This window comes from Pan troglodytes, chromosome 13 (assembly GCF_028858775.2).
Source record: "Pan troglodytes isolate AG18354 chromosome 13, NHGRI_mPanTro3-v2.0_pri, whole genome shotgun sequence".
In the NCBI taxonomy this organism is placed as follows: domain Eukaryota; kingdom Metazoa; phylum Chordata; class Mammalia; order Primates; family Hominidae; genus Pan; species Pan troglodytes.
The window spans coordinates 119,081,579-120,058,451 of NC_072411.2; the positions used below are offsets into that span (position 1 = coordinate 119,081,579).

The 976,873-nt window shown below is 42.2% G+C and overlaps 2 protein-coding genes, 4 long non-coding RNA genes and 1 pseudogene across 16 annotated transcripts; 3 read left to right on the top strand and 4 right to left on the bottom strand.

Annotated features, from left to right (window-relative positions):
• Positions 1–1,671: 1,671 nt before the first annotated feature.
• On the top strand, positions 1,672–151,379 carry LOC107973921 (uncharacterized). 4 transcript variants are annotated; one of them, XR_010150241.1, is made up of 6 exons: positions 1,672–1,881; positions 4,874–4,981; positions 11,428–11,615; positions 12,020–12,164; positions 96,918–97,034; positions 99,042–99,660. It is a non-coding gene; the product is annotated as an uncharacterized LOC107973921 (long non-coding RNA). The 4 variants fall into 4 exon arrangements; XR_008546865.2 differs by lacking the exons at positions 96,918–97,034; positions 99,042–99,660 and adding exons at positions 27,394–27,530; positions 29,750–32,017; XR_010150242.1 differs by lacking the exons at positions 96,918–97,034; positions 99,042–99,660 and adding an exon at positions 150,653–151,379.
• On the bottom strand, positions 40,168–43,463 carry TNP1 (transition protein 1). 2 transcript variants are annotated; one of them, XM_063790274.1, is made up of 3 exons: positions 43,146–43,463; positions 40,606–43,006; positions 40,168–40,405 (listed from the first exon to the last, which is right to left on the bottom strand). In XM_063790274.1, the coding sequence occupies exons 2-3, from the start codon at positions 40,835–40,837 to the stop codon at positions 40,377–40,379; spliced, it is 261 nt and encodes an 86-aa protein (XP_063646344.1). In that variant the 5' UTR covers positions 40,838–43,006; positions 43,146–43,463; the 3' UTR covers positions 40,168–40,376.
• Positions 46,585–52,442, top strand: LOC134808070 (uncharacterized). The gene is made up of 3 exons (XR_010150240.1): positions 46,585–49,112; positions 51,475–51,779; positions 52,255–52,442. It is a non-coding gene; the product is annotated as an uncharacterized LOC134808070 (long non-coding RNA).
• Positions 151,380–438,152: 286,773 nt separating the features above from the next.
• On the top strand, positions 438,153–481,661 carry LOC104005378 (uncharacterized). The gene is made up of 9 exons (XR_678651.5): positions 438,153–438,274; positions 440,502–440,643; positions 441,777–441,916; positions 442,203–442,425; positions 442,622–442,687; positions 456,400–457,075; positions 461,524–461,618; positions 475,480–475,618; positions 481,573–481,661. It is a non-coding gene; the product is annotated as an uncharacterized LOC104005378 (long non-coding RNA).
• On the bottom strand, positions 440,146–967,996 carry LOC101058385 (uncharacterized). 7 transcript variants are annotated; one of them, XR_008546867.2, is made up of 15 exons: positions 967,432–967,550; positions 960,054–960,173; positions 890,732–890,803; positions 671,193–671,396; positions 656,695–656,871; positions 612,318–612,486; positions 611,289–611,387; positions 605,767–605,849; positions 604,973–605,163; positions 603,687–603,907; positions 506,366–506,521; positions 504,212–504,336; positions 497,331–497,586; positions 496,376–496,611; positions 462,829–463,673 (listed from the first exon to the last, which is right to left on the bottom strand). It is a non-coding gene; the product is annotated as an uncharacterized LOC101058385 (long non-coding RNA). The 7 variants fall into 7 exon arrangements; XR_010150244.1 differs by lacking the exons at positions 462,829–463,673; positions 671,193–671,396; positions 960,054–960,173; positions 967,432–967,550 and adding exons at positions 440,146–440,582; positions 447,113–447,257; positions 934,052–934,153; XR_010150248.1 differs by lacking the exons at positions 462,829–463,673; positions 671,193–671,396; positions 890,732–890,803 and adding an exon at positions 447,113–447,257.
• LOC129143281 (platelet binding protein GspB) lies at positions 929,505–930,209 on the bottom strand. Its single transcript, XM_054678850.2, has one exon. The coding sequence runs from the start codon at positions 930,122–930,124 to the stop codon at positions 929,606–929,608; it is 519 nt and encodes a 172-aa protein (XP_054534825.2). The 5' UTR covers positions 930,125–930,209; the 3' UTR covers positions 929,505–929,605.
• Positions 938,018–938,968, bottom strand: LOC134808071 (ribosomal protein uL30-like; annotated as a pseudogene).
• Positions 967,997–976,873: the final 8,877 nt, after the last annotated feature.

Below are 976,873 nucleotides of genomic sequence, written 5' to 3' on the forward strand. Positions count from 1 at the left end.
GGCATGAGAGAGTCAGTGGCCCAGTGCTGTGAGCAAGGAGTGTGCCAGGAGCTTCTCGGGTGTGTTTCTTAGTGGAAATTGATGGTACTGGTTGAATCTGTGAGGCAGTTAGAGGAGGTGGGTTAAGAGAGATTTTCTATCTTACCTCCCTTCTTTCCTGGAATGGGTAAGAACAGAAGAGATTCTGTTAAACACAAATTTGTATCGTTTATTAAGTACTTCCTCCATACCTATCACTGAAAACTAGATGTGTAAGGAGAAAAACAGGAAGTACCTCAAACCTCTTGGATTTTACATTCAAGGTGGGGAGATAGTTCCATAGATGACACAGAATAATAAAAAGTAGAAAGAATTGAAATGTGAAAGTGTGGGATCCAGATGAATCATAAGGAATTTGGCCAAGCCAAGAAGCATCACCTCCAAGTCTGTGGTTTCTACAGGGTGCTCCAGGGGCTCCCACCTGGGTGGGACTAGGTTGCATGAATTTGGAGACAAGGGTGTGTCTAATCGAAATTGGGCAATGGAACTAAAGAGAACGTATCATATTTGGCCTTGTAATTTCTTCTTTTTGGGTGGGGTCCTCTTGGATCTCCCTGTCTTAACTGAGTTTTGCAGACTCACACAGGGCTTCCCAGGGCCCAGACTGATGACGGATGATAGGCTGAACAGACACTTGGGAATGTCTTGCTCTTTGCAGATACTGTGTGTGTCCTGGGCGGAGGAGGAGAGCCATATGCAAGCCTGTGTGAGTGGCGTTCCTTTCCAGGAGTGGGGGTGTGGGGTGGGCAGGATGATGGATAAGAGGTGTGGTGTCCTCACTCTCTCTGCTCTCTCCACATACCCAAGGGGAAGAGGAAGTGTTAGACTCATCTGTTCTCCCTCATGGGGTAGCTCAGGGTTTCACAAAGTGTGTTCTGTGAGGCATAAAGGATCAAGAAGTGATAAAAAAAAATTCCATGAAAAAATCATTATTTTGATAAATAAATTAAGGAAAGACTAGATTAAACAAAGTTAAATGGTTCCTCACTGCAGGGTCTCTCTGAGTCTTTAGTTTGATGCTGTGTATTATGCACTCACTTGAGGGGCTATGGCATGAAGCAATTTTCAAACTTATTGGACCTAAAAACCCATTTTTTATGAACAACCAAGAATATGTCTTAGAACACTAGGATTCCCAGGAATCATTTTGTAAACTGTTAATATGTGGGGGATTTGCCTTTTCAAAGAGGACTCCCCACAAGAAGGGAGTAATGTTTACTGCTACAGGATTTATGCCATGCTATGGTTTCAGTGTTTGTGTCCCCCCAGTTTCTATGTTGAAATCCTAATCCTCAAAGTGATGGTATTAGAAGGTGGGGCCTTTGGGAGGTGATTAAGTCATGGGTCTGGAGCTCTCATGAATATTAGTGCCTTTATAAAAGAGGCCACAGAGAGCTAGCTAGCCCCTTCCACCATGTGAAGATACATGAGAAGGGGCTATACATGAGCCAGAAAGAGGCCCTCACTAGACACCAAGCCTGCGGGTGCCATGATCTTAGGTTTCCCAGACTCTAGAACTATGAAGAAATCAATTTCTGTCTGTAAGCCACCCAGACTAAGACATTTTGTTATAGCAGCCTCAATGGACTGAGACACGCTACCATACAGAATTTCAGTTATCAGTGGGCAGTTGGGGGAATTCTTCCAACAGCCTCAGAATGTCCGTTTTTCCCCATTGGGCTTAAGAGGGAAGTTGAGAGAGGGCTTCCGGTAAGAGGCAGGTAGTAGGGTTAGTTCCTGCTGATCAACAGAGCAAAATAAACAAGAAGCAGGGGATTTGGGAACTTCTTTCACAAAGGGCTGAAAGAACACATGGAGGAAAAACATGAAACTTCCAAGGTGGTGAGACATGGGTGATTCTGAGGGGAGGTCCCCCTTCCTTAAAAAGGCTTCCACTTCCCAAGCCACAGACCAGCAATGCATATTTTATAATTTTTTCCCATAAGGAGCAGGAAAGAAACTGAAGAGACAAGAATCTGTTTCATCCTGAATGTAACTTTTTACTAGGGTTTCTAGTTCACAGAGTTGGCTGGCAACTGTAGCTCAGGTCTGGGAGGGAGGAAACCCCCTGCCATATTTGAAATGCTGAAGCGTTTTTCTCAGGGCTACCGTGCAATCATCACAAAAAATGGACAAGACAACTGGCTGTGGCCTAACATGGGAAGAGGTGGAGATCACAGAAACCCCAAGGCTGGGCCACTGGAGTAAATGTATCAAGTTGAACCACAAAAAGTTGCCATTTTTTAAACATCGGAAATTGTTAAACACTGGTAATTTCATATGGTCCAACCTATAGCTGGCAAAACATTTATGGGAGCGTCAGAAGGGAGGATATGTATATATATATATACAGAGAGAGAGAGAGAGAGAGAGAGAGGTGAGGGTGTTGCTGTTAAGTTAGGCTTATATGTGACAAAAATAGTCTCCCTGCTGATAAAAAGGTGGAAGACGAAAGCTCTCTTTGGCATATTTCCAGGGGGTGAATACCCAGATTAGGAGTCCATGAGGGGCCTGGATTCAAGGACATAGGGAGGAGGCAGTGACTGGCTCTCAGGATGCAGAGTGGAGACACTGGGTACAGTGACAGTGAATTAAGTCACAAGGGTGTAGTGACTTAGAAATGAGAAAGAGTGAAATAAAGGAGTCAATATTAGTAGAAAAAATGGAACCCAACCTTGAGTGTTGTGGCTTCTTCTTTACTCTTCAGCCTGTTCCTTCATTTGTCTTCCCATTCAACCCTGAAATCCAAAGTGGTAGATGAGAGGGGAGGGCTGGGAAAGGGGTGTATATAGAGAGAGCCATGGCTGATGCAGGGAAGTGTAGTGAGCTCAAGAGCTTGGCATTAGGAATCTCCATCACTATCACCACAGTGGATACTTTTAAGGGATGAATGCAACTGCAACAATGAAAAGTGTTCACATTTCCATAATACTTTACAATTTATAAAGCAGCCCACAGATACTGTCTTGTTCATTTTGATTGTCAAACAACCTGTGAAGAAGGTATTGCCATCCCCATTTTCCAGATTAGGAGAATTGGCTCAGAAAGCAAATTTCCCAAGGACGGCAATTGGCAGAATCAGGCTCAAACCTGTGTCTTTGGACTCTAGGTGGAATATTGTTTTTGTTTAACTCATGGAGGGTGACTGAGGCCATCACACAGCCAGAAAACCCTGAGATGGAAACAGTTGTTCAGATGCTGATGGGGGCTGGGCAAATCACCAGTATGAAGCTGTTTGGATATAGGACAACAGGGAGTGGTGGGGACTGTGGTTCAGGACTGGTAGGCCAACACCCTGCTAAAGGGAGTAATCACTACTCAGCTCCAGGCAATTACTGCCAGGAAGAAATGCCAGCTTGAATTTTTTTTTTTTGGAGAGAAGCTAGAAATTCAATTGAACAAATATTTATTGGGTGCCTACTGTGTATCAGACACTGGGGATAAAGCAGTGAATGAAATTGATAAAAATCTCTAGATTTTCATGTGAACTTTTCCAATTTTTAAGTATTGGGAACTAACAGAAAGTTTAGAAAACATTGTTCAGGTCCAACAAAACACATCTGTGGGCCACATTTGACCTGTAGGTTGTCAGTTTGTGGCATCCAAAAGTTCTGATGGACTAAATTTTTTGTTGTTTGTTTGAGATAGAGTCTTGCTCTGTTGCCCAGGCTGGAATGCAGTGGTGCAATCTTGGCTCACTGCCACCTCCGCCTCCTGGGTTCAAGTGATTCTCCTGCCTCAGCCTCCCGAGTAGCTGGGATTATAGGTGCCCACCACCATGCTTGGCTAATTTTTGTATTTTTAGTAGAGATGGGGTTTCATCAGGTTGGCTAGGCTGGTCTTAAACTCCTGACCTCAAGTGATCCACTCACCTCAGCCTCCCAAAGTGCCAGGATTCAGGCACCTGCCACCATGCCCAGCTAATTTTTAAATTTTTTTGTATTACTAGTAGACATAGGGTTTCACCATGTTGGCCAGGTTGGTCTTGAACTACTGACCTTAGGTTATCGGCCTGCCTTGGCCTCCCAAAGTGCTAGAATTACAGGCATGAGCCACCGTGCCCAGCCTGGACCAAATGTTTTCTGAAGAGGGGAGTAGAATGTTCCAGCAGGGCCAGGGAAAAAATTGTTGACACTTCTAATCCCATTTGTTTTTTAATCCCATCCTTTAAAAAATTTCATTTTTGTGAATGCTACATAACTGACTCATATATAGCACAGGCATATCACTTAAATATTTAAAGACATTACTTATATATATTGGGGATAAGTGATCAAAGTACTTTTATCGATAAGGGTGTGGAGCAGAAGGGTTCAAGAACCCTGGAATAGGCCAGGCATGGTAGCTCACTCCTGTAATTTCAGCACTTCAGGAGGCTGAGGTGAGCGGATTGTTTGAGCCCAGGAGTTTGAGACCGGCCTGAACAATATAGTGAAACCCAGTCTCTAATAAAAGAAATATAAAAATTAGCCGGGCATGGTGGCATGCACCTGTACTCCCAGCTACTAAGGAGGCTGAGGTGGGAAGATCACTTGAGCCCAGCAGAGTGAGACTGCAGTAAGCTGTGGTCACACCACTGCACTCCAGCCTGGGTGACAGAGCTAGACCCTGTCTCAAAAAAAAAAAAAAAAAAAAAGAAAGAAAGAAAGGAAAGACCCCTAGACCCCTGGAATGGTCTTTGAAAAGCATATATTTGCACATCCCCTACCTGAGACAGGGCTAAAGCTGTAGTCTCCAGCTTGGTGCTCAAGGGACCTCAGAAAGTGTGAGACTGGGCAGTGTGTCTATAAAAAACATTGGCTCAACCCAAACCATCCCCTTTTTCTTCCATCAGAGTACAGTCCTATGAGCAAAAACTGCAGACATCTTTGAGCGATAGAAGAGACAACTGGGCCTGGGGGCCAGTTCAGTGCGGACCTACATTTCAACCACCATGATGAAGGTTTGGGGCTGTTATGATCACATTTGCCTTTTACTTCTCATAATACTGAGATATACTTGTGAGAATACAGCTGTGCTAGAGAAGCCAGGACTGAGAAGTAATTTAATATTCATCCTTAAGTGTCAGGAAGGTTATTATAGGAAGGAAGGTGACAAGCTACTCCTCCCTGAGCTCAGAGCACGAAGAGATGGATGTGAACCTCTACAAATGAGACTCAGGTTACAGTCATGGAAGACATAGTGAGCTTCATCTGAGTCCTGTTCTCCAGCCTGTCTTGGACACTGTACCCCCCATCTGTTAGTAGAGTGGCAATGTGGTCTAGAAAGAGCACTGGGCAAGGAACCCCAGAGTCCTGTAGAGACCTTTTAGCTGCCATGACCTTAGGCATGCCAGATGTGTCCATTTATGGATCTCATTTTCTTCTCTTTTTTAAATAAGGAAGGTCATGCTTTATGGTCTCTGAGCTTCTTCCTTCTACTTCAACCACTGGTTCTGTGCTAAGTCTAAGTGTTGGAATGTAGATACTCTTGAGTGTCTTCCTAAGCTGGAATCAGTTGTTTCTAACCCAGGTAGATATACTAGCTGCTGTAGCAAACAAATCTCAAAACATACAATGGCCCATGCATGGTAGAAATTTACTTCTTGTTCACAAAAGGTCTAAAATGTGTTTCCCTAATGAGCAGGCCATTTTCCTCCAAGTGGTGATACAGGGAAGCAGGATCTTTCCTGTTTGAGGTTCTGACATCTTAGGTACTTGGCTCCAAGGGAGCCATGCTCATTTACATCGAGCTGGTGGAAGAGGAAAAAGCATAGGCCATTGAGCCTGAGAGATTTTTAAGGACTGACTAGGAAGGGTGTGCATTATTTCCGGTCAAATTCCACTGGTGAGAAATCACTCACATAGAAACATCTAAATACAGGAGAGCCTGGGAAAGGTAGTTCAGCTCCGTGCCCAGGAAAAAGAGGAACTGGATTTAGCCAATAGGAATCAATCTGTGCCATAGAGAGGAGAGTTTAAAGGAGAAAGTATTATGTGAATTGAAGAAGAGTAAGATTGAGGTAATGTTAATTATCTTCCTCTTTCTGAAGAGCTAGAAGTCCTCAGCTGCTGAAGGATGGCAGGGCCTGGGCTTAAAAATGTTTTCTGGCCCAAAAGGAAGAGCCATGAGCAAAGACTCAAGATGCACTAGATTCTAGTTTGGTTGTCTCAAACTAGCTATGGGACTGAATATAATTTATCTGACCATTATGCTTACAGTTTCCTCATCTGTCAATGGTAACCAAAATGCATACTCTAACTACCTAACAGAATTGTTTTAAAAGTCAGGTATAGCAACATCATGCACATTTTGTAAAAAACAAAACAATGATTAAAATAGAGAATGAGTTTAAATTGCAGATGGAGAAAATTAAATTGGGTAAGGAAAAAAGAAACAACTTTCCCCATAGTGAAACAGGGAAAATTTTTAGAGAATAGGCAAATAACTTCAAGAAATCAGTGGGAAACAATTTTGACAAGAGTGGAAAGAAAACTCCAACTGGAAAGATAGCTTGTGGGGGTCAGCACAGGAGACGTGGACTGTGGTTCTGGCACTACACGCAGATTGCTGTTTGACCTTGACTGAGTCTCTTCCCCTCTTGGGGCTTCAGTTTCCCCTTTGTGAAACAAAAGCATTGAACTAAATAATCTTGCTAGGGTCTCATTCTCAAATGTTATACTTCTGATTGTGCGCTCAATCCTGTCTGGATTCAAGGATCCAAAAGGCTTTAAGACACAGTCAATTGCCAGGCTGGCATTTCAACGTGGATGTCCAAAAGGCATCTCCAGCCTCTCATGTGCATCCAAAGCCTTAGGCTGTTTTCCTTTCCCAGAAGGTTCCTCCTGCGGCACAGCCTTCCACACTTCAGGAAAAGGGCGGCTACTCTGGGGGTCCGCCTTTATCCTCAGTGCCGCACACAGCCTGCAACCCATCGACCAGCATGTCCCGTCACTCCGCCTTCAAATCTCACCTCCTTCCTGCCATCACCTCGCACCTGTGCTGTGCACCTGCCTCACAAGGGCTCTCCTTGAGCCCACTCTCACCGCTCACCATCTGTTCCTCACTCAGTCGTCAGGGTGAGCTCTTTATCCTTTCCTTCATTCAAAATCTCCCAATGGCTTCTCATCGCATTGGGAATAAAATCAAAATCCTTGCCTTGGCCTGCGCAGGTTCTTGACCTCACCTGTAGCTCTCTCCTGCTTCTCCTGACCACCCCTGCTTTGGCCGTAGCCAGTTTGGCTGCTTTTCAGCATGTGGGGCTCAGTTTGGTCTCACGGCCATTGCACTTGCTGTGTTTGGGGCACTTTCCTTCCAGATCTTCTTCCGGTTCCTTCCTTTGCTCCATTCCCATCTCAATTCAGAGGTCCCTTCTTTCAGGAGGCTTCCTTCTCTAGCTCCTAATCCATTGACCTCTAGTTCTCCATCCTTCTCTAGCTCCTAATCTATTGATCTCTCTCTCTCACCCTCACCCTGACTTATTTCTCCTTAAGGCACTTATCACTCCCTGACATTATTTTATTTCTTTATTTGCGTATTTTCTGTCTCTCTCCACTAAGATGTGAACTCCATCAGTGCAGAAACTTTTCCTGTCTTGTGTACAACTGTATCCCTTGTGACGTCTTGTAAGCATTCAATAAATGTTAACTAAATGAGTGAATGAATCAAGGAGGAGAAACTGACCATAGGGCCTCTGCAGAGCAGCAAACATTCTTCCACAAATGGAGGAGAGCTGGGGACTTGGTTTTCTGGCCAGAGGTGAAGCTGGCCCATCCCCCTCCAGCCTAGAGTGGAGGCATTTGTGCAGGGCATGGGTCTCTGACACTGCGAGCCAGTTGTCTCTGCCCCATGGCTCTGATCAGATCCAGGCACTTGGGGTTCTGTGCTTCTCTGCTTTTCTCTTTTTAGGCGGTACTTGGCTGACCTCCCAGGGGGTATAGCTGGCTTCTTCTCTAAGCCACTCGTTCTTGCTGTTAAGAAATGACTAAGCAGATTCTCCATCTCCTGGTAGCCAGCTGCCAGCCTGCGAGACTTGATGCTTTTCTGAAAGAGTGCCCTTCTTTTGCTCTGTGTTCAGAGAAAGCACGAAGCAGACATCACCATCATTGCCTCCTTTGCAATGGCCTGACTCACCTCCTCTTGGTGTGTGGCTCTAGGCTGACCCCCACAAGGAAGAGGGAGGCAGAAATTGGTATGATTACTACCCTCAGGACTCAGCGTCCAAGTCCTGCTGGATATTAGAGAATGACTGGTTGAGAATATTCAGATGGTGACCTAATCATACTGGCACCATTTTAACTGACAGATTGCTAAGTGCCAGGCAGCATGCTAACCTCCCTAGGTACCTTAGCTCATTTGATTCTTGCAATCACCTTGTGAGGTTAAGTACTGTGACTTTATAGGTGAGGAAATGGAGGCAAAGGAAAGTTGAGGAACTTGCCCAAGGTCATATGGCTCAGCAGCGGCGGCTGCATAGAAGCACAGGACCCTGTTTTCAATATGCTTGCCTGTCTTGTCCAGGGTGCTTCTACACAGTGCTGCACAGGCAGCTCCTAAAGCTGCGTGCAGGAGCACAAAGAAAACCCCAAGTAATTCTTCCGAGGGTCTCTGCCGCCACCTCCTTAGTTTACTTCAGGAAGACCTCTGCCAAGTTCAGTGTGAAATTAACAAATTTAATGTGAAAAACTGGTTTAGAAGTGAACTGGATTGTGGACTACTGGGTATAAATAAAACTAGAAAGAACTTTGCAGAATAATTTATACGTTGACATTTATTGCAAATCATCAAGAGAGTGATGTATCAAACTGTCATTCCTAAGTTTAATTGACCAGGGAATATGGTTTTTTTCCCCCTTAGAGTATCTTAGGGGCTAGAGTTCCAAGAACACTCTTCAGAAATTGCTGAACTGTGCAGATATACCCACTCATCTATAAAGATGCCTTGGGCATTCGTCTTTCTATTCCTTTGCCCACCCCACTTTCTCCATCTGGAATCCATCCTCTGTCTGTCCATAGATCCGTCCATCCATCCACTAAACATCTACTGTGTTCCAGGCACTATACAAGGTGCTTTCTCCTAAGTCATCTTGTTAATTTTTGCCACAGCCCCATTCCATAGATAAAGAGGTGATAGAGACAGGAGGCAGACAAGGGTCCCTGGCGAAAACCCACCTAAAACCTAAAACAATCCTGAAGGCTGAAAAACCGGACTGCTGGTCCTGGATGAAGTCCACCCTTTCCTGATTGGTTCTGTCTGAATAATGCGCACCAAGGGAAGCAGGTGGAGCAGGGAGGAGGAGTCTGGCCTCTTCAGTTCCTATGTAGTGGCCTGGGATTCAGTCTGCAAGGTGCGGGCCTGCTAGCAGGACTCTCTCGCTTTGCTGAGAGTTCCTCTTTCCTTTTTCCCTTTTCACCCAATAAACCCTTCCTCGCATCTCACCCTACAATGTGTCCGTGAGCCTAAATTTTCCGAGTAGTGTGAAAAGAACCTGTTTTTTTTTCCTGCAACAGAGGCAACATATCAGCAGACCACAAAGCTGGACAGTGAAAGGGCTGGGATTAGAATCCAAATTTCCCAATCCGGATTCCAGATTTTTTTTTCTTCTATTCTTCAGTTTTTTGTCCTGTAGTTGCTTATTCATATTTCTCAATTTGTCAAAATCCTAACTCAAACTTCGTTTCCTTCAGAAATTCATGTTTCCCTTTCTTCCTACGTGCTATGCACAGAGAAACTTCTCCATCTTCTAAACCCCCTCCAGACCATCTCTATCCAGATTTGGCACCCACTTCATCAGGTTCCCGGTTAAGAAGTGAGTGTGTGTGTGTGGGTGTCTTGGATCTCCAGTGGTGTGTAAGCCAAGCACTTGGCACACATCATCTTTACTTGACACATCAGCCTTGTGGGAGAGGTACCATTACACTCATTCTGTAGGTGACAGAACTGATGCACGACGAGGTTGAGGCACTTGCCCAACATCACCAAGCAAGTCAGTGATGAAGCTAGGATTTGAGCCTCAGTCTTCTGGCCCCAGAATCCACATTCCTTCCACTATTCTATGCTGAACCCCTTGTTGAGCCCCTAGTTTCATAGCTGAGAAACTGAGGCCCATGGAAGGACAGTGGCTAGCCCCGAATCCCACAGCTGTGAATAGCCGTGCTAATACCACGTGCAAAGGCTCACATCCGGGAACCTTTCTTCTCCAGCAGGCTGCCTCCCCAGGTCTAATGCAGGTCCCAGCTATTGCTGCCAGTTGGTTCCTGTTACCTGGATGCCATGGAAATTGTACCTTGTAGCTCTTGATACAGCAGGAGCCTGGTGGCTGCTCCCTGGGGGAGAGCCAAGGAAGGTCAGAGTACTAGCCTGCAGACCCAGCACCTAAAATATACCAGGCAGCAACCCCAGTGGAAACCAGGCAGCAAGCCAAGAGCATGACATAACCTTCCCACAGCTCAGGGCTGGAGTCGGCTTCCAGCTCCAAGGTTCCCTGGGTACAGTGCCTAACAGAGCACACGTGCACTTCAGGGCTGCGACTTCTTCCTTTTATTTTAAAGAAAATGAGTTTCTTTTACTCTGGTTCTAGAATTGAGGGCTGGCAGGAATTGAGGGAGCTAAGAGCCAGGAGACCCTTGGACCGTGGTGGGGAAGGGGCAAGGAATAGGCTTCAGATTGCTGGTTTCCCAATTTGAATGTTCATCAGAATCACTGGAAGAGCTTTCAAAAGTGTTCCAGGTTTCATTCCAGACCTACAGAATCAGAATCTCTGGGGACAGGGCCTGGGAATCGGTATTTGAACATGTTCTCCAGGTGAGTCTCTTCTGGTTCAGGTTTGTGAACTACCTTCCCAAATATGCCTCTTCATGGCTATCTCCATTTGCTGGTAGTCCACCACATCTCCATCTCCCATCCTCAACTCACACTTAGTACACTTTTTTTTTCACCTGTGAAATTTAAATTCTATATTGTCCATTTCCATAGCTTTGAGGGTTGGTGTGATAACAGCACTTAATGGGGGGTTTCTGTTATTTTTTTTAAAACAGCAGATTTTAGGTTTTCTCTTTAAATGGAAGTTTAGGAGGGGTCTGTTCTGATAGAGGAATAAGTTCCCTGAGAATTCACTTTTGAAAAATTTGGTTGTTTTAGAAGTCTGTCTCTGAGGCCCTTAGTATCCAAAGCAGTCCGTGAAAGTCAGAGGTTGCCATGGGAATGGCAGCTGCCAGGAGACAGGCTATTGTGTTTAGATTCTTGTATTAATAACACCCTCCCCAGCAGCCAGAAATACCTGTTGAAAGAGGAGAGGTTCTTTTCTTCTTATTCAAGAAGAGTTTGGAAAGTTACTTTCCTCTGCCTTGAAGAGGGTCAGGGGTTTGTGGTTAGGTGTACAAGTGACTGTTTTTTCTCCTCTTGCCCAAGGTGAAGCAAGATAACTCAGTTGGAACTTCGGATCCTCCTAGCCGATCAGAAGACTAGAGAGGAAAAACAAACTTAGATGACTCCTCCTCCAGCATATCTAAGGGGGACAAAAGCCATACTGGCCATGGGGAGACCCTGGATGAGTGTTGATACCAAGCTGACCTGAATTCCAGGCTCAAGTTGTAGATGTGTGTTCTCCCCTGGGGAGGAGTTACTTACAAGGATTCTGGGGAGGTTGTTAGCAGCCCACTTTCCACTTCAGTGGAAAGAGCATTGGATTCCATGCATCTCCTAGCTGCATGACAGGGCAAGAAAAGGAAAAAGAGGAGAGGACTAGTTTTAGTTGAATATTATACATACCACAAGTTAGATGTTGTGTTAGGTGCAGGGAAATAAAAATCACTAAGGCAGAATTTGTACTTGCAAGGAGTTCTCTGTCTCGAGGCAAGCATGGAATCAGAAATGGCAAGTGGTGGTCATTTTGTTTGCTGACTGGATTGCTGTGATGAGTGTTTTCTGCGGGGAGGAAGGGATGGATGTCATTTGCTATGTCTGGATCTAAATAAACAATACCATGATTTCCACTGCTCAGGAGAGCTGTATGTGGTGCCCTGTGGATGGTGCAGGTGAGACGTCCAAAGACAGCATCGCTCACACTGCTCAGGATGGATGAGGTACTGAAGGAGGCCAGATTGGAGGAGCCAGCCTGGGCAGGGCTGTGGCTGCTTCAGGGCAAGGTAAGGGGTCCTTCTGTGAACTCAGAGAAGTTTCCTGTTTTGTGTCCTTTCCCAAAGCCCTGGTATAGTGCCGGCCATTAGGAACATTATAAAGTGCACCCAGTTTTTCTTGGGGGAAGTTCCCCTTTTTGTGTCCTTTACCCTTTTAAAAATATGTCTTCCCTTGTTTCTCCTTACCCTTGATCACGTCCCTTTTTTCAGGGAGAGAAATTGTCAAACAATTTATACTACTAAGAGTAATTTAAACCACTCTAGAAAGGCTTCTATTTAAAAGAAAGAGCCATGAGGTGATGGATATGTTAATTAGCTTGATTTAATGACTCCACATTGTATTAATAAATCATAACACTACTTTGTGCCCATAAATAGATACAATTACAAATTGTCAATTTGCAATAAAATAAAAATAAATAAAAATGAAAAAAGGAAGAGCTGAGAGAACAATGCTTAACTCCAAACAGTTAACGCTGGGGATCTAGACCACATGTACCTAACTGGGGAGATTCTTTAGGCCAGGGGTTGGAAAACTTTTACTGTAAATGGCTAGATAACAAATACATTCAGCTTTGTGGGTGATGCAGTCTCTATTGCAACTAGTCAGCTCTGTTGCTGTTCTTCAAAAGCAGCCACAGAAAATACCAATAAGTGAATGGGAGTGGTTGTGTTCCAATAAACCTTTATTTATAGATACCAAAATTAGAATTTCATGTATTTCATGTGTCATAAAATATTATTTTTCTTTGCATTTTTTCCAGCCATTAAAAATGTGAAAAGGATTCTTAGCTCACGGACTGTACGAAAACAGAATTCTATGGGCCAGTTTGCTAACCTTTGCCTTCCTATCACCTCTCCTATCACATTCTAAGATGAGCGGTGCTGTGGGATGAGGTCACCCTGCCTAGAGATTCTTTTGTATGGCCTGGTAGTTTATCTACTTTTTTTTTTTGAGATAGAGTCTTGCTCTGTCATCCAGGCTGGAGTGCCATGAGTGGTGTGATCTTGGTTCAGTGCAGCCTCTTCTTCCCAGGTTCAAGTGATTCTCCCACCTTAGCCTCCCTAGTAGCTGGGATTACAGGCACCCAGCATCATGCCCAGCGACTTTTTTTTTTTTTTTTTTTTTTTTGTATTTTTGTAGAGACAGGGTTTCACCACATTGGCCAGGCTGGTCTTGAACCCCTGACCTCAGGTGATCCACCTCCCTCGGCCTCCCAAACTGCTGAGATTACAGGCATGAGCCACCGTGCCTGGCCTATCCATTTCTTTAGTCAAATGCTTACTGAGGACCTACTGTGTGTTAGGGGCTGCTCCCGGTACTGGGAATTCAGAAATGAATGAGGCAAGTGCCTGCCCTCAAATGACTTATGTTCCCCTGGCCATGGCAGGAAGATTTAAGGAGTGGAGACAAGATTTGGGTTTTGGTCTCAGTCTTTGCTTCCTTGGACTTGGGTCTCTTTTAGAGACTGGTTGTTCTTGGTGGCTAGGCTGATTTGCATCATTTGCTGTGGATCCTGAACACAGGTCCCGTAGTTATCAGCTGCAGGAGAGCTATGTGACGTGCTTGGAACCAATGCCCTGGGATAACTTTAGTGTTCTGAATTTCCAACTAAAACTGCAGCCAAAAAATAAAAATGAGTAAAATAGCATAAAACCCAAGACCTTTAGGGCTCAGTGTATTCTGGCACAGCGTTCCAGTGGGATTCTGGGATGGTTTTCAAGAGCCGTGGCTTCTCTTGACTTTCCCATGGCCTATTCCAAGACAACCACTGATCTGCAGATGTTCCCCCAGGACTGGGGCATGGCAGAGACCCATTGCAATAGCAGCTACTGCTGCTGCCAGGGCCAGAGGTCAGTGCTCATGTGGTCTCTGGCAACGGCAGTCCTCCTCCAGCTCCCACCCATTCCCAGGCAGGTGATAGAGAAGCCCTGTGAATTCCTCCTTTGAGACCAACAGGTCCCTCTGTGATGTAGGGAAACAGATGTGGCTGCATTGAGGTAGAAGAGGGGCTCTCCAGTGAGTAGGAAATTGCTCCCAGCCCATGGGCCTCATGATTTACAGGGCATCTGCTCCACATTTGGTCCCTTTGTTGTGTGCTACGGAGATGTGGGGCTGAGGGTGGGGTGGGGAATGGAGCCTGGAGGAAAGAGGACAGAAAGATGAGGGAGGTGGTATGGTTCCTGCTTCCAGGTTCTGGAAAGTCTGGCGAGGTGGAAATTACATGAAGTAGTTAGGACATCCTACGGAGCAACACTTTTGTTCTCCTTTAAAATTCAAACTTGCCTAATCACCAATGAACCAGGTGATCTTGTTGTCCTCCAAGTTCCTTGTGTACACAATGAGAAATTTCATTACCTGATCACCTGATTGCAAAGGTTTTTTCTGCTGTCAGAGTCTAAAGTTTGAAGCATCCTGCCTTCTTTTCCTAGGGTCTCCCATCTTTTCCATATCCATCTCATCTCTCTTATTCTACTTCTGCCTCTTCCACTGTGATCTGGCTTAGAGATGCTCAGCATCTGCCCAGAGCTCATGTAGGGGCGGCAACCCAGGCCAGGTTCTCAGGGAATGTGGACAGACAGTGTGGAGATGTAGAGGGAGAGGGGGATGTCCCCTTGGCCAGCTGGGTTTCATTGGAAGCCTCCTCTATGTGGCACCTTGCTCCTAGCCAGACTTCCTTCAGCCACTCTTAACATGTATTTTTAGGGCTTATTCATAAATATCACGTTACACATGCATTCATTCAGCAAACATTTGTTGAGTGCCTACCACACACCAAACACAATGGTGGGGATAAAAAAGTGGGTGAAATAGACCCAGAATATTGGTCCTATTTCATGCCTCCAAGGTCACTCCACTCTCTTATTTTGTGGTTGAAGATTCTGAGGCTCAAAGTGGGACAGTGACTTATTTAAGGTGACATCATTAAGGGCAGAGCCAAGACAGGAACACAGGACCTTTCAAGCTAGGTGAGACCAGACAGCCGAAAGTGTATTTCCATACATAGATTTAGCATTTAAAATATACATAGTATGTCTATGTCCATCTCCATGGTAACAGGAGGCAGGCATGGTTATTATTATTCACATAATTATGAAGAGCCTCCACGTGATTATTCATTTTTCAGATGGAGAAACTGAGGTTCACAAGGTTAAGCATTTGAATAAAAGTCACATGGCTGGAGGCAGCAAAACTGGGAGAAGGACTTTGGTCTTCTGACTCCCAATCACCTGTAACACGGATCTCCTCACCTGTACCAGTCACTTCTCATAGAAGAGGCTTCTCTCTCCTCTATGGCTCCCTTGTGGCCTGTGGTCAAAGATGACTGAGAAGATACCCCAGGCCATCTCGGTAGTATGCTGCAGTACCATCAGGATACAGGAAAGAGGCAGAAACTCAGAGACCATTAGGAGAGGGCCAAAAGAAACAAATCAGGAAAGATTGGCTGACATAGAAAGAGGTGAGGGGTACTGGAGAAATGGGAGAAGAAAGCAGCATAAGACTGGTCTGGTAAGAAAGAATGGAGCTTTGTAATAATTTTGACACCCTTCAACATAAAAATGGACACACCTAGTGTGGACCCAAACTAGCTGTTATGGTAAGGGAGGTGTTGATACACACAACGTGACTTGGACCACTAATGGGCAAGGGAGTTATAAATCCCATCTGTGATTTGATTAGGGCTGGCGATCCACAGTGTTTGACTGCCTGACATCATCCTTGAATTCCTTAAATTCCAATCAGACTTCTGATTGGATTCCTCCTCACTAACCCCTGGGCCACTGGAAATAAGAAATAGTAGCCTTGTGGCCGGCTCCTAGAATTTCCTAGAATTCCCTGAGGTTCCCCCATGAACCTCAGTTTCTTCATCTGATAATTGAATAACCACGTGGAGGCTCTTTATAATTATGTGAAGAATAATAATCATGCCTGCCTCCTGTTACCATGGAGATGGAGATGGACATACTCTGTACATTTCTCTGCATTGAGGAGAGTTGGTAAAAGAGAAGAAAACAACCTCAGTCTCTCTTGATTGTCTTTTAAATGATCTCTTTCAGCCTTAGGGGGATCCCTTTGGTGTCAGACCTCCTAGAATTGACTCTACTATTATAACCCATCCATTAAATCATTGGGTTTTTTTGATCAATTTTATTCCTTTTTTTTTTTTTTTTTTTTTTTTTTTTTGAGACAGGGTCTCACTCTGTTGCCTAGGCTGGAGTGGAGTGGCACAATCACCGCTCACTGTAGCCTTGACCTCCTGGGTTTAAGCCATCCTCTGCCTCAACATCCTGAGTGGCTGAGACTACAGGCACATGCCACCATGCCAGCTAATTTATTTTTAATTTTTTGTAGAGATGGGATCTTGCTCTGTTGACCAGACTTGCTTTTTGATTCAATTTTCTATCAATAAATCAGTGACTATGTAATGAACAGCTTCTATGCAGCCCTTCTTAGATGAGCTGCTTTGGGGGATACAGAAGGAACATACTTTAAAGACTTTTAAAGTAGCTTATGAACCCCTTGGAGCAAGACTAATGTCACAGCTAAATGTAATTACTCACTTATTTGCTTGTTAGACCACTGGGGCTCTGGAAATTTATCATCATCCTGTTGGTGGCTCTGTGCTATGTAGAGAGATTATGACTTATTCACCCATTTGACAAATATTTATTGAACACATACTGTCTGCTAGGTATGGTAATGAAATAGTGGTTCAAGTATTCATGGCTTCTAACCTCAGAGGGCCCATGTTTAGTGAAGGGAGAGAGGTAGCAGTCACTAACAGAATAAGTCATTTATGAGACACATCAGTAAGGGTGCAAGGAGTATGAGTAACACAATGACATTCAGGGTGGTGGGGACCCGGGGTATGTAGGTAGGGTGGGAAAGGAAGGCCCTAAAGTGGGCTGGGGCCTGAAGTTTGACAATGACCAGCCATGGGGGATGTCAGCTTATGGGTGAGGGAGACAGAATATTCTAGAGAGAAGACAAAACTACCCCAAAATTTAGTGGCTTAGAACAAAAAGGTATTATTATTATTTCCCACAGACCTGTGGATTGATTGGCCTCTGCTGGGTGTCAGTTCCCACCGGAGTCTCTCACGCAGCGGTAGTCAGACAGCTGCTGGGGCTGGAGTCATCAGAAGGCTGGACTTGGCTGAATGGATATTCAAGATAGTCCCTTCACTCCCTTGCCTGGCCTTTGGGTTAGGCTGGCTGGAATAGGTGGAGGTTGCTATCAATGCTCTCTCTCCATGTAGCTTCTCCACATGGCTAGTTTGGGCTTTCTAATGGCATGGAGGGCTCAGGATGGTTGAATTTCTTCTGTGGAGCCTGGCTTTGTCCAGAGTGAGCAAGGAAGAGGAAACCACTTGTCTTTTTAAAGACTAGACCTAGGCTGGGCTAGTGTCACTTCTGCAGTATCCTGTTGATCAAGGAAGTCACAGTCCAGACTGTAGGACATGGAGAATTAGACTCTACTTCTCAAAGGGAAAATGGCTGGTGTCGTCAAGGAGGGAAGGGATGGTGACCATCTTGGAGACAAGCTAAGGCTTTGAGATCAAAAAGGCTTGGTGTGTCAGAGGACCAGAAAGCCAGCCAGTGCTGCTGGAGCACAGGAAGGTGGCATAAGATGAGGCAGGAAGGATGGGCAGAGTGGTGTCCTCATAGGTAAATTGTGGTAGGGAATTTTGATTATTTATTTATTATTATTATTACTTTGAAATGGGGTCTCTCTCTGTCACCCAGGCTGGAGTGCAGTGACACAATCATGGCTCACGGCAGCCTCGACCTCCCTGGGTTCAAGTGATCCTCTCACCTCAGCCTCCCGAGTAGCTGGGACTACCAGTGCACGCCACCACACGTGGCTAATTTTTCTAGTTTTTGTAGAGATGGGGTCTTCCTATGTTGCCCAGGCTCATCTCAAACTCTTGGCCTCAAGCAATCAGCCTCCCTTGGCCTCCAAAAGTGCTGGGATTACAGGTGTGAGTCACCATACCTGGCTAGATTTTTTTTGTTTTTTAAGTCACACAAAAGCCTTAGGTTTCCTTCTTTCCAAGGGCTGACAGCCATAAGGAGTCTTCTTTCTTTCTGTTCCAGTCCATCTTCACTTGCTGCCCATAAGTTATCCTAGAGCCTGGGCTCCAGTGCTGGTCACATGCTCTCTAGCCTCCCACCCCTTCAGTGAGTTTCCATTGCTTCCAGAACCAGGCACAGATTGCCCAGCCTGGTTTCAAGAGCACTCTACCAAGTTGTGCACTTACACATTTTTTGTCACATTTTTGCCCAACCTGTCAAATTGGATCCCTTGCTCCTCCTCATCCCCCCACCAAAAGGTGCCATTTTCTCCCTGCCTCCATACCGGGTCACATCAGTCACTTGCCCTTCTATGGCCCCGTCTCCCCCTGTCTAAATCCTGCCCTTCCTTCACAAGTTCTCCAATGTCACTTCCTTAAACTGAGCGAGCCCCCTGCGGCTCAGAAACCTAGTTCTTCCTGATTCAAAGCAGAGCTGATGCTTCGGAAGGTGCAGTCACATCTGTATGTGTCTTACTCTCACTTTCACAGGTCTCCTCCCCATTGACTCTAGGTCTTCAAGGACAGAAAGCATGCCAGCCTTGCTTATTCTGCCCCATGGCTCCATGCCTCACACACAGCAATCTTTCAGTCGATGTCTCTCAAATTCAGCAGTGGTTTCTCTGGGCCACCAGCCTCCAATTGTCTCTTTCTTTTCCCATGGCAAATTGCAGCATTCAGCTCCCAGCAACTCCTGATTTGTGGCCCCAAGGTTCCTGGCAGGTCTCTCCCGCAGGACCATGGAGCTGCTGTTCCCAGACGGCCAAGCCTGCACAGGCCAGAGCCAGGTCCCAGGGAGATGGAGTGCTTCTGGTTCTGCAGACTTCCGTGGCTCCTCTCTCTCCAGCTGCCTTGCACTTGTTTTCCTTGGCAGGAGGAAGCCCTCAGTCACCACTTCATCTTCCATTTATAGGCATATATGCATCTTTGTTATTCTTTTCATAAAATGACAGTGTTCTCAGCTCAGAAAAGAAGAAAAGAGGGTTGAGGACCATGCAAAGCAAAGAATGCATTTTATACAAGGCCTCCAGCTTCCTGCAATACTTCTGTCCATATTGGAGAATGGAGGGCATTTTTCCTCCCTCTACTGCCTTCTCATCTGTGACTTAGCCTGTCCCACTAACTTCTCGCACTTCGCTGATGGGCTACTATGGGCTCCCTGGCATGAGTCATTGTCTATACCATCCTTCAGTCCTTCATCTGATGCTAGAATATTCTGAGGTCCAGAGTTAAGTTTTGTGAGCTCAGATGTGTTGTTTTTGTTGTTGTTCGGTTTGTTTGTTTGTTTGGTTTTTCGTGCTTTTTTCTTTTCTTTTCTTTTTTTTTTGGTTGTTGTTGGAGACAGGGTCTCTCAGTCACAGGCTGGAGTGCAGTGGCAGGGTCTTGGCTCAATGCAACCTCAACTTCCCAAGCTCAAGGATCCTCTCACCTCAGCCTCCCAAGTAGCTAGGACTATAGGCATGCACCACTATGCCTGGCTAATTTTTATTTTTTTGTATTTTTGTACAGATAAGGGTCTCATTATGTCTGGCCTTGAACTCTTGGGCTCAAGTGATCCTCCTGCCTCCGCCTCCCAAAGTGCTGGGATTACAGGCGTGAGCCAGCACGCTTGGCTGAGAGCTCTAATTTGTCCATTGGTCAAGCTATACCTGAATGCAAAAAGGAAGAATAACAACAGTAAACATATTTGTGGTGCTCTTTATATTAGCCAGTGTTTTAAGGAGTCTATAAATAGTAAGTCGTGTAATCCTCACAGTAACTCTATGAAGTTGTACAATGTTTATCCCCATTTTACAGATGCAGGAACTGAGGTAAAGAGAGGTTACCTCATCTTCCCTTGGTCACACCAATAGTCAGTGGCAGAGCTGGGATGTGAGTCCAGGAAGGCTTGCTTCAGAATCTGCATCCCTGACTTCTGGCCATGCTGCCTTAATTGGTCATCAAACTGAGACGTTTAACCTAGCAGGGTCACTTAGTCCTTCTTATATACCCAAGTGTGCTGGAAAAGAGTGTGTCTGAGGGTTGTAGGCAAGAGCCTGCACAGGTTTGAACTAATTCTTGGCACAGGTAAATCAATTTGATTCATATTCTGACTTTCCCACAGATTTATGATTCTTAATTTAGCATTTTGCGCCTATTTGGAAGGATAGATCAGCAAAGGGATTTATTGGTGTATCCAAGAGCAACCTGCTTCTTTTGGCTCCAGTCCATATCCTGGGAATTCACTAACTAATGAATTCATTTTCTTCTCTCCTTCCTTCATTCATCAAACTGTGATCCCATGCCTTGCGTGTGCAAAGCACCATATGGCACAAGGACAGGTGGAGAAAAAGAACACTAAATGAAACAGACATCATCTCTGCCTTCAGGCTGTGGGTGTGTGTGCACATGCATATACTCACAAGGAAACCTGAGACTCTAACTGTAACTGTCTGCATATTCCTTCAGGTCATCTTTTAGTATTCTCTGGAGTGCCATATGTGCTGCATTTCACTGGTTTCCCGGAGTCTAGAATGCCCACATACACACATTTTCATAAGGAAGCCCATCGGAGCACAGATGCTCATACAGGCCAGTGGCTCTTCCAGCTGTCCAAACTGGATAGCCTAGTGACGGTAGAGTCCTGCCCCAGACTCTGCATGGGACTCTGTTCAGCTGAGTTAAGGTGCAGACTGGATTAGTTTCCCAGGGCTGCTGGGCAAATTATCACAGACTTGCTGGTTTAAAACAACAGAAATTTATTCTCTTAGTTCTGAAGGCCAGTGGCCAGTGGTTTGAAATCAAGATGTTTGCAGGATTGGTTCCTTCGGGAAGACTCCGAGGGCAACTCTCTTCCATGCCTCTTTCCTAGCTTCTGGGGCTGCTGGGAGCCTTTGACTGGTAGATGAATCACTCCAATCTGTGCTTCATCTTCACACGAACTTCTCTCTGTGTCTCAAATCTCTGTCGGCCTTTCTCTCAATGATCAGTCATTGGGTTTAGGGTACACCCTAAATCCTATCATCTTTATCCTTAATTATCTGCAAATACCCTATTTTCAAATAAGGTCACATTCAGAGGTTCTGGGCTTTAGGATGTGGGCATATCATTTTTAGGGCCACTATTCAGCCTACTCCACAGACAGAATCCTTCTCAACTCAGTGTTCCTGACAGGTGCTACCAATTTGGCAGTATTGTCATAGAAATTAAAATCTATTTGTATCCCTAGGGTAGTACCCATTTATTTCCATGTCCATGTGTGTGCGCCTATGTGTAAGAATAAGGAATCCTCAGTATTTATTTATTTTTTTGTTTGTTTGTTTTTGCCTGGAAGCATGTTTGAAGAGGAATGCAAGAATGTTTCACTGACTGATAAAATATGTATCAGTCAGGTTCCAGAATTCAACTCAAATGGTTCAAATTAAAAAAAAAAGAATGAAAGAAACAACAAAGCACTACTTTCAAAGGTGTGGACAGGTTTAAAGAAACCAATAAGAAATGCCAAGGCACCTAGAGACTAGCAACAGTGGAACATCATGGACACACTTTGGCCTTAGAGGGGAAGGGGAGGGATCAGTGTTACAAGAATCCCAGTGAGAGGTGGAATAGTAGAGGAGGTGCTGCCTGGCTTTAGAGGAACAGACACTATTGAAATGAGGCCCAAAGTAGGAATGGAGCAAGAAAGACACCCCAAATGTCTTTCCTCCCAACTCCTCATCTCAAGCCGATGTCTTCTGTTGGCCAAACCGAACCAGAGCCAGTTGGCAAGAGTGCCCTCATACAGAGTTCATAGAGATAGGTTCTAGGAGCACCCCTGGGCCCAAGAAGAGCAGAGATAGGTCTGTAGTAAGGACTAACCAGCATAGGTCTGTATGTGGATTCAGAGAGCCCAGGGACACATCTGCTTCATATATAGTCATGGAATCTTGGAAGTGGACCACCACTTAGAGATGATCTACTCTAACATTTCATTTTCCAGATGAGGAATTGGGTTCCAAAGAGGATAAGTGTCTACGTGTGTGCATGGGCACACTTGTCTGGGTGGGACGTGACATTCTGTCATCATCCAGAGGTCCAAGAAGGGTGGGTAGTATGGCTATTATTCACTTTAAAACCCTGTGGCTCTGAACTAGAAAAACCTCTTTGTATCTATAGCAGATTCTTGTTGGTTATCTTACCAGTATCCATTTTGCCTTTCTTTTCCCCAGAGGCCTCCAATTTTATTTGGGAATTCAAGTGGTTCAGGGAAGCTGCTTTTGCTGTTGGCTCAGTGGGGAGCTCAGTCAGATAGCATATCTAGTCTCCAATAATGATGACCTCTGGGTGGCTTCAGCTAGTCATGTCCCAGTGAACTTCATGACTTTTGTTGTGAATGCTGGAGCAAAGAAGCTCCTACATTCCTTCTCCATGTGAACGAGGAAGCTCGTGACCTTGGGGGCTGCTGGCAGCTATCTGAAGAACAGTAGGGGAACCAGTGTTAAGATGAAGTTGAAGTTAGAACAGAGATAAAGGAAGAGAAAAAATTCTAAGTGAAACTATTGAAGCCAGCATACCTTTCATCTTTTAAAATTAGGTGAGCTAATAAGCCCCTTTTAAAGTTTAAGCTATTTGAGTCAGATGTTTTTTCTTTTTTACACGCCGTAGAAAGAGACAGCAGGTAGGTGCATTGCCTCTCTGGCACGCACTCTTCTGAACTTGAATGAATCACCCAGCCTTTTAGATTCCTTTCGCAGATGCAGGTGTAGTAAAAAAATAATTAAAATGTATTTAAAAAGTTAATTCTTTTTCTGTACCTCATTTTCCCCTTCTAGAGAACACAAGGGCCATTATCACAGCTGCCAGGACCTGCTCATTATTACGCTGGGCTGCACGGATGGTTGTTCTCAAGAGAACAGAACCAGAAGGCAATAGAGGGAGAGATTCTGTATTTAAATTTCACTAGTGGCTTTACTTTGCCATGCTTTCTGTCTTTAAGGAAACAGGCACTCTCCCCTAGTACTGTCTCTTGGAAGTTGGGGGCCCTCTAAGGAAGGATTGGGGGGTGTTGAAGAGAAGTCTATGAGGAGAGGTTTGTAAAGTGTGTGTGCAGATGTGTTAGGAGAGGTAGAAATCTTTCAGGGATTTCTCTCTATTTTATAGAAATATAAACTGAGGCTTAACGCTGGGAACCTGTTCCTTGTCAACCAGGCAATCCGGTGGCATTACAGAGAGTTGAACTCCAGAGCGCTTGCTCCCAAACCAGGCCCCACCCTCCAGATGGCCGGTTTGCCTCCTCCTCAGGCCTGTGAATTGCTTCCCCTGGAACCAGACCAGATGTTCTGGAGAAAGCACCAGGTCAGCATTCTCCGCGGAAGGCGCCGGTCTCCGGAGATGCCATTTGCTGAACTTACTATGCTGGGCTGACTTGAGGCCCAGGTGTTGTCCGAAGTCAGGTGACAGGCTTTGAGAGCCTCTTGGAGCTTCCTTTGGGGGAACATGGAAGGACATGTGACATGCGTCTCCTAAAAGTTGAAGAGGGGACTGAGGGCTGAGGGCTGAGGGCTGAGGTGTGCAGTTAGCAGCAGCCTGTGAATGTCTGAGTTGCCAAGAAATTCACAGAGTAGAGTGGCATCCCTTCCTTTTGTCTTTAGCTTCTGAAGTTCCATTAAAGTCCTGGGCTGGGCCACGGGGGCTGGGCCTCTTCCCCCGGGAAGATCTTCTCTTTTTCACTGCAGGATTGAAAAGAGCAGGGATGACAGAGCCCAAGTAGAGGCCAGAGGGCCTAGAAGGAAGGGGGCACATGAAAAAGGAGAAAAAGAGTGGGAGGGGACATAGGAAAAGATTTAGGATGTTGTGTCAAGAGGCTTATAAAGTTTGAAAGCTGGAAGAGATTTTTAGAGCTATCTCTCACATTCCTCATTTCACAGGAGAGGAGCTGTCAGATTCTGAGAGAGAGAAAAGTACTAGCCTAAGGGTTCATCGTAAACAATTGGTGGAGGTGAGACTGGAATCCAGGTCTTTTCACTTCCAGACTGAACTTATTCATTATCTATTGCGGTGCAAGCAATTAACCCCAAAATTAGTGGTTTTAAAACTATAAACACATATTATTTCACAGTTTCTATGGGATAGAAAAATGAGTGTGTCTTAGCTGGGTCCTCACAAACTCTCAGGATGCTGCACTCAAGGTGTTAGGAGGGGCTGTGTGCTCATTTGAAGGCCTAATTGGGAGAGGGTCTGCTTCAAAGTCCACTCAACCAGCTCACTTGTTGTCAGAATGCTGTTCCTTGCAGGCTGTTGGAATGGGTTTTCTGTTCTCCATTGGCTGTTGGCCAGAGGCCTCTCTAAGTCCCCTGCCATGCATCACTCTCCATGTGGCCCCTCACATTGTGGCAGCTGGCTTCCATCAGTGTGATAAGTCAGGGTGCAAAAGAGAGTGAGCAAGATTGAAGCCAATCTTTTTCTAACCTTACCTTGGAAATGACATATCATCACTTTTGCTGTATCTCATTCACTGAAGTAAGCCACTGTCTATAGCCCACACTCCTGAACAGTAGAGGCAGGAGCCATCTTCTTAGAAGCTGCCACCATACCAAATACTTCCTGCTAATATTTGCTGCCTCTCTGAGCCATATAGCAGAGAGGGCTGGGAAGGCAGCCCTAAGAAGTGCGTGTTTTGTTCTACAGCTATTCGGCCCCATCTTTCCTTTGGAGAAAACACTCTTCGCATGAGGAAGGGGAAGCAAGAATTAGTGGCAGCAAAGACAATTTAAGCCCTTGAAAGAAGCAATCATCACATTGATTAATAAATACTTAAAATTTCTTTTTTTCATTGCTGGTCAATTGTTTGGTGATAAGATAGAGTAAGCAAGGAATTCAATTTAGAAACTAGAGAAAGCTGGAGTCTGAATTTCAACCAAAACAAGTCACTTACCCTTATGAAACCTCAATCCGCTGATCTACTCACCAGGATGACAGTGTCAACTTTTTAGGATTAATTGAATAACATTAACGCCTTTTAAAGTTAGCTCTTTCATATTGAGTGACTTAGTTAATAAAAACAGGCCTACTGGGATGTCAAATGAGGACTTCCCCTCTTGCACTGCATCCTAAACTTGAAAAGAATGGATATGGTAGCCAATAGGATAAGGCAGGAAACAGAAATAAGTGGCAGAACTATGGGGAAGAGCAGCCAAAATTCTGAGTATTTTCTGATTGTATGATGGTGTATTGGTTTGCTAGGGCTGTCATAACAAAATACCACATAATGGGTCGCTTAAGCAACAACTGGTTTTCTTACAGTTCTGGAGGCTGGAAGTCCAAGATCAAGGAGACAGCAGGTTGAGTTTGTTCTGAGGTTTTTCTTGTTGGCTTGCAGATGTCCACCTCTTGTTGCCTCTGCATATGATTGTCCCCATGTGCCCAAATTTCCTCTTCTTATAACAGCATCAGTCAGATTGGATTAAGGCCAACTCTAACAGCCTCGTTTGAATTTAATACCCTCTTTCAAGGTCCTAACTCTAAATACAGTCACATTCTGAAGTACTGGGGGTTACAGCTCCAACATATACCTTTTAGAGAACACAATTCAACCATAACAGATGGCATACCGAAAAAAAAATGGAGAGAATGAGCTGAAAATACAGGAGAACTAATAAGAGATTATTAAGGTAGCCAGATACAAAATAAATATTTAAAAAGGCTTAGTGCTTTATTGCATATCAGTAATGGCCTACTGAAAAATACAATGGAAACAATGCCATTCACAATAACCACCAATGCTTGGTCTGCAGGAGTGTTTCCACACAGGGCAGACAGAGAGAGGGTGTCTTGTGACTTGGGGCTTTACTTGGTCATCTGGGCACAGAAGGAGCACAGCTTGCAGCCAGAGTTGCATGAAAGATAGAAAGAAAATATTTCAAGCCTCTCATCCTCAAACTTCTAACCACAAGGGCCCCAACTCCCAGCATGCTGCTGTTGAGTGAGACATAAGTGACCTGCCATCCCTCTGGGTCTTCGTTCCTTTCTCAGCTAGGGCACATGTCCTTATAAACCTCCTAGTCCAGTCTGCCCTGCTCCAACTCAGGGACATGTTAACACAGGGAATATTAATCCCCCAAAATAACCTTTTCTTCTGGAAACCACATCTTGAGCATGGAAGAAAGTCCTTTTATATCATCAAAAGCCTCATTTGGGAAATTTCTGCAGAACAAAGAGACTCTCTATGCTAAAAGACTGGTGGTGTTCCCATTTATTGTCAGATAAAAATTGCTTGCAGCTTGAAGAAATTAAAAAAGTTAATTATAGAAGTAATGTGTAATAAAACTCAAACAATACAGACAGATCAAAAGTCTTCTTTGTTCACCACTTAATTTCACTCTTCCCCCCCCAGAAATGATCACTGTCAACAGCTTGGTGCAAACATAAAAAAAGTACAAAATTGTGTGTATGTATGTGTGTTTGTAAATATATGTACACACATACACATATAGATATACACACCACATAGACACACACTCATTCACTTTATTTTTAAACATAAAAAGTTTTATCCTCTTAAATTTAAGCAAGATCATACTATATGTATTGTTTTGCTTCTTACTTTTTTTGCTCACCTAGTAATATGACTCAGAAGTCTATCCATATCAGAGCATATGTATATGTGTGTGTGTATGCATACACACACACATACACATATCTACTTTTAAACTGCTATAGAATGTATCATGGTACAGATGTAATTTAATTGATTTGACTAGTCCCTTAGGGTGTACTTCAGTGGAGAAGTCCATATTAGACTTTGCAGCAGGCATATTTTTATTAGTTAAATAACTATGTTAAGAGTCTTGTTAACATTAAATCCTGCCATGACTATTATGGAACACTTTTTGTGCAGAGATGTAACAATTTCTCTAGAATACATGCTGTCTTAGCCAGGTGTGGTGACGGGCGCCTGTAATCCCATCTACTCGAGGGGGTGAGGCACGAGAATCACTTGAACCCAGGTGGTGGAGGTTGCAGTGAGCTGAGATTGTGCCACTGCCTTCCAGTCTGGATGACAAAGTGAGACTCTGTCTCAAAAAATAAATAAATAAACAAAACAAAACAAAAGCAAACAAGCAAAACATTGGGCTTAGAACAAATATTACTATAAAAAAAATCTGACATTGGTCAATATATAAATAACAGAAATTTATTTCTCACAGTTCTGGAGACTGTGAAGTCCAAGATCAAGGCCCCAGAAGATTTGGTGTCTAGCAGATCCGGTCTCTGCTTCCAAAATGGTGTCTTGAATGCTGTGTCCTCTGGATGAGATGAACACTGAGTCATCATATGGGAGAAGGTAGAAGGGCAAAAAGGGACCTATCTAGTTCCCTCCAGCCCTTTTATAAGGCACTAATTCTATCCATAAGGGTGGATTCCTAATGGCCTAATCACCTCCTGAAAGCCTTGCCTCTTAATACTGTTGCATTGGGGATTGAGTTCCAACATGAATTTTGGAGGAGCCACAAATGTTCAAACCATAGCAGATGCCTAGAGGTGAAATTTCTGAGCCCGATGTTTTGCTTGTTTGCTTTTTTTGTTTGTTTGTTTGTTTGTTTTGAGACAGAGTCTCACTCTGTCATCCAGGCTGGAGGGCAGTGGCACGATCTCTGCTCACTGCAACCTCCACTTCTTGGGTTCAAGTGATTCTCATGCCTCAGCCTCTGGAGTAGCTGGGATTACAGGCACCCATCACCACACCTGGCTAATTTTTTTTGTATTTTTAGAAGATACAGGGTTTTATCCTGTTGGCCAGGCTGATTTTGAATTCCTGACCTCAAGTGACCCACCCACCTTGGCCTCCCAAAGTGTTAGGATTACAGGCGTGAGCCACCACACCCAGCCTTGTTTGTATTTTTAATAGATCTGCTCTTGAACTTAAAAAAAAAATTTTTTTTTAATTTCAACTTCTACACACCAAGGTTTCAAAAATCTTAGAGCTGAAATTTCTTCCTGGACACCCCAGACATAGCCCCAGGTTTCCTCTCTCACAGTTTATGGGACTTGTTGGCTGCCTCATTTAGTTTGCCACATTTTTCTTGCTCAGACCAGACATTAGAACCATGATCTACCTTGTCACTCATGTTCTAAATCTAAAGTCTTTCTGGATGATAAACCAGCTTCATGAAATGGAGCTCAACATCTTAATACACAGTTTATATATGGAAGGATAGTTTATAGGCACATAACTGGGTCAACTTAACACAGAACAGAATAAAAAATGATAGGCGTATGCATCAGTCTTTGGCTAACTCTTCTACCTCTCTTGGTCCTGAGTTTGGAGGATACCCAGTTCTTGCCAACAGTGTTGTAGGTACGAACCTTCTCAAATTGAGGTCCAAACTTCTCTCCCAGCTGCCACTTGGCTACTCCTGCTGGTTGCTTATTCTCTCAGTTCCATTAGCATAATCTTCTGCATTCCCATCTTCCCCAGACCTACCTACCACCCTGGAGCAAGTCTCTCAAGCCCAGCTCAGATTAGCGATAGTCTGAGTTTTGAAAGACACCCCATCCATCTTGAAGGCAGAATCGATTTTGCTCCAATAGCCATACATTTTTCTGTTTTTTTACCAGCTCTCTAGGGCCGAATTCAACCTGCTTCTGTTCTCATCAGCTTTCTCAAATGCAACTTTACAGTTACGAGGGTGGCTACATTTGCAATGAGAGCCACTCTAGACTGCATGAAAAATTTAGCATGCAATTGAGAAGGAATGTATAATTAATAACTTCTTGTGTTTAACAAATATTTAATATGTAATTCAGTTGTGGTGGTGGATGATAGGGATACCATGGCCAGTGAGAAAAGAACAAACCAAAACCATGACCCCCACCCCAAGCTTCATGGAGCTTAGAATTAGAGAATACATAGGAACAGAATTGAGAATGTGAAATGTGATTTTGGAGAGCATAAACATACATGTGTTAAGAGCACATGACCTGGTCAGTGGAGGGGTGGTGGTGGTAATATGGCAAGGACTGCTTCCCCAGCAGCACCCCTGCTGACTATTCTTTTTTCTGAGTTGTTTTTTGTTTTGCTTTGTTTTTTTTTGTCAGAGTTGAGGCTTCCAGGTCTCCCAAACTCTGGTTCAGTGCTCTTTCTACTCCATCATGTGACCTTGGCCCCCATTTCCTAATCTAAACATAAGAGGCTGGTCTTGCAATACTTCACAGTCCCTTCTAACTGCAATGTTCTTCATTCTTATCCTCCTCCTAAGATGTATGTGGTCGCTTGTCAGCAGCATCACCTCCATCTGTCCATCTATTCAACACATATTTGTTGAGCAACTATCATGTTCCAGGCACTTTACCAGAGGCTAGAGACAGTAGAGTACAAAATGTCACGCTACCTGTCCTCATGGGATGTCCAGGCCTGGAGTAGCAGTTTGGGTTAATGGAGCCCTCCTCTACCCTATTTGGCCAAATAATTACATTTAGAATTGAGGCGTTGTGGAATGGACAAAATTGGGAACTCCTGGTGTGTACTCTGAGGGACCCAGGACAATATTTTTCATCTTTCAGATACTCAGCACAGCCATGGTAAAACCTGTCTCTTTCGTGTGGATCTTGATGCCCTGCTCACCTTAGAGGCATATAACTTGAAGGGTGAAATTGGTACCTGGACCACTCATTCTACACAATCACCAGTCTACGGTGTAAGGGGCTTTTACTCCACAGACATTTACAGAACAGTGGCTGTCATCCTGGATGAATGTGGGAAACTATAAATACAGTCTGGGTATAGGGTAGACATTCAATAAATCCTGAGTTAGTAGGGAGGATACTATCCCAGCCTGAGAAGCCCTGTTGTGAGCCATGTGGTTGAGACAGAGCTGTTAATGGTTCTGTCTTCAGGGAAATTATGCTCCATTAGGAACTGAGACCCTAGCAGCTATAATATCATTGCATTCTTAGAAAGTGAGGACTTCTGGAAGGGCATGCACAGTGAGCCAGGAATTGAGAGGTGATAAAGCCTATTAATTTCTGCCTGGGTTAATTAGGAAAAGATCCTTGGAGCTGGGTTTTAACATTTGGGAGGAATTTCAAAGAGAAAGGTGATAGTGAGAAACAGAAGAGGCCTCTTTCCAGAAGGGAGCCTCCTTTTGGTCTTTGGCCTAGTTCCCTTCCAACCAAAACCATGGTAGGTCAAGTTGGCCTAGAAAGAGAAGGTGCTTTCTAGTCTCTGGGAGTCTTGGGGGTCTCACCCATTTGTTTTCCATCTGCTCAGTAGGGGCGAGAGTCGTCTGTGGTGTGTACTGGGAGATAGAAAAGATGGGCCTGGGAGTGTCCTCTGAGCTCCACAATGTTTTGAGTTCCTATGTTTTTGTTGAGGAAACTGGGGCATGGAAAATGGGCTCCTTTTAAGCACAAAAAGTCTTAAAAATGGAATTTACTTAGTTAAAATGCAATCTAAAAGAAATAAGAATGAGGCATCTCCTTTTTCCAAGTCATTGCTTTTCCCCCACACCTGTCTCCACCTCACAGGGCACCTCCACCCTTGGCCTTGCAACGCGCCAGGCTGGGCATCAAGCCAGCCTTTCTTCGATGAAATCGAGGCTGCCAGATCACCCCGCCCACTACTGTTCCGTTAGCCTGAGGTCCCACCCTCCCCTCTCCGGGGAGACACAAAAGGCTTCTGTGACTCAAGCAAAAGCTCACAATCCTTCTCTTTCTTTCTAGCAACACAGAGTGAGGCTGTGGGGTGGATTTCTCGGTGGTAACCCTTGCCCGACTTGCTATGCAGTGACCGGTGTGTAGGTTGCTCCTTCTCTGCTCCTGGGGCAACTCTGTAGACCTACACACTTACTGTCCTCCATGATAGACCCATTTGCAGAGATTTCAAGGGTCCCCGTTTGGTTCCAGCTAAACTTGAGAAGGGTCAGGGTGGTCTGGGGAGGAACTGATGTTTATCAAGTACCCAGGATATACTGGATATGATGTGAATTGTTTTGTACGTGGATTCCATGTAAATCTGCATGTTGATCCTAGAAGGTGTTCTTAACTCAATTTTACAGAGCAAATGACAGCAATCGGAGAAGCTAGATAACTTGTTCAAGGTTATGTAACTGCTAAGTTATTGTTGTAAGATTTGAGTCTAGAACAGGCTGTTGGGAAAGCCTGAGTTTTTCTGATATGGTTTGTTACTTAGGGTTTGAATCAGGCTGTTGGGTTTTTCTGTTATAGTTTGTTACTTAGGGTTTGAATCAACTGACCCTGTCTCTATCAGATCAAGAGGTATGAGAAACATCGTCTGTCTTCTCCTCCTTGTCTTCTACCCCTAAGCATCCTAGGTCTGCTATCAAAACTCCCGTTCACTTCAGACAATGACGTAGTCTGGTTTTGTGGGTAGCGAGATGGGGGAGGTGGGGGAGCAGCATTTGTGGGGGTGGAGGGAGGGCAATAGAGTACAGAAGAACAGATTTCTAGTTTTGCCTCTGTCACTAACTGAGCCATGTTGAGTGCATCTTTCCCAATCTCCAGGCTTCATTTTTTCTGCCTGTAAAACACAGATGCATAACTTAGTTGTTAAGCACACAGACAAAAGACAGACTGGCTCTACCCAAACTCTGCTGCTCACTAGCCCTGTGACCTTGGAAACATTTCTCATCTCTAAAATAGAGATCATCACTTCATGGGACTGTGATGAGAGTGAAAGAAGTTAATACACGTAACACTCTTAGGAGAGTATCTGGTGTAGGTGTTTTACGAGTATTGCTGTCGTTATTCTTCTTAAACGTGTAATTAATGAAATTCTAGTAATTTCAAATAAATATATGGGAAATAACACAGAATTTAAAGCTGAGTGCCACTCCCTTGATATTTTCTTCTCTACTTTTTGCCTGTGTGTGTGTGTGTGTTTGTGTGTGTGTGTGAGAGAGAGAGTTAGCAGGCAGAGGTGTGAGTAGATCATGGTGAAAATTAGATGTCAAGTTATCCTTTCCTCCGTGTGTGACATAGAAAACTTCCTCATATATCAAAAAGAATACATTTTCTGTTTTCACTTTATATGCTTATAAACCAATCAACTTTGAGCCCATTCATAAGGAGCTAAGTGTTGTCTGGGTAGAAAAGATACAGATATACAGTGGTGAACAATTTTGCCTCCAGACTTCCAGATAAGGTGATCATATAGGTCCATTGAAGGCAACAAGGATGAGCATGAGAGCAACAAGAACATCACAACAGTGCCTCAGCAATCACCTCTACACCTCTAGACCTATAGGATTAAACTAAGACAGAAGGAGACAGAGAGAGAAGAAAGGTGCGGGGGAGATAATGGGCTCTGTGTAGCACAGGGCCTGGCTAGTAGGCATTGCTCTAAGTGCGAAGTGCAGAAAGTATGAGGAATGAGGAGTTAACACCCAGGGCAGCCTAGGCCAACTCTATCCAAACATGGAAATAGATATAATGCAAGTCATATTTGTAATTTCATTTTTTCTAGCAGGCACATTTTAAAAAGCAAAGAGGAAACATGTAAATATTAATTTTCATTATTTGATTTAACTTAATACAGTTAAAATATTATTTTAACATGTAATCAATGTAAAAAATCATGAATGAGATATTTTACACTCTTTTTCTCGCATGATGTCTTTGGTGGCTGGTGTGTCTGTGATCATAGGAGCACGTCGACATTCAAATGCGCCCTCTTTCCAGTGCTTGGTAGCTGCATGAGCCCAGTGGATCCCAGGCTGGAGAGCCACAGACCGCAACCCCAAGGAGCTTCTGTCTGCTGAATCAGCCAGAGCATGTCTTGCTTCCTGGCTGTTTGGAGTAAAAGGAGAGGAAGAGGGGTCTATTCTTGCTAGGAGTTAGGCAGGGGCAGATGGAGTGCCCTGAGGCCAGGGTCCCCTCCAACCACCACACCTTTATGTCATTGTACTCTTGGCTTTCAAGGACATCACCGCCTTTATCCTGGACTCTTTCAGAGAGTCTATGACTCCCAGGCACATTTCCTTTTGCTGTGGCATGAATATAAAACATGCTCACTAGCAAATGAGCCTGGCCGTCCTTCCAGCATGTAGACCTGCAGTGCAGTGTTCTATGACTCCCTCCTTCCTACCCCATTTTCTAATACCTCTCCTAATGTGGTAAAACTTTCTAGGCAGGGAAAGTAATGGAGTTGAGAATGAAGCTACCTTCTGGTTCTGCTGGTGAAAAGTGAAATATATGTTGTGTATTCTTAACAAATTATTTGTGCTAAGATAGCCATTTTACAGAAAAAAACTGCATAAGTGTGTTCACAGATTTAGGGGTTCAAGAAAGTGGCTGTTGTGTGCTGTTTTTATGCTATGCTGCTGGTACCTTGGAATTCTTTGCATTGCAGGGAAGTAGTTTCTTACATCTGTAGAGGATATCATCGTGTCTGGCTGATCAGCATGCATATAACCATCTTTGGTATTAGTCTCTCAATTTTCCTTTTAGGACCAGCCCTTGTTGTCCCCACAGCAACACAAGCGTGGTCATCATTTTCTCTCTCCTGGGACTCTGAATTTTTAGCGTTAAGTGATGTAAGAATGAGAAACAATCAGTCATTTCAATCAAAGCAGGGTGCCCTTGAGGCCCCATCTGATGCCTGCCTGGTTCCCATTGTGAGGCCCAGTTGTTCAGCTTTTCCTCCTATTCCCTAAGCTCTTCCACATTCTACTAATAGATTTCATCCTCTCCCCACCCCACCCCACTTCTAAGTGACCTGGAATCTGTTTCTGCTGATCTCAACCAAATGCAAACGAATGCACATTTCGGGCAGCAGGTTGGGCGTGATATGGCTCATGATCTGCAGCATAGGGGAGCACATAAAAGAAAAAAAAAGAAAGGGTTACGTGGTCAAAACAGAGATCCCGACTGGATGCGGTGGTTTATGCCTGTAATCCCAGCACTTTGTGAGGCCAAGTTGGGTGGATCACCTGAGTCAGGAGTTTGAGACCAGCCTGGTTAACATAGCAAAACCCTGTCTGTATTAAAAATACAAACATTAGCTGGGGGTGGTGGCATGCACCTGTAGTCCCAGCTACTCAGGAGGCTGAGGCATGAGAATTACTTGAACCTGGGAGGCGGAGGTTACAGTGAGGCAAGATCGCGCCACTGCACTCCAGTCTGGGTGATAGAGCAATACTCCGACTCGAAACAAACAAACAAACAAACAGACAACCCAGACATCCCCTTTCAAGAGTCCAATGGTGGCCATGGTGGGAGAAGCCTAACGGTTTCACAGCACTCTCTTATCTCTTCTTTCATTTTTTTGTCTGATATCCCTGGGAAGTAAGCTCAGATTCAGATAGGGGTAATGAATAGTTGTAGAAGTTTGGAGAGAGCTTCCAATTGAGTATTCTTATGTCCTTGCTACTCACTCTGGTCTTTGGACCAGCAACATCAGCCCCAGCTGGGAGCTTCTCAGAAATGCAGAATCTTGGGCCCACCCTGGACCTACAGAATCAGAGTGTGTATCTTATCAGGATCTCCTGGTGATTCTATCACATACAGTTGCAGAAGTATTATTGTATAGCTGGTGTAGTGTTGCTCCTCTGTGTTCCTGAAGGGAACTTCAACAAATAAAGGTCCAGTTTCTAGGACTGTTGAAGGCTGTATCCTTCCTTCAACTTTTAGAAAAGTTTTTGTTCTAAAGCATTTTTGAGGATGATCCCTGCTGATTGTGAAATTCAAGCTCTTTACATCTTTTTAGTAAAAACCTCCTGTGTGTTAGACCCAGGGACGTCATACCTAATTAATTTTAAAGATACTTGCCAGTGCTAATGGAAAAAAATAAGTATGGTGCTAATTGGTGAGTTTATTGATCCATCCTTGGTCTTTTTCACCAACATTCGTACTCAGATTTTATTTTTTACAATATTTTAAGAGGTGGACTCATTGATCTGTTCCCAAGATTCCATGGCTGTTTGTGTCTTGATGTCACTCTGATGCCCTTGCTTGTGAGTGCCTTGCCTCCCGCTCCCAGGAGTCTACAGTCTAGGTAGAGGGATAAGATCATCCCCAACTCCTAAATTTTATGGGAGAGGAAAGCAAGCCCCAGGGAGATGTATGTACTCTCCGATCTCAGGATCTGGCCTAGGCAAAAGGGTCAGGAGAGGTTGAGGTGCTAGGTCACAATGGGAGCCTGGGACTAGCTCTTTGCAGAGCAGGCAGGCACCGCCAGGGACATCTGTCTTCAAATGTGGGGTCCACCTCTTCCGGTGTGGCATCCTGAGACTAAGGTCTGGGAAGCAGTCATGAGTCAAGATCATACAGGCACAATGATCCCTAAAAGACCAGTCCAGACAGAGAAATGAGGGGTTATGCAATGTACTCAGGGCCTATAATTTACAGCATTTTAGATTCTTACAAGCCACCTGAGAGGTAGATTTTATGACTGGCATCCTACAGATAAGGAAGATGAAGTTAATGGAGGTTATAAAATTCACCTAAGATCACACAGCTAGAGAGTGGGCATTCAGACGCCGGCCCACTCACCCCAGTGCCTTTCTGCTTCATCCTATGTCATGCTGCCTCACTCCCTTCTGCCTGAGGTCAGGCCTGCATACAGCGATGATGATGCCGGGCCATTGAAAGAGATGAAATGGCCCCAGTTGCAGGAGAGGAGGTGTGCAAAGCTTAAAATGAGTCAGGACTAATAGGTCAATTGAGGTCACAAAGCAAGAGGAGTTGGCTCAGAAGGAGTCAGGCCCCTGGGTTTTGATTCTCAACCCTCTTGTATTATGATGCTAACTACTTCTGGAACACTGAGTTTAGGAATGGCTGGAGGGCTCAGCTGCAGGAGAAAGCTCGTGTTTGGAGTGCCGTGGGAGGGATTGGGGAGAGAATGGAGAGAGGCTTGGTGAGGCCAGCCATGAGGAGAGGCAGGCTTTGTTGAAATAGCCAGCTTCCTCATGTACAGCCCAGTGAGGCAGATCAACCTGGAACCAAGGCCCACTGCTCCTAGAGGTCAGGGATTAAGACCGTTCCCTGTTTGGGTTCTTCTCCCAGCATAGGCCTGGAAGCGAGTGCTCAGATTGCAAAGCCAGAAAGTGAGAGAGTTTTCAGGCTGCTGCTGTTCTCTTGTTTCAAAGGACAGAACCTTTGGGTGACCCCAACAGCCAAGCCCCAGGCCATGTCTGGCTTGCACCAGCTACCCCCAGAGCACAAAGTCTCCTCCCTGCTGCCATTTCTGGGCCTTCACCTCCTAAACATAGCCCTGAGCGTTTCTCCAGAACTTCCTGTTTGCCTGCAGCTGCACAGATGCAGGTCCCACCCAAGGGTCATCTGGAGGAGGCTGGGTGAAAGGTGGGAGTTGGCTGTGTTCTCCATAGCTCCTTGGGGTTTTCTCCACCCACACGTGGGTCCCCTGGGCTTCGCCACTCCCATTGGGCTCTGAGGCCAGTGGAGCAGAGGCCCCATATCCAAGTCAGCTCACATGAAGGTCAAGGTGACCCAAAAGGGCTTGTGGCCAAGATCCTTCATTTTTTTTTTTTTTGATTTTTCACTTTTCCAAAAGTCTAAACAAGTGATGACTTTAGGACATAGCGTTCTGGAGAAAACTGGGGAGGGAAACAAAGTCCTCCTTGGTTAGGGAGATGGAGAAAAAGCACACAGGGGGTGAGGCCTTTGGGTTTTCTGAAAGAGAGTCCCCATGGTCAAAGACCCCTACACGTGCCTTGTAGGTGCTGGGCCTACAGGAACTGTAAACAGAGGGACAGAATGAATATTCCTGGGGTACAGAGACTACATCAATGCCAGTGTTGAAAAACTTCCAATATGTGGGTCTGGAAAAAGTTCCCAGTGCAAAGCAGAGTTTTCCGGGCGGCTACCATTCCTTCACAACCTGTCTAAGAGGGAAGAGGCTGAAGTCACCAGGCGAGGATCTGTCTGCCGTGGCTAGTCTTGGGCTGTTCACCACATGCCTGTCCTGATGATTAATTAGATTGTTTCAGTGTTTAGAGTATTGTGAAGATATAGCACTGCATTGGAACATTGCGTTGTATTGGTTTGGGGATAATACTGTCATGCAAATAACATGAAAACAAGCTTTTTAAGGTGAGGGTTCAGGAGCCCTGTGTAACTCTCTCCTCACTCTATCTCTCTACAATTTGCTTCTGAAGGGACTTTGGTCCATGACAACATAAGGGAGGAGATAAGCAGGTTGATAAAGTGGCAAACTTCTAAGGAGTCCAGGGAAAGAAGAATTTTGTCTACAAAGTTGTGTCAGATATCACTGTTGGATTTTGGAGATTTTATCCAACATTCTCTGCTCTTTGATGCCCCAGGGGGCTGGCCCTTATGCTCTGTGTCACCTGGGGTCTCTTGTCTGCTGACTTCTGAATTTCGCCAATGAGAGCAGCAGCAGGAGATTAGATAAATGATGGAATGTTTCTTCCCTGTGTCTGAGCCTGACAACAGCTGCAATCCTCCTAGTACAGATTTTACCAGGAGGTCCATTCACAACCATTCCTTCCCACACACAGTTTTGGCTGTCAATGGGCTCCTGTTGTGCTATTTTGCCCTTTTGCCTTCTCAGTCCTAAGGGTCTGAAGACCTCATTGGTAGGCTCTAGGTGTCTCTCCTCTGTAAATAATCCCTTTGACAAAGTCTTCATTTGGACCATCTGCAGGGATCTGTGGCTCCCTAATCATAACAAGTTTCCTGAGGGAAGTAAATGTTGCACACTCAGCATCACGGTATTCTAGTTTGTTCCTGACTGTTGACTTTGTCCTATGGGAGAGGTCATCTTTGTGCAAATTGGCAATCCACAAGAAGTGAGCTGTGCACAAGAGCATTTGAAGACTCATGACACACAGTCACAGCAGGAAGTGGCAAGGCAGCAAGCTGTGAAGAGACTTAAGGGGAAGATGGGGACCAGAGGCTGAGAAAAGATACAGATCATCCAGAGAGCAATTGTAATAGACACCGAGGTGAGCTGCTCAGATTGTGGGTGTGTGGTCCACCAAGGAACCTCCAGCTGATGCTCCCTTCTGAGTCTGCCTCAGCAGGGAAATGCCATGTCTTACTGGCGCAGCCCAGCCAGGTGGGGTATAAATGGTATAAAGGCCTGGCTATACTGCCTGATGGTTTGTGCAGCTCCTTCTTCTGTACGACCCTGCAGCCTCCCTCTTCAAGTACTGACCTCTAATAAACATCTTGCATTCAAACTCCATCTCCACTCCCTGAGAACCCAACCTATGAGGCTAAGTTTAAAAGAATTTACAGCAAGAGCAGCAAAAGCACATTAAAATAATTAAACAATTTTTACTTTTTGGATTTATTTTCTAGATTTCATGTGTTGCAAAGTGTGTTTATATTTTATACAGAGGCAGAGGAAGTCCCAGGAGGCATGAGAGCAGGGTGAGAGCCATGGCTGATGAGTTCTTTCAGAGATTTGAAGGAGGGAATCCAGATCAGATATGTGTGCAAACTTCTAAGAAGTTAGAGCTTCGTTCAGTGACACTACGGACACATATAGGATTATTTGAGACTAATCTGAGTTTGGTTAGAGAAGCAAAGACAAACAAAAGTCACATTTAGGAGGTAAAATAGACACAACCATGGAGGATGAGGGTTATGAAGCATTTTCCCTATCCCTATCCTCCATTTAACAAAAAGGGAAACTGACAATGGAAAACTTTGAAGTATCTGTGTGCCTGATGGTAAGGAGAGTATCTGTGTGCCTGATGGTAAGGAGAGATGTTTTTCACATGAACTTGAAAACAGCTCTGAATCAGCATGCTCATTCTTAGGGTTATGGAAGAGTGAGGACTTGAAATATTTTACCCCAACAAGTGAAATAACTTATCTGAAAAATGAACATGCTTTTTTATTGCATTTCTAGATTCTGACCCACAGGAACACCCCTTGCCACCCCTTAATAGGACCAACATCCTGGTACCCACACATTTGCATGAAGCTCAGACTTAATAGTGTCCTCTTCCCATGTCTCACACCCCTGACTGCTGGAAACTTCGTGTCTAACCTCATGCCCCTTCATTCCTTCCTGCTTATACCCTTTCCTGGTTACTTCCCCAGAAACCACGTGGGTGGTTGGTTCTTGAGTTTAAATATGAGTCTCATTTCTACCCTGGAGCTACCTCTGAGGCAACAGGAAACACAAGAAAAATACGATCCACCTCTGAGTGGGTGAATGTCATATCCTTGACCAGAGACATCATAAATTGTGTTACAACTCAGGGACAAGGTAAAGTGAGGGCTTAGGAATTTCCTAAATGAGCAGAACCAGCTCTATCCCTAAAGTCAGTTCTCTCTCTCTCTCTCTCTCTCTGTCAAATGATCAATACTCAGATTGAGACAATTCCTACTTCTAGGCACACTGGACTAAGGCTTATGGCATGCTACGAGGCAATATCCCACTCTTCAGTCTTGCCCACCTCAAGCCCAACATAGCTACCAAAATAACCTAAAGAAATCTAAACTCTCATCACTTCCACTGTTACTAATAGGATCCTTTACAAAGAACATGTTGGTCTCTGTTCAGAAGGTGTTCCCATCTCTTAGCCTGCTAATCCTGCCCATATGATCAATGAATTAAGAGTTTCTAAGAGCTCCTCCAGGTGATCTCTATCTCCGGGCCAAGTCTTTAGATTTAGTTTAGCTTTCAACACCTCTATGCTATAAGCTCTGACAAAAACAGCTTGCATCCTTTGGTTTAAGCTCTAACGAAAACAGCTTGAATCCTTTGGTTAATGCTAATGAATGAATTTCTCCCATTTTTATCTCTTCTCCCTTTCCATGTTGAGGAGAGAGACAGCACACTGGGATGAAGACAAATACGGCAATAGTGTGTGGCCAGAGTAGGACCACCGTGGGAGGGAATTGGAGGACAAATTACTTTTGATATTTTCCAAGTCACATTTAATGGTTTCATACTGGCCAATTCTTCCCCAAACCCACCTAGCTCAGGAACTCAAGTCTTTCCAACCAAAAGATCAAAGTAAACATTTCTGCTTTCAAAGTTTTATTGAGATGTTGGGGAAAAACAGCCAACATATACATTCCTCATTTCGTCACAACTGGCATTTGATCCACATTCCATAGGCTCCTCTCTGGCTTTGATCTAACATCAGGTCTCCTTGGCAGTTCCCCTTCTGCTGTTCTTATTGCTGCTTGGTGCTGTGTGAAGCGCACCAGGGCAGAGCCCGCTGGGGGCTCACAAGTGGGAGTGGTAATTGCGATTGGCTGTGGGAAAGGACAGGTTTGCAACAGAGACACAAATTAGAACATTCCCATCAAGACTCTTATTGCTCAAATCTGCATTTAGTTATTGGAAATAATCTCAGGCCAAGATTTCAGGGTCCTGTGAGGGCTGCCTCCAAGAGGGAGGGCCTGGCAGCAATGTGTGCCTAAGTTTGGCAATCTCCTCCCCATCCCTCACTCACCGTCATCGCCCCGTTTCCTACTTTTCAGGTTGCCCTTACGGTATTTTCTTTTGCTGCCACCTCTCTTGACTCCCTTGTGAGGAGATCGGCTCTTGCTCCTCCTCATGCCATGACTCTTTAATTTGCGGCTGGTCGACATGGTAAGTTCTGCCAAAATGAGGGGCTTTGCAAGGCCTGGGGGCCAGGAGTCTGGGTATTTAAGGCCTTGGCCATTGTGACAGGGAAGGGGCATGGCTCAGCAGGTGGGCGGGGCTCTACTATGCTGTCACTCACCTTTGCTGCACTTTGGTCATATTTGTGAAATAAGGTGGTCCTTTTCGTGCAGCTCAAGGGCTGCCCTCAGTTTTGAGGTCCTTTTTATGTTAAGTGAGGCTTTCCCAGAGAGGTGTTATTGAGAAACTGAATCCCAGCCCTGTGCCAGGCATCGGATGAGTATAAGAGACCATTCAAATATGCTTCTCCTGCCTGTAGGAAATATAACAGTCATTGAGTGTGTGTGTATGCATGACTGTTTAAGTCTCTCACAGCATCCGGAGATAATAAATTTGTTTCTGTAAGGACTTGACTCTACAGAACCCAATTCAATATGATCAAAATAGAAATATTCCTTCTTTTTCATCTAGGTCAGGATTTCTCAGTCTTGGCACTGTTGACACAATGGGCAGGGTAACTTTCAGTGGGCTGTCTTGTGCACCCTAGGATGTTTGGCAACATCCCTGGCCATTACCCACCGGACACCAGAGAAGCCTGGCAGCTGTGACAACCCAAAATATTCCCAAACATTGCCACCTGTTTCTTTGGGAGGCTGGGGAAGTGAGGGAAAAAATGGCTCTGGTTCAGAACAATTAACCTAATCATTTTTAAAAATTCAGTCACAGATATTGATCACATAGCATATGCCATACATTTAGGTGGTAGAAAATTAGTGGAGGATAAACACACGTAGATACTGTGCTCATGGAACTCTCAGCCCACTGGGGAGAAAGCCATTCATCAGATGTCTACATAAATCAGTGAATAAGTACTTAGGGAGTCATTTTGGCTGGAGAAGGGCAGAGGGAAACTCCCTACATGGTACAGGATGAGGCTGGAGGGAGAGACAGAGATCAAACCATGATCAAGTACATTGGGAAGCCTTTAAAAATGTTAAGAGGATGGCATGTGAGATTAGAGGGTGCCAAGTGGGTGATGTATTGACTGGAGGAGCTGTGTAAAGGGAGATGCTACTGCCAACATCAATGGTTCAGCAGAGAGAAAGATTTGATGATGGTTTAGGTCTGGCCAGGAAAGGTGTTGATTGAGATCTAAAGTAGACAAGAGACCAAGGCTTGGTGATGGATTGAATTTGGGAGGTGAAAGCAGATGGTGTCAAGGGTGTGGCTTTTGTTTCTGTATAATGCAGTTATCTGGATGCTGGTGCCATTCATGGGGATAAAGGCCAGACATGGGGAGAGTGATGATCATGTACTTGGTATAAGACATACCGGCTTTGAAGTGCCTTTGACATTTACAAATAGATATATTGAATGATTATTGGTGTATAAGTCATCCAGCCTTTCCTTTTTCCTCCATTACACCTCATAGTAAATGCTTTGCTTTTGAAAATATTTCTTTCTTTTTTTTTTTTTTGAGACCGAGTCTTGCTCTTTTGCTCAGGCTGGAGTGCAGTGGCACAATCTTGGCTCACTGCAACATCCGCCTCCTGTGTTCCAGCAATTCTCCTGCCTCAGCCTTCTGAATAGCTGGGATTACAGGCGTGTGCCACCATGCCCAGCTAATTTTTGTATTTTTAGTACAGACAGCGTTTCGCCATGTTGGCCAGGCTAGTCTTGAACTCCTGATCTCAGGAGATCTGCCCACCTTGGCCTCCCAGAGTGCTGGGATTACAGACGTGAGCCACTGTGCCCACCTCATTCGGATTTCTATAGAACTTGTTTGCTATTTCTTCCATTTGTCCCTCCTTCTCTCTCCATTGCCATTATCCTCATTCAAGAACTGAGCATCTTGTATGCAGGAGATCCTTAGCAAAATTTGGTTGAATAGAAGAGCGAAAGTAGTTCAAGCCCCACTCCCTGGTTTTCTGATATCTACAGATGGCAAATTGAGTTTTGAAACCCAGATTCCTTGTATAGCCACCATATGTGACACTTTCCATTTTCCTGCTTCTGGGCAGGTCTCTCTGGAGACCTTCTATTGGTGACTTGTTGGTGACTTTTATTCACACGAAGAAGTTCTATAAAACAGGCTGCTTGCTTGCTTGTTGGTACTCCAGACCTTCTGCGTCCACTCAAGGCTGGTTGTTTCTCCTACAAACATGCACCCATGAAAGCAGGGACCTCTGTGAAAGCAGGAATTGAGAAATTGGGCTCACTACTGAATATTCCCTGGGAGTTCATCAGTCCTGCCACAGAATAGAAGCTCAGTAAGTATTTGTGAAATACATTTGGTCAATGAATAAAAAAAGTCCTTCTTTTATTTTTCTAACTATCCTCTTCCTTCCCATTTTGCCCCACATCTCTAAGGAAGACTTCCCAACTTACCAAATTTTCGCTGTCCTTTGAAACTTCTTCAAAGTTTATTGTCTGTATAATATTGGCTTTAAAGTCTAGACAACCAACCCTAATTGTGTGAAATCGTGTTTTATGCCTGCATTGCCAGCCATGTGTGTTAGACTGGTTTCAGTAGGAGGTGGTGTGTCTTCGTTCTGGTCCTGACTGGACTTCTGTGGTCATTAGCTCCCTTATTCTAAAAATAAGCAGATTGGGCTAGGTGATCTCTGAAATGATCTGACTTTGGCAATAGCCTCCTTCTCGTTAGGGACTGTACCTTTTATTTCTACTGCATTTTCCGCAGGTACTAGCATGGCCCACACTAGGTGGTCAGTAAATATTTGTTCAGTCTAGCTGCTTTGGTATATTATGAGGACAGACAGTTCAACACAATCACAGTGACTTTGCACAAGTGGGGCCATTTCAAGGCAGGGAAGAGAGAAGACATTGTCCTCACAACAGGTCCTCTGGTGCTCTGTGTCCACCTCTCATGCCTGAAACCATTGGCTAAAATGTTTACAGAGGAACTGGCCTCTTTGGTTTGAGAGACATTTTTCTGGATGGTCCTGAAGGCTGGATACTATTTCTCTCCCCAATCCCTCCCACCCCCAAAAGACCTGCTCTGCCAAGGAGAAGCTGAGATCACAGGGAAGAAGGCAGCCAGACTTGGGAACTGATGAAGAAACAAACAAAAAAGTCCCCTTTGCCTAGAGTTGAGGAGCAGTTCTGGTTCCAGACACCCATGCTGAGAAACTTAAGCAGCAGAAAACCCAGTGGGGGACGGGGAGGGCGATTCACAGGCCACTCAAGGGTGGGGTGTGGGGGGTGTTTGGGTTGGCTCCTGTATCGGACCTCCTGGAGTGAGGATGGAGCAGGGCTGAGCGTTGGTCTCTGCTGCCTGTCTCTGTTTCTCTTCCCATTTCTGCCCCAGTGTTGCTCAAGCTAGCAGCAATTTAGATAGAGCCTAGTGAGCTACTTCTAACCTTTAGCAGGTCCAGGATGAGGCCCTTCCTTGAGAATCATCTGTTAATCCAGTCTGCTCCCTGTCTCACCATTTTGTTTTTTTCTGCTATCTTTGCACAGAGAGGACATATGAGTGACTTCAAATAACTCAGCATAGGACTAACAGGGACAGCCCCATAAACCTGTTTTCTTTACACCTTAGCTTCCCTGGTGGGACTCAGCTTTTTTTTCCCTTAATGAAAGGAAACGACTATGTTCTGAACATTTTTGGCACAGAAAGAGAGAGAGCTAAATTCCTGGCCTTTTGAGAAGAGACACTATCAGCCTTTTCTTTTCTTGGGGCTCAGTGAGTTCTTGCCTGGAGAAAGGTAAATGGACAGGATGGTGTCTGTATCTCCTAGACGGGTAGCTAGGGTTACAGTGCAGGAAAGGGCTTGGAGGCCAGTGCTCTCACTGGTCCCTTTCCTAGGCTAGGAAGGGTAGCCTTAGGGTGTCACTGTTTTGGAAGTCAGATCTCTAGTTAGATTCCATGTCACTTCTCCAATTCAAACTCACTCCATTAATTTTCCCAGGGAGTCCAGTGGATGCCTTCATAGGGCTGGATCTTCCCAGCAGGCTGAGACTTGGGGCTTATGAAGAGGGAACATGGAAAAGTTGCTGACAGTCCTTATACATGTCGATGACTCAGTCTGAATCCCTCTCTGAAATCTAAGTCTCTCCAGATGTTGACCTCGGCTGGGAAGTGGGGACCTTTTACCCTGTTCACATGCACACTCTGTCTTCTCTACTGTTGTTGCTGCTGCTGTTCAAACAGGCCAAAGGGGCTTGGGGACAGGCTGGAGGAGGGGAAAGTGGCTGAGAGAGGTGCCTCACCAAGGGGCAGAGCTCTCTGAACTCAGAACACATTCACTGTCTTCAGTAGGGAATAAGAAGAGGCCGGAGACCAAGGCCAAGGGGTGGTTTGCAGAGCAAAAGGGAGGAAGGATCTTAACTCCGTTCGTCTTTTTTCATCCAGTTCTGGAGGTACAGGGAGCATCCTGGTTCTGAGGATGGCCTGGAGTCTGCCTGAAGATTTGGTGGTGTTCTTTCCCATTTTTCCGTCAGGCTTCTCTCTTATTCCTTCTGCTGCATTCTCAAATTGTTTTTCAGTAAACAGTTTCTGTTTTTTTCAGGGGGAGAGAGATTGGGGTGCTTAAAGTGGGAGATTTATCACAAGAGCAGTGGTCATGGGAGGCTCTTAAGGTGTACCTTGTCCTGCTCCTTTGGGAGCCAAGAGGCTTATCTCGGGGGCCACACCTGGGCAGTGGAAGAGCCAGGATAGCGACAAGTTTGCCGACCCCAGGCCAAGGACTGCCTGCTGCACCACAGTGCCTTCCCTACTCAACTTAAAAACAAACCTGTCCTTGAGTCTCCACTCTATTAGCCTTTTATTTCATGCATGCCTGCTATGATCACAGTGAAGGAACCTAATATTAAAGAGGGAGAACTGGAAAAAAGTAGTCCTTCTTAGAGGCAGGGCATGAATTTGGAGGACCTCTGGACAACTTTCAAGTTCTCATTCTGAGAGCACTCAAACTTTTCGTTTGCTTTTAATTATTTTTGGACTTCTGAAAATTGACTATTTCTGTTCCTTTTGTCTCTCCAAGTCTCACTAACAATAAAACTACATGGTATAATGGTGCATAAAGAAAATTCAAATTGTGTGCTTCAGAGGGTTCTAAATAAAGTTTTCACATTGACCACTAGCCACTTTTCTGCCTTCCTTTGTCCCCATCTATAACATAGTAACAAAAAAGATGTCCTTTTCCAGAATACACTGGAAATATAGTTCCATTCAGCTGTTAAGATAAAAGTAGGGCTGCATCCCAGGGTGTTAGAAAAGGGTGTTATGGTACAAAAATATCACACATATTAAAATCATTTGGCCTCATGTGGTCAAGAATAATATGTTTTAATCCATCCACCAACGGGAGTAAGGAACTTTGAGTTGGAGCATTGCTAGAGAACAATTTTATAATAAATAGGCCTTGAGATGAAGGGTAACAGACAAAGTCACAAATCATAGGCAAAGTGAGATCTCAAACCTAGATCTCTTAATCTCCAGTCCAGGCTTCATGCCACTATACAATGATGCACCACAATTATAATTTCTGGCCTCTTTTTATTTTCTGTGCATTTGGTCTGCTTTTCTTTTTTCCTCTTGTGTGCTAAGAGCCATGTGCAGGGGCCTTGGCCCTCTTAAAATCATCCCACCTGCCAAGGGCCATCAGTTCACTGAGTTTTAGGGCACCTGACCCTTTGAAAGGGGGGAAAGAGTTGCCATGAAGGGTGGAAAAGGACCACAGAGACAGCCTGAGGTTGCCACACGTGAAGGTCAATGGCTTCATAATTGATGATTTCATAGCATTGTGACCATCAGGCTGGTAGAGTGCATTGGATACAGGAGATCTGACTAACTCTACTGACCAAGGCTGGGCCAAGAGAGAGCATCACAATCAGCCCTGCCTCTTTGACTTGGCTTGCCAAGCCTCTACTTCCTAGTCTTAGTGGCGATTGAGGGAGAAGAACAGGCAGATTCAAAACATAATTTTACTACATGTCCTGAAACTCTAGAGAGACAGAGCTGGCAATGAAGGCTTGCTTGACAGTGTCACTGTCAGTTTTCCGCATTGTTCTTTGGGGCAGAATACTCATATTTGGGGATCTCAAAAAGTAGATTTAGTTGTATTTATACTAAATGAAAAGAAAAAAGTAGATCTTTTGCTGCTTTTTCTAATTCTAAAGTTCTGTGGTCCAAAGCACAAAGGTTTAGTAACACTTCCTTCTTCATTAAATTCTTGTTCTGCGGGAGCAGATGGGACTTGCCTGGAGAAATGTTCAAAGCAAAGCCTTTGTTTTTAGTAAGGACCAAAGAAAGACCCAGATGCTTTTGAGTGTGGTAGTAATCAGATTTTAATGAGCAAGAAATTCCAGATACTTGGTAGCCTTATTATTATTATTATTATTATTTTGGTGGGGAGGAAATGTGGTAGGTCATACCATGGAGATGTTCTGGGGTTCCAGTAAGAACCGTGTCACCATGCAGAAATATTTGTTTTCTAAGACTACTGCAACAGTGAAAGTGCACTTTCTTCATGCTGCAAGAGAGGAAAGAAAAAACTGAGGTTTAAAAGTCCCTGGTTAGAGCAGGAGAGCCTCAGGAAGTTCTTCAGATGGGCACACAAGGCTAACGTGACATTTTCCAAATTTTCCCTTATGATTTTGTTACCTCTTTAGCTCTGGTTTGGCCTAGCTTACTTGCTACTTCCTGTGACATCTGCTTTCTTGTGGGTGTGACTAGCTGGGGCTGGTGTTGTGGGCAGTAAAGGAATTTACCAAGACAATCATAGGTAAAGAAAGGCAGATTTATTAGACAAAGTATGAAGGTATGTTGCAAGAAAGCAATGGGCAGCCCAGCAGAGAAGGGGCTGTCTGCAAAGAGGCAGGTGCTAGAGGGGAGTTTTATGGGATTTATGTGCAGAATGAGGTTGTGCTGCTGGGTCTATCTGGGGAAGGAGGTCATTATGCCCACAGGTTTTTTGTGTTTAGCCATTTCTCAGAACAATTGTTTACTGTTCTCCTCCAACTTGGGGCCGGCCCTCCCCCCATCTTGCACCCTTTCCTTGTTGTTGCTTATTAGGACTCCACATGCTCCAGATAAAAAAAATTATGTCTCCCCAGAACCAGCTACATAATTTGTGAAGTCCAATGCAAAATGAATATGCTAGCCTCTTGCTAAAAAATTATTAAGAATTTCAAGATGGTGACAGAAGAGCATAAATCTGGGATCAGTGTGGGTAAGTGGGCACAAGACCGTTTGTGATGCACAGGTCCCGTGACTATGAAGCCCACTCTGTCTCTTCTGCCTCACTTAAGACACTACTTATGGCAAATAGCAGATAACTAAATTGAAAAATCCCTATCTTGTTTACCTTTATAGTCTAGGAAAGCTGGTCAGATCTCCTATTCATAATGGGAGATTCATGAATACTTGCAAATGACTTACTTCATACTGAGGCTGTGCCGTTTGCCTGAGAATGGACTTAGTCTCTTCATTACTGGCTCCATGACCATCTCCCCTCTCCCCTCCTCACATACGTCCTCCATCCATAGCTGGTACTACTCCTGTCTTCACTCCTCCTACTCTTACCCTCAAGCCTTGCCAATTGCTGCCCTCTTCCTCTTCCTTCTCCTTGCTCTCCTTTAGTGGTACTTTCTTCTATGCTCCTGTAGGAAACTGGCTGAGTCCTGGGGTACATGCAGCTCTGCTGTATCCTAGTGTGGCTGAATGCACACACTTAGTGCTCATACTTACTGCTGGGAGATATTAGGGGCCTGAAGGGGGCTTTCCAGTCATTTGCCTGAAGATTGTATTCCCAGCTCTGAGACAGAAGGAGCCCAGCTGCAGAGAATCTAGGCCACTGTGACTTGGTCTTCCCCTCTCTGGGATATCACAAAGGCCATATGAGGTCAGTGAACCAATCTACAAGAGAAGGGCTGAGCAGGGGACCTGAGATGATTTTCTCCGATATTTAGTCAGACTGATTTTCTGGATCCAAGTTTCTCAACTTACCAAATGTGGGCAAATCATTATATTGCTCCCAGCCTTAAAAATCTTCAATAAGTTAAAGAGAGGACTCAGGCTTAATGGCAATCCTGTTATCTTACCAATGAGGAGACTAAACACCTAGTTGGAGATCACCTCCTTACTGGCTCAGAGCTTCAGGAAATCGCTCAAGGGTGTGCAAATACTAAACAGTAGAGCTGGGATTTAGATCCACATCTACTTAATTTTAGTGCGTATGCTCTAACTGCTGCCACAGAAGGGATGCAGAGGAAGATGGTCAGTTACCCAGAGGGTGATATCTTTGACTTAATGTTCACCATAAAGACAGCTATCAACAAAAGACTTGAATTCTAACTTGTTATCTATTGCAGGAAAGTGCCTGCAATATGGTAAGTTCTTTAGTGATATTAAGCCATTTAACCCAAGCCAGCAATGGAGTTGAAGAAGGGGTAAGTTATAAAATACTGACATGATTTATGTGGAGGGGTAAAGTTTTAATCCTAGTCTTCTGTCCTTAGTGAATAGTGAATGACTGCTGAGTAGATGCAGGAGCAGGAAATAGATGTGAACAGAAAAAAACTGGTTTTAGTTTTGCATAGGTTGAATGTCTACCAGACAGGTCCCCAAGGATGCCCTGTAGACAAATTGGATAGAGGCATCTGTAGCTCAGAAGAGCAATTGAGGCTGGGGATGTAGTTTTGGGCACTGGCAAGTTAGAGTTTTGTGTGGTTGAATCTCCAGGGGCAGGTAAGATGCTCTAGAGACAAAGTTATGGGATTTATCAGCCACTGGGTGTTTCAGAGGAGAGAGCAGGGCAAGGAGACCGAGAGAACAGAAGAAAACTCAGGAAAGAATGGGGTTGAAAGTAAGATATGCAAAACTGGAAGCTGCGACACTTGAGGTGGTCAGAGCACTTTTAGGGGACCTACTAAGCACCAGGCACTGTGTGACTACTTGAGGAACCTCATCTCATTTCTCTGTCCTTACCTTAGGTGACTCCTGCAGAGCATCTGACAATCAGAGAAGAGTTAGAATACATTAAGCTCAGCATCACATATGTAGTTTAAATACAACTCCACCTCCTTCTCTTTCTTTCTCTTCTTTTCTGCCTTTGTTGCCCTACCCAGGATTAAAACCTTAGGTCTTATGTTAAAAGAATGACAACAGAACTGTAGCATTCTCTGCCTCTTGGGCATCTGCAAGAGGTGGGATATTAGAGGGACACTGGGGGATGCTTGGATGATCACCTCCACCCCTCCACCCACTATGGCCTCAACATGAAGTTGGCCTTCTTGAAGTGGGTGAATCACTACAGCCCTTGTTCAGGAAGTGTGTTTGAAACCAGGCTTTTAAGGAAGAGAGGAGACGACATTTCTTGGGACCTTCCTGCCAACCTGACCCTTCTGGTTGGCACCACCCAGAGCTTCATTACTTAGGCCTGAAGCCCAGGTGTGTTGTTGGGCTCCTCCCCCTTTATGAGGCCCATGTTTCCATGATGCCAGGTGGCAGCCCTTCATCAGCCTTTGGACTACATCACTGTGGAGGTGGCTGGAGTCTCTTTTTTCATGCAAACTGCTGCCCAGTGAAACAAGATGTAGACATTTTGACTACAGCATTTCAATTTCCATATCCCCATCCCCAACCCCAACCTGGCTTTTTAGCCATATCCTTCATTATTTCCTTCAGGCAACCTCTGTTCTAACCAAACTGGGTTATTTAAAAAGTAGAAAAAGTACAAGTCTTCATAGGAAATTCAGTGATTTGTACTATTTTTTTTCATCTTCACCTATTAAACTTCCAAATGTGCTTCAAGACTCAAAACAGAGGCCCTATACTCTATGGTTACTTCTTCATTTGGTCACATTTTATATCTACCAGTAGAAGATGGCTTCTCTGGCCAGATATCAAGCTTCTTGAAGTTGAAGCTATATTTCTGTGGGGCTCTAGGGGATAGGGCAGGGGTAGTAGATTTGAAAAATGAACTGGACTAGAGCTTTAAATTCTACATTTTGGGTACTTAGAGTAGAACTTGGGGGAGGGGCAGGGGGAAAGATTACAAAGGGAGCACAGTAGAAAGTACTTATTATCTTGATTTGTAGTAATGGTTTATGGGTGTATACCTAGGTCAAAACTTATCAAATTGTACACTTAAAATATGTGAAGTTTATTGTTTATCAATTATACTTCAATAAATTCACTTAAAAAGTGTACATTGTTCAAATCCTCCCTCAAGATCTCTTTCTAGAAATAAGGCAATGAAACCAGGAATGTATGCCTAAATGTGTCAGGAGACAAAGGCTTTAAAAATGCTAGACTTGGAGATCAAAATATGCTACATGTACAATAAGAACTTCTATAATTGTATATATGCCTTTCATGTATTTTCCCCTCAAGATTATCAACTGTGTGTTTGACAGTGAATATTAAATCTGTTACCAGTTGAAATTTTTGGTTATAAATGTAATACGAATTGTTTCACAAACAAAACATGTAAAGCAGTATTAAAATTTGGCCAAACAAGTGTTCTGTATCTACTTTAATAAACGGTTATTCTTTAAAAACAAAAATGCTAGACTTGGGTTTGAAAGGCATAGAGAATTTTGCTTGGTTTCTGTAATTCATGGGGGTTCCTATGGGCTGGCTGATAGGCAGCCAGCTGATTTAAGGAGTCCTACTAGGCATTTTCTTAATTTTATCCAACATTTCAGTACTGCCCCAACCACTCAACCAAGCTCTCATGTTGACTTTCAGCCATTGTGACAAGGCACCATCAATCATCATGTCCCTTTACCAGGAGGGCCCGTGTCATAAGCCACTATGTAAAGGGAATGATGGGTGGACTGCTTTGGACAAATGGACCTGGGGTAGGAGAGAGGGACAACAGTAGGAGCAGGCAGATCTTGCTGTTTCAACCAAAACCTCATGCTGACCAGAGATGAGGAACAGAAGAAGATGGTGAAGGCCTGCAGGTATAGGTGTTCAGCATGTCATCTGAAATATTCCCCACAGAGGCAAAAAGAAAGGAAATTATCTCTGAAAAGGAATGGGAAGACAAGGTATTGATGACATTTTCTGATTACAGAGGGGACTCTCAGGACTGAGGAATTGTCACCCATGCTTGGCCAATCTCCCAAACTGTCATGCCTCTGTCAAAAGCAAAGATCACCTCTCACCTTCTAAAGACTGGCCCCAGTACTTCTCTAACAATCCCTTCCCTCACCGACACCCACCCACCAATAAAAAACAACCACCCAACTCTCTCCCTGCTTCCGCACAAGTCCTGTGAAGAGCCAGGCTTTCTGTGCTCATGGCTTGTCTTCTTTGTGCTGTAGAGCCTCCCTCTAATCTTGTCCATGCAGTAAAGAGAGATCACACAAACCCTGGACCTACCTCTTTGAGGTGGGACTCTCAAACTCTTTGAAGGTCTGTATTTGATGGAATCTCTGGGAAACTGAGTTGGGAAGGTCCCTATATGAAAAACACATGGGTTCTTGGAGTGTACATCTTTAATTTTCTTATTTGTCTCTTTAGTCAGCAGAATATGTCAATGTTTTGGTTGAAGAAGCTGCTTGAATCTGGGCTTTTCTGTGCCATGTGTTCTCCCAGGGCCAGCACAAAGAAGGGCTTTTGGTGCAGGCCCAAGACCACCATAATCATCATTGATTATTCCTCTCCACGCCAGTGTCTCTAAATAAACTTTCTCTTCTTTCTCTGACAAAGGTGTTTTTGAGTGTTACTGTTTAGCTGAAGAGTGACGTTGAGTGACCTTAGTACCCTAGCCCTTCATGTAATCAGATGGGTGTTGTAAGCAGAGGGAGAACCATGTGAGTCAGGAGGAAATATGTAGTTTACCCTTTTTTTCCTGTTTGAAAGATTTACTATGATGTTCATGGTTGGGCTTTTGTTTGGGATAAATTGAGATGCTTTCTGGGTATGATAAGGGCTTATTTGGTTTGATAGACCGTCTAAACAAGGCCAGTGCAGGCTGAGCCAGGTGAACCACCAGATCACCATCAGCTCACACTTCTCATTCATTTGTTAGCAGAAATGAAGATGCTTGTTTTCCTAGAAACAAGCCCAGGTCATCCATCATGAAGTCCAGGAATTGTAAATGTGAGGAAGTGCAAAGACACAACATACACTTACAAAGGCATATGTGCATTTGGAATTCTTTAAAGGACAACATCCTCGAGCTTCTCCTGGTAGTATACTCTAGATATAACGTAGTGTTTGGGCAATTTGGGATCAAATAATTCTTATAGCTTTATAGAATCCCTTGTGTAATTAAACTTGAACCTTGTATAACTTATGTAAACGTACCAAATCATCTCTTACTCACAGCTTGCCTCCCCCTGAGAATCATAAATGCAATCTTTAAAAACCATTTACCAGCAAGACCAAAGCTAATCTGTAAGGTTGGGGCCTCAAAACTCAATTCTCTATTTCCTTTGGAACATGAAAGATGCAGAAACTGCCTTTTTATTGTTCATCTGACTTAGGTGGGCCCCAGGGTTTTGTCCTATTTCCTAGATGTTGATGAGCTTCTTGAGTTTCTTTGATGATTGCTTTTGCTCTTCAGTGGTCACGTTTGGTCTTACTCAGTGTAGGGGTGTGGAGAGGTGGCAATTTATTGCTTAAAGATGTTATGGCAGGTGTTCCTGGGCGCAAGAGCAGAGTGTCCTGAGGTAGTGTATGTAGTAATAATACAAGTCACTCTTGTGGTAGCAGGCTGTAGTAATATAGCTATATCATTGGATATAAGCATGTATTATAGTAGTAGGCCGTGGTAACAGGTTACAGGCACCTCTGGTAGTAACAGGCTACAGTTAATGGGTTATAAGTGTGTCTGGCAGTAGTAGGCTGTAATAATGTTGTGCATACACTGGCATAATCTCAGGGAGAAGGCAAAGGCAAAGAGGTCAATAGCCTTCCCTTTGTCATTCTGGTGCAGTCCTCCACGACACCCTCACTATATTTGCTACATTTACATAGGAAATGTTTTACTATTGAATAATGCCCATGTGCCAGGTCCGGTTCACCTGTCCATGTACTCCAAGAAATGTACATATAGTAAATATAGTCTAAGACATATAGTCCAGGAGAAAACCAGAATAAATTTAACAGTGCCAGGAGATCCATCACATGTTCAAACTTGAAACTTAGAAGAAAATTTTGAAATTGATAATTGTGGAGAACTTCAGGATGTGAAATATATGAATCTTCTGTCTAGGGCGTTCAATATTTATTGATGAAAGTCTTGTATGAGGTAAGTAAACATGACCCAACTTATACCTTACAGCAGCTTTTGTGAGTTATGCGAGGTGATAGGTCCACTTGAGAGAGCCCCTACAGAGTTATAGGGCCAGATAGCAGATGTTTTATTCTTTGCAGGTGAAAGCAGCCATAGTAAGTGAATGGCTCTGGCTTGTTAACTTTGCTGGATTTGGCCTGCAGACTGCAGTTTGTCAGGCCCTGCACTAGAGATTGTGGAATCATTATTTCATTTATCTCAGTTGTAGCATCGAGGTAATCAGGGTCCCGATTTCATAATTGAAACAGGTGGAATGATTAACCTGCTTAAGATCATACAGCTTAGGATGTGCTTGAGTTAAGACCCAAGTCAGAGTGGTGCTATTATACCTTCAAAAAAGTCACACAAAGGAAGAGGTAGGTAGAGCTGGCCGGCAGGGTTCTATCTACCCTCATATTCCTCCAGCCCCTGGGAGGTTAAATCCTCCTTCTTTTGGTCTCATCTAAGTGTCAGCATTATGCTTCCTTTTCCTAAGAGGTTCATTCACCCTTTGTGGTACCTTGTTCCTTCTACTCAGGGCCTTCTTCCTCTTTCTGGATGCCTTTCTGCAGTAAGCTATCTTTATACTTGTCTTGATGGGACTGGTAATTTTAGATTTCTGGTAAAAGGGTCTTTTAAGGAGCATAGGGAAGTAGGGCTAGGGGACAGAACCACTAGTCCTAAGCCAGATGCTACTCAGGCAGTTAAGTCAGTGACAGGAGGAGGCAGCTATTGGGTCAGGGCTTTGTATGATGCAGTAAGGGTCATAATGTTACAGCCACCATTATCCTTTATACCTCATCATATCAAGTGCTGAAACTGGTCCCAAATTAGAGAGCATAAGTTTGTGAATTTGAGTACAGTCCCTCTTGCTCACTTACAGCTCATGACCTAACACTTTTCTCTAGTCTTTCTGCTTTTCAAAATTTTATAGTTGCCCATTATGGTGCACTTTCAATACATTCTCCAGTAATAGAAGATAACTCTCATAACTTACGTCCAAACTGGTGGCTCAAGAGCCAAAACAGCCCACAAATTTGTTTTCTTTGACATCCTATGCAGGCCAATATGGAGTGAGCAGAAAACATTTGGATTAGTTGCCACCATGGAAAAGAGCTTTCATGTAAAATCTAGATATTTGACTTCTTGGTTGCTCTTAAAAATGTGCAATGTCTATCAATACTGGATTTTAACTGGCTTGAGCTCAGAAGCATCTTTCGGAAGAGGCACGTACACGTCAATTTGTCTATCTCCACAAATCCTTACTTTATACTACCTGCCTGAGCTCTGAAGACATTTGATTTTGTAACCTCTGTCCTAAACTTTTGGTAGCTAGCACTACCAACTCTGTTGGTTCCATTGCTTTCTTGCCCACAGTTATCAAACAGTAAAGAGGACAGTTTGATATTCTAGGCAGGGGATCCAAGGACAAGCATCTGGAATTGTATACAGGGCAACCTTCTTTTTGGATCTTTATTCAGATCACTGGGACCACACATTATCAAGCCTACCTCGTTGCTAGCCTCAGAATCCCTTCTTTTTCCTGAAGAATAATTTGAAATCCATGAGGAAATTAAAGGAATTATAACCACAGAGAAGAGAATCAGTTGTCTGTCTGGATGTGACTTGGGCTCCAAATTGGGACAGAAGACTCATAACACATTATCTCCTGCCCCTGACACTCATTATTATTTTTTGGTGCGTATAACACTGTGTTCTCTAAAGCTTTCTTGATAGCTGGGACAGCAAGAACATTGTGTTAGGCAGAGGAATTGCCTTAAACAGGTCCTAGGCCTGTGACTCTTTTTCCAGTTTTGTGATTCCCTGAAGGGTGGGGACCCTGACTGACCTCTACCTGTATTGTTGGTGTATGACAATAACAATGGCAGTGATGAGATGATAATGTTGGAGCAGGATAACTCATTGGATTATTAGTTTGTGTATATTCTCAATATATTTCCCCTCCCTTCTTTGAAGCAGAGAGCCACATTTTCATTTTGTGTTTTCTTGCTTTGGGTGGGGGATGAAATGAGCTCTTTGTACATAATTCCCTTCCTGATTTTTGGTATCCAAAATCCATAATTCCCTTGCTGAGTTTTTGATATTATTGGTATTATGTTTTGGGGGCAACTTAATTTTATCTCACCTTCCAATACAGCCTGAGATAAGAACTTGTGTCTGGGCTTTGTAATGGGAGGTAGATTATAGGAAGCAGAAGGGAGGGGACAGGCCACGTGGGACAGGGAAGGAAGAAAATAAAGAGTATGTTACTGAGCTGAGTATTGTCATCAGCAACTGGGGTTCAATCCTGCTGGAGACCCTCTAAGAAACTGTGGAATGCACCTTGGAATTATCTCTCCCGATGCTGGGAGGCTGGGACATGTAATGGATTTCCATCCTCTACTAGTTGAAGGTTTCCTCTAGGAATGTTAACTGCCCCCTTCCTGGGCTGCCTAGCACCTTTGATAGGTAGGAATACTTGGTCCCTGATATATTATTCTCTGCTTTTTTAGGGCCTCAGCCAAAACGGAGACACAAAATGCAACATGCTAACATTGTTGTATGTATGTGTATGACTCCATAATAGTCTATCATTTTGTTTTATATAATCTATGAACCAACATCTTATATTTACTGCAGTTCTATTTTTATTAAAATGTATATGAAAGTTTACATTTTTATTCAGTATTGTTTGTATTTTTTATATTTTCTTAGGATACAGCTTATAAAAGTGGATTTATAGGGTCAAAGGGGTTAGGTTTTTTCTAAATTGCTTTTCAGAGAGGTTTCATTGACCTGTAGTCCCATCAGCAGTGTGAGAGAGCATTAAAGGTGAACTTAGGCAATGACCTGGCATGGGTGACTAAGAGAGGTTGTAAACTCTTATTGCTTAGAGGACTTTTAGCACAGTGGAGGCCTCTATTTATTTGGGGTAGGTTAGAGCACTATTCTATGTGAATAGAAAATGTATGAAGGACATTCATTCTGGATTCCTTGTCTTCCCTGGATTCTAAAAGTACTTCTTTATAGTATCAGCTGAAATAAGCATATACAAAACACAAAAAATAGATTCTTCAAAGATAATTCCAGTTTGAGATATTTAATAGAGTTTTCAAAGGTTCTGAATTTACCATCCCATCATTACACCCTTATTTTCTGTGTATCCATGTACTAAATGGGTTACCAGGTGCTCCATGTTCAAATTTCTAAGATTATGTGGGAAATGATAACCCAGATACATATTAGAACTCTTGGAATTTTAATTTACATGACCAAGCACCTTGTAGAAGTTCTGACAGTTGATTGACAGAATTGGAGCCCAGTTTCCCTTTGTCCCTTTTGTTTCCCAGGAGTTAAACTAGAAAATCACAGGAAAAGATTAAAAAATGGAGATCAAGAGAAAGAGGGAAAAACAAAGACCAGAATAAACATAATTTCAATTCATCCCCTGGATTAGTGAGCACAAACCATGCTTCTTGATTCGAGCTCAGGTGAAGGGTGAAATGCAGCCACATCTATATTTTCCAATGCCTTATCTGTCTTCCTTTTTGGTCTCTTTGCTTCTTTTATTTTATAGGCTCAACGCACCTTCATATCTATTATCAACAATAAATGGGCCTGGTATCATTGGAAATGTGAAAAATAGAATGTAAGAACTTTCAACCCCCCAAGTAAACCCTGGCTCCTCCATTATCTCTGAGGTTTCCCATAAGATCTCTTAAAAGTTTGTTGTTTTCCAATGCGAACACATCACACGCTGGGGCCAGTTGTAGGGTGGGGAGCAAGGGGAGGGAGATCATTAGGACAAATACCTAAGGCATGTGGGGCTTGAAACCTAGATGACAGGTTGATAGGTGCAGCAAACCACTATGCACATGTATACCCATGTAATAAACCTATACGTTCTGCACATGCATCTCAGAACTTAAAGCAAAAAGATAAAATAAAAGTTTGTTGTTTCCATGGAAGAGTTAGGTGAACTAATTTCCAAACCAGTTGATTCCCACCAGTGTCTAAGACAGGCCATTCCTCCAGAGCACCAGGTGGGGCTGTTGTGCTACTCAGTCCTGGCACCTGTCTCTTTCCAAGAAGAATATGAATATGGACATATATACCCAACCATCCAGAAACAAGGTTCTTAGTTCGTACCAGTCACAAGAGCAGGATGTTTGAAATTGGTATGGTCTTAGGGTTTCCAGAACTATGGGGGCCAGTGGAGCATGGGGGAAAAATGCAGTGTCCATTGCACTGTGTTCCGTTGCCTCCCCAAGCTTCTCCTTTTAAGCACAACAACTCACTGAAAGTGTTTTGTTTCATGGTGAGGTCTGCAGATAAAATAAGTGAAAAATGAAGCCCTCCTAAAGTAATAAAGAGGGAGCACCTTAGGAAGAAGAGACACAGACAAAACCTCTTTGCCGCAGTATGGCTTACATTTCAGGTTCCCAATCTCCTGGGAGTTTTATTCACTGATATTTTCCAAGAACCTAGACCCGTGGCCAGAACAATAGATGATCAATAAATACGTGTTGAATAAAAGAATGACTCCAGTTCCAGGGCTAGTCCTGGCCACTCTTTGATCACTTGGTCCCTCTGTGATTTCGTTTCCTCATCTGTTAATGTCTGATAGTGGGTGAGAGGAGAGGGGAAGGTTGTAATAGCCAGTCCCTGAGATCCTCTCTACTTGGGATGGTGCGTGGTTTCCATTTTCAAGGTCCTAGTTGGTTAAGCGACTTAAGTAGGCATCTTCTTTACTGTTTCCCAGAATAAACTAACCCATATAGGAAAGAGAACAGTTCCATTCCTGAGTATGGGCATCAGAGTATGAGCAAGTTGAATCAAAATAGATCTCTTTCAATTTTGGCTTTGCCCTCTGTTAATTTCAAGCTGTCCCTGAAATTCATATACATGGCGGTAATATGGTTCTAGTGTTTCTGTAGGTGAATAAACTTAATCCCATCTCTGTAAGGCAGCCTCTAGTTTGGCCTGGCCGGTGTTCCTTTCTGTTTGCTTTCTGTTCCTCGTTATGCTTTCCACTCCTATCAGTATCACTTAGCAATGCTTCCTCACCTTGGCAGTGGCAGTTCCTTCCAGTAACAGCCAGGGATACCAGTTTGCAATTTTGTCAACACTTGTAGAACTAGGTCCATTGTTCTCCCCCAGAAACACCATTGGCCATCATCTGGTTCAGGGGTTTGGGTCCCAGCATGGTGAGCCCTCCCCTTCAGCACCAGCAGAGAAGCAGCTCCTTTTCTAAGGGCTGCAGGTCAGCTCTGTGAGTGTCTGCCTTCAAGCTTTTAAGTTTTATAATTCTAATGCTTCCTTATAATTGCTACCTTATAATAGCTCCCTTATAATTGCTACCTCTTCAATACCTTAATAATATCCCCTTTAGCCTTTTCTGTTCCTAATACTGTTAATAATTCTTTATATTAAATTCTCTCTGTTAAAATAACTGGTGTGGTTTGTTGCCTAAGACTAGATCCTGACTGATATATGCCCTGGAACAAGGGAGCCAGGGGTTACCCCATGAGGTCATAGGTTCCTGGGCATATCAGGTTTTCTGCTTATATGCAAGTGAAGTGGCTCTAGCAGGCCAAAGTTAGCCCTCCAAAGAAGAGTCACCCATAGGGGTCGCTTGGGAAGAGAAAGTGCAACAAAACTGGAGGAGTGTGCAAAGAGCCTCCTGGGGGATCTGCACAGAGATGGTGGTTTCAGCTATGTGAACATATAAAAAGCCAACTTACCAACCGACAGGCTGCAAGGGCCAGATGGGTGATTCAGGCATGGTGCTTTGGGAGTTCCAGGAAGGGAAATGTCAATAAAATTAAGGAAAATCAGAAAGTTGCTCAGAGGAGGTTATGCTGGAAAGATAGACAGGGCTTTTCAGGCTGGAAAACTAGTCACAAGCATGGTCAAGGCAATTCCAGGGGCACAGATCACTTTAGGGAGCCTCATACACAAGGCCAAGGAACTTGGCTTTGCTTCTGTGTGGGCATCTTATCATGATATTGCCCTCAAAAATCATACTATATATATGATTCAGTCACTGTGTACACCACCCAGAAGGCCCCAGGAATAAGTCAGGGTTGAGACAAAAAGATTTGTTTGCTAAAGAAAGGGACTCGCCTTTCCCGCACTAGCTTTAGATGATCCTGAGATGGCACCCTGTCTGTGGGCTTTTCCGAGAAGAGACATCTGACTTGGTTTAATTTTTACCGAAATCTGCAATTGATAATAGGATGTCAGACAGTAGGAGGAGTGTTGATGGGTGATCTGCAGAGTGCTGGTCATGACATTTGGCTTTCCATCCCCTTTGGCTTTCCACCCATGCTGTCTTGATTTCTTTAGTGAAACAACTAAGCAATTGGACACACCTTGTCTGAATGCCTACTCCATATCTCTCCCAGACCCAGCTGGGGATAGTATGCATCATCTCCTTTACATAATAGATTTTCCAGGATGGTCCCAATTGAAAATATGTTGGTTTCAGAGTATCCAAGTATGCAAGAGCTGCTAATTCATGCCTCAGTATTAACAATATGGCTCTCTCAACTTTTAAATAATAGAAGTAATACATTGGCCTTAAAAGCCAAGAAAATTGGTGCAGCTCCAAATAAAAGTAGTAAATATATTCAGCCACAAAGTCACAGTGGCTTTGTTGCACAACATCAAAAGGCACAGGTTCTTCCCTCAAGGAGCCTGTGGTTTAGTGGGTGAAGCTTCCTTGTCTTGCCTTATGATTTGGTGTTTTGCACGCCAGTGTAGGCAGCTATCATAGAGGTAGGAACAGGTGAGCGATCCCCATCCTTCCTTTGGTCCTGTGGGTAAAGGGGAAAGGAAGGGAAGAGGGCAAATAAAGTGTGTGATGATGGGGGGACTGATTGGAAAAGTAGGAGGTTTGCTGGTTTCCCCCTGTTGGTGATTGGACCTAGCAGGCATGGCCCTCCTGGCAGGAATGAGGCTTAGAGAGTGAAAGCAGGTGTGCAGGAGGCTGCTGAATCACTTGGGAGAAGTGAAGTCCCCACTGTGACTCTTATCTCCAAACCCCACTTGCTCAGCGTGGACAAGGGTTCAGGATGAGATTCTGCATCTGTCCTCAACTGGGCATTACGGAATGTGTAACTACCAAAGGGGTAGAGGAAGGTGGAGGTGGAGAAGTTCTACAGAAAGGAGAACGTGAAGGCAGAAGCAGAGGGACAGCAGGAAGAGAAGAGAGGGTTCAGGAGGCAAGAGGAAAGGGGCAGGAGGCCTGGAAGACAAGGCCAGCACCAGAGGGCCTTGGTTCCCTGCCTCCCGGGGCAAAGACACCCGGGGTGGACCAGGAACCTTTGCTCCCTTTTGTCCTTACCAGCCCTGGAGAAGCACATCAACCCCCCAGGCTGTCCAGGCCCAGAGTGGGCTTTGGGAAGAAGGCTTGGAAGGAGATTTATTGGAAGGCCTGGGGGCTTTCCCTAGGCTGCAGAAATCATTTGAGGGCTGGGGAAAGATAGGTCTCAGGCCCCTTCCTGCCTCCAGGAGCCTGGCCTGCCTGGCTGCTGGCCACAAGAGCAGGGCCCATTTCTCCTCCCCACTGCACACCCCACAAGCCAGTCATCTGCCTTTTTTTCCCTCCCCCTTCTGCTTCCCCACCCCTTCAAGTTCTCAGAACTGGCTCCCATTAGATTCCAGGAAATGGCTGGTGCAACTTTGTAACCAAATCCGCTCAAATCCCTTTGTATATCTTTTCTGCTCCCTCGCCCCCTCCTTGGTGTCCTTCATGGCTGTGTCCGGTTACAGAGTAGGGACCGGCCAGGGCAGGCTGGCCCTGGCACATGCAGTCAGATCTGAGTCAGGCAACAGCACCCAGGGCCAAATTGTGGCAAAGCAAAGTGAGCCCTTCAAGTCTGGGGGACCCTGGACCTTTTCCCGCTCCACCAAGAATTTATCTGTGCAATGCTGGGCATGTTATTTTTCCTCTGGGGATCTCAGCTTTTCTCACCTGCAATGTTAGGAGAACCTGCCTTTGGCCAGCTCCAAGATTTATTGGTGACGGTCAAGTGGGAGAAAGCACATGTGTCTGGCAGGACACCTGGAGGACAGAGGGGGGTTCTGACTGAGCAACTTCTGTGTGGAGACCCAAGACCCCGAGAATTCTAGCCCAGGCAGGCGTCTGCCCATCTCTCACTTGTGGGACCCTGAGGCTGTCATTTGACAGCAGAAATAGTGATGCAGTGTAGGCCTTCTGCTTGTAGGGACACTTCTTTCTCAGAAAAATTTGTGGAGTTTTACAAAGCCTTGGTGTGGGTGCCAGAGATCTTGCTAGCAATTCAGAGGGCAGGCACTGAGCCTCTAGCCAGGGCTCCCCACTATGATTTAGGCCAAGGCTGGGATCAGGCAACAGGTGGCTTCCGGTGCAGCCTGGGTGACTGATTCTGGCCAGGGCAGCATCTAGAAACCTGTCGGGGAGATGGTTGTGGACAAGATTCTATTCTGGGAGGACACCAGAGTATCCCAGGCGAAAGGTGGCCAGCTGAGGTATTAAAAAAATGGATCAAACATCTACAGAAATAAAATTCTGCTTAAATCTTAAGTCTGGGGAAGAGGCAAAGAGAAGAAAGCAGACAGGAGGAAAATGAGGGAAAGTTGACAACTAAAAAGTCTTCAGACATGTATTTAGGGGTTTAGATGTAAGTGGATGTTCAAAATGAAGTCATCTGTGTAATCCAGTGTCCAGATGAATGGGAAGAACAGAGCTGGCACCAGCTAGGTTCCCAGGTAAAGCCTGGTGTTCTTTTCCCTTCCATGGATTCAGGGAACTTCACCGAGAAAACGGGCTTGCTGAAAAATTGCTTAGGGCGGGTGTGGCGGCTCACGCCTGTAATCCCAGCACTTTGGGAGGCTGAGGTGGGTGGATCATTTGAGGCCAGAAGTTTGAGACCAGCCTGGCCAACATGGTGAAACCCTATCTCTACTAAAAATGCAAAAAGTCAGCCGAGTGTGGTGGCGCACACCTGTAATCCCAGCTACTCGAGAGGCTGAAGCAGAATTGCTTGAACCTGGGAGGTGGAGATTGTAGTGAGTTGAGATCGTACCACTGAACTCCAACCTGGGCGACAGAGTGAGACTCCATCTCAAAATAAAAAGAAAAAAAGAAAAAGAGATATCACTTAGTCCACCCTAAAATGAGGAAAGTGGAGCCCAGGAGGTCCCATACCTCAGTGCCTATACCCCCCTAGACTGTGGGGAGAGAGGTGGCCATCACTCCTCATTAGGGGATTTCTTGGAAGTAGGTTCTCTGGAGTAATGAAGGAGATGGATTTGAGGAATAGCCTAAGGATGAGGCTGGGGAGGGGCTGGACAGGTAGGTTTCATCAAGGGCCTACGGCAGCAGTTCTCAAAGTGTGGTGCTCGAACCAGTGGCATCAACATCACCAGGAAATTTGTTAGACATACAAATTCTTAGTCCCTTCCTGACCTGCTAAAGCAGGACCTGGGGTGGGGGCCCGCCACCTGGGTTTTAGAATCACCCCCAGGTGATTCTGATGCTCTCTAGAGTTGGAGAACTGCCAGCCTCGGGTACTCAGGTGGGGCATGTCAGGAGGCTCAGTGCCGTCTTGACTGGAGACCATTTGAAACCCACAAAGGAGGCTCCTGAGTGAACTCTTTCTGTTCTTCCCTTCCCTCTCCATCAGCTACAGTGTTCTTGGGTCTCCTTCCAGCTGGGCACATCCCATAGCCACCCCTCTTGGGCCACAGCCTTATCTGCTTGTCCCAGATAAACAGTGAATTGGCCTAATCAGTCTGGCTGGACTGGCTGGCTCCAGGGAGGTCTGCTGGTGGTGCCACTAACAGGAATGGAGCCACTCACACGGCTGACCCCCTTCCCCACCCCATAGGCCCTGTCGCCACCGCCATCTCTCGTCTAGGGAATGCCAGGCCTCGGTTGCACTTTCCCTCCTTTGCTAATCAACCCTCAGCAACTTTATTCCCAAGACAGATAAGGGGTGACTATCTAGGGCTTCTGTAAAAATCACCATGGTCAAAGCCTCTGTCAAGATCAGGCTGTCTTCTGGGTGGCTGCTGAAGGAAAGAAAGAGGAATCGAGCCTGCCCCCAAACTTAACAATATGCATTTGCACCTCTCAACAATCTTGCAAGAGAACAGACACTTGGAATTGCTGCAGATGATCTGCCTTCACTAAGGATTTTGACTGGCTTTTGGCTACTGCCTTGCTTGTTATAATGGATGGTTAAGTGAGTTAACAGGGTGCGTTTTCCCCACATTGCAAAGAAGCAGAAACGGGCTCAGAGACGTTTGCTGACTTTCTCCAGGCACTAGAATTACCCAGTGGAGTAAGCTTCTTGGCTGGGGCTGGGACCCAAAGCCACATTCCTGGTGGTGTGGCAGGAACCAGGGCTCATGCCCATGAAGGCCCATCTGTGAGGGAGGTCGGCTGGTGGACCAGACGTGCCTCCCGGATGTTTTTCCCAGGCTCAGCCTGTGTGGCATGAAGGATGGGTTAAAGGGATTTTTAATCCTGGGGAAAATGACTGTCATTCAGGGCTGGCTCAAAAACTGGTAAAGTGTGCTGTGTGTGGAACTAAGCCACAGGGCCAAAAAGCACAGAGGGGTTTTCATGAGCTCTTGGGCAGCAGCTCTGAGGTGAGGTGGAATTGTGGGCTGGGAGCAAGGGATGGCAGGGGCTGTCAGAGGGGATGTTCAGATTGCGTAGCCACTGACACAGTGCTTGTTCTGGGCCACCCCTGCTCTGCTACCAGCTGTGGTTCCTTCTCCTTGCTGGGTCTGAGTTTTCTCCTTCATGTGCCTCCCTTCTCCAGAACTGGGAGGCAGGCAGACCTGAGTGTGTGAAGAGTATCTGGCAACTGCCAAGTTCATGGAGAAGCCAGAGGACTATTATTAGGGAAGAGTAGTTTAGGAGATGGTTGTACGTCTGGAGGGGCCAGAGGCAAGGGCTGGAGCCCTCTGTGTGTGGCAAATATGTTTTTCTTCTTATGGATCAGATGAACCTTTCTGGGCAGAGCCTCAGTAGAGAGCAGAGGGGCCTTCTGTGGCTGAGGCCAGCAGTTGCTGAAGCCCTATCCCTCAGCTGCTTGTCACCTCTCTCAGTACCTCCCAAGGCACCTTGGAGGATCCCTGGTGGCCCAGTGGGACAGTTTAGAAGTCCCTGGAGAAGCCTAATTAATCTGCCAGTTCTTAGGTCATCTGGAGTCCAGGAGCTGTGTCTCATTGTGAGCTCTCTGGAGGCTCCAACCGCTCTCTCAGGAGCCTGGCCAGAAACAAGTTGTCCAGGGCCTGCTTGTTTGCGGAGCCTGGGCTATTGCTCCACAGCACTGGGCTTGGCCCCTGTGACAAGAGAAACCCAGGCAGGAGCTCTTACCCCATGCAAGTGCCACTGGGGGATTAATTTCTCTTTGGGACTTGGGGGTTGTGGCCAATGCAGAGAAGCAGCAGCTGGGCTGACAGGAGTAGCTACATTTCTGGATCAGCCTTCCCCCTCCTCTGATTTCCCCTATTCAGGTCTCAGGAACCCAGACGTTGAAGTAATATTCTTGTGAGCAGTGGCGAATTCATACCAGTTTGGAGCAACTCGATTCTTGCCTTTCCAGAGGAAATAACTCGACTGAGGGGCATAAGGCAGAGGGAGAGACTGAGGCAAGTTTTAGAGCAGGAGTGAAAGTTTATTAAAAAGTTTTAGAGCAGGAACGAAAAGAAGTAAAGTACACTTGTTAGAGGGCCAGACAAGCAACTTGAGAGGTCCAAGTGCCCTGTTCTGTCCTTGACTTGGGGTTTTATACCTTGGAAGGTTCCAGAGTTTGCACTTCTTCTCCCCTGATTCTTCCCTTGGGGTGGGCTGTTAGTGAGAGGTGACAGCCTACTGGCAGCCGTCGCAGCCCTTGGCACCTCCTCGGCCTTGGCGCCCACTCTGGCCGTGCTTGAGGAGCCCTTCAGCCTGCGGCTGCACTGTGGGAGCCCCTTTCTGGACTGGCCAAGGCCGGAGCCGGCTCCCTCAGCTTGCTGGGAGGTGTGGAGGGAGAGGCGCAGGCGGGAACGGGGGCTGCGTGCGGTACTTGCGGGCCAGTGCGAGTTCCGGGTGGGCGTGGGCTTGGGGGGCCCGAACTCGGAGCTGCCGGCTGGCCCAGCGGGCCCTGGGCAGTGAGGAGCTTAGCACGTGGGCCAGCAGCTGTTGTGCTCAATTTCTCGCCGGGCCTTAGCTGCCTCCCTGCCGGGCAGGGATCAGGACCTACAGCAGGCCATGTCTAAGCCTCCCCGACCCCACCTGCGCCCGCGCCCCCGCCCCCGCCCCCACCATGGGCTCCTGCGCGCCTGAGCCTCCCCTAGGGCCGCTGCTCCCTGCTCCAGGGTGCCCAGTCCCATTGACAGCCCAAGGGCTGAGGAGTGCGGGTACATGGTGCAGGACTAGCAGGCAGCTCCACCTGCAGCCCCAGTGTGGTATCCACTGGGTGAAGCCAGCTGGGCTCCTGAGTATGGTGGGGACTTGGAGAATCTTTATGTCTAGCTAAGGGATTGTGAATACACCAATCGGCACTCTGTAGCTAGCTGAAGGTTTGTAAATGCACCAATCAGCACTCTCTGTCTAGCTCAAGGTTTGTAAATACACCAATCAGCACTCTGTATCAAGCTAATCTAGTGGGGAAGTGGAGAACTTCTGTGTCTAGCTCAGGGATTGTAAACGCACCAATCAGCACCCTGTCAAAACGGACCAATCAGCTCTCTGTAAAACAGACCAATCGGCTCTCTGTAAAATGGACCAATCAGCAGGATGTGGGTGGGGCCAGATAAGAGCATAAAAGCAGGCTGCCCAGCCAGCAGTGGTAACCTGCTCGGGTTTTCTTCCACATGGTGGAGGGTTATGTTCTTTCTCTCTTTGCAATAACTCGTTGCTGCTGGCTGTTTGGGTCCATACTTCCTTTATGAGCTGTAAGAACTCACCGTGAAGGTCTGAAGCTTCACTCCTGAAGCTATCAAGACCAATTGGGAGGAACAAACAACTCCAGTACGCGTGGCATTAAGAGCTGTAACACTCACTGCGAAGATCTGTAGCTTCACTCCTGAAGCCAACAAGGCTGCTAAACCCACCAGAAGGAAGAAAGTCCGGACACGCTGCCTTTTAAGAATTGTAACACTCACCGCGAGGGTCCTTGGCTTCATTCTCGAAGTCAGTGAGACTAAGAACCCACCAATTCCGGACGTATTAGGATGCACAGTGGCCTGCCAGCACCTAAGAGGGGTCGTATGTGCAGTGAGTTTACTGAAGTTGTGTACTTGCTCATTTGAGGCATTTTTCCCTTACCAGGCAAGTGTTCCTAGAGGAGTGTCATAGATCAGTTAAAGTTGGCCATTTTGCCTCTGAGAGCTCATGCGTGGGCCCACTCGCTTAACTCCTGAGATCTTATGAGGAAGCTGCTGCTGATCACCAGCTTCAGGTGTTTTCTATCTATTGGGAGACTGCCTTTTCTTGGCACCAGCTGTGACCAGTTATTATCTTAGAGAGACAGTGTAGCAACTGCCTGACAATCACTTGATGGTCACTGGACGTTGCTGGTGGGAGGGACCCCTCTCCAGCCCTGCTTGTATCTGCCTGACTACTTGCTCTAACATCCCTTACACTGGCTGCCCAGGATGTCAGACGTTCTGGCTCTCCACCTGGGAGCCCAACTCATGTTTTTGTTTTCTTCCATCCGTGAAGCAAGTTTGACAAGCACTACAGCCCATCAGCTCCTGCTGGTGACTCCTGACGGCCATGAGCACCAGGACCCTGAGAAGCCGTGTTTGAAAGGTACCTGGTTTTCTTTGCTTAGCCATATTTGACTTTTCTTTGAGAAGCACCTGTTTAACATTCCTGGCGATTAGGCTCCACATCAAGTTCTTCCTTATATTGAAATAAAAGCTGTTGTCTCGTAGTATTCTCCACCATGGAGGGTTCTTGTTTGCTGTATGTTGGGTCTCTTCCCTGGTAGAATTTAATCTCCATGAGAGCAGAGAGTTTGCTTAATTTAGAACAGTGCTTTGCACACAGTGGACGATAAACATTGGTTTAGTGACGGTATCTAAGAGTGATCTGCGTGCTGGGAAAGGCAGCCGTTTGTCCCGTGCCTTTCCTCGTGCCATCCCTCTCACCAGGAATGCCCTCCCTGGCTCCTGCTCTCCCCATTCCATGCCTGCTGCTTCTCTCCAAACTCTGAACCAGTCAGTCTATGGAGTCTTATTGGCTACCCACCACCTGCCACCATCAGTCCCTGGCCCTGCTCCCTGTGGACACCTGCTCTTACTTTATGAGATCCTGCTTGCTTGGCTTTCTTCTTTGGGTGATTTAAGGCGAGCAGGTCCAATTCAGGGAACAGCTTGAATGCTGAACTGTGACTGGCTGACTGTGTTGTTCTGTGATGAGTGCTGCAGACACAGATAGACAAGCACAGCCCCTACCCTTGTGGGTCCACTCAAGGTACTGCCTCAGTGGGATACGGGACCCAGCTTCTACTGGGTCCCAATTTTTAAATTGTCTAAAGTTTCACAAGCTGTTGCCAAACACAGCCGTTTGTCAAATCATAGTTGAACTGCAATGATAAACTCACTATAGACACAAGAGTTTGGCAAAAATTCACAAAAGCGTTCTGTGAGAATCCATTGGTCATACGGAACTTACAATAGAGTGTTGCTTACTTTATTATTAATAAATTGTACATGCCCTTGTATCAGCAACATTTATTTTATGTGTACAATCACAGGCTAGAGCCAGGGTCACCGCCATTTGCTGCACCAGCACGCCTGCCTCCTTAGTGCTCTGTGGCCCCCAAGATGCCCTGTTAACTTTCCTGGTTCTCATGGGTCATGCAGATGTTCTCAACCCCTTTCCAACCCTTTCCCAGGAGGGCAAAAGGAGAACAAGTGGAACGGGCAGGTAAAATCCATATGAGCCTCACCTCGCAGGGCATTCTGAGACAACATCTGCTGCAGCTGGGCTGCTAGCTGGCAGGACACTCTTCAGTCACGCTCTGACAGATGGATCCAAATAAATCAGTTCACAGCAGGAAAGGGCTTGGAGAGTTCCAAGTTTGTTGAAACCAGATCTGGTCTGGAGGGACAGAGAGAAGCCATTTCAGAGAGAGCCAGGAGGGACAGGTCTCAGGCCAGATAGGTGCTCCTGCTCAGAAAGGAGCCCAAGAGGCAGTTTCCCGGTGGGACCTTCTACCCTTTCCCCAGGAGCCCCTCTTAGCCTCTCCTTGACTGGACTTTTGAGACATTGATGGGCTACATGTGTGTAAGAGCGTGCAGCTGTCTAATTCTTGTGCACATTCCTAGACCTGTAGTGCCCAGGATCAACATGGCAGTTAAGGGAGGTTTGGAGGGCAGCATGAGCCACTGGGTCAAGTGTGCATGAAATTGACAGGCCTGGGTGCAACTCACCTGCTACTGGCTGGAGAAACTTGAGGCCCACTGTTGTCCTATCACCAGAGATGAGCATGGAGAAGAACTTCTGTGTTTAAAGATGTTTCTGTGGATGTCGTGTGTTCCAAGCAGACATTCAGTTGTGCTCTAGCTTATTTCATAGTGCAAAGAATCACAATTTTCCATTTCTGGAGTTTTCTTTCTGGGCCTGCCACAGTCCCCTGTTTCTGGATCAGAAAACATGAGAGTAGGGTTGTCTGTAACCCCCTTTGGTAACATGTCCCACTACCTCCAATCTGTGTTCTCATGCTGCAGTGGCAGTGTACAAAATCCTTTTGTCTAGTTCAAGCATCTCTAGCTGTGACTACAACACATTCCCTCTTATAACTAAAGAGCCTCTGAGCCCAGGGGAGCTTCCTGCTGCTCATGCAAATTTTCTTTTTCAGATTCATGGGAAATACCTAACGCCTCTTTCTTCTGAACGTGGGGACTGCTGTGGATGTTGGCAAGGGAGAGACAGCAGGGGAGGGGTGGATCTGGCCTTGCAGGCAGGTCATTTAGGCTCATGAGGCATCTAAAACGGGGCAGTTGAGCCTTGGATTCAGAGTCTGGAGTCTCAAGAGATGGCAGAGCAGCCCTGGAGTACCAGGTTGAGAGTACTAATTCCAGGCCAGTGCCAGCTTGCTGTCTGTCCTCTTATTGATGTATGGAATCCAGGCCACTGCTCCCTTGCCAGGAGCCACGTGAAATAAACCTGTCTTATTACTCATGCCTAAGCCAGTTTTGCTGGGTGCTGATCGTCGCCAGAGAGAGGCCAGAAGCCAGCAGGCGAATGGTGTCCCTGACGGAGACTTACTTCCCCGGCTGTCATTGGAGTTGGCTCAGAGGACAGGGTCTCATATCACTGTGCCCTCCCACGATCTCCTTGGCAGTTTCTCCTTTGAGAATTGACCAGGCCAAGCTCAGCCACACTGACATCACAGAGCCTGGTGGTGCCTGGGGTACTCATGATGGCAATGTCCAAAAATAAATGCTGTTGACCAATAATGGTTTGAAATGCAATTTGTCAGGGTGGAAGTGGGCAGGTCTGATGACAGCAGGTGTTGCTAATGGCAGTGAGGGGCAAGATAGATGGGCAAAGGCCACCTGAGGACTTTCCTTCCCTTACCCAGCACCCTCTGCCTGGCGGCTCAGTCTTTTTCTCATTTCTTCCCATAAGGAACAATAATACCATTGCCAGATGGGCATGTCTTCCTATATGGTTTTCAAATTATGTTTCCTTGGAGAGCTGTGCTGAGGATCACCTGAGAGCTTGGGAGAGGGGACTAAGTGGGACTGTAATTGTCATTTTATGCGCTAGGAAGGTGAGACACAGAATTTCAGTGAGGTGCCCAATTTGTAAGAGGCAGAGCTGGTTCTAGAACAGGATGTTCTGATCCTGGACTCAAGAGTTTTTCTCCTCTGTGGCAGGTTTCCTCCTGCCACTCCTCCATGTTATGCCCCATGCTTCACCAAGTGCCCATGGCTTAGGTTAATGCCTGGTAGACCTGAAAAACCAATCCATTGTTTTATTAGGAATAGGTAATGTGGATGGTCAAAAAGGAGAGACTTTTGAGTGGATTGCATGGTGACTTTTAATGTAGAGTTAGCAGATTTAGCAAATGAAAATATGGATGCCCGGTTCAATTTGAATTTCAGGTAATCAGTGAATACTTTTTTAGTATAAGTATGTCCCAAATATTGCATAAGACATGCTTTAGATTAAAAATATGAAATTCAAATTGAACTGGATGTTCTGTATTTTATCTGGCAATCCTATTTTAATGACCCCCAAACTATGCCATGAGAACATCATTTTCATCACTGCTAAGACCATCTCTATATTAGAATATTAGAATTTGCTAGCCGAGGAAGATGACTGAGAAATTAAGGTTGGGAGCTGACTTTCAGGGTGACTTTGAAGTTAATGCTGTATAACTAGGGGTTAGGTGGGGACAGGTTGAACTAATAACCCTAGGACCCTTCCAGTTTATGTGATGACTGCATGTCCAGCCATTAGCTTTTTATCATCCCATAGCTCTTGGATGCTGTATTCTGTTTTTGTTTCACTTCGTTATGTTTTCTACCCTTTTTTGCCTTTGCGCTTCAGTTTGTTTAATTTCTATTGACCCATCTTCAAGTTCACCAATTTTTTCCTCAGCTGTGTTGAGTCTGTGAAGAGTCAGCCACTGGTTTTAGCAGCAAGAACCAGCTCCATACATGGAATAAAGTTGTAGCTGGAGGAACTGGTCATGAGAAAGAACTTCCTATGGTGGAGGATGTGATGTCCTAGAAGAGAAGACTGAGGGAATCTGTGCTCTAAGTCCGCTACAAGGAGTCTTTTGGGGAGTGGGGAGAGAGGGGAAGGTGGTTCCCGTTTTTTCTAGCTCAAACATTTACTGCGGTTCGGAAGTGAAGGGAGGGGTTTTTCTGCAGTTACTCCTAAGGTGCCAAAGCAGGACCCACCTGGAAACTGGGCAAAGCCTTGAACCCAGTAAAAGATAAATGGGAGATGAAAAATGTTAGAAGGAGTCAAGGTTAGAAAATTTCTAGCCTAAAAAAAAAAAATCTTTGTGCCCAGATATGGGGGTAAGGGCTGGATCTGCTGGCTCAAAGCCTCTAAGCACAGCTTTGTAGTGATTACGGTACTGGTTTAGGGAGGCTTGCAAAGTGTCAAGAGGTTAGGTAGGTCCTGGAGGTGATTATATATATTTTAAAGACCGTAAATACCTGCTCCTTTTTGAGTACCCAGCGCTAACACTCTGTGGTAGTAACTCCAGTGACTGTAATGTTAAACAGGGCTCAGTCCCTGTTTTATGTAGTTTTTAGTCAAGAAATATTTGGGATCTTCCCCCAAATTTTTGTATTATGCCACCGCTTTTTTCCTATTATTCATATTTTAGCTTAAATATTAACTATGGTGACAGGCGTTTCCTAAAAGTACAGTCTGCAGTACCTCTTCATTTCACGCAGTCCTACTGCAATCATGAAGACTTAGTATGTTTTTGTTTATCTATTGCTGATTGACTATCTCCTCCTCCTTGAATGTGAGTCCCACAGGGAACTGGAGCAGACTCTTCCCTGCTGTATTCCCTTGCCTGGCAAATAACAGATATTCAATAAAGTTTATTTGGTGAATGAAGAAAAGGAAAATTATCTGACTAGAGTTTTGTTGTGATAGAATGAGCTAACATTTGATCTAAAGAGAACCCCAGAACTCTTTTTAACATTTTGCTGTGTTTTTGTTCAGTTTCTTGTTTAACCGTCTAACAAGCATGGTGCAAAAGCAAAAGGCAGAAAATAGTCTCAGCCCACAAGCTTTTAAAGCACCATGTCTGTAATTCTTTTTTTTACAGTGATGAATACAGAGAGCTTAATGGCTGCTTTTCTGAGTGATTGATTAATTAAGGTGTAAGCTCAGGGAGGCTCTGACCCAGTGGACCATTCCTTTGTGAGCAGTTGTTTCCCTACTGCAGTTCTGTGTGGTGAATGAGCGTAGAGTTCCTGGAAACTTTAAAGGACAAAGAACATGAATTCACAAAATAATATATACATGGGAATATATTTATCTGATTGAAAAAGCTACAATTTTATATTTAAATGAATCAATTTATAGCAATGCTTTATGAAACATATCTCTTATGGGAAATAACTATGATTTTAGACACCCAAACAAATAATAAAATCCAGCAATCGTTATCAGTTTTGTTAAGTTTCTCTCTGAGTATCTGGCTGAGCTGCTTAAAGAAACAGAGCCCTTTGCAGTTTTAAGGTCAAAGGTCCTGTGGCTACAGGTGCTAGGGTCAAAACACAGTTTGACCCCAGATCTTTGTAAACTAAACAGACCTGACTTTTTGCCCAAAAGAAACAGAATAAGAGAGTGTGGTGCAGGGAGTAGGGCAGAGGGACCCAGAGAAAGAGACCTAGAGGTAATTGATTAATTCATTGGTTTAATCAGTTATTTATTCTACTATGTTTATTATGAGAGTCCACACACATTGCTGCACTGTATGGAGCCTGGTAAGATAAGTCAGATAAGACTTCTGACCTTGTAGGATGGCGCCTTAACAGGGAAAAGGATGCAGGTGTCGAAATTGGTTTGCGGGAAGGTAACAGATTTGGGCTGAGATATATTGGTTTTGAGATAGCCAGACACAGAGCTGGAATTATCCAACAGTCACTGTAGCAACCATGAATAAGGCCTTTCCTCTGGGCTCTGGACTCACAGATCCACCAGCCTAGCTGGAATTTCCTTTTGGACATTTCAAATTTAATGCATTCAAAGCCAATTTCCCCCCACCTCTATGAGCTCCTCCTCAACTGTTCTCATTCTCTGTGGCACCACTGGTTACCCAAGCCCAGGAGCCTCCCTGACTTCTCCCTGTCTCTCATTCTCCATTTCCTACTCACCCAAACCAAAGTTATATTGATTTCATCTCTGAAACACCTCTCGAATCTTCATCTTCCCATCTCTCTCCATCTTAAATTCCATTCTAGACTGCCATCACTTCCCATCTGCACCCTCTCCCCTCTACAACGTGTCTGCCTGCCCCACTCTGGTCTCTTTCTCTACTCTCTCCTTGTTACACACCTACTGTAGAGGTGTCAGAATGCTAATCCAATCACACCAATGCCGTGGTTAACACGCTTCAGAGCTAACCCTTGCTCTCAGGAAGAAGACCACATTTCTAATGTCGCTTCCAAGGTCCATCATGTCTGGCCCTGTGACCTAACCTCCTGTCCACTTCTCCCTACCTTTCCGCTGTTTCAACCACGTGGACCTTCCTCCACCTCTCATACTTGTCTCTTTTCTTCTTCTACAAGGCTTTTGACATGCTGTCTGAATAGGCGGAATAATGACCTCCCAAAGATGTCCACAGCTTAATCCTCAGAACCTGTGAATATGTTTCATCGCATGGCAAAGGGGAAATAAGGTTGCAGATGGAATTAAGGTTGTCAATCAACTGACCTTAACATAGAGAGGTCATTCTGGATTATCCGGGTGGGCCCAGTGTAATCACAAGGGCCCTTAAGAGTAGCAGAGGGAGCAGAATAAAAGGTTGAAATGATTTGATGAGAGATGGACTCAATCAGACATTGCTGGCTCTGAAGATGGAATGGAGCCGAAAGCCAAAGAATGCAGGCAGCCCCTAGAAGCTGGAAAAGGCAAGGAAACAGATTCCCCCTAGAGCCTTCAGAAAGCAATGCACTTCTGCCAATATCTTGATTTTAGCTCAGTGAGACTAGCATCATGTGTCTAAACTATAGAACTGTAAGAGAATAAATGTGTGTTGTCTTAAGCCACTATGTTTGTGGTGATTTGTTACAGCAACAACAGAAAACAAATACACATGCTGTCCCTCTGCCTGGAAGACCCTTCTTTGTCTTAGTTGTCAACTCCTCAGATCTTAGCCCAAGTGCCATTTCCTCAAGGAGTTCTCTTCAGAGCCTCCTGACTGTATTATACTTTCTTTTATAATAGCCATTCAAAGCTTCATTTTCCTCTCCTTTTAAAATAATTTGCTATCATTCCAGCTATGTGTTTGTTTATATGACAGGCAGCATGGCATGCTGGTTAAAAGCATAGATGGGCCCCGTAGCCCGGTGGCTTATGCCTGAATCCTGTCTCCACTACCTGTTGTCTGTGTGATCTTGTGCAAGTTACTTAACCTCTCTACATATTGCCTCAGTGATCTCACTGATGACCCAGGAATAATAGTACCTTCCCATAGGACTATTGTAAGAATTAAATGAATATTGCCTCAGTGATCTCACTGATGACCCACCCAGGAATAATAATAGTACCTATCCCATAGGACTATTGTAAGAATTAAATGAATAAACAAAGTGCTTAGAACGGTTTCTGCTGTCAAGTATATACTCTTAATGTTGATCTCTCTCCCTGTATGATTGCATTCTCTTTAAGGACAGGGATCATGGCTACTTCCTCTTGCCACTTTATTCAGCACCTACACAGGGTTTGGTATACAGTAGTAGGAGTTCAATATATACATATAGAATGAATGAATGAATAAATGAATGAGAGAATGAATGAATGCATTCAGAATTGGAGCTTGGGAGATGGTAGATCTGAAAATACATAGGAGAAACGACTCTTTTCCCAAATTGGTTACTCTAAAGGTAGCGTTTCTTAATCTCGGCACAATTGACATCTTGGGCTGGACAATACCTTGGGATGGGAGCTGTTTTGGGCACTGTAGAAAGTGTAGCAGCATCCTTGGCTTCTACCCTCTAGATGCTAATAACAACCCGCCATGTCCCACCCCACCCACATACCAGTTGTGATAACTGAAAATTGTCTCAGACGTTGCGGCATGTCCCAGGGAGGGAAAAATCATCCCTATGTTGAGAATGGCTGCTCAGTGGGTACAGCTGTCACACCAAACAGCGACCTCAGTGTGGGTGAGCATGTGTGTGCAAGGCTGTACTCTGCCATGTCTGCCTGGCAGGACTCCAGGAGTTACCTGCTGCACAGCATCCTCAGCACTTACTTGCCCCAGCTTAGCTGCTCTAGGCCTCTGAATGTGGAGTGCAATTTGGTGTGAGAACAAGGATAGGGTTGCCCTTCTTAAAGCTACGACACAATCATTTCCCGAATGCAGGAAGGGTTTATGTCAAAGCATATAATTCTTGAACTTTTCAGAAAATAGATTTTCATGCTAATCTGAGTTCTACAAAGATTTTAATAAATGGGATAAAATTTTGGATATGCAGATGACTTTCCTCTCTGGCCTCCTTCTTTCATTATCAGCTTGAAAATACAAGAAACCCATTGTTTTCCCGCCCCCGTCCCCCATAAGTAGTTCTCTTTAAATGCTGCTTATCCTCAGAAAAGGGCTACTTGGGTAAATTCTAGCAGGTAAACATATTAATTCCCAGTACTGGGTGCAGAGATGGGAGGTTGAAGGAGGTGGTAAAAGCCCTCTCTCCAGAGAGTGGTATAAACAGATTGAAGTGCAATCTCCATGGATTGGACTTTATGGATATGGAGACAGGGGGATAAACCCACAGCATCCATCCAATGGGCCACTGCTTAGAGAATGAGAACCCGCATTCTTTTCCGTACCACTCTTTATACTGTGACCTGCAGGTCCTTCCTCAGTAGAAAAACCTGAAAATGGAGAGTTTAAGTGGAAAGCAAGATAACCCTGACCTCTAAAGGGGATCCTGAGGAAGGAAAGAACCAAGAGCAAAGTCAAAGGTGCCTCAAAGAACCTCAGGAAAAACCAGTTGCACCACTCTCCATGGCCACTGGAAAGGTGGAGGAGATAAGCTGAATCTCCCCAGGCAAGCTTGGGAAAAAAAGGAGCCCAGAAATAGGGCTGAGTCTATTTGTAAAGTGGAGGTGGAGCCAAGTTAACACTGCAGGTCTCCTGCCCCCAAGAGAGGTCTAGTGACAGGTCACTTTCCTCAGGGACTATTCCCATGGACTGTATTTATTACAGTCAGCAATACAAAAACTAATCTCATCCCCAATTACATATCTGTGTTTTAGATGCACTGTAATGTGACAAATCTCTTAGGGTTTGTGAATGCAGTTTCTTTTTCCTTGCACATTGGTGCATTGTTGCAGGGGTGGTTTGTGCAAGCCGTGGGACTGGTGCCCAGAAGATCAAATGGAGGAGAGATGAGGATCTCGTAGGAGAATGAATTTGATTTCAGGAGGTAGGGCTAAAGAGACAAAGGTGATTGTAGAAGCCATGGGACGTTTTGAGCAGAAAAGATGGAATGTGGCCAGGTGGATCAGCCCAGGCAAAATAGAAATCCAACAGGCCCATTTTAAAGGAGGACAAGTAGGGAAATGATTTTCTCAAGGCCAAATATCAGAGTCAGTAACAGAGATGGATGCCGTAAGCAATCAATTGCTTACCGTAGTGTCATCAACTGCATTTGCTAGCTTCATTAATATTCAAGCCACTTAATGATTTCAGAATCAACTATACAAGATAGGGAATAATTTATAACGGTTTTAGTTTTTACTTTAATGGGACAGTAATTTATTAACAAGTTGCCAAGAAATTATAAGATTCTTTGCAAACAATAACATATTATTTTCCTATATAGCCAGTGTTTTGTTTTCAGAAAAGGGAAACACTTGTTGAAAAAAAATTATTATAAATTGTATATATTTTATTATTAATGAGACATTTTATTTCCATCCTGTATTGGATAGGTTTGGCTTTTGGAAAGGAAACTTAGATCCATTTGTCTGAAGAACTTAAAGGAGGCAGTCTACAAGATCAACATTAGGGTGGCCACTGTGACACTCTTCTTTTTAGCTCTTGCACTTCTTTCTTAGAAAAGTCAACAGGAAAAATAGGAAGATTTCTGTTGTACTCTCCCTTGGTCAAACCTCATATGAAAAATATATTTTACCTCTGGGAACCACATTTTAAGAGAGACACATTCAGACACTAAAAAACTGGTTAGAAGAGGAGCCAAAGGAGGAGTCTAACCTGTTATCAGGGATGTGGGAAGAAACCCTGAGCTGGTGAACCAGTCCCTTCCTCCTCAAAGCCTATGTATTTGTCTGGTTTTTTTTTTTAATGTATGTATGATTTATTTATTTATTGTTTTGATTATACTAGTGGCAGATGCTGCCAAATGTTCTGTTGGAAATACTGAGAAATGTTCTTTAGATTTTGAAACTAAGAGGTCACAGGTGAACTTAGAACTTTTGGTAGAAAGGACATAAGGGGGGTAGAGAGAGCAGAAGCCATATTGAGGAGTGTATCAGAAGCGTAGAAGTAGTTCAAGTAATCTCTATAATCCTTTCTAAATCTGTAACTTTATCCTCTCTTCTCACAATAATTTATATCCCCCTTAAGTCCACCTGTTGAGGGTCTTCAGAATTTGCTTTTGCCAAAGGGATGGCAAAGCATCTGGGCCTGCAGTGCTTCCTTTCCCCCCCTACAGGCTGGTCTTGAACTCCGACCTGCTTGTTCTGGCTTTTGGTTACTATTAGACAATCAAGATTTTCTCCCAAAACACTCTCCCAAGAATTAAGGCTGCTGGATAGGACTTGGCTCTCTGCCACCTCTCCTTCATAGAGGTCCCATCACAAGATTTCCTTCAGTAGCCATAAAAGCTGAAAGTGAACAATTAAAGCCTGTTGCCTAGACCCCTATTTCAAAATATTCCTTATAGTGTAATCATAAGTCTTAAAATGGTCTGAATGAGTCATAAAAGTAAAATCTTGATTGTTTAAATCTTTATAAGTTTTACTTTCTGTATAACTTTGATTCATGACCTCAAAGACAGAGTAATGTTTTCCTGTATTCTAACTCATTACTTCCTGTCTTAGTCCAGTTTGTGCTGCTATAACAGAATGCTTGAGACTGGGTAAGTTATGAAGAACAGAAATTTATTGGCTCACAGCTCTGGAGGCTGGGAAGTCCAATATCAAGGTGCTGGCACCTTGCTAGGGCTTTTTTGCTGCATCATAGCATGGCAGAAGGCATCACATGGTGGCCAAAGAGAAGGCAGAGAGATAGTGAAAGAGAGCAAAAGATGGAGTGAGCCCACTCCTGAGATAAGAAATCTACTTCTGTGATAATAGTGTTAGTCCATCATGAGTGTGGTGACCTCATGACCCAAACACCTCTTAAAGATCTTACCTCCCAAAATTGTCACAATGGGGCAATTAAATTTCAACATGAGTTCTGACAAAAAGAAATATTCATATCATAGCACCTCCTCTCTTCATTCCTTATTCTCTTCTTTCTTTCTCCTTCCCTTCCTCTATTCTTCCTTTTTTTCTTTTCTTTTTTTCTTACCGTTTAGATAGTCTTATTTCTGTTTGCCCTAAAATATTTTTAAAAAAAAGTTCACCAGTAGTATATGAATGCATTATCATTGCAGGGAAGGGAAAACTGTCAGTAATACAGATCTTAGGTTTCTTTCTTAGATGCAGTGACAGTTATTGGGGTTTGAAATACATCTTCTACACCCTTGCCACTCAAAGTGAGGTCTGAGGAAGGCCAGCATCCAAATCCGTGGGGTTCTCTTTTGAAGTGCAGAATTTCAGCTCCATCTTAAGCTCAGTGATCCAAAATCTGCATTGTAACAATGTCTCCAGGTGATTCCTATGCACAATGAAATTTGAGAAGTGTTCTACTCTAGATAAGTAGCTTTTAAACAGTTTGGATCACTTGCTCCCACCTTTAAAAAAAGATTTTGAGTATATAGCCTAATATGTGTACTTATGAATTGTATAGTTGCTTTTCTATTAATATTGCATATCATTAAAGCTTCTTGTAGACAATATATAGTTGGGACTTCTTTTTTATTCGTTCTGACAGTCTCTTACACTTAAAGTGATTAACATAGTTGTATTAACATCTATCATATTTACAACAATTTTCCACTCATTTTCCTCATTCTTTGTTTCTTTTTTGTCTTCTACTTTTTTTCTGCCTTCTCTTATTTTAATTGAATATTTAATATAATTCCATTTTCTCCCCTTAGTGTATCAATTACACTTTTTAAAAAGTGGCTGCCCTAGAGTTTGTGGTGTATATTTACAACAAATTCAAGCCTACTATCAAATGACACTATACCATTTTATGGGTGGTGCAAATACCTTTTAACAACAAAGTATTCTTAATTCTTCCTCTTGTCCCTTACAACATTGCTGTCACTTATTTCACTTATCCATAAGCTATAATTATCAAATACATTTTTGGTAACATTATTTTGAACAAATTGTTATCTGTTAGATTAAGATAAGAAAAATAAAGCATTTTATTTTACCTTCATTTAATCCTCTCTAACACTCTTTCTTTATGTAGATCCACGTTTCTGACCTATATAATTTTCCTTTTCTCTGAAGAACTTAACATTAATTGCAGGTCTATTGATGACAAATTCCCTCCATTTTCATTTGTCTAAGAAAGCCCAGTCTTTATTTTACCTTTGTTTTGAAGGATATTTTTGCTGAATATAAAATTTTAGGTTGGTGGTATAAATGGAAAATAAAATTTCAGAACCCTGAACTCACTATGCCATAGGGAAAAGTTAAGCTTGGAACTGAGTGGTGCAAACTGCCTCCTATTTTGTTCCTAAATATAGATAGCCGCAAAAATAGAAAGGCCACATACACCCCTGGGGTCAGGGGGCTCCCTCACAATTTGCTCACAAGAAAACTTTTTTGGGGGCTGAAGATCTTTACCCTAAAACAGAGTTCTGTTGAATTTCACCCTGACAATGTAAATCAACAGCTTATCCTCACAGGTACAGGACAGACAGGACTAGAAGTCATTCCTCCATTCACCTGAGATGAATGTGTATTTCACTACTTCCTCTACTCTATGTTTGATTCTTTGATGTGAAAATTCAGATTCACTGAATGACAGATGAATGCATAGTTTTCTGTTCCTCTAACCCTCTGTTAGGCTATTTTTGCACTGCTATAAAGAAATACCTGAGACTGGGTAATTTATAAAGAAAAGAGGTTTAACTGGCTCAAGTCTGCAGGCTGGACAGGAAACATGGTGCTGGCAACTTCCAGTCTTCTGGGAAGGCTTAGGGAGCTTTTACTCATGGCAGAAGGTGAAGCAGGAGCAGGCATGTTACATGGAAGCAGTGGGAGCAAGAGAGAGAGTGAGGGGCAAGATGCCACACACTTTTAAACAACCAGATCTTGCAAGAGCTCACTCTCATGAGGACAGCATCAAACCATGAAGGATCTGCCATTACTACCGGAATCCTTCCCACTAGGCCCCAACTCCAACTTTGGGGACCACATTTCAAAATGAGATTTGGTCAGGACAAATATCTATACCATCTTCTGCTCTTAGCCCCACAAATCTCATGTCCTTCTCGCATTTCAAAATACAATCTCAATAGTCCTCCAAAGTCTTAACTCATTCCAGCATTAAGTCCAAAGTCCCAAGTCCTAAGTCCAAAGTCTCATCAGGAAATGATTTCCTTAAATCTATGTGCCTGTAAAATCAAAACAAGTCATTTACTTCTAAGATACAATGAGGGTACTGACACTGGGTAAACATTCCCATTCCAAAGGGGAGAAATTGGCCAAAAGAAAGGGGCTACAGGCCCCATGCAAGTCTTAAACCTAGCAGGGCAGTCATTAAATCTTAAAGTTCCAAAATCTCCTTTGATTCCATGTCCCACATCCAGGGCACACTGCTGCAAGAAATGGGCTCCCAAAGCCTTGGCAGCTCTGCCTCTGTGTCTTTGTAGGGCAAAGTCCCCATAGCTGCCTCACGGATTGGAGTTGAGTGCTTGTGCTTTTTCCACATGCATGATGTGAGCTGTGTGGAGGATCTATCATTCCAGGGTCTGGAGAACAGTTGCCCCTTCCCTCAGTTCCACGAGGAAGTGCCCCAGTGGGAACTCTGGGTGGAGCCTCCAACCCCATATTTACCCTCAGAACTGCCCTAGTAGAGGTTCTCTGTGAGGGTTGCAGCAGGCTTCTGCCTGGACACCCAGGCTTTTCCATACATCCTCTGAAATATAGGATGAGGCTGCCAAGCCTCCTTTACTCTTACACCCTGCGAACTTGCAAATTTAACACCACGTGGAAGCCACAAAGGCTTATGGCTTGCAACCTCTGAAGCAGTGGCTAGAGGTGTACCTGGAGCCCTTTGAGCTGAGGCTGGATCTAGAGCAGCCTGGCCATGTGGCAGACACAAAAAAGCATTATCAGGAGAGAAATTCAAGCAGGCTGCAAAGCAGCCACTTGTTAGAGATATTCGCATGATTGAAAGAAAGCCAGATGCTGGTAGCCAAGGCAATGGGGAAAAGACCGTGAAGGCATTTTAGAAGTCTTCCAGTCTGACCCTCCCATCACAGACCTGCAGGCCTATGAGGAAAGAATGGTTTTGTAGGCCAGGCCCAGAGCCCTGCTGCCATTTACAGCCTTAGAATACTGCTCCCTGCATCCAGGATGCTCCAGCTCCAGCCTCAGCTAAAAGGGCTTCGGGTATACCTCCAGCCACTGCTTCAGAGGTTGCAAGCCATAAGCCTTTGTGGCTTCCACGCGATGTTAAATTTGCAGGCTTGCAGGGTACAAAGGTAAAGGAGGCTTGGCAGCCTCAACCTAAATTTCAGAGGATGTATGGAAAAGCCTGGGTGTCCAGGCAGAAGCCTGCTGTAGCCCTCACAGAGAACCTCTACTAGGACAGTTCTGAGAGTAAATATGGGGTTGGAGGCTCCACAGGGAGCCCACACAATTCCTCATGGAGCTAGGGGGAGGGGCCACTGTCCTCCAGACCCCAGAATGATAGATCTACCAAGCAGCTCACATCATGCACATGGAAAAAGCACAACTTTTTCAACTCCAACCCATGAGGCATCTACAGGGACTGTGCCCTACAAAGACACAGGCAGAGCTGCCAAGGCTTTGGGAGCCCATTTCTTGCAGTAGTGTGCCCTGGATATGGGACATGGAATCAAAAGAGATTATTTTGGAGCTCTAAGATTTAATGGGCCAGGTGCGGTGGCTCATGCCTGTAATCCCAGCACTTTGGGAGGCCGAGACAGGTGGATCATGAGGTCAAGGGATCGAGACCATGCTGGCCAACAAGGTGAAACCCCATCTCTACTAAAAATATAAAAATCAGCTGGGTGTGGTGGCACACGCCTGTAGTCCCAGCTACTTGGGAGGCTGAGGCAGGAAAATACCTTGAACCTGAACCCAGGAGGTGGCGGTTGCAGATAGCCTAGATCATGCCACTGCACTCCAGCCTGGCAACAGAACGAGACTCCATCTCAAAAAAAAAAAAAAAATTTACTGACTACCCTGCTAGGTTTTGGAATAGCATGGGACCTATAGCCCCTTTCTTTTGGTCAATTTCTCCCTTTCAAAATGGGAATATTTACCCAGTGTCAGTACCCTCATTGTATCTTGAAAGTAAATAGCTTGTATTGATTTTATGGGCACATAGATTTAAGAAACTCATTTCCTGATGAGACTTTGGACTTAGGACTTGGGACTTTTGACTTAATGCTGAATGAGTTAAGACTTTGGGGGACTATTGAGAAGGGATGATTGTATTTTGAAATGCAAGAAGGACATGAGATTGTGGGGCTAAGAGCAGAATATGGTATGGATATTTGTCCTGATCAATTTTTCAAACTTTTACACTCTTTCTCTGTAAATATAACTTCCAACTTTAAGTCATTTCTTTGCTCCTGCATCTGAGATAGGCTGTTAGAAGCAGCCAGGCCATATCTTGAGTGCTTTGCTGTTGAGCAATTTCTTCCATCAGATACCTTAAGTCATTACTCTTAAGTTCAAACTTCCACAGATCCCTAGGACATGAACACAGTACAGCCATGTTCTTTGCTAAGACATAACATGGGTGACCTTTGCTCCAGTTCCCAATAAGTTCCTCATTTCCATCTGAGACCTCAGCAACCTGGATTTCACTGTTCATATCAGTATCAGAAATTTGGTCACCACCATCTAACCTGTCCCTAAGAGTTTCCGAACTTTCCCTTATCTTCCTGTCTTCTTCTGAGTCCTCCGAACTTGTTAAGCCTCTGTTTACCAAGTTCCAAAGTTGCTTCCACATTTTCAGGTATCTTTATACCAATGTCCCACTCTCACGACCAATTTTATGTGTTAGGCTGTTCTTGCAGCCTAACTTCAAGAACAATGCTATAAAGCAATACTTGAGACTAGGTAATTTATAAAGAAAAGAGGTTTAATTTGCTCATGGTTCTGCAGGCTATATAGAAAGCATGGCACTGGCATCTGCTAGGCTCCTGGGAAGGCCTCAGGGAGCTTTACTCATGGCAGAAGGCAAAGTGGGAACAGGAACATTACATGGCAAGGGTGGGAGCAAGCGAGAGAGTGAGGGGCAAGATGTCACACACTGTTAAACAACCAAATCTTGAAAGAACTCACTATCACAAGGACAGCAGTAAGCCACGAAGGATCTGCCCCCATGACCCAAACCCCTCCCACTAGGCTCCACCTCCAGTAGTGGGGACCACATTACAGCATAAGATTTGGAGAGAGCAAACCCCCAAACCACATCAACCCCCTCTTTTCACATGTAAAATGTAAATTCAGTGAACACTGATCAAAGCCTCAAAAGAATGCAATCACTTGCCTCCTCTATCTACCCTCCCTGTTTTTCCCTTTCCTTTCCTCCCTACTGCTCATTCTTTCTACTAGAAATATTGAAGTCCCCAAACCCTCTTTGGACAAAGCACAGATCACAGATGTTCATGTGATTTTGTGTTCTTTTTTCCCAGGCACGTCTTCAACCTTGACAATATAAATCTCTAAATTGACTGAGATTTGCTTCAGTCATTTTCTTTGGTTTTACAGTGGTTTCTTATTTCAACACTTTAAATATTTCACTCCATTACCTTCTTGCTTGCATAGCTTCTGAAGAGAAGTCCAATCTAATTCCTATTCTGTTCCCCTGTAGGTTAAGATTGTATTGCCCCCTCTGGCTTCTTTCAAGATTTTCTCTTTGTCTTTGATTTTTTGCAGTTCACATATGATATGCCTATTGTATATATTTTTTTGTATTTATTTTGCTTAGTGTTTTTTTTGCGGGGGGGGGGGGGGGGGCGGGTGCTTCCTGGGTCTGTGGCTTGCTGTCTGTCATTAATTTTGAAAAATTCTCAGCCATTATTACGTGAAATATTTCATTTCTTCCTTTTTTTCTTTTTTCCTTACTGGTATTCTCATTGTGTATATATCTTTTATAATTGTCCCACAGTCCCTGAATATATTGTTGTATTTTTTTGTTCTTTTTTTACCTGCATTTCAATTTTAAAAGTTTTTATTGACATTTGTTCAAGTTCACTGATTCTTTCCTGGGTGTCAAAGGCCAAAATTTTCTCTAGTGTTCTTATTTTTGTCTTTCCTGTTGTCTTTAGGCTTTCCTAGAAATCCCTTAAGTAGGGTTTGAAACGTACATTTCTTTGAACTGCAATACTCTGTTATTATAACATGCATTATTGATATGGTAAAATGTGGGAGGAAGGGAAACAGTCTGTAGCACTCTGGCTGGGTCTCAGTCTTTTCATGAGTCAAAGTCAGATATATATTGTTTTCCTCTGGTTGGTCAGACTTTGGTAAAGCCCCAGTTGGTTAGGCTTAAGTAACACTGTTTCCCTTGAGGGTGAGGGTAAGCTTTGTTAAGGAGAATAGAAAGTTCTGCCTATTAATATATTTCATAATGGTTACTGCCCCGTCCCGCTCTCTCCCAGGGGATATTTTTGTCTGACCTTTACAATGAAAACCTGGTGGTGTGAGGTAAAACTCAGGAAAAGCATGGGGCCCTTTCTAAGACTGGGCCCCCTCAGAGATGTTAACTCTCAAGCAAATCTACACAGAGCCTCCAGCAAATCATTGATTATAATTTAAAGCATTCCTATTGATATTGGCTGCAGCTGACAGCTTTGACGTCTCCTTCTGGGCTTCTGCTTCCAGTAAGCCATGACTTTATGTATACACCTGTCTCTTCAGAGCTGGAGCAGTGGTTTTCCCTGTGACTCAATTCCTTGGGGAATCTAAAACAAGTTGTTGATATTCAGTTTGTTCTGCTTTGCTCTTGTTGTGAGGATGGGAGTGATGACTTTCAAGCTCTTTATGTGTCAGACTAGAAAGCAGAAGTCTAAAGTATTTTTCTCTTTTATTTTTAAACCTAAAAATACATTTTTTCTAGAAATTTGAAGATTTCATTCTCACATCCCAGGAGACTGTCTTGTACATACTCTTGGAATAAACACATCCCACCTTGGCCATCACTGCTCCAGATATTCTCAATTTGACTGCACATTAGGGACTCAGGAAGTTAAAAGCAAAAGCAACAAAAGATGCTCAGGCACCACCCCACACCAACTAAATCAGGATCTCTGAGGGAGCATGCTTATGTTTCAAAACCTCCCCCACGTGATTCTAATAGCAGCCAGGGTTGACAGCCTCTGTTCTTACAGACCAAATTCTAGACTATTTTATTGCTGCTGACATTAAGGACAAACTAGCATTTTAGCATTGGACTAAGCACAATTCCACAGGAAACTGTCAAGGCAGAACAGAACTGGCAATTCCCTTTCTACTTCAGGTTTGTGTTCTTTGTGATTGCATCTCCTGCAACCACAACTTAAGGGAGACAATGTGGCAGGCAGAATTCTCAGGTTGCCCTGATGATTCCTATCCCCTGGTGGTCACATACTGCATAATTCCCTCCCGTGAGCGTAGGTGGGACATGAAAGTTTCTTCTAGCCAATATAATCATAGCAGATATAAGGAAGGTCCTGAAGTCAGTTAATTTTAAGTTAATCTAAAGGGAAATTATCCTATGTGGGTATTACTTAATCAGGTAAAAGCTCTTCAAAGAGAGACTAGGCCCCAGCTAAGGTAAGAGATTCTCCTTGCTGGGTTGATAAAATCCTCTAGACAAGCCTCAGATGAGAATGCAGCCTGGCCAATATCTTTCCTGCAGTCTGGTGAGACCTTGAGCAGGGGACCCAGATAAGCTGTGCCCAGAATCCTGACCCACAGAAGCCATGAGATAATAAATATGTGTTTTCTTAAGCTGCATAGTTTGTTGTAATTGTTTATGGAGCAAATGGAAAACCAATACAGGTGTTTGGCATAATTAGAAAAAAAAAAAAACTTTGGACTTAAATACATCGAGGCCAAATTCCTAGCTCTACTACTAGCTGTGTCACCACTGATGAATTATTTAAGATGGCTGAACAGTTTTCTCATCTGTAAACAGAAAAACATAACTCTTGCCTTGCATGGGTGGGATGGGGATTGTGAGGAATACAGCTAAGTACATATAAGCTTGCTGTTGGTATGTTCAATGCAGTAAGTTCTCAATAGCTGAAAGCTATTACTCTAATGATCATTAAGATCACCATAGGTATTGAAGTAGATAATAAATAAGACCAGTGGTGTTTCTGAAGGTGCCCTTAATTGAAAAGTTTCCACTTCGTCAACCTTCTTTCCAAATAGAAGGAACCTAAGTGTCCAACAGCTGATGAATGGATCAAGAAAATGTGGTATATAGAGACAGTGGAATACTATTCAGCCATAAAAAAGAATAAAAACATGTCTTTTGCAGCAACGTGGATGGAACTGGAGGCCACTATCTTAAGTGGAACAACACAGAAACAGGAAGTCAAATACTGCATGTTCCCACTTATAAGTGGAAGCTGAATAATGTGTACACATGGACATAGAGTACAGAATGACAGACATTGGAGACTCAAAAGGGTGGGAAGGTGGGGGGCTTAGGGATGCGAAATTACTTCATGGGTACAACGCACATTATTCAGGCACTGAGTACACTAAAACCTCAGGCTTCACCACTATGCAATATATCCATGTAACAGAATGGCCCTTGGACCCCTTGAATTTATACAAATTTTTTAAATGCAAAGAACAAAGCCAAAAAAAAAAAAAAGGAAGAAATAGCATTCTTTACCCTCCTTAGAAGTGGAACAACCTCGTGCAAAGAAAACTCTCCTCAGAAGGACTCTTGATTAACTTCTATCAGCTTGTTTCTAGTTTTCAGCAGGACTCATGGGGGTAGTTTGGGCTTTCTGGTTCAATTTGAATTCTCTTGTGTTCTTTTATTGTTTTGAGAAAGAGTCTCCCTCTGTCACCCAGGCAGGAGCACAGTGGCGTGATCATAGATTGCCATAGCCTCTAACTCCTGGGCCCAAGCTACTCTCCCGCCTCAGCCTCCTGAATACCCGGGACTACAGGTGCATGCCACTACATCCAACTAGTTAATTTTTTTTTTTTTTGTAGAGACGGGGTCTTACTGTGTTGCCCAGGCTGGTCTCAAATTCCTGGCCTCAAGCTATCCTCTCACCTTGGCCTCACAAAGTATTGGGATTATAGGCATGAGCCGCTGCACACATCCTCTTGTTTTCTAATAGAAAGTTTTTTTTTTAAATCACTTTTCAGATTCCAAACTGACATAGATTTGGAGTTTTAGCCATTGCAATTATAAATTGCAAAGCAATTTATAGCACACAAGCTGCTTTCTATAAACATCACTTCATGTAATCCTCACCACAGTGCTGTGAAGTAGGCATTATTTTCTTAGCTTTATAAGTGAAGGAATGAAAGCTCACAGAATGTAAATAGCTTATCCAAAGTTCCAAAGCTGAGGAGGTGTAGAAAGGAGAATCAATTTCAGGTCTGTATCTCCAGTGTGCTGTCTTTCAAACCAGAGAGCTAGTTAAAACAATTACCAGCCCTTAGACCAGCTGCCTGGTCACCACGTCACCCAGACATCTCCCTTTGCACTGTGGGCATATGTGAACCCCCACATGAAGGCTTTGTCATTCCCTAGTTATCCAGGTTTGTTACTGATCAGTCATACTCCTGATTTTTCCTAATTGTGTGTGTGTGTGTATGTGTGTTTGTTTCCCTTAAGAGGAAGGCAAGTTTTCTTAAAAAAACAAAAACAAAAAAAACACGTACAGAGTAAGAAAATTTACTAGTTTACTATTAACAAACTTAAAAATTCAAAAAAAAGGGGATTCTGAGGGAACATGAAAATTCATATGGGACTAGATAATGAATAAATATATTCACTAAAAATATGGCACCCTTACTTAGTGCTCTGCCTTTTTAAAAGACATGATACACATCTTCTTGGTACAGTATATCCACTGTTATCCATTTAATTTCCATTTATTTCCCCGTTTGCTAGAACTTTTCAAGCTTTCACTCCCCTGCTGTTTTAATGACAGGCTAGATGGTCATTTTGCTTTGCTTCCTATAATGAGCGAGTTAAAAGGCATGTTTTCTGCATCTGCTTGCCACACAATGGCCAATGTGATTTTACAACTGGGATGCTAAGGCAGTCTGTGGAAATACAGTGGGCCCTGGTAAGTTGGAATGTTTGAATGCTTCGGTTAACTTTTATTGAACTTGCTTGGAGAACTGCATGGGCCTTTCTCAAGCCTCCTCAACACATGTGATTTCAAAGGCTTAGCCCTCTGGAAGTCTTAGCCAGTACCCCCGCACCCATCAATTCCCTTCCTCCTATAATAGTGATTACTGGTGCTCTTCTCTCTTTCATGACTTCTTTGCAAAACTTTCAACTTTTTCTTAACAATTTTACCTCTTTTACCTATTTCTTGCAAAGACTTACCACCTTTTCTGATTATTCTCAACAGAAGAGCTCACTGGAACACAAGACATCTTGAATGAGGAATATGTAAACCACAAATAGACCCATGTTCTCTAAATTCAAATGTTTCATTAAGGGGAACTGGAGGGTCAGAAACAATTAGTATGTCTTGGCTAGTTATAAAGAAAATTCAGCATTTGATAAAATGCTACAGTTCCCTTAAAATTTAAGTTTTTAAACGGACTTCTAAACTTTCTTTAGCTATTAAAAAATTGTTATTGGAATAGCCCACTTTACAAAATTTAGTACTGTTACTTGCAAAAATGTGATATTTTGAGATCTGTAAAGATTCAAAACCAAAGAATTATGATACTTTGAATAGAGAGTAAATGAATAAATCCATAGTTGATCCCATTATGATGTTTATATTATCTTATTGGTAAGGAGTAGGGATGAGAACATAGTACAAAGCAAAATGCTGGGCTGGATGACTCAGGCTCTGCTAGCTGAACCACACGGGATGGGTCCTTGGAACCTACATAAGTGTGGGTGCTCATCTGCAGAATGAGAGCGTCAGATACTATGATCCCTCTGAATCTGTAACTCGAAGATCTGGGATTTTCGGGAAAAGTTGAACAAAGCTTAGCAGTTGGTTCCAAATTATCTGGCCCTTCCTGCTTTTCTGTTGCTCACCACATCTGAAAGGTGGCATCCTTAACACTGAGGTCCAAGCCAGCTAAAGGCAGGAGGTCAACTTTGTATGCACCGTCCGTTTCCCCTTCACCTGTTGTTTGGTTGTTTTTGTGCCACGGGTCCTGTGCTCCTTCCTCTGTCCGGCCTCGGAGCTGGGCCTCCCTCACATCAGCACCATTTTGGCTGTAAGCTGCTGGAGCAGCTGCTGCCCGGGAGGGCTCTGCTCATGTCCTGAGCTGACACATGACAACTTCTATTAGGCTGAGGTGCTCCGAGGGAAGCCAGTGGGCCCTACCAGCCATCTCCCTTCTGTTTCCCCATCTGCTGGCTCCCAGGGAGGTGGTGGCAGAGCTTAGGTAAAAGAGCACATCCAAAGTGAGGACATGGTGAAGACCTGGAGGGATTGCACTCTCCCTCTTTGTCAGATGTTGCCTGGCAGGGGTGGAACCTGTCCCTTAGGAGAAAATGGGGTGACTCAGACTAGCCTGGCTCATGCTGAGGACGTCCAGTCTGCCTCCCACCATCCCTGCTGGGAGTCCCCACTTGGAAATCATATTTGCAACTTGGGTTAAACATGACCAGGTGCTCCACAGAGGCAGTGCCAGAGGATTCTTGGCATGGCCTCTGCACTTGTTTGAATGTTGTGGCTTTTAATATTTATCCCAGTTCTTATGTGTGTTTGTGAATGCCCGTGCACATGTGTTGCAGTTCCTTCCCAGGGTCCCCCAGCATAGGGATGTTCCCATCCATCAAACAGGAAGAGCAACAACAGGTTGTAGGGGGGAGCTGGGGCAGACTGGGTGAGGGCAGGGCCTGGGGAGCCTGAGGGGCCAGACCATGTGTTCTGCTGTTAGTGCATTGGGCTGACAAAGTGGGAGGCTGCTGTGCTGGGACCCCCTCTCTCAGCCAGGGGTCCTATAGATTCCCAGACGCTACAGCTTGAAGGGAGGGGCCTGAGAGGTGATGTGGTTCAATGCTTTTATTTTCTGAAGATGAAAATGAGGCCCAGAGAGGGGCAATGGCTTGTGAAAGACACATCTAATTGTAACAGGAGCTGAACCACCAAAATCTAGGCTGAGTGTGTGCAGGCCCTTAGCTGTCTCATTGGTGCTCTGGGGTCCAGGAAGAGTCTATTGACGAATAAGCCAGCTCAGGCCTCTGCATCCTAAGTCAATGCTTATACAATGCTTCCTTCTCCACCAAGAAGGACTCTAAGATTTCTTATGGTTTTGGGACTGTACGTCCCCGTTTCTTTTGATTTGCCCTACTCTAACCCTCTGAAAAGCATGCCAGTTTGGATAATAAATCATATGGTCTCATTATTTAGGATTGTCTCATTTTCTAGAATGCTGCTTCTTTGAACATAGATATTCCTGGGCCAAAGAGTTACTCCTGTGACTGCCGGCTCAAAGCTTCACAGAAGTTCTGATGAGTTCCTGGATGCAGGTGGTGGGAGCTCTAGTGAACACATGTGAACTCAGTTACTCATGACTGGATTTATCCTAACAAAGGAATTCAAAAGCAATTGTCTAGAATTCATTTGCCTCACCTGTAAAATGGAAGAGCTGTAGTGGGTGATTCCTAAGGCCCCTGACAACTTAAAAATCTGCATCCACAAATTAATTTCAGGGATCATTCTGCCCCTTGCTATGTTGGTGGTGGTTATCTAGCTTCTGCAGTGAGGTGATCGGGCACATCTGGATAGTGCCTTAGAGGTTGTGCGTACCAGACGCCTAATATGAGAGATAGTAGCTTTACAGCCAAGATGACAGATGCCTGTCCCTGCCCTTCCTTCTGGTTCCCAAATCACAATCTCTAAGCACCGGGTCTGAGGAGAGCCCAAGGACACATGGGGAGGCCGGACTCCCATTTCCTAGTCCTTACCCTTTGTCCTTCATGTTACCCTGCCTAGTGTGTAAAACCTGGGGCTCCCAGAAGGTAGGGCATGGGCTGTGGGGGAGGATTCCTGACTTCTCAGTATAAGGCTGTTCTCTAGCAGTGCTACCCAAAAAGAGGGGTGACAAAGAGGCCCCCATCTCCTAGGCCCTCAGACCAATTAGATCTGATCTTGGGAAAACACAATCTCCCTAGGGAGAGCTTGTTCTTAAAAACGTATGATGTGTAAATCATGGTTTTGTCTTTCCAAACAGACAAAAGCTACCTCCAGCTACATTTATTGAGAGCTGTGAAATATCATGGGGCCTCATGGAGTGGCAGTTAAGTCAGGTTGCCTAGGTCCAAATTCTAGCTCAACCATTCTAGCCGTGTGACCTTTGGTAACGTTCTTTCTTAATCTCCCTCATGCTCATTTGCAAACATCCTTATGGGGCTATTTTGAGGATTAAATGCGATGATTCTTATCACAAGCAGAATACACTGCCCACAGTGGTGAGTGCTTTGTGATCGTAGTGAACACATTGGACTTTTGGTACTTACAGTCCTTTGATCACTGAAAGGGGCCACGGCTTCAGGGATGATGCATAAACCCATTCTGTGCACTTCAGCAGGCAGGCAGGGTTTGGGCATTGGGTCAATGTAGAAGGAGGAGGAAGAATTCTGCAGTCATTCTGGGGCTGCTGCTCTCATCAGTGAGTCACTAATGGGCATCAGGAGATCCCCTTAGAAGGAGGTGCATGTGCCTGAGCCTCAGGCAAAATTGGCCCTGGTCATGGTTCTCAGGCTCTCTTCTCAATGCCAAGGGGGAGACATCTGGGGAGGTTGTGAAGGGCTATCAAGTTCTTATGATTCTGATGTGTTTATGGCAGTGAGTAAAATTCATAGGTCATTTATGAGCTTTGCCTCCCATTTCACACAGCTGGTCCTTTTTAGTCAGGCTGTACATGCTCCAGAAAGAACTCAGCATCAGCACCTGGAGGGGCACCTTCTCCTCCCAGTCCTGGGAGGCTCTGAGAGGGAGGCCAGGAGAGAAGTGGAGGGTGAGGCTGATAGCCTACCTGTGCAGCACTTGGGCCTACCTCCAATGGCCTGAACCACATTCTTCTCCAGCACATGGTCCTGGGTGAAGAGGGCTAGGGCTAGAATTCATCCACTCTCTGGATGGGGTCCTGAGTCCCAGCACTCTTTGGGACCTAGAGGTTCACCTGTGATATTTTCCTGATGATATCCACAGTTTTAATATAGTCTGGCTCCCTAAAGAGAACCAGTGGTACACACAAGACATTGGGAAGGTAACTGTCCATGGGCTAGGATAAAGAAAGTCAATTCTGGTGGCTCTTGTTCATTGAAGTCTAATAGGATTTAATCCTAGGTTACAGAAAGGATTTGCTTTACTCAAAACTACTCTAAGGTACTGTGAAACAAAGTTTAAGAATGGTTCACAGCTTAATGTGAAACAGATATGGGCCTGATCTTGACAAACTGGCTGTGGACACAAAGCTCAAGTCTCTTCCTCCTGACCACAAAGATAATGACCTTCACAAATATCTTGTGGGAAGAGACAATGAGATTCCCAGTCAAGTGCTAAGTCTTGGTAAGTTCAATTTCAGATAACCTCTTCTTCTTCCTTTCTTTCCTTGATTCATGTAGTTTTCTCTGTCTCTTCAGTGTTTTTCTGACTTGATGGTGCCTGGTCAAGAAAGGGCCATAGAACAAGTCAATACCAGAATGAGCCATGTGGAAAAGGGCAGCTGAACACAATCTCCTCCTGTCTGAATTAGTGCCTACACTGGTGATCTGGCTTATTGGTGGGAAGTCATCTGTCATCCAGACACCCAGGGGGCCAGGTGCTCCATGTTTAAATTATGTAAAGATTATTAGAGAGATAAACCTGCAAAAGTGTCTCTGGCACCAATAAGAACAGGCACGGATGAGAAGGGGCAAGGTGGCCGGGTGCGGTGGCTCATGCCTGTAATCCCAGCACTTTGGGAGGCGGAGGTGGGCGGATCACGAGGTCAGGAGTTCGAGACCAGTGTGGCCAACATGGTGCAACCCCGTCTCTACTAAAAATACAAAATTAGTCGGGTATGGTGGCACACACCTGCAGTTCCAGCTACTCAGGAGGCTCAGGCAGAAGAATCGCTTGTACCTAGGAGGCGGAGATTGCAGTGAGCTGAGATCATGCCACTGCACTGCAGCCTGTGTGATGGAGCAAGACTCCATCTCAAAAAAAAAAAAAAAAAAAAAAAAAAGGCGGGGGGCGGGCAAAGCTTCGGTGGAACAAATGGAAGCTTAGACACCAGGAAGCATTCCCAATAGGAAAGAGGTGTCCTCCCCGGGAGGGCTATGACAATAAAAGGCTCATGTGTATGGCCCAGGAAGAAGGTTTTCTGTAAAAAAGGCAGGGATGGTTGACTTTTCAAGGCATTTAGCCACCTGAGGGGTCTGCCACTTACTCTCCAAGGGCACTATGTCATGGCTCTTAACAACAGAAAAAAAATCTTAACTCATTTGCTTTGCTGATAGAATGGAAATCCCAGAGGCATGAGGCTTATGCCCAGAAAGTGGCAAAGACTGAGCCAGGTTGAATGCACATCTTCTGACTTCCACCCTGGTTGTATGTGGAAGGCAGCCTCTGAGATGGCCCCCAGTGATCCCTGCCTCCAGGTAGTCACACCCTTGTGGAACCCCTTCACGTTGAGCATGAGCTGGACTTAGAGTAAGTCAGTCTTACTTACACTAGACTTGCTTCTAGTGGAGAGAATACAGCAGAAGCAATAGAATATCACCTCTAAGGTTAGGTTGTAAAAAGACTGAGGCTTCTGTCTTTGGTGCCTCCTCTCACTCTCACTCTCTCTCTCTCTCCCTCTGTCCCAGGTATTTAATAAAGGTATGTTGATTGACACAGGAATTATTCCATCCATAAGTTGTAACCTTAGTATCGGAGGAAAAAGCAATGTAGGACTAGATGTCATCTCTGCAGTGGGCATAACTGGACTGAGGTATTCAGTAAGCAACATTCTCTGCATCTGGGATTCTATGGACATCAACACTCACTTGCACACAGATGGTTTCTCTTTCCCACCCCCATTCTCAGTGTGTGAAATCATTCCAGCATCTAAACTGCCATCTTCATGCATGGTACCTCAACTCTGTGCTCAGGAGCCAGAATAATCCATGCAGCCAAGTCTCTGCCCTGGCTGAATGACAGAGGATGACTGGAGGCTAGATTCACCAGCTGGGAGAGCCCATGGTTACTTTTCTGGCTTTGTCCTCACCCAGCATGACAAAGCACTAGCAACTATGGGCTGCCCCAGAGGGCACTGGAGGCATCTGACCTTTTCATCCCTAGGAGTCCATGGTCTTAAGAGAAGAATGACATAATGGCCCTCTGTTCTTAGTGGGCTCTGCTGAGTTAAGCTGGGCTGATGGAGAGAATGGTAAAAGCCCTGGGGGAGCAAGGGTCCCCGAAGGTCATCTTACCCATTCTTCTGCCTCTGGGAAGGGTAGCTAATTAGCAACTTAGTAGGTCAAAGATGCAATGAGAAGGTGAGTCTGATCACCCTTTAATTTGGGATGTACAGAAAGGAAGATTCTACAGTTTCCTTAGTTAATAATCTGGTACCTCATGTCCTGGATGCTCAGTTCTTCCTGCTTCTCTTTTCATCCAACGGTTCCCTGTTTTTGTCCAAGCAACCTTATTCTGTCTGAGGTTCAGCTGATTCTGGAGACTAAACCTTCATAGCCATTAAAGAATTGCTTTTGGCCCCTGCCACACTCATACTTCCTCAGACTTCATCTTGAAGGTTTTCATTAAGAACAGAATTTATGTAACTAAAGTCTGGGCAAGGCATAGATGATGAGGAGGTGACAACGATAAACAGATAAGTTAGGGACTTCAGGAACTTCGATGCCATGTGAATCCTTTGGCTGTAAGCATCTTTCTGTGTCACTTGAGGAGTTTGGATGTGTGCAGAAGCTCAAGAAGATAAGTGGTCAAGAGAAGATCACCTCAGTCAAGGCAGATCCAAGTCCAATACATGGACTTTTGCCTTTTTGTCTTGTAGTCTTTCCAAAGATGTCAGTTTCATAGGCCTGAATCACTGTACAGGATATGACTGCTTGCTTTTCTGGAGAGAAAAGAGGAAAATAAAAATCCCATCCTTTCTCAAAAAATAAAAGAGTAATAAAGCTCTTTAGTCTCATTAAACAGGCGTGTTGGACTTCAAATAACTCTCATCACATAACATGTTGATGAGTTAAGTGTTAATGAATCAGAAACATATGGATACAATTTCCCTGAAAATACACAAGGGTTTTGGAATCAAGGGGAGTCACCCCTACCGCCAGCCCTGCCCACCTCCTTGGCTCTGGGCTCAGGAGTTAGGATCTTGCCTCCCCTCCTGGGCTCACTGATGGGGCTGCTCCCTTTCTGGCCACCCAGACTGCTCTCAGCTTCTCCCTGGAATTCCTCCTCTCCTGTGGTTTAGTGGCCAAGTGGCAGGGGTGGGCTGAGAGATGAAAGGTCAACTACTGAGAGAGAAATGAATGACACAGGGAAGAGAGGCCCGGGAGTTGTCGGCCCAAGTGCTCAGGAGATGGGCCACGTGCTGTGTGCGGGAGGGACCCGTGCTGGTGGCTACATGCTGGCTTCAGGTCTGGGGCTCTTCGGAAAGTAGTTTAAGATGTTTTCTTTCTTTCCAAGCAATATGAAATTCTCTTGATCCGTACTCACTGATTTGTGTTTTCCGGGTTGCCAGGGTTTCCTGGAGATTGCGCCTGCATCTTTGCAGGGGCTGGGACAGACAATTCGGAACTCACCAGGACGGGCACTTCTGAGCAGAAATCATGCCTTGGGGTCACCTCAACTTTTCAGAGTATGTCTCACTTGCCTCACACAAAATCCCACTGCCTTCCATGCCAGGTTAAAGTGGCTTAAAGTAGATGAAAGGACTTGCCTGTGGACCTGGGAGTTCTGCAGCCCGACCCAGCTTCCAGTGAACAGTTTCAGAGCTGGGCAGTGTCTGTGGAGTGAGGGGCCCAGTTCCTTCTTCTTGCCTGCAGTTCTCAGATGGTTGACTGTCACCCAGGCAGACCCAATAGTGGCGCATAGGGACACACTCCATGCAGGAGTGTGGATGATCCCCATATTAGATTCCTTAAGCCCCATCCTAAATTCATTTTGGGTTCCCTCAGAGTGTACCTTGAAGAGAGATTTTCGGTGCAATGATTTATTCATGAGGTGATTCCAGGAAGCATGGTAGAAAATAGGGAATATTGGGCCTGATGTGGTGGCTCATGCCTGTAATCCCAGCACTCTGGGAGGCTGAGATGGGTAGATCACCTGAGGTCAGGAATTCGAGACCAGCCTGGCCAATATGGTGAAACCCTGTCTCTACTAAAAGTATAAAAATTAGCTGGGCATGGTGGCGTGCGCCTGTACTCTCAGCTACTCAGGAGGCTGGGATGGGAGAATTGCCTGAACCTGGGAAGTGGAGGTTGCAGTGAGCTGAGATTGCACCACTGCACTCCAGCCTGCGTGACAGAGTGATATTCCATCTTAAAAAAAAAAAATAGGGAAAGTGGGATGTGGGAAGCAGATGTGTTAATGAGTGGGTTGTTTGTATGGGCACCGGGGCTCAGTCTGGATGGGGATATTTGGAGAGGCACTCCCTCTAGGAGGAAACTGGGTGTTTATTTACCAACTCCCATTCCTCATGGGTTGCTTCTGAGACACTGACCTCTGTGCTCTCAACCTGCCCCATGTGTAAGTAGATCATATTCCTGAGGCCAGAGAAAGCCCCAGGGCAGAGAGATGATGGTGGCTGAGGTAGGAAGCTGTTGGAGTGGCTGTGGGTGACCTTCAGGGAGGAAGAAGGGAAGAGGGGCTGGCACAGACATCATCTCCTGCCAGGGTCTGGATGTGCTCCCACTCCCCTTCTTTCTGCTTTTTGAGACTGATTCACTTCTCAATCAAGTCTTGGATGCAGAAGGAAAGAGGGGAGCAAAATAAATTAGGTACCCCCAAATGCGCTTGTTTGTGGGGACTAGAGAGTTGAAGGTATAAATGTGTGTTTGCATCGCTTGCCAAGCTGTGGCTCAGAGTGTCTGGCCTAAGAGTGGCAATGCCCACAGGCCCCCAGGGCCCACTGCAAACTGCATAGGGGGCTGAGCTCTCCTACCTGTCCTGGCTTTTGGCATTTCTGGCCTGGCACAGTCATTTAAAACCTTGGTTTGGGGTCTTTTTATTTTTCTTTTCATACTTCCTGGAATCACTGGTCAGCTTCAGAGCCAGGCTATTGCTCTGAAAGTCCTGGGAGAGGGGAAGAGAGCAAGATGGACGAGTGCAATGAAACTGTGACCCTCCTTCCTATGACGGGGCGAGCGTTATCATGCTAAGGCCAGGAATTAGGTATTCTTCATGCCCAGAGAAGACAGACGAGGGGGAAGATGGGACAGCCAGATGGAAGCTGGGAGACTGAAAGATTATAGCTTTTAAGAGGATCCTGTCCAGATTTGATGGCCTCTGAGGGGCCTCCTTGTTTTCTACATACAAAGTTGCTCTACCATGCAATATTGAAATCGTGCTTTAAGGCATTCATGTTAATCCATTCTTTATTTCTTAATTTCACATCATGTTCATTAGCCTTAAAAAAAAATAAGGTCAAAGGCAGTTTTGCCACTGTTCTCGAAGATGATTGAGTTGGGGGGTGGACTGGCAGTCAGCCTTCAGGAGGATCCTGCCAGGTAAGGGGAGGAGCCACCCTTGGCTCTGAGCCACTGAGACAGAGTAGAGAGAGGTACAGGAATGGAGATGAGCAGGGGTGGAGTGGAAGAAGAAAGGATCATGCCTTGGTCATCTTCTCCTCTCTGTCCTTCCCCAGTGATTCATGCCGTCATCACTTCCCATCTCGGATCCTGGGCTCACAGCCATCCCAAAGCCTTTCCTGCTCTGCTTGGCTGGAAACAGATGCAGACTGACAGATGTCTCCTTCAGGAACTGTGACATCTTCACACCCATCCTGGGGCAGCCACTCCCTTCCAGGCCTCTTCAGAGAACAGCTCTTCTTAGGGCTCTCCCAAGGCTACCAGGCCTGGTCCTGACACCCTCCAATACCGGGCGTCTTCTCTCCCAGCTCTTTCCCCCTCCACCAGCCTCCAAGCACCCTCCTCTCCTTGCATGCACCCCACTCAGTCCTATTGGCTTCCAGTGCCTTAATGTGACTTTCCCCTCCCCTCTTGCTGGGTGCAGTTCCACCCCTCTTAAGATCTTCTCACTCTTTCTTCCTCTTGCTGCAATGATTTGGTTGTGGGGTTGGGTGGGGGGTACATGCTCTTAGGAGTCCCCTTCAGCCAGTCAAGTGCCCACATCCTCTGACTGCCTCTCCTACCCCACTTGCTGCCCCACCCCCTTTCCTTGGCTTGGCCTGCCTTTCCTGACAGTGACAGTCCCTTTCCACATCCTAGGGTGCTGTGAGAACCAAACAAGACCATATACATGAAGTGCGTTGTAAACCGTAAAATCTCCAAAAGTAGGCCGCGCACAGTGGCTCACGCCTGTAATCCCAGCACTTTGGGAGGCTGAGGCTGGCGGATCACGAGGTCAGGAGATTGAGACCATCCTGGCTAACATGGTGAAACCCCGTCTCTACTAAAAATACAAAAAAAAAAAAAATTAGCTGGGCGTGGCGGCAGGCACCTGTAGTCCCAGCTACTGGGGAGGCTGAGGCAGGAGAATGGCGTGAACCCGAGAGGCGGAGCTTGCAGTGAGCCCAGATGACGCCACTGCACTCAAGCCTGGGCGACAGAGCAAGACTCTGTCTCAAAAAAAAAAAAAAAAAAAAAAAAAAAATCTCCCAAAGTAAAAGAAATTCTGCAATCCATTTATATAGAAAACCAAGGTCCCCAGAAGCTTGCCAGTCCTATGGTGGACACAAGACCAGGCTCTATCTGGTCAGTGGTTCTCATGGCTCACGATGCTCAGAGCAATCCAAGAAGTGGAGTCAAGTGTGGTCTCTCCAGACCTCCTAATGTGCTCCCCTTCAGACCTCCTAATGTGCTCCTCTTCAGACCTCCTAATGTGCTCCCCTTCAGTGGGGTGGCCTCTCTAGACCTCCTTATGTGCTCCCCTTCAGTGGGGCGGCCTCTCCAGACCTCCTAATGTGCTCCCCTTCAGTGGGCCTGATGAACCTAGACCTTAAACACACGGCCAAGGGGTTCTGAGGAGGAAGGCCTGGTGAAAAGACACTCACCTAGATTGTTTGACTCTTGACCCTCTTTCACCAAACTCTAGATCTTCCTCTTGCTGAATCCTACTAAGGGGGTGCTTAGCTCCCTGTGTTTACCTTTGTAAATTCACTTTGTATTTTCCAAAGGACTCAGTTTGGGGCTCAGGCTCCTCAAACAGCAGCTTCTGAAGCTTTCTGGAGGATAAAGCCAGAGTTCTCAAAGTGGGTGGGAGCAGGAGACCATGTCCCAACGTGGAGCCCCCAACATGGCTTGGAGGCCCCTCTGGGCACAGATGAGAGCCATCAGCACCTCTCCTCGAGGCCAGTAGAGAGGTTCTAGGGACGTTGAGGGCCACTCTCACTTCCTATGTAAACTCATCCCTCTGGGCAGCATCTCCCTTTCTAGCAGACACTGCGCTTGCACAGCTGCTCTCTCTGGATGCTGTGTGCTGCCATGCTTGTCCCCCTCAGGGCTTTCCAGGGCAGTGGTGGGTGTGGAGAAGCTCCCCCTGTTTTGATGTGTACAGGGAAGCATGTGGATGAAGGCATTGCTAGGTGATGCTAAGATGGCAACAGCCTGCTGCAGATTGTGGGAGACATGGCATTGCCAGTGTGCAGAAGGCCAGCTGGGCTCAGGGTGGAGGGGAGCTGGCACCCAGCACCGAGTCCATGGGGGAGCCAAGCAGCTGGGAGGACCAGCCATGGGATGGGTGTGACACCAAGTGGACAGCGATAAAGAAAACAGGACCGAAGGGGCCAGGACTGGGGCTGTCCTCCTGGCCTGCAGGAGCTGGCTGTGTGTCCTTCCGCATGGTACCTCCCTTCCATGGGCCTCTGCTTGCCTGGGGGACATATCAGAGACTGGAGTCTAACAGGCACTGGTTACACAAAACATCACGTATTTTCAACAAGATGACTGGCTTAAATTGAGGGTTCCCAAATGGTTTTCTGTGAACAGAGGTTTCCACTGCTGGGCCATCCCCCAGAGGAGCCCGTTCTGAGGAGGAGTCCTGGCCACACTTACTCGCTGTCTCACTTCCAGGCATTCCTGGGGTCCTCAGGGGAATTTCCAGGGTGTCTTCTGAGCTGACCTGGTCCAGTGGTTTTCGGTGAGTAACTGAATCACAGCTTTCTCCCCCTTTCTCTGGTGGCTCACTGTGCTGGGGACTGAACAGTCCTGGGTGGTACAATAGGCTGAACCATAAGTCACTTCAGGAAGTGGGCGTCTATTTCATGCTCTGCAAGGAGCACTGTAAAATAGTCATAACCCCCAATCTAGCAGAGTGTCAGATCCCCCCTGAGTTTTTCACTGCGATGCATAGTAATACGACTCATCATTTCTTATTAGATGCGTGAATGAATAAATTTGCTTATTTATTAGGTCCTGATGGCTTCCCGTCTTTGAGTCCTCAGAGAAAAAACTTGCGCAGTAAGTTGTTCCAGCTGACGCCTTAGCGAGGCTTCACTTTTCAGGTCATTTTCAAACCCTTCTGGGCAGCTGGCTATGAGGTTCTGGGGAAGAATGGGAGAGGTGTTCAGGGCACAACAGCAGGGCCTTTCCTCTATGTGGACGACCGGCAGGCGTGCTGCCCAGACCCCCGTTCAGGGCAGGACTTCTTGCCCAGCTATGGGGGTGTGGTCAGCAGATGGTTTCCAGCTGTCAGGTCCCTTGGGGTTGACCTCAGCTTCAGAGAACAAACTTGCTCAAGGTCACACCCTTCTCAGGGCAGCCCACCTCCAGTGACTGGGCAAGATGGAGTACACAGGCCTGGCCATTTCTGCTTGACCCAGGATGGGATGACCAGCAATATTCACTTCAGAGCTTCCCACCAGCTTGGCCAAGACCTTGTCAGGCTGCATCGCATTTAATCTCTCCCTCCCTGAATCCTCATTCTATCCCCTCCCACAAGTAGTGATCCCTAATAAACATCATGCATTCAAAGTCCATCTCAGCATCTGCTTTCAGAGAATGCTTACTTCACAGTTCTCCTCAGGGGTGGTTCAGAATCTTGCTATAGGTCCAGTCCTTCCCCAAAACCAGTAAAGCCGACGTGCGGCCCTCCAAAAACCCATTCTGACCAAGTCAAATCCATAGCCACCAGAGTGTGTGGGGGACGACATCAGAGATGGCTGCTATGGCATCCAGTTGCCTAGAAAAAGAAATCTATCAAGCCCATACTAGCCTCAGGCCTCAGGGCCTTTGCACTTCATGTTCTCTTTTAGGAATGCTAGAGTTTGTGCCCAGTTCACCTTCTCAGGCAAGTCTTCCTAGACCGCCAATCAAAATGATCCTCTCCTCAACACACAGTCACCCTACTACGCGCTGTGTTGTTGGTGATTTTCTGTTGCAATGAAAATTAAAGGTAACCTTGGATACTTAGGTTTTCAGTCTCTGTCTCTTCCCACTGGAACATGAATCCTGTGAAAGCAGGGGTCTTTCTACTTTGTTCATCTCCTCATCCCAGGACCTTGCAGCGTGTCCTAAGTAAGTACCAGATAGAGAATGACAGAATGAATAGGATGGACAAATATTTTTTGAGTGGAAATAAGAGAATCTAAGAATTGAATATTTTAAATATTTTTAATTTTTAAAATATTTGAAATATTTTGTTTACTGAATATTTTCGCTTTTTCTTTCTAGTTAAGATAAGTGGCACTGGTTTGCACATAGAGAAGGGACAAACTCTTCTTCAGAGAGCCACTTAGTAAATACTTTTGGCTTTGCAAGTCTCAAGGGCTTGGTTGCAACTGCTTAGCTCTGGTTGTAGCACAAAGGCAGCCATTGACAATACAAAACGAATGGGCGTGGCTGTGTTACAATAAAACTTTCTTTGAAAAAACAGGTGGATGTCTGAATTTGGCTGGCAGGTTGTTACTTAGAGTAATAACATAAAATTTCCTATAAACTTTATTGAAGGAAAAAAGGAAGTCCATTTAAATAAAAGTATTAACTAAATAGCTGTATAGAAACCATATGCAAATTCCTAATGTTGGTTAGTTCTAATGTTTCTTGTAACATCTGTGGCCACAGCTGTGAGGGTGAGGGAGGTGGAAGGGAGAAAACCTTTAATTTAACGTTACCAAACACGGTGGGAGGCTCACTTAGATATTCCCGAGAGCTTGTTCTGCTTTTTCTCCCCTTGCTATTCCTTTGTCCTATATTCTTTTCACTGCCAACTCTGTACCTAGAACTAGTGGTTGTCATAAAATGCTCTTGCTTGGTAAGCAATCCTTCTATGGGGTTTAAATACCCCCAGGTTGGTTGTGGCCCGACTTACCTACCTCATAAATATACCCTGAGCTTAAACATAAACATGGCAGGGCACTCAGGAGTTAGATGTGGCAGAAGGTGACAAAGTTAGACTGAGATTCCTAAACTTTAAGGAATGAGAATGGCTCAGGTCTACTGGGCACTTAACACAAACCAGGCCTGCTCGCATGTATTAGTTGATTCAGTTCTCACAGTCATCTTATAATAATAGTATTATTTCCATTTGCAAATGAGACAACTGAGGCACAGGAGCTAAGTCAGTTACCCAAGATTATTCAGCTAGCAAGAGGCAGAGTTAGGTTACCAACCCAGGTCGTCGGCACCAGAGCCATGCTGCTAACATGTACACCTGTGATGACATGCTACAGCGTTCCATGAGATAGCAATATCAGTGTTTCCTAGGAGTCCGAATCAATTCACTACTCTTTCTCTCTTACCTTTTTTACAAAAATCATGTATTTATTTATTTATTTATTTACTCATTATTTTTATTGAGGTGAAACTCACATCATATAAAATCAAACATTTAAAAGAATACAATTCAGGCTAGGTGCATTGGTTCATGCCTGTAATCTGAGCATTTTGGGAGGCTGAGGCAGGAGGGTAACTTGAGGTCAGGAGTTAGAGACTAGCCTGGGCAAATAGTGAGACTCTCTCTCTACAGAAAAATTAAAACAAAAAGTATACAATTCAGTGCCACGTAGTGCATTCACAGTGTTGTACAAGCACCACTTCTCTTGAGTTTCAATCTTTTTTTTTTTTTAATAACCCCAGGAGAATATTCCATATCCATTAAGTAATCCCTCCCTAGTCCCTTCTTCCCCCTACTGGCAATGTAATCTGCTTCGTCTCTAGTGATTTGGCTTCTCTGAATATTTTATATAAAAAGAATCATATAATATGTGACCTTTTGTGTCTGGCTTCTTTCATTTAAATTGTTTTAAAGGTTCATCTAAGTTGTAGAATGAATCAATACTTTGTTCTTTTTTGTGACTGAATAATGTTCCATTGTGTGGGTATACTACATTTCATTTATCCATTTATCTGTTGATGAATATTTGGGTTGTTTCCACCTTTTGGCTGTTGCGAATAGGGCTGATATAAACATGCATGAACAAATACTTGTTTGAGTATCTATTTTCAGTTCTTTTGAGTACATACCTAGGAGTGGAATTGCTGGGTCACAAAGTACTCAATGTTTAACTTTTTGAGGAACTGCCGAACTGTTTTCCATAGTGGCTGCACCATTTTACATTCCCAATGAGGTAGGAGGTAGGATTTGACTCTGGACTGGACTGAAGACTGACTTAAACAGGGAAGAGGCACCAGCACCATGACAGTTTAGCATTTCCATGGCAACACTTGGAAATTACTGCCCCTTTCCATGGCAATGGCCTGGAGGTTACCACTCCTTTTCTAAAATTATCTGAATAACCTGCCCCTTAGTTTGCATATAATTAGAAGTGGGTAATTAAATATGACTGCAGAACTGCCCCTGAGCTGCTACTTTCAGCACATTGCCTGTGGGGTAGCTTGCTCTGCAGGAGCAGTCATGGAGTTGTCACACTGCCGCCTCAGTAAAGCTGTTTTCTTCTGCCACCGTCTCACTCTTGAATTCTTTCCTAAGTGAAGTCAAGAAACTTCTCAGGCTAAGCCCCAGTTTTGGGGTTCACCTGCCTAGCTCATATTTCTCCGCATCATTACCAACACTTGTTATTTTTTGTTTTTTGATGTTGTTTTTGTCTTTTAGTATGTTAATAGATATCCCTGTGGATTTGAAGTGTTATCTCATTGTAGTTTTGATTTCCATCCCATTAATGACCAGTTATGTTAAACCTCTCTTCATTGGCTGGGCATAGTGGCTCATGCCTGTAATCCTTGGGAGGCCAAGGCATAGGATTGCTTGAGCCCTTGAGTTTGAGGCTGTATTGAGCCATGATTGTGCCACTGCACTCCAGTCTGGTGACACAGCAAGACTCCGGCTCTAAAAAGAGACAAACAAACAAACAAAAAAATCTCAAAACATCTCTTCATTAGCTTTTTGCTCATTTTGTATATCTTTTTTGGAGAAATATCCATTTAAGTACTCTAAATGGGTTGTGTATCTTTTTATTGCTCTGTTGGAAGAATTCTTTGAATATTCTGGATGTTAGAGCCTTATCAGATATATAATTTGCAAATATTTTTTCCCATTCTATAGGTAGTCTTTTTATTTTCTTGCTAATGCCCTTGTAACTGCATCAGATGAATGTGGTTTAACTTTTATGTAGCAAAGTTGTGAATTGTTTCTCAGTTGCCATGGACCCCCCAGGTTGAAGGTCACGTAACCTGAGCATGCCCAGATGAACCAAGTGTGCAACCGCAAGGGGAATCTAAGTGCTTGGACCAAGGAATGGGAATAGAATTAAGAAACGGAAACCATACATAGCAGGATCTAGTCAGATCCTGCTTCCCGGCATCACTTCATTCCAAGATCCAATCAGATCCTGCCACCTTACCCTATCCTTATAAAACCTGACTCAGATCCCAGCTAAGGGGGACACTGCTTCGAGAGCTACCCGCTATGTTCTCCTTACTTGTTGCAAGTAATAAAATTCCCTCCTAAATCCTCCCTGGCTGTGGCCATTGGGCTGTCACCTGCTAAACAACGAAACCTCCCCCGTTGTGTGGGTAACATCTTTTGTTGCACCAAAATTTTTATTTTTCTGAAGTCCAATTTATATTTTTTTTGTTTCATTGCTTGTACTTTTGGTGTTAAATCTAAGAATCCCCTGTCAAATTCAAGATCATGAAGATTTACCCTTATGTTTTCTTCTGACAGCTTTTGTTTCAGCTTTCATATTTAGGTCATTGCTCCATCTCTGTTGATTTTAAGAGGACCTAATACAGACCTGGTTAGGGGAGGATGGGAAGACTTCAGCAGAGCCACACCGTCTCAAGTGAATAAACATCAGTTTGGATTTCAGGCCCTCCCTACTGTAGTGTGACCTCATTTCATTAATGACATCTACAAAGACCCTGTTTCCAAATACGGTCACATTCTGATGTTCTGAATGGACATGAATTTTGGTGGGGACACTATTCATACCAGCATGCCCCCCTAGTTAACTTGAGACAGAGGATAGTGGCTGCCTCCCAGACAGCAGGAGAAGGCAAAATCCCTGCAGAAGCAGCAGCTTAAACTCTCAGCCGGGAGCATGGTGGTTGGGGTGGGGAGAAAACAATGTGAGTACCAAGGGTAGCAGTATGATGTGACAGTGGCAATCCCCAAACCACAGCTCCTTTCAAAGGAGCTTATGAGTGATAAATGCCGCTAAAGACTCTGGGCAGTGTGCAGAGTTGGAGGAAGGGGGGACAGGCTAACCAGGCCGTGCGTGAGAGCAGCCTTTGGTTTCTTGTCCTGCTTTTAATTTTTGTATGTGTTAGCCTTTTTCCTTGAGGCAAAGCATACATACAGTAGAAGTGCATAAAGTGCACTAATCTTAACTGTACAGCTTGGAGGATATTTACATAGGCATGTGCTCATGAAACCATCACCCAGTTGAAAAAGCAGCATGCTTCCAGCACCCTGACAGGTACCCCAGTGTTAGGGCCTGGTTCATGGCAGTGTGACCTCTCTGATGCTCAAAAGGGCTTGCATTTGGTTTAATGCTCTGCTGTCACTGTCCTGGCATTTTTGAACAAGGGGCCTTGCATTTCCATTGTTCACTGGGCCCAGGTAACCCCTATTCTCTCCTTTCCATGAGTACAAATATTTCAAGGTTCAGCTGAAGTCCTACCTGCTTCAGAAAGCTTTCCTTGACTCCTCTCTGCTCTCTGGGTAACTGCCTGTCCTCAATTTCTATAGGGGCTATGCCTGACCAATACCACTCAGTACTTGATCACATGAATTACACTCAGCCCTTGCTAGTCTCTGTTTTCTCTGTGCACGAAAGTTTTGTCTCTCCCATCTGGTTATGAACTGACTGAAGCATTGGGAAAAGCTCCTACTCCTGGGCGCTCTGATGTGGAACACTGAGAATTATTGGGATCCATGTTTCATCTCTTCTTTTAACCTGCAAAATTCCTTTATTTATCTTGATGTCCCACAGCACACCCAGCCTAGTGTCTCTGTCAAGTTTAATAAACTGTGGCTGGCCTTTTACTGCTCTTTCTTCCTGTCTTATTTCTGACCAGGTGGCTTTGCTGCACCCCAGGATTCTAGAATGTTAAGGCAGGAAGGGATCTGAGACTCATCTGGTGAAATCCATGTGTGAATGGAGGAGACTCCTCTAGGTCTAGTGTCTTGCCCAAGGTTACACAGCTAGTGGGGGGCACTGCAGGAGGGACAGAACATTTTCCTCTGTAACTGCCTCCACCCCTTTGTCCCTTCCTCTTTACAGATGTAGACCCCTCCTGTGAGTGCAGGTGGGAGGTAGCCCTCTCTCTGCCTGGAGCATCTGACCTGATTCTCCCTGAGACCGTCAGTCCATCACCGGATTGGCTTCCGGCTTCCTCTGCGGAATGGCTCCCTGGAGCCTCCCTGAGAAGTTCAGGAACCAGCTGCCTGTCAGCCACCTTATTAAACCGGTTTCCAGATGTCTCCACCTCAAAATGAGGAAGCAGGAGGAGGGTGAGGGGCTGGGAGTTTTGTCCCTTAAATGAAGTCAGCCAGATCCCTAATAAATAATGTCATGTACCGATGGAGCAGGTGGTCATGGGAGATGATGTGATGCAGAGGAGGTCCTCATGAAGCCATGTGTGAGGGTGGGAGAGGCCGACAGACAGACAAGCAGGTAGAACATTTGGGGACAAGGACAAGAGGAAGAGATAGATGTGCAATTAGGGACTGAGAGGGGGCAGGGAGAACCCATGAAAATGTGAATGTATGAGAGAGAAAAAGGACAGAGAAAGAAGGAAACCGAGAGAGAGAGATGGGGAATGAGGGCCCAGACGAGGCTATTTTGCCTAAGATTTTCCATTGTGCTGATCTGCCAGGGTCTGTCTCCATTGAAATTGCTAATCACAGCCAACCCTTGAGGCCTTTCTGTATGCCAGTCCTGTGTTGTGTGCCTTATAGGTATCGGATCATTTACTCTTTGCCATAACCTCAGGAGGTGGCCCTTACAATTATGCCCATTTCACAGGCAAGGAAAGTGAGGCTCAGAGAACTTACAGAACTTGCTCAAGGTCACACAGTAGAGAAGTCTGGTTCTCACACTTGTACCCTTAACCACTCCACTCTCCTTAGTGGTAAAATTTGGGGGAGCAGTCTTTCCAGGCTTGGCTCATTCCACTGCTGGGCACAGGGCTATAGTAGGTTGGCACAGCCTAAACTTAATATCATCCTTAGAGAGTAATTCTGAATCTGTCTGCATATGGGCACAGGCAGAGAGACACAGAACAAGAAATAAGAACATATCCTTTCTTCCAAGCACTTGTTTTGGAATATGCTGCATTTAGCCAGTTGGGTGGACTTATTTTCTTTTAGCTCATGAATGAACTGACTGCTTCATGTGCCTCTTTTCTGTTTGCATTTATGCATTGTGTTAGTCTGTTCTCATGTCGCTATAAAGAACTAACTGCCGAGACTGGGTAATTTATAAAGGAAAGAGGTTTAATTGACTCACAGTTCCACATGGCCAGGGACCCCTCAGGAAACTTATATGGTGGAAGATACCACTTCACAGGGCAGCAGGAGACAAAATGGGAACCAGCAGGGGAAATGCCAGAAGCTTCTAAAACCGTCAGATCTCGTGAGACTCACTCATTATCAAGAGAACAGCATGGGGGAAACTGCCCCCATGATTCAAAAACTTCTACCTGGTCCCACCCTTGACACATGGGGATTATTACAATTCAAGGTGAGATTTGGGTGGGGACACAGAGCCAAACCATATCATGCATATATGAGAAACATGGTTGTATTAGTTTCCTGGGCTGCCATAACAAGTTATCACAAAATTAGTTGTTTAAGAGAACAAACAACATGAATATATTCTCTCACAGTCCTGGAGGCCAAAAATCTGAAATCCAAAGTGTTGGCGGGACCACACTACCTGTGAGGGCTCTAGGGAAGAGTCCTTACTTGCTTCTTCCTGGCTTTCAATGGCTTTTTGAGCATCTTTGACATCCCTTGGTTTGAAGCTGCATCACTCCAATCTCTGCCTTTGTCGTAACATGGACTACTTCCTTGTGTCTTCTCTCTGTCTCTGTATTCCAATTTTCTTCTCTTTTTTTTAACCAGTCATTGGATTTAGGGCCTACCCTAATCCAGAATGACTTTATTTTAACTAGATTACATCTGCAAAAACCCTATTTCTTTTATTTATTTATTTATTTTAACTTTTATTTTAAGTTCTGGGATACGTGTGGAGGACGTGCAGGTTTGTTACGTAGGTAAACATGTGCCACGTTGGTTTGCTGCACCTATCAACCCATCACCTAGGTATTAAGCCCTGCATGCATCAGCTATTTATCCTCATGCTTTCCCTCCCCCCACAACCCCTGACAGGCCCCAGTGTGTGTTGTTCCCCTCCCTGTGTCCATGTGTTCTCATTGTTCAGGTCCCACTTGTAAGTGAGAAAACATGGTGTTTGGTTTTCTGTTCCTGTGCTAGTTTGCTGAGGATAATGGCTTCCAGCTCCATCCATGTCCCTGCAAAGGACATGATCTCGTTCCTTTTTATGGCTGCATAGTATTCCATAGTGTGTATGTACCATATTTTCTTTATCCAGTCCATCATTGATGGCCATTTGCAAAAACCCTATTTCTAAATAAAATCACGTTTATAAGTATTGGGGGTTAGGAGTTGAACATGTATTTTGGGGGGACACAATTCAAACCACTACTATGGGAATATATGCAAAGTATAGGTGATAAAAAGATGTGAATAAAAGCAAATGCAAAGGATGAGTGTGTGGCAGATCAATGCTCAGGCATTTCCCTTAAACGTGAAATGTTAAACTATTATTTATACCTTCTGTCTAGTCCTTGATGCCTCCTCTTTGCCCCACCATGTGTTTCTATCTGCCTCCTTCCACCTCCCAGACACCATCCCTAAGTTTTTACATATGACCATGCTTTGGAATTGAGATACTTCCAAAATTATTCAAAATTCTTAAAAGGACACCATTTTTGGGGCAAATATTCTGTTTTACCCAGGGGCAGAGCTGATTCTTGTCTCTAATCCTGGATTCATTTCCTAGATCAGAGCTACCAGCCTAGCTGGTGTGTAAGGAATACAGTAAAATGGCCTTAATGTAAAATACAAGCACCCACTGACTTACCAGCAGGACCTTGTGTGATAGGGTGCTCTGAGTGCCTCATTCACCATCGATGATGAACTTAGGATGTACTGGGCTCCAAGGACTCTTCTTAAATCCAAAATAATCCTCTAGTGTTGGTTAGATCCCTTTCTATAGGAAGAATATAAATACACTGGCAATGACTTTTTGCCCAGAGGAGATCTGATGACTCATGCTACTGGGGATTCCAAGGAGTGGTCTAGCTTCAGGTATAGCTGGACCCAGGAGTTCATTGGTGTCATTCAAACTCCCTCTCCCTTTCTTTGTGGAAGCAACATGCCCCCATGGGTTCTAGAGAAAGACAGTACATAGCACATTTCAGGAAGTGACTCTGTCAGTCCAGCCTGGGTCTCATATCCATCACAGGCACAATCTCAGTGGCCAGGGAGAGGGGATTTTCTGATTGCCAAGGGCAGAGTCACTAGCCACAGGGACTAGCAAAGTAGTTCTAGCTGCTGTAACAACAATCCCTGACAATCTCAGTAACTTAATAGAATGGAAGTTTACCTTTTAGTTATTTACATAGTCATATTGGGAGAACCTTCTTAAGAACACAGGGTGAGGGAGGTCCTGCCATCTTTAACATGTGGCTTCCAAGGTCACCAAAAGCATCAGTATCCAGCCCCCTAATAGGGGAAGAGAAACTGGACCATCATGCATGGGGTTCTTTCAGGGACTAGGTCTAACATTTCCACTGGCCAGAACTCAGTCACACGAACAGATTGTAATGCTGTCTGGGAATGCAGTCTAACTGTGAGCTTGGCAGGAAAGGACACAGGTTTGTTAAATGGCTAGCCATTTCTGCCACAAGTCATAATGCTGGGCAATGTTATCAGAGAATGAAGATGAGTCCCAAAGAAAAAGGTTCAGAGCAGATTAAAAAAAAAAAGTCCTCTGAACTAACTCATGAGATGTTTTAGTCTCATCTGACTTTGCTGCTCTTAGTTCTAATTACATCTAGTACAGATACTATTATCCATTGCTGTATGACCAACTATCCCAAAACTTAATGGTTTACAACAAGTATTTTGTTATATTTTATCATATTTCTTATATATTATGATTTCATGGTTGGGAATTTGAGCAGGGCTCAGCTGGATGGTTCTTTAACTCTTCATGGTGGCAACTAGAGTCACTCATTGGCACACAGCTGGCAGATGGGTTGGTTTGGCAGGTCCAAGATAGCTCTACTCACAAGTCTGGTGCCTTGGTGGGACTGGCTGGATGTCTGGGCTCACCTGGGCCCCTCTTCCTCTCCATGTAGTCTCAGGCCTTGCCGTGTGGTGTCTGCAGCAGGCTAGTCAGATTTCTTATATGGTGGCTTATGGCTTTAAGAGTGTTTCAGGTGACGCAGGAAGAAGCTGCATGGCTTCTAAGGACCTGGTCTCCAAAGCCCTGGAGTGTCACTTAGCCACATTCTATTGGCCAAGTAAGTCTTTAAGGCCAGTCCAGATTCAAGGGAGGAGAACTAGACCTTCCTGCTCAATTGTGGCAGTTTTAATCAATGACAGATCCTTTCCAGTCAAGTGACTTTTTCACATGGCAGATGTGAATTTGGGGGTCTTTTCTTCTCTATGAGAGGCTGCAGGATATGAGCCTCAACTGTTCCACCTACTGCTAGATGTTATGGCCATTTAGCTCCTGGTGTTGCAGTTCTTGTCTTGAGCTGGGCCTCCAGAAACAGGATGCCATATTCTGGAACATGAGACAGGTGTTCTGGTTTAGAGACATGGGACAGAATGTCAGGGACCACGGACCACATGGATGTAACAAAGAACAGGGACCCACCCCCAGAAGTGGTATCTAACTAAGCTCAACAGCAAATATGATAGCCGCTACTTATGTACTAGGCCTTATTCTAAAGTTACATGTACTAACTTGCTAAATATTTTCAGCAGCCCTATATTTAAGTACCACATTTGTGCCCATTTTATAAAAGAAGAAACTCAGACACAAAGAGGTTAAGCAACTTGCCTGGGCTCATACTGCTGCAAAATGAAGAACCAGTATTCAGACTCAAGCAGCCTGGGTCCTGATGCCATGGGGCCGGAATAAACTGCTAAAACTAGTAATTGTCCCTGTAACACTCAAGAGCCCTGAGGTTTACTGCTATTAGCTGGGGGCTCTCAAGTCTATCATCGGCACTACTGAGTTAACTGACTTTCTGTAGGAAACCAAATGTTCTTTTTGTGAATTTGTAGGTTTCTGAGCTAACAAAAAATCCTTTTCTTCAGCTACCTATTAAAGTCAGGGTGACTGGGCATACCTATTCATTTCCCATGGTGTCCTAGGACTCATATGCAAATTAAGCAAAAAGAATTCTGAGTTACATTGTAGCTTTGTTACTGCAAACCTGGGTTGTTGTAAAGTCAAACAGTTTTGTTGAGGATCCAGTGGGTGTGTGTGGCAGTGCTAAGCACCTTAATGTGGAAATCAGAGATCTGAGTTTTCTTCTCTGAGTCAGCAGGGTCAAGAAGCCATGCAAAGTCCAGACTTTCATAAGAAAAAGCTGATGTGGGATTCCTGTCTAGGCCTCCCATCTCTCCTAATCCCATATCCTGACCCCTCCTCCTAGCTGCGTGCACTTTGCATTTGCCCTTCTAAACTCATTTCCTTCTGAGAAAAACACAGAAAGCCCCTTTGGGAAGAAATAGTCTGACTCTTCCAGGCATTTTCTGGGATTGGATAGTTGAGGCTGCTTGGCAGAGGTGAGCATTATGGGCCTGGCATCACGTAGGATCTGTTTTTGGCCCTCCAGCCGTCTCCTTCCTCCTACGTGGATGGCAGATGGCCTATATTTTTAATAATTAAAAAAAAAAAGTAGGAGGGAAATCAGGCTCAGCAGGAGGAATTTGGAACCATCCAGGCAGTGCAATTGAGCTGTGAATTCATTTGTTTGGAAATTGGAAATGGTGTCTTCCCATTAAGCAGGCCTGCGGCCTCAGCCATTTCCAGGAAACTTCGAGGGCCCTGCGTAATGATTTTCATCAGCAGGTCTCTGCTGGGGGTGGTGAATGAATGGGAGCCACTGGCAGTCCCTGGACCTTGTACTCATAGGACTGTACCTCCCAGGGGCCATGACGGATAGTCCGTGAAACCTTCACCCCCTAATCTATCCTTAGCTTCTCAATAGCCCTGGGAGGCAGGGATCTAATCAGCCGGCAAGACCCGCTTTGGGTCATTTAGAGATAAAGAGGAAATGTCCAGCTGTAACAGAAAAGATAAAGGCATCTAAGAAGAGATGGTGGAGGTCTGAGACCCTGTTGGGTTACACGGTAGAGTGTGGGACTGTTAACTTCATTTGTTTCTCATTTAGTGGGGAATGGGAGGCATGGAGGAGGAAGTGCCAGACTGGAATGCAGACTCCCAGGTTCCCTGGCCTGGTACCCCAAGCTTTGTGTTCCTCACCTGGTCATCTTCCTTTTCTGGGTCTCAGCCTTTTTTTTTTTTTTTAATTAAATTTGTAAAAGAACAAAACTGAATTCTGCGAGAGGTCGAGAGAGCTGAGAAAGGTTGGAGAAGCAGCCTTCCTGTACATAACCTGACTGTCTGCTGAGGCACAGAAAGATCTCAGCAGCCAAGAAGGCTGTGAGGCATTGGCAAGGTGACCAGAGAAGCGACTGCGTTTTGTTTTGGAAAAACCACCAGTAAACACAGGCAGCATGAAAGAGGTTGGGTAGGCTCAGATACATGGGTTCCAAGGTCATCTTTTCATCCTCAATAGGCTACGAAAGAGCTGGGACCCCAGAGCACATTTCTCCAATTCTCTGTCCAACTGCTCCCCTCTCTGCCAGCATCCCCCTTCCCTGCTTGCTTGACGCTGTGTTGGGATTTCTAGAAAGTGTGTTGAGCAGCTCTGATGGTGCGAGGGGCTGGCTGAGCAGAGCACCAGTCCTCCCGGCACTCGTTCTGTCTGGTCTGGGAGACCACTGCATCTCAGAACCTCAAGTCCTGGCAGGAAGGGATGGGATGAACATTCCAAGAGCACAGGGAGGAAGGAAAGCTACCCCCTCGGCCTCTTCCCCCAGCTTTCTCGGTAAGTCCATGCTGGGTCCCACTGACCAGCTGCCACCAGGGGCGAGTCAGCCCAGCAGATGGTGTGAGGCTGGGCTGGGAGGGGCGTGTCAGCCAGCCATGTTACCCTCTGCAATTTGGGACGTTCTGTTCCCAAAGTTCCCTGCTCTCCCTCTCCTCCCCCTGTCCCTTCATCATCCAGCCTGCTTCCCTTTCTTTCTTTCTTTCTTTCCTTCGTCTTCCTGGCTCCCTTCCCCCTTTCCCTCCCCATGTTCTCTCTGCCACTCCCTTTTCTTTATTTTGTTTTAGCCATTGCAGAGTTTGAAAAAGAAAGTCCTTCTGGCTATCCCTAGGAAAGGGAGGGGCCCAAGTTAGAGGTAGGACCCTTAAGGTAGCCACAGTGTTAATATGTGGGCCAAAGGGGTCTGTTTCTTGGCACAACGTATCCCTAGCCAGAGAGCCACGGGTTTAAGGAGTCCCTTTCTGCACCTAGTGAAAACCTCAGCTTAACACCCATTGGCCTTGCTGTGTTGAAAACAATACTGTTAGCTTGGAGCAGAGGCCAAGGTCTGCCAGTGGATCAATTTCTGCCTAGAGAAGGCCAAGGTGAAAGCTCCAGTGCCCCAGGGCTACTTTCCAGGTCACAGATGGTTCTTCCCCCTGCACTCTCCCATCCCCCTTACTATTTGGAAGGGAGTGGGAGTGTGGCAATTCCTGGGTCCTCGCCCATTCCTTTACTGCTGCTGAAAACGCCAGAATGCTGTCTGGGCAGATTGGTTGAATGTGCTAGGTTGTTTATCTTCTCTCCTCTTTAGAAGCCTTGCTTCTCTAGGAGACTGGCCAGGGTGATGACAGCAGTAAGGGTGGTCCCAGACCCTCTTACTGAGACTCAAGCCTCTCCTGCTCTGTCTGTCCTCCTTCCTAGAGCCCCATCCCACAGGAGCAGGTGCAGCCAGCACAGTCTCCAGGCCTTTCCTCCAGGAACGTACATGTTTTCAATCCAAATCAAGAAGCCAGAGGCAGCCCTGAAGAGAAGGAAAAGAAAAGGGTTTGTTTAAAGGAGCCCAAAGATAAGCTTCTTCTACTTTTCCAGGACTCCTCCAGACTCCTAGATTCTAAACCTGTACTATCCAACAGGAGGCTCTGCAGTGGTGGAAAATGTCCTGTATCTGCATTGTCCAATAAGAAGCCACTAGCTGCAGGCAGCTACTGGATGCTTATAATGGGGTTAGTGCCACTGAAGAACTCAGTTGTTCATTTAATTCTGAGTCATTTAAATTTAAATAGCCACACGTGGCTGGTGGGTGCCATATTGGGCAATTCTAAAACATTAGGGGAACTTGGGGAATAGTAGTAACCCATTAATTGAAATAACATTTTACAAAACTCTTTACTCAGTTCCTTCCTTCCTTCCTTCCTTTCTTTTCTTCCTCTTCTTCCTCTTCTTTCTTTCTCTCTCCCTCTCTTTCTTTTCTTTCTTTGTTTTTGTTTTTTTTTTTTGGAGTACAGTGGTGCGATCTTGGCTCACTGCAACCTCTACCTCCCAGGTTCAAGTGATTCTCATATCTCAGCATCCCAAGTAACTGGGATTACAGGTTGTGCCACCATGGCTGGCTAATTTTTGTATTTTTAGTAGAGACAAGGGTTCACCATGTTGACCAAGCTGGTCTTGAACTCCTGACCTCAAGTGATCTTCCCACCTCAGCCTCCCAAAGTGCTGGGATTACAGCTGTGAGCCACTGTGCCCAGCCTACTCAGTTCTCTTTACAGAGAGCTCGGTTTTCTGGCACAGGTAAAGAACTCCATAAATAGATTCTTTCTTTTAATCAACAACAACAACAACAAAAAAAAAAACCCTGAATGGAGATACTGTTATCATCCACATTCTACAGAAAAGAAGAGGAAGGGGAGACACAGGGAGACTAAATTGTTTGCCCAAAGTTGCTCAGCTAGTTGGTGCTGGGACAGGATTTGTGAATGGCCCGCCTGACTCCAGAGCTGAGCTTTAACAAGCACACCACATATCACCCAAACTCCCAAGACCAGATTCCAATTCTGCCTCTACCACCGGTCAGCTCTGTGGCCTTGGTCGTCATGTCTCCACTTTTGGCCTCACGTGGCTCATGTATGAAAGTAGAGTGTGGAAGTGATGTGTCCTATGTCCTCTTTGGCTCTGAGAATGGATGCTTCTGCTTGCCTGAGCTCAACTGGGGTCACATGGCTGTGTCCAAACACACTCTTAGAAGGACATTCCATGGTTTGAAACACCGTGGCCTTCTGTGAGGATGGTAGCATGAAAAGAAGGGCTGCTTTCGGCTGAGGGCATGGAGGAGGGCTCCAGGGGCAGGCAGGATTTGAGATGGGTCTGGAGGATAGGGAAGGCTATGGATGGGCAGACATGGGGAGACAGCCGGGGGGCAGAGACACAATGAAGACAGATAGGAGAAGAGGCCCATTTCAGGGAGGGGCACATCATGTTATGTGACTCTTCTGAAACCTCTTCTAGAAACCCACTTAAGAAATTTTCCTCCAAGAACAAGGGAGGTAGCAGGAAACTCAAAAGTAACCAAAGGTGAGGGTGAGAGATGTCTAATATCTAATATCTGTTTCGCTTCCATCAAGTGTACACTGTACGTCTCTTCTGAGCTGGCTGTAATATAAATAGTTAGATCCATCTCCCTTCCTTCCACCAGCCAGCAGAGTAGTCCCTGGGGGCTGATGGTGCATTAGGCATTTTCTGCTAAGCCTGTGTGACTTTCAACATGTCCTAGGGCACAACGACACATCCACACTGCCCTGTCTCCAGGCACCCAAGCTGTTGTCTGAAATTGCCCAGACAGCATTCTTGGCCCCGACACACCCACTCTTCTCTCACTCCCAGACTGTATTATTTATTTCTGTGGAGCAGCCTCCACTCCCTTCTTTCTGGCAGATACTGGCACTGCCTGCCACTAGAGAAGTCAGGTTGTGACCTCAGCTAGGTCCTGTGATCTAGCTGAATCCTGCGCTTCACTCATGTAGGAGATTCCCTTGAGAGTTTTCTGTGTGCTGGTCACTGTGCAGAGCCCTGCAGGGAATCCCCAGGTGAATAAGCAAGGTCTGCCTTCCAGAAGCTCCAGGGCAGCATAGCTGAAGGGGTTCCACCTCAGATACCTAGATACGCAGTAGATGATGGAAGTGCCTGCTGTGAGATCATAGGGAACAGTGGAGATCGGCAGAATTTAAGCCCTGCTTCATCTCCTTATCTCCAGCTCCTTACTACACTATACCACACAAAAACGCAGGCAGAATGGTTTGGTGCTCTTTTTTGCAAAGAGAAGCTAGAATCTGGATTTTAAGTAGAAATTTCCCAAGTTTTAAAAAGGGCATGCTGGCCAAATAAAACTCATCTCTTGGTGAAAAACATTCCTGTTTCTTTCTTATACATTGGCAAATTCCTGAAGATGTGTTTGTTGACTGGTTGAAGAAAGGAAGGAATGAGATGAGCCAATCTCTGGAAGTTGCCCCTCCCTGTTTGTGCCCACATTGACACCGTTTTCCTGCTTCAGTGTAGACAGAGACTTGTTTGCACCAGAGCAATTAACCGGATAATTATCTCCTTGGAAAATTAGTCACAAAGACCAAGTCAACACAAGAGCAGTGGGCGCATGTGCATTGGCTGCTCCTGGGTTTTCGAGGGGGTGGATTTCTTCTGCCCTCTCTCTCCCTTGCACACAGGGTCAGAAAAGGACACTGGTAACTGGGTTTCTTAGATTATGAAACCTGAAGTTTCTAGGTAAAGGCAAGGTTGAGAAGAGGGCTTAGGGCTCCCCCAAAGCCCTCCACTCACAAACACATTAACATTTATGTCAAAAAAATTGCACTTTTAAAAAATAGTATTGGTCGTGCAGTTAGTACCCTCATGGGATTGTAGAATATGTATTGTGCTGTGTTCTTGACAGGTGTATTAGTCAGGGTTCTCCAAAGAAACAGAACCAACAGGATGTGTCTGTGTGTTTATATGTGCGTATGGAGAGAGAGAGAGAGGGAGAAGTTTATTTTAAAAAATTGGTTCATGCAATTGTGATGGCTGGCAAGTCCAAAATCTGCAGGGAAGGCCAAGAGACTAGAGACTCAGGGAAGAGTTGATGCTGCAGCCTTGAGTTCAAATGCAGTATAAGGGTAGAATTCTTTCCTCTTTCCTCTTAAGACCTTTAACTGATTACATGAGATCTACCCACACATGGAGGGTAATTTACTTCAAAAGTCTACTGATTTAAATATTACATCTAAAAATACTTCTCTAGTAACATCTAGAATAGTGTTTGAACAAACACTGGGCACCAAAACTTACCCAAGCTGATACATAAAAACTAACCATGACAGTAGGGTAGCCCTCTTGGATTAAATTCCGTCAAAGTGTTTTAAACAATACAACAAACAACCTAATGCCTGTAAAATGTTGTTGGATAGATGTGGCCAGTGCTCATCAAGATGATTGTCCAGGTAATGTTCTTTCCAGTGTTAGTTCATTCTTTCGATTTTTTTTTGTCATCTAACTTATCAAACAATCACAAGTTAATTTAGTGATTAGCTCAAACTGAGGTAGCAAAGACATTTTGTTTCCTATGACAGTTCTTTTCAATTGTTGATGACTACTTTGTGTACTATATGTGAAGGAGCTGTGGGTGAACTCAGCTCAGAGGGGAGGAGTGTTGTATTTGAATACTCATGTCTGTGATGGGAACAGGCATGGAAGTGGTGGTATGTGTGCTGTGTATATGCCATCTACCATCAAGATCAAATCTTCATTAGAGAAGAGAGGGAAGATCAGAAAGAAGAAATCATTTGAGTGAGCTCCCCCAACAAGTAAATATCAGGTGAGGAGGAGAAACTAGAAGTCAGGTCTTCTAACTCATGGTGCAGAGTTTCCCTATCAGACAAGGAATATCTAATGTACACACTTATCAAGGGACTAATTAGCCAAGTAATGTTCTCATTTCCTCCATGTCTTATTTGTTTCATTAGAAAAAAATTTTTTGTCTCCTCAAAGAAGCCTATGTATCGTGTAACTAGTAAACTACATCCCAAATTTGGATCTCTCAAATTTTCCTTTTAAGACTGGGCAGGGTGAGTCACATCTATAATCCCAACCCTTTGGGAAGCTGAGGCAAGAGGATTGCTTGAATCCAGGGGTTCAAGACCAGCCTGGGCAACATAGTGAGATTGCCCTCTACAAAAAATATGAAAATTATCTGGGTGTTGGGGGCATTCCTGTAGTTCAAGTCACTTGGGAGGGTGAGGTGGGAGGATTGCATTTCAAGACTGCAATGAGCTATGATTGTGCTACTGCTCTCCAGCCTGGGCAACAGAACAAGAACTTGTCTCAAAACAAAATATTTCCTTCTATGTATTTCAATTATACTATACCTCAACAAAATTTTGTAATCTAGAATGGTGATGTCCAATACTTGTGGACTGAGAACTTGAAATGTAGCTTGCTGAGGAAATACCTCCACTTCCATGCCTGTTCCACACATACCACACATACCACCACCTCCATGCCTGTTCCCATCACAGACATAAGTATTCAAATACAACACTCCTCCCCTCTGAGCTGAGTTCACCCACAGCTCCTTCACATTTAGTACACAAAGTAGTCATCAACAATTGAAAAGAACTGTCATAGGAAACAAAATGTCTTTGCTACCTCAGGAAATAATTTGAAACGTTCTTTAATTTTAAAAAATTGAATTTCAGTAGCCACATGTGACTAGTAGATATTGTATTGGATAGCCCAGAACATTTTGATTATTTCAGATAATTCTATTGAGAAGTACCAACCTAAAGAAATGTCTAATTCATTTTTTCTTTCTTTGCTTTTTCTGTTCCTAGTAGCCTAAATTTTCAAGGCTTGACCTAAATAAGACTTTTTTTGTAGCCCCAATGCCCAATTTCTTTTGACCGTCTCCTCCTTTATTTTAATTTATTTTACAGCCTCCCCTTAGTTTGGGTCCTAAACAAGGCTGGGCTTGAGGTAGGGTCTGAAGAGTCATGTGGCAAGCAGCCCTTTCTTTTTAAGGCAGAAATTGAAAGGCAGAGATGTAGGTGTTGGTAGGGAGAGACCTTTTGGAGAGAAAGGCAAGGCCAGTACATTTTGTCTGGTAATATGGTTTGGCTGTGTCCCCATCCAAATCTCATCCTGAATTGTAGTTCCCATAATCTCCATGTGTTGTGGAAGGTAATTGAATCATGGGGGCAGTTACCTTCATGCTGTTCTCGTGATAGTGAGTGAGTTATCATGAGATCTTATGGTTTTACAAGGGCTTTTTCCCCTTTTGCTCATTCTTCTCTCTCCTGCCACCTTGTAAAGAAGGATGTGTTTGCTTCTCCTTCCACCGTGATTGTAAGTTTCCTGAGGCCACCCCAGCCCCGCAGAACTGTGAGTCAATTAAACCTCTTTATTTTATAAATTGCCCAGTCTTGGGTATGACCTTATAGCAGCATGAGAACGGATTAATACATCTGGTCAAGCTGAATTTTTGCATCTTCCTGATTTTGAAGTGCCAAATCCTAACTCCTAATCCATTTCTATACTTCTTAGTTTAAATTTCTTGATTCTTTTTCTCTCTCCCTTAGTCAGCTCAAGCCTTAATAGTTTTCTTTCATGCTTTGTCCACTATCCTTCAGAGCTTTGTTTGATATGAGGAAAGGGTTTCTGAGCCTCCTCCTCTGTCATCTTCCCACCCAGTCCTTGCTTTTCCTTTCTCCTGTGAACTTGTCCTCTGTTTTCAAGGTCAATACTGCCTCTTAGCACAATATGTTAAGAGCACAGGCTTTTCACCCCAGCTCTGCCACTTATACCTGGATAATATACGGCATGTCACTTAACCACCTGGTGCTTTAGTTGCATCATTTGTAAAATGAGAGTGATACTAATGATAGGATCTACCTCCTAGGTTGTTTGGAGGATTAAATATATAGTGCTTTGTATTAATCTGTTCACACACAGCAATAAAGGACTGCCCGAGACTGGGTACTTTTTAAAGAAGAGAGGTTTAATTGCCTCACAGTTCTGCATGGTTGGGGAAGCCTCAGGAAACTTACAATCATGGCAGAAGGGGAAGCAGGTACGTCTTACATGGCGGCAGGTGACAGAAAGGTGAGCAGGGGGAAACGGCCACTTATAAAACCATCAAATCATGTGAGAACTCATTCACTATCATGAGAATAGCATGGGGGAAACCACTCTTATGATCCAATCACCTCCCACCAGGTCCCTCCCTCTACACTTGGGGATTACAGTTTGAGATGAGATTTGGGTGGGGACACAGAGCCAAACCATATTATGCTTAGAAAGCATGCCTGGCACTGGCAGATCCTACCTAAACATTAGATAGAATTGCAGGTGTCTATGTACTTGTTTCTCTCCCCCAGTAGATGGTAAACTCCTTGAGGGCAGGGGCTCAGCATGATTCCTGGCAGGTAGGAAGACTTCCATAAATATTTGCTTAATGAGTAAGTAAGTTAATCACTTGGATCAGATAATCACTTTCCACTTCTTTCAAATGTCTCTGCATGAACTTTCAGATCAGATCCAACCCTCGACTCCTGGCTTCTGCTACTCAGTGCCTCTTGTTTCTGTGGCCTCCTTTGTCTCTGTTTATTCTCTTTTCTGAGTTCTTCTGCTGATGAGGTCTTGTAGGGGTCATTTAATCCATTCCCCAATTTCCAGCAAGTTCTAACATTCATTCACTGTGTGCTCCAGCTTGGAAGCTGGGCCTGGGGAAGACATCCAACACAAAGATGTTTTAGAATTCCCTAAACAGGAATTCTTTCTCCCTTTAGGAAAGTCCCAGGGATGCAGACATGAGGGCATTGGTCTGTCTTCCATGATGCCATTTCCTGGGCACTGAGGCAAGGAAGTGGGTGGGGTAAGAGGAGATGGTGTCACTGGTCCCGTCATTGAAGGATGGGTGGGGGGCACACCTTCCTGCCATATTGGCTGTGATTATGTTAACCTAAAAACAGCCTCGCCTTCTGGTTTTTATCACGTGGCCTGCCTACCCTTCCTCCCATCTTCATTCCTGGCACAGAGGTGGTTTTGTCCTGTCTTTGGCCCTTTCTGAAATATCAAACCCCATTGCGTCATGGTGCCAACCAACAGCTTGTTCAAGCCAGGAACAAAGAAACCATAACTGCTTCTTAAATTCTCCAGAATTTTCTGTTCCAGAGACACACTCCTAACTGTGTAGTGCCGACGTGACCTTTCATATGCAGTACAAATGAGGGATCCCTTCAACCCACAGCCCTCTGGGCTCAATGTCTAAACCATTGCCTGTCCTGACTGGTAGCTCTAATGAATTATAACTTTCTTCAGACCACCTCCTGTGAGATCTTCTTCAGCAACTTCTCTTCCCCCAGCCTTCTGCTGCCCCTGTTTTCCTCCTGGAAGCCACAGTTCTGACATAAGTTCATCTCTAGAGAGTGAGCAGCCAGAGAAAAGCCATGCTTGATATCTGATGGAGGTTGACAGTGCGCAGTTGACTTGGTTCCAGGTGTGGCTTCCTTAGCTGGTTGAGGTTGTTTGGCTCAGGTCGTTGACTCTAAGGGTCCCTTTCCCTTCTAAGAAAGCCAGACATATCTGGATATTAGGCGTATCTTGTCTGTGGCAAAATTCAGTTTCTTTTTCCACCCCTCCCTCCCTTCCTCCTTTCCATTTTCCCTCCCTCCCTTCCTCCCTCCCTCCCTTCCTTCCTTCCTTTCCTCCCTCTTTCCACAATTATTTATTGCCTAGCTCTCGTATGCCAGATAGATGCTGAAGAAACAAAATAAAATATTCCATTAGTCTCAATTCTTGCTCTTAGAACTTAGATCAGAGTGTGAAAAACATACTTAAAAGCAGAAACTATAAATGAATATAAAATTGCAATTATTGAAATATACACAAGATGCTCTAGGAGCCCATGAGGGGTGGCCTAAGCCAGACTGTGCAGAAGGCAGTTGTGCATAGAGGAAAAGTGATTCCCAAACATTGGTGTCTTATATAAAATCATGGTGATATGAGGTGGTAAGGACAATAATGGTAAAAGTTGCTGTCTTTGTATCCATATCTTCATTTGATAAGATCTAAGAGGGGGAAATCATGCATCAGTCCTCTAAAATTGTTAGAAATGTTACTGATCCATGAAACCTCAAAAGTTTGGGAACCTCTGGCTTAAAGCATGAATCAGAAGTAGGCTGGCAAAGGATAGAGCATTTCTGGCTGAAGACACCAGAACTGGGTCACTGGTGTGATGTTCTCTTGGCTTACTCGGGTTATACTGGGTTACCCCTGGCTTACATTGTTCTACTTTCGGGACATGCACCATGTGGCTCTTCCTATACAAAGATGGTGTCACAGAACCAACACCTGGGGTATGCTTTGTATTATTTCCCAGTAGAAGCAATGGAATTTTTACTAAGCCTTCCATAATTTCACATCTATTCTTCCTGTTGACCAAGGGAATGCCTTTGCAGGAGGGAATGCCTTTGTGAGATGCGATGGAAAATGAAAACAGTTTCCAATGGGGATCAAATTCATGACCTTGGTTCGTTAATATCCTTCACTAAGGAATTGGCCCAACCAATTACATAAAAGCTGGTTGTTCTAGGCACAGCTGCCATCATGGCAGATGTGGAAGTAAACACTGACCTGGGACTCACAAAATTGTGCTGTACTTATGGAACTCACTGTTTCCCAGCTGTGTAGCCTTGACTGTGTTGCTCCTCTTTTCTGCCTTTGGGTTTCTCATCTGAAAGAAAGAGAGCAGAATAGCTTTAGATTAGTGGTTCTCAAATTTTAATATGTAATATAATCACTTGGAAGGCTTGTTAAAACTCTGATTACTGTGTTCTACCCCTAGAATTTCTGGTTCAGTAAATCTGGGTGGGCCTAGGATTCTGTACTTCTGAAGATTTCCACATGATGCTCATGCTGCTGGTCCAAACACTACACTTTGGGAAACCCTAGATTAGACATTCATTCAGATCCTTCATCCCTAAGGTGATATTAGTAATTCCTATCTTTGAAAAGTTTATAATCTGATTATCATTTTACCTGTGGGAGGAAAGAGATTGATGATGTAATTCTCTCAGGCACCTTCTGTGCACTCAGGCTGCAAAACAGAGAAAGGAAGGCTACCATAGTCTTCCCATCCATGCATCCCTGAGAACCTTTTTGCTGTGCAAGAGCTTTGATTCCTATCAGTCACCCTGTGTGGCCAAATCTACTGTATGTGGTTCCAGGGACAGGGACAGTCTAGGAAATTCAGAGCAACAGATGGTAGTAAGTCTCCTCCCTCCAAACACTTTTTCGGGGATGACTGGTGAAAATGATGACGCAGAGCGAAGCCTGTTTGTATATACACATCAGGATGGATGAAGCAGTGCCAAAGATGATTAAATTAGATCAGATTAGATTGGATTAGATTAGAATAACCTGCAGATTAGTGTGCTCCCGTCTAGGTCACCATTACCTCCTCCATGTTCCCAGCATAAATGTTTTGTTGTGTAATTCTCATCCCATCCTCCGGTGGATGCTTGACCAGAAAGCAAAGGCAGATGTGGGTCCTAATATCTTCAGTACAGCCCAGATCCAGATGGTGTTAGAGATGGGTGGACATCTAAGGACAGGGTTTAATGGGCCATGGTAGAATGTAAAAGCGTTTATATTCATGAAGGGCTTTTTTAGGTTTGGGGAGTATAGGAGAGAGTGGGACTGTGGTACCAATCTGGGGGGCAAACAAGCAGTGGCTTGGAATAGATGCGTGTTGGTCAGCTTTTATTCTCCAGCTCACATCCTCTTAGCCTATGTTTCTGCTTTGGCCATTGCTTCAGCGAACAGCTGTGTGCAGATGTGGCCTGACCATGATTCCCCCCAGTACCTCACTTATCTCCCGCCTTCTGCCCCAAGCTTCCGTCCTGTGGTATGGGAATCCTGGGGTGAGCCTGCTAAGACAGTCTAAAGTGCTCAGAAGGTAACATTTTCTGGGGCAATCTTGACCAGTGAAGGACCAGAGCTAGGGGATAAATACTCATCTTTTGTGGTTTCAGGCAATCCTGAAGCACATAGTTCTCCAGGGGATCTTCAGGAGGGCTTAGCTGTAGTTGCCCACAGAAACCTAAACCTAAACAGAAACCCATCCTTGGATTAGCTTTTCTTCTTTTCCAGTTTTATCCTCCCAGGTTCTTCTCTTCTGTACTCTGGGGTCACTTCCTCAAAATAAACCACTTGCATGCAAGTTCTTGTTTTAGGCTCTGCATTTTGGAGGATTCAAAGTTAGGGTAATTAACATGTTTCAGATGTATGGCAACATTTTAAGATGAGTATGAGTAGACAGCTTAGTTTTTTTTGTGTGTTTTTTTTTTGAGATGGAGTCTCGCTCTTGTCACCCAGGCTGGAGTGCAATGGCACAATCTCAGCTCACTGCAACCTCCGCCTCCAGGGTTCAAGCGATTCTCCTGCCTCAGCCTCCCAAGTAGCTGGGATGATAGGCATGCGCCACCACACCTGGCTAATTTTGTATTTTTAGTAGAGACGGGGTTTCTCCATGTTGGTCAGGCTCGTCACGAACGACAGCTTAGATTTTTTGAGCACTATTGATGTTCCAGTCTATATCCTTGCTTTTTAAAAATTAATATTAATATTTATTTCTATTAAAGCAACACAGATATAGTTTATGAAGGCAAATAGCACAACATGATATATAATAAAATGACCGTCCCCTATCTTGCCCCAGCTCAGTATCATCCCACTTACCAAAGGCAAGCAAGTTTAATTCTTAGCAATGTCTCTCTGTTGCTGTAAATACCATCAATGTATCAATTTTAGGCATTCATTTTTAAATGCCTGTTATGTTGGGTGAGATCTTAGCTCTTTTATACGCACCATCCCTCCCCATTCCACCACTTTAATTATAATTATTTTTTATTAAATTCTGAGCAGTGTTACATTATTATAACTACATGAATATTGTTCATCGATGATCCAAGTAGTGGACTGTGATTGTGGCTCCTTTCTTGTATACCTTTTTGCGTTCTAGAGTATATAGCCATTTCTCATGTCTTTTTTTCTGCGCCTTGAGTTTTTAGATATTTATTATTTTTTCCGCTCTCTAAAACATCTCTTAATACTATCTTCCATGTGAGCAAATGCGTCTGATAATCTGCCAATTCCATTTTTATTCTGGAGTCCTGGGTCCTGCCCCAGGCTCAGCAGGGCCTGCTGTAGAGTTCTCTTTCTGGGACTTCCTTCTCCCATCTTCCTCTGTTTCCCTTCACCACTCTCTTGTATTGGGTCCCACATTTCTTAGATATAGATTTATCAGTTGACTCCCTAATTTTTGTGATCATGTATTCAGTAACAGCTTTTTTTTTTTTTTTTTTGAGGCAGAGTCTCGCTCTGTCGCCCCGGCTGGAGTGCAGTGGTGCAATCTCAGCTCACTGCAACCTCCGCCTCCTGGGTCCAAGTGATTCACCTGCCTCAGCCTCCCAAATAGCTGGGATTACAGGTGCCCACCACCACTGCCCAGCTAATTTTTGTATTTTTAGTAGAGACGGGGTTCACCAGGTTGCCCAGGCTGGCCTCAAACTCCTGACCTCAGGTGATCCACCTGCCTCAGCCTCCCAAAGTGCTGGGATTACAGGCGTGAGCCACCGTGCCCGGCCAGTAACATCTTAAGAAAGAATAAATAAAGGGTAAAATTTGAAACCTTTGTTGATCTGGACATGTCAGTTAGGTCTATAATTCTAGGTTGGAAATAATTTTTATTGCAACATATTGTTGTCAATAAGATAGTGTCAACAATATACTATCTTAATTACTTAAATAAATTTATTGAGCCCCAAAATAAACCCCACTGACATTAAAATCTGAGAGCAGTAGTATAAAGAACTGACCTTCTAGAAATGTGATATAAGCCACATATGTAATTTGAAACTTTTTAGTAATCACATTAACAAAACTTTAAAAAGCAGATGAACTTAAATTTTAATGATATGTTTTATTTAACTTACTATAACAAGAATATTATTATGCTATTTATATAGAATTATTAATGAGAAATTTTACATTATTTTAGGACAAACTTTTTGAAATCTAGTATATATTTTACACTGATAGCACATTTCATTCCAGCCCCTCTGTCATGCTGGTCACATTTCAAGGGCTCGATGACCACATGTGGCTAGCAGCCACTGTACTGGGTAGTGCACATTTAGAGGGAATAAAGGTTAAGAGTGTCTGTTCTCCGGCCAGGATCACTGCGTTCTAGGTGTGTAACCTTTGCAAAATTACTTAACCTTGCTGTGCCTCGGTTTCTTCATCTGTAAAATGAGAACAATAACAACACCTACCTCAAAAAAATGATACAAGGATTAAATGAATGGATAAATGTCTCTTACGGTGTTCTCCACATGTACCAAGAACTCTTCTAAATGCCTTACATGCATGATTTTTAGCAATGTAGAGCCAGGACAGGGCATTGAAGAAGGATAAACTTCTCAAAGAGTGGTTCTAAACATCATCTTTTAATGTGGTAATAATAAAAGATTAAAAACAACTTCAAAACATGTCACAAAATAAATTCTAATAGATGCGGAACTTAAATGTGAAATCCAAAGCTTTAAAACTTTAACAAATTATTATCTACTAGTAGGTCACGAAGATATTCTCCTGTATCATTTTTTTTCTGTAAAAGACAAAAACGCCATCCATAAAAAATAAAATAAAATTGACCACAGAAGTTGTACTTCGTGAAATACACCAGAAAGATAAGTAAAAGGGAGAAGATATTTTCAACTCATATATTCAAGAAAAGCTTAGTATTTCGAATATGTAAGAATTACAAGAAAATGACTAGCAATCCACTTTAAAAAAATGGACAAATGATTAAGCATTTTACTACCCAGGATGGCTTATAAATATTTGAAATAATGTGCAACCTTTGTGTGCATTATTTCAAACAATCACATATTATTTTACGTCCTCTATACCAGCAGAAATTAAACTACTCAATAATATCAGGTACTGGTGAAACTACAAAGCTTGGGGAATTCTCATAGAGCTGGTGGAGTGTAAACTGGCAAAGCCTATGATGGGAATTATTTTGCATTATCTACTAAAGTTGAGCATGAGTAAAATATATGGCCAGCAAGTCTGCCTTTAAGTATCTAAGCTACAGGATCCATGGTGCAGCTTTAGCAGGAGACACATATGAAGTCAGCCAACCTGTCATTGTTCACAACACACAATCTGAGAATCAACCAGAAATCCACCCAAAAAAGAATGGGTAAATAAATTACAGGATTTTCATATAATGCAATTCCCTATATCAATGAAAAAAGTAGATTTTCATACACATTTCAATGTGGATAAGCCTTAAAAGCCTAACATTAGTAAAAACAATGCAAGTCATAGAATAAATATAGTATGGCACCATTTATGTAAAGTTCAAAAGCTGATAAAACTAAACAATGTATTGTTTACAAATATATACATGTGTGGTAAAATTACAAAGAAGAGCAAAAAAATTTGATTAAAATGAAATTCAGCATAATGGTTCCTTTGAGTTAGGTAAGAAGGGAAGAATGTAATGTAGGAACACATATGGGGTTTAAAGTTATTGGTGAGGTTCCATTTCCTAAGTCAAACAGGAGGCACAGGTGTTTTTAATATTATTTTAGCTATGTATGTATATTATATATTCTGTTTTTATGTATATTATACTTTACAGTATAAGAACAACGGATTGGAATTTGTGTTTAGTAGCATGGGTTTTTTTTTCTTCTTCTTCTCTGAGACAGGGCCTCACTCTGTTGCCCAGGCTGGAGCTCAGTGGCATGATCATGGCTTGCTGCAGCCTTGACTTCCTGGGCTCAAACTATCCTCCCACCTCAGCTTCCTGAGTAGATGGACTACAGGCATATGCCACCATGCCCAGCTAATTTTTGTATTTTTTTTTTTGTAGAGACAGGGTCTTGCTATGTTGTCCAGGGCAGTCTCGAACTCCTGGGCACAAGCAATGTGCGCCCCTCAGCCTCCCAAAGTGCTGGCATTACAGGGGTGAGCTCACGGCTGGCAGTAGCAGAGCTTTAAGACTAGGCTTTACTTGACTGGGCCCTGGAATTTAGGGTGATGAGACTGTGAGCTGGAGTTTTCACTGGGAGACCTCCAAATTCCAATACCTGTAAGTCTCTTCTCTGGGTCCATTCAATTTTCTAGAGAATTGTCCAACTTCTTGCCTGAGAGGTGGATACTGGCTTTCAGTAATCTGACGCTCTAGAGAAAAAGTGCTAGAAGGGGTGGGGACTGGTGGGGTGTATGAAGAATTCCACTCAATCTGTGGCTGCTGCTTCCATTCTCTTTTCTCTTTGACTGTAATTTTAATGAGTGTTGAGGACAAACACACACATTCAACCTGTTGCATTTAACCACAGCTACTGCTTCCAGCAACCCTTTAGACATAGGATGATGATCCCTATTTTGCAGTTAAAAACAACTGAGACTATGAAGGGGACACATGATGGCAAGTGTGAAAGACTCCAAGTGTGAAAGACTCCTACTCTGTCTCCCTCCCAGCAAGAAGGCTCCAGGTCCTTGTAACCATTTTGTCTCCAGCTGCATCTTGATGTCTAATCCAGAACCTTCCCGCTGCAAGTTCCCACAACTGTTCTCTGCTGGATATAAAGAACAACTGGTAGCAGGACCCTGAGGTCTGTAGTGAGGCAGCCTGCAAAGCCATGCGCTTCCAGCCAGGTGTGTGAAAGTAGCGGCGCCTCTCTTGTGTGCAGACAGAGTGACTCTGATTCCCCCTGCTCGTGGCTTCACAGATGCATGGTGTTGCCTTTGGGAGTGGCAGCTATTCACTGTGGCTGCCAGCCTGGTGCATACTGTGAAGCACTGGCAGTGAAACTTTATCTGGCAGTGTTGGGGGAGAGAGACGAGAGAAAGAAAGATGGGAAAGTTACTTTATTTTTTTTTTCTTTGATAACCGCAAGTTTCCTGCACTCCCTTGGAACCAAATTTCTGTTTTGACTAAATGGAAAGTCTCTAGGGAATGAGGGCTGATGGGGGAGATTTTTCTCAAAAGCACCCTTTGTTGTCTTCCATCCATGTCTGTTTCCCCCACTGCTCTCGCCTCACTTATACTCCTTTCTTTCTGCCCTCTCTGACCCATCTCCACTATCTCCATCAGCTGCGAACTGAAAAGACTCTGCATCTATTATAGGCATCCCTGTGGGGTCATGGGGAGGCCAGTCCCCTGAGAGATCAGTGGGCTGGGCCTATGCGGTCAGGTGCTGACAATAGCAGACTGGAGGGGGGCAGGCTGGAGAGGGGCATGGACCCAACCTGAATGTCCTGGATGCTCTGGCTGGATGCTCTACGTGTCAGCTCCCAAGTCCCAGGGTGTTCCCAGGCAGAGTTTCATCCAGAGCTTCATAGGTCTAGAGACTCCTGTAATCAGTCATACAGGCAGGCATAGGATGTGATCACTCTTGGAGTTTGAGTCAAGATCTACTAAAATTTGGGCCAGGAGAGAAGTCAGGCAAAGGGAAGTTGTTACAGGAAACTACAAATAGGAGCTGAACCTACTTTTCCCTCTAAAATAAAACCCACTTGCTCTGCACCCAGTTCTCAGCAATCCTGTGGTCACAGACTGGGTTGCCACAGCCTCGTTCTTATCCTCCAGTGGTCAGAGGTCAGAGGTGTCCCTTCGTGCTGTCTCCATCATCATGGTTTAGAGCCTCCATTGGCCAGCCAATGGCCAGCACTGGAACAATGACAGTTGGAACCTATTATCTTCTTCTATTTTGTTTTTAGTGTACCTCTGTCAGTTACCAGGAAACACAAGCAATCACACAGAAGTAGACTCTACATTCCTTCAGGACAAGAAACTTGTTATTTTTAACTTTTAATAAAGAGCTTAGAGTTAAAAGAAACAGCATATTGGCATAAAATGAAGCAGTAGCATTGCTATTTTTTTTTAACTTTTATCTTAGGTTCAGGAGTAAATGTGCAGGTTGGTAAACTCATGTAATGGCAGTTTATTGTACAGACTATTTCATCACCCAGGTACTAAGCCTAATACCCAACAGTTATTTTTTTCTGTTTCTTTCCCTCCTCCCACCCTCCACTATCAAATGGACCCCAATGTCCGTTGTTCCCCTCTTTGTGTCCATGTGTTCTCATCATTTAGCTTCCACTTATAAGTGAGAACACGTAATATTTGGTTTTCTATTCTTCTGTTAGTTTGCTAAGGATGATGGCTCTATCCACGTTCCTGCAAAGGACATGATCTCATTCTTTTTTATGGCTGCATAGAATTCCATTGTGTTTATGTACCACATTTTCTTTATCCAGTCAACCATTCATGGACATTTAGGTTAATTTCCTGCCTTTGTTATTGTGAATATTGCTGCAATGAACATATCCATGCATGTGTCTTTATGGTAGAATTATTTATATTCCTTTGGGTAGATATCCAGTAATGGAATTGTTAGGTTGAAGGGTGGTTCTGTCTGTAGCTCTTTGAGGAATTGCCACACTGCTTTCCACAACAATTGAACTAATTTACACTCCCACCAACAGTGTATGAGAGTTCCCTTTTCTCCACAACCTTGCCAACATCTGTTATTTTTTTCTTTTTAATAATAGCTATTCTGACTGTTATGAGATAGTACATCATTGTGGTTTTGATTTGCATTGCTCCAGTGATCAGTGATGTTGAGCTTTTTTTTCATAAGCTTGTTGGCTGCATGTGTGTCTTCTTTTGAGAAGTGTCTGTTCATGTCCTTTGCTCATTTTTCAATGGGGTTGTTTGTTTTTTCCTGTAAATTTGTTTAATTTCCTTATAGATGCTGGATATAAGATTTTTGTCACATGCAAAATTGCTGCATAAAATTTTGTTACTGTAGCCCTGTAACATAGTTTGAAGTCATTACTTGATACCTCCAGCTTTGTCTTTTTGTTTAGGATTGCCTTGGCTATTTGCACTCTTTTTGATTCCACATGAATTTTAAAGTAGTTTTGCTTTTTACTAGTTACATGAAGAATGTTGTTGGTAGTTTGATAGAAATAGCACTGAATCTGTAAATTGCTTTAGTCAGTATGGCCATTTTAATAATACTGATTCTTCCTATTTATGAGCATGGAATGTTTTTCCCTTTGTGTCATCTCTGAATTCTTTGGGCAGTGTTTTATACTTCACATTGTAGAAATCTTTTGCCTCCCTGGTTAGCTGTATTCCTAGATATTTTGTTCTTTTTGTGGCAGTTGTGAATGGGATTGTGTTCTTGATTTGGCTCCTGGCTTGGCTGTTGTTTGTGTATACGAATGCTAGTGATTTTTGTAATTTGATTTTGTATCCTGAAACTTTGCTGAATTTTTTTATTAGCTGATGGAGAATTTGGGTCAAGACTATGAGGTTTTCTGGATATAGAATCATGTCATCTGCAAACAGGAGTGGTTTGACTTACTCTCTTCCTATTTGGATGCCTTGTATTTCTTCCTCTTGCCTGAATGCTCTGGCAGAACTTCCAAAGCTATTTTGAAGAGGAGTAGTGAAAGAGGGCATTCTTGTCCTGTGCCAGTTTTCTAAGGGAATTCCAGCTTTTGCTCATTCAGTAGGATGTTGACTATGGGTTTGTCATAGGTGGCTCTTATTATTTTGAGGTATGGTTCTTCAATACCTAGTTTATTGAGAGTTTTTAATATGAAGCGATGTTGAATTTTATCAAAAGCCTCTTCGGCACCTATTGAGTTAATTGTGTGGTTTTCATCTTTAGTTCTTTTTATGTGATGAATCCCATTTATTAATTTGCATATGTTGAACCAACCTTGCATGTCAAGTATAAAGTCTACTTGATCGTGGTGGATTAACTTTTTGATGTGCTGCTGGATTCAGTTTGCCGGTATGTTGAGGATTTTTGCATCAATGTTAATCAAGAATATTGGCCTGAAGTTTTCTTTTTTTGTTGTGTTTCTGCCAGGTTTTGGTGTCAGGATGATGTTGGCCTCATAGAAAGACTTGGAGAGGAGTTCCTCCTCCTCAGTTTTTTGGAATAGTTCCAGTAGGAGTGGTACCAGCTCTTCTTTGTACATCTGGTAGAATTTGGCTGTGAGGCTAGGCACAGTCACGCCTGTAATCCCAGAACTTTGGGAGGCCAAAGATCCCAGAACTTTGGGAGGCCAAGATGGGTGGATCACTTGAGGTCAGGAGTTCAAGACCAGCCTGGACAAAATGGTGAAATCCCATGTCTACTAAAAATACCAAAAATTAGCCAGGTGTGGTGGTACATGTCTGTAATCACAGCTACTCAGGCTGAGGCAGGAGAATCACTTGAACCTGGGAGGCAGAGGTTGCAGTGAGCTGAGATTGTGTCATTGCCCTCCAGCCTGGGTGACAGAGCAAGACTCTGTCTCAAAAAAAAAAAAAAAAAAAAATTTGGCTGTGAATCTGCCTGGTCCTGGGCCTTTTTTGATTGGTAGGCTATTTCTAACTGATTCAATTTTGGAACTCATAATTTGTCTTTTCAGGCAATCAATTTCTTTTTGGTTCAGTCTTGGGAGGGCATATGTGTCCAGGAATTTATCCATCTTTTCTAGGTTTTCTGGTTTGTGTCCATAGAGGTGTTTGTAGTAGTCTCTGATGGTTATTTTTATTTCTGTGGGGTCAGTGGTCACATCCTTGTTATCATTTCTGATTGTGTTTATTTGAATCTTCTCTCTTTCTTCTTTATTGATGTAGCTAGTGGACTAACTAATTTTTTCAAAAACATAGCTAGTGGATTCATTGATCTTTTGTATGGTTTTCTGTGTCTCCATCTCCTTCAATTCAACTCTGATTTTGGTTATCTCGTCTTCTGCTAGCTCTGAGGTTGATTTGCTCTTGCTTCTCTAGTTCATTTAGTTATAATGTTATGTTGCTAATTTGAGATCTTTATAACTTTTGACATGGGCATTTAGTGCTGTAAGTTTCCCTTTTAACACTGCCATAACTGTGTCCCAGTAATTCTGGTATGTTGTATGTTTGCTCTCATTAGTTTCAAAGAACTTCTTCATTTCTGCCTTAATTTCATTATTTACCCAAAAGTCATTAAGAGGCTGGTTGTTTAATTTCCATGTAATTGCATGGTTTTGAGCAATTTTTTAAGTCTTGATTTCTATTTTTATTGTGCTGTGGTCCAAGAGTGTGTTTGATATAATTTTGGTTCTTTTGCATTTGCTGAGGATTGTTTGATGTCTGATTGTGTGTTCAATTTTAAAGTACATGCCATATGTTGATAAGAAGAATGTAAATTCTTTTGTTTTTGGATGGAGAGTTCTGTAGAGATCTATCCAATTCAGTTGGTCTGATGTTGAGTTCAAGTCCTGAATAGCTTTGTTGATTTTCTGCCTCAATGATCTGTCTAATACTGTAAGTGGAGTGTTGAAATCTCCCACTATTATTGTGCGGGAGTCTAAGTCTCTTTGTAGGTCTCTAAGAACTTGCTTTACGAATCTAGGTGCTCCTGTATTGGGTGCATATATATTTAGGATAGTTAGGTCTTCTTGTTGAATTGAGCCCTTTACCATTATGTCATGCCCTTCTTTGTCTTTTTTAATATTTGTTGGTTTAAAGTATGTTTTGTCCGAAATTAGAATTGCAATTCCTTCTTTTTTCTGATTTCTATTTGCTTGGTAGATTTTCCTCCATTCCTTTATTTTGAGCCTATGGGTGTCATTGCTTGTGAGGTGGGTCTCTTGAAGACAGCATACCACTGAGTCTTGCTTTTTCATCCAGCTTGACACTTTTTTGCGCCCTTTAAATCGGACATTTAACCTGTTTACATTTAAGGTTAGGATTGATATGTGTGGATTTGATCCTGTTATTGTTAGCTCAGTATTGTACCGGCTTGTTTGTGTGGTTGCTTTATAGTGTCACTGGTCTGTGTACTTAAGTATATTTTTGTATTGGCTTTTAGTGGACTTTCCTTCCCATATTTAGTGCTCCTCTCAAAATCTCTTCGAAGGTGGGTCTAGGGTAATGAACTTCCTCAGCATTTGCTTATTGAAAAGGATCGTATTTCTCCTTTGTTGAGGAAGCTTAGTTTGGCTAGATATGAAATTCTTTGTTTAAGACTTTTTTCTTTAAGAATGTTGAATATAGGCCCCCACTCACTTCTGGCTTGTAAGGCTTCTTTCTGCTGAAAGTTCTGCTGTTAACCTGATGGGATTCTCTTTGGAGGTGACGTGCCCTTTCTCTGTAGCAGCCTTTAACATTCTTTCATTTCAACCTTGGAAAATCCAATGATTATGTGTCTTGGGGTGATCTTCTTGTGTAGAATCTTGCAAGGGTTCTCTGCATTTCCTGAATTTGACTGTTGGCCTCTCTAGTGAGGTTCAGGATGTTTTCATGGACAATATCCTGAAATATGTTTTTTGAGTTGTTTACTTTCTCCCCATCCCTTTCAGGTGTGCAAGTGATTCATAGGTTTGGCTTTTTTATATAATCTCATATTTCTCAAAGGTTTTGCTTGTTCCTTTTCATTCTTTTTTATTTTTTTCTGACTTTCTTATTTCAGAGAGAGAAAAGAAAGATAGCCTAGGCAGAGGGAAGGCCATGAACAAAGCTGGGAGGTATAGAAGGACAGAATAACACTTGTGTCTTTAATCCTAATCTCCTTAGTTGTAATTGGGGGCATAAGCTCCATGCTAACAGTTATTTCAGGTGACTGATTTCTTGTACTACCTTGATATTACAAGCAGGCATAAGATGTGATCACTTTTGGGTTTTTTTGTTGGATAGATGGAAATGTGAGTAAATGAAAATTACTGGAATATCTAGATGGGGAACACAAACCATGTAAAAATGAGATCTCCTTTGGTGACCAGATGTGCAGATGGCCTCCATCAGCTACTATATGCTAATTGCCTAGGAGACACATGTTAAGAGTGGCTGGTTAAAAGAGAAGCTTGCATAGTGTATTAGTCTGTTCTCACACTGCTAATAAGGACATACCTGAGACTGGTAATTTATAAAGGAAAGAGGTTTAATGGACTCACAGTTCCACATGGCTGGGGAGGCCTCACAATCATGGTGGAAGGCAATGGAGAAGCAAAGGCACATCTTACATGGCAGCAGGGAAGAGAGCATGTGCAGAGGAGCTCTCCTTTATAAAACCATCAGAACTCATGGGACTTATTCACTATCATGAGAACAGCATAGGAAAGACCCACACCCATCATTCAGTTACCTGCCACTGGATCCCTTCCACAAAATGTGGGAATTATGGGAGCTACAATTCAAGATGAGATTTGGGTAGGGACACAAGGCCTAACCATATCACATAGACATAGATAACCAGAGGGGATATATTGCTGTGTTGGTGTATTTGGAGTACTATTCTAGCAACTTGTCACCCTTTCAGGGGTCTGTATCTCAGCCCAAGGTACATTGCAGCTAGGCAACTTTCTTGGTTATGGCTGACAGTAAGCATGACTTCTAAGCATGACTTTAGGTTGGGGCATTAGGTCAAAATTCAGAGTGACCCTGTGGAAGGGCACTGGGGAAATGAGAGGACAAAGATTGACAGTAGAAAGGACAGTAATAACACACTACCTAGACCAAACACAAGTTGATAGTGAAGAGGAGAGTGTCTCTGTGATAGCTGGAGGCTGACATTGCTCCTGGGGTATCTGGGGTATTCCTGTTAAACAGGCACAGGCCTGCAGTTCTATGGCTTTTTAATTTTTTATTTTCTTTTCTTTTCGAGTGAAGTGGGTAGGAGGAAAGGGGGTTGGAAGAAGGGAAGTGACCAAAAGGAATCTGCAGACTTGAAGTAGTCAAGAGATTTGAGAATAATTTGCTTTGGACTACAGGGAAAAGCAGAAGGAAACCGAGACATGTCAACAGATTTCTTAATTGGCAAGGCACAAACCCAGAAAGCTTTAGAAGGTGGAGATTTTGTGGTGAGAATTGGGATATAGAGTGATTTCCAAGGAGACTCACATCTTATGCTGACTATTCTGTGTGCCTGTGGCTTTAGTTTAGGTACAGTTTGTACCCCGTTGATCTCTGTCTGTAGTAAAAGTCATTTGGTGGCACTTGCAGTGACTGGGGGGGCTTGACTGGGAGCCATGAAGAGCAGTACCCAGGGCTGAACACTCAGGCAGCATACTCCCAAGTTTTCAGGCAGCACAAGTGACCTCACTGCTGACAGCAGGAGGCTTGTGATTCATCTACAACCTGTTCCAAGGGTCCTCTTGCAGTATCCCTGCACTGACCAGCAATCCATTACACTCACTCACATGACTTTGCATCTCTTTTCCATGCAGGAGGGGAGCAGGATGACTTCTTAAGGGCACACATTTCTTGCTGTTAATACAGAACCCAGGGATACTCAGGATGACTAATGTGGAGTGTTTGAGCATTAACTTTCCATCTGAGTCTATACAAGAGTCACCAAATTGGGTGAGACCATAGTTATGCCATCTCTGCTATTCTGAGTTCAACACCCATAGACTTAAACTCTAAGAAACTGTATTTCGACCTATACTTCTTGTGAGTAATGAGTTCTTCTTGGTGTTTACTTAACACCATTGGCACACGCATATCCTGTTAATGCTAGTAAGATGTTATAAAATAATCTGAAGTGTTTATGCAAGTTATAACAAAATTTTCTTTCCATTACTTCTAATTCTTGTGTTTTGATACCATCTTCTTTATAAAATTTGATAACATTACCATTTTCTATTTTCCCATTTTACCACTGTCTTTATTTCCTATGTTGCTGTAAAAAATGAACACAAATATAGTTTATAACAACACAAATTTGTTTTGTTATAATTCTAGAGGTTAGAAGTCCTAAAATCAAGGTGTCAGTAGGGCTGTGCTCCTCTTGGAGGCTCTAGGAGAGAATTTCTTTCCTTGCCTTTTTATAACTTCTTTAGAAGCTGTCTTCATTCCTTGGCTCATGGCCCTATCTTCAATCTTGAAACTGCAATGTCTACCAATGTCTCTGTGCCTCTCCTGTATCGTCACGTAGCCTTCTGACTCTGATCATCCTGTTCTCTCTTATAAAGACCCTTGTCATTACATTGGGTGCATGTGGATAATCCAGGATGATCTCCTGATCTCAAGATCTTTAATTTACAAAGTCTCTTTTACCATGTAAAATAACATATTCAATTGGCTCATGCCTATAATCCCAGAACATTTGGAAGCTGAGGTAGGTGGATCACTTAAGGTCAGGAGTTTGAGACCAGACTGACCAACATGGTGAAACCCTGTCTCTACTAAAAATACAGAAAATTAGCTGGGCGGTGGTGGTGTGTGTCTGTAGTTCTAGCTACTCAGGAGGTGGAGGCAGGAAAATTGCTTGAATCCGGGAGGTGGAGGTTACAGTGAGCTGAGATTGTGCCTCTGCACTCCAGCCTGGGGGATAGAGTGAGACTTTGTCTCAAAAATAAATTAAAAAAATAATAAAGTAACATATTCACAGGTTCTAGGGATTAGGATGTGGACATGTTTGAGGAGCTATTATTTCATCTGCCATGACCATTACTTAATCATATTGTGATTACTGGTTAATAATTGTTCACTACAAGTGATTTTCTACAATAATTATCACTTAGTGTTGAGGAACAAGTTTCAGTGAATTCTAACTCATCTTCCTGTGGAGCTTCTGAAACTTGATAAAAAGCAGTAAAAGAGATGTAAATAATGCTTGTACACAATTTTTCTACTTCTCCAACATAATTCTGGACCATAGCACATAACAAATATTTATTGAAAAATGATAAGAAAAATCAGTACATGGTTAATTGAAGTTTTGACACTTTTCTTTCAAGTAAATAATTAATATTACTTCCACTTCAGAACAAATAGTTCTAGATGGATTTATTTTTGTTCCTAATGGCAATTAGAAAGAACAGTCCAACCGAAAACATATTATTAGTAAATGCTAAAGAATATTAGACCTTAGTTCCTATGTGCTAGGCGCTATGCTGATGATTCATATTATTTCATTTAATCTTCATCACAAACCCTATGAGCTTGATACAGTAATATTCCCTTGTTGTAGGTGAAAAGAGTGAAACTTGAAGAAGCTTTATAATTGTCTTATTGGAGCTATTAACCTAGGGCTATATTGGGTCCTCATGGAGTTGACCAGTTTATGACTATGCCTACCTTTCTCTGTATTGTTAGCTTCGGTGGCTATTTCTGGCATCAGCCTGGTGGCCCTGTTGATGCACGGAGTGGGATCATCCTATACCACCCACCTCAACCTTTCCCTATTCTTGGGCTCAGGAATAAGAAAGGGCCTCATCTCCTTAGCATGCGCAGTGGGTCCTAGCAGCTCTCCTGAAAAGCTAGAATTGAGAGCCACACCAAAAGGATTCTGCTTTATTTATCTCTTAGATTTTCCTGCTACAAAGCCCCTACACCTGGGGTTTTAAAAGTTCCACGAGTGAGTGAATGAGTGGAATCTGCAAGGGGAGTGGGAGCAGGGGCAGGCAGCCAGAGTTTTCTTTGCTGGCAGCTGCAGCCAGCTTTAAAAACGTTCCTTCTCCGTAGATGAGAGGCTTCTTGACTCATACCCTGATTAGCAGAGTAAGAGATGGGGTGGAGAGGACTGAGGCTGGAGCCAGCAGGATTTGATGGGCCAGGCAGGTAGGGAAGGGGCATTGTGTTTACCGGGGAGTCTTGGGAGCTGAGGATACTGGGAGAGAGCAAGGGTGTGTGGGCTTCCTGGATGCCTATCCTGACTCCACCACTGAGGAGCTGTGTTTGCTTGACCTTTTCTTCAACAACATCATTATCATCATCATTATTATTATTGAGGGATTTTTTTTTTGGCCCCATTTTCCTTATCAGTACAATGTTTATAAAAGGTCATGCCTGGCTGGGCACGCCTGTGGTTCATGCCTGTAATCCCAGCACTTTGGGAGGCCGAGGTGGGCAGATCACGAGGTCAAGAGATTGAGACCATCCTGGCCAACATGGTGAAACACTGTCTCTACTAAGAATACAAAAATCAGCTGGGCATGGTGGCACACGCCTGTAGTCCTAGCTACTTGGGAGGCTGAGGCAGGAGAATTGCTTGAAACCTGCAGGCAGAGGTTACAGTGAGCCAAGATCACGCCATTGTACTCCAGCCTGGGCAACAGAGTGAAACTTAGTTTCAGAAAAAAAAAATTAGTCATACTTTACAATATTGTTGTGAGTATAAGTGCATTATTAAATGTATAGATATTAATAAATATAAGTATATGTAAGTTAATATCAAACACATAGAACAATGCCCAGTTATGTGCTCAGTAAATGTGAGCTATTGTTAGAAATACTTTTATTAAGACCTTTCTGGAAGAAAATGGAATTGAAGAAAATGTCTTCTGTGCCAGAGAAGTGAAATATATACAGTGAAAGAGGGGTATAGGATTGACAGATTTAGCAAAACAACAACAACAACAATCCAAAAAACACAACAGGGCTCTGAGTTAATTTGAATTTCAGATAAACAACAAATTATAAGTATGTCTCATGCATTATTTGTTATTTATCTGCAATACCAATTTAACTGGTACTGTGTTTTGTCTGGCGATTCTATGGGGAGTAGGAGGAGAAGAGAGAAAGGAAAATGAAATCTCTACTTATACCTAGAGGAAAAATGTTGATGCATTCACAGCGGTATTCCAGCCAGCCTCCTTTCTCGTGTTATGTTTCATGTTATGTTTTGAGGGCACTAAGGCCAGATAAGGAAATCTCTCTCCACAGCCTCTATGTGTCTCCAGCAGCTGAGACTAGGCAGCCATTTCCCTGCGTTAATCCACTCCATGAAACTGGAGCCTGTGTTGGCTGGTTATGAAGCTACACTGTCTTCCATCCCCTACTCTTCCCCAGCACACAAACACAGAGGCTTTGGTGTAGAGGTGGAGAGGTTAAGCCGGGGAAGGGGTAGAAAAGGGATTAGAGTTTTATCAAAATAGCATCTGCAAAGATCCTTCCAGAATAGGCATCACTGGAAGCATGTCTGTGGCCAGGGGCCAGGGCTGGGGTGGGGATGGAAAACACCAGCTGTTAAGGGAAGGAGGAGTCCCTTGAGGGTGGAGGCCAGGTGTAGTCCTTGTAGAGGGAGGGGTAGGCTCTCCCTCCCTCCCTTCTCATGGCCTTGCGCCCCACCCAATTTCTTTCTCTTTCTTTTTTTCTGTCAAACTGTCTCTTTCTAAGCATCAGGTAGTCAGCTCCTGTTGTCTGAATATTAACCTGGTAGGACTCTTGCATTCTGCTTGAGGATCTGCGTCTGAGAGATTCTGAGGGCCTCCTGGGGTAGGTAAGCTTGCGGGTCTGGGGACAGAACCCTGCTGCTTTGTGGAGCTCATCCCTTGGAAACCATCTTATCCTGTTTCCTGTCTATACCTCAGGCTTGCTCTAAACCAATTCAGATAGGACAGTAGAAAGAGAACATTTTATTTCTCAAGATCACAATTTCTCCTGGCTCTCAATGCTAACAGCAAAGTTATATCTAAAGTTTACCTACATCTGGCTTCACTGAGCGTCTCCTCCTTATCCCTGTTGTTGGTCCCTGTTCTCTGAGGTATTTTCTATTTCCTTTCTGCATCTTATGTCTACTTATTAGTAAAGAACAAAGAAGTCTGAGTGGTTCATTGAAGAATACTCTATCCTGAGGTGTTGAACTTTCTAAGAATGGCATCAAGGGAAGGAATCCACGAAGAAATCACAGGCTTTCTTAATTTTATTGTGCTTTGCTTTAGTGTGCTTTGCAGAAATTGTGTTATTTACAAATTGAAAGTTTGTGAAAAACTTGCCTGCAGCAAGTCACTTGGTGCCATTTTTCTCAAAAGCATGTGCTCACTTCATGTCTCTGTTAGATTTTGGTAATCCTTATAATATTTCAAACTTTCTCATTATTAGATCTGTTATGGTAATCTGTGATCTTTGATGTTACTATCATAATTGTTTTGGGGTGTCATGAACTGCATGCATATAAGATGGCAGACAATCAACAAATATTGTATGCGTTCTGACTCTTCCACCCGTAGGCTGTTCCCTATATCTTTCCTCCTTGGGCCTCCCTATTCCATGAGACACAATATTGAAATTAGACCAGTTAATAACCCTACAATGGCCTCTACATACGCAAGTGAAAGGAAGAGTTGCACATCTCTAAATCCAAAGCTAGAAATGCTAAGAAAGAAAGGTGTATTGAAAGCTGAGATAGGCCAAAGCTAGGCCGCTTGTGCCAAACAGCTAAGCTGTCAATACAAAAGAAAAGTCCTTAAAGGAAATGAAAAGTGCTACTGCAGTGAACAGATGAATGAGAAGAAGGAGAAATGGACTTCTTGTTGATATGGAGAAAGTTTTAGCCATCTTAGAGAAGAGCAAAGCAGCCACAACATTCCCTTAAGTCAAAACCTAATCCAGAGCAAGGTTCTCTCTTCAATTCTGTGAAGGCTTAGAGATGTGAGGAAGCTGCAAAAGAAAAGTTTGAAGCTCGCAGAGATTGGTTTATGAGGTTGGTTTCATGAGGAAAAGAAGCTCTCTCCATAACATGAAAGTTCAACGTGAAGCAGCAAGTGCTGATGGAGAATCTGCAGCAAGTTATCCAAAAGAACTAGCTAAGATCATTGATGAAGGTTGCTACACTAGACAACAGATTTTCAGTGTAGATAAAACAGCCTTCTATTGAAAGAAGATGCTATCTAGAGATTTCATATCTGGTGAGGAGAAGTCAATGCCTGACTTGGAAGCTTCAAAGGCTAATTCTTTTGTTAGAAGCTAATGCAGCTGGTGACTTGAAGTTGAATCCAATGCTTTATTGACCATTCAGAAAATTCCAGGGCCCTTAAGAATTATGCTAAATCTACTCTGCCTGTGTTCTATAAACGGAAAACCAAAACCTGGATGATAGCATACCTGTTTACAGCATGGTTTAATGAATATTTTAAGCCCACTGTTGGGACCTACTGCTCAAAAAAAATTTCTTTTGAAATATTACTGTTTATTAATAATGCACCTGGTCACCAAGAACTCTGATGGAGATGTACGAAGAAATTAATGTTGTTTTCATGCCTGCTAACACAACATCCATCTGCGGCCAGTGGATCAAGGAGTCTGATATGGTTTGGCTGTGTTCTCACCCAAATCTCATCTTGAATTTTAACTCCCACGATTTCCACATGTCTTTGGAGGAACCTGGTGGGAGATGATTGAATTATAGGGATGGGTCTTTCCTGCACTGTTCTCATGATAGTGAATGAGTCTCACAAGATCTGATGGTTTTAAAAAAGGGGAGTTTCCCTGCACAAACTCTTTTGTCTGTCGCCATGTGAGACATGCGTTTCACCTTCTGCCATGATTGTGAGGCCTCCCCAGCCACATGGAACTGTAAGTCCAACAAACCTCTTTCTTTTGTAAATTGCCCAGTCTTGGGTATATCTATCGGCAGCATGAAAACAGACTAATACAGAATCATTTCGACTTTCACGTCATGATTTAACATATACATCTTGTAAGGCTATATATTTCATAGGTAGTGATTCCTCTGATGGTTATAGGCAAACTAAATTGAAAACCTTCTGGAAAAAATTTCACCATTCTAGATGCCATTAAAAACATCTGTGATTTATGGAAGGAGATCAAAATAGCAACACTAGCAGGAGTTTGGAAGATGTTGATTCCAACCCTCATGGATGACTTTGAGGGGTTCAAGACTTCAGTAAAGAAAGTAACTGCAGATGTGGTAGTAGCACGAGAACTAGAATTAGAAGTGGAGCCTGAAGATGTGACTGAATTGCTGCAATCTCACAATCAAACTTTAATGGATGAGAAGTTGCTTCTTGTGGATGAGCAGAAAAAGTGGTTTCTTAAGGTGGAATCTACTCCTGGTGAAGATGCTGTCAATGTTGTTGAAATAACAATAAAGGATTTGGAACATTCAATGAACATAGTTGATAAAGCAGCAGCAGGATTTGAAAGGATTGATTTCAATTTTGAAAGAAGTTCTACTGTGGATAAAATGATATCAAACAATATCACATGCTCCAAAATCTTTCTTGAAAGAGTCATTCCACATGGCAAACTTCACTGTTGTATCATTTTAAGAAATTGCCACAGCTGCCCCAATCCTTAGCAACCAACAGCCTGACCAGTCAGTAGCCATCAGCACCAATGCACGACTCTCCAGCAGCAAAAATATTACAACTTGTTGAAGGCTTAAATGACCCTTAACTTTTTATTAACGATACTGTATATTTTAATTAAGGTATGTACATTGTGTTTTTAGACATAATGCTATTCCACACTTAGTAGACTACCGTATAATGTAAACACAACTTTTATTTGCACTGAGAAGGCAAAGTATTTGTGTGACTTTCTTTATTACGGTATTAACTTTATTGTGGTGGTCTGGAACCAAATGTGCACTATCTCTGAGGTGTGCTTGTATTGATAGATGTGTTTCCATAAACACTGAAGACTTTCATGTGTCTAAAAATATTACTTAAAAATAGTATACAGGAAATATTTGTTATATATATCCTTTATATAAAGAGCTCTTACAAATCAGTAACAGAGGAACATACATAACTCATGAAGGATTTTAAATTGCCAATCTATGTATACATATAGAAAAAAGGTCGATCTGAATGATAACAAAAGAAATTCAAATTAAAATAACAGAGCAGGTGCAGTGGCTCATGCCTGTAATCCCAGGCTTTGGGATGCTGAGGTGGGAGGATTGCTTGAGGCCAGTAGTTTGAGATCAGTCTGGGCAACATAGTGAGACCCTGTCTCTACAAAAAATTAAAAAATTAGCCAGTCATAGCAGCACACACCTGAAGTCCCTGCTACTCTGGGGGCTGAGGTGGGAGGATCGCTTGAGCCCAGGAGTTTGCAGTTACAGTGAGCTGTGATGGCGCCACTGTACTCCAGCCTGAGTGACTGAGCAAGACCCTGACTCAAAAAGAAAATAACAATGATATTATTTTTGTGTGTCTAAAAAATGACAAAAATATTAAAAACCATTAATACCACAATTTGGCAAGAATGTAGAAAAACAAAGACTCTTCAAGCACTATAAATTGTTTTAAAATGTACAGTATTTTGGAGGGGTAATTAGGCAACACAAATCAAGAAACAAGAGTGTCCCTACTTTTCAAGCCAGTTTTTCTACTTTCAGAAATCTTTCTCAGATAGTAATTAATGTTTTATCACAACACTGCTTATGTTGAGAAAAGCTTTGCATTTATTCTGATTGTTTTCATAAATAATGGTACATTAATCATTAGAATTCTATGTAGCCATTTAAACTCACGTTGCAGGACAGTGCTTTTTAAGCATTTCTAAGCCTTTCTCAGTGGAGTTCCCTGGTTGGAATTTTGGGTTCTAGGTCTCTCATTCCTGATAGGTGGTTTTTTGTTTTACATACTTGGCTTCCTTGTAAGATTTAACTCAAGCCAAGGATTCATAGTTAAAAAAAAAAAATCATTTAAAAGCCACACCTGGAGAACATTTAGTGAATGACCTGGTATCTTCTGTTTAACCTTCCAGACCTGCTCTTCCCCATTTCTCCACTCTGCTCTCTGCCCTGGGCAGCTGACCTTTATGGGTCACATCAGTGGATCCTTGTGCCCTTCTTGCAGCTGGGTTCAATCAGTGGGAATCTCCAGCTACAATCAGAGAGAGAGGAAGGAGAGAGAGAGAGAAGAGGGTTGATTCTTCTGGGTCCCTCCTCTGTGAGATCATCAGGAGCTGATGTCCTTTGAACAAAAAGTCCTTTCAAGAAGCCATTTCCACGCGATTCTTCCCGGGTTTCCATGCCACTTTTTCCTCTCGCTCTTTTAGGCTTGGAGGTAACAGCAGCTCCGGTTACGATGCTTTTTCTTTTCTTTTTTTTGAGATGAAGTTTCATTCTTTTGCTGAGGCTGGAGTGAAGTGGCACGATCTCGGCTCACTGCGACCTCTCTCCCCTGGGTTCAAGCAATTCTCCTGCTTCAGCCTCCCGAGTAGCTAGGATTATAGGCACCTGCCACCATGCCCCACTAATTTTTGTATTTTTAGTAGAGATGGGGTTTCACTGTGTTGGCCAGGCTGATCTCGAACCGCTGACCTCAGATGATCCACCCACTTGGCCTCCCAAAGTTTTGGGATTACAGGCATGGGCCACTGCACCCAGCTGATACTTTTTCTTGTGTTCCTCTACACTCAGAGTTGCCGTAGAACTTATTGTCATCCTTAAGAGTCAAAGAGGATTATAAAATAATTATTTTTAATTTGTTTGTTGACCAAAAATTAGTTTTGTTATATTGTGGAGCTTATAAAATAGTTAAAATAGTTCTATTCAAAACTGCTCTCAAAAGTAAAGCTCTTTCTGTTTTTTTTTTTTTTTTTTTTTTTAGACAGAGTCTCACTCTGTCGCCCACGCTGGAGTGCAATGGTGCGATCTTGGCTCCCTGCAGCCTCCACCTCCCGGGTTCAAGCAATTCTCCTGCCTCAGCCTCCAGAGTAGCTGGGATTACAGGCGTGCACCACCATGCCCAGCTAATTTTTTGTATTTTTAGTAGAGACGGGGTTTCACCATGTTGGTCAGGCTGGTCTCGAACCCCTGACCTCAGGTGATCCACCCACCTCAGCCTTCCAAAGTGCTGGGATTACAGGTGTGAGCCACCATGGCCCGGGCAAAAGTAAAACTCTTTCTAAAAAGCTAAAATAATATATGTGTATATACTCCTTAAATCAAAATTATAAAAAGCTTCTTTAAATTTATTATTTATTAAAATTACATAAACAAAATAATAATTATTCTTGATGTATAGTCATGTATTTTAGTTTCTCTAATGCTTTGTCACTGCAGGTTTTCTGAAAATTTTTTTACAATGTTCTCTGAAATATTCCTCTATCTCAATCTCAGGAAGACTAAATACTGCAGATTGAGGAGTGAATAGAGGCAAGATTATATATATGTGTGTGTATACATACATACACACGTATGTTATATATGTGTGCATGTGTGTGTACACATACATGTACATATATGTACACATATACATATATTTGCAGTTGTAAATGTGGGCTAAGTCTTTTTAAAAGTAAAGAGAGCCAATAGAAATCATTTTTGGAATGCAAAATTGTTTTGGGTATTCACCAATGTAAGGAAAGATATTTTCAGGATTCTTAGAAGTGGAGCTTTGAGAGATTGAAGGGGCCAGGTGTAGGCAGCATGGAGTGCAGGAGAGAGCCCAATCGAATAGAGGGCCCAAGATGAAAGAAATGACATTCCCAGGTTTAGAAAAAGAGGGCTCTGTCCCAGGTTAAAGAATCACCCAAAGACAGAAACAAGACAGTAGCCCTTAGTGACTAGTACCTTTGGAAAGTTTTAGCACCTAATAATCTGTGTGAATGTTAACTACAGTAGTGGAATTTGAGAGTATACTCCTCCTACCTGGGTATGGGCAGAGGAAGAGAGTGGGGAATGAAAGTCAGTGAAAGAGTGGATGGAGGAGGCTATGGAACCAGGGTTCTGTCCAGCACAGACAGGAATTATCCCTCTTTCTCCCTGTGTGGCAGGGACATCCTGAGAGGACTTGAGGACCTCTTCCAGGCACAGGAGGTAGTGACAAAGCCCTCCTTTCATCAAAGCTCTGTGTTTCTATGGCAGGATTGGGGAGGATGGTAAGGAGGACTCCATTAGGAACAAAGAACACAGTTGCAAACTGTAGCTCCCCATCTTCCATCCTGGATATGCTTATTAGGGGCCAGAGAAATGCAAGGGGGGTTGGAGAAGCAAGCCACTTAGCCAAAGAGAGGGCAATGGAAATAATCTAGAAATAGAGTTGGAAGACCCAGTTCCAGCAGGAGGAGCATGAAGGAGACAGATGAGGTGGAGAGTGAAAACCCCTTGGGGGGTTGGCTGGACAGAGGCCAGCAGGGTGGTGGAAAATGGCTGTTGGTGCCAGGAGAAGAATGAACTGAGTGAGAGGCCATGGGAGGGTGGGGGAAGAGGGCATGGGGCAGGCCCTGCAGGAATCAGAGACATAGTGAGAGCTGATGGTGATTCCAGCTGTCCAACATTCCAGCTGTCCAACATCCATTCTGCTGATTTGTGCTGGCAGGATGAAGGTCTGGATGGGAGTTGAGAGCAGTAGGCGGCGGAGGAAGCAGGTGCTGCAGGGGGCTGCTGAGGGTCAGGGTGTTGTCTCTTGGGACCAGCATGAGTCACAGCACTGCTTCTCCCACCATGTGCTCCCCAAAAGTGGGATTCTTTTTTTATTCTTATAGTTTGCAGAGTGCTGATTCTAGACCAACTTGTGTTCTGAGAAAGGCTGAGACACCCTAAAAGAGCATGTCAGCTTGGGTCCTGCGGCAGGGCCTCCTTAAGGAGTGCTCCATCTTTGTCCTGGCCCTGGAAAGCTCTAGGCTGGGGCAGGAGAGGGTCAGTGGCTCTGCAGCCAGGGTATGGGGTGGGAGACCTGGGGGCTCCCTTGATACCTGGAGGTCTTTCTGGTCTCCTGAACTTGCTCCTTCTTGCCCATTTTCCATGGTGGTTGCTTGGATGGGAAGGTGTCAGAGAAGGTTCTCTGTAGAACAAGGCAGATCTAGGGAAGCAGGCAGGGGAAACTGGGTCAAGCTGTGAGCTGTGTTCTCAAAGCTCTTTCTTCCTCTTCTCCAGCATTTCTAGGAGATGAAAAAGAGGCAAGTAAGGAGGAGAGAGTGCCTTTAAAGTAAAGATGAAGAGGGACTTACTGCCTCTCATCTCCAATCCCTGTAAGCCAGTTGTAAGAGCTATAGTCCTTCATTAACTGAATATCTTTTTTAGGTTCCATTTCACACACCTATTCTAGAGACTGTAACCCACCCCATACTGTCACATCCCAGACTCTAACCACCCATTTTGTCTTATCTAAGTTTGTTGTTCACTTGACATTAGTCCATTTCTTCTCTTGTTCTCTACTCTTAGTAGAGGACAAGCTCTCTTTATGGAGAGAACCCAGTACAAAAATGGGCCTAGTGTTAGAGACAGGACACAAAGCCCCTGGGCTCCCCAGAGGCATAGGGCTGATGGGGCTCAGGGAATGACAAGTGACAGAAGTTCTTGAGAAGAAAGACGAATGTCAGGGCCAGAAAGACTAGTAAAGAGATGGAGTCTTTGAAGTTCTTCCCTTCCTCCTCCCTCCCTCCTTCCTTTCTCTCTCTCTCTCCTTCCTTCTGTCCTACCTTCCCCTTCCCTTCACTTCCCTTCCTTTCCTTTCCCTTCCCTTCCCTTTTCTTTCATTTTCTTTTCTCTTCTCTTTCATAGACTTATTAAGCTATAATTCATATAGCATATAATCTCCCATTTAAAGTGTACAATTCAGTGTTTTTTAAATCATATTCACAGAGTTGTATATCATTACAAGTTTAGAACATTCTCACTGCCCCAGAAAGGAGCTCTACATGCCTTAGCCAACCCCACTGCAACACTCCCATCGCCCCCTTGCCCCAGCCCTAGTTAACAACCAATATGCTTTCTTTGTGAGATTTTTTAATCCAACAGCCAACTCAACCCAGGATGCTATGTATGCATGGTATGCTATAGAGCCTAGAAACTGCTTTCCTACGTTCATTTTAGTTTTGTTCTTTTTATCAACTCATTCAAGTAAGCAGGGCAGATGGTTGCTTGTATCTTGCATTTTTCAGGTTGGTAAACTGGGGCATCTCTAAATGACAACATTTCAGCTTCAGTAGAGGGATGGAGTGATGTGGCCCTTCGCGTCTATGAAAGAAAAGTAAAGAAGAGTTTGTGAGTAACATTTCCTTCAGCACTCCTCAAAATTTAGAAAAATGAAGGCAAGAAACAAGATGAAGAAGAAAGAAGAAAAGGGTGAGACTGCATTTGGAGGGATTGAGGTGAAACACCTGTTAGAATACTCTAATTGAGATTTATGGGCTGCTGAAATGCACTGTCAGAGGTAGCTGCAAGATCTCCCTTTCTTGGAATTAAAAAGAAAACAAAGCACGGTAGAGAGCTCTCTGGCAGGATTTATTTTAAGGAGAAGTAGTATCGAGAGGCAAGCAAATGGATTAGGTGACTCTTCAGTCTCTCTTGGTACTAGGATACCACGTAGGCAGGTGGCAGAGGCATCCCATCCATGCTTACGTGAAGTTATTCATAGCCCCTATAAAGAGGAGGTCCTATTTATTTTTCATCCTTCTGTCTGTAAAGTGAGAAGCTGTCTGCTTCCTCAGCTGTGGAAAAAGCACTCTATGAGGCATTGTAGAAACTGTAGAGAAAAGGCCAGCATAATTCTTGCCCTTCGGTTCAACTTTTATTTGCGTATCAGTGCGTTCTGGTTATCTGCTGCTGTGTAATACACTACCGCAAAACTCAGTGGCTTAAAACAATAAATGATCATTGTAGCTCCCAGTTCTGTGTGTTGACTGGGCTCAATGAGGCAGTTCTTGCTTGGGCTCTCTTGCAGTCAGATATTGGCTGGGCTGCAGTTTTTTGAAGGCTCTAGCAAGTTAGTCATCTGCAATGGCACACTCACAAGGCCGACAGTTGCTGCTCAGTGGGGGCTGTAAAGTGGTCCATCCTCATAGAGCTTCCCCACATGGCTTGGGCTTTTCACAGCATGGTGACTGTGTTGTCTGGAGGATCCAGGTTGGCTTCACTCACATGCCTAGTACCTTGATGGGAACAGTTAGAGGGCTCATCTGGCCTGCCTTTTCTCTCCATGCAGTCTTGGCACTTCCTCACATGGTCTCTCCAAAACAGTAGTCACAGTGTCAGTTCACAGCTCCAAGAGACCAAGACAAAAGCTATCAGTCCTTTCAAAATTAGGCCTAAACTGGCACAGTGTCACTTCTGCTATACTCTGTGGGTCAAAGCAGTACTGCCCATCTCAGATTTAAAAGGAGAGAAAACAGATCCCACCTTTTAATGGAAATTGTGACAAAGAATTAGTGACCATCTTTAATCTGCTAGGCAGTGGAGGGGAGTCAGTGACGTACTAAAGAGCCATAGGAAAAGAATGCATAGTGCCTCAAAACAAAAATAGACAAAAGGTTTTATTTGACTAAATCTATGAACATAAGAATTGGGCTAGGGTGGTATATATTGAAGTTGAAAAGTCCTGGAATAATTAGAACAACTGAGTTAAATGAGCTACATCTTGGAATAATTCATTCATTAATTCATTTATTTAATAGACATTTTTGGGACCATAATTAATATAAAGCACTCATACTACTAAGATAAATAAGACACAGCCCCTGCCTTCTAGGTGCTCAAAGTTAGGTAGTTCATGCATAAATGATCCCCCAAGTTCCCCCTAAAATAGTTCTTTGTATATACGCTATGCTCAACACAAAGTATTATAGTTTACGTCCAAAGACTACACAGAAATAATGCTGCAAAGATACAATGATGTTGTTGGCACAGATCTCCTGCTTTAACATGGTATCAGATAAAAAAAGAAAGAAATATTAATCATTTTTAACAAAAATAGAAGAAAGATATTGGGCAGAGTGGCCAAAGTAAATAGATTTTGCTGGAGATTCCTTCTGGTGGGTATGAGTGCCTTCATAGAACATTATTTGGAAGTAATGGAGTATGTTCAAGATTCTTGGGTTCCACTAAAATTGCTCAAAGGCCTTGAGAAAACAGGGGTTATAATTCATGTTTCTGGACCAGAATTTTTTGACTGTGTTGGGAGTCCAAAAGGACTCCCAGGAGGAATGTGAGATTGCTGGATTAAGGAACATAGCCTTGCTGTTGCACAACATGCATATCACAGCCCTATTCTAAAAACAAGGCATAATTTTGAGCAAAAGAGAGGAGATAGGGAGGTGTACAGCAACAGAGGGAAGCAAGCAAAGATGGAAGCAGAGCTGGACAATGGCACTGGAGGCAGAAGGAGTGATGAAGAGGCAGTGGGGACAGTTTATACAAACTAGCATTAGCCAGGGCCAATTGTTGGAGCTGATTTGATTGGAAGGCAAGGCAAGTCAGTTGAAAAAAACCTAGCATTTTTAGCTAATTTGGCTGTTTTAAAAATTGAATTGATCAGTTTTAGTGGGAAGATCTAGCCACTGTATCATACTGAACCATACAGGAAACACAGGGAAAAGGAAGATGGTCCATGGACAGGTGGTAGAGAAAGAGGACATGGCTTTAAGCACTGCACTTCTTGGCTTACCTTGGACCTTGGACTAGAGTCAGCCTGAAGACCAGGGAGAAAACACTGTAGTGGAGGGAGAGGATTTATAAGGAAGAAGATGCATCATCTCTTCCTCCCTTCTCTAGTGTACTCTTCACATCACTGCCCTCTTCACATCACTGCCCTCACCTTCCCTAAAACACTGCTGTTGTTGTACGTTTCTCTTGTTTACTGACTTGTAGTAATTTAGGTTTGCAGGAAAAAACATGCTTCTAAATTTTTCATTTCAGACTACCAATCTGGCCCTACTATTTAACTTTCAAATCTACTAGCACCCAACAATAGCAGAGTAGTTCTCTTGTTCCATAACCTTCTGCCTCTGTTCTTTTTCACCACCTGAAACATGTTCTCTTCTTTTCTTCTGATCTTAGACATACTTTAAAGCCTTTCTGTACAATGAAGTTTCCTGGATCACTCAAGATGAGCTCCCTTCTCTTCCCACTGATATGTTCATTTGTTTAACAGCCCATTTATTCATTTATTTATTTGCTGAATTAATACTCATTGGATGAACATACTTATTAAGCATCCACTATTTGCCAAGCACTAGGTAGATAGATTTAAGACGCATTTTCTACGCTCGAGGAGTTTGATGTGAAGGAGAGAATTCTCAACTCCTATAGCACTCACTCATTAATAATATCATGCTCTACATTGCTAGTTATATTTTTCATGTTCTCTTTCTGCTGCTATTGTTTGTTTTATTTTAATCTGTAAAATACATTTTTTTAAAGGCAGATAACCTGTTTTCCAGTTCTTTTTATTCCCCCTAAAGCCTTGCTGTTATGAAACTCCCTGGAAGCATAAAGGGTTTGGAAGTGCTTGAGAGCAGCGGGCTGGTAGCAACAAGTGCATGACAGGCCAGAGAGTGGGAGAAGGAATCAACGTATGTGATTTGATGGCTGTAAAAGGAAACAAATTACTTCGTGTGACTACTGGAGCCTAAAATCAGAAAGGCGAGGGCTATTTTCCCTGTTTAAAATGAGCATATCAATGAGGAAGACCTCTGAGGAGTTACTGATTTGTGTCCCCTCATATCCCAGGAATCCAGGAACATGAGACCCAGCCTCACCTGTGAGAAACAATGTAGAATGGCATAGGGATTGACTGAGTGGTCCAGACTGTTAGCATGGGCGTTGAGCACAGGGCACCATGTTGCCTTATCTCTCAGGAGGTGTCTTCGGCAGGCAGCAAGATTACATTTGAACAGTCATAGAGGCCAAGGCCCCCTTTTGGGATTCCAGATTGTTGCTGGAAGAGAGACTCCACCTCACTCATCCCCTTTCCCTCTGATTTATTCAGGTTATGTATGGACACTCAAACAGGGTGCATGCTGTGAAGAACACATGATTCAGTCAGAAAACAATGAATGAGGAGTCAGGAAAGGTGGTTGTAGACTTAGTCTTGGCTCTAATGACTTGTGTGACTTGGGGCAATCCCTTTTCCTCTGGGCCTTCGTTTTCCCATCTGAAAAGTAAGGGAGCTGAAACAGTTCAGTCATTTTGTTCAACTTTTTAAACAGTAGAACCATTTCATCAAACAAATCATAATGGAGAAGTTCAGGATACAGGACATATAGAGGCAGAGCTGAATTGACTGATAAGGCCCAGAAGGGAATAAATAGACTACTCACTTACTCAAGACTTCCTCTCCCTTCCGCTGCCCAGCACACCTTTTGAAAACCTCTGGACTAGAAGGGTGGACTCTACAAGTTTTAACAATTAGGATGCAAAATTAACCAAAATTAATATTAAGAGGCTCATACCTAATACAAGCATTTTGATAGATCATGTAGACTTACTACTCTCTATCCTTGTGTTAACTATTAGTAAAACTTATTTTTACCTTTAAGAACAAAATAAATATAGCTGGAAGTTTTAATGTTTCCTTCCCACACCCCAGTGGCTTGTCTTGCTCAATTCCTAAAGTGCACATGCCCTGGTTTGGAGACCACTGGCCCTCAGGGATCCCCAGGTTCTTTCCAGCCCTGCTGCTTGCCTGGAGTGCCAGCATTTCCCAGCCTTATTTATTACTTATAGAAGAAGCAATTTTATGGGTTCCTGGGAGAGTGAGAGCATAGCAGCCATTGTGGGGAGATTAAAAATACTCCACTAAGAACTAGAGACTCTGTCAATATCTCAGTTGGCCATGCCTGCTCTGCTGGTTCAGGCATCTGCCTGGGACCCTCCCCTGCATTCACCTGTAGTCTCTCAAGTCTCCTGGGAAAATTTCTCAGCACGTGTCTGGCATGTGCCTCTCTTCTAGCCATGAACCAGTAGCCCCAAACCAGGCTGTGCCAGGAGATTTCTCAGAACTCTTCTGATGAACAAAGAACAGCAGCTTGAACACTCTGCACCACCATCTAAGAAATATTTTGTGAGGAGTAGGGAGCTTAGGGGGATGTGTGTGACAACCTCTCCTTCCTCATGCTCTGGCCAAGTGGCTGTCTGTTCCTGGAAAAGAAAGGAAGATGGGGGAATTGTTGGGTCGCTTTCTTTGGGAGGACCGTGGGGGCTCAGGGGAGCGGTGGCTGAGGCCCAGACCCCAGTTCCCAGTCCCCATCCACTCATAACTCATTTGAGAGATATGCAGAGCTGTCAGAACTGCCAAAAGCCTCCTTGCCAAGGCAGGCTTCTCTCCAAATGGGCTTCTATATTTATGTGAAACCAAAATAAAACACAGCGCTAAAAGGCAACAGACATAAAATCAAGCAATTGCTCACAAGGGCATGTTTAATGAAAGGCAAGACAGTAGGGGGTGAGGCCATGAGGGGCGACCCAGAGCAGAACGATGGCTCGGTGGGCCTCAGGGATCTTGACTTAGGTGCTGCCAGGATGCTGTCCACAGACAACGGCCAGGCAAGTCTCAATGCCCCCTGTCTTAGTACAGCCCACACAGAGACATCAGAAGCTGTATTAGTTTTCTGGGGCTGCCATAACAAAGTACCACAAACTGAGTGGCTTAAAACAACAGAAGTTATGCTCTCCCAATTCTGGAGGTCAGAACTGTAAAATCAAAAGGTGTTGCCAGAGCCATCCTCTGTCTGAAGGCTCCAGGGGAGGATCCTTCCTTGTCTCTTCCAGCTTCTCATGGCTGCTGGCATCCTCAGTCAGCTTGGCTCATAGCTGCATCACTCCAGTCTCTGCCTCTGTCTTCACATGGATGTCTCTCCTGTGTGTCTGCATCTCTCTGTCTGAAGTTCCCTCTTATAAGGATACCAGTCATATTGGATTTAACGCCCAACTTAATACAGTATGGCCTCATCCTGACTTGATTACATCTATAAAACCCCTGTTTCTCCATAAGGTCACAGTTACAGGTTCTAGGTGGATATACATTTTGGGGGATAATATTCAATCTGGTCTAGACCCCAAATGCACCCTGTGCCATGGAAAAGTGGGGGCTTTTTTTTAAAAAAGAAAATCTGCTTTCTTAAACTCAGAATATTACACCCCTTCTCCAGTTTAGCAAAGGCTCTAGGCAGATGGGAAGGGTGGTGGTCTTGCATTCTCCCTTCAGGCTCCTCACACAGGCAGGTCTCTCAGAAGTCCAGATGCTTAATCCCCCTCTCAGCATAACCCAGGAAACTAGAGGTCTCACCACTTTTGAAAGACTTCCAGGAAAGATGATACACAACTTACATTCTTGGTGGACAGGAGAAGGTCCAAATTTCAAATAGGATTGATCAAATCAAACCTCTGTCTGAGCTGTGTCAGCTGAGTAGGGCATAGAAACATCTACCCTGAATTTTGAAGATAACTTTAAAGCTTGGACAGATGACGCCTCTTTTCCACTGTTTTTTTTTTTGTTTGTTTGTCTTTTGTTTTTTGTTTTTTGTTTTAAATAGATGGATTTTCCCTCTTGTTGCCCAGGCTGGAGTGCTCACGGCACTCTCGGCTCGTGGCAGCCTCCGCCTCCCGGGTTCAAGTGATTCAGCCTCCCGAGTAGCTGGGGTTACAGGCATGTGCCACCTTGCCCGGTTAATTCTGTATTTTTAGTAGAGACAGAGTTTCTCCATGTTGGTCAGGCTGGTCTCAAACTCCTCACCTCAGGTGATCCACCCACCTCAGCCTCCCAAAGTGCTGGAATTACAGGCGTGAGCCACCACGCCCAGCCTCCCAACCCCTTTTTCTTTTTTTAAAATTACACTTTAAGTTCTGGTACACATGTGCAGAACGTGCAGTTTTGTTACACAGGTATACATGTGCCATTGTGGTTTGCTGCACCCATCAACCCATAATCTACATTAGGTATTTCTCCTAATGCTATCCCCTCCCTTGCCCCAAACCCCCAACAGGCCCTGGAGTGTGATGTCCCCCTCCCTGTGTGAACTCCCATTTATGAGTGAGAACACGCAGTGTTTGCTTTTCTGTTCCTGTGTTAGTTTGCTGAGAAAGATGGTTTCCAGCTTCATCCATGTCCCTGCAAAGGACATGAACTCATTCTTTTTTATGGCTGTGTAGAATTCCTTGGTGTATATGTGCCACATTTTTTTATCCAGTCTAACATTGATGGGCATTTGGGTTGGCTCCATGTCTTTGCTATTGTAAATAGTGCTGCAATAAACATATGTGTTTGTGTCTTTATAGTAGAATGATTTATAATCCTTTGGGTATATACCCAGTAATGGGATGGCTGGGTCAAATGCTATTTCTAGTTCTAAGTCCTTGAGGAATCACCACACTGTCTCCCACAATGGTTGAACTAATTTACATTCCCACCAACAGTGTAAAAGCGTTCCTATTTCTCCACATCTTCTCCAGCATCTGCTGTTCCCTGACTTTTTAATGGTCGCCATTCTAACTGGCATGAGATGGTATCTCCATGTGGTTTTGATCTGCATTTCTCTAATGACAAGTGATGATGAGCTTTTTTTCATATGTTTGTTGGTCGCATAAATGTCTTCTTTTGAAAAGTGTGTGTTCATATCCATCGCCCACTATTTGATGGGGTTGTTTGTTTTTTTCTTGTAAATTTATTTAAGTTCCTTGTAGATTCTGGATATTAGCCCTTTGTCAGATGAATAGATTGCAAAATATTTCTCCCATTCTGTAGGTTGCCTGTTCACTCTGATGGTAGTTTCTTTTGCTGTGCAGAAGCTCTTTAGTTTAATTACATCCCATTTGTCAATTTTAGCTTTTGTTGCAATTGCTTTTTTTTTTTTTTTTGAGAGAGTTTCGCTCTTGTTGCCTAGGCTGGAGTGCAATGGTGCGATCTTGGCTCACCACAACCTCCACCTCCTGGGTTCAAGTGATTTTCCTGCCTCAGCCTCCTGAGTAGCTGGGATTGCCAGCATGCACCGTCATGCCTGGCTAATTTTTTGTATTTTTAGTAGAGACGAGGTTTCAAAATGTTGGTCAGGCTGGTCTTGAACTCCTGACCTTGTGATCTGCCTGCCTCGGCCTCCCAAAGTGCTAGGATTACAGGCGTGAGCCACTGTGCCCAGCCTTGCTTTTGGTGTTTTAGTCATGAATTCTTTGCCCATGCCTGTGTCCTGAATGGTATTGCCTAGGTTTTCTTCTAGGGTTTTTATGGTTTTAGGTCTTCAGTTTAAATCTTTAATCCATCTCGAGTTGATTTTTGTATAAGGTGTAAGGAAGGGGTCCAGTTTCAGTTTTCTGCGTATGGCTAGCCAGTTTTCTCAACACCACTTATTAAGTAGGGAATCCTTTCTCCATTGCTTGTTTTTGTCAGCTTTATCAAAGATCAGATGGTTGTAGATGTGTAGTGTTATTTCTGAGGCCTCTGTTCTGTTCCATTGGTCTATACATCTGTTTTGGTACCAGCACCATGCTGTTTTGGTTACTATAGCCTTGTAATACAGTTTGAAGTCAGGTAGCGTGATGCCTCCAACTTTGTTCTTTTTGCTTAAAATTCTCTTGGCTATATGAGCTCTTTTTTTGTTCTATATGAAATTTAAAGTCGTTTTTTTCTAATTCTCTGAAGAAAGTCAGTGGTAGCTTGATGGGAATAGCATTGAATCTATAAATTACTTTGGGCAGTATGGCCATTTTCACGATATTGATTCTTCCTATCTATGAGCATGGAATGTTTTTCCATTTGTTTGTGTCCTCTCTTATTTCCTTGAGCAGTGGTTTGTAGTTCTCCTTGAAGAGGTCCTTCACATCCTTTGTAAGTTGTATTCCTAGGTATTTTATTCTCTTTGTAGCAATTATGAAAGGGAATTCATTCACGATTTGGCTCTCTGTTTGTCTATTATTGGTGTATAGGAATGCTTGTGATTTTTGCACATTGTTTTTGTATCCTGAGACTTTGCTGAAGTTGCTTATCAGCTTAAGGAGTTTTTGGGCTGAGATGATGGGGTTTTCTAAATATACAATCATGTCATCTGCAAACAGAGACAATTTGACTTCCTCTCTTCCTATTTGAATACGCTTTATTTCTTTCTCTTGCCTGATTGCCCTGGCCAGAACTTCCAATACTATGTTGAATATGAATGGTGAGAGAGGGCATCCTTGTCTTGTGCCAGTTTTCAAAGGGAATGCTTCCAGCTTTTGCCCATTCAGTGTGATACTGGCTGTGGGTTTGTCATAAATAGCTCTTATTATTTTGAGATACGTTCCCCCAATGCCTAGTTTATTGAGTGTTTTTAGCATGAAGGGCTGTTGAATTTTATCAAAGGCCTTTTCTGTACCTATTGAGATAATCACGTGGTTTTTGTCATTGGTTCTGTTTATGTGATAGATTACATGTATTGATTTGCATATGTTGAACCAGGCTTGCATCCCACGGATGAAGCCGACTTGATTGTGGTGGATAAGCTTTTTGATGTGCTGCTGGATTCGGTTTGCCAGTATTTTATTGAGGATTTCCCCACTGATGTTCATCAGGGATATTGGCCTGAAATTTTTTGTTGTTGTTGTGTCTCTGCCAGGTTTTGGTATAAGGATGATGCTGGCTTCATAAAATGAGCTAGGAAGGAGTCCCTCTTTTTCTATTGTTTGGAATATTTTCAGAAGGAATGGTACCAGCTCCTTTTTATACCTCTGGTAGAATTAGGCTGTGAATCTGTCTGGTCCTGGGCTTTTTTGGTTGGTAGGCTATTAATTACTGCCTCAATTTCAGAACTTGTTATTGGTCTATTTAGGGATTCAACTTCTTCCTGGTTTAGTCTTGGGAGGGTATACTTGTCTAGGAATTTATCCATTTCTTCTAGATTTTCTAGTTTATTTGTGTAGAGGTGTTTATAGTATTCTCTGATGGTAGTTTGTATTTCTGTGGGATCAGTGGTGATCTCCCCTTTATCATTTTTTTTTTTTTGTGGTCTATTTGATTCTTCTCTCTTTTCTTTATTATTCTGGCTGGTGGTCTACTTTGTTAGTCTTTTCAAAAAACCAGCTCCTGGATTTATTGAATTTTTGAAGGGTTTTTCATGTCTCTATCTCCATCAGTGCTGCTCTGATTTTAGTTATTTCTTGTCTCTGCTAGCTTTTGAATTTGTTCGCTCTTGCTTCTGTAGTTCTTTTAATTGTGTTGTTAGGGTGTCGATTTTAGATCTTTCCCACTTTCTCCTGTGGGCATTTAGTGCTATAAATTTCCCTCTAAACACTGTTTTAGCTGTGTCCCAGAGACTGTGGTACGTTGTGTCTTTGTTCTCATTGGTTTCAAAGAATTTATTTATTTCTGCCTTAATTTTGTTATTTACCCAGTAGTCAGTCAGGAGCAGGTTGTTTAGTTTTCAGGTGGTTGTGTGGTTTTGAGTGAGTTTCTTAATCCTGAGTTCCAATTTGATTGCACTGTGGTCTGAGAGACTGTTTGTTATGATTTCCTTTCTTTTGCATTTGCTGAGGAGTGTTTTACTTCCAATTATGTGGTCAATTTTAGAGTAAGTGTTATGTGGTGCTGAGAAGAATGTACATTCTGTTGATTTGGGATGGAGGGTTCTGTAGATGTCTATTAGGTCTGCTTGTTCCAGAGCTGGATTCAAGTCCTGAATATCCTTAATTTTCTGTCTCATTGATCAGTCTAATATTGACAGTTGGGTGTTAAAGTCTCCCACTATTATTTTGTGGGAGTGTAAGTCTCTTTGTAGGTCTCCAAGAACTTGCTTTATGAATCTGTGTGCTCCTGTATTGGGTGCATATATATTTAGCATAGTTAGCTCTTCTTGTTGCATTGATCCCTTTACCATTATGTAATGCCCTTCTTTGTCTTTTTTTATCTTTGTTGCTTTAAAGTCTGTTTTATCAGAGACTAGGATTGCAACCCCTGCTTTTTCCATTTGCTTGGTAAATCTTCCTCCATCCCTTTATTTTGAGCATATGTGTCTTTGCACATGAGATGGATCTTCTGAATACAGCACACTGATGGGTCTTGACTCTTTATCCAATTTTCCAGTCTGTGCCTTTTAATTGGGGCATTTAGCCCATTTACATTTAAGGTTAATATTGTTATGTGTGAATTTGATCCTGTCATTATGATGCTAGCTAGTTATTTTGCCCATTAGTTGAGGCAGTTTCTTCGTAGTATCAATGGTCTTTACATTTGAGTTTGTTTTTGCAGTGGCTGGTACTGGTTTTTCCTTTCCATAGTTAGTGCTTCCTTCAGGAGCTCTTGTAAGGTAGGCCTGGTGGTGACAAAATCCCTCAGCATTTTCTTGTCTCTAAAGGATTTTATTTCTCCTTCACTTATGAAGCTTAGTTTGGCTGGATATGAAATTCTGGGTTGAAAATTATTTTCTTTAACAATGTTGAATACTGGCCTCCACTCCCTTCTGGCTTGTATGGTTTCTGCAGAGAGATCCAATGTTAGTCTGATGGGCTTCCCTTTGTGGGTAACCCGACCTTTCTCTGGCTGCCCTTAACATTTTTTCCTTTATTTCAACCTGGGTGAATCTGACGATTATGTGTCTTGGGGTTGCTCTTCCCAAGGAGTATCTTTGTGGTGTTCTCTGTATTTCCTGAATTTGAATGTTGGCCTGTCTTGCTAGGTTGTGGAAGTTCTGGATAATATCCTGATGTGTGTTTTCCAACTTGGTTCCATTTTCCCTGTCACTTTCAGGTACACCAATCAAACATAGGTTTGGTCTTTTAACATAGTCCCATATTTCTTGGAGGCTTTGTTCGTTCATTTTCATTCCTTTTTCTCTAATCTTGTCTTTATGCTTTATTTCATTAAGTTGATCTTCAATCTCTGATATCTTTTCTTCCACTTGATTGATTTGGCTATTGATGTATGTGTATGCTTCACAAAGTTCTTGTGCTGTGTTTTCCAGCTCCATCAGGTCATTTATATTCTTCTCTAAGCTGGTTATTCTAGTTAGCAATTCCTCTAACCTTTTATCAAGGTTCTTCGCTTCCTTTCATTGGGTTAGAACATGCTGCTTTAGCTTGAAGGAGTTTGTTATTACCCACCTTCTGAAGCCTACTTATGTCAATTCATCAAACTCATTCTCCATCCAGTTTTGTTCCCTTGCTGGAGAGGAGCTGTGATCCTTTGGAGTAGAAGAGGCATTCTGGTTTTTTGAATTTTCAGCCTTTTTGCACTGGTTTTTCCTCATCTTGCTGGATTTATCTACCTTTGGTCTTTGCTGTTGGTGACCTTCAGATGGAGTTTTTCATCCTTATTGTTGATATTGATGCTATTGCTTTTTGTTTGTTAGTTTTCCTTCTAACAGTCAGACCCCTCTTCTACAGGTCTGCTGGAGTTTGCGGGGGGTCTACTGCAGACCCTGTTGGCCTGGATATCACCAACGGATGCTGCAGAACAGCAAAGATTGCTGCCTGCTCCTTCCTCTGGAAGCTTTGTCCCAGAAGGGCTCCTGCCAAATGCCAGCCGGAGCTCTCCTGTATGAGGTGTCTGTCGACCCCTGCTGGGAGGTGTCTCCCCATCAGGAGGCACAGAGATCAGGGACCCACTGGAGGAAGCAGTCTGCCCCTTAGCAGAGCTTGAGTGCTGTGTTGAGAGATCTGCTGCTCTCTTCAGAGCTGCCAGGCAGGAACACTTACATCTGCTGAAGCTGTGCCCACAGCCGCCCCTTCCCCAAGGTGCTCTGTCACAGGGATATGGGAGTTTTATCTATAAGCCCCTGACTGGGGCTTCTGCCTTTCTTTCAGAGATGCCCTGCCCAGAGACGAGGAATCTAGAGAGGCAGTCTGACTACAGTGGCTTTGCAGTGCTGTGGTGGGCTCCACCCAGTCTGAACTTCCCAGTGACTTTGTTTACACTGTGAGGGGAAAACTGCCTACTCAAGCCTCAGTAATGGTGGACGCCCCTCTCCCCAGCAAGCTGTAGCATCCCAGGTCCACTTCAGACTGCTGTGCTGGCATTTCAAGCCAGTGGATCTTAGCTTGCTGGGCTCCCTGGGAGTGAGATCCACTGAGCCAGACCCTTTGGTTTCCTGGCTTCAGCCCTCTTTCCAGGGGAGTGAACAGTTCTGTCTCACTGGCATTCCAGGCACCACTGGGGTATGAAAAAAATCTCCTGCAGCTAGCTTGGTGTCTGCCCAAACGGCCACCCAGTTTTGTGCTTGAAATCCAGGGCCCTGGTGGCATAGGCACCCTAGGGAATCTCCTGGTCTGTGGGTTGTGAAGACCATGGGAAAAGCATAGTATCTGGGCTGGATAGTACCATCCCTCATGGCAGGGTCCCTCATGGCTTCCCTTGGCTAAGGGAGGGAGTTCCCTGATCCCTTGCACTTCCCAAGTGAGGCAATGCCCGATCTTGCTTCTGCCCGCCCTCCATGGGCTGCACCCACTGTCTAACCAGTCCCAATAAGATGAACTGGGTACTTCAGTTGGAAATGCAGAAATCACCCACCTTCTGCATTGATCTCTCTGGGAGCTGCAGACTGGAGCTGTTCCTATTTGGCCATCTTGCCTGGGAATCCCATCTTTTATTATTATTATTATTATTATTATTATTATTATTATTATTTTTAAGAGAACTTTTGACTGCTGGATCTATAGGTTCATAAGTTCTTTTGATTTCTCCCTTTACTAGCCTCTTCATTCTCCTGTTACTCTTACCTCATCTGTCTTTTGTTTTTTCTTTAATGTTTCTAAAAATTAAAAAATTTTTTTTCTATTTCTCCTCTTGGGCAATCTGCTAAATTGCCAGCTTAAAGGAACTCAGCTTCTCCCATGGGTGCTGATGCTTACTCTCACCCTGGTCACTCCTTTGTAGCCTAACTTGCTCATGCAGTTCAAATTGATGGAGCTAGAGTTGAGAAAGAGATTTGAAAAAGGGAGAGGGCATGCAGGGAAAATGACACCTTGAAGGAAACACTGGAAAATGCCGTGAAGTTTCTGAAACTCTACGACTGGCCCTGGCCAAGACCAACAGCAGAAAGGGTGGGAATGAGAAGGGGAAGAACGGGAAAATCCAAGCAGGTAGCCTTGGGCCACGTAGAGTAAAAGCACAGAGATGACAACCCAGAAAAATTGGGGAAAAAAAAACCAGGACACACAAAAAGACCTGACAAACTGGGACAGGGAATTGAAATGTGGGGGAGAACTAGGCAGACATTGTGGTATTTGGTTAAGTTCTTTATCTATGATATTGGCTCAGTGAACTTTTCTGAAGCTTATAGTGTTGGGTTTCTGGATGTGTCCTACTGAGCAAGTCCCGAAAAATTCTCATAATCAAGTCCACCAAGCCCTTGGCTTTCAGCTCCATATTTCTAGAATGGAGGATTTTGATTCATTGCATCTTTTAAGTTTCCCAAAGAAGAATGCTTAGTTCAGGGGTCTTACTGTTTCACTGAAGTCTCCAGAAAATGGTAGACTTCCCCATGTGGCCTAGATTAGAGCTGACTGGGTTCCCCAGGAGGCATAGCTGATCTGGAATGAGAAATGATGAGAGCAAAATTCTAAAGGCCATGTTTTTCTGCTGAAATTCCCTCCATCCTTTTCAGCACTTCATCTTCTCCTGTTCAGTATCAACAGGCCTACTCTCCTTCATTACTCCAAAAACTTGGGACCTCACTCTCCCTCTTCACTCTGATTAAGTATATTTCCATTAACACCAAGTGGAAACCATTTTCCAGCTAATATAAACTCTCCGAAGGATTCACATCAGTTGTCTCCACCCCTATGTGGTCTATAGATAATAATAATTTACCTAGGAACTCCTGGATACCAAGAGGATCCAGGGTCCAGATCCTCTAGATAAATGGATCTGGTAAATGAATTTGTAGTGGAGAGCAAATCTAGCCAAGGGTCAGCTGCACAGAGAGACACATTTAGGTGAAGACATTTAGGCTTGATAGTATGTCATCAAAATTGTTCTTGAAAATTCCTTACAAAGACAGCATTTTTGAAGACCATTACTTTGAGAGTTTCAACTAAAGGAACAGTGAGCTGCTTCAATTTTAGAGAAAAGCTAGTCATCTGAACTTACTGAAACATGTTATGTCAGTCTGAGTTTGGGATCACATGGAGCAAAACAAAATCTTGGCCAAAAATACTCAGTTTGAAAGGCAAGCAGTTTTGAGCTGACTGAAGGAAATGCAGATTCCCACCTCACGTACCCCAAGCTGCACGTTACTTCCTCAAACAATGGGCAGTTAATTCTCCTTGCTAAAAATATATACCAATATATATATAAGTTAAAAGTGAGCTTGAGGCTAGGTGTGGTGTCTAACATCTATAATCCTAGCACTTTGAGAGGCTGAGGCAGGAGAATCACTTGAGGCTGGGAGTTGGAGACCAGCCTGGGCAACACGGTGAGACTCTGTCTCTACAAAAATAAAAATAATTAGCTTGGCATAGTGGCATGTAGTCCTAGCTAGTCAGGAGGCATTGGTAGAGGATTGCTTGTGCCCAGGAGTTCAAGGCTGCAGTGAACTATGATTGCACCATGCAGTGAACTATGATTGCACCACTGCACTCCAGCCTGGGAGATGGAGTGAGACCCAGTCTCAAAAAAAAAAAAACAAACAAAAAATGAGCTTGAGAAACTCTTCTCTGTTGACGTGAGCTCCTTGGCTGGTATGCAGTTGGAAGAAAAGGTTAGAATCACTCTTTCCTAAGCACCACCGAAAAAGTCAGAGCCAGCCCAGAATTGGGAGGACCAATATTTACCCCAGGCCCTCTCCTCTTCCAGGGAAGCACACAAGCTTAAGATGAAGAGAGTGGTCTTGGAGATTCAAAAAAAAAAAAAAAAAAAAAACAACTTTGTGTTTTCGAGGAATTTATTTTTAAAATTTTTTTAATTTTTAATTTTTTTACTATTCACCTGAATTTTACTCAAATTAGAGTTTCCAAAGTGAGTCACTGCTGCTTTCTACTATGACCCTAGTCCTTGGCCTGGGCCCCCCAACAGAAAAAACTGGGTGGGCCAGAGAATGGTGTGGCAGAGGGGAAGGTGGGAGCTGCAGCTGGAGAAACAGAGCCCGCATCATCCCCCTGCAGCTTCAGGGCTGCAGCCTGGGACTGACGCCTTCCGTAGAATGTATTCGCCAGGCACATCATGCCTTGCTGCTCTGTTTACACAGGTGCTTTCCCTCCCCAGGGGTGCCAGGGATCTGCAAACATGCGTGACCGCATGCTTCCATAAGTTGGATGCTCACATCTGCACGTTGCCAAGGGGAGAAACTGAGGCCCAGAGTGGGGAAGGGAGGCTTTCAGAAGCCGGAAGGGCAGGCAGGTGTTCCAGCTCCCCACTGGCTCTCTGGTTACCAGGCTGCCTTTGTCTTGTCAGATCTGCTCTTGACAGGGATAAAGCCTTTGGGCTTTTCACTCCGGGAGACTATAGCAGCTTTCCCATCCACCACTCCAAGCTAAAGCCCAAGCTCAGCGACTGTCGGGGGCGGGGAGCTGGGCTGGTGACCCTCAGCCACACCTGTGAGCCTGGAAACCACGGTCACATGCTTATCAAATGCCCTGTTGACTCTCCTAATACCTACTCCACTCCATTCACATAATTTTCCTCTCCCCTGCCCCAGTAGCTCCTGGAAAATAAACTCTGAGGGAAGTCAAAGTGGAAACCCAGCCTGTTCATTTATTTGTCTGTCTTTTTGTTCAATTGCCCAATTTCAAATCCTCAGCCCAAATGTCCCAGATTCCTCAATAGAGAAGTTGTAAGGAAACAAAAAGTTGTAAAGGAAACAACAAAGGCAGATAAAAAGAGATTAAAAAAAAACAATATCCCGTGTTTTAAAAGGGTCAAGGCTACACTGTGCATCCAGAAGTGCCCACCTGGTGCCAAAGCTATAAGGAGATGCAAAGAAGGGACGATTCTATAAGTCAGGAGAGTGTCCACTTTCAGGGAGTGAGGAAGCATTGAGATTGAGATGGGACACCAGAGGGATCTATTTCATTGCCCCAGAGTTGACTATAATACAGTGCATCTTATAATAATCCATTAAGTTATATGTTTATTTTGTGTGGCTTTCTATAAGTGTGTTTTATTTTGCAATAAAAGGGGTAAATACTTTGGGAGGCTGAGGCAGGAGGATTACTTGGGGCCAGGAGTTTGAGATCAGCCTGGACAACAAAGCAAGACTCCTTTTCTACTATATATCTGAATCTTTTAGGATATAGATCCATGTCATGGGGCCCTCCCGGTTGACAGAGACATGTCAGAGTAGCAGCCTCTGCTGGGGCCACCAGTTTCTCCACCCTAAATTCAGAGAGTAGCTCTTCAAGGAGCAGCTGCAAGAGGCATGGTATTAGGTTGGTGCAAAAGTAATTACTTTTGCACCAACCAAATAGAACGTTAAGGGAATCCAAGGGAAGCGAGGCTTGCCCTTTATATGTTTGAACAGGAAAATGACCCTAGTGAGTTTTTTTCCAGCTTTGTCTGAGGCAAATCAGAGCCTTCAGAACATTCTCGGGTAGCTGACAGGCCACTGATCCAAAAGACTTATCTGCCTGAGGGATCTTGTGAGATTCTCCACCCGAGCAATGCTGGTGCCCTCCTCTCATGAAACCCTCTGGGGCTGTCACTACCAGCCCACCATTAGGCGGAGAGGTGCCCGTCTCCCACGGGGCTAATGACAGTCACGGGGACTGTCTAAGATGCAGCTCTGACTAACCCAAATTCTAGGAACCAGCTCTTCCAAGTAAATGATGTGTTGGTCCTAGCAAGGCCATCGGAGACACTCAAATATTATCCCAGTGTCTCTAAGTGCGTGTGTACAGTTGTGTGCATGGCTGTTTAGAACAAGACAGCAGGTTGCTAGGCAATGTGTTTCCAAAAAGGAGAGTGTGAAGAAAAAAAATAATAAATAAACAGATGACAGGGATGAGATCCAAAGCCTGTTATGACAAGAGCATTTGGGTCCAGTTCACTTGGGTTTGATGGGAGTGTCACGGGGATGTCAGAGCTTGTTCTGCTGCGGCATGAGTTTCCAATCTTGCCTTCCAGCTCCTCATCCTCTGTCTTATGTGGTGGGGAAAGCAGAGATGAAATATGGCTCTCTGGAGGGCCATGCCTTTGTGAAAGGCTGTTACAGCTGTAACAAAACTTTTGTAATCTGTGCCGTATCCCATTACATCTCAAGGCTCCTTGGGTCCCTTCCCAGCCTTAAGGAAAACACACACACCCTTTCTCTTTCTTTCTTTCTTTTGTTCTCGTTTGCTCTCTCCCTAGTTTCCACTTCCTAAAAGGTCATCACAGTTGTTCTTTTCACACAGGTTTTCTTCTAGCCTTTGGTGGAAATTGGCCTGAGATGTGCAAAATGGCTGGGTGGTATCTACTCTGGGGCTCGTCAAATCGTGGAAGAAGATGGGACAGACGGCAGGATGCGAGGTCACTACACTTCGTCATCATGAGGCCTCTTAGAGGCTACTGGGAGCCTTCTCAAACTTGCTGTCTACTGCCTCTCCTAACAATGACAGCCAGCCTTTCTTGAGCCTAGGTTTTCCCAGCCCCCACACTCCCATCATCTTTATGCTTACTTTTGGGATATCGTCTGGTTTGGCAGTAAAGGAAACAACTTAAAATCAGACCACTTGGGTTCCTGTCTCAACTCTACTAGTTACTATCTATGTGACCTTAGGAAATAGTATTTGTTTTCCTATCAATTTCTTATGAAAATAGTATCAATTTTCTCATATGCAAAATGGGATTACTAATACCTTGCAGCATTAGGGTTCAAGGAGATGGGCCATGTCAAGTGCTGTAGACGGTGCGTGGCACATGGCACACACTCAGTGGTCATTTCATCTTATTGATTCTGGCATCCTCTGAATGCTTTGGTGAAAGGGCAGGCCCTAGGGGGTAGAGTCTTTCTTTCCACATGATTACAGGGACAAAGTTGGGCTCAGGGTGTGGTTTGAGAGAGATGGGAATGGATTCTGGGTTGAGGAGGTTGGAAAAGTAGGAGGAGAGAGGAAGGAAACAGGGAATTCTTTCAGTTTCCCGCATTTAAAGAGGACAGAGAACTCAAGTGACTGGGTAATCTTGGAGGGCCAGGACAGACACCTGTTCCTGATAATAATCCTTGAGGTTGGAATCACTGACCAGGTAGTCCTGCATAGTCCTAATAACAGAATGTCTCAGATGCAATATGTTCAGGCCTTGAGGGCAAGTGTCTTAGTAATTAGAATCTAAAGCTACCTTAGTCATGGGGGTGGGGGGATCAAGAGTCACTTGTTTATATCAGGAAGAGATTAACAAATCTGGATTTGTCACTGTTTCATTATCCTGAGATTTTAAAAATATTTGGTAAATAGAATGATTGGCATGGAAGTTCTGTGACACAAAACCCAAAGTAGTGAAGCTGGGCAGATCTGGGTCTCAATACCTGCTCCATTACCTGTAGCTGTATTAACTAGGCTCACTTTTTAAACTCTCTGGATCTCAGTTTAATCACCTGTGAAAGGGGAATCATGTCTAGCTCATGGGATTGTTATGAGAATTAAATGGGATAAGGTGTCTCAAAGTCTCTAACAGAATACATTGTCCGTAGCAGCACTCAGCACGCTTGTTGATGAATGATGGAATGAATGAATGAATAGTAGGCTTTCTATTGATGATTGCATTATTCACTTCTTAACTTATTTCCCTTTTTTTCTTTCTATCCATTTTCTTTATTTTTTCTCATTTTCTTTTCTTTCTATTCTTCTACCTCCTTTCCCCCTCCTTGCCATTTCTTTTTTCCCTCTTCCTACATTTTTTAATCCCCAGGATCATCCTTCCTGTATTAAGGGACCTCCTGGTCCATTTTTAACACCTCATCCTTTGGGGAGTATCTTTAGGTATTGCCCACAGAGGGCCATAGAGGAGCTTACATCTGTATGAAAAACATCATTACACACAGGCCAGTAGAGGCTGCTCTGATCCACACAGGATGGGCTTCTTGCGGCTGCTCAGACTCTTGGTGTAATTCCATGACTCTTTTGTTAGTTCTTGTGTGCAATGCTCATATGATGGAGGGTAGAGCGAGTGTGTGGAGAATAAATAGAGCTGTAGAAAGAGAAAAAAATGGACTCATCCACTCAAGGCCATGGGCACTTTAGAGGAAGAACAGAAATGGTTACAGAGTAATATTGCACAACTTTTTACTCATAGCTAAGTCTCCATCTGACAAACCATACCTGTTGGAGAACTTGAAGGTGGACGAGATAATTGAGGGGAAGAGAGGAAAGTGGGACATGAGATCCTGTTGTACAATGTCAGAGAGACCATGGGAGGAAAGGAGAGAGTGGGTCTGGAGCCAAGGAATGCAAAAAGGGAAAAGCTCCATGCATTCCAGAGATGCTCACTAGAATCACAAGCTCTCATCCACCCTGTCAATCAAAGTGATAGTTGGGCTGGGGAGCAGGGTACAACCTGATGCATGGAGAATTCAAAAAGCTTTTTCTTTTGGATTTGTAATAAAATCTCCTTTTATGTCTCCAACAAATATACTTTACTCATGTTTGATTGCAATTTAACTAAAACTTTATTAGCCTGAGGGTTGAGGAATCTCCCAGGCAGATAGGATTTTTCATGACATCAGAGAATGCTGAGAAGGCCCTTCCAAGGTTATTTCCCCATTTTCCTATTTTCAGGAAGTACCGTGCAAATATGAGGCTGGAACACCCATTGCTATGATCTCTAGAGAAAGTAATGGTTCGTTTTCAAATCAACTCTTGGTTTCTTTGAAAAATTATCAGGGCAAGAATAATATAATCTGTAACAAAACAGAGGCATTAAAGCACCCAGCCCAGCAAGAGAGGTTCTCCATTTTATCCCACGTTTGAGGGAAATCTTCCAGGCATACCCATGGGCAATTCAGGGAAATGGTCTTTCTCTCAGGCATCTTCTTGTCTGTCTGGTAGCATTTGTATCCCCCATCTTGTCTGATACAATCACACACACATACACACACACACACACACACACACACACACACACACACGTTATTTGTGTCCAGCTCAAACTGATTGTTGATTATTGAAGTTTAGAAAATTTGGGGGTTAGAATAGGTACAATAGTGAAATAGCATCCATGTTCTTGTTTTCTTATTGACTCTCTGGTGAAAGCAAAACCCCTCTCCACTCTATTAAGAATTAGATGTATAAAACACTCCCTAAACTGCCTGACTTCCCTGTGTTTTCTCCACTCTTCTTCGTCTGTCAGCCCTAAATTGGTCTGTCTTCAAATGTTTTGGATTCTGGATAGTTTTGTTTTCCCAATTTGCCTCAGAATCCACTTTTTTTTGGTTTTTGATTGAGCTGGCACTATTTTGGGGAGTCACCCAGTATGCATCCGGTATACTTTGGGTTTCAGCCCTACAAAATCTTGGATTTATTATGTCTTTTTCTTTGGTCCTTGATATAGTTTGGATGTTTGTCCTCTCCAAATCTCATGTTGAAATGATCTCCAGTGTTGGAGGTGGAGCCTGGTGGGAGGTGTTTGGGTCATGGGGGTGGATTTCTCATGAATGGCTTGGTGGGTGCTGTCTTCCTCGTAATGACTGAGTTCTTGCTTTATTAGTTTATATAAGAGATGGTTGTTTAAAAGAGTGTAGCACCTTCCCCCTTTGCTCCTTTCCTCTCCATGTGACACTTGGGCCCCCCTTCCCCTTCTGCAATGATTGGATGCTTTCTGAAGCCCTCATCAGAAGCAGATGCTGCTGCCATGCTTCTTGTACAGTCTGCAGAACTGTGAGCCAAATAAACCTCTCTTCTTTATAAATGATCCTGCCTCATACATTCCTTTGTAGTAACACAAAACAGACTGCGAGGGTCCTCAACAGCAAAGATGTGGTAAGAAGGGATGGCACTGGCTGGCTATGCCTCCACATTTTGCCTGCCTTTGGCTCCTCCATCACGTTTCTTCCCAGCCCTCACATTCTGAACCAATCACTTTGGAAACTCAGAGCCTGGGCTTTGCTCACCTTGAACTGCCCATCTGTTTCCATTTTGAGAGCTTCTCTCTGTTCCACTATTCCCTATTTCTTGCTCTGCCATGATCCCACAGATACTATATCTCTGTCTCCTCCTTTGCCCAGCTGTAAGTGTCTATCTCCTGTATTTAAGCATCTGGAAATTGTCACATTTCCTTGCTGCATCTCCTTTGTGATCATGTGACATGCAGCTGCTTTTTCAGATCAGTTCCTCCTAGATTTCTTCATATTTGAGAGTTTTTAGTGCCTCTGATTTTGCCTTGGATGCAAGCCAGGCTGGCCCCTGGTCAGGAGCCTCTTCTATACTGACAATTATGTTTTGAAGAATGAGCTATTTTGTCACCATAAAAGCACATAGTAACAACAACAACATTAATAGTGATAACTATTAATAATATCTGAGTGTTAACTATGTATCAAACACTGTGCTATGGGCTTTCTTTTACTATCTCACTTATCTCTCACAATAACCCTGTGAGGCAGGTACTATTACAGAAGGGGAAACGGAGGCTAATAAAGATTAAATGAGTTTCTTAGGGTTGCCCACCAAGTGGAAGATCCTGAATATGAATCTCACAGTCTTTCTCAGCCTGCATTCTTTACCACAAGGCTGGGACTCCCAGAGGGACAGCATCCCCTCATGCCTGGGTGGCAAGCAGCCAGCCACAGACATGCTGAAGAACTAGGGGCAGCTACAGTTAGAAAACATTCATTGCTTTTTCAAGGAAGAGCTAAGGAGACCCAGGACGCAGATGTGAGTTAGCAGAGAACACCAGCAAATTACTTAACTTGACAGAATTATTTTCTCTCCTGGGTCAGTTAGCTTCTACTTGACCCTGGTGCTTGATGGAGTTTGTGTCACCCCCATGGCTCTGCCTTCTGCTCTGAAGCACGAGGTTACCATTAGCATACATCAGGCTGTGGTTAATTTGGCTGCCCCCTCTTTAAGCTAAGGAGACATGGTCAGAGCCTCAGACCCTGTGTGTGGCCATTCAGCTTTGCCCTGTTCTGTGGCCACAGTCCATGCTCTAAGTCCTGACCAGATGTCTTACAATGCACACGGCACACAGTTATGGTCTCTGTGGGGATGGGGGAATAAGGTGTGGACAAATCTGTTCAGCTCTAAATCCTTGACCAGAGGAGCAGCTCAGAGCACACATCCACAGGGCAGTGGAGCCATGTGCAGGATCAAGCACAGCGGCATCACTGACTTGGAGGACATGGGAGTGCTGGGGCGTGGTTCTAGAGAAATGCCCTCAAGTCCTCGATAGATCCTAAATGTGGTTAGTTCTCTTCATTTCAAAGACAGTGGAAGCTGAGGTCCATGCCGATTAAAAGGCTAAGCTGTACAGTAATTATGAGGTCCTTTTGATTAGCAGAACTCCATCTATTCCAAAACAGATTCATAGAAAGACATCTTTTCTATGCCTAATTGCCTTTCCATCTTTGTTGAAAATCAACAGACCATAAACGTGGAGTCTTGTTTTGGGACTTGACATTCTGTTCTGCTAATCTATGTGCCACTCTTTGCGCCAATACTCTACTCTCTTGATTACTGTAGCTTTATAGTAAATCTTGACATCAGGTATTTTAAGTCCTCCACCTTTATTTTTGCTTCTAAGTTGTTTTGTGTTTACATACAAAATTTAGAATCAATTTGTTCAGTTTCTACCAAAAAAGTCTGCTTGGGTTTTGGTTGGGACTGCATTGAATCCATAGATCAACTATTGGGGATTAATTTTTTTCTCTACATTTTGACTGGTTTGTATACCACAGATTAGAGGATTCTGGGATGGAGCTTCAGAATCCATAGCACAAACATGAAGATATTCAGAACAATTAACTTTTATGCTGATTTAAAGCTAATAAGAATAAGTCTTTACATCAAATATAAGCCACCTGGAGCCAGTATTATTGGGACTTCATTGATAATAAGATTATTTACCCAAAGGGGAATGATTGTCAAAGTACCTACTGTGAGCCATATTTATAAAACGTAAGCCATATTTGAAAAATACTTAATTTTCACAAGAAGCTGATGAGGTAGGCATTACCTGCTGTACTTTACAAATGGGGAAACTAAAGTACAAAGAGATGTAGCAGTTAAGCTGAGGTCACACAGGTAATTAAATGGTAGCATTGTCACTTAAACCCAGGCTTGTCTGATTCCAGTCTGTGGTACTTGCTGTACCTCAATGGTTTTCAGACTGTGTCCAGAGTGCCCCAGGACCTGAGAGAGAAAGAGAGAAAGAAAGAGAAAAAAGAGAGAGAGAAAGAGAAGAGAGTGAGAGAGAGTGAGTGTGTTTGAGGGAAGGAGGAAGAAAGTGGTCTGGGGTTCAGAATCCCAGACTTGGTCTCAGTGAGTTTTCCTTTGTCCTATTTTGCAGATGGGGCCTCCACGTGAAAAGTAACTACAAAACAGAACCAGAAAATAGTCATGCTGTTCAAGTGAATTGGCATATCACTTCATGCTACTTTGAAATAAAATTTCCTCTTATTTTCTTATGGATAAAGGTCTCGAAAGGTTTGAGATGATCACAGCCTGTGTTAAGGCTGACCAGGGTCCAGGGCAGTACAGTGGAGCTGCTTTTCTTCTGGATTCTGAACCACCTTCAGCCTGCAGGGCCTGTTGTCTGGGCTCATGGAGTCACCAGTGAAAGTGAAAGCCACTGCTCCTCTGGTGTCCATGTCTATTCTGACAGGTGGATCTCAGCCCCAGGTTGACTGATTGCTTGCAGGTGAGGCTACTGCCTCCGCAGTGCTCACCAAATGCTCCGGCCGCTCCAGTCTGCACGTTCCTGAGCTTGGGCCACCTCCTGCTTTTCACAGGCAGCTTCTCCTCGATCTCCTCTTCTCTTTTTTCTTCATGAGCCTCACTCTTGGCAGCCACCCCAAGAAATTCAGCCTTCTTCATCTCCTTTCTCTCTCAGAAACTGGAAAGATTTTTACTGAATTCCTGATATTTTTGTCTTTGCCAAAACCCAAAGGCCCCAATCTGCCATGGGCCAAGAAGTGCCCAGAGAGGTTGTTTGGACAAATCCAGAAATGACCTTGAATCTTTACTCAGCACTTAGATGACAGGTTCTCTCCTTCTCCACCACACCCTAGCACACGTGCTTCTTGTCGGATCAGGAAATGTTTTATTGCTTTTTTTCCTTTTCACTTTCTCTACCCACCCTTCTTTGTGAGCCCTTCCCGGTTATGCTGTCCGTATTGCCTCTCTTCTGCAAAAGTAATCAGAGAGTGAAAATCCCAGGACAGGAAGGGACCTTGGGAAGGCATTAACCAGACCTTTTCCTCCAGGCAGCAGCCACAGTCGCCGGGGTAAAGAACCCTCTTTTCCATCTTTAAACTTTCATCGGTTTCTGCATCTTCTCATTGAAGCATCTCTGGGTTTTGCTTTTTGTTGTCTTATTTGTTACTTTCATTTTTAAAAAGTTTCCTTTCTTTCATTCAGAGGTTTCTTGAGACTGCCTGGTGCACATCATGCGTATCCACTGATAGTTGCTGTTGTGACTTTGTGAAACATGTTGCGTGCTCTTCAGGCAGATGTATGTCAACAAACCCTTTTCCTGGCTCAGCCAGGATTTCTGGGAGTCAGATTTGATTATGGGGTGTCATAGGTAAAAACTGGAGGCTGTCTGTGGTGGCCCAGCTGTGCAGTTAACTGACCTGGAGGAATCTTTGGCTATAATTGGGTGCCAAGAGTGGAGGCGGCACGAGAGATGGTACAAGCCTATGATGATGTCTACCCAGGTGAAAAATGATCTAGGTGCTTGTAACCATCACCCTGAGCATTCAGTTCTATATCCAGCTATTGTGGAACAAAATGATTTATATTGATTAATTGACTAGTTGGTTCATTTTAGCTTGAAGAGTACTGATTAGCTGTGTGCATTAGAAAGTTTCTTGACACGCTGCTGTGCTGAGGACAGATTTCCCAGAGCCTGGATGTGTATAATTCCCATGCTCCTTTTTCCAAGGACTTAAGCAAACAGAGTCAACTCCTCTGTTTTCCTTGATTGGGTATATTTTTGAAAATGTCTCTTCTTTCCTTTCATTTACATTTTACCGTTGTTTATCCACCTTTTCCTCTTCCTTCAAAGCTCTAGACCTGCCTCCCTGCCTGTTCTTAGCCCACTTTTGAGAAAGGACTTTCCAACCCCATCCTCTGAAGGGTAGGGTCTCTCTCCAGGGCTCCAACAGAGTTCTGAAAGAACACGGCTTCCACCATTGTGTCTTCTCTGTTTTGTCAACTGCTGAAAGACTGACACAGTAGACAATGCTGCAGACCCCTTGGGAGATAGTCCAAGTTTAGGATGGGGAGGGAATGGTGCATTCTGGGTGTCCACATATTTGTTGTTGCTTTAGGAAGAGGAGCTGGGAGGTTGGAGTCGCCACACATGATGAAAGAAAGATGTGGCAAAAAACAAACAAACAAAACACCTCATAGAGAGAAATCCTGACCTTGTGCATAAGAAAAGGGAGTGAAGTGGGTGGGGTTTTTAAAGTGGTGGGAGGGGGGCATTAGGAGATATCCAGAAGCTCTCAAGATTCCAAACAGTCTGCTTTTCTTTTCAGACATTACACTCCAAGAAAAGAAACTCTAGTGTATAACAGAAGGGCTCTGTCAAAATTTAACAACATAAATATTGGGCAAATGAAGTTGTTTCTCTGGTGCTATCTCAACCTGCCAATGGAGAAATATCTCAAAAAGTCAAAAATTGAAGCCATTACTCAGAGACAGCATCCTATGGCACGGTGATCCAAAACAAGTACACCTCTACCTTTTCCCTTTCAGCCCCAAACCCCAAAACACTGGAGAATATTGGGGCAGGCAAGGCCCGTGAATAGGTGAGCAGAGCTGGAAGAAGAGACTCCTGCCCCTGGTGGGCCTCAGGCTATTTGTGGAATGATGTTTGTGAGATGAACACGTTCGCTCCCTCACCCGGATGTTTTGGACACAGGGGCCTGGAGTAAAGAGTGTATTTCTTGGGCTGTCATTTTCCCGTGTGAAAGGTGTTTTGTTTTCTCCCTGTTTGCACAACTTGTTTCCCTTAAACTGTGCTGTGCATGGCTAGGAAGCTCAACAATAGACTAAACAGTTTGCGATCCCACAGTTTTGCTTTCTGTTTCTCAGGCCTGACCCAACAATCCACGGGTTCCCTAGCCCTTCATAGGTGCTTTGAAACACTCATGGGGTCCTTGACCTGATCCCAGTGGGGGTTTGTGTGTGGAGGTTAGGGAACCTCTCTTTGAGAGTTCTGGTGCCCCTAACTCTGTAGGGTCTGACTTCACTTCTGCCCCAATAAGAATGAAAGGCTTTGCCAGTAGTGCAGCCCTCTCCTCCCAAAGTCCTAGAGGCAATTACTCTGAAACATGGAAGAAAGAGGCACATCTGAAAGCCCAGTGCTGTCTTCTTGTCCTCACATCCCTCAGGATCTCAAGGTAAGCCTAGTAGAGGCATTGATTTACCATAGTAGCAACTCAGGGAATATCTGTGGAACTGGATTCCTCCGAAGTTGGACAGTTGCTTTATCCCTGCTAGAGGCTCTCACTACTTAGACCCACACAGTCCTATAGATGGAAGAAACCTAGAGAGAACCACCTCTCACACTTTTATTTTATACATGGAGAACCAAAGGCCTCAAATGGTAGAGTGATTTGCTGGGGTGCTACAGTCATTGTCACAACTTACATTGTGACATGGGCTTCATATCCAGTTAAAACAAAAGCCTCTATTCACTGCCCCAAGGTGTGAAGCCTTGTCTCCAGGAGATGGAGAGTCAATGACTCCAAGGAGATAAGACTTCAAACAGACTCTTCCTGCTGCAATTTTTTTTTTTTTTTTTTTTTTTTTTTTTTTTTTTTTTTTTTTTTTTTTTTTTTTTTAGTAAGTGCCAACCAATAACTCCTGGGGAAAGTAAAATAATCTGGGGGAGGAAAATTGTTCTCTCCTGGAGTTGGGACTCCTCTGATTTGGAACTCCTCTGTCTGCTTTCACTTCTTGGATAGGATTTTAAATCCAACACCCAGCCTGCTGCTGTGAAGTTCACAATAACTTTATCACCTGAGTTCCCTTGGTGCTGCAGCAGATGTGAGTTACACACCTGGTCCTCCGAGAGTGGTTTAATCCACACCAGAGTCCTGACTTACTAGTTTCTTCCTATTTCAGAGCCTATGCAGACTGCTTCTCTGAGCACCAGCATCGTTATGCACTGTCCTTTCTATTCCCAAGACTTCCTAGTTGCTGCAAGTCAAGTTTGACACTCAACTATTTCCTCGGGGTCCTTTTTTGGGAGAAGCAAGGCTTTGAGTTCACTCTTTGACTTCAAATGAAGTCCATTTTCCTCTTAGACACTACCCCAGTGGTTCTCACACTCAAGGAAGCACCAAAGTCCCTGGAGGACCCGTCTAAATGAAGGATGCTAAGCCCCACCTCACAGAGAGTGATTCAGTATGTCCCAGGAATCTGCGTGTTAAAGGAGCTCTGCAGGTGATTCTGATGGATGTGGCCCTTGCAGGATGCTTTGAGAAACTCTATGTTCTATCCCTTGAACTCTGCCTGCAGAACAGCCTGAGATGGCTCTTCCATGCTTTGACCATTTGGCCCTCCACAGTAGTCCCTGAGCTGCGTCTTCTTCGGAGCGTGAGCAGAATGTGTGTCCCCTAACTGACTGTCCTTTTCCTTGAGAACCAGGCATAGTGGTGCACTGGTAAGAGCATGGACTCTGGAGCCACACTGGGTTTGAATTACGTCTCTGCCACTTACTAGCTGAGTGACCCTAGGCAACTTTCTAAATCTCTGTGCTTTTGTTTCTTCAACTGTAAAATGGGGATAATACTACTACTTGCCCCATAGGGTTGTTATGAAGATGAACCAAGTTAATATCTCTAATAAATGTCTCTAAAATCCCATGATTGCAAAAAGTAGAAAATATGTCATGTAGCCTATTATATCATTATATTATAGGGTGAGGCTATTGAAGGCAAGAGGGGAAATGACTTGCTGAAGGCAACAGAGCTGGTCTGTAGCATGGCCAAGACCAAAACAGCTCTTTTCACTCCCAGATAAATTGTCTTTTTTATTTTTTCCCAAACTGCCTGTCTAACCCCCTTTTCTTCTGGTTATAATGAATGCCATTGCTTGTGTATAGTTGCCTACATTAATAGACAACAATGCAATATTCTCCTTATGGAAACCCTACCTAGATTGGGAGGCACCATGAAGCCACTTTTTCCTCTTTCTCCATCTCTACCCTGATTAGCAACCATCTCTAATTATTGTGACTCCCAATCCCAGTCTGATCATTTTATTCTTTTTCCAGTATCTATGCAGGGAAGCCTGGCAAAGGCTTAAGGGATGGGGTGGGGTGTAGCATGTCAGCAGGATTTGGAACTATGGGCCCCATACTTTTGGCACCTGCTGCATTTTCTCCCCACCTGCTGCACCATCATTTATCTGCTTGTATGAGTTTAGCAGAAAGAGTCTCCAGTTCCCTGTAAGAAACACATATGGCTTTTCCAGGTTACACTGTGGGGATTGAGAAAATGCACAGTATCCATGTCTGGAAATCAATGGACAACTCACTGCCTGAATCGTTTGTGTCTTGTAACTTGCCTCAAGCAACATCTGTCTGAAAAATCTGGTGCTTTGGGCTAAATGACTGGATATTCTCCGAAGGAATGGCAGTGAGTGGGTTAATTTCACCTCTCATCTTACTTCCTGCCTGGCCCCTCTACCTTGCCCACCATGCCTGGCTTTGCTGCTGATCTTCGGCTGACCTGAAATTGAACACCTTAACTTAAGGACAACTAAGGGTGTAGGTAGATTGGGAAGTATGTGTTCTTCTTGCTTTGCCAATAATTGTCTTCTGGATTCATTGGCCTTTCTTCTGGTTTCCTTCTTCAACTTCTTTAACAAATGACTTCAGCCATGCCAAGCCTCCTTTTAAGCACTTTCCCTCTCACTCTCCTGTCCTATAAAGATATCTTTCTTGAAGCCCCTCCGTGCCAGGCGTCCAAAGTGAGGCACATCAACTCGGTCCTTGAACATCTCATGTTTATCCCAATAGATGGTCTAGATGTGGATGAATGTAAAGGAAATGTGCAAATAAGATACTTTTAAAATTCAGACAGAATTATACAGGGTGGGAAATTTCAGTATACATAGAAGGCTTAATTCAAAATGATATAATGTCAACATTTGGTATAAGAAATTATTTATCTGGCAGAATATGTACTCACAGTTGTCAAAATGGGTCGAGAGAGTAGAGAATGGAGGCAATTATCCAGACACTGAGGCCCAAGGCACAATACTTTTAAGTAATCATGCCCTCAACTGGCATTTCCATAGTCTTAAGCCCAAAAGCATTGGGTGGAACCATTCTATAAGCAAAGCCTCAGCTATGAAAACAACTTTTGAAATTGACATTCAAAAGATAAGATCAACAACAGGTGCCCTTTGCTTTCGGCAGTAGGTGTGTTCTTGAAAAGTTGGTTGTCAATATTTCCTTTTCCCATTAATCTAATCACATTCTAAATATAACAGGGGGCTGGATGTTTGAAGAAATCCTGTAGTTGATCTCATTGCAAAGTCCTTTTAGTGTGGTAAAAATAGTTTGTTTGTTTTTTTTTTACAAAAATTAGGTTTTCTTAGACTAAAACTTCTTGAAAGTGGGGGCATATCATGTTCCTGTATATTGCCTACAGGTAAAGAATGTAAGAATGTATGGCTTAGTCACAGAGAGCTAGGGCTTCAGAAATGCTATATGTATCAAATATTTTATATCTATATTTACTCTGAAGATGTGACAATAGCTTTTAATGTGGGTCGAGAGATATCTAATCTTTCGCTTCTCTTTCAACCTTCCAAAACCAGGCAATCCTCATTCCTTCTTTTCAATAACCTCCACATGCCCCCTTCATCCGTCCCACCCAAAGGAAACTCTTTTAACTTACCATTTAATTGATTAACTCTGATGACCTTTCCCTAAGCTCTCTGTGCTAAAATAATGTGGTACTTTGGGCTGAAGAAGTATTCTCCTAACGATGGAGGTAGGTGGCAGTCAAATGACGCAGAGATTATGATAGGGCCCTGTCTAGGCTGTCACATAAGGTAACATTAGCCACATGTGGCTACTGTGTACTTGAAATGTGATGAATGCCATTGAGAACTGAATTTTTACTTTAATTTAAAAATGGAGACGCATTTCTGTTTTTGGAGAACTTCTAAGTATGTCTGAAACAACTTGATCATGTTTCAAGTGTAAGTTTTATTAGATCTAAATCTAAATCAAGTATTTCTAAAAAGTATTTTAGCATTTGAATGGAGATGTGCTCTAAGTATAAAACACACAGCAGATTTTGAAAATTAGTAAGAAAAAATGAACGTAAACTATTTCATTAATAAATTTTTATATTGGTTACATGCTGAAATGATAATATTTTGAATATATTGGGTGAAATTAAATATATTATTTAAATTAGCTTTCCTTTTTTTTTTTAAACTTTGTGTGGCTACAAGGACACTGAAATTAGAAACACGGCTCGAATTATGCTTGCACTGAACAAGGCTAGTCTAAGGTATGCAATTGCCCTGCTTCTTCACTACTTTCAAGTGTAAACAAATATGTCAGCATTATCCCTAGAGGAGGGTTTAGGGGTTTTAAGTTGAACCCTCTTCAGCTGAAGAAAATTCATTAATCTCCAGTTTTATTCTTGAGTTAGCTTTCAAATCTACATTTCGACAATAATTACTTTGGGATCTTTGAATTTTCTTTCATGCCTTTCTGTTCTATGAAGCCCACATGCATAGTTTATGCATTTTCCAATTTAGGCTAGAAGTCCAATGTGCTGTCCATTGCACCAGAGCCTGTTTGCTATGCATTTTTAAGAGTAAAATTTTCAGAAAATACTTAAATTAAAAAGATAGATTTGGAAAGAATATCCAAAATGTTGCTTTGAACTTCTTATTCTGGACAATTCCTGGACTGGGGAGAAGGCATGCCCAAGTACACATTGCTTGCAGTGGCACCTCCAAACCAATGCTGGTCAGGACTCTTCCTATTACCTCGCAACAGCAATGACTAGGCACCATAATACAGCCACGGTCATTATAAAAGATCATTACAAAGCATAAAATTAACTGCTATTAATGAAAGCCAGAAACACGTCATTCAGGAGGTCGAATGGCTGGGATGGAACATACAGGGTTGAATAATGGTAGGAGCCTGGGTTTGGAGTTAGAAAACTGGGACAGGAATCCTACTTCTGCTATGAACCCATTGCAAGTGACTGGGCAAGTTATTCCTCACTCCCTACTGCCTTGCTCATCTATCAGCTGAGAATGTCAAGGCAGAAGGTCTGGCTCCTGCAGGCTCCTACAAGCCAGATCTCAATCCGTCTTATCCTACCCTCTTCCTGACCTCTAGCTACAAGAACAGCAAGGCACAGCCCCCTGGTTTTGAGAATGCTAATGCTTGCCAGCATTCTTGTCCTGCAGGGCATGAAGTATAGTCCTGCACAACCAGCAGGCTCTGTGACTGCCTAACCTCATCCCTGGTCACTGACCTCTGTCTTAGTAGCAGTACATGCCATCCTACCTAGCTTTGCTGGGTCAAGTGCGTTCACATCTTAAAACCGTTTGAAGCGTTTGTCTAATTAACATGCAGAAAGCATATACTGATTTTTATTTTCACCACCATGTATGTGAGGGCCTATTTTATGGCATACAAAGCATCTCATTTTTATTTCAGTTTGCTGTCTTGTAACTTTAAATGAGGCTGAAATTTCCCTCCATATGTTTATTAGCATCTTCCATTTTATCTCTTATACACTGACTGTTTGCATCTTTTGCCCCATTTCCCTGAATGGTTTTTTCTCAATGATTTGTAAGCACTCTTTATATTTAAATATGTTAACTCTTTCTTGTCACATATTTTAAACCCTTTCTTACAAACGTTTTTTCCGGTTTGTGACTTACCTTTTAATTTTGCTCATGAATTACTTTTAACTTATAGATAGTAATATTTTTGAAAGGTTACATTCATCAGTCTTTGTATTGTTAAAAAGAGTCTTTATTTTTATACTTTTAAAGTAGCTTTTCCACTCCTAGTCAGATAATTTCACATATAGTAGTTGTCTACTTTCCTCCTGAATTAATAGGGATTTATTTTGGCGTATGGTGTGAAGTAAGAAGCTAAATTCTTTTTCTTTTCTCTGTATCATCAATTATCTCTTACACTGTTAAATAAACTAGTCTTTTCCTTCTGCTTTCCACACCCATTTAATCTAGCCCACTGTTGACATCATCAGAGAAAACTTTTCATCAGAAAGTCTGAACAGCACAATTACACTGTATCAATCCAGCTTAAATTACACATGATTGTTAGGATGGGTAGAAGGTATGATAAAATGGGGTGAAAGTAAAATGAATTATCATCGATATACATAATGTCAAAAATTTGGGTATAACAAGAATTTTAGTAATTTAAAGATTTCAGAATTTAAATAATGAAATATCTGATACATTCAATTGGAAATTTGGTTGAGATCAGCTGACTTGTTAATTGGACTTCACTGATAAACATTTGCCTTAAAATCTGTAGAATCTAAAGCAGGGTATACCTAGTAGGCGAGTAAGACATCATTTCTGGAATCAAGGGGGCTTTTCAGTGTTGACCAGATGTTTATCACTGCATGGGCAAATGGCCCAAGGAGTATGGTTGTGGCTTTGGTTATTTCTTCTTAACGCAGATGCAGTTGCTTTCTTTCTGGGTGGCAGTGTGGAGGATAACTGGGGTCAGTGGGGACATAAAGTCTCACAAGGGGAGGAAAGCCCCTCTGTGGGCTCTCTGGGCCAGCCACCCTCCTTACAAGTGGGACGTCAGCTTCTGCTCTGACCAGAGTCAAAGTAGGCATCAGCTATTGCCATTACTGTTGTTGTATAATATGGTGAATAAAGGAAATGTGTTATATATATATTTTTATTATTATTATACTTTAAGTTTTAGGGTACATGTGCACAATGTGCAGGTTAGTTACATATGTATACATGTGCCATGCTGGTGTGCTGCACCCATTAACCTGTCATTTAGCATTAGGTATATCTCCTAAAGCTATCCCTCCCCCCCTCCCCCCACCCCACAACAGTCCCCAGAGTGTGATGTTCCCCTTCCTGTGTCCATGTGTTCTCATTGTTCAATTCCCACCTATGAGTGAGAATATGTGGTGTTTGGTTTTTTGTCCTTGCGATAGTTTACTGAGAATGATGATTTCCAGTTTCATCCATGTCCCTACAAAGGACATGAACTCATCATTTTTTATGGCTGCATAGTATTCCATGGTGTATATGTGCCACATTTTCTTAATCCAGTCTATCATTGCTGGACATTTGGGTTGGTTCCAAGTCTTTGCTATTGTGAATAGTGCCACAATAAACATATGTGTGCATGTGTCTTTATAGCAGCATGATTTATAGTCCTTTGGGTATATACCCAGTAATGGGATGGCTGGGTCAAATGGTATTTCTAGTTCTAGATCCCTGAGGAATCGCCACACTGACTTCCACAATGGTTGAACTAGTTTACAGTCTCACCAACAGTGTCAAAGTGTTCCTATTTCTCCACATCCTCTCCAGCACCTGTTGTTTCCTGACTTTTTAATGATTGCCATTCTAACTGGTGTGAGATGGTATCTCATTGTGGTTTTGATTTGCATTCCTCTGATGGCCAGTGATGGTGAGCATTTTTTTCATGTGTTTTTTGGCTGCATAAATGTCTTCTTTTGAGAAGTGTCTGTTCATGTCCTTCGCCCACTTTTTGATGGGGTTGTTTGTTTTTTTCTTGTAACTTTGTTTGAGTTCATTGTAGATTCTGGATATTAGCCCTTTGTCAGATGAGTAGGTTGCGAAAATTTTCTCCCATTTTGTAGGTTGCCTGTTCACTCTGATGGTAGTTTCTTTTGCTGTGCAGAAGCTCTTTAGTTAATGTGTTATATTTTAAGAGCTCAGTTATCTGTTACCTATTTGCCAGTGACAGGAACTCATGTCTTCTGAGGCAGTTGGTCTCATTTATGGTAGATATAATTATTATCTAATTATTATTGCCCTTGAATTATTTGAAGATATCATGAGGCCCTCTCTTAAACACTTCCGTTCATGTGCTTTAGCTTCTTTATATGGCCAGCCACTCTCTGTGGATATGTCCAGGTTTGTTGATGTCCCCTTGACATCAGCCAACCATAACTTAACACTGGATGAGAACTAAGCAGTGCTAAACTTATCACTTCCCTCAAATGTGTCATTATACTTTTATTAGTGCTGCTTGGGACTAGATTTCCTTTCTAGCAGCCAAGTCATGTTTTGGGCTCATATGCAGCTTGTAGCTAAGAAAGCCTTGAGTTGTTTTCCTATAAACCGTCCGAAACTATTTTTAGAATTCAAGTTACAACTCTGAAGTCCTGGGTCTTACTTAATCAATGTTACCTTCTGAGATAAATACTGAAAATCCCTCAAGTATAGAACAAGGACATCCTAACTCTGGGCATTTGATGTCTGTTAAATGTATCACATTTTATTTATTTGTGTTTTTTAAAGGAAGTGAGAAGGAGAAGTGAGATGCTGAGCATCAAGCTGGGCAGAGTTGTCATGTTGTGATCTGAGATTCTGTCCTGTTCTTCAGGATTTAAGGAGTCGCTAACCAATGCCAAGCATGGGCTCATCGGGTGCAGCTGGGGAGGCAATTACTTCAACTCAGGAGTTTTCGAAAACTTTCCTTATGCCTGTTCACAGGATTTCATGGTGTTTTTCTTCTTTGTTCACTGGTAACTTTCCTTTTCCACAAAAGTAACAACAATCTCTGTGACCTTCCTTTCAATCCCAAAAATATGCTTGCGATAAATCAGCAGTTTATTTTAATGCCTCATTTGGAGGCATTGCTTTTCCAAGAATGAATCTTTGCATATTATCTGAGACATCATTTTGGTGTAAGGTAGAATTGTACCAGGTACTGTATCTTTGTGGCCAACTATACTGTCAAAACTGAGTTTCAGTCATCCAATAAAAAGGAAGCTGTCTCTGAATTCAGATATTCCTCCATTCTAAGGGAACTGAAGTATAACATAAAATACTTAACATTCTTTTTGTATATGTGAAAAAACCATACCTAAGGAATTTTATTATTCAGCCCATGTTTCTTTATTGTATCCAGTATAACATACTGGAAGATGTATATATACACATATATAGATATACAAAGCATCTATACATCTAGACATATGTATATATACATATATATACACACACACGTATATACTGTACTTCAATCATCTATATTAAATTGTGATAATATCACATTACCACATGTTGATGGCATTCTTGTAATCTACCTGAAATTCATGAAAACACATGCAGTGGTCTGGCTCATGTTTTCTCAGGGAGTGCATTCTGGCTCCCAGTGATCATCAATTACTTTCATAAAAGTTCACCAATCACTTGTTGGTTTCTGGAAAACAAATTTAAAGCAAACATTATTAATGTCAAACTTACACATTTTGCTTTCTGGAATCAACTTTTTTATTTTAAAAATTGAGAATATAATTTCTGTCTTTTGTTTCTTTGGGCATTTTTCTTATTCTCCACAATTATTCAAAGATCCTTAGCCATGGGTCTGAAAGTGTTTGTTTCAGCTCTCATCCCCCTTCCTTGCAGGTAAAGCTGGCATTCCACAGCCCTGGATAACTCCTCTGTGCTAGGTCTGTGCCTGCTTCTGGGACACTGAACACTCCTGGGTTTGCAGGGTCCACGGTGTGCTTTGTGTCCCTCCCTGCCCAGCCTCAGCAGGAGCCCCCTGCTCCTAGACCACTCCCTTACTGAGTCCTGTAGATGTTCCAGCACACACAGTGCCTCCCTTCTCAAGGCCCCAGCCCCAGCCCCTTCTCAGGTCATTTGGGGGCTTACATCACCTGCTACCTGTGTGGAGATGGAGGTCTGTTTCCCAGCACTGCCTTGCTTTTCCTCCTGCCCCACTGCATTTAATCATTGTGATAAGAGGAAACAAAGAGGGAATGTCATTGGTCCCATTCCTCTGAATCTTGACCACGAAAATATCTTGAATTGCCTCCGTGTCTCCACCCAACATCGCCTCTTGCGCTGCTACCTCTCCCTGAGTGCACATCAGCCAAGAGCCAGGAACCACTGCCCAACCACGACCCAGGCACAGACCCTTATCTCTAGCCTAGAGAAGAGGTGTGTTTCTTTCTAATCATCTGGTTTGTATCCAAGGAAACATAAATTGATCATTATTTTTGTATGTGGAATTAGAAATATTCATATAGACATACATTCTTTGGTTTTTATTTTTTTATCATCCCTAAAATAAATAGCAGATGTTCTCAAAGTGGTTTATTAATTTCAGTCCTAAGATTGTATAATTGATTGAAACCATAAATGGCAGACAGAAGAACAGCAACAGTGAAAACCAAGATTAATTCTAATAAATGCATTACAGTGGCAGGAATCAAGTGTACTTTAAGCTCACTGTAAAGTTTTCAGTGTGTTGTGGATTCAGAGGCAGTAGGTGATGACTTTTATTATATATTCTTAAGTACCTGGTTTTGGGGGGTGATGGCTTGTTGGAGGGAATGATGCTGAAGGAACATAATAAAACAATATGATAAATACAGGGAGAGAAGAAAGACAAAGGAAAAGAGAAAACAAATGTCGAGAATAAGATGAATAGGTAGGGGAGAAGAAAAAATAAGTGGTCATAATTTTATATTCCAAGGACTACGCTAGTCCTTGGACTACGCTGGTAAAAAGAAATCTAATCATGAGGCAGAGAATTTTATTTTTTTCCCTATTCCTTTTGGCTCGTGGCTTGAGTTTGCTCTGGCTTTCATTGAATACATAGGCCAAGGCAGGATGAGCTTCTGCCTGAACTGCTGGAATGTTATTCCTGATCTCATGGAAAGACATGTCTTGGCTTCTGACCCTGTGCCTCTGTATCACTGTGTCCCTGTATTCCTGTGCCCCTCGTATTAGTCAGTTTTCACATTGCTAATGAAGACATACCAGAGACTGGGTGATTTATAAAGGAAAGAGGTTTAATGGACTCACAGTTCCACATGGCTGGTGAGGCCTTACAATCATGGCAGAAGACGAAGGAAGAGCAAAGGGACTTCTTACATGGTGGCAGGCAAGAAAGAGCATGTACAGGGGAATTCCCCTTTATAAAACCATCAGTTCTCATGAGACTTATTCATTACCAGGAGAACAGTATGGGGGAAACCGCTCCCCATGATTCAATTATCTCCACTTGGCCCTACCCTTGACACATGGGGATTATTGCAAAATCAAGGTGAGATTTGGGTGGGGACACAGTGAGACTATATCACCCCTGTATCCCTGTGTCTCTATATTCCTGTATCCCTGGCTGAATGGGTCAAAGTAATGATCAACCCACAGATATGCATTTGCCTCTGCTGAGAATAGAAAGGAATATAAATGAAGTCTTTTTTTCATGGAGCTCATTAACTAGATGAAGAGAGAAAGCCTGTGGGAAAAGACAAATAGAACCTTCAGGTTCTATGCAGTGAGTGCCCAAGTGGTGATTGTGAAAATGACAGTGCAGCCCTGCAGATGAGCAGAAGCTCATGGTGGGACCTTTCATGCAAGCTATGCAGAGGAGAGAGCATAGGATTTGGGGTTGGGACACACAGGTTCAAATCATGGTCCTGCCACTTTCCTGCTATATGACCTTGACCATGTTATTTTACCCCCATGAAGTCTGAGTTTTCAGATGTGTAAAATAATACCACTAATGCATACTTTTTTAAAATTTAAATTTAAATTTTTTTTGAGACTGAGTCTCACTCTGTCACCAGGCTGGAGTACAGTGGCACGATCTTGGCTCACTGCAACCTCCGCCTCCTGGGTTCAAGCAATTCTCCTGCCTCAGCCTCCTGAGTAGCTGGAACTACAGGTGTGTACCACCATGTCCAGCCAATTTTTGTATTTTCAGTAGAGACGGGGTTTCACCGTGTTGGCCAGGGTGGTCTCGATCTCTTGACCTTGTGATCCGCCTGCCTCGGCCTCCCAAAGTGCTGGGATTACAGATGTGAGCCACCGCGCCCAGCCTAATGCGTACTTTTAAAAGCACTTTTCAAATACTTTATCTTGTTTAATCTTCTTGGCAGTTCTGTAAAGTGTGAAGCATTGTACAAAGCTAACTCTCATTATTATATTGGAACCCAGGGTTTTCAGAGGAGAATCCTCAAGGAGATAGGGCTTTCCTGCCTTGTGCCCATATAAAGTTGTGGATCCCAAGGGAGGAAAGCATTTTCATCAGACTGGGAGAGGCAAGAAAAGGTCACTGGCAGTATAGATTCTTCTGGAGTTCACTGGCAACTTGTCCCACTTCAGTTCTCCCCTAATCTTTCTAGATGTGCAGATGTATAGCCTGGGTGGATGAGCCAAAATGAATTCAAGGCTAAACAGGTCAGCTGGCTCAGCCCATGGGAAGCATGCTCATCCCAAAGCAAAGGTCTCTGGCAGAAATTTCTCTGCACTTATTTACCCTGCTGTCTTCACATTGGGGTGCGGAGTCTAATTCAAAAACTCCAAGGCATGAGTCCAAGCCAGGGAGCTGTTAGAGGTGCACATGGGAGATCTTAGCAAGAGAAAATATATGTTTTAAACCCTAGAAAGAAGAAAGTAAATGCCTCTCATTTACTTTAAACAAATAATATGGCCAAGGTCACATAGCAGGAAAGTGGCAAGGGGTCTGTCCTCTTTTCGCCATTCAATCATGACCATATTGTCCTGGAGGCCTAGGGGCAGGATATAATGAAGAAACGTCCAATTTTGACAGAATGGGTAAATGGGATTGTGGGATTTGTAGTGAGCTGATCTGTCTTCATTCATGTAATTATCAATATCATTTCAATGACCATGATGTTGATATGGAAAATGATGAGGATGATAGTACAGAAAGAACATGAATATTAGCTGATGTCTATTGAGTGTTTCCTGGGTGCCAGACACCACTGTTAAGTGCTGAACAAGGATTATAGAATTTAATTCTCTAGTGACCTTTTGAGATAGGTTATATGATTGTCAGCTTTCCACAAATGAGGAAGCCAATATTCAGAAAGATACAGTGCTGAAGCTTATGCAGTAAGAAATAGTAGAAGCAGAATTCAAACTCAGGCAATGGAACACCAAAGTTCAAGCTCTTAATTACTATTTCTAGAACCCTCTGACTGACTGATTCCTCCCTCACCACAGCCAACTTTTGCATCCCCCATTTCTGGAGAGCATCTCCCCACATGGTATATACTCAAAGGTCCCATAGTGATCCTCTTCCCAAAGAGCGTGAATGAGGGGTTTGAAACTGCCAGAACTCTGGTCCAGAGCTTGGACTTTTGATGCGAATGATGGAGAAACCAAGAGGTTGATTTCCTCAGCCTTCAAGAGAGCTCATTCTCAGCTCTCTAAAGCTGACCAGAAAGAGGAGAGTGGGACCTATGAAAACAGCAGGAGGTGGGAGGGCCTGAATTCCTAATGCTATACCCATAGGTCATTGTGCTATGGTCCTCTGCACCCCCAACACCCTCAACACTGATCCTCAAGGTCTCCACAATCTTCATCCGCTTCTCTCCTTTCACCTTCTCTACACTCTCATTGATAGCCTTGGTTTTTTCTATACCTCCAGTATTCCCATGATAGCCATTTAAGGACAGGGCACTTCCTGGTCACCATAAGGAATATTGTGGGAATGTTCTGCTCATGGATATTGCATCAGAATAGGTCTGGAAATGAAACACACCAACAAAGTCAACAGAGGAGAGTCCAAGCAAAGCATCTGTTTACAAAGTTGTGGAAGGTTTAGGGGAACTCATTATGAGATAGTGAAGCAACCCAGAGCTAGGAACAGTGGGGCACTCTTACCACACCAAGGTTTGAAGGAGCTCGGGTTTCTGGAACCCAGACATTGCAGCAGCAGTTGTGATAGAGGAGTTCCTGGCAGAAGCCATAGCTTTCAGTTGAGAAGGTGGTCACTGCCAACCCATGGCTCAGCTGGAAGGTAACTAGAGAATAAATTCCCCAAACTCTTTCTCTTCCTTTCCTGTGCTCTCTTATTGGTGCCTCCCATTGAGAGAACCCAACCAAAGCCAGATGTAAGGGAAACTAATGAGGCATTTCCATATAGCTCAGCCTGCTGGGAAACATGTACTATAGGAAAGGGTGGAGAGCGGGTCTAGAGAGGCAAAAAAATTAAACAACGGCACCGATGTTTACATTTCTTTCTGATGTAGAGACCTCATACCACTTTTCTGTACATCTTACTTTAATGTGTAAAAAGGCCTATAGGCTCTTTCTCTAGGTTCAGTAAAAGATGAACTAGGAAACATATGCCACATTTGAGCTTCCTCACAGCTTGGCCCCTGCAAAGCTGTTCCCTTCTAAGAACTAAGTGCCCTGGGTATTCAGTGCCGTGTTGTCTGGTGACTTCGCAGCCCTGTCAACGTTGTTTTTCTGTTTGTTTGTTTGTTTAATTATACTTTAAGTTCTAGTGTACATGTGCACAACGTGCAGGTTTGTTACATATGAATACATGTGCCATGTTGGTGTGCCGCACCCGTTAACTCGTCATTTACATTAGGTATGTCTCCTAATGGTATCCCTCCCCCATCCCCCTACCCCACTACAGGCCCCAGTGTGTGATGTTCCCCACCCTGTGTCCAAGTGTTCTCATTGTTCAATTCCCACCTATGAGTGAGAACATGCGGTGTTTGGTTTTCTGTCTTTGCGATAGTTTGCTCAGAATGATGGTTTCCAGCTTCATCCATGTCACTACAAAGGACATGAACTCATCCATTGGCTCCTCCTCAGAAAGGTAGAAAAGCAGAACCTCTTAAACTGCTCCAGGTTTCCTGGAGAGCCTTGCCTTAAAAAAGGCCCTTTTGTTGGGGTGGGGGGGACACCAATGCCGTGACTCCTTCAAGAATGTGATTCTAGCAAGAGACTGAGCTCTATTCTTTTTCTTCCTCCACCCTCTCTTAAGGCAAATTGAGTCAAACCATCTCAATCTACCCACACCATCCTTCTTTAATTTCTCTAGTTAAGAGCATAAATCCCTTCCCTATTCTGAGTGTGGTTCATCGACCTACAGCATCAGCATCACCTGGGAGTCTGTCAGAAATGCAAAAATCTTAGGCTCCAGCCCACATCTCTGAGCCAAATCTGCCTTTTGCAAGATCCCCAGGTGATATACATGTACATTAATTTTAGGAGGATTGATGTAGTCTGTATGCCATGGTAAGAGGCATGCAATGTAATGTTGAGTTTCTTTCTTTAGAATATATAGTAGCAGCCGGGACCGGTGGCTCACGCCTGTAATCCCAGCATTCTAGGAGGCTGAAGCTGGTGCATCACTTGAGGTCAGGAGTTGGAGATCAGCCTGGCCTGGCCAACATGGCAAAACCCTGCCTTTACCAAAAAATACAAAAATTAGCCAGGTGTGGTGGTATGCCCCTGTAGTTCCAGCTACTCAGGAGGCTGAGATGGAAGAGTAGCTTGAACCTGGGAGGCAGAGGTTGCAGTGAGCCAAGATCACACCACTGCACTCCAGCCTGGGTGACAGAGTGACATAGTGAGTCCCTGTCTAAAAAAAAAAAAAAAAAAAAAAAAAAGAATTTATAGTAGCCACAAAAGCCTTTTTGAGTAATTGAAGAAATTCTGAAGTTATTGTATGCTTTGAAATTTAGTATTTATTGAATAGTTTATATCTTTCAAAAAGCTTTTATAACTCATTGGAGTCTCATCATAACTCCATGAAATACGTAAGGTAGATAATAGGAGCCACATTTTCCACATGAGGATCTGAGGCATGATTAAGTAAAATCAGTCCTCTGCTAGGTGGAATGGTTTTAAGACCAGATACTAGGGCTCAGAACTCATTTTAAAGCTGTTGTGGCAGCTATCAATTCTGAAGAAAGTCAACATGGCATAGCATGCCTCTTACCATGGCATACAGGCTGTATCAATCCTCCTAAAACGAATGTACATGCAAACCACCTGAGGGTCTTGCAAAAGGCAGATTTGGCTCAGGGATGTGGGCTGGAACCTAAGATTTTGCATTTCCAATAGACTCCCAGGTGATGCTGGTGCTGTAGCTCCCTCCCTCCCCCAGCTTTCCCCCATCAGTATTTCTGAACACTTGATCCACACCCAATCTGCCTCAAAATCACTTGTGGTGGAAAATGCTTGTTAAACAAGTAGATTGTTGTGCCCCATACCAAGACATAATGGATTTCTTATGGTCTCTAAATGTGAGAATCACTTTTTTGTATTGGTTTGAATGTTCTGATTTAAAAGTATGGGATGAGGGAATTTTAGGTTCATTGTGTTCACATCAGTAGGACTTAAACCTATGGAAGACTTTGCAGCAGAATAGGAAGATTTTTCTCCCAGCCTACCCAACAGTTGAAAAACGATCAGAAGGACTTGGAAGGGAGCAATGGAGGATTGATGACAACAGCAAAGACTGAGCAGTCCCCAGGCATGACAACAAAAAGGAAAGCAATCAGCTGTGGAGAGAGAAATGGTGTTGATGATATTATGAAAGTCGGGATATAAACAAGAATGAGAAAGGGAGGAATGGGGAAACCGAATGAGACAGAAGCACAGAAAAAAGAAGAAAGGAAAAAAGAAGGAAAAAAGGAAGAGTGGGAGAAGAGACAGATGGAGAGTGAGAGAAGGGAGGCAGGTAGGTAGGCAGGAGAAGAATGAGGAAGAAAGCAAAGGAGTTGAGACTGGGAGTGGACAGAAGGAAACCTGTACATACTGTGATCTGGGCTTTCTATGTTCCCTGATCCAGGGTCCTGAGATCTTGGGGTACTCGCCACTGCATTGTAAGTTTCTGTGGATGAAGCTGGCACATAAATACATCTGTAAAGCTGTAACTCCTGGGCATTGTCCCTGAAATTTTACTGATGTCTAGATTCTAGGTATGGGATTAAATGGGTCCACATTTTGAGTTTTTCTGAGTCACCAATTACAACAAAACTTGCTCATATACTTATGCCTATCTTAAAAAATAATTTATTTTAATAAAATAATAATAAGGCAAGAAAAAAAGAGACCCAGATTTGAAAAAGCAAAAATGTCTTTATTTGCAGACAAAATCATGTATGTAGAAAATCCTAAGGAATCTACAAATTAGCTACTAGAACTAATAAGAAAATTTAATGATGTCTCAGGATACAGGGTCAATATTTAAAAATTATTGTATTTCAACTTATAAGTGATGAATGTTTGGATAATGGGGTTTAAATAATCCATTTACAACAACATCCAAAATATAAAATAACTAGCAACAGACTTTATAAAAACATACAATGAAAATTAAAGCACGTTGCTGGGAAAAAGAAAAAACAAAACAAAATTCATAAAAAGACATTATATTCATTGAACAGAACACTTAGTATTTTTAAGACGTCAGTTCTTATCAAATTTATGTGTAGACTCAATTCAATCCCAATCAACATTCCAACATCAACATTTGGCTAGAGAGCAAAGTTGGGGTCAGATTGTGTAGGGCTGTGTTAAAAAGTTGAGCATTACATGAGATAATGGATGTGAAGAAAGTGCTTAATAGGGGGTCGTGCAGAGGAAGTGCTCAAGAAATAGTATCATTGTCATTATTACCATTACTGTATTGTTGTTACTATTTAACAAATGTTTTCAAGCCCACTTTGGCTTGTGTATGGGTTGAGGAAAACGCTACCCAGGCAGAAAGATAAAACTTATTCTCCATGCCTCTTGAGAAAAGAAGCAGCAATCCCCAGATGTAGGGAGGAGGGGAGCCCTGCTGGCTTTTAGTCAGCCTCACACAGGACAGGAGAGGTAGAGATTCTGCAGCGAACAAGAATCATGTCCGGGACTTCACAGACAGGGACACTCAAAGGTTGGATGATGCTCAATTGCAGCATCCACCTGCAGGGGCCTCACCCCACTTCTCACTTAACGATTGTCTCTGCTGTTAGGGAGCCCTTGAAAGCCAGGTGTTTTGTCTCCTTCCCAAAGCCTCAGAAGATAGACGGGGGCCATGAGGGAGGTGGGGGCAGGGAAGGGGGAGTTCCTGTCTGTTCTTTTCCCCCCTTCCCTGTGCTCTCCACCTCTCTCCCCTCTTCCTTCCCAAACAGGTGGCAGGAATGTTAAGACTATGAATTCCATCAAGAGCAAGCAGGTTCCTTAGGGCACCAGTTGGTAAGTGTAAGAGGCCTCATCCGCTTGCACCAGCAGCAGAAAGAAGCTGCAGGAAGAGTCTCTTTTGGGCATGAGAAGCTAAAGGAGGCTGGTGGTTTTCTGGTTAACTGCACAAGGCCTGCAAGTTCTACAGATGTCCTTTGAGGACCAGAGCAGCCTCCTTTCCTCCCACACTCTCCAGACATGGGAGGCAGTAGGAGCTCAAAGTCACTTCTCAGAAATTGAGCCTTTGGTTCTGCTGCCAGCAAAAGGCTGTGAAGCTCAGTCCCCCACACTGGGTAGGAGAAGGGTGAATGAAGACTAGGGGGTCTGGTGAAGGAAGGGGGGAAACAAACTCTTCACTTTTAAAGAGAGTGACCTGGCAAAACACAGAGAAGATACTTTGGGTTCGGAGGAACGTGCAAGAGGTCGAGAGTCACTGCCGAGGGGTTTTGATGCGGCACTGTACTCCGGCAATGGGAAGGGCTGTGGTCAGGAAACAAAGCAGCAGGTGTGGCCCATGTGGAACTGTCAGGCAGGATTTACCTGTGGTGGCCTGTGCCGCACAGCCTGGCCCACCTTCTGTCCACCTCTGCTTTCCTTCTTACGACCTCCTAGAAAGAAAGCTGGGCCTTCCGAAAAGTAGCTTGGGAGGCAAATAACATTTATCGAATGCATCAATGTCTTAGGCCCCAAGCAAGAGTTTAACATGAGAATCTCTTTGAGTTCCCCTAGCATCCTATGAGGTGGAAACTATTAATATCCCCCAAGGCTCAGAGAAGTTAAGTCACTTACCAGGAAACACAACTATTAAATCAGGCCTGCGTTTGATCCCAGGGATGTTAAATTTGAGGCCTGAGCTCTTTCCATCATACTGCGAAGTCTCAATTGTGGCATCACTGCAAAAGAAAAACCAACTGAGCGTTGCTGTCACATGCAGAGAGAGAGACAAAGAAGAGAAAGGGGGTGCAGCTAAATGCTGGGCTTTTTGCTCTTGCAGGACCATGCCACAGAGTCCACTGTCTGGGGAGCAGGGCCTGTGAGCTACAGATTCTCGAACAATACAATCATGGGTCAATGCCTGGGCAGAGAATAGGTTCTCTTTGAAGTTCATTATCTCCAGAAAGCTTTTCCAGCTTCCAGTCACTGCTTCACTCCAGTTTTCTTTCTTCTTTTTTCATCTTGGCTTATTTTAGTTGGCTTCTATGCCCATGACTATCACCCTCAACCAAAGACAGAGAGGCTCCAATGCAGGAGGCAGACAGATTTGGGCTTGAACCCAATGCCGCTTCCTTGCTGTGTGAGCTTTGGCAAGTTATTCTATTGCCTAATTTTTGGGGATTGTATTATGTTATGTTACATGTTATGTTTTGTTACATGATACTGTGTTATATTACTATCTTCATGGTGTTATTATATTATTAAGATTGATGAGATAATGTGTGTCAGATTTCTAGCAGGTTTCTTGGCATATTGCAACCACCAATACACTGAACATATACTGTCTATGTAACTTTCTCAGACTCAGAGATTTTTGTCTCTTTTATCTCCCACAATTCTTTTCTTTTCAAAATGTCACTTCCAGAATTTTTTCCCAGAAGAATCCAGTCCATTAAATAAGAATGTTTTTTCACTAAAATTTTCTTTCTGCATACTCTTAGGATTGTATGATGTTTGTCTGTCTCCCCCACCTACAACCTCCAGCAGAGAGAAGAGGGCTGAGCCAGTAGTGACAAGGGTGGGACTTTCACATCCCTTTTATTCCCCCTGTAGCTTTTTGCTAAGGGCTAACTGATTTTACTTAAAAAAAAATTTTTTTTTAAGCTGCCTTCCATCCTGGTCAGACTTCACCTTTTTGCACCTTAGTATTCTCGGCTAGAAAATGGAAATAATAAGTCCTCCCCCACTCACTTTACAGGGTCATTATAAAAACTCGATAAGATATATTGTTTAAAATATTTAAAAACCTTGGAATGCTTCATGAATATAAGGCATTGTTATTCAAATACAGAGCTTCTTAAGAGCTTTACTTTTTAGCTCTGTGATCAGTTAACTTTTGATGTGGAGCAGGCAACCACGAATTCTCAGAGGCATGCAACAATAAACATTTATTTCTCACACATCTGTGGAGCTGAGCTGATGTAGGCTGGGCTTGCTTCTCCATCTGGGGGTGGCGTAGTTTGGCTGACCGTGTTGGGCCTGGCTGGGTTAGTATGGCTCCACATGTTTCTCATCCTCCTCCCAGGATTAGTGGGCAGCCCAAGCATATCTTTCTTCAAAATGATGCTGGATACATAAGAGAGCAAGCAAAAACATACATGGCTTCTTGAAGCCCAGGCTTGGAATTGGTATGCCATTGCTTTTACTGGCCAAGCAAGTCACATGGGTGACATCAGGGATGGGCTTATGCATCATCTACTGTGGAAGGAGTTTTCTAAGTATGATGAGGGCACAGATACAGGGAGCGGTGACCATTACGAACATTAATGCAAATCCTCCACACTGTGTTTCTTGATCTGCCAGGACAGGGTTCTCTGAAGGCCAGTAGAGGTTCAGTGCTTCCAAAAAAGGATGCTGGGCTCAGGTAGGGAGACAGAGTTCATCACCTCTATCATGACTGATTGGCTCTAAGGCCCAATGACAAAACTCTTTACTTCCGTAAAGTGTTAGACAGTGAAGAAGATGAAAAGGCCATCATGAAATTCAGTCTCTGCTTTTAGTTTTTGTTTGAAATTCAGTCTCGTTTTTGTTTGTTTGTTTGTTTTGTTTTTCCATATTTTCTCCCAAGGGTTATTACTTTCACAACAGTGGAAAAATATTCCTTATGTTCTCTCCCCTCTCCTTCCCAGGATTCCTTTAGATTCCTGTGTGTGCCTGAGGGAGCTAGAAGAGAAATACATACAACATATAACTGTGGGACTCTTGTCTGAGCCCATCTCCATTCTCAAGTCCCATTCACCCCCACAAAAGCTTTCCTTAGAGCCAATTATGTTCCTTAGGCTACCATATCCCCATAAACAGACTTGAGCCACTGTGGGTTCCTGGTAATGAGATTTTGTTTGGCAGTTTTATTTGCAAATGACTCCAAAGATCTGAGTAAAATATCTTAGAGCAAGAAATTCTGGGTTAGAAATTTTCAAACCAGAACACTTCTTCAAAGGAAGATGAGGTTGAGAGAGGGGGTGGCGGTGAGGCGGGGATTGATTTTAACGGGCCAGCATCCAGGGCTCCAGATGTTTCTTCAAAAGGAATCTCCCAAAGTATTGAACCCAGGTTACAGAATAAGCGAGAAAGAAAATGGTCTACAGAATCTTTGATTGGGTCCACATGAATTCATTAAAAGTGGTTGTCAGGGAGATGTGAGGGGTGGGGAGGCTTGCACATATGTATATTAACACACACAGACACACACACACACACATACATACATGTACACAAAGAGCTTGGTACTGGTCTTGTCAAATGCTTTCCTGCCTCTGTCCCTCCCCCCGAAATTAAATCCAAGGTCTGGAGTTTTACCCTTTAGGTTAAAAACAAACAAACAAAAAAACCAAAAAACCAAACTGCTGCTTTTCCAAAAAGCATTAAAGAGAGAAAAAATATAACAGCAGCTACTGACTTGAATTGAACTTAAAATTTCCCAGGAAGAATCTGCTCAGAGCTGAACTCAGAAACTTGTCACAAGCTCCCCAGACATGAGAAAATAAACTTCTATTAAGCTGGCACTGAAGTGCCTGGAAGGGTGTGCAACCCTTAGAACAACTCTTAGCTTTCCAAGGAGTTTCAGGGTTGGAAGAACAACTTTGCCAATTCTACCATCAACTTGGGACAAAGCATTATACATCTGGAGGAGTCTGGTGGTTTAATGCTTTCTTTTCCATCCAAGATTATTCATTCATTCAATAAATATTTAGTGAGAACATACTACCTACTGGGCATGGTGCTAGGTGTTGAGATGTGGTGATCAGGGTGAACAAAACAGACATAGTCATTGTCCTCCTGGAATTTGCACTTTAATGGAGGTAGGGGAGCACAATTAACTAATCACATTTATTTGAGATAAGTGTAGTTAAAGAAACAAACAAGATCCAGAGACAGAAAGTAGCAAGGACTTACAGGATGATCAGGGAAGTCTTCTCCATGAAGGTAACATTTAAACTACATAATGCTGATATTTTGAATCTGAACCTGAGGATCTCAGAATTTTCCACTTCTCCCTCTGAAACAGAGGAGGTTTTGGTCCACAGGAGAGGCTAAGGGTTGATTCAGTCAAAGTCTTTGGAGTTCAGATTAGCCCTCGCAATTAGCTAGAAGTGGGGATGGAAACTTAATACACTTGAATTCACACACCTCCAGAAGTATTTATGGCTACTTCTGGTTCTGACGGCAAGGTCAGGTGAATCAACTTGGTCTTATGAATATAGTTGTTTTCCATATCCCTTGTTGAAAATAGAAGCAGGTTTGAATCAACGTAAAGAGGAAGTTGTTAAACACCATGAGAAACTTCCAAATCAGGTGTGTCATGGACTCTTTCTCTACCTGAGATAAAGATGAGACTGAATAAAATAATTGAGAAGTGGACTTAGGTGAAAATGAGAAGATAGTAAAGATGATTTGTCATAAATTGTAGGGAACAAAATCCAACACCATACTGAGAAAATAATATACTATGACAAGGTGGGACCTATTACAAGAATGCCAATTTTGTTCAGTTTTAGAAAATACATTAGAATAATATACTACGTTAGTATAACTCAGGAAAAATATTGTGATTATCTCCAGAGATGATGAAAAAGCCTTTGAGCAAACTGAACACCTACTCCTAACAAAAGCACTCAAGAATATACAAATTAATGGCTGTTTCTTTGACAAGATAAGAAATATATAGTTTGGTCTTAACACCAGTATCTGTGCTAATGAGAAAATATTAGGGGCATATTAAGATCAGAAATAAAGAATATCCTCTCTCCCCTTTATTTGACATTGTACTGGAGATATTAGCCAATGCAATTAAACAAGGTAAATTAATTAAAGGTATAAAAATTAGAAACAAGTTAAACTGTCAGTATTTGCAGATGATATGATAGTATACATGGAAAATTCAATCAATTATAAAATGAACTCAAACAATAAAATATTTTGCTAAGTTTAGAAAAGATAAGAGAATTTAAAATTAATACTCAGAAATCAATAGTTCTTATATACCAAACCAAACACCAGTTAGAGGATATGATAGGGAAAACCTCATTTAAAATCCAAAGGGGAGAACTTTAAAGCTTCCTTAATGAAACAAAAGTAGACTTGAACAAACAGAAAGACAACTTTTTGCTTTTTTTTTTTTTTTGCTTAGGATGTTTTAATATCATAAGGTTGCCATTGTTCTCTTAGCTAACTTATAAATTGACTACAATCCTAATAATCACATTAAAATTTTTTATAGTGAAATTGATACTGAAGTTATATGGAAAAAATAAGAATAACTAGGGAAATATTAGGAAATTAAAAGAGAGCTACAATGAAAGATTAACTCTGCCTAAATTTAAAAGGCATTCTAAAGTTTCTGTGATTGAACTAGTAAGAACCTTGTGCATAAGTGGAAAGACCAACTAATGAAATAAAATATGATCTGAAAGAAACCCATATGCATATGAAAATTTAGTATATAATAAAAATGCAAGTTCTAATCACTTGATAGTCATTCCTTTAAAGAGATACAATGAAATCCATACCTTAAACCATATAAAAGAATAAACCTCAAATGTATGAAAGATAGTATATATAGAAAATAAAACCTTATAAGTCCACAATTCTAGTTAGAAGAAAATATCAATTTCTGACTTGATCTGACCTGGGTCTAACTATAATTTGGAATCCTGTAATAATAAATGATAATAGTAATCAAAATGATGATAAAGAATAAAATTTGACTATGTAAAGTTTAGAAATGACAAATTTGAATGTTCAAAAACATTATCAGCAGTAAAGTCAAAAGCCAAGTGACGAACTGGTAGAAAATGTTTCTATATATATCAGAGATAAAAAATTAATGTCCCCAAAGTATAAAGAATTTTTGAAATTGAGAATAAGCGGAAAACCAAAAACCAATATAAATGGGCAAAAGATATGTTCATATAATTTAAGTGGTCCCTAAATATATAAAAATATTTTCAACTTTCAAATATCCTTAAACATATAAATGTACATTCAAATATGTTTCTTGTAATAAGAGGAATGAAAATTAAATCTAATGAGATACCATTTTTCACCTATCAGAATGGTAAAACAATTTTTTTTAAACTCTTAACACACTGTTGACAAAGCTGTGAGAAAAAATGCTCTCAGTGTTAGGAGGAATGAAAAATAATGCAACTCTTTGGAGAGGAAGTTGCAATCTCTAACACAAATACATATGTGTTTCTCTCTTGAGGTGGCAATCCCTATTCTAGGAATTTACTCTGAAGCTATACCTCTAACAATATGAATATGAAAGTACATGTACACAAAGTTATTCACTGCAGCAATGTTTATAATTGCAAAATATTAGAAACAACCTAAAATTTCCATATGTACTAGACTGAATGCGCAATGATACATCCACTCAATGGAGTAGTATGGAGTTGCGAAACAAATGAGGAAGATCTTTATGCTTGACACAGAGTGATTTTCAGGATATTTTATTGAGTGGAAAAAGCAAAGAGCAAAAGAGTATTTCTGCAATGTATACTATACTACATTTTGTGTAAAAAAGAATATATACAATGTATGCTATGCTACGTTTTGTAGAAGAGGAAGACAGATGAAAATAGACATATTTATAATATCTGTCTAATTTTGCTGGCAGAAACACAGGAAGAATAAACCAGAAATGGATACAATTTGTGATCTATAGAGGATGTGGGGAAATGGGATGGAAAGGACGAGTGGTGGGCGTAGGGGACGGCACTTCTTTGAATATACCTTTTGTATCATTTTTAGTTTTGGAACCATGCTGACATTTTACCTTCCAAGAAAAATCACTAACTATATCATAAATGAAAAACATTACCACACTGAACTAGGGAAAAAATTTAAAAACTAATACAAGTAACATTTGAACTCAATTCTTTGACTATAGACCATCAGACTAAATACAAAAGGAAACATAAACATTAAAATGTAGTTAACAGTTTTTGTCTTCTAACACATAGTGTTAGCAATTCAGAAACCACTTTATGTAAAATGTAGAAATGAGTGAGTGAGCAAATGCATAACTATATTAAGGATAAAGGAAAGCAGGTTTCTGACTGTTGAAGAAGACACTTAAAAATATGTACAGAGGGCCGGGCACAGTGACTCATGCCTGTAATCCCTGCACTTTGGGAGGCTGAGGCGGGTGGATCTCTTGAGGTCAGGAGTTCGAGACCAGCCTTGCCACCATGGTGAAACTCCATCTCTACTAACAATATAAAAATTTAGCTGGCCGTAGTGGCATGTGTCTGTAATCCCAGCTATTCGGGAGGCTGAGGAAGGAGAATCACTTGAACCCAGGAAGTGGAGGTTACAGTGAGCTGAGATTGTGCCATTGCACTTCAGCCTGGGCAACAGAGTGAGACTTAGTCTCAAAAAAATAAATAAATAAAGAACGTACAGAGGAAAATCTCGAATGTACCAATAGTAATAATCTTGGGTCAAAATTGTTGGCATCAGCAAAAACTCATGGTTTTATTAAATATAGTAACATGTAATAAATATGTATTAATATATAATTTCATATATATGTACATCTATATGTATCTTATATGTTTTTCTTTTTTATATGTAACATCTGTGTGTGTGTGTGTGTACACTCCTCCTGTCCTATGAATAGCTGTGTTCACTGAAGGAAGCAATGGCACTTCAATAAAAACGAGCAAATCTAGTCCCAAGACCTTGTTTCTAAATACTATTCCTCAACAAAAAGAATCAATGTTTCTTGAAGAAATGTCTGATGCCATAGGCTGGTTGGAGCAAAGAAGGCCTAACATGATCGTGAATTACCTTACTGTACCAGAAAAAAAAAACTATGAAAAAATGATGGCGATATATCAAAAAGACTCAGGATCCAGTGTGAGCAGCTCTTATTGGGCAAGTCTTGGAAATTTGAACAACAAAATCAACAACGGTTAGTTACACATTAACATGTTTAGCAAAATAAGAATCCATGAGTCCAGACTGATATAAATTAATGAGTGAATAAATGAATAGGTGATTGAGAAGAAAGGAAAGCTTCTCTTCACAATAGAATGCCAATTAACAAATACAAAAGGAACAATGGAGTCAGAAAAGAGTTAGAAAACTACCATTTTGCAGCAATTACAATAATAATTAGTTTAGGTAAGAATCATGAATGGGTGATACATTTACGGAGACTGTTTGATGAGGAACTGGATATTACATAGCCTCACAGTGTTTCTCATAAGCTATTTACTAATTCTAGAGGAAAGATAGTAACTTCACAGTAAGAAGCATGGTGGACACCACCTTAACCAAATGATTCAAGTTATCATCAATTACAATGGGACAATCTGACATGATGTGTTTCCCAATATACAGATGCAAAAGAGCATAGCATCACAATTTTACAACATAAATCTAATCAAAAGGAAAGAAAAGACAAACCCAATTGAAGGAGAGTCACATTAAGTAATTGGCTTGAACTCTTCAAAATGCGAAGGTTATAGAAGTCAAAGGAAAGACTGGGTTAATATTCTTCTAACACTGTAAGTCTCAGCCTAAATCCAAAGGCCTGAGAACCAGGAGTGCAGACATCCAAGAGCAGGAGAAGAGAGGTGGCCTGGCTCAAGCAGAGAGTCAATTTGCCCTTCCTTCACCTTTTTGTTCTATTCAGGCCCTGGAGGGATTAAATGATACCCAGCCTTCATTGGGGAAGGTAATCTTCATTACTCAGTCTGCTGATTCAAATGTTAATCTCTTCCAGAAACACCCTCACAGTCACACCCAGAAATAATGTTTTAACAGCTACCTGGTCATCCCTTACCTCAGTCAAGTCGATATATAATTAACCATCATAGAGCCAGAACATGCAATAACTTGGAAAGAATTCAGTCATTGTGCAAGGAGTTACCTAGACTCTGTTTTAGGCTGGAAGGTGGGAGTGAGATATAAAATGCATACAGTGATCAGGAGGCTATGAGTACTAGAAAGAACTAGAAAGCTTTAACTCTTTCATGGCAGTAATAAAATTCAAGATTGTTACTAGGAATAAACTGTACAAGAGTTATGTGAGACTCAAAAACAGTCAGAATTAGACTTTGGAGGTATTTGTTGAATTGAACTGAACCCTATAGTTCCCCATTGTTCATAGAGTGCCTACAACGTGTGGCCACTGCACTAGGCATTCAGGATTCAGAATGCTGAGAGGACTATGAGAAGTAACGTGGCTAAGCATGGAACCAGAGAGAGTTGGCCCAACACTTTCATTTACAAATGAGGAAACTGATGCCCACAGTGAGACTGGCCTGGCCCAACATTACACAACCAGTTTATGGCAAAGCAAAGAGAAACACCTGTTTGGGTAGTGAGGGTTGCCTTTTAGGTGCCCTGACCCCATTTTTACCACCAAGGATTGAGGAGGAATTGCAGTACAAAGAGACAAGAGATAGAAAAAATTTGAGCATTGCTGCTGCTATAGACCCTCCATCCAGCAAAGCCTTGAGAGAGATATTCTACCACCGGGCTGGGACTGTAAACTAGTTCAACCATTGTGGAAGACAGTGTAGTGATTCCTCAAGGATCTAGAACTAGAAATACCGTTTGACCCAGCCATCCCATTACTGGGTATATACCCAAAGGATTATAAATCATGCTGCTATAAAGACACATGCACACGTATGTTTATTGTGGCACTATTCATAATAGCAGACTTGGAACCAATCCAAATGTCCATCAGTGATAGACTGGATTAAGAAAATGTGGCACATATACACCATGGAATACCATGCAGCCATAAAAAAGGATGAGTTCATGTCCTTTGTAGGGACATGGATGAAGCTGGAAAAACCATCATTCTGAGCAAACTATTGTAAGGACAGAAAACCAAAGACCACATGTTCCCTCTCATAGGTGGGAATTGAACATTGAGAACACCTGGACACAGGGTGGGAAACATCACACACTGGGGTCTGTCGTGGGGTGGGGGAAGGAGTGAGGGATAGCATTAGGAGATATACCTAATGTAAATGACGAGTTAATGGGTGCAGCACACCAACATGGCACATGTATACATATGTAACAAACCTGCACATGTACCCTAGAACTTAAAGTATAATAATAAAAATAATATATATTCTACCACCGGGCTGCTAACTTGGCAAGGACTGAAAGAATCCAACCGAGAAGAAAATAGGCCATCATTGTGCCCCTCTCCACATCAAAATGCAATTACTGAGCTTTTCTTAAGAGCTCAGCACTGTGCTAGATGTTGTCCATGTTGATCTTCACAACTGCAGAGGCTGAATTACTATATGTTTATGTGATAGCTAAATATTCTATTATGCTTGCATTTGTCTTTGGTGAATATTGTTGAAGTCGTTTACTGCTAGGGTTTCCTCTGCAGTTTTTCTACTAGTCCATCACACTCTTCTTTTTGGCCCTATTTTTACCCATACTCAGTTTCTTGTGGCAGGCTATGTGTGTGTGAGGTTCTGTGTGTATGTGTGTTTGCGCAAACATGGTTTTGTGTCAGTATACCTCATAGATATGAAAACAGTTTCTGTTCAAACAGTACCCACACTTAGACTCCATATTAATCTTGGCTCAATTCTGTGAAAACTGGCCCTGAAGTCTGTGACCCCCCTTACTCACCTCTTTACCTCATCTCAACCAAAAGAATCCACTTCAAGAACACCTTCCGCACAAGCTCTTCAAATATCTCAAGTTCTCTTTTCCAGTATGGTGTTGCAGGGTGTAGTGAAAAATGCATGAGTTTGGAGTCAAACAGATTCCCGTTCCATTTCTGGTTGTATCCTATATTACCACTTGGAGTTGTTGGCAGTCTTAGGTGAACACAGGAGGCAATTCTTTTTACAGTGACTGACAGAGAGGTGAGCAAGAAATGTGAGTCTCTTATTTATTCCCAGCCCCTCTATCTTAACTTGTTGAAGGTAAAGACCAGTGGATCTGAATTTAGATTATTTACCCTCCCATGTGTGGGGAACACACACACGTGCACACACACACCAGGCTGGAATTTCTTCAGTTTGTTCCTCCGGGTCTACTCTATACTTCATGGAAGCTGATCTTATGACTTACATCAATGGTCTCCCTTGTCCTCTGGCTTCTATTAGATTTGGCAAATGGGGAGCCCTGGCAGATCACTGAAGGGAGGACAGAAGTTGTAGTATTTATTCCTGTGATATTCTCTCCTGGTGTGTCACCTTGGGCTGTCTGCGTCCCTTGACAGAAGGTCACCCTCTTGTCAGGCATCACTTTTCTCACAGCTCTCTCTGTCTCTGGGTTCCAACACCACTCCCTCTTCTTGACCCTTAACGCCTAGGGGTGATTATAGCTCCAGCTGTTATTAGCATGGAGGACTGCATGATCCCTTATGATTTCACTACACCCAGTAAATAGAACCTTTATTAAGCTTTTCCCAAATAACCCAATTTCAGTGCACTGTCTGTTTTCTGCTTGGACTTTCACTCACGTACGTGCATGCACACACACACACACACACACACACACATGCATGCACACTCATACCCACGTACTCTCTATATACGTGTACATTGAGTGCTATGGAATTTTTAGGGTTCTTTGAGGACAACTTCCTGGAAGAAGAATAATGGGAGATGTGCTCAGAGGCTGGTGAGCGTTTAATTGACCTGGTTGTGAGCACAATGGGAATGCTTTTCTGAACCTTCCATTTGCCTCCAATTTAGAATAACTGCTTAGTCAGCAACATGTCTCCAATTAACATGACAGATTTTTTGGACCACAGATCTCTTTGGGAATCTTATGTAAGCTGTGAAACTTCTCCCTTAAAAAACCTACATGTTTAATTCTGTCTGTAATTTTAGGACTTCACATATCCCCAAAGGCCATTCATGATCCACCAGGGTTAAAGACTTGTTTTAAGTAAAGAAAATATTCACAGCCTCTGGAGTAGTAGACATCTCCAGGGAAAGTCTGGCATCCTTTGGTAACTCATGGCATTTATTACATTAGCTTTGGATGGAACAACCCCCAACCCCCAAGTCTGAGCATGTGGTTTGATGCTGCTTCCTTTCCATTTTCACTCTGCTCTCTTGGATTCTATGTAGCAAAAAGGTACCTTTTCTAGGGTCACATGTCCACTTCTCAAACTCTGTCTTGCACTGGGGATTTGAGGGTGGACTATCAGAGCATAATGGAAGAGGCAGGAAAGGATAGCACTAATTAGAGAACTTGATAGGCCTTTTGCTACTGATAAAGATTCTGTCCTGTATCATCCATGAGGTTTGGATTTGCACTTCTAAAAAATAGCTGTGTGTTTTTGACAATAGCCACTCCCTTTTTGCTCCTTTCTGGTCTCTTTCCTAAATGACTTTCCAGGATAGTACAAAATAAGCAATCTATTTAGAGGAACAAAGCAAAGAACTACACCATTAGCATTAAAATATTTCTAGGGTAGTTTAGGTAACATAGAACTTTGTAACTCAGCAGTCTTGGAATCACTAGACTCTAAGCCCCATGTAGTCAGAGACTGCCTGCTTTTATAATTCATCCCCAACAGCAGGCTATTGCATAACACATTGTTACCACCCACACCATTTTGTTGAGTAAATGAATGAATGCATGAACGAATCAGAGGATTCTATTGTCTAAATAAACTTTGGAGGTGACTTAGTCTTCTCTTCCCTCTGATGCTTAGATCTTCTTTATCTCTCAGTTCAACATATATTGCTCAAATGGTTCCTAGGTGCAAGGGATCTGGAAGTTATTAAAATGAAATAGATTTTGGACCATGACCTTGACAAATTATGATCTACTAGGAGTGATAATATGGAAATCGGTATAATACTACAGAGACAGTAAAAAGGAAAAAGAAATGTTTGCACTTAATAATTATTCCACCATTGTTCCAAAAGTTTCAATTATAGCGAACTAAGTTCCACTACTAATAAAAGTCAATATGCATTGTATGCTTACTGCATGCTAAATATATTATGTCATTATAATATTTATGTTCAGGTGTATACTATGATTGTATGTATTTTACAACAAGGAAATTGAGGCTCAGAGAGGTTAAAGAACTTGCTCAAGGTGACAGAGCCAGTAGGTGGTAGAACAAAGACTCCTACATTCTGACCTAGTCCATATGTAAGCAGATTTATTGCTAGAAATATCTTGATGTTGCATTGAAATTTGCCTCTCCTTATTTTCCATTTGGAACTAATTCCACTCTCCCGAGCCAGAAAAACCAAGCCTCTCATTACTTGAAAAACCAATTAATGAGTTAAATTACATCAAGTTAGTTTAACAGTCAGCAATTCCCTGTTGTAATCATAGTTAGGCTGCTACCATTTTTGTCCCAATCATTGGCCCACACTGAATTTTGTCTCTAATTCATTGCTTTCTGTCTCCTTAATTTCATCCTCTGCCCCCAGAGATACTATGCTGAGTATTGATGCTGCAGCAACATATTAATTTTTATGTTTTCTGACTCATTTACCCCAAAGCCATAGTGCATCAAATGCTTTTGGGTTTGTGACCATTTTATCTTTGGTTTCAGTCACTGTTTATCTGGTTGCATCTTTGTTCATTTATCAATATTTGCTATGAAGTGCAAGTCTAGTGGGTAGCAAACACTGCTCTGGCAAGGGGTATATGAAGAAAGACATCATTCCTTCCTCCAAGACTAGTCTTGTTTGGAAGCTGGACAAACAAACAGTTACAATGCAATTAAAATAGGGTTAATTAAGAAATGTGCCAACTATCAAGGGTAATCAAAGGGGACCCTTTCAGTCTGTCCCAAGGATGCTAGGTAAGTCTTCACAGAGAAACTGGTATTAGGGCTAAGATCTAGCAGAGGACTAGGGGCTTTCTAGATAGACAATGGAGGCAGGACACTTCTGAGAGAGGAATGAAGCCTTGAGGTGTGAGACAGCATGTGGTAGAGCATGGAGGGTTCAGGCACTTGGAGGAGTTGGGTATGGGGAGAAATACAGAGCGCCTGTGAGAGCCTGGGGCATGGCTGGAGAGGTAGGCAGGGGCCAGCTTGCAAAGGGCTTTACCTGTCATGCTGAAGGGCTAACTGCTGTTCTGGAGAATTTGCAGAGCCACTGAAGGTTTTGAAGCATCCTAATGTTAGGATTCACTTCAAGTTTTAGAAAGTTTAGTCTTTTGGCCCAAGGGTGGGGAGGGAATAAAAGAAGCGAGAGTGAAGGCATGGGACCAGTTTAGAGACTAGTGAAGTCTGATGAAAAAGAGATGAGAGAATCCTAAAGTGGACAAGCAGCTGGACACGGTGGCTCATGCCTGTAATCCCAGCACTTTGGGACGACGAGGTGGGCGGATCACCTGTAGTCGTGAGTTCAAGGCCACCCTGGCCAACATGGTGAAACCCCGTCTCTACTAAAAATACAAAATTAGCTGGGTGTGGTGGCAGACACGTGTAATCCCACCTACTCAGGAGGCTGAAGCAGGAGAATCACTTGAACCTGGGAGGCGGAGGTTGCAGTAAGCTGAGTTGGCACCACTGCACCCCAGCCTGGGCAAAAAGAGTGAAACTCTGTCTCATAATAAATAAATAGAGTGGACAAGGAAATACTGATGGGGGTGAGAAAACAATTTGAGAGACATTTGAGAAGTAGTGAGATAAGATTTGGTTACTGATTGAATATGGAGTGTTAGGAGGGAAATTTAGGATAACCCTGGGATCCTCATTTTGGACAATCACAAAGCTACTGGCCACAGCAAAAGGAGGGGAAGAAAAGTGGTGGTGGGAGGGAGGCACGAGAAATTTGGTGCTGGCCATGTTAAGCTCCACCTCCTGTCACCAAGTGGTGATGCTCAGGAGATGTTTGTGTCCACAGGAGGAGAGTGATCTGGGTGGGAGGTTTACATGTCCCTCCTTCCATCTCCCAGTCCTTCTTTCCCTCCTCCCTCTTTCTTTGTTTGGTACTTCCTTTCTTCTCTCTCTTCTTTTTCTGCCTTCTTTTGAGAATGAAACCTAAGAATGTTTATATGTAGAGGGAAAAAGTGGAGCTAGAAGTTTAAGACACAGGAAAGGGAGGAAAAATGTCCTAGTGTGAGATTCCAAGGAGGAAGAAGGGCCAGGATAAGGTGGGGAGAGGGATGCCTCTTTTGCTCATTGCCTTTATCTGTCTTTGTCTGTCCTGGATTGATTGTCCTATCCTTTTCTTCGACTTCGTGTCTTCTCCCGTATTTCTACACAAGGCACAGTCAAATAAGGGCTGGCACATGCGCATCTTTGCCTGTGCACACACGTGTGTGCACAAGCATTGAGGGATGCACAGATGCACACACCTTGTAGAACCTCTAGTAGCTCAAGTCACATTTTTTCCCATTTCCAGATTGTAAGCCTTACTGAGGGACAGATGGGACGTTCTCACAGGAAAAAGGCTGACCTCAGGGAGAAAGATGTGGCCCCCACCTACAAACCAATGATGTCTACTCCCAACAGGGGACGTCTTTCCCCTGCGTGAAGCAACAGGACAGATTTGGTTAGGTGTGGCATTGATGTCCTAATCTCCTATGAGCACACAATGAATGAAGGTGGGGGACTCTGTTAACTGGAGGGAATCAGGGGCTGCCCTGCAAAGCATGTGCAAAGAAAATAAATGCAATTGGAGTGTTGTCTACACATCGTCCTCAGTGGGCACAAAAGAGGCACAGTGGCATGGGGCTCTGACCCAGTTTCCATTTGGCCAGCCGACTGGAAACAGCTACTCACTGGGCCACTGGGTTCTTTCCAAAGAACAGTGAAGAACAGTGGTTTGGGGTAGGTGGGGGCAGGGGCTGGTGGGGCAAGGATGTCAGAAGCAAATGCAGGCGTGGCTGGTCCAGTAGTTCCAATACCAAAGAAGCCGCTATGTGGAAGAGTGGGACAACCCATCCTAAACATGGGAAGAAGAAACAGGAAATTTCAAAAGATACAACTGCTAATTAAATGAAAGCACTCCTTAACCACCCCTTTGATAATTAGATCATCTTCTCCTAGAATGGGAAGGAATATTAGTCTGACTTTGCCCTCCATATGGAGAAACATGGCAGGCAGGCTCTCTGTGCCTGGAGGGTCTGGCCATACTTTGTCTGGCATGGGTATTTTTACTCCAGCCTATTTTTTAGGGATCCTCCTGCAGCTGGTCCTCAAGAGGTCTGAACTCTGCCATCTCATTTCTAAAGCCTCTTTCAGCAGGTACTGGGGTTCCCAGGTCCAGGGAAGCCTGGTCATTGCTAGAGCACATGGCAACATCCTTCAGGAAACTCAGCTCAGACTGTCTGGAAAGATGCTGGAAAGGCTGAATCCATGCGGCAAGTATTATCTAACCAGCCCCAAGTCATGTTTTCACACTTAGACTTCTACAGGATATTCATAAATTCTGGAAACAAAGATATTGCCACTTTATTTTATTTTTACACATTGAGAAGTTTCCTTGGCAACATAACATGTATTTGCCTATATTTCCAAGGTTTATGGATGAATGTGGGTGGTCAATGGGATTCATTCATTTTGCCAAGCAAACGATAGGTTTGAAGCCATATTAAGTGCCAGGTACCATAGAGGATACAGATGTTCATAATGTTGTAAACTGCCCTCTAACAGCTTACAGTGTACTACCTAGGAATAATGCTTACACTGCAGTAAACAACATAAGGCAGAATATATATATGTCTTTGTACTCATAACAAAGTGTGGTAAAAGTCAAGGTCAGGGCTCTTTTAACCTTCTTAGTAGCAGAAACCCAAAATGAACTTAAGCAGAAGGGGAATTATTTATTTAAAACACAAAGAAATTATTTATTGAAAGCAAACAGGAAATTGATTATTGCTTCTTACAACTCATGAGCTAAAAGACAGAGCTGGGTTCAGATACAGATATATCCAGAGTTGTGATGCTATCAGGACGCTGTCTGGTAATGAAACCAACCACAGCACAGAGCCTGGAGTGGAGGGACAGACCAGCTCTCTTCAGATGCCACATCCTCACCCAGCAGACCTCCTCCTCTCCAGCACCCATTCATCAAACCTCCGAGAAGACCCTGGTTGCTACTGGAAGGCTTTCAGCACCAAATGGGAACCAACTCCTCCTCCTTGGACATGGAATACTTGAACTGGCCATTCTGGGACAGGGGCCTGCCCATGTGAATGGAGGGAGGAAGAAGTGAAATCCTTAAACAAAGAGTTGCTGGGTCAGCATATCACACATTTCCCTTGCCGTGAGCCAGATCTGATGGGATGGTATTAGTCAATAGGTAGATAGTAGGGGGAAGAGGGGGTGAAGAATGAGATGGTTCTACAAAAAGAAAGGCAGGGTGCCAGAAGGTGGAATTTGGGCAATCGTGAGTCACAGAATTGATTGTGTCTTGGAGCCCATGGAAGGGAGCTGAGGCACCTACGGTTGGAGGGGGAGGTGGGGACCCTTGGGCACAGCTAAAGAGTCTGCTCTTGGGTAGGATGTACAGAGCAATTAGAATTATTTAGCAATAACTTAAAGCCAAGAGAACAAGTCTGGCTTCAGAGTGTTGACATGGAAGAAATGAAGAGGCAAATGGAAGAGGCTATTCCAAAGGGAGAAGGTCTGAGCTTGGTGGTGCCTGGGAAGAAAGGACACCGCAGCCAAGCTGAGCCTGTGTCCAGCTGAACACGGACATTTACTTCTGCTTCTGAGGGGAAATATTGTCATGTCTTATGGGTGTACCCAGCAAAAGATGTTTCCATTAAAAGAATATAGAGAATTGCTTATTTCTAAGGACTGAATTCCGAATGTTTTTGGTCAGGTTCTCTCTGAACAGAGAGCCATTGTCCCTGAGTAGAAGCGGTCTTCACACAACTAGCAACCACGTAGTGTTTTCTCATTCAAATGGCATTTGGTATTCACCTGCCTGTCCTGGAACAAATGCAAAGTCAGGGTTGTTTCTAGCTCTCCCCCAATATTGGAAAAATGCTGATGAACTGAGCCTGGTTCCATTTTACACCTGACAAAAGGAACTCAGATGAGAGTGTTGGTAACTGGGTTTAAGGAGGAGTCAGAGGTGACTGCTGAAATTTCTGCCAGACTACAACTAAATTAAAAAAGGAATTCAGTTTAAGAAGCCAATCTTCAACTAATTTGAACATGAGGATGCTCAACTTAGAAGCCTCCCATGGGGCCCTAGAGCCCAGAAGGGACTACATACTCTTTGCTCCTGCAGGTAACTCAGGGCTTTGTTCTGGTGTCTCTGACAGGCTTCTAACCTTCTGCAATTCTGTTGCCACAATTTCTGTGGCACCAGGAGAAAATTCATGCATCTAGGCTAGGGTGGTGCTCTCATGTGTCTCCAGGAGAGTGTGGCCTGGGTTAGCTTAAGACCAGGAATGTGCTGACAGCTGGGAAGAAAGTCAAAAGAAGGCATGGCATGTGGTTATGGGGCCAGAGGGACCGCTTGGGGGGAGAGGTGGAAGCGCTGACATGAGCTTGCTCTGCATCGCTGGTTCCCAGAGGTGGCCTGATAGGAGAGTGCCAGCTGGTGGTATGCTGTGGGCTCTGGGGAAGGGGCTAGAATGTTGTTGCAGCCCAGAGGGGCTGGGCTAGTGAGGAGCAAAAGAAAACATAAGCTGGGAGGAAACTGCCTAATAGACCAATTAGGAGACAGGGTTGTGCCCTAAGGGATGGGTGGGAGCAGGGGGTGCTAGAAGTAGACAGAGAGTAACTGTCAGCTCTGAACAGCGTCCCACATAGGAGGAAGAACACTGATGTGAGGCCAAGTGGCTTGGAAGGGTGTTGGCACCCCATTCCCTACAACAAAGGGTTTGGCAAACTCATCTCATTTGCTACTTGTCCTATAGGTAAGGATGGACACCAAACCCAAAGAGACTTTTGGGATGTGGATAAAAATTGGAAACTTTGCCTCTCATTAATCCCTTGGAGAATATAGCATCTCCTTCAAACTGGACTGCTCTCCTTGATCCCTTGTCTTTACCTGAAAACATCTTTCAAGCCCTAGCTCATGCCACCTTGGCCATAGGAACTTTCCTTATCACCTCCATCAATGCTGTTTGTCCCTCCACTAGAATCTTCTGTTTTGGTACTCCTCTTACTCAGCCTCAAGTTAAATTTATGTGTACTGGTTTTAACCCCAGTACCCAGTAAAGGTTCTGAATACACGTGATGAAATAAGTCTCTCCTATCCCATGGCACCTAGTATAGCATTTAGTTGCTACACTAATTATTATAATTAGCATTTATTAAGGGCTTACTATGTGCAAAGTGCCACTATTCCATTTATTATTCACAAAAATATTTAGTTTCTACTATTCTCTAATTTATTAGATAACCTAATGTAAATCTTTTTTGTTTTGATTGTTGCTAGCTGATTGAAGGAAATAAAATTGTGATGTGGTAGTAGGGGATGTTGAGTGAGTCTTCCTCATTCTTAACGTTTCCTTCCACTAGGATAACGCCCCTGGGCTCTCTTCATCAGGGGAGGAGGAGTGACTTCATCTGATAGATTCGGAAGGGAAAATGTTACCCAGTCGCCTCTCAGTCCTCTTTCTCTCGGAGCGAGCCCATCTCTGGAGCACGTACACTCTGCCCTGCTCCTGTAGGTCTCGAGTTCTCAGGGGAAGGGTTTGCCCTGTAAGAGAGCTTGTCCTTCTCCAGTGAGGCCTGTCACTGGGAAGATAATTCTGTACAGTGCTGGGATTCAAATTTAGAAAGCCCACTTGCCCCATAATTAAGCCACATTCACCAGCTTTAACAATGACAGAGGTGATATTGAGTTCTCCAGTGATATTGAGTTCTCCATCTGCCTTACGCTTTTCTGCTTATTTCCCCATTGGTTCAGAATTCTGGTGGGAAAAGGGGTGCTGTTTGTGGGATGCCTTCCCACCCTCATGTGGCCCTCCATAAGTTCTTCATCCCTCATTGCATTCAATAACTTGGGTGTGGTGTGGGTGGAGTGCATGTGCCATATGACCCTCTCCCTTGAGTCTTTGAAACCTATTTCTTACTTTATGACTTTGGACTTCCTTTTCTTTGGGAGTATAAAAGTGGATACCACCATTCCACCCCTTACCCGTCATCAGGAGAAGTTAGTTGGGAAGCAAAGGCAGAGAGAGGTGGAGGGAAGAGTCTAAAAACAGCTCTACACTTAGCTTTGTCCTTGCATTGATGACAAGCAATGTTGGATCCTGAAAGGTGGGGATGGGAGGTAGGAAGACCCAGGAAGTTGCTGTGAAGGCTAAATCCTAAAGACAGTCACTAAAAGTTTCCAGAAGGGTCGTCTATCACTCCACAGGCAAGCAAGATGAGACCATGTTGAAAAGGTCTTAAAGAAGCCAGGGAAGAGGTGAAACATCTCTCTGTGTGCTGAGGACCATACCAGGTCCTTCATTATCATATTCTACACATTGAAAATGAAGGTAAGAGAGCAAGCAACTTGCCCTAGGCTACCCAGGGAATAGGGAGGAAAGTCTGGATTTGAACCTACTGCTGCCTGACTCCGAAGCCCTGTTCTTTCTCTCACCCTGGAGGATGGATGAGGGTGGGATGGGGCAGTTAAAAGTTGAGGGGTATCTCCAGGAGAAAGATGAGACACATGACCATTGGGTCTAAGGAGCCAGAGAGAGGCCATTGTGTCTGAGCCTGGACAGCCAAGCTTCCTAGAGACAGAGGACGGGGTGAGATGACTTCTGGCTGACTCTGCCTCCTTGAGCTCTTTAGGATCCCCTGCAGAATCTCCCAAAATGATGCTCATTGGAAACAGAGAGAGCACATTCAAGTAAGTATTTGTGCCACACTATGATTGTTCCAATGACGTCAAGTCTGGGATGGCAACAGCAGCGGTTCCATTTCTTTTCTTCAGGACCTGGATTCTTGCTCCAAGGTCTTCCACCTCCCTCCTCATTTTCTTCCACTCCCACTGCAGGCTCCTTCCTTGGAGGAGCTGGGGCAGGGAGTAGGGGTGGAGGTTGTGTGTGCACTTGTGCACATGCATGCCTGTCTCTTATGTGTTGCTGAGTCAGGAATGGGCAGGAAGGAGAGGCTTGGACAGCAAGGCAGCCCTGGGCAATCTGGTGATGAACTTGAAACGGGAGAGGGTCTATTGTGCATTCGCACTGACTCTGTGCAGGAAGGGTGGGGGCAGGCCAAGGAGAACTGGCTTGGCTGAGACATGAGATGTCTCAGGGGAGGGTTTGGCTGAGGCAGTGGAAGAATGCTTGTCGGGAACTGGCCTGCCTGGAATTGTAACCTCCCCTGCTGTCTCTGCACCACACTCAGAGTACAGCTGTATGCCTCTTAGCTGGTAGATTCCTTTTCTAGCTGGGGACACAGTGGACAGGGACAGTGGGGAAGAGCATTGGACTCAGAGACAACTTGACATCAAGTCCTGCTTGGAATCCTATTTGGGTTTGTAATTCGTTGAAGGCAGACACAGACATAAACTAATCCTTAGTTTTCCCATCCCTTCAATAAGGAGTACAACACCTATCGCACAAGGCTACAAGAATAAAAGAGAGAACTTGTACAAAGGCAGGGCCTCCACTTGGCACATCTTAGATCCTAGACAAATGCTGAACAAGGCAGCATGGTGTGATGGTGAAGGGTTACAGCCAGACTGACTGACTGGTCCTGTCTTCATTTGAAGTTTTGATATTTTGTTCATCGTGGGTTTTTTGCATTGATTTTTACTATTTATTTATTTATTTATTTATTTATTTATTTATTTATTTATTGAGAGACAGAGTTTTACTCTTGTTTCCCAGGCTGGAGTGCGATGGCATGATCTCGGCTCACTGCAACCTCCGCCTCCCAGGTTCAAGCGATTCTCCTGCCTCAGCCTCCTGAGTAGCTGGGGTTACAGGCATGTGCCACCAAGCCCGGCTAATTTTGTGTTTTTAGTAGAGATGGGGTTTCTCCATGTTAGTCAGCCTGTTCTCAAACTCCCGACCTCAGATGATCCACCTGCCTCAGCATCCCAAAGTGCTGGGATTACAGGTGTGAGCCACCACGCCCGGCCAATTTTTTTTTTAAAATATGGCATTAAAATGGTATTTATCTTGACAACTGAGTTTTTGGTTAACCCCTTACATTTTGTGCCCAAGACATCTCACTCATGTTATCCTAGGCCCAGCATGGCTGGCCTTGTCTCTTAAACTCAAATTTTTAAATTTTTCATTCCTCAGGCTTCTCACTTGTAAAATGGGAATAATAATAGCATCTCCCCCACAGGCTTGTGCTGAAAGTGAAATGTGTTACTACACGTGCCTCACCTTCATTTTCAACAGGACCTAGTGCCAGTAAGTGCTCGTTAACGTTAGCCATTATTCTTGGCATTGCTGCTGTTATTAGTGTCAGCCATCATTCTCTCAGCCAAGAGATCCTTCCAGAAGAGAAGTTCTTCATGGAGGGGGATGGGAGATGAGCTGAACCCTGGAAACAGAAATGGATCAGATCAGGGAGCCTCAGTGCCCTGAAGCCAGGGCAGGGGTGCATGGGGCTTCTACAAAACCCAGGGCCAAGCATGCAGGCAAGAGGCAGCCTTGCCAAGCCCTTGCAGAAAATGCTTGCAGTGCAGCTCCTCTCTGGAGACGCCACAAGTTGCCCCGACAGCTTTTCCTTTTGGGGCTTGTTTAACATTTCAAACAAAAATAAAATAAATAACTGCAGTGTTTATGGAAACCTAAGACAGAAATGAAGACGACTTAGAAGAAAGTTAAGTGGAAGTGGGCCAGGAGGGGGTTTAGTAGATGCCCCTTTCCTTGGTGTTAGCAGTTTTGTGCTTCAGTTTGTCAGCTCTTCCTACTGCTCTCCCCTAGCAACTCCTCTGCCAGTGTGCACAAATGCATGTGTGCACACATGTGCTTGCATGTACACACACGACACACACACACTCATCCCAACGAGAGGCGCACATTTCAGCCACCATCTCACACACATTTCTCTCTTTCTGGAAATGTGTCCACCCACTTTCTCCTTTATCTTCTTCACTGTGTTTTTTGTTTTTGTTTTTTTTCTTTTTAGACAAAGAATCTAATTAACTCATTCTGGCCAGATGGTGTACATTACTTTAACTCCTTCACTCCTGTGAAAATTTTTGGCCTCAACCTTCACTCTGAATAGACCAAGCCAAACTCGTTTTATGTGGATAAGCCATTTCCAAGTCAAAGTTCCGTGGCAGGAAGTGGGAGAGTGGGCAGAGGGAGCAGGTCCTTACAAGCAAAGACTTGTATAATGCTTTGCCTAGATTTGCCTATCAGTATGTTAAATATATGCGGACTATTTTATTCTTCCACCTTTTATTTTGGTATCTTCTTTGTCTATCCAGTCTCACTTTGCCAGACTCCATTATGCAAGAGAGGCTTTGCCAGAAGCAAGGATGCTGTAGAGGAAAGTAATGAAAATGTGAGGATTTCTCAGAAGGCCACATGCAATCTCTAGGTCTTTCCAGCACACACAGCTTCAAAAGCCAGGTGCTGTGTTCCCCAAGCAGGTCAGGGCATTTCCAGGAGCCCTGGATTCCAGAAGCTCAGGACACCTCAGTGGTAAAGAGACCCTAATGCCAGTGACAGCACAGACCCTGGAAACCCTAGATTGCCTCTGTGTGTTCCTCTTGGCCTCAGCAGGGCTGGTTTCCCCCTCCTGTAGGAGCAGAGGAGGCTCTCCTCTCTTGAGCCCAGGGCCTAGCATAGTGACCATAAGGAAGCATAGAAGATCCAGCTGCAGATTTGGAAAACAGAGCCCTCATCTCTGGAAGAGCCAAAAGTGATCCTCCACATGTGCCATGCACATCAGATATCAAACGCTTCATTCATTTTGCCTTCGCTGGGTAACCAGTGACCTTGAGAAGTCACCTCTCTTGAGTCTCAATTTCTTCAAGTTGGGAACATTACATGACAGGACAGGACTGTGAGGATTAAATGTAAACAACATTTTTTTTTTTTTCTATAGAACATACTGTGGGGCCAGCACCATGCAAGGTGCTTTTATCTACAATTTATTTCTTTCCCTTCCCATGCCTTCTGCCTCTTTGAATAACTGCTGCAATGGCTGTAGAGAGATAAATGCAGTAGACCAAGACTTTTAGTGATTTTTAAACAATGTTCTAGGGCAAATACATGGGTATGTTTACATACTCCACAAAGTGAAAAAATTATGCTAGTCAGTGTGCAAAGTGTGTTTTTCCAGACCTGCAAAAACTGAGATCAACTTCCATATTTCCAACTTCCATATTCCCTCCATCCCTTAAGCTACCAGGCAGAAGATGGGAGATAAAATTTGGCCATAAATTTGTCATGGGTCCATCTTGGTCCTAATTAGAATTATCTACTTCCTAATCCATTAACTACATGGATAGATAGTCTGAGGGCCTCAAGGGCAAGAGATGACTTCTACCCCTCCACCCATCCAGCCCTGACCCACCCTTCTCATATACATTGGAGAAAGCTCTGCTCTGTGTAAAACACATCAAGTGCAGGACATGGTTCTTTTCTTCAACTATCTACAGAAATGAATAGCGGCCCTAGAGAAATGCAAAAGATGCCTGCAATCCAAGGCCAAATTGGAGAACATTTCAAGGAGAACTGGGCCTTTATTGTAGAGTTTGGGAAATGAGTAACATGTAGATCTGTGAATAGATATGCCTGAGGAAGCACCAGGCAGCGGAAATAGCTGGTTGCAGGAGCAGTTTGTCCTGCCCACCTGAATCTTCAGGTTCCTTCAGCTAAGCCTTAGGAGAGGAGGCTGGAGATCTGCTTTGCTGGATCATCTCCTTTGGCCCCCCTCAGACTAGAACTCCACCTCCTCCCTACCTAGCTCTGTGCTCCATAGGCTGCCTCTGGGCTGCACTGATGGGCTCCCTTGACTGCTGGCTCCTGTTCAGGGTTGGAGGAGGAGGATGAAGTCATGGAATAGTGTCCCCATGCTGGGCTGCAGGTACAGTTGCTGCCTCTCTACTGAAGACCCCTGACAGCAACCCTGTCTTACAGCCAGGGTGTTTGTAGTTGCCCCTTCCTCCCTGTCCCTTTAGAGTGGTGATGGCGCTATATGTTAGATATGGTCAGAGCAGGAGACATCATTTTCCCTTAATTCTATTCTGCCTTGTAACCCCTTTCTTAGACTCTCTGCTGAGTCTCTGCTTATGTGTTGGGATTGCATTGATGCAGATGCTTTAGGGCCACGTTGTGGAGGATACAAGATGATGAGACAGGAGGCAGCGTATGGTGAATCACTTCTCACAGCCCTAGCTAAGTTCTGGGCACATGAATGGGTACTCAGCACATACCTACTGACCAAGCCTATGGAGAGCTGAAAACTCATAGGCTGACTTTGAAGAGAGTCCTTTGAAACCATCGTCCCAGGGGAAATAATCTAGGTCAAAGAGACGGCTGTGGCAAGGGTGCGAGCTGGCAAGCATGAGGGCTGACAAAGCAGGCAGCACTCCTCCTGAGCAGATGACCAGCCCCGCAGTGCTGGATGGGTACGACTATTCCAAACCCTGGTGTAATTCTGTCCTCTAAAGTGGCTGGTTTGACTCAGCACTGCTGGGGAGCCACAGAGCCTTCTTCTTTAGCATTTATGAGCTCATTATAAGCATCCAAGAAAACATCAACAAAGGGTGCTAAGTCCCTCTAGAACTGCCTTTTAAATTTTTCTTTTGTAAAAAGAATGATGCTTTAAATAAAACCCCAACTTACAGAATTCGGACAAAACCAGGCAGCCCCCAATGTTGTTATCCCAGCTCCTCTTGGAATAAATTTGGGAATGAACAAAAAGTCACAGAAGAGAAAACCCCAGCCCACACCCACACCTTTTCTGACATAGCCGCCTGTGCAGGTTTTTGGGACCAGGTCTGCCATCTGTATTCCCAGGCTGGGCTGGAGCACCTGAGGCTGCTATGGTTACAGAAAGGAACCTGGCATCGGAAGGTATAGGCTCAAATCCCAGCTCTCATGCTCGCTGGCTTTGAGGTTTCAGGTTCATTTCTTAAGTGCTCTGAGCTTTGGTGCCCTCCTCTTCAAAATGGGAATGAGGAGCATGTCTAGCTCCCTGTTTTGTTGCAATGAATAGCTACATAAAGAACAGCTAAACCAGAACAGAAAGAAGGTAAATGGAGGCTACAGAAACCAAGGATTTCCTTGTTGAATCGAATCTTCCTTCAATCTTCCTTCACCACACTAGTGGATCTCCCTGTGGGAGGGATGTTGAGAGTGCTCCGTGTATTTTTTTTTTTTTTTTTTTTGTGATGGAGTCTCACTCTGTCACCCAGACTGGAATGCAGTGGTGCGATCTTGGCTCACTGCAACCTCTGCCTCCCAGGTTCAAGTGATTCTCCCGCCTCAGCTTCCCGAGTAGCCAGGACTACAGGCATATGCCATCACACCCAGCTAATTTTTGTATTTTAAGTAGAGACGGGGTTTCACCATGTTGGCCAGGATGGTCTCGATTTCTTGACCTTGTGATCTGCGCACCTCTGCCTCCCAAAGTGCTGGGATTACAGGTGTTAGCCACCACACCAGCCTGCTCTGTGTGTTTTTAATCAATAGCAATATGTACCATATTTAGTAGGGACTATAAAGAAATTGTGCTAGAAACACCTGGTTATTTTACAGAACTTTGCCAGTGAGTACAAAAATATGCCTAGCCCACAATCTCTCTCCCCTAGAAAATACCTCCTGTGGGTAGAATGAAGAGGGTAGGTGTTCTTACCATTCGTTAGCATTTCAACCTGGCTATCTTCTTCCTAGAATTCCACTACTCCCAATTGCCCATGTATTTCCAATAAAACCAATTCAATTGTGTACCAACTTGGTGACAAAACCTTTATGTAGTTCTTCTATCATTTTGTGGGGTTTTCAAAGAGGGTTGCTCTTTGATATGGTTTGATGCTGTGTCCCCACCCAAATCTCATCTCTAATTGTAATCTCCATGTGTCAGGGGAGGGGCCTGGTGGGAGGTGATTGAATCATGGAGGGGGACTGTTCTTGTGATAGTGAGTGAGTACTCACGAGATCTGGTTGTTTGAAAGTCTGTGGCAATTCCCCCTTTGCTCTGTCTCCCTCTTTCTCTCCTGCCACCATGTAAGACGTGCCTTGCTTCCCCTTCACCTTCTGCCACGATTATAAGTTTCCTGAGGCCTCCCCAGCCATGCAGAACAGTGTCAATTAAACCCCTTCCTTATACATCACCCAGTCTCAGCTAGTTCTTTATAGCAGTGTGAAAACAGACTAACACACTCTTAAAAGTAAATGTTATTACCCAACTTTTACAGATTAAGAAACTTAATATTACATCAAGGAATTAGTTTATAGCACTGGATGATCTGGCCTCAAATATCCAGTGTGATCAGTATCAAGCTTTTCTCACTGTATCAACAGAGTTTTCCTAACAAATCATAAGACACAAGTAGTTTCTCCAACTTAATCTATTATACCCATAATTCACTTGCCTCCAGGGAAAAAAATTAGATGAAACAGACTATAGTGGCTTTGTGTAAAACGACAGCTCCATTCTTTTAGCCCTATTCTAAAACAATAGACCATGTGCTGATAGCTAGCTAACCTCCATTCAGTGCTTCACTATGTGTCAGGCATTTGTTCCAAACACATTTTACATGGATTGTCCCATTTAATCTTCACATTAAAGTATAATACTCTTATTACCCCATTTTAAAGAAGAGAAAACTGAGGCACAGTGAGATTAAGGAATTTATCCAGTTTCTGCTGCAAGTAGGGTGGCTAGCATTGTAATCTGGGCATTTGCCATGAAGCTGTGCCCTTAACCACTCCACTATGTGCTATAAGGTGGAGCTGACTTCATGGGGTCTAATTCAACCAGGGGAGTGTGCTCATATTAACAGATCTGTGAACTCCCTGGTTTGTTTGTGAGACAATTATCTATTTGCTTACCTGAATCACAGCAATAATAGTTATACCTCCCACTTACTGCATGCCTACTTGGTAGCATGTACCTGGACAGAAGGTTTTCATTTTTATGACAAACCTGTAAAAAATGGCTTCTTAGCCTGGTTTTTCAGATGAGGAGTTTGATTCTCCATCCAAAGTCATATGATAAAGAAGTGGTGAAACAGGAATTCCAACCCAAGTTTGTTTTGTTTTGTTTCTGAAATCCATAGACTGGAGTAGAATCTCAAATTATATGACATTTGTCTATGCTTGCTTTTTAGTTTCCAAGGTGATGGATTATTTAAAAACCAAGCGATTTTGAATGTAAAACAAGCTTAATTCAATTTACTTATAAACAATGAGCACTGACTCTTGTATACATTTAAGTTATGAGACACTCCAATATTAATTCGACCCACACTTTTCTTTCTATAATCTATTGCTCCCAAATATTCTATACTATCTGCATGTCTGCCTTAGATACATAAGGATCCAGCCCTTTCCCATGTGTCTCTCAGGATGGCACCTTTGCTCTGGGCCGGATGCCATGGGGTTCTCAGTGATGCACACTGAATAATGCTAATATGAGGACATAATCACAGAAGGAAGCCCTTGAAATTCTAAAGATAAGGCCCACAGACCAGGGTACTTTGAATAAGTCAGTCATCCTTTTCCAAGGTTATACTTTTTCCCCCTAAAATAATAACTGCAGACACAGTTCTCAAAGCAAACAGGTCTGGTATAGTAGAGGCATTTTTAGACAATTTTTTTCTATCTACTTGTTAAGCACATTTTAAAATACTGATTGCCAATAAAGGGCTTTCCATAGAACTCAAAATTCCGAGTCTCTATCCCAAGCTTCTGGGAGCATTCCTCCATTTTTCTGTTTTTATTTTTTGAGATGGAACCTCGCTTTTGCTCAGGCTGGACTGCAGTGGAGCGATCTCGGCTCACTGCAACCTCTGCCTCCTAGGTTCAAGAGATTCTCCCACCTCAGCCTCCTGAGTAGCTGGGATTACAGGTGCATGCCACCATGCTCGGCTAATTTTTGTATTTTTAGTAGAGATGGGGTTTCACTATGTAGGTCAGCCTGGTCTAGAACTCCTGACCTCAAGTGATCTACTCGCCTTGGCCTCCCAAAGTGCTGGGATTACAGGCGTGAGCCACCCCGCCTGGTCGCATTCCTCTATTTAGTGTTAATACCCTAAGACTCCCCAGCTGACCACCAAATGTAGGCAGGTGGAGGGACTGACCTCCAGGGGGCACGTGTCTCAGGTTGACAAACACATTTTCTCTTGATCCTTTTTTTCAGTATGATGAAGTATTCTACAAGACTCTCATTGAACCTTCTGATATCACATTCTAACCATTTATATAAAAGTCAAAAGCTCCTTGTCTTCAGGATTCCAAAGTTCTTAGCACAAAGGTCCAGGAAGTGTCTGAATTCTTTGGTGTCTGGCTCAGTATGGATGTTCGGGTCCCTCTTAGACTTGAGATAGAACAGGAAAGAGATGAATAGACAATGACAGAGGTAGAGAAAGTACCAACCCTTCCCAGGCTGTCGGCTTATTTGACTGTGGGAATCAATAAAAAGTATTTAGTGACTAAAATAGAATTTGAACCCAGTTCAGATCTGTAAGCTAACATTTTTTAGGCAACACCATACAGCCTCTTCATCATTCCCTGGCCTCTTTCATCCTATCCCTTTTTCTCCCCCTTCCTCTTTCTCTCCTTTATTTCTCCTTAATCATCTTGCTTCTCTTTCTTATATCTTCTCAGTAAGTAAATAATCCACAACCTCACAGGTAAATTAAAGTTGCCATTCACACATCTATTGGCTCCCAGGTATGGTTCCAGGATACTGGGAATGTTAGGTAGTGAGAAAGATTCAGATGATATTAATTTCCTGCAAATGGAATATTCATGGCAGGCACAGTCTGGCCAATTGCTCACAGCCTGGCGAGTATGACTAGCCTCGATTGTACCTGATCTTTGTGAATGTGGTGGCATGTTCACTGGCATCACATACTCCCTCTCATCTCCTGAATGGCTGACCAGTGCTTGCTTCAAGTTAGATTAGAGTTTGAGCTTTGTAACATAAGTCCCCTTCTGTCTGATCAATGAAATGAGGGATAGGTACTTGCCCGAGAGTTATGGGACCTGGCATTTAACGTGAGAACATGCATCTTCAGAAGCACTGGTGAGACTTCAGAATTCCTGAAAGCACTAGTCTTGCAAGGCTTGAATGTACCTTCTCCACTCCACCATGTCCTATCCCAACCCTACTGGCATGATATCAAGCTTGGGTGGAGAGCTCGCTTGCAACTTTGTCAGATACCCATGAGCCACTCTTTGAATTTCTGACAATGAACAAGTATGTGGGAGGCCAACCCCATCCAACCTGACCCAACTGAACCCAATCACATGTTTTCTATTTTGAAATAAACAGGCAGGGTCTCAGGAATTTTAAGTGAGTCCTCTATATCTTTCTCTATCTTCCTTTTCTTCCACTAATTATTACAGAATTGATCTGCCAGTAATTACTACTAAATTGAATTTCAGGGGCAGTGCTGTGTCTGGCCCAATACCCTAAGTCCAGTAACAGCCTGGAATGTTGCTGAGTTGTTACCGTCCTTAAAGGGTGAAGCCACAATGATACTTTCTATAACTTCTATTTGGTCTTTTTAAGCCCAGCACTTAGAAGGATTCACCTGTGGAGAACTTTTCATTTCTTTCAACTCTACAACTTAGTGCCTGAAAGGCACATATTGGTCTCTGTGAATCTCTACGTTAAGAATCTGATTTGCAGCACTGGAAACCTCGCTAGTCTTAGCTCTGGGCTGAATCCCATGAAGCCACGCCATGCCTAGGGCTTTCATGCTGTAGTCCATACCTCTGAAGAAAACGGAGAGAAACATCTTCCCCCCTTCTTCCCCCCAAGTGTGTGTCTGTTCTCGTCAGATTCTTGGCAGGGTTACCAACTCTCTTCTAAGCAACTTGGATTCACAACAGAATGATTCCTTTTCAATGCCAATCTAAACAAATGCCATCAACTCTTATCCCAGGGAGTATGAAAAACAGAAGAGTCCTTTGTGACTCTGATTGGCTTTGTGACTTCCTTGGGGCTGGTGTTGGTCTCAGGCTTGTGTCTCCCGGTCATCCAAAATGTGGGTGGGCCATGTCCCACCTTAACTGTGGTTGTGAATGCAGAGGATTCACTCAACTTTCATCATGCAACAATAATCAAATGCAGTTTTATGGTTCACAGAGGGCTCCACCATCATGATTTCATTTGATCCTCCTAACAACCCTGGGAGCTCAGAGAAACTAAGGAACTTGTCTGATATCACATACCCAGGAGTTGACTGCATGGCATCTGATGCCAGCTTCTATACCACGTGTCCTCCTGGTGATACTAGAGTAAATAAAACGTAACTAGGCAAGTAAATATTTTGTACAAAGTCATCTGCTAAAAATGTGGATGGCATTTTAGGTTATTTGTTGGTTTGGGTTATGCCTCTTTTTATTTTGTAGATAACTGAAAGCTAAGAGCATTGTCTTATTTATTTATTTATCTATTTAGGCAGAGTCTCGTTCCCTCACCCAGGCTGGAGCGCAGTGGCGCCATCTCAGCTCACTGAACCTCCACCTCCCAGGTTCAAGGATTCTCCTGTCTCAGCCTCCCAGGTAGCTGGGATTACAGGCACCTGCCACCACACCCCGGCTAATTTTTCTATTTTTAGTAGAGACAGGGTTTCCCCATGTTGGCCAGGCTGGTCTCGAACTCCTGACTTCAGGTAATCCACCTGCTTCGGCCTCCCAAAGTGCTGGGATTACAGCACTTTGCAATCCCATGCGTGAGCCACCGCACCCAGCCCATTGTCTGTCTTCATAAGCAGAAGGATGTGGCACAGGGTAGGAGAAGAACATGAAGACAAAGTTGAGGGGAGTTGCTTATCTCATGCTTCTTGCTGCTCTGCCTGAAGCAAAAATGCTTTATGGATACTTCACTTATGATTTAAAATAATAGCTCACATTGTGTACTTAATGTGTGCCAGGAACTGTGCTAATTCTTTATATTACGCCCATAAAACCTGCTTCTGAAGCATTGGGGGGTTTGCACTTCCCGTTCCCTCTGTCTGGAACGCCTCCCTATGCCTACCTTCATGAACCTCTTCCCTTTACTTTCCCCATCTCTGTTCAGGTGTCACATTTTTAGTTATTCTTTCCTGACCGCTCAGTATAAAGTAGCTCACACCTCTATGTTATCACACTCCCTCTTACCTGCTCTATTTGTCTTTATGGCCCTGCTCACAATTATAGTGTACATGGATTTCTTAATGTGTGCTTTATCTTCCCCCTCCCATCGGAATATAAACTCCTTGAGAGCAAGGATGATATTTTCCCCTGCTGTTTTCTCAGTACCAAGAAGAGTGCCTGGCACGTAGTAGCTGTTCAACAAATATTTGCTGTGTAAATTATCTCATTTTATAGATAAGGAATCTGAGGTTCTAAGGGAGTAAATCATTGACTTCAGGGGACACAACAGGCAAGAGGTGGAACAGAGTCATGAGCTAAGGCAGTCCCAGATCCTGCCTGACCCTTCACTCTCTTCCTCATTCGGTGAATCATAAGGCACTTGGGCTGTTTGAGCAGTGCCCTTATCCATACCCTGCCCAGTCAGGGCCTCCCAGAACCAGGTAGAAAGATCTGCCCCCCTCTGCCATCCTCCCACTGGTGCCCTTCCCTCCCACCCACTGCAACCCCCATCTAGGGAGAGGAAACTCTTTTTCCACCCAAATTCACCCTCTGTCTAGTTCCCTTCCCACCACACTGTTTACACTTGTGGGTCTGTGTTGATGCATATCACAGCCCCCTTAGTCATTGTTTAGCCATTATACTTTGCAGGGGTAATTTTCCATCCCTCTGTTTATATTTTTGCTTCTCCTTCATGTGCTCCCCCTCCCACTTCTTAAGGGCAAAGGAAGACATGTTCAGTCATACAAGCAATAATAGAGTTATAATTAAGATGGGAACATTTTGCCAAAAGGAGGATTTAGTTGTGATTTGTTGAATGCCATCCTGAGTGCATTATTTAAGAGCAAATTCAAGCTCTTTCACGAGACTTCCTGAACAGTGCAGTCCTCTGAGCCTGCTGTCTCTATAGTCTTTGTGTCAGCTTTGTGGGGTCAGGATTGCGCATGAAGGATACATGTTTAGCAAGGCCTGGTTGCTGAAAAAGCTTAACAGGAAATTTCAGGGACTATCTAGGAAGATCTTCTGTGATCTGTTCTCTGATTTTGTGTCCTCTTTTGTGGTTAGCCATTGCTCTTGGTACCGTGTGGGACTTAGTACCCTGTGCCTCAAGGTAAGAACACACTTCCAGCCCAGCTTCAGTTTAATGTTCACTATGAGAGTCTCCAGTAACATCCCACACTCTGCCTGGGATTCACTGCCTTTCCCATGTCCTGGTGTTGGACATACAAACTGGACAGAGTTACTGCCTTTTCCCCTAGTAATTAGGGGAAAAGGACCACATTTTCCCCTAGTAATAGGGGAAAAGGTGTCCAGTATCAGAGCTAGGTAGAGCTGAATTTGGATATGAACTTGAGCTGTACCCCATGGTGTCTTTTCTTGCAGTCTTAGCCTCCAGCGCCTTTAGAATTTGCATTCTGTTTGGTGGGATGAGGACGCTGGCAGTGGAGACAGGGTGAGAGGAGCATGGATGGGTCCTAAGCCTTTCTGTCTTCAGCAGCATCTCGTGCTCTGCGGCTCTGCTGTGTGCCTCAGGGGCTGTCCATTTTCAGGTTGCATTTATTAGTTTCCTGGATGCTCTGGCTTCCAGTAGGGTTCAGCCTGTGGGAGGCACTGGATGGAGATGGGAGGGAGGGAGAGAGGACAAGAGAAGTCATGTTATTTCTCCTTTGCCTTCCCAGCCTGGGAGATTTCTCCAGTAGCAGCTGCCTCTCTTCTTGGATTCCAGACCCCACTAGACAGGTGTGCTGTGGCTCCAGCTTCTGTCTGGTGTTGCTGGCCCCTGGTTCACCTGACTCCAGCTCCTCCTCCTCCATGCAGCTGGGTCCTGCTGCTGCCTCCCTCTGCTCTGCCTTGCTGTCCCCTGTCAGGCCTCTCAGCTCCTCCATCCCCTGGGTTACCAACTCGCTATACTGAAATCCTTCTGTTTTAGAAACTCATATGTGATTTTCATTCTTCTTGGTTGGACACTGACTGATATTGAGGGATTTGTCTTAGAAGTAAAGCTGTGTGAGCATTTTCTCTGGATAAGTTCTCATTTTCCCTTAATCATTAGAAGACATGGCACAGTAAACGCGAGCTCATCAGCAGAAGGCTACGTAGTTGTATACGTGTGTGCTTTTTTTCACACCAGAGTTTGATGAAGCAAAATACCCAAAGGTCTTTTAAAAGTAAAGAGGTTTTAAGAGTAAAGAAATTTAAGAAAAAAAACAAAAAGAAGTAAAGATGGCTAGGTCTCTTGTTTGCTCTCCTTCTTTTGCAATCAGTCTGTCTCGCTCTGTGAGCTGACTATGCTGCAGACTTTTCTTTTACCTCCAGCCTTTCGCTTGTAGGGTTTGAGGCTAGGGGCGGGGAGAGAGAGTTCAGCCCAGCAGGCAGCAAACCCTATGTGCAAACATGATGTGTGAACATTGTGTGCTTGGGGGAACTGGGATTATTTAGCTGAGAAGACATGAAATCTCCTCCCCTTATTTGGGCTTTGGGATCTGACTTCATTGGAAGCTGAAATGTATGAGAAAGAAGAAAGGGGGAAGGAGTGGGACAACGGAGAAGGGGAGTGGGAGATCAGACTGGGCACATTCTCCCTCACAGAGGGAAGCGATTTCTTTGTTAGGAAAGCAGTTCTGTTTTGAGACCTGGATGCCTTGTTTATGCTCAGGTGTGAAGTTGGCTTAGGAATTGAGTTTAGCTTGCCTCTGTGCTTTTACGAATGTGTTGGCTGCTCAGCAAATTTAGTACAGAAACATTTTATGTAAGCAGAAGAGAAAATTATATTTTAAAAGTTGTTTTAACAGAAGGTCAGAGTATGGGATTGAGAATTAAAAAAAAAAAAAAAAAAAAGGAAATTCTGTGTTCTAGGCTTTAAGACAGAGAGTCACACACACTAATTTAGACCAGCTGGGGTGATCTCACAGGGACTCCATGGGCCAGAGCTGCCGTTCCTCCGTGGAGAGCACATTTCCCCTAGAAATGTGTACTCAGGTGCAGCTGAAGGGTCTGAGGTCATGGCTGCAGCCCTGGCCAGGGTCCTCCCAGGCTGCAGCCTCTGCTTCCTCTGTTGTCCATTGGTCTAGAGCCATCCTTCGAGACCAGAGCCAGACCATGAGCGAGCCAAATGTGCATGAGGACAGCATGAATTATCCTTGGAGACCAGGGGGCCCTGTTCATCCAGACATTGTCTTTCTTTTTAAAGAAGCTAAATGCCTCTTTTTCCCTCTTTCTTCTTGCATGACCTCTGGGAGCTTGGGCAGTAAATTCCTCTGGGACAGGTTGTGAGGAACCTCTTCAAAGAAGCAGAGATGAGACAAACTGTTTATCAGTTCACTCTCTACCCCTGCTGCCCTCCCAATGCTCAGGTGGGCCCTAGATTCATCCAGAAGCCAGGGTGTTGTGCTTCATGAAAGGGCCAATACCCCTAATGTGGGACCCATACAATAAAAGGCAAGGGCAGAAAGAGAGAAGAAATAAAAGGAAAAGCGGTGTCTTGAGGGGAGTACATGATAGACTCCTGTGCCTGGAAGAGACTAGGAAACTTATACTGACTGGTTCACTGCATTTGCTCAAAGAGTATTCATCTTCTTGAGTTTGTCAGGTGACTGTAAGAGCTGGGTTCAAGTTCTTTGGTTCACTATTATATGCCTAGCTGAGCACAATGCCTGGGACTTAGAGGGAAGGTCTGGGACTTCAGGATTCCCAAAATAGAACAAAGCATTTGTTATTTGCAAAAGGTTCACAAAGCCTGAAAGAATATGTGTTGTCTCTGGTGGAAAAGTAAGGGAATATAGCTTAAGTACCTACTACGCTCTGACTCTTTGGATTTCACCTGCAGGGCTTTTAGAGGTGGATAATTAGGGCCATCTTTTTTGGGGGTGGGGGACCAAAACAACCACTGAAGAGGTGAAGAATCTTGTAGTTCTAAAAGGATCAGAGAGAGGCTTAAAACAACCTTTGCAAACTGAAATATGCCAGCCAGCTTAAATTAGCAAAGCTGGAACTGTGGCAGAATGAATAGCCCATGTCTGAGTGAGAGGGAAGGAAAGGGTCTACTGTGTGATAGGCAATGGTTCCAAAGTAGGAGTAGGGGCCTAGTGTGGTCATGCCTTCTGATATGTCAAGAAAAGGCAAAAAGTTGATATTTATTTGAAATATTCTGATTTTATAGGTTGGTGATCAATTAAAAAACTAACAAATACAGTTAACAAACATGTTTTAATGCTTGCAGACAGGATCCTTCCTGCCGATGTTTGGCCTTTGTCTTTAATGGAATTTGGGCTGCCCCATAACAGCCCACCCTAAGCAAAACTTCTTTTCTGCCTTTCTTTTATATTGTTTTTTATGGAATGTAGAGGGATTTTTCTGGAATTTTTGGAACGGGGAAATTAGCGACAATGGTGGTGCTGAGATTCCTGTTTATTTCTTGGCTTTTCCCCAATTCCCTGAGGGAACTCATTTCTTTTGGATCTTCCATAACATCGGTCACATAGTTGGGCACAGAGAGGGCCCACACTTGGTACATGTTGATGAAATAAATGTGACTTCCTCTAAGTCTAGCTGAATGGAGAACTGAAATATTAGGGTGGGTGAAAGTTACCTAAATTGTTTGCTGCCAAATTTTGCTGTGTTCTTTGTCTCCAGTTCTGTGAGGTGTGTGTTAGATACCTATTGCTGTATAACAAATTACCCCCAAAACATATCTGTTTAAAGTAACAAACATTTATTATAGCACACATCTGTGGGTCAGGAATTCAAGTGCCTCTTAGCTGGTACTCTCATGAGGCTGTAAAGGAAATATCAGTTGGTGCTGCAGTCTCATCTGAAGGATCCACTCCAAATTCACTCATGTGGTTATTGGCAGGATTCAGTTCCTCACCCTATATTGGACTGAGGGCCTCAGTTCTTCACTGATTGTTTGACCGGAGCTCTCCTTCCATTCTTTGCCATAGGGCCTCTCCATAGGGCAGCTCCAAACATGGGATCTGGTTTCCATTAGAGCAAACAAGCAAAGGAAAGCAGTGCAAGACAGAAGCTGCAATGTTTTGGTAACCTAATCTCAGGAGTGACCCTCCTGTCACTGCTTCTATGCTGTATTCTAGTCATTAAAGGAGACCATCTCACACTCAAGGGGAGAGACTACACAAGCCATAGTGCTGCCATGACAACACAACCATTAGGATGATGCCTTGAGCCTTCCTTCTTCATATTTCTTAGACTTCCTTTCTGACCTAGAGGAGCCACAGGACTTGGGACTTGTCATACTGTCCAATCCCAAGAAATGACACGAATGAAGGAATTTTTAAAAATTCAACTCATTTCAACACACACACAAAAAATGAGAGAAGTGAGTCAATTTGAGAACTGAAATTCTGGTAGACTTTTGGGGAGACACTAGAAGGGCCAAGTTCATGAGTAGGAACCGTAGATTCTGAGTCAGTTGGGCATGAAAGTTTTTCTCCTGGTGTCCCGATCTTGGTCGTGTAGTGACCAAGCATCCAAGAAGGGGATAACACAATGTTCTTACAGTGGTTTCTCTTGTATTAATAACAGGCATCAGCCAATGGAATGGGCAAAGCTAAGTGAAGGTTTGAACGCCAGACAGATTCTCCATTGGCTAAACCCAATAGACATGAATAAGGAATAAGGCCAGGAATCAGCATCCAGATATATTAATTTAGGAATCTGAGGTTATTCCAAAAAGCAAGAGAACAGGAGCACCATTGGCTGAGACGGACACCAATACCAAGCTCTAGAGAGTAATTTCAGGCAGAAAGGAAACCTTAATTACCAGAGGTTCAAGAGATAGGCACACAGTAAGTCCAAATAGGCAGAAAGAAGGCATCAGGGATAATCTGGCAGAGACTGCATTCAAGGTCAAGGGCAGGGCATCCCAGCTGCTATTGAGACTGGGCTCCAAGGAAGTCTCCCTGGAGAGACTGAAAAACAATCCTGGGCCTTAATCACTGAGGACTGAAACACAACATAGGAGAAAACTAGGGCTTAAGAGAGGCTTAGTCAAGAAATAGGCAAGAGCCTGATTATTGGGGAACAAGAGATCCACAGTCAGGCTGGACCAGTAGCAAGACAGCAAGAGTAGACAAAAAGTTGACCACTGCCAGAAACCAAGATTGGTCTCTGAGTCTGGCATGGGGCTGAAACTACTTGTTGAGATCAGGCTGTCTCCCTTGCCAGGGGTAGAGTCATGCTGGAAGTGGAGCCAGGACAGACATTGAACCCTGGCTACCCTGTGATCAATTGCACTCCATACCCTCTGATACCTCATGGGAAAATCAGACAAGTGCTGTTCTGAAAGGCAATTAGGTTTCATGATTTCCTCCCCCATCCGGACATCAGCATGAAATTGGGGGCTTGGCTTCCAAGCCCATGTTCTTCCTCTTTGTGAAGGGCAGGGTGAGACAAAGGACACCACAGGCCAGAGCAACCCTCTGCTTCCATACAGGCCCTAGAAGAGAAGTGAGGATGCGGGTGACCCACATGGCCTTCTGTGCCTCTTCAACAGCTACTCTCCCAGCCTCCCATTTCTGCCAAGCCACATTCTCCACAGGACTCAAATATTTAGCTTTACTTTAGACTTTTCCAGGAATCTTCCCAAATCTCCTTTCCTCATCCCCCCTCACCTCTTCCTCACCACCCACAGCCCCCTCCTCCACCCCCACGTACAACATCCGGCTTTTACTCATGCTTGTTTCTAATTATGCATACTAATTTATTTTCTTTCCTTTTTTCCTGACCTGCCTATATTTTCCTACTCATTCTTTGGCCTCCACTACCAAAAAATGGAATACTCCTCCTGTACAGGGTCAGGGTTTTTCCTTCCCCAGTGCCTAAAGCTGGACTCAGTCCACAGTGACTTCTCTAATAACAGAGTGTAAGGGACTCCTTGGTTGAAAAGAAGGAAAAACCCCAACTTGCCTTTCAGGGTCTCTTCAATGAGCTTGATTTGTGTTAAATTTAGGGGCTCAGGAATTTCTGCCGATTTGCAGCACTTACTACTCCTACCCTTCCCAACATTTGTGCTTTATCGAAACAACTAAATTAGGAGCAGCTTGAGGGTAGAGGTCAGAACACAGACATTTTCTGTATTGCCTGTAGAAACTAGCACAGTACAGGCACCCCCCTAAGTGCAAAAGAAGTCCTTGCTGACCCAGATGGAATTTTCCTGAAGTGAGTGCTTTGTGTCTATCTTTAGAACTAGACTTTCCTGATAAAATAATCAGGAGATTTGGCTGAATTTTCCAGTATTCAACTGGCTGTGTTGGGGTCATGTAGATACAACCTTTAAGAACATAATGACCTTTAAAATATCTATTCCTGAAGTCAGGTTTGGTCACTAGTCTGTGGGCAGATGACTGTTTTCATGGTATGCTTTGTTCGTGTCCTTCCTGGGTGGGGGAGGATTTGGGGGGACAGTTTGACTCTAGTTATCTACAAAGTTGAGTTATGAGACCTGCCCTTTTCAACTTTACCTCTTGCAAATTGATCCTATAATAAATTGACATGACGAAAACACCAAAGCAACCAGAGAAATCTCACAAAGGCAAGAACACCATCACACAAGTCCTCAAAATCTTTCCCAAGATCCACTAGGGGTTAATGCCACTGATCTGATACTGGGGCACAGCCTAGGAGGTTTTGCTGTCTCTGAACGCACATGTCTCCAGCTTACAGCTCACAGGCCAGCTTTGTTTTTGAACAGATTGTGCTGGGGAAAGGGAGGCTTCTGAGACAGAGCTGAGAGTCCCCAGCAATGCCATCCCTGGCTTCTGGCCCATCTGAATGCCTTACTCTTTCATGTAAGCAAGACATGAGGTCCTGCTGTTTGAGTTGGCTTTGCCCTGCTCGGTGATTTCAGTTCCTTGTCTCTCCAGTGTGTGGGCTCATTTCCGTCCTCTGAGCACTATTGTTTTTCTGACTTGAACAGTCATCCAGAAAACCTCAGTAATAAGGCCTTTGTATCATTATTTACTTTGCTAATTATATATGTCTTTCCCATCCCCAATGCTTGAAGACATCAAATTGCAGTTGAAGTAACGGCAGAGGGAAAAGCAAGGGCAACAACAACAAACCACTTCACTCCTCTGGGTGGAAACATGCAATTGTACCAAGAGGGATAAGGAAAAAACTGCTCATGTTTGCAGAAAGAAGTTGGAATAAGGGCGTGAAAGCAGGCGGGCTACTTTAGCATCTGATGCCAGGGATATGAGAGAGTAGCCCAGTGTGTTCATTCAAAAAGTAAGGCTCTGAGGCCAGGACCAGGAAAGATCCTGGAGTCCCCAGTCACAATGGCATGAAGCAGGATGATGCAGAGAGGCTAAGGGGGTGATTCAGTGGGCTCTTTACCTATAAAAATGATGGAAACCCCAACATCAGCTGGGCAAGTGGCCCTGTTCAGAGCTCCTGGACTTACCATGACTAAAACACTCTGTTTTATTTCGTAGTTGATATCTATTGTTCTTGCCTCCCAGCAAGCAATGGAACAGCACCTTTACTTTCCTTTGAGAAACTATTCCTTTCCCATTCTCAGGGCTTGTGAGGATCAAGTGAGGTCACATAATCCAGATCTGGCCAATCAGCCCATCTCATGCTACTGGCTACACTAATTGGTTTAGGGATAGTAAATTACTCAAATTTGTTTATTGAACATTTAGCCCTGGAATTTTGGTGATGGGAGGTGTAGAGGGTAAACTCTTGATGATATCATTTGTGTACCTGGGTCCAGCCATGCCTGAACTTTTCAATTACTTGACCCAGTAAATTTCCTTATTCATTTAAATGTTAGAGTTGAGTTTTGTCTCTTATAACTGAAAGAGTGACATGTGTTTATATTAAGTGCAGGTCACTAATATAGTCTATTTGTTTCCCCAGGCTTGTTCTCCTTTTCTCAAATAGGACTGATCAGATAGTAAGTGCTCCAAACCTGTAGGATACATAAAAGAGCAAATGAACAAGGAGCAGGAGATATGGTGGCTGACGGTTGGACTATAATTTTTTCTTGATTTTTCTGACTTTATTTTGGCTGTGATCTAGGAAGTGAAATCCAGGTCCTTCTAAACCCCAATTTAACTGTGGCTCCTGAGGGAGATTTTCAGATCTCAAATGATCTGTAAGTTTAAGGGAGGATGATTGGTCCCTGTACACTCTCTGTGAGAGTTCCTTTGGAATACTGGTTTCAGAATGTACAGCCACACAGGTAACTGGATTAGGGAGGGCCAATGGTTTTTTGTGAATGCTATTGAAGACACTGAATGGAAGCAATTCTCACCAAAACTCTTTCTGCTATCTTTCAGGGGCTAAGTTGACACTAGAACCAATCAATGATCCCTGAACTGGGAGAAATGGGTGGCCTTGGCTGTGATTTTTGGTTGTGCTGCACATTTCAAGATGACAATATTGTTTTAAATTAACCTGTTAGAGTGCACCTTTCCTAAAGAACATTACCTTGATGTCTGAGTAAGGGCAGTGCAGGAGGTCCCCCAACTTAAGGGACTGATCATGTTCCAAAGGTCATTTCTCAGTCTGGATGTTTTCGTGAGATAATGAATTCCAAGATATTGTAAGGTTCAATATTATAAATGGTTCTTAGTTTACTAAGATAATGCATTGCCTCTTTGTGAAGCCTTCTCTGGTTACCCTAATCAAAAGTAACTTTTCTTTCCTCTTATATGTCACACAGTATTAAATGAGTTGTTTTTTAAAAACATTTTAAAATCTTATACTTAAGCAATTATGTAGATTATCTTGGAGTGTTGAGCTTATTGCTCTCATTAGATGTTAGTAAATGGAAACTGAGTCCACAATTTTCACACTGTTCTAGCTCTTTTTCATTCTGCTTCATTTTCTGTTGTCTCCTGCCAGGTGTCTGTGCTAACTCATCTTGCCTGAGGCCCCCTACCCCATGTCTCACTGGTCTGCTTGGCTTGCTTCTGAAGCCCAGCACCACCTTCCCTCAGTGGCTCTTAGCAATAATCCCTGATACAGAAGTTCTGGCTGGTCCACCTATTCCTTTGAGTCAGGTCACAAGTTTCCCTCCAGCTAACTGATGGATGGACTGTCCTTGGCTCAGGGGTCCACTCTTGTTCAATTAGATACATTTTGGGGTCAGGGTCAGAAGTCATAAAATGCAGGCATTTGATGAACAGGGAATCAAGGTAGAGAGTTCCTAGAAGACAGAGCAGGGAGGTAAAATGAAATATTCTAGTAAAGTATTAATATTTGTGGCAGGATATGGTCTTTTTTCTTTCTTTTCTCTTGAGATGGAGTCTTACTCTGTCACCCAGGCTGGAATGCACTGGCATAATCTTGGCTCACTGCAGCCTCCGCCTCCCGGGTTCAAGCGATTCTCATGCCTCAGCCTCCCTAGTAGCTGGTATTACAGATGTCCGCCACTACACCCTGCTAATTTTTGTATTTTTAGTAGAGATGGGGTTTCACCATATAGGCCAGGCTGGTCTCGAACTCCTGACCTCAAGTGATCCCCCCTCCTTGGATATGGTCTTAACTAGAAATGAAGAGATCTGAGTTCAAATTCAGCATTTGTCACATGTAGCCTCTCTGGTCCCAAGGAAATCAAGTAATATCTCCAATCTTCAAATCTTTCACATGAAGAATAAAGAGTATTGATCACCATATCTCTACACCTCCTTCCAGCTCTAAGACCTCCAGGACTCACCTAGAACCAAATTCATCCCCACACAGTGGCGGCAGGGTCGTGTTGTCAAGCTGATGGCCTCTTTCGGTGAAGAGAGGTTGTCAGACACCTGGAGCAATGCCAGAGACATTATCCTTCCCTAGGAGAGCTACTGATAAGAAACCACTGGCAGCTCCTCATTCACTTCTCCATCATTCACTCTTTTCTCCTTTCTTTTTCCTTAGAGGCATAAACAAGGTGTAGATCATCCTGTTATCCATAATGAAGGAAGATTTTAGGATATTCCAGCTTAGATCCAGGTGTCCCCAGCTTCTATACTCACTCTGAAGAAGTGTACTTTTTATCTACTCTTTTTACACCATTTATCCCATTTTGGCCATTTCTGAAAGGAAGATCCTAGAAGCCAGGCCTCTTGGAAGAAGTTGGAGCTACAGCATTGATAGGAAAACCTGACACCTAGAAAGGCAAGTCAGTTCTTCCCATGCAGTGGCTTTGGGGACTGTAATTTAACAAAGCTCTTTTTTTGCTTGTATAAAGTGATCTCCATTCCACTTTTTTCTTGCACTGATTCTAATTAAGTGGAAGTAATTGTTAACATCATTTAGGATTATAGTTAAAATATCCCTCAAATTGTTTCCATTTGGAATGGGACCTTGTCCCATTCTGCTCTTGCTGAAGGAAGTCTTCATGGAATCACAGGACTCAACAAACATTTCTCATTAAAAATTCTCTCCTTTAGGCAACAGTGGCATAGAAATCCTTATGTTCTACTGTCTGACCCGTATGAGAACAGTGCACCTCTCAATTTATAAAAGAGGCATTTTCCCTCCTCTTGGGAAAAATATTTCTCTTGGTCACTTGAGTCTAGCATCTAAGTCATATAATGCTCTTATAGCCTTGTTTTGCTTTTGATTTAGGTCATATCTTCTTTTTCTGATCTTTCTTAAGGTGAAGGGACCATTTGCTATGCTCACAAAAATTCTCAAGGCTGGAACTACAGCATGCTCTGGTTTCTAAGCCATACACATCCAGGTAGAAGGGTCAATTTAATTGCCAATTATCTCAGCCTTTTCTAACACTGTTCCTTAAGTTTCTTTGGCACTGCATGGCAAGCAACTGAGTCATGCATGAAAATTTCTTTTCTAGACAACCCATACCTACAGAGGGAGGATTTGGTTTACTGCAGATGCTGAGTGCTTCTGATGGCACACATTCCTTCTTGTTAATATCCACCTGGCCCATAATGGTGTGTGTGGACAACAGCTACTTCCTTCAAGGGTCCTTTGCTTGGTAAATGTATGCCTCCAGGAGCTTTCTGGGTAGAAGCAGTCACAAATCACAGGGGTATCTATGAATGGCATGGCCCATGGAAGGGCTCACACTGTCCTGATTTTTCTACCATAAGAGCTAAAATAAGGGAATAGGCTTCCAGGAAATAAGTCAGATGGGTTGTCTGACTAAGCATAGGGGCAGGGATTGGGGGTGAGATGACAGAGAACAGTCAGCATTGTCTCCGCTTCCGCTCCACCCTGCAGTTCTGAGCTGAACAGATAATTTATCTCTGGCACAACAAAGTATATGACTTGGGAGAATGTTAAAGATCAAGTCCACCTTCTCCTTGTACTTATATGGCTCTGAGAGCCAGAGAGGGGAGGTGACCTTCCCAGAATGTGAATGTGGTAGAGCCTAGCTTACAGTTCATGTCCAACTTGGGTGTGAAGTTCTATGAGACTGTGCTGCCCTCTGCCTCACAATGCTTTCTCCCATGGGAGAGGAGGCTCAGAGGTACAAAGCAGCTGCAGAAAGACTCTTTCAAGCTATTGACTCCTGGATGACAACAATTAATGTTCAACTTGGCTTTACCCCCAACATGCACTGCACAGATGCCTGCAGGTCTACAATGCCGAGACCAAGTTTGGGGGGCATTTTCGCAGCTCTGTCTATTGTCCTCCTTTCCTCTTCTGTGGTCATTCTTCCCAAGGGATAGGCCTAGTCCAGGGTGGAGAAAAACAATTCTTGGTGGTAGGGGCATTGGAATTATATGGGCAGGGTTCTAGGCCACCTTTGACTCTTTCACAATTCTGCTAAGCATTGAACAGAATTTTCACCCTAATTTCACCTTCCCTTCCATCCCTTCCCTAATTTTGCTAGTGTGTATGGAGTTGATTTGATGAGACCTCATCTTTTTTTTTCTCCCTTGTCATGTGGGCCCTATCTTCAAGCCTATCTTCGTAGCCTTTCTTTTCCAGACCTTGCCAAAAAGCAGTAGAAGAGAGGTTACGAAATATAAGAGGAAACCTTAAAACAAACAGGGTAGAACTGGAGGGAATCTTAAATAATGCCTAACCGAACTCCATATTCCACTGATAGGAAACTGAGATCCCGAGACACCATCCAAATTCTGATGTAATCAGCAGAACTTAATATGCCACTTTGAGCACAGAACCAAGTACTTTAGAGGTAAGAGAGGCTATTTATTTCCAGCACAGGCTGAGATGAAGAGGTACTACCCACATGAGAAAGTTGGACTTTAAGTGACCATAGTCACATTCTGATAAATTCTAAAATGTCTCTCTCATTTTCTCTGACATCATATTGTCATTTTTTCATACCACAAATGTGTTACAGTGAAAACCAGGTATAGGTCAATAGATAGTACCAAGAAAAAGAAAAGTTATCATTCTTAATGCTCTTTAGTTTGAAAACTTTATTTATTTCTTTATTTTGATGGAGGAGTAGTGTGGGCCAAGCTAAGAGTTGCCTTATAAACCTGTTGTTCTCAGCAAATGAGTCAGCTGAGATAGAAACATTAGTTTCCTTGGCATGTCAGCATCTCTCCCAAAGGAGGGTATTAGTTCATGGGTTGGCATTGCTATCACAAAGAAGCCTCTGGCAGCACCTGATTGGCTTGGCCAAGCTTTTCCCAGTTAGCATCTGGGCATCTTCCTAGCAGTGGGTCACTCACCCAGCAGTGATTTGGCCTCCTGTTGACATAAATATGCCTAATTCAAAGCAGAAAGTCAATTTGTTATTTTGCCTAAAGAAATGTAACTACCAAGCAGGCTAGATTTCTGTCTTGGCATAACCAGGAAATCTTTACCAATAATTTATGATGTGGTCACCCTTGTTGTAGGCATTATGGAAGATGGAAAGATATACAAGGAATGGCGTCTTGCAAAAAGAACTGGACATTTTTTTTTTTTTTGTAGCAATGTGGAGAGTAAAAGCCCAGGGGTCAAATGGTAATTATAGAAGGAGATTCATTTAAAGAATGTCATAAGGAAATAGAAAATAAAGGAAACATTGCAGGAAACCATAGGGGGCTAGCTGATTCATGGAAAATGTGAGGTTACGGCTGGGTCTTTAAGAATAAGTAAATCATTGGTGACTGTGGTTGTAGAGGTTAGGACAGAGAAAGCTGGAGCAACAAGCAATCATCTGCCAGATAAGACCCTGGGCTGGGTGAATGCAAGGAGGGAGCGGACAATTTTGTCTTCCAACTCTGTGGAGCTGGAGCCTTATCTTAGGAGTCCAGTGGGCCTGGAGGCCCGATCACTAACCAGTGTAATGTTAGAATAAGACTTCCCTAAGCAAATCAATGTGATGATTGATACAAACAGCCATCACTGGGGCCTCCTCTATTTCCAGTCTCTTCCTCAGTTTCCCAGTTCTTTCAGAACCTCACTGGGAAGTTCAGGGATCTATGCCTGCAGGCTGGCCTGGCGCAGATGGATGATGAAGGGTCCTGCCTTGAGTGTAGGGTAGAGTGGTTTTGAGTGCTTTCCAACAGACTGTAAATTAAAGACACTCCAAAAAGCCCCTGGTGGGGATAGATGGGGAGAAGGGGTATCACTAATTCTTCATCTTTTCTTCTAGGGCCAGGGTCAGTGGCTCAAATAAACATGGTGCCCCACAGAGATGGCTTGTGGCCAAGTAGCTCTCAGTGGGTTGACTCAAAGTCACCTGGACAGGCCTGGCGGAAACGCAGGATGGCCCAGCCCTTTCCTAATAGGTTTTCCAGAGTTGATCCATCATTCTGCCCAGAAAAGGGGAGAAGAAAAAATAGATCACGAGCCCCTATGACTGTGACTTGTGCTTCCTTGGAAATGCAAACAGGTGAAGGAGAAAATGACACAGCTAGGGTGGTAGGGGGCACTGGAAGTCAACACGTTTCTGGGTTCAAATGAGAAGGGTGAGATGCTGGCATGGAGGAAACTGGCACTGGCCGTCTCCAGGCAGGACTTTCTGGGCACTGGGCAAGGCCATGGCTTTGGGAGCTGCCCCAAGCTGCTGGTCGTGCCAGTGCTTCATTCACCCTGTGAAATGTATTAATTAGTGAGTGGTTTTGGCTCAGAGAGAGTTGCCGTGGCTTCAGATGGATATAGCAGAAAAAAAGGCAAATCCGTCTACAGGCGCCTCTGAGAAATCTCAGCTCTTGTGAGCCTGAGAAGAGCTTCCACTAGAGAGAAGGCGAGACCCCAGCAAAGTTGGACGGAGAAAATTGAGACACCCACACCAATTAGTATGAGTCTATCAATCCAGTGCCACCGAAACACAAGTCTAAGCCTAACAGAATCTGTGCTGCGAATAAGTAAGATTGTTGGAAACAGAACAGAAAAAAACTTTGCAAATGGTGCTTCTTTAAGCTTCTGCAGTTCTCTTCTCTCACTCCCTTTTCAAAAATGGCTGCAAAAAACTTTTTGGTCTGGTTTAGCCAGAGCGCGTCAGAGCTGGTAGATGCCTTCAAAACTGTGATCTCCCTTTAATTGTCAGAGGGTTAGGCTGAGGTCCAGGGAGGTAAACAGACTTTTCCTAAGCCCTGTAGCTGGCTACTGGCAGGATTGAGGGAAGGTGGAACAAGTCTCTTCATTCCCAATTCAGGTTTCTTTCTTCCATCCCACATCTGATGCAATAAACATTTATAAATCTACCTGCCCAGCGGGGCTAAGAGCAGAGTGGTCTCCAGAGTAAGTGGAATAGCATCTCAGGGACTGCTGGTCTGAACACGTACTCTGAACATCACAGCTGCTGCCAAGCAGGCAGACGCCTTAGCCCCAGCCCCTCTCCCTGGGCTTTCCTGGGTCTTGTCGACACTTCTCACATCACTCTGCCTTAAATTTTTCTCCCCCTAGAAAGAGATAACTTGCCTTGCATTCATGCCTACCTAACTCAGTTCAATTCAAGTACATAAATCCTGCTGACAACCCTGGCAGAAGCTTTATGAGTAGGGAGTAAAGATTGTGAGAAAGGCAGGGAATTAATTTATAAGGAAGGAAAAATGGGAGAGGAGAGAAACAAAGAGAAGGATGCAAAGCAATTAATGTTAATTGATGCTTAATATATGCCAGGCCCAGTCATCCTAGTTATTTCATTTAATCTTTAAAATAATCCTTGCGTTGTCATCCATGCGTTTTCAGTTGCAGTTCCATGATTTAAGAAAAGCACACAGCCAGAAAGTGGCAGAGAAAAAATAATATCCTGAGTGACAGCTTTACCGGCCCAGTGCTTTCCATTCTAACAAATAGTAGAAAGAGGGAAAGAGAGAAGAATCCCTTGGTGATAGGAATAAGGTAGAGAGAGGCTGTGAAAGAGAGAAACAGGGCTTTGGGGGATCCTGGGTTCTGATGCTGACCTCTGTGTCATTTCTGTATCCATTGTATGAATGTTTATGGAAAAGTCAGCTACGAAGCAAATTGTTCTAGGCAGGGGGGTCTCAGCAGAGCTTGGGAGAGCAGATGGTGGGAGGAGTGCATCCATAGGATAGCCTGGGCTGTGGGAATAAGAGAACAGCAAGTCAGGGTGAGTGCTGCAAAGACAATATAAGAGAGCGACAGGCCTCAGAGAGCCTGGGAAAAGGAATGAATGGGGTCACCTTAGGAAGTTCATTAGGAGGGGCCTCTCTGAAGAGGTGACCTTTGAGTCGAGACCTGAGGCACTGGAGTTACAGGAAATGTGATGTTGCATGTGGAGAATTTCTTGGAAATGGAGCAGCAATGTAGTCTGACCCTATTGTTGGGCCCATTAACGTGGGCAGTGTCTTACCAAGGTGGAGGATGGTGACAGGTCCTCCTGGGATATGGGCCATGGCAGGGTGAGGGGACAGTGTCTGTAAAGGATTTAAAAAGAGTCATTAATTCTAATGATGTCAATGATAAAATACTTCTCCGTATGCAGCGGGCCATTTCCATGACCCAGCTCATAAGGAGTGGAGAGAGTGCTATCTTCCTCTAGAGGCAGCTCCAGGAAGCAGGAGCTGGTAACCTGGGGGTTGCTCTGAAACCTTCAAAAGGGCAAATCATGTAGGAGTCTCTGGCCACTTTCTTTTCTGTAAGAGAAGATTCACTCAAGGTCAGGGGACCCTAAGGACCCCAGGGAATCACCCAAAAACTCCAGCCAGCCCCTAGAGGAAGACAATCCACAGAGCTGGCCCCATCCCTTCGGCCTGTGGCTAAGGCCCATCTGCCCATGGTTTCTTCTTGAAGTAATTGCTATAAGAATTTGTCATTCACAAAAGGAAGTCTCTATTGTCTCTTTTCGGATGTCATGTAACCAATGCGTGTTAAAGGTCAGTTGCATCAGTTCTCTTAAATGGCAATTAAGCTATTGTCTGAGCAAACCAGAGGCATCCGGAGTGCAAGCTTCGCTCAAACCTAGGGACCTGGGAAAGGCTGGGAAAAGAGGAGCAAGTAGGACACCACAGGGGAGGGCCGTGGCTTCAGGAAACGTGAGGAACACCCTGAACTGTAAAAGCAGATGCGTCAGCAGACAAAGGGGGTCATTTCACTAAAGCCTCAGTGAAGCACAGAAATTCTAGACTTTGCCCATCACCTACTGGCAGGCTCTCCCTCCCTCTGTCCCCTCCCCACCCTCTCCTCACCCTTGTCTTTCTCTGCGTCATTATCTCATGCTCTCTCTTTCTCTCCCGCAGTTTCTCTGTCTCTCAATCTCGATTTCTCACATCCTGTTTCTCTTTCTTCTTTACTCTTTCTCCCTCTCCTTCACCTCTCCTGGCTTCACTCCACTCCCCCCACCCACTCTGTTCCCTCTCACATTCTCATTAGGGGATGGGGGGGCGGCTGACAAACCGGACTGGGGGGGTCTGACAAACTGGATTTAAATTTCAGCTCCACGGCGTTCTCAGCTCTTGGTCTTGGAAATGTTCCCTGAGCTTCGGTTTTTCTCATCTGAAAATGAAAAAAATAATACCTAGTCCAAGTATTGAGCTTGTTGTGAGGAATCAAACAGATAACATTTCTAAAATTCCAAACACAGTGCCTGGTCCACGGCAGATGCTTGACTGGTGACAGCTTCCTTTCCCAGTGAGGCCCAGGGAAGTAGGCACAGTGCTTGGCACGCTGCAAGCATGCGACATGGCTTCACAAAATACCCACAGGGAGCCAGGAGCACCGCCTGAATTTTATGGATGACAAAACTGTGGTTCAAGGAAGGTAAAAGCACCCTGGTAGGACACGTAATTTTTAAAAAGTCTATAGCTCTTGAGATTACTATATATGAATTCCCATTCTGTCCCTCCGATTTCTCCCCTGAACACTAATTTCCAAATCCCCAACACTCTATGGTTTAAATGATAAACTATTCACCCAAATACTGTATAATTTTTTTTTTCCTTTTGGGTCAGGGCCATGCTCTGTCACCCAGGCTGGAGGGCAGTGGTACAATCGCAGCTCACTGCAGCCTCAACCTCCCAGGCTTAAGTGATCCTCCCACTTCACAGCCTCCCAAGTAGTTGGGACTACAGGCATGCACAACCACAACCAGCTAATTTTTAAAATTTTTGGCGAAGACAGATCTCACTACGTTGCCCTGGCTGGTCTCGAACTCATGGACTCAAATGATCCTTTCTCCTCAGCCTCCCAAAGTGCTTGGATTACAGATGTGAGCCACCGCACATGGCCATGTACAATTCTTGAAGAAGCTGAAACTCATCTTTCTTCCTCGGTATAAGAAAACTCAGGATATGTTTGGACATCCCCTCCCATCTGCCCTCCCAGCCTCCTCTTCTCCAGGCTGAACCAGATCCTGCTGCATCTTTCTCAAAGACTCTCTTACATCCTCATTATGGTTTCTGCCCCGGTCCTCCATGCTTCTCTGAAGTTTAGAGTCAAAATGCCCTTTTTTGCTTTAGGGGTGAGGCCTTCTCTAGCACCGTGTGTCTACAACACAGAGAGGGCAAACAGAGATAGTGCTTGGTATTTTATTTTTAAAATTTTTAATCTTGATTATATTTTGCAATGTTTATACCATTGCACAACACACGGAAGCATTAGTCACAATTTATATAGCTGATTTCACGGAGCTGAATTCTATGGTGTTTATAGCCGTTGAGTGTCTTCTCCCAGAAATTGGAAAGATGCCCCATTTGCTGTAACACACACGACCTCCACCCCATTCTTTTCCTTTGTAACCCAAACCACAATGTGTAATTGTGTGTTTATTTTGTGTTTAATGTTTATCTCTTCGCCCAGGCTCTAAGGCTCTATGAGGGCAGGGATCACATCTGTTTAGTTCACCCAGATTTCATTATATATCCAGCATTCTACACTCTGTAACTGCTTAGTCTCAACTCTGACCACACATTAAGTCATCAAGGGAGTTAACAGAAAAAAAAAAAAAAAACAATAAACAAGCAAAATGTTTACTAATGCTCTACAAGCTCTTTTGAATCAACTGGTCCCTGTGGCACCTGGGGATCTGTAGTCATGAAAATTCTGCCAGGGATTCTTGATCCAGGATCTGGTGATCCTCGGCAGGACAACTCACCCTTCTGTTCGGTTGCCCGCTTGCCTCCTCCCGCTGGCTCCAGCTTCTGTGCCTACAATGAAGGCTGTGCCCGTTCCCTCACGTGCCCGCTGTGGCCTGACACCTTCCTGGGCCCACCCTAACACATTCCTCCGTTGCTTTTAACGACTGTTTACAGCTCGCTACCTCCAGGACGTGGCTTCTGATGAAAACTGTCCAGACGCTCTGCCTCCGGTGTATTTCAGAGCCCAGCTCTCCTCCTTAAAATTCTTTTACGCTATTTTCCACAAGCATGTGCTTCTGTTGGCAGTGCCATAAGTGTGATTGATCTTCACCATAAGTTCCTTGAACTTTGCTGTGACCTGGATGCTAAGGTGGCGGGAGCTGCCTCCGTCCCCACAATTTGACTGGTACAACCCGAAAGTAGGATGAGAGTCGGTTCTGGTCAAACATTAACGTGGGGCAGGGACAATGGAGAGAGGGTTTGGTCATCTGGCATGCTGCAGACTGCCAGAGGAGCTGGAAAGGCTGAGTATGGGAAAGGGGAGGGATTTCATGGCCTCTTCGGGCTTTGAGTATTTGAAGAAACTGCCTATGGAAGACCAGACCTGTGCCCTGCCTCCCAAGAAACACACAGAGCTTAGACAGTGGAAGCTATCTGGGGCAAATTCAGCTCCCTGTGAGGAAGGTCTTCTAGTTGTTAGGGGTGTCTTGGTAGGTCAGGGAGGGTTTTCCAGCATCAGTCATTTTCATACCAATCTCTTGATTTTTGCCATATTCCTGTACCACCTGTGCTGTTATTTACCTAATCTTTTTTATTTACCTAATTTTTAACCTAATATTTCCTTTAAAACAACTTTAAATTGATATACTTTGTTTCATTCCTGTTTTTAAAAAGTACCTATGACAAAAGATATGAATAGACACTTCTCAAAAGAAGACATGCAAGCCGCCAACAAACATATGGAAAAATGTTCATCATCACTAATCATCAGAAAAATGCAAACCAAAATCACAGTGAGATATCATCTCACACCAGTTAGAATGGCCATTATTAAAAAGTCAAAACCAACAGATGTTGGTGAGGCTGCAGAGAAAAGAGAACACTTATATATTCTTGAGAATTTAAATTAGTTCAGCCACTGTGGAAAGAAGTTTGGAGATTTCTCAAAGAACTTAAACAGAACTACCATTTGACCCAGCAATCTCATGACTGGGTATGTACCTAAAAGAAAACAATTGTTCAACCAAAAAGACATATGCACTCACATGTTCATCATAGCACTATTCACAATAGCAAGGTTCATGGAATCAACGTAGGTGCCCACCAACAATAGATTGGATAAAGAAAATGTGGTACATATATACCATGGAATACTATGCAGCCATGAAAAAGAAGGAAATCACATCCTGTACAGCAACATGGATGCAGAGGGAGGCCATTATCCAAAGCAAATTAACACAGGAACAGAAAACCACATACCACATGTTCTCACTTATAAGTGGGAACTAAACGTCAGGTACTCATGGACATAAAGATGGCAACAATGGGCCAGGCACAGTGCTGATGCCTGTAATCCCAGCACTTTGGGAGGCTGAGGCGGGTGGATCATATGAGGTCAGGAGTTTGACACCAGCCTAGCCAACATGGTGAAAGCCCATCTCTACTAAAAATATAAAAATTAGCTGGGTGTGGTGGCACACACCTGAAATCCCAGCTACTCAGGAGGCTGAGGTGGGAGAATTTCTTGAACCTGGGAGGCAGAGATTGCAGTAAGCCAAGAATGTGCCACTGCATTCCAGCCTGGGCAACAGAGTGAGACTCTGTCTCCAAAAAAAAAAAAAAAAAAAAAAAAAGATAGCAACAATAGACACTGGTCACTGGTAACATACCCAGGTAACAACATACCCAATATATGCATGATATACCCACACAATATACCCAGGTAACAAACCTGCATTTGTACTGCCTGGTGGGTGTGGTTTGTGAACCGGTATGTGTGGTGTGTGGTATGTATTGGATGTGTGTAGTTTGTGAACTGGTGTGTGTGGCATATGGTGTGTATGTGGGTAACTGGCATAACTGGGGTATGGTATGTATGGGTATGTGTGGTATGTGAACTGGTAAGTGATATGTATGAGTGTGTATGGTGTGTGTTGTGGGTGGTGTGTGAACTGGTGTGTGGTGTGTGGTATGCATCGGTGCATGTGATGTGTGAACTGGTGTGTGTGGTATGGTATGCATGGGTGTGTGTTGTGTGTGAACTGATATGTGTGGTTTGTGAACTGGTATGAACTGGTGTGGTGTGTGATGTGTGGTATGTATGGGTGTGTGTGGTTTGTAAACTGGTGCATGTGGTGTGAACTGGTGTGTGGTATGCATGGAGATGTGTGGTTTGTGAACTGGTGTGAATTGGTGTGTGGTGTGTGGTATATATGGATGTGTGGTATGTGAACTTGTATGTGTGGTGTGGTTTGGATGTGGTGCATGTGGTATGTGCAGTATGTGGTGAGAGTGTGGCGTGTGGTGTATGTGGTGCATGTGGTGTGTTTGGTATGTGGTATGCGTGTGGTGTGTGGTGTGTGTGGTGTATGGGGCATATGTGGTTTGTGTGTGGTGTGTTTGTAGAGTGTCGTGCGCATGGTGTGTGCGGTATGTGGTGTGTGTGTGGCATGTGGTGTATGGGGTGTATGTGATTTGTGTGGGGTGTGTGGCATATATGTGGTGGGGTGTGTGGTGTCTGTGGTGTGGTATGTATGGGGGTATGTGGTGTGTGAATTGGTGTGTGTGGTTTGTAAACTGGTGCATGTGGTGTGAATTGGTATGTGGTGTGCATGGAAGTGTGTGGTTTTTGAACTGGTGTGAACTGCTGTGTGGTGTGTGGTATATATGGATGTGTGGTATGTGAACTTGTATGTGTGGTGTGGTTTGGATGTGGTATATGTGGTGTGTGCAGTATGTGGTGTGTTTGTGGCGTGTGGTGTATGTGGTGCATGTGTGTGGTATGTAGTGTGTGTGTGGCATGTGGTGGGTGTGGTGTAGGGGTATATGTGGTTTGTGTGGGGTGTATGGGGTGCGTGAGGTGTGTGTGGTGTGGTATGTGGTGTCTGTGGTGTGTGGTATGTATGGGGGTATGTGGTGTGTGAATTGGTGTGTGCACCATGGTATGTATGGGTATGTGTGGTGTGTGAACTGGTAGGGGTGCTGTGGTGGGGAGTGGTGTGTGTGGTGTGTGGCATATATGGATGTGTGTGGTGTGTGTCTTGGGAGTGAGGGTGCTTATCATGAGCAGGTGCTGCAGAAGCCCTCAGGGAAGATGACTTCACTGGGAGCTGAGATGACCTCACTGGGCGCCCTCCTTCAGCAGATGCGAGGACAGGCCCACAGGCCTAAAGTCAATTAGAGGCAGATTTCCAAGCAGAATCTACTTCTCCTGACCTCTGATTCAGTGCCTTTTCCTGATAATTTTATCCCTGCGACCCCAGCCTTGAGAATGCAAAAAACTACCCCCAACTTCAGCCTGAGGTCATGAAACCAACCAGGAGTGCAGGCCGTCTAGGGGAGGTGCGAGTGCCCACCCACTGGGCAGCCACTCTGAGGGCAGAGTCCATGGGAGACACAGCTTCAGCCACCACCGGGGCTGCGGCCTGTCCTCAGGATCCTCCTCAGCCCCCTCCAGGAGTCCTCAGCTTTCTGCGTTTAGCCCCAAACCCAGATTCACTTTCCCGGGCCGTTCACTGTCTGAGGCAGCCCAGTCCGCTTTGTCCTCCCTCCTTCCCGAAGGCTCTCAGCCCCTGGGCAGCATCAGAATTTCATTTTGATCTCCTCTTCCCTGGGAGCCAGAATAGCTTAGTCTCTTCAAAAGGAGAGTTAGAAAGTGTGCCGTTCATCTAACAAAAATTAACTCCTGAGAGTTATCCAATCCCAATACGGGTCATTTCGCTGGAGGCTACCCCGACTAGGAAACACATTTTAGGACATCAGCAGAGGTAAAGATGAGAGCAATTTGCTCAGGCTTTTACTTGGGGTTAAGGATCACTAGGCCACCAGGACCAGGGATGCCAGACAACCTCAGGTTTCTTTCCAAGCTTTCTCCAAACTAGGCCTCACTTTTATCATTTTCCTACCCCTGGGCTCTGTGATTTTGTGGTGTTGCTTTTGTGTTTTCAAAAACTGCATTCATTCATTAGCTCTGCACTTTCCCTCATGCAACGCACACAGAACTGTAAAGACAAATGATAAAGCCCTTTCCCGCTTGGATCTTGTGTTGTTGGCCAGGTTCATTCAAAAGGCCATTGTTTGATGGTGATTAAGTGTGTTTGTTTTGAATATTCACCTAAACAAAAATGATCAATTTACACAATTCTTGGACTTCATGGGTGTCTTGGGAAAACTTGAAGCCACAAAAAATGTTCAATACATAAATGCCAAGGACCTCCTGCTGTCAATTAAGACCCTCATGATAGTCTTTTGCTTATTTGCTCATTAATTCATGTAAAAGTGGTTTGTGAGCAAATTAAGCATCAGTTGGCATGCCGGACATGGACACATAGATACAGTTTGTGGTCTGGAGGGGAGGTGGAAATGAGAGTCTCACAGGCTGCCCTCGGCCCAGAACTTCTGTGTGGAGGTTTTGCATAAAAATCAGAATTTCTGGCTTCTTGTAAAAACCCTAAAGTTCTAGCCCCATTAGGGCCACCGTTCCACTCACAGCCCTGAGTAAGCCTCCCCCATCAGCCCAGGCATGGACCCTTTGTCCTGCCTCTGTTCTCACTCTCCCGACTGTCTCAGACCTAACCAGCTCGTCTCCTGTTTGTGACTTGCCCTTATGGGAGCCTGAGGTCTCCTGCCTACTAGATGAAGCTGATGGGGACATTCTCCCAAATGAGAAAGCGATGGAAAGTTGTGACCATCAGAGGAAGATCAGAGATCAAGCCTTGTTGATGTAAAAGGAATTAAAGTTGAGAAACCATTTCCTGCAACCAGAATTGTGAAAGCATACAACGTAGTGACAAAGGAAAATTACCGAAGCCTCCTTCCCTGAAGAACCTTCAGGAAGGGGAGGCCAGCCGTCTGACGTGATCACAGTGATGTCTTGCCCTGAAACAAGAAGCATTCTTCCCAGGTCCTTTCTGACGGAGGATTCTTATTCTGTGATCAATGCTGAGCTATGTGGATGAGTGTTTGCGTGGATTTCTTTTAAAACTATATTGCTAAATAATCTTGCCCCCTGGCCCCATGCACATTCTTTTTTTTTTTTTTGCACCCAGATAAGAAAATGACTTGAATGTATTTTTTTTCTATAAAATGCAGTCAATATTGTTCTGTGAGGAGGAAAGAAGTAGTGGAGGATGAAGATGGAACAGGGGATGAGGTGGTGACCAGCATGCCCTCATGGATACACACTGAGCAGGGAGAGGCAGGGATCTGCATGGAGTAAGCCCTCTCTCTCTCTAGGACAAAGCAAGTTATGTCTTCATGCCAGTGGACTCTGCATATTCACTGAAAAAAATAAGATTTAATTAATTTAGGGAAGCAATATGGGCTGACCAGACAGCCACGTTCTTCAAGATAGGACAGTAAAACATTTTATGTGAGAGCTGGCCAATGTCTGGATGGAAGAGGGAGGGCCAGGGAGACCAGAGAGATATTGAGGGGGTGAGGAGGCTTGAGGAATCCACAGTGGGGTGAGCTTCATGACCAGTGGAATGAAATAAGGGCTATTCTGGATGGACGACCAATGTTAGTGCAAGGCCCTCAATCTCTTGGGATAACACTGGAGTTGGAATATATATGAAAAAAAATCCACAAGTATAAAAGAAGTAAGCAGAGGCTGGGCATGGTGACTCAACGCCTGTAATCCCAGCACTTTGGGAGGCCAAGACGGGCAGATTGCCTGAGGTCAGGAGTTCGTGACCAGTCTGGCCAACATGGTGAAACCCCGTCTCTACTAAAAATACAAAAAAATTAGCCAGGTATGGTGGTGTGCACCTGTAATCCCAGCTACTCAGGAGGCTGAAGCAGGAGAATTGCTTGACCCAGGGAGGTCGAGGTTGCAGTGAGCCGAGGTCGCACCACTGCACTCTAGCCTGGGCGACAGAGTGAGGCTCCATCTCAAAAAAAGACTGGAATAGAGTGCATTTGTCATAGGCCAACTGCCTCCATGCTCTTGTCTCACAGAGATGTTTATAACAAGCTTGAGTAGCTACAACTGGATACTTTGGTCTATATATGCTTTCCTCATGATTCTTTTTTTCCCCCTTCTTAGCTTAAACAAATGCACACAGAGGGAAGTGGATAAACTATTAGCAGAGTAAGCACTTGCCAAGAATACCAGGGGTCACCAAATACACATATAAAAGAGGCTTGGTTGGGAGCCCGATGTGGGCGGATCACAAGGTCAAGAGATCGAGACCATCTTGGCCAACATGATGAAACCCTGTCTCTAGGAAACATACAAAAATTAGCTGGGTGTGGTGACGCACGCCTGTAGTCCCAGCTACTCGGAAGGTTGAGGCAGGAGAATCACTGAAACCCAGGAGCTGCAGGTTGCAGTGAGCTGAGATTGTGCCACTGCACTCCAGCCTGGCGACAGAGCGAGACTCTGTCTCAAAAAAAAAAAAAAAGGGCGGGGGGATCTTGGGGAACCTAGGAAGAAGTTACTTAAATTTCAGCACATGCTATATAGTTTTCAGGATTAGTCCGTCTCTAAGTATTCATCTGGGGCTGGCGCCTCCTTGGCTAGCGCCTCCTTGGCTGGCAGGGGCTGGTGATTGGGACTCCCCAGCGAGACAGATTGCACCCAGAGCAGTGAGGCCCCGAGCACTTTCTGGAGCCTGGGGAAGATGGCATTCATTTTCAAAGTCCATTTATTGTGCAGTTGTTGAAAGTGGGACACAGAAATTTGGACTGATATGCCTAGGCCACATGACTACTGATGGGCCAGGGTAAATGCAGTCTTTTTGTTGATGGAGAAGGTCTTTTCTGGGCCCAGCACAAAGCAATGGATCTTCAGTCTTAAGAAATGCATTGAAAACCATCCTTGTGAAGTTTGGGGTCCCTGGTAGGCCAAGAGCTGGAAAGGCCCTTAGACTCTGAGTGCTGTAGCCCCTCTTCTAGGTGATGGTCAAAACTTGAAAACTGCTCTAGACTCTGGACAGAAATGCATGAGAATTGAGTGTTCAAAGCTTGGTGCTTTGACTTCTTTTAACTTTCTGTAGGCTGGAATATGAATAAGAGGAAGGCATGAGGCCCCTCTCAGTTTATAGAGCCATAGCTCCAAACCTCCCACTTTCCAACCCAGCAACCCTGTGTGTCCTAGGAATTGTAGCAGGTGTCCCAGAATGCAAAAATCACTCTGCTAGAACTGGAAAAGGAGACGCCTGCCTTTTCTAGCACGATCTTTAGTAAATAGATTCAGGAAATGTGGGTCCTGGTCAGAGCTGGTGCCACAAGCTGAGTGCCTTCAGGCAGCAGACTTAGCCTCTTCAAGTCCAGTCTCATCAGTAATATCAGGGGGCTGAGATGGATGATCTCTAAGCAACCTTCCAACCACAGTATTTTATAATTCTGTGTTCTGTGACCCATGTCTTCCTTGGAGGGCTCTTCAATCATGATCCCTATTACTATTGCCTTTGTTCATATTAATAATAGCTTTCAATTATTATTCCTCAGGTCATTCTTGGAGCACACATATCATAACTGGAGCACACAATAATGACAAGGACAGAAGCCAAGCGTGTCATAAGCAGCCATTGTTGAAACAGATATGCTGCAGGGGCTGGAGTGACAATCGCTAAATGTCCCCCCACCCCCACCACACACACACACACACACACACACACACACACACACACACCTGCCCCTGGCAGGCCCAGCCTCAGGGCTCAGCCAGGTGACTTTTTCTTCTGGGTCATTAGGAGTCTGGGGTGAGCCCAGGCTACAGGAGGAAGGCATTACTTTGTCATTTTGGGAAAAAGGGTCACGTGTCCTACTTTTGCAGATGACAGCTCATTTTAACTTTACACTTGCATGCTGGTTTGGGAGGACTTTGAAGAGGCAGCATTGAGTAGTGGTTAAGAAAAACACAAGCTCTAGAGGAATGTAGGATTTTTTGTGTCCCAGCTCTTCCACTTGATAAGCTTTGCATCATGGGAGAAGTTACTTAATTCTCTGTATCTCAGTTTTCTCATCTGTAAAATGGGGATAATCCCAGGTCCTCCTCCTCAGTGGTTTAAGGATGGAGTGAGTGAACGTATGTTAGAGCAAGGCCTGGCTCGCTGTGAGAACATAAGTCATATTAGCTATTGTGATGGTCTTCTTAACCGCCTTCTTACAGAAATAATAGAACTGAGGCCCAGAAAGACAGAGAGAGAAAAAATAGCTTGACTGAGCACATGGCCAGTGGTGACAAAGTTGGAAACACTTCAGCTTCCTGATTCAGTGCTGGCCTTGAGGGCAGTGCTCTCTCCCTGAGCTTCCCACAGTATATTCCAAAGGCCCCTTCTAAGCACATGTCTTCTACATCAGCACTCACCACTATCAGCAGGACTGACCTCCCCAGTGTTTCCCACACACACCCAGCATTCTTCCATCCCATCTCTACCTTGGGATTTCCTTCCTGCTTTTCTCTACCCTGTTCAGGGAACATGTCCAACCAGCCTTCCTCCGTGGACACTGCCCAGAATTCTCCATGGGCACTTCCTAGCCCCCTCTGATATGCAGCCCTCTCTGAATCCCTTTGTTCCTTAGTGTCTGTGCTGTGGAAATCCTCCTATTTGACCTTGTAGTGTGAGTCATCTTTGCATGGTAAGTACCACGTAGTCCCTGCTGTCAGGACCTTTGTGGGGCCCAGCCAAGTGCTAAGGCTCATTTGGGCCTTAGCACATGTTGACTTGCACCTTCTCTTGCTGGCAGCCCCCGTCCTGGACTCCAAAGGACTCAGCAGTCCTGATTCTAATTCTGTCCTAATTCTCCCCTCCCTCTCCTGCAAATCGAGTTGAGTGGTGGTGGAGTCTACTTCTCTGCTCTCTTTCTTACACTGAAAGCCACCACAGCTCACTGCCTTTGGTGTGTTCAGATAGGGATTACAGCCCCAAATACAGCAGCTTGTTTCCTGATGAAAACCCAGCCAAGCAGCTGGATTGAGTGCCTGAATAAAAAAGACTCAACCCCAATTAAGGAAGAGCTGGGAATCGCTGCAATTCTGAGACAGTGCAGTTATCATAAGCCCTTCTAAGAGAAACCATTTAAGATAGGGTCGGAATTAAAATAGTTTCCCCGGCACACAATTATGTGCTGACTCTTTCTGAGGGAGTCGTTTAGGGAGCAAAGAACGGAGTTTTCATTTTAACTGCTCTTTCTCAATTGCACAAGACAGTTTTCGAACTCTTCTCCTTAAAATTGTGTTTCTATCATGGCCTCTCTCACGACGGTTCACAACATCTAGTTTGTTTCCCACTCATAGAAATATTGCACATACATTTTAGTTTTGTGAGAAATTATATTCTTAGGGAAAGGCAGGTTGTGTGAGTAGATTTATTTCAGTATATCAAAAATATGATGCTTTTTTTTTAAGTGGTGAATTTGTGAGCAGACCTCAGAGCAGATGCTGGAGGTCCCCTGATGGTCATTCCACATTCTACTACCCAGTGTTCCCGGCTGCTCAGTGCCCTTAGTGAGTCCCTTAATCGCTTTAGGATCTCATTCCCTCATCAGTAAATGAGGTGCTGACACCTGCTCTTCTGATTTCCCAAAGCAACTATAAAAATAAAATGAAATAAAGCATAAAACACTAGGCAGAATATAAATCACAATTGCGACTTCAAACTCTTATGTCTAGAATGCCCTGCCTTCACCTTGCAGGACCACTCTGCAGAGGAAATCTGAGACATTGGTTCTATTGCCCTGTTTCTCTTCAGTCCTTGGACCTGCCCACCTGCATAGCTTTCTTCTGATCTCTCCCTACCATTGCTGATACAGGTTTGTGACCTGCCACCATTGGGTGAAATCATTTATTTCTCCCCACATTCTTTGCCATGCATTTGCAATGTTTTTCCATTTGATTTTGGGGGCTTTGAGTCTCACTATTTTGCCCTCTCATTCCTCGCCCCCCCCCCCCCCACTTTCAGAAAGACTTTTCCTAGGAACTTTTTCATTTATGGGCTGGTTGGTTTCATTTCCTTTGACATGCTTCTTTCCTCAATAGGTTCTTGTTATCTCAGCTGCTTGGGATATTTGTGTTACATCCCTGTCCCAGCTCCGGCTCCACCTGCCTCCTTTCCTCTCCCACGCTGAGAAGAGCCCACATTTTATGCTGTTGGTGACAGGTCCCAGCCAAGGCTCGGCAGTCTCAGCCTCTTCCTCCCTGGGCCTCAATCCTGGGGACGCCACCAGGAAGGAAGGGGTTAATCTTTGGCCTTCCCTCCATCTTCTTTCTAGTTCAACCTGTCAGTGTGCTGGGAGAGAAACCAGGCCATTGCCAGCATAACACGTAAAATAAAACACCAGCCTGCTCCTTTCTCTGTGGATGATCAGGAGAGCTTTGGGGAACACCTATTCAGTGCCCTCATTTTCCAGTTGAGGAAGCAAAGACAAGAGGTGAAATGACCTGCCTGAGGTCACTGTGACTTTGAGCATCCTACTGTGCCAGTCCTGTGCTGGGTACCAGCTATCAAAGATGATTAAGATATTGCTCCTGTCCTAAGCTGTTCAAGTCAGAAGATAAAGAAGCATGTATTGATTGTATTTACTGGAAAAGCATCTATCTGCTAATTGATTAGACCCCTCCCATGTTTTCCTTTTAATTAAAATTTCCTTCTTTCCAAAAGCAATCCACCACCTCCTTGGAGGTCTAGCTCCCAACCAATTCATGTCCTTCCCACCTCCAGACTGCTCTATTCCCTTGTTCCCCACTTCCCTTTAAGGTTTGTGAATATCCCCGGCTGGGACGTGTAGCTGGAAAAGACACCCTCTTCTCGGCTCACTTCAAGGCCTGAAGGCCCTTTCTCCGCTTAGGATGATCAAGGGCAGTTCTCAACATGTTTGATTAGCTCAGAACCTCTGGCAGTGAAAAGGAGCCTTTTCTTTCAAAAAAGATTTGGCCTCCTTGTTTTATAATGTCTACCCTGTTATCATGAATTGCTTGGAAGGACCAAGGGGTACCATGAGTTACTGGGGAAGCCCCTCTTTGTTCTGCTTTTTCATTTCCTGAGCCCTCATTCTCCAGGAGACAGTGGCACGGAGGGATGAAGAGAGGCAGGAGCACAGCTGTCCCTAGGGAGGTGGGGAAATGAGTAGGAAAATACCTAATGAGCAATCATTCAGCACATATCTTGGGAAAGTCATATCAATGATCTGTTTTCACTGCCTAGTAAACCACTCCAAAACTTAGTGACTTGAAACAATGACTTTATTACTTATTGTTTCATGGGTCAGGAATTTGGGCAAGGTTCAGTGGGATGGCTTATCTCTGTCCCACATGGTGCTCCTTGGGATGGCCCATCTGGGACTAGAAGATAAAATGGGTCAATTACATGTTTGGGGCTTTGGTGTTGGCTATGGGCTTAGGTATCTCAGTTCTCCATGTGGCCTCTTTTCCCAACAGCACAGACTGAGCTTCTTTATCTGATGGTTGAGTTTAGAAGGAAAAGCTTCAATGTGCAAGTGCTTACTATGCCTCTGCTTGGGTCACATTTGATGAGGTCTCTTGACCAAAGCAAGTGACATATGGCCAAGCCCAGAGTCAGTGTGAAAGGAACTGCATGAGGGCGTGAGTACCAGGAGGCATGATTCACTGGGGGGCCTGGTAGCAGACTTAGCATACACAGATGATTAACAAATACTTCTTTTGGCAGAGGTTGGAGCTTTGTAGATCATATACCTTCTCCCCCAGCTAGCAAGACTCCTTTAATTTCATCCTTTCCATTAATACCCCCTTTTTTCTTTATCTGTTCACATTTCAGGTGACTTTTCTCTACTCTGAACTAGAGCAGGTTACTTAGTTCTTACCACATATTAGCAATCATGAATACAGAGAAGCTTTCACCCTTTAGGGTGGATTTAATACACACCTTGTTTCTCGAAATAAAGTAGTTTCTAGGTTTACTATTGGTGGCTGTGATCTGTCCATAAGCTCAGTGTGAGGCAGAGGTCTGGGCCTCCTGGCTAGGCCCTGGATCCAAGGATCTCAGGGAAATGATATTGAAGCCCCCTAGCCAAATGAAGAGGGAAATTGGCCTTGGATCATATCATGGCAACATGGTTCAGAGTGATCCTAGAGTTGGTACTCCTGGGACATGTGATTAAACCACGTTTGCTAATTTTGAGGAAATTACTTACCCTCCCTAAGCTTCATCATAAGGAAAACATGAGCAATACTCTTATCAGTCAATCAATCAATGAAGATTGTTTTGAAGATCAAATGGTAATACATGCTAAGTGCTTGGCATGTGGCAAAGGCTCACAGGTTTAACTATTTTTATTGGCATTAACACATATTCATTTCACCTCTCTACCATTCCCCTTAAAAATGAAATTCATAAATATTTATATTCATAATCACTGACTCCCTCCAAAAGGGAAGAAAAAGTAAAGAAGAGAGATGAGAGAAAGAGATAGAAGAGAGATGAGAGAAAGAGATAGAAGAGACTGAAATACAGGAGAGAAGATGAAAAGATACAAAAAGGAGAAGAAGGAGGGAAAGGGAAAGAGACAGAGTCAAAAAAAACAGATGGCAAGGCTGAGAGCACATGTACTTTAAGACCAGAGATCATTTTCCAAGGAGCCGTCACATCTCTGGGGTTACCCAAAGCTCACTTGGCTCCTGGCAAACCTGAAGTTCTTGCCAATGGGAGAGGCTGAGTGGTGTGTGTTAGACAGCAAATGGATTTTGCCACCCAGGGTGTCTGTACCAACTTGGACAAGATCACATGGAGAAAAGAAAGGAGTGGGGCAGAGTGGGAAATATTTCTCAGAGTGAGGCTGAGTGGTTGGCTGGGAATGTCACCATGGGCCTGGCCTACTATTAAGTCTGCAAATAATCCATATAGCTGCCCCCTGCATTTGTAGCTCCTCCTGAAGGAAAAAGGGCAGCACAGCTAGATGTGCTTTTCCAGACTAAGTTTCTTCCAGGTGAACACTCCCCCTCTGCAGCTCTCTGGACCCTCTTCTCCACCTGGGACGTAGGACTGGTTGCTGGCACAGGTTGGGAAGGAAACTTCTTGCTAAGGATGAGTACGAGTAGAGTGGATGGAGGGTCATAACCTTGGTCCAAGCTTTATTCTCTGCCATAGAGGTGATTCCAGGGCTGGGGTTGCAGACTTCCATTGGTGCATTGGTGGAAGAATTAGGTAAAGACATGACTCAAAACCAGGTTGTGTGCAGAGGGAAAAATCTCTTTTCCAATTCATGAAGCCCAAGGAATTGGGGTGATAAAAGGTGCTCCCTTTGGTAGTAGGGGTCGTGAGAAATCTCTCTAGACACTAGCAGCTCCAGACCTCCCATCCTGACCAATATCACTAGCTACAATGCAGGCTCAACTGAGAAGGAATCTTCCTCCTTTAGAATTGTTTGGGATGATGTATTTCTTTCTTATAATTAAGAATAGAAAATTTATATAACAAGTTTATATTATTATTTTATATTTAGAAATCTGTTTAATTTTTGGTGTTTATGTTCTTACCATGTTTAAGAGAATTCAGTCTATTATAACTGCAGATCAATCTTGAAACTCCAATTTATAGTGAGTAGTTGATTGATTAATTTAGACATAAATTTAGGTTGAAATCTTTTTTGTATTGTGTTCAAATAATTACAAAAGCTTAAGAATTGCTATTTTAAGAGGTTAATTTATTAAATTTATAGGAATCATTTAAGTACTAGAGAAAATTTATCAGATCACAATTTTTTTCTATGAAATCAAATATATTAAATTTATTAAAGCAGTTCAGATTTGTTTTTAATAAGTTTTGTTTTGTTTTGTTTTTTCGAGACGGGGTCTTATACTGTCACCTGGGCTGGAGTGCAATGGTGAGATCTTGGCTCACTGCAACCTCCACTTCCTGGGTTCAAGTGATTCTCTTGCCTCAGCCTCCCTAGTAGGTGGGATTACAGGTACCCGCCAGCATGCCCAGCTAATTTTTTGTATTTTTAGTAGAGATGGGGTTTCACTACATTGGCCAGGCTGGTCTCAAACTCCTGACTTCGTGACCTGCCCACCTCAGCCTCCCAAAGTGTTGGGATTACAGGCATGAGTCACCACGCTGGGCCTTAAAATAAGTTTTTAATGGAGGCCAGACATTAATCAAAGTTCTTTAAAAACTCACTAGTTAAACTCACTAGTTAAACTCACTAGGTCCATATCAGAAATATAAGACTTATAGGTGATAAGTAAAAGATTAAAGGAGAACTATAGTTTTGGATGTAAAACCTTTATTAATAGAATACTTATTCAAAATTAATCATAAAATGACCTCTGATAATATTTCTGCTCATAAAATCCACCTAAAAAACTAAAGACATCACATTGGAAATACTTTTGATTAGGATCATTGTTGACCTATTGGCTTTCTGTTGTTGTGTAAAAAGTTACCTATATGACATTCAATCTTATAACACTTTGCTGCACATATGTAAATCAATTTTTTCGTGATTTCCATCTTTATCCTAGATATCAAGACTCTTAGAGGAGGAAACAATTTTTCACTTATTTTGGTAGTCACAGTAACTGGTACAGTATTGAGGAAATAATAGATAATTCGTGCTTTTTAACGAAGGAAGGAAACAAGAAGTGAATGAGAACTTCAATTCTCAGAACTTCAGTTTTCTTAATGAAGGTGATATTATCTATTATTCAGAGATAACATAGGACCAAGATTGCCATTAACTCTAGCTTTTGTTGCTGTATAGCTCCAGGGAAATGAGGATGTTAGGAAAACTGACTTTGACGGTGTGCACTGAAACGTTCAGAATGACAAAGTTGCAGACCTGTAACAGTGTGACAGTAGTCCCACCTCATGATGACAGAATGCAGCTGTGGTGGTCATAAGAATGTGGCTTGAAGATCAAACCTAAGCAAGCCTGTGTTCCTCAACCAACCGCTACACACACACACACACACACACGCACACACACACACACACACACGTACACACGTACACATATAACTCTTGAATCGTTCATGGTCCAAGTAAGAGAGTATAATAAAAGCAGAATTTAAGAAAGAAGCTATTTACGGAGACTTGGGCACAGTTTAAGAAAAGCACAACAAGGGATGGTGCAGGATCCTCCAGGCCAGTCACACCCATGAATCAAGAAGGAGCAAGAGACGGGAGTGATTACTGGAAAACAGAGGAAAAACAGTTTGATGGGAGTTGTCGTCTCTAATGGAGAAACACAGTAGTATACAACATTAAACATTCCAGTATCACTCTTTTTCCTCCCTCCCATCTCCTGTTGCTCCCATTGGTCAAATCCAACTGGAGGTCAGCCAGTATGAGATGACGGATAAAGTTCGTTGAGAGTGCATGCAGTCTGTTGTACAGGGTAGAAAAGAATGGGATGTGTATGTGGACGGCAAATGGCAGATATATCTCACATACCCCAAATAAACATGTAAAGTTTTACAGAGCATGAACAGAAGGCACAAAAAGAAGCAAAGAACAGGAATTTGTCCTAGGTTGCTGTTATCTCCACTTTACTTTCTCAGGTGTTTAACCTCAATTGTTTGATAACTTCTGTCCAAAGACTTTAATATGAAACTTTTGCAGTGAGGTAAAAAATACATTGATTTGGTCCCACTCTCTGGGTTAACCCTCTACCCTGTCAATTGACCCTCCCTCTCTAGGCTGACTCTACTTTTTAAGTCAACCCCCACTCTGGGATGACCCCACTATCTGGGTTAGTTCCCATCCTCTGACCAGTGACAGCTGCTTGGCACCACACACACTTCCAGTCCCAGAGCAGAGTTAGCTGTTCTGACCCTTGACTGAGAAAGGGCACAGCTCATTGTATCCGGAAGGTGAGGCCTTGGTCAAAAGCTCTCCCTAGAATGTTTCTAAGACCAGTCTCCTGGCTTCTCTAGTACTGCTCAACACTTCACTTGGGACAGTGTAGGAGGGAAAAGTTACCTGACCTGATAGATACCTGGCCTTTTCACCTACATGGGATGTCAGCAAGGCTAAAAATAAGTAGGCTTTCAAGGTGAGCTGGGAAGACACAGCTTGCTGAGACCTGAGTCCACATCAGGGTTGATGATATCAACATTGGCACCTCAGGTAGAACCTACAGCGCCACTCAGGCCTGCAGACAGTGGAGCTGGAGGCACCAGGTCTTCACGAATTAGTAATAAGAATGAGGTCAGTCCTCTCACATGGAGACTTCTCTGAGTAAATCTAATTGAGTTGGCCCTAAGAGGTGGGTGTCCTAGGAAAATATTCAGCATTTGCTGGGAGAGTTGTAGGTCCTATGGTGTTTTGCTGCATTGTTTGTCTCCTCTGGCCAGTTCCCCTGAACTCTGATGCAGACAACATCTCCTTTTTATAAAAGTCATGTCATTTTCCCTGCATGCCTGTCTTTCATTTAGGGTTGTGCTTTCAAACTGCAGAACATTAGAATCATCTAAGGAGCTTTTAAAGATCCCAATGAGTACAGCATGCTATAGACTATTTAAATCAGAATCTCTGGAAAGTGGGGTCCAGGCTTCAGAATTTTATAAAGTTCCCCAGGTGATTTCAATGTGTCCCCAATGTATCAGGCACTGACTTGGGACCTCTAACTTTGAAGTTTTTCAAGATCTTCCCTTTTTGTCCTAGTTCCCCTGCAGCTAAGTCCCCATTTTCTAAGCTTCTCTCTAAGTAATCTCCCCCCTGCTTCGTCTTTCCATCCCACATAGAGTTCAGGTCTAGGTTTATGCTCCTTCCACTCCTTCAGAATTTCAGAGCCGAAGGGACCTCAGAGTCCCATGGATGAGCCTACATCTTCACTGTGCAGGTGCAAAAGTGTAGGGAAGGAAGATCAGGATGTTAGGTATGGTAGGGCAGGGGCCGGAGCCACTCTCTGCTCTCACTGATTTGCAGAGCCTGAAAATCCCCCAGTGGTCACTGATCCGCTCTGGAGAAAGCAACATTCAGATTGATTCACTGTCTGGAAAGGTAAGCTGTGGTCAGATGATAGAGATCCTTGAAATCTGCATAATGATGTATTACAATTAAGACTGTAGACAATGGGAGCCACTGAAGATTTCAGAGCATCAGTGTGTCATGTCTGCTCTGACAGTGGTGGTTAGGGTGGAGAAAAGAAGAAAGACTCTTGGCAGTCAAACAAGTGAAGACAGAAAACCAAGCAAGAAGAGGCAAGCAATTCCGAAGGAGGTGAGAAGTGGAGGGGAAGATAGACATTAAGAGCACTGGTGGGGGGTACTTGGACCTCTCCTCCATCTCATCAACTGACTCACAACCAAGAGTCAAGTTTTCAAGGCTTGACAGCTAGAAGGACAATGTTGGCCCAAACACTATCAGCCTCAACAGACTGATAGGATGTTGAGGACGGAGAATATGAGCTTTTGCACAAACATGTGAGCCTTAAACTCTCTCTCTGGTGTTTCACTGAAGGCAGGGCCCCACTTCAAATTCCAGCAGAGAATTTTGCAGCTCGTAGCTGCCAGTTTGGGGGCACCTGCAGAGAGGCAGTGCATTGAGGTGGCTCCCTGGGTTTGAAACCTGACTTGGTATTTTTCTAGTTTAACAGAGATGTTAAGCATCCTTAATATCTCTGTGCCTAAGTTTTCTCACTTCTAAGATGGAAATAAAACTGATACCCACATCACAGGGTTGTGATAGATGAAATGCTTTGAAACATAAAAATACTCAGAAGCATTCATGAGGCACAATAAATACTTAATACATAGTCGCTATTCTATTATTTTACTGTTTATGGATAGCTCATTCCTCATTGCCTAGGTCATAGTTCATAGCAAAACATCACTGGACTGGGAGTCTGGAAATCTTGGTTCTAGTCTTTTTTTTCTGCCAATGACAAGTTCTCTGAACTTGATTAAATCATATTTAACTTCTGCAAGCCTCCATTTCTTTTTCTATAAAATAGGAATAAATTTAGTCTACTTTGTCATGTGAATGTGAAGACCAAATGTCTTCCCCACATCATCCCCCTGCTTCCAGCTGCATCTAGAGATGACAGACCAGAGGAGAACCACCTGGAGTGCTGTTCTCCCCCAGAGGGGCTGGACAGGAGCACACAGATTTATCCTTCAAAACTTCCATCACCTGCTTATCCATTCCACCTCCTGGTGCCCATCTTGGGATTTTTATTGAAGCTTTTTGCTTTTCTTTGGAAAATACCTGACATTTAACCAGAGCAATAGTTAGGAACCAACTTAAAGTCATGTCTGCCACACACTGGGGCTTTAAGACTCAAAGGACTACAATTACTATGGTGGAATTTTGTCCCAGGAGAAGGAGGAACTGCTGGTGTGGTGTTCTGGTCACCTGGAACTGATCAGAAGCTTGGACTCGAGTCTTGCCCATATCACTGACTTATTGCTATGATGTCAGTCAAGAATTGGTTGCATAGGACTCCTTAGAAAATGAGGGGGCTAAATTAGATTTCCTCTACATTCCATTCCAGGTCTTCTATGTGTGCCATGATTCTAAAACTCCAGTCAACTTGTTACAAAAATACAGGCATTTGGTATGAATTAAAAAGAAGAGCCATTCTAACAGAGTTGACCAAAGATGAAATGAGAAATTGTGAATTTCCCATATCTAGAAGGTTTTGAGTAGAGACTGAATGATTTTCTGTGGGTAGAATCCTGCAGAAAGAGAGGATGGCTAGGTTTCAGGGTACCTGCCAACTTAGGGATTAAGGGATTCTGTGCATTTTAGAGAATTGAGGGACCACTAAGGAATGTAATGAGAAATCTTAAGAAATGGAGCATCCCAGTCCTACTCAGATTTTGTCCTGCTGGGGACCACATACCATGTATCTTTGAAAGGACAGTTTTGATGAACAGACTCCCAAGAAGGTGAGCCTGCTTTCATTGGCCTTGAATGGACCTCACGGCAGGAGGGGAGTGGGTGGTGGAGGCCGGGCTTCACCTTGTCAGAGCAGAGTCCTCAGTGCCAAGAGGAGGCAGTCTTCCCCCACTTAGCCTGGGACGAGGAGCTCAGGACAGAAGGCATAGGCTGATGGGAGGAAAAATTGAGTCACTCTTTGATGTTATTTTCCTGGTTCATGGACCTCTGAGAACACTTTTTACTCATTAGCCTGTCTAGACATAAGAACTCACCATCTGGACTGGCCTTTTCCTCTTCTAATTTTCCTTGCTCTGTCACTTTTGCTGAAGATGGGGATGAGGTTGACAGCTGACACCAGCAAGTATGCTAGGACAGCATCGAAGCTGTCCTGTGGATCCCTGATTGGAGGCTGAGATGGATCCAGCATCCTATTTTTGAAGATTTCTGACTCTAGGCAGAGGGAGCCGTCAAGCTGAATAAAAATTGAAAATTTGGGAAGATGTGTGGTTCTGCTTTGAAGACTCTCTGACACATGCTCCACTTAACCACTAAAATGAGTAATCTGCTTGTGTTATAAATAGGATGGCTTGAATGTGTTGCAAGGCAGCACTGTGGGTGGCCCAGGGCAGGTGTCGCCTGTGAAGGGAACTGACTGATAGAGGGGACTTGGTCAACAAATTCCCAGAGTCTTTCTGGCCAGTGGATCCCCCATTACATGAACTCATCCAGTGCTGCTGCAGTGACTAAGCCCCTCCTTACCACTTATCCCCAGGGTCCTATGCAGCCCAGAACCCTGAGGGCCTTAGAGAACGAGCTCAAAGGGAGGACTTAGGAACCAAGAGTTCTGGCTACTTTGTGGTTGTGCAGTCATCAGCTTGGAAAAAAGACAGAGAAATGTAAAGGGGAAACCCTGGCCTCTCTATCTCACAAGGGTTAGTGGTTTGGAGGGGAAGAAGATTGGAGCTCTTTAACAGAGCCAGGTTCTACGCAAGTAGTTACTCACATATCTCTTTCTCCACCAATTTGGATCAACAAAAGAACTAAAACTGCCAAGCAGAAGCAGTGAGGTGCGGCTTGGACTTTCTGTACAGGCCAGCTGCTAAGAACTAAACTGGGGAAGGAGTAATAAGTATTCATTAAACACTCACATATATGATAGGCCCTTGAGGGCTAAAAAAAATCATGGAACCTGCCCTTAACTCTAATTTGGGTATTGAAGAGAAGATTGTCTTGCCTTATACTGAATAGATATTCAGTAATTGTTGAACTGACAAATATAATTTAATGGCGATTCAGCTGCAGTAAAGTCTGCATGGAGGAAGGGGGACCCTGAAACCCTCCCAATCTTAGAATTGGACAGCAAGTCAGGATATTACGTGCAAGTGTGAAACCACAGCTTTCAAAGACAATTCAAATGCTACAAGGTTAGGCATAAGGGAAAAGAACCAGGCTCTCCTAATCCTTAAATATTTACCTCCTTAATAGAGTAAGTTTAACTAGCAGTATGGAGCTCTGGATGGGGAGTTAGGAGAACTTTTCATTCATTCATTCATCCATCTGTCACATAATATAAAGCACATATCATATGCTTGGCTTAGCACTGAGAGTAGAGCAGTAAATAAGATAAACATAGTTTCTTGTCTTCAAGAAGCCGTTAGTCCAGGGAGGCAGTCAAACATTGAAAATTGATGTTTCAAATGTGATGAACATAATGATAGGGGAAATGCAAGGTGCCGTGAGTTAAATTTTTGATATAATCCAATTTTTATGAGCCAGAAACATATTCAAACAGAGCTTAAAAATTGTCATGTATGCATTGTGACTATAGTTTTGCAAATTAACTGTTAATAAACATATATGATTGACACATGTAAATGAGTGTTTTATCCAACAAAGACTCACTCTGGAAGCCCATGTTTATATTTTGATGATATTTTTCTCACTACTGGTATATATTTCTTCTTTCTATTTGCATTAAAAACTGTTCTTCTAACTATTTCTGCTGTTTATCCTTTGATGACAAGTCTGGCTTCTAGAGTTGCTACGAGTTGACCATGACTTTGTCTCTACCCTGCTTCATGAGCTTGGCAAGTTATGTGACCTCTCTGGCCCTTACTTTCCATAACTGCAGAATGTTCTCTGTGATTTGGTCCTGCTTAGACTGTTGTCAATCTGCTATCTTATTTTGGGGCCTCCAGCATGTGAACCTGCAGGCTGTTGTTTGGGAGGGGCTGTCTCAGTGGACAGTCGATGCCACTAACCTCTTCTAGAATAAAAGATCATGCAGGTGCCAAACACCTGCATTCACTAATAGAGGGAGTGGGTATTTTCCACCATTAGTGTTCAGATAATTACAGGTACAGACTTTATCATGTTTGGAGTTTGGCCAGTATTCTGTAAGTGATGCTTAGAGTGATTTCTCCCCACCAGTGCTGGGATCCTCCCTAGACACACAAAACAGGTAAGACAACTACCATTTGTGATTATCTTGGCCCTAGAGCCATGCCATTCCTCACCAGGCCCCTGAGAAAATGCAGACTGAGATTCACTTTGCTGAGGTTCCTAGGATCCCTGGGCCACAATGGGAAATGAGGTGCTGAGAAGCTCTGGGACCAGCTGGGTGTGCCTTCTCCATGATCAGGCAACACTGTGGCCATTGCGTTGATCAGGTCAGTCACAGAGGGCCTTAGAATGAATGTCCAAGTTGGTGGCTAGAGTAATCCATCTGCTTTCATCTCCTCATGTGCAGGTGAGGAAATTGAGCTTAAGAGATGAGTTTGAGATCACACAACTTATCAGCAGCTGGCAGTGTCAGATCCACGTTCTCTTGAATCAGTGTTCCTCGTGATTTTCTCTCCACCACAGCACTAATTTCAGGCTGAGGTTCCTCAGGCCCTCAGCCTGAAATTAGTCCCAAATGCATTCAATGCAGTAGCCTAAAGGATGAATATTTATTGTTTACTTCTGAGATAGATGGCCTCCTAGTTAATTTGTTGGCTCAATGATGTCACCAAGAACACAGGCTCATTGATTTAGGTTCCCCAACTTGACACATGTATTTGCAGAATGCATGTTGTATAATTGCACATCATGTCTTCAAAGGTTGGAAATAAAAAGTGGTACCAAACAGGAAATTTTCCTTCTTCTGCTTCTCTTTTCTTTTGCAAGGGAGTAATTTTTTTTTTTTTTTTTTGAGGTGGAGTCTCGCTCTGTTCCCCAGGCTGGAGTGCAGTGGCACAATCTCAGCTCACTGCAAGCTCCGCCTCCTGGGTTCACGCCATTCTCCTGCCTCAGCTTCCCAAGTAGCTGAGACTACAGGCACCTCCCACCATGCCTGGCTAATTTTTTGTATTTTTAGTAGAGACGGGGTTTCACCATGTTAGCCAGGATGGTCTCGATCTCCTGACCTCGTGATCCGCCTGCCTCGGCCTCCCGAACTGCTGGGATTACAGGCATGAGACACCGTGCCCGGCCGGGAATAATTTTTTTACAAAGCTCTTCAATAGACTTCCCTAATGGCCAGAACTGAGTTCCATAGATACCTCAACTTCAAGGGAAGCTAGAAACTGTGAGTTGTACATTTCAGTCTCTATTGTATGACGTGGGCAGAGGAAGAGGTGATGTAAATAGCTAAAGCATGGCCAAACGACAGTATCTGCCACAGCTGTTGAGCTCCCTCTGGATGTGTTAGTCCACAGGAGAATTAGGACCTGGGTTAGGTATCAACAATAACAGTAGCTTCATCAGTAGTCTGGGCTCTTAATTCCCACGTTTCTCCTTGGAATTTGCTCCATCAGGAATTAATGACTTAAAATATCTGCTTACATTGTCACCTCAGCCACTAGATTGTGAGTTCCTTTAGGAAAGGACTATGATTTATTTAACACCAGTGCCTGACTCATGGAAGACATTTTTTTTAATGTGAGAAGGAATTGCTAATTTAGTGACAAATTTTTATTAGTTGGATGGATTAGCTAATTAATTAATGCAGCATTCAATTTACAGATGCACAATATTACAAAAACAAAACCTGATTCTTAGGAGTGACAAATCTGGAAAAGTAACAAAAAGGCATCTTAAAAAAATACATGGATATGCTTACCAGTTTCAGAGGTATAATTATTTAAAGTTATTTTAGAAAGAAACTCTTCCCTTCCTGTGCCCATATTTTTGACTTGGCATCCAAGAAAGGGAAATTATGCCCATCCTTTTACCATAGATTCATATAAAAATACTGTACATGATTATAGTGATGTATGATTTCCTAAAGGAATGTGCAACATTTTATTTGATCTATACAACAAACTGGTGATGTAAGCAAGGAGAGATTAGAGGATCACATTTCCTGTTATGGGACAAAAATTAATAATATAGGAATAAATAATTTAGAAATGCTTATAGACTTATTCCTTTTCCAACCTCACCAAAAAGAATCCTGTAAATGCTAGTCCAATTTTCACCTCCTATGGTCTTCCAAGAGGAAAGATTCTTTTTGATGATAGAAGAGATAAATCTACGTATAACAGTACTGGAGGGTAGGGAGGGAGGACGGAAGTGGCAGAAAACTGTATGAGTAAGGAGTGAAAGAGGAAGCCTTTTATTTTCTCCCTGGAGATCAGAACCAGAGCAGCTACGATAAGAAAGTAGGTTGGAGACGCAAGAGAATTTGCATAAGTGTTTCTGAGAACCATATATTTTCATCCCCTTTAGTGTCTTCAGAGCGTCATGAATAATAAATAGAATTCCATCTTTGTTACTTTCAGTTTGGGGACATTGCTGCTTAAATCTGAAACTGATCTGAGACTGAAGCACATGGGTCTCTGAGTTTATTAGGGTTACACATAGACAATGAAACACATGGTCAGAGAGGTTAAGAGAATGATCTATTAATAGTAGAACCTAACTACTGCTTAAAGCCCTATGCCGTGCCTTATCCTTCCACTTCACCCTACAAAACTAAAGTGTATGCATTTGTTTCAGTTGTTGTTGCTTGCTTGTTTGCTTTTCTGTTTTGAGCTTTTCTTTTGTGGAGGGTAAGAAAGGTAAGCTTGTGTGCTCTTCCCAGTTCATGGAAGCTCGTCAAGTTTTCAGTTTGCATTATCAAGCAAATGCTTTGCAGGATCAGGAGTTTTTAAATTTCTTTATATTTTTTATTTTCCTTATTTTTGGCACCTTATCCAAGACCTGTGAGTCCCTCTGGGCTGTGTGTCTGAGAAGTGATAATTGAATTTCTCAGGGTGCAAGTCGCTGGGAAGCTGAGTTTGTGGCATGTTAGCTTGGTATCTCTCTTTATTTCTGAGCACCCCCACCCTCTCTCAGGCCAAGTCACAGCTGAATGCTTCACATTAAAATGCACAAAAACATGAATCCGTAGGGCAATACACCAATGGAATCTTTAGGATTCAGACTCATAATAGTTCATCTCTTGCTTGGTCTGCCCTGAGGTTCTGAGTGAGATTATCCTGCTTGCTCACACCTTATTAATTTTGATTTATCTAAGGGAGAGATGTAGAAATGTCCTCACCTATGTTTGTGCTTCAGGTAAGTCAAAGATGTTTGTTTCTATCTACTTAAGAGAGTAAACAACTGAGACTTGGTATAGTCAGGCATAGGCTTTGGTGGAGAGATTTGGATGCTTAGGCTCCTATTTGACAGAAAGCAAGGCCTGGAGCTGAGAACCCCAAACAGGTAATCCTCGGGAAGGTATGTCTGGGTGTCACGGTAGTCAGCTGAGAATGTAAAGTGCTGCCTAATGCTAAGGGTATGGGATAGACTGTTGCCTACTTGACCCTCTCTGCAGTGTCTACAGTGAGTTTTGTTTGTTTGTTTTTTAATGTAAGTGGTTGGGAAGAGGAGATCGATGGGAAAGTTACAAAAGAAACAGGAATTTCCAAAGAATCTGAGAACTTAGAGAGGTGAGAGAAGAGAGAAAGGAAAAGCACTGCCCAGAGAGGAGAGGCCAAGTTGGAGCATCCAGAAAGGCCTGCCAGGTTCCCCTGTGACAGCCCTGCTCTGACAGGGTGAGGGCCTGGGACAGGAGGAGATAGAAGGAAGGGAGAATGGAAGGGAGGAAATGCAAGGGTTCGAGCCTCCTCCACAGATAGGAAAAATTTAGACCAGGGATGCTGATGTCACTTACTATGATTTATTGTCATTGTGTGGGTGTTCACACAGGGTGTATTCTCCCAGGTCCATGTGATCTGGACTCTAATCTGAGGGATGATCTGACAACAACAACAACAGCTGCAAGAATGTAGAAGGAACCCCAGAAGCTGAGGGAGTTGAACACCTGCTCTAATGGAGGCAGAACATGGGAAAGTAGATTGAAAATTACCAAAAAGAAAAAATTTACCTTTAGTTTCACAAATCCCCTGGGCTGCATGGGGCCATGATCTGCATCTGGGGGTAAAATATCAGACATGATTATGTTTTGTTTTCCTTCTAATTGAAAGACTAGAATATAAAACGGAAATGAATGGTGAGAGGCTGGCATATCCAGAAAACAGAGAATAGATCTTCACAGATATACTGAAAATCCATGGGGAGAGATGTGGCTTGATGGTGGAGACAGGTGAAGCCATGAAGGGCTGACAAGTCATGACAAGAGTGATGTGTTTTACCCTGTAAGTCATAGGGACTCACTGATGACTTTTGAGCAGGGGAGAAACGTGATCAGGTTTGGGTTTGAGAACAATCATTCTGGTTTCAGGGTGGCAAGTGCAGCAGAGGATGGCAGGAGGGCATGGAAAAAGGGATACATCTCCATTCCATAACATTGAACACTGAACTGTCCTCAAGTTCTAGGACTGCAGTGCCTCTGGTCCTTCCCCAGTGGCCAGACTTCCTAAATGGTCAGAACTGAGCTCCATAGACAGGTCTTTTTTGCGGCTAACGTCCAACCTCTTTCTGACTTAGATGGATCCCTCAGAAATGGGAGCAAAAGCTCTTCTAAGTTCCTTGTACATACATATCAGGCATGAAGGTGGGATATTCTCAGAATCCCAGGAGGGAATAGTGATTGAGGAAACAAGGGCTCCAGGAAAAACATGCCTGGGATTTTATGGAAGAGTTCTGGATTCTGGAAGAAACTGGAAAAGAAGGAAGTGATCTGTCACTGGGGAAAAAAAATCAACATTTCTGGTTCTACCTTCTTAAATATAAAAGATTTTATCTCATCATAAAGGTCACAGTGACCTGGAAAATGAGGACTTCCATCACATTTGTACAGCTTCCCAGGTTTTACAGCTTATTTTCACAAGTGTACTTTATTCCATCCTCATAACTTCCTTGTGTGTTTGGTCAGCTAGATAAACTCTCAAAAGCCTCAGTGTCCTTGTTTGTTCAAAAATGGGATTAGTATGTGGCCTGCTCACAGTCAGATGGCTAATCAGCCCAGAGCCAGAAGCTGCTTGCAGGCTAATGGCCAAGCCTATCTCTCAGCACTGCCTCTGCAGCAGGCAAGGCTTGGCCATGTGTGGCGGTGTGGCTGTGTGGCCGTGTGGCCGTGTGGCCGTGTGGCCGTGCGGCTGTATGGCCGTGTGGTTGTGTGGCCGTGTGGTTGTGTGGCTGTGCGGCTGTGTGGCTGTGTGGCTGTGTGCTTGCTTGCATGTGAGTTTGCAAGTGATGAAGGGGAAGCGGGTAGCTGTTAGGGGCTGAATTGTGTTGTCTCCTAAAAATATGTTCAAGTTCTAATCCCCGGTAACTGTGAGTGTGACATTATTTGAAAATAGGGTCTTTGCAAATAAAATCAAGTAAAGATGAAATCATTAGGGTGGGCCCTAATCCAACATTACTGATGGCCTTCTAAGAAGACAGAACCGTATATAGTCATCCCTTAGTATCCACAAAAATTGATCCCAGGACCCCTGTGGATACCAAAATTTCCAGATGTTCAAGTCCCTTATATAAAATGGAATAGTATTTACATTAACTTACACATGTCCTCCTGTATGCTTTAAATCATCTCTAGATTACTTTTAATACCTAATACAATGTAAATGCTATATAAGTTGTTGTTATACTGTATTATTTAGAGAATAATGACAAGAAAAAAGTCTGTACATGTTCATTACAGATGCAACAATGTTGTTTTTCTGAATATTTTTTCCAAGGTTGGTTGAAACCATAGATCTGGAACCCAAGGATATGGAGGGTTGACAGAGTTCATATCCAAAATAGATAAGAAACTCATACAATTCAACAGGAAATAAATAACCTGCTTAAAAAATAGGCAAAAAGGTACTTACAAAGACATAGATATTTTTCCAAAAAAGACATACAGATGGCCAATAGGTATAGAAAAGATGTTCAACATCCCTAATCATCATGGAAATGCAAATCAAAACCACAATGAGATATCACCTCACACCTGTTAGAATAGCTGTCATCAGAAGGACAAAAGACAACAAGTGTTGGTGAGGATGTGGAGAAAAGGGGATACTTATACACGGTTGGTGGGAATGGAGCTTGATATAGCCATTATAGAAAAGAGTATGGAGGTTCCATAAAAATAGAGCTACCATATGATCCAGCAACTTCATTTCTGGGTATATATCTGAAGGAAATTAAATCAGTTTTTAAGGAGATATCTGCCCTCCCAAGTTCATTGTATTGTTATTTACAATAGCCAAATTATGAACACAGCCTATGTCTGTTGGTAGACAAATACAATAAATTGTGGTATATATATGCCACAATGTCTTTATTCATATATATAGGAAAATTATTCAGCCTTAAAAAGGAAGGAAATCCTACCATTAGTGACAACCTGGAGGACATTATGCCAAGTAAAATAAGCCATGGACAGAAAGAAAAACACTACATGATCTGACTTATATGTGGAATCTAAAAGAGTTAAATTTATAGAAGCAGAGAGTAGAATGGTGGTTACCAGGGGTGGAGGCATAGGGGAATTGGGTAGAGGTTGGTGAAAGAATACAAAGTTTCACTTACGCAGGATGTGTAAATTCTGGAGAGCTAATGTACAGTGTGGGGACTAGAGTGAATAATAATGTATTGCAGTGGTCCCAATGTTTTTGACACCGGGGACTGGTTCTGTGGAAGACAACTTTTCCATGGACCAGGATGGGGGGATGGTTTCAGGATAATTCAAGCACATTACATTTATTGTGTACTTTATTTCTATTCTTATTTCATTGTAATATACAATGAAATAATTATACAACTCACCATAATGTAGAATCAGTGGGAGCCCTGAGCTTGTTTTCCTGCAACTAGATAGTCCCATCTGGAGGTGACAAGAGACAGTGACAGATCATCAGGCATTAGATTCTCATGAGGAGTGTGCAACCTAGATCCCTCAAATGTGTAGTTCACAATAGGGTTTGTGCTCCTGTGAGAATCTGATGCCACCACTGATCTTACAGGAGGTGAAGCTCAGGCGGTAATGTGAGTGATCGGGAGCTGCTGTAAATACAGATGAAGCTTTGCTCTTGCCTACCCGCCACCCACTTCATTACCACGAGAGCTAGGAAGAAGTAAGGGAGGAGCCTCTGCAATGCGGCCCAGGTCCTAACAGGCCACAGACCCGTACTGGTCCATGGTCCAGGGATTGGGGATCCCTGCTGTATCATATACTTGACATTTGCTAAGAGAGTAGATCTTGTGTTCTTAACACACACACACACACCCACACCCACACACACACACACATGGTACCTATGGGAAGACATGGATATGTTACTTAGCCTGATTGTAGTATTCAGTTGTACATCTTAGATATATACAATTATGATTTAAGAAAGAAAAAGGAAACAGAGACACACAGGAAGAATGTCATGTGATAATGACAGCGAGTGTCATCTGCAAACCAAGGAACTCCATGCAGCTGCAAGTCAAGGAACACCAGGGCTCCACAGCCACCTCCAGGGCTAGGAAGAAGTAGGGAAGGAGTCTCAGAGGGAACATGGCTCTGCTGACACCTTGATTTCAGACTTCATGCCTCCAAAACTGGGAGAATAAACTTTTGTTGTTTTAAGTCACCTAATTGGTGTCACTGTGTTGCAGCAGCCACAGGAAATTAAGTGCACTTGGACCCATGGAAGTCGCTGCTGTGCTCTCCAGCTATCAGCTCATGAAGGCAGGACTTACAAAGAAACTCCTCTGCCCATCAAAGTGCATGTCAGAGCGTCATTGAATCTTAGGGGGACGAGTTAGCAAACAAAAACCTGCCTTCCTAACCAGGCAAAATGATAAAAGTTGATTTTATTCCTTACATCTCCTTTCGGGTTTGGTGTTATCTTTCAACACTGATATGCCAAAAGGTTCTATGGGGCATGAGAGAGGTGGGGATAGTCAAGTGACTAAACCATTAGCAATGTGCCCACATTTCCTGAAAGACTGTGGGAGGACACAATATATGAAGTACCTTACCACTTATGCACGTCATTCTAGTCAGAATACTAATTTGTTAACTGATTGATTTCTTGCCATATTATATAAAAAGTTAGGGTCAAAATTATCAGACAGCTCTACTCTTATGCTAATGGAAAAGGAATACTTTAGACATAGATGTTGTGAGCAAAGTGAAATAACACACCAGGGCAATTATGTGGAGATCTTGAGGCAAGGAGCACTCCTACGTTCTGATACAGAAAGAAAAGGGAAGCTCTGTCTGCTCTGAAAATACCCAATCTGGAAAGCTATGGATTCAATTATTTCCTTTATGATCCCCCAACAGAAGATAGATTTTCAGAGGTCCTACCTGGATACCTGGAGATGGGATGGTGGGTCTTGCTGAGCACCTGTAAGGTCTGGTAAGGATGACATAATTCAGGACTGGGCTGTTTTGGGCTTTCATTCAGTGAACCTGAATCCCATACTTCAAACCATTAGGAAGAGTCCTATGCCTCCCCAGATAACTATTCAACTAGATTATGGGTCAGTTGACTTCAGCTTAATGGATTTAGTGGAGAGTAGAAGTTATCTGCCCTCACTCTTCTCATAGAAGTCATGCAATCTGGGGTTTCTCTAACTTGCTGGGGTGAAGAAAAGAAGGGGAAGAGGAGGTCAAAAGGGGGGTTGTTGAAGAGAAGAGGTACAGAAGAAAGAGATAAGGAAGTAAAAACCAGTCACATTTAAATTCTATCCAGAGAGAGCATGCATTTATGAGCATATGTGTGTCACATAAGCACGTATTCTAAGGCAAACCTAACAGGGAGAAGATTCTCAATGTAAGCACAGAACTTTCATCTGTGGTTGACCTCCTAGTGCCCCAAGTTACACGAGACCCTAGGGACAAGGGGGGCTTTGCTCCCTCAGGAAAAAAAGCCATTCTCTCATTCTGTGTCAAGACCCTGGAGGCTCTTTGACGTCAGAACTGCTCACCCCACCTCCCTTTGGCCTTTGGTGGATGCTGCTCCCAGACCCCCTTGGAAGTCCCATCCTTCACAGAGACGTTTTTACTGCTCTTATCTTCCCACAAACTACCCCTCTCCCAGACCCTAGGAAATCAAAGTGCTAGGAATGACATGGTGCCTTTGTGGAGAAATGAAGACGGTTTTGTCCCCGCAGGCTCCCAGAAGCCTGCAGTGATTGAGGGAGTTTGCGCGTGGCAAAGAGCTAGGGAGGAGCAGGGCCTTCAGCCAGTCCCATGGCCAACAAGAAGGTACCAGGGCAGCCCCTGCCCACATGGGGAAGGACAAAGACCCTCATCACAGAATTCTCATTCACTGTCTGGTTCACTGTTGGGTCAGTGTTGCCAGATCCCAGTTTTCTCCATGAGGTAGGTCTATTTCCCAAGCCATAGAAATGTTGAGGGAAGGAGATTCTATTGAGAAAGTGTGCTAGAAACTCAGAATTTGAAAATTTGAAGGAAATGGAAAGTTCATACAAAAAGACCCTTTGCTTCTCTCCCTTCCCCCAACAAATGGACTCCTCCTGCAAAACTCTTTTTCTATCACTGACGTCCACATGCCTCCAGTTATCCAGGCTCATAAAACATTCTCTGTTTCCTCCCTTAACCCTGCCTGTTCCAAATCCTTTGAATGTACCTTGGAAATGCCTCTCCAACTCATGCTTTTACTTAGCAGCTGTAAGTCTCAGTTTCCAAACTTGAAAATAATAATAATAGACCTACTTCACAGGATTGTTATAATGATTAAATGTGCTGATGAAAGTAAAACCCTTAGTGCAATGGTTAGCACATAGTAAGAGCTAAGTTAAAATGACCTATATCATTATTTTTATTATTATCCCCTTTGCCAGCCTTCTCTCCAAGTCCTCATCACTTCAAGCCAGGATCCTTGCAATATTCTTCTACTGGTGTTTCTGTCTGCAGTCACTCTTCTGTCCTGTAAATGAAGCCTGCATACTCCTGACATATTAATAGTCCTCAAATACAATTTTTGCCATAGTATCCCTTTGCTTGAGCTTCCAATGATTCCAAATTGCCAGTTATACTGAGTCAATGTTCCTCAGACTAGTATCCCAGGCTCTCCTTTTCTAATACTACAACCCAACATAGAACTTCAACTCCAGCATTGTTGGTATGTCTCTGGCTTCAGCAAAGCTGAGGGAGCTTATGCCGCCTTGTCCATCCTGTATCAAGCCTTTTTCTTTTTTCTTTTTATTTTTTTGAGATGGAGTCTCGCTCTGTCACCCAGGCTGGAGTCACTGGCATGATCTCAGCTCACTGCAACCTCCGCCTCCCGGATTCAAGCAATTCTCCTACCTCAGCCTCACGAGTAGCTGGGACTACAGGCATACACCACTACGTCCAGCTAATTTTTGTATTTTTGCTAGAGACGGGGTTTCACCATGTTGGCCAGTCTGGCCTCAAACTCCTGACTTCGGATGATCCACCAGCCTCGGCCTCCCAAAGTGGCATGAGCCACTGCACCAGGCCCAGCCTTTCTTACTACTGAGATAATGCTACCTCTTTCTTTTCTCCACTCCCAATCCATTTGACCCATCCCAGCTGCAGTCCTAGAGCCTCGACTCTATCTTTTTCACCTTCTGATGGTCAGTGGGGGTATTACAGTACAGATAAAACAGCATGCTGCCCTGACCAGAGTAATGGGATTTTACAAATGGAGCAGGTGGTGTCTGAGAGGGAGACTGTATACTTTATTCTTGGAGACTGATTAGTTCATCCTGATTCGATCTCACTTTCGTCTCTCTTATTATCTGCATTAGTAAAATTCCAGATCTTGAGTTTCAGTGTGTTTAGTATGAAAAAAAAGAAATCCACTGGATCTCAAATGGGAGATGTGAAGTGGAAAATTTTTTGATGTTTTTCTTCCTATGAAGATTTTTTTGTTTGATTAGAGAGGAAAAAAAAAACATGGGAGAGGACTATAAATCCATGAGAAATGTTCCCAACTCTAAGTGAGGAAATATTTCAGTAGGGTCTACAATTTGGGGTCATCTATGTGGAAGGGAAATGTTGGAGCATAGGAAGAGATATTCCAATCTTCTTTCTTTGTCATGTATATCTTTGGTCACACATTTGTAAACAATCTAGGAAAAAAGAAAGTTGGGTTTTTTTTTCTAATTCCATCATCAAGGCATACTTATCAAATGACTATCCCAATATAATTTATACCACTGAGAGTTTGAATTTCTTTCTTTCCCTACCACCTTATCTTGGTTGGTCCACTTGAAAAAGAATGAAAGAAATAATCTCTAGAGTGACACCTTAATTACACACACCTAAAATGAACAGGTGTTTGCCATGTATGGGAAAGTGAGTGAGACTAGACTTGTACATACACAGAACAATAGATCTCGAGCAAAGCAGTAAGCAAGTATCATGAACTGTCACCTGGAGATACTTACACTAAACACAAGTAATCACTTCCTATCTCTATCACTGTCTCTGTGGTCTGGAAACACAGAGTACTTTTACAACTGAGATGATATGGGTTCCGGCAGTAGAGGCAGGAGAGCGGATGCAATGTCCCCTCTAGATCCCTTTCACCATGGGTATTCAGATCCTAGAGGACTAATCTGTCTACAGCAGAACATATTTACAGCCTGCTTTCTTTTTCCTCCCTTTCTGTCTCCACCCAATTTCTATTCCCAAGGGATAGAGGCTTTGATAGAGGATAGCAACCCAAGATGATGCAGTGCATTTGTTTTGGCCTCCACTCAAGTCTGTGTCTGTTATTAGAGGGTGGTGCTGGGTCTGGCCTTCCCACTGGCTTAGTCCCAGGATCAGGACCCATTCTTCCAGGACCATGACTCACCTCTGTGTTAGAGGGCTTCTTGAAATCATGGGTTGAGGTTGGGTACCCCGGCCCTTGGGGCCCCAGTGATGCTCCAGGTTGCCCACTCAGAGCCAGAAGGGGTGTGGGCTCTCTGCCTCCACCCTTCTTTATGTCTGCGTGTCACACATCCAAATCCCTTTGTGTCTCTCTATCTTCCTACTACTGTGCAAATTTATATATATTTCTAGGCAAGGGGAGGAAACTCAATTACATGATAGTATATCAATTAAATGCAATAAAAACTTTTTACAAACACTGTGCTTGGAGATGGGGTGGAGTTTGTGGACAAATATGAGAATCACTTAAAAATTTTATAATAAATTGTCTATTTTAGAGATAATTGAAAATACAGAAGAATAAAAAGCCATAAAAATCCTAGCAAAAACAAAACAAGACTATAATTCCATTCCAGAAATACATATTACTAATATTTTGAACCTATCTTTTCAGATGTATTCTACTCATGTGCACATTTTAAAGGTATATAACAATAGAATCTGACTTTTTTGATAATCTGTTCTTAATTATTTCTGCCCTTAACAATATAGAATGAGTAAATATTAAACTTCTACAGTTCTAAACTTAGACATGCTTGCCCTGTATTCTGCACTGTTCAGTGTAGTAGCCAATAGCCATATGTGGCTATCTAAAGTTAAATTAATGAAAATTTAAATAAAATTTTAAAATTTAATTCTTCAGACTAAATTTTAGACTTAAAACTAGACACTAGACATGTGGCTAGTGTCTACAGTACAGATAAAGAATATTTTCAGCATCACAGAAAGTACTATTGGACAGTTCTGTTCTAGGAAGATACGTTTTTATAAGAACTATCTTGAAGTTGAAGGTCTTAGTCGCACCTATATGCCATATTTACACTTAATTTATAATTACTGATGGAGAAGAAACTGCCTGATCTAATTTCTAAATATTCACAACATTTATTTATTTATTTTTTTACAAATGTCCACAAGACCTAATGGGACTGGAATACAAAGATAAAAATGTGTGTTGCCTGCCTTCCAAGCCCCTAAGTCTAGGTACTATTTAAATAAATAAATAAATATATATATATTTTTTAATTGACACACTGTAATCATGCATTTTTATGGGGTACAATTTGTAATTTGTGTTTTGTACTAGGTGTTTTGAAGCACTGTTGACTAACTCATTACTTGGAAGTCACCTTTCTTTACCATGTTCCAACAGACAGCCCTTGCTGCCTTGTCCTTAGGCTCTCAGTGCCTTTTAACTGAGAGCTGCAAACTCCAGTGGCTACAGGGAACAGGTAAACCATGTAAAGTAACGGAGCCACCTGCGTTAATTCAGAAAGGAGTAGAACAGGGACCATGGTGAGCTGGGAGCACCCATGGAGAGAGAGACCACAGTGGTGTTTGCTCTGGGAGAGGGAAGATTCTGCTCTGCCTTATCTTCTGATTTTTCAAAAAGAAGCCAGAACTCCACAGTTTGCTGTGCTGTGAATTCTTCCTATTATTAATCGTTAAAAACAAACTATAGTTGTTTTTGTTTGTTTGTTTTACAAAAGAGGGGTTAACCATAGCAGCAAATTCAGCTCAGTCTATGAGCCACCAGTTTGCCATCTCCATTATAACTCCATGTCCTTCCAACCTATCCGTTAGCAAGCCCTGGACCAGTAGGTTTTTTCCAGTGTCTCCAAACCTAATCCTTTTTACAAGTAGTTTTTGCCTCTCAAGCTTCAGCTGCTTTCTTTTTTTTTTTTTTTTTTTTTTTAGATGGAGTTTTGCTCTTCTTGCCCAGGCCAGAGTGCAATGATGCCATCTCAGCTCACTGCAACCTCCACCTGCCGGGTTCAAGCGATTCTCCTGCCTCAGCCTCCTGAGTAGTTGAGATTACAGGCATGCACCACCACGCCTAGCTAATTTTTGAATTTTCAGTAGTGACGGGGTTTCTCCATGTTGGTCAGGCTGGTCTCAAACTCCCGACCTCAGATGATCTGCCTGCCTCGGCTTCCCAAAGTGCTGGGATTACAGGCTTGAGCCACTGCACCCAGTCTCTTTTCTTACTTCTCTCTACACATGCCAGTCAGCCACCCTGATTTTTAAGAACAATTATAACTTGGTTTTTTATGTCTTAGCAGATGAAAATTTCAAGTTAGGTTGATATGGTTTGCCTCCGTGTCCTCATCGAAATCTCCTGTTGAATTGTAATCCCCAGTGTTGGGGAAAGCACCTGGTGCGAGGTAATGGAATCAAGGAGGCAGATTTCCCCCTTGCTGTTCTCCTGAAAGTGAATGAGTTCTCATGAGATCTGGTTGTTTGAAAGTGTGTAGCACTTCCCCTTTCTTTCTCTCTCTCCTGCTCCACCATGGTAAGATGTGTCTGCTTCCCCTTCACTTTCTGCCATGATTGTAAGTCTCCTGAGGCCTCCCCAGCCATGCTTCATGTACAGCCTGCAGAACTGTGAGTCAAGTAAGCCTCTTTTCTTCATAAATTACCCAGTGTTGGGTAATTCTTTATAGCAATGTGAAAACAGACTAATACATAGGCTTTCCTCCTCCTTTTCTACTACCCCTTTGCTTTTCTTTGAGGTTTTGTTTTTTCATATTGAATGACCAAAATCATGTCCCTAGGATGGAGAAAAAATCTAATGAATTAATTCACAGACTGTCAATATCTGACAACATCCAAACTACCAGTTCTTTAAGTCAATAAAATCTGTTTAATTTTCATAGACTGGTGATGACTAGCTCTGCCGTAGGGAAAATTTGGGTTCTTGATTTTTCTCACAAAGTTTTTATTCAAGGTTCCAGAAAGTGGAATTGGCTGTGAGAAAGGTCCTCAGGTACTCATTGTAAACACATTTCTGCCTCCTATCCCCTGCCCTCACCTCTTCTGCCAAAATATTCCCTGTTCAAGGGGTATACTGGATGGTTTTATCTTCACCATTATGATTATTAAAAGCTAATATAAACAGAATACATCTATGTGGTAGATATCATGTCAAGAATTTTACATACACTATACTCATTGGTTCATCACCAAATGAGACTTTGTACTCCATTATCAGCTCCATTTATAATAAGAACAGTTCTACCTCTTGTCTTAGTTCCTTTGGGTTGCTTTAGCAAAATACTACACGCTGGGTGGCTCATAAACAACAGAAATTTATTTCTCACTGTTCTAGAGGCTGGAATTCTGAGGTCATGATGCCAGTATGGTCAGATTCTGGTGAGGGCTCTCTTCCTGGCATGCAGAAAACCACCTTCTTACTGTGTCCTCATATGACAGGGAAAAAGGGTGAGAGAACTCTTCAGGGTCTCTTATAAGGAAACTCATCCCATTCATAAGGGCTCTATCCTCAGGACCTGACCTAATCACCTCTTAAATTCCCCTCCTTTTAATACCGTCACCTTGGGGGTTAGGATTTCAACAAAGGAATTTTAGAGGGACACAATTATTCAGCCCATAACACCTTGTTTTGATGCTTACAGTAACACAGGGAAACTCAGTTCAAGTTTAAGAGACCTTGAAAGTTGACATCATCCATCCCTCAGCTTCCAGGCAGAATGAAATCCTCATTACAGAACTGTAAAGGGGGAAAAGAACTTATGTTTAAAATTCATTAAAAAATACTCTCTAATAAATGATCCTCAGCCTCCTTCAGTGAGTCATTTTGGTATATAATAATCATCACAATCAGGAATTCTTTTATTCAATGTACAGCCCACAAATCATAAGACTTCCCTGGAAATTTTACTGCAATTTCATCTGACACCTAATTTTTTCCAACTGGGGTTTTAAAATAGGTTATTTATTTACCCTTAGACCCTCCTTTTGTGGTACCCATACCTCTCTTGAACACTTTAGATTATCATTTGAAATGAGAAGTAGTATATGTGCATATATTCATGTACATGTGGTTCAGACAGACATTGAAACAAAAGCAAAATAAAATATCTGCCTATTGTCTTTTATAAGCCAGTATTGTTATTCACGGCTGGGGTTTGAATCTTGCTTAATTATTTGCAATTGCCAGACCATGTCCTAAGTAGTTGGAGTAAAGAATACCAAGGGCTCTTTTCCTGTAGACAGGATCAGCAGCTTGGTATGTCAAGCCCTAAAGCATCCTGCCTTCACACAGCTCTTTACTAAGTCATCTGTCTTCACATCCTCACCTTTATAATGGGCTGCTTACTTAATAGCTGCTGGGCATGAATAGCAATCATAAAACATAAAGTGCTGTACAAGTATTGATTAGTAATTAATTTCTCATTTTATTCATCAAAGCTACTTAATTGAGAAACTTTTTCCCCACTTGTCTAAGCTTACACACCCAGAAAATGAGGGAAGCGTGTGCGTGTGTGTGTGCGTGTGTGTGTGTGTGTGAGAGATCTAAGTGTGTATATGGCAGTAGGGGCTGGATTTGGGGCCTCTGGTTTTTTTCTCTCTTTCATCCACTCACCTGATGGCCGTCTATCTCTATGAGTCATGCAAATGGCTTTGGGCCAGTGATGTCAAGGACATCAATAACATTGTTATAAGAAGGACTGATGACTCTGCATACTTGCAACTGTCTAGTTGGTTCATCTAGAAACCAAAAGACTGGGTCCCAAATAACAACAGTTCCAAAAAAAAAAAAAAAAAAAAAAAATCCAAGGATCCTGAAGCAAGGAGAAGATACTGGGAGAAAGAGGAAAGGAAGTTATTATAGACAGAGCCTAGGGAAGACACACCATTTCAGTAGCCGGAAATCTGAAATAAGAATTGTTTCCTGCTGGCTCAGGCTTTGGACTAGATCTTAGGGAGGTTGGCTGTGAATTTGGTCTTCCTGGAAGGAACAGCAGAGCAGAACATGAAGGAAAGTGTCAACTTATCCCGCTCCCTGTAGCTATCATGGAAGTCTAAGCCAGAGAGATACCTGGCTGGGTTGGCTCAAGCTTAGGAGAGAGCCTTAACTTCTAAAGGGTTGACACAGGGACAGACTTATCCCCTGTCTGGATAATGTTGTCTGCCTGTGTGGGGTTGCATGAGGGTATGGAGTTATTTTTATTTCACTTTTTCTTCTCTTAACCACACAATGCTAGGTCTCTTGATATTTTTCCCCTCAATTTTACTTTTAGAAATTGCATTACTATCTGCTAATCTAAACATATTAATTTCAGCCTGAGGTCTAAGGGTTTAAAGAAAAAATCTCTCTTCTTTGTCTTCAGTTTCTTTGTTCGGATTCTTTATTACAAAGACATAATAGTAGAAAGACATCTGTCTGCTGGATCACAATTAATATTTACCCATGGGCACATGTAGCTGTCTATTTTCAGGCCTCCTTCACCTAGAACTGAAAAGATGTCCAGGTTACTCTACAGTGTAGGGCCTACACAACTTATTTGAAAAGGGAAAGATGATTTTCTTCAGTTCATTTAACAAAACACTTTATAAACATTCGTTATGTGCCAAGAGCTATTTTGAAGTACTTTACGAGTATTAACTCATTTAATTCTTTCAGCAACCCAGTGAGATAGGGACTATTATTATTCCCATTGTACAGATGGGGAAATCAAGGCATGGAGAGATGATATGACTTCCCCCCAGTTGCACACCTCATTAGTGGTGGAATCAGGATTCTAACCAAGGCAGTCTGGCCTGGGATCCTTCATTCTTGATCATCACTTCAAGATGAAGCTCACCCTTACTGATATTTACTTCCTGGTCTTATCTTTTAATTATTCAGGTATTCAATTTTCTTACTCATATAGGGAGATTGTATAAGGAGATCTCCTCATTTATTCAAGTAAAGCCTGTGGTGTTTAGCTCCCCCTTGGTTCTCCTTGCTTTGTATTGTAAATACCTTGACTATGCCTTTAGCTCAGGCCTTTAGGCTTAGAGTTACAGGGTTACAGGGAGCTCATGGGGCCCTGTACAACTATTCTACAGAGTTTGAGGATGGATATAACCAAACCTGACACCCTCTTCTAGGCCAAAGCCACAGAAGGAAAGAAGAGAACAGCTTAGTAGTCAAGGGTGCTCCGTCAAACCACATAGTTTAGATTCTTAGAATCTGGTATCATCTGTGCCACCCTTGCTGAGTCACTTCCCGGCAGTCCCTGCCTTCTTATGGGCTGGAGCTTGGTCTTAACCATGAGGAATTTCAGCAGGAATGGATGTCACCAGCTCCTTATACAGTCACAAGACCACTTCTGTTGGATTCACAGCCATGGAGCATCCACACAGCATTCCTTCCTGCCTGTCAAGCTTCAGAAGTTTCCATGGCTTCCCCAACACCTAAAGGAAGAGGAGAGTAAAGGAAAACGGAAGAAAGGGAAGACAGAAGAAGAGAGAGAGGGGACAGAAAAAGAGGGGGAAGGGAGAAGAGAGGCAAGGGTGGGAGGAAGGAAGGAAGGAGGGAGGGAGGAGGGAGGGAGGAAGGAAGGGAGGGAGGAAGGGAGGGAAGAAAGGCTTTTCATTAAGCCTCAGATCAACCAACCTCTGGCCTGCTCTTCCTGATTCCTCTGCAATAGGTGTTCCACGTGTTGTACTGTAAAACTCACTTCCAACTTCAGCATTCTTCTGTTGTTTAAGGCCTTCTGCGACCTCTGATTTCCCCAAGTTCAAGTCCAAACTCCTAAGCATGGGTCACAAAGTTCTTTATAATCTGGTCCCCATTTTTCCTTTCTATTTTGCCTCTCTATCCTTTCCATATTCCCATTTTCTCCCTTCCCTCCTCTTCCCTTCCTTCCTCTCCTCTCCCCTCCCTTTCCTCTCTCATTCTGCCCATCTACCCTGCACCCCCTTTCCTTCCCTGCATTCCTCTTCCCTACCTCTACCTTCAATAATATTAACCTGGTTGTAATTCTCTAAAACACAAATCTTCCCTCTTGCCTCCTGATCTTTGCTCAGATCTTCCCTTTGCTTGGAATCTTTTCCCCTGTTCCCGCAATCCGATGACTAACTGCCACTTAATCTCTAAAACCCAACCTAGTTTTGCTCCAAGGATACTATTCCCTGGCCCTACCACAGCGCCTCCTGTCTACCCTACAATGCAACAGCAGGCCTCGTAGTATTTTACTCTCCACCTTAATGTTCTTCTCTCCCACAGGACCATAATCTTCATAAAGGGGTCATGTCCTTGACAAATTATCTCTGCAAAGCACACTATGTGGTACATGGAAGATACTAGCAAAGATTTGTTGACAGATGACATCAATAGTGTATGGCAGTGTAAACCGGGGCCCATTCCTAACAAAGAGTCTTAATATAATTTCCTCAGGTATCACATTGCGGGTGAGAGCCAGAAAAGAGGTCAAGTCATTTGAAGTCTCCTGTACAGAACATGTAGCTATTCAGATTACAGCCGGGACTAGAACCCAGCCCATTAAGCTGCAAGCTTCTCAAGGATGAGAAACACATCTTATTAATCCTGCAATTCCAGTGCCTACCATCATGTCTAGAAAGTAGAAGGTGCCTAATGAATGAATGCATGAGTAAGCTGGCACCCCGTTCTTTCCACTGCCTCGGACAATGTGGAAAAGCAACTGTGGCATTACATTGGGGTTGATCACTCTAGACAACTAAACTAAATAATTAGAGCTCTACCATCCAGATTAGGATGTGAATTATCTGCCATCGAAATTTACTGGTTAAGCTGAAAATTATCAAATTGCTTTGACTTTGTGCAGTATCAATGTAAACTGCATTTACTTCCTGAATTGATGGGTTGCATACAAAAGTGGCCCAGATATAGTATTACCACCATGTCCACAGAAAGAGGCTGCTGCTATTTTTAAAGTTCCCCTGGAAAGTAGATGATATGATCCCCCTTGCTTATTCATTCTGATGTCACTCAGACCTCTAGGGAGGAAAGTTCCTCTTTTCATTCTACTAAAATTGCTCCTACCTTGTATTTGGAATGTCTCTCCCTACAGGTCAGATTACAGATGATAGGAAGGCTTCTGATATTGAGCCATCACCCCAGTGTTTGCCCGTGTTCCTGGCTTAGTAGACAGTATAGATGAGAGACAATGAATGTCTGTGTGATGTTAATTTAACACAGACTCCAGCATGATAAGCCTGGACTGGTTAGCACTGCCACTGAGGCAGCATTTGACGGGTTGCAGAGGAGCTGCATAATGTAATATTTTTTAGTACAAACTTCAAAAAGTGACTCTGAAGTAGTCGGACTGCAAGGGCTTCCAATTTTAGCTTTCTACCTAAGTAACTTGCTCTAAGCTCACACAGCTATTACCTTCTCTGAACCTTTTTGCCCCTATCTGTAAAATAGGCCTGATAATAATATAACTTCCTTAGATACAATTCATATAACATGCTTTATACAGTGCCTAAAATATGGTGCATAATAAATGTTACACACACAGACACATGCACCCCTCCCAGCACTGTGGGTAGTTGCTCTAATGGGTAAATCAGCACCTGGGCTGTGACTTTTCTTTGGTGACTCACATTTTAAAGCATTGTTTTCTCTGTTTATATCCTCTTAATTTCTCTATGAATTCATAGCCCTTGGAACCTGCTCTGAAGATGACTGCACAGTATCTCCCAATTCCCCAGGGCCTCCCAAAGCAAACTTCATGTTATTAACATAGCTTGTATTTTAGCAGACTATCCCAAATATCCACCCAAATTTGATGTGAATCAGTCGAGTTATTTTCTTTTGAAATGATGATGAGAGAGAGAGGTAAGAGAGAGTTAATTTTGTTTGGCTACATGGAAAGTGAAAAGGCAGAAAGCAGGCAGAGGATAACCCACTTGCCTTGTCCTGCTTCTCATGCACAGAGCACAGATGTAGCACAGAGATCTGAGGATGGGGGGACCTGTGAGACCCAGGCATCCAACAGAAGCCATTCCTGTTAACAGAGTAAGCATTTTAGTAAGTATCTCAAGTGAAGAAAACCTTATAGCGAAGTCAACTGAAACATATCTTGGTCTCTAGTGAGCTGTGAGCAATTGCATCAGCAAGGCCTGAGCAGATAAGGGCCCACAAGGAAGAAAGTCACATCCTACAGCACACAGCAGGGGATGGGAGTGAGAGTGTGACACAGAGGTCCCACTGCAGCAGGGTCTGGAAGTAGAGAAGTCCCTCGTGGTTGTGGCAGTGACCTCCCATGGCTACCCTAAGAGAGCTAAACATTGGGTACACATGGGCACAAAGATGGGAACAATAAACACTGGGGATTCCAAAAAAGGGGAGGGGTTAAGCGTTGGAAAACTATCTTGGGTACTATGATAACTACTTGGATGACAGGATCATTAGAAGCATAATACTAAGCACTACGCAATGTACCCATGTAACAAACCTGCACATGTATCCCCTGAATCTAAAATAAAATAAATGCAAATTTAAAAAATTTCCAAACACTGATAAATTGGGCTTTCTATTCATTGAATTCTTTAATAAAAAATTTCCAATCTATTTTGAGTCATCAACAAACAAAATTTAGAGAACTTGTTTAAAAAATATTAAATACTCTTAATTTAATGGCCCTTAAGTTGACTTAAAAAGTAATTCTTCAACAAATCCGACCCATGAGAAGCAGAAAAGAGCAAGTGTGTATCCTGCCATGGTGAATTACTGTTCTGTAGTAAATATAACTTTATTACCAAAATGTGCAGTTGAATTTTTTGTGTTCATTAAAATGTGTATTAAAATATTTCTGAATTTTTTCTGCTACAGATACTACAGATATTTAATAACTACAGATATAAAAAATGTTCAATGACCTTATTTTATACTAATTTTAGATTTGAAAAAAGTTACAAAGATAGTACATGAGGTATTCCCATATATCCCTCACTGTTTACCCATTATTAATATCTTAACATTACCATGGTACACATGTCCACAACTCAGAAACCAACATTACTATTAACTGAACTCTATGCTTTATTAGGAGTCCATATTCTTTTATTTAGATTTGACTATTTTTTCTACTAATGTCTACCTTCCATTATAGGATACTAGTTACATTCAGTTGTCATGTTTTCTTAGCTTCCCCTAGACTATGACAGTTTCTCAATCTTTCCTTATTTTTCATGACCCTGAAAGTTTTGGGAATACTGGTCAAATATTGTGTAGAATGTCCCTCAATTTGAGTTTGTCTGATATATTTCTGATGGTGAGACTGGGGTTGTAAATTTGGGGGAAGAATTCCATAGAAGTGAAGTGCCTTTTCAGCATGTCAAATCTGGGGTATATGCTATCAACATGACATCACTGGTGATGTTCACCTTGGTCACTTGATTAGTGTTTGCCATGATCGTCTGCTATAAAGTTATCCTTCTCCCCGACCCCCTTCCCATACTCTATTTTTGGGGGACAGACACTAAGTGCAGCCCACACTTAAAGGCAGAACTAGGCTCTTTCCTCCAAATGCCTCATATATACATAGTCTAAAATTTCCCACATTTCTTATTGGCCCCCAGCAGCTGGTTGCCTGGCAGCCTCCTATAGTACATGACCCAGATCACAGAAAATTGATGGCACTCCAAGCAACGGGCATGGATACCACCATTGAATCCTTCTGCCACCACTACCTGAGACCTGAGGAAGTTACCTGCCCTCTCCTGCTTACATCCAAGCCTTTTATTTTATCAGAGGGCACTCTGTGTATTCTTGTTGAAAGGGAGATACTTGCTATGTTGCATGTGGAAAGTTGGGAAAATAGAAATGAGCTATTGCTGGTCACTTTCAAACGTAATCACGTATTAAAAGTGTCTCACACTATTCGATGACCATGAAGGAAGCTGGAGTACACAATGGAATTCAACACTTCTGGCTTAATTTTTTATAACTATGGAGGTTGGTACTTTGTTAAAAAATGGGAAATCCCAAACAAATGCTAAACAGGATAATACATCAGGACAATAAGTAGAAACTGGAATGGTCCCAAGAAGACTGGGACAATGATCATCTTATTTAAAAAGTCTTCTTCCCACTGTGTATTAGCACCTGTGAATGCCAAGGTTTTCATAAGACTCACAGCACTTCTTTCCTTCAAAATGCTGGGAATACCTGTGTGAGTTTCATACACTCACTTACACTCTGATAGAGTTTCTCTCTCAACTGTCTTGCACCTGGTACTGTGTCCTCTTACCTCCTGCAATGCTGGGCTCCTGAGATGAGACACCTAGGGGACTTTCCAGCAAAATGCCACCCCTCGATGAGCAGAATTATGTCCCAAATCATGTAGACTGGGCTGGACAGCACTGAGGTCTTGAAGGTTTCTCACTTCTCTTTGATCCTTTTATTTTAGGATAGGTTCTGCTCTAGCTCTTAATCTGCCACACCTGTGTCTCTTTCTCCTGGCCCTCACTTAACCTCTTGGGGCTAAGGATACCTCCTAATGAGAATATTCCCAGAGTCCAAGTTTTACCTAGAAGAAAGACCAAGTGGGAAATGAGATTAGTTTTACAAAGCCTTTTCTCCCTTTACCAGAGGATGAAGCTCCTGTTCCTGGGAAAGGTGGGTGGGCAGGGGGTTATACTACAGTTGTTTTACTGTGTGTTCTTGTGTGGTGCTGCCATTTTGTGCTTTGCTCTTAATACAAATCAGAGCCAGTCCTAAGTAAGATGGAGGGCAGTGTGTGTGTGTGTGTGTGTGTGTGTGTCGGGAGACATATGTAACCAATGATACTTGTGTATTCACGTCACAAGTCATAGAGCATCTATTCCATGGCAGCTACCAGGCTACTTCCCAGAGATTTAAAAAACTGTCTAACATACAACCCCAGACCTCTGATCTAAATCAGAACCTTCCTCATTACAGCAGAAAACTGAAAATTAGACTTGCTGAGTCCAATCACAACGACGTGCATACTTTTGGGAGGAGCTCATGGCGTTGAATCTGAATGGGAGCCAAACAAACCAACCAGCTGCCCACTTACCACACTCAGACTCCTGGTCCAGACCCAAATACACCCCTGGGAGCAGTGGCCCACTCTGCAGAGCAGTCATGCTGAACTGGGTGCCTTGGTTTGCAGCTGGCGCTTGGTGGTTGACAGAAATCATGGATTTTGGCTCTTGTGGTATTTGCTCTCTGGAGCACATAGGATAAGTCATGACAATCAACTGAATATGACAGGCATCAATAGTAGTTGAAAAATATATTTTTGACTGTATAATTTCCTCTCGTTTTGATGGCTGGGCATCTTTTGGTTTGGGCCTTATGAGGGCTTGCTGCTGGGCCTAGATTGTGTTTCATGAAGGGTTTGCTCTGGGAATTAGGGATTGTTCCTTCCCTCCACTAGGAAAATTAAACCCTTCTCACAGGAAGCGTGGGTCTGGAAAATCTATTCCACAAGGGTGATTGACCATGCCCTCCCTAAGAAGTATTGTTCTTAATCTGTCTAAGTGGACTGCTGCCTGGCTATGGGTCCCTTTTTTTTGGTTCTTCTGTATCCCTTAGTGTGGGCAGGAGTTTGGGAAGGGTGCGGGATGTCTTAACACAAGGCCAGGCTTGGTCACAAGAATGGTGCTGTGTGCAACTGTGGAATCACTGAATATCAGAGGTGGACTTCTGACCTCTCACTTCACCATGCAGGGATTAGCATAGTGGCAGAGCAGACTCCAGAATCCAGGCATTTTTCCTAGCACTTCTTCCGCCCAACCAAAGACCACGGGGTGATTCTTATTTTGTTCTCCTTTGGACCCAGATCAGTGCTGGCCTTCAATGGATTAAAGGAAAAGAATAGTAACACAACTTCAGTGAAAGGGAATTTGGGATTTTGAGAATGAAGAAGGAATTGACTATTTCAATGATAATTTAATAGCTTCACTAGTGACAAAGGAATGCATGCTGGTGCTTAGTTTCTAAAGAACACTGTGGGCTACCCTACCTGTGAAATCACCCATCAAATTCCAAGCCACCCTCCATGAAGGGAGTGGGGGATGAGCATGCTTTATTCTCCTTAACTTTCTTCAGGGGCCAGGGTGGGATCCACTTGAATTACCAGAAAAATAAGGTTTCTGGAAAATATAGAGTAAGTCAAATACTCAAATAATCCCCTACAAAGGCTGTCCTCACTGCATTCCTTGACAAATTTGTGTTTTCTGTACAAAAATTTTTATTGCTGTCACCCTTCTCTTTCTAAAAATCAGCCCCATATCTAATTTCTTCATATACTGAATGAAGTGATTACATGATTCCAGGGGAGTAGATGAATTTACAGACCATTAAAGTTAGACGTTGCCAGTTGCTCAAAATTCCCTCTTCCCTTCCTTAAGGATAGCAGAGACTGCATTTCTCTTCATTTAGCTACAAAGCAAAGGATAAAACAAAGGTTAGGTTATGAATCCATGATTCCTTAAAGCTTATTTCACACCTGTGTATTCAGTAAAGCTGGTGTCCGTGAAATATGTCCAATACATACCATCCAGAGGCACAGTGCTCATTCCTATATTCTACCCCTTCAGAACAGACTTTCCTAGCCTCCTTGTGAGAGCTCTCGTCACCCTGATCAGCAGTTCCCAAATAAAATGAAATGAAGTTTCTGTTGCTGACTCCATATAGTAAAACATGGGTTTGATGAAGAGGGTCCTCGGCCTCGCCCTAGTGGAGAAAGGTGTCCACAGTCTTAAGGGCTCACAGGGAATCAAGGGACTGCAGCTGGCCTGGCTCAGGTAGGCAGGTTTCAAAGGGCACAAAGATGGTGTTGAATAGTCTCTGTGGTGCCTGGCACCCTCTCTCCATGACACAGGATGGTCTTTCTGCAATATCCAAGTAAACTATGCTCCTCGTGATCAAGCATGGTTCCAAATGGAAGTTTCCACTGGCTGCAAATCTGGACTCATTACTCTCTTTTGTGGGTTTCACCCTCCACGTACAGGCTCATGTATGAAAGAAATATTGCATCTCTAGTTTCCACAAATTAAACCAGCTTCAGTTCTGATCCTGAGATGCCAGGATATCTAATCTTATTGTTTACCACCAACCTGCACTCTAGGACTGAGCTAAATTTTCAGAGTCTCACAGATGACCAGCTGCTTAAAGAGGTGCCCGTGGGCCTTGGTGGGCTGCCCATCCTCTCATGGCAGAGGTGGTCCCTTCAGCCTCTCCTCTCTGCTTTTAGGACCCCCAGATCCCACTCTTCCCCTACCCTCCTGCCCTAGAGAATACCACTTCAGGCAACACAATCCCTTCGCCTCTCTCCACGTTTCTGCATATGACCTTACCTACTCTATCCTCAAACCACTTCGGTTGGTTTAACTTCCAGAAACAAGAGCATGGACATTCTGCCAAGAAATTCTCCTAAAATAGCCACACATTATATACCTCAATGTTTGGAGGATAAACAAGCAAGCATGGGGAAGAAAAAAAACAAACAAACAAATCAAAAGCAAAGAACTGCCCTAAACCAGAATAATCAGAGATTGGGACTCAGCATAATCTCTTCATTCCCCTCCTTCCCTCCCTCCCATCCACCCTTCCTTTTTTTCTGTTTTCCTGAGGCCCCTCTGGACTTCCTGACTACCCCCATCTGATATTGTCTTGGTCCCAATAGCACAGCCTGTTAGGGGTTTTTAGCACAGCTCTGGATCCTGTGCAGGGCTCTTGCTTCAGTCAGACAGCCTGACCCCCAGGCCAATTCAGGGGCTGAATTTGTCTCCCCCAGTGTTTGTTTCTTTGTTTATTCCATCATCAACACATCCAGATGGCCTGTTCTCTCCAGGCCACAAGCCATCCTGCTTACCTCCCTCCCTAACATTCTTTGCTGGACTCCTTAAGGCATTTGAGTTAAAATCTCTAGCTCAGATCCTTCCATTGGCAGAAGGACAACCAGGTGAGGCAGTGAGCTCCCTGTGATTGGGATTAGACAGCCATCTTCCCAGGACCCAACAGAGGCTATTCTTATTCCTAACTGGACACAAAACTGGATTGGGAAGCTTCTAAATCCCCCAGTCTCTGAACTTGTAATAATCATTCAGAGACTGCCTGGGGTCAAATCCTGATTCTATGACTTATTAGCTGAGTGACCTCATGCAAGTTACATAGCTTCTTTGAGACAACTTCTTCATCTGTAAAGTAGGGCTATTAATCATTCCCACCACAGGAGTTACTGGGGGGATTCGATGGGATATTACGTGTGAAGCACTCAGAACAGCTCTCAGTGTTCTGGCATACAATAATTTCTCCGTGAATGTTATTTCTATCTACCCTTGTCTTTCCTTTCCTAATTTGCTGAGCAGGGGCTAGCCCATCAGCAGTACAGGTTTTATGGGGAATTTCAGGGTTCATAAAACACAGAATGGCCTGAGTGTGTTGCTGAGGATGGACATTCCAGAAGGTTTTTTCCTCCCAGCCTATGCTCCATTCCTTCTTCATCACATTCACCTGCAGGCTTCTGTGGTGCTTCTCCCGGGAGGGTGCCAGCATCAGCCCCATTTTCTGGGAGATTTCCACAAGCAGCACGGGAAGAAGGGTTTGTGTTGGTTTCCAAGGGCTGCCCCAGATTTAGACTGGGAGGTCTAAATACAGAAATGTATTAATTTATAGTTCTGAACTCTGCGAATTCAAAATCAAGGTGTTGTCAGGGCCATGCTCTCTCTCAACACTCTAGGGGAGGATCCTGCCTTGTCTCTTCCTAGGGTTGTGGGAAATCCTTGGCATTCCTTGGCTGAATAGTGTTAGTTACTATTTTTTCTTTGATTCTCACCTCTTTGTGGACAACAATGAAAACTAAAATCTTCCAAGTTTGTTTAGGTTGGAATAATGCTCTGTGTTATCCCAATACCAATTGTGCATTTGCTCAACAGAAAGGGTGCTCAAAGAATTGTAGGTTTTATGTTCTAGGGAACTGATGATGGAATTGGCATGAAGTGGCTGCAAAACTGACCTCTTGCTTTGGGGATGGCTGCCTTATTACCAAGTGTGGTGGATTCTCCCAAATTACTTTTCAGTGTAATCTATTCCTTTGCTCACTGCATGGCATCACCTGACCACTGAGATTTGCCACATGAATTCCTGTCTTTGTATCTTCATGTTTTTTCCTCTTGCCTCTCCCAGTTAGGTATTCATCTTACTCTAATGCTGCATTGTAGTCACTGCAAGCTGCAGGCCATGGCAGCTTCTCTTTAATCTACCAGGAGTGTGGTGTTCACTGGATGCAACAGTGGCCAGATGTTCAAAATCTGATGAGAAAAGGTATGAACTAACTACCACCGTCCAACTGGCCAAGTGAGAATGGCTTTCAATGCCCCCAAGGCTTTCCGTTCAGGGATTCTGACAGAGAGCTCACCACCAATAGGATGCAGGAAGGCTGATAGACAAATGGCCGTCAGCCACAGAAGTGGAGAGGGACAGGAGAAACACTGCATTGATTCTGGCAGTCACTGTGTCTTCCTAGCCTAAGCTTCAGTTTCCTCTCCTTTTATCCTGCTAGATATTTCAGCAGGACATTTGGAGTTCCATTCCACTACATTCTTCTGCTTCTTTTTTCTATGATGTTTTTTCTTAACCTTGTACTCCTTTTTAGAATGTGTATTTTTTTTTCAACAGTAAGAGTTATCAGGCTTCATCCACACATATGAGTGGTGTTTATGTGTGACTGTTTCCCTTAAACTAACTCTTTTCTCTTTTCTCATTAACACTCTGCCTGCCAGTTTAGGATGCTTTCCTTTCGACAGTCTCGTCGAGCTGGGTGGCTTGTCCTTAGCTTTAACCTGGTGGCATCAGCTGAAGATTGTCCTTGTCTGATCTTTCTGAATATTTTCGGTCTAACCAATCATATTAGGTATGGAGTTATAATCCCTCATCCCCATGGTCAATCCTCTGCTTTGAAGGGAAAGCCCTTGGCATTAATCCTTCAATTATAAGAAAAAAGTTCCTCCCTTTCCACCATTTACTCAGTAGGACTGAGGGGACCTATGGGCTACATGGCCCAGGAAGCATCTGTGCTATGAAGTCCGGGCTAGGACAGTGAGTCTCTTCACCTCCATGTCAACCAGCTCTCTTGTCATAGCTTGTCCAGAGGGTGACAGCTGCTGGTGCTGCTGTCATTGCCAGCAGCCTGGGCCCTGCTGCCACCACGGCACATAAGGATGCTCCATGTCAGCCTGCCAGCATCTTCTCATTGGGCTGGTTCAAAGTGATGAGTAAGCTACAATGTGACAACCTTTTCCTCTTGTTACTACCCTTTTATCACACTGCTGCTTCCTCTAGTTTTTGCCAATGAACTACTTAGGCTGAATTAAGGCTCATTTTTATTCCTTCATCCATGACAAGTTCCGCTATATCTGGATTGAAAATGCAGTACGTTACTGGTTAGAGAAGATAGGACTGAATGTATTTTATGATCAATTGCACTCTGGGGAACCATCAGAAATATTTCTCTGTCCTTCCGCCTGGCAGATTAGGAGTTATGATACAGTGCCCCCTAAAAGAGTGTGCATGATATTACCCAGGATGCAGGCGAAAGACAGAAACGTGGCAGGCACAGAGGTCCAGAGAGGAGAAACTGGTTGAATTACAAAACTTGTAAGACCTGTAAAACCTCTACGTTGTCTGTAATCACTCTCACAACTCTTTAATTCCTCAAATCTTTAAGGAAGGTCATTCTAACTCACATAGGTTGATGGGCTCTTGGTGTTTCTGACACCTTGGATTCATCTCAGCTGGGATGAGATTCACAGTCAAGTGCTGATTGACTCTTTGGGAAGCTGTGTGACAATTCTACTGGTGGTACTTCCTGGTTTTCTTTTAGTACCATTTGTGCATGTGGAAATTGGGAGACCAGGTACTTCTGCCACAACTCCACACCCCTCACCACAGCCAGCCTGGCTTCTGTGCTTTCCAGCTGGGGTGAATATACTGCCTCAACTTGTTCTTCAGTAGAAAGCCTGTGCTCACCAGAGTCCAAAGACATGTGCCTGCATACATCCAGGGGCAGATGCACAGAAACAAGCATAATTGCCCATTGGTGGTCTCAGCTGGGTCTCACCCTCACTTTTGAATCAACAGAGTTATTATATAATTCCATGTCTCTATTTCTACTTCACTGCCTGGAAACCAACTGATACCTATGCTGATTGGATTCCCTTGCTTGTGGAGAGGGGAGTCAGGCAGAAGGGATTTCAGAATTCTCACCCAACTCTATGAGCAATTCCCAGTCATCCTAGTCCTCCAGCTGCAGGTCTCTTGGCTTCCTCTAATTACCCACAGCATTGTGTCTACTCTCTTGATTATCTTATATTATACTCAATTTTGAGGTCTGCCAGAGAAAATTATGGAGTAAGGGGGTTTGATGAAGTCTGGATATGAAAAATTTTTAAATTAGAAAGCTGCAATTTGGGGGGTTGTAAGCAGAATTTGGATTCTAGAATGGATAATGGAATTTGGTTGTGGGTCCATAATGCCTTTCCTCATTTGTTTTAGCAGAAACACATTTTGTAAGACTTAATTTATCAGACATTGGGAGAGTACCTACCTCCTATTCCAGAATAGCTACCTCCTAAGCCAGCAAAGTGTCACAATGCTGATGCTTCCAACCAATGTTAAAAATTTTTGTTCAGTAATTTAAGTTGGATATATTGTTAAATAGTAGCTTTCTGGATATTGGACATTAGGAAATTCATTTGTCCCAACTTCAATATCCAGAAAGTTGCTGTTCATTTTGGGGGAAAGGTAGATCCTTCTTTCTAAGCAGTTTCTCACAGGAGGCTAAACAACTGCAGTAGTGATACGAACTACTAGTAGGGAGATGAAGATGAGATGAACATCTTCATCTCATGCTGGAGAAAATACCATGATAGGAAGGTGGTAAGAGAGGCCTTCAACCTGGCCCAGAGCTGGTATTATTTAAGACCGAATAAGCCAGAGTTTGACAAATGTACTGTGGACCATTGTTATCGTGCTCAGATCTGAGCTTAGGGAGCGGAGGAGGCACAGTTGTGGGAGAGCCATGGAGTTTCCTTTGAAGGAAATCAACATTTGTACAGAATGACTTATCATATTTGCTTTACTTGTGCCACTAGTTCCTTGGGAAAACACTTCCTGTAGCCCATTTAGGGAGACTGAGGTTCCTCAAGGAAAGTTAGACATTCAAGAATCAGGACCATGGCAGCCACGGTGAAGACAGGCCAGGCTCAAATCAATGGGTAAGTGATTTTATGAGCTGAAGTCCATTTGTGCCATAACCTCACTCCATGTTGCTAATATATATAATATATATTATATATGCTAATATATATAATATATATTATATATGCTAATATATATAATATATATTATATATGCTAATATATATAATATATATTATATTATACATAAATATATAATATATAATATATAAATATATATAATATATAATATATAAATATATATAATATATACTATATTATATATTATATTATATATAATATATAATACATATTATATGTTATATATTATATATATTATATATTATATATAATATAACATAATATATATTATATATTATATATTACATATATTAGCAATATTATATATAAAATATATATAATATATATAAAATATATATCAAAATATAAAATATATATCAAAATATAAAATATATAATATATAAAATATATATTATATATAATATATAAAAAATATATAATATATAAAATATATTATATATAAAATATAAAAAATATATTATATATAAAATATATATAATATATAATACATAATAATATAATATATAATATATATAATTATACATTATATATATTAGCAACATGGAGTGTATATATAATATATATATACACACACACATATAACATCACCCCCAAGCCTGTGACAGAGGAGCAATATGTATGTACAAATTCCACATTGAAATGTAAGTGGGCTGTTCTGGCTAAGATTTGCTTAACACAGAAGTTTTAAGCATGTACCAGAAAGCTGTTCTCTAGCAAGCCCTTCATGTGCATGACAGGACTCCAGTGTAAAGCTGTGAGAACATAACTGCTACAGGTGCTATTCTTTTGTTGAAAACTATCCCATCACCATTCGTGCTGTTTTTTTGGAGAAGGAGAGAATTGATTAGTGAGGCCATATTCTACTTAGTGTCTTCTGGAAATATCTGATTATCCCTACCTAAGGAATGGAATAAAAATGTAACACACCCAAATTTTAGAAAGATGTGCATTTCCCACTACCTGTTGTCTCACTGTAGGTACCTATCATGTCCTGTTGACAGAGATTTATGTGTATGTTTTATATCCCATGAAATGAGGGAAACCCATCCCATCGTTTCTCAGCCTGCAAGTAAGAGAGGGTGAGTGAGTGAGAGAGAAAGGGAGAAGAGAAGAGAGAAAGGGAGAAGAGAAGAGAGAGAGAGAGAGAGAGAGAGAGAGAGATAATGAACAGGCCTAGAAAAGCATTTATCAACAGGAATCAACCCAGCGCAGGTTTCCAGAGCAGGTCTGGGCTATAAGCTGATGTCATTTTAGGGCATCTCTTAGTGGCCCTACTTAAAAGCCATCTAATTTTCTCATTATCTCATTCCCAGAAGTGTCTTTGCTTCTGTCATTAACACTTCCCACGGCTGCTCCTAATCATGTTCACAATATATTTTCGAAGGCCAGTTGAACGTGCCTTCCTATTGCCCCCTTGTTGTCACCTCTACTCTTTGGACAACATTCTATCATGGCACCAGAAATCAGGAGCTACTGGTGATGGAAACTGATGTCTTCAATTCTTGCTGAAGTAATGAAAACATGACGCGGACAATCACTTACTATCAAGATGCTTCTGCCCCGCCTAATCTCACCCCACCTATCCAACCTTACTTCTCCCAGCTCTTCTGCTCAGACTCCACATTGCAGCCAGCCTCTCCCTCCTCCCGCATGCCCGACTGTAAATCAGACCTTAAGTAACTCTCCTGATCTTCAATGCCCTTTTTATTTCCCCACCAAAAGCTCTCACATGAGTTTGGGCCCAAATCAATTATCTGCTCCTTGAAACTTTCCGGATTGGTCTGTCCTCAAAGAGCTCTCTTTTCTCCTTGCTATACCCTTGGAGTTGCTAGTACCCAATCAGCAGTTAATCAACCACAGCCTTGCCTTATTACACGGCTTATGCTTGTAATTAGCCCTTTCCTTCCTAACCTAGTCACAAACTTCCTGGAGGCAAAGAATAAAGGTTTAATTCACATCTAAAACACACAGCAGCTAGCACCACCCCAAGCCCTTGACAGAGGAGCAAGAAATCCACCTCAAATAAATTGCTATTTGCTTGTCCAGAGAATGGCTCAACAGGCTCATGGAAGTTAATGTCAATTTGGACCAACTAGTTAAACACAGGTGGGAGGCCATTGACTGCCTTTGTCTCAGGATGGCTTTCTGAAATAGACTGAGTAGGTAGGGTCACGCATGAACACCATCCCCTCCTGGGCTGTCCCGATAGCATGTCAGTCAGTAAATGTCTGGTGAATTAGTGGAACCAAATAACAGACGCCACATGAGAGGAGAGTCATAACCAGTGGCTCCTGCCAGTTCAGAATTTGGGAAACCTGATCCAGCGAGAAACAACTGACAGGTTGTGGGGATTGAGCACCTTCCTAACAGGAGAGGACACATTCGAAATTGGTGCAGAAATTTGGGAAGACATTCCACAATATCAATGAAAATTTAAAATATGGATATCTTCTCACCCCATTTCATGTCTCAGTGTCTTTCTCAAGATAAACTCATATGAGCACACAGGAGCCATGTGTCAGTACATTTACACCAGTCAAAATTTGAAACAACGTAAAAGCCATCCATAGGGCCAATGCCAAATAAATAACGGAACATCCATATGATAGAGTGTAATGTAGCTTTTTCTTTTTAATGAGGCAGAGCTTTACAAAGAGATGGAGAAGATAAATTCTTAAAAAAAAGTATAGAGCAATACATACAGTATTGTATAACTTATTTAAAACACAAAATTATCCACCTCCCTGACACACATGTTCTCTGTATACATTTTCATAAATGTAAGGCACAGAAATGTCTCCAGAAAAATTCAAAGCACATATTCACAGCAGTTGTGTCTAGAGCCAAGTGTGGAGAGGGATGGACCACAGAGAACTGTAGCTTCATCTGCAGGATCTTCATTTCTTAGAAGAAAATGTCTTCACATATCTACAATGTTAATTAAGTAACTGAATAAAACAGCCGAGGCAGGATTCAAATTTGGCTTCAGTCTGGCATCAGAGCTCATGATTTAGTTACGAAGTTATCATGTTTTAATTACATAGGTCAAATCAAGTGATAGAGTCATTTAAGGAAAATAGAAAATAGAGAGATGGGAAAGATCAGGTGTGATGAGGGAAGAAGCTGCAGAATGGGTGGTGTCTTGATTGGGTTTTGGAGGATGAATAGGAGTTTTACAGGAGGAAACAATGAAGAGGTGTATAGCTTACACTGGAAGTGGGAAGTCAGAAAATGCCCAGAGACTGAGTGTTGGAGGAGCCACAGGAGATACATATAAGTGATTGAGCATGTGAGAGAGAGTGGGAGGTGAGTGCTGGGAAGCACTGGGGCTGGGGAGCAGGAATGGTGGGATCACAGGATGGAGGGTCTGTGCTCTGAGTAAGTGGTTGGGATTTGAGCTTAGACAATAGGAAACTGAGAAAAGTTTTAAGCAGGGGAGTGGGTGATCTTATTTGCCTTTATTTGCTTAATGAAGTAGAGGACTGATTAGCTCAGGAAAAGACTAGAGACAGGAGGACTATTTGGTGTTGGGTATTCTAAGCCTGTATCTATGCAGGCCAAAGCAAGCAGAATTCTGGTGAATTAGCAGAACCAAATAACAAATTTTTCTCATTTTTCAGTTTCTCAGGAATTATACCATTTTATGCTTAAATGCTCCCTTTACATAGTCATTGTAGACATAGCTTGTGGGATGACCTGTAGAAATTCCCAAAGTAAATGAACTCACTCATCAGAGAGGACTCATGTGAAGGCTTGCTGTTCTCATCCTTAGTGACACCTAATGCCTTTACAGGAGCAGGGGGCAAATCTTTACATTTTACAATAGGCAGTGATCAGGAAATAGTCATGTCTGTCTTTGTATCCTGAACTCTTATATTCAATTCACTCCACTGGAGACAGATGTAGGAAATGGGAATCTTGTCAAACAGACCGCGCTGTGGGCAGGAGAAGTGATCCTTTCCAATGGCATGCATGCTGTGCACATGGGGCACTGAGATTCAGAGTTGTAAAGCAGCCACCTCTTGGATTTGTCTAATCTTGGTTCAATAATTTGCAAAGAGCATTCCCATGCGTGATCTCATCTGAGTTAGGTGAGAGCTGCCATTTGCACCTCTGTCATTGGGACCAAAATACTTTGTGACTTCACTCAGCAGCTGGCAGAGGGTTGTGAGGAGCTCAGCTATACATGTGGCTAGAAGAGTGAGGAGGGGACTCTGGAACTGTCTGTTTACTCAGAGGGAGGAAGGGCAGCTATTGCTGGTGAGTGAGAAAGATGAGCCAAGTGTGGAAAACTGTCAAATGGAAAACTCCAGGGGCTCCTTATGCCATTCTGTGGTGCATCTCTTTAACCATAACTCACTGAGATGGAAGGGGAGGGGAAGGCGCTCTGGTTCTTGGGGAGAAAGGTGATTCTGCTTCCATATGAAGTTTTGATGTTTAACAAATTCAGCGTTGTTGTTGTTATTTTCAACCAGATCTGATTCTCTCTGCTGTAATTATTCTGGTTTGATTTCTTCTTCAAGATAATATCCTTTGGAAAACAGAAGCTAAATTATTAGGTTCTCCCAGATCCCTTTTCTAGGTAAATGTTTATATCTGATTCCTCATGGCATGTGTAGTACAAATAGAAATCGGGGATGCAAGTCGAAGCCAAAAAGAGAGACTAGAGCCTGGGCCCCTTGAGGGTAGGGAGGGTCCATTCTCATCTTGGTATTCCTTTCACAGAGCCCAGTACACAGTACGTTTTTGCTTAATGCCTTTATTCTATATGGAAAATGAATGAATGCAGAGAGAGACAGAGAAGAGAGAGAGAGATAGAAAGAGAAGTTAATCAGAGGTTAGAGAACAAAGATACCACATGTTTAAGCTTGCAATGCCTTTTTTCCTACAAATTCCCACTCTCTAAAAGGATTATCTCATTTATCGCTATTGTCTGGATTCTCCAAATGCAATCCATGCAATGGAGGAAAACAAGCCCAACATAACACAGTCCCTCCTCTGAACACTTGAGCCAGGACTAGGAATCTGCACATATCACAATTTTTGGCCTTCAGAAGTGGAATGTCCAGTCTGCTCATATGCCTTCCTAGTGTGGAGGATGTATTGCTGTCAAGAGCCAACGCTGCATACCTCTCTATGAAGAGGAGGAGTCAGGAGACCCATTTGTCCTCATTGACTCGAAGGTGGAATCAGAATGATGGGTTCTTTGGGAGGTACAGGTTGCAGTGAGCCGAAACTGTGTCACTGCACTCCAGCCTGGGTGACAGAGCAGTACTCCATCTCAAAAAAAAAAAAAAAAAAAAAAGAATGATGGGTTCTTTCCAGGGCAAGTCAGGACAGGACTGAGAGAATGTAGGGAATTTCCTTGAGGAAGTGACCACTGCATAAAGATGGACTCTACAAGATCCTTGCGACTTCTTCCATGTCTAAATTCTGATTTGGAATTCTTGGAGCTCTTTCCCCAGAGAACATAAACAAAGCTTAAAACATCTCTAGATACTCTTATTTTGCAAAGAGCCTTCAAAATCTGAAGCTAATTCCTTTGAATTTCTTTATTGGTGAAATATCTTCCTCTCCTTTGGGTGAGATTTGATTTTGGAGCGGAAAAAGTCATGAAGAACCAAAGTTGATGAGTAACATTAATGACCGAGCTGTGAGTGGCACTTTTGAGAAAAACAAAGTGTGTCTGTGTGTGTGTGCATGTGTGCACACACATACTCATTTTTTAACTCTAGTGGAAGGTTTCGAAAAATAGTTTGAGCCATAGCCCCCAAGGAAGTATATATGTGTATAGTACATATATATATATAGAGAGAGAGAGAGCTTTCCATATGAGATTGAAATTTGGCATTTATTTGGGTGAATGCATGATTTAAAGAAAAATTTGTCTCATGACCCAGGTAGAAGCACCAGGCCACAGGGGTGACCACAGGATCAATGATTCTGCACACTTAATGGAGACATATCCACTTACATTACATGTTCATGCATGGAAATTGACAACCATGAATTTTTTTTTTTTTTTTTTTTGAAACTGAGTCTCACTCTGTCGCCCAGGCTAGAGTGTAGTGGTTTGATCTCGGCTCACTGAAACCTCTGCCTCCCAGGCACAAGCAGTTCTTGTGCTTCAGCCTCCCAAGTAGCTGGGATTACAGGTGCGTGCCACCGCACCCTGCTAATTTTTGTATTTTTAGTAGAGACGGGGTTTCACCATGTTGGCCAGGCTGGTATGGGAACTCCTGGCCTCAAGTGATTTGCCCGCCTCACCCTCCAAAAGTGCTAGGATTACAGGCATGAGCCACTGCACCCAGTGCCGTCCTTCTTTTGAATGGGACCAAGACACTCTTTCTCTGACACCACCAAATTTGCTGTGTAAGCCTACCTCATTGAACCTTCCTTTTCTGTGAGTTTCAAATATATATATATATATGTATATATATACACACACACATACACATACACACACACACACATATATATATGTACACACAAATTGTGAAAGCCCTAAAGAAAATCTTAATAATGAGGAGAGGAACGAGTACAATTTAATAGCTTCTTCTCTTTGCCTTTTTCACATCCCATTTTCTTTTCATCAATGAATGCCAAAATAGGTTAGATTATTATTACATTTAATATTAATTCCTGACTTTCAGTTCTTGCATTCTATATTGGATATAGAACTGTGTTTGCTCAGGGAAAATGGGTCACAGATTGCTAAACTAGCTCCTCACCATGCAGTGGTTAAGAGCTGTTTGTTTTTCAAATACCTTAATTGTATGGTCTACCAGAAAAGAGCAGCACTGAAAATTATACCTCTGGACTAAATGCAACCAGATGGACAAAAACAACAAGGCGTTTGAAAAAGATAAATGCCCCACAATCCCCCTGTGGTTGATTTTATCACCAGTTAATTTCATAATGGCTTCTACTGGAGCAGGGGGATATTCCCCGGGGGTAGGAGTAGTCCCTCAGCAAAAACCAGGCAGTTTCCAGAGGGAGGGTCCTCTTTGCTTCTACTTGGATAGAATTGGAATAAATGTTGGTTTGGGGCTGGGGTGATGGGTGGAGCTGCTGGGAGAGTGGAATTCTAAGCCCAAGAGCAGTAACACATCCCTCTTCGTTTTGTGCTTCTTGTTGGTTTGCATTTTGCAGTGCCTTTTGCTAGCTACAAAGCAAGGATTTTAGTCTGGTGTTGGTGACTAGAGGTGGCGAGGTAAGAAAAATAGAATTAGGTGATCTGTTTGGTCATTGACAGGTTAAAGTTCCAGAAGCCACAGTTGTTATTAGAAGAATATTCCATGTTGGGTGGAGGTACTGTGGACTCATCAATGGACTTAGGGCAAGGCTGACCTTGGGATCTTTGTTCCTCTTCCCAGGACAATAGTGTCTAAGCTAAAACTCAGGCCTGTGGGTAAGCCTTGAGATCTGGGCAACCAGGCTGCTGGACTGTTTTCAGGCCATAAGTGGTTATTATACATGATTTCATGTAGGGTATAATAAACATATTGGATTCAGAGTTGGACAATGAAGGAGATGTGGGGAGAAAGTCCAGAAAGAAATGTAGATTGAAGACCTCATTGACCCTCTTTGTATCAAACAGCTTTGATTGTCTAGGGTTGGTTGAAAAATCTCATCATTTGGGAAAAAAGTTATGCCTCTCCCAACTCACCCTTAACTCTGCCACCATTGCCACCAACAGAAAGTCTGAACATGGAAGACAAGGAAATTAAGTTGTTCTAAGCATCTGTGTTAAAGATAAGAAAATCAATGAGTTGAGACTGTGAGGCCTGAGCTGTCTCGCAGCTTAAGAGTTCGGGAGAGTTAAAATAAAATGTTCATGTCATTAACATTTATTTCTCTTTCCTTCTAGAACAGTCTTGCAGAGTAGCCTTTGGTCTCTATGCTTATGCAATTTAATAGTCACAAGTCTCCAGTGATGACCCCATGTAAACTCCTCTTTTCCTTCAGGTCTTTTCCTTTCTCTGAAATCCCCCTCGATGTCCTTGCTCACGAGTTCTCCTCCACCGAAAACTTATCAAACTGTACACTTTAAATATGTTGACTTTATTGCATGTCAATTATATCTCAATAGTTTTTTTAAAAACCTCTGACTATTTAGTCTGGTCTTGTGTGGGTCACAGTCTTCCAAGAGACTTATAAAAATAATATAAAATTTACATCCATTGAGATTCGTTGAGATGAATGTATGCGTCCACGTAGCTACTATCCCAATTCATACAGAACATTTCAACTACAGTAAACGTTTTATTCATGCCTCTTCCAATGAAACTCCACATCCTATAAGAAAACACTTCTGATTTATATCACCATGTGTATTAATTTTGCCTGTTTCTTAAACTTCATAAAAATAGAAGTATACATTAACTACTTGTGAGCCTGTCCTCTCTCATTCAGCTTACTGGTTTTGAGATTTATTTGTGCTGCTGTGATTAATTCTCTTTATTGCTGCATGGTATACTGTGTATAAATAACCTATGATATATTTATTCATTCCTCTCTTTATGAACATTTGGACTGCTTCTAGTTTTTAGATGACAGGAACACAGCTTACCTGAACATTCTTGTTCACATCTTTTTGTGATGTATATTGTATTTTCTCTTGGGTAAACATATGAGAGTGGAATTGCAGAGTCATAGAAAAAAATGAATGTCTAACTTTTGAGATACAATTCACATACTAAAGAAAAATAACCCTCCTTTTCTTATACTTGACTTCTGACACTAGATGTGTGGATTTTTTCCATACCAACTAATTCTTCAACACCAGCTGGGTGTCCTGCAATTCAATGATGACACTCTCTGAAATTAGTGTAAGCCTCACAGGTTAAGGGTTCAGTCCCAAAGACTACCCTCCAGTTCAGATACCGATCTCAAGTAGTGGATCTCCAGGTTACTCACACTTCTGTGCTACTGTGTTAAAAACTGGGGCTTCCTATGACCCTCTTCTTAGTTTCATAATTTGCTATGACAGCTCATACAACTTAAGGAAACATTTATTCATGTTCATCAGTTTATTATAAAGCATATGATGAAGGATACAGATGAACAGCCAGATGGAGACATGCATAGGATGAGGTCTGGAGGGGTCCCAAGTACAGATATTTCTGTCCCTTGGGGTTAGAATATCCCCCCTCTGGCACGTGAATGTGTTCAACCAAGTGGAGGCTCCTAAAACCTTGTACTTTAGAGATTTTTATGGAGGTTTCATTGCATAGACAAGATCGGTTATTAACTCCATTTCCAGAGGATGGAGGGTCCTTTTCTCCTCCTGGAGGACGGAGGGTGGGGCCGAAAGTTCCAAGATTTTCACTGTGGCTTGGTCTTTCTGGTGATCAGCCCCCATCCTGGAGCCATCCAGGAGTTCAGCAAGAGTCGCCTCATCAGAACAAAAGATGCTCCTTGGAATCCCAGGAAATTCCAAGGGATTTAGGAGCTCTGTGCTACACATAAACATCAAAGGCCAAATATTAGAACAAAAGATGCTCCAGCGACTGTATCATTCAGGAGATTTCTTTTTGAGGAAATGAGGACAGAGACCAATATACATATATTTCTTATTATTTCATATACGTCACCCTTTTCAAGTGGACAATTGTAGTTTTTACTATATTCATAAAGTTATCTAATGATCATCCCCAATTCCAGACTACTTTCATCATCCCCCAAGGAAGCTACATACCCATTATCCGTCAGTCACTCCCCAGTTCCCTTTAACTTCAGTCCCTGGCAACTACTAATCTACCTCTATGTATTTTCTTTCCTGGGCATTTTATATAAATGGAATCATTCAATATGTGGTCTTTTGTATCTGTACTCTTACCATAATATTTTCATGAGTCATCCATGTTGAAGCATATTATCGGTACTTCATTCCTTTTTATTGCCAAATAATCTATTATATGGATACATCACATTCTATCTATTCTTCAGTTGATTGACATTGGGTTGTTTCCAATTTCTGGCTATTACAGAGAATGCTGCAGTCAACTTTCACATACAAGTTTTTGTGTGAACGTATTTTCAGTTTTCTTGGATATGCAACTAGAAGTAGAATTAGAATTGCTGGGTAATATGACTTCACATTTAACTTTTTGAGAAAATGCCAAACTTTTCCAAAGCAGCTGTACCATTTTAGATCCCCATCAGCAATGTATGAGGGCTCCAATTTCTCCCAATACTTGCTATTGTTCTACTCTTTGGTCACATACAACATTGTAGGTGTGAAGTGATATCTCATTGTGGTTTTGATTTGTATGTCTCTAATGATTAATGATAAACATCCTTTCATGTGCTTACTGGCCATTTGGATAAATATTCAAATACTTTGCCCATTTTCAATTGGGTTATTTAACTACATAACGTTTGAGTTACTCTAAGTGTTCTTTATATATTCTGGATGATGGACCTTTATCAAATATATGATTTGCAACAATTTTCTCCCAATATCTAGATTGCATTTACAGTTTTTAAATAATAATATTTGAAGTACAAAAGTTTTAAATTTTGATTTAAGTCCAGTGTATCTATTTTAAATTTTGTTCCTTGTGCTTTTGGTGTCATATATATGAAATCATTGCCTAGTTTAAGGTCATGAATATTTACTCCTGTGTTTTCATTTGATAATTTTTTTCATTTTTAGTCTTACACTTAAGTTTTAGTTCATGTTGGGTACATTTTTGTGTATGCTGTGAGGAAGTGGTTCAACTTTATTCTTTTCATCTGGATATCTAGTTACTCCAGCATTCTTTGTTGAAAACATTATTTCCTGCATTAAACTGCCTTGGTACCATTATCAAAAATCACTTGACGATAATGAATAACTTTATTTCTGGACTGTCAATTTTATTTCATGATCAATATAATATGTCTATCCTATGCCAATACCACACAGTCTTGATTAGTGTAGCTTTGTACTAATTTTTGAAATTAATCAGTCCCTCAACTTTATTCTTTTTCAAGATTGTTTTGGCTATTCTGGGTCCTTTTATTTCCATATGAATTTAGTATCAACTTATCAATTTCAGCAAAAAGACAGTTGGGATTTTGATAGGGATTACATCAAATCTTTAAATCAATTTGGGGAATATTGCCATCCTAACAATATTACATCTTCCATTTCACGAGCATAGATGTCTTTGCATTTAGTTCTTCTTTAAGTAGCTTTATGGGTTTTTTTTTTTTTCAGTGTAAAAGCCTTGCAATTTTTGTTAAATTTACTCTTAAGAATTTTGTTTTTTCTCAAATTTTATGTTAAGTTCCGGAATACATGTGCTGAACGTGCAGGTTTATTACAGAGGTATACATGTGGCATGGTGGTATGCTGCACCTATCAACCCGTCATCTAGGTTTTAAGCTCCACATGTGTTAGTTATTTGTCCTGATGCTTTCCCTTCCCTCCCTGCAGCCCCCGACAGGCCCCCGTGTGTGTTGTTCCCCTCCCTGTGTCCATGTGTTCTCATTGTTCATCTCCCACTTATGATTGAGAACATGTGGTGTTTTATTTTCTGTTCCTGTGTTAGTTTGCTGGGGATGATGGCTTCCAGCTTCATTCATGTCCCTGCAAATGACATAATCTCATTCCTTTTTATGGCTACATAGTATTCTGTGGTGTATATGTACCACATTTTCTTTATCCAGTCTATCATTGATGGGCATTTGGGTTGGTTCCAAGTCTTTGCTTGTAAATAGTGCTGCAATAAACATACTTGTGCATATGTCTTTATAGTAGAATGATTTATAATCCTTTGGGTATATATCCAGTAATGGGATTGCTGGGTCAAATGGTATTTCTGGTTCTAGATCCTTGAGGAATCGCCACACTGTCTTCCACAATGGTCGAACTAATTTACATTCCCACCAACAGAATAAAAGTGTTCCTATTTCTGCACAGCCTCACCAGCATCTATTGTTTTTGGACTTTTTAATAATTGCCATTCTGACTGGTGTGAGATGGTATTTCATTGTGGTTTTGATTTGCATTTCTTTAATCATCAGTGATGTTGAGCTTTTTTTCATGTGTTTGTTGGCCATGTAAATGTCTTCCTTTGAGAAGTATCTGTTCATATCCTTTGCCCACTTTTTGATGAGGTTGTTTTCTTTTTTCTTGTACATTTGTTTAAGTTCCTTGTAGATTCTGGATATTAGACTGTTGTCAGATGGGTAGATTGCAAAATTTTTCTCCCATTCTGTAGGTTACCTGTTCTCTCTGATGATAGTTTTTTTGGTTTATTTTTGTTTGTTTGCTTGTTTTTTGCTGTGCAGAAGCTCTTTGGTTTAATTAGATCCCATTTGTCAATTTTAGCTTTTGTTACAGTTGCTTGTGGTGTTTTTGTCATGAAATCTTTGCCCATGCCTGTGTCCTGAATGGTATTGCCTAGGTTTTCTTCTAGGGTTTTTATGGTTTGGGGTTTTACATGTAAGTCTTTAATCCATCCTAAGTTAATTTTTGTATAAGGTGTAAGGAAGAGATCCAGTTCCAGTTTCCTGCATATGGCTAGCCAGTTTTTACAGTGCTGTTCGTTAAATAGGGAATCCTTTCCCCATTGCTTGTTTTTGTCAGTTTTGTTGAAGATCAGATAGTTGTAGATATGTGGTGTAATTTTTGAGGTCACTATTTTGTTCCATTGGTCTGTATGTCTGCTTTGGTACCCATACAATGCTGTTTTGGTTACCATAGCGTTGTAGTATAGTTTCAAGTCAGGTAGCATGATGCCTCCAGCTTTGTTCTTTTTGCTTAGTATTGTCTTGGCTATACGGGCTCTTTTTTGGTTCCATATGAAATTTAAAGTGGTTTTTCCTATTTCTTTGAAGAATGTTAATGGTAGCTTGATGGGAATAGCATAGAAACTGTAAATTACCTTGGGCCGTATGGCCATTTTCACAATATTGATTCTTCCTATCCATGAGGATGGAATGTTTTTCCATTTGTTTATGTCTTCTCTTATTTTCTTGAGCAGTGGTTTGTAGTTCTCCTTGAAGAGGTCCTTCAACTCCCTTGTTAGCTGTATTCCTAGGTATTTTATTCCCTTTGTAGCAATTGTGAAAGGAAATTCATTCATGATTTGGCTCTCTGCCTGTCTATTGTTGATGTATAGGAATGCTTGTGATTTTTGCACATTGATTTCGTATCCTGAGACTTTGCTGAAGGTACTTATCAGCTTAAGGAGTTTTGGGGCTGAGATGATGGGGTTTTCTAAATACAGAATCATGTCATCTACACACAGAAACATTTTTACTTCCTCTCTTCCTATTTGAATTTATTTCTTTCTCTTGCCTGATTTTCCTGGCCAGAACTCCCAATGCTATGTTGAATAGGAGTGGTGAGAGAAGGCATCCTTGTCTTGTGTCAGTTTTCAAAGGGAATGATGTCAGCTTTTGTCCTTTCAGTCTGATATTGGCTACGGGTTTGTTGTAAATAGCTTTCATTATTTTGAGATATGTTCCATCAATACCTAGTTCATTGAGAGATTTTAGCATGAAGAGGTGTTGAATTTTATTGAAGGTCTTTTCTGCATCTATTGAGATAATCGTGTGGTTTTTGTCATTGGTTCTGTTTATGTGATGGATTATGTTTATTGATTTGCGTATGTTGAACCAGCCTTGTATCCCAGGGATGAAGCCGGCTTGATTGTGGTGAATATGCTTTTTGATGTGCTGCTGGATTCAGTTTGCCAGTATTTTATTGAGGAATTTTCCATCAATGTTCATCAGGGATATTGGCCTGAAGTTTTCTTTTTTTTCTTGTGTCTCTGCCAGATTTTGGTATCAGGATGATGCTGGCCTCATAAAATGAGTTAGGGAGGAGTCCCTTCTTTTCAGTTGTTTGGAATAGTTTCAGAAGGAATGGTACCAGCTCCTCTTTGTACCTCTGGTAGAATTTGGCTGTGAATCCGTCTGGTCCTGGGCTTTTTTTGGTTGGTAGGCTAGTAATTGCTGCCGCAATTTCAGAACTTATTGGTCTATTCAGGGATTTGACTTCTTCCTGGTTTAGTCTTGGGAGGGTGTATGTGTCCAGGAATTTATCCATTTCTTCTAGATTTTCTAGCTTATTTGTGTAGAGGTGTTTATAGTATTCTCTGATGGTAGTTTGTATTTCTATGGGGTCCGTGGTGATATCTCCTTTATCATTTTTTATTGTGTCTATTGTCCATTTGATTCTTCTCTCTTTTCTTCTTTGTTATTCTAGCTAGTGGTCTATCTATTTTGTTAATTTTTTCCAAAAAACTCCTCCTGGATTCATTGGTATTTTTGAAGGCTTTTTCATGTCTCTGTCTCCTTCACTTCTGCTCTGATCTTAGTTATTTCTTTCCTTCTGCTAGCTTTTGGATTTGTTTGCTCTTGCTTATCTAGTTCTTTCAATTGTGCTGTTAGGGTGTCAATTTGGAATCTTTGTAGCTTTCTGATGTGGGCATTTAGTGCTATAAATTTCCCTCTTAACGCGGCTTTAGCTGTGTCCCAGAGATTCTGGTATGTTGTCTCTTTATTCTCATTGGTTTCAAAGAACTTCTTGATTTCTGCCTTAATTTCATTATTTACCATTCTTAAGAATTTTTTTGATGCTATCATAAATTGCATTTTTAATTTAATTTAATTTTCAGGTTATTTAGTGTTACTGTATGGGAATGCAATTGATTTTTGTATATTGGTCTTATATCCTGTTTGAATTCATTAATTATATCTAATTGTTTTAGTGTGTATGTGTGTGCATTCATGTGTGAATTCCTTAGGAGTTTCTAGGTACAAGATTATATGAGCTCCAAATACACATTGCTTTATTTGTTCCTTTCCGATATGGATATCTTCTTTTTTCTGCCTAATTTCTTCATCTGGAACCTACAATACAATGCTAAACAGCAAAAGGGGACATCCTTGTCTTGTTACTCATCTGAGAAGGGAAGCTTTCAGTGTTTCACTAAATATGATGTTAGCACTGAGTTCTCATAGATGTCCTTGGTCAGGGTAACTTTTCTTCAATTAGTTTAAATGTTGGATTTTGTTAAATGATTTTCTGCATCTGTTAATATAGGTTGGTGCAAAAGTAATTGCGGTTTTGCCATTACGGTAATGGCAAGACCGCAATTACTTTTGCACTAACCTAATATGTGGTTCTTGTCCTTTTTTCTGTTACTATTGTGTTTTACATTGATTGATTTTGTATGAATCAAAATCAAGCTTGAATGCTTGCGATAAATCCTATTTGGTCATATTGCGTAATCCTTTTCGATATTTCTAGATTTAGTTTTATAGTACTTTGTATTCATAAGAAGTAGTGGTGTGTATGTCTCTTTCCTTATGACGAATATCAAGTTTACACTGACCTCATAGGCTATGCTGGAAAATATTTTATCCTTTTCTAGTTTTTGGATGAATTTCGAAATATTAATGTTAATACTTACACATTTGGGAGAATTCACCAGTGAAGCAATCTGGTCCTGGGCTGGAAGTTTTTTGATTAGTCATTATCTTTACTTGCTGTAAGTCTATTTGGGTTTTATATTTCTTCTTGAGTCAGTTTTGGTAGCTTAAATGCTTTTAGTATATTCATTTTATCTAAGTTATCTAACTTGTTGGCATAAAAGTATTCATATTATTCCCTTATAATTTTTATTTCTGTAATATAACTTCTTTCATTCCTGATTTTAGTAATTTGAGCCTTCTTTTTTTTTTTCCTTTGTCAGTCTATGGCTTTATCAATTCTGTTGACCATTTTTAAAAATCTAAATTTTGCTTTTGTTGATTTTCTACATTATTTTCTATTCTCCATTTTATTTCTATGCAAATGTTCATTATTTCCTTTCTTCTGTTTAAGTTTAGTTTGCACTTCTTTTGTTAGTTTTATGAAGTGGAAGATTAAATGTATAAATTTAAGGTCTTCCATTTAATGTAGACATGTATAGTTATAAATTTCCTTTTGAACACTTTTCCTGGATCCCATAAGTTTTGGCATATTGTGTGGCAGTCTCATTCACCTTAAACTATTATCTAATGTTTTTGTGTTTTATTGCTTTACCCGTTGATTATATAGATTGTGTTGTTTAATTTCTATGTATTTTTGTATTTTTAAATTTATTTCTGTTATTGATTTCTAATTTCACTGTATTGTGGTTGAAGAACATATTTTGAATAATTTTGATCCTCTTAACAATACTTAAATTTAAAAAAATTTTAAATGGCCTAACATGGTATATCTAGAGAATATTCCATGTGTACTTGAGAAGAATGTGCATTCTGCTGTTGTTGGTTGGAGTGTTTTATAGATATCTTTTAGTTCCTATTAGTTTATAATTTTGTTTAAGTCTTTGATTTACTTTTGATCTCCTATCTATACATTTTTCTATCTGCTAATGAAAGTGAGGTATTAAAATCTCCGGTTATTACTGTTGAATTGTCTATTTCTCCCTTCAATTCTGAAAGTTTTTATGTATTTTGGGACTTTGTTGTTAGGTTCAAATGTAGTTATAATTGTTATATCTTCTTGATGAATTGATCCTTTCCTTTTTTCTTTACCATTTCTGTTTCATTTATTTATTTTTATAATTTCAACTTTTATTTTAGATTCAGGGGGTACGTGTGCAGATTCATTACCTGGATGTATTGTGTGATGCTGAGGTTTGGGATACAATTGATCCCATCACCCAGGTAGTGAGCAGAGTACCCAACAGTTAATTTTTCAAACCTTGCCCCACTGCCTCCCTCACACTTCTCACAGTCTCCAGTTTATTATTGTCATCTTTATGTCCATGTTTGTCTAATGTTTTGCTCCCACTTACAGGTGAGAACATGTGGTATTCGGTTTCCTGCTCCTGTGTTAATTTACTTAGGATAATGGCCTACAGCTGCATTCATATTGCTGCAAAGGACATGATTTTGTTCTTTTTTATGGCTGTATAGTATTCCATGGTGTGTATGCACCACATTTTCTTTATCCAATCCACCACTGATAGACACCCAGATTGATTCCATGTCTTTGCCATTGTTAATAGTGCTGCAATGAACACATGGCTGCATGTGTCTTTTTGGTAGAACAATTTGTTTTCTTTAGGATATATACCCAGTAATCGGATTGCTGGGTTGAATGATAGTTGTTTTAAGTTCTTTGAGAAATCTGCAACCTGCTTTTTACAGTGACTAAACTAATTCACATTCCCACCAATGGTGTATAAGCACCCCCTTTTCTCTGCAGCCTCACTAGCATCTGTTGCTGCTGTTGTTGTTGTTTGACTTTTTAGTAACTGCCATTCTGACTGGTGTGAGATGGTATCTCACTGTGGTTTTGATTTTTATTTCTCTCATAATTGGTGATGATAAGCATTTTTTACATTTTTGTTGGCTGCTCGTATGTCTCCTTTTGTAAAGCGTCTGTTCACGTATTTTGCCCACTTTTAAATAGGGTTATCTGTTTTTTGTTTGTGGAATTCTGAAGTTCCTTATATATTCTGTATATTAGACCTTTGTTAGATGCATAGTTTGTGAATATTTTCTCGATTCTGTAGGTTGCCTGCTTACTTTGTTTATATTTTCGTTTTCTGTGCACAGGCTCTTTAGTGTAATTAGGTCTTACTTGTCAATTTTTTTTTTTTTTTTTTTTTTTGAGATGGAGTCTCACTCTGTCACCCAGACTGGAGTGCAGCGGCACGATCTCAGCTCACTGCAACCTCTGCCTCCCAGGTTCAAGCAATTCTTCTGCCTCAGTCCCCTGAGTAGCTGGGACTACAGGTGCACACCACCATGCCCAGTTAATTTTTGTATTTTTAGTAGAGACAGGGTTTCACCATATTGGCCAGGCTGTTCTCAAAGTCTTGACCTCATGATTTGCCCACCTCGGCCTCCCAAAATGCTGGCATTACAGGCATGAGCCACCGCACCTGGCCCAATTTTTGTTTTTGTTGCAATTGCTTCTGAGGACTTAATCATAAATTCTTTCCCAAGGTTGAGGTCCAGCATGGTGTTTCTTACGTTTTCTTTTAGGATTCTTATTGTTTGAGGTCTTATATTTAAATCTTTACTCTATCTTAAATTAATTTTTGTATATGGTGACAGGTAGAAGTTCAGTTTCATTCTTCTGTATATGGCTAGCTAGCTATACCAGCACCATTTATTAAATAGGGCCTCCTTTCTTCATTGCTTATTTTTGTCAGCTTTGTTGAAGATCAGATGGTTGTAGGTATGTGGCTTTATTTCTGGGTTTTCTATCATGCTCCATTGGTCTATGTGTCTGTTTCTGGACCAATACCATGCTGTTTTGGATACTGTAGTGTTATAGTATAGTTTGAAGTTAGGCAATATGATGCCTCTAGCTTTGCTGTTTCTGCATAGGAATGCTTTGACTATTCTGGCTCTTCTTCGGCTCCATATACATTTTAGAACAGTTTGTTCTAATTCTGTGAAAAACAACATTGGCTGTTTGACGAGAATAGCATTGAATCTATAGATTGCTTTGGGCAGTGTGGCCATTTTAACAATATTGATTCTTCCGATCCATGAGCATGGAATGTTTTTCCATTTGTTTGTGTCATCTGTGATTTCTTTCAGCAATGTTTTGTAGTTCTTCTTGTACAGATCTTTTACCTCCTTGGTTATATGTATTCCTAGGTATTTTATTTCATTTTGTTGTGGCTATTGTAAATGCAATCGAGTTCTTGATTTGGCTGTCAGCCTGAACGTTGATGTATAGAAATATTACTGAGTTTTGTACATTAATTTTGTATTCTGAAACTTTACTGAAGTTGTTTATCAATTCCAGGAGCCTTTTGGTAGAGTCTTTAGGGTTTTCTAGGTATGGAATTATACTGTCAGCAAAGACAGATAGTTTGACTTCTTCTTTTCCTATTTGGAATGTCTTTTATTTCTTTATCTTGCCTGATTGCTCTGATTAGGACTTCTGATGCTTTTCTTACTATAAAATATCCTTTGTGTCGTCAGGAACAATTTTTACCCTTAAGTCTATTTTGTGTGATATTAGCCTCACCACTTAAGTTTTCTTTCAGGCACTATTTGCATGTTATATCTTTTTCCTTTCCCTTACTATTAACCAATTTGTGTATTTGAATCTAAAGTCTTCTCTTAAAGACAGCATACAGTTTAATCATTTTTTAAAAATTCGTCTGCTGGTCTTTACCTTTTTTCTGGAGTGTTTAATCTATTTACAATTAATTTAATTACTGATAAGGTAGAATTTATGACTGACATTTTGCTACATGTTTTACATATTTTCTATATCTATGTCTTTATCCTCCTTCTATTCCTCCATTATTGTTTTGTGTCTCTGTGTGTTATACATATATTTTCTAGTGTACTAATTTAATTTTTTCCTTGTCATTCCTTTTATTATATATTTTTGTGTTTGCTTTGGGGATTACAATAAATAATTATTATTAATGGCCAGGTGCAGTAGCTCACGCCTGTAATCCCAGCACTTTGGGAGGCTGAGGCAGATGGATCACTGAGGTCAGGAGTTCGAGACCAGCCTGGCCAACATGGTGAAACCCTGTCTCTACTAAAAATACAGGAATTAGCAGGCATGGTGGCAGGCACCTGCAGTCCCAGTTACTCAGGAGGCTGAGGCAGGAGAATGGCCTGAACCTGGGAGGCAGAGGTTGCAGTGAGCAGAGATCATGCCATTGCACTCCAGCCTGGGTGACACAGCGAGACTCTGTCTCAAAAATAATAATAATTATTACTATTTATTAATGTTATTGATTAGTAACAATATAGTTCAGATCAATGTCATCTCAATTTCAGTGGTATATAAAAACTTTGTTCCTATATAGCCTTGTTCTGCCCACCTTTCCCTGTGCTGTTATATTTATACAAACTAAATCTTACACATTGTGTGCCAATCAACACAGGTGTGTAACTATTGGTTTGTGCAGTTGTCTTTTAAATCAGATAGAAAAACAAAAGCATTATACACAAAAAATACATTTAGACTGTCTTTTGTATCTACCTATTAGTTGTCTTTTTCTGTGCTCTTAATTTATTTATGTAGATTCACGTTACTTTGTACTGCTCTTTTATTTTAGCCTGAAGGACCCACTTGAATATATCTTGTAGGTCAGTTCTCCTAGCAATAAATTCTCTCAGTTTTTGTTTATTTTGAGTCTCCTAATTTTGCCTTTATTTTTGAAGAAATGTTTTGCTGAATATATAATTTTTGGTTGTCATTTTTTTAACTTTTAGTGCTTTGAACGTGTCAACATGTCATCCTATTGTATTCTGGCCTCTATAATTTCTGATGGGAAACCAGTTGATAATTACATTGAAGGTCACTTTTACAAGATGAGCCACTTCTCTCTTTCTGTTGACTTTGGCTTTTAATCATTTAATTACATGTCTAGGTATAGATCTTTCTTGTTTTATCTAGCTTGGAGTTTGTTAAGCTTTCTGAATGTTTACAGCAATGGTTTTTATTAGATTTAGATATTTTGGCCATTATTTTTTCAATTTTTTTTTCCCTTTTCTTCCTCCTCTCCTCCTGGGGTTTCCATTATATATAGTTGTTATTGGTGCCCCACAGATCTTTAAGGTTCTGCTCCGTTTTCTTTATTTTTGTTTCTTTTTTGTTTCTGTTTCACAGACTGGATAATCTCAGTTGACCTATCTTTAAATTTGCTGAGTCCATCCTCTGCCTGCTCAAATGTTATGTTTAGGTCCTATAGTGAAATTCTTATTTCAGTTATTGTATTTTTCAACCTCCAAATTTTTATTTGGTTCTTTTAAATATTTCTCTTTTTATTGATATTCTCTATTTAGCGAGACATCCTCTGGGTTTTTAGACTTTTTTTTAGTTTTTTAAAAAAACACATTTCAAATACTTGATTAAAAGTCTTTTTCTAGTAATATCTGGGTTTCTTTTGGAACAGATTTTATTAATCACTTTCTTTCTGTGTATGAACAATACTTTCTCATTTCTTTGCATGCTTCATAATTTTTTGTTGAAAATTAAATATTTTAAATAATATAATTTGGAAATTCTGAAAATCAGATACTTCTCTCCAGGATTTGTTATTTTTGCTCATGTCACTGTTTTTGGTTTCTTCAGTGACTTTTGTAAACTAACTCTGTAAGACATGTATTCTTGCTGTGTGTGGCCACTAAAATCTCTGCTCAGTTATATTAGGGGTCAACTAATGATTTGACAGACATTTCTTTAAATGCTGGGTAGCAATAAGCCTTTCAGTGTTTTCCAGCTGTGTGTATGTTTGGATAGCCCTTAAGCACTCAGCCAGGCAGCTTACAATTCTGCATTATCTTCATTTCCTGCTTTCCAGAATCTTAAGACTAGCTGGAGGTGAGAGTTTAGGGTCTTCTTTGGTCGTTCGTGAACATGTACACAGCTTTGAGCATATCCATAGTTTTATACGTGCATGTGACTTTCTAGGTTCCCCAAAATTGGTCAGAGCTTTTCAAAGCCCCCATGTAAACTTATTCCCACCTTTTCCTTTTAATTTTAAAGTTTTATTGTTGTTGTTGTTCTTAGCCATTGTTTGCCCCAACTGTTATCCACTGTCTTAGGCAGCCTCAGAAATAAATAATTGTCCATAATTGTTTTCAACAAACACCCCTAAAAGGAAAAGCTTTTTATACTGGGCCAGTGCCAAGTCCGTTCAAATACTCTCAGCTTTGCAAGTGGAATCTTCCAGAGAATCACCAGACAGGTCAAATTATGATAATCTCTGGGAATTAGGTTTTGAAAGAATGCCAACCCTCTTCTGCACCCTCTGGTGGCCTCCAGCCTGCTGATTTTTACTCAGAAAGCAAGGTATTGATTTTCAAGGCTTTCATGGAGTGGGAGAGATAAGAATTAAAATAGGGTAAATTTAAAACACCAGAAATTCACTGTTCTTACCAAGATTTAGCTGTTTTTCTTGACTAAATCTTCCCTGATTGATGCAAACTTTTAGTTAATTTCCAGAGTTCAAAAAAAGTTGATTCTGACTTTTTTTGTAGGTTTTAAAAATTGCTTTTATGAAAGGGAAAATTTTCAGAGGTCCTTACATTGCCATGTCACTGACATCACTCTCTGTATAGTTTATTTAAAAAGGAATGTGCAACTATTTTTTCAAGTGATTGTACTATTTTACACTCTCACAAGCAATGCATGAATGTTGCAATTGCTGCACCAATATTCGGTGTTGTTAATCAGTTTTATTTTGGTCTGTTTGATTTTTTTGCCCATTTTTTTAATTGGGCAGTGTGCACTTCTATTTGTTGTAATATTCTTGACAGACATGTAGTGCAAATATTTTCTTTCACATTTATTTTCTTAATGATGAAGTGTGAAGGTTTTTTGTTTTTTATCATTTTTTGGTGGTGTTTTATGAATTCCAATGGATTAATTTGTTTTATATTTAGATATTTTTGTATTCCATCTAAAAAATAATTTCCTACCTTAAAATACCAAAGATAGTCTACTATGTTTCCTGCTAGAAGCTTTACAGTTTATGGTTTTACATTTAGGTCTATGATCTAGCTCAAATAATTTTATATATGTTGTGAAGTAGGGGTAAAGGTTTATTGTTTTCCATATATATTTTATATATATATTATATATATTTATTTGTTTCATTACTCTGTCCTAAAAAATATTATCCATTCTTCACTAAATTTTCCTGATGTTTTATGTTAATATCAATTAACATATGTTTGTTGGTCTTTATTTCTGGAATCTCAATGATCAGTTTTGTTAATCTAATTTTCTATCCTTGATACCAATATTACATTAGATAAATTACCAAGGCTATGTAGTCAACCTTGGGATAAGGTTATTTGAGCTACCTAACTTTGTTGTTTATTTCAAGAATTTTTGGTCTAGATTATTTGTATGTTTATATATTTTAGAATTTACCATCACTTTCTTGAAAAGGACAAAGGGAATTTTTAATCTATAGGTCAATTTGGGAAGAATTGACATCAAACAATGTTAACTCTTTCAATCCGTGAACACAGCATATCTTTCTATTTAGGTCTCCATTAATTTTTCTCAGCCTTATTATACAGTTTCTACTATAGTATTCTTACATGCCTTTTGTCAAGCTTATCTCCAAATTCTTTATGCTTTTATATGCTGCTGAAACAGTATTTTAAAATTACATTTTAAAATTTATTTTCATAATTGATTTTTTTGTATTGGTCACACCTCCTGAAAACTTGCTAAATTTACTTGTTAGTTCCAGTAGTTGTTTTATAGATTACTTAGGGTTTTTTATGTAAACAATTCTGTCATCTACAAATAAAGACAGTTTTACTTTTTACTTTTCCATCTGTATATTTTTAACATTTTGTCTTGCCTTATCGCACTGGCTAGGACCTCTAATACGATGTTGAATAAATATGGCTATAGCAAATATTTTTGATTAGTTCTCAATCTTAGGGAGAAGGTGTATAATATTTAATAATTGATATGGTATTAATGGTAGAGTTTTGGTTTTGCTTATTTGGATTTGGCAGAAAGAGCTGCTTTTTTCAGTTTGAGGAAATTCCCTCTGTTAGTTTTCTCAGAGTTTTTAAAATAATCATAAATGAGTGATAATTTTTTCAAATGTCTTTTTTTCCCATCTATTGAGATGATTATATAGTTGGGTTCTTTTTTATTAGTTAAGTTATTGTAGGAATGCAATCTTGCATTCCTAGATATCCTAGGTTGCATTACTAGGATAAACCTTACTTGGTCTTTTAATATACAGCTTAATTTGATTTGCTAATTATTTATTTATTTATTTATTTTTATTTATTTTGAGATGGAGTATCACTCTGTTGCCCAGGCTGGAGTGCAGTGGCACAATCTCGGCTCACTGAAACCTCTGCCTCCCGGGTTCAAGCGATTCTCCTGCCTCAGCCTCCTGAGTAGCTGAGACTACAGGCATGTGCCACCATGCCTAGCTAATTTTTGTATTTTTAATAGAGACAGGGTTTCACCATGTTGGCCAGGGTGGTCTTGATCTCTTGACCTTGTGATCCACCCGCCTAGGCTTCCCAAAGTGCTGGGATTACAGGCATGAGCCACCGCACCCAGCCATTAATCTATTTTTAAGAATTTTTCTGTCTATGGTTTGAGGAGATGTTGGTTAGTAACTTTCTTTTCTTACAAGGTCTTTGGAACTTTTGATAGCTTGTTATTAGAGTTACACTGCCTTCATAGCATAAATTAAGGAGTGTTTCCTTCTTTTCTATTTTCTAAAATAGTTTCCATGTGATTGATTTTGTTTCTTATTTAAATGTTTGATAGAATTCGCCAGTAAAACCATCTGGGGCTAGGATGTTCTTTGTGGAAAGATTTTGTATTGTGAATTTAATTTTTTTAATAGACAAAGAGTTATTAAAATTTTCTAATTTTTGTCAATTTTAGCAAGCTGTATTTTTAAAGAAAGTTGTACATTTGTTTTAAATTGGGGAATTAGTGGAATAAATTTTTTTGTAGTATTCTTATTGTCCTTTTAAAATCTGAAACATCTGTATGATATCTTTTCTTCCATTCTTGATATGAGTAATTTGTGTTTCTTTCTTTCTTCATCTGTTTTGCCAGACATTTATTATTTTATCAATATCTTCAAAGAATAAACTTTTTGCTTTATTAGCTTTCTCTATTGTTTGTTCATTACTTATTTCATTTATTTTTGCTCTCCTACTGAATGGAGGATTCCTTTGTCTTAATTTATTATGCATACCACACTGAATGAGTTTACTAAATCACTGTGCAAATCACACCTGAGTTTGGCATACTAAATTCTTTTTTTTTTTTTTTTTTTTTTTTTTTGAAACGGAGTCTCTCTCTGTCACCAGGCTGGAGTGCAGTGGCATGATCTTGGCTCACTGCAACCTCTACCTTCTCTGTTCAAGCGATTCTCCTGCCTCAGCCTCCCAAGTAGTTGGGACTACAGGTGCTCATCACCACGCCCAGGTAATTTTTGTATTTTTCGTAGAGACAGGGTTTCACCATGTTGGCCAGGATGCTCTTGATTGCTTGGCCTTGTGATCCGCTCCCTTGGCCTCCCAAAGTGCTGGGATTACAGGCATGAGCCACCATGCCTGGCCTTTTTTTTTTTTTTTCCTTTGGTTTAGGACATAAGGAAGCACTGTGGTATAGCAGAAAGTCCTCTGATCTTGGATTCAGCATTTCAAAACTATCACTCAACTTCTTTATCCTCAATTTTCTTGTGTGTAAAATAGTGATAATAATAATTGCATATAACTTGTGTGAAGTGTTTGGAACATAGTAATCATTCTCTGATGGTTAACCTCAGGAGTCATAGCAGCTCCTCACTGTCTATGTAGCTCATTGACCAGTATCTATTATTTAACACATAACCTGATTATAAATATTTCAGGTATGTATCATCTGTGATGGGAATAATTCCAAAGAGGGAACATTTCCCAAAGGTATTTATAAATAGCCTCTAGTGCTTACCCTTTTCTAAATGTTATCTGAAGGACACTAAAGGAAATCAGATTGAGTTCAAATAAATATCAGTCTATAGTTCAAAATTAAATTGTCTTTTAGTTTAATTTTTGTGAAAATCTGTTGTCTCAGGAAAACTCTGCTGTAAGCCAAGTCAGTTAACATTTCGTCCCCAAATTGCATGACATGAAACAATAACACTAGTTTAACTCAATTGTGGTTCAGCACTTTAGGTTAAGCTCAGCTAGGTGTTCTGTTGATCTAAGTTGGTTCACTCTTGGTTTTCAACCAGCAGTTGATCAACTAAGTAGATCTGCTTCTGAGTTTGGATGGCTATTGATTAGAAAAATGAGGGAAACTGTGTTACTTGTCTCTCACCTTCTAACAGGATAACTCAGGCTTGTTCATGTGGTGGCTCCAGGTTCCAAGAGTAGCAAGAGAGCAAGCTCCAATATGGAAGTTCTTTCCAAGCCTCTGCTTGTGTCACATTTGCTCATGTCCCACTGGTGAAAGTGAGTCACTGGGACAATCCTGATTTAAAGGGGGTGGAGAATAGGTCCCACCATTTGATAGGAGTCAGCAGCAAAGAATTATGGTCATTTTGGTCATCTGCCACACTGGCTCTGGGCTCTGGATGTAGTGGGAGAAATATGAGGCCAAGAGGGATGTGTTTCTCGTCAGTATCTCCAGGATGTTAACAAAGGCATGCCTTGCATCCGAAGGACGGTTGGGACAACTCCTGTGTCGCCATCCAGCTAGTGCTTTAATCTGTGAAGAGCTTTCTTGGCAAATCAACAAATACATTCTGCTTAGAGATTGCTAGAGAAATATTTGATTCTCCAGATAGCCGAAATATAAACTTTTCTTTGTTATCTTTACCCTGTTCTTCTTCCTCTTTCCCCCAATCATCCTACTTCCTAACTCATTTGATGTCTTTTACAAAAGCCTGCCACTGACTTTCCTAGCTTTCATCCCTGTGAATGATGAGGAAATGTGCCAAATACCTGCTGATTTATCTGAAATGGGGCGTAAGGCTCATAAACTCAAAAATAAGATAAAAGAGAGCTGACAGTCCAGGCTAAATTCTAAAATCCAATTTCAGATTCTTCCCAGTTGATCTCACAGAATATATGCAAGTGCACATACTTGAATACACACCACACCTCTGCCCATGATCACCTTTGAACAGTCATAAACAAAAATATACACAGATTGACTTCAGTAAACATGCTGTATAGGATGGGAGGACTTGCAGGACGGATGTAAAGAGAGAAGATATGTTCTCTAGTACTCCAGCATCTCACAGAGACACTGTGATAGCTCTCTTGTTAGCTTACATGCTTGCTCTCCCAGTATTTCTCTTCAATATTATCTCATCAGAAGCAGTTGTATCAGTTAGCTATTGATATGTCACAAACCACCACAAAACCCAATCACTTGAAACAAAAACCATTTGCTATGTATCATGAGTCTACGTGTTGGATAGGCAGTTCTATTTATCTGATCCAGACTCAGCTAAGCTTCTTTGGGCTCACTCATGAATTTGCTATCAGCTGCAGAACAGAAGTGGACTGACTAGTCTAGGATGGTCTTAGCTGTGGAAACTTGGCCTTCCTCTGTGTCTCTCACATTCCTACAGCAAGTTAGCTCAGGGCTATCTCGTGTTTATGGCAAAGAAACAAGAATGGCAAGAAAGCAAACAGCAATTCACAAGTGCAAGTGTTTCTTAAGATTCTGCTTGCACCTTGTTTGCTAAGCCCCATTGGCCAAAGCGAGTCACACAGCTGAGCACAGAGAGAAAGGGCCAGTCAGAACCTCTTACCCAAAATGGTTGTAGTAAAAACTGGAAAATCAATCCAATTAATTTACCATTCCAGTTGTGCAACATTATGGAAATTTTAAAAATATTCATATAATTGTTTGTCACATTATTATTATTATAAGACAGGGTCTTGCTCAGTTTCCCAGGCTGGAGTGCAGCGGCACCGTCATAGCTCACTGTAACCTCAAACACCTAGGCTTAAGTGATCCTCCCACCACAGCCTCCCCAGTAGCTAGGTTGTTTGTCACATTATTGAATGATCCACAGTCTAATTCTTACCCTTGATGGTGTAATGCATTCCTAGCGATAATTTCTTTTAATCTTTTATGTCAGTGTGTCTTCCTGAGACTCCAGTCAGCCTGGATTTGTCTGCAGGCCCAGGAAGGGGGGTAGTGCAGTGGCCAGTTTTTAGTATTCCCTTGTGGGTATATGCGTCCTGGCTTGGGGTTAGCCCTGTGTCTTTTCTCCTTTAACTTTATGCCAGGATACAACTCAGAAGATTTACTCATTGAAGAGACTCTCACTTTTGAGCAGCAGAACTGGGCCTCCTTACTCACAGACTCTCCCAGGCAGCCTAGGACTCCCGCTCTCGGGCCTCCAGGTTTTTTATGTGGATAATAGAAAGAATCAGCTCTCACTAGGAGCTTGAGGTATATGTATATGTAGCAGGGGAGGACTGGGGAACATTAGCTTGAATATAGGACACTGTGCTAAATGTCTAAGAGTGAGACACTGGCTAGAATCCACCCTCTTAGCCATTTCTCCAACTTATTGCTGTCTAAAAGATATAACCTTGTCATCAAGAATGGATAAAACAAGAAGGAATTAGATTAAATGGTAAAAATTATCTTGCAGTAAAAACTAAACAGCACTTACTGCTAAAATGTATCATATTAGAATAGTGGAGGTCTCTTTTTGAATAGTTTGAGGATCTAGAGACCTAGCCCTCTGTCTAGGTTGAGCTTGCTACAAGGGGTCGTTAGACAAAGGGGAAGTTCTGCTCAGACCTTCTGAATTATGTATGCTGAGAATGACCTTTTACCATCCCTAGCAGCTTCCACCTCCAGTAGCTGTTCTGCTCACCAGCCACTGCTTCTGACCTTTCCTAGACTCTGAGACAACGCTAGAGTGACTTTCCCTCCTTGTTCCAGAGCACACAGAGGCTCCAGGGTGCATGTCCAGCCCTCACACCAACCGCGCAGCAGCTGAGAGCCTCACACCCATCAGCTTGCCTGTGGAGTGAGGTCACAAGATATTTCAGTCCTTTGAAAAAGGTGTGAACCCCAGCTAAAGGGGAGGAAGTGTTTTGAGAGCACAGGTCCCAAGGTGAGATAGGACTGCAAGGTTGTTTTTTTTTTTTTTTTTTTTTTTTTTTTTTTTTGAGACGGAGTCTTATTCTGTAGCCCAGGCTGGAGTGCAGTGCCGCGATCTCGGCTCACTGCAAGCTCCGCCTCCCGGGTTCACACTATTCTCCTGCCTCAGCCTCCGGAGTAGCTGGGACTACAGGCGCCCGCCACCACGCCCGGCTAATTTTTTTGTATTTTTAGTAGAGACGAGGTTTACACTCTGTTAGCCTCATGATCCGCCCGCCTTGGCCTCCCAAAGTGCTAGGATTACAGGCGTGAGCCACCGCGCCCGGCCGATTTTTTTTCTCTTCCTTTAACATTAAGAGCATAAAAAAGGCCGGGCGCGGTGGCTCAAGCCTGTAATCCTAGCACTTTGGGAGGCCGAGGCGGGCGGATCAAGAGGTCAGGAGATCGAGACCACGGTGAAACCCCGTCTCTACTAAAAATACAAAAAATTAGCTGGGTGCGGTGGCGGGCGCCTGTAGTCCCAGCTACTCAGGAGGCTGAGGCAGGAGAATGGCATGAACCCGGGAGGCGGAGCTTGCAGTGAGCCGAGATTGCGCCATTGCACTCCAGCCTGGGCAACAGAGCGAGACTCCATCTCAAGAAAAAGAAAAAAAAAAGCATAAAAAAGTTGTCCTATTACTTCAAGAAAACCATTTCCTTTGGAAAATATTAAAGTCTTTAACTTATCTTCACTTTAAAAATAAATGCATTTCGAAATACGCTGAGAATCCAAACATATCTTTTTCATCTTCTTACGTCATGGGCATTGGGAAATACTTAACAGCAGATGGAATAGTATTTTTAAATGCCAAAAGAAAATAACCATCAGCCTGGAATTCAATATTAAGTAAAAATATCTTTCAAAAGTGAGGGAGTAATAACAACTGCAGTCAGTAAACCTCCGTCAATGAGACAGACACCTGGAGAATCTTCCCTACATTGCCAGCACATTGACTTGGAATGGAGCAGGAAAGGGACAGCTGTGGCATTGCTTCCTAGCACTAAGGAAACCAGGGGGTACTTTCTCACCGGGTCATTATCTCTGAAACTGAGGGCAGCTCTGAAGTCCAAATCCAGAGTGGCCCAGGTGTGGAAGAAGGAAAGGGAAGTCTTCAAATGGCTAGGGCCATCTTTCTATGGAGCGGTAGGCTGGAAGCTAATGATCGCTCCTGAAATGATGATGTTTGAGTTGAGCCAGGACAGCCTTGTACAGCCAGGACTACTGTACAGGTGATGGAAACATTTATCAGGAGGCTAGAAAATAAGCTTCTAGCACTCCTTTACCTCAAGGTTCTTGCATTCTGCTTTTGGCTTCGAAAGATAAGAGGTGGGAGTTGAATGGGAAACTGGCCTGCAGGCGATCTGGTTCCCATGCTCAGCCTTTGCTTTGAAAACCTCAAGTAGAACTAACAAAGTTTCACTCCTACACAGCCTTGAATAAACTCACTCCTCGTCATTCTCCTAGTCTCTTCTTCTCTTGTTCTTTTCAGGCTCCTCTGCTTGGTTCTCCAACTAAATTACCACTCCTTGCCCCTCCCTAAACTTTTCCCAGGCAGAATACCATCCTTGAGAAATGGCTATTCTACCTTTTTCTTCAAGGATCTGGCCTCTCATTTTTTTCAGAAGCTTTTAAGAAGAGCCCTTTTCCATAAAGTCTTTTTCCTAAGCCAATAAGACAATAAAAGGTAATAATTTCTCCCTGTTCTTCCCTGTCTAAATGTATCATAATACTCCTCCCTTACTGCTTCATCCCATCAAAACGTACACCATTGATTTCAACAAAATGTAAAAAATTCACTTTGCCTATTTGTGTATATATTTCACTTGAGTTACACCAATGTCTGTCCTTTACATGCTGATATTTTAGGACCCTAGAGGCTTTTGGGATCATCTGACCTCAAGAGAAAATTATTCATCAGAACAATCTAGATGAATCTACCCTGGACAGCTTTGGGGGCTGCCACAGTGAGATATTTTTTTTGTTCTCATGTGAACCCTGCTTACGAATTCATTCACATAATTGCTGCTGCCATCTACCTGGCACTTTGCTGGTCTTAACTATATAGTCACCTGTTGTCTCACAGGTAATCAGACTTAGATTAGAAACAATGATAACCAAGGCCCATTTGCCCCAGGCAAAAGGCTGGCGGCAGGAGGCCTTAAAGAGATTTAACAGGCTCTGTGTTTTATTTCATCATGTATTCTATCTAGTATTTTAATGGGAATTTATGTGGTGTGGATATGGGATGGGGATGGAGGAGGTTATTAAGACGAGTGATGATGGACAGAAGGAAGTAACTGACTAGCTTCGTCTAAAGATTCGTCTGCTTCCCCATGCTCCGCCCTGCAGAAGATAATAGCCATCTGTTCTGCAAGGCCACTGGGGAATGAGCACGGCAACACTGGTTAATAATGTGGCAAAGGAGAGTCAGGGTACACAATGAATTTCACAACTGACAAGTTCCTCGGACACTGGGACCATTGACCGAGTGCTCTGAGAGTGGGGTGACATGCCCTTCTCTGGAGGCCATCAGACACATCTGTCTGGCAGGATATAAATGTGGTGCTACCCAGAGGGAGAAGAATGGACAAATGGATGCTGGGTTCATGCATTCCAGCCTGGAGATGTTTATTTTAAACGTCATTCCTATCCTGAGAAGGAGGTCTAGAAGTTGCTCCACCAAGGTTTTGAAGATGTCTTTCTCTTTTCTCTTAATTCTCCTGAAAAGAGAAAAGTAAAAGAACTTCTCAGGGAAGAAAGTATGATTTCTTTACACACAAGTTCATGTGGCTCCTACCGCAGCTATTCACACACGCACACACACACACACACACCCCGTGGACCTAAAGACTTAAACATTTACACTGGAAAGAAACAAGTCATGGCCCTTTCCTCTCACAAAATGTGTGTAGCATGGGGACTTTTTATTTTTCTCTTGACACACTTTAATGATAATCTAATAAAATAAGTCTAAAGAGATTTAAATCAGAATCGTAAACTAGAATGACTTGAAAGCATCTTGAAAATCATGTGGTGGATAAGGAAACTGAGTCACAGAGAAGTAGGATAAACTCAGGGTTACCAGAATGACCCAAGGCAGATGAGAAGGCATTAATAATAAATAAAACATGGAGAGGAGTAGAGAACTCTTCAATCCCCTAGGAGGAGGGTTAAAATGCTGCCTTTAAGGCAATAAAAAGGAGAAATTTTTCCAATGGCTGGCAGTGATGTGCAAAAATCTGGAACATAGTTTTCCAAGCAAAGATACAAGTGGGACACAGAAGGGGCGAGGAAGCAATTGAGTTATATGCCCCTTAAAATTCACAGGTATCCTCTCCCTGGTCAATACACGCTCAAGCATCTGTGTTCCTTTAGAAACTCCTTCAGTTCACAGACTTGTAGATATTTAAACAGTTCATTTGCATCATATGCACATTTAACTCTAAAGCTGGGAGTTAAAGTAACTGTGCTGGATTTACTGAGCAATGGTACACTGTTCTCCAATGAAGAAACTTTCCAAAGGAGTTTCTATGCTAGTTTTACTTTCCACAATTGGGGGACTTTTTTTTTTTTTTAACTTTAGGAAAGCAAAAGTTTTATAAGTAAATTTCTGAAACCCTGTGCAAGATGTAACTCTACTTTAATAGCTAAGTTCTCCAACTGGACTGATTGCCAAATAGCCAACACCAATCTGTTCAATATGAAATTAAGACAGTTATTTTGCACTTAAGGAATCTTCTTTGCCAAGCATATTCAAAGGGCTACATGACAAAATTAGTCATTGCAGACTGGTTTTCTGATTTGTATTAGACAAGAATAATCCCTCTGCCTGATGAGGACATCAACCCATTCTTGGGGGTCAGCTGCAGTATGGACAGCTGTGTTACCTGCATACATCCTAGTGTTCTGTCCATGGCACCATGGCTGAAGAGTCCAGAGATCCGGCTTCTAGGCCAGAATCAATCATCAACCTTCTGGGTTATTCAGATAAACACTTTACCCAAGTACGCACTTTTCACTATCTAACAAAAATTTCAAAGCATTTTGAAAAAAGTCCTAGCTGATGATTGGACACCCTCTATCAGAGGACTCTTTTATCAAGGTCCATTCAACTTTTGTTTTCTAAGAATCTGGATGATTTCAACTTTGAAAGGCAAAGCAAAACCACTGGTGGGAGAGGCTTCTGGTTAGAGAATAGACTTTGAAATCAGACCTGCCTTTTATCACTTACTAGCAGTGCAACTATGGGTAAGTTTTTTATACCTGCTAAGCATGTTCCTCAAATGTAACTTGGAGTAACTGCATTTTCTCTTCAAAGCTTTGGGGTATGTTTTTACTGAGACCTTCTCTAAAAAGTGCTTGGATAAAGCCTGGCATATTGGAAATGTTCAAAAAATGCCCAATATTTTCCTGATACTTTATTGATTTTCAAACAGATGAGGTATATCATTTCACATGCCCCCAGCTGTTGATTCTCAATATAGCAATCATCTAAAATATGAATTGGATCATCTAAAATATGAATATGAGTCATCTAAAATATGAATTGGATCTTATTGGTCCTTGGCTCAGATCTCTACAGTGATTCTTCATGTCACTCAGAGTAGGAGCCAGACTCTTTACACAGGTTCTTCACCCCATCTCACTCCTTTTACCCCATCCCACACCACCTCCTCTGGTTGAGCATGGCACAGAAGCCAGATCTCCACACTACATCTCCCACTACCCTTCCCTTGGGTTCCCTGCATTCCAGCCACCTTGACCTTGTTGCCTCAAGTCCTTCTCCTGCTGCCTGCAACACTTTCCCCAGGTATCCCCAAGGCCAAGGTCTCCTCAATCTTTTCAGGAATCAATTTAGAAGTTTCATTAACAGCAAGGATATCAACCAGCCCATATAAAGTATTAATAATAAGACCTACCTATCCTAGCACCTTTATCCCTTGCACCCTGCTGTATCTTTCTCCAAATCACTTATCACCATCAAACATATCTTCACTACTTTGTTTTTAGTATCTCCTCAACTTGAAAGTTACTCTATAAGGGTAGTCAGGCCCTTCATTTATTCACTGCAGCATTCCAGCACCTTGAACAATATTCCAGTGTTCTAGGCACTCCGTATCTATTTTTTGAAAGACGTCATGCATGATTTATTTTTAATAGAAGTGTGGTTCATCCTTGCCTCAAATCTTATATAGGCTCACGTCCGACTAACTCTGAGTCGAAAGCTTCCACCTCACCACCACCAGCACTGCTGCCCAGCACTTGCAGTCACTCAAAGTACTAGAATCCCAAGAAAAAGAAGGTGGGAGCATGCATACCTGATCTGGCAGCCATGATAGGGAGAGGAAGGTGGTCTTATAGCTGTCACCTAGCCTCACGCTCCTCCATCTCCGTCACCTGTGACTTTGTCATTATTTGCCTAGTTCACTACACCAGACTCTTCATTGCCCTACTAAGCCATGTGTCCTTGCTGCAGTCGACACTGGGTGTGGCTTTCTGATTGTTTTCATCATCTCTTTCCTCCATCTGAGACAGCTCCTCCCGGATGCTTGCAGCTTCAGTCCAGGACTTCAAGCTGTGTTCATGAACTCCTCTATCTCGTTTCTCTTTCCCGTGCAGAGTCTGCTCCCGCGTGCTACAGCCTCAGTCCTGATTCAGGCCCCTTCCTGCCTTCTACGTGTGCTCAGTGCATCCTTGCCTCCATGACTTTGTTCCTTCTGTTCTTCCAGAATGTTTTCTCTCTTCCTTCTGCCAATCCAAATCCACTCTAGATCTCAAGGCCAAACTCAAATCACACATCATCCAGAGAGAGTCTGCCCAGCAATTACTTCATGCTGTATTTATATGTTCTTGCTGTTAACAACTTCTCTACTCAAAGTTACCTACATAGTTCAGCCTGTAGCTAGTCTCTAATCCTATCATACAGTAACAGTAATAACTGAACAACAACTGCCATTTATTCAGCTCTTATTGTGTTCCAAACATATATATTTTTATTTCAGTACCCATATTAATCTTGCAAGGTAAGAATCATCATCCCCATTTTGTAGTTTTAAAAAAACTAAAGCTCATATAGGTTAAGTAGCTTGTCCCAAAACAGTAAATAATAGAGCCAAGATTCAGTTCCAATGTACCAGACTATGCCATGCACTCTTTTTTCTCTCTCATATACATGGTAAACTCCCTGGACGTTTAGCATAGCATAGCATAGCATTCAGCAGGTACTCAATAAATACTGGCTGGCTGTTTGGGCAACAAGGAGGATACACCTTAATTCAAATGTGCCTTGATGAAACCTTATCTTGCAGGAATGGTGAATAAGGGAATAAAATGCTTGCCCTGCCCTCTTCTTCCCTTTTCCTCTCTTCAGTGGAGATAATGAGAGCTGAACAATGAGCTCAGGGCCTTAAAGAAGGCGGTATGTTCTCCAGGCTCAACTGTGTCCTTTCAAAGAGCTAGGCTCTGCACCTGCCCTGCTCTCACCATCCCCAGCAGCCAAGCTGCATCACTGCCACTTTAGGTAGCCCTCTCACTGAAGGTACCAGTAACATACTCTGGGCTCCAGGATGAGAGGCCCAAGACATATATATGACTAAAAGGAAAGCAGGACAGACCATGCCAGAGCTTCCCTTCCCTGGTAGGCTTTAACCCCATGTCTGAGGCTGGGCACATGTTGCTCCTTTTCCTCTATCTACTGTATGCAAGAGACTTCACACACGCCATCTCTTTTCAAAATCCTCACAGCCCCACCTGAGCCCAGGGGCTCATCTTCAAAATGCCAATATTATGTAGTGTCCCACCCAAAGTCACTAGACATTAGGGAAAATTCTAACGTGGGGCTGTCTCCACAGTCCATGGGCTTTCTATGAAGCCAGACCATCTGCTTATAGCAGAAGCCACGAGAGCCGGGTTCTTTATTCTAGCTCAGGACTCTCTTCATCCTGGGAGTCCTCAGTGTTTCCCTCTATAAAATGCCTATGCAAACCCACTCCCTTGCACCTCCAGTCCCTTCCTGCTTCATAGGTTACTTCTGGAACTTGTATATCATAATATGCAAATGCACCAAGCACCTGATGAGAACAAGAGAGGAGAAAATGGTTGCTAACTTTCTGTTTGTGTATCTACATGTTTGCGTCTTACTCCCTCAACTACCCTAGGATTGTTGATGTAGGGACCATCATGCACCCACTTTTCATAACTACTCCCCCATCCTCACCCCAAGTCCCAGGCAGCTTGAGGAATACAGAAAGTGTTCAAGGGATATTGACAGTATAGATGCTCCAAATATGGTGGTATGGTAGATCTTTTAGACCAACCCTTTTTCCATGGAAAGCAAAGCTCAGACAGGCACAGGGCTGTGAGGCTGGCATCAGAGCCCTTGGCTGCTGTTTCATAGCACAGGAGTCTGTGTGCCATCAGATTGGTCTGTACAGAGTTTTCCAGACAACAAAAGCCAAGGGGTACAGGGGTGCAGCCAGTTTTAGCTGTGGGCTGGTTTCTTGCTCTGGGCTAGCAGATCTTTCATTTTGTAGACTTTTATAATTTTTCCTACTATGTTTACGTTTTGTGAAATAGTACCAGGTAAGATGTGGAAGGAATATTGATAAGGAAGCCTAGTAAAACAAGATACCCTGATCTTTTCAGTGTTAAATCCCAATGTATCTTGGCAGGAGAGAGAACTTGAAAGTTAAGACAAATTAGGGTCTGACATGATGATAATCATGCTTCAAACACAGAGTATAAGGCATTTTTACATGACTTTGTTGTTGCTCCTTTCCATAACCCTGTAAGCCAGGTAAGGCATAGATTATCTCCATTTTACAGATAAATATCCAAGGGCCTAAACAATCATACATTCACCTAACCATGGCAAAACCTCTGCCCTGATCTCCAGCCCGGGCAGTCAGGCAGGGGATGGGGAGGAGAAGCCCCTACTTCCCCGGGAGAAGGAGATCAGGCTGCAGGGTGGAAGACAGGTCAGGGAAGGTGAGTGGGATGGAGCTGCAGTTTCAGAGCTGCTGGCCAGGCAGGACCCCTCCTCCTTCTCTTCCATGCCCGTACCCCAGGACCTCTTTGTCCCATTGCACTTGCTTGCTTTGAGCTCAGCACGGAAGGCCCTGCCTGCTTCCAAGTTGGCTGTTTACTGGTGGGAACTGGGTGCCAGAGTTTTCTGCTGGTGGCTGCTCTTTCCCGGATTCTCCTGTGGTATCATATTTTCTCAGCTTGTTCTTAAACTCATCTTACTGACCCTCCCCGTACTCGCTGACCCTTTCTCAGGTCACCAAAAGTGAGTTCGCTGAGGACTCTAAAATCGCCATGCCTGTGTATCTCTCTAGAGAGGAAAGCTTTTCCTCCCCTGGAAAAGAGACTCAGCTCAGTCCCTCCAGCCCCTTTTCTAACCCCTCTCTCTACTCCAATGCTTAGATATGGAATCTTACTGAAATTCACCATACCTTGAGATCCCAGTTCCATAATCACATGAGCTTTGTAGGTTAGGTCTACATCCCACACCTACCTCCATTTTACAGCTCAAGGATATAGAGGGATTCCTGCCCAAGCTCTAATGGCCAGTTAATGGTACATCTAGTTGAGAACTCCACATTTACAGGTTCATCTCATTCCATTTGCCAGTTACCATGCTTTTGCGCTCCCCATGCCACCCTCTTCCTGAAGACCCCCAGTGTGTCCTGGGCGTAATATTCCAATGCGTTTCCAGGTTTCCTGCTCTGCCTGGATTACCCTTCCCCCATCTTTCTCATATAAAATTTCTGTTTAAAAATTAGTCTTGAGTCACAGCTTCTCTGAAGCCTCCATCTACAGAGTGAATTAGATAAACTTCTCTCATTTTTTAGTGTATTTTTTGTTGTTGTTACAGATACAACAGTTTACCATACTGCAGTTTGGGGAGCCTTGCCTTGTTTTTCTCAGTAGATTGTAAGCACCTTGAAGGCAGAGTTTGCATCTCATCTATTCCTCTCTTATATCCCTTGACTCTGTCTAGGTCAAGGTTGTGCTCCTGTTAGGACCTCCATATATGATGCTACCTGAGCAGCTGGCAGGGGATAGCAGGGAGACTGCACATCAGAGAATTCAGGAGACTATCCATCGAAGGAAGTAAAGTCCCTCATACCAAAGACTCACCACTATCCCATGAAGAATACCCTATTAACCACCAGCCTTAGAAGTTAACACACAAAAACTGCAAATGACATACAGGGATATTATTCTAGTATGGTTTCTATCAATTAAGATATTTAGTAATGCCTGTTTGTCATAGTATAAATATGTTAATTTTGTATAATAACAAGAGCTAATATTTATTGGGCTCATTTTGAGCAATTTGTAGGTGTTATTTTATTGAATTCTTGCAACTACTTTGCAAGGCGAAAATTACCATTGTTATTTTACAGATGAAGAGACTGTGGCTCAGAAAATACAAGCAACTTATAAAAGAGAAATATCTGGACCACAAAGAGTCAACTCATAGCTTTATCTAAGGCTCCAGGGCTCTGAGTGAGTAGATCAGGTTAACAGCTCCCTTTACCATCTGCTGCCTAAGTAAGGCTGATTTCCGTTTTCAATGTAATGTTCTTCTATGTGCAGCATGCTTATAGCATTTTGTTTAATTATGTATTATTCCCAAATTGAGATGAAATTTATGGATTATAAAAGTAGCACATGTTCACTGTAAAATATTCAACAATATGGAAAAGAATAAAGTAGACTGCTGTACAATTATTTCAGCACCTCGAGATATCCATTGTGAATATTGTGGTAGGTGTCCATTCAGAAGTTTTTCTGTGCATATACATACATATATACATACATTTTCCTTAACTGGAGATATGGCATACGTGTTTTGTAACTTTCTCTTTATGTCCTTAATATATGGTAGCCATATTTCCATTGTTAAGGCATTTAGATTCATATCTTTTTTTTTTTTTTTTTTTTTTTTTGACAGAGTCTCACTCTGTCGCCCAGGCTGGAGTGCAGCGGCATGATCTCGGCTCACTGCAACCTCCGCCTCCCGGGTTCAAGTGATTCTCCTCCCTCAGCCTCCTGAGTAGCTGGGACTACAGGCGCATGCCACCATGCCCGGCTAATTTTTTGTATTTTTAATAGGGATGGGGTTTCACCGTGTTAGCCAGGATTGTCTCGATCTCCTGACATCGTGATCCACCCACCTCAGCCTCTCAAAGTGTTAGGATTACAGGCATGAGCCACCGCACCCGGCCCTAGACTCATATCATTTTTAATAGGTGGTAGGATTCCAATAAATGGATATACCATAACGAGACATATGTGTTGTTTCCCATGTGTTGTTATTATAAACAATGCTATGATGGAAAATTATGAAAGTTCATCTTTTCCATTTTGGCCAGGCTATGAGGTAACCACGAAAGCCTATGTTTTAATTTGTATTTATTTGATCACTAGCAAGGATGAACATTTGTTTGTGAGGTTCACTGACGTAATATAGTATTTCTTTCATGAATTACCTCTTTTAATTTCTGTAATTTTTTCTTATTTGGGTGTCTCCCATTTTCTTCTTTGTTTCTAGGAGCTACTTAAATAATACAGTTGGCTCCGTCCTCTCATATATGTTGCAAAACATGGATACAAGTAACCTCAGAGATTGTCTAGTTTAATCCTCCCATTTTATGAGTTATTAAACTGTCTAGAGAAAGGAGGTGACTCACCAAGGTGTCTTGGTTATATCCCCGATTTCTTCAGTGACTCATTAAGATTTATTGACCACTGCTATTTCTAATATACTACCCTCCTTCTTCTCATAAAGCAAAATATACTTTGAATTGACCAGGAATTGCTATTATAGAGACCATCCTGTGGAGAATGAAAAATAACACTTTACGTATTTTTGTCTTCTCTGTCTTATGGCTTTTTCCACCCAAGGATTCTTTTTACTAGCCGGCAGAGGAAGGAAGCTCTGGGGAGGAGATAGCTTTACAAACAGTGCTATAGATGTTCTTCTATTTAGAGAAAGGGAACTAGACATGTAGCAACCCTCAGTGGTCTTTGCAAGCCTGATGAAAACTTCTTGGGCTTCACAATTATTTTAATTAACTAAATTATTTTAATTAACTAAAATTTGTTATAACATTTTTCGTATGGTTGTGTGGAGGGTTTCTTGGGTGCTCTTTTTTGTATTGATTGAGAGCTACTCTATAAAGTTGCTAATAGGCCAGGCGAGGTGGCTCACGCCTGTAATCCCAACACTTTGGGAGGCTGAGGCAGGTCACGAGATCGAGACCATCCTAGCTAACACGGTGAAACCCCGTCTCTACTAAAAATACAAAAAATTAGTCAGGTGTGGTGGTACACGCCTGTAGTCTCAGCTACTCCTGAGGCTGAGGCAGGAGAATCTCTTGAACCCGGGAGGCAGAGGTTGCAGTGAGCCAAGATCATGCCACTGCACTTCAGCCTGGGCAACAGAGAGAGTCTTTGTCTCAAAAAAAAAAAAAAAAGAAGAAGAAGAAGAAGAAAAAAAAAAGAAAGTTGCTAATAGCTCAGTGCCTCTCCACTGGGAGGATATTTGAAGGCTGCTATCTTGATCTGATGCATACTGCAACTGTCTGTCATGCCTTTCCAAACTGGAATTGCATTTGCTTCCCCGTTTGTTGCAGGGAGGCGAATGGCAAAACCCAAAATAAGGAATCATGACAAACAGTATGTACACTTGCCTCTCAGTTTTTTTGGGTAGACTTCTTATGCTTCATTTATTCTGGAGAAAAATATTATTAGTACAAGAGCTGGGAAGCAGAACTGGGTTGAGGAAGCTATAATAAAGGTCAATTGGAAGAGAAAATAAGGAAGTGGGGGTAAGGAAGCCATCAAAGTGCATCAGTCGCTAATAGATGATTCCGTACTTCCTTTCTTAGGAAAGATTGGGGCATGTGGAAAACTGCTTGTCCATTTGTGCACTGCAGAAAGGGAGGGGGAGGAGACCCAGACTCCCTAAAAGGGGAAAAAACATCAGGGGAGAAGTGAAGCAGGTGTTTCCTGCTGCCTGTGCCTCAGAGGAAAGCTTGAAGTCCTGGGAGGGGGTTTTCCACAGCGGCACAAATCAGGGGAAGCCATATTTTTCCAGCAGCCTAATTCAGAGGTCAGACACGTCAGCCATCACCTCTCATGTTCATCTCTCTTTCTCTTGCTCTCTCTCTCTCTCTCTTTCTCTCTGTCTTTTCTCTCTGTCTCTTTTCTCTCTCTTTCTCTCTCTCCCCTCCTAGGCTCAAAGATCTGAAAAACTAGTAAAAAGTTTATACAGAGGTAGCGTATAGACAATTTCTTTCAGTTTCTCTCTACCCTCCTTTTTCAGGTTATCTGCTTTTTTTGTTTACTTGTCCATGTCAATCAATCTTTATTTTATTTTTCTCGTTGTACTTAATGGGAGTGTTCATATTAATGCCTAGCATGTGCCTTTCTTCATTTAAAATAAAAAGGAAAACAAAAGATAAAGTGAAATATCCAGCAGTATATTATCTTGAACTTGCACAATGTGACACTAAAAGGTACTGGGTCATTTAGCTCTGCTCCTCTACAGAATTAGTTATGAAACCAAGACATTTATGGAAAGCAATTTTTAATGATACATTGATATGTTAGCTATGTCTTTTAAAATTACTCTCTCTCTGTCACCCCTTCTCCTTTTTCTCTCCCTCTAACAGTAAAGTATCCAGGAAAATAACAGTAAAATTGGTGTGTGTATGTACGTGTGTGTATGTGTGTGCTCACATGCACATCATGTGAAAACATTTGAAAACAACTCAATGATTTAAAAATATATACTTGTCTATTTTAGATTAAGTCAGAGTAAAAAGAGAAAAAAGGGAAGCAGGAGGATGAAGGGAATGAGGAAAAGAGAAAACGAGAGGTAGAAAAGAGAGAGGAGAAAGGAAGGAGATGAGTTGGGGCACTCAAATACAAAGAGAAATCGCCATATATCATCCAGATGTTTTGTCTACAGCAGACCAAACATCAGGCTTTCGGGAAACATTTGGAAGACACAATGCTCCTTTCACTACACAGACAACTGTTGACAGTCCTATCGCCTCCTTCCCTGCGTGTATGTGTCTATCCCTTTCAAGCCTTTTTGTGGTCAAATTATAAAGGCCTGTTTAGTGGGTGGGGTGACGTCACACTGACCACAAAAGCTTATATTTCCTGCTACTAAATACACAGCCCCTGCTGACGAAGTGATCATTACAGAGAGAGCTTGTTCTGCCGAGGTCACCCCAAGTGGGGATGAAGGCACTGGGGCGGGGGCTTGGTTGAGAGAGCAGAGCCATTATTCCCAAGTGTGTCTGCCTGCCTGCTGATCCTCATCTTGCTAGAACCAAAAGATGAAAATAGAAGTCTCTTTGTGCTTCCTCCAGGCCTTTGTCTCTAAGGATGCTGGGGCACACTGGGACACAACATGGTGGGGAAAAAGGAAAAGACAAAAATTCAGGTCTTTGATTCCAGTCTCCTCATTTATAAGCTCAGTGATTTTACCTCTCCGGGTTGAATCCTGAAAATCTCCGTTTTACTAAAGAGAAAAGAACCTCATCCAGGGATCACACGTGAGCATGTATTTTAAAGTGACTGGTTTTAGTTTTGAGGGCAGCTGCTATCTTACAGTGATTTCTTTAGTGTTCCCACTTTCCTTGTGCTGATTACAAACGGTGGTTCTCTCTTCTGAGAGGAGAGAGTAAAGGGTAGGTTTTGTTTTTACGCATTTCTTTCTATTTTATTTATTTATTTTTGCAGAGGTCATGGGTGAACAATTTTTTTAATGAAGGAAAATAAATGAATTAAAGTGGTGACTTGTCCAGTTAAGCCAAAGAAGCCACACCAAGTGTTAGAGGACCACAGAGGAACCAGAGAGGATCTGGGTAAGATCTCACAGGAAGAGTAGCATCTGGGTTGGGTGTAGTGCATAGGAGTTTGGCAGGCAGAGGGTTATGATCATAATTACCATCCCCAGGAACCCCTAAGTATCCCCTGGCATTAAACCAGAGTGGTCTGAGGCCTTATGTTGTAAGTCCTTGGCACTCCAAACCTCAGAGGAAACAAAAATTGATGGATGTGCTTTTTGAATAGTTCACTCAATCAGGTTAATTTTGACATTGAAAGAAGCAGAAAACCACTGCTCAGCCAAGATCCTGCAGAACTTTCCTATTCTCCATCCTAAGCCCTTGGCGAAGTAGAACTCAAATTCCCTACATTTTTCTTTCTTTTATTTTTCCCCCCTCTTGTGAGGGATGATTACAAGTAAGGCCTCAAACCCAAAAAGGACTTGGAAACAAGTCCACGTGGTATTCAGTGAAGGAAATCTTTTGCTTTTATCCATGTAATTTAGGTGGTCTGGACAGCCAGTCTGGATACTCTAACTGCTGGCAAGATTCTGAAGGCCAAGGTTGTGTAGGTTGGTTCTCTATATAAACCAAAGAATTGAAAAACTGCCCCGTTCCTTTGGGCCATGTGTGTCCACCAGGCACTTATTGTGTGTGCACTTTCTGCCAGGCCACTGGCTAACTTTAAGGGCCTCCAGTGGGCCTAACGCCATGTGCAGTTCACCTGATCTGAGGCTGTGGCGGGCTGGTGTGGCTCAGTTATTCCCCACGAGCTGCCATCCCCTGGCTTAGACATAAAGCCTTAGCTCCATTAATCATCCTTTTCCTGGAGCATGCTAGACGAGCTCCTGGCTGGGAGTAGAACTATCATGTTCATTTCCTAATTTTAAAAAGTGTGTGTTTGCTAACAGCTGGAAGGCAGGCTAGAAAGGCAGCTTCAAAGTCCCACTCTGGGGAAAATAATGCTAAGAAGATCCTGGGGCACTTTCTCTTGAACTCACCTCCCCTGTAGCACTGGGGACTGTCCTAGAAGATGAAGTCTGTGCTGGGGGTAGTGAGGGAGGGCCCAAGGCTTGCAAAGAGGATGGACATTGTCAATTTGGGCTGGGCTTAGCCATTAAAAGTAGATCTCTGAAAACAGAACTGGGGGAGTGAAGATGGAAGTTAAAGTATGCTGTTAAGCTAATGAAAGAGTCAAGAAATAGAGAATATGGAGAAATCGGTGGCCAGAGCCCAGAAAAATAACAATTAAGAGAAAAAAAATGTCATTTAAAAGGTAGAAGCCAAGGAACTTGATGAAAGCCAAGTCAAATAGCCAAGATATCTTTAACAGACTCAACATAGCTGACACTGAGAAGAACCTAAAAACTGAGGCAATGTTATAAATAGATCAATTCCAGAAAAAGCAAGACTCCTGGGGAGAAGGGTTGGGATGGAACCGGAACCAAAAGGTGAGAGCTCTCATTGTTCCACGAGGGAAGGACAGAGTCTCAGAGCAATGGCTGGTTACAAGGATAATGGAAGTAAAATGATCAAAGTTAGAAAGGTTCTGACATAGTACAATAACAGAGGCCATGCAATGTAAACATATATCAAAACATCACATTTCAAGCTGGGTGCAGTGGTGCACTCCTGTATTCCCAATTACTCAGGAGGCTGAAGCAGGAGGATTGCTTGAGCCCAGAAATGAAAGTTCAGCCTGGGCAACATAGTGAGATCCCATCGAGAGAGAGAGAGAGAATCACTTTATACCTCATGAATATATAATATATATTTTATTTTTAAAAAGAAAATTAAAAAAAAAATGCAGGTCATGGATCCAGAACTCAGAATGTAGGTAAATTAATAAGAAACTAGAAAGAAAAGACCATCTTTCTTAATGATTTCAACTGGCTCTGTAGGAAACCACCCAGGTGTTCATTGTCTCCAAAGAGCTAAACCTTGCCTCAGAAAAATGACCTTCTCCTATCTTTCCTGCTGCAGCAAGAACCTCTGGTTTAACCAATTAGGTAAGTCATTTATATGACACTCAATCTGAATTATTCTGTCTGTCTGTCTGTCTATCAATTTCTCTATCTATCTTGTCTATCATCTTTAGGGAAAAAGTATATCCCATGCACAGTTATGATAACAAAGGAGTCATCTTCTATACAATATTAAACATAACTATTGAAAAGTTAAAAACTCAAGCCTTCAGTTTAGGGTTTGATTTTCATGATCCAAAGCAGCATTCTTGACTGATTGTTTTTCCTTGTGTTGATTCATATTTGTCTGAGTGAATTTGATTGGCTGTTTTGGAATTGCGTAAGACACTTCTTCATTGACCCAAATAATCTGTTTGTTGATTTTATTCAGACTAACATATAACTTAATTGACTAAATTTTTGCCTTTCTCCAATGGTGTGGTGATTACATAGACTCAATCTGTATTTGTGAGAAGTTTTTAAGTATGCTTTCATTAGCCTGAGACTAGTGTTCCTGAAACCTTGTAAAGTATGGAGCACTTCAGGAGCAGAGAGAATAAATACCTTGGGTGATGCCCAGTGTAAATCTCACGGTCTGGAGGGAATCTTGTGGCCAATATGAGCCTCGTCAGATGTCAGGCTTTCCAAAAGTAGAAGTGGAAGGCTCCTGTTTTTCTAACTCCTGCTGTTCCCCTGACTATCACTATGTTGTCCATATTGTTTTCAGAACTCACAGCTTAAAGAACCACCTTGCTTTTCTTAGAACTTTGGGGGTGGACCTTACTGCTTTTTACTTTTTTTTTTTCAAATTGCATGTGGATTCTACTGTATTTAGCATAACTCAAGCTTAGCATTTGAACATGTTTCATAGACAATAGCTTTGCACATCCTCTGTGATTGCATACTGTGTTTCAGACACAGATGTAGGACATGCAACTGATGTGGCCATCACTAATGTCAATACTGACCCTTGCTCTGTGCTTTGGGCCCTAAGTAGAGCTAGGTCCATGTAGTAGTCTAGTGCCCTCTTGTGGCTTTCAAACTAAGAGTCTTGAGCTACTTTGTAGAATTAGAGCTATTTGTAGAATCACGAGTTTGAGAAGACCACTGTGAAGTTACGTCCTGCCTTCTCTCCCTTAGTAACACTACCCACCTCCTGCAAAGCACAGTCAGTGATGGGAGACATGTTCTACTCTGAGCTAAGAAAAACACTTTGGAATGTGGAGATCAGGGTATTGGAGTTTAATAGAGACCTTTAGAACTTACTATACTGTGGATACATAGCATATGACAAATAAATGTTAATTGAAATTCCTTTGCCAAATTGGCGATACCTCCCAGTTTTTCCATTCACTCTTAAACTTATTCATTCAACCATTTCTCCAATGGCATGATTTCAAATAATTTGATATGTTTAATTTGAAGGCAAGAGAATTATAAGGAATATATCAAGTGATCTCAAAAGTTTGAAGATCTGTAATGTGACCAAATCAAGTATCCTATATGGCTCCAGAGAGACACACATTAAGGTTGTAGATGTTGGTTAGATATAAGGAAGAACTTTTTAGTGACTGCAATTGTAGAACCCTGAAACATGTCTAGGAATAAACTTCTCATTGCACTGAAACAGTTTAGCAGGGATGTATTAATTTTTGAAATAGACATTTTAAAGAGAAGTTTCTCCCATGGATAATTGATCTTTGATAAAAATCTTAGATTTTTAGAATCTAAGATTTTGGTTTTTATTAAAAATCTAAGATTTTAATAAAGATGTTTTAGATTTTTAGTCTACAAATGTATTTAAGAAAAAGCACAGCTTCCTTTGACTAGTCAATTAAGTCCCACAGCTAAGCAGTCGTAAGGAGCAGAAAAAAATAACTAAAATAACTATTGGGTACTAGGCATAGTACCTGGGTGACAAAATAATCTGTACAACAAATCCTTATGACATGAGTTTACCTATATAACAAACCTGCACATGTATCCCCAAATCTAAAAGTTTAAAGAAGTCTTCTCTAATGTTTAATATGAAACTTTCCCATATGAACATTGCAAGTTCACAACTACCATCTCCATTTCTAGGAAATCAAATTGTGTGTGTGTGTGTGTGTGTGTGTGTGTACAGGTGTATGTTTACCCAAACCCATTTTTATAACCTATCTGGTTTTGATTTTCTAGATTGTAATAGGACTTTTGACATTTTCTTCAAAACCTGACATTTTGTCACTTAACTGCTTTTCATTTTCAGCAAGCCTTTTACATTGATGTCTAATTGTGTATAATGGCCAATTACACACTGGAAAAATATGCATATTTGCTTGATTCTGGTTATATGACATATGATGAGTATGTTCATACATATTTATTAAAGCAGTTTTTCATTCATAGCACAGCAAAAAAAAAAAAAGAGTCAAAGACTGAATTTCAGGAGGTTATTAATGAAACATAAGAACTTAGTTTTGTCACCCCAAGTTGCAGGGACAATGAAAGCCACTGTCTCTTAGTTCACATCAGCCTAAGCTGCAGGACAGAGGAGATGACTTATGCTTCTGTCCAGGATAATTTCTTGCTCTTTTAAAGAGGTAGAATGATGTTACAGGTATGGGTTGATTGGATTTCAATTGCTGCTATTGTTTTGGTTATTTTTCATATTTAGTCAATACAATCTTCTCTATGCTTTTTGAAAAATCTGTACCGAAAACCTTAGAGGGGAAATAGCGAATCCACCATGTCTTGCAGGGTCCAAAACCAAGTTAAAACCAGAAGCCATTTGGTCTTCAGCCTTTGGACCTGAAGGTGGAAGGTGGGTTAGAGAACTGCCTCCCCCATGTTCTCCCTTTCTTCCAGTGGCTTCATCACTCCTATTACATTGAGACTGAGGTGGAGAGTGGTTTGAGAGTTTTCCAGAGAGAAAGCTGATTTGTCCTTATGAGGCTAAAACTTTAAAGGTCTTGGGGTTCAAGAAAAGTTCAGGTCCAGGATCCAAAGTGGTTTGAGATTTCCTGCTGTTCTTTCTCACAGTAGTTCCACAACCCTTCATCTTGGCAGAAGGGCCAATGGCCTATGTCACAGCCTTGCTGACAGCCCTGGGCTACAACAGAAGAATTCTTGCCCCTTCCCATCTCTGTGGGAGAGACACACTGGATTGTCACCAGCCTGTGAAATAAACCACCCACCTGGTCCATGGAACCATTTCAAGGCCAGAAAAGCCAGCCTTACTCAGCTGTGCCATATGGGAAAGAAGAAACAGTGTTTTTCCCCATATGGATTTGTCACACATTAATAAGAGGCATTTGCTCTCAGTCTCAGCCAAATGCCTTGGTTCTTAAAACACATGAGAAGACGTGCTTGACTTAGCTTGCCAGGGAATTAGATATGTACTTCATAAAGTGAATCTAAACTAAAACTGTGTTGGGCTATTATGTCCCTACCTCATTGGAGAGACATCCCTGCAAATGGACAGCTAATCTCTTTAATGAGCAAAATACCCAAAGGCTCTTCTGGGGAAAGAGTCCAGCGTTTAACTGCTTCTTGCTGCACAGCTCTGGAACACAAAATTTTAGAGCAGAAAAGGACCTTAGAGATCATGAATTGCCCCCTCTCCCTTTCCACCTCATTTACCATGTAAAAACTGAGGCCTCAAGAGGAAAGTGACTTGTTCAAGAGCACTCGTCTGTGTTGTGGCCTATAGGACTCTTACCCAGGTCTTTTCACTCTTAACCCTCTTTTCTTTTCTTTCTTTTTTTAAGGGTTTTCTTTACATATATGTATACTTTACCTTCTGAGGTACATGTGTAGAATGTGCAGGTTTGTTACATAGGTATACATGTGCCATGGTGGTTTGCTGCACCCACCAACCTGTCACCTATATTAGGTATTTCTCCTAATGCTATCCCTCCCCCAGCCCCCCAGCCCCTGACAGGCCCTGGTGTGTGATGTTCTCCTCCCTGTGTCCATGTGTTCTCATTGTTCATCTCCTACTTATGAGTGAGAACACGCAGTGTTTGGTTTTCTGTTCTTGTGTTAGTTTGCTGAGAATGATGGTTTCCAGCTTCATCCATGTCCCTGCAAAAGACATGAACTCATCCTTTTTTATGGCTGCATAGTATTCCATGGTGTATATGTGCCACATTTTCTTTATCCAGTCTATCATTGATGGGCATTTGGGTTGGTTCCAAGTCTTTGCTATTGTGAATAGTGCTGCAGTAAACATACGTGTGCATGTGTCTTGATAGTAGAATGATTTATAATCCTTTGGGTATATACCCAGTAATGGGATGGCTGGGTCAAATGGTATTTCTAGTTCTAGATCCTTGAGGAATCGCCACACTGTCTTCCACAATGATTGAACTAGTTTACACTCCCACCAACAGTGTAAAAGCGTTCCTATTTCCCCACATCTTCTCCAGCATCTGTTGTTTCCTGACATTTTAATGATTGCCATTCTAACTGGTGTGAGATGGTATCTCATTGGGGTTTTGATTTGCATTTCTCTAATGACCAGTGATGATCAGCTTTTTTTCATATGTTTGTTGGCTGCATAAATGTCTTCTTTTGAGATGTGTCTGTTCATACCTTTGACCACTTTTTGATGGGGTTGTTTTTTTCTTGTAAATTTGTTTGAGTTCTTTGTAGATTCTGGATATTATCCCTTTGTCAGATGGATAAATTGCAAAAATTTTTTCCCATTCTGTAGGTTACCTGTTCACTCTGATGATAGTGTCTTTTTGCTGTGCAGAAGCTCTTTAGTTTAATTAGATCCCGTTTGTCAATTTTGGCTTTTGTTGCCATTGCTTTTGATGTTTTAGTCATGAAGTCTTTGCCCATGCCTATGACCTGAATGGTATCACCTAGGTTTTCTTCTAGGGTTTTTATGGTTTTAGGTCTTACGTTTAAGTCTTTAATCCATCTTGAGTTAATTTCTGTATAAGGTGTAAGGAAGGGATCCAGTTTCAGCTTTCTGCATGTGGCTAGCCAGTTTTCCCAACACCATTTATTAAATAGGGAATCCTTTACCCATTGTTTGTTTTTGTCAGGTTTGTCAAAGATCGGATGGTTGTAGATGTGTGGTGTTATTTCTGAGGACTCTGTTCTGTTCCATTGGTCTATATATCTGTTTTGGTACGAGTGCCATGCTGTTTTGGTTACTGTACCCTTGTAGTATAGTTTGAAGTCAGGTAGCATGATGCCTCCAGCTTTGTTCTTTTTGCTTAGGATTGTCTTGGCTATACAGGCTCTTTTTTGGTTCCATATGAAATTTAAAGTAGTTTTCTCCAATTCTATGAGAAAGTCAATGGTAGCTTGATGGGAATAGCATTGAATCTATAAATTACCTTGGGCAGTATAGCCATTTTCACAATATTGATTCTTCCTATCTATGAGCATGGAATGCTTTTCCATTTGTTTGTGTCTTCTCTTTTTCCTTGAGCAGTGGTTTGTAGTTCTCCTTGAAGAGGTCCTTCACATGCCTTGTAAGTTGTATTCCTAGGTATTTTATTCTCTTTGTAGCAATTGTGAATGAGAGTTCACTCATGATTTGGCTCTGTTTGTCTGTTATTGGTGTATAGGAATGGTTGTGATTTTTGCACATTGATTTTGTATCCTGAGACTTTGCTGAAGTTGCTTATCAGTTTAAGGAGATTTGGGGCTGAGATGATGGGATTTTCTAAATATACAATCATGTCATCTGCAAACAGAGACAATTTGACTTCCTCTTTTCTGTGGGATCGGTGGTGATATCCCCTTTATCATTTTTTATTACATCTATTTGATTCTTCTCTGTTTTCTTCTTTATTAGTCTGGCTTTCACTAAATCAGGGTTAGTGGCCAGATTCAGCTCCTCAAGAGAGTAGGTTGGGTTAGATGATTAAATATAAATGTGAAGTCTTAGATGCTCAGCCAATTAAAAACCTATGAAGGCAAAGGATGCAGAACAGTACACAAAACCAAAGTTGAACCCTTGAGATGCAGGAGTGGATGTCATCACCTCTGTACCTTATTCAGAGTTGCTTAGGCTTGTGATCTCATAGAACCCCACCACCTGGGCTCCTCCCCACTCCTCCTTCCACCAGATGTGTGTGGTCACTGGGAGAGAAAAATGGGTTCCTGGATCAAGCTTTGAGGGTATAGAATCTCTAGTTACGTAAAATCGATCTATCCTGAAGGAGACAGCACTTTCTGCTACCTGTCTTCGTGATAGGGAAGACAGAGTCAAAGTAGAGAGTAGGTAAGAGAGGAATTAAGTCCATCCTCTGAGGTGGCACTTCTGGTTTTTTTGCCTTTATTTGGTGTCTTCCTTGGGAGCTCATTAATTGCTGAGGTATAGTTGATGTTGTATGAACTCGCTCACCTATTGATACAATTGGAAGATGAAGGTAAACAGCTAGTGTACCAAGGAGCTGGTGTCCATCTATGGCAGCCTTATTAGGAGGATGTAGCTGTGCTGATAATTGAGCCCTCACTCAAGTGATGCTTTGATATGTGAAATAATGACAGCTTCTTATTGGAATTTTGTCTTGGGAGCAAAAGAATGATAAAATTATAGCACCTCATTTTTTCAAGTTCCCTCTGCTTCTCTCACTTCTAAAAATGTAGCTTGAGGAGGTTAAGTAAGTAACTTGTACCAAGGCCACGCACTTAGTTCAGAGCTGCAATGTGCATCCAGGGCTCTCTGTCCCTGCTGCTTACAAAGAAGATGAGTTGGCAATCAGTGTAAAAATAGAGACACTAATTGAATCAAGATGATATGTCATTTAGGGGTCAAGTAGAATGGAAAGAGAGTTGGTCTAAAATTTAATTTTGAAACATGCTTTACTCCCTGCAAAAATTCATGGATTTGAAGAAACCTGGTCTAAGGTTGTATTTATCAAATATTAAGGTGCATAGGAATCACCTGTAGATTCTAATTTAGTAGGTCTAAGTTGAGGCCTAAAGTTTGCCTTTCCAACAAGCTTCCAAGTTATGATGAATCTACTAGTCTACACTGTACACTTTGGGTAGCAAGGTCTTAAGATACAGCTAAGAGAGCATAAAAGAGACAGCACATAGTCACTGGAGAGCAAATCATTCCTAGACTGTTGGCAACAACCTCAACACATTCAGCTGGTTGTGTGACTACATAGGCCCATGGAGAGGGTGCCATGTTGTCTCTCTCAGCTACTGCTTTCTTTGCCTGAGCTCCAAGGCCCTGTGCCTGGTATATAGAAAGGATCAGTCAGTCGAAGCTGAAAAAGGGGCATATTTCTACTTCATGAAACTCAGCTTTGATCAGGCATTTCTAAAGGTGATGGGGGAAAAGGATTTGGGAAAAGTAAGTGAAAATACACTTGGCTTGATCATCTGTTTTTCAATGGTGAGAAACAGCAGCAACCGTGATTAGACATGGTCATTGGCTTCATGAAATCAGACATCAACAAAGAGCTTTGTTCACAGTACCTAAAAGACAGGATTGTGAGCACACCTGAAATTTTGCAACACTCTTAAGACTTGAGTCAAGAAGTAGGAGCTGTGGCTCATGGGCTAATAGGATCCAATGCATTTCAGGTGGCATACTGAAAAGTAGAAAGAAAAAAGATTGGTGAAACACATCAAAAGGCTAATTATGATTGTCTTTGAGTGGATGCACTTTGTATGTCTTTATTTTTTGACATGAGCTTTTATTTAGTTGTCATCATTCCTCATATATAATGATTATACTTTTTTCCCACTTAGAAATGTAATTTGGGAATTCCTGTAAGCATAGTTCTAAATGGTGCATACTATTTTATTGAATGAATATAGCCAAGATGTCTGGCAAAGGGAAATGTATTAAACGATTATTTGTCTCCAATTCTTTGCTCTTTAAATTGACATTCTAATTAACATCTTTGTGTAAGACACTTTGGAAGTTCCACAGGGGGAACTGATGGGGTTTAAGAAAATGAGCCTAGTGTTTACTAAAGTTCTAAGAGGTTGTCTTGTTCAGTGCCTTACTGTACTCCTCATGAAAATGGTGGCAGAGCTGCAATTTTGAGCCTGCATGAGCCTATGCCCCTGTTCTTGGAAGATACAGATCATCAGCTGTCCTTGGTTGAAGGTCCTCCAGGTTCTGGAATCCTAAGAGTAATACAATGCTCACCTTTTTTTCCTTTTCCTCACCTCTAGTGCCTCTTATTAGCTAGCATGCAGGTAAAAGGATGCGGCGAAATGTACAAATTCAGAAACATGTTAACTATCATGCCAGCTCCACCTCATTCTACCTGAAAGAACTTGAACATGAAACATAACCTCTCAGCTCATTTTATTTATTCATTAAAAAATTATCTTATTCATCTTGCAGGATACTTGTGAAGAATAAATAAAAGAGAATTTGGCTGCATCTGGAATGGTTCCCAGCTGCATAAAGTGTACCTAACATAGCATCTATCTTAGATCTTAGAGGATGTTGTTGAAGATTAGAGGGCAGTGCGCTTAAAGAGCTGACCCTTATCCCTTTCTTCCACTTTCTTACACTGCAGATTTCTTCTCATTTGTTCACACACATCTTCATTATAAACAAACCAACACAAAGTAGCTGAATGAAACAGCAAAATCACTAAAATCCATGTTTCATTGAACATTGTAGGACACTGACTTGTTCTCTCAAGAGGTTATTCAACATGTCTTTTTACAATATTTAATAGTGTTATTTGATAACAACAGTTTTTCCAACTTAGATACTTCTTTCTCCATTCCAAATAGATTCTGACCTACCACAGTGTAGAATGTCACTACATTTTTCTTATTATTTGAGCTTTTCTGAGCAAGGTGATTCTGCAACAGATCTTTAAACAGCTTTCCAACAGTGCAATTATACAATCTCACCAAAAAAAAAAAAAAGGTAAGTGTATAAGATAATGGACAGGTTAATTTGCTTGGTTTACCCTCCCACAATATATGCATATTTTAAAACATGTTGTACACCATAAATATATACAGCTTTTAATATATACAGCTTTTATTTATCAGTTAAAAAACCCCAAAAACAATAAAAGTAATAATAATCACTTCAAGTGATTTTATTTTCTTTTCTTTCTTTCTTTTTTTTTTTTTTTTTTTGCAGCCCCTGGATAGAATATCAAGGTGATTTCCTTTTCTGTAAAATAAAGAAAATAATAGTATGTAACTTATAAGATTGTTTTTAGCTTTAAAAGATGTAATTTGTGTAAAGTACTCCACACAGGGCTTAATACATAAAAAGTACTATCAAAAATACTCATTATTAATACTGTTTTGTCCCTATGTCTTCTCCTCTATCAGATATCAAAAACTTCAGACATTTTAATTCACTATTGCATGCTTTTTTAAAAAGTGTCACTTCAAAGCTTATAGGTTCATGTACTGGCAGGTATACCTCAGAGATATTGTGGGCTCAGTTCCAGACCACCACAATAAAGTGAATATCACAATAAAGTGAGTCACATAATTTTTTGGTTTCCTAGTGCATATAAAAGTTAGGTTGACACCGTACTGTAGTCTATTAGGTGTGGAATAGCATTATGTCTAAAAGACAATGTACATAACTTCATTAAACATAGTTTATTGCTATTATATGCTGCATAATTTTATTACAACATATTTTATGGCTAAAAATGCTTATGATCATCTGATTATCTATTATGACCTTCAGCAAGTCATAATCTTAAACTTTTTGCTGGTGAAGGGTCTTGCTTCAATGTTGAGGCTGCTGGCTGCTAAGTAAGGGTAGTGGTTGCTAAAGGTTGAGGTGGCTATGGTAATTTCCTAAAAAAGAGGCAACAATGATGTTTACCACATTAATTGACTCATGCTTTTATGAAAGATTTCTCTGTGATATGTAATGCTGTTTGATAGCATTTTGTCCTCTGTAGGACTTCTTTCAAAGTTTCAAATCCACTGGTTGAGTGTTGAAAAAGAAAAGAAAAGAAAAGAAAGTTTCAAAGAGTCAATTCTCTTAAACCCTGCTACTGCTTTACAAACTAATGTTATGTAATATTCTAAATCCTTTGATGTCATTTCAACAACATTCATAGTGTTTTCACCAGGAGTATATTCCATCTCAAGAAACAACTTTCTTTGGTCATCCATAAAAAGCAACTCCTCATTCATTCAAATTTGATCCTGAGATTGCAACAATTCTGTCACATCTTCAGGTTCTACCTCTAATTCTAATTCTCTTGCTATTTCCACCACACCTTCAGTTACTTCCTCCACTGAAGTCTCAAACCACTCAAGGTTGTCTATGAAGGTTGGAATCAGCTTCTTTTGAACTCCTGTTAAGGTTGCTATTTTGACATTTTCCCATGAATCATGAATTTATTAAGTTCACATTTATTAACAATTCACCATCTAGAATGGTGAATTTTTGCCAGGGAGTTTTCAATTTCTTTTTCCCAGATTCATCACAGGAATCACTATCTGTGGCAGCTATAGCCTTATGAAATGTATTTCTTAAATAATAAGACTTGAAAATCAAAATGACTCCTTAGACCATGGCTGCAGAATGCATCTTGTGTTAGCAGTCTCTGTCAGAGCTCTTGAATGACCAGGTGCATTGGCAATGAGCACGAATAATTTGAAAGGTTGTTTGTTTTTTTCTGAGCAGTAGGTCTCAACAGTGGGCTTAAAATATGCAGTAAACCATGCTGTAAACCATGCTATCATCCACGCTTTGTTGTTTCATTTATAGAGCATAGACACAGTAGATTTTAAGGACCCTAGGCTTTTCAGAAAGGTCAGTGAGCACTGGCTTCAACTTCAAGTCACCAGCTGCATTAGTCCCTAATAAGCTAGAGTCTTTTGAAGTTTTGAAGCCAGGTATGGACTACTCTTCTCTAGTTAAGGAAGTCTTGGATGGGATCTTCTTCCAATATAAGGCTGTTTTGTCTGTATTGAAAATGTCTTGTTTAGTTTTGCTACCTTCAATTATCTTAGCTAGATCTTCTGGATAACTTGCTGTAGCTTCACCTTGCTCTTTTATATCATGGAGATGGCTTCTTTCCTCATAAACCTTATGAGCCAACCTCTTATTACTTCCAATTTCCATCTACAGCTTCCTCAACTCTCTCAGCCTTCATAGATTGAAGAGAGTTAGGCCTTGCTCTGGATTAGGCTTTGGCTTAAGGGGGTGTTGTGGCTGGTTTGATCTTCTATTCAGACCACTGAAACTTTCTCCATATCAGCAATAAGGGTGTTTCACTGTTATGATTTTGTGTTCACTGGAGTAGCACTTTCAATTTTCTTCAAGAATTTTGTCTTCGCATTCACAACTTGGGTAATTGTTTGGTACAAGAGGCCTAATTTTACCCTTATGTCAGCTTTTGACATGCCTTCTCATTAAGCTTAATCATTTCTAACTTTTGATTTGAACTGAGAGATGTGCAACTCTTCCTTTCACTGGAACCCTTAGAGGTCATTGTAGGGTTATTAGTTGGCCTAATTTCAATATTGCTGGGTCTCAGGGAATAGGAAGTCCAAGGAGAGGGAGAGAGATAAGGGAATGGCATTTAGATGAAGCAGTTGGTACACACATAACATTTATTAAGTTCACTGTCCTATATGGGTATGGTTCATGGTACCCCAAAACAATTCCAGTGGTAGTACCAAAGACCAGAGATCACCCATAACAGATATAGTAATAATGAAAAAGTTTGAGATATTATGAGAATTACCAAAATGTGACACAAAGATATGAAGCGAGTTCATAGTCCTGGAAAAAAACAGGGTATACAGATTTGCTGGTTGTGGGGTTGCCACAAACCTTCAATTTGTAAAATATTCAAGATCTGTCAAGTGCAATAAAGTGAAGCACCATAAAATGAGCTATGCCTTTTGTTATTTTTGCGAAAGAAGTGCCAGGTTTAGGCTTATTTGAATTGCCACAACAATAAAACCCAAAACACAATTATGTCTGTGTTTGCTTAGACTGATGATCAATGGTTATTCCCAGTTTACTGTTCTCACAGGGGAAGTGCTGTCAACTTTGCTATCAAGTTCAACATTATGTTCTCAGCAACAATACTGTGCCTATCAAAACCTTTGGGGGGTGCTATGGTTTGAATGTGTCCTCCCGAAAGCATGTGTTGACAACTTAATCCCCAATGAAACAGTGTTGAGAGATGGGGCCTAATAGGAGGTAGTTTGGGTCATGAGGGTTCTGCCCTCATTAATAAATTAATGTGGATTATAAAAGGGTCCAAGGCTGTGCATTTGGCCCACCCCCACAACCATCTCTATCTCTACCTCTTTCTCTCCTTTCCGCCTTCGGCCATGGCATGATGCAGCAAGAAGGCCCTTACCAGATGCTGGTGCTCCTCAATCTTGGACTTCTCAGCCTTCAGAACTATGAGAAATGGATCTCAAATCTTTATAAATTACCCACTCTCAGGTAGTCTATTGTAGCAGCATAAAACTGACTAAGGCAAGGGGTTTCTTATTCCCATGCTTCTCTTTCACTGTCTTGTGTATTTTTGCTTGTTTCAAGCATATCCTTTAAGCCATCTGTTTTTAATTACTGATCTATGTTCCAGTTCAAATCTACTTTAATTTTTTTTCATTTTTAAAGGTAGATAAATCATGACAGTAACATAACTAACAGTTTTCCACACATTTGAGTTATCAAGGAAATTGCTAGGCTAAGAAAAAATATATACATATGCATACATCTATAAGCAACACATTAAATCAAGTACAATCCTGGCAGGAAGCTAAAAGGATTCATGAAAGCCAGTGGTATTTTTGTTTTTGTTTGTTTTTCAGTCAAATGTAAAGAAAAACAAATGCTGGTTTGCACAATGAGAAACTCAAAATGTGTTTAGACATGGTACAAACACACACATACAATCAGCTGATCAGGTGTATCAGTTAGCTATTGGTACATAACATTCCTATCACCCCAAAACCTAGTGGCTTAAAACAACAACCATTATTTAGCTCTTTATTCTGTGCATTGGTAATTTGTGTTGGGCTTAGTTGAATAGTACTGCTGGTCTTGCTTGGGGTCTCTCACAATGTTGCAGTCAAATGGAGGCCCAACTGGGACGCTGAGAATTTTCTCCTTTCCATATATTCTTAAGTCCTCTCCTCTCCATCTGGCCTCTCCACATGGTCTTTCCACATGGTCTCCCCAGCAGGGTAGTTGGACTTCTGACATGATGGCTCACAGTTTGCAAAAGTGTGAGAATAGAAGCTGCCAGGGCTTCTTAATGGCTAGATTCAGAAGTCCTACATTGTCACTTCTGCTGTATTTCACTGGCTAAAGCAAGTCATAGACCAGCCCAGGTTCAGTGTGGAAGTGGAACACATAAGAGCATGAATACCAAAAGGCATGGTTCACTGGGGCCATTTTTGGAAACTAAAAATCACATTATCTATATTGAGCTAAAATTTGTCTTTGTTTTCTCTTGATTCTCTCTGCATTCTGTGTAACATGGAATAGATCCATTTTATGTGACAGGCTTTCAGATGATTTGAAATAGCTCTGATGCTTCCCTTACCACCAAATATCTACGTTAAATGTTCCCAGTTTTATCAAACACACCTTACATGACACAGTTTTAAATTTTCTAATCACTATGGTCATTCTCATATGGAGTCTGCCCCAGTTGATCAGTGTCCAAATAAAAGAGTGGCACTGGGCACTGAGCAGAACTGTTTAAGATGAAAGGACAGTATGTAGTAGACAGAATAATGCCCCCCACCCAAGATGTCCAAGCCCTAATCTCTGGAACCTATAACTATTTGGCCTTATACAGCAACAGAACTTTGCATATGCCATTAAGGTTATAGACTACAAGAGGAGGCAGGTTATCCTGGATAGTCTAGGCAGACACAGTCTAATCACATGAGTTCTTAAAAGCAGAAAATCTTTCCTAGTGACAAAAAGAGAGATGTGGTGATGGAAGAAGGGTCAGAGAGACATGGTGTGAGAAAGACTCCACCTTCCATTGGTGGCTTTGAAGATGGAAGAAGATGGCCTTGAGCCAAGGAATGCGGCTTCCTTTAGAAGCCTGAAATGGTCCTTATCATATAGCCAGCAAGAAAATGGCGACTTTGGTGCTTTAAACCCAAAGAATGGAATTCCACCAACAACCAGAACTAGCAGGAAATGAATTCTCCCATAGAGCCTCCAGAAAATAATGCAGTCTGCCAACACCTGGATTTTAGTTCAGTGAGACCTATACTGGACTTCTGACCTTCAGAACTATAAAAAAAATAATTTTGTGTTGTTTTAAACCACTAAATTTGTGGTCTTTTGTTAAGGCAGCAACAGAAAACTAATACCGTACTCCATGATCTCTTTCGAGCAGGAAGATAATTAAGGCATCCTATATTTTGGAGAGGAATCTGACCTAGGCGTGCCTTAGCTTTGCTGGCAATAACATTGTTGATTCATGCGGAGCTTACATTCAACAAAAACACAAAGTCTTTTTCACATAAGCAGCTGTGATTGGGAATGTTTTACCCTTTAATAATCAAATGCAAAATGGTACATTTAGCTCAGTTCATTTTCATCATGTTAGATTCAGTCTATCATTCTAGCCTGTCAAGATATTTTGGAATCTGGTTTCTGTCATCCAAATATTTCAGCCATCCCCTCCCAGTTCTGGATCATTTCAACATCTGACCTGCCCCATCACTGAACATGACCTGCAGGTTCCTTCCGACATCCTGGGGCGACGCTGTTCCCTCCACTCTAGTGCTCATGTGTTGAACTCCTACTTCCTATGGAAAGCCTGTGTATTTTCAAAGTGCAGCTCAAATTCCATGTCTTTCATAGAACCTTGCCTGATAACACCAACGGGAAGTGCTTTGTCCCCACTTCTACTCCATATGAGTTTCTCATTTGCACCATTGATATGGTAAAAATTGACTTATATGGTAACTATCTGTTTACATATCTTTTCAATTGTAGGCCTTTTGAAGACAAGGCTTGTCTTTTTCAATTTTTATATCCCCTAAAGCCACTGGCATCATGCCTAGTACATAACAGGTGCTTTATGGAAAACAATAATCCATTTAGCAAGTCCTAATTGAGCCAAGATGTAGTACTCTAAAGCATTCATGTTTACTTTAAATGGGTTGAGAAAAATACATATGTAAGCAAGTACATCATTGCAAATAAGGAATTTGATGCACAAGCAGAGGTTCTTTTTGGGAAAAATTATGACTTAGAGCAATATGTGTGTACTTCATTGCTTGTGAGAATGCAATGTCATATGCCTGAAATTATAAGGCTACTGTATCTTGGGCTGTCTAAACTGGGCTTTAACTCAAGCACCTAGCATGACACCTAAGACGGAGAACACATTTAATCCATTTGGCAATTTGTTTAACTGTGATTTGTTAAAGGACCAACTCGGCCATTTGTCTCACATTCATTCAGCATCATTTCAATGCCATTGGCAATGTCAGCACCAAGCTTTAAGCATAGATGGATAATGAATCAGTTAGGATAACATCATCTGTCAACTATAGAAACCCCCAAGTCAAATTGACCGAAGTTGAAGGATGTTTGTAGATAATACAAAAAGAAATCCAGAAGGAGGCCAATTTTAGGGTTGGCTCTTCTATCACTAAATAATATCATAAAGACCTCTTTACTTCTATCGTAAGAGTCTTTGTATTTTCTGACCTGCTGTGTTCCAGCTAACTCCTCTCAGGGTCCCAAGAAGGCTGCCTCATTTCAGCCACGGCACCTTTTGGCAGAACAAGAGGCTGCATCATGAAGTAAATGGAGGGATCTTTTCCACAAACCTCCCAAGAGACTTCCTTCCATTTATTAGTGCTAACCAAAAGTGGGGGCACATCCCCACTCAAAACCAATCGCTGGCCAGGCAAAGGAATCGCCATGCTTGTGATGTGAAACATATGGTTTCGTGGAGAAGGGTATAATTCCCAATCTACCACGGGTTCTGTTAGAAAGAAACAAGGGGGTGAAATGCTGAAAAGGCAACCAACAAAATCTACAGTCACCAGTGCCAGTAACTGAACCCAAACTATATAGATTCCTTTTTTTTTTTTTATAATTTCTATTTTTCTTGCTGTCCCCTTCTCTGAGTCAGCCATGCTTTTGTTAAACTATGTTGAGAAGTTAAAACTTACTGGTATCATATCAATATTAATTACTTTTATCCTGAAGTGGAAAAACACACAAGTACACACAGACATACACAATTGTTGTTTGCCAATCTCATTCTTGCCATAGTTTTTGAAAATGAAAAAATCTTTGTCAGTTGCCAACCTCTTGAGTTTCCATCCTGTGTCAGAATTTATTCCTCTGGCTTCCAAGTAGAGAATGATGGCTTATGGCTCAGATGAAGCCCTTGAAATTGGGATCACTTAATGGAAACAGACATTTACCCTTCCAGATAGAGTCAAAATGTTTAGCCCACAACTGAAATTTAACTTCTTTTTGTAATTTTCAGAGTCTGCAAAATGGAATGTAAGTTTAAGGAAATGCCCTTGAAGCGTTTTTTTTTTTTTTTTTGGCAAAGAAAGAAATGCAAGAGATTCCTTTACTATTTTTAAATTTCTAAAAATGTGTCTCTTTTATTTTAACGATTAAATCAATAAGCCAATCTTTACCATCCTTAAATCACTGCACAAGCTTGCATTTGCAAACACATTGTACACTTTTTAAATAACTTTTATATTATTTGATATTTGGTTCTCAAAATAGCTACATAAGGTAGGTGGAACCAGTCTTGTTATCATTGTAAATGGGAAAAGTGAGTTTCAGAGATGTTAACTGACTTGACTTGAAGTCACACAACATGGTAGTGGCAAAGCATGGCCTGGTGGTGAGCTATTATAATTCTTAAACTACATTTCCCTAATCACAAGTACTTATATGATAATGTGTTCTCCTTTTTTTTTTTCCAATCATTTGAGTGAACAGATCAAATATCAAAAAGAACCTCCAACTTGTGGGAATTAGGAAATTCCACAGAGGATTATCAAAGTTATAGTAACTACCTTTCCTATTGGTAGGTTTGAGTATTGAAAATAGTCACTTGAGGCCAGGTGCAGTTCCTCACACCTGTAATCCCAGCACTTTGGGAGGCCAAGGTGGGTAGATCACCTGAGGTTTGGAGTTCGAGAGCAGCCTGGCCAACATGGTGAAACCCTGTGTCTACTAAAAATACAAAAATTAGCCGGGCATGGTTGCACATGCCTGTAATCCCAGCTACTCGGGAGGCTGAGACGGGAGAATCGCTGGAACCCAGGAGGCGGAGGTTGCAGTGAGCCGAGATCTTGCCATTGCACTCCAGCCTGGGCCAAAAGAGTGAAACTCTGTCTCAAAAATAAAATAAAGAAAATAATCACTTGAAAAAGAGAGGGTCATTTCACTCTTGTTTAGAGGGAAAGGATAATTTTAAGGGTCCCATTTGAATCTAAGTTTTGCATGTTGAGTCTTTGAATGAAATGAATGCATATTATAGGGGAAAGTCTGCAGTCTCACTTCCTATGAGACTATATGTGTTGGATCTTTGACTTGTGCACATTAAGGTGGGCGTTTCCTTTCTTTCTTCCTTCCATCTAATCATTTCCTGGCTATGTGTGCAATTCTGGAGCCACTTTCGCACTGCAGAAGTTCAACCTGCAGATCTTTGGAAAGGGGCCTTGATTCTCCTTTGCTATTTTAGCAGCTTGTGCCTTCATCTCCAGGAGTCCTTATTCATTCACTCTAAGTTATAGTTTCCGCATGAAGTCACCTGATTTGCAATGAGTGTCTTTCTGCAGTAATTAGCTCCCCACTCGGGGAGAGCACAGCTGCACATTAAGTCCAGTTGATCCAACATCAACACATGGCTCACTGCTGCACGGCAGACATGAGCTTCCTACTGCACCTACAAGCAAATACACGGATCCATTTTCTTCCCCAGAAACCAGCCTGAATACAGCCTCCTGTTTTTCAAGACACGGAATGTGCTGGCAGCACCAAAGCCGAGGTTATTCTTGGTTTCTGATCTATTTCCCCTCCCCTCTTTTCCCATCTACGTTTGCTTAGAAGACATATCATGTCATGAGCAGTGCCTGCTCTTTGCAGACTTTCCTTTGGGGTTATTATTATTATTAATATTAATATTTTAAATCTCTGGTAGCAGTTGGCTCTGGTGCCTTTTGTGCATTTGGAGAAGTGTATAGAGAGGCAGGCAGATTGGCCCCACCTCATGGAGGTGTCAGGGGAAGAAGGACTCAGGGGGCACAGGACACTCTGAATTTCACCTGCTGTGCTCTGGTCTGGAGATGGTCCAGGGCCAAGCGCTCAAGACATGCTGACCTGATTTTGTGCAGAGCAGCTCATTGAAAAAGAGACTAAAGGCTGCATGTCAGTGTGCCAGATCAAGAGCATATGGAACTGAGCTCAAATCAAAAATGACAAGAAGATAAGATGCCAAGTTCTGATGGAAGCATGTATGCATGTGGTGTAGGGGCATCAGAGTTTGTATATAAGGCACCGTGTAAAGAACTAACATTGAATATTAAAATATCACTGTTTCATGTATTTAGCTATATATTTTTAAATGACACAATAGTGATTATAACCTCCATCTTCCTCACCAAAACATATTGTTTGGCTCTCCTGTTCAACCAAACAGTTTTAACCAAATAATAAAAACATACCCAAGTTCTCTGGAGCAGGCTGGAGTCATCTAGCAGATAGTTACACAGTCGTGCATTGCTTAAAGACAGGGACCTGGTTTGAGAAATGTGATGTTAGGCGATTTGTTATTGTGCAAACTTCATAGAGCACACAAACACAAACCTAAATGGTGTAGCCTACGACACACCAAGGCTATATGGTATAGCCTATTGCTCCTAGACTACAAACCCGTACAGCATGTTACTGTACTGAAAACTAGGGAATTGTAACACAATGGTATTTGTGTCTCTAAGCAGATCTAAACATAGAAAAGATACAGTAAAAATACAGTATAAAAGATAAAAACTGGTACACCTACATGCCATGAATGGATCTTCCAGGACTGGAAGTTGCTCTGGGTGAGGCAGGAGTGAGTAATGAGTGATTGTGAAGGCCTAGGACCTGACTATATACTACCGTAGATTTTATAAACACTGGACACTCAGGCTACACTACAAGTATAAAAACTATTTTTTCTTCAATAATAAATTAACTTTAGCTTGCTGTAAATTTTTTACTTTATAACTTTTTTAAACTTTTTAACTCCTGTAATAACATTTAGCTTAAAACACAAACACATTGTACAACAGAATAAAAATATTTTCTTTATATCCTTATTCTATAAGCTTTTTTACCATGTTAATTTTTTATTTTTTTATTTTTTATTTTTTTACTTTTTAAGCTTCTTTGTTAAAAATGAAGACACAAATACACACATTAGCTGAGGCCTACCTAAGATCAGGATTGTCAAAATCACTGTCTTCCACCTCCACATCTTCTCCCACAGGAAGGTCTTCAAGGGCAATAGCATGCATGGAGCTGTCATTTCCTATGATAACAATGCCTTCTTCATGTCTTCCTGAAGGACCCATCTGAACTTGTTTTACAATTCACTTTTTTTTTTTTTTTTTTTTTGAGATGGAGTTTCGCTCTTTATTGCCCAGGCTGGAGTGCAGTGGCGCAATCTCGGCTCGCTGCAACCTCTGCCTTCCGGGTTCAAGTGATTCTCCTGTCTCAGCCTCCTGAGTAGCTGGGATTACAGGTGCCCACCTCCATGCCTGGCTAGCATTTTTAGTAGAGACGGGGTTTCACCATGTTGGCCAGGCTGGTCTTGAACTCCTGACTTCAGGTGATCCGCCCACCTTGGCCTGGTGGGCTAAGTGTGAGCCACCGCGCCTGGCCAACATTCTTTTTAATAAGTAGAAAGACCATACTCTAATGATAAAAAGTAACATATAGTAAATATAAAACCAGTGACATCATTGTTTATTATCATTATCAATTATTATGTACTGTACATAATAGTGTGTGCTAGACTTTTATACAATTGACAGCATCATGGGTTTGTTTATACCAGCATCACCACAAACACGTAATGTATTGCACTATGATGCTATGATGGTGACGTCATGATGGGTACAATATTACCATGGCTACGATGTCACTAGGCAATAGGAACTTTTCAGCTCCATTATAATCTTATGAGACCACCATCATATATGCAGTCCATCATGGACTGAAACATTATTATGTGTTGTGAACCGAGTCTTCTCTTTGCTTTTTTCAGGGCATTTTCTATGTTTTGCTGGCCATTTTGGACTGGGATAGATTTCTCTAACTTCGGGATTTCTCCCTTTAGCAGTTTCTGATGAACCATTCATGCCTGAATTACGATGTGTAAAATGCCACATTGGATTCTCCAAGAACCTGCCATTTGTCATGCTTTTCCTTCTTGGGCCATGCATTCATTTGTTATCCCAGAGCACTCTGGAATGTTCTGGGCTCTAAATTAAGGGATCTAAATGACTCCTCTGGAAAGAAATGTGGGGAATAATAAAAGTTAATCGGCCTCCACTAATAGAGGCAGGGCAGGGCAGTTTCTCTATCACTTCTTTCTGATCTCAAAAGTGTTCCTCCCAGTACAAATGAAGAGAAGGAATTTAAGACTCCCTGGGCTTAAGAAAAGGAGGAGAGAAGGAAGACAGAAACGTGAGGGATAACTGCATGCCCTTGGGGATGTATGTCTGCAATAGATACCATTGCCTCAGAGGAACCTTCCAAGGAACAATTCCAAATTACCTTCTACTGAAACTAGGGTGACTATAAAATGGATCATCCAAATAGGACACTTTTAAAGGAAAGTGGACACTACTAGTAGTTATGTTAGACAATAGGCATAAACTGAGACTGTGCCTGCTCACCCCATCCCTGGTCACCCATATCAGTGACCGAGTGGATGAACTTTACCCGAGAACCCACTCTGTGTCAGTGGCGGTGTCCAGCTGTGTTCATGTTCGGCACTCACCCAAGACATGTGAGTCCAAGACAGGGACATCCCTCATGTTGCAATATAAGAAATTGACACAGTTGGGACTTCAAGCTCTACTACCAAAAGTTCAAAGTTTGGTTTTGAAATTTCAACAGTTATTAGTAGACCAACTAAGGGTAAAGGCAGACTCCTTCCTGATTCTGGAACAGAATATGAAGTACGTATGTAAAGAGAACTAATGTATGCATTGGAAGGGGAGATGGCAAGGTCACATTACCATCTGAGTTTGGGTTTTTCTTACATGTGTCACTTGGCCCAGTTTTTATTAGTAAGTGGCAACAGAGTGAGAAGCAGGAAAATTTGATTCGTGGACTGCATTTGGTTGGGTTCCTCCCACACTCAGCAGGTCCAAGACCTACCCTGTTTTACTAAAGGATGCAGCCAGCTTCCTTTCCCCGGGGAATGCTTTCAGCAGAGAGAAGCTCAGTTATGGCTTATGTCTCATGACTTTTCCCTAATCTGCTTCATCCTAATCTGTTCTCAGGATATTAAAAAATAATAATCAGGGAGCATCCAGAGGCCAAGAATATCAAATCCTGCTTCCTCCAGCTTCCCCAGTCTCTGCTTTTCCACTAGAACTGGCTCAGAAGCTGCAGGACTCAATATCCCCCCTGCAATCAAGGCCAGGGATGAGCTGGACAGATTGGGACAGGTTTTTGGAAGCAGCAGAGGGGCTGATCTTTGAAAACAGAATGTACTAAAAGCAGTTCTTGGAAAGTCAAAGGAGGTTAAAACTGTAGTCAGCATCATTTTCTCCCTCGTGTAGTTAATGACCTTTTTCACTGACGATTCATGGGTTAGATGTGAACATCTGTCCCACAGTGGGAAAAAGATGAATAAATATCTGAATTAAATTAGGACCAGAAGCAATGATCATCAGTCGTTTACTGTTTCTTCATTGGTTTATATTACATTTGTTCATCCATTAATTCATTAGTTCAAGTGTCAATTTTTTATTCTCTGTCATGTGTTCCTGCTTTTTCCAAGTTTATAGCCTGGTGCTGGGGTGGGGGGTGGTGAGTGGGAGACGCAGACAATTAAATGGACAAATACATAAAATGATCCATAGGCTTTGATAGGAGTACAAAATAGTATGAGAGTACCTAACGTGGACTTCCAACCTAAGCCAAGGGGTCAAGGGAAGAAGTTTCTCAGAGAAAGTGACACACAAACTGATACCCATAGAATCTCATAGAAATCAGTCAGTCTGAGAGAAAATGAACTTAGAAAAAGTGCTCAAGGTCTGGGTGCAAGAGGACATGGCTCATCCAAGGAACTATAAGATGGTCAGTAAGACTGTAAGACAAGAGGGCAGGAGAATAGGAAAGGACAGATGGATAAGCTTTATTTCCTCTTTTGTTTTCTTACAATCATAGACTGTTAGGACTGAAAGGGATTTGTGGTCATTAACCCCTCCTCTTAGAAACTGGGAAATCAGGCCGGGCGCAGTGGCTCATGTCTTCCATCCCAGCACTTTGGGAAGTTGAGGTGGGAAGATCACTTGAGGTCAGGAGTTCAAGACCAGCCTGGCCAACATAATGAAACTCTGTCTCTACTAAAAATACAAAAATTAGTCTGGCATGGTGGTGCGTGCCTGTAGTCCCAGCTATTCGGGAGGCTGAGGCATGAGAATTGCTTGAACCCGAGAGGTGGAGGTTGCAGTGAGCTGAGATTGCACCATTTCACTCCAGCCTGGGCAACAGAGTGAGACTCCATCACAAATTAAAAAAAAAGAAGAAGAAGAAAAAAGAAAGAAATTGGGAAATCCAAGACCAGAGGGTGAAGTTGACTTGTTCAAAGTCGTACATTTTCAAACTGGGATGCTACATAAACATGGATTCAATTACCTGCTCCAAGTCTGATTTTCTTGTCATGATCTGGTAATTTGTAATTTTCCCTTTAAAAAAAAAAAAAAAAAGAATCGTTGAAGCCATAAAAAGTGTGACTTAGCATTCTTAGACTAGAGATCTGTTTAAAATGGTGGGGTGTGAGCTTACTGGAAATCAAGCTGAAAGACCTAAAGTTTTGTATCTGCAACCTTTTGATTGTTTTCACAGGATTTTGACTTAGCAAGTAATTTGGAAGTGTTTATCCTTTAAGTAAATGCATCTTTTGCTGTTTTAGCAATTTGTTAGAGCTTTGTCATATGCTAGCACCTCTGGCCAAGATACTTCATGCACAAAATAGAGGAAAATGTGTGTGTGTGTGAGAGAGAAGTTGAGAATTAAGCATATATATATATATATATATATATATGCACATACATATATATACACATATATGTATACACACACGTATATAAATATACACATATATATTTTTTTTGATCAGAAGAGAAGATCAAGATGTAAACAGTCAAAAATGTTTAAATTACCCACTGCGTGTACCTTATAGGATGGTGAGAAATTAATGAGAAAGACAGCGAGGGCTTAACTGATCTAAGTTGCAGGGGAAAGTGTAGGTCAGTCATAGGAAAAGGGCAGCAGCTCAGTTTGGTTGGAACGAAAGGAATATATAAGGAAGCAGTGGAAAATCAGCCTAGTAGAATAGTCCAGATGGACATAGTCCTGAATGTTGAATGTCAACATATTTGGTGGATAATGGAGGAACTACAGAGGTTTCTGAATGACAAAAAGGAGTTGTTGGTCCCTGAGAGCAACCAGCTGACCTCTGATAATTCATTGTCTGAGGCCAGGTCCCCTTCCCAGTGCCTGGTACCCTTGCCTCAATGTGGGGCACGTCTAGGTCAGAGCTCCACGTGGGGTCCTAGGCTGCGACTGCACCATGGCTCAAATTCCTCCTCTGTCCCATGCTGAATCCTTCACTCCCCACACATGTTGATCCTGAGCATGCTCCACAATAAACTCCTTCCTCACTACCTTCGTCTGTTCCTGGGAATCCAGATCTGCAACAGAGTGATAAACGGGTGGGCAGAGAGAGACCGTAAACCAGGATTCCAACCGATAAGCATGAAATGATGAGGGCTTTACCCCGGAGCTTCTGCTGAGTATCTAAAGAGAAGGAAAGGAAAGGGGTAATGGGAATCTTCATCTCATCACTTTCATCTCTAAACCTTCTAGGAATGAACTTCTACCATTTTTTTTTAAACTTCTTGACAACAGTGTTACAAATTCCTTTCTTTTTTTCCTAAAGACTTGGAGGTACAGTTTTCAAAACTGGCAGCATATCAGAACAATCCCAGGACTTTCAAAAAATGTAGCTTTGTGACTCTACTCCCAGAAACTGTGATTCAGTAGTTGTCTGTGGAAGGGCCCCAGAAAAATGAAATATACACCACTGCTTTCATTTCTAAAATACACACTTCAAGTGCATTTTCTCATTTGATTCACATACACAGTCACACACACACTATCAAGATGTAGATATTATCATTATTATTGCCATTTAACAAATGAGAAAACTGGGGGGCTGATGAAAGTTGATAAACTTGCTGTAGGGCACCCAGATAAAAGAGAGACAAAGTCAAGATTAAAGACACTAGAGGCCTCTTGATGTTCTTCCCTCTACACCATGCAGCCCCTTCCAGCTCTCAGGAAGCCAAGGTTCTCAACCTTGCTATGTGCTTACTCATTGCTCTCTGCCTTGCTGAAGCTGTCCCTCAGGCTACCCTGCTCTGCTCCACAATACAAACCCTGAGAAATCTTCAGAACAAATCCAAGGTATGTATAAAGCCATTCAAAATGTTCTATAAGGCACTTCCAAAGTGGTCCTATTCAAGTGATGCTCGACCAGGTGTTCACACAGTATTCTCAGCTAACTCTGAACCCCAGGGAAAACTGGTTCACATGCATCCTTTGCCAGACCCCTCAGTCCATGATCAGGCTCATTTTCTTAGTTCAATTTTTCCTTTTATTTTTTTTTTGTGCCTTTTATTTACCTAACCCAGCTGGAAGCTCTGAGAGGAAAGGTATAGGACAACAACACAGTTTAACAAATTTTTCTGGCCCCTTTTATGTACCAAGTACAGTTTTCTCTTGGTATCCGTGGGGCTTTGGTTCCAGGACCCCATTGAATACCAAAATCCATGGATGCTAAAATCCCTTTTATAAAATGATGTAGTATTTGCATATCATTTACATATGTCCTGTTGTATACATTCAATCATCTCAATTATAATACCTAACACAATGTAAATACTGTGTCAATAGTTGTTATACTGTATTTTAAAGTTTGTGTTGAATTTATATTTATGTTGCTATTTTTTATTGTTTTATTTTTCCAAATATTTTTGATCCGTGGTTGCTTGAATCTGCAGATGCATGACCTACAGGTACGGAAGGCCGACTACAGTGCTAGCAACACATGGAGGAATAAAACTGAGCCATAGCCCTCCAAGTACTCATAATCTCTCTCTCTTTCTACAACCAGTCACCCATTTTATAGATACTGGTTTGGTTTTGTGAACAAAGGGTTATATGAATACAGAGGAGGGAGTGGGTGAAATTATGAGAGTTGTTCAGAAGATAAGTTACTCTAGCAAAGTCTTGACAGGAAGTTGGTAAGATGATCAGTGAGCACTAGGTTCATATTCAAAAAAGGGAGACATTTTAAGAGATGTTTTTGTATTCAGACTTAGGAGCAGAGATTCATTGATTGATTCAACACACAGTTTTGGGCACCAATAATCCTATGGGTTATTATTTATGCCTCTCTCTTTCTTGCTCTCTATATTCAATCCATCAGCCAATCAAACCTCTTTTACCCTTTGCATGTCTTTCAAATTCATCTACTTTTCTTCAGTCCCATTACCACCTCTTCTCATCAAGACTTTGGTGATAGCTTGCTCACCATTCTCTTCATGCAGTATCCATGCCTGCAACCCTCCAATCCATTTTCTTCTTTATAATTGTAGATCTAACTTTGACTTGTGAATCTGAATTACATCTCCCCACTCTGCTTCCCAAGACTCTTAAGATAAAAAGCAGAATTTTAACCCAGCCCTACATGGTCTTAGACATTTTGGCCATTCTCATTTCCCAGCCTCACCTAGCCCTTGGTTTCATGTCATCTTCGCTTTCTTCTATATTCCCTCCTGAGACACAGCCTTTGCACATGCTGCCCCCTCTGCTGAGGATGCGCTTTCCCATGATTCCCTTCCCTCTTCTCCTTAACTCTTACTCTTCCTTCTGGACTCAGCAAAGGCATCATTTCCTTAGGAAATCCTTCCCTGAGCTTCTCTTACCAGATGTACAACTCCTGTTACTTGTACATGTAATGAATCCCTCTCCTGCTACTGTGCAGCATTTATGACATTATAATTTTACATTAATTTAATTGCTTAAATTAAAGTTCATCTTACCCCCTCATTTATTAAGTTATACAAAGGCAAGGATTTTGTCTGTTTTTGCTCACCAGTGGACTTCCCAGAGTTCAGCAAAATGCCTGGTAGAGAGAAGGCTCTCACATACTTGTTAAGTGAATGAATGCGTGAACCAATGACTGAATTAATGGACTGATACATGTCTGACACAGTCTGGGTCCTGGCATTATAAGGGTGAGCAAAGGGGACCCAGTTTCTACTTTTGTGGAGCTTCTACTCTACTGTTGGTTCATGGAGATTGAAAAGTCAGTGTGGCTATTTGCAATTTGGACAGGTTCTCCACAACTCTTCCCTGACCCCCTTTCATTCATCTTGTGCTGGAGATTTCAGGATTTAGGGTAGTTGAAATTACAATTGTGTTTGTTTTCCAACACTTTCTACAATGCTCTGTTGCCAGGCTTCAGAAAGAACATATCTCTTTATGTGCAGAAAAATTCTGTAATGAGCATGTATTGCTTTCCAGTGACTGCACATCCATTTTCCCTTCTTGCCAGAGTTCCTCAATTTTCACATGGGGTGTCACCTCTCCTATATGCTGTGTTCTCATGATGGGACTGTCTGTCAAAGGGTGGGCATGTGGCCCAGTTAGGCAAATGGGCCTTCCTCTTATTAATAACACTTACTGATTTTTCCTAGTTGGGGCGCTGTGTGGATCCAAGGGCCTTTCCTTTCTGAGTCATTCTGTAAGCCCTTGAATCACTTCTCTTCTTCAGTCAATGTAAGTATATTTCTGTTGCTTGCACCCAGCCCTCTTCAATCAGGGTTCCACTGGAGGAGGACTACTGCCTGCAGTCCAAATTTAGTCACCGCCTGTTTTAGTATGTAAAGTTTTATTGAAGCAAAGCCACGCTTATTCATTTACATAATGTCTACTGCTGTTTTTGTGCTACAAAGACAAAGTTGAGTAGTTGCAACAGAGACCATATGGTCTGCAAAGCTGAAAAGATTTACAGAGAAAGTTTCCCAACCCCTGCAGTAGAGGGTGAACCCCCAATCCCTAAGACATTCATTGTAAGTAATCAATTAACTTCTCTTCTATGTATCTGGAATGGCACTAGATATATACTACCCTTGGGAGAATTGAGAGCATCATTAAATCATTTTCTGTAGGATTAAATTTTTGCATAAAACATTGCTTAAGAAAGAATGCTTGTACCTGAGAAATCCTAAATGTTCCACCAATTGTTTTCTGTCTAAGTTTCTAGAAACCTCTGATTCTCTATGCTGGCTCTTGGTTAAACTTATGTAGGGAATGTTGTTGGAAGTTGACTGAAGAACTGATTCTAGGACCCAGGTATTCTAAATCTCTCTGGGAATCGGAAAAGTTCTTTATTCTCTCTGTGCCTCAGCTTCATCTTCTACACAATAATGAGATTTAGCTAGGATTTCTGAATTCTCTTCCAACATTCTGTAATTCATCTAAACAAAGATAAAGGCAATCAGATATACAAATAACAGTAAAATATCCAATTGTGAAATGAACCTAAAAAGAAAAGGGGCATCTAGCGTTGTGTATGTTGGAGAATAGCATGAAGTAGTGTGGAAAGCTGTGTGCAAAGGCAGGGGTGTGTGTGTGTGTGTGTGTTTTAAAAAGCAGTAAACGTCTGCATTAGTTTGAATACTGTCTTCTCTGGGTCCAAGAGGAGAAACCAGAGTGCCTGAAATGTCTCATTTAAGTCCTAAATGTAAATCCATGGTAAATAGCCTATTGTCAGAAAATTTAGGGATAGTCCCTAAGCAAAGTTTATTTTACTTTTTACTCTCAGACTTGTTCCTAAAGCTCAGTTAAAATTTCACCCTGGAAAGTGCCTACTTAAATTCCTTTCACAAGCAATCTCCTCTCAGTAGACACGAGTTTGGACCTGTCCACTCTCCTCAAATAGACCATCCATTTGAATTGTTTGCAAGGCCCCAGGCTACAGGTAGTTTAAAACGCCACTATCAGATTGCTTCTCAATCTTCTCCTCCAGACTAAATAGTCCTGATTTTTGTCAGCAGCTTTTCATACTCTGGGCTCTTTTGTTAACTATTTTTGCACTTAGGTGCATTGTCAACCTACTCCATAGTGTGGTTTTGCTCCTTCTAGGAGCTTAGAGGCCAAACCTGGGATTGGCTGGCTCCAGGCCCTCTTTAAAAACATTTTGATGATCATGTGTTAAGAACGAATGACAATTGTCCGCCCAGAATGCTCAAGCATCAACTTGTATGAGTCAGGGGAATTGGTGAAATAAACCGCAAAATCCAGTCTATCTATCCTATAATTAAGCCCCTCTAATGTATGGACAAAACAGATTGGTGAGGACTACTTCTGATCTCCACAAATTAAAAGCCTCCAAAGGAAAAATTCCTTTCCTTTAGAGGGTCATTTTTCATGTAGTACATTAAATATTTATTGACCATCTGTGCTATGTCAGGCATTATGCTAGCTACTAGGATATAGAAATGAGCATGAGAGATCGGGTCCCTGCCCTCCTAGTGCTTATGGGCTGGTGAGGGTGCATTGAAAAGGGAGCATGTGACACAAAAATAAACACGTAATTATGGTAAAGTAAGTGTGTGCTACGGCAGGAAGCATATGGAGGCCCTAACTCAGAATTGAGGAGGAGGCTAAGAGGACAGCAGTGTTGGAAGAAGGGATATGATACTCCAGCCAGATAGAAGAGAGAGTAAAAGAGCCATGTGTAGCAACCTGAAATAATTTTTACTTGCCTGCCTCACAGAGCAGAGGGATGGTGTTGAGAGAAATCTGTTAGTGTGGATTGAACCAGGTGGAGCCCTATAAACCAGTTAAGAAGATGAAAGCTTAACCAGGGGCGATTTTGCCCTCCAGGGGACATTCAACAGTGTCTAGGGACATTTTTGGTTGTCATAAATTAGAGTTGCTACAGGCATCAAATGGGTGGAGGCCAGGGACACTCCTTAACATCCTGCAATGCACGAGACAGCATCCCCACAACAGACTCCTTTGGCCCATAATGTAAATAATTCCGAGGTCGAGAAACCCTGCTCTAGCACAGTGGGAATCACTAAAGGAGGAGAGCTGGCAAGATCGGATTTATTTATAACTCTCCCTCTGGACACAAAGAGGTGGGGCCGAGTGAATTAGAAGGAGCCCAAGCTAGGTGAAATAATTGATTGCAGCCATACAGGTAAGGGATGAGATATAAACCTCAAAAACCTCCTCAGCCAGTGGCCCTGCCACAGAAACACATCCTGATTTAGGAAGTCAGAATAAAAAGGCCACCACCAGAGTGGGCGATGGAAAGCTGAAAAGCAAATGAAATACAATCACTGTTTTCATCTGCACCTTGTGTCTGGCTCACTGTTCTGTTACACTCAAGCTGAAGGCATATTAAGTAAAAGATTCAGGATTAAAGTGTTACTTAACTTTAGCAGAAGATGGTAGGGTCTGGATATTTTAAACACATACCCCCCCACCCGCTACACACACACACAGGACATGATCCCATGTATTTGTGGAGCATGTTTTGCATTCTTTGTGACAGGTGGGGCCCTATAAATGAAGCAAGGGACAGCTGCTTAGCATGATAATGTGTTCCATATTGTCAGACCAATTTGGAAAAACTAGTAGTATCTATTATTAAGAATAGTATTATATATATGGAAAGTCTCTTTATATCGGACTTTAGTGCACAGGAAAACATGGTGATCCCCACCCACCTCCTCCATGATCACTTCCCAGTGGCCTGAATGAAGCATCCAACAATAGCTACTATTTCTTGAGCAGTCGCCATACACCAGGCCCTGTGCTAAGCATGTTAAATATGTTTTTCTCACACAGTCTTCACAATGCTGTAAAGTATTTTTCTTCCAATTTTACATTTAAGAAAACTGAGATTTAGGAAGTTAGTGAGGGAGTCCCAACATTGCAAAGCTTGTAGAAGGCAGAATCTAAATTTCAAGCTAGGAATGAAAGCCTCTCCCAAGACTCTTGAACTTGACCCCAAGAGCGTGGCTTTTCTGGTCAACAGCAATGAGTAATTTCAAGAGGCCACCTGGATCACACTTTCTCTCTGAGCATCCTGCCCCTCGGAGGTAAGGCTAAGCACCCACTGAACTCTGGCTGTTCTCATGTTGTTCGAGGAATATTCCGGCCCAGCAGGGTCCAGCTGTCTGAGCCTTGGCCACCTCACATCTGCACATACTACCACCCCACAGCACCACAACTACTGTCCTCTCTATGGCATTCTAGTAAAGTGAGCAGCTTGGCATCTCTCTCTGGAAATTACTGTAACAGAGATGACTGCAGATCTCCCAGTACCAAGTTGGTAGTGCCCATCAATCACATTTCCATGGGTTGTTTTGAAAAACATCCAAGTCTCAGATTTGACTGAGACAGGCAAGAGAAGAGTTGGGATGATGTCCAGAGGTGCAGACCTAGAACAAATCATGAAGTCTCTGTTTGTTTGTTCCCCTGTAATAATCACGGGATGTTTTCTAGTTACTCAACAGATAAGAACTCCTTATCACTCTTGGCGTTTTCACATGCTTTCCTCTTTTTTATTTGGAAGTTTGTACTTTTCCTGCTGTTGGCCACCCATCCTGAGAGCACAGCCAAATGTCCAGGGGCTTTCAAAGAAATTGCAACAATCCCCTGGGACTCAATATCTTCACAAGATATTTTCAAAGGACTCAAAATGACTGGCCTTCCAGAAAACACAAACACCACATGAAATAAGATATTTTCCACTCTGAACCCAAAATTCATTTTTCCCAATCCCGTGGCCTAAGCCCTAATGGGACCACATGGTACTCTTCTGTCCCCCAAGAACCAGCTCCAGCTGAGTTGATTCTCAGCTACTGAGAGGCAGGCACACCTAACCCTCCATTTAGGCAACTTTCTTCCAAAGTTCTAGACGTGGGCTTCACAGTGTTGGAAACACACATGTGTTTCCTATTAAAATCATAGATCAAAGGGGTTGCTTATTTTTCAACTACAGGCCATGAGCAAGCTCAAAACCCATCACTAGAAATATCCAGCATCAAGACATGAAGGTGAATTGCCAACAAAAGCCATGCTGCTTCTGAGATTCCCACTCTTGGAGCCTCAGGAGGTTGCGTTTGTTCCATCCCTGGTACACACTCTCCTGCAAAGTCTGTTGCCTGAATTTGCTTCTCCGAAGAACACTGCATTGGTTTCCTGTGGGTGCTGTAATAAATTACCCTGAACTTGGTGGCTTAAAACAATAGTAATTAATTCCCTCACAATTCTGGAAGCCAGAAGTCCACAGTCAGCTTCACTGAGCTAAAATCAAGGTGTCATCAGGGTGGCACTCCCTCCAGGGTCTCTATGGGAGGCTCCATTCCTTGCCAGTTGTGGTGTTTGGTGGCTGCTGGCATTCCTTGGCTTGTGGCTGCATCACTCCAACACTAAGGCCAGCATCCCTGTATCTCTTTCTGCTACCATTACATCTTCTTCTCCTCTGTGTGTGTCAAATCTCTGTGCCTCATCTTATAAGGACACTAGTGATAGCATTTAGGACCCACCAGATAATCCAAACTAATCTCTCCATTTCAAGGTCCTTAATCACTTTGGCCAAAGCTTCTTCACCAAATAAGATGACATTTACAGGTTCCAGGAATAAGGATGTTATATTTCTGAGAACCATTTTTCAGCCTACTACAACAGCCTCCCAGCTCATTCTGTAGAGAGATGAGTGAGAATAGGCTCACTACACTCCTCCCGAAAAATCTCAAGTTAGGGTTGAAAACATTTATACACACAAATATATATTAATGACTCTATGTATTAATAAGAGATGCATATTCATTTGGCATGTGTCATATTCAGTATATGTGTTCAGAATTTAAAATCATCTACTCTCTAGCATCTGAACTGTGCTATTACTATCATCTACTGAAGTAGATCATTGGCCCCTGTATTCTTGATATTTTTGGCTGAATAATTCTTTGTTGGGGTTGAGTGGGGAGCTATTCTGTGCATTGTAGGATGTTTAGCGTCATCCAGCAAGTAGAAACCTAGGAAGCCCAGGCCAGGCGCATGGCCCACACCTGTAATCCCAGCACTTTGGGAGGCTAAGGTGGGTGAATCATTTGAGGTCAGGAGTTCAAGACCAGCCTGGCCAACATGGTGAAACCCCACCTCTACTAAAAATACAAAATGTAGCCGGGTGTGGTGGCACATGCCTGTAGTCTGAGCTACTCAAAGGGCTGAGGCAGGAGAATCGCTTGAACCCAGAAGGTGGAGGTTGCAGTGAGCCAAGATTGCACCACTGCACTCCAGCCTGGGCAACAGAATGAGACTCTGTCTCAAAAAGGGAAAGAAACAAACAAAACATAGGAAACCCAGTTGTAATTGAATTTCAGTAAAACAATGGATACTTTTTTAGTATAAGTATGATCTCTATAATATTTGGGACCTTCTAATGCTAAAAAAAGTATTCTTTGTTTACCTGAATTTAAATAAAACTGAGTGTCCTGTATTTTGTGTGTCAATCTTACACCAGATGCCAGTATGCCAGTAGCACACACCTACCCTCACCCCTGATTGCAACAAACCAAAACGTCTTCAGACTTTGCAAAATGCTCCTTGGGAGGCAAAATTACTCCCAGTTGAGAACCATATATATACCTAAAAAAATAAATAGAAACCCTTGGAAAATAGAAAAGACTGAGAAAAATATGTAGAATTGTTTAAAATATGTGCAGGTTGGCAGTTGTTGCTACTAACCCACTAAGCTATCAGGTTCAAGGGCCACAGGCCACACGGGCACTAGTGTGGCTCTGGGGGGATGTGACAGCGTCGCTGTTGGTGGGGGACATGGTTTGGAGAAGGCAGTCGGCTTGGAATAATTCTGCCTATCCCTTTCCTTTCAAGCCTCGGAGCCTCAGGCTGAGCAGCAGGACCAGACATGATCTCCCACCCCCCACATTCACCTTCTAATTTATTTTAATTATTCTCTTTTTCTCCCTTAGTCCTCAGGCTTCATTTAGGTGCATGTGGCTCACTCAGGCAGCTAAGTTTGAAGGCGCCAGCAGACAACTGTCTGGCAGAGCTATGCTGTGAGGTCCCTCCACTGAGACTTCTGATTTTGAACATGTCCCTACTGGTAGAAAAAGCTAAACAAAAGAGGGAATGAATGGGTGTGTGCCCCCTGCCCCTCTCTCCACCCCCAGGACCCCACTTGTCTCTCTCTCTCCCCTCTCTCTCTCTCAAACACACACACACACACACACACACACACACACACACACACACACACACACACACACAGCTTCCCCCTTTTCTTTCCTGCATCTTCAGCTTTTTGTCCAGAGGGAACATTTGCCATTCAAAGTATCCATGGCTCACCCAGGCTTTGGTATAATGGTAACTCATTACTCTTTCTCCCCACCACCAGCTGCCTCTGTACTGTAGCAAATATAAACTTGATGTTCACACACACAGATAGCAATCGGGTGCACATATTGTATGTCTATATAAACAAAGCCGTGTGTATTTATAGACCCATATCAATGACAGATCTATATGGAAAGATAATGGGGGTTTTACAGACCAAAAAAGAAAAAAAAAAAGAGGCAAGGCTTTGAAGCCTCTGACGCAAAATAAAATAAAATACCAAATAATGCTCAGCAACAAATCCGTTAATAAGGAGGGGGAGGCTGATCTCTGTCCCACAGCTGGTGAAGTCTACAGGGGAGATTTGTTTGGGAGGAGTCAGACTCTCACAATATGGAAGCAGGATTTAGGTTCTGTTCCTGAATCATCTGGTGAAGGATGAGCATTTCATTGTTTGCTGTAAGCTCTTAGTTTCTTGGAGTCACTAACACCATCTTCAAAGGGTTTGCATTAACTAACTGCACATGGCCTCATACAGCAGTTCAAAAACAAAGTTGACATTTAGCAAAAGTTTTAAGAATTAGTAAATTAATTTGGCTAAACATAACTTGATGCTCCTGAAAGTCAGAGACTAAGACAAAAATACCTAGATAGAAAAAGTAATTTAAAAAACCCCAGAGAACAGAAAGAAGATGTAATAATACCAGAAGGAAGAATTGGAGGAAGTGGTCCCAGGATAATGGCCTCTAATTATGGGCCTGCCTGGAAAAGCTCAGGCTTCAACTCAGACTCTTTATCCAGCAGGAAGATGGGACAGACTTCATTTTTAGGATGGGTTGTTTTATGTACATAATCAGGCCAACTGTAGGGAGAGCAGCAGGGAGTTATAAACAGGATAGCCACCAAGTGGAAGCTGCCACCTCTGATGCCAACCCAACTCATACATTCTAATTTCATCACCTCCCTCTATCACCGCTCTTATGCATGTCATTTTACAGAGAGGGCTATTTCATTGGTTTGAGGACATTTTACTCTCTTAAATACCTGTATTCTGGAGATAGTGCCTTGTCTTTTCTTTCTTACTGAGACAAAATTTATATACAGTGAAATACGCAACCCATAATTATTCAGTGCAATGAGTTTTGACAAATATGTATACCAATGAGACTACCACCCCAGCCAAGGTACAGAATATTCTCATCACCCCAGAAAAGTCCCTTGGGGCCAATGATGTGCTAGAACCAATTTCTACCAAGGCAATTCTGCTAATCTCTTCCCAAATTTGCATTCATTGATGTCATATTGGTGCTTAAAAACTGTCATGCTAGGAAATCAGCAAACACTACAACAAATCGGGGACATTTTTTTTTTTCAGCGAGCCAGCTGACCAGCACACACCTGCTCATACCTCTTTTTAGCCAGTCCCCCACCCCCTACAGAGGGAAATCATCATAGATTTAGTTTTACCTGTCCTTGAACTCCATGAAAATGGAATTGCATATTGTATTTTGCTTCTTTTCATCAACATGATGTCTGTGAGATCAATTCATTTATCAGTAGTTTGTTCCTTTTTTATTGCTGAGTAGTATTCCATTGTATTAATATACAGTACCATATTTTATCTAATTTCCTACTAAAAGACATTTGTATTTTTCCCCAGTTTGGGCCTATTAATATTTTATAAAACTTCTATGTACCTATGTACCTTTTTGTACCAGTATTTTCATGATCATATGTTTTCTTTTCACTTGGATAAATACCTAAGAGTGATATTGATGGGTCATAGAGTAAGTTTATGTTTAACTTCATAAGAAAGCACCAGAACATTTTCCAAAAAGGTAGGACACAAGCAACATATGAACTTTCCAGTTTTTACAGCATTTGGTGTTGTCACTGGGTCTTTTGAATTTTAACCTTGCAAATATTTATGATGTAGTACACATTGTGGGATTTTGATTTGCACTTCCCTGAAGACTAATTATGTTAACCATCTTTTCAAGGGCTTTTTAGTTATTCCTGTATCTTCTTTCCAGTTGTGTCTGATAGAATTTTGTGTGGAGCATTTGATAGAATTCACCAGCACAATAATCCAGCTCTTAGTTGTCTTTTTTGGAAAGGATTTTGACAATGAATTAAATTTTTGTATAGACCTAGGGACATTCAGATTTTTCTAATTCATTTTATGTTTTGGTAAGTTGTGTTTTTCAATGAATTCATTCATTTTTTTCTAGATTTTTGAATATATTGGCCTAATATTTTCCATAATATTCCCTTATTATCCTTTTAATGTCTATAGGATTTTTAGTGATCTCTTTTCTTGCATTCCTGATATTAGTAACTTGTTATTTCTCTCTCTTGATCAGTTTTGCTAAAGGTAAACCAGTTTAATTGATCTTTTCAAAGAAATTTCATTTCCTCTATTTAACTGAGGTTGACTTTTTCCAGCTTCTTAAAGATAAAAAGTTAAATCATTGATTTTAAACCTCTCTTCTAAGCACTGCTTTAGCATTTAATAAATTTTTGTATATTATATTTTTAATATTGATCCACCCAAAATATTTTAATTATCCTTATTATTTCTCTTTTATTCCTGGATTATTCAGAAATATGTTGCTTAATTTCCATGATACTTGGGAATTTATAGATATAATATGATTTCTAATTTAATTATATTGTGCCCAGAGAATATATACTATAAAATTTAAATCCTTTAAAATTAATTGATACTTACTGTCCAGTATTTGGTCTACCTTGGTTAATGTTTCATTTGCACTAGAAAATAATGTGTTCTATTGTTCTTTGGTGGCATGTTTATATGCTTCAATTAAGGTCATGTTGGTTGATAGTATGGTTTATTTCTCCTATATCCATGCTGATTTTATACATTGATCAATCAATTAATGAGAGAGAACTGTTAAAAATCTTGAATTTGAATTTCTCTGTTTCTCCCTTTAATTCTGTCACTTTTGGTCCTTGTATTTTAAAGCTCCATTATTGGGTGCACATACATTTAGGATTGTTTTACCTTTCTGGAGAAGTGACTCTTTTATCATTTTCAAATTTATAACTTGCCGCTTTATCTTTGGCAACTCTCCCATGTTAAAGTGTATGTTCTGTCGTATTAATATAGCCGTACGATTGCTATGTGCTTATTCTTTGCATGATAAATATTTCCTCCATCATTTTACTTTCAACCTATCTTTGTCTTTATATTTAAAGTGCATCTCTTTAGAGAATAGAGGGATGGTTACCAGAGGCTGGGAAGGGTAGTGAGCCGGGAGGGGAAAGTAGAGGCATGGTTAGGGTACAAGAAAAAATACTTGGAAAGAATGAATAAGACCTAGTATTTGATAGCGCAACAGGTAGACTATAGTCAGTAATAATTTAATTGTACAATTAAAAATAACTAAAAGACTATAACTGGATTTTGTAACAGAAAGGAAAAATGCTTGAGAGGATGGACACCCAATTTTCCATACTGTGATTATTACGCATTACATGCCTGTACCAAAATATCTCATGTAGCCCATAAATATATATGCCTACTATGTACACACAAAAATTAAAACTTAAAATTAAAAATTAAAAAAGTAATAAAATGCATCTTTTGCTTTTCTAACCAGTCTGGCAATCTTTCCTTTTAATTGAAGTAAATTATAATCTAATTAAACATAACTCAATTATTTATACTTATAAATTTAATTTAACATTTAATATAATTATTGATATACTGGGATTTAATGTTACCATCCTGGTATTTATTTACTATTTCTCCTGTCATCTTTTTGTTCCTCCATTCTTCCTTTCATTCCTTCTTTTGAGTTCATTAAATATTTTTAGTATTCCTTTTCTGTCCTCTGTTGGCTTTTTAGCTATCCTTATTTGTATTTTTTAAATGGTTCCCACAAAGATTAAAATATGACACTTTAACTGATCACAGTGATTAGAGTTGACATTGTACCACCACCCATAAAATATTTAAGTCTTACAGTTGCAAAATTACATGTATTTTGTTCCTCCTATTTTTGCCACCTTTGACATATATTTCACAAGAAGAACCTCTTTTCATATTTCTTGTATTACAGATGGATTCTTTTAACTTTCATTTAGCTCATACGTTTCCTTTCCTCTCAAGAATCACAGCCCCGTACCGCATGTTGTCCAAATACCTAAAGACAGTTTCCTCATATATTTTGGCAGTTTTATGGTTGTTTTTAGTAAGAAGGTGTATTAATTTGCTAGGCCTGCCATAACAAGGTACCACAAACTGAGTTGCTTAAACAACAGAAGTTTATTGTCTCACAGTTCTGGAAGCTGGAAGTTCAAACGTAAGATGTCAGCAGGGTTGTTTGCTTTTAAGGGCTGTGAGGCAGACTCTGTTCCTTGCCTCTCTCTTGGCTTCTGGTAGCTCAGGCATTCCTTGGCTTGTAGATGAAAATCTGTCCATGCCTTCACATCAGCTCCTCTCTCTGCATGTCTCTATGTACAAATTTCCCCTTTTTGTAAGAAAATAAAACCGTATTAGATTAGGACCTGCCCTGATCACCTTATCTTAACTTGACCATCTGTAAAGACTCCATTTCCAATAAGGTCACAGTCACAAGTCCTGGGGGTGAGGACTTCAGCATCTTTTTAAGGGACACAATTCAACTTATAACAGAGGGTAGTTCTAGTGGGATATACTCCATTATAGCTAGAAGCAGATGACATTCAGGTTTCTTTTGTCAGTGTCACTTTTCTGTAAATCTGCTTATCACGTTCAGTGGGGGAGTTGGGTGGATTGAGGAAAGATGGAGGATGGAGAGGGGTGCTGGAAACATTAGGACTAATGAAAGCACTTTTTAGTAAAGAAAATTGAGATTCTCCAGAATAAAATGTTTCCACTTTCCTAATTTTCTCTTTGGCCTGTGCTGTGGTTCATACCTATTACAGTTGTCTTAAGAGGGAAATAGGAGCTTTTATGTTCACTCATTCATTATAAAAACAAAACAAAACATATATTGAGCACTTGCCTGTGCCAGATATGTGCCTAGTAGCTGAAGATACATCAGTGCAGGAGATGAATATGGCTCCTGCCTATATGGAGTCTTCCTTCTAGTACAAACTCGGTGTCCATCTAGTTGCTTAATTTTTCTTTGAATTGTGGCTTTAAAAAACTAATCAGTATAGAGATTTTAATGTATCTTTGGCCAAAAAAATACAGTGCAGGAAAAAATTGAAAAGAGGTAATTTTTTGATTCCTTCTTTTGTTCAGCACATATTCTTGAACACACATTGGACCTAGAGATTAAACTTTCCCCCTGGAGCTGTCTGAATGTGTGGAATAATGTAGAGGAAAGTCTTCCATTATGGAGTGTGGCAGACTCTATTGTTTATCTTGATAATATGCATTATTTCCTTTCTAACCCCCAAATGCCTAGATAAATGAGTGATTTTGGGTATCCAGCCCCACTGCAAGATCATGTGCTTTAAGAGGAGGCTCTTAATTGGTCTAAGTTGGTCATGATGGTTTCATGTAATAGAAATGTGATCAAACTCTGGTCTATGAGTCAGGAAGAAAGTATGTTAGAGACTGCTGGAAAACAAGGTTTTCTTGCTTCTTCTTTTTTTTATTTTTATTTTTGAGATGAAGTCTCACTCTATAGCCCAGGCTAAAGTGCAATGGCACGATCTCGGCTCACTGCAACCTCTGCCTCCTGGGTTCAAGTGATTCTCCTGCCTCAGCCTCCTGAGTAGCTGGGATTACAGGCGCCCACCACCTTGTCCAGCTAATTTTTGTATTTTTAGTAGAGACAGGGTTTTGCCATGTTGGCCAGGCTGATCTTGAACTCCTGACCTCAAGTGATCCGCCCACCTTGGCCTCCCAAAGTGCTAGGATTACAGGCATGAGCCACCACACCCAGCCAGTTTTCTTGCTTTTAAAATAGATACATAGAAAGAGAAAGCCTTTTCTTTTTCTGGAACTTGTGACATCTGTATGTGATGTCTGGAACTTCAGCAGCCATCCTGTGACCATGAGAGGGATGAGCCTAAGGATAATGTTGATAGATTGAGGATAGTAAAGCAGAAAGAGGGGGAAAAAAAACTTGGATCCTTGATGATATATCTGAGTCACTGAAGGAACCAATTTTGAAACCATGTTAACTTTGAGCTTCTTGTTCAATAAGAAGGGAACTTGATAAATTGTTCTTCTTATTTAAGCAATTTAGAATTAGGGTTATACTTATAATTGTGTCAAAGAAAGAAAAAACAAGAAGCCCTGAGAGTTTTATTTTTTGACTCATTCCCCACCCTCCCAATAGAGGAGGAACTTTCTGCTATCAGAATATCTTCATCCTCTGCTTGTTAAATCCAGTGCTATATATTTTGGGAGGGGAAAACCAGACACGTACTTCTTTAAAAGATCTAAGGCCTGTAATAAATGTCTAAATTTCTCTTCAGCATATTTTTGTGTTTGCAGATTCAGAGACAAGAGACTTTAATCACGGCTGCTAAATCCCCCTTTTAAAATTGAATTTAAAGTGACATTTGAGGCTGTGTATATTGGCTGCAGATTCCTTCCCATATTCTTCCTGGGAGTTACCCACCAATGACATGAGAGTCCCTCTCTATAATAAAGTAGCTTTAAAAAAATGGCTGCTTATTAAGGCAGAGATTCTAATATTAACCTACTATTCCACTGAATAAAGGAATTGGGTGTCTTTTATACAAACTTGAGGGTCTGGATGTATTTCCGCACTTTTCTTCAATGCTTTACAGAATCTTAAAATAGCATTCCCCCTCCTTTCCCTCCAACTCCATGCAACCACAACAGAATGTGAGGTACTGGTTTGGGGCTTTGGAACCAGTGAATGTTATGTTCAATTTTATTTTCCATGCTTAAATGAAGTTAGTTCCTTCCTCTTTCATTTGGGATGTAAGAGGGGAAATGAATATTATTTTTATAAATATGACTCGGTGTTCTGCCCAAGTCTGCCTGTGGCCATCAGGAAAGTGGGATGTTGGGGGTAAAAAAATATGGAAAAGGAGTGTCCAGGGAAAGTATTTCAGAGATCACGGATTTGTCTATAGCCTGCTGGGAGTTACAAAAGAAAGGAAGAGGCTTTTTCTGTCTGTAACATTATACAGCCTTGGTCTACACCAAACACCAGGGGCAGGGGGAAATGGATGGGTGGAGTGGGTTGACAACTTGTAGGAAAAGTTCTGATTTTGTGGTAGTCTGAGAATGCCAATGAATGTTTATATACTTAATTTTGAGAGTGGAATTTCACTAACTCTCCTGGGAATTGAAAATAGGGCTTTATTTAATCTTCTCCCTTTGCATTGGAAAAGAGCTGAAGGAACTATAAAGAAGTGAAGGAAGAAGGAAATGTAGAGAATATTTCATTCACCCTTTCATGCTATGGAGAAGGAAAGTGAGACCCAGAGCCAGGAAGTGAGTCCTCCAGGGTCACACAGTGACTGACAGCAGAAGAGGCATTGTGGTGAGTGGTAAGAGTGGGAGCCTGACTCCAGGTTCCAGCCTGTCACTGCCTGGCTGTGTGACTGTGGGTTATTCTCATAACCTGGCCGAGCCCTACGTTCCTCACCTCTACAATGGAGATAGCCACAGTGCCTTTCTCATGAGCTTGCTATGAAGATTAGATGAGTTAATACTTTTAAAGAGCTGAGCACCTGGCAAATAATACATGCGCAATAGATTCAGCTTGAAGGAAGCCCCCACTCAGAAGGAAGCCGTGGAAAGCATGATGCTGACCTTGCCGTACTCTTCTTCCCCTCTATTCTCATCCTCCCACGTGCCCCATTCATAGGTGGCTGAGACAGCAGAGACTCCCCTAAGGAGGAAGAATGAACTTGAGCTTTCAGCCTGGGAACCTCAGACCCGACAGAAATAGTAACAAATCACTTTGTCTAGTAAGCACCTGGGGAGCACCCTGACATATTCCCTATCTTGTATTTTGCTAGATTTGAGTTTCCCAGGGGACATTCTGTTCTCCGTTTCTTTTTCTCTCATCTTAGTTCCTTTCTTTACAAGAAGAATCTAACTTGCCAGACACGGCTTAAGTGACGTGTGACTGGAGAAGGCCCATGCTCAGGGGGATAGATTTTAAGATGCAGCTGCCTGTTAATGGACTTGGTGAAAAGACTGGGTAAGATATCATTCATTTTTCGTAGAGGAGACAAAGATCAGATTGTGGGGAGGTGATGAGAGATTCCTCTATAAGCAGAGCTGGAGACTCCTGTGTATCAGGTATCTTGTGCCTGGCAGTCTCCACAAATCCACAAGTATTTGCTTCTCTCTCTATCGCAGCCTCTAAAAGGTTAGATAATAACAAAGGCAAGAGTCATGTCGCAGAAGGGGATCATGGCAAGAAAGCACAGCTGTTACCTGACTCTCCTATTAAGCCAGACCTCAGGTTTAGCTTGAGGCATAAGCAAAGGGAGGTGGAGGAATTATTAGGGAGCAAGGCCTGGTGGAAATGAAATACTGTGAAGAGCTGATGTGGGGCAGCCAGTGCACCACGCGCCAGTTCATCGGCTCTCCACGCTTCCCTGTGAGCCGTCATCCTCGTGCTCATTTTGCAGATGGCCAAGAGGCCATGGCGTGTCCAGCATGCTCTGGCAACTTACCCTGTTGGTCTCTGAAGCTCCCCACCCTCTCTGCCTTTGGGGCAAATCCAGGCATTTGCACAAATTTGCACGGCTCAGGGTCTGTCTGCCTCCCCTCCAGGGCCTTGCTTCTCACAGCCCGCTTTTCTCTGCAAGCTTCAGTGGAACGGAAAAGGAGCTATCCCCGGGTTGCTGGGCAGAAAAGAAGAAACAGGTTTAGGCAGATGAAGTGCTCAGGATAGTCCAGGAAGGGCCACAGGGCTTGAGAGGGAGACAGGCCTGGAACCAAAGGCAAACAACCCCTTCATCATTGTGCCTGGGCTAGTACTGACTCAGCTGCTTCTGTGTGCGGTGGAGGAAATTGCGGCTTTGGGTAGCTGGGAAGTTGTTCAAGATCCCATGTTGAAGGAAAAGCTCAGCCCCCAGCCTCAAACCACCAGGGAAGTCTGTTCTGCAGCAGTCCAGGAGCTGGTGTGAAGGGGTTGAGGCCCTACTATGCCTTGTATTCGGGGATTCTCAGCCGGAAAGGAACATTTCCTGTTATCTGTGGGTTTTAGTTCTTCCCCGCTCTGGAAGTGGAGGGGAAAAAAAAATTACCAGTAATCTGTGGGTTTGGACGTATACATGGTCTTGTGGGGCCAGAGTAAGCAGAATAAAATTAAGTTGCAGTGATGCTAATGGTTCCACTTTGTTTGAGCAAAATGACCAGAAAGGAGACGAGAGAGGTGAGCCCAGAGGGTGGAAGCCAAGATGGCCGATTAGAGAACCAATTTGTTTAACAAATAGTTATGGTGTCTCTCTGGGCAGGTTACTATGGCAAGATACATAGAACTTTCTTTTCCTTTGTATTTTTTTCTTCTCCTTATTTTTCTTGTCCTTTCTTTCCCTTTACTGACTTTACTAATAATAAAAGTAGAACATTACATACCTGAGACAACAAGTCAGATTATATGCAGGTATATAAAGAAAAAATGATACCCCCACCCCCACCATTCTATCATTCTGAGGAAAGTGAAGTTAACGGAAGGACAGGCACCCTTCAATATCTTTCTGTTATCTAGAATGTTAAGACTTATCCCTATTTTTTTAGGAGCCGACTCATCTTAGAGGCAAGAACATGCATGTAAAGAATTATAGCATAAAGGTTTTATACTTATAAGGGCTTTATAAGTGACTGAGATGGCAGGACCTCTGTGGAGTGAGGCTGTGAAAAAGCTGGAAATCTGGGGAGAACTGAGAAAGACTGAATAAGATATACAAGTTTTGAGAAGAGGTGCAAGTCAGGTTACCAAGATGCTGTTATTTAAATGCCTTCTTTCTCACAGAAGCTCAGAACAGAAAGGTCCTTAGAGACCAGTGGTCCAGACCTTTAGAGATGCATTCACCCTAATGGCTCTCCAGACTCCCTGTGGTTGCCTCCAGGGCCAGAGACTTTGCTCAGAACTTGCTCATGAACAGCCACTACTCTCCCTGCTCCCTATCAACAGGCACACCAGACTCTTTCTAATACTCTTTATATTTTATGCTTCTATGTTACAAAATTTTTATGCATTTGTTCTCTTCCTCTTCTGTATAGTTTAAGCAACCTGAGGGCAGGGGATGTCTTTTGTTTATTTTTGTTGACTGAGTGACAGAATGAATTACTTAATTATTCGAGAAAAGAACAACCAACATATCCTAGGCCCTCTTACTTGAATACATGGAGTCAGCCATGGGAAAGGATTAAAACCTGAACTTCTTCCTGGACTTCACAATTTCCTCTGGACGTGCTGATTCCTACATTTTTCCTGAGATCCTTCCAGTTGAGGAAGAGATTCTCCATTCTCCCCTTTGGTTATATCTAAGGGTCTATGCAGTGTGAGCCAAAAATAAAATTCTAAGCGCCACAACTGACTGAATGGACCCTCTGTTGGCTCAGGGGATACCAAACAAACCTGAAAAACTAGTTCAGGCCATGATAGAAAGAGGGGCTTGGACATGCCTAGTTATACTCTTCTCCCTCAGGCACAACTAACCAGCATTAACATTAAAATAGAGCTCATAAGACTGACAAAACAGACTCTTTGTAACAATAATATGACAAATTCCAACCTAACTGTGGTATAGCATCACATGACAGATAGCAGGACATGAAGTATTTGTATTACCCCAAAATATATTTATTTGGCATATTTGGAAGAGGCCCTGCAAAGCTATCTTTTGTGGAGGAAATTTGCATTCTGTAGAGAATCCCCTTCCTTCACTAGGTCGTTTCTGGAGAGTCTGACAACTTTTAAGTACTGATAAGAGACATTTACCATCTATTCTCTCTGAAGCCTGCTACCTGGAGGCTTCATGTGTATAATAAGAACCTTGGTGGGCCAGGCGGGGTTGCTCAAGCCTGTAATCCCAGCACTTTGGGAGGCCGAGGTGGGTGGATCACGAGATCAGGACTTCAATATCAACCTGGACAAGAGGTGAAACCCCGTCTCTACTAAAAATACAAAAAAATTAGCTGGGTGTCGTGGCGGGCGCCTGCAATCCCAGCTATTCAGGAGGCTGAGGCAGAGAATTGCTTGAACCCAAGAGGCAGAGGTTGCAGCGAGCCGAGATCACGCCACTGCACTCCAGCCTGGACAGAGTGAGACTGTGTCTCAAAAACAAACAAATAAACAACAATAACAAACCTTGGTGGCCAGGCACAGTGACTCACTTTGGGAGGCGGATCACTTGAGGTCAGGGGTTCAAGACCAGCTTGGCCAACATGGTGAAACCCCATCTCTACTAAAAATACAAAAATTAGTCATGCATGGTGGCACATGCCTATAATTCCAGCTGCTCGGGAGGCTGAGACAGGAGAATCGCTTAAACCCAGGAGGCAGAGGTTGCAATGAACCGAGATCACACCACTGCACTCCAGACTGAGCAACAGAGCGAGACTCTGTCTAAAAAAAAAAAAAAAAAGAAAAGAAAAGAAAAAAAAGAAACTTGGCTTGCACAATCTTTATCTTAACTAATGCATTTCTTTTTTTTAAATTTTCATTTTCATTTTAAGTTCTGGGATACATGTGCAGGATGTGCAGGTTTGTCATATACGTAAACATGTACCAAGGTAGTTTGCTGCACCTATCAACCCATCACCTAGGTGTTAAGCCCAGCATGCATTAGCTATTTTTCCTGATGCTCTCCCTCTCCCAACCCCACCCCCCGACAGGCCCCAGTGTGTGTTGTTCCCCTCCCTGTGTTCATGTGTTCTCATTGTTCAGCTTCCACTTATAAGTGAGAACATTCAGTGTTTGGTTTTCTTTTCCTGCATTAGTTTGTCAAGGATAATGGCTTCGTTCCTTTTTATGGCTGCATAGTTTTCCATGGTGTATAAATACCACATTTTCTTTATCCAGTCTATCATTGATGGGCATTTGGATTGATTCCATGTCTTTGTTATTGTGAATAGTGCTGCAGTGAACATACATGTGTATGTATCTTTATAGTAGAATCATTTATATTCCTTTGGATATATACCTAATAATGGGATTGCTGGGTCAGATGGTATTTCTGGTTCTAGATCTTTAAGGAATTGCCACATTGTCTTCCACAATTGTTGAACTAATTTACATTCCCACCAACAGTGTAAAAGCGTTTTTATTTCTCTGGAACCTTGCCAGCACCTGTAGTTTCTTGCCATTTTAATAATCACCATTCTGACTGGCATGAGATGATATCTCATTTCTTTATTCTAACTTCAAACTCTTCAGGCAAAGCTTAACTCTTTCAACCAATTGCCAATTAGGAAATCTTTGAATCTCCCTGTGACCTGGGAGGCCTCCCCACTCCCCATCTTTGAGATATCTCACCTTTCTGAGCCAAACAAAGGTATAGTTTCCATGTATTGATTTCTGTTTTTACCTGTAACTTCTGTCTCCCTAAAATGATTAAAACCAAGCTGTAACCCAACCACCTTGGGCACATGTTCTCAGGACCTCCTGAGACTGTGTCATGGGCCATGTTCCTTAATCTTGGCAAAATAAACCTCTAAATTGATTGAGACCTGTCTCAGATACTTTTTGGTTTACAGTAGAAACTGGTATATCATTACATACATTCCACTCAGGTGAAATACAACTGGTATAAAAAGTAAAGGTTTAGCTGAATTTCTATAGCAAGGCCCCTTTCTGCTGAAATGATAGAAGGAAAAACTCAACTTTAGTCCCTCTTGTGGGTTCTTACCCCTCACTCCTGTGTTGGTGTGATAGGGTGGGGGAGGCAGGCGAGGCATCTGATCCCTATTAATGCACAAAACAAAACATAAGGCTTTATTGATGTCCACAGCAAAATTATCTTTAATGCTATAAAGCTAGATCACACTAGGGCTAAGTCCAGAGTTTGGACAAAACGGTTGAAGTGTGAGGATGTCATACACAATCTGTTGTTTTTTTCAGATACATCAGGGATTTAAAAATACACATCATTTACATTTTCATCTTGAGAAATTTTCTTCATGGCACACTCTAGAAAACTGAGAAATGAATGGAAAAGGAAAACTTAAAACTTAGGAAAAAATGGTATATTAGTACTGGTGGTTGGTATGAAGTCTGTTAAACACAGAATTATCTCCAGGTAACAAATATGGTTACAAAACAAGCAAATGTTACCTTTTATGTAGAAAATAAACTTTATACAAATACTAATTTATTATAAAGGAATTGTCACTGAAAATCCCAGATTATATGAATCAAAATTGAAAGGGAAAAAGAGGGTAGCAAGTAAGATATTCTAAATTATATATTGCATCGGAAAAGTGGTTTTTGACTTTGATAATCACAGAAAAATAATTAAAGTAACATCTTTGGAAAACATAAAGTTTACCACCAACAAACCAAAAACAAATGTTTTGCCTTTCAAATCATTAGTGCACAGAAAATCAAACACAACCTAATCCATATATCAAAAGAGAAATTTAAAATGCAGTATAAGAAATGACAAACAGAAAGCCTAAAAACTGGGATATATGTATAGAATTATACATTTATACTAATCGTTATATATAAAATTCTGGCCAACCTTAATTGCATAGCTACTATGGGTCAAGCTAATGTTAGATGCTTTGTGCCCATTACTTTTTTTTATTGACTCTTTATGGCAACCATAGTAATACTATATTATTGTTTCAATTATACAAATGAATCAACAGTGAACAAAGCACTTTCCTGACGTCACATAGATGTAAAAGGAAGATTCAAGATCTAAACCCTGACCTCTCTGACTCACAAACTTATTCTTGGTTACTGCACTCTCCCACCTGCACACAACACAGTGAGAGGCAAGATACCAAATCTATCCATTGTGTACTCCCCAATTTAAAGTCAAAGACCTAAATCGTATCATAGTACAAAATATAACATGTTGCTTATAAAATAAATGCCTTGAAGATGGCATAAAAAATACATACACACCATCTGTGTGTGTGTGTATGTGACTGTGTATGTGTGTGTATGTGTGTGTGTGTGTATTGGGTAAATATAAAAGAACAGAAGCAACAGTGTCAATATAAATTTCAAACAAGATGTAGGATTAAAAGACATTAACATGATTGAAAAAATTTCATATTGATCAATGATATCATCCATGAGGAAATTACCTTTACAGACTGAAAATTTCACGACAAACTATAAAAATCAAAATCGGGAGTTTGAGACCAGTCTGACCAACATGGAGAAACCCTGTCTCTACTAAAAATACAAAATTAGCCAGGCTTGGTGGCGCATGCCTGTAATCCACTACTCAGGAGGCTGAGGCAGGAGAATTGCTTGAACCTGGGAGGCGGAGGTTGCAGTGAGCCAAGATCGTGCCATTGCGCTCCAGCTTAGGCAACAACAGTGAAACTCTTGTCTCAAAAAAAAAAAAAAAATCAAAATCGCTAAAATGATTAGAAATACAATATGAGAAAAATATATAAGAAAAAGTGAACACAAAGGTATTGTGAGACACTCTAACACAAATATCAGTTTTTGATAGATAATATAGATCATTTATATTGATTATGGTGTATATGTATACCATTTATAAGTGAGAATATGCAGTATTTGGTTTTCCGTTCCTGTGTTAGTTTGCTAAGGATAATGGCCTCCAGCTTCATCCATGTTCCCACAAAAGACTTGTCCTTGAGGACGGAGGGTGGAAGGAGGGAGAGGAGCAGAAAAAATAATGAATGGGTACCAGGTGTAGTACCTGGGTGACAAAATAATCTGTACAACAAGCCCCCATGACACGAGTTTACCTATATAACAAACTTGTTTATGTGCCCCGAACCTAAAAGTTAAAATAAAATGTAAAAGAAAAAAAGATAACATAGATCAAAAATAAAGTCAGTGAAACTGTAAACAACAATATTAGTTATATTAGCATGTATGCATAAGTATATAATGTGTATATGAACATATATTTATGTATCTAATATAATTCCCCCTCCTTGGGGGAAGGAGGTTGAGGGTATCTGAAAAACAGACTCCATAGCTTCTTTCCACTTGCCCATAGAATGCTCTGAAAATCCTATTAATATACTGCATTAGAAAGAAAATCTTAATAAATTTATAAAAGCTAATATTTAGGCAACATTTTTGCACTAACATATCGGTGACCTATCAATTAAAAATGACATCAAAATTAAAAATATATAAAACAGACAACAACTAGCAATTTAAAAAAGTCATGCGAAGCTTGGATGTAAGAGGAAATCAAAATTGCAATGAACATTTGTTAGAAAATATTGCATTCCTACACTACTACAAAACATGAAATTACTAAATCTATGCAATGTAGCCAAGCCTTACCTAGAAGCAAATTCATAATCTTAAATGTTTTCCTTATTGATAAAAGAGAATAAAAATAACAGAACCAAGCATTCACCTTAATTATTTGGAAAAAGAAACAGAAAAAAACAGGAGGAAATACATAATGGGAAATATAGAAATCCAAGAACAAGGAAACCAAAATATAAGTCCAATAAAGTCAATGATTAAACCCAATATTTAATCTTTTGATTAAAACAAATCTAACACATACAATTTGAAAAAAAATCTTTTAAAATCTTGGTTCCCAACTATCCTAATTATTATTCTCATACTCTCAACTCATGTAAGTTCTCAGTGTCTCTACTTCAGTATAATTCAAGGAACTCTGGTCTTCCCACTTTGATCCAATTCACCAGAGCATTTCAAGTTGGCCCCATGGTTTGACTACCAGAGGGCCTCCAAGGGAAATAGGCTGCCGAGGAAATGAGCTTCAGTAAAAGCTTTTACCGAAAAGCTTTTACCATGAGCTCCATCTTCATGGTAGGGCTGGTCTCAGACAAGAGATATGCACCATCAGGTCTTTCCCCAAGACCAACGTCTGGGTGAATGCAGCCCAATTACAGGGGAGGGGGCTTTCCCTTGGTACAGAAGAGTATATTCTGTATGTTACCGTCCCGATTTGCCCTACACAAAATGGGTGCTCAATTTTTGAAAGATTGAGTCTTGGCAGAAAGTTGCTTATTCTTGCCTACACCACACCGTCTCAACAGATTTGGGTTTTCTATCCTTGTGTCATCACCGAAGCACAGAAGCATGGGTGTGAAGCAGGAAACTTAAAGACAAAAGCAGAAATCAGAAAGCAGAAAGAAGGAAGAAGAAAGAAGGCTCCTCACAAACCCCAACCCTTTGAATATGTCCAAATTCATCAAATTGTACAGTAGTAGGTGCAGTTTTTTTGTTTACCAACCCTACCTTAATAAAGCTGTTTAGAAAAAAAAAAAAAAAGACTATGGAGTATATCCAAAATACCGGGATATTTCAGAAATGAAAGCTGATTAAACATAATGATTGGTCTATTAAAAAAACATAATAATTAAAGTAAAAAAAAATAAAAATAAAAAATAAAAAAAATTTTAAAAAGACCATCCCTTCTGTCCCAAGTAATCAAATAACTCAGAATAGTGAATATATAGTTAGCCCTCTCTGCTGCTCATGTATTGTGCTGAAGACTTCAACTCATTGTTTCTTTAAGCAATAGTATGAAAAAAAAACCACACTTTTTTTTAAAAGCTCTATTATTATTCCTTTTTAAATTACTTACTTTTTTAAATTTTTACTTTTTGAGCCGGATTCTTCCTCTATTGCCCATGCTGGAGTGCAGTGGTGCAATCATAGCTCACTGCAGCCTGAGCTTCTGGGCTCAGGCCATCCTCCCATTTCAGCCTCGCGAGTTGCTGAGACTACAGGCATGTGCCACTATGCCCAGCTGACTTAAAAAAATTTTTTTTTTTTTTTTTTTTTTTTAGAGACGAGGTCTCATTTTGTTGCCCAGGCTGGTCTCAAACTCCCGCACTCAAGCCGTCCTCCCGCCTAAGCCTCCCAAAGTGCTGGGATTATAGGTGTGAGCCTCTGCACCTGGCCCTTTTCTACTTTGAAGAAACTGAGGTTTAGAGAGGTTATAAGAACCTTTCCAAAGTGATCCAATCAATGACCCAAGGAGAATTGAAACCCAGGCAGCTAGTGTCCAGCATTCAGCATCCATCCGTGCTCTCTCTTACCCCTGGTCTGTATCATGTTTCCAAAGAAAGCAACTTCTACCCTGACAGGATCACTCTTGAGAACTCTGACCTTCCTTCCACCCCAGTTAACTTCTCCACACGGGAGGGGGAGATTTATTTGATTGATGAGACATAGAAGAATCATCATCCACTCATCCATGTTCCTGCGTGACTGCAGTCAGCAAAGTTAAAAGTCAGAATACATGGGGCCTCACTCTCCACCCTGCCCCCAGCCCCAAGAGCCTCTCTGTCCCTGGACAAGGAGAAGGCACAGTTTCCCTCGTGTCTGAGTAAGCATCAGCTCTGCAAATGCAACTCAGCCTTCGGTCCCAACGTTTCAACTTAACAGGAAATATAAGGTTGCCACCTACTTTGGCTTCAGATTTTAATGTGCTCTCTTGTTCAGTTTCCCAAGCAATTAAGCTGATGATCTCTAGTGAATTCTTGGGTCTAGGTATCAATTAGTTCAGAGCTTTGAAGAGCAGGGATGTGAGTATTATCAGCCTGAAACTCATCCATTCACACCCCACAGTGGGCTTCTGCCCATGCTTCTGGCTCTAAGAAACTAAATCTTGAGCCTGTTACATGACAGTTTAAAGTGCTGTGAACACATGCCTAGATAAATGTCGGAGAACCCACTAAATAAAGCAATGCTCTATCAATGCACAGGACAGCTACATTCCAGAGACTTCCTCTCTGAAGATTTTTGTAGGATCGCACAGAAGATAACTCTCAAGTAAAGGGGAAATGCTTTCCTTAAGTTATTCCTATGTACATAAGGTTCCATGTCAGCTCATTAGTGCAGTGCCACATAACTCTTCCCTCCCTTTGGGGCAGATGAGCTCCAAACATCTCTCCAGCCAGGCAGACTTCCTGGAATTATGGGCAAAATATCCAGGTCGCATATGAGGCAAATTCCCTAGCAGGGGAATAAGACAAAATTTGTCTTAGGATCCTTTCTTATAAACACAGGAAGCATCATAAAAGAATAACTTCAACCCATTTTTACTCAAGGAGATGGGTGAGTTGATGAATTAAATTAGGTTTTGACGTTTTCTTAACAAGAAACAGATCACTGCAATTAGAAGAGTTTGCAGAGTAATTATTTCACATTGCTAGTTCAGACTGCTTTCACAGAGAGATGGGCGTTTCCCTTAATATGTGGCCATGACATAGGACAAAATGGGTGTATTTTGGATAGAAACACGGAAACATGAAGAGGTATATCCTTTGTATACAGTGACTAAAGTGCCTGGTCAGCTGTTTCTACCAGCAGGGGTGCAAATAGGTCTTGACAACTTCATGTTCTGTTTCAGATTTGTAACCCACTGAAAATATTTAGAGTTTTAAAACTCTAGGGCCATGATTGTGTCACAGGCTGTTCATCTGAGGCAGCACATTGGAACTCGTTTACTGTGTGTGATTTTTATTTTCTAAAGATTCCTCTTCTCTTCTTTCTTCTGTTGTCTCCCTCCTTCCCTCTCTTTCATTTTCTCTTTTCTTTTTTAAACAAGGAACTTTGCTCTTTGTCAGAAGGTGATAAAGAAGGCAACAATGACCTTGAATTCCTGTTCACATCCAAATTGTATTGGAATGTAGAACTCAATTCCATCTGGGAGTAGTTCTCTGGTAATGAGAAAATTCATACCAGGCCCTATTTTCAGCCTGAGAGTCCCCTTCCGGCCCCTTGGGAACATCACAGTGGAGAGAGGCCCCCTTAGTGGCACAATCAGCCTCTCATTTCTCCGGAGGGGTTATTTTTGCATATTTCTGGCAGCTGGCCTCTGACCTATAGCCTGATGTAATAGGGTTCAAGTTAAATAAAGTCAACAGTTGCCTGACCTATTGTTATGTTTGCCTTTGGTCCTTCTGCAAGCAGAAAACTTGCTTCTCTAGTAATTCTCAGCAGGTTAAACCTCTCTTTGGATCTGCTTCTTCTCTGATTTCTGAATTGGTGAGAATGAACTATGTTAATGGGAAAAGTAGGGAAGGATTGAGATGATAAAGAGAAATTAGGAAATATACTGCAAAAAAACCCAGCGGAATTAAAGAACTATGGATGAAGAGCCACAGATGTTCACGGAGGCTTCAGGTTCTGAATATGGACGAATATGATGCCGCAATGTGTCAGTTTCAGACACCTCTGCACTGAGAAAGGCTAGAGAATGCTAACATCTCATCTTTGGGAAGGATCTTAGAAATAATTTAACCTGGCAGTTTCAGAACGTTTTTAGCAACTTGGTCTTTTCTTTGAGTCTAACTCAGATTTCCAGTTTATAAAACAGATACAATCAACGCTGCCCTAGATAATACCCCAAAAAGGAGGCTGAGGGCCTATGTCACCTCTGCCCTCCTTCCCTCACCAAACAGCCTCTGAGATGCCTTCTCAGAGCCCCTGTCTAATCAGCATGGAGCAGAGCCTGAAAACCACTGAGAACACAGCATGTCCCAAGACAGGAGTCACCTCTGCAGGATCCCTGACTCAGCCCCACTCATGGGAATTCACAGCAGCTTGCCAGCAGCTGAAACTGCCCTGACTTTCACCACCAGAGTGGCTCTTCACCTCCAGAGCCTGTGAAACAAACTTACCCCTCTGTCCATGTGACAGCCTTCAAATATAGGACCACAGCCAGTATGTCTCCTTGTGGTCTCCACACCCCATTGTTTGCATTCGATTATTTGCTCCTTGAGGTCAGGAGTTGTGTCTGTTATGTCTTCAAAGTCTCAGTGCCTAATCCAATAGTGAGTAGTAAGCGCTTAAAAAATGTCCTAGAGAAAGTGGTGAGAGCTACGAGATGACACCTGGATGATTAATCATAAAGTAATTATAAAGACTCCAATTATTAAACTAGGCATTGGGTTCAACACTTTATATACAAAATGTATTTCAATTTTTTGGAAACACTTAATAAGCATTATTAACACTGTTTAATAGAAGAGGAACTGAGGCTTAGTGTTAACTGACATAGCAGGGCCACACAGCTAGCAAGCAAGAGGAGGGAGTAGGACTTGAGTCCAGGCTTATCTCAGCTTTTAACCACAATGATAGAATCTAGTGGTTGAGGCCAGTGTTGACAGATGTTCAGTAGAGACAAGGGCTGGGGAGGGAAGGAAAGGAAGGAGACACCGTGTAAGCAAGTGGAGGAATCCAGAGTTGCTGCTTGGGAAATTGTCCTAATAGATGCACTTCTACCATCACCACTACCCTGAGCTCCATTTGTCTTCTTTCCTCCCTTTTCTCTGTCAGTTCTCATCTTGACCCAGATTTTTTTTTTCTTCCAATAGTCAATGGGTGGGTACTGTCTGAATTCCTGAAGGGTTTCTGCTACTAGAACATGACCACCCAGAGCTGTCTGCTCTCCAATGGCTTAGCATATCAGCAGCAAAGGAGGCAGGATGCAGGCTGGAGAACATGAGATCACAGATGTATGAAACATGTATAAGACAGCCTCTGGCACATGTCAGGTCATCAAATGATTCGGTGTTCTCCCCTCCTTTTAAAATTTCTTCTTGCCAGTTTCCCACAGTCTCTCCTAATTTCCTTCTCTAGAGGCTCTAATTTTGTCTAGGACTGATTTGGCATTCCTGACCATCTGTGGAAAATGATGCCTCCCAGAAGACACCATTCTTTAAGACCTTCATGTCGCAATCAGGACAATAAGCTCTCTCTTAAGGCCAACTCCCACCTTCACCCTGCACTTGTACCTTTCCTCATCATCACTGATGCTTCCTCCTTCTTCATTGAGCCCAATGTTAGGATGTGAGGCTTTTGAGCCTCCTTGTTTCATTATTAATGGAGCTTGAGATTTTGTTTCTTGCTTTGGAAGCTACATTGCAAATAAAGGCAGGGGCAGGAAGTGAGATCTGATTTTCTGTCTGGTGCCAAGGCTATGGTTAGATATTTGAGGCCAATTTCCAAGTGACTTTGGATTGGAGTCAGAATACGTGTTTGAGGTAAATAGAGAAGAGAGCTATCTCTCAAGTGGGGCAATCTCAGAGACTAGTGTCTTGGAGAGATGTTTATTGGCTAAATAATAATTCCTTGCATATGTTCAGCATTTCACAGCTCACCAAATACTTCTTTGAGTATTATCCCATTTGATTCTTGAAACAATGTTCTAGGGTAGCTGGGAAAATACCATTATTCCCATTTTATACACACTCTGCACTCCTCAGTGAGGAAAGCAGAACTTATGGGACTTGTTCACAGTCGTTCAACCCTTTAGTGTAAGAACCAGGACTGAAACTGAAGTTTTCTGACTGACTTGTGAAGATCATATGAATAAGGCAGGTATATAACTCACCTGAGAAGATGTCTTCTGCCTTTATGTATTTAGACAGTGTTAGTCTCTGTCCTCATTTCCTTTCTGAATCCTGGGTCTGTGTCCTTTTTCTCATTCGCCATGCTGGAAAAATAGATAAAAGGAAGTGATTTGGAGAGAAGGAAGAGAAGAACGTGGTTCTTGATCTCTGGGGACTGGTTCTAAGACATGCTTCTGAGGCTGAGGTTGATGCTATTGTGAAACCCAGCATGAAGCATAACCTTGTTAGGTCTAACCAGCAGAGAGTGGGAGAACAGTGTCTCTCTTCACTTCTGCTTCCTTTCCTCCCTCCTTTCCCACCCTGCCTTTGTGGTTTGTTAATTATTTGAGGCAAGGGTATTGGAGGTGTCTAGGCTCTGTCTTCTGACTCAGTCTCATCCCTCCCTGGCCCATAAAAATGTCTCAGAGGCCTTGTTGATCTGAGAATATGAGGCAAACCAACCATCTCGCCCTTTCTAGGCTTGTACATGGGTTTCGGAACTGTCCCCCCATAAACCCTCCCTATGATCCCACCCACCCAGCCACTATTGCCAGCCCAACTTACTGGAAATCTCTGTTCCTCTAAAGCAGACATTGGCTTTGTTCCCAGAGCCAGGCAAAATGGAAATGCTTTCTAAGAAAAACACAAACAAGAGAATTACATCCTGATCTGACCAGTTGGAAATTTCTTCACAGTATAATTTTATTTGTTCCTCATCAAGGATGCTTTATCCCTCTTTCTGCAAAGACTGGCCTGGTAGGTCAAGAAAGTAACTGATACTTATTTTTTTCTCTAGTCACTAAAAAAAAATCAAACCCATATAAATTGCTGTCAATTCTGGTGACTTAGAATACAGTTATAGTTCTGGTATCATAAATAAGCTGATATGATGGTACTGAAAGAGCTATAGGGTCCCCCTTCTTGAAACATATTTAAAGATTTGAGAAACTCCGAAAGGCCTCTGGTCTGTGGCCCTCACTCCCCTACTTCACCCATAGCTCAGATTATGTTCTTTCGTAGCGTGGTTATTGGATTCCACTCACTGCCACCGTCTTTGGATAATGCCATCCAAGAGCATGACTATTCTCCAATGTCTAAGTTCTCCAAAAACCTCTTTGTTTTCCCTTGCCCACTGCAGTCCAGTAAATGCTACATTATTTTAAAGGTGACCTCATTTGACCTTCAAATCATCTTTAAAACTGGCTTTCCCACAGTAAAAGAATTTCAGACCATAGACTGCAACCATTGTGTTTATCTCACACAATATTGTTTTGAAGGCTTCTGTCAATGTAACTCAAGTTTGAAGCACTAAGCTGGCACTTGATATATGCTGCTGAACAGTCTAACTACAGGATATACTATCTATTATTTTAGTAGCAATGGGAGGTATATGCCAAGCCTTGTTTTAGATGCTGCAAATGCCAACGTGCCTATGAACAGTCCAGCCTTAGACTCTAAAGAAGCTCTTACTACATATTCATATTCCAGTTCATAGATCTTTCTCCTAGACTTAGATTTTCAGATTATTTAATTGTTGTATTATTACTCAATTTTGTATCCATTTTTGCTTCATCTCTTTCCTTTGTCCTAATACTTTGGAGGGAACAGCAACAGCAATGGTGAGGAGAAAGACCCCAAGAAAGGTAGACTTGAATTCTGCTCTTAATTCATTCACTCTGTGATCACTGACTTATCTCTTTACTTCTCTTATCTCAGCGAATTTATATGTAATATTAGGAGAATAGAAATGCAAGGGACCCTAGGAATAAAATAATTACTTGTTGAAAATAAATAGTCAAAGATTACTATTGTCCAGGTGTTAGAGATGGAAAGGTAAATCAGATTTGGTCTCTGACCCTTAGGGGCCAAACAGTCTAGCAGGAAAACAATCTTGGAGCCTAGAGCTCTTTCCTTGTACCCAGCACATGCCTTAAACTTTGTAAGTGCTGGAGAACCAGATGTTAATTTGGGCGTGGGATTTTGAGCTAGTTCTTTTACCATAATTGCTATTTCCAAGTGGAGCTGATCGTCTTTCTACTTTCTCTTTCTAGGGCAGAAAGACATATTCTAGTATAGATCCTAGGTATTCCCATCTGGCCTATAAATTGACTTTGTGATACAGCAGAAAAGGCATAAATTAAAATATTATCTTCTGTTACAAATTCCATAGTTTTGGATAAGTCATGTCCCTTTTTGTGCCTCATTTTATCCCACTGATAATAAGTGGTTTGAATTAGATGAGTTCTGGGGTCCCTCCTACTTGAACATTCTTTGAGTTGAAGATCATGGCCACATCACTCAGCCCTGCTACTGGTGCCCAGGCTCTGGCCTTAGGAGTATGTGTCTAAGCTATTTGGTTGTCTCTTTTTCTGCCCCTTTCTCCCTTCAATCCATCTCTAATATCTGTACACCAGATCCACTGCCTTGGGCCTACTATATGTATTACGTTGGTGCAAAAGTAATTGCGATTTTTGTCACTAAAAGTAACCGCAAAAACCGCAGTTACTTTTGCATCAACATAATACTTCTGCTTCTGAGTTTCTCAGTTCCTTTTTTCTGTCTAGTGCTTTTCTTCTTGAAATTAGAATCGTTCTCTCCCTAGATTTTACCAATCCCCCTCAATTGGCAGAGGACTCTCAGCTTGAACCATATCTTCCTCCTGCGAACCTGTTTTCTTCAAGGCTTTGTAGTCTCTATTTTATAAGCAACACCTATGGACTTCTGAAAAAACGACTTGAGAATGCTGTTTTTTATGTTTTACACTCAGCTCCCTATAAATTACCATGCCTTTGTATTCTGATCATTTCTATTACTGTTCAAGGTTACATAACCTCATTATATGCTACAGACTGAATGCGTTTTTGAAATAAAAGGCAGGGGAAAACTGTCATTAGAGGTAGTAAAATATAAAGCTTTTTTATTTCTTTCACAGTCTCCCTTGACTTGTCATGGTCATGTTGTTTTTCAATTTGCTATTTCATGTTCTAAATAAAGAAAAATTGAAATGATAAATTACTAGCATAGATTTACCATTCATCTTGATATTGTGCAATGACACTTTTAAATGCAAAATAAGAGTATTTCCCTCCTATGAGAGATTACCGAAATCACACAATTTATACTTCATAGCTTGTACACGCATATATATTTTGCTCTTATCAGAACACTGTAAACACTGCACGAAACCAATTCAAGTATTTGTACTTTTCTTCTTAATAATATGCACATTCTATCAACACTCTCTACCTTTGACTTACTGATGAGTAAGAGGACTGAAAAGAAAAGGCACTATGGTTTGCCCTGTCTTTCTCTTTCCTTCTATAGTATCATTTTCAGTGCAAGTGGTTGACTAATAGAGGAAGTAACATGAGTAATAAAGGATATGACAGAGTCCCTTGCTAATTCTTGTTTCTTAGAATGTCCTTGCCCTCTTTCTGGCTTGAATGAAAAATGTGGCCTCCTGGGACTGTCAGTGGTGTGGTGCACATCCTTAGTCATACACATAACATGCTTACCGTGTACTTGCTTTGAGTCCCCACTGAGCTCCCATGCAATGTAGACTCATCGGAATCCCGTGCTCATGGGATTTTATGAACACTGTATGCAAATAGGACAGCAAGAAATGGCAGTAAACGCTTTTATTGTTCCTATCTCCTCTGCTCCTGCACATGCTCCATGGTATCGTTGGACTTCACTTACAAAACACAGATACAAAGACAAAATTACTAAGAATTACCAAGAATTTTAATTTCAAGATGGCAACAGAGTATTAAACCAAAGATGAAGTCGTTCTGAGTGTGGGGTTTGCGAGATGGCACAGGTGACACTCCCAAGAGCTTTTCTTGGCCAGGTCGCACCCTTGAGTCCATTGGAACCTGACTCTCACCCTGCTCTGCTATGCTATACTGTCTCCAGCTGAATTCAAGGAGTTACAGTTTGAGACTCTCCAGACTCTAGTGGCCATCCCACTTGTGGTGAGTAGCTTTAAATAAAATATGCTCACAAATTATTTAATATACTTTCCTTTAAAAAATGGAGCTTAATTCCTTTCAAGTGTGGACTATTTTTAGTGACTTACCTCTAAAAAATATTATACGGCAAAAGTGATGAAGTATGACTTACAAAAATTGATCCTGGAAGATACTGCATCTTCCATCTTGCTGTCTCTCCTAGATCACTTGCTCTGAGGGAGGACATCTGCCGTATCATGAGGACGCAGAACTATCCCATGGAGGGTGCTAAATGCAGAGCAGCTGAGGCCTCCTGCTAGTTGTCAGTAAGGAACCGAGGCTTCTTGCCAATGGCCATGTGAGTGAGCCATCTTGCAAACAGATCCCCTAACCCCAGTTAAGCCCTTCAGGCAACTGCAACGTTGTCAAGTCTTAACTGCAACCTCATGAGAGACCCTAGGCCATAGCCACCAGCTAAGCTGCTCTTGAATTCCTGACTCAGAAACTTTGAGATCGTGAATCTTTGTTGTATTAGGCCTCCAACCTTAGGGGTAATTGGTTATGCAGCAATAGATAACTAATATACCATTATTTTTAAGCAGGACTATAAGCTTGGTACAACCCAAACACCAAAGTATATCCAAGAGTTTTCTTGGCCATGTTAGGAAGTCTCAGAAGACCTCAAAATGAAAAGCAGACAAGCCTCTACTCATAGAGTGCACATTAGGCCGATATAATATTTAGCTTTTCTAGATGCTTTATTTTTTAGGCACTGTACAGTAAAACCAGGGCTTCTTTCCTTGCCTTGATAAATGGTGAATGACATTGGATGCCACTCTCACCCCCATATGCTCACCAAAGGGAGAAGAATTGCTCACCTGATTGGTGGGAGTCATAGCAAATGAAATAGGTCCCTGTGCCACAATTCTGCCAGACTCAGACCTCACTTGTCATTTGGAGGAGCAATTTTGAATCACATTCTCCACTGTTCCTTGCAGGCCCCCAGCAGTAGTAACCCGCTGCTATGCGCAGTGAAAATCAGCTCAATTAGACAGCCTTGCGCATGCTTTCCCCCATCTCTACTTCACTCCCCTTTCTTTTCCCACTAACTTCCTGTGATCACCTCTTGAGGACCTTGGTGAGAGCATTGGACCAAACCAAGACAGTTGCTCGGTCTGGTGTTTTGGGGTAGGGCATGCTTTACAAGTTGGTGAGATTACCATCCCCTAAAAAGGGAGGAAGCAGAGATATCTCTCCCAACTCTTACTTCTCTTATTTGGCAGTCTGACCTATCAGGCAGGCTAAATGGCCTAGACTAGTTCAGGCCCTAAGGCAAAAATATGTTTTTTTCTTGTTGTCCATGACATTATTTTTTTCTTGTCACTTAGGAGAATGCTTTAGGCTGGCTTTTTCTTACAATACCAATGCTAAGTCTCCACCCTGAGTTTGGAAGTTAATTAGAAGGAAGAGAAGCAGAGGCGTATGAAGGAACTAGCAACATAGAGGTGCCTAAAATGGGGCTGGGGTGAACTGTAACTACACAAAGGCTGGCATTAAAAAGTACAGCCCCACATGAAAGACTGGCCCCATTGTCCTTAGCAGGTGGTCTGGGCTGCTAGTTTGGCTCTTCAGGGATAGTTTGTGCCCCTAGGCAAGAGGCAAATGGTATTGTGGTTAAGGATGAAATTGGATTATAAGTAAAGGAGATTTATTTCGGAAACAGCTGGAATTGACAGGGCAGGTTATTGGGGCTGGCTTTAGCAGCTTTGGGGCCCAGCAATTTTGAAGTAGCTATTTTATCTGTTGATTTTAGCAGTATTGACAGTGACCATTGGGTTTATCAAGAATGGAGTCATCTAGGGAAGAGGCACTTGAGAAAGCAGGTATCTGATATTGATGAGGATGGAGGTCAAAGGGGTGTTTTTTGTCTACCTGAGAGTACTGAGGAAGCTTCCCTTCTCCGGAGTCTTCTGGTTGTGTGCAGAGAGGGTGTCACTGTTAACTGAGCCAGCAAAGGCTCATCCCCAGACAGGCTATTTCTCAAGTATGGCTATAGGCCTGAGGCTTGAAGCTCCTTCAGGTCTCTATAGTGTGACATTTTTGATGGTGAGGCACTGGCCCGAGTTTTCTCCTCCATCCTGCCCTGAAGCAGGGGTGAAGAACTGTCAGGTTTTTTATGGTGTAGGGAGGAACCTTTCATGTCGTGCCCATGTAAGTCCAGAGAAGTAGAACTTTCTCCCAACATATTTAAAAGGGAAATTCTTACCCTCCATCTTTTTGGTATGTGTGGGAGCCTGCAACTCAGACGACTGTATTTCCTGGTTGCTTAGTACTAAGGCACTGGAGATCACTGACTGCTCAGCCATGGCACAACTTCTTGTCTCTTTTGCTCCCTAGCCCCACCCCACCCTGTGATCAGGTACAGGGGTGATGTGCTTGAGCTTCATGTAGTATCTCCCAGGTCACTAAGGTGGGGAACTTGACATTTGCCATGTCTTCACCTCTAGCTGACCCTTCTGTGCAGATTAGCTACATTTAGCAAGAAAGGAGTAGGAAGCCCCTACTTTGGATATGGGCCTTGGTTCTCCAGTCTAACCATTTCTAGAAATGGATGCTGAGAAGTGAAATTTGAGTCTATTATATAAATACAAACATATGTAACATACTGCATGTATATCCATATACATATATAATTTTTTCTGATCAATTTGAAAGTTGCTGACAGGATGCTACTTTATTCCTAAACACTATAATGCTACATACATATTTATTAAAAAGAAGCACATTCTTTTTCATAACCACAAGATAATTATCAAAATCAGGAAAGTAATATTGATGCATTATAGCTATATTCAAATCCTCAGGGCTTATTCATATTTTTTCCACATGTATTAATAATATTTTAATGGCAACAGAAAATTCTGCTTTGCTTTCAGTTGCTGTCCCTGTTTAGGGTGCTTTAATTTAGTACAGTCCCTCAGTCTTTTTTGTCTATCATGACATTGACAACTGTGAAGAATGCAAGCCCTGGTTATTTGATAGATGGTCACCCAAGTTGGGTTTGTTTGATGTTTCCTCTTGATTAGATTTAGGTTCTGAGATTTTGGCAAGAATATCACAGAAGTGATATGTTCTTCTCAGTGCATGATATCAGGGGACATATGGTATCTTATTTGTCTCATTTCTGGTGATGGGAATTTTGATCACTTGATTAAGGTGGTGTCTACCCAGTTTCTTCAATAATAAAATTACTAGTTAGTTAGCTAATAGTAATAATTAATGAGAATCTTGTGGAAGGGTACCTTAAGATTACGTAAGTATCTTGTTACTCCTTAAACTTCCAGCTGCTAGTTTTAGCATCTATTGAAGATTTTTGCCTAAATCAATTGTTATTATAATGGTTACCAAAGAGTGACATTTTAATTGAACCCTGGAATTATTTCTATGATTATTGGTTGGCTTTCTACTGTAAGAAAGAACATTTCCTTATCACCTGTTTTCTTATTTATTCATTCATTTATCCATTTATATCATGAATTTTATTATTTTCTGTGAATTGTATTTCTTTTTCTGTGAATTGTATTTCTTTACTATGCTTATTTATTTTGATTTGCAAATTGTCCAGGTTTGTTCAGTCTAAGCCCTTTCAAGCTGGTTCCTGTGTCTGTTTGACATATCTACATTATTCTTTTAACACGTTCTCACTTTTCTGGCACAACACCATATTCTCAATTCATCTTGCATTTTTCCAGAATCAGCCATTTCTCAAAAGGGCTTGATTCCTTTTAGTGGCAAGTGGCATTTTGATTGATTGCTACAGGGTGCCATTGTTTCTAGGGCCTGTCAGCAGAGATAGACAGCAGATGTATATACACACATACACTCATATATGCAAATTTATGTGTATACGTATGTAATATCCATGTCTATATCTGCAGATATACCTCAAAGATATTGTACAATAAAGCGAATATTACTGTAAAGCAAGTCACATAAATTTTTTGGTTTTCTAATGCATATAAAAATTTTTTACACTATACTATAGTCTCTTGAGTGTGTGATAGCATTATGTCTAAAAAAAGTATATACCTTAATTAAACCATACTTTATTGCTAAAAAATCCTGACAATCATCTGAGTCTTCAGTGAATTGCAATCTTTTTGCTGATGGGGATTCTTGCCTCATTGTTGATGGCCGTTTACTGATAAGGGTGATTTGTTGCAAGAATAGGGTGGCTATGGCAATTTCTTCAAATAAGGTAACAATGGAGTTTGCCACATTGACTGACTCTTCCTTTCACAAAAGATTTCTCTGTAGCACACAATGCTGTTTGATAGCATTTTACCCACAAAAGAACTTCTTTCAAAATTGGAGTCACGCTTCTCAAACCCTGACACTGCTTTATCAACTAAGATTATGTAATATTCTAAATTCTTTGTTTGATTTCAACAATGTTCACAGCATCTCATCAGGAGTAAATGTCATATCAATAAACCACTTTATTTGTTTATCCATAAGAAGCAACTCCTCATCCATTCAAGCTTGATCCATTCAAGTTTGAGATTGCAGCAATTCAAATCTTCAGGTTCTACATCTAACTCTAGTTCTCTTGCTGTTTCCACCGAATCTTCAATTACTTCCTCCACCTAAGTCTGAAACTCCTCCTCAAAGTCATCCATGAGGGTTTGGAATCAGTTCTTCCAAACTCCTGTTGTGAGGTTGCTATTTTGACCTTTTCCCATGAACCACAAATGTTGTTCATGGCATCTGGAACGGCGACTTTTTGCCAGAAGGTTTTTGATTTACTTTGCCCAGATTCATCACAGGAATCACTATCTATGACTCAGCTATCTCCTTACAAAATTATTTCTTAAATAATAAAACTTTAAATTTAAAATGACTCCTTAAGCCATGGGCTGCAGAATGCACATTGTGTAGGCAGGCATGAAAACAGCATTCATCTTTTCTTACATCTCCATCAGAGCTCTTGCGTGACCAGGTACATTGTCAGTGTGCATTAATATTGAGAAAGGAATCTTTCTTTTCTGAGCAGGAAGTCTCAACAGTGGGCTTAAAATATACAGTAAACCATGCTGTAAACAGACTTGTTGTCATCCAGGTGGTGGTGTTACATTTATAGAGCACAGGGAGAGCAGATTAACATAATTTTTAAGGGACCTGGAATTTTCAGAATGGTCAATGAGCATTGGCTTCAACTTTAAGTCACCAGCTGCATTAGCCCCTAACAAGAGAGTCAGCCTGTCTTTTTCTTTTTCTTTTTCTTTTTTTTTTTTTTTTTGAGATGGAGTCTCACTCTGTTGCCCAGGCTGGAATGCGGTGGCACAACCGCATTCCACTCACTCAGCTCACTGCAACCTCCGCCTCCTGGGTTTAAGCAATTGTCTGCCTCAGCCTCCCGAGTAGCTGGGATTACGGGCACCCGCCACCCACACCCGGCTAATTTTTATATTTTTAGTACAGATGGGGTTTCACCATCTTGGGCAGGCTGGTCTTGAACTCCTGACCTCGTGATCCACCCACCAAAGTGCTGGGATTACAGGCATGAGCTACCATGCCTGACCAACTTTTGAAGATTTGAAGCATTTACTTCTCTCTGGCTATAAAAGCCTTAGATGGATGGCATCTTCTAATATAAGGCTGTTTCGTCTACACTGAAAATCTGTTGTTTAGTGTAGCCACCTTTATCAATGATCTTAGCTAGATCTTCTTAAAATAAGACAGGAATGAAGATCTTCCAGATAACTGGGTGTAGCTTCTCTGTCGGCACTTGCTGCTTCACCTTGTACTTTTATGTTATGGAGACGTTCTTTCTTAAACTTCAGGAACCAACCTCTGCTAGCTTCTTTTGTAGCTTCTTCACTTCTCTCAGCCCTCATAGAATAGAAGAGAGTTAGGGCCTTGCTCTGCATTAGGCTTTGACTTAATGAAGTGCTGTGGCTGGTTCTGTCTTCTATCCAAAACACTAAAACTTTCTCCATATCAGCAATAGGTTGTTTCACTTTGTTATTATTCGTGTGCTCAGTGAAGTAGCACTTTTAATTTCCTTCAAGAACTTTTCTTTTGCATGTGTATCTTAACTTTTTGGCATAAGAAGCCTAGCTTTTAGCCTATCTGGGCTTTGGACATGCCTTCCTCACTAAACGTTATCACTTGTAGCTTTTGATTTAAAGTGAGAGACCTTGACTATTCCTTGCATTTGAACACTTACAGGCCATTGTTGGGTTATTCACTGTCCTGATTTCAATATCATGGTGTCTCAAGAAACAGGAGGCCCTGGGAGAGGGAGAGAGGTGGGGGAACGGCCAGTTAGTGGAGCAATATGCAACATTTGCATATACAAATGCTTATTGCATATGCAAATATTTATTGATTATCGATTATTAAAGAACATATGCAACGTTTATTGATTAAGTTCACCTTCTTAAATGGGCACAATTAGTGGTGGCTCAAAACAATTACAATAGTAACATCAAAGATCACTGATCGCAGATCACTGTAACAGATATAATGACAATAAAGTTTGAAATATTGTGAGAATTACCAAAGTGTGACACAGAGACATGAAGTGAGTTCGAAATACTGTGAGAGTTACCAAAGTGTGACACAGAGACATGAAGTGAGTTCGAAATAGTGTGAGAATTACCAAAGTGTGACACAGAGACATGAAGTGAGTTCAGAGTATTGAAAAAAATGGGGCCAATAGACTTGCTGGATGCAGGGTTGCCACAAACCCCAAATTTATAAAACACACAGTGTCTGTGAAGTGCAATAAAGCAAAAGGCAATAAAATCAGATGTGCCTGTACATAATCTATATCTATATAGATATAGATTTCTATATTTCTAAATCTATAGATATAGATTTCTATGTATTATTTCATTATATTATATAGATTTCTATATATTATTTCATTACCACCCAGGTATAGTAAAAACTACTTACTTCCACTGATACCTTCAGTTCTAATTCAGTGGCATGGGATTCATGCTACCCTTCCCCTTTTCCATAGTTGGAGCTCCCTTATCCAACAGAAAGAAACACAACAGCCATTTTCTACAGTACATTTACTTATTTGCTCAACACACAAAAAGTATTTTCAAAATGTCTAACCCATGCCTCTTTGAATAAAAGAAGCCTACTAACTCTAGAGGTCAATATGTTTTAGAGGTTGTGTTTTTCCCTTTAGCCTAAGGACATATAGTTTAAATACTATGCTCAGAAATTATTCAGGTTAGGTTTCTTTCCCAATTTAGTATAGTTATATCATTCATTTGGTATTTCACTTAGCTCATTTGCTTTTGTTTGATTTACATTTTTGGAATTTCTTCCTCGTTCTTGAGTTTTTTTTTTAATTGGTGAAATGTTACGAAAAATTCCAAAAGTCACAACAGTACAATAGACATATGCCAAAAGTGTCATTCTCCCTGTTCCATCTATTCTTCACACTTCCTCTCACTCACACTTTATTGGTAATGGTGGTGGGTAGAATTCTAAGAATGGTCCCCAGTGACCTTGACCCTCCCCTTCAAGGGTGAGTAGAAGCTGTGAATATGATGAGATATTATATATTACATATCCCTTATATGACAAAAGGGAGATTAGTTTTTAAAAGCAGAGAGTTTTCTCTGGCTGGTAGCAGAAGGGGAAATCAGAGAGCTTGAATGCACCACTGCTGGCTTGGAGATGGAGAAGGTCATGTGGCAAGGAACGCAGACCTGAGAAGCTGAGAACAGTCCTAGCTGACAGCCAGCGAGGAAACGGGAACCTCAGTCCTACCACTGAAAGAGTCTGATTTCTGCCAAAAATCCAATAAGCTTGGAAGTGAATTCTTCCCCCAGAGTCCTACAGAGAGGGACCCAGGCCAGCTGACTCCTTCATTTCAACCTTATGAGACTCTTGGCAGAGAACCCAGTTGAGCCTACCTGGACTCTGACCTATAAAATCATTAGCTAATAGATGGGCTTTATTTTAAGCCACTAAATTGTGGTCATGGAAGACTAAAATGGTAACCAATCTTATTAGTCTCTGGTTAATTCTCACTGCATTTATTTTTGCACTAATTTTGCAGAAATGAGCAGATGCCTGTTTATTTTGTTTTTTACTTTTCTTTCTTAAACAAAGGGTAGCAAACTATTTGTACTCTTTTATATTTTGCTCTTCTTTCACTTAACAATATATCCTGGAAATCCTTCAACACCCATTGATAGAGTTCTTTCTCCATTCTTCTTTATCAGCTACACAGACTCCATTATGTTTATAACATAACATATTTTATTCAACATCTCTTCCATGTATGGGCATATAGGTTATTTCCAATAGTTTGCAATGATAAATAATGCTACTAGGTATAACCTTTTGAATTCTCAAGGAAACTTCTAGAAGTGATATTGCCAGGCAAAAAGGTAAACATAAACATAGTTTTATTTGATCTTACCAAATTCCTCTCATGAGGGCGTATCAAATGACATCCTCTCTAATGAGCCAGTGCTGATTATGGAGACTTTATTAATTATTGAGGCTTTATTATATGTTTTAATATCTAGGAAAATTAGTATCTCCCCATTGCCTTCTTTTTCAAGGTTTTTCATGTATTCTGGTGTGCTTACATTTTCAAATGAAGATGAGCTTCATAAAAAATTTTTTATGGTGTTATAATTGGGATTGCATTAAATGTATAAAGTAACTTTGAAAGAACTGACCTTTATTCCTGACGTGGTGTCATCTTATCCAAGGGCATGGTATGTCTTTCAATTTGTTCAAGTCCACTTTTGTGCCTTTAAAACATGTCTAAAGGTTTTTCTCATAAAGATTTTGCATTGTTACATATTTCTTGTTAAATTAATTTTCTTTGTTGCTACTGTAAATAAATTATTTCTACCATTATCAACTTCTGGCTGATTTTTCTGTGTGTATATAAAGGTTATTGATTTTTATATGCAAATTCATATAATGAATACTTTTATAGTTTAGTTTTGTTGTTGATTCTCTTGGGTTTTACAGGTACATAATTATATAATATGCAAGCAGAGATAGGTTTACTTCTTGTATTCTATTTTTTTGGAGGGAAGGGACTCAAATTTATTTATCTTGTGTAATTGCCCTAGCTAATACATCCAGTACAATGATGAATAGTAGTAGAGACAGTGTACATTCTTGCCTTATTCTGGACATAAATGGAGATACCTCTAATGTTTCTTCATTAAGATGCTGACTTTAGGACCAAGTTACATCTACCTTTAATACATTAAGAAACTCTCTATCAATTCTTGTTTTTTTGGATTTCTTTAAATTAGGCAAGGGTAATAAATTTTATTGAAGGCTTTTTCACCACCCATAGAGATTATAATATGATTGTTTTTCTTAGAAGTTTTAATATACATATTTTTGGGTTTTCTAACTTCTAATTCCCTAATTTCTTTTATGTTTGAAACATACACTTGATTAAAGTATACGTTTCCTTATGTGGTGTTAGATTCTGTTAGTGAAAATTTTATTTCAAACTTTTATATTGATAGTTTTAAGTGATACTCACCTGTAAATTTCTTTATTTGTACCATATTCGTCAGGTTTAGTTGTAAATGTTATATTTGATTTATAAAAATAATTAAGATGTTTTCCTGTATTTTGAAAACTCTGGAACAATTTATGGAGCATTTTAAGTATCTGGTCTGTGAAGGCATGGTAAAATCCACCCTCCTCCGCTACCATTCCCCAATCAACTATCTGAGCCTGGTGCTCTATTGTATGATTTATTCCATTTTATCTGTAAAAATTAGTGTGTTTAAGCCTTCTATCTCCAACAGGCTCAGTTGTTGTTGTAAACTGTGTAATTGTGTAGGCCTACAAAATTACATATTTTACCTAGATTTTCAAATTTATTTTCATAAAGATCTACAAAGTCATCCCTTAATTTTTAAAAATTTCTTTCATTTCAGTAGTAGTTTTTCCCCCACTTCTTATTTTATTGATTTCTGCTTTCTCCATTTTTCTTGAATTAGTTGACTAGTGGTTTGTCTATGCTATTAATTTCTCCAAAAAACAGAAAAGAATTTTGGATTTCATCAGATTTGTGGTTTTTCTATTCTGTGCCTCTTTTACAACTGTTTTACTATTTCTTTCCTTCTGCTTTCTTTTGCTTTACTTTGTTGTTCTTTCTAATCTTCTAGGTAAAATTTACTTAATTAATTTTTAACTTTTATTTTAGGTTTGGCGGTACCTGTGAAGGTTTGTTATATAGGTTACCTCATGTCTTGGGGGTTTGTTATACAGATTATTTCATTACTTAGGTATTAAGACTAGTACCCAATAGTTATTTTTTCTGTCCCTCTCCCTCTTTCCACCCTCCACACTCAAATAGACCCCATTGTCTGCCCTTCTTTGTGTTCATGAGTTCTCATCATCAACTCCCACTTATAAGTGAGAAGATGCTGTATTTGCTTTTCTGTTCCTGTGTTAGTTTGCTACGGATAATAGCCACCAACTCCATCCATGTTCCTGCAAAAGACATGATCTCATTCTTTTTTATGGTTTCATAGCATTGCATGGTGCATATATACCACATTTTCTTTATCCAATCTGTCACTGATGGGCATTTAGGTTGATTCCATGTCTTCACTATTATGAATAGTGCCGCAGTAAACATACACGTGCATATGTCTTTATGATAGAATGACTTACATTCCTCTGGGCATATACTCAGTAATTGGGTTGCTGCATCAAATGGAAGTTCTTCTTTTAGGTCTTTGAGGGATCACCGTGCTGCTTTCCACAATGATTGAACTAATTTATACTCCCACCAACACTGTGTAAGTGTTCCCTTTACTCCACCGCCTCACCAGCCTCTGTCATCTGCCATTCTTACTGGTGTGAGATTCTCACTGGTGTGGTTGTAGGTGTGTAGCCTTATTTCCTGGCTCTCTATTTTGTGCCTTTGGTCTATGTGCTTGTTTTTGTACCAGTACCATGTGGTTTTGGTTACTGTAGCATTGTAGTATAGTTTGAAGTTGGGTAGCATGATGCTTCCAGTTTTGTTCTTTTTGTTTAGGATTGCCTTGGCTATTTGAGCTCTTTTTTGTTCATATGAATTTTAAAATATTTTTTCTAGTTCTGTGAAGAATGTCATTGGTAGCTTAATAGGAATAGCACTGAATTTGTAAATTGCTTTGGGCTGTATGGCCATTTTAATGGTATTGATTCTTCCTATCCATGAGCATGAGATGATTTTCCGTTTGTTTGTGACTTCTCTGATTTCTTTGAGCAGTGTTTCATACTTTGCATTGTAGAAATATTTTGCCTCCCTGGTTAGCTGTATTCCTCGGTATTTTATTCTTTTTGTGGCAATTGTGAATAAGATTACCTTCCTGCTTTGGCTCTCAGCTTAGCTGCTGTTGGTGTATAGGAATACTAGTGGTTTTTGAAAATTGATTTTGTATCCTGAAACTTTGTTGAAGTTGTTTAACAGCTTAAGAAGTTTTTGGGCCAAGACTGTGGATCATGTTTTCTGCAAACAGGATTAGTTTGGTTTTCTCTTTTCCTATTTGGATCCTATTTATTTCTTTCTCTTGCCTGATTGCTCTGGCTAGGACTTCCAATACTGTGTTGAATGGGAGTGGTGAGAGGGGCATCCTTGTCTTGTGCTGGTTTTTAAGAAGAATGCTTCCGGCTTTTGCCCATTTAGTATGATGTTGGCTATGGGCTTGTCATAGATGTCTCAATTATTTTGAGGTATGTTCCTTCAGTACCTATTTTATTGAGAGTTTTTAACATGAAGAGGTGTTGAATTTTATCAAAAACCTTTTCTGCATCTATTGAAATAATTATGTGGTTTTTGTCTTTAGTTATGTTTATTTAATGAACGACATTTATTGATTTGCATATGTTGAACCAACCTTGCATCCTGGGGATGAAGCCTACTTGATCATGGTGGATTAATTTTTTGATGTGCTGCTGGATTCAATGCAAGTATTTTGCTGAGGATTTTTGCACTGATGTTCATTAAGGATACTGGCCTGATGTTTACTCTGCCAGGTGTAAGTGTCTCTGTCAGGTTTTGGTATCAGGATGATGCTGGCCTCACAGAATGAGTTGGGGGAGGAGTCTCTCCTCCTCAGTTTTTGAAATAGTTTGAGTAGAAATTCCACCAGCTCTTCTCTGGAAACTGGTAGAATTTTGGCTATGAGTCTATCAGATCCTGGGCTTTTTTTGGTTGGTAGGCTATTTATTACCGATTCTATTTCAGAGCTCATTATTGGTCTGTTGAGGGAATCAGTTTCTTCCTGGTTCAGTCTTAGGAGGGTATATGTGTCCAGGAACTTATTTATCTCTTCCAGGTTTTCTAGTTTGTGTGTATAGAGGTGTTTGTAGTAGTTTTTGATGGTTACTTTTCTTTCTGTGGGGTCAGTGGTAACATCCTCCTTGTTATTTCTGTGTTTATTTGGATCTTCTCTCTTTTCTTATTAATCTAGCTGGTGGCCTATCTTATTAATTTTTTCAAATAACTGACTCCTGGATTTATTAATCTTTTGAATGACTTCTCATGTCTCAATTTCTTTGGGTTCAGCTCTGATTTTGGTTATTTCTTGTCTTCTGCTACCTTTGGGGTTAATTTGTTCTTGCTTCTCTCATTCTCTCAGGCATGATGTTAGATTGCTAATTTGAGATCTTTCTAGCTTTTTGATGTGGGCATTTAGTGCTATGAATTTCCCTTTTAACACTGCTTTAGCTGTGTCCCAGAGATTCTGGTATGTTGTGTCTTTGTTCTCATTATTTTCAAAGAACCTCTTGATTTCTGCCTTACTTTCATTATTTACCCAAAAGTCATTCAGGAGCATGTTGTTTAATTTCCATGTAATTGGATGGTTTTGAGCAATTTTCTTAGTTTTGACTTCTATTTATATTGCACCAAGGTCCAAGAGTGTGTTGGGATTTTGATTCTTTTTAATTTTCTGAGGATTGTTTTTTGTCCAATTACATAGTCGATTTTAGAGTATGTGCCATGTTGTGAAAAGAAGAATGTATATTTTGTTGTTTTGGGGTAGAGAGTTCTGTAGAGATCTATCAGAACAATTTGGTCCAATGTTGAGTTCAGATCCTGAATGTATTTGTTAATTTTCTGCCTCAATGATCTGTCTAATACTGTTAGTGGAGTGTTGAGGTATCCTACTATTATTGTGTAGGAGCCGATGTCTCTTTGCAGGTCTCTAAGAATTTGCTTTATGAATCTGGGTGCTCCTGTGTTAGGTGCATATGTATTTAGGATAGTTAAGTCTTCTTGTTGAATTGAACCCTTTATCATTAGGTAATGCCCTTCTTTGTCTTTTTTGATCTTTGTTGGCTTAAAGCCTGTTTTGTCTGAAATTAAGATTACAATTCTTACTTATTTCTGTTTTGCATTTGCTTGGTAAATTTTCCTCCATTTCTTTATTTTGAGTCTATGGGTGTCATTACATGTGAGATGGGTCTCTTGAAGACAGTACACAATTGGGTCTAACTTTTTTATCCTTAGCTGAAATTTAATTCACTTATTTTTAGGCTAAGAATTTTTTCTGACCAATGCTTAAATGCATCCTCAAAATTCTGCATTATTCTTTTGTTGCATCAGTGCAGGGTATCTACATAACTTATCATCATTGTTTGTATATCCCTTTTATTGAAGAGTTGTTTAATATTTTTAAATTCTAGATGAAATAATCTTTTTCTTACTTTATTAATATTTTTAGTGTTTTTACACTGTAATCAGAGAGTGTTCTTTATAATATTTCTATAACATTGATATTTTCTTTGTTACTTAGCATATCCTAAATTATGATTAATTTTCTAAATCCCCCATGCACACTTGAGAATATATGTTCTCTAGTATCAGGTTTGATATATATCCATGAGATCTATGTTAGTAATTATGTTATTTAAGTTGTCTTGTATCCTAACTTATCTTGCCTGTTTAATTTATCTTTTTTTAATTTTAATTTTTTTTTTTTTAGCAGATTCTCACTCTGTTGCCCAGGCTGGAGTGCAATGGTGCAATCTTGGCTCACTGCAACCTCTGAGCCATTTTGTTGGGATTACAGGCATGCACAACCACCCCCAGCTGATTTTTGTATTTTTAGTAGAGATGGGATTTTGCCATGTTGGCCAGGCTGGTCTTGAACTCCTAACCTCTTGTGATCCCCCCTGCCTCTGCCTTTCAAAGTGCTGGGATTACAGATGTGAGTCTCCATGCCTGGTCTCCATTTATCTTATACTGAGAGCAACTCATTGAATGTTCTTTATTATTATTTATGTGTTTCCATTTATGTGTCCTTACATTTCTGCAATTTTTACTTCAAAATATGTTGCTGTGTTATTTGGTGCATAGATAACTGTGACTATTATACCTTTATTGTGAATTGTGGCACTTATCATTAAAATGTGATCTTTCATTTATTTGCACAGCAAGTATTATCTCCTGAGAAGATGTAGGTGAATGCAGAGGAGTGAGACTCAGTGCTCATCTTTGCATATGAAGTCTATTAGTGAAGAATCAGTACCCTTATATTCCCTTAGATGTGGTAGTAGCATAGCTTTTTCATGTTAAATGTCCTGAAAACCTGGCATGAAGATTTCAGCAAACATATCTTACAACATGAGAAAGAGGAGTCTAATCAGACTGGGGATACAAGTATAGAATCAATGACAACACATACTCAGTTTTAGTTCTTAGGAGGATTTTGTTTTTGCTTTTTTTTTTTTTTTTTAGCTTGAAGATTTTCTTTTAATATTCCGGGGTTTTTTTTGTTTTTTTTTTTTTATGGATTTACATTGTTAACTGATTGAGACTCCACTGTGATTCTCTCATTTACTTTAAAACTTTGCAGGGATGCCTGTAACTTTTAGTGTCATCAAAAAAAGTGGTGTTGGTTGATGTAAGGAGGGAACAGAAATAATTTGAACTATTCCAAATACTGAATGAAAAAATAATAACTGATTTATGCTGTCTTAAAAATAAAAAGTACTGATAAGCCCTCCATGACATTTAACCTTAAAAATTATTTTAAATATATTCTTTTATTTGTATAAAGGAAATACAAATGACTGATAAATGCCAAAAAGATTCCAAAGCAGCTTAATTTAAAAAGCACAAAGAGATCATGACTTGCAATGCTGAAATCTCAATGCTTTTATAGTTACTGAGCTAACTAATATGATTATTGAGTTTACAGATTTAAAAATAGTCACTGAAAAGTTAAAGTATCTACTGTTTTTATGAATCCAAACTTATGCTGCCTCAGAAATCCCTGGGTGGTAACACTGAAGTAAAGAGTGCAGTTTGAAACATTGGTGAGTCACAATGACTAGAGAAAAGGGATCAGTTTGCAAACAGTCATAAAAAGAAAAGGTCATTGAAATAATTACTCATTAGCATACTTACTCTCCAAAAAGTAATTTTATATGGGTTGAATTTTTCAGCTTTACCTTACTTACAGCCAGATTTAATATCATGTGGCTTTGTATTTACTATAGATATGTAGAACTGTAACCAAATATTTTATTCTCTAAAACTTTCTCTTGTTGATTGCAAAATACAGATCTATAAACAAAACCCGTAAAAAAGTCACCTTATTTGCCTCATTTAATTTGCCTACTTTGTTTGACATCAATATCACTACACCTGCTTTCTAATTGTTTCCATTTGCTGCTTTTTTGTTGTTTTTGAAATGGAGTCTCGCTCTGTCGCCGAGGCTAGAGTGCAATGGCAGTGCAATCTCGGCTCACTGCAACCTCAAGTAATTCTCCTGCCTCAGCCTCCAGAGTAGCTGGGATTACAGGCATGCACCACCACGCCCGGCTAATTTTTGTATTTTTAGTAGAGGTGGGGTTTCACCATGTTAGCCAGGATGGTCTTGATCTCCTGACCTCGTGATCCGCCAGCCTTGGCCTCCCAAAGTGGTGGGATTACAGGCATGAGCCACCGCACCCAGCCCTCTCCACATTTTTTTCCAAATTGTTTTGTTTTCAAATTATTTTGTTTTAGGTTTTTAAAAAATAATCAGTGTACCGTTGAGCCTCATATTTTCAGCCATGATGGAAGTATTTTTTAATAGGTGAATTAAGTCTATTCACATTTTTAATAAGACTAATATGTTTGGTGTAAACTTTGCATTATTTTTACATTGTCAAAACTTACAACACATGATATATTGAATATATTATATAATATCTTATTCTTTCACTCTTGTTTCCTCTTTTGTCTTATATCTATAATTAAAATAGATTTAAAATTCACCACTGATAAAGTTTCCTCATTAATTTCTTGTTGGATGAATTTTATCTTCAAGCAGGTTTCTCTAAAGGGGCTCATGGGTACAAAATTTTCTGAGCTCCTCCATGTTTAAAACTGTTTTTTCTATAGCTTTGATACTTGACAGGTATTTTGCTTTTGGGGTTTTTTGTTTTGTTTTGTTTTGTTTGCTGTATTCACCAGCTCTAGAAAACAAGAAACGGACAACTACATTTAGAGAAGACATTTTTCTTTCTGATAGTGGTTTTGGGTGTCAATTTTAGTCTGGATACTAGCTCTCTTATCTCATTCAGTCTTTCAAAATAGTAAATCAGACATGCACTGAATGAACATTTGGCCAGATAACAAATGGGAAAATAGTATTTTCCCAAAATTTTATTTGTCTAAAATAAAATATGAAGCCAAATATCATCATCATAAAATAAAATTAGGACATATGAAAACTATCCTGAAATTTTGTTTAAAAGTTTAATTATATAATCCCAGCACTTTGGGAGGCCGAGGCGGGTGGATCATGAGGTCAGGAGATTGAGACCATCCTGGTTAACATGGTGAAACCCCGTCTCTACTAAAAATACAAACAATTAGCTGGGCGTGGTGGCGGGCGCCTGTAGTCCCAGCTACTCGGGAGGCTGAAGCAGGAGAATGGCGTGAACCCGGGAGGCAGAGCTTGCAGTGAGCAGAGATCGCACCACTGCACTCCAGCCTGGGTGATAGAGTGAGATTCCATGTCAAAAAAAAAAAAAAAAGTTTAATTATAATTATGAATGTTGCTGTTAAAATATCTAAGTTAAATGTTTAAAGTTTGAATTACAGTGCAAGAATAGTATTTTCTCAGAATAGTGTGCTATTTTATTGCTCTTCCAGTCATTATCTGAGCATTTGTGATATTAAGTAGAACTTTTCATTTGTGATCAGTGGGGAAATAAGATATTTTTGAAGTACTTAATTTTTTTCTAACATTCTTCCTTTATTTGCATTTAATATTCTTTATTTTGTCAATATAGAATGTATAAAGGATGTTGTTCTTTTCTCCATAATACAGCTTGAGATGACAAAGTTAACATTGTGCTTTTAATCTGCTCTCATAACATAGAAAAAATTAATAAAGTATATATTTTTCTTTAGTGAACCATGATCTACATGGGATTAAATAACTAAATATTAAATATAGTGTTTAAAGGTTATTTTGCTTCATGTTAATTTTATTTTATAAATGCTTATACCTAAAAAAATTCTCAAAAGATTAAAATTTTGATCTATTATATGCTTATCTAGGAAGATGTATATTATGCTAACTTATCATTGAAACTTTTATAAATGTGTTGCCTTAAAAAGCATATAATGGGCTCAGCATAGTGGGTCCCACCAGTAATCACAGCACTTTGGGAGGCCAAGGTGGGTGGATTGCTTGAGGTCAGGAGTTTGAGACCAGACTGGCCATCATGGTGAGACCCCATCTCTACTAAAATAAAAAAATTAGCCGGGCATGGTGGCAGACACCTATAATCCCAGCTACTCAGGAGGCTGAGACTGGAGAATTGCTTAAACCCAGGAGGTGGAGGTTGCAGTGAGCCAAGATCGTGCCACTGCACTCCAGCCTGGGCAACAGAGCAAAACTCTATCTTGAAAAAAAAAAAAAACAACAGCATATTATGCTCTAAGTTTATCTAACTAATATATTATTTTAATATTAGTATTAAAAACTGGAAATATATTTTCTTATTTATTTAGCTAATTGGAAATTCTTAGCAATTGTGTGTGTTCATGAAATTAATAGCTTTCATAATCATTACAATTATTAAAACATTTTACTCTTTCAATCAGTCACATATATATCTGTTTCAAACAGAATAGAATTTCAACATATAAAGCACACAAGAAGATCATTAAAGGTTATACTTAGAGTTCTTACCCAATTTTGCATGTGAATATGCATTGTTCATATTACTAATATTGTTGTGCTGACTTCATATGATAAGATCCTGTGAGATCACATGATTTTAAATATACCAAAGTTTGGGAATTGCTGGACTGATGTTGAAGAAGAAAAAAGCTGAAACTGAATAGCTGATTAGGTTGAGAACACCAAGGCTAGACCCAGCATTATGCATCTTTAAAATGTATTATTTCAACTTCACTAGTTTCTTTGAGTACTGATAACTTTGGGATTTTTTTATATATTTATACTTTTTATTTCTTTTTCTCTAAATTATATATTCATGTCTTATTTTTTGAGTGACAGCACTCAAGATACACATAGAGATCTTTGGAGACTGGAGTAAGCATCTGTCTTTCAATCTCTCTCATAACTCTGTAGACAGTGCTAATTGAATCTGGTAAAGAGGGCTGTGATGGAAAAAGCAATTCTGCTAATGGATTAGACATTAGAAAGCTCCAGATCAAAGAATTCTTGTATCATTAAAATGCCAGGGAAAAAGTACTGTGGTTTCTTGAGACAAGTGCCCAGGCTAATTTCTTAAGGATTTGCATTTTGGGGTGGATTGACAAGTTAGCTATTTGAGGTTAAGGTTATCCCGGAACCATTAAAAGAAAAGAACAAGACCTTGTCTGATAAACCTGAAAACTTGAATTTGGTGAATAGAGATGCATGAGATGTTATGCTCTTTGGGATTCTGAAAACCCGATGTAAGTCAATGTCCATCTGATCACCAGCAACCAGTGACGGGCAGTGGAAATGCCCTGGGTATAGGGTATTCCTAACCCCCTCTCCCCAACACACACACACACCACACACCACACCACACCACACACAAAAAAACACACACACACAACAAACACAAAAAAATACACACACACAACACACAAACACACACACAAAAAAAACACACAACACACAAAACTCACACACACCACACACACACCATACAACACACACCACACACATAACATACAACACGCACACACACAACACACAGCTATACCACTGTGTGTTGAAGATAATAACAGGACGAACACACATACAACACATACACACACACAACACACAACACCCACCCACACAACACACACACAACGCACAGACACACACACACAACACACAGCTATACCACTTGCCATGATTCCAGCACTGTGGTGCATATAGGTATATAAAAAAACAGTGGAGCATATTCCTTGTTAAATACCATAAATTCTTTCAGAGCTAAGACTAAAATAGGTAGCTTTGCCTGCCATAGTTAGTAATGTGCTTATTTGGGACATTTAAGAATGTTGTCTTTTCTCCAGTCTGGTGTTTGAAAAACACCTTAGAGAAGGAATTCAAATTCAAGAAACTAAGAACTTATTTGGAAGGGAACTAGGTTGAGAAGATGAGAGACAGGAAGGTGGATCTACTTTCATAATTACTGTACTGGCAGGAGGAATTAGAAGCACCTCTCTACCACATCCCAGTTGGGAACCACTGATGGGAATAATTCCGTTGGAGGTAGCGCTTTCCTGAGGTGTAGAGAAAAGCAGTCATGCAAGACCACAGCAGTTCACTTGTATTAATGACAGCCCAAACAGGCTTGCAGGGTTTGATTTAAAAAAAGAGTCCAGTAAAATTTGGATTTCAGATAAACAGTGAATAATTTTTTAGCATAAATATGTATGCACTTTGACATCCTGCTAGCAAGGATAAAAAATCAATAAAATAAATAAATATGTATGTTCCAAGCAAATATTTAGGTTATCCCTGGATCATTCAAAGGAAATATGGCATGGGGCATGCTTATGTTAAGAAATTAATCATTGCTTCTATAAAATTCAAATTTAACTGTGCATCCTGTATTTTATCTGGCAACCCTAAGCCCAAAATCCCTTTCCCAACTCTTCCTCCATGTAAAAAAGAAAGAATAAAAAAGACAGAAGACTCTTTCATTCAATAAGAGAAACACGTTGACTCTACAGTAGGTTTAGGTTTCCATAGCTGAAGGAAATATTATTTTATCAATAAGGATTCAGCCTGCATACTTTCTGAAAAAAAAATACACGTGCTTGAAAATTATTGTCCTTTAGAATATTTTAAAAATAAATACAGATTTTGACAACTCAAAACTATATAGATACATACGTAGACAATTTTAATACTCTGCTGCTCACTGTCCTCCTATTCCATATCCTCAAGGTGATCAATATTCATTGTTAATGTGTGTTCATGCATATTTTTGCTATGCTCATACGTTTATGTACTTATGTATAGTTCCTTTTTCATGGAATCATGTTACTCTGCAACCTGAGTAATGTGCTTATTTTAAGGCCATCTGGTTAAAGGAACTGGAAGATTACAGTTCCAGTGCTGGCAATGGTGCATTAGGCATCCTTATTCTAACGTTCTCAGCCTTGACCACAAACAGAAATTCAGTGTCCCCTAGGATTCCCATTCCTCCTGGTGTCATAGTCCTTCAACCCCATACCATCTAATATAATAGACACTAGCCACATGTAGTTGACAAACCCTTGAAATGTGGGCTATCCAAATGAAGATGTGACATAAGTTTACAATACACACCAAATTTAGAGGCCTTTGTTGCAAAATAAAGAACTTTAAATCTCTCGTTAATAATTTTATATTGATTACCCATTGAGATAATGGTGCTTGGGATATATTGGGTTAGATTAAAATGTATTATTAGAATGAATTTCATTTATTTCTTCTTACATTTTAAAATGAGACTACTAGAACAATGTAAATTACATATGCAATTTGCATTATATTTCTATTGGCAGCACTGTTCTAACACAAAGGCCTGCAGAACGATGTGAGTTCACCTCAGAGGTACATGAGATGATTCCTTGGCAGTGTGGAAAGAAAATATAACTTCTTTTCTTACTTATTTTTATCTTATCAATTTTTAATTTATATTTTTGTGTCTGTTTCATAATGTACATAGTATATCGTCATGGTACTAAATGTGTATATTATTCAAATATTAACATCCATTTATTTGCAGATGTATTAAAAACATTTTTACAGACAGAAGTGTGCGACACAAAATTAAAGCATATGGTGACCTTGCTTTGCAGGGGTGAGCAGAGGGTGTGTTTTCCGTCCTCTGTTACATATTGTTCCCCTTAGTATCTGACCCACCTTTCACACCTTTGTGCCGACTTTATTCCTTCTCTTTCCTGAATCATGTCCAAAGGCATCCCAGGGAAGATAAATGAAGCTCTAAGCTTTGCCTTCCTGCTTTCTGGATCTTAGGGTTTGGTGTCCTTGCTCCTTGGGTGCCTCGAACATCCCATCTGGCAAGGTTGGGCTGCACCTGCCTTCCCGATGCGCCTTCCTCCCAGAGAGCCTAGTGCCCACCCCAAGGCTCCTCGTTCTCCCTCACGCTCTTCTCCAGCACCTCCGGCCTCCCCTCCCTACCAGGTCCCCTGAGCTGTGGAGATTACAAAGGAGAATCAGGTTTACACTACTTTCATCCTAACAGATAATGAGAAGAAAGAGAAAGCAAAAGTGAGATGAGAGGACAGATTGATTCCGGGGGCTCTGACCACGGGATGATTCGCTCTCAAATCAATTCCCATTGAATTGAAACCAACACCCTGTCAACCTAGGTTACTGGTATTAGAAAGGAGTTATGGGAGTTGGCTAAGCCTATAACAGTTTCTTCAAAAGAATGTCTATTCGATTATTTCTTTTGAAGGTACTATGTTGTGGCAGCCATGAGAAATATAGGATGGATGGAAACGTGAGTAGTCACATCACTCCACAGGGAAGATAATAACAGAGTGTAGCTTTTAAAGGGGCTTGCACCCACCCACCACTGGCACAGGTCCTTGGACACACATGCACACACGCACATGCCCACACCCTTTGCTGTGCCCCCTGAAACTCATTCCCCCTGCAACTGAAACTTGCCTTTGCTTGTGATCATTCACACCCCTCTCTGTCATTCCTGCACCCACTCAATTCCTCACTCTTATGCTCAGAAAACATTGACTGACTGAGGGCCTGTTCTAGGAAAGGCACCAAAGTCTAAGGATAATCAAGTCTGGTGGCCACATTCAGAAAATTCTGGCTGAAGTGTTTTAGGTTGAATCATGAAACTGCTGATATTGAACAGTTTCTGACCTTTGAAATGACCACTTTATATAGTGAAGCTTAATTTTGTACATGCGTACACATGCATATTTGGGGTTCATATCACTATAGAAAAGTGGTCAAAAACACAAATTCTGGCACCAGATTTATTATTTATTAGTTTTGGAAACTTAAGTAAGTTGCAACTTAACTCATCTGAATCTCATTTTCTTCTTACGAAAATGGAGAAAATAATGGGCTCTACTTCATGGAGTTATTGTGAGGATCAAATACTTAATCTTTATAAAGCATTTAATACACACTGCCCAGCACATAGTAAGTGCTCAATAAACGTTAGCTGTAGCAGTGGCTGCTGTAGCAGTGGCTGCAGTAGCAGCTAACATTTATTATCATTATTAGTGGGTGGTAGCATCACTATCATCTATGGAAGTCCATGTACAGTATTCCTATTTGCAAGATGATAAGATAGACCTGCTCAAGTGAGAGAAAAAGCTCTTACTGACTCTCCCAGCCAGGAAAGCCATCATCTTATCAATAATGGAAACAGAATACTTTATTAAAACTGTAGAAATTCAGCAAAAGTTATTAAAACAACTAGGAACTTTAGTGTTTGACATTTGAATAGAGAATAACAAAATGGCAGTGGGGAGGGACCCAGAAAGTGTGAGGAGTGCAAGAGGGGAGGGAGCAGGTGGCCGTGCTGGCTGCGTTTCACTTTGGGCAGGGTGTTTGCATCTAGAGACCTGCCTGTTTATTTCGAGTGAAAGCCAAGGGCTGAGTGCCCTTGTGAGGAGTTCGTGTTAAGTTTCATGTTTGTGCAGGAAAGATCTGAAGGGCAGTGTGGCCACAAGGACTGATGGACAGATAGATAGACATGTCTGGATTTATGACTGAGCAGCTGACCCGCGCCAACATGCTAGTGAGGACACACAGTTGACTTAACACAGGCTGCTGGTATCCACAGCCAGAAGTCGAAGAAATTGTTGGTGTTATTAACAATCTTCTGGCAGGAGGATGGCACTTATGTCCTGGCTGTGCCGACACAGCTAAGATTCTCTGGTGTGGATTCCAGGAGCACATCGATCCTGGCCCCACAGACAAGCTGGAGGCCAAGAGTCCCTTCCCTTGTCCTCACAGGGGGCCACCACAGTCAGCCTGGACAGCCCCTTCAACAACCAAGGGACCTGTTTACAAAACGGTGAAACAAACTAAAATCAGACAAATAAGTGTCACACTAGATTGGCTGGTGGAGCCAAAGGGTTTGATGTAGAGGTGCCAAAAAGGAGCATAAAACCAAGGGGAGATCAGGGCCTCGGGTGCAGAAAGGGTGAAATCAAATCTCACCTTTAGCCATTAATATTAGTGTGGCACAGGCCAATCCTCTTACCTGTGGGGCCTCAGTTTCCCCATTTGAGAAATGGTGATGAAAATCTGCCTCATAGCCCTATTGTGAGATTGGAGGGAAATCCTGGCTGTGACTTGCCCAGTGCACCTTAGTTCATTTTCCTCCTCTCTGTATGTAGTAAGTCACTCCAGAAGAGAGCCGACAATTCTGGCCCTGACAGGCGCAGCGGCCAGCCCAACCCTGAGAAGCAGTTCCCCCACCCCTTCTCCCTCACTCTGTCCTCCCCTCCTGGCTTTTTCCCAGAAGGCTCCAGGGCTCCCAGGCCAACTGCCAAGCCACAGGGCTCTGCCATTGGCTTTCATAGACCCCCTCCCCTTCCCCTCTTCAACTGCATCTCTGCGTGGCAGTCCTGCTCCGGGCTCCCTCCCTGGAGGGTAAGACCCGTGGCTGCCCCAGCCTGCTCTGCCAGCATTTGCAGGGGGATTCATCTGAAACCACTACTGACAATCTGTGTTTATTTGGGGCGTGCAGAGGAGCCAAGGGCTATGAAAGGAGCTGCGTTCCAGAACTCTCTGATTCCCATCAGGCTGCACAGATCAGGCCCTGTAACTGAAAGGAGAGCTAGGCTTTCTCTTTCCGTGTCTTCAAATAGGGGACCGCACACTAGTTGCAGTTCCAACAGTTGCAGTCTGCAGTTCCTCTTTTTGCTCACTGACAACACAACCCAATCCTGTGCCTTATCAAAGACAAGAACTATTCGAGAAATGATGATGAGAATTGAGGATGTCAAATTTTATACATTTGTAATTGCAGGAGATAACAAGACTTCTTTATTTTGCACTGTTTAATATTTCAACTTTTTATGGAAATATAGAGAGAAAAGTGCACAAATTGTCAACTGATAGCTGGGATTGGATGGCAGGAAGAAATTGACACTAGAACTGGCTTCCAGCACCTTTAGCTGGACCATGTAGCCTCTTAGGGCACGAGAATTGAGAACATTCTTTAGGAACCCTGTTAGCATATTTATTACAACCAGGGGTGAGCTGGAGCCAGCTTGCACCAGCTCAGAAGAGCCTATTTTTCCCATCTCTTCCCAACTCCACATTCAGTGACCTCACATTGGTGCTTGAAATCAGGGTCAAAGGGAGTATTTACACCACAGAAATCAGCAGATGATAAGTAGAACAGCCGCCCCACCACGCACCCCACCCCCCCGACAGTTTTTAACCATTTACTAACAAACCACTGTTTAAAACTTTCCTAAAATGGGTGAACAAAATTTGAGTACGTTTCTAACTCCAGTTTAATCAATCCCTACCCCCTTTCTCAGAAAAACTCCGTTCCCATTATCTTGCCCTGAGAGTGCAGAGCCTTTGCAATCTTCCTTCTGGAAACTCTCATGCATTTGACAACTGTTGCACCTCAGCCTTTTTCCCTCTCTTCTGCTTTTTGTTAAGTGATTGCTGTTCTTGAGTGTGTCTAAGTGATTCCCCAGAGACATATCCAGGTGGTTGATGTGCAAAGCCCGGCACTTCCTGGAAAGAAACCTCTGCTCCAGGGCTGACAGTGAGGCCTCCCAGAGCCTCCATGACTCCCTTGGATTGCAGACACTGTCCAAATGTCCTTCTGTCAGATGGCTTCCCCTAACGCCATGCCTTTCTCAATTTATTGCATTTTCAGCCTTACTGAAGTCTGCCCTGGGGATAAATTGGAAACCTATAACCTTAGGACAGCAAGGTAAGGAGAGCCAATGCACAGCCCCTTCACTTCTCTGGCCCCTCAGTCCCCTCCTGTCTTAATTGGGCAGTGTGGGTCAAACGCTGCACACGTCCCTTCTGACTCTGCACGCAGTGTTCTTTCTACAGCTTGGCTGTACAGAGAGTTCCATTTTTCACCCCCATGAGAGGGGGTGGGGCAAAACACTGAAGGAATCTTTCAAAGACCCTCCACCTGACCCCTGTCTGAACAAATAATTAATCTCCTGAAAAAGCAGCTCGCTGATGGGTCCAGGCTGTGCCTGTGGATTTATGAGGTGACGTCAGTTTGAAGACTGGGATGCAGAGCCTGAGCTGTGTTTCACACACTCCTCAATTGTTTTAACGGGCCTGCTCCTGAAGGCCTCCAAATCTTTCCCCAAGCTAAGCTTTATTAAAATGGCAAAGATGGAGAGGAGTGCTTTTCCAGATAAATCAGCTTACTTAGGCTCTGCTCCCTCCCCTCGCCCTGTCTACTGGAAAGCACTCCCAGAGGGAAGGAAATGAAGAACTGCAAAGTACTTGCAGGTACATGCTTAATGCCTTAAACTCTAGCATTGTGTTAACAGCTATTCATGGACTGGGCTTTAAAGAAATAGATGGATTCTCAATCTGCCCAATTTAAATAATCCTTAAGAGAGAACTAAGGAGGAAGATTAATGTCCTTAGTAACTAAATGACACACCAGAGTTTAGCCTGGAGGCTGGGTCTCTGCACTGACTATCACAGTGCAATTCCTTGAGAGGATCCAGATAAAACTGGGTTTAAAATGAAGGTGGGGGGCGTTAATGGGGAGAAAAACGGTTAGAAGTCAGAGTGAAAGAAGGGAGGGGTGGATGTGAGCAAGCGGGGATGGAGGCAAAGCTTTTGTCCCAGAGACAAAAGTGGAGGGAGAGTGAAGGAGTAGAAGAAAATATATTTCTACTCTTGACTGATCATATGTGTCATTGTCTCTCAATACATACATGTATATAATATGCATACACACGTGTAGTCTCTCTGACGCATACACACACATAGTCTGTTTATAGACTGCATGCATACTTGTCTAAGACTTGAGAAATGTAAAGTCAGAGGCCACTTATATTTAGAATTTCAGGAATATGTATTATTGATTGAAATGAAAGACCTTAGAGACCTGAACTGTTAATATCTCATTTATGGGAACAAAATAAAAACAATTGTTGCAACTTAGCATGATTTTTGAGAGATGGTGATGGTAGAGAATCACTTCAGGGAAAGGGAGAAGGTTTAGTTGACAAGTGGGAGAAAGAAAGGGTATCCCCTGTGTGGTGTCTATGCATGTATGTTGGGCAAATCTGCAGTGAGGAAGCAGCCAGTGAGGGAATGGAGAAAGCCAAGGAAATGATCAGGGCAACACAATCCCCTGATCCAAACAAGTCTCCTGTATTTATATTAGGACTATATGAGACTGGTCAACCTTGCAAAATTAGTGACTACATTTCATTAGCTATATTTAGGCCGAATTAAATTTGAATTCAATCACTTTTGATTCTGAGGTCCATCTCTTTTTACTATTTCCCATTCTTGTGGCAGTTACTATGTAGTCAAAACCAAGTATGACAGATGAAGAGAGCTCCAGGGCTAGAAAACTAAAAGGTTGTGAGGATAATTTGAATGGGACTTGTGTCACCTTGTTGATTGCAAGGTGGATTCCCTGATGGCCTGGCCAGCTGCTATGACTGCCCTCTTTGTCCTCACCATGCCATAGGCCGTCTCTGGAGCTTCCCTCAAGGTCAAAAAGGACAATCTTCCAAGACGGAGAAGGGCCAGTCTCTGTAAAGTCCTTTAGCGCAGAGGCCATAATATCTACCACTTTCCACAGTGTTTGGCTCAGTATGACCTTTAAGAAATCATTTACAGAATTAGAAGTATTTCCACTATGTGGAATACAGAGCATATAAGGCCTGCCTTCTAGAATCTTGTAACCTAAATAAGATTGGATTTATACTAAAAGAGAAGCAACTAAAATAGCATATAATAAATGCATTTTTTACATTGTGTCCTAATACCACATACCAGCCCTGGTCAGAGATGTGGAGAAAGTGGCTTCCTGTAGATAACTGAGAGTCCACTGTGGTAGAATAGGGAGGGTGTACATTGAGTCAGGGTAGGTACAGGCCTTTTAGAACTGGCTGAAATTGAGGAGTCAGTATCAGATGTTGAGAAGAAGATATTTCAAATAGAAAGAACCTTGGTGGATAAAATCGGATTTTGTCTCTTCAGCCCAAAGTCTACATCAACACAGACTTAAGGCATCTCTTGAAAACAAAGTTTCACATGGTATCTGGTTATGTTATTGGTCCAGGCTCTAGATTTGTACTTCAACAGCCCTTTCCCTCCACCTCTGAGTGTGGGATTACAAAGGAAAGCACCGTAGATGGCTTCAAAGAACTTACGGCTTAGAGTGAAGACAGACGCACTAGTGTCTTGAGAAGTGACTCAGTAAGATAATTGAATTGTATGTACCAGAGGAATATGGTGGAAGAAATAAGTCATTCTGCCTGCACACATTAGGAAAGGCTTTACAGAGATATCTTGCCTAAACAAAGACTTGAAGGAATTTTTTGTAGATTAGGTAGGGAAGTGCTGTCCTGGTAGAAGAAACTGTTTGTGAAGACAGAGCGGTGGGGGTGTCTGATACGTTGGGACAATTGCAAGTGTCGAAAATAAGAAGTAAAAAACAGCATGAGGGGAAAAGGTGCTTGATTACAAATGCCTTATCAGTTATGCAAAGAGTATATATTTTTATGCTACAGTGTAGGGAATAAGGAGTCATTGGGAATTCTTCACCAAGACAGAAGGGATGCGTGTATCTCACTCCAGCAGCTTCCTTCCTAGTCTTCTTTCCAGTGGTTGTTTCTGCCTTTCTTACCAATGTGGCTGGTGGTGAATGCCTTCTACAAATGCTACCTCTTGACCCCTTGGGGAGAAGGGATTCATATCAGTTGCCTGATTTGGAGAGACCAAGTCCCAGCTTATTTTTTTCCAACAGAGTTTTCCTTGCTTCATGGTGTCACAACCTATTGTTACTGGATGCTAGGATACATTGGCTATACCTCTTGGGTGGAGAGCAGGGAAGACAAAATCTTCCAAAACAGCATAAACTCAGCTTCATTCTGTAGTGTCCATTCGACCCAAAGAAATCCCATGTCTCCATGCAAAGATAAAAGGAGGGAATGTTACCCTTTTCTATCAAGTTGTCTTTTTTCCTGCTGGAAGTGAGAAGGGGTGGAGGCTGTTGAGGGGAAAATGCATGCAGGAAAGCTCATCAGGTTCATCAAGTGTGCAACTCAAGCAAACCTCTTAATAAGGGAATGGGATTCCAGCGTTCACTTCTTGGAGCATCTGCAGTCTCTAAAAGAGATTATCTTGGTTGACCCTTTCTTGATGTAGGCAAGAGAAATATACTTCATTCCCCACTTGACCTGCAAGTCATCAGTCTGATGATTGTCCCCACCACTCTTCCTTTATCTTCTGTTTTATAGAACTGGGCTCAGGCAGGAGAGAAGGACCCCTCCTAGAGTATTGATGGTGAGGACGCTAGTTGTGAGACCACAAGAAAAGTTCCACTGAGCATCCTGTCTCAGAATAGCCACTTTAGAGGCAGTGTAGAAAATTGATGGAATGCTGTTAGGAGGCTATAACCATAGTCCACTGAGACATGATGAGAACAAGGCTAAGAAGGAGAGGAAAGAAAGTTAGGAAGTAGATTTGAAAGTGAAAATGATAGAGAAATACAGGAGGGTGAGAAAAATAGGTATATGTAAGATATTTAAACTTCTATTTCAGGAAGAGATTTCATGATGGTGTTAATCACTCAGATGAGAAATCTGAGGCTGGGAGTGTTAGGGGCAGAGTGGAGGAAGAGGCAAGGGAATGAAGAGAAGAGAGTTCAGTTTGGGGCATATTACAGTGGAGCTGCATGAGATAAAGTCTAGGCAGAAAGAGCTGCATACTCCAAAATATAGAAATATGAAAACATAGAAAATATAAGAAAGGAAAAGAGGTGTGACAGAGGACATCCACATCTTCAATGAAAATGCAATGAGAACAGTTAACTGATTCTAGAGCAAAAGAACTCTATGTCGTGAGATGGGAAAAACTTCTTTATCCTGAGGTGCTAGAGGAGGGTTGTGTGGCAAAGAATGTAACAGATGTTAAGAGTAGAGCTTTGGGTAGCTGCCAGATCAGAAAGTGTATAAAAGAAGGGTATAATGGGAGCAACAAAATGGAGCATGCATTCACTGTATCAGCAAATGCACTGGGAGAGGGAGTGTACTAGGATTAGGACGTGGCATCTATCTGGTAAAATAAGAATAGGAGCTATGCATTTACTTGTTTGAAGATTGTGTAATCAGCCAGTTACGAACAGCACAAGACTCTTCTAGAGGATTTAGGAACACCTGAGCTGCACTAAAGGGGAATTGAGCTAAGGATGTCATTTTTCCAGAATCATGATCTTCAAAACTCAACACTAATGCCCGATTCCTTGGCCTGCTGTCTATGGGAAGGCCATGTTTAATAACATAAAGTCATTAACAAATGCTTTGGTACCTCAAGACCAGAGTGTGCCTGCATCTACCTTTCCCAAAGCCTATACTTTCTTGGGAAGGGTCCTTTTTGGATCTAAAAATATGTAGGGAAGGGATGTAATTATGCAAAATAGATAGCAGCATTTTCTTTCACTCAAGTATTTACTTTCACCTCCCATGTTTGCAGAATATTGCCACCCGCTCTTTGTTTTTAAATTTATTGTTCAATTTTTGTAAATTTTTATTTTTTATTTTTAAATAACAATAACTGTATGTGTTCATGGTGTACAATATATGTTGATATATGTATACATTGTGCAATGGCTAAATCAAGCTAATCAATATATGCATTACCTCATATAGTTATACTTTTTTGTTATGAGAACACTTAAAACCTATTCTCTTAGTAATTTTCAAGAATATAGAACATTGTTATTAACTATAGTCATCATGTTGTATAATAAACCTCTTGAACTTATTTCTCCTGTCTAACTGAAATTTTTTATCCTTTGGCTAACATCTCCCTGATCCCACCACCTTACCCCACCCCTGCCCAAGCCTCTGGTAACCACCATTCTACTCTCTGTTTCTGTGTGTTTGTCTTTTTTATTTATTTAATTTTTATTTATTTATTTATTTATTTATTTATTTATTTATTTATTTTTAAGAAAAGGGATCTCACTGTGTTGATCAGGCTGGAGTGCAGCAGCACAATCATAGCTCACTGCAGCCTCAGATTCCTAGGCTCCAGTGATCTCCCTGCCTCAGCCTCCCAAGTAGCTGGGACTACAGGTATGCACCACCACATCCAGCTAATTTTTAAATTTTTTTGTAGAGACAGAGTCTTGCTATGTTGCTCAGGCTGGTCTCTAATTCCTGGCCTCAAGGAATTCTCTCAGCTTGGCCTCCCAAAGTGCTGGAATTATAGATGTGAGCCACCATACCTGGCCAGTTTGTCTTTTTTAGATTCCACATATAAATGAGATCATGCGGTATTTGTCTTTCTGTGCTTGGTTTATTTCTCTTAGCATAATGTCCTTCAGGTTTATCTGTGTTGTTGCAAATGACAGGATTTCCTTCTTTGTTAAGGCTGAATAGTATTCCATTGTTTATATAACCACATTTTCTTTATCTATTCGTCCATCTGTTGGTAAACACTTTGGTTGATTCTGTATCTTGGCTATTATGAACAGTGCTGCAATGAACATGGGAGTGCAGATATTTCTTCAACATACAGACCTCATTTCCTTTGGATATGTACCCAGGATTGCTGGATCTTATAGCAGTTCTATTTTAAGTTTTTGAGAAACCTTCATACTATTTTCCATAATGGTTGTACTAATTTACGTTTTCACCAATACCCCTTTAGAATGAATGTTCATGTTTTCTCTTCATAGGAGGCCAATTGTTTCTAGTCTTATTGTCAAGATGGTGACCAAACTGTCATTTGATAATCCCTCAGCACGGAACCTGGCACCACTGTGGGTGAAGCAAGCTACAGAGGCCGGATCCTCTAATGCTGTCTATTATTGTTAGACCAGACTTCTGCAGCTGGCTTCACCCAAAGGGCTGCAGAGTCTCCCTCCTTCCCACTCTGCCTCTGCTAAACTCAATGTCTGAGTCCTTGAGCACTTCAGTGAAGGGGCTTGATGGAAGGTCTCAGATAATATGTTTATTATTTCCCAGACACCCTCCCCTATCCTCAGCTCCAAATCCATTTATCTCTCCCATAAAGTGCTTATTGACAGAGAACTTGAGTGCTCAGAATGATGCCAACTGAAGACAAGCCTCTCCAAATACAGCAGTCGTGTCTCCCCTTGATCTCCCCAGGCTGAATCCAAAACAGCTGTGTTTCTGCCTCAACCTCAAGGATTAGCTCAGGGACTCTCCCTCCTCCTACCACCAACTGCTTTCTTGGGCCGTTGATTTTTCAGAGAGAAAATGCCTGTGGTAGCGGCATGAAATAGCACTGCTCAGCCTCTAGAAGAGGTTTGCAAGCTCATTCAGCCAAAAAGTAATTATATTGAGCCTCCCAGAGAGCCTCTGCTCCACCCATATTTGCAAATACTCTTTTACTACATACTCTGTGTTTCTAAGTCTGTAATTCAGATTCTTCTTTTGTTAGTTAAGAAGAGTGTGGGTTTTCAGGTATGCAGCAAAAGAAAAAGAGTCCATAAATAATAGAACTTAAGGGAGAGGCAGAGCTTAACACACGTATTTGAGCCCAATGTCTGATTTCATGTAGGTTGCAGCCTGATTTCTCTTGGGTCATTTCTACTCTAGCTGGGCCTACTTGAATGATCTGATCTGGTTAAAGTTTATCATCCAGAATGAATTAGCTACAGTCTCACTTCTACAGGAATAGCAGGATCAAATGACTTCCAGCTTGATGTTTCCCTGAATTCTACCATCAAGCAAAACTGTCATTCATTCACGCTACAATTAGTAAGGCACTGTGCAAGAGTCACTTGGTTATAAAGAGAAATCCTCATCTTAAGGAGTTTACAGTCTGGAAAAGAAGACAAGAGGTTCAATGTGGCACTTTGTTATTAGGAGATGCAGAGGCCTGGATTCAAATTCTGCTCCTGCCCTGGGAAAGTCCACTTAACCTTTCTGTGCCTCAGTTTTCTCATGTGTAAAATGTGGCTCACAATTGTATTATCCCAAACGGTTTCTGTGAAGATTAAAAGAGATAATATATGTAAAGCATGTATGACAATGCCTGGCACCTAGTATTGCTTTTAGCTATTACTATCATAAGAGAGCTACAAATAGAAATGATATGTAGCAAAATACTGTGAGATGCTGTGTTAGTCCATTCTCATATTGCTATAAACAACTATCTAAGACTGGATAATTTATTTTAAAAAAAGATTTTATTGGTTCACAATTCCATAGGCTATACAGGAAGCATAACTGGGGAGACCTCAGGAAACTTACAATCATGGCAGAAGGCAAAGAATAAGCTGGGACATCTTCACATGGTCAGAGCAGGACAGAGAGAAGAAGGAGGTGCTACACACTTTTAAACAACCAGATCTTGGGAGAACTCACTCACTACACAAGAACAGCAAGGGAGAAATTTGCCCCCATGATCCAATCACCTCCTACCATGTCCCTCCTCTAACACTGGGGATTATTCAACATGCGATTTGGGTGGGGACACAAATCCAAACCATGTCAGACCCAGAGGAGGATGAGGTGCTATTTATTTGGAGGAGGGCAGTATAAGGAGTGTGGGTATATTCCAAGTAAAAAGCTAAGCAACAGACAATAAAAACCTGAACTAGACTATACTATACCATACTATACTATATACTGTTATTAAACAAGGTTTATGGGAGGCCATTGTTTTGGATTAGCCCCTTTCACTAGGCCCCAGCAGACCAGACCAAACCAGAATGGAGTCACTCATGTTAAGTGCCACATAATCAATGTTCAGGTGCCACTGAACTCTAAAATGTGAGAGTTTTCCAAAAAAACAGGAAATTCACAGCAACCAATCAAAAGGGGTTCAATTTACCTGAGCCTGCATGATAAAGAAGTTCCCTCTGCTTTAACTCTATGAGGAAAGCAATTTGAAACCATCAATTCAAGTTTTGTTCTGTTTCTGCTTTCTCCAGCCCTTTTCTGCCTATAAAGCCAACTCTTTCTACTCAGCTTCTTGGAACATTTATTCTATTTTATAGAATAAGGCGTTGCCCTATGCTAGAATCACAAATAAAAGCCCACTAGACCTTTAAACTAGATTTGTTGTAAATTTCACTCTTGACAATACACTATACTAGAATAAAGATAAAGGGGCTGGCCAACTTTAAGAGATGTGGTGGTAGAATAAACAAGGGTTTGGCGTGCATTAATTAGGGTGGACAGTTGATAAGAGCAAGTCAGAGGCTGTTCCAAGGGTCAAGTATCAGCAAGTTGAGGAATGATGGGGTCATGAATCAACTGGGAAGTCAGAAAGAAACAAACTTGTTTGTGGAAGCATGTGACCGGCTTGTTTTTGGTCATGTTGAGTTTGAGGCATTAGTGGAATATCCTGGTAGTAACATCTTGGATCTCTGAGACAAGTGTCCTCAAACTCCCGAATTATTGCCATACCTGTTACCTGCTTTTCCATCTTTCCCTCTTTTTTGATCAATCCAGCAGTTGGAAACTATATTCAAAGGAAAGGATGAATTCTGGAGATACTGAAATGTCATCAGCAAAAAGACATAGTTGAGGGTTATGATGAAATGTCCAGAGAGAAGGTAAATATGGAATCTTGGACTAGGTGTGCATTTAAGGTTCCAGAATAGAAAGAACCACCTAGCAAAAGAAGAAAAAGAACTGTCTCTTTCCAGGAAAACAATACACCAACCAGCCATCAATGTAAGTATTTCAGGCTCATCAGCAATATGAATGTCACTAATGCATTGCTCTACATAAAAGAGAGTGGAGAGTAAGTTAGGGAAGGCAAAGGAGGCTGGGTGTGGTGGCTCATGCCTGTAATCTCAGCACTTTGGGAGGCACAAGGTCAGGAGATCAAGACCATCCTGGCCAATGTGGTGAAACTCCATCTCTACTAAAAATACAAAAATTACCTGGTCGTGGTGGGACGTGCCTGTAATCCCAGCTACTCGGGAGGCTGAGGCCGGAGAATCGCTTGAACCAGGGAGTCAGATGTTGCAGTGAGCTGAGATTACACCACTGCACTCCAGCCTGGTGACAAAGCGAGATTCCATCTCAAAGAAAAAAAAAAGGTATCTGTCAAGCCACCTTTGATTGAGTCATCAAACTATCATTCACTTTTTTTTTTTTTTGAGATGGCGTCTCGCCCTGTCACCCAGACTGGAGTGCAATGGCATGATCTCGGCTAACTACAACCTCTGCCTCCCGGGATCAAGTGATTCTCCTGCCTCAGCCTCCCAAGTAGCTAGGATTACAGGTATGCAGCATGACGCCCAACTAATTTTTTGTATCTTCAGTAGAGATGGGGTTTCACCATGTTGGCCAGGCTGGTTTTGAACTCCTGGCCTTGTGATCCACCTGCCTTGGCCTCCCAAAGTGCTGGGATTACAGGCATGATCCACGGTGTCCAGCCTTTTTTTTTTTTTTTAGTGAAAGGAATTCCATCAGTTCATCTGGAGTCTGATCAATGCTGGGCGAACAGATTAAATTCTCTTTAGAGTAGCAAATCTTAGGACTATAAGCTGAAGTAGAACTAGAAAGTCCAGCCATACCTAAGTCCAAGCTAGCCACTCTGGTCCTTTTCTCTGTTGTATTCCATTAAAGACCCTGATATCTGGGACTAGAGTTCCTGAGCACTCTGTACCCATGACCTGGTCTGGAAGCAGCTCTTCTTAGCTGTCCTGTCATGCCACAGTAACTCTGGATCTCTGAGACAAGTGTCCTGAAACTCTTGAATTCTCACATGCTCTTTCATCTCTCCCTCTTTTTTGATCAATCCAACCAATTCATGGCTTCCTGTTGAATGTTATTTTATAATAATATGGTTTATGTTTTTAACACTCTTTAATGTTATTCAAGCCCATCTTCTATCATGTCATTGCTTAAAAAGCCTCAACAGTTCCTTAGAGTCAAGCCCACTGTGTGTGAGCTTCTTAACTGGGCATTTAGAATCCTCTCCAATATCCTCCACTACCTATGATTTATATTTTAGCCAAAATGGACCCTTTATAATCTTGAACTTCATTGCATGTCTGCACTTCTGTACCAGTGCTGAATCCCAAACTGAAATCTGGTTCATATTTCATGAAACAGCTGGTTTTTACACCCACATCTTGAAATCTCTTTCTATTCCCTCACCTAGATACAAACTCTTCAAGGGGCCAGTAGAGTATAGTGGCTAAAATCTTGGATTCTAAAACCCAGCTGTCAAGGTTCAAATCCCAGCCACACCATGTGCTGACTGTGAGATCATATACAAGTCTCTCTTCACTTCACATCTGTTTCCTTATCTGGGAAATCAAGAATATTAATCAGATATTAAATGAGATAATATACATTTAATCTAGTCCGTGGAACCCTGTAAGCATGCAGCAACTGCGAGCTATTATGGCAGATGCTGTTGCTAGCCCACCCACATCCTCTTGGTATTTGTCTCTACATTCTCAACCTGTTTATAGAAAACATTCGTGACTCTATGTAGTCAAGATAGCATGCTCAGCTCTCATACAGGGCAGAGCAGAAGTTTCTGAGATGTAATCAGTCTCCCAAGAAGCGACACTCAGACAATGACCAATGGAGAGTCAGTGGATGAATACCCCTTGTTAGGAATAACTCTGAACCCTATTCTAGAGTGTGGACAGCATAGAATCTCTTATTGTCTCCCAGACTTCCCCAGCAGGCTGTAACATCAGTTGCCCGCAATGGTAATTGGCTTGGCAGATACCTTCTATCAGCTCCTTTGCCTTCCCTAACTTACTCTCCACTCTCTTTTATGTATTTCCTGGGATCGTTTCCCAAAACTACTTGGATTCTTGTCTCCGGGTTGGCTTCTGGAGGACTCTAAAACCATAACTGCTCTTATCACTACAGCTGACTTCTTTGAAACCATGAAAATGCTGCTTTATTTGCATTCGTCTTCTGCTAGTTAGAGTCTACCTTCATAAAACCTAAAATCCAACAAAAAATTAAGACCAAAATACAAATATTTCTCACAGTACCTCTCACATAGAAGTTACTCAATCTGTATTTAGAGAACAAAGAATAATGGGAGATCAAAAGATTACTCTGTGAATATAAAAATAGAGCGAGGACTATTGATTGGTTACTAAGAATATTTTACAAACTTTTATGGTTCGACACACCCTTTTAATGGTGATATGTCTACCTAATATATCTGCACCTTCTCAAAATCCCCTCCCCTCGATGTCAGCATCAGGACTCCCCTCCTCCTCTAGCTAGATTTGAGAGACACTTGCCATTATCTCATCATTATTTTATCACGTTAATGTACTTGTGTAACCTTTTATATTTTCTAAATATGAAAAATATTTTACAGAGATTACATTTGACGCAGCTGCTTCCTGAAGACCTAGAGGTCACTTTAATCTTATAAGCACATTCTTCAGATTGTCGTGTGGGTGGGTAACTTCCACCAGACTTTTCTGGAGGCTAATCCAGCCGTGGGATGTGGTTTCTTCTAACAGCCAGTCAGGAACATCTTGCTTCTCAAACTCCTGTCTTGACCCCTTCCTGAACTTTGCCTCCTGGATCTTGAGGTCTGCCTTCTGTGGAAGAGAAATACTAGAATCAATGAACTGTGAACTAGAGCCCTGGGATTATCAACAGGTAATGGTGATACTGCAGCAGTTGGCTGCATGAGATTTGTGATTACAGACTTGAGAGTGGCTGTCACCTTTGGTGCTACCAGAAGTAGCTTTCAAAACTGTCCTTCTGTAACAGAGAATTCTAGAAGGGTGGTCCATGGACCATCTATATTAGAAGGACTTCTGGCTCTGCTTCGCCTGCAGATTACTGGTCCTGCTCAGGCAAACTGAATCAGAATCACTTGTGAGGATGCTTCAATTTGCATTTGTAGACAAACTCCTCAGGTGATAAGGTGACCAAATTATCCAAGTTTTAGCATTGAAAGTCCCACATTCAGGAAAGCCTTTAGTCCTGAGACACTTGGTCACCAAGTGGATATGTCTTATGTACATTGAATTCTTAGAGCTGTCTTACAGACCCCAAGGTATGCCACACTAACACGGATGCTACTTTTACTTGGTAAGAATCTCTGAGACTTTGAGATGACTTTAATCCAGTGTGACATTGGGTGGGGAGCTCCCTCAGACATCGATCTTGATAAGATCCTTCCATGGGAACTTGAGTGTTTGAGAGACCCAGAGTATGTGTTTTGTTACTTTACTTTTCCTTTCTTTTGAACCTCATGTGCAAGGAGTTGAACTTGGTCTTGAGTTTATAGTACACAATTTAATTCTGTATCTACAAGGCCCTTCTCTGGATTTATGTGGTTATTTATTCTCATTTCCCCACCAGCTCTCCATGCCCAGCAGGCAAACATTAGAATGTGATTGTTTTATACTCTGAATTTGTTTGTATCTTTTTGTAAAGCATATAACATTGTTCCTGTGTATTTTAATTTAAACAAATTGTATTCTGCTGCAGACTTCACTCTAACTCTTGCCTTTTTCTGTTAAAGTATTGTGTTTAATGCTGCATGGTCCTTTGACCTGTTGTTTCTTGTGGTAGGCAGCTCTTAAGGTGGCTCCCAATAATGGTGCCCTGTTGGTACCCATGTCCCTGTACAATCACCTTACCTTGATTGTGGACTATACCTAGTGACCTGCACTTAGTGAACAGAATGTGGCAAAAAGTGACAGTATGTTACTTTTGCGACTAAGTTATAAAAAGCCTTTGTCTTTTTCTCTTGTACCCTCCCTTGCTCGCTCTGGTGGAAGCCAGCTGAAATTTTGAGAGCCACCTTATAGAAAGCCTAACAGCAAAGACTGGAGAGAGGCTTCCAGCCAACAGCCAGCAAGGAATTGAAGCCCTCAGTCCAATAGCAGTGAGGAATTGAATCCTGCCAACAGCCTCGTGGGTGAGCTTGGAAGCAAATCCTATTCTAGTCTAGTAGAGACTTGAGAGGACCCATAGCTCTTGCCAACACTTGATTGCAGCATTGTAAGAGACCCTGAGCCAAAGGACTCAGCTACGCCATGCTGGCTCCTAGCCCATAGAGACCATGATATAATAAATGTTTGTTATTTTAAGATGTTAAACTTGGAGTAATTTGTTACACAGCAATAGATAACTGATATGCTTCTAATCATTGCATGGTGTCCATAGCATATTTTTACCACATTTTACTTGTCCACTTCCTGCAGATGGGTTGCTTGCTGCCTGACTCTAACTCCTGCTACTACTGCAAACACCACTGCCATGAATATCCTCAGCAAGACCCCCTTCCAGACCTGCATGAACAGTTGTGTGAAATGTATATGCACAAAGGGACTGCAAGGGAAGACCCAGAGACTAGGGAAGAACTTGGAACAATAATCTCAGTTTCTTCAATTCCTAAACTGAGAGTATTGCTGTTTTTAAATGAAGGTATTTTTTCCCCCTAAGCATTTTGTTCTAAAGTTGAGCTGCCTTTGAGGGGAAATAAAGAGACTACCAGATTAATGGGTTTTTTTCAAATGGGATGGTGGGGTAAGGAATAATCGGGGTGGTCTGTGGAACAACTTGGAGGATTGGTGTTATGTCTCAAGAAGATATTCAGGTATGTTCCTCCTTTTTTACCCAGACCGACTGCTTCATGCTGGGCTTCAGACATGAGAGGCTAGGAGTAGGAGGCATGCCTTGTTCAAAGGTGAGTGGACACATCTATCACCATTAAAACAATGTTTATCTGTTTGGATTTAGTAAATGGCCTCAAGTTCCTGGAAATGTGTGCAGAGACCCCGTGGCCATGAGAAGATCTGTCATTTTATTTTTTACAGTAGGATGAAATATATTTGGAAGTCATTGGGCTGTAGCTGTCCTACATCAAAAGACGTTTCATAACAAAACACTATCATGCCCCATTTATAGTAATAGCATGCTGTGCTCTGGCTGCTGTGGGCAAATAAAATATGTTCCTGTAATATAAACAGCCTCACCTTCCCTCTAAAGACTAAAAGGCCATGAAAGATTTATTTAAATAGGCTTTTGAAACATAGAGACACATGCAAAAACATGTTAAGCATATAGATATAGAGATAGATAGATAGATAGATGGATTAGATAGATAGATGATAGATAGACAGATGATAAATGATAGATAGATAGATAGATAGATAGATAGATAGAGATTGTCAGAAATGGACTATAAACTCTAAAATTGAATAAATAATGTTAGAAGAGAGAATATCAGAGCCAGAAGGGACATTAAAAATTTTTCAGTCCAGGCACCTTTATTTTGTTGGCTTTTTTCCCAATTATTTTTATTGTGGTAAAATATACATAAAATTTCCCATCATAATCATTTTTAAGTGTACAGTTCTGTGGCATTACATACATTCACAATGTTATGCAACCATTACCACTATCCATCTTTATAACCCCTTTTCATCTTGTAAAGCTGAAACACTATACCCATTAAACAGTAACTACCCATTCCCCACTAATCCCAGCCCCAATCAATCACCATTTTACTTTCCATCTCTATGATTTTGACTACTCTAAGTACCTTATATAAATGGAATCTTGTTTTGTTTTTCTTTTTGTGACTGGCTTATTTTTCTGAGCATACTGTCCTCAAGGTTCATCCGTGTTGCAGCACATGTCAGAATTTTCTTCCTTTTTAAGGCAATAATATTCCGTTATATGTATACACCACATTTTGCTTATCCATTCATCTGTCCATGGACACTTGGGTTGGTATTGTGAATAATGCTGCTATGAACAAGGGTGTGCAAATATCTCTTCAAGACTCCACTTTCATTTTTATTTTTATATTTTATTTTATTTTGTTTTTGAGACTGAGTCTTGCTGTGTCACCCAGGCTGGAGAGCAGTGGTGCAGTCTCGGCTCACTGCAACCTTCGCCTCCTGGGTTCAAGTGATTCTCCTGCCTCAGCCTCCCGAGTAGCTGGGATTACAGGCACGTACCACCATGCCCGGCTAAATTTTGTGTTTTTTATAGAGAGGGGGTTTCACCATGTTGGCCAGGCTGCTTTCGAACTGCTGACCTCAAGTGATCCACCCACCTTGGCTTCCCATAGTGCTGGGATTACAGGTGTGAGCCACGGTGCCTGGCCAAGACCCCATTTTTAGTTCTTTTGGTATACATCCAGAAGTGGAAATGCTGGATCATATGGTAATTCTATCTTTAATTGTTTGTAGAATTGCCACACTGTTTTCTACAGCATCTCTACAACTTTACATTCCCACCAACAATGCACAAGGGTTCCAATTTCTCCACATCCTGGCTAATGCTTATTATTTTCTGGGTTTTGTTTTGTTTTGTTTTTATAGTAGCCACTCTAATAAATGTAAGGTGGTACCTCATGGTGGATTTGATTTGCATTTCCCTAATGACTTGTGCTGTTGAGCATCTTTCCATGTGCTTATTAACCATTTGTATATCTTATTTAAAGATATGTTTATTCAGGTTCTTTGCCCACTTTGGAATCAGGATGTTTTTTGTTGTTGAGATTTAGAAGCTCTCTAAATATTCTGGATATTAATCCCTTATCAGACATATGACTTGCAAACATTTTCTCTCATTCTTTTAGTTGACATTTTACTTTGCTGATATTATCTTTTGATGAATAATTTAAAATTTTTTTCATGAAGTTCCATTTGTCTATTTTTCTTTTGTTGCCTGTGACCTTAGTGTCATATCCAAGAAATCACTGCCAAATCCAGTGTCATGAAGCTTTTACCCTGTGTTGTCTTCTAAGAGTTGTATAGCTTTGGTCTTATATTTAGGTTTTGATCCATTTGAGTTAATTTTTTGTACATGGTGCAGGTAAGGGTCCAACTTCATTCTTTTGCATGTAGATATCCAGTTCTCCCAGGACCATTTGTTGAAAAGGCAGGCACCTCATTTTACAGAAGAGGAAACTGAGGCCCAGAAGGAGAAGTGGCATGCCCAAGGCTGTGCCAGAAGCAAAGTGTAAAATAGATCCTGAGCCTCTGACTCCTGGTCAGTGCTATACATACATTTACATTTAACATAAATTTAAATTTAAATTTAAATTGGTTGAATATGAAAATAAGTTATTTTGTTAGCTCTGGGGTTCACTAATGATGTAATTTCTAACAAATGAATAAAGGTTAGGTTGATAGAGCAGGTGATAATTTTAATATGTTGTTCACAAATTCTTTGGTATTTCTTTTCTCAAGAGGTGGAACTTAATTCTCCTTTAAGTGTGAACTGAACTTAGTAACTTGCTCCTAAAGATTAGAACGTGGCAGAAATGACAGTGAGTGGCTTCTGAGACAAGGTCATAAAAGGCATTACAGTTTCCTCCTCGATTTCTCTCTCAGTAACTCCTCCAGGGAACAGCAGCATCTCTTCTGACTCTTTGCTTCCATGTCTTGAGGAAGCAGCCTCCTGCCTATGGCCATCTGAGGAAGCCATCTTGGAAGCAGACCCCTCAGCCCCAGTCAAGCCTTCAGATGACTGAAGTCTCAGCTGACATCTTGACTTTAATTAAAAAAAAAAAAAAAAAAAAAAAAAAAAACTCCAAGCCAGAACTACCCAACTGGAATTTGAGAGCTGCTTTCAAATCCTGACCCATAGAAACTTAGATAATAAATGTTTGTTGTTTTAAGCCACTCGTTTTTAGAGAAATTTGTTATGCAGCAATAGCTAGCTAATACAGAGAATTAACCAGCCTCTCTTAAATTACCACCACAAAATCAACTACCTATTTTATTAAAAGGTAAAACCAGCTGCTGAAGAACGTTTTTCCTCTCAAGGCTTTGGCACTTAAGATTCAACAGTAAGAAGGATTGAAGAGTGAAGGCTTCCTGGCTACCCTGTGGCATCCTGTGTTTGGTTTGAAGCGTGATAAGCCTGGGTTGCTCTTCCAGTCCACCTTGTAAGAGACTGATGTGGAAAAATGTGTCTCTTCTCAAGGGCTAACTCTGGAAGCTTGGGAAAATATTCTAGATTTGGATCACATTAAAATGGGTATTAGACCTAGGTTCTACTTCCATCTCTAAGATCTGGACATGTCAAAACCCTTTTCCCTTTGTAGGTTTTAAGTTTGGCCTCTTTAAATAAAGAAACAATCACCCCCATGCTTTGTCTTTTAACTTGCTACTTAAAACAAGGAGCTGAAGACACTGGCCATCATCAAATAACTAATGGACAATTCCCACTGCGTCACTGAAACTTGCAGTCTGACTCTCATCATCTCTTGCCTTTTTTTTTTTTTCTTTGGCTGTGTTTGTGAAACTGCCTTTGCAAAGATTATGAGAGGGAGTCTAGCATGGCCAACTCCATCTTGCTTCTAGCCTCATGGGCTGGCTTCCCTTGCTCATTCCTAGCCATAGGCCAAGCTAACCATGGGAGGAATTTAGTTTATAGTTTAACTTTGAAGCAAAGATGATACTATTTTATCCCTAAAACAGATCCCTTCCTTGTTCGGGTTCTGAAACCACCTTTGTAAGACTAATGAAAGGCCACAACATTAGGATTATGGAAAGGGCCTGAATCCTGCTCAAATGGAGGCATCATTTCTATACTTCCTTACTGCTCAGGAGTTATGTGGCCAAATGTCACAGAGTTGTGACTTCCTCAATTGCTCCTGTGGATAACATCACTATTGTAGAACCTAAGGCTGGTCTTTTGAGCTGTTTTTCAGATTTTTGCATTCTGGCAACTGACTGATGCCTCCCAGACTCATGACTCAACCAGTCCTATGGCCTCCACCCAGAGGTGGACTCAGCACACGAGGACTGTTTTCCTCGCACTTCTGTGATCTCATCCCTAACCAATCAGTAGCACTCATTCCCTAGCTCCCTGCCCACCAAATTTTCCATAAAAAGCCTAGCCTCTGAGCTCTTGGGGAGACTGACTTGAGTAATAAACTCCAGTTCTTCTCTATGGCCAGTCTTGTGTTAATTAAACTCTTTCTTTACTGCAATACCATGGTCTCAGTGAATGGTTTGATCTGTGCAGCATGCAGGAAAAACTCATCAATCAATTACATTTGTCACTAAGTCCTCTCAGCTGGAGACTCATCAATGATATTAAATTTTAAAAAAACTACCAAGCAAATACAATTCAAGTGGAAGCTCACCTGTGGGGCAATGGGAACACACTGTTATTCAACAGGGCTGAAGTATGAATCAGATGCCTGGAGATACGTTGTCTTGGCTTTGCCACTCACTGGCTATGTGATCTTGGATAAGTCACCTCACTCCTCTTGATCTCAGCTCCCTCTTCTTTAAGAAAAAAAATAAAGTAGTGATAATTTTAATAGTCAACATTTACTGACTGTAATCTAAAAATGGGGTTAAGTAAATTGCATGCATTACCTTTAACACAACTCTGTGACATAGGAATTATTGTAACATAAACAGCCTCATAAAATCTGTATTTTACAGATAAGGAAACTAAGTTTCAGAGATAATAAGTGGTGGAGCTGGATTCAAACCCAAGTTCTTAACCACCAAGGTCATAGCAATTATAAATCAGTTTCAGCTTGAATTTGAACTCTCTGGATGCTAGGATTCAGAAGAGATGTGACATCTGTGAAGAACTGATGGTGTCAGTCTGCCAGGCATTTAGTTATATGAGGAACCCAGAGTGAGGTTAGCATCAGGGAGTCACTGGTTCTAGAGCAGAGGGAAGATTCTATTTACTTTTGATGTTGGTCACTACAAAGTTATGGTGCCAGCAAGAGAGCAAAGTAAAAACAAAAAGGCCTGGGATATTAGTATGCAGGTCATCTGGAGAATTGGTGCCAGCATCTTCTGTAGTAATTGATGAGGATGCCCCATCATTGACATCAACAACGTTGACAGTGGACACTGGCAGGAATTGAATGCCTTGAGCAGACACTAGTCACAGTGTCGGCAGTGGCTGGGAGTCATTACCCCCAATGTGCCAGGGCAGGAGGGGATAAATGCAGCAGATGTCACATGGCAGCCCAGAGGAGCAGTTTGCAGAGCACATGTGAGAAACCCTCTGAGGATACCCAGGAGACACCACGGGAGACAGAAACCCAGGACTGTACTTGAATGAAATTCGAGAGAGAGCTTACATTTCTATAGAACAGAAGTGTATCTTCCTGAAGAAATTTTGTGTTTGCTCTTGAGATCCTATTTTTACCCTCAGACTTGGGTGGTCTGAAAAATGTAGGTTACTGATGAGATGGAAGGGTGCGACTCCACAGTGCTCTGCAAGGGTCTTTCACTTTGCCTCATGATTCCCAGAATTACAGCATTTCAAACTCCATTGACAGAAACACCAGGGCTGGCAAATGCAGTGCAGATCCATTGGTGAGTCTTGAAAGGATTTCTGATGCTAATTTGTTGCCCTTGGGACTAACTGGAGTTAAATTATGATTATTCCTAATGTGGTGGTCCCAGTACTGTTTGGCGAGGAACGTGAATACTTTCTCTAACTGGCCACAGTGCTCTCCAGGGAAAGATGTTTGATCTGGGGCACTGAGGCATTCTTCCCTGCTGATTGTTGGGAAATACAGCTCCTCTGTGGAAAGGGGCTTTGCTGCCATTGTATTGAGGTAAGTGCCTGTAGGGAAGAGAGGTGAAGTGGGGGAGATGTAGACCACATTCCCCCTACCAGGAAAAAGGGGCTGGGTTCTTTCTGAGAACTGCTTTCTGCTGGGAAGGGGCTGGATGAGCCATGTAACCCCACCTTTTGCTTGGAAATGAAGAGCTTTCCCACTCCAGAGGAAGGAGAGGGGAGGAGAGGAGGGAAAGGGCTGCAGAGCATGTTCCTCCCGTTCCCTCTCAAGCAGAAAGGAAAGCTGTCTTCAATTAGGAAGGGGAAGGAGATTCAAAACATCTGGCGGGAAAAGTGCTGGTTCTGGAGGGTCTTTGGGAGGAGGTTGGAGGCTTGTGGACAGCGCGCCTGCCTTGCTGGACCTGACACAGCCCTCTGAGAGTCTGTCACCACCTCTTCCTCTTCAGCTCTGTCTGGTCTCCTTGTGAGGCTGAGGCCTTTGGCCGCCTCCTGCCCTGGACTAAAGGAAGCAGTAACAGCAGCCGCAACCTGGGCAGCACAGCCCACAGCTTTCTCCTCGGGGTCAATGGGTAATTTGCACAACAGAGAGACCACCCACGGAGGCAGTACAGAGTTCACAACCTCTAGCACTTAGGCATCTAATCAGTTTGGTTTTGCCTGTGGAGATCCTCCCCTTGAATCTCAAAGCTACCAAGCTGCCTTCCTCCCCATCCTTTAAAATACTTCCAGGCTCCCATCTCCTGTTAGGAGCCTTCTTGAAATATTTGCAGAAACTTCATATTCCTCCTCCCCAACCACATACACAATGTCACAGCTGCCTCTTCCATTTGCTTGCATCTCCTGTGGACTGCTCACCTTCTCCACCCCAGGCGAAGCAGATGGCTGAGGGACATTAAGGTTGCTTACAGAGCTGTGGAAAATTCTCTGGAAACCACCCTCCTGTCCTAGAGACCCCAGGTTTCCCAGGAGTCACAAGGCACCAAAGCCTGGAGGTTCCTTAAAGATCACCTGCTGGGTGGGATTTACTACATTCCCCAGGAGGTCACGGCCCAGGGCCTCTGATCAGGATTTCCTTTGGGGTGGGCAGATTGGGTGTGGAAAGGAGGCCAGGAAAGGCCTTTTGGTTTTCTCAATGACTGACAGAGCAGAGGGGTGATCTGAGAAGGAGCTGGGCATTCCAGGATTGTGCAAATGTGGGCCCAGCATCTGTTTTCCATTAGCCTCTTTCATTGAAACATGGTGGTCTCTTATGAGTTTAAAGTTTGTATTAAGCATCCAGGCCCTAGAAAGTTCTTTGTTTCATGGAAGGTGAACTCCCCATCCCACTTAAAAGCCATGGAATTGTGTGCCATATCCCAAAGGAGCACCCATTCAAAGGCACATGCCAAAGCTTTATCCCTGCCCTATGGGCCTTGATGGCTTCTGAGACTTCCAGCCATGATGGCAGGAAGCAGTTGACTATCACTCCTAAACCTCAGCTGGTTCATGTATAGGAATGCATATTGCTGCAAAATTATAGCATCATGGACTTTAGAGTTGAAAGGAATTTTAAACGTTGAGACTGATTTTTATTTGACACAAAAAGAAATGAAGTTCCAGAGAAGTTACATGATGTAACCAAGGTCACACAACCAACTGAAACACCTAGGTATTAGTCCATGTTTTGCAAGGACCTTTGACACTGCTGTTTTCGTGATATACTGCATTGAAGTAAGACACTAAGAGACCCTAGGTATGAAAAAAAAGATGTAACATTAAAAATAAATACAACATTAAACTTAAAAAGATTAGACTTACAAATTTTACTAAAGGGAAAATAAATTGTTGCCCCCTAGATGTTTTGATTGCAAAATTCTGCAAAAGTTCATTAGAGATGAGGTTTTCTATTTTTTGTTTATATCCTGCTCAGCCTGGTGCTTTGTAGCACGTAGTCAGTCTTGCCAACTGGGTAGATAACCAACAATGATACATGCCATATATTTTGAGAGTAAGCACATTTAAAGAACAGGAGTCCCACACTCTCTTTTTCCCTTTGGTTCTTCCATGAGGGCTCTGTGAGGGGGAGGAATTTCAGGAGTTAAACGTTTAAGGGCTCGAAAGGGACACCGGGCCAGAATCCCCCAGCTAAGCTGGTTCTGGCATTATCTTGCTAGCAGTCATTTCTAGTCACTTGGTATTTGTGCCATGCCTGGCCTCCTTAGGAATCTGAGGAAGCACTAAAGCCTGTTTGGTGTGATCACTTTTTCTGCCCCAAAGGCTTCCTGCATCACCAGCCAAGAACCCAACCCAATGAGTGAGTGAAGAGCCAGAAAGACCAGACTGGTGCACACAGGGACATTGGCTAATTTTAGATCCAGGGACTGGGTGGGGACCAGATATGAGGGTGGGGATCTTGGATGGAGGCCACTTGAAGATTGAAGGCTAAATGTTGGGGCCTAAGACTCTCCAAGAATGTGCAGGAGAAAGACTTTGTGGGTCCCATGAAGAAGGCATAAATAGGGGGTGCAGTGATGGGCACAGGAGTGTGAAAATCTCCTGAGAAAAGTGGAAAAGGCCTTTTCAGTCTAGTAAGTTGATATATTAACTCACACCAATCTTTTCCTCCATTTCAGAAGCAGAATTTCCTTCATTTGCATAGCCCTTTTTACACTGATCCTTTTAAGACTGGAAGGCGATTGTTACTTAATAAACTCAAAGAATTGAGGACAACAGACAGATGACAGACAGAATAAAAATGAACACAAGTGATGACCACACCATTCAGAATCATAGGTTGCCACTCATCCTTCCAGGCAAAGTTGGCTGTAAAATATAAGATTGACTCTTCTTTTAGTATTTTGAATTTTTTTCCGTATCATTTTAATTGGGAGATTTGCTTGATTAAAATTTTCAAAGAGGATTTCAAAGCAGTATCCAGAACCTCAGAAAGCTGGTCTCATGGTTGAGGTGTGAGTGGAACATATTATTCTTCCGTTCCCTCACTTGGAAGCAGCAGTTGAAAATATTTAGGTTTTTTACTTCTAATTTCCATGAAAACCCAGAGGCATGTTCTGATAGATGGCCAACTGGCACTTTTATAATTTTTAAAAGAGCTGACAATTAAAAAGATGTGGGATGGGGGAAAATAAAGAGAATTCCTCCCTAAAAAAGTAAACAAGTACTAATTTTTTATTATTTGGGTGATCAATGCTAATCAGATTGACTTTATTTGGAGGCCCTGAGAACCACATGATACCAAAAATCCAGACTCAGAATAATGCCATGTGTGAGATACTGAGCTCAGCTTGAGAAACTAGATCCACTTCTGTTTGGAGAGGAGGTGAAGAGGGGGATGAGGAGGAGGAAAGCCCGATTTTTGCTTTGTTTCCTTTTGAAATAAAGCAAGAAAGTGCTGAAACACCCTTCTTAGGCTGGTGGGAAATCAAGGCTAACTGATCCCAGGTGGATTAAGTAGCCAGCGAGTCCAGGAAATGTCTAGTCCAGTGACTTTCTGACAGGTAGGGGGTTGGGAGCTGGCTATGCCCACCTCAGGACCTTCAGGAATCCCACACCTGCCCTCTGAGGTGCTGCTGCCTTGACCGACATTTTCACACCCAGAGCCAAAAATTACAGCCTGTCTGAGCTCACCTCTCTGTGACCTCCCAGTCCTACTCTTTTACCCGGAGACACATCTGGGGCCCAGCTGAGCTCAGATGTTGGAAGGGCTTATCACACCCATCCTCCTCCGATTGCCCCAGGTGCCCAGGGAGAGGTGATCACCAAGGAAACAAAGGGACCTCCTGTGACCGTGGGTCACCCTCTGAGATGAACATTTGGAGAATGAGGTTAAGGGATCCTGGACCAGCACGCTTTTCCAAAAGGACACTGCTCATCCACCTCTGTAGGGCTTACTGGGCCGTCCTGACCGCACCACCCAGTGAATCCCACTAGAAAGCAGGTCCATACAGAGCAGAGGCCTTTTCTATTAGGTTGGTGCAAAGGTAATTTCGGTTCTTGCCATTTTTTTTTTAACAGCAACCTAATACTTCAAACTGCATTTCCACTGCCCTGCACAATGCCTGGCACAAGTGGGAATGTAGCACATGCTTGTTAAATGAATGCAGGAATGAATGAAGGAGGCTCCATGGGCCCCAGTCTTCCTGACAATGTACTGTGCTCCAGAACCTATGGCCTTTTTTCTTTACCTCTCACCCTTCTTTTCTTGATCTATGCCTTCCTTTTCAAGGGCCCTTTCTCTCAGTTTCATAACCCTTGGAAGGCACTCAGAGCCCATTTAAAATCAACGTGACTATGCACAGGACCATACTCATTCCCAGTTGCATTAATTTCCTTAGGCAGCCATAACAAAACACCACACACAAGGGACCTTAAACAACAGAAATGTGTTTTCTCAGAGTTCTGAAGGCTGGAAGGAAGCCCAGGATCAAGGTATCAGCAGGGTTAGGTTCTGCTGACCTCTCTCCTTGGTTCATAAATAGCCACCTCTGGCTATGTCCTAACATGGTCTTTTCTCTGTACATGTGTAGAGAGAGAAAAAAAGGAGAGAGAGGGAGTACGAATCTCTGGTATCTTTTCCTCTTGCTGTAAGGACTTCAGTCCTGTGGGATTAGGGCTCCATTCTTATGACCTCATTTAACTTTTTTTAATTACCCCATTAAAGGCCCTATTTTTGATTATAATCCCTTTGAGGATTTTGGGGGGATACCACTAAGTTCATAACATCAGGCAAAAGGAGTTCTCTGATGGGTCCCACAATCTGGAGGTGCCACTCTGGCCCTCCTCTGGTCATGCCCTTCCCCAGAGCATGAGAAACCTACCAGATTATAGGGTCATGTCCATCCAGAGCTGGCGCTCCACCTTCTAGACTATATTCTGGGTACATGGTACCCCAAAATTCCTTTCCCAAGGAAGGACCCTGCCTCCCACTCAGTGGGTGGCCATGGAGCAGCTATTTCAGGGGAGCCAAAACAGAGCTTGGAATGTGAGCCAGTTTGTCTACACATGAGCCTGCCAGGCCCTCCATGACGTGGGAAGATGCCTGGGGAGGAAAAAGAGAGGGGGTAACCCAGGATCATGGGGCCGGAGGCTGGGACTACAGCCAGCTTACCACAAGCCACCATATTGTGGCAGGAGGACAGTACATATTTATTTAATACTTCCTTAGCTTCCTGTAGAGCTTTTACATATTTAGACGTGATAGATGGGCCTCCTTTTGTACTCCTCCCCTGGGCACAGTAAATGTTACACATGGGCTCGACCTTACATTCTGGTTTGTCCTAGGACAATCCGAGTTTATGCCTGATGTCCTACAGTATTATTAATACCATCACACTTTCATTTTCAATTATGTCCTGTTTGGGGACAATAAATTGTGTGCTCTGCTCAGCTATGAGATACAACATTAACACAGAAGTTGGGGAACCAACCGAGAAGAGGTTGATCTAGAATAATGAAATAGTTGTTAACCCACCCCTGAGCTGGCTGCAGGATGTACGAGATGTACAAAACACGCTTCCTCCCCAAGGAGTTTGTTGATTATGTCTAGGGCACCAGACTCACACTTTGCTTTCTCTAGAGAACAATGCAGGAAAGTGCACACATGTAGTTGAGTACTTAATTAATCAGGGCCCAAATATACAGTGTGGATAGTGAAAGGAATATGACTGTCTGCAGAATTCTCCAAACTAAGGCTTCTTAGGCTGGAGCACATAAAATGGAAAACTAGTTCAACAGAAAGAATAGTAATACAAAAGGAATAGAAATCTTTCTGTATATATAAAACAAACAATAAACAAAAGAAGCCCATGAAACTCCCTTAATGCCTCTCACAGCCCCCTGGGTTAAGGACTGAGCAAAGGTTTGAGGCATTTTCTTTTTCTGCATCCAAGTCCTTATTTTCAATTAACACTCTCATCACATCCCTTCCTGGGGACAGGAGCCTGAGGAAGCTTGAACAGGCAGGGACCATCTGGACCAGCTGCACTGGCTGTAGTCTGGTTGTTTTAAATCTCACCTTGCTCCTTCCCTCTGGTCCCTCAACTCCCTTCTCCAGATGCTCAGGCCTATATGTCTTGATCTCATGAAAGCTCCGAAGCTCTGTGACCTTTTCTGACAACTTACTCTCTGTGCTGATTTTCTTTTGCGTAAAGCACCTGCCATATGGACACATCTTCCTAGTTACCCACTCATCTGTGAGAGTCCACTGGATTGGAGTACCACAGTTAGGTTCACAACCCTGAGTCTGTACGGAGTCTCTGAGGTCATTACCTCTCTCTTTGGGCCAGTATAAGGGATGGTTTTTTAATTGAGATCTTTATTAATTTTCACATGTAACTTTTACACAATAGATAACATATCCCCACAGAATAATATTCAGAATATACAAAAGGGAATACTGTAGAAAGCCTTATGTATTCAGTTCCTTTCTAGTTTTGTGCATTTTTTCCAGAGAGGTTTATTTTCTGTCTCTTATTATTCCTTTTAAAAAATACAAGAGCGAATATGCAAAGCATATTGCTCTACACTGGCTTTTGTTTTAAATAAACCTTCTGTTTTAGAATAGCTTTAAATTTATAAAAAATTGCAAAAGTAGAATAGAGAGTTCCTATTAACCCCCTACACACACACACACACACACACACACACACACACACACACACACAAACACGTTCCTCTAATAATAATAGCTTAACGTTAGTAAGGTGCATTTGTTGCAATTAATAAGCCAATATTGACACATTATATTTAATGAAAGTTTGTACTTTACTCAGATGTTCTTTGTATTTACCTCATGTCATTTTCCTGTTGCAAGATTACTTCCACAACACTACAGTTCATTTAGTTGTTGCGTCTCCTTAGGAGTCTCTCGGCTCTAACAGTTTATCAGATTTTCCTTGTTTTTGATGACCTTGACAAATTTGAGGAATGCTGCCAGGTATTTTGTAGAATGCTCCTTGGCTGGAATTGTCCTGAGGTTTTCACACCGTTAGACTAAGGTTATGGGTTCACACAGAGGTAAACTGCCATTTTTCGTATCAAAGGTACATGCTGTCAATATGACTTACCACTGGATATTAACCTTGATCACCTGACTGAAGATGTTTGCTAGGTTTCTTCACTATGAAGTTACTTTTTTTTCTCTCTTTGCACAGTCTTTGGAAGGAAGGCACTAGGTACAGTCTACACTTCAGAAGTGGGATTTATGCTCTATCTCCTTAAGAAAAACTGCACAAATTATTTGAAAACTTTTTGCATAAGAGATTTGTCTTTTCTCCCCCATTTATTTATTTATCCAGTCATTTATTTGAGTGACATAATTTGTATGTTGGTATAATGTCAGATAATTTCCGGGATGAGTGTCTTAATCCATTAGGGCTGATGTAACAAAATATCATAAACTGAGTGGCTTGTAAACAATAGAAATGTATTCCTCAGAATTCCAGAGGCTGGGAAGTTCAAGATCAATGCACCAGCATATTCAGGGTTTGGTAAACCTTATTGCTGTATCCTCAGGTGGTGGAGGGGTGACACTCTCCCTGGGGCCTCTTTTATTAAGGGCACTAATCCAAATCACTAGGGCTCCTCGCTCAGAGCCCCCAGTCACCTCCCAGAGTCCCTAGCTCCTAACACCATCACCCTGGGGGTTAGGATTTTAACACATGAGTTATGAAGCAATGTAAACATTTAGTCCATCGTAATGAGGAATTGCGGAGTCAGAGGAATATGTGCTTGTCCTTTTGATGGATGTTGACAATTGCCCTCCAATGAGATGGCTCCAGCATACATTTCCATAAGTGGTGGGTGGGCAGCGCCTATTTTCACCCAGCTTTTCCCACATGGTGTATACATAAATTATTTTATTTTATTTTTTCACAGGTCTTAAATGTGGGAAATAGTCTATAGTTTGGAAGACACCAGAGAAAAATGCTCCACAGCTCGCCCTGGTGACTCACTACAACTTATGGGAAGATGTGAGATTATTCTGTATTCTAATGTATGTTAGAAGGCACACTCCACCCAAAGCCTTCCTGTGTGTTCCTCCCTGTGAGCTCACATCCCGTTCACCAGCTGACTGGGAAGGGAAGTCAGGACCAGCCCTGACCCCATCACACCATCATAACCTCGGGATGGCAGGGCTGGAAGGCACCTCAGACGTCATCCTTTGCAGACTCTTCATTTTACAGTGAGAAGCATGACGTGTCCACAGCTGGTTAGTGCCAAAGCCTGGGACAGGCTTCACATTGTCCAGCTCTTAGTCAGAGCACTGTTGACAATGTCTGCCTTCACTTGGAATTCAGCACCTGCTTTCAGTATAAACCCCTGCATTTCACTAAAACTGAGCAGACTGCTGGTTTAAAAAAGAGAGGTCCATCCAGCAGGGATGACGCTTTTCCTCGTTGAAAGAGGACATTCACCTAATGGGAGACCTGGAGTCAGAATCTTTCTGATGTGTGACTTGGCACAGTAACACAATGCAGGATGCTGGTGTGTTAATAAAAATAAAAATTGCATCTGCCTACCTCAGAGTCGACAACAATGTCAAGGAGTGAATGTGAGTACATCTGAAAATGTTACTAATCATGATGATGATATCAATGTCTTTTATTTGCAAGTTCCATTTGTTTTTACTGAAATAATTACTCCTGAGTGGGGCTAGAAGCCAAGCACTTGACAAGTTTGCTCTTTGAACCAGTATGGTTGTGATGTGATTTGGAGTTCCTGCTACTCCTCTCCTCTAAATTTCTTGGATTGGAAACTGTCACTCTTCAGTTAGGAATGCTGAACGGATCCCAATGCTTTAGCGGTGGCCTGGACAGAATGAACTAGGGAGGCTACCACATTTCTTTAAAAGTGCACTGTTCTAGACATCTCTATAAGGAATAAATTACTGGGCTCTGTGCTAATCTGTTTGTATTGCTATAAAGGGATACCTGAGGCTGGGTGATTTATAAAGAAAAGAGATTTAATTGGCTCATGGTTCCGCAGGCTGTATAGGAAGCATGGTGCCAGCATCTTTTTCTGGTGAGGGCCCCCAGAAGTTTAAACTCATGGTGGAAGGTGAAGGGGGTGCAGGTGCATCACATGGCAAAAGCAGGGGTGGAGTCAGTGGGGAGGTGTTCCATGCTCTTTTAAACAACCAGATCTTGCATGAACTCTGAGCCACAACTCAGTTATCACCAAAGGGATGGTACTAAGCCATTCAGAAGGGATCCACCCTGATGAATGATCTAATCACATCACAACCATACTGGTTCAAATACAGATGTGCTGATTGTTAAAAGACTGAACTACTTCTTTACTGGTTGGTAAATAGTCACTGCTTCAAAAATCCAGGGTGACACCCCATTTTGATCACTTCTTGTTCACCCCATTTGTGAGGGAGAGATTCCCCACCCTACACAGAATGAGATGGCTGAACATGATACCCAACAATGGACAGATGAGATTAACAGCCGTTTAGTAGTCACATTTACTCACAGCTCACAGGAGGAGGATGCCAAATGCCTTGCAGGGCCACATGGAGATTGCACTTGGGAATAGAGTGAGCAAGCAGAGGCTGTGGAAGGCAGACTCTGCCGTAACAAGAGAGTGAGGTGCCCCCTGATTCCCACTGGAGGAAGTAGTTGGTTTGTCTGAATACTTTTGTAGGCTTGCAGGGAACTAAAACTCACTAGGTTGAAGGCCACGTGGTGTGCAGCTGGTCTACATGAGAGGTGAGTGAAGGGGTATATGTTACAAGACCAGGAGAATTCACAGTTAGGCCTTTTTGGGTCCTGTGAAGCTAAAACATGTCAAGGCAGCACATGAAATTTTAGGCCTTGTAATAAACACGACCACTCACTTTCCAGCCCTGTACCCAGCTTGCATCTGGATTGCCCCAAGATCCAGCAACAAAAGCATTAATGTGTGGTACAGCAGAAACCTCCAGTCCCTGATCCAGCACAAAAGCTACTTGCTGTCCTTCTGATTTGGTCATGCACATGCTTTACCAGCTGTTAAATATTTTGAATATCATCCTGGCCACAGCCATTAACACATGGTAGAGCACTGTGACTCAGACCCTTTTTCTCTCCTCCTCCTTGTCCAAAGCTCCCAGGATTTTTATTCTTCCTGTTGACTGTACAATTGGAATGGCCTGAAAAATCCTTATCTCCCCCATCCCTTCTTTAAAACCTTGTTCCATCCAGTTGGAACTAGAAAGGAGAATGAATTAATTCATACTGAGTTGCTGGTTATTCACTATTTCCAGGAATATTTGTGTTTTAAGAATAGACTCTGCTTTACTTTAAAGGAATTGTGTTTTAAAGAATAGACTCTGCTTTAAAGACAAGCCATGAGCCTGCAAGCCAAACCTAGCCCACACCTGCTTATGCACAATTCTCAAGCAGAGAATGATGTTTATATTTTAAATGTTAAAAAAGAAAACAAGAAAGAACATGCGATGAAGACTATATGTGGCCTGTTAAGACTAAAATATTTACTATTTGGATCTTTATAGAAAAAGTTTTCTGGCTCCTCACTTAAAGCAAAGATTATCTAATGGTAGAAATGAGGACATTAATAATAGGCTAGGACACTGATTTTGGAGCAGGAGTTCTCATCTGGCTCAAGTGGAAATGCTAAAATCAGAGAGATAAACAGAGAATAAAACCAGATTAGAAAGCTGAAGTCGATAATGCCCAAAGGGCCATTGGCAGGAGAGTGTTCAGGACCAAAGAGCTGAAAACAAATGTAAAGAGGCATAAGTATATTAGGGCAGAAAAGGTGGTTCTGGAAGGGTTGCCAAACCCATCCTGATATATATTGTTTTCTTAAGGGCCCAGGAGCTGGGGAGTCTTCAAAAAACAAAGGTAGACATAGATGGAATGTGCAACAGTGAATCAAAACCATGTAAAACTGACCTACCTGAGGACATAATTTTTTGTTCTCTTCTTACCCTCATATGCTGTTACAAAGAAGAGGACTGGAGGGTTTGAATGGTGTCTTCCAAACAAGACATCCTTGTCTTTGAAATATTAAATGCTAATAAAATTGGCACTTGATGTGGCCTGGAATTGAGATAAAGAAAATGGGTAGGCCAGGCATGGTGGCTCATGCCTGTAATCCCAGCACTTTGGGAGGCCAAGGCAGGGAGATCTTGAGGACAGGAGATCGAGACCATCCTGACCAACATGGTGAAACCCTGTCTCTACTAAAAATACAAAAATTAGCTGGGCGTGGTGGCGCATGCCTGTAATTCCAGCTACTCAGGAGGCTGAGGCAGGAGAATCACTTGAACCAGGGAGTCAGAGGTTGCAGTGAGCTGAGATCGTGCCACTGTACTCCAGTCTGGGGACAGAGCGAGACTCTATCTCAAAAAAAAAAAAAAAAAAAAAAAAGAAAATAGGTTAAAGTAACATGAATAAGAACCTTTTTCATAGAAAGGATTGGAAAGGTGAGAATGAGTTTCTGAAGGACTACGTGGAGTTTCTCTTCCTGGAGCCACCTTATGGCAGCCTGTTGTGCCCAGGAGTAAGGCCTTCCTGGCACCTGTGAATCCAACTTGGCATTTCTGCCTCCTGGAACCCCAACAGAGTCTTGGAGGCAGGCTTCTGCCAAGTGTCATGGCCCGGGATTTCCACTACGTGCTTGCATGCATCTTTGTTTCGAAGGGAGGATTGGTGGGTGGGGTGCTCTAGTCTGGGAGACAGTGGGTGGTAAGAGTTTCCAGGAGGACAGAGACAGACTGATTGGCCCAGCTAGTTAGGGTGCATGGTGTTAATGAGGCCAGGTCATATCCCGGTCTCCCACCACACCCAGCCAGCAGTCTCCTTTCAGGGGTCACAAATTTCACTCTTCCCCAGAAAGGAAGCGCCAAGGGAGAGGGTGGGGATAACTCCATGCAAAACCATCTTCTCTGCTGAAAGAAGAATCCTGCTGGTGGATGGTTCTTGGCCTCTTCCTTACATATATCATCTCTCATTCATTCAGGACATGAACACATAGGACACTGCATCCATTAGTTTTGGCTGGTTAACAACCCTCCCCAAAAACTGATGGGTTAAATCAATAACTGTTTATTTAATTGACAATCCTTTGGGTCAGCTGAGCAGTTCTTCTGGTTTAGGACATCTCAACTGATCATTCCCCCACTTGCTTATGCGTTTGCAGACAGCTGGAGAGTCTGCAGGGGGCTGGATGACTTAGGATGGTCCCACTCACATAGTCTAGCAATTGCTTAGTTGTCAGGGCAATGTGGGACATAGGACTTTGTGTCTCTTATTCTCCAGTAAGCCAGCTTACCTTTCTTCCCATGCTTTGGTGGCAGAGGACCTAAGGGCAGCAAGAGAAGGCAAACTCCCATGCATATTGGCCTCTCAAAGTTACAAAAATAGGCCAGCTGCGGTGGCTCATGCCTGTAATCCCAGCACTTTGGGAGGCCGAGGCAGGCGGATCATGAGGTCAAGAGATGGAGACCACCCTGGCCAACATGGTGAAACCCCATCTCTACTAAAAATACAAAAACTAGCTGGGCCTGGTGGCAGGCACCTGTAGTCCCAGCTACTCGGGAGGCTGAGGCAGGAGAATCACTTGAACCTCAGAGTTGGAGGTTGCAGTGAGCTGAGTTTGCACCACTGCACTCCAGCCTGGCAACAGAGTGAGACTCCATGTCAAACAAAACAAAACAAAACAAACTTACAAAAATATTGGCTTAGACTTATTCTAGAAACAGGAGTGATAAGACGGTATTAATACATTTTACACAAATGGTGGTTATTTTAATGTAGATGCTATACTCAATGCTTTACACATATTATCTCATTTAATCTCATGAGGTAGGCTGTAAGCATCTGGTCCAAATTCACTCTGCTATAAAGTGGAAGAGCCAATATTCAAACTCCAAACTTAAACCACTGTCACACACAATCACAACTCATAAATTTTAGGAATTGCATGCCTGTTCCAACCATGACACCATTGTTCAAAACTCCACCTAAATTCCTGTTGTCAAATCCACAGAGTCTTGGCAACACAGAGGCCACTGGACAGAGGCATAACCTTGCGTGGCAGCTGCACGGGAATTGGATTTGGCTCAGGTGTTTCAGATGACTAAGGTGAGTGATCAAGCTGTATATTTTTGGATGACAACCAAAGTGTAATGAGAAAGAAAGATGATTCAGTTGTCTGGATTGTAAAGTTTTGTGTACCATTTCATCTTTGTAGTATTGGAATTGGGATTTTTAGCTCTTGTTCATAGAGCCAATGCTGCTTAGTCTTTCTGAGACATCAGGCAAATTCTCTTTTTCCATGTTTCAGATTTCTCCTCTGTATAATAAGGGGCTTAGGTTCTACGGTTTCTAAAAGATCCTTCCAGTCCTAGAAATCTCTGATCCTACAATATATTACCCCTTAGAAATGATTATTTTAATGAAAAAGAATGTAAATTTCTCATCTTCAAAATAAAGACATGCCTTTTCCACTACCCCCACTCTCCCACTTTATGACATGGAGGAGATTGAGAAGATGCTGTTTAGTGACAGACCAGATTCCTCTGGAGACCAGGGAGTTGGGGGGAGTACAAATATCATATTCAGGACAGGAATTCAGACTTGAATGCTGCAAGTCTTGCCTCTCAACTCTCCATGCACTATCAATTTTATTATTTGTCTACTGACTTTCCTGAGTAGGAAAGAGATCAGGTCAAGTAGCATACAGTATCCTTCTTATTCCCCTGCAGATGTCTGAGGCTTCTTTCCCCTTTGGTCCAATCTGATTTGTATGTCTTCTGGGTTAATACCCCCAGAGTGCTCTAGGCTGCTTTCTGCCTCAATGTCACATAAATCAAAGTGTGTAATCTTGCAAGGGTGAGGAGTGGTGGAGAGTCAGCCAGGATCGAGATGCTAAGGACAGACTGAGCCATCCCATTTCCCCACTTCCCAGACCTTGTTCTTGCCCTCCTGCAAAGCCTTAGGAAGGCCTCATGGGGGGAGCTTGAACTCATTCCCACGCACTCCTGATGGTTCCAGCTACTCAACCTTTTACTAAATGGCTCTGCACAGCTGTTTCTAGTTACGTGTCTATTTACGTTGTTGGTGTACGTGTGCTTGTGTACCATGTGTGCATCTTATCCCCTCAGTTCCCCAGCTACCCGAGGCCTCCAGTGAATCCACATGATGTCATTTGGAATCCCAAGTGGAGGCAATCACAAAGCAACATAATGTTCAAATTCAGCAAGCATTTACAAAGGTTGTATGCATCTTCTTTGTCATTCATAAAGGCAAGGGAAGTTAGAATTCAGGAAATAAGATGCAAAGACTCATGAATGTCTTCAGATTCCAAAAGAGTAAATTTTACTATTGGAGTACAGTTAGATTGTAATCCTCTTGAAACAGATACTTCTTCCTTTCTTAATCACCTAGATGACAAATGTAAGACTTATCCCTGACTTGGTCCATTGATTTGTTCATTCATTAATTCAACAAACATTTACTAAGTTTCTCCATGTGCACTGGACTGCTCAAAGCTCTCTAGGAGATACAGTAATGTGCTTTGCTGCCTCTGAATGGAGCAGTGTCCCTCCCAGCCTATGGGCATGGCTAAATTTTAGAAGGATTCTTCTGCTTGTCTTCAACTTCAAAGATCAGCCTGAACACGGAGTGAAATCACCAGTGTTCCTGGCAGGAAGAGACCCTGTTCCACACCCAACACATCATCCTAATAGTAGGCTTTTGACACAGTCCTATTAAATAATGAAGCATGTCTCTGCCTAAGTTTATATAATCAGTAGTTCAAAATTCAGAAACTTTGCCTCTCAGAGGTTGATCAGCAAGCTCAGTGAGTTCCTATAAACCAGTTTGAAAGGAATTACTGTCTGGAGGCATACTCCCCATTCTGCCTGCCATGGTTGCCAAATGGTGGCCTTTCTAATTTTTTCATTCCTTTCCGCATTTATTAATTGACTTTCTAATATAAGGAAGAGCTTTCTTTTCCTCCTACTCATTTAGTTAAATCAGAAAAATCTGATTTAACTAATAGGCTATAATCCTTTATTATTACAAATTTATTTTGATGTCCACGATGTCCCAGAGTTGGCCAGTAGAAGCGCCCACAATCTGGCTTCTGTATCCTTTTGAAATGTCTCCATCATTCTTTGGGAACATTCTTAATTTCTGAAAAAAAAATATATTTCAGGTTCATCTTTTACTTTCTCTCCCTTAGCTACAGAATCAGTCATTTTTTTTTTCAAAGAGCCCTAATTCCTTTTAGTAGAGAATAATATTTAAAAACCAAGATCGGGAAGCCAGGTGGTCTCGCTGCACTGCAATTCCTTGGTTTTAGGCCCTCCAAGAATACACAGCTAGGAAATAGATGTATGTACACACACACACACCCACACACACACCTGCATCCACATACATCTCAATGTTTATATCCACATAGGTCGATCTCTTTTTGTAGCTATCTAGATAGTATATGCCATGAGTTCTCACTGAAAGCTCCAATTCCAATCCAACACCACTGAAATGTTGCTAACATTTCCCCTCACCATGTTTGTAACTACCTTCTCTTATAAGGTGAACACTGGCTGCCATCTTCTATAATATATTTACTTATTTTCTCAATACTAGAATTCACACAGAATAGTTTCAGAATTGCTATCCTGTGCCTCTATGAAAAGCAAGCCTCCCTCCACAGAACCAATGATTGTTTAGAATTTTATTCTTTGGCCCGAGCACATCTTGTCAAAGAATACATGGGTTCGTTCTTTCTTTAGCATCAGGTTAGTTTTTCTTTAGCACCAGCCTTATTTCCCCTCTTCAACATCGCTTTGAGACATGCCCTGAATCTTTGTTTTAGCCATCTCCAAAATAAGCTAAAGCCTCATTTTTGGTGCTCTGGTGCTGCTGCTGGAGCCAACACATGTCTCTCTGGAACACCAAGTAAATATTCAATGCATGTTTGCTCACTCCGCCTTCCTGTGAAGCTAATCCAACAAATAGATGACAGAAATATCTTCATTTCCACAAATGCACCTGTGAGCTTATAATAAGAGTCTTATCTCCCAGGGTTATCCACATTCCCATGGCTTCCCCATTCCCCATGTTTAGATACCAAAATCTTTCTTCACTTTTAGACAAGTCTTAATTCATCTTCCCTATAAAGGCTTCGTAATACCTCTTTACCTAAACATAGAGCCTAGCCCCACAAATGCCGTGTTCATAGATTTAGAAGCTCGTTTCATATTTATCAAGTTCTCACATTCTCCATCTTTCATATTTTAAAATATTTATTTAATTAAATTTATGAGCCAGAAATTGAAAAACATATGGAGTGAAGGGAAGGAAAGAAGGAAAAAAATAGCTCATTCATTCAACTTTTCCCAGCTGCCATTCCTGACTCGGGAGATTTGGCTGAGTTCTTGGTTAATGCCATGCAATAAAACTTCCATAGGGTGCCAAATTTAGGTCCAGCATGAAAAGAAAACAAAATCCCTCCTATAAGACAAACTATTCAATTTGGAAATGGGATTTTTTTTTTAAGTCCTGCATTAAATCTTCATAGTGGTTGTTTCCACGAGGGCGAGAATCAGCCCACCCCTTGGAAAGCTTCTGAATGGGGCAGTATAGAAAATTTTAAGAAACACTTATTTCTCTGAATGGAGAACTGTTACTCTTGGGGGCTCTGCTTTCTCCTTTTTGGACAGAATCCACTCTGCCCTATCCCGGCTAGAAGAAGAAAAGGTGTAGCGTGCAGGCAGGGAGGACGATTCCAGGTGCTGGACACTGCACAATGGGTCCTATTCTTTGTTATTTGCAATCCATCTTTCTCAAAGTTGGCTCACAAGAAGTACATCTCCTTGTGCAGTTAACCCGCTGGACTACCCTACCTGAGAACATGGGTGGGTTACTTTCTCAACACATATAAGGTCCAACACATGACAAGTGACAGAGTGAGATGAAGCTTTCCAAACTGGCATGAGTTTTGTACAGTTTCATATATGGTCTGGTTACCTGGTTACCTACGGTCTGGTCACCTGGTGACTTTTATTGTCCTGTCTCTACCTATGTATGTATGCATCTCCACCTATATACTTTTATTGTCGTATCTCTACCTATGTTTTACACACACACACACACACACACACACACATTATATATATGTTATGTTGCAGTTATATTTTATTATCACTTTTAAGATGGGAAGTTTTGCATTCCAGGAAACCCTCAGTCCTGAGAAGACTGGGGCATTAGATCACCCTGTGTTGCAGACTTTTTCAAATGGCAAGTATTAATTATTATTTAGATTGCACATGTATTTACGCCCCAAACTAAAATGCTCTGAAACCACATCTTTAATAGTTGGAATTCCAGGCCCTTTCTGTGGTTCCTTTGACCTGCTATTGCAGAGAATATTCTGTGGCTGTGAATAAATCTTGGCCAATCTTCTATAACAAGAAAGGAGCCCAGATGCTCCCCTCAAGATGAGACCCAGAAAGAGAAGTCTGGTTGTCACCACATGATCTGCCAGGGTTTCCTAATGGATCTGCTATTTCAAATGACGAACCTGATTTGGCAAAGCCAGAGGCCCCTCTCATGACCTATGTGTAGTGAGAAGCTCCTCTGTGTGTCACTTGAATGTTGAAGGGTCACGGCATTTATATTGAAATAATGATAACGCTTTGCTCAGAGGACATACATGCCCATTTGGATCCAGGCAAGTTTTAGCTCAGGCAGCACACTGTTTTCATTACTTCTTTCTCATGGTGATGTACAGTCTAGTTTGTAAATCCAGACTTTCCCTTTCCTTGGAGTGAGTTCCTTCTCAGGAGTCTTGTTCTGCTGTCCTATGGCTTATCATCAGTTGGGAACACCCTAGTTTATTAGACACTGGGTGTGCAATACTCATACTGCCCATCTCTTCCTGTACCTATGGCTGCATGGATAAAAAGGGAAGGTGGGTCACCCATGTTTACTGGCCAGAAGCACTTGAACCCCAGAGGAAAACTCATCTATCACAGAGGGTGGGAAAGGAAGAGTTGAGGAGAGGGACTCTGCCATGGTAACTGGGCTGCAGGCCCTACGACCAGCCAAAATATTTTACTGCATGGCATTTTATAGCACATAATCATTGTCTTAGTCAGTCTAGGTGACTATAACAAATTACCGTAGACTGGGTAGCTTATTTCACAGTTCTGGAGAGAGACTAAAAGGCCAAGATCAAGGTGTTGGTAAATCCAATGTCTGTTGAGGGCCCACTTCCTGCTTTGTAGATGTCCATCTTCTTGTTGTATCTTCACATGGCAGAGAACAGAGGGAGGAAGCAAGGTCTCTCACGTCTCTTTTAATAGGGCATGAATCCCATCATGAGGGCTCTATCTTCATGACTGAGTTACCACTTAAAGGTCCCATCTACAAATACCGTCATCACATTGGGGATTAGAGTTTCAACATAATTGGATTCATGGAATCCAATTCCATGAATTTGAAGAGGGACACGAACATTCAGTACATAGCAACCATTCATGCACTGGGGCTATGTACGGGATAGACACTTTATTCAGCTGCAGATTCGTCTTGTACAAAGTTTCTCTTCTACGATGTCATCAAGGTCTCTCATCTGTTTATCTTTTTCTTCCCCAAACACTATAATCTGAATGGGTTGAAACCATTTTCTGATGGAAATGTATACCTTAGACCAGTGGTCCCCAACCTTTTTGGCACCAGGGACTAGTTTCACGGAAGACAATTTTTCCACACACAGTGGGGTGGGGGATGGTTTCAGGATGATTGGAGCACATTGCATTTGTTGTGCACTTTGTTTCTAGTATTACATTGTAATATATAATGAAATAATGATACAATTCGTCATCATGTAGAATCAGCAGGAGCCCTGAGCGTGTTTTCCTGCAACTAGATAGTCTTATCTGGGGGTGATGGGAGACAATGACAGATCATCAGGCATTAGATTCTCATAAGGAGCGTGTGACCTGGATCCCTCACATGCACTGTTCACAATAGGGTTTGTGCTCCTTTGAGAATCTAATGCCATCACTGATCTGACAGGAGCCAGAGCTCAGGCAGTAAGGCAAGTAATGGGGAGTGGCTGTAAATTCAGATGACGCTTGTTTGCTGCTCACCTCCTGCTGTGCTGCCCAGTTTCTAGCACACCACAGACCATTAGCAGTCTGTGGTCTGGGGGCTGGGGACCCCTGCCTAAGACTATTGCTCATTGTCCTGTGCAATTTTGATAAGTTCCGCAATGCTGGCAAATTCACCACTATTATTCTCATTATTATCAGCGTTAGTAGTAGCCGTAGTATTCGCAATAGCTAACATCTGTTTACTAATTTGACATTACTAATATTCTTTGACAATCCTGAAAAAATGGGTAATTGAGATAATTTACATTTGTTAACTTGAGATAATAATGCATTTCTGAACGAGAACATGGAGCCTCAGGAGGTTCAGTAACTTCTTTAAGGTCACACTGCTAGCAAGTGGCTATCTCTACTTTTATTAAATTCAAGAGAACCAGAAACCTCCCTGAAGTATGCTATCTCTAGGTCATTTAAACAGAGAGACACCAACTGGAGGCATCCCAAGTAAGGAGGAGTTTTGAATCCATGATAACTTTGCAGAGGCTGTTGTTATAGGAAAGGTCAAAACAGATCTGTCTGAAAGCTGTCCCCACCCACTACAGAAGCAAGAAGGCCTCCAGGCTGAAAAGACACTGGAGGCAATTTAATACAGCTGCCCTTAGCAGGATAGCACTTTGGTATTCTCCTTTAAATATTTATTTTCTAATTTATTGAAAGGTGATAGTCACTGCTACATGGGGAAAGGGTGGAGGACGGTGACCCTTGCTGGATGCCTTCTACTTCCCTCCTTGCAAAATAATTTGCTGCACTTTTTCTTTGGAAAGTGAATTATAGCATCAACAGATTCACCCTCCTCAGAAAGGAATTTTAGCAGTCATCAGTCCTCTCACAGGCCCCCTGGGGGTCTCGCATTGTCTGTTTGCACCTGCAGCCCTTCCCCCAGGGTGGCATGTCCTCATAATCTTTGACAACTTCATGGAATGCCCTCCTGGGAAATCCAATTTTATCCATTTTGCTGCATTTCTGGGTGCATTTTAGCATTTCTTATGGATTAGCACTTCAAGCAGCCATTTCATAAGCTTATTCTCCATCTATCTTGGCATTTATACACAGACATCAAATTGTATTAGAATTGAAAATGGAAGGGGGAAGGAGGGAGAGGTGGAGAGTATCTGAGTAATCAATTTGGTTCTCTCCTGCCCTTAGGCTGTGTTGACACAGCTTAGCTCTCGCCTGCTCCTCCCAGACAAGCTTATCTGCTGCACACTGAACTCCATTAATCTTCTTGAAAGGCAAATGTGTTCAGGACAGTGTTAACACTTAGCTCTCCTGAAAAGAAGACAGATTCTATGAGGTACAGAGTCAGGGCTCCAGGGCCTGCACTGGCAGTTCAGACAGGCCTCAGCCAGAAGGATTCCGTGTGGAAAGAGTGGACAGCAGAGCAATGGGCTTTGTGAACCCAAATACCAGCATCAAACCAGGTCCAACTAAACCAAACCAAACTAAGGGAAACCAAATATCAACAGAAAACAAAGCCATCCCAAAGACAACAACGACCGAATAAATGCCTGGCCCATTTTGAGGCAGCATTAGCCAGATTTACCTTTGGGTTTCAAGTGGACAAAACAACTAAATGATCATTATTATTTAAATTTTAACAAGTGATTGGCATTGTGTGAGGAGTCCACACAATAATAGTAAATGACTTAAGAGAAAGAAGTATTGTGGAGTATGTATTTTTGGCCATAAAGACACCTAAAGCATTTCCCTTTGATCACCATTGCAATATCTGCCTTGTGGAGCTCAGAGCTGCCCTCACACAGGCAAGAGGATGATCTACCTGGCCCTGTCCAGGAGGCCCTGCTCCAAGATCTCCCCTGATACCACATAGTCTCTGGGATCCAGTCATTGCACTGGAAAGAGGAATGAATTGATATCTGTTTTGTGGGCCCCTTTGTGCTGACCCTCCTATGTCATGTCACCGCTGTCCCCCTGCCTCCTTATTTTCTTTCAATAAGGAGATTTGATAGACCATTCTTACCACTCATAGATCTGTAATCCCTGGCTGCATCCATTTGCTAGCAACCCTGAAAGACACAGGGTAATTTATTTTTAATGTTTCTAGGGCAGGAATTTGAATGGCCATACAGCTCTCTCCCGCACCCCAGTATCACAGTATTCATTTATTATATATGAACCGAATCTGGGAGGAGGGGGTTGCTTCTCAGTAGGGCTTTATTACAAGAGCTATGGAAACAATTTAATGCAACTTCATTGACTTACATTGAGTGATTTTTTTTTAAACCTGCCATATATCTGTCACAGACATCCAGAACCTATTGTATTGTACGTGTAGCCCCCATCCCCATGCTTACTTTGGGTAGGAAAGTGTCTGGGTAGGGAAGCAGGGGAGACATGTCACACTGGGGGCCAATTGGTTCACTTCTAAGGGTAAGTAATAGGAATCCCAATTTTGGCCACTTGATGTATGTCCCCAAAGCAGTTTTCCAGGATTGTTTATGGCTCCATGCTTTGCACTTATAGGGTGGCCTCAGAAGGCTTTTCTCCATTAACAATCCCATCAGGTGACTTTGAGAGCCACTTCCATGAGATGGCTGTGTTGACAACTCAGAGAGTTCCACCACAAGGGCTGACTCAGTCCGAAAAAATGACAGCACATAGATGGAAGGCAACAGGTGAAAAGCAGAGGTCAGACTTTCCAACGTTGACCACTCTGGCTTTGATTACACCAGGTAGATATGTGGCACTGAAACGGGAAAGTTCCCTGATGCCCCTCACCAGATGTTTGACAAGGATGTGGCCCACCTGTTCAGTCACCCTGCTGCTGAAACCCCTTGTGGGAGGGAGAGCAGGCAGGCAGGTGCAGAGGCTGGGGTGAGTGCTTTGGGCTTCAGCCCCATGGTAGTGTCTAGGGATGGGTGCTGCAATCCCACTGTTACAAAGCTCTTTCAGCTTTGCTGTCCACAGAGAGCTTGAGTGTTAACCAGCTCAGTGGACCCTCTGCCTTTTTACAAGGGCAGAAGGCCAGTGTGACAGCTTTCTGTAGCCCAAGCTCTTGCCCAGTGTCCCAGAAAAATTGGGTGACACACAGTCTTGAAGGATGAATGTGAGGTTTTATAGAGTGGTGGAGCTGGCTTTCAGTCAGATGGATGGGAACCCAGAAGCTGGGGATGGAATGGGATGATGATCTTCCCCTGGAGTTGGGCTGCCCAGTGGCTGGACTCCTCTCCAACCACCCCCAGCTGAACTCCTCTCGGTGTTCAGATGTGCCTCCTCTTCCTTCTTTCTCTGCCGCATCGTTTGGCTGTCCACCTGCTGGTCTGCTGGTTTGCTGGTCTGCTTCTGGAGCCTGGGCTTCGGGGTTTATATGGGTGCATAATAGGGGACATGGCAGGCCAAAAGCCAACTTTTTGGGCACGAAAACAGGAATGCCTGTCTCATTTAGTGCCACGGGTCTTCAGGCTTGAGGGTGGGGCCTTTGCTGGGAACCACCCTCTTCTACCCAGTATTTCGGTCTCCTGTCCGTATCAGCACCCTTGTGCAATTGCTCATGGTTAGGCTAGCTACTGCCCTCTTGACTTAGTAAATACCCTACAGCCACTGTCCCCATAGACATGGCCTGTAAATACTTTGTGTAAAAGACTTGCCTTTCTCTAATTATATGCCAGATGTTATGAGGGCCCACCAGCCAATGGCTCATATACAAAGGAAGCTTTCTCTTTTTCTAACCAGGTGACTGCCTTGGCCCATAGAGAAATGAACTCTTGTCACCTGTTAACACCTTCTTTCTGCTCCTTACTAGCTGTCCAAAAAAAAAAAAAAAATAGATACAGTGTGTATCTAATTAGTGAGGGTGGGCCTGGTTACCATTAGACAGTATTGTCTGTGCTACTAAGTAAGATTACTTTGCTTCAAAAGCAAAACATTCATTCTCTAGTGTGCTTTCCTGATTTGTGGAGGACTCACTTTACTCTGGCAGTGTCTACATGTTAAGTGAACAAGCCAGGAAATCCTCCCTCTTTCTGTTTTTGCTTTTCCACCAGTGTCTGAGTAAGAAAGTGGGGTAGACATGTCATACTGGGGGCCAATTAGTTCAGTTCTAAGGGTAAGTAATTAGGAATCCCAATTTTGACCTCCCATTTGATGTATGTCCCCAAATCAGTTTTCCAGGAAGATTTATCATCTGGATAACAAAGCTGGTGTTTTCATCCCATTTGACTCAAGTATTTCTGTGTATATTTGATTGGCAAAAACCCTGGAAGGAAAGAAGATGCCTTCAACCTAATCTTTACCAATGACATTAGTAACATCACTCTGACTGACTTCACACCTGCTGCTGATGCCACAGCACAGCCTCTTCTCAGAGCAATCCCACGTAGTATCCTGTGAGACACAGGTGGTGTTTCACTTGTGCTCAGAAACCAGTCCCTTTCTGCTTCAGTCTCCTCATGGCAAAGTGTTGCCCACAAGTCTTTCAAGGGAGGAGTTTCCCCGTATCTGCTGCTGCAGGTGCCTCCCCTGATCCTCTGCGAGGCCACTGTGGTTCTCTCTTCCTTACACTGCTGTTGGTTCTTGCACAGAAATGGGAAGTTTGTCCTTATGTTTATTCCGGGTAAACTTGGCATCTGGTTTCCAAGGATCACTCCTTATGGTCCAGATTTCATTATGGAAGATGCTTCAATCAAAAGCATCTTTAATTTCTGCTGAAATCCTCTCCTATATCTGGTCAATCTCGTCTTTTAGATTCTTAGGAGATTAGCATCTAACAGATTCTAGACTATTACCTTTATTTCCCATTCCCCTTCTGCGGCTATTGAAAGAGATCTTCCTGCAAATTGAGCCCTATTTGTAATTAATCCCCTAATCATGATAACCCCGAATCTCTGTTTCAGTTCACCAGATCTATCATGGCCACAGATTTGATTTGTATAAATTTGGTCGCTGTATTAAATAGGATTAGGCCAAGTATGCTGTAGTTATAAACAACCCCAAACCACAGTTCCCATAACAACTAATTCTGGCAGAAATAGAGAAAGAAGAATTAGGAGAGCTAGAAGCTCACAAAATTGTAGAACCTCTTCTTGATCATTCAGAGGGGAATTTTCAGGCATTTTTTACTAGAGTTCAGATTAGGATAAATAGATACTTGTACCATTTGAATAACATTCAAAACATACTGGGATCACAGAGATACAGAGACACCATAGATTCAAGAAAATTTACATTTAGCTTATGTATGTATTTATATGCTATCTGATGCTCAGAAGAACTTGAGGTAGCTTACAGCACAAATATAAACAATAAAATAAAGACCAAATAAGAACAAAGACAAATAGAAAAGTAGAAAATCTAGACCATGACAAAGAAGAAAACTGACGTATAAAGGCCAACATAAATATAATAAAAGAGTTCAAATTTACTCCTGGGTTTCTTGGCGTTACAAAGCAAAAGTGACACAATTATTATTAACTAAACAAATAAAAAAGACAGCTTCAGAATGCCCATTCTTTCAGCTAAGCAAACTTGAACGAAACATAGAATTTAGAATCTCCCTTGTCAGCCAAGCTTTTGTTAGATTTTGAATAGCAAACAGTTCAAAGTTGCATTCATTGGTGAATAGTTGGTGTTTGCAAAAGTTTTTGAGAGCAGACGTATAAGCTCCAAATCCTGATAGAAAGATAAAGTTGAGTAGCTTCCCCCAGGTCTTTTGCCTGCCATCTGCAAACCAGAGGTTTCTATACTAGGGACTTTGGGACAGATTCCAGCACAGAAAAGGTCTCAACTGATTTACCAAGTGCTTCTTAGGAAGCTTTTGCACAAGATTATTTAGAATTGAAAAATATTCCCACCAGTTGCTCAACCTGTCTGCTAAAAGAAAAAACATAATGAAAGCTTTAATAATACTACTGTTTAATGATCGATGCGGGGTGTCCCAGTTCCTAGGGAATCTATCAGGTTGAAATAGTGCCAAAATATACTCCCTCAAATCTCAAAATCAACTAATTTACTCTTCACTTGAAAGTAAGTTGACAGAAGTGAGTGGAAACTTGGAACTTGTAGCCAATTATGATCATTTCGGTTTTGAACTTGTTTTCCATATTAACCGAGGGCTAGATCTAACTGTTGAGGTCACCTCTGATTTGTAAAAACTAAACAATATTATCAATGTATACAATTTATCAATGTATACCTTCTTTTCTTTATTGCATCATCATCTGCAACGTGTTCATCTAAGGATGGTTTTACTTAGTAAAGTTATAAGCTAAAAATAAGACAGACCAGAATACAATCTCAAAAGTATTCTATAATTTGTCAGATAGTTTTACTCAACGCTCATTTTTCTGAAGTATCAAGGTGCAGGGATGCAGATTCAATATGGAAAACACTACATAAGAGTTTATGTTATATAGTTTACCCCATATACGGTATCTGTTACAGGTCTAATATAGATTAAAAGTCCAAAAGAGTTGGAAGTCAACATATGTATGTTAAAGTCAACATATGAATGTTTAATTATAGTAAGAATTATTGGCTGGGCGTGACGGCTCACCCTTGTATTTCCAGCACTTTGGGAGGTTGAAACAGGTGGATCACTTGAGGCCAGGAGTTCGAGACCAGCCTCACCAACATGGCAAAACCCTGTCTCTACCAAAAAAATACAAAAATCAGCCAGGCTTAGTGACGCATGCCTGTAGTCCCAGCTACTGGGGAGGCTGAGGCCAGAGAATTGCTTGATCCTGGGAGGTGGAGGTTGCAGTGAGCCAAGACTGCACCACTGCACTCCAGCCTGGGTGACAGAGCGAGAGAGACTCTATCATCTAAAAAAAAAAAAAAAAAAAAAAAAAAAAAAAAAAAAAAAAAAAAAAAAATTTATACTGACCAGAGTCAACCAATCAGAACATTTTTCAAAAAATTATGGTTTCACCTTTTGGGTAGGATGTAATAGATTATTGTTCCCACAGCCACAGTCAGACAAGCCCATACAAATTACTCAAAAAAGTCACAATTTTGAAGAATCAGAGATCTTTGGAAGCAATGAGAACTGGAAAAATTAAAGCTATAGAAAGAAAACCATTTCAAGGTGATCTGATGAACATGTCATTTTTTTTTTCCAATTGGGAGCATTTGACAATTTTAGATGTGGGATGAAAATTGCCTTATCTAAGACATAGGGCACCTGCAGAAGTAAAGAGAAACAGGTAAAGCTTTTGGCAGTCACACAGACTTAAAGTTACCCATTAGAAAACTTACAAGACTTCAAAGGCATGGCCATATGGGACACTTACCTAGTTTTGGGTGTGTAAGAAAGCCGAACGAACTAGATAGAAATCTTTAAAGCATAAAATTTTACACATGGTGCTAAGAAAAACCCATAAGAGCAGGGTTCTACCTCAAGACATTTCCCAAATTTAGAATTTGTGTGGAAAGTAAGGCTAAAGAGCTAAACTGAAAGTCTGTGAAGGTAAGGACTGAATCTCCCACCATTTTCAGGACTAATGCTCTCAATCACAAACTTAAGAGCCATACCTGGCAAACAGAAGAAAATCGAAGGAATGAAATCATGTTATCAATGTATACAATCATGTTACCTTCTTTTCTTTATTGCATCAGCATCTGTAACTTGTTCACCTAAGGATGGTTTTATTTAGTAAAATTATAAGCTAAAAATAAGAGAGACCTCATGCAATCTAGTTTAGAACCTTCAAAAGTATTCTATAATTTTTCAGATAGTTTTACCCAACCCTTATTTTTATGGTAGGACTGGGTTTTACAACTGAAACCCAGGCCAGGTTTAGTTCAATTCCTGATTATATTGAAGTAATTAATGACTGACCCTTTCCCTTTCTGCCTAACAGAACAAAGGGGACCACTCTTGGTATAGAAGTTCATCTCATCGGGAGCATCTGTGGTTCTTTCATATGCAATGTACATTCTACAATAGAGGCAGACCCAGAAATAATTCAGATATTGGAGTTAGAAGATCAGGATTCTAAGGTAAGTACAATTAATATTTTCAAGAAAACAAAGGAAAAGGTGGACAGAAGAGATTAAAGTATGGATAAATTTAGTTAGCAATTTGAATATTTTTAAAAACAGCATTAAACATATATTCTGGAAAGAAAATGTACAATGTTTGAAATTAGGAACTCATTAAATGGACTTAGCAACAGTTAAGGTGTTTTTGATCCAAGTATTTTGCTGTCGCCAAACTGAGGTACAGAGAGGGGAAAAAAGTAAAAAGGAACAAAAAGCTGTAAGAGGCATGCAGAACATGTCAAAAAGCCTAATGCATATATGATTGGCATTTTAGAAAAAGCAGAAAGAGGAAATGGCCTAGAAGCAATATTGGAAGACATAATGACTAAGAATTTTCAAAAGCTGGTGATGATCACATAGATTTACAAAGCTTAATGAAACCCAAGCAAGATAAATACAAACCAAAGCGTATCCAAGCACATGATGGCCAAACAGCTGAAAAAACAGGAGCAGAGAGAGCGTCTCAATAGCATCCAGAGAAAAAAAGACAAGTATTCTCAAAACAGCAACAATAAGAATTATAACTGACTTCTCAATAGAAATGATGGAAGCCAGGAGAAAATGGAACTAGGAGACAGAGGACATAGTTAAAGTACTGAAAGAAGGAAATACCAAACATAATTCTATACCCAGGGAAAAGACACTTTAAACTGAAAGAAAAATATTTTTCAGGAAAAGAAATAGTAGAATTTGTCATGACCAAGCATGCTCTACAGGAAAGACCACAAAACGTTCTTTAGGAAAAAAAAAAATCATTCCAGAAGAGAACATGAAAATGCAGGAAAGAATAAAAAACACTGGAAAAGATAACTATGTGGGCAAATATAAATTAATATTGATTCTTCAAAACAATAATTGCAATATTTTGTCATTTCAAATACAGTTGACCCTTAAACAACACAGGTTTGAACTGTGAAAATTCACTTATACATGGATTTTCTTCTGCCTCTGCCACTCTAGAGACAGCAAGACCAACCCTTTCTCTTCCTCCTCTTCCTTAGCCTATTCAGTGCAAAGATGATGAGGATGAAGAACTTCATGATGATCCACTTCCACTTAATGAATAGTAAATATCTTTTCTTTTCCTTAGATTTTTTTTTTTTTTTTTGAGACAGAGTTTCACTCTGTCGCCCAGGCTGGAGTGCAGTGGCGCGATCTCGGTTCACTGCAAGCTCCACCTCCTGGGTTCATGCCATTCTCCTGCCTCAGCCGCCCGAGTAGCTGGGACTACAGGCACCCACTACTGTGCCCGGCTAATTTTTCGTATTTTTAGTAGACATGGGGTTTCACCATGTTAGCCAGGATGGTCTCAATCTCCTGACCTCGTGATCCACCCGCCTCAGCCTCCCAAAGTGCTGGGATTACAGGCATGAGCCACCGTGCCCGGCCAGAATTTTCTTAATAACATTTCCTTTTCCCTAGCTTACTCTATTGGAATAACACAGTATATAACACATAGCATACAAAATATGTGTTAATGAACTGTTTATATTGTTGGTAATGCTTCCAGTCAACAATGAGCTATTAGTAGTTAAGTTTCTGGGAAGTCAAAAATCATACACAGATTTTTGGCTGTACAAGGTATCAGTGTCTCTAGTCCCTGCATTGTCCAAGGTTCAACTATATATGTAAAACTAAAACTGATGATAAATGTAATGCATTGCAAAGGGAAGTAAGTAGAATTAAAAGGTTCTAGCACTGTGGAGAAAGTGGTAAAAGTGATAGTCTGTTTTGACCATAATAAATCAAGGCTACATGTCATAATCTCCCTGATAATCACTAAAATATAGTTTTAAAAATATTCATAGAAGAAAAAATGGAATAATAAAAATATGTTATTAATCCACTATAAGTCAAAAAAGGATTAAAAAAAAGATAGAGGAAAACAGGTGAGCCAAAGAGCAAACAAATAATACAAGGTCAGATATATACATGATTGCAATGTGATACATGATTATATTAGTAATTACATTAAATGTTGGCTATATTCTCCAAGTAAAAGATTAAGATTGTCAGACTAGATAACACAGTATGGATTTGCAAGTTGTTTATTTTTAGCTACAAGAACTACAAGGAATGATATTGTTGAGTCCCAACCTTAGAAGGTCTAAGTTCTATCATATTTGACTTAGCTGATCTAGAATTACAAAGTTGGGAGGTGAACTATAACTATTCAAGTCCAGGAAAATGATATTGATCTAAGTCAGATTTAGTAAATATGTAAAAGTTCTGAGATGCCTGATTATATCTAGTTTGTATTGCTTTAAAATTTAATCTAATATATTATAATGTTTTATAAACAGAGGAATTGATTAAGAATTCAAAACTTTTAGGTAAATCGTGCTATCTTCTGGGAAATTAGACTCAATGCATGTTTATTAAAGGAAGGTATGTCCATATCAATCCCCCAAAATGAAAAACTGCAGTGAGAAAAGCATTTTCTCTCTCCCTCCGTGTCTAGGAAGACTTGAGAGTAAGGATGAAGCCACTGAGTGCCTCACTGGCCGTCTGGTCGGAAACCTCTGCAGCCAGGGACAAAAATCCTCTCAAGACATTCCTTTAATTATGACTTTAAATGAGAGGCTGGAGAATGAAGGCTACAAACATTGTTGGGTGTTAAACTCAACGAAAAGCCCAGTTTCTGTCTCAGAGAAAACTAAACAATTGTGTCATGTCTCATTCAATACCCTCTAGGTAGTAAAATGACTAGGGTAGAGAATGAGGGAAGAAGCCTATCCCTTCTAAAAATGTTCAGAATCTTGATGAATATGAGCCTAAGGAATTAAAGAGGACTGAAAAGGGCATTTCTTTTCCCCCTGGCAGCTCCTCAACACTAGAGTTCCACAAAAAAGTCACAAAGGAGCTGTTTTTCTGAGTTTGTCAGGTGTGGCTCCTTACATGGAAATGATTGTGTCAGTAAGACTGGATTATTCTGGTTTCAATGGCTGCATTTGTTATCTGAAATCTGAGCATTGCATCACATGAAAATTATTTTATTGTATGCTAATTTATTGAAACTCAGTAATCCCCGTAACATAAAAAACCATATGGTTTTATCTTTATTTGGTTATTCAGGGAACACACCAAAATCTTGCAATGCCTCACAGATGTCATTCTGAACAGTAGTTATCAAACAGCACCAAGAAGGAAAATATGATTAGTTAGGCTTTCAAAACCTCCAGATTAATGAACTCTGGACAAGCACAGATTAATCAAAGTTTATTCAAATGTTACTGAGTATCTATATATGCCATATATATTTACCTCTATTATTTCTTTTAAACCTTATAGCCTTTAGGTACATTCTGTTATTCCTGTTTTACCAAAGAGGTAATTGAAATTCTAAGAGGTTACACTATCTCTTTGAGGCCACAGAGCTAGTAATAAGGGTTTGGACCAGGACTTCTGAATCTAAGTCTAATATTCTTTCTACCACTCCTCTTGTTTGTCCACAATCTTTATATTTGTCATCACTGATAACCATAAATAATAGCAATGATAATCCAGAGAGTGGTACTTCTACACGTCTTTCTAATCTCTGCCACGTGATTTCATTCTATAAATGGATTCCTCTGAAATTCTTGAAAAATAAAATCTGAAATGCCAAAATGAGCTTACAAGATGTAAACTCATTACAACACTGTAATGAGCTTACAAGATGTAAACTCATTACAACACTGTAATGAGTTTACAAGATAATAGTAATAATGATAAAGTTGGGTGAAGATGGGGCTTTGAATGCCGAGCGCGGTGGTGGCTCATGCCTGTAATCCCAGCAATTTGAGAGCCTGAGGCGGGTGGATCACATGAGGTCGGGAGTTCAAGACCAGCCTAAACAACATGGAGAAAACCCGTCTCTACTAAAAATACAAAAATTTAGCCAGGCATGGTGGCATATGCCTGTAATCTCAGCTACTCAGGAGGCTGAGGCAGGAGAATTGTTGAACCCGGGAGGTGGAGGTTGCGGTGAGTCAAGATAGCACCATTGCACTCCAGCCTGGGCAACAAAAGTGAAACTCTGTCTCAAAAAAAAAAAAGAAAAAAAAAAAAAAAGATGGGGCTTGAATTTAGGCATTCATACGGCAAGAAAGGCTGCATTAGTTTTCTTGGTTCTTTCTAAATTTCAATGACCAGAAATTTATTTAGGGGGCAAGGCCAGGAAGTACACAAATGTGTTTTGGCCTATGGGGGAGTGTGGGTGATGATCATGTGACTTCACTCGTGTGTAGGTGTGAGTGTGAGTCTCTGGATATTTAACAAGATAATCAATTTAGACCCACATGCCCAAGGGCAGATGGTCCTGATGGCTAAGGAAAAAGGCAACTGGAAAAACAAATAGGAACTGCTGAAGGAAAGATGGCTCAAGGCTCAGCGTTTCCTGTAAAGTGGCAAGTGAATTTAGCATTCGTGAAAATTTCCAGTGCTGTTTGGCATCCAGAGGGACCCAGGGAGTGCATTCTGCTTGCCTGTGCCACCTCCTTGCTCTGGCTGGGGCATAAATTGCCCTCTGACTCTGGCCTGGCACAGCACTGCCTCATGTTGAGGTCCATGCCCCTTTGTCCTCATCTGCTCTGCTCAGAGGTGCTCCTAAGGGTGCCTGCCAACTATGCTGCCAGGAAATGTGGGCACTGAGCAGAGCTGGTTCAGAAAGACGGGGAAAGCAGAAAGCAGAGAAAGAGCCCATGCCCTTGAGGGCAGAGAGCAAGGGAAGAGCATGGGCAGGATGGAGTTGATAGATGGGAGCCCAGCAAAGGTACCACGCCCTCCTTCTTACCTCCTCAAGCCACTGGCAACATCCATATTGGGTACTGGTCTTTTCTGGCTTTTCCTCAACTCTATCTAATCACATAACTCAAAGGTTCTCAGGGACCAACTAATTCAGTCTTATTTAATTGAAGAGAAAAACAGAGAAGTGAGATTCCTGTGGTCATCCTGAATTAGCCAAGGCCTGGGAATCAGGATGTGAGAGTCTAGTCCTTCCATATGCCAGTAGTTTTGCTGCATTATTCTGACTAGGCTGAACTGTTTTGCCAAGAACATCCCAACTCCTAGCTACTCACTGTCCCTTACACCCTCTCTACTTATTCTTAATTCTGTTTAGTTGCTGAGTCCAAGCCTTACTCAGTTTACCCCTTCCTTCCACAAACATTGTCCTTGAGCACCTTGATGGGACAGGCACACAGTGAACCAAGTCCCTGCCCACCTTCTAGTAGTGGAATTTATGTTCTCCTAGAGCCAGCATGTCAGAGGGTTTCTTCAACATCTAACTCCATTCATTCACTTACTTTATAGTTTCTGAAAACCATCTGCATTTTTTACTTTTTAACCTGAACACTTTAATTTCCTTCTCTTCCCATTCAAATCTCCCAAAACTAAATGATTTAAATATTATTTGAAATAACAATTCTATTCACTCTGATAAGACTTTGAGTGCTTTGGTGAAAACCCCAAAATGACCTCAGGCCTTATGAGCATGTCTAAGGAAAGGAGGTTACTGCCTTTTCCCAGTTTTTAAGCCCAAAACAGCAGGGGTGGGGGGTACATGTTGAACCAGCTGTATGAGAAGCAAGTATGAATGGAACATGTACACGCAGGACAGAAAATGTGTAATGGTTGGGCTGGGTGGCTGTGGCCAGCTTCTAGAGACATTCCCACTGACAGCTAGATATGCAGAAATCAGGCTGAGGTCCACAGATGGACAGAACCACCAGGGAAGGAAGCACAGCCCCAAAAGGCATACACCAAGGCTCGTTCTGGCAAATGAGAACTCATGAGGCACCCAGGCTTCTTTCAACAAATCTCAAGCAGTGGAATATGTGTGTTCATTTGTTCTACTTAATAGTGGGTTATCTAAATCTGTTATCTCTTTCCTTCTTTGAAAAATTATTTGTTTTGTGTTCTTTTCTTCTCAGAAAACCAAAAGATATGGCCCTTCAAAGGCGAGGGTAGAATCTGCTATGATTTAGAAGCAAACAAGAAAAAGTACACATCAGGTGAGTGGCTGCTAGCTAAGACCTTGGGCTTTGGGGTCAGACAGGCCTGGGTTTAAATCCCGGCCCTGTCATTCTGGGGAAACATGTTTCTGCTTTCTCCTATATGAAATAGAGGCAGTGGGTATCCTCAACGTGTCACCTTTACTTGTCCAGCTTGTCAGTTAGGGTTTGGTTAGGGAAACAGAGCTGCTGTAAACATTATGGGAATAAGGGATTTTATTCAGAATTGGAGCCTGCACAGATGTAGAAGGAGGCATGAAGAGGGTATTGGAGGATTGCCCACTATGCAGTCTGCATCCTGAGTCTGTGGTGAGGCTGGACACGTTCAAGCTTACAGGAGAATTGGAGAAAGCAAGCAACACAGCGGTGGAAGTGAGACCATTGAAGGTAAGCTTGGGAGGGGGTCCCGACACCACCCCATCAGTGGATCCACAGCTAAGTGATTGGTGGTGGCCTGGGGTTCTGCTGTTTAGCAGGGACAAGAGTGGAGGAGACAAACTGGACTCGGAACAAACTGGGAGCCTCTGCATCCTTCCGTAACTGTCTGGCCGTGACAGTGGTTAGAGAGGAGTAGCTTCTGTGAAACTCTCACAATCTCAAATCTCCCACAAGTGCCTCTTTCAGCTAACTCTAAACTGGTACCATAGAGGAAATGGATTCTGAAAACTTGGTCTCCAACCTTAGACAAATTGAATAATTAATATGTCCTCTCCTGCTTCTTCTGTAACTGAATTTGCATTGGGAAGCAGGCCTGTCACTCTCAGACTTTGTGGTTTGAGTAGGGCTCACTTCAGCACCACCTTTTCCTCTTCTCAGCCCCACGGACTGGCATGAGACTCAGGCCTGGCCAACTGAATGTCACACACCTATGACCATCAGTTGGCTCAGAGATGGACTCAGGACACCATCACAGCCAATGAAACTCTGTTAGGGAAATTTGTCAGAACCATACAAAGAAATAGCTCCACTTTTCCATAGAGATGAGACATAAGCCTGGACTAACTGGTGTCCAATTTGCCATCAAGAGAGCATCTGAGAAGACAGAGGAAAACTGGGGAAAGCGAAGTCTAAGGAAGATGAGTAAGGACAAGTCCGGTTGATATTACATGAATCACCTGGACCTGGAAATCAAGGCATTGCTGGATTCAAGGCCAAGAAAAATTGGAAGCTGGCTTGAATCAGGTTCTATGGAATCAGGTTCTATCACTTGCAGTTGAAAAGGTCCAGACTAATACGACAACAAAGGAGCAAGTAAGCAAGATTCTGCCCTATAGTAAGTGCTCAATGCATGTCAGCTGGTATTATTATTATACAGACTTCTATTTCTAGCCCTTTTATTTCTACCACCTCTCTTCTGTGTTTTATGTAAAGTGCATAAGGATTGTTCTGTTTGGAAACATCAAACCATATAAAATGACACCAGCAGGTCCCTTTCTGTCTGTCAGTGTCCACAAGCTCAACAACCAGGATCAGCAGACAAAAACAGCTAAGCTGGAGTCAGTGTTTTTATGAAGAAACAGGAAAAGAACTTACTTGGGAACTGTAGCTCATCCTCCAATATTCTCCTTCCTATCACTCTTTTCATGACAGTTTCTTCTTGGCCCTGAAGTTGCCTTGTCATGGCTCCCTGCCTCTGTCCTTTCTCTGTCTCACTTACATCTTCCAATGAGGAATACAGCAAGACCTTTGGATGAGGACCTCCAAAGGTCCTCAGTATCCTTAGGACACTCGGTGCAGAAATAGAGGGACTGAGAGGAGGAGCTTTTGCAGGTTAAATGACTAGTGAATGGCCTTTCCTTATATTTCCATTAGAAATGGGATTAGCTACACCTGAGAAGGAATGACTTTGGAACAACTGATCCCCAGCTTTCCAAAATATGAGAAATTGAGATGCAGGGAGTAGTAAGCACCTAGTTAATGAGTCAAAGCATATTTATAAAGTTCACAGGGTAAATAGCATATAGCAGCTGTTCTCTATCTCAATTGAGTTTTGACTAGGAAATGGGCTTAGGATAAAACACATAGGCTTTCGAGTAATCATTTGTAAGAAATTTTAGATAGTGACCACAGTTTAATAGCATTAGATAAATTATGAAAAGTCACTGAAATACCTCCTCTGGAAAATGTTAGAAGCTCAAGTACAATGGCTTAGTTAAAGGCAGGTGGGGGAGAAACTTGAAGAATGTGGTCCAGTACAAGAATACCCCATTTTTCCCCCAAGGCAATGAAAATGACATGAAGTAATCATAGTTATTTATACAGGAACAATTTAGGAGACTTAGAATATTCACTTCTTTTGCCTTCTAGCTGAGCATCAAAATTCTCTCTCTGTCTCTGCCTCTCTCTCTATTTTCCACTTCTAGCTCCAACTATTTTAAATCCCTCCCCCAATAGAACTCATAACAAACATAAAACAACATTTGTTGTATGTATGTTTACAATAGATGTTCAAGCTAATATTTATGTAGGTTTAGCCCTGGCATTAAATTAAGGTTTGGTTCACCAACAGGGTGCCTAGAGACTTCACCTCTATTTCCATAAGGGACTGAACAGCCTCTTGAGAAGGGACTCATCAAAATGGAAGAGTTGGCAATAAGAAGTTTGGCTAAATAACCAAGCACTGAAGTTGCAGAGGAGAAAGGATTTGAAAGGCAGTACAGTGTCCAGGGGCAAGTTGGCAATTTTTAGCAGGAGGTGAAGTGATGCCAGCAGAGGTAACAGTGCTCAGAGGGACCAGTAGTCCCCAGGAGGAGCAGGGGAATCCCCAGTGGATCTGATTTGTTCAAGAGCACATGTGAGATTATCAGTTGGCGTTACAATTTTGGAGTGGCAGTGAGAAGCAGTGAATTTGAGGTCACTCAATTTGCAGACCCCAAAGGGTGAAATGTTGAGAAACATGAGTTACACATGTATTTAACAACTCTTGTGTATTATCACAAATCCTATTTCACCTCTCATGCCCCCGAGGCTTTGGTGTCCAGTTCTCTGAAGACTTCATCAATCCTCAGCCACAAATCACCTGAGAGCAACTCACCTTGCTTCATACTATGAAGCTCCCTGATGTCACAGCATGGCAGGCCTGTGGCAACCCCTCAACACTTATGCATGATCCCAAACAGCTAGAGGATTAACACCTACGGTGTAACCCTTGACCAGCAGGAAATGGAAATTACTGTCTTTTTGTCCCCGCAGGCGAACGGTTCTAAAATGCATTTTATAAGCCTTCTGAAATAGTCCCACAGGTCAAGCACCTACTTGCTCCAGTGGTGACCAACTCAATGATGCATCCTTGGGTTGACTCTCCCTCCTTTCCAGTTCACTTTCCCCGCCCCTCACTCCTGCACCTCAGCATCACATTCCTGAATAAACCACTCACACATCTGTCTTATTTCAGACTCTGTTTGGGGGAATCCACAATAAAAATTTGTCATTTTGAGTTAAACATTGCTCTCACCTTGAAGACATATTTCCATACCTAGAGAGAGATTTCTGAAGTTCTCTCCCTTTTCCTATCATCTCCTTTGTGCTTTGTCTGACCTCCATGTTACAGAGCCCCATGATATTTAGAGCCAGTACTGCTAGGGAAGTAGTTCAGTTGTGTTTTAAATGGTTCAGCAACTTGTAACATCAATTGAGAACCAGAGGAATACACTTGGAGGCCAAGAAAAAAATGTTAGCTAATATGTACCATACAGTATGATTCCTTGGGTAAGGGAAAGTATGTGCAAGTGACAGAGGAAAATTGAAAGTTGTAGCCCTTTTTTTTGGACTTCAGATTTGGAATTAAAGTTTCTCTTCTCTTGAAAGACCTTCTTTTTGTGGATAATGAATCTGAAGACCAGAACAGTTGGCCAATTTGCCCTAGTTGAGAGTGGCAAATAAATGAAGAACTGAAGAATGTGTCTCTTTAACTAGTGCTCCTTTGTTGAGAAGATACAAAACAATTGAAGGGTATGGATGAAGCTATTGGCTTATTCATGTCTCTGTTGATCATAATGAGATTAATATATATAGGGCATTCACACAGAGAGGATATTGACTCGATGGCTTACAGATTATTAGAGTTAGAAATGTTACCTACGACTAAAGGAAGAATGTTTCAGGTGTGGATCTCTGATTTAAAAAATACACCACACTTGCCTCAGTGAAGCAAGTCAACTTAGGTGCTGATACAATGCCACTGCAGCTGTGCTGAGTTCACGAAATCAGATCCCACTCTCTTCACCTACCCCTACTGTATTCATCCTACTTTCTGTCTGCTCTGCCCTTCCCATTTGGTAACCTATTCATGAAACACCTGGTTCTGGGTCCTTCAGCATCACTCCATGTTTTACTGCTGGCATCACTTTTCTTGGCACAGAACCTCTTAGGGCTGCTATCCTAGGAGTAGGTGCTACTCAGGCTGGCTTAGTCCCAGGCTTCACTCACTTCTCGGCCCATGCCCAGGAGGACCGGAAAGAACAAACTCTCTGCACATCTCTACAGATGGCCACAGAGCCCCCATCTGAGCCTTGCTGATGGAGAAGAGCATGCTGCCTCACAAGGTAACTGTGTGGCTCTGTTCAAAAACCTTGTTTAGAAGTTATTGTTTCTTTTATTGCATTAGAATTTGTCTCACTGTAGCTTTTGTGCTGCTGTCCTGGTTCAGCCTTAGATAGCAGTGCAGCCTGGTCCATGTGAAAGCTCTTGCAATAGGCCTTTCTGCTAGTCAGGAGTTCTCAGACCCATCTCTACTCTTCACTTTTCTCAAGACTAATATCAGACTCCTGGGCTCTTCAAGGTTTCCTCATATGATAAAAGTTCTAAGCCCTCCATTGTCCTAGTCACTGTCCTCTCTGTTCCATCCCTGTCTGCCCTTCCAAGATGCTGCACCCGGAGATGAATTTGTCCTTCCTGGGGCAAGTCACCATGAGATGATTACTTTTGGATCATACTGAATTTGTGGGTTAAATAAACTCATAGGTCTTTATCTCATGCGCTAAATCCAAATTTGATCTCTTGCCATAAATCATTTTTTTGAATAGCTGAACAATAAGTAAATAATACACAAATGAATACTAATCAATATTTGAACATCCTCAGTATTTTCAGCCCTAGTTTGAGCCAGACATAGCTCATCTTGTATACTTCACTAAGGACACTTTATATGATCAAGCAATTAATATTATGATGTCATGTCTCACAAGCCCCACAGTGTCACTTCCAGTCTCTTCACCACAAAGAACGTTGAAGCCTTCCTATTTTTTTGAAAATCATATTTCTAGCTGCAGGATGGGATGTAAGAAAAGTTCAGATTAGGATTATTCTAGGCTCCTGACTATAACTAATATCCTGATTTTTTATGGAAAGGAATGAGGATCATTCCTTCAAATTAGATTTTTGTGATAAAAAGAAAAAAGTTGGTAATCTATTCAAAATTTTAACAAAAAGAACTGCATTTTCTTTGGAAAATAATAGTTGATTCCTTTTTGCTTTTTTTACTTATGAATTGGGGTGCAATAGAGTTTAATAAAAATGATGTGAAACACTCTTATAAGGCTAATTTATCACATTTGCTTCAAGGAATTGTCCTTTCTAACAAAATTGTGAAATGCAACTGAACAGTAGCATGATGAGGCCTCTACCAGGAGGAGGTACAGAACAAGGCAGGAGGTCAGTGGTTAAAGGACTCCTTGCTTATGCTCAAGAAATGTGGACCTTATTAGAGGTGACACAGTGAAATCAGTCACCTGATTTCGCAGGTGACTGTGGAGCAAGAATGCAAATCCACAATATTAGGATGAATGTGAGAGGAGAAGGGAAGGAGGCCATGAGGGAAAAAAGGACATCTAATTGGGTCTGAAAGGAAGGGTAGAATTTAAGTAAAGAACACTGTGTACATATGGGAATACCATGTACTTTCTCATGGAGAGAGGCCTTCTGAGAGTCCTGCATTGATCCCGCTTCTTTGACCATCCCTTGTTAGCCAGCAGGTCATTTGGCCTCACTAGTTGCCTCAGTGCTGAGTGATAGACTCAGCAGTCCCCAACCTCTTTGGCACCAGGGACTGGTTTTGTGGAGGATAATTTTTCCATGGATCAGGGAGGGGATGGTTTCGGGAGGATTTAAGTGCATTACATTTACTGCGCACTTTATTTCTAATATTATTACATTGTAATATATAATGAAATAATTATACAATTCACCATAATGTAGAATCAGTGGGTGCCCTGAGCTTGTTTTCCTGCAACTAGATGGTCCCATCTGGGGGTGATGGGAGACAGAGACAGTGACAGATCATCAGGCATTAGATTCTCATAAGGAATGCACAACCTAGATTCTTCACATGTGCAATTCACCATGAGGTTCACGCTCCTATGAGAATCTAATGCCTCCACTTAAACGACACAGGAGATGGAGCTCAGGTAGTAATGAGTGAAATGGGGAGCAGCTGTCAATACAGATGAAGCTTTGCTTGCTTGCTTGCCGCTCACCACCCGCTGTGCAGCCTGGTTCCTAACTGGTACTGGTCAGTGGCCTGTGGTTGGGAACTCCTGGTAGACTAACAACAGAACAAAGCCAAGTCTCAAGGAGAGACAGTTGTATAGATGCCTGCCTGCCCAGTCTCTGTTGTGGGGGCCAAATCACACAAGACCTGCATTTAATTCTTTATGGGCTTAGGCTGTGAATTAATGTAAAATCTCAAGAAACCAAGATGACAGGCCAGGGACTAAAGAGCAAAAGACCATAGTTATGGTGGGCGAGGAGACAAAGTCAATCCCACCGGGACAGATGGTGATGACCCTTATCAGTTCTATTCTGTCATCTCATAAAGGTAAAGACTTGTGTTCTTTTTCTTAGGACAGTCCAGATGGTATTGGCTGTGCTTAAAGAAAATTGAGACATGTGTGAGTGTGGCTGGAATTGACATTCATGAGGTCTTCCGTTTTTATTTGAAAGGGGCAGAGTAAGTATTTGTGAACATTGGATGGTGATGAAGAAAAAGAAATGGTGTCTAGTATCCTACCTGGCCTCATGGACCAAGACTAGAAGGATTAGAGGCAAAGTCGAAGGAAGCTGCCACCATAAAGGGTTCTGTGAATGCTGTTTGGCTGAAATGTGTGACAAAGCACTGGGAAGTGTTTCATTGCATTGGCTCAGGCCATAGCACGACCCTTAACCAACACCTTAAGGTGATGGTCCCCTTGGCATAAATATTGGTGTTAAAATCGAGGTTAACCTTAGTGATAGTATGGTTAAGATTCCCCTGCATGACTTTGGAAGTTGAAGACACTGATCAGGAGAACTAGAGCAGGAAAGAGAAAATATGACTGAGGCTAAGTGGTGACTTGGTATTGACTGATAGGTGAACACAGGAATGAATTTCAGCGAGAACCCCAATAACTGTGTGGGGAGTGGAGACTGTGTATGAGCAGGACAGAAAAAAAAGCAGAAGATTCGGGTAGTGCCCTGTCGTGTGTCTCTTTTACAGTCCTGAAATGAAGGACTTTCAGTGTTTTCATTGAGCACCAATCAATTCCCTCTTTACAAAAGACCATATTGGAACAGCATCAAGGTTTAGGGATATTAAAGCAATACAATGACACTGGAATGACCACTGAGAACCAGCGAACTTCTTCAGCCCTTATATCCTCAGGCACTCTGGAAGCCATGAATCTGGTTTTCTTGCTAAACTGTGTGTACTGCACAGAGTACAATGGTAAAGGAACAAAGATTGGCTCTAAAATCTCTTGTAAAGGGAAGGGTGGTCATCCCTTTGGATGGCAAATTGAGTTTCTGTAATGGGGTTTGCTCTGATGTTGCATTTCCACTCAGGCATCAAGACATTCTGTTGTTTAAAGCCCTAGATGGGTGATATTTCTTTCATGTGCAAGGCCTGAATGCTTCACTGAGCTCTCTTTTACCCACACACACTCATTTAAACCTTGGTCAAAATTATCCTTTAGCATCTGCATCTTCTGAGAAGGCGGAAGGGTCAATGGGGATAATCAGGAGAGATGAGGTGCACTTTCAGAAGTTGGAGCTGAGAAGGTGATGGAAGTATCTGTAAAGTCGTTGAACAGCTGCACGAACTATAGGGGAAGCATTTCTGGAGGCAAAAGGGGAATAGCCCTTTCCTCTTAAACCAAAGCGGAGCACAGCTCCAAAGGCACTTAGATGGAGAGTTCATCGGAATGTGAGCTCTAAGAGTGGCTGAGAATCTGACAAAAACAGCCATCTGCCAACTCAAAATTAAAACTCCTCTGTTTAGCACCCAGTAGAGAAAGTCAACCAGATTGACTTCGCAAACAAACGACCTTAAAAGCATCACCTAAGAAAGTGTGTCAGGATCCACAGACATCCAGAGCATTCTCTATGGTTCATTACTTACATTATTCTTGTCTATTTACACATAATGTTTAGATGTAAAATCCTTACAATGAAAAGGGTGTATATGCTTTAAAAAAGGCACAACAGAGAAGAGTTGAGCAGGTGGTGTGCTGGCTCACAGATGGCCTTGAAAAAGAAAGAGAGTAATCCTAAGAATTAGAATGAGTTGGTGGTAGTTAAATAGAAAAGAACACAGCAAACTGCGTCCCAGAGGCCTGCCAGTAGTTGAACTGTTTGTTTTGACCAACAACAGACAAGTGTGTGTGCTTTCTAATATAAAGTTCTGCCATAGTCCAGGCCAGAGGTAATAAGCAATGGAATAAGGCAGTAGGAACAAAAAGTAAAAGGCAGTGAGATGCAAAACCAACTTGGTCTAGGAACCAGACCTTATCCATTTCAGAATCCATGGTGCCTCGATGGCACCTGGCACAGAGTAGAGGCTCTGTATGAAATTTTCTATGGCAATGGGCTCTAGAGACTTTGGGGAAATGCTAATGTGGAAAAACATGTTTTCATTCTTTATAGGTGGGAGCCTCTATTTTTCCTGCTTGCTTGCATATGGTAATGAAGAATAATAATAGGAACTGAAATTCGCTCATTTGAGTTTCTCCCTACAGAGTAGGTAGATTCCCAACAGGGTACCTAGTATATGTTTGCTAAATTAATGAATGAATACGTGAATGAATAGATAGGTGAATCAATGAACACATTAAAGAATGAATCAGTGACTCAATGAATGAATCCATCATTCAGTCAATGAATCTTATTCACCTTCTTCTAGATAGGCTTATATCTAATGGAGTGAAACAGCCCTGGACTTGGAATAAGAACCAGGGTTTATGCTTAATGTATTCCTTGCACAAATATTTACTGAGCACTTGAGCTGTACGCTAGGCTCTCTGCTACTACCATGACGTGAAAGAATGCTAGAGCTATAGTGCAAAGAAGACAAACTTCCTCTTTTGTGAAGAAGAGGGAAGACACATAATAAATAATAATAATAATAAATATTAGTCCAGATAGCCCAAGGGTATGCAGAATTGGATAGGTAGGTAGGGATTCTTTTATAGAGGGAGGTCAGGAAAGGACTCTCTGAAAGTGACATTGGAACGGAAATCTGCACAACGAGGAGGAGCAAAATAAAAGCCTGGGGTAAGAGCACTCTAGGCAGAAGGTACAGGAAGCGCAAAGGTCCTGAGGCAAGAATTGGCCCAAATTGCCAAGGTAGAGAAACAAGAATGTGCCACTCTACCTGGGACAGGCAAGGAAGGGGAGTGGGGTGCCATATAAGGTCAAAGCAGTAGGTGGGACTTCCTTATTTTACCTGATTATGAATTGGGACAATAAGAACAATAGCTCATAGCTGTTGAGAGTTTACAATATGCCAAGCATAATTGGACTGTCTTACTTAATCATCACAACAACCCAACAAGACAGGCAGGGTGATATTCAAAGTATTTCACCGCTGGCATGTCACAGGCACCAACCAATCAGATAATGCCAGCCTCAACTATCCTCTAGCCATATAAGTATAGACAGGCTTGATCTCGGGTACCACTATTTCTCCCACTTAACTGGGTTAGAAAGCTGAGTTTAGAGATGGGGTCAACACCTCAGAATTATACAGCTGTCCATTTTACCACAAACTATATGTTGAAAACGGCAAGTAACCTACCTCTTATAAATGCTGCTTAGGCAGCTCAGGGAATTCTTTATGTAATGTGAAAATAAGTGAGGTGGGGATTTACTATCCATACTATAGAAGAAAGGGCACTATGCCAGGAGTATGAAATCATAGAACTACTCCCAGTACGAGACTTTGAGGAAATTGCTTTACCTCTCTGGTTGTCAGAAAACTTCTAGCCATGGGCAGTAAGTGCGGGTGCTACTGGCACCTTGTGGGTAGAAGCCAGGGATGTGGCTAAACATCCCACAGTGCACCGGACAAGCAGCACTACAAAGAATCATCAGCACTGGGTTGAGAAATCCTGCTATCGATCCCAGAGAGGTAACAGACATTGTGAGGTATGACGTTAGGGAGTGGTGGGGACTACAGCAAACTTCAGAGTATGCACAGTACACTTGCTTTCTAAAGGCATTTCGTATAAAAAATAATTTGTAAACTCTGTGGACTGAAGAGAACACATCTTCAGGCCAATTTCAGTCTTTTATGGCCTTAACCAGATTATGTTGCCCATAATTTTCTTTAAACAAACAGATGAGGATAAAAGTCTCTTAGTCATGCAGGCATGTGTTTGTGTGTTTGGGAGGGGAGGAGGGTGTAAACATATATACATGCACACACATATATGCTCTTATACACAAACACATTGGCAAGAAGATTTGATTTTAAAGTGTTTTCAGAAAGTGAGGCCCTCATCCCCCTTAGAATCCAGTCCAGGTTTTTTCAATTCTGTAACTTTTCCCTCCTTCAGTTATACCAGCCCCCTTCCTCTTGTTCTGACTTTGGCAAAGATGAAGCCCAGCTGCTCTACTCCACCCATAAGAGGAGCTTCTGGTTTTAGTTTTGGTCCCTTCCTGTTGCCTAAAGCCCCTGGGAAGGAGGCACCCTCACTCACGTTACTCCTTTAGCCTGTAGAGACAGATAGGCTAGAAGAGACAGGTCGGCCCCACGTTTACGATGTGTCCACAGAATTATTTATGGTTTGTTTATCCACTCAATGTGGAGCAATTGTGGCCTCTGACTTTCAGCTCCAGGGTGCATTAACAGATTTGGGGGTAAATTGGCAGTGTCAAGCTGCACAGTTGTACTGGGCTTTTCAGCCTCTCCCCATAAAGCAAATACAGCAATAATCCCAGACACTCAGGCACAGTGGCATTTCTAGAGAGACACCAATGACCCCATTAGTCGAGAAGCTGTGGGAAAGCCTGAAACAGGTGAGAAAGCAATGAAATTAGGAAAATGAAGTTCTCTGATCATCAGGCTCAGTGGATGGGTGCAAGTGTGGCAGACATGGTACAAAAGATGTGGACCATGAATTGGCACCATGATTTCAAGGTACTAGAAAACCAAAGTTTGGTGGGGCACCAAGGCAAAGTTTCTAAGGTCCTGTGGGCATCAGTGCATACTTCTGGAGGGTCAGTTCTGCATCAAGGAGATACATTTCTGCAATGATATAGGCATTTGAAAACCCTTGTACACTACAAACAACAGGATTGATGGAAAAGTAGGATAGGAGATTCTATCCAAAGCCTACCTAGGGACCAGAGCACAAACAAAAGCAATCACTGGAAGCTCAGTGTCACTGGACATTAAAAATACACAATGACAGTTGGTGGACATGTTGGCAGCCCTTCATTCAGAGCAGGTCTGATGGGTGCTGGGCAGTGCTGATGATAATGGAGATCTGAGCTGTTGGGTCTGCTCTTAAGGTGGCCAAAGAGCCACTGCAATTTGCCAGCAAGCGTCTGGGGTGAACTTCTTGAGGAAGAAGGCCTGAGTGCAGTGAAAACTTTTTAATTTTCTTAAAATATAGCTTAAAAGATCCTTGTACAAATACAGCAACCACAATGGGGACTTTTCTTCCTTCTTCCCACTGTTCCATGTTATACTGATATTATTCACCCATATGTCAATGGTATACATTAATTCACATTACAGAAATGCTAGCAGTAGCAGAAGAAAGAGTCCATATGAGACAAGTGTATGGCCTGAGGCCCTGGGAACTAAAGCCCGAGTGCCTACAAGATATGCTCATAAGTTTCTAGGGCCCTGAGTGGTTGGTTTCCAACAAAGAGCCTGGATTTGACTTTGAGGCTGACAGGTAGAAGTTAAGCATGCAAAGCCTTAAGTAAGTAGTCTGTGCAGTGACCCAAAAGCTCAAAGGAATGGTGGGGTAGTGATATGGACAGGAGGCAGGGAAAGACTGGGAGGAAGAGGGCGGGGTCCTTAACAAGGGCTCCACTCTCAAGCCTAGACCTGTGGGTCTAAATGACAACATACCTTCCTGTTTTCCTACCCAAATGTTGTCTTTTCCAAAACCACCCTGGCCCACTGTGCCCCCTACCCTGTACGCACAAAAAGTCCAAGCTCCACTGGCAGAGGAACAGAGTGGCATGACAGAGAAGGAGAGAAAAGAAGAAGCATCTGAACGTCGAGAGAAGTTCAGCCAGGGACAGTTGGAGAGGAGTTCAGCTGGGGATGGTTGAACTCCAGGGAAAGATTACCTTCCCACTCCATCCCCTTTCCAGCTCCCTATCCTGCTGAAGCCACTCCCATCACTCAGTAAAATCCTCTGCATACACCACCCTTCAATCCTTTCATGTGACCTGATTCTTCCTGGGCACAGGACAAGAAAAGAATTCAAGATGCACTGGGTGCAGGAACCCAGAAAGGCTGTCACACTGACTCTTCAGTGAGTTGTTTAACACTGAAGCCACCCAGGAATGGCAAAGCTAAAAGAAAGAGCCTTGTTTGTAACATATGCTTTCTGGGGCTCCAGAGGTCTCAGGCAAACCCTAGATGCTACCACAGGCTGGTATGGGGTTTGTTTATGCCAAATGCCCAAAGGTACTCACCCCAGCTGCTGCACCCACTCACGTGTGTACTCCTGCTCCCACAAGGGGTTGGAGGGTGGCAGCCGAGTAAACGAGCCACACCCTTGTCACAAGTCCCACTGAGGGGTCAAGGAACTCTCCCGTCTCAGCAGGGGATCAGAGATTCTGGGAGATACTGAAGAAAATGGAGCTCACTTTCCAGACATTAAGGTTTTAATGACACTTTTAGACATGAGAAAGCAGGAAGGACTTGGTGGGCAAGAAAGTCAAAACAGAGATTCGACCAAGATCCGTCTTTTTTCTGGTGCTGACAGATTGAAGGAGAAGGTAGAGGAAATGATAGCTGGATGATTTTTATGGAATCAACATTATTTAAATGCTTTCATTAAATTATTGTCAAGGAGGTATGGCTGTAATTGTGTATCACCTCCAAGAGAAGAGATAGATAGTTATAAAGACCACCAAAAGAATTTCCACACACTAGGATTCAAAGGACTAGCAAAAGCATACAAAATCAATAGCTAGCAAGTCAAAGACAAGAAGGGAAGAAACCCACCAAGAGTAACATGGACCTCCACTATGACTGATATTTCTGTCTGTTTTTCATGGCTCAGGCTTCTCCTCTGGCTTTTACTTGAACTTGTTCTAGATCATCAAATGATACCAACAGGACTAGAAGAGATATTGCACCTCCACAAAACAATTTATTCCCTGAAAATATTGGCTAGAGTAATCATAAGATCCTGAATCTCGATGGGACCTCAGTAGATGACACAGTCTAAGTCTCTGCCTCTGTGCTATATCCCCAAAGGAATTAGCCAGTAACCACAAAACGGAAGTGAAACAGGAAACCTTGAGTATTTCACATAGCATAATTGATATAGGGGGCTTAACCACACACACAAAAATGCACAAGTCAACAAGTAAAAATTATACACTGTGACAAGTTATAAATGATTGTTCACAACCAATAATTCTACTTTTAAGTATTAATTAACAAATCTTTAGATCTGAAATATTTTTTAAGAGAAACCCTCAGGAATCCAGCAATCTAATTTAAGTACTTATTTAACACCTCTATTTGCAAACATCATACTAGATGCTCTGCAGGCCCGAAGGAGAATCCTTAGACTCCTTGTTCCCTATAATTTATCAGAGGCACATGGACCCAGGGTTTATGGAGTCTTCAGCTTATGGAGTCTTATGAGGGCCCTCTCAAGGAAATTAATACAAAATTACACATAGAAAATTGCTAGGTCGTATCCCAGAGCACTGGAAGAAACAGCTGTAAGTGAATGCTCTGAAGCTTAAATTCATTCACTTCCTGATAAATCTATGCCTGTTGTTTAGAATATGTTTCTTCAGGTGTTAAGGGCTTGAGAAAACAACCCAGGTCCAGACCCTTTCTTCTTCCATGCCTCGCAATTCATAGCATGACGTGGATCTAGCTTCGTCCTTACCCACCTCCCAAGACAGGAGTCTCCCTCTGTTATCAGGAACATTAGGTCGGCATCCTGGTGGGATGGGTTTGAAGAGGTGAGGGCTAGTTTTACTTTTTCCATTCATCCATCTAGCCACACACAACCACACAAAATTCATTTACACTGTGGTATGAGTCAAGCACTGTGTTGTGTTGTAGGAAAATGGACACATCCATGTATTAGTTATCCATTGCAGTGTAACAAATTACCCCAGTCTAGCGACTTCAAAACAACTCACACTTATACTATCTGACAGTTACTGTGTGTTAGGAGTTCCAGCACGGTTTACCTGGATCCTCTGCTCAGGCTCCAACCAGGCTGCAAACAAGGTTTTGGCCAGGCGGCTTTCTCACCTGAAGACTGGACTAGGGAAGAATCCACTTCCAAGCTCATTCAAGTTGTTGGTTGAATTCATGTCCTCGAGTCTGCATGAGTGAGGTCCCAGCTCTTACTGACTTTAATCCTCAGGTCCTAGAGGCGGCTCCCACTTTCCTGCCACTTGGCACTATCCACAGGGGCTTAACCAGGTGACTGTTTGCTTCTTCAAGGCCATCAGGAGAATTTCTCTCCTGGTTTGCTAAGATAGAGCCTTATATAATAAAACATAATCACAAGAGTGACATTTCAGCACCTTTACATAACTACATAACTTTACATAACATAAACCAACCTAATCAAGGGAGTGTCATTCCAACAACTTTGCCACACTGCGTTGGTTGCAAGTAAGTCACAAACCCACACTCAACGGGATTACACAAGAGTGGATTATTGGGGTCTCCTTAAAGCATGTCCTCCACTATCTACTTTGAAACTTCTTTACAAAGCTTTCATTTTGATGATTTGTTTCAGATGACTGAAGCCCACTCTCATTAAAACTATTTGGAAACTGCTGTCTAGTGACATTATATTAAAGCCAATCTATTTAATTTAAACAAGAAAGAGCAGTGCTCCCACTTGGTAGGAGATGAGACTCCTTACAGCCTCAGCTATCAATAACATGGCTTATGCTATTTCTTTATGTACATATCTATATATGTCCAGTGCATGCCAAATAAGGTCTGTAAGCGTTGAAACATAATAATAAAATGAACTCAGGTACCCTCATTCCAATTTAAGAGCTAAACCATTATGAACTCCATTCTATCTACCTATGTATTTCTTCTTATGCCATTCCCCTACCTCCCAGAGGTAACCAACCATTCAGTTGCTATAATTCATTTGCCTTTTTGATAATTTTGTGACACACATATTTAACAATAAAAGAGTGGTGTGCTATTGCTAACTTCTGAACTATAATGCATCACATACCGCAAAGTGTTCTGAGGTTAGCTTTTTCCACACAACATTATTTTTTGAGATTGAGCTCTGCTGCTTCTCCTAGCTGTAGATCACTCATTTCCACTCGCACAATTCCACTGTGCAAAGATGACACAAATAAGTAGACGTTTTTATCAATGGGCATTTCAGTTCTTTTCATTTTTCACTGCCATGAATACTGCTGCCGTGAACATTGTTATGCAGCTCCTAGTACTCATATGCAAGTATTTTTTTCTGGGGTATGCACCTAAAAGTAAAATCACTGAGTCTTAGGGTATGCAAATATTCAACTTTACAAGGAATGACAAATTGTTTTCCAAAGCAAACTCTTATCAGCAACTTATGAGTTCCTTTAACCTATTTTCTCCTCAACCAGACTTCTTCATATGGCCAATTTAGAAGCTATAAAAGGGTATTTTATTTTTATCTTACTTTGTATTTTTTGAATATTAGTAAGTCTAAACATTTTATGTGCTTATTTTCCATTTGTATTTTCTCTTCTGTGAGATGCTGGTTTATTTCTCTGTTGTTTACATTTTCCTTCATATATTTGTAGAAGTTCTTCATATATTCAATGGTTAAACTTTTGTTAATTCTCATATCAATAAAATAGCTTCTTATAATACATGGCTGGCTTTTCACTTTCTTTATATCTTTTAATAAAGAGACATTTTATTTTTATTATAGCGAAGTGTATCAATCATTTCTTTTCTGGTTAACCTTTCTGTGTCTTATTTAAGAAATTCTTACTTTGGGAGACTGAGGCGGGAGGATTGTTTGAGCCCAGGAGTTAGAGGCTGCAATGAGCTATCATTGCACCACTGCACTTCAGTCTGGGTGACAGATTGAGATCCTGTCTCTTACCAAAAAAAAAAAAAAAAGGAAAGAAAATGTTTCTTTCATATCTCAAGGATAGGAAAAATAAAGATATTTTATGTTTTCAATTTTTTTAACTGAAAAACAATCTAAATGAATAAAGAACCTAAATATCATAAGGATGCAATTTTTCCTCAAGGAGATTTACACATTTAGTATAATTCTCATAGAAGAGTCCTAAATGATTTTTTAAAAACTTATCAAGTTTATTCTAAAATTTGTTTGGAAGAACAAAATGCCAGGAATAGCCAAGACACTCCCCAAATAAAAGCATACAGTAATTGAACTTGCCCTACCATATATCCTTATGTATATTTATATATAATTAAAATCATACATAGCTATGTCCATATATAAGTATATAATGTATATTTGTATACATATATGCGTGTATATATAATTTATACCTAACTCCATGTATTTATGTAAGTAAATATTATATACATAAATTATATACACTTAAAATATACTTATAAAATTATATAAGGATATTCTCATAACATGATTATATATATACACATAAGTGTATATATAAGATATGTACATGTATAATTATATTTAAACCCATGAAATATGTGTTAATCTTATCAAATGCTTTTTGGCCTCTATTGAGATGGTTATATATAATTTTCTGATGTTCAGTTCATGTGATGAATTAGATTTCTAAATTTCTAGTGTGAAACTACTTTTGTTTTCTGAAGTAAACTTAATTTTATTATACTATACCATAGTTTATATACCATTCACTTTATTTTGTTAATGTTTTGTGTAGACAATTTTATATGAATGTTTGCATGATTGATCTATAATTTTTTCTTTTTCTTCTGTCTGGTCTGATTTTGGAATCAAGATTATAGAGTGAATTAAGGCAAATTTTCTCTTTTATAATCCCTACAAGAGACCATTTTCTTGGAAGTTTTGAAATGCTGGAACTGATACTCAGTACACATAAGCCTACCTGTACCCACTGTTTAAAATTTACATCTGTTCAGATTAGGTAGGGTGCACACTGTACTCATTGAGGATTATTTTAAATTATGCCTTGCAAAACTTGCTTAGAAAGTAACTTGGGCTTGTGTTTTCTTCCCAGAATTATTGTTAGCAATGGATTGCATTTTAAAAATTTTTATAGAAATGTTCAGGCTTTCTATTTCTTCTTGAGTCCATTGTAATAAATTTTTTTGAGGATTTTTTTCATTACATCTAAGTTTCCAAATGTATTGCCACAAACTTTTTCATGTTCTTATCTATTTTTTATACCTCTGCTATGTCTCTAGTTATGTTCCTTTTTCATTTCTAATATTTTTATTTCTGCCATCTCTTTCATTCTCAATCTTGGCAGAAGTTGTTTCTCTGAAAACATTAATAGAAGAGAAGTTGTACTTTGTTGGTTTATTTATTTGTGTGATTAAATTTTCTTTCATAAATTTTACTCTTACATTTATTATTTTCTTTCTTCTACTACCGGAGATTTATTCTGTTTTATTTGATAATGACTTGTTTTGGATTCTTACTTCTTTATATTTCAGTTACTTAAGTGGCTAAAACTTTATACCTTTTTTCCTAATATAACTTTCCTAAGGTAACTTTATACCTTTTTTCCTAATATAATTATATTAAGCTATAATTTTTCTTCTTAGCACTGTTTTCACTAGATGCTAAAAGTTGTATATGTAGTATTTTCATTCTACATTATCTCCATCTTCTCTTTTCAGAAATTCTATTGGATGTATTTTAGATATTGTCATTATGTCTTGATATTCTTTAACATACTTCCCTGCTTTCTTATGATTTAATCGTAAGAATTTTTTAAATGCTATTATTACTCTTTTTTGACTCATGTTATTTAGAAGTTTTAAAATTAATAAATATATGTATATATTTTAATTTATTTTTTTGTTAATCATTTCTATCTTTTTTTTTTTTTTTTTTGAGACAGGATCTCCCTCTGTTGCCCAGGCTGGAGGACAGTGGCACAATCTTGGCTCACTGCAACCTCCACCTCCTGGGCTCAAGCGATTCTCCTGCCTCAGCCTACCAAGTAGCTGGGATTACAGGCACCTGCCACCATGTCCAGCTAATTTTTTTTTGTATTTTTAGTAGAGATGGGGTTTCACCATGTTTGCCAGGCTGGTCTTGAACTCCTGACCTCACTGCTCACCTCGGCCTCCCAAAGTGCTGGGATTACAGGTGTGAGCCACCATGCCCAGCCCCAATCATTTCTATCTTAATTGCACTTGGATCCGAGAAGATGAACTATAGATATCTACGTGTTAAACATTTGTTGAGACTTCTTAATATGGCCTGCAATATGGTCCATTTTCATAAATTTTTCACATGTGCTTCAAATGAATGTTTATTATTACTTTTTAGATACAATTTTCTTTAATGTCTATTAAATCAACCTTGTTTTAATATTCTATACTTCTTGTTATGATAACCATCATAAAAAATACAGAGACTTTCATTACTAGAGTTTCAAAAATGTACAATATACTATTTACAAGAAAAGAAACACATCAGAAACCTAAGGATGTGAAATGTCTGAAAATAAAAGAAGGAAAAATGAAATAATGGAAAAAGACATGGCAGAAAAACTAATAACCAAAAGAAAACTCTGGTATACATTGAAAATACAAGTAATTATTTATTAATATTATTTTACTTCTTGACCAATTAATAATTGAGATATATGAAGTATCTCATGATGACACATTTGTATCAATTTTATTTATTTTAAGCACAGTTTATTAAATATAAGATCATAATTATTAAATCTTCTTATGGAATTAATCCTTTTATTGTTATGTAGTAACTCTTTCTATTGCTAATAATTACTTTTATTTTGGATATATACCAAAATTTTATTGTGGTTATTAGTTTTTCTGCTATGTCTTTTTCCATTACATCATTTTTCACTCTTTGATTTTCACACATTTCATGTCCTTATGTTTCTGATGAGTTTCTTGTAAAGAGTATCATTGTACATTTTTAAAGCTCTAGTATTGAAAGTCTCTGTCTTATTTATTTATTTATTTTGCAGAGACAGGGTCTTGTTCTGTCACCCAGGCTGGAGTGCAGTGGTACAATTACAGCTCACTGCAGCCTTGATCTCTCAGGCTCAGGCAATACTCCCATCTCAGCCTCCCAAGTAGCTGGGACCACAGGTGCCCACTACCATGCCTGGATAATATTTTTTATTGTTTTTGTAGTGACAGGATCTCCCTATGCTGCCGAGGCTGCTCTCGAATTCCTGGGCTCAGGTGATTCCCCCACCTTGGCCTCCCAAAGTACACAGGTGTGTGACTCACTGCGCCTGGCCATCTCTGTCTTTTAAATGATGGATTTAGTCCAGCCACATTGGCAAGATTGCTGACATACTATATTTGGAATTGTTTCTACCGTCTTCTTTTTACTTCTCATTTGTTTCCTTTTTTATACCTTTGTTTTTTCCCCAGTCTTTTTTTTAGATTGAATATTAGTCTTAGCTATGTCGTCTGTTTTTCCAATTTTACCTTTATATTTATAACTTAATATTTTTAAAGCAGATACCTTTAACATGTACCATGCCCGGTTAGCTTTAAAATGCTTATTTATACTTTAGATACCCTTGTGAACAAAGTAAGGGTCTTTGAATATTTTAACTTCCATAACCCCTTCCTGACTTATATGCTTGATATTCACTATTTTGGATATGTCCTTTTAAAACCCCACACATCAGTAATTATTACCATTGTATATGTATTTATATGTTACATATATACTATATATATAATTTAATTCAGACAAGGTTTATTAATATCAATGATTTTCATCCTAGATTGCACTTACCTGGAAAGCTTTTAAAAAATATTGATGTTTGAGATCCACCCAGGCTGTTTAAATCAGAATCATACTCAGGTGATTGTATCTAATAGGCAGGAATGATTCGCAATCAACTGTTTAAATACCTCTACATCTTTGCCAATTTCTTTGTTCACTATTTCTTTTTGCTTCTCAGATATTCCTTCTGAAAAATATTTTTCTGTTTCCTGCAATACCTCTTTCATAAGTTTTTAAATGAAGTTCTATTGTGGCAAATTCTGCTTCTGCTTGTATAAAATGCATTTATTGCGCCCTAATTTCTGAAAGACAGTATTGATGGGGACACTATTTTTGGTTGACAATTTTTTTTTCTGTCTTAGCTCTTTGGAGATATTTTTGTGCTGAGTATTGTTTTCCATTGTTGCTGTGAGAAGTCTTCTGACGTCTAAATTTCCCACATTTTTAGTTTAGTTTAGTGTCTTCTCTCTGGCTGATTTTATCTTGGAGTTCTAGATTTTCAATACAATGTATCTCATTTATGTATGCTTTAAATTTGTCTTTCTTGTGTTTCCTTTGTCTATCAATGTTGTTTGCTGATTGTATTAGTCAGGGTTCTCCAGAGGGACAGAACTAATAAGATATCAGATGGAGATAATTGAATCATGGGAGCAGTTTCCCTAATCCTGTTCTCCTGACAGTGAGCTAGTTCTCATAAGAACTGATGGTTTTATAAGGGGTTTCCCCCTTCACTGGGCACTCATTCTTCTCCTTTCTGCTGCCATGTGAAGAAGGACATATTTGCTTCACCTTTCATCATGATTCTAAGTTTCCTGAGGCCTCCGCAGCCATGCTGATCCATGAGTCAATTAAGCCTCTTTCCTTTATAAATTATGCAGTCTTGCGTATGTCTTTATAGCAGCGTGAGAACAGACTAATACACTAATCAGTTCTGGAAAATTCTTAGTTATTATCTCTTCAAAGACTGAATCTCTTCCATTCTCTCCATCTTCTCCTTTCAGAAATTATATTGAATGTATATTATATATTCTCATTATGTCTTCATATTCCTTAACACACTTGCCTGCTTTCCTTGTCTCTTTGTGTTGCATTGTGGGTAATTTATTCATACATATCTTTCAGATAAATAATAATCTCTTCATCTGTGTCTAAAATACACTGAGTGTTTAACTTTGACCATTGCAGTTTTTATTTTTATTTGGATGTTTTTCAAATCTGCCTGGCCATCATATAGTCTCTTTGTGTTTTTTTGTTTTGTTTTGTTTTGTTTGAGAGGTCCAAATGAAGTAAACTGGATTTTTGCATGAGATATGGAAGTGTAATTTGGCTCTGCATTGGAACCTGTTTCTAGAGTCTCCTTTTAAGTACTTTAGATGTTTTCTGATTATTTTCACCACCCCACAGTTTTTACATATCTCAAACAAAAAGAAAGGCATGACAATCTGTGAATTATGATGAGCATTAACAATAATCCCTTGGCAAAAATAAAATTCCAGAGTTTATCCTATCCATCTTGTGCTTTGATACAGAGTAGGTGTTATTAGTCAAGTGTTACCAGACAAGTATTACCAGACAAGTGTTATGTACTCCTGATGTCATTTATCCACAAAATTGTCCTTTAATTTGCCTATAATTGCCCTTGGGCAAGCCTAAACCCCAGGACAGATTGAGTGCCCACAGCTTTTCACCCTGACCAATTAGGCACATTTACATGACTGCCCTACTCTGCAGCTCAGATCTTGTCCAGAAGCCCAAGAGAAACATTACTCAGCGTCAATCAGTAACAGGATCATGGTTCCAGAGGTTTAACTGACAAGTGATTTTTGCTGATTGAACAAAATATTTTTCCATAACAACACCATGTTGACTCTATTACTAAGCAAATCTCCCACTCTGGATTTTTGAGTATCATTAGAATACGGGAATGTGGGTGTGCTGCTGGTGATAGGAATGGAAAAAGGAATTATTTTCTCCATGTTCTACCTTTTTCCTCAGCCCTTTAAAATATTACTGTACTGATGTGGCTCTCACCTGACTAAATCTCCCTTTTCTAGAGATGACGCATCCTCACTGTGTTGGACATAGGAGGCAAGTCCATACAATGACACCCACAGGTGATCACTGAGTGCCCCCTGACCAGGCTGTACTTTTCACCTAATGAGCAATCACCATACCTTATTTTTCTTTCTGATCCCATATAGCAGCTCTTCCAGGCATACAAACTAGTACAGTTGATTGAAGGTTCACTCGGTGCAAAAGCACTCTTCATATACTATCTCAGTTAATGCTTACAAGACTCCTGTGAAATAGATAATATTAGTATTTCCATCCTATAGATGCAGCACTTGAGCATCGAAAAGGTTAAAATACTTGCCCAGGGTCACATGACTAGAAAGTTGCAGAACCAGACTTGCCAAAGACAGCTGCTGCCTTGTTTCATATCACCTAGCTTTACAGTAACACAACTCTATTATTTAAGATAATGATGTTAGTGTAGAGTGAGAATAAATAAGTAGTGGTCAAGTCTGGAAATAAAATAGAAAGGCAGATGAATACATTTACTAGGGAATTTTCTTTTGATGTATAGTTGTGACTTGTTTCGTCTTCCTTTGTGTATTGAAGATAAAAGTGTCAATTTTGTATTACTTAGAGCAGAGTTTCTCAACCCCAACACTATTGACATTTTGGATCAGACAATTCCTTGTTGTCTAGGGATGGGCTGTGCATTGTAGGATATTGAGCAATATCTCTGGCTCTCCACACTAGATGCCAGTAGCATTTCACCAACCCCAGCTGTGGCATCAAAAATATCTCCAGACATTGCCAAATGTCCCCTGAGGGGACAAAATCATTACCACATTGAGAATCACTAATCTAGGGGATCTCTGAGAGCAAACAAAATAATTGCTCTGCCTTGAAAATTAGACACTGCTGGCACTCAGTTGGGTGGCCCAAGTGAGAGACCCCAGGGAGCCTTCTTTAGTTGGAATGAGAGATTGTTCTGAACCAGAGCTGAGTCAGGACCCGGTGTGCCCATGCCCTCTTCTTAGTAAGAAAAGGAAGATGTAGGAACTTACTTAGGGCACAGCCAGAGATCACTGGTTTGTTTTCCAGATTCAACTTCAGGGAACTTAAAATAAGTGTTCTGGAACAAATGCTTAGTGATGTAGAAGGAGGAAATAACACCTCTCATTTACTGGAATATCAGATCACTTACATCACTTAATTCTTAAGATAATCCAAGAAGTCAGGTAGAATTTATCATTTCCATTTTACAGAATCAAAAAGGAATGCCTAAGAAGTTGAAAGACTAGCTCACGGTTAGAAAGTGAGGTAACTGGAAGAAGGACATTGCTCTTTTTTTGAGATGGAGTCTCACTCTGTCACCCAGGCTGGAGTGCAGTGGTGCAATCTCAGCTCACTGCAACCTCCACCTCCCAGGTTCAAGTGATTCTCCTGTCTCAGCCTCCCAAGTAGCTCAGACTACAGGCATGTGCCACCACGTCTGGCTAATTTATATATATATTTTTAGTAGAGATGGGATTTTGCCATGTTGTCCAGGCTGGTCTCCAACTCCTTTCTATCTGACTTAAATGTTTATGCTCTTTCCAATCCATCCCAGGATTTTAGAGAGAATCTTCTAGAGATTACATGGAAACATTAATAGAAAACCTTCCTTTCATTCACTCTAGGCAGATGCTATGCTATCCACCAAGGATACAAACATAAAATCTAATCCCAGCCTTAAAGAGCTCAGATTAGTGAAAGAAAAAGACATACATAAAATATTTATAATACAGCATGCTAAACACAGTGATAAGGACATCCATGTAGACGGTACTATGGGAACATAGAAGAGGGAAACCCAATGCAGCCTTAGGAAAGTGATGGGGAGGGTTCTCAGGGAAGGCTTCATGGAAGAGGTGGTATGGGAACAGAGTTCAAAGATGTCAGGATTTGTCCTAGGAAATGACAAAAAATCTCACAATTTCCCACTGAAAATCAACTGCTACAAATTGCAGTTTAGATATGACAACAGAAAAGTACACCAAACATTTTCATTAAAAGGAAAGACAGTATGTTGAGGGGAGAGACCCCAGCCTTCTTTGCTGGCACAAGGTGTATCATTTCTCAGTGGGTGCTGAGCAGGAAGACTGACTGCCATTTGTATTAGTCAAGGTTCTCCATAGAAACAGAACAAAAGGAGGGATGGGAAAAGGTAGGGAGAGAGGGATTTTAAGGAAATCCTCATGCAACTGTGCCAGTTGGAAGTCTGAAATCTGTAGAATAAGTCAGCAGGCTGAACATGCAGGCAAGAGTTACATTACCTTCTTGACTCCGAATTCCACAGGGCAGGCCAGCAGGCAGGAAACTCAAGCAGAATTTCTACATTGCAGGCTTGAGGTAAAATTTTCTTCTTCCAGAAACCTCACTCTTTGTTCTTCAGGCCTTCAAAGGATTGGATGAGACTTACCCACATTAACCTGCATAATTTGAGTAAAGGAATCTGCTTTAGTCAAAGTCTACTGATTTAAATGTTAATCACACCCACAAATACATTCATAGCCACATCTACAGTGGGGTTTGACCAAACAACTAGGCATCATAACCTAACCAGGTTGACACATAAAATTAACCATGACACCATTGTTGTTCACTCATTAATCTCTCCCAGAAAGAAATATAATTTTCTATCTGGAAACCTATTAGAACTGGGAAGTTAAAATCTCTACAGCCCAATGTGCTACAGGCTTCAGATCCCCTGGGAAAGTTGCGGCCTGGGGTGGGGAAGGAAACATATCAGCTAACATTCAGTTGAATATTTTAATACCACTCTTAGAGTCATAAATCCCAATATGCCTTAGCCCTAAAGCAGATCCCTGAAAGAGACAGAGTAATTCTTAAGGTTTTGGTAATTCAAAATCCATTTTAAATATACAAAAGGAGCTCTTTAATGGGCCCCAAGGTGAATCTTTTCATAAAATAATAAATTAAGTGGGGTTTTTTCCAGTTTGAGGAAACACTCATGTATTTCTAACATCCTACACTAAAATGCCTTGACTTGAATAGCTGTGTGTGTGCATGGACATGCATTTATTCATTTCTGTTTTTTCTTAACAGACAAAGAGATGGAATAATTTTATTCAGGTCTGATACACCAGTGTATGCCTGAGCATGTATATGTATATATAACCAGTAACATCTCAGTTATTGGCATGACGGGAAACATTTCTTTCCATGAACATAATTTGTTGGTTATATCAAGACGATCATTCCCACATTTAAATAGTGAAATTGTCCAGGAAAGAAGACTCCATGGTACACAACAGATTCTTAACCAGAAATCTTTAATTTAATAACCAGTTAATTTGTTGCAGAATCCACATGCTTTGACAAGGAGTCCATACAAATAAACCTCTGACAAATCTAAGCTGAATTAATCAGCAGGAAGAAAAAAAATGCTTTCCTGTAAACTTCGCCCTGATGAAAAAGAGAGGGTGTCAGAAGTCCATGACAAAACCCAGGCACATCCAAAATAAGTTTGATTATAAAAGCAAGAACTCCTTTCTGGTTTTGTACGATGACTGGGGGAGGGCTGGCAAGAACATGATAAATTATTCAGGTTTAAGAGACAGTGATAAAAATGTAAATGCAATCCTGTCACAGAATCTTTGCACCAGCTGAATAAATTCAAACTAGAAGCTGAATCAGCATCTCGCCTCTGATTAAAACCAATTGAAAGCACAAAGACAGGAAGAAGAAAACCTCGTAAGTTCTTTGGAAATAGCAGATAAAGTGATCAAGCATAACTGCAACATTAAGATGAAACAGTTTTACTAATATTGACCCCAGGCTAAGGGGCCCTGCCAGCTCTCTTCAAATGGTAGCACTTGTAATCAAAGAACTAGGTCTTATTTAAGCTCAAAAGTGATTATTACTTCATTAATTATGGTCATGTCCCTATTCTTTCATTGTGACCACATTTCGTCTTTTCCCAAAAGCAGTCCATTAGCCTCATTTCATCTTTAATGGGTAATATGTTCCTTTCTGAGCATGCTTTCTGTGTGCATAGATTCAAGCTGCTGAACAACAGCTCTACATCCCAAGCCGGTGCCCAACATTGGCCCTATACTTGCTTGACACTATGGTCAGAGAGCACAACAAAATAAAAAAAAAAGTTTTTTTCATATCTATTCGAGACAGATCAAGAGATAACATACGAACATGAGCAAATGTATTTTTCTTCTACAGCTCAGGGATTAAAAGCTGGGGCTCGGTATTCAGGCTCCCTGGGTTCAAAGACAGGCATGCACCTCACAAGAAGTCAGGGGCTGGGCAGCCTTTCTTATCTCTAACACAGGGATAACAACAGGGTTTGTGGCAAGGATTTAATTAATGGAAAGAGCCTGGGATGTGTCTGGCACATAATAAGTGCTCAATAAATGTTAGTTCTTATTAACATTGTGTTTACATTAAACATATGCCACTGTCACCGGTAGAGGGTTGTGGCTTCAAGTTGTCCAGGTTCTTGGCATTTTAAACAAAGAACTGGACAAAATGCCCAGCAAAGCAAAGAAAGAATGAAGCAACAAAAGAACGAAAGCAGGGATTTATCGAAAACGAAAGTACACTCCACAGTGTGGAAGCGGACCCATGCAGTAGCTCAAGGGCCCGGACACAGAAATCTTCTTGGGTCCAAATACCCCCTAGAAGTTTCCCATTGGCCACTTCATGCTCACCTCAAGTAAATGAAGCGGTAGCCGGCAATCACTCTGATTGGCTGCAGAAAGCAGCCAACCAGAGACTGAAATGAAGTTACAAAGGTCACACTCCCGTGCAAACATCCGATTGGTTGCAAAAAACAACCAATCAGAGGCTAAGGTGAAGTTACAAAGTTATATTTCTATGCGAAAAAAGACTAGACCTGCAATCAGTCTGATTTGTGGTGGACAGCCAATTTCTCATCTGCCCGGCAGAAAAGGTCAAAGGGAGTAGCCTCTGGTCCTTTTGTTGCTTAGGCGTGGAAAGTTAGGGTTTTCCTTTCAAGTTAGTTCTAGGAAGTCAGCGTGAAACAGCCTTAGGTTCCCTGCCTCCAGACACTATTCTCCTGCCTCATCACCCACTTAGGAGTTAGACAATTCGGTTGAGTGCTTAAGGAAAAAGTCAGCAGGCAGTCCATCCAGCCACTCCTGCGCATCTACTCAACAGCACAGCCTGGCGTGTCCACTTATACGCACACACAGAATGCCATAAGAAGTGGGCTGCTGTGCACAGTCTCTCCCGATTTGGCTATAAGCCCTTAGGATTCATTTCAACCTCATAGTGTAGTGAAAATTATAGAATTCTATCAATATCAGGTAATAAAGATGCTTAATGAGCCTATTCACAAATATCCGCTGAGTAGTCCCCATATGCCCAGAACTATGCCATGCATGAAAGGGCACAAAAGATCTGGAAAAGGCTGTAAAGCCTTCCAGATGTTAACAACTATTTAGGGAGAAAAAGGCTTATCCTGAATTACTAAAAGATTAAGCTAGTATGTGAATTATGTCATTATAGACAGTGAATGTGCTATTCACAGGTCTAGAACTTTCTGAAAAGGAGAATGAGAGGTGAGGAAGCTCTCGAGGGGCCCATGTGTTGGGGGTGGTGGATACGTACACACACACACACACACACACACACACACACACACACACTCACCCTGTCCTGCCACCATTAGGTAAAGTTTCCTGCCACTCCTTGCACATCCGTCATTACCAAAGAGATATTAAACTAGACAACTGTAAAAAAGTAACACCTTCAGTGGCAAAACTGCCTTATGCAGAGATGTGGATGATTTTTTACCTACTTCATCTTTGCATGTGGCTCAGGGGAGTTTTCTCAGCGATTAGCAGGGGCACTGGCAGAAGACAACAGGCCTAGGAACTTCCCTGGCTGCCCTCACCATTGCACCAACCCCAAACCCCCCTGAGGACATCTTGCAGACCAGTAACCTGCTAACTCTCATTCCTCTCATTCCTTTCTTGCTGTTTTTCCTGGCTAGCTCCAGAGCCAGCAGAAGAAGGTCAACGTCACTCTTAAACTATGTCAAACAGTGTTGTAGTTCAGGAGTGGAGGTGAACTGTTTACACATGGTCTTTGTTTCCTCTAGCCAGGATTTCATTGCTGATCCTGCCCTACAAGGTCATACCAGAGGGCACAGAATGGGCCTCCCGGCCTACATGCTGCTGTGACTGTCTGTCTGAGGGAAGGATCAGATTTAGGCCTGGACATGTTGCTTTTGTTGTTGTTGTTATTGTTGTTTAACCCAATTTATTGGCAAGTCAGTGACATAAGGGCTTCAGGGAAGTTCCTACATATCTTCCTCCTCCATCACTCCTCAGCAGTCCTCTTTGCCTCTTCAATCAGCTTGTCCTGTTTGCCTCTTTAATCAGCTTGTCCTCTTTGCCTAAACATTTCTGCTTTAGAAGGGCAAACTGTCCAGCTGATTCTTGAGCCACAGTTTTCAATTACAATGTGTGATGGGGTGCTTCCTTCTTTTGTGTGAAATTCCTATTGTGAGTGACCTCCCCTTTGAATGAATTAGGTCACAAACTGTAATGGCCCTTTTTTTCCTGGTACTGCAAGCCCATTTATTTTTATTTTAAGAGACAGGGACTTGCTCTGTTACCCAGGCTGGAATTCAGTGATGTGATCATAGCTCACTGCAGCCTCCAACTCCTGGGCTCAATCAATCCTCCTTTCTCAGGCTCCCAAGTATATAAAACTACAGGTGTGTGGGTATTTTTTAAAAAAATTATTTGTAGAGACAGGGTCTTGCTATGTTGCCCAGGTGGGTCTCAAACTCCTGGCCTCAAGAGATCTTCTCACCTCAGCCTCCCAAAGTGCCAGGATTACAGACATGAGACACCGTGCCCCGCCCTGAAAGCCCATTTTGAACCCAAGGCACTGTGTTGGAAATTGGATGAAGATTTTTAAAAAATAAGTCACATGTAGTTCTTGCTTTCATATTGATAACAATTTAGTATTGCTATGAAGTTGAGCAGGAAGTGAAGGCAAAAATATTGATATTCTTGTCAAGCGCATCCATGTGAAGAGACCACCAACAGGCTTTGTGTGAGCAACAAGGCTGTTTATTTCACTCGGGTGCAAGTGGGCTGAGTCCGAAAAGAGAGTCCGTGAAGGGAGATGGGGAAGGGATTGCTTTATAGGAGTTGGGTGAGTAATGGAAAATTACAGTAAAAGGTGGTTATCTATTGCTGGCAGAGGAGGGGGGTCACAAGGCACATGGTGTGGAGATCATAAAAGACTCATCGTCCAGAAGAAGAATGTCATGAGGTCGATCGATTGATCAGTTGGGGCAGGGCAGGAACAAGTCATAATGGAATGTCTTAAGGTTGGTCATTCAGTTAAGACAGGAGCTGGCTGTTTCACTTCTTTTGTTGTTTTCGATTGCCTCAGGCCATTTGGATGTATACGTGCAGGCTTGGGCTCAGAGGCCTGACAATTCTAATATAAGGCAGAAGCCCAGATGAATAATACAGGAAAAGTTCTGGAAAGTTGTAGGCACAGGGAATAGCAGGAGCTAAATATTGAGGATGGAGAGGCCAGGTTGTTTGCAGGCCAGTGAGCAGATCATCTGGTGGAATTGTATGGTCACAGGCCATCCAAAAGCCCTTTCTGAGATGAAGCAGAGAACTTCAGAGAACAGCTGCCAACTGTCTTGCTCTTAGAACTTCAAAACTTGCCCTCTCTTGCCTACCACATCCAATTTGGAGCCTACTTCCTATTAGTTTATTGAAATGCAAAATGCATACTAAAACCCTTAGCAGTAGTCTCAGACATTGAGCCCTTGTGGTTTTTAAAATCAGAGAAACATTACTTGGGAGTGGGAGATGCATGAACTATTTGCTCCTGGAAAGTGACATACTGAGGTTACTTGGCAGATGAGTCTCACACAGAATAGCCTGCTTGCTTTTGCCAATTTGCTAATATTAAAAACTGGAAAACTATGTAACTACTAAAAATATCAAGTAGAATGGGCTCCTTTAAAAACCTAGGAGCACTGGACTCTTCAAACAAAGGCCAAATAATTGTTTGTAAAAAGAATCCTGTGAAAGAGACACTGTGCTAGGTGGGCAAGTGGATCACCCTCCCATGTTTCAAATCATGCTGTGGCCCAGAAAACTATATTCCATAATATGAATGACAGGAATGAAGAGAAGAAGCAAGGCAAGAAAGGGAAGAGGTGAATAGTTACTGGAGAACAGAGGGAGGAAGCAAGGAAGAATGCAAAAGAAAGAAGAAATTGCACTTGCAGCATGTGGATCAGTATTTGGAAACTGTTGAATCAGATTAATTCCAAATTCTAGGACTGTATCATGAATCTCTTTTTTTTTTTTTTTTTTGAGACAGATTCTTGCTATGTTGCCCAGGCTAGAGTGCAGTGGTGCTACCTCAGCTCCCTGCAAATTCTGCCTCCCAGGTTCAAGCGATTCTCCTATCTCAGCCTCCCAAGTAGCTGGGATTACAGGCATGTTCCACCACCATCCCCAGCTAATTTTTGCATTTTTAGTAGAGACGAGGTTTCACCATGTTGGCCAGGCTGTTCTCAAACTCCTGACCTCAGGTGATCTGCCTGCCTCGGCATCCCAAATTGCTGGGATTACAGGCGTGAGCCACCGCACCCGGCCTGTGTTATGAATCTCTTAAGTGAGCTCTTTAGCTTAGGGACAAAAGTACATACATTTTCATTTTGATCATGAATGTTATGAGAGATTAAATTGGACTACCTACCTGGTTAGAAGGAGGAGGTTGGGGTCAGGTTTGGGATGAGTGTATATCACCAGTGATTTCCAAATACTACAACATAATGATCCCTTGCTGGGGCTCTGGGTTGCAGTGTCTGGTATCATTACTCCACCCTGCATTTAAGCATGGGCTTGGAACCAGGTGGAGGGGACAAAAGATCTAGAAGGATTCTGCCTTTTTACACCAAATGGCTTTGTGATCTTTCCCTTTGTAATGAAAACCAAACCAGTCAGATTAAAACTATCAGCCCATTGAATGAGATAATCTATGTGAAGTAAACAGAAGTCACTGTGTCCTAGCAAGGTATCATTATGCAAATGGAGGTATAATGCAAGGTTCCTAACACCAGTGGTCTGAATGTGCTCCAGGGTCTCTGTCATCTTTAAACACATGTTCCCTTACATGTGGATATGCAGGGTAGATACAAACTGAGAATGGAAAATTTCCCAGACTCTCTAATATCTAGGCAACTACAGTGTGGTCAGTGGAAATTAGATGTAGATGCAAGAGTGAAAAATAAAAGATTCTGAATTCTGCTTTACAGAATTTGGAGCTGTTCTGGGGCTTTCACTGAAAGGAGAGAGGTGGCTGGGTTGTAATTCCTAGCATGCATCATTCAGTACGAGGGAGGTTGTGCTTCGGTGACAGTCCTGTCCTCCCAAATATCAGTGGCCTAAAACAAAGATTTATTTCTCACTTGTACTATACATCCCTTGTGGCTTGGCTGTAGGTTTTGTGCTGTATCACCCTCACTGAAGGATCTAGCCCAGTGAGGCAGTCCCTGCCTGGTCATTATCGGCAAAAGGAAAGAGATCTTTGAATGGTTTTGTACCAGCAATTTAATATGATAGTATGGTAGTAACACGCATCACTTTTACTCACAACTCATTGGCCAACACTAGTTATCTGGTACCAGCTCAGTCTGAAGAAGGCGAGCAAGAAATGCAGTCCCACCGTGAACCCAGAAGGCAGAAAGCCAGAAATATCTAATCAACTGCATTCATAACAACCACATGACACATCATTGTATTTGAATAAAATTGCACTGGTCTACCTGGGTAAAAGGTATGTGAATGCTCAGATGCTATGGCTGAGTCTGCCATGGCCTTTGTTATTTATTTTAATGACATTGATAATTACTCTCTTTATTGATAGTATGATCATTAATTTTAATGACATTAGGTAGTCATTAACTTTTTCTAAAGCCAGTCAGGAACACTGTAACAACTAGAGGCCACAGGGCAACTTCTTTAGTACAGGAGTGAACGTGAGTCGCAGTGTTGTCACTGAGGTCATCTTTGCACTGAAGGTTAGAAACTCAAAACAAAGCTCAATGTGAAGTGACACTCAGAGTATACACTTGCCTCCTTGCTTAGCATAAATCACTTAACATTTCTAAATACGTGTTTTTTGCCATGTGCTTGATAGGCAGTGGAAATAATGAACAAAATTCTCTCAAGCAAGATTGGCCCTATGAACAAGTGAAGATGGTGGGCGATTTCAGCTGCTTCAGAATCACTCTACCCGTCTCAAGGACAAAGGGAAGAAACCCAAAATACTAGATGTATTATATATTTTCTAGAGTCCAAAAGTGGTGTGGCTCAGTACATAATGTCTGTGGATCTGATACTTGAAACAACTTACATCCCACGGCACTGTTGTTCACCTCAGTGGATGCGGGACCTCTCACTGCTGGCCGGCCTCCTGAATTGTTCTGAGTTTCCAGGGTGTCTTCTGCAAGGCCTTTCCCCACAGGTTGCTGGAGACTTTATCACTGTTGCAGGAGGCCCAGCAGCTTCGCCCCAGAGGCCACCAGTGCCGCCCAGGCGAGGCAGTGCTACTTCTGAAGTGCTGGACATTGCTGCTTCCGCTGGGCATTGCAGCTCCACTGCTGCGGCCGTCCATCTGTACACATCTGTCTGTCCAGCTGCGCCATGGAGCCCAAGACGTCATTCAAAGATGGCAACACCAAGAGTGCTCTTCCTGGGAGCTGCTACTCCTCAGCCACTGCTCACCATCCCTCTCCATTTGAGCTTTCCGAGAAGTTTGATGAGGTAAAGGAGAATATGATTCCATACCCTTTGTGTGGGGGCAGGAGAGGGGTCCATGGCAGTGAAAGTTGGGTGACAAATAATATAGTGTTTAGTTAAACTGTTCTATAAGCATTTAGTCACAGTCCTCTCACTCCTAACAACCCACGCCTGAGTGAGTAGAAGCTGTGACCACTGTTGACTGAATATAAATTACCAAAATATCAGAATCACTCCTCACTCTCCAGCCATTGTTTTGTTATGAGTTACTTTAATTTATGTAATGTATACAATGTGCTGAGAGCGTTGGTAGGTACATAGTAGTCCCTACACAAATATTTTGTTGTGGTTGTTGCTAAGCATTCAAGTCCTTCCTTGAGAAGCAGGTATCTCTTAAAAACTCCTAAGGGTCATTGCAACCAACTTCTCAAAGATCGTCAAACAATCCCAACTATGTCTGAATCTCTTCTAAAACTCATACCCACCCAACGATTCTGCTAGCCAGAAACTGTTCATTTCACGTTATTCATAAGAAAACTAAAGCTCAGAGAGGTTAAGCAACTTCCTCAAGGTCACAGAGTAACAAGTGATGGAGCCAGGATTCAAACTCAGGACTGCCTGATTTTGAACCCATTTATACTATGGATAGAATAGAGGGTTAGAGCAGTGAATCTCAACCAAGGGTGATTTTACCCCATCAGGGGACATTTGGCAATCTCTGGAGACATTTTCATTCGTCACGGCTTCGGGAGAGGGAAGTAGTACTGGCATCTAATGGGTAGAGGCCAGAAATGCCGCTAAATGTCCTGCAATGCACAGGACAGGCCTCTCCCTCTCTCCCTACAACGCCCCCCAACAAAAGGTATCAGGTTCAAATGTCAACTGTGCTGAGGTTAAGAAACCCAGGATTGGAGGAACATATTAATACATTAAATTGCTAGGAAAGAAAAATCCAGGGACAGCAGGAAGAACATATTGAAAAAATACATTCATGATTACGGGTTGAAGTAGGATTTTGGTAAGCAGAGGTAGAAGGCAAGAATAGTAGAGAGAACAGCATGAACAAAGAAGGAGAAGAAATATAAGAGATATTTGCAGGAAAGTAAAAGTCCAGGAGCAGGGAAGAAGTGGAAGTAGAAATTGAAAAGCTACATTGAGACTTAATTTGGGGAGGCCTGGAATGCAAAGAATTTAAGGGTAAAGAGCCTGGAACAAAATTTCTCAAAGTATTTGTCTTGAGCTCACCACGCTCACCAAGTAACATGAGGGTCTGTAAAAAAAAAAAAAAAAAAAAAAAAAATTCTTTTTTTTAATCCAAGCATTCTGCATCAATGCAATGGTATGGCCTTAGACAATTTCAGTCCTCTCCCATCACTTGAAGAAGGAAAAACTGGGGCCCAGGGTATGAGGTCACTTCCCCATGGTCACTGGTGACTTAGTGACTGGGCTGGAACTGAAACCAAATCTTGGGATTAGATCCAGTGTTTATGATATATAGCTTGGTCCCTGGGATCTCAAAAGCACGGCCAGTTTTTTCTCCCTTTTATGATTCTTCCTGTATTTGTATAGAGAAGATTATCGGTGAATCGTCTTCATTATTTCCCTATTCCTACTTGAAGTGCCCAAAATGTGCAAGGCCAAATATTGTGGCACAAGCCAAATAGCATTTTTCTACTAAAAAAGAAAAATGTTGTTGAGGAAAGAGGGTCGGAATAAATGGAAGGGCTATTATTTTGCCCTTGGAGGCATTTTCTGAGAATCGAGGTTGAGGCCCGACAGGTATTTCCCATTTCAGCTTTGCATGTGGGCTCAACTTGAATGAAGAATTGAGACTTGGCTAAAGAGGCAAGTAACATAATCCTAAAAAGAATCCCAGGGATGGATCCAGGCGAGGCAGCTTGTACACAGAGCCAGGCGTCTTTGACCCACAGAACATTTCACAACCTGAGAGCTTCGTTTTGGAATTTTTGTATTTATTCCTCTCAATTGGGCAAAAAAAAAAAAAAAAGAAAAGAAAAATTACATTCCCACTGCAACATAAAGGTTATTTATTTCCAAACAAAAGAATTAGGAAATGTGAACTTTAAGGCTTTGAGACTAACATTAACTCATTGGCAAGAGACAGATGGTATTTTGTGTCTTCAATGAAGAGGCTGTTAAATGTGAACTTAATACATCTGGGATGAGTCATCAGGGTGAGCTAATTTGCTAAAACCTTAGCTTTTGCATTTCCTGATTAGATTTTTTTCTCTTTTCATCTTTCAATCTGGCATCTTCATCCCTAACAATTTTCCATTTAACACAAGGGAAATACTTTGAATTTTCCTTTATTTGTAGTTTCACCAGGGTTATTCTAGGGCATTTTCCTCAGGCTTAGTTTAAAATTGTGATGAAACAATTTAGAAAAAAGACTTTAATATGGAGATGTCATTTAATATGAAGGTATCAAGTTATTTAAGAGGGACATTATATATAATATTATGTATATATTTATATACTACATATACATGAATATATTTTATATATTTATTTATTTTCCCCCTTTCCAATGATCTTCTATTGGTAGTACTTCTTCCACATTTGCTTATTTCTGCTAAGTGCTTATGTGACTCCCATGTATAATTTTTTCAGATTGACGAGATAGGATTTTGGTTTTGCCCTTTTTTCCTCAAAGTGTCCCTTTAGTGTGCTGGATCTCTTATTAAGTCTATGAGATAGAAATCCTCGCTGTCATGTATGTATTCAATAGATGTTTCCTAAATGTCTCATATGTATGCCTCCCCTTAATAATTCCCATGATGTTTAGGAAGCTGTGATGCTGCAGTACATCACCAGGAAGAAAATGTTATTATTAGACACCTACAGAAAACACGTTGCTCCAGACTGTGGTCCAAAGTGTTTGTTGGCTTTTCTTATTGAGTTATCTATTAGTCTGTACAGAATCCACCCCCAGGGGACATGGTAAAATCCATCTTTCTTTCTCTAAGGATCCCTCACTCTCTTCTGCAACTCTGTTCTTCCCCAACAGTCCTGGCTGTGCCCTGGAAGGGGGGTTTGTCAGATCCTTCCGGGGAAACTTTTACTGCATCAGTGAGTGTTTCTTTTGCTAATACTTGTTGAGAATTTAGAGGTGATAATTCATCTCATCTCTCTCATTACCACCACCACTTCAACTTTGGAATCAAGGAGTCAGATAATAGGAAAATCAAAATATCAGCATGATGGCAAATAAAGCCATTTTTGAAACTATTGGTGTGGGCCCATGGCCAGAAAGGAACTCTCAATTCCCAGATTTAGACATTGGGGCCTCTTCTCAAGGGAGTGAGAGAGTCTGCAGACAAGCCTCTCTAACCCAGAGTCCCTCTCTCATATCCATTAGGCTCCAGGAGTCAGGAAAGAAGAAGTCAGTGCTCTAAAGAGCCTCCAGGAAGTACATAAAACTGACCCCTAACCTCCATGAGCTCAGTAGGGAAGAAAGGACAAGGGCAGATGCAGGAAAACAACTCAGATGGGACTAAGCCACAGGTTTCTAAACCTTGAAACCCATAAACACGATGGGGTGGGCAAAGAGAGGTGCGTTCTTCCCAACTTTTTCTTGCTGGGTAGAGTAGCGGAAATCTTCTCCCTTTCTGAAAACTTGAAGAATACAGAAGGTCTCCTCTAACACTCTCAAGATTCTGTTTTCTTAAACTATTAGGTTGTAATTAGACTAGTGGTCTACCAGGGCTTAGGCTGTTCCCTTGGGTAATCTCAGGACAGTCCTACTCCTGCCTTTGTGAGGTTTCTCTCTCCATATCAACCCCCTCTTCCTTGTGTATACTGTCTGGATCATGGTGTACAGTTTAATCTTTGCCCTGGTAAACTCTAATACTTAAAACTCTTAATACTTAGACAAGTATTTACCTACGTATTAAGTAAATACTCTAGGCTTGAAATGTATTCCTTATTCTATATATTATCTCAGATTGTCACTGGCCAAGATGCCCAATAGAATTCATCAGAAGTTATACACCACGCCCAAATAATACCAATACAACCTAAAATACAATGTCAGTGCAATAAGAATAACTCAAGTTTGAATTTGAACTATCTCCTAATATTAAACTCCCAGAGAGCAATCAAGTCCAAAATTCAAATCCCTTTTAATATTATAATCTAAAGAAATTAAAGGCCAACATTCTTAAAGACTACAAAAATTAAAGCCATATCTTCTCCATTTGTAAAAAAATATTGCTTAGTCTCACACATAAGGATCTTTAGATTCCTTAATAGAGTGTGGCTTCTGCATTTATAGCCTCTCACTGAAATAAGGGTGGTTCCTTTAGAATCTCCACAGTTGGATTAATCAAAGCCATGTTCATTGCACCTCTAATCACAATAGCTAAGATAAGGAAACTACCTAAGTGTTTGTTGATAGATGAATGGATAGTTATACACACACACACACATATATATACACACACACACAATGGAATAATAGTCTTTTTCAAAAATTTTTAATTATTTTTAAAATTTAATTAATTAATTTATTTATTTATTTATATTTTGTAGCCCAGGCTGAAGTGCAGTGTTGTGATCATAGCTCACTGCAGCCTCGAACTCCTTGGCTCAAGCAATCCCCAGCTTAGCCTCCCAAAATGCTGGGATTACATGTGTGGGCCACCTCACCCAACCCTATTTAATCTTAAGAAGGAAGAAAATCCTACCATTGGCAAAAATATAAATAAACCTGGAGGACATTATGCTATGTAAAATCAGCCAGACATGGAAGGAAAAATACTACATGATCTCACTTATCTGTGGAAGTAGAAAAGTTGAAATCACAGAAACAGAGAGTGGAATGGTGGTTACCAGGAATGTTAGTCAAAGGGTAGAAAATTTCAGATGTGCAGGATGAGTAACTTCTGGAGATCTAATGTCAGCATGGGGGCTATAGTTAATAATACTGTATTGTATACTTGAAATTTGCTAAGAGAGTAGATCCTAAGTATTCTCACCACACACACAAAAGAAAGTAATTATGGGAAGAGATGGACATGTTAATTAGCTTGACTGTAGTATTTGGTATATTATGTGTATGTATACCAAAAATATCACATTGCACACCTTAAATATATAACATTTTCATAAAAATAAAAATTAAATTAAACATTTTAAAAAGCCAAGTTTTCAAGTATCCCAATTTCTAAAGTGTAAGCAAAGTTAGTAGAGGCCAGGCAAAGTGGCTCACACCTGTAATACCAGCATTTTGGGAGGCCAAGGCAGGAGGATCACTTGAGGTGAGGAGTTTGGGGCCAGCCTGGACAACATAGCAAGACCCCATCTCTACAAAAATTTTTTAAAAAATTAACCAGGCATGGTGGCAGGTGCCTGTAGTCCTAGATACTAGGAAGGTTATGGCAGGAGAATCACTTGAGCCCAGGAGTTGGAGGCTGCAGTGAGCTATCATCACACCACTGCACTCCAACCTGGGCAACAAAGTGAGACCGTGTCTCTTAGAAAAGAAAGAAAAAAAAGAGAAAAAGAGAGAAGGAAAGAAAAAAGAAAGAAAGAAAGAAAGAAAGAAAGAAAGAAAGAAAGAAAGAAAGAAAGAAAGGAAGGAAGGAAGGAAGGGAGAGAGAGAGAGAAAGAGAGAGAAAGAAAGAGAAAGAGAGAGAGAAAGAGAGGGAGGGAGGGAGGGAGGACGGAAGGAAGGAAGGAAGGGAAAGAAGAATAGAAATGGAATTATCACAGCATATATCAAGGGACTCACAACACAAGGAAAACCCCTAGCTCTAGAGCAGGTATGCAAATGCGTACATAAGTACATACACGCAGATGTACATATAATTCTCAGAACCCAGTTTTTACTAAAATCTAGATGTATGTTATTCTTTCTGAAGATCAGAATAATGACAGACAAAGTCCAGAGGGTAGAGTAGCCAAAACAACTTGATTTACCTAAAAATCATTTGTAACTAACTTCTCACTTGCCTTCCTCTGTAAAAGAAGCTAGATAGCTAACTACTGGATTCTCCAGCCTGTATCGTCCACATGACACGAACCTGGCCAACACAGTGTTAAGTAAAAGTCAAATAGTCAAAGCCTCAAGGATAAGATTTTGACCCTCAGGCTTTTTGAGGCTTAGAATCTAGATGTGGAGCCTGGAGATGCAGCAGCCACCCTGTGACTAGAAAGGCAAAACCATATGCTGAAAATGAAGGAGCTGAAAATAAGAGAAAGAGCCTAGATTCCTGATGGAGCCCAGAGTTATTGCCCTAGTGTGCCCACTTCTGGATTCCTTGCTTATGTGAGGAAAGTAAATCTATATATCATTAAGAAATAAATGAGGCCGGGCGCAGTGGCGCACACCTGTAATCCCAGCACTTTGGGAGGCTGAGGTGGGTGGATCACCTGAGGTCAGAAGTTCTCGACCAGCCTGGCTAACATAGTGAAACCCTGTCTCTACTAAATACAAAAAAATTAGCCGGGCTTGGTGGCACATGCCTGTAATCTGAGCTACTTGGGAGGCTGAGACAGGAGAATCACTTGTACCTGGGAGGCAGAGGTTGCAGTGAGCCAAGATCGGGCCATTGCACTCCAGCCTGGGCAACAAGAGTGAAACTCCATCTCAAAAAAAAAAAAAAAAAAAAAGATTTCTGTGATTTCTGTGATGTGTAGGTAAACATACTTCTAAATGATTCAAAGAAAATTCCAGTTCCAGCTTTACCACCATACAGGTCAGTCTGTGATGGTTGCCCAATGCCAGCAATCCATAACAATTAGGAGAAATATCCCATCGGTAGGTGATTTTTCCCATCCATAGGGGAACCATCCACCAGTGAATATAATTAAACTGATGACATTACACTCACCAGACCTCACTTGAAATGTCCTTGTTTCCCACAGAGCCCCTTAATTTTTTTTTTTTTTTTTTTGAGCTTCATGATCCTGCCTCCCTTCTCCCTGCCCCTCCCTGGAAGTACTGAACTATCAGAGCTATTCCCCAGGCTTGATCAATCCTGACTCTACGAATAATTTTGATGCATGATTATGCAAACAACAACTAAGTCTGACCAAAGACCACCTTCAGGAAATAGCAAAGCCAGAAAAAAAGAGAAGGCAAGGTAAAAACTAATATCCTCTCACAAGTGCCAGGTACTGCATCTGGGCCTTTGGTGCCACTGCAACCTTTGCCAGGTGCAGATGGTAAGGGGCTCACAGCTAATCGTCTGGACACAGCACATTCACCTATAATGATGATGCATCTTTGGCTGTGGCAAGAGACACCTGAGAAATATGGAGTGTTATGGGGCTCAGAGAGTAGAAAGTAACTCCTGCTCTGGGTATTTGGGGAGGCATCATGGTGGGAGTATTTGCATATTCTACCCACCTTTTCTATCCCAGCTCAAAAATTGCAGGAGGAAAGAGAGCAAAAAGGAAGCACCTGGGCAGAGAGAACAACATGAGCAGAAAAAGCACAGAGGCAGAGAAGAGTTGGGCATGTTCAAAAGCTTTGGTATGTTCACAAGCATTGATTCCGTTGTCTGAAGGCAAATTGGGAGAGATTAGTAAAAAGTTAGCTCAGGTCAGATAATGAGAGTCTTGAATACAGGCTACGGTGCTCTATTTTCTAGGCTATGTGAAGCCATGGATGGTGGAGAGAGGTGGATGGAGCTGAGCTTCGAGGCAATTGATCTGGCAACAGTGTAGAAAATAAAGGTGATTGCCGTAGTCTCGGAATGAGACAGAGACTGAAATGGGAAGGTACAGTTCCTAAGATCTGATGCCTAATTGGATGAGCTGAGCCAAGGAGAGAAAAAAGACACTAATGATAGAGGGCTCTAGATGATATGCCTAGGAAGATAGTGAGGACTTTAACTGGAACAGGCATACCAGAAGAGGAGAAGATGATTGTTCTACTTCTAATTAGCAAAAAAATTATCAAGGCAGAAATGTCCAGCACCCTGTTGAAAATGGTGAACCAGAACACTGAAGAAAAGATGAGACTAAAATTGGAGACTTAAGAGTCCTCCCTATATAGAATGTAATGGAAATCATGACAATAAATGAATCTTCCAATGGAAAAAATACAGAGAGAGATGATGGTAAGCGTCATAAATTCAGGGGCGATTTATCCAGAATCATGTAAATACTAACAACACAGAAACTTAAGAGGGGAGAGATGTTCTACATTGAAAAAAATGAATATACTATTATCTCTGAGGTAGGCAGTGAGTGTAATTTTTAATACTTTTAAACCAATTTTTATTACTTCTAGGAATATTGAAAGAATACAAGTGTTATTTTTAAAGAAAACGAGGTTACTTAGCACAACATGCTAATGGAGACAAACTAGCAATGTAAATGCCTTTTGTGATTTTTAAAAGTTAAAAAGAACATTTCAATCCGCTTGTTGCTGTGTTTAATATTCATTTGTTTATTCATCCATCATCATTTAGTAAATATTTATGGACGGCCTGTTATGTGCTAGGTAGGCACTGTTCTAGCTGGACAGGGCTTCACTGTGGACAGACCATCAATAATCCCTGACCCCTGTTGCTCTCATTCTCCCTTCCCTTGCTAGAATGCAAGGTTGCACAGACTCTTTTTAGGTGAGTTGTACACCGAACCTCTTCAACTCATGGAAGACACATACCATTATGACCTTCCAGGCTCCAGTTCACTTCTCAAGTTCCCAGTTCCTTGGTTGCAGAATGAAATAACCATTCCCACATTTCAGGGTGAGGAATAGAAATGGCATATACAGAGCAGCCTTCATTGTGTGCCTTAAAAGTTCACTGTGAACTGTAAACAGCAATGGATAAGAGAACAGAAATTCTGGGTTCTAGGTTTGGATTCTGGCTAGACTTCAGTCTTATTATCTAAGTCATGTAGATAGATAGATGATAGATAGAGAGATGATAGATAATAGAGTATTTGACACAAGGCTGCCTAGATCCATGTCTTCCTTTAATATTTCTTTTTTTTTTTTTACTTTTATTTTAACTTCGGGGATGCATGTGCAGGTTTATTAGGTAAACTCGTGTCATGAGTGTTTGTTGTACAGATAATTTTGTCACCCACGTATTAAGCCTAGTACACACTAGTTATTTTTCCTGATCCTGATCCTCTCCCTCCTCCCACCCTCCACCTTCCAGTAGGCCCCAGTGTCTGTTTTTGTCCTCTATGTGTCCATATGTTTTCATCATTTCACTCCTACTTATAAGTGAGAACATGTGGTATTTGATTTTCTGTTCCTGTGTTAGTTTGCTAAGGATAAGGGCCTCCAGCTCCATCCATGTTCCTGCAAAGGACATGATCTTATTATTTTTTATGACTGCATAGTATTCCATGATGTATATATACTACATTTTCTTTATCCAGTCTACCATTGATTGGCATTTAGGTTGACTTCATGTCTTTGCTATTGTGAATAGTGCTGCAGTGAACATACCTGTGCATGTATCTTTATGATACAACAATTTATAACCCTTTGGGTATGTGCCCAGTAATAGAATTGCTGGGTCAGATGGTAGTTCTGTTTTTAACTCTTTGAGGAATTGCCACACTGCTTTCCACAAGGGTTGAACTAATTTATACTCCCACCAACAGTGTATAAAATGTTCTCTTTTCGCCACAACCTTGCCAGCATCTGTTAATTTTTGACTTTTTAATGGCCATTCTCACTGGTTTGAGATGGTATCTTACTGTGGTTTTGATCTGCATTTCTCTAATGATCAGTGATGACCTGTTTTTGTATGCTTGTTGGCCACATGTATGTCTTCTTTTGAAAAGTGTCTGTTCCTGTCCTTTGACCACTTTTTAATGGAGTTGTTTGTTTTTCACTTGGAAATTTAAGTTCCTTATAGATGCTGGATATTAGACCTTTGTCAGATGCATAGTTTACAAATATTTCTCCCATTCTGTAGGTTGTTTACTTGGTTGATAGTTTCTTTTACTGTGCAGAAACTCTTTAGTTTAATTAGGTCTTATTGCCAATTTTTGCTTTTTTGCAGTTGTTTTTGGCATCTTGATCATGAAATCATTTCCTGTTCCTATGTCCAGGATGGTATAGCCTAGGCTGTCTTCTAGGGATTTTACAGTTTTGGGTTTTACATTTAAGTCTTTAATTCATCCTGAGTTAATTTTTGTTTATGGTGTAAACAAGGGGTCCAGTTTCAATCTTCTGAATATGGCTAGCCAGTTATCTCAGCACAATTTATTGAATAAAGAGTCCTTTCCTTATTGGTTGTTTTTATCAGCTTTATTAAAGATCAGATGGTTGTAGGTGTGTGGCCTTATTTCTTGGCTCTCTTCTGTTCCATTGGTCTCTGTGTCTATCTTTGTACCAGTACCATGCTGTTCTGGCTACTGTAGCTCTGTAGTATAGTTTGAAGTTGGATAGCATGATGCCTCCAGCTTTGTTATTTTTGGTTAGGATTGCCTTTGCTCCTAAAATTGGATCCATATTAATTTTAAAACAGCTTTTTCTAGTTCTGTGAAGAATGTCATTGGTTTTTTGATAGTAATAGCATTGAATCTATAAATTGCTTTTGGTGGTATGGCCATTTTAACAATATTGATTCTTTCTATCCTTGAGCATAGAATGTTTTGCCATTTGTTTGTGTCATCTCTGATTTCTTTAAGCTGTGTTTTGTAGTTCTGTAGAGATCTTTCACCTCCCTGGTTAGCTATATTCCTAGGTATTTTATTCTTTTTGTGGCCATTGTGAATGTGATTGCATTTCTGATTTGGTTCTCAGCTTGACTGTTGTTGATGTATAAGAATGGTAGTAATTTTGTATGTTGATCTTGTATCCTGAGACTTGACTGAATTTGTTTATCAGCTTAAGGAGCTTTTGGGCTGAGACTATGGGGTTTTCCAGATATAGAATCATGCCATCTGCAAATAGGGATAGTTTGACTTCCTCTCTTCCAATTTGGGTGCCCTTTGTTTCTTTCTCTTGCCTAATTACTCTGGCCAGGACTTCCAATACTATGTTTAATGGGAGTGGTGAAAGAGGGCATTTTTGTCTTGTGCTAGTTTTCAAGGGGAATGCTTCCAGCTTTTGCCCATTTAGTATAGTGTTGGCTGTGGGTTTGTCATAGATGGCTCTTATTATTTTGAGGTATGTTTCTTCAATATCTAGTTTCTTGAGAGTTTTTAACCTGAAGGGGTGTTGAATTTTATTGAAAGCCTTTTCTGCATCGATTGAGATAATTATGTGGCTTTTGTCTCAGTGCTGTTTATGTGATGAATCACCTTTATTGATTTGTGTTTGTTGAACCAACATTGCATCCCAGAGATAAATGCCTTGATCTAGTGGACAAGCTTTTTGATGTGCTGCTGGATTCAGTTTGTCAGTATTTTGTTAAGTATTTTTGCATTGATGTTCATCAAGGATATTTGCCTGAAGTTTTCTTTTTTTGCTGTGTCTCTGCCAGGTTTTGGTATCAGGATGATGCTGGCTTTATGGAATTAGCTAGGGAGAAGACCTTCCTCCTCAATTTTTTGGAATAGTTTCAGTAGGAGCAGTATCGGCTCTTTTTTGTACATCCTGTCGAAGCTGGCAGTGAGTCCATCAGGTCCTGTGCTTTTTTTTTTTTTTTTTTTTTTTTTTTTTTTTTTTTGGTTGGTAGGCTATTTATCACTGATTCAATTTTGGAGTTCATTATTGGTGTGTTCAGGGATTCAATTTCTTCCTTGTTCAGTCTTGGGAGGGTGTATGTGTCCAGGAATTTCTTCATATCTTCTACATTTTCTGGTTTGTGTGCATAGACGTGTTCATAATACTCTCTGACAGTTCTTTGTATTTCTGTGGAGTCACTGGTAATATCCCTTTTGTCATTTCTAATTGTGTTTGTTTGGATCTTCTCACTTTTCTTCTTTATTAGTCTACCTAGTGATGTATTTTTCTTTCATTTTTTTCCAAAAACCAACTCCTATATTTATTGATCTTTTGATTGGTTGTTTGTGTCTCAATCTCCTTCAGTTCTGCTCTGATTTTGGTTATTTTTTTGTCTTCTGCTAGCTTTGGGGTTGTTTTACTCTTGGTTCTCTAGTTCTTTTAGTTGTGATATTATGTTATTAAATTGAGATCTTTCTAGCTTTTGGATGCAGGTGTTTGCGCTATAAATTTCTCTCTTAACACTGCCTTAGCTGTGTCCCAGAGATTCTGGCATGTTGTATCTTTCTTCCCTCAGTTTCAAAAAACTTCTTGATTTCTGACTTAATTTCAGTATTTACCAAAAAGTCATTCAGGAGCAGGTTATCTAATTTCCATGTAATTGTCTGGTTTTGAGTGATTTTCTTAGTCTTGATTTCTAATTTTATTGTGCCATGATCTGAGAGAATGGTTGTTAAGATTTCATTTCTTTTGCATTTGCTGATAGTTGTTTTAAGCCCCATTGTGTGGTTGATTTTAGAGTATGTGCCATGTGGCAATGAGAAGTATATATATTCTGTTGTTTTGAGGTGGAGAGTTCTGTCCTTTAGATGTTTATGAGGTCCATAGACCTGATCAAATGTTGAGTTCAGACCCTGAGTATCTTTCTTAATTTTTTACCTGAATGATCTGTCTAATATTGTCAATGGAGTGTTGAAGTCTCCCACTATTATTGTGTGGAAGTATATGTCTCTTTGAAGGTCTCTAAAAACTTGCTTTACAAATCTGGGTGCTCCTGTGTTGGGTGCATATATATTTAGGATAGTTAGGTCTTCTTGTTGAATTGAACCCTTTACCATTATATAATGCCTTTCTTTGTCTTTTTTGATTTTTGTTGGCATAAAGTATGTTTCATCTGAAATTAGAATTGCAACCCCTGCTTTTTTATGTTTTCCATTTGCTTGGTAGCTTTTTCTCCATCACTTTATTTTGAGCCTATGGGTGTCATTACATGTGAGATGGATCTCTTGAAGACAGCATATCATTGGGTCTTGGTTCTTCAGTTTGCCACTCTGTGCCTTTTAACTGGGGGCATTTAACTCATTTACATTCAAGGTTAATTTTGATATATGTGTATTTGATCCTATCATCATGATGTTAGCTGGTTGTTATGCAGACTTGTTTGTGTGGTTGCTTTATAGTGCCACTGGTCTGTAAGTGTGCTTTTGTAGTGCCTGGTAATGGTCTTTCCTTTTCAGATTTAGTGCTTCCTTCAGGAGCTCTTGTAAGGCATGTCTGGTGGTAACAAATTTCCTCAGCATTTGGTCGTCTGAAAAATATCTTATTTCTCCTTCACTTATGAAGCTTAGTTTGGCCAGATATAAAATTCTGGGTTGGAATTTCTTTTTCTGAATATTGGCCATCAGTCTCTTCTAGCTTCTAGGTTTTTTTCTGAGGCTGTTAGTCTGATGGGCTTCCCTTTGTAGGTGACCTGACCTTTCTTTATAGTTACATTTAACATTTTTTTCTTTTATTTTGACCTTGGAGAATCTGATAATGATGTGTTTTGGGGATGATCTTCTTGTGAAGTATCTTACTGGCATTCTCTGAATTTCCTGAATTTGAATGTGGGCCTCTCTAGCCAGGTCAGAGAAGTTCTCCTGAATGATATCCTGAAATATGTTTTCCAAGTTGCTTCCATTCTCTTCATCTCTTTCAGGGACACCAGTGAGTCATAGATTTGGTCTCTTTCTATAATCCCATATTTCTTGGGGGGTTTGTTCATTCCTTTTCATTCTTTTTTCTCTATTCTTGGCTGACTGTCTTATTTTACAAAGCCAGTCTTCAAGCTCTGAGATTCTTTCCTCAGCTTGGTCTATTCTGCTATTAATACTTGTGATTGCATTATAAAATTCTCACATTTTTCAGCTCTATAAGATCAGTTATGTTCTTTTTTAAACTGTCTATTTTGTCTGTCAGCTCCTATATCTTTTAATTGTAATTCTTAGCTTCCTTGGATTGGGTTTCAACATACTCCTGCATCTTGATGATCTTCCTTCCTATCCATATTCTAAATTTTATTTCTGTCATTTCAGTCATCTCAGCCCAGTTGAGATTCCTTGCTGGAGAGCTAGTGCAGTTGTTTGGAGAAAGGAAGACACTCTGACTTTTTGTGTTGTCAAGAGTTCTTGCACTGGTTCTTTCTCATCTTTGTGAACTGATGTTACTTCAATCTTTGAAATTGCTGTCCTTTGGATGTTATTTTTTTTCTTCTATCCTATTTGATGACCTTGAGGGTTTGATTGTGGTATAAGGTGGATTGAGTCTATTGGTTTCATTTCTGCAAGATTTTAAGTGGCTAAGGCTCAGCTCCTAACTCCTGGACTATGTGCTCAAACTCTGAGGGACTAGTACTGAGGTCCAACTTTGTTCTTTGGCTCTTCAAGGTTAGGAACCCACTGTGCTGGTGGGGGTGTCAAGGTACTTCTAGACTTCTGGTCAGCACACTCCAACAGGTGGTGTCAGCCAACGTGTTTTCTATGACAGTGGCAGCAGGATCCATCATCATTTGCACATGCCAGCAGCAGCAGCAGTGTGGCAAGGTGCATGCTAGTCTGCTGCAGCAAGGTGCTAGCAGACACTGGAGTGTCAGCCTTTTTGCAGGTGTTCACAGCAGCAGCAGAGGCAGCATGACTTGGTGGTATGCATGGTGACTGTGCATACAGTCACACTGGTGGTATTGTTAGCATAGATGTGGGATTCTGGCAGCTGCAGGTCTGTGTGTGCCTTCTTTGCATGTTCATGCAGGCAAAGGGGGCCACTCAGGGCAGCAGAGAGTCCTCTGTTCTGAGTGCCTAGTTTCACTTGTCAGCAGCATTGATGCAGGGGCGGGGCTCTGTAGGGGCAGGGCTGATGGGTTCTGTGCCCACCAAGGCTCAGACTGCAATGGCAGTATGGTGGTGGGGGTTAGGGTGTTGGGGGGGCATTCACATTGGCAGCAGCGGCAGGGCAGGATGCACGCTCACATGCATGCTGGCAGGTCAGGGAAGGCAAAATCTGCCCAGGCACACATGTGCTGGCAAAGATATGTGGGGGGTGGCCATGGCCCAGGGGAAGCTACAGTGGGCAGAGGGAGTGAGCAAGCTGGTGCATGTCCATGGGGGCTGCTCTGCTGGAGCTCTCTGCTGGTCAGGTGTGGTCCACCAGTGCAGGAGCTGTGATGTAGGCCCCCAGGGCACCCGAGGCTGCACTGCAAGCAGGTGTGGTTCAGCTGGGGCTCTGGGAGAGGCCAGCAGACCAAGGGGTGCACAACAGCCCTGTCGGATGGGCAAAACCTCCCCTCACAGTTCAGGTCTGACAGTTTCCCTAGGGCTAAAATCTTCTATGGGAAGAAGGCAAGCCTAAGGGGATGGGCATCTACAGCCAAGCTCTGCTACAGATGCTCCTGCACCAAACCCTCTGGGCTCCACAGGGACTAGAGTACTGTCCCTACCATTTCTCTAGGCAGCTCTCTCTGCCAACTCAAGTGTCCATGGTTGTAGAGGGGTCTCCCTCTGCCAGGATTCAGGAGATCCATGGTGAGAGCAGGTTGCTCCTTGCCAGATCAACTCACACGTTCTCCCAGTCACTGGGGGCCAAGAACAAGTTCTGGTGCACAGCAGCCCCATGTGGGATTTCCAGCTTCTTTCTCCTTCAGCCCAGCTTCTGTGTCTTCCCTCTGTCCACTCTCAGTGCCTTTCCTCTGAAGATCTGTTAGGAGCATGCCAGTCATCCAGGTACCTCGGTGGCAGCTGTTCCACTTAGCTGAGTCTAGTTGGCCATCTTGCCTCAAATCCCTCCTTTAATATTTCTGTGGATGTCTTCCTATTTAGTTTTACTTAACTATGCTACTTGGTAAAACAATTTATGGAGAATTAATAGTAATAATAACAATACAGTTAATAGTAATAATAACAATAACAACCAGATAGTTTCTACTGAGGATTTTTCAGGTACTATGCTTTGTGCTAAGTCCTGTTCTTGAATAAGCTTATTTAATATTTCTAATTACCCTTGACTTAGGTATCATTATTATTATTTTTTGTTTGTTTGTTTGTTTTTGAAGCGGAGTCTCACTCTCTTGCCCAGGCTGGAGTACAGTGGCACAATCTTGGCTCACTGCAACCCCCACCTCCAGGGTTCAAGCAGTTCTCCTGTCTCAGCCTCCCCAGTAGCTGGGACTACAGGCACCAGCCACCATAACTGGCTAATTTTTGTACGTTTAGTAGAGACAGGGTTTCACCATGTTGGCCAGGCTGGTCCGAACTCCAGACCTCAAGTGATCTGCCTGTCTCAGCCTCTCAAAATGTTGGGATTGTACAGGCATGAGCCACCACTCCTGGCCAACTTGAGTATAATTATTATCCCTATTTTACAGGGAAAACAGAGGTGACTAGGGGTAAAGAAACTTTCCCCAAATCACATTGCTAGACTGTAGTTCAGTTGGGATTTAAACTTTGGCAGTCTGGCTCGAGATTTACTTTTAGGATTTTGAGGCATGCTTGAATTTGCTTGTGGCTCCTTTCCTTCCCCTGGGCTTCCAAACACAATGGTCTGTTTTGGGAATATTCAAGGGTGCCATTTGAAAGCAACAATGTAAGATTCCTCCAACTCTATATGCTGCCCACTCAAGGTGTGGTCATCCCCCTTGCCCAGGGCTGGGAGATGAAGGAACAGGTTCTTTCCTAGCATGTATTGTCCAGATGCTGAGTTTTTCCAAAGGATACTAAAGTCTTTATCTCACCCTACTTTTGACAAAGGGAGTGGTTGAGGTGGTTATGGATGAGGTGTTTCTCCTGCCATGCTACTTCAGCTGGGATGACTTATTGGATGTCTTCCTAATAGTTTGTAGAGCAAAAGAAGTGGAGGGGTTGGGGTTTGTGGGTGATAGGTGTAGAATAAATGGGGGTGGGGCAAGAAGGCAAGATTTGTATTCACACAGGGGACTGCCTTCAGGGTGCCTCATAGTGGAGGCTATTCATCAAAACCACTAGGGCCCCAGGGACATGAAGCCTAGGGATTTAGAGCATATTCCATCAGTTTAATTACTGGTGAGATCTGAGGTTACAAAGGAGAAGCTGATCAAATAGCTGCTGACCTTCTTCTAGCTACACTGACCCCACATATAAGGTTCTCCTAAGTTTATGGGCTCCTCACCTCACCTCTCCTTATTCCCCCTCCCCACTTTTTGCAGTTGGTAAAATGACAAGCTTCTTCCAGTTCAATGCTCTTAACCCAAGGTGATAGTAGCTGCCATGGCAGAAATAAAGGCAGCAGATAAATCCAGTTGACAAAAAAGCCCTTACACTCACAGAGGCCTTGTTCCTCATTTCTGCCAGAGTGTTGAGCAGGAAACGAGCAGATATTCCTCCGGTCAGTATTTACTGAACATATGTTTTGTCTCAGGAATAGGAGACATAGCATTGAAAAAGTCACATGGGGCTCCTACCTTCCTAGAGTTTAGGGTACGAGAAGTCTTAAAGAAGCACCACGAGTTAGAATATGAAATGCTATTCATATGAAACAGACATGATAGGGGAAGTATAGGGTATATGGGATCCCAGAACAGGAAGGTACAGCTAATTTCACCCAGGAGGGTGACTTCATAGGAGGGTGACTTTCCTATTCCCTAGAAAAATCACCCCCCTTTTTAGGATTTTGTCCTAGGAAAAGGTCATCTTATAATGAGACTTTTTCTGGTCACCAGAACTATTCCTAAATCAACAGAAACTATGGCCTTCAATTATAAGCAAGATAGCAAGATGATGTATCTCAGTTGAAATGCAGTTGCTTGAACTTATGCCAAAATACTAAGTTTGAATTTGTGAGTGCGATCAACTTTTAGTAACATAATATTTTAGAACATTCGTAGTTACCTGTCAATGACAACTTAGTTCATAAATCTTATCTGCTCTGGAAGAGCTCAGCATCTGAGAAGGATGCCTGCTCCTGTCTGAGGTGGATATGCACTGCTTCATGACACTGTACTCAGAGCTGATAGGAGCTGTCAGTGAACCTGTTGAACTTTTCCCAGCCAGACAAGGTGGACCCATGACTCCTCTGAGGACCTGCCAGGTACCCTTCCCTCTGAGCAATTGCAACCTGCTGGGAGTCAGAAGTAAGAGATGACATTCAAGCTTGCTGCTGCTTTGTTCTGAACTGGTGAGTCTGTTCCCTTCTGTATAAAAGACACCTAGATAGAAGAAAAGAACCTGCTATTACTTCTACTTTTGGAATCAGGAAATGGCTCTTTATCTGGAGTTAAAGAGTGGGAATCCAGGCAGAATTCCTGTGGGAAGTAAGGGTTAACTGAGATCTGAAGGATGGGTAACAGCCTGGTTGAAGTACACAGGAATCGTTCTAAGAAGAAACATCTTATGGGAAGACTCAGCTCTCTGAAGCACAGAGACCACAAGACATATAAGGCATTTGACAGTGTTGGGGCAGGCTGAGGAGGTGAGGCTTGTCAGTCACGTAAGTCACGTTAAAGAATTTAAAGTTTATCCTGAGGTCAAGCGGAAGTCACTGAAGGGTGTGAAGCAGAAAAGAGACATGTTTGGGTTTGCTTTTTGAAGAAATATTATTCTGGCTACAGCATGGAGAAGGAATGGAAAACGGACAAAACCAGAGGAAAGAAGACCAGTTTGACAGCTGTGGCTATAGCCTGGGAAAAGAGGGCAGCAATTTGAGGTAGGGTGGGAGCAGGAGGATACAGAAAATTAGACACATTCAAGAGATTTGAGAAGCCAGAGTGATGATAATGGATTTAAAGTAGATGGTAAAGGGCCAGGCCTGATGGCTCATGCCTGTCATCCCAGCACTTTGGGAGGCCAAGGCGGGTGGATCACCTGAGGTCATAAGTTCAAGACCAGCCTGGCCAACATGGTGAAACCCCATGTCTACTAGAAATACAAAATTAGCCAGGTATGGTGGTGCATGCCTGTAATCCCAGCTACTCGGGAGGCTGCAGCAGGAGAATCACTTGAACCTGGGAGGTGGAGGCTGCAGCAGGAGAATCACTTGAACCTGGGAGGCAGAGACTGCAGTGAGCTGAGATCGCACCACTGCACTCCAGCCTGGGCAACATGAGTGAAACTCCATCTCAAAAAAAAAAAAGTAGATGGTAAAGGAGAGAAAATCAGGGATGACTCCTAGGTGCCTGGCTTGAGCACCTACAGGAAGGAAGGGGTCATGCATTGTGTGGCATGGACTGGATGTTTGTGTCCCCCAAATTCCTGGGTTGAAGCCCTAGTTCCGATTGTGATGGTATTAGAAGGTGGGACCTTAGATAAGGTCATGAGAGTGGAGCCCCTGTGATGGGATTAGTGCCCTTATAAGAAGAGGAGTAAACAGAGCTTGTTCTCTCCACCATGGGAGGATATAGCAAGAAGGTAGCTGTCTCCACACCAGAAAGAGGGTTCTTGCCAGATGCTGAATCTGCCAGCACCCTGATCATGGATTTTGTAGACTCCAGAACTGTGAGAATTAAATGTCTGTTGTTCAAGCCACTCACTTTATGCTATTTTGTTATGCAGCCTGAGCTAAGGCACTATGGCAGGGAAGTGGAGGTAGAACAATCCAATTTCAGATAGGAGCAGGTGCAACTGGGGGGCTGCCAGATGTCCCAGTGGTTGAACAGACAGCAGAGGTCATGTGAGAAGTCCAGGCTAAAGATATAGACTCAGGGGCCATAGCCCTATGAAGGAATGTACAGCCATAGGCATGTATGATATGGCCAGGGTGATGGGCAAGGGTGAGAAGAGAAGAGGCTTGGGGGCATCAACATTGAAAGCAGCAGAGACTTAGCTTTGTCCACAGTGATGTTCACAGTTCCTGTGGTCCAGAGTGGGGAGGAGTCCAGAGGTCATATACTGAGTCATGGGCAGGTGATCCTAGTACATAATTCTGCCCCGGACAATAGCTTTTGTTTCTAGCCTAGTAACAGTGGGGCTAGAAGGAGTTGACATCTATGAAAGAACCTGAGTTAGATAAGTGAAGTCTCCTGTCTACATCACATAGATTTAAAAATTCTCTGTAACTATAAAACATTATACTCATAATAATTCTCACTGTGATTCTAGCTATTATTCTCTCCCATTTTAAAGATGAAAGAATTTAAGTTCAGAAAACTTACTTGGCTCATCCCAAGTAATTCACGGACAATGGCAGAGCCTGAAATTCTTCCTAGTCCTCCAATTCAGGTTCACTCCTCTGTTCCTGTTTTCTTACACTCCTATTTATTGCAGCTATATGTTTATGTTAATTTATTCTCTTCTTAACCTGTGGATCCTCTCCATGAAAACAAATAAGAAAAAGACACTTTGGCTGAAGAGGTGGAAAAATACAGCAGGAGAGAATTCCTCTGAGACCTAAGATACCGTGCCCTTCCCCCTTGGCCTCTCAGCTGCTGCCGAGTCCTGGAGAAAATCGGGCATCTGAACACAGGCCGTGTTTGTCCCTGCTCCGGCCTTGTGTTCTCATTCCTGCCACGCCATCATGGATAATGAAAGTTGACTGGCTGCCGGGGTTTCCTTTCTCTCTGCCACTGTCATTTCCATTTGCCAGGTCTCATGCCTTTTTTGCACAGAGTTGTTGTGCTTGGGCTCTAATTTGCCAGGCAGTGATAAATTCCAAGAAAAACCCATTCTTATTGAATTATTTTTGGAATGTTATGCAAACAACTCTAAATTGTGTGGCAGCCAACTCCACTCTAAGATCTAGTTTTGACTTCATGTTAATTCAAGTAGAGGAGAGAAAGAAAGAAACAAAAACTCAAAATGCTGAGATACCATCTTTCATTCTCAAGGAGAATTTTTTGAAGTCTACTCCTTTGATACAAGGGTCTAAGCTCCCTTTCAGGACTTAGGCAGTGAAGATCACACTCCTGTACCAGGAGTCCCTCACAGAATACACAGAGGGAAAACCTCCCTCTTCAGTTCTCTAGAAGAAGAAAGGCTGGGCCACTTAGCCAGGTGTGGTGGTGGGCACCTGTAGTCCCAGCTACTCGGGAGGCTGAGGCAGAAGAATGGCGTGAACCCAGGAGGCAGAGCTTGCAGTGAGCTGAGATCGTGCCACTGCACTCTAGCCTGGGTGACAGAAGAAGACTCCATCTCAAAAAAAGAAAAGGAAAGACTGGGCCAAATTGAAATCCCACTGAAGCACGCAGCGTAAAGCTATGATCTCCTCTTTGGGAAAGGATTAAACAAGACTTCTATCCTTGAGTTCAGGCCTTAATAGAAGATGTCTTGTCCCAGGAGACTTTTTAAAACAAGAAAAGCAAGTAGCAATAGCTATTTTCCACCCCCGTGCCCTCTACCACCACCTCCAAGAAATAGTTTAGAATGAAGCTCTAATTCCACTAGAGCCAATACATTTCTGATTCCAGGAGTGAACAACTGTCATTTCTCTATTTCCACATTTTCTAGTCAAAGTCCTTCTTTTTGTTTTGTTTTGTTGATAGAACATTCCATTCTCCACTTGCTGTCCATTTTAGAACTTGCTAAGCTAATAAGATGGATACCTGGAGGCGCTGAGAACTCTTGTCCCTGCCATAAGGGCACTTGCAAGAGACTGAAGCCAGGACAGGAGTGGGGAGAGTTGAGAGGTGGAGTGGACAGAGTCCTGGGCACATCATCGAGCACCTGCTTCAGCCCTTGCCTGAGCCAGATCTGCCTCCAGGCTCTGTAAATACAAGAACGAGTAAAAGCCAGAATCTTCACTACTAAGCTTTCCCAGTCTCCATTTCTTCATCTGAAAAATGGAAAGGACAGCATGCAGAGCTTTTAACTGTGTTCTGTAGACTCTGGAATTCCAAAAGTCTTGTTAAAAATGTCATTGTGTGCACAAGTATCTGACTATACACAACAGAATTTGTGAAGAAGAGGGACTGAAATTCCTGAGTTCAAATGTTTATCACGACAGCACCGGTGGCCCCCTGTTGTCTGAAGATTCCAATCAAAATTCCTCCCCCTGGCTCCCCAGCTGTCCCTGTTTACATTTTCAGCCTTATCCCTTAACATACCTTTCCATTCCCTATCCTCTGGCCAAACCGAGACCTGCACTATTGTCTACTTGTCCTCAGTGCTGTCCTCTGGGTCCTTGCAATCATAGAGTCTCCTTTTCATGGAATGCCCCCTCCACCCAACCCCACCTCGCCTAGTTATATCTCCCCATCCTGCAAAGTCCCATTCAAGATCCGCCTTCTCCAAAAGTCCTCCCTCAAGACCCCGTCCCGTTCTGCTTCTAAGAAAAAGCTCCCGTCTCTGAATCCCCAAAGCATTTTATCTGAACCTGACTTATGTTACTGAATCAAGGTCCCTTTATGCATCACTTCAGATTCCCTTGCCTCAGGTGATTCAGGGGGTCCATGTCCCCTTGTTCTGTCCCAGTTGCCGCTGAGGCCAGCAGAACTGTGTGGACTCTGGCCAACTGCACAGGGACACAACTGGGCGGTGCCTTGCTTCGTTCTCATGCTCTAAACCTCTTGTCTCCTATCTTAGCATATTCCTGCTGTTACTGAGACATTAGAGCCAGAGGAATATACATGGGTGCTCAGTGGGCATGCATGTGCCCCCCTCACACACACCACCCACACATGCACACACACACATGCACACACACATACACACATTCACACGCACACACATATGTACAAGTAGTTAAGGGAAGTTAATGCTCCCTAGATTGAAGCTTTTGTCAGTGGGACACAGGAGCCAGGGAAAATTTTCTTCTCTGTTCTCTTTCCCCTGCCCACCCTCTAGGAAGAGGGTGTGTAAGAGTGATCAATTATTTACACTTATTACCAAGTGGTATCCAGCTCAGGAAACCTTTCCTTCCTTTTCTCTTCATTTCTCCTTTCCTGGGTTTGCATTCCCCAATAAAGAAGTAGCATGATAGTTTTTGTATCCAGTTCTGATTTCCGGGGCACCCAAACCTATCACTTTTTACTTGACAACACAGTTGCTTATGCATATATCTTGTTCCACCTGACTAGACTACATAATTATTGTGAGATTCTTTATCTGCATTATAATCTAGCATAATGTTAGTGCTCAATATGGTCTGTGACATGAATGAATGACAAGAGGTTTTGGAAAATGTAGTGTCAACAGGGACCTGAAGACCCTAAACTGACACACACAATATGGAGGGATGGGAGGGGAATGTGTTCTTACATTATGACTTCTGTTCTCAAGCCAATAACTGGTTAGTCTGTTGGATGTACCAGAGCACAATTCAAACCAAAGGATAGCTTCCTTCTTATGCCAGTACAATAGTGTGCACAATGAGGCAGAAAATAGAAAATTATTAGGTCAGACTCCTTATATACAACCGCAGGCAGCCAGACACCAGGGAGCAGAACATAGGGAAAATAAGAGGAGAGAATTCCCTTAGAGGTAAAGAAACTGATGGCCTGTTACTTTTCACAATATTTGCAAAGGAGAAAGGCAAATTCACAATGGGGCTAAAGAACCATCTCAAGAGAGACCTTATTAGAACTGTAGGAGGACTGGGATGGTCCCAACCGAAGTCTGCTGGAAGGAAAGGAGACCATTGTCCCAGGGGCAGGCAGAACTCACCCCGAATGACTGCAAGTTCCTTTTATCACTACCCCACCAACTCTGATTCAGTCTTTTTTGCATCTTGTTTCATTAGGGTTGGAACCTTGATACCTATGTGCAGCTTTGAAACCACTGTGGTCTGTGCCTGTATCCAGGCCAACAAGGACATGACCATGGCAGTGGAGAGGCATCCATCAGTCTGCTTTAGGGCAGTTTTTAACAAAGGCACCTGCAGAAGGAACTGAAACAATACTCACCCATAATTGGGCAGCTCAGAAGCTCTTGTTCCCTCTCAGCCCTGTATTTGGAAGCAGGACTGTGCACTTTGGACTGTGTCCCGGCAGTTCTTGGACCTCAAAAGAGTAACACTAGTCCTCCTGCTAATGAGGACTCGATCAGCTAATTGCAAATGAAAAGATGAGACCACATTCATAAGGGGATGAAGTGGTTCCTCCTGGTCATTCCAGGACTTGCTGAGTCTGTCTGCACTAGGTACACTTTGTTGACTAAAACCTTTCTAGGGTACCAGGTGTAGCCATGGCTTATTGGAAAGTATGACCCATGCAGAGAAAAACAAAACAGGAGATGGGCAGAGGACAGGAGATGAGTAATTGCACCTGTCAGAAAATGAGGATAATGGTTAAGGATACTAGCATGGAAGCTCTGAGTTTTGTGGAGAAAAACACCGGGGCAAATACGAGGAATTATTTGTCCTCAATGTCCCCTGGAGAAGGCGGAGTTGATCATTGGGGCCTGGTGGCCTGTATGACCTTCCAGCCAACAATATTTAAAGTGCCTGCTTACACGCAGTGGTTAGCACAGGCATTACACAACCCCATCCCTGCTGCCCACCCTGCAGATACAGGCAGCTCTGATTTTGCGACATGCTATTTTTAAAACAACCAAATCATTTCTACATTGCCCCCTTCACAGCCTAGAGGAAGGAACTGGTTGCCTCACCAATCTTTGGCACCAAAGTGCTTCACTGCGGATGTCTTTTTTTCTGCTGTCATACCGTCCTGATTAAGATTAATTGTCCCAGTCGAAGTGACTCACTTAGAAAGGATGGGAAGGGTGGAGGGAAGAGAGCAGTTTGCTTCTTTTTCTTTTCTTTTCTTTTTTTTTTTTTTTTTTGCCTACTTCAATGTTTGTTCTGAAAGATCCAGAAGAATACAGGAGTGTAGCAAAGGAATTTAAAGTGTGGAACATGTAATAAAGGAGATCAAGTGAAAAAGCTATTATGGGCTCCATGTTTATCTTCAGCTCAGTGACTTTCAGAGGAGCATGCACTTGGCTGGGGAGCCTGGAGGGTGTGACTGCTCCCTGCCAGTTGGAGGGCCTTGACCTGAACTCTCAAAAATTCAGCTGACCTCGTCCAGCCCCAGCTACTCTAAAAACAAGGCTACAACATCTCCCCTCACTGACACAGATACACCCCTATGTATATATTAAAACCTCAAAAGTTCATTTTGGGTGCAGAAATCATATACAACCAAGGGAACAACTGAGTAAGAAAAAGAAAATATATAACGACTAAACTCAAAGCTGTACCAAAGAGGAAAGAGATATTATTTATAGAACAGCTTTCACTTGCCAGGCATTAGTGCAAAAGTTGATTCTTTCTGAGCTACTTCTCCAGAACTCAGATTTGCACATCCTCTCTGAGTCTATCCCTCCAGCTCTGAGAGGCTCCCACTCCCTGGCAAGCACCTCAGACTCCTTTGTTGATGGAGTGGGCCTGGCTGAAGCAACTCCGGCTATTTTGGGGATAGTTATAGAATACTTATAGAGGCCTTATTCAAAAACTCATGACCAATACTCTCATTTCAAATTAAAAACGTCTATCCTCTATGCTTTTTTCCCCCACCTTATTACCTTAACAAAAAGAAGAAAGGTTTGGCAAGGAAAGAAGTGTATGGCTTTGCTGATTCTGTGCATTCAATAGAAATCAAATTGTCATGACTTGTGAGGAAGAGAATTGGGCAGGGTGTCAGTAGACTGAAGCACACAACATCCAGCCCAGAACAGGCCACATTTGGTAGCCATTGGCTAATGAATGAATGGATGAATGAGTGAACTTAGGTATGAATCCCAGCCCATCAACTAACCAGTCGTGTGCCCTTAGATAAACTACTTCTATTTTCTGGACCTCAGAGATTATCTAGTTCAACAGAGGAAACCAGCCTTAGCATCTAGCTCAGATACTCCTCTTACTGTCCCATCAGCCTGGAGTCTGTATATTCCTGGGGGGCTGTCTTGACATTTCCTTTTTCTGAAAAGACCATTTGGAACCATTCCTGTTCTACATCTACATCTTGGGCTGGATGAACCTTGAACATGCATCTCTCAATTCCAACTGAGCCCACCCAACAGCTTAACTGAAATTTTCTCTGGGTTCCAGTGCTCCAAGTCCAGAGGCTTCCATATCTGCTCTTGCCAAATACAAGTGGTTGGCAGATAACCCTGCAGTAACTCATCACCCCAACAGTAACTCATCTGTATTCACTCCACCCCAGCTCTACACAGACAAGTCACCACAAATGGATTGATGGCAATTTGAATTCACTGCCTACATGGGAAATTTCTTTGAGGGGAGTATCTAGCTACATCCTTAAGTTACAGATAAGATACTTCTTATTCTCAAACAAGTAGCCAAGGAATATTATCATAATCCTGTCTGTCCTAGTATTTGATACCTTCATAATAGTTATTCCTCTAACTTAATCAAGGTTTAGTTATTTTCAGCCTCTCCCTCTCTCTCTCTCTTTCTCTTTCTCAAAGAGTTGGAGGGATTGTCAGCCATACGAACATAAGTCAATGCAATCTTGGCCAAATTTGGGTAAACGGACAGGATGCAGATAACGCTGGGGACTCAGAAGGTTGAGCCGAAGGTGCAGAGTCTAGATAGCTTCAGCCTTCCATTGTCCCGTGATGCTTGCTCTGATAGTCCCTCTATCTCTTCCCTGCATTCCAGACTTGCTTAAGAATTAGAGAATATCAGACCAAGAAATCTCAAGCTCCATTCCAGCTCTACTCTCCTCCTTTCAGGGATGAGAAAGCTGAGGCTCAGAGAGGTTAAGGTTGCCTTCCAAAGTCACAAAGCCAGCCATGCCCCATGTCTCTTCCACTACCACTCAGGACACACCCAGTCACCTCAATTCCCACAGGACCATTAGGCTTATATTTGCAGTTGAAACAATGTTAGCAACAATGTTTGTTACTGATCAACCCAAGCTTCCCTGAAATGGAAAACGAGGAAATGCTAGGGCAAGAAAGATAGCCAAGGGATTTACAGAGAAATAAAAGCCCCAGAAGAGAGGACTTCATGACCTAATTGTGGCCCTATAAGCCCAGAGCATGCTGGATATTTTGCTTTGTTTTATTGCTTTTTTTTTTTTGTTTTTTTTACTTGCCCTTCCCATTCTTATCCCCACTTAGTTTTGCATGGGAAAGAGAAGGTCAAGGATCTGGAAAGACAAGGAAGGTATTTTATTGGCCAGAAATTTGCAAGACGTCATATTCCTGCTTTATCAGTATGCCTGACCCATTGATTGGAGACGGTTCTTTACCTCCTGGCTCCGTTTAGGCCCTGTAAATTCACGTTTTTTAATTTTTACAGAACAGTTTACGGGCTTCAAAAAGGGGAAGCTGGGGGAATCTGTTGTCAGGGGCTGCATTGAGCAATGAACCATCTTCTCAGTGTTCTTTTTCTTTCCTCCCACAGGAAGTCTTGTAAATGAGCACTTGGACTTTCTGAGGGAGATTGAAAAAGGCTTTTGGGGGGCAAGGCATGAAACAGCAGACAGATTATGAAGGGGCCTTCAGGAAAATCTGAGACACCGTCTACCTCTGGTCAACTTGGTTATTTGTGGGACAGGAGAAGATTCCAGCAGATCATTCTCAAAATCTACTCTGAACTATTCAGCCTGTGAGGAAAAGAGGAATGTGTGACCTGATGATTTAAGCTAGAACTGATCAACTTTTTTAGGAGTTGACATTTTGAAAGGAGTGATCTGGGGACAATGTGGAAGGATCTAAAGAACTCAGTAATTTAGAATTCTCTAACTCTCTAAAACTTCTCTAGAGCACCATGATCTACACTCAGCATCTCCATAGCAGCCACACAGTCACTTAAAGATGGTAACTGACAGAGACCAACCAAGACATGAGAGGCAAAGAGTCAAAGCTAAACTTGAGAAAAATATTATCTGTAAGACAGTTGATTAAGGGGCAAAGTAAGTTGCTATAATTTTATTTATCAATTGAGCAAAGCTTGAAAGATGAATTAGATTTTTAAAAATGCCCTTACATTTTTAAAGCTTGAGAATCCAACCAAAAAGTAGAGTTAGGAAAATTGAGGAATCATTATCACCATCACCAACATCATCATCATCATCACCACCATCATCATCACCATTGTCATCATCATCATCACCATCACCATCATCACCACCATCATCATCTTCACCATCAACACCATCTTCATCATCACCCACCTCTTAGTGAACATTTATTAAAAGCTTGTTGGATACTTGGCATCTTTTGAGTGCTTTACATACATCATTTCAGTCCTCACATCATCTTTCATGAGACAGGACTGTTATTAGCCATATCCTACAGGTCAGGAGAATGGGAGGAATTTCTCCTCACACTCTAAAAAGGGGTGGTAAAGAGAAGAAAACTAACCTTTTCCAAGGTCTAATTTTAGCCTCTACGAGTTAGAAAGCAAATGCTCAGAAGATTTCAGCTTCCATTTAGACTTCCCAATTTTTCCTTCCTCTCAAAGAATAAATGAATTAATGCTAATATATGGAAATTCCAAAGGAAGAGAGAAGAGGAAAGTGGCTTTTAGGAAAAAACAAAATTAGACTGGTTTCTGCAGTAAATTTGGGAAGATCCCGACTACAGTGATTTGAACCCTTGCTTGTGCTCCTGTCTTGGGATGTCTTTGCTTGTCTAGCTTCAGAAGACTTCTGGAAAACCCCCACCTATTCATGAAATGCTCTACTCTATCCCACCTTCATATACCTGAGACCCCTTAGGAAGGTATTCTCCTGAGTGAAACTCAGTGCACTTGAACCCTCTATGGGTGGTAGAGTGGGAGGGAAGGGGGCCTTGCAGGCAAGGCTTTGGGTCAATTTCTGCAAAGTGCTGCCAACAGCAACTATCCACTTAGCCTAACAGGGCCCAGGAGGGGTGATATTGAATCTCTGCTCTTTCCTGTACCTTGAGTTGTATTACAATAGGTCTGTTGAGCTTTCCTAGTAAGTATCCCACACCAGAGGGGTGGTAGTTATGTCGTTTGATGCTGGAGGAAGGTGAGAAGGGAGAAAAAATATTACTGTAAAAGCAAACTAGAAAAATTAGAACTGGGAAATTTCTACAAGGGAAACATAAAATATCATTAAATCAATTTAGATTCTTCTGGGAAGAGGTGTATTTGAGGGGGTGGATCGGGATGCTAATAAACAGTGCATACTGGAAGTTTCCAAAGGAGCAGAAACCAGACTCCTTCCAAGGACTGGGGTGATGCATTTAGAGAAATAACACCCTGGGATTGTCATAGCCAGCCCTGCCATATTCACAGCGAGACACAGTGCCAGAATCCATGTATTTTCAAATCAATTCTCAAATCCTCTGAATTATCAAGCATTTTATTTGCCTTTAGAGTAGACTCGCTTTATACACCATAAACATTTCATTCAGGCATTAAGTTCTGGGCTCTGCCTCTCGTTTACTTAGCCCTACTCCTGCAAAGGCAGCTGACTTTCTGTCCACTTTCTTTGACTGAGCCTAGTGCAGTTAAGATAGGATCTCCAGTTGCTTGGAGCTAACAACATCTTTTTATATATTACTTACCCTTTAATTCCTGCTGAGGTTTCAATGCAGATGCCCTGATGCTATAGGCACAATAATGTCCTCAGAGATGGCTTCATCCCCGAACCTGTGACTGTTACCTTACACATCAAAAGGACTTTGTAGCTGTGTTTAAGGATCTTGAGATGAAGAGGATTACCCTAGATTATCCAGATGGGCCCAGTGTAATCACAACAATCCCTAAAAGATGGAAGAGTAAAGCAGAAGAGACAGAGAAGGTAATGTGATGATTTTTTTCACAGAGGTCAAGCTTCACCTCCTCGGAGAAGCCTATTTTGTCTTTCCTTGTGAAATCAGTTGTCTTATTTGTAGCCTCTCTTTGCATTATCTACCACAATCACCACCACAACTGTGGGATGAGTGTGTGATTATTCTATTAATGTCTGTGTCCTTCACTAACTCGTGAAGGCAGGGACTGAGCCAGATTTTGCTTCCTTCTGAATTCCCAGCACACAGCAGGTACTCAATAAATATTTGTTGAATAAATGAGCAAATGAAAGGGTGAGCAGAATCTAACCCCCCTACGGTTCTGAGTATTCTTTAGTGTGGGTGGAAACACAGCAGTCCATGAGGCACCCCACTGACCGGTTCTTTGCTTCTTGTTTTTGTATCTTGCTCAGACCAGAATATTTATCTTTACATATGGTCTTAATACATTTCTGCTGAGAGAACAGCAGTATCTGTGACTCCAATCAATGGCTCAAGGAGTTTGCAAGGATGGAAATTTTCCTTTTTCTATGTTATGATTTGTATTCAGATTATTCTGATTTAACTCTTGACCCAGCAGCCCCACCGGTGTACAATGATCTCTGTTGTTAGACTGGAGATCTCCCGCAGCTTTTCTCTTCTCTGAGTGTGAAAGACCATCCACTTATTCAAAGACCAAGATCCAGAGCCCAGTTTTGCAATACCCCAGGGGGATCCCATTTTCAAATAATCAGAACAAACTCTATTGAAAATCACTTCAACCTTAGTGCACCCCTGCATTTATTTTTAAAGGAAGTTGTGAGTGAAGTTACAAAAAATAAACAAGAGCAGTAAATACTAAAACGGCAGCTACACTTGATCCAGACAGTTATTGCATACCAACTACGAGTGAAGCCCTGAAATAAGGTTGGGAGGCACTGTCTTTTGTTGGCACACTCTTATTTCCCTTACGTCTCTGAGCACAAGTTCACTTTGACCCTCACAACTTGCCTGGGAGAGCGACAAGGTATTAATCTCTTTAAGTGCTGAAGTCACAGGTAATTACTCACTCTGTTTATCTGGGTGCTTCATCTTTGTCTTCCTGTGCTCCTCATGCTGTCTGACACATAGTAGGCCTGGAGGCGTATTTTTGAAGGAACAAATGAATGCCTGGCTTCTTTCTAAAGGGAGATTTTTAAATTGATTTGCTCAACATTACTCAGTTAGTAAGCAAAGGGCCTTCGATGTGCAGCCTGCTGACCTAATTCCAAGTCCAGCATTCCTTCCTCTCTGCTGTCCATGAAAGAACTCCTAGGCAGGAAGGATGAGGGACAGTGGGGACACACACCATATGAATGTCAGGTATATGACGGGAAGTTTAAGTATAATCAGACAAGGAAAAGTAGCACAGAAGAAAGCAAGCTTTGAGTTTACCCAGTCAAACAGCAGGAAGAATGTAGCTGGACAATAAAGACAAATAATCCAGCAGTGATGCCTGGAACCTTCCCCTTTCCCCAGCTGTAGGCCCCAAAACCAAGTGAGTCAGGCACACCGCTGACATGGCAGCCAGTCCAACCGGGGCATTTCATAGCCCTCGGGATGTTTAAAGAAGCAAAACACTCGGAGGATATGAATTCCTGCCCCATTAAAGAAAGTTTATTTTACAATATTTAACATTTCTTTATTAAAGGCGAACAGGCAGGATATAAGCTCTATAAACTTTCCAAGGAGAAGACATTGCTGGCATTCCAAGTGAAGAAATCATTGCCCTGTAGGAGAACCAAGGCTTGCCTATTTCACTTTACAGGTGCCACACCTGGCATATTTTTCTTACAGGATTGTAATGCAGATGGATGAGCTTTTGGACATTAAAATTGTAACTGGATTTTTCTTGCTACCTCATTACTGTGCCATTTAAGGAAGAAGCTCATGGTTAATTCTCAGGGTAGCCTTGCCCAAAGCATCCCTTGTATTATGGGCAGGGCCTTGTCCTCAAATTGTACTACATAAGATGTCAGCTGGGGCCTCCCTGCCCTTCAGAGATAAGCCTTCCTCCAAGATTTCAGGGCCTGGGGTATGAGTGCCAATGGAGGTTGCTGATCAAGCCCCCTTCTCTTCCCACCTGACTCTATCAGCACCAGGACCAGCTCACAAGTAGGAATGTGGACATATGAGGGTCCGGACACTCAATTTCTATCCACATCCCCACAAACAAAGCTCCTCGGTGGAGTGGTCCACTATCCGGAGGAAGAACCTAGGTGAGAGTCCTGCACAGGCCTAGAAAGCCAGATTGGAACCATCTGGACAGGGGATGCCAATGGCCCATGAACCCGGCAGGGCATGAGTTCCAGATGCACACACCACCAGACTGAGCACATTCCTAACCCCATGGAAAGGGACATCCTGAGGACAGCCAGAGAGAAGCCCTCTGAGGTACTTGGCCCAAGTTGCCTGGATCTGGGCTTGTGCTAATCATGTTTAGGTAAAGTTGATTTAAACTCCCCACAAAGCCCAAAGCTCCTGTGTAACATCTGTCATTGTCTTGGGGCTTGCATCCTAACAGTCTTCTCCCCTGGTTCACCTCTGGCTGCGTCCTACTTGCTTCACTCCACACCAACCCAAACTTGAAATGTCACTGCTTCACAATTTCTTAGAAAAAAAAAATTCTCATACCTAGCATTTTATTTTTAGTTCACTCTACTGAAGACTTGGATGTTGAAAATCTCCTTTTATCTCTGCATCCTTCTCTCTCCAAGGAATGAAGAAAATCCCATTTCTATTGTCATAGAAAGAGTCTAGAGACCATCTTTTAGGGTCTGAATTTTTTGTTGGGATCTTACTCTCCAAATAGAATGGTTTATCAAGGCTTAAGAAAGATTTTGGGAAGCAAAATGTTCTCCTTATTCACATATGTCCGATTGTGCACAAACACATACATCACTTCCACTCTCTTCTTGGTGGAAGAGAAACTAATACAAGGAGTCAGCTGATGCATACTAATGGTGGAACAATAGGCTAAAGTTCCCTGGGCTACATATTCCTTTGTCCTAAGTCCTGGTTGTTGAGTCTTCTTCATTTTGAGATCTGGGCTGGAGGAGAAATCCCTCCCTGGAACACACTGCCCTTGCAAAAGATGGAAATGAGCTGTGTAACCTGATGATGTTTTTGAAAGTTTCTGCTCAGATGTAGCCCACATAACTTTTGCTCACTTTCCATTGGCAAATGCAAGTCATATAGCAAAAGCCGATCTATGGGATGTGTGTGTATAATTCTCTTAAATACATGGAGATTAACTGAGTGGGGACAGTAATGGTACAATACCCATCGAATAGTAACCTCCTTATCATCCTTCAAGAAGCAGCTAAAAATGTCATCTCTTCAGTATCATTCCATGGAAACATCTATCTCCCTGTTCTGTTCTACAGCATTACAACATTGAGACTTTCAGGACAATGTGCTGATTCCCCTACTACTTAGTGAGCCCTTTGAGGGCAGTGATAGTCTCTTATTTTGTTCTATCTTCCCGTTACTTAGAACAGTCCCTGGAGCCTAGTACATTGTGCTATTATTGCTTACTTAGGGGAAAAAAAGGTGGTGCAATAATGCATGGAATCAGTCTTGAAATCCAAGGAATATTAAGAGAAAGTTATAAAGGAGGAGATGGAGAAAGACCAAAAACTGACTTTTGCACTTTTAAGTTGAGATGTGTGTGTATATATATATAATAGATATACAAGAAATATAGATCAGGCAGCTGCATTTATAAGCCTAAAGTTTTGGAGACATTTTCAGGGTGGATATATAAATTTGGCATACATTGGCAGTCATCAGCACATAGACAGTGTTATCACCTAAGAAAAGAATGGAGAAAGAGATGTTTATGATGTGTTTCCCATTTCCCACTTCCCACTTCCTGACTTGCCCAGAGACTGTAAGTCAGAACCTCTCCTTGGACAGACTCTTTTTTTTTTTTCTTTGAGAGGGAGTCTCACTCTGTCACCTAGGCTGGAGTGCAGTGGCGCAATCTCGGCTCACTGCAACCTCCGCCTCCTGGGTTCAAGCAATTCTCCTGCCTCAGCCTCCTGAGTAGCTGGGACCACAGGCGTGGGCCACCATACCCAGCTAATTTTGTGTATTTTTAGTAGAGACGGGGTTTCACCGTGTGAGACAGGATGGTCTCGATCTCCTGACCTCGTGATCTACCTGCCTTGGCCTCCCAAAGTGCTGGACAGGCTCTTAAAGTGTCTTCTAAAAGGTCAATCTTGGTTGACCGTAGGTTTTTCATTAGAATGGAGGCATATACTCAGCCTCAAAACTCTAATTTGACCCTCTGTTCCTTTGGGGTTACTTCTGCATGGAGCTGGGTTATATTACTATAGGGACCTTCAAAGTGCATTACCCGTCACCCCCGGACGCCTGTTGCATGAGCCATCCAAACCACATGTCTGTCACTCTCTTCCCTCCTCTTCCCCCATTTGTCATGTTGGTAGGATGACAGCTTTGTATTGAGTGAGTAATGAGGGCCAGGCATGATGACAAATGCCTTACATGTGCTATCTCATTCCATCCTCACCACAACCTGGTAAGGGAGGCATTGACTCAATTTACGAATGCAGTATTCAAAGCTCAGAGAGGTTAGGTAATGTGCCTCAAGTCAGCACGAGTAAGAAGCAGGTCTTTTGAATGGAAGTATCTCTCAGTGCAGATTCCATGCTCTCCATAAGCCACCAAGCTGCCTCAAACACAAACAAATCATTGAGAGCTGAGTCTTCTGGAAAGAGATATTTACACTTTGCAGGTAAAGAAACATACGCACATACACACGATACGTCTATATCTGTGTGTAGATATAAGTATACTTGGATTTTTTTAAAAAACAATATGTTACATAATTTCCTGCATTCTTAAATAGATAATGAATAATATTTAATAATTCCTCCATACTTTTATTTCATGTCTGCTCTGTGCCTCGCATTGTGTCAAGAGCAGTGTTTTGAACTTATTTTGAATTAACTGTTGTCCTCCAAAACTCTTAAGGGTTTGCAGTTTAACTGAAGAGAGATAAGCTACATGCTGCTCTATGATCACCCTGACCCCCAGTGTGATGGTATTTGGAGACAGGGCCTTTGAGAGGTAATTAGGTCATGAGAGTGGAGTGCTCCTGATGGGATTAGTGTCCTTCTAAGAGACAGGAGAGAGCTTGCTTCTTTTCTGTCTGCTCTCAGCTATGCCAGGACATAGCCAGGAAGAGGGCCTTCACCAGAACCCGAACAGCCTGGTACCTTGATCCCAGACTTCCATCTTACAGAACTGTGAGAAATACATGTCTGTTGCTTAAGCCAACCAGTCAATGGTCTCCTGTTACAGCAGCCTGATTAGTTCAGACACATACACATGTATGTATAAAAGAAGAACAGATCATATTAAGAGGAATAAGATACTTCTTTTTAAATGTTGCAAGTCTTTTTCCTGTGTATAATTTCATTTGATCTTGAAATAATTACCGCTATTTAGCAGACCAAAAAAATTGAGGCTGGGAAAATTTCAGTATTTGTTGAAGATTACACGACTAGTAGATGCCAAAGCTGGGAAATAAAACCCAGGTTCAAATCCAAGATTCCCTCTGGTAAAGTGAGGCTGACTCTTTACGGGAACAAGCTTCTCTCCTGTTCTCCAGGACCTCTGAGGAAGGAGATCTCACTCCCTTCTTCCAGCACCCAGGAACCTCGCTCCTTTATAGGAATGAAGTTCTGGTGTTCATTTTTGCTAAACTGCACTCGTGGGTTTGGCTGAGTGAGGCCTGAGGCTGGGGGTGGCGGGCAAGAGAATGTGTGTGCCGTGCAGCTCCTGCCAGCCCTGCAGAGCTGGCATTTTCTACAAGAATGCTTGCTTCTCAGAAACACTGTTGATAATGAGGTTGCTCATTTTTAAAATGCTGTAACTGATATTCTGGGAAAACAAACCTGGTTCCAGAAGTGCAGCTGTGGTGTTTGGATTTAAGCTTGGAGGTAGTTGTTTAAGATGAGCTTTTAGCTGGCCTGACGACCTGTCAATGGACTGCGACGGGGCGGCACAATCAGGCCATTGTACTAACAGAGAAATCTCAGGGCTCTTCAGAGCCTAAGAGGATTGTGAGAATTCCTGAACCTGGCACCTACTAAAGTGGACTTTTCACCTCTTGGGACCCTGGTAAAGATGAAGAGAGAGAGAGAGTTTCAAATCAAAAGAAATGTGCCACGGATTACAAGAAATCCCCTCTAGCCTCAGTCAGACTTGGAGGACATGCAAATGCATTTGAATGGAGGAAGACTATTTGGGGCCCCTGGGAAACAGGGTGGCACAGAGCAGTTTCCTGGCCTCGAAGAGGATGCAGTTTTCCAAGATGTGGGGTTTGCTTGTGCATCTCCATGCGCAGGGCAGGGGGCTCAGCACAATAATAACCAGAGTCACACACCATAGGCAGATCCCTGGCTCTGCTTGGAGGGACAAAGATTCAGAGCTGGGCGGATCATCAATAGACCATCTGCACCAAGCCCCTGACTCCTGAACTACATTCTTTCCATCATACCTGTCACCCCATGTCTATTTTCTCAGTATTGAATGAGAAAGGAAATGAATGTTTACTGCATCTAATTATGTGCCAGGTGCCTCATTAAATTTATAATGGAAATCACACAGTATGATAACAGCCAATATTTAAGAAGAATCTAGTAGGTGCAGGCATGAGTCTAATTGTTGGATACACATTAACTTATATTTAATTCTCACAATAGCCCCAAGTGGTAGGCTGTGGTGAGTATCTGAGACAGAGGCACAGAGAAATGTTCTTAGCCAGCAAGCGAAAGAGCTGAGATTCCCCGCCAATGGCTGTCTGACTCCAGAGACCTGCTCTTTGCCTCATGTCAAGGCTACAGCCTGAATCAGATAAGGTTCTCTGTCCCCAGTCTGGACACATGGCCCCTTTTGAAATTGTTCCAGAACAAGTTTCTTCCTCTTTTCCTACCTGACAATTCCTCCAAGAGGCAGAGCCAAAGGAACCTTCCACTCCAGGATTCATCTGAAAGTCCTCAAAGACAGCATCTCTTAGCATTACATTGCTAAAGGTTTTAAAAACCTGCCAGTCCTTAAAAGTTTACCAACCCTACTGAACCAATAGGTATCTAGTGGTGACAACACTGGCTATATTTTTAAAAATTGGCATACATTGCCAACAAACACTTCTGTTTGTTCTGTGTTCTGCTTTTAATTGGTGCTTCATATTCTACATAATCTAATTTAGTAAGTCTTTTCTTTGTGAACTATGTATGTCAACTGATAGAAAGTAGATCCATTCTCAAGGAGATAATCATAGGCCGGAGCTAAAGAAGAAACACCTTTACAAAACACAAACATGAACATGGTAACCTTTGGTTTGCAAATTACCTGGAGATTTTTTAACCCTTTGGGATCTTGTTTCTCACTCACTATCTCATCAGTCTGGCTTCTTCCCACAGTCTTGCCCTGGAGGCTCCAGGCACAGAATTACAGTGGCACAAGCCCTTCTAGGGTGATTGTGCCTTGCACACACAGCTCCCTGAACACATTCAGACCGAGCACCACATTCCTTCTACCTGGCTAACGCCTGTGAATCTGCCAAAGCACCATCACCCCCTCCAGGAAAAATACCTTCACCAGAGAGCATCTGGGAAGTCAAGTCCACTTCCTAGAGGTTCCCCTGTACTCTGTGTCTACCACCTGCACTCCCGACACCTATCACCTCCAAATGTTATCGGCCGAGTCCTGATGACATTGTGAATTCTTTGAGGCAAAGACTATATTCCTTTGACTCTATATCCTCAGAGTCTTGATACCATCCTGGCACACAGCAGAAGCTCAAAAATGCTTGATGAGTGAAGGATACACATTTATAAATCCACTGTTTAAATAGAGTTTAGGGTTTTAAAAGGGCCCAGGCATATGAACCTCCTTTGTAAATCACCCCAAATCAAATACAATGTTCACAATAACATACAAGGATGGGCTCCATCAAACTAATTCAAATGCATAGCTGCAGCCTGTTCTTTGCTTTTATTTTAGTTTTTCGTATTGGGTAGATTTTTTTATGGGGGCGATGTTTTGGAGTACTGTGGTACAATGTTCTGCACCATAAAGAAATTTTAGTGTTTAGAAGTCAGAAATTGAGTCTGACTGTGAACTACACCGAAGTGCATGCATGTAGGCTGTGCATTGACCACAGAATGCAAATGCTGAGCCATTATAATATATCTAGATCTACACAGGTAGGCAGATAGCTAGATATAGATACAGGTATACACAGATAGAGATATAGACACAGATACAGATATTGTTATGTAGATAAATAGCTGGATATAGTTTCTTGTTATATACAGAGGAAGGTCTTGATCTTAGTTTTAATACTAAAGACACAGGCAATAATTAGCAAACTCATAAATTCGAGTAATGTTTATTTAATTTCTGGCAAATAAAATCATGATATATTTGTTTGAATTCAGTTCTCTCAGTATATTACATTTATTAGTCTCCCCTCCCCCACATGCCCCAGAGTGTGAATTTAGGTTTCAAAAGCCTTTGTTAAGTTTTGGAGATCACTCTAGTCTATCCATTGTTTTTATTAGTTTGGTTCCATACAGACCATTCTCTAATTTTACTTTCATATGTGTTGAGTTAGTGCATCCATGGGCAGGGGGACCAAGAGAGGAGGCCTGACTCCAGATAGGAGAGGGCCAGAATAGAAACAGGAAATTAAAAGTAGAAAAGGGTAGTGTGTGTGTGTGTGTGTGTGTGCACGTGTGTGTGTGTGTGTGTGTGTAGAAAAGGGAGGAAAAGCCACAATCAGGAAACCCAGATCTTTCCTCCCTCTGCCTCTCCAGCCTTGGAAATTCTGTCTGAAATACAGCTGGCATTCACTCCTTATATACTGAGCCTCGTGACCTTGGCTGGTACCCATGTCCACACGACATTTATGGCATCCAAATTGCTAATTTGGTGTTAAGGTGGATGGAGGGAGGGAGGGAGGAATTAAAGGATGGGAAGGAAAAAAAATACCCCAAACTGCAAAAGTTAAATTTCCGGCCAGGTGGCTTCCAAACCATCCAGCAGCTTTATTCAAGGCTTTGAAGTCTTGAGCCAAACAGTTCCAGATCTTCAATATTTACCCTACAGTCTCCAAAAACAAAAGTTGACTGTGTTCCTTGAAGTCAATCTTACCAGCATTTCAGGATGACAGATGGGAGAGGCTGAAAAGAATTATTGGATGACCTGGAACTTCTTGGTAAGCATTTGTTATGCTTGGCTCTCTCTCTCTCTCTCTCTCTCAGTCACTCAACACACACACAGACACACATGGACACACACACACATTTTCATTGTTTTCCTTTTATTTTTAATTTTTATTTTTATTTGAGACAGAGTCTTGCTCTGTCGCCCAAGCTGGAGTGCACTGGTGTGATCTCAGCTCACTGCAACCTCCACCTCCCGGGTTCAAGCGATTCTCCTGCCTCAGCCTCCTGAGTAGCTGGGATTACAGGTGCGCACCACCATGCCCAGCTAATTTTTGTATTCTTAGTAGAGAGGAGGTTTCACCATGTTGGTCAGGCTGCTCTCAAATTCCTGACCTCATGATCTGCCTGTCTCGGACTCCCAAAGTGCTGGGATTACTGGCGTGAGCCACCGCGCCCGGTCTCTTGTTTTCCTTTTAAGGTTACTCTGCCTCCCACCATCAGTTCCTACTCTGCCCCCAACCCAGTCATCTGCTGCATTATTCATCCTGTATATCAAGAACTCACCCTGGAACAGCAATGGCTAACCCAGCTCCCTAGTCTAAATTCCCTTAACCCAGCCACTTACATCCATGGACTAAGCACAAAGAAATAATGGTAGAGCCAATTCTGTAGATGTGGCAGAATCTCTATGTAGCTATGGACTTATGCAGGGCAGACCTTTGGGAAGGGGAAATGGGTGATGGGTGAACATAAAATTCTGAAACTGAAACATATTCAGGAGGCAAAGACTCCATCCCAGTCCAGCCTTGATGAGTGCTTGTCACTTGCTTTTCTCCTCACTATCAGCCATCCTTCTTTGCTTCTCCAAACCCCATTCATTGTTCAATGTTCTCAATGGTAGGTATCGCCATCAGAGTCACTCAGTGAATATGTACTGAGAACCTACCATGTGCCAGGCACTGTTCCAGGCTTGAAGCTAACAAAGTGCTGGCCCTGCTAGAGCTCATGTTCTAGGAGTAGGGGACAGACAATAAACAAATAAATAAGTAAATCTTCAATGTATTGGATGTGGTTCATGGTATGGCTAAAAACACTGCAGGGTACATAGGAAAGAGAGAGGGGGAGCAGGTGCAATATTTGTCATATGGGCAGAGCACAGAAAAAGATGAAGGAACAAATAAGAGGCTATGTGAAAGAAGAGCCTTCCAGCAGAGTGAACAGCCAGAGCAAAGGCCCTGAGATGGGAGGGTGTGGCTTGGCTAACAAGCAGCAAGGCAGGTTGGCAGGGCCAGAGGGGACAGGTGGGAAATGATGCAAAGCAGAGAGTTTTGGGAGGACTCTGACTTTACTTCTATGTGAGATTGGAGCCTCTGGTGAGTTTTGAGCAAATGAGTAGTGTGATCAGGCTCATGTCAGACTTTGAGCTGCAATGTTGAGAACAGACCATAACTATTAAGGGGAAGAGCTAAAGCAGCCAGAACAGAGTCTTCTTCATCCATCCACACTTAGAAGGAAAGAAATGATGGTGACTTGGACCAAGATGAAGTTAGTAGACATTGAACTCTGGAAGTTCTTTGAGGGTAGAGCCAACTGATATACTTGCTGATGAGTTAGATGTGAAGAATAAGAGGTGTCAGGGATGACTCCCAAGCTTTTGGCTTTAACAACTGAAATGAGCAACTAATTTCTTCATCTGTGCTCCCAGTTACTTTTATTAATGTTAATATCATAACATGTTAGTAACAATTGTGCATGTGGGCATCTCTCCACTAGATGCACTGTCTCTTAACTTTCAAAGGTCTTTTGATAGGCTGGGACTCTACTGAAAGCTATGGACTCTTGCCAATGAGGAGATAAGTATACATACACAAATTCATGCACACATTTACATCCTGAAAAGGTTTACTTCTCTCCCCAAGTTCATCCATAGAACCCCTGAGTTGTTCATGGATCCAGGATTAAAAGATTCAGGCACTAGATTTATTTGTTCTTTTAATACGTTATTACAGAGCACCTGGGACATGACAGATATAATGGGTGACCAAAAATAGCTAGACTATTTTCTCATGGAGACTGTCATCCGATGCAGGAAATAGACAAGATGTTAGTAAACAAATAAACAAGTAAATAATTATAATTTATAAAAGGAGCCATGGAGAAAAAAACAAAGCAGGGTGACATAACCTACTATAATATAGTATCAAAGAAAACAGAAACCATCCGGGTCTTATAAACAGAGGAGATTAATACAAGGAGTTAGTTGAACACACAATGGAAAGATTAGAGGGTAATGAGACCAGAGATGAGCAACATAAGAAGCCCACTATCGCTCCCAAGGATGGAGGAGAAGTCAGAAGAAAGGGTACAACTAGAACTCAGACACCTAGACTCTCTGGAAGCTAGAATCGAAGAAGAGGTGCTGCTTCACAGCAGTGAGGACTAGAAGCGAGGGCTTGTCTACTGGAGATGCAACCAAGACAGAGCACGAAAGAGTAAAGTACTCTGGCTCCTCCCCTCCTCCCACTCTCCAGTTTTCTAGTAGTGCCTCCCCTTGACCAAATCTAGCCAGAGCTAGTTCTCTGTGATTCAGAGCAGAACAGGAGAGGAACAGAAATGGATCAGAGAGCAATCAGGTGAGCAGCTGACACACAGGGGAACCTACTTAGAAAAAGTGGTCACCTAACTGCTCAACGAAATAAAAGAGGACACAAACAAATGGAAGAACATTCCATGCTCATGGATAGGAAGGATCAATATTGTGAAAATGGCCATACTGCCCAAGGTAATTTATAGATTCAATGCCATCCCCATCAAGCTACCAATGACTTTCTTCACAGAATTGGAAAAAAACTACTTTAAAGTTCATATGGAACCAAAAAAGAGCCTGCATTGCCAAGTCGATCCTAAGCCAAAAGAACAAAGCTGGAGCCATCACGCTACCTGACTTCAAACTATACTACAAGGCTACAGTAACCAAAACAGCATGGTACTGGTACCAAAACAAAGATATAGACAAATGGTACAGAACAGAGCCCTCAGAAATAATACCACACATCTACAACCATCTGATCTGTGACAAACCTGACAAAAACAAGAAATGGGGAAAGGATTCCCTATTTAATAAATGGTGCTGGGAAAACTGGCTAGCCATATGTACAAAGCTGAAACTGGATCCCTTCCTTACACTTATATAAAAATTAATTCAAGATGGATTAAAGACTTAAATGTTACACCTAAAACTGTAAAAACCCTAGAAGAAGACCTAGGCAATACCATTCAGGACATAGGCATGGGCAAGGCCTTCACGTCTAAAACACCAAAAGCAATGGCAACAAAAGCCAAAATTGAGAAATGGGATCTAATTAAACTAAAGAGCTTCTGCACAGCAAAAGAAACTACCATCAGAGTGAACAGGCAACCTGCACAATGGGAGAAAATTTTTGCAATCTACCCATCAGACAAAGGGCTAATATCCAGAATCTACAAAAAACTTAAACAAATTTACAAGACAAAATCAAACAACCCCATCAAAAAATGGGCAAAGGATATGAACAGACACTTATCAAAAGAAGACATTTATGCAGCCAACAGACATATGAAAAAATGCTCATCATCACTGGCCGTCAGAGAAATGCAAACCAAAATCACAATGAGATACCATCTCACACCAGTTAGAATGGCGATCATTAAAAAGTCAGGAAACAACAGGTGCTGGAGAGCATGTGGAGAAATAGGAACACTTTTACACTGTTGGTGGGACTGTAAACTAGTTCAACCATTGTGGAAGACAGTGTGGCAATTCCTCAAGGATCTGGAACTAGAAATACCATTCGACCCAGCCATCCCAATACTGGGTATATACCCAAAGGATTATAAATCATGCTGCTATAAAGACACACGCAAATGTATGTTTATTGTGGCACTATTCACAATAGCAAAGACTTGGAACCAACCCAAATGTCCATCAATGATAGACTGGATTAAGAAAATGTGGCACATATAGACCATGGAATACTATACAGCCACAAAAAAGGATGAATTCATGTCCTTTGTAGGGACATGGATGAAGCTGGAAACCATCATTCTGAGCAAACTATCGCAAGGACAGAAAACCAAACACTGCATGTTCTGACTCATTGGTGGGAACTGAACAATGAGAACACTTGGACACAGGTTGGGAAACACCACACACCGGGGCCTGTCATGGGGGTGAGGGGAGCAGGGAGGGATAGCCTGAGGAGAAATACCTAACGTAAATGATGAGTTAATGGGTGCAGCACACCAACATGGCACTTGTATGCATATGTAACAAACCTGCATGTTGGCACGTGTACCCTAAAACTTAAAGTATAATTTAAAAAAAAAAGAAAAAGTGGTCACCTAGTGCCACTCTGAGAAACTGAAATTTAAGTTGACATTGGCTAAATCAGAAGATGAATATCAAGGGAGAGAACATTCCAGGTGGAGGGAATTGTAACAGAACATTCCCAAGATGTTAAAAAGCTCTGTCTCTTTGGGAGTACAAGGCCTCACTTAAGGCCAATCTGGCTGAACAGCTATCCCATTCTTTACACAATCAGAGGAGGAGGTTAGGCATATGGCTATTCTTCCATAACCACCTGCCAGGTGGCATATTGCCATGGAAGCAAGCTTCGGACCAAATTCCACTAGATGCCCACACATTTATCAGTGAGCCTACAGAAAGACCGTCCTACCACCTGCTCTGTCCTTTGGCGCACCCCGCAAGTACCTTGCCTGAAATGTGAACTTTGAGGTAAAGGCAAAAATATTCCAACACCAAGATTTATTATCGGGGTCCTCTGCTTAGCAAAGGCACGCAAGGCCAAATGGAGTCATAGGCTAAGGAGGCAACTCAGAAAGTCCTGGATTGCTGGGCTTGCCAGGTTCTTGTACTTTATTTATGCAAAGGCGGAGGGGTTACACAACCTTTCAGCTATATATCTTTTATTTCATCAATGAAAAGTTATTTGTAACATCACTTATACTAATTAATATACCTTCTAAAGCATATTCAGAAATTGATATTTAAAGTACATGCTGAGGCCATTTCTGAAGCATGGATTCTTTATTAGGGCAACTTAAGTATAACCCAGCTGCCCCTAGATTGTACACGGAAACTAACCTGCACACTCAGATAACATCACACCGTTTAAACGAAAGCACAGTAAAGTTAATTACAGACAATGAAACAGAGGGGATGAAAGATGCCAGTGCTGCTGGAGTTTCACTGGTAAAGATGAGAGTAGACTGACACGAGGCTGCAGAAGTGAGAAGGGGGTGAGTCTCACAGGCCATCTTGAGGGATGTGCGTCTCATTCAAACTGCATTGCAGGACTTTGAACAGGAGGTAACATAATCTGATCATGCTCACTGCTTTGTGAAGAATGGATGATAGAGGAGGGAACGTGACGCTAGGTCATTGAAAGTGTTGGAGTTACTGGCATCAACCCATCATGGTGGTAATACAGATGGAGAGAAATGGAGACAGATGAGCTGTGTTTTGAAGATAGACACTGAGGAATTGTGTCAGTCTGTTTTGTGTCACTATAAAGGAATATGTGAGGCTGAGTAATTTATAAAGACAAAAGGTTTATTTTGTCTCACAGTTCTGCAGACTGTACAAGCTTGGCACCTGAATCTGCTTGGCTTCTGATGAGGCCTCAGGGAGCTTCCAATCATGGCCAAAGGTGAGGAGGAAGCCGGCGCATCACATGGTGAGAGACGGAGCCAGGAGGGAGGAGGTGGTGCCAGGTTCCTTCCAAACAACCAGCTCTCACGTGAACTAACAGAGCAAGTACTCACTCATCACTAAGGGGATGACAACAAGCCATTCATGAGGGATTCACCCCCATGATCCAACACCTCCCACCAGACCCCACCTCCAGTGCTGGAGATCACATGTCAACATGAAATTTGTTGGGGACATATATCCAAACCATATCAGGAATGAAACTGGATGATTCTGGAATGGTGGCAAGGGAGAGGTTAAAATCAAGGATGCCTCCCTGGTTTGTAGCTGATGTAGCTTGCCAGAGAATGGTTTATTTTACTAAGATGGGAGAGGCATAAGCAAGAAAAAGATTTGGTGGTGAAGTGGAAAAAGTGAAGTCAAAAAGGTTTCGTTTTATACTTTTTAATTTTGTGACACAAAAGCAAGGAACACATGCTTGTCTTATTTATCTATATATCCACCTGCATGGCCTTGACTGGTGCTTAGTACATGTCTGAGTAATTAGAATAGGCATGCTATTCTTTTGTCACTTATATTAATGTTTAACACCTCTCCCTGTGCCTTCCTCTTTTTCTCCCTCTCCCTACTCCCCTTTCTCTTAACATATATAAAATAGCAGTTCATTTTCAGATGGTGGTTCAAATCATCAAAGATAAGGTAAACCAACAATATAATACATTTTAGACAGAATTAAACGTTCTGTAAGGCTTGAGTTGCAAGGGTGTCACCAACAAGAAATTAGAAATCAAACGAGCTCAAGTAAATGCAGTTTGGAGTCTGGATGAAAGAATGCATCCCAAGAAATCCCATGTCTCCGAGATGGATAAATAGCCTTCCATTCCAATTGAAGATCTATTAATGCATTTCCTTCTCGCAATGCAAGTGATGCCATTGCAAATGCTATCATTCCTGTGGGTAGATGTGGCTATAATTTTCTCATCTGTAAAAGGAAGGAATTACAGTGGATTATCCCAAAGACTTGAAAGTTCCCTGTCAGATCCTTCTCATCTTCTAGAGTTATATGGAAATGCCTTTTGGGGATCAGGAACACAACAGCTCCAGCTGTGGCAATCTCTCTGGTAGAGCCCCCATAGAATACACTGAAGGGCACCATCTGTGTAAATATAACATAAGTTGGGGGGAAGCATTAAAATATCTCTATCTATCTATCTATCTATCTATCTATCAATCTATCAATCTATCTATCTATCTATCTATCTATCTATCTATCTATCTATCTATCTATCATTCCTACAGAGAAAGGAAAGCCCTTCTTGCTATCATCTGGAAAAATATTATTCTCCCTTTTCTTTATTTCTTTATATCACACAAGGAAAGAGATAATAGTACTCTGTGGCTTACTACATTTTGGAAGCACAGTTTAAGAATTTTCAAGCAAGAAAGTTCTACTGAAAGGCTCAAAAGTAAATTAAAATTTAAAAAGTATTCATGCTATGTCTCATAACTTACCAACAAACCTTCCAGGACTGTTCACATATTAAATTGTATATAGTACCTTTTTCCTAGGAAGGGAAATAGATATAGTCCATAACCAGACAAAAAACTTTACTGTGAACACAGGATGCATATTTATGAAGTCCAGAACATTTTACAAAACATGTCATTATAGTCTCCTATTCAATCATGAATCTATCCATGGTTATAATTGAGTCCAATTTGGCCCTGAGCCTCCTGGTAGCCAAAGCAAAACAAAGCACAAAATCAGCTACAAAATACTCATTATGATGAAGAAGGATGCATACCATTTTGAAAGGACAACAATAAAATATTTTGTTTAAATAGCATGAGGCTGCAGGGAGCAGAGAATGATCTGGTAACAGTAACTAACTCCTCCGCAGCAGAGGCAGTGACATTTCATGTGGCTTGTTCTTCACTGAAAGTCAAGGGCATCACGTTAAAGTACAATTCAGTGAACGACTAGAGCAAAACAGACCTTGAGAGGTGCAGCTGGAACCAAAGATAAAAGCAAATCTAGAATGCACTGTCTGATATGAGGCCATGAACCACATAAAACTGGAAACGTTAGTCATCCAAATTGAGATAGACTGTGGACATAAAACGCTCACCAGATTTTAAAGTTTTTGTGCCATAACAATGAAAATAAGGGGAGAATATCTCAACATGTTTTATATTAATTATGTGTTGAAATGATAATATTTTGGATGTTGGGCTAAATAAAATATATTACTAAAATGAATTCCACTTGATTATTTCCCATTTTTAAATGTGGCTCTTAAAAATTTTTTAATTACATATGTGGCTCCCAGTTGTGTCTTGCATTATATTACCGTTGGATAGTGCCAGCTGTGGAGGAGTGAGCACTTGCCACTTCACATTGGACTTGCTGCTTTCTCTCCTTGCCCATCATTCTCCCCATCTATGAACTGAAGGACCCTAATACCCATCTCCAAGAGTTAAGTGGGCTGGCTTGTGGAAATTGCCAAATACAGCCGTCTTCCTTTGCTACTTCTCTGCCCCGAAGCCTACCTTTGGGGCTGAAAGTGGGAAAATATTCTGACTCCTGCAACAGTCCTGCCATGAGATTTCCCTGTGACCCTCCACTCCCTGAGGTCCACGACTGTTTCTCTGCCTTGAGGAAGTGCAGTATTATGTGATTTCAGTGTCTCAAGACAGATAACCCTGACCCCCTGGAATAACCAGCAGGATGACGGGGGTTGGGAGGGAGGCTGTTTATAGAAGACAGGGGTCAAACACTGCTCAAGGACTTTGTTTAAAATTCTTTTTTAACCACATAGCTCTATGTTTGGGTTTGCTTCTCTCATTAAATAAATATCTGGAGAGTCTTCATGGATCACCCCAGATACGTATGGCCAAGGTTTTTAAGATAATGAGTCACACTCTTGGGTTACGCTTAGTGGATTCCCAAGTTGGGGCATCTAAGGATGGTCAAGAGGGGTCAGTGAGGGATGGGGTGAAGTTCTTCCCAACAAGGCCAAGAGAAGGAGACCCTTTTGGAGTTATGTGCAAGATCCCTGCTCACCAGCAAATTGGATAAATTTCTTATGGAGTCAGTTCAGGTCAGCGAGAAGGCACAGGGAAGAGAATGACCAAGACCTTATGATATGAGAGAAGAGAATTTAAGGGAACAAGAACATCTTGTTAACTTGAAGTTTGCCCAAGACTCAACTTCGTGTTTGAATGAACATGTGCCAATTATTTCAGATTAGCACAAAAACAATAAATTTGTGTTTTGTTTTAACAAAATATTTTGAAAAGCTGAGGACATATTTGGAGTTCTAAATTTGGTATTTGTAGTTCTAAATTTGGTCCTTGGCAAATTTAAGTCACTTTCAACTCAAACTTTCCTTAAGGGAGAATCAGAGATAGAGGAAACAGTAAAGAAAAAAAAAATACTTGGGGTAAAAGAACTTTTTTAAGTTAATAAACTTTATTTTTTGAGTAGTTATAAGTTTACATAGAAGTTGAGCAGAAAGTACAGAGTTCCCATATACTCCCTCCCTTCCACACACATACAGTTTACCCTATTTTTAACATCTTTGCATTAGTGAGATCGATACATTTGTTACAACTGATGTACTAATATTGATACATTATTATTAGCTAATGTCCATAGATTACATTAGACTTCACTTTATTGTGCAGTTCTATGGGTTTTGATAAAGGTATGATGTGATGTATCTACCATTACAATAGCATGCAGAATAGTTTCACTGCCCTAAAAATCCTCTGTGCTCTAACTATTCATCCCTCCCTCCCACCAGCCTCTGGCAACCATTGATCTTTTTCCAGAATGTCATATATTGGAATCAGTCAGGATGTAGCTTTTCAGACATGTTTAACAATACACATTTAGGGTTTCTCCATGAGGATTTTAAAAAATTAGGAAAATAACACCTTTCTGTAGAGATGGGGAGAATAAGAACAAATAAAAGGCAAATTTTAGGCTGAGCTATTGTCTCTGGCTCGTAGTATCTGAGAAACGGAAAGGACAAACTCACCCTGGAGGAGAAGAGCCTAGGACAAGAGGAATGATGCTGTGTAAAGTGGAAGGGCAGGCACAATCACACAGGCACCTTGGGAGGATGGGGCTGGTGGCAAGGGAGGAGGAACCTTGAGTTTATTCACAAAAACTGACTTGATGACTGAACCATAAAATAAAGTGAAGTTTTGCCCATTTTCTCTACAGAAGACAATATAACCCAGTTTTCCAAAAGGAGTGTAAGTGAGATTTCTCCTGGAAACAGGAATATAATATAATACCATTTGGATCTATTACTCTATTGTTTTTTTCTTTAGTTTAATTCAATTCCTAATTCTTGACTCAAGAGTATAACTTTTCCCTTCAATGGGTCAAGCTTGCTTTTTTTTTTTTCTAGATAGCTTTTTTCTCCATTCCCATCTTTTTTTTTTTCTAGAACCACATATTCCAGTTCACTTCATTACGGGATCCTTACTGCAATACAGGGGAGTTTGTGCTTAAGAAAAAAAAGACCCCAAAAAAGCACCATTCTGGAGAAAGCCTCACACTCTATGTGGTATTTGACTATGTGCTCTAATGACATATGCTCATATCTCCTCTGAAAAATACTCAGGGAGCCATGGAGAAGAGGGGCAAAGCATTTTTCCAGCTTGAACCCTTTGGAGTGGTGTCCGACTTGGAGGAAAAGGCCAGCCATCCTGCTAAATGCACCAGTGAAAGAAAATATTCTGGCAATGTGAGATGGAAAAAATAGAACCTACCAGAATGACTCTTAGGAAGAGTACTATAAATGCTTAGAGGGAAAATGAAGTCACTTAGGGACAAGGAGGTGAGACCCTCCTTCCTGCAAAGGTTAAGCTTAACTAACCCTGGATATTTGATAACCAAGGAAGATGAGTCCATTTGACTCAAGGTCTTTTGATTCTTGAATGCAGTAGGCAAATTTGGGGCCAGGAATTACCAAGGACAATAGAAAACGGACTGAGTGTCCCACCCAAGGGTCTTTCTCCTTTTCTTTTTCTCCTATATCACTCAGCTTTCTCTACAAATTCACTCTGAACAAGCATTTGAAGGAGCGTTCAGAGTATCAGATTATTTATTTTCCTGGCATTCTCTAGTGTTTCTCTGGCCCCTGGTAAAGTCAAGTGTCCATATCAAGATGCATCTCTCTGAAAGGCAATGCTGCCCAGTGTGGGTGGCAGCAGCCTGAAGTCAACAGGTTTGCTTATTCTAGTTCCTCTGTTTGGAATTTTTCTCTTTCTTCCCTCTATAGCTGCCTATCTAAACTCTTTCTGTAAGGTCCAGCCCAAAGGCATCTCCTTCATAAGCCTTACCTGGGATTAATTTATTCTTCCTTTGTAGATTCATAATTACTAAGAGGTAGAAATAAGGAAAGTATCATGAGACTCTATAACAAGGCACAATGTGATGCCTCTCACTAGAATGTTAGTTCTGGACATCAGCCATGTCTTCTTTCCTATCTTTGTGTAGGACTCATACTGGGTATCGCAGTTCACACAGAAAAGGTACTAGATAATTTTGTTTGTTTGTTTTGTTTTTACTATCTTTACTGTTAATTCAGGCGCTAACTAAATTGCCATCCATTGTCCAAAATCACCCTCTGGGACCAAAACCATGGGATGTGACCCACATCAGCTGCTAAGCAGCCAATGTGTGATGTGAATTGCTCCAGGGGGCCTGGCCCTAAGAGGATATTTACCATTTAACCATAGAGTCAATGTCTGACTAGCATCCATCTGTCTTCTCCCAGTAACATCACTCTGGGTTTCCTTTGGGAAACACTCCTCCCCAGTCTTCATTCAAGTGGTTTGGATGGGGCTAAATCTACGCCCTATTTGTAGAGGTAGATGTATGGTGCAGACCTACCTTGCATTTCATCTCCTTGGACAGAGTGTTTGCTTCCAAGGTGGCCACAGGACCCAAGCTGGATCAATGAGATACAACCTTAGGATTTTTGCTGGAACTGTTGGGAAAGAGAGGCTCTTCTTCAATGGTTCCTAAGCCTTGAAATGTATGTCTAGGGATACCATTCTGTCACCTCATGCCCAGAGCCTGCCAGAGAGTAATCTCAACACAGGAAGGAGAGAGCTGACATATGGTAGCAGGTAGAGTTGTCCAATAAAATAGAGAAAGCAGTACAGGGACATGTTTATACTACAAAAAAGTTGTTCATTATTTCTATGAAATGTGAATTTCACTGGGTATGCTCTGTTTTTATTTGCTAAATCTGGCAACTTGAGCAGCAGGCAGCCTCCATCTTGGGTACTGCATTTCTGAACCCTTGCATTAATCTACACTCTTGGGCTTCTCAGTTATATGAAGAAGTGGCTACCAGTTTTTTTGTTTGTTTGTTTTTGTTTTTTCTTAAGCCAGTTTGACCTGGCTTTCTATTAATTCTGTTAACTTGCAACACAGAAGTTACTCAGTCACACAGAAGTTCTGCCATCTTTAAGAACAATAGGTGTTCTCTTCTAAAAGAAAATATCCTCAGGAAAATATCTTGCAGGCACCAGTGGGTCATGTCATTGGGGCATGGGCCAGAGAGGTAGAGAGCAAGACCAGGAATCTCTGCCAGCTGTTGGGGGCATGGAAGGTACTCAAAGAGATAATATTTTATACCTGAGGCAAATGGAAAATAAGCCAGTGACAAGGCCACCTGGAGCAGGATGGAAACACTAGGGCACCACAAGCTGCATGGGCTAGGATCAAAGGAAGTCATCATCACCAGTGCAGGCAGCTCCATGCATTCCCTTGTGTCCCCAAGAGTAGCCTACCTTTAAAGACTGCACTCCCACCCTAACTTCTGGGCTATTTACAATGAACAAGAACAGACTCAAATCTACAATACAAACCCTAAGTGATGGAAAAAAGCCAAAATATTCTTGTGGTTTGAGGGGGTAGAGGAAAGAAAGGCAGGGGAGGAAGGAGAGCAATTCATTTCATAACAGCCTCTGTCACTTGCCATCCCCACCTGGGGGAAGGACAAACTGAGGGCAGTCTGGGTGGGAGAGCAAACAGAAAAGTGTCTCTCTGGCACCTGAAAGCAAGCAATCTGATCCCAGGGCCCCAGAGACAGGGCTGGAGGACAAAGCTTTGCTGGGGTGAGGGAAGGCAATGAGCTCTGTGGATTCCAAAGCTTTCTCTGCCCTGCCCTGTCTCTGGGCACCAGCGGGTCATGTCACTGCAAACAAATAACATGGGGAAGCCTGCCAGGAGAAATGAAAAGGGTATTTGCCAGTTGAGAAGGCTTCTACCAGTCAGTCTGGACTGGGACATCAAAGAATTCCCTCTTCTTGACTTGGATTTCTAACACATTAGCCAGAGCCTTTTTTTTTTTTTTTTTCTTTTTAGACGGAGTGTCACTCTGTCACCCAAGCTGTAGTGCAGTGGCAAGATCTTGGCTCACTGCAACCTCCACCTCCCAGGTTCAGTGATTCCCCCACCTCAGCCTCCCAAGTAGCTGGGATTACAGGTGCATGCCACCATGCCTGGCTAATTTTTATTTTTATTTTTAATTTTTTTTTTGTATTTTAGTAGAGAAGTTTCGCCATGTTGCCCAGGGTGGTTTCAAACTCCTGAGCTCAGGCAATCCGCCTGCCTCAGCCTCCCAAAGTGCTGTGATTACAGGCATGAGCCACCACACCCGGCTGCCAGAGCCTTAATTAAGCAACTTCTGTGTGCTGGGGTGCTGGGCTTGGTGGTCATTTACATTCACTACAGTTATTTTTCTGGTTTTCTAGCAAAATCTTTTGAAAATATAAGTCAAAACTAGTATTATCCCTATTTGGGGAAACAAGAAACTGAGGTGTGGACCTCCTTAGATCATGAATGCAGAGGAAGAAAGGCTTACAGCCATTATTAATCCCTGAATCTGTCATCATTCTTCTTTCCAGAAATCGGCACGGTGGCTTGCAGGCCAATACTGGCAAATCCTCTTTGTAGCAAGTCCCTACAACTAACTACAATGGAATCAAGTTTTTATTATTGCTTTCAAAAACTCAATGTTGTATTGGTGGAGATAATACCAACCCCACAGTCATGGCAACTGAAGGCTCTTATTGAAAGGATGCTCCAAGCTTTCTTATTGAAAGCTTGGAGGAAGGTTCAATGTTATCACTTATTACTGATCTTTGGTATTCTTTGTTTAAAAGGTATCATTCCAGTCTTGTATATATATATACAGATACATGTATACATTTGCTATTATTACACATATTTTATGTTGTTTTTTTCATATTCATATTCACGTAAGATTTTTAAAGCCCTGAAGGCAAAACAAGCTGTTACCTTTCTATTGTGATCAAAATTCATAGCTACAAATTAGATTGCATGTTCACCATAATCATCTTCACCATCCTCATAATCAATACAAAAAGCCTCTCTCAATTCAGCAAACATTATGGAATGCATACTGTGTGTTGAATACCAGGTATAAAGTAGCAGATAAACATAGTCTTTAGCTTACATATTAGTGATGAACTCAGATACTTAAATGGAATATTTAATTAAAATATAATAAAGGAAATGATGAAGACAGGCAAAGCTTACTAGAGATACCAGAGTGGTTGGAGAGACCTGAAAAGACCCCAAGCTGGGGATTTCCAGGAACACTTCTCGGAAGCAGTGGCAAGTCTTTTTAATTTTTAATTTTATTTTATTGTGTTAAGAAAATTTAACATGGGAATCTAACTGCTTAACACATTTCTAAGTGGGCAATACAGTATTATTGACAAGCATTTTGTACAGCAGATCTCTCGAACTTACTCATCATGCTTAACTGAAACTTTATGCCAGCTGACCAGTAATTCCCCACTTCCCCTGTCCCAGCCCCTGGTAACCACTATTCCATTCTTTTATTCTAGGAATTTGACTATTTTACATACTTCATGTGTATTAGTCCATTTTCACACTGCTGATAAAGATATACCCAAGACTGGGCAATTTACAAAAGAAAGAGGTTTGCCAGACTTACAGTTCCACATGGCTGGGGAGGCCTCACAATCATGGTAGAAGGTGAAAGGCACATCTCCCATGGCAGTGGCAAGAGAGAGAACTTGTGCAGGGATGCTCCCCCTTATAGAACCATCAGATCTCATAAGACTTATTCACTATCACAAGAATAGCACAGGAAAGACCTGTGCCCATGATTCAATTACCTCCCACTGGGTCCCTCCCACAACACGTGGGAATTCAAGATGAGATTTGGGTGGGACACAGTCAAACCATATTATTCCTCCCCAGCCCCACCCAAATCTTATTTCTTCACATTTCAAAACCAATCATGCCTTCCCAACAGTCCCCCCAAGGTCTTAACTCATTTCATCATTAACTCAAAAGTCCACAGTCCAACGTCTCACCTGAGACAAAGCAAGTCCCTTCTGCCTATGAACCTGTAAAATCAAAAGCAAGTTAGTGACTTCCTAGATACAATGGGGGCACAGGTATTGGGTAAATACAGCCATTCCAAATGGGAGAATTTGACCAAAACAGAGGGACTACAGGCCCCATGCAAGTCCAAAATCCCTCCTTTGACTCCGTGTCTCACATCCAGGTCAGGCTGATGCAAGAGGTGGGTTCCTATGGTCTTGGGCAGCTTTATATCTGTGACTTTGCAGGATTTAGCCCTGCTCCTGGCTGCTTTCACAGGCTGGTGTTGAGTGTCTGTGGCTTTTCCAGGCACACAGTGCAAGCTGTCAGTAGATCTGCCATTCTGAGGTCCAGAGGATGGTGGCCGTCTTCTCACAGCTCCACTAGGCAGTACCACAGCAGGGACTCTGTGTGGGGGCTCCGACCTCACATTTCCCTTCCGTAATGTCCTAGCAGAGGTTCTCCATGAGGGCCCCACCCCTGCAGCAAACTTCTGCCTGGGCATCCATGCATTTCTATACATCCTCTGAAATCTAGCTGGAGGTTTCCAAACCCCAATTCTTGACTTCTGTGCACTCTCAGGCTCAATACCACATGGAAGCTGCCAAGGCTTGGGGCTTGCACCCTCTTAAGCCATGGCCCGAGCTGTACATTGGCTCTTTCAGCCATGGCTAGAGCTGCTGGGATTCAGGGCACCAAGTCCCTAGGCTGCACACAGCAGGGAGACCTTGGACCCAGCCCACTAAACCACTTTCTCCTAGGCCTCCAGGCCTATAATGGGAGGGGCTGCCGTGAAGACCTCTGACATGCCCTGGAGACATTTTCCCTATTGTCTTTGGGAATAACATTCAGCTCCTCGTTACTTATGTAAATTTATGCAGCCAGCTTGAGTTTCTCTCCAGAAAATGGGTTTTTCTTTTCTATCACATAGTCAGGCTGAAAATTTTCCAAACTTTTATGCTCTGCTTCTCTTATGAAACTGAACGCCTTTAACAGCATCCAAGTCACATCTTGAATGCTTTGTTGCTTAGCAATTTCTTCTACAAGATACCCTAAATCATCTCTCTCAAGTTCAAAGTTCCACAAATCTCTAGGGCAGGGGCAAAATGCCACCAGTCTCTTTTCTAAAACATAACAAGAGTCACCTTTGCTCCAGTTCCCAACGAGTTCCTCATCTCCATCTGAGACCACCTCAGGCTGGACCTTATTGTCCATATCGCTATCAGGCTTTTGGTCAAAACCATTCGACAAGTCTCTAGAAAGTTCCACACTTTCCCACATTTTCCTGTTTTCTCCTGAGACCTCCAAACTGTTCCAACCTCTGCCTGTTACCCAGTTCCAAAGCCACTTCCACATTTTTGGGTATCTTTTCAGCAACACCTCACTCTACTGGTACCAATTTACTGTATTAGTCCATTTTCACACTGCTGATAAAGACAAACCTGAGACTGGGCAATTTACAAAAGAAAGAGGTTTATTGGACTTACAGTTCCATGTGGCTGGGGATGCCTCACAATCATGGCAGAAAGTGAAAGGCACGTCTCACATGGTGGCAGCAAGAGAGAGAACTTGTGCAGGGAAACTCCCTCTTATAGAACCATCAGATCTCATGAGATTTATTCACTATCACAAGAACAGCACAGATAAGACCTGTCCCCACGATTCAATTACCTCCCACTGGGTCCCTCCCACAACGAATGGGAATTCAAGATGAGATTTTGGTGGGGACACAGTCAAATCATATTATCATATAAGCAGGATCTAACTTTAGCATATGCAAACACTGTATATGTGTGATTCTTTGAATTGCCCTGCAAGCCAATTCTAACATCTTGATGGTTCCCTTATTAATTATTGAGCAATATAAAATCTTTGACATGTGCTCATCTTACAATATCTAGGTGTTTTGGTTTTACCTTTTAAGAATAGATTAGCTAAAGAGAACACACTGCATGTCAGTTTTCCCAGAGCCTCACCATAAGCACAGCTTTTCCTCAACATTATGAAAAAATGAAACTTTTCCTTAGCAACATTGCATAGTTATTTTTTACATTCCTGTCCTCTTAAAGGGAGCCCCATTTCCTTTCCCTCTCATCTCCCCTTTTATTCCCCTTTCTGCCACCCCAGCCAAGTGGTCTTCATCCATTCCCTTGCAAAATTAGTTATCTCTTTTTTTGCCACCCCCACCCCAAAATTAATTTTCTATAAAAGCCGATACTCATCATCATTACAGTGTAGCTGAGATATAAACATTAATGTGCACCCTTTCCTACAGCACTTCTCTAGCGTTTTGCCAGGGAACAAAGGTTTCAGCTAGAGAAAAAAAATTCTAAAGGTTGAGATTTCTGGGAGAAAATCACAGATCATTTTGTAGTAAAGTATAAAGGCTTTTCAGATACTCTGAAATCAGACTTTGTCACCTTGTGTCCCCCCACAAAAAATAATATTTTTGAGTGATAACCAGTACCAAATAGACAAATCAGGCTGTTTACCAGTGGAACAGCTCCAGGTTATGAAAAATAATGCTGAAGGACAGGGTCCTTTGCTAGAAGAATGTCACTTGAGGTACAATACTCTGTCCTAAACAGTCAAACAACAGACACACAGTAGAATAAACATGTTGAGCACACAAAATGAAGAATAACAATGCATTGGGTGTGTGTGTGTACAGTGTGAGAGGGAGGCAGTGTCAACTCTCTGCTGCCACCTGCTCTGGAATGGAAGACGCTGGGTGTTCAGAAGACAACCACATTGACTTTCCTACCCTGGTTCTTCGTGATCTGCCATCTCCAAACTTTTTAAGTTTTCACACAGGGCACATGGAAAAGAAGACAAGCAGCACTTTCTGAAAACATGAGTAATGGGAAGGCTTGATCAAATGAGCAGGCAAGGCCATCCCAGGGGCTTCTCCTGATATTACTTCTCTTCCTGATGTAACCTGCCCACTCTCTATGATCCGTAGTTAAATTGCTAAGATAGGTTTTTGGGTTGGACCCAGAAACCGTCAGAGTCTCGTGGTCTTAGGGATCAGGATTGCTACCACCTCACCCCCCCACTCAGTTTAAATGGGGACAACTGATGTCTAGGGACACTTCCAGAGGTCTCAGGCTATAATTAGCTGATGAGTATCCAATCTGAGGTCTTAGATATAATGAGCTGTAGCCGACAAGGAGAATTCAGGCACCAGCACTTACCAGATATGGCAAGCTCCACCTCTCTCTTTATTCCCTTCATCTTGCTTCTGCCAGCACTCCCACAGACCTCGTGCAGGGCAGTGAGCCCATGGGAAAGAGCCAAGAATTCCTTCATCTGGGGCTGTGCCTCTGCAACCCTGAAGATTTAGGGCCAGAGATGATCCGCTTTTCAGAACTCAACAGCCAATCTTTGGAAAGAACCTATGACTCAATAGCAGCCATGCGATTCAGCCTGCACCCCTCCACCCCTCTGCCCTCACACCCCCAACTTCCAAATATGGATAGAGTTAATGTCCCACTTCTGAAACACATGTGATTGTACAGTCATTCTTCAGTCACACCACCTGAAGATGATTTAGTCCATGGACTTCATCAGAGAACAAAGAGCAAACCAACTGCTGATTGATTGGGGTGGTGTCAGAATCAGAACTAGAACACAGAGTGGGAAATATTAGGGCCAGGAATGCATCAGCTCATTTAATTAATTGTCTGAGAATCTTTGGTTCTAGTTTCTCTTCCGCTCTTCTGTTTTATCTCACTACCAAATGAGATAATTTAAAATAATGTATATAAAAGTGGTTTGAAAATAATAATATGGAATATAATTGAAATAATAATTGGAAAAACAATGAAATGAACATAATATGGAATATCTATTATGCACTGGCCAAGTGTTTTATATAAATTATTATATCTAATCCTTAAAGCTGAAGCTCAGAGAAGTTAAGAAATTTGCCTATAAACACAGAGATCTGTCTGATTCAGAAGTTCCTCTTTTGACAGTGCAGCTATACATCTCCCAAGCTGTTTACTTGGGGTATAGACCCTGATGGCTGTTCTAATGCTCTTCAGCTTTTGGGCTGGCCCCTCTAGCTGTCTTAATGAAATACAAAACAGATCTCTACAGTGTCCCAAACAAACTCCTTCATATGCCTCCACACTCCAGAACAACTAATTGCCAACGAGGAGTTAGTGATGCAATGGCAAGGTGGGTGGCTTTGTATGAACAAGAACAAACAAGGATCTTGCCTGAAGGACACATACATTCCACCAACTCCTATGCCAGGAGACTCATTTCCTTTCAAATACCACCCATTTTACAGAACGTGTCAGTGCCCTGAGTAAGCCCCACCAGCTCTGTGTCTTTAGTTTCCAAACCGGGCTGAAACAGTGGGTGTTTAATCATTGTTTTTATGAGCTCCTGTATGTCAGCATTTTGACAGATGTTTTAAATAGATCAACTCATTTAATGCACTAGTACAAACATGTGAAATATCCCCATTCTACTGGTGTGAAAACTGAGGCCAGGAGAGGTCAAATTGGAAATTCTACATCCCTGATCAGAGCCACTAACCAAGATGCAAAAAGCAACGAAGAACCTGCACAGCTAGTAACTGACAACACGTAGGTCTTTGTTAGTGGCCAACTTATTTGACCGGAGCATCCTTATGGTTATTGAAGGAAGGTTGCACATTATTGTGGTTCCCTAAGCAGGTTGTACAACATTTCTCTCCCTCTCTAAAAAGGCTGATGTCACTTCTCTAGGTGATGTTTTGTGGTATGTGATAGGGCTGGATCACATATCTTTTAGACATCTATTATTTCATTACGTAAGTCTTAGGCTCAAAGGAATTTTTAGGAGTCATTTAATAAAATAACATGCGTTGAATCCTCCCATCTTTTTAATACTTTATAATTTCTTTTTTTGTTGTTGTTTTTTGTTTGTTTGTTTGTTTTTGAGACAGAGTCTCGCTCTGTTGCCCAGGCTGGAGTGCAGTGGCATGATCTCAGCTCACTGCAACCTCCACCTCCTGGGTTCAAGTGATTCTCCTGCCTCAGCCTCCTGAGTAGCTGGGACTACAGGTGCCCACCACCATGCCCAGCTAATTTTTAAATTTTTTAGTAGAGATGGGGTTTCACCATGTTGACCAGGCTGGTCTCGAACTCCTGACCTCAGGTGATGCGCCCGCCTCGGCCTCCCAAAGTGCTGAGATTACAGGCTTGAGCCACTGCACCCAGCCAACACTTTATAATTTCTAAGCACTTTTACGTGCATTAGTTCATTTGATCCTCACCACTCTTAGAAATTGTTTCTACCTTGAAGAGTTTTGTAAGGATTCAATGGAAAGTGTTAAATGAGAAAATGTACATTTAGCACAATGCCTGAGGCACATAATATATGCCTGCTAAATGTCAACTATTATAAATGCTAATTCTTTGGAAGTGGTAGGCAATGTGGTCTATTTCCTACCACACTCCCAAGGATCTTCAGAGGATAGAGAACTGTGGGTTTTTTTGATGACCACATCTTTCCCTCAATTTTGCCATCTTATGTTTGTTTCATTTGCTTGTTTTCTGATGATAGGTAAAACTCATGTTGTCATGTACCAGCATTCTCCAGTTAGATTGCATTATAATAAGGTGATAACTCTCTCTGACTCTGGAAACTGGGGAAGATCTAGTGTTTTCATGGCTGGCAGATCTGAGAGGCTGACATCAAGGACTGACTTGTTGCTCATGATGGCCTTTGGAATTCTCAACCAACAGCTTTGTAGAGCTGGGTCAGGTCAGGCAGTGGATTAATCTGCTGGACTGAGCTCTCCACTTGGGAGCCAAGAGACAGGAGTTAAAGTCTTCTTCTTAACCACTGAGTCACTAAGACTTGAATCAGGCTCCTAGCCTTCCCTGCGTGAATCCTTGCTCCTCAAAACCGCTGGCTTCTGCTTCCCTCATTTGTGCTTCATAAAGCCCCACTACATGAAGCTGGAGGAACTGCTTCAGGGGATGTAGACTTGAGGTATTTATTTCTAGTCAGCTTAAATATTTAGCCAGCCACAGAGTAAACAAGATCCTGGATTATCCTTGGCAGTTAACCCCAAAAGAAAGTCAAAAATAAACTGGGAGCATGGGCTTAGAAGTCATTCCCTGGTGATACTCTGGCCTGTGGGGACTTCATTAGGCACTGTCTCCATCCTGAGAACGACCCAGCCCAGTGGCCCCAGCCTTCATGGATTCACAGCATACAGCAGCAGACCCACCCTCAGCACTCTACCTTCTTCCTTCCTCCATGGGGTTCCAGGATGAACTCAGCTGCAAAGTGGGTCATTTGAGCCCACAGTGGAGATGACGGCTATCATGGTAGGGTGTTGGGACCCAGCCCAACATAAATGCCTGGTGGGGTAATTACTGAGATGAGACTGGATTTATACCAAGCCATTTTCCTGTTGGTGTGGATGTGAGGCTACTGCTTCACTCTGGGAAATCATAGTATTCCTATTCATGTATCAAGACTGTCCTCAGGAAAGCCCTGAGACAAAAGCTCAAGGCTAGCTGTCTGTATAGAAAATGGGCTCACATACAATCTACCAGGAAATACCCCACTTCTCTACTGAGCAGAAGCTCTGGGAGGAGAAGCTTTGTGCAAATCCCCCCTCACCTCCTCTCTCTTTCTCACACACACAAGCACACATACATATATGCCACCCACCAAATCTAAGGGAATATTAATATTAGAAACAAATATTACTTTAAAGATCTGGGAAGAAATGGAGCCAAATAAGATGGACGAACCTAAAAGACCACATGGCAATTCTCAGGACTTACTAGCAAATATCCATCCTGCTGAATGTGACAGGACTCAGTGGGGTAGGTGCAATGGTATGGGTAGTGTGTATGAGTTCAGTTGTGTCTCTGTAAAATTCATATGTTGACATTGTAACCCCTAGTACTTCAGAATATGACCTTACTTGGAAATGGGCTCTTTCCAGATATAATCACATTAAAATGATGTCATTAGGGTGGGCCCTAATCTGATATGACCGATATCCTTATTAAAAGGGAGACTTTTGATACAGGACATGCACAGAAGAAAGACAATGTAAAGAGAAATTATAAGAGGGCCATCTACAAGCCAAGGAGAGAGACTTGGAATAGACCCTCCCCTCACAGTCCTCAGAAGCAGCCAATCCTGGAGATACCTTGATCTTGGACTTCTAGGCTCTGGAACTGTAAGATAATTAATTTCTGTTGTTTAAGCTGCACAGTCTATGATACTTTGTATGGCAGCCCCTGCATGGGTGGAGGCAGAAGCATTTTCCTAGCCTGCAGAAGAAAGCACTCTGGGGGATTTAAAACATGGACTCTCTCTTTATTTTGGTCTGAGGCACACACTGTAAACACGGGAGCAATACTTAGTAAGAAGGTTTCAGGCCTCCATAACCATGTTACGTAGTATTGATGGAGAAGGTTTCAAGAACTCTCCTCCTAATCCAGTCCCCCAACATGCTCTTTTCTTAGCCAGGAACTTAAGTAAACAATGGCACAGTCCTGGAAAGTCCTATGGGTTTTATTTCTTCACTGTGGATCTGCCATATGTTCATCTGTATTCAGATGCTTGAACATAATTTTCTGACTAACTATGAGCTCCCAACTAAAATTTCCAACATAAGGAGACTAAGAGATTATCTGACCCCATGCTCTCATGTGATCGGTGAAAGAACATGGACTTATCAGAAGCAACTAGCAGGATAGCCACTCAGCTGATTGATACATTCTGTCTAGTGTCTTAACTCCAAATCCAAGGCTTTGTCCTACACACCACATTGGTTTCCCGCCACATAAACAACTTTCGGTGTGGGAAATCTGATTTCATTCTCCCTTGCTGTATCTAAGGTTCCCTGCACTTAACCGCCTCTTCGGTGAGTAAGGAATAACATAGACCCTTGCCATAGAGTGAGGGCCTTTGAGATCATCTAACTCCAGTACAAAGTTGATGTTATGTGGTTTGTCAGTCTCTGATTAGACACTTTCAAATATGGGAAACTTACTACTTCGTTTCAGACAGCTCTAGAAATTCCTTGAGATGAATTAGAAATTCATCTCAGATTAGAGATTCCTTGAAATGAACCCCAAAACATGCCAGGCTTTTGAGGGCAGAGGTTGTTTTGTTTGTTTGTTTTTTTAAGTCACTCAGCTTGAGCCAGTGCTGAGGGCCTTTGATCCTCCAAAGTCTCTGTAATGATTAAGGTGGTTACATTGGTTCAGATGGCACCTCCTTTCTCCTGGGGATCACACCAGAGCAGAACTGGCTTCTGGATGGTGGAGCTTGGTTCCCCACTCAGAGGATGCTAAAATTGCCCGGTCTTTTGGGCAGCAGGACTTGAGAGTGACAAGGGGCAGTAACTCCAGTTTCAAAGAATCTACACAGCATTTGAATTGAAGAGCCCAGATTCTAGCAGTAAGAAAGAGCATCTGCTTCTTTGCAAGGAGCAGGTAAGGTGGCAGCTAGGCCACAGTCGGGGCCTGCTCAGGGCTGCTCCATCCTGCATGCTAAAAGCTGCCCCTGCTGCTGGCTGCTGGCCCCTAAGGGAGCACTGCCGCAGGAGAGGAAGTGGAAGCGCACCAGAGGAGAGGAAGTGCACGGCCAGAGAGGAAGCGCAAGGCGGGAGAGGAAACGCAAGGCAGGAGAGGAAGCGCAAGGCAGGAGAGGAAGCGCAAGGCAGGAGAGGAAGCGCAAGGCAGGAGAGGAAGCACATGGCAGGAGAGGAAGCCACAGCAGGAGAAGAAGCGCACGGCAGGGCTGTGAGTCATATGGCCTTTTACAGCCCTTCCACCCAGAGGATTCCTTTTGGGTACCACTCTCCCACTCCTTAAAAAAACTCCACTGGCGGCCATGCATAGATGAGATTCTAAATACTTTCAGGCTACCTTTCTGGAGGTCAGAAAACATGGTCATATAGCCCAAGCCTTGTAAGTCTGCATGGGCTACTGAATTTCCATGGACATTTTGTTTTTGTAGGCCTAAACAAGAAGGCTAAAGTTAGAAAGATAGTTGAGCTCAGGGGGCTCAGCATTCTACAGGCTTGTATGACTAAAGAAACCACTTCCACCCACTCCATCCCCTTCCCAGTCAGGAGAAATTCCTGGTCGATGAGTTAGAGAGACTGGATTGGAATAAAACAAAATTCTTCACTGGACATAGCTGTTTGGACTGTGATTATTATTATTTTTTATTTATTTATTTTTGAGATGGAGTCTCACCCTGTTGCCCAGGCTGGAGTGCAGTGGCACGATCTCAGCTCACTCCAACCTCCGCCTCCTGGGTTCAAGCGATTCTCCTGCCTCAGCCTCCTAAGTAGCTGGGACTACAGGTGCATGCCACCACGCCCAGCTAATTTTTTGTATTTTTAGTAGAGACAGGATTTCACCGTGTTAGCCAGGATGGTCTCAATCTCCTGACCTTGTGATCCGCCTGCCTCGGCCTCCCAATGTTATTTTTAACAATAAGTAACTGCTACCAAATATTGAGTGATTACTGTAACACCAGGCATGCCTATTTCATTTAATCCTCCAAAGTGCCCGTGAAATAGGTAGCAATTGTCATGTTAGAAGTGACAAAGACAAGATTTAGAGACGTCAGTAATTTGCCTACAATTACTAGCTGATGAGTGTGGGGCCAGAATTATAATCTAGGCATTGTGACAGTGGAGTCCAGTGTCTTACTGTTTATAGTATGCTTATGACATGTTGTGAAAAATACACGTATATTTGCATAGATTCATAAAATTCACATTACACATCCATAAAATCACAGAGAAGCAATTCTATCTTGATATCTGTTTCTCTCCCTCTCCCTGTACTTGTATCATTAATATCAATACCTATATGTATACCAACCTATATCTAAATTGATTTGCATCTTCCCATCCAGCAAGATCTTGCTTTGCAAATGAAGTTGCCTTCTTACTGTTTAAGACTGGTGGAAGTCATTGGTTCCAGAACTAAGAAAGGGAGGAAGTGTGTGGGGCCAAGGTAGCATGGCAGTAGTAAAGAGTGAGCACATCACCTTAGAGTCTCAAAAATACCATTTGAGGCCAATTTTGATACTTAGAATATACTATGCTTCTAAATAACATACTGCCTTCTTAAATTAACAAATACTGTAAAAATTTCAGAGAATAATAGAGTCATGTTCTATGAATCCACCACCCAGGTAGCACTTGTTGTTATTTTCAGCAAGAAAAATCAAAAGAATGCATGCACAAGGTTAAAAAGTAAAAACATTAGAGCAGAGGGAAGAAAATAAAAAGTAAAAGCTCCTTCTCACCCATTTCATCTTCAGATCCTCTCTCCAAAGACAACTGCCAATAAAGCATTTCTTCTGTCTTTTGTACAAACAAGTTTACACTCCGAGAACTATGTCACTTGTGTCTCCCTTTGTTATTGGTATATACTATTTCATGGATACCTAAACCCCTATAGTGCATCTGGACCTGATTCAAAGGTTTTGATGGATAACCAGTGCTATTATTAATGAAATATTGATAATAAAAACTCACGTTTATTAGGCATTAATTATGTGCCACTCACTCATCTAAGCACTTTATATGTATTTATTCATTTAATTCTCACAAAGTTCACATTTGGTATTTGGTTGGGTACCTCGCTTTGCCCACCATCTCCCCAATCCACTGTGCACCTGACCTGCAGGAAGAGCAGCAGCAGCAGCTCTATTGTCTCTGGCTTCCATGTGGGGTGAGCCCATGGGTGGCACGGAGGGTGGAGAGCAAAGTTGGGTGTTTGGCCTCTCACCTGCTGTTGCTCCCTTTGTGGGCCAGCTCCTGTCAGATGGTCCATCACACACAGCTCTCTCCCTGCATTTCAGAAACTGTCCCCTTCTCTCACTAATACCAGGCTGAGGAGTGGCAATGACCCTCCACTCCCACCAGCCAGGAGCACGGCATTGTCCCTTCTGGCCTCTTTCACCCTGTCTGTGTCATTGTAAATAGGCCTTTTTTCTTAAACTCTCTCTAAATCACTCAATTCAAGAGTGTACCTTGTTTTCTGCTAGGATGCTGATTGATAGAAATATGTGCAATTGACCCCCATGACATCACTGAGAAAATGGAGGCACATAGCCCATGGTGGGCATAGGACCCAACCCATGAATTTGCTCCCCAGAGACTGTGCTCTCATCCCTGCACTCCCTCATCTCTACAAGGTCACCCATCTTAGGGATACACCTCTAGGTCTATTCATATGACACCTCAGTGGCTCTTAGGGCTTTGCCAATACAAATAGTGTTTCTGTAAATATATTTATATGTCCGTCTTGGTAAATATATGGAATTATATCTATCGAGCATATTCTTAGCAATGCCTAGTCAATGTGTATATACAATTTTTAATTTGAGGGGATATTGTCAAATTGCTATAGTAGTTAGTCAAATTAAATGTACTTGTATACCATGACCTGGTAATTCTACTCTAAGTAGATAGATTTAGATATAGTGATAAGCATATAGACATATCAAAGAAATGCTCACACATATCCATAAAGGGATATGTACAAGAATGTTCATTATAGTTTTGTTTTGTTATTTTATTTTATTTGTACTGTCTTTGTTTGGAGCAGCGGTGAGAAGTTGGTGTTGGTGATAGTTCCTCATTGGGAGGGTTCTTAGGTAAACCGTGGTGGATGTTCACCATGGGATTTTGTGCAGCAGTTTGAAGTAAATGTATGCATAATGATATTGTAAATATAGTGCTGAGTGAAAAAAATAAGATGTATGCCATAATGCTACTTTTGTACATTAAAAAAAAAATCCACAAGAAACACTATCTCACATTTTGCAAAAATACATGCAAAATGACACCCATTAAACAAACAGGGAGGGATTGCCTAGGAGAGGTGGGTAGATGCGTATAAAGAGGAATGACTCAATCAATCAAGCAGCGGAGGGGAGGAGGGGGACATGATAGAGAATATTGTCACATTTCCTTCCAGAAAGGTCATGCCATTTACATTACTCCCTACAATGTAAGAGAGTGGCCATTTTTTCCATAATATTTCCAATGGTGAATATTATGAAACTTGCAAAAAAATTTCCACAAGCTAATGGCTGGTATCAGACTGAATATTTTTTCCAGTCTGATGATTTGATTTGTGTTTTTCCATTATGAGTGGAGTCAAACCATTTGAATGTCTTTTTCTGTAACTCAGAATACTTTGCATTATTGGAAATGTCCCATGCACTTCAAGGGGTTGGCAGATCCACCAGGGCAGTCAGACAAACAGGTCTTCCACCATCCTCAGGCACAAAGGGGGCCACGTGTCCAGTGGACACACAATCCATGAGTATGAGTGCCATGGTTATCCCCAAACCTCTCTTTAGTTCTGACAGCACCAGTGTCTTGGTGACTTCATGACCTCTCCAGACCAGAAGGCCATCTGTGCTTGGTTGGCAACCCCAGCTGCATGATCAGATTATTTCAAACTCTGTTTCAAATTCACTCACACTAAATGCACCAAAAAAAGCACTGCTCTCTCTGTGCTGAGCTATTTAATGTTGTGGGGCTGTTTCCATGAGCCCTTTTTGTTTAGCTGGACTTTTTTTTTTTTTTTAACCCTCCTCCCTTCCACCCCTCCTTTTTCTTTTCCTTTTTTTTTTTTTTTTTTCTTTCTTAAATGTTCTTTTCTTGGAAGAAGTTGTTCCTTTGCCAAACATAAATGAAACTTTGGCTCCAAGTTCAGCTCAAAATTTACTAGCTGATAAATTGGAAGTAGGGAGTGCGTTGTGAAGGTGGGAGGAGAAGGGAGAGGGGGAGGGAGGTTTTCATTTGGGGGGCAAGTTCAAACTTGGAATCAGAAGCTATTAAAGTGTCTGATGTGTGCTGAGTCATATGGAGGTGGGGGCAGGGGATGACGCTGGCTCCTTGCCAGACACACGTACTGCCCAGGTTGATGAACGAGCCTCCAAAGGCACTACAACAGGATTATAATTTCACTAGCATTTTAAACATAATATTAGAAGCCACGTGCATGACACCGAGCAAGCAATCAGCATGGGCCTCTTGTGTTTATGAGACTGGTCTTGGAGTATACATCTTTCTTAAACTCCATATTCCCACTCAGCTCTACCCCTTTCCCCTACTCTCCCCTCCCTCCTCCAGCTGAGTCTCTCTAGAAGCTCCCTGGCTCCCCATTCAACCAGGGGTTCTATGGAGCCATGGAGAAGACACCAGCGCTGAGAGGAGAAGCTTTCCTATAAAGATAATGATGATGGTGATATTCACTCATCTAATATTGAAAGGAATCCTATAAAGTAGATAATGTTATCCCCATTTTTACAGATAAGGAAAATAAAGCACAAAGACAAAGCTAGTAAGTGCAGAGCTGGGATGTGAATCTAGGATTTCTGCATTCCTAGCCTCTCTAACCTCTGCCCCTCATTCAAGTGCCTTCGTCTCACCATCCTGCATTTCCCACAGGATGGTTTCTGACCTTGGCACATGCTGTTCTCTTATAAGATAGAGAAAGGCAGTAAAGGGTAGAGACTTCCAGGTCTTCAGCCCCTTCCATTACACTTCCTTGCTCAAATCTTAGTGCAAAATCCGTCCTAACATTCATCACTCCTTTTTTCTTCCAAAGTTTTATTATGGAAAATTTCAACCACACAGAAAGTTGAAAGAATAGCACAGTGAACATCCATGTACTCACCATCTCTTTACCTTCTTCCCTCCCTCCCCTCCCTCCTCCAGTTGAGTCTCTCCAGAAGCCCCCGATTCAACAAGGGGTTACAAGGAGCCATGGAGAAGACAATTAAGGGTTCTACAATTAAGATTTTGCTCTATTTTTTCCATCATATCTATGCATCTCTCCATACCTTTATTCCTCTACCCAATCCATCTTATTTTTTGATGCATTTCAAAGTACATTGCAGACATTAGTACATGACACCTCTAATCACTTTTATGTTCCTTTCCTTTTTACTTTATACGAAATAAAAATCACAGTTAACAATTATCAAGTGCTTACTGTCAGGCACTGTGCCAAGCACTTTCCTTGCATTACATAATTTGAATCTCATGGTAACCCTATAAGTACAGTTACCACCTTCATTTTACAAACGAGAACTGAAACAGAGAACAATGGTGTCAATTAACATTTTAAAAGTCTTTCTATGGGCCATTCACAGTGCAAGTACTTTTCATGCATTATCTCAGTTAATCCCTTATAGCAATTTCATAAAGGCAATACTATTACAGATGACAAAATTGAGACTTTGAGAAAAAGATCCTGCAACCTAATAAGCATCAGAACCTGGGTTTGAATTGAGGGAGTCTGACTCCACTATGCTTGGCTTCGCCCATTGGTTAGCCACCCTATTGTAGCATTTTTCTTTGCTATTGTGTTTTAGCTTTTTGGCTCCACTTATGTTTCTCACCAGACTGTGGTCTCTCAAGTTCGAGTCATGTTTTAGTCTTCTTAGTTCCAGGCCATCATTCAGATACAACTAGGCACTTCATAGATGTTTCCTGAATGGATTCATAAATAATGAATAGTAATAGCTGAAAGCCTTACATCTTAGAATGAAGTAAAACAGTGACCATTCTAGAAAATGCAATGAAAATCTTGAAAACTGATGATAGGTCCTGCTGAGAATTTCCTGAGGTTTTCTTTACACCAACAGGATGTACAACTAATCAAAGGCCCTCCACATCATGCAGTCTGAGTAACCTGGAGATGCGGGAGACAGCCTGGGGGAGTTCAGTGCTCTTGCCAGCCCAGGCAGGAGTACACCCCCATACCCTTTGGCTCACCAGGCATCTTTTATAAGCCCACTGTGTGGCAAACACCAGGCTAAGGGATGGGGAGAACACAGAGGCTAAACCTGCAAGGCCCCATCTTACAGAGCACATAGGCTAACAGGGCATAGGAAGAGACTAGCACATTCATAACCATGACAAAAGTCATGATGGGCACTTCACAAGAAAGAGACAAACCCATTTTTTAAAGCAATTCCAAGGAAGGAGAAATTAGATTATGGTGTAGAGAAGAGTCTCAGCGACACCCTGTTGGAGAAATTTTATTTGGGATAGGCACAATTTTCAATAATAGAAATGTGGCAGGGAGTAAATGAGCAAAGATGGGAAAATGCAGTCCCATGATGCTCCAGTTGTCAAGAACATCGAAAACAGACCCACAAGGCCAAGTTACCCGCTGTGGAGTAAGAAAACAGACAACACTAAGGCCAAATTCATGCACTATGTATGTTTTTACCCAGAGCAGCACTATGGAAGAAGCAGTGACTATAACCTCACTCACAGGTTGAAGCTCATTCAAGGTGCCTGCAGCAATGGATACCAAGGCTCTCCTGGGTGGTGCCACAGTGCAGCAAAAGGCACACTATGGGAGAAGAGCTTGAAGGACCACACAGATGGAGTGTCCCAGGCACCTAGACACATGCTATGCAGTGCTCACAGTTCTTTATATTATCTCATTTGACCCCTATAACAACAGATCCCAGAGCTGTTATTGGCCCCAGTGTTTCAAATGAGAAAACTGAGGCAATGAAAGCTATGAAAGCTTAATGACTCAGTCAAGGTCACATGGCCTGGAAGAAGAGAAATCATTGCCTCCAAATCTAACTTTCTTGGTGTTGTCTCATTAATGGATAGGAAGATCAGGGCTTTGGAAATGAGTGTCATGCTACAGAGATAATGCTTTCCCCCCACCCGCCCCCAAAATCTGGGTACTTCACAGTGAGTCTAAGAGTTATTAACTGCCTCTACTAGAGTTAATGAATAAAAAAAAAAAAAAACTATGACTTTTGAGAAATTAGTCAAGTCTGCCATTGGGATAAACTAGATGCTTATTTCATTTACTCAGGAGCACCTTTCGCTACAGCTTTGTGATTGTGAGCTCAGCCTCTGGAATCAAACTGCCTGGGTTTGAATCCCAGCTTACACTTACTGGCTGTGTGCCTTTGGGTATGTAACTTAGCTTCTCTGTGCTTCAGTTTCCTTATTTGCAAAATAAAGAGAATAATCGTATCTACATATGCAATTAGTAAACTTTCAATCGTGTTTGGTACATATTAACTGTCTGACAAAAATAGCTTGATTTGTCATTTGTATCCCATTATATCACTTTTTTGTTGGGTGCCTTTGGGTTTCAGAGAATGGAGACCTGCTTGGATGACCTCAGATGCTGGGGGCTTATTACAAAGATACATGGCATAAAAGAAGACCAGGGGCCGGGCGCGGTGGCTCACGCCTGTAATCCCAGCACTTTGGGAGGCCGAGGCGGGCGGATCACCAGGTCAGGAGATCAAGCCCATCCTGGCTAATATGTTGAAACTCCGTCTCTACTAAAAATACAAAAAATTAGCCGGGCGTGGTAGTGGGCACCTGTAGTCCCAGCTACTCGGAAGGCTGAGGCAGAAGAATGGCGTGAACCCGGGAGGCGGAGCTTGCAGTGAGCCGAGATTGCGCCACGGCACTCCAGCCTGGGCGACAGAGAGAGACTCTGTCTCAAAAAAAAAAAAAAAAAAAAAAGACCAGGAACTTCACAACTGCATGACTGGCCACATAGATCTGGAAAATCATTATTTATCTTTTCAGCTATTGCATGCATAAATTGCCATATTGCCAAACTAGTGTTTGTCTGCTTGTCTGCAAAGTAAGAATCCTTTACTCCTGTTACTCATTTTTCCTCCCTCTCTTCTTTTCTTCCTTTTGTTTGTTGCAGAAGGTTGAGTAAATTGCACTCCTCAGTCCATGGCCCATTATTTATCTCGTTTGCTTATTTATTTCATCTCCATTCCTTCATTCTAGTTTTTCTTCCTCCCTCCCTTAGGCAAACACTCTTATTTGTGTTTAATTTAGATCCTTTGGTTTGTATGTATTCTTAGAAAACATTCATTTTTTTATCCATGTATTTTTAATTTAAAAAAATGGTACTTTGCTATATATCTCTTTTTGTTCCTTACTTTTTTCACCCAGCACTGTTTATCAATTCATCTGTGTTATTAGATGCTCAGCCAGGCTGTTCATGCTCACTGTTGCTTCATTCTCCATGATGTATACTCACCATATGCTGCCTACCTAATCTGCATTGATGGATTTCCAGATTGCCGCCAACTTCCTGTCACCACAAACAACACTATAATGAACATCTTCAAAGATATCTCCTTATGGATCCAGGTGAGATATCCTTGGAAATACATGTAGGGTCCATTTTAATTTGACTAAGTTGTGTCAGATTGCTCACCAGAAAGCCTGTTCCTGGAGACACTCCCAGCAGCAGTACACAAGTTCCCACACCCACACCAACCCTCTGGCATGCTGCAATTCTCCAACCTCGCAGCCATTGCTTCCCCATCGTTCTCCTCTTTCCACAATCTTGCTGCTTCCTCGGGCTGTTTCTGCTCTCACTGCCCACCTACCCCATCCTGCTGCTACCTGTCCTCACTTTTTTCTCTGGCCTCCCCTACACCCCATGTGGTTCCTTCATATTCATGGCTTCTGCTTTTTGAATAAACATGTTTGAATATTTTCTAGTATTCTTTTTTCCTCCTTGTCTTTCTCTTTGACCTTCAAACACTCTAATTGGACTCCTTAGTTGCTACCCAGTCTAGCAACATCTGTGAGGTGAAATTCCGTTTTTTGGGGTTTTTTTTTTTTTTTTTTTTTTTGAGATGGAGTCTCACTCTGTTGCCCAGGCTGGAGTGCAGTGGCACCATCTTGGCTCACTGCAAGCTCCGCCTCCCAGGTTCACGCCATTCTCCTGCTTCAGCCTCCCGAGTAGCTGGGACTACAGGTGCCCACCACCATGCCTGGCTAATTTTTTGTATTTTTAGTAGAGACGGAGTTTCACCATGTTAGCCAGGATGGTCTCGATCTCCTGACCTCATGATCCACCCATCTCAGCCTCCCAAAGTGCTGGGATTACAGGCATGAGAGGTGAAGTTCTTTTTTTGGGCCACTTCTTATGACTGCTGTGGATCAGCTCAGATGTCTACCCCTGGCCCAACAGATGTCTCCAGGGTGTTGAAGGTCACCGGTCTAAACCCTATTGACCCCTGGGGAAGGAGTATCTGTTACAGGCTCTTTCCATAGAAGGGGGCTATGGCTATGGCAGGCATTCAGAGTTCTATGAACTGCTCAGTATACACATTCATTTGGTATTTTGTTAAATTCACCATTTACCAATTTTGATGTGAAGTGGCCACAGTTACACAAGAAAAACACCAACCTTGAAAATTATTTTATACATAAATGTTACCAGAAAGGGGTCCCAATCCATACCCCAAGAGAGGCTTCTTGGATCTCATGCAAGAAAGAATTCAGGGCGAGTCCATAAAGTGAAAGTGAGTTTATTGGGAAAGTAAAGGAATAAAGAATGGCTACTCCATAAACAAAGCAGCCCCAAGGGTGGCTGGTTGCCCATTTTTATTGTTATTTCTTGATGATATGCTAAACAGGGGTGGATTATTCATGCCTCCCCTTTTTAGACCATATAGGATAACTTCCTGACGTTGCCATGGCATTTGTAAACTGTCATGGCGCTGGTGGGAGTGTAGCAGTGAGGACTACCAGAGGTCATTATCGTGGCCATCTTGATTTTGGTGGGCTTTAGCCAGCCTCTTTACTGGAAGCTGTTTTATTAGCAAGGTCTTTATGACTTGTATCTTGTGCCAACCTCCTATCTCATCCTGAGACTTAGAATGCCGTAACTGTCTGGGAATGCATCCCAGTAGGTCTCAGCCTCATTTTACCCAGCTCCTATTCAAGATGGAGTTGCTCTGGTTCAAAAGCCTCTGATATAAACACAGTGGGAAATCACCTATTCCTTGCCCATTGTTAATCTTGAGCCCCTGTTTTCCTCCTTACAGTACTTCCTCCACACAGTATTGGGGAAATTATGTCTTAATCCAGAGAATATGTTGTTCCCCTTGCCTGGAATATTCTTTCCTAACTCCCTTTTGCTCTGACTAAAGTGACCCCATTCTTCTGACATTAAATTTCACTTCTGGTAAGATCTTCACTGACCTCTACTCTAGGATAGGTTCTCCTACTGAATGTCCCCATCTCCTATCCTCACACACACTACACTTTATTATAATTAAATGTCATCCTGCCCTGCAAGATATGAGTTACCTAAGTATATAATTGCACCTGTTCCTTTCACTACTGCATTTCTACTGTTCAGCAAAGTACTTTGCATCTAGTATGTGCCCAAAAAATCTGTGGCTGTCTTTGTTGAATGACAGAGAGGGATATCTCTGGGAGATTGAGTTTAAATCCCTGTCCTGTTATGACATCTGAGACAAGTCATAGTTCCTGTATTATCTACCTCACAGGGTTTTTATATATGAAAATGTTTTTTCAAATTGTGAAGGTCTACAAAAATAAGACAAAAGCACTTGATGGGAAAAGACACTCAGATAATTTTGTGCCTCTTCAGAGAAATTTAAATGATTTAAATGCCAATTGCTTCAGTAAGTGGATAAAATAATACTCTCATCCTAACATAATTTCATAAATCAAAGATTATCATCAAAGGAGTGTTAGAGACGGAGAGACTCTGGAGCTTATCCTTTGTTCTACCTGGAAACGAATTGACTTGGAATCTATGTGACTTGCCCAAGTCAAAAGCTGTAAACAAACAGGGCTCAGAAAAAGGGTCTTCTCTAGGCCTGCCCTTCACATACTCAGAAGCATGTGCACTTGTAGGAGGAAGCCTGTCCAGCCGCACTTGGTCTCGGAGTGCTTACAGCAGCCAAGCAGCCTCCTCTTTGGCTGCTACCAAGCCGACCTTTGATTCGAGCTTCCCACAAGCCATTATTTCTTAAAATCATGGAATCATCAAATTCTCTAGTGCTTTTTTTTTCATTTTTTTCTTTTCTCTGTGCTTCACACTGACCCATTTCTTCTCATTGACCCATGAAGAAGTAGCAAAAAGAGAGATGTGCACATTGAGTCAGAGCCTTTATGTGCTATGATCCAATATGTACCACACTCCCATTAGTTGGCTGGAAAGCTATCTGGGGTTTTGAGAATCTAGACCGCTGATTTCCAAGCAAGTTGAAGTTATTCCCAACACACATGGCTTCCCAGTAAGAAGAATTCTCTATATTTCTGTGTGTGTGTGTGTATGTGTGTGTGTGTGTGTTTCTGGTTGCTACAGGAATTAGAAGCAGTGGCAAAAAAAATAATCCTAATAAGGAGTCCTTTGTGCCCAGCTGTTATAAAACAGGATTTTTCACAAGCATTTACTCTCTCCCCACAACGAAGCCTTAAAGTGCAAAAGTTCACCCTGAGCATTGCCCACTGCTTTTCTTTAAACCTTCCAAGAGACACACAAGGCTCTTATTTTTCAGGGCCCATCTGGCCATAAATTGCAATAGACATTAATTTATGAAAACAAATGACACCAGCCTACTCCACGACATTTTCAAATGGGAGTATTAGGCAGGGCAATAAAGCAGGAATAAAATAAAAACACTCAGACCCTGTAGCTGCCCTGGCAATGCCCCAAGCCACACAGGGACCCTCAATATCCCTGTTCCAACACACTCTGCTCTTGCAAAGTTACGGTTATTTGATCATAAGACATGAAATTTGCTTTTTTGGCCAGAGTGTGGCAGGAAATTAAACACATCCAAGCCTTTCTCCATGTGACCAGAATCACCATTCTACCTGCAGAGTTTACATCAATGGTGATAACCACAGATAGAGCAAAGGAGCTGGATTATCAATACTGGCAGATGATTTAGCTGGTGGTTAATCCATTCTCCCCAGAGTCTAGAGGAGTTACTTCATTCTTGGGACTCTTGTCTAAAATTTGGTGTGTGGAACTTCTAGTAGAGTCAAGGGGATGGTTTACAGGCATGCAGAGGAAAGGTAATTTTAACCTCCTTATTATATACCTGCAATCGCCAGCATTAAGCAGACAATCAGTGCCAACTCAAATACCATAGGAAAGATGCAAAAAGAAAGGGCTGAGTAATATGTCTGTGACTCTAGGCAAGACAGCTGGCCTTTCTAGTTTTCTGTTTTTCTGGATGCTTGAACCTAATGTATCTTAGTTTTTCAGACATGCATACTGAGGGCAGTAAGATGCACATATACATACAAGAAATCTTTGTGCTCTGAGAGACAATAGGTATAACTTTAAAACTCATTTTCATTTTATTTATTTGTTTATTTTTTGAGACAGAATCTCGCTGTCACTCAGGCTGGAGTGCAGTGGTTCAATCTTGGCTCACTGCAACCTTCTCCTGAGTTCAAGCAATCCTCGTGCTTCAGCCTCCCAAGTAGCTGGGATTACAGGCATGTGCCACTCATTTTCATTTTAAAAGGCTACACTTAGCATTAAAAATTAAATGGAGGCTGGAAGAGGGGTTACAGTCTTCTCCCGCCAGTCTCTCTTTCAACAAATGAAAAGATACAAGACTCATCAGACCCAAATGGGGGTTAAAAGATCAGCCTCTTTATTGCTGAAGGATATACCTAATCATTCTCTAAAAGTAGAACTTCTAGAAAATTTTTAGAGAGTAGGACTTAAACCTTGAGCTCAGTGGAACTTCCTTCTCCTCCTACTCAAATCTTGGTCTCAGGACTCACCTATTTGGACAGCTGAGTTGAGAGTCTGACATAAATTCACCTGCCTAGCCACCAGCAAGGTACCTACAAGGAAGCACAGGGCTGCCCCATATCCTCTCCAGGATATCCTTTCTGGGCCCTCCATACTAGGGGACCTTGCCTAGAGAAGTTTATCTCATAGAATTTCCTATGAGGAGGAGATTAAAGACTATGATCCTGCAATTCCCCCGAGAGAACACAGAGCCAAGAAACTAAGAAACGATGTGATGTGTGAACTGCATATGGCATTTAACACTGTCCCCCATCCACTATTAAATGTGGTTCCATGAAAGTCAGGTCCTCAACAGTCAGGTTAGCTAGTCCTCCCACTTTGGGGAGGGGCAAATAAGCAAGTGGAGAGAGAAGATGGAAGTATTGTATTCTTTCTTTACTAGTCAAAGTGCAAACATGAGAAGGAGAGTGTAACTGTTCCTCCTCTCAGTTGGAATTTCCTTACTGGGGGAATTCAGGAAACAGGAACATAACCAGTAAAAGAAACTTTGGCAAGACCTTCCTCAGAATGTTTCAAGACTGGGAGAGAACAACATCCCAAGTGGGGCAGAATTTTAATTTTTCTCTCTTGAAATGTTTCCAACCTTGGAACTGCATTCATGGTAAGATATCTGATTGATCCCATCCTGCAGCCTTCTTGGTTGGTCCTGGGGGTGGGTGGGCAAAAAATAACACCCCTCCATATAGAAGGCCATGTTTTCCCTGATCTGCTGGAAGGTGAAGTGATGGCCCAAGGCCTAACAGCAGGGTCCTCACCACTGAGGAAAAGAGAGAATGTTCTGTAGATTTTCCCGAGACTGACATATATAAACTGTGAATCATTCACTTGAGGACAGGATGGGAAGAGCTGATGGAAGCCAAGGGGGAGAGAAAGTACAAAGGAAGATTTCCAGAGATAAAGAGAACAACTCCTCAGTGAGCGGGCTTGGAGAGAACAAGTGGAGGGAGGCACGTCTTCAGCCTGTCGTTAGCAGATGTTTACTAACTCACTGTGGTACTGGAGCCAGCTGGGGCTAACTGAGGAACATTTTCCATCCCAGATCCTTTGTGGTGAAAAAGAATAAAGTAGAAAATGAATGGCACCAGATTGTGTCCATGATTTATCATTTTAATCTTGTCACCAAGAATTGAAGAGACCCAGGCTAGGGCAAAGGAAAAGGCAAAAATATATGTATTTGACATGAATCAGTTATTTGAGGTCAATCTGGGAAGTTTTTCTAGCACATAAAAAACATCTAAAAGAAAGAATAGTAATCTAGTAATCTCTCATGGCAAACTTTCAAGGGTGAAGAATTTAATTTACTAAGGATGTACAGCAGCATAGTGTAAGGATGAACACTAGCTCAACAAGTTAATAGGGATAGAATTCCTGCGATGGCAGAGTTTCTCCAGAGGTCACTTGACTGTTACTCAGACTCTAAGAAGAGCTGTTGTCAGCCCAAATATGGCCATGCTCTGTTCTTATGACTATGACTTGTTCCTGCAATTTGTAATATTTGGAATCAGCATCCTTTGAGAATTAGAACTTACGACAAATTTTCTTTCACCTTTTTCTTCTTCTCAGACTCTTTCCTATTCGTTCCTGCTTCAAGACTTTTGTACTTGCTGCCCTTGTGCCTAAAATGCTCTTGTATCAGCTCTTTACCTGGCTGATTTCCCTTCACCCTTCTGGTCATGGATTAAATATCATCTCCTCCAACAGGCCTTCTCTTATGGCCGCATCTAAAGCAAAGACAATTCCCTATGAGATTCTATCCCATTACTCTGTTTGTTTACATAATAGCAATTAACACATTATCAAATTTTAATAATTATCAGATTATCAAAGAGGAACTCAAAAGGGAAATTAGAAAATATTTTGAACTAAATGAAAATAAAAATTTGTGGTATGGCACTAAAGTAGTACTTTGGGAAAAATACATTGCCAAATGCTTAGATTAGAAAAAGATACAAGTCTCAAATCAATTACTTCAGCTTCTGCCTAAAGAAAATGAAAAAAAAGATGCTTACCAGGGGAGATACCATAATCATCAAGAAAGTGAAAAAAGAAGAGTAAATTAAATCCAAAGTAAACAAAAAAGAAATGATAAAAATCAAAACAAAAATCTATGAAATATAAGAGTAAAACAATGTAAAAAATTAATTAAACAATGAAATAATAGTTGTTTCTTTAAAAACATCAATAATCAACCTCTAATCAGACTGATCAGGAAAAATCAGAGAGCAAGAAAGGACACAAATTACTAGTATCAGGAATGAGAGGTGGCATCACTACAGATTCTACCATATGAAAAGGACAATAGGAAAATATTATAAATAACTTTATGCCAATAAATTGACAACCTAAGTGACAGGCAAATTTTTTGAAAGACATTGTGTTAGTCTGTTCTTTGTGTTGCTATACAAAGAAATCTCCGAAACTAGGAATTTATAAAGAAAAGAGATTTGATTGGCTAATGGTGCTTCAGGCTGTACAAGCATGGCACCAGCATTTGCTCAGCTTCTGGGAAGCCTCATGGAGCTTTTACTCAGGGAAGAAGGCAAAGCAGCAGCAAGCACATCATATGGTGAAAGTAGAGCAAGAGAGAGAGTGTGTGTGGGTTGTGGGAGAGGTTCCAGACACTTTTAAAAAACCAGGTCTCAGGAGAACTCACTCACTGTCGTGAAGACACAACCAAGCCACGAGGGATTCACTCCCATTGCTCAAACACCTCCCACTAAGACCCACCTCCAACACTGGGGATTACATTTCAACATGAGATTTTGCAGGAACATATGTTCAAACTCTATCAGGCACAAACTACCAAAGCTCATTCAAGGAGAAATAGGTAACATTAGCACAAATAACTTTATATCTAAGAAAAAAATTAAATTTGTAGTTAAAAATCTTCCCACAAAGAAAACTTCAGGCTTAGATGTCTTCACTGGTGAATTACATTTTAGAAAGAATTAATACCAATTCTACATAAACAACTCTAAAAGTTGAAAAGGACAAAATATTTTCCAACTCTTTTTATGAAATCAGGCTTACTCTGATACAAAAGTCATACAAATACATTATAGGAAAAGAAAATTACATACTAACTGTCATCAAACATAGATGTAAAATGTCTATACAAAGTTTTAGCAAATCAAGTTCAACAATATGTACAAGGAATTTTACAAATGACCAAATAGGGTTTATCCCAGAACTGCAAGGTTGGCTTAATATTTGACGACAAATCAATGCAATTCACCACTATTAGCATACTTTAAAAAATAAAACTCATATGATATTTCTGATAGATACCAAAAAAGTATTTGACAAAATTCAGTGTTCATTCCTTACCAAGAAATTAAAATTAAAATAAAAAACCCACAAACCTTCAGCCAACCAGGAATAGAAGAGAACTGCCTCAATCTTACTTAATGGTTAAAAAGCCAAATGTCTTTCTCCTAAGACAAGGTACAAGAAAATCATGTCTGCTCTAACAGTTTCTATTTACTGTACTATGGGTTTGAGTCAGGGCAGTCGGACGAGAGCAAGAAATAAAAACCATCCAGATTGGAAAAGAAGAAGTGAAACTTTCTTTATTTGCAGGCTACATGACTGAATAGTAGAAAATCAGATCGAATCTACAAAACATCAGTTGGATTTCTATATGGTAACAATGATAAAATAGAAATTGATGTTAAACATAATATTATTTATAGTAACATCAAAAATATGAAATATTTAAAGACAATTCTGACAAAATATATGAAAGGGCTATGCCCTGAAAATTACAGAACATTGTTAAAGAAATCTTTAAAAACCCAAATAAATGGAGAGATTACATCATGTTCACGGGTCAGAACATTCATGTTGTTAAGATGTCAGTTCTCTCAAGATTGAGCTATAGATTCGGTGCAATCCTAATCAAAATTCCAGCAGATTTTTGGCATATTTAACAAACTGTTTCTAAAGTTCATGTGACAATTTAAAAGATCTAAAACAAATTTCAAGCAAAATTGAAAAAGAAAAACAAAGTTGGATGACTAACACTATCTGAGCTCAAGATTTATTGTAAAAGCTGAAGAAATCAGGACAGTGTGCTATTGGCATCAAGACCAACAAACAAACCAATGGAGCAGAAGACATGGTCCAAAAATAGATCCACGCAGAGATGGACAACTTGGTTTTTTACCAAGGTACAAAGATGATTTAGAGTAGGAAAGGTAGGCTGCAAAAAATTGTGCTGTAACATTTGGATATCCGCATGCCAAAGAATGACCTTCAATCCATATTTCACCTCATAATAAAAAATTAACCCAAAATACATCCCACTATGTAAAATCTAAACTATAAAACCTTCACAAGACAGCACAGGATAAAAACATGGCACATGTATACATATGTAACTAACCTGCACATTGTGCACATGTACCCTAAAACTTAAAGTATAATAATAATAAAGAAAAAAAAACATTTGTGAACTTGAATTAGGCAAAGATTTCTTAGGTCTTACACCTAAAGCATAATCCATAAAAGGAAAATAAATCATATATTGGCTTTCAAAGTTAAAAACTTCTCCTCTTCAAAAGACAGAATTTTGTAAATTCTGTAAAGAGAATTAAAAGATAAAAGGCAGCATAGGAGAACATATTTGTAAATAATATATCTGACAAAGAAGCTGTATTTAGAATTCATAAAGAACTCTCAAAATTCAATAATAAGAAAGCAAGTAATCAAATACAAATGGTCAAAAGATTTGAACAGACAGTCACTAAAGAAAAAGTATGGTTGGCAAATAAATAGACGGAAAGATGCTCAACATCAGCAGTTGTTAGGGAACTGCAAATCAAACTAAAATTAGATACCACTATGGAGTTATTGGAATGGCTAACATTGAACACACTGACCCATTTCATGTGTTGTCAAAGATATGGAGTGACTGGGACACACACATCACTGTTGGGCATAGCCACTTTGGAAAACAGTTTGGCAGATTTTTAAAAAGTTAAACATATACTTACTGTATAATCCACAATCCCACCCCTAGGTAAAATAATCACTTATCTTCACACACAGAAAACCTACACATGGATGTTTACTGCAGCTTGATTTATAATTGCACAAAACTGTAAATGACCCAGATGTCTTTCGTCAGGTAAATGGTCATACCAGATTTGGCATATCTTGTACATATTATGGTACTCTATTCAGTAATAAAAAAGACACATTCTTTTTTCTATTCATGCAATCCATAACACAGGTGAATCTCAAAATAATTATGCTGAGTTAAAGAAGCCAGACGCCAAGAAAAAGATGCATCGACCAGGCAAAATAACCAGTGCTCTGCCCCTACTAACCAGTGGGTTTCAAAAATGATTTTTTTTTGTCAGTTGTACCCATGGCATGAAACACTTGCTCAGAATCCATACCTCTTGATTATGCCGTTAGACAATAGCTTATATTCTGTGTGCATTTTGGGATCATATACTTTTATTTCATTGGACACTTCTCATCCCTATTACCACCATCGCCACAAAGCAATCTTCAGAGTTATGATTTAGAACTCAAGAGCTGCTAGACCTATGAATTGGGCAACTCAAGAATTCCATGGTTCAACCCTGAAGTTGCAACTTTGATGCTTCTAGCTGGAAGTGGGACAAACTTGGTCATCTATAGATGACCCCCAAATAAATAAAATTCCTGATCTCTGCTTAGATTACTCCTGCCAGAAACCTCCAAAGCCAGGTTCTCCAGAAACAGTCTAGTCCTGGATTCTGACTCATTCAAGTCTTTCCCCTTACTTTCTCCTGAAAATGTGGAGCACAGGGAGCTGCTCCTGTCCAGAGTGTGGACAACTGGAGTGAGATACTTGGCAGGTGAAGCATTTGCCACCACCTTCACATATAGGTCTCTACTTTGTTTTTGCCTTACCCTTCCAATTTGAGCTGAGTTGTTTTCTTCAGAGCCTTTAAAACCAGGTTTGATTTCTAATTACTTTTTAAAATCATCTCATCAAGTCAATGATTTCATGACTGTTTTTCTGGTTAAAACCCCCAGTTTAATTAATCTCAGAGGAATCTTTTTGTGTGGTCTCTCCTTACAGTCATCTCCCATCCCATCTGTCCCATCCTTATGAGGGGGATACAGCTGCTCAGCAATCGTGATTCTTCCATGCTGCTATCCACCCTTTCTGTCTGGTTTTCCCGAGTTGCAGGGATTGCACACCCATTTGGATTGTGAGACTTCTCAGAACCAGCTTCTTCACAGAAATTCTTTCTAACTCTTCCAGCCCATGGAGCTGCATGTCAAGTTACACATTCTTAAAAGGTTCATCACTGACTAGGATCTATCTCCCAGTTCCTCCACAGTACTCTCCAACCCTACCACTCCCCTCCAACTCAACCTACTGGCATCATTGCCTGCTCCAAACTGTGAGTGGGAAAGTGAGAGTAGAAATTTCTGCATCAGGATCCATAAGCTGAAGTGAGTGGGAGAAGGACTTGAATACAGTCTGTTAACACCTCAGGGATAGTTAATTAAAACCTGAGGAACCAGAGATACCAGATAGTCCTAGCATATCTCAACAATGGCAACTTAGCAGTTTTTATTAGTGCCACAATCATACTAAAGAAGGAAATGAGTGGAGAGGTGCAAAGAAAACAAAAAGAACAGAGAAGATGATGGGGAGGACAGAAGCCTAGCTTTTGCTGACTTCTTGGACTGTTTAGTTGAAATCCAGGAGTTCTGAGAAAGTTTAGTCATGCCTGTCCAGCTTTGCCCATCGCTGGACTTTTTCTGGATTGCCAGTGCCAAATATTTGAAAATTTTTGAGAGATTATTTTTTGTGGAAATATAGCCAAAAGTTTCAGGGAAATAGACAAGTTTCTAAGAAGCTGGACTCCAAGAATGGGTTCCGTGTGAGTAGAAAGGAATATTTTAAACAAATCTAGTATTAAGACTATGGCTATATTCAAAAGTGATTAAAAGTATTTGAGGATTAGTGAGAAAGATACCAAGTGGTATCAAAGTGTTTATTTTAAAGATGAAACAAAGAGATTAAGCTTCTGATGTGTTGATAGAAGGCTAGCCTGTTTTAATAAAACTATTCTTCTTCTTTTGCTTTTTGTCCCTCTTTTTATTTTCATTTTACTTATAATCCACTCCCATTAGCCTTATTCACAGCAGTGGCCCCAAGCCGTCTCAACCATGCATCTAAGATTCTATTCAATTCACTACTTGGTGTCAGTACAGCCCAAACAAAGTGTCACCTCTTGGGGTGATGGCCAATGGTCCTGAAAACTGATACAAACTTACAAAAATAACTCACCACCTGCATTTCATATCCTCATTTTCTTCTTGTCCATCTATGCTTCAACTTGTACCTCTCTTCCCTTGGCAACCAGAACCTCTGCATTAGCACGCAGTGAGCACACAAATAAGATGATCATTTTTCCCGAGTTCTCTCATCTCCAGCCCATGATGTTTTACTGTTGCATAAGATTTCACTCCAGAACGTCCTTTGGGCCTGACATTCTTAGACGTCAAACATCCCATCCCTACTTGATTTCAAAACTGTTAGTATTCCATAAGTAAAATTAAGTAGGACCCCTAAGGTAACGTTTTCTTTATCTGCTAATTAGTGGCTTTCTAACTTTGCTAGACCAAGCCCTTCAAAACACCAATACAGAGGGAGTACAAGAAGGGGACATAGAAAAAGAAAGCAAACATCTAAGTATATTCAGGGATCTCTGTAACATTCAGACACAGAATGTTAGAACTTGGAAGGATCTTAGGCAATATGGTTCAATTCTTGCCAGCTTCACAAGTTGTAGCATTAGCTAGGTGAGCTTGGACATACCATTTACACTCTCTGTTTCATTCAGTGACAGAGCCAGGTTTGGGACCCAGATATTCTGATACTTTTCTTCCATGAAGCCTTTCCTATTACATAACCTACAAGTGTGCTCACTCTTTAGTGCAAATGTAGAAAAACAAGCTTTGTGTCCATCGGGGATGAGCAGTGTACCCCCTATTGACAGTATTTTTGCCAGACTTGGTTGCTCATGCCTGTAATCCTAGTGACTCAGAGGCTGAGGCAGGAGGATCTCTTGAGGCCAAGAGTTCAGGAAGAGCCTGGGCAACATAGAAAGACCCAAAATCTAAAATCAATAAATCAGTAAACAATAGTCAGGTGTGGTGGGGTGCACCTGGAGTTCCAACTACTTGGGAGGCTAAGGCAGGAGGACTGCTTGAACCCAAGAGTTTGAGGCTGCAGTGAGCTATGATTATCACTGTACTCCAGCCCAGGTGATGAAACAAACCCTCATCTCTAAAACTAAAATAAAACTAAAGATAGATAGATAGATAGATAAATAAATAAATAAATAAGTGTTCTCAGCACCCACAGCTGCAGCTGTGAATGGTCAGATCAGCTCCAGAGGGCCACTGCGGGAGAGGCTCTAAAGCAATAATACAGAGTCCACCATCAGCTCTGAAACCACCAAGAAGCAGCAGACCTTTTGGGAGAGATCAGCACTGACCGTAAGTTTTCCTTTTCTAGAGAACTATTTTCTCTCGCAAGCCCTCATCCCTTATCAGGTCCCCAGACCCAACTCCCAGCCTCAGCTCTAGAGAAGTGAATCTTTAAAGACCCAACACTTGACCTGGCTGGCTAAGGGGTAGAGTGCTGTTCATTCGTCATGGAAAATTTCCTAAGGAAAAGAAATGCATTTATCTTAATTCTGCCCTTATGTTTATACGATTCTTTTCCTGAGGACTTCTACTCTTAATAGAAAGGAGAGAAAGAGGAAGAAAAGAAAATCTTTAAAGAACATACTTTATAGCCCTATGTACTGGGTCACGGCTGATAAACTAAGCCCCTTCAAAAGGCTCGAGAGCAGAGTAATTTAGATTTCCATTACCTCAAATAACCAGGGCGGTGTGCTCAGACCATTCCCTGGGTGTATTCTCCTTCTTTGGAGGCCACCTATTTCAGCCCATTAGACTTGCCTGAGAGGTTGTCTTGGGGTTACCGTTGCTTCCCAGGACTTTAGCTGAACTCTGGGAAAGGCAAGCTGAGGGACTATTGAAAAACACAGACATGAAAAACGGAGCTAGTATAAACAACAAAAATTTACGTTATGCAACTGGCAGACGTTTGCCAGGGAGGATTTTGAGTGCTGGAATATATTTTTAAATCTCCATGAATAACTTAAGATCTAGGTCAAGCCAGGGGCAGAATGAAATAAAAATAAAGAAAATAAAATGAGAGAGATACTGATTTGATTCATTTTCCCATCTGTGAATACCCTGAGATGTAGGCTAAGGAGAAATGCTTGTTAATTTGTGCAAGGGAATTTTTTCTCTGGTTTACTGTGTTATCCTTCCTTTTGGCCTTTGTCGCTCAGTTCCAAACATCACAGTACACTGATGCCTTAAACCTGCTTTGCAAATGCTCATGTCTAGTATTTTGCTTTCTTCTTTAAGCTCAAACCTTTGAGTTCTCAGGCCTTCCATCAGCTTCACGAAATGCACCCCAGCATTGCTCTCTTGATCTGTGTGTCCTCTCCTGAACCCTACCCCGCTAACACCTTAGCCTTCTAGCCACCTAGAGTCAGTCCCATGTGGAGTTCTGAAGACACAGGTCAAATCTGCCTTTTGAGCTTTCAGACTTCTCCAGCCCTATCTCCTTTTCTTCCAGGGACCTAATGACCATACTGTATCCCATATCCATGCACAAATCACCAGCATTTTCTTGGACAAAATTACCTTTCTCAGAATCCAGGGCTTAGCCTTCTGGAATTCTCTGTATCTGCTTCCCTCAGAAATCCTAGTAATAGGTAAGAATTTGAAAACAATAAATTTAGGCCAAGTTGTTTGTACCTGAAAACTGACCTCATAGGTGAGCCAATTGGGCACTAACAATAACAATGTAATTTTTGATTTCATTCTGTCTCATTCTATTTTCACAGTCACCCTGTGAGGAGGCATAGAGACATATTACAGATAGCTGAGGTCTCAGTTAGGGGCAAGACTTGTCTAAGGGGATGACAAAAGCTTCTCATCCCACTCAGAGTGAAACTAATCTTCTTAGCATGGCCTTCAAGGCCTGTCATGGTCTGCCCTGTCTTTCCCTCTCATCTCATTTTCCATGACTCTCTGACTCTTATTTTCATATTTTCTTTTGCTAAAGTACAATTTTCAAAAGTTTAAAAACATCACTTTCATAAAAGTATAAATTCAACTTATTAATTAATGAGAGAATTAGTAACCTGTTAATATTGTTACAAAAAAAGAATTTGAAGAACAAAGTATATAGGGTGACAGAAATGTTGGCGTGAATTTACTAATAGATGCAAAACTGGCTAAAATCCAATAGGAAAACTAAGTATAATGTTTGGAGCAATAAAATTGACAAGACTTTTAGCTAGAATAATAAAAAAAATAATAAAGAAGGCTCAAATTATAAAGTCAGAATGGAAGAAGAGACATCATTACCAATCTTACATAAATAAAAAAAAATTTATAAGGGAATGTTATGAACAACTACATACCAATGAATTAGATAATATACCTGAATTAGATAAATTTTTAGAAGACACAAATTACAGAAAATTCCTCAAGAAATATAGAAATAATGAATAAATCTTTAACAAGTAAAACAATTGCATTAGTAAGTTTAAAACTCAACAAACATTCAAAGAAAAATTGATACAAATACTTCAGAAACCCTTCCAAAAAACACAAGAGCAAGGAACACTTCTCACCTCATTATCTGAAGTCAGCATTACTGGGTCATCATACAAAGAGACACCACAAGAAAACAAAACGTCAGATCATTACCCCTTATTAATATAGACCCAAAAGTACTCCACAAAGCATAAGTAAATTCAATAAAACAACATATAAATACATATATACACTAAAACAAAGTGAGACTTATCCTAGAAATGCAAGGTTTGTTTAACATCAAAAAATTACTTAATGTAATATACCATACTAATAGAAGAAAGAACAAAGCATTTTCTTATACCCTTTCTCAATGGACGCAGAAAAAAACTGACAAAAGCCCAATGCCCATTTAAGATAAAAATGCCCAACAAACTAGAACTAGAAAAGGACTTTCTCAGCCTGATAAAGATCATTATGGAAAGCCCACAGCTAATATCATACTTAATAGTAAAAGACTGAATGCTCTCTCCATAAGATCAGGATTAAGATGAGAATGTACATTCTTGCAACTCCTATTCAACATTGTAAGGGAGGGTCTAGCCAGGGCAATTATTTAAGAAAAAGAAGTGAAAATGAAAGTCAAAGGTTAAAAAGGAAAAAGTAAAACTATTCCATTTGCAGATGGCAAGATTTTGTATATACAAACTATTTACAATTTCATTAAAAAACTATTAAAACTGGTAAATGAGTTGAGCAAGTTTGCAGAATACAAGATCAATATGCTAAAATAACCTGTGTTTCTATGCATCTGCAGTAAAATTTCCAAAATGAAATTAAGAAATCAATTCTGTTTATAATAATATTAAAGAGAACAAAATACTTAGGAATACATTTAATAAAATATACACCAACATCATTGAAGGAAATTAAAGATTTAATGAATAGAAAGATAGTCCATGTTCATGAATCAGATGACTTCATATTTTTTAAGATGAGTATGCTTCCCAATTTAACCCACAAGTACAAAACTATCCCAATGAAGTTAGCGGCTGCTTCTTTGTAGAAATCACTAATTGGTCCTTAAATTCATTTAGAAATGCAAAGGACCCCAAAAATCTAAAACAATCTTGAAAACAACAATAAAATTAGATAACTCAAACTTCCCAATTTCAAAATTTACTACAAATCTATAGTAACCAAGAAAGTGTGGTACCGACACAAGGCTAGATGTATAGATCAATGAAACAAAATTGAGAGTGCATAAATAAACCATATTTTTATGATCAGTTGATGTTCAACAAAAGAGTGCAGTGGCAATTTCATGAAGAAAGAATACTCTTTTTAACAAATTGTGGAGGGACATCTGGACATCCACATACAAAAGAATAAATTTGGATCTCTACCACATAATATATACAGACATAAACTCAAAATGAATCATAAACCTAAATGTAAGAGCTAAAACACTAAAACTCTTAGAAGAAAACAAAAAATAAATCTTTGTGGCTTTATGTCAAGCAATGGTGTCTTTGATATAACATCAAAAGCACAGGTAACAAAAGAAATAATATAAATTGGATTTAAAATTAAAAACTCTTATGTTGCAAATAATACCATCAAGAAGTGAAAAAGACAAACCTCATAATGGGAGAAAATAGTTACCTATACAAAAAAACAAAAATATAGCTATCTATACAATTGAATATTATTTGGCAATAAAGAATGAAGTATTGATACATGTTATAGCATAAATGAACTTTGAAACCATTATGCTAAGTGACAGAAGTCAGTTTTGAAAGACTGTACACTGTATGTTTACATTTACATAAAATTTTCAGAATAAGCAAATCTATAGAAACAGAAAGTAGATTAGTGGTTGTCTAGGGCTTGGGAGATGGGGAAAGCAAAACATGAAAAAGAATGAGAAGGAGCTGCTAATAGGGATGGGGTTTCTTTGTAGGGATGAGGAGGAGCAATAAAATGGTCTAAAATTAGATTGCTGTGCTGTTTGTACAAGCTTGTGCACATACGGAACAAAACTGAACTGTAAGCTTTCAATGGATGAATTGTATGGTATAAGAATCATATTTCAATAGAGCTGCTTAAAATGTATTGTTTGGGACTATCTTTTCTACAGGGTAGAATTCAGTCACATCTCTATTAGACAAAATTCATTGTATTTCTTTAAGGAGGATCATTTGCATTACTGTCAGTTTTCCACAAGTAAAATAACTTAGAAAATGGAAATTCAGTTAAAGAGAAACATCTCAATATAATCAGATATCCCCAGAGGATACCCTAGACAATGCTCAGCTTTCTACTGAATGGATACTTAGGTATCTCTTGCCCATTTCCAAGTCCTGCAATTTCCCTTGAAAAATATGAAGCTTGTTCTAACCACAGGACCTATACCAGTTCTATCGCCTCCACTTCAAGCATTCTTCATACATATATTTACCTGGCTCATTCCCCTTTTTCATTCCCGTCTCTGCTCAACTGTTAGCCTCTTATTAAGAGCTTCCCTAATCACATGTATTAGTTATGTTTAACACATTGTCCCACAAAGCTGTGGCTTTAAACAACAAATATTATCTCAGAGTTTCTCTAAGTCAGGAATCTAGGATTATCTTACCTGGGTGGTTCTGGTTCCGGAACTTTCCTTCCACCGCAGTCAGAAGGTTGGTAGGGGCTGTAATCATCTGAAGGTCTGACTGGGGCTGGAGAATCTGTTTCCTAGATGGCTCCTTTACATGGCTGTTGGCAGGAGGCCTCCATTCCTTGTGACATGAACCTCTTTATAAACTGCTTGAGTATCCTCACAACATGACAGCTAACTTCCCCAGAGAAGACAGTCTAAAAACAGGAGGAGGAAGACACAGTGGCTTTATTATACAGCCTGAAAGCCATACATCATCACTTCTACTTTATTCTATTTGCTAGAAGAAGTCACTAAGCCAAGCCCATACTCAAGGGGAGGTAGCTTAGGCTGCACCTTTTGAAGAGAGGGTAAAAGAGTTTGTGGACCTATTTTAAAGCACTATAACACACCCCTATGCAAACACATCTCCTTGCCTGGTACTTTCTACTGCCTTATTTGATTTTTGCTTCCTTCACAACATTGGTATTATTATATTATATATGTATGTGTGAATTATTGCTTTCCCCACAATATAAGATCAATAAAAATATTGCATTATTTCACACTGAATACTCAGCACATATAATAGTACAAGACATATATTAATTCAATGACTGTTTTGTTTCCTAATTAAATGAACATATGGATGAAGTTATAAATTACAGGAGCAGAACCAGGCTTGGAAACTAGGTACAATGACTCCTAACCTATGCTATTTCCCCGTATTTTACCTTAGCGGAATTGTAATGGTTGAATGCACCTCAACAGTGATTCTGCATGAGGAAAGGGATCCTCCCAGTCCTCCATGACATCACTCAATTGAGACCTCTTCCACACTTCACAGATCTAAAACAAACCCTGCTGACCAAAATTCAAGAAAGTCTTTCTTTGATCCATATGCACAAACAAAAACCCCCTCATCTTTTAAGAGTCTGCATGGGGCCTTGGAAGGGTGGGATATGTCTGATACCCCCACATTTTCTCTTCTCTTTGTAAAGAGAAAGTTAAATAGCACTGAAGCAGCCTGGAGCCCAGGGTTTAATACAAGTATTGCAACTGGGTTTAGGAGTAAGAGACCTTGAATGCTACCTTGCTTGTTCACTCCCATTTATTCAGGATTTAGCAGCATTTCTGAAGCCAAATATTGATGCTCCTTGGCTCTGGAGAGCAAGGAAATCCACACACAATTAGGAAACAGATGGTAATGGAAAGTACACAGGATTGGGCATCCAGATACTTTGTATCTATCACTAATTTGCTGAAAATTTTATTTTTCATACCTGTAAAATGGCAGGGTGTGGCTGAGTATAGACAACTTCAAATTCCTATTCAGGTTCTACTGTTTTGTAAGTTCGGACATGTCTTAGCATCCCTTGGATAGTCTTTGCCAGTTTCTTTCCAGGTATTTCAACAACAATCAGCATGGGACTCACTTTCATGTTTCTCTCTCTTCTCTAGCAGCCTTCAGATTCTAGGAAGATGATGTGTATAAAAGAAAAAAAAAGCCATTTCTCAATGATCTTTTTAGTACAAAGAAAAGCAATGGGAGACATTTAAGACAAACTGCCCACTTCCCGCACAATATGAGGCAAAACACCAACTTCAGGGGACTGGAGAATGGAAGTCTTAGCTCTTCCCTATCACCTCCCAGCCAGTGGGAAGTCAGAAAGAATGGTGACTCCTCACGCTTACAGAGGGCAGTGTTATTTCAAAGACTATGGTGAGTTCCCCAGCTCTCAGCAAGGGTACCATCTCACCACTCCCCTTGGTGCCCTCGATGGAGCTTCTCAATCAACACCAAAGGAGATGCGATCTTTAGGGAAACTCCAAGCCTCAGGAACTACCTCATTAAACTGGTGTCTTAGCTGAAGAGACAGTGGTGGGGGTGAAGTGGCAACAAGATGTTCATATGTGCCCTCTGATTAATTTACAGGGGGAAATTGTCTTATAACTTTCCACCTCAGTGTCTGCCTCTGCATAGCCATGGAGCAGTGCCCTGGAAACAGTAACAGTGATGATAACAAGAGAACAACAACCACTCTGTTTAAGCCCTAGCCCCAGGCAACCTCCTTACCTGATGTGACACCAGAAGGAAAGGACATGGCATTTTCTCCCTCGGGAATGTCTGGGAAATCCTATCCTTGCTTGGGTCTTGGGCTGCCATATTTCAATCAAAAGCAAAATGGAGAAAGAAGAATTTAAAAAGTTATTGGGAAGCAAGGAATAAGTGAAAGGAGAGAAAACTCAGTTTTTTTTGCTTTACGGCCTGTGATATATGCAAGCTAACCCATTAAAGAATGTCAGAGCTAGAAACGTTCTCAGAGATTTAGTTCAATGTCCTTCTGTTTTAGATGAAGAAATACCACAGACAGGTGAAGGAATTCATTCACAATCTCATGGTGTGAGGATCACTTGATGGTTAGGAGTTATGGTTGCAGACAGAAATGAACGGGCCTGAAGAATGGAAGAAACAGGTGAGAAAGCCAAGATGCTGATTTCTACTGAGTTTTAGAAACCATGATCAATATTATTAGTGACTCTTAAGGAAGGCGATAAAAGGGACAGAGTCCAGGATGTTCCCAGATTTCTAGCATGGGAGACTGGTTACATCTCGGTGACATGTATTAAGATGGGAGATACCAGAGAGGAAACAGGTCAAGAGTTTGAGACTATGTGTCTTATTTGAGAAGGAAATTCAGTTGCAACACCCAATAATCAATTAGGGTTGGAACCCAGGAGAGAGGTTCCGATTTGAGAGACAACATGTACTGTGGGTGACAATCAAAGCCATGGGAATGGATGAGGTCTTTGAGAAAGAATTTGTAAAAGGGAGTGGAGAACAGAGCATCTGAAAGAGATGGGTGCTTGAGAGGCAGAGAGAGAAAAAAGAAATGGGGAAACTGAAGAGTGGCCACTTGGGTTGGGGGTAGAACCTGGAATAGAGTGTTGGAGTCAAGAATAGCTCACTGCAGAATCTAGGGTCCATGGAGCCCACATGTGCTTAGCCAGGCTCTCAGACCTTTTGCTCTTTCCTGGTCAGGATGAGGTAGGAAAGTCTCCAACATATTTGCTCTGATTTGCTCTCCTGCATGTCCCAATATGAAGTTTGTAGGCTCCTGAAGCAAAGTCAGTGTTCTCAGATACAACCCAGAGTGAATGCCTCTAGAATCAGCCTCTGCTAAGAGATTTCCCAAATGCTCCATATAGCCCATTTGTAGTGTCCCGCATTGAAGGTCTGGTGTGCAGATGTGTCTCTTTAGATAAGGGTGCTGCTCTTTCGATATCTGTTAAATCACAATGACTTGGACTGTCTCTTGTTTAGAAGACTCAGAACTTTGCAGAAAAGATGAGAGGAAAAGCGAAGAGAGGGAAAAGAGTAAGGAAGAGCACGGAAAAAGAAAAGCAGTTAAAACAAACATCTAAATAGAAGTCTCTGTGCTTTCAAAGCTTTGATTTCTCAAGCAAAACATTTCTTAAGTGAAAAAGCCACCACTTATTCATTCTTTATTTTTACCTTTCTAGTGTTTGGTGTAAAGTAGGAGCATAAATCATGTCCCATGAATTCATTCAAGAGTCCTAATGCTAATTTTATCACAAAAACCCAGCACAAAATGCCCAAGCATTCATTATAACAGGGTTTGAGACCCAACGTGCTGCTCCTTCATGCTTCTCCTGAGAGCGATTTTCCTTGGTTACCCTCATCCTCCCTTTCATTGGCTTCCCCAAGCTCTGGCTTCTCCAAAGCATTTGAAGAATGAGTAGTCATTCTTCATGCTACCTGTTCATTTTTTTCAAAATGAAAAGTTGTATAAACTATGCAGAAAAGCACAAAAATATGCATTTGTCTTAAGAAGCCAGGGCTGTCCCAACATATTACTCCCATAATTTTCCACTGTGGGTTCCCAGATGGGTTGGATGGTGCTCATGATTCTTCAGCTTATTTCATGCCTTATGCAGCCAGCTCCTAGGGAGGTATGGAAAATGAGAGAGCCCAGTCTGGAACCTCAGACCTTCGGACTGCCAAGGGCTGGTAGGATTTCCCCAGCATCCAATCTTCATCCTTATAAGGGTCTGCTCTGCCAAGGACCCATTCTCTTGATTTCAGCTCAATGATCTTGTCTGCCTTGGCAGGGCCTGCTCACCACAAGCTTGGATGTCATGGAATTTTGGGGAAGAAAGAGGATTAAATACTTCTCCATGTTACTTCTTGCCCTCCCTGAAACAGTTGACTGGACTCTAACACTTGGTTTGGGGAAGAATTTTACCCTGAAGCTATCTGGCAAGGCTGAAGACATGTCTTTTTATATTCTGCTTTCCTTGGGAGTAATAGGCCAAGAGAGATTCATGTTTGTCTCACAAAGAGGAGGTGACCGTGGTTTCTGGCGACACCTTGCTTTAAGGCAGTGGAGTCAAGAGTAAAGAGGCTGGAAAAGCAGAATACTTACTCTACCTCCACCCCTCACTCCCCTGGGGACTTGTCTATGGTCAAATCCCTAAAGACTCTCTTTTCACATTGATAAATCAGGGGCAAGAACCACATAGCTCACCCCAATTTAGTAAGGCCAAAACAAGAGAGGAGTAGTGAGCATTTGAGAAGCACTGACATGGAAATTATAAACAATGAAGCCCTCTATAAACAGGCTCTTGGCTGAGTTTTAGAGGTGGATTTCTTCATCTGGTTTGGGGCATGTCAGTTCATCCATATAACTCCTGCACGAATCTGATCCAAAGTGTGCAACTCAATTCCTTCTGCATCTCCTTCCCTCACCTTGCTCATTTCTATAGGACACAGTATATTTCAGCACATAACTGCACATCAAGTAAAATTTACTTGGGAGGGGTGGCAGCTAACTAGAATTTGAGTTCTTGTTCAGCGACATGGAATGTATGAAGCAAGGGCCTGGCTAAACAGCTTTATATAATACGACCGAGTAAAGTAGGGTAGTACCAACAAAGAATTTGACTAAGCCTTTGGAGCTTCTTGTCCTGACCAAGTTCACCTGTAGTGAGGAGAGAACACCCATTCATGGATCACTCAGGTGGTGACAAGGAAACGAGGTAATGCCTTTACTTTCACAGCATATGAGTGGCCTCTCTGGGCTGTGGGCAGAAGCTGCCATGGCCTGGAGGCAGGTCCTGCCATTTTGAAAGTGCCTCCATATCACCCTTCCACATTCCTTTTGTGTTTGTAAATGTATGTCTGTCTATATAATCTCCCCCTCTATTCTGGCAGGAAACTCATTTTGTAATGGAACAAAATCAGTCAGCTAGAGTGTCCACTAAATCGCTGTTGCGATATACAAAGGGGCTGGGTTGATATTTGATGTCGAAGAAAGAAAGAGAAAGTGGCCCTGAAGATGAGCCTGGGCCGAGAGGAAAACAGATCAGGCACCCTGAGACCTGGGAGGCACAAGCATGACGAATTTCTACCTACTGTCTTGGTACAATGTCGACTAAATGTGTCTTTCCACTTTACATCTCAAAACTTAGGTAATGGGGTAGGAAAGCTTAGTGTAACTGAGACAGAATTGAGGACAATGAAGTCTGCTGGCCTGGCTTCCCGCTGTAATAACATGCTGGATATTCATCTCAGCTAAGCCACTTCAGACAATAAAGGAAAGGTCTTAGGATGTCAAATAATTAGTACTAGGCCTATGTCGCTGCTGTACATTGTATTTATGTCTCACTGTGTAACACAGAGCAAGTCACTGCTGTCTGGAATTTTTCATCTGTAAAATTATATTACAGCTAAGAACTGACCTACCAGAGGGCCAGAGAGTTCCAGCCCTTTAACACCCTGGTATTGCATTAGGGTTGCTCAACCCAAGGGTCATGATGCCTAACTCTCTGGCCATGGAGAATCGTTTGTGTGGCTAGAATTTCCTGCTGTGCCCCCAGCCCAATGCCAGGAAATCTCTCCTCTGTTTTTTTTAATTGATCTTTTGTTCGTATGTGTTGTTTCTTCTTTTCTTTGTAGGCTATGAGAAACTGAAGTAAAAGAGGATGGCTAGTGATCTAGTAGGAACTGGATTTCAGTTTTGAATCTGAGTACTTGGTGACATGAGATAGGGTGTTGATAGGTTCACCCATCACCTAACAGCAGAGCAAGGAGAAGATAAGATGGGATGCCAAGCACAAGAATAGATTTCTGAAGGGTCCCAGGGCCCATGCAGAGGGGCCAGACCCACACAGATCCCTACAGTAACTTAGGAGCTGGCACAAGGCAGTGAATTTAAGGGCAGTTGGTCCTTCACTCTAGGTATGTCCCTTTATGGTTTGGCAGCCAGGTGTATGCCAGCTTTTCAGGGGCAGGCATTGAAAGCTGCTTTGGGAAGCACAGCTGGCAGACCCTCCAGATTCTCGAAATTTCACCACTGTCCCTGGTATGTTGGCTAGGCCTGCCTCACTCCTTTCCCTCTTACTGACTCTCAAGAAAGGGATGCCAACCTGTCTGCTTTGTCTGGGAGACTTCCGCTGTTTCTGAGAAATACTGGCTATTGAGAATACCTTCCGGTCTCTGGTCCTCCCCAGTTCAATCAGCCACAGACAGGGCACTTGTTCCCTCCTTGCACCTTGAGGGACAATCCACCCACCTGCCTCCTCACTCCTCACTCTCAATGCTTACCCAGCCTAGGCTGGAGCCCACCTGAAATGGGGAGGGCCAGGACAACTCTCTTCAGAAGTAAGGGGTGTGGGCGACTTTGTAATGTCTGAGGCTTTGGGTTTCTGAAAATGTCACTGTGTTTTTGCTGAGTCATGGCCAGTTTTCCTGATCTCCATTTTTCCTCTTACTGCTTTTGCCCCTTTTGTCTGGTCCTCATTCCTTGGAACTCAGAGATCACAAAATGTCTCCTGGGAATAGATGTACTGAGGCACTGCTACCCTCTTTCTCTCTCTCTCACACACACCCACACATACACACACACACACAGAGGAAACCTCATGAAATCTACAGGAAAAAGTATTAGTTTGGTGCAAAAGTAATTTGCGATTTTTGCCATTCCTTTCAATGCCAAAAAACACCATTACTTTTGCACCAACCTAATATTTGGCATTCAATTACTTCTCAAGCAACTGATTGCCTAATCTCTTTTCCTTTAAAAAAATTTATGTTCTACCTGTAGAAAACAATATATACTTTTGTTTTTTAAATTATTCAAACTGGAAAGTACAAAAAAGTTTTAAAAATCACTCCAGTATTCCATCATTAAGACCACCCTTGTTCCTTTTACGTAAGAATTGTTCCTGTGATCTCTCAATGTATACTGATAGGCATAACTTTCTAAAAATGAGATCTTACTGCTGTTTACTTTTTAAAATCAAAAGTATTAAGTTTGCCTGAATTTAGACTAAGAAAAAGATTATTAGGAACCTTTAAAAATTCCTAATATAAAAAATATCACTTTAACACATGAAATATTCATTCCTAAAAGGATTCTTTTTGTTTGGGGTAGGGGGAGGAGTTGCAAAACTTTAAGATATGGGAACCACGACATTTTTTAACTCATTTATTTTAGACCCTGGCTTTTAGGGCCATGGCTTGTATTTTACACTTGTTTAGAAGCTATGTTCTTCAAAAATAAAATTAGAACTCACCAGGTGTTTTAATTATTCTTTACACTCCTGCTTCAACACTTTTGCATCGTGCTTGCTATCTACGTAACACGAAGAATCCCCCTCCACTGGGACAACCATCTAGAAAGGGGGAAGAGAAGGAGAGGTTAAGGAAGAGACTGAGAGGATCAGATATCTAGAGAAAATCCATTTGAAGCAAGGTAGACTGGCTTTCTGCCTAATTCCCCCTTTCTCTTAGCAATAACAGTTTCATAATTAGCTTTAGCCAGATTTCTAGACAATTAATCCTCCCACCACAACCTGCCCTACACCATTGTGACTTGGAAAAAAAATTAACCCCATTTTAATGGTACTGATCTACTTACATATGTTCTTATAAAACTGCTTTAAAAATGCAGTATAAGTAAGTGTAATGCTTAGAAAGCTGTGGGGCATGTCTCAGTATCAAAGCATTACTGAATTCAAAACAGCATGGGTATACCGGTATTCCAACCTGTACTCACATTTCTTCTAACATTTTAGGATGTGCCATAGCATAGGTCAAGGTTGCTTATTAAACTTTCAATCTTCTCCTGTTCTTTGGCATCCCAAACTCCCTGACCCCTCATACTTCCTACCCCAGGAGAACTTGCCCTTCCATCCACAGCATTTTATCCTGCCATCTTGGTCCCTCAATCTTCCCCCCTCCTTTTCTCCCCTTCCAGTGTGCTCCTCAGTAGTCATGAGCCTGGGCGCTTGCAGCTCCCGCTCAGGAATGCGCTTGCCTTGCTTTCGTCCTTTCTCTTTTCAGAGAGGAGTGGGGAAGAGAGAAGATGAGCAAATATGCCATAAGAGGGGAAAGGCAGGGTCTGTCACCTCCACTTTGCTGATGATTTATGTCATGTTGCACTGGCTTTGTGGCTGGGCCCTTGTGAAAGGTGTGAATAGTGGTGGGGTGGGGGACAGATTGTTTGAAACTTACCATCTCTCTCTAGTTGGTTTTGTTGGTTTCTCTACTCCTAGAAGCAGAGGGAAAAGAGGGGGAAGTTAAATATGTGGTGATGGTACTACCTTTTAATCAGTGTCTCCAAATATCCTCCAGAGCAGATTTTCTCAGCATTGGCCAGCATGAAACGAGGGTCTTTTTAAAGATCATTTTCTTTCTTGGATCAAAGTTTGTTTGTTTGTGATTCTGAGTTCCATTCCTGTGTGTCTCTGTGGTAGGGCCTTGAATAGAGGACTAGAAGGAGAAGAATAAAAAGAAAAGTGTATATCAGGTGCTTTTAAAAAAATCAATTCAAACGAAAATTGCAAAAGGGTGCCTGGACAGCCAGGCTGACAGTGACCAGAGCTGGAGAGAGAGGCTCTGCCTGGTAACAGAGCTCTGATTGGCCAGACCTGTGCAAGGACTAGGCCTATAGGGACGGCTCTGAGCTGAGCTTCTGCAGGCAGCTGAACTTGGCAGGCACAAGCAAGCCCTGCAAAGACACGCTCAAAACAATCCAGAGTACAGACAGCTGCTGGCGAGAAGAAGCTGTGAGTACTGACAGCACTTGGGGTTGTGAGCCTGCCACTTAACTCTACAGCCTACTGCCTCTGCCTCTTGTGGTTAGATTTCTGTCTTCCAGATGATTAACTCTTTGAGACATGGTCTTATCAACAGTGGTAACACAGGCAGGGAGTGTCTTTGAAAAACAATTGGCCAGGGAGTCAGGGGTCTAGGTCTATACCAGGCATTAAATACTGTATGTATTAGCATGAACAGGGGTGTCTGCTTGACACTGTGGTACATGCTCCACACCACCAATCCCTCATACAGCCCAAGAAGATAGAAACAGTAACGATCCCATTTTCCAGAGAAGAGAACAGAATCAGGCCCTGCACACACAGTCTGCAACTATTTGGGGGCACATGTGGACTCTCAACTATCTGCCGGTCGACAGCAGTTCAGTGTCAACTGGAAGACAGGCTGCTCTAAGGCAACGATGTCTTCTGGCCAATTTTGGGCTAAAACTGAAGTATTAGGTAGAGCCAATTGTTCCTATTATTAAAAATAAAACACTGGGAGAAAAGATTGAAAAACGAATATTTTTTAGTGAGGAATTAATAGATATTTGTATTCACAAACTGAGTACTTAAATGCAGTTTAAAATGAAGGGACTGGCCAGTTGTGGTGGCTCATAGCTGTAATCCCGGCACTCTGGGACACCAAGGCGGGAGGATCACCTGAGGCCAGAAGTTCAAGACCAGCCTGGCCAACATGGTGAAACCCCGTCTCTACTAAAAATACAAAAATTAGCCTGGCATGGTGACATGTGCCTGTAGTCCCAGCTACTCAGGAGGTTGAGGCAGGAGAATTGCTTGAACCTGGGAGGCAGATGTTGCAGTGAGCTGAGATCACGCCACTGCACTCCAGCCTGGGCGACAGAGCGAGGCTCCATCTCAGAAAAAAAAAAAAAAGGAAGGGATTGTATCTATATGCAAGAAAATATACAGTTCAAAAACATATTGTTTACTGGAAACAAATTGCAAAACAATTCATGCAGTATATTATTCAGCCAAAATTTTACAACTACAAAGCAATACCATCTATTATCTGATATATAAAATCTGTAATGAGCTAACAAAAACATGGACTGGAATAGTATATATCAAATTATTGACAGTGGTCATCACTGGAGAGAAAGAAGCAAGACTAGGATGGAGAGGAGGAACAAAATGGTTTTCAATTTTAACTGTGAGATATACTATCTGAAGCCTAAGTGACAAAAAGTGAACATTTTAAATATGAGCAGGGGATATGTCTATCATATTATTCTTCTGCTTTTTCTGAATTAGAAAAAAATAGGAGGGTCTTTCCCGGGGGCATCTTCATTGTGCCATCCTGCTCATGTGATGGGAAGAAATTCATCCCTGGTGTTATTGCTCCTAGGAACATCCTGCGGGAGATGAAAGTGTGCGTGCTGTTTTGAAATTAAAAGCAAAGCAGGAAAAGTCAAGACTCCTCTTTTTCCGAGAGAAAAACTTGCAGAACCTGTGGAGTTGTTACCCCCATACTGTTGAGAATCCTCACTCTTCCCTTCCCTTCTCAGCCAGAAAGCAGCCTTTATTATTTTTTATTTTTATTTTTTGTACAGGGCTCCCAGCCAGCCTCAAGGGTCTATGTATGCTAATGTGATTGCGTGTTTTTCTAACCACTTCGAAGGTCATGTTCACTTATCTGTGAAAACAAGTTCTCATTCCTTGCACCCTATTTGCCTTCATGTCTCAGGAAATAGGGACGGGCAAATCACTTGCCAGGTGGGAAGAAAATAAAGGAATGTTGTACACACACCCAACTCTGAAGACCAGAGCGGAAAGGGAACCTGTCTGTGTATCCCAAGGGGGCTGTGAGCAGGAGAGAAAGACAGAAATACAGCAGAGAGATGTGACTTACATGTCCTAATCTCCCCACTCCTGAGGTGAACCCCAAGATCAGAAGGAGGCATAGTGAACATTTCCAACTAGATATGGAAGGAACCTGAGAATATTTGGAGGAGGTGACCAGCGACACTGTTTCCCAAACACAGCTTAGGGGAGACTGGGAGCATCTTGGAAGAGCCCCACACAGAGCCATGTTCAGCATGGCCTGAGTGAGGGCAGAAACTTTAGCAGTGGAGCAGGAAAGTGACCAGCTAGGCAAGCCTCCAGCAGCACTGCTTGCACTCCATGGCCTGCCCGGGCTGAACAGTGGACCTAAGAATTCATAAGTGCTCCAGAGAGGGACAAGGAGGGACTAAGAGGGCCCTGAGTTAAGAAAAAGACATCACATTGCCCCCAAATGCCACTGGGGACCAGTGGTGCAGAGTGAATCAATCGGTGACTGTGATACACAGTTTAGTTTGTCCTCTGTCATAAGAATAAATATCAGATATCATAATCAGGGAAAGCACAAAGAAGAGAGCTTTTGAGAGCTGTTTACCTAGAATTTAAATTCTTCATGTTCACTTTAGTACCTCTTTAAATGCTCAATTCCTGCGAAAACATGTATTGTAACCCAGTGCTATCACTCTAAAAGCTGTGGTAGAAGGTGTGGAGTTTTAAGTATGGAAGAGGGTATGTGCTAAATAGAAAAGGTAAGTAGAAAGCTTTTTAAAAATCTGGGTAAATGCACACACATATCCACATGCAGGATGCACAAATGAACCCTATGAGGGCTCTGACACCAAGAAACTGGCAGTACCTGGACTACAGATTCAGCAGGAACAAGTCCACAAACTGAGCAGGCAGTTAATGAGCTTAGCACCCATCATCCCTGGCTCAGAGTATGGCCCTGGAATTCTTTGTTGCAATAAAATATAAAATAGAACCTGAAAAGAAGCTTGGCTATGAGCAAGTAAGGCTTCCTTCATTTGCCTGGTCCCGCAGGCTCTCTGTTGCAGTGGCGGCAAACCCACCCAGATGGGTTGTGCTCTGCAACTTCAAGCAGCCCTGTCACCAGTGAGGGTGGTGGCAATGCTCCAGGCCCCTTGGGGCAGGGGAGGTAAGAAAGCATGCCATCTGGTGCTGTCCCCCTTGCTGACCTGGGCAGTGGGCACATTCCTCAGTTCCCTCTGACCCATGGGCTGTCCTGAACTGAACTCTGCTCAGCTCCATCCCCTCTGCTCGCCTGCTCCCTGCAGAGTGAGCCCGCCCCTTGCTGGCTAGGCTTTCCCTGCCTTATTTGGTTTAAATTACTTTTTTGAACTTTGGTCTCATTATTTTTGGACCATCATTTGGTCTGGAAGATTTTCTTTCCACGGGTTCCTTCTGTTCTTCCTTTTCACCCTCTTGAATGCGCTTCCCAAGGCCTCTTTTTGCAGTTTCTTTTGGGTGGTTTTTATTACCTTCATGCATCTAATCTGAGTAGGGAGAAGCTCCAAGATCATTGTTATCTTCCCGCTTGGAATCCTGCTTGTTTGGTTGTTATGGGAGCTCCTCCATTTAAAGGGCTGGGGAACCCTGCTTCTCCAGGAGCTCGTGACCCAGCTCCCAGAATGGCCTTTTCCAACACAACATGAGAAACCAGCTTCAGCGGCAACCCTGCAGGGCCACAACCCATCCTCACTCTCAGAAACAAACCCATAGATCTGGGGCCACCCCTCTAGGCACACACCTAAAGATACCATAGCACTATTTCTTTCTCTCCTCTTATAGCAAGAGTTTGATTTTATAGTTGAACTGGTTTGGATGGTTCAGGCTGCAAGTAACAGAATATATCTCAACTGGCTTGAGCAATGAAGAAAACATTATCTCCTATAACAAAAGTCTATGGGTAGGACAATTCTGAGGCTGGTGAGTTCAAAGCTCACAGACATCAACAAGGCCCTGGTTCTTTCTGTCCTCCTGCTCTAGCACCCTCATGTATGGGCTCATCCTTGGGTTAGCTAATCTACTAGTGAAACGTGACTACCATAGTCTTACCCATTGCTATGGTCTGAGTGTTCGTGTCCCCTGCAAGTTTCTATGTTGAAACCTAACCACTAATGTGATAATATTAAAAGGTGGGGCCTTTGGGAAGTGATTTGGTCATGAGGGTGGAGCCTTCATGGTTGGGATTAGTGCCTTTAAAAAAGAGGTCCCAGAGACCTGTCTTGCCCCTTCCACCATGTGAGGACACAGCACCATCTATGAACCGGGAAGCAGGCTCTCACCAGACATTGAATCTGCCAGTGCCTTGATCGTGGACTTCCTAGATTCCAGAACTGTGAGAAATAAATTTCTGTTTTTTATAAGCTTCTTAGTTTATGGTATTTTGTTATAGAAGCCCAAAAGACCAAGACACCCAGACACCACAACATCCAACAGAAAAGAGAGGTCATCTATTCTCACATGAATACACCTTTCATGGAAACCCCTCCATGGGATAAGGCCTTTTCTCACATCTTATTGCCCGTGCCCAAACCAATTCCTATCAAGAAGAACAGGACCACTATTGACTCGGATCAACCATAAATAAAGTTCTGGAGTTGAAGAGGGGCTCCATCTTTCCAGAAGTTCATAACTTCACAGAGGAAGGCAAAGGCCTGAACCCACCAGTAGGCCTTTTAAAAGAGAGGAAAGGGGGAGTGTGTTGATGGGTAGACTCACAGCTCTCTCTGCTACCCTGTAAGAGAAAATCCAGATTTCTGTCACAAAGTTTTTGTTCCTGTATTTCTGATTCACCCTACTTCTCTCCAGTAACTCTGATGTTTTTTGTTTTCTAATGTCTCTATATTTTTTATGTCTCCTGGGGAGGCAGAATATTATAACAATTAAGTACTTGAATTTAGAGTTAATTAATCCTGGATTTGAGGCCTAGCTCTACCATTTACTAGCTGGGAACTTTTTCAAGTTACCTTATCTCTCTGGATTTTTGTTTTCTCATTCAGAATAGCAAATAATAATAGCAACCACTTATATAGAGATTACTATATACCAATCAGTCTCCTAAGTCTTTGCATATATCAACAGATTTAAGCTGCACAACAATGCAGTGAGATAAATACTCCTACTCCCCACTTTTAAAATGAGAGAGGCTGGGTGCAGTAGCTCATGTCTGTAATCCTAGCACTTCAAGAGATCGGGGTGGGAGAATCCCTTGAGCCCAGGAGTTCAAGACCAGCCTGGGCAATGTAGCGAGACCCAGTCTCTACAAAAAACAAAAAACTTAGCCAGGAGTGGTGGTGCACACCTGTGGTTCCAGCTACATGGGAGGCTGAGACAGGAGGACTGCTTGAACACAGGAGGTTGAGGCTGTAGTGAGCCATGTTAGTGCCACTGCACTCCAGCCTGGGTTAAAGAGCATGACCTAGTCTCAAAAAAATAAATAAATAAATAAACAAACCAAGGCACAGAGAAGTTAAGTAAGCTGCCATAATCACACAGCTTGTAAGGAGCAAAGCTGTGATCTAACACTATAGAGTCTATGACCCCAATCACTTCATCATACTGCCTCTTTCCCCTGCCCCCCACCCCACCACCCAGGAGTTTAAGAGTGGAGATTTAATAGGCAGAAGAAAGAGAAAGGAAAACGGCTCTCTATCTAGTGTGAGAGAGAGGACTTCTGAGAGGAAAGGCCCTCATACTGTCTCTTAATGAAATACAAAGGCAATCAAAACAGTGCTCATAGGCTGAAGATTATTAAGAAGATAACACAGGTCAAACATTTAGCAGAGAGGCTTGAACACAGCATATACTCTAAATATTAGGTAAGAAATTCTACACAATCACTTCACATGTATACAAGTCAGCCTGGCATACAGTGAGAGAATTAAACACCCCCTTTCTGGTCCTCCTTGGGCCAAACCTCTGTCAGTTTCACAACTTGTTCTAGAACCTAGTCCGTGGTTTACTTACAAAGTATTTCTTTTACTTTCTTAGCTATTAATAGAACAAAGCAAAACCTCTGTGAGTACAAAATTATGTGATCCAGAGCCCAGCCTGTGTCTACCTGACTGTGACCTAGAGAGTCCTGTCCAAATCCTTCTCCAGATCTAAAGAAATCCCCCATTGCCATAAACTCATACTGGTCCTAATTCTGTTTCCACAGTCATACAGTTCTACTTCTCATTTTATTCTCCTTCAAAAATTGTGAAGTATTTCTAATACAGGATATAAAAAATTCTAGAGAACAACTTAAAACACACATATGTGCCACAACCAAAATTTTGAAAAATATTAATGTTATCATATATGTTTCATGCCTTTTAAAAATAAATAAAACACTAAAATACAACTGAAGCCCCATCCCCTCATTTTCTTCCCCTTTTTGGTAACCCCACACCTAAAGATATGTATCCCACTTCCATGAGTTTTTATATTTTTAGTACATTTTTATACAAAAACATTTATTATCGTTTTGTGTACCTGGTAACTTTAAAAATAAATGATGCCATACTGTTTATAAGATTCTGCTCCTTGCTTTTTAGTAAATCAATGTTTATTTTCACTTCTTTTGTGTTTTCTCCTTTTATGCTTCTTTTTTAAATCTTTTTTTTCTCCTTCCGTCTTGTGTTAGATTAACAGGGCTTTAGCTATTCTCTCCACATCAACACCTTTTCACCAATCAGCTTCTGACTTAGACGTTACATTGTATTTCTTTCTTTCTTTCTTTCTTTTTTTTATTTTTTTGAGACGGAGTCTTACTCTGTCGCCCAGGCTGGAGTGCAGTGGCGCAATCTTGGCTCACTGCAAACTCCACCTCCTGGGTTCACACCATTCTCCTGCCTCAGCCTCCCAAGTAGCTGGGACTACAGGTGCCCACCACCATGCCTGGCTAATTTTTTTGTATTTTTTTTTTTTTAGTAGAGACAGGGTTTCACTGTGTTAGCCAGGATGGTCTCAATCTCCCGATCTCATGATCCACCTGCCTTGGCCTCCCAAAGTGCTGGGATTACAGGTGTGAGCCACCATGCCCGGCCTGTATTTCTTATATTTTAATGGTTACTGATAAATTGTTAAATATACATATATATACAGTCTTGCATCACTTAACAACAGGAATATGTTTGAGAAATGTCTCATCAGGCAATTCTGTCATTGTGCAAACATCATAGAGTGTACTTATACAACCCTAGATGGTATAGCTGATTACACATCTAGGCTATATGGTATAGCCCATTGCTGCTAGGCTACAAACCTGTACAGCATGTTTTGGTAATGAATACTGTAGAAAATTGTAAGTATTTGTGTATCTAAACATATTTAAATATAGAAAAGGTATGGTAAAAATATGATATTATAATCTTCTGGGACCACCATCATATATGTGGTCCATCATTGACCAAAATACTGTGCAGTGCCTGATCTCACAGAAATTTTTGCTAAGTTCTAAGTTTATTCATAATTTCTAGAATCCTCTTAAACAAAACAGAAATCTTAGTATGTTTTAACTAGTTTATTGAGCACTCCCTACCACCAACATTCTTTGATGCTATTGTCTAGACTTTTGGCCCCATTTTTTAATACAAAATTTATTTTTATGTAGTTAATAGTTAATGCACTTTTACTGAACTACTTTGCAAATTTTTCTCTCTTGCTCCCAATTGTTCTCTCTGATTTCTCTTTTCTCTTTCTTGAACTAAATGCAAGGGTCTGGGAGCAGTAAATTTTCTTAGTCTTTTTGTAACTTAATGTATCCTTATTTTGCCCTCACAATTGATTAATTTAGCTGGGATGAAATTCTAGGTTGACTTTTTTCTTACTGCTATGAAGATATCAACTCATCTGCAATGGGGGGTCTAACCTAGCTGAAGATCATTCTTTTGTGAATATAATCATTAATCCTTTGTGAGTAAGCTGTCTTTTCCTTCTGGTAGCTTCTAATATGCATTTATTTTTATTATTCATGTTCTACAGTTTCACTACAGTGTAAATAGATGTGGTTTTATTTTCATTTGTTCTGTTTGCATTTTATATGAACTTTCACCAAAAGATTCACGACTTCAATTCTGGAAACTTACATCATTCTCTATTTCTTTTCCCTGGAACTCCTAATCAGATGCATACTGGAGTCTCTCAATCCATTTCTATTCCCCTTAACTTCCCATACAAACATTAATATGTTTGTATGCATATATATGCATAATTTTTCTTTTTGTCTATATTTTGTTTATATTTCTGAGTTCTATTTTCCCATTGTAATAGATTATCCAGAGAAACAGAACCAATATGGTGTGTATATATATAGAGAGAGATTTGTTATAAGGAATTGTCTGACACAATTATGGAGACTTTCAAGTTTAAATCTGCAGTGTGGGCCAGCAGGCTTGAGATGCAGGACAGCTGATGGTGCAGATGAAGTCCTATTAAGTGATCTGCTGGAGAATCTCCTCTTACTTGAGAGAAGATTGGCTTTTGTTCTATTCAGTCCTACTCATCTGATTTGAAGAGACCCGCTCATGTTATGGAGGGCAATCTGCTTTACTCTGCCAATTGAAATGTTAAATTCACCCAAAAATATCCACACAGAAACACCCAGAATAATGTCTGACCAAATATCTGGGCAACCCATAGCCCAGTCAAATTGCCACATAAAATTAATTATCACTGCCATTTAAATACTCTCTTTTTATTGTTTGCTCTAAACTCTACTTCAGAATTTATTCCATTTATTGAGTATTTTTTAAAATAGCAATTTTTTAGTACACAATTTACTATTGTTACTATATTCTCTTATATAGGTTTAATTTTTGCTTTTTTGTTTCATCATTTCTTATTTTATCTTTTAATTTTTTATTATACTTTATCTCTGACAATCCTAAAGACTTCATTTTAAATCATTTTCAAATTGTCCTATCATTTTCATTTCATCTGACGTGAATTTATTTTCCCACATTTTATTTTGTTAAGTGCTTGTCTTATGGTTAATATTCCTCATGTGTCTCGGATTTTGGTTTTATAGGTTCATGTTCTATGAGTCCACTTCAGGTTATATATGGGCAGTTTGGGATTTCTATCTTGGTGTGATATTAGGAATATCAGATGTAATCTCTGTATCAGTCCATTTTCACACTGCTGATAAAGACATACCTGAGACTGGGTAATTTATAGAGAAAAAGAGGTTTAATGGACTCACAGTTCCCCGTGGCTGGGCAGGCCTCACAATTATGGTGAAAGATGAAGGAAGAACAAAGGGACTTCTTACATGGCGGCCGGTAAGAGAGAAATGAGAACCAAGCAAAAAGGGATTCCCATTATAAAACCACCAGATCTCCTCAAACTTATTCACTAGCACTAACAATATGGGGGAAACCACACCCAAGATTCAATTATCTCCCTCCAGGTCCCTTGTGCAACATGTGGGAATTATGGGAGCTACAATTCAAGATGAGATTTGGGTGGGGAAACAGAGAAACCATATCAATCTCTAAGCTAGCCGGTGCCTTGACCCAGGCCTTCCCTTAGGGGCTGTGCTCCACCTTCTTCTGCCCTCCTAGACATGCAGTTTTATGTAAGCCATAGATTCATGTTGCAGCATTTTTCCCCAGCCTCTTCATGACTTGACAGCAAAAGCAGAAATATGGGGATTTCTATACCCAATTTTAAACTAACAGAATTGCATATGCAGCTTCCTCTGCCTACTTTTTTGACCCGTGGCCCCACAGGGCTGGAGATTCAACTACATTGACATGGCTTGTATTTTACCGATCACTGTGATGGGTCAAAAGCAGAGTAAAGGCCTCAAAACGTGAAGTGATAACATGGTTTTGACTAAAGTTCTCCCACTTCTATTCTCCCTCTATTGTTACAGCTTCTCTAATGGTTCTCTTTGTATTCCTGGCATTCTCTGGAGGCTTCTGATAAAAACAGGGTCTTTAATTGCCCCCCTTTTCCAGTCAGGTCCCCAATAAGAAACAGATGTTGTACTCAAATGGGGTAATTGAGGAGAGTTTACTAAAGGGACTGCTTGCAAAGATGTAGTCCAAGCTAAGATAAATTGGAAAGGATTGGTGAAGCTCCCAAGCCAACAACAACAGGCCTAGTAGAGAACTATCATTGTGCTATAGGAGAGAGCTGCCTGGCAGGAGTGCTAGCCTTTGATAGAGGAACATGGTCCACTACTGAACCTTAAGTTGGTAAAGAGAGAGACAAAGGAGTAAATACTCCCAACTCCTTCTCCTGCCCTTTGATCCTCTGCTTCCCATGGGCCAAACTCAACAGGAAATCAGACTGCAAGGGACCCCTTAACATAGTCAAGAAAGGTCAGCCTCTCAGGGCACAGAGTAGGGCAAGGAGTGGATCTGGATGTGGTAAAGAAAGAACACGCAGAATACAGAATAGCCCAAGACTACATTTCTCAGGTCACTTCCATCTTCACATTACAGAAATAAATCATCTTCCTTTTCCACTTCCCCCTCTTTAGCTAATGCCTTTTTTACTTTTTTTTTTTTATTTCATAGGTCATTTCTTGAAAGAGTTGTCTAAAGGCACTGTCTGCACTTTATTCTTATTTGCTACTCAACCTCCTGTTGTTCAGTTTCTGACTTTATAGCCCCCTGAAATTTCTCTCCAGGAAGTTACTGATTTCTTGCTGAATTATAAACCCAATCCAAACTTTTGGATGCTTATCAACTGCATTGAGGCACTCCTTGCCTAAAGCCTCCTCACCTCTTGATCTCTGTGTGACCACTTTCTCTCAGTTCCCCTCCTTTGAAACTGCAGAGGCAGCATGTAAGAGGAGCAACTACCTGAGCTGAATTAAGACCTGAAGGCCCCAAGGGAATGAGGCTAGTGATAGCCAGAGGTGTGGTGCAGGGTGCAGGGTGGGGAGCATGTCCTAACAGAGGAAACCGCACATGTGGTATCCATTGCTTCTTATTTGCCATCAGTGGCTGCATGGTTGACCACCAAACTCTATAGGGTCACTCTGAAGAATAGAAAAAGCCGAAGTGGTCTAGAAGAAATTAGATTTTCTATAGGGAAGACATAAAGAAAACTTGACAGAGGTATCTGTTTTTAAAAATACATAAATCTCGGCCTCGACCAACACTTATTTGATGTGACCCTTTCACCCAAGACCACTTCTTCATCCCACTAGAACCTCAGTTCTCAGCACTGAGCAACATCAGCTGACAGCCTTTCATCCAGCAGGACAACAGAACTGTGGGACCCCAGCAGAGACAAGGCTGTCAGTGAGGCCTGTCCTGGTGGGCTGTCATCCCACGTGGAGAGGTGAGAAAAGTAGGGTGGAAGAGGAAGCGATGCTGAAGACTGAGGAGGCAGGTGGAATTCAAAGTTGGTCTTTTTTTTCTTTTCCAAATTAAAGAGATGTTTTCTCTGCCACAGCTTCTGGGCCCTGATACAGCAATAAGTCAAACACTAGCATTCATCCCCTTGCAAATGGGAACCACCTCCCCACCTTGGAGCACAGACAGATTGTAGTTGAGAGGCCCAGTGGAAAAAGCTGAGTATGGCTGGGCAGCCTCACACAGGCCTTTGCCTCTAGATCCCCTTGAGCTCCCTTCCCAAGAGTCCTTGACAAATATGCAGGGCTAAGAGGCTGTCCAAGGAATGCAGCCGTCTCAGCCATTCATTACCAAGGCTCAAAACCACAGGTGCAGGAAGAGCAGACAGAGCTGGGTAGGATCCGTCTCCGGTGAGGTTTGGAAACGGGAGATACCCCTGACTGGGCAGGCTGAATTGATGTGGTCTGGCCTAGGGGCAAGGGGAGGGACAGAATGACCATCACCACTCTCAGCCAGCCTGGTGGGTCTATGAAAAGAGACATTTGATTCATTCTCAGGCTCTACCCAAGTGACTCTGAAATATTCCTAGACGGTTGCCAGGACAGTCAATAGTGGGTGAAACAAAGACCCAGAAGCCAAAATTCTGGGCTTCCAAGCTGCTTTCTTCAATCTTCTTTAAGTGTTTTCCTTTATGTTTGTTCCTTTATGGCTTGTTCCCCTTCTCTGATAAACTGTAAGACCCCTGAGGTCAGAGGTGCTTTCCTCTCCTGCCCACTCCTTCCCCCTTCTGCTTTCTTTCTCCTGCAAACCTGTGCTAGGACACCTTAAAAAGAAGGATTCCTGATGGACTCAAGATGATTTATCTAATTTGCAACTGGTCAGCCACAGGGCTATGGAGAGGGTGAGCAGGATTGGGGCTGGCAAGAATGATAAGAAGGAACAAACCTGGAACCATGATTACTCATTCATGGTCTTCCAGTTTACACTCTACTGTGATGACCATGAAAGAGAAAAAGAATTAGTAAAAAAGAAAAAAATACATAGACAGACTGCCCTCCCAGACACAGAAAAATGATTTTCTTACCCGTAAGAAAATTCCATCAAACATGAAGATTAAATGGGGACCTAAAATCTGATACCTACCAGTATCTGGACACACCTGGATCCTGTGGAGGTAGCTCTGTGCAGACAGACAAGTTGGAGGGGCAGATGGAATTAGTCAAGTAGGGAGAGTCAGAGAGAACAAGTCAGGAAAGCCCTCCCACAGGAAGAATTTTGAGTAAGGATTTGTGAATGAGAAATCCAGAATAAAAAGAGGCAGGTACAGTTCTCTACAGAGAACTATGGCCAGCAGGGGATATTCACATGAGAGCTGGGCATGCAGACCAGGACCAGGAAACATTCTAGGAGAGCCCAAACATAAGGGGAAGTGGGCACATAGTGAAATGGGGCTGGGGGAGTGAGGTGATGGAGAGACGCTGTCCTAAAAGCTCAAGCTGAGGAGACTGGATTGAGTACAAGGGGACATTGGGAGCCAAGTCAGAGATCCATCCCAGCATCTCTGGAGGTCTGTAAGAAGCTGTGGTCTCTCTCTTCTCTCAAGGAGAATCGCAGGAGCTCTGATGCCTCAGAATTTCCCATGCAGGCAGACCAAGGGGAGAAGGAGAGATGCTTTCTCCAAAGAGCTCAAGAGGAGTCAGGAGAAGGTGGGATTAGCAGCCAGCAGGAAAAGGCATGGACCTCTGGTAAAGCCTTTAGAGATATCTTCCTTTCTCCTGCAGTGGGTGGGGAGAGGTTGTGATGGATATAAAGAGGCCTGATGGAAAGTCTGGATTTACATCAAGTGTGAGGGGAAGGACTCTGGGAAGGACGGCAGTACAGGAAAGTCAACACGTCACTGGCCTTCATTGTATCGGCCACCCAGGACTGAGTTCCGGCATGAGGCTTGTCCATGTTGTTTTTTGTTTGCCCTACACCCACAGCACAGATGGCCCATGGTGTGGAGGAGGCTCATTTCAAATCCATCATCAGTCATCTAAAGTGCACTAAAGTTCAACAAATGATTTCAAGTCCATCTTCAGTCAACTTCAGTGGACTTTTAAAGTTCAACAAATGATTTTTCAATGTCTATCTCAAGCCAGGCACAGGTTTGTTACTGGAAAGCAACACAGGATGTTAACAGAATGGATGTTTCTGTCCTAGAAGAAATGTCTGCATTCTACAAAGAAAAATGGCAGCCAGGCACCATGGCTCATGCCTGTAATCCCAACACTTTAGGAGGCAAAGTCAGGAGGATCATTTAAGGCCAGGAGTTCAAGACCATCCTGGGCAACATAGCAAAACCTGACTTCTACAAAAAAAATTTAAAACATAGCCAGGCATGGTGGCTTGCACCTGTCATCCTAGCTACTCACGAGGCTGAGGCAGGACGATTGCTTAAGCCCAGGAGTTGGAGGTTACCATGAGCTATGATTACACCACTGCACTCCAGCCTAAAGCTAGGCAACAGAGTGAGACTCTGTCTTTAAAAAAATAATAATAATTTTTTAAAAAAGGAAAAATGGAAACTAAACAAGTAAACAAACCGGCATAATCATTTAGTTGCTGCTAAATACTCTGAAGAAGATAAAATATCCAGGCCAGGTCAGGCGTGGTGGCTCATGCCTGTAATCCCAGCACTTTGGGAGGCCAAGGATGGTGGATCACAAGGTCAGGAGTTCGAGACCATCCTGGCCAACATGGTGAAACCCCATCTCTACTAAAAATACAAAAATTAGCTGGGCATGGTGGCGGGCGCCTGTAGTCCTAGCTACTCAGGAGGCTGAGGCAGCAGAATCGCTTGAACCCAGGAGGCAGAGGTTGCAATGAGCCGAGATGGCGCCACTGCACTCCAGCCTGGCAACAGAACGAGATTCCATCTAAAAAAAAAAAAAATCCAGGCCAAAGAGGGAAGGAAGTGGCATGCTAGAGAGTGACTGGCAGTGCCAGGAGGTGAGCAAAGGCCCCTAGGAGGACTGGATGTCAGTGCTGGGACAAGAATGGCAGCAAGGGGCAGCCCAGGGGAGAGGTAGGGGGAGTGCCTCCCCCAGCAGAAGGGAGAAGCACGCTCAATGACCAAATCTGCTGCTGGTGTTTCAGGAAAGGGGTCCTGATCCAGACCCCAAGAAAAGGTTCCTGGATCTCAAGGAAGAAAGAATTCAGGGCAAGTCCATACAGTAAAGGGAAAGCAAGTTTATTAAGTAAGTAGAAGAATCAAAGAATGGCTACTCCATACACAGAGCAGCCCTGAAGGCTGCTAGCTGCCATTTTATGGTTATTTATTGATTATATGCTAAACAGAAGGTGGATTATTCTTGCCTCCCATTTTTAGACCATATAGGGTGACTTCCCGACGTTGCCATGGCATCTGTGAAGTGTCATGGTGCTGGTGGGAGTGTAGCAATGAGGATGACCAGCAGTCACTCTCGTCACCATATTGATTTTAGTGGGTTTTAGCCGGCTCCTTTACTGCAGCCTGTTTTATTTATTTATTTATGACCCGTATTTTGTGCCGACCTCCTATACATCCTGTGACTTAGAATGCCTAACCCTCTGGCAATGCAGCCCAGTGGTCTTAGCCTTATTTTACCCAGTTCCTATTTAAGATGGAGTTGCTGTGGTTCAAATGCCTCTAACACTGGGGCTTATAAAAAGAAAATTAATAAGATATTCAATGTTCAGAGTGAGGGCTGTGGCTAAAATGTCACACCCACAGACAGAAGTGAGGAAAGAAAAGTAAGCTATTGAATGTTTAAGTGGGACTTAACAGAGGCCAAGATAGAGAGAGAGAGACAAAAAGAAATGGGCAGCGGGAGAGCAGCATGTCTCCTATGTGTGTGTGTGTCTGTGTGTCTGTGTGCGTGTGTGTGTCTGTGTGTCTGTGTGTATGTGTGTGTGCATGCATGCAACTCTCATAGTTAATTGGCTTGTGCCCATGGAGTCGGTAAGAGTGCGGCCACTAAGCTCACGCCTGAACACTGCTATAGGGGGCTGGGCAGAGGCTGAATCTGTCTCCAGGAAAGTAATTTACAGGAGTGGAGAGAAAAGCTCTGTGAGCCAGTGCCTGGGGCCTCTCCACTCTCTGGGACAGATCGCTGCCCATATTTTCAGGGTCTGTCTTCCCACAAGATGGTCAAAGCCTCAGGCACAGGGCTGTGCTCAGTACGTCTAGAACAGCCACATCAAGCAAAAGCACAGATTTTCTTTGCACCCTCAACCTTTATTATTGTTTCAAGTCAAGGAAATAGGGAGATGGCTGACACTGAACACTGGACTAATTTCCAAGATTTGTGGGTTCCAGGCCTGGCTGTCCCACTAACTCCCGTATTACTTTCCCTCTGTGGGTTTTACTTTCCCTATATAAAAATTAGGAGACTGGATGTTGATTTCTAAGGGATTTTCCAGCTCTGATAGCTTCATAAATATAGGAAGTTCATAATAAGAAGAGATACATGGGAACTCTAAGCAGCTACAGCATAGCAACATCAAAAATCAAATGGACCACGGAGATGAGATATATTGGTTCAGAAAGTATCTGGCTGCAAGTAGCAGAAAAAGTAACAAAGAATGGCTTAAGCTAAAAGGGTGTTATTTTCTCTTAGAATAACAACTGAATAGGTATAACCTCGAGTCTGTGCTAGGTAGGAAGGAAGTGAAGTTTGGTTAGGGGTGATTGGTATTCAGCTAATGCACTTGGCGGATAAGAAAAACATGATGACTTCAGAGGCATCTGGCAAGCAAGGGAGAGAGGGCCAAAGAAGACCAGTGTGGTCTGTGCAGGGATTCAGTGGTTACCATATCAGAGGAAGAGTTTTGGGAGACAAAATCACCTGCAGGTGGCCTTGAGACAGGGTTGCTAAAGTGCAATGAGGAAAAAGAGAAAACCAATCTCATCTGGACTTTGTTCCTTTCTTAGCATCCCTTACAGATCACAAACTCTTATTTTTATTTTATTTTATTTTATTTTTGGGAGAGATGAGGTCCCGCTATGCTGACCAGGCTGGTCTCCAATTCCTGGCCTCAAGCAATCCTCCTGCCTTGGCCTCCCAAAGTGCTGGGATTATGGGTGTTCCAAGCCAACCACAAACTCAATCATCCCCACTCCACCCTCTTCTGCCTTTCCCGACAGAAACATCTAGAACATTAATAGAAGAGGTAGCAGAGGTGAGAACACATCAGCACAGATACCAATACCAGCCTGCCCTGAGTGGACAGTAACCGGCCTGCAAATGGCAAAGCTAGGAAGGAAAGGAGGCTGGTGGCATTGCAAGTCTGTACCTCAAAAGAGGAGGCATTGGGGTGGCAACGTTGCCAATGGGCTAGAAGTAAGAGTGAGAGCCAGAAGAATCTACCCCACTGTCTGCCAGGTATACCACAGAAGCCAAGCAAACTGCTTCTTTCCTGGGGAGGGTCTCTGTGCTCCAAGAACCATGCTCATCCTAGCAACAGGAAGCTATTTAGTGCCAGCCTGTTGCAATGGACTTCAATGGCTATTTCTCCTGTTAATGCCTTTTCTGTTTTGCTCTCTCAAGATCTTAACTGCAACTGCCCCTATTACTCCAACTGAGATTACAATTTTTGAGAAACCTGCAAACAGGACAGCTTTAGAGTGTACCCCAAATACAAGGACATAGAATCAAATTCCATGAACCCCTATAAATCATGAATCCACTGGAATGGAAACCCCATGGTGGCTAGACTTTGCTGTTTGCTCACTGATGATTCTTGAGTGATAAGAACCAGGCCTGGCACATAGTAGGTACCTTCTATGTGTGCTGAATAAGAGCAGCTGTGTCAGAGAGCTGCTCCAGCACTGCACCCAGTAACATCCCTCCCTGCCAGTAATCAATCATCTTGCCAAAGACCAGGTCCTTTGACTCTTCCTTGCCTCTGGTGAAGTTTCTGTGCACCTGAGGTTAGGAAGTGAGCTCTCTTCCTCTTCACAGCCTGGCGTCCTAGGTACCTTGCCTCTCATAGAACTCCTTCCTATTTCTCACGAGGTCTTAACACTCAGACACCCAGCCTGCCAGCATTCAAACACGATGCTTTTCTCTGCGGCCTGGAAGACAACCATACTTGCCTTCTCGGGGTCAAAACAGCCTCAGAGCCTCCCAGAAGCCAGCTCTTGGGTTTCTGTCCCGCCCCCTCCCCTCTGCCACTTGCTAGGAGTTTCCACAAATGCTGCGGCCATGACTCATTTGATGAGGCACAAAGGGGTCAAGGGGTGGAGTGAGCAAAGAGTCCCAGGTTGCCAGAGACTGGACAGCTCAGGAGGAAGCAAAGTCTAGGCAAACAATCACTCTTGTTTCCCCACTGCCCCACCAGCCCACCCATTCCTCATGGTAACAAAGTGGATCTGAGGTGAAACATCTGTTTTGCTTTGAGCAGATTTCATTTGTCTTTTCTTTTTCTCCTTTGTTTTAACCTCTCTCTGCCACTAGGAAGCTTGCCAGATCAACCTCACTTAATCCATCTCCTCAGGGACAGTCAGCCTTCTAGAGGGACATTTTCCAGTTGACAGACTTTAAGGGATGATTTGTCCCTTTTCCTCCCTTGGACTACCATGTATCTGAACTGAGATCAGAGCATTAAACAATGTCTGCCCATTTCATTCACCCAACAGTTTTCTATTGAGAGGGAAGTACAAGCCCAACACTGTGCTAGTTGCTGCAGACACAATGATCAGAAAGACAGACATGGTCCTTTGGAAGCTTGCACTTGTATTCCAGTGCAGGAGACAGAAAAAGGAGCAAACCAATAAATAAATAAGTCACCACAACTTGTGATACATGCTTAAGAGGTTAATAACCAGGGCGTTTGGAAAGCTAATCATGGGGGCAGAGTCACAGAAGGTCATAGAAGATCAAGAACTTCATTTCATGGAGACGACATTTAAATGGAGAGGACGACATTTAAACTGAGGATGACAAAGAGATAGCTATGGAAAGAAATGACTGAAGAGGATTTTGAGAAAAAAAAAGAGTAATGACTATAAGGGACAGAAAAGAGCTTAATGTTTTGTTATAGAATTCTCAGAATTGTATAACAAAATTTTTATAAAAACTCTACTGACTTAAAACAGAGCTTAGTGAGGCAGAAGATAGTGGCACAATGAGATCAGAAAGGAAAACAGAGGCTAGTGTGGCAAACCTTGCAGCCCGAAAGGAAGCTTAGATTTTATTCAAGGTGCACTGGGAAGAACGTCACTAAAGAACTCTGAAGAAGGTCATGGGTTCCCTGAGAGAAATCCCTGGGGGCCTTACTAGAGTGACGCAGACTCACCCCTGCCTCATCCCCCAACTTTTGTCCTCACCTCCTACCCCCATGCCCAGTCCCAGCAACCGGGGGGTGGGTGGGCTAAGATCATGTTTAATTATTTCACAGATTCTTCCCTCCTCTGATAGAGGCCATGAAAAGACATACAGTTCAAATCAGTCCATTTGGCAACCTCTGAGCAACTGGAAATTTTGGTCAATAGTCAACACTCAGCAAAAATGAGATTTTTGAATTATTGGAAGTTTCAATGATCCAGCCTCTACCTGTGTCCCATGACTGTGAATAATCCCAAATTTGTTATAGGACAGCACAGGCTTTCTTCAGCCAGAGGATGTTAGCCAGATATTTCTACTCTGGATGGCTACAAAAAATGATATCTAATAACTGCCCAGACTTCTTGTGGTTAGAGACTCATGATACACCCAGATGTGCAGAGAAATTGTGCTTCTTTAAATTTTTATAATGGATATGACACTCCCCAGATCAGTGCTTTTAGATAAAATGTTCACATTCTCAGACTTCATTGCTCTCCCACCCTTTCTTTTCCCAATATGGTTTCTGGGCATAGGGGAATGGCTTCTTGTGTCCTAAAAGCAGTGAGGAGAGAAGAGGCCCTTGCATCCACAGGTGCCCTCTGGATTCTTGGTGATCAATGCTGTAGAATGGGACCATTTAGGAAGATGGTTCTATACTGGCCAATCTCTTGACATTGGCTATGGAGGGGCTTGGATGACGCAATTCAATTGTCTAATTTCTCTTTTGGTTTGGCTGCAGCCCAGTAGCCCTAGCTGGTGGACCTGGCCCACCTTGGCTCCTGCTTTCATTATGGCTGGTGCTGAGAGCTGGCTGGGACTTCCTGTGGTTCTAGTCCAGGTAAACCATTCCATACCTACAAGGCCTCTGTAGCCCTGCTCCAGAAACCCAGTCCCACTGCCCTCAGTGAGCTCATTTTTAGCATCTCAACTAGCTTCCCATCCCCAAGTCTAAATCTCGTCCATAACTCCCAGGACCCAGGACAGCTTGAGAGAACAAATCCCTTGTTCTTTCTCTTCCAAATCATGGGGACTCAATCAATTTTACTTTGATGTGGCCACTGCCAGCTTGGTGCTTTCCAGGTGAGCCTCTCCAAGAGGTGGGGAGATGTTTCCTAGTCTTCAAATTTTATTAAATCTAGATATTTTGGATCTTTCTTAAGTGATTGCTCTCACCTGTCATTCCATGTCCTACTCAACATCTTCCTTTTCCTTTTCCTCTTTCCTCATTTCTTTTCCCACAACCCCTTGAAGAACAAGCCTGGGTGGCCAGCCTTTGGGCTGGTAATTTTTCTATGTAATACATTCCTTCTTCCCGAGTTATCCATCTTAGTGATAATACAAGACTGTATATTTATGTCCCTCCCCTTTTTGTCATCATCTGTGGCATAATTCTGAATAATTAATGGAATCTAAAAGGAGCATCTACTTGATCTTGATCTTTGAAGCATTTTCTTTTAGGTGGCAACATATAACCTCTATTCTTTCTCTCTAGATCCAAATACACTATCAGGTTTGGAGTAAATAGAACTTTGCAAATACTGTTTATTGGTTTTCAATATTCATATAAATGTTCAAAAAGTTAAAAAGACCTTATGGTTACAAAATGGCATGTAAATATTATAAACTTGTAAATTTCAAAAGGATGGGATGCTTGACAAATACTGGAAGGTGAGTGGGTCAGAGAAAAGAATGAGGGAAGTGATTGGACACTGACTTTATTCATAAATAATGGAAAAACAAAAATATTTTCTAAATTTTTCAGTGTATAGTGCTTTTAATATATTATTTATTGTAATAAACACATTTAATGGAGGGAATACTGGTAATAGGATAAATTTCTCAACTATAATACTATCAAAAGATGTGATTGAAGTATTAAAAGATGCTATTAAACAATTTTTGATGGAGGTAAAAACATGATATTTACATTTTTGGAGACAACCAACAGAAGGTCTAAAACTAGAAATCACTCTATGTTTTCCTCTGAGGAGTGAGGCTGGTACAAAGAGAATCATTTTACTTTTCACTTTATACATTTCTAAGCAAGGATTTATTTCCCCATGAGAAAGCCCTCATGGGGAAGACCATATTTGACATGGGTGTCAAAGACTGAAGAGTGTTTCATAGGAGACAGGAAGTGGGATTTGGGAGGTGGTGCAGGGAGGAAGCCTCAAACACAATAGTCCAGTTTTGAAGACTGCCTGCATAGTGGTGGCAGGAGCAGGGAGGAAACAGATTGGGCACAGGAACTGCCAATCTCAGAACTGATTCTTGGGGCACATTCTGACGAGACAGACCCTACAAAGAGGCTCAGCCGGTTAGGCGTGGCCCTGCCAAGATGCCCTGTTACCTGGAAATAAGACACAGCAGTGTGAGAAGGGTGCAGATAGACATCAGTATTCAGGTGTAAGAGAGCTCTCCACCCCAGCCCCATGATGAGGAAGAACCCGGGCCATGGCTGTGGGTTGGGAGTTGCAGGCAGGGACACCAAGAAATCCATCCAAGCAAAATGACCTCAGAGATCAAATGAAACAAATATAAGCAAAATTCCAATCTAATAATCTGGATCCCAAAGAGTATAACCTAAGCACTCCATGGATCCTCAGCACTCAATCTTAGGTATAGAAAGGAGGAGGAGGAGCAAAGGAAATTTCAGAAAAGACATATCAGAGCTTGGAGGAAAAGACATCAAAGGCCAAGAAAACAGCAAAAGCAAAGGCACAAAGAAGAGGATAGCACCAAAATGAAGGAGCTGATTAGCAGTGTAAACATGAGTAAAGTCCTAGGAGAACAAAGACCATTGTGAGAAAAGCTATTAAATCCTAGGGCTCATAAGAATTCTAATTTCTTCTCTACAATAGTACTATTCACCCCCTTTTTTCTTCCTCAAATCCCATAAGGAATAAGGCAGATGACAAAGGAGACACATCCTGGTGGTGATTCGATGATTATTAATAAAGGGAGGGAGGGGCTATTAGAATAGGGAGGGAAAGAGCACAATCCGAAGTCTTCCCCAGTTGACTCTGAAGCACTTTCTCCATGTCTATAATCACTGCTCTATGAGCAGCAATACTATATTCTGCTCACATGACCTCTGGGCAGTTTACTCTCTCAAGTCTATGTTGGGCATGTTAGGTCCACAGTGGTTGAGATTAGTTGTGTCCTAGCTAAGACCTCTTTGCAAGTTGTTTCACCATCAAAATTATGTTTCAACTATTTTCATTCCTCCCTATCTCAAATCTCCTAACCACCCAAAGAAACTCACACAAATCCAAACCACTTTGCACGACTCAACATGCAAATATTTCCATGAACTGAGACAGAGAAAGAGGTAAGTCTATATGTGTTAGCTGCCTTTCTTTCCCTACTGTGCCCAAAGCACTTGTTTTCACTTGCTCAGTGAGACTCAAAAGACTAGGTGGCCATTCTTTTTCTCTCTGCAGATTAGAAATCTTACTTTTAGCAAGGTTTTGATTCTGTTAAAATTTCATTTCAAGAAATCATTTATAAGAACCCTGTGGTTTGTTGTAAAATTTGCTTGTGCAGAAAACTGAAAGTTTTGGTTAACTAGTATCAGGAATAGAGAGGTTCAGCTCTTTAAACACTATCAGTGACACTCAATGATCAGCCCAAACTAGTGGTCTTGTAATGCCTACTTGTTTGTAAACCTGCAAACCTGTGCTGCTGGTTTTGGGGAGACAAAAAGAAAGAATAAACCAAGGCCTGGCCCCCAGCAAGTTATACACAGGGACTAGAGCAAGGATTGTTTTTGTAATTTACTGCAATTGAAACATGGAAACAACCTGAAAATTCAGCAATAGGGAACAAGTTAAATAAAAATTAAAATATAATTTAAGTATAATTAAACGTATATATAATTTTAAAATACAATTAAAAGTGTAATCATTATAAGACTGAAATACCTAAAACTATGCTGATAACAAATAATCTCCAAAATATATGGCTCAATAAAAAAGGAAGCTAAGATATAAAACAGTAAATATAGTACGCTACCACTTGTGCACAAGAGAACTTATACTCGTTCCCTCATCCTCACCCCCACACACTCTCTGTGTCTCTATGTCTCTGTACATATTTATGTTGTCACAGAATAGCCCTGGAAGGATTCTCACTACACACATACACACATACACACACACACACACACACACACACACACACACACACAATATTGGTTATCTCATTCAATAACTTTCAGAGTTTTAATTAATTAAATAGAAAATACATTCCCATCGTTCAAAAATCAAAAGGAATGGAATATATATATATATATATACATCTCCATCTCCTGTTCATAGCTTCCAACCAGCATCCCTCCAAGGAGGCAACCAATGTGACCAGTTTCTTGTGTATCCTTCTAGAGATATTTGATTCATTTCTATGTGTGTGTGTGTGTGTGTGTGTGTGTGTGTGTGTGTGTGTGTGTGTGTGTCTGATATGGTTTGGCTGTGTCCCACCTAAATCTCATCTTGAATTGTAGTTCCCATAATCCCCATGTGTCATGGAAAGGACCAGGTGACAGGTAATTGAATCATGGGGACGGTTACCATCATGCTGTTCTCATGATAGTGAGTGAGTTCTCATGTAATTGGATGGTTTTATAAGGGGCTTCTCCACCTCCTTTGCTCTCATTCTTCTTCTTCCTGCTGCCATGTGAAGAAGGACATGTTTGCCTCCCCTTCCACCATGATTGTAAGTTTCCTGAGGCCTCCCAAGCCCTATGGAACTGTGTATCAATTAAACCTCCTTCCTTTATAAATTACACAGTCTAGGGTATGTCTTTATTAGCAGCATGAGAACAAACTAATACAATATTTTTTGTACCTTTCTTAAACCATGGGCATGTGTTGACTCTGTTATTTATTTATTCTTTCTATTAAAGTCTAGATAATTTTTAAATGACCCATGGGAAGCAGACATGCAGAGAACAATGGCATGTTAGAAGACCCTGAGGAACTCAGATGCTTTCGTGAGTTGAAGCACCAGGAAAGGCCCCAGAGAGAAGATAAGGTAGACCTTATCACACCTTATCAAGTGTGTCTATGCAGAGAAAGACCTGGCAAGAGTGTCTATGCAGAGAAAAACCTGGAGATCAAGCTTCTCAATAGAAGAAGTGTCTAAGATGAACTAAGAATCTGGCATTTGAGTGCTAGGTATTTAAGACCAGACACAGCTTTCAGTGTCATTTCTGTGAGGGAAAGACCCTAGATTCAAGGTGAGGCCCAGTCAGCACCTTTAGATAATCCTTCACCTGGGCAAACTGAGATAGAGGGGGAGAGTGTGGTTAACATTAATGCTCAGGACTAAACTGTTTATGAAGCTATGTAACCAAATCCCACAATTTTCAGAATTACCGTTGTTGGTTTGGGATTTTATAAGAGTTCCAACCCTTTTTATGACTTTTTCTCCAGCCTCTTTCTTATTCTCCTTTTGCTTTTGGTTTCACAGCATACTTTGGCCTGCTCCCCTTCTCTTTGATTTGAGCCAATTCATTGTTTCTCAGGAGAAACTGACTAAGAAGCAATTGCTCTTTGGACACAAATTCTTTTCATGGGGTGTTCTCACTTAATATCAAGTTCTCTCCAGCTTCTAAAGGAAAGAGAGAAATACCACTCAGGTCCCCACTTTGAGTGAGACCAGGAAGAGAGTCAGAGTTCTGAGAAACTTCAGAAATCCATGCTGTCTCAGAATGGAGGACCATAATCCACCTTTCAGGCCCTCATAGGTCATTCCCAGTCCAGAGATGTCAGGAGCATCTGCCTTCCATGGTGAGGCAGGGATCCCTTTGATTCACTTACGTCAGGCCACATGTAAGGAAGAGGGGAGTCACTATCTATTTTAGTGCCAAATATCTGGCAGAAGTTGGATCAGAGTTAACCCTTCTCTTCCAGTACAGACATAGCTATTCCCTGAGCCTGCTGCAGTGTCCAAACCACCCCCAACACTCATTCCATCGGAAGAAAACACTGAAGACCAGCAACAACCAGTTACATGACCGGCAATTCTTGCAAAGAAAAGTCACAAAGCCATCATCAGACATTTGCAACTGAACTTCTAGAAAGCAAACTCACCCTTTGAGCCAAACTCAAACTTATATTTAAGCTCCAGCACTCACATCTAATGGACTGACATCTTGGCTTTGTCAAGATGTCAGTCCATTAGATGTGAGGGCTGAAACTCAAATATAGGGGGAGGTGGTGAGAAGATGTGAGAGAGATATTACAGCAGACCTATAGAGAAGAGCCACAAACTGAACTGGAACAGACCTCAGGAATTACCTAGCTCAACCCCATGATTTTACATTCAAGGAAACTGATTCCCAGGACTACCAATGTAATTGCAAAGCTAATTACTGATGGGAACAGGTAAATTCACTTTCATACCAGGGCTTATTCCATGGGATTGATTCATGGAAGCATGCCACTTAAGAACTGAAGTGCACAGGAATGAAGGTCTGAGATAAGAGTCAAGAATTTCAGAAGAATTGAAGGTACTTACACCTGTTACAAAAGATAAGGCAAAAAAGTCAGGTGTTCCAGTTATTGGTGTGTGACACACCACTCCAAAACTTAGCAGCTTTAAAATAAGAACAACATTTCTTTTGCTTGTGCATCTGAAATGTGGACAGATCTCTGTGGGGACAGCTCTTTTCTTCTTCACTCAGCATCAGCTGGGGCAGCTGAAAGGCTGGGATCACCTGAAGACTTGTTCACTTGCGTGTCTAGCTGTTGATGCTGGGACACAAGATGGAGCTGTGGCCAGAGCCCTGCATGTGTCATCTTCATGTGCTACTCGGAACATGGTGTCTGGGTTCCCAGTGGGGTGTCCTGAGAGAAAGGCAGGCACAAGCCAAATAGTTTTTACGACCTAGCCCTGAAAGTCACACAGCATAACATATGCCACATTTTATGTGTCACGGCAGTCACAAAGCCTGGCCCATCTTCAAGGGGAGGGAAATTAGGCTCCAACTTTTGATGGAGGAATGCCAAATAATTTGCAGGCGGATTATAAAACCACCACAGTAGGCTACTTTTCAAAGCTAATTTAGGGGCTTCTTCCCAACTCATTACTGGGCCAGCCCTGAGTCAAGATGTAAATGTAGGGGCTTCCTTGGGCCAACAAAAACTCCACAATGGTGGAATATCATTTCTCATTATCCTGGCTTCTGGAATTCCTGAATCATCCAGCTCACCCCAGATTCTGTAGCTTAAGACTTAGGAATCTCAAGAATAGAATACAGAAAGTGAGTCAGCTCATTTTCCAGGTTCCTAAAGCTGAGAATTAAATTAAGTCCATCAGAATAATAAGTCAAGTGGCTAGTGAGAGTTCCAATGAGGGAAGAATAGAGAAGGCACCCACCAACCTATTACAAACAAGAAGAGAGCAATAATTTTAAAGTTCTAAAAAGGAAAAAAGAAAAAACCCCACAAAACTATGGTTTCAGATCTCCTAGGAATTCACTGGGAGAAGCTGGATCGGTCTCACCTTTTCTGGCTACTGATTACAGATCCATGGACACAAGGATGACCTCTCCCTCTCAGGTTTAATAAGGCCAGGCAAGATGCTCTCCAAGTTTCGCAGGCAAGGTGCAACTTGAGGGGACTAGAGTGCTCCCTAAACATTCATGTTTTCTTGGTGAGCTTTCTAAGTGCCTCGATCTCTCACCCTATAGCATTCTTCTTCAGAGCCCAAGTAGAACACCTTCTGTCTGCCTATAATAAAATGTGAAAATTCATCACATTAATCTCTTAGTCTTTCAATCCCATCACCAAAGCAGGGGACCCAAGATCCTTGGGGGGCGGGGACCCAAGATCCTAAGGACAGTATGATGAAGCCACACAGAATGGACAAACTTTGACAAATGAGGATGTTGAAGTCAGGTTACGGGCTAGAGAAATTGTAAAAGTGGAGGGAAAGAGGAGAGAAAGGTACAGAATACCTGGGCAGATGAGTTAGAATGAAGAGGAAGAATTACTTAAAAAGTGGACTATCAGCAGAACAGATAAAAGGAGAAGGAGCTCTAACACTCAATACAGATGATGAAAATTTGCTTCCAGGAGGGGTTAAGAAGTTGAATTCTCTACCTCTGTGAAAATCCACTGAGACCCACCATTTGTGGGCATTTATCTTCCATGGGTCTGATGTGTTGGATAGATGAGTACAAAGGGCCAAGGGAAGTGCGACCTACCACCTGATCTCATGAATTCTGCTCTCTCTCAAGCACACGTTTTAGGTATTTTATTATGCAACTATTGTGCAAAAATCATAGCCTTTAGATTGCCCTGACTCTGGCCCCTAAGGAGTTAAAGTACATCTTCACCCTCCAGAAGACTCAGGGTCAGGCCTTTATGAATCACAATCTTAGAGTTCAAGGGGACTTTTAAGACCACTGTGAGGATCCCCAATATGACTCTCCCATCAGAAGCAACTCCCTCGTCTCCCAGCAAGCAGTCTCCTGTGGGCATTGTGCTCTCAGGGGATCTTGGAGGAGTGAATTGGGCTGGAGGACAAAGCCAAGATGTCAGTCCATTAGATGTGAGCACTGAAACTCAAATATAAGGGGAGGTGGAAAGAAGATGTAACAGTGACAAAAACAGAGGAGGGGGCAGACAGAGAGAAGAGACAGGAGACAGAGAAAGAAAGGAGATGGAGGAAAGAGAAAGAGTTCAGGCACACATTTGTATGTGTGTGTGTGAGTGCTCATGAGTGTTTAGAGAAACGTCAGGGAGATGAAGAGAGACAGAGAGGAAGTGAAAGGAGGCAAAGCAGGGGAGAGGAAAAGAGGGAGAAGAGACAGGAGAGAGAGAAAGAGAGAAGACGGAGGACAGAGAAATTGTGCAGGCACATGTGTATGTTTGTTTCTATATGCTCATGTGTGTTTAGAGGGACAACAGAGAGGAGAGAGACAGCAAGTGAGAGAGAGAGAGAGGGCAAAGAGGAAGGGAAAGACGAAAAAAAAAAGTTGACACCTGAAAAGTCTTTCCTTATGTTGAGGCCACAGCAAATCAGATGATAATGAAATTCTGCATAGATTAAACGCCCATCAACAGAAAACTTGGAAGCAAATGAGGAATTATATCACAGAAACTCAGTGTCATGTAAATCTCACTGAACAGGGAAATCAAAATGTTAGCAACAATTACATTCTTCTTATAACAAAATGGGTTCCCAAAATGGAAAAAAAGAAGAATGGAAACACTTCTGGAAATAATTAAAGGGGGAGCAGGGATCATGGGTCGGGGGAGCTGGAGACAGAGGGAGGGGTGTGCTGGCAGTGATAAATATAGAACCATAATTTAAGAGACAGTAGGAAACGCTTTGTGTGTGTTAATTGGAAATGCATTCTGGAGGCTGCAGTTTGTTCACCATGAATGTCATGACCTTGGGTTCCTTGAGGGAATATGGTCTCCACCCTGTCCCCATGGTGAAGGGAAGAAGTGAGAAAACATGTCATTCAATGGATGAAAGAAGTTCCAGTTTATATGGTGGAAGGAACCATTTTTTTTTTTGCCTTGCTTTTTGTTTTTCTGTATTTCATTCTTTGGATTAAAGAGAGAAACACTGTGGGATTACAGCAAAGTCATCTTATTTGCCAAGGAAAGAGACTCAGAAATGAGACAGGTTGAGAACACTCTTTATCCCATGCTGTAGTGGCAAGATGGAGTCTCCTCTCTGCTTTGGCCTCCTGAGATTCTGGTTAATCAAATGAGCATTTGGCCCAATGTAAATGGAGGTGCTGGGAACTGACTTTGGAAAGAGCATTTATACCACTTCTCTGGGACAGTTCTTTTCCCAGAGACCTGGCTGTGCGTCTCAGGATAGAGAAGAATGGGTCAGACCGGCTCACTGGAAAGCTCTAGTGAACGGCAAGTTGAAGTCTGTTATATATTTGGAAGAAAACTCTTGGTTTCTGAATGAGCAAAATGATCAAAGATAATTCTTCACTAAATTCCTGGCAACTCACTTCTACTCCTTTACTTATTTTTAAAATTGTTTCCTCCTTCTATGCTTAGTTCTAAAATGCTCTTGTTGTGTTCAATTCTCACAACTGAACACAACATTCAGTTGTCACAACTGAACACAACATTCAGTTGTCACAACTGAACACAACATTCAGTTGTCACAACTGAACACAACATTCAGTTGTCACAATTGAACACAAAAAGAGCATTTTAGAACTAAGACCTCAAAGATGACCTGAGGCAGTGATGCACGGGCTGTAGTTGTATCCCAGATGTAAGCACATGAAGAGAAAAGCATGAACTTGATAAAAACACAGGCTCCCAAACCACCCCAGACACACCTAATCAAGATTTCTTGGGCTGGGAGGGTGGGGGTGAGGAGGGCAGGAAATCTACATTTATAACAAGCTCCCAGGTATGTTTATGTGGCCATCCCAGCTCTGGTCTCCAGACATTTGGAAGCCGCTAAAAACCAAACTCCTCAAACTCCTTATTTTGTAACTATGTAAACTAAGACTTGGATATGGAAGTACTGCCAAAGGCCACACACAGCTGGACTAGAACTCAAGTATGTCACTTCTCAGTCCAGAATTTTTTTTACTATACCTGAATCTCCTTCAAAGCATGACAGAGGCCTAAATTCTGTCTACCACCTCAGTCATTCCTGAGCCTACATCTAGAAATTCCATGGTCATGATGATTGATGATGATGATGATAATGATGATGGTGGTGGTGGTGGCAGTGGCAGCAGTGGTAAGCTAATGCTCACCTAATGCCTACTATGTGCTTACCATTATATAATAACTTATTTAATCTTCAAAACAATTCTAGGGGATAGGCTCTATAATTGAATTGAGGCACAGAGAAGTCAAGGAAGTCATGCAAGATCACATAGCTAGCAGAAGGTGGGACTGGGATTCAAGCCCAGGACAGGCAGAAGACAGAAGTGAGCCACTTCCTCTAAACACATCTCTGTGCATTTTGGTACTTTTTCTTTTTGTCACACATGATGTTCTCATTGTCAGTTACCTCTCTTGACCTTAACTTTTCTCCTTACTTCCCCCGCCTCCCCCGCCCACCTGCTTGTAGATACAACAGAATATGGCAGAATGATCCTGGAATGAAGGAGAAACACTCAGCAGGAACCCCAAAGATGACTAGAGATATAGGCAAGGACTGTGGCTTATTAAGGTAAGTGCTAAAAGGGCTTTTTAGGAGTGAGCATAACAGGCAGAGCCAGGCATAGAGCCAACTAATGTCATGCTTTATTTTCCCCCAAACCCACCCCAGGTTCCTGCAAAATTGAAAGCAGGATCCAAATAAGAATCAAAGTCAGCATTAGCTTTATTTCTTTGCCCCCAAATACATGGATTCTGCTTTACTGTGTTGGAGGACATGATTTGAGCCTTCTTTGGTTCAGAAAGATGTATAGGGAACCTCCTTTCTACCATCTTCCTGGCCTCCCTCACACCCATAATCGAGATATGAGGACCCATCTTGGAATAAGTAGAGAAGGAAGAGAAAATTCCAAGCTAGTTACTATAAGAGAAAGGCCACCAAAGCAGTGACCTTGAACACAAGCTCAGCAATCAGATGAGTTCTTCTTCCTCCTTGCTTGGTGGGGCTGGGCAGGGGTCAGGAGCTGGGGGCATATGGGGGGAGTAGGCGGGAGGAGTCAGAAGTCTTTCTCTAATTGTATTCTCTCCTGGGGGATGAAGCAGAAGTCCCTTCTCCTCTACAGAAGTATGAAGAGTAGGGTAATGGGTGTTATCTACTAACACCAGGGCTTGTCTCTGACATGCTCCGTGGCTGTCTCTATGCACTAACTACTCTGTAAGTGCTGCAAGCTCTTTGGCCTCTATTTCCTCAGTGCAGCTAATTTTCCTTGAGTCATTCATACTCTCTTCCATTCTCCTCTTGTGACCAAAGAAACCCTGAATGTTGAATAGAAGAAACCCAGCTCCATGATCATGCAAGCAATGTCTTTGAACACATATGAATAGGTTAATTCACCTCTGGTCCATGCTTCCAATAACAATGAAAAGTCAGTACAAAGCATTAACCCATTATGACATAACATTATCTTGGTTTTCCTTGCTTGCTGAAAAATAAGAGCAAGTATCCTTGACTGGGAAGAGAAGTGGGGCAGAAAGATAATAAAAGAATCTTAGGGAGTACTGAGGATCATCACTACCACTGGATACCAGAGCTGAATCCATGGAAGGTGCTGCTTAACTCCAGGGAGGCCCTATCTGCCTTGCCTGCAGCGTCTCCAGCAGGAAGCTCTCAGTGTATGATCCACCTCCGCAGCCCCCTGGGAAAGCTGTATCATGAACATTTGGGATCATTTCATATTTCATAAATGGGCTTAACTCACACTCATGAGGTCAACTGGAAGGCCTACTGGATTTAATTATGCTAGAAAGGGAGTCAACCAGAAACATCATGCATGAAGCAGGAGAGAGGCGGCTGGGAGAAAGTGAGCAAGCAGAAGGGAGATTTGATGTGATATGAATCATCCCACCAGGATGAGGGGCTGAACCATGCAGCACCCCATGGGGGGGAAAAAAACAAAAAAAACAACCAGCAGTCCCTGAGCCCAACAGAATCCAAAGGAGATTCTCATCCCGCTCTATTTCCAGGAAGGCTTTAGGAAGCTGGTTGAGTTTATGTCACATTGGTGAGTGCAAAATAAGCCATGTAAAATGCTACACACTGTTGTGTCCAGATCCTTAAAAAAAAATGCGATAAAGCTATCGAAGGTGTTAATACATGCAAACTCTTTCTTTCCATATTAGTTAGTTCTAAGTTCTGAGTCTAGGGTATGAAGTCTACAGGTTTGTATAACTTGACTCGGGGCTGACTTTGACGGGACAAAGAACAAGAATACATGTGAAATCAGGGAGGAGAGACACTGACAGAAAGTCACAGAGATGAAAGAAGAATGAGGAACTGGTGAGCACAGACTTCCTATAGTGACATGGATTCATGGAACAACAGAAGGAACACACTGACTATACCAACACAGGCCAGTAAGATAGGTCAGGGCCAGGCTCCTAGGAATTGCTGTGGCAGAGTCTGCTCAATTTCTTCCAAATCATTTCTCTTTTTCTTCCCTAATAATACACTTTTTAGCTGAGCATATTGCTACTCATAAAAAAGATAGGATTTTCCAGCCTTCTTTGCAATAAGTGTGGCCAAGGAACTGACTTCTTGCCTATGGGATATAAATGTGTGTGTCATATGGCAGCTCCATGTAATCTCCCTTAGGAGACAGATGGCATGCTCTCTTGGCCTCTTCTTTATCGTCCCTTTCTCCACCTGCTGCCTTAAATATAGATGGCACCATCTTGGGCCATGATGATAAGGGCCACATTCCAGAGATGGTAGAGCGATGAGCTCCATGGAGACTTAGTTTGCAAGAATGTTGTAGGGCAGAATTATCACATCGGTCCTGGAAGGCTTATCTCCAAACCTTGTGTTCCATCTCTGAGAGAGACAGCCTACACCCTGGAATGAATGACTGTCTATTTGGGACCAGGTTTAGCTGCAAGTGACAAAAACAACTGAAATAACTGTCATTTAAATGAGATAAAAGTGTTTTTATTTTTCTCATATAAACAAAGATCCACCTCCTCTGTTTAAAATCTTCTCTCATCTCTAGGACTAAAGACTATTACCAGGTAACAGTTAATCCTCTCTTCTCAGAAGTAAATTATTCAATTGGGCCACCTCTCTTTGAATGTAGGCCTTCTTTCCCCACCATGTCTCTTCATTGTCCTCTGATATCTGCCCTTCCATTCTTCCCTTTATTCCTTTTGAGTTTGGGAGAAAATCCAGTTAGGGGCTAAAAATGCCTTAAGTCAAAGCAAAGCTCCAGGAAGTCTGCAGAATCAGCCATATGACTTGAATGTTGGGCCAGCAAGCCAGCAGAAGGGCAGATTGGCTTAAAACCAACTCAACGTCCAGCTCCCTGAACATGACCCCCGAGGCAGTGCAGCCCCAAGAAGAGAGAGGGAGGAAGTGGGCTTCCAGTACGGGTAAGCCTACACACTTGAGTGGTTCTGCAGGCCCAAGGCCAAGATGCACAACACCCCCCCAGCTGCCTCCCAACCCCGATCATTTGGGATTGCCTCACCCCTGCGCTTTTTCATTACCTGACCTAAGGACCTCCTGAGGCAAATAAAGTTCTCCATGTAGGGTGAAGTTAGTGAAGTGAAAATAATAAACTTTCATGAGTGTGTTTCAATTTTCACTTGTGTTTATGGCCAAAGGTGTTTTTTATTTTAATAATCGCTGCTGGAACAAGGGCAAGCCACATGCTGCTAACTTGTTAAAGAGAAGAGGAAAGAGGAGAGAGAAAGAAAGAAAGAGTGAATGAGAGTGAGAGTCTGTGTTCAGCTGTAAATTTCCCAACAGCCTGCTCTAATCCTTCCAGTTTTGAATCCCACCCTTAAAACCTTAATGACAGAGAAAGGGATAAAATATTATCTGGACCATGTTCTGTTGACGGTTTGTCCTGGGCTCATTTTAGCCATGATAATTCAGTGATTTTTGCGTGTGTGTGTGTGTGTGTGTGTGTGTGTGTTTTAAGGGAGAGCCATCAGCATTCTGTGGTACCATTTCATAATGTAGAGTGTGTAAAAGGGAAGGAATTTGGAAGAATCAGGCTCCTTCCAGTTGGACATCAACTTGACCGTTGTTTTCAGCTCACTTTTATCTGGCAGAGTTTCTGTTTGCTTTTAAATGTCAGAAAAGGTTAAGAAACGTTTGAAATCTGCAAAAGATTTTCTAGACGTATGAAGAGGATGTCCACCCTATAAAAGCATAAATTAATCACCCCTCTCCACTTTTGAAATTGCCTTTTAAAGGGAATATATCTGAGGAATCAAATTAAAGACAAAAGAATTCAAATAAATGCTGATTTGTGGGTCTGAGTATTTGACTTCAGAATGAGAGCACCTAGAAGTATCCAAATGTTATATTTCTCTCTGTCTTTATCATCCGTCCTAACTCACATTTTCCCAAATCATGAAGATTCAAGAGAAAATATTGTGGCTCAGAGAGCATTAACATATCCCTTGGCCCTACCTCTAAAGCTGGCTGCAGTAGTGAGGGACTTAAGGCCCCCAAGTGACTAATGAGCCCCCTGTATGTCTAGAAGGTGCTTTTTTTTTTTTTTCACTATCACTGGTGTCTAGTACAAATGCATGGGGTGAATGAGCAGACACAAGCTCTCCAAGTCTCAGTAGACTTTCCTATACATTATGTGCCAGTCTGCAGACCACCACCAGGGTGCACAGAAAATATACCTCTCTGAGGTCAGGGGGAAGTGTTAATAACTAACTTTATAGTTTAAGATGCTATTCTGATGTACTTAAGCTCAATACTTTCAAGAACCCATCACCTTCCAAAGGCAGATGCTAAGTCTGGGTGCTCACAGAGGACAAAAGCCTGTGGGCTCTCAGGCCACCTGTTCACCTGAGTGCCCACAGAGACATTCTTCAAGCATCTGGTTCTCAGTGGCTATCAATCCAAGCAGATTGCTGCTGAATTGTCCTTTGCTCCTGTCACCTGCCTGTTTAGGCCCAAGGGCTTTTCTTACTGCATTTGCAGATACAGGTTCCATTATGTTGTTCTGTGCCCTGCAAAGGCATGGAAATCTCAGTAAGGGACCATATGCTGAGACTCACTGCACAGATATTTCCTGCCTGGGATTCTGTATAAGAAGCAGGGCCTCTCTTTACATGACCTACGAAAAGTATGATCTTACCACTTTCCCTTTCATTATCTTCCCCACTTCTGCCTGTGGGAACATTTTCTAGGATGGATCTTTCCAGGCATTTTTTTTTTTCTGTGTTTTGAGTTCTCCCCATCTCCCTGAGGTTGTGGACTTTAAAGACAAAAGCTACAAATAGCCTTTTATTTCTATTCTCTAGCACTATCTTAGCCCTTCTTTGCCCTGAGAACATAACACTGAATTGAAAAGTGTGTGTGTATATGTGCCCATGCAGCTACACGCGTGTGTACTCAGGCACATACAGGGGCTAGGGAGTGGATGTAGTAAAGTATTGGAGGGGAGAAAGTCAGTTTATATCTTTAAACTCTTCTTCTATGTTTATAAATACACAAAAGTAGGGTGAGGAGCTTTTGATACTCCCAGCATTGAAATAGTGACTGTGGAACATTGTCATTTTTAGTTCTTAGAAAGCTATTAGATAATTAATCTAAGCAGCGTATATGGTTTACTTCCCTGAAATTGCTTCTGCTTAATCTATGTGTTCAATAAACTGGAGTAGAAATAGAGTTGAAAGGGCTCTGATTTTCTCATGCAAGCCCTGGAGGACAGGACTGAAGACACTTACCCTGAAGTAACCATAGAAGGACAGCCCACAAGGACTTTCCAGTCCTCTGTTCCAGAGATCAGGCCAAATTACTGCGCAAGTAGTTGAAGGTAGTATGTACAGGCTGGGTGGTCAATATCAACAGCAAAGGGAGGAGGGCATGATGTGCTGTGACACTAAGGAATCACTAGTTTTCTAAAGAGCAAGTCCCACCCCAAAGAAACAGAGCTAATCTCGCAACTTGGCACCCAGAAGGGGAAAGGCACAAGTCAGAGTAGCCTCACAAAGCAATGAGGTGCCAATTTCCACCTCATCCTTAAGTCATAACTCTCCAAGCCTCAGATCAGTCAAGCTAACCACTCCTGCCAGCCGAGGCTTTCTCCCATCCTATTCATTACAGCACAACCCAGAACTCTTACCATAACATGCAGAACAACAGGCCAAACCATGAGGTGAGGGCTGCAGCCAGGTAAAATGTATTTTATATCCATAAGGAGAGCAAGCCTTTATAAAATATTTGGGCACCTTAAATCTCAATGTCTCCAGCTCAGTCGTCCTACTTCTGGAGTCCTTTCCCTACTCACTTTCCTGGCATCCCTCCTCCTCAAAAAGTCAGAACATTTCTGCTGTCATTTCTTCCAGAGGATAATTGTAGATAGGAAGAAGTTAAACGTGGGGGTCTTCAGACCTGTGTTGGAGCCCAGCCCCTATCAATAGCTGAATAATTCTGAGCTTAGTAATCAGCATATGGGAGGCCTCCACTAAGTGTCTGTCAAGCTGAATCCATCCACAATCTCATGAAGATGCTACCAGTAATTTGCACCTTCAGCACGTATTTGTTCTAAAGCATGGCTACCAACTTTTTCTGTGCGCGTATTATTTTTAAAAACCAAGAAATTTTATAAACCACTGTCTTATGATTAATATCTATTGATTAATAGAATACATCAGAACCCAAAGCTATATGAATTCAGCACCCCCTGAAATATGACTCATATTTTTTAATCAGAATATCTACTGTGTTTAAAAAGTCATAGTACATATATGTGCACAGTATATCATCTATTCAATCTATTATAATACTTTGTTTAAAATGCAAATTTCTGAGACCCAACCCTAGAATCTCTGATCCAGTGGATTTGGAAGTAGAGTCACAGAATCAACATTTTACCCACTGGTGTGTGTGAGTGTTCTTGTTCTTGTTTTCGTTTGAGATGGAGTCTCACTCTGTCGCCCAGGGTAGAGTGCAGTGGTTCAATCTCGGCTCACTGCACCCTTCACCTCCTGGGTTAAAGTGATTCTCCTACCTCAGCCTCCTGAGTAGCAGGGATTACAGGAGCCCACCAGCATGCCCAGCTAATTTTTGTATTTTTAGTAGAGACGGGGTTTCACGATGTTGGCCAGGCTGGTCTTGAACTCCTGACATAAGGTGATCCTCCTGCCTTGGCCTCCCAAAGTGCTAGGATTATAGGTGTGAGCCACCACACCTGGCCTGGTGTGTTTTCTATAATAGTGGTAAAAAAAAAAAAAAAAACACTGTCCCAAGGGGGCTTACTTGAATTAAATGTCTATTTACTATGAAAGCTTTCATAATTTAAGTAAATAGGGCTTTAGCTTTTAGGTTGTTAATACTTTGTATTAGCTTTGCTCATCATCTGTCCTTAATGTTTTGTGAGGTACATGAAGGTAACTATTATGAAGATTCGTGGGAAATACTGGTTCAATGGCTAGGTCATCAGATTGCAGAGGTGATAAAAATGGAATTTAGTACCTTGTGAGTGTCCATTAAAGAACACTCTTTCCAATTTTCTTTGTCTTTCACAGTATAGGCTTAAAGCCTGCAAGTGTCATTTCTAGCCCTGCAAAGAGAAGTGAAGATTGTGTTACTTCTCATTGGCTCTACACCAGTTTTACAAACTCAGTTTTGGCCAGAGTTATTCCTTAGTTGTGTGTCTTCCAAATCACACAATCCAGAGATCCATAATTGAACAACTCATGTAGTGCTAGAAGTTTAGCTCCCCTTCTCCAATAAACATGGGGATGACCATGGCATCACTGTTGCTGGTCTGGGCATGGCCTGTGGCTTGTCCATTTGGGAGTCCAATTAGAGAATATGGATGGTTTCAGAATCCATTTTGCCTAAAAAGAAAGGAACTTGCCCCTTTCAATAATGCTGTGGAATTTCCAACCTGATTATTAAGAGCTCTGATGAGTCAAACTTAGGCTGGGTTTCTGGCTTCGCATAACTCCCACATTCTTTGAGTTTTGGATCCTCTAGAATCCATCACATCTAAGACCCACAATGACTTCAGTTCCTATGTTATATTAGAGATCTGAGGAGCATAGCAAGAATCTGCTTCCCTAGCCCTAGTTTCCATTTAATTCAGAGAACAGAACTCTTAATTTATATTTCCCTTGACAAACAATGGCTTGACTTACAGAGAAAAGGCGTCTCAGGAACTTGGACAAACTTCAGAGGAGAACTAAATTAGAGGTTAAATAAAATTCAGCCTTCCCACTTCAGCCAGGTTCTGCCATCTCTAGTTACTATAAACAATTGGGATTCTGAAAGTGTTGAAAAAAATACATTGACAATCTCCCCCAAAGGAGAAAGGAATTATAAGACCATTTTGAGCCTCTCTGCTTCTCAGCAGTAATATGGTTATACAGGACAAATTTAGCCCAGAGAAAGACACCTAGCTACTGTTCCACTAAACCCTTGGAAAGGGGAGTAAATGGTCCCAACCTTTGTCATTTGTCTGCAAAGTCCTCTTCTAAGACATGCATGGAATCCATAAAATAATAGGCAATGCCTCCTGGCTCTCTCTCTCTCCCTCACTCCCTACCACCTCACGCCCCACAAAAGAAAGGGTGGATTTTCATCCTACTTTGCTAACATTTGGGGAGTATCAACCTTGTGCTAGGATTTCTATAAGCCAAAATGTTGAAGATAAGGGCCACAGAAGATGTGTAACATAAGATATGCCAGCCAGAGATAGAAATTCAAGCATCATTTTGTGTTGTCCTATGCTTCCTATGAACAAGAAAATTACTATGTATTTTTTTCAAAATATACAAACCAGAGAAGGGGCACTGATTAACTTTGACTTGGCTTCAGTGGTTGAGGTATAGTTCTGTAATGCTGTCTTCCTTTCTGCAAAACTGTGGCAGCCATCATCTATCCTAATTTTCCAACTTGAGGAAACCTATCTCCACCTTGGGAAAGACTCTTATACAGAAACATTTAGGGACTCCTAAAGGCAAACTGAGCAAAGACAAGATGTGTGCTTTTCTCACTGTGGCTTTGGTTAAGTCTGTTCCCCTCTTGTGGCCATGGTTTCCCCCCATTGTATGAGACAGCCAGACTAGACCTCCAAGGCTCTTTTGAACTGAAATAGTCTACCGGTCTGTGGAACTCTGCCTCCCCTTCACCTCCACCTCCCCACATACACACACAACTCCCTTCTCTGCCTTGTGGTAAAACCCTGGCTCCCTCCTTTTTCTTCTTGGCTTCTATACCCAGGGCCCCATACTGTCAGAGGAAAAGGAGTAGAATAGATATTCCATACTAAACAATTAGAGTCTGGCTGTTATTTGTGTTACTGTCTCCAGGTTGGGGGTGGGATAGTATTTCCATTTTAGTAAGACCCTGTGGGACTTCCGCATCAGTACAGTTGATAGAAAAAAGAAAGAGGAAAGGAAATAACAGACTTTCCAAAGACCTTTACTGGCCACTCAAGTCTCAATGTGCCATTTTTATGAATAACATGGTCCTAGAAAAGTCTGTCTCATAGAAGAAGAGGGAGCCATATTTCAGAACCATTAGGAGAGAGTGAAAGGAAACAAAGGCTTTTGGGAATCTCGGCAAGAGGAAGGATTAAAGCAAAAAGGTTGCTGTTTAGGATATGCAGGGAGAAAAAGACTTGAGATGATCAGGGATAGTGAGTCCATATGCAAAGGCTGCTAGCCTGGAAGACATGGCTAAACGACCATAGCTTCCCATGCAGTCTCAAATTGCCTCTCAATGCAGCCTCCAGGAGCTGCCACCATTGATCTATTGTTAGGGGAGGTTGAGCCTCCTGGGCATCCATTAGGTTATACTGAAATAGGCCATTGCAGACCTGGCAGATAGGAGTCAGAAAAGAGCAGGGGAGGTCCTCTGACATTTTGAGGGTGATGGCATGAGCAGCTAACCTGGTGCCTAATGAGCAGGGCCACATCGGAGATCGAAATGCTTGAACCATGGTTGACCTCAAATTCTAAGGGGTCATGGCAGTACACTGTTCTCTCTGCTACTCAGAGTAGAAGCCACCTCTACAGCCCATCAAGTTCCCTGTCCAGTCTCTCCTTGAGAACTTCCAGGAGCAGGGAGCTCACTACTTTTTGAGTCTGCTTCATTGCCAGGCAGCTCTATTAGGAAGTTTTTCCTTGAGTTGAGGAAAAAACTTACCTGTCTGTAACATGCACCCACAGAGTCTAATTCAGTCTTCTGAGACCACACAGTGGGAAAGAAATAACTAGGGAATTGATTAAAATCCTGTTGTCGGATAGAAGAGCTGACAGGGATACCCAGTTTACTAACTAGCCTGCAGCTATTCAGCTCCTGTGGAAGTCCAACAAGGTAAGTCTCAACACCTAGGGCAGGCTTTGCACATGGAAAAGTGGCCACAAATGTGGGAATTATAGGACCAGAGAACCTAAGCATGATCAGAAGTTCTCAACAGCCAGGAATATAAAGAGTGGAAAAAAGAAGTTATCGCTAGGGTCATTCCTATTATTTATGTATAATTTGTTCTCAATATCTTCTCAACACCTGTAACAGGGCTTGGCATATATGAGATGCTCAATAAATACATGTGGAAAGAAGGAATCTCTAATCAGAACCTTGTTAATGGCTCTAAGTTTTCATCATCTGATCATTTATGCAAACAACATTTAATAACCACTGCATGTGTATTAGGCACTGGAGAGTTTATAGATAAATGTGACATGAGCTCAGGACTGAAAATCTGATGGGGAAGGAAAAATATTTACCCAAGTAGCCATAAGTGCACTAAGAAAGGGTCAAGATAAGACATGGTGAGCCCCCTAAACACAGGGACATATTGTAAAGAGAGTTAACAAAAAGCCTTGATGTAAAAACTCTTCAACTAATGTCACTCTGTTAAACTTGAAGCTCAATATTCCCTCTTCAATTGACAAGAACACAGACTAATGATTCAAACTAAAATTCTAAGATGTGAATTTCCCAATGGAGCTGGAGGGAGAAAGTTTCCCATGGAGGGTCCTTGTTTCTGGCTCTCTCTTTGCTTCCTGGCAAGACCTCAATTGGCACTCCTCCGAACGACCCACCCTACTGTAAACTTCTCCCTGGCAGCTCACCTTCTCCCTGGGCTTGCAACTGCGAGTCGCATACCTGGCTGCAGCCAAGATAATTTCAGGAAATGGTACTTTGGAAACTTGTCTTTAAAATGAAAACAGATAAAACAGCTGGCAGTGGAGCCAAGGAAAACTCCACTTTTTCTGAAAAGCAAGCAGCTTGTTGGCACCGGAAACCTACCTGCCCAATGCCATCACTACCACATCCTCTAATAAATGCACCAGCACACATAGGATACACAATGTTCCTCAGCAGGGCTGCAGAACACACCCTCAAAACCTGAGGAACCTTTTTCCCACCGCCCTTTGGAGGATCCTACAGCCCCTGGAGCCCTTGGAGGCTCAAACCTACAGGCCTGCATTGTATACTTCCTCCTAGAGAAACCCTGATGGCTTCTTCCTCCACACTGGAGACAATGTAAAGCAAATTGAGTGAAATTTTTGTAGGCATTTCTAAGTTAGATGAACCTTCTAGCAATTTTCACTGATAAGCAATGAGGGTTTTGTTCCCAATTTAGTAAAAGGAAAAATAAAAGATGCGAGTTGGGACCATTTCTGCTATGAGGGTGGCATTAGTAAGCTGACCTTCACTCTGTGGGAGGCAGCTGAACCCTGCTGAGAAATGTCATTTAAACAATATTCCCTTGCACAGTTGTAACACTTTCCAACTTACAAAATGTTTTCACTTGCCTGCTCTCATGAGAGCCTCACAGCAAAGTTGTGTCATTGCCAGGATTATGGTCATCAGTGCATGCAGATGAGGAAACTGAGGCTGACAGACAATAAGCGGTTTGCTCCAGCACATGCAGAAAGGAAACGACAAATCCAGGACTGGAGCACAGACCTCCCCTGCTGCATTCGGCCTGCTTCTTCAGGGGCTCGTGGCTGCTTCTAATCTGAACATCAGATCATTCAACAAATCTGAGATTCCCCGTGAACAAAAGCTAATAGAACATCTATCTTTCTATAAATCATGATAGTTCCTGGTTCTTGGGATCAATTTCATGAAGCTATAGCAAAATTGTCAGCATTTTAAGTTTTTAGAACTTAATCCTCTTCCCTGTAGAATGGACTTGGGAGCCAGACTCAGGGAATTATTTGGGTTCATAGAGTAAGGCTCGACTCTGGGGCTCTAGGAAATCAGCGTAACTGGTGGTAACCTGAAAGGTATTGAGGGTCCCTCCAGGAATAATATTAGTTATTAAAATGGTGACTTATCTGTCTGTCGTCAGATTCATCGCCAAGCCTTGCTCTGCCCTGTTCTGCATCACAGGGGCTGGCCTCCTCCTGGCACATTTCCCAAGCTCCTGTTCCATCTGGCTCCTGATTAAGTTTAGCCAATGGGAGGCCTCAGAAGAACATTAGAGGAAGGAAAAAGCCAAGGTATTTCCCCTGTTTCATCTGCTTATTAGAGACATTGCAGCAGTGGTCTGGTCTCTTCTGGGGTTCCACTTCCACCAGGAAGCCTCTCCCTTTGCAGTCCCAGTTCCTAAACTCTGCTAACATCACTTACCGTCTCAGTCACTTTAGCCCTAGCTAGAAATATCTTCCTGATAGTCTAAGGCTTGCCTCACCCATTTGCCCATTTTGCTCTGTCAACACCTTTGGAGCAAGTTTCTCATATTAAGGTTCATCTCTTGAACTGCCTGGCATAGATTCTGTTTTCCTGCCTGAAACTTAAACAATATAGCTACCATTTTATATGCACCTTTCTTAGTTTCTGCTACTCTGGTTAACAATGTTTGATGTTAAAGAATCTTTTGGTTCAACCAACTTCCTAAACAAGGAAGAGCTTGGACAGTGGTGTACTGGTAACTCATATTTAACAATTAGTTCTCCAAGAAAGAAAAACTTTGATGTATAGCATTTGCCAATTTCCATGGTGCAACTACTCCCATCATGGCTGATTTCAAGCTACCAGCATAATGTCACTGAATATGGATTTGGAAAGAGACACACAATAAACTTGAGCTGCTGCAGCTGGCTCATGGGATATCTGAGCAAGGACAACTGTATACCCTGAGGCAGCTGAACAGAGAAGGGTTTTGGGCACAGTGCTGAGCTGCTCTAAATAAATTACAAAAGTTTTTGAGGCTTCAGAGAGTAATGAGAGGCCCAGAAGAAAGAGGAAGCTGCAGAGAGCCAAAAAGGAAAACAAGGGGAAAAAAAAATGTCTAATAGGAATTCGGGGAGTGAAGTGTTAAGAGCTGTGAGCTGTAGCTTCCCTCGAGAGAACTATAGAATCAACAGTAAAAGATCTCCTTATCATTAATGCATTGAAGAGCTGAAATTATTTGGGAGGTTGAATTGAAGAGCCAAGGGAACTGCCAAAGAAAAACAGAACCATAAGTGGGTTACAATGGATTGTAGAGTGGCATCGTCAGAAGGGGCCTCAGAGATCCTGCATTCAAACAGTGTTATTTAACAGATGAGAAAACTGAGCCTCAGAAAGGCCAAGACCATCCTGGCATATAATGGCAGAACCCCAGTCTAGAATGGGTTTCCTGACAAGGGCATTCATTCATTCAATAAATATTGCTTGGTGCTAGACATCTATTGTGAGCACCACAGACATGGTCCTTATCTTCAAGGACTTTAACATCCACTGGAAGAAAGAAGGATTAAATAGCTTATCATAGTATGTAACTATTTTTTCATGTGATGAGTACTATGAAGAAAAAACAGAGGACACTTTAATAGACCTTACACAAAGACCTAATTTAGCCCAAGGGGTACAGAAAAGCATCTCTGGGGAAGTCTGACCCTGAACTGAGAAGGGAATGAAGAACATGAATCTATCAGGTAAAGATGAGGGGAAAGAGGGCTCTAGGTAAAGGGACTTCAGACACAGTGGCTCTGCTTCAGGGTTTGGTCCCAAACAAATGCCTCTTATGTAGTATATCTTCTCTTTCATCACTAAACACTCTGAAATTTGTTATATCCTCTAAGCCCTGAGTTATAAGCAAGATGATTAAACTTTGTCATAAGGTAGTATCTTGAATTTAGGTGCAAATATAAGTGTGTGACTAGCTGTTATCCTATACTTTGGAATGAAAACTGGTGGGTGCCTTGGGCCTGGGCAGTGCTCAACTCCTGTCAATGGGAGCCAGCAATGCGCCCTGTAGATCCCAGGCCAAAGTGAAGCCCTTGCTTCTCTCTGTGGGCAAAACTGAGATAAAGGAACACATTCTCCAGGCCATGTCATTGTATTTTTACCTGCCAAAACCCATTGCTGATGTCCCCATGCCTTCCCTAACAGGTGGAGGTGGACAGCATACCCTGGGGAACCTAAAAATTCCTGAGCTATGGCCCATTACCCTCTCCACCTGTGGGGTTGAGTCTGAGCCATTTCTTTTCCCCAGGCTTCAGAACCTCTTCTCCCAGCTACGTTCCTCCCATCTTGATCTACGGAGGCTGGGAAGAGACATGAAAGCTTGCTTTTGCTCTCACGTCAAGTAAGTCCATCAATTATGCTTTCTAATGTTTAATTCCATTATTTTATCATCAAATAACTGAAGCCAGATTTATCTTCAATTCGTTATGACCTCTCCAGCCCTTAACTTTAGACAAAGCAAACACTACCAAAAACACCCCGAATGGATTTGCTACAAAAATTTGGGTAAATTTTATTTTTCTCATCTCTAAATTAGATGCATAAAGCCAACCTTTGCAGAGAAGTGACTGTAAGGAAGAACAAATAACTTACTTGTCAAATTTCTGGAGGTCTTCCTGTAGCACCATCTGGAGAGCCCAGTGCTATAGTTCCACGGATATGATTGTGAGGTCTTTTGTGAGGAATGTCTTCTTTCAGGCAGCTAGAATTCCAGCCCACTAATATTTCATGGACTTGACATGTTGACATCCCTCGGACTCAGTTTCTCTCCTTTGCAAAATAAGATAAATAATATGGTCTAGTCAGCTGGCACCATAAGAACAATTCTCAAAATAATTTTGTGCACTTTAGAAGGAAAGACATCAGTAACATTCAAGTTTTTTGGCATTTTTTTTCCATATTGAATCACTCCAAGGTAAGGGTTTTAAAAAATCTAAGTGGGGAAATCAGCAAATATATCCACACAAATCAGTATGTTTCTTTTTGGCATATGGCATTACTATGCATTTTGATTTTAAGGATAAGCAGTTTTCATCAGTATTTTTTAAATGTGCTGAGTCTTTTCTCTCAGACTCCTGGATTCGAGGGGCTGAATAGATGGGAATTCCTGCTGTCTCTGGAGAAGAGCTTACTTCCTTTCCCAGACTTCCCAACCCCACCCAGGATCACTTGTCATTGAGATTAACCTTTGTGGAGAGGCACCCAGGAGCACAACTCTCTGGAAGTGTGACAGCTTTTTCAGGATATCAGGAAGTGGAGAGTGTGTGTGACCCAGGAGGGGCACACATCCATGTTACAGAAGAAGGCTAAGGCTGCAAAACATGCCCCAGAAAGGAAGCGGATGTTACACCTTCGCTACCTCGCTGTTCTGAAACAGGAAGACATTCATTTGTCCTTCTGGGCATTCAACATTCCACTCACAAACTCCCCTCCTGGAGTCTCTCTGTGGTTCAGTGAATCGTATGTTCCAGAAACCAGCCCTTCCCCCACCTCAACCCAGAGGATTTACTAGTTCTGATGTGAAAGGTACTGATTCAGGAGCTCTTGATGGCTGATGGCTCCCTGCTAATGCCCTTCCCCCTAGTGCGTTTATTAAACGCCCTCCCCTCTAGTGCATTTGGCAGGTCCCAGAATTCTGCTTTCTTGTGTTCCCTTCCATTTTCTTCATTGTAAGCCCCTCTTCCATCAAATAAACCCTAACTTGGGTTTAAGACCTTCTTGGAAGATGATTCTATACCCTCCCTTTCTAGACCTCCACAACCCTCACTCTCATTCAAATGAGAGAATCACTAAAGGGCTCCTTGTCCTTGCCCCCCAGCAGACCCTCATAAATCCACAGTGAGGTTTTTTTTTTAATTAAAGCGTCCAAATAATTAATGATCAACTCCATTTGTGCCATTGAAAACCAAAATGTCACACGGTTGAAAAGACCCAACCAAATAATTCAGTGTACCCTATAAAGCTTTAAAAAAGCGGAGCCCAAGAGGCCTGCATGACTGGTTTCTGTGCTGTCTGAAAAGCTTGGTTGGGTTTTGGGCACTTGATCGGATTCCAGGAATAATGTGCCCTGAGCACAAAGGGCTCTTTTGATGTGTGTGTGCCATAGCTCCTCCCCTTTTCCTCCTCACTTTACCTGGGATACACATTCTCCTTGTCTCCTAAGTTGGAAAAAATAACCCATGGAAAAGAGGAAAAAACAGCAGAGGGAAAATCTAGGCTGGAAGTGGGGAAAAATGCTGCAGTTCTTAGTCTGAGTTTGGTTACTAAAGACTAGTTATTCCAGAAGGAATAGAAGAAGTGACGTTTATACAACGTCTGTGACCAAACAATGGGAAATCATAATGATAAGATGTCTCTTGTTTGAATGTGGTCCCTTGAGCTAAAGGTAATGAGTGAGTCTTCGAGCAAGGACTTGCCACTTTCAAACAGTCAGAGGTATGGCAGGTTACTAACCCTAGAAATCAACATGAATTTAGATGCCTAATCCAGCCAGAGAATCTTATAGATAGTGAGTCCAGCCCGTTGGTTTTCCATGGGTACCAGAATATTCAGGAAAGATGGAAAGAAAGAAGACAGAACTTCCATTGCTAGAATGTCCTTAAAAAGTGGCAGAGCAAACTAGAGGCCAGGACTGTATAAGCAATGGCCCTGAGAGATAAGGATTGTGGGTCTAGCCCCAGCATACAGATGTCCAGATTGGCAGCAAACTGCAGTAAGCTGGTGCTAATACAGGGCTATTTTTGTCTGTCTGGGCTAACTTGAAGAGGATGTTTTTTCCTTCTAGCCTCATTCTCCTTAGCTACGTAAAGATGGACTTGTACTGCACCACCATCAGCTCTGAGATTCTATTTCAGAAATCTATTGCTGCCCCAAAATTTGATGGCTGACAACAAGAATCTACTTATTTAGGTCTTTCTGGTTTTATCTCAACAGTGTTTTATGGATATCTGTGTAGAGATTTGTACATATATAGATTCATTGGTAGATTTACCCCAACTGTATGTTTTTGATATTACTGTAAATGGTATGCTTTTTAAATTTTATTTTTAAATTATTTGTTAAATATATTTATTTACATATGTATATAGAAATATTGATTTATATATACCAGCAACAAATCATCAGCTCTGAGATTCTGTTTCAGGACTCTATTGCTGCCCCCAAATTTAATTGATTTTTATAGATTGAATTTGTATCTAGTAACCTCACCAAACTCACTTACTAATAATATTTTATAGATTCTCAGTCTGTCTTCTCACCATCAACTCTCAGCTGGTGAGATCACAAGGAAGATGCTTGATATATCTTTTAGGTTTCTTAGGTTGTAAGCAACAGAAGTGACTCTGACTAGCTTAGATATAAGGTAGAATCTATTTTAAAGCTATGGGATAGTTCTGTGAATCACAGAAAAAAAAATGAACTGTTAGACCTCAGAAAATGAGAGGGCCTAGGATAGCATTCAGGCACAAATCAACTATCTCCATCAGGACGATCTCTGGACTTACCCTTGTGTAACTTCTCTTAAGATTCAAATTCCTCAGAGAGCAGGTCTTGTTGGCCCTACTTATCTCCGGCCCTTGGCCACATTGCCAGTCAATTGAGAGGCCCACCAAAACTGCATGCAATGCCAGAAGAGTGTTACCCCAAAGGAAATTCAAGGTGCTGTTACGCAAAGGGAAAACTCATGCTGCAGACGTAAAACAACACATGACTGCCATGTATGATATCTAATTAGAACTTTCTGCCCATCACTCATCAAGTGTACAGACTAGCACTTAAAGTTTCGGTGATAATAGTGGTGACGGAAAAGATTACAATCTCAGACAGCCCTATCTTCCTATCTAGCCATCAAAAGCACTTGGGTTCACTGTCAATGATCCATGTTATTCATTTATACATGAAAGTAGATCCTTCGCCTAGCTTGGCCTGCCTGGGCTTCAATCTACCTCCCTCTTTCCCATTAATATGTTTTGCACTGTTGAAACAGGCTTGATTAGTAATCAAATACATCTGTGTTCTATCTTGCTTTCTTGCCTCTATCTTCTGTCTCTTTTTAAGGGTGGTGGTGTGTTTACTTTGCTGCAGTTACTTTGGAATCAGAGACCTAGTATTTATCCTGATACAATCAGTAACGACATTGAATTCTCTCTGCTTGCTGAACTTTTTATACACTATGTGGGCTTGAGCACACGTAGTGCATAAAAGATGTTTGTGGGTTTCCTAGGTGTTCTTAATCCATCAGAAAATGGATTGGGGTAATCATGATCAATTTTCCTAAGGAGGGAATTATAGTGAAAAAAAGTGAGGTTAAAAGGCTCTTATCTTTGCCATCACTCATCCCCACCTTTATTTATTGCTTTCTCTGGTTTTCATTAGCATGCTGATGACCAAAGCTACAGACATTTTCATCCATACTCTGACTGCTGCCCTGATTTCAGTTCCAAGTTATGAAACCTAATCTAAACCTTAGAGGGGAAACTACAAACTGTAACTTTAAATTTCAGTTTACAGAGTCTCCCAGGATGATTCCAGGAATTGAGTTGGGAGGGGTCCTGGGAATCAGAAACCAAACTACCATCTCCTTCCTCCTCTGAAAGGACCCGAGGACATTTGAAACAAAACTCATAAAAGACCATTTTCACAACATCCCAGCTGAGAAAAATTGCAAGAGAACATCTCACTCAACCTCCTCCCTGCAATTGCTCCTAACTAATTCCAGATAGAAGGAGGTGTCTCTTAGTCTTCAAGATCACTTGAAGGGCATTTCACAATTCCCCATGGTCACCTGTTTCAAAATATAAGAACTGGACGCCAGGAAAATATTCCTCATATTCAAATACCAATTCTTTCTTCAATTCAGACCATTTGGATAATTAAAGTATAACATTTCAGAACTGGAAGAGGCTTTAAATACCATTTAGTCTAGAGGTTACGACTGGTAACCAAGGATTGAGACATATTTTACTAGGGCCACAGAAAGTTTAATTTTTGAATTTTTGTATTTGTTGCCAATGCTTAGATATTGAGATAGATCCTTTCAAAAAAAAATCCAGATAGCTGGGATCTCTAGAAAACATAAAAGATCTGGAAACACAGTGGTCCTCATTCCCATGGCAGCAATTGGAGTTGGGTGCTTCTCTTTGGATTGGGGTTGTATGGAGAAAATAAACTCTAGTTTATCATAGAACACACCAGATTTGCTTGTCTCATGTACCCTAAATGATTAACTCTTATCAGCATCTAAGTTTGTGATCCCTGATTTTTGTGGACATGAAAACTGAGAACCAGAAAAATGATCTAACTGAGGTGACCAGCTGTGCAGGTGTGACAAGAGCTAGAACCCAGGGCTCATGCCTCCTAGGCCAATGATCTTCCACTATAGAGCACTGCTTTCAGGCTCTTACTATGCCAACCTGGGGCAACTGAAGAAGAAAATTAAATAGGGCAGGGAGTTGACATAATAAAAGTTAAAACCTACAATTTCCATATGCCCTGTGATCTTCTGTAATCCTTGGGTCAGCTCAGCAGTAAGGTGATAAAGATGTTCCCTATGGAACCTTAAAGAAGACAATTGGTTCATACCAAGTTTATTGTGAAGGAAAGGTTCAGTGGGAAGACTAGAAGACACAAGTCCATTTTTATGATGGGGTGTATGTGAGTGGTTTGTTTGAGGAGTAGTTCTCAGTACTTTAATCAAGAAGGTACTATGCCCATTTTCAACTCCAAGATGTAGTCCGAAGACAAAAAAAAAAAAAAAAGGAAGTCTTACAGAGAATATGAAGGGCACAGGGGGAATTTTGTCTATCAAAAAAATTTAAAAATAATGATTTCAATCTAAGCGTCTGTTTACAAAAGCTACTAAAATCAAAGGTCAGTTTGGTAAAAATGAAAGTTTAATAGTATATTTCTCAGGAAATTATCCAAACTAGTTAATTATTCCTATGTAGACACAATATAAAACAGTCTTTTAGTCTCTGAAGAGGGAGTGATCAGTGAGCAGAGTACAAATTCTATGTTAATTCTCTCTTGCCACAAGAAAGAAAAAAAATAGGTTAAACATTTAGGCAACATTTACAGCCCCAAAGTACCTAATCACTTTGGTGAGTTCAGGCTCTGAATGGGCTAGTTATCATGTGGTCCAAACAACTGAAGAATTAAGTACATCACTAACAACCACTAGTTGTTTCAGCCAAGTACAGAAATCTTTGAAATGGTTTCTGGCTGTGAATGTGGCTCAATATAGAAAAAAAGTGGCCAAAAGAGCCTTTCAGATTTCTTTCCTGTAGCCCTTCACTCATAACCAAGGAGGGCTGGAGAAATAGCACTTCTTTCTAAGAGCAGAGACATAATTTGAGTTTGAGATATTCATGTTTAGTTGGAGTTTGAAGGAATTTAAATGGTTTATTACCACCAAGGAGACACTTGCAATTGGCATTCACATGGACAGCAGATTTTGCTAGTTGGAAAATTTGTGAGAAAAGACTTAGCCAAGAGATACTTCTCATGGCCAACTTATTCTTAATAAGCTTGATGGCATTTGAGGGTTATAAAAAATTGATTAATATCCTTTCCCTCCCAGAGCTCACTAGCCAGGAGGGGCTGCCTTTACCAATAGACCATTTCTTCTTCTCTCCCAAAACTTCCTCCTTTAGAATATCAGAACTAAATTAAAAGAGCATCTGAAAGGGCCAATCCAAAATCCAGTGGTTTGAATAAAATCATATATTGTAGACACCCTCCCTTTTGCTATCGGTTAGATCCCAGAAAGGCTTTCTAGGTGGAGAATTTCTTTCCCCTAATGATGGTGAAGACTTTTCTAAAGAAAGAAGAGGAATCCCATATTAGAAAACACAACATAAAATGGGAACGACATTGCAGATCCATGGGGAAAATGATACATGTTGAGATAACTGGTTATTAATAAGCAAAAAGTATTCTAATTAGATCCCTACATCTAATTAATACAAAATTGTATTTAATGTTGATTAAATGCATAGATATGAAAGAAAACTTAAAACCTTTTAGAAGAAATCTTAGAATATCTTTGAAACCTTTGAGTAGAAAATAATTTTTAATCTATGACAAACAAAAACATTTAAAAAGCAACAACTTTAAAGAGGCTTGATAAATTTACCTACATTAAAATAAATACAAAACTTACATACAACAAAAGATACTATGAACAAGTGAAAAAGATAAGCAATATAGTAGCAGAGGAAATTTGCAAACATATAAGCTATGAAGATTAGTATTTAGAATACATACAGGACTCCAAGAATTAACAAGAGGAAAACAACCATCAAAAGCTCTAACATGCATGTAACTGGAATTCCAGAAGGAAAAAAGAAAGATGTTAGGGCAAAAAAATTTTTTTTGAAGAAATGATGACCAAAAATGTTTCCAAATTTGGCAAAAGACATATTCAAGCAGCTCAGCAACCCCCAATCATAAATTTTATAAATTCAAAGAAACCCCTGCCTAGAAACATTGTAATCAAACTGCTGGAGACTATGAATAAAGAACAAATCTTAAAGCAGTTAAGAAAAGTAATATATTACATACAGAAGAGCAAATATTTAAATGACAGTGGATTCTCATCAGGAACCATGGAGGCGAGAAGACAGTGGAACAATATCTTTAAAGTGCTGAAGATAAATAAATAAATAGATAAATAAAACTATCAACGAAGATAAATAAATAAATAGATAAATAAAACTATCAACCTGAAATTTTGTATCTAGCTAAAATATTCTCAGGAATGAAGATAAAATAAAAATATTTTCAGATAAAGAAATTCTAAGAATTCATTGCTAGCAGACCTGTGCTACAAAAAATTGCTGAAGGAATTTCTTTAGACTGTAAGAACACGACACTAGAGTAAAACTTGCATCTTCAGGAAAGAATAAAGTATCAAAAATGGTAAATACCTGGTGTATAAGTCATGGTTCAACCAGAGGAGTATTTATGCAGTCATGCATTGTATAATGACGTTTTGCTCAATGACAGACACATACATGATGGTGCTCCCACAAAATTATGATGGAGCATATATAGAAATCTGATATATGGCACTTGATATTGGCATTGTAGATCAAGTAGAGGAAATTATGGTACTCAGTAATCATGCTGGGATATTTGGTTTTCCATATGGAAAACTACATGTACATTTTTATATATTATATATTTATATTTATATAAATACATATTATATTTTTATTATATTTATAATATAATTATTATATGTAGATATACCATCTAGGTATATATATAATATATACCATCTAGGTTTGTGTAAGTATGCTTTATGATATTTGTACAATGGCAAAATCACCTAAGGATATGTTTGCCAAGACTATCCCCATCCTGAAACGGCAAATGACTGTATGTATGTGTGTGTTAGAGATAGAAAAGTGTATATAGAGATGCATACACAGAAGGGCAGGGGAGTTGTGGGGAGAAGATTATTACAGAGAATTGGCTTATACAATTATGAAGTCTGTCTAGGGCAAGTGGCCCAAGAGAGAAGATGAATAGACTGAACCCCACAGGTAGGAGTCTCTGGGCTCAGGGAAAGCCTAGACCCTCTTTTAAAGGTTTCACACAAGATAATATCCTTTTTGACTAATTTAAAGTCAAATAGTAATGATTGGGGGCTTTAATTGCATCTACAAAATTTCTTCACATCAGCACCTAAATCAATGTTTGACTGAATAACTGGAATGGTAGTTTAGCCTAGCCAAGTTTACATATCAAAAAGCTATTACATCTGAGTAAATATAAAACACTACTTTCTTTCCTTTTAAGCTCTTTAAAATACCTATATTTGCTTACACTAAAATGTCAATGTTGGTGGAGTTTTTATGAGACATATGTAATATAAAATATGTTGACTATAGACTAAAGGGACCAATAGTGTTGTTGGGTTTACATCATTGGTAATATTAACTTTTAGTTGATGATGACAGGTGATAGATAGATAGAACCATTAAGATATTTATAATAATGCATAGCTTTAAGCCAATATAAATTAAAATAGATTACTGAACATATTCAAATAATCTAAAATAAAGCAGGAAAAGGGGAACAGAGGAACAAAAAAGAAATCGTAACATAATAAGATAGTAGATCTAAATTTAACCATATCAGTAATTACATTAAATGTTAACGGTCTAAGCATTAAAAGGAAGATATTGTGAGAGTAGATTTAAAAAAGCAAGACTCAAGCACGTTGCCAACAAGAGACACACTTTAAACACAAAGATACATGTAGTTTGAAAGTAAGTGGATAATGGTAAAGATACACCATGCAAACAGTAAGCTTAAGAAGACTAGAGTGACTATATCAATGACAAATTAAAAGAGTAGACTTCATGACAAAGAGCATAATCAGGAATAAAAATTTCAAAAAGGACAATTCACCGAGAAGACAGTAATTATAAATATGTTTGTATCTAATAGCAGAACCTGATACTCAACGGAATTAGAAAAAAAAACCTCTATAATCTTAGCAGATTTTAACACTTCTCTCTCAGCAATTGATAGAATAACCAGACAAAATATCAGTAGAGACACGGAAGATCTGAACATCACTGTCAACCACCCTGATCTGATTGACATTATAATAGAACTCTACATTCAGCTGTAAAATATCCATTCTTTTCAAGCAGGCATAGTACATTCACCAAGATAGACCATATACCTGTACTGCAAAACACTTGTCAATAAGTTCAAAGGAACAGAAATCATGTAAAGTGTTTTCTATAATCATAAGAGAATTAATCAGTAATAACATATCTAGGAAAATCCATATCTAGGAAAATTATTTAAAAGTATGTCATTTGGAAGGTCATTTCCAATTATTTGGAAATTAAATGACATACTTTTAAATAACTTATGGATCACAGTCAAAATCACAAGGAAAATTTAAAAATGTTTTGAACTGAATAAGGGAGAAAATACAGTATCAAAATTTGTAAGATGCAACTTAAGTACTGCTTAAAGGGAAACTTGCAGCTTTAAATGCAAAAGAAGAAAGGCCTAAAAACAACAGCCTATGATTCCGCCTTAAGAAGTTCAAAAAAGATCAAAGTAAGCCCAAAGTAAGTAGAAGGAAGAAAATGAAGATAAGAGTAGAAAGAAGTCAATGAAATTGAAAATAGATACCTAATAGTGAAAATTAGCAAAGCCAAAAGCTGGCTCCTTGAAAAAAAAAATTGACAAACTCTTAGTTATACTGACAAAAAAAAAAAAAAAAGAAAGAAAAGAAAGAAAAAAAGAATACATCACCAATATCAGGAATAAAAAATATGTTATCACCACAAATCCTACAGATTTTAAAAGGATAATAAGTAAGTATTGGAGCAACTTTAGATTATCATATTTTATAGCTTAGATGAAAGGGATAAATTTCTTGAAAAATGCAACTTACTAAAGTTGGCATGAAAAGAAACAAAATCTGAACTGTCATTTTTGAAATGAGAAAATTTACTGCATTATCAAAAAGCTTCCCTGAAAGAAAAACAATAGACAAGTGGCAAAATATATGAACGTGCAATTCACAAAAGAAGAAACTTGAATGGTTCCTAATTCTATGCAAAGATGCTTGACCTCAGTGATCAGAAAAATGTAAATAAAACCACACAGAAAACATTTCACACTAAGCAGCTAAAAAATAAAAGCCTGATAATAAGAAGTAATAGCAAGAATGTAAGAAAAACAAAACTCATAAACTTCTGGTAGACATGTAAATTGGTACAAACACTATAGAGGACAAATTGGCAACATCTAGTAAAGTTTACAAGGCAAATATCCCGTAACCCAGAAACTCCACTCCCCACGCATGTGCAGAGGAAACGTGTATAAGGATGTGCATGGAAGCATTGTTTGTAATCGAAAATGCTGGAAACAAACTAAACATCCATCAAGAGGAAAACTGATAAAAATATGTTTTCATCTATTCATACATGGAATTTTAAACATAAGACTAGAGATACATGTTCAATTTAAATACAAAACATTAAAAAAAAACCAAGTTGCAGAACGATACACAATTATACCATTTATTTAACCACTTAATATATGAAAACAATGCTACATAATTTTAAGGATACATAGAGAGAGAGTAGAAAGACAGACAAGAGAATGATAAAACTCAAAATCAATTACTGTTGTCCCTACTTAGAAATAGGGGAATGGGATGACAGATGGATACAGGGGATTTAAACCATATTTGTAATGTTTACTTTTAGGCTGGTTGGTGCATACAAAGGTATTCATTAGCGTACTCATTGCACCTTTATGTATGCCTGAAATATTCTGTAGTTTAAAAAATTAGAAAGGAACTGGAGTCTGAAATATGGCTGCTTGGCAAAAGATGGAGGCTTCAGTCATAATGAGGAATCAGACGCCCTTGCTGAATGCCCTCAACTGTTTTGACTTTTGGAGGGGCGGGCCGTGATTACAGCTGCGATTAGGTGACTCACCATAATTATGTTTTGTTGAAATTGAATTTATTGAAGCATGAATCATTCTGCCCAAGTCCTACCTAATTGCTCCAACACTGTGGATGGGAAGGATGGCAGAGGAGTTTTCCTTGGAAGTCATTATAGAATGAATGTGCTTGTGCACGTGCGTGCATCCCCGCACACAGTCGGCCACACTCACCTTACAGAAAGCCAGCAGCTCGGCCCCATCCTTTGTGATGACATGAGGTTGCCAGACAATCTTTACTTGTTTAGCTGTGATTTCTTCGTCTCCTACCCCCTACTCTTCTTTGTGAGCAACTCACTATTTGGCCGTTTGGCTCCCCGGGGGTCTCTGTGCCTCAGACCGCAGGCCTCTCTGAGAGTTGTTGATGCCTCAGAGCGGCTGACTTGCAGATTGTATCCATATTCCCCCAGCTCAGACCTCCCACCACCACTCAGCGGACAACTTAGGGATGCCCTCAAAGCTGCGTGCCTGCTGCAGAGCTGTAATTTAAATCAACGTGGGAGCTGTGACGAGGCAAAGAGCAACCTCAGAGGGTGGTGGGAACCGCTGGGACTCCTGCTCTGTGGCTCATGTACAAGGAGGAGAGGGTGGTGGACTGTTAGAGACTGTGACTCACTTGCAATCTCATACGGGGAAAGAGTTCCAAGCCTTTCTCCTCTCCTTTCCCTAGCATGTGAAGATGGGGAGACCCATTGTTTATCTTCGTGTGATACAAATTGAACAAACAAAATGGACTGTTCCTTTAACAGGTTGACTGTAAGCTAATCATGATTTAAAAAAAACTAACTGACTGTTTTCCTACCCCAAGATGGGTAGCAGAGGCAAACTCCATGGTCATAATAGCAATGACAGCAAACACTTTTACACCATTTACCATTTGCAGGCACTGTTCTAACTAACCACTTTACACATTTTAACACATTTAATCTTGACAACTTCATGGGTTAGTGTCTTTACTCGCCATATTTTCAGGTGAGGAAACTGAGGCACAGGGAGTTTAAGCAACTTACTAATAAATGAGGAGGTTTTCTGGCCCCAGACTCTGCTTTTAACCACTCCCCTATATGCTTTGCACATGGCAAACATGATGCTGAGTGCTTTATAAAATCATCTGACTCACTCCCACTTGACAGATGAGAAAACTAAGGCTGAGAGTTGCAAAGTAACTCGAAAAGATTACACAAATAGTAAGTAGCACAACCAGGATCTGGAGCTAATTGGCCTGACTGCACATCTATCCCATCTACCCCTTTCATTTCCAATGACCTGCTAGGTGTGGAAGCCCCAGCAGATGAGGAATACACAAGGCAGAGTAGTCATGAGCCACAGCTGATAGCATGGTAAAGCTGTATTCCAACCAGTAGCCCTTTAGCAGGTGCTCCCAGCAGGCTCCGGGGCTTCCTCATCTGCCTCCAGTTCAGACTAAGATTTGGTCTTTTTCCAATGACTCCATCTTCTTCTGAAGTTCCAATTCCATTGTTAAACACAGTAGTGGAACTGGCATTTAAAAAATCCATTGACTTTTTTTTTTAATTTTTTAATCTCTACTCATTAAAGTCAACTGTTAAAGAGTAAATGCTCCAGGGAAAAGGTAACATTTTAAACTCATGTTGACAAACTTTTGGGGGAATGAACTGAGTGGTAACTGACAAGGACCCCTGGGTATGGATGCACAATAGGGACTTGAAGAGTCAAAGAGGAAATGAGGAATAAAGCTTCACTAACTCACTCACTGCCCAGTTGTCCCAGGGACAAGTCTGGGCTCCTGTCCGTCCTTTGTCTTCTGATTTCTTCCCTCTAAAACACCACAGACTCAAAGGTGGCAGATCAGAGCAACTCTAGAGACCCTTGCAGTTATGTCAGAGTGTCAAGGGCTCAAGGGCCAGTTCAATCCTTTCATTTTATAGACCAAGAAACAGAGACCTCAATTGCTACATGATTTGTCTATGGTTATACAGTTAAACAGTATGAAAACCAATAATAAAACTCAGAAATAATGGTCTTGAGAAAAATAAGCAGCCCTAAGCCACTGTAGGAATTTTCATATGTCCAGTCCTCTGATTTTCTCTCTTCCTGAAAAGCTCATTATTCTTTAGTAGCACCACAGAAATGTCCTTTACACAAAAGAGTAGAAGTGTCATGTGGTTGAGAAACAGGGTTTGGACTCATACACCACATTCCAGCTCCAGCTCTGACATTCATAGCCTGTGTTATCTTGGGGAAGTCACAAGTTTCAGATGCTCAACTTCCTCAACTGTCAAACAGAAAAATCATAAAACCTTTCTTATAGACTTGTTTCAATCATGAGTTAAATTATCATATTTGACAGCACCTAATACAGCTTCTGGTACATTTTTGGGGCTTAATGAATGCTTTGTCATTGCACTTTGATCAGAGGAGGAATATTTGGGATGTTTGAGGAACTTAGTTTGATTTTCTATCCCAATGGACCACCAAGCCCTTGCCTTATTTTTTTTTAATCCCAAACATTTTTATAATTGAGTCATCTATTCCTGTTACCTTTTCCTTTTTCCAGCCTTTCAGTTTGGCATCATTTCCCAGCCTAACAAATTTATTGCCTATTTTATCATTCAGAATGGAGGTGATGGTAGCAATCACTTTTCACCTCTGAGTTTTATGGACACTCACCTATCACACTCCAGCTTTGGCCTCTCCCAGATGGACACCTATTCATTGGAAAGCAACATGTGGAATGAGCTGCACGGACACTGGTATATCTACCAAAGACCTCTGGGATTCTATTTCTCTCATGCTATTAGTCACAGTACCTGATGCCCTGGTGCTCACCTCCTTCTTGAAAGTTATGCCATCCTAACCTCCACCATTAGTCTTTTCCAATTATCCTCTCTTTTCACTAATGTCCTCTGACTTCTTCAGTTCTTGTTCTTTCCTCGCCCCTTAGCCACAGCATCACTTGAGTTTAATACATATCCATCTGCATTGATTTCTGTGACTAGAACAGTGGCAATCCCACCCCCTTTTCCCCTATTTGGAGAGAGACATGGGAAGAAAACAGCTTCTCATTAAGGAACTTAATCAGGTCTTATTTAAGTAGTCATCTTAAAGCTATGGCTGAGCCTTTGGCCTACAAAGTAAAGCTTAGACCTTAATATTAACAGCAAAGAAATATCCTCAAATACCCTCTATATGTAGAAGATTTTATGAAAATCTGAGGGAGAAGCAGGCCTCATATAAATGTTTTGTCATTAAATTTTAAAAGAAGCATACTTTTTTATTAAAATTTTTTAAAGAAGTATAATTCATGTTTCAGTGAATAGATGGAAGTTAAAGGAAATCACAAGAAACAGAAGGGAGTAACATTCCAAGGGAGGCAGAAACGTAGAGATAAAGGTAGCCATAAAAATGTGATTTTCTGAGATTTTATCTACACTACCCTAATTATAGCAAGAGACTTGTACTATTCTTAAAAAGCAAAATATAGATTTAGGCTACTTCATCTATTTATGTGACTTAAATTACAACAATTTTTAAACTAGTACCAATATTTATACAACTCCAAAATAAATCTGTGGAGTTGATAGTATTCTTCAAGACATCCTCTTTGTCTATCATAATCTCACCTCCTTTCTCCATCTCTTGCAATGACACCTCAATTTGCCCAGTTGCCAGCATCAACTTAAAAGCATCTTCTCCCTCCTTTAGTCCCATATTCTTCATAGCTAAACTCTGCCAACACCACAGGGAGTGGGCAAGAATGACCACAGTAGATTCAGATGTAATCAGTTTGTTGCTTGGGATACACCATACTTAGCCTGTCAATCCACCTGAAAAAGGAACAATAAATTCCCATCCTTACTTTTCCTCACCCAAATTAGCCCAAACAAATTAGATTGGTAGAACCATTTGTTCCCATCTGGTTTCCACAGGACACGTAGACTCAGAAAAGTTTTCTTTTTTTGTTGTTGTTGTTTGTTTGTTTTTGTTTTTAACTTTTATTTTAGGTTCGGGGGTATATGTACAGGTTTATTACATAGGTAAACTTATGTCATAGGGGTTTGTTGTACAGATTATTTCATCACCCCAGTATAAAACCTAGTACCCATTAGTTATTTTTCCTGATCCTCTCCCTCCTCCCACCCTCCATTCACCCTCAATCCGACAAGGTGGGAACCATTGGATGCCCATAAGCCTTCTGAACCTTGTATAATAAGCTACTTGGGGCTGTCTTTTCTTTAGATCTCAGAAACCACAATGAGGAACTATTATCAGTGACTTTAGTCAGGGGAGCAAGATGGGAGTTTGATAGACCCCAATATGTGTTGTTCCTCTCTGTGTCTATGTGTTCTTCTTATCATTTGGTTCTCACTTATAAGTGAGAACATGTGGTATTTGGTTTTCTGTTCCTGCATTAATTTGCTAAGGATAATAGCTTCCAGCTCCATCCATGTCCCTGCAAAGGACATGATCTGGTTCTTTTCTATGGCTGCATAATATTCCATGGTGTATTAATATATGTACCACAATTTCTTCATCCAGTTTATCATTGATGGGCATTTAGGTTGATTCCATGTTGCAAAGGTTCCTTAAGATTCCATCTTTCCTTTAGTTTCATAGCCTATTTTGCCCATTTCTCCCATTCCTCCTTTCTTCCATTTCTTTACCCCCAGATGTCCAAAGCAGCCTCCTGACTTATATTCTTGTTCCCCTTTCTTCCCCTCTCTTTAGCCTAATTCATTTAGATTCCAGAGAAACTGAGCCACATTTTCACCATTTGTTGGTCTCGACTAAAATCAAAAATTTGTCATTAATATGCTACCACATGTAAACAGGCAACAAAGTAAATGATTTTGACCTAAATATTTGAGACATTGGCTCTTGGTAAATACAAAATCTCCTTCATGTCATGAGGACATGTATTTGACCAGACATTGGGTAAGGGGTTGAGGAAGCTTTGTGTCATATTTTTGGGGAAAGACCACTATACCTCCATCGCTACACCATCTGAGAATTTAGAATAATCTGTATCAGAGACTAGATGGTCAAAAACTTAAATTGCAGAAGATATAACATCACTTTCTGTGCACCTATCAGAGTGCATATGTAGACAATCACTTCCAGAAAGAGGGGAGACTGGGCAGCTGGCTGGATGTACTGGGACATATTGAACCATTTTTTGAATGTTTGGGGCTTGGCAAATAAATGCATTGTGCCCGAAGCACCTTTTTCCCTTCACTTAAAACCCATGTGTATTGGAAAGGAAATTTAATTCTTATGTTTCTGATTTGCCCACATTTAACCCATCAAAATCCAACTTGGTGGGAACCATTGGACGCCCATAAGCCTTCTGAACCTTGTGTAATAAACCACTTGGAGCTGTCTTTTCTTTGGATCTCAGAAACCACAATGAGGAACTATTTTCAGTGGCTTTAGTCAGGGGAACAAGATGGGAGCTTGATTTTGCCCTCAGATTTCACCACAGCCAACAAATTCTAACTTTGTTCAGATGCATTGTCACGCCTTGTATTTACTTCTTGCCAATAACCTGAGGTCTAGTAAACACTGTTTTTGTGAAAGTCAAACAATATGGACTGATATTCAACTCCAAAACGGGCTGAGCACTGTGCGGGTCTCTCGCACTGGGTCTCAATGTCCTCACCGGTGTTAGGCAACTCACTTACCTGAACCTTTGAGTAACTCTTCTTCCCTCTGCACAGTCTAATTATACAGGAGATACTGTTCACTCATAAAGGATAATGGATTAGGATGAAAATATTAAAAAAAAAAAAAAAGGAAATAAGATCCTGTAAATGGGCTGAATGTGGTGGCTCATGCCTGTAATCTCAGCACTTTGGGAGGCTGAGGTGGGCAGATCACTTGAGTCTAGGAGTTTGAGACTAGCCTGGGCAACATAGTAAGACCCCCCATCTCTAAATAAATGAATAAAATTTTCAGCTGAAAATAAATTTGCAATAAATAAATAAATAAATAAATATAAAAGGTCCTATAAATGCAAAAAGATCATTATAACCTATACACTGACAACATGGATTATGGGAACATTTGCAGAATATGACTGAAGTTCACATAATCTCTATACCCACCCAGATGTGTGTCTTTAGACTACTTCAAACCTAATGTGGAAATTGAGATTGTGTTTGGCCAACTTAATCACCTACATCAGTCAGAGGAAGATGAAAGAAAAGTCATAACTAATATGCAAGCAATTATTATCCAAATTTGGCTTTTTATTTCTAAGAATCATAGAATTAAATTCAAACATTTAATCCCTCTCTGCTTGGGCCTGTTTCACCAACATGTGGGACAAAGAGGCAGAAAACAATTTATTTCTAGGCCACCTGCCACTGTTTTCTTGCTGAACTGGATACGTGGTAGGAGAAGAAGCCAGGTGGTCTGACCTGTTCACAAGTAATCAGGAGCTAGCTGTTCTTCCTGCAGCAGAAGCCAGAGCTCAGAATTTCCTGACCCATGCCCACTACATTCTCAATGTGGTGTTTCCTTAAGATCTGAGTGCTCATACACATCATTCCCGGAGCTCACATGCCTCCCTTTCAAGGCACATCGTGTCTTTCTTCCTGAGTCCCACAACAACATATGAAGGGGAAAATATGGGTATAACAGTCTTTTCCCACCTTTCCATTGAGACCATGGTGATATTTATGCCCCTTCATTTCATCCAGAACCCAGCTCTGGGACATGTGGCTATGAAACCTTCCATCATTTTAAGACTTTTGAAAGTACAATTTCCAGCAGAACAGTGGTTTTTATTGTTTCTCTCTGGTTTCTGAGCAATTTAGGCCATCTAAAGAGAAAGACCTGAAGTTTCTCATGTCAGTTCAGCCCAAAAATGGGGGGAAATGATCATTTGAAATCCAGAAAGAGAAAAAAAAATTAAAGAAAGAAATTCTTGACTTGGAAGAGATTACGTATCTGACTAGAAATAAAATGGGATACAGTGAAGTTAAAAACATGAATTCCTACCACATTATCACTAACATGAGCTGTTCATCCTGAATTGCCTCCAGCTAGGGAGCTGTGGTAGGAAGGGTACTTAAGGCTTTGAAATCAGGTCTACCCAGGTTCAAATCACAGCTCTGCCTTTTCTTGCCTCTATCCCCTCATCCTTATAAGTGTCAGCTGAAGAATGATGAAGTCATAATTTTGGAAAGGAGATCTTTATTTCTCATAAACGGTTGTAGCCTGCAAGGTAGCCATTCGGACAGGCTGGGAAGTGTAGCCTCCAGCCAGAAGCTGGAAAATGGCACTTTGGTGGTGGTCGGGGTAGGCATAAGACAGGAATTTATGCTGACCAGCTTGGCTAAGCATACATATTTAATAAACTATAGGAGAAATCATGAATATTTATGAAAGGAGTAATATGCACATGCACAATTGAGCTCCATGCCTCTTCATGGGTGGCATGTTCAAAAAATGATGGCATTACTATTTAAAATAGTAAGGACTTGGAACTAACCCAAATGCCCATCAATGATAGACTTGATAAAGAAAACGTGTCACATGTACACCATGCAATACTACGCAGCTATAAAAAAGAATGATTTCATGTCTTTTGCAGGGACATGGATGAAGCTGGAAGCCATCATTCTTAGAAAACTAACACAGGAACATAAAACCAAACACTGAATATTCTCACTCATAAGTGGGAGTTGAACAATGAGAACACATGGACACAGGGAGGGGAACATCACACACCGGGGCCTGTTGGGGGGTGAGGGGCAAGGGGAGGGAGAGCATTAGGACAAATACCTAATGCATGCTGAGATTAAAACCTAGATGATGGGTCGATAGATACAGCAAACCACCAAGGCACATGCATACCTATGTAATAAACCTACATGTTCTGCATATGTATCCCAGAACTTAAAGTAAAATTTAAAAAAAAAAGATGGCATTAGAATGATCCAAAGGTGCAGTTTTTGACTTTCTAATGTCAAAAGGTAAAGCACAGAACATGTAAACCCTCACTGTGCACCCTCTGTTGATGCCAGAACCACTCCATGGTTGGTGGTCTCTTATTAGGAAGGAATACATTGTAAAACTGGTGAGTTATCATGTCAAAACTGCAAAGAGAGGGAGAGAGTCCTGTCACGGCCTCAGATAATTGGCTAAAGGTAATAAAGGAAGGAGTCATCCCTTTCTTGTTTTCTAGAGCTGATTTCTGCTTACTCTAGGAAAGAATTCTGGTTAAAGGTTAATAATGAAGGGGCATACTGGGATGTGTCTGACCTCCCATCTTGTCATGGCTAGGAGCTCAGTTTTTAAGGTTTATCTGGGGTACCCTTGGCCAAGAGTCTATTCAGTTTTTTGAAGGACTTAGAATTTTATTTTTATTTCTCAAGAGCAACAAGGCTTATGATCTATAAAAACAGGGAAAATAATACCTTCTTCATAGGGTTGTCATGAAGATTGAATGGACTATGAATTTAAAGTATCTGTTACAGAGTTGAAAGGTCACAAATGATAGCTATAAAGTATCTAGCCCACAAACCTTGCTGTTTTTCCTGGAATTTTCATTGGTTACACCTTCAAGTTAAAGATTGAAAGTTACTATTAAAAGTCAAATATGTGACCTAGAAGAAATAACAGCAATCTCTTTCAGTGATTATCATCTTGGTATATGTTAGCACCTAGCCTAGTTATCTGATATGATAGGGGAATGAGATAGATAGATTTTAATGGCTAGAAGGAAAGGGAAAAAAGCTTAGAACATGGTATGCTGAGAAAGCAAATTCAAGTGGGCAAGAATCGTTGACACTCCAGGAAGTGGGATGCCAAATGAGGGTGGGAAGCCAGAGGAGAGGAGAAGAGACGTTCTGCATGAGAAGACATTTCATAATTTTGCCTAGGAGCCCAGGAAATGTGATTGCCACCACCAATTTATGCTTGCCTCACTAATATACCACCTCACCCAGGCAAGTAACTTTGCCTTCATCTGCAAGTCTGCCTGGAGCCTCATTTCTTCATGAAGCTCCTCACAACAATGTACATGGTAGTGAGGCAGGAGAATAGGGTCTGGAGGCAGAGAACCTAAGGCTGTTTCACGTCGACTTCCTAGAACTAAATAGGAAGGAAACCCCTAACTTTCCATGCCTAAGTAACAAAAGGACCAGAGGTTACTACTCCCTTTGGCCTTTTCTGCCCGGCAGATGGGAAACTGGCTGTCGGCAGCAAATCATACTGAGTGTGGGTAGAGTCTTTGTTTGCAGCTTTGTAACTTCACTCCAGTCTCTGAGTGGTTGCTGTCCACAACCAGTCAGACTGATTGCAGGTGGAGTCTTCATTTGTGTAGAAGTATATAACTTTGTAACTTCACCCTAGCCTCTGATTGGCTGCTCTTTGCAACCAATCAGATGTTTGGACAGGAGTGTGACCTTCGTAACTTCATTTCAGTCCCTGGTTGGCTGCTTTCTGCAACCAAACAGACTGATCGCTGGCTACCACTTCATTTACATAAGGTGAGCATAAAGTGGTCAATGGGAAACTTCTAGGGGGTGTTTGGACCCAAGAAGATTCTGTCTCCGGGCCCTTGAACAGCTGCTTGGGTCCGCTCCCACACTGTGGAGTGTACTTTCATTTTCAATAAATCCCTGCTTTCATTCTTTTTTTACTTCGTTCTTTCTTTCCTTTGCTGGGCATGTTGTCCAATTCTTTGTTCAAAACGCCAAGAACCTGGACAACTTGCAGTCACAACCCTCTACCGGTGACAGTAGGAGTAGAATGAATGAGGTCGGATGATCCAGGAACTCAGTGGGAGTTCTAGACATCCATGCCCAACAGACATCATTCTTAGCCCTCATGAACCAGAGTCTTTGTATTACTCTTTTGTGACAAATACAGAGCAATCGAGTTTTACTCAGAAACCTTAGACCAGTCACAAAATATAAAATGACTGGTTAAACCTCACTGCCTAAATGACGAACATTGTCATTGCACCTGCTTCAGCAGGACGGGGAGAGGAGGCAACGGGATTCTAGCAGCACAGGGAGATTAACGGGCTGGGATAAGTGATACCTTAGTGATTGTTTTCTGGAAACTGATAAATTTGCAGACCACATGGAAGTTTCACCTGCCTCAAAACTTGCACAGTGCTCAATGCCTCTGAGGGTGGGAGCACTCGTTAAAGACATTTACCTGCAGGTGTTTTAATACAGACACTGCCTTAAGTGATGTATAAAAGTTGATAAAAACAATAGACTAACCAAAAAGCTTAAAAGGAAAAGCTAGACAATGAGATGTCTGCAGGGCTTGGAAAACTCTAACTTATTCTTGGAAGTCTAGAAGGCCACACCTATGCATAGGGCTGTGCCTATGCTCAGGAAAGATCTGAGAAGACCCTAGTTAACCTTGAGGCTCTGTGCAAGCAACAAATAAATGGAATCAATACCAATATCTATCAGTTGATGAGTGGGCAAACAAATTTGTAGTATACCCACACAATGGAATAATATTCATCCTTAAAAGTAATGAAGTACTGACACATACTACAGCATGGATACACTTGAAAATATTATGCTAATTAAAAGGAGAAAGAGGCCACACACACACTGTGTGATCCACTTATATGAACTGTTCAGAATAGGCAAATCCATAGAGACAGAAAGTATATTAGTTTATGGGGCTATGGAAAAGGGACAATTAGCAGTGACTGCTAAAAGGTATGGGGTTCCTTTTGGGGATGATGAAAATGTTCTGGAATTGGATGATGGTGTTGGTTGTACAATTTTGTAAGTAGACTAAAAGCCCCCGAATTGTATACTTTAAAATGGTGGGTTTTGTATTATGGGAAATTTTATGTTATATAAATTACATCTCGAGTCTGAGTTTCTGTAAAAAAAAAAAAAAAAAACGCCAGATGTGGTGGCTCATGCCTGTAATCCCAGTACTTTGGGAGGCCGAAGTGGGTGGATCTCCTGAGGCCAGGAGTTCAAAACCAGCCTGGCCAACATGGTGAAACCCCATCTCTACTAAAAAATACAAAAATTAGCTGAGTGCAGTGGCAGGCACCTGTAATCCCAACTACTTGGGAGGCTGAGACAGGAGAATCACTTGAACCCGGGAGGCAGAGGTTGCAGTGAGGCGAGATTGCGCCACTGCATTCCAGCCTGGGAGACAGAGCAAGACTTCGTCTTAAAAAAAAAAAGGGGGGGGGGTGGTGGTGGGGAGTAATGGAGGTTGGAGTATTTCTTCTCCTGGCTCTTCCTTTCCATTTAGCCCACTCTGGCAGCAGGCATATATTTTTTTCTAAATGTCCCACTAGGCAATTTCTCCTCCATAGCTTCCATTTTCACTAGACTCCAGTAACATTGTTTCCTCTCCTTGCCGCTTGGTCTAGAAGTGGCAAGGTTTTCCACCATTGTTATTCTCTGGTGGCCTCAACTTCTTTCTTTCCTTAACCCTTTTGACACCACTGGGAATAATGTGACTTCATTAAAGTCACAAACTATTCAGTGAATTGTTTCTTGATGGGCCTCTGACTGCTACACAAGTGTTCCCAGCTGTTAGTGAAGCCATGTTCTTTGAGGCTCTGATGCTCTGGAATGAGAGCTCCTATGCAGGATGACAATATGGCAATAGAATTTTTGAGGAATACTGGTGTTTTCTAATATACTACTCTCAACCCCACTGTCATCTCATTCTCTATTCTCTTGGGAAATTGCTTCTCCCACAATGGCTTCAGCTATCACCTGTGTACCTATGACTATTCAACTTGAGGTTTTTGTCTCTATGTGGATTAATAAGTTCTAGACACACCTTTTCAATGTGTGCTTAAGTTTTCCCCATGAGTGGCTAATTTCAACTCAGCAGGAATACTTTTCTCTGTTTTAGTGAATAGCACTATCATCCAACCCTTCATTCAAATTAGACACCTCAACATTATCTTTAAGTCCACTCCTCTCTCATTGTCCAAATGGGCTTCAAATCTCACACTTCAGAGATATTTATAAGGAGTATCAATTCCCCTGCTCCTTTCACTGTATATCCTTCGCACCTCTAAATGTCCTCACTACTACTAGTTTCTTCTTTGTTCAAGACATTCCTTCTTCTTCTGTCATCTTTTTAAGAAATCAATTTAATCATATTGCTCCCCTGCACAAACCTTTCCTTGACTCCTCACTGCCTACAGAATAAATTCCAGACTCTTTAATAAGTTACCCAAAGCCTTCCCAAGCTGACTACAGCTCATCTTTCTAGCTCTTCATTGAACTTCACACACCATACATACAATTCTTCATTTCCTAAATATTTCCTGCTTTTCCATGCCTTTGTGCATTTGTACATCTCATTGCTTCTGAGTACAAAAGCTCCAATGTTGTTGATTAATCTGATAAAATATTCTTTCCACAGGTCTAAAACAATTCATTTACTCATTCAACAAATCATTATCGATAGTACAATATATGCTGAGTACTATGTTGGGTGTATAGTGGGGAACAAGATTGTTCCTCGCTATAGTCCTGTGGGTCTCTTCTCCCATAGTACCCAATGTCTACTGGGGACATAAATGTTAACTTGGTAGTCTCTGAACTCACTCCATAATCATAATCATGAATAAGTGCCATGAAGGAAAATTATAGGGTGCTATATCAAGTCCTTTCTGAAGCCCCCAGGCTAAAGTTACTCGTTCTCCTCTGAGTTCCCATAGTGGTATATTTAACTGCTGTTTGATCATGTCTGCCCCAATAAGATTTGAAGTAGAAATTGGGTCATGTTTTAATCTACAGTGGCAGGCAACATTTTTGGCCTGAAGTGTATGCATAGGGGATGACTAAGTGAATAAATAAATTAAATAAACAGTTTTAAGCAAAAGATTGACTTTGAAATTGTCCTGAAAATAATGAGAGCAATAGTCCTAAGAGTGTTTATGGATCCCAAAGCTTCCCTTACTAGCAGACAAATCTTCAAAGTTTTCTAAGGAAATATATCTTACAAGAAAGTATGCTGATGAATTCAATGTTTCATTGACTCACTAATTTAGGACATTCTCCTTTGAAAAACTCTCTCAGGATTTTCATTTTCATCTGGAATGAAATGCGGACACCCATGAATCTGGACAAGGCTACTGTATTTGTGGGGTACTTGTCTGTTGATTGCTACCATCACAGGCATTGGCCACCCCACATCTGGTTTATTGACTAAACCTTTATACCTCTCTTATTCATCCATTTTTAACATTTCACCCTTTGTGTGCTTGGGTTAATTTTTCATCTGAACCATTGAAATGAAAGTTTTAGACATTATGACACTTCATCTCTAAATATTTCATTTTGTATCTCCTAAGAACAAGGATATTTTCCTACACACCCACAACATCATCACTCTCAAGAAATTTAGCATTGATGTGACAATATTATCTAGTATATAGTAAATATTCATATTTTCCCAATTATCATAATAGTGTCTTTTATGGCTGTTTTTCTAAATCAAAGATCGAATCTAGTATCATAGGTTACAGTTATTTGTTGTATCCCTTTATTCTTCATTAACAATTCCCTCACTTATTTTTTTTTTTTTAACTTTTGTAAGAGTGAGATTTTTGCAGCACTCAGGCCAACTTTTTTGTAGCCAGCTCTACAAATTTGGATTTTTCTGATTGTTTCCTCATATTTATTTATTTTTTAAATTGACAAATTAAAACTGTGTATGTTTATTATGTACACTTGTTGAAGTATGTATACATTGTGGAATGTCTAAACTGAGATAATTAACATATGAATTATCTCACGTACTTATCACTTTTGTGGTGAGAACCCTTAAAATCTACTCTCTTAGCCATTTTCAAGAATACAATACATTATTATGAACTATAGTCACCATGTTGTACAATAGATCTCCTGAACTTAGTCCTCCTATCTGGCTGAAATGTTGTATCCTTTGACCAACATCTCCCAACTCCTCAGCCCCAGCCCCTGGTAACCACCAATCTACTCTCTATTTCTATTCGTTCAACTTTTTTAGATGCTACATGTAAGTGAGACAATGAAGTTTGTCTCTTCCTATGCCTGGCTTATTTCACTTAACATAATGTTGTCTAGGTTCATCTATGTCGTTACACATGACAGGATTTCATTCATATTTAAGGCTATTCCTTTGTGCATCTATACATATTTTCTTTATCCAATCACCTGTCGATGGGCACTTAGGTTGATTCCATAACTTGGCTATTGTGAACAGTGTTGCAATGAACATTGGAGTGCAGATATCTCTTCAAATAATGATCTTGTTTCCTTTGGATGTATACTCAGTAGTGAGATTGCTGGATCATATGATAGTTCTATTTTTAAGTTTTTGAGGAAGTTCTACACTGTTTTCCATAATAACTGTATTGTTTTCTCGTATTTAAATTCTAATTACGCATATTGGCAAGAATATGACAAGTTTTGTTGTGTCTTTCTCAGTGCATCACATCAGGAAACAGATAGATCATCCCAATCTATCTGATGACTGCTTAAAATGGTGTTTACTAGATTATTCTAATGTAAATATATCTTTCTCTTTTGCAATTAGTAAGTCACTTGTGAGGTTAAACTTTATATGACTATCTTGTGACCCAACAACCTTTCACCAGATAATTTTTAAACTCCGTCATCTGCAACATTCGGCTAGCATTCTCTGTAAAGAACTCTTCTTCACCCTCCCACCTAGTCTTGTTTTGCTTGTCGGTTTGTTTTTGAAGTCATTAGTTTTTAATTCGGTGCATTAAAAGGCATTACGATCATTATTCTTTTTGATTCTCAATTTGTCCCTAATTTGACTAGTGAGAATTTCTTCAAGCTGGCTCCTGTGTTTACTTGATATGTTCTCGTTAGTTATTGAACATTTTCTTGGGACAATAAAATATTCTCCCAAAATTGCACTTTTCCTTCCTCAGAGACCTGGAATATCTTTTATGGAATGAACTAAGAAACCTAAGTGTTTAAACCACGAGTTTATTCTGAAACCTTCAAATTGAATACAGCGAACTCGTCATCTCCTTCCCTTCCATATTCACAATTCCCTTCCCTCATGGCGGTTAACAACATCTAATATTGACTTAATTCTCTTTCCTATAATTTGCAAAAAGTAGTGTGGGAATTACTACACCAGTACCATAACCAACAACAAACATATAGAGTAAAATTTAAATTTCTTTTCAGTTCTTTTTTGCACTTAGACTATATCCCACGAAACATATTCGGTCAGGGTATTGCGTTGAAAATCAGTTTCTGGGTGGGCTGTGCTGTCAGTTGTATAGTTGGGTTCATTTGTTTCTCTTTGTGTTCAGATTAGAGTATTTTGTCCTTTTTAGTTTTTTTTTTAATATGTATGACTTTACCATGGCTTAAAAGTCAAAACTATATAAAAAGTTATATAAAAGTTCACTCCTTTCTCATCCCCTCTACCCTATTCTCATTCCTATCCTATATCCATTGTGCAGACAATCACTTTATTAGTTTCTGGTTTATTCTTCCCATGGTTCTTTTTGTAAATATAAATGTGTGGGGGGGGAGGGGGGGTGTTCTTTCTTGTTTTCTTTCTCTTTTTTTACATAAAAGCCTATTATATGTACTCTTTTGCACTTTGCATTTTTTTTACTTAAAACATATCAGTGTAAGTAACCCTAAGCAATTAAGCAATTAATAAAAATCTTTATCATTGAGACGGAGTCTTGCTCTGTCGCCAGGCTGGAGTGCAGTGGCGTGATCTCGGCTCACTGCAACCTCCGTCTCCCAGGTTCAAGCAGTTCTCCCGCCTCAGCCCCCCGAGTAGCTGGGACTACAGGCGTGCACTACCATGCCCAGCTAATTTTTGTATTTTTAGTAGAGACAGGGTTTCACCATATTGGCCAGAATGGTCTCGATCTCTTGACCTCATGATCCGCCCACCTCGGCCTCCCAAAGTGCTGGGATTACAGGTGTGAGCCACCACGCCCAGCCCTTCATCATTCTTTTCTATAGTTAAATAATTGCCCCAATGTGTGGATGTGCCAGGGTTTATTCAACCAATATTTTATATATTGGTATTCAGGTTATTTGTTATTTTACTCCTACAAATTATGATTTGATGAATAACCCTGTGCATATGTTTCTTTTGTTCACTTTGGTTTTGTTTGTTTGTTTGTTTGTTTTGGAAGTTTTCAGAATAAAGTTATAGGAGTCAGTTGCAGAGTCAGCAGATAAATGTTACTCTGCCATATCTCCCTCCAAGCTGATTACACCACATGAACTTCCAAAGGCAATGTATGTGACTGTGTTATGAGCCAAATCATGTCCTCTGAAAATTCATCTGTTCAAGCCCTAGCCCCCAGTGCCTCAGAATGTGACTGTATTTGGAGAGAGGACCTTTAAGGAGATAAGTTGTTCTTGGCCTCCCAGCCTCCAGAACTGTGAGAAAATAAATGCGTGTTGTTTAAGCCCCTCAGTCTATGGTATCCTGTTATGGCAGCTGAGGCGCACTAATGCAGCCTATTTTCCCACAGCTTCAGCAGCAGAATGAGTTGTTAAACTTGTGAATTTTTGCCAACTCAATCGGTTATAAAAGTATAGTTTTGGTCTGTGTAACCGTTTTAAGAGTGCAGCTGAGCATCTTTTCATGTGTTTAAGGGTCAAGTTCCTATAATTTTTGTGGAAATTCATGATTTTTGCTTTTTTCTCAATTTTTAAAAATGTTTTATATATTAAGGAGAGGGCATTTATCTCTGATGCATGTTGCAAATATTTTTGCTTTTTTAGCCACACAATTCTTTATTAATTTTATGTAGTACAACTCCTCAATCTTTTCTTTCATTGTATATGGATCTTTAGTCACATTCAGAAAGCCTGTCCTATATTCAAGTTACAAAATATTCATTCATGTTTTCTTCTAGTATTTGTATGGATTGTTTATTATGTATTTTTCCATTTAGATTTCTCGTGCCTTCAGAGTTTATTATGGTATATGGTGTAAGGTGTGGATCCAGTTCTGTCTTTATCCAAATAGTTGTCCAACTGTCCCAATACCATTTATTCAGAAGTCCATACTTGCCCAATGATTTGAAATGCCATCTATATCAAATAATACATTTTTATGCTAGCTTAAATCTATTTCTGGACTTTCTATCTTGTTCCTCTGGTCTCTCCATTCATGTGCCACTACCATACTGTGTTAACCACCAAGCAGTTACAGTACCTTTTAGTATCCAAGAAGACCAATCTCCCCTTATTGCTTCCCTAATCCCCCCTGTGTAGGGTCTCCCAGCCATTCTCGCATGTTCACTTTTCTATGTAATTTTAGAATCAACTTGTTTAGGTCCAGAAAACAAAACAAAACAAAAGCTTGTTGACATTTTTCTTGCATTTAAGTTAAATTCACATGTTAACTTGAGAAGAGCTGACATCTGTATGATGTTGAGTAGTTTCTCTCCAAGAACAACAGATGCCTTTTACTTGCTCAAGTCTACTTGAATGTCTTTCTGAAGGGTTTTAGAATTTTCCTCATTTAGATTTTGCATATTTCTTTTCAAGTTTCACCTCTTTTTGTTGTAATTATAAATGGATGTTTTCTCTTCCATTACATCTTGTAATTGGTTATTTTTGTATATATGAAAGCTATTGATTTTTATAAGTTAATTTATATCCTACTGTCTCATTGAATTCCTTATTTAATTTCAATTAGTTTAATCATGAATTCTCATGGGTTTTCAAGCTTTACTATCATTTCATCTGCATAGAGAGTTTTTTCTTCTCAAATTTTTACACCTATATCTAATTGTATTGATTAACACCGACAAGACAATGTTAAATAGTAAGGAAGATAGCATCCTTATCTTATTTCTGGCCTTAGCAGGAATGCCTCCCAGGCTTCTCAATTAAATAAGATGCTAAGTTTAGGACAGAGGTACACGGATATGCATAAAGCACATATACACATGTACACATATGTAAACTGCGTGAAGTCTTTCTTTTTAATTGAGTGCATTTTTTCTATTTCTATTTAATTGAGTGCATTTTTCAGGAATGAGTGTTGAATATTACTGAAGGTCATTTCAGCACCTATGGGGATAATTGTTTGATTTTTCTCCTTAAATCTATTAATAAGGTGAATTATATAAATTAATTTCTGCATATTTAAAGTCTGCATTCCTGGAATTTGATATTGATGTTTTATTAATATGGTGTTGGAAACTTTTGGCTAGTTTTTTAATCTGATTTTAGCATCTATATTTATAAAGGTAATTGGCTTGTAGATTCCTACAATAATAATGATCATTGTTATCACCATTAATATTAATCTTTATTAGGATTCGATAGCAACATTATATGGAGAATTTCGAAGTTCTCCATTTTATATACCTTGGAACAATTTATTTGAGATTATGTGATCTTTGAAGACTCATAGAATTCCCTTATGAAACCATATTGGTCCAGTGTTTCCATGTGGAATAATTTTTGACAACTTTCTTCACTTTTTTTCTACTCTGGAGAATGGTCTGCTTAAGCTTTCTATATCAAATGGGACCTGTTTTGGTAAATTACATTTTCATATGGTATAATCAATTTCATAGTTTCCAAATGTATTTACATAGAGTTTTGCAAAGTAGTCAACCTGTGATTTATTTTCCTTTTTATAATGATTATTTCCTTCTAGTCTTTTCTTATTTTGTATATTTGCTCTTTGCCTTTTTTTCTTGATTAGGTTAGTTATCAGTATATTGTTTTTCCTTTTTTCCCCAAAGAACCCATGTGTTAGTCCATTCTCGTAGTGCTATAAGGACATACCAGAGACTGGGTAATTTATAAATGAAAAGAGGTTTCATTGACTCACAGTTCCATAGGGCTGGGGAGGCCTCAGGAAATTTACAATCATGATGCAAGGGGAAGCAAACACATCCTTCTTCACATGATGGCAGCAAGGAGAAGTACAGAACGAAGAGGGAGAAAAAAGCCACTTACACAACCATCAGATCTCGTGAGAACTCACTCACTACTATGAGAACAGCATAGAGGTAACTGCCCCTATGTGAGAACTCACTCACTACTATGAGAACAGCATAGAGGTAACTGCCCCTATGATTCAATTACCTTCTACCAGCTCCCTCCCACAACACAAGGGGATTATGGGAACTACAATTCAAGATGAGATTTGGGTGGGGACACAGCCAAACCATATCAACCAGCATTTTGAATCATTAATTAGTTCTTTTTTTACTCTTTTGTATTACATTAATTTCCTCTTTTATCCTTATTATTTCCTACTTTATACTTTCTTTTTATTTACTTTGTAATTTTTCTCGGTTTTTAAGTTGGGAATAAAATTTATTTATTGTAATTATTTTTTATTGATTCAAATATTTAATCCCACAGATTATCCTCAGATCACTGCTTTATTTATTTCTCATTAAATCAGATGTGCATATTTTCATTCTATTATTGTTTTTTGAAATTCTGCAATTTTAGTTTGTATATCCTTTTTCACCCAATAGTCATCTAATAGATGTTAATTTCCAAGTAGAAGAACGTTTTCAAATTTTCTCATTAATTTCTACTTCATGGAACTCACTCAAAAACTTTCTTTGTGACTACAATGGGCTGAATGCTTATGACCCCCTAAAATTCACATGTTGAAATCCTAATTCCCAAGGTGGTGGCATTAGGAGGTGAGGCCTTTGGGAGGTGATCAGGCCATCAGATATCTACCCTTATAAATGGGATTAGTGCCCTTATAAAAGAGACCCCAGAGAGCTAGCTAGTCCCTGTCACTATGTGAGGACACAGCAAGAAGGTGCTGTCTATGAATGAGGAGGTAGGTCTTCAACAGACACCAAATCTGCTGGCACCTTGATCTTAGACTTCTTAGTCTCTAAAACTGTGAGAAGTAAACTTTTGTTGTTTCTAAGCCACCCAGTCTCTGATATTCTGCTATAGCAGCCTAGAGGAAGACAGTTACTCAACATGAGGTCAATTTCTGTGAACATTCTATTTGTGCTTAAGAAGAGAGTATATTCCCAATATTAGCAAGACTGGAGGTTTCATATAGATCTATAATGTCTACCTTATGAATTATGTTGATTAGATTTGAGTGTCTTTATTTTATGGTTTCCATTTGTCTGGAATACCTCTTTATTCTTAGTCTTTCTGAATCACTTTATTGTAGGTGTGTCTCAAATGTATCTCATAGAATTGAGTTTTTGCTGTATAAGTCAATTTGAAAATATTTTTAATTGGGGAGTTATGTAATTTATTAATAAGCTTATCAATAAATTATAATAAATATAATTTAGTAATATGACTGATGTACATGGTCTCAACTTGTATTCTGTGTAAAATTATGTATATAATTTTTCTTTCTCAGTGTGGTTTATTTCCTGTGCTATTTATTTTTTGATATCTAGGAAGATTAATATCTTTGTTGCAGTGCTTATCTTTTTGCCACTACCTATTATAATGCCCTTAGTCTCTTTTCTCACATTTACTCTGCTACTTAGTGTTTTATTTGCTTCAAATTATATTCTTCATTCCCACCTATTGTCTATGCAACAATAGGTCACTTCAGTTTTGTCACCACATATAACAGTTGAACTGTTCTTCCCCCCATGACTCTGTCCTTGTTTAAGTTACAGATTTACATTGAAATATATTCAATGCTCACACAGTCCATTTTCCAGAGTTCTTCTATCAATTATTTTCTCTCTGATCTCTTTTGCTTTGTTCCTTATTTTATTTTTATTCCCTTTTTTCATGGCTTTCCTCACTGTTTCATATTTTCAGTCAAATCTCTTTTTCCATGGGTACTTTATAACTTGGCCTTTATTTTTAAGATGATTTATTTTGTCTTTTCCTTCCATATCTTTCCTGAGTTCACTCAATTCTTATTTCGCATTTTCCTGAAAAATAGGGTTTTTCACAAAATAATAGGGTTTTTTTGGTCGTATTTCTTTTATAAAGCTTAAAACTTCTGATTTAAGGTTTTTGTTTTCCATCTTCACATGCTTGTTTTAGGACATTTAATTCAGTGTGGGTGTTCTGTTACAGTTTTCTTCCACCTCATATTTGATTTTGGTAGAAGCATTTTCATCTGCTGAAGTGTTTTAATTCCTGTTTTTTTTTTTTTAAGTTATTGGCCTTGTATGAGTGTCGTCTGCCATTTTCTATTCATTTTTAGATGTTTAAATATACATTTGTAGATAGGCGCAGTCATGGCGTTTGATGACTGACCATGTTTCTTAGTTCAAGAGCACCCTCTTCTGTCGGCATGGGAAAGTGTAGTTTCTTCACTGACAGCAGCTTTTGTGGGGGAGGGGTTGGTGTGCCTTCTGAGCTTTGAGATCCACTTTTGCTTGGTAGGACACTCTTTCTTCGTTCTTCCCCTCCACTCAGACGCCTCTGAAGCCCTGCTGCCACGCGGCCCCCTCTCCTCCAGAAATAGTGCACTTTCCACAGGCCAGCCCAGCCCCATGGGCAGTCAAACCCTCCCTTTCATTAGCATCCTGAAGCAGCGCCCTCAGGCTACCTGGCCTCTGAGTTGTTCAAGCTATTTCTCAGTCAGGTGCGAACTTCTCTTTCTGGAGGTTATTTTCTCTGTGGTTTTGGACACTAATGCCCCCAGGCACCGTTCTCCTTTTCCAAACAATCTTCAGGCTGATTCTTTGCTCCAGCACTTGCTCTGGAGACCACCTTGAGCCTAGGAGTTTACTCCCTTATCTGTAGGTAATTTGAAGTTTGGAGTATTCTATCTCAGTTATATTGTATGTGTGTGTATATTGTATGTTTTATTGTATGTGTGTATATGTATGTGTGTGTGTGCATATATGTATATACAGACAGAGAGAGGGAGAATCTGGAATCTGGAAGTTAAGTTATAGACTCAGGAAATTCTTAAAGCTGTTTTGAATATAAGATAAACTACAGTTTAGGATTACCAATAAAGCTTCACTAGACTCAGGTCTCCCAGCTTCCAGGCCAGTTTTCCTACTAACACCCCATATGCTCTTGGACAAGTCGTTTAACTTCTCTGGATGCCAGTTTTCTCTCTTGATGGAAAGCTATCTGTAAGTGTCTTTCCAGTAATATTCCATGTGTTTTAGACTGTTCCTCTAGCATGATGACTCTCTTCTCCATAGAATACACACAAAAGAAATTAACCTGCATCTTACAACTCAGGCCTCAGCATCACAAAGAAATTAAGTTCTGTGTTAACTGAGTCTTGGTGTCATGTAAATAAATATAAACTTGTTTCTCTCGCTGTTTCAAAGAGAACTGGGGTCTCTGTTCATTCGATTGGTAGCCCTCTAAGGGATGGGCGCTTAGTTGGGAGCTGCCACATGTCTGTGTTGGGTTTTATTTTTTCACAAGGCCAAAATGTTCCCTCTAGAACACACAGTCCTCACCAAGTTCAGAAAGAAGCCAACTGCCCTTACCTCCTCCCCTCTTCTCCATGCTCCTCTGGGCTCAGGGTCCTGCCTCTAGACCACTCCCCACAACATAAAACATCTCCATTCCTAGAGAAGACCATAATTTTAAATAAATAAAAACAGGGAAGGAACAGGGAAATTGCAAGGGTAAATGTGAAAATATTCAAGGTCACCATAACCACTCTTGCTCAATAATGTGAATTTATGTAGCATTCTCAGTTTTCATGTGCCTAAAATAATGATACATACTCCCCACCCATAGTGGCTGAAGAGGCAATATCACAGATGATTCATCCCAAAAGGGCCCTCCAAAGGTCATCCTGGCAATGCCCTTGCCTTGCTTTGAAATGACTCTTGCCTGTTATAAATAGATGCAAATATTGAGTGGGTAGGGAGATTCTCCTATTCTTAAAGCTGCCAAGGTCAGGAGATAAATCTGCCCCCTCAGTCACCTGCTCACAGGTTCCCACGACTCTGACATTCAGGAAGCCAAGAAGAGATAAACTTCCTTTATCAGGATCCAATCTTCAACACTAGTCATTTGAAAACTATATCCAACTGTCACTTGTAGATCCTCTATCTCTCTGCATCTGCATCCGGAATACTGGCAGCAATGATGACAACAATAGCAGATCAGCATAAAACCAAAAACACACACATTCATAAACACACACACATACACACTACACACACAGACACATGCATACACACATACACACATGCATACACACAAACACAGACACGCACACATGCATACATACATGTACACACACATGCATACACACATACACATGCATACGCCATACAAATGCATACACATACACATGCATACACACACATACACATACATACACACATCCATGTATATACACACATACACACATGCATATACATATACACATACACACTACACACATACACACATGTGCATACACACATACATGCATGCATACACATACATACATGCATACACACCTCCATACATACACACAAACACACATGCATATACACACACACACACACAATTAGGTAGAGTCTCAGAGGAAAGAGGAAGATCTGTTGAACTGAAAAGTATCCTTAGAGAAAGAATTGGGAAACCAGAGGCAGAAAAGAATAGACTTTCATAGCCCCTGAGCACTCCAAAATATTGCAGAGTTTCCTCATATACTTTCATTTTCTCCACCAGCCCAGCTTCACCCCTAGAGGTCAAGAAGGTTCTTTTTGATTCTGTCAAAGTCTCCCTGGCCAACCTCTTTGTATAAGAAAACAGAAAAACATTCAGACACGAACCTGACCCTTTATTCTCCTGCTTAGACTCCTTCACTGGCATCCCCTATCTAAGCCCAGCTAAGCTAAGTCACATAGATAAATAGCTACTTTACCAAGTGGAATGTATCAAGTGTGATAAGAAATGCAGGGAGGAACTCAGTGAAAGGAGAAATTAATTCCAACTGGAGAGATCCAGTTCCACTGAGAAGGTGGTATTATACAGAGACCCAGAGCAGGCATGGAGGTAGAAAGACTCCGAGGTGCAATGTTCTAAGAAACAGTGAGTGTGCTGGGCTGTAATGAAGAATGCGTATCTTGAGGCGGCAGGATATATTGTCATCAGAGAGTAGGCTGGGGCCATGTCAGGGAACACCTGAAATGTAAAATTTCCTGTATCCTTGAATCACTTTTTTGGCTTCACTTTTCTTTTTCTTTTTCTTTTTTTTGAGACGGAGTCTCGCTTTGTCGCCCAGGCTGGAGTACAGTGGCGCGATCTCAGCTCACTGCAACCTCCGCCTCCCAGGTTCAAGCAATTCTCCTGTCTCAGCCTCCTGAGTAGCTGGGGATTACAGGCGCCCACCACCACACCTGGCTAATTTTTGTATTTTTTAAGTAGAGACAGGGTTTCACCAGGTTGGCCAGGCTGGTTCCGAACTCCTGACCTCGTGATCTGCCTGCCTCGGCCTCCCAAAGTGCTGGGATTACAGGCGTGAGCCACCGTGCTCAGCCTTGGCTTCACTTTTCTAATGTCTCCACATTTGGGATCCAGAATGGTCATCATACACCACAAGTCTGGTCATGTTTGATGCATCAAGATTTATAGCTTTTAAAGTGCTTTGAATTATAGACTAATAGATTAATAGATATTAATTAATAGATAAATTAATAGATAAAATAACAAAAATAGTCCACCTTTGGAAGTAATATGCTTAATGTGCTCTATGTAACCTTGGAGTGAACTATTTCTGATAACTCCTTGTGGCCCAAAATGTTATCCTGCCCTAAAGAAATACTAACTGGCTCAGTTGAAGATGGGCATGGTAGATTCCATGTGAGGATTAGAACAGCAGGAAGGTCTTTGCAGAAAGAGAGATAATATAGCCATTGTAAAACATTGTATCCAGTCTGCAAATGATCATCTTAGAGAAGTCCTTAAGCCCATTTATGACCTTAGAGCTAATTTTAACTCAAGTAGGAGAGCTAGTACAACATAATCATCAAATCAAGTACCAGGCAAAGAAATGGCAGAAATAAGACTCAAATCCAGGTTTAACTTGGGTGCAACTTGGGCAGTTAGAGCACTTCTCCAAGTGTCCTTGTCTGTAAATTAGAGATACAAAGAGTAGCTACACCTTAGAGTGACTTTGAGGATGAAATGTGGTAATAGACATTGAGCTTTTAGCACCATCCCTAGCACATAAAAGATGCTCAATAAATATTCAGTGATTACTGTTGAGTGAATAAATTAATAAATATAATTCAATACATGTTAATAATTCAACAATGAATTACTAACCATTAATAATGAATAATTCAGTAAATGTTATTAAAGGAAAAGGGGAAAATATAGATATTACTATTCTCCATGGCTCATTATCACCATCATGGATAAAGATAGCTGTTTAGAAGAGGGAAAAAAAGTGAAAACTGCAAAAGCAATTAAACATCCCCAGCAAACACAGGTTTGGTAGAACTAGAGAGAATGACAGGAGTCTCTGAAATGGCTTGGGACTAGGAGGAAAGACTTCTGGATCATGGTCCCGACCCTGACACTAATTGATGTGTAGTTTTAGGCAAGTCACGTCACTTCTCCAGTCCTCAGGGTTTCTAACTTCAGAATGACCACATTGGGCTGACTGATCTCCAAGTTCCTTTGGCTCTCTGACTTAATCTGAGGTTATGAGATACAGGCCTGCAAAGTCTAAAGACCCTTGAAACCCAATGGCTCTTGAGGAGAAGTTTCTTAACAGTATTGCAGTTTAGTCAGGAGACTGAACTAGAGAACCCAGGTGGACATTCTTTCCAGCCAAAGACTCAATACTTCTGGAAAGATTAAGGTCACATTTGTTTCAAGAGTGTCCAGTACAACAAAGACCTTCTACAGGGAGTAGTAACTATTCCTGATAGGGAACCTCCAAACTGCAATAGGCTTTACCCTTTTTTATCTTTCCTCTTTCTTCGTGCCTCAAGTCAGATCATAGCAAGAAGAAACCTTGGAAAATCCCCTCTTCTCCTCCACAACTCCCAGAGATGCCCAAAAAGCAGTTTAATGCTTTTTTGTAGACTTACAAAACAGTTCTGTTCTTCCCTGGGCTCAGAGAAGCCTCCCATTTTGGAGCTCTTATCTTCAAAACCTTGCCAGGGACAGGCACTGGTGATTCACAACGGTACTTAATGTGATTTAGACTTATAAATCAAGAGACCGCCTAAGAGTAGATTCCAGGGAGCCTTAGGCCAGACTCAGGGTCCCTGTGTGTAAACAATCAAGTCTAACCCCCTTGGCTGGCAGGCTCTCCTGTCTCAGGGGACAGGAGGTAGGACCGCCTCTTGTACAAGTCTTAACATCGTCCATGACCTCAGTCTGCTTCTAGTGGGACTTTGGGAGACCATCCTCTCAAACTTGAGCCATTTCAACCCAATTTCTCCTCCGTGATCCAAGGAGAAATAAGGCCTGCCATCTCTGCTGGGGGATCTTTCTGGCACCAGCTAGATGGATCCCTGGCACTTTGACTCACAATTCCTCCCCTTACACAAGACAACAGTTCCTGAGGCCTGCATATTCCAGGCATGAAATTGACAAGAGCAATTCAGCTGTATCCAGCTTTCATATGGGAGCATATGAGGTCAGCTCAGCTTTTGGCCTCTGCAAGGAGGGATGTAGAAAGTCTCCCCACAGGAATATCTGGTGGCATCCTGACACCAAGCCTCCTTTTATGTTTTCAAAATTTTTTTAAGTTTTATTTTGTTTTTAATTGACATATAATAGTCATCTATATGTATGGGGTACAGTATGTTTTGATACATGTATACATTGTGTAATGATAAAATCAGAGTAATTAGCATATCTGTCACCTCAAAGACTTATCAAAGTTTCAGGATACAAAGTCAACATACAAAAATCAACAGTGTTTCTAAACCCCAACAGCAAACTATCCAAAAAAAAAAATTAAGAAAACAATCTTATTTGCAATAGCTACCAAAAAAAAAAGTAGGAATAAATTTAACCAAGGAAGTGAAAGACCTCTACAATGAAACTATAAAATACTGATGAAAAAAAAGGACACGGCCAGGCACGGTGGCTCACACCTGTAATCCCAGCACTTTGGGAGGCCAGGCAGGCAGATCATGAGGTCAGGAGATCAAGATCATCCTGGCTAACACAGTGAAAACCCGTCTCTACTAAAAATACAAAAAAATTAGCCAGGCGTGGTGGCAGGCACCTGTAGTCCCAGCTACTCGGGAGGCTGAGGCAGGAGAATGGCGTGAACCTGGGAGGTGGAGCTTGCAGTGAGCTGAGATTGCGCCACTGCACTCCAGCCTGGGCGACAGAGCGAGGCTCCATCTCCAAAAAAAAAAAAAAGAAAAAAAGGACACAAATAAATAGAAAGATATCCTGTGTTCATGCATTGGAAAAATTAATAGGGTTAAAATGTCTGTACTACTCAAAGCGAGCTACAAATTCAATTCACTCCCTATCAAAATACCAATGATTTCTTCATAGAAATAGAAAAAAAATCCTAAGATTAGTGTGGAACCACAAAAGACCCTGAATAGCCAATGTAACCTTAAGCAAAAAGAATAAAGCTGGAGGCATCACACCACTTGACTTCAATATCTACTAAAAAAACTATAGAAACCAAACCAGCATGGTACTGGCATAAAAACAGATACAAAGACCAATGGAATAGAATACAGAACCCAGAAATATATCCAGGCATTTACAGCCAACTGATTTTTGACAAAGGCACCAAGAACAAACATTGGGGAAAGAATCATCTCTTTTATTCTAGTAAAACTGAATATCTACATGTAGAAGAATGAAACAAGATCCCTATCTCTCACCACATACAAAAATCAACTCAAAATGGGTTAAAGACTTAAATGTAAGACCCAGTGCTTTTTTAAAACTACTCAGCAAACGCTGGCTGTTCTGAGGGTTCAGGTGGCTTCTCAAATCTCTGTGTTCAAGGGCTCATGACTCATTTATACTTCCTGGAAAGTGTCAGGAACTATTTCCAAATGGGCAACTGGTGAGAGTGAGATGTCAAGGGCAGTGTGGCCTCAGTCTCCTAGCCTGCCCCTCATGGGGCGCCAGATTAGGGTGTCATTGCAGAAACGTATGTTCTTGGAGTTTGGTTTCTTTTTAGCATCCAGCCTCTCTGCAGTGATTGTTGCAACCTCTGAAGGAGCAGTTCTTTCTAGCAAGGCCTTTTTAGGAGTTCCCTCTCCCCCATCGAGGTGTTAACCTTAAAATCTCATTTCTTCCCAGCTCCACGCTAACTCAGCGATCAATCTCCTCTTAAATTGAAAAGTGTTGTCTCTGAACTGAAAAGGAATCGAGGTTTATGGAGCCTGGTCTGCTGAGAAGAAATGAGGATGGGATAGCTGCCTTCAATGGCTGAATTCAAAGCTGTCAGGAGATCCAAAGAGCACACAGTCTGCATGGCACTCAGGTGTTAGACAAAGGAGGAAAAGTTAAAGATGGGGGATTTGGGATCAATATAATGAATACAGTTATCAAGCACAACAAACAGCCAGACATTTTATACACATGGCTATTTTGTTCTCCTGAAACATCTATGAAATGGGGATTAGAATATATCAGGAAACAGGCTGGAAAGGAGGAGGTGCGTTGTCAGGCCCCTGCAGCAGTCAGAGCACATATGGTGGATAAGCTAAAGGAAAATTCTAGATTGGATGGGAGAGTGGGTCAGTGATTCTCAACCAGGGGTGGTTTTGTGTCCCAGGGACATATGGCAACATCTGGAGACATGTTTGATTGTTATGAATTGGGGAGTGATACTGTATCTAGTGGGTACAGCCAGGGGTGCAGCTAAACACCCTCACAATGCACAAGACAGCCCCTCACAATAAAAAGTCCAACAGGCCCAAAATGTCAACCGTACTGAGGTCGAGAAACCATGCATTAAATGATCTTAAGTTATCTTCAAACTCCAGAACTAAATTAGGGGCCTTAATTTTTCCTCTGCATAGATGGGATTCCATTTAGCCATCCAGTGTTTCTCAAAGTAGAGCAGGGAGAGGACAAGGATGTCAAAACTATCTCACTGGGACCCTTTTAAAACACTTAGTCTCTAGCCAAAGAAGACCCAAAAAGCTATAAAAGAAGCCCAAAAAACAAACAAGTCCCCAAAAGCCTTTGGCCTCAAAGAAATGACATAAATTTTTCCTCTATTTCCTAAAGACTTCGCCATTAAATGTTCTGAATATAAATCTGCACCCCTGGGGAAACCAAGTTAGCTAAAGATTCACAAGGACTTCGTGGGAATATAGGAGATTCCAGAGAACTCAAAGGAGAGGATGAAATGGATGGAATCTGCCAATTCAGTGAAAATCATTTTGATGAATGCCCAATTGGTACAAAAGCTAATACCCTGAAAAGTCAATTTACTGAAAGCTAATGCCCAGGGAGTCAGTTCTTAGAAAGATCAATTTGCCAAATGACCAGTACACTCACATTACCAAATTCATATGTCATAATGTTTAATGAAAATATTTATCCACTTGATGTTCTGCATTGAATGAAAATCTTTTTGGAGCATTCTAATTTTTTACTGGAAATTTTCTTCTAGCTAATTCTGATTTCTATCTTGAGTCTAGAATTAAATTTTAACTTATATTTAAAATTAATGTTATTTACAATTCTGCTTTATTTGAGTGCTTTTAAAGTTAATTTATTTTAGTTTCAAAGTTTATTGAAAATTTACTTTGCAGAAATTTGCTTTCTTCAGTTTATAGAAAGGATCAAAAAGAAAGGATATAACCAAGGCCGGGAAGGGGTGTGAGGATGCCCAAAAAAGATTTCCCACACTAGTCCTGGTCCACTATAGTCAAGGAAGAATCAACTTAGAAACAGCAGGAGCAACCATATCACTTTTTTTTTTTTTTCAAGATAGAGTCTCACTCTGTCGCCAGGCTGGAGTGCAGTGGCATGATCTCAGCTCACTGCAACCTCTGCCTCCTGGGTTCAAGCAATTCTCGTGCCTCAGCCTCCCAAGTAGCTGGGATTACAAGCACACACCACCACACTCAGCTAATTTTTGTATTTTTAGTAGAGACTGGGTTTCACCATGTTGACCAGGATGGTCTCGATCTCCTGACTTCATGATCCACCCACCTCAGCCTCCCAAAGTGCTGGGATTAAAGGCATGAGCCACAGTGCCCAGCCCCATATCACATTTTTAAATGTGGCTATCAATGACTAGAAATAATAAACCAAGGTAGATTGACTATATGAGAAATTGACAGCAGAATGCTAGAAATGCAAAGAAAAAAATGGCTGAAAAACACAAAATTGAGTTTTTTAAAAGGATCTCTAGTTGCTTAGCTGATTTACCAAAAAGGAATAATTTCACCTTTGTTGCAAACTATGACTTATTTCTGATAATATCAATAAAGTCTGCAGATTCCAATCACTACATATAAATGCTATGTATCAACACATTTCTGCAGGTGTATTTTGCAGGTAACAGAGTTTTTTTTAAGCTACTTCTGCTTTTTATTGTATTTAAATGTTATTGCCCATTTTTTCAACCATTAAGCCCTTTTTAGTAGTGTACATCAACTCCTTATACAGGTTTTCTTCCTTAATTATGTATTTCTGACAATTCAACATTTAAATATAATTTTATATTTAAATCCAAAATCATTGGAAGCATATTAGAATTTTAAATTAAATCTAAATTTAAAGTAATTATTTAATATACAGAAAATCAAAAGTTTACATTTAAATTTGAAAACTAAGTAAATCAGTTTTAAATTAAATTATATTAAAATCAGTATTTCAAAACCTACAAAGAAAATCAGAAATAGCCATCAGCCAAAACAGTTCCTCATACATATTGTCATAATATGAAAAATTACCATGTGAAATGTTGAAATGTTGTTAATAATGATAAAATATGTTTCTTTGTGTCACATTATTAGCAACAAAAATAAGACATTCCTGTTAAATTCGTCAAAAGATTCCTGGCAAAATGACTAAGCACTCTAGTCAAATCTTATAAAGGATTCAATTTGGTCAACTTGCACATTAGTAAATAGGTAAATTGATCATTTGGCAAATTTGCTTTCTAATACTTGCTTTTCAGGGAATTGACTCAGTCCCAAGGGTATTGAAATCTGGAAAAAGGGAGTAAATTCTAGAAGGAGGGTTTGAGGGGAGCTGGGTACGCTGTTGTTTTTCCTGTAACATCCTTCTTAGAGACTGCAGTCTGCCCTAGGGGCAGAGGCAAGAAGACTGAGTCAACGAGGTAACCAGCGGCTCTTCAGTTTGTCATCATATGTGGACCATATTCTCAGTGGCTGTGTGGAGATACAGAGGCACAAGTTCCTGACTCCAAGCCCCTTCCTTGTGAAGAAAATCAAACGCTTCAATTAACCAAAACTACTAAGCTTTATCAATGGAATCTATCCTTTTGGTGTGTATGCGTGCGTACATCCATGTGTGTGTGTGTGGGCACAAATGATCAATGCAGATTACAAATGCTGGAAAGCTCAACAGACCTCCATACAGATGAGTAACTACAAGGTCATGCCATTGGATCTCCTGGTGAGAGTCAGTTAAGATCTCATTTCACTTCTAGGTTGAATGAACTGGCTTTCTGCTCATCTGGGGACTAAGTAAAATATCCACTAACTGGTAAATTTTTTATGGTGTTTAATCTGGCATATCCAGATTAGTTGATGAATTGGCTCAGCTGGGAACTCAGGAAGCCCTGAGTGGCAACAGCGATTGGAGGCTCAGGTACAGAGGCTGACTTGCCTCTGCAGGCCAACATGAGGTTTTGGTTCACCACTCCACAAGGAAAGGGGACAGAAGGAGGCAGCCATATGCTGAGCCCCTCAGAAATGTGGAGCCCCTCAGAGATGTGCTGTGCCTCACCCTTTGCAAACGTTATCTCCTGTAATCTTGAACAACTCTATGAGTAGACAACTTACAAATGTATAGCCCCCAGTCTAGACTCTTCTATGTCTGTTGCTTTCCAACATTGTTTTAGTCTGTTTTCTGTGGCTTGTAACAGAATACCTAAAACTGGGTTACACATAAAGAAAAGGAATGTATTTCTTACAGTTATGAAGGCTGAAAAGTACAAAGTCAAGGGTTCATATCTGGTGAGAGCCTTCTTGATGGTGGGGACTCTATACAGAGTCCCAGGGTGGCACAGGGCATCATGTGGTGAGGGGGGGCTGAGCTCAGATCTCTGTCCTGCTTATAAAGCCACCAGTCCCATTCTCATGATAAACCTCTAATCCATTAACCCACGAATGGGTTAATCTATTCTTAGGAGCAGAGCTCTCATGACCCAATCACTTCTTAAAAGCTCCACCTCTCAATACTGCCACATTGGGGATTATGTTTCAACATCAGTTTTGGAGGAAACGAATATTCAAACCATAGCAAACGTCCAGTTGGCAAATGAGAGTTGATTCCTGTGCAATGTCTTTTCCCAAAGGTGGCTTTCTCTGGCCTTCCAGTTACAGGATCCTGCAGCATCACAGATGCTCTGCTTCATGTAATGTTTGATTTAGCACATAGCAGATTATACAAATCATAAAACCATGGACAACTTTTACTTGCCATTGTATCTTCAGTACCTACCACAAAATATGTAAAAAGAGAGCTCAAATAACATTTGTTGACGCAAAATTAATGAATAATTTAACTTTCTACAGTATTATTGTCTTTCTTTTGAAGCTAATAAAACTGAAGCAAAGAGAGATTAAATGACGACTCCAAGGACACACAGCTAGTAAGTGCTAGATCCAGGATTTAAACCCCAACCACTGACGATGGCTCCACTGCGCCATCTTAACATTAATTGACACCCCTCTTAGGCACTGTACTGGTTGCTACTTAACATTTAACCCATTTTATTCTCTCAAGGGTCTTATGAAAGTGTTCATGTCATACAATTTAGAGATGAGAAATCAGGCCCAGAGAAAACCAAAAACAGAGCTAGAAACTGCTGGAAATGCAGTTTGAACCCAAACTGTCTGACTCCAATTTTCTTTTCAATATATAGAGGCAGTATTATATAATGTATATTAATTAATATATAATGTTAGTAATAATATCATTACTATATAATATATGTCTATACAGTCCACAACTTATTTTAAAACTTATCACCACACCTCACACCCACCAAAAACTCTGTTAGACAGGAAGAGTTACTTCTTTTCATCAGTAGGAAAGCTAAAGTTCTGAGAAATTAAATGCCCTGTTCAAATTCACAGGGCTGGTCAGTGGCAAATCTTAGAGATTTTTTATCCCATGCTGTCCTACATGTTAACCACCTGCCACACACTAAAATTTTAATGAATTAAAATGAAATAAAATGTAAGAGTCAGTTCCTGTTGATTCAACAGTTGCATTTCAAATGCTCAATAGCCACTGTGGCTAGTAGGTACCATATTGGAGAGTATAGGACATTTCTGTCACTGCAGAAAGTTCTATAGACCAGCACTGAATTCTTGCTACTACAGGGCAACAGCAGAAGCATCACCTGGGAGCTTATTAGAAATGCAGAATCTTTGGCCCCACCCCAGACCCATGGAATCACAACCTGCACTTTAGCCAGATCCATGGAAGATTTGTGTGCATATTAAAGCACTGACTTAACCACTCCACCTTAATTTTGCAGATGAGAAACTAAAATCCAAAGAGATGAACCAACTCGGCTAAAGTCACATCCAGGGTTAGGGGTGAAGCTGGGGCCAGAAGTCGGGACTCCGGCCTCTGCTACTCCGCCTGTGAGGAGGCACCAAGCCAGAGGGGCCTTGGTGGCGCCTGGCAATGGAACAGGGAGGGTGCTGATGGCTCCCTCCCTGCAGAAGCAGATAAGAGAGCAGCGGTGCTTGCCCAAAGAGGAGGGATGATGCCGGTGTCCGGCAAGTCTAAGAGGCCTGGGAAGGGAGGGAAGCTGGCTTTGGTCCCTCCCACCTCCCATCCAAGCTGAGAAGCAACAATAGAGAGCTGCCAGGCTAAGGGGGACAGGGTCCACTGACAGGCCAGGACTGTAGCCAAGAGAGTGTTGATTACGAAGTTCTCTCTGCCACAATGAGGGTGAGGGAGACTTCAGTCTGAATCCCTTTGGTGGGCTGCGTCCAGCTGCTCTTCTGTCCTGGGCTGCTGCCCAATCTTCCCACTGCATCAACATGAAGAGGATGCCTTCAGCCAAATGAGAACCCAAACTGTCTCCATCTCAATGCTTTCAATTTAGTTAATTTAAAAAGAAGAAAGAAACAATACGCCCTTAGCATATATCAGGATCTGAAATTCTCAATCCACTTGCTACTGACACAGAATTTTAACTCATATAATGGTTTTAAAACATTCCCACAAATTCTTTGACAGTCCTCTATTGAGAGGTAGGGTCCACCTCCCCACCCCTTAAATAGGAGCAGGCTTATAATATTTTGTTCAATAGTGCATAGCAGAATGAGGCTAGGCGATGACTAAAGCTAGGTTCTAAAGAGCTTCGCAATTCCACCTTGTTCACTGGGACGCTCACTCCTGGAGCAGCAGGTATCCATGTAAGAATTCCCAGTATGCCATGACCATGATGCCAAAGAGGCTGCAAGTACATGCTCCAGATGACACCATCCTAACCATGGCACCAGATATATGAGTAAAGAAATCGGCTGGGTGCGGTGGCTCACACCTGTAATCCCAGCACTTTGGGAGGCCGAGGAGGGTGGATCACAAGGACAGGAGATCAAGACCATCCTGACTAACACGGTGAAACGCTGTCTCTACTAAAAAAAAAAATACAAAAAAATTAGCTGGGCGTGGTGGTGGGTGCCTGTAGTCCCAGCTACTTGGGAGGCTGAGGCAGGAGAATGGGGTGAACCCAGGAGGTGGAGCTTGCAGTGAGCAGAGATTGAGCCACTGCACTCCAGCCTGGGCGACTGAGTGAGACTGTGTCTCACAAAAAAAAAAAAAAAAAAAAAGAAATCACTGCATGTTCTCACTCATAAGTGGGAGTTGACCAATGAGAACACATGGATACAGGGAGGGGAACAACACACACCAGGGCCTGTCGGGGGTTGGGGGCAGGGGGAGGGAGAGCATTAGGACAAATACCTAATGCATGCAGGGTTTAAAACCTAGATGACAGGTTGATAGGTGCAGCAAACCACCATGGCACATGTATACCTATGTAACAAATCTGCACATTCTGCACATGTATCCCAGAACTTAAAGTAAAATTTAAAAAAAGATTTTTTAATAAATGTTAACATAGAAATTATAAAAGACAAAGCCCAATTTTCTGATTAAATTCTTCCAGAAAAAAAAAAAAAAAGAAGTCACCTTGGAAGTGGATCCTCCAGCTCCAGCGATTCCAACTTCCCATGCTTTGAGTCATCGAAGCTGAGGACCAGCACATTGTGGAGCAGAGAATGACTCCACTGAGCCCATTCTGAATTTCTAACCCTCAGAATTTGAAGGTCATGATAAAAATGGTTGGCATTCTACACCACTATGTTTTGGGGTGATTTTGCAGCAATAAATAAGAAGACAGGATATAAGAGAGGTATAATGCGCTATGAAATGGGTGGGTTCTCAAGAGAAAGGTCTCTCTCCAACCGTCAGGTTAAAAGCAAGTTTCTTAGAGCTGGTATGCTCAGATTTGCACTCCAGATCTGCTTCTCAGTGATTCTCCACACTTGGGTGGGTTGCTTAACCTCTCTAGCTGCTTCTGCAAAATGGGATTCTTGTGGTGATGATTAAATGGGAGAATGCTCCCTTCAGGGAGTGGATCACAATGAAAAACAGTTCCTGTATGTGCCATCGGCTTTGCAGTTCTCAGTTCATGGCCATGAACACAGAGTGTTTATAAGAATGTGTTTTGATGAAATAATGGCTAAGTGGTCTGGATTTTGGAGATTAGAAATGATGTAAATTTAGGGGGCTAGAAAAGTATTTTAGCCAGTAGCTCTGCTCAGGAAGTAGCCATGTAGTATATCAATTTGCCTCCATGGTCTGGGAGTTGTGACATGTCATCTATTTAGATGACATTGACAATATTGTAATCAGAAAGGAAGAAATGCCAAGTCTAGAATGTACTATGCTTCAGATGATGCCTTTGAGGTCTGGAGTCCTGGCTGTGGTCCTGTACCTTGTTTGACTTCACAATGGGCCACCTGGTCTAGAAACTGACTTCTGTGATCTTGCATTGTCTTCTTGTGACCTTATGATCTAGTTCTCTCCCGAACTAAGACCTCTATTAGAAATGACCCTCCATCACATCACTAACACTAGCATGTCATACCTCCCAGGCTGGAAGTTCTTCTTGGGGTCTAACTTTAGTGATCTCTCTCTCTCAATCTCTCCACTCCCACGTTTTCTTCCCTCACTCCCTCTTACACACACACATACATATCTCACATTTCTCATTCCAGTTCAGTCCTCACAGAAGCTGGAATAGAGATAATCAACTTCTTAGAATTAAAGCATCCTCTTTTTGTTCAGTACTGGCTCTTTAGTTACTGTTTCTCTTGTCACAGTCCAGGCGAGAAAATGTCAAGAATGTCGGATAAAGAGAGAGAGAGACAGAGTAAGAGGTGTTTTCCAGAACTGAGCACCACAAGTGTGGCTGCTGGGGTGTCCTGCAGAGAACACAGAAGCAGTATCCACAGCCCTGCCATCCTGAAGTCTCCTTCCTCTCTTCCAAAGACTGACGTCAGCAGGCTCCGTCAGAAAGGAGAGCCAATGGTGGAGAGAGGGAAGGAACTTTATCTTTGGAATTCTGTCTTCTCAGTGGTCCAGAAAATTCAAACAGGGCCAGGCACTCCATGTATCTTCCCAGATGGGCATCAGGTACCTGACACAACCTGGCACCCCACATTCTTTCTCCGATTTCCCTGTCATCAGGGGCTTGACAACTCTAGCAGCCAGGGAGAGGCTCTGGGTGGGGCAGTGGCAGGGAGGTTGGAGGAATGTGTTCCAGCCCTGGAGCAGGGAGGAGAGCAGGTGTCTCTTCTAGCAGCAGCTGGAGGGTTGGAGGTGAGGGAAAGGTGATATTGCAATCAAGAATGCAGGCTGGGATTGAGAAGGTCAGACCTGCCATTTTGCCATTTCTGATCTCTCAAGATAGACACAATTTCAGGGTTAGAATGAAAGAGGAGTAGAGTGAGACAGAAAGAAAGAACAGAGATAAACAGTCTGGCTTCATTCTTTTCCTGGCTTTGGACATGCTCTTCCCTTATTTTTCTACCTAAGAAGAGGTCTTGCAGTGTGGACAGAATCCTCTGGATTCCGCTGCCATTGGGTTTTGCTTCATTTCTCTTAAGTTAACTTTTTGAAGCTTCATTTTCTCCATCTGTAAAATGAATTGCACAACCTCAGAGCTGTAGTAAGGATTAAATAAGATAACACAGATGAAATACCCTAGCAAAATACTTGACCAACTCAACATTCTCTAAGTGTTAGTTCCCTCCCCTCCCCTTCTCACTGTGCACCTTCAAGAGAGAAAACAACCTCTCTGTCAAAAATTGGCCAGAGAACAAGGTGCGGGCAGAGGTTCTGAGACGTTAAATCGCAAGTTGCCGCAACTCTGATTCAAAGCATGTAATCATTGTGAAGTCAACCTTCATAGCTGATATTTTGCACCTGTTCTTAAAGAGCTCTATGCCTTTCAATTGGATGAGCTTAGTCATCTTCATGAACTGAAGATGCTCTGGGTGAAGTCAAGAGCAAAAGTACCTTTTATGCCCAACTCAGGTTGGAGAGTTGCAACCTAGGAAGTGAAATGCTTTTCCCAATGCTGGTCAGGAAGGACAGAGACAGAAGGGAGACTGGCATATTATGGATTATTCTTCAATAACTTCTCTATTATTGAAGAATAATCCATAATATGCTGGTTGCATAATATGCCAGTTGCATATAAGTCTCAGGTTGCAGAGATCTTAGCAATCCAGAGATATTCTTTTATGATTGGTTAATACTCAGGGCTTCCACAAAAGAACCTTGCAAAAAATTGTGGAGGCTTTACAAGACTAGATAGAGACAGAATTCTCACAGTGTTCTGTCTCCTGAGAAGGAACTGGGTGGTGTCCACTGGTTCTCACTCCCTTAGACAATCCTGCATGTGTGGGTTCAGGATTCCACAGGCCCCGCTGAGACACCTAGCTTCCAAAGCTCCATACAGCTGATGAGTCACGGAATCTTGAGGAGAATGTGCCCTAAGTCAGAAGCTCTCCAGGGATGCAATTTTCATCCACCCAAAAACCACTTCCCTCCAGCCTAAATATTAGGTAACAGCATGCATCTGGAATGCCCAAGTGCCTATAAAAGATTATTACTAAGTAAGAGTAGATGATGATAATTAATTACCCTCCATTAAAGACAAAGTCCCTAGAGCAAATGCATCAAAGGCAATATTTTACTGAGTTGGCGATTTCTTTGGCTCTGCAACAAGGTGACTCGTTAGCCTGCATCTTGAGTCCATTTCTCTCTCTTGCATTCTGGCTTGTGGAATATTCCTTTTGACTTTGGACAATTTCATTTAATTTCCACCTTTCACCCCAACTCCCATCCAATAATCATTATTACTAAAACTTCACACTAGGCCACAGATCTATTTTATAGCACCCCTTTGATGGATTAATTTATGGTAACTCTCCTTCATTACTAAAGCCCAAATCAAAGAAAATGCTCTTAGAATGGTGACCTGCCATTTTGCCATTTCTGATCTCTCAAGATGGACACAATTTCAGGGTTAGATGAAAGAGGAGTAGAGTGAGGCAGAAAGAAAGTATAGGGATAAACGGTCTGGCGTCATTCTTTTCCTGGCTTTGGACATGCTCTTCCCCTTATTTTTTTTTTTTTTTTTTTGAGACGGAGTCTCGCTCTGTCACCCAGGCTGGAGTGCAGTGGTGCGATCTCAGCTCCCTGCAAGCTCCACCTCCTGGGTTCACGCCATTCTCCTGCCTCAGCCTCCCAAGTAGCTGGGACTACAGGCACCTGCCACCACACCCGGCTAAATTTTGTATTTTTTTTTTTGGTAGAGACAGGGTTTCACCGTGTTAGCCAGGATGATCTTGATCTCCTGACCTTGTGATCCGCCCACCTCAGCCTCCCAAAGTGCTGGGATTACAGGCGTGAGCCACCACACCCGGCCCCCTTATTTTCTACCTAAGAAGAGGTCTTGCAGTGTGGACAGAGCCTTCTGGATTCCACTGGCATTGGGTTTCTGCTTAACTTCTCTTAAGTTAACTTTTTGGAACTGCCAAAAAGTTAACAAGAGAAGTTAAGTTAAACAAAATCTACCTGCCAGCCAACACAAGAAAGACTACAGAAAATAGACATCCAAAGAGATCATAGGATTGATCTCCTCCTCAACAAATCCACTTAATGGGTAAAAGTGGTCAGAACAAAGTGTGCTATGATTCCAGAAGAAGTCAACGGACTGGGCCAGATTTCCTCCAATCTACGACAGAATATATGAGTAGCACGTTACTTTGTGATTCTTAGGAAACATCTTCTCTTGTCCTATAGTTCTTAATCAGCAGACCTGTGACCAGTGGGAGAGGTCTGTGATTACTGAGCAAAGTTGACCACAGAAAGAATATCTATATTCTCAGAACCTCATCATGACTAATCTGGGAAGCAATCTTGGAATATTCATGTTTCCTGAAAAGAGTACAGAAGCCGCGGAATCAGGACCTGAGAAGGCTGTGTAGTTCCTGGCTTTGTGACCAGGAGACTCTCTGGAAGTCAGTCTCCTTATCTGTAAGAAAAGACAAGGAAATAATTCTTATCTAATGAGTTCTTGGGAAATTGGGAGGAGATAATTGATATGTGTCAGCATGTTGCTCAGCTCCTGGCTATGGTGCCTTCTATCACGTCAGATAATCACCATCTTGCAAGAACAAGGGCAGGGCCATGAAGCAGGCCAAATGCCAGAAGACCGTCTGGACCTTTGCAGGTACCAAACACATCCTTGTTGAATGAATCAATGCAATCATATCTATGGTTTGTGGCTAGGGCAGCCAGAAGATTGGTAGATTGGCATCAGTAAGAGCTATCTGGACATATAGGAAGTGCTTTCCAATTGTTGAGTCGCAGAGATCTTAACAATCCAGAGATATTCTTTTGGGATTGGATAATACTCACAGGTTCCACAAAAGAACCTTGCAAAAAGTTGTGGAGGCTTTACAAGACTAGATGGAGCCAGGCCTCCATCAGCCAGTTCTGGAGAAACACTTGCATGCTGGAAAACTGTCCCTGGGACAAAACAACAAAAACAACAACAACAAAACAGCATGACACTGATACCAACATTTTAATCATGATAATTATTGTTAGTGCTTGGCACAGGCAAACTCCTAATCTCTGTAACCTGGTAAGGGTTCTTTTCTAACCAAGGACTCAAGGATCAAGTTGTCTCTTCATCTCAGCATATGCCTTTTGTGGTTGCCCCAGCAAGGTAAAGAAAGATCGAGGTAGCACAATGCCTCTTTACTGCTTTGGCCCCAGTATGGCACAGATCATTGCTGATCACAGCTATCAGCCAGAACTAATCAAATGGGCCTAATCCAACTGCAAAGGGAGCACCTGAATAATAAGTGAGCGCTAAATGTCTCTACCACTGCTGAGGACTCAACAGATGGGCAGTCTGATGTCTCACCATGCTGATAGCCAGGAAGCTCTGGATTTCCTCCCTCTATGTTTTAATGACTTCACCAGGGGTGGTAAGGGAGGCCTTTAGAAAAGATTCTCAAACACAGGGGCCCAGGGATCCCTGGGAATCATTTCTTACTTTGCCATCATCTTTTCTTCCTTTTTTTTTTCTAATAGATAGCTCTCAGAGGGGATTACCAAAGCAATTTTATGGTCTTTATAGCTGGTTCTCTCCCCAGTAATTCAGCTGAGAGTCAAAGATCACAGAAAACCTGGCACCTCCCTCATCTCACTATCTCTCTGGAGAATGTGGGCCCTCCTCCCTCTCTGGAATACATGGAGGCCGCCAATTACAACATAGATTCTCCTGCCAGCTTCAGTGCTGTCTGCCAGGAGTAGGGCTACTCCCAAGAGGTTGACAACCTAAAAGGCCTTCATCACTATTCAGAGAGCCATAGCCCTGGTCCCCACAAGACTTTAAAAATGGCTCCCTTTGGGTAATTTCTAGTGCTGCTTTGCTGAAGCTCCTTGCATACCAAAGTTTATAGCAAGAACCAAAGCACCTGCCATGCCCCACTCCCACCCACCCCCTTCATACCCTTCTCCCTTGCTCTACCATCCTCACCTGGGCTTCTGACTCAGCCTGCAGATAGCCTACAGGTCAAAGTCCACTTCTACCTGACCAGCCTGTGACTCTCTGAAAAACAGACCAAAGCTAGCCTGAGGCTTTTAGGGGAAGGAAACATAGGCAGTTTGAAGTCCTAGGGGCTGAAAACTTAGGCCGACGTTTCTGGCTATACTTTGCCAAGTTTTTTCCATGAGCCTGAGACTGTGGCAATTCTGAATTGTCCAATCCCTGGCTGTGGTTCAAGCCACACTTCTAGTCACCTTCGCAATACACCCCTTACCATCTCCAGCTCCCCGACTGCCCTCCATCTCCTGGACCTCTCAGAGCCCCAGAATTTTCCTACAGCCAACACATTGAGAGTCTTGTAAAAGCTGAATACAAGAAGAAGAAAAAGAGAGGCCAAGCTTATTAAACTCCTCTTCAGCTGGCTGCGTGGATTCTTTTAAGTCCACTGTTGGATTTCTTTGAGGTCTCAGTACGTGCTGACTTGCATGGCTGGTTTGGGGGATAGGGAAAGGAGGTAAGAAAAGCTTTGCACTGGATAAATAAAAATCCCTCTGTTAATTAAGGAGACATTAACAAGACCATGGCCTATATCAGGCAGCCTACACAGAAGGTTTGATTCTTCAGGAATTAAAAACAAGGAAATAGAGAAACTCCCCCACCACACTGCATAACTTTGTTCTAGGGCTGCTAAGTTATTCCCTGCTACTACATCAGCTGTGAGAGCCCTGTGAAATATGCTGTGGTTAAAATAAACTCAAGCACCTAAGCATATTTTTTTAGATGTGTTAGGTTATCTAAAACAGTTCATCTCCTCTATCTTCTCTTTGAAAAAAAGCCTAAATTATTAATTTTCTATCCAGTCGTTTTATCTTTTCCTGCCCTGTCTGTCCTCTTCATAGCAGCCCAATCTGAATGAGAGACATGAACAAAGTGATTTAAGAATTGTTGACTGGAAAAGGAGTAAGGTGATACACCAATAGCCCTGGTCCACACAAAACCTTACAAATGGCTTCCTTTGGGTGATTTCTAGTGCTGCTTTGCAAAAGCTCTTTGCATGCCAAAGCTTATAGCAAGGACCAAAGTGCCTGCCATGCCTCCTGCTCCCCACCCCCTTCATAGCCTTCTCCCTTGCTGTACTAGCCTCACCTGGGCTTCTGAATCAGACAGGTTAGGATCAGAGTTCCAGGTCTTCCTCTCTCATGGACAGGTTGCATAGCCTGTTTGAGATTGGATTTCTTCATTTATTCAGTGTGAGCAGACTATGAAATGTTGGAGATTATATGTGATTGTTTATAATGTTCCTAATACACTCTAGGTGTTCAATCAATTACACATTGAAGAATGGCATTATGAAATCACATTGTTATTATTAACACCACCTTCCACTCTTTCTTTACTTCCCTTGAACAGATCCAGTCTACCCCAAAAGGACCTTAGCCATTTCCACATAACCTAATCAGTAAACTGGGCTCATTAAACTTTTCTAAAAGATGTGAATAGGGCAGACAGAAATTGATATGGTTTGGCTGTGTCCCCACCCAAGTCTCTTCTTGAACTGTAGCTCCCACAGTTCTCAAATGTCATGGGAGGGACCTGGTGGAAGGTAATTGAACCATGGGGGCAGGTCTTTCCTGTGCTGTTCTCATGACAGTGAATAAGTCTCAGGAGATCTGATGGTTTCATAAGGGGGAGTTTCCCTGCACAAGCTCTCATTCTGTCTTTGCCTGCTGCCATGTAAGACATGCCTTTTGCCCTCTGCCATGATTGTGAGGCCTCCCCAGCCTCACATGGAACTGTGAGTTCAATAAACCTCTTTTTCTTTATAAATTACCCAGTCTTGGGTATGTCTTTATCAGCAGCATGAAAATGGACTAATACAGGAATACAACAGCCTCAGGTCACTACAAGCTCAAATTAATACCCTGCCTTCTGAAAAATTTACACATCTCCCTCCTCTTTCCACTTATTGAACACTTTTATATGGCTGACCCTTTGCTAAGCTCTTTGCGTGCATGGTTTCAACTGGACATCACAACTCTGCTGTTTACAGGAACCCTGGGATCCTGGCTGCTGAGTTGCTTAGAGTCTCTCCAAATTTAACCACCAGCCTGCTATAAAAACCTCTTGTAGCATCCCCAAACCCCAAACAGATCATAGAAACTCTTAACTTTGGGCAGACATCATGCTTTTTATGTCACAGAAGCCAGTCTCATGAGTTTCTGGTTAACAGTCACAGGTATGTAATCCTCCCAAAATCCTCTCCCATAGGACATTACTTGATTGCTCCCTCTGGGTATGAGGTGTCCTAGAACGAGCCCGGCAAGGACACCAAAATTGTTTTCACAAAACCCTTGTATTACTGCTTCCTCTTCCTATATCTGGTAGTTCCCCAGTGGCTATTCTAAAGTTAACCTTGTAGTCCTCCTTTCCCATATTGCACCTGTAGGGAAATGAGACACAGATACACAAGCAGCTGGGAATTCTTGTGAGGCTGAAAAGATGAGAGTTGAAGGTTCATGGATTTTGAGCAATCACTAGCGAGTAAATCACATCCGATCTTTCTAGTGCAAGGAGCAATATGCTCATTAACTCATAACTACAGAAGAGTATGCCAAGGCCAAGATGCCAGACTGTCTGGTCTCCTGCTTTGGGCATTTGGATGTCTAAAGCAATCAGGACATATGTCCCTGTGTCCTCTCATTGAGTATCTTGAAGGGGGAGACACTCTGACATTACTTCCCCTGACACTGGCCCAGGAAACTTGATCACTGAGTAAGCCCAATATAAGCTGGAGGACTCAAGTTGTAGACTTTTGTTTCTGTTCTGACTGGTCCACCTCCAAACTGCTTTCAAGATTGAGGTCTACTGGCTCCTAAGAACTTCAGTCTTAGTATTATCAAGTAAGGCAGAGAGAAAAGGGAAGGTTTAGGAGTCAGACAAATTTTGGTGTGAATCCTAATTCAGCTACAGCCATGCATTGTTTAATGATGGATAAACGTTCTCAGAAGTGTGTTGTCAGGTGATTTTGTTATAGTGTGAACATCATAGAGTGTACTCACACAAACCTAAATGGTATAGCTTAGGACACACCTAGGCTATATGGTATAGTCTATTGCTCTGAGGCTACAAACCTGTACAGCATGGTACTATAGCAAACACTGTAGACAGCTATAACACAATGGTAACAATTTGTATATCTAAGCAGTAAAAATACAGTATTATAATCTTATAAGACCACCATCTTATATGCAGTCTGTCATTGACCAAAACAGCGTTATGTGGCACATGACCATACTTATTAGTGATGATTTGCCACTAATCTTTATCTATACAGTTCCTACAACTAGAAACTGGAAACAATGTCACAGTGTATCTAAATACTACCTAACAGCAGAAAGCAGTAACAGCTGTATTTATTTAGGGTCACTGCTCACTACCATTCAATTTTCACCTTTACCTTTTTAATGGTCAAAAATATTCTCTTGAGTTTATAGCTCCCAATTTTCCTATGAAGAAGTCAAAATTCAAAGAGATTATTGAACTTTCCCAATTCACAGTAAGTGGCACATCTCGGATTGAAACACAAATCAACCTGACTTCAGTGTCCGTGCTCTCTCCCCAAATCCTTGCCCTCTCAGAGACTCCTGTTCTCATGTGTGGCTTCCAACAGTTTGGACTTTGGTCTGCAAGGCCCTCCACAGCCCAGCCTCTGGCTCTCTCCCATCCTATCTCCTACCAATCCCATCTCTGACAGTATTCCTGGTCCATTGTCCTCCTGGCTTTTCCTTGAATACACCAAGAACTCAGGGCCTTTTCCCTTGTTCCCTCTGGCACTCTCCAGTTGTAAGAGGATATTATTCCATTCCTAGCTTCTTCAAAGACTGGGCTGCCTATCATTCTTTGGGGGGGGGGGGTTTGTTTGTTGTACTTTTTCTATTTTCTTTGAATGAATTTACATGAGTGTTTCTATCTTGGTCTAAAAGTTCTTAAGCAGCAGGGATTGTGACTAAGAAGATTTGTTTGTGGGAACTTGATATTCACTTTAAGGAGATAATAATAATGATGACTTACTTGTCATTACTGTAGCCTTGGTGCCTAGGACAGTGCCTGGGACATAGTATGCACTCAATAAATCATTGTGAGATGATTGAATTTGGAAGTTACAAGAACACAAATACAAATTATGAAGCCTCCATCTTCATTTGCTCTCCTCACTGTAATTTCTTCATATCTACATCTATTTCCCTTTAGAGTTAATTATTTGAGAGTAAACATAAATAGTGCCAATACCTTGCCATCGACTAACAGTCCTAACTGTATTGATTGGAATAAAACACTACCTAGTTAAAAAAAAAAAAAAAGCATGGCTGTCCCACCAGCCTGCACCCTTCCAGATAAGTTCTGCCTTTGAATTTTATGGTCCTGATGATGCTTTGGTTCCAAGAAAGGTCATCTCCTATCTAGTGGCTTGACGCCAGCTTATGGATATTTTATTAAAAGCTGCATCCGGAGGGCTCTCCAAAATGTCTGGCAAAAAATTTCTTTCACTAAAGGTAAGGAAATGAATAGCAGTATTCAAATCTCAGAGGAGTAATTACATGCAGAGAGGAGGCCAGCTGTTCTCTGTCTTTTCTGAAGATGTAACGTTAGGAAAAACGCTGAAATCACAGCAGGCAAGATGGAAGTTGGACAGGTAAGCATGCCTAGGATAAAGGAGTGGGAGGTAACAGAAGAAAAAAAGTAGAAGTATTTCTTTCGTCTGGAAAATCTGAAGTTGCACAAGGCTATGCATCAGTCTGGGTTGATTCAGCCATAGACCACTTTAAGAATAGAACATATACTAAAGGACAAATCCTTTGCACATGAAAGGATGTCCATCAAAACATAAGCATCATTTTGCACATGAAGACAAATTTTATCTTTTTTTGCAATACAGTATACATTTTGCTTCAGGAAGAGAAGTCTAAGAGATGCAGGGATTGAAACTCAATGTTTGTGGTAATCTTGGATTCAAAACTTGATTTTTCTTATACAAGTGATACCCATAAGCAACAATAAAAGAAATCCTTGAATGAAAAAACTCAGACTTGTGCCAAAATTTGATTTTCCAAATATTAAAGATCTTTTACAGCTGTCCTTGTAAATGGGTCAATAGTTTCACAACCTAACTGTGTATTGCTCCCTAAAGAATGGGAGTTTTAGAGGAATATTCTTTTAGTCAATTTTGTAGCAATGTCAGACAGACCCATAATGATGTGAGGAAATAAACCTTGGCCTCAGAGTCGAGAGACCCATGGTGACTCTAGCATTGGCAAGTAACTTCACTTTTCTGTACTTATTTTTTTAATTAGGCAAGTTCCTTATCCTTTCTCAGTCTCTGTTTCTTTTCCTGTAATTGTAAAATCTGGAGGTTACTGTCTTCCTCTAGATGTGTTAGATGATTAAATACAGTAACAGTCCAAGCCCTGGTATATTGTAAATTTTCAACGTCAATATTTTTTCCTAAGGAAGCAGTCAAAAAAAGAAATTATTTTCCCTCCTCTCTAATTCCAAACAAATGCCCAAAACCTTAATATTTCTTCCCTCAGTGACGTATACAACAGATAAAAGAAGTTGGCTCTCAGTTTCAGCTTAACTTCAAACAAAGCCTAACCTATTCAAACAGACGGTTCTGGCATCCACCATGAGGAATGGCCCATGTCCTGCTTTTTGGAAGCAGTGTTTGGGGTACTATGAAACAACTCAGAGGGGATAGCTGGGTGTGCACACCAGGGGGATTTACTGCACATGCAATGGGTGCCGATTCTCCTCTAAAGTTCCCATGTTCTTAGTGCAGCACAAATAAGCAGAGTCACCGAACTTGAAGAAATGACATGAAAGAATGACTGGCAGCCCTACCAGAGTGGGTCATTTTTCATGATCGGAAGGGTCACCCCAAAGTTCTGGTGTTCATAAGAACTTGGAACCCTGAAATCTGGGGAGCACCCAGATGTTAGCCTGAATTTCCCACCAACTTGAAGGGATGAAGAATCAGAGTTGTATTTCTAGTTATTTAAGGAAAATAGATGCAATATTTCTTGTACACTGAGGTTTGTGGGCTAAGAGCCGTATCTATAATCAATAGCATATCTAGGAGCACAGGGTCAGCCCTATACACAAAAGGCCTGAGAATTTCCTGAGATGATTTGAATAGGAAAAGTTATTTCTGGAAGTCTGCAAAGGCTCTAGGGAGACAGAATTCTGAGAGGCATCTGATCAGAGAAGAGAGAAACAGTTCAGAACAGAACACAGAGGAAATGGTGCATGAGGTAGGTCTTAGACAAAATAAACTAAGCAGGAGGCACCTAGATAGTCCCTAGATACTTCAACTCTTTGCCTGTAGACATGAAGCAGTGGCTTGTGAGAAAGTCTCAGGCAGAGCCTGTCACTGTCACTCAGCCGAGCACTGGAAATGGGGTCTTTTGCTTTCCCCCACCACTCACGACTCTCACCTTGTGTTTTATGCTGCTGTGGCCTCACCATTTCTGTCAAGGATCAATGCAGCTGATGTAATTCTCATTAAGGTGTTAAATCATGTGATACTTTTTTAAAAATTAAGAAATGGATGGATAAATCTCTCTGCAATAATATTTCATACACTAGAATATCAGTAAAAAATAAATGTGACCACTTTGGACTAGACCAGTTGTCAAAGTGGTTTGAAGATCCCCTCCATTAGAATAACTTGGGGCATTCTTTAAAATGCAGATCCTTGGATCCCCCCTAAAACTACTGAATCAGAATCTCTAAACCTGAATCCCAGGGATCAACGCTTCAAACAAACTTCCCAGGTAATCTTTATGCACGATAAAATTTGAAGACCCTTACCTGCCTGGATGGTGAACACAGACTCTTTTCCAACCTTTAGCATCTTGACTATATCTCTATTTAGCATATATTTCACTGCATGATATTTGGTTACATATCTGCCTCATCCATGTAAACTTTGTTATAATAAAGAGACTGAGAAAGGAAACAGATGGGAAAACTAGAAGGCCTTGAGAAGAAGACATAATAGTATCAATAATGCTGATTAATTATCAATAATCTGATGATTGTGAGAATTTAATTACATTTAAATACTGACGATTGTGAGAGTTTATTATATCCTACAAAGCACTCAACACAAGGGTTAGCATTCTTCCCCCTTTATTCCTTTACACTTTCTATGAGTAAACTAGAATGTGAGTTCTTTTTTTTTGAGACTGAGTCTCACTTTATCGCCCAGACTGGAGAGCAGTGGCGTGATCTCAGCTCACTACAACCTCCGCCTCCCAGGTTCAAGCGATTCTCTTGCCTCAGCCTCCTGAGTAGCTGAGATTACAGGTGCCCACCACCACACCCAGCTAATTTTTGTATTTTTAGTTGAGGTGATATTTCACCATGTTGGCCAGGCTGGTCTCGAACTCCTGACCTCAAGCAATCTGCTCACCTCAGCCTCCCAAAATGCTGGGATTACAGGCATGAGCCAAGATGCCCAGCCTAAAATGTGAGTTCTTAAGGGGAAGGATTTTGTCCTTTCCTGTGTATCCTTTCCATCCTGGAACACAAAATAGAGATTAGCCCACAACTGATGTTCAGTCAGTGCTTGTTAAGTGGTTGAATTCATTCAAGAGTTTATGGTAGTGGCCTCATGGCCACAATACTGGCTATCTAGAGAAGCTAGTTGCCCTGAAAATGGCTTTTGAATGAACAAGTGATTTATTTAGGATTATCTGGGCATGATACATGCTTCTCTGGTTTGTCAATGAAAAACAAGTGTAGATAGATTGGTATGCATACATAGAAATGTATATGTTTTTTAAAATACTCATAATGGTTGTTTTAATGGGTCACTCATCAGCTGTAACTACCTCTTTGATGTGAGTCAAAGCAAATCAAGGAATGTGAACACATAGCTCACACATAAGTTGAAATTTATGAGCCACAAGAGGTCAGAAAAAGCATTTGAACCTCACTTGAGATTCAATGGGCTGTCTGGGAGAGGTCCAAAGGATATAAACTGCTCAGGTAAATGACCCAGAAATTCCATTCCACCATATCCAGTTCCACGGTTTACCCAAGATCAACAGAATGGAGCAGGAGAGCTCTCAAAGCTAAGGCAGGTGGCTGCCCCAGGAGCGGAAGAGGGCCTATTTTTTTTTCTGTTTGAGTCCAAATGCTGTCAATTGTGGAAAAAAGGTAGCTGTTGAGGAAAGAATGCTGGATGCCTTGAAAAACCCAACATACACATGTGTATGAAGAAAGAGACTGTGCCTAAATAAACTTGGATTGGATATAGCCCACATGGCAGGAGGATGGAAGGCTGAAGTTGCAGAGCTGTGGGGAACCAGGGAGGAAATGGAAATGGATGTGGGAAGGCTGTCAGGCAGGAGGTTATGCCTCCATGGAATGAATGGAACCATTCAGAAGCCCAGATTGCCCTGGTTGTTTCCCTTCTGCTCTGTACACGTACATCCACTAAGGACATCCAGTGGGGGATAGTCAATGCCAAATGCACTGTTCATTCAGTTCATACAGGCTAGTGAAAAAGTCAACTCACTAAGGAATCTCAGCCCAAGTAGTTACATGAATTCAAGTAGGCAATACCACCACATGATGAACTATGGTTTCTATTTTCTTATAAGATCTGAAAGATATAGCTGGAACAGAAGCTGGTTATCTTGGAGAACTTGCCCATAGTCCAGTTCAGAGAAAGCCCAGCCATGAAACATCTTGCTGTAAAGTAGGGAGATAGAGAGGTATCAAATAGTAGGAGGCTTTATATATCAGATTGAATAACTCCTTCTATTTTTTTTCTCTGCTTGACTTTACTTCTCTGGAAACACAGTGAGAGTTCTGACCCAGTCAAAAAAACTATCCACTACTTTCTTTGTTTTTTTTGGTTTTTGTTTGTTTGTTTGTTTGTTTGTTTTTGGTTTTTTTGAGATGAACTCCTACTCTGTCACCCAGGCTGGAGTACAGCGGCACGATCTTGGCTCACTGCAACCTCTGCCTCCCAGGTTCAAGTGATTCTCCTGCCTCAGCCTCCCAAGTAGCTGGGACTACAAGTGTGAGCCACCACGCCTGGCTAATTTTTGTATTTTTAGTAGAGATGGGGTTTCACTATGTTAGCCAGGCTGGTCTCAAACTCCTGACCTTGTGATCCACCCGCCTCGGCCTCCCAAAGTGCTGGGATTACAGGCGTGAGCCACTTCGCCCGGCCCATCCATTACTTTCAATTGCATGTGTGCAGATTGCAGAGCAGTTGATCCGTTGTGCTGGGCAAGATAAATCCTCTTTCTCTATCTCCTGCTTTCAAATTTCACTACCACCTACACTTCCCAAAAAGCACAGTGAAGTCCAGTTGTCTTCATAGCTGTGTGTCAACATGCAACAGAGAAAGGATTATATTCAGCCTGTGGAAGTTGTTGAGATAAAAGCACAAGAGTCAGTCTTGAGAATTTGAAGCAAAAGTCATAGTAAAAAGAGAAAAATGGAGTCTATGTTCACTTATGTGTGTAAGTAAAATCTGGACAGCCAAATCATTTTCTTAGCATCATTCATTTTCAAGGTCCTGTCTCTCATGGCAATCTACTTCAGAGATGTTGAGTGGGTGAGCCACATTGTCTGGTGTATAAAGTGTCTAAGATGTCCTACAGAAAGTGTGGGCTCTTTGAATGTTGTACAAGGCACTCAAAGATCAACCAACACAGGGTGTATCTAAAGGGACACAGGAGTCAACATGGAAAAGCTCTCAATGGCCAAAACTGGAATAAAATAGATAATTATAGCATTGGATTAAAACATAAAGAATAAAATAAATATCCATGAGTTCCTACTGATATAAATAAATTATTGAACAAATAAATGAGGGAGAGGGGACAATTTTTCTAATAAAAAATTCCAAATATTAACTGTAGAAGAAATCAGAGAAATAGAAATTCACCACTAGAAAACCACAGTAGTGGGTGCTGCAGGCAACCATAGGTGAATGGCAAAATTAGTAGAGAAAGTTTAAGGAGAAACTATGATATTTACATAGCTTCAAATTATATCCTCCAAATTATTTGTAAATTGTTGTTGTGGTTTAACATATGTGTAGAGTTCTTTGCTACTTCTCTCTCTAGGAGGTAGAATTTAATTCCCTTCCCCATGGGTGTTCATAGACTCAGTGATTTATTTATTTCTAACAAATAGGCTATGATAAAGGAAAAAAAGTAACCTGACAGATACTACCCTAACCAATTAATTAAGGTGAATATCACCAGTAACAAGTCATTTTGATACCATGTAGATGCTAATGTGATGTGATGAAGAAGACACTTAATCTCTGTGGTATTCTTCCCCCAAATTCATAGCCCCTAATGATGAGGAAACACTAGACAAACCCAAATCGAAGAACACTTTACCAAGACACCTGATCAATCCTCTTCAAAGTGTCAGTCATACAAAACAAGGAAAGACTAAGAAACTGTCACAGATTACAAGAGATTAAAGAGACATAATGACTAAATGCAATTTGGTACCCTGTATTGGATCACGAAACAGATAAAGGGCATTAGTGAAAAAAAAATGATGAAATTCAAATAAAGTCTGTGGTCTAGCTAATATTGTTATGCCAATATTAATTTCTTAGTTTTAATAACTGTACCATGGTTATGTGAAACGTTAACATTAAGAGAAGCTGAGAGAAGAGTATACGATAACTCTCTGTGCTATCTTTATACCTTTATTTCCAAATAAAAATGTAGAAGATACTAATAATAAATTGACATGCAGAAACATAATATCTTGCCAGTGAGGGGGAATTCTAAGGCTTTGCTCTCCCCTGTAGCAAAAAAGATTAACCTGAAGCAAAAAGGAAAATGAAAAAGGTAAACCCTAAACCACCAATCTAAGTCATCCACACTGAGTTTCATAAGCTATATAACTTTGTGAAGAGGAACTTTGATTTTTTGAAATGTCTTAATAAAGTATATCCTGTCTATAAGACAAATGTGTTTCTATATAGTAATAGCACTTAATTTTCAATGTTGAAATATTCATTTAATTCACCATGATACGTGAAGATACAGAGGTAAGCAAACCAATTTGAACTTTGCCCTCATGAATCTTAGTCTGACAAAGAAGACAGATAAAACACAAAAAATTATTAAAGTAATGCCAGATTGGAAATATATGAAAATGCAATTTAACAAAACCATGTTCATGCATCATCTAACATCTACGAACTCCCTCTGTAACCCTACAAAGCAGCAAGCATTAGAAATCTCATCTAAAAGATGAAAAAAACACAGTCTAGTGATGATCAAGTGACTTGCTCAAACTCACATAGCTGGTCTGTGGATAAGTGACACCTAGGACTCAGGATTATTAACCCTATAACCTTTAAAACATTCACTATAATATAAGACACATTAAAATATCTTCTTGAGAAACAAATTTCATAGTAAAATTCACCCTTTACTAATGTACTTTGTTATTCTGTTTTCACACTGCTACAAAGAACTACCTGAGATTGGGTAATTTATAAAGGAAAGAGGTTTAATTGACTCACAGTTCTACATGACTGGAGAGGCCTCAGGAAACTTACAATCATGGCAGAAGGTGAAGGGGAAGTAAGGTACCTCTTACGTGGCAGCCGGAGAAAGAGAGAGAGAGAGAGAGAAACTTCCAAATACTTTTAAACCATCAGATCTCACGAGAACTCACTCACTATCACAAGAACAGTATGGGGGAAACTACCCCCATGATCCAGTCATCTCTCACCAGCTCCCTCCCTCAACACATTGGGATTACAATTCGAGATGAGATTTGGGTGGGGACACAGAGCCAAACTATATCATTTCACTCCTGGCCTCTCCCAAATCTCATGTCCTTTTCACATTTCAAAATGAATCATGCCTTCCCAACAGTCCTCCAAAGTCTTTTCTTTTTCTTTTTTTTTTTTGAGATGAAGTCTCGCTCTGATGCCCAGGATGGAGTGCAGTGGTGCAACCTCAGCTCACTGCAACCTTCACCTCCCAGGTTCAAGCAATTCTCCTGCCTCAGCCTTCAGAGTAGCTGAGACTACAGGTGTGCACCCACCATGCCCTGCTAATTTTTGTATTTTTAGTAGAGATGGAGTTTCACCATGTTGATCAGGCTGGTCTCGAACTCCTGACCTCAGAAGATCTACCTGTCTTACCCAAAATCTTAACTCATTCTAGCATTAACTCAAAAGTCTAAGTCCAAAATCTCATCTGAGACAAGTCCCTTCAATCTATGAGCCTGTAAAATCAAAAAGAAGCTAGTTACTTTCAAGATACAATGACGGTGCAGACATTGCAAATTTTCCAAACTTTTATGCTCTGCTTCCCTTTTATACATAAGTTCCAATTTCAAACAATCTCTTTGTGAATGTATATGACTGTATGCTTTTAGAAAAAGCCAAGTCACATCTTGAATGCGTTGCTTCTTAGAAATTTCTTCAGCCAAATACCCTAAATCTTCTCTCTCAAGCTCAAAGTTCCACAGATATCTAGGGCAGGAGCAAAATCCCACCAGTCTCTTTGCTAAAGCATAGCAAGAGTCACATTTACTCCAGTTCCCAACAAGTTCCTCATCTCCATCTGAGACCACCTCAGCCAGGACTTCATTGTCCATGTCACTATCAGCATTTTGGTCACAGCCATTCAACAAATATCTAGGAAGTTTCAAGCTTTCCCTCATCTCCCTGTCTTCTTCTGGTCCCTCCAAACTGTTTCAACCTCCGTCAGTTACCCAGTTACAAAGTCGCTTCTATATTCTCTGGTATCTTTACAGCAATGCCCCACTACCTCGATACCAATTTTCTGTATTAGTCCATTTTCACACTGCTATAAAGAACTACCTGAGACTGGGTAATTTACAAAGAAAAGAGGTTTAATTGACTCACAGTGCTGCATGGCTAGTGAGGTCTCTGGAAACTTACAATCATGGCAGAAGGTGAAGGGGAAGCAAGGCATGTCTTACATGGCGGCAGTAGAGAGAACGAGGGGAGAACTGCCAAACACTTTTAAACCATCAGATCTCATGAGAACTCACTATCACAAGAGCAGCATGGGGGTGGGACCAACCCCATGATCCAATCACCTCCCGCTAGATCCCTCCCTTGACATGTGGGGATTACAATTTGAGATGAGATTTGGGTGGGGACACAGAGCCAAATCATATCATGTACCATTCTATGAGTATTGACAAATGTGTGCAGTCATGAAAACCATGACAGTCAAGATACAGAATAGTCAGATGTCTGCTTCTGACTAAGGGGAAGTAACAATTAATGGATTTAGTGTCTTATCTGAAATAACCAAAAAACAGTGACAAAATATGTGAAACAACAGTTGTCAAGACACTGGACACTGGGCAAAAATGTTAGTGACCTCTGAGAGATGGGAACAAATGAAGTGAACTCTGATTGCCCCAGCTTACTGACTTAAGGTCTGTAGGTCTTGGCACAGGGCAGAAAAGCACAGGTAGTGCCCATAAGACTTCCTGACTTGAGGAGATGCATCTGAGAGTCCAGGTAGACCAAGGTCGTGAGAGTTCATACGGGAGAGTACAAGGGAAGAGAGGCTGGCAAACAGAGACAATCCAGGAGATCAACAGAGAGTCCCTTCTAATATACTACAGAGTCAGGATCAGTGCCTGTATGTGAGGGAACTAATCAAAGCCAGTTAAAGAATCACCTGAAAGGATTAGAAAGAACAGTGTCTGAGGTTTGCACAGTGCTGGGAATAGTGCCTATTCTTATTAGCCAGACTGGAAACCTCATAATTCACATTGAGTAGAGTATTAGGAGGATCTTGCCCCAGGAGTGAGGCATAATCAGACCTAGAATAAATGCAAATCTGATTCTAACAAATCTTAACAGAAGAATTCAAACATAACAAACTGTTGACAAATAATTTAGTGGTATGCCAGAACAATATTCAAGAATATTTATAAGATTACAAAAATATTCAGCACCTAATAAGATGAAATTCAAAATCTCTGGCATCCAAAGATTACATATATGCCAAGAAACAAAAAATTATGACTCATAATGCAAGGAAAATATCAATAAATTGACACCAACCCAGAATTGACACATATATTAGAAGTAGCAAACAAGGTTATTGAAAGAGTTATAATTTTATTTCATATTTCAAAATTTAAGTAGGGACATGGATGATAAATACACCCAAATAAAACTTGTGAATATAAAAAGCATATCTGAGATGAAAAAATTACTGGATGAGGTAAATGGGTGATGGGATACTAAAAAAGATAAGATTAATTAATTTGAAGGTACCATGTTAAACATCATCCAAAATGAAATATACGGAGAAAAAGAATTTTTAAAAAATGGAAAGAGCATCAGTGAGCTGTGCGATAAAGTTAAGTGGCCTAACATATGGGTAATATAATTGGAGTGCCCAAAAAAGAGAAGGAAGGCAGAAAAAAACCTGAAAAAAAATAATATTCAAAATTTTCACAAATTGATGAAAAATCTAAACCCACATAGCCAAGAATCTCAACCAACACCAAACATGAGAAACAAAAAGGAAACTACAGCAAGGCCCCACATAATCAAGTTGCTCAAAACTAGTAATGAAGAAAAAAATATTTTAAAAAGACAGAGAGAAAAGATGCTTTATATGGGGGAATGAAGGTTGACAGCAGACTTCTTATCAGAAACAATGCAAATGAGAAGAAAGCAGAGCAACATCTTTAAAGAAGTATTAAAAAAAAAACTAAAATTGTATACCTAGTGAAAACATCTTTCAAAAACACAACTGAAATGAAGATTATTTTTTTACAAAATGCAAATGCTGAAAGAATTTATTTCAAGCAGACCCATATTACACAAAATATGAAGACCTTCAAGCAAAAGGGAAAGTGTACCAGATGGAAATATAGATCTACATAAAGATGAAAAGCATCAAAAATGGTAACTGCATAATTATGTATATAAGATTTTTAAATTAATGCTTAATTCTACATAAAGGATAACTGACTTTAAACAAAAATAATAAAAAATATAGCATGGGCTTATAATATTGTAAAAGTAAAATGTATGACAATAGCAAAAAACTTATGAAGGGGAAATGAGAATATACTGTAGTAAAGGTTTTACACTGAGTCAGGATTTCTCAACATAACATTACTGACATTTGGGATGAAGGATTCTTTGTTCTGTGGGAATAGTCCTGTGGTTTGTAGGCTGTTGGAACCATCCCTGACCCCTGCCCCCTGCCCCCTGCCCCCAATAGATACCAGTAACAACACCCAAGATGCAGCAACCAAAAATTTCTCCAGACATTACCAACCAAACTTCTCCCTGAGGCAAAGTTTTTTACCCTTGGCAACTACTACTATAAGTGAATGGGAATTATATCACTTGAATGTAGACTGTGATAAGTTAAAGACATATATTATAAGTCATATCGCAACCACTAAAATAAAGGAACAAAGAGTTATATGTATAAGCCAACAAAAGAAGTAAGACAGAATCATAAAATCTACTCCATTGACCCAAAAGAAGACAGGAAAAAAGGTAAAGGAAAGGACAAAAATAATGGTAATACAAGATAATTAATCTAACCATCTCAATTATCATATTAAATGTAAATGACTGAAATACCCCAATTAAAGCCAGATATTTCCAAATTGTATAGAAAAGCAAGGCTAAACTATTTGCTGCCAACAAGAAACACATTATGTATAAAGATGCAAATGGATTAAAAGTAAAAGTGGGAAGAGTTATGTCACACTAACACTTGTCATAAGAAAGCTGGAGGGGTTATTTTAATATCTTAGAGAAATTTTAATATCCTAATCTCAATAATTAATAGAACAAGAACATAAAAAATCATCAAGGATATAAGAGGCTTGAACAACACTGTCAAACTGACCTGACATTTATAGAACATTCCACTAAAGAACAGCAGAATACACATTCTTTTAAAATGCACATAGATCATTTACAAAATAGCCATATTCTGGGCTACAAAACAAATCACAATAAATTTAAAAGGAAGCAAGTCATAAAAAGTATGTTACCTAAACACAATAGAATTAAATAAATCATCAAACAATCCAAAAATTTGCCAAATATTTGAAAACTAAATAAAACACTTCTAAATAATCTACAGATCAAAGAATAAACCAAAAGAGAAATCAGAAAGTGTCTTGAACTGAATGAAAATTAAAACACATGTCAAAATTTGTGAGGTTTAGAGCACTAAAAGCCCATATTGAGGGGGGAAAAGGTAAAAAATCAATGACCTCAGATTTCACATTAGGAAACTAAAAAAAAAAAAAAAAAAGAGAGAGCAGATAAAGCCCAAAATAACTAAAGAAAAGAAATGACAAATAACAGAAGAAAAAACAATATAATACAAAATAGAAAAACAACAGGGAAAAAAAAGGAACCAAAAGCTGTTTTTTGGGAACCATCAATAAAATATATAAACATCTAGCCAGATTGATCTAGAATCAAAGATGTACACAATTATCTATATCAAGAATAGGGTGAGGAAGGTAACATTATTTGGGATTCTAAGGACAATGGAAGGAAAATAAAGGGAAAACTTTAGTCCTATGATTTTGACAAGTTAGATAAAATAGATAAATTCCCTGAAAGACAAAAACTATCAAAATTCACTAAAGAAGAAATAGATAACTTGAATGGCTCCATATCAAAAAGAAAATGTATTTGTGATTAAAAGCTTCCCATAAAGAAAATTCCAAGCACAGCTTCACTAGTGAAATTTACCAAACATTGAAGTAAGGAACAATATAAATTCTACTTAATCTTTTGGCAAAAATTTGAAGAAGAGAGAATATTTTGAAATTTATTTTATGAGGCTAGTATCACCCTAATATCAACACCAGATTACAATATTACTTAATGGTGAAAGAATGAAACTTTGCCCCTAAGATCAGAAACAAAATTAAATGTCTGCTCTCAGTATTTCAACATTTTACTGAAGGTTCTAGCCAGCATGGTAAAGTAAGAGAAAAAAATTAAAAGCATCTAAATTGTATCTGTATTGTAAATGAAGCAAAAAGAAACTGTCTTTATTTACAGATAAAGTGATTATCTGTGTAGAGAATCCCTTGGAATCTACAAAAAAAAGGTAGTAGACCTAATAAGTGACCTTAATAAGGCTGCAGTATACAAGTTCAATATGCAAAATTGTATTTCTATATACCAGGAATGTACAATCAAAAGTGAAATTAAGATACAATACCATTTACAATAGCATCCAAATATAAAATACTTAAGAATAAATCTGACAAAATATGTGTCATACCTACACACTGAAAACTACAAAACATTACAGAAAGAAATTAAAGAAAACCTAAATAAATGAAACTATGCACCTTGTCCAAGGGATGGAAAACTGAATACTCTTAAGATATTGTGATGGTTAATTTTATGTCAACTCAACTGGGTGCCCAGATATTTGGTAAAATATTATTCTGGGTGTATCTGTGAGGATGTTTTTGGATAAGATGAACACTTGAATTGGGAGACTGAGTAAAACAGATTGTCCTCCCTAATATGGGAGCCCCTTGTCAAGTCAGTTGAAGGCCTGAATAGAACAAAAAGACCAACCTTCCAGTAAGAGGGAACTCCTGCCTGACTGCTTGAATGGGACATTGGCCTGCTCTCACTTTCAGACTGAAACTCACACAATTGGCTCTCCTGATTCTCAGGCCTCTGGATTTAGATCTTAGACTTGTCAGCCTCCAGAATCACACAAGCCAACTCCTCATAATATATCTATCTATCTATCTATCTATCTATCTATCTATATTATATATAATATATACACACATATATACACACACATTATATATATACACATTATATATTATATATACATATCTGAACATATATATGTATATATAATATATATCATGTGTATATATATAATGTGTGTATATATAATGTGTATATATATAATGTATGTATATACGCGCACACACACACACACAGACATCCTATTGGTTCCGTTCTCTGGAGAACCCTGATTAAAACAGATTTCAATTCTCCCCAAAATTAGCTTATAGATTCAATGCACTCCCAATCAAAAATCCCAGCAGGTTTTTTTGTAGAAATTGGCAAGATTATTCTAAACTTCAAATGGAAATGCAAAAAAAAAATGTTTTGGCTATTTTAGAAAAATATAAAAACAAAAAGTTGGAGGTCTAACACTACCTGACTTCAAAACTTATGAAGTTACAATAATCAACACGCTACGGTGTTGGCATAAAGATAAGACACATAGATCAATGAAACATTAAGAGAGATTCTAGAAATAGACCCACACCTATACGTACAAGTGATTTTTGCCAAGGTACAAAGGCAATTTGGAAGGGAAAATACAATCTTTCAATAAATGCTGCTGAAACAAATGGATATCCACATGCAAAAAAAAGGAGCTTTCATTTATACCTCATGCCATGTACAAAAATTAACTAAAAGTGGTTCACGGACGTAAAGTAAAATGATAAGACTTTCAGAAGAAAATAAATGGTAAAACCTTTTTGAGTTACACAAAGGTTTCTTAGGTACAACACCAAAACAATCATCCATAAAAGAAAACAATAGACTTCAGCAAAATTAAAAACTGCCACACTTTAAAAGACACTGTTAAGGTAATGACAAAGGCAAGCCATAGTCTGGGAGGAAATATTTTCAAATCACATATCTGATAAAATAACTTTATATAGTCTATATTTAGAACTCTCGAAACCCAATAATAAAAAAGGCAAATAAAAATTTAAAATGACAAAAGATACGAGACACACTTCATCAAAGAAGCTATACTGATGGCAAATAGGTACATGATAAGATGTTCAACATCAATAGTCATTAGGGAATGCAAATTAAAACCACAAGGAGACACTACTACACATCCATTGGAATGTTTAAAATTAAAGTCAGTCCATACAACGTGTTGTCACGGATGTAGAGCAACCGGAATTCTCACACACTGCTAGTGGGAATGTAAAATGGCACAATCACTTTGGAAAGCAGATTGGCAGTTTCTTAAGAAACTAAACATATGATCCAGCCATTCCACTTTTAGATATTTACCAAAGATAAATTAAAGCATATATCCATATATTTGTACTCAGATGTTCATAGCTGCTTTATTTGTAGTAGTCAAAAACTGGAAACAATCTAAATGTCCATCTGCAGATGAATAAATAAACAAATCATGTTTTACCATACAATGGACTACTGCTTAACCACAGAAAGAAATCAGTTATTGATATACACAGTACTATGAATGAATCTAAAAAAATGCTAAGTAGAAGAAGCCAGATAACAAAGAGCACATACTATAAGATTCCATTTATCGACTGGCAGTAGTGGCTCACGCCTGTAATCTCAACACTTTGGGAAGCTGAGATGGGTGGATCACCTGAGGTCGGGAGTTCAAGACCAGCCTGGTCAACGTGGTGAAACCCTGTCTCTACTAAAAAATACAAAAATTAGCCGGGCGTGGCGGCAGGCGCCTGTAGTCCCAGCTACTCAGGAGGCTGAGGAGGAGAATGGTGTGAATCCGGGAGGAGGAGCTTGCAGTGAGCAGAGATCACGCCACGGCACTCCAGCCTGGGTGACAGAGAGAGACTCTGTCTCAAAAAAAAAAATAAAAATAAATTAGCCGGGCATGGTGGTGCGTGCCTGTAGTCCCAGCTATTCGGGACGCGGAGAGAGGAGAATCGCTTGAACCCGGGAAGTGGAGGTTGCAGTGAGCCGAGATCACACCACTGCACTCCAGCCTGGGCAACAGAGTGAGACTCCATCTCAAAAAAAAAAAAAAAAAAAAAAGATTCCATTTATACAAAATTCTAGGAAATGCAAATTTATCTACAGTGACAGAAAGCAGCTCATGGCTGCCTGAGAATGGGGTGGCCTTGGGAGCAGAGGGCTGGGGCTACAAGGGCAAATGAGAAAACGTGAGGGTAAAGGATGTGTTAATTATCTTGATTGTGGTGATGGTTTCGTGAATAAATACACATGTGAAATTTACCAATGTGTAACTTTAAATGTGTGATTTGTTGTATGTCAATTATACCTCGATTTTAAAAGGAAGAAAAGAATATATAGAACAGTCACTATGCCCGTTTTCATAAGGCTCAGAAGTAGTTAGCAACACAAAGATTTATTATTCATAGTTTATGGTGAAATAGCACTAACACACACATTAAGCATATGATGATAACAAAGAGATCTTTTAGAATTTCTCAGATGTTCTGCCTCCCATTTTTGGATGGTCTTTACTGCAGACAGGGGTCATATCTGCTCTTCCACTGATATTTCCCTGACCCCTATTGGTCCTGTCCTACTCACTATAGGCAGCAATGCTCATAGCTCACCACCCAGTACCTGCCCTAATGTGAAGTATCTGCAGTGAGATGGAAAGTACTGAAGGGGGTGATCCCCTGAGCATTATACATTATTCCAGAAGGATGATGTTGCTCATATGGCATGTCAACTGCTAGCTGTCTGCTGTAAGTTAGTAAGAGGATTAACACCATCCTGGAAGTATGGCCCTGAGAATATACTATAAAATAGCTATTGGAACATGTACTATGACCTAGCCATGATAAGAGGTCAGCAAATTCTGGCCAATATACCACAGCATCTGCCATTTGATAAACTTAGCATGACAAGGGCAGTGCTGACTCATGTTGGTATTCTAGCCCATAAAAACATCCTAGGAATCTGGGCAGAGCTGTCTGTAGATTTAAACCCTGATGTTTCGGAATGTGAGAAGAATGAAGGGGCCCACACAGGCTTACGATCTACAGCCAGGAAGCCTTGCTGATTTACAGTGGCCGCCACATCTCTGAACCTTCAGCATTCATCCTCTATTCCAGTGGTCACACAATGCACCAGGTATTGCGTGGTGCCTGGTATTGTGGTCTAAAGTGATAACCTGGCTCTTGCAGTGAAACTCAACCTTTCATATTCATTCATTCATATAATAAATATCCATTAGGTACCTGCAATGGCAGAGTACTTTGTTGTCTACTGGGGTTACCAGGATGACTAAGACAAGCACTACCCTGTTGGAGGTGAAGTTCACGAAGGGGAGATGGACATTAAATAACTGGTTACATGGTAAGTGATCTGGTGATAATAGTGGTGAGAGCTAAATGTATAGTTGGAAACAAGAGCCTGGAACAGAACAACCTGTTTGGTCTGGAGGATTGGGGAAGACTTTCTGGAGAAAAGGACATCAGAGATGACACCTGACGGATGAATAAGTTCTTCAGTGATCTCATTGTTCAATTCCCACCTATGAGTGAGAATATGCGGTGTTTGGTTTTTTGTTCTTGCGATAGTTTACTGAGAATGATGATTTCCAATTTCATCCATGTCCCTACAAAGGACGTGAACTCATCATTTTTTATGGCTGCATAGTATTCCATGGTGTATATGTGCCACATTTTCTCATGGACACAGGAAGGGGAATATCACACTCTGGGGACTGTGGTGGGGTGGGGGGAGGGGGGAGGGATAGCATTGGGAGATATACCTAATGCTAGATGACGAGTTAGTGGGTGCAGCGCACCAGCATGGCACATGTATACATATGTAACTAACCTGCACAATGTGCACATGTACCCTAAAACTTAAAGTATAATAAAAATAAATAAATAAATAAATAAAGAGTTCTTCAGGGTAATCAGAGGTGGGAATTTCAGGCTCTGGGAAAGGAGAGAAGAGTACTTCTTGAGGAATGAGAAGCATGCAGCGGAGAGAGGGAAGCAGGACAGAAGACAGATAACAAGGCTCTGCAGACTGTGTTAAAGGTTTGGGGAGAATGGAAAGCCATTAAGGAAGTCGCATTTTACCATCTTTATTACACTGTAAATTCCCTAGAGCACAGGGATTATGTCAAACTAAAAGAAAATAGCCTATCACCCACAAAATTCTACCTGCAAGTAATAATTCTAAAACTTTGCCCAAGGTTCTCTAGGATGCCTAACTGGGGTTCTCTATTTATAAATCTTTTCTAAAATGCCTGATCTCACTTTGCAATTTTGTTCAGGACAATAGATCAAATTCCACCAAACCTCTTATTTGCAGATGAAGTAGCTTACAGAGGAACGCTGTGTCAGTTAGGGTCTAGAAGTTAGAGAGAGGGAATAGCAGAGCTGGAGGGGAGAGGAGAGATCATCCAGGCCCACACATTAGAAGAAGCTTTCCCGGGGCAAAGGAGAGGGCCTGGGGCAGACCCAGGCATCCCAAGCCCTAACCCAAGTTCTTTTGACTCTAGGATGTTCCTTAAAGATTGTCATCTGGTTTTGCTTTTTCCTTATCACCCTCCTAAAAGTCAAACACAAAAGAACACAGTAACTAGAGGGTTCAAGATTGTTGGATTTCAGCTAATCCAGGTTGTTTTCTGAGGTAGAAGAGCTGAAGTGGAATTGGGAGCAAGTGAAGCATTAAGGCGACGGAAATTTCCTGGACACCTGCTTGGGGCAAGCGTAATGCCAAACACTCAGGACCCCCAGTGTTGCTCTCAATAGCCCTGTGAGACCAGCATTATTACCCCATCTTACAGATGAGGAAACTCGGCCTTGTTATACCTTGCCCAAGACCACAAAGATAGTAAGTGGTTATAAGAAAGAAATCTGGAATTTCAATGTAGGTCAGTCTGGCTCAAAAGCCATGTTTTTCCTAGTCAGCTCCACGGCTGATTAGGTTGGGTCCCCACACAATGATGAATTTCACCTTATCTTTTGGAGAATTTGCCTGCTTGCTGCTTGTTACTCTCAAATGCGGGACTCTGAAAAGCTTGCCACGTTCCCAGGAGATACTGATCTCCACTTTCCCAGGAGATACTAAGACCTTCCTCCCCAGGGAATTTAGCACCTGGAGTAAAATGGCCTACAGTGGGTTAGGCCCAAAGCATGACAAGACAAAGACACAAGAAATCCCCAAACCAATCTTTTCCTCTTATTTCATTGGAGCCTTTTACCATGTTGGAAAATTATCTCTACCCTGTCCAAAGAGCCACTAAAAGTTAATTCTCTACACTGGCCTCCTGTGTCCTCAGGCAATGAGGGACATGCTCTCTCTCGCTCTCTCTGTCTCTCTCGCTCCCGCTCTCTCTCTCTCTCTCTCTCTCTCTCCCTCCCTCCTTCTTTCCTTCTCTCTGTCATCTTCAGTTTCCCCAGAGGGAGCAGCAATCCTGCTGCCCAGCAATACCCAGAACTTTGATGTTGTTTCTTGAGAAGAAAGAAGGAGGAACCAGACATGTGTCATTTCCAGAGAGAAAATGAGTCACAACTCCTCTAGTTACTTGGAAATCTCTGAGGTGCTACCCTCACCCCATCTCCTCACCCATTCCAAGAGAAAGGGTTCCAGTTCATTGTTCCTTGGGGGCTCAGAAAAAAACAAAATGTCTTTTTTCTCCTTTATCCAGAAAATATTTCTCAACATTCACTCCATCCAGCAGATAAGGCTATTTTAACACTGTTTGGCTTTCCAGATGTGTAAGGCAGCCCAGGACTCATACCTGTGGTATCTCATATCAGAAATGAAACTTGGCTTTGGAACTAAGCTCCAAAGTTGATAATCAAGACTCTCATCCTTCAATTTCTCCTATTCTCTCCCACGTCAGGATTGGGACACAGGTAGAAGCTGAAGAAGGCTAAGACAGAAGTTTGAGCAAAAAGCAATGATTAGAATTCATATTCCTGAAAGCAAAAGGAAAAGAGAAGAAATGTGCCCTTATAAAAAGAGCATTGATTAGGGAGTAACAGTTGCAGATTTTATTTGTAGCTTTGGCATCTACGACCTGGATTAAATAGGCAAGACACTCCACCCTGCCGACCTCGGATTCTTCTCCTGTGACATGAGAGTCTCTGGCTTCACCTTGAAAGTAACTCTGATACAGGCTGAATATCCCTTGTCTCAAATGCTCCAGATCAGAAGTGTTTCAGGCTTTAGATTCTTTCAGATTTAGGAATATCTGCATATACATAATATGCAAAGATAGGACCCAAGTATAAATACAAAATTTACTTAGGTTTCATATACACCCTATACACATAGCATGAAGGTAATGTCAAACAATGTTTTTAATAATTTTGTGCATGAAAGAAAGTTTGTGTTAAAGTCCTTATGTGTGGAATTTTCTACTTATGGTACCGTACTGGCACTCAAAAATTTTGAATTTTGGAGCATTTTGGATTTTAGATTTTCAGATTGGGAATGCTCAACCTCCAATAACATTCTACTATTCCTGTAGTCTTGTGAGATGGAGAGATTGTAAGGAAGGGAAGAGATGGGCAGGAAGAACATAGGGAGGGAGGTGGGGCTTCAGAATAAATAGAGTAATTGACAGGCAGCACAATGAACACTTGAAAAAGAGAGACCAAAAGAGCATCCAAAGGATAAAATAGTTCAGAATCAGAGAAATAGTTTGTGTTAGTTGAACTCGCATCTAGATAAGACCAGAGCCAACCTCAAAGGGAGCCCAGTGCTGGCAGAAGAAGAGAGAGTAGAAAGAGAAGACAGGGCGGCTTGTCTGTCCTCCCACCTGCTCTGGGCCCCAGAACTCCTCCCATCTCTCTGCAAGGCAGGCAGGCAGGCAGGCTGAGACCTCCGGCTAGTTGTGGAGGAAAGATCTACCCAAGTCTCATGGCTTTCTAAGACAAGCTTTGATCTATAAAAAGTTAAGTACTATGATTTGAATGAGGCATGCGCCAAGCCTTCTGAATCAGTGACTAGAAAGAGCTTGCATTTAATGTAAATTTAGAATAACAAAGCAGGGTGGAATGCTGGGTGGGGTGGGGACAGGCAGAGAGAGAATGAAAATAAATTATCTCTGGAGGTAGGAGTTGATTGTGGGAAAGCTGAGACTCTAAGTTCAGAGGGCAGGAAGGACGAGGAGACAGAAACTCCCAAGGGTGCAGAGTGGCCTCCTGATGTCCGTGGGCTGGACCGTCAGTGATCCTGCCTGCCCCAGGCCTGGCAGGACTGGCTATGACTTGCTGCTGGAGGGAAGCTTGGTAGGATTTATGAGATGAGCTAGTGAGATGTTCTTGGCAAGCCGAAACTATAAATGTACAATACTTTATCTCCTGCAGGAATGTTTTATGAAAAGGAAAGATGGGAAATGTCTACATAAAATAGAGCTCCAGCCACTGGTCAAGGAGAGTGGCCTCTCTCTGGAGCCACATCAAAGGCACAGCTCTGTCTGCACCCTGTGGCCTCTGCAGAGCCTTCTCTGGGAGCTCAGAAGTTTACTGAGAGCCAAGGAGAGAAGGGAGCACACCCACTGCCAGTGCTCTTCTAGGATTGTCAAGAGGAAGAGCAGCAGGGTCTGCTGGGGAAACTGCTGTTGCCCCTTCCAGCTCCCTGGAAACTTCTTCACCATCCAGAGTGCTTCAGTGGGGCTGAAGCCTGGTAGAGCTTTGTAGTAGGAGCTCTAAACAAGAAGTCAGGCAATTGACCTAGAGTCTGTAACTAGATAGCCACAGGGCTTGGAGAATGTCACTTTCCTCCCCCAAGTTCATTTTCTTAGAAAATGAGACAATTAAAGATGAATGAATGGTATTCTAACAGTCTTCTCCAGGAACCATGAAAAGGCAGAACTGGCTTTTGAATTTCAAGGGAAGAAAAAGTAATCTCTTGAGCAGGAGGATAATATTTAGAATTAGATGCAAGTCCCATCCCTACTAAGTTACCCCTAACTGCCCACACTCCAGTGAATAAGACCAGCCAAGATGAAATAAGAAACATAAGCAAAACACTTTGGGGCTGATAGAGGAGGTTTGTTTCACGTGAACTTCAATGCCATCTTCTTGGAGTCTCTGAGAAGCTGCAACCTAATCTTAACTTTCCTGAAGATGCTGCAACTTCATCCCAGGCATTTTGGTTTTTCTTTCTGCTTCTTCCTTGGGGACACTTCACTGAAAATAAAGTGCCCACAGCAGGGCTGATGAGCTCATGCAGAGACTTTGTGTAAATTAGAAAAAAGGTAACCCCATGCCAGGGCAAACAGCTTCGGCAGTGTTGTGCAGAACGGATTTCAGCCCTCATTTGATTTATTTAGCTAGATGCTCCCATACAACCTGCACGAACTACACATCTGTAGCTGAAGTGCAAGGGGGCATAGGGTAGTTGCTCAAAATCTACATGTCAATAATAATAGTGTGTTACTACATGCCATAGGTCAGTTTTCCGGGGAAGCAGACTGAGAGTTGAACATGTGAATTGACAGGAACACTCCCAACCTCAACACCTACAGGAGAGGAAAAGAAGCAACACTGAACAGAGGGAGAAGCTGAACCACAATGCAGCTGCAGCAAAGGCCTCAACCCTCCCTGTAGGGAGCTCTACAAGCAAGATGGTCCTTCTGAGTTGTTTAGAATTTGATAAGGCTGGGCTTTTATACGTCCTGTGTAGACCAGTTGCAGATACTTACCGTAGTTAATTCTTACCATTTTATGTTGCCTTGGCATACATTTTGAATATAGGTTTGACTTTCTCATACCAGCAACAGGGCTTTGTCACCCTTGACTCGGTTTCTAATTCTCCACCTCCTCTCAGTTCGTTCTTCAGTGTAATCGAACCAGATATCTGCCTTATACAACTGCCTCCTGGTGACCACTGCCCCATAGGACAGCTAGATACAACCTACTTGACTCACCCCCATATTGCGTATGGAATGTGCAGATATGCCACAGTGACCTTCTCTCAGTCACAGTGTGAATCTACAGAACTCATGCCTGCTTGCTATAAACTCACCAGTTAGAGCTTCCCCCCGGAAACCTACTTGGGTAACACCCTGCACCCCAGTGAAAGCTTTGGCCTACAGGTCCTTTTGTCCCTCTTGCTCCCCCCTGACTGGTTAAGTGCAGGTGTCCTGGATGCCTCCAACATCCTGTTGGCTTTGCAGCATGCTGTCTTCTCTCTGGGATCTGTGAGTAATTAACTGCTTCTGCTATGCCATGGGTTTTGTTGTGCTGCCTCCTCTGTGTCTCACCTGGACCTAACTCTCCTCCTGGGCAAGGCTCTCCTAGAGAGGGGCTGTCTTGGTAGAAATAAACTGGACATAGGTCAGACAAGAGCCACAAGGGCATCTGCCAGTATAAACAAGTTTCCTGGGAGAGGAAACTTCAGGGTTAGACACTTAGGCATTAGGTTGTCATCCAGGATGAAAAAGTATTCCATGAAAGGCACATTGTCAACATCCACAGCCACCTCCTTTGGAGTTCCATCAAAGCAGGGCTAGAATTTACAGTCACTCTCCAGAGAGAGACCTCAAGTCCAAAATAAGGAAAATAAAACATGGGCTATCCTTGGGAGGGAGGCATGGCTTTGGGGGAAAAAAGGCCTAAAAGGCAAGGGCAAGTGCTGAAGAGTAGTCAGCAAACATTTGTAGCATCTAGGGGAACACAAGCTTTGATTAAGGTGGCTCTGATGCATCCACTGCACTGTGTTAATTCCTTCGCAGTTTAACAAGCATGCCCTGTGCAGATATCTTCATTTGCCCTTCCAGATAGACTCTCTACCTTTCTCCACTCTGCTTCCTTCTCTGGGAGGCTAACTTGTGTGGATTACATCAGCAGGCTCTCATGCCCTTCAACTCCCACTTGTGTTTGGTCAATAGAGCCCTGGGAGAAGATGAGAGGGAGAGAAGAAGAGTGAGGGTCAGGGTGCTTAATTCCTTCACTCCCTCTCTGCAAAGTCGCCTTGGTTTGGATGCCTCCTCCAGTTGAAAGTCAAGGGCTTTTACCCAAAATTCTCTCTGTAGACCACTGAATCTCTTCTTCCAAGTGCTGGTGACTGCTCCCTCTCCTCACCCTTCTAGCCTCAGCGCTGTAACAGGCTTCCCTCACCTCCACCCCTCCATGTTACTAATACTGGGCTGCTGCTTTATCTGTGTGATTTCTCCAAACTCTGCCCACACCTTTGTAAAGAGTCCTTTAGTAAGCCCTCTTCGAGTTATCCTAATTTGGTTTCTCTGAGTACCCAGATAAATACTTTCAGACATACTTTGTCTCATGTTTTCCTCTCTACCACCCTGAGAATCAGATATTCTTATCCCCACTTTAGAGATAAAGAAACAGAGGCTCAGAGATGTTATGTGACTTGCCCAAGGTCCTTGTTAGGGAGATGGTCCTCGTCAGCTGACTTAGGTCCATCGTCTACCTCACCGTAACACCCGAGTGTTTCCCTCAGATTATTCCCTTTTCCCACCACAGCTCAGAGAGGGGCCAGCAGAAGAAGGGGCCGTTGTGGTATTCGAGACCACAGAACATTCTAAAATTTCACATGAGGATGAAGGTGGTACATAGAACACCGAGGAGTGTGTATTTCATTTCAGTCCTGGAGCTGGGAGAAAAGGATGGGAGAGTCCACTTTCTGATTCATACCCTATTCAGCCTTCTGGAAAACTTAAGTTTCTTTTCCAAATTCCCTTTCTCAATTAGAAAATTAAGCTATTTCAGAATCCAGGTCTGTCCCAATCTGCTGCCTGACCCTAAGGAGGTCACATGACCTTTAGGTCTTTGGTTTCTTAGTCTGCATAAAGTAATATGAATTAACCATATGAACCCCAAGCCTCCTTCCATTCTGTGTGTCTATAAGCTCCTTGTTCTCTTTGCTTCCTTTATCCTAAAAACAGACAACAGTCATGTGGTTAAACCCTCATACCAACGATTGTTAGTCTCATCTCTGGGAAAAAGAGGAAGGAGCTCAGATGATGCTGTATACAAAGACTCACTTGTTAGCTGTAAAGAGCCCTTCTCAAGGTCTTTTTCCGCCCTTGCTTTTAACCAGGGTAGCAGTTAAGTCCAATGAGAAAGTAAAGGTCAGGCTTTAATACCTAGGTGAAGAGTTGCTAAGTGATGGGTTTACAGGCGCAGCAAGCCACCATGGTACACGTTTACCTATGTAACAAACCTGCACATCCTGCACATGGACCCTAGAACTTTAAAATAAAATAAAATAATAATAATTTCTAAAAAGAGAAAGTAAACATACTGGTTTAGTTTGCATTGCTCCTGAAGCCCCTATGTATGGCAAATTCCTTGACTCTCAATCCCATTTGGGGTGGAGTCTCTATTTTCTTGGTCAAAAGCAGATAGATCCTCCTTGTATGAAATATCTTTTGTCCTGGTTTACTTACATTTCCCTACATTATTGACAAATCATGGGGCCCAGGAACCAGCTAAGAATGAGACATTCCACTCTGGTGCTGCCACCAATCCAAAGAGCTTTCACTCAGGGAAGCGCCTGCACAAGACAGGAAGAAGAAAATGCTTCTGCATCCCTTTCTGTGCTCCTACTCCTCAACTTTGGATTAAGAATTAGGGACCCTAAATTCTAGTCCTAATACACCCATTAACTTTGGGCAAGTCACTTCCATTCTCTAGACCTCTTTTCATTATCCATTAAAACGAGTAATTGAATAGCATTATCCTTTCTAGCTCTAACTTCCTATGAACCTATAAGGATGAGTATGTTTGGGGTAGATTGATTTGGATAGATGGCATCTTTACATGGGTTCCCCGGAAAACAGGATCTGAGGAGAGACTCAAGTGTTAATAGTTTACTTATAGGTGCAATCCTAGGGCAGCAAGAGTAAGGGATAAAGGACATAGGACAAGAAAGATTGAGAAGCAGCAGTGGTGTCTTATCAAGCTGACCACAGCTTTACACACTTCAAAGAAGCCCAAAGTGTCACTCAATCCCACTGGACATCTTTGCACAAGTTGTACAGAAAAAAAAAATACCATTGGAGAGAAGAAGAATCAGGAATTTATTTGCAGACACCTTCCCATTTCCTCTCTCCCATTGGTCAAAGTTTGATCATTGGGGAGTTATTTTTTCTGTTGTTCTGGGCTGTATCATCTGAACCCTTCAAAAGTAACTGGGAAAGTGAGATTCTTCAACCAGATATGTAAGGCTATGTAAACCAAAAATAAAATTCTAAGGCCCCCCAACCAACTGAATGGACTTCCTCATCAGCCAGGGCACCCTTAAAATTTAACCTGAAAGACAGGTGCAGGTCATGATGGGAAGAGGGTGCCAGACATGTCTCCTTATACCTCTCCAGCATAATATCAACACAGATTTTAAGTCTGATAAGAAACATTTACAAGCTATTCTCTCTGAAGCCTGCTACCTGAAGGCTTCCTCTGCACAATAAGAACCTTGGTCTCCACAATCTTTTATCTTAACCCAGACATTTCCTTTCTATTGATCCCAAGTCTTCAGATAAACTTTACCAATTGTCAATCAGAACATTTTAAAATCTACCTATAACCTGAAAGCACCTCCCCCACCCCCCCCCCCACCCCCCCACCCTCTCACCATGCTTCAAGTTGTCCTGCCTTTCTGGACCAAACCAATGTATTTCTTAAATGTATTTTGTTGTGGGAAGTCAGGGACCCTGAACGGAGGGACCAGCTGGAGCCAAGGGAGAAGAACATAAATTGTGAAGATTTCATGGACATTTATCAGTTCCCAAAATTAATACTTTTATAATTTCTTACGCCTGTCTTTACTGCAGTCTCTGAACATAAATTGTGAAGATTTCATGGACATTTATCACTTCCCCAATTAATACTCTTATAATTTCTTATGCCTGTCTTTACTTTAATCTCTTAATCCTGTTATCTTCGTAAACTGAGAATGTACGTCACCTCAGGACCACTATTGTACAAACTGTAAAATAAAAGTGACTGTAAAACTGATTGTAAACTGATTGTGTGTTTGAACAATATGAAATCAGTGCACCCTGAAAAAGAACAGAGTAACAGCGATTTTCAGGGAATGAGGGAAGATAACCATAAGGTCTGACTGCCTGCGGGGTCAGGCACAATACAGCCATATTTTTCTTCTTGCAGGGAGCCTATAAACAGACATGTGAGTAGGAGAAATATTGCTGAATTCTTTTCCCAGCAAGGAATATTAATAATTGAGACCCTGGGGAAGGAATGCATTCCTGGGGGTAGGTCTATAGACAGCCACTCTGGGAGTGTCTGTCTTATGCAGTTGAGGTAAGGACTGAAATACACCCTGGTCTCCTGCAGTACCCTCAGGCTTACTAGGATTGGGAAATTCCAGCCTGGTAAATTCTAGTCAGACCAGTTGTCTGCTCTCAAATCCTGTTTCCTGTTAAGATGTTTATCAAGACAACGCATGCACAGCGTGACACAGACCCTCATCAGTAATTCTAATTTTGCCTTGTCTTGTGATCTTTATTGCCCTTTGAAGCATGTGATTTTTGTGACTTACTCCCTGTTTGTACACCCCGTCCCCTTTTAAAATCCCTAATAAAAACTTGCTGGTTTTGCGGCTTGGGGTCACCATCATGGTCCTACCAATATGTGATGACACCCCTGGAGGCCCAGCTGTAAAATTTCTCTCTTTGTACTCCTTCTCTTTATTTCTCAGACCGGCCGACACTTAGGGAAAATAGAAAGAACCTATGTTGAAATATTGGGGGCTGGTTCCCCCAATAGTATTTGATTGAACTCTCATGTCTTCCTAAACTGTATAAAACCAAGCTGCACCCCAACCACCTTGGGTACATGTTCTCAGGATCTCCTGAGGCTGTGGCTGTGTCACGGGCCATGGTCACTCATATTTGGCTCAGAATAAATCTCTTCAAATATTTTACAGAGTTTGACTCTTTTTGTCAAAAGCTACATCCAACCTGGAAGAGGTGGGAAGAGCCAGGGAGCTCAGCAATTGATTGATCTGCCTCCTAGAGTGGAATTGTGCCAAATCACCCAGAGCCTGTCCTCCTAGCAGAGGGAGGCTGCTAAGTGTTGGGGAGATGCTGAAGCTGAACAAAGCTAAGGAGACACAGACATTGTGCATGGCTAGACCTGGATAGAATGGAAAGGTGTACCAGAGGACAGCTCAGGCTCCTTCATTCATCAAATGTCTCCTGAGAAATTTGGATACAGAGATCCAACAACTTTTCCTGCCCTCAGGCAGCACACCCTCTACTAGGGAGACAGGCTTAGAAAAAGGCAATTACAGCAAGATAACCATGACACAGATCATTGTGGATGATTCTACTTAGCTCCCTGATTTACTTATAGGAAAATGAAACTCAGACCTGACCAGTTTCATTCAGGAGATCTATGGGGAACAAGACCTAGAAAGCCCAGGCTGTTAATTTGCAAGTCAAGGCTTCCTTTACTGCCCCTCTTCTAAAGGCACAAAAGTGCTTTAGAGCCAGCTGTTCTAAAACAAGAGTAGATTTAAAAGATCCAACAGCATCAGGCCACATTGCTCAACTCTGCATAAATTTGCCTGCAGATCAAAATGATGCAACATTAACTGGAAGGGTAGGGTGGTGGTGGGGGTGGTTAAGATGGAGAGAGTGGTGTCAGGGAACTCTTTTTGAAGACAACCTATTTGCTAAATGGAGCCAAGAAAGATCAGTTTAATTGAAGTTAAAGATATTTTAAGGAAGGTAAGAGCCTACCTGGGGGTTCAGCCAAGGGGCTTCCTTCTGCCTTTGAAAATGAGAAGAGTTGAACAAGATCTGTATGGATGAGCTGATAAAAAGCCCTTTGAAGTGGACAGGGATCTTTTTATAGCCTCAGAATAACTTAGCCCCGGGTGAGGGAAGAGAGCTGCTCTCATTTACAGGCATGAAGGGTGGTGAGCTGTCTCCCTCCAATTGGATTTCTTCTGGCTTGGCCGCGAAGAAAGTGAGATTGGCCTGGTGTCCTGGTCTATCAGAGAGAAGATAAATCTGGCAGTCCTTCACACAAGAAATGACCCAAGGGAAGGCCCTAGAATGCTGGTTAACAGACATTAGGAAGAAAGGCACAGAACATAGACTCACAGCCCCCCCACACCACCCCCAGCTCATGTGCCATCAAGCCTACTAAATAAGTCATGGGTTAATCCTTAAAAAAAAAATTAAGGAGAGTTCTTGCAGACTTGTTGTCAAGAAACAAGTGCAATAAAAATTATTCTTGTAGATTGTTTACTGTATGTGTCAGATGCTGTGCAGGCAATAGTTCATTTATTCCTCTTAACAACCCTAGGACGTAGGTATTATTTTTATTTTCATTCTACATTCCAGAAGACTGCAGTTTATTTATGTGTGAGCAAGTTGAAGCAACTTGTTCAAGCTGAGTACATCACAGGCCAGAAGCTAGATAGATAAAACTGTTAGATAAATGTTGAGGTAGCATGAAGTTACCTTCGATTACAAACCTCATGAAGTAAAGTCCCACTCCCACATTGTCAGTGCTCACTTCTTTTGGCTGAACGACTGAAAAACATGTTCTAACCTTCCACTCACCAAACAGTTAAGCATCTCCTTTTGGACATGGGAACATTTGGCCATAGTTTAAGACTCAGCTTTCCTCAGACTCTTGTACAAGAGCTCTGTGCAAGACCCTGAATTGCCTTACATTTGAAGAGAAAGGGAAAACTTAAAGAAAAGGAACTGGCTGGACACAGTGGCTCACACCTGTATTCCCAGCACTCTGGGAGGCTGAGGCAGGTGGATTGCCTGAGGTCAGGAGTTCGAGACCAGCCTGACCAACAAGGTGAAAGCCCTGCTCTACTAAAAATACAAAAATTAGCTGGGCATGGTGTCAGGCACCTGTAATCCCAGCTACTCGGGAGGCTGACACAGGAGAATTGCTTGAACCCGGGAGGCAGAGGTTGCAGTGAGCTGAGATCGTGCCACTGCACTCAAGCCCAGGTGACAGAGCAACACTCTGTCCCAAAAAACAAAACAAAACCGTATGCCCCTGAAGAAGAGATGCCTCGGGTTGTAGCCTAACTGAAAAGTTGCTCACCACCACTCTTCATTTCTGTAGAAGATATAAATAGGGAATTTGGACCCAAATTATGGTAGAATTTAAATTTGCCTTTAATTTAAGTGCTTTTTCATGATCACAGGCTTTATAACTTCCCAAACCTGCACATATTTCTGTGAATATATCAAAATCTTGATATCCAAAGCTATGAAAAAGAAAAGGCAAAAAATTCAGGATACTTTGAGTTTAATATCAATTCAATTCAATTCCACCAAAATCTATCTGTATAACCTCTTACAGGTACTCTACCTGCTCTCTGAACTTCAGTTTTTCCATCCATAAAATTAAAGGGTTAGACACAGCTGATCTCTAACATGTCTTCTGTTACTCTCATTCTAAGTCTTTGATGACAATCCCTGCTTTACATTCCTCATAGAAGTTTCAGTGAAAAAAAAACAAAAAACAAAAAAAAATTGGTAAAAGAACAAGAAAAGAAATGGACAAGAAGTACGGGCACTAAAATCATCTCTGAAAGGGAAAATCAATGAAGTTTTGTGCTATACACACACAAGAAACTGTGTCATCAGTAAGCTATTCTTCCTAGCATCCTTGAGACATCATAAAGGCAAATGAAACACTAAAATTCCATGATAAAGAAACTTCTTCCATTCTCTTTGTGGATGGAGGCTTGACTCTCAGGGCCTACAAAGATTTCTTCCTGTCTGCTAGACAGACAAGAGTTCAAAGCACCCTAGACCTCCAAGCTTCTGCCTGCAGGGTCTCTACCTCTGATTCCTCCCACCTGACCCCTTTCCCTACTATGGAAACCCCAAACAAAGAGCATTGGAAGAAAAAACCTTGGTAATAGAATTTCAGGACACATTAGAGCTGAACAAGACTTTAGAGATCTTTTTTACAAATAAAGTTCTGGGCATAGGGCATGTACTAATTGGCCTGGCTCTAGCTAGGAAATAAATTGCTATCATCATTTTATTCTCTGAAGGAGACAAACCCAGGTTAGTATTTCAAAGAAGAAAGAAGTCACTGGAGAGGTTTAAAAGTACAAGCTAACTATTGCTTTCAAGAAAAACCTTAACTCTAGGAGAAAGAAGTTATATGCAGCATCATTAAGATGAAAGGGCCGAGTTACCTGGGCAGCCTCAGGAAGCCCAGGAATAACAAGAGTGCCCCTTGTCTTGCTGAGCAGATATCCCTACCGAGGCTCCTCCACAGATGTTATCTCACTGACCTGAATCCCTTTCTTCCTACCTTGCCACAATGTGAGGAGGAGGCCAAGAGAAGATGGTGTATTAGTCCATTCTAGCATTGCCGTAAAGAAATATCTGAGATTGGCTGGGCACGGTGGCTCACACCTGTAATCCCATCACTTTGGGAGGCCGAGGCCGGCAGATCACGAGGTCAAGAGATGGAGAACACCCTGGCCAACGTGGTGAAACCCTGTCTCTACTAAAAAAAAATACAAAAATTAGCTGGGCATGGTGGCACGTACCTATAGTCCCAGCTACTCGGGAGGCTGAGGTAGGAGAATAGCTTGAACCCAGGAAGTGGAGGTTGCAGTGAGTCGAGATTGCTCCACCGCACTCCAGCCTGGTGACACAGCGAGATTCTGTCTCAAAAATAGTAATAATAATAATAATAATAATAATAAAAGAGATATCTGAGATTGGGTAATTTATAAAGAAAAGGGGAGAAAGAGGTTTAATTGGCTCACAGTTCTGCAGGTTGTACAGGAAGCATGATGACGGCATCTGCTCGGCTTCTGGGGAGGCCTTGGGAAACTTTCAATCATAGCGGAAGGTGAAGGGGAAGCAGGCACATCTTGCATGGCTGGAGCAGGAGGAAGTGGGGGGAGGGGCTACACACTTTTACACAACCAGATCTCAGGAGAACTCACTCATTAGACAGAACAAAGAGGGGATGAGTACTAAACCATCCATGAGAACTTCACCCCTATGATCCAATCACCTCCCACCAAGTCCTACTTCCAACATTGGAGATTACAATTCAACATAAGATTTAGGTGGGGACACAGATCCAAACCATATCAATAAGTCAGTGTTAAGAAGAGATGTGGGTCTTTTCATTTGTGAGTCAACATTTGGAGAGCTGCTTAGAATCCTAGAATCAGAGCTGTCCAAGCTGGGAGCTATCCGCCACCTTCTCCAGTCTCTGTGTTTGTAAGTTTGGGGTGGGGTTAAAAACTTTCCTGTGTGTTTCATGATGAAGAAGAGAATGAAAAAGGAGGAGGAAGAGATGGAGGAAAGAGAAGGAAGAAACAAGAGGAAGAGTTGATAGAGGAGGTGGAGGAGGAGGTATGAGGATAAAGGGGAAAAGGAGGAGGAACAGGAGACAGAAAAGAGAAGTTTTCAGATTTCTGAAAGTCACCCAAAACAGGTTTTGTTTTTGAAGGTCCAGGTTAACTGAAACATTTCCAGACTATTTGTGGAAGACGAGGAGATGGGATCAGCTGTCCAGGAGGAAGAGAACACTGGCCCAGTTACAGAGAGGAAACAATGGGATTTTCCATAACTGGGATGAAAAATTAGGGGCAAGTTCTAGGAGGGCATGAACCTGTGCCTTTACTCAAAGGCTGCGTCCCAAATGAACCTCAGATAGGGATCCTGCATGATTGGCCAGGGACTAAGTATTACATACTGCGTCTTTGAGGCTGGGACAAGGTCCTACAGCCAAATTTGGTATCTGAAAAATTAAATTTAAATTTACCATGCAGACCTGTCTAGGGGGTATCTTCAGAATAATTCCTAAAAGATGGTTGATCAGAGAACTTTCCCATATTTTCTGGCATAATGTAAGAGAAAATGCAACCTTTAAAATAAAAGGGAAGACAGGCACAAAAAAATGGACTTTATCTATCCTGGGAGATGGGATGTGGATTTTGTTGGAGGTACAAGAATGGTATTATAAGAATAAATTTAGCAAAAGAATAAATGCAATTCCCACTCCATACCTCAAGTACTGTAGAGCAACTCACACCTGTTATATCAGCATCCTCTGTCTCAGGCACCTCCTCCACTCCAAGTTCAGTCCCTTTTCTTTGAGCTCATCTGTCCTCCTTCTGGGTTTGCATCCACTGTCTTCTCTTCTAGGTCTTACTTTCTCCCAAACATTTTGCTTCCTGACAAAGGACACCACTGGATAGAAATGTGGTTCATTGGCAGTGGTACTTCTTCAGCATCAGTGCTGAGCACTTGCTGGGTGGTAGATTATTTTCACTGGGAGCTTGCCATCTTGAGGATGCCTCACCCCCACTTTAATGACCACTGGCTTCTCAGCTGATTGGTAAGGCTAGCTTAGACTGTTTGGCCACTTTTATTTCCATGATTCTGGTCTCTTCAACAAAACCATGAGTTCCCCTGGGACACAGGCTGTGCCTTTGGCTTGTTTTGCCCCTGAAGGAGCTTAGGCAGGTGAAGCCAACTGGCCCAAGGACGCCGTGACCCTGGATGCTGCCCAAACCCAAAGGAGGAGCAGCTTTCTTCCTAGGGTCCCCTCGTTCCTTTCCATGTGTAAGAACACAGGCTACTGGTGAATCCTTGAGTAGTCCAGAATATCTGAATGGGAACCAATGGTTTAAATTTTCTGCTAAAGGGCTAATGTCCTAAAAGCTTGACCTTGCATATGGTTCTCTTACACTTATTTCCCACCATTTTATCCTTGTCTGGTTATACCCCTGGGGGTGAGGGGGAAACACCATGCCAGGGTTGGAATGCCTGTATTCTAACTCTGCTGATTAACTGGATGTATGGCCCTGAGTAGGCCTCTTCACCAGGGAGGACCTCCCTTTCCTCCCCTCTAAGCCAAAGAAACTGGACCCAAGCTATCTACACATCACCTAACTCTTCTGGGATGTTCTCAGGCCCTCGCCCGTGTGCACAGGAATCAGAAGAGTCCAGAATCACACAGCCATCAATCGGCCCTGGAGGGACACAAAAGGAGAAGCCAAAAGAAACAAGTGGGACTTTCAGCTGAGCTTCAAATAGGAAGACTGTCGGCTCACCCAGGCTGAGGATGAAAAGCATTCCACAGAGCTGAGGCAGTGCAGGGACAGGGTTCACACTCCCCAAGGGCTCTGAGCAATGAGGAAAAGGGACTGAGAAGACAGAGAGACCTCCATTCCAGGTCAGGCCCAAAATCTGGCCTGGTAGGAGCTGGAGACAAATGGGAGGAGGGAGTGCTTCCCCTTGAAGAACATGACCAGGAGGGCAAGCCACCCAGGCCTCCTCCTATCAGGAGAGAGAATGAATGCAGGATGCGGTGAGGAACAAGGCTGACCTCTTCAATAAATCTTGAGATGCCTAGAAACTGAAATCCCACCCTGACTTCTATGGTTACTAAAGTCTGAGAGTAATCAAGGTCTGCATAGCAACAGCAAGCAGTTCTCTCATTAACACACTTTCCCTCTAGCACACACACTGCCACCACCTCCACCACCACAGCTAACTCTACAAATGTTTTGACTCCCTCCTGCTTGCAAACTCAGCTGAGAAATTTGGAGTAGAAAGCAAGAAAACAGATGTGGCATCCAAGCTGAGTTTCTCATGAGTAAATAGATTCCATATGGTAGAGGAATGTCAAGGAGAAAGAAATTTTTATGAGGACCAAAAAGAAAGGAATAGGTGTGGAGTGCCTCTCATCTTACCAAGATGGAGTATTCTGGTTCTGAAGTGGAGCTCCGTACCTGGTCCTGAAGAAGTGAAAAATCCCAGGTCATGGCTAAAGTGACCACAGCCCTCCACAAAGAGCAAGGAGTCCCAGTCTTGGTCCTGCCAGTGTGGCTGCCTCACTGTGGAAAAGTCTTTCCTTTGACTCTGAGTCTCAACATTTTCATCTGTAAGGTGGAAATAAGAATTCTCTGATGAAAATTAGATTCAATAAAAAATAGATGCTGTATTTGAAGGTGTTTTATAGATCTGGGAAGGCAGGAATTATAATGTCTGGACCAAGGTCAGAGATATGGGAGTCTTCAGTGTGGAGATGCAAATGGAAGCCATGGGAGTCAACAGAGAAGCAAGAAGAGCAAGTCATGGGAACACCAATGGTCCAGTGGTGGGCAGACAATGAGGTGCTGGAAATGAAGGCCAAGAAGAAAGGACTGAGAAATGGGAGAGTGGTCAAAAACTGAAGAAAGATGATTTGAGAAAGTAATCATTGTGTCAAGTAGATTTCTTAAGAAGTCAAGGTGTGGTCTTCTGCTTCCTATGTCTCCCCAAAAGCAGAGTGAGGATCAGGCAGAGGAGAGAAAATGACCATTCAAGGAGGGAAGATGTATGATTTGGAAAATCAATGTTTATTTTTTGACATTTGCTGTGAGTCTGGAGCGAACCAAGGGGCTTATTCATTCCTCCCTGTTGATGAGCTTTGTGATACTAGGCATCTTGTACAACTTCTCTGTGCTATCAGCCAATATTCAACCAAGTCCTTAGTGACTTCAGTTCAGCAGGTGTGGACTGTGGATCTAGTTAGTCTTGGGCAACTGACTCCAGAAGGGAATATGAGCCTGATGTAGGGGTGGCACACACCACAGTTAACTAGAGATAGGATCTCTTTTTCTCAAAGCCTGGCCTGCCTTGGAACCAGATGAGGATCTAGAAGTTCTTTTTAAAAGAACCACACCTGCCACCCAAAAATCTTTCAGTCCAATGACACCCAACACAAATGCACTTCAACAGCAAACATTTGTAGAAAATTATATGTGTGTACATTACTGGGCTGAGCCCTGAGTGAATGAGGAGGATAAAGACTCAAAGACAACTAAGGCACTGAGACATGGAACCCTGCTCTCCACCTTGTAGAGATGACAAAGTCTTACACAGTAACCACCAGCCAGACTGTGCTAAGTGTCACAACAGAAATATAAACAAAACACAATAAGAACCCAGGTGGAAGTCATTAATCCTGCACCTAGGTGATCAGGAAAGTTTTACAGAGAAGGCGTCATCTGAATTGGGTCCTGACCGCTAAGAAGGATTTGATATTCTGAGGAGGGGAAAACGTATTCCAAGCTCTGTGAACAGCACGAGCAAAGTTTTGGCACCAGGAAAATGGCATTTCGTTCAGAGATGAAATTGATGGTTTGGGCCTCCAGTCTGTATACCATGCAGAGTCAAGAAATGTTTTTGAGAAAGGGAGCAGTACAATTGGTTCTTCTCTTTAGATAGAGCTTTCTAGCCAGGACATGGAGGAACTGGGGGAGGAGATTTCTTGGAAAACTATTATCCAAGTCCAGAAGAGAAATCCCCAGGGTCCTAAAGAGTAAGGAAGCATTGAGATTGAAAAGATCCAAAGATGACTTTGAGGTTTTTCAGAATGTGCCAATAAAGGACACAGAAAGCACAGGATTGGGAGAGTAACATGAAGATAAAATTATTTTTAGACAAGTTGAGTATGTCACAGCTGGTGTAAGGGTCTGGAGCCTAGAAGAAAAGACTCACCAAGGAAGAGTCAGGAATCCATGTTGATTGGTGCAGCATGACTCGTCCTGGGCTTAGGCTCCAAAGGCAGTGCCTAGGGTCAATGTTAAGCAGAGTCAAAGTGATCCCTGGAAGTCTCTTCAAGAGGGGCCATATTTGAAACAGAGATCCTGTTCCACCATAAGTTCAGTAGGGCCTATGATTCCTGCAGAGGTAGAGGGGCCACCTGAGCACCAAAAGAAGTAGTAGGCTTGTGTTTGGGGCCTGTTGTAAGAATAACACCAGAAGTCCATTTCCCATTACCTGTTCACTGGGTAGGATGGTGGCCAGAACCACTTGCATCATCTAAATTGTGTTTCTCTCTCTGAGTATCTCTCTGTCTGTCTCTGTCTCTTTATCTCTCTGCCTGTCTTTCACACACACAAACATACACACACACACATATACACTAATTAACCTGTTAAACATGCAGTCAATACTGCATAGAGTTGGGTACCATGGGTCTATCTGTGCAGTGACCCTTGCTTCAGGTGCTGGGTGTGAAATACCCACAGAAAGAGAAGGAATTAAGAAGTGCACAATGCTAAGAGCAGTGCCCTGGGATGCTCCAAGAGCTGACTGGAGGAATTCGGTCAAAGGAGAAGAAGCCAACAAAGAATCAAAGAATGAGAAAGGGGAAGTATTAAGAGTCATGTAAGTTGAAGAATGACAAGGAAAGGGAGAACATCAATAAAGGAAAAACTTCAACAATGCCCAATTCTCTAAGTGGAGAGAGGCCTGAGGAAAGGCCTCTGATGAATTTGAGACTGGAATGTTATCAAATATGTTAAAATATGAAGCCTTCATCAATGATAAAAATGGGAGCCCAGTTATAAAGGTAAGGATTCGGGGATAAGAAAATGAAGTCATTGAGGTTCACACTGTCAAAAGTGTTGTCATGGAAAGGAGGAGGAAAAATGAGGGACAGTCTTAGGCAGAAACAGAGATAAGGAAATACTTTTAAGGGCACAGACTTGTTTATAGAGTAAGAAAAGTTATTCAGTAATTCTAATTATAGTTAACATTTACTGAGCATTTATTGTGTGCACTATGTAGTTAAGATTAGTTAACCTTTAAGATAAATACTATTATCATTCAAAAGAAACTGAGGCTTAGAGAGATCAAGTAAATATCCCCAAATCCCACTGCTGTTAAGCGGCAGAGATATTATTGGAAAATAATCAATCTGACTACAGGGCCCCACTCTCCTGTGTAGAGGAAGATTCCAGATGTCACATGTCAGAGAAGAGAGAGAGCATTGGTCTTGGTTCAGAGCCTTCCTATAGCCTGCCCCCCTTTTATTCCCCAGGAGTTCACACATTGCACCTACATAAAATATTATATAGATGAACTCTGCATAGTGAATGACTCATAAATCAACATCCCCATACCCTTCTGCCCAGCCACCACTGGATTTCAGAGACTCTTCTAGGATATCCAAGCTATTATACCCTGACTTCTTCCAATTACACTAAATACTAGAAACTGCATGTGCAAGACAACTCCCAGGCATCTGAACACATAGCAGGTAGAAGGCCAAGAAGCAGAATGAGGAGGAGGAGAAAGCATCTCCCCTCAAGTATGCCTGAGATGAGCTAAGGGTCTGGAGGGCACAGGGGAGGCAGTTAGAGATGACTACCAAAGAACTTCCCTGTCTACAGCAGGGTGGAAAATTGCCTGTCAGAATAGGAAAATCATTTGATAAAGAGCCTGTGCCAAATCATGTGGAAGAAGTCAGAGCCCTATAGGTTTGTGATTGCATTCCAAACAACACATTTTTATTGGGCAGTGCTATACATCTAGCATGGTGCTAGGCAATTGGACCACATAGTTCTGTTGGAGAGATAATGCTAATATGTGATCAATAGAAGACAACAGCATGGAACAGGGGTTGCATTCCAGAGGAGAGGGATTCTTTAAGGATTGAAATGGTCATGGTTATGTTCAAGGTGAGAATGTGGGCTCTGAAACATGAGTAGGGTTGTTCTAGGGGAAAGCCAAGGGGACAGAGCTTTCCAAGGGAGAGGGTACAGGAACATCCTAGTGGGGTTGGTAAAAGGACAGATTCCTTGGGGTGGCGTGGGGTATAACTGAGTTCTGGGGAGAAGTAGCCGATGAGATGGAATTAAGAAGGAGATGAAGCTAGGGGATTAGTCCTAAAAACAGATATAATTCTAAAGGTTGTGGTAGAGGAAGGGTATGGGAGTGACTTGTACCATGAGCAGTGAATAAAGAAGACCACTCAGAGCAATTACATAGGAACAAGCACAGAACATGTGAGAGAAGGTAGAACAATATTATCTACTATCTAATTTCCAGTCTAACCAATTCTATAACATGTTGGCCTAACAGCTCATAGTTTACAAAATGCTTTCATAGTCATTTTATCATTTAATTTTTTGCACAAATCCTTTGAACTCCATTTTTTTGAGAAAAAGAAAAAATCAAAAAGGATGTATGACTTTCCCAAGATCCTTGATCCAGGTGAATGGCTAACCTGTCTGCCAAGCCCAAGTTTTCTCCCAAATGTACTATGGTAGCCATCTTGACCTTTGGAAAGTAAGATCACAATGCCCTCTCACACCTGTGAAGTATCAGCTGTTTATAGTTTTTCCTTCACCTCTCCCACATTCAAAAGCACAATGCAGCATATAGAGGAGAGGTAATTCTCCAATTCATATAGGCAAAAATAAGGTCCTCTTACTTCACATTTGGATTGCATAGGTGAAAGTGATTTGAAGAGAACCTGAAATTACTCAGATAGCTGCTGAGTCTCCATATGGTTTTCTTTGTAGACATAAACTTTCACCACTAGGAAATGAATTGGCAGACAGTTTCAAGGTTTCCCAGGACCTAGTAACTGTTCCCTCCTCTGGGTGACTCAGCCATGAGATAGGGTCTAGCCGGAGCATCTAATTACACAGGCCAGGTCAGGCTCTGGAATCAAAGCTCCGCTCACTGCCAAGCAGGCTACTGCACTCAGAGGTGTCAGAGAAGACAGCTGCAGGCAAGGGGCTGGAGACCCATGTTGGAACCTCCTTCAGCAGTCCTTGATTCAAGGCAAGTCTGCTCCACAGATGGGTAATGTAATAGAAGTTTTTAATGGAGGTTTTATTATGGGCTGGGAGGATGATCCTTGGTTATCCAATTGGCAATCTTCTCTGAGAAACAACCAGCTTTCTTTCATGTGGCAACTCCAACATGCTTAGATCATGCCGAAGGTGGGGGAGAGCTGACTTACTTGCAACTCAGCACAGCCTTTGTTGGAGATGTCCAGGCAGCTCAAAGCTGGAGCCGCTGAGGCAAGCCTGCAGAAGGGCTAGGCTGGTGATGAGGAGCAAGGCGTGGTTGAGTCCTCAGGCCAGCCTAGGGAGAAGCTCATACTTCTCCTCATCATCCAGATGGGACAATCAGCACTGCTGGCGGGTCCCAGAGGACCACTGCACCTGCCATGATGCTTGAAATGCAGCTGCAGATCCCAGATCCCAGGATCTCCCAGTTGCATATTTTATTTTCTTAAAAGAAAAACTCCATTAGGATAGTCAGTGGCTGCCAATCCCCTGGAAAATCTGTTAAAACTACAGATTCTTCGTTCATACTACAAAGATTTTGACTTTGATAATCAGCCAGGTTTAGAAATGAATTCATTGGGATATCTGCAGGAAGATGAAACAATACTTTTTGTTGTGATAAAATATTGATAATATGAAATTTGCCATTTTAATTTTTTTAATTATATCATTTACTGTCATTAAGTATATTCACATTAAAACACTATTGTTAAGAAAAAGCAATCAGAAGTCTAACATTGGGTGAAACAGTTCTTAGGGGAGAAAAAAATCTTTTTGGTGGATTAAAGACCTAACTATAAAACTACTAGAAGAAAACATAGGGGGAATACTTCAGGACATTGGTCTGCGAAAGATTTTATGAATAAGGAAGTCAGGGGTGGAGGCCAAGTTGGGCCGATTTTCCTGCTGCTGCTAAAAGGAAACCGATCAATGGGAGTGACTTGTACCATGAGCAGTGAATAAGGAAGACCACTCAGAGCAATTACATAGGAACAAGCACAGAACATGCAAGAGAAGGTAGAACAATATTATGCTCAAAAGCATAAGCAACAAAAGCAAAAATAAACAAGTAGGATTATATCAAACTAAAAAGCTTCTGCATAGCCAAGAAAACAATCAACAGAGTGAAAAAACAATCTACAGGATGAGACAAAATATTTGCAAGCTATTCATCCAACAGGGGATTAGTATCCGGACTGTACAAGGAACTTAAACATCTCAACAGCAAATAAAAAATCTAATTAAATATATATGGCTGATAAATATATTTTAAAATGCTCAACATCACTACTCATCAGGAAAATGCAAATCAAACCACAATGAGGTACCATCTCATCGCAGTTAGGATGGCTATTATCCAAAAGATAAAAAATAATGTAGGTTTGGTGAGAATGTGGAGAAAAGGGAACTCTTACACACTTTTGGTGGGAATGTAAACTAGTACAGCCACCATGAAGAACAGTATGAAGGCTCCTCAAAAAAACTAAAAATAGGAGTAGTATATGATCCCACTACTGGGTATTTATCCAAAGGAAAGGAAATCAATGTACAAAGAGATGTCCACACCTGCATGCTTACTGCAACACTACTCACAATAGCCAAGATATGGAATCAAAGTAAGTGTCCAATAGCAGATGAATAAAGAAAATGTGGTATATATTCACAATGGAGTACTATTCAGCCATAAAAAAGGATAAAATCTTGTCATTCACAACAACACGGATAAAACTGGAGGATAATGAGTGAAGAAAAATAAGCCAGGAAAAGAAACTACATGGTGTCACTCATATGTGGAAGCTAAAACAAAGTTCTCATGTAAGTAAAAAGTAAAACAGAAGATATTATAGGCTAGGAAGGGGAGGGGGAAGGGAGGGACACAGAGAGATTTGCTAAAGGACAGAAAATTACAGCTAGATAGGAGGAATAATTTCTAGTGTTCTATGGCACTGCAGGATGATTATAGTTAACAATAATATATTATATAGTTTTAAATCGCTAGAAGGAGGATATTGAATGTTCCCAAAACATAGAAATGATAAATGTGTGAGATAGATATGTTAATTACCATGATGTGATCACTGTATATGTATTGCAATATCACTATATATCCCATCAATATGTAAAATTATTGTCTATTAATTTTCTTAATTAAAAAATTATAAAACATTAAAAAACTTGTTGACATTAAAATATATAGTATGTATAATAAAACTGTACATAAGCACTGTATTATACTCTAGGTGGTAAACTTGTTTCTCATGGCAGTATGGGTTAAGAATTTTGAAATTGCGTACCCTGAGATTGAACAAGTAAGTAAATGGTTGGAGGGTGGTGGAGCCAGGTTTCTCCCCATTACAGATAAGGAATGGGATAAAGCTAAAATGAACCATATGGTACTTGGATTAGAGTCAGAGATTATCAATGGGAACTTAAGTTTTGCTTAATATAGACATTGATGGCTATATATGAAAATAATCATAGATATGTTTATATATATGAGCTAGTATATACATGTATATTTCCTTGCTTGCAGCACTGAAAAGGCCTAGAAGACACTCTAGGAGCAAAAAGCACACCCAGCACCCAGACCTTGATTTCTAATACCATTATCCAACAGAAGAAACCAGGGCCCCTTGGAGAAATAGCTGATTCCGGGGATGGGGCAGGGCAAATACAAGATAAGTTTGGAGCATGTAATACAAGAAAATAAGGAAGTTCCCAAAACACAAAACAGTAGAGATAATGTCCAAACAAAAACAAACAACAACAACAAAAAACAAGGGAGCCAACAGAACTCCCAATAGCCCAAAGTGGAACAATGTAAGCAAAAAAATAAATAGCATAGTATTGGATTATATAGCCCAAAGTATAAAATAAATATCGATGAATTTATACCGATTCAAATGAATTACTGAATAAATAAATAAATGGAAGAGAGTAGATAAATCTCCCACACGGAAGAATGCCAAATAATTTATGTATTAATAGATACTCCCCCCTCAAATAGTGGCACATAACTCCCCACTCCTTAAGTGTGGCTGTGCTAAGTGACTTGTTTTACAAAGATTACAACATGGAAAAGGGGAAATTTTAAAACTAACTTTTCAGTGGAAAAGCCTGGAAAATACTACCTGAGCCAGATGAGGTGAGCAAGGTCAACATTATCTGTGATAAGTCAAGTTGGCAGCACACGTTCTTTACACGTTTTGAGAATGGCACTTCTCTGTAGTCCTCTCAAAAACCCATAACTCTAGTCTAACCATGACAAAAACAAAAGCCAAACTCCTAGCCACTATTCCTTAGTATTGTCAAGGTCATCGAAACCAAGCAGGGACAAAGGCTGAGAAATTGGCACATCCAAGGGGAGCCTAAGGAGACATAATGACTGAGTGTAATATGGCACAAATGGGATTAGAACAGAAAAAAAGACACTAGGGAAAAAACTGATAAAATCCCAATTAAGTGTGGAGTTTAATTAATAAAAATGTATCAATATTGATTCATTAGTGGGGACAGTTTGACAGATGTACCATAGTACTATGTATGCTGTCAACAATAGAGGAAACTGGGAGATATACAGGAACTATCTGTACTATCGGCTACTTCTTCTGTACATCTAAAACAATATTAAAATCAGTTTATTTTAAAATACATATAATGCATTAATTAATTGATTTTAATTCTTTAGCCATCAAATATGAGCCAGAGACCATTCCAGGTTTCATAAAGCACACTCCAGTAGGAAAAACAAGGTATCTCCAAATAGTAGTATAAAAGGCAAAGGAGGATGAATACATAGCAGAGATACAAAGCAGATGCTCTGCTAGTTCAAGACAATGATTACATTCTGCTGAGAAAGAACTAGTGTCAAGTTTATTTCTTCTGTGTGCCCCAGTACCTCAACCATGCCCAAACTTCTAAGGGCAAAGAATCCCTTCATTACCTCTGTCCCCGGGCCTATGTTCGAATAAATTTGGTGGCATCTATAGGGCATATGGTGGTATCAATAATCCCCCATCCCAGATTACGGATACACACAGATGCTTCTCTGCAGGCCTATGGGACAGTGAGGGCATCTACAGGGTCCCTGCTTCTTACACTTGTCACAGCCAAATATAGGTACTTGGGGTCATGTTTCTGAGCCTGGGCCTGGGTCCTGATTAGTTCAGCAGAACAGGGTCCAGGACCCTGGACACCCCATTTAAAGACCTGAGTCCCCGGATGAGCCACTTAGTTTCATTCCACTCTCCAATTTATTTAAGCAAATACTGAACCTCTGCACAACTGCCAGTTCTGCGCCAGGCTCTCTAGCATAGTAGCTTGAGCTCAAGCTCTCTACTCAAAGTTACTGAGTTCAAATCTGGCCCTACCACCTACCAGGTACACAATCTAGAGTAGGTAACAACCCATGTAAGCCTCAGGCTCCTCACCTAAATGGTGGAATTAAACATTGAACATACCTTACAGAGTTGTGGAGGGGATTAAGTAAAATAACACATACGAAGTGTTTAGCAAGGGACCCAGCATATACTATGTACTCAATAAAAATTAGCTGTTATCATTATCAGACGGTGGGAATACAGAAAGCAACAAAGCAGACATACTTGCTTGCCTCACTGGAAAATAAAATCTAGTGAATTCCATCTGTTAACCACAAATCATTCTCCTAGCCCCATAGACAATGGGAGATTGGAAGAGAAAATCCAATCTGACTACGGAATAACATTGTTGATGAACAATTTTGATGATATGTCAAGTGTATCATTACATAGTATGTTCTTTGGCCATCTTCTCCCACCAAAATCAAACTTAAGATGTGAAATGACAAAGGACTTGATGTAACATATTTTCATTATAATGCTTAAGTAAAACATGCAGTCAGTTACATTTAACAAGATAACAATTTCTTCACTAGCTTGACAATTTAGAGGTATTCAGGATAGAATACTGAAAATTAGTCCTGTTATAAAAAATTTCAACATGCATTTCTACTTTATACAGGTGTTATTTTTTTTAAAAATGCTATTTTTTATAGGTAGTTAAAAGGCCTTTTCAGTTTGGCTCCCAAATGAAAGACTGTCCTTTGATTTCCAGTTCTAGCTAGTAAACCCACAGTCTCCTGATACTCCACCCCACCCCACCCAACACTGGCCCTGGTGAGATTAGGGAGCAGGGGACTTTGCTAATGGAGTAGCCTTCATGGAGTAGCCTAGGCTTCTAGAGTTGGATTCTCCCCACTGCTAGAGGCTGGGCTTCCATGAGCCCACCTCCGCTGTGTATCCTGAGAATGCTCCCCACTTCTGGCTGGCAACAATTTATCACCTGGTTAGGAAGTAGCTTCTTGTTAATTAGACTAGGTTCTTAGAGAAAAAACTGCAAATGTCTTTAGTCCTATAACATCTAACTTATATTTTTATAAGGCAGACTCTTCAAAGATACAGTCTATCCCTTCTGTCTCTCTATATAGCACTTTGGAATGTAATAAAGGAGGAAATTGTGTCTGTCTTTTCCTCTGGTATATTACAGTCACTAGGAACAGTGTCTTGTGCCAAGTAGATGCTTAACAAATATAAATAAAGTGGTTATTTATTTAGAAGATGCAACTCAATTGTATTATTCGGTTGTTGATTTTTATTCCACTAATAATTCTGGGTATTACCATATACCCAGTACCAAGTACCTTCTGGGTACTTACCATGTACCCAGAATTATTTCATGTGCTTTACAAATATTAACTCTTTAAATCCTTATAATAATTCTGTGAGGTACTATTGTTATTTCCATTTTACAGATGAGGAAACAAACACAGAAAAATTTAATAACTTGCTAAAGATCACTTAGTAAGAGGTAGAGCTGGGATTTGAACCCGGGTGATCTAGGTTCAAGTTTGTGCTCCTAACCCTAGGCTGTGCTAACTCTGTCTTACCTACCTTCCTCCTGGCCCCAGGTGTGGGTAATGGTTTGGACACTGTCAATCAAAGGACATCTCTTTGGCCAAAGTGATGGTTCCAGTTGTGGATATGTGACTCAAGTAAGTCAAATGAAATCTACTCTTCCAGCTTCAAATGACAATCTACTTGTCATTTGAAGCTGGAAGAGTTCTTTACCTTTGGAGGAATGGAATAAGAGGGATGTGAATCCTGGAAGAATTGAAGGAGGAGAAACCTTTCTCTTGCAAGAGAGAATAAAGGTCAATCAATGCAAGAAGAGAAGTGGCATTAAGAAATGCATAAAATGAAAGGAGAGATGACAACTTTGCTTCAATCCCTGGATCTAGATGTGGCTGAAACCCCTCCCAACCATAGACTTTGATACCCTCCAGATATGCCCTCACTTTTAAAAACTTTAAACTAGTAGAGTTAGGTTTATATTTCTTTCTAATAAAACTACCATTCCTTTGTTGGGGGGGATGAATTAATTAATAAATAAATTAATGATGGCCATGATTAATGCAACTCATTCACTCCTTAAGTAAATTCTATATTAGTCTGTTCTCACACTGCTGAGACTGGGTAATTTATAAAGGAAATTACTGAGACTGGGTAGTTTATAAAAGAAAGAGGTTTAATTGACTCACAGTTCAGCATGGCTGGGGAAGCTTCAGTAAACTTACAATCGTGGTGGAATGTGAAGAGGAAGCAAGTCACCTTCCTTACAAGGTGGCAGAAAGGAGAAGTGCTGAGCAAAGGGGGAAAAACCCCTTATAAACCATCAGATCTCATGAGATCTCACTCACTATCATGAGAACAACATGAGGGTAACTGCCCCCATAATTTAATTACCTCCCACCGGTTCCTCCCACAACATGTGGGGATTATGGGGACTACAATTCAAGATGAGATGTGGTTGGGGACACAGCCAAACCATGTCAAATACTAATTGTGACATGTGTTATGATAAACATGGGAAATATGGCAGTGAGCACAAGACATCCTGTCCTTTGGGGAAGATAGGAGTTTAAAACAATGAATTACAATAGGCAAGCAGAGTCTATCAGGAACTAAAACAATTTTAGAATGGCTGAAACACAGATTGTGAAGTTTGGAGGGGCCTAAGATGAGGCAAGGAAGATAGACAGGGGCCATGTCATGCAGAGCATGGAAGGTCATGTTAGACATTTAAATTGCACCCTAAGGTCATGGCAGGGGTGAGGTCTGGGCATTGAAAGGTTTTAAGAGGGAGCGACATGCTCAGATTTGTGTTTTCAACAATTCTAGCTGCAGTGGGGAGAATGTAAGGCCTTAGTAGTCCAGTAGAAAATAATACCACCTTGACCTAAGGTGATAGAGGGAGGTCTAGCAATATCCAGGAGGTTGAAGTTTAGGTCATAAAACCTTAGGGTACCAACAATGGATGAGAAATTAGGGATTATCTTGAGGCCAGTTCCCTTATTCTACAGATAAGTACACTGAAACTCCAGGGAGGATGTGTCCTTTCAAAGTCACCAGCTAGCTGATGACAGAGTGCAAACTGGAACCTGGGTCTTCTGACCCCTGCCCCCAAACAGTTTCCATTCCACCAATCCATATTCTTGCCTCTTTTTCTGCATCATACAACTCTTAGTCGAAAGGAACTGATCCAACCTGGTTCCCTTCTGTTGTGGGTTCAGCTTATAAACAAACATTTATAATGCATAAAATAGCCACGTCATATCTTGAGACATAATTACCTATGACCTAGTCATGTGGTACAAAGCAGACCAGAGGACCAAAAACTGGAAACTAGACTCTTCCATGGATAAGGAAAGGGCCAGCCAGAACTGTGTGTGAATTAAGTCCAATTTGGCAGGAAGAATTTGGTCTGCAATGGACACAGCACCAGAAAAGAGGTGATAGTTCAGGGAGGCATGAAGAATGAAGGCTGAGCACCAATCAGCAGGCTGGGTAATGGAGACCAGGAATTCAGGAGCAGGCAAGATTGAGGCAGGCAGGCTAGTAGGCAGGCTTGCTGGAACCAGTATGCTCTCAGCATCCCTCAAGCCTGGGGATAGAATCAGGACTCTAGACTGATAAAGAATAGCACAAGCACAACCCTAGAGATACTTGGACACACAAAAAAATAGCTAAACTGTGACCAGACACTAGAAACCTGCTTATCAAGAATGGAGTTCAGCATGAGTACTGGCTTACACCAAAGACAAAATCTGTCATCAGAACTAGGGCACAAAATCCAAGTGAGGTGGACAGAACCAGGGACAGTCTTCTGAATTCCAAGCTTGTAGGCTAGATTGAAATCTGTTTCAGCTGGGGATTGGTTCTAAAGCCTGGGATAGGCTTGCAATAGACTAAATGCTTATCTTCCCCCCAAATTCATAGGTTAAAATCCTAACCCCCAAGGTGATTGTATTAGGAGGTGGGGGCTTTGGTGGTGATTAGATCATAACAGCAGAGCCCTCAGGAATGGAACTGTGCCCTTATAAAAGAGGCACCATACAGCTAGCTAGTCCCTTCCACCTGTGAGGACACAGCAAGTAGAAGTTGTCTGTGAACTCAAAAGCAGGTCCTCACCAGACACTGAATCTTCTGGTGCCTTGATCTTGGACTTTCCAGCCTCCAGAACTGTGAGGAATAAAATTCTATTGTTTATAAGCCACCCAGTTTATGGTATTTTATTGGAGGGGCCTGAATGAACTAAGACAGGCTAATCCTGTGGGTGGAATCAGGGATCCCAGACAGGGGAAGAGAAAGGAGCAAAAACTAAAGCCCAGGCCAAACCTAAAATCCCCTTGCTGAAAGAATTAATGGTTTTCTAACTTGTAGACACTACTCTGAAAACCTTACCAAACAACACACATGACACAGCCACTGTTGCAAGGAAACAATTCATTTTTGTCTACTACCGAGTTACAAGCACATCATGGTTCCCCAATAAATGTGTTGAGTGAATGTCCATTTGTTTAAAGTTGGTAGGTAGACATTTTATTTTCTAAGATGGTTATTTATATAATTTTGTTCACATGAAAAAAAATTTAAAAATCAACTAAAATACAGAGAAATTAAAAGGCTATATATTTTATGATTCCACATATACAACATTTTCAAAAAACAAAATTGTAGAGATGCATAACAGATCAGTGGTTTCCAGGAGTTATGGAACAGAAGGGATGATGTGACTAGTGAAGGGTGTGACTAGCATGAGAGAATTCCTTCGAGGTGACAGTAGTCCTGTATCTTGTCTGGGACAGTGGTTATATGAGCTATATATAGGATAGAACATCATAGAATTATACACAAAGACGTACAAGAAAAATGAGTGCATGTAAAAACTGGTAAAATGGGAATAAATTCTGTAGTCTAATTAATTATATTATGTCAATATCAATTTCTTGGTTTTGATCACATATGATGTCACCATTAGACTAAGAAGGGTGATGGGTTCACAGGACCTCTCTGTGCTATTATTGCAAGTTTTTGTGAGCATATAATTGTTTCACATTTAAAAGTTAGGGATAAAAGCTCTATGCACAATCAATTTCAACGTGTAAACTTAATTGGGCTCTGATTAAAATAAAGAAAATGTATTCATGAGACAATTGAAGATCTGAACACTGAATATTTGACGATATGAAGAATTTAATTTTAGTTTTTATATAATAATAGTATTGAGGGCTTTCTGAGGAGTCCTTAAATGTTTTTAGTTACATATGAAATATTTATGGCTGAAATGATATGATGTCTGAGGTTGATTCGGTTAATATGGGGAGGGAGAAGAAGTGACATAGAAGATACAACAGTGGCTATGAATTGGTAACTATGGAAACTAGGTATATGAAAGCTCTTTGAACTACTCTTTCTTTTTTTTCTGTTTTCTTGAGATGGAATCTCACCCTGTTGCCCAGGCTGGAGTGCAATGGCACGATCTTGGCTTACTGCAACCTTCGCCTCCAGGGTTCAAACAATTCTCCTGCCTCAGCCTCCCGAGTAGCTGGGATTACAGGTGCCTGCCACCACGCCCAGCTAATTTTTGTATTTTTAGTAGAGATGGTGTTTCACCATGTTGGCCAGGCTGGTCTCAAACTCCTGACCTTGTGATCTGCCCGCCTTGGCATCCCAAAATGTTGGGATTACAGGTGTGAGCCACTGCACCCGGCCTGAACTATTCTTTCTACTTCAACATATGTTTGGAAAATTTTAAAGTAAAAAATTTTAAGTAATAAAACTTTAGTCCAAAAAAATTTAAAAATAGAAAACTCCATCGAGACCCTTATGAGCTGCCTCTCTTGTTTCTTACTAGCAGGTTCCTAACACAGGATTTAATGTGGGTATTGGTATATACCCCTTATTATCATATCACATTTGGGAAAATCTGGGCAACTTCTCCACAATTGTTCATGAAAGAAAAGTCTTTAAGCAAAATGGTTCATTTTAAATAAAAATCACAGTGTTTTTGGAGGTGTAAAAGCCACAGCTAACTTGATTGTCACTCTTCCTCCCTTGCTGCAATGAATGTGGTGCCTGGTTTTCTGTAGCAGATCTTTCATCCATCTTTCTAGTTATTTCTATCCCCTTTCACTTTAGCCTTGACCTCTAATTCACTGTTTTGAAAGAAAAAAAATTAGGAGTGTGAGCTTGTTCCAAAAAGCTTGCTTATTTCCTCCCTTACATTTTCCCATGCCCATCTCCCCAGAGAGATTCTGGCACAGGACCCAATTCCCACATCTTATTGTTTTATAAACACTTATTAAGGACCCTATGTTGCCATTTCTCATTTATTCCTCATAACCACCCAGTGTGGTAATACTATCAGGTCTACTTTACAGATAAGGCATCTGAAATTTAGAGGTTTCCACTGAAGATTGCAAAGCTGGTACTGGATAAAGTGACATAGAAATTTCTTGTTCAGGAATAAATAAATGGACTCAGAACTTACTGTCTTCATTTGGTGGTTCTAAAATTTATTTTGAGAACCCTAAACCATCATTTAAGGAAACCATGGCTGAATGTGGGATTTTTTTACAGACCTGCCATCAGTTTCTCACCCCCATATACATCCTTCCTCTCTTGTAGAAAGTTGCAAGAATAAATAAAGAGGGGATCTTTCTACCCGCTCTTGACACACACCACCAGCTCAACTCACCAAACCCCAGCAGATAATTTGTTTCAGAATATTCTAAACCATTCCCATGGGATTATTACAAAGAGGTTTTCCAAATGGAACTAACACTGAAAGGGTTAAACCAATTTTATTTTTCAATTTTATAAATGTTTAAAAGGTAAAAGAGGGTTAGCCGTTTCCATGGGTACTACTATGTTGACAGCCAAACTGCCTACACAGAACCCCAAAATTCTCAATTAGCTATCTATGAGCACCATGATCTACTTTCCCTCACAAGGAGGCCACCTGTTTGCATTCCTTCTTGAGGATGGAGAAGTCTTGAAGAGTGCGCCATCCCATCTTTTTCCTTTGTCTCATTCCTGACATCACTTCACTCATTCCCCTGCAACCAAACAGTGCAAACCTCACGAACCACAGAGACTCCCTTCCCTCCATGACCATTCCAGCCCACTGGGCACCAGACCTGGAGGGAGTTGGGCTGTGAGATCGGCAAGCTGAGCTGGCTCTCCCAGGATGAGCTCCGGAGTCACAGGATCCCTGGAGACCTGCCAGAGTGTCTCTCCAGAGAACCTGAGACAGCTGCCAAGGAAGCCTCTCCTTCATCTGCAGCACTACCTTTTGGGGAGATGCTACATTTGGGGGAAATGTCAGGCAAAATCTGGGCTGGGAATTAGACTGCTCAGGGAGTCACCAACTCTCCGGGTGGGTGAGGACTTCTGCAAGGCAGCTCTTCCATGCTTCTGCCTTGGAGTAGAACTGCCCATTGTCTCTAAAATCTCATTATTTAAGAGCTCCCGTCCTCACGATCAAGCTTGTCTAAATTTAAGAATAAATCCCAAGCTATCTCTTGGAACTGAACTGAACTATATTCTTCTCAAAGAGCCTTGTAGGAAAGCAACTTAGGCATATGAAAAAACTATGCGTAATTCTTAAGTGGGAAAATGAGAACTGGGGGAAGATGGACGGAACCCAATGCTGCAACTCAGTTTCCATAGCCAGGTGGGAAGCACAGGAGGGACAGGAGTCTGGTTCTGTTGACCATACAAATAGTCACCTCACCTTCACAGACCAGACCACTCAGCCTCCTCTGCAGAGGCTACCTGCCCAGATTGTTCACAGAAACACCTAAGAGGATTGACTTTCAGCTTCATGATCTGGCTTGGCAGTCTGAATCAATGCCTCTAAACTGAAAGTTACTGGTTATTTCTCTCTATACCAAGTAGCTATTCTTCCTCTTGTTCTCAGTGCTAGGCAATCCCTGATCACTCTCATCCCATCTCCCAGATTCATTCTCTGCCCTTCTGCCCAGCCCTGTGCTCCGGTCTTTAAGGATGGCATTTCTAGCTGGGCTATGGTTGGGTTCAGCCAGCTGAAAGGCACTGGTAGGAGAAGAGAAAGAGCCAGCTGTGCTCCCCGGCCTTGTTCTGGCAATGGTGGCACCCCTCCCTTGCTGCAGTTCTCACCAAGAAGTCCCTCTTTCCTGACTCAGCTCTCACAGGATGCCCATGGCCCTTTCCCCGAGTCCTTGCCCCCTCAGCCCTGGGAAAGGTGACAGCGTCCTGCTGCCCCTCTCTGAGTGTCTCAACACTCCTTCTTTGTTCCACTGACACCCTGCCCTCACTTTCTGAGGTGGTGCCTTCATTAGAGTCTCTCTTTGAACCCTCTAAGGTAAGTTCCTTGCCTTCTTGGAGCTTGCTATCCTGTCATACTCAGCTCCTTGTAGAGACACAAGCAGTCCAGGCAGGACCCTGCCTCAAGGTCTGGTCTTTCCACATCCTTTTCCATTTCCCTGTAACTCTCATTGCCTTGATTTCTGTCCAGTCTGTCTCTCACTTTCTTCAGTTCTCTGGCCACATGTCACCTAATCACAGATACATCTCCTGACCCCCACCCCATCCTCTTGCTCCTGTCACTCTGTCTCCCATAATCTGCTCTAGTTTTCTTCATTTTTATCGTTTGACATATTATCTAGTTATTGATTTGTTTATTGTCTTTCTTCTCTGGCTAGAATGGAACCTCCTTTATAGTTTATTGCTAAACTTCAACAAGGCCAGAAGTATGATAGTACTCCATAACATTTATGAATGAGTAAATGTACTGCGTAGACACTGCTGGACTCTTTCCTTCATGGCTTCAGGCTTTGAACTCTGTATGAAGCTTTTCCCCATGATGCCCTATAGACCATCTTAGATAGTAATTAGTAAGTATTCAAAGATACTTGGAAGTGCACTCAGAGATACTGGATGCATATAAAGATAAATCAAAGCAGAAAAAAAATCCCCAAATTCCAAATTCTAACCACCATCAAGATTTGGAATCTATACATAAGCCTCCAGAATTGGGAGTAAGGGGTAGGCATGGGTCTAGGCATCCAAACTAGGAATGGATGCCTTTAGGAGGCAGATCAGATGCAGGGGAGGCTGGGCTAAAAAGGAAAGGAGGAAAAGCTGAGGCCATAAGAGTTATGAGGTGTGGCCAAGTTTTTGTCCCCAGAGAAGGGAGAAGAAAATTCAAAGCCTCATATTTTTTCAGATTGAGCATCCTCTTTTTGAGAACTTCCAACTTCCCTCATGTCACTTGGGTCATGTCCTAAAGCAAACCCTTCGTCTTCTGAAGCAAGAGTCCCGGGCCTTGTGTCTTCTCCTTCTCAGGAGTCTAGGGAACGTCTAAAAGAAGAAAGTGGGAATCTCAAAATTGGGCTCTTTCACGCTCGAGGAAAATTCAAGATTTCATAGATCGGAGTGTGGCCCACCTCCAGCAAAACCATGGAACAGCTCAGAGGATGTGAGAACTAGAATCTCAGGTCTACCATGACCTGATCACACCCACACCATATTCCCCTGCAACCTCCCTGCACACTTTCCGCCAGGGCCCACGCGAAGCCCTACCTGGGTCAGCTTTCACTAATGTTAGCCATTCTAATAGGAGTATAGTGATATCTAGTGTGGTGTTAATTTGCATTCCCCTAATTAGTAATAATGCTGAGCATCTTTTCGTGAGCTTATTTTCCACCCGTTTATCTTCTTTGGTTAAGTGTCTTCTAAAAGTGTTTGTGCATTTTAACTATACTACTATTGATTTTTTAGAGTTCTTTATATATTCGGTACACAAGTCCTTTATTGGATAAGTGGTTTGCAAATATTTTTTTCTAGCCTGTGGCTTGACTTTTCATTTACTCAATTGTGTCTCTCAAAAAACAGAGACTTTAAATTTTTATGAAGTCTCATTATCCATTTGTTCTTTTATGGAACATGCTTTGGTATTGTATCTAAGAAATCTTCTCATAACCCAAAGTCACAACGGTTTTCTTTTTTCTTCTGTATTTTGGAAACCTTTCTGGTATCTAGTTTAATTCCATTATGGTCAGATAACATACTTTGTATAATTTCAACTCTTTTCAATCTGTTAAGGTTTGTTTTATGACCCAAGATATGATCCGTCTTGGTGAACGTTCCATGAGTATTTGAAAAGAATGTGCATCCCACTATTACTGAGTGAAGTGTTCTTTAAATAGCAATATATCCAGTTGGTTGACAGCATTGTTCAATTCTTCTATATCCTGGCTGACTTTCTGTCTACTGGTGCTATCAATTACTGAGAAAGACTTTTAAGTCTCCAACCATAATTGTGGATTTGTCTATTTCTTCTTTCAGTTGTGTCAGATTTTCCTTTATGTATTTTGGAGCTCTGTTCTTAAAGGCAAACTATTTAGATTAATGTTTTCTTTGTGAACTGATTCTTTTATCATTATGTAATATACAATATCCCTCTCTATTCCTAATTTTTTTGGCTGTGGATTCTACTTTGTCTCATATGAATGTAACCAGTCCAGCATTCCTTTGCATAATGTCTAGTAAGTAACCTTTCTTTCTTTTACTCCTATACACTCTTTGTATATGTATTTCATTTGAAATGAATTTTTATAATGCAATTATTGATATGCTTGGATTTAGATTTGCCATTTTATTCTTTGTTTTCTATTTATTTTCTCTGTTTTGTTGTTGTTGTTTTTGTTGTTGTTCCTCTATTTCCCCTCTCCTCTCCTGCCTTCTTCGGGCCTATTTGAACATTTAAAAAATATTCCATTTTATTGTATCTATTGCATTTCTGACTATATCTCTTTGTATAGTTTTTTTGTTTGTGTGTTTGTTTGTTTCTTTACTGGTTGCTCTTGGAATTACCACATATATATACACTTAACTTTTTCAGTCTACTTTAATTCAATATTTTACCACTTCAAGTGAAAGGTAGAAACCTTGTCACCATATAGGCCCCTTTACCCTCCCCCATATATGTCATGGTTATCTTGTGTATTATGTCTACATACACTGAAAACCCAAACAATGTTACTTTTGTTTTTAACCATCAAATATATTCTAAAGAACTTCATAGGAAAAGAATAGTCTATTACATTTACCCAAATATGTATTATTTCTATTTCTTTCTTCACTCCTGATGTTTCAGTTTTCCTTCCGGTATCATTTTCTTTCTGTCTGAAGACTTCGCTTTAGCCATTCTCTTAGAGCAGGTCTACTGCTAACAAATTCCTTATTATTTCCTTCATCTGAGAATTTTTTTTTCACCTTCGTTCCTACAGAATATTGCCACTGGATATAGAATTCTAGATATACAGTTCTTTTCTTTCAGCACTTGAATAATGTTGTTTCTATTTCTTCTGGCTCCGTGGTTTCTGATAAGAAATCTGAGAAATCCACATTCATAAGAATGACTGTTTCCAATAGGAAATATATCTCTGGCTGTTTTCAAAAAATTTCTGTCTTCAGTTTTCAGCAGTGTGATTATAATATATCTGGGTGTGGATTATCTAGTTTATCTGGTTTGACATTCACTGAGCTTCTTAAATCTGTAGGTTTCTGTCTTTCACCAAATTGGGAAAGTTTTCAGGCAATTTTGTTTGGTTTTGTTTTGTTTTTTAGCCTCATATTCTCTCATTTCCTCTGGTGCTCTGATTACCCACAGGTCCCTGAAGTCTGTTCTCTTTTTTCAATTTTTTCTCTCTGCTGTCCAGATTAGATTACTTCTATTGACCTATTTTCATGTTCTAACTCTCTCTCCTGTTGTCTCTATTCTGCTATTAAGGCCATCTAGCAATGTTTTGATTTTGTTTTTGTGTTAGTTTTTTCCCTAAATTTCCATTTCTCAGTTTTTTTGGAGGGAGAGAGAGTTGTGTTTTTTCTATCTTTTCTAATTTTTTGCTGATAATTTCTATCTTGTCATTAATTCTAAGACTGCTCTACCTTATTGGGTGAAGCATTTTTATAAGAGCTGCTTTAAATTTTTTGTCATGTTAGCTAGATATTGAATTCCATTAATTGTCTTTTTCTGGATGGCTTGACATTTTGTTCATTCTATGTATGCTATGTAATTTTGGACTGTACCCTGGACATTTTCAGTATTATTTTAAAACACTCTGGTTGTATTTAAGTCCTCATTGCTTATTCTATGTTTTTATTTTAATAAGTAAGTAGCCCAGTTGGTTTCAGTCCACATGTTTAAACTAGCTTTATGAGGGTTGTGGTTCTATTATCAGCTCAATTTTCAAAACCTCTGTAGTGATGTTTGGGCCTGTCTCACATGTATACCACCCAGTAGCCAGTTTAGTACTTAGGTATGTGGTATAGCCCATAGTTCAGTTCTCAAAGTCTATATATAATATTTTAGCCAAGTTCACTCATGCACAGTTCATGGGGGTGTAGCCCAGGAGTTCATAAGCCACTTTAAAAGGTCCTCTTCCTAAATGCCTCCCTGTCTATAATCTCCCACATACTTTCTGGTTCCCTTTCTGGCACCATTTTTTTTGTTTGTTTGTTTTTGTTTTTGTTTTTTGCAGTTGCAAGATTTTATGGAGTGAAAACAGAGCTCCCATACAAAGGGAGGGGACCCAAAGAGGGTTGCCATTGCTGGCTCGAATGCTTGGGTTTATATCCCGATCATTGTCCCTGCAGCTGTTCTCTCAGGCAATAGATGATCGGCTATTTCCTTACCTCCTGTTTTTGCCTAATTAGCATTTTAGTGAGCTCTCTTTACCACCTGATTGGTCAGGTGTGAGCTAAGTTGCAAGCCCCGTGTTTAAAGGTGGATGTGGTCACCTTCCCAGCTAGGCTTAGGGATTCTTAGTCAGCCTAGGAAATCCAGCTAGTCCTGTCTCTCAGTGCCTCCTCTCAACAGGAAAATCCAAGTGCTGTTGGGGAGTTTGGCCGATGACCACTCTAACTGCTTCCTGCTGAATTGGGGCATAGTAGGGGTCGTGCAATTGAGATATCCTCAGGAGGGGTGGCTCCAATGTCGTTAACATCAGAGCATGGGCTAGCAGGCTGATCCAGGGGTCTGCGGTAGATCTTAGTCATGGAATGCATCTGGGGTTCCATTTGAGGAACGATTTGTAGTTTTATAGCTTTGATTCTGGAAGAGACAAACTTAACAAGGAGGTTAAAGATACAGGGATTGAAATGTATGGCCTGTAGCGTAGGGGATTAGTTCTTTGGCATACTTCATAGGCCCTGTCTATCTGCTTGATAGTTTTGAAAAGGCCTGGTCCAGTAAATAATACTTTGACCATCTGATGGGTGCTATCAATGCCTAAGTGAAAGGTTTGGTGAAGGGTTTTAAGTAATTTCCATTGGTTAGCTGCAGGCAAAAGTACTTTTCCTTCTTTGGTGGCTAGCCATCCTGAGGGGAGGAAACTATGTCCTCGTAAGGTTCTCCATTCTATTTCTTATGCTGAGTACTGGGGCTTGGTTTCCTGGAGGGGATTACCCCATACTAGGGGTCCTTCTATAAGCATTTCTAATGGAGGGTCCTGCTTGCAGCTCTTTTTGCTTTAATAACCACTTGGCAGTTTTCTTTTATTTCCCTTTTCTCTCCTTTCTGATGACCCCAGCAGTGTAAGACTGCCACTTCTTTAGGTTTTTGTACCACCAATAATAATCTCCTAATGGCTTCCTGATGTTTGATAGGTGTTCCCTCGGATGTTAGGAATTCCCTTTCTCTCCATATTGTTGCATGGGCATGGAAGACTAGGTAAGCATACTTAGAGTCTGTATATATATTTACCCTTTTTCCTTTTCCTAATTTTAGTGCCTGAGTGACGGCTATTAGTTTTGCCAGCTAAGCGCTAGTTCTTGGAGTGAGGGGATTACTTTCAAGTATTCCATTATCACTGACCACTGCATACCCTGCTTTTCGAAGTCCTTTTTCTACAAAGGAACTTCCATCAGTATACAAGCTGAGGTCAGGATCAGTCAAGGGAAGCTCTAGAAGGTCCCCTCAAGTGGCATACGTTTGAGCAATTACTTGTTGACAGTTATGTTCTATCTTTTCTTCATTGTCTGGAAGAAATGTGTCTGGGTTAAGAGTTGCACAAGTGCACAGTCGCAGCACTGGCCCTTCAAGTAATAGAGACTGATATTTTTAAGTAAACGGTTGTCTGACAGCCACAAGTCTCCTTTAGCAGTGAGTATGCCGTTCTCATCATGAGATGTTCACACAGTAAGATCTCTTCCCTGTATCATTTTAATTGCTTCAGATACTAAGACTGCTACTGCTGCCACTACCCATAAACAATGAGGCCAACCCTTTGCCACTACATCAATTTTTTACTCTGGTATGCCACAGGTTGCAAGCTCGTCCCTCAGACCTTTGTAAGGACTCCTAGAACTATTCCTGGGGTTTTTTTTGTGACATATAAAGAAAAGTCTTGCCCCATTGGCAAGCTTAACACTGGGGCTGGGGTTAGGGCCTTCTTTAGGGCACACGCCTGTAATCCCAGCTACTCAGGAGGCTGAGGCAGGAGAATTGCTTGAGCCCAGGAGGCGGAGGTTGCAGTGAGCCAAGATGGTGCCACTTCACTCCAGCCTGGCCGACACAGCAAGACTCTGTCTCAAAAAAGAAAAAACAAAAAAGACTTTTGAGGGGTATTTGACAAAAGACTGATTCTCTGCCAGCCAACAGATTCTGAATCAGAATGACCTGATGCAAGTGAAACATGGCATACCTTTAAACACCCTGAACTAAAGAAAAGGTATCCATGGGTTACCTTGTTTTGTGCAACACTTAGCTTAACAAGCACTCAGCATAGATGGGCAGATGGTACTTAATGGTGGACATCTTTTTTTGTGTGTCTGAATTAAGAAACAGGTTATCCATGATAATAACAACAATAACTATGACTTACTGGGGGCTTACTCTGAGCCCAGCAACAGTGCTAGGTATGCATATACACTATCTATTTAGTCTGCAAAACTCTTCTCCATAGGTGCTACTCTCCACATTTTAAAGAGGATGAAATTGAGACATAAAGGTTAAGGCAGGTCATAGCTGTATGGGGCTAGAACTGGATTTGAACGCAGGCTTGTGTGACCCCAAAGACAGTGCTCATTCCACACCACCATACTTCCTTACCTCTGAATACTCACACTGGGGAAAAGGAAGCATAATGATTATGTATAAGCTCTGCATGGTATTATACTACTTCCCTTAAAATTAGAAAGAAATATGGTTGGTCATAAAGAGAAACCACTGACAGTGAGCCCAAGGGAAGTTGTGGACTCTTCCATTTGATGTCTTTAAAGCATAAAGAATTCAGTTGTTTAGCTTCATGTTTCCTGAAGGTAGAGAAGTGGAAATGACAACCCCCTCCCTCCATGTCTTTCTCAGGCCAAAAATTCCATTTAACATTGCCCCCAACTAAATACCTGTCTCCCTTCTGAAGGACTTGCTGCAGTCAGCTTTGCCGGCCTATAGGTGCAAACATCTGGAAGGCAGGTGTTTGATTTTGTGGGTGCCAGAGGACACACAGCTGAGCGGCACAGCTGAGGGGCAGGGAGGAAATGTCTTACATTGATGTAGCACCTTCTGACTCTCCCCAGGCCCCCTTCAACAGGGAAGTGGTGGGGGGAGGTGACTGGAGAGCCACCAGCTGTGGAGCAGCTGCACAGGGGAGCACTTAAGAGGAGGACAGGAAGTGAAACACAGAAGGGCAGGCAGTCCCGGGGAGAGGTCTGAGGGAAGTGGAGGGAAATGGGGCTAAATCTTCCTGCCTGACTGCTGCTCTGGGGAGGTCCTGGTTAAACTCAGAGGCCAAGGACTCAGCTTCTATTTCTCCTAGGGGATAAGAAGGGAGGAAGGGGAAAGAGCAGTTTTCTTTAATTAAAAACAAAGAGTCTTCCCGACATTTGTGTGCTCCTCCATTCCCTGCTCTGACCTGAAATGGACTGTGCCCACTCATTCACATGTGCAAGAAAGAAGTGGCCTAAGTTTTCACTTTCTTAAACCCATTTGTATCTCATTCCCAGTCCCTAGCCCACCAAAGGAAGAAGGGTGGGGAGTCAATTTCCACTGTTACAAGAGGCTTCTGCCAAGAATTGTGCCAACATTACAGATACTCCCCTGATCCTGGATAATGAGTCCACCCAGTACCTGCTAGGATGTCCCTTGTGCTGCCTGATATAGTCCTTTCAGGTCTAGTGGTCACTGTGCCCTGAGTCCTATCTCCTGAGACCTTCACACCACCATTTCCTCTAAGACTAGCCTCCTCTGCAGGACCTCACCAGGATAGCCCCCAACCTATCCCTGGGAATGTCTTCACTCTGCCTCACTCTAAGGCACTTTCCTCCTCCTTTTCCCCTCCTGTTCTAGGACACCTAGAAAATCTGATAGGTTTAGGCTTTTACAAAAGACAGAGAAAGCCTCTGATTTCAAAGTAGCTTCTGTAGTCCATCCTGTAAAGCAAGGAATTAATGTAATTGAAAATTTATGTAGTTCTTCTATGTCCTAAGCACGTTCTAAACACTTTACATTGTTAGCTCGTTTAATTCTTACAAAACTTTTTTAGGTAGGTGCTATTGTTATTCCACTTTACAGACAAGGAAAGTGAGGCACAAAGAGGCTAAGTAACTTAACCAAGGTTGCATAGCTGGGCAATGGCAGAACAAGGATTTGAGCCCAGGCAGTCTGTCTCTAGAGTTATCCATGATAAAAGTTCTATATCTTGTCACGTACAGACTACCTCCTTAAACCTGGAGGAGAAAAAAATACAATTTAAAACACCATAAATTAACATTTCAAAATGTATGTTCCTATACCAGGAGATAAGTGAATTAATTTCCTAGGCATTTCTAGATGGTCTCTCTACCACCATGGTACTATATCCACTTACCTCTTCCCAGAAGCCACTAACTGGGTGTGGGGGGAAGGACAAGAAAAAACAAAAAGGAAAAAGCAAATGGAAAACTCAGTTCTGGTTCAAAAAGATTAACTTTGAACCAAAGTTTTAAACCAGAAGTGGCTAAGTCACTTTAAAGCACAGAGATCATGGTTTAAACTGTCAGCTAAAATTGATGGTTGAGTTCAATTTTGAAAAAAAAGAAAGTTTCATTTCTAAACATTTGAGCTGAGTAACATTTTTACCTGGTAGATAAGTTCTTTATCAGATAGTAGGGTACAGGTGTGTCTTTTTAAAATATTTTTAAAACATTTCTCCAGTTGAGGGTGGGGTGGGATAAGAGTATGGGTCCACAAAAATTTCAAGTAAAACCATCAGAGAGCAAAAGAATTTTCCATCACAAAAAGCAAATCTTATTTATATATCACCATCTCTGATCTTATGTTCCCTACTCAAATTTCTTCATCCTTTAAATGCAACATGCCTCAACTTAAATCCTTTATTTTTATCCTAAACCATCCCCAATTCTACAACTTAACACTAGCATTACTACCTTTTAGTCTTCCAAGCCTGAAACCCAAGAGTCAGCCTTTTCTCTCCATCAGCCGCCAGTATCAAATCGGTCTCTAAGAACTACTGATCCATCTTCCCAGTGTTTCTCAATTTTATGTCTTCTCCATCCTCAGCCCCACTACAATGAGCTCAGGCCCTCGTTATTCTTACCTAGGTTTTTTAGTTTTTGTTTTTGTTTGGCCACACCTTAAAGCTGGTCTGGATTCCATTTTTTTCCCCTCTAATCTTAACTCTTCCCCACTGCTGCCAGTCTTGTGACAATGCCCCCCCTGCCATGGTTTCCCAATACCTGCAGAACAAGCTCATATGCCCTATTCAGCTCTCAAGGTTGTCATGATTTGACCTCAAGCCTACAGTCACAATCTCACTGATCACCCCCTCAACATCACAGTTTCTGTGTTATAACAGCTGCAGTTCATGTAAAATACCCCATTCTTTTCCCTGTTCTATTTTTTTACCCCTGTAGTTTCCTCTCCCTGGAATTTGCTTCTCCTTCTCTCCCTCTCTGCCCAAAGCACTCTTACATATCTTGCAAGAATTAGCTGCAATGTCACCACTATAATGACACCTCCCCCACTCACCTGAGCAAATTTGGCTATCTGTGTTGGCTTCCCAAAGCATCTTACACAGCTTGAGTATTCCTTATCCAAAATGCTTGGGACCAGAAGATTTTCAAGTCTGAGATTTTTTCAATTTTTGGGATATTTGCATTATGCTTGCTGATTAAGCATCCCAAATCCAAAAATCAAAAACTTGAAGTGCTTCAATGAGACTTTCCTTTGAGCTTCATGTTGGTGCTCAAAAAGGTTTGAATTTTGGAACATTTCAGATTTTGGATTTTTGGGTTTCAGATGCTCAACCTGTATAGGAGCCCAAAAGCTGCATTTAAACATAAACAAATACATGTAATTGAGTTGCATGTTTTCTGACTCCAGACCCTCAGTTCCTCAAGATCAAGAACCAAGTCTTTCATTCTGCATATTCTTAATGAGTACCCAGTATATAGGAGGCAACTGAGAGTTTCTTGAATTAGTACTTGATGTAACAGTACAAAAACACTAACAAACACATCCTTGTTTTTATCACATAAGAAGCTGGCATAGAGTATGTTCAGGAGGGCAGAATGCCTGCCTTTGAATCCTGGGTCCACTGACAACTTTCTTATCTTCAGCAGTTTATGTAACTTCTCTGTGTGCCTCACTTTCCTCATCTGCAGAATGGGATACTAGTAGTAGGAACTTCTAGGGGTTGTAGTGAGCACTAAATGTGTTTTAGGCATGTAAGACACTTCAAAGAATGTCCAGCCAATAGCACACGCTCAATAAGCCATGGTTACTATTATCAGCTTTACAAATATTACATACAAGACTTTACTACGAAGAGTCTAAAACCAAGCAATACCAAGCACTGCTTTCTAACTCATGTTATATTGCATTTATTAGTGTCTTAAAACAAATGTAGGCAGTATTTCTTCACCAAACATTTCTTACTGGGTTCTCTCCACAAGCCTGCCTATCAGATTCCGAGAGCAGACACCATGCTGATACCCCGCCTGTTTTCTCATTTTTCCTTTCCACTCAGTGGGTTTCCCAGAGCAGTATTCCATTAAAAATCGCCAGACCTAAGAACCTCCTGAGGAGCTAATTAAACTGCAGAGCACCAAGGCACATTCAGATTATAATTCTGTAGGTCTGGAGTGAAGTCCTAGAATCCGCATATTTATACCTCTCAACCTGATTCTGTTGTAAGTGATTCACACTCTTCCCTTTGGGAAATACTGCCCTGTTAACTTCCATCCAAGACCCAATAGGGGAAGTAGCAGTCTTTCAGAATCTTCCAGAACAAATCAAGGAGGTGGTGGCAGTCTCAACAGCCAGAAAACATATACAGCAGCATCTCTTTATCTGCCATGTTGCCAAACCCGCTGTCACTACCCAACAAATAATAATCACCATGATAATAGCAGCCGGAATATGTGGACTGAAGTTAAACTAAGGAAAAGGGAGTGGAGCCACAGCTGGCACGTGCAGTGGTTGAATGACATGGCGGGGGTTCGAAGGAGTCCTGGCTCTCATTGAGGAGTGCCCCCGAGAGGCCCGCTGCCTGACCAACCACAGTCAAAGAGCAAGCATCCCTCTCAAAAGTGACACAGATGCAAGAAGTCCTCTACAGAGCCATTCCCACGTGGTATTCTTGACTTCTTGGGTGGCTTGCCAAGCCCAGATAGAACTGATATTTCTGGGGACTACTTCAAACCACATTTATTGGCTCAGGCATCAAAGACCACTACCCCCAGCCTAGGCGTCACCCACTTCTCTTCAACAGCCCTCAGGTTTCATTACTCCAGTCAATCACCCAATATTTAGGTTTCTAATACATGCAAGTCACTTTGCTAGAAACAAGATCACAAAATGAGGTATAGCCCCAGCCTTCTAGGACTTTACAATGCCTTTGTGGAGATGAGAGTAAAGGCATGATCAGTGAAATCTGGTAAGAGATAACTCCCTTCTTGCTCTCCCAGATCCCATCTCAACCTTTACTCTACTCTGCGCCCCTAGAGGGTGATGTCTCAGGGATGCACAAACAAACCAAACTCCCTTCTCTCTAGCTTCTTTGGGTTCTATAATATTATTGGGAGGCAACAGGAGATTTATTCTCCAGTTCCTGTCCTTCCTGTCCAAGCATTTTACAACCTGAGGACATAGCTGCTCTCCAGAGGCCCTTCTCTGATAGCTACCGTCTCTCTGAATCAGGCAATTGGCCTCTCTTCTGGTATCTTCAGGACCAGGCATAGTAGCTGCTTCTTACCTGTAGCCCTAGGTGTGCTCCAACATCCTTCTTTGGTTTCCGTTAACTGCCCACACCAATGTAAACAGACTCTTCATTAAACTCCCCTTTCACCCTTTTGGAGTATGCCACCTGGAGCAGGCACTGCTGGTTCTCTGTGAGCAGACCCTAGGCATGCATCATCCCTGCCGGTCTTCTTGCAGCAAGCACCTGTGGCTCTGCCTATGTGCTCTCTCCAGCCCCAGGGGCATGCTTGAACTGCACGAGGGTCCCCCAAGAGCAGTCCTCAAAGAATGATAAGTGGCAGTTGATGGATAAATGAATAGCTCATCTTCCTAGGCCTTCAGGACAACTTGGAAGTGTGTTCCACATCATCTCCCAGAGGTGCCCAGCAGGGTTGAGCCCTGGTTGCCCACAGTGGGAACTTTCTCATTGACATACCCCATTTCAGTTGCCTTCTATTCCTGCCTCACTTCCCCAGTCCCCTCTTAGTGCTCCCTGAGATAACCTCCTAAATAAACTACTTGCACCCAAATCTGTTCTCAGGACCTGCTTCTGGAGGGGCCAACCTAAGACACTATGTTTCCTGCGGGAAGCCTGACTGATGCAGGATCTAATATTTTTTAAACAACTACTACATAATAGGACAGTGCTAGGCGCTTTATATACATTTTCTTATTTTTACTCGTAAAAATCATGCCAGAAAGTTACCATTGGTAACTACAGGTGATAAAACAGAGGCTCAAAGAAGTTAAGTCAGTCGTCCAAAGTGACTCAGTTAGTAAGCAGATGGCAGAGGTGGAAAATGAAGCCAGCATTAGTTAGCCTTAAGAGGTTTCTTACACCTTTATCTTTTCATAGTTTAAACGTGCAGTTAAAAGAAAGGTTGAATGCAAAGCTACAAGAGCTCTGGGAACCAGGATGGTCAGAAAAGCCGATAGGAAGAGATGTAAAATCCCGACAGTCCCTGCCAAGCCTCTGATCCTGACTTAGCATCATCACATGACCTTGCTCAGAGCATGGCGCTCCTCCTCACCAGGTCCATGGCACAGCTCAGCACCCAGACTCCTTCCATCACCATCATCTGCTGTCTTCGTAAGCCTCCCTGGAAATGGCCTTGCAGGGAACGGAAGGGACGTGTCGGCTGGGGGACAGGCAGGTGGAAGAATGAAGAGAACGTTCCCCTTTACTCTGCTCCTCTTGCCTCTCCCTGCCTGTGCTCATGCTGACGTTGCTGCTTCATTAGCCCCCAGGACTCCATGCTGTCCGCTCATGTGGAAGCTTCTAGAAACAGTGCTGCTGACAGGGACTCTGGTAGGCTTTGCTCTCCAGTGAATCTGGGTGGGTGTCCATGAAGCAGAGCTGTGTGAGAACAGGAAGGGAGAGACTCCTCCTTCTCTGCCCATTCAACTGCTGAACAAATCCATGCAAAAAGCAACAGTGGGGAAACACAGCCTCCACTGAGCCAGACCAGGAAGGAATGTGGCCTCAGAGGGCCTGCACTTCTGAAGGCTGAGAGACTCTGGAGATCATCTTGTGCATCCCCCAGCCTCCACACTGCAGCTTCCCTTTTCTCTAAGGACACTCCTGCAGCCTCATGCAGATGCCTTCTCAGGTCTCGGTGAGTCACTCCACATATCTAACCTAGCTTTTCCCCACAGAACTCAGGAAAGATAAAGGCTGAAGGAGTCTGTGAAACTTCATGATGAAGGGAGTCTCTAAACCTCTTGCCAAGAGGCAATGATACAAGAGCTCTGGGTCCAAAAGGTCCCTTCGGGAAGATCCCCAACCTCCACCAGGGAAGATCTGAGCCTTTCCTTAGGTGATGCTAGGATTTCTAATTCCAGTGGTCACCTTCCATGGGGCAAGAATCTTCCATTGTTCATCTCATGCCTACCACATAGCCTCACATACTCCCTGGTGCACAATACATGTTCAACAAATCATTGTATAATTCCATTCAGTTGAAGTCCTCTGGCCACCTGAGTTGTCCATCTGTGTAGTGAAGGGTCAGAAAAAACTTGCAATGCAGAGGCAACCCTCAGGGAAGAAAGTATCCTTGGTCTTTGGGGTGGAGACAGAAGAAACCCACCTTTCTTCCCCCTATTTCTTAGCACTATGCTCCACAGCAGAAGATAACATTACAAACTTCCCAAGTAGAGCAAAATGTCCAAAGTCTTTGGTTCTTGGGCTGTAGATCCCTACTGTCCTGGTGGAGAAGAAGGAGCTGATGCAGTCTGACCAGAAAATCATGCTGTGAAGACAGGATGCGGAGAACATTGGTAATTCTTCTAGCAGGAATCAATTTTATTCCACAAGTTGAGTATAAAATAGTGCCACATTCCTTATTGTTTCCTTCAGTCTCTATCATGTTTTGCGGGGGGGTGCTGCCTAGATGGTACTCAGACATAGGCAAAGGACATGGTCTCTGAGGGTACTCATCATCCTTAAAGTTGCTTCACCCAAAGGCAAGCTCCTTTGGGTGCTCCATCCCTCAGTGCCTATGGAGGTATGGGAGTCTTTGAGGTTCCCAAGGCTCCTCTTCAGTGTTCCAACCCTGGTACCCCATGCTGCCCATCAGAGGACCTCACCTCTTCATCTCCGCTGAGAAACAAGGCACAGTTCTCCAGCTGATTCCCAGGTGAGGCACTGCTAGAAGACTGGATATGGAGGAGAGAAGCCAAGCCTTGCTCCCTCTCTCTCTGCTTCTGAAGATAGCATCTCCAGCAGCTGCCACTTCTCCTCTGTGCCCCCAGCTCCCATTGCACAGGTCAGCCCTGGTTTCAGCTGCCCTCAGGCTCTCCTCCCTTTGTCCTTCAAGCTTAGGGCAACCAGACTCCCTACTCTTGCTAATCTCAGGGCTGCCTTTTCATCTGCTGTTTGGCTTCTCAGCAATTCCATCACCTACTAACCAATTCCCCTCATCACATTCTCTTTGTTATAAATATTTCATGTGACTCTGTTTCCTTGGTTGGACCCTGGTGGATACAATTCCTTTCCTCCCTTTCCGAAAAGTTACTCCTCAACTCCAAACTCCTGTGCTTCCCCACTCTCTGAGCCCCCTTTGCTTTCACCAACCAGCTCCTTTGGAAAACAAAATCCCCATTCTCCACCTGATTCCCAGCCCTGTTTGCTCTTTTAGGCAAAATGGAACAGACTCAGGTCTAACATGTGGTGATTCCCTGTGGTTAGCAAAGGAGTCATTATGGCATGAGGCGGGAGAGTGGCCGCTGGCACCTGAGAAAGGCCCCACACACTTCTTATTTGTCTCAGCCCCTAAAGGCTGAGCAGGTTGAGGAGGGAGCCTTTTAAAAGTCTTAAAACAAAAACAACTCTGATTTATTCTGATTCTTCTGCAATGGCAAGAACAATACAAATTAATATGTCAACAAATGATCCTGCCAAGCTTAGGACCCTGGAAAAACACACAGAGCCTCTGAGGGTCCTGCTCTTGCCAGTGGAGTCTCAAGTTATGGCTATTTGGTTTGTGCAGGTGAGCAGAAAAAGGAAACACCCCTGCAGAGGAACGTCCCTGCCTAAAGCATTTTGGGGGTCCCCTCCCTCCTCAACCTGCTCAGCCTTTGGGGGCTGAAACAAGTAAGGAATGTGTGGAGCCTTGCTCAGGTCCCACTCTCCTACCTTGGGAGATCATGGCCCCTCTGCTGGCCACTGGGAGTTACCATGTATTAGACCTGGAGCTGGAGAGGATATGAGAAACCACCTGTCTCACTCTGTCATCTTAGGATGAGGAGAATGAAATCCAAGAGAGGGGGATGACACCCAGGTTGATCAGGGGATGAGCGGCAGACCAAGAACTAGAACTCAAGTATCCAAATTCCACTGCCCCCTCCAATTTGCCAATGTCCCTTTTAAAGAGCTCTTGGTCAAAAAGGTCAAAAAAGAGCTCTTGGTCATCGCTTGGGAATTGAATCCTGCTCTGCCCTCAACTGGCTGTGGGGCCTAGGGGGCTTTCCATGACACTCTGCTTCATTCATTCCTTCAATAAACATTATCAAGCTCTCACTATATTCCAGACACTGTTTCAGGCAGAGAGTGTGCAGATGAATGAACATCCTCATCATTACAGAGACTTCACTCCAGGGGAAGGGAACAAATAAATAAATAAAAGTTATTAGAAAAAAAATGCTGAGTGTATCTGTTGGTGATATATGACACTGGAAAAAAGAAATAAAGGGAGGTAAAGTGAGTTCCAGGGTGGAGAGGTTGCAAATTTTAAATAGCATGGTCAGGGAAACCTCAGTGTCTGTCTCTATCTGCAAATGGGAATAATAACAGCATAAACCTTACAGAATCACTATGAGGATCAGGCAGGTTAAGCCACATAAAAGGCCAAGCACAGTGAACATCACAAAGTTAATACTAAATAAATGTTAGCTATTACTGCCATCATCATCATTGCTAGCTCATATTTACTAATCAAATTATTTTGACATTTATTCTTTGAATTTCGGTTCTGTCATTTCCCAGCATGGGAAGTAACTCAATCTAATCTCCCTGAATCACATTCTCATCTCTCTCATGGTGTTAATAGTCTCTACCTCATGGAGTTGTTGTAAAGACCTTGTGAGTTAATCCTTGTAAAGCACTTGAAATGGTCTCTGCTACATAATAAGTGCTCAATAAATATCAGTAAAGACACTACTAGAATGAATGCTCCAGAAGGACAGGAATCTTTGTTTTGTTCATCATCAAACCTCCACTAGGTAGGACAGTCCCTGAGACATAGTGGACACTTGATTAATATTTGTCAAATGAATAAATTGATTGTTTACTATGTGGCAGTCACTATGTGACAGTCCAGGTCCCAATGAGAAACAAAAGGAATGACCAAATTGGAATCATTTGAGTTGAGCTTAATAAAAAGACCATTGAAAAAGATGTGAGCAAAGTGTAGGGAAATTGCAAGGGGCGGTGTGATATTCCAAGGCTGTTGACAATGAGGCTCCATTATGACGCCGGGGGTTGAAGGAGTAAGGTAAGCTAGCGGTTATTAGACCCCAGAGAGAACATGGGAGAGGATCCTCTACCAGGAGCTTTGACCTTGAGTCTAGGAACACAGTTGATTCCTGGCAACCCCTCGGAGAGGTCATTGGGAGAATAAATACCCAGATCACTCTCCTACTACCTTCTGTTCTCCTGCTGGGCTCCCATTAGCTAGGCCAATGGGAAACCAGAGGACATGAGAACTCACTGATGTGGTCCATAGAGGTGAGACTCCAGGACGAAAAACAGAGTGAAGAAGGGTGGAGAATGGACCTGCAGAGCTAAACATGAGCTATCCAGCACAACTTCTATGTACTATCTCACTCAGTCTTCACAATTACTTATGAAGTAAAAATTTTCATCATTTATGTTTTCAGCGAAGAAACGAGGGCTCAGAGAGGTTAAGTAACATGCTTAGGGATGCACAGCCACTAAGTGAATAGGGCAAGGTTCAAGCCCAGGAAGCCTTACTCCAAAGCCTATATCTTTAGTCAGGACCCATCTCAACTGTGTCCTTTTTCTGGACACAGTTTCCCAACCTCTGTTTCTCTGCCTAAGTGATGAGGAACTCTTTCCTCCTGGTGTCCCATTCAGTCTGGGCCACCCTGACAAGGAACAGATTCTCCTACAGGCTGGCACAAGGATTAACACATTTGGTCTCTTCTCCACTTGACCCCACTACTTGGGTATATTGCCTCTCTTTAAATGAGTCTTGCCGAACTGAACATACTGACTCCGGAATCGTGTCCCTTCCTTGTTATAGACCTGGAAGGTTAGATACAAAGACATGAAGCAAGACTTCCTGAAAGTCACATGCACAGGCCACAAACAGATCTCATCTGCTCCATGGGGTCCCCCCAGTGGCCCCACCTCAACTCCTCTACCCCTCTAGCAGCTTCCACACCTCATCTGCCTCCTCTTAATGGATGCATTGGGAGGAGAGGGGGGCAGGAGAGATGTTTTGCGGGCCCCCATGAGGGGCAGCCATGCTGGGAAAATTCTATTTACAGCCGTCTCATTTGCACCAGTGGAGATCTGGACAGCCCGCTGGACTCTCCAGGATGTGAAGCTCTGGGACATGCCAGATTGTTATCATTGTCAGATACAATTTCCTCCCACTGCCGCCGCCCCGTGCCAGGCCGTGGTGTCCATCTGTTTATGGAAACAGCAAGGTCCTGGCCAGGTATTTTTAGACAGGGCCTTTGCTGTGCAGGATCAACTTCCCACCAGAACTGTCAGCACCATCCAGCTTCTCCTCTTCATCTGTTTGTTGTAAATTCTCTAATAATATATAAAACCACAAAGCAGGGGCCAAAGTTTCCTTGGAATGTGGTGGGTGCTGTCCTTCCTCCCCGGCTCATCCCACAAGGGTGGACTTTCCTGTTTTGATTGCTTCAGGTTTTTTGTTGTTGTTGTTCTTTTCCTTCTCCTGTCATTATTTTGAAAGAGAATTATGTGCAGCTCCTCCCACCTCCATTGAAAAATAAGTGTTATTTGAAGACTTCCTGGGGAATGGAAAATCGCACTGCCTGCTTGTGACAGCTGAGTCTGGGGAGGAGAGGAAATCAAATGAGGGTCAAGTGGAATAAACAATATTTCAATGTTAACATCATTGGGTCAATAACAGGTTATTAGTGACCATCAGATCTGATCGTCATTTTGCAGAGAAGGAAATTGAAGCATAGCAAAGGGAAGGGAGATCATGGCTCAGAAAGCATTGCCAGAGCACAAAACACCAACAAAGAAAGAAAGAATGGATGAAACTAAGGGATTATGAATCCCTGCTCTCTGCCATTTGGGGCACAGGATGAGGCTGTAGGTATATCAAGGGCTCGATATGAACCTGAGATGGAAGTTCCTGGAGAAGACGGGATGAGTTCAGGACAAAAGGAGCCATAAGTGGCAGACTGGCAGCCTCTGCTGCAGGGCGTGAGTGTAGCTGGGCAAGAGAAAGAAGGGAACGATGGGTAAATGGGGCAGCCTCTTTGGGGAGAAGAGCCCTTGGGAAGGAGATGTGATGGGCAGAAGGAAAGGAGGGTGATTCTTAAAGATAACTACCTATCACGGTGCCTTATCACTCAACTATGTCTTGACTGAGACATTTAATGATGGTTTAAATGGCCCTTCAGCAGACCTTGAACTGTGTTTTGGGCCAAATGGCCTTGGGAAATTGATTTTAAATTTTTTTCATGAAAAACACACCATATTTAGTGCCTGATTACAAACTATTTGTGTGAAGTTTAAATGATCTAGATTATGAAACGCGACTTCAATCAAATCCATGCTTTGTGAATACTCAAGAAGAAAGCAATGGACATGAAGCTGGTGTCAGGAGAAGGATTCCAGGATCAGCTTGTCCACTAACTCACAGCAGGACATTGGAGAAGTGATCTTGGCTCTCGAGGCATCAATTTTCTAACACAGAAAGTACAACACCTGCATTAAAATTGTTTCAAGCTCCACTCCTATTAGAAATTGTCTTTGCCTTAGCCAAGACCCACTAGCAGGTTGTGGTTGGCATCCGTATCTTCCAACCAGCATTGAATGTTTTGCATCGTTTTCATACACACATTGAAATGAAGATCTAACTGGAGTATAGATCATGCACAGGCTCTGGACTCAGAGAGCCTGGATTCTAGACCTGCTGCCACCACGCACCAGCTCCATGGCCTTTGAGCAAGTCACTGAACCTCACTGTGCCTCAGTTTCCTTATTATAAAATGGAAATAAAACAGTACCTACTTCATGAAATAGTTGTGAGAATGAAATGAGTTAATACATCTAGATTCCTCAGAGCGTGGCATACAGTAAGCAATATACATTAATTAGTAAAATATTTGCCTACTGCCATCTAAAGCCACGTCCTATACCACCAAGCTACAGCAAACAATAAACTCAAAGAGAAACTCTAATCCATTAACAGGAAGCCGAGGAGGGAGGGTAACATTAGGAAGTGTTGAGTATGGAGGCAGTGGGTGGGACTAGCTGTCACTCTTGATGTACTGGTGGGCATTACCACTGCTGCATATTGAGGACTTGGGAAATGAGGATGTAAGCTCCCAGAGGGCTTCAGTGCCAGGGCCCACGAGCATCCCTATGCATCTTCAAAGCAAGTTAGCAGGTCTGCTGGGCCAGGCTGGACAGCCAAGAGCTGAGCACGAGAGCAGCACATGTCTATAGGTTCAAAAAGAAGTGCGGAGTGAGGGCTGACGTGGGAATCAGGAAACCTGGGCTTGATGTCTGACTCTGGGGCTATTGACTGTATGACCGCAAACCATTCCCTCCACCCTCCAGCCCATATTCCAACCAGGGGAATGAGATGAACAGATCTCTGAGGTTTCCACCACCTAACATAGTACATCTCTTGGACAGGGTTGAGATCTGCGTAAGCTCACCCAACTTTCTCAAAGACTACAGAGGTGTTTATAAGCAATAGAGGAAGCTTGACCACATAAGGACATGCATGATGCTCCCCATACACATCTCCCGCTCAGATCTCAAGAATCCACTCTGCTTTGATCCAGGTCCTTGTTCTGACTGGAGTTATGGAGGGTCATCTGGACATTTCCCAGGGGCCGGTAAAGCCACTGCTCCTTGGGCCTTTTTCCTGAGGACAAGAGGAAGAACAGCGACTATTTCCCCTAGGAATGCCACCACATGCACCAACCTGCTGGTCACCCACCTAGCTGCATGTTCTCACAGAGCAATGCTCCTTAAATGCAGATTCTTGGGCATACTTTGAACCTACTAAATCAGAATTTTCAATGGCAGGACTTGGGAATCTACATTTAACAACCTCCCTTAGGTAATATTAACATAGAGTTTTATGAAGCTCCAAAGAATACCAAAGCATATGGCCAGCCACTCACCTAGAAGCTGCAGACAGCTGGATGAGTGTGGCTTGACCATTCATTACCCAGCTTGAAAGCCTCCCTGCAGCAGGGCCCCTTTTACATGCTATAGGTCAAGCAGAAATGAATTGAATCCACCTGTTCCTGTCAGGGGCACATAGCACAGGGACAAGGGATGAGGGGTTGGGGGAGACAGACTCTCAGACAAGTAATTACCTGGGTTTGAGTCCCTACTCTACCACTTAACCAACTGTGGGGGCCTCACATCAGTTTCCTATTTTTATAAAAATAGAAATAAACACTCAGATACTCAAGAAAATAAAATAAGTCATTTCACTCAGCACAGAGCCTGGCACACAGTAGACACTTGGTTAGCAGTGAAACTCCATCTGCCAGGATACCACAGAGATAAGAATGATCTCTTATCAGCAGCTATTGTTAACTCTGGTTTTCAGGGAGAATAACACATTCATCTAGTTGTCTGAGAAAGATTTTGTTTTATATCCCATTGTTGAGGTGAAAATAAGATTCTATCCTCTTGGGACTTTGGGGGCTGTTTGTTTCAGCCATTCAGAGAGTTCTAAGTCCCTGGGAGCAGCATGCCCTGGAAACAGAATACCTCGCTTTCCCAAGGGTGGAGTGGTCATCCCGACTGCTCCTCCCCAGAGGAGAGGTCTGACATGGCATGGGATAGAGGCCAGCAGCTCCTCTCTCAGGGACATGTCAATCCAAGATGCCAGGACAAATAGCCTTGTTGTTTGTTCTTGTTCTCCGGCAGCTAAGTCTATGCCGTTACAAAGTGCTTTCCCATGCATGAATCCACACCACCCTCTCGACTGTCCTGCAAGGCTGCAGTGTGACGATGTCAACAACAATGATGGCAATGGCATCTTTGCGACTCTCTCCCTTGCCTCCTCCAAATCTTTGCTCAAATATCATCTTCTCAGTGAGGCTACCCTGCCCACCCTATTAAAATTTTGATCTGTCCACATCACAGCAATCCCTGTCCTCCTTACCCTGCTCCATTCTTTAGGCTTTTTTCTCATGTGTGCCAACCATGAGAATGCACTGTACAGACCTTCAACTCCAGGTCACATAGTTGACCAAGGGCCTCAGCTGCTATGCTGTGAAACCCATCACTGCATCGGAGCTGCTACCCCACCTCCCCAGGGCAGTTGCTGGCCAAAGACTAAGGCCATCATAGAGACATGGGACTCCTGGTGTCCAGCTTTTGCTTGAGGACTGACTCCCCCTCATGGCTTCAGCAAGCCAGGGCTCCTCCACCCAACCTTCTCTCTCTCTCCTCACTCAAGGTCACATTTGCATGGTGGACTGGGGGCTCCCTGGAGCCTTTTCTGGCAGCCTCCCTTTCTCCCTCCCACAGGCATGTCCTTTAAAGAACTCTTTGAATGTTCTTTCCTGACATATATAATCCTATGGTCAACCCAAACTAACACTCTATAGCATCTATCTTCTAACATACAAAATCCTTTACTTAGTGCATTTACTTTTATTTCCACCTCACCTACAGAAAGGCAAGATTTTTTTTTAACTATTTTGTTCACTGATACAGCCTAGGCACCTAAAAAACGACACTTAATGAATATTTACTAAGTAAACAATGCCTATTTTCCAGATGGGAAAATGAGGCCCAGAGAGGTTAAGTGACTCTCCCAAGTGGCTCAGCCAATAAGTATCAAAGCAGAGTTTACGTAACTAACATCTCTTCCACTATGCGCACCTATCTCTCTTCCAGTCTCCATCTGCCTGTGTCTCTCTACTTATGTGTCTTTCTCTTGTCCCTCTCTTCCTCAGGGTGTTGTTTGCCTTTTGTGTGCTCAGTCTGTGTGTGTGTGTGTGTATGTGTGCACACACATGTGTGTCCCTCGATGGCTGAAGTGGACCACTCTGTCAATAGTGCTTAGGGAGGTGGGATTCAGGAAGGGAAGGGACGTGGGTGGAAACTAAAGGCAGCCATGAAGGTGGACGACTAGACAAGAATCCAAGGGGAAGGAGGAAGGCTGCATGGGGCAGCGAGAAAAGACACAAGAGGGCAAGTGCCCCTAGTGGGAGTTAAATGACCAGGACCCCACCCTGCTTCCCACTAGCTTTGTGACATGGGCTCAGTCCCTTAACCTCTGTGAGTATCTGTTCTTTACTGGATTGTTCCTCCCCACTGTATAAATCCCATCTCAACATTCTTCACAGATAAAACCCCAAGTGAGCTGTGGCTGGCAAAGAGCTTTGTAGGTGGAAACGAAGGTGAGCGTCCTTAAGGAAGAATGAGCGAAGACAGGCAGCATGAGAACTACGGCCAGGTCCAGGGTCTCGCCCACTCTGCTCTGGAGCCACATGCTGCTGCTTATCTAAGTGGTGAGGAAGCGGGGCTAGAGGACAAAGAAATACTCGCCTTCAGCCGGTGGGATTCAGGCAGCAACAGGGAGTTTCTGGACAGTGAGTGTGGGAGAGGTGATGGAGCAGGTGCAGGGGAAGGTGGGCACTGCCTTCCTGGAGTGTGGGCTGGATCTCCCTGTATCCGAGATGATTTACACAAGGTCCTGCATGCACACCTGGGCAGGGGATGCATAGGCTCAGGAAGACAGCAGGTGGTGAATGTAGCCCTGGAGAGGGCAGACTGTGGGCTGCAGGAAGAGGCTGCAGGTGCTGCCTGCAGGAAGAGGCTGGGCCTCAACATGTGGCATTGTTAGAGCCCTGGCTGTACAGACACTGTGCCAGGACCATGAGGGGGAGGAGATGCATTGGCCCTGCCTCTGCCCAGAGCCCTCCCAGCCCTGAGACTCTTCAACTCTTGGACACTAAGGAGGGACAAGAGGGAGAATGTGGCAACCTGGTGTCCTGGTCGCTCCTTTATAATCAATCATAGAAGGTGACAAAACGCACAGTGCAGGTGATGGCTTCACCTGCCTGCTCCATCCCACCCAGCTCGACATCTGCCAAAGGTCACAGCACACATTCTAAAAGGCTGACAACTGCCTGGTGGCAGAAACCTCCTGACGCTGCAGAAAATGCCTCTCTCTGGGCCTGCGGGAAGTCTCACTCATTTACAACGTCACTCAGGGGCCCCCACCTGCTCTGAGACCAGGCAACCAGTCATCAGGGACAAGGATTGAAGACTGCCCGTGACTTGCTGAGTGACACGGACAACAGACAAGTGACCAAGCTGTCTGCATGACGCCCTGAGCCACGGAGGAGGTGACCCTCCTGCTCACCAGGTGTGCAAACATACCCAGTGCCTGGCACAGAGCGGCCCTCACAGCCTGTGCGTGGGTGGTGTCTTACAAAACGGAAACCTTTAAGCCCTGTTGTTAGGAGCTTTTGCTTGCTGGGAGGACTGAGGTGAGGAGGAAATGAGATCGCACTGTGAAAATACTTTGAGAAAACGGAAAAGTACGGTGGAAAATTTGGTTTGGTTGTTTTTAGCCTTACATGAGTCTGGTGCCATGGGGCTCTAAGGAAAGCTGTCTTACCAGTTGGGGATGACAGGGAGGTTGGAGCAGGTGACCTGAGCCTACCCTTAACACCATGTGTATGTGGAGCAAGTCACTTCATCTTTCCAAGCATTTTGTTTCTCTGAATCTCAATTTCCTCACCTGCACAATGGGAGAAGGGCCAGAGAATTAGGGGTGTCCTTTGCAGTCAGATGTTTTAGGATCCTGTTCAGACAGCCCAGGGAACAGCAGGGACATCTTGCCAGCCTCTCATGATAGAAGGAGCATGAAGTCACAGGGCACACAGGTGCTCAGGCTCTGCCACCAGCTCCCTGTGGGACTCTCCAGGCCTCATTTTTGTCCTCTAACTGAGAAGGTCCACAGGCTCACAGCCCTCCAAATTCACCGCCAGCCCCAACCAGTGCAGCATTCAACCACACCAGCCCACCCTAGAGTCACAGATAGACACAGGCCCCAGGGGGAAGGCCCAGGTGGAGCTGCAGGGAGCTCACTTCACACGTGCTCTCTTAGCTAGTGGCCTCGGGGAGCTGTGTGAGGTAGAGATAACTTTGCCCATTCCTAGCTCCACTGTGGATTGGGGTGCATATCCAGACATGAGACAGGTCTGTCTGCCCTTCCCTGCTCACTCTCACTCTTGCCCTGCCCAGCGTTCAATCCAATGGGTCTCATACCAGGAAACAGATGAAAAACTCCCTTCTCCAACTTTACCATTCAAAAGCAGGCTCTGTGTAGGGGCTTGGGGAGAAGGTTAAAGCCCCTTTCCTCCAATATGTGTCTTTTCTGAGGGTAAAAGTACAATCAGTAGCTTTGTGGACTTGGGGGCAGTGATGGAGGAAGTAGCACCAAAAGCTAGGTGGATGTCACCATCTGGAGATTCATCCAGGCGGTGGTTGATGGAGACCTGGGCAGAAGTCTTGGCAGGTGCACACACTCTGCAAGGCACTGCAGGGACTGGCCTGGGGCCTGCACTTCCTGGGCCTCAGATACAGCATCTGAGCCAGGCCAGGACCACGGACAAAGGACAGCTTCTGAGCCCGGCGGATCTTGGGCCTGGGGGATATTCACTCTGCTGAGTCATGGACTCTTACGCAGGAGCGAGCCTGTCTGCTGGTGCTTCAGCCTCTGCTTGATCACCTCCACCAACAGGATGCTCACTACCTCACTAAGCAGCATGTTTCACAGTGGAACAACTCTGGATTATAAACATTCCTCCATGGACGGATCAAAATTGCCTCCCCTGAGCCTGAAGTGCCTCTGGAGTTTTCTAGAAGATAATGTCTGTGTGACCCCAACCTCTCTCCCACCTTCTTTAGCCACGACGTGCTTGTGACCTGGGATACCTCTTCTCTGTAATTCAGTTTAGCTGCCCTCCGGGAGAAAAGTAGAAAGAGAAACAACAAAGAAGACCAATGTGTCCTGTGGCTCTAGCATTTCCAACTCTGCAATGATCAAGAAACACGAGGAGAAACACATATTAAACCTAAAAATGGGCACAGCTCCCAGCCCCATGCTGTTTTTTGCTGTCCCCGCCTTTAAATTGTTTTACACTCTCACTTCACTTGGATAAAGTTGACAGGGAGGTGGAATAAGTAAAGAATAAGTAACTGAGGCTTTAAAAGTTCTGGGTTCTGGTCCCCTCAGTCTGCAAACTATTTGACAAAAGAACTAAATAACAAAATGCCCCTCATACAGTTAAGGTTTCCCCGACACTGGAATCCATACTTGGTGATTCTCCATGGCTTTAGGCTCAGGATCATGGTGTCTGATGGATTCTCTTTCCTTCTACCTGGGAGGTGGTAAGAGTCACTAAGTTGCCCCCTGGAAATTAAGAGCGGGGCTCATCTCCACTATCCCATCTAGATGAAACTTTGGGTCAGAAGTGGTCTCAGATGTTTTTGAGAAGGTCTCCATGAATCCCACGGAACAAAGCTGAATTTTGGCAACATCCCACTGTCCCTGCCCTGCAAAACAAGTAGCAAAGGGGACAGGCAGCCATGCTACCAGGAGGGCTCGGAAGAAGGACAGCCTCTATAGGTATATTGGAGACCTGCTGGGGTGCATTGTCAGCCTGTGTGAGCCGACATATGCCATGGTAAAGCAGACAGCAGGGGCTGGCAAATCTAGAGCCCTATAATGACCCGGAGGCCAGCTGACCACAGCGCCACACTCTCTCATTAAGATGCCACTAGGACATGGTGCACCTGATGGCGGCTTTATTTGCAGATCCTGGCACCTGCTGGGCACTCTTCCACCTTTCTGAGCTGTAGATGCAAAGATGACTCAGACTGCAGTGGATATTTCCATCTACACAGCCCAAACTAAATTCAACACAGTTACCACTTCCCCAGCTCCATTCCTGAGGCCTTCCTGCCACGCTGCCGTGTACACTGAGGGAGCCTCACCATTTCTGAGGCCCCATCTTAAAAGGGAAAACAGCAGGCTGGTCCCAATGATCATGTGGCTGCCCTCCGGGGCTCACACCCCAAGTTCTGAAAGGCTTTCCTGGTAGGAGCTATCCTCCCACTGGCCTGTCACATTAGGATAAAGTCACCTCCTCCCTTTGTTGATGAGCTTTGGGGAACCACTTGGCCTCACATGCTCAGTCTTTTGGTTGGATGTGCCTAACTCCATTGCTCTTATCTCCTGATTTGAGCCTGGCCAATCAAAGTCACAGTGATGGGCACTGACTCAAGACAAGCCAACGAGACCCAGGACAAGAGTTTTGGGGTAAAATTGCTGCAAAACAAAACAAAACAAACACTGGGGAATGCTCCACTGGGGATGCTAGGCTACCCTTACTTATAACTTCCTATATGCATTCCTTTATGTCTAGAGGCTTTAAAATTTAAATTAGCCAGGCGTGGTGGCAGGCGCCTATAATCCCAGCTACTCGGAAGGCTGAAGCAGGAGAATGGCGTGAACCCAGGAGGCGGAGCTTGCAGTGAACCGAGATCTCGCCACTGCACTGCAGCCTGGACAACAGAGTGAGACTCCGTCTCAAAAAAGAAAAATAAAATAAAATAAAATTTCCTATGAATATTCCAGAACACATAGCACTCTAAACTTCAACTAGTTACGTAGGAATTAGTGAGCCACAAGCTGAGAACTTGACAGTGATGTGGTATGGGGCTGATAACAAGGATACCAAGAAAAGAAGGGAGATGAAAGAAGAACACAGGCAAATTTCTTTGGTTTTTCATCCATTTCATTCTACCCCCCGAAAAAAGCACATTTTTTCCAGCAGAGCTCTAGTGTTTGTTATAGTCTGTTATTTCTAATTCTTGGAAAGGCGGTCACCCACATAGGGAATCCCTGACAACACTCCATTAGGCAGAGTGTCCAAGCAACCAGAAGGCCCCAGGGATGTTCAGTTGAGAAGCGTAATGATGATGAATCCTGTCCATATTGTTTATGATTTAACAACTGGTTTATTACGTAGGATGTTCTGGGTCACTCCTGGGAAACTATTTAAACAAATAATCTGTAGTTAAATGATCTAATAGAACAAGTGTTGTCAGGTTTTTGGAAGACGCCCATTATCTAAAACTATTCATATATCCTTAGAATTGGAAGGTACTTTTAATATCTTCTAATAAGATTCCTTTACTATATTAGTGCGTAAACTGGGGCCTAGAGAAATTAGGGAATTTGCCCAAGGTCTAAATTTGCATTCTTTACTCATAGCCTTACCCTCAAAGGGCTGACATCATTTCTACCACATTGACATCTTCCTGGTGTAACGGAAAGACCTGTTCCTAGTGCAGGTTCTAACAGTCAGCAGTGCATGACCTTGAGTAAGACGCTGAACCTTTCGAAACCCAGTCCACCAGAAAGCCCCTAGGAGCCTGCTAGTTATGTAGTTCCCTTTGGAGGAAAATCACTTTATGAAGTCATTTCCTGCAAAAGTTACAACAGTGTATGCCTCAGGTGGTGAGAAAAAACAACCCTGCCACCCTGTCACAACTTTTTGGGCCAGGAAGAAGGGAGCAGCCATATCAGCTGGCTGAGGGTAGGAAAGACCAAAAACCTCAGAGATGGGACAGCATGACATCTTCCCAGCAAGCACACAGGTCCTGACAGCTCTCCTTGGGATGCTTAAATGCTAGGTGTGGTGGACTCTCTTGGGTATTTGTTGAGCAACTCTCACACCTTTCTCCTTCCTGGGAGACCTCAATTTTATTCAGTGTCTACTCTCCCCCTCTTACCCTGTGTGCCTTCAGATGTAGGTTATGGTAATCTCATCTTCCTGACCAGTGTTTACTTCAAGGACTCAGGTTTAGGCCAATCAACACAGGGTATTCCCCTGGCAATGTTAGTTGTCCAGAAGTGAGGGCATGACCTAAGTTGGTCAATTTAGGTAGAAAGGAAGGATTTTTATTCCATGCTTTCCCTATCTGCCTATATGTGAAATAAGAAAGCACGCTACCCCAGCTGCTGCTGGCAGCCCTCTTGAAACCATGAAGGAAGACAGCCTGAGCCAAGACCAAACCTTCCTGGGGAAAAGAGAAGAGCAAATCACACACACAAAAAGCAATCTAGAAATTTGGCAGAGAGTCTGTCCTACCTCTAGACTTTCTCTATGTGAGATTTAAATGTCTCCATCATTTAAATAAGCTTGAGCCTCTTTCTGGTTTTTTGAAGTTGGAAACATCCTAACCCATAGACTAGGTAAATTAAAATTCATATATAAGAAGGCAAGTTCCTGGAAATCATGGTGAATCCTAAATGAGGTGAAGTGTTTGCTCAGTGTTGTACCCCACAGTTCTGGAAGCACAGGCTCCCCTGTGCTGCTCTGCTGTAGTGACCACATTCCACGCTATTCCACGTTCCTTTGTACATCTGAAATAAACCCCAGGAAATGATATTTGAATTTGACCTAATGTGTCTCTTCTTATAACTGTTAAGGAGCTTGGCCAACACATTCTCTAATCTTCACAGTTTCCATCTGTAAAGTAGGATTGATGATACTTGCCCAGCTGACCTTCATAGTCCACCTAACAAATGCATTGGCCATTTCCAAAACCTCATCTGTTTCTCTTCTACTCATCCCCTGTCTGTTCCTCTGACCATCTCAACAAAGAGTAGGGCCAGGTTTGGTGGGAAGGAGAGGATGAAAGTAGATGTGCTAGAGCCATGCCCTCAACAGGCACAGTTATGCTCTATGGACAGGCCAGAGGCTCTGAGACACTAGAAATTCAGTAAGATGGAAGTGCATCATCCTCTGCCTCCAGCCACTGCCTGAAACACCTTGCAGAATGGGTGAAGGGTTCCAGTTCTCACTGGGTGTCGTCTGCCAGTCCTTTTTGCCTTTGGAAATCCATGCATTCTATTCTATGGCACAAGACAGTGCTGAAACTCTGCTCTTCTGTCAGAACTTCTGGCAGATAGAGACTGGGCCACGTTCTGAGAGTGGAACCATCCCTGTGTGGGACAGGGACATCAAATTTCATTGTACGAGCCTTCTTCTTCCCAACACCACCACATGACCACTACATTTCAGCCAGGATCCCTCGTTAGCAGTGAACACGGACAAGCAGGTGGAGAATAAGAGACCAAACAAAATAGCATGATGTTGCCTAGAAGGCACATATGAGTCTCTTCCTCTTCACCCAAGGATAAGGGAGGCAATCACTCTTCTTTGACCACCAGGATCCTAACCCCAACATAATTTTCCATTCCTTTGTGTCTTAGTCTATTTTGTGCTATTATTTTTTCTAAGTGCCACAGACTGGATAATTTATAAAGAACAGAAATTTACTTTCTTACAGTTCTGGAGGCTGGGAAGTCTAAGATCAAGGGGCCAGCATATGGCAAGGGACTTCTTGCTACGTTATCCCATGGTGGAAGGTGGAGGGTGAAAGAGATAGAGATAGAGAGACAGAGAGAGAGAGAGAGAGAGGCCAAATAGCTAAAATTGCACTTTTATAAGGAAACCACTCCTGCAATAACAAGCCCACTCCCATGATAACAGCACTAATCCATTCACCCCACCTTCTTGGTCTAATCACTTCTCATTAGGCCCCATGTCCCAAAACTGTAGCATTGGAAATTAAATTTCCAACACATGTTTTTTTGACAGTCACATTCAAACCATACCACTTTGGAACCAAATATGAAGCATTTAGATGCTCTATTTGAAAAACAAGGAGATTAGAGTAGAGAATCATCGAAGTCACTTCAGACCACATACTCTTAGTTACACATCTCCCGGAGAGGAATTCATGAGATGCCTGGAATCTAAGTTTTGAGCCAAGAAGCTTCTCTCTGGCCTCAGTGTCCCAGCTGCACTGCGGAGCTCTACCCACTTTCAGAGTTTACCTAGAATCGGAGAGGAGTGACTACGGGAAAATGAAGCATAATTACTTCATTTTCATATACATGAATAGTATCAAAGTATTTCCTGGTGTTCCCTTCTTTAATCTCTCTCTCTCTCCCTCTCTTTCTCTCTCTCTGGGATGACTTCCCATCTTTGGTCTTCCTGCATGTTTTTGTCTCTCTTGTCTCAGCATTTTTAGAGATGTGTGGGACCTCTTTCCACAGGTCTACCCAGTTGGGACAGGCAACCCAACCTTTCATAAATGATTCCAGTGTGCAAACAGCAATTTACACTGTGGCACTCTGGAGCTGCACCTTAGCATGGTCTTTCCTTCCCCCAGGACTCCTGCCTCAGGAGCAGCTGCCTGGGTATTAAGACCAGACCGGGCCTCAGCAGTTCAGCCACAGGTCACAGCATGGCCCATGCACACCCGATGGGCCGTGGAGGTTCCCGGCCAGGCTTTCCTGACCGCCTGTGAGGGAAGGGGGTACACAGCAGCCAGCTCCACCTGGCTCCTGATCTGTCTTGGAATGCACAGGCAAGGGGGGTGGGATAGCCCGTGAGGCAAAAAAAAAAAAAAAATGTCTGCTCCTCTTCCCATTTTACGTCTTTCTCTCTTTCAGCTTAGCAAACTAAAGTTCAAATCAGGGTCAGGGAAAGGGGGTTGCTAATGGAGTTCAGATTTCAGACACAGGAGGAGCTGGGAGGCAACTGCTGGGCCTCTGTTTAGGGAAACATGTAGGACATTTTCTCATTCCCCAGCATCAGCTGCTGAGTACCTACTATGTGCCAGGCTCTGTGTCCTAGGGCTGGGGATACCAATATGGTTCTACGGACCCCACTATGAAGGCACAGACGTATCAGTGGTGACAAAAGTGCTAATAGTGGTTTGTGGAATGTGCAAAGGGCTGTGAGAGCTCTGTGAGAGATGACAGCGGCTATGCAACGCTACTTTTTCATTCGAAAGACGGAAGAGGGCTGTGCACTATTAGAAGGCAGAAAAGTTAGAAAATGGTTCCTTCTTTCCATCTAGAAACAGAACCAGCTTATGTCTCAGACATGATTTCTAAAGTAATCCTCGCCTTGTCCTGACTAGGGTCAAACTTTACATCTTGTCTCTGTAAATGGACTCCCTGATTGTGCAGGACACGTGGCCTGTGGGACCCAACGTAGCAGGAAGGTTGGCCTGGAGCAATAGTTGTCTATTCTTTTATTTAGTCACTCAATCAATAAACATTGATTAAATGCCTACTATGGATTATTAAATGCCAAAAATCATATATATGGTGAACATGAACAGGAAAAATGGGATAGAATAGTTTTAATTGGAACATTCCTGAAAAACAATGTAAGACATATAATTGTTATATATAATCCTCTTCTATATTCTTGGCTTCTTCTACCTCTATGCCTAGACTAGCCTAGCCTAGAGCTCATTTTCACCAGTCCTTAACAAATTATAAAAAGTTTGGTGAAGCATGTACAGGTAAGGACTTAAGAGAGAATTTTACTAAGGGGGTATCTGTATCTCAGTAGAATGCCCTGAAATTAAACAGTTCAGCTAACCTTCAGTGAAAATCCAGTCGATAAAGGACATTACACCAGGCATCAGAAAATCAAAGACAAATAAAACATCTTTCCAAGGATAAAATAAATTACTCAACACAAAAATACAAAGCTGAATGTTCAAAGTCTAAGAAACCTACAGAGGGATGTGGGGGATTTAGAGGAGGGAAAGTTGGGAAATCCAGGAAGGTCTCATGGAGCAAGCAGCATGGAGATACATCTTGCAGTTTTTTCTGCAGGCAAAGATGAGAATAGGCAAGGCATTTTAAGTGGAGGAAAGGACGTGAACAAAGATGGAGAAATGCATGGTGAGTCTCTGCTTTCAGCTGGAACCAGAGTTCAGAGTACACCAGGTAAGATGTCAATAATAACAACATTGAGCTCTTAATATATGACAGGTGGTCTTTGTTTAATCCTCATGACTCAGTTAAGTAAGTAAGGTGATGCTTCCACTCCCATTTTACGGGTGGAAAAAACTGAACTTCGCATTTCGGCTGAGAACATGCTTGCTTCCTGGACCCTTGCCCCCAGCCCAGTCTACTAAATCTCTCTTTGGCATGGAGAAGTTAAATAATTTGCCCAAACTCATATCCCTATTAAGTAGTGAAGCTAGGATTTGAATTCAGACAATCTAAACTACCATGTCATAATTGCAGGGCCAAAAATTGAGGGGCTCTACATGTCAGACTGGAGAACCTGAGTTTAATTTTACATACCTTGGGTTGTGACATGATCAAAGATCTGCCAAGATTAATAGTAGTGACTAGAATGACTTGGAGAAGAGAGAGACCCAAGGCAAGACTTCGATTAGCAGGGTGGGAGGATGGGGCTACTTACTGCCCAATGCCTGTCTCTCTGACACAATTCTACTGAAGCTTGGGACCTTGGCACATCTTAGAGATGAAATGGACTTAAATGGCCCAGTCAAAATGCCTTTTTATTCAATTCCCTGTACTTATTCACTGATATGGATGTGAATAATTGTCTGTATGTCTATAACTCCCTGTCCCCTCTTAACTGGGAATATAATGCCCTGCTTTTCTAAGGCCTCAAGACATCTTAGTGTCAAAAGCTCTTATAGCCAACGTGACTATTGATTAGACCTGTGTTTCTCAAACTATGTTCCAGGGAATATTTGGTCTTATGAGATGCCACCCCCATCCCCCACTCCTCAAAAAAGGATTCTATGCTGGTCAAATAGATTTAGGAAATCCTCTATACTATACTGTCTACCCCCTGGGAGAATTACCATGCACACCTATATCTTAAAAGTTCTGATAACTCCTATGGTAAAGAAACATGCTTAACTTTGTTTAACCCAGTGTTTTCCAAGTGTGGTTAACCAGAAAACACTGCATTCATGTAGCACATATTAAAAACCCAAGACATAGGGGTCTGCAGAAAGCTCTTGGGAAATACTGCCTTAGGAAATTATTTCTTTCATTTTCTTCCTTCATTGTCAATATAATTCTTAGGAGGAATAATAATAGCTGCTATTCATTTAACTCTAGGGTTCGTCCAAGTGCTTTTACCAATATCATCTCATCTTTTAATGTCTGAAGCTTCAGCCCGACCTATCTTTCAAATTCCTTCTTTTTCTTTCCTTGAAGCAGAATCCCAAGGGATTACAATTATGTGGGTATATCTCAGAAAGTTAACACCCATGTCTATCTCTTTTTCAGATCAGAAGGGTACAATTTTCTACTACTTAAAAAAGAGAGAGAGAGATCCTTTGCTCCTAACAGATTTTATCAGTTTCTAGGAATTACTTAAAATGCACTTATAATAGTAAATGTCAAAGATAACACTTCTCAACTCCCTTAAGAGGTCCCCCCACCCCAGTCATTTTTTCTGATACAAACTACTTTCTGTTAAGTATTACCTTACAAGGAATACAATTAATTGAAAGTAAAACATTTTAAAAGAAAATGAGGATTTTTTAATAAAGCATTTTAATTGCCAAATGATTTTCTCTCTAAAAATATTTGCATTCAAAAACACAGCAAAATCAGAGGGCAATGCTTAACTCAAAGGAATGACTGTAATAGATTTCAGGCTGTAACAGGAATATTTGGGAAGGTGAGGGATGTTGTTTTTATCCCTCAAATCACCTCACACAGGCAATTGCCGCCTTTGTCTATCTATCTGGTTTATTGTGTTCATTGCTACCTCTTCAATCTCCTTCTGAATTCCTGAAATGGATAGACATTAAAATTCAAAGTGGTGTGAATCCTGGCTTCATCACTGACTCATTGAATAGTGTTTCTGAAACTACCTTTCTCGATTTCTTCATTGTTAAATATAAAATAGCACTACCTAATAACACTGTGTTGTTGCAAGGATAAAATTGAAACAGATGCAAAGCATCTAGTACCCTGCCCAACACACAGCAGGTAGTCCGTAAGTGTGGGTTATAGACCTGCATTTTTCTTGGCAACTTGTAGGCAAGAGAGGTAACCAGTAGCCCAATGGTATGTCTCTGTGATTTCTACTTAGCATGAATACGTGGGTGAAGGCTTGTCTTCTCTCCCCATGGAAACTCAAGAGGAGACTTCAGAAGACTGTTAGCTCCCCACCCACCCCCACCTTTCTGGCACTGAATCCCATTCATTCCACAATGGCAGCTGTCCTGGGCCCCATCTAAGGTGCCTGACCCTTGGAAAGGGAGGCCCAGAGAGCAGTCATTACTTCTTTGCAGCTGTGGTCACAAAACCACGTAAGAAAGTGGGACACGGAGAGAGATTTAGTAGACTGGGCTGGGGGCAAGGGGCCAGGAAGCAAACATGTACTCAGCCAAAATGCCAAGTTCAGTAGCTTGAATAAAAACCATCCTAACCTCCAAGGCCCCAAGGTCACCATCTGGAAATGGAAAATCACCGTCAATAAATTACTATGGACCACAGTACTGTGGGATTTCAAAAGAAACTGGACTGCATGAGTTCAAGCTTGGGTTCTCCCTTTAGCTGCCCCTGTGTTCTACTCTTTGAAAGGATAAAAGGCTCTTGGTCCCAAATGGCAACTGTAAATGCAGTGGAAGCTGGGGCGAGTTGCTATGATGAGGGTGGGGTTGCTCTTAATGCCCCGTTCAATAGCTTGACACTAAGTAGAGGGCCAAAGCCCACCATTGCTATTTTCTTCCCCCTTGGCTTCCCAGTGGGCAAAGTTGGCAGATCAGGGAGCACCTGTATCCACTGTGGATCCCTGCTATCCCTCCAACCTCCACCCTGCATTCCCCAAGCCCAGAAAAGAGACGCCCTCCTCCCCTCTCTGCAGTCCCCTAGGAATCTTTCACAGGTGGTCTGAAGTATCACCGGCAACCAGAGTGCTGATGAACTTCTGTCTGCCCTGCTGGGCTTTGTACGGTCCCTGAGTCTGGTCACCCCAGGCCCAAGCAGAAAGCTAAAAAACCTGGTGTTGCAGACATGAAGACAATGGGCCTGCTGGGCTGAAAGCATTCCAGTCTCCCACGTTCAGTAGGAAGGGGTGTTTGGCAGGGAGGAAAGGTCATTAATGCAGACAGTTTATGTTTTCCCAAGCCAGCATTCCTCACAAACAGCTGTGTTTATACAGAACTAGAGGAGAGGGAGAGAGAGACAAGAGAAAGGACAGTGTCCTAGGGATGACATCATTCTGTCCTGTCTGCTTTGACTCCCACCACTGGTGGTGGGGGCTGGGGGAAACGGCAGCAGGCTGGTGAACGTGCTTGGTGTAAGTACATGCAGAGTGTTTATATGTGAGTGTGTTTATTAGATATATATTTTTCCTACTCTCCACTCTGCTCCTTCCCCACTGGCTCCCAGAGCATCCTAATACATTTTGCAGAACACTATTTTTCCTGTAACAGCAACCTCAGAGGAAGGCGAGATTCAGGGGCTCATGTTCACTCCTCCTAATCTCTTTAACAAACCCCCCTCACAGAAGAAAAGCCTGACAGGAGGCAGAGTCATTAAAGTGAATTAAAATGCATCCAAGGAGAGATTAGCCCCAAAAACCATTCCCATATCAGACAAAGGCCCCTTTCATGCAGACTCCAGCCGCCTGGAGTCCTGTAAGCAGAGATTAAGGAACAAATTCTCAGAACCTAGAAGCACTGGCTCTTCAGGAAACGGGCCAACACTTAACCTCCCCTGGATAGAATCTCAAGAACTCAGCTTCTGCTTAAACTACACTTTGGCTTCTTAAGGCCCTCACTGTAAGGGAAAGGGGCTCCACTGAGGCACATGGATTCTCCCCAGCCCCTCTTTGTTGAGCTAGGTCTATCCCTAACACAGTCCAGATAACCAAGGCCCTCACCTGTTCTGAAACTCAGCCAGAGGACATAATGTGATCATTCCCCAGCCTTCTGCATCAGGGTATCAGGTAGGAGGTCCTTCCACGAATGGTCCAAGCATAGTCCCTTCTGCACCGCATCTGCAAATATCCTCCTGAGCACCTATTTTGGTTCAAGCTGAGACTTCTGTGATGTGCATGTGAAGAGATGACTGGATATGATTTCTGCTTTCAAGGTAACCAGTAGAGGCTGAGATCTGATGGAAAAAAATGCTTCCTCCACCCAGCCTCTGAATCAGCCAGTTTCCCATGACCAACCTGGGAATTCCTCATTGTTTTGGATCTCCCCACTTCCTTGTTTCATGCTCCTTTTCCCTCACTTCTCCTTGAGATCACTTTCCTACATAAGATATTCACATATATGAAGGTTAATATTATGTGTCAACTTGGCTGGGTCATGGTACCCAGACATGTGGTCAAACGTTATCCTGGATGTTTCTGTGAAGGCATTTCTTAAATAAGATTCACAGTAAAGCCAGCGGATTTGGGTAAAACAGATTGCCCTCCATAATGTGGGTGGGCCTCATCTAATTGGTTGAAGGACTAAATGTAATAAAAGACTGCCCTTCCTCAAGCAAAAGCGAATTTGACAGCAGATGGCAGTCAGACTTAAGCTGCAACATCAACTCTGCTTGGGCCTTCAGCCTGCTGACCCATCCTACAGATTCTGGACTTGCCAGTCTCTATAATTGTATGCACCAATTCCTTACAATAGATTTTGTATATATTTATACACACACACACACACACACACACACACACACACACACACACACATCTTTTTGGTTCTGTTCTTTGGAGAACTGTGACTAAGACAATACATAAGTCTTTGTCCCAGGCTCCACTTTCTGGAAAACTCAGCCCAAGACAGAAAAATTATTTTGAGTTTGAGATTACTGTGGGAGAAGGAGGTGAAGATGGCTATCCAACCAGTGGTACCCACAAGAGGAATGTGGACTCAGGACTAACACACATGCCAGTGGTGCTTGAAACCAAGAGAATGCATAGGGTGAAAAGAAATATGACATGGCCCTTCAAAGGTTCAAAAAATATTATGCTGGATTCCTTGTCCTCACTCAAAATAAATTAACCCTACTTCTTTATACAAACTTAGTCAAATGTTTTGAGAGAAGGAGAGAAAAAGAAAATCTCATTAAAATAAATAAAACTATCATTGTACCCATAAAGTATGAGTACATATATGGTTCTCACCAGGGTCATAATTTCAACTTGAGATGTTGGAAAACAATTGCCTCATTCACCCCATCCTCCATCTGATCTCCTGCTGTCTGCAGCCATGAGGCTACAGTGGTCACACTGGACTGTATATTTCCAGTCCTTATCTCTTTTCTACATTAGCCACATCACTCCAGCCTCCAAAGCAGGTGGAAGATAGGGCTTTCTGTTCTGGAATCAAATTATCTTTTTTTTTTTTTTTGAGACAGAGTCTTGCTCTGTCACCCAGGCTGGAGCACAATGGCATGATCTCAGCTCACTGCAACCTCTGCCTCCTGGGTTCAAGAGATTCTCGTGCCTCAGCCTCCCGAGGAGCTGTATTACAGATGTGCACCACCATGTCTGTCTAATTTTTTTATTTATTTTTTTTTTTCAGTAGAGATGGGGTTTCGCCATGTTGACCAGGCTGGTCTCAAACTCCTGGCCTCATGTGATCTGCCCACCTCAGCCTCCCAAAGTGTGGGGATTACAGCTGTGAGCCACTGCACTCGACCCAAATTCTTTTTTCAATTTTAGACTAACCCCTACTCCCACGCTCCTCAATGAAGGCTCCATAGAGTCTTGGAGCAGGTCTAGGGTGGAAATGAGGGCACTGAAGTCTAGTCTTGGCTCCAATCACTGTCTCGCTGTGCATGCCTGAGCACATCATTTTCTCTCACTGGCCTCAGTCTTCTTGCATAGAAAACAAGGGGGGGATTGAACCCATAGATGCTCTTCAAGATCCTTTTCTCATCTAGCACCCTGTCATTCTAAGATATCACGTGATCCCTCCCAGCATATCACCCCCTTTGAGAAGCTTGTGAGGACACCCATCGCGATCTCCTGGACACGCGGTCCAAAATACACACCACATACACACTTCCATCTATGCCCACTGCTCCATGGTCTGTGTCTATCTCAATACCCACCACCTGCATAGTCTTGCCTCATCTGTCTTCATAGAAAGATTCCAGAACAGGTTGCAGATACAAAAACTCAGAGAGAAGGCAAAGGCAGCAAGTATGCCAATGAATATTTAATAAAATTTTTTCACAACCTCCTCCTTTAAGAAAATGGAAAAGCTATTTGTCTTTGATATTTCACTTAGCTACTTCATCAGCCATCAGGGAAAACCCTTTCCTTATTTAGTTCTTGGAGGAAGCTTGACTCACTTTCATCTTTTAATTATTTGTACTTATTTCAACATCTGTGCACATTCTGCAACCTCCGACAGTTTTATGTTGCTTATGCCGCAAAAACACTGAGGACCTACATTCTCAGGCCAAGAATCTCACTGGTAATGTTCAGAGGGGAAAGATGCCATTCCTTCCAGGACCGTGGCTTATTCACATGGCCAAGCCTGGAATGTGTCCAGAACCAAGCCAAGGACATCATTGGCTCCTAATCTCTTCATCTGAAGGAGGGCACCTCACCTAGTTTTTCTCTATTTCATCCCTTTCTTATTTCCTTCATAGCACCTATTTGCAAATATATACGTTTCTACTTTTGTTCCATGATATATTATCTGGCTCCTCTGCTGGACTGCAAGATCCTTCTGGAAAGATGCCTATTGCATCACTGCATCATCAGCTCCCAGCATCATGTGTGGCATATAATAAATGCTCAATAAGTGCTTGATGAATACTGATTCATGAAGCAGCTGGACCAAAAATGCGAGACATTAAATCTTATGACAGATTTAACAACCCTTACACTTCAGCTGTTCTCTCCCTTGAAGATTGAGAAAATGAAAATGGGCTGAAAAATATCTGAGTTATGAGGGCTATGAAGGCCTGGAACAAGTTGAAATGGAAGAAAAAGCACTGACCTAAGAGCCTGGAAGTCTGAATTCAAATACCAGCTGTTTCGTTATCAATGTACGACCATGGGCAAGTATCCTATTCTCTCTGTGCCTCAATTTCCTATAAAATAAGGAAATTGCACTTGATCGGTGGTTTTATTTTCAAGGCTTTTTAGCAGTAGAACTTCATAATTTATAGAGCATATTAAAAGTAGCATTTTATGAGCATAAAACATTTCTTAAGTTAAAATGTATAAGATTTACTTGATATTTACATGACCAATGAGATAAATGAGGCTGTTTTCATGAATACAAAAATAACAGGTCCAGAACTATGAATATAAGCTGACACCTTTTATTAATCTGACACCTTAATCACACAGTCTCAAAATCCAGATTCACACAGATAAATGGTTTAAGAATGACTATTTGGGCTGGGCATGGTAGCTCATGCCAGTAATCCCAGCACTTCAGGAGGCCAAGATGAGAGGATCACCTGAGGCCAGGAGTTTAAGACCAGCCTAGGCAATATAGTGAGACCCTACCTCTACAAAAAAATTAAAACATTAGCCGGGCACAGTGGCTCGCATCTCTGGTCACAGCTACTCGGGAGGCTGCACGTCAAGGATTGCTTGAGCCCAGAAGGTTGAGGCTGCAGTGAGCCATGATCATGCCACTGCACTCCAGCCGGGGCAACAGAGCAAGACCCCATCTCAAAAAAAAAAAAATGGTTATTCCTAAGATCAACAGATCTGATTTCCAACTATGTAAGTATGTGCCTAGGAGAGAGAACCTGGTAACGCAGAGACAGGTTAGCTGTTTACAAGTCCAGTTCTTTTTCTTCTTTCCAGACAGGTGGACTACATTTCCTAGAGTTCCTTACGGTTAGATGTGGCCACGTGACAGATTTCTAGCCAATAGCATGTGAAAGGAAGGATGTGCACTGCACCCAAAGAGCCTTAGACACCCTATCTCTCGTGTTCTTTTCTTTTCTGTTGGCTCAATGCAGAGAAACACAGAGAACCTGGTAGTCTTGAGTGAAAGATGGTGGGGCCACAAGATGGAAGAGGTTGGGGACCCCACATCTCTGCTTGCAGGAGAGTTGCCCAGCATTCAAGAACACCAATTTTAGGCTTTATTCTATAATTTTACTGGAACCACTGTGTAATTTTTTATAGTAACTAACATTGCCTAACAACCTGACAACATACTTTTTGGAGTTCTCAAATACGTAAAAGTGTGGCATCTCATATATGTTACTTTTATTAGAACTTTTAAAGTGGTTTACATATTTTTTAGAATGAAATGTGAATAAAATAAATGTTTGTAGTATCCCTGAAACTCCTTCACGAGGCCCCAGGTTTTCATGAAATATATTTGAAAATCACTGGCCTACCTGCTTTCAAAGATCCTTCCCAGATTTAACATTTTATTAGTGAATATATTTCTAATTATCCAAAGAGAGTTGTATTGGTCTTTATAAAGAAGTAAGCCCCTTCTGCCTTTGAAATAAAACGGCATCTAAGAGGTGCCAAGGGACACATATATTTCTAGCATAACCCTTGTATATTTAGGCGATTTGGGCCTTCTTAGGGAACTTTGGTTCTAGAATCTTATTTCTCTGATATGTAATAACAATCATGCTAAAAATGGCCCTGTATGTTAAGCGATGACATAAGTTGTCTGGAAGGTTCCAAGCAAAGTCAAAATTAAAGCAACTTTTTCAAAGGTTGTACTTAAAACCAAATGCATTAATAAATGGCACTTTGATGAATCTCAAAATTACAAACTAGAGCAAAAACAGGCAAGACCATTTTCTTCTACTGTGGCCTTCTTTAGGAATCCCAGTGCTCCGAAGCTGGGGGATGACCACAGTGACCTTTGCCATAGGCAGTCACAGCAGTAAACAGAGGCCACATCCAGGAACAAATCAGAAATTTAACCAAGCCAAAAGGAAACCCAGCCCTAACCCAGAGGCAGGAATGCCACAATGGCTTTTTCTAGCAGCAGAGGACAGCCAGTCCCTGAAGGGGATAAGGAAAGGATGTCAATGTGGGAAGCCTTGACAGATGTCCAAGTTTCCCAGGTTCTAAATTTATCTTAATTTAATCATGTTCACCTCTGAGGATAGTACTATGCAATTGCTCCACAGGGAATTGAAGGCCCTCAAGAAGCCTTCGATCATCATCACCCACCAGGCCTAGGAGCCTTGAAGGGAGGCATTACCCCATGGGGTAAGGAAGAGATTCAAACAGATTTTGGACTCAGGCATGCCTGAGTTACAGCCAATGTCTTGTGTGCTGCCATGTGACCTTAGGAAAGTTATATAACCACCCTGACCCTGCTAGCAGCTTACAGTGTAAAAATGGCAACTTGAGATGAACTCAGTGTTCAAATCAGCCCAACCCCTAAACCTCATGCCCAGACACAGACCTCTGATTCCCACTCAGCCTCGCTTTGCCCCATGGTTCTAAAACATTGTGCTAAGTGTTCTACCTCCCAGAAGGAGGGGATGCTCTGTTCTTGTAGACCAGAAACTCAGAAGCCACCCTAGGTCCTTGCCCAAGTTATGTGGTGGAAGGGGAGGGGTTGTTTTGCTTTTTTCCTTTTCTTTTTTTTCCCCTTTTTGTTTTTCATTTGCAAAACATTTGAGAAGCTTGAGGAAAACAATCTGTCTGAGCCCCTATGAAGATGTAACTCTAGATGGCCTTCCAGCTGGGCCAGGCCTACCAAGTGTCCGTCTGGAAACCACAAAGTGAAGGAGGGTTTCCATACAAAGGAGGCATCGGTCTCTGGGAGTAGATGAGCCAAGGTTCAACCAGAATAAACTTGCCATAGTCTGGATGCAAGAACAGGCAAAACTAACCCCTAAAACACAAGGCCCCCCATCTTCTGGACCAGGTTGGAGATCGCCCCCGGATGTAGTTGCTACTTGGGGAGAGTACAGAAAAGTGGCTCAAGGGCATCCTCCACTGCATAGATGTGGCTTCTGCCAAATGTCAAAAGACAATATGGGATTGTTGGCTTTCTGACTCCCTGGCCCTATCTTGTCCATCCTCTATCATCATGCCTAGGTCCCAAAATCTGACATTGGAAAAAAGTAACTTACTGCATTCTCCCTCCAAAGGAATTATGTCTGTTTCTATTTCTCAAGATAGTCCTTATACTAGACTCCATTTATTTTCTCTCCAGATTGGCTTGGCCCCACCTGCCCCTGGACCTCATTTGCTTGCTCACTGGCATCTCAGATGTTACCAACTGCCATCACCTTATCCTCTAACACTGCCAGCCATCTCAGCCACCCCACAGAGCAGGAGCTGGGCTTTGGCATGGCCTCTAGCATGCCCGCTGTGGTGTGAGGCTCAGCAGCTCCATTGCCCATGTCTAACCCAGCTGGATGCATGGAGGCTCTGGCTTTCCCAGCAGCTGCCTCAAAGGGTAGCCTCTGAATATAAGAGGCAAGAGACAAGAAGGACGCAGCAGATAAGTTCTTCTTCCTCTCTGCTTTTCCAAAGGACTGTTCCAAGATCTTCCGACACTGTTTCTTACAGTTCCTCCAAAGATTTCCCGTGGGAACACACAGCTCACTGTGTGTCTTCTTGTAAGGCTGTGGCAAACTCAGTAACACACAAGTTTGTATTTCCTTTCCCTCCTTTCCTGCTTCATCTTTTGTAGCCCTCCTTCTTGCCACCTTAGGACTGCACTTTTCAGTAAGATGTTAGCATGTTAGCCTCAGGCTCTCTGTTCTAAGAACACAGCCTAAGATAGCCTTCATTATGGTTTCTCTCTCTCCAGATGGAGGCATTAATTTAGGCAAACTGCCCGCTTCTATCTACTCGCTACTATATTTCCTCCCTCTTCAACTTACGTGTGTCACCAGTGGGAGATTTGACAGTGGGCTAGCTGTTACACCACTGATTATAGTTGCTTTGTTTTTATTTTATTTATTTTTGGTTTATACCTTGAGTCTGGAGTTTTAGGATGCCCTTGGTTGCTTTATCAAAAGTGAACTATAGATCCATGTACATGTCTTTCCCAGGATCTAGAGAGCAATAAAATCCCACTCACACAGACCCTGATCAGGCACTGCAACTGTGCAGCAAAGCATCCACTGGCAGAGTTCACCAAGGGGTAGCATTTCCCAAAGTCAGAGCCATAGAACACCAGTTGTGTGGGATTAGTAGATGTTTGTTTCAAAATTTAAATGACTCTGTTCTCAAATACACTTGAGTGCCTCAAGGTTAAACAAAATTAAATAGTTTCCCTTACCCTACAGGATTTCAGAGACGTTGCTATAGTATTGTACAACGTTCTCACCAAAAGAGAGAGTTTGCAGAATTTTCAGAATTTATTGGGACACGTCTTTTTTTGCTAAACATCTCATAGGATTGATGCTAAACAAACACTTAGTTCCTGTGGCAGAAATTCCAGAAGTGTCAGCTCCTGGGAAGAAGTCTCCCTACTCTTCAGACTTCAAGTTCCAAAGTCCTTGGGTCCCTGTTGAAAACACCACAACTGAGTAAAGTCAACCTATTCTTCTGACTCTTTGAGAAAATACTAGAAGTCTACATCTGCAGGCCTATCGAATAAATAAAAGCTGAGCTTAACCATCAATAACCAACACTAGGCAATGCTCCTTTCCTTCTTCCTATTCTTCTCCATCTATGGGATTATTTTTTTTCATGATTCTCCTACTTGCTTTCCACATAATGTTACAGCTACTCCTCCCACCCCTACTAATACCCATTATTAATCTAAGTATGCATGTCCCATCATAAGGAAGAAACACAAATCACCTTCCTGGCCTGTGTATTCCTACACATGCCCTGTCCCTACCCAACTCAACTGAGATCAGCAGTTACTGAAAGTTCAAGGCATTCTGTTCTCCTCACCCACAAATGCTCCCTGAACTCACTTTTCAGTTCTAGGATTAATAAAGTACAACCGAAATTTTGTTGCTGTGAGCCCGGGGGGTTAAAGCTGCCACCACTACATAAAATCTCGAGAGTGAAGCCTTCAGTAAGCAAAGCAGGCTAATGACTTCTGTCCCTCTGGTAATAAGCTGCGGAAATGGGCTGCTGGGGAAAGCCAGTGGCCCACATAAATCCATGTGTTAGCGAGCCTGCCTGCTGGAGCAGCGGCAGCATGCTGGGAGGAGGACGGAAGGCTGGCAATGTCAGAAATAAAAGCGTCTCTGGAGACCACCTAAATCAGCCCCCTCATTTTGCATGGGGAGAGACCGAGGTTCAAAGAAGCCAACTTGTGTGCCCAAGACTACAGCATGAATTCAGAGTGGAGCCACGGACTAATCTTCCCAGAGCAAAATCCAGAGCAGCTCCACCAAGATGTTTTGGACAAACCTCTTTCTGGGTCTCATGGGCATTACTGTGTACCATCGAACTAGGAAGTCAGTGGTGTAGCGATGGAGCGAAAATTGCAGATGGACATTTTTGTTTTTATTTCTGTGCCTCTGTTTTCCCCTGTCTAAAGGCGAGAGGTAGATAGTATTGAAGTGGGAAAAGTCATGCTAACATTCTTAGGAGGAAATCTGGAAAACAATCCATATTCTGGATTGTTAGATAACTAAGCCTGATTTAACAGTTTAATTCAGGGGAATAACTATGGGAATGTAGAACAAAGAAGGGAGGGGAAAAAAAAGGAGGAATTTTGAGCTCAATTTTTCCCTGATCTAACTAAGCAGAGCATGCCTCCTTTCAACACTCAGGGACCTATATGTTCCTTTGGAAACCAGACCAGAGTCTGAGGACCTAAGACCTTAACCCAAAAAGAGGGAAGGGCATCTATTTTGTGGCCTGTATGTTTTAATATAAATTCTCACTAAGCTACACAGGGCATGGGGAAGACATCAGCACCATGGGTGAAAACCAAATTCCAGGTAATAAGTCAGTTCTGCAGGGTCCAAAGGAGTCCCTCAGATCTCTGCAGTCTGGAAAGCCTGCGCTGTCTGCTGAGGGCTTTCCAAGCCCAGATACACAGACTCAGCACACAGTGTTCTGAGAACAAGCCAAGCATGGGGGGAGCTTCCCAGCTGGTGTAAGCAATAGCTCACAGCAAAGGAGTATTCCAGGAGAGAGCCATTCCCAGTGTCAGTTCTGATTTCCTTCCCTCCTGCAGGACCAGTATTCAGATGAGCCTCTCATCTCAGACTTTTGGGAAAACACAGCCAGAAAAAAAAAAAAAAATGCTTTCTGCAAATCCAGCATCCTCTCAACACAGTCCCCTAAAACTCATAAATGCCACTTTGAGGGAATACTATTGTTCAGGGCCTCACATAGTTTAGCCAGGAGAGAGCAAGGTGGTCTCTATTTGCAGTGCCTTCTATCTCTATGTTTTGGGGATTGCTGGCAAACAACACAACACAGACCAACAGGGCATTTCATCCACAAAAACCTATGCATGCTATTTATCAAATGGTCCCTCTGCATGTATGCATGTGCGTGTGTATACATATATCCATATATGTATGTGTGTGTATACAGTCATATGCCACACAATGATGTCTTGCTCAATGATGGACCACATATACAACAGTGGTTCCCATAAGATGATAATACCATATTTTTACTGTACCTTTTCTTATTTAGATATATTTAGATATACAAATACTACTGTGTTGCAAGTGCCTACAGTATCTAGTACAGTAACATGCTGTACAGGTTTGTAGCCTAGGAGTAACAGACTATATCATACAGTAGCATAGGTGTTCAGTAGGCTCTACGGTTGAGGTTTATGTAAATACACTCTACGATGTTCACACAATGACAAAAATCACCTAATGACATATCCCGGGAACAAATCTTTGTTGGTAAGTAATGCATGACTCGTGTGTGTGTGTGTGTGTGTGTGTGGTGTGTGTGGTGTGTGCATGTGTGTTTTAAATTCAGGAAATGTGAGCTCTGCAAACCTGGTGGACAAATTCCTATAAAGGAGGCCCACCAGGCATTTTGTGCCACTTTGCCCCCTGTGCCCTGTATCCAAGAAAAGTCCATAAGAACAAGTCTGTCCTCACCACTGCAACTCCAACTCCTTGGCAAATGCTTGATTGTCAGAGTTTTCCAAACCCACATCAGCTCTTGAAAGAAGGAAGCTGAAGGCAGGTGGGGGAAATCTGGGGGATACTGGAAGCCCTCCAGACTAGGCACAGATTCTGCTGCCTCACTTTTTAATGGTGAGCGGGGACAGGTGACCCCAACCTTCAGCTCTCCTCTCTAAAGCCCTGAAAATTCCTCTTGGCCTTCCTGAACTCTCCAGGGCTCTACTCTGGCCATGAACCAACAGACTGTCTCTCCACTAAGCCCTCACCAGCAACCCCTGGGCTTCATTTGTTCCAGCCAGAGCTGGAGGAAGGACAAGGTCCTTTTCTGCTCTGCATGATATGAGGTCTGGATTACCAGCCCAACCTACACCAGGAAATTAAGAAAAGGACTCAGATGTGGGATTGTGATCCAGACTCCAGGGATAAAGATGCCCCTTCTTCCAGGGAACAATGGTGATTGGAGGAAAGAAAATCCAGAAGTGTACAAGTTGCTCTTCATACTTCCTGGCAGCCTTCTAGAACATATTGTGAATTACTCTTAGGTAATGTCATGAAGGACACAGAGCTTGCACCCTTGAGCCAAATGGTAATGTACTGCACACACCTCAAGTGCAATTCATCACCCCTTGGGCTGAAGAGGCCACATGGTGATGGTTTTAATTAATGTCCCCTGAAGGCCTAGAGACCTCTGGCTGATTCCAACAGTGATGCCCCGCCCTGGAGCCTCTCAGGACAGCACATCCATACAGGCTTATTCCTAGGAGGAAAAGTTACAAACGGAGTTTCTTCGGTCTGGAGACATCTCAGTCTCTATATAAATCCTCTCCTAGGGCCACTGACCAGGACCATGCCTTATGCCTTAAAAGATCCCAGGAAGCTTATTTATAATCATTCCAAATGCCTGAGAGATTGATAACTCAGGCCCATTAACCTTGGAAAACCCTCCAAAATGTCTAAACTAAATCCTTACAACTACTACCAAAATCTACTTTCTCATATCCTTCAAACACTTCCTTGGCTCCTGACCCTTTGGCCAGAGGATTAATTCCAAGCTGCCCCTAACACTTCACAGAAAGTCCGTCATGATCTGTACCCAATCTACAATCTTAAACTCAATTCTTATTACACCTACTTGTGTCCTCGGTGCCACAGCCACACCAAGCTGATCATTAGTCTCCAACCACATGCTGCACATGACCCACACTGATCTTCCCCTCACCTTCTACATGGCTACCACACCCAACTCCACTCTACTCCCTTCTAAGGAACTAGCTCAATTGCCACATGGGTCCATGAAGCATTCCACTCTAAGTCAGAATTAACAGCTACTACTTTTGTCTTGCCATGGAAGGAAATATGAACTTAGAGAGCAAGCCAGGACAAAACCTCATTCATTAGTTTATTCATAAACATCTACTGAGCTGCTAGCGTATTCCAAGCCCCCAGCACTTTGCTAAGAACTGTCACTCTAAAAAACTGAATAAGACACGGTTGGACCTTCCAGCTGCCTGTAGTCTAACAGGACAGTCAGATAAAATAACACAAGCCACAGTAAAACATGATGCTTCCTCTAGTGGACATGTAAATATCATGCTGGGACAGAGGGAGCACCAGGACAAAGGATATATGTGCCCAACAAGTAAGCTAATTCAGACCCAAGCTAATTCTTGCTGCTGAAGAAACATCAGCGACCACAGGAAAGGGCCTTGGGAACTATGTGACTGATATGTGGAAAAAATCAGCCTCGTTGGAGATAAACTCAGCAGTTATGTGGACTCTGCTGCCTCAGAAATCTCTTGGGGGTACTCCTAGCATGATGAACAAAGAATTCTCAAATGAAATCAGACCAGGCCTTCTTCAGTGGGTAGGAAAATATGAAACAGAATTTAACAGTCCACTTCCAAGTTCCAGTCAACTCAATTGAATTCAAGAAACAATTCCTGGGCCCCACTGAGTGGACCTATGTGGTCATCCCCCTGTATCAACCAAGCTCAACCCTTGAAGACAAGGCCCTAATTCCAGAAAGCCAAAGTTAATCCCAGGAGGGCTGCTCCTAGAGAACTTCCTCTAGCCCCCTGCATGGGACTTTCTGCATTCTCAACTTTCCCCACCAGACTGTCAACTCTTAAGAAGACAGGGACTGCATGGACCTGGTTCATTGACTTTCAGATTTCCAGCCCTGGAACTCCACATGTAAGTGAAATCTTACTTGGAATCACAAATGCCTGAAACTGAGCAAAACAAAGCTTGCTTTGAGAAGACCAGGACCTTTATTCATTTCTCATTGCTGCTATAACAAATCACTGCAATGTTAGTAGCTTAAAACAAGTCACTAACCTCTGGAAGTTAGAAGTCCAATGCAGGTCTCCTTGGGCCAAAATCAAGGTGCGAACAGGGCTGTATTTCTTTTTGGGAGCCCCAGGGGAGAATCCATTTTCTTGTCTTTTCTAGCTTGTGTTCCTGTGTCTTGGCTTTTGCCTCTTCTTCATGTTCAAAGCCTATGACATTGCCTCTCCCTGACCATTTTTCCATAGGCACATCTTCCTCTCTGAATTTCCTCTTCTGCCTCTCTCTTCTACTTTTAAGGATACTTGTGATTATTTTGGACCCAACTCATCCAAGTTAATCTCCCTGCTTTCAGGTCAGCTGATTCGTGCCCTTAATTCCTTCTTTGCCCTATAACCCAACATAGTCACAGGTTCCAGGGATTAGGGCATACATAAGACATCTTTGGGGGCCATTATTATGCTGCTGCATCTACTGCCACATCCTTCCCTTTGAAGCTGGCTTTCCCAGGACATAGAGAGGAATGGGCAGAAGAACCTATACTGGACTGGAATGGAGCTTCCTAGTGGACAGAGAACTGCAGGAAATAAGGGTCTATGGGAGAAGGCATGTTCTGGGCAGGACCTCCTCACCTCTAAGACTCCCTCCTCCTTACATCCAGACTAAGAGCTGTGTGAAGGCAGGGTCTGATTGGTATTCATTTCTGGATTCCCTTCCTTTTCTTTCTCTGGCCATTGAAGCATGCTTACCTTAGAGCAGGACAGACCAGAACTGTCAGAGAATTAACACCTTTGCAAGCAGCCCTCAGCCAATGACAGACAGAAGTCAATGGCTTCCAGCCTCTTTGCCCCTCAGTGGGAAAATTCTAATGGAAGTGATTGAGCCTGGTTCCCCACAGCAGTAATCTTAGTCACTAACACAACAAGGGTCACCAGTTTGTCCCAGTCTGTACACGACTTTTCCCATTTAGCACTGGAAGTCCCATGTCCCAGGGAACCTCTCAGTCCCCAGCAAATGGGGTGGTTGGTCATCCTAAATACAGTCTTTCTTCCTTCCCTTCCCCATCTCATTTTCCCACTCCCCAGTAGTGCTTCCTGGTATCATCCTCAAATAAACAACTTGTGCCCAAACCCTTATCTCAGAGTTTACTTCTGGGAACAGCCGAACTCAAACAAGCCCTGTGGTCCAGTTTGTGTCCAATTGGCAGGGCTGATGCACTGTAACCACGCATGTTGTGTACCCCAAAACTCTGGGGGGTGCCATTCACATAATCTATGATGAGAACAATCGCCCTAGTGGAGTGCATTGCAGGCCCTCACAACAGCTGGTATCTCTGGCTGGGCCCTCTGTCAATTTATTCTAGGATGAAATTCTCCTTTCCTCACCTCCCACCACACGGAAAAAGAAAAGGCACACATTATCAAAGAAAAATCTTCCCATAAAGATGGAGCAGGCTTAATCCTCTCCTGCCCTTCTTCTCGTCGCCCTTGCCCTGCCTTGCCCTTTTCCAGATGTCTCCATTTAGTCATGGTGAGAGCTGAGCAGCGGACGAACAGCATGGCTGCCTGAACACCCTTCACAATCGATTGAGCTGTGGCAGCTGGGCTTGCCCCCAGATGAGGGGAGCTCTGTGCAGACGGCGATTATGCATGGGGAACCAGAGAGCCTTAGGGACCAGGCAGCAATGACAGTGTCTCTGTGACCCTCACTTCACTGCAATTAGCAGCCCTGAAAATTAGTAAGGGCTCTCTGAGCTTTAACCTGCCTCCCACAGACACCAGCTCAGCCTCACCTGGGGAGACAGCCCACCCGAGGGATGGGAGGCAGTGCTAGCAGTGGACATCTGGACACCCCTAATGAGGCCAGCCCAGGATGGGAGCTCAGCTAATTGCTCAAATCGGCCGTGATGTCTGGCTTCCAGCTGCCTTGTCTGGCAGCACCATTTGGATGTCTTGAGTTTACTGTGAGGTTGGGACTGAGAGACCCTGAGGAATGGGGAATGTCAGCTGGGGTTCATGCTGAAGCAATTAAGAGGACATTTGTTGCAGGTGAATAATGGCGGGACAGTAAAATAAAAATATCACAGCTTGCTGTCATCTTACCAGGAAATCCATAGTCTCCAGCCACGACAGGTCATTCCAGGAACACCGAGCATGTGATGTGTGGCTGCAGAAGCAGCACAGGAAGGCTAGAAAATGTCCTGGGACCTGGAAGAACCAGATCAGGGCTCTTCCTAGCATTCCTTATCTCACCCTTCCTGAAAAACGGGAGAACTGTTCCTTCCTACCCTTCTCCCAGACTCAATTTACCCTGAAGCTAAGGAAGTACAGGCTTCAGGGCCCCTCATTTGCATAGGCCAGTTTCAAGACCCTGGAAAAAGTCCTAGCAATGTTTTACCGGGTGGACTTTTTTTTTTTTTTTTTTTTGGCAAATTTGTTAAAAAAAAAAAAAAATACTATTTTAACCAGAATCAGTTAAGACCATTGTCTTTTTCCACTCTGAATTCTCTTCTGTCCCTTATTATCAAGTAATGTTGGTATTTGTGTGATTTAGCTAAAAAGTGTTGAATCTAGGGTATATTTAGTTTGGGCTTAGTGGGATATATTTATAGGGTTTGGTTTCTTCTATTTATAGTTCAAGCTGTCCCCGTGTAAGAATGACTTCTAGAAATAGTCCTGCTACCCACTGTACTGATTCATCCAGTGTCTGGAATAAAGATGCCAGGCCAGAGGGCCTATTGTGACTTAAATGTGTCCTACTGCATGAGACTGGAAGTGTCTGCACAATGTAGAAGAACCAAACTTTGAAATATAAGGAGCCAGATGCTAGTATGGCAAAAACTGTTCAGTTTCAGAAGAATAGAATGATAAGCGGAGGATTTGGTTCTGATCAACACTTAGGCAAAACGGAAGGTTCTTATACCAAGAATATACTTGATAACTCAATGTATGCAATTATAAACATGCTGTACAATGAAATTATTTTTTATAAGTTTCTACATGAAATCAAGAGATTACTCGGACATCAACAAGGAAGCTGTAACAACAACAACAAAAAAACTGATCATTCCAAAAGCAATAATTCATTAAAAGAGATACAGGCACAGTGCCTCATACCTGTAATCCCAGCACTTTGGGACACTGACGCAGAAGGATCACTAGAAGCCAGAAGTTTGAGATTATAGTGAGTGATGATTGTGCCACTGCACTCCAGCCTGGGCAACAAAGCAAAACCTCACCTCTTAAAAACTTTTTTCTAAAAAAAGAGATACATTTTAAATAAGAGTAGTGAATAGACTCTTTAATTCTTTGGTAATTCAATTTAAAATGAGAAGAAAACTATATAAACATTGGAAAAAAGAGTCTAATTTCTTGCTGACAGTACTGTCACTGGAAAATAAACTCACAAGATACAAGGCCATGAAGGACAAATTGGAAATGAGTGCAATCACTTCAAGGGGTGTTGACAATTAGTTACTGCCCAAGAAAGCTTAATCAACAAAAACAAAAATCAACTTGATTAAAAAATGGGCAAAGGTCATTATCCTAAGTGAACTAACACAAGAACAGAAAACCAAATACCACATGTTCTCACTTATAAGTGGGGACTGAATACTGAGTACATATGGACACAAAGAAGGAAACAACAAACACCAGGGCCTACTTGAGGGTGCAGGGAGGAAGGAGAGAGGATCGAAAAACTGCCCATTGAATACTATGATTATTATCTGGGTTATGAAATCATCTGTACACCAAACCCCTGTGACATGCAACTTACCCATATAACAAACCTGTACATTTACCCCAAACTTAAAATAAAAGTTAAAAATAAATAAATGAATAAACAATGGGCAAATGACTTGAATAGGCATTTCTCCAAAGAAGATATACATATATAAATGGCCAATAAGCACATGAAATGATGCTTAACATCATTAATTATTAGGGAAATGCAAATCAAATAACAATGAAACACCACCTATACGCATTCAGATGGCTACTATCAAAAAAAGAAGAGAGAAGAAAAGAAGGGAGGGAAGGAAAGAAGGAGGGAGGAAGGGGGGAGGAAGAAAGGAAGGAAGGAAGGAAATAAGGGAGAGAGAGAGGAAAGGAGAAGGAAGGGAAGGAGGAAGGAAAGGAAGGAGGAAGGAAGGAAGGAGAGAGAAAAGAGGAAGAAAAAGAAAGCAAAAGAGAAAAGAAAAGAACAAGTATTGGCAACGATGTGGAGAAATTGGAACCCTTGTGCACCGTTGGGAATGCAAAATGGTGCAGCTGCTATTAAAAAAAAACAGTAAGGTGATTTCTCAAAAAATTAAATACAGAATCACCATATGATCCAGCCATTCCATTTCTGGGTATATACCCCCAAAAATCAAAAGCAGGGTCTCAAACAGTTATTTGTACACCTGTGTTCATAGCATCATTATTCAACATAGCGAGAAGGTGGAAGTAACCCAAGTATCCATCAACGGAGGAATCCATAAGCAGATCATGGTACATACATTCAATGGAATATTAGTATTAAAAAGGAAGGGAATTCTGACACATGCTACAACATGAGTAAACCTTAAGAACAGTATGCTAAATGAAATAAGCAAAAAGGCAAATCCTGTATGATTTCACTTACATGTTATATCTAGGGTAGTCTAATAGAGACTTAAAGTAAAATGATGGTTACCAGGGGCCGGTGGGGAGGGGAATGGAAAGTTGTTTAATGAGTATAGAGTTTTCAGTTAGACAAAATGAAAAGAGTTCTAGGGATTGGTTGTACTGAATGCCACTAAATATACTGAATGCTACTAAATTGTATGCAAAAATGGTTAAGATGATAAATCTTATGTGTATTTTGCAATTAAAAATGTTTTAATCTCAAAAAAAAGAAAACTTGAAATGCCTTAAATCTTAAAATTCAGATATGAGAGAAAAGCGATTTGAGATGTTCCCAAATGTAGGATTTGACAATCAAAAATTCATGACACTGTCAATAACAAGTTACAGAACTGACAGGAAATATACTAAGTTATCAGTCTTTTTTTAAAAAAAAGCAAATTTCAATCAGCATAGAGAAAAGACTGAATTATCTTTGTTCTCACTATGGAAAATCTTAACAAATTATTAATATATGAAAAAGCGATCAAAAAAGTATGCAGCCAAAAATGTAGAGAAAAAGCATTATAGAAGTAGTCCATTAATTAATTAATTAAAGCATAAATGTTATTTTCTGGATTCTGTGATGCTTATGGTATTTTGTCATTTTTGTTGTGATTTCTTTTTCCCTTCTAGTTTAAATGCTCCTTTTTGTATAAAATTCCATATTCTTTTTCTTAACAAAATCTCCTAATTGTATGAGCATAAGGCCCCCAGAACCTGGGTGTGTACCATCTTATGCCCATCTTTCAACACAGCAATTCTCTTGGGGACACTTGAGCTTTTATCTGAATCTATTCCCAACAGAAACTGAGGCCAAAGGAATCACATGGCTGTGTCACTGCCTGTATGGTCTTGAGCTTTTGCAGTCACAAGCTGGGCCTAAGCTTTTGTGGTCATAAGCTGGGCCTCAGTTTCTCGATCTTGAAATGGGGAACAGTTTCTTGAAAATCCCTGCTTCCCATAGGTGACAATGGGATACACAGGAATCACCATGAAACCAAAAGCACCCTAGAAATTCAAAGTCATAAAAGAAAGAATAAACCAATCTTTTCATTTTTATTTTTTTTCTTGAGACAGAGTCTCACTGTGTTGCCCAGGCTGGAGTGCAGTGGCACAGTCTTGGCTCACTGCAACTGCAGTCTCCCGGGTTCAAGCAATTCTCGTGCCTCAGTCTCCTGAGTAGCTGGGATTACAGGTGCCCGCCACCACATCCAACTAATTTTTGTATTTTTAGTAGAGATGGGTTTCGCCATGTTGGCCAGACTGGTGTCAAACTCCTGAGCTCAAGCAATCCACCTGCCTCGCCTCCCAATGTGCTGGGATTACAGGCATGAGCAACCATGGCTGGCCTGAATAAACCAATTCTTATTGAAGAATTTACCTCACACATCTAAATTTTTTCAAGGTGCCTTGTCCCACTGAACTACCCATCTACGTTTGGTAGTCGGGGTTGTCATGGCAAAGGCCACAGGACAACAACTAAGTATCAGGAAAACGTGAAGGGAGCCCAGGCTAACCTGGATCCATTGAATAAGAGACACCCATTTGGGATCTGTCAGACAGGGAGAACATGTGGGGGTTCTTGGGGGCTTACTGGTCTGGAGAATGGTCAGAAGAAATTTGAATCAAGAGTCATCAAGCTGAAATCCCTCTCCTAGATCTTTCTCCTTGATAAGGCAAAGCAGTAGATTATAAACCCAACAGACTGTTGCAGAGCATAAACCCAACAGACTGTTGCAGAGCTTGAGTATAATATAAGATAATGACTCTCAGGAGATAAAAGGAAAGAGTAGAGAGAATTTCACTCATTTAAGACTGATAGACTGGGTATGGAGATAAGAAGAAAAGTTGAATCAAGAATGATTCCTAGATTTCGGACTCAGGCAACTGGATCAAAGGAAATGCTATTTACTGAGATAAGGAAGGCTGAGGGAGAAACAGGGCAGAAGGCACAGGGAACATCAAGTTCCTTTTCACACAAGTTCAAGTCGAGAAACTTGTAAGATATCCAGATACAGATGTCAAGTAAACTGTTGGTTATATAAGCCTGGAGCTCAAACAAGAGGTCCGGTTTCAAGTTATAAAATTGAGAGTCATCAGAAAAAAAAGGTGAAGTTAAGCCCATGAGAATAAATCCAATCATTCAGAGAGAAAGAAAAGCAGGGAAGGGGAGGAAAGGAGACTGGGGGACGCAGAGGGTAGAGGAAACTAGCTCTAGAGAATCCAAGCATTTAGAAAGCAAGTGAAAACATTGGCAAAACAGAAGTGGCCAAAGCAGGAGGAGGAGAACCAGGAGAGAGTGTTACCTTGGAATCTAGGAGAAGAAAATGACTTAAAAAAGGAAGAAAATGGTCCTCTACGCCAAGTGCTGCTGAGATGTAAATCCGAGTTTTTGCCTCTGTGTTATATCAGATGACTTATGTGGAGAAAGATTCACTGGTCAGGGTCAAAGGGAGTTGCCCAAGAATCAGCAGGGAAGTTGGTCAGAAAAGCTGTTCTGACCCCCACTGAAAAGGAGGCCACTGAGCTGCCCAGAGAGTGGACACGCACTCGTGCATCTATCCTCAGGTAGACAAGAGGCCAGTGAAGTTGTAGCAAAGTCAAGACAGATCTGCCCTAAAGCAGCTCTTATTATCAGTTCAGAGGGCCGAGAAACTTTGTCAGAGAATCCAACATCCATCATAAGCTGGCCTCAGGCAAAGTCCACTTGAATCAGTGATTAGAGAAGTGAACGAAGATTCCCCAAACCAGGAATTTCCTATCGTGTTCCATTCTTGTTTCACTGTGGATTTCAACACCAGTCATATCCAATGACTTTTTTTCACTTCCTCATTGTCAATGGAAAGAGGGATACTGCATCAAAGAGCAGCATTCTCTCAATGGCGTTTCACCACAGGGTGCTGAACCACCGCCAGCCAGCTAGCACCAGCTTCCGTCAGCTCACATCAGCTCAGAGATCTGATCATGTGCATGTCTTCCCAACTTCATGCTCAGTGACTTCATGTTAATAGCTTAAAATTGACCATAGTGGGAGTATTTACAACATGAAAATCAGCAAACACTATGAATCAGGGCTCCCCATCCCACAGAGAACCAGTTGTTAAATATTTCCAGCACACTACTGGATAGTGACCTGCAGGATAGAGCATGTTAGGGCAAAAGAAGAAAAAAAAAAGTTAAGATCAAATACTTTTAGGAAACATAACTTACCTCTCTTGGAAATTCCCTATGCACATTAGTATATTAAAGACTCAGAGAAGTCTTTCTATCAAGAAATCTATTTATCTTTTGTTTATAACAAAGAGTTTCCCAAACTTATTTGGCCACAGAACCCCCATTTGTGCAATATCTATCTATCATCTGAAGTTTATGCTGCTTTGGATTTTTCTTTTTTAAATAAAACTAAGCTGTTAGCATTGAAATAGAGATAGAAATTGGCCATAATAGTTCTGCTGTTCATTCCCATGGCTATTTCAAGAGGTGTGTAGATGATGAATGTTTGCAGCCATTCTTGTGACTGCTAAAAGACCCTTATTATTTATGACTTGAGTTCTGGGTGGTGATTGCTGTCATTAATAATGACGGCTCAGCCCCAAGGCTGGGGAGATGGCGGATCTGGAGTCTCTCTCACTTAGCCTGACATTCCTGTGATACAGGAGTTGGGACTGTAAAGCTCAGAGCACTTAGTACCAGCACAGGGAGTGCTTGATTTCAAATTCTTTCCTCATTCAAGAGCAGGCGCTTGGGGGCCCAGGGCAGGGGTCTTACTCACGCTAACTGTGGAAACCACTGCTGGCTAATAGAGTGAATGGAGGAGTCCTGGGGACCTGGTGGAACAGAACAACTGTGTTCATTAAGAGAGCCAGGAAGCAGCAATGGAGGTCTTGTCCATCGACAACTTGGCAGGACACAAAGTATTTTACCAAAAGGAATCTCACAGCTGGAAGGAGCAGGTGCGGGCAGAGCAGAGCCTGTGCAAAACTGGAGAGAGATTAAGGCAGGAAGGAAATTGGATTTTCCCAAGTTCCAAAGGGGAGGGGTGCACCAGGAGGAGAAAGGAGAAAGAGAGACAGAGAGGCTGAAATTGATTTAGGACTTGAAATAAATATCCTTAACCAGCAAAGGGGCTGTCGTTCTGCATTTTAACAATTTAACAGGCAAAAAGCCCCAGCATTAACTGAACCCATGCCTTCAACAGAGGGAGAGATTATCAGTTGCTGAACAGGAAAAACTAAACAGTTTTAACATTCTTCATTCCCCCAGAAGCAAGACTTGATGTCAGGAAAAAGGCTTTCTGCTGCTAACCCTCTACCTGCCCTTCTTCTCCCTGTTCTCTGGACAACAGGACAGGCTCCCAGCCCTGGCCCTGGTGGTGACCCCATCCTGCAGCTCTGGGATGATGCTCAGCAAATGGCAGGTTCTCCGAGGACAAAGAAGAAGGGCTGTACCAGAAACTCACAAGCAGCAAGGCTTTCCTTCCAGAGCAGGGTAAAGTGAGAGGTGGCCACCACATCTCCAGAAAGCTGTGGAGTCTGCCCCTAATCTCAGCAGGTTCAACCTGGGCCCATGTTTCCTCACCCTCTACCTCTAATTTCAGCCATTTGAAATTAGTGTTTTACTTTTCTAAGTGTGATTTTAAAAACGTCCCATTTAAAAAAAATGGGATGTTCAACTAGATATGCGAGTGCAGTAAGTTATATTTTTAAAACCAATACAGAGTTATGAAATCTGAAAACAGAACATACATACATCCCCAGAAAGGCAGGGTGCTTCATCCATATGCTCATAGATTTATGGGCTGAGAACACACTCCTCACTTGTAAATACTGGCTCAGGTCAGCTTTTCTCTCCCAGGCATTAGTCCCTCCAGATGGAACACCACAGTGGATTTTAGAGAAGGGTTATTGTGCTTGCATTCTAAGACAATGGAAATTACATTGGAAAAATTCTTGTTATTATTCATATTCAGTCTTTAAACAGTGATTGATGTTCTACAAAGTAATTCTCACATGTATTATTGTATTTAGTCCTCAAAATAATCCCATGAGTCAGGTGACATTATTATCCTCATTTTCCAGTTGAAGAAACTGAGGCTCAGAGAGCTTGAGGAGTGCAGGACCCAGGTCACACAGCTGGTAAGCAGATCTGTGTGACTCTAAATCTCTTGCTCCTTCCCCTACCCCTTGCCATAATCCTCTGGAAGGAGGGACCCTAGCAATGTACTCTGCAGGGCCCCAACACAGAGAACAAACAGGCAACTTTGTAATTAAAGATGGATAAGGAGGGTCTCTTTTCCCACTGTCCCTAATGGAGACTCTTGGTGCTTATGCCCCAACAGATCACCACTATCTGCTCTATATTCTTGTCTCTCCACACACAATGTACCTTCCTCAACCCTAATACCCAATCCCCAGGGAAGATTGCTGAATTTGCTGGGGTGGCTAGAAATGTGCAAATTAGGTAGGCCCAGTGCCCATCCCCAGCCCCTTCCTTTCCTTTCTAACAGTCCTGGCAGAAAGTATAGGGCCCCTCTGGGTTGGAAGGTAGAAGAAAAATGATAGTGAAATTTAAGGAGCATGTACCCAGCAAATAGTCGTTGAACTGATTATTCTCCAGACAAGTCCACTGAACACATCACATCACATATCTTGTTCTCTCAGGCTTTCAGTCAATCCTTAATTCCTTCTCATTTTTGTCTAACCCCTTTTCAGGTAGGGCCAGAAGCTGGTTCAGTACAACAAATGAAAAAGAGACACATTCAGACTCCTATGAAAAGACCATATCTAGCCTTTGCCCCTTAGATCTATCAGTAAGCTGCCTCACTCTCCCTGAATCACTTCCTGCATTTTGTCACTCCCTCAACCGAGAACCTTCAATATTTCCTCACTAACTCTTGGATTAACTCCAAATTTTTCATCATGGCGTGTCACAATTCCATACCATTCAGGCACTAGGCATGCAGTGCATGTATGCATGCATGGATGGATGGAAGGATGGATGGATGGATGGAAGGATGGATGGATGGATAGCTGGACAAATGAATAAATGAATGAAAGGCAAAATAGATCCAACACGCAATTTCCCATTAGAACATTTTATCTGTGTCCATGGAGGTGTGGCAGTCATTTATTTGCCTCAGAAAAATGAAAGACCTCATCCCCTTTTCCTGCACATCCTGTACCCACCCCATACACACCCTTTATCATGATTGTCATATAGGTCTCTATTGTTTCTATGGCTCATAATAAAACCCATCTGCCTAGAGGGGCCAGGGGAAGGGTTGTACCCTACAATGTAAATGATCCTGGAGCCCCAGCACTAAGACTTCTAGGATTAATGAACAATGTTGCTCAAGTGAGGGCACTTCCTTCTCAGGGCTCCATTTCCTGGTTTGTGAAATTAAGGTCTTCAGATATGGAGCAGAGATGGGAGCCCAAAAACCCCTTTGTTTGGAAATAAGTAATATTCCCCAATTTCCTAGATACTCGCCATCTAGAAAGTGCAGCTGCTGAAAGAGATTTGGAAAATCCTCCGAAGTATTTGTGAATGCAGTGTCCTTGCAGGTAGCCAAAGGATAATGACTCCCACCCAAATCTTCATGAGAGGCTGGGGAAGTCCAAACTGGGCAGCTAATGAGAGGGGCCCCATGTTGTCCAGGTAGACAGTCAAGGTCCAGGTAGACAGTCAAGGTCAACTCATCCCTGCTACTTCCTGCTGCTCCTACAACTGGGGCCATGTAGAGGAATGATTTGAGCAACCTGAAAGACAGTCTTTCCTTCCTCTCTCTGCATTCCTTAACCCTTTATGTCTCTGGGCCATAGACATACTATCTTCTATGGTCAAATTAACCTAATGTCTCTCTTGTATCATTCTGAATCTTTTTAGTCATCCTAATGAAGAGCCTTGGGGACTATTTACTGCTCCTCAGTGAGTAGGAGTTGGATTTTATCTATTGTGAATTGTGAACAAGAGCTCTATTTGTTATTTTTTATTAGTGTACACTTCTTTCCTGATGATAGCTGTTTAATCATCCAGGATTAAGAAATAAGTGATTCTACAGATGCTCCCTTGCTTGCTCCCCAAAATTACCCCTTACCTACCCTCCACCCTATGATACCTCCATCAGTGAAATAAGAGTGGTCCTTATGTGACCTCTCAACCATCCCAAGGCCTGGTCCAGTACTGCTCTAGTGGACACATGAGTGTTGAGCTGAAACAGAACATCACACTGTGGACCTAATGGGATCTGGCCAAGAAGCTCCACATGGCCAGGGGTAAAGCACAGGGGTTAGAAATCATAGCCCTGTATTCTGCTTAGAGCCTGCTCCATGATTCTGTGTGGTCTCAGAGAAGTCTCTTTCCATCTCTGGGCCTCTGCTTTCCAGCTGTAAAGGAGGAAGAATTATCCTATTCACAACATCAACAAAAATTAGAAAGTGCCTGGGAAAAAACTTACCAGGAAATAAAAAAGAACAGTATGAACAAGGATATATAGAAGAGCTGACTCACTAAATGGGAAAATATGTGTTCATGTAAAGGTAAATCCCAGATCAATCTATAAATGTATTGCAATGATTATTTTTAGGAAACTTGACAAGATGATTCTAAAATTGATATGCAAGAATAAATGCAGGCGAATGAAAACAACAAGCAAAAGAGGACGTTCACCCTACCAAACAAAATAACACCCTAGTAATTGTAGAAACATGGTATTAGCTCAGGGATAAGTGAGTAGATCAATGCAACAGAATAGAAAACCTACAAATCAACTAATGTGTCATAGGCAGAACAATAGCTTCCCAAAGATGGTGTTCCTGGAACCTGTGATTATGTTAGGCTATGAGGTATATTAGCTTGCCAGGGCTGCCGAAACAAAATACCACAGACCAGGTAGCTTAAACAACAGCAATTTATTGTCCCACGGTACTGGAGCTGAAAGTCCAAGGTCAAGGAACAAACAGGGCTGCTTTTTCTCTGAGGCCTCTCTTACTGGCTTGCAGATGGATGCCCTATTGCTGCTTTTTCACATGGTCTTTTCCTCTGTACATGCACATCCCTGATGTCTCTTCATGAGTCCAAATTTCCTCTTCTTATAAGGATGTCAGTCAGATTGGATTAAGGCACATCCATACGACCTCATTTTACCATAATTACCTCTTTAAAAGCCCTATCCTTCGATACAGTCACATTCTGAGATACCAGTGATTAGGGCTTCAACGTATGAACTGGAGGGGACAGGGGAATACAGTTCAGTCCATAACACATGGCAAGGAGGAATCAAGTTTGCAGATGGAATCAATCTGCTGACCTTGATTAAGATAGGAACATTGCTATGGTTTGAATGCTTGTCCCCTCCGAATTGCATGTTGGAATTTAAACCCCAGTGTGGCAGTCAATTGAGAAGCAGAGTCTTTAAGAAGTGTTTGGCCCAGGCGCGGTGGCTCACGCCTGTAATCCCAACACTTTGGGAGGCCGAGGCGGGCGGATCACGAGGTCAGGAAATCGAGACCATCCTGGCTAATACGGTGAAACCCCGTCTCTACTAAAAAATACAAAGCGGGAGCCTGTAGTCCCAGCTACTCTGGAGGCTGAGGCAGAAGAATTGCTTGAACCTGAGAGGTAGAGCCTGCAGTGAGCTGAGATTGCACCACTGCATTCCAGCTTGGGCAACAGAGCGAGACTCAGTCTCAAAAAATAAAATAAAATAAAATAAAATAAAATAAAATAAAATAATTAAAAAAAAAAAACAAGAAGTGTTTGGGTAATTCCTTCATGGATTAATGAGGTATGGGTTACTGAGGAATCACAAGAGTGGGACGGGTGATGTTATGAGGACAGGAAGAGAGACCTGAGCTACCATGCTTAGCACCCTGGACATGTGATGTCCTGTGCTGTCTTGGGACTCTGAAGAGAGTCCCTACCAGCAAAAGGCCCTCACTAGATGTGGCTGCCCAACCTTGGACTTCATAGCCTCCATAACTGTAAGACATAAAGTCTCTTTCTTTATAAATTACCCAGTTTTAGGTATTCTCTTATAAGCAACAGAAAACAGACAGAGATTATCATGGATCATCCACATGGGCCCAATGTAATCACAAAGGTTCATAAATGGAAGAGGTCATCATGAGAGTCAGCTTCAGAGTGATACAGCCTAAGAAAGACAACCAACCACTGATGAATTGAAGATGGAAGGGGGCCCTAAGCAAAGGAATGTGGCCAGCTGGAGACAGAATGACACGGATTCTCCCCTGGAGCCCCCAGATGGCTGCCTCCACACAGCCCTGCCAACACCTTGATTTTAGACTCTGACCTCCATAACTGTAATTAATAAATTTGTGTTGTTTGAAGCTGCTAAGTTTGTGTAACTGTTTACAATAGCAATAGAAACTAATACACCATGCATAGAAAGGAATTAAGATATGATAAAAGTAGCATTTCAAATAACTGGAGAAGGGTATAGTATTTGGTAATATATAGACAATTAATTAGTCATCTGGCTAAAACACTAAACAAAATCAAATTTCTATGCCATGCCATTCACAAAAATAAAGTCCAGATGGATTAAAAATCTAAACAATGTACACGTAAAAATACTGGAAGAAAATATCGGATAATGTGTTTATGACTTTGGAATAGGGAAGGGGAAAGACATAACCAAAAAATGAATAAAGTTTACAACAGTACAATATAAAACACTTCTATACAAAGACACCATAAGCAAAATCAAAAGGCAAGCAAAAAATGGCAGAAATATGTTTTCATCTTACGTATATTCTTTGAATTTTGTTGTTTTATTTTTCTTGACAGTGAATGTGAATTAGTTCATTAATTAAAAACAAAAAAAGGCAAAAAGAGTTGGAAAGAATCTCCTCTACCACCCTCTTTTCTTCCCAGGAATGAACTGGAATGAAAGGAAAAACTTTTTAAAATCAAAAACACTATGAGAACACAAGCCCGTGTTTTATTGAAGCAAAGAACAAATTATGATTTTGGAGGGCATTTCCTCATACAATCTTTCCCACATCCTCAAGCTCCTCTTTCTTGAAGACACCTGTGGAATGAGCTAAGGTCAGCCTGTGTTCATAGGAAAGTACTGCTGAAAAGCTAACCTATGTAGGGTCAGCCGAACATGTGGCAGAACTGGCCAATTATCTCTCCTTTTCCCACATCTTCCTGGGCACACAGCTAGACTACGTTTCCCAGCATCCCTTTGCAGTTAGCTATGTGCACATGTCTGAGTTCTGTCCAATGGAATGTGGGCAAAGGTGCCACCTCTAGGCCTGGCACATGAAAACCTCATGTACTTCATGGTCTGTCCTCTTTTGCTGTTTTAATAAAGATGAATATGCAAACTTGGAAGACTTGAAGTTGCAAAGCCATAAAATGGAAAGAACTTGGATCCTTGAATCACTGCCTAGAGAGTCACCCACTGATCAGAAACACCCATATTGGGCTTTATAAGAGCTAGAAAAAAAGTTGTATTTGAGCTCATATACATTTTTGAGCTTGCGTCTGATTCAGTAGCTAGTATTCCCTTAACTAACTCAGAAGCCAACCTGGCTTCTTTTGGCAAATTCCTTGGTCTGACACCTCCCCCAGCAGTTCAACTGAGCTAATTATTAAGCTAATGACTTCAACTGCAAATCCGTCCTTCTATTCTTGACTTTATGAGTCCCTGAGCTGGGACCCAGCAAACCACATTTCTGCTGTGCCTAATAGTTTCCTGCTAAGGTCTGCCAATAGAGGGCACTAGAGAGAGAGAGACTGCAAGGCTGGAAGAGGGGAGAAGGTGCCTGCTCCCTTCTGTCTGCTTCTTGTTCCACTTCCTTGCTTCTCGTTTCTGGAGGTGTTACCGGGCCACGTTCACCCTGGCAGCTGCATTTCATTCCAGTAGCAGCCACTTTTTTCCATCACCCAAAGTACCATCCTCATTATCTTCCTCTGGGAGACCAGCATCAGCTGGTAATAATTCCAACGTCTTTCTTTCTTTCCCTGGCCCTAAGGATGGGACCCCTTCCTTGCAGTTGCTACTCTGTGATGTCTTTTTTTTTTTTCTTTTTGAGATGGAGTCTCGCTCTTGTCACCCAGGCTGAAGTGCAGCGGCACTATCTTGGGTCACTGCAACCTCCGCCTCCCGGGTTCAAGCAATTCTCCCACCTCAGCCTCCTGGGTAGATGGGATTACAGGGGCACACCACCATGCCCAACTAGTTTTTTGCATTTTTGTAGAGGCAGGGTTTCACCATTTTGGCCAGGCTGGTCTCAAACTCCTGACCTCAAGTGATCCGCCTGCCTCGGCCTCCCAAAGTGCTGGGATTACAGGCTTAAGCCACCACACCCGGCCAACTCTGTGATGTCTTAGGGTTCCCTTTGAACATTCAATCCCTAGTTAACAATTCTTTAGGTTAAATTACCTCTGTTAGAAACCACACCAGATATTTTGTCTCATAGCTGGGTGCTGATTTATACACCAACACGTTTGGAGCTACCTGGGGTTTCTCCATCATCCCAATGGTAATGATACCACAGTATGAGCCATAGATTTCTGTCTTTCTCCGTCCAGCACCTGAGCCTTGCCTACCTTTTGCCACATGCAGAGGAGAAGCAAATCACAAAACGTGTCTCCCTGCCTCCTGCTGGCATTCAACAGACCTCACCTAGGGCTGCAAACTGGAGCTATGAAGACCCAGCAGAGTATGTTTTGTCCCCTATGCCCACAGTGGCATCGCTGGGATGACCACACATTGGAGTACCACCTCCACTCCAAGGAAAAGCAGGGGAGCCACAGAAACAAATTCTCCACTGCTGCCCTTTGAAACCATGCTTTGAAATGTCCACCCAATTTACCCCCTTTCTGATCTAAATTCTACACCAGAGTAGGGGACACATAGCCTAGAAGGAAGGGCTGCTGTGACACTGGAAGCTCCTTAAAGACCAGATTTTTTTCATATGTGTCTCCCATCCCAAGGCACAAATATGAACTTGCATCTGAAGCTGAATAGCTCTTTAGATAACGCATGCTTGCATTTATTCTCTTTGCCTTTCGCATAGTAGACATTCAGTGAGCCTATCAGGACTGGAGTGGAATGGAATTAGATTGGGAGGAAGCTGCCAGTTGAAAAGTCGCTTTTTCTAAAAAGCCTTCTCCTATTCCCCTGGAGAGAGGGAGATGCTTTTTATTCCCTTCTCTGTGTTTCCACAGCTCTTGGTGCTTCTATTTCATCCCTTGCCATGCCGAGTTGCAATTTATGTTTCCTTTCTGCCTTCCCAATATACCAAGAACCTGCCATATGCAAAGTCGCCATGTCTTTTTCATTGTTGTATCTCCAGGCCTGGTACCCGTAGGTGTTCAAAGGATAAGTAAATTAATGAACAAACCCTAGCCTAATGGAGCAACTTTTCAATCAAAATGAATTATAGCTCTAAGTGCATTAACCTTTAGAGGTAAATAGATGAATAAGAAATGTGCTAAAGGGCACTGTAAAGGGCATCAATTTCACCCTTAGCACTGTAAAGGGCATCAATTTCACCCTTCCAATGTAGGAAAAAACCTTCCAAAGGATTCCAGATTTGAATCCTTGATTTAAATACTCCCTGAATTCAGAAGTTTATTGCCTTAGTAAAACAGTCCATTTCATTGTTAGACAGCTTTAAATATTCAAATGTTTTTCCCTCTAGTCAGCTTAAACCTTCCTTCTAATAATCCCTTTGTGGGCTCTGGTTGCAGCCTCCAGAGAAAACATTGCTAAAATACTTCTAATCCATAGCAGAGATTCTAGAAGATGCCATGGTCCTCCACCCCGGACTACTCCTGATCTGTTGCTTATGGCAAGTATCTTGTACATCACACATCCAGTGCATTTTGCTGCCCTTAGCTAGGATTATCAAATATCCATTCTAGTCCATTCTGAAGAATATCCACAAAAAACAAATCCAACCTATTTCTCTATTTTTGGTCCTAGGGCTGAAACATCTTAGATCTCAGTTCTAACTTAAATTCTTTCCTTTTTTATTTTTTTTAAGTCTCTCTATTCTTTCAGTGAAGAAAGAATTTTTTTGGCTCCTATCCACTCTGTAAAGAATAACTAAGTCCTCTCTTTTACTCCTCCCCCAAAACATGCCCTTGGCAACTCAGCCTTCTCTTTTATGAGCTGACTTATAGGTTCTGAGTGAAAAAAGCCCTTCCTTAAACACCCTCTACTGCCACGTGTGGATGAGGCTGCAGTATCCCAGTGACCAATGGAGCCAGGAAGTCGTGGCTCTGTGAACTGTGCCAGCATGACCCAGGACACTTCATGAGTCCCTTGTGCCCAAAACGTCACCACTTGGGCAACTACGTGTGGAAGCACCACCTCCACTAGGGGCTGGAAGGACGTGAGAACCAGCAGGTCTCTCCTGGCAGACCTATTGTAGGCTCCAACCCTCCCATGCTGGCCAGCCCTGAAGAGCACCAGCCCCCATGCCATGAACTTAATTACTTTGCAAGAGGACAGTTTGTAGCTGGACTTCTTCTTTGTTCTCACAGAAAGCTGAGAGTGGGCACCAGAACAAAGGCGGGTTTTTGCAAAACACAGGCAGGAGAGAACCCATGCTGCAAATCTGGGTCTGGGTCCATGTGTGGAAGGGATTGGGGAAGCACAAGGATGGGGCTCAGAAGGAACTGAATCCCTACCTGAGTGCTCATGCAGTGCCCTACCTGAGATCCCATTAGACCCAGACATAGCTGAACTGATTTACGCAAGCTTAGAGAAAAAAGTGTCTTGAGGGCTTCTGTCTCCCATCCCCCTGATTTTAGAAGACGATTTTTTTAAAGGTATCTTCTTTTCTATTTTTTTAAAATGTAGTAAGTTGAAAGGGGTGTGAAATTTGCATTGCTCACCTGATCAAGAGCTTTAACCCTCATTATTAGAATGTTCTTTATGTCTAACCTAAATCCCTAAAGCTACTTCATGAGGTAAGTCTATGGAGACTCATAAGTGGTTACTGGGGCATCCTTTAATGTGATAGATCAGGACTGATGGTCTTCTCACTCCTTTGGCTCCCCCTCCTTACCTATCTGAGAAGAAATTCCTTTGGCATATGAACTCTGTGAGGTCATGTTGAGAGGTCACCAGTATTAGCAAGGGAAAGGCTTACGTGTGGAGTCTGTGCTCCACACTGAGAAACCTGAACTAGCACCACCTACTTCTACAGAGGTCTGGAGGGCTTCTCTGACTCACAGTGGCCAGAAAGGGTGGGGAGAGAGTCAGAGGGAGTGCCCCAAAGTAGGGACGAGAAGAGAAAAGGAGACAAGTGCGAGGAGGGACTCCTTGGTGCCTATCCAAGCCTGGCAATCTATGGGCTGAAAGATAATTCTGCAGGTAATATAATCTTTGTCACTACTACCCCACACCTTGGCTCTGTGTGTTTGCAGTTACACAAAATTCTTTACTTCCTGTAATGGCCGCAGCTGTTCTCTCTTCTTCAGGGCATGACACGCATATGTGTGGGTCCTTCCTGTATGTCAAGGTCACTTCCAAATCATCCTTGGTTTTCTTTCTCCAGAATGGCTCTCTATTCTTTACCTTTCATCCCAGAAGTTTTAAAGAAGGAGGAGGAAAGGAAACTCATGAATTGAACGTCTAGCGTGAACTAGGAAATGAGAGAAAGCCTTACATAAATGTTTTTCTTTCGTCCTCCCAGCCACTCTCAAAAGTAGGTGAAATTTTATCACCAGAGGGTTAACAACTTCTCTCAGATGAGGAAAGTGAGGCTGGGAAATAAAACGAATGGCCCAGGGTCACAGAGCTGGCAAGTGGTCATTGTCAGATTAATCCCTGGATCTGTCAGACTCCAAAGACACAGGCTTCATGGTGCTCCACTAGCTTTGAGTCTCCTCTACCAACCCTGACCCGCTTCTATGTCCCCCACAGTCCTTTAGCTCCACCATGGATCTCAGTACCTCACTTGGATCAGAGCATACAGAGAAAACAGCTTCATGTAGCCAACATGGCTCAAGATAACCCCTAGCTCTGGGACCAGACTTATGCATGAGACTGGAGGAAGATCCCAGGAGAAGATGAGGCATCTCAATGGAAACTTTAGCCATAGCCCCAGAGGCTCAAGGATGAGGAAGGGGCCCTACCTCATGTAATACTTGATTTTCTCTGGAAATCACTGTGTGTGGTACCCATGGCCCAACCTCCATAATTACCGTAGTGTATCAGGAAGATACATTTCCCAAATGTAGTGTATTCCCAAAACTCTGTTTTCCTCTTTAAAGAATAACTGTGACTCCTAGAGAAATCTCTGGATATATGTAATGCTATGAAGACAATAACCAGGCCATAGAATCACAGACTATCAAAGCTGGACAGGATCTCAGAGTTCACCCAGCCAAACCTCCTTATTTCAGCCCTGGGAATTAATAACTCAGAAAGGAAAAGTCTCCCACAACTTAGACTGTGGCAGAAAGTGAGCTCAATCCCAAGTGTCCCAGATCAAGTGACCTAGTTAGGTTTCCTTCCAGCTCTTGGGTGCCATGGTGGCAGTAGACATAGCTGTTACAGGAAACCAGGACCAAACTCAAGCACTTTCCACTATCTGGGAATGAAGTCCTGGCTTTCTCCAAACATTGCCAGGCTTCCTCCCATGCCAGTGTCATCCTTCCCCAGGGACCCAGCCAGAGAAGATTTCTGCTCCCTTCCTGATCTCCAATGTCACAAAACCACAGCCTCAGCTTGTATTCTTCCCCACTGTTACTACACTGTCTGGGTCAAAGGAGGCAGAAAGAAGACTGCACTGGGGTAAGGCACTCAAAATGGCAGGGTGGTGAGCTCAAGGACAGAGTTAGGGCTCACAGAGTGAGACACGGGAGGCCAAGTTCTCTATGCAGAGCTTTGGGAAGATTAATAACCATGGAGGGAACTCCATCAAACTACAGGGAGTCTATTCCTCTATTATCATAGAGCTCTTTGACCCTAACTCATGGGACCCCTTTTTCAAGACACAGGACTCCCTTGACAGACTCTGACTTCAGATATGTGTTTGTTTGTTGTTAGTATCAAGAAGAAAAGAACTTAGCTGAAAAGATGGGGTTTTTTTGTTTTTGTTTTTGTTTTTAAAAACTCACCTGGGGAGGGCCCAGGCCACTTCATCAGGCCACAGTTTGCCTAGGAGACCCTCCTGGGATCCTGACACCCAAGAGTCCCCTCCCAGCCCACAGAGCAGGCTGGTCCTCCGTGTCCTGGGGTGTGTGAGCTTCCCCCAAGTTTGCCTGCCGCCCACTGACTTCCATGTCAGGTTACAAAACAGCAGCCAGCTCACAGTTTCCCTAAACATGCTCAAATATTATCTTACCATGGAGGGGGGTTATCTGACACAAACATCTTGCCACGTAGCTCAGAAAAATAGCCTGATAGCCACAAAAAGGTAAATAGAGACATCAAACTCATGCCAGCAGGGCCAGCAGCAACACAGCCCTTGGCCTGGAAGTTCTAGGATAGTTCTTAACAGTTCTCAAATGTAAACACTTCTCCTCCTCCTGTTTCCCCCTCTTCTCCCTCTCTGTTTTCTTTCCTAAGGATTAAGAGATTTCATTTTCATTGTTCCATAGATGCAAAGGGAGGTCTTTCTGAGCCAACAACAAGTACTGTGTGTTCCTTACGGTTTGGAAATCACTTGAAACACTGTGTCCCCTCCCCGCCAACCATCCCACGCTGTACCCCAACCTTCGGAGTCCTCCTATCAGAGTCCCCTGAAGGCTGCTGCAGAAGCAGAGTCTTTTTCCAGCCCACCTGACCATCTGGAAGCCAGAGCAGACCGGTGGATATATTGCCTTTCTATTTGAGATAAGGGATGAGTGCTTATGAGTTGGGTGACAGAAGGAAGGAAGAGACAGGGCTTCCTCTAAGACCTCTTTCAAAGCCCCCATGTCCACACACCTTTGAGGCCGGGTTGGGATCCTGACTGCCTGAGTGGGGGCTAAGGGTGACCACAGGCATTAGGCAGCCTCTCTTCTCTCTTGGGCCGGCTGGCCCCTACTAAGTAAGCTTCTGGAGGAAGCAAAGGTAGATGTCAAGAGCTCGAGCATAGCCAAGAAGAGAGAGCAGGGTCCTGCCGAGGTCTGGTTATTCTCCATTTGCCCGACAGTTCGCTCCAGATCCATTTTCTACTCTGTTCTATGCCCTGGGAGCATGATCCCTGGAAACTACTTCTCCCATTGCCTTCTGGCTCCAGCTGGACTGAGCCAATGGCACTCTCCAGGAGGTGACTGGAGAGCAGCAGAAGAGAGAAGCCCCTTCTTGTTGTGCTGCATTTTTGGCAGCAGCCATGTGTGTCCACAGCACCGGCTCCCCCAGACAGCCCATCCTCCGCAAGCCCAGCTCTCGCCAAGCCCACAGAACACTGATTCCTCCACTTGCCTCTGCAGCCCTAGAAGCGATCACTGCTTCTTGCTGCTGCTGGTCTCTGGTGCCTCAACTTCCCCTGTGTGCTCCTTTAACATCCTGCCCACACTTCTGTAGCAGCCTCTTCATTTAAGTCTTTTTGTTTGAACCATCTTGGTACACCTGGTATGTTCAATGCAAGTGTGGAGGTTAAAATAAGGGGCTAGGATGTTAACCCCACAGAGGTCATACTGTGATCAGGAAAGAGTAGAAAGTTTAGCCAGGCTGATACTTTCATCCCAGATGACTACTGGAGATGGCTCTAGAACAGTGGTTCTCAAAGTGTGATAACCCAATTAGCAGCATCGGCATCACCTGGAAACTTGTTGGAACTGCAAACCATGGGGCAATACCCCAGACCTGCTGAATCACTAAGTCTGGGAGTGGGATCCAACAATCTTAGTTTTAACAAGATTTAGTTTTATGACTGTAATCCCAGCACTTTGAGAGGCCAAGGCAGAGAGATCACTTAAGCCCAGGAGTTCAAGACCAGCCTGGGTAACATGCAGAAACCGCATCTCTACAAAAAATACAAAAAAAAAAAAAATAGCTGGACATAATGGCAAACACCTGCAGTCCCAGCTACTCAGGAAGCTGAGGGGGGAGGATGGCTTGAGCCTAGGAGGCTGAGGTTGCAGTGAGCTGAGATCACAGTACTACACTCCAGCCTGGTTGCAGAGCAAGACCCCGTCAAAAAAAAAAAAATTAGTTTTAACAATATATTTTAAAATTTAATTTTAACCATCACCTGCAGGTGATTCTGATACACAATAAAGTTTGAGAAACACTACTCTGGAACCTGAAGAGTTGTGGGCACTATTGGGAAGCACCTCTCTATCTCTGCTTTCCCTGCCTATTTTCTTTCCCATCCTGAAGGGAGGCAGATACGAAAACAGAACAACCAGATTTTCCCCACAGAATCACAGAAATTGGGGTCCTGCCTTTGGTCATCCAAAGATGACCCTGCAGATGGCATTTACCAACTGGGTGGTAGCTTAGGCTGAAGAGGCCACTATGAGTGGACAGCCCTTTGCCATACTGTAGAAAGGGAACAGATGCTTTTGACGTGGTCAGTAGCTGGTGCTCCCCATGTCTGCTGCTCTCTCAGATTTATGGCACATAAACACTTTAGATCAGTCCAGACTCTTTGTTCTCAAACGCATAAGTCAACAGCACCTTTGCTGCAGATTCTGCCTAACTACTGTCTTCCAGCTGTGCCCAGCTGTGTCCCACAGACTGAAATGCTGTGCTTTGTAATGGTTAGGAAAGTTTTGCACCCTCTCTCTGCTCACATGTGGCCTATTCTCACCATCTCTATACCAGCTGCTTGGGAGCCAGTTCACATTTGTAATGGAAACATTGGACTCTGAGGAAAAGACAGGCTGCAGTTTAAATCCATTGTACCATCTGTGTCCATAACCAGCAACTTTACTTTGCACCTGTTTCCTTCATTCATAAAATGGGGTAATATCTATCTTTCAGGGTAGGCTAGGAGTTAATTGAGGTGACATGCATACAATGCCTTAGCACAAGAAGTGGCACATCCTAGGTGTCAATAAAAACTTTCCCTTTCTTTCCACTCCTGCTCCTTGCAGACCAGGACCCTGTATTTTCTATGATGAAGTGTGGAGTGTAGTAAATAGGACAGGACCTGCAGTTAGAATGCCTGTGCTTGTCCCAGCACTGCCACTTACTATCTGTGACTCTGGGCAATTTATTTAACTTTTATCTGCCTCAATTTTCTCATCTATAAAATGGGGATGATAACAGTATCTACCTTGCTGGAGGATTGTCATGTTTAAATCCTAACATATATAAACCTAGTGTATCTAGTTAACACTCTGTAGATGTCAGCTATTATTGTTCATTAATAATTTATTATTAAGATGAATGTAATTATTCATTATTAATATTATTACTATATATTCCAAGTGAAAAACTGAGACACAACACCTACCAGTATGAGCCAACAAACAGTGACAGTGGGACAGAATATTTGAAACTGGGGCTACATGAATGTGCCTCTTTGTATCTTGCTCATCCCTGCCTGTGTTTGAAAAAAAAAATTAATATGAATCTTGAGTGAGAGTTTAGGAAGATGGAGGGAAGAAGACCAGCAAAGAAGGCATGAAGAACGTGGATGGACCTGAAGGACATTATGCCAAGTAAAATAAGCCAGGCACAGAAAGACAAATACAGTATGATCTCACTTATATGTGATATCTAACAAATTTGACCTCATAGAAACAGAGACTAGAAAAGTGGTTATCAGAGGCTGAGGGGGAGGAGGAGGAATGGGAAAGAAGATGTTGGTCAATGGGTACAAAGTTTCAGTTAGACAGGAAGAATAAGATATTTTAGTGATCCATTGCACTGCATGATGACCACAGTTCCTAATGTATTGTATAGTTCAAAAATGCTAAAGGAATAGATGTTTAATGTCCTCACCATGAAAAACATTGCTAAGTTGGCAAGGTGATAGATATGTTAATTAGATTAACCCTTTCTATAATATATACATAGATCAAAACATCACATGGTACTCTCTTAAATAAACACAATTATTATTTGTTTTAAATTAATAAATTTAAAATTTTAATTTTAAAAAAGAATCTGGAAACGAGGAAAAGAGCGCCTAGATTTGGCTCGTGGTTAGAGAAATGGTGAAGCCGAGTCAGATCCAAGAATGGGGACTTTGAAAGGTTTTTGCCAACAAGTATTTCTCAGCAGAGAGTTTTTCCATTGTCTGAAGAAGAATCGGTCTGTTTTCCATCCCTCAGTCTCTGCAGAGATATTGTCACCACCACCCACTTTGTTCATGTCCTTCTTTACCCTTAAAAGACTTTGCTTCTTTCTTCTCCTTCCAAATCCTTCAGAATCCAGCTCTATTCCCACTTCCTCTGGGATACTCCCTGGTGGGCCTGTCCCTCTCCTGTACCCTCCTACATAGACCCCCTTGTGGCTTGTGGTCAACTCCACACCACTTAGCACAAATTTGTCTTCATTCCTAGACACTTTGTTGTGGTTTCACACATGCAAATCTTCTTCCCCAAACCAGTCAACTTCTTTCCAAGGGCAAGAACCATATCTTCTATTAGCTTCTGGGCCCAATGACCTGAAAGAAACCAGATTAAGCCCCAAAGGAAACATAAAGGCTACATACAAAAGCTTTGAATACCAACTGGATCCTTTGCACTAGGTCTTTCCATCAAGATCTGTGTCCTTAGCTACTGGATTCACTCTTGTTCTCAGATCCCAGACACAAGGGAAAACAGAAAAGGAAAATGCAGCATCGTCTTCTTTTTCCATTTTAGGAACTCACTTCTTGCATATTGGTCTGGATCCTAATCCTACCCCTTAAAAGACTGGGATTCTCCACTCCCCAATATAGGACTAGTATTCTGCAGTTCTCCTTCCTCCTGCAGAAGAACATCATTAGACAAAGGTGTGGAGAAGAGGTCTTTCTCTTCAATGTTCCTCCCTATTTTCCCTTAGCCACAAATCAGTAGAGAGATGTTAGATGGCAGAGTCAGAATGCAATATGAGTCATAACTAACAAACAAAAGAATTACTATTCAATTCTGAATAAATAGGAATTAATTCATTAAACTAAATTCTGAACTTCAAATTTAAAAAAAATCAAGTGCAAAAGCATAGCGGGGTAAAAGATAATTTAAGTTAACTGCAGGTGTAGGACAAGACAATAATAAATAATTTCTCTTAAGAAAGTTAATGCAGCTGGGCTGCATCAACAAATACCTAATGTTCAAGACTTTAGAGGTGATATTTCTACTTTATTAGTGCATTGGTCAGATTGGAAGTAGAACATTTGGGATTTAAAAAGGAGGGCATAGACCATAGCCAGAGCAAGACAAGGCCAAAAATGGGTCTATAAACCACATCACAAAAAGAATGCTAGAAGAAACTGAAAGCATTTTGCTTAGAGAAGAAAAGTCTCATGGGGAAATGATCCCAGTTTTCAAATATTTCAAAGGTTTTCCTGTAAGAAAGAGACAATTTATTCTGTTACTCTGGAATAAGAGGAAGCAGATCTCAATAGGAGAGGAAAGTTACTTTAGTGCTTTAAAAATAAAATGGGTTACTTTGTGAGGTTCCCACCACGGGAAATATTAAGCAAACACAGTCCTTTCAGAAGCCTGCTACTTCCTCCAAGAGTTCAGTGTCTCCTTGCTGTTCTTGGGCTATTCAGGTTGCCCCGGTGGTGGCAAAGGAGATCAGGCCACAGATAGGAGATCAAGCCTGCTCCTGCTAAGCTTACATATCAAGCTCTCCATCCCTTGGCCCAGCGAGGATGCAGTGTCCCTAGATAAATCAGACAGGCTGAGGCTTGCTGATTAAGCCTAATAGCTAGCTGACAGAAGACACATACACCCTGTCTGCCCCCAGAAAACAAAAGACCATAGGGCAAAATGTTTAATGATGCCCCTCAAATACTTTGCTTCCTGGGGTAATTCTAGGCATCTAGGAAGGTATGGTAGAGACATTCAGAGGTCTAAGATATCCACTTTGGTTTGCTAGAGCACCTTAGGAGTGATTTAGTGATTTGCATTAACTTTCTTAAGAGCAGTGATTTGGCTGGGCACAGTGGCTCATGCCTGTATTCCCAGCACTTTGGAAGGCCGAGGTTGGTGGATCACCTGAGATCAAGAGTTTGAGACCAGCCTGATCAACGTGGTGAAACCCCGTCTCTACTATATACAAAACATTAGCCAGGAGGTGTGGCATGCACCTGTAATCCCAGCTACTACTTGGGAGGCTGAGGCAGGAGAATTGCTTGAACCCAGGAGGCGGAGGTTGCGGTGAGCCGAGATTGCACCATTGCACTCTAGCCTGGGCAACAAGAGTGAAACTCCATCCCCAAAAAATAAATAAATAAATAAGGAGCAATGATTTATGATTGCCATGCCTTGCAACCTCAGTTGACTTTCACCATGCTGTGCTTCTGCACTTGATTTTGTTTGAAGTTCATAATTTAATACTAATTCCTATTTATTCAGAATCACAGCAGGAGTGATTTACTATCTCCCTCCCTTTCCATGAGGGAGATAGTTATTAAAAGCCAAAGCTTAGGAAGGTCAGGCAGTGGCTCCATAAGCTGAAACCCCAGCTCTGCTGCCTACTAGCCATGTCACCTTGGGCACTTTACTCCACCTATCTGTGCCTCCCTTCCTCCTCTACAAAACAAGAAAGTTGATCTTCATAATACCTATGATGGTTGATTTCATGTGTCAACTTGACTGGGCCACACATTTGGGCAAACATTATTCTGACTGTTTCTGTGAGGGTGTTTGGATGAAGTTAACATTTAAATTAGTAGACTAGGTAAAGCAAGTTGCCTTCCATAATGTGGGTGGACCTTATCCAGTTGAAGGCCTGAATATAACAGGAGCCTGACTCTCCCCTGAGTAAGAAAAAATTCTCCTACCCAATAGTCTGTAGAGCATTGGCTCTGCAGATCTTGCCAGTCTCCATCATTACTGGGGCCAAATCTGTCTTTATTTGCTCTGTTTCTCTGGAAAATTGACTCATATAGTAACTATCACAAGAATTTATGTTGAGATCCATTAAGATAATGCAACTGAAACCCTTTTTCTATATATCAGGTCTATAGTAAGCGCTCAATAAATACAAGCTATTTTTTTTTAGTAAGGTTGTTGCTTGAGGAGCAAAATCATCTAATTGGTTTTATTTGGAGGGGAAGAGAAACACTTGTAAACAGGGCTGGAATGACTGTGGCCAGATATGTTCACACCCCTAGGTGGGGAATGACTGCAGCCTGGACATCAGCTGTGTCCTCAGAGGCTCTTAAAGTCTCGCATCCAAGTTCTTTCCTCGACGACAGATGTACCTGCCAGATCTCTGAGTAGTTGTAGCCACACACCCTGGACTCAAGCAGGCCCCTCTTTGAGAAACATAATGGCACAGCCCTGAGACAAGGAGGGGAAGAGAGGTCCCCTGGCAACAAATCCACTGAATTTCCCAAAAGATTCCTTGCTATGCCCATCCTTCCTGAATCCAAGACCAAAGCCTTTGTCCAAACCCTGGATATCGCACAACTGCACCCCATGACCTCCTCCTCGTTTGTCTCCCTGACTTTATAAACCTGAAGCCCTTGCCTGAATCTACCCTGCCCAGTGACATCTACCCATCATTCCAGGAAGGGCTCACATCCACCTCAACCCTTCCCTGAAGTTCTCTGTCCACCCCAGTCACTTCAACCACCAATTTGCCACTTGCCAGGCCCTCTTGTATTATTTGCACAGTCAACTCTCCTTGGGTTTGCACCCACTGCCTTTTCTGAAACACTTCACAAGCTCTTTAAAAATGGCCACTCCTTGTCTTGCACCTTTCGCATCACCTAACACAGTCCCACATCTCTTCAATTGTTTGACTGATGATCCATGCCTTTGCAACCCCTTAGCCATCAGCAACTCCACAGTTAGTTTTCTCTATCTGAAGCACTGACTGCCAAACCTGAATGAGTGTCAAAAATCACCTGGAGAACTTTTATAAATTAAAGATTCCTGGGCCTCACCCAAAACCAACACAATCAGACCCTCCAAGGATGGGACTTTGGAATCTAAATGTTTTAAAAGGTGCTCAGGTGATTCTAATGAGCTGCTGGTTTGGGGGACCACTACTCTTAGAGATATAGAAGCACTTTCTTGTGCTTTTGGACTGAACCCACCTCCAATGAAACTGAGTCAACTCATCCAAGACCATGTGTAAAACTCATCTTACGGCCGGGTGTGGTGGCTCACGCCTGTAATCCCAGGAGTTTGGGAGGCCGAGGCGGCCAGATCACGAGGTCAGGAGATCGAGACCATCCTGGCTAACAGGATGAAACCCCATCTCTACTAAAAAATACAAAAAAAAAAAAAAATAGCCGGGCGTGGTAGCGGGAGCCTGTAATCCCAGCTACTTGTGCTGGGGGAGGCTGAGGCAAGAGAATGGCATCAGCCTGGGAGGCGGAGCTTGCAGTGAGCCAAGATCATGCCACTGCACTCCAGCCTGGGCCACAGAGCAAGACTCTGTCCCTAAAAAAAAAAAAAAAAAAAAAAAACCCTCCTCCACTCTTATCAGACCAGCCTTCCTGTGGAACCCCACACGGTTCTCCTGTCCCATGCTTTTCTCTAGACTTCACTGTCTGCCAAACAACCTCCTTATATTCCTCCTTCCTGCTACCTCTCTTCCTCCCATGAATGTAAACAACCCTCCCCTCCTTAGCATCCCAGCTCCAGTCCCCTCCTGAGTGGACCCACATGTTGGCACTGTCTCTGCCTGAGTCTTCCCAACCAGCACGCTTTGCCAACAATGACTTGGGTTGAACTAAAGAAAATTTCTTAGCATTTATGCTGACTATTTAAGGAGAATTTGTTGATGTATTCTTTCCAAGATAAACACTCAAGAATATGGTTGATTAGTAGAATATGCTCAAAATTCTACTAGTGGTCTGCATTTTACCTTGCAACAAGTTCTCAAAGGGGGAAAAAAATTCTTCATTTAAAGAACTTTAGTACATTTGAGAGCATGGATAGAGTTTCCAAAAAATGAGATCTTCCTGAATGAGGTCTCCAGTTCAAACAGCCAGCAGCCTTTATCTTTGCCTGCTCATGACAGGCTTGGAGTGCACTGAATTCTAGAATACCAAGGTTGGAAGGAACCTTCAATATCATTTTCTCCAGGAGCTGACAGATTCACAAAAAGTTCTTAGGACACAAACCAAGTGTTTGGAACATTCTTAAAATTTATTTTGTTGGTCTGTACCACTGTACTCAAAGGCCATACTCCCTGGCTTATCCACCAAGATATGAACATAGTGCCGTTCTAAGACTATATTAACCCTTGACACACTTGTGCCAGCAATTTGAGAAATTCAACCAGGGATTATTGATTCTCTACAGTACATTGACATCTTGGACCTGACAATTATTTGTTGTGGGCAGGGTGGGTGGGTGGGGCTGTCCCATACATTATAGACTGTTTAGTAGTACCTCTGAACTCTGCCTCCCAAATGTCATTAATAACAACACCACTCCTAGGGGACAAACTAATCCCCAATGAGAATCACTGCTCTATAGTGTGCTATACAGCCCCCATCCTCCAGGAGTTCTCAGTACAGATAGGACATCGACGTCTGTGCCAATCCTCATCGAACCTTGTGATAAACTCTGTATCAGGAACATGGAGAGGAAGAAGGGAGCCCCCAACTCTGCCTAGGAGAGTCAGAAAAGGCTTCACAGAAGGGGCAGCTTTTGGAACAAGTCTTAAAAAGAAGAAGGCATTCTAAGGGAAGAGTATTCCAGGCAAAAGGAGCAACTTATACCAAAAGTGTAGAATAACATGGTGCATTCAATGAATGGAAAACTGATGAGACTAACTAGAACTTAGAGCCCATAGTGAGAAGTGACAAAGCCAGAAAGAATTAACCAAATCGTTGCTAAGTCCTCTTGACCCTTATGTCCACTCCTCACTTGATTGAATCTGCATTCATTTCGGAGCATGAGTTATAGGTATAGGAAGTGCAGGTAGATGGGGGCTGCATCACGTACTATCAACCTCAGTCTTAAAGTTTTCATTCATTGGACCCCTAAACTGAAGATATTTGAGCCACTACGTTGCAGATTAGAATGCTGACTGTAATAAACAAGATCACCACGAGCACCTGTCTCATGAAAGCCAGCACCACTCAAACACCTTTCTAGGATTGTCAGCTCCCAGAAGTGGGTAGTGGAAGTCTGGTACAGGCAGCCATTGCTGTTGCCTGATATAAACGAGGAGACCTAAGGAGGCAGCAGTAGCCTAGGAGGAAAGATGGTGATGTAGGAAAGAGGCCCCTGGACTGAGGGCTGGGACACCAGCTTTAGCCCAGCTCTTCTGCTATCTTTCTGAGTCACTGAAATTCCCCAGACCCATTTCATCATCTGTAAATGGAAAGCATTACAATAACCCTCTACAAGGCCTCAGTGCAGCCACATCACCTTGCTAGTCCTCAGTTCCCCCAGATATTCAATGTGGGGACTGAACTATTCCAATGGTTTGAAGTCTTTTTTAATCCCAGTGTCCTCCAGGAATGACCTGTAGGAAAGCTATGCCTTCCCTTCATGCCCTGGGAAGATGGGCACCTAGGCAATTTCATTATTCATTTCAGGGCATTCTTAGAATTCTCAGGAGCTCCAGGTTAAAACCCTTGGACTAGGTGGTTTCTAAGGTCTCTGCCAACTCTGGAATTCTATGAACATGATAGCTGTGGCTCTGACCCAAAGAGCTTGCATCCAGGTGTGCCTGATGGGGAGGTTTAGAGAAGGAAGTACTTGACAACAAAAGAATGAATCTACCCTGTCAGAAGGGATACAGTTCTTGCCAAAAAAGAGAAGCTCTCTGACATTAGCCATTGCTTCTGGCCTTCCCAAACATTCCAGCACTCCCATCAAGCAAACTACCTCTGCCTCCTTCATAGCTTCTTCTACCCAGCTTGCCAGCTGGTCTCTGTATCTCCTCACTCATCACCCATTCACTCTTGTGTCCTCCTGTACATGAACAGAATTACAGTGAAATCACTACATCTCGGTATCTGTACATTTTTTCATGTTTGACTTCTCCCCTTTTCTTTGCATCATCCCTAACAGCTCACTCAGACCCTGCCCAATTCAGACCCCTTGTCAGTGTGGGGTTACAGAGGATGACCTCTGGAAAACCCCAGACAATTGACATCCATCTGATTCAATGTCACTGAGGAATCCAAAGAAAAGAAAATGTTTATTAAAGTCAGTGAAGTCTTACAAGAAGGTGGGGACAAAGGGAGCATCTAAATTCCAGCACTCTCCCCTTGGAGGTAGGGTGGAAAACCCAGGCCTTCCTGCTGGAAGTCATCAGATCCCAGCTGCTCCAGTGCCAGAAATCAGTGGAAATGTATATATATTTTTAATACACTCACATTGCAAATAAAAACAGTTTTACATCAATACAGGGGTTGGCCGAAATGTGTTCCAACTCTGCTAAGCAAGGAATGAATTGAAACGCCTATAATAACATCAAGCAAGGCAGTCCCTCTGCCAAACTTGGACAGAGGGGAATTTGCACTGCCAGAGAAAATCTGTTCTTCATCAGTGTTTCAATATTCAAGGAAGCCGGGGACATTTTTCTGTGACGGAAGCAAAATGCCAGCTGCCAATACTATGATTTAATTCCCTCTTTTTTTCCTCTCTCATTGGAAATAATTGTCACAAGAATTTGGTGGGCCATAAAGGCCTTGTATATAAGAAAGATTATACTGAAATGGAGGGACGAGAAATGTGGGGAGGGATAAGGAAGAGAAAGAAATGTAAAGTGGGAAAAGAGGAAGGTGGGAGTTAAAAAGAGGTGGAGGAAGAGAGGAATGGGGTGAGAGGAGCAATGGTGGAGAAACAGAAGGAGAAAGTTCAAGAAAAGCAGAAAAATAACAGTGGAAAGGAGAGAGAAAAATGAGAAGAATGTGAGAATGAGAAGGGTGAGTAGAATAAAAATCACAAATAGAGAAGGGAAAATACAAAAAAAAAAAGTCAGAGGTGAAAGAAATCTTAAAGAGTGTTGGGTCAGTCTCCTCTCAAGTGTCAGGTAGGAGGCCAAAGGGTGAAGTTATTTGCCCGAGACCAGACAGCATGCCCAAGGTCACTGAGCTCAGAACAGAGGACCAGGACCTCCTCACTGCTGTCTAACGCTCTTCACTCTTGAGCAGGTGGCAAGCAAGGCAAAGAGACAGGGGAATTAAGAAGAAAAAGATGAGAACTTGCATGTGTGTACATGTGGATACATCACTTGGCTTCTTCAATCACCTGTATTGTGTAATCTAATCCATTCTAAAATCTAATACAATCTAATAGTCAAAGTTTCTTGATTCTTAGACCCCATGGGCTTCTCATGAAATGTATCTAAGCCCTGGAGAACGCTATTTTCTCTGTCATCAAATCGCACATGGTGGAATCAGGGAGCTGAAGAGAATATCGGGATGTTACTGGGCTAATGTAACGCCACTAAGTGGACCTCTAAGGACCCCTCTGGTGGGGAGAGGCTTCTGGCTTCCCATGATCATAGGTTTACTGACAAGAGTCAGTTCTGTGTGCCTAGAAATCCCAAACTCCAGGACCCCAGTTCTAGCTGTGGAAGTCATCCCCTTCAAGATTAGGGCCTTTCTGGCTTAGGCATTAGCTACTAATTTTCAATCTATCATTTATTTAATAGTATCATACTAGTGTTCATTTATTTCTATAATGGCACCATGACTGTTTAAGATGTTAAAATTAGGGAAATCTGGGTAAAGGATATGCAAGAGCTTTCTGTACTATTTTAGCATCTCCTCAAAAAAAAAAACAAAACAAAACGAAACAACAAAAAAACTTCATAGTGATCTCAATGGCTAGATTTGAATTTGGAAGTGTCCATCATTGCCCACATCCACAGCCCCTGCCCCCTGGCCAATGATTTACCTCTCTTTTTCCCCCTTCCTTAGTTCCTTACACACACACATGTGATTACCATGGGCTGTTCACCCAAGCTCTGTCCACAACCCCCAGACCCCACAAATAGCCTCTTCTTGGCCATCTCTGGGGTCTAGGGATCTGTACACTGGCAGTGTAGTCCACCCTGAGAGGACAGACCCAGGGAAGGCTCAGGGCCATTTGAGCAAGGATTTCAAGGAGTTGGGTACTAGGAACATGGTCTAGAAGCTGGTGCAAACCATAGGTTTCAGGGAGGCAAATCCCTTGATGTTGCCCCCTGAGAAGGATGTAAGAAGAAAACAGCCAGTGTAGGGCCTTCTTAAGTGTGAGACCTAGGGCAGGGGTGCCATTCACCCAGGTCTAAGGGTAGGACTGTCTCTACCTTACTACCCACCTGCTGGCTAGCCCAGGCTCAGTGGCAGTGTAGGCAAGAAGAAAATGGAAAATCCATTCTTGTCATACAATCACTCTTAAGTAATTTGGACAGAATCTTAATGATGGTGTTTGCCATATCTTGCTGAAGGGTGTCTTAGTTCATTCTGTGCTGCTATAACAGAATATCTAAGACTGGGTATTTAAAAAGAATGGGAATTTATTGGTTCATAGTTCTGAAAGCCAGGAAGTTCAAATGCATGGCACCAGCATCTGGTGTGGCCCTCTTACTGTGTCATCTCAAGTGGAAGGCAGAAGAGCAAGAGAGAGTAAGAGTAACGAGACGGCTGAACTCATTTTTTAATGAGATGCCTGGTTCCATAATAATGGCATTAATTTATTCATGATGGCAGAGCCCTCATGACCTAATCAACCTCTTGATGGTCCCACCTCTCAACACTGTTGCACTGGGGATCAAGTTTCCAACACATCAACTTTAGAGGGACATGTTCAAACCACAGCAAGGAAGAATCAATATTTTCTCTTCTACACTCTTAAAAGCCTCTTGGGCCATGATTCATTGACTTGGAATCGCTGAAGCTAGCAAAGTGCTTGGCATATAATTTATGGTGAATAAATGAAGGAACATTGAACAGCTATTTTCACTGTAATGATATAAGTATCATCATCAAGATAAATAGTAGATATGATTCTACAGAAGTACAAAGAAGTACACATAGCCTGGACTGGAGGGGTGAGGATGGGATTCTGAATAATCTTAAAGAATGGATTGGGATTAGTCACAAAGTAAAGAAGGGCATTCCAAGCAGAGGGAAGAAATTGTCATGGCATATTGGAATGATTGTGGCAGAACAGAATTTAAGTGTCATGAAGGAAGCCAATCACTGTATGTATCCCCAACACCTTGCACAAGCAGGCATCTAGTAGATTGAATATATGTATTAGGTAAATGATGAATATATGTATTAGGTAAATAAGAGAATGTGGGTCATCTCTTTTCAAAACCATAGAAAGCTTAACAATATTCTAGTTCAGGGATTGGCAAACATTTTCTGCAAAGCGCCAGATAGCAAATATTTCAGCCTTTGAAGGCTATGTAGTGTCTGTCACAACTACTCAACTCTGTTGTGTCCCATGAAAGCCACCATGGATGACAGGTAAATGGCATGAGTGAGTTCTAATAAAACTATATTTATAAAAATGGGCAATGGGCAAGGAATCATAGCTTGCTGACCACGGCTCTAGTCCAACACCTACAGCACAGGTGGTTGATGGCAGCACTTAAACTAAATATTAATGTCCCAATATAAGTATTTGGACAGAGAGTAGCATAGATGTTTCGAGACAAGAGAGGTAACTGTAGGCCTCAGAAACCAGGAACATATTCACAGAGGAAACAGGATTCCAATTAGGCCTAGAGGCTCAATGCAGTCCAAAATATGAGAAGACAAGATGTTGAAAAAAGAACACACACCTGGTAGTTTCCTGTCTTTTCACCAATGTATTTAGGTTCTATCTGTGCTTCCCTGAACCTAAGGTAGAGGAGGAGAGGGAACGAGGGTAAAAGCAAAACCACATTCTAGGACAGCATGTCAGGCCAAAGAACAGACACAACACTGTGTCTCCTAAATGGGGATTTGGGGAGTTGAAAGGCCTTAGTCTCCGGGCGAACAACACAGAGACACAGAAGCAGCCAGTCTGGCAGATGGAAAAGCACAGCCTGATCTACTGCCCAAGAGGGGAACCAGCCCCTGGTCAGAATCTCCCTCTGCATTTCAACTGAGAGAGAATGCACAGTCTCTTGGGACCCCAGATGTGAAAAGCCATTGTAAGTTCATTCTGGCACAAAGTCATTTTACAAATTGAGAAACTAAGTTCTAGACAGAAGAAACAACTTTCCCAAGGTCACAAAGGCAGTGAGTGGCCAGGGTGATTCTGAGTCTTAAAGCTGGCCTCCCAATTCTCTGTAGACCCTTCTCCGACATCCTGCTGAAGCTCCCCACCCCCACCCCCATCCCAGTGCAGGCATTCTAATGATCTTTTATATATAGACATACAGGTGTCTAGGCTTTGGATGTAAAAATCTGTAAGACATTTCATCAGCATTGACTCTATCTCCTATTAGATCATAGTCCCTTGAGGTGATGGGTGGCTCGTCTGCTCTCTCTGGCTCTGTGAAGACAGGTCTCTGCACTCACTGTGAGGAGGCCAAGTCCTGCACTTCTCAGACCTGCTTAGAGAACCCTGCCCTTCAGGAACCATCCCCAGGTTCACTCCATCCCCAAACACAGGAGACTAAGCCCTTTTCAATTCCACATCAACTACCTGAGCTCCTACTAATGCTCTGATTAGAATTATTTGTGTTCAAGAGTATCTGTCTTGCCCACTAGATTGAGAACTCCTCAAAGGCAAGAATTGTGTCTCAGTTATCTCTGTACTTCTGGCCATGAGTCTGACACATAGATAGGTGGTATTAACTGAGGGTTAAGTGGGTTATAGCCTCCAGAGGGCCAGGAGAACATAACCAAGAGGTTAAGAGATTGTGTCAACTGGAAAAAAGGCAATCCTGAGTTCAAATTCTGACTCACATGCTATTTAATCTCTCTGAGACTTAGCTTTCTCATCGGAGTCATTGTCAGAGTTAAATGAGACAATGCTGCTGGTATTGGTGGCAATGAGGGCTGGTTCCCTTCTTGGGCAGCAGATCAGGCTGTGCCCCTCCATCTGCCAGAATGGCTGCTTCTGTGCCATTGTGTTGTTCACCAGGAGACTAAGGTGGTATTAACTGATGGTTAAATGGTTATAGCCTCCAGAGAGCCAGAAGAGTATAGCCGAGAGATTAGGAGATTGTGTCGACTGAAGAAAAAAAAAAAGGCAATCCTGAGTTCAAATTCTGACTCACACACAGAAGGTATTTAATCTCTCTGAGACTTAGCTTCCTCATTGGAGTCGTTGTCAGAATTAAATGAGACAATGCTGCTGAAGCCTTTGGCAGAACACCTGGCATTCAGTAAACACTCTATCAATGTGCTAGAAGACCAAAGTCAGGCTGCCAGTATCATGGGTTGGGCTGTGGATGAGCTGGTTAGTTCACACTGGGCTGTCTCGCAGTTATCTTTATTTAGGTACAGGGAGAGCTTGAGCAGAAGATGGATGAGGTAAATCCACCCATGTGACCAGAAAAACTAGAAAATCAGGCCCCACTCAACTCCTGAAGGAAATAACCCAGGGTACGTCCAGTCCCAACAACCAGGCCAGTGGCCTCTCTAAACCAGGCCAGCACAATGCTGCAGGCTCTCCAAGCCTCCTGCTAGTTGACAGAGCCCCACACACTTTTCAGAGAGCTGGCCCTCTATATTCTCCAGCTAAGGCCCTTATATCTCAGGCTGGCTGGTGACAATGGTGAGATACACTGGGTAGCTGACAAAGAAAAATAGACTTTTTTTAAAGAAATCAACACATCAACACCTGTTAGTCAAAGCTAACTGAATTCTAGCAGCCTGTGAATGCCAAAAAAGGGGGGGAAAAAAGGCATGAAAGATGGATCATGGAAGGCAATGACAGAGACTGAGGTCTCAGAGCAGATGGCCTGTATAGTCATGGACTGGGTGGGAGGTGTAGGTAGCAGTTCACCTGGGGAGTCCGGTAACAAGGTCAAAGCACAAGGTTGTGGCAGCTAAAGTCTGGACCAAATCTCTCCCAACTGCATTAAGATTACAAAAAGCAGAAGGAATAGGTAAGTAAGGGATAAACTAAAATCAAATTCAAGCCCCCAAACAAAACAAGTGCAACAACAACAAGAAACCTTTTAAGAGAATAAAATCTAAGCAAATTAAATTTACATGCAAGAATTTAACTGGATAAAGCACACTTCTGAAATACAAAGTCAAAAGGCTAAGATGTAACTAAGCATAGACCTTCAGGGTCTAGCTCTGTGGAAGTAAAGCAGTGGTGTGCTGGAAAAGTTGGTCTCACCCATGCCCTCCCCACCAAAAATGTCCCCTTGATTTGCAGTATTTGCTAATTTCCACGCTGTGAACATTTCCACCATAGCCAGTTTTAAGCCACAAACATGAATATCACTGAGCTCAGAGTTGGGAAGAAATTTAACAATAGGCTCTTGCAAAACCAGTACAAACTGCCCCCAGTATGCCAGTGGAAGAAAGCTGAACTTGGGAAGCACAAAGAGAAGCAAGAGCATAGTAGGTATGCAACCCCCAAGTGCTCAAGAAGAAGCAAAGGAAGGAGTAATGAGATCAAAGACCTTTCAAGCTCTCCCCCAAAATAAACAGTCAAATCTAGGATCAGATCCAGACTCTGCTACCCACTGGCAACAAGACCTGGGAAAATTCCTTAATCTCGCTTAGTTTCAGTTTCCTCAAGTGCAAAATGAGGCAAATAACACTGAGGAAGGGATGTTGTCAGAATCGGGAGAGATCGTGACTGTAAAGCACAGTGATAGGCACTTGGGTGACGCTGAGCAATGATCACACTCTATTCCAGCAATGCTTCCCATGCTCCTTCTTCTGGACCCCACTAGAGCTTTGTAAATGTGCTAGTCTACTGTGACAATATGTTTCCTGGAACAAGTTCTCATTTCAAATATTCTTTGTGCCCTTTGTGCCCATTCATTTCATAGAGTCTTGATTTGAGAGTTCATAAAATATGTTCAACATAATATAAAATATATTCAACATTGTAGAAGAGACATTTATATATGGATCTGTCTTCTTCTACAAGCTATGAGCCTCTTGTAGGCAAGGATATGTGTTACTTTTTTATCTTTATCCTCAGTTATTAGCCCAGTATCCAACACAGAGTGGGGTCTTGGTAGATATTAATTGAGGAAGGAAAGTAGGAAGGAAGGAAGGAAGAAACTGGTTTGTCTCTGTCACATGACATTAGTGAAAAGAGAAGACATTTTGGCATCAGCTAAACCTGGGTTTGAACCCTGGTTTTGTCTCATAATGGCCAAGTTAATAATACCGTGAATAAAGTATCTATAAAATAAGATAATTTCTGACTCATAGCATTGTTGTGAAATGACAGTTAAGAATGTTATGCATTCTGCAGATTTCTTAAATTGCAATATAATTTACATAAAGTAGTCCTTTAGGTATATACCCAGTAATGGGATGGCTGGGTCAAATGGTATTTCTAGTTCTAGATCCCTGAGGAATGGCCACACTGACTTCCACAATGGTTGAACTAGTTTACAGTCCCACCAACAGTGGGACTGTTCCTATTTCTCCACATCCTCTCCAGCACCTGTTGTTTCCTGACTTTTTTAATGATTGCCATTCTAACTGGTGTGAGATGGTATCTCATTGTGGTTTTGATTTGCATTTCTCTGATGGCCAGTGATGGTGAGCATTTTTTCATGTGTTTTTTGGCTGCATAAATGTCTTCTTTTGAGAAGTGTCTGTTCATGTCCTTCACCCACTTTTTGATGGGGTTGTGTTTTTTTCTTGTAAATTTGTTTGAGTTCATTGTAAATTCTGGATATTAGCCCTTTGTCAGATGAGTAGGTTGTGAAAATTTTCTCCCATTGTGTAGGTTGCCTGTTCACTCTGATGGTAGTTTCTTTTGCTGTGCAGAAGCTCTTTAGTTTAATAAGATCCCATTTGTCCATTTTGGCTTTTGTTGCCATTGCTTTTGGTGTTTTAGACATGAAGTCCTTGCCCATGCCTATGTCCTGAATGGTAATGCCTAGGTTTTCTTCTAGGGTTTTTATGGTTTTAGGTCTAACGTTTAAGTCTTTAATCCATCTCGAATTAATTTTTATATAAGGTGTAAGGAAGGGATCCAGTTTCAGCTTTCTACATGTGGCTAGCCAGTTTTCCAAGCACCATTTATTAAATAGGGAATCTTTTCCCCATTGCTTGTTTTTCTCAGGTTTGTCAAAGATCAGATAGTTGTAGATATGCGATGTTATTTCTGAGGGCTCTGTTCTGTTCCATTGATCTATATCTCTGTTTTGGTACCAGTACCATGCTGTTTTGGTTACTGTAGACTTGTAGTATAGTTTGAAGTCAGGTAGTGTGATGCCTCCAGCTTTGTTCTTTTGGCTTAGGATTGACTTGGCGATGCGGGCTCTCTTTTGGTTCCATATGAACTTCAAAGTAGTTTTTTCCAATTCTGTGAAGAAAGTCATTGGTAGCTTGATGGGGATAGCATTGAATCTGTAAATTACCTTGGGCAGTATGGCCATTTTCATGATATTGATTCTTCCTACCCATGAGCATGGAATGTTCTTCCATTTGTTTGCATCCTCTTTTATTTCATTGAGCAGTGGTTTGTAGTTCTCCTTGAAGAGGTCCTTCACATCCCTTGTAAGTTGGATTCCTAGGTATTTTATTCTCTTTGAAGCAATTGTGAATGGGAGTTCACTCATGATTTGGCTCTCTGTTTGTCTGCTATTGGTGTATAAGAATGCTTGTGATTTTTGTACATTGATTTTGTATCCTGAGACTTTGCTGAAGTTGCTTATCAGCTTAAGGAGATTTTGGGCTGAGACAATGGAGTTTTCTAGATATACAATCATGTCGTCTGTAAACAAGGACAATTTGACTTCCTCTTTTCCTAATTGAATACCCTTTATTTCCTTCTCCTGCCTAATTGCCCTGGCCAGAACTTCCAACACTATGTTAAATAGGAGTGGTGAGAGAGGGCATCCCTGTCTTGTGCCCATTTTCAAAGGGAATGCTTCCAGTTTTTGCCCATTCAGTATGATATTGGCTTTGGGTTTGTCATAGATAGCTCTTATTATTTTGAGATACGTCCCATCAATACCTAATTTATTGAGAGTTTTTAGCATGAAGCGTTGTTGAATTTTGTCAAAGGCCTTTTCTGCATCTGTTGAGACAATCATGTGGTTTTTGTCTTTGGTTCTGTTTATATGCTGGATTACATTTATTGATTTGCGTATATTGAACCAGCCTTGCATCGCAGGGATGAAGCCCACTTGATCATGGTGGATAAGCTTTTTGATGTGCTGCTGGATTCGTTTTGCCAGTATTTTATTGAGGATTTTTGCATCAATGTTCATCAAGGATATTGGTCTAAAATTCTCTTTTTTTTGTTGTGTCTCTGCCCAGCTTTGGTATCAGGATGATACTGGCCTCATAAAATGAGTTAGGGAGGATTCCCTCTTTTTCTATTGATTGGAATAGTTTCAGAAGGAATGGTACCAGTTCCTCCTTGTACCTCTGGTAGTATTCGGTTGTGAATCCATCTGGTCCTGGACTCTTTTTGGTTGGTAAGCTATTGATTATTGCCACAATTTCAGCTCCTGTTATTGGTCTATTCAGAGATTCAACTTCTTCCTGGTTTAGTCTTGGGAGGGTGTATGTGTCGAGGAATTTATCCATTTCTTCTAGCTTTTCTATTTTATTTGCATAGAGGTGTTTGTAGTATTCTCTGATAGTAGTTTGTATTTCTGTGGGATTGGTGGTGATATCCCCTTTATCATTTTTTATTGCGTCTATTTGATTCTTCTCTCTTTTCTTCTTTATTACTCTTGCTAGTGGTCTATCAATTTTGTTGATCCTTTCAAAAAACCAGCTCCTGGATTCATTAATTTTTTGAAGGGTTTTTTGTGTCTCTATTTCCTTCAGTTCTGCTCTGATTTTAGTTATTTCTTGCCTTCTGCTAGCTTTTGAATGTGTTTGCTCTTGCTTTTCTAGTTCTTTTAATTGTGATCTTAGGGTGTCAATTTTGGATCTTTCCTGTTTTCTCCTGTGGGCATTTAGTGCTATAAATTTCCCTCTACACACTGCTTTGAATGTGTCCCAGAGATTCTGGTATGTTGTGTCTTTGTTCTCGCTGGTTTCAAAGAACATCTTTATTTCTGCCTTCATTTTGTTATGTACCCAGTAGTCATTCAGGAGCAGGTTGTTCAGTTTCCATGTAGTTGAGCAGTTTTGAGTGAGTTTCTTAATCCTGAGTTCTAGTTTGATTGCACTGTGGTCTGAGAGACAGTTTGATATAATTTCTGTTCTTTTACATTTACTGAGGAGAGCTTTACTTCCAACTATATATATATATATATATGTGGTCAATTTTGGAATAGGTGTGGTGTGGTGCTGAAAAAGATGTATATTCTGTTGATTTGGGGTGGAGAGTTCTGTAGATGTCTATTAGGATCCCCTTGGTGCAGAGCTGAGTTCAATTCCTGGGTATCGTTGTTAACTTTCTGTCTCGTTGATCTGTCTAATGTTGACAGTGGGGTGTTAAAGTCTCCCATTATTATTGTGTGGGAGTCTAAGTCTCTTTGTAGGTCACTCAGGACTTGCTTTATGAATCTGGGTGCTCCTGTATTGGGTGCATATAGATTCAGGATAGTTAGCTCTTCTTGTTGAATTGATCCCTATACCATTATGTCATGGCCTTCTATAAAGACACATGCACAGGTATGTTTATTGCGGCACTATTCACAATAGCAAAGACTTGGAACCAACCCAAATGTCCAACAATGATAGACTGGATTAAGAAAATGTGGCACATATACAGCATGGAATACTATGCAGCCATAAAAAATGATGAGTTCATGTCCTTTGTAGGGACATGGATGAAATTGGAAATCATCATTCTCAGTAAACTATCGCAAGGACAAAAAACCAAACACCGCATGTTATCACTCATAGGTGGGAATTGAACAATGAGAACACATGGACACAGGGAGGGGAACATCACACTCTGAGGGCTGTTGTGGGGTGGGGGAGCAGGGAGGGATAACATTAGGAGATATACCTAACGCTAAATGACGAGTTAATGGGTGCAGCACACCAGCATGGCACATGTATACATCTGTAACTAACCTGCACATTGTGCACATGTACCCTAAAACTTAAAGTACAATAATAATAAAATAAAATAAAAAATAAAAATTTACATAAAGTACACAAATCTTAAGTATGACTCTCAATAATTTTATATATAACTTATGTAGCCAAATCAAAATATAGAATATTTCCATCAGCCACATGAAGTTCCTAGGGAAGTTTTAAAATGTGGCTGCAAAGTCTTTGAAACTCCTTTCATTGAGAGGTGGGTACTATGTCCCCTCTCTCTGAATCTGAGCAGGATCGTGACTTCCTTGACCAATAGAATACAGCAGGAGCAACACTGTGTGACTGCCAAGGCTAAACCAGTAAAGGCCATGCAGGTTCTACCTTATTCTCTGGGACACTCCCTCTTGGTGTCCTGAATACCAAGTAAGAACCCTGATCATCCAAGGTTGCCATGTTGAAAAGGCCACATGTAGGCACTCCAGTCAAGAGTTCCAGTTGAACCCAGCCTTCCAACCAGCCTGCCAAGATGTCAGACATGAGGGAAGCCATCTTGGACCCTCAAGACCAGTCTATCTATCAGTGTCACATTAAAAAAAAAAAGAAGACTTACTTAATCAAGCCCTGTCTGAACACCTGACTCACAAAATTGAGGGGCAGAATGTGCTGGTTGTTGTTTTTAGCCACCAAGTTTTAGGGTAGTTTGTCACATAACAATAGATAAATGGAACAGTTCATACTTTTCCTTTCCCAGTCAACAGTATCCCAACTCCTCCCCTGAAATTATGATATTTCTAATGTTTACCACCATAGACTAATTTTTCCTGCTCTCAAACTTCATATAACAGAATCACCCAACATGAACTGTTGTGACTGCTGTCTTTCACACAATAGAATGTTTTTGAGAGTCATCTATGTTGTATCAGTAACTTTTTATTGCTGAATAGTACTCCATGTTATTAATATACTATAACTTATTTATCTGATCTCCTGTTGATAGACATTTGGGGTGTTTCCAGTTTGGGGCTTTTACTAATAAACCTGCTTTCCCAGAAAAGTCTTTCTTCTACATAAATTTTCATTTCTCCTGGGTATATGTCTGGGAGTAAAATTGTTGTATCATAGACTAGATATATTTGATATTTATTTGAAAATGTCAAACAGTTTTCCAAACTGGCTATAGTATTTTAGGCTCCAACAAGCAGCATATAAGAGTTCCAGATGCTCCACACCCCACCAACACTTCTTATTGTCAGTCATTTTAATTTTAGCCATTCTAATGTGTGTGCAATAATATCTCTATTAGTTTAATTTTCATTTCCCTGATATTTAATAATACTGAGCATTTTATTGGCCACTTAGATATCTTTGTGAATTTCCTATTCAATCTTATAGATTTTTTAAAACTGGGTTTTAAAACTCAGTTGTTTGACTTGTTATAATTGAGTCATAAGAGTTCTTTGTATATTCTTGATGCTAGTCTTTTGGCAAACATTTTCTCCTATACTGTAGCTAACTTTTCACTTTTTTAATTGTGTCTCATGATGAACAGAAATTAATTTGTGTTTAGTTTTTTATGAAATCCAACTTATCAATTATTTTGTAGTTAGTAGCTTTGTGTTCTACCTAAGAATTCTTTGCCTACTCTGAGGTTACAAGGGATTCTCCTATGTTTTCTATGAGTTTTATTGTTTTAGCTTCCACACTTAAGCTTATAACTTATTTCAAATTAATTTGTATGTATAATGTGAAGTAGAAACCAAGAGTTTATTTTTTTATCCCCCTTACAGATATTCAGTTGCTCCAGTACCACTCATTGAAAAGAGCCTTCTTTCTCCACTGAACTGCATTGGTGTCTTTGTTGAAAATCAAGTGACCATGTATAGGTGGGTCTACATTCTACACCTTTCCAAAAGTGGCCTAGCTGTCCGGCTGCCTGAAATTTCATCATTAGAGATAACTGTCTTTATTATTTGTATGATTTTGGTCTTTAAAATCCCAAATATCTATCTACAATATAACAAATTAAGCCCTGTTCTCTATTTATACCTTTGGGTCTTAGAATTCATTGAGTCCCTGATAACAGAAATGACCTGCGCTGGAAGTCAGAGGACCTGAGTTACAGATCATTCTAATTCAACACACCATTCACTGAGGACCTTCTGTTTGCCAGGCATGATGCTTGGGGTGTGTCAGGGGGAGGTGAGAGGCCAAGGAATAAGACACATTCCCTGCCCTTAAGGACTTCACAGCTGGGTTGCAGGTCTGATGATCTGAGAACATTTTCACTGATCCCAATCCCCACAAAGAAGCCTGGAATTCAGAGTGTAGAATTTGGAGAATGTTTTCTCCTCTAGTAGTTACAAGAATTTTAAGACATTCTAGTCAATTATCTAACAGGTGACCTAGAACAATATGTGCCTTAAATTTTTCCATTGTTAAAGAATGGCCTCAATCCTCGGATAACTCACATAAAGTACTTAACTCTGAACTTAATATCTAGTGAACGCTTAATATGTTACCTGTTATTATAATGATGATGATGATTCCTGCCAGGGCTGCAGTAAGGATAAAATCAAATCACATGGTCACAGAATCTGATGATTGGAAGTAAACTTCCAACTGGAGTTCAGCAGCTAACTATCAGAATTGCCTGGAGACCTTGTTGAAAAATATGAATTCCCCAGTCAAGGATTCTGTTCCTTTTTTTCCAAGGTGAGGCCTGGGACTTTACAATTGGAACAAAAATCTCCAGGTATTCTATGATCAGCCAAGTTTAGAGACCACTAACTTCTGGCACAAACTGAAGAGGGGAGGGGTGGGAAGATTCCTAAAACTGTCCTAGAAATGCTATTATCATACAAATAGAATTGGTTAATTAGATACAAGTATTGTCATTGACAAATACTTCCTAGGAGAAACAGCTAGCACAGGGCAAACCCAGAGAAGAAAGGGCATGAGACAGGAGGGAGCTGAAGAGGAAGGTCACTGGGTGCCAGAGACTCATTTCAACAATCCCACAGTTTTACCTGGGGCCAGACCGTGCTTAAGACCCAAAACCAGTTTATGTCAGGTTGATGATAGGTTAAACCAACACATCTGTTAGCCAATTCAAACTAATTTTTTAAAAATCAGCACCAAAAACTAATTGAGCTCAAGATAAAGCACACAGATATGGCAAACTCCCAGAGAAATGATTTTAAGGAACGCTAGCAAATTTCAAAATCTAACTGAGGCATGGTGACCCAGCAGGACTGCAGAGGATCAGGGTACCTCCAAAGTTGTGAAAATCCTGCAGACAACAGGCTAAAGAAAACTGATTCCAAGATTGCTGATGGAACCAAGCAGGGAGGGGTTGAGACTGCTTTTGTCTGCAATAAAATTTTCCACTGGTCACACATTTCTTTTTTCTTTTCTGAGTTTCAGGGTGAGTGAGCAGATGGCTGGAGCATTGGAAGAGAGTGAGTTCAGGAATCTCACTAAGAAGTGCAAAGTAAGATGAAAGTTTTGGGGTCAGGATTGAGACCAGGAGCCAGAATGACCCCAACCCAAAATCTCCAGAAAGGATACTCCAGAAGGGCACAGTCTTGTAGTACAGGAGGAGAAGCCCTCAGCTGGGAAGCAGGAGGTCTTTCTTCAGCCACTAACAACCAGAGTGGCCAGGGTAAGCCACTTCCATCTTCAAGCCTCAGTGTAGACATCATTACTGTTCACTAGTTACTAGAGCCTACCGTCATGACCTCTAAGGTCCCTCGCACACTGAGTGGCATTTTCTGGTCTTATGAAGAGGTTAGGAAGCCCACTGGGGTCACTAAAAAAAATGCTTTGCCCACAAAGCTTCACCCACTTTTATTCATATCCAATTGTGCCTCTCAGAATGGAGGCTGGGGCAGGATACTAAAGTGGGCTCAGTGGCATGGAGCTGGCGAGGAGGGGGAAGAGGATGGAGCCCCCAAAGTTCTCCCCATCAGTAGCAGACCCTTTCTATACCTGAGCAGCACAGACCTTTAGAAGCACCAGTGGGGTCCCTGCTAACCCTTCCTCCACCCCAACTCTATCTCCACTTCCCATTGTCACCTCCTCATTTCAGCTGGGGAAACGGAAACTTGTTCACCAGGAGTCCCTCTGCTCTCAAAAGAGAGGAAGTCGAGAAAAGCCAAGGAAAGCACTGCCCAGCATGTCCAATAAGCCAGTAGCATAAAGTGAATTTCATCTTACAATCTGAAAATGCTCAGGTAGATTCTGGAATGGCCAGCCCACAGTTCAGGAAACTAGAATATTTGGAAGAGAACCCCCAGTCCCATTCTTTTGGGATTGACAATAAGAAGGATAGTTATCTTTAAGAGAGAGACATATTAATGTTCTCTCTCTTGCTCTCTCATCTAAGTGCATTTATCCCTTTCTTAAAGATAAAGTCAGTAGATTTTTCCTTGTTTCTAACTTAAACCTTCTGGCCATCATATAAACCCAATTCCTCCTTTTGAGGGAGGAGGGAGGGCTCCCTAGTAAACAGAACAGCCCACCAAAATTCCTGACTTGAAAACAATTCATGGCTTGCCTACAAAATTTCTCAGACTATATTGCCTATAACCTGAAAAATGTCTGTAGGCCCAATTTTCTAAAACTGCTTCTTTCTTTTCTCATATTTTGAGAGATGAGGCCCCTAATCCCTTTTAATGGTCACAGCTGTGCCCAATGTGTTTCTGAGGCCTCAACATCTCAAATCCACTGATGGTAATGATCCCAGAAGCTTGTTTTTCCTCTACCATGAGAGGGGACAGAAAAATCAGTTCCACAAAATAGGCATTCTTATTCAAGAAGGTTAAGATGCAATGCACACCAAGTGTGAGCATTGTGTGTTTAAAACCTTTACTCTTTTTCAGACAAGATTCAACCAGCTAATTTCATTCTGCAGCCAATTCTCTTTGTGCAATAACAGCCAAATGGCTATCTGGGAATCTAAATTGCTAGAGCTGGTGCCAGATTCACCACCCATGTGGAACACATGTTCAATGACTTTCGAATTTGTGTTTGTGTGTCTGTGTGTGTGTGTGTGCATGCATGGTTGTGGGGGTGAGTGGGAAAATTCTGCCATCCATGACTTTCTGGAAATGCCAAGATCTGTTTTGTCCTCATCTTAAGTAAATGATTTACAGGCTGTAAATACGTTAGTTCCTTGAAAAAGGAGGTATAAAAGGTACATTCCATCCCCAGATCAAATTAAACAATTTACTCCAAAGGGATCTACTGTCACTCATACCAAGGCTCCTCTGAGCTTCTCTGCATTATCCAAGGACTTTGCTCCATGGCAACAGCCACCTTTTCCAAAGGCCTAGCCTCTGTTCTTAGTCATGTTCATGTCCCCAGATGATTTTCCTCATCTTTTCGATTGAGGGGTTATTAAACTGACGTATTCCTATATTTCTCCATTTGCTTTAATTTTTCTTTCCCTCCACCTATTTTCTGAGCTGAAAGAAAGAATGTTATTCCCAGAGGCCAAAGAAACTAGGTAGTCTGAGGAAAGTTCTTTGGATTTGGAAGGTATGTCAAGCCCAGTGAGAGTTACAGAGAATTTTCACCAGGATAAGACTGACATGTGGCTAGGACTAAGTGGCCAGGCTTGCTTCACTTGCCTTTTCTCTGAGTTTCCCACATCTGAGCCACCACAGGAGAACAGGAGACCTCTCCCAGCCTCTTTGGAAACCAATCCTCTTGAGAGCTGAGTGCCTTGTAGGAATGCTTTAGGGAGCTGAACGGGACATGCTGATTCCCTTGCCACGTTTGATTGGCTCCATCATTTTTGTTCCTTTGGTGGTTTTAAAATCTGCTTTCAAACATCTTTCCAATTTACTTGTTTCTAAAGTCATAAATTTCAAAAGTGAAGATTTAATGACATTCAACAAATTGTGTATATATAATTTGATTGCCTAGAGAACCTGAGATCTTCTTTGCTGGACTATGAACAGCCTAAAGACTGAGGGCCTGGCTTTTATCTCTGTATCTCCAGAGCTTAGCCTGGTGATTAGCACATGGTAAGTGCTTAACAAAGATAGTTTGGTGAATGAAACAATGAATTAAAGCTCAACACAGACCCAGCACTAGCTAGGAAGACCTTGGGTGGATGGAAGAAAGGAAGGAAGAAAGGGGGAAGAAGGAAGGATGGAAGAAAGGAAGGCAGAGAGGGGAGGAAGGGGAAGGAAGGAAGGGAAAGAGGAAGAAAAGAAGAAAGGAAAAAGGAAGACAGAAAGGAAGGGAAGGAGGGAGGAAGAGAGAAAGGAAAAAAATGAAGAAAGGAAGCTACAGCATAATATACAGCACTGATCCTTCAGATAGATAAGATATTCCTACATGAAATACATGGAGAACAATGAAAATCAATGTATATAGCTCCCTGAGCTGGAAGACAAATAAATGAGATAAGAAAGTAAAGTATTCACAGAGAGAAAGAGAATAAGTGTGTGTATGTATGTGTATGTGTACGTGTGTGTGTGTGTGTGTGGTATGTGTATGTGTGTGGGGGCTGGAGGGTAGACGACGGGTGGGTTGGGGAAGGAAGGTAAAGACTACATAGCATACTGTTAAGTAAAAAGGTTGCAGGCCAGATTTTTCCAGGTCAGCTGTCTCTATTCATCAGACTGAGTTAATTTCTATAGTTCCAACTCCCTTTGGCCTGAGTAAATGAAACCTAAGAGATGCTTAGCGTTTATGCCCTTGTTTTCTTAGCCCTTCTGAGTGTGCCGTCAACCCGAGGCATTAGCCACACCCCTCTCTTTCGACACCTCCAGGGATTTGCTCTGTTTATCCAGCAAACTTGCATCAGACTGTCTCCAGCTTAGGGAGGCTGCTCTGTTGACTCACTAACCTGTTTGAGAAGCTGACAAAATCAACTTTCTCTGTAGGAATCCACAAAAGCAAAAGAGTCTCCTCAAGACTCCCCACTCCTTGCCTTTTTGAATGAATCAATCCATCCCCACCCCAAGTGAAGGACACATCTAAGGAGACCCCTTTTTCCATTTATTTTGTTGGGTTCAGTGTCATTGCCTATATTGTCCATTTAATTCCATCACAAGATCCTGCATGTTTTGTCTACATGTTGATGGCAGCCCCATCCATTTGATTTGTATTTCTTATACTACATGCTGGGCATAAGGGCAATGCACTTAAACTTACAGAAACTCATCCTATGTCACATAAGTGTGCATAAACACACTAACACACACACGAGCACAACCTGCAAAATCCTATTCAAAGAGAATTCTAAAGTCCTACTTCACCGAAGAAGCCCTTACATGCTGCACAGAGCTTATGTTTCTGTGCCAGAGAAACTGTCCAGAGAAACTTCTTGGTTTGCTCAATTGAAGGGAGTTGAGACTATAGGAATTAACTGTCTGATCAATAGAGATAGCTGACCTGGAAAAATATGGCCTGCAACCCTTTTACTTAACAGTATGCTATGTGGTCTTTACCTTCCTTCCCAAACCCACCGCTCCTCTACCCTCCAGCCCCCACACACATACACACACACGCACACACACACACACACACACACTTATTCTTTGAAAATTGAGCAAACCAAGAAGATAACAGTGGGGAAAGGAGTTGTCTTGCATAGACTGAAAGAAAAGCCTTGTTTCAGTTAAATATCTACATATTTAGTCACTGTCTAGAATGACGGTGACATTCCACTACACAAATATATTTTTCTTTGAGTTCTACTCCATATCTATATAAATCTTACAGATTTGTTCAACATTTACTGCCATTATTTATAATTGTCTGGGAATACTACAGGTATTAAGTTGATGCTACCTGTTTTCCACCAAAAAAGTCTAGATGATAAGGACTTTACCGCTGAGCAATGACCCCAGTCACAAAGATTTTCCAACTCCAAATGCACATTAGATTCATCAGGAAATGTTGACTTCAGTCTCCACCCACAGATTTCCAAATCAAGATCTCAGGGGCTGGGGAGTTCTTAGAATCTTTGCTTTTAACCCTTTCCCAGGTGACCATCAGCAGCTATCTCAGCCCTGGTGCATGTGTAAGAGTTAGGACTCACAATCTAGCTTATGCAGCTGGGTTGTTAGCAGGGTCTCCTGGATGGAACAACGTCTACCAACCTCCAGATCTTTGTGAAGGCAATATTCCCCATAATGCATTTGAGAGCTAGGTGAAGGAAACCCCACATGTCCAGGGAGAGGAAAATATCTCAAAGAAGTCATTTCTTGAGTCAAGACTCCAAAAGATATTCATGCTGGAGATAAGCCCACCTTGTTCCTTTCAATAGTGTCAACATCTTCTCCCACCCACCCTTCCCAAACTGTCCACTGTGGGCTTCCTGAGGACACAACGGAAAAAAATGGAATCATGAAAGATCACTCAGGATTTCTCCAGTGACCCACATATGCATGTTCCAAAATTACACCTTCTAACATTTACACCAATTTGGCATTTACCCATACTCTGGTTTTCACCTATTCTCCATCCCTAAATGAGATGTTAGTTAAGCTAGTGCCATAGCAATGGGGACAATCTTGAAGCTAAAATAAACCTCCTCTATATTTCATTCTGTATCATAAAACCCAGGAAATGTATGAAGGTCAAAATCACTCCTCATCTTCACTCCTGTTTCACCCTACATGCAAACACTGAAAGGGTAGACAAGAGGGTCTCTGAGATGCCTTCTAATTCTCTCTTCTTTATCCTCTACTCTGGCAACATTAGTCTTTTCTTCTCCACCTTGTTTTTTTCCTTCAGTTTTCCCATTTTATGCTGAGCAGACCACCAGCAAATTCTAAATGGTTATCGATTACAATGCAGAAAGAGCTCAGCAGTGATGCTCAATTGTTCTCAAGCTGGTCTTCAGACCCCCTTCTCTTTGAACCTTCTCCAGAGTCTGACATGCCAGGGACACAAAACGCTAAGTTTCTAAGTTCTTTATAGCAATAGTCTCATCAGTGTCTACAAGAAGGTCACTGACTGCCCTTCCTCATGACCTGCAGCTGTATTTGTTTGCAGTCCTAATATCACTGGCTGCTTCTTCTAAACAATTGCCTCCCTGCCCCATCTCCCTCCCACCCCTTATCCCATCAGCCAGCCGTAAGTTACAGGGCAAGTACAGAACAAATTTGCAATTCTCTCTTCTGCCCCAGGTCTCTCTAAGCACTAATTTTTTCCAGCTTTCACCCTACAGCTCAGATATTTGTACTTGGGATTCCTGTCTTACAGATGTATTTGTTTGTGCGATTCCAGGCTGGAATTAAGTTCCTGTCTCTTCCCACCAAGAAGGGATCTCTAAATCTGGAACGTTCTGTCCTGGACTTTTTGTTGCTGTCCACCAGCACATTCTATTCCGAATCCACAAATGGCTTGGAGAGGAGGTTAGGCAGGGTTGAAGCTTTGCTTTTCAGTGGTCCAGGCTGCAAATATGCAGCCAGCTTACCCCCTAATACACACCAATTTTGGTGACCAACATTGGCCATGCCTAAGTGCCTAAGACCACCAAATGGATAAACGCATTTGGCACCAAGCCCCTGCATGGTGGTGAGCATGGAAACCTGGAGGTGCCATTAATTTTCAAGAATGTGGTAAAGATTTGGATCTCTAATCCAAACATGATCCTTTCTATTATACGTGCCAGAGCACCCATGGAAAATAAAACTGGGATCACAAAAGGGAAAGTGCAAAAGCCTGGGGGGAGAAAGGCAGACCCAGCCAACAGACCAGTGCTGCAGACAAACCAAAAAGAAAACCACATTGAAACTTAAATGGGGGAACAGAGGATGGGTTGGTCTTCTTTTCCACTGTTCTTTTTCCATCCACAGAATTACTCAATATTGGGTGAAGGAGTTCCTTAGATGTTATGGATTTGAAATTTTAAGAAAAAATATGACAGGACTGCTTGTAAATTTCAACCAGAGGTGTGCACAGATTATTTTGAAAAGCACCGCAGCCAAGTTCCCTGCTAGAGAACTGGCAGGAGGTCAGAGGGAGGGATGGTGGTGGCCTCCCATGTTAGTGAGTATTATGGGGTGTGCTGGCTGGATATTTGCAGCCTGGACCCCTGAACAGTAGAGCTCCCAGGCCCAAAGCTGCCTGAATTCAGTGACCTGGAACAAGCTGTTTTTGCTGAAGACCGAGGCCACTCTGTAACTTCCTGTAGTCCAGACCAAACTGCTGTTTTCAGAAACCTGCTGACAAAGAATACACAACCGGGGAAAAAGATCTCCTTTCTTTGTTTTATAATCCCCAAGTTAAAAACTAGAAACCATAGGTTTAATTATCTGGCCTCTTGATTGAGAAACACCACACACACACACACACACACACACACACACACACACACACACACTCAAGTTTTCCATTGTGAAATGTAGTGGGAAAAACAAAAACCTGGGAGTCTAGAAACCTGAGTGTCACTCTGGGCTCTGACAGAGCCTTGCTGGGTGACCTTGGGAAAATTACTATGATTTCCACAGCACCACTCTGCCCCTGTGATTGCTAATTTTTTGTGTCAATTTGGAGTGTGTTTGGGGATTAGATTAATATTGAAATATGCAGAGGTTGAGTAGAGTACATTTCCCTCCATAATGTGGGTGGGCCTCATACCATCAGTTGAAGGGCTGCATACAACAAGAAGACTGGTCTCCCTGAGCAACGGGAGACTCTCCAGCAGCCTGCCTTCAGACTTCATCTGCACCACTGGCTCTCCTGGGTCTCCAGTCTGCTGGATCACATTGCTGATTTTGGACTCACCAGCCTCCATAACCACATGAGCCAATTCCTCATAATAAATCTCTTTCTACATACAGATGCTCCTCAACTTATGATGGGGTTACATCCTGATGAACTCATCATAAATTGAAAATATCATAAGTAGAAAGTGCATTTTCAACTTATATTATTTTTAACTTATGATGGGTTTATCCAGATGTAACCCCTGCGTAAATCCAGGAGCATGCTGAAGGTGTACTGCTTTCAAGCCATTGTAAAGTTAAAAATCATAAGTCAAACCATAAGTTGAGGACCATCTTATATATACATCCTACTGGTTCTTATTTCTCTGGAGAACCCTGACTAATACGGCCCCCAAGAACTGAGTACCTGCCGCGTACTCAGCCCTGCAGGGATCATTGAGACAAATGATTCTGCTACCATGCAGCACAAAACCTAGTTGGAAAGGCTAACTTGGATGAAACACTGCAGAGCAATGTACACTAGTGACAAAGGGTGTGGGCCAGTGGCTGGTGCTACAGGAGTTCACAGGAGGGTTCAGAGGAGGATTCGAAGAGGATATGGCACTTGTCCTGAGTCTTTACGGCAGCTAGAATTTCCCTAGGGGAAGAGAACAGGAGGGATGGCCCAAAGAGAGGATGTGCTTGGTGCCTCTCCTCTCCCAAGCTTGCCTGTCTCTATGGATAGCATCATCCTTCACACAGGTGCCCAAGACAAAGGGGCTTCATCCCTATGCCCACCCACCATCACTAAATACTCCCTGACGTTGACTCCTTTCTTATACAATGAATCACGTGTCTTCAGACCCTCCTCCCGTAACTCCGAGGGTACCATTTCCCTGCTCTCCACCCCCAAACCCACCTCCCCAGTCCAGGCCACCATGGTTGCTCTCCTGGACCACCACGGTAACCCCTTACATGGTTACCCTGCCTTTAGCCTTGCTCCTCCAAGTCCTTTCTCCCCACAAAGCAGAGTGATCCATTCAAAAACGAGCATCTGATCATGCCTCTCTCTACTTAAAACTCTTCAGCATCTCTGCATTTTCTACAGAATAAAATCCAAACCTAGTCTGGTTTCAGCATGCTGTGCTCTGGCCCCTGCTGTCTCTCTGTCTTCATCTATCGCTACTTGTCATCTTGTAGTCCACTAAACAGTTTTCAGAAATGCCCTCGTCTCTCCCACCTCCAGGCCTTTGCACATACTATTCCTTCTGCCTAGAACTAGTTCCCTTTTTCTTTAGCTAATTTCTACTTGACTCAGATCACAGTTCTTAGATCTTCCAGGAGAAAACCTCCTCTGGCTTCTGCAGACCTGTTTAGAGTTCCCCTAACAGCACTCTGTTCTTCCTCTCTCAAAGCACTTATTATAAGTGCTAGTGAAAAATTTGCTATTTTCCCAGCTAGATGTTAAGCTTTAAGAGGCTAGGTCTAACTCACATGCCCAGAAATTCCCAAAGTACTGAAGTACACGTGATAGGGTCTCAAATATTTTAAGTTTGCTAGGTCTGTCCTATATCCTGAAAATACACCAAGTACAAGGCAGGCCAGCCCTCACAGGGCTCACACTCTAAAGATAATAAACCAGTGAATCAATGCAGTTAGAGTTATGAAGAGGACCACAGAGGAAAGAAACAGAGGGCTGTCATAGAGCATTAATATTGTTTGGATGTCTTTCCCTTCCAAATCTCATGTTGAAATGTGATTCCTAATGTTGGAAGTGGGGCCTGGTGAGAGGTGATTGGATCTTGGGGGCGGATCCCTTATTAATGGCTTAGCACCATCCCCTTGGTGATAAGTGAGTTCTCACTCTGGTAATTCATATGAGAGCTGGTTGTTTAAAAGGGTGTGGCACCTCCCCCATCTCTTGCTTCCTCACTCACCATGTGACATGATTGCTTCTGCTTCACCTTCCATCTTGAGTAAAAGCTTCCCGAAGCCTCACCAGAAGCCAAGCAGATTCTGGTGCCAAGCTTCCTGTACAGGCTGCAGGACCAATAAAACCAATACAACCTTCTTTCTTTATAAATTATCCAGTCTCAGTATTGCTTTATAGCAATGCATTGGACTAACACAAGTATATTGGGGGAGGTAGAGAGAGAACGCCTACTTTAGACATACAGTGGTCAGGGGAGGTAGAGAGAGAACGCCTACTTTAGACATACAGTGGTCAGGGAAGGCTTCTCTGAGAAGCTGACATTGAACAGGAAGCTGAAGAATGAAAACCAGCCAGTCACGCAAAGGCCAGGGAAGTGAAGGCTCTAGGCAGGAAAAAGCCTACCATATTCTAGGGATGTCAGAAGGTTAATGTGGTTGAGCAAAGAGGAGAAATAACATAGTCTTCGTTCTATCAAGCCCACATTGCCAGAAGCTTATACCACAGTGTCTTTATCAGCTGTGGTCTGAAGTCACTCTAGTGCAGTGGTTTGTTCCGTCCAGTGGGAAGGGCACATGGTAACAGAGAAGCCCCCACACGGCATTGCCTATTCTACAAAACATTTCAAAGCCCTAAGGCCCTCCTTCCAAATCCAAATTCCAACATAGTGAGGTGAGCCTATTCTTATTAAAAATGTTCCATGTGCTAAAACTCATTAACAACCGGAAGAAGAATGAGAATGAGATTATTATCAGTCCCTTCTTGCCTGGATGGAAAAAGGGTAGGATGAGAAAACAGGACTTCTACTGTCTTTCCAACCATCAAACCAAGATGTATCTCTTTGAGAACATGGGCTCTGCAGGTGTCCCTGGGATGAGTCGTGCCCTTTCCAAAGATTAAGCACTGAGGCCACCCTTGACGTCATGGCAACCCAGCCACAACCACTTTATTCCTAGGCCAAGTTTGCACCTCTGCACACTAGACCTGCAATGTGCCTTGCAGTCTGCTCCTGGTTGGACTCCACCTTTTCCCTGCCCCAGAACAATACCCAGGATACATTGATTGGGAGTAACTATGGATAACAGCAGGAACGCTTGAGCCAAGGACTGTTTACATGTCCTTTGAACAACCAGTTCTCCTGCTCCACCATCAGAGCCAAAACTCCCTCCCTCCATTCCCCTCTTTCTCCAGCCCTCAGAGGCGGTCCACATTCCTAGTTTAGGCAATGCATTCTTGCTGCCCTGACACATACCACGAGAGTGGGCCAGGCAGGCTCTTGAGAGAGCCAAGCTACCCACCCAACACTTGGCTTTGGCTGAGGGCATCAAGCCAGGCCATAGCGTCATAGCAGCTAAGGTCCCTTGATAAGCCACATCAGCTCAACTCTTTAAAATTGATCATGGCATTGCTGATGGAGCTGATAAGAGTTACATCAGACTATCCCTCCAAAGCCCAGATTGAATGACTACTAATTATGATAGGCCTGGCAGTTAACACTCCCCTCACTGTGGAGGCCACTGCTAGATCCAAATCTGGAATGGGTTTCAGGGAGGGGAGGGTTGTTGATTACAGGATGAGCCACAACATAATCAGAACTTCTGGGCATGAAAAGATCTCCAAGGCAGCGTTTGGGTTCAGTTTCATCACTACTAAGTCACCACGGATCCTAGATGATTTTTGAACCAATATCTAATGTCAATGCCTTCTATGAATAGGATTCATTTATTTATTCATCTATTTCTTTAAAAGGCATATTTAGCACCTTTGTATGTCATATACTGTGCTAGATATGCAAGATAATGAGATGAATATGACATGTTTCTTGCCTTCAAAGAGCTCTGTAAAGGGTGATGCATAGGATTATTTCTTGAGAAGACAGGGCTGAAAGGCCACTATATGAACCTTCTAAAGTCACTAACTACCAAAAATGTCATGACTAGCTAAGATAAGCATCCATCTGCAGGGACTGTGATGAGGATGCTGGTGGGCATATTGCTTTTATATTCCGGTTACTTATTATAATCTTAATAACTAAATTTGTGTGCTCATGATATACCAGAAATACTTCTAAATGCTCCACATGCATTATCTAATACTAACAAACCTGCGTGGTATATGTTGTCATTCTCTTATTTTCACCCTGACTTTACAAATGCAGAAACTGAGGCTTAGATTGACTTATGTACCTTTTTCCTCAGAAAGACTTCCAGGGGCCCCAGCTGAAAATTGAGGAGCTAGTTTGAGCCTCTTGCTTTATGAAGTTTGTTCATTCATCTCTTTATCTCTTCCATCAGTGGCTACATTTCTCTGCCAAATGGTGGACACAAACCCGCAGACCCTAAATTGTGAGGTCATTTATTCATTCAACAAATATCTATTTTTGAATTCCCATGTGATAAGAATATGATGATGAAACAAACATAGGTTCTGCCCTCAGAATACTTTCAACCTGGTAGGGTAGATAAGAAATGCATGGAAATAAGATAGAAAACAGATCACAGGTGCTGAACTTAATGGGCTGCAGGATGCCAGCCTGATTTCCAGGCTGACATTGGCCCTTTGGTGTCCCTGTCTGGAGCTCCTAAAGCTAGATCCCTGGGCTCCAGGCCCTTAGTATGACCCACACCTTAGAGTTGCACCTTCATGCAACCCAACCTCATCCTCCAGGGCCCATGTCATCCACTTCATGGACAAGACAACACCAAAAATTTATTTGGTGTAGCTCAGTGGAACTAAAAATGTAGAGAAAAAAGAGCCAAAGGGAGAGGCAAGGAAAAGTACAGGCGCCGGAAGAACAATTGCTTGGAACTCAAAAACAATCACCAGAAAGAGAAACACAGGAAAGAACTTGACCTGGATGACCACAAATTCAGCAATAAGGAATTGAAAGATAAATATGGTGCAAACATACAGGTCTCTCCAGCATGAGAGCTTCAGAGCTCCTGGCTTGGGATCACCCTAATTTAGGCCTCTCAAAGAAACATCAAAGATTGTCAAGTTTTGGTGCCAGCATTCTTCATCCCTCTGTGGCATTCCTGTGCTGGGTTGCATTTAGCATTCAGTACTCCTGTGATAAGTCTGTGTCCCTAGACAATGTGTATGTGAGTTCTGTGCTTACTCTGGTTGCGGGGATCTTTGCTTATTACCAAGAGGTGAAAAACACCAATATCATGGCCACCTTCAGTAAAATTATTCTTCAGCAAGCTCTTGTTATCTGAGATACAGAGAAGAATGCAACTTCTGCATAACAGTTGGTAACCAGGATACAGTGAAGATTAAAGGATAACACTAAATTCCTACAGATATCAGGTTGCTGGCTTTTCAGAGAGGTAGGGTAGATAACTCATCTATCAATGGGATGTCCAAGCCACAGTCCTGCTCATGTGACTTGTCTCATGACAATCCCCTGGAAATAAAAAATACTGTCTTCTCTTCCACAACCTGTTTAGAAGGCACAGCAACTGGCACAGTTGCCAACACAGGCAATGGCACCATCATTGGACAGATGGCCTCACTGACTTCAGAAGCTGGAAATGAGAAGATACTCATTGCCAGTGAGATCAAGCACCTTGCTTGCATTGTGGCAGGAATTCATAGGCATCCTTTTCTTCATCATCAGTGTCCATGAAGTATCATGCATTGAACCCTTCCATCTTCCTCACTGGCATCACGTGGCCAATGTACCTAAGGGCCTCCTTGTCACTGTCACTTTCACTCTGTTACTGACAGAAAATGGATGGCCAAGTAGAACTGCCTGGTAAGAACCTGGAAGTGCTGGAGACCCCCAGTTCCACCCCATCATTTGCACTGACAAGACTGGCACTCTGACTCACAACAGGATCCATCCATGGTGTAACAGATTAATGTGGCTGACACACGTGAAGAACAGTCAACCCAAGTCTTTGCCCGAGGCTCTGGAATCTGGGACTCCTTATTCATGATAATATTGTGTAACCATGTTGAGTTCAAACCAGGACAGGAAAGTGTTCTCAACATGGAGAAAGTTGTGGTTGAAGATGCCCCAGAAACTGCCCTTGGAAATTCTCAGCAGTCATTTTGGGTGATGTCATGGAAATTAGAAAATGAAACTGCAAAGTAGCCAGGCTGAAATCCCTTTTGACTCTACCAACAAGTTTCAGCTCCTCATACATCAGCTGATGATCCCAATAATAAATGCTTTCTCATGGTGATGAAGGGTCCCTGGAGATCTCAGTGAAGTGCAGCCGAAGGACATAAGTCAGGAATAGCTGAGTGAGCTGTTAACGATCCTCTCAGAAGCCATCTTTGCTCAGACCTCTGACCAACAGAAACTGGGTGAGCTGTCAGAGACAGGATGCTTTGACAGAGAATGGAGTCAATGCTCTAAATAGGTAGATATCAGGATTGCCATGAGAAAAGCAGGTCCTGACGTAGCTAAGAATTCAGGGTACACAGCCTTAATGAACAACAATGTGACAACTTTGCATCTACAGTCACAAGATGAAGGAAGGTTACCTACTCTTTGACAACCTACAGATTACTGCTTACACTTCAAGAACATTGCGGGTTTGTTTTTTGTTTGTTGTTGTTGTTGTTGTTGTTTGAGACGGAGTCTCGCTCTGTTGCCCAGGCTGGAGTGCAGGGGTGCCATCTTGGCTCACTGCAAGCTCCACCTCCCGGGGTTCACGCCATTCTCCTGCCTCAGCCTCCTGAGTTGCTGGGACTACAGGCGACAGCCACCAGGCCTGGCTAATTTTTTGTATTTTTAGTAGAGATGGGGTTTCACCATTCACAGGATGGTCTCGATCTCCTGACCTCATGATCCACCCACCTCAGCCTCCCAAAGTGCTGGGATTACAGGCCTGAGCCACCGCGCCAGCCATTGCTGGGTTTTTAAATCTACATTATTGTTGGGCTCACCCTGCCCACTGACACCATTACCATCTTGGTTCATCAACTTGGACACAGACATAATTCCCTCATTGCCTTAGCTTATAAGAAAGCTGAAAGTGACCTTATGAACCAGTGTGCCACAAGAAGGACAGACTGGTGAACAAGCCACTTGCCATGTACTCTCCTTTCACATTGGCTTCACATGAGGCCTGGGAGCTTTTGTTGTGTATCTCACCATTTATGCCCAGGAAGAGTTTAGACCCAGTGCTCTCATTGACCTCTGGGTCAAATGGGAAAAGAACAGCATGAATGACTAGGAAGACAGTATGGACAAGAATGGGCAAGATGCCAGAGGAGATACCAAAAAAGGACAGACTACGCAGCCACCCTCAGTGGCATTCTGATCCAGCAAATAGTCTAATAGGGCATCAGAAAAACTCAAGCAATCTCATCTTCCAGCAAGGTCTTTTCAGAAATAAAGCCATCGAGGTAGAGATTGACTTACAGGTTATCATAGCATTAATACTCTCCCACTGGGAGTGTCAAAGCCCTGAATTTCACTATGCTCAAAATTGGTTTGTAGAAATGCCACATGACATTCTTATTTGGGTGTATAATGATATGAAAACTTTTCATCAGGCTTTACTGTGGAAGCTGTTGGGATAATATACCACTAAGACCATCTTTTTTCCCAAGTTCCCCAAATTCACATTGGTAAAGATTTTCATCTGGTCGCTAGCTACAAGATCTCTTGTGCAAATAAGGACATCATCAAAATTCATTCCAGGGGAAGACAAAAACTGTATGAAAGGTACTCAATTGACATTTTGTACTTTATAGCTGAGGTTTGACTATTTATAACTTTTATGTCTATCTCCATCTCCTGTTTTAAAATATGTGAATTTCAAGTGATGATGTTCATGCATTCATAAGAGTCCATGATACTAAATAGCCTTGCATAACCCAGTTATCTTCTGGGGTCCTCCTACACCTGAAGGTCTAGATAGGATTCCTCAAACCTCCATTCTACATGCTATTGAAGGTACAATTCCCTCCCCAAGATTTCTATGAATTCCTGTGGAAATTGGTCACTTTGCTGAAAAATTCAGCTCAAAGTTTGCAGGAAATGAAAGTAGGGGCAGGGTCACATCATAAGAACATAGACAACCGCCACTTTGACTCTCAGATATTGCTCTGGCACAATTTCCCTGGCCACATCACCCCTCACCCTAACCTATTGCCAACTCACCAGTCTTTTCTTGCATTTCCTCCTCCCATCTTCTCTTTTCTTCTCCCTCCCATATTGCCCTTCACACCTACCAGTAGAATTCCAACTTGGCTTTCTCCAACTCTTGTTCCAAGACTGAGCTCCAAGTCTACTTTGAGTATCCTAACTCAAGGTGTTCCACTAAACAAAAGGATCTTTGATTTACCAGGAAGCCACTGTGGTTTGAAATCGTAATATTTATTTATTGTAAAATATTTTTAGCACGGATTTTATACTGATCATGTTTCATGTGTGTGGAACACACGTCTATGTTGACAGGCCCAGGGAAGCTTCATTTTAAAGTAAAAGACATTTTATAAAACAAACAAACCCTAAAGACACAAAATGTTAAGTGACGTTTAAGGTCCCTTAAATGTCAGAGTTATGGTTAATGTTAAGGTTCAGGGATCAGATTATCTCTAAATGACTTCTAATGTATCTTCTCAATTCTAATTTTCCATCATTCTAGATCACGTACCATGATGCCCAATTAGGAGCATAGAAAAGGCTTCATGGGGCAGGTGCATCTGCGCTAGACCAATCCATCTGGACTAGACTTGCAAAGATAAGGAAGACAAGATTTAAAGAAAAGTTTAATTGATTTCATTTTCCTTTGAATGAATCTGTAGACTACAAGAAATCAATATTGGGACTTTGCTGTTTCTGAGGCATTCTCAATTATCTTTCATCCTTTATTACCTGCAAAATTAAAAGATTCTACTGCAAAGGCCTATCCTTCTGTCTTTCTTTCCTTTGAACAGTGTTGATCGAGGGCCTTCTCTGTTTTACGCATTATGCTGCCACTGAAAATACACAAGACAAGTAAGATAGAGCCCACCAAGGAAGGAGTTCAAGTTCAATAGGAGAAATAAACAAGGAAACAAGTATAATTCATGCTCAGACCTTCTCTCGCAGTTCCTGCAGCCCAGCCACAGGCTCTGGCCTCTCTTTCTATTGCAGGTACAACACACAGCCCCTTCTCTGGCACATCTACCCCATGGCCATGCCCACAAACCATTCGGTTATTTTTAATAACTTATATTAAGCCTTTCAGGAGTCAGGATCACCACCCCCCCCAACCCTGCCAGTCTCTTCTACCTCTTGGCTGCCCTTCACTTCTTTCTCTTTTTTCCTCTCCTTACTCCCCTTTCTCAGAAGCAACACAAATTTCCCTACTTATCCTACACATAGCAGTTCTGAGGGCATCTTTTATCACAGCCTTCAGCTGAGCATGCCCTTGTGTGTCACCCTCCCCCATAGTGACTCAAAATCTTTCTTCAAAATACAGGACCCTCCCTAAAAAAGTTCTGGAGAGGGAGGGAAGCGGGCCTCCATCTGTGCTCAGACCACAGAGCTGCACTCAGAATGGAATGGGTCCTGTCAAGTACAAGATAGAAGAGGCAGCCTGGGTGGGAAATAATAAAGAGAATTCTGGTGGATGCAGTGGATTTCTTGTTCTCAGCAAGACCATTCCAGAAATGTAGGGAGTTGGCCCATGGGCTCGCCAATGTTTGGGTTATGTTTCAACCTTGATTGAGCACCAGAACTGTGCACAGTGCCAACTCCCAAGTGCTTTGAGGAGGGCTGGGTACATCATGCTTCTCTGTTTTTGTTTTTGGGTTTTCCCCCCATGTGCCTGGGATGTTTCTTCCATTAAAACCAGGACTTTTCCTCCCTCTGCGCCTCCACACAGAATCCAGCCCAAGCCAATCAATACCCCTAGGACATGCTAAATCTATTTTGGTGCCAAAAAATATAAATAATTTATTTGAAAAAATGCTGATAACTCCACAGAGAACTTTTTCATGCGCTGTGTCATTTCACTCCAAATTCCTTAATGAGAAGGGGGTCTCTTGCTCAGTGGTGACACGGCAATGCTAGGCTGTTTCTTTAGACATTTCTGCCTAGAAAGAGAAGGCAGACCCCTGAGCACGAAGCAGGTTCTTCCCACAACGTGGTGTGGGAGTCTCTGCTTCTCCTCCTCTGACATACAGCTCTTCCTATGTCCTTCTTATACACAGGATCTGCATCTCAATTCAGAACTCCAGATGTGGTCTCTCCAGCAGACAAGCATTCTTGCTAAGGTATCCTAAATAGAACATTCCAGAAAAACACGATTATTGTCTTCAAAGAGACCTGTCATGTAAAAGATGTATTAAATTTACCCAGCACTATGTCAGAAGAGAAGAATGAAAACGATAGAGGCTGCTAGAAGGCAAAAACATAGTCATTGTGTAAAAAAGGCTTTTAAACCAAAACTAGAATTGAGCTATTCTGAACACCTGAAGTTAAGTATTATCTCAGCTTTGGTCTCCTCAATATCGATTCATAGCATTGATTTGCATGGGGTGTTAGAATGTCCTGGAGAAATAACTTGATCCATGGCCAAACTTGGGGTTCAGACACAGAAATAAGCATGATTAATTTGAAGTGTGTAGATAGAACATGTTAAGAGAAGCTCTATTTCAAGGGCAGCAGAAAAGGAGAATCTGCAATGGAGGCAGGAAAATACTGGAGTGCGGGACACAGCCCCAGACCTAGGCATCAAGGCTGAGAGTGGAAGTTCTGGGAGAAGCAAGGTGGTGGAATTGCTTTAATCCACTCCAGTCCCAGGGACCCTAATGGCATGAGCATCCCATTGAAAGGAACAGGTCTTGTGTATACATTAAAATAGCCATGATAGCTAAGGACTCAAGCAATTCCTCAGAGAGAACCACGGAAGAGTAGCCTAACAGGAAAAGGAAACCATTTCTATCCTGGCTGGAAAAAATTATCATCAAGTAGCTTGGAGCAACAGGGAGTATGTCAGTTGTCTAGGGCAGAAAGGCCCTGGCACAAGATACAGAACAAGTGCAAGTTCATAGACAGAGCCTGGGACCCAGCCACTGGGACATCAGAACTACTGGCCCAGAAGACAGTAGTGGCCCCAGCTCCAGCAGTGGCTTGGCAGATTCAGACATCCATGTGAGGTAGCCCTTATGGATTTTCACAGAGGAAGTGGGGAGAGTCCTCTCATAACCATCATTATCACAAGGACCAAAATCCTGAAGCCACACAGAGGAAGGTCACTGATATGGTTTCACTATGTCCCCACTCAGATCTCACCTTGAATTGTAATTCCCATAATCCCCATGTGTCAAGGGCAGGACCAGGTGGAGGTAACTGAATCATGAGGGCGGTTTCCCCCATGCTTTTCTTATGATAATGAGTGAGTCCCACGAGATCTGATGGTTTTATAAGCATCTAATATTTCCCCTGCTTACTCTCATTCTCTCTCCTGCCACCTGTGAAGAGGTGCCTTCCACCATGATTGTAACTTTCCTGAGGCCTCCCCAGCCATGCAGAACTGCGAGCCAATTTAACCTCTTTTCTTTATAAATTACCCAGTCTCGGATGTTTCTTCATAGCAGGGTGAAAATGGACTAATACAGTCACCAAACTATCAAGTTTTGTGTCTGCGTATTTTTAATATTTTTTTAAGGTCATAATTACCAAGGAATAATTTCATACAGTAAAATGTACCCTTTTAGAGATACAATTTACTAATTCTCACAAGCTTGTACAGTTGTAAAATAACTCCTACAATCAAGATATAGAACATTTCCATCACCCCAAAAACATCCATTCATACCTCCTTGTATTCAAAAGCTCCCTTCATTCCCAGCCCCTGGCTACCACCAAGTTTCTTTGTAAGTATATGTATATATTTACAAAAATGTATGTGTGTATACACACACACACACATATATATACACACATACATATACACACTCACACATGTACACATTTGTCATTTCTTCCAGAATGTCATATAAATTAAATCAAAACCTATATAGACTTTTGACCTGAGTCTGGTTTCTTTTGCTTTGATAAGGCATGTGAGATTTATCTACACTAATGCGTATGTCAGTAGCATGTTCTTTTTCTTGCTGTACTAGTATTATTCCACAGTATAGACATACCACTGTTTGTGAATTCCCCAGCTGATGGACATTTGGATTGTTTCCAATTTTTAATGATTATAAAGGTATTTGTATACAGGTTTTAATATGGAAATATGTTGTCACTGGGTAAATACCTAGGAATGGGACTGCTGGACCATATGGTAAGTATATATTTAACTTTATAAGAAACTGCCAAACTGTTTTCCAAAGTGGCTGGCCCATTTGGCATTCCCACTGTGTCTATTACAGTGGCCTCACTGGCACTCACAGGATCTCCATCTGAGAGCGCTGAAGTTCTATTTCTATTGCTCCAGCACCCAGGAAGTCAGAAATGTCCAGAGATGGAATTTTGAAGCCTCTGGAAATAGTGATTTTCCTGTCCCAGTGGTTGTCCTAGGAGGGGCTGGGCAACTGCAAGTCAGGGATGTGATCAAGGACCAGACAGTTTGGCCTTCCAGATCTCTTTCGACTCTGTTTTCTCTGATGCTGTGAATATGAACGTCACCCTAGCTGGCAGTGTAGACCCCACCCTCCCACATTTCTCACCACTTGGCTCACTAGACAAATGTGCATCTCGGTGTTTGACGTCTTTATCAGTTTGACTGATGTGTTTCAGTGAGTTGATACTTTTTATGCAGTCCATTGGATCTCTTAACGGTTTTTGCAAAGAGGTAGTAAATTAATGACCCACCCACATACTGTTGACCTGTACAGGGCTGTAAATATTTTGCTCTAATGCTCTCTGCTCTAGCTTCTCCATCTTGGGATAAGAGCACCCAGCCCCTGGAATACTGCAGAGCACCCCAAGAATAGAAATAACTGAGCAGTGAAGCAGGTGATCAGGACCAGGAAGACGGTTTAGACTCTGTCCCCTTTGTGCTGGGTTCTGGAGGCTGACAGGTCTGAATTTGGATTCTGACTGTGTTACTAGCTGTGTGACTCTGAGCAAGTCACTTAACCTCTTTGAATCTTGGGAAAGTGGGCCTTCCCTGTAAAGGATTAGAATTCATAGAAGTAAAGCACCTTACATAGAGTATACAACCTCTGGGAAGCATTACTTTTGCTTTTACTGTCCTCTTGCTCACTACTACTACTACTACTACTACTACTACTACTATTACAAGAGACTTTGATCATCTCTGGATAGTGCTGGGAAGTAGCACTAGACATAGAGCTGAGGCCAGGATCCAGAGTCCAGGTTAGGGCGAGAAAAGTGACAGGCAGAGCCAGGTAGGGGAGCGTCTGCCATGGTGACCCAGGGGAAGTGACCCAGCAGCCAGCATGGAGAAGATTGGTACTGCATGGTGAAGCCAGTCTGAGATTCCAGACCTGGAACTATTGCCAATGTTGTCTCTGAGCTCTGGGCCTAGAACACATTTCTAGCTAAAGGATTCACATGTCTGTCTTCCAGGGCACCTCAACTCCTCTCTGCTATTTTGGGACGCTAGGTAAAGACTTACCCTAAACTCTTTGAGGACACTAGTACCAACAGCACTGAGTAGAAAGGTAACTGAGCAGTTCTAAGATGATTCACTCTGAAAACCCAGAGATAGTGGGCAGATAGGACTGAGCCCTATTAACCAGTCTTTGCCAGATAAATCAATAACCGTTAATACCCATGGATTTTGTTTTTAAAGAGATTTCTCTAGACCAGGACTTCATCATCTCTGAGAAAATGGAAAAAACGAAATGAGTATGCTCTCACCTTAAGAAGTGTCTGTAAACAGTTCTCTAAACAAGCACAGCTAATTTCCCACCTCCCATTTTTCCCCTGGGTCCTCCCATCTCATCTCTCTGTCCAGCCACTCTCACCTTTCCTAGGTTTGGGAGACAAAGTAATTCAGTCACTCTCCCAGCCATGTAGTAGACCAGGATCATGGCTTCCAGCCCAGAACTGTGCCATGAAGGAGCCAAGAGCTGAGTGAGCAGTGGACGTCTCACCTCCCCAGCCCTGACCTGTTCTGAGGATGGATGGGAGAGCGAGCATCTGCTCAGAGCACCTGGAGGAGAGCACACCTGACTTGGATCTCAGCCACATTGTGTCCCGGTCATGGAAACTCGGGCAAGTGGTGACTTCTCCTACACTCAGTGTGCAGACCATTCGTCTATGAAATGAAGGCAGTAACACTCCTTCAAAAGATTATTTTGGGGATTAGAGATTAGACATAAAAAGCACCTGGCACATACTAGGTACTTAATAAACCATAGCCACTTTTATTATTCTTGTCTTCCTTCTTTTTATAAGGATTAGATAAGAAAATCCACTAGAAATTCTAGCACCCATTTCACCAGATTCTCAGGTCTGTACAACTGGGAGGGAGGAGAAGGGTTGGGCTTGGGAAGAGTTGGGCTCATGAGCATGGGCTCTCCTTTATTCCTGTGGTCTGGATAGGGGAATAGACAGGTTTTTTGCTTTTCAACTCTATCCTCGGAGGGCAGCCTCGGAGTGATAGACAAGTTAGAATTGAAATCATTCAAATGTCACTTTTCCGGCCACTTAACTTTAAAAACATCTTTTAAGGGGGAAGTTAAAGCAGGTGGCTGATTTTCCATAATCATTATTAACATATAGTTATAGACATCATTGCTCTGGCATTCCCAATGTTCCCTCACCCTCCCACACCTACCCCAAGCCGTGGAGAATCAGGAGTTGGGCTTGAACACCATGTTCTGCCTCCACCTGCAGCTCACAGGTGATACCTGTTTGCAGGACAAACAGAGGAGTCCAGTTTCCAAGGCTGTCAATCTGGGAACCAATCCATTTTCTAAAAAGATTGGAAACGGCATCTCAACGACTTGCAGTTAGGCAAGAAGGCCTTGGCCTCCAGAGAGGCTCTCATATTACAAAACTTGATAGAAACCACTTGCGTGGGGGCTTGGAGAGACAAGGCCCAGGTCACTTTGTTCCTGCTATGGGAATCTGGATGGGAGGCAGAGCTGTCTCCAGATGCAACCTCAGATACCACCCCAGTCAGCAAGCTGGCCCAGCAGCACGGGCTGCTTCTCCCAAACCAGCCACCTCCCTCTGCCCTAACTCTCCACCCCATCTCTGTTTTCAATCACCATATTAAAAATCAAGCTCAGCTCTTTTGTTGGGTTATTTGGAGTTGATCCAGGTGGAATAGCACACTTTGCATGCAAAAAAAGGGAAGATGGTAGAAAGGAGTTAGGCAGAACTCAGGGGATACCATCTCTTTGTGTCTCATGGTTCTAGAATCAGGTTCATTGAGACCCAGGTCCTCTGAGATCCTCTGATAGCCTCAAGATGGAAGAAAGATGACAGTAGAAAGCAAAGTGTAGGAGAACACTTGAAAGAGGTCTCAGTCATGGGAGTCACATATGTGGACAAGCTCTCAGACCATGCAGGAAGACCTTTTAGACCAAACCACCCAACCAAACAGAACTGAAAGAAGCAGGCTAATGGGAGCATTGAGCCCCTCAAATCAGGGATACCCAAGGCATGCTCTGCATCATTCCTGGACACATGATCTGACAAATTCCCTTTGGTGCTAAGTTGCTTCGAGTTGGGATTCTGTCACTTACAAACACAAAAGCTCCAGCTATACACTAAGTCATCTGCCCAAGGTCACACTGAGTAAGAAGCACATCAGGTCTGTTAACCAACGCCTGTCTGATCCAAAGGCATGCTTTTTCCCCTTCTCCTGTGGCTCTCCATGTGCCTCTTTCCAATGCCAAGTTCATTGGCAACTTCATCAGGGCAAGAGGGAAAATAAAGAATTTTGTTCAATAATGAAATCTGCCAAGAGTTGTTCTAGGCGTTGGGATTACAGTGATGAGAAAGACAGCAAAAGACATGGCTGAGCAGGGAGCAGGTTTGTGAAAAGACTGGACTGAAGGAGGAGAGGAAGAAGGTAGAAGAAAGCAGGCACTAGAGCCACGCTCTGTGGCATTAGTTATGGACATCTCTCCTCCCTAGCACCAGGATAGTTGAGGGTACTACCTCCTGAGAGAGTGCATCTATTTAATTTTTGCCAGGATAAATTTCCTCAGATTTCTAGCTTGGCAGATATAGTGTATGTATGCCCTTGGACTGACCATGTTCAAGTTCTGCAAGATAAAGGACAGAGCTCAAATTCAAGACCTGGCCTCTTACACTTAGTCCCACTATATAGATGAGGCCATTGGGGCTCAGAGACTTTAATAGCAATGACTATTTCCTGCCTACTTCCCCCCCATATTGAATGAGAGAGCAGACTAAACAGAGGTCTATAAAGGTAAGAGCACGGCACAAATGTAAGATGGTATGATTCAAGGCGGAAGCTAAGGTATCTTTTTGGTTGAATCACCTGTTTGCTGCACTCTGGCTAGAATCTGGGACTCTGATTGACATACAGCAAATTTCTATAAATTCCTATTTGGTAAGGGGTCAGTAACAGTGACGAGTCAAGATGAGCTCATTTCCATTACATAAAGACTCTTTCTACCTCAAGAAAAAAAAAACACATGGATTCTAAAATGCTTGTAACACTTAGCCTGTCTAAAGCCTAGCTTAAAATTAGGAAAACAGGATATAATCAGAGCCTCCAATAACAGGTTCTCCCCAGAGGGACATCTAGAAGGATGGAGGAAAAGGGTTAAGATATAGTCTCATTTAGTAAGTCAACTTTATGAACCTGAAAATATTAAGACCTTTGGGGGTGTATCAGTAAGGGTTTAGGGTTGCAAATAATGGAAATGAACTGAAAGTCATTCTGCTCATTTCTTGCTCAAAAAAGGAATTTAGTGCAACAACATTGGGTAGCCCACAGAATCAACAGGAAGGATGAAGAATCCTACTCTTCAGGGAGAACAGCCACAGTCATGCCCTAGAAACCTACTTAGGGTGCCATTCTCACTGCCACTTGACCTGAGACACTGCCTCTTCTAGCACTGTGTCACTACCATTAGACCCTGGATTCTGGTTGTTGCCACTGGCAGAACTAGTCCTACAGCATCCCTGATTCTTTTTGTCATACCTCTTGAGACTCAAAGCCCTGTAGTGAAGGTATCTGGTAGAGTTGTTTTAAGTCACATGACTATGACTTTGCCTCCAAGATTACCAGAGAATAGGAGTCTGACCCTTGGAGCTTACTCTGTAGGGTGGGGTGACCTGCTTTCCACCTGGACTCACACAATGGTGAACTCTCCTAGCATAGAAGAGGTTAAGATGACAGGCAGACAACATGGCAACTAGTGTCCCTGCGATGTATCTGGAGGGGAGGGGAGGGGAGAGGAGGGGAGGAGGAAGGGGAAGGGGAGGAAGAAGGGGAAGGGGAGGAGGAAGGGGAAGGGGAAGGGAAGTATCTGGTTGAGAAAATTCCATTGGACACTGATTACATAGTCTCATGACTTTTAGAGAAAGAGAGATTTCTTCTTGGCATCTTACTCTGTTCTCTTCAGCAGATGGACACTGAGGGTTAGAAACCTCCCCACCACCAGCAGCCTTTCACCAGGGCCTATTCAATCTTTGGCAGCTTGGAGAGACTCAGTCTGGTCCACCCCACCCCACCTCCAGCTTCATCTTATGCTATCCTGCTCACCTGCCCTAATCCTTCAAGTTCCTCACCCCAATCTCTCAGGTTGCTACCCCATCCTGCTTCTCCCCTCCAGCACACAGCCAAAATCCAAATGAAATCTAGAATTTTAACAAGTGTCTGATAATGGAGTCACACAATATGAAGGCCTTGGTAGCTGGAGAGCAGGCTCCACTCTCATTCCAGCATGGAAATGCCACACCAATGAATCTTCCTGTTTTTAACTAGATAGCTCTGCCTACTCTGGCTAACATACCTAGTAGCCAGAAATCAAATGCCAAAATGCCCCATCCTGAGCCTTGTGCCTGCACCCACCAAAACAAGTCTTTCAGGGCTGACTAGAAGATTCCGGATCTTGGAACAAAACAGCCTCACAGCTCCAGGCTCTGCATGGTGACTCATTCCTCATGGAGAAGTTAAACCTCCCTTTGGGAGAAAGAGCTAAGCTACAGGTACTCCAAGACCAATTCCAAAAGCCCTCCAGGAACAGGGCTCAGAGGGAGCCAGGGAAAGTGGAGACAGGGTGGCAGGGCTGGGAGGGTGCCAGAGGACAGGAAATGAGCTTCTGCCCTTCGGTTAGTTTCCAGGAGTGATTCCTTCCAGCCAGGCTGAATGGGATGCACACAGCTGCCTCCCTGATGGGGTTTCAATGTTTGTTTCCTCTCCAAAGCTGCAGCTGGAGAGGACAGTCATGCAAAAATGAAAACAGAACTAAGAATCTTTCTTCAACTTTCTTTCAGCCCAATTGAAGTAGAAAATGCAGTCAAAAGATAGAAAATAACATATTGGCAATATTTGTAATTCAGCACAGAATTAATCAATAATATTGCTTAAGAAATGTTTGTTTGGTTTTTACATGTCTAGAATCCTGGGAAGAAAATCTAGTTTAAAGAGAGAGAAAGTTAGAAACTTTGAGATTCTGATGGAAATGTCTTCTGGGTACTTTTAAAGTCTAAGTTAATGGTCTTGGTGCTATTTAAAATATGTGTGATTTCCTTATTAAAGAAGAAATATCTGTTTATTGTAGGAAAAAATCAAAATTCAATTAATGGAAAATATTTTTAAAAATTCCTCCTCCCATTAGATGTGCATACAGTCCAGATTTTTTTTTTATACATTAATGCTTTGTTTTTATAAAAATGGAATTCTACATATTTTGTAATCATTTTTCCTTTCGATTATATCAATAACATCTAATTTAGATTGTTATTCTAAATGGATATATAGTGCATCATTATATTGGCATTCCATCATCTAGTCAATAAATCTCTATTACTGAATATTTACTGTGTTTCCAATTTTGGGTATTATAAACAACATTCTAATAGGCACTCTATCTTGCATATGAATTGCCCGGTCATTTCTTTAGGATATATTCCTCAATGTGAAATTACCATATCATATTTATTAAATGTTGATATATATACCAAACTGCCTTCCAGTAGGGTCGGATCAAATTGCACTTCCCCAAACCATGAATGCCTTTTCTCTGCTGCACTCACTATTATGGGTGCTGTCATTCTTTTCCGTATTTCTTAGCTGTATCCAAGTTTACTTGATAATTGTTTTTATTTGCTTTGATAAAAATATCACGAGAATTCTTTTTCTTTTGATTGCATGTGTGAGATAAGGTCAAACTTAATCATTGTCAGTTAATGGAAAAAAAGTAGGAAGAGTGGGAAGGAGATAAGGTAGAGTCCACAGAGGTAAGTAAACAAGAATTAGAAGTAACTGTCTACAAATATCATCATGCCCCCACCCCAGGGAAAAAGGAGGCATTAGAAACCGACTTTGGGTCAATTTCCCATGCTGTTGGACCAAGAACTCTTTCAGTGCTATCCCAAATAGTGCAAGGACCTGCACACCATTTTTAAGTTGGAGGCTTCCAATTCAGGTGATGTCAGGTGACGTGTATATATAACATACAGATGGCATACATTTGAGCAGAATTGGATTTGCTTGGTCTGCAGAAGACCACCCAAGAAAAATTTTGGAGATTCTCAGAGGGATGAAACTGAGCTTAGCCCTCACCTGGTGTGGGACCTCAAGCCTTTCCACTGATGAGCAACTGTTAACAACATAACTAGAACTCCCAGGCCAAATACTAGAGACTTGTTAGGGCCCAGGTGAAAGAACTGATGACTCTTTTGAAGTGTTCCTCACATGCTGTTGGTTTCCTTTCTTTTATATTTACATGCGTAATCTCTTTTAATTATCACAGCAAACGTTTGAAGTAGATTTTATTATTATTCCCGCTCTACAGATGGATGAGCTGGAGCTGAGACCACTATGGCAAAGCCACAGCATGAATCCATGTCATCTAATTCATGCCCTTTACACTATTACCACCTGGTAGAGTTTGCAGTAACACTACTCACTTCTATTACAGTTAGAGCAGAGGCTCCAACAAGAACCCAGCGGTGGCCAGATTTCTTCCTGCTTTACCAGATAAGAAAGAAAACAGTAATTGGGTGACAATACCTAAATTCCCTTTGGGGTTCTGGGCATAAGAGAAGTGTTACATGTGCCTTCCTTCATAGGATAACAGACTCCAATGCTTACAGGACTTCTGAGAGATGTTAAGAAATCAATCCCCATTAGACAAATTAAATCTAAATAAATAACACCCACTCTGCATCTTCCTGGAAAAACCCATCCCAGGCCCACATGGCTTCAGGCAAGTTGCTTAGAAATCATGAAGATCATGTAGAGACACAGGATGCAAATGCAAGACACCGATCATTTGGTCTCCTCCTTTCCATGGCAGCTTTCCACCAGGAGGCTATGGGAAGGTCATGGCCACCAGATGTTGCTGAGGACAAGAAAACTTGTTCCTGGCTGGGCTTTGCCAGAAGCCTCCCTCCACCCTGCTATACCCATGGTGTTCTGACAACCCTGTGGTGCTCACATCCACAGTGGCCTCTCCATTGCTTCCAGTGGCCCATCTGCCTGGGCAGCAGGAATCGGAGGGGTGTGACACGGAGACACAGACCATCTAGTACTAAATGTTTGTTAAGGCTGAGTAGAGTCTGGAATGTTGGCTTGAGGGCTGCTGTCGGAACCATCAAAGCAATGAAAAACTTAAACGAATATGCCATTTGAGATGTTCTCCGAGGTGGGTGAGCTCTTACAAGCAAAAACTGGAAGAACTACTCTGGTAGAGGAAATTCCTTTGGACACTGATTCAAGTTCTGGCTGTGCCACAGTGGTGTCATCTCACATACCTCCCCACTAACCTGCTCTCCCCATACTATGTTGAATTTTCTGTCTTTAGCCAAAGCCTCTTTCAGCCTAAATGAGACCTTCTACTGGTGGAGCTTCAAAGCACTCCATCTCCCAGCATCCCCCACCTTCTCAAATTTCATTTAAAAGACCATGAAACACCATCTCTACTCCCACAAAGATAAATGCCATGCAATCCATTCTCCAGCCTAGCAGGTCTTTCTCAGGCCATCTCACATCACACACTCACCCTCCAGCTTCCTGCTGCCTAAGGTGCTTGAGTCACACCAGATCCCTTCTTCTGGGGAAGCTTGTCAGATAGCTCCTTTTATCCCACACATTTACACCAACCGCCATCATCACCATGCATTCAAACTCACACGCCAGGACAGGCATGGACCACAGATGTCCCAAAGCCACATCTCCTAATCCACAGATTCACACATCACATTACAGGAACTCAATTACTTGGTGACTAAAGTCAAGCTCAGAATCTCTTCTCTATATTCAGTAGATTCACTCTTCCTCACTCAACTTCCTCATTCCAACAAATTCAGAGATTCTCTACTTTTCTAAGAACTTACAGGTCCCCCTTAGACCTCCATAACACCTAGGAGAGTTAGATGTCATTACTCCCATTTTATAGAACAATAAATCAAGGTTCAGAAAGATTGAGTGACTTGGCCAAGTTCACACATCAGGCTGGAGACTGCCTGCTGAGATTCAAACTCAGATTTGTTGAAAATCTATGCTCTGTCTAACAACTACAGGCTGTAACACAAGGGATTTACACAAGATTACACAACTGTTCAACAGGGTTAGGAAAATAGAAACAAGAGAAAGGACAGGGCCAGAGGAAGAGAGTAGCAAAGATGAGCTAAGAAGGTAAACTTATTGTCAAGGTAAAGAGTTGAAGTTTTACGTTACAGGCATTTAACCATGCCAGTTTTTTAAGCAGAAAAGCAAAACTAGGGGGAGGAAGCAATAACCTAAGTAGAAAAAATTCTCTAAAAATCATGTGTCAAGGTCCCTGCCTCCAGCAAAGGCTTCCCTTAAGCCATCCAGACAGGGTGGAATGGTTTCTCAGAAATCTAAGCCACTCCATGCCTGTGTGGTATGAAACCCCATGCAAATGCCATTAAGCCTTCACCAGAGGCTCCCTGCCATGGGCTCTCCCTGTCTCCAGCTGCCCCAGGACAGCAGGGCTGCAGCAATGGCTTGGTGAGCAGATCTGGTTTGCAGCACAAAGCTTTGCACTCCCCCTGGACTGTTAGCCCTGACACAGTGCATAGCTGTGGTTTCTATGGGAAAGCCCCTGGCTACCCACACCAGGCCTTAAATGTAGGATGAATCCCACAAAATCTCCCATCCGAACCTGCATTAGGACTCAAATCCTCGGCTGATCCTGGCAGGGCTGGGCCTCCGGGCACAGATTAGCACAGAAACCCCAGGAACTCAAAGCACCTGCAGGCAAGGATCACTATGGCTGGGAAGCCAGCATCCCCAGGTCTCCCTGGCCAAGTCAGATCTCTTTTCCCAGAAGTCTTTTCATGGTGAATAGGACACTATGACCAGGAGTCAGGAAACCTGGGTTCTTGTTCTAGGCCAGTCACCAACCAGCTCTGGGGCCTTCAGCAAATCACTAGCCTTTGCCGGGTCTCTACTTTCTCATCTCAGGAATACACCACCAGCCCTTGCTACTCTGCAGAACTTCGTAGAAGAACATGTAAGAGTATGGATGTGGAAATCATAGCCAACTTCCTACTTGGTGGGATACCTGGAGAAGACTCAGAGATGGCAGATAGATAGATAGACAGATAGATAGATAGATAGATAGATAGATAGATAGATAGATAGTTAGATAGAAAGAAAAACAGATCATCTCCCAGATTTCTGGGAACAGTACAGATGGCAGATGTTCTTCCTCAGTTTACTCATGAGCATAGTCTTACTTTCAAGGCGGTATGCCTAATTTCTTGTGAGATAATAAAGATGATAATTCAGTCAGGGAGATGGATAGAGCCTAGAGGAGGAATTAAGGGTGTGCACTTAGCCATCACTACTCTACCTCTGTTGAGCTGTGCCATCTTGGACTAGTTACACAGTTTCTCTGGGCCTCAATGTCATCATCTGTAAAATGAGATTATTAAGAGTTGTACCCAGTTGTGGGTACATAGTACCTAGCACATGCTCAGTGCTCGATGAATGGTGGTTGATGATGTCAAAAAGGAATTCTGACTTTCAGGCTCTGTCTATGTTGCTCTGTCCTTCCACTCCTCCCCATCCCACACATCCAAAGTATATCTTGTAATTGTGACCCTGGGTGTGCCTTGAAGGGTTTGGCTCTTTCTTTTTCCTATGCACTCCTCCTGGAAAAGAGCAGACCTGCTGAGGCAACCAGCACAGAAACAGAGCTCGTGCCGACTCCCAACTGCCGGGGATACAAAGGGCTGCTAGGGAGATGGAGCAGGAAGCACAGCCCTGGAAGAGTGCACTGTCTCCCCAGCATCCGACAACCGGCCTCTCAGTGTGGAGCTCTGTGGGGCACAGTTGACGACTGTCACTCACATCCACTGACACCACCGTCCATGCCATTTGTCAGCAAGCAGAATGCCCTCATGTGGTTTGACCTGACTCTCTCAAGTCCTGGGGAACAAGGTTGCACCCTCCACATGAAAACAACCAGCTCAATGCACAGAGTCTGGTCAGATTCACAGCTGGAGTTTGCATCAGTCACCCACCACCCTGCAAGGTTCTATTCTTCAATTCGACCAAATAACTTGCAACTGGGGACACAGCCCAAACATGGAACCAGGAAAGGTCAAGGTTCCAAGCTACCTTCGAGATCATCCAATCCAATAACTTCATTGTTCTGGTAGGAAAAGCAAATCCCAGCGAGGGGACTTACCAGAGATCATACAGTTGGCCAGGGAGTGGCTCAAGGATCTAGGAGTAGCAGAGGCATCTTCACCCCCCTCACCTGGGAGAAAACAGAACCACAAAGAGGGGGAGGTCAGCTGGTGGAGGGGACTGACACCGGTTGCATTTCAGGGGCTTCGCAAGGGGTAGAATGAGCACTGGACTGAGGGTTAGAAGACCAGGGTCCCCCACGTGTCTCTGCCTCGAATCAGCTGGGCCCCCGTGAGCTGTCACTTCCCCTCTCTTTGGGTCTCAATTCTCTTATAAAATGGAGCATCCCATCCACCTCTAAGAATGGGTTCAAGGAGCAGATGAAAATGTGTTTTGAAAATCCTGAGGCTCTACATATGTACAACCAAATTCTGCCCATCTACACAGCCACCTTTAGCTGTTGTCCCCAAGGCCTGGAAGCAGGCAGAGGGGAGAGTTAGGTAAGCTCTCTGAGCACATCCAAGGCTGGAGGGCTTCCCTCAGCAAAGGGGGCCCAGAGCACCAGGCTAAATCCATGTCATTCAAGCAGCGCTCAGGTTATGTCTAAGCAGCTTTGATTTTAAAAGATTAGGAGGGCCGCAGGGTGGAAAGAAAAGTTGATGAGTCAACAAAGTCCTGCCCGCAGTACCACACTGCCCTCTGCAGGGTGTCTGTGAGAAGGCACCTCGGCTGGCCAGGTCAGGTTAATTCCGACTGCCCAGGGTCACAGATCCATTCCCGTGCCTCCATGCAGCGCAAGCCCTCTCCAAGTAGAAACAGGGATTGGGGGGGGCTGCAACCACCCTCAGTAATCTGCTCTGTCTTCAAACAGCGCAGGCCTTTCTTGGTGTCTGGCCCAAATCTTCCTCTTGTCCTGACACCAACCATCTTCCAACCTGCCCTCCAAGGAGCCTGCCTTAGCATCTCTTGCTTGTGACTCTAAAGCCAGGATTTAGAAGGTTCTAGAAAACAGAACAGCCCTGGCTCCTGCCCACCTCATTGTACCCTCTTTTCTCCAGAATAAGGTGGTTTCTCCATACCCTGGACATATTTTGGTCCTTGGAGAAAGCCCCCACACTGAAGGAGACGTGTCCTGCCTGAATCAACAGACAAGCCAGCGTCCTGCAGGTCTCAGTGATGAACCAAAAAGTCTGTGACTTTCACGAACATCAGACCCAATCTCCACAAATGATCTGGGATTGCGGGGGACATCCAGGGCCCAGAGCCTGCCCCCACGGCAACAAGGAATGTCCTCCAAGGCCCTCATGGCACCAGACCTTCCCCCTTCTCCATCCTCTCCCTGGCTGTGTGGTTCAGAGTGGGGCACTCTGCAGCTGGCTGACCAGCCTCCAGGCATGGGCTCAGGCCATGCTCCCTGTGTGCCCTGTGCAGACCCGGGGAGCCGCTGCAGCCGGCCTGGCCATGTGACACGGGTGATTCACACACGCAGACGCCCAGACCAGTTTCTCCTTTCTTCCTCTCCCAGGCCATTACAAAAGGCACAGTCTCAGCACAGTGCTGCATTGTTCCCAGGGTCAGCAGAGGCTGGAAGCTGAGGAGAATTAGGAAGACAGGGAGTTGAGCAGCGTAGGGTGGTTTTCCATGCAGCATATGCACCACGTGCAAGCCAAGCCCACTTCCTGTCTTGGCTCCAGCTCTGGAGCTCAAGTTTACATCTCCCACCTTCAGAACCAACTTCGGTTTGGGTTGTTGGCTTCTTTAATTTTCCACTCTCCGCACATGTGCATTTCTTTGAAAAATATGCACGTGCTGTTTCTTTTTTCTTCTCCAGCACACATCATTCTTTAGAGACTACAATATAAATTCGGAGTCCAGCAGCCTTTGTCTTTAAGAGCATGCTTTCTCCTTTGTCTTCTGCTCTCTACCCCCAACAAGACACTAAGCACAGACAGGTTGGTGGATGTGATCAGAGGTACACGTGGGCAAGGCCAGGACTTGGGGGTGCAACATGAGTGAATGGAAGAGAGAGGAGGCTGGTCAGCAATGGTGGCAGGGGGTGGGGGGTGAAGAAATTTGGCCATGACTGGGGCAGTCAAGGATTTGGGAAATTATTCCAATTTTCCTGTTCTTTAATTATGAAAATCTTCGACTCTGGGTAGGTGAAAATAATTTCCTGGTAAATAAACACTTGGAATCAGAAGGGCTTTTGGCAGCCCAGTGGTCCCATTCTGATCATCTGAGAGGTAGTCCTTCCTCTACAGCAGGCCCATGGCCAGCAGGACAATCTGTCCCACGGCTGAGCAGCTCAACTCATTAGAAGGAGCTTTGAATATCAGGTCAAAATGTGTCCCCCAAGTGGTAGGTTGTAAAAATGGTCACCCTTTTTCACTCCTCCTTGTATCCATGCCCTTAACATGTGACTTTGCAGGACTGATCTATGACTTGCTTTGATCAAATGTAATGCCACGCCATTACTGAACTTAGACTTCAAGAGACCTCATATACTTCTGCTCTCTCACTCTGAACCCTGTCACTGGCATGAGAACAAGATCAGTATAGTCTGCTACAGGATGAACTAACACATGGAGGAGAACTCTGTCATCCCAGCTTAGGCCTTCCTAAGCTTAGACTCTTACTCTCTCAAGTCCTGGGGAACAAGTCCTGGGGACAGCCCACAGCCAGCATGACAGCTGACTGCAGATGCACGTATGAACCCCAGCTGAGATCAGCCAAGCCTGGCCCAGGTCAGCAGAACCACCCAGCTGAGCCCAGCCCAAATTGCTGGCTCTCAGAATTATGGGCTAAATAAATGTTGTTTTAAGTCAATAAGTTTTGTAGAGTTTTGTTATGCAGAAAAACTAAACCAGTGCAGCCCATAATAGCCCTCTACAGCTATACAGAATAATCTCGTGATTCCTTGTCCCTGAGGACAGCCCTTTAAATAGTGAAATACTTATCATTGCCTCTAAGCACCAGAATGACTCTTGGGGAGGTCATGCTACTAGCTCCTGTTTTAGAGGAAAATCACCCACCAAGACATCCTTCGCCACTTCTTTTTCACTAGCTGCCAACCTAGGAGCTGCAAACATCTTGCAGTTGCTGTCAGCATCCTTCTACAACATCTTACTCACTCATTAGAGCACTCTGACAGCCCCATACCCCAATAATCTGATCTTTCCAGCACATTTTATTGAAAATTAAGAGAAACTATAAGATTGAGATGAGGAGGACACTAAAGTACAATGAAAGTAGTTAAGTAAATTAGGCTTCTTGAAGCCACTTCTGACCCAAATCTGCCAAAACTGCCAAAAAGCCTCCAAAATGAATGTCCATGGAAGGCTTCACATGGAGCCCCAGCTCCATGGGTCACAGCAGTTGAGGGTGGTCAGGGGCTGCTGCTTCCAGCATTGGCCATGTGAAGCCAGCAGCAAATGCATTGAACTTGGTCTTGGGGCTGATGGGGAAGGTCATCACCCCCACCACAGGAGACAGATCACACCTATGGCAGCCTCCATTTGGAACCAGATGTAGAGGGAAGTGGTGTGGGAAATGGCTGCCATCTGTGGATTTTCTGGCTGAAGACTTGACTGCAAAGTTTGCCAGTTTCAAACGAGCCCTTGCAGCTTGGCTTCCTGTTTTCCATTTGCGCTCCCCGTGTGTCACGGCACAATTATTCTGGGAGACGTGCTCAAAATGGACACGGTCTCCAATTTTCTTTCCCTAATAACAGTGCGGGAAATAGGGGTGAGGAAGGCAGTTGAGAGAGGAAAAACCCCAAACCTCAGAAAAGGATGAAAACACTTCTAAACTCAATTTCAAAAATGAGAAAATCAAAATCACCAAATCGCAATACACAGCCCTCTACTCATTCAATCCAGTCCCCTTATGGCTGAGCGGGCTACCAAAGAGAAGAGACTTCATGGATGTGAGGGGTATGAGTTCTACTTTCATGGGATCAAGAATATTTTGAAATTTTCTTTCCTGAGAGCCTAAAAATCATCCGCCTGGGATGGCAACAAGGTCAAATGGCTGGTGGTAGGGTCCTGAAAAGATGCCGTCCACCACCAATTATTTTTCAACCACATACATGGCCTTGGCCATGGCTCAAAGCAGAACAAAGAAAGGGCAACTCTCTTCCAGCTCTTTTTTGTCTTCTACTGGACAAATTAATCAGCCCCAGTGCCCAAATCCATTCTTATTCATGGCCAGGAAAGAAGATGGAAGTGTAGAGTATGCATGTTTTAAAGGTCTTTGGAACTGTCTTGCTTTTGGATTTTAGATGAAAAGATTAGGATGTGTTTGTCTGTGTGTGCCTATGTATATGAGCCTGGATTTATCCAGGCTTTTGTCTATGTGCCTGGGTACACATATTTGCGTTTCTGAAAGTGCCAGCTAGTGTGTGAACATGATTTACATAAATAAATATATCTATAACATGTACACTTGGTACAAATGCCTGTGTGAGCCCATGAATGTGCACACTTGCTGGCCAGCATGTGCATAAAGTTGTGTTTGTGTGTGCATGCACATGAGTGTGTGAATGCCCCACATGTGTTGCACTAACATGTCTGCAGTCTATGTTCAAGATGGGGTGGCATGAGTGTGCATGCTAGCACACAACTGCCTGTGAGAAGGTGTGTCTGTGTGTGCACGTGTCTGTCCGTGCAAGCAGGGCTCCTGGTCTCTCCCCATCTCCATCTCCACCTCCCCCTCCATCAGCCCACAGCAGCCTCTGTTTGCCTCCCTTTCGGATCTGCCAGCTAATGGCAGGAGTTCTTCTCCCAGGGAAACAAAACTCCTCCCTGCTCATTTGTGTCTCATCAGAGGGCTAACTGGCCTGGAGGGGCTCCAGGCTCCAACCCGTAAATGGCAGCCCACGATGGCAATGGACGACTTTCTTAATTGCCCGTGATGCTTGCGGGTGCAGTGCAAACACAACGGTAGCTATTAGGCTGCGAGGCCTGAAGCAGGGTTACATTTTGCGCCTGTGTGAATTTAGTGTTCCTGGGAGTTGAGAGGCCAGAGTGGGTTGGAGCCACCGAGAGGCTGTTATTATGGCCTGGCATGAGCCTGCCGTTAGCTTCTTGAGACCCTGAGGCCATTTCACCACACTCCAGAATTGCAACCCCCTTGAATTTCCAAACCAGGGACCCTGGGCAGCAATCCCCCCACCACACACACACACATGCACACACACACAAACACACACACAGAGTCATGCTTCTTCTTTCTCTATTCTGTCTCTGATTTATTTTTCTTTCTGTCTCTTTCTCCTCACTCTATGGTTCTTCTCTCTCTTTCACTCTTCCCCTCTATCCGTTTCTTGCTTCCTCCCTTCTTTCTTCCTCCCTTCTTCTCCTCTCTCTGCTGCTCTCCTAGTTCATAAGCTCACAGCAGCAGACCTAAAGCTGGACAATGACCAGCATCACCTTCACCTGCCCAACCACCAGCAGCAGGCTTTCTCCTTCTCCAGCCCAACCCCAGCCCAGTCTTTCCCTTTGGTCTCCATCCAGCCCATTCCTTCACAGTTCTGGGTCCCAACAGGAACATTTGTTATGTATACGTAACTCTAAGGCTTTGAGGAGGCTGGAGGGGTTTAGCAATGAGCTTTTTGTTTCTTTTGTTCCCCTCTGTTTGCCCCCTCATAGACGCCCATGATAACCAGCGCTCAGTCTCTTGTTTTCTGCGTTGCTGGCTTCAGCTCACATGAGGGAAACTGAAGATCCAAAGATAGCGGGAGTACTCTACATCAATACATCAAAGGAAAGGTGCCCAAATGCAGGACTCCTCCATAGCTTAAGGCACAAAACTTCTCCTCCGTAGGCCCAGATTGGAAGAACATGGGTTTGAAGCCTCCAGTTGTGGGTGGCACTTGAAGGAATTTGGAGCAATGACAGAAGACTGTGTGATTTCCTCTTGAGAGGAGAAGTGGGCCAGGAAACAGTGGTAAGACACTGCTTTATAAATGGCTTAAAATATCCTCATTCAAATAGTTCTTCAGAACATGTTGCTTGGCTCAATGTTTATGGGTGAATAAATGATGAGTGAGTAAACAAATAAGTGAATAAATGAATGACTAGAAGGCAATTACGTTCCCTTTCCTAGAGATTCCTAGGAATGAAAATCATACTAAATCTGGATGATCTCTCCTTAAAGTAAGGGAATGCATAAGGTGACATCAGCAGGGCTCTGCAACAGGAGGAAGTAGCAATCCTCCAGTAGGTCCCCTCCCCTGGTGGCACCCAATTCCTTTGTGTATTAGTCTCCACTAATGATCTCAATTGACCTTCCCACCAATAAAGCATTGGAGATGAGGAAGCTGTGACGTTATGAGGATGAAGGCATTTCCAACTCTTTCACAGTTTTCATCCAATAGCACAACATCTTCTGTGGTCCTTCATCTCAGCCAGGACCATGAGAGGCTCCCAGGTGACCCCACATGGAACAGTAATGCAGATGCCTAATGCTTTTGTCCTTCTTATTTTGTCTTACCTTGCCAGGTGTAAGGGCACTTTCTGACTGGGGAGGAAATATGCAAGTTCAGCTCCTTTGCATCTAGTTGGGACAAACTCTGAAGCATAATTTGCATTCTATCATGCCTCTGCAGGATCAAGGTAAAGTTTATCCTCCATGAGTTTATAACAGAAATTTCATGCTTGCTTGACTTCTTCCCCTTTTCTTTCCTGCATGCCCCACTCTCTTTCAAGTTTCTCCTAGGATCATTTTGTTAAAAAATCACTTGTGCACTAATAGTCATCTCAAGGTCTACTTCTGGAAAACTGATCTTAAATAACAGAGTGCTCAAACTAAAATGCCTACTAGAGTCTGTTGTGAGGAGGTATAGAAACCTCACACTCTACCCGCCTTAGTTTGTTTCATGCTTCTATAGCAATACCATACACTGGGTAATTTATAATGAACAGAAATTTATTTAGCTTGTGGCTAAGTCCAAGGTCAAGGAGCCACATCTGATGAGGGCCTTCTTGCTGCATGATAACATGATGGAAGGCATGACATGTGTGTGAGAGACAGAGAGAAAGAAGCTAAATTCATCCTTTTTTAAGAAACCCATTCCCAAGGTAACAATCAATTGATGAGGGCCCTGCCTCTAATCATCTCTTAAAAGTCCCACCTCTCAACACTGCTGCACTGGGGATTAGGTTTCCAGCACATGAACCCTTGGGGAACACATTCAACTCACAGTGGCATCCAAAGACAGCAGCCGCTCCCAGTGGGAATGGCAGCCATACTGCAAGATAGCTTGACTTTTTAAAAATGTTTAACAGAATCCATGGTTTCACATATCTCTCCATTTTTAAGTGTGAAAAACATCTGAGATCTTTTTTAACACACTGTTCAAGCTGAGCAGAACACATCCACAGATGGGATTCATATTCTGACTACTAGATTTCAATCTCTGCATTGGTGGTTCAGATTCTAGTGAAGAAATGATTGGAGGTGACTTCCAACACCACCCAATCAAAAACTACCAAGTATTGAAAAGGGCAGAAACATGACCCATGGTATCATGACAAATCAATTAACCAAAATCAACTTGAAACCTACACGGATGTTAGAATTATCAGACAAGGAAATAGAAACAGTTATTACAATTATATCTATATATGTTCAAAAAGTTAAGTAGAAGATATTTTAAAAGATCCAAGTCAGACTTCTACAGATGAAAACTAAAATGTCTGAGATGAAAAATACACTGACTAGAATAAATGGGAGATCAGACATTACAGAAGAAACTTGAAGACTCAGCAATATGAACTAGCCATGAGAATACATAAAGATAAAAAGACATTATAGAAAAACTAACAGAGTATCACTGAGCTATGGGACAACTTCAAGCAACCAAATATATGTGTAATTGCAGTCATCAAATTTGAGATGCAAGGGAGAACAGAAAAATTATTTGAAGAAATACTGGTTAAATTTTTTTCCAAGTTTAATGAAAACTATATACCCACAAACCCGGAAAACACAATGAATGCCAAGCAAAAGAATATGAGGAATATCACACCTCATAATCAAATTGCTCAAAACCAGTGATTAAGAGAAAATCTAAAAAACAGCAAAAGAAAGGTACATTATGAACAAAAGAGCCAAAGTAAAGACAGCAGATGTCTCATCTTAAAACAGTATGTGAGGGAAGGCTGTAGGGCAATATCTTTAATGTGTCAAAAGAAAAAATATCAACTGGAATTCTATACCTAGTGAAAATATCTTTCCCCAAAAAAAGCGAAATAAAGAAATTTTCAGGCATAAAAAACTGTAAGAATCTAACACCAGCAGACCTACATTAGAAGAAATATTAAAGTCCTTTGGGAAAAAAAAATTAAACCAGATGGAAATATGAATGAATGTGCACCAGGAATTAAGAACACCAAAAATAGTAACTTACATTATATGAAAAACTTACCTAAAATGAATTGCAGATGTAAACATAAAATATAAAACTATATACATAGAAAATATAGAAAAAAACCTTTATGGTTTCTTAAGATTTCAAAGTACAAGTGATAGTAGAACTAATTGATAAATTGGACTTCATCAAATGTAAAAATATCTACTCTTCAAAATCAGAATGAAAAGACAAGGCACAGACTACAAGAAAAATATTTACAAATCATGTATCTGATAATGGATTTGTATCCAGATTTATAAAGGGAACTCTCAAAATTCAATAAAGAAAATAAGCAACCCAATAAAGAAAACAAGAAAAATATCTAAACAGACACTTTCCCAAAGAAGATACATGGATGGCAAAAAAGCACATGAAAAGACATTCAACCTCATCAGTCATTAGGGAAATGCAAATTAAAACCACAATGACATAGCACTAAATCATTATTAGCATAGCTAAAATGGAAAGGACTGACCACATCAAGTGGTGGTGAGGATGTGGAGGAAGTGGAACACTGCTGGTGGGATTGTAAAATAGGACAAGCATTTTGGAAAGCAGTTTGGCAGTTATTTTACAAGTCAAATATACACCTACCATATGATTCAGCCATTCCATTCCTGGATGTTTACCCAAAAGAAATAAAAGCATATGTCCATACAATGACTTGACATGAATTTTTATAGCAGCCTTATCTGTAATAGCCAAACACTTGAAATAACCCAGATGTCCTTTAACAGGTGAATGGGTAAGCAAATTATAATATACTCACATGATGGAATACTACTCAGCAATCAAAAGGAATGAACTACTAATACATACTACAATCTGGATGAATCCCAGAATAAGTATGCTGAGTGAAAGAAGCCAGACTAAAGAACATACATAGTATATTATTCCATTTATATAAAATTCTAGGAAACTCAAACTAACCTATAGAGAGGTAAAGCAGATCCATGGTTGTGTGGGTGAGAGAAGCAAGAAAGAAAGGTTACAAAGTGCCACAGAGAAACTTTTTGGGATAATAAATATGCTCAACATCTTGATTCCAGTGATGGGTTCATGGGTATACACCTGTGTCAAAACTTATAAAATTGTACACTTTAAATGTGTGCAGTTTGTTGCATGCCAATTATACCTCGATAAAGCTATTTTAAAAACAGCTTTATTATACTTATTTATTGATCTGGCAATCAACGATGATGTGTTTAAAAAAGAAAAAGAAATTGTCAAAAAAGGTGAAGTGTTCTTAACCTGGACGTGGAAGCAGGGGAACCATAACCCACAGGTCAGCCCTACCATGGCCCAGGGTTCATTCATTCCCTTTCCACATGCCTTCATAGGCCCTCCAGTTGACTGAACATTTACTCCAAGGTCATTTAATTAATATCCATGAGAAAATGAGAATGTATGTGGATTTTCAGCAGGGACAAGAGCTGCATCAACTCTTTACTTTGTGTAATCTATATAAAAGTATGCCTTTTATCAAGGCACAATGCCTTACTTAAGCTTTTATAAAAAGTACCTATCCTTTACAATAGAAGCATAAGTATACAGTAGATCAAATATGAGCCATGAGTGAGCTGTTTGTTCTCACCTGCTGTGCATCATGATCTTACCAGTGTTTACTAATAACCCAACTATGAATGTGCAATATACCTCTATTACACTGTCTTGGTCTCTGGGTAGAAACCCTCAAACGACGACTTCAGTGTCTAAATCATGACTCTGTATCCAATGGCTACCTCATTTATCTTCGTTTAGATTTTAAGCATTTTCCACTCATCGACATGTGTTTCTCATCTCCCAAGTATGTTCACAGCAGCCCGTGGGAGTGAGTAGAGCAGACACATCGTCCCCTCCTTACAGACAAGAAAACCCAGGCAAAAAGCAGTGAATGGATCTGCCCGATATGACACAGCTAGTCCCCCAGATAAAATCACAGGCCTGATATGACACAGCTAGTCCCCCAGATGAAAACGCAGGCCCAATATGACACAGCTTATCCCCCAGAAGAAAATCCAATATGACACAGCTAGCCCCCCAGATGAAAACTCAGGCCCAATATTACACAGCTAGTCCCCCAGATGAAAACTTAGGCCAAATATGACACAACTAGTGCCCCAGATGAAATCACAGGCCCAATATTACATAGCTAGTCCCCCATATGAAAACTCAGGCCCAATATTACATAGCTAGTCCCCCAGATGAAAATTTAGGCCCAATATGACACAGCTAGTCCCCCAGATGTAAAATCAGGCCTGATATTACATAGCTAGCCCCCCAGATGAAAACTCAGGCCCAATACTACATAGCTAATCCCCCAGATGAAATCACAGGCCCAATATGATACAGCTTTTCCCCCAGATGAAATCGCAAGCCCAATATGACACAGCTTGTCCCCCAGATGAAATCACAGGCCCAATATAACACAGCTTGTCCCCCAGATGAAATCACAGGCCCAATATGACATAGCTTGTCCCACAGATGAAAACTCAGGCCCGATATTACGTAGCTTGTCCCCCAGATGAAATCGCAGGTCCACAGACATCTGTTGGAGGTGCAAGCTGACGGCACCGCTGCCACATGTCCGACCACACAGCCCCCAGCAAGGGGAATGGAAGGAATCATGGTCTCCAATCAGTGCCTCACAGAAGCCATGACCTTCTGCAACATCAGTCTCATATGAAAGCCCCAAGGTCGGAGCTTCTCCAATTCTATCAGCCACAGGGATGCCGACCCCCTGCCTATACTCACTCAGCTGGAAGGTGGCCTGAACCCAATGGCCAAAGAGGCCAGAAGATTCCATGGATCTGGAAGCCAAGGTGGAAGCCTTTGGTCCAACTGAGCTCTGTCCCTATGGTCAACAGGCAGTTTAAACAGGTCTCAGCCAGCATCTGTGCCGGAAGCCCAAGGTCAGGAACCACTTCATGCATTCTACATGCCATCAACACAAGACCCACTGCATAGGAATAGGGCTCAGAGATGGAGGCAAAGAGGAGGCAACTGCCCCAAGGAGTAAAGAGGGAGAATGGTGAGGGGCGGATCTCAAGCATGAGCCCTAGGAACCTCACCCCCAGCTTTGCATTCCAGCATTACAGCATCTTGTTCCTACTGCAGTAAGGCCACAAGCCCAAGGGGTCAGTTAAAATGCCAAAGACTATCACATTAAGTGCCAGACTCTTATCTCCAAACAGCTTGAAAATAAACCAGCCAGACACCAACAGGGATCTACAGCTCCAGAACTCAACATGGGGAAGTAATTCAGGAAGCTGGTGAAGTGTGGTGGCTAATATCACAAACCGTGATGTCAAACAAACCTGCTTTCACAGACTATTCTTCAGACTATTCCTAACTGTGCAACCTCAGGCAAATTACTTTCCCTCTCTCAGCCTCAGTTTCCTCATTTAATGCATGGAGATAATAGGGATGCCTACCTCACTGGGTTGCCATGAAGATTAAATGAGTTTGTATACGTCAAGGGCTTAGTAAAATGCAGAGTACACAGTAAGTGCTCATTAAATACAAGTTGTTATTGTTGTAGTTCTGATTGGACAGAAAGGAAAGGGAAGGGGAAAGTCTGGCCTGAGGGGGTTTTGCTGGATGGGTCCTTGTGCAGGAAGGGAATGCAATGAGTCCCCAGATGCCCTGAGGCAAAGAGAGGCAGGAAAGAGCAGGTAGATGCCAAAAGTGGACATAGCAGGCCACCAAGCCCTCTACATGCTTCTTCTATTTTCCAATTATTGTTCTCATTTGACAGATGAAAAAATTGGGACTCAGCTGGTTGCATGGCAGGACCCCACAGCAGCTCTGATTTCATCACAGCCCCTGTTGCTATGGTCTCCACTCCATCCTTTGTTGGGATTGGATCCCTTTCCATCTGGAGATCCACTGGGGACAGGATGTGCCTTTCAACAACCCTCTTCCAGCTCAGCAAACAGCTGACCTGCTCGAGACTATTCCTGACCTCCGCTGCATGGCACCTGTGGTCATGTATTGGTGCCTGTACCATGAGACCCTGAAAAATGAAGCCCTGTCATACAGAGAGCCCCGCAAAGCCCATCAGCCTGCCCTGCTGCCTGAGGCAGAAGCTCAGGGCACAGACTTTCCAGCCTTCATTCCACAACTGTGAGTTGCAATACCTGCCCAAACAGCTCTATGCTAAATAAGCACAAGGGGTATGAGTGGAGAAAGGTGAGTGGAGATAAATCACCAGGCCCTACTTACCAGCAGAAAACAAGCCACCCAAGTCACAAGGTTGGCTGCAACAAATGTCTTAGAGGCAGAGGCAAAGATAAAAGGCTCTAGGAGTTCCAAGAAGGGAACGGAGCCTTCCGGCTGGAGAGCAGGGAGCGGGCATTGTGACCCAGGTGACATTTCTGTGCCCCAGACAGCCAAATCCACGTGGATTTAGTTCCTGACTTTCCCTGGTGAGATGCAGGAACAGGTGATGGAGCAGCTAGGAGCTCCCTCCCTGAAGGCCTGGGAGGGGAGTCAGAGTTGAAAAGTGTGCCGTCCTCCTTAAACCTACTGCATCGTCAGGCTCTGAGACTCCCCACTCCACCCTCCCCCACACCTGAGAGCTCCCAACGTGGTCTGCCTGGATTTCCCTGCAGAAAGGAGTCTTACTCAAGACCCCCTTGTGACTTTGGAGCCAGCCTAACTAGGAGAGGGCTTTGACCCCATGCAAGGTGCATGGAGGATCTGAGATCTCAACTTCTCTGCCCTCAAGTCTCCATGAGTCCTTGGACTCTGGGGGGCCTCTCTCATTAAACAAGCATGAACTTGGCCCTCTACTCCCCAGCCCTGGCATAGGTGCTGCATATAAAGCATAGACCTGAATAGGAAGCTAAAATTACACGACTTCTTAAAACTTCTCCCTGAAGACCTCGGGCTTCTCGGTTCTTTCTTTCTTTAGTTCTTTCACTCAATTTATTGAACAGTTATTGAGCCCTACTCTCTGCTAAGCCTGTGGTCTCTCCCTCCTTTCAAAATTCACTTTCTTTGTAGTAGTGCTTCTCAAACCGAGGTGGGTTGACCCTCTGCTGCAGAAACATGAGGGGTTACAGGAGAAGGGTTTCCGAGGCTACCTCACTCTCACTCCAAAGTGAATCAGAGCCCCATCAGTAAATATGGGTTTTTATCCAATGCTTCGGGGATCTGATGAACATTTAAATCTGAGAACCACTGACTTAGAGCTGTTTTCTCTAGTTTTGTCCTGTGTTGTTGCTTCTCATTTTTGAACAACATACTTTTGACAACACAACAGAATTTGATGTTTCTGCAGGGCAGGGATGAGTCACATTCATCTTCTCTCCTAGGACACCTTTCTTAGTCTGTTCAAGCTGCTATAACAAATATCATAGACTGGGCAGCCCATAAGCAACAGAAATTTTTTCTTCACAGTTCTGCAGGCTGGGAAGTCCAAGATCAAGGAATCAGCAGTCTTAATACCATCACCTTGGGGGGTTAGGATTTCCATATACGAATGGTGGGTGGGGCAGGGGGAGCACTTTCAATTACTAGTTAGAATGGACCCCATACACAAACAGTGGTACTCCCAAATCCAGCTTCCTGGGTGTGACCTCTGTAGTCACTTGGGGCCCTGAACTTACAAGGGTCTATATTTGGTTTGATACTCTGCTATGACCATCCTGAAATTTGAACTAATTTATCTCTATGTTTGGAACTGGAATCTAATGGGACATGGGAATGCACACGAGCAGAGGAGATAAGGGACCACGTGTGCCTACCATTGCTTGCCAACCCATTGACGTATAGCATTTGCAGTGCCCCATGAGTACAGAATCCCAGTAGACTCAGGATCCCTGGCAGTTCAGCAACATTCAAAGCAAGTATAAGGTAAGTGTGTAACACCTATGACTGAGTAATATGGGAGTCGTAGCTCCAAAAGTCTACATTTCCCATTCAAACCAACCTGCTTTGAAATGACTTTTAGAAACATAAACAATGAAGAGTCCCTATCATATCCTTTTCTTTCTTGTCTTGATTCCCTATATGAACCAACCATTTATTTATGCTGAAAATGATAACATAGATGGAAAAACAAGATAGGACAATCCATAGATATTTTTCCTTTCAGTCCTTTCTTACTCATCAGTAAACTGAAGGGAGAGAGAGTTGATAGGATGTGTGCATATCAAGAAGTGAAGGCCAGGCATGGTGGCTCACTCCTGTAATCCCGGCACTTCGGGAGTCCGAGGCAGGTGGATCACTTGAGGTCAGGAGTTCAAGACCGGCCTGGCCAATGCGGTGAAACCCCGTCTCTACTAAAAATACAAAACTAACTGGGCACGGTGGTGCACGCCTGTAGTCCTAGCTACTGGAGAGGCTGAGGCAGGAGAATCGCTTGAACTCGGGAGGCGGAGGCTGCAGTAAGCCGAGATCGTGCCCCTTACTCCAGCCTAGGTGACAGAGTGAGACTCTGTCTCAAGAGAAAAAAAAAAGAAGTGGAATGACTAATCAGAATGGACCCCATATATAAACAGTGGTACTCCCAAATCCAGCTTCCTGGGTGTGACCTCCACAGTCACTTGAATATAGACCCTGAACTTACAAGGGTCTATATTTGGTTTGCTACTCTGCTCTGACCATCCTGAAATTTGTACTAATTTTATCTCTGTGTTTGGAACTGGAATCTAATGGGACATGAGAATGCACGTGAGCAGAGGAGATAAGGGACCACGCATGCCTACCATTATGGCAAACAGTAGTTAGTTTTGTGAGTTTCCACTGTCATATAGTCATGAATGAGCTATGAAATATAATTATGTCATTTCAGTGATTCCACTAATTAAACACTATATTTGCATCAAAAACTGGCATTTTACAATATAAAGAATAGTAAAATTGATGGTAATAATTTCATTTTTAAGTGTTTATTCACGTAGAACTACATTAAATAGCAACTTTAAAACACCATGAGGAACCATGAAAGAAAGGAAAAAACTTTAAATTTTAAAACCTTTAATGGCATTTTTTTCCTGCTGTTTGAAGAAGGGGACTACATTTTTATTTTGTACTAGGGCCAGCAAATAATGTAGCCAGCTCTGGTTATACTCATACAGGTACAGACAAATATCTATATATGTAATATAGATGCTGTATTGCATCTGTAATATAGCAGATGAATACTGGATGACACTTATCTGGATAATAGTGGAAGAAATTTGTAGATGTCAGAGTTAGAAGCAGTAATATTCTGGGGCTGGCTCCTACCATTCATACCAGCTCTCAGCAGCCAAGTGGGTGCATCTCACCCAAGTTTGCATTCAATGACATCATGTTGTAGCTTGAAACTGGCCAGGATGAAAGTATTCACATTGCAGAAATCAGTAGACACCACAAATCAGGGCTTTTTTTTTTTTTTTTTTTTTTTTTAAGACAGAGTCTCGCTCTTGTCACCCAGGCTGGAGTGCTGTGGTGTGATCCTGGCTCACTGCAACCTCCATCTCCCAGGTTCAAGCAATTCTCCTGCCTCAGCCTCCCAAGTAGCTGGGATTACGGGCACCCGCCACCACACCCAGCTAATTTTTTTTGTATATTTAGTAGAGACGGGGTTTCACCTTGTTGGCCAGGCTGGTCTTAAACTCCTGACTTCAGGTGATCCACCTGCCTTGGCTTCCCAAAGTGCTGGAATTACAGGTGTGAGCCACTGCACCCAGCCAGAGCTTTTTTATTCCAAAGAGCTGGTGTTAAACTTTTACCAGCATACAATTAATTGGTCAGAGGTTGTCTAGTTCAACTTCCTCATGATGACAGAAACAGAGAGGAGAAGCAATTTTCCGAGGTCCCACCACTTCTAACAAGGAGCTCATCATGTTCTGTTTCTGAGGTCCTAGCATGGAAAAGAGTGACCCCAGGGAGTCCATAGTAAACAAAAACCCAAAAATAACGGGCATCCAGAATCCTGGCAGATATCCCAGTGCCAGTCTGGCCTGCTCCTCCCGGCAGGATGCATGCCCTCCTAGGATAATATTGGGATTAACTGGGACTGGTTATGTCCTCCCTGGGTTGTCCTGTCACCAGGCAGGAAGGGTAACCTTTGCTTAGATATGCTGGGTCTCACTCCAGAAAATGCTTCCTGGCCCATAATTACTTTCAGAGCATGCTGTTTCCACTTAGGGAAACCTGAGCTTCCTTCCAAATGGCACCGGACATGACCTGAAATTATATGTTTGCCTGCCGAAATGGACACACTAGTCAAGCCTGCTGCCTTCAAGTCACAATGGATTAAGTTGTAGGTGGGGGCCATGCTGCTGGGCGAAGCTGAGCTGGAAAGGGGGGCCTCTCATGAGTCTAGAAATCTGAGTTGTGTTTTCTCCACCCATGCCTGGACCAGCTCCAAGGCACAGCTCTGCAGCCTGAGCCACTGGGGACTGATCAGGGCCATGCTCTGCCTGAAGTCTTTGTCAGTTAATGTGAAACACATTTTCTAATCACCCATGATGTGGCAGGCATTAGAGATTCAACCCTGAGTGAAACGTTTATCCTGTCTTTATGAGGCTCACAGTCTGACAGCAAATAATTACAATTTAAAGGAGACTGTGATGTAATCCTTGAGAGAAGGAAATGTAATGTGATTAATTCCTGCTCAATGGAGTGGTGTGACAAGAGATGATATTCAACCTTGATACTGAAGGACAGGTAAGACTGAATCCTTTACTGTTTTTTCTTTTTTTTTTTTTTTTTTTTTTTGAGATGGACTCTCAAGTCTCACTCTGTCGCCCAGGCTAGAGTGCACTGGCGTGATCTCAGCTCACCGCAACCTCTGCCTCCTGGATTCAAGTGATTCTCCTGCCTCAGCCTCCCAAGGTGGGACTACAGGGATGCGCCACCACGCCTGGTGGCTGATTTTTGTATTTTTGGTAGAGACAGGGTTTTTCCATGTTGGCCAGGCTGGTCTCGAACTCCTGACCTTGGGTGATCTGCACACCTTGGCCTCCCAAAGTGCTGGGATTAGAGGCGTGAGCCACCACACCCAGCCTTTTTACAGTTTCTAAGCACTTGCATGAACATCAGTGAATTTCATTCTAATAAGCATGCTATCAAATGAAATGAGAAAGATGGTACTGGAAATAAGGTTCAAGGTGATTTTTCCATGAATATGATTTGTATCTGTGTCACCACCCAAATCTCATGTTGAATTATAATCCCCAGTGTTGGAGGTGGGGCCTGGTGGGAGGTGATTGGATCACGGGGATGGATTTCTTATTAATGGTTTATCACCATCCCCTTGGTGCTGTCCTCACAATAGCGACTGACCTCTCGAAAGCTGGTTTTTTAAAAGTGTGTGGCACCTCCCCCTCCCTCTCTTGCTCCTGCTTTCACCATGTGATGTACCTGCTCCCCCTTCCCCTTCTGCCATGATCGTAAACTTCCTGAGGCCTCCCCAGAAGCTAAGCAATGTCAGCACCACACCACCTGTAAAGCCTAGAGAACAGTGAGCCAATGAAAGCTCTTTTCCTTATAAATGACCCACTCTTAGGTATTTCTTTATAGTAATACAAGAACAGCCTAATACACCCATGATCATGTAAGTAGGCAAGGAAGAAAGGGGCTGAAAACACAATAGCTAGGAAAAGAGAGTAGATGTTAGTTGTCGTCTAACTAGAAAAGGAGTTGGTCTTAGAAATTAAAGTGAGGAAGGGGTGATTCTCAAGTACCAAGATCCTGATACAAGGGCATCTCCCACGCTCTTCTCACTGGAAGTTATTGCCTCATCCCTCTCTCCCACTCTGGCTTCTTTCTGCAGCCCCTGGTTCCCTCAGTTCTGGAGACTCGAAGTCTATAATCAATGGTTGGCAGGATTGGTTCCTTCTGAGGGACATGGGAGAAGAATCTGCTCCAGGCCTCTCTCCTTGGCTTGTGGATGACCATCTTCATGTCATCTTCCTTCTACATGTGTCACTGGGTGCAGATTTCTCCTTTTTATAAGGACACTAGTCATATTGGACTAGGACCCACTCCTAATGACCTCACTTTAACTTGACTACCTCTGTAAGGACCCTATTTCCAAGTCCCATTTTGGGGTGCTGGGGGTTATGACTTCAACATATGAATTTGAGGGGACACTATTCAACCCACAATACTAAGCAAAAATTTCATCTACTCTCACAACACCCAATGATCCCCGGCTCCACCTGTTTCACGGAAAGGTAGAACTAAGCCCACGCATGACAAGCTGCCTGTCCACTGGTGCTATAGCGAATCCTCAGCAGGAGCCAGAAGCTGACCCAGCACACGGACTCCCAGCCCAGAGTGGTCACCACAGGCTCCTGTAAAGCCAGAAAGCAGAGGCTTCGGAACAGGAGTCTGAGCCCATCCAATACCATGTGGTTTGCTCAGGGAACCTTTTATTTACTTTAAAATATAGACATATAGAGAGCTGCATGCTCTCCAACATATGTGAAACAACCTCGGTTCAGATGATCTGCAAAACCCCAAATTGTCCCCATTAGGTTCCCAGGAACTTCTTTGCTGATCACTACTGGACCTCAAACCCCATGGCCTGGATGGCCTCCAGTGAGTCATTCCGGTCACTCCAGAGTCTGAAAATCCATCACATGACCCCCATTCCTGCCCCTCCTTGGCCACATCAGCAGAGCTTTCTAAGTCCATGCTCAGTTCAAATTCAAAAACAATGCTCTTTCCTTTTTTCAAAATCCTGCATGATCTTCTGGATAATCCTATCCTAGGTCTCCCATGGGTGACCTGACAATACAGGGGAAGGAATTTAGATTGGAGGCTAGGGAGAACTCCAAATGCACCCAGCATAGCTTAGCAAGCTTAGTACCTCCGTCTTGGCCACTCAAGCAGCTCTGATCAACCCCTGGGTTGAAATTCAGGAGACTTCCTGCGGCCGTGCTGGTAGGAGATTATTGGTTATGGAAATTCTGAAGCTACACCTGGTTCTCTCTGTGGCTCAACTGAATCTCTAAGTAATGAACTCAACTTCCTGTGGATACCCTATGTAGGAGTAAAGGCTTTAAAATACGCGCTGGGGAATCAATTCATACCTCCAAAGGAGCAGGACTTCTTAGGGACCATCTCCATAATTGCTGTCATCACCAGAACTTAGTGATGAATTTGTGAGCTATGACACAGTGTCGAGCTACAGACAGGGCTTCAGACTGAGTCTTGGCTCTCTGGTTCACAGTTAAAAGCAGGCACTGTGGAATAAACTGACTCTTAGACTGCCACTGTGTTGGTCATTTGCCTGTTTGGTCTGCATGCTAGTTCATTTCTGCCCTGTTCTGCACTGTAGAATACTATATTTCTTAGGCTTTCTTGCTTGCTGACTTCAGGATAGCTTTGACCAATGGGAGGCATGACAGAAGGCTGAAGGAAGAGGGAGGCCACACTGTTTCTGCCACTCTCTTTCTGCTCTGGGCAGCATCTCAGGGAGTGTCAGCCTTGCTCCATGGCCCTAGCTCCCACCACACAGGCCAGCCATGGTCTTAGCTTCTGCAGGTGGCCCCATCCTGGTGGCCAGTAAAACCACCTCCCCCTTATTCCTCAGCCCTAGGGAGGAGTCTTGGAAGCTTCCATGTCATTAATTCCCATTTGGTTTCTCAGCTCTCCCGTCTCTGCATAACCAATTCCTTGTGTTCAACTCTTGCTATGTAACACACTCAGAGTGGTTTCTGTTTTCTGCCTGGACCCTGACTAATAGAGCAAATGACAGAAATTCAATCAAACTAGCCAGGAAGGAGAAAGAATTTGTTCTTCACAGAAGGAAACTGTGGGAAGGGCAGGGCGCAGCTGGGTCTCAGAGCAATTGGATCCAGAACTGTCTGTGTTGCTCATCTCTGCTCCTCTCTACAAGCCAGCTTCCTTCCCCCAGACAGGCTTCCTCCACATTCCTTGGGAAATTGTCCTGAGCAGCTCTTAGACTCGCATCTTTGGGCTCAATGCCAGAAGGGAACAACTGTTTTTCTTCTAATCCAATTTAAAAGACAAAAGATAAGGGCTTCTATCAGTCTAGCTTGGGTCAGTGTCCACCTCCATGGCCAAGGGACCAGGGAACTGGTTGACAAAACCTACTAGAGTCACATGGTTGGGGAGTGTCCAAGAAAACGGTGCCAGAGTCACCACTTAAGTGATAAGGCTTATTAGGAGGCACAATCTCAAGGCAAAGACTTCTCACTCTCTCAAGAGAGAAAGGAAAGGGGTGAATGCAAGGAATGCATTTCCAAGCTACCCACAGCTCCACAAAGGGACACAGCCAGTTTCTGATTCACAGAGGATGTCTTCACACATCCGAGGCATAATCACTGCCCCTGAGAATCTTCCATCCCATAGAAGAAAAGAGAAAAAATTGTCTGCTGGATCCCTCCCATCTCCTGTCTTTCATAGCTCAAAGTTTTCTACATGAGGCACTATCTCCCCATGTTGCTGGGCTATAGCCTTGCTTGGCATCTTGGGGCAGTCCCTACCAAAGGCATCAAAGAAGCAAGGAAAGCAGTGTGGCACTTCAGCAGAGACTAGAATGGGGAGGCATCTGAGGATCAGATTGGATCAGGTTGGCCACAGCAGAAGCAGTAGAGGTGATGTTGGAGCTCAAAACTCATCCCACAGGAGGGAACCCATGGGCAGCAGCGTGACTGTGGCAGCAGACACAGAGGATCAGTCTCCATGAGCAAGCAGTGAGGTCCTAAGAGAAAAGAAAGGTCCAGCAAATCCGAGGTGATGCAGACATTAAAGCAATGGGGTGGGAGGGGCAGGCCCCAAAAGAAGGACAGCGCTGTTCTTAGCAGGAAGGGGTCATATAGGGACAAAACAATAGGTTCAGGAATAGAAGCTTGCCAGGTTGAACAACAAAAGATTCAACCAAAACAAGGTATTTGTAGAATGTAGACATCAAGGGCAAATAAACAGGTATAGGCAATGCAGACAGAGCCTCAGAGGTGGGCTTGCCAGAGCTGTATGAGTGTTCTCCACTTTTCTCCCCCCTCTCAACCCTGACCACAGCTCTCCACTTTCATCTTCCCTTCTTCTGAGCACCTGTTCTGGGCCAGAGCCCATCTCAGGCAAATAATGCATGGTCTGTGCCTGCATTCGTATACCTGATTCCAAGTACGTCTCACCTTCTCCTCAACCAAGCCATCATCTCCCACCAGTCTCCATGATCCTCTCCTAACTCAGTGGTCCCCAACTGTATTAATCCTTTTTCATGCTGCTACAAGGACATACCCAAGACTGGGTAATTTATAAAGAAAAGAGATTTAACTGACTCACAGTTCTGCAGGACTGAGGAGGCCTCAGGAAACTTAAAATCATGGCAGAAGAGAAAGCAAACACATCTTTCTTCAGAAGGCAGCAGGAGAGAGAAGAATGAGAGCCGAGCAAAGGGGGAATCCCCTTATAAAACCATCAGATCTCAAGACAACTTACTATCACAAAAATAGCATGGGGGAAACCTCCCCCGTGATTCAATTACCTCCTACTGGGTCCCTCTTGTGACACATGGGGATTATGGGAACTACAATTCAAGATGATATTTGGGTGGGGACACAGCCAAACCATATCACCAATCTTTGTGGCACCAGGGACCAGTTTCATGGTGGACCAGGTGTGGGGGTAGGGGAAGAAACTGTTCCATCTCACATCATCAGGCATTAGGTTCTCATAAGGAGCACAAACCTAGGTCCCTTACATGCACAGTTCACAGTAGGGTTTGTGCTCCTATGAGAATCTAATGACACCACTGATCTGACAGGACGTGGTGCTCAGGTGGTAATGTTTGCTCACCCCCCCACTCACCTCCTGCTCTGTGGCCTGGTTCCTAATAGGCCATGGACTGATACCTCTATGGCTTGGGAACTGGGGTCCCCTGTCCTAACTGGTCCCCTGCTCTTCCATCTTTGTTTCACTTCAGTGTCTTCTATACACAGCAACCAGGTGATCCTTTTAAAACCCAAATCAGATCATATTTATTCCCTTCCTCAAACCCTCCAAAGACTTCCCATCACACCTCAAACAAAATCCATGCTCATTGTTCCCCCGGCACGATCTGACCTCCAGCCTCCTGCCCGCCATTCTCCCCTTCACTGCTCCCAGTTTCAACTGCACTGGCCATCTTGCTGTTCTAGAGCCCAGGCAGCATGCTCCCACCTCAGGGCCTTTGCTCCTGCTGTTTTCCCTCCTTAAACCACTCTTCCTCCAGAGAGCAGCGTGGCTCGTGCCCTTGTTTCTTTCAGGGCTATGTCCAAAGTCAGCTCCTCAAAAAGGCCTCCCTGATCATCCAAGCTAAAACAGCACTCTGCTTCAAGCTGTTCCCCTTACTCTGTTTCTCTAGTCCTTATAATACCACTTACCATTCATGACATCAAATTATGGGCAGGGGGGTGCAGGTTTATTTCTCCCTCTTCTCCCTTCCTTTTAGAATGTAAGCTGCATGCAGAAAGGGGCTTTGTTATATTCCCTACTGTAGCTAGAATAATGCCTGACACCACCGAGCTCTCAATAAATATTGGTGCAATAAATGGATTAATCTGGTGGGAGACAGATTGGCCACTACGGTATGACAAGGGCTGGCATAGATACAAGAACAAGAGTCTTGGGTTACATTCTCCAGCCAGAGGGGTCTGGGAAGTCCCAAAGGGCATGAGCAGCTGGGATTCATCCTGCTTGCAATTTCCAAACCAGTTCAAAAACAACAGGAGATTCTGATCAGACAGAGTTGGCTGATAGGGAAGAGCCAAACTGCTTCTGGTGCGGGGCAGTTCAAGGTGAGCTCAATGAAGTCACTTAGGGCCTGTGCTTAAAATACTGTTTATTTTCTATTTTTAAAAATGTTTGTCATTGAAATGTCATGGTGGAAGGGGAGTTTGGGAATCATCTAGGCCAGCTATCCTGCTGCACGGGTCAGAAAACTGCATCTCAGAGACAGAAAATGACTTTTTCCAAGTGACAGGGTGAGTTGGTGGTCAAGTCTGCTCCCCTGTCTGGGATGCATAGACACTCTTGGCTTCTCGAGTGCCTAGAGGATTTGGTCCCAGGGATACTTATCCTTTCAGACAGCAGCCTCTGAGAACCTTTTATGCCAGTATATTGCTAAAGTGAAACCTGGCTACTAGAGAAAGCCTCTCTGTGTTTAAATTCAAATGTGTGGTTTGTCAGAAAAGTAAGGATTTTACTGCTGTTATTTAAAAAATGGTTCTGTAAACATCATGAGGGCAAGGACACCTGTCTTATTCACCACTGCATTCTAAGTACCGGTCAGGTGCTGGACACATGGTAGGTACCCAGTCATTATGGTTGAATTAACTGGTTAAGGAAACTAGAAAGTAATTCTTCCAGAAGAAAAAAGTTGAGCATGAAACTTGGTATTCTCTCCATTTTGCATCCATATGGGGGGAAGATGCAGGGAGGCTTAGATTTTAGAATGATGATGGGAGTGTTAGAATGACAAACTAAGGGATTTTTCTGGTTCCAGTAACTTGGTATGGATTAAAAAGCAACAACTTTCGTCACTCAGCACTCATGGTGTTTTCCTCAATTTACAAAGTAATAAGAGTTGGCATGAAACTTGAGAGTTATTCATATCCTTGTAGGGTTTAACTTAAGTGGACATGTCACAAGAAATGTCCTAATAAAGCTTTGATTATGAAATTACCAATTTTCCATCTGCCAACAATATTAGGGAAAAGGCTACTTTATTGTACTTAGGAGTTTGCCTCTTCTTCAACTTGCTTTTTACAACTTCACTCATCAATGGTTTTAACAATGTGTTCTATTCCATTCCAGGATGTGGGAGTCAATCATGTGTAACAAAAGGCCACCACTGCCACATGCCCTAAGACATGAACAAACCCCTCATAAGCTGAGTCAGCAGATCTAAATTGATAGCCAGACAGCAGAGGCTGAGGACAGCACCTCCCTCAAAGCCAAACAACAGGGGTTCCTGGACTGGGCCATTCTTTAGAGGCCCCACTCCGGCCTTCCTCTGGCCTTGGGGCTCTTCACAGGGCAAGGATTTCACAGGCCCAAGAGAAGATACCAGACCAAAGCTCAGGGCTTCCTTCTGAACCACACACTCTGGGTTCCTGTCTGGACCTCTGCCCAGGGTTTCCCCCTGCAAGATTGGAGCCAACCACCCCTCTAGCGCGCGCGCACACACACACACACACACACACACACACACACCCCTAGACTGAAGGGGCAGCAAGGCTGGGCCGCAAGAGCTGGCACCACCACCACTCCTACCCTTGTGTGCACACCAGACACTCTAGATTCAAATTGGGGGCTTGGGTAGGAGGAGCAGAGGGGTGGGCGGGGGCGAGGGACAGTCCTCCCTGCTCCAGTATATTCCAGCTCAGGTATCTGCAGAGTCTGAAGTTCTAAATTTAGAAGCTGATTTTCTAGGTTGTCATAAAAGGTATTATGTCTCCCAAATTACAATTCCTAAGACCCCCCCAAATAAATGCCAATATCTTACTTCTTACCTGGCTTCATTTCAGTTTGGTTAACAGTATTTTGTCAAGGATGAAAGAAAGAACATACAAGTTTGCAGCTTTGCTTATAACTCTTGAATACTTAGCCATATACTATGGAGGAATGAAGTAAGAAATGGAGCCCTCCATTCCCACTCCCACCCTGGGCCCCTCTGAAGTCAAGGCTGAGCGGAGAAGGCACTTCTCCCTATGGAGGCCCTGGGAGCCCACTGCTGCAGGGTACAAAGCCTTCGGGGAGGGAGCCGGCAGCACTAATCCCAGAGCAGCCTCCAATCTTTCTCTGAGAGAAGGAAAGAGGGACTTTCCTGGGAAGTGGGGTGAGTTGCCCTGGTCATTGCAGTTCCTAAAAGTCAGCTGTTTCCAAACAGGGAAGAGAAGGAGATGAAATCAAAGAGCTTGTGCTGGGGAGGCAGAGGGGGCCTAAATGGACTTTAAAAGGGCCTAGAGGGGTGACTTTCTTTTGCTGATTGTCTACGAGGCTTGGAAGGACTTTGAGAGAAGGTGGAAGGGGTGGAGTAAGAGGGCAGAGGCAATCCTGGTTTTCCCTTACCTTAGGGCTGCTCGGCTGAAGGAGTGGGGTTGGGCTCTAGGTCAGGTGGCAGCAGAGGTCGCTGGGTCCAGAGGAGTTCCCAGGACAAGACTCTTAGGACTGCCCATCACTTCCAGCACGCAGGGCGTACTTCTCCATGAGGCACAGTGCAGTGCCTAGAAGCCACAATATTTCTAGGGGCCCTCAAAAATGTTTTTATTTTAGTTGTCTTTCAAAAATCAGAAGAAAAAATGAATAGAATACAAATGAGTATACAATCACGAATCCAGCCGGAATTACATTTGTTTTTATGCCAATGTAGTCATAAAGTATAAATTTTAATATTTCTCTCCAGGGGGAGGACTCATGAGGGCGAAGTGCCCACAGAAGTCACGCTGTGGCCCTGGGCAGCAAGAGGCCTTCTGAGGGCTGCAGCCCCATGGGGAAGACGCAGCTCAGATCTGAGGACTAACTCCACCAAAGCTGTGAGTGTAACAGCGGCCAATTGAATGTAGGAATCCAGTTAAAGCACTTAGCACCAGTCCAGGAACACAGCAATAAGTACAGGGTATCCTGGTAACTGCTCATGACCATTGGCCACCAATAAATGGTTGAGTATGCTGGGTAAGAGCACAGGCTTTGAAGCCAGACAAATCTAGGTTTCCATCCCTGCTTTGCATCTCACCAAAGCTGTGACTTTAGGCAAGAATCTCAGTTTCTCCAGCTGGAAAATGTGGATAATACCCTCAGAGGACAGTACAGAGCCCCACACATAATAGCTGCTCAATGAATGGTAACGATGAATACTGACAGTTTCAGGACCAGCCAAAAGGCAGGTACCCACAGGGTAAATGAGAAGCATCTCCCATCCCAGAACATCTCCCCTCCCCAGCCTGTCCCTCATTGCTTCAAATCTGCTGTGCGAACTGATGTTTGTTAAAATGTAGACAAGATTCCCAAGAGCAAAGTAAGACAGTGAGCTTGGGGGAATGGGTGTGAAGGCAGAAGCTTGCCAGAGCCTCACCACGCCCGTCAGCTCAGCATCCAGGAGGCATAAGTAGCACTGGGGCAGGGGCTCTGGAATAATCTGAATGACAGATTCTTGATCCAGGACTAGAAAAAAAAAGAGAGAGAGAGAGAGATTGAAGGAAAGAGATGGGCTACCAGCCAGGGAGAGGCAACTTGCAAACGTTTCCACTCTCACAGGTGATCTTACTACTCAGCCAGATGGGTTGGTTCATCTTCCCATTTGCATTAATATGCCCTCCAGAGGTCATTTCATCCTTCCCTCTGCCTCCAGACAGGATGACTAAGAAACCCAAGGGATACCAGTGGACCTACTTGCTTTTAGGGTCTCTAGGGAAGGGGAGCTTCACAGCCCCTTCCTCCTCTTTCCCTGCACATTTTAGGCAGTTTCCAATTATGTCCCAGAAATGGCATGGAAGCCACAAAACTTTCTAGGGATATAAAAATCCTACATCAGCCTCTGTCTCCCCTTCTTCTCCTGCCCTTTCTGCTCATCTTAGTTGCACCTCAGAGCTCCCACCTACAGAAGACCCACTTAGGAGGAACCAATTCACAGAGGGCATTTTGCAAATTTTTTTTGTAATTGCTGGATTTTTAAAAATCTTTTTATGCTAGGATAGAAAAAAAAATCAGCTGAATCCAGACCAATAACCTGTCTTTCTAAAAACATTACATTATTGGACTAAAATCAACCAAATATTTTAATTTCCCAAACCAAACAACATGTGCAGATCTAGGCTCTAAGTTTTGTACCCTTCTCCCAACCAACTCATCCCTGACGCAGAACAAGAGTAAAACCAAACAAACAGGAGAGGAAGAGCGGGCAGAGCAAAGCTCATTCCTTCCAGGACAGCTGCCTGATTTCCATCAGGCCAAGTCTGAGACTTTTGTGGCCCAGCCACATGGTCGATTATGATTTGGAGGCTGACAGCACCGCACAGGCATCTACAGAAGCTAGAACCTTCTGATGGCTGCCCACACACAGAGAAAAGCAGGGTTTGTTTCAAACAAAAATCATATCATGAGATTAAGGCATCAATCAGCAAACATCAGGGCTATGCGCAAAGAACCTTAGAGATAATTTCTTCAAAAGATTTGGCTTTGAAAATTAGCAAATAGGTCCTGGAGAGATAAAGCAACTTGACCAGCAGGGCTTTGAGGCAGGACCTACCTTGTCAGGACTAGGATCCAAGGGGTCCCAATCCCAGCCCAAAGCTGTCTTCATGACCCCATTTGCCTCCCTGACCCCAACTGAAACCCCAGCAGCCAAGGGGAAAGTTCTAGGTCTCGCCGCACTTGCATTTGCAGTATCAAAACTAAGCTGAACCCAAATCGTCTCCTCCCCCACCCACCTTTCACTCAACAATAGCTAAGTGAACTCAGCTGAAAGTTTCCAAAGAATTTCACTTTGGGGCCAAGCCCAGAGATGGAAACTTTTAGCCTGAGAAGGGAATTTAGCAGGACGCACAGCAAGTGAAAACAGAAGGGTGGAATTAGGCAAGAGAAGGGCATCACAGCTTCCGCACAGCTGTCTCGTGGAGGCCCAGCACCATGCCTGGTCTAATCTGCAATTTCCCCCCAAAGGCTGCTGCAGCTCTGGGCATATGCACAGCCCTGGCAGGAGGGCACTGGTCTTCTATACCTAGGGCCTTGGTAATGTAGTCTCTGCCCTTTTCGCTCTGTGACTAGACACTCATCACTTCTTTCAGAGATATCACTGATGGCTCTGAGCTGGGCTTTCCCAGGGGTTTGACTATGCCTGGCCTGCTATGGGGGCCACTGGGGGCTGCAGGAAGAGGTACCAAGGCACCTACGGGGTCCCTTGCTAGCCCCAGAGGAGGCCCTCGAATGACTCAGTCTTTCAAGCAAGTGGGACAGATAGAGACTGGAGAGAAATCTCTTCTTACTGGGACCACCAAACTTCCCATTCGCGTCTCCAAATGGACCTAGGCATTTCACCACAGAAAGAATGCTGCTCCAAAGAAGGCTGAGAGTCCAACAGCACCTGCTAGGCGGCTGTCAGAGTGAAATGAAATAATGGCTCAGAGCCTGGTGCTCAAAATGGACCATTGACCACTAGAACAAAAGCCCATTGAAGCAGGGCACCAGCTGGCTCTGTATCCCAGAGTCTGGCACTCTACCTGGCACACAGTGGTGCCTAATTAATCCTAGATGAATGCACATGCATGCATTGACAGCAAGTGAAGTGCTGGGGGACCCAGCCACACACCCACGACCAGTAGCCAGTCCCCGGCTCCAGGACAGTATAGGAGATATCTCTGTAACATGGAGGCTGCTCCCTGTCAAGGCTGTGACCCCGTGAACTTGAGGATCCCCCAGGAAGGATGCCCAGGAAAGAGCTTCCCTCAAGGGTTGAAAGCAATAAGGTGGGCCAATTAGGAGTTCACCGGCAAGCCCAATCCCTGGGAGACTGATTCACCCTCATACCCCACACAGGGCATGAATACTTTACCATGAGTGCCCCTCTCAGAGTCTCAAGAGGCAAATTGGATTTTTTTATTATTGATATATTTTTATTTACTTCTGTCCTTTATATTCTGGTAAATATATATAACATTACATTTCCCATGTTAGCCATTTTTAAGGGTACAGTTCAGTGGCATTAAGGACATTTACATTGTTGTACAACCATCACCATCCTCCTTTTCCAGAAATGTTCTAATTATCTCAAAATGAAACTTTCTACCCATTAGATAACAGCCTCCCATCCTCCCCCTCCTCCTAGGCCCCAATAGTCACTGTTCTATTTTCTGTCTCTGAATTTGACAACTCTGGATACCTCCTACATGTGGAATCATATAATATTTGTCCTTTTGTGTTCAGCTTACTTCATTTAGCATAATGTCTTCAAGGTCCATCCATGTTGGAGCAGATGTCAGAATTTCCTTCCTTTTTGAGGCTGGATAATATTCTATTTGCATGGAAATGCCACGTTTTGTTGAGTCATTCATCCATTGATTGACAGTTGGGCTGCTTCCACCTTTTGGCTCTGGTGAATTATGCTGCTACGAACACGGGTGAGCAAACAGAAAGGCGGTTTTTGGAAGGGAGGGAAAGGAGCTCTGGGTTAGGGGCCAAGCCAAGGAAAAGAGCACTGAGATCCCTCAACTTGGGGGAAGGTGATGAGAAGAAGCCACACTGACCCCATCCTGTCTCCACCTGCCTTTGCACCTTACTGGGAATGGGCTGTAACTAAGGCTAAAACTAAAATGAGTACATATCGGGGAGAAGCACATGCATAGGAACAAAAGCAAACATAAGATGAGACTTATTCCATGCCAGGCAATGTCCTAACCACCTTACACCCATTAATTCTCTTAACCCTCCCAATGGCCTTCTGCACAAATACTGTCAATGGCCGTGTTTTACAGGAGAGGAAAACAGGGCACAAAGAGATGAAGTCGACTGCTCAAGTCACCAGCCAGCAAGAGGCAGAGCCAGGATTCGAACTTAGAACTTCAAGTCTATGTTTAAATCCAGCCCCGGAGGGTGGAGGAGGGGAAATGTTCTCATGCCCTGATCCATCAGTGTCTTCCACCAGCAGAGAGAAAGAGGAATTGAAAGTAAAGATTCAGGAAGAATTGGTCTTCCTGAGAGATGTCAGGCCCACTCTGGCTGAAGTCTTGTGGGGTTTAAGAAGCTGTGGGCCCCAAAAGGGGCTGGAGGGGGTGACTGGTCCTGAGAGGAGAAAGGGTGTAATTCTGAAGCCAAGAGGGCTCCCGGATGGGAAGCCCTCTTGGCAGCCTAGGTCTCTGCGGGTCCACTTGCTTTGGGAACCACAAAGCCAAAATGTAAAGGAATCTATTTTCTAAGGAAAACACATACTTATACATTCTGAGTAATTTCCCGTGGAACAAGGAAAAAATAAACACCACAACCCAAATGGTTTTTTGCTTACAAATGGGTTCAAGTAGAGAAGTGGGAGAATAAAATATAGGGTCAGGGGAAAACTCTCTACTGATTCCAAAACTCAGAAACAGCCTGGAGGCTTGAGAGAGTGGGAGAGATGGGGAGGGCTGGGGAGTGAGGTGCCCAGAGTCAGGGGCTTCCTGTCTCCTCTTCTAAGAGCTGCTTGCCCACCCTCAGAGGACCAGAGGAGGAGAAACTCTGGAAGCACAGCCATAAGACCAGACTGGGTTCGACAGCCAAGGGATTGTATAAGTCAGCCACCAGAGGTGGTGCAGGTAGGTAAAGATGAAAGCAATGGTCCCATTGTCATCAGCTGGGTAGTCAGGGAAGAGTAGGTGGATTAGGGGCCAGGGCCCAAAAACAGGAAAATTAAGTGGAAAGCTGCAGATCACAGGCATCATTCAAAGGAACTCATCAAAGAGAAAATGGTAAAGGACAGTGTAATTGTGAACAAATCACGTCACTTTCCTGGACCCCGATGAGTCTCCCGTATAAACAATGGGGGTACACTATTTGATTTCTACCATTGATAATTCCAAATTAGATGAGGAGATAACTGGGGGGACAGAGTTACAGAATGGGGGATGGGACTGGAGGATGAGTACTGGGGCCTGAGGATGGGTACTCAAGAGCCAAGAGAATTTGGAACAGCTAAGAGTCAATTTGCACTGCAAATAAGACCCAGGGAGAACATCCTGACTGGCAAGGGTCCCAGGTTATTGAAAGTTTGGCAGCACCAACATTCAGAGCAGCTGGCCTGGATTTGCTCTAGCAAAAGATTCACACCATGTGGGGACTGCCAGGTCTCCAGGGCCCCAAGGGCCCCACTCTGCCTGAGGCAGCCTGAAGAGGTTGAGATTCCCTGGCCAGCAGTGACCTACCTGTTCCAACTACACTGCACTTCACTGGTGAAAAGTCCTCTGGCCTACTAGGACCTCATTTGGCCCTCACAGCAGCCTGGTGAAGAAGGATGAATCCTCATTCCCATTTTACAGATAAGGAAACTGAGGTCTAGAGAAGACCGGTCTTGGTAAGCCACATGCCTAGCAGAGCCAGGAATGAGCTCATGTCCTGCCTTGTTCGAGAAGAAGGCACCACACGGAGCATGGAGGGGTGTCATTGTTCCCCAGTGTGTGCCTGGTTGGGGGGACAGAATGTCAAAGGCAGGAACCCCATCTTGTCCTCCGCACAGTCCCTAATTCTCTTCCCCCAGACCCACTGGAAGGTACTGGAGGCAAGGAGGCCCACTGGGAAGAACACTAGACCCAGGAGACCTGTGTCCAAAGCTGCCTGCCCTTGGGCAAGTCGGTTTCCACATTTGTAAAAGTAGTGGTTGCACTAGATTAGTAGTTTCCAGTATTTCAGCATCAGATCCTTGCTTTTGCCCAGTGAATCTTACTAGACCCCTTGCTAAAAAGAGAAAAAGGAGGGCCACTCCAGATGAATCAGAGTAGAAACTTGGCAGGGCTAGATTCTCATCAAATTTCCATCCACCCCCTGAGGCCCCTCCACAGGACCAAAGTCAACGCGGAGCCCAACTTGCAAACCATCCAATTTCCCAGTCCCCTTCAGGGCCTTCATCCTTCTCTACAGAGCCACTTAAGGACAAAACTTCTCAAATCCCGATGTGGGCCTGCACTCTCTTCTCCTACATGCTCAGCCACCACTGAAATGCTGTCAACTTCCAAATTATAATTCCAAGTCACAACAAATGCCTACCCAACACCTACCCTTGGTTGTCTGTATTAGTTATCTACTGCTGTATAACAACTTATAACCAAATTTAGCAGCAAACACTTATCATCTCACACAATTTCTTAGGATCGGCAATCTAGGAGCAGCTTAGCCAGCAGTTCTGGCCCAAGTTCTCTCACAGGGCACAGTCAAGATGTTAGCTGGGGCTGTATCATCTGAAGGCTTGACTGGGGCTTGAGGATCTGCTTCCAAGAGGGCTCACCCCACTCTCATACTGGCAAGTTGGTGCTGGCTTGTGGCAGGAGGCCTCAGGTCCTTGCCACATGGCCCTCTCACAATGTGGCAACTGATTTCCCCTATAGTGAGTGTTCCAAGGGAGAGTAACCAACATGGAAGCCACAGTGCTTTTTATGACCTGCCTTGAAAACCAGACGTGATCACTATCACCATAATTCATTTATTAGAAGCAAGTTACTGAATCCAGCCCACAATGAAGGGGAGAGGAATCAAGCTCCACCTCTTAAATGGAGGAGTATCAAAGAATTTGTGGACTATTTTAAAACCACTACACTGTCCAAGGGCAGACTTATGAACTCCTCCCCCAAACCCAGTCTCATTCAGCTGGTGCCTATTACAGTAAACAATACCCACTTAAGGTAGCCAGGAGCCTAGGCCATCTCTTTTCTCATGCTCACACCCCTCAAGTCTAATCAAACACCAAGTCCTCTCATTCTCATCTCCTAACATCCTAGCCACTAGGTAGCAAAGATGATGGTTAAGAGTATGGGCTTCCTGGCCGGGTGCAGTGACTCACACCTGTAATCTCAGCACTTTGAGAGGTCAAGGCAGGAGGACTGCTTGAGACCAGGAGTTCAAGACCAGCCTGGGCAACATAGTGAGACCCCGTCTCCACTAAAAGAAATTTATAAATAAATTTTAAAAAGAATATGGGCTCCCAGACTGAACCCTGGCTCAACCAATTACTAAACCTCCACATGCCTGTTTCCTCATCTTTAAATGAGGAGAATAGTATCTACCATATTGTGAGGATTAAATATACCATGTAAAACCCACAGGACAGTGCCTGGCACATAGTAAATACTAAATAAATACTTGCTATCGTATTTCTCAAATTTGCACCTCTGTCCATCTGCACAGGTCTCAGCAATTGTCATCCTTCACCTAGATGACTTACACAGCCTCCTATTTGGTCTCCTTAAATCCACTCTGTTCTCAAATATGTTCTCCATAGAGCAGCCAAAGGGAGCTTTGCAAAGTGCATATTTAATTATGTTAAACATCCACCCTCCGCTACCATCGTTTAAAAGCCCTCAAAGGTTTCCCATTGCTCCTTAGGATGAAGATAAAGCCTTCCTCTCACTCCGCACAACCTGGGCCCTTGGCCCAAGTATCCAGCCACCTCCTGATAAGTCTCCCTGCTCTTCAGATTTTTGTCAAACACACCATGCTTCTATCTGCCACAGGGCCTTAGCCACGCTGCTCCCCTAGAGGAAAACTCATGTCTTCCCTCACACCACCTTACCTCACCTAGAAAAAGTCTAATCGCCTTTCCTATCTCAACACAGGTGTTATTGTGCAAAGAAATCCTCCCTGACTTCAAAATCTCCTTAGAACGCACATCCCAGTCTGTGATTATTTGAGTAACCCTCTCTCTCCCACTGGACACAAAGCTCCACATGAGCAGGGACCACACCTGCCATTGCTCACCATTCTTTGCTCAGCTCCTAGCCCATGCGTGGCACAAGGTCAGTTTCCAGGAAGTGTTTGTGGAATGAATAATTAGGTGCTCTTGCTCTCTCAGATATTGCAGGGAGAGTTCCAAGAGTCAGGGACTGGCCAACAGAAAAGGACCCACCCTCCAGGCTGGCCTCCTCCCACCTCACCCACCCTGGAGATGCTGAATCATCAAGTCACTCTTAGCTGGACCATGTCTCGCATAAACAAATATCAGACCCCTCTGGAAGTGCCATGAAGTGGGGCTTCCTGCCTCACTCTGGGACTGCCAGAGCTCTCCACACCACTGAGAAAATGATGGATGACTTTATCCATGGCTTCCTCAGATGCCGGGGAAAGGCTCAGATTTGCCCGGCTTCTGGAGGCTGCATTTCCTGAGTACAAACCCCTGGCCTTCTCCCCAGCTGCCCTCCCTGAAATCGGGGTCAGAAAACACATTCCCTTTCCATTAATTTATTTATTCACTGACTTCAGCCACCTTTCAGGGACTCTTTTTCTCCAAACTTCTGCGTGGGCCCCTGGGGGGCAGTGTGGGGTGGCAGAGAGCACATCCCACCTAAGTCTTGACCAGCTGTGCCACCAACATGCTTGTGGCCTTAGGAAATTTACTTTCTTTTCCTAATATAACACGACATCTGCCTGCTTCCTCCTGCAAGTGTTCAATACTCCATGTCTGCAATTATCTCCAAGTCACCTCTTTCTTTCATCTCTTTCCCCAGCCACTCTCTGATGCTGGTGGCACTCTCTGTCACACAGAAAGGACTATTCATCCCTGGAAAGATTGTGCACTGGTTCTGCGCTGAGCACAGAAATCCAAGTCTGTCCCACAGAGAAAAGAGAGCCTGCTTCTCACATCACACAAAGGCCTCCGTTTTGCCTGTGACCTCCACGGTCACCCTCCTTGGCCTTTCTTGTCCACTCAGCTAACTTCTTTATTTTGTGTCTGTTCACGCCATGCCTGCTGCTGATGTGCCCAATGTGAGGACCCTGTCTGCTTCCCAATGTCTGAGGCTCTCCTGTTCCTACCATAGAGTCACAGGTCCCCCAGACCTCCACCTGCAGCTCACCAGGTCACAAATCCCAGTGTGAATCCTTACAGGAAGCCAAAGAAAGGAGTTTCATCCCCCACCTTGGGACACAGCTCCCTTTGGCCTTGCAGCCCTGAGGCCCCGAGGCCTATGTGCATGGTCACTGGCCTCCTCCTGCCTTGGGCCCATCCTGAGGCCCTGTCTTGGTAACCTGCTTTGAGACCCAACTCCAAATGCCCAGCCCCCTTGTCTTGCTCTTGTTCCTGATTTGCTCTGAGGCCCTGCTGCTGGGGTACAGACATCCCCGGGCCACCTAAACTCCTGAAGATCACCTTCTCCAGAGCCTCAGAAGGTAGGCTAAGCCCACCCGGTGTGACATCTGACTCCATACCCTGTTCCTCTATCCACTCACCTTGGCCAAGACCTCCTATCCCTTGTCTTCTGGCCTGGATCACCCCCAGCACAGTCTACCTTGCCTGCCTCTCCCCTAGTTAAAAGTCTCCCTCAGTTTGCTCCCTGCAGGGGGATGACCCTAAATATTCCCCAAACTACTCCTTGTCAAGCATTTCTAGGGCCCCAGAGTAGATCTGAAAGAGACTTTTAGCTCTTGCCCTAAGATATAATGTTCCTTTTCTTATATCCCTGTGTTCAAACTATTTATCATTCAACAAACTTTTTTTTAAGAATCTAATCTGTGCTGGCTTCTATTTTATGCACTGGGGTTGAAGCAATGAACAAAACAGAGAGGAATCTCTGCCCTCATGGGTTTGCACTTCAGTGAAAGCCCACAAGACATGGAGTCAAACTCCAAAAAGAGAATTTCCTCTGCCTGTCCTGAGGCCTCTCCACTTACCAAGTGGAGTCAACCTTTCTGGTACTGCCATCTTGAATCTCAAAGCATCGAGCTCCATTATTGTCTCCCTCCAAGCTCCACTCCTGTTCCAGCTGTTGCTCCCCATGGTTTCCCCTTTGGGGGAGGAACAATTGTGCCCCCTTTGGCTCCTCCAATATCTCCACTGCTTTTCCTTCCCCCTTCCTGCTGCCTCCTCCTCTTCCTGGGTCAGATTCACTAGTCAGCGCTTTTACCCCTGAGGAACATCCTCTGTCCCCTCTCCAGTAACCCACCCCCCTCCCTTTTGTTCTGTCTCATCAGCAAGGCGAGCCTGCACTGCCCTCCATGCAGATTTTCTCCTCCTCAGAGGCTGCCACTGGAGTCCACAATGACAGGGGAGCTGAACATTTCCCAGTCAGTCGCCAGCCCTCAGCAGAGCTTGGCCTGAGGCCCATGCAGGCATCTCAGGAGAGGAAAATCAACTTTCCTGGACCCAGCCCTGGCTTTCCAGTGAGATCCCACAGCCTCCGCAGGCTGCTGGCATCCACTCCGGAAAGGACATATGGGTGGTAAACAGGACTGTGTGTGCCCTGCAGCCTCCACAGGGCAAAGGCCTGGCCCTTGCCATAGGAGCAGATCTGACATATGTGCGGTGGTTCTGGTGCATAACCACCCAGAACATGGTGCAGAGCCAGCCTGGGCCTTCGGGACCCCTGAGTCACAGAGCAGCCAAAGAACTCCCAAGGGCTCTGAAGGTGGGACAGGGCAGGGATCTGCAATGCCATGGTACCATTGCCTCTTACCTCCCATACAAGGAACTATTCTGTATGGCCTGGCCCCTCAGGTTCCTATGGCCCTGGCATAGACAATAAGAAATAGCCTACCTCCCTTCTTTTGCCCCCAAAAAGCACTCAAAATGAGAGTCATCCATTCTCCTAGACCAAGCAACTAGGCAGATACCAGCTCACAGGTGAGTGGAGGCTCATACCAGCCTGCCCTACCTGCCAGCTTCACCAGAGTCTGGGCATTCTTAGGCCCCTTCATTATGCTGGGGGCCCTCCAGACCTAATTTTGGGCTATCACTAGCACCCAGCCACCCTCTCCATTGGGCTGAGACCCCATGTGAGTGAAGAGGACAGGCTGCGATGGGAGTCGCTCTCCCAGTCAGGCACAGAGAGCACCCTGCAAGTCAGCACATTTGGTCAAGACAAAGAAGGGCTGCTACAGAAATCTAAGTGGATATCTGACACTGGGGCAGTGGAACTCCACCCCTTTGGAAGATGGACTATAGGAGAATTATATCCTCCCTCACCAGGTTTCTTCTTCCCTGGTTAGAAGAGTTTTGAAGTCAACAACAGGGGCTAGTTCTGAAGCAAACCAGCTCTAAGCTATAGTGACCCGGAAACAGAAGCTAAGAAGGCAGTAGCTCACACCTGTAATCCCAGCAATTTGGGAGGTCAAGGCAGGAGGATCATTAGAGGCCAGGAGTTTGAGGCTGCAGTGAGCTATGATCATGCCATTGTACTCCAGCCTAAGCGACAGAACAAGACTCTGTCAAGAAGAGAGAAGAAAGAAGAAGAGAAGGAGGAGAAGGAGAAGGAGAAGGAGGAGGAGGAGGAGGAGAAGGAGAAGGAGGAGGAAGAGGAGGGGGGAGGAGGAGAAAGAAGAAGAAGAGGAAGAGGAGAAGGAGGAAGAGGAGGAGGAGGAAGAAGAAGGAGGAGAAGGAGAAGGAGAAGAAGAAGAAGAAGAAGAAGAAGAAAAGTAGTAGTAGTAGTAGAAGAAAAAACAGCAGCAGCAAAGAAGAGAACAGCAACTTTTTTTTTTTTTTTTTTTTTTTTTCTGAGATGGAGTCTAGCTCTGTCCCAGGCTGGAGTGCAGTGGTGCGATCTCGGCTCACTGCAAGCTCCGCCTCTCAGGTTCACACCATGCTCCTGCCTCAGCCTCCCGAGTAGCTGGGACTACAGGCGCCCACCACCACGCCCGGCCAATTTTTTGTATTTTTAGTAGAGACGGGGTTTCACTGTGTTAGCCAGGATGGTCTCGATCTCCTAACCTCATGATCCGCCCATCTCGGCCTCCCAAAGTGCTGGGATTACAGGCGTGAGCCACCGCGCCCAGCCGAGAACAGCATCTTTAGAAGACCCGCTATTCTGGGAGAAGAAAAGGGGCAAAAAAATGGTGATAACCTCATTACCCTTGGGAACCTAATAAGACTCTAACCAGGCCATAGCTGCCAGGAGAGGGGGTTAATGGTATTCAGAAGTTACAACTGAGGTGATGGCAGCTAGAGTATTACCAGGACCTTCCAAAGAAGGCTGAAGAGGAATTTAAGAGGGGGTGGGGAGCAGGCATCATCTTTCCTACAGATCAACACCAAAAAGATTACGATACAGACCTAGGAGGGAGAGAGTCCAGCTTCCAGATTCCAGACTGGGGGCCAGGAGGGTACATAATTCTGAGAGCCCTATCAGTCCTTCCCTGAAGCCGAGAGGATTCACCTACAGAAACACAAGGAAGGGAGGGTCTAGCCACCCCTTCCCCCAACATCCACTCTCACGGGCTTCTGGCAACCCATCTTTGTGGGCACAAGCCCCAGCATCCACAGCAGGGTCATTTTTACAAGGTGTGCACACCCCATGCCTCCCAGGGCTTTTGACACTCCCTAGAGGGACACTGCCAAGGCTCCTGGGTGCACCACAGGAGGCCCGTGGGTGCTATCCTGGAGCCAAGTTCAGCTGCTCCCCCAGCAGGAGCCCAGCCTCCTGACCGTGCGCCCCAGCTGGCTCTAGGGACTTGGGGAGGGAGGCTTCCACTTCCCTTTGTAATAAGGGGCTTGGATTAGCAATATTTCCCAACTATGATTTGAGGAACTCTGACCCCACTAGATGCTCCATGGCAAGAGGTTTCACTGGACAAATAATCCTGGGAAATGCTGCAACTCTACCAACCCTCTTGGGTTCTCCTTAGCATAGTAGAGGCTTTGAGCATCCTACAGTGAAGAGGAGAGGGAAAGCAGCTTAACTTTGGTGATGTTTTGTATTGGCCTCCACACATGAATTCTGTTCTAAGTGGTTTATCCCAAATCCTCTGGGTAAGGCACTATTGTAACCCCATTTTATAGAGCCATCCTCTGGGTGGCTCTGTGCTGCTCCTCTTGGCCCAGAGTTTCTCAAATGTCCCGTTCAAGCCTGGGACATTTGTCATGAGCATGGCTTTAGAAATTCTGGACAGGAGGACCTCTAAGACTAATTAGATGCTTTCCTCACACTGAGACAAGTCCCATGAAATTAGAGAGGGAGGGGAGGGGAAGAGAGAGAGAGAGACCGAGAGAGAAACAGAGCAAGAGAGACACACATCAAGAGAGACACACAGACATAGAGAGAGAGACACAGAGAGTGACGCAGAGAGACACTGAGAGACACATACAGAGACATGCTGAGAGGGAGACTGAGAGGAACAGAGACTGAGACAGAGAGAGACACTGAGAGACAGAGACATGAGAGAGACACTGAGAGACAGAGACATGAGAGAGACACTGAGAGACAGAAACACTGAGAGACAGAAACACTGAGACACAGAAACACTGAGAGACAGAGACAACATGAGAGAGACACTGAGACCCAGGGACACTGAGACACAGAGACACAGAGAGACAGAGACACTGAGAGCCAGGGACACTGAGATACAGAGACACTGAGAGACAGAGACTCTGAGACACTGAGACATACACACAGAGAGAAGGCAGCAGGGAGAGGAGACTGTAGCCATGGTTGTGAGGAGAACCTGCTGAGATGAGCTTTGTGAGTGAGCCTGTGCTTTTGGAGGGGAGATGAAGGCGGCTTGGGTAGGGGATCTCAAACCCACCTGGGCAAAGCCAGACCCCCCTTGGAATGGGTTTCCATTCACAAGTTGAGGAGGGCAATGCCTGTGCCAGTGAAAGAGGAACTCTCACGGAGGAAACAGGCAGATCCTCATCACCCTTCAGCTCCTCATGAGCAGCTCCTCATGGGCAGCTTGGCCTGAGTGAGGAGGACCCCAGAGTCCACCTGGGAAATCTTGGCCACCTGCTGGAGGGGGCAGCTTTAGGGCTTCGGGGCTAAAGAAGTAGGATAACTAGGGCCAGGATTGTAGGGACAAGGGAGCGCATGCTCAGTGACAGACCCAGGCTGAGTGTGAACGACCCAATCCCCTCCACCCAGCCATTTTCCCCAAATCACTCACATGCCTGCCCCCCTCAGCCCTGAACACCCAACCCCAGCCTGCACAGAAGACCTGCAGCCTGGAAGCAGGCAGGCTCGGAGCCCTGCAAGGGTTGGGGGTTGGCTCTGTCCATCTTTGGATCCCTACCCCCAGCCCTGTCCAAGACATTTGTCCTCAGAGGAGCTTTATTTGGTCTTCTCTCCATTTTTGTGCAAGCCTAGTGAGAAGCCATGGCCAGCAAGAGGAAGCAACAGCCACCTGCTTGGAACTCATTTGAGAGGGGCTGAAATAGGCCACCTGTCCCCAGGCTTCCCTCCCACGCAGTAGGTCACAGAGTCTGGCCACTAGGAGAAGGTCCGAGAATGTTAAGGTTTGAAGAGACCTAAGAGCCTAACCTTCCAGCGGAAGCCTCTGTCCCTCCAGGCTGGGGCAAAGAGGGCTGACCCCAGGTGGCAGCACGCGGGTCACATTTGATTCACATGATTTGGCCTCTGGTGAGCCTAAGCGCTGTGGAGCAAGGGGTGGGAGTTCCCACTCAGGAGTAAGACTGCCGGGATCTAAATCCCGGTTCTGCCACTTCCTATCTGAAAAACACATGCCTCAGTTTCCTTCTCTATGAAACACAGCCCCATCACCAGGCTGAGGGCAGACTCTTTGGGGCAGATCCTTTACCAGCCCATTTTGCAGATGAGGAAACTGAGGTGAATGAGCCGGCACTGGGACCCCACATGCTTCATTCCAAGCACAGAGATCTTGCCACTTCAGCAAGCCAACTTCCTTCCCCAGGGAAGGCTGGGAAACAGTAACTGGAGAAGGGGGCAGGAGGGTCTCTGCCTGGGTACAAGGCTCAAGGCTGGCCAGTCCTGCCATTCTTCTTGCCTCTGGTTTTTCCGAATTTTGCCTCTCCCTCTGGAAAGCCATTACAGGCAGGGCACTCCCAAGCCTCGTTTACAAAATTATAAGCTTCCTTTGTCCCCAGTCTCCTCTGGTTACAATAACACTCATCAGCTCTCCAGAGCTTTCAGGGGCATGGAAAATGTGACTTCACTCCTCAAGGATTTTGATTTAACAAAATGGCATTGGGGAAAGAAAATGAAAAAGAATGTCTCTGTCCATCCCTGATAGAAAAGGCAATAGGGCTCCAGCCTCACAGCCCAGAGTCAAGAGCCAAGAGCTCCCAGAGGGTCCAGAAGGCACAGACAGGGGACCCTCACTCCCCCTTGGACCCCACAGACTGGAAATCAGCCTCTCTGGGTGGGGCCTAAGGGGAAAAGGGAGGGAAAGGGTCACTGAAGACAGGTGCCAAAGGCAGGAAATAAATACATCCTGTCTTGCCATTCCCCAGTTTGACAACTTTATTATTCCTGTCCTTCCTTATTCAGTCAGTCCATCAGTCACTTGTCCTAAGTTCTTAAAACAAGTGACTCTGGTGTCCAACCACCTGGGATAGTATTCTGGCTCTGCCATCTTTCCAAGCTTCAGTTTTCTCATCTGCAAAATAGAGACAATGTAGTCTGGACTTTATAGAGCTGCTGTGAAAACTAATGAGATACCATGCTAAGGGCTTCACACCATGCCAGCAGATCAGAAGCTCTCAAGACATGGTAGCTCTTGGTGCTGTCACTCATGGGAATGGCAAAGCTTTGTCAAGCAGAGCAATGTGTCTGAGGCTGGACTGTTGGGAGTACCCATCTCATGGCACCTGCAGTCTAGAGACCCAGCCCTGGAGGCTCCTAGCTGGCCCATTACTTTAAGTCCTGAACACCAGGGCTAGTCTAATAGGTAGACTGGCAGGGTAAGGAGAAGGGCTTAGTGAGTGCTTGCTGCATACAAGACGCTGTGCAGGTGCTACGGAAAATTCAGAAATAGCAACTATAAATCAAACTCCACGATTTCAGGTATATGAGAAATATAATTTTCAAAAAAATTATTTAAGTCAAGTTAAATCCATCTCTGAGCCCCCATCCCACCTGAGACAGCAAATTTTGTCCTGGTCATTAATGGAACCCGCCCATCCTCTCTCTCACCAGCATCATTGGAAGGGATGCATGCGTGGTCACTGGCCATTTGTCCCCACTGGTTACGCTGAGATAACTGATGCAAGGCCACACAGTACCCAGGATCCCAGGGGCTCTGCTGCTTCTGTGCCAAACAGTGCCAGAGAAAGCTAGTCACAGACACATCACACTGTCAGCCCACTCTGAGGTCCTGCCCACCCTGGGCATTGCCAGGGAAAAGGGTGCTCTGCCTCCGGGACTCTTCCCTCAAAGGCACTCACATCTCAAAGAACTCAGGCTCCCAGAAAGGAAGAAAAAAGAAAAGAAAGCAATTCCTACTCCCTGGCCTGCAGCGGCAAGTCTCCCAAAGCAGGGATCCCAAAGGAGCAGGCTGTTTACATGGGGGTAGTTGGGGGCAGTAGAGACAAAAATATAAGGATAACAGAAAATGAATCGTCGTATCTCAGAGACGGCCCCTCTAAAGAGGTGACTTCCAGGGGCTCCCAACAAGACACCTGCACCCCCTCCACCTTCTACCCCTACCCGATCACCCGCAGGCAGAGGAAGCAGCAAACCACATGGTGACATTTCAGGACTAACAAAAAGCCCTCCAGGAAGTAAATCAATCTCCCCCAAGCTTCCTGAACACCTACACTCTCCTTCATCTAAGGCAGATGTCCTGAAGAGGTCTCTGCTGAAAGGGACCAGTTGACTTATCACTGTCACCTTGCTGAGGCCAGGGCAACAGGGAAGATAAGTGTTGACTGGGAAGCAATACTTATCCAAGAAAGAAACGGGTATTTAATACCTACTAGGTACCACCAGGTGATTTCACAAACAACCTACCTGTTCATCACAACCACGCAAAATGAGTGCTTCATTCCCCGTTATTGATGAGGAAACAAAGGTCCTGAGAGAGAGGCCAAGGTCACAGAGCTGTATTATGGCAAAGCTGGGAACACTCAGCCAATATTTAATAATAATACTATCACTTAGGGTACTATTATCATTCCCATTTTACAGAAGAGACTCTGAGGCACAGCAATTAAATTACCTGTAAGGGCCAAGAAGGGTGCCCCTGAGGCCTGGGCTGTTGATCCCCTCATTTTTCTGCCTCTGCATGAGAAGCAACTGGTTGGAAAGTCCCACCAGTTCTGAGAATTCATGTTCTGCCCGGATTCCTGCAAATGAGTAGGGAAGCACGACCAAGGATTCTGGTAGCTTTGCATAGGACTTAAAGACTCACATTATTTTGAAATACAGTTTTGTAAAAAATAAAAATGCAAATATTTAGAAACCAATTAAAGAGTATTGCTTTGGGGAGCAAAAGACAAAAACCCCCCGTGCCTCACTGTCTCCTCCCACTCACCCCCCGCATCAATTCAATGGCCTGGAATCCCTGCCTCTGTTCAATAAACAGAGATGGCTCTAAAGAGAGGACCCAATGTGCTGAGCAGTCTTGGATAAAGAACACCGACAGTCAGAGATGGAAAGATACCTTCGTCGGACAGATGAGAAAACTGAGGTCCGCATGACGGAGCGACTTGCCCAGGGTCAGGCACCTGCGTAGGCACCTGGATACATATGCGTGTGCACGCACGCAAGGCCGCGCACGCTGGGCTCTGGCCGGCACGGCCCTCACGTGCCCTCACGCACGTATGCCCCGCATGGGTTCCCCCAGCGAGCTATCCCTGCGCCCACCCCTTCCCCTGCCCGGGCCTCCGGAGCTGCTCACACGCAGGTGAAGACTGCCCCCTGGTGGGCGGGAGCCCTCGGGAGGCCCGCAGGCCCAGCGTCCTGCGCCCGTAATCCCTGAAAGGGGCTTCTCTGGAATCACCCCCAGGCCCTGGGGCCAGGATCGAGGCTGCTCTGGGAACTGGGCTTACACGGGTGTGGGTGGGGACCTCTGGGATCTTAGAACCAGGAAAATAATAAAGCAGAGGCTTGATGTTGCAAGTTTAGTTCCTGGAAGCTGATTGAAATGGAGATGAGCAACAGGAAAGTTTTTTTGGGGGGGTTTCTAGAGATCAACACCTCTTCCAAGGAAGGGACACAACCAGGGCTGGGCAGAGAACGTGGGCTGCAGCACAGTCACCTGAAGGCCGGGAGCACGGAAGTTAGGTTGGCCCTCTGGGACTAACAGGTTTAGCAAATAAAAATACAGGATGCCCAGTTAAATTTGAATTTCAGATACATGTGAAAGTTTTTTGTATAAATATGTTCCGTGCAAGGAGAGGAGAGTGTCTGTGCAAAAGGGTGGGAGTTGGGGGGTTGTGGTGATGGAGACTGCTTACATATAGAGAGATGGAACAAACAGGTAAAACAGTCACCCACCACACTCGTGGTTTCTGTGGATTAAACCAACTGTGGATTGAAAATATTGGGGGAAAAAACGGCTGGTTACAACTGTACCAAACATGTACAGGCTTTTTTTTCTTGTCATTATTTCCTAAACAATATAGTATGACAATTATTTATGTAGCATTTACATTGTGTTTTGTATTACAAGTAACCTAGAGGTTACAGGAGGATGTGTGTAGGTTACAGGAGAATGTGTGTAGGTTACATGAAAATACTATACCGTTTTACATAAGGTATTTGAGCATCCATGGATTTTGGTATCTGAGGGAGTTCTGGAACAAATCCCCCATGGATCCTGAGGGACAACTGTACTAGGGATAATAGGAGCCACGTTTCTCATTACTGGAAATGAGAGTAGGAAATATGGAAAAAAGAAAAGAAGAATAAACCCAGTGGAATTAGAGATATTGGTGTGAGCTCAGTTTGCAATATGTAGAGGTATAAAAATACAGATATAAATGCATGAAGGACTATATGGACTGTATGTATGTATGTAGAACTATTGTGGACTGCATATTTATATCCCTCTCCCAAATTCATATATTTAAACCCTAACCCCCAACGGCATAATATTAGGAAGTTGAGCATTTGGAAGGCAGTTAGATTTAGATGAGGTTATGAGGGTAGAGATCCCCATGATTGGACTGTGTCTTTTAATAAGACAGAGAGACTAGAGCTTGTTGTCTCTACTATGTGGGGATACAGTGAGAAGATGGTCATCTGCAAACCAGGAAGTGGGCCTTCACCAGACATGGACTCTGCACCCTGATCTTGGACTTCCCAGACTCCAGAATTGTAAGAAATGCATTTCTGTTGTTTAAGCCACCTAGTCTATGGTATCTTGTTATAGAAGCCCAGACTGACTAAGAAAATGTCTCTAGATATAAAGTTGGAATGTGTGTGTGTATAGTTTGCTTGTATGTATGTATATCTATATCTACATATGTAGATATATGAAGATATATGTAGAGATACATATATTCTCTTTTTTATTATTTTTATACTTTAAGTTTTAGGGTACATGTGCACAATGTGCGGGTTAGTTACATATGTATACATGTGCCATGCTGGTGTGCTGCACCCATTATCTCGTCATTTAGCATTAGGTATATCTCCTAATGCTATCCCTCCCCCCCTCCCCCCACCCCACAACACTCCCCAGAGTGTGATGTTCCCCTTCCTGTGTCCATGTGTTCTCATTGTTCAATTCCCACCTATGACTGGGAACAGGCATATATTCTCCATCTCTACTGAGAAGATGTAGGGATGGCAACACCCTAATAACAATGACCACATTCCTTGGTTTCTAAATACCATTCTGTGCTAAAAGAAACCAGAGCTCCTTGCAGAAATAGCCACTTCTAAGACCAGAGCTGAAGAAGTACTGTCAATTACTAAGTGACAGTGACAGTTATTACAACATCCAACTATGATTGTCTAGTTCTCCCTGTAGTTGTATCATTTTTTTGTTTCATGTATCTTGAAGTGCTATTATTAAATACATACACATTTAGAATTGATATCTCTTCTCAAGGAATTGACCCCTTTATCATCTGGGTTAGTCACCTTGGCCTGCCTAACAAAATGCCAGAGAACAAGTGGCTTAAACAACAGAAGTTTACTTCATTACTGTTTTGAAGCCTGGAAAGTCCATGATCAATGTGGCAACAGGGTTGGTTCTGGTGAAGCCTCTCTTCTCTCCTTGGCTTATAGATGGCCACCTTGTTGTGTCTTCATGTATTAGTCTGTTCTCACATTGCTAATAAAAACATACCTGAGACTGGGTAATTTATAAAGGAAAGAGATTTAATGGACTCACAGTTTCACATGGCTGGGGAGGCCTCACAATCACACAATCATGGTGGAAGACGAATGAGGAGCAGAGTCACATCTTACGTGGCGGCAGGCAAGAGAGCTTGTGTGGGGAATCTCCAATTAATAAAACCATCAGATCTCGTAAGACTTATTCACTATCATGAGGAAAATACGGGGAAACCGCCCCCATGATTCAATTATCTCCACCTGGCCCCACCTTTGATATGTGGGGATTATAACAATTCAAGGTGAGATCTGGGTGGGGACACAGCCAGACCATATCACTTAACATGGCATTTCTTCCATGTATGCAGAGAGAGATCTCTGGTGTCTCTTCCTCTTCTTATATGGACACCAGTCCTAATGGCCCCACCCTTATGGCCTCCTTTAACTTTAATTACTTTTGTAAAGGCTCCATCTCCAAATACAGACACTTTGATGGTTAGGACATCAACATATTAATTTTGAGAAAACACAATTCAGTTCAAAAAATAATCTGTACCATTGTGACCCATGATCATCTTTATCTTCTTGTCTATTTTGTCAGATATTAATATAGCTATACCAGCTTTTTTGTGTTTGATGTTTGCATAAATAGCTTTTTTCATTCTCTTACCTCTGTCAGTGTGTTAATACTTAACACGCATCTCTTCTAAACAGTGTTTTACTGTGTCTTGTTTTTTAATTGTCTGACAAACTCTGCATTTTGAGTGCTTAGTCTTTTATTAATTAAATTATTGACATGGTTTGCTTTAATTCTACCATCTTGCTACTTGTTTTCTTATCTGTTTCCTCTATTTTTCATTCTTTTGTTTCCCCTTTCCTGTCTTAATTGAGTAATTTTTAGTATTCTATTTTCTCTACTGGCTTTTTAATCATACCTCTTTGTACTTTTTTATTTTTTATTTTTTTTGCAGAGACAAGCGAACATTTATTTTTGTACCTTTCTTCCTATGTGTATTTCAAGTCTTTTTCAAAACAAGGCCTGAGGAATCTCCAGATTCAATTATGTCCCTGGGCTTTGTTGACAGCTGCAGGAGTCTTAGGGAGCCTTGTACAAATGCTAGAGTTACTCATTTACCAACATTAAACCCGAGAATAGAAGATGCAACAAAGCAGGTTTCCTTCCTCCATGGAATGTGCTGATTTCAGACAAGGCAGCAGCCAATGTAGAAAATGCTGGAATTTTTCTTTGGAACTGGACTGTGATGAGAGGTGCTTGCCATGAACATAAGCTACTGTCTTTTCTTTGACCCTTCCTTTCCAGTTTTTGAAGATAAAGCCGGAAATAATCTTCTCTGAAGATACTTGATAAAAATTCCCCCCCAAAAAACAAAAACACATGCTTCCACTTCACTGATAAAAATTTACTGCAGTTTGGCACCTAGGTCTAGTTCAGCTGGCGAATGAGCTGATTGATGCGTTCACCCCGATAGCAAGGTGTGCCTATCTCCTTGAGGAAGCCCACTCTATTTTTGGTAGCATGACAGGCCACTGAGAAGTGGAAAGGGTACAAGAACCATGAGATCTCCTGGAAATGCTACTCTGGGAAGCCAATTTCATGAATGAGGTCTTCCAAGCAAATGACACCAAACTTCAAACTTCCCTAGGTGCTCCTCAATTAGTGTGTTGTCTGTCAGAAGGATGGTCTTATTCTTGACCTTGGCTTGTCCACGTTTCAAAATGAGTTCCCAGACAGACTTCAGACTTGGAAATCCCCAAGTCACATAAGGTTCCACTATACGCAGCTCTTTTAGGTTCTGGGGGGTGACTTTTACAAAGACACCACTAAAAATTTTCTTTAGGCAAAGTCTTGCAATGGTTCTCTGCACCAGTAAACATGCCATCAATCCTTTCAATGCATTCAACAAAGGCCAAGGAATGTTTATCTGGTGATTCCAAGGCACGAGGATTACTTCTAGTCATCTGAGACGCACCTTGTCACGTTTCCGCCTCCAGGAATCATGTAGAAATGATTCCAGTTCCAGTCACTTAAACCTGAGCCCTTTTCCTTTCCTCTGCTCCTTCTTTGCCAAAAGTGCCTGCTTTGCCTGGGTGGCTTTGAGGGCTTGATAAGCCTTCCTCTTTTTCAGGAGATTTTCTGGAACCAAAGGGATTTGTCTTTCCTCTTGCTCCACCATCTTTCTAGTGTTGCAACTACCTGCACTTTTTATGTTAGTAATTGCTTTAGAGGTTACAATAGGTGTTCTTATCAGACTTTATCTTGAAATAATATACCATACACACAATTTGAGATTCTTAAAATAGTATAATCTCATTTACCTGCAATCCATCTTTTGTGTTATTATTGCCATATACATATTTCTGCATGAATTATGAACTCCACAATACGATATTATTTTTAAATGAAAATGTTAACTTTTGAATAATTTAAGAAAATAAAAATATAGTGTTATATTTATTCACGTTTCCCATGTGCCATATTCTTCAATCCTTCCTGTAGATCCAGATTCTCTCTAGTAGCATCTCTCTTCAGCTTAAAGAACTTCCTTTAGCATTTAATTTAGTACAAGTATGCTGTTGGAAAATTCTCTCTGCTTTTATGTTTAACTTAATATGCCTTTATTTGTCTTCATTTCTGAAAGCTATCTTCACTGAATATTTAATCCAACATTGATAATATATTTCTTTCTGCAATTTAAAAATGTTATTCCATTGTCTTCTGGCTTTCAATTTTTATGATGAGAAGTCAGCTGTAATTCTTATCGTTGTTTTCCTGTATATAATGTGCATTTTTATTTGGTTATGTTTAAGAACTTTTTTTCCCAGTTTTAACTTTCAGAAGTTGGGCTATCAAAATGCCTGGGTGTGATGTTCCCTGTATTTATCTTGATTGAGATTCACTGAGCTTTCTATATGTGTGACTTGCTGATTTTGACCAATTTTGGAAAATTGGTGGGAAGAGCCATTATTAAAGTTTTTTAAATCCTTATTTGCAAATCTTAATCCCTAGGTCAGCAGTCCTCAACCCTTTTGGCAGCAGGGACTGGTTTCATGGAAGATAATTTTTCCATGGACAAGGGTGGGGGATGGTTTCAGGATGAAACTGTTTCACTTTAGATCATCAGGTATTAGTTAGATTCTCATAAGGAGCATGCAACCTACAACCCTCGCATGTGCAGTTCACAATAGGGTTTACACTCCTGTGAGAATCTAATGCTGCCACTGATCTGACAGGAGGCGGAGCTCAGACAGTACACTCACCTGCTGCTCATCTCCTGCTGTGCAGCTCAGTTCCTAACAGGCCATGGGCTGGTACCAGTCTGCAGTCCTGGGGTTGAGGACCCCTGCCCTAGGTTGTCTATGGACTTGTTTCTAATTGAGGTTTTCCTGTTTCTTCATCTGCATTTTTTTTATTTTGGAAAAAATCTCAAATTTTCAAGAAAGTTGCCCAAATGAAGCAAAATCTTTTTTCTCTAAATTATTTGAGAGGCAATTTCCAACAAGATGCCCTTGCCCACTGAATACTTTTGTATGTATGTATTGCCTACAACAAGGATATTCTCCAATATAACCTAATGAGATCATCAAGGTCAGGAAATTAATGCTACTATATTACTATCATCTCATCTTCAGATCTCATTCATGTTTAGTTGTCTTAATAATGTTCTTTACTGTAAAATATTATAGTCCAGAAACTCATGATGGATTTAGATGTCATGTCTCTTTAGTCTCCTTTAGTCCATAACAATTTCTTTCTTTCTTTGCATTTCATGATTATGACTTTTTTGAAGATTATAGGACAGTTATTTCATAATACATCCCTCAATATAGATTTGTCTTAAGTTTCTCCATGGTGTATTTTAGTTTTTGCATCACTGGCAGAAATATCACAAAAGTGAGCTATACCACTTGAGGTGGGACATCATTGTTATTTATCTCACTAATGGAACGAGTTATGCACAGAAAATTTACCAAGATAGACCATATTTTTTATGAGGCTTTATTTTTATGAGACCTTATAAAATCTCAATAAATTTAATAGTATTTGAGAAATACCAAGTTTTTTATCTGACCACAATAGAATCAGATTTGAATCAAAAATAGAAAAATAACTAGAAAATCTCTATTTAGAAACTGAATACTGTAAGTCTAAATAATCCATATGTCAAAGAATAAATCAAAAGAAATTGTAAAGCATTTTTCACTGAATGAAAATGAAAACACAACAGAGCAAAATCTGTAGAATGTTACTGAAGCATAAATTAAGGAGAAATATATGGCACTAAATGCCTATATTAGTAAAGAGGACAAGTCTCAAGTCAATGGCCTCATCTTCCACCTTAAGAAACTAGAAAAGAAGATTAAATTCAACCCAATGTAACAGGAATAAAGAAAATAACAAAGAATCAAATGGAATTCAATGAAATAGAAATCAGAAAAATAATAGAGAAAATTATGAAACCAAAAGCTGGCTCTTTGATAATATTAGTAAAATTGACAAATTTCTAGCCAGACTAATAGAGAAAAAAGAAACAGAGGACACAAATTACCAATATCAGGAATGAGAAAAGTGGCATGACTATGGCTTCTAAAGATACTATGAGGAAAAAAGGGGATACTGTGGACAATTTCAGGCCAATAAATTGAACAACATAGATAGAATGGACAAATTATTTGAAAGACATGAGCTACCAAGTCTCACTCATGAAGAAATAAATAATATTTATACTGATAACCCTATACTTATTAAGCTAATTGAATTTGAGTTAAAATTCTTCTCATACACACACACACACACACTCAAACTCACACAAACCATGTGCAGGTCCAGAAAATGACAAACGTGAAAGAACTTCATAAACAATTTTTTTTAATTTCAATAGCTTTAGGGGTACAAGTGGGTTTTGATCACATGGATGAATCATATAGTGGTAAAGTCTGAGCTTCTGGTGTACTCGTCACTCAAATAGTGTACATTGTACTCAATAGGTAATTTTTCATCCCTTACCCCCTCCCAACCTCCCCACTTCTGAGTCTCCAATGTCCATTATACCACTCTATATGCCATTGGGTACCCATAGCTTAGCTCCCACTTATAAGTGAGAATATGCAGTATTTGCTTTTCAGTTCCTGAGTTATTTCACTTAGGATGACGGCTTTCAATTCCATCCAAGTTGCTGCAAAAGACATTATTTCATTCTTTATGGCTGAATAGTATTCCATGGTGCGTGTGTGGTGGGGTGTGGAGGTGTATGTGTGTGTATGTATATATATACACTTCAGATATATATACAGATCGTGCCACTGCAGTCCAGCCTGGGCGACGGAGGGAGACTCCATGTCAAAAAAAAAAAAAAGCATAAAGGTGGAATGCTGCCTTTGTTTTTGCCCTTTTATGGCTTCTTCTGGTTATTGTCATGGTGACTGTCAACCATCATGGCCCTGGTAGGAGTATTGTTTAGCATGGAAATGTGATTATAATAAAGCCTGAGGTATTTTTGAAGTTACTGGTCGTCTATCTTGGTTCTAACCATCTCAGCTGGTGTGGTTACAAAGGGAACTTTTTTATCACGGGTGTCCTGTTTCTTAAAGATAAGCAGAGTTAGGACAGGTAGAAATTCAGCTATGTTATGTAGGCATTACACCAGTGGGAATGGATCGAATGGTAGATCTAGTTTTAGTTCTTTGAGAAATCGCCATACTGTTTTCCATAATGGTTGTAGTAATTTACATTCCCACCAGCAGTGTATAAGTGTTCCCTTTTCACCACATCCACACCAAAATCTATCGAGTTTTAACTTTTTAAAAATAAACATTATGGCTGGGGTAAGATGGTATCTCATTGTGGTTTTAATTTGCATTTCGCCAATGATTAGTGATGTTGAGCATTTTTTCACGTTTCTTGGCCATTTGTATATCTTCTTTTGAGAAAAGTATGTTCATGTCATTTGCCCATTTTGAATGGAATTATTTGATCTTCAACAAAGACAAAAACATACACTAAGGAAAGGACACTCTATTCAATAGTCCTGGGAAAATTGTATAGCCACTTATAGAAGCGTGAAACTGGATCCCCATCTCTCACCATATACAAAAATTATCTCAAGATGGATTAAAGACTTAAATCTAAGACTTGAAAACATAAAAATTATAGCAGAAACCCTACGAAAAACTCTTATAGACATTGGCCTAGGTAAAGAATTTATGACAAAGATCCCAACAGCAAATGCAACAAAAACAAAAATAAATAAATGGAACCTAATTAAACTAAAAAGCTTTTGCACAGCAAAAGAAATAATCAACAGAATAAACAGAAAACCTAAAGAATGGGAGAAAATATTTGCAAACTATACCTCTGATAAAGGATTAATGTCCAGATTCTGCAGAGAACTCAAACAAATCAACAAGAAAAAAACTCATAAAAAACTATTAATATAAGGAGTTATTTGAAAACTCAAGCAGATTTCAAACCTAGAAGAAATGAATATTTTTTTAAAAATTCATAAGTTATTACAATTAACCTCAGAAGTGAAAGTCAAAATAAACAAATTTTCAGAAAGGAAATGAAGTAGTAAAATAGTTCCCCCATAAAAATTCACAGCCTACATAGTGTTACAGAGACATTATATCCAAGTTTTAAAGAGCAGATGATTCTAATACTGTTTATTTAAACTATTCCAGAGCATTGGAAAGAGAAGGAAAACCTTCAAATTCTTTTTATGATGTCTGTATAATATTGATAACAAAACTTGAGAAAGAGGCCAGGCATGGTGGCTCATGCCTGTCATCCCAACATTTTGGGAGGCCAGGGCAGGCAGATCGCTTGAGCCTAGGAGTTCTAGACCAGCCTGGGCAACATGGCGAAACCCCATCGCCACAAAAAATAGAAAAATTAGCCATGCATGGTGATGCACACCTGTAGTCCCAGCTACTCAGGAGGCTGAGATGGGAGGATTAACTGAGCCCAGGGAGATTGAGGCTGCAGTGAGCTGTGATCATACCACTGCACTCCAGCCTGGGCAACAGAGTAAAACTGTCACAAAAGAAAGAAAAAAATAACTTGAGAAGGACTGCACATGAACACACACACAAACACACACAAAAGAAAATTCTGTATCAATCTCATTTAGGGAGATATATGTCAAAATATGAAATGAAAAATTAGCAAAAATCATGAGCACATTAAGAATAAAACATCACTATTTCTACCTCTGATATGAAGGAGTAAAACACCTAACAAATCAACCTTTCCATAAATGACAACTACAATCTCTGGGGAAAAAATTTAAAAGTAAAAAATAAGCCAACTACCCTGTCATTGAAAAGCGATCAAAGAGAGGAGGCAGTGGCAGATGTGGGGTAAATTTCATGTTTTGTGACTTGACTCTGTGAGTAGCAGCAGCTGTTGTGGTCGTACTTGGCAACAGAAACTCCAATAGAAAAGCATATCATCATTCTTCCTGAAGGAACTAAAGAAAGGATACTGGGGAAACCAGAGCTGCCAAAGAGAGAGGATACCCTAGAAAAGAGAAAACCAAAGAGGAAGAATCCCAAAATCTGTGTATAAACTCTGCCCAGTCTGGCTCCCCTGAAACACGTATGTACAGGGCAGACTGGAGGCAGTCTGAACTGAGGTCTGAATTGCCACACACTACGGGCAAGAGAGACTTTGAAGTATGACTCTCCCAAGTTAATTGCTTCATAAAACAACACATCAACACTATTTGGAACAATATAACAAACTCCAGAGCCTCCACAACATAACATTCAAAATGTCTGGAATACAATTCAAAATAATTGACATACAAAGAACCAGAAAAGTGTGAACCATTCTCAAGGGAAAAAGCAACCAACTGGGATTCAGTCCTGAGAAGAACCAGGTGTTGGAATGATCAGATAAAGACTTTAAAAGCAGCCACCTATGCTCAATGGGATAAATGGAACCTTCTCAAAATAAATGAAAAGATCAGAAATCTCAGCAGATAAATAAAAAAATAAAATAACCAAAAAGAGATTTTATCTGAAAAATTTAATATCTAAAATAAAATTCACTGGATGGGCCTATTTGCAAAATGGAGATGACAGAGGAAAGAATCAATGAACTTAAGGAAATCAACCAATCTGAAGAAAAGGGGAAAAGAGCACCTCAAGGACATGTGGAATAACTTCAAAAGTAGAGGAGGAAGAGAATGGAGCAGAAAAAACATTTAAAGGGAAAGGTCTGGAAACTCTCTACATTTGATAAAAGATGGGAATGTGAAAAATTAAGAAGCTCAGCAAACATCAAACAGGAAATATTTAAATAAAAACTTCATTGGTTACATCATGGTCAACCCACTGGACCCAAGGAAAAAGACAGAATCTTGAAAGCAGCCAGACAAAAATGAAAAGTTACATTTTTATTTGGACAACAACAGTTTAAATGACCACAGACTTCTCCTCAGATGTCACAGAGGTCAGAAGACTGGAGAACAACATCATTAAAGTGCTGAAATAAGAAAACTATCAACATGGAATTTTATATCTAGTTAAACTTGAAAAGTAAAAGCAAAATACATTTGCAGATAAAAGAAAAGAAAATGAATTTGTTCTAGCCATTAATTCTGGCTTATGAGAGATGATACCAGAGGCAAACCCAGATCTTTAGGAATGAATGGAGACCAACAGAAATAGTGAATATCTGAATAAATCTGAGTAAATATAAAAGTCTATTTTTCTAATAATTTCTTTCAAATAAATATGAATAAGGAAAAATTGTGAAATTCTCTTGTCCAGTTGATAATGTATATAATACAACTGTAACATAAATGCAGGTGAGGTTATAAATTAACCTATATGGTCACAAGGTGCCTATATTTTATGTAAAGTGGTACAATAGCAATCTTAAATAGACTGAGAAAAGTTAAGGATATGTTGTAATGCTTAGAACAATGACAAAAATAAAATTTAAAAAAACAAAGAGGTATAGATTAAAAACTAATAAATACATAAAATGAATTAAAAAATGCTTGAGCAATCCAGAAGAAAGTAGAAAAACAGGAAAAGAGAAACAAAAAATAAGTGACACAAATAAATAACAAAATGGCAGACCTAAGTTCAAACATATCAATAATTATATTAATTATTAATGGTCTCAACATCCAAATGGAAACACAGAGGTTAGAGAAATGCATTTAAAAATAAACAATAAAAAACATAACCCAACACACTTTAAATATAAAGATAGGAATAAGTTCAAATTAAATGAATGCAAAAAGATATATTATGCAAACCATAAGAGAGCTAGATTAGGTATATAAATATCTGATAAAATAGAATTCAAGATAGAATAGTACCAAAAAATGAAGAGGGAAATTTTATAGTGACAAAAGGATCAATTTATCAGTGAGACTTAATAACCATAAATGAGTATAGATCTATCAACAGAGCCTCAAAATACATGAAACGAAAATTGACAGGATTAAAAGGAGAAATAGAAAATTCCATAATCACAATAGGTTTTTAACACCTCTCTCTCAGCAAGCAATAGAGCAACTAGACAGAAACATCAGTAAAGATCTATAAAAATAATGGTATTATTCAAGAATCTGAATAATAATATTCGCCATGTTGACCTAACTAATAGTTACAAAACACTACCCAACAACTGCAGAATACACATTTATTTCAAGTGTGCACTATGTGTTTGCTGAGATTTACCATAGTCTGGGCACAAAATAAGTCTCAATAAATTTAAAAGAATTAAAATCATACAGAATATTTCTCTAACCACAACCAAATTAAATTAGAAACAAATAAAAGTAAGATAGGCAGAAAAACCCAAAGCTTGTGATAAGATTCTTAACACACTCAGTAGAATGTTTAAAATTAAAAAGACTGACAATAACAAATGTTGGTGAGGATATGGAGCAACTGGAACCTTCATGCATTGTTGGTGGAAATAAGAAATGATACAACCACTTCCAAGAAGTGACAGGATTTTTTTTTTTTTTAGTTAAACAGCATACTCTGGTTTTTCTTCAGATTGCATAAATCTTTTACCTTTCACTAAAATTTTAACATACACCTACCATAGGACCCCACCAGCCCATTTCTAGGTATTTACCCATGAGAAATCCACACATTTGTCCACAATAAGCTCTGTACGTAAAAGTTCACAGAAGCTTTATTCTTAATAGCCAAAACACTGGAACCAACTTAAATATCCATCATTTAACTGAATGAATAAGCAAAAAATATAGTATATTTATACAAAGAAATACTACTCAGCAAGAAAACAGAACAAACTACTGATAAACACAAAAGCATGGAAGAATCTCAAAATCAGGCAGAGGAAAAGAAGACAGAAATGTATATATGGATGGATGGATGGATGGATGGATAGATAGACATACACACAGACATATATCTAGTATTACTCCATTTATATAAAATCTTTAAAAAATGAAGCATGTAAAGGAATAGAATCAGTGGTTACCTGGGACTCGGAGTAGAGGGAAGGGTGTACTGTAATGGGACATAAGGAATCTTTTGGGGCGGATGGAAAAGTTTTGCCTCTTGATTATGGTCGTAGTTTCGTGGCTATATACAACTGACAAAATAGTGTGCCCTTTAAGTGAATTCAACTTATTGGGTGTTATTTACACCTCAAAGATGATATTTTTAAATTTCAGCACAAAAAATTAAAAATGGGATCAAGTGGGATTATTCTAGGAATACCAGGATAACTCCTTAAAATCCATTAATACAGTTTATTATGTTAAGAGACAATAAAACATGTGATTATCTCCATACATTCTGGGGGAGCATTTGATCAGATTCTGCACTCATTCTTGATATTTAAATTTAAAAGCAAATAAAATAGAAATGTGTGGATATTTCCTTGACATGATAAAATATTTTGAATAGAGAACTACAGAAGCTATTGATTTTAAAGTCAGAAATAAGACAATGATTACTATATTCACTTCCTATTGCTGCCACCACAAATTTAATAGCCTAAAACAACACAAATGTATTCTCTTACAGTTCTGGAAGTCAGAGTCTAAATGGTCACACTGCGTTAAAATCAAGGTGCCAGCAGGGCTGCATTTCTTTCTGGAGGCTCTAGGAGAAAATTTATACACTTACCTTTTTCAGCTTACTAGAGGCTATCTGCATTCCTTGGTTCATGGCTCTCTTCCATCTTCAAAGCCAGTATTTGCATCATTCTGACCTTGGCTTCTAACATTGCATCTCCTTCTCTGACTCTTACTCTCCTGCCTGCCTCTTACAAGGACTCTTGTGATAATCTTCCCATCTCAGGGTCCTTAACTCAATCACATCTGCAAAGTTCCTTTGCCATGTAAGTTAACACATTCACAGGTTCCAAAGATTAGGACATGGACGTCTTTGGGGTGGCCATTATTCTGCCTACTACACTTACCAAGTGCAAATGCGGCCAATAATCAGGTAGACAAGATGGCCTATTCAATGGATCTCCATTGACCTCTTTACCCAGACACCCCAGTATTTGCTTAATGGGCTCACTAACAACATGGCCACAATAGCAGGGATGGAGGTTACACAAGGGCTTGGATTTCCCTTTAAGCTTGATCCAGCTTCCACTATTGCTGAGTACTCAGCTGCAGAGACCAATACTGAGTGCCCAGTACAGTATGTAGCCACCCTATTAGACACCTTCCATCATGGACGAGGAAGCAATTTACCCTTGCTGGAATAGACATTTCCTGGAATATGCATTTGTCTTCTCTGCCTGTTGTAGTTTGACTAACAGCAGCATCTATGCACTTTCCAAATACTTGAATTACCCTCCCAATCCCTTGCCACATTGTTTCTGTCCAGGAAAAATAATTTTAAAGCAATGGATGATAGGCTTATTTCTACAGCATACACTTGTCTTATCATGGAACCTCATCATCCCAAAGCAGGTGGAGTAATAGAACAGTGAACAAACCTGTTGAAGGCTTAATCACAGCTCCAATTTGGACTCACTCAACACCTTATGAGAGTTGGGTGTCATTTGCAGCATGCAGTATATACTCAGAACTGGAGACGAATAATATGGTTCTTTTGCTCTCATAGCCGAAAATGTGTGTATTCAGTAACTAAGGGAGAGAAATAGGAGAGGTGCCCCTATTAAACCTAATGGTCCCTTACAAACTTTTTTTCCCATTCATTGGGCTCAGCTGACATTAAGACATAAGTGCCCAAAAGAGAAATTCTTCCCCTAGGTAACTAAAAATGGTTCCACTAAACAAAGAACTAGGAACCTGTTTCTTTTTATGCCACTAATCAACAGATAAAGGCAAAGGGGGACTAAGGTTGCTATACCTTGTGTGGCAGCAGGGGAAAGTGTGTCAAGAACCCAAAGGATCCTTTGGAGCATCTTCAGTTATTAGCAAAATGAATAGAACATACAGTGACCCAATAGAGACAGTATTCAAAACCCTCAGGAATAAAGTTTTTGGTCGCTTCACCAGATAAATACCAAAATGATTACTACAATCTCGTGACCAGTTAGAGAAATGAGGACTGTAACAGCCACCTATACTTTTACTTGCGTTATTTTTAAAAAACAAAACAAAATTACCTTTCTGTTTGTTTTTTTTTCCATTTCCCCACCATTTTCATAGAATGTGTTTTGGTGGATAACTTTATAATGTAAGCCATGAGCTACAAAATATCAGTTGGAATTATATAGAAACTAGAGAGGGAAGGCTCATCACCAAGTGATAGTTGTAATTACTGATGGGACTTCAGGTGTCTCATCTGTTTTGGGGAAGATAGTGAGTTTGTTTTTTTTTCTATAAGAGATTATTGTATTATATTAAAAGGGAAAATGTTTTTGTTGCTATCAATGTTGTTTGTCAGTTTAAGCATGGATAAAAGAATATGGTTAGTCCAAGGAATGGAGTTTAATCATTATGGTGGGTTGACACTCAGTCTCCATCCCATCTTCTCTCTAGTATGCTTTTCTGAATGGAAGAACCTAGAAAACTAAGAACTACATTTTCCAGATTCCATTGTAGCTAGAGTTTTAGATGTACTTTATATGCTGCCAACTAGATTCATTCAAGGTTTGTGAAGTCTAACGTGAGGCAAAGGTGGAGGTGAGGTTTCTACTGCTTGTGCTGTTTCCTGCTGGCATCCTGTGGAATTGCTGGCTTTTCTGTGGCAACATTAACAGAGGTCCAAGTATCTAGCCACAAGCTTCAGGACTGCTGAGGCAGGGATTGGAGCACCCATCCTGCTGGTCAGTTCAGAGCAGCTCTGCATGATTCCAGAGACAGTAGCCATGATGACTTCCTCGTCAAAACAACTCCCTGTTCACAGATTGGCATTGTGATTTTTGAGATAGCAGCTCCCTGACTGCGGAAGAGTCACAGGGACTATTTCTGAAATGGTTTCTAAAATCTCAACCTAGAGTCTCTTTTTTCAGTCCTCCTGATAATGTTGAAATCTACTTAATAAATTCCTCTGTCTTGGTCATTTGGGTATGCTATAATGAAATACCATAGACTGGGTAGCTTATAACAACAGAAATTTATTTCTCACAGCTCTGGAGGCTAGGAAGTTCAAGATCAAGGCACCAGTAGATTCAGTGTATGGGGAGGGCCCACTTCTTGGTTCACAGACAGTGCCTTCTTCCTGTGTCCTCACATGGTGAAAGGGGCAAGGTAGCTCTCTGGGGCCTCTTTTTATAAGGGTGCTAAACCCATTAATGAGGGCTCCACCTTCATGACCTAGTCACCACCTGATATGGTTTGGGTTGTATTCCCACCCAAATCTCATGTCAAATTATAATCCCCAATGTTGAAAGAGGCACCTCGTGGGAGTTTATTGGATCATGGGGGCAGATTTCCCCCTTGCTATTCTCTTTGATAGTGAGTGAGTTCTCATGAGATCTGTTTTTTTAAAAGTGTGTAGCACCTCCCTCTTTGTTGTCTTCCTCCTGCTCCAGCCACATAAGACATGCCTGCTTCCCCTTCAACTTCCACCATGATTGTAAGTTTCCTGAGGCCTCCCCAGCCATGCTTTCTGTACAGCCTGTGGAACTGAATCAATTAAGCCTTTTTTCATTATAAATTATCTAGTTTCAGGTATTTCTTTATAGCAGTGCAAGAACTGACTAATACACCACCCAAAGCCCTCTCCTCCTAGTATCATCACACTGGGGATTAGATTGCAACCTAGGTATATTGAGAAGACACATTCGGACCATAACATCTTTCTTCTCAAACTAGCTAGAGTGGGTTTTGCTCTGTACCAAAATCTGGACCATGCAGTTTTGTTCATGTGAACCTGGATATTGATTTTCAGCTTTTAGAATCAACCTATAAATAAATCACCAAAGAGAATATAAAGGCTATTAATTTGACAGTATAAGAGTGATAAAGACTGATAGTTTTTAACCAAAATTATTTTCCTCTTTTTCCTGGGCACTTGAGTGGACTATATTTCCCAAACTCCCTTGCAACAAAATGTATCCATGTAACTCAGTTCTAGCCAATGAAATGAGAGAGAAGTGACAAGTGCCACTTCCAGGCCTGGGCCATAAACCTCTCCCATGTACCCTGGTCCATGCTCTTTGCCCTTTCCAGCTTGGCAAAAGGCAGATGCTTACCATGGAAACTGCATTGATTTTTGGTTGTATTCATAAAGCTTCCATCAGACTAAATCAATGAATGGCTTGCCAGTGCTGTTTTGTGAGCAATCAGTAAGGTTTTATTGTGTTTGAAACTTGTTTCAGCACCTATTAATAGCCTAATGAATACAGTTTAAGTAAAAGCACACATTAAAAAACATGAATATGAACAGGGAGAGAATAGGTAAAGGAAATGAACCTGAATAGCCTCAAATATACAAAATGGGGACTCAAGATATATTTTTATAATTTGTGTAGCAAGAAATAAAAATATGTTTATATAAAGTTCCAAAAGCAGTAGGTGAAAGGAAGAGCTTAAGTGAGTTAATTCTCATCTGTCACAGCAGGAAATGGCTGGATAATCTCTAAAACTGATCATTAAGAAACAGAAATGTATCATAGAAAAGAGAATCACAAGCAAACAAGACTTTAAAATAGAAAGTTAAAATTCCATCTGAATAATGCGCCTGGGATGAGGAAGCTCCAGATCAGCTTAGTGAGCATGAGATCTGTGCTGCTGCATAGGGCCCTGAACTTAAAGGGCTCCATGTCTAGTTTAATGTTCTGCTGTCGACGTTGTGAAATTCTTAATGACTTTGCCTTTGAACTTGTGTTGTCTAAATGAAATCCAGTGGACCAATAGAGCCTGCTTGTGAGCAGATATGCTAAATAAGCTTGTTGGCTAATCCTTGCTGCTTTATGCACATGGAGCTGTTGGCAATGCCACATGAGCACATAATCCAGTGGATGCACAATACTTGAGAATCAAAGGGAGTGCAGGTAAGTGTATAACATCTATGACTAGGCAAACAGGGCACTGATAGCCCTTGTAGGCCAGGCTTTCTATTTGAACCAGAACCTGCTGTGAACTCAGAAAAAGGGAAATGGTGTTCCAAATGACACAAACAACCAAGGAATCCTATCATATTCTTTTTTACTCATGTTATTTTCCTGTGTGAGCCAACCATTTGGGCTAAAAATGATGGCATAGAAGGAAAGGGAGAAATAGGAAAATCCATTGTTCTTTTTCCTTTTAGTCCTTCCTTACTCATTAGTAAGCTTAAGACAGACAACGTTGGTAGAATGTGTGCATATCAAGAACGAAAATAACGCCACTATCATTAGGAAAATGCAAACCAAAACCACAATAATGTATCATCCCACTCCAGTTAGAATGGCTATTACAAAAAAGACAAGAAATAACAAATGCTGGCAAGAATGCAGGGAAAATGGAACTCATCCATTTTGGTGGGTGGGGATGTAAATTAGTACAGCCATTATGGAAAACAGTTTGAAGGTTTTTCAAAAAACTGAAAATAGAACAATGACACAAAACAGCAATCCCACTACTGGGTATTTAACCAAAAGAGAGGAAATCAGTATATCAAAGGGATACATGGACCCCCATGTTTATTGCAGCACTATTCAAAGAGCCAAGATATGGAATCATCCTAAGTATTCTTCAAAGGATGCACAGATAAAGAAAATGTGGTGTCTGTATACACAATGGAATACTATTCAGCCATTAAAAAGGATGAAATAATGTCATTTTCAGCAACATGGATAGAATGGAGGTCATTATGTTAAGTGAAAAAAGCCAGACACAGAAAGACAAATATTGCATGTTCTTACTCATATGTAGAAGCTAAAACATTGATCTCATGGAAGTAGGGAGTAGAATGATAGTTACCAGAGGCTGGGAAAGGTGGGAGTAGAAGAAGAAAAGATGTTATTTAATGGGTACAAACATATCATTACATGGAAGAAATAGGTTATAATTTGATAGCACAGACAGCTAACTATAGTTAATAATAATTTATTGCATATTTCAAAACAGCTAGAAGAGAAGATTTGAAATGTTCCCAACAAAAGAAATAAATGTTTGGGGTGTTGGATATCCTAAATACCCTGACTTAATCATTACACACTGTATGCAGGTATCAAAATATCACATGTACCCCATAAATACAATGGGACTCCAAAAAGCTTATGAGAAAAAATGGAATTAAAAGATAAAAATAAAAATATACACTTTATTTCTCAACATAAACTTTACCAAAGTCAAGACACTTTTGTAAGCTATGACACCAGCCATTTAATACATTTCTAAAGAACTGAGGGTCCTGGAAATTTAACCATGTCAATGCAGTCTTTTTACATTATTAAACAGAGAAAAATGGATGCCCTCTACAGATTTTTAAGATTAGGAAACAAAAAGCAGTCAGAAGGGGCCAAATCAGGACTGTAATGTGGATGCCTAATGATTTCTCATCAAAACACTTGCAAAATTGCACTTGTGTAATAAGAAAAATGTCATGGTGGAGAAGAACTCTCTAGTGAAGCCTTCCCAGGGGTTTTCTGCTAAAACTTTGGCTAACTTTCTCAAAACATTCTCATAATAAGCAGATGTTATCATTCTTTGGCCCTCTAGAATGTCAACAAGCAAAATGTCTTGAGCATTCCCAAAACCTGTTGTCGTTACCTTTGCTCTCCACCAGTCTGCTTTCGTTTTGACTGGACCACTTCCACCTCTTGATAGCCATTGCTTTGATTGTGCTTTGTCTTCAGGATCATACTGGTAAAGCCATCTACCAGGATCATACTGGTAAAGCCATGTTTCATCTCCTGTTACAAGTCTTCAAAGAAATGCTTCAGGATCATGATCCCACTTGTTTAAAATTTCCATTGAATGTTGTGTTCTTATCTGCAGATGATCTGGCACAAAAGTTTTGGCACCCATCAAGTGGAAAGTTTGCTCAACTTTAATTTTTTAGTCAGAATTACATAAGATGAACCAGTTGAGATGGCAATGGTGTTGGCTATTGTTTGTGCTGTTAATCATCAGTCCTCTTCAATTAGGGCACAAACAAGATGAATTTTTTCCTCACAAATTGATGTGAATGGTCTGCCTCTGCAGGCTTCATCTTCAACATTTTCTTATCCCTTCTTAAAACAAGCTATCCATTTATAAAGTGCCAATTTCTTTGGGGCATTTTCCCCATAAACTTTTTGTAAAGCATCAGTGACTTCACCATTCTTTCACCAAAGCTTCACCAGAAACATATGTTTGTTCTTGCTTTAATTGTAGCAGAATTCATGTTGCCCTGATAGGGGCTCTTGTCAATCTGAGGCCTTATCCTTCTTAGTGCCTCAAGCTAGATCCTGCTTAGACATGCTATAACTAATTAGTATGAGTTTATTTTGGTACAAAAAAGTTGGAAATTCATGCATCATTTTTTCATAATACACATTTTCCATGAAGTTTTTGAAGTCCCCTCATATGTACAATTACTTTGTACCAGTTAAAAATAAAAAATAAAATAAAATAAAATAAAAACAGTTGAATTTGTTTGGATTAGCATTTCCACTGAATGCATGAGCTATAAATAATTGTGTAATTTAAGTGATTTTACTTGTGAGTTAAATATTCTTATATTTACATTTAAAACTGGCATTGCACAATGTAAAGACGAATGTTATCATACAAATAATTTTTTATTTGTACTTAGAATGAAATTGAATACCAATTTTAAAATGCCATGACAACTAGGAAAGAAAGGAAAATGCTTTATATTTTAGTACCTTTAATGGCACTTTTTCTCCTGGCATTTTACACAAGGGGCCCTGCCTATTCATTTTGCACTGGGACCCTCAAATTAGGTAACCTGTTCTTCAGAGCTTTTTGACTTTAATTACAGCACTTTTATTCAGCATGTGCTCATATCACTTTAATTATTTTTCAAAATATATGTGCAAGTTTTTAAAAATAAAAATAAAGCTAGACTTTTCTGCTTCTGAGAAAATAGAGCAGATGCACTTTTCCCTATTTCCCCTATTAATTATGACTAAAACTCTGGAATGAATATATACACACACCAAATAAGAAACTCCAAAAGGTGAGAAGAGGGCAGACCCGGTAGGGACTTTAGACCCTAGGAATGACACAGTGGTGACGTCCCTGGATTTTCTTTTTGCCTCATATTCCCAGACTTGGAGTTTAAGAAGCCAGCAACCAGAAACGCCAACTGGTGTCGACACAAATAAAAGTCCCAACAAACCTCTGCTTTCTTTAGCCAAATGATTAATAAATGGGCAGTCTAGAAAGACAAAAAAAAATCCTTGATGATAACTGCTTTACTGTAGCCACACACCACAGAAAAATCTATGGCTCCACTCTCCCACACACCAGCAAGGACTGAATGGGGAGCCTCACCACCCCAAACTACTCCCCCCTAGGGTTTAGTCAGAGAAGGACAAATAGGGAGATGGAACTTTCATCCCCACCTTAACAAGCTCCACCCCCACAGTATCAGAGAAGGCCTTGTGAGAAGTAGTAATAAAGCACCCCTGCCTCTCCCAGGAGGTGTGTGCAGAGGCCCAGTGGGGAGGAAGAATTCCCAATGCCACCCAGTGGTAATGAGGAGTCACCCCCTTAGGTGTCAACAGAAGCTGCATGGGAACCCTGCATTTCTAGCCCTATCTGGCAATAACTGAATGACAACCCCTCTTTCTTCTGCTGGGACAATGTCAGGAAAAGCCAGCTAAAACATACAATTTAAATAAGATCCAGAGTCTCATAATACCCAAAATGTCTTGATTTCAATTTAAAAAATCACTCATCATACCAAAGACCAGGAAAATCTCAAACTGAATGAAAAACATAATCCATAGATGCCAACACCAAAAGATGTTAGAATTATCTGATAAAGGTTTTAGAGTAGCCTTTATAAAAATGCTTCAATGAGCAATTATGAACATATAAAAAATAGAACATCTCAGTAAATAAATAGAAGATGTGAGAAATAGACAAATTGAAATTTTAGAACTGAAAAATATAATAACAAACATTTTAAAACTCAATAGATGGGCTCAACAGCAGAACAGAGGGGACAGAGGGGAAAAAAATCAGTGAACTGGAAGATAGAATAATAAAAATTACCCAGTGTGAATAATAGAGGGAAAATATACCTCCCCACCCCACCCCACCCCCGGCAAACAAAAATGAAGGCCGGGCACAGTGGCTCACACCTGTAATCCCAGCACTTTGGGAGGCCAAGGCAGGCAGATCACTTGAGGTCAGGGGTTCGAGACCAGCCTCATCAACATGGTGAAACACTGTCTCTACTAAAAATACAAAAATTAGTCGGGTGTGGTGGTGAGCACCTGTAATCCCAGCTACTGGGAAGGTTGAGGCACCAGAGTCCCTTGAACCCGGGAGGCGGAGGTTGCTGTGAACTGAAATTGCACGACTGCACTCCAGCCTGGGCAACAGAGTGAGACTCTGTCTCAAAGAAACAAAAAATTAACAGAACTTCCAGGGACCTGTGAGACTATAATAAACTATCTGACATTCACGACATTTATGTCATCAGAGGTTCAAAAGAAGAGGTGAAAGAGGGTGAGGCCAAAAAAGTACTTAAAGAAATAATGGCTGACAACTTCCTAATTTTTAGCAAAAACATAAACCTACAGATTCAAGAAGCTGTGAAAACTTCAAACGTAATAAACTGCAAAAACTCTACACCAAGACACATCATAATCAAATTTCTGAAAGCTAAAAACAAACAAAAAATATTACATGGGTAAAACTATTTGAGTGACAGCAGATTTCTCATTAGAAACCACACAGACCAGAAGGAAGTGCCACAATATTTTTCAAGTGCTCAAAGAAAAGAACTAACAGCCCTAAATAATGTATCTAATGACAATATCATTCAGCAATGAAGAAGAAACCAAGACATTCCCGAATGAAGGTGCTGGGGGAAAGCTAATTTGCCTCAGGAGATCTACTCCGAAAGGATAGCTAAAGAAACTTGTCTAGACCGGATATCATAAAAGAATTCTTGGAGCATCAAGAAGGAAGAAAAAACAACAGGAGTAAAAATTATACTTAAATACAATAGACTTTCCTTCTCCTCTTGAGTTTTCCATAGTTGAAGCAAAAATTATACCGCTGTCTAATTTAATTCTCAGTGTATCTGGAGGAAATATTTAAAACAATTATCTTCTAAATGTGGGAAGGTAAAGGGACATAAAGAGAGGAAAAGTGTCTACGTTTCACTCAGACTGGTAAAATGTTGACACCAGTATACTTTTATAAGGCACACATCAATAATATAATATCTACGGCAATCACTTAAAAAGCTATACAAATAGGTGTACTCAAAAACACTGTAGAGAAATAAAAATGTAATTCTAAAAAATGTTAAGTAACCCACAGGAAGGAGGAAAAAAAAACAGAGGAAGAGAAACAAAGAGAAAACAAAAATTAAAATGACAGACTTAAGCCCTAACATATCAATAATTACGTAAATGTAAACCGTCGGCTGGGCACGAAGGCTCACGCCTGTAATCCCAGTACTTTGGGAGGCTGAGGCAGGCAGATTATGAGGTCAGGAGATCGAGACCATCCTGGCTAACATGGTGAAACCCTGTCTCTACTAAAAATACGAAAAATTAGTCGGGTGTGGTGGCACATGCCTGTAGTCCCAACTACTTGGGAGGCTGAGGCAGGAGAATCACCTCAACCCAGGAGGCGGAGGTTGCAGTGAGCCGAGATTGCACCATTGCACCCCAGCCTTGGTGACAGAGTGAGACTCCACCTCAAAAAAATAAATAAATAAAATGTAAATGGTCTAAATACACCAATTAAGAGAGAAAGATTGGCAAAGAGAAATAAAAATGCCGACCCAACTATACGCTGCCAGAAACTCACTTCAAATATAATTATATAGTAAGATTGAAAGTAAATGGATGAAAACATAGATATCATACATATAAATATTAATCAGAAAAAGTAGTGGCTATATAATATAAAATAGACTCCAGAACAAAGAAAATTACCAGAAACTGAAAGAGACATTATATAGTGATAAAAAAGTCAATCTACCAAAAAGACCAAGCAATCCTAAGTGTACAAGCACCAAACAACAGACTTGCAAAATATGTAAAGCAAAAACTCATAGAATTAAAAATAAATAGAAAAGTCCACAATTATAGTTGGAAACTTTAATGCTCCTCTCTCAACAATTAATAGAAAAACTAGACAGCAAATAAGCAAGAATATAGAATAATGCAACTGCATATTCACCAAGAAGATCTAATCAACATTTATGGAACACTGCACGCAACAACAGCAAAATACTCTTTTGTTTTCAAATGTTCACAAAACAAGGTAGACCACATCCTAGACCATTAAAAAAAAAAACAACAACTTCAATAGATTTTTAAGACTTGAAATTATACAGAGTGTATTTTCCAGCCACGATGGAATCAAACCAGAAATCAATAACATAAAGACAAGAGGAAAATGTCCAAACACTTGAAAACTAAACAACATTCTTCTAAACAACCCATGAGTCAAAGAAAAAGTATCAAGGGAAATTAAAATATATATTTAACTAAATTAAAATGAAAATATAATGTCAAATTTTGTGGAAACAACTAAAAAACTGCTGAGAGGAAAATTTACAGCACTAAACACATACATTAGAAAACAGGGAAAGTCTCAGATAATAATCTAAGCACCTACCTTGAGAATCCAGGAAGAAAAAGAGCAAAATAAACCCAAAATAATCAAAATAAAAAAATAAAAGATGTCAGCAGAAATCAATGAAGCAAAAAACAGAAAATCAATGAAATAAATATTAAATTATTTGAAAAGATCAATACGATTGACAAAATTCTAGCAGGACTGACAAAAAGAGAGAGAAGACATGAATTATCAATATCAGAAATTAAACAGGGAATATCATCAGAGACTCTGCAGACATCAAAAAGATAATAAGGAAATACTATGAACTCTACACATATAAATTTGACAACTTACATCAAATGGGCCAATTCCTTGAAAAACACAAACTACCACAATTCAACCAATCCTGAAAGATTACCGTATGATTCCAGTTATATAATGTTCTTGAAATGACAAAATTGTAGAAATGGAGAACAAATTAGTAGTGGCCATAGATTAAGGAGGGTGTAGAAGTAGGAGAAAAGTGGGCAAAGCTATAAAAGAGCAACAAAAAGGATACTTGTGGTGATGGAACTATTCTATACCTCAGCTGTATCAATGTAATTATCCTGGTTGTGTTATTGTACTACAGTTTTGCAAGATGCTACCACTGGGGAAAACTGAGTAAAGGATACATGAGATTTCTCTGTATTATTTATTGCAGCTATATGTGAATCTACGATATCTCAAAATAAAAAGTTTAACTGAAAAATAAATAGGCCAGGCACAGTGCTCATGCCTGTAATCCTACCACTTTGGGAGGCCAAGATAGCCGGATCACTTGAGGTCAGCAGTTCGAGACCAGCCTGGCCAACATGATGAAACCTCATCTCTACTAAAAATACAAAAATTAGCCAGGCATGGTGGCACGTGCCTGTAGTCCCAGCTGCTTGGGAGGCTGAGGCAGGAGAATCGCTTGAACCTGGGAGGCAGAGATTGCAGTGAGCCGAGATTGTGCCACTGCACTTCAGCCTGGGTGACAGAGCAAGAGTCTATCTCAAAATAAATAAACAAAATAAAATAAAGCCAATTCAAGAATGCAGGTGGAGGGGATAAAAAGAGGTAAAAGGAAAAATCAATGCCTGGTTTTTGATACATAATATCAAAAGAAATCAAGAAAGAGTATATAGAGTTGAATGAACAAGAAATAGAGGTCCACATGCAAAATTTCAAATGAAAAAAATAGCCAACTATTCTTACCATCAAAAAATTCCAGGAGGTTGTGAGTCGGGAGGATCGCTTGAGCCCAGGAGTTTGAGGCTGCAGTCAACTATGATCACACTACTGCACTCCAGTCTTGATGATAAAGCAAGACCCTGTCTCAAAAAAAAAAAAAAAAAGACTTTCATATTTTTATTCTTTAAATTAGGAGGAAGAGTAAAAGTAATATAAGGAAGCTAAATTATTTTCTTTTACTACAAGGGTTCAAAAGCTAATTTTATATAAAAAGTACATATATCTTAGCTAAGACATATCATGTATGTGTCTTAGCCTATTAGTTAGATTAGACCAGTAATTCCCAATGAACTAAAACCAGAAAAAAAAAAACTAAAAAAGATTGCCTTGATTTTTATTTTCAGTACTTTCAGCAGACTAAGTATTTGAATTGGCTCTCCTGCTTAATAGAATAAGAAAAGCTATATAACATTTTTCATCAACTTGAAGATATTTAGGTTGCTATCAAAACAGTGAAAAATGAGGACACCAAGATCCAGGAGGGGATCAAAGAGGTGAGCCTGGCATTTCGATCTGATTTTCTCCAGATGCATCAGCCCATTCTGGGAGACAGAAGTGATGAACTGAGAAGCTGAGCATATTTTTTCTTTTAGGGGAGGGGGTTGGTTTTTTTACTACTTGGTGTTCTCTGAGCTTCTGGAACCTGTGGTGTGCTATCTGTTGCTAATTTGGGGAAATTCTTGACTATAATTTGTCCAAGTTCTCCCTCCTTTTCTCTTCCCTCCCCTCCCCTTTCCCTCTCTCTCAACTTCTGGGATTCCAATTGCACATATGTTAGCCCACTGATATTATCCTACAGTTCTTAGATGCTTTGTTCTGTTTTTTCACTCTTTATTGCCCTTTGTGTTTCAGTTTGAATAATTTCTACTACACTGTCATCAAGTTTACTGATTCTTCTCTCAGCTATGTTGAGTCTACTGACAAGCCCATCAACGGCATTCTTCATTTCTGTTACTGTGTTTTCTATTTCTAGCATTTTTATTTGATTTTTCTAGTAGTTTCCATCTCTCTTTTGAAATTACCCATCTGATTATCCATGAAACAAAGTGGATTAATTTCAAAAACATATTGCTAAGTGAAAGTAAACCAAACTGGAAATACTACATACTTAATGATTTCATTCACATGACATTCTGGAAAAGGCAAAACTATAAAGACAGAAAACATATCACTAGTTACTAGTTACTAAAGGGGGCGGGAGTGGATTGGCTACAAACAGGAATAAGGGAACTTTGGGGTGGTAAAATATATATTTTTATTAAACAAATGCATATATTAATAAAAATTTATAGACTGTACACTTAAAATGGTGAAATTTTACTGTATGCAAATTACATGTCAACAAACCTTATTTTGAAAAAAATAAAATGATAAAAATAAAATAAAGCCCTGCCATTACACATACTCCAGAAGAGATAAATTTTTTAAACTGGCCACACTAAGTGTTGTGAAGATATAGAACAATGAGAATTCTCTTACACTATTGGAGGATTGTAGATTCCTACGAGAACTTTGGGAAATTATTTGAAAATATCAACTAAAATTGAACATATGCACACCCCATGACCCCGCCATTCCCTTACTAGGATTATACCCAAAGCAAAATTCACAAAAATGAATGCCAAGAGACAAGTACAAAACTGTTTATAAGCCCTTATTCATCATAGCCAAAAACTGGAAACAGTCGCATATAATTGATAATTCAATGCACTCTACATTTCTATATACTAGTGTCGTATGCACTTTTCTAAACACATTTTGTGCTTGTTTTATACTTTATAAAAACGTATTCCATAGTTAAGTATGCAACGCCTTTCATGCTTGGCCCCTGCCCACCTCCACAGCCTAATTTCCTGTCCTATACAGTCTCATTCAGACAGACCATAGCCCCTCATTCTCCACGCCTTGGCACATTCTGTTCGCACTATCTGGATAGTCTGCCATGTGTCCAACTTTGAAAATCGTCTTCCTCTACGTGGCAATCTTCATCTTCACTTCAAAGCCTAAATCAGATATTATTTCTTTCCAGAAGCCTTCGTTGAACTCCCACTCCATACAACCTTCCCCCAACAAGGCTGCATTAGGTACTTCTAACTTAATTCCTCATAACACCCTATGCTTTAGGTCAGAGTTTATCAACCTCATCACTTTTGACATTTTGGGGTCGGATAATTCGTGATGTGAGGGGCTGTCTTGTGCGTTTTTAGGAATTTTTTTTAGCATTCTCACCTTCTACTCAGTAGATGCCCATATTATGCCCCCTCCCCACCCGACACTGTGACAAATGTTCTCTGAGCAGCAAAACCATCTCTGGTTGAGAAGCACTGTTCTGGGGCTTTGGAGGAGGCTTCCTGTGCCTGAGTTCAGAAACAATTGAGATATCAGCCAAAAGTCAGGGAGATGAAAATCAAAACGTTAGTGATAGAGCTGAGTGGAGAATGTGGCTCTACCCTCCCATCCCGGAGACAAACGGTGCAGGATGACCAAGGGCCCCCACACAGGCAGGCCCCTCGGGGGTGGCAGAGAGGAGACTGGGATACCAACGTCCTGGGTAGGGGCTGGCTGAGGGAAGGGGCAGTTGGAAGGAGCTAGCCGATTTGCTGGATTTTTCCTTCCAACTCCCCAGCCCGACATGAAAAAGATGGTGCTGGGTGAGGAGAGAGGCCGGGGGATTACTCAAGAATCCTTCCAGAGGGAAAAATGACGATGGCCCTAACACCGTGCCTCCGTCACAGCATTGGGGACATCATTGTTCCTGGCCTCTTATCTGTCTCCTGCATGGACATGGACGGTATGGACTGTGTCCTGTTCATCCCTGCATCCCCAGGGCTGGTCCAGGGCCTGGCTTGAGCTGGGAGTTCACTACATGTCCTTTCATTCTTCTAGTCCCCGCCATTGCTGCTATTGCAATGTGCCTGGGACCCTTAGAGCCCCACAGTATCCCCGGAGAAAGCCACCCTTCTGCCTCCTGTGTCCCCGGCTCAGGGACATCGCTCACCAAGGGAGCCTGATACATGAAAGAAGTTCAAATGTTCTATCAACTGGGAAGGCCTGCGGCAGCAATGGGCACTTCCTCTGCACCACAGCCATCCGACCACAAGAGGGCGACATCCCCTTTCCAATGCTTCTACAGCCGCCATCCCTAAAACCAACAGCTCGCCCCAGGACCAGAGCGGACATACGAAGGAGGTGGACCCCCCACTCCCCTTTCTAAAGGAAGGAGGGGGCCCTGCACTAGGTGATTGGCCTCATGGGCCACAGCTGGGCATCTGGCTGACTCAGGTTCTAGGCTTCTCCTTCCCCCAACCCGTCCCCTCGAGGTTCTCTCCTATTGAGCTAGGGGCACCCCCAGCCTCTCCAGAGCCAGTGAGGTGACCACTCCCTGGTGCTATCCTGGGGGCTCCACCAGCCCTGGGCTGATCAGGAAGGCCCCATGCTGGCCCTCAGCTTCCCACCATCCCCACTTCTAAGTGGTGCTGCTACCTCTCAGGTCCTGCTTCCCTGTGCAGCCTGGATTCCTCCCAATGCAGCCCTTGTCCAGCCTCGTCTGCCTCTTGGGGGACTGTCCTTGATTCTCTGTCACTGGATCTTTGGATCAGCCAATACTATCAGTTGCTTCACCTGCTAAGGGCACAGTGAGACAGCTGGTCACTAGGATGGCACGGGCCCTGAGCCTCTTCTCTCTAAGGCCTGTCCTTGCTACCCCTCCTCTTGTCCCACTCTTCTCTGATCTCAATGACTTCTGCCATTGTGTACAAAATTGGTGGGTTCTTGGTACACTTGAAGCTGCAGACCCTAGCGGTGAGTGTTACACTTCTTAAACATGGTGTGTCCGGAGTTTGTTCCTTCTGATGTTCAGATGTGTCCGGAGTTTCTTCCAACTGGTGGGTTCGTGGTCTCACTGGCTTCAGGAGTGAAGCTGCAGACTTTTGCAGTGAGTGTTACAGTTCTTAAAGGCGGCGCGTCTGGAGTTGTTCATTCCTCCCTTCCGCAGTTGTTCCTCCCTCCCGATGGGTTCATGGTCTCGCTGGCTTCAGGAGTGAAGCTGCAGACCTTCACAGTGGGTGTTACAGCTCATAAACGCGGTGCGGACTCAAAGAGTGAGCAGCAGCAAGATTTAGTGCAAAGAGCGAAAGAACAAAGCTTCCACAGTGTGGAAGCAGAGAGCGGGTTGCTGCTGCTGGCTAGGGCAGCCTGCTTTTATTCCCTTATCTGACCACCCCTCACCTACATCCTGCTGATTGGCCCATTTTACAGAGAGCTGATTGGTCCATTTTGACAGGGTGCTGATTGGTGCATTTACAATCCTCTAGCTAGAAGTAAAAGTTCTCCAAGTCCCCACTAGATTAGCTAGACACAGCACTGATTGGTGCCTTTACAAACCTTGAGCTAGACACAGAGTGCTGATTGGTGCGTTTACAAACCTTGAGCTAGACAGAGTGCTGATTGGTGTATTTATAATCCTTTAGCTAGACATAAAAGTTCTCCAAGTCCCCACCAGATAAGCTAGATACAGAGTGCTGATTGGTGCATCCACAAACCCCGAGCAAGGCACAGAGTGCTGATTGGTGCATATACAATCCTCCAGCTAGACATAAAAGTTCTCCAAGTCCCCACCCGACTCAGAAGCCCAGCTGGCTTCCCCTAGTGGATGCCGTGCCTGTGGGCAAAGCTGCCCGCCAGTCCCGCGCCCCACACCTGCACGCCTCAGTCCTTGGGCGGTTGATGGGACCGGGCACTGCAGAGCAGGGGGCGGCGCCCGTCGGGGAGGCTTGGGCCCGGTGGGAGCGCAGGGAGGACGGGGGAGGCTCAGGCATGGCGGGCTGCAGGTCCCGAGCCCTGCCCCTCGGGGAGGCAGCTGAGACCCCGCGAGAATTGGAACGCAACACAGGCAGGCCAGCAGTGCTGGGGGACCCAGCGCACCCTCCGCAGCTGCTGGCCCAGGTGCTAAGCCCCTCACTGCCCAGGGCCAGCGGCACTGGCTGGCCGCTCCAAGTGTGGGCCCCCGCCCACCCAGAACTCACGCTGGCTCGCAAGCACAGCGTGCAGCCCTGGTTCCTGCCCGTGCCTCTCTCTCCACACCTCCCCACCAGCAGAGGGAGCCGGCTGCAGCCTTGGCCAGCCCAGAGGGGGGCTCCCACAGTGCAGGGGCGGGCTGAAGGGCTCCTCAAGCGCGGCCAGAGTGGGCGCCGAGGCCAAGGAGGTGCTGAGAGGGAGCGAGGGCTGCTAGCATGTTGTCACCTCTCACCATCTCAAGACCTGGACCCCAGCATGCTCCTGCCCCTACACCATCTACACCATTCTGGATAAGCCCAAAGTCTTTGGAAGCAGATAGAGATGGATTTGAATCCTGATGCAGCACTTACTAACAGAGTTGTTACTTACCTTCTCCGAGCCTTGGTTTTCTAATCTGTGAAATGGGAGTGATCACGGCCACCATTTTGAGTTTTTTGTAAGTGACATCCTGTGTCACTGTAAGGGCCCAACAGTATCATAGACAGCCAGTAAATGTTACTTGCCTCCCACCATTTCACATGAGCACTGGGCTCAGCATTCTATACACAGAATCGTGAATATCCACGTAACTTTGTCAGCTAGTTATTACTGGCCCATTTTATAGATGAAGAAACTGAGGCAACAAGAGGTCAAATAATGTGTCCAGGATCACATAAGTGAGAAACTAGCAAAGCTGACACTTGGGCCCATATTGGATGGATGTGAAGGCAAATCCTGCTCTGCCTGGGCACTCTGCCCCCGTGTTCTGCCTGCAGGTAAAAGAGAGTGTTTTACTGTCCTTGTTTTCTAATAGGCTTCTCAGTGCTTTGATCTTACCTCTGCAGAAGCACCCACTACCACTCCTTTTAGGGAAAAGAGGACTATTTACTTTTTAATTTTACTTTCAATCAGTCAGATTCAGTTCCACGTTCATAGAGACTTGGGGTAGTTCAGTGAAATCAGAGCCTGGGTGTCCTTGGAGAAAGGTTGATGTTCATGCTCACTCTTTTTGTGGGGGTCATTGACTCTGAAAAAGAGGGAAGTCTAATAACTGAGTCTGGGAAATAAAGATGCCTGCATTTCAGGTTCTCTGACCCAGATCCCGGAGGATGGAGAGCAGCTGTTTCCATCTCCGCAGGTGCTAGAACCTCCAGGAATGTAGTCACTTGGAAGGGGAGGAGCAAGAGTGAGTGGAATAGAACTTCCAGAGGTCAAATCACCCGAAAGGTCCAGTGGAGCTGAACACTGCACTGTCTGCCACAGGAGAGGCGCTCACCTGCCCTGCCAAGCAGCAGGCCGGCTGCAGGGGAATGGACAGGTTGGCCTTGCAGACTCAGCGAGCAAGCACTAGGGCATGGGCTATGCAGGGCTGTGAGAGGGCAGCCCAGAGACACCCAGGTCCCAAAGGCCCAAAGAACGGGACATGGGGGTTTTGAGAGGGGAAGGATCTTGCCTAGGCCCCGTTGTGTCCAGTGCCCCTTCTGCTGAGCCACACCCTGGAGCCCTGGAGCTCTCTGGCTCCTGCCACTGCCGACTGCCTGAGTGGTGGTCATTGAGAAATGATTGAGAAAATCTGGGCCAGGTCCAATCCGCCACGAGGGATGATTGATAATGGGAACAGAGACTGTGGGTCTCCGTCCTCACCGCTGTACTGAAGCTTTTAATAATCAGCCTGTCTCTAAGTGCCTGAAGACTCTCGGCTTCCAGCTGTCTATTAATTGTGCCTCTCAGGCCCTTGGACAGTTGATTCAGCCTACTGCCCACTGTGACCGCTTCCAGGAAGGGCAATGAGTGGCTGCAGTTCCCATGTTGGCCACTAGAGGGAGCCTTAGCTTAGCCCGTGGCAGCTCTGCCTTAACTGGCGGGGGAGAAGAAAACCAAAGAGTCACAGAATCCCTGCCTGTATGGACATCCCAAAGTCCTCCCTTAGCTCTCCCCAGTCCAAGTTTAGGCCCCTCCTGTTTTCAGAAGTTCTTGAAAAGGGAGGTCCATCCTCCCCTGAGGACCACTGGCAGCAGCTCCTGCCGAAACCCTGCCTACAGGTGCCTCAGCGGGGTGGGGCCTGGGGGGAGGCTGCCTGGGAGACAGAAGGCAGATGAGATGGGAAACGGAGTGACAGAGAGGAGGGAAGGAAGAGGGCAAATGCAGACAGGGTGGGCTGGAAGGGAGGAGGCGCTGAAAAGGGAGACGGGGGAGAGTGGAAACAGGAGAGAGGAGACCCCAAGGGGGAAACCTCGAACTCAGCCTCCCCCACCTGCCCTTCCTGCCGGTCCCAAATACTCATCCAGAGGAGGGCCCGACTCCCTCCCTCCAGTGTCTGCTGTTGCTCCCGGCCTGCCCTGTTTACCTGGCCAGCCACGGTCTCCCAAACACCAATCCAGGATTTGGGGTTATTAGAGGCTGGGGAGGGTGAGATCCTGGAGCAGGAATCAGAGAAGAGGAAGCGCAGTGAGACGGCTGTAACCCAGCACCAGGCACACACACAGAACGCTGACGCTGCCCTGAATTCCACCCAGCTGCGGCTCTCACCTGATCTCCACCTCTCTTATATCTGCTTGGGATAGAGTTCAGCTGTTTTTAGTCATCTGAAGGACTGTCATTCACAGAAGGCTTCTCCTTCCCCGGCTGACACCTGCTGATACTGCAGCAGGAATGATCCAGGTTAGGTATCAGAAGCTCCTTCCAAAAGGCTGCCCCAGGAGGGGGCTTCAGCTTTCTGGGACACGTCTCCTTCCTTCCTGGCCTCTGTCCTCGCCATCCTGACGTCTACGCAGGAGAAACCTTGGCCAAAGTGACTAACAGAAGCAAAGAGTAAAGCCCAGGAAAACACGTTGATTGGGGTGGGTGGGGGTCAAGGTCTTCAGAGCTGTCTATACTTGCTGTGTCTCTACTTCCTATTCACTCATCAGTTCACCAACTCTACAAATCTCGTGAGACTTTCATGAGCCTGACGCTGTGCTAAGCCACTTCCTCAGCCTCCTGCCCCCTACTGATGCTGTCGCTCTTTTCCCAAAGAAAAGGACAAGGATGATTTCTTTGTGGCCAAATTCAGTGTCCTTCTTCTGGGGCTCACTAACTTTGATCCTAAGGTGGTGGCTGGACTGTTGACCAGCCATTCTTTCCTTCTAGAAAAGAAGGAAAGCTCCTTTCCCCATCAAAACACCACCCCTTCTAGGTCCTCCTCCTTCCTCTCTGAGACCTCTGTCTTCTTCACACGACCTTCTCCTCCTCTCCTTCCCTTCTCCTTACACAGCAATGTTCCCCTGCTTCCACCCACGACTCTCCTCTGTCTACAATACCTCTGTGTCAGGATGACTCACAGCCTGCAAATGCACAGCAATATTCCTATGTCTCTATTTTCTACATCACACAACCCCCTCTGCAGCACTAGCAAGAAACTTTAGGTTGTATCTAACACTTGGAGCTTAGATAGCACCAAGGCCTGGAGATAGGCCCACCTGGTCATCCAGTCTGTTGTCCTCAGAGATGTCCACCATCTAGTCTGGGTGGCCCTGTGAGTTAAGCTGCTCTTTCTGCAGTCTCTAGACTCCACACATGGAGCATAGAAAGCTCTGCCCTGCAGCCCCAGGCCTTGTCTGTCCTCTGTGCCCGAGATACAGGGGAATGGACAGATTGACCTTGCAGAGGAGTAAGCGCGAGGACAGAGGCCATGCAGAGAGGCAGTCACCTCCCTGGAGATAATGTTGAGAACTCCATGCAGCCACCCACCCCAACCCCAGACCCTTTCTCATTCTCTTTCTCCAGTCCAAGGGGGGCATTTGAACTGACCCAACTTGAGTCACGAACTCATCCCTGGACCAGTCTGCAGTATGACTGGAGGAAGTGGTCAAGATATCTCAATACACTGACATGGCCCCTGGTACCCATCCCTACATATCCCCCCCTTCCTATGAAAGAGGGGGACTCAAGCTGTGCAGCTACCCCCTCCCCATATGGTATCTAATATAACTCTTAAATCTTTCCCTCCAGCACATGTTGGAGTATGAATCAGAAATTTCCAGTTGTTCCCAATACCCACTCTCCTCTCCTCCTTTACTAATAACTCCCCAGAAGTATGGCTGTACTCATGGCTGCAAGGTATAAAAATGGCATTTCCCAGCAGCTAGTTGAGGCCATGTGACAGTTCTGGCTATTGTGATCTGAGCAGAAACAATGTATATAATGTAAATGTACCACATCCTTAAAGAGAAGGGCACACCCTCCCCTTCCTCTTTTCCTGCTTTTCACTGACTAGAATGCAGTTGTAATGGCAGGAGCTGGAGCAACCATAATGGACCACATATTGAGGATGGCAGGGCGATCAAACTGAAGGACCCTGGGGTCCTGACTAATTTCACAGGGGAGAGCTATAATACAAGTAAGACAAAAATAAATAGCCACATTTAAGTGTTTGGTAATTCAAAGCCTTTGTTATAGAAGCTGCACTAATATTCTAACTGATACAGAGCTAAAGAGATCTTCAAGCCAGGTGCAGTGGCTCACGCCTGTAATCTCAACACTTTGGGAGGCTGAGGCAGGAGGATCACTTGAGCTTGGGAGTTCAAGACCAGCCTGGGCAACCTAGCAAGACCTCGTCTCTGCTACAAAAAAAAAAATTGAAAAAAAAAATTGAAAAAATTAGCTGGGCATGGTGACACACACCTATAAGTCCCAGCTATTCAGGGGGCTGAGGTGGGACAATTTCTTGAGCCCAGGAGGACAAAGCTGCAGTGAGCTATGATTGCACCACTGCACTCCAGCCTGGGCAATGGAGCAAGACCCTGTGTCTATAAAAAACAAAAACAAGAGATCTTCAGTCCATTTCTATAGCACTTTCCAGCTATGAGATTTGGAGCAAACTACTTAATCCTTCTGAGCTTTCATTTTCTTAGCTGTCTGCCTATTTCCCACAATCATTTTATAAAATGAATGAAATAGCATTTAATAAAGCACCTAATATAGCATTGACATATACTTGGGGTTCAATTGATGTTGAAACTGACAGCCCAGTCATCTTTACAAAATACCAACCAGATCCCCTGCCCCCTTGATTCAGAATCTTCAAACACTCCCACTGCTCTAACTAGAAACACCAAACCCTTCCTGTGGCCTACAAAGCCCTGCCTAGCTTACCCAGCCTCTCTAGCCCAACCCTCCCCACCTGCCCCAACCCTCCCACCTCCCCCAACCCTCCCCACCTCCCCCTGGCTCCCTTTGCCCACACTGACCTTGCAGTCACCTCACTCCCTCTACAAACATTGATCAAAGGTCTTCCACAGGCCAGACACTGTGCTGGGACTTCACACATACAGACCCGGAGCCTTGCTCTTGCAGACTTTACAGTCTAGTGAGGGAGAAAGAGAAAAAGAAGTTCACATAAATAAATAAGCATAGCTCACATTTACTGAGCACTTACTACCTGCCAGGTGCTGTCTGAGCTGTTTTTGCATACATAAATTATCAACTCCTACAACCCTCTGAGTTAGGTGTTACTGTTATCACCCCACATTTTACAGATGTGGAAACAGAAGCACAGCAAGGTCAAGCAACTTGCCCAAGGTCACACAGCTAGTAGGCATGGAGCCAGAATTTGAACTCATGTAGTCTGACATCATAGCCTGTGCATTCAACCACGAGTCTGTCCTGCCTTCAAATTCATGTCAAATTACAACTGTGAAATGTGCTATCAAGGGACTGTACGTGGGGTTCAGAGGCATGAAGACTCTCCTGCCCCTGGGCCTCGGCATGTGCTGTTCCCTCTGCCTGAAACACCCTTTCTTCCCTCTTTGCCCGACCAACTCCTGTTCACCCTTTGGATTCTGACATTCAGCACATGTCACTTCCTAAGGGACACCTTCTCTGCTCTCCCCAGACCATCCAGATCCATTTAGAAACTCTTGCTCTATAAAGCACCCTTGCTCCAGTGCACGATCACACTGTGATTATATATTTGCTGATTCTTTATATGTTTTTCCTGATCCCACGAGACCCGGAGTGCCATGAGACAAACAAACACATTGTTAGTGCTCAGGGCCAAGTACAGTGCCTGTACATAGTAGGTGCTCAGTATGTGTCTTTCAAATCAGTTAATTAATTGGTTGATTAACTTACCCCAAGCTGGGCCTGCTGTCTCCAGAGCGCTAAAGCTCCGTCTCTCCTGGTGGTCTCTTGCTCTCCTCAAGGACTCCTACCCATGCCCCAGTGGCCTTGGCTCCTGATACCCTAAACCAGCCAGAATCCCCTGAGGGAGGGAGGGGTGATGGTTCAGCCAGGTCAGATTCTGCAAATGCAAGAGGGGCTGAGGGAGGGCCGGGGTGGGGAAATGACAACCTTACAGGCACCCCTTGGTTTCCCAGGGCCAGACCTGGGAAGGGGGTTTCCCAGAACTGATCTGGGAGTCAGGAAATGGAGCAGAGGTTAAGAGGAGGGGCCCAGAAGATGGACATCCTGTCTTGATGGCCAGAAATGATCTTTCAAACCCCATAAAAGCTGGAGCCATGGAGGCGGTTGTACCACCATCCCACACGCTGTGGTCTGGAGTCCAGAGCCGGCAAGATCAATATCGTGTGAGAGGCTTTCTGCTCCAGCCTTTTCTGCTGCCAAGTGTCCCCAGAGGCCTAAGGAAATGGCGGAGAAGGCAAGAGGCACCAGAAAAGGAAAGGAAGCTCATGTTTCTCGATGCCCTGCAGGGCCAGCAGTAAGCCGAGCACCATGCTAGGTGCTGTGTGGTCATGCAGCCCTCCAGGATAGGTGTGACCCCATTTGACGGATAAGGAAACTTGGGCCCAGCCATGCCTATCCTCTTGGCTCGATCTGGATGAGGTGCTCTCCTGGCATGTGCCAGCAGCCATCCCCAGGACAGAGCCTCGAAAGGGCCTTTTGCAGTCTCTGGGCCCAACATTTCCAGGTACAGGAGCTCACCCCTCCCAAAGCACCCCTTTCCATTTCAAGCATCTCCTCCCCCCTCTGGCCTCCCTGTGGCCCTCGTCTATTACATGGGGAGCCCAGAGAATGCTGACTGCTCCAGAGAGGAGGCCATCAAACATCGGAGGCCAGCATCCCATCTCAACCTCCCTGAAGCTCTTCTTCTCCAGGCTGAGCTCTCAGCTCCTTCAGGTGCTCCTTGAGGCCCTGACCCTTTTCTACCACACCCCAGCTTGCCCACATCCACATCCAGTGTGCACCAGGCCCCGCAGCTGATCTGATCTGCAGAGTTCATGGAGACACTCCCCTCCTTTGATCACGCCCTTCTGCTAACTAGTGTGGCAGGGGTCAGCTCACTGTGGGAGAAGCTCCCTGCCCCACTGATGACCCCATGACCCCTGGGACTGACTCATCAGTTAGCTGAACACCAGAATGCTTGGAGAGAAGGAGGTAGGAAAGCAGATGACTGCATGGAGACGCAGCATATTCCGAGGGACTAGGTCTCTTGTGTACGTGTCTGTGTGTGTACGTATGGGCCTGTATGTCTGCATATCATGTGTGTGTGCATCTGTGTGTCTCTGTGCATGTGTTTTCATGTGTGTGCATCTGTGTGTGCATGTGTATATGTGTGTCTGGTGTCTCTGTGTGTCCGTGTGTGTCTGCATGTCTTGTATGTGTGTGCATCTGTGTGTCTGTGCGCATGTGTTCATGTGTGTGTACATCTGTGTGTCTATGTGTGTGCCTGGGTATATGTGTGTCTGCGTGTCTCTGTGTGTCCATGTGTGAGTCTGCATGTTGTGTGTGCATCTGTGTGTCTGCATGTGTGCTTGTGTGTGTGCATCTGTGTGTCTATGTGTGTGCATCTGTGTCTGTGGGCATGCGTATGCACGTGTGTCTTTGTGTCTCTGTGTGCACATGTGTGTCTGTGTCTCTGTGTGTGCATATGTGTGTCTGCATGTCTTGTGTGTGTGCATCTGTGTGTCTGTGTGCACCTGTGTGGGCATGAGTATGCACGTGTGTGTCTCTGTGCACGTATGTGTGTCTGCATGTCTTGCGTGTGCATCTGTGTGTGTGAGGGGGTGTGTCTTTAGTCCTATACCTACTGTCAGTGTTTTTAGAATGGGCCATATCCTTCCCATGTTCTGACTGCTTGTAAATTACTAAGCACTAATAAATAGGCATTTTCACCAACTAACAGGGAAAATCCCAGTAAAACCAGTTTCTTAAAAGAGGAAGGCAGACTTTCATTTCACCACCCCCACCACCCAGGAGGTATTGTGAAGCCTGTGGAGCTGAAATGAAGCAGCCTGCAAAGCCTCTTCCAGGCGTCCCCTCCCACTCAGCTCCGCAGGCCCTGGAGGTGAGTCCCATGAAGATATGGCCACGGCTCCTCCCCTCTTAGCCCACGGGATGCAGGAGGAGGGACATTTGAGGCCTGGAATTTTTTAAATACCAGTGGCCTCCACTCCAGATGGGAGGGGATGGCATCCTCCCACCCCCAAAAAGCGAGGCGGGGTCTAAGCCAGTCCAGAGGGGACTTCTTCCCACTGTGACTTCCTCCGCTCCTCAGCTCCCCACCAGTCCAAGCACAGGTGCCCATGGGCCTACACACACACCCCTGATCTAGAAGAAGCCAATCTGAGGAGAGGGCTCCTAGTGGCTTTCAGCCTGGGCTGCACATAGGGTTACCCAGGAGTGATTAAAATTCCCACTGCCTAGGCTGGACCTCAGACTGACCCACTCAGAATCTCTGGGGTGGGGCCCAGGCTTCAGCACTTTACAGCAGAGCTTGAGGACAAGAGAGAGCCTGATAGCCACCATCCCTCTGCCCCTCCTGTGCCCCTGTTGATGTTCCTGCCTCTTCCAAGGCTGGACTCTCTTCACACCCTGCACGCCTGGTGCAACCAGAGTTATCCTGCTCATCAGGACCAGCACTGGTCCCTACCTGGCCTCGGCCAGCCCCAGGCAGCAGAGATTCCAGAATCTCATCAATAAGGCAGGCCCCCAAGGTGAGGTCTAGGACTGCTTCTCTCCCATGGAGACCCAAACTGGGTCCTCACGTTTCAAGTGGTGTTGAGGCAGAGCCCGGGGCTGAGCATGTCAGCCTGGCCTAGTCCCAGCATGAGATACACACACAAGCAGCTCGAACTTCAGCACTTATGCAGATTTCCTGGGGATCTGGCTAACATGAAGATTCTGATCTGCAGGCCTAGGGTGAGGCCAAAGGTCCTGTCTTTCCTGTAAGCACCAAGTGATGTCGATGCCGATGGTACAGGGGCCACACTCTGCATAGAAAATGCAAAGGCTACTGGGAACGGTGGCTCATGCCTGTAATGCCAGGACTTTAGGAGACTGAGACGGGTGGATCACCTGAGGTCTGGAGTTCGAGACCAGCCTGGCCAACATGGTGAAACCCCATCTCTACTAAAAATACAAAAATTAGCTGGGAGTGGTGGCGTGTGCCTGTAATCCCAGCTACTCAGAAGGCTGAGGCAAAAGAATCACTTGAACCCGGGAGGCGGAGGTTGCAGTGAACCGAGATCGCACCACTGCACTCCAGCCTCCTGGGTGACGGAGTGAGATTCTGTCTCAAAAAAAAAAAAAAAAAAAGAAAAGAAAAAAAGAAAGAAAGGTCCTTTGGGTATTCTGTGTGATACTGTGTGTCAGAAGAGCTGCCCTTCCTCACCCAGAGCCCTCCACTGCTGCCCCATCCACTTCCTCCTCCTTGAGGCACCAGGAGCACAGCCACCTCACTGCTGAGTCCCCTCAAAGGCCAGCTGCATCAGCTCGGCTCACAGGCCGTAGCTTGTCTCTCTCATCAGACACTCCTCCCCTGTACCAGGCCCACCCCTGAGGTACCTACATCCTTCTGCAGCTGGCCAGTGTCAGGGGATGACCTCCTGACCTCCCCCATCACACACCCAGGAGCCCTGGTCCACTCCCTGGGAAGCCAGCCTACAGTCTAGCCCGTGACCCCCTATCTGACCAGTGACATCAGTTTGGCTTCCCACTTGCCCATGGCTCATCAGAGTCTGTCTCTCCCCTCAGAAGCCAGCCCTGAGAGCAGAGAAAGAGGCAAGAGCTAGGAAGAGCCTGGCTGAGAAGTCAGCTCACCTGGGTTCATAGCCTGGCTGGGCCACTTACCCCAACTCTGTGATTTTAAGCAAGTGTCTTCACCTCTTTGAACTCCAGTTTCTTCATCTGTGAAATGAGGACAAGGATAGCCCTTACCTCTCAGGTGCAGGTGCGTGAGAAATGATACCCAAGTGCTTAGCACAGGCTCTGGCACGTAGCAGGTGTTGGCTGAGTGCCAGCCTTCACCAGTGGTGGTGATGCTGAGTACGAGCTCTGCCAGCTAGAAACTGTGTGACCTCGCAGAGCCTCGGTTTCCTTATTTGTCCCTGTGTATAACAGCGCCTACCTCACGGGTTTGTTGAGATGACTCAGCATGACGATACCTAACAGAGAGCAGGGTGCAAGACATGTTCAGTCTCCACCTTGGACAGGGTCTGAGTTTCCTGTGTCTTGTATCCCTCATAGCAACAGATTTCGAAGTATGATCCGGGGACCCCAGGGGTCCCTGAGACCCTTTCACAGAAGTGTTGAGGTCAAAACCATTTTCATAATGCTATTAAGCCATTATTTGACTTTTTTTGCTCATTTTCCCACAAGTATACAGTGTTTTCCAGAGGCCCATGATGGGTGATATTGCAACAGACTGTATGCAGAAGCTTATATAAGAATCCAGCTATCTCCTGCTAAGCCAGACATGAATAGGCCTTTAAAAACTGCAAAGCACATGGTGGCTCACGCCTGTTATCCCAGCACTTTGGGAGGCCAAGGAGAGAGGATTGCTTGAGCCCAGGAGTTCGAGACCAGCCTGAGCAGCATAGAGAAACCTCTTTTGTACAAAAAAAAAAATTAAAAAATTAGCCAGGTGTGGTGGCGCACACCTGTGGTCCCAGCTCCTTGGGGGCTGAGGTGGGAGGATCACTTGAACCCAGGAGGTGGAGGCTAGTCATAGCGAGCTATGATTGTGCCGCTACACTCCAGCCTGGGCGACAGAGCAAGACCCCGTCTCAAAAATAATAATAATAATAATGCAAAGCAAAGTCACCTTCTCACCCAGTGCTTTTTGTTTTAGAAAATATTATTTCTCACAAAAATGCTCTCTATATTAACATGTGATGAATTTATCGCTATGGAAGTGAATTAAGTATTTTTAATGTTCTCAGTTTTAATTTATACTATGGTAAAAGATCAAAAGATATAATCCTTCTAAACAAAAGCCCTTTGGGGTCCTGAATAATTTTAAGAATGTAAAGGAATCCCAAGACCCAAAAGCTTGAGAAGGCTGCCCACACGAGGACTGTGAGGGTCACTGAGGGGGCTCAGCACAAACCTGCTCAAATAAGCTGATCTGAGCCTCCTCCAGCCACATGGTGAGCTCAGTGGAGAGCTAGCACCACGTTACTGAGTATTTTGGATCTCCCAGAGACCCCTGTGCTGTGCTAGGCATGTCTCAATAGGTCCCACCCCCAAACTTTCTGAATTCCAAAGAATTCGCCCAGGAGCCCTGGGCCTAGTGCACGAGTGAACCACACATTTGCCACTTGATGGGCACAGGCCCCAATAGATGTTGCCTGACAACCCGTGTTCCCCCTGTCTCTGACAGACCTCACTCCTTCCGGGATCAACCACTTCCCCATTCTCAGTCCCCGTAGTTTCAGAAGGCTCCAGAGGCAGTTGCCTGACCCAGATCCGGATAGAATGATTGGTTTCGAGTTAATCATATGAGCTAGGCAGGATCCAGATCACAGCCAATGATCGCATGTCCCAGTTTCTTGCTGAGAACATTGGGAGAA

Coding starts and splice junctions, on each gene's coding strand:
- TNP1 (XM_063790274.1), bottom strand. CDS start 40,837: ATGCCCCTTCCCTGTCACAATGGCCAAGGCCTTAAATACCCAGACTCC. Junction 40,406..40,605: donor TAGGAAACGGGGCGATGACG/GTGAGTGAGGGA, acceptor CCTTTCCCACAG/CCAATCGCAATTACCACTCC.
- LOC129143281 (XM_054678850.2), bottom strand. CDS start 930,124: ATGGCTACAGTCTCCTCTCCCTGCTGCCTTCTCTCTGTGTGTATGTCT.